At 39.1% G+C, this 1,153,433-nt stretch overlaps 7 protein-coding genes, 7 long non-coding RNA genes, 2 other non-coding genes and 8 pseudogenes across 96 annotated transcripts in view; 8 read left to right on the forward strand and 16 right to left on the reverse strand.

The window, feature by feature from the left end:
• Positions 1 to 11,747, reverse strand: part of LOC144297444 (uncharacterized) — a 34,218-nt gene extending 22,471 nt beyond the window's left edge. The window contains exon 1 of the long non-coding RNA XR_013364486.1: positions 11,177 to 11,747. This is a non-coding gene — a long non-coding RNA (uncharacterized LOC144297444). The remainder of the gene's footprint in view (positions 1 to 11,176) is intronic.
• NINJ2 (ninjurin 2) overlaps positions 1 to 42,095 on the reverse strand; it is an 85,016-nt gene extending 42,921 nt beyond the window's left edge. The window contains exons 1-4 of one of the 4 annotated variants that reach the window (XM_077871561.1): positions 14,181 to 14,362; positions 13,220 to 13,363; positions 9,570 to 9,806; positions 5,013 to 5,143 (exon numbers count right to left, since the gene is read on the reverse strand). Coding sequence is in view for 1 of the 4 variants with exons in the window: in XM_077871557.1 (XP_077727683.1) it covers positions 41,948 to 41,980 (33 nt within the window). In the remaining 3 variants the exon portion in view is untranslated. Of the gene's footprint in view, positions 1 to 5,012; positions 5,144 to 9,569; positions 9,807 to 10,682; positions 10,963 to 13,219; positions 13,364 to 14,180; positions 14,363 to 41,947 lie in introns of those variants that run through there. The other 3 variants (XM_077871562.1, XM_077871563.1, XM_077871557.1) reach the window with 3 other exon arrangements.
• A 38,220-nt stretch (positions 42,096 to 80,315) lies between these two features.
• LOC144297755 (U2 spliceosomal RNA) lies at positions 80,316 to 80,501 on the reverse strand. The gene has a single exon (XR_013364631.1). It is a non-coding gene; the product is annotated as a U2 spliceosomal RNA (small nuclear RNA).
• A 38,546-nt stretch (positions 80,502 to 119,047) lies between these two features.
• WNK1 (WNK lysine deficient protein kinase 1) lies at positions 119,048 to 269,144 on the forward strand. 24 transcript variants are annotated; one of them, XM_077871565.1, is made up of 32 exons: positions 119,048 to 120,804; positions 181,449 to 181,621; positions 196,519 to 196,739; positions 198,954 to 199,111; positions 218,567 to 218,655; positions 220,655 to 220,874; positions 222,720 to 223,053; positions 223,940 to 224,127; positions 232,192 to 232,269; positions 238,829 to 238,978; positions 240,254 to 240,712; positions 241,456 to 241,737; positions 241,876 to 241,929; positions 242,426 to 242,514; positions 242,611 to 242,773; positions 243,253 to 243,369; positions 243,682 to 243,855; positions 244,062 to 244,119; positions 244,255 to 244,377; positions 245,172 to 246,616; positions 247,727 to 247,810; positions 249,870 to 249,953; positions 250,623 to 250,683; positions 253,655 to 253,728; positions 255,654 to 256,315; positions 257,018 to 257,220; positions 258,973 to 259,167; positions 260,298 to 260,390; positions 262,647 to 262,688; positions 264,631 to 264,657; positions 265,599 to 265,786; positions 266,169 to 269,144. In XM_077871565.1, exons 1-32 carry the CDS (start codon positions 120,037 to 120,039, stop codon positions 266,484 to 266,486), a joined length of 7,374 nt encoding a protein of 2,457 aa, XP_077727691.1. In that variant the 5' UTR covers positions 119,048 to 120,036; the 3' UTR covers positions 266,487 to 269,144. The 24 variants fall into 24 exon arrangements, with proteins under 24 accessions (XP_077727691.1, XP_077727693.1, XP_077727692.1 ...); XM_077871567.1 differs by having other exon boundaries at positions 260,298 to 260,369; XM_077871566.1 differs by having other exon boundaries at positions 238,832 to 238,978.
• LOC144297449 (uncharacterized) lies at positions 120,959 to 124,814 on the forward strand. The gene is made up of 2 exons (XR_013364502.1): positions 120,959 to 123,874; positions 124,651 to 124,814. It is a non-coding gene; the product is annotated as an uncharacterized LOC144297449 (long non-coding RNA).
• RAD52 (RAD52 DNA repair protein) lies at positions 266,628 to 386,784 on the reverse strand. 14 transcript variants are annotated; one of them, XM_077871612.1, is made up of 14 exons: positions 386,583 to 386,784; positions 298,938 to 299,100; positions 291,414 to 291,515; positions 290,215 to 290,316; positions 289,491 to 289,584; positions 289,244 to 289,311; positions 286,765 to 286,883; positions 276,287 to 276,420; positions 275,606 to 275,646; positions 273,524 to 273,720; positions 273,200 to 273,342; positions 272,077 to 272,160; positions 271,502 to 271,690; positions 266,628 to 270,606 (listed from the first exon to the last, which is right to left on the reverse strand). In XM_077871612.1, the coding sequence occupies exons 3-14, from the start codon at positions 291,495 to 291,497 to the stop codon at positions 270,545 to 270,547; spliced, it is 1,317 nt and encodes a 438-aa protein (XP_077727738.1). In that variant the 5' UTR covers positions 291,498 to 291,515; positions 298,938 to 299,100; positions 386,583 to 386,784; the 3' UTR covers positions 266,628 to 270,544. The 14 variants fall into 14 exon arrangements, 13 of the variants coding, with proteins under 13 accessions (XP_077727738.1, XP_077727743.1, XP_077727736.1 ...); XM_077871617.1 differs by lacking the exon at positions 298,938 to 299,100 and adding an exon at positions 386,334 to 386,417; XM_077871610.1 differs by lacking the exon at positions 386,583 to 386,784 and adding an exon at positions 306,119 to 306,271.
• LOC144297687 (WD repeat-containing protein 31 pseudogene) lies at positions 342,029 to 344,197 on the reverse strand (annotated as a pseudogene).
• LOC144297782 (U6 spliceosomal RNA) lies at positions 356,507 to 356,602 on the reverse strand (annotated as a pseudogene).
• On the forward strand, positions 358,841 to 893,688 carry ERC1 (ELKS/RAB6-interacting/CAST family member 1). Of its 24 annotated transcripts, XR_013364494.1 has the most exons (21): positions 358,879 to 359,117; positions 393,013 to 393,826; positions 450,585 to 451,001; positions 470,474 to 470,548; positions 476,930 to 477,085; positions 478,335 to 478,427; positions 481,967 to 482,134; positions 506,031 to 506,198; positions 530,081 to 530,218; positions 531,737 to 531,877; positions 533,261 to 533,401; positions 544,215 to 544,408; positions 558,211 to 558,222; positions 585,103 to 585,238; positions 600,378 to 600,509; positions 634,102 to 634,262; positions 745,280 to 745,424; positions 807,695 to 807,793; positions 847,917 to 848,105; positions 851,073 to 851,178; positions 888,217 to 888,355. XR_013364494.1 is itself a non-coding variant. In XM_077871590.1 (20 exons), exons 2-20 carry the CDS (start codon positions 393,158 to 393,160, stop codon positions 888,352 to 888,354), a joined length of 3,372 nt encoding a protein of 1,123 aa, XP_077727716.1. In that variant the 5' UTR covers positions 358,841 to 358,956; positions 393,013 to 393,157; the 3' UTR covers positions 888,355 to 893,688. The 24 variants fall into 24 exon arrangements, 21 of the variants coding, with proteins under 21 accessions (XP_077727716.1, XP_077727730.1, XP_077727733.1 ...); XM_077871590.1 differs by lacking the exon at positions 851,073 to 851,178 and having other exon boundaries at positions 358,841 to 358,956; positions 888,217 to 893,688; XR_013364495.1 differs by lacking the exons at positions 851,073 to 851,178; positions 888,217 to 888,355 and adding an exon at positions 824,086 to 824,231 and having other exon boundaries at positions 847,917 to 848,047.
• On the forward strand, positions 575,286 to 575,390 carry LOC144297772 (U6 spliceosomal RNA). The gene has a single exon (XR_013364639.1). It is a non-coding gene; the product is annotated as a U6 spliceosomal RNA (small nuclear RNA).
• LOC144297450 (uncharacterized) lies at positions 593,771 to 609,551 on the reverse strand. Its single transcript, XR_013364503.1, has 3 exons — positions 609,399 to 609,551; positions 595,397 to 595,485; positions 593,771 to 594,157 (listed from the first exon to the last, which is right to left on the reverse strand). It is a non-coding gene; the product is annotated as an uncharacterized LOC144297450 (long non-coding RNA).
• On the reverse strand, positions 825,521 to 825,923 carry LOC144297706 (small ribosomal subunit protein eS26 pseudogene; annotated as a pseudogene).
• Positions 886,880 to 887,417, reverse strand: LOC144297688 (small ribosomal subunit protein eS19 pseudogene; annotated as a pseudogene).
• Positions 893,689 to 915,191: 21,503 nt separating the features above from the next.
• Positions 915,192 to 916,240, reverse strand: LOC144297689 (small ribosomal subunit protein uS5 pseudogene; annotated as a pseudogene).
• Positions 916,241 to 919,600: 3,360 nt separating this feature from the next.
• Positions 919,601 to 1,027,614, forward strand: WNT5B (Wnt family member 5B). The gene is made up of 5 exons (XM_077871630.1): positions 919,601 to 919,715; positions 1,010,897 to 1,011,048; positions 1,012,236 to 1,012,483; positions 1,018,168 to 1,018,460; positions 1,023,918 to 1,027,614. Exons 1-5 carry the CDS (start codon positions 919,710 to 919,712, stop codon positions 1,024,374 to 1,024,376), a joined length of 1,158 nt encoding a protein of 385 aa, XP_077727756.1. The 5' UTR covers positions 919,601 to 919,709; the 3' UTR covers positions 1,024,377 to 1,027,614.
• LOC144297690 (uncharacterized) lies at positions 923,851 to 928,939 on the forward strand. Its single transcript, XR_013364621.1, has 3 exons — positions 923,851 to 924,199; positions 928,622 to 928,703; positions 928,856 to 928,939. It is a non-coding gene; the product is annotated as an uncharacterized LOC144297690 (long non-coding RNA).
• On the forward strand, positions 940,963 to 943,786 carry LOC144297691 (uncharacterized). Its single transcript, XR_013364622.1, has 3 exons — positions 940,963 to 941,513; positions 942,186 to 942,372; positions 943,518 to 943,786. It is a non-coding gene; the product is annotated as an uncharacterized LOC144297691 (long non-coding RNA).
• Positions 967,521 to 974,702, reverse strand: FBXL14 (F-box and leucine rich repeat protein 14). Of its 7 annotated transcripts, XM_077871629.1 has the most exons (3): positions 974,253 to 974,410; positions 973,144 to 974,151; positions 969,886 to 971,758 (listed from the first exon to the last, which is right to left on the reverse strand). In XM_077871629.1, the coding sequence occupies exons 2-3, from the start codon at positions 974,076 to 974,078 to the stop codon at positions 971,671 to 971,673; spliced, it is 1,023 nt and encodes a 340-aa protein (XP_077727755.1). In that variant the 5' UTR covers positions 974,079 to 974,151; positions 974,253 to 974,410; the 3' UTR covers positions 969,886 to 971,670. The 7 variants fall into 7 exon arrangements, with proteins under 7 accessions (XP_077727754.1, XP_077727752.1, XP_077727750.1 ...); XM_077871628.1 differs by lacking the exon at positions 969,886 to 971,758 and adding an exon at positions 967,521 to 967,686 and having other exon boundaries at positions 973,191 to 974,702; XM_077871626.1 differs by lacking the exon at positions 969,886 to 971,758 and adding an exon at positions 967,521 to 967,686 and having other exon boundaries at positions 973,149 to 974,701.
• On the reverse strand, positions 974,645 to 979,247 carry LOC144297707 (RNA transcription, translation and transport factor protein pseudogene; annotated as a pseudogene).
• On the reverse strand, positions 1,017,216 to 1,018,826 carry LOC144297453 (uncharacterized). Its single transcript, XR_013364506.1, has 2 exons — positions 1,018,563 to 1,018,826; positions 1,017,216 to 1,018,433 (listed from the first exon to the last, which is right to left on the reverse strand). It is a non-coding gene; the product is annotated as an uncharacterized LOC144297453 (long non-coding RNA).
• A 15,404-nt stretch (positions 1,027,615 to 1,043,018) lies between the features above and the next one.
• ADIPOR2 (adiponectin receptor 2) overlaps positions 1,043,019 to 1,153,433 on the forward strand; it is a 146,160-nt gene continuing 35,745 nt past the window's right edge. The window contains exons 1-3 of one of the 10 annotated variants that reach the window (XM_077871638.1): positions 1,043,029 to 1,043,139; positions 1,058,864 to 1,058,935; positions 1,143,870 to 1,144,126. In XM_077871638.1, the coding sequence (XP_077727764.1) occupies positions 1,143,956 to 1,144,126 (171 nt within the window). In that variant the 5' untranslated portion in view covers positions 1,043,029 to 1,043,139; positions 1,058,864 to 1,058,935; positions 1,143,870 to 1,143,955. Of the gene's footprint in view, positions 1,043,140 to 1,058,863; positions 1,058,936 to 1,087,458; positions 1,087,702 to 1,090,061; positions 1,090,317 to 1,098,900; positions 1,099,038 to 1,134,636; positions 1,134,709 to 1,143,869; positions 1,144,127 to 1,147,838; positions 1,147,973 to 1,153,433 lie in introns of those variants that run through there. The other 9 variants (XM_077871633.1, XM_077871635.1, XM_077871639.1 and 6 more) reach the window with 9 other exon arrangements.
• Positions 1,082,322 to 1,090,070, reverse strand: LOC144297457 (uncharacterized). Of its 4 annotated transcripts, XR_013364512.1 has the most exons (6): positions 1,089,090 to 1,090,070; positions 1,088,919 to 1,088,984; positions 1,087,330 to 1,087,494; positions 1,083,455 to 1,083,563; positions 1,082,665 to 1,082,801; positions 1,082,322 to 1,082,478 (listed from the first exon to the last, which is right to left on the reverse strand). It is a non-coding gene; the product is annotated as an uncharacterized LOC144297457 (long non-coding RNA). The 4 variants fall into 4 exon arrangements; XR_013364513.1 differs by lacking the exon at positions 1,088,919 to 1,088,984 and having other exon boundaries at positions 1,089,090 to 1,090,069; XR_013364511.1 differs by lacking the exon at positions 1,089,090 to 1,090,070 and having other exon boundaries at positions 1,088,919 to 1,089,083.
• On the reverse strand, positions 1,084,291 to 1,084,363 carry LOC144297767 (U4 spliceosomal RNA; annotated as a pseudogene).
• On the reverse strand, positions 1,095,387 to 1,096,537 carry LOC144297522 (protein SDA1 homolog pseudogene; annotated as a pseudogene).

Here is a 1,153,433-nt window from a genome sequence, read left to right on the forward strand (position 1 = left end):
TTCTTTGAAACAGAGCGAGCATGGGTAGGGGAAGCGGCAGGCAGAGACAGAGGGAGAAGCAGATGCTCCACTGGGCAGAGAGCCCAAGGCAGGGCTCGATCCAAAGACCTGATCATGACCTGAACCGAAGGCAGACACTAAACCACTGGGCCACCCAGGTGCCCCTGGACATTTCTGAGGGTGGAAAACCAGGACCACACTGCTAGTCTGATTGGTTGCCTGGCCTAGACTGAAGACAAAGGTGTACAGACAGAGGCCTATAAGAGCAGACGTGGACCTCACCAGGAATGGAAGCTAGAGGAGGAAAGGGTAATAACCATGGTAATAACCTGGTCATTGGGATTAATTGTCAACATGCACAGAGTAACCAGACTGCGTACCCATACATTACTCATCTCTCTATGGTTTATCCTTCAAGATTTTTTTTTGCATTGTGCTGATTAATTGTAGATGGCACTAAGGAGAAAATGAAGGCATGTAAGCTCTGGGGCTTGAATTAGGAGGGCAAATGACCAGATCCTTGGGTGATAATAGCACAAGGTTTTCAAGAGATGGAATGCCAGGAAAATCATCTGTGTGGTGCTCTCGTCCTTACAGCAAAAAAATGATTGCTCCAGTTGCAGGGACAAGGACAAGGATGGTGTTATGGGTTTCATCAGGAAATGCACTCCCCACCCCATCTCCAAATAGGAAGGAGGCCAAGCTGCCAAGAAAGGGATGTCTTGACTGTGAAATGGGGCTGTCAACCAACTCATAAATTCGAAGCCAGACTTCTGTGTGATATAAGGAAACTGCATAGTGATTTCCTTTCTCATCCCTTTAAGCTTTGTCCAAAATGGAACACTTTCTATACAGCAGCCCTTATGTGACCTGATTCTGGAGACAGGGGTCCCTAGTTGTGCCAGTGAAGGATTACAAATCCTTCTTTACCTTCCAGAATAATTGCTGCAGGTGTCTGGCACATGTGATGTTAAAATTGCCTGTACTTCATTAAGAATGTAATCACCCACTGCTGTTGAGCTGGGTCCCCTATCCTAATACCAGCGAGGTTGTCGTAGTGGAAACGGGTGCCTACTAAGAGGACACAGCAGAGAGACACTGGGGAAGAGCATGCAGCAGAAACACACAGCATCTCTGGCAGAAGCTTTGCAGGCTTCTTCCCTCACCATTAAAGCCCTGACCCTGGGTTGAGCAGCACTCTTGCTAATGCTTGCCTCTCTGTATCCATTTCCCAACGATTCCTCCTGCCTCCCAGCCCTGTATGCACAATAGCTGATGAAGCAAGTGTCTCAGGCCAAAGCACAGTTTACCTCCCTTACTTCCAGGGCTTGTAATTAAGGAGTGTCTGTGAAGCTCTCCAGATCCTTGGGATAAAAGGATCCGTCTGGCCCCTCTGCTTTTTCTCACGGTTCCCTGAGCTCTCCGAGGTGGTTATTGCCAGTGGAGGCTCACACAGCGGAGTGAGGCAGCTCCCACCAGGGCCCTCAGCCAGGCTCGCAGGGTGCCCTGACCCCTGGGTGCACCCCCTGCACCTCCCCGCTCAGCTCCATGGCGTCAGTGTGTTTTCTGTTCTCTGCTCGTTCCCCAGGATGTTCTGATTTCCTCACCTCAGCTGGCTTTGTTTAGCCACAGAGGTTAGGCAATGACTGTGGGGCAGTTAGGCCAGGGCCCAGCTTCCTAGGAAAGGGCTGCTCCTTCACAGGTTGATCTGAAGTCACTTGTTCTGCAGAGGCCTTGGTCACTCCAAAGCCCATGCCCTCATGTCCCTGGCTGGCACCCTGGTTGCTCTTTCTCGGGACACTGCTATTCAGAGATCTCATGCACCCCCATCCACACCCGGGTCCCCTGTAGGGATAGTGTTGTGCTTGGTCCAGAGCACAGACTCTGGGGTCACCCTCCCTGTGCATGAATCCTGGTCTGCCACCGGCTAGCTGTGTGACCTTGACCTTCATCCCCTAGAAAATAAGGTCCAGAATAGTTCTTCTTTATGTGATCTGTGTGAGGATCAAATGAGATAATTTGTTTTAACTGCCTTGGCTTCGATAAGTGCAAACAAAGTGGTTTCCTTTTCTGACACTGTCGACTACGGCCCTGGATTCTGATCTATAAGTCTTCCTTGGGTGGCCACAGGAATGGCTTTTCCTGCCTGACCTGGTGCCTTTCCTGCTTCAGAGTAGCTTCACCTTCTGACTGAGCCTGGGGGACAGGATATAAAGTCCGAGGAGAGGTGCCCAAGGCACAGCTGATTGACCTCTCCACGCAGGATCACGGGGCGGCGGTACCAGGCTCTTACTTCACCTTCTTAAGTACTGTCTCGTTTCCCTTGGCCCAATTGAAGGGTGATTGTCTATAGAACTTGGGTACCACTCTCAAAGCCTCTCCTTTCTAGAGAGAATTATATTCTGCCACTTTCTACCAGGAGCCTCAGACCGAGGCAGGGCAGGACCTACATGAATCAGAGCCGTGGGACCTGTGGGAGAGATTACAGTCTGCGTCTCCCTCCCACTGCGAGCTTTCATCACTGCCCTTCCCAAGGGGGAGGCCCTGGGGTTTCAGACGGGGAGCTTAGATCTCAAGCTCATCCTCAGAGCAAGGGCTGTGGCCTGAAAAGAGAATGGGCCCAGACACCGGGAGCTCTTTTCTCCCTTCTGTACCTCCTTTCCCACCCCCTACACAAAAATTATCAGAAGAAAGAACAAAGCAGGCTGGAAATCACCAAAGGTCCTCTGTCCTCACAATCTCCTCTGCTTTCTCTGGCTTTTGCTTGTGAGAAGGAATCAAATGAGTGCCCTTGTATTCCTTTGCAAAGCACCAAGCAAGCTCTTGGTTCAAAATTCTCCAGAGGCAGATTTACATATTATTTGCATATATTTTCTATATTACAGGGATTGTTTCTTCAAATGTTCACACTCAGTCCTATCATGGTAAGGTAGGACCTTTTTTTTTTTTTTTTAAGATTTTGTTTATTTATTCATGAGAGAGAAAGGCAGAGACATAGGCAGAGGGAGAAGCATGCTCCATGCAGGGAGCCTGATGTGGGATTTGATCCCAGGACCTCGGGATCACGCCCTGGAGCCAAAGGCAGATGCTCAACCACTGAGCCACCCAGGTACCCTGGTTAACGTCCTTAAATAGGTCTGCTTTTGCTCCTGGCTTCTAGGTCCCTACAGTTTCCATGCAGGACGCAGTACACTCATTCTCAGCTTTATCATTCTGGTTGGATAATTTAGATAATTGTTCCATTTACCTGGTCTGCAAAATGGGAATAATAATCCCTGTCTTTTACATGGGGTTGTTATGAGAATCAAAAAAGAATTGTAGGTGGGTGCCTGGCTGGCTCAGTGGAATATGCAACCCTTGATCTTGGGGTTGTGAGCTTGAGCCCCATGTTGGGTGTATAGATTATTTAAAAATGAAATCTTAAAAAGAAAAAGAGAGAGATCATTGGGACACCTGGGTGGCTCAGTTGGTTAAGCATCTGACTCTTGATTTTAGCTTAGGTCATGACCTTAGTGTCCTGGCATCGAGCCCTGAATCATGCTCACACTCAGCATGGTATCTGCTTCTCCTCTCCCTCTGCTCCTCTCTCTGTCTTTCAAATAAAATAAATAAATAAACTCTTAAAAAAAAAAAGAGAGAGATCATAGATGTAAAACCATTTCATAGAACAGGTAAAATTTTCAGATATTATTATTGTTAGTAAAGTTATTTGGTGACAAAGACTACCCTGGTAATCTAAAAGGGATAAAGCATTTCCAAAGGTAAGTAAAGAGGGATATAATTTCTTGATTTAATGTCAAACTGCATAAAAGACCCCTCTGTCTCCTTCTGCAGTTTGCTAGGGTGCTGGATGGCAGCAACCGTCTTCTGTGAATCGGACTATCCCAACCTATAGGAACTCCTAGCTGAACAAGGCCAAAGCTCAGCCCTGACCACAGTATGGTTCAAAAGCCTATGGGAAGTCAGTGGCAGGGTGGGGGTAGAGATGGGCAAAGCACTGAGAAGGCCGTGCTGTTTTAGTGTGAGAACATCAGTGCAGGAAGGAATTCAGTGATCAATGCCCAGCCCCTGCATTTTACAGATAAAGAAACTGAGGTTCAGAGGGATGTATAGCTGGCTCAAGACTCCCAGCAGGCTTCAGTGGTTGATCCAGTTAAGGTCAATCAGGACAGCACCACATCACCACATCAGAGCATTGGGCTCCAGGGAGATGGTGGTGTTGGGTCAAGAGTTCAATTGCCTCTTGCTCCAGACATTCTGTCTCAGTCTGCAGAGAAAAAGAGGCCCTTGGCCTCCCAGAATGGCAAAAGGGCAAACACACTTGGTCAAGAAGAGCCCTTGAGAAAGAGACACGAGTGGAGACGAAAATTCGCAAATTTTCTAAAATCACAAAAAGAAAAAATTCGCTTTTTTCTGAATTTTGCTTTTAACCCACTGTCGGGACTCAGGTGGCTTAAAAAATCTGAGCTGCTAAAGCCTTGAGTGGCCTCTTAGAGCTTGAGGAGAGCCCTGCTCAGGTGCAGAAAAACTGGTCTCACCCCTTTCAGGCGCAGCCACTTGTGCCCCACAGACAAAAGATTCTCAGAAAGGTCAGGCTTCTTTCTGACAAGGAGCAAAAACAAATCCCAGCACTTTCAAAGGTCGTGAGCCTCAGGCAAATTAGGTAGGGGGTTGGGGGCCAGGCATTTCTTTGGAGCAGAGCGGTAGCCAGAATGAATGGTCCAGGAAGGAGGAAGCTTGTTCTCAGGACCATGGCATTCAATTAGGTAAGTACTTACTAGCTGTCTACTGTGTGCTGGGTGCACAGGGCAGGGGACATAGAATACATTTGCCTTTGGCTTTCAAGGAGCTTGCCAGGAGGACAAAGCTCTCACAAGAGTCTACAGACAAGAGGCAGAAGTTGTATTTAGGCCAAAGAAAAAATGCTCCAGAAGGAATGAGAAAAATCAACATCGATTCATACAGTTCTGAAGAACTTCAAGGAGTAATAAAGTCTCTGCGTAAGCACTTACTCTTTAGTTGATGAGTGGATGAGGGAGGGAGCATTTCAGGGTGGAGCACAGCCTGGGCAGAGATCGGAAGGCGCTAAGGAGCAGGGTAGGAACTCGTCCCTTTCTGACCTCCTCTATACACGAGCTGTGATCTAGAATCAGAATTTTATTTTTATTTTTTTAAGGATTTTATTTATTGAATTGAGATAGAGATAGAGATAGAGATAGAGATAGCATGAGCAAGGAAGGGGGTGAGAAGCAGGCTCCCCACTGAGCAGGGAGCCCAATGTGGGGCTTGATCCCAGGGTCCTGGGATCATGACCTGAGCCGAAGGCAGGCACTTAACTGACTGAGCAACTGAGGTGCCCCTAAAATCAGAATTTTAGAGATTAAGTGCCTCTGCCCTCATGGATAAACATGGTTTGTGGAGTCCCACCTGGGTCTCTGGAAGATGTGACAAAGAGGCTTCCAGTCTTTTGGGTGAGAAGGGCTTCCACATTACTGGTTAAAGATGGCTGGCTTTAGAATGATTCTTGAGTAAAGGGTAGCAAAATCATTTAGTCCCAAAGAGAATCCAAGAATCCTGGGCCCAGTCAGCCAGAGTCCTTTCTTCCCCCAGGAGAGGTGGCTCTCTCAGTGAAGGCCCTGGAACTCTCCCTTCCCAAACCCACACACCTCCAGGGCCAGTGGGAGATTGGATGCTCTCAGAGCATTCTGCGGCCACAGTGGCATCCTGTAAAGAGCTCAGGAGACAGTAAGGAGGACCGCTGGGTTCTGGAATGGGCTTCACCCCATCTCGCTAGGACCACAGTTTACTCATCCATAAAGTGAAGACCTTAAATTAGACCAGTGACTCCCACTTTGTGCAAAGATGAGAAGGTCCTCAGTTATAGTACGGGGTTCTTAAAACCAGAGTCTCATCAATCGCTGTCATAATTCATCTCACATGTACACGCTGAGCTAGTTTTCAAACACATAGAGCTGCTGCTGTAATTTTTAAAAATACGCGTTTAAGGGGATCCCTGGGTGGCTCAGCGGTTTAGTGCCTGCCTTCGGCCCAGGACATGATCCTGGAGTCCCGGGATTGAGTCCCACATCAGGCTACCTGCATGGAGCCTGCTTCTCCATCTGCCTGTGTCTCTGACTCTCTCTCTCTCTGTCTCTGTGTCTCTCATGAATAAATAAATAAATAAAATCTTTAAAAAAAAAATACACGTTTAAAGGAACATCATATAACTGTTGCTCTTTATCAGCATGAAGTTTTTTTCATTTATGGATACTAAAAGTACAGTTATAGTTATTTGGAGGGATCCAAAAGTATTTTAGAAATTTTAAAGATGTACAAGCTTGACAAGTTTGGCTCCTACTGGATCAGGTGAAGGACACACTCAGCCTTCCCCACACTGTGGCTCTTCATTCCAGCCTGACAAACGAGGCCTCCCCTTCTAGCCTCCAACTCCTTGAACAAATAGCAGCTTCTAGAACAGGTGCTCCCATAGCAGCAAAGAAAAAGTAGAAGAAAGAGGGACAGGTAAGCAAGTCGTGCCATTTAAGAAGAGAAAGACAACCTTTATACGAAAATCCGGGAAATCCTCAAAATTCTATCCTTTTGAAGGGCTTTTTTGAAAAGTGACCTGTCATTTCCCTGTATTTGTCACTGTTTCCCACTCCACACATATTTGCAGCACATGGGAAGTGGGAGGAGTTGGAATGTCCTCCAAATTCCCCTGACACCCAGTTCCCACCTTTATCCTCTGGAAAAATGCGTTGTTTTGTTTTAACTTCAGGAGGTCACAGACCCTTTAAGAATGTGATAAAGGTTACAGACCTTCATTCCAGAAAAAAAATGTAGCCACAGCTATGCATGCATATATAATTTTTACACACAACATCAGCAGGTTTCCCACCCTCTGAATTCACCATGGACCTCCTTGGGCATTTATAGACTTCATGTCAGGAAATCCTGCTCTTGTGTGGGTTGCTTTCAATAAATTCAACTTTACCTTCTCTTAGTTTTCTATAGATCCAAGCTCTAAAAGTTTCACAGGACCTTCAATGGGACCTCTAAGTATCCCATTTCCCAGCTGCTATTATAGGTTCCTTAGTTTGGGGAAGACTGGTTCAGAAAAAGGCTGCAGGCCCTAAGGCAGGAGGATAAGCCCTCAGACAAGACATCTGCACCCAGGATCTGAAGGTGGAAGGAGAGTTGTACCATGGATAGGGGGCAGGAGGAGTGAAAGCTGGGAGAGCCTTCCCAGAGATGAGAGCAGCTTTCCATTTCAAGGACTACAAGTCTGCAGGACCAGAGTTCCTAGATAGACACTTGTAAAAGTGGCACTGTCAGGAGAGATTCCGGACTCTTTTTTTTTAAGATTTTATTTATTTATTTATGAGAGACACAGAGAGAGAGAGGCAGAGACACAGGCAGAGGGAGAAGCAGGCACCATGCATGGAGCCCGACGTGGGACTCGATCCCGGGTCCCCAGGATCAGACCCTGGGCTGAAGGTGGCGCTAAACCACTGAGCCCCCAGGGCTGCCCATAGGATTCCTGACTCTTAGGTGGTCTCTGTTCCTAAGCCTCTTTTGTGGTTCCATTCACCGGGGAAGCTATGGTGGTGAGGTCTATATGCCTTAGGGCCTGCAGCCTAAGGCTGCAATAAATGTTACTTCCTATGTGACAGTTACTAAGCTTAGGGCTTAGTATATGGAAATACATATATGTATATATGGACATAGGTTTGGAGTCCTAGAAAGTCGAGATAGAATTGAATCCAACAGGGTAAGATTAAAGCAAACAATGGGTCATTTGCATAGTACATTGTAGAGGAAAAGCACAGGACATAGAGTTCAGGGTGGCAGGTAGAGGAAGGGCTGTAATAGCAATGAATTTCATTCTTTGAAATATTGCCCAACATCCTGGTATTTGGGGAATTTGCCTCCCTTGCCTGGTGCAAATTGTGGTATCTTAGCCAAGCCTGGCAGCCTGGACTCTCACTGGTGGACCTGTTGCTTTTCCCACCACCCCTCTTTTGCCTCCTCAGTCACCCCAGAACACATGTTAATGCAAACTAAGGTTAAGGATGGATGCTCTTGGGTCAAGTGAGCTTGGGCTCACATTGGCTAAAAACCACTGGAACTTTCAGAATCAGAATGGCATTTATGCGGATGGAAAAATCTTCCTTGATTTTGGCTTGTTCATTTAGGGACTCACAGGACTGAGTAGGCTAGACGAGCTGCCTCAGGAGGAGGAGTCCTTTCTAGGACTCCAAACCTATAACTGCCTAAATATCTTCATGGCTTATGTAAGAGTATGAGCACTTCAAAGGAAGATTGGCAGAGGAAGGTGCTACACATCCAAATCCCTCCACTTAATTATTTTATCCTTTGATTTAAGAAATTAATTTATCCAATAAATATTTATGGACCTCTATGTAGGTTAGGATATGGGGGAACATATCTAATAAGGATATGGAGGGAACATAAAGATGTTCTAGGTACATAAAGCAGTACTAGGATACTAGGATATGGGAAAACGTAAGAGTGAATGGGATTTGGATTCTGCTTTCAAAAAACTTGCCGTCTAGTAGAGGAAATAAGACTCATAAATAAACCATAATACATAGATACATATACATATATGTATTTCCATATACTAAGTCCTAAGCTTAGTAACTGTCACATAGGAAGTAACATTTAGGCTGGACATTGAGGAATGGGTAAGAGTTAGAGAGACAAAATGAGGAAAAGACATTCTAGATGGAAGGCTTGAAAAGAAACTTGGAAGCAGTAGTGGTTGACCTACACACAGAATAGCAAATAGTTTTATTTGGCAAGAATATAGGGAAGGGAAGTAGAAAGAGTGAAGGTTGGAAAACCAGTGGAAAATCTTGAGTGTCAGGCTTAAAAATTGGGATTGTAGAGGCACCACTGAAGGTTTCTAAGTGGAGAGTTCATGATGATCATTGCTGTACTCCAGAAAAATTAATCTGAGGGGTGTCAGGGTGGTTCAATTGGTTAAGATTCTGACTCTTGATTTTGGGTTGGGTCATGATCTTAAGGTGGTGGGATCAAGCCCCATGTCGAGCCCCCGTGTTGGGCTCCGTGCAGAGAGTGGAGTCTCCTTAAAAAATATATATATATATTCTCTCTCTTCCTCTGCTCCCCTCCCCCTCTCTAAAAGAAGAAAGAAAGAAAGACAGAAAGAAAGAAAGAGAAAGAAAGGAGAGAAAGAAGAAAAAAGGGAAGAAAATGATTAATTCGGTAGTTTTGTGAAAGCTAGATAAGGGGAAAAGTGAAGAAGAAAAAAGAGGAACTGGGCAGTGGCAGGGGGCAGTATCATTTAGAGGAGGACATTTCTGGTTAACCGAGCCAACAGTGACCTTGATCTGTTTTCACTGGCTCTCACCACTGGGAGCTTTCAAGGGGAGCAGTTCAGTGCAGTTGTTAGGAGCCATTTTTGGGATCCAACTATCCTAGGTCTGAATTACAGCTCTGTTACAAATTAACTCCTCAGAGCTTTATCCATCGTACATAAAATGGGAATAATTACATCTAGATGTGTTATAAAGGTTACTTACATGTGATAACACCTGCTAAAACATTATTAGCATAGAAGCAAAGGGTAAGGCAATGAATAAATGGTTGATATGATAATCATTATCACATGACTCCTGTTGTAGATACGTGTGTATGGAGCTCGAATTATCCCCTTCATTGGATTATTAACCGCTGGAGGGCAGGAAATCAGGTCTGTCGTGTGCGCCCTCAGAACTTATATAGCTTCTTACACTTACTAGGCAATCAGTGACTCTACTCTGAAAGAGATAGATAACATGATAGATGAGTAACTAGAATAGGAGTAAGATTTTCATTAAACTCCAGAGAGTTTGTCCCCTTGAATGAGGATGGATATTTTCTTGATCCAAGTGCCCCTGCTCTCAGACATATACAATCACTCTAACTCAGTAGATACAGTAAGAAATTCTGAGGTATGCCAGAGGCCTGTAGATTTGAAGATGAAATGAGTCTGTCCTAAAGACAGGGCATTCTTAGTTCTAGGTAACGTTTGGGACTTTCTGGTCATGGTAAACATGAACCTTCTGATGGACCTACATGCACACTCTAAAAGGTCTTCATACGAAGCTCACCTAGTACCTAGCTATGTGGCTCAGTGGAAACATTGATCACGGAGGCAGAGTGAGCTGAGAGTTAGTACACAGCGGTATGTGGACCTTGGACTCCTCATCTCTTTTTCTGGCTCTGTTGCTCAGAACTAAGAAATCCAGGGCAATCTCCTCTCTCTGCTGTAGGGCCTGCTCACCACAAGGCATCCTTGAATCCTGATTGAGGACTCACCACCTGTGTGTGCAGCCTAGCTACAAAGGCAGTAATGCGCTAAGTGTTCAGGGGCTGAGAAAGAATGAGATAGGGCGCCTGGCTTCAAAGTGTTTCACGCTGGTTGAACAGAAAAGGTTGGGTAGCCCTGGGTGGCTCACTGGTTTGGCGCCCGCCTTTGCCCCAGGGTGTGATCCTGGAGTCCTGGGATCTAGTCCCACATCGGGCCCCCTGCATGGAGCCAGCTTCTCCCTCTGCCTGTGTCTCTGCCTCTATCTCCGTCTCTCATGAATAAATAAATAAATAAATAAATAAATAAATAAATAAATAAATAAAGTTAAGTAATAATATCAGACCTGAAAAGCAACATGGCAATAGGGGATTTTCCAGGCCATTCTCTTAGAGTTCAATCTTCTTCATAAAGGAAGACCTGTCCTCTACTTTTATAGATTTCCCCAACATCCACTCCCAGTGCCTTGCCATCAAACAGGTGCTCAAGGGGATCCCTGGGTGGCTCAGCGGTTTAGCGCCTGCGTTTGGCTCAGGGCGCGATCCTGGAGTCCCGGGATCAAGTCCCACGACGGGCTCCCAGCATGGAGCCTGCTTCTTCCTCCTCCTGTGTCTCTGCCTGTCTCTCTCTCTATGTCTATCATAAATAAATAAATCTTAAAAAAAAAAAAACAGGTGCTCAAATATATATATATATATATATATATATATATATATATATATATACACACTTTTTTTTTTTTTTTTTGGTGCTCAAATATTTTGGGGAGAATATAATTAACCAACCACATTGCTACTTTCCACTACAGAGAAACTTAAGACATGAGACTGGTGGTGTGACCTGGGCCAGACGATGTCCACAGAGACAGGCCAGTCCGTGAGACAGGGAGCTGCAGTCCAAGGATGGAGGTTGAGCTCGTAGAGGCTGCAGGATCCCTCCCCAGCTTTCTTCCATCCCCAGGCTTGGAGAAGTGACCCCAGTCCCTGGGCCTCTGACAGTCCTCAGTGTCATGACATTTTCCACAAGGGAAAGCAGGGTGCAGATTTTTTTCCCGGTCCATATTCTCAGAGAAACCCTCTGAGGAGTCTCTTCCCCTCCCAGAGGGTAGGAGCCAGGTCTTTCCTTTCCTCTGCCTGTCCTCAGAAAGGCACTTACAGTGAGTGTTCGCACACAATGGACATTCTTCCTGTCCCAGTGCAGAATGACCAACATAACAGTTATGAGCATTTCCTCATTTTACAGCCAAGGAGAGGAAAAAGCCCATCATCCCAGTAATACTTCTATGATATATGCCAGTCCCTAGTCTGCCACACTTTGCATTTAGTTGTCATAATAATAGTACTATGAGGCAGATGCTGTTGTTAAGGAACTTGCCCAAGTTCACACAGCTAGTAGACAGGTCATATACAACCAGTAATGTGGGTTTCGAGCCTGGGCAGTCTGGCTCTCTTGGGTCTGTTAAAGGGGAAAGTGGGAACACAACCCAGGAATCCTGTCTTCTAATCAGCCCACCAATGCGTAGGTGATGAAAACAAGAACTAGAGTCCCTGCTGTCCCAAAAGCTTCACTTCAGTTCCTATCCTCTGGTAACTCCAAGATTGAGTGAAATTTTACCAACCTGCTTCCCATTCCTTCCTTAGGAGACTGAGAATGCGCTGGGGGCCACCTGCCTGTAAGGCAACTTTTTTTTCCATTTTACAGAAAATGATGAGCACCTGAAAAGCAAGTTTCTGAAAGAAAATGACTCTTCAGTCATAATGATAGCTGGAGTGGGCTGCTGCTTCCTACAAGCAGGAAAGCTACTTCTAAGTATAGCCTGCAATGCGACTCTTGATCTTAGGATCATGAGTTCGAGCCTCATGTTGAAGGTAGAGTTTACTTTTAAAAAATTAAATAAATAAATAAACAAACAAATACATACATACAGCCTGCCAAATGCAGGCTTTTCCCACGGGAAAAGCCGATGGGGTGGAAGGGCTGTCCCCCTTGGGGATTTGCATTTCAGAAACTTGCTTTTCAGGTGCTCATCATTTTCTGTAAAATGGAAAAAAAAGTTGCCTTACAGGCAGGTGGCCCCCAGCGCATTCTCAGTCTCCTAAGGAAGGAATGGGAAGCAGGTTGGTAAAATTTCACTCAATCTTGGAGTTACCAGAGGATAGGAACTGAAGTGAAGCTTTTGGGACAGCAGGGACTCTAGTTCTGTGTGTGCACCAGCCAGAAGCTCCTTTCTGAGCCCCCCGCCCCGGGAGAAGGAAGGGGGTCAGCTTTCTGCCTAATGTTCTGGAGGGGGAAGAGCTGCTTCTTAGATAAGTGCAGGGATTAAGGGTGCATTCGAAAATATTGTAAAATGTCTTCAACTGTTGAGTGAGGAAGGGGTTGAGCCTTTGGGCTCTGGAGGGGAAGAAGGAGAAGCCAAGTGCAGAGGGCTTGTCAGGGAGGACTCAGAACAGCCTGTCACAGGCTTGGGACCAGGGTCTTCCCAGCTTATTTTCTTTCTTTCTTTCTTTCTTTCTTTCTTTCTTTCTTTCTTTCTTTCTTTCTTTCTTTCTTTCTTTCTTTCTCTCTTTTTTTCTTTCTTCTTTCTTTCTTTCTTTTCTTTCTTTCTTTCTCTTTTTTCTTTTCTTTTTTTCTTTTTCTTTCTTCTTTTCTTTTTTTCTCCCAGCTCATTTTCTATTCCTAACCCAATGCCAGGCCAGGTACTTGAGTCTTGTACTCCACCTAGCAATTCAGGGATAGCAGTGGATATGTATATAACAGAACAGGATGCTCTCTGGACAAAAGAAAACCAAAACGGAAGACTAGCCTTCACACCCCCGCTGGGCAGTCTCTAATGACCCTTGGGGAATGTTCCAGACATGCATGGGCATCTGCAAATTTACTCACCTGAGAGTTGCTTCTACCTCCTGCTCCCTGGGATTAGAAACGGAAAGTGCCAAGACTCTCCTTGGGTTGTCCGTGTGTTTTGTTTTTTAATCACAGTGATCCACAATCCCTTCTCCTGCTCCTCACCCCATGTTCAGTTAGGGGCTAGGGGGAAAAGAAGGTGAAAAACGAAACACCAAAGCAGAAAGGTTTTGAGAAATCCTAAATCCTATACCAAAACTCCTGGAAGGCTGGAATTAGTTATAAATAGGGCAGAACTCCAGATTTCTGCAACAGCCCTTAGGGGGCCGAGCTTACTATATGTCCCTTAAAATGAGGGGAGATTTTTTTCACCACCTCAAAATTATACCAGAAAGGCCTGCAGATGAGAAAGTAACTAGATTGTGAGAAAGCCCAAAATATTTCGTAAGGGTGCTCAAGTTTGGTCAAGTTCAGCTGAAATAGCAATTTGTGGGTGGAATCTTAGCTGGGAATTGGCTGCAGAATTCCCTGTAGATGGAAGGGACGCTGGGGGTGAGGAGAAGGATGAAGGATGTACTCAGGCTCAGGGTATGGAAGAGAAGTTAGTAAAGCTAGGAGTTCTGTGTGCTCAGAGTTTACAGTCCTAATCAGCCCCAGGGGGTCCAAGGCAGGACCAGTAAGTAGAATCAGAGATTCCATTCAGCAAAAACAGACAGGAAAACAAATCTCTCTCTCTCTCTCCCTCTCTCTCTCTCTCCCCCCTCCCCCCCCTTTTTCTGTTTGTCCTGGTTGAAAACCACACACAGTAGCCATCTGAAGAAATTCCAGTGTCGGGAGTGTTCAGGCAGGAGGGAGGATAAAAATGCAGCCAACCTCTGACCACAGGGGAAATCAGCCTAATGGTTCTTCATATGCCATTTTCTAGCACTGAGCTCTGGAATGTTCACAGGGTGTCCTTGCATATCCCATGATTTTAGCCCATGAAACACTTCCTGCCTACCTTCTCTTTTCCTGTGACCCCCAAAATATCAACTGGCACAGCTCCACATTCCTGTCTGGGACTGAGTGGCTTGGACCACTTGTATGCATCACAATCTTCAGCTGTTGTAGGAGAGCAGCGGGGTGCTGCTGAGCACCTAGGGCAATGGAGGTGGGGAGAAAGCTCTCATGGTCCCCAGTTTTTGTGCCTTTTCAACACAAATTCTAGTTGATCTACTAAGCTTTAGAAAACTTGACCTTTTGTGAATATGAGGAAACTGAAATTACAGCCCTGCCCATAGCTTGGTAGCTTTGGAAACATGGCACCACAGTGAGGCAATCTGGGGAGAGTGCCAAACCAAACCATTTCCAAGAGTGGAAATTTTATGCCATTAACAGGAAGATTAGTGAGTCTACTTGAACTTGGGCAAGATCTTATAGGATTTTTAGATCCAGTGCATTTTCTAACAGTGGATTTCAATTAACAAGGGTTCTGAAACACACTTCGATCTGACATTGAACTTGGGGCAAAGATCTACAACATTTCTTTCCAGGATGTCCTACGATAAGTGAATCAATTCTCAATTCCTCTTCTCTAAAAACCCACCCCACATCCCCCACTGGACAAATCTACCTAAAACAGTACCACGACCATCCTTTATTTAAAAAAATTAATCATGTCATTTAAGAACTTTAAAGGGTATCCTACTGTCTTACTAAATCAGGTGCACACTCCTCTGCCTGGTTATTTAAAAATCTTGCGTAATTTAGCCCCACCCCACCTATCCACTCTGCCACACACACACACCCTCTGATCTAGTTGGGCTGGCCTTCTCACTGTCCCCAGATAGCTTATTCATTCCTGCCTTCGTTTTAATACCCAGTATTCTCCTTCAACCCTGAATATGAATTTACTCTTCCTCTTTAAATATCCCTGAAAGACCCCATGTTTGGAGAATTTGCCAACTATTTCCTTTCTCATCTTTCCCATCTCTAGGTAATTATCCATATATATATGGATATAGTGATGGTTATACAATATTATGAATATATATATATTTGCCTCCCTGATTACACTGGAAGCTACATGGATATAAATTTTGTTGCAGTGTTCCCCATAAATTGTGCTCAATGAATAACCATTGATTAATAGCAATTTTTCTTCCATGAGTTAAAGGCTGAATGCACACACAGAATCAGTCTCATTCCCATCACGTGGGATTTCAAGACAGCATAACTTGCAAGCATATTTGGGTCCTCTAAGTTTGGTAACACAAAGAAAAAAATGTAAAGAATGATTGTGCCTAAGATAGTAAGGGATAGGCTCAAAATAGAATAAAATGCTTGCTCAAAACTGACAGTTTGAATGCTAGTCTGAAAATTGGGCACCTCCAGAATGTTGTGGTCTTCCTAGCATTCAAATCCAAGGCACCATAGCATTAATTAATTCTTTTGCATTTAAGATTTTTCCTCCTTATACCCTCCTTGGTGGAGTGGGTACAAGGATAAGAAAGAGTTTGGGGATCCCTGGGTGGCGCAGCGGTTTGGCGCCTGCCTTTGGCCCAGGGCGCGATCCTGGAGACCCGGGATCTAATCCCACGTCGGGCTCCCGGTGCATGGAGCCTGCTTCTCCCTCTGCCTATGTCTCTGCCTCTCTCTCTCTCTCTCTGTGTGACTATCATAAATAAATAAAAAAAAAAAAAAAAAAAGAGTTTGGAACAAACTATATGCCTCTTAAAATGGAATAAGGAAGACATATAGACCAATGGAATCGAGAGTCAGAAACAATAAGCCAGAGAGGGATGTCTGGGTGGCTCAGTGGTTGAGCGTCTGCCTTTGGCTCAGGGCGTGATCCTGGAGTTCTGGAATCAAGTCCCACATCAGGCTCCCTGCATGGAGTCTGCTTCTCCTTCTGCCTGTGTCTCTGCTTCTCTCTCTGTCTCTTATGAATAAATAAATAAAATATTTTAAAAAAATAAATAATAAGCCAGAAATAATTGATTTTTGACAAGGGTATGAAAACTATTCAATGAGGAAAGGGCAGTCTTTTCAACAAATGCTAAGAAAACAGGATATTCCCACATGTAAAAGAATGAAATTGGATGCTTATCTACATCATATACAAAATGTAATCCAGAATTGATCAAAGACCTAAACTTAAGAGCTAAAACTATCTCTAACTCTTAGAAGAAAACATAAGGGAAAACCTTCATGACATTGAATTTAGCAATGATTTCTAGGATATGACACCTAAAGCACAGACAATAAAAGAAAAAAATGCAATTTGGAGGTCATCAAAATTAAAACTTCTGTACAGGGGCACCTGGGTGGCTCAGTGGTTGAGCATCTGCTTTTGGTTCAGGTCTGTGATCCCGGGGTCCTGGGATCGAGTCTCACATCAGGATCCCCTCAGGGATCCTGCTTCTCCCTCTGCCTATGTCTCTGCCTCTCTCTCTGTGTTTCTCATGAATAAATAAATAAAATCTTTAAAAAAATAAAACTTCTGTACAAAGGATATTATCAAGAGAGTGAAAACAACTCACAGAATGAGAGAAAATATTTGCAAATCATGTATCTAATAAGGAATTAATATCCAAAATATGAAAAGAACTAGAACTTAAAGAAGAGCAACAGCAAAAACCAACTCAAATGCAAACAACCTGAATAGACATTTATCCAAGGAAGACAAGAAGTACATAAAAGGAGACTCAACATTATCAATCATTAGAGAAATGCAAGTCAAAATCATATTGATGGGCACCTGAGTGGTTCAGTAGGCTAAGCATCTGCCTTCAGCTCGGATCATAAACCTGGGGGGGATTGAGCCCTGTGTCAGACTCCCTGCTCAATGGGGAGCCTGCTTCTCCCTCTCCCTCTCCCCCCTCCTTGTGCTCACTCTTTCTTTCTTTCCCTCTCAAATAAATGAATAAATCTTTAAAAACAAAGAAAGGTTAGAGACAACCTATTTGTCTGTCAGCAGATGAGTGGATAAATAAAATGGGGTATATACATACAAAGAAATATTATTCAGCCTTAAAAAGGAAGGAAATTTGGACACGGGCTATGACATGGATGAACCATGAAGACATTATACTGAGTGAAATAAGCCAGTCACAAAAGGACAAATATTGTAAGATGCTACTTAAATGAGATACCTAGAATAGGAAAATTCATAGAGATAGAAAGTAGAATGATGGTTTCCAGGAGCTGGGGGTAGGGGATTTGGGGAGTTATTGTTTAATGGGTATCTAATTTCTGTTTGGGATGGTGAAAACATTCTGGAAATAGACAGTAGTGATGGTTATACAATATTATGAATGTATTCAATGCCACTGAATTATACACTTATATGTGGTCAAAATGCTAACTTTCATGGTACAGATATTTTACCACAATAATTTGTTAAAAGAAAGAAATAGTACCTGAATTCAATCATGAGAAAATAATCAGGCAAACCCAAATTATGAGTCATTCAAGGGCATCTGACTGGCTCAGTCGGTAGAGCACGTGAATCCTGATCTTGGAATTATGTTTGAGTTCCAAGTTGGGTGTAGAGATTACTTAAAAATAATTTTTAAAAATCTTTACACGTGAAAAGATACTCAACATTGTTCATTGTCAGGAAAATACAAATCAAAACCGTGATGAGATACCACCTCACACCTGTCAGAATGGCTAAAAATGACAACAGAAGAAACAATAGGCATTGGTGAGAATGTGGAGAAAGGGGAACCCTCTTGTACTGTTGGTGGGAATGCAAACTGGAGCAGCCACTCTGGAGAACAGTATGGGAGTTCCTCAAAAAGTTAAAAATAGAACTCCCCTATGACCCAGCAATTGCACTACTAGGTATTTATCCAAAGGATCCAAAAATACAGATTCAAAAGTGTACATGCACGCCAATATTTATAGCATCATTATCAACAATTGTCAAACGCAGAAAGAACTCAAATGTCCATTGACTGACAAATGGATAAAGAAGATGTGGTATATATATACAACGGAATATTACTCAGCCATCAAGAAGAATGATATCTTGCCATTCACAACACCATGATGGAGCTAGAGTGTATTATGCTAAGTGAAACAGATCAGTCAGAGAAAGATAAACACCATATGATTTTACTCATATGTGGAATTTAAGAAACAAAACAGATGAACATATGGTAGGATGGGAAGAGAGAAGGAATTAAACCACAAAGAGACTTTTTTTTTTAAATCATAAGAGACTCTTAACAGAGAACACACAGAGGGTTGATGGGCAGAGGTGGGTGGGGGATGGGCTAAATGAGTGATGGGTACTAAAGAGGGCATTTACTATGAGGAGCACCGGATGTTGTATGTAAGTGATGTATATGATTTGTGTGTTATATGTGATGTATATGATGCATGCAAGTGAGTATGTGATGTACATAAGTGATGTAAGTGTTGGATGTAAGTGTATAAATCACTGAGTTCTACTCCTGAAAGCATAACTGCACAATTATGTTAACTAACTAGAATTTAAATAGAAAATTTGAAAAGAAAAAAACAAATTGTGGGCCATTCTACAGAATGACTCAGCTGCATTCTTCAAAAATGTCTAGATGATGAGAGAACAAAAAATAGAGTAGAGTGCTGTTGCAGGTTAAAGACACCCAATGCAATGACTAATCCTTGATTGTATAAGAGCTCTAGAGGGCATTGTTGTGTGGCAATTGGGAAAAGTGAATATAAACTGTATATGAATGTGAAATTTCTTCAGAGTGATAATGATATTGGGGCTAGGCAGGAGAATGCCCTTCTTAGAAGATATATGCTGAAGTATTTAGGGAGGATATTTGCAACTTTCTTTCTAAAAGGTAAGAGGATGCATTTATAGTAAGAGGTAAAGTAAATGTAGCAAAATTGATGAATGTAGGGGAAGAGTTTACAAATATTCATTGTCTTGGTTTGGAAAATAAAATATTACAGGAAAAATATAGTCTAGTAATGTTGGTTCCCAAATGATCAGGGAAACACTGACTTTCTGTGAATCCACGAGTAAAATGTTAGTGTTTGCCACATTGGATCATCCTGTTTTCCTGAACTCACTCCCTAGGGTTGCCAGAAGAAACTGGCATGGAGTATTTGGGAGGTGAGAAGAGATGCTCCTGACAATAGCAACTCTTTACTGAGCCCTCCATTTTCTTCCAACGTTGCTTCTCTGCTCTCTCAAAGCACATAGGGTCTGTGCTGTCTACCTTGACTGTTTCAGGATCTACTCTATTGTGTTCTTGTGTGTATCAGTGATTTTAGTCCCCAAAAGCTGGACCATGTCTCACTTTTCTTTTTTCTAGTAGTCTCCACACCTGGTGTTAGAGCCCAATGTGGGGCTTGAACTCATGACCCTGAGATCGAGACCTGAGCTGAGATCAAGAGTCAGATGCTTAAATCGACTGAGCCACCCAGATGACCCAAATCACTTTTCTTAGAACTCTCCCTCCACCAGCATCCCCAACCCTATGCTTTGTACAGAGTTAAATACATAGCAGGTGCCTAATAAATATTTTTCTGTTAGTTGATTATTGACAATCTCATCAATAAAGACAGAAAGGCAAGCATGGAAGTACAAGTGGTCAAGGATAAAAACAAAAAACCAAAAAAACAAGTGGTCGAGGATAGTCAAAAGGTTTATTCCCAACCAAGGTATTAAAATGATGCCAGGTAGGGACTTGCAAAAGGAAGATAAATCAAGTATGGACTTTGACACAATCTAATTCTCTGTGGCAACCAGGTAGGTGTTACTGGTTTAGGAGGAAATTAGTGCTTAGGGGTGGGGTAAAAGAAGTACAGCTTTGGCTAAAGCTTATGAATACCTAACCACAGAATGTCTACCTCAGCCTCATAGGGCAACTGTTCTCACAACCCTGTGAATCCTTCCCAAGGAAGCAGAGTCAAACAAAGGACTGAGGATCTCAAGAAAGGAAGTTCTCTGGGCACCTGTGTGGCTCAGTTGGTTAAGCATCTGACTCGTAATCTCAGCTCAGGTCTTGATCTTGGGGGTTATGAGTCCAAGTCCCGTGCTGGGCTCCACACTGGATGTGGAACGTACTTAGAAAAAAAAAAAAGAGTTCTTATTTGGGTTCCTTGAGTCAAGTCACTGTGCCTTAAAGAATTTATCTGCACCACTTGGGATTCAAGAAGAACAATATGAGACTCTACCAGAGACTGGAGGTGAGAACAAATGTCTGCACTGCTCTAGGGAGGTGCTGTCCACATGCCTGACAAGTGGCAAGAGAATATGTAGCCCTGCTGCATTCCACATCTAGCTGAGACACTAGTGTGCTGCTGTGTTGCAGCTTGTTAAGGGAACGTAGACTTGTCTTTCTTGTCCTGAGTCATTTTTCAATGAGGCTGGAAGAACTAAGGACTTATGGGTGAATTTCCTCTCTCCATCCCAGCCAAAGCTGCCAGGAGGGGCAGGCTCTAGGCTCCATTGTTCTATACAATGTATTGCTATTTCCTATTCAATGACAAGCATTGACCCTTAGTTTTGAATTCCATTTAATATTTTATTATATACCTTCTTTTATTAGTCTGTGATTATTTCATCTAAGTCCCAAATTTCCCCACCAGCTTCTTGGAGAACTACACTCTCTGCTACTTTACCACCTATGCTTCCTCCCACATCTTGTACTGTACACAGTAAACATGAGGTACACAAGAAATATAGGGGAATGTGTAAATAATCTATCCTATGTTCATATTATGTAATATCACACAGCAGTTAAAAAGAATGAAGTGGATCTACATACTCTGACATGGAGAGATTTCCAATTCATATTAAGGTGTCAAAAAAAGAAAAAGCTCTCAGGTACGGGATGAAACCCTCTATGCGGAAGGGCCTAGTAGAAGAAACAAGGGTTTGGTCCATATATCTGTTTATATCCTTCCTCACATATACCCCTGGTCACAGACATTGTTATAACTAGTGGAGTAGAACTCAGTAACTTCCTTTTCAAAAAGAAGTGTAAGGCAGTTAACATGGGACTTGCTGCAATAATGTCACATTTAGGGAGCACTAACGTGGAGCAATGTTCTTAGTGCTCTATATGATTGATAGTTCTATAAGGACCTGAGGCACAGAGATGTTAAGTAACTTGCTTTAAGTTAGCACACCAAGGAAGTGGAAGATGCAGGATTTGAACCCAAACAGTCTAGCTCCAGACCTTATATTCTTTACCACTATGCAAAAGCTGTTCAATCAAGGTACCCCTTTCCCCAGCCCTTTCCTACCTTCTCTGTGTTTCTACATCTGAACGATGGCACTCAGAACACTGTGTGAGAATTAACCTGCAAAGAAAAAAAAAGAAGCCCATTCCCTACCTTAACCTATGGGCCTCATCTATGGATTTGATGTTTTGAGGTACCTATAAGGAGCTACTGATGCCTTCTGGAAACTATGTGTGGGATGTTACTGAGAGATCATGACTATTTGCCATGTCTGTATTTAGTCATGCAATATACATAGATTTCCACAGTGCCTCCTGAGGACCGTGGTAGAGCCAACTGTGGATCAGACCAGGTGGAACCTCAGCTTCGTAGGCAAGCCTGATGGTTGTCCAGGTGTAATGAATCTTACCTGACGCAAGGTGGGTTGTGGACTGGATAACTGACGATGGGAGGTTATATTTTACCTTCTCAAAGCCCTGAGCCATTATGATGGATGCCACCTGAAAGCAAATTAGGAAGCTTTGCCCCAGGCCCAGGTCCTCAATAGTGTGTTGGAGCATTGTGCTATTTCAGATTAAATCAGCATGCTTCAAATTTGCCAGACCTATTATCACAGCAATATGTATCCCCAGTTCACACATGGAATGTTTGCTCTCTGGCAGCCAAATGCACTTGGAACTGGCAGTGATGATCTCATAAAGCAGGAAAGCTGAGCAGTTAGTCAGATGATTAACATGTTATTGAGATGGAGGAGTTGAACATCACTTAATGAAAATATCAGGGTATTGCAGAATTAGGAGTTTCCAAACTTGGGGGCAGCTTAGGAACCCTCACACCCAAAGTCCTTATTTTCCGAACCGGGAAACTGAAGCTTTAGAAAACAGTAGGTAGCAGGGCTTCTGGCCTGAGAAAAGTTAAAATGTATTTCTTTCAAATACAATACACCCTAGAGGAACAGCACTGCTCAGAGCTCCCTTTTAACAGCTCCAGGATCTCCTGTGCTCAACTAGTTAGTAACTTATCCTCCCTTTTTAAGGGTATTCCTTGTGTTTTTTTAAAAAAAGATTTAAAAAATTTATTTGAGAGAGAGTGTGTGTGTGAGCACTAGAAGGAGCAGGGGGAGAGGGAGAAGCAGACTCCCCACTGAGCAAGGAGACCAGAGAATGTGGGGCTCCATCTGGGTCTCTGGAATCATGACCAGAGCCACCCAGGCACCCCCGGTATTCCTTATTTTTAAAGGACCTGTTTGTATTGTGTTTACTCATATGTTAAAAAAGGATCATCCCCACCGCCCTCCCTCTCTGTCCTGCAACCTTGTTCCAATTTCAGTCCAGAGGAGTGGAGGGCTGTAGGTTGGAAATGGGGGTGAGAAGTGTTCTTCATAAATTGTTTGCATGCTCTGTGTCTACGGATCTTCAAGTATAGGTCCTCCAGGTGGGTTTCAGGCTTTTCTCTTCCGTAATTATCTTTACAAGGTGGAATTATTCGACGCTTTGCTTTTACTCGTTTAAAATAATAAACAGCCATTGCCTTACTGATGTCTCATCAAAACAAAAATCTTGTCTTCCACGTATAATGTTCTCTGGCTTTCAAAGCTACCGCGTCCACCTTCTTGAACAGTCCTACCCTCTGAGAAGGAGGACATGAGGTGTGTCTACTATGGGGTGATGAGGATAGGACCAGGAGCACTGTTGTCGTTCTCAAGCACTCTGAGCACCAGAAAGTGATTGTATTGAGTTGCTAAGAGTGCCTCACTTTCCCCTTCTCAAGATTGGTTTTATTTATGCTCGATTTACAGGTGAGCTCCAATTGGAGAGGTTTGGACAAATTCAAAGGCTTGTTCTTTCTCTTTCTCGGCAGGATGAAGGGGAGAGGAAGGGGTATGTGCAAGGGGGGAGGAATGCGCCCCAAGCCAGGATCCCTCTCATGGAAGTCAGGAAAGAATTCCGCATCACTAGGTTTGATTATATCTCTGTGCTAAAGAGACAGGTTCTAGAGGCATCTTTTCTATATTGCCCCAGAGTTAGGTTGTTTCCTAGTCCGGCCCAAAAAATGTCTTTGAAGACAATGTGGCTTTAGGGCAGACTTTAGCTGCCCATCATCAGACTTCAGCACGCTCCTGGCAAAGGCCTGAGCCGGGGAGCACGACAGGGGGACGTGCCCAGCGACGGCTCCGACGCCTATAGGATGTGAATCCCCGTGGAACGACCTGCGGGCTGTGACATTCGGCAAGTTAACTTCTGCGAACTTCTGAAATTGGGGTGAATGATAGCTACAAAGTCGCCTTGAACTATAAAAATAAATATGCAAAGTGTCTGCTAGATACAAAGTAAGTGCTCAGAGAACGTAGCTATTATTAACCTAAGGGAAGCCTAGGGGAAAGTCGGCAGGAAGCCATGGACTCCAGGCCAAGAAGGAACCGAAATGGCCCCGACCGCGCTCCACCCACCGCGAGCAGCAAGTGCGCCCGGGACCCGGCGCAGGAAGAGGCCCCTCGGCCCCCCGGACCCGAGCCGACCGGCCGTCGCGAGCGGAGCCGAGGCCAGGCCGGGCCGAGCGGGGCGGGGCGGGGCGGGGCGGGGTTGTTTTGCTTCAGCAGCCGGCGAGGACGGCCCTCGGCCTTCCGCTGGAGAAGGAAGACGGACAGCCACGTAGCAAGAGCTCAAGACCAACCGCCAGCGGGCTCCGCGGCCGGACAGCGAAGCGAGCCCTCCGGCCGGCTGGGCGGGAGTCAGCTGACCTGCGACCGGCCCCGCCCCCGGCCCCGCCCTCGGCCCCGCCCCCGGCCCCGCCCCCGGCCCTACGCGCGGCGCGAGCCTCCCTCAGCCAATCGGAGGCCCCCTGGCCGCGCGGCCTCTTCCGCCGACCCCTCCCGCCAGGTCGGGCTGCGGGACTCCCGGCCGCCCCCGGGCCGCCCTCGCGGCCGCGGTGTCTTCCTTCTGAAGGCAGTATCCACCGTCTCGGGGCGGCCTGCGCCCGCGAGCGCACCTCTTAAGGGCAGGCCGGCTGCCCGAGGCTCCCCGTGGCCACACTGCCCGCTCTGTTCTGGGGCTTTCAGGCATCCGTCGAGGGCTGACCCCTCCCAGGGCGCCTTCTCTTCCCTCCGGACCTGGCGCACCTGTGGCCCGAACGGACCCGTCCCCTCCAGCTGCGGCGGCTTCTGCTGCGGGGAGACCGTGCAAGCCCGCGCCCGCAGCCTACCTCAGCCTGCAGCCGGGGGTGGGGAGGAGGGAAGGGAGGAGGGTATTTGAAGGACTCGGGTGTTGACGGGTCCTGAAGATCTGGCCCGGCCCTCGGGCCTGAGCCCACCGCGCTGCCGCCGGCCGCACGGATCACGGAGGAGGAACACTTGATCCCGCCCCTACAGTGTGCCTGGAGCCTGACTTTTGTCCCTTGGAGCAATCCTCACAATCCACCCCCGCCCCCCCGGGCTGTAGAGGGGGTATCGCTATTCTAGTTCTGGAAATGGGGAGACCGAGCTTCCGAGAGAATTGCACCACTACTGAAGGTCCGGTTTGCAACGAAACCATTGGTCTTTTCTAAGTGACTGGGGGGTCATACCAGGACGCCAAGTAGTGTCTACACTCAAACTCCTATGGGTTCCCTTGTTTGCTTGGGGCAGCAAACATCAAGGGCCTAGGTTTTCCCAGAATTTCCAGGCCCCTTTCTACTAGCAAGTCAGTCCACTGCAGAGAGCACCTGCCTGAGAAAAGTTAAAGTGTATTTTTCTTCTAACACAATACACCCTAGAGGAATAGCACTGAAGGCAGCCTCGGGTCTTAGATTGGAGAGCACTTTCCTTGCCCCCACAATATAGGCCAGCTGCCCCTTATGGCACCCCTATATCCCTTTTTTTGGTAATTCTTATGACACTGTCTGTTGTGATTTCCTTAGCTATTTCCCTCTGTAGATGGAGGGAGGCTACCTGAGAGTAGGAAAGAGGTCTTGACTAACCTCAGCATTTGGCTGAAATGCCAGGCATCATCCAGCTCCCAGAATGCAAGTGTGCTGCAGAGGCTCCACTTGAAAAGCACTGAACTAGAGTTTGGAAGTTAAAAGTAGGGTCAGAGGGGAAGCTGGAGACAACTATAAAAAATTGACCTTTGGGGGCACCTGGGTGGCTCAGTGGTTGAGCATCTGCCTTTGGCTCAGGTCCCCAGATGATCCTGGGGTCCTGGGATCCAGTTCTGAATCAGGATACCTGCAAGGAGCCTGCTTCTCCCTCTGCCTATGTCTCTGCCTCTCTCTCTGTGTCTCTCATGAATAAATAAAAATCTTTTAAAAAATTGACCTTTAATAAACACAACAATACTAATAACATGGCTAGCATGTATTGATTATGGAGCAGGCATTGTTTGGAGTGCTGTAATCCAGTGCTCCCCAAACTTAAATGAACATTCCAGTCACTTGGGGATCTTGTTAACCGGTGGATTCTGATCAGTACATCTCGGGTAGGTCCTGAGATTCTACATTTCTAACCACCTCCCCTGTGATGGTGCATGAATCATACTCTGTATAGCAAGGTTTTGGTGTGTTAACTGATTTTATCCTCTTAAAAGCATTAAGAAGTAAGTATCATTATTCCTATCTTATATACAAGGAAGCTGAGAGGTTAAGCACCTAGGAACTAAGGTCAAATAAATAAACTGCAGAGCACTGAGGGAGAGGGGGAATGGTATAAGCAGGTACAGTTCTGGAAAAAGAAACACAATTCTAACCCAAGGAAACAGTATTTACAGAAGCCTGACATGCATGGCAGGTGGCCAGGGGCTGCAGCAAGTGCTGTTTCACCCATACATACCATGTGTATCTTACTCATGAGCTTTCCAAAGGCCCCAAAGATTTGAGACCTGAAGAAAATGTATTGGCATCTACATATAAAAACAGAATGTTTTGTTGGCAAATCGAACTTCAATAAAAAATTAAAAAAAAGAAAACTGAACATTTAAATGAGTCATTTCAACCTTCAAGTCTTTAAAAATCCTTTCAGAATTTTTTACATTAAAAAATTGATATATAGTGAACGATACGGGTATATTTTAATACATTTGATACAAATGGAGTAGGGCCTCCCAGGCCTCAGATCCACTAAGGACAAGATAGGCTGTGGCCACATTGGGTCTGGATGGAATCCTGAGGGCAGCTGGGAACCAAGGATAGAAGCAGGAAAATGTTCTCTGTGGCTACAGTGAGGAGAATGGATTGGAGGGAGGCCAGACTGGAGGCCCAGTGGCTAGAGACCAGATAGGCGTTTATAGACTTCCAGACTGCAAGACAATCTCTCGTCGGTGCCAAGATTAGCATAAAATGATATCATTATACAGCTCAATTATTGTTTGAGTCCTCCAGCCCCTATCTGACTCAGCACTCCAGATTTACTGAGATTTGGGGACAAGGGTTTTGCCAGATCCTTTCTCATTAAGGCTGGTGACGTTACTGTCCAGGGGAGGTGTGTTTAAGCACACGCCCTTGAATCAGACAGTCATGAGTGTGAACCTCCACTCTGTTGCTTGCTAGCTGTGCAACTTTGCATAAGTGATTTAACTTCTCTGAGCCTCAGATGCCTTATTGGGCATAATGCACTCCTTATGGAATTTAAACTATATCTACAGTGCCTCCCACAGAACAGGTACGTATAAACAAGTGGCAGCCGTTGTCACCTCTGTGCCAATATTCTGAGACCTGGTTGGGTTTTCTTTAGGAAGGAACAGGGCTGGGGTAAAGAATTTAATCTTTTCATCTATTTCCTGTGGTCAAAATTATTATCCTCATTTCACAGGTAAGGGAACTAGTGCTGGGAGATTAGATAGCTCAGTGAACTCAGGGCAGAAACCTTCAAGAGCTGGAATTTTGTTTTTATTTCTTTTTTTTACACTCTCTCCAGCAGTCAATATCTGTTGCTTCCACCACCCTTTGCTCGGTCCAGAACCTATTTCCCTTAGTCATGGCACGGATCCATCATGATGGCCAAAGCCATGCCGCCGTTGAGCGCGCTCCTTGCTCCTCAGGCTCCCTAACCTTATCTGACCTACTCACTACCTCACCACCCTGGCCCCTACCCCCGATTTTACAGCTTCTGGAGTTCCCTTATTAAAGAGACAACTTGTCTCTTTGAGAATCAGACAGAACCACCCTGGACTGGGATGTCTTCCAGAGTACCTCCCTTTAAAGGGAGTAGATAAGTAGGTCACATCAGGATGGTAGGGAGGAGGCGGACTTCTAATGGGAAGGAGGAAAAGTACTGCAGATCACGTGGAGAATGGAAAACAAAACAACAGGGCTGCTCTCTGGCTCTCTGCTTCTATCTCTCCATCTCACAGTCTCAGGGGAAGCCCCCTGCTGGCCGCTAAGTACTGGGAAAAGCGCGTGGAGACCCCACAGGGCATACTGAACTCTTGGGGTTTGGGATGCCACTGGAAACTAAAGTGAGCAGAAAGCTGTCTACTCTTTGTTCCTCTCCATCCCTTCTCTTCAAGTCCCCCACAATCACCAGGAGATGTTTTCCTTCTTTCTGGAGAGGAGTGATCTCAGCTGGGACAGAGGCTGTGGAACTCCTGTCCAATTCCTGCTCCTTGAGGGCCTGAGAGCACCGAGCTCGGCAGCTTGGAGGTTCCATGGGGCTGGGAAGGCACCGGGGGATCTGGTTCACCAAGATTCTGCTGTGGTGGCCAGGACAAGCCGTGGGCCTTTGCAGGACTTCTGCTCCCCATTCCCAACCCAACCCTGTTGAAGGCAGTTCACAACACGGTGTATGGCTGAGCACTAAAAGACATAGATCGCTGTGAAAACCTGGGAGACGAGAGACAGGGCGCGGCATTAAAGTGCCAATGCTGCCAGACCCGCCCTGCCCTGCTATCCCTTGGGATTGAGCCTGTTTGAATCCTGACCCTGGGGCAGTCATATTTCTAGGAAACTGCAGCTGAAGGGGGTGGTGGTAGGGGAGGTCCCAGCCACATGAATGTTACCAGCCCAGCTGTGTATAGATGAGAACTTGCAAATGGGTATCCAGGTAGAAAATGGGTCCCCGGACTCCATGCCTGGGAGACAAGGTAAGCTCACAAACACAAAGACCAAGACCGGATTCTTGCATGTGGAGGTGAACAGTCCCAGTTCCCTGAATGGGGCTTTGGAAAGGGAGCTCACCTCTGGAGAGGCCCAGGGTTTTCCATTCTCTTGGCGTGAAGCCTGGTGGACTTCCAGCTCTGAGGCTCACCACTTTAGGATACCGGTTAGCCTTTGTGTAGAGATGTTCCAGATTGCAGGATGCAACTCTCTCCCACCTGGCAGGTGCCCCCTGCCCTCCTTCCTCCCATCCCCAAAGTCCTGTATTCCTGGGCTCTTTTTGCTCCACCCCTACAGAAAGGGAATACCTCCCTACCTCCACCCCAAGTGTCCATGGCCTGTGGGAAAGTCCACCCTTGCCTACAGTTGTCCTTCTCTCTTTGTGTAAGGCTGGGCTGGGTGACAGGACAGAGACATCCGTCTTCACCTGTGCCCTTCCTAATGCTTCATTTCCCGAGGCTTGTCTAATACACTCTTTCCTGGAGTCATCCCAAACCATCTTTCATCAGAGTGGGTATAAATCCCCGTAAGTATGTGGCAGGCAAGTAGTAGCAATGACAGTGTGGTGGTGCTCCACGTTGAAACAAGAAGTTTGGGCTTGTGAGACTTAGATCCTTTGTGCTCTCAAAAAGTGACTGGTAGGGCAGCCTGGGTGGCTCAGCAGTTTAGCACCACCTTCGGCCCAGGGCGGGATCCTGGAGACCCAGGATCAACTCCCATGTTGGGCTCCCTGCATGGAGCCTGCTTCTCCCTCTGCCTGTGTCTCTGCCTCTCTCTCTCTCTCTCTCTGTTTCTCATGAATAAATAAATAAAATCTTAAAAAAAAAAAAAAGTGACTGGTAGTTCCCAGGCCCTAGCATCTGATCCAGCATGAGCCTCTTGCTTTGCCAGCATCTCTGCCTGATTCTGATCCCTGCCTTACTCCTGGTCCAGCACAAGTGCTATTCCTTGGCTTATCTAGGATTATCTGGGAGAAAGGAGGCCAGGTGGGAGCGCGAATCCAACAGCGCAGGCCCCGGAGCACAGGGCGCCAGGACACAGCCCAGGATCCTGCCTCCCCCCGGGACAGGCAGAGGCCGGGAGGGCCCAGGACTGCAAGGACGCTCCTGCCCCGAGCTGAGCAGATCAGCGGCCCCGCCCTGGAGCCTCCAGGCCCTGAGGAAGGAGAGCTCTGTAGTTACTGTGGGAGCTGAATACAGGCTCCAAAGCTGGCCGCTGCCACTGCGGTTGTTCCTCCTGCGGCCTCACGGGGTAAACAACCCCCACCGAGCCCTGCACCAGGCAGGGGGCAGAGCAGCTCCCCCAAGTGCTCACACCTGAAAATCAGCACAGCAGGCCCCTCCCCCAGAAGACCAGCTGGACGGACAAGTTTCAGGGGGAAGTCAAGGGACTTAAAGTATACAGAATCAGAAGATACTCCCCCGTGGTTTGTTTTGTATTTTTTTCTTTTTTGCTTTTTGATTTGTTTGCTTCCCCCACCCCTTTTTTCCCCTTTCTTTCTTTTTCTTTCTCTTTTTCTTCTCTTTTTTTTTCTTTTTTTCTTCCTTTTTTCTTTTTTCTTTTTCTCTTTTCTTTTCTTCTTTCTCTCCTCTCTTTTTCTCCTTTTCCCAATACAACTTGTTTTTGGCCACTCTGCACTGAGCAAAATGACTAGAAGGAAAACCTCACCTCAAAAGAAAGAATCAGAAACAGTCCTCTCTCCCACAGAGTTACAAAAATCTGGATTACAATTCAATGTCAGAAAGCCAATTCAGAAGCACTATTATACAGCTACTGGTGGCTCTAGAAAAAAGCATAAAGGACTCAAGAGACTTCATGACTGCAGAATTTAGATCCAATCAGGCAGAAATTAAAAATCAATTGAATGAGATGCAATCCAAACTAGAAGTCCTAACGACAAGGGTTAACGAGGTGGAAGAAGGAGTGAGTGACATAGAAGACAAGTTGATGGCAAAGAGGGAAACTGAGGAAAAAAGAGACAAACAATTAAAAGGCTATGAAGATAGATTAAGGGAAATAAACGACAGCCTGAGGAAGAAAAACCTATGTTTAATTGGGGTTCCCGAGAGCGCCGAAAGGGCCAGAGGGCCAGAATATGTATTTGAACAAATCCTAGCTGAAAACTTTCCTAATCTGGGAGGGAAACAGGCATTCAGATCCAGGAAATAGAGAGATCCCCCTCTAAAATCAATAAAAACCGTTCAACACCTCGACATTTAATAGTTAAGCTTGCAAATTCCAAAGATAAAGAGAAGATCCTTAAAGCAGCAAGAGACAAGAAGTCCCTGACTTTTATGGGGAGGAGTATTAGGGTAACAGCAGACCTCTCCACAGAGACCTGGCAGGCCAGAAAGGGCTGGCAGGATATATCCAGGGTCCTAAATGAGAGGAACATGCAACCAAGAATACTTTATCCAGCAAGGCTCTCATTCAAAATGGAAGGAGAGATAAAGAGCTTCCAAGACAGGCAGGAACTGAAAGAATATGTGACCTCCAAACCAGCTCTGCAAGAAATTTTAAGGGGGACTCTTAAAATTCCCCCTTTTTTTTTTTTTAATTTTTATTTATTTATGATAGTCACAGACAGAGAGAGAGAGAGAGAGAGGCAGACACATAGGCAGAGGGAGAAGCAGGCTCCATGCACCGGGAGCCCGACGTGGGATTCGATCCCGGGTCTCCAGGATCGCGCCCTGGTCCAAAGGCAGGCGCTAAACCGCTACGCCACCCAGGGATCCCAAAATTCCCCTTTAAGAAGAAGTTCAGTGGAATAATCCACAAAAACAAGGACTCAATAGATACCATGATGACACTAAACTCATATCTGTCGAAAGTAACTCTGAACGTGAACGGACTTAATGACCCCATCAAAAGGCGCAGGGTGTCAGACTGGATAAAAAAGCAGGACCCATCTATTTGCTGTCTGCAAGAGACTCATTTTAGACAGAAGGACACCTACAACCTGAAAATAAAAGGTGGGAGAACCATTTACCATTCAAATGGTCCTCAAAAGAAAGCAGGGGTAGCCATCCTTATATCAGATAAACTAAAATTTACCCCGAAGACTGTAGTGAGAGATGAAGAGGGACACTATATCATACTTAAAGGATCTATCCAACAAGAGGACTTAACAATCCTCAATATATATGCCCCGAATGTGGAAGCTGCCAAATATATAAATCAATTAATAACCAAAGTGAAGAAATACTTAGATAATAATACACTTATACTTGGTGACTTCAATCTAGCTCTTTCTATACTCGATAGGTCTTCTAAGCACAACATCTCCAAAGAAATGAGAGCTTTATTTATTTATTTATTTTTTATTTATTTATGATAGTCACAGAGAGAGAGAGAGAGGCAGAGACACAGGCAGAGGGAGAAGCAGGCTCCATGCACCGGGAGCCCGATGTGGGATTCGATCCCGGGTCTCCAGGATCGCGCCCTGGGCCAAAGGCAGGCGCTAAACCGCTGCGCCACCCAGGGATCCCGAAATGAGAGCTTTAAATGATACACTGGACCAGATGGATTTCACAGATATCTACGGAACTTTACATCCAAGCTCAACTGAATACACATTCTTCTCAAGTGCACATGGAACTTTCTCCAGAATAGACCACATACTGGGTCACAAATCGGGTCTGAACCGATACCAAAAGATTGGGATCGTCCCCTGCATATTCTCAGACCATAATTCCTTGAAATTAGAACTAAATCACAAGAAGTTTGGAAGGACCTCAAACACGTGGAGGTTAAGGACCATCCTGCTAAAAGATGAAAGGGTCAACCAGGAAATTAAGGAAGAATTAAAAAGATTCATGGAAACTAATGAGAATGAAGATACAACCGTTCAAAATCTTTGGGATGCAGCAAAAGCAGTCCTGAGGGGGAAATACATCGCAATACAAGCATCATTCAAAAACTGGAAAGAACTCAAATACAAAAGCTAACCTTACACATAAAGAAGCTAGAGAAAAAACAGCAAATAGATCCTACACCCAGCAGAAGAAGAGAGTTAATAAAGATTCAAGCAGAACTCAACGAAATCGAGACCAGCAGAACTGTGGAACAGATCAACAGAACCAGGAGTTGGTTCTTTGAAAGAATTAATAAGATAGATAAACCATTAGCCAGCCTTATTAAAAAGTAGAGAGAGAAGACTCAGATTAATAAAATCATGAATGAGAAAGGAGAGATCACTACCAACACCAAGGAAATACAAACGATTTTAAAAACATATGATGAACAGCTATACACCAATAAATTAGGCCATCTAGAAGAAATGGACGCATTCCTGGAAAGCCACAAACTACCAAAACTGGAACAGGAAGAAATAGAAAACCTGAACAGGCCAATAACCAGGGAGGAAATTGAAGTAGTCATCAAAATCCTCACAAGACACAAAAGTCCAGGGCCAGATGGCTTCCCAGGGGAATTCTATCAAATGTTTAAAGAAGAAACCATACCTATCCTACTAAAGCTGTTTGGAAAGATAGAAAGAGATGGAGTACTTCCAAATTCGTTCTATGAGGCCAGCATCACCTTAATTCTAAAACCAGGCAAAGACCCCACCAAAAAGGAGAATTACAGACCAATAGCCCTGATGAACATGGATGCAAAAATTCTCAACAAGATACTAGCCAGTAGGATCCAATAGTACATTAAGAAAATTATTCACCATGACCAAGTAGGATTTATCCCCGGGACACAAGGCTGGTTCAACACTCGTAAAACAATCAATGTGATTCATCATATCAGCAAGAGAAAAACCAAGAGCCATATGATCCTCTCATTGGATGCAGAGAAAGCATTTGACAAAATACAGCATCCATTCCTGATCAAAACTCTTCAGAGTGTAGGGATAGAGGGAACATTCCTCAACATCTTAAAAGCCATCTACGAAAAGCCCACAGCAAATATCATTCTCAATGGGGAAGCACTGGGAGCCTTTCCCCTAAGATCAGGAACAAGACAGGGATGTCCACTCTCACCACTGCTATTCAACATAGTACTGGAAGTCCTAGCCTCAGCAATCAGACAACAAAAAGACATTAAAGGCATTCAAATTGGCAAAGAAGAAGTCAAACTCTCCCTCTTTGCCGATGACATGATACTCTACCTAGAAAACCCAAAAGCCTCCACCTCAAGATTGCTAGAACTCATACAGCAATTCAGTAGTGTGGCAGGATACAAAATCAATGCCCAGAAGTCAGTGGCATTTCTATACCCTAACAATGAGACTGAAGAAAGAGAAATTAAGGAGTCAATCCCATTTACAATTGCACCCAAAAGCATAAGATACCTAGGAATAAACCTAACCAAAGAGGTAGAGGATCTATACCCTAAAAACTATAGAACACTTCTGAAAAAATTGAGGAAGACACAAAGAGATGGAAAAATATTCCATGCTCATGGATTGGCAGAATTAATATTGTGAAAATGTCAATGTTACCCAGGGCAATGTACACGTTTAATGCAATCCCTATCAAAATACCATGGACTTTCTTCAGAGAGTTAGAACAAATTATTTCAAGATTTGTGTGGAATCAGAAAAGACCCCGAATAGCCAGGGGAATATTAAAAAAGAAAACCATAGCGGGGGCCTCACAATGCCAGATTTCAGGTTGTACTACAAAGCTGTGGTCATCAAGACAGTGTGGTACTGGCACAAAAACAGACACATAGATCAATGGAACAGAATAGAGATCCCAGAGGTGGACCCTCAACTTTATGGTCAACTAATATTCGATAAAGGAGGAAAGACTATCCATTGGAAGAAAGACAGTCTCTTCAATAAATGATGCTGGGAAAATTGGACATCCACATGCAGAAGAATGAAACTAGACCACTCTCTTTCACCAGACACAAAGATAAACTCAAAATGGATGAAAGATCTAAATGTGAGACAAGATTCCATCAAAATCCTAGAGGAGAACACAGGCAACACCCTTTTTGAACTCGGCCACAGTAACTTCTTGCAAGATACATCCACGAAGGCAAAAGAAACAAAAGCAAAAATGAACCATTGGGACTTCATCAAGATAAGAAGATTTTGCACAGCAAAGGATACAGTCAACAAAACTAAAAGACAACCTACAGAATGGGAGAAGATATTCGCAAATGACGTATCAGATAAAGGGCTAGTTTCCAAGATCTATAAAGAACTTCTTAAACTCAACACCAAAGAAACAAACAATCCAATCATGAAATGGGCAAAAGACTTGAAGAGAAATCTCACAGAGGAAGACATAGACATGGCCAACATGCACATGAGAAAATGCTCTGCATCACTTGCCATCAGGGAAATACAAATCAAAACCACAATGAGATCCCACCTCACACCAGTGAGAATGGGGAAAATTAACAAGGCAGGAAACCACAAATGTTGGAGAGGATGCGGAGAAAAGGGAACCCTCTTACACTGTTGGTGGGAATGTGAACTGGTGCAGCCACTCTGGAAAACTGTGTGGAGGTTCCTCAAAGAGTTAAAAATAGACCTGCCCTACGACCCAGCAATTGCACTGTTGGGGATTTACCCCAAAGATACAGATGCAATGAAACGCCGGGACACCTGCACCCCGATGTTTCTAGCAGCAATGTCCACAACAGCCAAAATGTGGAAGGAGCCTCGGTGTGCATCGAAAGATGAATGGATAAAGAAGATGTGGTTTATGTATACAATGGAATATTCCTCAGCCATTAGAAACGACAAATACCCACCATTTGCTTCAAAGTGGATGGAACTGGAGGGTATTATGCTGAGTGAAGTAAGTCAATTGGAGAAGGACAAACATTGTATGTTCTCATTCATTTGGGGAATATAAATAATAGTGAAAGGGAATATAACGGAATGGAGAAGGATTGTGTGGGAAATATCAGAAATGGAGACAGAACATAAAGACTGCTAACTCTGGGAAACGAACTAGGGGTGGTGGAAGGGGAGGAGGGTGAGGGGTGGGGGTGAATGGGTGATGGGCACTGAGGAGGGTACTTGATGGGATGAGCACTGGGTGTTATTCTGTTGTTGGTAAATTGAACACCAATAAAAGATAAATTTATTTTTAAAAAAATTAAAAAAAAAAAAAAAAGGAGGCCAGGCTTGCAGCCTCCATACCAACCCCCTCATCAATCAGCAATGTATCTGGGCAGTGGTTCTGAAACTTTAGAGAGCATCAAAATTACTGAAGGACTGGTTAAAATACAGATTGCTGGGCCCAGTCACCAGAGTTTCTGATTTAGTAGGTCTGGAGAGGGAGCTGAGAATTTGCATTTCTAACACATTCCCAAGTGATGGGATACTGCTGCTCCAGTGATCGCATTTGAAAACCACTGAACTAGAGTATATAGCAAATAGAAGACCTAGGTCTGAGTCCTCACCCTGCCATTTTCTCACTCTGCTGTCTTGTACTTGACCTTTCTGAGCTTCATTTCCTCTTCCATTAAAGATGGAAGAATGACAGCCAGGATGGTTGGGAGGATTAGATTTCATCATGTATTTAGAAGAGGCTTTCATTGTGCATGGCAAATTGAATTATGAATTAGTCAACAATTATAGTATATATTGAGTATTTTAGTGGCCCATTGGATATGCTGCCGTGGCTGACTTTGGGCAGATCGTATGTGAGGATTCTAAGACCTAGTTAAACATCACATAGCTCCAGACTCAGTTTTCTCTTCTATAAACAAGGCCTTTGGTCTAGTAGACTAACAGCCCCTCCCAGTCCCATTTAGAAAGAAGCTCAACTCTGGGAGGGGCCTTAGGTCTTGGAAGACCTAGCTACATTCCTTTTCCTTGCCCACCCCTTTTTAAGACTCCACCTGTGAGCTCAGGTGCTTCTGCAGAGCAAAAAACATCAGTCACCAGAGTGACTGGTCAACACATCCTCAAGGAGATGGCCTTCACTGTCCATCACAATCGGTTCCAACCTACCTTTATAACTATATTTCCCTCTGTTTTTCCTCCATTCACCTTAGAGCATAGACAAATCAGACTACTTGTCCTTCCCAAAATATACCCTGTGATGCCCTGCCTGCTTCCAACCTTTGTTCTTACCACTGGAATATCTTCTGCTGGTCAAAGTCCTATTCATTCTCCAAAGTTTAAGCAATGACTATCTCTTCCAAGAAATCGTCCCAAATCCTTCTGCCATCTGTCTGTTTGTCTACCTAGCTAGCTATCATCTATGTTATCTGTCTTTCTACTTAATATATAGGATTTTATATTTGCCTTTAGGTGATAGAAGCTCAAGTTACTGAAGTTGTCAGGTATAAGATCTAATTAAATCAGGATGTAACTACCTCACCCCTCCCTACTCGTGTCTGATGTCCCTCTGAAGGAGCTGAATAGAAACTCAGTAGTCTGCAGGTCTGTCCCTGGATTTCACATTCCTAAAATCTGTTCTTGAAGAATACTGACACATTAAAAAACAAGAGTGGAGACACCACGTAAAACTTTTAAAAAGAGCGATGATGGCCACTTACAAGGAGATGACTACTTACACAAAAGATTAGTCAGCTGTTTATTTTCTATGGTAGTCAGAGTCGAGAATAAATATATATGTGTGTGTAGATCTGCTCAAATTCACAGATTTGCATATAGGCACATCTGCTTCTCTAATTTTCTTTTTTAAACTAAAGGGTTTTTTTTTTATTCTAAATATATGCATTGGTAAAAATGTGTAAAGGAAATAAAAAGTAAGAATAAAAGTAAAGTAAAAGAAGAAAGTAAGTCATTCATAACCCCAAAATAACCAGTATTAACATTTTGGTGTATTGCTTGTGAGTAGTTTTCCTGCACGTATTTCTTCTGTATGATTTTTTAAGAAAATTGGGGTAAAATGTTTATACACTTCTGTATCCTACTTTTTTGATTTACATAGGATTAGCATTTTGCTATTTCTTTAAATATTATCCCCAAACACTGGAAAAAAATTATTTCATGATGTCCACTTACAGATGCACCAAAATTTATTTAATCATCCCCTCATTTTTGGATACTCCTTTTTTTTTTGCTCTGCACAATACTTCAGTGACCCCATCTTACATATCTGAACACATGTCTGATTATTTTCTTAAGCTGATTCTAGAAGTGGGGTTACTGAGTCATTTTTCTTTTTTAAAGTTTGTGTCTTTTTAAGTAATCTCTCACCCAAAGTGGGGCTTGAACTCACAACCCGGAGATCAAGAGTCACATTTTATATCTACTGAGCCAGCCAGCAGGCTCCCCGCTGAGCAGGGAGCCAGGTGGATGTGGGGCTCAATCCCGGGGCGCCAGGATCTGAGCCCAAGGCAGACGCTTAACCAACTGAGCCACCCAGGAGCCACCTGGGTCATTTTTAAGTCTCTTGATACATACTACCAAACTCTTTTCTGGAATTTCCATTTGGAAATACTTCCAGAGTACTTAATCTATAGCCCTCCTACTCATAAGTAATTTTTACCTCCCCTCCATTCTGTCTCTTGCTGTACTTAACCCTTTCTGCCTTGAATTTGCATTCACTGTGTATAAATCTTCTTTCTCTTACTAAGAGTCTGTCTTTGACCATCTTCATGTGTCTCTCAACACCTAGCATAGGTAGAAGAAAGGGGCCAGTGGACTGAGTCTACATAGGTAATCTGTAAGCAGAAGAGGAGCTCCATTTGGGGAAGAAGCAAGGAGAGTGGCTTGAACTCGATACTTTGCAACATCAATTGAAGGGGAAGAAAGTGATTGTCCTCCACCTTTTATACATCCAGGCTCTGGGAGTGGAGGAGAGATGGAAAACTAGTCAAGGGTAGAGTCTTGGAAAAGGAGTCACTTTAGTTCCCTGGCAGGGCTGCCACTAAGGGCGGGGAGAGGGCAGATGCTTGGGTGTAGAAAGAGAGAGACCCCTACTAGCCATCTCGGTCTCACAGGTTTTGACCTTGGGAAATACCTGCAGCACTGATTAGAGAGGCTTCAATAAGGTTTTTTAAATTAAAGTTTTCCAAATTTCAGTTGCACCTTGTTTGCAATTTTCTAATGAGAAGAAAGAACACACACACACACATACCCCCCTGTGATTTATATCATCCAGACCAGCCACATTTCTGAACAGTTAAGACAGATACAATTATTCAAATGTTCAGGGTGTGCCCATGACATTCATAAGGTCTGAATAAAGTCTTAAAACATATCACACCACTTACTTTAGCCTCATTCTGAGCAATAAAAATTTTGAAATCACAGGTTTGATGGATTAGTTACCTTTTTTTTTTTTGTAATACATACTAAAACTATAAAGCTTGTCATTACAATAAAAAATTCTCAGCCATTGGTTGTCCCTTTACTACCCATTAGTGGTATTGTACCACATTTTTGGGAAATACAGTTTTAATTGAACAGCTTCTTTGTAATTGTAGTTGTGTAGATTTCTTCCACATCATAAGCTTTCTAAGGTCAGGTATCATAGTATAGACAAGTTAGAACAGAGAAAGCATTTGTACTGTGCTTAGTACAGTTTTGACGCTCACTTAATATTTGTTCTCCCTTTGGTTTGGCTTGTTTTGGTAATGGGGTAGTGATGAATAGGAATTCATTTACATACTTAACAAAAATGAAGTCTTCAAGATCAGGATTATAAGGGGGAGACCGACATTTATATGGTAAAGAGAGTTGCCTCTGTTTAAATACTGTGCCATCATTATTTGGACGTGGGCTTTGAGGTGTTCAGGCTGGAAAACAGTAAATTATTCACATACTTTCTAGCTGTCTTTCCTGGGGTAAATAATACTTTTGCAAGTTTAAAAATGAGTCTTGGGGCTATAAAATAGAGTAACACTATATGGTTCACACAGAAATTCAACCCACTATAATGACCTCATAAAATAAAGAACACTTTTCCATACCTAACAAGTACAGAGGGAAATATAGAGTTATTGATTAATAAGTATTTGTTAATAGATGAAATGGCTTAGCTACAGTCAATATCACTTTACCGTTCCTGGAAAACCATTATCAGAAACAGAGGAACTAATATTTATTCAGTACATAATATTCTAGGGTCTTTATATATATATCTTGCCTCTGGATTTCCTGTGGTTAGCAGCCACATGAGGAGAGGGTAAAATCATACTACAAGGGGACAGGTATTTCTGTCTGTCCTTAATCCAAACTTGCCTTCTTCTCAGAAGACCCCAGTGATTGTTTCCAGAAAGGTTCCGAAACCTTATTGGATCCAGAGAGCTGGATCCACAGGAAGATGTGGAAACTCATGGATGACCTTCTGGCTGACCAAAAAATAAATGGCCAAAGGAATATGTGAATAAGATACCAGAATAAAAGAGTACAATAGGAGAAGAGAGAATGACTCTAGTAAAGGAAAGAAAGCCACCCTAACACTTTAGTTATCTGCTAGAAATAGTGACACTTATCAAGGCCTGGCCAATAATTTTCTCCTCCTTAGTTCTACCTACCTCTTTCCTTCTGAACCATCTTTCAAATGTAGAATTCTTTTTTTTTTTTTTAAAGATTTGATTTATTTATTCATGATAGTCACACAGAGAGAGAGAGAGGCAGAGACATAGGCAGAGGGAGAAGCAGGCTCCACGCAGGGAGCCCGATGTGGGATTTGATCCTGGGTCTCCAGGATCACGCCCTGGGCCAAAGGCAGGCACCAAACCGCTGCGCCACCCAGGGATCCCCAAATGTAGAATTCTTAAGCCCATAACTCAGGATAGTTTAACTCACCAGCACATAAGAAACTTGTTCTTCAGAGACTAAAAATGAGCAATACCGTTCCCTTAGCTACTAAGGATCCAGTGGAGGCAAGAACTAGAAGAAGTAATAAGAAAATACACCCCAGGGAGGCATCTGGGTGGTTCAGTCAGTTAAGCATCTGATTTTGGCTCAGGTCATGATCTCGGGGTGGGATCATGGGGTGATCCCTGCATTTGTCTCTCCACTCAGTGGGGAGTCTGCTTCTTCCTCTCCCTTGGTCCTTCTCCTTGCTTGTGCTTTTGCTCTCTTTCTCTCAAATAAATAAATAAATAAATAAATAAATAAATAAATAAATAAAATCTTAAAAAAAAATACACCCCAGGGTCAGAAGACTTGTGTTGAGATCCTGACTCTGTCAGGGTTGGGTTAACTGACCTTATATGTATTATTGATACCCTCTACTTCATTATTTCTTTAAGTCATTCCCTTACACATATTTTCTGAGCAACTACTGTGTACAAAGCAGTGCCTTGGGCACTAGGGCTACAGTAATGGAAGCAACAGGGGAGGTCCTGCTTTAATGGCATTTATGTTTTCATGAGGTTGATTCAGTTGGATAAGTAATCAAACAATGTGGCTTCATAGTGAGCAGTGCTATGGAAGAAATAAAACAAGTAATAAAGACAAATTGGAAGGAGGGTTCCCCTATAGAGGGTGAAGGGAAGGTCTCCCTGAGGCAGTAACATTTGAGCTGAGATCTGAGCATACTAGAAAGGAGCCAGCCAAGGGAAAGAATAGTCCAGCAGAAGGACCAGCAAACCCTGGATTGGGAACATGTTTGGGGCTGTATGACAACTCTATTTGGCTGTTGTACTAGATCGACGGCCTTGACACAGTAGTCCAGGTGACCCTAGAATGTCTCAGGGGTGGTGGGGCTGAGGGTGGAGGCTCTGCAGGCCTGCATCACCATGCCCAACACACACAGCAGCTCCTTGTTTATCAGAAGCATATACCAGGACGCTGTTGAAGCTTTTATCTGAAGAACAGATGTCATGATAAAAAATCTTGGTCTCAGAGTTCTTCTCCCTCTGTAATTGTCCAATTCTATGAAACTTTATCATACAACCCGTATGATTCCTACAGAAGGATTGACTTTATTCACTAGACAGAGTCAGAGTGTCAGTTCCAGGGACCTGGCTGTCTTCTCACCAGATCATCCCATCCCCTTCCCGTACATTGGTGGATTGGAACCTCTGATGCCCTCTCAGCCTGTCCCAGGTAGGGAGAGACGCATGTCTCTGCCTCCTCCTAGCAGATTATACTGGCTTCCTTTTTACCCCTGTCCAAATAAGACACTCTGTCCTACACAGGAGAGCTTTGTGGAGACAGCTGAGGAGTGGCTCCAGTTTTTTCCAACCTGTAAAATGCAAAGTTGGCCAGCTGTCTCTCTTCTTAACTCTAAAACTCATATCTTTCCTTGTCTCCAGAGAACTGCCCGGCAGCTCCCAAATAAGTCTCTCTGTCCTGGGGTTTGGAGGAAAGAGCTGTGCCGAATGTGAAATCATCTTCTGGTAATACGAATCTAATTAGCTCTTTGACTGACAAGAGGAAGCAGAGGCCAAGAGGGATTTAAACAACCCCATTCTCACATATTTCAAAACAAGAAAAGAACCAGACAAGGAAATGGAAAGATAATAAAGAGACAAAACCTAGGGAACATTTGGAGAAGGGGGTGAGTAAGAAGGAAAGGGAGAGGAGGGGGGGAATATCAAGTGACCGAAATATTAATCCTTCCTTCCCTCAACTTTACCTCTTCTCTCCCTCTCCACCCTCCTTCCCCTGTCCCAGAGAGAACTTACTTGGAGGTTGATGATTTCTCTTTCTGATTCCATCTTGCTGCCCCCAAGTGCCTCACACACACTGGTTCTGGTAACAGACTGTGTGGGCTACTCCAGGCTCAGCTGTCTGAGTCTCTACTGCTTTCTTTGGGTGGGAGAGAGCACACAGCTGGCAGGACAGACCTGCTATTTATCCATCTGATGTGGGATGCCTGTCCTAGCCTCAGCCCCTGGGGGAAGTGTACACATGCATACGCTTGTGTGCGTCTGCGTGTGTGTGAACACATATGCACTCCAGAGGATGATGTGTGGCACATTGCTAGGTGGCTTTTTGAGTTGGTAGTGACAGCATCGTTTTCTTTACTGGCGCCAGTGCCCCTCTAGTCCCAGAGGGGCCAGCCAAGGTCACTCAGCCTGCTTTGAGTTAGCTTTACCACTGGCATAGAAACCCTGTGGATTTATCAAGGAAATTGAAAAACAGCCTGAGGATGGTGTCTGACTTCACATTAGTGGAGCCGAATAAGGTCCCCAGTCATCAAGGGTGGGTGGACTCCAGCATATTTCCAAGATGCAGGCTGACAGACTTCGGTCTCTTGTTCCCTCTATCCCTAAAAGTTTAAAAAAAAAAAAAAAAGCAGCTTACCTAATAGGTCCTGAAACATAAGCCTTATTCTACAAAGTGAGTAAGCAATAAACTTTTATTGACAGATTATTTGATGTCCTCATTTTCTCCCTTGATTGGACAGGAAGAGAGCAGGAAAAAGTTATACCTTCACATTCTGTTTATGCAAGTAGTTGCATTTTCCCTACTTTCAAATTAAAGCTACCAGGAGTGAGTCTTTTTTTGGAAAGGTTTTCTTTTCTCTTGTTTACCTTAGAGCCTAAAACTCTTCTGGCTTCTTCCTGAAGCTAGTTTTAGACACCAGCTTGTGTGGGCATGGGTATGCATGATGCGTGCATAATGGGGGCAGCAGGAAATGGGAGTAATCCAATTCAGAGCTTAAAAGGAGTGAAGAGAGTAGCAGTGTCACAAATTTACTCTCACCACACTTAAATGTACCGCCCGAGATGGGTGTGTGTGTGTGTGTGTGTGTGTGTGTGTTTGGGGGGCAATTCTTCATTTCTATTAAATGATGTAACGTCCCCACCCTGCTAGACATGTGGTGAGTGGGAGGGTTGGTCAATGGGATGAGGATCACATTTCAGTGTAGTCTAATAAACACAGTTGGATTTAATTTAAATGGTAAACAGTCCAGTTTAGATAGAATGCTTAGGCTTTCCAATTTCCACTTCTCTCCCCCCAAAGATGGCATCAATGTGCATGGGAGAGGGGATTGGTTTATAAATGCTTGGAGGTGGAGGGGTAGCTCTTGGAGGTGGATGGCTCTTCGATGTACCCTGGAGCCTCTGCTAATTTCTGCTATGGAGTTGCTGGGTGGGGCTGAGACGGTGACTGCTGGGGAGAGACTGGCTGTGTTCCAGGGCCTCCTACTACTATTGGTGGCTGATGGCTGTGGCCAGGATAACTCATGGTCCATTGTTGCTTTGCTCTTCAAGGACCCCATGGGCTCCCTCACTGACTTTGCCCATCTTAGCTTTTGTGATGATGTGAACCATCCTGAGACCCCATGAGTCTATGAGTCATATGTGTTCCCATCCCTAAGGTACCAGCTCAATGGCCCACCCTTCTAAGGTGGCCCCCTCTAAACTGTCCTACCAGACACTTGGCTACAGCTCTTCTTCTCCCTTAGATACACGGGAACTAAGAGCGACTGTGAAGTCACGGACTAGAGGCAAGCTCAGGCCAATTTCTGGGAAAGAATTGCTTTCATGTGGCTGCTCTAGCTAGTGTGAGGGTAGCCTTTCAGGTGATCTCTTTCTAGACTCCAAAATAGGAGTGACAGATGGAGTCAACTCTCTTCTTGGCATTCCTTCAAAGATCTACTGGTGATATCCATCACTCCCAACTGCCAAAACTACACCGGGGGTCAAGAGCTGTTCTAAGCACTTTAACACACACTCACTTAGTTCCCATAGCATTTCTGCAAGACAGGTAATATTATTACTCCTGTTTTACAGATGAGGAACAGAAGCATAAAGGGGTTAAGTTGCCCAAAGTTGAACGGAGATTCAAACCTAGACAATTAGAAAGCAGAGTCCATGCTCTTATCCACGACATTGGCTCAGAGAAGAGAGGTTGAGACCTGTGTCTGAATACCTGCTTTCTCTTTCTCTACTTGAGTATTTCCCATAATTCCCATAATCCAGAATCAGAAAAGGCGGGCTTTGTCTTCTTTCTCTTCCTGGCACGTGCCTTACATGGAATTTTATAATAATTCTAAGAGGAAACAAATTTAGAACATCCCCATTCTCAGCAAAACCTGGCAAATTTCTCATTCTCGACAAGACACAACAAAAATACCATCTTGCTGGAAAACCTCATTTTGGATGTTAGAAGCAAAATACCAACTATTTCTCTTTGCATTCCCGTTGTGACAATCCCAACCATCCTTTAGATAATATGGATGCATCTGGCTAAATAGAGAGGAAGTCAGAGCCAGAAAAACACCTGAATGTATTCCCATCCTACCCCCACCTCCCCTAAATATCCTATTGATTTTGAAAGGAAACATCTATCTCTAGTTAGCTATAATAATGGTTTTGGTTTGGTAAGACCTTTCCAGATTTGGATCTTTCCCTACCTCTTGAGCATCATTTGGAAGTAAATTTGGATTTGGAAAGTGGTTTGTCTACTGTGACTCTGGAAAAGGGGTCAGCAAACTTTTTCTGTAAAGGTCCAGAGAACAAATACCTTTTAGTCTTGGAGGTCAAATGGTTTCTGTTGCAATTACTCAACTCTGCTATTGTACCATGAAAGCAGCCATAGACAGTATATAAACAAAGGAGTATGGCTATGTTCCAACAAAACTTTATTTACAAAAACAGGTACTGGACCAGATTAGACCCCACAGGTCATAGTCTGCTGACTTCTAGAATTTACACAGAAAGAGAATCTGGAGTTCTAATTAGCATAATCATGTCCAATTTTCCAGTCCACATCTTTTGAACCTAATTCCCACTTGAGAGGGCACAGCTGAGCCCCTACTATAAGGATAATATGTTAAACACCAATTATGGGGACATAAAATCACAAACTACATGCCCTTGTGAGACACAGGCATGGAAAGTTAACCTTTGTGAAGTGTGTGTGCTCTGACAGGCTGTGATACTGAAACTATCCCTACCTGGAGGTTATCCAATCTAGAGGGGAAAGGTTTCTGTTTCTCCTTACTGCTAGGGTGACTTTTGCAGTGTGAAGCCCAAGGGGCATTTTTAGGGAAACTGCCTCTTGGCAGTATATTTCTAAGGATATGCTTGAAGTTATAGATGCATAAACACTCAGAGCGACTCAGAAAGTGGTCATGGAATGTGCAGCCTGCAATGAGACACTAGGGGTATCTTGCTAGGTAGGAGGAGCAGATTTGCAGTGTACTGAAGATGCCAGCAATAAGAAGATCCATTAATGGTGGGTGGTGAGGAAAACCCCAGGGTGAAAACCAGGTGACCTAGGTTCCTCTGTGTCTGCTGAGGTACTGCATGTTCTTAGGCAAGTCGCTCAACTTCTCTGGGTCTTATATTTGTCCTTTGTGAAAAGTGAAGCTGTCAAAAAAAGATGATTCCTAAGATGCCTTCAGCTCTTAAAGTCTGTTTCTAGTGTGTGTTTCTATTAAGTACTTCCTGCATGACAGTATAACATCTCAGATTCAGGTCTAAATTTCAATATGTACAAGGATCCCTAATAGAATATTTATGTAATAAGAAAGTTTTTAGGAAAAATGATCCCTGTTACCCCTGCTAGTGAGACCAGGCAGGGCAGGCACAGAACTAAGATACAGAAGTGAGAAGAAAGGCATACTTCAGAATATGCTTACAAACTCCTTTATGCTCATTTACCCATTAATTCACCCACTTCCAGACTCACTGCTCCAGGAATCCCAGGGCCTGGATAGATGGAAAGGGAAACTTCTGGGGTGCTTAGAGAGGGAGTTACCAGTTCAAGGATTGATAAAAGGCCTAGATTGGCCACATGGTAATTCAGAATTAGATTAGATTACATGTAGCCCTGTCTCCTAGAACTTTCTGCAATGACCAAAGTGTTAAAGAACATTTCTGTCCTCACTATTCAGCCCAGCAGCTATTAACCATATGTAGGTATGGAGCCCATGAAATGTGGTAGTGTGGCTGAAGATCTAAATTTTAACTTTCATTTAATTTTAATAGATTTACATTTAAATAGCCAGCAGCTACCATATTGGACAATGGATATCTAGACCAAAATTCAGTATATTTAAAATATTATTTAGCACTGGCCACTACATAATTAATGCTCCCATTCTGGCCCCTCATCTCTTGATAGATGTTCATTGAGCAAAAGCCTGATTTGACATAAATAGGAACTCAGGTCACACAGCTCTCATGGGAATGCCCCCTTGAACCCCAGGGATGCTCTTGGTTGTGGTGAGTAAAATTCCCCTCTGTTCTTTTGCATTCAGGGTAGGGGGATTTTAACTGTGACTCACTGTTCGATGAATGATTAATAACAGAGTCTCTTCATGTTGATATGGAACACTTGCCACCTCTCACCTCTGTGATGAAATTAAAAAGTGCCTGGCACTCTCTCTTGGTGGCATAAGGGAGGGTACTAGTTGATCTCTTCTTTGTAACAAGAGAGAGACATTCGTGTTTCTTTTTTTTAAAGATTTTATTTATTTATTCATGAGCGAGAGAGAGAGAGAGAGAGAGAGAGAGGGGCAGAGACACAGGCAGAGGAAGAAGCAGGCTCCATGCAGGGAGCCTGACGTGGGACTCCCTCCCGGGTCTCCAGGATCAAGTCCTGGGCTGAAGGCGGCGCTAAGCCGCTGAGCCACTTGGGCGGCCCCATTCATGGTTTTAAACTTTTCAAAGCAAGGCAATCTTTTGCATTTTTTAAGAGTGAAATCTTTTTTTTTTTTTTTTTTTAGGATTTTATTTATTTATTCATGATAGTCACAGAGAGAGAGAGAGAGAGAGAGAGAGAGAGAGGCAGAGACACAGGCAGAGGGAGAAGCAGGCTCCATGCACCGGGAGCCTGACGTGGGATTCGATCCTGTGTCTCCAGGATCGCGCCCTGGGCCAAAGGCAGGCGCTAAACCGCTGCCACCCAGGGATCCCTAAGAGTGAAATCTTATGCAGAAGTTAATATAAAGCAGGTTAGGGGCACCTGGGTGGCTCAGTCAGTTAAGCATTCAACTCTAGATTTTGGCTCAGGTCCTGATCTCAGGATTATGTGATCAAGCATGGAGTCTGCTTAAGATTCTCTCTCTTCTTTTGTCTCTGCAACTCCCCGCCCCTAAAAAAAAAAAAGAAAGAAAAAAAAAGAAAGAAGAAAAGAAAGAAAGACAAGTTAAAATGAAGCTGCTTGGATCGTGGAGTCATGTTCACTTCTATCCCACCCACTATTTCTCAAGTTATCCCTTAAGGGACCTCTTGGGCACCACTGGTATTCTTGGGCAGGTAGCATAGCTTATAAACCTCTAAAGGCCTTTGGGTGTGTTAGGGCTAAGCAATCATAAGTCTCATGAAATGACATATTAAAGAAAAACAAAAGAAGAAGATTTAAAAAGCACAGTCAAAATTATGGACAGAATGTTCTTTTTTAAGATTTATTTATTTATTCATGATAGACATAGAGAGGGAGAGGCAGAGACATAGGCAGAGGGAGAAGCAGGCTCCATGCTGGGGCCGGATGTGGGATTTGATCCGGGACTCCAGGATCACACCCTGGGCCAAAGGCAGGCACCAAACCACTAAGCCACCCAGGGATCCCCTGGACAGAATGTTCTGCGGTGAAGTCTAAAAGTCACTGTTGCACCATTTCCCAAAGGGCACAAAGGACTTCAGCTTCAAGGAGGATGAAGGCTGGAAGATGCCATGGGGAAGGGGCATAAGAACAGCACACACAGCTCTTAAGACTGAGGGAAGGAGCAAGGGCAGGCGGCCCAGTAGTGGGGTTCTGAGTAGTATGAAAATCAGAGCTCAGAGACAGAACAAACCCTCTGAGATGGAGGTCTCAGTCCTCCACTTCATCTTACAGATGACAGAGGCAGCTTAGTGGTGAAGGTGAAATTAGAGAAATAGAAACTAAATTTCCTGGTTACCCCTTTAATCACAAGGGTGCGTACCTGTGAGTATGTATATATATGTGTGTGTGTGTGACAACTGACATGGAAATAGTTGCTTATAATTTCAAGGTGCTCTGTGCATATTTGATTTCATTTAACCCTCACAATGACCCAGCTGCAATTTACAGTTGAGGAAACTGAAACCAAATTGACCTGCCCAAGATCACTCAGCTACCACGTGATGCGTGATGGAGCAAAGACTCAAGATTTCTTCTTTTTCCTCCACATGGTACTACTTAACACCAGGCCTCCCAACTCCTGCCACACACAGAGACACAGAGACACGCCAGCATGATAAACAATGGATGTCACACACACACACACACACACACACACACACACACACACACACACATACCCTATTGCTTTTGGTGCCAGTGCCATGGGGCTAAGTAGGTTGTTGATGACAGAAACTCATCATCAACCCAGGGAGACAGACCTGGTTTTTGCTCCCAGCCTTGTTACCTACCAGTTGTATGTGTGTTTTAAAATATAGGCTTTATTTTATAGAGGAGTTTTAGGTTCACAGCAAAATTGAGCAGACAATACAGAGAGTTCCCAAATACCCCATGCCCCTACACATGCACAGCTTCCCCCACTATCAACAGGGGGCCCAGAATGGTACATTTGTTATAATTCAGGAATCTACACTGATACATTGGTATCACCCAAAGTCCAGAGTGTACATTAGGATTTGCTTTTGGTGTTGTGCATTCTGTGGCTTTTGAGGAGCTGTGTTTTTGAACAAGTCACTTGGCCTCCTTTCCCCTGTAAAAATGGGGACCTTGGTATCTAATTTATGAGGATCATTGTGAGGATTAAAATAGATCAGATCATGGGTGTAAAGCAAATTGCCTGTCTGGCCCAGAGTAAGGAAGACTCATTAAATGGAGCTAATATTGGGGCACCAGGCTGGCTTAGTAGATATGGCATGTGACTCTTGATATTGGAGTTGTGAGTTTGAGTCCCACGTTGGGTGTAGAGATTACTTAAATGTAAAAATATTTTTGAAAAATGGAGCTAATAATAAATTTCATATGAATATCAATATGATAAGCCTGGCAATATAACTCTTCTGAGTTTTTCGTCTTGAGCTCCTTTAACTCAGCCCAGAACCTCTAGTCTGGCCTACATAATTCTGTTGCAGATGAGTTCTAGAGGTTGGTAGAAGATATTCACCTAGGAATATTCCCTCTGCTGCTGAGAGGAACTTAAGTGATAAGTTTGGTTCTTGGAGGAGGCAGGGTTAAGCAAAGTGGAGATAGAATGCTTGGAATGCTTAGGTTCACAGAACCCTAAGGAAGGCCGCAGAAGGGACTCCTGGGTGGCCCAGCGGTTGAGCACCTGCCTATGGCCCAGGGTATGATCCTGGAGTCCCCGGGATTGAGCCCCACAAAGAGCCCCACATTGGGCTCCCCAAGGGGAGCCTGCTTCTCCCTCTGCCTAGGTCTCTGCCTCGCTCTGTGTGTGTCTCTCATGAGTAAATAAATAAAGTCTTAAAAAAAAAAAAAAGGCCACAGAACAAACAGGTTCCGATAGGGAGAAGCAGAAGGGGAAGAGAAAGTGCAGAGGGGAAAAGTCGAAATGCAGGGTAAGCTGTTGCTTGAGCTACTGTGAATATGACATGAAGACACCTTTTCAGTGGGCATTTGTCAAAGAGACCTTTAATACTGTGAACTATGAAACAAGTGAACTGAATTATTCTGTGCATTTAGATCCTCTTCTTCATACTGTTTACCTTTGGAAACTCCTACAGAGGGTAGCTGGGGGGGGGGGGGTCAAAAGGAGCAAAACTCCAGCATGTCTCATTTTTGCTTTCTGATAAGAATTTGTGCTAAGCTTCTCCTCTGACAACCAGTTCCTGCCCCTCCCCTTCCCCTTGTGTCTTAACATTTAGAGTCTGCACAACAGTATTGATACTACTATTTCCGATACAACTAGTCTGTAAGCCTTTTGAGAATGGGGATGGTGGCTTCTACTTCTGAACCTCCCAGAGCAGTCAGCCCATGCAGATGAGAGTGGAGTGGGTGACCCTGGGCTTCCAAGGGGGCCCTTTCTGCAGAAGGTGGTGCTGGTTCCCCAAGCCAAGGTGATGCCCAAAGAGATTCTTGTTAGAAAAACACTGGATAACTAAGACTCTAGTCAGTGGGGCGCAGACCTGGAAGTGCAGTTTCCTGAGCACTTGTCATAATGTAACATTGATATCTTTGTGATCTTTGGTGACTCATTTCCTATCTGTTACCTTGGTTTCACTCATCTGAGAAATGGGGAGAACAATTTTTTAAAGGAACATGTATTTACTTTTTTCTGATTGAAGAAGTAATATATGCTCATTATGAAAAATGTAGGATACACAGAAAAATAAAGGATGAAATATAAAGAACCTGTAAAACCACCCAATGATCAACACTGTTAACATTTTGCTTTATTGTTTTTCAATCTCTTCTCTGTGTGTGTGTGTGTGTGTGTGTGTGTGTGTGTATGTTTTCCCCGAACAAGCTACATAATTTACAGGGCCCATTGCAAAATGAAAATGTAGATCCCCTTGTTCAAAAGTTATTATGAATTTTAAGGTGGCAACAGCAGGGCATTCAACCAAAGTACAGAGCCCTTCCAAGGACCAGGCAGGCAATTTGCTTTACATCTTGTGTGACTACGCAATCATACAACCATGAAGCTAGCTTGTTATACTCCCTCCTCAAAATAGAAATCAAATCATTGGGATGCCTGGGTGGCTCAGGGGTTGAGCATCTGCCTTCGGCTCAGGGTATGATCCCCGAATCCATGATCAAGTCCTGCATTGGGCTCCTCGCAAGAGGCCTGCTTCTCCCTCTGCCTGTGTCTCTGCCTCTCTCTCCCTCTCTCTCTCTCTCTCTGTCTCCTGAATAAATAAATAAAAAAAAAATAAATCTTTAAAAAAAAGAATAATTTGTATATTTAAATAAAAAACATCAAATCATTTGAGTCTTTCTATGTGCCAGGTATTTTACTTGAATTAGTTTTAATTTAATTCAGCTTCCCTAAAATAAATGTAAATTCTTGCCCCACACCCTCTATTTCGCAGATAAGACTTGCTGAATTTATATTGCTTAGTAACTAGCAGAGATCACACTCATGCCTTAGTCTTTCTGACTGCAAGCCCATGCTTTCTTCAAGTACAGCTTCTGGGACTAACATAAATTAGTAAAAAAAAAAAAAAAAATCCTAACAAAATTGGGATTATAACATAAATAAACTCTTATATTGCATTATTTTCCATTTTATACCATGAGTGCTTTTTTTTGCCTTATGCCTCTCTGTCTTCTTGGGCTGCTCTAAGGAAACACCACAGACTAGGCAGCTTACAAACAAGAGAAATTTATTGCTCACTGTTATGGAGGCAGGAAGTCTGAGATCAGGGTGCCAGTGGGGTTGGGTAGGGGCCTTTCTTCTGGGTCACAGAGTTCTTTTTGTAGCTTCATGTGGCAGAAGGGGCTAGGGAGCTTTGTGCTTTTAGAAGAGCACCAATCCCATGCATAAGGGCTTCATCCTCATGAACTGATCACCTCCCAAAGGCCCCATCTACTAATACCATCAACTTTGAGGGGTTAGGATTTCAACGTATGAATTTGGTGAGGGACACCAACATTCAGATCACAGACTATGACATTAAATACAAAAGAAAAATAGTGGCTACTTGTGAGAAATAGTGAAGTTCCAGATGACAAAGTGCTGACAATAATTCCACTTCAAGATTATATATTAAATATAAAGCACCAATGGCCCAAGGAGGAACATGCGGCCATAGAGGCTTAACCTACATCCTCCATCTGATAAATGGAATATACACACCTCATTCCCCTTGCTCTGAATGTCCTCCTCCTTAAAGAAGATTTCTTTGCATATTTCAACCTCCTTCTTAGACACACACCCACATTCACTCAAATATCCTTATAGGGAGTGTGCATTCACCCTCTCCCCTTCAACAATCACTGAGCTACATGTAAAAAGAGCCAGTTCTGAACTTAATATTAACAACCTTATTATATACTGCTCCATATTCTTGGAAATTTACTTACTCTTACTAGGCCTCAGAAGCCACATCTGCAACATGGAGCTCAAGAGCTAGCTACTTCAACATTGTAAGAAAGGGCCTAGTAGGTAGGTCTTTCTCAGAATCTCAGGGATTTCTAAGCCGAGAGCCAATTAGAATTTCTTTGGATGCCTTAATTCCTCAAAGAAAACTTCAATCATGTGTGTGGTCCCTGAGATCAGGAACTGGGAAAGGAGTAAGGCCTATTACACTTCCTCCCACATGTGAACCACATGATTAAAAGGAAGACCATGTGCAGAAGGGTGAGCTCCCTACCCCGAACTTGGCTGAGCCACCATTTTCCTTCCTTGCTTCAATCTGTACCCCACTCCATCACCAGTACTTTTTTCTCTACATTCCTCAGTCAAAGCATTGGGCCACTTCCTCCCCTGATCCTAGATAAGCCTGTGGTTTTCTAGTACTTTCAAATTTACTCTGAAAAGCTTGCAAATAGGAAAGACCCTTAAACTTTTCAGACTTCGATGTTTCCCCCCACTTGAGGTGAACACCTACTTAAGAAAATGAGAATCCTTGTAATCACAGGAGGTTACATTTTGATTTTGGTTCTCATGATTTTTGAATTATTAATATGCTATAATTCTATTATAGAATATTGAGACACTAGAGGCAAGGCGGGGGGAATAACCATAAATAACTTCACGATCTTAAGACACTCCTGCATGTAGGTTATTTTAATAATGATAATGTTTTAGGAAAAATTTGACTCTCCATTTACTCCTATAATTACTACATTTTTTTTTTTTTTTTGCACTTAGAATGTCTTTTAAGCTGATGTTCCCTTTTCAATACACTACTGCCGATTCACGGGCACAGGGCACTGTTGACTGCTCTGACTTGGTCTGTCAGAGAGTAACCACAAATCCAGTTTCATTTAAAACACTGGTCAGCTTTTTTTTTTTTTTTTTTTTTTTGTCAGCTTATTTTAAACAGTTCCATTGCCCACTAGGTCAAAGAAGGCCTCTCTGAGGAGACCGTTTGGACTGGCTGAACTTTGGGTAACAATAACTATGTTTACCCAAACATAGCCTTGTCCAGACTTCACCATTCAAAGGTTCTTTACAATTTAAGTAAATTCAGAATATGTCTTTTGTTCATGGAAGGGGTTACTTAGGGATAGAGGTCTATTTAGAATGCATGTATAGATTTAGTAGAACTCTTCCTAGCTTGGCTTGAAATTTCCTAGGTTTGGGTGTATATTTATATTTGTGTTAAGTCATGACATGGATACGTAAAATGTTAGAGATAGAAATGACATTAGTGGCGGTGGTGGCAGGGGGATATGTAAGTGGAAGATATACTAGGATTATCCAGATGACATATGGCTGTGAATGTAATAGATCATTAGATTAAAAATGTATAAAGAACTACCATAAATGAACAGGAAAAATACAAACAACCCAGAAAGTAAATGGGCACAGAATTTCAATAGATGTGCACAGAAAAAGAAAGTTAGGTGCTACCTATGAAAAAAACCAGTCCATTTCACTGATAATCAGGGACATGCAACTTAAAACAAAAACAAGATATTCTTTCACACCCATGGGATTGGCCAAAAGTAAAATGTTTGACAATAGCAAGTGCTGATAAAGATGTAGGGAGAGAGGAGCTCTCATTCACATCTGATGGAAATTTCAAGGTATGTTTTGGAGAATAATTTGGCAATATCTAGGAAAGTTGAAAATGTCCATATTTTATTTTATTTTTAAAGATTTTGTTTATTTATTTATTTATGAGAGACACACACAGAGAGAGAGGCAGAGACACAGGCAGAGGGAGAAGCAGGCTCCATGTGGGGAGCCCGATGTGGGACTCAATTCCCAGCCTCCAGGATCACGCCCTGGGCTGAAGGCAGCGGCTAAGCCACTGAGCCACCTGGGCTGCCCAAAATGCCCACATTTTAAAACTTTGCGATCTACTTCTAGGTTATACTCCAAGCATCCTTTCTTAAATGAGAGCCTTCATATGAACTACAGAACCTAGGTAGTTATTTGAGTAACAATTTTACCAACTCTCCCAAGGACAGGACATAACTAGTATCATTCTAAATGCATGGGAGAGAAGTAAATTCATTATATATTATGTTTGTATTATGATATTAGAATTAGTCTTGTTAAATCCAATTGAGAAAGATTGAAAGAATCTCTCAAACATATTTACAGTACCACACTACCAGTAATAATAAAAAATTGGAAATGGTTTGTTCATGTGTAAATGAATAGATACATAAATCAGCATATTTACAGTATAGAGTTCTATGCAGCAGTTTGAATAAATGAACCCAGGTATATCATTCAGCATAGGTAAATCTTGGAAACAAAAACTTGATTTAAAAAAATTATAGGACTGGGATGCTGGGTGGCTCAGTGGTTTGGCGCCTGCCTTTGGCGCCTGGAGTCCCAAGATCAAGTCCCACTTCGGGCTCCCTGCAGGGAGCCTGCTTCTCTCTCTGCTTGTGTCTGCCTCTCTATCTCTGGGTCTCTCATAAATAAATAAAATATTTTTTAAAAATTATAGGACTTTATAAAAGTATAATTTCATTAACAAATATTTTATAAAATGCACAAACTAATACTATATATTATTTATAAGTGCTTATTTCATAGTAAAAATACAAAATAAGGTCTAGATATGCACCAAATTTATGATGGTGGCCACCTCTGAGTGGAGAGGGAAGTCAGTCTGGGGAGAGAAGCACAGGGGAACTACTACAGTCATTGGGTCTGTTCCTGAATGTTCTGGCTTTGCTACTATGCACACCACAGGATGTACTTCCTCATAGTCTTTGGAGTTGGGCATGACCAATAAAATGTGAGTAGAGTGTTACTTGCAGGTGGAAGATTTAAGAACCACATATAGAATTTGCTTTGTTCTTTTTCCCTTTTGCTGAGATAACCAGTGATATTTCAGATTTCATTGTTTCAGGCTACTTCATCAGCCTGGGTCCTGGAGTGAGAACAATGCATAGCAGGGTTCCCACATGATCCACAGTGAACATGAAGCACAATTGAGAAATAAAGCTTCATTGTTTTCAGGCACTAACAGTGTAAGATTGTATGTTACTGCAGTATGGCTTAGGCCATCCTAATGGGTACAGGTACTTCATCTTTATCTATAATGTTTTATTCCTCTTCTTACTTTTAAGGTCTAAAGAACATGTAACTAAATGTTAACAGTTACTTATTTTGAGTGGAGAGTATGAGTGTTACTGTTACCCTCATTATTTTTTGGTATTAAAAAAAGTCATCTGGAATAATTTTTCAGAAGACATTTGATACACATGGGGTAGGGAAGATGTAGAAGGCATCACTTTTTTTGAAAAAACTCCCCAGATAATTTGATAATGCTTCCCTACCTCTCCTCTGATCTATAAGGCAGTTCCTTCTTTTTATAGGAGGGGAAACTCAGGCCAAGTATCTTGCTCTTCGCAGCATTATCAACAATAGCCAACTTATGGGAAGAACCCAAATGTCCACTGACTGATGAATGGATAAAGATCTAATATATAGGGACACCTGAGTGGCTCAGTGGCTCAGTGGTTGGGCATCTGCCTTCCGCTCAGGGCGTGATCCTGGCTCTGGGGATCAAGTCCCACATTGGGTTTCTTGGAGGAACCTGCTTCTCCCTCTGTCTATGTCTATCTCACATTCTCTCTGTACCTCTCATGAATGAATAAATAAAATCTTATTAAAAAATCTGATATATATGTGTATATATATTTATACACACACAATATGTACTCAGTCATATTGAGTCAGTCATCAAAAATAGCAAAATCTTGCCATTTGCAACCATGTGGATGAAACTAGAGGGTATTATACTAAGCAAAATAAGTCAGTCAGAGAAGGACAAATACTATATGATTTTACTCATGTGTGGAATTTAAGTAACAAAACAAATGAACGGGGCGTGGGGAGCAAAGAGGGCAAACCAGAAAACAGACTCTTAACTATAGAGAAGAGAACACACTGATGGTTACCAGAAGAGAGGTGGGCAGGAGGATGGTTTAAATGGATGATGGGGATTAAGGAGTGCCCTTGCTGTGATGAGCACTGGGTGTTGTATATTAGTGTTGAATCAATGAATCCTACACTTGAAACAAATATTACACTGTATGTCAACTGGAATTTAAATAAAAACTTTAACTTAAAAAAAAGATCAATCTAATGCCATAGCCATTATGTCTTGCTATAATAATCTTGATTCCAATCCAAGCTTATTACAGGAAATAGTCCTCCTGTGAAGATTTTCTGCGTTTGTTATAAAGCTACTATCTAGGACATCACCCATTAGATTGCCCCTAAAATAAGGTTCAAATGAGAAAAAAATTTTTTTAAAATTTGGTTCCAGGAAAATCTTTTTCTATTATGGATAATTGGCAGGCATCCACCTTTCTTTTTAATCTTTTCCCTTTTCATTGGGGCTGCCAGGAGACTCAGAGACAAATGTGTCCTCCATATGCATGGTAGCCTTCCTGGGTTTTTTTTTTGTTTGTTTGTTTTTTATTTTGTTTTGTTTTAAAGATTTTATTTATTTATTTGAAAGGGAGAAAGCAGGAATGGAGGGGAGGAGCAGAGGGAGAGGGAGTAGCAGACTCCCCAGTGCAGGGCTCGATCCCAGGACCCTGGGACCATGACCTGAGCTGAAGGCAGACGCTTAACCAACTGAGCCACCCAAGCATGAGGCTGCCTGGTTTTTTAAAGTAAGCGTTTCTCTTACTTTAAACAATTCTGATAATAACTTTATTGCATATCCTTTGCTTAAGCTATCTCAAACCTCATCAGAAAAAAATGAATAAAGCACAAATCTTCTCTTTGTCAGATTGCCTCCTTTTTGGGCTCTTTCTGTTGACTGTGTTTTATCTCTCCTACAGCAAGGGAACCCCAATTGCAGGAGAAATCTGCTCATCAATCCTCGCACAACTACTATGCTAAGTAAAAGCCCAATATAACCATGGTGAACCTGTCACCTGGGATTCGTTCTGGTCTCCCACTTTGATATAATAAGTGGGTTCTCTCTGTGGATAGATATTTTGGGGTCTATTTCATATTTCTAAAGCAGATGTTTCTATTAGTAATAGATATCCCTTCCTTTCCTTTCCACAGAGTATTAGCAAGCATGTGATCGGAGAGCCTGTAGAATCAGTTCCTCGGGCATGTAATGACTTGTTTTTTGTTTTTGTTTTTGTTTTTTTTTATGACTTGTGATAAAGGAATGAAATCTTAGTCTCCAGGGTGGGACAAGGGTGATGTGGGGACATAATAATTTCAGACAAGGTTATTTTTCAGCATTCCAAGAGCAGCCTGATTTTATAATGGAAAGGAATTAGTGGAGTAGAATTCAAGCCAATAGGATCAACGAAGGCAGTTTCCAAACTAGTACTCTGAAGAAAACTGCCTTAAGAATTGCTAAGTAAGGGGCACCTGGGTGGCTCAGTCAGTTGGTTAAGCATCTGCCTTTGGCTCAGGTCATGAGCCCAGGGTGGTGGGTATGAGCCCAGCATTGCGCTTCCTGCTCACAGGGGAATCTGCTTCTCCCTCTGCCTGCTGCTCCTTCTGCTTGTGTTTTTTCTCTCTCTCTCTTTGTCAAATAAATAAATAAAATCTTGGGGAAAAAATGAATTGCTAAGTAGGTATGCCTAGTGGTTGATCCTGAAAAGTAAGTATTCTCTGCATCTGTGCTGGAGAATCATAACGCATATTAGAGCATTAAATGTTGACAAGTCCTGCAGAAAAGAAGGTGCAGAAAGTGCACCGGCGTCTCACACTGGTTCAGAGAGCTGCAGACCCAGGGCTGAAAGCAGACAAACCACACCAGAACCATCCTTTGTCATTAATTTGTCTCAAAGTGGTAAGGTTTGGGGGCCGGGGCGGTGGGGAGGGTGATGTGGGGATGGTCCGTGTTTTCAAGAGTGGGGGAATGATGTTTAAACACACAAAAAAAATTTTTTTCATTTCCAGAAACACTATTTATTTATTATTTTTAAAATTTTTATCTTTTTGGGGGGTGAAATTGGCAGATGTCCCAAGGTCACAGCTATGCCCTGGATCACTGTGGCCGGTGAGAACCTGAGCGCCCCACTAAGCACGCGGCAGGCGGGGTCGGGGGTGGCCCACGTCCTGCGCGCTCCTGGCCACCGAGCCCTGCCGCCGGACAGAAGGCCAGGACAGGAAGTCTAAGCTGTAGGAATCGACACCGGGGAGGGACTGTGCCGAGCGTGGCCAGTGTGGGTTACGCTGACCAGGAATACCCAGTTAACCCTTTTTTTTGCTTTCGTTTTTATAAAGGAAAGGGGGCCTGTCAGGTGAGCAGCCCCACGCTACATGATTCTTTATGTTGTATTGTTTTGTTTTGTTTTGTAAATTGTATAATTTTTAAATATCTGAGTTTTAAAAAAAGAAGAAAAAAGTACAAAAAAAATTCTTGTTAAGGCCTTAAGAAGGGGTTAGTGCATCTTTCAGGGGTCACTCTGCCATGGGGATAAAATAGCTGTTTCACAAACAGTTTTATTTAAAAAACAAACAAACAAGCAAACAAACAAACAAATAAATAATAAACTTCATTTTAACCTTGAAAAAAAAAAAAGAAAGAAAGTGTTCTGTGCTCTTTTAACATCTTCCATGTCAACATGGGGAATGCCGCCTTAAGGCAATATCTGGGCCTTTGAACTAGGAGTCCTGGACTCTGTTGTGTGGTCTGTCAAAGTATTGCTGAGTAACTGGGCCAGGCCTGTTGGGGGTCTATATTCTTCCACCTGAAAATTGAGGAAGATAACACTTGGGAAAAGTTAGATAATGTCCATGAGAGCTTTGAACACCCTGGAAACTAAGTTCTATAGAAACAATGCCATTATCTCAGCCATCCTGGCAAGATAGGATAATAAGTCAGATCATTAGACACAGCAAATCTGGACCTAGCAGATGCTCCACACTTAACTTTCCATCCTGGTCTCTGAAGGGATTTATGTAAATTCCACACACTTCAGTAAGCAAACCCATCTCATGCTGGTGCCTGTTTCAAACATATATTGAGAAGAGAAGAAATGGGAAATTAAGAGGGGGAGACAAAGTCAAGAAGTAAGTACAGGGTACAGCAACAGCCAGAAGATGAACATCTGCTGAGTACTTACCATGTGCTAGGTATTGTGCTATGCAGTTGAAACCAACTATATTTAAACTTTTAAATATAGTTTCTCATTTAATCCATACCAAAATCCTTATGACAAAATTGAAGTTTAAGAAGATTAAGTGACTTGTCCAAAGTCATACAGGTATTAAGTGGCAGAGCTAAAACCTAAAGTAGGCCTGTTTGACTCCAGAGCCCACGCTTCACTAATGTCTCCTAAAGTGGTACACATGGGATGATCTTATGCACTAAAAAATATTTTTTATTGTAATGGTTTTGCATTTTAATGTGCATTAAAAAAATATAATATGCATAGCAAATCCATGATATCTTTAATGAGAATTATAGGCAAGGATAAGCAAAAAATTCAAAAAGTATATATTAAAAAAAACAAAAAGTATATATTTTAAAATATTAAGAAAATTATAGATGGTATGTGGAAATGTCAGAAATCATAAAGATAGTGTTCTACTGACTGGAAGTTAGAGAATCTCTGCAATATCCCCTTCTACCTCCCAACAGAGACATTAGAGGCAAAAAGCCAAAGACCAGTTGGATTCACTGTAAAAAGGCTTTGAGCCTGTTTCTGTCTCCACACAAACAAAGTGGTCCTGTAGGTTCTACAGACAGAAGTGCATGGGAGGAAATGAAGTTCTGTGAATGCTGAAGGATGGCAATGGTTGCTGTGTTTACCTGGATGTGGGTGGGGGTGGGTCAAGGCACTGACAAGTACTGCCTCCTACAGAGAAGGAAACAGTGCTTTCGAATCCTTGGCAACCCTCACCCTGACCTCCCAACTATGTGCAGGTGCCTGGCAGACCTCCCAACTATGAGCAGTTGTGTCTAAGAACCCTTAGTTAAGACTTCTTGGTTGCAAAAGAAACCCACTCAACTGGTTCAAGCCAAGGGGGAAAAGAGGAAGAAGTGTAAGCAGATAGGACATGGTAGATTTACTGGGTTTCTTAGAGACCACAAAGAAGTGGAACCAGGAGTGTGGACCAAGAGTGCGGATCAGGACTCAAGATTGCTATCTGTTTCTTTGAGCATCTCATCTCTGTTTCTCTGAGGGTCTGCTTCATCCTCTGTCTTTTTCAGAGCATCATCAGACATGACCATCTGGGCTCTAGCCTTACATCACTTCATAGTTCTTTCTCTTAAAGGATAAGTATCAGTGATTCTAGGTCTTACTTAATTCTAAATTGCCATAAGAGAATGGGATCAGCTCTGCCTGAGTCAGGAATCCATTGCTTCCCAGTATGACCAGTGTATTCATTGCTGCCAAGGTATAACGGGTTCTTCTGAAACCCAGCATCTCCTCACTAGTTGATATTGGACCTGTGAATTCTAATAGATGAGACTTGGGTGCATTTCCATGAAATTATGTAGTCCCCATCTTTGCTGCTTTTAGTTCAGCTAGTTCTATTTCGATACTTGGTATTTCCAATAAGTAACTGGATTTCCTGCATCAGTAGTAATGTTTCTTTCATTGTACTAACTCCGGTTTCCTTGAGGCATGAAGGTGATGGACACTCACAGGGTGATAAAGCTATAAGCATCTGGGATACAAGGAAAAAGAGTTAAGGGGTTGGAATATCAGTAATGGGTATAGAGCACCCACTGGCACTTTGCAAGGAGTTCTGGGGAACTGCTGAGCCATGATGATTATAATGATGATGATAGTAATGGTGACAAAAGAAATTAGAAGCATGAACCTTATGAAAAGACATAAGATTATGGATAGAGAAGCATAAGTAGATATTATCATGTAGTAAAGAAGACTTTTAAACTAAAGCCTCAAAGACTTGGCTTTGTTCTGTAACTAGCTTAGTAATCTCAGACTAATGACTTAGCTAGTTTGGGTCCTTATCTGTAAAAATTGGGATGGCCCTCTAAGTCAGAAATTCCTATGGCCCTACAGTCTATGATTCTGTACCCGCAGGAGAAAAAAAATCTTGGAGTAAATGGGGTGATTAGAGCCAGATGAAGATCAGAATGGTCTAGTTTAGGGACACCTGGGTGGCTCAGTGGTTTGGTGTCTGTCTTCAGCCTGGGGTGTGATCCTGGAGTCCTGGGATCAAGTCCCACGTTAGGCTCACTGCATGGAGCCTGCTTCTTCCTCTGCCTGTGTCTCTGCCTCTCTCTCTCTGGGTCTCTTATGACTAAATAAATAAAATCTTTTTTTTTTTTTTTAAAAGAAAGGTCTAGTTCCCTTTTTTTAAGATTTAAAAGATTTATTTATGAATGAGAGACACACAGAGAGAGGCAGAGACATAGGCAGAGGGAGAAGCAGGCTCCCTGTGAGGAATCTGATGCAGGACTTAATTCCGGGACCCCAGGATCAGGCTCTGAGCCAAAGGCAGATGCTCAACTACTCAGGTGTCCCTAGAAAAGTCTAGTTTTTTAGAGAAGATTAATTTTCAGAGAGATTTGAAAGGTTTGAACACAGGCTTTGGTAGAAAGGAAAAAGCAAGGTTTAGGGTAATAAGGAAGGCCTAAATAATGGCTTAGGAGTAGGAATATGAAGTATAATGCTGAAAAAAGACTCCTGGACCAAAATATGATCTGGATAAATCATTTCTCTTTTCTGGGTCTCATCTTCTTCCAGCTCTATTTTTCAAAGAAGAAAGTTGCACAGGGAAGGAAATGGCAATCAGGTTTGTCTAGCTGAAACAGTCTGAATTGATTATTTTAAAAAATTAAGGTGGGTTGGAGTGAGATATCTTGAAACCCATATTAAGGAATTTCCCTGACGTGGAACAGAGCAATGCGTTGTTACCATTAAATTTTCCTTGGTTTTTCCCATTAAAATTCCTATATGGGTGCCCTCTCTTTCTCATTGTGAATGTTGATCAAGCCATTGAACATTACCGATTGCTCAGGGGAAAGGAATCAAGATGAGGACGAACTCTTATGCATTGGCAACAACAGCAGGTCTACCAAATGACTCCCATAGACCTTAACTACAGAAAGATAATGTCACTGCCAGCAGCCAAAGAAGATGAACTACAATTCTAGAGAGGAAATGAAACAAGCAATTACCAAGAAAAAATTCTTCCAATATGCAGAATTATAATCTCCAAACACAACAATTTGCTAGGCTCTGTTTGGATTTTAATGACTGGATGACTCAAGATGAGGGGCTGGCAGGTGGAGCCACAAGTAGTCCCTCAGCTATATCCAGCGGGAGTTGGAGAGGTGGTTGGCAATGGCCCATACTCACCCGTTTTCCAAAGGAAGTCTTTAGGGGCTCCTACCAGACCAACTGGAAGGAAACCTTAGTGTCTTAGGCTAAAAGAAAGCAGAATGAAAAGTCAGCAGGGGAAGGAAGAAGACAGAAGGGGAATAGAAGGATGTAATGGGTCTGAAGGACTTAATTTTTAACTGTACAGGAATTCAGTTAAATTCTTCTGGGTTCTCTTTGAAGGACTTTAGTGTGTTTCCCCCCTGTAGCTACACTGAGACCAGGGTACCAGCTCTCCTTCTTCCAGTGTGTTTCCCCCCTGTAGCTACACTGAGACCAGGGTACCAGCTCTCCTTCTGGAAGAAGGAGAGAGAAGAGAGGGAGGAGGCAGGGCAGAGAGATGGAGGATAGAGAATGGTGAAAATGATCATTGAAAAGCTAAAACCCCAAGCTCTATTCTATTCTAAAGAAAGAAAGTTGTCTCTCTGGGATTTTTTTTTTTCTTTCTTCACCCTTCATGTCTTGTTTAGGAATGAACAATAAAGGGAGCGAAATAGAAGAAGGCTAACATTTACTGAGGGCCTTTTGTGTGCTAGGCACTTTCTCATATACTACTGTTTCTTTTAATCTCCACATTTTTACAGATGAGGAGACTGGAGGGGCAGAGTATTTAAGTGACTTCAGGTTTTCTGGCAATGAAAGGCAGAAGTGGTATTTGACCCCGGTTTTTCTATGAAGCCCTGGCTCTTTCTACGCCAAAGGACAACGATGGTGCCTATACTGTAGGCCATAGCCACTAGGGGGACCAGATAAATTGCATGACATAGAGCAGCATTCTCAAACTCGAGGGTGCAGCTGAGTTTCCTGGAGGGCCTGTTAAAACCCTGCTTGCTAAACCTTTCCCCCAAAGATTCTGATTCTGCAGATCTGGGTGGGGCCCAAGAATTTTCATTTCTAACCAATTCTCAGGAACTGCTGCTGCCTCTAGGTCATCCAGGGCAATACTTGAGAATCACTGGTTTAGGGCTAAGACATGTCCAATAGTGGAAAAGCATCTCCCAGTATGTGTTCTAATGACAGAGGACTTAGGGAATGTGCCAGTGTCATTCTTATAGAAGAAGGCTGATGTAGCCCCTGAGTGTCTTAGTCGGTTAAGCATCTGCCTTTGGCTCAGGTCATGATCTCAGGGTCCTGGGATTGAACCCCACATCAGGCTCTCTGCTCACTGGAGAGTCTGCTTCCCCTCTCCTCTGCCTTGCTTCCCTTGCTTGTATTCTCTCTCTCTCTCTCAAAGAAATAAATAAAATCTTTAAAAAAAAAAAAAAGGAAGGCTGACACATCTCTAAGTGGACTTAAAATAGAGTTCTTCACATTCTGAAAGCTTATAGAACCATGTTTTCTTGATTTCTGATTCCATGACAAGATTTCACCAACAAAACATTCTCATTCATAATGTGTACAGTTACAGGATTGTGTCCTTGTGAATTTGTCTATCTGCTAAAATTTATTTGTAACCCCTAGATCAATTCTGGTGGTTCTTTCTTTCTTTCTTTCTTTCTTTCTTTCTTTCTTTCTTTCTTTCTTTCTTTCTTTCTTTCTTTCTTTCTTTGTTTTTTTTGAGTAGGCTCCACACCCAACATGGGACTTGAATTCATGACCTTGAAATCAAGAGTTACATGCTCTACTGACTGAGTCAGCCCCACACCCCTCTAGTGATGTTTGTTTGTTTGTTTTTAAGATTTTATTTTGGAGGTACCTGAGTGGTACAGTCAGTTAAGTGTTTGACTCTTGGTTTCGGCTCAGGTCTGATTTTAAGGTTTTGAGATGGAGTGTGGGGTTCCATGATTGGTGAAGAGTCAACTTGAGTTTCTTTTTCCCTCTCCCTTTGCCCCTCCCCCTTGCTCTCTCTCTCTCTCTTATAAATAAATGAATCTTAAAAGAAAAAAAAAAAGAAAGATTTTATTTTTGAACAATCCCCACACCCAGTGTGGGGCTCAAACCCACAACCTTGAACTCAAGAGTCACACGCTTTACTGACAGAGCTAGCCAGGCAGCTCTCCAGCAATGATTTGGAGTTCATATGTACACATTTGTAGAGCTGTGGAAATTGTGAGTTGCCCAAAGCACATGCATGTTTGCAGCTGAGGTCAAATGATGTGATGCTCTGCCTTCTTGTGTCAGCTCTTATTCTGTAAACAAATGTCCTACTCAAGGTTCATTTAGTGCCATGTTTTTCACAGTTCTTTACTTTTTCTTGATGACTTTGCTGTTTTAAAAGGCCTCCATGTATAGTGCTAAAGTGCTGCTAGTGTTCTTACGTGCAAGAAGAATATGACTTGCCTTACAGAGAAAATGTGTTAGATAAACTTTATTCAGGCATGAATTATAGTGGGCTGTTGGCAGTAAGTTCAATGTTAATGAATCAACAATATGTATTAGATGTCTTTAAACAGAAACACCTATGACTGATCAGTTAGTGCAAATGTTGAAACTAGAGTCTTGTAGGAACTGAACTCTCTATGTCCCCTAGGAGTGATATTTCAGTATTCATTAATTCAGTGTTCACAGCGACTTTATAGAATACAACTACCATGAGAAATGAGAATTGAGTGTATATTATAAGGAATCTGAGGCAGTAAAGTGCAGGAAGTAACCATAAAAATCAAGACAAGAAAAAAAAAGGAAAAAAACTTGAAAATTGGCTCAAAGACTATGTAAAGGCTTGGCAAATGCAAATAGGTGTATATAAATTATAGGCAAAATTGTGTTGTTTCTCCAGTTATTTCATATGTGGAATATAGGAAAATATTAGTGATGATAGTTATTGCAACTTCTCAGCCTTCTCCTTCTGTTTCTTTGCAAATAATATATGATGTTTAAAGAGTGAATCTTATGCCCACATCTTCATCAACTCTGCTTTCGAGAACTATCAGAACCCTTATATTCATGCCAGGCTTCTCACATTCAGTACCCAGGCCTGGAGGAGGAAGGGCAGGGGCCTCCCAGCTGCTATTTATCTCACTCTTGTAACCAGAGAACAATGGATCCTGCTGATGGAGGGGTGAGAATAACACTTCCATTGTTGCCAGAGTAGCAAAAGACAGAGCCTTGAACTTGGGCATGATGAGTTCCTGCTCCTGTCCTTTGGTTCTGGGTTTTCTCAGGTGTTTAGCCACTTTTCAAAGATGTTCTGTTATGCTAGGAAGCCAGGAGAGAAATCTACGGTCCAATACAACACAGAATCATTCATACACATATGAAAGATGCAAATAATTGGCCTAAAATTCAGACCATACTTAACCAAGAGAACTCACTTCTCAGACGTTTGGGTGGGATTAACTCTATGTTATCCCATGGTCCTCTGCATATGTATGGCAGACCTGAAATATTCAGGGAGGAGAGAGAGGTCCAAACACATGGATGAGACAGTGACAGGACTGTCACTGAGTCAGAACAATTAAAGATCACTGTCAGTTAAGGATACAAAGTATTCTTTTTTAATGTTTTAGCTTGAAAAATGTGTGATCTTTATATACATCATCAATCTTCAGTCTGTCACAGAATTAAGACATATTCCGTGTGCTAGTGTGCTATTGGTAGTTCTATTACACTCCTACTAGGTACAATTTTTGCTCTGGGATATTTGATGGCACAGTGTGAAAGGGACCGGAGTGCCTATTTCCTCAATATTATGCTCTTGGGTTTATTTTTATTTGATTTTTTTAAGACTTTAAGTAATCTCTACACCCAACATGGGGCTCAAACCCACAACCCCGAGATCAAGAACTGCACACTCCACCAAACTGAGCCAGCCAGGCATCCCTGTGCTCATGGGTTTAAACTCCGTTTTCTCTTAGTGTACATGTGCTTTGCCTTTAGCCACCCCTTGATAGAATGATATGCTTACACTCATCTTTTGTGTGTTGGTCTTGTCTCTTTTGCTTGACCTGCTTAGGGGCAACATTCACATTCTATTAATAGAGTGTACTGTGTTTGAATTTGAAATAGTCCTACGATAACTGTTCCTAGTAATTGGTCAGGAGGGGGTTAGGGCTCGAAAAGTGGAGGAAGGTAAAACACTGTGGGATGTTTGGAAAGAGGGAGTGGGAATCAGAAGCAATTTTGCTGAAAGTAGGATCCTTTAAATATTCAGTCTTCAGAGAACCAACTCTTTAATCATGTTCTCATATTGTTTACTTTTTGCCCTTTGATTTTAATATTCAATCGGACAATTTTTTCCCCATTTTTATTATTTTCTCTGCGTATCTCATTTCTCATCCTCTGGTTCTTCCTTGCTCATTCTTTAAATTCTTTTGACCAGTTCTCTGAATCCCTCAACTTTCCCATTATCCTTGCTGGTTCTAAAACTCCTGCCTTCACTTTCATAAAACTTTGTATATCTATAATAATAGTTACACAGAGAGTGCTTGTTCTGGGCATGACATTATCCTCAGCACTTTATACACATTAACTCATTTAATTCTTATAATCCCTGTATGAGATAGATTCTAGTAGGAACCTTAGTCCCAAAAACAAACAAACAAACAAACAAACAAACAAACAAAAAACCTTAGTCCCAGGAGAAAACTGAAGCACAGGGAGGTCAAGTAACCTGACCAAGTTCACCCAGCTGGGAAGTATTGGACCAAGGATTCAAACCAGGTATTCTGGCTCTAGAGTCCATGCTCTTCACCAGAACACATAGGGCCTCTTACAGTGAATAATATTACCTTCTACTAGCACTACCACATTCTCACTGATGCTTGGGGCACATGATTTTTATGCTTCTGAAGCTTCCTTCACAGGTTTCCACAAAAACCACTGGGATGAATATGGTGGTATGCTACCCAGACCTGTCTTTAGGGATGGCCCCAGCTATTGGGAATGCAGCTGACAGCTATAGGTTTCAAAGCTTAATCTCAACTGAGAGAGCTTAGCTCAAGGTCATGTTCTTCCCAAGATAGCCCATATCCAATGACCAAGGTGGGTATAAAGATTGCTCTTTTGACCAATCATGGAATTATTTGATGAGCCATCTTAGTTCTTCACTTCCCCATGGGTTGGGATGAGGCTGTGATCAGGCCTACATGGCAGCTCAGCTTCTCCTTCTACTTTATTTTACTTCCTTCTCCTAAGAAAGGGGGAACTGAAGAAGAACTTCAGTTCTGGATCCCAAAGACGCTCTAATAAACTGAGACTTACTGCAAGCCTCAGGCACACAAAAAAGAATATTAATCTTCACTCTGTAGACTAAGATGAAAGGAAAGAGACAGATATATGGAAAATTTAAAAACAAAGAAAATATTGGTGTTAAATTTTAAAGATTCCAGATTTATCATCTTGCATCACTTCTTTTGGGGAGGGGGGAGAGGGCACACATGCACATGAACAGTGGGAGGGTGGGGAGGGGCAGAGGGGGAGAGAGAGTCCCAAGTAGGCTCCATGCCCAGCTTGGAGCCCAACATGGAGCTTGATCCCATGACCCTGAGATAATGACCTGAGCTGAAATCAAGAGTCGGTTGCTCAACCTACTGAGCTACCCAGACAGTATTCATCTTGCATCACTTTAGTCCAGTTTCTTCCATTTATCATTTCTGGGTGATTTTGTTATACTCTTAAAACTTTTATGTAACAAGATCGCAATTCCTCAAAAAATTAAAAACGGAATTACCATATGATCCAGCAGTCCTGCTTCTGGGTATTTATCTAAAAGAAGTAAAAACAGAAAAAAAAAAAAATAAAAGAAGTAAAAACAGGATCTCAGGGAGGTGTCTATACACCCATGTTCATAGCAGTATTATTCACAATACCCAAAATTGATGGATGAATAAACAAAATGGAGTATATGCATACAATGGAATATTATTCAGCCTTAGAAAGGAAAGAAATTCTGACTTATGCTACCAAAAAGAATGAACCTTGAAAACATTATGCTAAGCAAAGTAAGCCAATGACAAAAGACAAATATTGTGTGATTCCGCTTGTATGAGGTACCTAGAGGGATACCTGGGTGGTTCAGTGGGTTAAGCTTCTGCCTCTGGCTCAGGTGATAATCCTGGGGTCCTGAGATGGAGCCCCATGTGAGTCTCCTTGCTCAGCACGGAGTCTGCTTCTCCTCCCTCTAATCTCCCCCTGTCCCCATTCATGCTCTCTCTCAAAGAAACAAATAAAATCTTAAAAAAAATACAAAGTACCTTGAGTAGTCAAATTCATAAAGACTGAAAGTAGAATGGTGGCTGCAAGGGGTTGAGGGTGGGGAGGACAAAAGGGGAGTCACTGTCTAATGGGTAGAGTCTCAGTTTTACCAAATGAAATGAGTTCTAGAGATTGTACAGCAATGTAAACATACTCAACACTACTGAATTATACCCTGAAAAAATGACTAAGATGGTAATTTTTTTTTTGTTTTTTTTGTTTTTTTTTTTAAGATGGTAATTTTTTTAAAAGACTGATTTACTTATTTTGGAGAGAGGAGAGGGGGAAGGGCAGAGGGAGAGAGAAAGAAAGAATCTTAAGCAGACTCTGCACTGAGCCCGGAGCGGACATGGGGTTCCATCTCACAACCTTCAGGTCATGACCTGAGCCAAAACCAAGAGTCAGATGTGTAACAGACTGCGCCACCCAGGCACCCTGAAAATGGTAACTTTTATGGTAAATTTTATGTCAGTTAAAGAAAACGTTTATGTGATATGATGTAAAAATTAAATTTCGGTGAGGGAGCATTTAAGAGAACATTGCTCAAACTTTTCCCAGGTACACAATTCTCTGAACATGGTCATAGATCTGAAATCCTGCCCAGTGTCTTTGAAGGAGAGAGGTAAATCTTATCCTACAGGATACAAGCAGAGAAAGACAAAGGCTTGAAGAACGAGCAGGAAGTTCTTAGAGGAAATAGTGCCAAATCCAGGAGCAACCACCACAAGCCTTGACACACAGTGGCTGCGGGGACAGGCACTTCTTGGGTTCCACAAAGGAGATCTGAAGCCAGAATAAGGAAGAGAGTGGAGAGAGTGCATGGGTTCATGGCTCCTAACCACCTGGGGCTGGTTGTATACCACAGCTAAAGGAAACTGCTAGGAAAAACCTTTTGTTGTGAATCTCAGGACAATCACAATAGCAGGTGCTAAACAGGAAGAACCAGAAAAACAGTTCTTGAGTCCCATTCAGCAACTCTGGAGAAAAATGCCTGGAAGGATTCAGCACTGACATTTTAAAAGCCAAGATGGCAGCGCAGGACAGATAGGGTATCAGATGGAGGATTCTGGCAGCCTGTGGCAGAAGCTGAAGCGACAGGGTGATTCTGCATCAGTCTTCATGGAATCCTTGGGTGCCAGGTGGCTTTTGGGCCATGGCCTTGGCCTCAGCTCATGACAAGGAAAGAGGAGCCAAACAAATAGGGGAAAGGAAAGTTAAACCTTGTAGGGGTTCTATTTCAGAGTAACTCTAGCCAACTGCCCAGGCTGAAGCTACTTTTCTCAAAGGATTGTCACTACAGGCACTGCCCTTATAGATGCCCTACTTGACACACAGGTGGGAATTACCTGTCCTGCTAAAAATTCACCTTATTGTCTTTCCCAGAGACCCCTGCAAAATTGTTTTATTAATTTAAGATGGTATAGATTTGCTCTGGATGTTGCTGAAGGGGTTCCTTTGAAGAATTTTTATTTAAAAAATTTTTTTAAAGATTTTATTTATTAATGAGACACACACAGAGAGAGAGAGAGAGGCAGAGACACAGGCAGAGGGAGAAGCAGGCTCCATGCAGGGAGCCCAACATGGGACTCGATCCCAGGTCTACAGGATCAGGCCCTGGGCTGAAGGCAGCACTAAACCGCTGAGCCACCCGGGCTGCCCCTTTGAAGAATTTTTAAGCATTATTTTCTCCCTCCCTCCCCTGTCCTTTCTCTCCTTCCCTCCTTCCTCCTTTCTCCTTCTCTCCCTTCCTTCCTTCTTTTCTGCTTTCCAGGACTTTTTTTTATTATGGCAAAGGACATGTAATATAAAATTCACCATATTAAGCATCTTAAAGTGGACAATTCAGTGACATTAATTACATTCACAATGTTGTATAACTATTACCAGTATCTATTTCCAAAATGTTTTTGTGACCCCACGAAGAATCTCTATACCCGTTAAACAACAACTCCACATGTCTCCCTCCTCAGACCTTGGTAACCTCTAATCTATTTTCTGTCTCCATGAATTTGCCTACTGTAGGCACCTCATGTAAGTGGATTTATACAATATCTATCCCTTTGGGTCTGGGTTAGCTCACATAGTATGTCCTTAAGATTCATTCTTTTTGTACCAACTTCCTTTTTTTTATAAGACTGAATAAATACTATTTCATCAAAAGTATATCATATTTTTTTCTTCCATTCATCTTTTAAACACATGGTTCTTTCTATCTTTTGGCTATTGTGAATAATCCTGCTATAACATGGATGTAAAATATCTATTTGAGTTGCTGCTTTCAATTCTTTGAATGTATTCGCAGAAGTGGAATTGCTGGATCATATGGTAATTCTATATTTAGCTTTTGAGGAACCGCCAAACTGTTTTGTTTTGTTTCAAAACGTTTTTTCATAATGGTTGCACTATTATACATCACAATCAGCAAAGTATAATGTTTTCAATTTCTCTACATTCTTACTAACTTTTGTTATTTTCAGCTGTTTGGGTTTTATTTAATAGTAGCTTTCCTAATGGGTATGAAGTGGTATCTTAATATGGTTTGTATTTTTCTAATGACTGGTGATATTGATAATTTTTTAATGTGGTTATTGGCTATCTGTTTATCTGTCTTAGAGTAATATCTATTCAAGTCTTTTGCCCACTTTTGTATTTGGTAGTGTCTTATTGTTGTTGGAAAGTAGGAGTTCTTTGTATATTCTGGATACTAATCCCTTTTAGATAAATGATTTGCAAATATTTTCTTCCATTCTGTAGGTTGTCTCTTGACTCTCTTGATATTGTTCTTTGAGGCATAGATGTTTTAATTTTGATGCAGTCCAATTTATTTGCTTTTTCTTTTGCTGCCTGTACTTTCAGTTTCAAATGCAAGAAACCATTGCTAAATCCAATGTCATGAAAATTTCTCTTAAGTTTTTTTCTAAGCACTTTATACTTTTACCATTTATATGTAGGTCTTTGATCCTTTTTTTTTTTTTTTTTTTTTTTAGTTCTTATATATGGTGTAAGGTAAAGGTCCAACTTCATTCTTTTGCTTGTGTATATGTAATTTTCCCAGTACCATTTGTTGAAAAGATTGTCCTTCCCCAGTCTTATTTTATGTTTACACATTTTAGGCATGGTAAGAAAAGTGAGAACTACTTAAATTGCAAGCAATATATAAGTAAAATATATTATATTTAAGTAAATATGGTAACACAATCAGATAACTATGACAGAATTATGTTAATGTTACAAATCCAAGTTTCACCTCTGTTATAATCCCTACATCTGCAGGCTGGAATAATTCTTCCCCTTATTGATCTTTTAGCCTTCATTTTCTACAATATTTTTTTTGCATGAATTTTTTTTTTTTTTTTTACTGAAATCTATTTGATGTTAACATTGTGTAAATTTGGGGCACCTGGGTGGCTCAGTTGGTTAAGCATCTGTCTTTGGCTCAGATCATGATCCCAGAGTTCTGAGATTGAGCCCTGCATTGAGCTCTCTGCTGGGGGAGGGGGAGGCCTGCTTCTCATGATCTACTGTCTACAGGATGGGGTCCAGGAAAGTTAATATTATAGTTCAAGTCCAGATCTAAAGGCCTGAAAACCAGGGAAACTAATGATGTAAGTCCCATGCAGAAGCAACCAATTTCTCTCTGGCATAATTCTTCTGTTCTAACCCAGAACTCAGAGACCAAGGTGAGGGAATTTCTGCAAAATCCACCCAGTACTCATGCATGCACAACCTAGAAATGCAGGCGAGCCCATGCCTCACAAAGCAAATCTTGACAAATGTGATCAAGAATCAATCCTTCCTGATCTAAGGTGGATAATTCTGAGGCCATTCCACGTAGCTCCTCAAAAAGCCCTAAGAAGATAGAGATGCAATTTCCTATAATGACTATTTTGAGATTACACTTTTGTATTGGTTTTCTCTTCTTTCCTGTGTTACTCTCCCTACCTCTATGGGATTACTGTCCCCCACCTCCAAATACTTTTACTCAAGGCTTGGTCTTCCTTGCTTTCCAGGAAGAACACAGGCTAATACAACAACCTCAGTCTTTTGATACATATTGTAATTATTTTTAGCTGAAAATAACAAATGATTTCTTATAACCAGTTTAAAAAGAGTAAGAGGAAAGTAGATGTTGGGAGTCAGCAAAGATTTGGCTATGTGATTAAGATAGAAACATTTGGTTTCTGTATTAGGCTAAGGCAATAGCCTGAAAATAGCCATTATGGAATCAGCTATTTTGAAGTCACTGTCAGTTGACTGGAAGCTATAATTTGTCCTGTGTGTCATTATAGTGTCTTCTTCACAATGCATTGCTCTATGCAAGGAGAGCTGGTTTGATGATTTCTCCCATATAACTGTGTCACACTCCTTCCTTTTGCTTTTTTAAACAAAAAGTTTGTTTATTTTTAAAGTGTACAATTCAGTCGTTTTCAGCATACCCACCAAGTTATGCAATCATTACCACTGTCTAACTCCCAAACATTTTTATCCCTCCAAATAGAAGCCCATTAACAGCCATTCCCAGTTCTCCCTCTCCTCCAAGTCCTTGCCAGCCGGGAATCTACTCTCTGGTAGAAAGTAACTGGTCTACTCTAGTCATTTAATATTAATATTAATGGAATCATATAATACGTGACCTTCTCTGTCTGGATTCTTTTACCTACCATAATGTTTTCAAGGTTCATCCATGTTGTACCATGTGTCAATGTTCTTTCTTCTTGACATGGACCAATTCCTTGCTACCAGCTGGGCTGTCCTACAGTTCAATTCCACCACTAGTTCCTGGAGTTAGCATCAGATCCCACAAGGTTAAGGGATCAGTCCCACAAGACTGAACCCACTTCAGACCCCAGCTGCTGATGGGGTGCCTAGCTTACCCACATTTCTGCCCAGCCAACTACATATTTAGGGGTTTCCATGAACCCACATCTTAGGTTTGATGATTCACTGGAATAACTTCAACTCACAGAACTCAGGAAAGCACTTTACTTATTGTTATCAGTTTATTATAAAGATATAACTCAGGAAGAGCCAAATCAAAGAGATGCATGGGGAAAGTCTGGAGAGGAGGCACAGGACTACCATGCCCTCTCAACGCATGCCACCCTCCCAGCACTTTGATGTGTTCACTAACCTGGAAGCCCTCTGAGCCCTGCTGTTTAGGGGATTTTTATGGAGGTTTCATTCATAATTGATTAGATCATTAGCTATTGGTGATTGAACTCAATCTTCTGTCTCTCTTTCTTCCTTGGATTTTGGGAGTAGGACCAAAACTTCCTGGCTGATCTTGCTTGCAACCAACTCCCATTGTGAAGCTTTTGGGCCCACCAAGAGTCACTCCACTAGTGTGAACTCAGGTATGAATAACAAAAGACCTTCTTATCACCCCATCACATAGGAGATTCAAATGGCATTATGGAGCTCTGTGCCAGGAAACAGGAACAAAGACCAAATATATATTTCTTTTTGTGCCATAATACTTTATTTCCTTTTATGGCTGAATAATAGCCCAGTTTATGGATACACCACATTTGTTTATCTAGTCCTCTGTGGGTGGACATTTGGGTTGTTTCCACCTCTGGCTATTATGAATAGTACCACGGTGAACATTCACATACAATCTTTGTGTGGACATATGTTTTCTTTCCTCTTGGGTAAATACCTAGAAATTGAGTTGCTGAATCAAATGGTAACTCCATATTTAACTTTTAGAGGAACTGTCAAACTCCAGTACTCTTTTCCAAACACTCATATTTTTTTAAACTTTCTTTTCTTGTCTTCTTAAAGATTTACTTATTTATTTGAGAGAGAAAGAGAGAGGGGGAGCACACACAGAGGGAGAGGGAGAAGTAGACTCCTTGCAGAGCAGGCAGCCTGATGCAGGGCTCTATTTTTTTTTTTTTTAATTTTTGATGTACACTATTTAGGTTTTATCTCTCCATTAACTTTAGAAACTCCTAGAAAGGACTAATGTTTTCTACCTCCCTGCATCTGCCACAATATTGATCCTAATGCTCTGCACTTAGTAGGAACTCAGTAAGTATTTGTGTATGATCACTTAATTAAGACAATATGGCCTTTATCATGGGAGTCGGTAGCTGACTGTATCTTATTGTATCTGGTTATACTATATAGTTATACAATATGTATGGTTATATGATATAGTATCTTATTGTCAGCTGGTTGTTGGAGATAGATATAGATAGATCTATATAAATGTAGATGGCTTTCTTTGCTTTCTTTACCTTCTACTCTGGAGAAATTCAGGCAACTGTTGTTGTGTGTAAGGAGTGGGGTTAGAAAGAATGGCTTACCCAAAACTTCTGGTCAAGTGCTTATACAGATTCCCAGAGAATGTTTATCAGTTCTGATTCAAAGTAATGTATCCAATTGAAGCCATACTTATGGACTGGAAGTAATCTGGAAATATTTTCCTTACGCTAATCAACTCATCTCAACTCTCTCTTCATGACTATAAGGCCTTACTCCAGAGGTTAGTCAGGACTCTTTCAGTTGTGAATGATAGGAAATCAACTTAAAGCAACTCATGCAAAAAAAGAAAGAAAGAAAAGAAGAAAGGGAAGGAAATGAAAGGAAAAAGGAGGAAAAATTTATTGGCTGTGAGTTTAGTTCCTAAGCTTTGGGTAAGGATGGGTCCATGGTCATAACATTGTTTGCTAATGCTCACTGTCTTCCTGAGTCTGTTGGCTCTGTTTTATCTGTTTATTTATTTATTTATTTTTAGAAAGACTCTTTCTATCTGGCATGTCCCTTAGCAGCTTCCCTTGCTTCTCACTATTTCTTTGACATAAATACAAGAAAGCAAGGCAAGAGCTTGGACAAATTCAATTCACCATCCTACTAGTGACAAAGGAACATAACATCAGGCTGAATTATTTTCTTATTTGGATAGAAACTCTGGAGATACTCTCAGAGTCTAGATATCCACCTATCATAATAGTGTCCACTACTTCTCCCCACCACCACCTCCTCCAGAAATGTTTGGTGTACCAACTTGTACCTCATGTTCAGAGAGCAAGTACTGAATCCTGTGCTTGTAAAAAAAACAGATGCTGATACCAGCTATAGGATGATTGGAAAATAAAGTGTCTCAGCCCCCATTCTTTAAAACTTCTTGCCATGCCTTTCCATTTCTGCTTGCACCTTTGATTTGGTCTTGTCAACCCCAATGGAAAGGGGCCTGGTACCACTGAACAGCTATTCGTGGGAGAGGACCTCAAGTGACAGGTGAGGTTAAACCCAATGGTGCTCAGGGCATTGGTTAGGACACACAACCTGAGCTCTTCCCTCAGTTGACCCTAACATTCCTACATCTTTTCCAATTCTGAGAAATGAATCTCTATAATGATAATAAAAACTAGGATGTCCTCACATGCCCAGCTCACCTCAAGGGTGAGATTTCAAAGTTCTCTGTGCCCTCAGCCTTTAGTCCCTCTGTAGTTACTGCTCCATCAGTCCCTAAAACTTTCTGAGCCAGAAATAGGAAGAAAACATGGGGAGGACTGGAGGCTGACTCACCTCACACTGTTGTGCTCCAGCAAGAAGTCCAAGGAGTCCAAATTTTCTATTTAAACCAAGCCAACATTACAAAAATATATTTGTCAAGGTAGAAGGAGATATGAGTTTTGTTACCGTAAATTATAAAATTTATTTATTTATTTATTAAAGATTTTGTTTATTCATGAGAGACATACAGTGAGAGAGGCAGAGACATAGGCAGAGGGAGAAGCAGGCTCCCACGGGGAGCCTGATGTGGGACTTGACCCCAGGACCCTGGGATCACGACCTGCGCCAAAGGTAGTTGCTCAACCACTGAGCCATCCAAGTGCCCCATAAATTATAAATTTTAAATATTAAGTCTATAGTTTGTTTCCTTGCCTGTATTTGTGCCTTGGGCCCAGCAAATGTCAGAGACAGACCAACCTCTCTTTTTCTGTTTTCTCACTAACTTAGCTGCTCACTAACTGCTATCGTGAGCACCTTCATAAGACAGAAATTAAAGCCCTGATTTTGCTCAGCGAAGTCTTATATTTGTATCTACTTGTGCCTTCAGAGGACAATCATTGATAGATCTAAACCCCACCAAGTAGAGAGAGTTTCAGAAAGAGGATGCTGTGATCAATATGTTTAAATCTTATTTGGAAAATGTTGTTGGTGTGAAATGGAAGAAAAGAATTCTATCAGTATTGGTTAAGGATAGGAAGCCTCAGCTGCAGCTGCAAGAAACCAAGGAACAATAAGTAGTGGAATACAAAACAAGTATGACAGCTCACCTAACAGAAAAAGTCACTTTATTGGAGGAACTTACAGAACTTTGCATTCAGTTTCATACCACCTACCTAAGAGGTAAGATTTATTTTGGTTATTTGAAGATGAGGAAATCAAGGCACAAGTAAGTCAAGTACTTATGGTATGTGAATTGTTATTATTTTTAAAGATTTTATTTATTTATTCATGAGACACTCAGAGAGAAAGAGAGGCAGAGACACAGGCAGAGGGAGAAACCAGCTCTACGCAGGGAGCCCGACGTGGGACTTGATCCCAGGTCTCCAGGATCAAGCCCTCGGCTGAAGGCAGCGCTAAACCACTGAGCCACCCAGGCTGCCCTGGTATGTGAATTACATCTCAATTTTTTTTAAAAAAAGTCATATATCACCATTTGACCAGAAGCAGTTACATAATTTTTAGGGCCCAGTACAAAAGAAAAATGTGGGACTCTTTGTTCAAATATTATGAGGAATTTCAAGATGGTGACAGTAGAGCACCAGCGCAAGCACAAGGTCCTTTTAAGCATGTGGCTCAACGTGATACCATGAAGCCAGCCACACACATGGTATAGGTGAAGCCAGACACAGATCTCAGATTCATGTTTCCAAATCAGGTATGTGATCAGTGATTCTCAAACTGGGAAACAAGTTCCTGGGGTTCCTCTGATAAGCCCTGTCTCCTCTTTGATTCCTTATCTCTCTCCGGGTGATTTCCTTCTCTCTGATCTCTTCAGAGTCACACTCCTTTAAAGAGAATGTCTTCACACACTGCTGCTTTACCTTCCATTTACTACCTTGCTTCCTTTCCCACCTGCTATGGACAACCGGATTTGGTCGGGCTTTTTCATAGTATATGGCTTCCTTGTTGCTTGAATCCATGAGTATTGCTCAGTACTTATCTCTCTGACCTCTCTGCAGCATTTGTCATAGCTGGGAACTCTTCTTTCTCCAAGCTCATATCTTAGTTTAATGACACCATCACTTCCTTGTATTGCTCTCAGGTCTCTGTTCTTGCTCTCCTTTGCAGACCCCTAGTCTGCTAGTCACACCCCAACAGTTACTATGGCATATAAGCTAACTAACATACACAGGACTCAATCTTTGGGCCCTCTTATCTTCTCTGTCTACACTATCTTCCTAACCCTACATACCATGTAGGTGCTGAGCACTCAGAATTTTCTCTTTAGTCTAGGCCAAACCTCTCCCTTGAGCTCCAGTCCCAAATCACTCTCTGTCAGTGTGGCTTATCCATTGGAATGACTCAGGCCGCTCAAACTTAATATGTCCAAAACTGGGCTTGACATTCCTTCACCACCCCAAAGCCAGTCCTTCCCTAGCTTTACTCATCTCAGTATCTAGAACTGTCATGTAAGCTCTTGCTCAATTCAGAAATGTGGAAACCATCCTCAATTTATCAGTAAATTTTATAGAAACTCTCACCAAAAATCCTATCTCAGATGTATTTGCTACTAACTATTTCTCACGATAACACATTAACTCAACTAGTCCATCAGTTCTAAATTCATTCCAATAGTCTCAGCCCTGGGTCTTCTCACTTCTTCTGTTGCTCTCCCTCCGATCCATTTTTCATATATAGCCAGAGCAACACTGTCCCATAGAAATATAACATGACCACATATGTAATTTAAAATTTTCTAGTAGCCACATTAAACTAAAGAGAAACAGGTGAAAATAATTTTGATAATATGCTTTATTAACCAAACGTATTCAAATATGTCAACATGTAAAAAAAAATATGTCAACATGTAATCGATATAAAGATTAGTGAGATATTTTACATTTTAATATAATTTTATTTTTTAATGTTTTATTTTTTTTTTTAAAGATTTTATTCATTTATTCATGAGCAACACAGAGAGAGAGAGACAGAGAGAGAGAGGCAGAGACACAGGCAGAGGGAGAAGGAGGCTCCATGCAGGGAGCCCGACGTGGGACTCCATCTCGGGTCTCCAGGATCAGGCCCCGGGCTGCAGGCGGCGCCAAACCGCTGCGCCACCGGGGCTGCCCTACATTTTAATATAATTTTAAATGAAACATTTTTTTTTAAAATTTTTATTTATTTATGATAGGCACACAGTGAGAGAGAGAGAGAGGCAGAGACACAGGCAGAGGGAAAAGCAGGCTCCATGCACCGGGAGCCCGACGTGGGATTCGATCCCGGGTCTCCAGGACCGCGCCCTGGGCCAAAGGCAGGCGCCAAACCGCTGCGCCACCCAGGGATCCCGAAACATTTTAAATACACAAAATAATGTATATTCTACACTTATAGTGCATCTCAATTCTGACTTGCCATAATTCAAGCACTTAACAGCCACATGTGGCTAGTGACTATCACACTTCAAAGAGGCAGAGTGATCTTTTTAAAAGTAAGTTGGGTTAAATATTTTATTTATTTATTTGATACACAGAGAGAGAGCACAGGCAGGCAGAGCAGCAGGCAGAGGAAAGGGAAAAGCAGACTCCCCGCTGAGCAGGGAGCCCAATGTGGAGCTCGATCCCAGGACCCAGGACCTGCGCTGAAGGGAGATGCTTAACCGACTGGGCCGTGCCCCAAAAGTAAGTTGGGTTAAGTAATCACCTGCTCAGTAACTCCTCAATGGTTTCATAGCACACTTGGAATAAAACCTAAGCTCCTCACCATGATCTCTCCACATCTTTTCAATATCTGCAACATCCTTGGGCTCTGTTTCTGTTCATTTTGCTTCAGCCACCTTGGTCTCCTTTCAGTTTTGAGAATGCACCAACTCTCCATCTCCATATATGTCTTGGCTGGCTCCTCCTTATCCTTAAATGACAGCTAAAATAGTATTTCCTCAGAGAAGCCTGCCCTACCTGTCTCTAAAAAGGTCCATCTAGTTACCATTTATCTACAGTACTCTGCTTATTACCCTCAGTGTGCTTTCTTCAGCTTGTGATTATATATTTACTAATCAGTTTATTGTCTATCTTCTGTTAGACTGTAAATTTTATGAAGGACAGAATTATCTCCAGTACTATATACCAATTCTGGCTCTAGCTGGCAATCAATAAATATTTGTTGAATAAATGAAGGTCTGCACCCTCCCCTGCACCCTCATTAAGGGAACTAAGAAACAAATTGATTTCAGTAGTGCTGTGTATCAAATGACAATAAATGCATGATAAATAAATACATTATGGTTAGAAGAGATTCTTTCCCATTAACCAAAGAAAGTTTCAAATGTAGGCAAAATTAGATTCAGTTTGTTATTTTACTTTTTTAAAAATGTTAAGCAACCTTTATTTCCCTTGAGGGGGGTGCACCGTTCCTAGAAGTACTGCGATACCAGGTCGATGCATGGAGGGAGCAAGCTTCTACTCCATCTCCTAATTCCAAAAATCCATTTAATATATTGTCCTCAGATAGAGAATGTATCAGATATTAAACTGATAAGAACAGATTCTACACTTAATCTTAGCCAAAAGGCCAAAAAGTGATATATCTTTCTTAAGAGATCTTGATTATTTATTCTGCCAATAAAGCAATTAACCTGAGGAAAAAAGTTCTAAGGATTGTGGTGCATCTGGGAAATCCTACATCTTAATATAATAACTCTGTGAAAGTTAAAACTCTTGCTCTAGGAGAGAGAACCAGACACCCCAAAACCTCTGGCTTTGAGGAAAGGTAGCTAGAAGATGGATGAATGCCCTGATCCCAACCTAGAGTGATGATCCACTTGTTCATTCATTTGGCAAATGTTTATGAATAGCAGGCATTATTCTAGGCTCTGGAGATAAAATAAAACAAACAGGCAAAAATTCCTGTCCTCATAGAGCTTATATTCTAGTAAGGGAAGATAGATGGTAAGAAACTAATTTTGTAATATGTTAATAGTGATAAGCTCTAGGAAGAAAAATTAAGCCAGGATGAGGGGTAGAGAGTACAGGCTTACAATTTTAGCTAGGGTGACCAGACAAGGCCTCACTGATATGGTGACATTTGCATAAAGCACTGAGGGAGGTGAGGGAGTAACCCAGGTAGCTGGCTGAGGTAAGAAAGTTCCAGCATTAAAGGGATGGCAAGGAGGCCAGTAGGGCTGGAGTAGAGTGAATGGTAGAAAAGTTGGAGATGAAATCACAGATGTTGGGAATCAGTGGATAGATCAGGGAAAGCCCGAAGTAGGCCATTATAAAGACTTGGTATTTACTCTGGGTGAAGTGCAAAGTCAGTGGAGGCTGAGAGCAGAAGAATGATGTGAGGGGTGCCTGGATGGCACAGGGGTTAAGTGTCTGCCTTCAGGTCATGATCCTGGGGAACCAACCGGGATTGTTCCCTGCAGCTGGCTCCCTGCTCAGCAGGGAGTCTGCTTCTCTCTCTCTCTCTCTCCCTCTCCCTCTGTCCCTCTTTCCCCCACCCCATGTTCTTGCTCTCAAATAAGTAAAATCTTTAAAAAAAAAGACTGACACGATTCTTACACTTTAGAATGGCTTCTCTCACATGTGTGCTGAAATGAGTGAATGCATGAATGAAAGAAAATGGAGCAAGAAAGAAAATAGAACTAGTAGGCCTTCACTTAACCTGAAATCCAAGAAACAATGCTAGAAACAATCTCTTAAAAAGAAGTGTAACAACACCTGATCACTTTTTCACCACATTAAAGGCATAACGACCCACTTGAGGTGCTTGATCCCTAGCTACAGGTCTCTCCTTGGGCTTGCCTATCTTCTGGAGGGGTGAGGAAGACACTTGAGCTCGGGAGAGAAAAGCAGCTGGTTGCTGGTGAGGCTGGAGCAGGACCTGAAGCAGCCCCCTTTGTCACTGGAAACCTGACCCCTTTCAGTTTGGTCAGACAATGAGGGCCTTGGCTGGGGAATGTTAGGGAAGCCTGCCAAGTTTACAGGCTGCCTCTCTCAGTCTACACAACCTTTGAGAGAGTAGCATATCTTTTGAATTTGAAAAAATGAGATGAAGCAGAAGGGAGAACCAACATTTCTCATTAGTATAACAAGCAGATAATGTCAAAATATGTCGCTGAATCTATTCTGTTCCCACTGTGAGAAAGTAAAACATCCACAAACAGAAAAGAAGATATAATTGTGGGGTTTAGAATTTAAGGAACTCCAAAATGGCTTATCTAGATAAATTTATCTCTACTAATCATTGTTTACCCTTTTTTGCACTCTTTTATTTTTAATTTATTTTAGAATGGAAATGAATTTTTTCTGGTTATAAAAAGTAATACATGTATGGGGTCAAAAATTTAAGCAGTACAAAAAAGTATACAATGCTAAGAAATAAGAAATAATATAGACATGTAAAGTCTCAATAATATGAACATGTAAGGTCTTTCCTAAATTCATCTACCTATTTGACCCTATCACAATAAAAATGCTGTCAGATTTTATTTTATTTTTTACAAGGTAAAGCAATGCTAAAGTAAATGCTGAAAGCAAATATGCAAAAATAGTGGTGAAAATTCTGAAAGAGAAAAATTACAGGGTAAAATTAGCCCTAGAAAATTAAAATATATTATAAAATCACTCATTAGAAGTTTGGTAGTGGCACAGGAATAGAAAGATTGGTGGTATAAAATAGTATCCAGGGGTACCTAGGGGGCTCAGTCAGTTAAGCGTCTGCCTTTGGCTCAGATCGTGATCTTGGGGGTCCTGGGATTGAGCCCCACGTCAGGCTCCCTGCTCAGTAGGGCCTGTCTCTCTGCCTCTCCTCCAGCTTGTGCTGTCTCTGGCTCACGCTGGCTTGCTCTCTCTCAAATCTTTAAAAAAAAAAAATAGTATCCAGAAATAGACCCAAGTATACACGGAAATTGACTGTAAGATAAAGGAAGAATTTCAAAATTTGCATGGAAAAGATGACTAATAAATAAAGTTGGAACACTTAGCTTACTATCTAGAAAATAAAATCGGATCCTATTTTTGGAGGTAGGGTTTTTAAAGAGGTAATTAAGTTAAAATAAGTTCATTGCGGTGGGCCCTAATGCAATCTGACTGGTGTCCATAGAAGAAAAGGAGGTTAGGACACAGAGACAAGAAAGGTCATGTGAAGACACAGGGAGGTGGCGACCAAGGTGGTGACAAGCCAAGGAGAGAGGCCTCAGAAGAAACCAGCCCTGCCGACACCTTGATCTTAGATTTCTGGGCTCCAGACCTGGGAGGAAAGAAATTTTTGTTGTTTAAGCCACACAGTCTGGTATTTTGTTATGATAGCCCTAGTCAATTAATACAGGTACTAAAATTTTTCTCATCAAGATATGAAATTCAGAAGCCATAAAAGAAATGATTAGTAAGTTGGACTACATCACTATTTAAAATTTCTGTACAGAAATAAAAACAACAACAATTGGGACGCCTGGTTGGCTCAATGGTTGAATGTCTGCCTTCAGCTCAGGTGTGATCCTGGGGTTCCAGGATCGAGTTCCCCATCAGGCTCCTTGTGAAGAGTCTGCTTCTCCCTCTACCTGTCTCTGCCTTTTCTGTGTCTCTCATGAATAAGCAAATAAAATCTTAAAAAAAAACATTAAAAAGCCCCCCCCCCCACAAATTAAAAACACAACAAGCTGGGGAAAAAAATATAATACCCAGAACAGCTAATCTCCTTGATTAAAAAAAAGAAGAAGAAAGAAAAGAGCCCAGGATTGCTATATCTATTTTTATTTACTTACTTCTCTTTCTTTCAACAAAAGCCAGAAATCCTAAGTCACGTGATATCTCCTGGTGGTTTCACACTGAATACTAATTTAAAAAAATTTTTTAAAGATTTTATTTATATATTCACGAGAGACACACACACACACAGGGGCAGAGACACAGGCAGAGAGAGAGAAGCAGGCTCCATGCAGGGAACCTGATGTGGGACTCGATCCCGGGACTCCAGGATCATGCTCTGGGCCAAAGGCAGGTGCCAAACCACTGAGCCACCCAGGGATCCCCAGAATACTAATTTAAATTTTAAACACTGTGTGGGGCTGCTAGTTTAGGACCTCTAGCCTAGATTGCCACCACAGGGGACCTTCCCTTTAGCAGATGAGTCCAATGTGGGCTGTCAGACTATTTTAAGATCTTGCTGCCATTGAGAAGTGCCATTTCTGAGAAGAAATCCTCCCAGAATCTCTCTCTCTCACAGACATGCATGCATGCACAACCAACTATTAACTCTCAAATATAGTTTGTAGCTACATTATGGAAGAAAACCATTTTCCCATATGTGATATAGTATTTATTGGCCCTTCTCTGCCCAAAGGGGAATAGTTTTACATTCTTTACATTGTTGGTACAGAGCTAGGACAATCACTTCCTTTCCCCCCTCACCTCAAACGGTAATATAAGCCTAAGAGGCCTACCTGCACAAGAAACAGGAAACTTTACAGAGCTATCAGTTGATTGATGGATACACTGAGAACTTAAAGTAGCTTAAAAAAAAAAAAAAAAAAAACCAACTCTTTCTGTACCATAAGCCAAGTCATATTCCTAGGCAGACATCCCTAGGAGGGAAAGAGGAGATGGAAAATTTGTGTTCCATTTGCACAAGAACCTCCTTGTATGATGGTGTGAGGTTAGAGTACAAGTAGTATGCCCATTTGTGGAGGGCTGGTGAGGGAGGTGTGTGTGTAAAGAGTTATAATTTGGGATTTTGACTCTGGTTAATTTGGGTAGTGAGATTTGGGATGGTTTTTATTTTCTTCTATTTGATTTTTTATATTTTATATAGTGAATGTATATTGCTTTTGTAAATAGGAGAAAGAACATTAAATGTCATAAAAAGTGTATGTTAATCTAATCTTCCTAACTAGACTATATAAATTCTCTGAGAGAGGGACACATTTTTTTTTTATCCTTCCCCATACCTATATTTTAGGACTCATGATAGGCATGTAAACTGTGATTGATTGTCATTAATTTGGAGTCTTTTCCAGAACTAGTCTGATTCAAGTCACCTAGGCACAGTTAGTCTTGTCTGGGTCAGAATGATTCTTGAGGAACTGTCTGAGAGCAGAATCTGTGAGTTAGATGTGTATTATTCTATACTGATCTCCAAGTCACGTTATCATGCCCAATGGGCACCCAGCCTCACAATGCTATATTCCAGGACTTTGCACCAGTCTGTCATACGGTATTATTTTAAACTTCAGATAGCACTTACTGGTTTATAAGATCTGTCTATCTCTCTCTCTCTCTCTCTCTCTCTATCTATCTATCTATCTATCTATCTACCTACCTACCTACCTACCTATCACTGTGTCACTGTGAGGTTTGATGAGATCATGTGAAGTGTCCAATACAATGCTTAGTACATAGTAAGAACTCCAGGCATATAAGCACTACCTTCTGCTCTATTCTCATTTCCTACTTTGTAGCTAAGCTGAAAGAAGGCACAAAACCAAAGGAAAGATGAATGGATGACAGCTGGCAATAAGAGAGATGTTAGTCAAATTCCACAGGATTAAATGGTTGTGAATCAGAGGTGTCAGGTCCACTCCCAAGATTCCAAAGAGCAACTTTTAGTCTTGAAAGAAAAGTTGGTGAAGAGAGGGATAAGTGAGAGGCCTGCTGGAAGAAAGAGGAAGTAATTATTCATAGCAGAGGGTGAAATTGGTCCTTGGGATTCCTTCACTATAAGTAGTGGCTATTTTGTTGGCCAGGATTGGATTAGCCTGAGGGTATTTAGAGATCTATGTATCTCATTGGGTCATCTGCATTTTACTGAAGAATAGAAAGATTAATTGCAGGCACCTGCTAGTCTGGTCATCCCACTTAATGCAACCAAGCCCTGGAAAGTCCTCTCACATTCCAGAAACTGCTCAGTCTCTTGCTTCAATGAAGTTTGCTCATCTGTCTCAAAAAAGGCAGTTCATACCACATTTTTCCCAAGCAATAGAAAAAGCCTTTCTCAACAAAGCTAGAACTTTGTCTTCAAAATCGAGAAGATTACTTATGAGATATTTCAGCAACCTATGTTTTTGGAAAGGTTCCCTAGAAACAGATTGAAAGGGGAAATTACAACTGAGACCAAAGAAATACAAGGGATCACAAGAAACTATAAACTATAAACAATTGTATGACAATAAACTGGACAACCTAGAAGCGGATAAATTCCTAAAAATGTGCAATCTTCCAAGACTGAATCATAACGATGTAAAAAATCTGAATAGATCAATTACCAGTGAGGAGATTGAATCAGTAATCAAGAACCTTCAACAAACAAAAGTCCAGGGCCAGAAGGCTTCCCTGGTGAATTCTACAAAACATTTAAAGAAAATGTAATACCTAGCCTTTTTTCAAACTCTTCCAAAAACCTGAAGAGAAGGAATGCTTCCAAACTCATCTTATGAGGAAAATAGTACCCTGATACCAAAACCAGCCAAGGACACCACAGGGAAGGAAGGAAGAAAGGAAAGAAGGAAGGAAGAAAAAGAAAAAAGAGAATTACAGGCCAATATCCCTAATCAACATAAATGAAAAAGCCCTCAACAAAATATTAGTAAACTGAATTCAACAATAAATTCAGAGGTTCAAACATTATGATCAAATGAGACTTATTCCAGGGATTCAAAGATGATTGAACATCCACAAATCAATCCATATGATATATCAAATTAACTAAACAAAGGATAAAAGTCATATGATCGTTTCAATTAATGCATAAAAAGCATGTGACAATATTCAACATAAATTTATGATAGCCCTTTTTTATGATAAAAACTCTTAACAAAGTGGATATAGATGGAATGTATTTCAACATAATAAAGACCACACATGACAAGCCCACTGCTAATGTCACACTCAACAGCAAAAAGCTGAAAGCTTTTCCCTTAAGATTAGGAACAAGGCAAGGATACCCAATCTTTCCACTTTCATTCAGCATAATATCAGAAGTCTTAGCCAGAGCAATTAAGCAGGAAAAATAAATAAAAGCCATCCAAATTGGAAAGGAAGAAATAAAACGATCACTATTTGCAGGTGACCTGATTTTATATGTAGAAAACCTTAAAGACTCTACCAAAAAATTGTTAAAGGTAATAAATTCAGTAAAACTGCAGGGTACAGGGGCACCTGGGTGGTTCAGTTGGTTGAATGTCTACCTTCAGCTCAGGTGATGATCTTGGGGCCTGGCATCAAGCCCCTTGTTGGGCTCCCTACTCAGCAGAGTGTCTGCTTCTCCCTCTCCCTCTCCACCTTCCCTTGCCCCCCACTTATGCTCTCTCTCTGAAATAAGATCTTTTTTTAAAAAAAAAAAAGCTGCAGGGTACAAAATCAATATGCAAAAATCAGTTGCATTTTTAAAAAGATTTTATTTTTTTATTTGAGACAGAGCATGAGCTGGGGGAATGGCAGGCAGAGGGAGAGGGAGAAGCAGGCTTCCTGTAGAGCAGGGAATCTGGTGCAGCACTTGATGCCAGGACCCTGGGATCATGACCTGAGCTGAAGGCAGATGCTTAACTAACTGAGCCACCCAGGCACCCCCAGTTGCATTTTTACACACTAACAATAAGCTAGCAGAAAGAGAAAATAAGAAAACAATCCCATTTACAATTACATTAAAAAGAATAAAATAACAGGAATAAATTTAACCAAGGAGGCAAAAGGTATACATTGCTAATAAGACATTGATGAAAGAAATTTAAAAAGTCACAAATAAATGGAAAGGTATCTTATGCTCATGGATTAGAAGAACTAATTTTGGGGATCCCTGGGTGGCGCAGCGGTTTAGTGCCTGCCTTTGGCCCAGGGCGCAATCCTGGAGACCCGGAATCGAATCCCACGTCGGGCTCCCGGTGCATGGAGCCTGCCTGCTTCTGCCTCTCTCTCTCTCTGATGTGACTATCATAAATAAATTAAAAAAAAGAAGAACTAATTTTGTAAAAATGACGTATTACCCAAAGTAGCCTACAATTCAATTCAATGCTATCCCTATCAAAAGTCCAATAGCATTTTTCACAGAAATAAAACAATTCTAAAATGTATATGGAACCACAAAAAAATTTCAAATAGCCAATGTAATCTTTTTAAAAATGTTTTATTTAAATTCAATTTGCCAACATGTTATAACACCCAGTGCTCATCCCATCAAGTGCCCTCCTTAGGGCCCGTCACCTAAGTTGCCCCATACCCCCACCCATCTCCCCTTCCACAACGTTTTGTTTGTTTCCCAGAGTAGGAGTCTCTCATGGTTTGTAGCCAAAGTAATCTTTGAGGAAGAACAACAAAGGCATCATCTTCCCTGATTTACTGTATTATAAAGTTATAGTAATCAGGGCAGCCCGGGTGGCCCAGGGTGTGATCCTGGAGACCTGGGATCTAGTCCCATGTAGGGCTCCCTGCATGGAGCCTGCTTCTCCCTCTGCCTGTGTCTCTGCCTCTCTCTATCTCTCTGTGTCTCTCATGAATAAATAAATAAAATCTTAAAATAAATAAAGTTACAATAATCAAAACAGTGCAGTATTGACATAAAAACAGACACATAGATCAATGGAACAGAAGAGAGTGCCCAGAAGAAACCCAACCATATATGGTCAATTAATTTATGACACAAGAGGCAAGAATATACAATGGAGAAAGGACAGCCTCTTCAATAAATGGTATTTGGAAAACTGGAAACCACATGCAAAAGAAGAAAATTGGACCAACATCTTACACCAAACACAAAAGTTAATTCAAAATAAATTTTATTTATTTATTTTTAAAGATTTTATTTACTTACTCATGAGAGACACAGAGAAGGAGAGGCAGAGACATAGGCAGAGGGAGAAGCAGGCTCCATGCAGGAAGCCCGACGTGAGACTCGATCCCGGCACTCCAGGATCACTCCCTGAGCTGAATGCAGGCGTTTAACTCCTGAGCCACCCAAGTGTCCCTCAAAATAGATTTAAAAAATTTGGGGTAGCCAGGTGGCTCAGTGGTTTAGCGCCTGCCTTCAGCCCAGGGCGTGATCCTGGAGACCTGGAATCGAGTCCCACATTGGGCTCCCTGCATGGAGCCTGCTTCTCCCTCTGCCTGTGTCTCTGCCTCTCTTTCTCTCTGTGTCTCTTATGAATAAATAAATGAAAATATTTATTAAAAATTTTTAAAAATAAAAATAGGGATCCCTGGGTGGCGCAGCGGTTTAGCGCCTGCCTTTGGCCCAGGGCGCGGTCCTGGAGACCCAGGATCGAATCCCACATCGGGCTCCCGGTGCATGGAGCCTGCTTCTCCCTCTGCCTGTGTCTCTGCCTCTCTCTCTCTCTCTCTCTCTGTGACTATCATAAAAAAATTAAAAAAAAAATTGGAATGTAAGATCATAAACCATAAAACTCCTAGAAGAAAACAGACAGCAAGTTCCTTGACATCGCTCTGGATGATAGATATTTTTGGATCTGACTCCAAAGGCAGTGGCGACAAAAGCAAAAATAAACAACTGGGACTGCATCAAACTAAAAAGATTCTACATAGTAAAGGAAACCATCAATGAATTGAAAAGGCAACCTACTGAATGGGAGTACATACTTGCAAATCATATATCCATCAAGAAATTAATATCCAAAATGTATAAAGAACTCATACACCCAATAACAAAGGAACAAAAAAATTGATTAAAATATGGGCAGAGTATCTGAATAAACATTTTTCCAAAGAAGATATACAGATGGCCAACAGGCACATGAAAAGATGATCAACATTACTAATCATCAGAGAAACGTAAATCAAAACCAGTGAGATATCACCTAACATCTATCAGAATGGCTGTTATCGAAAAGACAAGAAATAACAAGTGTTGATGAGGATGTGGTGAAAAGGGAACCCCTGTGCACTGTTGGTGGGAATGTAAATTGGCACAGCCACTATCTAATATAGTATGGAGATTCCTCAAAAAATTAAAAACAGAACTACCATTTGATTCAGCAATTCCATTTCTGGATATTCAAAAAAAATGAAAACATTAATTTGAAAAGATATATGAACCCCCATGGTCATTATAGCATTACTTATCAAGGCCAAGATATGGAAACAACCTACATGTTCACTGATAAATAGACAAAGAAAAGGTGATTAGGGACACCTAGGTGACTCAGTAGCTGAGCATCTGCCTTTGGCTCAGGTTGTGATCCCAGGTCCCTGGGGGGAGCCAGCTTCTCCTTCTGCCTATGTCTCCGCTTCTCTCTCTGCATCTCTCATGAATAGATAAGTGAAATCTTTAAAAAAAAAAAAAAAAGGAAAGGTGATTAATATACACATGTGTGTGAGATATATCACATTTTTTAGATATACCACATTATATTATATATATCACATTATATATATATGGATAGATTAGATAGATAGATATAAATAATGATGAAGCAGATGGAGATGGGGAATAAATATATATAATGAAATAGTACTCAGCCATAAAAGAGAATGACATCTTGCCATTTGCAACAACATATGGAACTTGAGGGCATTATGCTAAGGGATATAAGTCAGAGAAAGGCAAAAACCATATGATTTCACTTATATATGGAATCTGAAAACAAAATTTAAAAACTCACAGAATCAGAGTACAGATTGGTTGCCAGAGGGGAGGGGATGAGGGAATAGGCAAAATGGATGAAGGGGATCAAAGACACAAACTTGCAGTTATAAAATAAATAAGTCAGAGGATGTAATGTATACCATGGGGATTATAGTAAATAATATTGTATTGCAAATTTGAAGGTTGCTAAGAAAGGGGGCCTGGGTGCCTCAGTTGGTTAAGTGTCTGCCTTCAGCTCAGGTCATGATTCTGTGGTTCTGGGATTGAGTCCTCCATCAGGCTCTGTGCTCAGCAGGGAGTCTGCTTCCCCATCTCCCTCTGCTCCTCCCCCTGCTTATGTGTGTGCTCACTCTCTCTGTCTCCCTCACTCTCTCTCAAATAAATAAATACAGTCTTTAAAAAAGAGTTGCTAAGAAAGTAAATCTTAAAAGTTCTCATTACATGAAAAAAATTTTTTGGAACTTTGTATGGTAACTACATTTATTGTGGTGATCATTTCACAATGTATATAAATGTCAAATTATTATGTTGTACACATGAAACTGATATAATGCTGTATGTCAATTGCACTTCAATTAACAAAAAAATGTTTGGCTATCTTTTCTTGTGAAAACACAGCCATAACCATTTTTCCTCCTTGATTTAATCCTATAGGAGTCTTTGAGTAATATTGAAGAACTTACCTGCATTGTCTAATATGGTAGCCACTAATCATGTATAAAGTTGATAAATAAAATATAGGACACCTATTTAAATTTGAATTTCAGAAAAATAGAGAATCATTTTGTAATGTGTGTCCCATGCATTATTTGGGATAAAAACTATAAAATTATCTGTTGCTAATCTGAAATTAATAATTAACTGGATATCCTGGGGTGCCCAGGTGGCTCAGATGGTGGGCATCTGACTCAATTTTGGCTCCGGATAGTGATCTCAAGGTCATGGGGCCAGGCCCAGTGTTCGGCTCCACACTCAGTGGGGAGTCTGTTTCTCTCCTTCTCCCTGTGTCTCTCCCTCTGCCTCTCCTCTTACTTGTGCTGGCTCTCTCTCCTTAGAATAAATGAATAAATAAGTCTTAAAAAAATAATTAGCTGGACATCCTATACATTTGTTTTCTAAATCTATAACCCTGAACATTTGACTATCTAAATTTAAACTTCAATAAAAATTTTAAACTTTAGTTTCTCAGTCTTACTAGGCACATTTCAAGAGCTCAATAGCCACACATGTGGTTAATGGTTACCATTTTGAGCATTATAGATACAGAGCTTTCATTATTGCAGAAAGTTTCAATCACACTCCACTTTTGCCAAACAAAGGATAGAAGGAAAGTTTTATGTTTTTATAGGTTATAAAAAATTATATTTGGGGCTGGAAAACTGCCAGCACACTCCAACTAGCCCCTTCTAACACAGCCAAGAAGCCATAGTCTTCATGTTCCAGCTATTATTATTACTGAATATGCAGGTTAATTTATTAAAAGGTAAAAAGATCTTTGTTTGAGCTAAATGAGTCTACATAAGAGAAGCAGCTCTTGCAGTTTATTTATGGTTGCAGTTGTTCTTGCTTTTCTCCTGGGACTCCTATGAAATAAGTTAGCTATCAGATCAGAGCAAACCAAAATTTAAAAAGTTCTAGATGGAAAATGAATGTGTTGCCACCTGACTTATTAATATAAATATTTATAGATTTTCTAAATTAATAATCAGAGAATATCCTCAGCCAGAACATCAGTTTATAACCCAAGTCTGTGATGAATTTGGTGAACACAACAGAGGTACTCTCTCTCTTAATTAGCCTTTTGGGAGAAACCATGTTTTGAATTGTTGCCAGCAGCCCTGGGAGTCTTATACAAAGCAAGCTAAGATTAATCTCTAGAAGAGATCCATACCAAAGGCTGATTTTTACATATGATTTAGTGAATCTTTAGCAGAAACTGGCTAACAAGCAAGATGTAACCAGCTAAAAAGTGAGGAGACTGTGCCATCATCAAAGGGAGAAACCATAAAGAATCTGACACAAACATATTAAAAGCTGTACATCAAAAAATTGTCAAAAACAAAATTAAAGACAGATGACTTACATTTCAAAATATTGTTACCTATGTGACAGACTCAATATCATTAGTAGGTATGAAGTTCTTACAAATCAGGGCACCTGGGTAGCTTGGTTGGTTACCTTGGCTCACATCATGATCCCAGGGCCCTGGGATGGAGAGTCCTTCTGCTTGTGTGCTCGCTCTCTTTCTCTCTCTCTGTCAAATGAATAAATAAAATCTTAAAAAAAGAATTCTTACAGATCAGTAAGGAAAAAACAAATGCCTCAGTAGAAAAATGACTAAAGGATAAGCAAGTCACAACACAAAAATACAAAAGGCTAATAAACATTTAGTGTCTAGAATAGTACCTGTCACATAGTTGGCACTCAGTAAATAACCAACATGAATGAATACCTATTAAAAAGTATTTGACTTCAGCAAAGAACTGCAAATTTAAAGAATATTAAGATACCATTTTCACCTGTTAGCTTTGCAACAATGAAAACTAATGGCATCCAGTGTTGATGGAAGGGTAGTGATAAAAACTTTTTGCTGGGAAAGTTCACAATATGAAAAAAGCTTTGTCTGAAACTTTGACACAGCAATTTCTTTTTTAAAAAAGATTTTATTTATTTATTTATTTATTTATTTATTTATTTGAGAGAGAGAATAGGAGGTGGAGGGAGAGGGAATCTGAAGCAAACTCTCCACAGAGTGCAGAGCTCAACAGGGAGCTAGATCCCACCACCACAAGATCATGACCTGAGCTGAAATCAAGAGTCAGAGGCTTAAATAACTGAGCCACCCAGGTGCCCCCTACTTTTTAAAAATAATTTATTTATTTATTTATTTATTTATTTATTTTAAACAGCAATTTCTAACAAGTTGTTCCAAGGAATTCTTTGAAATGCCCAAATATGTATATACAACGGTAAGATAGATGGTATGTATTTCTTCTTGCTTTTGGGGTTATTCTTTATAATTTACCCTCCAGAGCTTAGTAGTTGGTACATAGACACAGGATGCAACCAAGTCAGGCCACTCCTTCCGCAGAATTATCCAAGTTGGAGATGGAAAAGGAGTTTTCTCTTGGTCCTTGGCTTGCTGGCTGTCAGGGTCAGCTCTAGAGCTGACAGTGACCATATCTTCCACTAGAATGTGGTCAACATATGGAAGTAGAACTGAGATTGAAAGATGGAGGGAGGGAGGGATGCCTGGGTGGCTCAGTAGTTGAGCGTCTGCCTTCGGCTTGGGACATGATCCCAAAGTCCCAGGATCAAGTGCTACATCAGGCTCCTGCATGGAGCCTGCTTCTCCTCCCTCTGCCTGTGTCTCTGCCTCTCTATGTGTTTCTTATGAATAAATAAATAAAATTAAAAAAAAAGAAAGATGGAGGGAGGGAAGGAGAAAGAGAAAGTATTCTGGTATAATATGAGCCAATAGATCCAGTCAACGCTAAGGCTAATATAGATTCTTCATTTCTGTAGTTACATTATGTGAGCCAATTAATTCTATGTTTTTGCTAAATTAGCATGAGCATGGACTTCCATTTTCTATGAAGGTGGAATAATAGGGGCCAAATTTATCCTTTCACCCCAAACAACTAAAAACCTAGACAGAATGTTTTTTTAAATGACTATTTTCAGGACATTGAACATTGGACCATGAAGAATAATGATCCCTGAGAGATGGGAAACAAATGAAGTAAGACCTATGATTGTCCAGCTTATTGCCTTGAGAGAATTTCCAGATGATGGGACAGAAAAGTAGAATGTAGGTGGAGCCTGGCAGATTCCCTGGGTGAGGAGATGGAGCAGAGAGCCTAGGAAGATCATGACAGCTAGAGTTTGTCACGTAGAATACCGATAGGAGACATCTATATACAGAGAGAAAAATGACTAACAGCAACAAAAATCTAGAGATCTCCAGAGGGTTCAGAATACTCACTAACACATGATTTTTGTGAGGAAATTGTTTAAGGCCAGGTAAAGAATCACCTGAAAGTAGTGTGGGAACAGTAACTAGAACTTCTCAGCGACAGAATAGTGCCTGTTTCCACCAGCCAGATTGGAAATTTCGTAATTCACAGGGCATTAAGTAATGTACCCAGAAGGATCTTATCTAAGTTGTAGATCAAAATTGGCCCTAGAGTAAATGCTGCTCTGGTCCTCCCTAAAAATTTTAAAAGCAAGACTTGAAAGGATCAAACTTTCTAAGTAACTGTGCTCCAGAACAAACTTAAGAATATTTATGGAACTACAAAAATATCTAGCACTCAACAAGGTAAATTCACAAAGAATGGCGTTAATAAAAAATTACTGGACACACACAGAAGCAGGAAAATATGAACCATAATGAGGAAAGTAATTAGTCAAACTGACCCAGAAGTGATGCAGATGTTAGGATTAGCAGGCAATGGGGTGCCTGGCCAGCTCAGTCAGTTGAGCGTCCAACTCAGTTTCAGTTCAGGTCATGATCACAGGGTCATGGGATTGGGCCCCACAACAATCTCTGTGCTCAGTACTGAGTCTGCTAGAGATAGATTCTCTTCCTTTCCCTCTCTCCCGACCCACACTCACACTCTCTCCTTCTCTCTCTAAAATAAAAAAAATACATAAAATCTTAAAAAAAAAAAAAGAAATTAGCAGGCAAGAACATTACAGTAGTTAGTATAACTCTATCCATAGGTTCAAAAGGCTAGAGGAAAACTCAGGTATATCAAGTAGAGATTTGAAAGATATTTTTAAAGACCCAAATTGAACTTTTAGAAATGAAAACTATAATGTATGAGATGATTATTACACTGGATGGAATTAATGGTATATTATCCATAATGTTCATCCATATTGTATATGTATTAGTACTTTATCCTTTTTTTTTATGCCTGAATAAGATTTCAGTGTATGGATAGGCCACATTTCATTTATCCATTCATAGTTGATGGACATTTGGATTATTTCTACTTGTTGGCTGTTATGAATAATGCTGCTATGGACATTCATGTACAAGTTTTTGTGTGCACATAAGTTTTATTTCTCTTGGCTATGTACTTTGAAGTGGAATTTTTATAAACTTCTTTATCCTTCTGATTTCCATTTATCAAATATATAAATAGCCTAGTTGCACCTGAAATTGCAGGAATTGCGTCATAACTCTGTGTGTAACTTTTTAAGGAAATGACAGTTTTCGAAAGCAGGTACACTACTTTACATTCCTATCAACAGTGAGGTCCAATATACCTAATTTTGTTGTTATTGCTTATGCTTTTGGTGTCCTATGTAAGAAATCTTTGCCTAACTAGAGGTCACAAAGATTCACTCCTATGTTTTCTTTTAATAAGTGTTTTATAGATTTAGCTCTTCCATTAGGGTCTATGGTCCATTTTGATTTAATTTGTGTGTGTGGTATGAAGTAGATATTCAATTTCATCCTTTTGCCTGTGGCTATCCAATTGTTTCAGGACATTCATTGAAAAGACCATTCTTTCCCATTGAGTGGTTTTAGCATTCTTTTTTCTTTTTCTTTTTTTTTTTTTTGAGAAAGAGAGTGTGTATGTGGGGTTGGGGGGGAAGAGGTAGAGGGAGACTCTTAAGCAGCCTCCACACCCAGCATGGAGCCTGATGTGGGGTTCCATCTCAGGACCCTGAGATCATGACTGGAGCCAAACTGAAGACTGAGCTACCCAGGCACTCTGGTCTTGGCATTTTTAAATATTTTTTTTCATTTGAGAAAGAGAGAAAGAGAACAAGCATGAAAGAGAAATAGAGCACAAGCAGGGGGGAGGAGTAGAGGGAGAAGTAGACTCCCCGCTGAGCAGGGAGCCTGATGGGAGACTCGATCCCAGGACCTGAGCCAAAGGCAGACACTTAACTGACTGAGTCACCCAAGCACCCTGGTCTTGGTATTCTTGTTGAAAATCAACTAATCATAAATGTGAGAGATTATTTTTTGGACTCTCAATTCAATTCCATTGATCTATATGTTTATCTGCATGCCAGCTCCACCCTATGTTGATTACTGTACCTGTGTAGTATGTTTTGGGAATCAGCAAGTGCTTTAGCTTTGCTATTCAAGATCATTTGCTATTCTCTTGAGATTGCATACAAATTTTAAGATCAGCTTGTCAATTTTTGCAAAGAAGCCAGCTGAGATTTTGATAAGGATGATGGCAAAACTGTAGTTTAATTGGAGAGTATTGCATCTTAACAATATTAAATCTTCCAATCAATGAACATGGGATGCTTTTCTGTTTAAGTCTCCCTGGTTTCTTTTCACAGTGTTTTGTAATTTTTAGTGTATAAGTTTTGCACTTCTTTGCTAAATTTATTCCTAATTATTTTATTCTTTTAGATGCTGCTGAAAATGAAATTGTTTCCTAAGTTTGTTCACTGTTATTGTACAGAAATGCAATTGATTTTTCTATATTGATCTTTTTTAAAAGTCATTTTAAAAAGAGGAAGGCAGGGGTGCTGGGGTAGCTGCCACTCAGTTAAGTGTCCAATTCTTGGTTTTGGCTCAGGTCATGATCTCATAGGTTGTGAGATCAAACCCTGTGTTGGGCTCTATGCTCAGCAGGGAATCTGCTTGAAGATTCTGCCCCTTCCCACCCCTACCCCCCACCCCTGGCTCACACACTTGCACGGTCTCTCTCTCTAAAAATAAATAAATAAATATTTTAAAAGAGAGAGGCAAACCATAAGACAGACTCTTAACTATAGAGAACAAACTAAAGGTTGCTGGAGGGGAGGTGGGCAGGAGAATGGGTTAAATGAGTGATGAGTATTAAGGAGGGCACCTGTGATGAGCACTGGGTATTGTATGTAAGTGATGAATCACTAAATTCTACTCCTGAAACTAATATTACAGTATATGTTAACTAATTAGAATTTAAATAAAAACCTGAAATAAAAAATAAAATCATTAAAAGATTTTAATGAGTCCTGTTTACCAATGGGGAAATGCAATTTATTTACACCAGCAGCCATAGGAGCAAGGGGAATATACAGTTAGCTAGCAATCTGTATAGGATGAACTACTTTTGCAAAAATAATAACCTCTAAAACAAAGGACAGTGATGAGCTTCACTACACTTTCCGAATGATCCCAGCACGTGATAATGCCAGGCAATGGCTGCTGGACAGGAGTGGTGGGAACTAATATATGGGAGGAAAATTCACAAATCACAAAAATTTGTAAAGAACCCCTTCCCCCCCCCCACACACACACACACTGATACAGAATAGAATTACAGGGTGATCAATATACTTAATTGAGGAAGGGAGAATAGGAATTCTGCTGTTAGAAGGAAGATAGGTAGGGAAAGAGAGAATTCCTAACCACTGTCAACGATATGGTAGGGAGCAGTCACATTTCAGAAAAGAAAGGAGTTAGTCTATCCCTTCACAGTACCTGTTGGACCTAGCCCACCTCATACCCAAGGGCTACTGCCCTAATAATGGGAGGGCAAAAAACAAAAACAATAACCAAGAAGGAGGTAATATGAACCAATATTCAAAATTACTTTCCACTTCTTCCTCCTCTAACCAAGAGAAAGACCAAAAAAGGAAACAAATGTCACAATCAGAACTCTCTCTGAAGGAAGAGTGGATCATGATTTTACCTTCAGCCTGTTCCCCAGACATTATTTGGAAGCAAGCCAGAGTTTCCTTAGACCCTTCTTTCCCTCTGCATATTCTCAGAAGGAAATGTCTATAAAGTTAAAGTCAGATAACTCAAAGTTATTTTAGCTCTTGCCAAGGCTCAGCTTTCTGAAAAATTATCACAATTCTTGGATTGAACCTTGACTAGTTCTAGAGGGAGAATGCAATAATAGCCTTTAAACATTTTTTTTCTATATGGATTTTATATCCTGTAAATTTGCTAAACTTGATATTTGTTCTCATAGTTTTTTCGTAGATTCCTTAGAATTTTTTTATATATACCATCATGTCATCTACAAACAGACATAGTTTTCCTTTCCAATCCATTCTCGTTTAATTGCCCTGGCTTGAACCTCCAGTACAATGTTGAACAGAACTGACAAGAGCAGACATTTTTAGATCTTAGACATTGTTTCAGATCTTAAAGCAAAGCACTTAGCCTCTCACCATGCTGCATTATGATGTTAGCTATGGGTCTGCATTATGTTTATTTTTTCTAATTAAGCATCTTGCTAAATTCATCCTGGTCTTCCACCAATATTTTACACATAGCTGTGAAATGTACTAATTTCTCAATCACCTGTTGAATATTTAGAATGAACAGAGTTAATTCTATTCTCAGTATGTGTTGTTACAAACACTTGAATCCAGGTACCAGTTTACTTCCATTTCGTGCTGGCAGTCACAACAACAGCAACAGATATTTTGACCATAACATTAACTTTCTTTAAGACTCTATTAAGCTTAATGCAAATATGGTGGAGGCATAGCACAGTTTTAATAATCCCTTTAATAGCTATTTGGATGATCACAATGTCTTGCCCATAGTAGGTTCTCAATAAATAAATAAATGATGTGTTGTTGCAGGTTAACTGATAATGGGAAAAGGAATAACATAGAAAAATAAAATCCAAAGATAATCCAAAATTCTAGTTTTAGACAGTATTTTTTATCCCAGCATCCCTCCCCACAATTTTTTCCCTAAGTTTCTTTATTCTTTTGTCTCCTTTATCATCTATAAATAGCCTAAAAAATAGGCAGGCCAAGAGAGGAGAAAGGCTGAATAATTCACAAACATTCTCATTTGAACCTGAATTATGAAAAGGAGTTGGTAATACAATACTCTGGTTTACAATGAATTCTTATCATCAGGAAAATTAATTCCCTGTTGGGACTGGGGAACCTTCTGTATTGAACAAGCATCTGTCAGTTTAAAAAGAATATTATAGTGACACCTGGGGTGGCTCAGTGGTTGAGCATCTGCCTTGGGCTCAGGTTGTGATCCCGGGGTCCTGGGATCGAGTCCCATATCAGGCTCTCTTCAAGGAGCCTGCTTCTCCCTCTCCCTTGTCTCTGTCCCTCTCTGTGTGTCTCTCATGAATAAATAAATTAAAATCTTAAAAATAAATAAATAAATAAAAATAATATTATAGATTTAACATGCCTGGCTAGAAAGACTGTCAGAATCTTGGGACAAATAATTTAGTTTCCTTAGGTCATAGTTTATCTGTTTTATGATTCTATTTAAGTCAATTTTTTTCCTCTAGGAAGGTAATATTTTATATGCCCCATTAAATATAACCAAAAAACCCACAGTGTAGATAAAAACAATTTTCCTTTTTATTTGGGAATAGTAAAGAGAGGTGTTACGGAATTTGTCTAACATTGACAATGATCAGTGAATCAAAGAATCTTAGAGTTGAGAGTCCTTAGTGGTCATCTAGACCAACCAATGTGGAAATTCCCTCCCGTATCACAGACTAAAGATCAGTCATCCAGCTTCTGCTTGAACATTTCCTGTAACAAGGAGTTCACTGGCTCACAGGACAGTTGATTCTAATTTAGGGCAGCTTTAATCATTACCAAATTCTTGCTTATGTTAAGCTGAAATCTGTCTCCTAGTAACTTCTACCCTTTTGCCCTTTGGAGCCACACAGAATAAATCTAATCTATTTTACACACACAAGTCCTTTCAGACATTTGAAGAATGTTATCATGTCCCCCCGCCGCAATTCTCTTACCCATGCTGTTTCCTAGGTTTCCACTGTTTTTGCAGAACATGATTTCCAAGACTTTTGCTATCCTGGGATCTATTAACTGGGACTTATTTTATCAATTTCTTTAAAAATAGTGCTCAGAACTGAACACCATATTATAGATTAGTGATTCTTCAGCTCTTTTTCTTTGATGGGGAGAAGTCAAAGGCATACCTGTGGGAATCCATTGAAAACTATGCATACTCTCCTTTAAAAAAATGTAGACAAAAAACTCATTATTTACATAGGCTGTATAGAGAGTTTAAGGATTGTCTAAAGCCTATATTCATAGGCCACAGGTTTTAAATGGTATCTATGGAGTATAATAGATCTATTACTTTCCTGAACTGAGTAATCGATAAATTCTAAGGTTTCTTTTATTTCATGTTTGTTCATTTGAATATTTAGTTTGTCACTTTTGGCAAATAGTAGACTTCCTTTCTTCCTTCCTTTTCTTTTTTGTTGTTGTTAATGAAATATCTCCAAAACTTACTTGTACAGATGATTATTTAAGTGTAAGTTTAGATCTTTTGTGTTTATCACCATAACATTTTATTTTGACCATTTTGACTCATTGTCCAAGCCCACTGAGATCTTTTAAAATATTGGTTTGATACTCACAATATTAATCAGCAATATCTCCAAACATCAGGTCATCTGAACATTTAGTTCACATTTCTTTTAGTGTTTATAGAAGACATTGATTTTTTAAAAAATATTTTATTAAAATTTTTTAATTTTAATTTTTTAAAAAGATTTTATTCACCTATTCATGAGATACAAAAGGAGAGGCAGAGACACAAGCAGAGGGAGAAGCAGACTCCCTGAAGGAAGCCTAATGAGGGACTCGATCCCAGCACCCCGGGATCATGACCTGAGCTAAAGGCAGACACACAGCCACTGAGCCACCCAGATGCCCCTAAAGATTTTATTTATTTATTAAAGAGAGAGAAAGAGCACACAAGTGGGGGGGAGGAGCAGAGGGAGAGGGAGAAGCAGACTCCCCACTGGGCAGGGAGCCTGAAGCAGGGGCTCCGTCCCAGGACCCCAAGGATCATAACCTGAGCCAAAGGCAGATGCCAAACTGACTGAGCCACTCAGGCGCCCATCCCCTTAGAAGATTTATGCAAATAATATATTAATGACAACTAAAAGCCTGTGACTGTTTTAAATTTGTTTGTATCTACTTACCTGCTTGACCAAACAACTTCTGAGGTGGGTACTGTTGTCATCCCCATCTCATAGATGAGAAAGAAGGCTGAGGGAAGCTCAGGAACTTGTACAAGTTAACTTGCTATTAAGGCAGCCCGGGTGGCTCAGCAGTTTAGCGCCGCCTTTGGCCCAGGGCATGATCCTGGAGTCCCGGGATAGAGTACCCCATCGGGCTCCCCGCATGGAGCCTGCTTCTCCCTCTGTCTGTGTCTCTGCCTCTCTCTCTCTCTCTCTCTCTCTCTCCCTGTCTCTCATGAAAAAATAAATAAAATCTTTAAAAATAAATAAATTGCTATTAAGTGACAGAGTTTGAACTGAGGGTTTTTTGAGAATTCACATGAAAATTTTAGCTTCTTCTCTCCTGATTTCTGCCCTGCTTCCTTAGCACATATGAGTCAAAGAGAATGAATAGAGCACCCTTACTTAGCACTTGCTATTTGCCCAGAGAAGTAGGCTTTAAGATAGGCAAGTTTCTTTCTAACCAGTAAATATGAAGAGGAAACGTGTGAAGATTCAGTAAGATCCAGTGGCTGGGGCTACATGGAAGCTCTAATGTGGACACCAGACAATATACTAGGCCAGTTTAACCACTGGCTGGGTGGTTAGGGTCAAACTTTTCCTATTCTGTGTTGCAGTATTCTCGTCTGCTTTATCCCATTCTTTTCTCTTCCTCAAAGGGACTTTGGGAAAATGGAAATAAGAGTATGACTATGTGAAGAGCTTTGAGTTTGAAAGATATCAGGAAAATACAAGATGTTGTTAAAATTGATCTGTCCTGAACAACAACCACTTAAAGACCAATTATCACGGGATGCCTGGGTGGCTCAGTGGTTGGACATCTGCCTTTGGCTCAGGGTGTGATCCCAGATACTGGGATCGAGTCCCTATCCGGCTCTCTGCAGAGAGCCTGCTTCTCCCACTGCCTATGTCTCTGACTCTCTCTCTGTGTGTCTGTCATGAATAAATAAATAAATCTTTTTTTTAAAAAAGACCAATTATCACGCTCTAAGAATTAGAACTATAGTAACTATATATAGTTTATATATATAACTATATATAGTTTGAGTATCCCGTTACATCATCACCTTTTAAAAACTCAGTCCGGGGGATCCCTGGATGGCTCAGCGGTTTAGTGCCTGCCTTCGGCCCAGGGCGTGGTCCTGGAGTCCCAGGATCGAGTGCCACATCAGGCTCCCTATGTGGAGCCTGCTTCTCTCTCTGCCTTCTCTCTCTGCCTATGTGTCTCTGCCTCTCTCTGTGTGTCTCTCATGAATAAATAAATAAAATCCTTAAAAAAACAAAAAAAACCCCTCAGGTACCTCCACTTAGAAAACTATTTAATCCTAAACTAAAAGTGAGGATTAGGACTGCTGTCTTCATTTAAATTAATTACATAAATTAATAAAATATTTAGTTACATAATTTGTCAGCTGCTTGTTTAGGGATTATTGTTGATGAGGGATTTTAACTGTGGAATGGACTGTTGTCAGGATTAGACAGATCAAATTTTATTTGACGCAACATTGACGGTCTCTCATGGCTTTATTTTTTACATGAAAAAAGTTTATATAAAAACTGAGTGGGAAGGTCTTTTAAAAATCCCAGTTAATATTAAATAAATACCGAAAGCTTGTAATGTGTTAGAAACTGACAAGGTATCGTAATATCTAAATGGACTTGTTGACCTTTAAATTGGAGCTTGGCTCTCATGTCTATTTGTCACAATTTCCTACTTATTTCCTTCCCCACCTTTTCCCCATTGTCAACTCTTGTTATTCTCAATGGTCATGGAAAAATATATTAGTTTGAGAGTCTTAGTGCGACCAGAACAACACAGACTGGCAGGTCATCTCTCCTCCTTATTAAAATATTTCTTTTTTTTTTAAGGTATAATTGACATACAACATTATATTAGTTTCAGATGTATAACACAATGATTCTATATTTGTATATATTACAGAATGATCACCATAAGTTTAGTTAATATACGTTTACTGATGTATTTCATTTGGGCTCGTTACAGAGCTTCTAATAGTAAGAATAAGAGCCTTTAACACAAAGCTTGTACCAACAAACAGAATCTCATCAAGATGTTCATTTTGGTCTTCCCCCTCAAGAGAATGTTTTAGTGATACTATCTAGGCCAAATGTATATTTTCTACATGTGAGTAAAATGCAACAGCATTATCAGATTGCATAGACTTTGAAGGGGTCTTCTTATGAAGTTAACTGTCATTGTATTAGTGTGAAGAGAGAAATCAAATTTTGGGAAGGAGAAATGAGTATAACGATGAATTAGGGTAAATCAGATGACTGGGTGAGTCCAACTGGCACGGAGAGGGAAAACAAATTAAGCTCTAGGTCATCTTATATTTGGTATTTAAATATTAATTAAAAAATATTTCTTAAAGAAGTTCTGTTGATGGGTCAGGCCTGAGTGAAAAGAAGGCCTCTGGGGAAGTGAAGTTGGTTCACATTATACTCGATTTCTATTTCCTACTGTTCACAGCTTCCATTTTAGAGACAAATCGTCCAAAAGCATATTATATATAATAGTGAAATATTAGTAACAAGTTAAAAGTCCTGTAATGAAGTAGAGTTTAAATAAGTCTTGATTTAGACTATGCTGTCATTTAAAATAATATTGTAAGTAAAAATTAGTGATAATTTTTATTGAAATATACAAATATTATTATATTGTTAGGTAAAAATAAAGTAATATGTAAAAAGTATAAAAATAAAAGAATAGAAAAATACTGGGAAATATTTTTGGAAAATGTCAGATAATGTGGTTATTTCTCTGTGGTAGAATTATGAGTTTTACTTTTTTTTGCTTATTTTTAATTTCTAAATTTATTTAAGATTTTATTTATTCATTCATGAGATACAGAAAGAGAGAGAGAGGCAGAGACACAGGCAGAGGGAGAAGCAGGCTCCATGCAGGGAGCCTGACGTAGGACTCGATTCCGGGACTCCAGAAGCACACCCTGCTAAACCACTGAGCCACCCAGGGATCCCCTTATTTTCTAAATTTTTAAAAAAGATTTTATTTATTTATTCATGAGAGAGAGAGAGAGGCAGAGGGAGAAGCAGGCTCCCTGCAGGGAGCCTGATGTGGGACTCAATTCCGGGACCCTGGGATCACGACCTGAGCCAAAGACAACGCTGAGCCACCCAGGCATCCCTATTTTCTAAATTTTTGAAAAACATATATACTGTTGGACTAATAAAACAACAACATTTTTTAAAAACTGCAACAAATAAAGAGGTTTCTTGCCTTTAAAGAGATAAAATAATGTAATTTATAAAGTATGGCTTTTGCTGTTATAATAAACAGAATATTTATTAAAAACCTAGTTTGTTGTATGAATGTATGTATAGGAGTGGTGTTGGATAAACAAAGTTAAATTTAATATTTTGAAATAATCAATAGTTCACACCTGCTAGGAACAGGGTGCCTTCACAGATATTGTAGAGGACAGAATTCTTATGAGGCATAGACCTTGTTTATAGAAGGCTTACATCTGGCTGTTGAAACAAGGCTTAAGGCAGCAGAAATATCAATAATAATCCCCATGACTAGCTGATGTGTTTTTCCATGAGTCATTACATGATGTTTCATGCATGTAACTCGATGACTGGAAGATGCCTCTTGAAAACATCTTAGTCTATCTTTTTTGGGAATATTATCTATCTTTAGGTAATAATCATGTATCATAGGAATCTGAAGAGGAAGGACATTTTTTTCTATTAAAAAATTGAATCAAGGGGTACCTGGGTGGCTCAGTTGGTTAAATGTCTGCCTTTGGCTCAGGTCATGATCCCAGGGTCCTGGAATCAAGCCTCACATTAGGCTTCCTGCTCAGTGGAGAGTTTGCTTCTCCCTCTCCCTCTCCCTCTGCCTCTCCCCCTGCTCAAGCTCTCTTTTTTTTCTCAAGTAAATAAAATCTTTAAGAATTTTTTGAATTGAGATTGATTCAGCATAAGATAGGGGCCAAGCCTTTACAGGACTCTAAGTTTCTTTTTAGGTCAGGGTTCAGCCTTTTGGGTCTCCTAATTAGCACGTGTGACTTTATTTTTTCTAATCAAGACCTAGAACTTGGGTAGCTAATCCAACAGTTCAATGTATTCTGGTTTGTTATAGGCAGAGACAAGTGATAAGATTCTCCAAACCTGTTCTGTCATAGCTTAATACCTCTGTCAAAGCTCAGTGATAAGGGCTGTAAAGATGCACAGATAGCTAAAATCAGTCCGACAGTTGCAAATATCTACTTTGAGAAGCTACTCACAACACGTACTAAGCTGTACGGCAACATTATCTTGTCTTTCTCTAGGAAACCCCTACATTCCAAATTTAGATTCCACATGCTTATCTAACCTGGCCCCTATTATCATCATGACTGTTATTATTACTTAGCACCCTTATCAAAGAATTAAAATTGCACTACATACAAAATGTGAAGTTCAATATGCTTCCTCTCCCAAGAGAACCTAATCTAGATACACACACAAAAGAAATTTAGAACTATCTTAGGAGAGAGGGAAGAGGGAAGGCAAAGTAATAATCGTTTTAGGATTTTCCTAGAGAAAGTATAAAGGAACTTTACAGGAAGTCCCAAAGGGAGGAGACTGAGGTCACCTGCCACTCTGACAATGGAATACCAGCTTATTATTAATTCAGTTTAATGAAAGGTCCAGCTCTGCTAATGTCTCATCCATTACTAACCTGAATGGCCCAGGTTCCTTTTTTTTTTTCTTCATCTTCTTCCTCTATTGTTTCCTTGTATCGTGTATAATTTTATGAGCTTTGTGATTAAGTAGAAGAAAAATGAGACTACTATTTCAAAGACTATTATTACTGTTTTAGAATGTATACTTCTGTCTACTATAGAGTGTTACCCAATGTAGAAGTTGGAGCTCTTTTCCTAATTCTCAGCTATTCTAAGAAAGCACATTTACAATGATATCTTCAATTGGCCTCAACACATACAGACATTGGGAAGATGAAAATATTATTGCTGTTGTTTATTAAATTTACCAAATATTGGGCAGCCTGGGTGGCTCAGCGGTTTGAGCCTTAGGCCCAGGGCGTGATCCTGGAGTCTCGGAATCGAGTCCCATATCAGGCTCCCTGCATGGAGCCTGCTTCTCCCTCTGCCTGTGTCTCTGCCTCTCTCTCTCTCTCTCTCTCTCTCTTTCTCTCTCTGTGTCTTTCATGAATAGATGAATAAAATCTTTTAAAAAATTACCAAATACTCACTTTTTATTTTTTTAAAGATTTTATGTATTTATTCATGAGAGACACACACACACACACACACACAGAGAGAGAGAGAGAGAGAGGCAGAGATATAGGCAGAAGGAGAAGCAGGCTCCCTGTGGGGAACCCTATGTGGGGCTTGATCCCAGGACCTGAGCCACCCAGTACCCGCCCCCCCCTCCGCCCACCAAATACTTTTTATAGTCACAGAGTGAACCAGACTGTGAGGGTTATTAAGCAAAATACATTCAGCAAAATCATCATCTTTAGATGCAGAAAATTATTGCTGAATGTTAATTTATTGATACTGAAGTAGTACATAGGATTTCCCTTGGTCATAGATGACTAAATAATGCAAGCAGGAGAGACCATATGGAGCTGGAAAGCTTATCTTACAATTTATTGGTAAGAAGGTACTCAGAAGATGAGCAGTGATTATGTTCATCATTCTCTTCAGTATTTTTCTTCACAGGTATTCCTGTCCTTCCAACCAATGGAGATGGATGAACATGACCACTGCTCAGGGGTTTATCTAACTGAACCAGTAATTTCATTTTTATTCAGAAAGTTCATGTAGACTTTGAGTATTTTGTTTAATTATAAACACAATAGAATGCTCTGTAGAGTATTTATGTTTCAATGATCTTGGCAGAATTATCTACCACTTTACAAATCTACTTTATTGGGGTAAACTTATGTAAGATAAAAATTGCCCATTTAAAGGGTACTGTTTGGTGAATTTTGAATGAACACAGTCATGGGACCACTACCAAAATCAAGATAAAAAACATTTCCATCACTCAGAAAGTTCCCTTATGCTCCTTTGCAGTCAGCCTCCTCATCCTCTGACCCTGGAACTGATCTTTCTATTAGTATAGTTTTGCCTTTTCTAGATTGACATTTAAATGAAATCGGTAGTCTTTGTGTCTGGCTTCTTTCACTTACATTAAGCTTTTGAGATTTATCCATAGTATTGGACATATCAGTAGTTTATTTCTTTTTATTGCTGAGTAGCATTGCATTATATGGGAACACCACAATTTACTTACCCCCTTACCTGTTGATAGGTATTTGGTTTGCTTCTGGTTTTGAGCTATTATGAAAAAACACTATGAAATCTTTCATGTAAGTCTTTGTGTGGACAAATGTTTCCATTTCCTTTGGGTAAATGCCTAGCAGTGGATTTGCTGGATCATATCTTAAGTGTACATTCGACTTTGTTAGAAAGTCTATTTTCCAAATTGGATCTACCATTGTATTCCCCTTAGCAACATATTAGAGAACCAGATGTTCTACATCCTTTTCAACACTTGGTGATCTCTTTTTCATTTTAGCCATTCTAGTGAGTATGTGGTAATATTTCATAGTGGTTTTAATTTTCACTTCCTTAATGGCTAATGATGTTGTGCATCTTTTCATATGTTTGTTTGTCTTTCATTTATCTTCTTTGGTAAAGTACCTGTTCAAATCTTTTGCATACTTTTTGGGGGTACTATTTATTCTACTGTTGAATTGTAAGAGTCTTACATGTATTCTGTTTACAAATGTTTTTCCAGGTATTTGTTTATAATATTTACTCTCAGTCTCTGGCCTTTTCATTTTTTAAATATTCTTTTTAAAGAACAAATTATTTTTTATTTTGATGAAGCCCACTTTAACAATTTTTTCTTTTATAAAGTTTGTGCTTCCTGTGCCCTAGAAACTCTTTACTTAACCCAAACTCACAAGGATTTTCTGCTGTGTTTTTTTCTGGAAGTTTCATAGACTTAATTCATATTTAAGCATATAATTCATTTTGAGTTAATTTTTTGTGGCTATTGTGAGGAAAGGATCAAGGTTATTTTTTTTTCTATATGACCATCCAATTGTTCCAGCATTATTTGTTGTAAAGTTATTTCCTTTCCCTGTTGAATTACCTTAGCACATTTGCCTTGTGTCTTGGCACCCTATTTTGGTCCAATGATCATTTGTTAATCTTTATGTCCCTACCCCACTGTCTTGATGATCACAGTTTTATAGTTAAGTCTTGAAATCAGGTAATATAAGTCTTTCAACTATGTTCTTTTTGCAAACTATTTTGGCTATACTAAGTTCTTCGATTTTCTATGTACATTTAGAGCCAGTTTGTCAATTTCTGTTTTTATTTATTTATTTATTTATTTATTTTATTTTTATTTTTTTTTTCAATTTCTGTTTTTAAACAGATTTCTGGGATTTTAACTGAGATTGTGTTGCATCTATATATTAGTTTGGGGAGAGCTGACCTTAATGATATTGAGTGTTCTGATCCATAACAGGGCATATCTCTGAATTTATTTGGGTTTTTAATTTCTCTCAGTTATATTTTGTGGCTTTTGACATATAAATCTTGTACATAGTTTGTTAAATTTTTCCTCAAGCATGTTTTTTGACACTATCTTAAATGATATTTAAGATTATTTACATTAAAAAAGAAAAGTTACATACATCTAAGTTTTTTGAGTACAACATGACGATTTGATATACATATCCATAATGAAATGATGATATAGTCAGGCTAATGGACATATAGCATCTCTTCACATAATTACCAATTTTTGTGTGTGGTGAGTGCACCTGAAATCTACTCTCTTAGCACATTTCAAGTATTCAATACAGTATAATTAAGTATAGTCATCATGCCTATACATTAGCTCTCTAGACCAACTCATCCTACATAACTATGATTTGGTACCCTTTAGCCAACATCTCCTCATTTCTCTATTGCTACTGCCTCTGGTAACCACAACTACTCTCTGATTCTATGAGTTTGACTTTTCTTCTTCTTCTTTCTTCTTCTTCTTCTTTCTTCTTCTTCTTCTTCTTCTTCTTCTTCTTCTTCTTCTTCTTCTTCTTCTTCTTCTTCTTCTTCTTTTAGATCCACATATGACTTAGATCATACGATATTTGTCTCTCTCTATCTGGCTTGTTTCACTTAGCATACTGTTTTCAAGTTTCATCCATGTTGTCACAAATGGCAGGATTTCCTTCTATCTCATGGCTGAATAATATTTCACTGTATATACTACATCTTCTTTATCCACTCGTTTTGTCAATGGTCACTTAGATCGTTTCTATATCTTGGCTGTTGTGAATAATACTGCAATAAACATGGGAGTGCAAATGTCTCTTCCAGATCTTATTTTTTATTTCCTTTGGATATCATTTCCTTTCCTGAATTGCAATTGCTAGATCATATGGTTCTATTTTTAATTTTTTGAGAAATTTCCATACTGTTTTCATAATGGCTGCACCGATTTACATTCCCACCAAGAGTGTACAAGGATTCTCTTTTCTCCACAACTCCTCAACATGTTATCTTTTTGTCTTTTTTGATAATAGCCATTCTTAAATGGGTGAGGTGTTACCTCATTGAGGTATTGACTTGCATTTCCCTGATAATTAATGACGTTGGGCACCTTTTGGATGTGTGCCATTTGGATGTCTGTCTTTATTTATTTATTTATTTATTTATTTATTTATTTATTTATGATAGTCACACACACAGAGAGAGAGAGAGAGAGGCAGAGGCATAGGCAGAGGGAGAAGCAGGCTCCATGCACCGGGAACCCGACGTGGGATTCGATCCCGAGTCTCTAGGATCGCGCCCTGGGCCAAAGGCAGGCGCTAAACTGCTGCGCCACCCAGGGATCCCTTGGATGTCTTCTTTTGAAATATATCTATTCAGATCCTTTGCCCATTTCTTAATTTTAATTTTTTTCTTTGCTACTGAATTGTAGGAGTTCCTTATTTCATATTTAAGCATATAATTATGTAGCATAGTAACTCCTTATCAGCTATATGGTTTCCAAGTATTTTCTCCATTTTGTAGATTGCCTTTTCATTTTACTAATTGTTTCTTTGCTTTGCAGAAGCTTTTTAGTTTGTTGTTAAGTCTCATTCATTTTTGCTTTTGGTGCTTGTGCTTTTGGTTTATATCCAGGAAATCACTAATTTTGTTGTCTATCTGTGGTTTTTTTTTTTTTAAGTTTTATTTATTTATTTGAGAGAGAATGTGGGGAGGGGTAGAGGGAGAGAATCTTCAAGCGGACTCCATGCTGAGTGGGAAGCCCGATGAAGGGCTTGATCTCACAACCCATGAGATCATGACCCGAGTCAAAACCAAGAGATGGATGCTTAACCAGCTAAGCTACCCAGATGCCCCTCTTTGTGTTTTCTTGTAGTTCACTGAATTTCTTTTAGAGGATTATTCTCAATTCTTTGTCAGATAGTTCATACATCTCCATTTCTTTAGGGTCAAGACTACTTGGTGTTGAGGAAGGAATGACAGGAGTCATGTGAAACTGTATTTTCTACCCTCTCAATGCATCCTTTCTTATTCTTTGCTCCAGCCAGGTGCCATAATTTCCACCTGGAATCCTGAGTTCTTGTGATGGTATTTTCATGTATAGATATTTGTTCAAACTGTTATTTCTGTGAGGTGTCAACTTGCTCATGTCTGAGAGTCAAATGATAGATTTTTAAATTTTAAATTGTCCATTGCTTATATATGCAAATGCAATAGATTTTTTGTATATTAACTTTGTATCTAGTGTCATTGTTAAATCACTTATTAGTTTTAGTAGGGTTTATTTTTGAGCTTCCTTAGGGTATCCTATATATATAATCATCATGAGGTCTATGAATTAAAGGTAGTTTTACTTCCTTCTTTGTAGTCTGCATGTCACTCATCTTCTTCCTTCTCTTATTGTGTCAAGTAGGACAGCCAGTACCATGTTATGAGAAATGGCAAGAGTGAATACTCTTTTTTTAATTTACTTATTTCAATAAGAGAGAGAGCACGCATGAGGGTGCAGAGGAAGAGGGAGAGAGAAACTCAGGGAGACACCCCACTAAGCACAGAACCTGATGGGGGGGTTTGATCTCATGACCCTGAAATCAGACCTGAGCTGAAACTGGCAGTCGGACACTTAACCAACTGCACCACCCAGGCACCCCAAGAGTGAATGAATATTCTTACCTTGTCTTCCATTTTATTTTTATTTTTAAGATTTTATTTATTTATTCATGAGAGACACAGAGATGCAAAGACATATGCAGAGGGAGAAGCAGGCTCCCTGCGGGAGATCTGATACGGGACTCGATCCCAGGATCCTGTGATCACGACCTGAACCGAAAGCAGACACTCAACCACTGAGCCCTCAGTTCCCCCCTTGTCTGCCATTTTAGAAAGCATTTGTTCTTTTACCTTTAAGTATAATGTTACTCTAGGTGGGTTTTTTTTGTTTTTTGTTTTTTTCTAATAGATATACTTAATTATGTTGAGAAAGTTCCCTTTTACCTATGGTCAGTTGAAATTTTTGTGTTTTTTTTTTTTAATGAATATTTGTTGAGTCTTGTTGCATGCTTTTTCTGCATCTATTAAGATATAACTAAAAAAGGGGATCCCTGGGTGGCGCAGCGGTTTGGCGCCTGCGTTTGGCCCAGGGCGCGATCCTGGAGACCCGGGATCGAATCCTACGTCGGGCTCCCGGTGCATGGAACCTGCTTCTCCCTCTGCCTATGTCTCTGCCTCTCTCTCTCTCTGTGTGACTATCATAAATAAATAAATAAATAAATAAATAAATAAATAAAATAAATGATATAACTAAAAAATGTCTTTTCTATTTCACAACATATTTATTTTTCCTAAATTTAAGAAAATCCTAATTTACTAATTCTACTAATATTTTCTTTTTCCGAAGACTTAAAAAAATAACACTTCTTATAGTGCAGGTCTACTTGCAATGGATTCTCTCATCAAATATACACCTGAGTTGGGTGGAGTAGTGTTGATAAAACACTCCAATAGGTATATTTTGTAATGGCTTCCTAGGTGATTCTGATAAGTCTCTTCCTATGAGGCCTAAACATGATAGGGATTCCTATTTTTATAAATATTTTTCCCTATGTTCTTTCTAAATGATATAATAAACTTATATTTGATAATGCCATATGATGGAATCCTATGCAGCCATTAAAAATGATGTTTCTAGGGGATCCCAGGGTGGCTCAGTGGTTTGGCACCTGCCTTCGGCCTGGGGCATGATCCTGGAGTCCCGGGATTGAATCCTGCATCAGGCTCCCTGTGTGGAGCCTGCTTCTTCCTCTGCCTGTGTCTCTGCCTCCCTCTCTCTGTCTCTCATGAATAGATAACAAAAAAAAAATTTTTAAATGATGTTTCTAAAAAATGTTTAATAACCTTGTAAATGCTTATAATTATCAATCTTTTTATCATTCTGGAAAGAATGATACCTAAATATCAAAGGCTGATATCTCTCTTTTTCAAAATATTACTGCCATTCATTAAATTATGAACATTTTCCAATATACTTAAATGTTTCAAAAGCTGCATGATATCTCATTTCATAATGATGCCATCATTTTATTAGAAATTTTTGAAAATTTTAAAAATGGAATGATGTAGTATATATTCTTTTAGTCCTTCTTTCTTATATTCAGTTTTTTTGTTTCAAGTTTTTATTTAAATTCTGGTTAACATATTAGTGTAATATTGGTTTTAGGAATAGAATTTAGTGATTCATCACTTCCATATAACACCCAGTGCTCATCACAAGTGCCCTCCTTAATGTCCGTCACCCATTTAGCCCATCCCCCACCCACCGCCCCTCCAGCAACCCTGTTGATTTTCTATAGTTAAGAATCTCTATGGTTTGCCTTCTTCCCTCATTTCTCCCACTTCCTCTATGTTCATCTATTTTGTTTCTTAAATTCTACAAATGAATGACATCGTGTGGTATTTGTTTTCCTCTGACTGACTTATCACTTAGTATGATACCCTCTAGTTCCATCCATGTCATTGCAAATGGCAAAATGTCATTCTTTTTGATGGCTGAATAATATTCGTGTGTGTGTATGTGTATCATGTCTTTTTCGTTTTAATTTTTATTTATTTATGATAGTCACAGAGAGAGAGAGAGAGGCAGAGACACAGGCGGAGGGAGAAGCAGGCTCCATGCACCGGGAGCCCGACTTGGGATTCGATCCCTGGTCTCCAGGATCGCCCCTGGGCCAAAGGCAGGCGCTAAACCGCTGCGCCACCCAGGGATCCCTCATGTCTTTATTCATTCGTCAGTTGATGGACATTTGGGCTCTCTCTCTCTCCACAGTTTGGCTACAGTTGATAATGCTTATAAATATCAGAGTGAATGTGCCCCTTCAAATCTACATTTTTGTATCTTTTGGGTAATACCTAGTAGTGCAATTGCTGAATCATAGGGTATTCTATTTTTAACTTTTTGAAGAACATCCATATTGTTTCCCAGAGTGGCTGCACCAGTTTGCATTCCCACCAACAGTGTAAGAGGGTTCCCTTTCTCTGCATCCTTGCCAACATCTGTTGTTTCCTATGTTGTTAATTTTAGCTATTCTGACAGATGTGAAGTGGTATCTCATTGTGGTTTTAGTTTGTATTTCCCTGATAATAAGTGATGTTGAGCATCTTTTCATGTGCCTATTAGTCATCTGGATGTCTTCTTTGGACAGCTATCTATTCATGTTTTCTTCCTATCAACTGGATTATTTGTTTTTTGGGTGTTGAATTTGATAAGTTCTTTATAGATTTTGGATATTAACCCTTTATCAGATATGACATTTGCAAATATCTTCCCCCATTCTGTAGGCTGCCTTTTAGTTTTCTTGTTTCCTTCTCTGTATAGAAGCTTTTTACTTTGATTAAGTCCCAATAGTTAATTTTTGCTTTTGTTTCCCTTACCTCCGAAGACATGTCTAGTAAGAAGTTGCTACAGTCAATGTCAAAGAGGTTGCTGCCTATGTTCTCCTCTAGGATTTTGATGGATTCCCATCTCACATTTAGGTCTTTCATCCATTTTGAGTTTGTTTTTGTGTATGGTGTAAGAAAGAGGCCCAGTTTCATTCTTTTGCATGTTGTTGTCCAGTTTTCCCAATATCATTTGTTGAAGAGTCTGGCTTTTTTCCCCCATTGCATAGTTTCCTCCTTTGTTGAAGATTAGTTGACCATAGGGTTATGGATCCATTTCTGGGTTTTCTATTCTGTTCCATTGGTATATGCATCCGTTTCTGTGCTAGTAGTATACTGTCTTGGTGATTACAGCTTTGTAATATAGCTTGAAGTACAGAATTTTGAAGCCTCCAGCTTTGTTTTCCTTTTTCAAATTGCTTTGGCTATTTGGGGGTCTTTGTGGTTTAGGATTGTTTGTTATAGTTCTGTGAAAAATGCTGATGGTATTTTGATAGGGATATATTAAATGTGTAGATTATTTTGGGTAGAATAGACATTTTAATAGTATCTGTTCTTCCAAATCATGAGCCTGGAATGTTTTTCCATTTCTTTGTGTCAATTTCTTTTATAAGTTTCCTATAGTTTTCAGAGTACAGATCACTTACCTCTTTGATTAGGTTTCTTCCTAGGTATCTTATGGTTTTTGGTGCAATTGTAAATGGGATTGATTCCTTAATTTCTCTTTCTGCTGCTTAATTATTGGTGTAGGGAAACAGCACAGATTCCTATACATTGATTTTATGTCCTGTGATGTTCCTGAATTCATGTATCAGTTCTTAGAATTTTTTTGCTGGAGTTTTTCAGGTTTTCTACATAGAGTATCATGTGTCTGCAAATAGTGAACGTCTGATTTCTTTCTTGCTGGCATGGATGCCTTTTATTTCTGTTGTCTGATTGCTGAGGCCATGACTTCCAGTACTATGTTAAATTAACAATGTTCAGGGTAGCATCCCTGTTTCAATTCCTGCTCTCATCCCCATTAAGGATATTAGCTGTGGCTCTTTCATACATGGCCTTTATGATGTTGAGGTATGTTCCCTCTATCCCTACTCTGTTGAGAGTTTTTATCAATAACAGATTTTGTCCAATGTAATGCTGTATTATATCCAATATAATGCTGTCCAATGTAATGTCCAATGCTGTATTTTGTCAAATGCAAAAGCTGATATCTCAAAGGCTAGTAGAGTTGCTGAGGATTTGTACTTTCATATTCTATTGTATTTTTCAAATTGTCTGCAATAAGTGAGAATATATTAAGAAATTCATACAATATAGATCAGAGTACTCCCTAGAAGTAACCTCGCACTTCTCATTTTGGCATGTACTGACCATACTTTTACTCTGTGCATTGAGATACATATAGAAACACAATTTTAAAAATACAACATATGATCAAGTACATACTACTCAACAACTATTTTTTATGCCACCACATATATATCTACCTCCTTCTCTTCTCCTGTTGCATGATGTTCCCAAAATTAAATATATTATAGTTTAACTATTATAGGGTACATGCAGATTGTTTCAAATTCTTGTTACAGGCAAAGCTGCAGTGGATCTTCTTATAGATGTTTATTGGTGCATATATGCCAAGTATTTGTAGAAAGCAGCTACCAAGAAGGGAAACTGCTAGCTCCAAGGCTTTGCAAGTTGTACATTTCATTAAGTACTAACAAATTACACGCAAAAAAAGGTTTTTCTAATTTATGTTATCACTAATAGCACATGTTTCTCCACATTCTTGTTTACGCTTGATATTATAAATGCTTACAAATTTTGCCAATTTTGTAAGGGAAAAGCATATATCTTGTTTTAATTTGCACTTCCTTTGTTACTGAATTTCACCATTTTTTAAAGCTTATTTTTGTCATTTGGATTTCCTCCTGTTTCAATGGTCTCCTTTTTCTATAGGATTGTATTATCCTTTTGTTTTGTTTTGTTTTTTTAAATATTTTATTTATTTATTCATGAGAGACACACAGAGAAGCAGAGACATAGGCAGAGAGAGAAGCAGGCTCCCCACAGGGAGCTGGATGAGGAGGGACTCAATCCCAGGACTCCGGGATCATGATCAGGTGTCCTTGTATTACCCTTTGTGATTTAAGGTGTTATTTACATATTTTGAATATTAGTCTTTTGTTATACAGGTTTCAAAATTTTTCTGTCAGCTCATCATTTGTGTTCTATTGAACAGAATTGTTAATTTTGAAATAGCCAAGTATTTTTCTTTATGGCTCATGGGTTGTTCTTTGATGTCCCTTCCTCTCCCATGTTTTCTGAGATTCTAAAAATTCTTAGAGCTTATTTTGAAATTTTTCTTTAAATTATATGGACGTTAGTTTTGTGAAGGGTGGGAGGTAGACATCAAACTTAAATTGAACCATTGTACACAATATGGTTATATTCAATATAAAATTGTGCCCAGGGGCACCTGGATGGCTCTGTGGTTGAGCGTCTACCTTTGGCTCAGGTCGTGATTCCGGGATCCTGGGATCGAGTCCTGCATTGGGCTCCCTGTGGGGAGTCTGCTTCTCCTCTGCCTATGTCTCTCTCTCTCTGTGTCTCTCATGGATAAATAAATAAAATCTTTTAAAAAAGTAAAGTTGTACTTGTTTTTATAACAAAGTTAATGTTAGACAAGTAGGAAAAGCTGTCAGGTGGGCAAGGGGGGGGGGGCTTTACCTTGACAGTTAATTAAATTATTTACAACAAATTTAGTAGTTTGTTGTTGAAAAAATCATGTTGATAAGGCATGATTATCAAGGGCCTTGACTGTGTGTATTCCAGTTGCCCCCACTGAATTTATATATTTTTATTTAACTTAAATTCAATTAGCCAACATATAGTACATCATTAGTTTCAGATGTAGTTTTCAATAATTCATCAGCTGTGTATAACACTCAGTGCTTATCACATCATATGCCCTCCTTAATTCCCATTACCCAGGTACCCCATCCCCACCCACCTCTTCTTCACTGAATTTATATTTTAAAGTGTTCATAATCTATTAGCTTCATGAAACCTAACAACCTTTGTTTTTAAACCCAGCTTTTTTGTAAACCTGAAAGTGTAGAGAAAATTTTTTTTGAGAAAAAATTGAAAAAGTGTATTTTACACATTAGATGAATTAATATGAATTATATAGCAAATGTTCTCTATGTGGAGTTCATCCTGATAAATTGTGGGTATTTTCTAGGAAACTGGTGGTTAACAACTCTGGTCAAGTTCCTTCCAAACGACTCATCCTCTTATTGTGGCGCTGGGCTAGGAAGTGTGCTTCTGAGTTTGTTCTATAGCGGGCGCTGATCAGAGGCAGGAGCCTGAGGACGCTCTGATGAACTAGCAGCGTACCTTTAAGATCTTCCCGCTCTTAAGACTCTAACTGCCTTCTAACTGGCCTGGCTTCCCACTCTGATGCCCCCTGGTGCTCACCACCTGTACAATCTTGAGTCCTGCGAGGAGCGAAGGGGTCCAGAGAGTGTAAGGATGCTTTCAAGGAAAGCCTTCCATCACTGTGAACTGCATGGATCTAGATTTCCTCTATGTCCAAAGCCACGGTAAAAACTACGTGCGCGCATTCATGCACCTCTGGAGAAAGGGGATGGCCTCTCTCTAAGCCCTCGGGCAAATGAACGATGGAAATTAAACTTAACCAACTATATAGCAAAATTCAACTCCACTCTCACAAGTTTGTGGTAAAAGATGCACAGATACGTGGACCTTCTCTTTTCTCGAATCCTCGCTCACCGCGCCGTTAATTTTTTCTGGCAAAACAAAAGATTCGCTATGATCCTGATTTCAGGAGGGCAAACCATCTTCGAGAGCCAGAATATCTATCTTGAGGCTGGAGCTGAGAGTGTGGCCTTAATTGTTATGGAAGGGAAGAGGAGAAGAGGTAATAAATAGTCCGTGTCTCCTTCCCATTGGCCAATCTTCACAAAATTTCCTTAACCCTATGGAAGGAGTCCTTCAGTCCCTCTGGCTCTCTGAGCCCAGGTTCTGGTTCTTTCTGCTCTCCTTTTCTCCACCCCCATCACGCTAAAATCACTCAACACTACTGCGGCTCTCTCCATTAAAGATGAACAACGGATCATCTTTCATCGCATGGCAACCTCTTAGCTCTATCTCCCCTCAGCAAAGCATGACGGGAGTCTCTCCTCTGGTCCTGCCTCCGTCTTCTTTTTTTTTTTCTCTCGTCCCCTTTTCCACAATTAAACCCTAAATGAAGATCTTCCTAGCTAGGGTTGACTTAAGGATGGGGTTTAGCGACCCACGGCGACGCTCCCATCAGCCTCCCAGAAGGGGCGGTTTCCAAAGAAAACTACAGCTCCCATGAGGCATCAGGCTAAAGCAACCACAGAGCATCACGGAAGTCGTAGGCTCCCTTCTCCACAATCCCTTTCATTCTTCAAAGGCGAAGACTACAAATCCCAGGGAGCCCCAATACGAGCACGCCTGCGCAAGAGCCCCGAGAGCGGGGTGGGGGTGGGGCGCCCCGGCGGCGGGGGGCGGGGTCGGAGAGGGCTGTGTGGAGGCTTCGGAGTCCCGGCGCCATTTAGCGCGGAGAGTTTCCCCGGCGGACGCGGCTCTTCACCCTCGGCCACTCTGCACCCCCCATCTTCGGTGACAGAAGGCGCCTGGTGGGGGTGACTACTCTTTCCACTCCCTGACTCCCTTCACCCAGTCCTCTCGGTCTCCCCGACTCTCGGCCCAGAGAAGCAGCGGAGCTCGGGCCCCGCGGTGAGCGGCCCTCCCCTCCCCACCGTTCCCTCCCTCAGTCAGCCCCCGGCACCGGCCCGGGAGGAGACGGGGGTTTGCCAGGCCCGGGGCGGGCGGGGAGGCCTCGGGGAAGGGGGGGCCCGCTCCTCAGGCACCGAGGCTTCGTCGCTTCGGCTCTTTCCGTCCGGGCGATGGGCGCCCTGTGAGACTGTCCCCCGAGCTGGGGGCGCGTGTGGGAGGAAGCGACCGACCGACCGACTGACCGACCGGATCCCCGGCCGGCCCTCCTCGCCTCTCTCGGCCCCTCCCACTCTGCTCGGCTCCCGGGCCGCCGCCGCCCGGCAGTCGGTGCTCGTCCGTTCTAGGCGTCGCCGCCGCCCCGGGGCCTAACCCGCCCGGCTTGGGCAGCGGCGGCGGCGGGGACCTGGAGCCGCCGCCGCATCCGCCTCGTCCCAGTGCCGGCTGCCCGCCCTGCCCCTCATGACTGCGGCGCCCCTGCCGCTCCCGCCTTCCGGGCCGCCGCTCGCCGCAGGATGGATGCGGACCGTGAGGCGCTAACCCCCGCCCGCCCGCCGACGAGCCCGCCTCGTGAGCCGCAGCAGCCGCCGCAACTGGGTCCCGGGGCCCGCGTCGCCGTCGGGTCGGCTTGTCAGTGCTGAGTGAGGAGCCGTCCGGGTGCACCGGAGCCCGCCGGGAGCCCCGCAGCGGGACCCGCACGCCTCGCCGTCCGCCGGGCGCGGCCCCTCGCCCTCCCTTCGTTCACAAGTTCGAGCCCGCTCGCCTCGCTCCTGCGGACCGACCATGTCTGGTGGCGCCGCAGAGAAGCAGAGCAGCACTCCGAGCTCCCTGTTCCTCTCGCCACCGGCGCCCTCCCCCAAGAATGGCTCCAGCTCCGACTCCTCGGTGGGGGAGAAACTGGGCGGCGCGGCGCCCGACGCTGGGGCCGGCCGCACGGAGGAGTACCGGCGTCGCCGCCACACCATGGACAAGGACAGCCGTGGCGCGGCGGCGACCACCACCACCACCGAGCACCGCTTCTTCCGCCGCAGCGTCATCTGCGACTCCAACGCCACGGCGCTGGAGCTGCCCGGCCTCCCTCTGCCTCTGCCCCAGCCCGCGGTGGGGGTGTCGGTGGCTGCGCCGCAGAGCGCCCCGCCGGAGCCGCCGCGTGAGGAGACCTTGACGGCCGCCGCCGCCGTGCAGGTAGCCCAGCCGCCCCCCGCCGCTGCCGGCCCCGGGGAGCCAGTCGGCTCAGGCCCTGCCGCTGCCGCCGCCGCCCCCAGCAGTGCCGGCAGAGATCGGCAGGCGTCCCAGCCCAACCATGTGGGGAGCAAAGAGGAGCCTTCGGCGGCCAGGAGCGGCAGCGGCGGCGGCAGCGCCAAGGAACCACAGGAGGAACGCAGCCAGCAGCAGGATGATATCGAAGAGCTGGAGACCAAGGCCGTGGGAATGTCCAACGACGGCCGCTTTCTCAAGTTCGACATCGAAATTGGCAGAGGCTCCTTTAAGACCGTCTACAAAGGTCTGGACACTGAAACCACGGTGGAGGTCGCCTGGTGTGAACTGCAGGTATGGATGGCCCCATCGCTTACGGTGGTTTGGAGCTACGTTTGGCTCGACTAAGCCAGTTACTCCAATTCCTCCTTTAAAGTCGTTCTTTTAACCATTCGCTCCCGCGGCGGGCAGGGGTGGAGGGGAGTGAGGGGTGGAGGGGGGGGTGGAGGCCAACTTTGAAAAGAGATTGAAACTAGAATTTGGGGCATGTACCTACGTAGGATAAGAGTTACTGGTAACCAAAGAGGCTTGCCACTTAGGGAAGGAGTGGTGAAAATCATCTTAGTACAAACGCGTTACCTACTTGTTATTGTTTTAGAGTCTGTCAGGAAACCCGGAATTAGTGGGAAAGTTTCTGAGTTAGGAAAGTACAGTCTTCTTGCCCCGTGCGTTTCAGTCTTAGCAGAGGCTCTGCACTTTTGAGCTGCTGGTGTGTTACATGCGAGTTTCCATCCCCGAGATCAGGCTGTACTTTTCAAATAGGAACGACTTCGTTCCTCAGTGACCTTACTTGGGATATATCTTAGTTGGTGATTGCACAGGCATTTAACATAAACCATAGAAAAGACTTTCTTCTCTCGATAAATGCTTTGGGACTAGAAAGGTACAATAAGTGTTTGATATTGTTCTACCTAATGATGCTTAATTAAGCCTGTTGGTAGCTGGTAGTTTTCTGACAGCGTTAATTAAAACTAGTATGTCTTGGGGATCCCTGGGTGGCTCAGCGGTTTAGAGCCTGCCTTCGGCCCAGGGCCTGATCCTGGAGACCCGGGATCGAGTCCCACCCACATCGGGCTCCCTGCATGGGGCCTGCTTCTCCCTCTGCCTGTGTCTCTGCCTCTCTCTCTTTCTCTCTCTGTGTCTCTTGTGACTAAATAAATAAAATCTTAAAAAAACAAAATAAAACAAAACAAAAAAACTAGTATGTCTTCAGCCCATTCACTATCCCCTGAATAGTACACGAGCCCATGTAAACTTCTGTAAGTGGTTTGAGAGTTGTAACATCACTACAGTTATTGTTATGAAAGGTTTTTAAGCCAGACTTTTTCCAGGAGTCCAAAGGACTCAAATGCTTTGCTTTTTTAACGTCTCGGGGAGGTTTTCATGGTGTAAATAATGGTGTGTCATTCTGGTTGACAAGTATATTCTACGTTTAAATAGCTAGGTTTGGGTAACTTGTTGCTTGACCTATAGCAGCTTGATTGAATGTTGTCCTCATCCAGAAGTGAACGGAGATTATTGGAAGAAGCAGAGTTCCACTGAAAAAGTCAGTTACATTATAGACGAAAAATGCTGATATTCTTGTCAAGAAAATGGACCTGAATGGACTAAAATAGGATATGAACGTTACTGAATATTCTAGTTTATTTTATCCATAAACTAATATGTCAGTACTTTGAATGTCACCCTACAAATGACCAGGGCCATATCAAATGTGAAGGGAAGTTAGCATGTGGAAGGAAGTGAACTTAAAGACTGACAAGTTCTTTAGGAACATAATAATTTCTTAAGTTTTACAGCAAATGATGTAGAACTACTAAGGCATTGTGAAATAAAAACTATTTTATGGCAGTTTATATTGGGTGCAGACGTTTTTTAAAAAGTCTCGTCAAGCCATAGCCTTATTCTTATTGGACAGTCCTCAAAAACTGATTCCTTTTGGTTTACAGGCACAAATTCCATTTATACACTTTTTTCTTTTTTCTTGGTACAGGGGTGCCTATTGCTGCTGATCTTGGATTTTATTCTTCTGTTAAGGTTTTATTTGAATAGGTGCTTTTTAGATAAATTTTATTTGGTTACCTTACTTTCTTAAGACTGGACCCAAGTAAATGTTGAGCACTTTATGGATTGTGTTAGTTTCAATTATTTAACTTTGAAGACTTACAGAATATAATGTGTGTTTTCCTTAATCACCTGGATTTTTTTTTTTTTTTATGATTTTATTGATTTATTTGAGAGAGAGTGTGCCAGGACACAAGGTGTGGGGGAGGGGCAGAGAGAGGAAGACAAGCAGACTACCCTGCTCCCCCAGCAGGGAACTTAGTCTTGGGGCTCCATCCCAGGATCCTGAGATCAAGACTTGAGCCAAAGGCAGGCACTTAACCAACTGAGCCACCCAGGCACCCCTCACCTGGAATTTTTTGATAGTTTATTTATCTTGAAATTAATGATACAGTGGAAGAAATCAGTTTGTCTGATGTCATAATAATTTTGTCTAAGCTTCTCAGTTTTTCTTTGAACTCATGGCTTTTCTCTGTCTAGGCATGGCATGGTCAAATTAAAGAGTATCTGATACCTTATCATATCACCATATTATTTTTAAAGCAGTTCAGGATTTGACAGCAGAACCAAATACATCCTAGCTCATTGAATGGTACCCTAGTTTAGGAACTTCCATATGTCATTTGACCCTGTTTGTACAATTTTTCATTTTGTTTTTTGAAATATGATTTTCCTAGCCTTTATAGCAGTATGTCGGGTAGTATTTTTGGTTTCTTGACCAGGATATTTGCCTAATAACCTATTCATTAGGTGACTGAGTTTTTGGATACAAATTAAAGGACTAGTCAACGGATTACTGAAACATTGAAAAGAAAGGAAAGCTTTTTCACTAAAAGTATATATCTAATATACATATTTTTCTATAGGAAGAAAGAAATATTCAGTTATTGAGTTAAAAACCTTAGTGTATTAAAATTGGAAGAAATTATTCTGCCTGACTACTTGATAAAGAACTTGAAATTACAGAGCAGGTAAATGACTTGCTTAGAATCGTAAAGAACAAATTTTAAACTGGTTAGGATCTGATGATTTGGGAAATGTTAAAGCATTTGTTAGTCTCGTACATGGCTAATTAGTGCTTCTCAAATGAGGCTATTGTATTTTGGTGTGAAAGTCACTGTCAGATTTCTTTAGAATTCTGTAACCATAGCAAATTCTATTCTTTGGTTTGGATGTTGATTTTATCAATTCAAGTATATAAATAGACTTTTTGGGACGGAGAATGAGTGAATGTGGTATACAAATCAAACTTGTTTCCATCAAGCTAATTTTTAGAGTCACAATATGCATAACTATTAAAGTAAGTATTAATTCCTAATAAATAATATTAAGTAATACTTAATACCTAAGATACCAAGGATCTTAAGTACTAACTTTAATCCTTTAAGATACAGATTTCTTTGCTTGATTTTGTTAGGCAAATGACATGCCTTAATTTTAATACTCAGTTTCTTTGTTCAGAAAATGTTAGTGCTGGATTTTGCAGAGTTTATATTGCTGTTCTGTGGAAGGAGATTTAAGAAATGTAGCATAATTTTCTTAAGAAAATGTATTTATACTGAGATTTGTAAATGATTTTACTTTCTTTAGTACTTTTCTCCCAAATTGCTTCTAAATAAAGTTCACATGGTAACTTGATATATTCGCTTTGTACATTGATAAGATTGTTTCCAGTTTGGAAGGGAAAGTCAAATTTTGTTTAACCTGCAATATTCCTAGTGCTTGGCTCTGGCTTTCTCCCCCACCCCCTAAGTAAATTAAGGGTCATATCTCATCAAGAGCATAGGATATATTTTTGGGACTTAATTTCCTTTTTTTTTTTTTTTTATTTTTAAGTTGAAGTATAGTTGACGCACAATGTTACATTAGTTTCAGGTGCACAGGTTTAAATTAATGTTTTCATAAAAAGTTTAGCAGTGCTGCAGAAATGTGATGTGGTTCTGTGATTAAGAAACCGTAACTTCTTTCTTTGCTTTAGTTCTTAAAATAACTCCTTGAACTGAATCTTCCATTTGAATATTGATAGCTTTTTTTGCCTTTATTTTTTACAATTGTGCCAAATTCCTTGTTTTTCAGGATGAGAATCTTCAGTAATTTTCAGTCCCAGGAACAAGATTTCCCGGAATAGTCTGCAGGTTTTTTTTTTTGTTTTAAAGTCTCAGAGTTAATGATGAGTATGGGCAACATTGAGATAACACAAGTGTAACTGCTATGCAAATTAAAGAATGATTGGTAACTTGCTTGAAGTAATCCTTTTTTCCTACTAACAAGACAGTGTAAAGACAGGATAATTTTGGTTAGGTAATATAATGATTTAAAATATACATAAATTTATTGCTGTAGGAAGTAACCTTTGGGGCAGAGATAATGAGAATTATATCAAAGTTGATTTTTCAATGATTTTTTCTTACTTGGTGTCAAAGGTTTAAATGTTTTCTATTTATTTTTTTCTCTCATGATAAGTATCACAGCTGTTCCTAGTGAAGGGTGTTTTTTGTGTAAAACAAATGGGGAATCTGTTGTATGGTGATTGAGTTCATTTCTTGATTATCTAGGTTTTAGTGCAAGATCCTGGTCATTTGAAAGTCATTCTACTTAATCTCTATGGAAACATTCAACTAATACTGGGCTCTCATTTTTAGCAATTATTCTAAACCTGTTGTTTGGGTTTTCTAATAGCTTTTCAGTGTTTTAGATAAAGCTGTAAAAGTAGCAAGAGTGGTTATGTTCAAATTATACTTCCTGAAAATGTTAGTATAACATGAAAAAATTCATAATAGCTATTAGGTTTTGTGGTAACAGCTCTTTATATTTACTTATGTAGCATCTTGCATTTTATTTTTCTTTCTTTCTTTTTTTTTTTTTTAAACAGGACCACTGTAATGTGCAGGAATAGGTGAGACTTACCATGCGTGACCTGAATTTAGATTTGAAGAGGGCTTTATTTTTCTGCAGTGTAACAGTCATTAAGAACTTAACTGCCTGAATTCAAATGCTGACTCAGCTAATGATTCTGTCACTTTGGGAAACATCTGTGCTAGTTTCCTATCGATAAAATGGAATGTAATAAGAGTACCTACTTGATAGAGTTGTGACTATTAAATGAATTACATAAATATAAAACATTTAGGACAGGGCCTGGCACATAAGTGTTAACTATGATGATACATCAGGTTTTTAGACTGTTTTTTTTTTTTTTTTTTGAGGCTGTGAACATTTTGTTTGATTTGTCTATATTCTTGAAAATTCATGTAGCAAAACTCTTATTGTTGCTTATCATTTTTAGGGGGAACTTTGGAGTTGGAACATATTATCATCAGTGCTTTGAAATTCTTTAGCTTTGCCTGTATTCTGGCCTAACTTTGTAATTTCATGACCTGTCACTATCTCAGATGCCAGACTTTTTGAATTTGCTAAGATGTTTTTCCTTTTGGGATCATTCTTATAATATTCTTCAAAATAATTGGAAACTGTTTATATTCTTTGGCTACTTTAACTAGTCCTTGAGCACTTTGAAGATATAAGTAGATTCTCAGTGTACTTTAATAAATACTACGTTCTTTTCTAAGTTAGAAGTAGTTGTAGATCTTAGAGTTGTTTTATCCATACTCTTTTCCTCTCTTTGGTCCACAGCAGATTTTCTAATCTTGTATTTGGAGAGTTCACTGTAGTATAACACAATACTATGTAATGGAAAAGACCTCTAAGGCAGAACATTTGAGTTCTCTGGTACTCCGTTTTCTGACCCTGAGTAAGGAATTTAATTTGTAATGCTGATTTATTAGTAATATGACCTAACTGGATTTTTTTTTTTTTTAAGATTTTATTTATGTGAGAAAGAATGAGAGCTAGAGTGAGAGAGAGTACAAGCACATACAGAGGGAGAGAGAGCAGCAGATTCCCCACTGAGCAGGGAGCTTGATGTGGGGCTCGATCCCAGGATCCTGGGATCATGACCTGGGGTAAGGGTAGTCACTTAGAAGACAGACACCCAGGCACCCCGACTTAACTAGATTGTTGAAGATAACTGAAAAACTGTGTGAGGGTACTTTGTGAAGTGTTACAGATAATGAAAGGATAATGGTGCTTTAAAAAAAAATCCATTTTGAAAAGGTTTATGTTGTCACTTGTTACAAATTGGGTTGTCTATTTTGAACTTCTTAAAGTTGGGTTTTAGGACATGCAAGAGAAAATTAGGGAAAAGGCACTGGAATTATAATGTTTGAGTTAATAAGCTACATTAGAAAGATAAATTGCTTTGCTCACAACTTTCTTTAGCTCTGGGAAAGTTAAAAAGCAAAATTTTAAAAATCTGGAAGAGAATAGCACTCATTAATATTCTAGTATTGACATAGATTCTTTCTATCCCCACCTTTTCCTAATTGATCTCAACTGGATTAATCCAAATAAAAATCAGTAAAGAAATAAAGTTCCTAGTTAGAAAAAAAAATTGGTTTTTAGGAACTTTTTGGTTTTTCAGTTTTAGGAATTTTATCAAATCTTAAGAAAAAGGGGAGCAGATTGAAGAGAAGTTGCCAGAAGCTCTTCTTAAGAGTTTTATTATTTGGGAGAGGGTGGTGTCTTTATCAGGTGGCTTACTTAATATTGTGTGTACTTATTAAAAGATTGGTTATTTGATATTCTACATGAGAGGAATGATGTCATTAATTTGCTTTGTTCTGTAATTGACTTACTCGATCATATCTCCACCTTAATTTATATTAATTTAGATTTTTCAGATAGTCTTTTTTTTTTCTTTTTTTTTTTTTCAAAGAGGTGGGGACAGAGGGAAAGAATCTTAAGCAGAGTCCATGCCCAGTACACAACTGACCTCACAATCCTGAGATCATGACCTGAGCTGAAATCACCAGTTGGACGCTTAACCAACTGAGCCATCCAGGCACATTTCAGATGAGGTTTCATAAAGATTTTATTTTTTGACATTGTGACATGAATCTTGGTATTGTAAGATTGACATATTAGGTGTGCTATACTAAATGTGCTTAATAATTTTTAGGAAAGAATCCTCAGTTAAACTGTCATCACAAGCAGATACAGTTTTTCGAGGAATTCAAGAATTCTTAAGAAATTTAAGAATTTAGGATTAATTTAAGAAAGAGTGTTTAGAAATCTACTTGGTACAATCATCAGATTAGTGAAGAAAAACCACACTAATTATTTCTGTAGAAATAATTGCTTTTATGCAGCCAAGGTTCAGCTTCTCAGAGACAAGTGATTTCTTTTTTGTCAGTATGTGCATGGTGGATGGTCTTGTGTTACTTAAACACAAACTAATATATAAACTAAGCAGTGAGAGGTGAAACTAATTAGTAGATCAAATCGTTATTGATATGCTTGGGATAATAAGATCACTTTAATGGCTAATAGTTTTGTGTTAAATAACCTGATATATCCATCTCTGTGTGGATACTCTCCTTATTTGGACTGGTAAGTCATTGTGGATGAAAGTAAATTTGGGAAATTCACAGGTCATCTCTTTGACATGCTGAAGATATCCTAGACATCATTATCATATTTATATTTACATGCTCTTTGAATGCTTCACACACCTCTCCCACACAAATACTCAACTATAGGAAACGGAGAGTAAACAAAAGGATTTTAGGTAGATTTGCATAGTAATAATAGTGGAGAATGGATTTAAAGTGTACAAGGGATATGTAGAGTTTAGTTAGGGGTATGAATATGAGACCTCTGCAGCCTGAATGAGGGCAGTAGTGGTTAAAAGAATCTTTAAGTATTTTGGAGATAAAATATGCAGAGTTTAGTGATGAATTGGCATTTGGAGGAAAAATAAAGCACAGATAAAAGGGTAGAGATAGATGATTGTGCTGTTAACTGAGAGAATAAGAATTAGGGGTTTTGTTTTGGGGGAGGGGAAAGGCTATGGAGATCTATTCAGTTGACATGTTAAGTCTGAGGTACTTGGGATACCTCCAGAAAGAAGTTCAATAGGCAATTGTCTTTATCAGGTGGCTTACTTAATATTGTGTGTACTTTCTAAAAGATTGATTATTTGATATTCTTCATGAGAGGAACATTACTGAAGCTCATTACATTACTGAACCTCAAAGAATAGGTTCAAGGTAAAGCTATAGATTCCCAAATGTCTGTTAGTCATAGCTGAAATAATGCAAGTACATGAAATCATCCAGGGAGAGGATATATCTAAATACATAGAGATGGAGGAAGAGAGAGAGGATGATAATTTTCCCAGGGCAAAATAGGAATAATTAACAAGTGGACAGAGGATAAAAAGAGACCAGGGGTTGGGCTAACTAGAACACTGGAGGAATGGCAATATCAAGGGAATAAAATTTTAAGAAAGGATTATAGTAGAGAAATCCAATTTGCATAGTAGTAATTTTGGAGAATAGATTTTAGAAGGACTAGAAAAGAATTATAGAGATTAGTTAGGCTTTGGAAATTGTTTATTGCATTTGGGTATTAAGTCATTAACAGCGAAATTCAGGATTATCTAAGAGGAGATATGAGCAAGGGTAGATGTAAGTCACCGATAACATCCTAGATATATGTACTGTTTGCTAGCCTCCTGTGGCTATTTAACTTAATTAAAATAAAATTTTAAAACTCAATTCTTTGCACTAGCCACATTTCAGGTACTCAAAAGCCATGTGAGTGTACCATATTGGATGGTACAGATATAGAGCATTTCCATCATTGTGGGGAGTTCTATTGGAACATGCTGTATCTAGATCTTGGGTAGAGTTGTGTTTTTTTTCAATAGCTTGATTGAGATATAATTTGCACATCATAAAGAATATAACAGTGTGGGGCACCTGGGTGGCTCAGTTAAGCATCTGACTCGATTTTGGCTCAGGTCATCATGATCTCAGGGTTGTGAGATACTCTCTCTTCCTTTGCCCCTCTGCTGCGCCCCCTCCCTCCTGAAATACACACACAGCATAGTGCTTTTATAGCTTAAGTTACATATTTTAAAAATGTATGTATTCTGTATTAATAAAAATTTTTTTGGGGGGGAAAAGATATGCAAAGGATGTTATCACAAACTCAAATATATGTGCAGAATTAACAGATTTACATATATCACGTTATGCTCCAGATATTTGGTGATCTTACAATTTCAGAATAGAGGAAAATTTGTGGTGGATTTAAGGGAGTGGCTGAGGAAGGTTAAGAACTAGAGATAATAAGAGTAGGCTATTTCTTTAGACAAGTTTGAATGAGTATGGGTCAAGAAAGATTGGCTAAGTAGAAGGTATGATCAAGGATGAGATGGATAGATAAGGAAAAGGTCTTTAAAACTTGAAACACTGAAATATAGTATTTGCTTACTCCACTTCATATCTGTGTTAAGGTTCTGTTCTAAGCTAATTGTTTTATTTTTGGTTATTCTTTATGAATAGTTAGGTTTAGTCCAAATAAGTTTTCATACTTCATGCTATTTATTAACTAGTGTCCAGATGAATACTTACCAGAATACTCTTTGAAAGTAATGTTTTGATTAAAGTGTTTCCCTTCTATAATCTCTGGCTTTCTTGTTACATTTATGTAATAGTGTGGTGATATATACTTTACTTTATAAGTGAGCATCTCTGAAATAACCATCTTTGTCACTTGAGGAAACAGCCAGATTTAAAATAAAATTTTATCATAGGAAAGATTCTGAGTTACTATACTGTTTCTAGGATGTGGTAAAAATGCGCTTTTCTATAACAAAAGCCCTAAATACTGCGTACCTTTCTTCAGCCCCCCCCCCCCTTTTTTTTTTTGCAAAATGTTCCTTGCTAATTAATCTGGAAAAGTGTTAATAATCACTAATACCGGAACGCCTTGGTGGCTCAGTGTGAGTGTCTGCCTTTGGCTCAGGGCATGATCTTGGAATCCTGGGATTGAGTTTCATTTTGGTATCCCTGCAAGGAGCCTGCTTCCCCCTCTGCCTGTGTCTCTGCCTCTCTCTCTGTCTCTCATGAATAAATAAATGAAATCTTAAAAAAAAAATCACTAATACCTAGCTAATAAGAGCCTTTTTTTTTTTTTTTGCAACAGGCACAGTGCTGTTTTACTTATTAATAATTTAATTATTAAAGAATTATTTGTAATTCTCATAATAGTATAAGGCATATGTTTTCTTAATTTTATATCTGAAGAAACTAACTCAGTTTTAATAACTTATTTAATTAAGATCATGGCATATTTTATTTTTTCCACTGCAGAATGCTTCAGTTAAACCAGGAAGAAGAATTTGAATTATTGTGGAATTCTAAGTCCTTTTGCTCTATTTAGCAATTATAACTAATTCTTGAGCATCTTATACCTTTACTTTGACTTCATGAAATAAATCTTTATTTAAATGTTCTTTTAGCCAGTATTTATATGTAGATACTATAAGGAGGGGGAGATGGCAGGGCTTTTTAAATTAACTTTTATTGTGTGTTCAGAGTTTTTTAGATGCTATTTTCATCCATTGGCTATCACAGGATGTTCTGTTTACATTTAAGTATTTAAGGTGAAGCAATATTTCTGTGGTCTATGTGTATCAGATTTCCTAATAGAGACAAATTGAGTGGCTGTAGTGTTAGGACGATTTTTGTCAGTGCTCTTTAACAACTTCTATGTATAAATATTGTTCATTTTCAAGTATTACATTGTATGTAAAAATTAAATTTCTAAATTCCTAAAGTTGTTAGGTACCGATGCTATTTTTTACTTAACCAGGAAAGCAGAATTAAAGGATATTGGAGTACTTAATGAATAGATCAACATGTTGTTACTGTATAATTAACAGAGGACTTAGTTTTATTTGTGGAGATTGAAGTTTTAACTAGTTTAGTTCTTGATACTGATGATATGAATTGACCTTTTTCCTTGATTTAAAAAAGAATCTTGTTACTTTTTTTTCTTCACTGTGTAGTTTGACATATTACATATGCTCTTGAGAAGGATTTGGCTCTCATGTATGAGCTACAGATAGAAAGCTCATTTAAATTACATAATTATGTTTTGAAATCTTCTGGAATGTTTAATCAGCATTGTTATGGGAATAAGATGTTAGCTTACCTCCAGTAAGATTTCCAGATAAATGAGATTTTCTTCCTGAAGTATCAAGACTTTGTATTAATTTAGTAAAACACTTGAAGTGTATCACTTGATATTATTTGCCTGTGTAATACACCAGCACAGACTAATAAGCATATCATGCCATCAGCCTGGATCCCTGTATGTTCTTTAGACTAAAATGGTTCTTTGAAGTCAGTCAGTTCCGCAGCCTGTTATACCAGGAGTAATCCATGCTTAGGCACATAAGATCTTGCCTCAAAGTATGGCAGATTGTTCAAAATATTCTTGTTTTGTTTAGAGTAACTGGGTCTGTAGGGGTTTTCAGCTTCAGCTATATAGAGTACAAATCACCCATCCGTCTTTCATCCCAAGCATAGATTTAGGCTTTCATTCTCTTTTCCTTTAAGGTAAGTTGCATTATTTTGGTTGTTCAGGATGGGGGAGACTTTCCAGCCAGTGGCCCTCATTCAGGGCCATTTATTTTAAGTCTGTCAGAATTTCGAATAACAGTAAACTTAAAAGGGAAGGTCTTGGAATCTCCACACTTACCAAAAGCCTTTTTTTTGCATACTTCTACACACTTTCTCTTAGGTCAATCCCACTTAATATCATTGGTAGGGATACTTTTACCAAGTCAAAAACAGAGTCTGCTCTGTACCTTCTCTGTTCGTTTCAATTACATTACTGAGAAGCATCACTCAAGTGATTCTTCCCAGAACAAAGTAGGTGATGCCTAGGTGCATTGCTCTTTTCTGCCTAGACAAAAAAAAAAGCCACCAGCAATTTTTTAATGGTAGACTCTCAACTTAAATATTTGTTCTGCCTGACCAAGCATCCTATTACATAGAGGTGCTAGTTTAGATATTACTTTTGGTAACATAAGTGGAGGGGGCAGGGCATAATGATACTCTGCTGGGGAGAATCTTGACCATTTTCTATCCCTTTTATAAGGACAGAAGTCAAGCGTCCATATTTCCCAAAAATGCCACTATTACATAATGGCTTTCACAGATCTTACTGAATAATACTCTACTTGAGTATTTTATTTTAATGTTTTAAACATCTATCATCCTTAACCCTCTTCAATATGTAAAAATGACTTAACAACCAGTACTTAACTATTACACAATAGGAACTTTTTTCCTCTTTATGTGATAGATATACTAAAACCTCAAAAAAACCTTTTTACTATGAAATACTTAACAGTTGTTCCAGATTGGGCCAGAAGCTGCCTTTTGTGTCCTTTTTATTAACATGTCCCTGTCGTTTTGGATGATGTCCTTATTTTCTGCACAAGATGTTCTTTCCCCACCCTGGCCCTGGACCAGCCGTTTCTCCAAGGAGGCAGGTCCCTTATAGTATAGAATGGAATTCAGAAAGCAATGTCTGAGTTTGGATGTACTCATGGATACTGGGGCATCACAGTTTCCAGATTTTTAAGTGAAGAGTTAGGAAGTATTTATATGTATACATGAGTGCGTGTGCCTCTGTGTATATGTATGCATATGTATATATTTTAAATATTTTATTTGAGAGAGAGAGCAGTGCAAGAGAAAGAGCACAGGAGCCGGGGGGGAGAGGCAAAGGGAGAGGGAGAAGCATGCTCCCCATTTTAGCAGGGATCCCAGAATCCTGGGATCATGACCTAAGCCAAAGGCAGACGCTTAACCAACTGAGCCACGCAGGTGCCCCTGATTAATTGATTTTCAATAAAGGTACCAAGGTAATTAGTGAAGGAAAAAAAATTTAGCATCCAGACTGAGATGTGCAGGTGTAAGTTACACACTGGATTTTGAAGACTTAGTAAAAAACAAAGTTAAAATATTCCAATTAAAAAAATGATTACATGTTGAAACAATCATATTTGGATATATTGGGTAAATATATTTCATCTGATTCTTTTTACTTTTTTAAATGTGGCTACTTGACAATTTAACATTGCATGTATAGTTCACATTGTTTCTCTTGGCCACCTCTGACCTAGACTATGTGTTAAAATAAAATGCTGTAAAAGAGCTCATGCTATAGTAAATTAAGTATATTACTTCCTTTAAAAAAATGTTAGCACCTTCCTTTTTGTGGTTTCTTTTATTAGTACCCTTTACAAACCATAATTCTTTTGCTGTTGCTGAACAGAGAAATTTGGGTTTTTAAAGTCTTTTCTGTGGTGCTTTTAATATCTGATTATTTTATGAAATTGGCATTTTAGTCCTTTAAAATTTTATCTTGTATTTTGTTATTTACTAAATGTCTGTATCAGAAATACTTCTTGTGGTCTTGTTCTTTGAGTATTTTAGTTGTTGCTAAGAATGTTAGAAGTCAGTTTTTATTGCAAATATCTTGAAATATTTGGTAAATACTTTTGTCTATTTTGCATAAACTGCTAGTACATGTTTAGATGTATACTGAATGTGTAAACTTGCTGCTTTATTTATATTTTTAAATTATTTCTGGCCATTGTGTCTCCTTAAACTTGTTAACCAACTTAGTGCCCATATTCATATTTTAATGAAAGTGAGAAAAAGGTTAAGTTGATTTTTGATATCTTTTGCTTATGAAAGAGATAGTATTTGTAGTTCAACTATTTGTGTTAACTTTTTCCCTAAAGAGTTGATTCATGGCCACGGTGAATAAGGGTGAAAAGATTAGTGAAAAGGGTACAGTAAATAGGGGTGTACAATAAAGGTGAAAAGATCAATGAAAACATCTCTAATTGCTTAATTTTCATAAAGCTGTAAAATACCTTTTTTTTTTTTTTAAGATTTTATTTATTTATTCATGAGAGACACAGAGAGAGGCAGAGACATAGGCAGAGGGAGAAGCAGGCACCATGCAGGAAGCCTAATGAGAGACTCAATCCCAGGACTCCAGGGCGTGATCCTGAACCGCTGAGCCATCCAGGCGTCCCAAGTTGTAAAATAGCGGAGATGCCAAAGCTGTGCTTTTCTTCTCTCCTCTCTCCTCTCTTCTCTCTCCTCTCTTCTCTCTTCTCTCTTCTCTCTTCTCTCCTCTCTCCTCTCTCCTCTCTCTTCTTTTTCTTTTTCTTTTTCTTTTTTAGCAGTGCTTTTCAAAATCTAAATAGTAATAATCACAGAAGCTTCCTTCCCTTTTTGTATAAGGTTTGTTTGATAGTCATTGTTTAGAAAATGCTAATTTGATTTTGACTCTGTTACTGGAGTCGTAACTTATTTCTACCTTAGGTTTTGTAACTATCCTTAAATCACACAAAATAATTTTGAAGAAAGAACTTTATAGAAGTAATATATTCTCATTGTAAAATAATTCTTTTCCTCTAATTAGGAAATTAGAGGAAAAGAAATCTAAATAAATGACCTGCATTGAATCCCTATATCTGGAGATAAGTCTTGTTACCATTTCTAACAGTCTAATTTCTCTTCGTGATTTTTGTTTTTATAGTGTGATCATATTGTATGGTGATAGTTTGCCTGTTTTACTGCATAGCAAAAGCATTTTCCTATTTAAAAATTTGACCTATTTAGATCAAAACAACAAATACTGTTTGTATTCTTTAATCCTAATTGGGGTATGTGTTCCCCTAGTTTTGATTGTTCTGTATAGTGGCATAATTTGCCTGATTTACCTCACAGAAAAACACATTTCTTATGTTAAAAATAAGAAATTTTAGATAAAAATATGTATTATTTTTTGTAATTGTTTTTGAGACTTTGTACTACTACTACACATGCAGTTGTGACATCAGTTTCAGGTAACTGAAAATGAACTAACATTTGATCTTAGAGTGTGTAACACTTGAATTCCTACTTGACTATGTATTTTTAATTCTCAAGAGAAAAATCAGTTAGAATGTTTGGCCCACAAATTGCTAACAATTAGTTACAACTGTCTAGTAAATTGGTCATTGATGCATTTGGTGATTATCAACAGAAGTTTAAAAGTCATGGTTGATATATTGCAAAACTGATTTTTTTCACTCTCACCCTTTGTTCAGAAATTTGCAGAAAGTTCATTCACTACCTCTCATGATTTTGGGATGGTCAGAATATTTTATTTTATCATTTTTAAAAGATTTTATTTATTCATGAGAGAGGCAGAGAGACAGAAAGGCAGAGACATAAGTAGAGGGAGAAGTAGGCTCCCTGCAGGGAGCCTGATGTAGGACTTGATCCCAGGACCCTGGGACCACACCCTGGGCCCAATGCAGACACTCAACCGCTGAGCCACCCAGCCTCCCGGTCAGAATATTTTTATTTTATTTTATTTTATTTTATTTTATTATTTTATTTTATTATTTTATTTTATTATTTTTTATATTTTATTTTATGTATATTTTAAAGATTTTATTTATTTATTCATGAGAGAGAGAGAGAGAGAGAGAGAGAGAGAGAGGCAGAGACACAGGCAGAGGGAGAACCAGGCTCCATGCAGGGAGCCTGACGTGAGACTCGATCCCAGGACCTCAGAAGACGGTGCTAAACTGCTGAGCCACCGGGGCTGGCCCCGGTCAGAATATTTTAAATCAGTAGTTTGCTTTTAGAACAGTGTTACTGTACTGGTACAGTTTTAAAGAGCCAAGTATTAGTACATCGAAAATTCTTTGAGGAAGGTTGATTTTGTATATTGACTAAACTACAAGAGAAAATGCCTTAGTGTGCTTTTTCTACTTCCTACCCCTAGGAAGTCCCCCCTCCCCCCCCAGTAGAAACCATTGAAGTCTGTTGGCAGTCACAATACTTATACTGTATGCAGTAAACACCCTTGCAAGACTATCCGCAACCTGATCACACAAGAAATGATTCACCACACAGTTGCCAGAGGAGAAGGAAAAAAAAATTAACAGGCTTGTTTTTGGAGATAAAGGAGAGAAATAAAGATTATACCTAATTGATGAGTGTCCCATGGGCAAGAGCTGAACTAGAGATGTGTTCAACTAGCAGCAGCAGTTGTGGAAAAAGTACAAGGCAAATAGCTCTCTCCATTAATTTACTTCTGTAGGTTAATTTTTTTAATATTCAAAATATTTATTATGGTTTTCATTTATAAAAATGTATATTTTTAAAGGGGTGGGAGATTGTTAAATACTTCATACTAGGCAGACCTTGTTATTAAGAACCCCTCCACTGTAGTAACTTCCTCCAGTTCCTACATTCACAAGTGCAGGGTACGTATATAAATATCCACGCACACACATCCACATACTGCCTCAAGAGCTGGGAAGACTCAGAGTTACTGGCCACACTACTGAGCCTCTGGTGGATTCATCCAAATGGCTCACCAGGAGAGCAACTGGCTCAGTTCCTTTTCTCCAGTCTCTCCCTTTACAGAGACTGAGAACCCAAAGTCATAGAGTTACATCCGACTTGTAAAAGCAAGAGGCTTCTGTCTGAGGATGAGGATAAGCAAAGTGGGAAAAAGGATGAAGCTAAGAACACCAAACACTTTTAGCTGGAGTTGTCTGTCACTGCAAGAGGTCAAGGGACTAGGGCAAGATAACTTAAATCTTCTTCCTTTATTTAAATTGTGTTAAGTCTATTCTAGAGCATGCCAAAGATGTTTTTAAAATATAGGAAATTCTTAATGCATTTAAAGGGAGTTACTTCCTAGTTGTTTTTTACCCCGTTCCAGAAGCAATATATACTTAGGGACATCTTAAAAGACAGAAGAATGCTTAAAAAAAAAAAAAAAAAAAAAAAAAAGACAGAAGAATAGAAACCAAAATAAGCCCACTAAAGTTCTGTCACTAAAAGACAATGCTAGTGTATCAGTTGGGAATATTTTCCTTTTCTCTCTCCCCTAAAATGGGTTTTATATTTATTCAACCAATATTTATTAAAGTCTATGTGCATGGTACTGTCTTAGTTGGCAAGTAGAGGAAAAAACCCTGCCCTCAGAGAACTTATGTTTCTGCTGGGATCATGGGCGTGTGTGTATGTATAATTTTATTAATGATAATTTTATAATTCATTGGAATGTAGGAATTAGTATAAACATTTTAGCAGCTGCGTGATAGTTCCTTATGCAGAAACACCATAATTTACCAATTGTTATTAAGTTATATTTTCTCTTATAAATACAGTAGGCATGAGTCTTATCTGTAAGATTGTAACTGTGAAATATATTCTCATTTTACTAAAATTTAATCTATTGTGACCTTACCTAATTGTGTTCATCATTATTCCCCTGTACAATTACTCCTCCCCCCAGTCTTTGGATAGCTTCATATATTCTAGAACATTTATCAGGAAAGGGCTTTCCAGTCTGCTACCTACACTGCTTGTCAATGACATGCTATTTATAGCATGCCTGAAAAGTTCTTTCCAAGGCCAACTTATGGAGAACTGTGAGTAACCTATGCAGAATTTTCTAAAACAAAGTTCTTGCTGTCTTTGTCTCTCTCTTAACCCCACCACACCCCCATCCTCTTCTTCCACATGCCACTTCCAGTGGGATTAGGGGCAGGGGTATTCATCTTGATCTGGATGAATCCTCTGAGTCCAGTCCCTTCTTTTCCCCCAGTTTCTACCTCTTCATTCTTTCCATCCCCTCCCTCTCTAGTATAGTCTAGTCTAGTATAACTTCTAGTATAACTAGCTGAACTTCTCTTTTTGGGCCTGGAGTTTTTCAAACAAGCCAGATGAGGAGATTGTCTTCTAATTGCTGGTTCTGAAATAACACAAAAGATTTTGGAGTGGGGGAAAGGAATTTACCTATGGCCTTGTGAAAAAAACACAAATTAATACTTGAGATTTCACTATTTAGACCTGTTTTTTTTTTTAGGATTAAATTTCAGAATGTAATTATTGGTTTCTAAGGTTATGAACATTTAAATATTTTCTACAATCAGATTGTTTCCATAAGGTATAAACTCGTGTATATTTTCAGTGCCCCAAGTGAGAGCTCTTTTATTTATCAATACTATAATCTTAAAACTTTCTCATTGTTTTATATTTTATTTCTTAAGAACTTTCCCCGTATACTTGATAACAAATTGTATATTATCTTTTGTGTTTTGATATTTTGCCTACTTTCAGGTGCTTTACTCCCCTAATCAGTTTTCAAAGCAAAATTAATAATCCTTTGTTATATTTTTGGAAAATGTTTTTCAATGCTGGGAATCGAGTGTCAATATGATACTCTCTTTTTTCCTTCATTAGAGTTAATTGTTTTTTAGAGCAGTTTTAGATTTAGAACAAAATTGAGAGAGAGGTATAGAGATTTTCCATATACCTCCCTGCCCCCACACATTCATTGCCTCCCTCTATCAGTCAACATTACTGACCAGAGTGGTACCTTTTTCTTTTCTTTTTTTTTTTTTTAACTAAGGATGAACCAAAACTGACACATCATTAACCACCCAATGTCCATGGTTTTCCTTAGGGCTTTTTTTCTTAGAATGTTGTACATTCTGTTGGTTTCGACAAATGTGTAATAACATTTACCCATTATTATTATATCATTCAGAGTATCTTCACTGCTCAAGAAATCCTTGGGGTTGTCCTTAATCATCTTTGTGTCACCCTCACTCCTAGCAACTGCAGATCATTTCACTGTCTCCAGTTTTTTTTTCCCCGAATGTCGCATACTTGGAATGATAGAGTACACATCTTTTCACATTGGCTTCTTACACTTAATAATATGCGCTTATGGTTATTCCGTGGGCCCTTTAGCTCATGTCTTTTTAGGGCTGGATCATATTTCATTGTGTGAGTATACCAGTTTATCCTTTTATTTACTAAAGGACATCTTGGTTGCTTCCTGGTTTTGACAATTACGGTTTATCTGTAATTGCTTTATACTGCTATAAAAACCTGTTGTAGGTTTTTGTGTTTTCAACTCCTTTGGGTAAATGCCAAGGAGCACAGTTGCTGAATTGGATGGTGGGACTATGTTTAGTTTTTGGAAGAAACTGCCAGACTTTTCCAAAGTGGCTGTATCATTTTGTATTCCCACTAGCAATGAATGAGAGTTCCTGTTGCTCCACATGCTGGCAGTCATTTGGTATTATAGGTGATCCAGATTTTGGTCATTCTAGTGGATGTGTAGTGGTATCTCATTGTTGTTTTAATTTGCATTTTCCTGATGACAGTAGAGTATCATTTCATATGCTTATTTCCCCTTTGTATCTCTTCTTCGGTGAGGTGTTAAGTCTTTGGCCCATTTTAAAATCAGGTTATTTGTTTTCTTCTTGTTGAGGGTTTTAAATTTTTTATTTATTTATGATAGTCACACAGAGAGAGAGAGAGAGAGAGAGAGAGAGGCAAAGACGTAGGCAGAGGGAGAAGCAGGCTCCATGCACCAGGAGCTTGACGTGGGATTCGATCCCGGGTCTCCAGGACTGCACCCTGGGCCAAAGGCAGGCGCCAAACCGCTGCGCCACCCAGGGATCCCTTGTTGAGGGTTTTTTAAATATTTTATTTAGTAATTTGATAGAGAGTACACAAATTGAGGCGCAGAGAGAGGGAGAAGCTGACTCCCTATGAGCAGGGAACCGGAGAAGGGGTGGTGGGCTCAATCCCAGGACCCCAGGATCACGACCTGAGCTGAAGGCAGATGCTTAACCGACTGAACCACCCAGACGTCCCTCTTATTGTTGAGTTTTCAGAGTTCTTGGTATATTTTGGATAATAGTCCTTTATTTAGATGTACCTTTTACAAATAACTTATCTGTGGCATGTCTTCCAGTTCTTTTGTATTCATTGATTCTGTTTTCATTACTTTTGATTATAGTGAGTCTTCACTCTAAAGGTAATAAGTGAATTTCTAATTTCTCATCTTCCCGATCTTGGTATTAAAAAAGTGGCTTTTCAGGGCACCTGGGTGGCTCAGTGAATAAATAAATAAAATCTTTAAAGAAAAAAAGGTGGCTTGTCTTTTTGAGCATATTTATGCTAGAGTATTATCCAAATTTTAATTTAACACAAATAGATTTTTTAATGTTTATTTTTAGTTTTATTTTTCTAGCTCCTCATCAGTGTTTTAAAAATTAGTGGTATTCTCTCATTTTTATGTTTTTTTTTTTTATTATTTAGAGAGTAAATTAAGAGATTACTTACTGTGATGAGGTAAATGGCTTATTGAGTAAGATGGTTTCTTATGACACAACAGTTTTTAATTTAGTTGTCTTTAAATTTCTGTCTTATGACAAATAAATAAATTATTATGACAAATAATAAATCTTTTCTTTAAAGATTTGATTTATTTATTAATGAGAGACACAGAGAGAGAGAGATAGAGAGGCAGAGACACAGGCAGAGGGAGAAGCAGGCTTTTTGCAGGAAGCCCAATTTGGAACTCCCAGGATCCCGGGATCACACCCAGTGCTGAAGGCATAGATGCTCAACCAGTGAGCCACCCAGGTGTTCCTGTGGCCTTTTTTTTTTTTTTAAATGGTGGTTGGAATTTTTTTTAAGTTTATTTAAGTAATCTCTACACCAGAGAGAGGTTCAAACTCACAACTCTGAGATTAAGAGTCTCGTACTTTTCTGACTAAACCACCCAGGTGTCCCAGTGACAAACTGTATTTTTATTATAAACTTCTGAGATCTAATGACGTTTGATCAGAAACTTGAAGTGTATGCGCGTCTGTGTTTAAAGGACTTGGGAAGGGGGAAGGTCCTGTGTTTTACATTTAATTCTTGTAACAGGTAAAACTCAATCACCATTTTATAGGCGAAGAGGCTGTAAAAGTTAAATATTTTGCGAAGATCACTGAAACTAGCAAATGGTAGAAGTGGAATTGAGAATGGATCTTTCTCGTCTCTTTCCTTTGTTTCCTTTTCATTTGTGTTTTCAAAGCTAGGGTGCTTCTCTTCAGACTTTGTAACTATCTTATACTGCACACTAAAAAGGAATAGTTCAGGTTGTTTGTGATTTAAAGACCAAATTGATAATTTTTCAGTTTTTAATCTGGCGTTTGAAGTTATATGAAGTTAAAATTGGGTCTCATTATGTTCATCCTGTGTATGGCATTTGTAACTGATCTGGTGCTCTGAGAAAGAAGTTGTATGGTTTTCCAACAACTTCCAAGAGGCAGTAAAATAAAATAGGGATCTAGGTAAGAATATGAACTGAAGGAAATTAACCAATAAACTCTGGAGTCATAATTGTTGACTAGAATGTTTACAAATGCCTCACAGAAGTGGGTGCGTATACAGAAGTTTTGAGACAAAGACTGGACAGATGACCTTGGTCCCTCTTATTACTACTATTCTGTGATTTATTGAGAATTATGTGCATATGTTAAACTCATTCCATGATGTGCAGTGTGACTTTTAATTATTCTCAATGGATAAAATCAGTTAGCGTCTGTGCTTTTCATTTGCATTTTAATTTTTTTATTTTTAATTATTTAAAAAAATATTTTACTTACTTGAGAGAGCATGAGAGAGGGAGCACAGGAGCCGGGGGGGGGGGGGGGGGTGAGGGGGAGGGGCAAAAGGAGAAACAGATGACACCTCCATCGAGGAACAAGAGCCTCATATGGGGCTCTATCCCAGGACCCTGAGATCTTGACCCCAGCTGAAAGCAGATGCTTAACCAGCTGAGCCACCCAGGCACGCCTCTTCTGCAGTTTTTAAATAGCTAAAGAGTTAGATTGGTTTCTTTGTGAAAGACAAGATTTTGTCATAGAGGTAGATGCTTCTGTTACTTTGAGCTAAGCATAGTCTGCTAGAATTTTGAGATATAGCTAGATATGGTCTACCATGGAACTGTTCTTGCCAGCTGTATAATTTCTCATTATTATTCTGATCTAGGAAGCATTTGAAGAGCCAACAGTGAAAGCAAAGCTTGCTTATAAGTATGGTATTTCTTTTGAAATGATAAATGGTAAATATTTAGTATCAAAGTGCTTTGTAGCTACTCAAGGAAACAAATGTTAATGTTATATGTAGCTCTTTTAAAAACAATTTACTACACACTCAGGAAACTAGATGTTTGGCTCCTAAAAATTTACAGTATTTTTCATCTTTGTGTTTTGTTGAGATATGGCAGGATTTTACTATTAAACTTAAACTTTTAGTAGTATTTAATTTTGAGTTGTAGTGACAGGTAAATAGGACTCAAACATATTTCAGAAGTTTTGGTGATAGTTGATTTAGGAGGACGTTAAGCTTCACTTAGTGCCATATCTAGAAATCTGTAAGTAGTAGGTGGCTCCTGGTTTCCTAATGATTTAAATTATATTTTCATCTAAGAGTAATTACCTTCCAAGCCCAAGTGATTTCATGCCATTGCTTATAAATTAGGGTTAAATTTTGTTTAAACTGTTTAGTTGAGCTATGGAAAACCAGAACAGGACTATTGTCTAATCGTATTTCATATTTAGATTTTTCATACCTGTGATTATGACTTTTAAAAATTTATTTTACTCTACTCCTCTCCCGCCAACAAATCTCCCTGAGCTCTGCCATCTACATCATTGTCTCTCAACCCTATACCCTGGGCTGGGCGCTGTTGGCTCCAGCGCCCCGCCAGCATATCACTGCTCCATTTTATTTTAGAAAAATGAGTAAATGAACTTTGGCAGCTCCTATATTTGGCTTGTGAGTGGTACTCACTTTTAGAAGTCCCTGTTGGGAAAATAATCTCGGTTATGTTGCTGGGGGTATAATTTATGCATACACACACGCATATTTATAAATTTCCATTTCTTTAATCTTCTAAGAGAAAATTTCACATTTAATCTTGCAAATTAGCTGGGACCATGGGTTAAAAATGTTGAATTTTTTAATGTTTCTACCACTACAGTACAGGTTTAAAAAATAAAGAAGAGGGGGATCCCTGGGTGGCTCAGTGGTTTAGCACCTGCCTTCGGCCCAAGGTGAGATCCTGGAGACCCGGGATCAAGTCCTACGTCAGGCTCCCTGCATGGAGCCTGCTTCTCCCTCTGCCTGTATCTCTGCCTCTCTCTCTCTGTGTCTCTCATGAATAAATAAAATCTTAAAAAAAAAAAAAATCAAAGAAAGGACATTTCTTATTGTTTGGGTGTGAAGGACCGACATTGTGCCTCAGTCAGTTCCCCCTTTCCTGTATTTGTTTGAAATTTCTATGTAGTTCTATAAGGCTCAGAAGTCAGAAGAAATAAACTTTATATCTCTGCTATAGAGTTAGCAGTTTTTAAAATCTTCATTTTGTTGGTAATCATCAACAATTGTTTAAGTGTAAACAATGAATGTTCTTTAGAGAAGTAATTTGAGGAATTGGTGCGGTGTTCTTTGCAAGAGTTATGGGTATTGGGAGAGGATGTAGAAATAGGTCTTTGCTTGTAGGATGAAGTGGTGATGATCTGCCTCCTGTTTTCAGGGTTTAAACTTTTTAGCTCTTTGTAGAGATATCCCTTATGTTTAGACTTCAGTCCTTACTTGTTTTCTTCTCTTACTGACTTTGTTGTTGAAGATTTGTCAGGAGATGGAAATGAAGTATTTTGCATATGTTACTCACTCTAAAGGAGACCTCTTAAGATATTTATAGCGTTTGAATATAGTGAGGTATACAGATCACAAAAAATATGGTCTGATTTAATTAAAGTTGTAGTACTTTGCTTCAAAAATTTGGACAGAATGTAGAAATTGAGGAAAATTTCAGTTATGTTATGGCCCTGGTCATGCATTTTTCAAAAGCAGTGTGTTGCATTCTTAACCACTGTATTTGCATGCACTGCTGAGCATAATGGGAAAAGAAAAGTGCCATAAAAAGCTAAGTACCAAGTAACTAGCTGGAAAAAACTTTTAATGGGAGAGCTGGTGAGGTCATTAATCTGTTAGAATAGTATTTGAGGAAACAGTTGCATGTGTTAAGCTGCAATTTCTTTTGGTTATTAGAAACCAAAATAGGAAATTCAGAATTGTAGGCACAATACTACTAGCATTGGCAAAATCAGTGGCAATAAAAATCTTTAGCACCTTTTGGGATTTGAGTTTTTGGAAGGTATTTTGTGGCAAACGCACTAATCTTTAGGCATACTTGTGCTGTTATTTTAAGTGAGTTTTTTGCTTTTGTGTTTTAACCATAAAGATACATTGTCTGTTTGTTTGTTTTAAACATTTTATTTATTTATTCATGAGAAAGAGAGAGAGAGAGAGAGAGAGGCAGAGACACAGGCAGAGGGAGAAGCAGGCTCCATGCAGGGAGCCCAATGTGGGACTTGATCCTGGGAACTCCCAGGATCACACCCTGAGAGGAAGGCAGGTGCTAAACTGCTGAGCCACCAAAGAGTCCCTAAAGATACATTGTTTTTAAACCTTGAACTTGCCAATGTTGTAGTTCTGTCAAATTATTTTATCTCTTTTCCCTATCGCCTTACAGGATTTGTAGCTTACTTGTTCTAAGGATTAAAATAAAGTTTTCTAGAGTATTAATATTTGTATGATCCTGGACATTCCACTCCCTTAAGATCCTTTTCCTTATTTGAAAGTGATAATTTTGTGTACTTGACTGGATTATTTTAAATAACAAATAATGAAAAAATATAGTACATTCACAGTAAAGGTGAAAGTTTATACAAATTGTAAGTCACTATGGTAGACTTGACTTTGGGAATTAACTTCTGAGTTTTTTGTTCTAAAGCGATCCTGAAAGTTCGTGACCTAATTATCATTTTATTGAAATTTGAATTCGAATCCTGAATTCTGAGAGAAAATAGTACAGAAGTAGCTAAGTAGCTGACTATTTAATCTAGGAAGTCTAGAACAATGCCAGTTAGTTCTTCTGTAGTACTTCATCTCATTTAATTCTTTCAGTAACCCATACATAGTATGTTGTCATCCTTCTTTCATAGATGAGAAAATCAAGGGAACTTTTTGGTGGAATATGTTTGTAAAATCAGGAATCCTCCCATGAGACTTAGTAGTGTATAATTGAATATATCACTTTGGAGTTCCTAAGTCTTTGACGTTAATTAGAATTTAGAAATCTAAATCCAAGGAAAAACATGATGGGAAGAAAATACTAGTGAGAGATTTTATCTACCTATATTTATCAGTGACAAGTTAAATAGCTTAGAAAATAAATGTCTTAAATCAGCATTGTCCTAAATAGAAATATATAGTGTGTACAGATGTAGTTTAAATTTTCTTTACATTTTCACACAAAAAACCCCCAAACAGGTGGAATTAAACATTATATAGCCCACTATACTAAGTGTCATTTCAACATGTGATTAGTATAAATATTAAAATGATGTTTTGTATTCCTTTTTTCTATTAAATCTTCAAAATCCATATTTTACACTTAACTAAGTTCACACCAGCAACATTTCAATGAAGTACTCAATTGTTGTATCTGGCTAGTAAGTACCATAACTGATATAACTCAGTTCTGTGGTGTCTTTTTTTTTTTTTTTTTTTTTTTTTAATTTCTGAATGCTAAGAACCTCATTAAACTATTCTTTTTTTTTTACACAAAATATTGTGTAAATATTTTATTTGTTTTGAGAGGCAGAGAGAGAGAGTAAATGAGAAAGAGAACACAAATGATGAGGGGCAGAAGGAGAAATGGAACCCCCGCTGAGCAGGAAGTGTGTGTGGGGGCTCCATCCCAGGACTTGGGGATCGGGACCTGAGCTGAAGGCAGACACTTAACCAACTGAGCCACCCATGTGCCCTTCATTAGACTTTCTTAAGTAACCTTTTCCTACCATCTCAAGAAGTTAGTGATAGTTTTAAATTATGCCGTATCAGTAGTGAGGCTGTGGTTGCAGGCATAGATGAAATAAGAGTGTCTGAGTTCTCCCCCGTTTCAAGTTTAAGAAAATAAATTAATTTTTAAAGGTTTTCATTATTAGATTTTTTTTTTTAATTTATTTATTTTAGAGTGTGAGCCTGGGGCGGGGAGCAAAACAGAGAGAGAGAGAGAGAATCTTATGCAGGCTCCCCCGCTGAGTGTGGAGCCCAACTCAGAGCTCAATTCCAGGACCCCTAGATGATGATCTGTGCTGAAATCAAGAGTTGGGTGCTCAACGGACTGAGCCACCCAGGCACCCCTTCATCATGATTAGAGTATTAATCCTGGCTCATTATGCGTATTTTGGAAGATCTACAGATGGAAAAGAAAAACTACCTGTTTTTCTTATATATTAACAGTGGAATATTATCCAGCCATTCAAAAAAGAAGGAAATCTTGCCACTTATAATAACAACATGGATAGACCTTGAGAGTGTTATCTTAAGTGAAATAAGACTGATAGATAATTACCTTATGATCTCACTTGTATGTGGAATCTGAAACAGAACATCAACAGAGCTCTTAGAGAACAGATTGGTTGTTGCCAGAGGGGAAGGAGAAGGGATGGTAAAAATGGGTGAAAGAGGTCAAAAGGTAAAAAACTCCCAAAATAAATAAGTCCTGGGGATGTAATATATAGCATGGTGACTCTAGTTAATAACATTATGTTACATATTTGAAACTTGTAAAAAGAATAGATCTTAAAAGTTCTCATCAGAAGAAAAATATAATTATGTATGGTGAAGGATGTTAACTAGACATTAGCTAGCTAGACTGATCATTTCACAGTTTATACACATACAGAATCGTGACACTATATACACCTAAAATTTGGAGGATGTTATGTGTCAATTATACTTCAGTAAAATAAAACCCCAAAAAAACAACAACAAAAAAACAAACCTAAAACTGTTCCCACCATCCAGAAATATTACTGCCAGTATTTTAGTGAATTTTCATCCAATGGTTTGGTTTATTTTTGCTTTTCATGTGATTATTAGTGTCTTGCTTTGTAATACATAGTTTAGCATGTAACTTGAATATTTTTATGACATTTTTATTTTTAAGTTTAAAGTACATTTGATACAAAAAAGCTGCATGTGTTTAAAGTGTACAATTTCATAAGTTTTGATATATGTACAAGTCTGTGAAACCATCACCACAGTCAAGATAACATATTTATCACCTCCAAAAACTTCCCTTGTGCCCCTTTTGTTTGGCTTTTTTCACTCAGTTTTAGAGTATCATCCATGTTTTAGTGTCTTTTTTATGACTGAGGAGTATTCCACTGAATGGATGTATTAAATCTGTTTATTGATTTTTACTTGCCCATGAACATTTGAGTTTTTATAATTTCTGCTATTTCAGATAGAGGTGTGATACATATATTTGTGTGCAAGTCTTTGTATGAATATGTGCTTTCATTTCTCTTGGGTAAATACCATGAATGGAAAAGGCAGGGTCAAATGTTTAGTTTTTTGGAATACTGTCAAACAGTTTTCTAAAGTATTATAATACCATTTTACATTTCTGCATGCAGTGTATGAGAGTCTAGTTGATACACATGTTCACTAATACATGGTATGTTCAGTCTTTTTAATTTTAGACGTGGTTTTAATTTGCATTTCCCTAATGAATAATGTATTTTGGCATCTTTTCATGTGCTTATTTACCATCTCTATATCTATATGTATGTCTGTTCAAATATTTTTCCCACTTTTTTATTGGTTTGTTTCATTACTGGGTTTTGCAAATCCTTTATATATTCTGGATAGAAGTCCTTTGACAGCCGTATGAATCTTTAAATTTTCTTAACATCCATAGAGTGTCTTTGCATTTTCTTCACATGCCTTTCAAAGAGCAGTAGTTTTTAATTTCGATGAAGTCTTAATTTATCAATTTGTTTTTTTATAGATTATCCTTTGGGTGACATATCTAAAAAAGCTTTCTTTGCATAACCCAACATCACAGAGATTTTCTAAAAGTTTTATATAGTTTTGGGTTTGCATTTAGGTCTAGGAGTTAATATTTGCATATGGTATGAGGTATAGATTGAAGTTCATTATTTTTGCATATGAATATCTAATTGTTACAGCACTGTTTATTGAAACTTCACTGAGTTTTTATACTTCCTTTGAAAATCAGTTGTCCCTCATTCATTTTTCCCCCTTTCTTTAAAAAATTATTTATTTATTTGAGAGAGTGAGTGCAGGAAAGGGGGGAAGGACAAAGGGAGAGGGAGAAGGAGAAGCACGCTCCTAGCTGAGCAGGGAGCCCCATGTGGGGCTTGATCCCAGGACCTGAGCTGAGATCAAGAGTCAGATGCTTAATTGACTAAACCACCCAGGTCCCTAGTTTCTCATTTATTTTTTGGTCAGCTTTTTTGAGATATTCATGAGATATAAAATTCGCCTATTAAATGTATAATTATTTGGCTTTTAGCGTCTTCACTGAGTTGTGCAACCATTACCACAATCAGTTTTTATCACCCCCAAAAGATACTGTTGTATGTGTTAGTACTCACTAATGAACTTTTGCATAAATTAGTAACTTTTTGCAAAAGTCAAAATGTTATTGCCCCTGCCCCTAGCTGCCCAAATTTTAAACTTTGATAATATTTTATATCACACTGATAGTAGTCTCTGACAGTTTTGTATCTTTTAATAGTGTGGCTATGTCATAAAGTACTATGTCATATTTTGAGGGGACATTTAGGCTATATATTCAGATTTATACCTTCCTAGCAATATAAAAAATTAAATATCCTTGCTTAGTGTAAACATGCTTGTGTAGGATGGATCCCCATTTGAATTGCTAAGGAGCTAGATAATGCACATTTATTACTTATGTTATTGATTTTATAATAGGTTGTATGCTTACATAATTTGAAGAGGTAAGTAGTTCTTTGAAGCTAACTACAGAAAATAGCAATGCCTCTGTTCTCTTTCCACCTTCTTCCTACTTCCTAGTCCCTGGAAGTACCTACTTGCAATTTTTTTTAGTTATTTCTTTTGGTATTTACTTCCATTTATTTATGTAACAAACTACAGTTCTTAGTTTTTCAGTTCTCAACATTGTTTTAAATTCTCCCTATTGATTAATTACCATGTCTTTCATGCATACTTTCCTCTGTCATTTCCCCAATGAAGTTGAAATATTTAGTGTTTATATCATTATGATTCTATAAGTGCTGTACAAAACTGAGCCTAGTAATAAATATGTTTACTTTATCATACAAACTTTTGCTTTCTCTGGAGTTTATGTTGAGTTTTTGCTTAGTTTCCTGTGTATTTATTAAGTATTTTTGCTGAATTCTTCCCTAGTTGTTTAAATCTTTTGTCAATACTTTGAAACTTCTGTATCTTCTTCCATTTTGAAGATGCCTCTTTTAAGGACTTAGTTGTAACTTTCACCAGTCTATACTGATTGCTTTCATTGATGCCCAGGTTAGGGGTCTTGTATCACTCATTTCAGGAAGTCCTTTTATCTCTAGCTGATGTTGGGTCTTGTTTCTAGAATTCCATTTCTTTCTTGATCTCTTCCCTCATTTTTGAAGGTATACCCTAGTAGCTGTTTGAGAAAAGGCATTTGGGAGAGAGTTTTTTTTAAGGTCTTGGATTTATGAAAATATCTTCCTTCACCATTCTTTTATTCCCCTCCTTATTTGGGAGTTTGGATACGGAATTCTAGATAAGAATCAATTTTCCTTCAGAATTTTAAAGACCTTGCTCTATTTTCTTCTAACTTGTAGGGTTACTGTTAAAGTCTGATGCTAATAGGAATCTCTGTTCCCTATAACCTTTTTTTTTTTTTTTCCCCCTTTGGAAGTTTTTAGACTCTCTACATGACCTGTGTTTTGAAACTTAAGTGATATGCCTTGCTGTCTTTCTTTATTATTTTTCCCATTGTGGCTCTTTGTATCTGGAAATTCATTGGTCATTAACTCAGATAATTAATTTTCCTTCTGTTGCTTTATTTCTTACTCTCTGTTTTCTCTGTTGCTTCATCTGGTGCTCCTGTTATATGTATGTTGTTTCTCTTAAACCAGTGGTCTAATTTCCTTTTCTTTTCTTTTCTTTTCTTTCTTTCTTTTTTTTAAGATTTTATATATTTATTCAGGAGACAGGAAGACACATAAGCAAAGGGAGAAGCAGGCTCCCTGAGGTAATCCTGATGTGAAACTCGATCCCAGGACTCTGAGATCACAACCTGAGCCAAAGGCAGATGCTCAACCACTGGGCCACCCAAGGCATTCCTTCTCTTATTTTTCATATCTTTATTTTTTAATTCTGTTCTCTAGGTTTCTTCTTGGATGATCTTGACTTGACCATGCTATTGTGTGTGTGTGTGTGTGTGTTTTCTATCATATTTTTTAACTTCCAAGAAATCTTAAGGAAAAAAAAAGCATCTTATTTTATGTATATAAGATTTTCTCATTTTAGAATCTTTTTTTTTCTGACATTTTCAGATCTTTTTATAGCTTCTGCTTTTTCCATTCCTTTACTGATTTTAGTTGCTTTTTTTTTTTTTTTAAGATTTATTTATCCATTTGAGAGAGAATGTACACATGAGTGGGGGGAGAGGCAAAGGGAGAGAATCTTAAAGCGACTCCTCTGCTGAGCCCCACCCGGGATTAGATCCCAGGACCCATGAGATCATGACCATAGCTAAATCCAAGAATCCCACACTCAACTGGCTGAGCCACCTTTAATTATACATTCTGTATATTTGTGTGTGTATGTGTAATTTGGGTGTGAGAGATAGTTTGTCAGTCAGGGTTCTCCAGAGAAAACAGAACTGCTAGGAGATATTTATTGTATGTGTGTTTTTTCCATACCACCAAACAATTTTTGACACTAGCTGAGTGTTGGGTATCCTACAGCTCAACTCAATTTAGACACTTTCTACCTGGAGATAGTATCCTACAAAACTGCTGCTGGTCCCACTTTGGACACTAATCACAAGTCCGGATTGTTCTCTGTGCTTCTGACTGGCTATAGATCAGACAACAACTCCCTTCTCTGGTTCAGTTAATTTGCCAGGGCAACTTATTGAACTCCAGAAACATCTTAGTTATTATGTTACTGGTTTATTTATAAAATGGTAGGACTCAGGAACAGCCAAATGGAAGAGATACACAGGACAAGATATGTGGGAGGCGGCATGTAGCTTTCATGTCTTCTCCAGGTACTACACTCACCCTGAATCTCCACGTGTTCACCAAACCTAAAGCTCTCCAAACCCCATCCTTTTGGAGTTTTATGGTAGCTTTATGGTAGCTTATGTATAAGCTTAAGAGAACAGAGGGGCAGAGGGAGAGGGGAGAGAGAATCTTAAGCAGGCTTCACCCCCCAGTGCAGAGCCAAAATGGAGCTCAATCACAACCTGAGCTAAAATCAAGTCGTCAACCGCTTAATTGACTGAGCCACCCAGGCACCTCACAGGGCTGCTAATTTATGAGAAGAGTCATAATTAGAGAAAAGCTGTAGCACAAAACCTCAATGGTTTTCCATTCTAGTTATTGAGAAGCATGACAGTATACTATGTATAGATAACATTAAAGAATAACATAAGGCCACAGAATATTTTGCTTTTAAAATTAAAATATAACTGTTAAAGTATAGTATGTTGTGGTAAAGGATGTATAATACCAGTTGTACATTTACATTCTCTTCCCAGTTATATCCTATATTAGTCCTTGTTTCTCTATTCAATGCTCATGTTAATTGTATCACTTTCACCTACATTTCTCTGAGGTAGAAACTGTGTGATTACATCTCAATTCTTCATTAAACCTTACCTAAAGGCATTCTATCTGAGAAATGCCTTTTTTCTGTTCTCTCCTTCTGTCCCCATTGCTTTAATTTAGACCATCATGTCATCTTGATGTTTTGGTAAACTGTCAGCATCCAGCTGCATCATCCCTGTGCAGGTACCCACACTACCCCTCCCACTCATACATACAGATCTTTAATTTCCTATTACTGCTATCAGACTCAAGACTTCATGTTTTGCCTAAAATTTGCCTAAAATTTAATTTTCCTGACTGAAATTTGGAAATTGAGAATTTATATTGTAAGTTCATAAGTCCTGCATTGAAGAAACCAGTTTAACTTAGCTTTGCCAACATTTTCCCCATGCATACTCTTGTGGGCATGTCTTTTATCATTTCAGAACAGTGTTCTGTGACACCATTTTCGGGAAGTCCTGGCCTATTACAAGATAAAGCCTAAATTCCTTGGCTTGGTGAGGTTTTTAGTCTTGCTCCAACCAATATTTTTAGCTTTATATCTTTTCTATCTTATACACACATTCAAGGAATGCATACTGAGGAGATACTCTCAAGACATTGTAGGGATTAAGAAGCCATTTTTTTTTGTTCTCAAGTTGCAAATATTCTTTGTAAAAAGTCCTGTAGTAGCATTTTCTGTGATACTTCTGCTTGATAGTGTCTTCTGAAAGGACTAGGAACTTTTAGGATGTTTTTGGCTATAGTAGCAGAATATCCAACTTTCATCAGTAAAGATTTATAATTTTTCATAAGAGGTAGGGCATTTCCAGATAGTTTGACTCAGTTGTGTCATTAATGATCTCTTTGCCATTCTCAGCATGTATCTCAGACCAGTGTTCCTATGGTCCCATTCCCAAGTGTCTCAGCATCATGAAATCATGAACAGCATTCAACACCAGAAGTAACAGTTACTTTGGATTATCTCATACTTCACTGGCCAGAGTTGTGGTCACATGCCGACATTCCCTTGCACTGGAGATTGGGCCTACCCTTCTTTTAGCACAGGGTAGGTACTTGAACCAGATAAATGATGATGGCTAGCAAAGAGAAGGGGGCTTGGGAATGGCTGGCAGACAATTGACAATGCCTGCTACTTAATTCAGTCTTAAGGAGTGAGGAGGAAATAGAAGAAGGAAACAACCTTTTCTTTTTTTCTTTTGGAAACAACCTTTTCGATAAAGTGATTTCTAAGCTGAGTTTTGTGAACAAGGGAAGATCAATAGAGAGACCTTTCCTTATTCTTCTAAGCCAGTTGTACTTGTGTTTTCTTTTTAAGAATAGCAAACCTGTTTAACATATTTCTCTAGGAATGTATCATGACCTTCTGTGTATATATGTATGAGTTATATTGTGGATTTATTTAAAAGGAATATGTAGCAGCTGGTTCAGTTGAATAAAATACATTCTGTAGGATAAAGGCTTTGTAGGAAAAGTGCTAATCATTGTTTTAAAATGACAAAAAAAATATTGATTCTCAAACCTTAAAGTTAACTTTTTTTTTTTTTTTTTAAGCTTTGGAAGATATTAAGAGTTTACAGCCTAAGTGTTATTTTGTTTTAGTGTTTATTCTGTCTCCCTTTCTTCCTTGCCTCCCTCTTTTTCCCTTCCAAGATTCTTTTTGGAATGGGCCTTGAGTACTATCTTTTGGCTCTCTCTGCTTGATCTTGTCCTTTTGATTTTAGAGATGAAAATGTAGAAATCCAAAAAGATTAAATGATTTGTATGAGATCATTTGGCTAGTAGAGCTAGGCTTAGAAGTCAGGTTGTTTAGGGAAATGAAATGCAGCTGTAATGGAAAACTAGGGGAAATATGCCCTGTAAAGATTCTAGAGACAATTGTCTTATCTTTATAATCTATATAGACAGTTGTCTATATAATCAAGAGAGCCTGATATTTTAAAAAGGGGTATAAAACTGTTAGGATTGGTGAGTTATTATAATTTTGTGGATGTCATAGTACCACAGGATATAGTAATTAAGTAGCACCCTTAGAAATGTCAGGAGCAGAATTTTACCATTTTAAAATTATGAAATCTGAAAAAGGTCTTTCTTGTAACTGTGAGAAAAATAGATAATTACGTGAATAATGAGGCTCTTCTGGGAATTTTCTGTGCATACACAAAATTTTAGGGATACTAGAATGCTGTTATAAATATTGGTTCTTATCACCTGATAAGAACTTTTTCTACAACATGGTCCTTAACTTACCTAAAACCTAGATCTCTGCTTTTCTATATTCTTGGTTTAAGTTTATACTTGACCAAAAAAAAAAAAAAAAAAAATTTGACCTGAGAAGAGGTACTTTGCTTGGAGAGCTTCTTTTTAAAACAACAACAACAAATATTACATTTCATAGGTAACCTGCCACCCTAACATGGTAAGCCATTTTATTTTAGTTCATCAGGTATTTATTAATGATTTACTTGGTGAAAGATCCTATTATATTAATTAATAGGATATAAATTAATATTATATAAATTAATCCTATTAATTTATCATATTAATAAACTTGAAGTTTATTAATATGATTGATACATTTTTTTCTGATAATTTTCTTTCTTTTTTTTTTAAGATTTTATTTATTTGAGAGAGAGTGTACACATAAGCAGGGTGGGAGGGGCAGAAGCAGACTCCCTGCTGAGCAGGGAGCCCACCATCTGGCTCCATCCCCAGGACCCTGATACCTGGATTAGGGAGACCCTTAACTGACTGAGCTACCCAGATGCCCTTTCTGTCCATTTCTAATCTTAAATTGGGGGAGGGATGATGTTTGCTTTTTTAAACTTAAAATACATAGAGTGATAAAAGAAACATTTATTAGTCCAGGTTTAAAGCACTTCATAAAGGCACCTGGGTGGCTCAGTGGTTGAGCATCTGCCTTTGGCTCAGGTTGTGATCCCAGGTCCCAGGATCAAGTCCCACATCGGGCTCCCTGCAGGGAGCCTGCTTCTCCCTCTACCTATGTCTCTGCCTCTCTCTCTCTGTGTCTCTCATGAATGAATAAATGAAATCTTAAAAAAATAAAAACACTTCATATTACTCATGTTCTCACCTCCAGAAGTTTTATTTTACTCAAGACCTATAGTTAGAGTGCCCACAATGGGGGAGGGAAGTTAGAGGATTCCTCATTACATCAAACTGCTTTTTTTCCCCACCTAGACCTAAACACTGGTACTCCTGTATCCTCAGGCTCCTCAGAGTGAGAGATGAGAGAGTTCATTAAAGTTTTCTGGAGGGAGAAATTAGCTACATAGATTTGGGGAAGGGAAATAATGTATGTTGATAATGTATATTGTAGACTAGGAAGAACGGAAGTCTAAAAATGAGAGAACTTGCCACAGAACTACAGTATTATGTGTATTAGTTCTGATTAATAAAACTATTTTTTCATTTTTTAATATTCTTAGAAGAAACATGCAAATAGGAAAGAATTTACATTGTTTAATATTAAAGCCATATGTAAATGTTTACAGCAGAACCTGAGAGTTTCTACTTGATCCTGCCTTACTGCTTTCACTTTGCCCAGAGGTACCCATATATTTGTGGGTGCTTCCAGTTCTCCATATATTTACACCAGTATATGTTCCCATTAAAAAAAACAAAACTGGGGTGCCTGGTGGCTCAGTCAATTAAGCGTCTGCCTTCACTTAGATCTTGATCCCAGGGTCTTGGGGTCCAGCCCCGCATCAGACTCCTTGCTCAGCTGGGAGCCTGCTTCTCCTGCACCCTCTGCATCTGCCTGCTGCTCCCCCTGCTTGTGCTGTCTCTCTTTCTCTCTCTCTCTCTATCAAGTAAATAAAATCTTAAAGAAAACAAACAAAAAAACCCCATAAATATGTTTTTTTTACATGCTTTTTCTTTTCATTAGCTCTAACCCCTTGAGCTCTTATCAGGTCCTGTAGAACTCTGAGGAAGAGAGACATGATTTGGATTCAAATACCACTAACCATTAAGCCTCTGTTTTCTTCATTTGTGAAATGAGAGTAATGATAGCATCTACCTTTTAGGATTATTACAAAGACTAAATGAAACTCTCTATGGGCTCTTTAGCATGGTAGTTCTTGGTAAACTAACCTGTGGTAGCTACTATTACTAATACACAAGACCAGTACATTTCTGTATTATCCTCCTATACTTAAATGAACTTGTAGCAGTAAAGCTCCATCAGTCTACCTCTAAATCTAGAGAATAAAGTCTTTATGGGGCCTACCAATGTGGCAGTGATGACTTTACCAGGTAAGATTAAAGGATTGTTTCATGAAGAAAAACCAGGCCTTTCTCTGTAGTTTTTAGAACCGTTCAGATATGAAATTGTTAGCTGTTTATGGAAGAACTTTATAAAGCCAAGGTTACCAAAGTTTGATGATCTGAAAAGTCTATAAAATGATAGAAGAGTAAACATATTGGTTTTCCTAATTATCATATGTTAAAATAAGGGGCACCCACAAAAGAGCTAAATAGTAAATTTAGGACAAAAATAAGGATTATAGTTGCCTATTTGATGGATAGTAAACATTGGAACTAATTATTATTAAGATTTTATTTATTTATTCATGAGAGACAAAGAGAGGCAGAGACCTAGGCAGAGGGAGAAGCAGGCTCCCTTAGGGGACTTGATCTCAGGATCTGGGATCACGACCTGAGCTACCCACATGCCCCTGGAACTAATTATTTTAAGTAAAAAGAGAAGATGATAAGGATTTAGATAATAGAGATTCATATTGAGTGACGGTATTGTTTTAGGAATCTCTCTACAATGCTTTCAGAAGGAAACAAGCCATTTCTTCTCACTGTACAGTATTTATATTATTATCTAAGAACACTGGATTAGAGAGACCATGAATTTGACTAAATATGGCAATTCTAAAATCTGATGGTTTGTATTATTTTATTAGCTTGACATTTGCATTTTTAAAAACAACTTTCTTGAGATCATAAACATATATTATGTTTTACCTGTTAAAGTATACAATTTTAGTGATTTTTTTAAGTAATACAGTCAGAGTTGGTGTAGCCATTGTAACAGTTTTAGAACTTCTCATCACCTGCCAAAGAAACCCATTTCCCCCATTTCTCTGTAACCCTTCCGGCTTTAAGAAACCACTGACTTATTTTCTGTTCTCCATAGATTTGCCTATTCTGGACATTTTATACAAACGACATAATACAGTATATGGGCTTTTCTGGCTTCTTTGCCTTAGCATGTTTTCAAGATTTATTTATGTTGTAGCATGTATCAGTACTTCATTTTTTTTTTTTTTATGGTTGAGTAATGTTTCTTTTTTTCTTTTTTTTTGAGTAATGTTTCATTGTATGGATTATACTACATTTTGTTTATTCATCAGTTGATTGGCATTTATGTTTCCCATTTTTTTAAGTTCTTGTGAATAATGTTGCTGTGAACATTAATGCACTGGCTTTCATATGGACATATACTTTCATTTCTCTTGGGCAGATACTGAAGATAAGAACTGCTAGGTAATATGGTAGCTTAACATTGACTCTTTTGAGGATCTGCCAGCCTGTTTTCCAAATTGGCTGCACCATTTTACATTCTGACTGCAATGAATGAGAGTTCTTTCTCTGCATCCTTAGCAACACTTTTTTTTTTTTTTTAACCTTTTTTATTTTAAAAGTGGGTATGGTGTCTTATTGTGATTTTGATTGTATTTTTCCAGTGATTTGTGATGTTGGGCATCTTTGTATCCATTTGCAGATCTGTTCAGATCCTTTGTACATTTTTATATTGGGTTCTTTTACTGTCAAGTTCTAAGAGTTCTATATATAGACTGGATACAAGTCCTTTCTCAGAGATTGGATTTGCAAAGGTTTTCTCCCATTTTGTTGATTGTCTTTTCACTTTCTTGGTAGTGTTCTCTAAGCAAGAAAAGTTTGCATTTCAGTGGAGTCTAGTTGATTTTTATTTTGTCACTTGTTCTTGTGGTTGTATATCTAATAAGCCATGCCCAACCGAAGGTCACAAAGATTGACTCCTATGTTTTCTTCTGACTGTTTGGTAGTTTTAATTCTTACATTTAGGTCCTAATCCATTTGAGTTGGTTTTTCTATATGGTGTGAGTTGAGGGCTCCAATTTCATTCTTTTGCAAAAAAATAGTATCCAGTTGTCCCAGCAACTTTTTTTTTTTTTTTTCAAAGACATTTTTTTCCCCTGTTGAATTGTCTTGGTACCCTTGTTGAAAATCAGTTGACCATAGATACTAGGGCTTATTTCTGGACTCTAATCCATTCTGTTTATCTATGTATGTCTTGCCTTAATGCCAGTCCCACACTGTTTTGATTACTGCAGTAATTCTTTGTAGTAAATTCTAAAATCAGAAAGTAGGAGTTCTCAAATCTTGTTCTTTTTTTTTTTTTTTTTTTTTAAGATTGTTTGACTTGAGTGCCTTACATTTACAGATGATCAGTTTGTCCATTTATGCCAAAAATGACAGACTTCAGGGGGAGTTTTGGTAAGGACTTCATTGAATCTGTAGATCAATTTGATGAGTATCATCATCTTAACAATATTAAGTTTTCTGAACTATGAGCATGAATATCTTTTCATCTATTTGGGTCATCTTTGATTTCTTCAACAATGTTTTTTGCTTTCCAGCATGTAAGTCTTAATGCTTCTTTGGTTAAATTTATCGTGAAATATTATTCTTTTTGATGCTATTATAAATGAAATTTTGTTTAATTTTGAATTGTTAGTGTATAGAAACACTGCAAGTCTATAGAAATATAATAGATTTTGTATATTGATCTTGTATCTTGCAACCTTACTGAACTCATTTATTAGCTCTAAGTGTTTTTGTAGATGCCTTAGGATTTTTTACATACAAGATCATGTCATCTGCAAATAAAGATAGTTTTCTAGATGTCTTAAAATTTTTTTTTTACCCTTTAATGGCCCTACTTAGAATTTTCAGAACAATGTTAAATAGAAGTAGTGAGACCAGGCATCCTTTCTTGGAGATTGTTCCTAATCTTGGAGAAAAGCATTTAGTCTTTCACCATTAAGGTTAAATATGGTTAGGTGTGGGGTTTTCTGTAGATGCCCTTTGTTAGATTTAATTTGTTCACTTGTACTCTAGGTTGTTGAATTTTTTTTTATGGAAGTGTATTTAATTTTGTTCAGTGCTTCTTTTGTATCTACTGAGATGAACTTGTGGGCTTTTTGCACTCTGTTAATGTGGTATATATTGCATTGACTGATTTTCAGATGTTAAATCACCTTGCATTCTTGGGATAAATCTCACTTGATCATGGGATAGAGTTCTTTTTATTTGTTGCTGGATTTAGTTTGCTTGTATTTTGGTGAGGATTTTTGTATCTATATTCATAAAATATATTGTTCTGTAGTTTTCCTGTTATGTCTTTATCTAGTTTTGGTATTAGGTTAATACTGGCATCCTAGAATTTCTCTTCTATTTTTTGGAAGAGTTTGTGAAGGATTGGTATTACTTCTTTAAACTTTTGATAGTGTTTACTAGTGAAGCCATCTATGTCTGGGTTTTTCATTGAGAGAAGTTTTTAAAAATTACCAATTCAGTCTCCTTACTTGTTATACATCTAGTCAGATTATTTCTTCTTGTGTCCATTTCTACAATTTGTGTCCTTCTAGGAACTTTTTCTGTTTCATCTAGATTATCTAATTTGTTGCTATATAGTTTTCCATAGAATTCCCTCATAACAGGTCATTTAAACTTCATAAGATTACTAATAATGTTGCTAGTTGTTTTCTCTTTGTTCCAGTTATTATTATTTTTTAAAATCTTTCTGCATTTGGGTTGATCATGTCTATTTTATCTCCATCATTGGCTTAATAAGTGTTTTGGTTTTGATATTTTTTAAATGGTTGCAAAAAATCCTGAGAATCATCTTAGATTTCTTTTTCCTTTATATCTTCTTCCATATCTACTTCCCATTTATAATCAACCACTTTGTCACCTTGATTCTGTCGTTTCTGTATCAATGCAGTTGTCACCAAAAATGATTTCCCTAAGAAGCCTAGATACGTTTCTCTAATATGTGATTCACATCAATGCCAGTGTGATCTTTTGAAGATGCAAATTTGATCACATATTTAAAAATTTTCATTGGTGTTCTATTCTCTATAATGTGAATTTATAATATAAATATATTACAAAATATAAATCTCCTTATTGGAGTATAAAGTTCTCCTAAGGTTTTACTAACATTTAACTCCTTACCATTTCCATTCTAAAATTATATGTTTAAACAGTGCCTGAACTTTTTATTTTGATGTTATCTATATAGGTATTTTTTTTTCATTTCCCTGCTTATATTGTCATTACTTTATCTAAATTGATCTTTTTTTCTGTCTCTTTGCTATACTTGGGTATTCTAGTATTGGTTGTATCCTTATAGAGATTATTTCCTACCCTCAGTACATAGTAGATTCTTTGAGACTTTTGATTCTCATCTTTAGAGCACATGTACTGAATATAGATTGAACAGTTTAGCTAAAATTTGGTAATATTTTCCCAATTTTATAATTACCTTTTATATAAGGCAAATAATATAATTGGTTTTCAGTCAGCAATAATGTAAAATTTCCTTTTATCCATAAATTTAAGTTTTATAAAAAGATAGATTTTTGAAAGTTAAAGTCATAATACAGTTGCAGTTCTAATGGTGATATTGAAATGATTGGAGTTTAACTCATTTGCAACTTTACATAATCTACCCATGCCAAACCTTTATTTATTCCATCAATATTCCATCAATTGGAATATTGGAATATTGGAATTCCATCAATTCCAAGCAGTTTCTATTTTCTGCTTTGTAAGATGAAGATAATATCATTCTTATTCTATTCTTCAATTCTGTTAAACCTCCATTATATGTAATTTTATTTTATTTTATTTTATTTTTTTAAATTTTTATTTATTTATGATAGTCACACAGAGAGAGAGAGAGAGGCAGAGACATAGGCAGAGGGAGAAGCAGGCTCCATGCACCGGGAGCCTTACGTGGGATTCGATCCCGGGTCTCCAGGATCGCGCCCTGGGCCAAAGGCAGGCGCCAAACCGCTGTGCCACCCAGGGATCCCCCATTATATGTATTTTAAACTAGCAACATGATTAATATTAACATTCTGTTTTCTATCCTTTAACAGTATCTAAAAGTGAAAATCAAGTGTTAATGATTGCCAGTATTTATCTTTGAGCCAAACAGTATGGGCACAGTTCCTTTGCCTTGTACTGCTGTTTTTCTTACAGTTTTCAGTTACCTTTATGTTTTTCTTACCATATTTTCAGGTCTTTTTTTTTTTTTTTTTTTTTTTAATCCCATCAAATATATTGAGTTGTCTCACTCCCAGAGAAAACTTTCAGAATTCTCTATGCCCCTGTTCTGGACTTGATCTTTCTATATTCTCTTTAAGTATACTGCACAACTGTCTTGTTTGTTTGCTTGTTTTCTTTCATGGATTGAATCTACTATCTCCTGTTTCCTGAATCCCTTGTGTCCCCTCCCCACCACTTTTTGAAAATTTAATTTGTGAAAACGTCATAAGCCTATTGCTAATAAGAAAGTATGCATGTATGGTAAACTTTGAGTGCTTCCATATATGAAATACTTCTCCTTTTTTTTTTTTAATTCTGGATTTATTTAGGATTCTGTTTATATTATTTTCTTTCCACAGTTCTGCTGTTAATCCCTTCCTATCCCCTAAATACTTTTTTTTTTTAAAGATTTTATTTATTTATTCATGAGAGACACAGAGAGAGAGAGAGAGAGAGAGAGGCAGAGACACAGGCAGAGGGAGAAGCAGGCTCCATGCAGGGAGCTCGACGTGGGACTTGATCCCGGGACTCTAGGATCATACCCTGGGCCAAAGGCAGACGCTAAACCCCTGAGCCACCCAGGTGTCCCTCCCCTAAATTCTTTTGGTTTTGGAAAGTTGTCTTACAGAAATGGGTCTCTCTTTTTTTTTTTTTTTTTCATTTTCACTACCATCCATTGTGTTTGGTTGTTAACAGCCCTTGTATGTTTTTTTTTTTTTTCCTTGTATGTTTTTATGCTTTGGGAAATGTTTTCATTCTTGGATAATTTCCACTCTTCTATTTTTCCTGTTTTCTGTTTGTTTGTTTGTTTGTTTGTTTGTTTTTCTGGGGCATATTTATTTATATGTTGAAACTCTTGCAGACTGTACTCTCCCCTACTTGCACCTCCCCAGCTTCGCCCCCAACCTTTTTGTCTGCCTTTTTTTTTTTTCTTTTTTTTTTTGGTTTGGCATTATTCTTGCATGCTTTTATCGAATTTTTCTTTTGGTGAGCATATCTTTAATTTCTGTGAGTTCCTTCTGGTCCCTCCCTCCCCCCCCCCCCCATCATTTTCTGTGATTGTTTTATAGTCCTAATATTTTTAAGGTACTCTATAAATTTTTTAAAGAAATTATGAAAATGAATATTTATGTGTAATGAGAAATCACAACAAATTACAAACTTAAAAAAGCTAATACCAAAAATATCACAAAATACAGAAAAAAATTTATTAACTTCCATACTTAGCTCTAAATCCTTTTCTCCCCCTGCATTTTTGGGCTTCATTCTCTTTGATCACATTTTTATTTGGCAAAGAATTTGTGATACAATACCACAAGATCATTCAGCTTTTCTCTAGCATTCAAGTTTCTTGCTACATTGTTTCCGTTTTTCCATTTCACTCGTAGTAATATTTTTTGTGATTAAAAATATAACATAAAGCTTACCATTTCAATATTTTTATATGTACAATTCAGTGGTTTTAAATACATTCACAATATTTGAAACCCTTACCATTACCAATTTCCAGAACTTTTCATTATCCCAAACAGAAACTCTGTATTCATTAAACAAAAGATTTGTTTATTTGTTTTGGTTTACTCTAGTTCCTGAATTTGTTTTGTTTTTTTGTTAATCCTGCTTTTTCTCTTCCTTTTTGGCTGGCAGGGTGTGGAATTTTTCCTTTACAGATTCTCTCAAGTGTGGTGATTGTCTGTTGATATTTAAGAATAAGGCTTACTGTGAGCTCTGAAAATGGGTGGACTTTTTAACTGTCACTCTCCCAGAACAGTCAGGGAGCTCCTAAAATGGTAGAACTACCGGTAATGGGTTTTGTTTAGGGGTACCAACTTCTACTTTAATTGCTCCACTAGTTGCTTTAATTTCTTTAGAATAAACCTTAATTTTTTTCCTACCACCCAAAGGTAAGCTCTTGACTGAGCATTTTGCTGAGTACAGGAAGGGAAGGGGCATTGATTAGTCTGCCTTACAATTTTTTTTTTTTTTTAAATTCAATATTTCATTTCTGCTTTACTGAGCCTCATCATTTTTCAGGAAAAGATTGCCTCCCTTTTTAGGTGCCTTCTATATTCTAGAATAATGTTACTTCTTGGTTCAGAATGTCAGTGTTTGGGATCCCTGGGTGGCTCAGCAGTTTAGCGCCTGCCTTCAGCGCAGGGCGTGATCCTGGAGACCCGGGATCGAGTCCCACATTGGGCTCCCTGTATGGAGCCTTCTTCTCCCTCTGCCTGTGTCTCTGCCTCTCTCTTTGTCTCTTATGAATAAATAAATAAATAAAATCTTTAAAAAAATGTCAGTGTTTGCCAGACATCTTCTGCTGAAACTCCCCTCCATCTTTTATCGTTTTGCATTTAGTATTTATTTCTTGAGCTTCCTTGGGTTACTATGTTAATGGGGTCTGGAGGGAAAGTAAGATAAGATGTTTATTCTACCATTTCAGTTGGAAACTCCTGCCAACTTCTAAAATGATGTTAATCACCTTTTTATATGGAGTGACAAGCTTGTTCCTTGGTGTTAGTTGGGTTATTTGGTTAGCAGAACTTAAAAACTGGTGTATAGGGGTGGGGAAGTTTTAAAATGATGGCTAACAATTGCAAAGACAGGCTTTCTTATTTTTCTCATGAAAATAATCATGAAATCAAGAATGAATGAAAACTCCTAATATTAATAGAAATGAAAATTGATAAACATAAAGACAGAAGTGGGAATAAGTATTAATAATAAGGCAGATTCAGCCAGATAGAGGAATACTATGTAGATTTCAGCACATGGAATTTATATTGACTGTTTTTTGAAATGAAGATCACCACAGGCAGAGAAAAAAAAAAATCCTTATCTATCCCTATTATTTGTTAAAAAGTCTGACCTGGGGCCTGAGCTAACCACAAAGTTAATCCACCATCAACTTCACCCACTGTTCCATGAGATGAACTGACTGTCTTTTTGTGTCTTTTTCAGTGTCGTTAGTGTGTGCCCCTCACAAATTTTCTGTATGAAAGCATATCAGTAAATGAGGTGGTAGGGAGAGAGGAATACTTGGTGGTAATTCTGTTGTACATGTAGTGTATTGGGGATTGTTATCCAAAGTATGGTGTATATACTTCTAGACATAAGAGATATTTTCAGGTGATATATGAAAGAAAAACATTTTAATTCTTAAAATTTTTTAAGGGGGAAGTGGGGCAGAAAGAGAGAGAAAATCTTAAGCAGGCTCCCTGCTCAGTGCAGTCTGATTCTGGTGCTTTTGTTGCAGCTCAGTTGCACAATCTTGAGATCATGACCTAAGCCAAAAGCAAGAGTATGACACTTAATCAACTGAGCCACCTAGGCACCCCACTTATAAATTTGTTTTAATCACCAGCAATGCAATACTAATTGATTAAGAGGATGCCAAATTAGGTATTAAATAAAGTGATACATTGTAAATAAAAATATCAAGTAAATATTATAGCTAGTATTGGTTTTGGAAAAATACCGTGAAAATGATAGGCAAATGACAGAAGTTTGAGAAACATCTCCACTAGTTAAAAGCTTACTAGGAACTGGTAATGGTATTGCTATTTATGTATATCACAATATGAATATGAGAAGGGAATTTGACTACTTCTTCTGTTACATGTGTAACAGACCATAAACTCTGGAACATCTGTGCTGTCCCTTTTATTCCCATGACTTACCCATTCCTAAAGGACCAATAATTGATAGACTAGAATAAAACTTTCCTGAGTTTTGAAAAAGAAGTTCTTTGTACACAGGAAGAACTCCCTTCTTTAAAACAAAACAAAACAAAACAAGAAAAGAGACCTACATCTTAGGCACATTCTAGTAAAATAATTGAACTATAAAGTATGGGGAAAGGGCAACTTCTAAATATCCATGTAGAGCAGTGCTATTATTTATTAAAGATCTAAAATCAGATTCTTCACTCCAATATTAGGTGCTAGAAGACCATGGCATCAACTTTGTTAAAGGGACTAGAGTATTAAAGCAAGAATTAGGGTATCAAAGATTGAATTCATTTTATAATGACTGACAATATATATGAAATGGCTAAAATTGTAAACATGACTATACAGGAAATATAAATGCCATGTGACCAGCATAATTTTATTTTTAAATAAAATTAACCTGGCATCAAAAAGGAAGCCATAATCAATCAATCTTTAGATTACTTTAACAACTAAGAAGTAGGTAAGGAAGGTGGTAAACATGTTTTGAATTCAAATGTAAGATACTCCAAAGATCCTGATCCTAGATATAAGTTAAAGAATGTTGTTGGACAACTTAAAAAGTAAGCACTAGTAGAATTAAATAAGGTATCTTCTAAACCACTGGGAGAAAAATGAAAATAATTCCATCCTGTGTTAGGTTGAATTATATGATATAGCCTGTACTCAACCATGAGTACAGGTACAGGTTGTACTGTACAGTACAACCATGAATTATATGATATAGCCTGTACATCACCCATGATGACTGACAAAAGACAATTTTATTTGGTTCAATTTTATAATATGGTTAATTATATTTCAATATATATTATATACTTGAAGGATGGCCTTCTCTGTTGGGATAGGAAATTAGTTCATTAAAAAGATCACAAGCAGGGGCAGCCCCGGTGGCGCAGCAGTTTAGCGCCGCCTGCAGCCCAGGGCGTGATCCTGGAGACCCTGGATCGAGTCCCACGTCAGGCTCTCTGCATGGAGCTTGCTTCTCTCTCTGTGTCTCTGCCTCTCTCTCTCTCTCTGCATCTCTATGAATAAATAAATAAAATCATAAAAAAAAAAAATCACAAGCAAAAAAGCCAGGAAGAAGTTCAGAAATAGCATTTATATAAAAGTCAAAACATATAAAGCAGTATCATTCATGAATGTGTACATATGTTGTAAAATTGTTAAAATATACAGTAGAGTGACAAATTTCAGACAGTGGTATAGGTATGGGGAGGAAGAGAAGGAAATGACATTTTTATTTCATATAAAATAATCTAAAACAAATATGGCAAAATATGAAGATGTGACAAAAACAGGGCATATATATATACACACACACATATACTACATTTCTCTATGCCGAAAAAGTTCATCTAAGGTTTCAAAATATTTAAATTCCCCACATACCCACTGATCATACTGTAACTGATTTTTTAAAAAGGTATGTTAAAACCAATTCATTGGGTGAAATGACACTTGGTTTAGGTTTTAATAATAATGAAAACTAGTCTAGTTCCTAGTTAAACTTATCAAGAGGTCAGTATTGAGGTAGAATTAATTCCTTGCCTTGAAAATAAGAAAATGTGAGATTTGTAACTTATCTTTTTTCTTATTTAGAGAGTTGATAAGATAACTAGTAGGCATTTTTCTCTTAAGTGTAAAAGGATCATATACAGTATCTCATATTTATTTCAAGATATTCATCTAGTATATATCCTAATGTAGGAAGTAGAACATTATCTATAACTTTGAAGCTTTCCGTGTGATTCTCCCCAGTGGCATCCCCTGGCCTCCCCTGTCCTGAATTTTGCATTTCATTTTCTTAAGCATTAAGAGCAGAGTTCCTCAAAATCTAGAAATCTTAATAGACTTTTTTGTTTAGGTGGTAAAATATACATAACATTGATTTACAAAAATGTAACACTTTGTAAGTGTATATGAGTTCAGTGATATTAATTATACTCTTAGCGACGTACATTCATCACCACCATCCATATCTAGAACTTTTCTTCATCCCAAACTGAAAATCTAAATTCATTAAACATTTACTTACCATTCTACCCTTCCCCCAACCTCTTGTAACCTCTTTTCTACTCTTTGTCTCTGAATTTGTCTATTCTACGTACCTCATAGAAATGGAATCATACAATATTTGTCCTTTTACATCTTGGATTATTTTACTTAGTATAATGTCCTTATGGTTCATCCATGTCATAACATGTGTCAGAATTTCCTTTTAAAGGCTGAATAGTATTCTGCTGTACATATTTGCCATGTTTTGTTTTCCATTCATCTGTTGATAGGCACTTGCGTTGTTTTTACCCATGGCTGTTGCGAATAAAGTCCCTGCTCTTAATGCTTTTGGATATATGGGAGGAGTGGACCTACTGGGTCGTACGTAATTCTGTGTTTAGTTTTTTGGAGAAGTGCCATACTGTTTTTCCATAGTGGTTATATCATTTTACATTCCTACCAGTATTGCACAAGGGTGCCAATTACTCTGTATCCTTGGTAACATTGTTTTGTTTTGTTAAAGATTTTATTTACTTATTTGAAAGCAAGAGAAAGTGAGAGAGCAAGCCCAGAGGGAAAGGGAGAAGCAGACTCCCTATTGAGCAGGGAACCTGATTCTGGTTCAGGACCCTGGGATTAGGACTTGAGCCAAAGGCAGAGGCTTAACTGACAGCCACCCAGGTGCCTCTGTTTGTTTGTTTGTTTGTTTGTTTGTTTTTTTAATAGTCAACCTAATGCATTTAAAGTGGTATCTCATTGTCAGATGTGTTTTAAAGGAAAAAGCAATATTACCCTTAATATTACTTAATTATTGAAATGTTACATATGTGAATAGACAACAAAATACACAATTCTTGTGCTTTTAGGTTATACCCAACTATAAAATAAAACACACTTTGGATTTAAATGCAAATTAACTAAAACCAAATTAGTGTTTACTTCGTAGTCTGAATCAAATTGTTGCAGTTAGTCTTCTTTTATAAGTAAGTTAGTCTTAAAAGAATGTCTTTTTCAGTTACAAATTATAACTGCAGCAATTTTATCTTTAAATAGTAAAGGAATTTAGAGTAAATAGTTGACAGGAAATTAGCTGACATTATGACATGCCAATCTATCTGCAGCCAAAATCTTTTAGCAAAATTAGCAATACATGGGATTTATAAATTGCCACTTAGCTTATCATTTGATTGCTAATGTAATTAAAAAAAAATAAACTTCCTCGTGAAATCTTTTGGTCAACTAGTTGAGTCAGAATATACATATATAAATTTGTATTTAATTGTCTAAGAGCATAGAATTCTTTTACCAATTCCTGATATGTCTGTAGTCCCAAATTAAGGAAATGGGAGATGACTTCTGATGACTTTCTCATCAGTCTCTTACGCTGCAGTGTAAAATGGCCAAATGTGAATTATATTCAGGAATTCGTATGTGATAATAAATCCCTGTGAATGGAGTAGCTGCCATAAAAATAATGTTCTTAGGGTGCCTGGGTGGCTCAGTCAGTTAAGCATCTGACTCCTGGTTTCGAGTAGTGATCTCATGGGTGGCAAGATTGAGCTATGTGCTCAGCAGGAGTTTGCTTGAAAGATTCTTTCCCTCTGTTCCTCCACACCAGGTGTTCACATTTTCTTTCTCTATCTCTCTCTCTCTCCTTCCAATAAATAAATCTTTTAAAAATGTTCTTTGTGTAATTATTGTCATAGTTTTGAAAACTTGCATGCAGTATGTTAAATTCTCAAAATAATTCTTAGTCAAGAAAGATGATGTTTCCATTTTACAGGCAAGGAAAATAAGACTCATGTCAATTACTTTAGTTATAGGAGTACAAAAGAAGAGATGAACATGGCGTGTGAGAATGTAGGAATCCTTCCTATATGTGGTTGGGTTATTTTGGAAAGTGTTGGGGAAAAAAGGATGAATCTGAATGGCTTTTGAATTTGGATTTTAATGTAATAGAGTACTTTTCAAACATACTGAGCGTAAGAGGTCCTTTCCCTGGTGATTGGTTTTACGGTAATGCCCCTAGAACACTTAGTTGACAGATGCCCCAGAAAATTCTTAGCGTTGGGCAAAGTTGGCTAATTTTACACTCACTATTTTTGAGCAAGGGAGTTGGCATGATAAAATTAGTGTTTTGGTGAACATCTGCCATTAAAAGGATAGATTGATGTAGGAAAAGTTTAATAGTTGTTTTGATATGAATTAGTTGTATGTTTTACTAGTGTGCAGCAGTGGAAATGAGATATGAAGAATGATGGAATTATGGAATTATAAGGATCAAAAAAGTTTCAGCCTATTGCCTGGGAAGACAAAGAGAAATTGGGAAATTGAAATTGATAATGAGCTAATTTATGGAAGAAACTTTGTAGGGTTGGAGATATATTGAGTCTTGGGTCATAAACTGTGCACTAGACCTTTGTAAATAGTAATTTGAATTCCAGAATTAGTAAAGCATTACATTAAAATACACCCTACTGAACATGAACATAAAACTTCATTAAGGCAGGTGCACTTGTGCAAATTGGGCTTTTAGTTTTTTGTTTTTTTTTTTCTTTACTCTTCACATCTTACTGTTTTCTGTATTTCTGGGACTCCTTGTAAAGTGGAAATATTTATTCCCTGTCCCCCAAGTGGATATGAGAAGGGAGGGGTTAAGATTGAGCTGATAAGGAGGGGATCCCAGAAGAAGTGATACACAAGTATTTAATATGAATGAGTATATACTCAGAATCCTCGTGTGTGTGTGTGTGTGTGTGTGTGTGTTGTCTTCCCTCTTTTAGGAGGTTTTTAAAAGTTTTACTTCGGTCTTATTTCCTTAGATTATGCCTATTGAAAAGCTAATGCATTGTGTTCTTATGTACTGGACTTAATTTTATTGATTTTCCTCCTGGACTAAATGAGACCAGTTTTGGGAATAAAGCTCAGGGAATTCTTTGATGAGATTCTTGCTTTGCAATGTGCAGCTATGGCATGTAGCTTTCCTGTGGTGGCGGATTCTTAACAGGATGATCTACTGAGTTTCAGTGCTAATAACTCCGTGGGGAGTTTTCAGTTATATGTTGTTGTTGTTGTTGTTGTTTAAGATTTTTATTTATTCATTAGAGACACACACAGAGAGAGAGGCACAGACAGAGACAGAGGGAGAAGCAGGCTCCATGCAGGAAGCCTGACCTGGGACTCTATCCCAGGTCTCCAGGATCACGCCCTGGGCCGAAGATGGCGCTAAACCACTGATGCCCCAGTTATATATTGTTGATCTCACCTTTGGCAACCCTTCATTCCCCATTCAAAAAACTTTGGAAACTTTTTCATAGCCACTGCAGGGTATTATTTGTCTCTGAAGTATAAAATTTCCTTATAATGAACGAGAATTTTTTTTTATCTTTCTGTCCACATTCAGCGTCCCTTCTTTGTCCCCTTCTCAACTCTTTTTGCTTTCTTTAGAAAGTTTTTGTATAAGGCTCTACCTGTAACAGTTGGGGTTTAGCTCTCTCAGTTCATTGCCTTCACATTCAAATGAATCGAATCTATTTCAGTAAAAACTTTTGAATTTATGTGGATGGCTAAGTAGTGTTCTGAGTTTTGCTATTATAGTGGATATTGCAAGTCATTTAGTGAAAATTGCTATTTTTTAATAGGATTGAATGTGTTTACTTTCATTTTGTGGTTTAGCTATTTATAAGTATCTGCTATATTTGTAGCATTAACATAAAGCTTTCTATTTGTGCCAGGTTCTAGATATGTTTGAATTATTTGGCTTTTGTGCCTGCCCCCCTCCCCCTACAAGGAGATGGGTGGAGAGAATCTCTTAGACTCCAGATTTACATATTTGTGGCCCAGACTGGGGATGAATTGGAGGATGCTTAAGGATAGAACTATATAAATTAGTCTGGTTTGAGAAAGCACTCTTGATTTTTGTTTAAGTAGATCATTTTTTTCTTGCTGCTTTGAAACAGAGAACCTTTTTGTAAATAAATGAAATGCAAATAAAAATGAGCCACAATGGGAAGAAGGGTCTGATTGGGAGTTAGAAAAACCAGGGCTTTTTTGGTTTTGTTTTTTACTATTCTTTTCATGACCGTTTTTTTCTTCTTTGGTCCCCAAAACTGGTACTCAACTCTTTCAAAATAGTTCTTAAAAGACTGTGGAGGGGGGTGGCTGGGTGGCTCAGTGGGTTAAGCATCTGCCTTTGGCTCAGGTCTTGATCCTGGAGCCCCACAGCACCCCCTCTCCCCCACCTCTGCTCCACAGGGAGTCTGCTTCTCCCTCTGCGCACCCCCCCAACTTCCTGCTTGTGTTTTCTGCTCTCTCTCAAATAAATAAATAAAATCTTTGAAAACAAAACAGACTCAATGGAGAAGCAGGTGACACAGTTCATTTTAAAAATAATCCTTCTACCCTCCCTCGCCCCAGTAATTATCACATATATTGACCTACTGAGTAAAATTAAACTCTTCTCTATGGGACAGACCCAATTCCATTCTAAGGGTACCTGATAGAAGGCCATAAAGAAATTTGTAGTAGAAATTTACTCTGTAGATTTGGCCACTTAAAATCCAGGTTTAATTTTCATATTGTAAAAAAAAAAAAAAAAAAAAAAAAATTCATATTGTATTTCAAAACACCTTAACGGCCCTATTAGTCATTTTTGTTGTTATAACATTTAAGAGTTTTTGCATGAGAACTATTTTCCTTCTAGTTATTTTCCCACCTTTCCCCAGGCCTTCAATCTCCATTCTGAAATTTTCAAGAAAAGAATACAAGTTACCTATACAGCTTAAAAAGCAAAATATTTTAGTGTAGAAGTATATTTAGAAGTACAAAATACTTTTATCATCTTGGAATTATTATTAGACTATGTAGACCTATAAGTGATATGTCAAACTTAATTACTTATATGATTCCTTTCTTTCAAAATACAGAATAGTTGGTTTTTTGTTTGTTTGTTTGAATTACTTCTTTACTCAATGGTAACTGAAACCCATGCTGCACTGGAAAGTTTCAAACTGCTTTCTACCTAAAGACAAGTTTTTATTTCTTTATCCCAAAACCCACAATTAAGTGTCACTTTAAAAGATGTAGTAGATGCCCAGGTCTTTGCTAAGTCAGTGTGGTGCAAAAAAATGATAAGGAGGGAGGACTCCAATATTGACCTAAAATATTTTAATCACAGAATTCCAGGCACTTCTCTCCACCCATATTTTGATATGTCTGTGGTCTTAATTTAGCAGTAAAACTTTGAATATTGCTAAAAATAAAATGCTGTAGAAGCTTGAATGCTAATAAGACTTGAGAACCAGATATTTTGGGGGTACAGATGTTAGCCAATAAAATTAATTAATGAGGGGATCCTTGGGTGGCTCAGCAATCTAGCACCTGCCTTTGGCCCAGAGGGTGATCCTGGAGTCCCGGGATTGAGTCCTGCATCAGGCTCCCTGCGTGGAGCCTGCTTCTTCCTCTGCCTGTGTCTCTGCCACTCTCTGTGTGTGTCTCTCATGAATAAATAAATAAAATCTTTAAAAATAATAATAAAATAGCTTCTTAAAAGAAGCAAACGAAGGGATTCCTGGGTGGCTCAGCGGTTTGGCGGCTACCTTTGGCCCAGGGTGCAATCCTGGAGTCCTGGGATCGAGTCCTACGTCGGGCTCTGGCATGGAGCCTGCTTCTCTCTCCTCCTGTGTCTCTGCCTCTCTCTCTCTCTTTGTCTATCATAAATAAAGAAAGAAATCTTAACAACAACAACAAAAAAACAGCAAACGATGATGTACAAATTGCTGTAAGGCCATTGTACCAAATATTAACATTATGTTTTTTACCCAAGAAGAAATTGCATCAGCAAATAATCTACTGAGTACTGTTATTTGAATGGTACTGAGATGGACGATTGTTTTAGTTGTTGACCAGCTCCCCACCTCCACCCCTCAGCAGCCTGGAACTATGCATATTATGGGAGGTCATGTGACAGTGATCCTTGATTTTGTTCATTTAGCCTGTCCAAACAATTTTATGTAGGTGGAAAGAAATGAATGAAATGAATAGAGTGGGTTAGCTGCATCAGCTCTAGTTTACACTGAAGGTAATGAATGGTAGTGTATGTACCAAGCCCCCAGGAATATCCAGCTTGGTAATGGTGGTGAGAAGTTACTAAAAAGCAGTAGAGTAGCTCATCTGTTCTAAATCTCATTTGATTATTTAAAAATTTTATCATTGTCATCCTGAATATTTGATTGACGGTAATATTTAAATAATATATATTCCTCTTACTTGGCCTTCAATTATAATTTAGTAAAAGTGACTAGTTCTTTTCAGTGATCCCTAGTTAATAGAAATAACATGGTTGATGTTGAACATGAGAACATTGTTTTAGAAGCTTCACAAAAAATCTAAGATACTTGTTCTAGTATAATAAGTGAAACATGAGCTTTGAATCAAATCTTCATTGAATTCTTGGTTCTGCTTTTCCTGTGAACTTAAGGGATATGTTAAATTTTTTTCTCAATCTGCTTATCTGTTAAAGTCATATTACCTAATAAGTCACAAGGTTTTTCTGAGAATTAATGAGAACAGAATAATCAACCAGCTATAAAGTAGCAAACAATTGGCAAGTATTTTTAAAACCCTGTTACTGGTCTGTGTGCTTGTTGGTTTTGATATATTTTACTATTGTCTTTAAAAAATTTAGGGGTGCTAAAATAATATCGTTCTGAGATATTTTATGAATTGCTCCTAGATTAAAAAATAGAAGACTTAGTTATAGGTAGACCAAGTTGACAAATTATTGAAAGAAGCACCAGATTACTTATTTGGGTTTTTTCCCCCACTAGTTGATAATCTATATTCATGTAATTTTATATTTCCAATTTTAAAGATTTTCTCAGACCTCTTTAAATAAATCACCAGTAATTTTCAGGGAGGAAAAAAATTTACAGATATCTAAAATACCCTCTATTACAATATAGATGACTTGTAGGCAAAATTAGATAAAAGTATTTTGATAGAATTTTAAGATTTGGCAGATTTATTGTGTTCACAAGGAAAATTGGTTCTAGTTTTTTTTGGTGAGGAAGAAATCCCTGTTTGAGGTCCCCCCCTCCTTTTTTTGTACTTTGCTATAAATAAGTAGTTGGCACCTTTTACAATGAGCTTTTACAAATTATTTTAAAAAATGAAAATGGCAGCGGCAGTCATTATATTAGACTTACTGAGAATCAGAGGCCCAATTTCAATTCTTACCTTTCTTTTAAGTCATTGAAATTTATTTTATTCCTGGGGAAATGCTAACTGCTTGTTAAGGATATATGTGTACTTTTTTTTTTCTTGGCAAGCACTTCCATGGATTCATTCAATACATGGCTATTGAGTAAGTCATTATGCGAGATTGTCAAATGCTAAAGATAGAACACTGAAAAAAGCAGTTTGTCACTGCTTTTAGAATAAGTCTCAATGTAAAATGACTACTGATTAAGTACTATACAAGAGGCATATACATAGTTTGTAAAAGGTGTGTGTGTAGGGGGTATGATGACCTAGAGTAAGGGACAGTCAGGGGAGGTGTCCCTGAGGAAATGACTTAAATTGATCTTTGAAAGATGGTCGGGCATTAACTAGGCAAAAAAGATTGATCGAAGGCTGTCTTAGATATAGAGGAAACAATGTATGAAAGACCTGTATGGGAAGAAGCATAATATGCTTGAGAATGGGAAAGTTTAGAGTGATAAGAAATTAGGCTTGAAGAGTAGGCAAGGACCATAAATTTTGGGACCTCATAGGTCACAGTGATTTTCTCCATTGTCCTAAAAGCTGTAGAAAGTTATTTAGCAGTTTAATCAGGATTATGATGTAAAATATTTCATTGGATCTAAAACTCCAATAGCATGACACATTCTAATTTCAGGTATATTAAAAATGTGAAAAAGGATATTTCTCAAAATTATGTAGACATACTTCAGAATTGATTAAATTGGCACTAAAAACATTCTGGCTGTATATGGACAAAATGGAAAAGAGATTATATAAGGTTAAGATTAGATTTGGGAAACAACTTCATAGGTTATTATAGGATTCAGAGGAGATCATGATGGCTTGAAATAAGAGTGGTAGTAGAGAAAGACATAAGTGAATTACTTTGAGTGAATTTCAACAGAAAATTTACCAAGCTTTGTGTGCTTTAAAACATTATTGAAAACTCTGAATTATAGATAGAAGAGTCTTTAGATTTTTTTTTTTTTAAGATTTTATTTATTTATTCATGACAGAGAGAGAGACAGGCAGAGGGAGAAGCAGGTTCCATGCAGGGAGCCTGACATGGGACTTGATCCCAGGTCTCCAGGATCATACCCCAGGCTGAAGACGGCGCTAAACTGCTGGGGCACCGGGGCTGCCCGAGTCTTTAGATTTTAAATACAATTTAAGTAACAAAGTAGAATGATTTTTGTTAATGTCCTATTTTACATCTAGTAACAATTTTGATCTAAAATTACATATCAGTTGAGAGAAAACACTGCCCAATTGAAGGTTCAGTGTGTATTTTAAACTAAAGATTTTGTGAAAACCCTTTACAGAGGATTATTCAGACTTAAAATTAACTTTCTATTTGTACAACAGTGATCATATTTATGTAATTTATATTTAAACTATTACTCTTAAGCATTATTCTCCCTTATCCTGTATAGTGTATATTCATTCTAAGTTTCTGCTTCAGTGGTCTACTGTAAGTGATAGATTTTCCAGCAGTTTTAAACTGTTGGTGAATAAAATTTAAATAAAACGTTTTAGTTTCAGAGTTCACTGTTATTAGAGTTTTGAGTCTCCTTGCCCCTAATCTATTTCTTCTATTCAAGTATTACATGACCGGAACTATGGGTACTTTCATGCCCATGATATCACTTAATCCTTAGAGTATCCTGCTGATAGAGGTTCTTCTCTTCTTACATGGTTAACTCTAGCTTGTGCACACTCAAATACACAGAATTGGGTCTTTTGTGATATGTTCTCAGAGTACCCAGTTTTTTCCTCTTTATCATAATAAAATTAATGCCTTTGCCTCTTAATCCTTGAAAGTCTATGGTAGCAGAACTTTTTCTCTGATATTCATCATATCCTGTTGTCTGATAGAGGGTACCCAAATATCTGTTAAAATTAAGCAAACATTCAGTGCAGTCAGTTAAGTGTTGGACTCTTGGTTTTGGCTCAGATTGTGATCTTAGGGTCCTGGGATTGAGCCCTGCATTGGGCTCTGTACTCAGCATGGAGTATGCTTAAACCTCTCTCCTCTTCTCTCCATAAATAAATCTTTAAAAAGATAAAAAAGTGGGATCCCTGGGTGGCTCAGTGGTTTAGCGCCTTTGGCCCAGGGTGTGATCTTGGGGTCCCGGGATCGAGTCCCACATTGGGCTCCCTGCATAGAGCCTGCTTCTCCCTCTGCCTGTGTCTCTGCCTCTCTCTCTCTCTCTCTCTCTCTCTCTCTCTGTGACTATCATAAATAAATAAAAATTAAAAAAAAAAGAAAAATAAAAACCTTTCTTTTTAAGCATGATTAACCTTGTAAGAATGTAAGAATAATCCTTCTAAGGTCTAAAAACTAAGAAGAAACAAAAAAACCAGAGTGGGAGAAGTGTGAACTGACGCAAGGACTTTTCTGGGACAGTTACCAATCTTGTTAATAACTAAGAGGCATGGTTTTATCATCTAATGATAGATGAAGTCTTAAACCCAAGCAGGTAAGTGGAATCGAGATGCAATAAAGTTGTTCCTTAAAGAGACCTATACCTTTTTTTTTTCCTCAAAGATTTTGTTTATTTATTCATGAGAGAGACAGAGAGAGACAGAGAGAGAGAGAGAGAGGCAGAGACACAGGCAGAGGGAGAAGAGAGAGAGAGAGAGAGAGAGGCAGAGACACAGGCAGAGGGAGAAGCAGGCTCCATACAGGGAACCCGGAGACCTATACCTTTAATGAAAATACAGGCTAAAGAGAAATTCTGTTTCTAAGACAAGAAAAGACAAGCTTCTTCAGGTCAGGTGAAAGAAAAGTTGACCCTGGAAGTTTATAAACAAGGACCTGTATTCACACAGATGATTATGGTTTTGAACTGATCGCATAGAGTTTGATTTTAAACTGATTGCATGGAATTGGAACTGATTGCATGGAGTTAATGACCAAGGCTAGTAACATTCCTAGGGCACTAGGCCTAAACAAACTCCAGGCCATCTACAGGAATATACCTGTAACTGAAGATATTCCAACAGACAAATCAAAGTTTAAGATAACCATTTTATTCAGTATTGTAAATCACATGAAGAAACAAACCACCACAGGTAAAACAAAGCAATAGGTACAATTAGAGCCCCAGTAACTCAGAGAAGAGTGGTATTGAATTGAGCCTTTAAAGTAAGTTATTTAAAAATATAAAATAGTTAAATATAAAAGAGTTAAAGGGCTAATAATGTCAAGTTAGTGTTGGAGAAGGGATAGTGTATGACTGATTTAATATAGATTCAAAAAGAGATTCAAGAAATGAAAGTGCATTGTAATTAAAAACTAAATAACAAGTGCTTCTTTCCTCAGTCACCCGGTTTTAGATATTTTGACTTCGTCCTTTCACGGTCTGTTCTCTCCAGAGCAGGAACATTTTTGGAGAATAACCCAGGATACAATAGCTCTGCTGCTATGGATCTGAGTCTCGGTTGACAGGGTATATGACTTATGGTTGATTGCAGCCTCTAGTTGAGATTGGGAGTAGAAGTGACTATGGGCTATGAAAGGGGGCTTTTATGGAACTTTGAGAAGAGTCAAGCTTGTGATAATTTGGAGATGGAACAGGATTCTGGGAGAGAGGAGATTCCAAGTAAGGTACTGGGAAATCTTAAATGTTCATGAAACAGGGAATTGGAGGGAGGCTGGAAAGGGGTTCTTTGCAAATTGAGCTGCCAGTTTTCATGTCTCATTCAAAACCTATGTGTTGGAGTCCCACGTCAGGCTTGCGTGGAGCCTGCTTCTCCCTCTGCTTATGTCTCTGTCTCTGTGTCTCTCTCTCACTGTCTCTCAAGAATAAATCAATAAAAAAAAAATCTCAAAAAAAAATCCTAAAAGAAAAATAAGCTGGCCTAGAATTCTGCATCCATCTAAAAACTATCATTCAAGACTGATTAGAAGTAAACATTTCAAACAACCTAGGATTATACCACTAATGGAACATTTACTGAAAGAATTTAGAAAAATATATTTTACAAAAGAAGAAAAATTAGCCCAGATAAGAGAATAAGGAGCAAAATGGAAAGGTGAATAAAAAGATACATGGGTATATTTAAGTAAGCATAAACTGTTAAATAACAATTATAATATTATCTTAAGAAGTGATAGGATGAGAGAGAATTAAAGTAATAGAGAAAATAATGTATAAGATGGGGAGTGGTGATGAGAATAGTGTTTTTTTTTTTTTAATGGGTGTAAATTTACAATAAAAATTTAAAATATATACTGCTTGGGGAAAAAGTTGTTGAACAGATTATCTATACAGTCTCTATACCATTACAAATTATATGCATTTAATTAAAATTCTTGATAATATTCTGATAGTTTTAGTTGGTCTATGCTATAATTCCTATATTACAAAAATAATAATGTCTACATTATAAATATATATAAAATTATACATTAAAAATAAAAATCTTAAAAAAAAAAATAAAAATCTTATTGGAAAAAATAACCAAGATAATTTGGAGAATAAAGTTGAAGAAGGTGTTACAGGAAGTGGTTCTACCAAGAATGAGTTATTTTAAAACTATAATGATTAAGAAAATGTGGTATTAGTGCAGAATAGACAGACCATTGGAAGACAATATAGAATCCAGAAATAAAATCACACTTTCATGGAAAGGATGGATTTGTTCATCAGATGGTATTGGGTTATTGGTTGATATAGAATTGATATAGAATTGATATAGAATTCAATCCTTCTTGAATGCAACTAAATAAATTCCTCAGTGAATAAATTCCCAAGTGTGGCAAACAAAACAGATTTATATCTTAAAAAGGAAAAGAAAAGGTAGGGTCTCGGTGTCTGGAAAAATTACTAAAGAGATAAAGCCCACCCTACCACAGAGTAAAAGATGAAGTACAGTGAAATAAAAACATCAAAATCAAAAGACATCATAAGTAAGGTGGAGATGCAAACCACAAGTTGAGAAAACATGTTTCTAACATAAAACTAATAAAAGATTTGTATCCAGAATATACTGAGAACTTCTACAAAGGAGAAAAGTAACAAATGATATGGTTGGGCATCTCACAGAAGAAGAATCTCAAGTCTGCAAAGAAAACAAAAGTTTTTTCTTACTATTGCCTCTAAAAATATAAATTAAACAACAGGATAGGAGTTTATACCCATCAAATGGATAAAAATTAATATCTGATTATACCAATTGCTGGTGACCCTGTACAGCAATGGCAACCTTCATACAATGCTATTAAGAGAGTGTACATTGGTACAGTCCCCTTGAAAAGCAGTTTGTTGATACCTGTGAAAATTGAAGGTGCCTGTTATTTTTTATGATTCAGTTATTCTAGACATGTATCCTAAATAGATGTTAGTATTTTTTGTGCCTGTTTTGAAGGCTAGAACTAGTGTTTTTAAGTCTATATAAAATACATAGGATTATAATGAAAACTAATTAAAATAGTTCTAAAAATTTTCAGATTTGTGATATAGTATGCATTGTTAGTACATACTAATCAGATCAATTGAAAGATGTAATAACTCTGAATTTCAAAGTAATGATTAATGTAAACGATACTTTGAGATAATCTATAACCACTTCTATGTAGTGTCAAAATATCTAGGGTTGTTGGTGACAAAAATCACAAGGATTACTGAATGCTCTCAGGTATATATATTCATAAGTGATGTATGGGCTCATTTCTAGACTTCTAATGCTATTCCTTGGTATATATATCTATTCTTATGCCAATACCACACTGTTTTGATTATGATAGCTTTGTAATAATTTAAGAACCCGTGTACTAGAGATACATTTAAATGTATATCCAAAGAGATTAAATATTGTAACACCACTGCAATATTGTAGTAGCAAAAAATGGGGATCAGCCTAAAGATTAGTTAATAGATGATTTAAATGTGATATATTTAGGTATCAGCTAATAACTAACAGTGATAATGAACAAAGCCAAATTACAGTAATATGGTAGATATCTTGTAGTGTCTCCTTGTATATCATCACAGGTGACTTCAAACAATATTGAGTGAAAAAAGCAAGTTTTCAAAGAAAACATACTCTAACATTTTATGAAATTTTAACATTTTAACACAAAGTGTAAAAATCTATATGGGAGTGATGTCCAAATTTAGTCTAGTAGTTATTCAAGGATAAGTAGTGATAGAAAGGATAATCTAGCTACATAGGGGGCTTTTAATTATATCTGTGTTTTCTTTAACAGTATAATGGGCACATTATTGTATGCCTGGAATATGTTGTTAAAAATACGTATTGCATGATTTGACAGAATATTAATATGACAGAGATAGTTTCAATTTTAATATATAGAATAGTTTGTGTATATTGGATCTTGTCAAGGAAAGATCAGCAAATTAAGTGCTTTTCCCTAGTTCATCTCAGAAGTGAATTAACCTATGAAGTGTCAGGTGCTTTAAACATGTGAAAGCATATCTAGTAGATTATTTAATATAGTAAGAAAGAAAATTCTAATCAAAGATGGAACTAGAACTTATATTTAGATCCTTTTGCCTCCAAAATCATATGCCTGTTCCATGTTGTTAAATTGCATATCTAGAAATAAATGACATATTTTAGAAGTGGTAAGTTAACTGTACCCACAAAATGAGACTGTATCTGAGGCACATATTAACAGTAAAGACACTGAAATAATCTCAAGCATGACATTATAATCCAGTTTTCTTAAATATGCTTTAGCCTGTCCCACACTCATGAATGAAAGGCTGAAGAAATTATTAGTAACATTAATGTTACAGTGTTCCTGTTTCCCTTTAAACATGTACAGTTTAGTACACGTTTAGCATTTGAATTTATTTTTGTGGGTTTTTTTTCTATTTGAACTATTTTATTTTTATTTAAGTATAATTAGCATACAGTGCTATATTAGTTTCAGGTTTGCGTTATGATTCAGCAGTTCTATACATTTCTCCAGGCTCATCAAGATAAGTTACTCTTAACATTTAAATTTGACTGTGTAACTTGGTGTTCTGTTCTTTTAAACCACCTTCTGTTTGGGTTCTTGATTTTAGGATCGCAAATTAACAAAGTCTGAGAGGCAGAGATTTAAAGAAGAGGCTGAAATGTTAAAGGGCCTTCAGCATCCCAATATTGTTCGATTCTATGATTCCTGGGAGTCCACAGTAAAAGGAAAGAAGTGCATTGTTTTGGTGACGGAACTTATGACATCTGGAACACTTAAAACGTAAGTCTATCTATATTATAAAAGTTGACCAAGAAGTATGGAAGAACTTGAGTCGTCTTACATCATTTTTTATCAGTTTTGGTTTTGTTACCCAGTATACCAAGGAGGGAACAGCCCCTTCAATTCTTGATAGCACATTTTCCTGCCCACAAAGTCCTCTGGTGTATAAAGTGATTTGATAATTATTTAGTGGTAATATTAAAATAAAAAGTTATTACAGAGTAAACCTGGTTATTTTAAATCCTGTTGATTCGCAGTTCTGAAATTCAATGGCTAAAGGATCACGAAATCATGACAAGGTAGCCCTCTAGTGGTTAAAACGCGGTTGAAGCTTAGTGAGAAGGTTTCCCCATTTATTTTATCACCTTGTATTGGACAGTATTTGCTGCAACTATTATATCAAATTCAAATTGTACTGTGACAATTTTTACTAGATAAATCCATTTGCCATAGTATCAGAAATTAAAGCCGAAATAGTTAGACTTATCATTTCTTTCAGGAAAACAGGTCAAATGTAGAAATTTCTTGTTCCTATTAAAACAATTCCTGACAAGGTATTTCCTCTTCCCCTAAAAAGAGATTAGATAGGTAGATAGAGATTGATTTATAAAAGATTTTATTTATATATTCATGAGAGAGGCAGAGACATAGGCAGAGAGAGAGGCAGGCTCCCTGCAGGGAGCCAGTGGTGGGACTCAGATCCCAGGACTTCAGGACCACATCCTGAGCAGAAGGTAGACTCTTAATCACTGAACCACCCAGGCGCCCCCTAGAAGAGCTTTAAAGAGTGGGAGTTTGCCTTTGGAATCCCAGGTCTCTCAGGTATCTGTTTGTATTCAAAGAGGAAACTGGGGGAATCAGTTTCCCTCAAGTAACATGGGGGTTAGGGGAATTGACCCTCCATGTAGTTGAAAATCCGATTATAACTTTTGAATCCTGCAAACTGAATTATTGAGTAGTCTACTGTTGACTGGAAACCTTACTGATAACATACATACTCTATTAACACATATTTATATATTGTATGTATTATATACTGTATTCTTATAATGAAGTAAGCTAGAAAAAATAAAATGATGAGAAAATACATTTATAATATACTTTTAAAAATCTGCATATAAGTAGACCCACACAGTTCAAACCTGTGTTGTTCAAGGGTCAAATGAAGTATGAATTACATGTTTTTTTTTTTTTTTATTGTGGAGGAATTTGATTTTTAAAAATTGTCTCTTTAGTATGTATTCATTCCTTACTACTTTCTTTAGTGAATACTACAGAGCTGATTCATCCCAGATCTTTGAAACATAGTTTTATATCTCCTGGATATAATCACTCGCATGTGCTCTTGGATGCTCAAGATTAACACATTGAAAAACCAACATATTATTTCCCTCCTGCAAATTCTAGTTTCCCCACCCAGCTTCTCTATATTTATGGCAACACCTTTATCCTAGTCATGCAAGCTGCTTGTTATTCATATGTCTGTTTCTTCTACTAGATTGTGCTCCCTAGCACTATGCTTGAAACTTAAGAAGTATTTAAATGAATTAAGGAAAATTGTGTGGTAGTAGTTATGTGAATATCTGTATGCCAGTTTGGATACGTTAGTGGACTGTCAGTAATCTGTCAGGCATGCCCTACAAGTTCCCTACAACAGTTTGTTTTAAAAAGTTTATTGAGAGACTTTGGGTAGTATAGTAGATATTGGTTAGAAAATTTGGTTCAGGAAATGGAAATAAAGCTAGATTTTTTTTTTTAAATTGAGATGAAATTCACAGAACACAAAATTAACTTTTTTTTTTTTTTAAGATTTATTTATGTATCCATGAGAGACCCAGAAGACAGAGAGAGACAGAGACATAGGCAGAGGGACAAACAGGCTCCTCACAGGGAGCCCGATGCAGGACTCGATTCCGGATCCCAGAATCGTGACCTGAGCCAAAGGCAGGCACCCAACCGCTGAGCCACCCAGGCATCCCAAAATTAACATTTTTAAAGTGTATAATTCAGTGGCATTTTTGTACCTACACAGTGTTGTATAACCACTACATCTATCAAGTTCCTAAACATTTTCATCACCTCAAAGGAACACTGTACTCATTATTTATTACCCATTTTTCTTCCCACGTAAAATGTATTTACTCTTTAATTGCATGCCATCTAAGTTCTTGGCTTTTTACTAAGCTTAAAGTTCTCTTTCTCCATCTTTGTTTCTGTTTCTGAGCCTCAGAGCTAGAGGAGCTAGACGATATAGTAGAAAGAGCACTTAGAACAGAGTAAGAGTAGTAAGTTCTACTCCCAGCTCTGCTTCTGCCCAGCTCTGATTTGGGGCAAGTAGCTCCCCATGTCTAGGCCTCAGTTCTTCATGTGCAAAAATAAAGGATTGTACTGACTTTTAGGATTTATGGAGAGGAATTTTTTTACTGTGATAAAAAAAAACATACACTGGGGCACCTGGGTGGTTTAGTCAGTTAAGCATCTGCCTTTGGCTCAGGTCATGATCTCAGGGTCCTGGGATCGAGCCCCACGTCGGTCTCCCTCCTCAGCAGGGAGTCTGCTTCTGCCTCTCCCTCTGCCCCCTCCCCACCCTTGCTCGTGTTCTCTCTCATTATCGCTCTTGCAAATAAATAAAATCTTAAAAAATATATATAGCATAAAATTTACCATCTTAATCATTTTTAAATGTGCAGTTCAGTAATGTTAAGTACATTCACATTTCTGTGCAACCATTCTCCAGCACTCTTCAGTTCTACAAAACTGAAACCTATTACACAACTCCCCATTTTCCCCTTATCCCAGGCTTTGGCAAATACTAACTGCTTTTTCTCTCTAGTTTTATCTGATCAAGGTATTTCATGTAAATGGAATCCTAAAATAATGAGGCCTTTTGTATTTGGCTTTCACTTAGCATAATTTTTCAAGGTTCATGATGTTGCACATACCAGTACTTTATTCCTTTTTGTGACTACATAATATTTTGTTTGTAGATATATCACAATTTGTTTATCCATTTATTTCTTGATAGACATTCGATCTGTTTCCACCTTTTAGCTATCGTATAGTCCTGCTTTATAACTTGTGTATATAACTTGTGTATAAGTTTTGAGTATATATTTTCATTTCTTTTGGACGTATGCCTACAAGTAGAATAGCTAAGTCATGGTAATTCTGTTTAACTTTTTGAGGAACCACCAAGCATTTTCCACAGTGGCTGAACCATTTTACATTCCCACCAACAGTGTGTAAGAGTTTCCGTTTCTCCAAATTCTTGCCAACACTTGTTTTTATTTTTATTTCATTTTATTTTTATTTGCATTTTCCTAGTGACTAATGATGTTGAGCATCTTGTCATGTGCATGTTGACCATTTATCTATCTTTGAAGAAATGTCTGTTCCATCATGTTTTTGTACAAATGTCTGTTCAGGTCTTTTGCACATTTTAAATTTTTTAAATTCATTTTTGAGTTATAAGAAAGAGTTCTTTATATATTCTGTAAGCCTTTCTCAGATACATGATTTGCAAATACTGTCTCACATTCTATAGGTTGTCTTTTAACTTCCTTGATAATGTCCTGTGATGTGTAAAATTTTTAATGTTGATGAAGTTCAGTTTACTTGTTTTTTCTTGTTGCTTGTACTTTTTTTGGTATTATATCTAAGAATTTTTTTTGCCAAAACCCAAGGTCATGCAGATTTGTCCCCAAATTTTCTTCTAAAACTTCTACAGGTTTGTCTCTTATATTTAGGTTGTTGTTTCATTTTGAGTTAACTTTTGTATAGCTGTGAGCTGTGGGTCCCAACTTCATTCAGTTGTATGGGGATAGCCAGTTACTCAGCACCATTTGTTGAAGAGACTGTTCTTTCTGTATTGAATGGTCTTAGTATTCCTGTCAAAAATCATTTAAGCATAGATGTATGGGTTTATTTCTGGACTCTTGGTACTATGCTTTTGGTCTGCATATCTGTCCCTAGCAGATATGTACCACACTGTTTTGATTTTGTAGCTTTTTGTAATATGTTTTCAAATTGGATGTGAGTTCTCCAATATTGTCCTTCTTTTTCAATATTGTTTTGGTTATTTGAGACCCTTGTAATTCCATAAGAATTTGAGAATCAGTTTTCCATTTCTACAGAAGGCTGATTGAATTTTGATTATATCTGTAGATAGAATAAAATATATTTATACATTGAATCTGTAAGTCACTTTAGGTAGTATTGCCATCTAACTAACTATATTAAGTTTTCTGATCCATGAACACAAGATGTTTTTATATTTTATTAAATTTTCAACAGTGTTTTCTAGTTTCCAGCATATAAGTCTTTCACTTCCTTGGCTAAATTTATTACAGTGTATTTTATTCTTTTTGATGCTTTCACAAAGTGGGATTGTTTTCTTAATTTCCTTTTCAGTTTGTTAATTGTTGGGGTATAGAATACAACTGATTTGTGTTTGTTGATCTTGCGCTCTTGAAACTGATGAATTCTTTTATTAACTCTAATTGCGAGAGTGTGTGTGTGTTCTTTGGTATTTTCTATATATATGATCTTGACATCTACAAATAAAGTCTTACTTGCTTTCCAATTTGGATACTTTTATTTCTTTTTCTTAATTGTTCTGGCTAGAATTTCTAGTACAATGTTGAATAACAGTGGTTATTGTTGTCTTATTCCTAATACTAGTGAGAAAGCTTTTAGTGTTTCATTATTGAGTATGATGTAAGGTTTGGGTTTTTCATAATTGTTCTTTATCATATATTCTCTGTTATTTCTAGTTTGAGTATTTTTATCATGGAAAGGTATTGGAATTTGTCTAATGCTTTTTTCTACATCAATTGAGATGATTGTGGGTTTTTTTTAAACTTTGTTCTATTAATATGTATTATGTTGACTGATTTTCTAATGTTGAGGGATACTTCCATTTCCTAGATAAATTGCACTTGGTGTATAATCTTTTTACTGTGCTGTTGGATTCAGTTAGCTAATGTTTTCTTGATGACTTTTTTTTTTTTTTTGACAAATTTGACACATTCAGCGTCATGATCAGACTATTACATTTAGCAATCAACAGCATGGGTGCAAAAAAAAAAATCTACATTAAAACCCTTTGTTGTAATGCTTTACACTTTCCACAGAACAGAAACTAAAATAACCTGTTATACAATTAGTCACAAATACAGTCCTCAAGTTTTTTGCTCATACACATGAGTATTATCTAAAACATGTCTTCTTTGTAGCAGCTAGGCCCTGCCACCACTGTGCTTGGCTGAGTTCACAAATTTGTTGTAACCTGTAGCTTCCCTGTCACTTCTCTGGCTTTCCTCTCCTGCTAAGCTTTGTTTCCTGGCAGTAATTAAAACGTTCTGTCACTGCCATAGCTGCTGCTGCTTCTGGAACCGCCATAGCCACCTTGATTTCGTGGTTTGGCAAAGTATTGGCCTCCACCACCATAGGGGCCAGAGCTTCTGCCTCCAAAATTTCCTCCTTTCATGGGTCCAAAATTGAGGATTGGTTGTTGTAATTGCCAAAATCATTATAGCTTCCACCACCTCCAAAGTTGCTTCCATCATTACCAAATCCGTTATAGCCATCCCCACTTCCACCATATCCCACCACCACCTCGACTGCCACCAAAGCTACCTCAACCACTGAAGTTCCCTCCACGACCAAAGTTGTCATTCCTACCAAAACCACCTCCACGACCACCACCAAAGTTTCCAGAACCACTTCGACCTCTTTGGCTGGATGAAGCACTAGCCATCTCTTGCTTCTATAGGACTTTCCTTACTTCACAGTTGTGGCCATTCACAGTATGTTTTTTTTTTTTTTTTAAGATTTTATTTTATTCATGAGAGGCACGGGGGGAGGGGGGGGAGCAGAGACACAGGCAAAGGAAGAAGCAGGCTCCATGCAGGGAGCCCAACGTGGGACTGATCCCGGGTCTCCAGGATCATACCCAGGCCTGAAGGTGGCACTAAACCACAGAGCCACTGGGGCTGCCCACCACAGTATGGTATTTTTGAATAACAATCTTGTCTACAGAGTCATGGTCATCAAACATCACAAAAGCAAAACCTCTCTTTGCCAGTGCCTCAGTCAGTTATGATCTCAATCACTTCAATTTTCCCATACTGTTCAAAATAACCTCTTAGATGATGTTCTTCAGTGTCTTCTTTAGTGCCACCAACAAAAATCTTTTTCACAGTTCAGTGGGCACCAGGTCTTTGAGAGTCTTCTCTTGAGATAGCCCTCTTCGGTTCCATAACTCTTCCATCCACCGTGTGTGGCCTTGCATTCATGGCTGCATCCACCTCCTCCATGGTGGCATACGTGACAAACCCAAAGCCTCTGGAGCGCTTGGTGATTGGATCTCTCATTACCACACAGTTCGTAAGTGTTCCCCATTGCTCAGAATGGCTCTTCAGACTCTCATCAGTTGTTTCAAAGCTCAAACCTCTGATGAAGAGCTTCCGCAGCTGCTCAGGCTCTTTGGGAGACTCTGACTTAGACCTGACGATGGTGGGAGGGGAGACTAATGATGCTTACTCAGCGGCGTCCAGGGGCAGAAAGTCTTCTTGATGACTTTTACATCTATATTCATAAAAAATATTGTATGGAATTTTCTTGTGGTGTCTTTGCTGTAAGGGCAAATGAATGACTTGTGAAGTGTTTCCTCCTTTTCTACTTTTTGGAAGAGTGTTTTTCCTGTAAATGTTTGGTAGAACTCATCAGTGAAACCATGTCGTCCTGGATTTTTCTTTATTGGGAAGTTTCTTAAGGGGATATTTCCATGTATTCTTAAGAATATGTATTCATCTGTTGTTGGGTGTCATGTTCCATATATTTCTCTTATGTTTAGGTGATTTATAGTGTTCAAATCCTCTCCTGCCTTAATGGTCTTCTGTCTAGATGGTCTATCCATTTTTGAAAGTGGGCTATTAAATCTCCAACTATTACTATGGAACTGTGTACTCCATTCTGTCAATATTTGCTTCATGTATTTAGGATCTCTGTTTGATGTGTATTATGTTTATAATTGTTATGATCTTAATAAATTGACCCCTTTATCAATATATAATATTCTTTATCTCTTTTATCAGTTTTTGATATAGTCTGTTTTGTCTGATGTTAATATAGCCACCTCGTTCTTTCTCTTTTGGTTACTATTTGCATGGAGTATCTTTTTCTGTCCTTTGATTTTCAACCTGTGTGGATCTTTGAATCTGAAGTAAGCATTTAGTTGGATCACATATATCTCCATTCTGCCATCTCTCCTGTCTTTTGATTAGAAAATTTAATTCATTTATAGTTGAAGTAATTGGTGATAAGGAATCTTTTGGGTGTGTGTGTGTGTGTGTGTGTGTGTGTATTTTAACACCTTTTTTTGTTCCTGTCTTCATTACTGCTTTTTTTTTTAATTGTGTGGGTTTTTTTTTTTTTGAGTGTACCATTTTAATGCCCTTCTCATTTCTCGTGTGTGTGTGTGTGTGTGTGTGTGTGTATTTAAGATTTTATTTATTTATTCATGAAAGACAGAGAGGCAGAGACATAGGCAGAGGGGGAAGCAGGCTCCTGGAGGGGAGCCTGATTTAGGACTTGATCCTGGGACTCTGGGACCATTCCCTGAACTGAAGACAGATGCCCAACCGCTGAGCCACCCAGACATTCAACTCCCTTGTATATATTTTTAAAATATTTTCTTAGTGGTTACCTTAAGAATTACAATTAAAACCATACATTTTTAACAGTCTGGTTTGAAATGTTTACCAACTTAGCTTCAGTAGCTTCAAAATCCTTGCTCCTATACAGCTTTGTACCTCTTTTGTTTTTGCAGATTTTGCAAATATGCAATTTGCATCTTTATACATTGTGTTCCCATTAATACAGATTTATAATTATCGATTATGTGTTTGCCTTTTAAATCATGTAGGAAATGATCAGAGAAGTTATAAGCCAAAAAAAAACATTAATACCGATTTTTATATTTAGCTATGTAGTTACCTTTACCAGAGATTTTATTTCTTCCTGTGGCTTTCAAGTTACTGTCTGGTATCATTTCATTTCAGCCTCAAGGACTTACTAACAGCAAACTCCCTCAGCTTTTGTTCATCTGGGTATGTCTTCATTTTGCCTTCATTTTTGAAGGATATGTTTGCTAGATACAAAATTCTTGGTTCACAGGTTCCCCTGCCTCCCCACCCCCCCCCCCCCGCCCCAGCACTTTAAATATGTCATGCGTCTGTGGTTTCTGCTGAGAAGTTGGCTGATAATCTTACTGAGGATCTCTTGATCATGATAAGTTGCTTCTCTCGTTTTCAAGATCTTCTCTTGTTGGGATGCTGGGTGGCTCTCAGTTGGTTAAGTGTCTGCCTTTCAGCTCAGGTCATGATTTCCATATCCTGTAATTGAGCCCCATATCGGGCTTCCTGCTCAGCAGGGAGTCGGCTTCTCTTTCCCTCTCTCTCTGCCCCTGCCCTGCACTGCCCATTCTCTGTCTCAAATAAAATGAAATCTTAAAGATTCTCTCAGCTTTGGTTTTCAACAGTTTGAATGTAATATATCAGTATGAATCTCATACTTATATCCTTCTTGGAGTTAGTTGACTTTCTCAGATACATAGATTCATGTCTTTCATCAGATTTAGAAAGTTTGTCACCATTATTTTATCAAATACTCTTTCTGCTCATTTCTTCTTATTTGAGGCTCCCATTATGCATATATTGATCAATTTGATGGTATCCCACAGGACTGTTAGGCTCTATTGAGTTTTCTTTATTTCTGTTTTACTTTCTGCTCTTCAGACTACTTAATTTCAGTTGTGTTTTCAGGTTTGCAGCTTTTTTCTGCTTGCATCATTTGATGTTAAAATCTCTTAGTGAATTTTTCATTCCAGTTATTTTTTCAGTGACAGAACTTCTGTTTTGGTCTTTATAATAATTTCTTTATTGATAATTCTCTGTTGAGCTAAAACTTCCTGCACTCTAGTTTTTGGCAGCCATTGTTCTTAGCTTTTAGTCTTCCAGTTTTGTGGGATGAGTACGTAATTAACCCTATTTAACCATGAATTGGTTGTCAGTTTATATTAAATAATTCAGCATTTAAGAGCTGATTAGGAGCTATAGTTTTGAGGGTAGGACTTCTCAGCTACTAGACTTTTCTTCAAAGTGATTGGACATGAGTCAGCCATAATGAAGGACTAAAAGATGCTGTATCACAGAGACCCTTTATTTAGTCAGTCATCTGTACTGATGGTACTTGGTTGTCACTTTTCTTGTTTGGTTATGGTGATTATTGACTAATATCCCTATCTTTAGCACCACTTCTCATTCTCACCATATTTAGGTTTTCAGGTTTGTAAATGTCCCATTTGTGTTTGTATGGACAAGTCAGATCTCTTCTTGTCCACATTCTCCTCTTTTAGACAATGCTACAGTAATCATGTATATACCTATGTCCTTATTTATATCAATAGAAATAGGTTTCCAAAAATGTAACTCAAAGTATATGTGAAATTTTAAATATTTTATTTTATTTATTTTATTTTTTTAAAAGATTTTATTTATTCATTAGAGACACGGAGAGAGGGAGAAGCAGGCCCCCTCTGGGGAGCCCAGTGCCAGACTCTGGGTCCTGGGATCATGACCTGAGCCAAAGGCAGACACTCAACCACTGAGCCACCTAGGTGCCACATATATTTTGCTTTTTAATTAAATGCATATATTAATTTAATTTAATGAATACATAACAGATTAGCAACTGTGTAGCCAGTCAGGCGGTAGCAGTAGTTCAAGCCTAAGAATTCCTTTGCCATCTCTGTCTTGTCATAGTTGCATAACTTTGGGCTCACTGTCTTCATCAATAAAAAGAAAACTGAGTACTCAGTATCAGAAAGTAGAAGTGACTTTTTTTTAATATTTTATTTATTTATTTATTCATGAGAGACACACAGAGTGAGAGAGGCAGAGACAGGCAGAGGGAGAAGCAGGCTCCTTGCAGGGAGCCTGACGGTGGGACTCAATCCCGGGTCTCAGGATCAATCAGGCCCTGGGCCAAAGGCGGCACTAAACTGCTGAGCCACCTGAGCCACCCGGGCTGCCCTAGAAGTGACTTTGTTATTAGCATCGCCTGAAATGTATGCTATATATCAAAAGTTTTTAAAATCTAATGTCTTTAAAATTGGACTTTTGAAAATTAAAACCTTATGTACAATGAAAGATATATTAATAGAGTAAAAAGGCAATTCACAGAAAGGGAGAAAATATTTGCAGGTCATATAACTCAAACGGGATTAACATTTGGAACAGATAGAGAACTCCCCAAATTCAACAACATTAAAAACAAACAATCCCATTCGAAAATGTGCAAAAGACCTGGATAGACATTTCTCCAAAAAAGATATACAAATGGCCAACAAATACATGAAAAAGATTATCATCATCATTAGTCGTTAGGGAAACACAAAATCATACTGAGATACCTCATACCTTTCAGAAAGGCTATTAGCAAAAAGACGAGGAAAGCAAATGTTTGCAAGCATGTGGAAAAAAAGGAACTCTTGTGTACTGTTAGTGGACATGTAAATTGGTGCAGCCATTGCAGAAAAACTATATGGGGGTTCCTCAAAACATTAAAAATAGAACTACCATATGATCCAACAATTTGACTTCTGGATGTTTACTTGAAGAAAATAAAAACACTAATTGAAAAGATATATGTACCCCCTGTTCATTACAGCTTTATTTACAGCCAAACCATAGAAGTACCCTAAGTGACCATCAGTGGATGAATGGATAAAGAACATGTGGTGTATATATACAATGTATTATTAATATTGTTCTTCCATAAAAAGAAGGAAAATTTGCCATTTGTAACAATGTGGATGGATTTTGAAGACATTGTGCTAAGTTAAATAAGTCAGAGCAAGACAAATACTTTATGATCTCATTTATATGTGACCTCTAAAAAAAACTAAAAATACCCAACTAAAACAAAACACAGAACTCATAAACACAGAGAACAGATTGGTGATTGACCAACATGGAGGGGACAGCGGTTGAGTGTGTGTAATGGATGACAGTGGTCAAAAGGTACAAACTTTTATTTATAAAATAATAAATCCTGGGATGTAATGTACAGCATAGTGACTATAGTTAACAAAACTATATTATGTATTTTAAAGTTGCTAAGAATAGATCTTAAAAATTCTCATCACAAGAGAAAAACCTGTAACTGTATGGTGATAGATGTTAACTAGACTTACTGTGATGATCATTTTGCAATGTATACAGATCATTTTGAATCATTGTACATCTGAGACAAATATGTTACATGTCAGTTATATCTCAATTACCACATGATCCAAGACTTCCACTTGTGGGTTCATACCCAAAGAATTGAAAGCTCGGTCTTGAAGAGATATTTGCATACTCCTATTTATAGCAGCATTATTTACAATAGCTAAAAGGTGGAAGCAGCCCAAATGTCCATCAAGGAAAGAATGAATAAGCAAAATATGGGGGGGTATTATGAATATACACGCACAGTAGAATATTTTTCAGCCTTAAATGGTAAGGAAATTCTAACACATGCTGTAATGTGAGTGAACCTTGAGGACATTATGCAAAGAGAAATAAGCCAGTAACAATAAGTCACATACAGATACTGTTTGATTTCACTTTCTTTGAGATACCAAGAGTAGTCAGTTCATAGAAACAGAAAGTAGAGGGATCCCTGGGTGGCGCAGCGGTTTGGCGCCTGCCTTTGGCCCAGGGCGCGATCCTAGAGACCCGGGATCGAATCCCACATCGGGCTCCCGGTGCATGGAGCCTGCTTCTCCCTCTGCCTGTGTCTCTGCCTCTCTCTCTCTCTCTGTGACTATCATAAATAAAAAAAAAAAATAAAAAAAAAAACAGAAAGTAGAATGCTGGTTGCCAGAACCCAAGGAGGGAGGGGGCCTTGGGAGTTACTGTGTAATGGGTATGTCATTTCAGTTTTTCAAGATGAAAAGAGTTCTGGAGATAGTTGGTGGCAATGATTTCATAATTGTGTGAACTTTAAAATGGTAAATTTTATGTATATCTTATCTTAATACAAAATGGGAAAATCCACTGTGTTGAGTTTTCTCAAAAATAAAGGTAGAATAGTGTGTCCCTTTTTATGAAGCCAGCATAACACTAATACCAAAACCTAAAATATTATAAAAAAATAATTTTTTTAAAGATTTATTTATTTGACCGAGAGAGAGAGGGAGACTACAAGCAGGGGGAGTGGCAGGCAGAGGAAGAGGGAGAAGCAAGCTCCCCACTGAGCAGTCCAGTGTGGGGCTTGATCCCAGGACCCTGGGATGAGGACCTGAGCCAAAGGCAGATGCTTAACTGCCTAACCAACTGAGCCCCCCAGACACCCTAAAAAAGAAATTGTTAAAGAACAGTGTCCTTCGTGAATATTGATGCAGAAATCATTTACAGAATAATAATAGCAGATTGGATCCAGCAATCACAATACATCAGTACCAGAGAGGGTTTATCCCAGGATTACAAAGTTGGTTTAAAATTGAATGAATCAGTGTTATTCATCACATTAACAATAAAGGAGAAAAGCCATATGATTATTTCAAAATATGTTGAAAAGTATTTGACAATTCAGTATCTGTTCATGGCTAAAAACTCTTAGCCAAACGAGGAATAGTAGGGAACTCCTTCCAACTGATAAACAACATCCACCAACCTATAGCTAATGTCAAACTTAACCACTGCTCCCTGAGATTAGGAACAAAGCAAAAATGCTTGTTTTAACCACTTACATTCATTATTGTTTCAGAGGGCCACTCGTTGCAATAAGGCATAAACGCAGGGAAAACTAGTAAAAGGCATAAAGATTGGAAAGGAAGAAATACCATTGTCCTTGTTTGCAGATTATGTAATTGTTCACATAGAAAAATTTCAATGATTCTAAACAAATTTAATGAAGTTATACAAGGTTAATATATAGTTATCTATCATATTTTATATACTTGATCATTTTATAAATGTGAAAGAGATACAAGCCAGACTCAACTTTTCCCCAAATTTTTATTATAGAATTTTTCAATTATACAGAGAAGTTATAAGAACCACACAATGAACATACACATAATCACTGCCTAGGTTCTGTAATTTATTAACTTTCGCTGCATTTACTTTACCAAATAGTCCATCTAATCATTCACCTATCTATCTTAATTTTATTCATTCCAAAATAAGTTGTAGACCTCAGTAATGCTTCATGTGTAATGCTGGTTTCATTAAAATTCTCATATTTATATGCTTTGTTTTTCCTTACAATAAAATTTAAATACAATGAAAAGTGTAATCATAGTGGTATCATTCTATGAGTTTTGACAAAGGCATTCACTCATGTAATCAAAATTCTGTTAAAGTATAGAACATTTTTATCTTAGTAAAAATACCCTTATGGCTCTTCCTAGGCAGCCCTTCCCTCACCCTCCAGAGGTAGTTCATTTTAATTCCTGTTTTAGCTTTTCAGTTAAAGCTTCCTTGTGTTGTTTTTTTGTTTGTTTGTTTTTTGTTTTTTAAGCAATTGCTTTGGAGCAATTGTTAAAATCTTTAACTTTTCATAATAAACTTTAGGTTGATCCTGTATAATTTCATGTAAAGGAACCTTGCACAGATAAAATTTCAGGTGTCCCTAATACTTGCTCTTTGTGCTATAATTTTTATGTATGTTATATTTGTGTATTCTGTAGGTCCTAATACAGTGTTCTATGTTGTTCTTTAATTAGGCTTGCATATTTTAAAGATACTAAGAGGCTAATATAATTTTTTATATCTTCATATTGCTGAATATTTTCAGATAAAATACTCACCTGAAGCCAATCCACAAACTTTATCTTTCCTGCAGTGGGTAGCATCAGAAATCTCTGTTCTGTTTTTTTAGCATTAGCTGGGCAACTTGGATTCTGTTCCACATATACATATTTCAAAGGTCAACCAGAGATTTGGGCAGAATGAATATGCAGGATTTGAGGGTCCCCTTCTTTACCCCTTCTGGAATTTCCTTTTGTTTCTAGATCTCTGCTTGTTCACTGGAACTCTCTGGTGATGGAAATATTTTATAATCTGTACTATCCAAAATGGTAGCTACTTAATACATGTGGCTTTTGAACACTTGAAATGTGGCTAGTGCAGCTAAAAAATGGAATTTTAAATTTTAATTTATATTTAAATATATTCATATTTGTCTAGTGAATACTATATTGAATAGACTATCATTAAAGAAAGTTCTTTTGGACAGCACTGTCGTAGCTTCTGTGGTCATCTTGACCTCTGTCTTCCTATTTCTCAGCTAATAATAAGGCTAGAGGCTTTTATTTAGAATTAAGCTGATTGGTGCAGTCAAGCTGGAGCCTTCCCTCAACTGTGTAATGATTTAGAAACTGGGAACCTCAAGCAGTACTCTTTTTTTTTCCCTCCCTTCCAATTTATGCATAATTTTGGTTGCTCTCCAGAGACCTGAAGTAGTTGTTCTTATATTTTTTTACTATAGTTTATAATTATATTTGTGTCCAGTAAGAATTACTCCACTTAATCAGAAGTCAAACTCCACACTTTATTTTTTATTTTTGTTTATTTTTCTACCTCTTAACTTCTAAATTATTTTAGCACTGACCCAATTTTAAGGAATTCATTTTTTTGTGCTTTGTTATTAAAATTCATTTGCCAACCACTTATTATCCTTTCCCCTTTAACCTTGCTAAAAGTATCACTAACCTTTAAGGTTACTGAATCTTAATACTGTGAATTTGATATTCCCATCTCAGATATGCTAGAATTTAATGGAATTCTTCAAAGCAGTAAACACATATCATTGATAACCTGTTTGGTGTACTTTGCCTTTTCTAGGTACCTGAAAAGGTTTAAGGTGATGAAGATCAAAGTTCTAAGAAGCTGGTGCCGTCAGATCCTTAAAGGACTTCAGTTTCTTCATACTCGAACTCCACCTATTATTCACCGAGATCTTAAGTGTGACAATATCTTTATCACTGGCCCTACAGGCTCAGTCAAGATTGGAGACCTAGGTCTGGCAACCCTGAAGCGGGCTTCTTTTGCCAAGAGTGTGATAGGTATGTTTCAGGTGTACCTTGCATCCTAACTGGTTTTCTGATACTCTTTACTTAGAAACCTGACCCTGTCAGAGCCTTTATTATGTGAAATAAGCCTTCAGAAATTCGTAGCTTGAACTCAGGAAGTGATCAGTTTTACTTATGAGATGTGGAGTTCTCTATATGCTTTTAGAATCATATGAAGAGAAGTAAGGTGAACTTTGTTGACAAAACCTTATGTAACTATCAATCTTATTGGATCATCCTGTTGATATTTAGTATTATATACTTATTTGTATAATAGATATACAGTTACTTTCTTATAAAAGAAATTGAATTTATATGTAGTTTAGTTTATAAAAACGTGTTAAATATGTATTCAAAAAGTATTCAAAAGTAATTACCTGTTAAGACTTTATTTTAAAAAGTGAAAATATGAGTTTATTATGAAAGCTTGGTTTTAACTTTTCTTACTCCTACCCTTCAGAAGATATATCTCAAACAGGGCTTTTCAACCCTAGTATTATTTGGCATTTGGAGTTGAATAGTTCTTTGTTGTAAGGGCTTTCTTGTGCATTGTAAGATTATTTAGATGCCAAGAGCACATCCCCTTTCTAGTTCTCCCCCAGTTGTTAAAACCAAAAAGATCTCTGAACATTGCTAGATGTTCCCGGATAACAAAATCAACCCCTTATTGAGAATTGCTGATCTAAAAAACAAGGCTAGCCTTTCAGACTTTCAGCTATGTGTTAGAAAGTTGCAGCTGGAAAAATAATTTAATGCTTATTATTTTGATAAACTTTCACTCTCTGAAGAGGCTATGACAATTTTAAAACGTGAAATCTTCACAAATACTCTGATCTCCCCACAAAGGTGGTTACGACAAGGAAACCATTAGTTTTTAAGTGCACTAGAATTTTAAATATCTTTTTTTTTTTTAATTTTTATTTATTTATGATAGTCACAGAGAGAGAGAGAGAGGCAGAGACATAGGCAGAGGGAGAAGCAGGCTCCATGCACCGGGAGCCCGATGTGGGATTCGATCCCGGGTCTCCAGGATCGCACCCTGGGCCAAAGGCAGACGCCAAACCGCTGCGCCACCCAGGGATCCCTAGAATTTTATGTATTAATAGAAAACCATAGAACACCAGTAATTTGTACATTCTTATAGTGTCCTCCTTAGAATATTATGTAACTTGGATTCAGAATGCTAGTTTTCAATTTTCTTACAATAGATTAACAAGAAAAATTGGAGAAGAATTATTTAAAGTTCAGTTTCCTTTTTGCCTTCCTTACAGGAAAAGGAAACATTTCTTTGATCTCCTTTGGCTCCTTAAAAATCTCTAACCTAAGAAAGGTGGCTCTCCCCCCGCCCCCACTTTTTTGTTTAGATCATATTACATACTAGGATCTATTTATTTTTCCATTCTTGGAAATGTCCCACAATATGAGGTATCCAAACTTAATTTCTTTGGAAACATTGGAAAACCTGGTCTATAGGATCACACACTCATAATTCAGTCTGTATTTGAGTTCTCTGTGTGCATTTTTTGTCTGCAAGATCTGTAAAATGTCCTTCACTATATTTCTTGTATCTGCAGTAGGCTTATTTGTGTACTGCAGGTAGTATGGTAAGTATGTGAAGAAAGGGGCTCTGGGGAGTGGCCTTTATAGACAATTACACTTTATTACTATTTTAAAAACATATTGAATGTTGGATTTTCCACTGCAAGGCTTTCCTAAAAGTAAAACTGATCAGGTTAATGGCCAAAGACTAGCTATAAATATTAATCTTACAGCTACCATACAGTAGGGGGCAGACAAGTATTTTGATCTTTTTTAACCCATCCTGTCTTATTGGTAGATGCCTTTATATTTCTGGCTAATCCCTTACTTTTTCTTCCATTTGTTTTCATTATGAGTTATATCAGTTTCTCTCCTAACCAAGTCTCTATTTTGACATTGTATAACAGTAATCCATTTGAAATAGCAAATAAATAGACACTAGACCCTGTTCAGTTTCTTTCATGAAGGCCATGCAGCAGAAGATCTATAAGATATTTGGTGGAAGAGACTAAGATTTTTTTTCTCTTCCCTGCCACTCTTCTCTTCTCTCTTCTTTTCCCCCACTTTCACTTTCTTCTATTTTACTAGTCATCCCCTTGGCTTCTCCCCAAAGTGAGTAATATTTGTTACTCTGTTCACGTTGAGTCTGAATTGTTCTTTTAATTTAAGGTACCCCAGAGTTCATGGCCCCTGAGATGTATGAGGAAAAATATGATGAATCTGTTGACGTTTACGCTTTTGGAATGTGCATGCTTGAGATGGCCACATCTGAATACCCTTACTCAGAGTGCCAAAATGCTGCGCAGATCTACCGTCGAGTGACCAGTGTAAGTCTTCCCTTAACTGTGAGCTTAAGTCACACCAAAGAAGGAATGCCAAGCTGGATATCATCAAACCATGCAAAAGGAAACAATAGTAGAAAGCATACTCAGGTGTTGGGGGAAGAGGGAGTTGAAAGATTTTATTGCTCCTGATTTAGTGAGCACAAAAATAAAGATCAAAGAAATACCAGTATGTTCTGGGTCCTCCTTGCATTCATTTAAATCTTTGAGATATATTATGTTTAAAAATGCTCTCATTACTACCTTTCAAACCTCTATTTATTCATCGAAGTTCTCATTCCCTCCAACCATAAAACATATTATCTGAGTTAAAAATAATGCTCTTAACTCAAGTTGCTTTGTTCACAGACCTTTCCCTAAGTGGTTTAAAATTGATTTATGAATTTATTAAATCATTTATAAGTACCACAGGGTTTAAGGCATAACAATAATTTCTGGATCATCTATATACCCTAACCTATTAAGATATTTGCCCTGTTGTTTCAGAGATGTCTGTTTATAGTCAGTGTTCAAAATAGGATGCATCAGAGTCCACAGAAGATACTTTATTTTTATGTCTCTTAATCTACAACTGTTGCCCCCTACTTTCTTTTTCTCAGGCTAGGTGAGGGCAGGAGAAGTGTCATAAATGTAGTTTGTTTAGCCTTCGGGTAATTCTGACAAGTATTCAGTACTCTCCATTCTTCCCCCAATGCCTAATAATTTACATTATCATTTTTTTCTTTGGGGTAGGATGGAGTAGATGGATTATTCACTGGATAATTCCTCCTTGTATTTTATTTAGAATTCCTGAAACCTCAAGAAGTATGTTTGATTCCTTGTTTTTTATTCACATTTTCTGTTTATCAGATTCTTGGTTCAGAATAATTCTTAGAAATAGACTTCATTCCCATTGTCAGAACTCTGATTTCACGTCTTCCTGGCTTCATTCCTTACACTATCATCCTGAAGTAGTTAACATTATGAATTTGTTTCTCTGCTTCACTTGAACTAGTTGAAATTTCTTGCTATTTCTTTTTGTTATAGGGAACTTATATAAAATCAGTTTGCTTATGAAAGCATGTACAGGTTCTTATTATAATGTTTGCTGTTCCTCATTTTATCTACACACCTTTTTTTAGTCAAGCTCGTCCTCTTTATCATCTTGCACACATGCCACATCCTTTCCTTTTTTCCCTCTCCATTTGTACACACTATTTACCTTTTGTGCATGCGCTTCTACTATCCAGTCAGTTTTTATACTGGATTTAACAGACTTCCCCACAAAATTTTATTTCATGGGCTTCACTACATAATGATTTTTGCCTTCTCTGAGCTGAGCTTCCTAACTGGTCTGAATCATAGCTTTTTTTTTTTTTTTTTTTAAGATTTATTTATTTATTTATTCATGATAGACTAAGAGAGAGAGAGAGGCAGAGACACAGGCAGAGGGAGAAGCAGGCTCCATGCAGGGAGCCTGACGCGGGACTCGATCCAGGACTCCAGGATTGCACCCTGGGCCAAAGGCAGGCGCCAAACTGCTGAGCCACCCAGGGATCCCCTGAATCATAGCATTTTATTTGTAATTGATTTTTACTTAAGAGTTCAAAAATTGAATTAATCCTAAAGAATTTTAAAATAAGTCTCAAGTGCAAATACATGCAACATTTTCTTAATCCCTGCTACATGCCAAGTCCAGAGCCTGACATTAGGTAAATTAAAGATGGGTAACATGCATATTCCCTGTCTTCAGAAAACTAACTCTAACATAGAAAATAAATGTGTAAGCAAACAGTTGTAATTACAGTATGATGGCTTATTGGCAGGGTTTTTTTTTTTTCCTTTGGAAAAATGCCTATTCATATCCTTTGCTTGTTTTTTAATTGGGTTTTCTTTTTATTATTGGGTTGAGCAAGTTCTTTGTATATTCTAGATAGAAATCCTTTATGAGATAGATGGTTCTGAATTATTTTCTCCCATTCTGTCAGTTGTCCTTTTTTTTTTTTTTTTAAAGATTTATTTATTTGAGAGAGAGGAAGAGAGAATCAGAGAATCTCAAGTAGACTCCACACACTAAGTGCGGAGCCCAACACAGGGCTTAATCTCTCAACCCCAAGATCATGACCTGAGCCAAAATCAAGAGTTGGATGCTTAATTGACTCAGATACCCCAAACACCCGAGTTGTCTTTTCTTAAGAGTGTCGATATATTATTATTGCCCTTTAACACAAAAGTTTTTCATTTTGATGAGTCCAAGTTTACATAGTTTATCTTGTTTTTCTCATGCTTTTGGTAATATCAATAAATCTATTTCCAAACCTCAGATCAGGTGTGTTTTCTTTCAGGAGTTTTGTTTTAGTTCTTGTAATTAGATCTTTGATTTATTTTGAGATAATTTTTATATGTGGTGTGAGGTAAGGGTTTTAACTTGATTCTTTTGCTTGTGACAACTATCCAGCTGTCCCAGCACCATTTATTGAAAAGACCATTACTTCTCGATTGAAAGATTTCCCCCTTGCTGATCATCAGTTGAGCATAGGCACATGAGTTTATTCCTGGACTCTCAGTTCTGTTCCGTGGATCTATATGTCTTGATTACCATTGTTTTGTAGTAAGTTTTGAATTGGGAAGTGTGAGTCCTTCTAATTATTCTTCAAGTTTTGACTCTTCTTGGTCCTTCGCAACTCTATATAAATTTTAGATTCCGCTTGTCAATTTTTACAGTTCAGCTGGAATCTTGATACATATGGCATTGAATCCATAGATCAGTTTGGAGACTTGCCATCTTAACCATACTGAATCTTCTAGTTCATGAACATGGAATGTTTTTCCATTTATTTAGATCTGTAATTTACTTCAGTCGTGTTTTATAGTTTTCAGAGTATAAGTCTTGTACTTCTTTAATTAAGTTTATTCTAAGTAATATATTTTTGGGAGAGATTCTATTATACATGGAATTGAGTTTATTTCAATTTTTGATTGTTGATTACAAATACCACTGGTTTTTACATATTGATTTTGACTCACAAACTTACTGAATTTATTAGTTTTAATAGTTCTTTAGTAGATTCCTTAGGATTTTCTATATACAAGCTAATTTATTTTTTTTAATTTTTTTTATTTATTTATCTATGATAGTCACACAGAGAGAGAGGCAGAGACATAGGCAGAGGGAGAAGCAGGCTCCATGCACCGGGAGCCCTACGTGGGATTCGATCCCCGGTCTCCAGGATCGCGCCCTGGGCCAAAGGCAGGCGTCAAACCGCTGCACCACCCAGGGATCCCTATATACAAGCTAATTTAATCTGCAAACATAGTTATTAAAAGAACTTAAGACTTGGGACACCTAGGTGCCTCAGTGGTTGGGTGTCTGCTTTGGGCTCAGGGCGTGGTCCAGCGATGAATCCCACGTCGGGCTCTCAGAGAGGAGCCTGCTTCTCCCTCCATCTGTGTCTTTGCCTTTCTCTCCGTGTCTTTCATGAATAAATAAAATCTTTTAAAACAATCAAGCAAACATAAGACTTGGCAGTGTGGGTGTATGCTTGTAAGAAAGAATTCTTGTAAAGAAAGAATTGAAAAACAAAATGACTTTTGGTTTAATGAATAGAATTTAGGGATAAAGTTGAAAAAAAAAAACAAAAGACTCTGTGTGGTTGGCTTCTGGGAATTTTCTGGTGAGAAAAAAGAGACCTATCTCCTGATATGTCAGGTCCACTCCCATTGTAATTTATACAGTTTGTGTATGTGAGAAGATTAACATGTAATTCTCAACATTTTCAGGAAAATAACCAGTAAGAGTTTATTTTTAAAAGTTAACTACAGGAATAAGTAAAACTTTATTTACTTTTAATTTTGAATTACTTTTATTTTTTTTACTTAAGGGTAATTTGCCATTTTTTAAAAAGTTGTCTTGGATTTTGTTTCATTAACTCTCCTGATTTTGCTAGAAATGATAGAATGGTTGACAAATTAAAATATTGAATTAAAACAAATCTGAACTACCCAGTTGTTTTGATAGGTTCAGATCCTTGTTTGAATCCAAATATGTGAATTTAATCATTTATTCTATCATATCCTATTACAGTAAAGTTAACTCACCATGTGCACTCATATTGATTACATTTTTTTAACCTAACTTTCAAGGAAAAGTTAAGATTTGGTGTATAGAGAGACACAGGAAACCATCATTGGTCCAAGTATTTGAGCGTAGTTTTCAGGGGCTGTTGTAACAAAGAACCACAAACTGGGTGATTTAAACCAGCAGAAATTTATTGTCTCACAATTCTGAGGCCAGAAGTCCCAAATAAAGATTTTAGCAAGGTCATGTTCTCTCTAACACATGGAGGGGAGAACTTTCCATTGCCTCTTACCTTCTGATGGTTTGCTAGCAATCCTTAGCATTCCATAGCTTGCACCTGCAGCACTTCATTCTCTGTCTCACATGATGGTCTTCTCTCATCTGTGTCTTCTCTTATAAAGACACCAGTCAGATTGTGGTAAAGGACTAAGAACAGTTATTACATTTTAAGTGATTGGGGAAAAAGAAGAAAAATATGTCATGTCATGTGAACCTTTCAGTGTCCATAAATAAAGTAATAAATCACAGCCACGCTGATTTGTTTCTGTATTATCTTTGTATTCACGTATTACAGTGGCAGAGTGAGTAACTGGAAGACTATGTTGTCCCAAAAGCTTAAAATATGTACTATTTGGGCTTTTAACAGAAATAGCTTTAGACTGCTATTCTAAACACAGGTCACCAGAACTTCTTTAAAAAAAATTCTCCACTGAAGAGTTCTGTGTAAGTAATTACTCATCTGTAAAAGTAGTGATAAAATGTTCCTCTGTTGGAATTCTGTTTGCCTCTGCACTTACAGTAGACCTGAGAATCTCAGTGCATGCAAGTTAAATTTTTAGCTCTGAAAATTTGTGGGCACTTTTCTGTCAAAAGTAGAACTATTACTTTAATTCTATGATGAAAACATAAGAGGTTTTAATATATAACAGTTTTTTTCAGTGGCCATACTTAATACTGGTACTGGCCTAAGAAATTACATCTGAAACCCAGTATTACTGCTTGAGGTGATCATTCTGGATTTTAAAGGGTTTATGAACCAGTATCCTTTATTTACTTGAAAGCAGTGCTGAATGTTTTTTTAATATCAAACAGACTAGATAGATGCAATATACACATCAAATAGCTATAGCCATATATTTGAGCATTCTCTGCTCTCTCTCAGTCATACCAGTTTCCTTTGTTAGTATTATTAGTTAATATTTCTATTTTGAGATGGGGAAATTTTGTTACGTACCAGCAGACAATGGCGCTGCTGTTGGAGACACTCAACTGTGTTGTCTCTATTAGTCTGATTAATCTTGCTAATTCACATTCTTATTTCTCTAAATCCAAGTTGGTGTTTAAATGTCTCAAGGGATCATGAAATTTTAGGTTTCTTTCCTTTTTTTTTTTTTTTTTTTAATTTTTTTATTTATTTATGATAGTTACAGAGAGAGAGAGAGGCAGAGACACAGGCAGAGGGAGAAGCAGGCTCCATGCACCGGGAGCCCGATGTGGGATTCGATCCCAGGTCTCCAGGATCGCGCCCTGGGCCAAAGGCAGGCGCCAAACCGCTGCGCCACCCAGGGATCCCTCTTTCCTTTTTTTAAAGATTTTTTTATTTATTCATGAGAGACCCACAAAGAGAGAGAGAGAGAGAGAGAGGCAGAGACACAGGCAGAGGGAGAAGCAGGCTCTATGCAGGGAGCCCAATGTGGGACTCAATCCAGGGTCTCCAGGATCACACCCTGAGCCAAAGGCGGCACTAAACCGTCAAGCCAGTCGGGCTGCCCGGAATTTTAGGTTTCTATATATAAAATGAAGTATAAAAATAACTGCTACTTAGAGAACTCAAGTTATAAATTATATGGTAGTACCAGTTTTTGTTTTTTTTTTTTAAGATTTTAGTTATTTATTCATGAAAGATATAGAGGCAGAGACACACACAGGCAGAGGGAGAGGCAGGCTCTCCGTGGGGAGCCCAATTTGGGACTCGATCCCAGGATACTAGGACCACGACTTGAGCCCAAAGGCAGATAGATGCTCAACCACTGAACCACCCAGGTGCCCTAGTACTAGTTTTCTTAAATGCAAATTATATAGGTGACCAATACTAAATTTTATCCTTGTTCTTTATTTAACCCAGCAAATATGATTAAATGATGAAAAATATTGACTCGTAGGCTGAGTAGGGGAAAAACATAGCTAAACACTGTTGATTCAAAAGTTGCTCAAACACTGTTAATTCAGAAGTTCACTAGAAGCTTAGAGCTAAAACCAGTGTTTCAGAGTTCTTTGGCTTCAGACTATTAAGAACCACCATAAGATCAGATAAAAATTTATATAAGCAATTATTTTATAAAAATAAAAAAACAAATTACTTCAATATTTAATAAAAGACAATTTGAGACACTACACTAATAGATATATCTTTATTTGCAAATGCAGATTCAAGCTCAAAATCCTCTTAAATGAGAGAAGTTTTTCATGTTAATTTAATAGAACCAAGAAAGGCCAGTCACTTTTCCATATTCTTAGTATAGTATCTACCTGTTTTCACTTTTTCACTGTTTTTTGTTCCTTTTTTTAAAACGTGTTGTTGTTGTTGTTGTTGTTGTTGTTGTTGTTAGAGCACACAAGCAGGGGGAGTAGCAGGCAGAGGGAGAGGGAGAAGCAGGCTCCCCACTGAGCAGGGAACCCAATGTGGGCTCAACCCAGGACCTTGGGATCATGATGTGAGATGAAGGCAGACATTTAATTGGCCACCAGGGTGCCCCAGTTTTTCACCAGTCTTTAAGGTAAAATTCACATACCATAAAATTCATCATTTAAATAATTTAAGGTATACAATTCAGTTTTTTAAAAATATATTCATACTGAACCTTTCCATCACCCCCAAAAAGAAATCCCATACCTATTGGCATTCACTCTCCATTTCCCTTTCCACAGAGCCCCTGGCAACTACTAATCTACTTTATGTGTCTGGATTTGATTTGCCTGTTGTGGTGGACATTTCATACAAATGGAATCATGTGATATATGACCTTTTGCATTATACTTTGTTTTCCATTATACCTTTTGTGTTATGCTTTGACTTAGCATAATGTTCTTAGGGTTTATCCATGTTGTAGCATGTATAAGCATTTCATTCTTTTTTATAACTGAATAATATTCCGTTGTGTTGATATACCACATTTATTATGTTCAACAAATTGTATTTCTTCCTCCTCTTGTTAAACTGTTTGAACCTATAGCCAGCTTCCCTTGTGGAGAGGGACTGAGAACACAAAGAATGAAATACATAGTGTCTTAAAAGATATTGTCCTGTAGCCTGATTTATCAAGTCTTTGTTTATACATATTGTGTTGATAGCATAGCACATTCTAGGCACTTAGTAATATTTTGAAGAATAAATGACTTTTAATTAAAGGAATCCCAAATATAGTCAGTTAGACATTATGTAAATTTGGGAGGTTGAATTTACCTTGCAAAAGAGGAATGAAACTTAAGGCAACCTCTGAAATATTAACAAAATTATCCTAAAATGAAAATGAATTGTAGTAAGTAGGAACTGATACCCATATAAAAGCAATACATTTTATAGGGGGAGTAAAACCACTTGGTACAAATAGAGCTGGAAACAATGACTTTACCAGTTAGAAAGAGTCAAAACTCCAGGATAAGAAGTGCATTCAAGAAAGTCATCTATATACATTTCCATTGTTCCTAAAAATTTCGTATTTGTGATTTTTTTTTTAAGATTTAATTATTTATTTGAGAGAAAGAGCACAAGCAGGAGGGGCAGAAGAAAGAGAGAGAGAATTTCAAATAGACTCTGCACTGAGTGTGGAGCCCGATGCAGGGCTCATCCCAGGGCTATGAGATCACAACCTGAGCCCAAACCAAGAGTTGGATGCCTAACTGACTGTGCCAACTAGGTGCCCCTCATAGCTGTAATGTCTAAACAACTATTTTATAAGTAACTCTTTCTATTGTGAGGCTAGGTCTATATTGAAGCATTTCACCATAATTTTTACCCTCTGATGACTCTGACATTATTCTCTGAGATTTCATAGGGAAAACCAAATCATGATTTCACTTGTTAATACCTCAGATGTTTTAGGACAATTCCTTTAAAATTTTTTTTAATTTATTTTATTATAGGAGAGAGAGAGAACAAGAGAGCATGAGCAGGGAGGAGAGGGAGAAGCAGACTCCCCACTGAGTAGGAATCCTGATGTGGCTTGGTCCCCGGGACCTGGGATCGTGACCTGAGCCAAAGGCAGACACTTAACCACCTGAGCCACTCAGGTGCCCTTTCAGGACAATTCCTAATTCATGAGTCCTTTCTCATTGAGAACCCACCGTTTTCAAGCAGAACAGTCCTGTGAAATCTTTTGTAACCTGAAAAGGAATAAAGTGAAAGAATAATTAGTATTAGCTTACATTTATATTAAAAAATTTTAAGTACTCTCAAACCCCCAAAATAACTACTTTCAGGCTTTTCTAATACCTTAGGACATATCCTGCTAACAGACTCCTAAAATAAGTCAATATAAAGCACAGGTGTTCATAAGCACAATTCAGAGCTATGGTATCTGGATGCTAAATGTAACTTCCAGGGGATGGAGTTTGACATTGCCCAGCCAGTGTCCTTACCACTCCCGTATTTCTGGTTTCCATCCCAGATCTACTATGTATATCATTCTGTCAGTAATCAATAAACATTGAAGTAGTAATTGCACTGAAGCAGATGGATTTTATAGACCTAAAGAAGTGGGGGATTTTGATCTCCTGCAGAGGGTCAAAGACCGTATTCATGAAAAAGTGTGTTTAAGTTGAGAACTTTATTGACCTCCTGTCACAGAAGGGGTGAGGCAAATTTTATATGAAGTAATCATTAGTAGCTTCAGCCTCTTGGTACTCTCTACCAGAAATATTTTAGGATTCTTGGAAGAAAGCCATGCCAGTATCATTCCCTCTTCTATGTTCTCATCATACTCTACCTCTGTTTTATTAATATAATAATTATTATATTCATATTAACTATTGTCCCCCCCATTAGAACTGAGCCCCTCAAGGAACGGTTTCTTTTTTCCTCTGTAGATTAATTCACTACTACATGTCTGACCCTGCAGTGGTGCACTGTCATACAAATAGTGAGTGATAGCAATGTAAATATTAATATACAATCTTTTGTGCCAGACATTGCATTAAACACTTTGCATATGTTACATAATTTAATTTTTCCAACAACTTGGGGTGGGAAGTGGGTAAATGCTGCTCTTAATCAACATTTTGTAAATAAAGGTCTGAAGCCCAGGAAAGCAGGCCAAAATTACATATCTAGAAGGTAACAGTGCATTCTGTTATTTCTGTTATTATCTGATCCCAGATCCCATGCTTATATCAAAATACAATACTGTATTTATAACTGTCAATTACAGTGTCAATCTGTAGCCTAAGGGTATTTAAACATATCTGTGAATGTGTTAATGTGGAGGAAGTAAATGTAAACTGGTTTAACAATTACATTCTACACTGCACTGAGAATAAATTGCTATATGTCATTGTTCCATAATGCAGTTTATTCAGGTCTGTACTTGAAATGTTACTTGCTCAGAGGGTCTTTCCATGCTTACCCTCTAAAATATTTTTTAGTGTGCACACACTTCTATTCCTTTATGGTTTTATTTTTCTTCATGGCTTTTATCGCAGCTTTCCAGTATTCATCTGAAGCCCCAATTAGAATGCAAATTCTGTGGGCTGGGGGTTTTATTTGACTTACTCTTTGCTGTATTCCTGGAGTTTAGAGACTGACAAGTCATAGGCACTCAGTTTTTGTGAAATGAATACAGAACTTAGGGAGTGAAACTCAATTTTATGTTGCCTCTGGAGGAACTCTGGAGTTGGGTTGGGTCTGCTTAGTCATTTCCTAGCCAGGATACCTTGGGCAAGTTATTTAACTTATCTGAACCTAACTGGTTTATGAAGAATAAAGGAGAAATGCATGTAGAACACAGCCAAGTGTCTGACATGCAGTTATCATTCACTACTTAGTAGGTATTGCTGTTGTTACTGTTAACATCATTATGACATGCTTAATAGTGAAATACGTTGTCTCTTGTTCCATTCTTTATCCAGTGGTGTCTGGTAATTTGCAGTTATTAAAAGTCAAGTTTTAGAGTAAAGGAGCTAACATTTATATAATGTAATCCTTCTTGCCAATAACCTTTGAAAGTGCTTTACATATACTCTCTTATTTTTGTCCTGGTAAGTAGATAATATCTTCATTTCACAGATAAATGAAATGAAAATGGAATCAAAGGTTAAGCATTTTGTCCTAAGGACATGCAGGAGAAATAATATTGATAATAATAATAGTGGTGGTGGGGATCCCTGGGTGGCGCAGCGGTTTGGCGCCTGCCTTTGGCCCAGGGCGCGATCCTGGAGACCCAGGATCGAATCCCACATCAGGCTCCCAGTGCATGGAGCCTGCTTCTCCCTCTGCCTATGTTTCTGCCCCTCTCTCTCTCTCTCTCTCTCTCTCTGTGACTATCATTAAATAAATAAATAAATAAATAAATAAGTAAGTAAATAAATAAATAATAGTGGTGGTGATGGTGGTGTCAGAAATCAAGCATCTCTAACATGATATTAATACAAACCTTAAAATTTTTTCTTTGCCTTTTTTGGTTTTTTAACTTTTTTTTAAGACCTCAAGAGAAAAAAAGTCCGAATTTAAAATAAAATTATGGTACAAGGATAGTGTAAGACTGGTATTACAGGTTTGAGCCCAGTGTAGAGGGTTCATGATTGCTGTTTAAAGGAGAAAAAACTTCAGTTATCTTGAAAATCTGCCATTGGTAATGAGAGAATCCAAATAACAGTAGTAATGTCCTTAGCACAATTTTTTGTCTGGTCTTAAAAGGATAGAAACTATAGGAAGCAATGGCATCAATTTTTTATTTGAAGGATAGTATGCTTGAGGTTGGAGCCACACACAAGCTTTCGTGTATCCAGAGAGTAATGAGCCTTGGAGAATCATGAGGTAAACTAATTTCTTTTGATAGAGCTACTGGATTTGGTAGGGAGTTTGAAGAGGTTTGTTTTCCAGTGGGATCATAAGGTATGTTCAAATTCCTGTAAACTAATGGTTCATACCAATAAGAATCTGGCTGAATCCAGCCTCATAACAACCAAGTTAGAAATAATGGGGATTTTTAATTACTTTGTTTGTGTAATTTGACTTTGTCACTGATTCCATTAGCTATTGGATTGCAAGGTTTGAACATTCTGTCTGGGAAAAACAGAATTAAAGCAGTTAGGGTGAAATTCCTTTTAGTTTTTTTATATAACAGATTACAGTTCACTTTTTTTTTTTTTTTACAGAAATAAGGCTAATTCCTGATTAGTGTTTGAAAAATTGAGGAAAACTTTGTATTTTTTTCTTTAGCAGCTAGGATTTTTTGTACTATCCCAGAGACCTAAACACACTGGAATTAGCTGAAAATTATTGCTTTATAAGTTTTGTTCCTGTTCTCATCCAATAAATTTGGATTCTACCTGGAAAAGAAAACTTTGTGTATCATGGGCTATATCTTGGTAACATTTTGCATGATTTTCAGAGGCATTCCATTATTCTGTGATTTGGTTAATATTAAAGGTTCTTAATCAGACTGTTAATCTTAAACCAGACAGTTCTGGGTATCATTCTTAATGTTTTAGGTACTAAAGAACAATTGTGAAATCCTTTTTTCAGAATTTCTCAAGACTGAGTTTTGTTTTTTTATACTCACTGAATGTTGATCTATAATTCATAAAGCATTAGACTATAGAATAAAAACTTGTGGTATATAAATAATGGTTTCTATATTTAAGTATATTATAGCAATAATGAGTTTCCTGGTATCTTACAAATAACTTCTGTGCCAAAAGATTGATATATAGATGCTTTGTAGTTGCTGCCTTCTCATTATAGATGTATGATTCATGGTATATCTTGAAAAAAGTGTGAAACTCAGTGGCTAAAAAGGAGAGTAGAAATTATTCTTGTCAGTGAAAATGTGCACTAAGTATTTGGTCAACAAATAACCAATTTCATTGGACTTATTGGGGAGATAAGAGTAGAGAAAACGGTGGAAATTAGATTTTGAGGATTTTTCAAAAACATCAGATTAAGGAAATTAAAAGGACTATAACACACAGACTAGAAGTAACATTGAACTAGACATTGTGGAATCTCGTTTCTATATTTTGCTTTATGTTGATGAGGCCCTTACCAACAGGCCCTTACCCACAAAAACAGGCTGTTTTATTCTAGGTGCTGAAGATAGTACAGTGTATTTGGCAGTTATCTAATAATGATAATGACTAGATCCCGGGTTTGTGGGATCAAGTCCTGCATCAGGCTCCCTTTGGAGAGAGCAGGCTCTCCAGGCCCAAAGGGAGCGTGTTTCTCCCTCTACATATGTGTCTGCTTCTCTCTCTCTCTGTCTCTCATGAATAAATAAAAATCTTCCCCCCCAAAATTTTTTTAAATGGAGATGAGGTGTTGATAATTTGGACTTTGATGGTTACAGTTATACAAAAGAAGCAATGATTTTGAGAGGGAACAAAAAAATTAGTAAAAATCTCGTTTTGCCTGTCCAGAGATCTTTGTTGCAGGAACAGTCGGAATACTAGTAGCAGAAGTGTTTACCGTTGCTTTAAACATTTATCTTTGTTTAAAGAGCTCATAGAGAATAATAGTACTTAACTATTTTGGGAGAAGTATCATATAAGAGTGACTAGTTTTCTACTCTGAATCATGGAAATAGAGATGATAGCATTGAAAGAAATGAGGAAATGTAGAGAAAAGCACTGACTCTAAGAGGAATTAGAGCTTAGGTATGTAAACTTTTGTCCATATGTGAATGGTATTTTTATTGTATATGTTGAAAATTCTTATCTTGATATATAGAAAAGACTGGTCTTTATAGATTTAGATATTAGTGCCTACATTATACCTTTATCCAAAAAAAAAAAGTGATCTCACTGTAGTTTTGTGTGTTGCCTAGCAGAATTTTAAAAGCCAGGCAACAAATCACCTGTTTTCTAACTCTTATTTTCATTTGGTTAAGCATAGTCCTAAGCAGGCTTACTCAGACATTTAAGTTTAAGGTAATGCTGCACACATTACTGTATTTCTGACCAATACCTGACATTCTAGACTACTTACTTAGTAGTGATGAATTGTGTTGAGTCCAAGATCAACGGCAGTTACTTTGAGATAGGTTGTTAGAATTAATAGTCATTTTTAGCCTTTAGAGAAGTATTCCTACCATTCCCTAGCTTCTAAGCTCTTATCGTATGTTACTGTTAATTGAGTAAAGACTAAATACCTGCTTCCTTGATGGGGATTCCAGCTTACCAAATTAAAAGGGATAGACTTGGGTTACCTATTACGACAGTGCATTGAACAGTGCTTTTTCTGCCATCTTTGTTAATGCCATGAAGAAAAACCTTTCCTTAATCACTAAAGTCAAAGTAGTATTTATTTGGGTTCATGAGATGATCTTGTCAAATGCAAATATCTTTAGTTATAAATGCATATTGAGGCTTTTAATAGAAGGGAAGGGAGAAGAGTAAATTCTTAACGATTCTGTGTACTAAGTCACAGCTGTTTGTTTATTTTTAATGTCATGAGAGAGTAGTAAGGCTTTAATATCACCTCTTTTTAAGTTAGGTAAATATTTCAATCACATAATTTAGATAAACTATTATCTATAGTTTTCAAGTGAGTTTAAGGGATATGGCTCAGGTGACACGTAGACTTGGTATATGAGAAGTCAACTGGAGAACCCAACTCTGGTATTGTGATTTCCCTGAACAGTGTTTCTTTTGGCTTCATATTCAGAGTTTACATTTTGGTTGTTGAGCTTAATCCCCTTTTCTTTTAAAAGCATAGTTCCAACATGATTAGGGGTGAGGGAGTGTGTTTAGATAAATAGATTTCTAGTGTGGGTTTTGATGTCAAGGAGGCAGATCCTGTGGATATAATGGGTGGAGCTTTGAGCAAGTAAAAATCTCCTTTTGCTTGCCTTGGGCTCTGTTGCTTTTAGAGGAAAAGCAGGAGGAGCAGTAGCAGAACAGTGTCCCTGCTTTTCAGCATGTAGAATTGTTTAAAGGGCTGATCGAGAATAAGTAGATAATTGGCTGAGCAGAGCACTCATGTCTGAAAGTTGGAGAAGCATGGCTAGTGTTAAACAAGAAACTATGCTTCAGTCTGACTTTGATGTCTGCCTTGCTTATGCTGTAGGCTAATTTACTGTTAATTTCCATTTTTATCAATTTCCTCCCTTTTCCTCTAACTGTAACAAGTTTGTTTTGTCTTTTGTGATGGATTTTACAAAGAAAGACTTCTGCTCAGTGTTTGTCATCATAAATTCTCATTGCTGCTGCTGCCCTCAAAAGGATTGTGTAAATGAGGTGGGTAAGAATTTCTGATATATACAAAAGGTGTATTGTAGCCATTTGGTAATATATGTAGCAATGTGAAATTATTTATTTTAGAATGGCTTTTAAAACACTTGAAGTTTTGTGGTTTAGTTAACTTCCACTACATTTTGTAGAGGGGGAAGGAGGCTTTTCTCAATTCTAAATTGTTAGGAAGAAAAAATAGATAGATGATAGATAGATAGATAGATAGGAAGAGTTTTACTTTTATGAAAGTATAGATAAATGTTACCCTAACACATTTGAAACCTGAGCTTTTAATAAGCAAGAAGCAAGTACTGACAGTTTTAAGAGCTAGAATATTGAACCAGAAAATACTATATTATGAATCATTTTTCAAGCAGGCTAGTTGGCAAGCTATAAGTAAATAGAATTCAAAGGAAAACTGAGTCTATAAAATGCATGTATGTGTTTTTCATTTTTCTTGGTTCAAATCAACATTTTATAAGCATATCAACTCTTAATGTAACTTTGGGGGAGTCACAATTGTTGGTTTTTTTTGTTTGTCTTTGGGTTTTTTTGTTTTGTTTTTTGTACTCTAAAATTGCACAAAAGTAGTCTTTGTTTTTGTTTTAAGAGAACATATAGGGACGCCTAGGTGGCTCAGTGGTTGAGCATCTGCCTTCAGCTCAGGGCATGATCCCGGGATCCGGGATCTAGTCCCACATCTGGCTCCTTACAGGGAGCCTGCTTCTCCCTCTGCCTGTGTCTCTGCCTTTCTCTCTGTGTGTGTCTCTCATGAATAAATAAATGAAATCTTAGAAAAAAAATAAGAGAACATATAATTTTGTATAAACCCAGAAGTAAATGGATAGATACATTAAATATTCAAGAAGTACTTTTGTTTAATGGAGGGAAACATGCTACTCTCCCATGTCAAAAAAACATAACATAGCACTATTTGCCTAAAGAGGGATCCTGTGAATTACAAAAGTAAGCAAGAATATTTCTAGAGCCAGTGGGTTGCTGGCTGTAGAAAAATGGAATAAGAGGGAGTGTCTCTAACCAGATTTTTCTTATGTGTAATGTATTAGCCCAATTTGTCTACCTTAGTACTCTTCTGTTTTGGGTTTTTAACCCTCATTCAGAAGAAGTGAGCAGAACTTTGCCTTTACTGGTTGAAACTGGACTAGAGTAGTACTTAGTGAAGTTAAATCAGGAAGTAAGGGGTTACATTAAGAGGATTTTAAAGTTGATTATCTTTGTTGAAGTATATGAAAGGGAAAAAGATGAAAATGAAATCTTGTCAAATATTTTCTCATCAGTACTTTGTTCTGTCTGGTGCTTAAAACCATGTTTTAGAATAATCTGGATCTTTTTTTTTTTTTTAATTTAAAAAGTCAACAGTTACCAAAAATATTTTAAAATATATTGAGTTCTTTCATTTCTTAAACCTGTAAGTATGATGAAAGTATCAAAACCTGTACTTGTTTATTTTAAGCAGCTTTCTATGATATGTCTGTCCCAGATGACTTTTTTGTAAGGTCACTTTCAGGGGTGAAGTTTCATGCTCATTTTTACATTTTGGGGATCATTTTCAGTATACAACCCCATATATTCTTCTCAAAATGATTCAGAATACTTCTGCTAGGTGTTTTGATAATCCTGGCTGGCTTGATAGTAGCTGACTGGTAGCTGAAATTTCTTCTACCTTTTTCATTATCTAAGTGGGTAGCCATAAACTGCATTAATCTTTTAATATCAGCTACTGGACTAGTAAGGTATATCTCAGTTTTATTGGCTCCCTTGGTACCTGCAATACATTTTTTTAAGTTGGTAGTGGTGTCAGAATGTTAGATAGCGTTGGTATGGAGTCTTCTCTATTTGAATCTTGAATAGGTTGAGAAAGCAGCTTAACCTAGTAGATTCTAGGCGTTTATGACTCACAGTTGCTGGTTTTGCTGTTATAACCTTACATAGCTCATTTGTTCAACTAGTATTTCTATTTGTAAATAGGAATTCCTATTTGTAAAGTAGTGTGTGTGTGTGTGTGTGTGTGTGTGTGTGTGTGTATGTTTTCATGGGTAGTATTAACAAGAGTATTATTTAAAGACAACCAAGAGGGATCCCTGGGTGGCGCAGCAGTTTAGCGCCTCCCTTTGGCCGAGGACGCAATCCTGGGGACCCGGGATCGAATCCCACATCAGGCTCCCGGTGCATGGAGCCTGCTTCTCCCTCTGCCTGTGTCTCTGCCTCTCTCTCTCTCTCTCTCTCTCTCTCTGTGTGACTATCATAAATAAATAAAAATTAAAAAAAAAAAAAAAGACAACCAAGAATGAAAGTAGGTTCACTATAGATTGTGGTGATTATTTTTCAAGAGAATTCTTTGCTTCCTTTTAGACCTAAGCTTTATTATCTTCAGTGATTGCCTCTGAATTCAAAAGCAAACTTAGTAATTCAAAGAGCTTTCAGTCTGGATAATACATCTGATTCTAGCTGCCGTGAAGTTGGACAGATACTATCCCTACTTGATAGACAAGGAATCTGAAATCATCTTTCCAAGATGTCTGTGCTAAATTGGAATAGAAGAGTCTTTTAATATAATCAGTGTATGTGTGTCTTATTAATATGTAGTTTTACTGACAGCAGGTGAAACTACATTTCCCTAAAATACATGTTTATAGATGAAGAAGCATTTCTCCTAATCATATTCTATATTCTCTTTATCCAGTTTCCTGTAATATTTGGATTGTCTTTACATGCAAAGGCCAAATATGTATTTAGTGTCCAGTTTTACCAAAGAACATTCTTTTAGATAATTTTCTGCTAATAGTGAATGTTCTACAAACTTAATATATTTTAGATTGTTCTCTACATTGTTTATAAATAGCATCTTTAAAATTTGCTTTTATACAGTTATACATGTTTGTTACACAACATTAAAAACAAACATAAAACAAAATCTCCGTGTTTCCACTATCAGAGAACTTTTAGGGTATGTCATCATTTTTTTTTTTTTCTTAAAACAGTTCCTATTTTCTTAAGCCTTAGTCTGAAATACCCAACCAGCTTGCTGAAGTAAAGCAGCTTTTTGCTTCAGCAACATTATTTTCTTGTTCTCATTAGAATTATTATATGAAGACAAAGACCAGTTGGGAAAGCTAAGCTGTTTTTGAAAAATAAGAAAATTGAGGAAAATACAAACTTTTAGTCAGTACTTAGAAACTAACCTTTTAAATGCATGGATTGATTGATTTAATTTTCTTCATTTATTTAATGGAAACTTGCCTATTTTCACGTCCTATTTTATATTTTTAAAAGAAGACAGTATTCACCTATATTTTGTATAGGATTCTATCAATTGTAGGGGCTTTATGTCATGTTATTAAAATCAGTTAAGCAACCTTTTATGTTTTCTATATTATCATTTAGAATATGTGTTGCAGTTTTTATTTATAAGAAAATCTAATGGTTGGGTCATGTTGTTTATATACATCTCTTCCAGTTGCTGTTTGAGGTGGTGAAAGCACTACAGAAAGATCCCATCATCCATCTGCCCACTTTACTCATTCTACCGTCAAAATTTTGTCAAATGCTAAAAGAGAAAGTTATATATTTCATTTAAATATACATAATACATGTTATATTTGGACATAAATATTTCACAAGTCTCTTATATATGTATCAGTGTCCTAGATCGTGGTAAAAGACCCAGGTAGTGCTGAGATATGTTGGGGCATAAATGCATGGATTTAACTTTAGGGTCAGCCCTACTTACAGTTCCTTGGTGTGGAAGGTTATCCCTAGAGGGAGAGGTAGAATCCTCCAAATCAGGAGTTTTGAATAACACAGTTGAGTAATTGATGAGACTTACCCAATCACAACTCCAGTATTTAAAGACAAAGTGCTAACCATTGGATGCATTTCATTTCAATCTGTGAGAGGTTACATGCATTTCTGTGATTTATCAAATGATCACTAATTCTCTTTTAATCTGTCTTGTCACTGAGACAATAGGTGATTAAAATTTATATGCTATATTCTGACTTTTCTAGTCCCTTTCCCTTATTTCCCGTTCTCTGCGTTTTATGTGTTTATAGACTTAACACTGCCACTTGGACAGTGTATCAGTGCAGATGCATCAATCCATGTGGTTACTTAGACACGATGGGAAGAGAAAATGAAATGGTTTTCTCCACCTTTCAGCAGGGGTATTTTGTTACATCTTACGTATATTTTCCACACATGGCTGAAATTTTTGTTTGCAAAAAATTTACATGTTACGAAGGTTCTAAAATGCTACTAGGATACTGTATAGTATTACCTAAAATAGTGGTATTGAATTTTCTTCTGAAATTAATTAGAAACCTTGTCTTTTATATGGGCCTGGTTTATCACTTTTCATTTTATGTTTCATATGTACAAGACAATTTGTTCTTCTGTTATCATGCCAAACCAACCCAAATCCTTACCTCCTCTGTTGAGTTTGTTAAAGAGTACTATGGTAATAGAATACCTGCCAAATTAAGCATGTGAATTCATGCCCATTCATGGATTCACTGTTTAAAATGGTTAAATACTGTGTTGATTAATGTGTTAGGGAACAAGGCTGCACAAAAGATCTTCTAACCAGTTAGAACATTTGGCCCTTCTCTTGAGCCAGTAATTTCCTTCACCTGAAACAGCAGAAGATATTGACAACAGCTTAAATTTTTCCTTAGCTACATATAGAGGCCATGGAAGTAAGCGATCCCACTGTCTGACTGTTCCTTGTTGTTTTCTTGTGGGAGCTAAATTGCCACTACCCAATTCTGACCCTGCAATGGACCAGCTCCTTCAGGCAAATCAGAAAAAAGCCAGGATGGTGAGAAGGCAATCTAATAGAACCTTAAGAGGCAATTCAAAATCAAAGTTCAAAGAACCTGCCTTTATTAATGTGTTTCCTTTGCTATTTTTATGTTTCTCAGGGAGTAAAGCCAGCCAGTTTTGACAAAGTAGCAATTCCTGAAGTGAAGGAAATTATTGAAGGATGCATAAGGCAAAACAAAGATGAAAGGTAAGTTTCCACTTTTGATTTAGGTGTTGCTTAAAAACCTAAAATATGATGTGCTCTGAATACAGTACTCAATCCAAACTACTTAATACTTGTGATTAATTTCTCTACTTACATAATATCTTTAAAAGTAGAGTTCTAGGGAAGCCTGGATGGCTAGTTGTTGAGCATCTGCCTTTGACTCAGGGCATGATCCCGAGGTTCCGGGATCAAGTCCCACATTGGGCTCCCTGTGTGGAACCTGCTTCTTCCTCTGCCTGTGTCTCGGCCTGCCTCTCCCTCTTTCTCTCTCTCTGTCTCATGAATAAATAAATAAAATCTTCAAAAAAAAAAAAAAAAAAGTTCTGGGGCTGCCTGGTTGGCTCGGTCAGTAGAGCATGCTACTCTTGATCTCGGGATGGTGAATTTAAGCCCCATGTTGGATGTAGAGATTACTTAAAAAATAATATAAAAATTTTTTTAAATCTTTTTTTTTAAAAAAAAGTAGAGTTCTGTCCATTTAAGGCAGTGTTGAGATTTGATACACTGAATGTTATTAAAATGTGGTATGGTAGAGTTTACATAAACCAGAACCACCTTAAACATAGCTGCTACATTCAGTAAGAATTAATTACTTGTAGCGTCCACATGACTTATGAAACCAGTAGGGTTCAGTTTCTCTCTAACCAGCAGATTTGTTCCTTACTTTTTTACCAATTGAATTCTAAAAGGTGAAATAAAATCTTGGCTCTTTAAAATCAGCTCAACTCTACACATCTTAATTTGCTTTCATTATGCCAGAATTGAAGAACAAACATCAAAATGCCTTTCAGTAAAAAGAGACAACTTTGCCCAAAGCTTAGGAGGAGATTTGGCTTAGTCATTTGTACTAACAGGACTCTTCTCAGAGGAGTGGCAAGTATCTGATCTGTCATAGCTGATTCATCACCCGTTAGGCATGGCAAAGATCCAGTTCTGCTTTTTAAAAATAATCTACCCTCACCCTCCAAGAAAGAAAAAGTAGACCAGCCAGTATAAATATAAATTGTAAGTTGAGTGTAATCCAGTTCCTAAAAAATGTGAGTGATCAAGTATATCAGCCAAATTAAAGAATTCAGGATCTTCACTTTGCCAGTCTCATATTCTTTTCATAACATTGTTATTTGGAAGAGCTTAACATCATGATCTGTAAGGCTGTTTAGTAGAACTTTAGTTTGGGTTTCTAATTTTATATACATTTGGAAAGGAGAGTCCTTAATTTAAGAATTTTTTGTTTATTTGTTTCTTTGTTTTTACTATAAACAAAGGAATATTTGTTTCCAGTTTTAGAACATATTACTCTGTTTCTTTTCTGGATGGTGCAGTTTACTAGATTACTGGTTCTTTGAAACCATTTATCTAAAGAAGATTATTCCATAATCAGACTTCTTACCTAGTACACAAATTGTTGACCAAGGAATTGAGAGAATTTATATCAGTAAACAAAGTTGTAGTAGAAGGTAAAGAACTAGAAATCACAAAACCTAGTTTCAAATTTTGATTCAACCAGTTGAGGTTTATAACTGTGAGCAAGATTTTCACTTTCTCTAAGCCTCTATTTCCTAGTAATCAGAAAATACCTCATTGGATGTTGGTCAAAGATCAGAGGGGATCATAAATAAGAGGAATATTTGCTAACTATAAATTCTGCATAAGTTATGTATGTATTTTGAAGCTATGATATTTTGTGTATTACTTGCTATTTGTTAACCAATAAGAGATTAGATCACTTAGATTAAAAAGTATTAGCTTTCAGCTCTTATTTATAAATGAAATTGTTCTGATGTTGTATAATTTCAGAGTAAAACTATAATGACTATTCACATGGAACTCATGTAGTAATGAGTTATAAAGTTTCCTTTTTTTCAATATAGTCTGCCTATATTATTCCAAGCATAACAATAATCAGCCGCACATGAAAATTATATTTTCAATCTAATGACATTTTGCTTGGTTTTTTGTTTCATTTCTCTCTCTTTGGAAGGTATTCTATCAAAGACCTTTTGAACCATGCCTTCTTCCAGGAGGAAACAGGGGTACGGGTAGAATTAGCAGAAGAAGATGATGGAGAAAAGATAGCCATTAAGTTATGGCTACGTATTGAAGATATTAAGAAATTAAAGGGAAAATACAAAGACAATGAAGCTATTGAGTTTTCCTTTGACTTGGAAAGAGATGTGCCGGAAGATGTTGCTCAAGAAATGGTAAATGTGGATGGAACTAGAGGGTATTATGCTAAGCTAAATAAGTCAGTCAGGAAAGACAAATATCATATGATTTCATTCATATGTGAAATTTAAGAAACAAAACTGTTGTACACAGGGGAAGGGAAGGAAAAATAAGATGGAAACAGAGGGAGATAAACCATAAGAGACTCTTAACTGTAGGAAACAAAATCTCTAAAACAATAAGAGACTCTTAACTGTTAGGGAGAACACTTGATGGAACGAGCAGTAGGTGTTATATGTGATTGATGAATCTCTAAATTCTTCCTCTGAAACTAATAATGTTAATTATTAACTAATATGTTAATTAAATTGAATTTAAATTAAAAAAATTTTTTAAAGAAATAGTAAATTAGTGTTGATCCACTATTTAAAAATTGATGTAGATTTATAAACATTAATGTTGGGATGCCTGGGTGGCTCAGCAGCTTAGTGCACACCCAGGGCGTGATCCTGGAGACCTGGCAGCAAGTCCCACATCAGGCTCCCTGCATGGAGCTTGCTTCTCCCTCTGCCTATGTCTCTGCCTCACTCTCTGTCTCTCACGAATAGATAAATAAATAAATAAATATTTTTTAAAAATAAAATAAGTAAACAGTAATGTTGAGCAAAAAAGTTTCTGAAGCATTGTGGGTGGAAGATCTCATAGATATAAAATTGTGTTGATTGGTGGCCCCCAAAGTTCTTTTTATTTGAGGAAAAGATACATAGAAGATATATTAGGATGGATAGATGGATGGATGAGTAGATCTAGAATGCATTCTGAAGTAATGCGAACATCTGTGAGGTTGAATGACTCCTAATTTATATAAACCTACTGAGTTAGAATGACAAGTTATATTTTCTAAATACTGATAACATCTGATCAGTCATCTGGATAAACCCTATAAATATATCATGAATTGTTTTTACTTTGAGGGAATTTTTAAGATCAATTATTAGTAGGCAGCCTTTGGTGAATCATCTTTTGAAGTATGTCTAAAAGGTCATTTTTCAGAAAGGAAGCACTACCAATTTTAGGCTCGCCATAGTGTCTAAACTGTTAATATGCAGAGATACTCATAGACTCTCTACCAGAATTTATCAGAACCATTTGATAGAAGTTGCTTCTGAGAAGGGGTCAGGTATGAAAGAGATACTTATTTTAATTGTTAGTTTTTTATACCTTTAGAGATTTGTGTCTGTGTGTGTGTGTATTTTTAACTTTAATGTATTTATCAAAATTGTTTTATCTGGTTAAGTTATTGCCTAGGGAAAAGAAGTAAAAACAACACAAGTTAACATTAATAGTTACATGTAAGGGGAAAATAGATTGACTAGAGTAGAAGAGCCTTACTTGGTTTAAAAACTTTGGGGGGCAGCCCAGGTGGCTCAGCAGTGTAGCGCCACCTTCAGTCCAGGGCATGATCCTGGAGACCCGGGATCGAGTCCCACGTTGGGCTCCCTGCATGGAGCCTGCTTCTCCCTCTGCCTGTGTCCCTGCCCCTCACCCCCTTTCTCTCTATGTCTCATGAATAAATAAAATCTGTAAGAAAAAAAAAAAAAAAAACTTTGGTTTTAGGTTCCCCATTGTTTTGTTGTTGTAAGAAGTGAAGGTACACCTACCCTAAGAGTTTCTACAGAGATGATGGCACCCACCCCATGAGTATCTACAAAAAAAATGGAGAAATGCATGATGCAGACAAGTAATTTCACAGTTTGGTTAAGGCCAGTCCTTGGAGAGGTCTTTCTCTTTCCCCTTTCTTATTTTTTTTCCCCTAAAGGTGCCTTTTTTGTTTTCTGTTTGTTTTCTTCTGCTTCCTAATGCACTCTTGTATCTTGTAGGTAGAGTCTGGGTACGTCTGTGAAGGTGATCACAAGACCATGGCAAAAGCCATCAAAGATAGAGTATCATTAATTAAGAGAAAACGAGAACAGCGGCAGTTGGTTCGAGAGGAGCAAGAAAAAAGAAAGCAGGAAGAGGGCAGTCTCAAACAGCAGGTAGAACAACAATCAAGTACTTCCCAGGCAGGAGTCAAGCAGATCCCTTCTGTCAGCACTGGCGTGCCTACTGCTTCTACCACTTCAGCTTCAGTTTCTACGCAAGTAGAACCTGAAGAACCTGAGGCAGATCAACATCAACAGCTACAGTACCAACAAACTAGTATATCTGTATTATGTAAGTATTTTGTGATGTGCACAGGTATGCTAAGGATACCCCTAATTGACTTTTCAACTTCTTGTTCATCATTTTGCACTGGCCTCTTGGTTTGAATCATAAATCAATCATATAAGAAATTTGAAATGATTACCACCCTACCTTTTCCCATGTGTCAAATGATTATCACCTCCATCTATCACTAATAGACTAAAAAGATAAGAAAATGTGATTAGAGTGTAAAATAATTTTACAGGTTCCAACATCTTGAAAATTCCAATTTGTAGATTTCTACTTTCACAATTCTTTAAAATAAAATATAATTATGAAACTAATACTACACTGTATGTTAACTGGAATTTAAATTAAAACTTTTTTAAAACTTACATCTACAAAAAATAAATAAAATGAAATGTAACTAATAATGAAAAATGAACAAGTTTATCTTAGCTATTTGTAACTGAACCCATTAGCCAGGTTCAGCTTTTTTAGCAAAGCTCAATAACATATAAAGTAGAAACTAATGAGGTTACTAGTTTTTGATTAAACTACCTGCTTAACACAAAAAATGCACTGGTCCCCAAAGTTAAGACTTTGAAAGGTGTGTCAAACTTACAGCTAACAGCATTCCATTTTATTTTCCTTATTCTTCAGATAATAAGATTCTATGATAGCTATGAAGTTGTTTTTTTTTAAGACATCAAAACTTTTTTCCCATATGGATCCTTCATGTTTTTAAGCATAGACACCTACTTATTAAAAACTAGTATTTATTTTTTATTTAGGTCAGATCTTTGCAAAGAAGATCTAACCCCAAAGAAAAAGAAAGTCTGGGTTTGTGATGGGAAAATATAAACCTCCTTTTTGTGATTTTTCTCTGTTTTTTCACAATTTATTTCTTCTTCAGCTGACGGGACTGTTGACAGTGGTCAAGGATCTTCTGTCTTCACAGAATCTCGAGTGAGCAGCCAACAGACAGTTTCATATGGGTCCCAGCATGAACAGGCACATTCTACTGGCACACTCCCAGGGCATACAGCTTCTGTTGTCCAGGCACAATCTCAGCCCCATGGGGTCTATCCACCCTCAAGTGTGGTAAGTAACTGCATAAGAGAGTGTAAGCCTATAATAAAAGCCGATAGATACATGTTAAATTCACATTCTTTCTACTATCCAAACAATAGCATGAATCTGAAGTAGAAAACGTAAATGGTATATTTCTGAAGGGAGTAGGTTTCTTACAGAGTACAATGAGAGTAGTTCAGGCAGGTTAGGACATAACATTAACATGTGAGAATTAGCTGAACTTTGTATGTGAAGAAACTATGTACAAGACTTAGACTAATCTGCATTTATTAAAGATAATGCTCTCTTTAGCATTTTAGAGTTGAAACTGTTCAAAGCAGCATAAGTTGGACATAGGAATGATTTGGGGATGGGCACAAGGAGAGTTTTCAAAAGCTTTCTTACTAAAAGTATTACTGAGCATTTCTTGTAAGATTTCTTACTGTATAAAACACAGGTAAGATGTTCAAACAATTATAGAATGCTGCATGTTAATACTTCAGAGTGAAGGAATCCTTTATTTGTATGACCATTTAATTTAGCGCTTGTGTTTAGTTAACCATCAGTTGCTATGCGTGTTCCTGCCTTAAAGTCTGTGTTGGACACAAATTCCTTCCCCAGTATATGTTCATTGCTTTTTCTCTTTATTTGGTATTGTTTAATTACAGATTTATTTTCAGAATCAATTTATGGAGATTATTTCCTGAAATATTTTATGCATTTATATAGACATACAGACACAGCCCCTGTTTTACATTAGCCACTCTTCTCATAGATAAAATGTTTAAATAGATCATCAGGTAATACCTCATTTCTTTTTTTGGCCCTGCGTGAAGTCTTCAGAGGTAAATAAAGGACATCATCTGCCTCAGGGAAGAATTGGAGAACAACTGGACACTGTATAGCACTTGTTTAGTGAGATCTTTAGACATATTTTCTCTTTCGCAGAAAGCTTTTAAATCTGAATTTTATGGAACTTCTGCTCTGCATTAAATGAAAATCTTTCTCTCTTTAAGAAAATACTTCTGCTTGCTCTGTTCTTTTATCCTACAACTTGGAATAAAAGATGTTTGTATTGTTTCAGAGTCCATTCATCAGTCCTGCAGTGGCTAGGTCTCAAGATGAATGGCCACAGTAACATAAACTACTAATACACTGTTTTAACAGTCTACTTTTCTGACCTTTAAAATCATTAAGTAAGGTAGAAGAATTTATAAAGACTATGTAGATGTTTCTTTGTTCTGATATATATTTTTTGTCAGCATTTATGTTCATTTCTATTGTTTACATTGATTTTTTTGTGGATCATAATAACTAGATTTTTTAAAACTATTTTTAATATCTTGGCTTCCTGCATCACAGGGTAATGAACATTAGGTGTCTCTACTGAGAGAAGGAAACAGAATGATCATTTATGAAGATTTTAAATATTTGAGCCGCAAACATAGCTGTATTGGTTGATGCTCTAAAAGTAGACTGTTACTGACGGTCTTGCCTTTTAATGACAGTATTCTGTAGAGGTAGCATGAAGGGTTACTAAATATTGAGGATTTTTTTAAATTTTATGATTCTGTTTCTTTCTTACCACAGAAAGAATTTATTATGGCTTACAACAATGTATCAATATGGAATAAAAAAATTAGGGTAAAAAAGAAACAAGGGTGGAGAAAAATAGAACTAGGAATGAACTAAGTATGATGATCTTGTACTTGCTACTGGTAGGCCACAAATTTGGCTCAGTGCATTCTCTGCAGCCAATTTTGGAAAAGAAAATATAATTAGCAACACAGTTCACAATACCTAAAAGTAAGTAACGAACTTGCTCAAGACAACCTTACTACAGTATTAGGTGTACTGCTTTCTAGCTATATTAAAATTTTCATGTTAAGACACCTCAAACTTTATAAACTTAGGTTGAATCTCTGATATGTTGGAAAATTGTTAGTTACTCTTTAGAGATTCACATTTAAGATGTTTTTCCATTGACTACTTTAGTAAAACTGCAGAATGTGTCTATATCATGAATTAACTCTACAAATCTAATGCTTTTCCTACTAGAAAATGACTTTCTACCCTTTATAAAGATAGGAAGTGTAATAAATAAAATACTCTGAGCCAACAAACTTTTTTTAGTCTGATGCCTTCTAAAATAGAATTGAGAAACCTTTTTTGAGGTTTCCAGAATTCCTGCAAACTAATCGAGTCTTAAAATCTACACCTTATAATGTACATTAAACTAATAGAATTCATTCTTGTTTAATCTTAATAAGTTTGCAGAAAACTGCAAGCCAGTGTTCATTGTTTTCCCTATTATACTACCTCAGTCGGCCATTCTTATTCATACATTAATAACAATTAATGTTATTTTAGGATATTTAGGAAGAGAATTGATCATTTTCATAGTTTATAAAAAACCTGTACTTGACCAATGGTATAGAGAGAATAGTTATGATCTACCAGATTTGTTTTGTGGAATTATACCTATCCTCAAAAAAATTGAATTTGTGGGATTGGGGGAGGATGGAATACTTTATGTCAGCTATGCCCTGTTTTCATTGTACATTTGGTTATTTTGTGTTCACAGTACTGTGTTTTCATGTGTGTGTTTGTTTTCTGTTTAGCCTCGTCGTGGCCGTAGCATGTCAGTTTGCGTTCCCCATCTTTCTGCTGTTCCCTCTCTGTCCCGCATCTCTCCCAGTGCTCCTTCCACCCCACCACCAGTGCTGTCTGCACCTCTTTCTCCTTCCCTCCTTCGGATTGCCCCTGAGGAAACTTTTGCCGAAAAGCTTTCTAAAGCATTGGAGAGTGTCCTGCCTATGCACTCTGCCTGTCAGCGCAAGCACCGACGCTCCAGCCTGCCTTCCCTCTTTGTCAGTACTGTATGTAACCATAAACTTCCTGACAAATGAAAATTTATTGCCAGTGAATACATCCAGGCATCAAGAATTTTCATAAAAATTAAATAAAAGGATTACATAATATATTACGTAATATATTATGTATATATTACGTAATATATTATGCTTTTAGGGTACCAGTTCTTCCTATAGGAAACTTTTTGTTATAAAACTTTAAGGGGAGAAAATTAAAAAAGCAAGGAGGTAGAGAGAGAATGCTCATAACGCTCTGGGCACAATATGTACACAATAAAATTTAGCTTCTATTATATTCTTCTATCCCAATGACCTATACAGATCCTTGTATTTTCATACATTAATAATGAGTATGTATTACTTCATTTTTAAATTCATTGGCTTAATCAAAAGCAAATTTTCTCTTTATCAAAAATTAACCCAAGTATATTTTCTCTTCACTTTATTCTAAAGAGACATTCATGAAGCTGGATTAGTCCCATTTTTCCCCATAGTGAAGAGTAATTGAAGAGAGAAAGTTGGTTTTAGTTTATTAGCTGTTTAAAAAAGTGTATTGATGACTAAAAGGCCTCATGTTCCCTTGTGAAAATTTTTCTCTGAGATTGAATAAGGTTGAATCTTGACCCTAATGAATACATTAGATACACATATAGTGCATAAGATTTCCTTTGGCCCCACTTATATCTATAAAAAATCTGTCTTTTAAAGTTATGTTAAACACTGTGGGACCTTGCTGCTGCTTTTCCAGAGAGAGAATATAGTTAACATTCCAGTTTAGCGATACCAAAATCTTCAAATTTTTACTTAGGATAATTATTAACCATATAGTATATAATGGCTTTGGGATACTCCTTGAATAAACAGTAAAATGGAGCATTCTGCTTTGAAATAGAGGTGCTCTTTTAGCTGTTATGAAGAAGTAACAGTTGAGCCATTTTATTAACTTGATGGGGACCATCCCTACTGAAAGAATGAGACCAATCTATTATTTTTAAAAAGAGTCCATGAAAGTGCATTATTACGGTGTACACTGATTGCATTTGGCAAGGTAGGTTCTAAATTTAGAGTCTTATGCCTAGAACTGCCTCTGCCACAACAAAAAGTGCTGTTAAGTCAGTGTTATTATTTTATCCTTTTCACTTGATTTGAACACCAAATTATTCAACTCTTAATTAGGATCAGAAAAGTGGACTTTCAGTGATGTGGCATCTGTAACATGTCTCATGTAGTAAAATTAACTGCATCATCAGTTTGGGATTGATGGATGAAGGACATTACTGTCAGCAGTCAGTAGTGTTTTTTTCTGTCCACAAAAAATAGCTCTTTTGATTTCTAGTTAGAAGGCATATATTAGTTGATAAGAAAAATAATACGGAGCTCTGATACAGCACAGGATAAGACAGTATAGGAAAACTTTGTATTGCAGCTTTAATTGAAGCATCTTACGTTTTTAAAATGCTGGGCTTATATTGATTGTCATGTTGTCTTCCCTTATTATTTTAACTCTTTTTCCACTGATGTAATTTATATTAAATCTTAAGAGTGAGCATATTTATTGGAGGTAAAAACAGAACAGACACTTAAAAAATTCTTCCATCTCCTTTGAGAAAGATTGTTGTGGAAAAGTAGCTCTTATCTAATGCAAAAAGTCCCACAGAATAACTTATTGACCCTGGATGTATTTAATGGATTTTTACTATGCACATAATTTCATGATAACAAAAGCATTGTTATTTCTTAATTATAAATTTGGTGTAACCATTTCATAGTGTTACACAAAGCTACCCAGTTTTGCATGTCTAATGTAATTTCACATATGAATGTATGAATTACTTGTCTTATTCATGTTGATACAGCCTCAGTCCATGGCGCATCCGTGTGGGGGGACCCCAACATACCCAGAATCACAGATATTTTTCCCAACTATTCATGAACGTCCAGTTTCTTTTTCACCACCTCCCATCTGTCCACCGAAGGTGGCCATTTCCCAGCGACGTAAGAGCACCTCCTTCTTGGAAGCCCAAACTCGCCACTTCCAACCCCTGCTGAGGACTGTTGGCCAAAATCTTCTTCCACCTGGTGGCAGCCCAACTAACTGGACACCAGAGGCTGTAGTTATGTTGGGCACTACAGCCAGTAGAATAACTGGAGAGCCATGTGAGATACAGGTCCATCCTATGTTTGAACCAACTCAAGTTCACAGTGACTATAGACCTGGACTGGTACTTCCAGAAGAAGCTCACTATTTTATTCCTCAGGAAGCAATGTATGTAGCTTACCAGGCCCAGGTGACAGAACAGTATGAGGGTATTCCATACAACTCACCAGTACCGTCAAGTCCTATGAAACAGATACCTGAACAGAAGCCAGTACAAGGGGGCCCTACTTCAAGTTCTGTCTTTGAATTTCCATCTGGACAGGCTTTCCTGGTAGGACACCTTCAAAATCTAAGGTTAGGTTCTGGATTGAGTCCAGGATCTCCCCTCTCTAGTATTTCTGCACCTATCAGTACAGATGCTACATGTTTGAAATTTCACCCCGTCTTTGTTCCTCATTCTGCGCCTGCTGTGTTAACTCATAACAATGAGAGCAGAAGCAATTGTGTATTTGAGTTTCATGTTCATACTCCAAGCTCCTCTTCAGGAGAAGGAGGAGGAATTTTACCTCAGCGTGTTTACCGAAATCGGCAGGTTGCAGTGGACTTGAATCAGGAAGAACCACCTCCTCAATCAGTTGGATTACACGGCCGCCTACAGCCTGTGACTGAAGAACAGCGTAATTACCATGCCCCAGATTTGACCATTTCTGTGGTAGAGCCTATCGGACAGACCTGGCCAATAGGAAGCCCAGAATACTCCAGTGATTCCTCACAAATTACTTCTTCAGACCCCAGTGATTTTCAATCACCTCCCCCTACAGGGGGAGCAGCTGCACCATTTGGCTCTGACGTCTCATTACCCTTTATCCATCTGCCTCAGACAGTGTTACAAGAATCCCCACTTTTCTTCTGTTTCCCCCAAGGAACCACATCTCAGCAGGTTTTATCTGCCTCATTTTCTTCAGGAGGATCTGCACTCCATCCACAGGTTATAGGAAAACTTCCACAATTCTTTTAAACTACCCTACTATGCATCATTACATTTAAGTTTTCTATCACTTCTTTACATTTATAAGGATTATTTTTACTTTTATTAGTAGAGTTTCTCCTTTGGGGGGATTACAAACTACTTGTATATAAGAACAAAATACGAGAGAAGCTGCCTCATTTACCTATGATATGTGCAAATCCTTGAAAAAGAGAACACAAAAACTAGAATTTTAGTCCCTCATCAAAATCAGTTACTTCTATCTGTATGTAGAATAATTTCAACTTGTAGTGAAAATGTAAATGTCTGTAATGTAAAGTTGACTCAGCATTGACTATTTATAAATGCTAATGTGAAGTATTTCTCCCTAGAAACAAACAGGACTAGTTTTTTAAAAAACAGGATAATATTTTTTCTGTAAAATGAAAAGAATGGAAAATAGGAAAAAATTTTAAAAGAGTATTAAGAATACCCAAAATTTTCATTAACGTGGAAGAATCTTAAAAGAGAAAGGAAACATCTTAAGAATTTAGGAAAAAATGAAAATGCATTTTAAAATGGCATCATTTGAACAAGTCACTTTGTATTATATGTCCAAATGTTAACCATAAAATTGATTCTAATTTTTAGCAACAATGTTATAATCTAGTGTGGGTGGTGGATTTTTTGCTTTGTTGTTTTTTTTTAAGAATTTGTGATATATGTTGCAAACTAAAAAACAGGTATCTCAGGCCTTGGTTCTTTCCTCAACAAATTAAATTTTATTTATACATATGGGCATATGTACTCCCTTGTGAGTAAAAACAAAGTAATGGACATAATAGAATTCAACAAGTGGAGTCAGTATTAACTATTTGATATATTCTGTATATTTTATCATATTTATCCATGTATAAGTCTTACATAAAATCTGTATAGGAGACTTTCCAATTATATTTTCAGGGCATCATTTGGATCTTCTTAATATTCCATTCTTATAAAGTATCACATGTTCTTAATACTTGTTTCCTATGTTTTTCCCTCAGGGGCGTAAACAACTCCAAAAGTATACATAAAGTATCAGTTATTTAGAATAGTTCTAAGAAGCAAAAAGATCCAGAAACTTGAAAATTATGCTTCATGGGCATGCAGTGTACTCACATTAATGTACTAGTTGTTAGCCTATACTATAAATCTTACTGCACTGCCAGCCATTCTTTAAGCTTTTCAAAGTAAAATATCAGGTGGTTAATTTATAGACATACTGCCCGAAGAATGCATACTATGTAAATTTTTATTCTTTAAACAAGGTTAAGATGGAGCAGAATGTGGTATCAAATCCAAGTAAGCTTCAAAGAAACTGAAATGGAACACCAAAAGTGGGCATTTTCATTTCCTTAACTTACTGTATAAAATCTTGTATTCATTTTTCACCTTCTCATTTATCTTAACTTAGGTGACTTCTAGGTCAAGGTTTCTCAAATTCATCACTATTGATGTTTTAGGTTGGACATATTCTTTGTTGTGGGTCATGGTTCTTTGCATTGTAGGATGTTTAGCAGCATCCTTGGCTTCTAATCACTAGATGCCTGTAGCAGCCGCTTCCCCCAGTTGTGACAACTAAATGATCCCTGGGAGGGCAAATTCACTTCTAGTTTTGACAACTGTTGCTCTAGGTCAGTGATGATAACAGACTTTTTTACATTTTTGGTAAAAGTCACCATGGCACTAGAAGTAGCAACAAAAGGAACCAAATTAGCACTATCAAATACCCTTTTGTCTTTAATTGTTCAGATATAGGAGTTTTTCACATCAGTAATTGTACTACTATTTTCCTGATTATTATATTTTCAGTAAGAATTTTATTATGAATCTTAGTATTTTGAATAGCTAAAATTATAGCCAGAGCATAGCAGTAGTAGTTTTAACCATGAGTGGTTTTTGCATGGAATCAGGATATGTTCTGTGATATAATCCTCCAACCTTTTCTTACAAAAGATACCTCAGTGATCTCTCCCATACAATCAAACTAATGTTTTATTTTGCTTAGGCAAACTTGCAGGAGTTTAAATATTTATTACAAAAGCCTGACCTTTCTATATACTTATCTGGGGCTTTGCTAATTTGTTGTATTCACTTCTTTCCATCACGCACAGGGGCAAAGCCAGGGTCAGCCATCCTCAAGTAGCTTAACAGGGATTCCATCTTCCCTCCCCATACAACATTCTCAGCAGGTGAGAACAACTCATTGCTACATTTTATGGATTAACAGTAGCCAAACACCATTTAACATCTTTTCATGAATTAGATTCCTGATATAAATAGGCTTGCTATGTTTTTGAAAGAAAAATCAAGAGGCATAACATTTCTTGTGTTTAGTAACATTCTAGAAAGTCTTTTAATGTATTTTTAAACTATTAAAGTTAAACATAATGTTGAAATTCAAAAGAATCATTGTTAACTTATAACATTATTCATCTGCCTTCTAAAATAGATGATTCTACACATAATTTAACAATACAAAGAATGTCAGTTTCGTTTTTATATTTGTGACTTATTTTATGAGCATTTTGCCATTGCCTTCATTGTATTTAACTCTAATAATGCTAAACAACTTAATTATTTCTAATTTGTGGAGTGGGATATCAGATTTTATGCTAAAAGAAACTGAACAGCTATTTTAGGAACTTCTTAAACTTTTTTTTTGTTGTTTGTTTAAGATTTTATTTATTCATGAGAAACACAGAGAAAGAGAGAGAGAGAGGCAGAGAGACACAGGCAGAGGGAGAAGCAGGCTCCATGCAGGGAGCCTGACGTGGGACTCGATCCTGGGTCTCCAGGATCAGGCCTTGGGCTGAAGGCAGCGCTAAACCACTGAGCCACCCAGGCTGCCCCTTAAACGTTTTTTTAAACTTTTTTTTTTTTTTTAAACTTTTGATTTGAGGAGTTTAAGCCCCCAATGTTCAAGGAGCTAAAAAGATTATTAGTACAGTGTTGATTATTAGTACAGTAGTTTAGCAAAACTACTAATTCTAAAATTAAATATCTGTAGTTCATTTACTGATATTAGTTAATAGCAATTATTTGCATAGGAATAAGTGGGTTTTTTGGCACTATCAAATATTTATTAACTGTTTCAATAAAATTTATATGTGACACTACATATGTCCTAAAAACTTTCTGATGAACTATTTCATTGATAGTTCCCTATGACATGTGTTTTCCAACCACCAAATCATAAATTGGTTTCTGTTTCTATTAATTTTTTAAACAAAACTTTTAGTTCTTATTACAAATGTTCTTCTTCTAGTCCAGCATGTTCATACAATCATTTGATACTAGTTTAAGATTAGATGTTCCTTGTTCAAAATTAGTTTGTTCATATGTACATTTATTTGGTGACCAACAGCCCTGTCACAGAATTTGCTTTGTCTTGCTTCTGTCCTTTCTTTCAGAAAAGCAGCAGAATCTGTATATAATTATAAATTTGAGTAGTCATATTTTTGCCAAAAAGTACAAATTAAAAAGTACATAAAGATATTTGAGGACAGAAGGACTATAATGGATACCACTCTCCTGTGTCTTTGGACAGAGGCCAACACCAATAAACTGAGCAAATTTAAGTGTGTGCACTGTTTTTCCTTTTCCAAAGGAATTTTTCATATATCTTATATGTGGGCATTTATGAGCAAATGAAGATAGTGAAACCATTCAGGTCATCGATAAGAAAAATATGTGGGGGTAAAGGAGGGCAATTCGATAAATGTCAGGTTAAAAGAATCAGGTAGTTGACTCTCCTGGGGAAAAAAATGTAGCTAAAATATGGCTATTGTCATACTAAAAAATTTATGTGTCAGTGATGCTTTTTTTAAGATAGTTTTATTTTGTGAATTGCTTTAAATATAGAGTGGTATTTAAGTTACGTAGAATCATAAAACGGAGCCCTCAGTTTATGTAAGTGTATATAGTCTAGAATACTTAACCGTTTCAGGGTTACATAGCCAGTAAATGAAGAGAACTAAAAATTACAAGTCAGAATTCAACATTTCTAGAATATTGAGGGTTTTTTTTTCCCTATATTAAGGTTCTATATCAGGGACTTCTGATTCTGCAGATGTGCTTAAGAAGCTGCATTTATTGGCTTCAGCTACTGGGGTTTCATGTATTTTTTTTTTTAAGATTTTATTTATTTTTTCATGAGAGACGTGGGGGAGGGGGGGAAGGCAGAGACACAGAGGGAGAAGCAGGCTCCATGCAGGGAGCCTGATGTGGGACTCAATCCCGGGACTTTGGGATCATGCCCTGGTCTGAAGGCAGGCACTAAACCACTGAGTCACCCAGGGATCTGCGGTTTCATGTATTTTTTTTTTTAAAGGTTTTGAGCCCTCTTTACTATATGGGTGAAGTTTTTTAGATGTGAGTTTCACTTTACATACTATCAGTTTCCAACCCCATCTTAGGAAACCGTATCTCTGGTTTTACTAGAATGAGGAAAGAAATGTACTTTAGCTAAAATTTACTTTATTTCATGGGTTTCTGGAATGTAACCAATAAGGGATTGCTTTTTTCATGTTTTTATCAAGAGTCCCTTCTAGTGGTATGCTGTATCTTAATGTACCAAAAATACCTTCCTTCTACTAGAAAACTTAGTAGTTCTTTGCCATACGCCATATAGGCCATAACCCAGCTTACTTAATTTCTTCGTAGGACCATGTAGAATCTTCAGGTATTTCACTTTCTGTTCAACTGAGGCTCATGAACATTTTTTTTCATCAAGCACCATTCCTTGTCCAACAGATAGTACATAGTCCATATAGGCTATTTGAACTGGTTTCATGAGGCAAGTTAATAAAAAAACATGATTTCAAGTTGCTACACACAATACTTGTTTGGCTGAAGCACTGAGTGTTAGCCAGTAGGATTGTGCACAAAAAGATCACCATATTCTCCTGGCCTACCCAGAGGTGCCACTTTTCCCTAAATACTCTTAAGGTATAATTGGTATATGTGCTTCTCATTCATATGTTAAGCACAAAGTGCTGGTATATGTCTAAAAACTTGTTTCTTGACAGCTCGCTCTCTCTTTCTCTCTCTCTCTCTCTCTCACACACACACACCAATTAAACAGATTTTTTTCATAATTGAGTTCATGTTCCCAAGGACTATGTGCTAGGTAGGCACTGAGGGTCTATCAAGGTGGACCAGATAGGACTACTTTCAAAGGATCCTAAATAATCTAAACATATCTGTCAACTCCTACAAAACAAATAAGCATAATAAATTAAGATTTCATACAATGTGCAAAGCACTTTACCTGTATTTTTATTTAATTCTTATATGAACCCTGTATGTATACTGTCATTTTCATTGTACAGGTGGGAAGGCTGAGATGAGATCTGGAAAACCTAAGTAACTTATCCAAGCTTACACAACTTAGAAGAGGTAGAAACAAAATTTAAATCCAGTTGTCTTACTCCACAACTCACCAGTTAACTACATGCCAATTATGCCATGAAAGGAGAGAAATTAACATCACCTTCAAGTGGGGGGGCGGGGGCAGGGAATATCAGGAAGGCTTTATGAAAGAGCATTTGGACTGGAATCTGAGTTAGACTCAGATGTAAGAATAAAGAATATTCTAGGCCAAAAGGAAAGTGGAGGGCAGTGTAAGCAAAAGTAAAAGCACAAAGGTAGGAAAACGTGAGACAGAAACACCTGTAGTTCAGTTTAGCTAGAATACAAATAAATGAATGTATAGGTTCATAGAAGAGCTGGTTGAGGGCAAATCTAGATGTAAGCATAGTTCTGCATTACTAAGGGTGAGTGAGAGGTAATCATATGCCCATATATAAGGTAGGGATTTTTTCCTCAAATTTTCCTCTTTCCCTCAGTAAAGAAGGAAATCAACATAAACTTAAACCTTTATAATATTTCCATATTACAGACTTTCACTTCCTTTATTTTGAAATAACCAAAAAGATGTTAATGGAATAAAACAGAACTGGTGAAAACACATGTGCCTATAAGGATCTTAAAGTAGTATATGTAGTTGGAAATGTTTATAGAGCATATCTGACCGAGTTGCTTTTAAAATAAAAGATTGGAAGTTAAACATAGATTTGGTCCTTATTCTTAGGAAAACGACTTAACTATCCAGGTTCTGTATGTCATTGTAAACAATTTGTTTGAAGATCACTGTAAGGAGTTAATACAAAGATCACACAAATATAAACCTGTTAAGACAAAACCACAAAAACCCCAGCTGTCCTAATTTTTTTTAAGATTTATTTGAGAAAGAGAGAATCTCAAGGAGACTCCCTGCTGAGTGCAGATCCCACTGTGGGGCTTGATCCCATGACCCTGAGATCATGACTTGAGCTGAAATTAAGTGTTGGACACTTAACCAACTGAACCATTCAGGCTCCCCAACAACTGTCCTAATATTACTCATGATGCTTGTTACTGCAGATTCTACCTCAAGACACAACTTACAGAGAAAGTATTTGCTATGTTCCAGAAAACTAGAGCCTTCATAGTATAGCTCCAGTAAAGGAGACTGGTTTATTATGTGGGAAGAGTTTGAAGGAGAGGCAGAACAATATTTCTAAATTAATATATTTATGTAATGTGCCATCTTATTTAGGTGTGTAAATTCCTTAAAGTCAAAATATATTCAAGTTGACCAAAAAGATTTTCTGGATTTTTTATGGTTCTTTCTCAGTGGAAATATGGAAAATTATTTTATATTCAGAGTTGCCTTAAATTTGGATATATATGATATGTCTTAGTTGCTGAAAAGACATATTACATAATTCAGTAGCCATCTGCTCCTGATTTAAGTTAAAAAAAGAATACATTATCAGAAAGAAGAATAAAACAAACATGACTACCATTGTGTTTCAGCATTTTGGAGGAGGTAATTTTAATTGATACAATAAGAACAAAGTAAGAAATAACAGGAGAGAGGCACCTGGTTGGCTCAGTGGTTGAGCATATGCTTTGGTTCAGGTTGTGAACCTAGGGTCCTGGGATCAAGTCCCACTTCAGGCTCCCTGCAGGGAGTCTGCTTCTCCTTCTGCCTATGTCTCTGCCTCTCTCTCTCTCTGTATCTCTCATGAATAAACAAATATTTAAAAAAATAAAAATATCAGGAGAGCAAAACTATTATTTGCAGATTGTCATCTAACAAAATCTAGGATGTTCATGAAGGTGGCCAGGTTCAATATATATATAAAACAAAAATAAATAAGTCCTAGGGATGCAGTATATAGCATAGTGACTACAGTTGCTATAGTATTGTGTATTTGAAAGTTACTAAGAGAGTAGATCTTAAATGTTATTGCAAGAAAAAAATTTTAACTGTGTCATAATGGATGTTAACTAGATTTACTGTGGTGATCATTTCACAATATGTGCATATATTGAATCATTATATGTCAATTAAATCTGTTTTAATATATACCCACACATATAAACAAATAGCTTATCTTTTTTACCAGCAGTAACTAATTAGTTGTATAGACCGGGATATATGTAAAAAGCTACTGGTTGTAGCATTAAGTAGCAAAAAAACAATCAGCTTAAATGTTCATCATTAGGATATTGATGCCCTTGATAAATTATATGAAAATAGCATGTTAGAGAACAGTATTTACAGAATGGGCATGCTTTTGTTTCAGAAAACAAATATGTCATTTTTTGTAAATGACCACTTAAATATAGGGGAAAAAATCGCAAAAATGATAACCAAACCACTAATAGTAGTTGCCTCTGGAGAATTGGTGTGAGGTAGGCTATTTCATTCAACTTGATATTCCAATAGGTTGGTTAAATTTTTTATTATAAACAGCTGTTTTATATTAATAAGAATTTTAAATTATAGGTATTAGAGAATTTTGAAAATCTGGTATGAAGTTCAGATTTTTGTTAGGCTAGAGAGAACCATTTATTTATTATAAAATTTAGTATTGAGAGTACATTTATGCTCCATGCTTTAAGTTTAGGTGTATTATACCACAGTGCCTAGACATTGGTCACTAAGACTTTGTATTTAGCTTAGCTTAACGTAGATTTGAAATTAGCTTTTTTCATTAAATAAAAGCCAACGCAGAATTTAAAAAAAAAATGCCTAGCACATGGTTGATTACTAAATGTCACTTATTCCCTTTGCCCTACTTTGAATTGAGTGATAGTGTCCTTTTCAAAGAAGGAAATACCTTTTTGGCAGTAAAATGAGCAGTCTCTAAGGTATTACAACTAGCAAATGATAGAGCTAAAATTCCACATTCAATGCTTTTCTCACTATTTTGTGGCTATAATCAGAGCTATTCTTCAAGGAAATTAATTATACAGTTGATAAAATACAATAAGAGAAAGAGATTAAAGGAGGAGATTAGATTTGTTTAATATAGGACCAAAACGAGAGGTGATACCAAGAAATAGGGTGGAAAAATGGGGAGGGCAGTTTTGGAGGAGGGAGTATTTATTTGGGTATGTGATCTAAAGGTGTTTGTGAATGACCTCCTGTTGGGGTCAGAGGGATAATAGGTGAAGAACCAGTGGTGACTCAAATTTTGAAACATTGGCTAATTGCTCTTGGTTGTACCATCATGAAGAACACCAGAGGAAAAAGAGAAGTAAATGTAAAAGGGAATTGATTAATCTGGGTTTATGCATGTCTTAATTCCTAATACTGTCATTTACAGATACAGAAGGCCTTAGGCAAATATACTTCCTTAGAACCATGTGATTAATGATTTGAAATAAAACTGAATTATTCTATTTTATTTTCAGCAGCAGGGAGTACAGCAGACAGCCCCTCCACAACAGACAGCGCAGTATTCGCTTCCACAGACATCAGCCTCCAGTGAGGCCACTATTGCACAACCAGTCAGTCAGTCTCAGGCTCCACAGGTCTTGCCTCAAATATCAGCTGGAAAACAGGTACGTTCTTAATTTCTAAATAGATGATAAAGAAGAATCTCCATATAACTTTCTCATGGAAGGTTTTTATCTTCTGTAATAGTGAAACACTGAAGTTGGTTATTTTCACCACAGAAATTCATTCACAGAAATGAATTGACAATTGTTCCTTTTGTGCACACGCATTGGTTAATGTAAATAGGTACATATTAACAGCATCCATAATCCAAACTGACTTTTAGGTTTATCAGTCTAAAGTCCATTTAACAGGCATTTGAACTGGTAGATTAAATAACAGTACTTTGGTACTTGAACCTGGACATTTTCTAGAATTGCGTCAGCTCTATCCAACATTCTAGTTTTACAGCTCTGCTGTATTTTTTTTTAATTGCTTTAATTCCCTTTAATGCAGATGTTTATTTCTGCTGTATTTTTCATGTAGATTATGCATTGCTTCCTCCTTCATTGCCTCCTGACAGTAGGTCATAAAACCTCCTTATATGGAGTGGTGTTTGTTCTAAGTCATCCTTCTAATCACTTGAAAAGTGCCCTTTGGAAGGTATATTTTACTGAATGACTTTTTTTTAACTTTAACATTGGGACTTGTTGTCCTTGTATTTTGGCATAGTGTATTGTTTCTCTCGTATTTCATTGCATCTGAGATACTGTAATTATCAGATGCACCGTTATTTTATCTAACCAGGTACTGGCACACCATTAATTGTAAGATACATCTCCGTTTCACAAAGGTTACAAAGAGCAGATTGTAGAGAGGGATGATTGTATCCTGGAATCAGTGAAAATACGGTACTTATACCTACTTTCATAGGCCAGTGTGAGACTTCAGAATTGTAGAAGCAATATGAACTGAAATCTAACTCCAGTGAGAAGGAATTCACTTGAATTCCAGTAACTACTATAATAGCAGTCATAGATGTAGTGACAACACATATGCCAAAGGATTAGGATATGTGAAATCTATCTAAATAAAACTGTAAGAAACAGACTTTGCCTATGAAAGTGTCCTCTTTCTGTTGTTAAATGATGAAGCATGAGCAGAATTTTTTACAGCAAAAGATTTGAAACAGCCAGTCTGTCAGCCTCTTTGTCTCCTATTATACTTTCCTGTTCTCTTGTGGCACACTAACCCACACTAATGTGTGCGGAGGTTTGGGGAGGATTTTCCTTCTTTTTGGCTAATACATAACTCTTGCTTTTGGCAGCCTTGCTCTTTTTTTTTTTTCCTTTTTTTTTTTTTTTAAAGTCTGTCTGTTTTGTTTTTCTTTACCTTCCCAGCTTCCAGTTTCCCAGCCAGTACCAACTATCCAAGGCGAACCTCAGATCCCAGTTGCGGCACAACCCTCAGTTGTTCCAGTCCACTCTGGTGCTCATTTCCTCCCTGTGGGACAGCCACTCTCTACTTCCTTACTCCCTCAGTACCCGGTCTCTCAAATTCCCATATCAACTCCTCATGCGTCTGCGCCCCAGACAGGTTTTTCATCCCTTCCCATTACAATGGCAGCTGGCATTAATCAGCCTCTGCTCACCTTGGCTTCATCTGCTACAGCAGCTGCGATCCCAGGGGGACCAACTGTGGTTCCTAGTCAGCTTCCAACCCTTCTGCAGCCTGTGACTCAGCTGCCAAGTCAGGTTCACCCACAACTCCTGCAACCAGCAGTTCAGTCCATGGGAATACCAGCTAACCTTGGACAAGCTGCTGAGGTTCCACTTCCCTCTGGAGATGTTCTGTACCAGGTATTGTGTTGGCTAGCAAAAAGGAAGACACTAGACAGAGGGCTTGGTTCTAATAGTAGACCATCAAAGGACTTGAAAACTAATAGTTGAATATCAGAATATTTAGCAATAATAAAGGTGTAGCTGGTCTCAACTAGGGAAGCTAATATAGTAAAATTCAGAGAAAAGATAGAAATTTCCATTTTTCTCAAGATACTTCTTAGGAGAAAGATGCTTCTCTCTATTTGATGTAAGCTGACTAAATGCTAGATATAGCTAATGATAGAGTATATCAGGGTACTTTTTTTTTATAGGTGGGATAAATAGAGTAGCCAACATGGTATCAATAAAAAGCCTTAGAGTATCCTGTCATCATATGACTAGAATGACTGATACCTTGAAGAATTTTTGCATTCTTCCACTTAAGATTGGCTAGAAAGTTGATATTTTTCTAAAAGGAATTATGTTTATTCCTCCTCTTTACTCTCCAAGAGGAGAAAACTCAGCAATTTATAGTTGTAGAGTCCTGTCCCCTAAATTTGAAACCAGTCTACCATTTCAAGAATCATTTTTAAATTATTAGGAAGACATTGGGCTACTATTCTTTGCTGTGTACTTTCTTTTTTTGTTGGGGTTTGGGGTTTTTTTGGTGTTTTTGTCTCGTTGTTTTTTTCATTTGTTTTTTTTGTGTGTGCATGTCTTACTGTTTTTGCTAATTTGATGACCCAAGCTGCACTAACTCACCTCCCTCATTTCTGTCACAGGGCTTTCCATCTCGACTGCCACCACAGTACCCAGGAGATTCAAATATTGCTCCTTCTTCCAGCGTGGCTTCTATTTGCATCCCTTCTACAGTCCTATCCCCTCCCATGCCCACAGAAGCACTGGCTACACCGGGTTACTTTCCTACAGTGGTGCAGCCTTTTGTGGAATCTAACCTTTTGGTTCCTGTGGGCAGTATAGGAGGACAGGTTCAAGTGTCCCAGCCAGCAGTGAGTTTAGCACAACAAGCCCCCACTACATCCTCCCAGCAAGCAGCTCTGGAGGTAAATGGAATTACTGCATGTTTATATATAAAACGTCTACACAGTGGGATAAAAATGACAAGAAACAAAGGTTCCCCTGTTTTAGAACTCATTTGGAGACTATTTTCAAACTAACTTCTAAATCACTTTTTCTTCCAGCAGAATGAAATGCCAATGTGGGGGCCTTGTTGCCACTGGCTGTTCTGTTGGGAAGTGAGTGTGCCTTGGAGAAGATTAACCCTATTAGCACTTCACTTCTCTAGCTAGTACTTTAGCCATTATTCTTATCCTTTCACAAATTCTTGCCATTGGCAGTCATGAAAGTATCTTGTCCTGCTGTGCTCCCAATAATCATTTTTGCCCTACTAGGAGAAAGATCTGAATCATCTTTGCACTCTGCTCTGCCTGCCCTGTTGCACACTTCTAGGAAGATGCTGGCTGCATGCAAGTTGTACTTTCTCACTACGTAGCAGTTATGTCGGCTGACGTCACACCATGCAGTCTATATGAGATTTAGCTTTAGAGACTTCCTTTGGAATTTTAAGACCACTGTCTCTAGATGCTGAATACTGGGAATTACTAGTACATTTAGTGCTTCTAGGACTTGGGGGTGGAGGGGTAAAGGAAAAAAAAAGTAGCTTTTTGGAGATGCTGAATAATAGATAAAATATATTACTGCCAAGATCTGCATCATCCTTTCTATTTACAGAGCACTCAGGGAGTCTCTCAAGTTGCTCCTCCAGAGCCAGTTCCAGTGGCACAGGCACAGCCTACCACTTTGGTCTCCTCTATAGACAGGTATGTAAAAGTAAAGTTCTACCTTGACTGATAGGGAAGGATGATAGAAAACTTCAAAATATCAAATTTTTAAACACTGAACTATTTTTTTTTAAGTGCACATTCAGATGTTGCTTCAGGAATGAGTGATGGCAATGAGAATGTCCCATCCTCCAGTGGAAGGCATGAAGGGAGAGCTACAAAACGACATTACCGAAAATCTGTAAGAAGTCGCTCTCGTCATGAAAAGACTTCGCGTCCAAAATTAAGAATTTTGAATGTAAGTGTTGCTAACTTATGGGTTTCATATAATTACTTAATGTCATTTAATTATTTCTAAGGCGGGTGCCTGGGTGGCTCAGCTGGTTGAGCATCTGCCTTCAGCTCAGGTCATGATCCCAGAGTCCTGGGATTGAGTCCTGAATCCAGCTCCCTGCTCATTAAGGAGTCTGCTTTTCCCCTCTTCTCTGCTCATGCGCACATGTGTGCACTCTTTCTCTCTCTGTCAAATAAATAAATAATCTTTAAATATTTCTAAGGCTCAGGTGTATTGATGATTTGGAATTTTCTAATCCCCCAATAATATTATTAAATTCCATATTTTTATAGTAAGGCATAATTTGCCTTCTAGAAAAAGAGTTTTAATTTGTAGAATGGATACTTTATTACATTCCTTCCAGACTCTTCAGTGGAAGGTGAGGAAGTAGCACAAAGGCCGATATTCTTAACGTTTTAAGTTCCTTTTCTTTTTCTTTTTAGGTTTCAAATAAAGGAGACCGAGTAGTAGAATGTCAACTAGAGACTCATAATCGGAAAATGGTTACATTCAAATTTGATTTAGATGGTGACAATCCTGAGGAGATAGCAACAATTATGGTATGTCTGCATTTGGAGTTCCAGATTTTGCTTTAGTACTTTTTCAGTATCCACTGCCCTATGAAAATGTGCAGCATTTTGTAATCTATTTTGATAGTTATGTGTTTATTTCAATATGAATTACCTGTGACTTATTTGGTCTAGGACATGTCCAATTCTGGGTATTGAAGAACTAATTTACATATCAAATAAATAATGATACAGGTGATATGCAGATTTGTCAGACAAAAGTCATGAACAAGTGGTAATTGGAATAACTTAAAACATGAGTAACACTCTACTAATCAGACTGACATCACATTTCTTTTACAGGTGAACAATGACTTTATTCTAGCAATGGAGAGAGAGTCCTTTGTGGATCAAGTACGAGAAATTATTGAAAAGGCTGATGAAATGCTCAGTGAGGATGTCAGTGTGGAACCAGAGGGTGACCAGGGATTGGAGAGTCTGCAGGGAAAGGATGACTATGGCTTTACAGGTTCTCAAGTAAGATCATCATCCCCATAGAGAAGTTTGTTTACTTGAAATATTGCTGTGGTGTTAAATCTGCCATGCAAAATGTTCAGTGATACCACATTACATCTGTGATTAAGATTATCAAACATTTAAGTTCTCTTTGCACGTGACCTTTGCTGTGCTCAATGATAAAGATTGTGTTTGAGAATGAATTTGATCACTTTTGTTTGTTGTAGAAATTGGAAGGAGAATTCAAACAACCAGTTCCTGCGTCTTCCATGCCACAGCAAATAGGTGAATTTCTTTTCTTTCCATGTTTCCTTTTACCTTTGACCTAAGAAGTTGAATACTAATAATGAAATCTTGAAGCTTCATATTGGTGACAGTATATAAGTAACACAATTAAGTGGTTTGTTTCTTTTTTACCAGGCATTCCTACCAGTTCTTTAACTCAAGTTGTTCATTCTGCTGGAAGACGGTTTATAGTGAGTCCTGTGCCAGAAAGTCGATTACGAGAATCAAAAGTTTTCACTAGTGAAATACCAGATACAGGTAAGAAATTGCTTCTACCACAAACTTCTATTAATCTTACAGCATCTCTGCTATATTGGAAGGCTGGTTATCAAACAGTAGTTCAAATGATGATATAGACAGTAAAGAAGAGTAGAAAGTTGAGATTATAATCAATGGATAAATATTGGGGAAGGGAAATAGATGATGAATAGGAGACTAAAAGATAAGAGGCAGAAAAGACAACTGCACTAGATGCAGCCTGTGTAATAGATACTGTATACCTACAATAGTATGTGTTCGTTTCTCTATTTAGGACTATTGTAGGTGTTTTGTTTTGTTTTGTTTTTATTGTAGGTGTTTTGTGGTGACTTTTTTTTCCCTTTTTTCCTTTCTATTAATTTTTTTTTGCCCCTAGAAATAGATACTCATAGAAGCTAACTTATTTTGATCAAACAGCTCTTTTACTTTGCTGCTTTAGATCCTGTCATTTCCTTAGGAGAAGTTTTAAACCTTGTTAGTACGTGGCAATATTGGTAATCCAAAAATAGATTGTTAGGACTGTTTTGAATCGACCCTTTTAAAATGGACTGATTCTTGAGATTCCTGGGTGGCTCAGTGGTTGAGCATTTGCCTTTGGCTGAGAGCATGATCCCAGAGTCCTGGGATCGAGCCCCACATTGGGCTTCCTGCATGGAGCCTGCTTCTCCCTCTGCCTATGTCTCTGCCTCTCTCTTTCTCTTTCTGTGTGTCTCATGAATAAATAAATAAAATCTTTTACAATAAAATAAAATAATAAAATGGACTGATTCTGAATTTTGTATTTTCCTTTACAGTTGCTGCCTCTACTCACAGCGCTGGAATGAACTTGTCTCACTCTGCTTCATCCCTTAGCCTACAGCAAGCCTTTTCTGAACTTAGACATGCGCAGATGACAGAAGGGCCCAGCACAGCACCTCCCAACTTCAGTCATACAGGACCAACATTTCCAGTTGTTCCTCCTTCCATGAGTAGCATTGCTGGAGTCCCAACCACAGCAGTAGCCACACCTTCAGTATCAGTCCCTGCAACTAGCAGCCCTCTAAATGACAGTTCCACATCAGTAATTCAATCTGAGATTCCAGTGCCCACTGAAACAGGGGTTGGTGGAGTTCCCACCTGCACAAGTGTAATGCCTTCAAGTGGTCTCCCTGTACCACCCATATCTGAATCGCCAATATTTTCCACTATGGTTTCAAGCATCACAGTACCTACAGTTGTCTCAATATCAGCAACATCCCAGCCAGTTCAAGCTCCCACATCTGGGAGCACTGTTTCTAGCATAGGAACTTTGCCTTCTATACCAGTTTCAACAGCTTTAGCCTCTGCAGTGGGCAGTGTTGCTGTCCCAGGTGCTAAGCCTCCACCTGTACTATCACAGCAGACAGCAGGCAGTACTACTGGGGCAGCCACATTAACATCCGTTCCTGCCATCACTCCGTTCCCAAGCATAGCTTCACAGCCATCTCTTCAGCTTAGCAGCAGCACCTCTGCTCCAACTCTAGCTGAAACAGTGGTGGTTAGTGCACACTCACTAGATAAAACATCTCATAGCAGTACAACTGGATTGGCTTTGTCCCTGTCTGCATCATCTTCCTCCCCTGGAGCAGGATTATCTAGTTCTATTTCTCAGCCTGGTGGGGTGCATCCTTTGGTTACCCCATCAGCTATGGCTTCTATTCCTGCCCTTCCTCAAACAGCAGGACCTACTTCTACACCTTTATTGCCCCAAGTACTTAGTATCCCACCCTTGGTACAACCTGTTGCCAGTGTGCCTGCTGTGCAGCAGACACTAATTCATAGTCAGCCTCAACCAGCTTTACTTCCCAACCAGCCCCACACTCACTGTCCTGAAATAGATGCTGACTTACAGCCCAAAGCTCCTGGAATTGATGACATAAAGACTCTAGAGGAAAAGCTGCGGTCTCTCTTTAGTGAACCGAGCTCATCTGGAGCCCAACATACATCGGTCTCACTAGAGACTTCACTGGTAGTAGAGACCACTGTCACGCCAGGTATCCCAACCACTGCTGTTGCACCAAGCAAGCTCATGACATCTACTACAAGTACATGCTTACCACCAACCAGTTTGCAATTAGGAACATCTGGTTTGTCAGTTATACCAGTGGTCACGCCTGGGCAGGTTTCTACCCCAGTCAGCTATGTGTCAGCCCCAGGCAGCACTACATCAGGAGTGAAAGCTGGAACTGCTCCATCAAAGCCACCTTTGACTAAAGCTCCAGTAAGATTCTTGTTTTAAAATAATTTGATAAATATGATCATTCTCCCCCCCCCACTCCCATAAGAGCATTTTTTTCAGCTCAGCTTTGCAAATTAGAAATGCAGTTATAAAGATACCCTGGCATATAGTAGCATTCTGTATTTATTAAATAAATTGAAAATGACTTTAGGATATATGTATATGGAACACAAGATACTTTTTTCTTTTGAAATATAGCAGGATTATACTACATGATTTTCTAAGGTTGTATGATAGGTAAAATAGACATTTCTTAATAATTGGTACCAGCTAAAGAAATCTTTATCCTAAAAGGAAGCTAAATGCCTCTGCTAGCAATTATACATAGTAATATAGCAGTTAACAGCCTTTGTTTCAGTGAGGATGAAGCAAATTTTCTGCTTTGCTTAGATTCCAAGATGTAAAATTTGAGGCTTATAAAACTGAAAGTTGGTGATGAATTTTGTAAAGAGGAAGAAAGAATCTAATCCTAGGAATAAAATAACTAAAATGTGTTTTCTGATTCTGCAATGGTGGATTTCCTCTCATTCTGCCATCTTTAGTCTCTGAAATCTTTTCCAAATAACAAGGCTGTGTTTTTCCTACTATATTCTGTGCTTCACTCATCTTTTCTGCTTTGCCATTGATCGCAAATTTTTTTTTATAGTAGGGTAACAGTAGAGGCTTTGTACAAATTGCTTAATAGTACTAGATTTCTGGTGACTTTTGTTCTCAGACCGACCCTTGGTTATTTCTGAACTATACTGTTTTCTCAGAAAAGCCTAATGATACTGTACTAAAACAGTGGCTCAAGAATATCTGGACTTGGCCTCTCCTGTCCAGACAGACTTTGATTCTGTTTTCCCTAGGGAAAAACCTTTTACTAAATTTTACTATTTATTTTATTGCCATGTAGTAGTAACCCCTATAATAGTATCATGGTTATAATGTCCTTTATTTAAGATAGATACCAGAATATAAGCCAGGTGACAGCATGTCTTACTTATATATTTTACTCTTATATTTCTACATTGGAATTAGTTGATTTGCTCTCCAGTACGCATTCTGTACTCTCAGTGTCTCATGGACTTGAATTTCCCTTCATTGTCTCAGGTGCTGCCAGTGGGTACTGAACTTCCAGCTGGTACTCCACCCAGCGAGCAGCTGCCACCTTTTCCAGGACCTTCACTAACTCAGGTGCCCTAAGACTTGGCAGATGTCTTTTTGTACCCTTACTTTTCTTTCACAAAGCTTACTTTTTTAAATTCTCCATTGCATGATCTTGGCTTCTGGCTCCTCTTTGGTTTTGACTTAGTAACAACTTTCTATTAAAACAGTGTAGCTAATTATCCAGGCCCTACTTAAAGTAAGAAGCTTCATAGTTCTTTTGTTTTTATTATTACTTCAAGTCATCTAGAAAACATTTAATATTAATACTTTTTCATATTTTATGAAGGAAGAAAATAGCAAAGTTTACCTATTACCGGACAAATACAACTCCTATCATTCAGAGTTTTGTAGAGTAAAATTACATCTAAGGAATGAGAACTAGGTTCTAAACTATTGTGGAAGTAAAAATAAGTAATCAAAATTAACTTTGAAAGTTCCTTAGGAAAAGATACCACACTGATAACTGATAATGCCCCTTTTCTGTGAGTTCAGTCAACCAGTGTTTTCTTGAATATTTAACATTTCTTTCACTGATCACCTAATAAAAGTAATTGGTTTATGTATGGATGGTCATGCTTCATGAACAAATATGTATTATATCCTTCAATAGAAAACCTACACAGCTCAGACCAGTGACATGAATGTTAATTTCCTATGTCACGATCAGTTCTGACCAGAGGGTAAAACTGCCTGCAATATTTAAATTATCATTTCCCTTTCCCACCATACCCCACCACTCCACACATTTAATTGAATTCCCATAAGGAAAGTACTTATTATGAATTCATTATAACTGTAAAAAAGCTTCTGCCCTGAGACAAAGCAGTAAACAATGAAACTAAATCATGATTAGATTTGACTTTACAGTTGTGTGCTTTATTTTAAAATTGTGTCTAAGGAAAATATAAATTTCTAACTTGAGAAGTCTAAACTTGTCCCTACTTAATCTCAGGTGTACAGTAGAACATAACTTTAAGAACTTGCTAGAGTAAAGTAATAATTCCAAAAAGAGGGATCCCTGGGTGGCGCAGCGGTTTGGGGCCTGCCTTTGGCCCAGGGCGCGATCCTGGAGACCTGGGATCGAATCCCGTGTTGGGCTCCCGGGGCATGGAGCCTGCTTCTCCCCCTGCCTATGTCTCTGCCTCTCTCTCTCTCTCTCTCTCTCTGTCTCTGTGACTATCATAAATAAATAAATAATTTTAAAAAATAATAATTCCAAAAAGAACTCCATCAGCCACTAAATTTTGGAAAAAAATTCATTGTGAAACTCTGTAAATAAGGGGTTTTACCCCTATTTTCTGATTAAAAAGAATCCATTCAGACTTTTGAGAGGGTGCAAATGAGATGAGAAACAGCAAATAAGATAGGGGTGGTTGATGTGAGGGTAAGTGGATAATGCCTACATATAGAAGGAGAAGTATAAATGAAGGCTGCAGAAGAACAGGTTGACAGAAGCTAAGATAGATATGGAATTATGGTCTGTTTCAAAGGTAAAAAGTTATGGCCTTGGGGTGGATGATAGTTAAGACCTGGTTAACAGGATGGAATGTCCAAACCTCCAGTTCCTTCTTGCTGTCATCTGTAGGGTATAAGAAGTATAGATTATTAAGACCTAAAGAAAAGAGTAATATCCCTTGATAGTGACAGGATGTATTAATGCAATTCATAAGGTCAAATTGTCAGACGGACCTAAACTAAAAAGGAAAAGAGGGAACATGTGATACAATAATCTACTGGTAGATCTTGATACAGTTATCAGAATGTTTTAAAGAGAGAACAGAGGACAGAATTTTTTAAAGAGAGGACAAATAGAAACTTTTCTATCACTTCAAGTGACATCAAACATAGAAGGTAAGAAGACTTCAAAACTATAAAAACATTAATGTAACTAAATTTCTCCAAGGTTTGGGAAATTGACAGAAATCATTCAGGCAATGTAAATTTAGTGTATTGAGTTTTATACTCAGTGAATAGATGTTATGTTGTGTTAACCTAAAGCACCAAACAGTATTCTGTATAGATTAGCTATATATAGTGGCTCTGACTATGCCAAAGACCTCTCCTTATTGTACTTATTTTCGTTCAGTCCCAGCAACCTCTGGAAGATCTTGATGCTCAGTTGAGAAGAACACTTAGTCCAGAGACTATTGCGGTGACATCTACAATTGGTGTAAGTTTTGAAAATCTTGATGATGTCTTTCCATAATTCTAATCTATATTCTCAGAGCATACTGTATTATGTTTAAGAAGCCTATTAATATGTTTAACACCTATTAATATGTTTAACACCTACAGAGTTAAAAGTATTAATTCAATCTTTGCTTGTCCCAGCAAGCAGAAATAAGGCACATGAATAATGTAAGATTAACAACTGACCCCGTGGTGTAATTGTGGAAAAGATTATTTTTATTTTTTTGAAAGATACTTTTCTTGTTTTACCATAGAATTATACCATAGATTAATCCTATGGATTTTGCATTTATGCTTTGGAGGAAGCTATACTTTAAAAGTTTTAACTTCTTCCTTTTAAGTTTGTCACACAATAGTGTTCTGATTAAAACTCTATTTCTATGAATATCCAAGTATCCCATGAGGAAAGTAAAGAAAGCAATATAGAAACAGCTCAGAATTTCTTCCTTTTAAAAATCTTTTTTACATCAGACTTATTTTTATGCTGAAAAAAATAGAAAACTCTTATGGACATAAGTGTTTCTTCACATATGTATATACTGCATTTATTTGGCCATTATAAGGGCAAAAGAGAGAAGGCAGCATGGCAAAACTTTAAAAGTAACTGAAGCTAAAGATTTTGTGGTATCTTTGCGTATGTGTTTTGCAGCCTGTGTCCGTGGTGGCTCCAACAGCAGTCACAGAAGCAGGAGCACAGCCTCAGAAGGATGGTGAGAAGCATCCTTCTTTTATGTTATCATTTCAAGTCCTCTCCATAATTGATATAGAGGTTACTATTTGAAAGACTTTCTTAAGAATGTAGGTGTATTTGAGACCGTTCTAAGGAACATTTTTATGTATTTCATGATTGAGGAGCATCAATACTAGTATCTAGAACATGTCATATTAGCAAATTAATAAATCTTTTATGTTTTGTTTGTTGTTTTGGGTTTTTTGTTTTGTTTTTTTGCAAGAGGGGCATGCAAAGGGTCGATTCTCAGAATAAGACCCTTTGTTATTAGCTGGGTCAGATACTTGACTAAAAGAGATAAGGAAATTCAGGCATACTTACAAAAAATTTTACCTTAACTTCTTGGATTTTGTGACACTAGATAATCTTGAATAGCATGAATGGTAGAAATACAAATATAAGATTTTAATCAGTTTAAAAACACTTTTATCTATTTCTAGAGTCTTTAGAATTGTGTTAAAAAAGAATTGGCATGATCATACATATAGTCTCCTGAGAAAGGTATATTTCCAACTTAATTTTGTAAAAATAATCCATACCAACAATGAGAACTTTTATGAGCATGCATGTGGTCATAAGTTCACATTAAGTACTTCTTTTCTAAAGTTTTGTTGTGAATCTCTTTTCACCACATCACTGGTCCCCCAAAAGCTAGGAAATTTAAAGCGTTTATTTTCTGTTAGCTTTTCCCTTAGAACCATTTATGTTCAAAGGTGGATATAATTCAATGTGAGCTGTACTTACTCAACGTGATTTTGTTAGAGCACTTGCTTAATACTTTTCCTCTTTATAGTTTATCCATTCTCCTCACTACCACCTACATAGATATAGTTTCCCCTGTGTAACTATTAATAAGATTACCTGGAATGCTCAGCTTTCTCTCTCCATTAAATTCTAAATTTTACTTCAAAGCTCTCTCTTAAAGGAGTGACTTGAAAATTAGTGGACCAGGAAAGTCTAGAAATGGACAAACTATAAGAGAATGTAGAATATGAAAAAGATGGGCTTGCAAATCAGTGAGAAAATGCTGGGATATTTCAGTAAATGCTTTGTGACAACTAGACAGCCATCTGGAAAAAAGCAAAGATAGATCACCAACCTCAACCAAAATAAATTCCAAATGGCCCAAAGATAGAAAATGATACTAAAGATAGTACTGTAACAAAACATAAAAGGAATCCTTTTCTTCTTCTTTTTCTGTAGAAAGCAGGGTCAACAAACTTTCTGTAAAAGGCCAGAAAGTATACATTACAGGCTTTGCGGGCCATATAGTCTGTCACCATTACTCAAATCTCCTACTGTAGCCCCAAAGCAACATAGACATTAATGAGTTTTCTGCATGGAAAAAAAAAATGCCAAAGATAATTAAAAAACTGGGTTAGAGGGGTGTATTCATATCACAAAAAAGACTACTAAGTGATAACATTTCTTACCTCTTACTGGTAAATTAAGAAGTTTAATAGCCACTGGTGACTTGATACAACCTCCTTGGAGATCGATTTAGTAATATCTATCAGAATTTTAAATGGGTATGGTTTACCATGTCCACTCTTAGGTATTTATTACACAGATCTGTAAGAAAATATTTAGAGCACTTTTATAATAGCCAGTTCTAAAAAACTTGAATGTCCATCAGCAGAAGTCTGCTTAAATTACATTACCTTTGCATACATATAATATACAGACAAACATAAAATACTGTGCAGCCATTAAAAAGAATGAGACATCGATATGGAATGTTCTCTAAGATATATGGTTAAAATATCAAAATCAGGGACACCTGGGTGGCTCAGTTAGGCACCTGCCTTCAGCTCAGAGCATGATCCTGGGGTCCTGGGATCAAGCCCCACATCGGGCTCCCTGCTCTGTGGAGAGCCTGCTTCTCCCTCTCCCTCTGGCCCTCCCCCTTGCTTGTGCTCTCGCTCACTCGCTCACACTCTATCTCAAATAAATAAAATCTTTAAAAAAATCAAAACCAGTGTTTTATATATATACATATATATATTATATATGTATTTATATAAAACACAACTTATTAGTTTTGCAAAATAAAGAAAATGCTGGTATAGGTCTACATTATCTCCAGAAAAAAAAACTTCAAACAAATGATTGTCCCTAGAGAGGGGGACCTAGGTGGCTTTAAAGTTGCTCAAAACTACTTAACAGTGATTCTGATACCTGTACTTGCTGTTTTAGGATTTTGCCTAAGTATTGCCTAAACCAATTTATCATAGTTGATTTTCATTTTAAAATGGGTCGTTAGGGCCCCTGGGTGACTCAGTCAGTTGAAGGTCTACCTTTGGCTCAGGTCATGATCCTGGGATCAAAGCTCTGCATCAGGCTCCCTGCTCCTCATGGAGCCTGCTTCTCCCTCTGCCTTCAGCTCCCTCTGCACATGTAGGGGTGCATTCTCTCTCTCTCTCTCTCTCTCTCTCTCTCTGTCAAATGAATAGAATCTTTAAAAAACAAAAAAATGGGTCTTTAATGTCCTTGGTAAAATCTCATCCTTTCTCTTCATTTATTTATAGCTATCTTTGAGTTAAAGAATGAGTAATTGAATTCTTACTGCCTGTTAACCATAGTTTTTGTAGTATCTCTTTTAGGTTGTAGTTAAGCTGTGAAGCTGTTTTATTCCTCCAAATAATACCATATCAGCTGTACATGTGTATAAGGAAAAGTAAAGGGTTAATTTTCAGATTTTGACAGTGTTTCACAAACAATATAATTTTTCAGACTAGAGATATCTAGTAGGAAAGTAAATAATAATAACTTTTCCATTGTTGGACAAAACTTAAGGGGAAGAGGAGGTAAGGAAATTTTCCCTGCCTTGAACAGTTTTCCTCACCTGACACATAGTTTTATTTTGCTGTATTTCTGGCCAAAGGGAAAAGAAGCTAGCTAAACAGAAATGCTAATTTAAGTTCTTTTTCTCCTCCATGTACTTACTTCAGTTTCTCAGATCACAGAAGGTCCTGTCCTAGCGACTAGTTCGGGAACTGGTGTTTTTAAGATGGGAAGATTTCAGGTAAGACAACCACTTTTCCTTGCCGTGAATTCCTCTTTGGGGTGAATAGGTATATAATAAAATTATTACTTACCTTTGGGACGTAATTGCCAATTTAATGATATATTTCTTTTTTATAGCTCTTTGTCATTTTCCCCTCTTAAAAATAATACATGCAAAAAAAAAAAAAAAAAAAAAACATGCTGCGGTGCCTGGCTGGCTCAGTCAGAAGAGCATGTGCCTTAGTCTTGGGGTCATGAGTTCGAGCCCCACTTTGGACAAAGAAATTACTAAAAATAAGTAGATAAGTAAACTTTAAAAAATAATAATAACACATCTCAAAGAAAATATAGAATACTTAGTAGAGAAACAATGAACTATCTGCCCATCCCCACCACCTCCCTTCCCCATCCAGGATTACTTTATAGGGTTGTGTTCCCTTCCATTGATTTTTCTATGCCATGGGTGTATCTACAGTTGACCCTGCTGCTTCTTTGAATGATATTTTGTGGCTCCCCCGCCCCGTCTTTTTTATTTACCTAACTCATTCTCCTATTGTTAGTCATTACATTGTTTCTAATTTTTCCAACATAGTAAAGTAACAGGAAACATTTTTGTATGTACAAATACTTTGCGTGTTTAGGATAATTTTTTAGGATTAATTTCTGAAGTGAAACTACTTACTGAGCATCAAGTGTGATACCATATCATTATATTTTCCCAGCTGATCCAACCAGTGAATTTTTCTTTCTTTCTTTCTTTCTTTCTTTCTTTCTTTCTTTCTTTCTTTCTTTCTTTCTTTCTTTCTTTCTTTCTCTTTCTTTCTTTCTTCTTTCTTTCCCTTTCTTTCTCTTTCTTTCTTTCTTTTCTTTCTTTCTTTCTTTCTTTCTTTCTTTCTTTCTTTCTTTCTTTCTTTCTTTCTTTCTCTTTCTCTCTCCTCCCTTCCTTCCTTCCTTCCTTCCTTCCTTCCTTCCTTTCTTTCTTTCTTTCTTTCTTTCTTTCTTTCTTTCTTTCTTTCTTTCTTTCTTTCTTCTTTCTTTTGTTTTTGTTTTTTTTTTACTGCTTTTTAGAATTGCTTTCCAGTTATTCTCAGGATACCATTGGGAGTTGGGGTTGGTAGGTGATGTTTGTAAACTGAGGTTCTGAGAGTTTGTAGCTGAGCTGAGTTTATAACACATGGGCAAATTAGAATAAGGATGTGGATCCTCATAGTCCCATTTAGTTGTGTTGATTCTTGAAGCTTAGCTGGCATTTAACATTTACTGGATTTAATCTTTGTAGTTTTTATATTCACAAGCAACCTTCAAGATTCCATTCCTTAGGGCAGCCCGGGTGGCTCAGCAGTTTAGCACTGCCTTCAGCCCAGTGCATGATCCTAGAGACCTGGGATCGAGTCCCATGTCGGGCTCCCTGCATGGAGCCTGCTTCTCCCTCTGCCTGTGTCTCTGCCTCTCTCTGTGTGTGTCTCTCATGAATAAATAAATAAAATCTTTAAAAAAAAAAAAGATTCCATTCCTTGTTAATTATATTTCCACAAAGACATAAATCTAAGTCCTGTGTATAACATGAGATATGAAAGCAATTATTTACTTAGTAAGCTTTGCCAGCCACTGAGAATCTATGTATCTAATGTGTACATCTCAGTACAGATATATTGTTCTCTATAATGGTATTCCATTTATTTTCACAGTGAAAATAGAGGGACTTAAGTAAAGACATACTCAGCCTATTCACTGGGAAACAAAGTAATGCACTTTTTAAAAAGATTTTGTTAATAATCTCTACATCCAGTGCGGAGCTCAAACTCACAATCCTGAGATCAACAGTCACACACTCTACTGACTGAGCCAGCCAGGCCCCCCCTCAATTTTTTGAGAGGGGTCCATTTTAAAAATTGATTATTAGGGACTTTGTTTTTTAATCTCACTTTGGTTTCTTTCTGTCAGGTTTCAGTTGCAATGGATGATGTTCAAAAGGAGGGTAAAAATAAGTTAGAAGATGGAAAGTCTGTTCATTTTGAATCCAGCACTTCAGAGTCCTCAGTGCTATCAAGTAGTAGTCCAGAAAGTACCCTGGTGAAGACAGAGCCTAATGGGATAACCATCCCTGGCATCTCATCAGATATGCCAGATAGTGCCCACAAAACTCCTGCCTCAGAAGCAAAGTCAGAAACTGGGCAGCCTACCAAGGTTGGACGTTTTCAGGTGACAACTACAGCAAACAAAGTAGGTCGTTTCTCTGTGTCAAGAACTGAAGACAAGCTCATTGAGGCAAAGAAAGAGGGACCAATAGCGTCTCCTCCTTTTATGGATTTGGAACAAGGTGTTCTTCCAGCTGTGATACCAAAGAAAGAAAAGCCTGAACTGTCAGAGCCTTCACATCTGAACGGACCATCTTCTGACCTGGAGGCTGCCTTCCTGAGCAGGGATGTGGATGATGGTTCAGGTAGTCCACACTCCCCCCATCAGCTGAGCTCAAAGAGCCTGCCTATCCAGAATCTAAGTCAAAGCCTTAGTAATTCATTCAACTCCTCTTACATGAGTAGTGACAATGAGTCAGATATTGAAGATGAAGATTTAAAATTAGAGCTGCGAAGACTACGAGAAAAGTAAGTATATTTTCTTCTATGAAAGAATAATGGCAGAACTGTATTAAGATCTAGCTACTGGTGCCTAGATAGTGTTTTTTCAATGCAAAATGCTTATACCTCATTTCTTTTCAAGAGAGAGTGGTAGGCAAAAGCTAGTTATCTGAATGTTCTCATTAGGTCTCTTATAAGGACCCATAGCATTTCTACTTCTTTACCTTTTGTTATTATATGGTTGTTTTTGTTAATAGTACTCTTTATCATTATTAATCTACTTACTAGTCTACCAAATGAATCCAGTAATGGCACTGGGATGTAGATTATGTGGGCAGGTTTTATAGATCATAGTTAATAAACTGGATCAGAGTAGCAAATTCAGTATTCCTGTGTGTAGTCTCAAAAGTCAGGAAACCTTTTCTCCTCACACATCATCAACTATCTGTTGTTGGTTAGGAGCTGATTGGAATTTGGCTTGGGTAATGGAGGCCAACATTATGAGATGACAAACTAGAATTTCAAGATAGTAGAAATTGGGTTAAGTATATTGGGGGAAAAATAAATAAGTAAATACTTGAATAGAGGTTAAAGAATATGTTATTAAATCTCATTTGAACAAAAATGTTGTTGAACAAATTGAACAATTGAACAAATTGAACAAACGTTGTTGAACAATGTTGAACAAAAACATAATGTTTTTGAATTATGTTTGGTTATCTTTCATAGACATCTTAAAGAGATTCAAGACCTGCAGAGTCGCCAGAAGCATGAAATTGAATCTTTGTATACCAAACTGGGAAAGGTTCCCCCTGCTGTCATTATCCCCCCAGCTGCCCCCCTTTCAGGGAGAAGAAGGCGACCCACTAAAAGCAAAGGCAGCAAGTCTAGTCGCAGCAGTTCCTTGGGGAATAAAAGTCCCCAGCTTTCAGGTAAAAAGCCATGGTCCAGGTCAGCTTTGGCTGTCCCATCTTTTTCTGTCTCCAACTCTATATGTAACATATGAACATTTGTTGGTTTTGTTAAATTTAAAGGAGTTTGACTTTCCTAATATTCTTGCTTCCTTGACTTTTCTACTCCCTATGTTTATAGTATCTCTTTTGTTGAGTCTATGAAAGTAGACTGGGTGAGTACAATGCCTTATTCCATTGTGATCCATATGACTCTCTACTGGTAGCCACTTACAGTTGTTCTAAAGGATAAACAATGTAGCAATGCCTGGTTACTCATATAATTCACATTTCACCAAACTCATAAGCAACTGTACTCTATTTTAGTAAAGTTCAGGTAGATTTTTCTTTTCAATGCATGAATTATTCATAATTGCAGCTAGGAGGAATGTAAATTTCATATATGTCACAGGGAGTAATTTTCTTGATTCAAGTTTTTATTTCTGTATTGAAATAAAAAAACGGGGAGCCCCAGTGGCGCAGCAGTTTAGTGCCGCCTGCAGCCCGGGATTTGATCCTGGGGACCCTGGATCGAGTCCCACATCGGGCTCCCTGCATGGAGCCTGCTTCTCCCTCTGCCTGTGCCTCTGCCCCTCTCCCCCCCACCTCGCCCCCCGTCTCTATGAATAAATAAATAAATTCTTTAAAAAAAAAAAAAAGAAAGAAAGAAAAAACTTGTTTGTGGTGTAATAAAAAAAATAGTTAAATCACAATATCTTATAATGAACTATAGTTTGTCTGTTTTAATTGTGATAGAATTTTTACCCTTTGGTGAAATTGCGATGTTAACAGATAATTAGTTGAAAAGTAGGGACACCTGGGTAGCTCAGGGGTTGAGCATCTGCCTTTGGCTCAGGGCATGATCCTGGGGTCCTGGGATCGAGTCCTACATTGGGCTCCCTGCATGGAGTCTGCTTCTCCCTCTGCCTCTCTCTCTCTCTTCTGTATCTCTCATGAATAAATAAAATCTTTTTTAAAAAAAAGTTGAAAAGTAAAAAAAAAAAAAACTGAAATAAGCTTGTTACCCATATTTGCTCTCCAGATCTAATATAAATATGTTGGAAAACAGTTCAAATTTCATAGCAGCTTTCCATTCTCTGGAAGCTTTCAGAAACCCAGACTTTTTCTCTAGCACATTAGAACCAATTCAGTAGTGGAAATGTGATTATAAGGGATATCAGCTAATTTAGATCCTGACCCCAATTTTGACTTTTTGAGTGGCCTTCTATTCCACCAGTTAGTAGGAAACAGACACGTTTGTCAATTTAAAGACAATTGATTAGAAAATAAAAGCCACCTGCCACAAATTTTAAATTTGCATTACTCTGTAGTCACTTGTGTCTGTTTTGACACCACTTTTTACTTGATCTGACACATGCTAAGAATAAAGACTAAGCAGAGACTGCCCATCAAGCCTATTGATGTTGTGCTCTGACTCAGTGTTTTATAATAGGGTTTAGGAAAGCGATTGTGGAATTCGGTCATACCCTCTTCATGTTCTATCCAGATGACACTTGGGTACCATCTCGGATATCTAAAGCTATCTGTAGCCCTATTGCCTGTTGATTCTCTCACTTCCCCTCCGATGAGGGAGGCTTTTTGTTCTTTCATCATTTATAGCTTCTGACCTGTGATTAGTCACTTAATGGGACACATTATAGGAATAAGAATAGTGCCATTTAGGGTGTTGGGAAAGCTGTACATGTTTCTTCATGCCGCTTTATCTTTTGACAGGTAACCTGTCTGGTCAGAGTGCTGCTTCAGTTTTGCACGCTCAGCAGACCCTCCACCCTCCTGGCAACATCCCTGAGACTGGGCCAAATCAGCTGTTACAGCCCCTTAAGCCATCTCCCTCCAGTGACAACCTCTACTCAGCCTTTACCAGTGATGGTGCCATTTCAGTCCCAAGCCTTTCTGCTCCAGGTCAAGGTAGGCAATCAAAGCAACCATCATCTTCTAAAAACATTAAAACGGAGAAGCTGTCATACCTGCCACAAAAGCCTGAAGAGTAACCTGTTGTTAAGGTCAGTTGGAAAACCAGCTGGCCAGAACACAACCTATCTGTTGTATACCTACAGATTCTGAGCTGGAAGGGGCAGTTGGGCAATGATTAGATTAGGTGAGCTCATTGCTTCTATCAGATGAAATTGCCTTTTTCAAAGGATTACAGCAAAAAGTTGCATTTGTGACTTATGTGAGGACTTTAATCAAATTAATAACTCATTTGGGATTGGAACATATGCTTTAATACTAGACTGAAATTTCCTGAACCAAAATTGAAGGAGTTGTAGCAGTTTCTGAAGAGCTAATACATTTGCTTAGCCAGTGCAGATTTTTTAAACTTTTAAGTATGGGAGTAGCATACTAAGATAAATAGCCGTACAAGTATCTGTAATCTACTTCCTAAATATAGTTTTATTTACTAATGATCATTCAGAACTTTCCTGTCGAGGAAAGAGCTGCTAGCAATAGTAGAACGAGAACTGGAAGGACTTAGGTATCATCTGGGTGGAAAAGAGTAAGAGAAGTTACAGGTAACTCGCATAGGTGCTTTTGCCACAATATCACGGAAATTAAAGAGGAGATCAGGGCAGCATGGGTGGTTCAACGATAATAGCGCCACCTTCAGCCCAGGGTGTGACCCTGGAGCCCCGGGATCGAGTCCCACGTCAGGCTACCTGCATGGAGCCTGCTTCTCTCTCTGCCTCTCTCTCTCTCTTGTGTCCCTCCTGAATAAACAAATAAAATCTTAAAAAAAAATAAAAATAAAAATAATTTTAACAAAGATGAGACTGTCTCTTCATAAGAGGAGTGTACTTATTCACTAGGACCGTAAGCTAGCTGGCATTATTCCCACTGGGAAGAGCTTCAGCATTTGGCAGAGGGTGGGAATTGAGACCTGATATTTCCTGGCCTAAATATCTAACCTTTTCCTGGAAACTTGTTCTTCTGTGTGCCATCTTAGCGCATTTCACCACTCCAGCCTCAAGTTTCTAACATCTTGTAGTTGTGTTCTGTCTCTTCTCTCTCTGTTCTTCCCTGTTTTTCCCCTCTCACAGGCTGTGCGAAGTTTAACTGTGCATCTGAGCAGGTGACATTCAAACCTGGTGGCAGGAGGACCCGATTTCTGAGTACGCCCTGCTTGGCTCTTTGTGTGTAACACCTTTACTCCTTCCTTGTCCTTGTTTTTCTGCTGCTTGGATCTGATGTTTCATGCAGTCCATTTTCATTGTCTCTTTGTATATCATCTACTCAGTGGCTTGGCTGAACTATTAACCTCAGAAGTTTGGGTCTCTTTGTTAATTATGATAAAAAATATAGAGATAATAATTAGGTTTCCATAAACTTCAAAATAATTTTCTGGTAGAAGTGCTTCTTCATAGATCCGTGACAGAGAGTAGAAAAGATGGCTATGCTATAGAGACTGCTGGGCCATTTGGAATAAATGAAGACTGAAGTCCATAGTCACGTACGCCCCCCTTGTCTCTGGCATTAGAAGTGACAGAGAGCGTCTTGACCACTGATGTACTTTGATCCTGGCAGCAGGGGAGAATTACACCCTATTTTTTATTCTTTATCAGAGTAGATTGAAATTATTTTTCTTCTCAGTTAAGCCTATCAGTTGAAATGATGTTAGAGTCTCTTCATTGGATCCTTTCACTTCCCCCCTCACCCTCTAACTCCATAAAATCGGTAGTTCAAAAAGGGTTTCAGTATAGTTACTCTGATTAAGCATTAATTTTTTTAAGGACCAAAGCCCAGCACCTGCCAATGAAAATGGTCTTTTTGAACATAATATCTAGGATTTCTCTGCTCTCTTCTTAAAAGTAAGGTACAATGGCAGATCACCCAACTTCCCCAGCCTGTTTTTCCCATATGTGAAATGAAGATGATGCCTATCTCCTAGGGCTCTTGTACAAATCAAGTAAGATGGTGTGCACAGACACGGGCAGCATTGGGAAGCACACATCATTTCCTTCTAATTAGTCAGTGCCTGCCTGCCACATAGTAGATGGTCCATAAATGTATATTGAAATAAAAAATCAAAAAAACAAAAATAAGGCTCAGGTAGAAAACCTGTTAGAGTTCGGTTAAAGACCTTCTTTGTTGAGGCCTCAAACTTCTGATGTGGTTATTGAAGTGCTTTTTAAATGCATGTGCAAAAGTCATCATTGTTTCTGAGTATGGTCCAGAGGTTCTTGGGCCTCACATATCACCAGCCCTGGACTTTTAAACAAAAGAGGTGGACGGTGTTATCCAGTGTGGCAGTTTTCCAAAGCATGTGTGGTTTTTGGGTACTGAGATTGATAACTTTACAGGTTAGACCAGGCTGGACCAGATATGTTATTAGCACCTTGACACTTAAATAAGCATTTAATTTCTATGTCCAGCTGGCAAAGTGAAAAGACACGTAGGAGACAAGTGTTGTAAAGTGGTATATAACATGTCAGGCCTATATCATATAGCCTGAGATGTCTGAGAGGGAAGAAAAAGAACCAAGGCTTTTTTGTGAAGCGTAATGTGAGAACTACACTTCAGATTAATTAATTAATTAAATTCTCACATACTCTTAAAGGTAGGTGGTGGCACACTTGTAACATCAAATGTTAGAGATCTTAAATCTTACTTCCTTTTGGGTCTAAAAAGAGAAGCCTTAGATCTGTTGAAGGCACTTGATTATACATCTTTTAAGCCTTGGTGAACAAATTGCAAGAGGCAGATTTAAAGCAAATATGGAAGAGAAAACATACGTAACAGGCGTGGGGTCTTTCTAGTTTTGGATGCGTTATTCTGTGCTCTCAAAATAGATTCCGGTTTGGAAGCACGGCTTGGCTTAATGCTTTATTTATGTTTAAAAGTTGCTTATTTTCCACATACTTTTAAGGATTTTTCTGGAGGGGAAGGAATTAGTGTGTATATCTAGGATTTGGAAATATATTAGCCAATTTAAATATACTCAAAACTGTAATAGTGGTCCTGTCAGTCTACTGGAGTAGAATTACTAATGCATTTAATTAAGTGCTTTTTAACAACCCAGCAGGAGAAATAGAAAGTGGGACGGGGTCAGTGGAAAGACTGCTTGAGTACTTGAAATTCAAGCAGTAAGACCTGAGAGACTGTGTTGGAGTTCCTCCCCCATCCCAGAACCTCAGTGCCAAGCACTCTTAGATACGAAGAATTGGATGTGGAAGCTCAGCTGTCAGCCATCAGAAAACCATGTGAAGGCTAACAGCCAGTAAGATCTATGTCCCATAGAACTTTACCTATGGCAGCGGCTCCCGGGTACCACCAGTCTGTCTCTCATTCTGCTTTCTCTTGCTGGGACTTTGTGTGCTGTTTGGAGATTCTAAGTATTTTACACTGATGTTTCTTTATCTTTAACATGTTGCTCTCTCTTTGTGCTTCAGGGAAGATGGTGAAAAAAGTCTGTCCTTGCAACCAGCTCTGTAGTAATTATCTTTTCTTTCTCTTACTTTTGGTCCTTGATTGCAAAGCCTGTTATCCATGAGTTCTTGGAACCCTGAAGCTTCACAACGTCCTCATTCCCAACTTCCATCTGTCTAATTCTGCACCCTTATCTAAGATACTTTTCAACATGCTTAATTGCTGACTACTGGCAGATTAAGAAATCACCTCATAGTCTTCTCTCACAAGATGACCCCCTGTGAGCCTGGCTTTGTGACAATTATGGATTGATAATGCCCATGATATATATAGAGAGATTGGGGATGCCTGGCTCCTTGAGGAGAGTTCTTTAGTCAACAGATACGTGCCGGCCACTGTTCTACCTGCTGGGAGATCAGCACTGATCAAAATGTAGAAAAGTCCATATACGCACATCATAGTGGGAGATGTCTGCTAGGTTGGTGAAGAGAAAAACACTACTTACTAGAGTTTGGGTTCTTAGTCTGGTGGCTTCTTAATGTACAGATAGTTCCAACTGCCCACCAGGCCCCCTACAGGGCCAATCAGAAAACACACGTATTTGCGATACTGGGCAATGAGCTACGTATGACTCAGAGTAAGGTATTGTGGCTAGGATCTGGTGGTGTGGGGTCAGGGAAATGTCTTATGCCAGGAGAAAATTTAAAAATGGATTTGGGGTAGTAAAACACTACCTCTTAGAGCTTTGCAGAACTCAGAAAGGTCTCAAGATTATTCAGTATAACTCTCTGGAAGGCAAGCAGCAGTCTCAGAAATATCTGCATTTACAAGCAATGTTCTTAAACCATTTACTACTAAGGTGGACTAAACGTGCCATCCGTTCTCCCAGCTTTCATAGTCAAGTCACCTTTTTCCAGGCGTTAATTTCCAGTCAGAGAGGAGTGTGTTTGTTTCCTTCTTTAATGGGAAAGTCTGTTTGCAGAAGCCAGAGTAAGAAGGTTAACTATGTGATTGACCCCTGCCGCCTTGGGTGTATAAACCCTACTTGAGAATCCAGTAGTGTGTAAGACAGATTAAAATGAAAAATGAAATGTGGTTGTAAAGGAGCCTCACAGCATCAGAGGCGACTAGCAGGAGACTAGAGAGATGTAACTCCCAGCATGAGCTCTTTGTGAATAAGCAGTGTTTGCCTCTACTGAGCTTCTTGTATTTGGCTTTTGACAGTTCTGCTCACATGTGATTGTTTCCGGTTTTCATTTTGATTGTCTCACTCATCATCAAGCTTACCAAGCAATTATTATTCAAACAGGAAAATAGTCCTCATGCATGTGATATGCTTGCTCTCTGGATTTTATCACTATCATGACTGCCACACTCATTGCTTGCGCTTCCTGCTCTGTACTTCCCCCACCACTGTCTCTCTCGCTTTTCGAGGAAGGCTGTTTCCTGTGCTCTTCTCCTTTTCCACTTTGGTTTCCCATACCTTAGGGGAACTTACTCTTCCTTTATGCTGTATGTGCAGTAGCTACCCCTCGTGGTTCCAGTGGGCATAAAAAGTGAGCTAAATATACACTGTAGTAGATCCATGTCTTGCCTTGAGGGTAAGAAGCATGTGACCTTCCTCACTCTGCAGCTTCACCTCAGAATTAGCTCACTCTACTACAGACATGCTTGTGTGTGCCATTCCCAGGGCGGTGGGGTTTAAACTTGACATGAGACCAGCAATGGATTATAAAGGGCTTTTAAATGGCAGAGTTGCTTTGGGCATGCTGCTATGCTCTGGTGCCGCTTGGACCTGGAAAGCAGGAATATGTATGCATTTATTTAGCCCCCAAGCATTACTTAGATATCTGAAGGCCTAGTGGCTGACAACTTATCTTAGAAGCTTTTATTTATTCTGCAGCAAATGTGAGATCTGGTAAGAAAGTGGGGGGTGAGGGAAGAAAAACAAGATCATGACTTTTCTTTCCCTCTTCCCTAAAACTTGCCTCTTCGAATAATCTTCAGTGTGCCCTCCAGCAGAGCCGAAATCAGGCAGGACACAGACCCCTTCTTCCTTTTTCATCAAACCATAGAAATAGAATTCCTTCATCATAACCTCAAAGCTTCCTCCTTCCTTTTGCTCTCCTACCTCAGCTGAATGTTCCTGTTGCTTCCACATGCAAGTGCTTGCTCTTTGGGGGGTGAGGGATGTGTTAGTGAGAATCCACGAACCAGTCGAAACTGAGGTCATCTTCAGGAAAACCATGTCTTCCTGGAGTTGAGTGATTCAGGCATACGACAGAGAACCTTGCTCAGGAATAATCTTGGTTCTTAACTCATAGGCAATTGGGAGAGGTTGAAGCTTCCATTCCTCCCAAGTTTATGTTTACAAATTTGTGTATATGGGTCCAGGTGAAAAAGGTTTTGAACAGAGCATGCTCTCTCTCCTGTCACCTCTTTCTGTTAAAGAATGGCTAAAGACTGTGGCACAATATCCACATGGTTTCAGAACCCCATCTTTTCTGGGCCAAGCATCTACCTTTGTATCCCTTTAACACTCCTACTTTTAATCCTGCCTCGGGGCTCTAGAAATCCTCTTTTACCCTGCATTCTGCAGCAGTCTAGAGCCTCAATAACCTTAACGCACCTCCTTCATCAACGTGATGCTGGGAATAGGGTACTGAAAGTAAGTTTCAGTACTCTGATACCATGTGAATGGGCTGAAAGAGGTCCCTCCCCTTTGTGCCCTACCATTATCCGGAGTTATTTAGCGTCATCCGTAGCTCCTAAAGAGAATCTGTTTTCATTACCCTGCCCTGCCCAAACATGGCTAAACAAACCTATGGGACCTTCCCTTCTTGCATGCCTTCTCAGCTTATCCTCTCCTCATTCAGTGGCTTGCCATTTGTCATCCTGTGAAGTTTTCCCTCTTCCTGAAGTTCTAACTCAAACTCCTTTTAATGGTTGTATTCTGTTGCTTCCTCTAATTTTAGGGACCAGCAGCACAAACACTGTCGGGGGAACAGTGAACAGCCAAGCTGCCCCAGCTCAGCCTCCTGCCATGACATCCAGCAGGAAGGGCACATTCACAGATGACCTACACAAGTTGGTAGACAATTGGGCCCGAGATGCCATGAATCTCTCAGGCAGAAGAGGAAGCAAAGGACACATGAATTATGAGGCAAGTCTTCCCTTTTTGTCATTTGCTGACCAGCAGAGTATCACTTAGCACACATCTGAATCAGAGGTGATATCAACTGCCTAGCTAGTGCTTAGCATTTCATGCCATAGCCTTCTGTAGCTAATAAATTTAAACACTTTTAGAAAAAACAAAATCATCCAGTTACTCTGTTTTTGAATCCCTAGGTGTCAACTCGTTTTTTTCTCCCCTTTTCTTTCACCACCCTTAATTGCATACACATATTTAAAAAGGTATGGTTCGGGTTTCACTATACTCCATAAGATTTGAACAGCCCTGATTCTAGAATTAGATTTCAGTAGCACCCATTTCACCTTTGAGTTATACCCACACCAAACTTTACATGTAGCTGTTTTCTTTTCAGGGCCCTGGAATGGCAAGAAAGTTCTCCGCACCTGGTCAGCTGTGCATCTCCATGACCTCAAATCTGGGTGGTTCTGCCCCCATCTCTGCAGCATCAGCTACCTCTCTAGGTCACTTCACCAAGTCTATGTGCCCCCCACAGCAGTACGGTTTTCCAGCTCCCCCCTTTGGCACTCAGTGGAGTGGGACGGGTGGCCCGGCACCACAGCCACTTGGCCAGTTCCAGCCTGTGGGAACTGCCTCCTTACAGAATTTCAACATCAGCAATTTGCAGAAATCCATCAGCAACCCCCCAGGTTCCAACCTGCGGACCACTTAGACCTAGAGACTTTAACTGAGTAGATTTGGGGGCAGGAGATGGAATGCTGAGGGGTGGGTGGGAGGGGGGGGGAATGGGAAAGTAGCCTATATACTAACTACTAGTGCTGCATTTAACTGGTTATTTCTTGCCAGAAAGGAATGTTTTTTAATACCGCTTAGAGCCCTCAGAATTGAGACTCTCCCTCCCCTTCACCATTTATTGGAGTGGAACAAGAAGGAAAGAGCAGCTTTCTTGTGATGGGGCAGCTTCAAACCATGCTTTCCTATTTCTCTACACCCAATAGTGAGGGCTAGAAAAGAGAATCATTTATCAGAAAACTATGAGAGAGCTCAGTGTAAAACCAAACCCATCAGTATTTTCAAGTGGGTGGAGCTCTTAATTTTGGTACCTACCCCAAATCCCTTATTTCCTCAAGAATCTAAACCACAAGACAAAAAAACAAAAACTATTGGGGTCTCTCCTACCCTGTTTCCCCTCCCCCCTTTTTTTCTGTTTCTTCTTTGGTTCTTTCTTTTTGCTTTAGAACCAGTGGAAAAACACCAGGGGACTGAGGTTTCAACCCTTTCTTATGATAGGTCATTAGTGCTTTAAGCAAATGATATTAGCAGCTTTGACTGCAGCATTAGCAATTAGGAAAAAAATTAAGTCCCCTGCGGACATGTAACTTTGCCATCAGTTTTGATGTGGAAACACTGTGATATATAAATGTTGTTGGACAACAGTAGTTTTAAGAGTAAGATATGAAAGGTTTAAAAAGTTGCAAAAAAAGCAAGCTCTGTCCTTTACTTATTGAGACACTTTAGCTTTTTCCTTTGTATTTCCATTGTAGTAGATAAATAAATGTGAATGTAAGATTGTATAAATTACTGTACTTGAATACTTCTGTTCTCCCAGTATTGCTGGCTGGATATTTTAGTGCCTTGGACTCTACTGCTTCTGCCATTAGCACCAACTTCTCATCAGACCCCAGATCAGCAGAGGGCGTATGGAAGGATATTAGGTCCATGTGACCCCAGCAGAGGATTATGCCAAAGGGAAACTGAAAGAGTATTTTTTTTTTTTTAAGTCATTCAATTTTGTCTAGAGCAGGTGTAAGATGAGCAGGGTGAGAAGTTAAGTTGACATCAGTGGTTGAAAGCAGAAAGTTCTGTTTCAGGAACAGTAAGGAGGGGTGTGGTAACAAAATTGAGCAATTTAAAAGATTAAGGGTGGTTGTGATAAATGAAAGAAAAAGAAAGACTAAGAACGAGAGAACAAACTTGTCAGGAAAATATGTGCTGCCTGGCCTGCAGGTGCCATGAGCCTTACTTACTCAAGCCAGGTTTGGACAGACAACACCTAGTGGAAATGGCTGAATATAAAGGGAAGGGGGTGGGGGCTAGTTTTTAAGTTGGGAAACGTTGATTGGAAAAGTCACAGATGGAGAAAGTTGCTCTAAGAACTTTGGATTGCTTTCCTCTTGTTGCAAATGTATCCTGCATTTCTCAGCTTGGGGTGCTGTATTTTGTGGAAAGTGGACCCACATCTGAATTGAGCATTTTAAGAAAGAGTGCTTATTCCTACTCATTTCCTCTGTGATGTCCACATGGTTGCAGGATCTTAAATCTGTTGTGCCACCTGTTTCTAGAATTGCAACTGATATTCTCACATTCTGATATAAATACTCCCCTTCAGTAACTGCAACCAACCAGTATTATTTAGTGCTATGCCTAGTCCTAATGGGCAGTTCTGTTATTTTCAGAGCTTTCAGAAAATACTCTAATTGGCTATGTTTGGGATATCTATTATCTCCAAAGATGGAGAAAGAAGCTAGGACCTGATTTTTTGGGTGCTTCTTCTCTTGACTCTTGAGTTGGGAAATTAACACGTTTCCAATCTCTTACCCACCTCAATGGCACATCCCAGGAATCACCAGAAGGGGAGCCTGGTTGGCTGTCCTAAGCTGTTGTTCCTTCGTGGGTCCAGTTTTCTTTAGTAAGTTAACCTAGGTCCAAAGATGCAAACAAAAGCCGAAGGTTTAGCAAAGTAGAAATGAAAAGGACAGGGGTTCCAAGCCCTGCTACAAGGTTGTTTACTTATTTATTCTCTGCTTAAGATCCTTGGGGAGATGGTAAGAGTAAGGATAGAACAAAGAAGGTGCCAAGTAAATGAGAAACAGACCTAAGATGAATGAAACCATACTTTCTACCAGAGGAACGAGGGAACCAAATGCAGCACATGATTTTTTGTTATTTTGGTTTAATTTTGAGATCTCTTCACTTACACACAAAAAATAAGAACTGGTTTTATTTACTGTTGATTTTTTTTTCCCCTCCTGTGGATGAAGTAACTGAAGCCTAGAGGAATGAACTAGTGCTACTGAACTGTTTAAATTATTTTTGTGTTAATAGTACACTTTGAGTATCTTTTTCCACATTACAAAAATCTTTTCTGGATTATAAATGTTTTCCTTACATTATTTAACAATGTACACTGTTTAAAAAACAAATAAACTGAATTCAAACCGTGGGGGTTTCTCAGCAGCCGTTAATTGTACATTTTGCACTAACTCTGGGTGTTGCGCTTCTTGTAAGATTGCGCTCTGTGCTTCAGTTTGTTACCTTTGTAGACTTATTTAATGAAACCATTCAAATAAACCAAACTTGCTTTTGTTGAGCTGTGGGGTTTCATTTCCAGAAAATTTCCTTTTTCATGATCTCATTAGAATTTCCTTTTTCATGATCTCATTAGCTCATGTTTTGAGTTGTGTACAATTTATAACTGGATTCCTCACTCTGGGGACTTTAAAGCAAAAGATCTGAACTAAACTAAGATTATGCTTGAGACAAGGGAGAGATTTTTTTCTGAAAAAAATGGTCAGAACCAAAAGATGAACATATGACCAAATCCATTAATGAAGTTGGTAAGATAAAGGAGAAATCAGGGTAAGCTATGGCCTCTTCATCTTCCATAGGAATAGAAATGGCCGGCTGCCGCCTTGTACTTCAAGAGTTCCTTGCCTTGGGGGGCACCTGGGTGGCTTAGCGGTTGAGCATCTGCCTTCAGCTCAGGTCATGATCCTGCGGTCCTGGGACAGAGCCCCACATCAGGCTCCCAGCACAGAGCCTGCTTCTCCCTCTGCCTGTGTCTCTGCTGTGTCTCATGAAAAAATAAAATCTTTAAAAAGTACCTTGCCTCGGGTCCATAGCTTCCCACAAATGGATCTGTGATCCAAAAATTAATAAAAGCCACAGCTTGAAGATTAGGTAAAAGGCACAGCTGCCCAAGACGCATCTTAAAAAGTAAACTTGTAAACTCATTATTGGCTGGGGGTAGAATTATGAACGTCTGAAACTGGGAAAAATCCATTTACGTTGAGTTCTATCTCCCACCTAAAAAGGAGAAATACAAACACCTATTCACATTTTTTGTTACAAAGTAATTTATTTTGCTTTCTTAAAATGACTTTTCTTTGGTCTTCTTAGGTTATTTCCTCCATTAGGAAAAAACTGCAGGATAGTGACACCGTGAACCTATAAATCAGAGATGTGTATCACAGATGAAAAACGTAACCTGGATTGCTGCAAAGTAGTAAAACACTGTAGCTTTTGTTCTCAGAAGGATACGCAGTATGGTGTGGACATCGCTAAACACTGAGCCCCACCCAAAGTGAAAGGAGGCAGACATTACAATAATTTCGTGGAGGCAGTTGCAGGTACTTAGTAGTATAGCTTATATTGATTGAATGCAGGAAGCCACTGAGGATCCCTAAAATTTCTATCCATATTAACACAGTAGCTTAGGAATAAATAGTGAAGAACATCAAGAGCCAAAGAAAAGGATTTTAATCTCCACGCCTCCCCCTGCGGTGTGTGACGAGCTTTCTTAAAGCACTTGTCTTCTCACTGCTCAGCTTTATCTGCAGAAGGCTCCAATAGATCTGGGTTAAGTTCAGAATGAAGCAAGGTAAATCCTTGGAAATAAGCTCAGTCCCTAGGAATGATGAACAATATTATGACCAAAAAGTAGCTTTAGAAAGTCCCTTTGTGACAAAGTCCAAGGATGTGACCTGAGCCTCAGGATGGATCCAATTTCCTTTTCTTCAAGTCCTGGTTCTTCCTATAGATATCACAGTTTCCTGTGGAAGAAAAAATCATTTAAATATGGCTGCTGTGGGGATCCCTGGGTGGCGCAGCGGTTTGGCGCCTGCCTTTGGCCCAGGGCGCGATCCGGGAGACCCGGGATCGAATCCCACGTCGGGCTCCCGGTGCATGGAGCCTGCTTCTCTCTCTGCCTGTGTCTCTGCCTCTCTCTCTCTGTGTGTGTGACTATCATAAATAAAAAAATTAAAAAAATTAAAAATAAAAAAAATAAAAAATAAATTTAAATATGGCTGCTGTGGGGATCCCTGGGTGGCTCAGTGGTTGAGCATCTCCCTTTGGCTCAGGGCATGATCCCAGAGTCCCGGGATCGAGTCCCGCGTCAGGCTCCCTGCATGGAGCCTGTTTCCCCCTCTGTGTGCTGTGTGTGTCTCTGCCTCTCTCTGTATCTCTCATGAATAAATAAATAAAATTAAATATATATAATTTAATATATATATATGTATATATATATATACACATATATATATATATGGCTGCTGTGATTTTCAAATGAGGAACAAACTGACCATGAATAATTTCTGATGTTAGTTAAAAACCCTAACATAAACAAAAAGGCTAAGAGTGAAAACTATTAGGGCAGATCACTCTATTAACACTAAACCAAGTTACAATAACCAAACGCAATGGAAACGCTCTCCATTCTGTCATGTAAGCTCCCTACTGCAAGCAAGGGTTACAAGGGCTACAGCTCTGGTCAGGACTGCAAAAGAAGGGTTCTGGCTCATAAGCCAGTTCTCTTTCATTTTCTCAGACTGCTGTTCCTCCAGCATACTATCACCCAACTTCTTAAAATGAAATGGCATTCTTCCTCTAAAATGCATAGAATTAAACCCAAGTTCTTTCAATTTTTGTCCCTAAACACATTACTACCTGTGATATCTTGGTTGATGCCGTGCAAGGGTCCAGACTTTGCTTGTGGATTCTGCTGGCAGAGGTTCCAGGTCACCACCTGGTTCTTCAGGACTGCGGTGTCAGGGATCTGGAGCGGCTCTGGTTTATACAAGGCCTTGGTATCACTCTCGCCTGCTTCTGGATCCACATCCCACATTCCAAGGCTGTCTGTGAGGACCAGGATCATGGGAAATGCAGAATCAAACAAGCATTCTCACACAAAGCACTGGTCATAGGAAATTCCACGTCACGAGTGGACTATGACAGATTCTGGGACTGCTCTGTCCCCCACCCAAAAGTACAGCAGAGCTTCTCTTAGGACAACAGAGGAGCTGAGTGTGTGCTAGCAGAACTGCCATCAGCCAGTTATGGGTCTTCTTTTGTCCCAAAACCTTCGGGGCCATAAAACAGATAAAAATGAGGATTTTTATGCCTCTTTTAAAATGTGTTAGTGACAAAAATAAATGAATAAATAAAAATTAAAAAACAAAATGTGTTAGTGACAACCAAAGGTGCATTTCGTAGGTACTCACTGTCATTCACGTGGCTCTTACCTGTAAGGAAGTCATTGTCCGTGGCTGGCTCCGAAACAGCAATCACAGGAGTGCTCTGCCTCTGAGGAGGTGCTGGCGGCGCTGCTACAGTTCCCACGCAAGCAGCGAGCGAGGAGCAAGACGAGGCAGCGAGGAGGAGCAAGGAGTGAGACAAATGCACACAATCACTGAACTGCAGGAGAGCCTCAGAAGTGCAAAGCCGCCTAGAGTTACACCGGCTCCTGGCACAGCCAGCAGCCAAGTCAAGCTTCCTGACTGCCCGTCCCTACCTGCAGATCTACAAGAGATCAGAAAGACTGTATTCTTTTTTTCTTCTCACCAAATTGGGGTTCATTTCTCCTTAACCAGCATATAAAATAGAGGGGTTGTGAGAAGCTCTCTGGTCCATTTTTTTACTTTTTAAAGCTATAACCCTTGTTCCAAAAAAATCTTAAGCAGAAATTCAGTATGTAAAACCAATAGAAACAGTGGCTCTGGTTGTGTGGTCAGGGTGGGGACACTCCGCACACCCTTCCCCACCAGGAGTTTCTGCAGTGGTCGGAAGCTCCAGGTCCAGAATAGATTAAGAACATGCCCAGCACAGTAAGATGTGTTTTCCCCCTACATTAATTTAAGCCTGTCGGTGCTGAGGGGAATACTAATGAGTTAACCCAAAGAAGGTCCTCTAAATCTTTATAATTCTTCGGGAGAAGCTAGACAAAGATCCCATTGGTCTGAGATAAGCCCTTTGTTTCTATTATCCGAGCAAGACTCCCCAGGAATCTGTCCCAGTACCACAGAGTCTAGACTCGAGTAAACCAAAGCTTAGGATGAAGCGTTATCTTCCAGGAAGTCTGCCTGATATTTGCAGACCACTTAGGCCTCCTAGCAGAGGTGGCCACGGTACCTGGAAGGGAGAAAAGTTCTATCCGCTGCAGTATCTAGTTCTAGATGATGTCAAGGCCTGTTGCCTTCCCTTAAAACAGAGCAGTGTCTTTTAAAATAGGATTTCGTTCTCTCAATCACCTAGACTCCTCTCCTGCGTGGAACCTGGGGCAAGTGCCATGGGGTTCCCGCTGGCCGGGGGTCGGGCAGGCCCCTTGGGACAGCTCCCCACCGCCTCCACTCCGTCCTTCTCACACACCCAGATTCTTCTTTTCAACTGACAAGGCAAGTAGTTGGGCTTGCTGCTGTTTCTCCATCTCCTCCCGGAACTTCTGCTGCAGCTGTTTCTGCCGGAGCTTCCGCTGGTATGTGGCATCGCTCTCCATGACAGAAGTCAGGCTCCTGCAGCACAAGAGCCACAAGGCAGGCATGAGGTCCTGAGCTAAGGGAGTAGTAACCCATGTGTGATTCCTGGGGTTGTGCACAGACCAACTGGCTGGCTCAGTGGGTAAAGAATGAAGGTCCCTTGGACCACCTGAGGAGGAAGAGTGGAAAGGGAGGAAACTGGGAACCGTGGCCTCACCGGGAGCTGCCAGCCTTCTCTTCCTGCACCACACAGGGGGGATCCTCTGAGAGGCTCAGTCTGGAAGGGGAGGTCACCTTCTGTGTTTTGGGGGGTCCCAGGACCACATTCTGCCGGCAGCTGCTATATCTTGCTTGTTCCACAGATGGTTCAAAATCTTGTCTCTTGGCTTTGGTTAAATCCACTTCAATAGGCAACTAAGAAGGGAAGAGAGGGGGTAAATAACCCTCCAGCTGCACTTCCCTCCCTTGTCCCAGCCTGACGACCTGGGTTCCTGGAGAGCATTATCTGACAGTCCTCATCCGTCACCCCTCTTGGTCCTCAGAAGCTGAGACAAAGGGGACACCTGGGTGGCTCAGCGTTTGAATGCCTGCATTTGGGTCAGGGCATGATCCCAGATTCCCGGGTTCGAGTCCCACATCAGGCTCCTTGCATGCAGCCTGCTTCTCCCTCTGCCTGTGTCTCTGTCTCTATGTCTCTCATGAATAAATAAATTAAATTTAAAAAAGCTGAGACAAAGGATCCACACTTCAACTAATATTTTTAATTACAAGAGAAGAAGTAAAACTATTTTTTACTTTACATCGTTCTGTATTAATAAGTTTTGATAAAAAGGGATCTTACTTTATGATTCAAGGCAAATGGTCTGTAAGCTCTAATTTGAATCCTTCATTGGCAGCTGGATCTGTCTGATGCTGTGGACTTTTTCTTTTTCATGGAAATGATCACACATAGTCTTTTTGGAGGCCTGCCCTTTCCCAGCCCTTTCTTCCAGGACCTCCCCCTAAAATACCCCATACCACTGAAGAAGCCTCAGGCTGCTATGGCACAGCTCAGTGTCCTTCAAAACACAGGAAGAGGAAAACCGGCAAAGCACGGATGTAAGCTGCTAGCCAAGGCCACAGGCAATCTCCCAACCTGGGGCCGTTCCTGCATCTCACCATCTGTGAGAACTAACACCAAATGAAAGCCAAACACAAAACAGTCCATACTGTTTGGTTCCCAGAAGTACAAAGAGTCTACACTAATCTATGTTGCTAAAAGTGGTTTCTTAGTTGCTTAGTAGTAAAGAGAAGGGGAGGACGACTTGGCAGTGACTGCAAGGGACACTACTGCGACTTCTAGGACACTGGTAAAGTTTTTTCTTGATTTAGATGCTAGTTAAGTGGATGTCTTCATCAAGCTGAACGTTTATGATGCATATACTTTTCTACATGTTTATAGGTACATTTTCATACTTCAATCAATTTTTATAGTACATGTGCTGCCGAAGCAAGCACAATTTTTATAAAGTACAATTTCATTTACATAAAGTTCTAAAACAAGAAAAAAAATCTACAAGGCTGGTGCACCTGGCTGGCTCAGTCGGTATAGCATCCAACTCTTTATCTCAGGGTTGTGAGTTTGAGCCCCACACTGAGTGTAGAGATTATTTTTTTAAAAAAGAAAGAAAGAAAGAAAGAAAAAAATCTATGAGGCTAAATAAAAGTCAGAATAAGGATGTCAGGACAATAGTTACTTTTCAAAGAAGTCAAGTAGTGAATGAGATGGTGCTGAGGGGTGCTGGTAATGGTAATTTTCTTATCTGGGAGATAAATAGCTCTGTTCACTTCTAAAAATTCATCAGGCTGTGACATTATGAATTACACAGTTTTCTGTGTATATGTTGCACTTCATTTTTTAAAATCTTGAAAAAAATAAAAGTGAAAAAGAAAAGGAGAAGGATGTTATCAGAATGGTAGACTCTGAAGCTCCAAGGTCCCCACCCCTTCTCCTATAGACACTGAGTTAACAACATACAGACTAGAGTACCTTTGTGAGCGCTCCAGTGACCAGCTGAGAAGCTATAGGACTCAGGCCAGCATAAAACCAAGACAAGATTCCAACAGAAGAGGTAGGAAAATTCATGGCATTTTGCATGCCCACTCATGCCTCTGCCCCTGCCCTCACCCAGCATAGAGCAATACAACCAGCAATACTTCCAATCCTGGGCTCTTCCACTGGGATGGAAACAAGAGTAAACTGTGCATCCAGTGTTGTAGTTTGTCTGGGGGCTGCCCAAGGCATTGGTTTTTGTCTCACCTGACTCAGCATGCTGATGGGGTCAGCAGAGTTTGAAAGCCCTAAAAACAGAGATGAGCACCAGAACACATTAGAGCTACAGTTACAAAGTGAGATGCCAGGAAGAGGGGAATCACAAAAGGTTTGAGCAGTACTAGAACCTCTAGCTGGGCTGACTGGTGAAGGTCTTCCCCTGCACCAAACCAATACATAAAGACTGGGACAGATGGCTGTTTTCTCAAAAAAACAAAACAAAACAAAACAAAACAAAAAAAAAAAAAAAAAGAAAAACAGGGAAATGTGGCCCAAAGGAACAAAATGAAACTCCAAAAAATGACCTTAAAAAAACCACAATCTATGAGCTAACAACAAATTTAAAATAACTGTCATAGGGGTACCTAGGTGGCTCAGTTGGTAGGGTGTCTGCCTTTGGCTCAGGTCATGATCCCAGAGTCCTGAGATCGAGCCCCATGTTGGGCTCCCTGCTCAGCCGGGAGTCTGCTTCTCCCTCTCCCTCCAGCTCCTACTGCTTGTGCTCTCTCTGTCAAATAAATAAAATCTTTAAAATACATAAATAAAATAAAATAACTGTCATAAAGACGCTCAATCAGTAAGAGAGAACACAGATAGCTAAATGAAACCAGGACAGTGATGCATGAATACCATGGAAGAATATTAACAAAATAACTGTCATAGGGGTACCTGGGTGGCTCAGTGGTTTGGCACCTGCCTTTGGCCCAGGGCACGATCCTGAAGTCCCGGGATCGAGTACCGCATTGGGCTCCTGGCATGGAGCCTGCTTCTCCCTCCTCCTGTGTCTCTGCCTCTCTCTGTGTCTATCATAAATAATAAATAAATAAATAAATAAATAAATAAATAAATAAATAAATAAATAAATAAATAAATATTTTTTAAAAGCTATAAAAAAGCAGCTAACAATATAAAAAAATTTTAAATATAATAACAGCTGAAAAATTCACTAGAGGGGTTTTACAGCAGACTTGATCTCACAGAAGAAAGAATCAGCAACATGGAAACAGGTTATTTGAAATCATCTCATCAGAGAAACAAAAAAAGAATGAAGAAACATGACAGAGCCTACAGGGCCTATAGGACACCTGTCACACTGTATACTAAAAGAGTCTCAGAAGAAGAAAAAGAGAAAGGGGCAGAAAGATTATCTAAAGAAATAATGGCCAATATCTGAGCAAAAGGAAGGATAAATTCAAGAAGCTCATAAAACTACTTCTAGAATAAACCCAAAGAGGCACACACCAAGGCACATTATAATCAAACTGCCAGGGATCCCTGGGTGGCGCAGCGGTTTGGCGCCTGCCTTTGGCCCAGGGTGCGATCCTGGAGACCCAGGATCGAATCCCACGTCGGGCTCCCGGTGCATGGAGCCTGCTTCTCCCTCTGCCTGTGTCTCTGCCTCTCTCTCTCTCTCTCTCTCTCTCTGTGTGACTATCATAAATTAAAAAAAAAAAAAAAAAAAATCAAACTGCCAGAAGTCAGAGACAGTACATTAATAACAGAATACCAGAAAGAGAAATTAACAAATCCATTTATAATTTCAACAAAAAGAATAAAACACTTTTAGCAACAAATGAACCAAGGAGGTAAAATACCTGTATAGTGAAAACTGTAAGACACTGATGAAAGAAACTGAAGAATAAATAGAAACATATTCCATGCTGTGGACTGGAAGAATTAATATAGAATGTCCAAACAAACCAAAACAATCTATAGATTCAGGACAATTCCTATCAAAATTCCAATGGCATTTTCTACAGAAATAGAACAAACAATATTAAATTTGTCATGAATCACAAAAGACCCCAAATAGTCGAAGCCAACTTGAGAACAAAGCTGAAGGCATCCTGCTACCTGATTTCAAACTGTATTAAAAAGCTATTGTAATCAAAACAGTGTGGTACTGACATAAATACAGACACCTAGAATAATGGAACAGAATAGAGAGCTCAGAAATAACCCATGTTTATACAATCAGCAAATTTATGACAAAGAAGCCAAGAAAGTACAATGTAGAAAGGACAATCTCTTCAATAAATAAATGTTGGGAAAACTGGACAGTATATGCTAATGAATGAAACTAGACCACTATCTGACACAATGCAGAAATATACTCAAAATGAAGAACAGACTTGAGTGTAAGACTTGAAACCATAAAACTCCTAGAAGAAAACACAGGAGATAAGCCCTTAATATTGGTTTTGGTGATGACTTTTTGGATCTGACACCAAAGCAAAGCCAACAAAAGCAAAAATAAACAAGCGTGACTACATCAAACTAAAATGCTTCTGCAGAGCAACAGAAACTATAAACATGAGAAAGTAACCTAGTGAATGGGATGAAATATTTGTAAATGATAGGGAGTTAATCCCAAAATATGTAAAGAACTCACAACTCAATAGCGCAAAAAAAAAAAAAAAAAAAAAAAAAAAACCTAAATAATTTCTTTCTTAAAAATGGGCATTTTTCCAAAGATACACAAATGGTCAACAGATGTTTGAAAGGATGTTCAACATCACCAATCATCAGGGAAAGACAAATCAAAACCAAAATGAGATACCACTTCACACCTGTCAAAATGGCAATTATCAAAAAAAAAAAAAAAAAAAAAAAAAGCGTTGGCAAGGATGTAGAGAAAGATGAACCCTTATGCACTGCTGGTGGGAATACAAACTGGTATAGCCACTGTGGAAAACAGTATGGAGGGTCCTCAAATAATTAAAAATAGAACTACCATGTGATCCATCAATTCCACGTCTGGGTATTTATCCAAAGAAAACAAAACTACTAACTCAGAAAGATAACTGCACCCCATGTCCACTGCAGCATTATTGCATTATTTACAATAGCCAAAGTATGGAAATAACCTAAGTGTCCAACCATGGATGAATGGATAAAGAAAATGTAATAAATATGCATTGGAATATTATTCAGCCATAAAGAAGAAGGAATTCTTGCTATTTTCCACAATGTGGATGCACCTTGAGGGCATTATGCTACTGAAGTGAGACAGAGAAAGACAAACACTGTATCATCTCACTTACATGTGGAATCTCATGGGGGAGAGGGAGCTCATAGGTACAGAGAACAGATCAGTAGTTGCCAGGAACAGGCAGGTGGCAGGCAAAATAGGAGGTGGGAGGGTGTATGAAAAAGCACAAACTTCCAGTTATAAAATAAGTCATGGGAATATAATGCACAGCATAGTGACTAAAGTTAATAATACTGTATATTTGAAAATTGCTAAAAGAGTAAATCTTAAAAGTTATCATTTAAAAAAGAACTGTAGGTATGGTGACAGATGTTATCTAGACTTATTATGTTGGTAATTTAATAATCTATCAAATATCAAATTATGCTGTATCCTAAAACTAAAATAATGTTATATTCAATTATATCTCAATTTTTAAAAAGTCAAAGACAAAAAGAAATCTTGAAAGCAGCAAGAGAAAAACAAATTATCACATAAAAGAGAGCCTCCATAAGATTATTAGGTTTCTCCTTATTGGCCAGAACAGAGTGGGATGAAATATTCAAAGTGCTGAAAGAAAAAGACTCAGTCAAGAATACTGTATCCAGCAAAACTATCTTTCAAAAATAGAGAAATTAAGACTATTATAAAAACAAAACCAGAGGGAGTACCATTTCTTGCAGAGAAAGAAATGGTAAAAGGAGTTCTTCAAACTGAAACAAAAGGATGCTAGACACCAACACAAAGCTATATGAAAAATAATAAATTCTCCAGTAAATATAGTAGCCTATATTATTGTACTTTTGATGCACAGAATTTTTTTTTTATTCATTCATGAGAGACACACAGAGAGAGGCAGAGACACAGGCAGAGGGAGAAGCAGGCTCCCCATAGGGAGCCTGATGCAGAACTCGATCCCAAGACCCCAGGATCATGACCTGAGCCAAAGGCAGACACTCAACCACTGAGCCACCCAGGTGCTCCATGAATATAGAATTTTTAAAAACAATTACAATTTAAAAAAAATCACAGTTTTTATAACAGCAAATCTCGGATACGGGGTATATAATATATAAAGATGTAACATCAATGAGATAAAGTGGAACAGGGGTGGAGTTGTAAAGGAATAGAGTTGTTGTATGCAACTGAACTTATCAAGTTAGAATGCTACAACTTTAAGATGTTTTAAAATTGCAATGATAACCACAAGGGAAATAGCTATAGAATATACACAAAAGGAAATAAGAAGGGAATCAAATCATGTCACTACCCAAAAGTCAATAGAACACAAATGAAGGCAGTAAGAGGGAAAGGAGGAACAAAAAAGCTACAAAATACAGAAAACAATAAAATGGCAATAGTAAGTCCTTCCCTATCAATACTTCAAATGTAAATGGATTAAACACCCCAATCAAGTGACAGATTGGCTAGTCAGATTTAAAAAAACAAGATACAACTATATACTTCTTATGAGAGACTCACTTTATATCTAAGGACACATGGTAAAGGTGAAAGGATGAAAAAAGATATTCCATATAACTGATACAAAAAACGAGCAAGGCAGGTTATACTAATACCAGACAAAACAGACTTTAAGTCAAAAACTGTTACAAGAGACAAAGGTGGACATTATATAACGATTAAAGGGTCAATTCACTGAATAGGTATAACAATTATAAATCTTTGTGTGCCAAACACCAGAGCTCCTAAATACATAAAGGAAACTGACAGAACTGGAAGGAGAAATAAATAGCAACACAATACAATAATAGTAGGAGTTGTCAAATTGTACTTCCAATAGTGGGTAGAATAACCAAATAGGAGATCAATAAGGAAATAGAGGATTTGAACATTATAAAGCCAGCTGGACCTAACAGACATATACCCAATACTACCCAAAAACAGAATATAAGTTCTTCTCAATATACATGAAATATTCTCTAGGAGAGACCACATGTTAGGCAACAAAACAAGTCTTAACCAGTTGAAGAATACAGAAATCATACAAAAGTATGCTTACTGATCACAGTGGAATGAAACCAGAAATCAATAGCAGAAGAAAAAAGTGGAAAATCCACAAACATGTGTAAATTAAACAGTACACTCTTAACCAGTGGGTCAAAGAACAAGTCACAGGGGAAATTAGAAAATATCTTGAGACAATGAAAATGAAACACAACATATCAAAACTTATGGTTTGCAGCAAAAGCAGTGCTAACAGAAAAGTTTATAGCTGACATAAGCTAGTGATAAAATGAAATAAAGCTTGAGCAGAGATACATGACATACAGAATAGAAAAGCAATAGACAAAAAACTGACAAAACTAAGAATTAGGGGATCCCTGGGTGGCTCAGCGGTTTGGCGCCTGCCTTTGGCCTGGGGCGCGATCCTGGAGTCCCGGGATCGAGTCCCACGTCGGGCTCCTAGCATGGAACCTGCTTCTCCCTTCTCCTGGGTCTCTGCCTGTCTCTCTCTCTCTCTATCATAAATAAATAAATAAATAAATAAATAAATAAATAAATAAATAAATAAATCTTAAAGAAAAGAAATGAAACAAAACTAAGAATTAGGTTTTTTTTAACTTTTTTAAAAAGATCAACAAAATTGATAAACCCTTAGCTAGATTAACTAAGGAAAAAAGGGAGAAGACTCAAATAACTAAAATCAGAAAGTAGGGACATTATAACAAATGCCACAGAAATAAGATTATTTCTTATAATTTCTTATACAACAAATCAGACAACCTAGAAGAAATGGACAAATTCCTAGAAACATACAACCTTCCCAGACTTAAACATGAAGAAGCAAATACCTGAAGAGATCAGTAACTAGTTAAGAGATTAAATCACTAGTCCAAAACCTACCAACAATAAAGCCCAGAACTAGATGGCTTCGTGGGACAATTCTACCAAACATTTAAAGAATTAACACCAGTACTCAAACTCTTCCAAAAGCTAAAGCAGAGGAACATTTCCAATTCATTTTGTAAGACCAAAGTCAAACAATGACACTACATACATTGATCATGATGAGCACTGAGTAATATATAGAATTGTTGAATCGACTATATCATACCCCTGAAACTAATATAACACTGCATATTAACTAGACTGGAACTAAAATAAGAAACTTAATAAAACCAAAACAAAACAAAACCAATGACACTACAAGAAGGGAAAAAAAAAAAAAAAACTGTGAGAAAACTATAGAACAATATAACTATAGAACAATATCCTTGATGAATATTGATACAAAGATCTGGGGGCACCTGGGTGGCCCAGTTGGATAAGCGGCTGACTCTTGATTTCAGCTCAGGTCATGATCTCAGGGTCATGGGACTGAGCTCCAGGTCATCGGACACCATGCTTAGCAAGGAGTCTGCTTCTTTCCCTCTGCCCCTCTCCTGGCTCATGCATATGCACTCTTTCTCTCTCTCAAATAAATAAATAAATCTTAAAAAAAAAAAAAAAAAAGACCCTCCAAATACTAGCATACTGAATTCAATAGCACCTTAAAAGAATTATATACCACAACCAAGGGGGATTTATTCATAGGAGGCAAAGATGGTTCAACTCCACAAATCAATCAATGTGATATACCAGAGTAACACGAAGAAGGAACAAAAGCACATGGTAATCTCTATTAATGCAGAAAAAGCATTCAATTAAGACTCAATACCTTTTCATGATAAAAATATTCAACAAACTAGAAATAGAAGGAATATACCTCAACATAATAAAGGCCATATATGAAAAGCCCACAGCTAACATCATACTCAATGGTGAAAGACTGAAAGCTTTTCTATAATATAAGGAATGAGGCAAGGATGCCCACTCTCACAACTTATACTCAGCATACTGGAAGTCCTAGCCAGAGCAATTCAGCAAGAAAAAGAAATAAAAGGAATCCAAAGTGGAAAAGAAAAGTATCTCTAGATGTAGATTACATGATCTCATATGCAGAAAAACCTAAAGACTACAAAAAAATTGTTAGAATAAACAAATTCAGCAAAATTGAAGGATACAAAAATCAATACACAAAAATTAGTTCTGTCTATATACTAGTAATGAACAACCCAAAAAGAAAATGAAGAAAACAATCCATTTATAATAGCATCAAAAAGAATAAAATACTCAGGAATAAACCTAACCAAGAATGGGAAAGACCTGTACACAGAAAACTACAAAACACTGCTGAAAGTAATTAAAGAAGCCACAAATAAATGGAAAGACATCCCATGTTCATAAATTGGAAGACTTGACATGGTTAAGAGGCCTACTGATTCAACACAAACCCTATCAAATTCTCATAGCATCATTTGCATAAACAAAAAAATTCACCCTAAAATTTCATATAGAACCTCAAAAGACTTCAAATAATGAAAACAGTATTGAAAAAGAACAAAATTAAAGGACTCATACCTTCTGATTTCAAAACATACTGCAAAGATACAGTGATCAAAATGGTATGATACTGCCATAAATAAAGACACAGTCCATTGGAATAGAGAATCCAGACATAAAACTTTGCATATATGATCAAGTGAGTATCAGCAAGTGTGCCAAGACCACTCAATGAGGTAAAGGAAAGTCTTTTCAACAAATGATGCTGGAAAAAAAAAAAAAAAAAAACAAATGATGCTGGGAAAACTGGATATCCACATGCAAAAGAATGAAGTTAGACAACATAAACAAAAATAAATTCAAGCCAGATTAAAGACCTCAAACCATAAAACTCATAGAAGAAAAGTTAGGGGAAAAGCTTCAGGACATTGGATTTGACAATGATTTCTTACATATGACACCAAAACCACAGGCAACCAAAGCAAAAAATATACAAATGGGACAATGTCAAACTTAAACACTTTAAATGCAACCTATGAAATAGAAAAATTTGCAATCCTGTCTCTGAAAAGGGGTTAATATTCAGAATATATACAGAATTCCTATAACCCAATAACAATAAACTAGATAGCCCATTTAAAAAAAAAATGGGCAAGGGCAGCCCTGGTGGCTCAGCGGTTTAGCGCCGCCTGCAGCCCAGGGTGTGATCCTGGAGACCCTGGATAGAGTCCCACGTCAGGCTCCCCGCATGGAGCCTGCTTCTCCTTCTGCCTGTGTCTCTGCCTCTCTCTCTCCTCTCTGTGCATTCTCATGAATAAATAATTAAAAACTTTTAAAAAAAAAATAAATAAATAAAAATAAATTTTAAAAAATGGGCAAGAAACTTGAATAGTCATTTTTCCAAAGATGATGTACAAATGGCCAAAAAGCATACGAAAAGATGTTCAATATTGAAACTCATCATCAGAGAAATGTAAATCAAACCCACAAGAAGATATAGTACTTCATACCCACTAGAATGGCTGCTATCAAAAAACACAGAAAATAGTAAGTGTTGAAGATACAAAGAAATTGGAACACTTGTGCACTGTTGGTTGAACTATAAAATGATGTGGCCGTTATAGAAAACAGTGCCGAAGTTCCTCAAAAAACTACCATATGAAGGTGTCTGGGTGGCTCATTTGGTTAAGTGCCTGACTCTTTTTTTGTTGTTTTTTTAAGATTTTATTTATTTATTCATGAGAGACAGAGAGAGAGAGAGAGAGAGAGAGGCAGAGACACAGGCAGAGGGAGAAACAGGCTCCATGCAGGGAGCCCGATGTGGGACTAAATTCCAGATTCTGGGATCAAGCCCTGAGCCAAAGGCTCAACGGCTTAGCCACCCAGGTGTCCCATGTGCATGACTCTTGATCTCAGCTCAGGTTTTGAGCTTAGATGAGCTCAAGCTCTGTGTAAAAATAAATAAATAAATAAATAAATAAATAAATAAATAAATAAATAAATAAATAAATAAAATAAACCCTACCATATGATCCAGCAATCCCACCTAGATATTTATCCAAAATAACTGAAAGCAGGATCTTGAAGAGGTATTTGCAAACCCATGTTCCTAACAGCACTATTCCCAAATCAAGAGATGAAAGCCACCCAAATGTCCATTGATGGAAAAAAGGAAAAAAGAAAATGCAGTGTATACATTCAGTGGAATATTGTTCAGCCTTAAAAAAGACGGTAATTCTTTTTTTTTTAAAGGATTTTATGCGTAAGTAATCTCTACACCCAACACAGGGCTCAAACTTACAAGAGCCGCGTGCTCAACTGACTAAGCCAGTCAAGTGCACCAAAATAAGGGAAGATAATTCTGCCATAGGCTCAACATAGATGAAACTTGAGGACTTTATGCTAAGTGAAATAAGTCACCAAAAAAGTAAAAACCCAGGATGATTTCACTTACACGAGGCATCTAAAGTAGTCAAATTCAGAGTAACAGTACGTAGAATGGTGATAAACAGGTGCTGTTAGAAGGGGGGAAGGGGAGTTGTCCTATGGGTAGAGTTGCAGGATCCCAAGACTAAAAAGTTCTGGAAATCTGTTTCATCAGTGAACTGTACACTTAAAAATGGCTAAAATGTTAAATTTTATGTTATGTGTTTTTTACCATAAGAAAAAAAAACATGACTAATATACCTCATAAACACAGATGCAAAAAGCCTTACCAAGATAAAGCAAATGGAGTCCAGTAACATATGAAAAGGATTTTAACAAGGGAAAGTGTGGCATTTTGACAGATGCCAAGTGCCCCCTGCTCTGGAGGGGGTCTCCACAAGAAGAACCCCTCCAGGACAAGTAAGGGACTGCCGCCCTGGGCGGCAGCACTGCAGGGGGCCTCGAGACCACCCTGGAGACAGCAGCCACTCCACCCAGACAACAGGAAGGCTCCTCTGCCTGACTCAGTCCTGGCCAAGAGTGACTCCAGGGATGCATGATTCTAGACCCCTAAACAGCAGGAGCAGCAAGATTGAAGAGCTGAGGTTCTTTGAGTGTTTTTAAAGAATGACAGGGGTACTGCAGGGGGCTCTGTGCTCCTTTTGAGGTTTCACAGACCATTCCTGAACTTAGTTCTCCATGGAGAAGAAAACAAGTGGCACAGATTCTCTAGGCTTCAATCCCTTCAGCTGGAAAATAAGGTGATTGGTTCCTGTTGCCTCTGGTCGTCCAGCAAGTCTGAAATACACATTCCAGACCTTGAAAGGGTTGGGTCTCCCCTTCTTCTCTCTCCTTCCAGGAATACTCAACCCATGCCACCAGGGAACTGGCTCTAGCTTTCCTATGATGGCAGTCCATTCATCCACTTCTAACATACCTGGCGTGGAAGCTTATTTAGTGACCTCAGATAGTCTTTGTCCAGAATACAATTTCCAAGTGCATTCCCGAAACTTCTAAGGATAAGGAAAAAAAGAGTGCAACAGGTTGAGAATGATTACATGTAAATATCAGAGAACAGAGTTACGACCTTTGTGCACAGTGCTTCCCAACTGCGGCAAAGGAGATGGACCCTAATATACATCCAGAAATGTTTCTTGAGTACCTGCCATGTTCATACACTGTATCAGGCTCTCAGAATACAGCACTGGGCACAGCCGTTGCCAGTCTCTGCCCTCAACAAGAGGCAGGGAGTACAAAAAGACTAAGAAAACACCATTAGCTACCTCCTGCCATGAAGCACTAATTCCAGAGCAGAGATTTTTTTTTTCTAAGGACTGTTCTAATTCCCCCAATAACAGTGGGTGACACATGCTTAGAGCACAATCTGTCTCTATGACTGAAGCACTTTGCTTGAGACATCTGGCCTCATGCACAGGTTACAGTACTATAAGTTTTTCATGTATGTTCAAACACGTTTTTCTGGGGATTCAATTCACTTTGATTCTCGAAGGCCATGTATGACCCCCAGAAAAGTAAAACTGAACAAAACCTGTTCTACGTAACTAAGTTGTACATACACAATGAGAACTGTTCAGGTGTTTTGACAGAATAGGAAAGCTATCTCTGTACTCGTGTGGAAAGGTCTCAGGATTCAAGACGGGGATGGGGGTGTGCAAAATCAAGGACAGAATAGAGAACATGGTATTCTACACCTGTTCCCAAAGAAGGGAGACGTAGGCATAACAAAGCATGAGAGAAATACGAGAAGGAGGAGGCAGGGCTGATGGGAGCAGGGGGACACGTGAGACTTGGGGTATTTTAACTTTTAAACAAATGAACAGAAATCACAACTGCTCTGAAAGCAGAGCCAAACGGAAGCAGGTTAGACTCCAGCTCTTGCGCTTACCTCAGTGCCCGCTTCAGCCCATCAGTCACGGCCTCCTTCCGGGCCTTCTCCAAAGACAAGGCTTTGGACTTGAGGCCCTCACTGACACCGTAGCCCACGTCTTCATGATACGAGCCATCCTACAGGTAGAAAAAGAGCTCAGAGTCCAACGTGAAAAGCTGCAGGCCTCTCCCTGGTTCCACAGCTCTTCTCACCCTCAAGGGCGTTCGCACTGGGCGAAGAGGACCCAGGCACCTTGCTTCAGGACACATGGGCACCGAGAACTGTAACAGAACTCATTTCCAGTACTGCATCCTAGACCTCATCTGCCTGGGAATGTGTGAGACAATTTTCCCTTCCCTCTTCCTCTTTCACATAAAAAAGGCACACAACTAACCTACCGTAAATCTTCCTAAGGTGCATTACTCCAAGGTCTAAAAACCTCTGGGACAGTGAACAAAAGGAAAAGATGAAATATTATATTTAACAGATTCTAATGATTGAATAGCAAATCTCACAGGTCAGGTGGTATCCATTTCTTGGCTTTCGCCAAAAATGAAGGTTCACCTGATCAAGTTAGTACCTGGTAAAGAACCAAATGTAATTTTGGATGATAGCACTCTGATTTTTGAGATATAACTCAGAAAGCTTATTCAAAGAAATGAGTGACACTGTAACAAAACTCTATTCCCAGTTTATATGAACAAGGTTTTTCAGTACTATTTATAAAAATAAGAAGTTCGAATAGAATTAATGCTGAACGTCTAAGAAAAAGTAATATGAAACTATGAACATATAAACTACCCAAAAAGAAAAAAGAGCTATGGGACGCCTGAGTGGCTCAGTCAGCTAAGCGTCTGCCTTCAGCTCAGGTCATGATCCCGGGGCCCTGGGATGGAGTCCCACATCGGGCTCCCTGCTCAGCTGCCAGTCTGCTTCTCCCTCTCCTTCTGCCCCTCCCCCCTGCTCTTGTGTGCACCCTCGCTCTGTCTCAAATAAATAAAAAATCTTTAAAACAACAAGAAAAGCTTCATCCATCTCATTAAGAAATGCATTTTCCACAAAAATTTATTTTTATTAAGTATATAAATTTTGATGTAGTTATTTTGTCCTCCTCACAGACACAACTGACTGATCAATTGTGTGTTAATAATATCTGTAATGGTAACTCAATCCAGAAAAACTTTTTTATAATTTAGAGCCTTAAGATCACTGAATATTTACCCCCCAAAATTATTACTTTTATATACACATATATACACACACAGAGGAATATGTTAAGGTTTCATTAAAATGTTCTGAATATATATAACATATATAGTACATACTCCAAACATATATATATATTCTAAACATATTTATTTATAAATAATACATTTTATTTATATATACATATACACACACATATTTATACATGCACACTTATATATGGACAAAAGCCAATGGAGAAATATAAGGGAAATAGGGGTTTGAGAAGAAACAATGTAAAATTTCTCATGATTAGAGAATAGTTTGCTCATGTATTGTTTTAAGTGGATGACGGTATTTAATCATTTATATTTAAAATCCATTGCTTCATTTAAAAATGATGTAACAAAAAAAGATGCATGGACTAAAAGGGATGAAGAACACACTTATCCTGAGGAGCTATGAGAGATGTACAGAAGTGTTGAATCACTACATTGTACACCTGACACTAATATAGCACTGTATGTTCATTATACTAGAATAAAAAAAGAAAGAGAAAGATGTAACATTTATTTTAGAGTGTCAAATTCTACAATATGCTAAAAACATATCGTTGCAAGTACAGGCTTACCCCACTATCTGAAAGTAGAACATTCTTATGAAAACTTTCTTAAGCCAAAATGGTGTAAAGCAAAGAAGCAATTACCATTAATTTATATGGAAAAATTTTTGAGCATTCCCAGATCTGGAAAATAACTTGTTATGCTTTTCTGACACCTTAGGACACATCTTGCTAAAGATGCAAACAATAAATCCAGATAAAGCAAATTGTTCACAAATACAGTTCAAAGCTCTGGCAGCTTGATGCCGAGATGCTGAGGGGAGTTCCCAGGGATGGACTGGCAGGGCCACTCTTGCTGCCAGCGTATGCCGTTTATCGTAAAAGTGAAAATCCTCTCCGGATTTCTTTCATTTAAGCGAAAACAGGTACCAGTATAGGTCTTTCATAAAAGCAAAGCAGTGTAACGCAAACTTTTTGAAACACAGAGGATCTCATTTATACTTATGGTGAAAACTTTCAGGTGTCAACTTAAAATGGGAAAGAAAATGTGAGTTTTTCAGAATTCATTTAGAGGCCACATGAGTAAGAATCTTTGGATACCACCATCCTAAGGAACACTGGCTGAGTCCCAGCTCTGAGCCTAGATCTCTAGCATGGCTGTGCTACAGTCCAGAGAATTCTCTACCTGCTCATTCTCTCTTACCACCCACCCAATCCTTGGAGGTAGCAGGTCTATTCCATCACCCTCACCTTCAACTGGACTCTCACAAATGCACAGACTCCCACGTAGAACTTGCCATTGTTAAGGTCAACAAAATCTAGGAGTGGGAAAGAGAACCAGTTGAAGAGGATACTGATCCCTGTGCCTCACCCATATTCTTCCTATTGCCAACCAAACATACCTACCCTACATCCTCACCCACAAAATACTCTCATCAGAAATTAGTATAAAAGTAAGGGAAATGAAGAAGTCACCATTGCCAGGAAATATACTTACCCACATTCTGCTGTGTGATAGAGTGTGCCCAGCCATTATAACCAAACATTTCATTGGCCAAATTAATTACCCTGTGACCCTCGATGTAACATACCTGGAACAAGAAAGTTAAGGGGAAGAAAAAAAAAAAGCTTGTTAAAATTCCTTGCCATATTTAAATAAGAATCAAAATTCACTTAATTTATTCCTTACCAGTTTTTTGTTTTTGTTTTGTTTTTTGGGTTTTTTTGTTTTGTTTTGTTTTTTTTGGCAAAACTGCCCTTTAACATTCCAGGGAAATTCTCAGTGAACTTATTTCAAAGATCTTCCAGAAGGAACCAGTTAGAACTAATGTTTGTCTCAGGGGAGGGACTAGACTCAGAGGGGAAAGATATCCACTCACTTAGCAGTTTCCAAAAAAGTACAAGTCTCAGGTTGACATATATTACAGAAGACCAAAAATATACACAGAAGTTAAATTTAGAAGCAAAAGGCAAAAGAAACATTTTTAAAAGATGGTATAAAAATCCCAAGAAGGCAGGCATGGAAGTCTCAAGACAAGACTTGGGTCACTTCAAATGACAATGCTGGCTGGAACCCATCCTCTCCCAAAGACACGAGGGAACATCTAGCAACAGTGAGCAAGAGACCTGAATCCATGAGGACCCAGAGAGGGAGCTGTTGAGATCATCTGAGTAGCCAGCTATTAGGAGCACCCACTTTTCAAGCATATCAATTCTCCTACCCTCTGGCCTCCTCCAGACATGCGGCTACTGATGTATTCTGGGCCCAGCCTCTGCCTCAGAGCATTCTGGATGGCCTGGTACTCTTCTGCTGTGTACTGATACTGCAATTCAGAAAGGAAAAATTAAATTGACATTTCTCCCATTCCTACATCAGCAAATCTCCAATTTTTTGGTCTCCAGACCCTTTTACACTCTCAAAAAGTATTGAGGACCCTAAGAGCTTTTGTTTATGTGGGTTATAACTACCAATGTTAGGAATTGAAACTGAGAAACCTTTAAGGCACACCTTCTTCCATCAGCCATCCTAGCAGTATCACAACAGGCTGCGCATGGCCTGGCAAGTCCCATTCTTCACTCGTGTGAAAAGGAAAAGGAAAAGGCAAGAAGTACTTTAGTATTATTATGGAACTCTTCTTGACCTCATGGACTCAGAAAAGGTCTTGGGGACTCCCAGGGGTCACAGGGCCACATGTAGACAGGCATCGCCTTAAGTGTCACTACCATCCTTACAAAACTTCCTCAAGCCACAACTGGTAAACTGAAACTTCCTGCTTCAGAGTCTGTGTGTGACATTTATGCCTGCGAGGGAGTAGGGGAGACCCACCGTCCTCTCCAAAGTTGTATACCTCTTCTCTGCTTCAACAATTTCCCACCCTGTATATGTAGCTAAATATACTGCTACTAGTTTTGATTTTTGTCCCCTTAGTAATTTTTTCCTTCCCTATTTAAATGAAATAAATCTACATCAACAGATCTCTGGTAAAGACAGAATTTGAGTGGACAAAGCAAGAATCTCTTTGATAAGCACAGACTATCTCCACAAAGAATATGACATGGGAATCTTTGGATGCCTCCAATAAAACGAACTGGGTGAAATGTGAACAGGAGTGATGGGGAAATAAATGAGATTTTTCATTCACAGTCTACGTTTCATTTTGAGTGTTATACCATATGAATATGTAATCTAGCCAAAAAAATAAACAAAATATAAATCTAAATGTAATCTCCAGTACTATTTGTCTTTTGATGTCAAAGTTCCAAAATGGCCTGAGAGTTCATCAGACTCACAAAATAATGCACCTAACAGGAAAACCACTGACAATAAATAGCTTCTACATCTATGACAATGCTCTACAAATTACATTCTCCTACCTTTTCACTTAACCTCATTCTTTCCAGGTATGATAAACACAGTTACCTGTCCAAAGCATAATACAGAGTTGCCACCAGCAGAAGGATGGCTGCCACGGCCTCCAAGAACTGCTTCCTCAGCCCCAAACATGTTGATTTTGAGTAACCTCTAATAAAAACAGAAGATTAAAAAAGATCTCAAAGAATGGTAAAGGTAAAAAACAAGAACCTCCACTTAAAATCAGATTAAAGCATCCATATGCAGTATTCTACAAGTTTTTTATTTACTTAACGCTTTATTTATAAGCACTGCCCCAATCAGACTAAGTTCCTCAGTGCTTAGCTATCACTGAAGATCCTTTAGAATCCACTTCCATCTTTGTTAAAATTTTTCTAGAGTTGGGGCACCTGGCTGGCTGAGTCAGTAGAGCATGGGAAGCCTGATCTCAGGGTCATGAGTTCAAGCCTCATGCTGGGTATATAGCCTTCTTAAATACACAATAAAAATTTTGCTAGGGCAATTGTATTGTAAGGGCAATTGTAAAGGTGATTTTCATAATCAGAATGTATAACTGTAATGTTTATAATTGGAAAAGTCAAAATTACAAAACACACCAAGGGAGAGTAACCAACCAACTGATTACTCCCTATCATATGAGCAACATGACCTTGGCCTCAGTGAGGTCATAAAAGAAGTATAAGCCAGGGGCACCTGGGTGGCTCAGTCAGTGAAGTGTCTGTCTTTAGCTCAGGTCATGATCTCAGGATGCTAGAATAGAGTCCCCTGGCTGGCTCCCTGCTCAATACAGAGTCTGCTTCTCCCTCTCCTTCTACCCCTCCCCCCAATTCATGCTCACTCATGCTCTCTCTCTCAAATAAATAAAATATACATAAACAACAAAAAAACTAAACGCCACAATAACTGATCTGCTTTCCAGGACCTAACAAGCTAGCTGGTAGAAGACTCATAGACAGGAAAATTAAAGAGCAAGAGAAGGGGCACCTGGGTGGCTTAGTTGGTTTAGCATCTGCCTTCAGGTCATGATCCTAAGGTCCTGGGATCAAGTCCCACATCAGCCCCTGGAGAGGCTCCCCTTTAGCAAGGAGTCTGCTTCTCCCTCTCCCTCTGCTTCTCCCTTTCCCCCTTATGCTGTCTCTCTCTCAAATAAATAAATAAAATCTTTAAAAAAAATAAAAAGCAAGAGAAGGCAATACGGTGACCCTAACATTCAGGAATAAAGCATTAGACCAGTGAGGTCTCTTGCAGCATCAGCATCACCTGGGAGCTTATTAGAAATGCAAATCCTCAGGACCCCTGGGTGGCTCAGTGGTTGAGTGTCTGCCTTTGCCTCAGGGTGTGATCCCAGAGTCCCAGGATCAAGTCCCACATTAGGCTCCTTGCATGACGATTGCTCCTCTCTCTGCCTGTCTCTTATGAATAAATAAATAAAATCTTAAAAAAAAAAAAACAGAAATGCAAATCCTCAAGTCCTACCCTAGACCTTGTGGACCTCAGAAACTAGAGGTGAGCTCCAGAAGTCAATGGTTGCCCAAGCCTACCAGGTGATTCTAACACAAACTCAAGTTTGGGAGCCAATGTATTAAACTGAGACTATGTAAATATATAGTCCATGAGAAAACAGAATTACCCTCAGAAGAAGCACCTGCAACTGGCTGACCCACTACCTGACTACCCCTACACCTGTCTCAGATCAGATGGATTCAGTATTGTGCCCAGCCTTTCTGTCCCTTTCCAACACTCAAGATCCAGAAACAAGGACATGGTAGGTCCTCCAGTGTAAAATTCTAGGACTTCCTGGGTCTTCCAATAGGAGCCGTGATCAATTGTGCTCAGCACAGGAGCCAAAAATCTGTAGATCATCTCCTCAAAGAAAGAGGATCAGGGACTGAACAGACTTCCTGCTGCTGGTGGGGGTGATATGGTGATGGCCACAGTGAAGATGACAAACCAGAGCTCAGAAAGAAGGTACAGGGGCACCATGTATGGCTCAGCAGTTTGGTGCTGCCTTCAGCCCAGGGCGTGATCCTGGAGACCCGGGATCGAGTCCCCCTTCAGGCTCCCTGCATGGAGTCTGCTTCTCCCTCTGCCTGTGTCTCTGTCTCTCTCTCTGTGTGTGAAAGAAAGAGAAAAGAAAGAAAAGAAAAAAAAGAAAAGGAAAGGAAAGGTACATCCAGCAGTGATAACTGGACAACAAAAGTCCTACAGGAGAAAAGCTGGTGTGTTTCTCTGTTTTGAAGATAACGCAGGGGTCATGGTAAACAGAAAAGGTGAAATGAAAGGTGCTGCTTTCACAGGACCGGTTGCAAACAAATGTGCATACCTGCGTCCACTATTGGCAACACTGCATGATTCTTTGCTGTGTTTTAAAAAAATTAAAAATTATTTGCTTCCCACGTTTGCCTTCCTGTTCTTTTCTACATGTCACTCTTCTTTTTTTTATAAATTTTTTTATTTATTTATGATAGTCACAGAGAGAGAGAGAGAGAGGCAGAGACATAGGCAGAGGGAGAAGCAGTCTCCATGCACCAGGAGCCCGACGTGGGATTCGATCCCGGGTCTCCAGGATCACGCCCTGGGCCAAAGGCAGGCGCTAAACCACTGCGCCACCCAGGGATCCCATGTCACTCTTCTTGATATCACCCAACTTCTGCCCCTTTTGTAAAATGAAATTACTCAGTGGGTGTGTGCAAACTAACTGGCTGTGGGTGTGTGCAAAATAAAGATAAAACAGTTCTGGGGGAAAAAGAAAGCTGTGCCTCAGCAAACTTCCAAGCTGTAGTCTTCAGGTTATTTGCAGACAGTAAAACTACAGACCTGGGAATGTCAAGTGGCAGGACGCTCCATGTGTCATTACAATACAGCATTTAGGGGCTCAAGTTCTAAATGTCAGTTTCTGGCTCTATCATTCACTAGGTGCTTGACCACGGGAAAAATCACATAACCTCTACCAAATGATGTTCTCTCATCTAGAAAATGGACATAATACCTACATTTCCTAGGGGTTCTATCAAGATTAACATGATATTGCATGAAACTGCATTAGAATTGTGCAACATGGGGATGCCTAGATGGCTCGGCAGATAAGCTCTGCTTTTGCTCAGGGCGTGATCCTGGAGTTCAGGGATCAAGTCCCACATTGGGATCCCTGAGGGGAGGCTGCTTCTCCCTCTGCCTATGTCTCTGCCTTTCTCTCTCTCTCTCTGTCTCTCATGAATGAACAAAATCTTAAAAAAAAAAAAAGAATGCGCACATGAAGTACTAAAAGGTTAGCTATTGCTAAGGGTGTCTCAATTTTCTAAAATATGATGAAAATGCAAAAAACTATTTAAATGATCATAAAACAAAAAAAATGATCATAAAACATTGTATTTCAGCTAAGAATGATAAATTATTCTAATCTGGCACCAAATAAGTAGAAGAGTGGCCTAAACTAGGATAGTCAATAATTAGTGTCTAAAATTGTTATAATGGGGATGCCTGGATGGCTCAGTCTGAAGAGCATGTGACTCTTGATCTTGAGGTCATGAGTTCAAGCCCCATGCTAGGGGTAGAGATTATTTAAATAAATAAATAAACTTTAAAAAAATAAAATAAAAAATTAAATTGTTAAAACAGAATCACTATATTACACACTTGAAACTAATATTACACTGTATGGGGCAGCCCCGGTGGCGCAGCGGTTTAGTGCCGCCTGCAGCCCAGGGCGTGATCCTGGAGACCCTGGATCGAGTCCCACATCAGGCTCTCTGCATGGTGCCTGCTTCTCCCTCTGCCTGTGTCTCTGCCTCTCTCTCTCTGTGTTTCTATGAATAAATAAATAATCTTAAAAAATATATATTACACTGTATGTTAACTGGAATTTAAATAAAAACTTTTAAAAAGTACAAAACACTTCACACACACAGGGATGGCTACAATAAAAGACAGTGGATAACCAACATTAGTGAGGATGTGGAAAAACTGGAACACACACACACACACACACACACAAAATCTGTTAAAACAGGTTGTGTGCCTGCCTGACTCAGCTGATAGAGCACTCAACTCTTGATCTAGGGTTGTGAGATCAAGCCCTACATTAAGCACAGAGATTACCTAAAAAACAAAACAAAACAAACTTAAAATTGTTACAAAAAGATATAGTGGAATAAGGATGGTATTTAGAATGCAACTATAGGGCACCTGGGTGGCTCAGTGGTTAAGCATCTGCCTTTGGTTCAGGTTGTGATCCTGAGGTCCCGGAATCTAGTCCCACATCAGGCTCCCTGTGGGGAGCCTGCCTGTCTCTGCCTCTGCCTCTGTGTGTCTCTCATGAATAAATAAAAATCTTAAAAAAAAAAAAAAAATGCAACTATAAATGCCAAAAAAAAAACACTTAAAAGAATGAAGCAGGGGTGCCTGGTTGGCTCAGTCGGTTAGGTGTCCAACTCTTGATCTCAACTCAGGTCTTGATCTCAGGGTCCTGAGTTTGAGCCCCAAAATGAGATCCACACTGGGTGTGAAGCCTACTTAAAAAAAAAAAGAATACAGCAGATCTGTCTCCAAGGGGTGGGACTGGGCTGGAGAACAATGTAGCAGGCATCTACTTTTTCCAAATAAAACTTTTAGCACTATTTCATTCTCCAAATATGTGCATGTATTATTTTAATAAAAATTAAAATAAAAAATTTAAAGAAAGACCTACTACATAAAGCAGAGGTCAGCAACTTTTTCTGTCAAGTGCCAGATGGTAAATATTTTAGGTTTTGCAGGCTACATGGTCTCTGTCACAACTATACAACCCTGGCATTTTAATGTGAAAGCAACCATAGATAATACATAAACAAATGGACATGGTTGTATCCCAATAAAATTTTATTACAAAAAGAGGTGGCAGATTCGGTCCACAAGCCATAGTGTGCCAATCACTGCTATAAAGCATGCTTTGAATATTACAGTCAAAATGCTGATCAATATCCAGCTCCACCCAACCAGGTATTTAAATTGGGCAATTGGGATCACTGGGTGGCGCAGCTGTTTGGCTCCTGCCTTTGGCCCAGGGCGCGATCCTGGAGACCGGGGATCGAATCCCACGTCGGGCTCCCGGTGCACGGAGCCTGCTTCTCCCTCTGCCTGTGTCTCTGCCTCTCCCTCTCTCTCTCTCTCTCTGTGACTATCATAAATAAATAAAATTAAATTAAAAAAAAATAATAAAATAAAATAAATTGGGCAATTACTTAAACTTTCTGCACTCCAATTTCCTCATCTCTAAAGGGGAATATTAGTAAAATCAACCTCATAAATTTATCATATTAAAATGTTGGGATGCCTGGGTGGCTCAGCGGTTGGGCGGCTGCCTTCGGTTCAGGTCGTGATCCCAGGATCTGGGATCGGGTCCCACCTTGGGCTCCCTGGGAGGAACCTGTTTCTCCCTCTGCCTGTGTCTCTGCCTCTCTCTCAGTCTGTGTCTCTCATGAATAAATAAATAAATCTTTAAAAAAAAATTTTTAAATAAATAAATAAACAGACAAACAAACAAATAAATAAATAATGATGTGAGGGACACCTGGGTGGTTCAATGGCTGAGCAGCTGCCTTTGGCTCAGGTCATGATCCTGGGGTCCTGGGATGGATTCTCCCATCAGGCTCCCTGCGGAGAGCCTGCTTCTCCCTCTGCCTATGTCTCTGCCTCTCTCTGTGTCTCTCATGAATAAATAAATAAAATCTTAAAAAAAAAAAAAAATGATGTGGGACACTTGGATGGCTCAGGAGGCCTGCTTCTCCCTCTGCCTATGTCTCTGCCTCTCTCTCATCTCTCACGAATAAATAAATTAAAAGAAAATGATGTGATAACAGTATCCAGTAAAAATCACCAATGGATACTAGAAAGTTGTGGAGGATATTTACAAAGTCTCAAATGAGCACTTGTCCACTTATTTGTTAAAATAAAGGGGTATACATTGGGAATATACCTAATACTACTGAGTTGTACACTTAAAAATGGTTGAAGTTGGGGCACCTGGGTGGCTGAATCAGTAAAGCATTGTCTGCCTTCAGGTCAGATCATGATCCCAGGTCCTGGGATGGAGCCCCACGTCAGGCTTCCTGCTTGGTGGGGATCCTGCTTCTCCTTCTCCTGTTACTTACCCTGATTGTGTTCTCTCTCTCTCTCTCTCTGTCAAATAAATAAAATCTTAAAAAAAAATAGTTGAAGTGGTTGAAATTTAAGTATGTATATTTTGCAACAATAAAAAAAAGAGGAAAAATAATACAATAAAGGTTTACATCTTTCATGCAAGATCTAATGCAGTCTGGTGGCTCTGCCCATCCTGTGGCTGTACATCTAAGATATGTGACCTCCAAGGTCACCACTACAGTGGGGAGAAAGTTGGAAAAGTCACACCAGTTCATAGCTGCCTTAGGCCAGAAGTGATATGCATCACTTCTGGTCACAGTTCACGGGACAGAACTTGTCACAAGGCCCCAGCTTAATTGCAATGGAGGTTAGAAAATGTAAGAAAGCATTTGGTGAGTGCTGTCTCTTTTATATCCATGTTCCCCACTCCAATGTAACCCCCTAGAAGACAGGAGATTCTTGATTCTTCTTGGCACCCAGTGAGTAGCATGGTACCTGGCTCATAGTAATGGGTCAGGGAGGAAAGTGGTGAGTGATTAAATGAATGAATGGATGGATGGATGAATGAAATACATAGCGTAGGATACTAAGTTTATTTTTTAATTATTTAAAAACTCATTTTATAAGGCAAGAGTTATATTTCTCACACTTAAAAAGCAACTTTCTACTTTTCTAAACAATATCTTAGAAGAGTCAACCTTTCATCACAGAAAAGGATAACTTCATCTCTGCCCTATAAAAAGTAAAATATGGAATCTTTTTTTTTTTTTTGCCAGTTACTACTTTGAAAAACAGCTATCTTCCTTTTAAAACTGTCCACGACCATTTTCCCATTATGAAATTAAAATATATTTACTGTAGAAAGCTTTAAACATTTATCAAAAAATATGGAAGTAAAATTTGGCTAGATCACCAACCGCAACAGGTACTCTTTTTTATTTTTATTTTTTTTTTAAGATTTTATTTATTTATTCATGAGAGACACAGAGAGAGGCAGAGACACAGGCAGAGGGAGAAGCAGGCTCCATGCAGGGAGCCCAATGTGGGACTCGATCCTGAGACTCCAGGATCACACCCTGGGCCGAAGGCAGGGGCTAAAGCGCTGAGCCACCCAGGGATCCCCAGATAACTCTTTTTTAAAAAAAGATTGAGTTTATGTATGTATGTTTTATGTGTATATATGTATGAGCATATTTGCTAAACAAGAGTAGAATCCTAATTTAGCACGCATATCTTATGCAGCACCTCAAATCTTCTTGGCCTCGTCAGTCTCTGAGGCCCTTGACCACTTTTCTACCCCAGCTGCCATTATTAGGTCAACTAAATATGCACGAGTTGAGTGAATGCACAGAGGCACCACCACCGGTCCCTTACTTCCTAGTCATGCTAGATGCCTCTTGCTCCCACCCCTGGGTTCCCTCTTGCCTTGGAAGTATAAGAACCTGTAGGACCCACCTGAAGCCCATGCACAACCGGGAAGTCTGAGGGAGTTAATACACCATGAGGCAAACTTTTTACCAATGAGATACAGTAGCTTTAAAGGGTAAATTCTTCTCCTTTCTTCCTTTGGGTGGGTTGTCCTGGGATATAGTACTTCATACATGCTCCTGAGAAACAGCTTAAGGAGATCAAGCAGTTAGTTGTACTTGTCACCAAGGGGTGGCCAGATTTCTTACCCACTTTGTGAAATAACACTGAGCTGTGAGTCCCACATTGGCTTGAGTTCTCCAGTGAAATTAGGTTTGGTTGCCCACTAGTGTTAACTGGCTTGGCTATGCACCCTCTGTTGACTGCCTTTTCTTCCCCATCTCACTTCCCTCACCTCTACCAAGACATCCTGGGCTCTTCTCTCAGATAAGCTACTTAATGCTTGGAGAAAAATGTAGGGAGAGCAAAAAATACCCTAGCAATGGAGAAATCTAGCAGATGCTACCTTAATCAGGTAATTAAACATAATGTCATCAATAATATTCTCATCATAAGCTTCCTGATGGATATACTGAAAAGGTCACAACATCACTTAGGGAGTATTTCTACGAATTTAATTATGACTCTGATCAAGAGGAAATAGACAAGTTGAAACCTATAAGGGTTAGACTCAAATCGTATCAATGTCTCAAAAAATAAAGCAAAACAAAAAGGCTCGTGAACTCTTCTAGATCAAGAGACTAAAGATACACAACACACAACTACAACTACAGTGTGGTCCTTGAGAGGGTTTTAGATCAGGAAAAAAAAAGCTGTAAAGGCTAGTATGGGAACAAGGGGGGATTTTAATGATGGACTGAATATTATTCGATGGTATTGCATTGTTGTTAAGGTCCTATCACAGTTATATAAGAGAACAATCTTGTCACTAGGAGATACATGATGGAGTGAAGTGAACGGTCATGTTTTCTGCAACTTACTCTCAGATCATTCAACTAACAAAATATGTGTGTGGGTAAATGCAAAGAGGAGGAGAGGAAGATAAAGCAAAGTAATAAATTTATGAATCTTGGTGAAGGATATGCAGACATCCCTTGTGTAACTTTTCTGAAGGCTTCAAGTGTTTCAAAATAAAGTGTTAGGAAAGACTTCCTCCACAGCCACTTATGGCAGCTACATAAATCTAAATATCCCAATTCATCCAACGTAGATCAAAAAGAGGAACAAATATAATCACAAATACCCCATAACTACTAATATAACTAGAAAACTGAAAATACTACAGGCTTCAAATCGCCTGGAATTAGAAAAAACAAACATCAACTTCTGGTGGAGATAGCTCTCAAATGTTCATCCTAACTCTTCAAGGAGAATAAGGTGGGACATAGAAGGGAAGAGAAATAGGTAAAAGAGAGCAGAGGAGGATAGAGAGCCTAAAATGGAACTAAAATTGCTCCCAGGAAAAGCATACTCACACTAAGTATGAAGATACTGACAAAGAGTTCTGGCAGGTCAGAGCCATCCAGGAAAAAAGTATATATACAACTCAAGGAGGCAGTCTTGAAAAGTCAGTATTTCTGGGGAAAAGAGGGCAAAAGGAATAAGAGGTGCCTTCGAAACTGTGCTGTAAAGGACAAAAAAGGCAGTATAGATCCTATAAGACAAGAGAAAATTTAAAAGTCAAAGGATATAGAACCATTTCCCCTTTTTTGGCTTTTTGCGTCTAATAAAGAAACCATACTCACTATACTTACAGAAGAGAAACTATTCTCAACCTAGGAAACTCATAAATTATCTATCAATCCTGTTCACAAAATGCAAAATTGAAGATAAAAAGTCAGTGAACTTGAAGATAGTTCAATAGAAATTATATAACTCGAAGAGGAAAAGACAGACTGAAAATAAGCAAAAGCCTCAGAATCCTGTAGAATAATATAAAAACAGCTAACACAAATACAACTGAAGGCACAAAAGAAGTTAAAGAAAATAGAAAAAAAAATTAATGACTTGAAATCTCCTAAATTGGGTGATAGGCATAAATTTACAGATTAAAGGTCAACAAACCTCAAGCAAGATAAATATAAAGAAAACCAATCACACCCAGACACACACTATAGGCAAACTGCTGAAAACAAAAATAAAGAGAAAATCTGGGAAGCTGTCAAAGAAAAATGGCCCATTATATATAAAATAACGATAAAAATGATGACTCCACCTTACAATAGAGTTAAAAAAGGCATACTTAGAAACAAATTTAACAAAAGATAGTATAAGACGTCCCCACTGAAAACCACAAACAGCACTAAAAGAAATTAGACCTAGTAAAAAAGATGTACCATGTTCATAAATTTCAAGAGTCAATACTATTAAGATGTTAATTTTTCCCAAATTAAAGATTAAATGTCATCTCAGTCATAATCTTAACAGACTTTTTATAGAAATTGATAAAATAAAAAAAAGAAATTGACAAAATGATTCTAATATTTATATGGAAAATGCAAAGAAACTAGACTGTCCAGATCAATCACGAAAAACAAGTTGAAGGACCTACACTATGTGACTTCCCGACTTACTCTACAGCTATCATAATTAAAACAGAAGTAACTAAAACTGACATAAGAATTTATTATTGGTGGGGTGCCTGGGTGGCTGAATCAGTTAGGTGACCGACTCTCAGTTTCAGCTCAGGTCGTGGTCTCTGGGTCATGGTCTTGGGGATGAGGTATCAACATCGGGCTCTGTGCTCACCAAAGGAGTCTGCTGGAGATCCTCTCTATCTCCTTCTGCCCCTCCCTCTACTCTTGCTCTCTCTCTGTCTCTCTCAAATAAATAAATAAATCTTTAATTAAAAAGAATTGATCAGTGGAACAGGAAAGAAAGCCTAGAAACCAACCACCATTTATACAGTCGTCTGAATGGCAATGTGAATTGCAAAGGTACAAATATAATGCAATGGCATTCTCAACAGATGATTCTGGATAACAGAATATCTATATGGAGAAAAAATTTTTAAATTTTCCACAAAATATTTTTTACACAATTCACAAAAACTAGAGATGGATCATAGGCCTAAAATAAAAGCTACAATTACAAATTTTCTAGAAGAAAATATAGAATTATATCTTCACATCCTAGAGGTGGTCAAGATTTCTTAGGACTCAGAAAGCAGTAATAAAAGAAAAAAATGATAAATATGACTACATCAATATGTAATACTTTGCTTATTAAAGAGCACTCTATGAAAATGAATATGCAACACCAAAGGTGATACCCAGGATATAAAAAAGATTTAACTCCTACAACTCAATAAAGACAATCTAATTTTAAGTAGTCAAACATCTGAAGAGGCACTTAAAGGAAGATACACAAATGTCAAAAAGCACAGGAAAGTTCAACTTCATTAGTAATCAAGAACTTAAATTAAAACCGTAATGACATACCCTTCTAAACCCTCCAGAATGGCTAAAAATAAAGACTACAGCACCAAAATTTGGCAAGGACGTGAAGCAACTAGAATTCTCATACACCATTGGCTGGAAACAAACTGATAAAACTATTCAGTTGTAAGCACATGCTATCCTCCATGAAAAAATAATAATGACTAGAAGATAGCACAGCATAGAACCATAGCATAAGTTCAGAGGATAGAACAGCAGGCCACAGAGGATTATCCCCAGGCCTTGAACCCTAATGGCACTTTTTACACCCTGGAGATCAGTCCTTTGTGAGGTAGGTGTTGGTGCTTGCTTGCCTATTTGTTTTCTTAGAGAGCTGTCTTTGATGAGTTTTAAATTTGATGTAATCTCATTTTAAGTGGGTATTGCTTTCTAAATCTTGTCTAAGAAATCTCTGCACAAAAAAAAAAAAGAAAGAAAGAAATCTCTGCACACCCCCAGGTCATGAACATATTTTTATATTTTCTTCTAGAAGCCTTATGTTTTTTAATTTGTAAATAAAACTGATAATTTCTTTAGAAATTAAACATGCAACTGCCATATGACCCAAGAATTCTTCTAAGTATTTTCTCAGAGAAAAAAAAACATATGACCAAGAAAAGATTTGTAGAACAGGTGGCACCAACCTGGTTCAGTTGGTTAAGCTTCGACTCTTGATTTTGGCTCAGGCCATGATCTCAGGATTGTGATCAAGCCCCCCATTGGACTCTGCGCTGGGCATGGAGCCTGTTTAAGATTCTCTCTCTCCCTCTCCCTTTCTACCACCACCCTCTCTTACCAAAAAAAAAAAAAAAAAAAAAAAATGTGGGATAGAAAGGGAAAGAGCCTGAACCAGAGCAGGGCTGTGAGCAAATGGATGAATTTGAGAGACATTAAGATAAACAAGATTGACAAAATTGTTTTTATTTTTATCCACTTCCTTTTCACATAAAGCATTTCTAATTATATGTGGAAGAAGGGAGGAGGAAGAAGAGGGAATGAGGCATGTTGCATATGGCAATTTTCCTCTTTCATCTGACCTTTCTTTTATCTTTGTTAAAGACAGCACAGGAGGGGATCCCTGGGTGGCTCAGCGGTTTGGCGCCTGCCTTTGGCCCAGGGCACGATCCTGGAGTCCCGGGATCTGAGTCCCACATCGGGCTCCCGGCATGGAGCCTGCTTCTCCCTCCTCCTGTGTCTCTGCCTCTCTCTCTCAATCTCTGTGTCTATCATGAATAAATAAATAAATAAATCTTTTTTTTTTTTAAATTGAAAGAAAAAACAAAGCACAGGCATGGCATGATTATGAAGAATAATATTGTCCACCTTAAAAAATATGAAACTTTAGTATGAGTCCAATGGAAATTTTAAGCTGAGAATGATGAGATTATACTGTCTCAAAAGGCTCTTTGTCAACAGAGAATAATTGATGGAGGGATCAGTTAGAAGTCTGTTACAACAGTCCAGAGAGAAAATGATAAAGAAATACCAAGGCCACGTGGAGGAAGAATGGACTCTGGATATATTACAGGGCAGAACTGAGAGACGTCAGTGCGGGCATGGATCTGATTGCAAGGATCAAAAACAGCAGGACAGCAAACTGAGTTCCTTTCTTTTCAAGTACATGCTGCTGTAACATTTGTGAAACTTCAGATGTCATGTCCTCTTTGAAGTGCTATGGAGCTTACACTCTAAATAGAATTAATCCTATGTTTCCCTAGCATTTTAGACACACATCAAAGCACATATTACACACCATAATCCACACCCAGCCATTCAAGAAGAGAAAGGCTGTTCCAAACTGCAAGATCACTAACAAAAAGTACAAAAATGAGAAAAATGTGACACTAAATATACCTAAAAGCACCATGAGTGTTGATTTAGGGGTTACAAAGAAATCTGTGAATAGGTACATTCTCAAAGCAGATTCCATGAATAATGACAATACACTACAGGTTTTTGTTTTGTTTTGTTTTCAATAAAACCTCTCCCACAGCTCTCTCAGCCACGTTTTCATACACTTATCTCCAGCTACACCCAGTTCATATCACAAGAGAAACAGGTCATGGCACACATAACGCAGCAGTACAACTATTTCTCTGCCGGTTATCACTACAATTAATGATCCAGGAGAGGACTTGAAAAAGACAAACTTCCCCAAAAGATACCAGACCTGAGGACACTAAAATATCTAAGCCAGTCTCAGAGTTAAATGCTGGCTTATAAGAAATTTCCCTTAAAAATGAGCCTGGGGGTGGGGGGGGGCATCTGCCAGGGCTCAGGTCATGATCCGAGCAGGAGTCAGGCTGCCTGCTCCACCTGGGGAAGTCTGCTGCTGCTTCTCCCTCTCCCTCTGCCCTCCTCCTGCTCATTTTGTCTCTCAAATAAATAATTAAAATCTCTTTTTAAAATAAATGTGGGATCCCTGGGTGGCGCAGCGGTTTAGCGCCTGCCTGTGGCCCCGGGCGCGATCCCGGAGACCCGGGATCGAGTCCCACGTCGGGCTCCCTGCATGGAGCCTGCTTCTCCCTCTGCCTGTGTCTCTGCCTCTCTCTCTCTCTCTCTGTGACTATCATAAATAAATAAACAATTAAAATTAAAAAAATGTGTCTCAGACTGTGAGTTCTGTGAACAGATCTTAAAAGCTCTTCGAAGCCACAAGTAGAAACCACCCAAATGCCCCTACCATGGCTTGTTATTCTGCCATTAAAAGGAGTGAAGGGATCCCTGGGTGGCGCAGCGGTTTGGCGCCTGCCTTTGGCCCAGGGCGTGATCCCGGAGACCCGGGATCGAATCCCACGTCGGGCTCCTGGTGCATGGAGCCTGCTTCTCCCTCTGCCTGTGTCTCTGCCTCTCTCTCTCTCTCTCTCTCTGTGTGACTATCATAAATAAATAAATAAATAAATAAATAAATAAATAAATAAATAAATAAATAAATAAATTTAAAAAAAAATAAATAAAATAAAAGGAGTGAAGTACTGACAATGCTACAGCATGCATGAGCCTTGAAAACGTTATGCTCGGTGAAATAAGCCCAACACATAGAAACAAACACTGTAGGATTCCCCGTATGTGAAATATCTAGAATTAGTGAATTCAGAAACAAAAAGTAAATTAGTGGGGTGGGGACAGGGGCAAACGAGAAGTGCCTGCTAACCAGCTGTGGGTGATACAAACCTATGGGACTCGATAACGACGATGGCTACACAACCCTGTGAATATACGAAAACCACCCAACTCTTCAATGGACGAATGTAATCGTACATGAATTGTATCTCAATTGAAAACAAACACCCCTATGAAGGCTAAATACGCGGCTACACGTGAATGTCTACTTCCTTTGAAACGGGTAACTGCTCCCCAACCACGGCCTTTCCGCCTGACCCCGCCTGGCTGCAGACACACACCCGAGCCCCCTCGGCCCCGCGCAGACGGCGCCCTGGAGGCCTGACGCCGGAGCGGCCGGAGCGGCCGGAGCGCCAGGAGCGGCCGGAGCGCCAGGAGCGCCAGGAGCGCCAGGACCGCCGCTCGAGCACCGCGCACCTGCGCACCGACCCGGGGCTCCGCGTGGGGTCCAGGTCTCCTGCACCCGTCCCCCCTACCAAATCCTCCGGAGGCCCTGATCCCGAACCGCTACGCCCCGGACTCAGGGTCACTGTGCGGGGGCCCACACGACGAGCCCAACTCCCGCCGCCAGCGAGCCACTCGGAAGGCGCGGCCCGCGCCCCGCAGCCCCGCCTGGAACCACCCCCCTGGGCCTCCCTCCCCACTTACGCGCCTCGGGCAGCGCGCGGTGCACGCAGGGAGCTCGGTCTACACTAAGCACTTGGGGAAGGGAGTTTAGATAGAGCCGCGCAGGGGAGCCTGGGAAGGAAGGGGACGAGAACCCTGGGAAGAAGGTCATAACCCAGAGCGGGCCAGGGACCGGCGGGAAGTACAGGAGGAGGAGCCGAAAATCAAGTCGGAAAGGGAGAAGGGCCGCCGCAAAGCAAATCGCCGAAAGCCGTAAAGCAAGCTGGCAGTGCGGCGGGGCCTTGGATCCGCCAAGGCCAGTCTTGCCGCGTCACTCCCTGGCTCCGTCTTCCCCGGCGCTCCTTCTGGCTCTGCGGCCGCTCAGGTCTCTGCTGCCCCCCGGCGGGCTGGGCGAGCTCAGGCGGGGCATTCTGGCGCATTCCTGAAAGGCCTAGTAAGCCCAATCCCCAGATGGAATGCGGCGTTGGGGCCGGGTAGGAACTTCCCAGAAACCATCCATGTAAGTCTTGAGAACAGTCATCCGAGTCCTTCCTAGATCCCACCCCAGACAGGCACTGCGAACCGAGGCAGAGGGACGTTCTTCCCCTCCGGCCCCGCCGTGGCCGCACGCACCCGCCCGTCAGCTGATGGCCTCTTGGATCAGCTGGACCCCAGGGAAGTGAGTGTGGCGACCTGGAGGAAGGGCGTTCCTTAGAATGGCCCTTGGAGACCCGGGATCCAATCCCACGTCGGGCTCCCTGCATGGAGCCTGCTTCTCCCTCTGCCTGTGTCTCTGCCCCTCTCTCTCTCTCTCTCTCTCTGTGACTATCATAAATAAAAATTAAAAAAAAAAAAAAAAGAATGGCCCTTGGAACGGTGACTTGCAACTGGGAGATGACTGCACATCCTATTAGCAGTATTAGCGTCCTATTAGTGATCAAAAAGAAGATTAAAATGTGTAGTCGTTCACAACCCTGTCTTAAGTGCTTTAAGAACTTCAACAAAATCATTCTCTTTCTCAAATTCATTGTTCCAAGACATCCTTTTAACCAGACAGCTTACTATCTGAGCAGTAATGCTCCAGAGCAAGTCATTTCCTGGAAGACTACTCACTCTTCCCGGGAACCCCGTGGGAAGCTGAGAATCAGACCCTATGCATGAACAATTTATTTGGTAAAGGCTCCTTTTCAAATCAAACAATAAAGGAATGGTTTACTTTTTAAATGATGCTGGGACCATTAGTTAACCATTCGAGTTAGATTCCTATCAAAATACATACTAAAATTACAATGGACTTCAAGAGTGAAATGTAAAACACAGGGATACACATAAAACAAAGCAAAAAATACACAGATGAGTACCCAACCTCAGAATGGAGAAGGACTTTCTCAGTATAAAAATGGGACATAAATTGTAAAAGAGGGACAAATGTAGCAAGGTACATAAAACTTTTTAAACTTCTGGAAGTTGAAAATAAAATAAACTTTTTTATTTTATTTTTTTAAAATTTTTATTTATTTATGATAGTCACAGAGAGAGAGAGAGAGAGAGGCAGAGACACAGGCAGAGGGAGAAGCAGGCTCCATGCACTGGGAGCCCGACGTGGGATTCGATCCCGGGTCTCCAGGATCGTGCCCTGGGCCAAAGGCAGGCACCAAACCGCTGCGCCACCCAGGGATCCCTAAAATAAACTTTTTTAAAAGATTTTATTCATTTATTCATGAGAGACCTAGAGGCAGAGACACAGGCAGAGGGAGAAGTGGGCTCCGCGCTGCTAACCAGCTGCAAGACTCATCCAGAATCTCCGAATCACACCCTGAGCCTCACACCCTGAGCGAAAGGCTCAACCACTGAGCACTCAAGCCTCCTGAAAATAAAATAAACTTTAGAAGTAAACAAGAAAAAAGGGGAATATCATGAATGGTAAAAAACATTATATAGGGGTGGCTCGGTTGGTTAAGTGTCTGCCTTCTGGTCAGATCATGATCCCAGGGTCCTGATATCAAACCCTGCTTTTGGCTCCCTCCTGGGGTGGGGTACTGTTTCTCCCTCTCCCTCTGCTGCTCCCCCTCCTGTGTTCACACTTTTTTTCTCTCTCTCTCTCTCAAATAAATAAATAAAATATTTTTTAAAAGAACTCACATATATAAAGTTCTAACATCTCAAGAATAACAGGCAAATGAAATGAGTAGATATTTCACAAAAGGGTGAATACAATAAATATGAGAAAAAGTTTAACTTTAGTAAAAATTTAGAAATCATGAATATTAAAGTAAGTATATAGGGATCCCTGGGTGGGTCAGTGGTTTAGCACCTGCCTTCTGCCCAAGGCGTGATCCTGGAGTCATAGAATCCAGTCCCACATCTGGCTGCCTGCATGGAGCCTGCTTCTCCCTCTGCCTGTGTCTCTGCCTCTCTCTCTCTCTCTCTCTCTCATGAATAAATAAATAAAATCTTTTAAAAATAATAAAAATAAGTATATAATTTCACTCATTTCCATTTTAAATTAGGAAATTAAAGTATTTCATAAACTATCACATGATTTACATTTTTTAAAGATTTTATTTATTTATTCATGAGAGACCCAGAGAGAGAGACAGAGACACAGACACAGAGGGAGAAGCAGGCTCCACTGCCTGCAGCCTGGGGTGTGATCCTGGAAACCGGGGATCGAGTCCCACGTTGGGCTCCCTGAGTGGAGCCTGCTTCTCCCTCTGCCTGTGTCTCTGCCTCTCTCTCTCCCTCTCTCTCTGTGTATCTCATGAATAAATAAAATAAAAATCTTAAAAAAACAAATATATATATATATATATATATATATATATATACATACTCTGACCCAGAAATTCAACCTCCAGGACCTTGTCAACTAAAGAAAATATCAGGGATGTATACAAAGATACATCCCTGTATACAAAGATGTATACAAAGATACCCTAAAAATTACTGGAAACAAAATAAAATACCACATTATGGGATCTGTTCAATAATACCGCCATTAAAAAATCATGTTTAGAGAAATGTCCACTGACATGCAAAAATGTTCAAGATCATTTTCTGTGGAAGAAGCAGAGTCCAAAACTATCTAAATAAAACAGCTTGCCTACATCTATTAGGATGGCTAATAGTGGAGAGGCCTAGGTGGCTCAGTGGTTGAGCATCTGCCTTTGGCTTAGGGCATGATCCCAGGGTCCTGAGGGAGTTCCTCATCAGGCTTCCCACAAGGAGCCTGCTTCTCCCTCTCCCTATATCTCTACCTCTCGCTCTGAGTCTTTCATAAATAATTAAATAAAATCTTTCAAAAAAAAAAAAGGGGGGGAAGAAGGAAGTAAATTCTGACACCTGGTACAATGTGGATAAAATTTAAGAACATTAGGCCAAGTGAAGTAAGGCCATCACAGAAAGACAAATACTGTACAATTCTGCTTATAGGAGATACTTAAAGTAGTCAAATTCATAAAGACCAAGAGTAGAAGAGTGTTACCAGGGCCTAAAGGAAGGGGAAATAGAGAGTTGTTATTTGCTGCACCTCGAGTTTCAGTTGTGCAAGAGGAAAAGAGTTCTGGAGATTGGCTGCACAACAGCCAATGTCAATGTACTTAATACTGAGCTGTACACTTAAAAATGGTTAAGCTGGCAAATTTTATATTATATGTATTTTAACACAAACATTTTTAAATTAGAGTACGTTTTTTGGGGTTTTTTTGTTTGTTTGTTTGTTTATTTTTTAGAGTAAGTTTTAAAAGCTTGCCTAGAATGAAGTAAATCAAGAGCTTCCATACCCTCATAAGTCTCCAATGAGGGGCACGTGGGTGACTGAGTCAGTTAAGTATCTGCCCTTGGCTCAGATTATGATCTCAGGGTCCTGGGATACAGCCCTGTGTTGGACTCCCTGCTCAGCCAGGAGTCTGTCTCTCCCTCTCCCTCTACTCCTCCCCCCTGCTCATGCCCATACACTCTCTCAAATAAATAAATAAAATCTTTTTTTAAGTCTCCAATAACTAATTAATAGTTCAATTTTTTTTAAGGATTTTATTCATTCATTCATTCAGAGAGAGCGAAGAGAGAGGCAGAGACACAGGCAGAAGGAGAAGCAGGCTCCATGCAGGAAGCCCGACGTGGGACTCCATCCCGGGTCCCCAGGATCACACTCCAGGCCGCAGGCAGCGCTAAACCGCTGCACCACCGGGGCTGCCCTTAATAATTCATTCTTAAAGGGCAGTAAAGGATCCAAGGCATATCTTTGACATCAAAGCTATGAAAACAAATAAAAAAGTAACCCAGGAGACAAGGCAGACAGGAAAACATTTTTTCAAAGAAAACATAAATAATGTTCTCAGGCAACAAGATATCGTATTCTATTCATGAATAATATGTTCTAATAAAAAGAAAAATACATTTTTAAAAAGCTCTTAGAAATTAAAAATATGATATCTAACATATCTAACAAACATCTCAGTAATAGGTTTGGAAGATAAAGCCAAGAAACTCTCCCAGAGAGTTGATCAAAATGGTGGATAACAAAAGAGAAATAATAAGAAAATTAATATATCAGTCAAGGAAGTCCAATATCTGACAAATAACTATTCTGGAAAAAGAGAATAGCAAAACACTAGGAAGAAATTAACAAAGAAAAAACACACAAATAACTTTTAAGAACTGAAAGATAAAAATCTTCATATTGAAGGGACCCATACTACAGCTTGGTATGATTAATTTAAAAGAAGCTATGCTGAGAAATTTTAGATCATAAGAGGTGGTGGAAATATCTTAAATGAAAACATCCGAAATGAATACCTAAAAAGTATCATTACATACAGAGTATCCAGTTACATCAAAGGTATCAGGAATCAGGATGGCCTTGGGCTTCCCCAGCACAGCAATAGAAGCTAAAAGACACGAAAGCAATGCCTTCAAAACTCTGAGGGAAAACAATTTCCAACCTAGAATTCAATACCTAAACTATCAATAAAGTGAGAGTGAAAGTGGGTGGACAAATATGTCCTCAGAAAAAAAAAATTATATCGCCCACATTTTCTCAGAAGGTGAGAGAAATGTATCAAAATGTGAAACAAAACTAAGGAAGAAGGGGGTGCCTGGGTGGCTCAGGCAGTTGAGGTTCCAACTCTTGGTCTCAGGTCAGGTCTTGATCTCTGGGACATGAGTTCAAGCCCTGCATTGGTCTCCATGCTGGGTGTGGAACCTACTAAAATCAAAAACAAAACAAAACCTAAGAAAAAGGAAGTCACAGGATTTAGGAACCAGGGAAACAGGATCCAACACAGAAGAAAGGCTGTGAAATTTCTGAGATGGTAAGAAGTAAAAATCTCAGGAAGGCTAGCTGTACAGCAGATTAGAGGCCCATCAATGCAGATGGAATGTCTACAGGATGGGGTGGGGGGATAGTGACAATAGACAACCTGACTTTTTTGACATGTGGAAAAAGTGAGAATAATTAATGAGTCCTTCCCAGTTAAAACACAATAATAAAAGAGGGGTCTCTTGTTATAGCAGAAAGACAAAGGCTAACTGGCAAAAGTCAAATGCCAGAGTTGGAAAATTGTCATTTGGCATTCATCAGTAAAGATGGAAGCAGGCAAGCATCATCAATGGATGCTAAATCTAAGGGGAAATTTTGATGAGGAGTGGAATATTTGCATGACCCTAAATGATCTCCCCATAAACTTATAAGTTGCAAAGGAGGGGAAAAACAGTAAGGGTATAGTGGAGCAACTGGGCAAAATTTGACCAGGTGATCAAATTAACATTACCAATGAAGAGTAGCAGGACATTGTCTCCAGATGTGATATCCTGAGAAAGACACACCATCACTTGTGCAAGTGTTCTGTAAAGAATGCATAACCTCGATCTAATTGCAAAGCAACATCAGACAAAATGAGCATTCAATTACAAGGAAAGGGGTATGTGTTAGGGGCAGGGGCATGAGGCACCACATTCTTCAAAACGTCAATGTCAGAAAAGATAAAGGCTATGAAAAGGTGCCAGAATAAAGGAGGCTAAAGAGATTTGACAACGAAGTGTAATACCTGACCCTATACTGGATCCTGTGCTGGACAGGGGAAATGCTATAAAGGACATTTTTGGCTCATTTGATAACATCGGAATATGGATGGTAGATAAAAATAAAATTCCTTTTTTAAAAGATTTTATTTATCAAAGAAAGAGAGAGAGCAAGCACAAGCGGGGAAGTGGGAGAGGGAGAAGCCAGGCTCGCCACCAAGCAGGGAGCCCAATGTGGGGCTAGATCCCAGGATCCTGGGATCATGACCAGAGCTGAAGGCAAATGCTTAACCAACTGAGCTATGCAGGCATCCCGATAGGATAAAATTCTTAAACTAATGTAAATTTATAAGTTTATATTGCTGACAATTGTGGTTATGTAGGAGAAAAATCCTTAGACTTGGGGAATACACACTGAAGCATTCAGGGGTAAGAGAGCCACGATGTATGTAACTCATCCTTACATTCTACATATATAGATACGGACAGATGACAAAGAAATGACAAAGCAGATGGAGTAAAATGTTAACTAGAAACTGTATCTGAGTGAAGGGTAGACAGGTATTTTTGTATGCTATTTTTATTTTTGTAACTTTTTTGAGTTTGCAACTATTTCTGAATAAATAAAATATTGTAAATGCAATATGATACTAATTTTGGATCATATATGTTGTATATGTATTCATTTTTTAATTTTTATTTTTAAAAATTTATTCATGAGAGACACAGAGACATAGACAGAGAGAGAAGCCAGCTCCCTGGGGGAGCCCGATGTGGAACTCGACCCCAGGACCCTTGGTCCCAGGACCCTGGGATCATGCCCTGAGCCAAAGGCAGATGCTCAATCACTGAGGCACCCAGGGGCCCTGTATTTGTTTTTAAAAAAAGACTAAAAGGAAACAACAGATTTTTCTGGTCAATAGGACAAGAGGTGATTTTATCTTTTTTTTATATATATATAAACTTACACATTTCTGTTTCCCCTATCCCCAACAAAGAGAAAAAATATATTGCTTAAATGGCCGCTGAATTCTCTTTGTTTTTCTTGGTATATGCCTTCACCCCCATCTGCACCACTGCAGAGCAGATTGACATTCTGATACTTCCTCAAGTTGCCTCACAACAATCAAATTATTCATATTAATACGTCTGATGTGGGCAGCCCTGGTGGCTCAGTGGTTTAATGCTGCCTTCAGCCCAGGGTGGGATCCTGGAGGCCTGGGATGGAGTCCCTGCATGGAGCCTGCTTCTCCCTCTGCCTGTGTCTCTGCCTCTCTCTCTCTCTTTCTCTGTGTGTGTGTGTGTGTCTCTCATGAATAAATAAATAAAATCTTAAAAAAAAAAAAGACTGTTGATCTCAGAGTCATAAGTTTAACCCCCACATTGGACACAGAACCTACTTTAAATTAATTAATTAAAATACCTGGAGTTCCTCAAACACGCTCCTTCTAACATGTTCCATGATTTTAAAATTCTGCTTTATCCTGAGCATAATTCTTTTTTTATTTTTATCCTCTCCCCCGAGCATAATTCTTTGGGGTAGAGACGGGTTGAGTCATACCTCATAACAAGGACATTACTCCACAACCTTAGAGACTCTCCTGTGAGTTGTGCATTCTACTCTCTTTCACTACTGCTGATGGATTCTGTAACTGCCTCCAAGCAACACTTAAACCAGACATATGAAAAATAATCTTTCCTTCCTGAGTTGTCACCCCATCGTAAGGAAAACTGAATCTTTATGTTTCTAGGGCCAGAAAGAGGGGATGTGGAGAAGACAGAACAGCAATCTAGCATATTTTCCCGAGCTTACGGATCCTCCTAGCCCCTCAGTTCCTTCCCCCATTGCTTGACCCTACTAAGGTGATGGCAGAAGTAAACCTGATCCCTGGAATAACACCAGTGAAACTTTAGTAGATGAGTGGCTAACTATTGTGTGTTGAGAAGCAGCAGCCGGGCAGCCCAGGTGGCTCAGCGGTTTAGTGCTGCCTTTGGCTCAGCGCCTGATCCTGGAGACCCAGGATCGAGTCCTGTGTTGGGCTCCCTGCATGGGGCCTGCTTCCCCCTCTGCCTGTGTCTCTGCCTCTCTCTCCGTGTGTCTCTCATGAATAAATAAAATCTTTTAAGAAAGAAAAGCAGCAGCTGACAATCCTGGGAGAGACTTAATACATGGGTGTGGGGCTCAGCTGTAGAGTATACCCACTTAGTTCTTCATTTCCCATACATTCTACTACCTGTTTCTTAACAAGGAAATAAGAAGCTTTAGAACTCAAACTATCAGATATTATATGGAAATCTCCATCCTGCATTCTTTCAATGTTTTTCATTCCACAAAGTCCACCTTGGGCTGAATATCCAAACAAATGGTTCTGAGGTAGCACCAGTTAGGATCAGAACTACCCTGCCTCAGTGCAAAACATCTTTTCCCTGTTAATCTACTCCCTGGAAGAAGCTATTTTAGCTGGACTTGAGGCAGTGGCAGGCAAGGAAGTTTGGAGATGTACTGCTCTCTTCCTATCACTGAAGTATCAGTAAGTGTTTAAAATGAAGCAAGTCTAGGGGTGCCTTGGTGGCTCAGTCAGTTGGGCCTATGGCTCTTGGTTTCAGCCCTGGTGGAGATCTCAGGGTCATGGGATCAAGCCCCAGGTTGGGCTCTCTGCTTAGCGGGGAGTCTGCTTGAGATTCTCTCCGTTTCCCTCTGTCCCTGCTCTGGCTCATGATCTCTCTCTCTAAAATAAATAAATAAATCTTTTTTAAAAAATGAAGTGAGGGGCATCTGGGTGGCTCAGTGGCTGAGCATCTGCCTTCAGTTCAGGGCATGACTCTAGGGTCCTGGGATCAAGTCTCTCATTGAGCTCCCTGCAGGGAGCCTTCTTCTCCCTCTGCCTATGTCTCTGCCTCTCTCTGTGTCTCTCATGAATAAATAAATAAAATCTTAAAAAAGAAAATGCATCAGTATCAAACTTCTGCCCTTCTTGATTCACCCTTTGAGACCACAAAGAACAAGTTGAATGCCTCTATCATATGACAATATTTTCATTTTATTTTCCCAAATAATGAGGGGACTGGTTGTATTGCATTCATGCAACACGTATTTATTGAGCATTTATTATGTGCAAAATATCATGCAAGGAACTACAAAAAATACAAAGAGAATGAAAGACAGTACCTACTCTTAAGAACTTAACAATATAGTAGAGAAATAAGACATATACAGAAATAACTACAACATAGTTTTTTTTTTTTTTTTTTACAACACAGTTTTAAAATGTTATATGATAAGAAGTTCAGATAATGGAATTTGAAGTGAATGAAGATGCTACTTCTAAAGAGTCAGCAGGAAGACTTCATAGAGGGAGCAGCGTGTGAACTGAGATTTAGTATCTGCCCGAACAAATATCAGAACTTAGGCTATAGAAAGATAGACATTATATCTAATGATATCTTAGGGATATTATTTGAAAGTTTGTTGAATTTTTAGAAATTGCTTTTTCTAAAGTAATTTCAGTAATTTGGGTTTTGTTTTTCTTTTTCTTCCTCTTGCCTGTATAGGTCTCTACCTCTACTCTTACCTATTCTTCCATTCTTTTTTTTTTTTTTTTTTTTCTTCCATTCTTCTATTCAGCACTACTTGAAATCAGCTTAAGGATCAGCCCACTTAATATTTTTCAAAATCTTCGAGAAAGTATGCTTTTTAAAAAGAATGAAATTGTAGATACAACCAACAGAGAAAATGTAGTGGTTCTGTCCTGATGAAATTGGTACAGGAACATGAAGCCCTGCGCTCTTAACCTTAAAGCGCCTCTGCAGAACAATCACTACCAACTCCCCATTCAAAGGTTGAATTTAAATGGCAAATAGTCAAGCAGCTGGCATTTGAACATCTGTCTTGACAGATTATTATAATATTTGCAAAAGTAAGTTATACATATAAGTGAATTAAGTTGTTATTTTGGAGGCATGGGACAATTATATTGTAGTCAAAAGACTGAAATTTGAGTCTTCTCCATTTATTATCCATCTTTCAAACTTCGGTTCTTATTTTCCTCACCTAAAAAATGGAAATGAAACAGAAAAACTCAGACTGAGAGACATTGTACAAAATAACTAGCCTGTACTCATAAAAATGCTAGGGTCATGAAAGATAAGAAAAACTGAGGACTTGAAGACTTGAGATAGGAAAACTGAATGAAATCTATGATTTCAAATGTTTTTTTTCTATGAATGGCAGTATGAAACAATTGTCAATATTTGAGTAATGTCTGTAAACTGGCTAAACGAATCATATTAATGTTAATTTCCTGATTTTGAAAATTATGTTGTGGTCATGTAAAAAATACTCTTGTTTCTAGAATATTCACATTGAAATATTTAGAGAGAAAGGGCTATAATTTTCAAACAATTCAGAAAAAAACGAACAGCTATAAAGCAAATGTGGTTAAATGTCAACAGTTGGAAAATCTGAAAGTGGAGTATATGCAAAATTTTTGTGCTATTGAAACTTTTCTTTAAGACTGTAATTATGTCAAAAAGAAATGCTTTTTACAATGAAAATAATACCTGCTTATGCACTTCATATAATTTTGAGAAAGATCAAATAAAATCTTTGATTTTTGATCTTTACAAAAGAGCTTTTTAAACTATAAGTCTCCCTACAAATGTAGAACATAATTATTGCTACTGAAAAGAGCTTTATAAGCTATAGGGCTCTCTACAAATGTAAAACAATTATTTTTATTGCATTTTTATAGCTTCTACAGAGAATAAGTCTAGTTCTGTATCCATTAACTCAATTATTGTTCCTCTGAGAGAAGATTTTTTAAAGTCAAAAGCATTGCCCTTTGGTTTCATTATTTTAGAGGATCAGTGATCAACAGTAATTTTATTACCTCGTTTATTGCAAAAAAAATCTATATCCTGAGAAATTGTCTCTTCTGTATTTACTGCCTGAAACTAAATGTCCTCCAACGTCCCTTTCCAACACTGGAATTTCATGATTTAACAGAAGCAATTCAGAAAAGCTATCCATGGGAGGACTGGTGCTTGTATCATTCCATGGCTGGGCCACAATGCTATCTTTTTTTGACTCTATGTACTAATTGACTGAACTGTGGCAGGCTGGCACATAGTAGGTGCTCAGTGCATATATATATATATAAATGAACACTAAAAGGCAGAGGAAAGAGCTTCTGTAAATTTGATCTAGCCCATTTTTGTTCCCTATTTCTGACATATTTTTTCTTTTGCTTGACATATTAGTTAGAACCATAAGAAGTAGCCATTTTTATATGTCCAAAATGGTTGAATATCAGCAATTTCTTATCTTTTAAACCTATGGTTGGGCAGCCCAGGTGTCTCAGCGGTTTAGCACCACCTGCAGCCAGGGTGTGATCCTGGAGACCTGGGATTGAGTCACACATGGGGCTCCTTGCATGGAGCCTGCTTCTCCCTCTGCCTGTGTGTCTGCCTCTCTCTCTGTGTGTCTCTAATGAATAAATAAATAAAATCTTTAAAAAAAAAAAAAACCTATGGTTGAGCTAACCTATTACATATATATTAAGAGGTGTTCCTTATTTATTTATTCTGACACTAATAGATATGTAGTGTTGGATTATTCAGACTGCTTGCTTCCCTTCCCTTCCCTTCTGAATGACTACAGTCTGGTCTTTTCACAACTTATTAACAACTACAACCTATTTTGCTATAGCAGTTCTGGTAAAATACTAGGCAAATTAGGTTGAGATTATTGCCTTCAATGTAACCTGAGAATTCTTGTAGATTCTAGTTGTTCATGAAATAATCAGTTTCTGGGATCCCTGGGTGGCGAAGCGATTTGGCGCCTGCCTTTGGCCCAGGGCGCGATCCTGGAGACCCGGAATGGAATCCCACGTCGGGCTCCTGGTGCATGGAGCCTGCTTCTCCCTCTGCCTGTGTCTCTGCCTCTCTCTCTCTCTCTGTGACTATCATAAATAATAAATAAAAATTTTAAAAAAGGAAAAGAAAATTACTTAAAAAAAAAAGAAATATCAGTTTCCTCTGTTGTCAAGTAAAATCAGAAGTTGGTTTATATGCAATTGTTCCTAAGCTAATGAAAGTCTGGGAGGAAATTATTTGCATATCAATGGCAGAAATAAAAACAGGCACCATTGTTTAAATTGTGAAAGAAATCTTCTGCAAGAATCTGGGCTCTCTGCCTGGTATCATTTCAGTCTTCCTTATTGACAAATTTTTTTATCTATATAAGGCTTTCACTGTGTTGTTACTGTAATTTATCTGTTTAGTTGTATGTATCCTCCTTAAGACTGTGAATTCCTGATAGAAATCTTGTATGGTGCTAGGCACAGAGCAGGTGACCCATAAACGGTTGTAGGGAGAAGGGGGGGTTTGGGGAGATTGATGAATTAATGTGACTATTTTTATCTCTCAATCTAGAATCTTAAGGAGCCCCCATCAATTATCGCTTTAATGCCTTAGTTGTTATGTTTCATTTAAAGAATCAACTTCCAAAAACAAAAGCAATAAAAGCAAAAATAGACCAATGGGACTACATCAAACTTAAAAAGCTTCTAAGCAGCAAAAGAAACAAAGTTAAAAGGCAACCTATAGAATGGAAGAAATTATTTGCCCATCATATGTCTGATAGGGAATTAATATCCAAAATTATAAATAATTTATACAATTCACTAGAAAAAATCAGTTAGAAAATGAGTAGAGGACCTTTTTCCAAAAGAAGACATACATATAGCCAACAGATACATGAAAAGATGATGGACACCACTAATTATCAAGAAATGCAAATCAAAACCACAATGAGATATCACCTCATACCTGTTAGAATGGCCAGTATCAAGACGATAAGGAATCACAAGTTTTGGAAAGGATATGGAAAAAAGGGAATCCTTGTGCCCTGTTGATGGGATTGAAAACTGACACAGCCACTATAAAAACAGTATGGAAATTCCTCAAAAAAATAAAAATAGTATTAACATATAATCCAGTATTGCCAGTTCTGGGTATCTATCCAAAAGAAATGAAAATAGAATATTGAAAAGATATCTAAACTTCCATATTTATTGCAGCATTATTCATAATAGCCAAGATATGGAAATAACCTAAGTGTCCCTTGAGGGATGAATGGATAAAGAACATGTGATGGACAGATAATTAGATAGATAGGTGATAGATAGATAGATAGATAGATAAAAAGAAAAATGAACAATCAAATGGACTTTGAGGACATTATACTGAGTGAGATAAGTCAGACAGAGAAAAACAAATACTGTATGATATCACTTATATTTGGATTTGAAAAAAACTTGAATCTGTAGAAATAGAGAGTAGAATGGTGATTACCAGGCACTGAGGATGGGGGTAGAATTAGGGAGATGTTCCTCAAAGGGTACAGATTTGTAGTTAGAAGATGAATAAGTTTTGGGGATCTAATGCACAGCGTTATAGTTATAATATACATTAAAGTTGCTATGAGATTCCATCATAAATGTTCTCATCAGAAAAAAGAAATGATAATAATGTGATGTGATAGAGGTGTTAGCTAATGCTACAATGATAATCATATCTCAATATATGTGTATCAAATCAACATATTGTATACCTTAAACTTACATAATATTATATTTCATTCTATCTTGTTTAAGTAGGCTCCATGCTCAACGTGGGGCTTGAACTCACAACCCTGAGATGAAGAGTCACATGCTCTACTGAGTAGAGGGTGCCAGCCAGGCACCTTCATAATGTTATATTTCAAGTATATCTCAATAAGAAAATGAAAAGAATCAATTTGATTTATTTCATTGGAATGATACAACCATTATAACTTTACAACTTTATAAGAAACTGCCAAACTATTTCCCAGAATAGTTGTACTAGTAGCATGGAAGTTAGTTTGGTTTCCTAGTAGCGATATATAGAAGTTAAGCTTGTTCTTGTTTCACATTCTCATAAACACTAGGTACTACCAATCTTCTTAAGTTCAGCCATTCTAGAGGTGCTTGGGTGGCTCAGTCAGTTAAATGTCCAACTCCTGATTTAGGAACAGATCATGACCTCAGGGTCATGGGATCAAGCCCCACATAGAGCCCAGAGTAGGGCTCTCTGCTCCGTGTAGAGCCTGCTTAAGATTCTTTCTCTTCCTCTCCCTCTGTCCCACCCTGCCACTCTTTTTCTCTCTCTCTAAAAAATAAAAAATTCAAAATTTAGCCATTCTAGTAGGGGATTTTCTTTTTTAAGATTTTATTTATTTATTTGAGAGAGAGCGACAGGAATAGTGACCAAGATAGCACAAGTGGAGGAGAGAGAGAAGCATGCTCCCTGCTGAGAAAGGAGCCTGAAGCCAGGCTTGATCTCAGGACTCCAGGATCATGACATCAGCCAAAGGCAGACACTCAATCAACTGAGCCACCTAGGTGCCCCTCTAACTGTAATTTTAACTTCTTTTCCCCTAATGATTAATAATGGTGATCATCTTCTCATGTGTTTATTTCCCACTTTTATATATTCTGTGGTGAGGTGTCCCTAAAATTACTTGTCCATTTTTAAAAAATCAGATGGTCTTATTATTATTGAAGTGCAAGAGTTCTTTATATATTTTCTATATAACTTCTTGGTCAGACATATGTTTTGTAAGCATTTTCTCCTAGACTGTGGTTTGCCTTTTATTCATTAACAGTGTCTTTTGAGAGCAATAGATTTTCATTTTAAGAGAGAAAGAGAGTGGGCACATGGGGGTAGGGGGAGAGGCAGAGGGAAAGAGAGAGAGAGAGAGAATCATGATCCTGAAATCATGACCTGAGCTGAAATCAAGAGTTAGGCACTTAACTGACTGAGCTACCCAGACACCCCAAGAAAAATAGTTTTTAATTTTGATTAAGTGTTATCAATTTTTAATAGTTTGTGCTTTTATATCTATTTTAAAAATCTTTGGTCAATTCAATGTCAGAAAGATTTCTTCCTATGTTTTCTTCAAGAACCCTGTAGTGTTGGTTCTTGTATTAGGTCTATGTTCCTTTTCAAGTTAGTTTTTGTACACGGTGTGGGTAAACATCAAGATTCTTGGGATCCCTGGGTGGCGCAGCGGTTTGGCGCCTGCCTTTGGCCCAGGGCGCGATCCTGGAGACCCGGGATCGAATCCCACGTCGGGCTCCCGGTGCATGGAGCCTGCTTCTCCCTCTGCCTGTGTCTCTGCCTCTCTCTCTCTCTCTCTCTCTGTGACTATCATAAATAAATAAATAAAAAATTAAAAAAAAAAAAGATTCTTTTTGGGGGGCATACATATATTCAATTGTTCTAGCACCATTTATTAAATAGATTATTCTTTCCTCATTGAATTGTCTTGAAATCTTTGTCAAACACAAAACAAAATAATTGACAAAGTATATGAGAGTGTATTTCTGGACTTTATATTCTGTTCTAGGGTCTATATGCTTATTTTTACACTAATATTCCACTGTATTACTGTATTGATTATTGTAGCCTTGTAGTAAGTTCCGAAATAAGCAGCTTAAATTCTTCAATTTTTTTCAAAAATTTTACCTCCTCTAGGTTGTTTGCATTTCATAAATTTTAAGATAAGCTTGTCAATTTCTACCAAAAAATAAAAAATAAAAAAATCCTGCCAGAAATTCACTTTGGATTATATTGAATCTATAGATCAATTTGAGGGAGACTATCCTAATAATACTTCTGGTCCATGAATATGGTACAGCTCTCCATTTATTCAGGTATTCTTTAATTTCTCTCAATAATATTTGCATTTGTTAAATTTATTCCTGAATAGCTTTTTATTTTTTTGATGCTTTCAATGGTATTTATCTGGTTTCAGATTGTTACTAGCCTACATAATATGTAATCAAAAATTTAAAAAATTTTGTTTTAATCCTTTGTCCTGTTAAACTCACTTATTAATAGTTTTTTGTAGTTCTCTCAAAATTTTGACATAGATTATTATGTCACACTTCTGAATAAAAACTACTTTATGTTTACTTTTCAACCTCTATGTTTGTTTGTATCTGACCTCTTGTACTAAGATTCCTATTAGATTGTTGAATAGACATGATAAAAGCAAACATCCTTAAAATTTTCACAATCTTAGAGTAAAAGCATTCAGTCTTTCATCATTAAACATAAAATTAGCTGTAGGTTGGTTGTTCTTTTCTATTTACTTATTTTTTTTAAAGATTGTATTTATTTATTCATGAGAGACACAGAGAGAGAGAGGCAGAGACACAGATAGAGGGAGAAGCAGGCTCCATGCAAGGAGCCCGACATCGGACTCAATTCTGAGGCTCCAGGATCACACCCTGGGCTGAAGGTAACGCCAAACTGCTGAACCACTGGGATTGCCCGGTTGTTCTTTTTTAATAGATGTACTTTATCAGATCCAGAAAGTTCCTTTCTATTACTACTTTGCTGAGAGTTTTAATTATGTTGAATGTTGCCAAATGCTTTTATTGCAGCTATTAAGATAATCATATGACTTTTCTTTTTTAGTCTGTTAGTATGAATTACATTGATTTATGTTCCTATGTTAAATCAATATTTCATTTCTGGGAAAAACCTCACTGAGTCATGATGGTTTTTGTATTGCCAGATTTGGCTTGCTAAAACTTATTAGAGATTTTTGCATTTATATTCATGAGATATTGGTCTGTAGTTTCTTTTCTTTTCTTTTCTTTTCTTTCTTTTCTTTTCTTTTCTTTTTAAGGCTTTATTTATTTATTTGACAGAGAGAGAGAATACACGCAGGGGGAACAGTAGGCAGAGGAATAGGGAGAAGCAGACTTTCCACCGAGCAGGAAGCTCGATGCAGGGCTCCATCCTAGGATCCCTGAGCTAAAGGCAGAGGCTTAACCAAGTGAGCAACCCAGGCACTCTTGTAATTTTACTCATACATTTGTCTGGTTTTGGCATCAGGTTAAAGCTTCTTGGGGTTTTTTTTTTTTTTTTTTTTTTTAAGATTTTATTTATTTATTCAGGAGAGACACACAGAGAGAGTGAGAGAGAGAGAGAGAGAGAGAGAGGCAGAGACACAGGCAGAGGAAGAAGCAGGCTCCATGCAAGGAGCCCCATGTGGGACTGGATCCCCGGTCTCTAGGATCAGGCCCTGGGCCGAAGGCGGCACTAAACCGCTGAGCCACCCGGGGCTGCCCTAGGTTAAAGCTTCTTACACAAAATTATCTAGAAAGTATTCCTTCCTTGATTTTCTGAAATGTTTTACATAGAATAGACATTATTTTATCACTAAATGTTTGAGTCATAGACATATGTTTTATTTGCCTGAGCAATGACAGATTATACTCCACAATAGCTGCAATGCATGAGAAGTTTCCTATATTTTTCTATCCCTTGGTGTTTATATACTTCATATTATCTAGCTTTCCAACCTTTGGTAGTCTAATAGGTGTAAAAAGATACTTTATTGTTTAAAATTATATTTCTAATTACTAGTGATTTTAAGCATTTTTTCCTATGCATGTATGCATGCCCTGCATAAGTTTTTTGGTTTTTTATTCTTTAAATTGGCTGTTCATATCATGTTTCTTTTTCTACATGGCAATGACTTTTTCTTGTTGATTTGAGGGTATTATTGAAATGCTGGATGTTAATCTCTTGGTAGATTTTGATTGTGTAAATATCTGCTTTTATTCTGTTAGCTGCCTCTTTGTACATGGTGCCTTTTCTTCACCACAAACCCTTAAATTTTATGTAATAACATTCACAGATATTTTTCTTTTTTGGCTTGTATTTTTAAAATATCTAAAAATCCCTTCAGGGCTATTATTATCTTACGTATCCATTAAAATTATAAATTAAATATAGATAGTGTAATCTTTTGTTTTTAGGCTATTAATCTAGAATTTTCCTTTAAATGTGGTATTGGTTAGGGATCCATGAGGGATATTACTGAAGCATTCCAGATTTGCAGCTTAATTCTGTCACAATAGGGCAAGGGATTCTTTTCTCTAGATTCAATTTGAAAAATTATACAGAAGGATTGACTAGCTTGAGTCACATACCCATTACTATGGCCTGATTACCAAGATACCTTACCAAGTGCTAGGCAAACAAAACAATAGTCACTATAGGAGTGATAACAGGGGTGCCTGGGTGGCTTAGTTGGTTAAGCGGCCAACTCTTGATTTTGGCTCAGGTCGTGATCTCAGGGTTCTGGCATCCAGGGCCTTAATGGGCCCTGGGCTCCACATTCCATGCTCCGTGGGGAGTCTGCTTAAGGATTCTCTGTCTCTCTGCCCCTCCCCCTGCTCATGTTCTCTCTCTCTAAAATAAATTAATAAATCTTAAAAAAAGAAGTGATAAGATAAATATACCTATTAATTAGAATTTAAAGTTAAAAGTTCTTAAGACTTCAGATATAGGAACAATCACACCCTAGTGGGGAAACCAGAAAATTTTTCATGACAGAAATGACCCTTTCTTTTTCTCTTTAAGATTTTATTTATTTATTAGAGGGAGAGAGAGGAAGCACAAGCTGGGGAGGGGGCACAGGGAGAGGGAGAAGCAGACTTCCTACTGAGGAGAGAGCCCAACACAGGGCTTGATCCCAGGCAGGACCCTGGAATCACAACCTGAGCCGAAGGCAGATACTCAACTGATTGAGACCCCAGAAATGACATTTTCAATGGACTAAGTGTGTGGGTAAGATTAAGACCCATAAGAAACTACATGTGTAGTGACTTTTAATTAGAGGAAAAAGCATAACAAAAATGCAAGGGCAAGAAATTAGGATTGTATCGAAATTGGACAAACATGCCAAATTTGTCTGGATCATAGAATACAAAAAAGTTTAGCATGTTCTGACACTCTGAAAAGGTCTTCGTAGAGGACAAATTGCCCAATGGCAACTACCTCAACCCTTCATCTTTGCTCACAGAACCCTGATTTCGGATGGCAATGGATCTTGATTTATCTAAGTCTGTGGTGGCAATTCAGTTCCCCTTTGCCTGATACTCACTTTCCTAGACTCCCTTCAACAAGAGGTAGCCATATAACTCAGTTCTGGCCAACAAAATGCAAGTGAATATCTCCCAGATCTTTCCCTGTCCATTCACTTCTATTTGGCATCTTGTGTCCAAATGGGAAAGGACAAGAAAATTGCAGATGGAAACCCAGAGTCCTGACATCATCAGAACCAGATTCAGCTTCATGGGAGCAGTTGCACAGGCCTCAGCACCTAGAACAACCTTACACTTGGTTTAGCACTCTGTTGTCACTGTCCTAAAATTAGGAATAATTTTTAAGAAGGGATCTTGCATCACCATTTTGCACTGGGCCTCATAAATTATGCAGCAAATCCTTATTAGGGTAACAATATAAATTCTGGAATCTCCTATTTCCAAACTTCCTGTTAACAGTAAGTATCCTTCTGGATGAGCATACCGTTTTGGGGTTTTCTGTTACTTGTAGCCAATCACATTCTGACACAATACATAAAACTGAGGCAAGATTCACCTATAACAACGTTCCCTATAAAATCTCTGGATTCCCTGGGGTACCTGGCTGGCTTAGTGGGTGGAGCCAGCTACTGTTGATTTTGGTGTTGTGAGTTTAAGTGCCATGCTGGGGGTAGAGTTTACTTAAAAACTTTTTTTGTTGGGGCACCTGGGTGGCTCAGCGGCTGAGCACGTGCCTTAGGGTCAGGTCATGATCCCAGGATCCGGAAATAGAGTCCCACATCAGGTTACCTGCAAGAAGCCTGCTTCTGTCTCTGTCTTTCTCTCTCTGTGTCTCTCATGAATAAATAAATAAAATCTTAAAAAAAAAAAAAGAGCATGAATTTTGGATTCAGGCAGCACTACAACTTGAACATTTTGCTCTATGCTCCTGAACATCAGCTTCCTTTCTCTTAAAATGGAAATCATCAACTCTAATCAGATTGCAGAATTAAATAAGTTGATGTATAAAGCACACAGGTTAGTATCTGATATTTAAAAGATGTTCCAGAAATGTTTGTTGCATTCATTCTCAATTCTACATCTTATAATAAGCCCACTGAATAAAAGGAGAGAAGCATAAGTATTCCATGGACGAAAGTCCTTGCTTGGGAAATTACCTTCAGGTCTCAGTAAATAATAATAATAATAATAATAATGATAATAATAATAATAATAATAATAAAACATTTCAGAGATTAACAAGTAGATAACATTGTTTAAATTGAAGAATTAAAAGAATCTGAAGAATGAAATGCAATTTTTAATTATTAAGAATTATCATTTTGGGGATCCCTGGGTGGCGCAGCGGTTTGGCGCCTGCCTTTGGCCCAGGGCGCGATCCTGGAGACCCGGGATCGAATCCCACGTCGGGCTCCCGGTGCATGGAGCCTGCTTCTCCCTCTGCCTCTGTCTCTGCCTCTCTCTCTCTCTCTGTATGACTATCATAAAAAAAAAAATAAAAATAAGAATTATCATTTTGGGGACTCCCAGATGGCTCAGCTGTTTAGTGCCTGCCTTTGGCCCAGGTAATGATCCTGGAGTCCTAGATCAAGCCCACATCAGGCTCCCTGCATGGAGCCTGCTTCTCCTTCTGCCTGGGTCTCTGCCCCAATCTCTCTCTCTCTCTCTCTCTCTGTGTCTCTCATGAATAAATAAATAAAATCTCTAAAAAAAAAGAATTATCATTTTGGGGACACCTGGGTGGCTCAGGGGTTGAGTGTCTGCCTTTGGCTCAGGTAGTGATCCCGGGGTCCTGGGATCAGATAGAATTTGAGGCTGTTTCTCTCTCTGCCTGTGTCTCTGCCTCTGTCTGAGTCTCTCATGAATAAATAAATAAAATAAAATAAAATAAAATAAAATAAAATAAAATAAAATAAAATAAAAAAGGAGAGATGCCTGGGTGGCTCAGCGGTTTAGCATCTGCCTTCAGCCCAGGGCATGATCCTGGGGTCTCAGGATCAAGTCCCACATTGGGCTCCCTGCATGAAGCCTGCTTCTCCCTCTGCCTGTGTCTCTGTGTCTCTCTCTGTGTGTCTCTCTCATGAATAAATAAATAAAAATCTTTAAAAAGAAAGAAAAAAAAGAATTACCATTTTGGTGTAGACATTGGCAAAAATGGGCTTTATCCATACTCATTTTCTCCTGTTATAAATATTTGCTTGGAGAGGGATCCATCACTCGTTTTGCTCACAACTCTCCTTTTGGGCAGTGAGTGGCAAGGCAGCTTCATTTCTCCTCTTTGTGCATCAGCTGGGGTCTTGACTGGGGGCTGTAGGACCTGCTTTTCAAGCCATCTTGCTTTTTAAGCCATCACATGGCTGGCAGGTAAGTGCTAAGTCTTAGCTTAGATTTCTGTTGTAGATAGGGGTCTACATAGGGTCTTTCCACAGACTGCTTGGGATTTCTCATAGCCTATGACTGGACTGTAAGAGCAAGCATTCCAGAACAGCATAAGGTGTTTTGCTTTTTATGACATAGCTTTAGAAGTCACTTAACACCCACCTGAAAACCATAAGCACACCCAGATTAAAGGGGAGAAAATACAGCCTTACTTCTTAACGAGAGAGTGGCAAAGTCACAGTGTAAGAAGAATATGCAAAATGGAACATATTCCATTTTTGGCAAATACTATCTGCCACAGGATACTAGCAGTTTGGGCCAGGACATGAAGTGGTTGGTAAGCCCATCATGTACTTTCCATTTAATGCAGGCTGAAATTGGAAGGACCTGGGTGGTATAGAATTGATGTAGGGATTCAGACCTCCTTTTATTTTATATAAAATGGAGGTAGGTGGGGTGATAGGATAGAGTCTGGCTTCAGGAGATTGGGTGGCATTTTCCTCAAACATCACTATGTAGGTATTAGTAACTTGGCTAGGTTCCAAATCTAGTAATAACATTCTTCCTTCCTTCCTTCCTTCCTTCCTTCCTTCCTTCCTTCCTTCCTTCTTTTTCTTTCTTTCTTTCTTTCTTTCTTTCTTTCTTTCTTTCTTTCTTTCTTTCTTTCTTTTTTTCTTTTAAAAGATTGTATTTATTTTACTAATCACACACACACACACACACACACACGCAGAGGCAGAGACACAGGCAGAGGGAGAAGCAGGCTCCATGCAGGGAGCCTGACGTGGGACTCAATCCCGGGTCTCCAGTATCAGGCCCTAGGCTGAAGGCGGTGCCAAACCACTAAGCCAACCAGGCTGTCCCCCATTCAGTTTCTTTCAATTTGCCATTATCCCCAGGGAATAGAGTATTCTTTTTATTTCCTGTCCTTGTCTATTGTATGATGGAAGATGTACTGCTTATCAAGTCACTGCCACTCTATTTACCAGAAAAAGATGTATTTAGGCCTATGGTTTAATATGTTTTCAGAGAAATTCTGAAAGAAATAAAAAGGTTAACATTAATTATTTACTCAACAGTATGCTAAGTGTTCAACACTCATTAGCTCATTTAATTTTCAATATTTCTCTAAGAACTGGGTACTGTTATCATTGCTATTTCATAGTTATGGAAAGTGCATTTTAGAGAGGTGAGGTAATTGGCAAGGTTAAGGAGTATCAAAATAGGAACTCTAAACTCTACTATACTATTATATTTAAATATATACTTTGGGGGCACCTGGGGTGGCTCAGTCGGTTAAGTGTCTGCCTTCAGCTTAGGTCATGATCCTGGGGTCTTGGGATCAAGTCCCACATCAGGCTCCCTGCTCTGCAGGGACTCCGCTTCTCCTTCCCCTTTTCCCCCCCCCCCTTGTTCCTTCTCTCTCTTTCTCTCTCTCTCTCTCAAATAAATAAATAAAATCATTAAATATATGCATACACAGACACATAAGCATTTAACACATTTGTTAGGCCCTATGGTGACTTAGCATTGTCCTAGGCACAAGAATTCATCTGCCAATGAAGCAGATAAAGTCTATTTTGTCATGGAACTTCCTTCTAGTGGACAGAGAATGATCACATATCGAGGGAAGTGTTAAGATAATATTAAATGAGGGCAATGTCTGGTAACAACTTGATGTCTATCTGAGTAACAGGAAGAACGCAGGCATGGCTAAATTTGGGGAATGAGCAATTCTGGCTGGGAAGAGCAAATACAAAGGTCCAGAGGTGGGAAGGAGTTTGGGGAATCCAAAGGGAAATTAGCACAAGATATAGAGAATGAAGGCACAGAGGTCAGATCACCTCAGCTTTAAAAGCAGGATAAAGATTTTGCACTCTATCTTAAGTGTTATGGGAAGTCCTTCAGAAATTTTAAGAAATATGATCTGGGTGAAAACATCATTCTGCTTGTTGTGTGGAGAACAGATTGTAGCAGAATAACTGAGGATGGAGGGGGTGCTGATTTGGAACTGATAGATGGTGGCTTAGTGACGCTGTAGAAAAGAGAACAGAGTTGGGAAATGTGTTTATTGAGAATCTATAGACAATCCAAATTTCCAGGTGATAGCAGTTGACATCAGTTTGGATGATGGAGATAGGGTAAAGAAAGAAGTTTTAAGAATAATAATACTTGGTTCTTGGCTTGAGTAACTGAGTAGGTGGTAGGGCAATTTACTGAAATGGGAAGACAGAGGGTGGAGCAGGTTTGGAGGAAAGCAAGAGGTATCATTGGTATACACATATAATATTTAAAGCTGTGGGAGTGGATGAGATAATATAAGAATAAAGTTTATTTAAGGAAGAGAAGGAACCCCAAGACTGAATCCTGAGTACTCTGACATGGAGAGACAAGACAGAAAATGAATAAACCAAGGAAAAAAAAAAAAAAAAGAATGACCAGTGAGGAAAGGAAAAAAGCCAGGAAGTTATTTCTTTTAAGCTGATTTGTGTTCCAAAATGTGTAGGTTGAAGCCTGAAACACCAGTGTCTCAGAATGTGAGATAAGCCTTCAAAGAGGCAATTAAGTTAAAAGGAAACTCTTAGTGTGGGCACTCATTCAGTTTGCTTGGTGTCCTTATAAGAAGAAGAAATTGAGATGCACAGAGGGATACCAGGGATGCACCAGCATAGAGGAAAGAGCAGATGAGGGCACGGCAGGAGGGAGGCCATCTTGTGAACCGAGGAGAGAGGCTCCAGGAGAGACCAAACCTGCTCACACCTTGATCTTATACTTCTAGCCTCCACAACTGTGAGAAAATTCAATTCTGTCAATTAAGTCACCCAGTCTATGGTTTTTTTTTGTTATGGCAGCCAGCTCCAGCAAAGCAACATGGCATTTTATTCCAGAAATAAAGAGAGGAAAATGTTTCAGAAGGAGGGAATGTTCAGCTGTGTAGGTTGCTGACAAGAGATGGAATGAAATAAGGATGAAGAAATGGTCAGGCAGATACCTTGATGACTCTGAAAGGAGCAGTTCTGTGGAAGCCTAAGTAGAATTGAGAGAATGGGAAATGAGGAAGTAGAAATGGTTCCTAGAGGCCACACTCTCAAGAAGGGTCAGAAAAGTGATCAGAGAAATGGGTGTCAATGGAAGGAAATGTAGAATCAAGGAAGACATTATTTAAGGCAGTTACTTGAGCATGTTTGTCTGGACTTATTCTTACTAGATTTAAGGAACATTAATGAGACTGGAACAAAAATAGAGAAGCAAATTTTTTTAAAGAAAAAAATTTATTTAGTTGGTTTAAATCGTCTTATGCTTCCATGTGAAATGTGTGGGTTCTTTCTGTTTTGCAGACAATGCTGTATAAAATGTCAGTTCTGAATATTTTACCAGCTAAGGGCTCCTATAGTATTTAGTAATAGCTAATATGTATCATTAATTCTTTTATTCATGTTTCATCAAATAAATACATATTAAGATACTCCTTTGTGAAAGGCCCTAATCTAGGCACTGAGGACAGAGCAAAGAACAAAGTCCAGGCTTTCATGGAGCTTGTATTTTAGAAGGCAGAAACATAATAAACAAGTAAACAAATAAATATGTAGTATGGCTGGTAGAAGTAAGTGCTATTAAAAAAATAAGGCTGAAGCTAGAAAGTGATGACAAAAATGGTAACATTTTATTTATTTATTTTTTAAAGTTTTTAAAAAAGTAATCTCTATACCTGATGTGGGGCCCAAACCATGACCTTGAGATGGAGAGTCACATGCTCCACCACCTGAGCCAGTCAGGCGCCCTAAAATGGTGCTTTTTTAGATGGAGTGATTTCTTGGGAAAGGCATCTGATAAGGTGACATTTGCAAAGAACTAAATAAAATGAGTATTAGTATAGGGAAAACTGCACTCTTCCTCCTGTTGCATATCTCCTTTACTCCCATAAAGCTGTCATACTTGCTTCTGATAACAGATGTGCGGGTTTTCCACACATCAAGCAATTCTCTGCAACACCAGCTGGGTGTTCTACAACTCAAGTCATTTCTGACACTAAACTGAGTTAGGCAGACTCCACAGTTAAGGGCTCAGTCCTGTGAGATTGCTCATCACTTCAAACTCCTATTGCAAGTAGAAGGTCCCCAGGTTACTCACCATCTTTCCCAAGTTGGCTGCAAAACCAGGGGTTCCCATGATCCCCTCTTTGGATTAAATCATTTTCTAGAACAGCTCAACAGAAATCAGGGAAACACTTATGTTTACTACTTTATTAAATAATAAAGGCTATGATAAAGGATACTGATGAACAGCTAGTTGAAGAATTACATACAAAGAGGTTTGGAAGAGTCCCAAGCACAGGAGCTTAGGTCCTCATGAACTTGGGATGTGCCACCACCCCGACACATGGATGTGTGCACCAACCCAGAAGCTCTCCAAACACCACTTTTGAGCTTTATATGAAGACTTCCTCATGTAGGTATATACAATGATCATTAAGTCAATCTCCAGTCCCTCTCCCCTTCCCAGAGGATGAGGGGTGGAATGACAGATCTTTCTGGTGATGAGCCTCCATCCTGAAACTATTCAGAAGCCCACCAAGAGTTACCCAGTTAAAACAAAAGACGTTCCTGGGGTGCCTGGCTGGCTCAGTCAGTAGAGCATGCGACCCTTGACCTCAGGGTTCTAAGTTTGAGCAGCACATTTGGTATAGAGATTACTTAAAAATAAAGCCCTAAAAAAAAAAAAAGATACTCCTATTACCCAGGAAATATCATGTTTTCTAAATCTCTGTGTCAGGAACCCAGAGTCAAAGATGAAGTATTTTTTTTTTAAAGACTTTATTTATTTGTTCATAGAGATGCAGGGAGAGAAAGAGAGGCAGAGACACAAGCAGGCTCCATGCAGAGAGCCTGATGTGAGACTCGATCCAGGGTCTCCAGATCACGCCCTGGTCTGCAGGCAGCGCTAAACCGCTGCACCACCAGGGCCACTCAAGCATCAAGTATTAGAACGAAGGATACTGCTGGTGGTCTTGTCACTTAGGAAAATACAGTGGTTTTAGGATTTCTGTCCTGGGAACCGAGAACAAAAACCAATATATATTTATGTTTTTTTCTTTCTTTTTTTCCCCTATCTTTATCCCATTGTACACATTTAACACGTATAATGTGATAATTTGATATGCTGTGAAATGATTACCACCGAAAGGCTGGTTAACACATTCATCATCTCACATAGTTATCTTTTGTGTGTGTGTGATGAGAACTTTTAAGATGTACTCTCTTAGCAATTTTCAAGTATACAGTGTAGTATTAACTAGAATCACCATGCTATATATTATGCCTCTAGAACTTATTTATCTTATAACTGGAAGACTGTACCCTTTGACCACCCTCAGCCATCCTTCCCCTTCTCCCCTTTGCCACCAATCTACATTGTTTCCATGAATTTAGTTTTTTGGGTTTTTTGTTTTTGTTTTTGGTTTTACATTCCACACCTAAATCAGATGATATAGTATTTGTCTTTTTCTGTCTGACTTATTTTACTAGCATAATGACCTCAAGATCTATCTGTGTTGTCACAGATTGCAGGATTTCCTTATTTGTAGCTGAATAATATTCTATTTTATTTATACAGCTGACCTTGAACAACATGGGTTTGAGCTGCATGGTTTCATTTATTTTCACCCGGATTTTTTTTTAAAGACTTGAGAGCAAAAGGCATGAGACATTTATTTACAATTGTCTCCAAAGGATCAAATTGTAGGTGACTGGCACAGAGGTCAGGCCTGCTGCCCTCTGGGTACATGGGGAAGCCTCCGAGGCTATCAGCAGCCCTGAGTCGATTCCATGTCTTGGCAGCTGAAAATAATGCTGCAATGAGCACAGCGGTGCACGGTATCTTTTCACGTTAGTGTCGTCTCTTCATTTGGATAAATACCCAGAAATAGAATTGCTGGATCATATGGTAGTTTTATTTATTCCACATAAGAAGGAAAGCCATGGAAGGATTTTAATCAGAAGAGTGATATTACTTACAAAATTTTTAAATTATAAATTTTAAAAGATCTTACTTGCTGCTATGTTCAAACTAAAGGGGGGCAATGATGTTATACCGGAGACTAGTTAGAAGCTTATTTCAAGAATCTGGATGACAGATGATAGTGACCTGAGCTGGAAATGGAAGAGTTGGACAGAACTATTTCTTCTGAAGGTATAACTCAAAGATTTACTGACGCATTGGATACAGGCTGGGAGCAAAAGAAGTCGAGAATTTTTCTTTAACTTTATAAAATTTTCAGAGTGACTTTTGTTTTAATCATAAATATTACTCTTAATTGTTGAGTGGGTTATTCAGTGACTAGAATTAAAGCAATGTAGTCAAACTTATTACATATGTATTAGCACTTGTTTCTACTTTTGAGCCTCTGAAATAATGTTTGCATTTACTATTTACAAAGACAAAGGGTTGGGGCACCTAGATGGCTTAGTCAGTTGAGCGTCTGACTCTTGGTTTTGGCTCAGGTCATGATTTCACAGGTCCTGAGATGGAGCCCTGCGTTGGGCTCCGTGCTCAGCAGGAAGTCTGTTTGAAGATTCTTTCCTTCTGCCCCTCCCCAACTTGTGTGTGCACACACACCTGCATATGCTGTCTCTCTCTCAAATTAATAAATCTTAAAAAAAGAAGCCAAAGGTTTTTTTTTTTTTTCATTAATAAACACAAGGATTCACTGAGGGATATGCTATCTGTTCTACAAAATGTACTGATTATTGGCCTTTGAGAGAAATGTCCAAATCAGTCTAAACAAAGTTGTTAAACTAAATTTATTTTTTTATTAAATTAATTTTCATATTGCCACTATGTTAAGTTGACCTCTTTTTGGGCAAAAACAGGTTTTCCCATCTTTTCCATTGTCTCCTACAAATGATTCCTGAAAGGATTAAATATAGTTGCTTTGAAAAGTAGGATTGAGCAAATTCTGAGTAAAAGTTTCTCATCAATCTCTTTTTTGAAGATATTAGCACATTAGGGGTACCTGGCTGGCTCAGTTGGTAGAGCATTCAGCTTTTGATCTTGGGGTCATGAGTTCAAACCCCAGGTTGGGAGTAGAGGCTACTTAAAAAATAAAAGGAAAAGAAAAAATATTAGTGCATTTTAGCACAATGTGAACTACATAGATTACTAGTTTTTACCTACATGCCCCAATTTTTAAATATTTGATATTTTGGATAGACATCTACAGAAAATGTATCATATACACCTTTTTTTTTTTTATAATTTTTATTTATTTATGATAGTCACACAGAGAGAGAGAGAGAGAGAGGCAGAGACACAGGCAGAGGGAGAAGCAGGCTCCATGCACCGGGAGCCCGACGTGGGATTCGATCCCGGGTCTCCAGGATCGCGCCCTGGGCCAAAGGCAGGCGCCAAACCGCTGCGCCACCCAGGGATCCCTATATACACCTTTGCTTTCTTTACAGAAGATTGGTACACCTAATTTAACATTTTCTTGATGTCTCAGGGTCTGTATTATTAACAACTATTATTAGTATGTATTGTTATATATATATTTTAAAGATTTTATTTATTTATTCATGAGAAACACAGAGAGAGAAAGAGGCAGAGACATAGGCAGAGGGAGGAGAAGCAGGCTCCATGTAGGGAGCCCAATGTGGGACTCGATCGCGGGACTCCAGGATCACACCCTGAGCCGAAGGCAGACACTCTAAACCACTGAGCCACCCAGGCATACCTTAACCAAAATTTTTCCTGAAATTCTTATAGTTTGGCCTATTAGGAATGGTGGTTGACAAAGATAATTAGCTGTTGGATTAAAATAACAACTGGAGGGGTGATGTTGATCTTGGGGTTGTAAATTTGAGTTCCATGTTGTATGTAGGGATTACTTAAAAAATAAAATATTTTTAAAAAATGACAAAGAATAGCAACAATGTAGGAACTATGAAACGTTGATTTAGAGAGGCAGTTGGGAGCGGGCATTAGGAGGAAGTGGTTGCAAATGGTAATTTAAAGTAACATTTAGGAGTAGGTGACTCATGAGATAAGGTGGTATCTGAAGAAAGTGAACTAGTAACTGAGTTTGGATAGGGTATCATAGCAATTTTAATGTTATATTAACTACTTTTCTCATTGATAATCAAAGCCAGGCATATTCCTTGCTGAGACTTTGGGTTATTCATATATATATATATATATATATATATATGTATATATATATACATATATATGGCTGTATCGAACTACTCTCATCCTATGAAAATATAATTATATGAAGTTACTCAAGCAGAGACATATAATCCATATGTATACATTCATAAATTACAGGATACAAAAGACATTGTGAGGAGAGGCATGATATTTTTTTAATAAGGCATAGTTATGAAGGCAGAAAAATGGCCTCTCCCTCTAGTGTGAGACTCTTTAACTAAGATAAAAACTAATAAGTAGGACTTAGAATCCTACACTTGTGGGGGCCAGTACGACACTTAATAGAGGAAAGTAGAAAGCAGTGTTTAGAATAGGTTATTAAGTTCACTTTTAATTATAGTTAGCCAAGATTAGGTCAGAGCCACAAAGGTGAATAAACCTGAGAAAGCCTGTGGATGAGATTTTAATTTTTTTTAAAGTACTATTTTTATTATATTATATTAGTTTATTTAAACATACTATTGATGGTTATAAATAAATATGGAGGTCACCTGGCTGGCTCAGTCAGTAGAGCATGTGACTTGTTTTTGTTTTTTTTAAGATTTTATTTATTTACTCATGAGAGACAGAGAGACAGAGACAGAGACAGAGACAGAGACACAGGTAGAGGGAGAAGCAGGCTCCATGCAGGGACCCAACGCGGGACTCAATCCCGGGTCTCCAGGATCAGGCCCTAGGCCGAAGGCTGCACTAAACTGCTGAGCCACCCAGGCTGCCCATATGAGACTCTTGATCTCGGGTCATGGATTCGAGCCTCACATTGGGTGTAGGGATTACTAAAAAAAAATAAACTTTAAAAATTTATGGAAAAATAATCACATCTGCTAGTCTTTTCTGTGAAATTTGTGGGAAAGTTTCAAAGTATAATGCCTAGCAGGAGCATCTTATAACTAGTACCCTCTATCTAATTGTATTAATTATTTTGGGAAGCAATTTGATAACATATTAAAAAGCCAAAAAATGCTTTTTTTTCAATACTCTCATTTTGGAAATAAATACAAAGGAATTAATCATAAAATATGGAAGTAATATACATAAAACTTGGTACATGGGATCCCTGGGTGGCGCAGCGGTTTGGCGCCTGCCTTTGGCCCAGGGTGCGTTCCTGGAGACCCGGGATCGAATCCCACGTCGGGCTCCCGGTGCATGGAGCCTGCTTCCCCTTCTACCTATATCTCTGCCTCTCTCTCTCTCTCTGCGTGACTATCACAAATAAATATAAATAAATAAACAAACAAATAAATAAATAAATAAAACTTGGTACACATAAAGCTTGAAGCAACCCAAATGTCCAAATCTTATTTGCTCATTCATTTATTCTTTAAGCAATTTTTTTCTAAGTACCAACTATGTTCCAAGCACTAGGGGTAAAACAGGGACTAAAAAGAAAGTTCCTCTCCTCACAGAAATTACATTTCAGAGGAGATAGAAAATAAACAAAGAAGGGACACCTGGGTGGCTCTGTCAGTTAAGCATCCACCTTTGGCTCAGGTCATGATCTCAGGGTCCTGGAATGGAGCTAGTATTGGGCTCCCTGCCCAGAGAGGAGTCTGCTTCTCCTCTCTTTCTGCCGCTCATGCTGTGTACTCTGTCTCAAAGAAATAAAATAAAATAAAATAAAATAAAATAAAATAAAATAAAATAAAATAAATCATAAAAAAAGAAAATAAACAAGGATGACTGGGTGGCTCAACGGTTAAGCGTCTGCCTTTGGCTCAGGGCGTGATCCTGGGGTCTGGGATCGAGTCCCATGTCAGGCTCCCTGCATGGAGCCTGCTTCTCTCTATGCCTGTGTCTCTGCCTCTCTCTCTCTGTGTCTCTCATGAATAAATAAATAAAATCTTAAAAGAAAGGAAAATAAACAAACATTTTATATATATATATATATATATACTATTTAAGTATATCGGATGGAGAAAAATGAAACAATAAGGGGGACACAGAATAGATGAAAAGATGGCTGTTCACTTGTTTGCTTGTTTGTGTTTTTTTTTTTTTGTTTGTTTGTTTTTTTATTGTCCCTGCATGTAGAGAGCTGGCTGTTCTGTATAGGGAATCAGGGAGGCTTCAGGGATGGTGACATCTGAGATCTGAAGGAAGTGAGGAAACAAGCCTTGAAGGTATCTGGCAGAAGATGTGCCCATCAGAAGGAGCAAGTCTTGAAGCAAAAGCATGCTTGGCATTATTGAGAAATAGCAAAGAACTCAGTGCAACTGGAGCAGAATGAACTAGAAGGAGAGTAGTGGATTAAGGTCAAAGAGAGAGGACCAAATTGAATAGGAATGATAGGCCTTATAAGAATTTGGATTTTACTATCAATAAGGCTGGAAGCCATTGGAGTATTTTGAGTACAAAGGTGATATAATATGATCTAAGTTTTAAAAGGATGGTGAAGAGGGGGAAAGAAAGTACAGAGAGCAGTCAGGGAACTATTTAAATAATCCTAACAAGAAACCACAGTGGGTTGGGTCACGGTGGTGATAATAGGGTGATGAATGAGGTTGGATTCTGAAAGTAGATTAAATGTGACGGACAAGAGAAAGGAATTTAGGAGGATGCCAGCCTTTGGTCTAAGTAGCTGGAAGGATGGAGTTGCCTCTACTGAGATGGGGAAGAGGTGGGGAGAATGGATTTGGGGGTAGAAAGCAGAAGTTTGTTTTTGATCATGTAAGATTTCAGACGCCATGTAGATAGCTGTAACAGCAGGTTGATGCCTCACTCCTACCCCCCTTTGGCTATACCACCATTGTGCACTTAGGACAGCCTGACCCACTGCCTGCACCTCCATTTCTTGGCCAGGGGGCTTTCTCAGACTAAGACATTCTTGAAAAACACAACACAGCACAACTCAATACAGAACAATACAATACACAGACTTCCTCTTTAATAAGAGAAAGGCACACGTGGAGAAATCTCTTTGCCCTTCCTTGCTCCCTGCTTTCTGCTTTAGAATATATTTGTTTGGAAATATGATGATTGGTGGTATTGCAATCATCAGAGAAATTCCAAGGGAATGGAAGAGAAGCCAAGCTCTGGCATTGTAGAAATAAACCAATTTTAGCAACCACTTATCTCCAGGGTGCCTGCAATGTGAGAGAAACAAACTCTTTGTATTTAAGCCACTGTAAATCAGGTATTTTCTTACTTAACAGTTGAAAGCATTCCTAACTGATGCATAATGATCGTAAATATAATCTAGCTAACGTGATCAAGTACTAGTCTAAGCACTTTACATGTATTGTCTCATTTAATCCTTATAATAACTTTGTGAGATAGTTACTATGATTTCTTTAAAAGATGTATTCATTTATTTTAGGGAGAAAGAGAGAGAGAATGAGTGCACATGCATACAGGAATGGGAAGGGCAGAGGGAGAAGGAGAGAGAAAGAATCTCAAGCAGACTCCCCGCTGAATATGAAGCCTCATGGGGTGCTCCATCTCACCACCCCGAGATCATGACCTGAGCTGAAATCAAGAGTCAGAGGCTTAGCTGATTGTGCCACTCAGGCGGTGAAGTAGTTACTATTATTATCTCCACTTCAGATAAGGATATTGAAGCATGGAGAATTAAGGCATAATGTGAACCCAGGCAGTCTGATTCCAGAGCCCTTGCCCAAAACTACTCTGCTATACTACCTTCTAGTACTTGTGGTTCTATAATCTGACATAAAACTATAACCATAAACGTTACTGTGGCAAGCTTTTTTTTATACTTACAATATGGACATTTATCAAGTATAAAAAGCTTCAAATATAGAGGGTAAAGTTAGATCTGCAGCCAAATAGTGACTCAAAATTCTCATACTCTTCTCTGCAATTTTGGATTTAAAATGTTCAGTCAGGAAGCATCTGCCTTTGGCTCAGGTCATGATCTTGGGGTCCTGGGACTGAGCCCTACATCCCTGTTCAGCAGGGAGTCTGCTTCTCCCTCTGCCCCTCCCCCTGCTCATGCCGTCTCTCTTTCTCTCTCTCAAATAAATTTTTTTAAAAATCTTTAAATCCCTGGGTGGCGCAGCGGTTTGGCGCCTGCCTTTGGCCCAGGGCGCGATCCTGGAGACCCGGGATCGAATCCCACGTCGGGCTCCTGGTGCATGGAGCCTGCTTCTCCCTCTGCCTGTTTCTCTGGGCCTCTCTCTCTCTCTGTGACTATCATAAATAAATAAAAATTAAAAAAAAATCTTTAAAAAATTTAAATGCTTTAGGATATACTTAAAGCAAGTTTATCTTATCATTATGCACATGAAATAGGTAATAAAGGAGGATTTCAAGCTATTCAACCAGCCAGTATGCATCCTTTACCTACAAGTCCCAAACCAGAAGTCACCAGAAGTGAATGATGTCAAATGGAATTTGGGGATAGGAGAAAGATACATAGGAACCTAAGGTTGACCTCACTTTTCCCACTGGCCTCTGATGCATTTCCTCACTCCTGTTTATAGCAGAAATTCTCTAACGAATTGCTAGTTCTCAGGATTCCTGGGTAGCTCTGGTTGAGCATCTGCCTCCTCCTGGAGTCCTGGGATTGAGTCCCACATCAGGCTCCCTGCTTGGAGCCTGCTTTTCCCTCTGCTTGTGTCTCTGCCTCTCTCTCTCTCTCTCTTTCTCTCTCTCTCATGAATAAATAAACAAGATCTTTTAAAAAATTTTTAAAAAGAATTGCTAGTTCTCACAACTTACATTGCTACTCCATTTCCATTCTCTCTTGAGCCGATCAAACTTTCAACTTAACCACCTGAATAAACTGTTCTTGTCATCTTGATGTTTACATCACTAATCCAATGTCTATTTTATATATATATATATATATATATATATATATATTTTTTTTTTTTTTTTTTTTTAAAGTAAGCTCTAAGCCCAACATGAGGCCTTAACCACATGACCACTGAGCCAGCCAGGTGCCTCCCCCAACATCTATTGTTAATCCTCATCTTATTAATTTATCAGCAGCATATGGCATAGTCCTCAGCCTCTGTGGCTGGTTCTTCAGTTCACTGGTCTCCACGTTGGAAGTTTCAGTGTTTGGACTTCATTTCCACTCATGCCTTTGGTGTTCTCATCTTGGCTCAGTTTCATGCGCTGTGGTGGATTAAAACTCATCTGGCAGTTGAATATCATGCAGTGAGTAACCTCAGGTGATGCCATGTGAAAGAGAATAATTGCCCATTTGAGACAGGCTTAAATTTCCGATTCTCAAAATTGTGAGCTAAAAAAAAAAGTTATTTCAGAGACTAAATTTTAGGTTAACCTCTCTCTTTCTCTCTTTTTTTTAAAGATTTTATTTATTCATTCATGAGAGACAGAGACAGAGAGAGAGACAGAGAGGCAGAGACACAGGCAGAGGGAGAAGTAGGCTTCCTGTGGGGAGCCCAATGTGGGACTCAGTCCCAGGACTCTGGGATCCCGACCTGAGCCAAAGGCAGGTGCTCAACCACTAAGCCACCCAGGCCTCCCAGGTTGGCCTTTCTTGTTGCGATAGATAATCAGAAGAGAGAATCATCTTTTTTGCTGATGACCCACAATTGCCTGAATGCCTCACCTGAATTCCATATTTAATTGCATATCTGACATTTCCACTTGGATATGTCTTATTTGGGATTCTACCAGAAGCAGACTCCAAGATGAGGATTCAGATGCAAGTAGCTTCACCCGGAGGTGATCTCAAGAAACACCAGCAGAGGAGAGGGGAAGTGAGATGAGAGAGAAGGCTGAGAATAATGGGTGTGTTATTAAGCCAATTATCACCGAAGAAAACTGCTTCATGCTATTGGGAAACTCGGAGAATTAATGTAAAACATGTCTCTCATAGTTTTCACACTCAGAGGGCAAGGGAACTGGAACATGCTAACTTGTGTGAGTCACTGGTTGAGGGCTGCTCCTGGGGAAGTGAATTCCCTGAAATCAGCTGTAGGCAGAGGTTTAAGAAAAAAGCCCTCAGGCAAAGAAATGATAACCCTGGGAGTGGGGTGCACACTGAAGTGGGTAAATTGAGGAAATATGAGCAGGACTCTAACAGCATTTGCTAGGACATTAATATTTTAATGATTCCAGGACAATTGTTTATTGTATTGTTCTTGTTGTTACTGTTTAAAGATTTTAAGTAATCTCTATGCCCAATGTGGGTCCCAAATTTACAACCCTGAAATCAAGAGTTGCACATTTCACTGGCTAAGCCTGCCAGGCGCCTCTCCAGAACAATTATTTTGTAGAATGTTCTATATACTGGCTGCTGTGAGATAGTGTTCCATGGTCTCACACTTCTTTGTGACTTGTGAGAAGAAGCACTAACTGTCCTTCTGCTCTGGATTACCTAATCCAAAGATACTTGGATAGTGAACAGCCTTGGAAGCTAATGTCTCCCATCAAGACAGGCTTGTTTACTTTTACCATAGTTTAATAAAGTAAATATCTCTCTAAGGCAAAAGTTAGGCATGTTTGCTTGCAGCCCATTATAAAAAATTTGGGCTCCTTGAGTTTAGGATTCCTCTCCCGTAACAACATATATTACGTGCAGGTATTACCTAGCTCTTGTATCATCCTGGAGGAACTGGGGCTTGGGAAACTGGCACAAGAGAATGACTCTGTGATTACTATTATTGCTGTCCAATAGTATAAAGCACCATTCCTCATAATAATATATTTATTTGTTTTCTCTATCCTACAACAAAGACAAAATAATTTCAGAATTACTATTCCATTGATGCCATCAACAAAAAATCTAAGTAATTTTCAAAATATCTTTTCTTTTCTTTTCTTTTCTTTTCTTTTCTTTTTTTTTTTTTTTCAAAATTTCTTTGCTGAGCCTGGGTGGCTCAGCAGTTAAGCACCTCCCTTCAGCCCAGGACATGATCCTGGAGTCCTGGGATCAAGTCCCACATCAGGCTCTGTGCATGGAGCCTGCTTCTCCCTCTACCTGTGTCTCTGCCTCTCTTTCTCTCTGTCTCATGAATAAATAAATAAAAATTTTAAAAATTTCTTTGTAGTTATTAGAATATATATATTTAAACTTTATTTCTGTTCATACGTTAGTATGCTATTTAGAACAATGATATAATGTTAAGTGGAAGAGACAATAGTGGCTTTGTCTTGTTCCTGATTTTAAAGAGAATGATTTTAATGTTTTCCCACTAAACGTAATGTTTGCTATGAGCATTTTTATTTGTTTTTAAATTATTATTTTTTACTTTAAGCATTTTAAAAAATAATTGGTCTTTTTCCTAAGTAGGCTCCACACTGAGCGTGGAGCCCAACATGGGGCTTGGACTCAAAACCCTGAGACCAAGACCTGAGCTGATACCAAGAATTGAATGCTTAACCGACTAAGCCACCCAGGTACCCCCAAAATAGCTTTGTATTAGATTAAATTTCTCCTCTGTAATTGTTTTGCTAAGAGGTTTCTTTGCCTTTGTTTTTGTTTTTGACTTGCCATGGTTGATATTGTTCAGTGAAACATCTTTTGGCCTCACAAGGCTGCCACTTCCCACAGTTCCAGCCCTCAGCTGTGGTCCCCTCTGAGTAGATGAATTCCCCTGCTGAAACTTGCATATCATAAGGAGACAGTGCCACCAACAACCAGGGAAGTCAAAGGTCCTAATCTATCCAGAGACAAGGTGAACAGGCAGGCTCCAGTATACTGGTTCCCAATTGTCACTTTGCAGTCATATGATGAAGTAGCAATGATAGGCATGAAGGCCAACAGGCTTGGTAGAAAGACACAGGATGCAACAATCTGAAAATGCCTCTTATATTCTCATATTCTGTTCCACGTCTGCCTTAGGTTCCACAATGTGGCTTCACAGCCTTCCCTCCAAAGCCATTGCTGCAGGAGATACACTTGTGTTTGTCCTCACTGACCTCAAAGTAAGTCTGAATATGCTGCTTTGCAGGAAATGTATGAGGTATCTGCAGCCCCAACTGTCCCATAATCTGATGGTTTTATCCTTAGAAGTCTGTGGTTCTTAGGGGACCCAGCACAGGTAAGTGAGCAGGTTCCTGGAAATGGAGGCTCTCTCTGTGCACCGTCCCGTCCCAACATCCCACAGAAGCAGGGTGTTGTCCCAAAAGCCAGGGCCCAGGTGTGACACGCCTGGACTCACAGCCAATCCAGTGACCACCGTGGCATTACGGAAAACTGTTGCCTTGGTTGTGAAAGACCACACAAGTTCCACATCATGACCATCCTGTCACAACAGATGCTGAAGAACTGGCTTGATTTGTGAATACAGGCTACCTTAGTGATTTCTTTCATTAATGTCCTCTGAGCCTTTGATCACATTTCCGATTTTCCAGTTTTGGCCACAACTGTCTTATCTTTTCCTCTGGAGACACACAGGTCTGAGTTCAGAGCAGCAACAACAGAGACAGTGTCCACGTGGGCTGGGCTATACTCCCGACAAGCTTTAGTTAGAATTCCCTCTTGTATATTTCCATTGGGCTGTATTCAGAAGTGCTGTGTTTGAGTTTACTTTGCAGTTTACTGCAGAGAAAAGACACAAAACCTTCTGAGAAAGAATTGATTTCAGATGGCACCTGAACAGCAGCATCCCTAGTGGCTGCTGAAAGTTGTGCTCCCCACAGACCAATAGGATTTTCTTGGGGCACCTGGATGACTCAGTTGGTAGAGCATGAGACTCTTGAACTCAGAATTGTGAGTCTGGGTGTAGAGATTGTGAGCCTGGGTGTAGAGATTACTTAAAAATATATATATTTTTTTAAATAGGATTTTCTTGATGAGCTGCCATACTCAATCTCAACACCTTGTAATGTTTATCCTTTGGAAAATATTTCAGGCAGCTGCTTTCTAATCTCTGTGATTATGGAGGGCTGGCCAGGCAGGGAGCTGAGGCCAGTAGGACACAGAGTGGAGGGCATCCACAGCTACCATACTCCACAGCCTCTCGTGCTTCTTAGGCCCCAGCAGGGAGGTATATTGCTAGGACAGGAGATGTTTTGCTAGAATTTTTTTTATCAGAAATGTGTATTGGATTTTACCAAATATTATTTTGTGTACCTATTGATAGATTTTTTTTCTTTAATATCTTAATGTGGTAAATTACATTAATTTTCAAATATTAAAATATATTTGTACACTTGGGTAAACTCAACCTAGGTATAATACATTATCTTTTAAATATATTGTCATATCTGGTTTGCTACTAACTTATTTTTTTGTACCCTTCTTCATGAGTATTGCTCTATAATTTAATGTTCTTATACTGCCCTTGTAGGGCTTTGGTATTAATATTTTATTAACTTCAGTAAATGAGTGGGACTGGGCATTTTCTAATTCTGTTTTTTATAAATTCTCTGGAAGAGTTGAAAATAAGTTTAAAATGCTTTGTTCCTTAAATATTTTGTAGAACTGATTTGTAAAAACTTGTGGACTTTTTTCTCTTAAATGAAAGAGTTTTTACTACCAATCAAATTTCGTTTTTTTTTTTTTTAAGATTTATTTTATTTATTTATTTGAGAGAGGGAGAGAAAGAGAGAGAGCACAAGCAGAGGTGGAGAGAGAAGCAGGCTCTCTGCTGAACAGGGAGCCCGTTGCCGGGGCAGACACTCAACCGACCGAGCCACCCAGGTACCCCTCAAATTTCTTTGTTATAGAAACAGTCAAGCTTACTATTTCTTCTTCTATCAGCTTTGGAAAGTTACAAACTATGTGTATTTAGATATCTCCACGTGTTCACTAATTTCTTTGATCACCATATTCCTGTCTTTCAGAACTTTTTCTAGGATTATTTTTTTCTGAAGTATCATTTATCCTTCCCTTCAGTGAAGATCAACTAGTAATAAACCCTGTGCTCTTGTTTATTTGAAATGTCTTTATTTTGTCCTTAGTCTTATAAAATAAAATAGTGTTACTTAAGGAGGGCATGTGATGTGATGAACACTGGGTGTTATGCACAACTCATGAATTACTGAGCTCTACCTCTGAAACTAATGATGTACTATATGTTGGCTAATTGAATTTAACTTTAAAAAAATTAAAAAGTAGTGTTACTAGATGACAGTTATTTTATCTCAGCACTTGAAGATATTATCCTGGCTTCTGGCTTCCCTTTTGTGTTAACAAGTCTGCTGTTATTCTAATTACTATGACTTTGTAAATAAGCTGATTTTTTTTTTTTTTTGGTCTGATGTTATGGGTTGAATTGTATCACTCAAAAAGGTATATTAAAGCCTTAAGCCCTAGTACCTAAGAATGTGACCTTACTTTGAGATAGACAATTGAAGATATAATTAGTTAAGATAAGGTCATATTGGATGAGTAGTCCATTAATCCAATATGACTGGTGTCCTTTTAGGAGAGGAAAAGAGATGCAGAGACACAGATGTATGAAGAGATAACACATGTTGATGGAGGCAGAGATTGAGGTTTTGCAGCTGTGATCCAAAGATTGCTAGCAAATCATCAGAAACAAGGAAGGATTTTCTCCTATCAGTTCAGAGGAAGCATGACCTTGTGACACCTTGTTTTTGGACTTCTAGACTTCAAAACTGTGAAACAATAAGTTTCTGTTATATTAAGCCACCTGGTTTGTGGCACTGTGTTACAGCAGCCCTTAGGAAAAGAAATGAAATTAATTTTAAAATATTTTGTCAGGGGACAGGAGAGAAAATGAGTGGAAAATGTCAGAAAGGGTGACAGAACATGAGAGACTCCTAACTCTGGGAAACAAACAAGGGGTAGTGGAAAAGGAGGTGGGTGGGGAGATGGGGTGACTGGGTGACGGGCACTGAGTGGGCCACTGGACAGGCTGAGCACTGGGTGTTATATGTTGGTTTATATGTTATAAATTGAACTCCAATAAAAAAATATGCAAAAAAATATGTTGTCAAAAAAAAAAAAAGGAAGAAAGAAAGAAAAAGTATTGTCTTTTATGTTGTCAGTTTCGCTGGAATTTTCTGGGTTAGATTTTCTTTTTACTTCATATTCTTAGTGACTTCTGATGTGTGGATTTATGTTTTTTATCAATATGGAAAATCCTCATTCATTATATGGATATAAGCTCACCTCCATTCTCTCTCTCTCTCTCTTTTTTTTTTCTCCTCCATTCTCTTGATTCTCTTTCTGGGACTTTAAGTATATATTTTTTTTTTAAGATTTTATTTATTTATTCATGAGAGACACAGAGAGAGGCAGAGACACAGGCAGAGTGAGAAGCAGGCTCCCTGCAGGGGAGCCCAATATGAGACTTGATCCTGGGACTCCAGGATCACACTCTGAGCCAAAGGCAGAAGATCAACTGCTGAGCCACACAGGCATCCCCTCTAAGTAGATTTAAATTAGGGAACTGCCTCATGTCCTTGGCCTGTCATATTTTCATCTCTTTGTGTCTCTGTGCTGCTTTCTAGGTAGAGGTTTGTGGCATAGATGGATAATTGTCATTCCTTAGTCACTTTCTCCATATTCAATTATAAAACTTCTTAATTTTGATGGATCCATGATCATTCACAATAAAAGCTGTATTTCCAGTATTTCCAGTTTGCTTGAGCAAACACTGATTGTGGTATACAAGCAGAAATGGTGTGCACAGTTAAAAATAGGAAAAAAAAAAGAAAAGAAATGGTGTGCATAATTTTCACAAAGTCTCCTTTTTGCCTGTTTGTATATCTTATTTGGAGAAATATCTATTCACATTTTGTACCCATTTTTTAAAATGGGGTTGTCTTTTTATCATTGAATTTTAAGAGTTACTTATATATTCTAGATATTATATCAGATATACGGTTTGTAAAATTTTTTCCCATTCTGTGTGCTGTCATTTCACTTTCCTGGTAGTGTCTGAGTTAGTCTACTAGGGCTGCCATAACAAAATACTACAGACTGGATATGACCTAATTTAACCTTTATCACCTTTTATTTTTTTTTTAAAGATTTTATTCATTTATTCATAGAGACAGAGAGAGAGAGGCAGAGACACAGGCAGAGGGAGAAGCAGGCATCATACAGAGAGCCTGACGTGGGTATCGATCCAGGGTCTCCAGGATCACGCCCTGGGCTGCAGGTGGCGCTAAACTGCTGCGCCACCGAGGCTGCCCCCTTTATCACCTTTTATTTATTAATTATTAATTATTAATTAATTATTTATTTATTTAAATTTTTATTTATTCAGAGAGAGAGAGAGAGACTGAGAGGCAGAGACACAGGCAGAGGGAGAAGCAGGCTCCATGCAGGGAGCCCGACGCGCGACTCCATCCTGGGTCTCCAGGATCAGACCCCGGGCTGCAGGCGACGCTAAACCGCTGCACCACCGGGGGTGCCCCTTTATCACCTTTTAAAAGGCCCTGTCTCCAAATACAGCCACATTGTGGGTTAAAGCTTCCACATATAAATATTAGGAGAACACAGTTCTGTCCTAAACAACTCTACCTTCTGGGTACCCAAAATTTATATCTTTTTAAAATGCGAAATACATTCACCCCAATACCAAATTCTTAACCCAGAAGCAGCTCTATGTCAAAAGCCTCATCTAAATATTATCTCAACCAGGTATGGATGAGACTTGAAATATGATTGATATTGAGGCAAAATTCTTCTTTCAGCTTTGAGCCTGTGAAACAGAAATTCTGTGCTTCCAAGATAGAATGGCGAGATAGGCATGCATAGACATTTCCATTTTATTTTTTTCAAGATTTATTTATTTATTTTTATTAGAAAGAGAGAGAGCGAGTGCACACAGGCAGGAAGGTTGGGAGAGGGAGGAGTAGACTCTCTACTGAGCCGGGAGCCCAAATGGGGATTTGGACTCAATCCCAGGGCCCTGGGATCATGACCTTAACCCAAGGCAGATGCTTAACTGACTGAGCCACTCAGGCACCTGCATTTTATTTAAAAAATTTTTTGTGTGTTTATTGTTTTTGTTTTAGAACAATTACTTATTTTTACTTAGGTTGTATGAAATGCAATTGGGAGAAAATACTTTGGAACACAAACCTACAGATTAAATTAGGGACATAGATAAATGCTGCAGACATCAGTAGTTTATTGTTTGTTTAGTCCAAACACATTCAAAATGGAAATTCAAATACTTTTCCATCTGAAACAATTAAACTAGATTCCACTAGCATATAATGCTTAAGACAGATAGTAATAAAGATGATAATCCATTGTCTTCGATAACTGCTAAAGCGAAGATGGTAAAGCCAGTTTGGTTGCCATAGTGTCATAAGGATAGATTACCATCAAAAAAAAAAAATCAGCAAATAACCATAATGGTCAATGAATATTTTTATTCTGGTTCACTGAAAAGGATACAAAATGTTAAATGTCTGCAGTACTGCAGGTGAACAATCACCATGTAAACTTCTCCATGTGATGTTTTAATGTTTTATTCATGGTATGTAAAAACTGAAGCTGAGTGGCTCTTTACTCTAATTTTCTAATACACTGAACATTTCTCATTACTTTTGGTGCCAGAACAGTTTTCATGGGTGGCAAGGCAATATCCTGGATTGGAAATTATATATATGTTTAAAATGGGAAGGAAATAAATAAAAGGGTAGAGGAAAAATATTCTATAAAACAAAATGAAACACAGCACTGACAATAAACCACTTATTTAAAAGTAGTTTGAATAAAGCCTTCAAAACTCAAAAGCAATTTTCTGGCAAGAACTTCAAGTACTATACATCAGAAAGTGTAAAAGTGTTCCAATAGGAAAAAATCTTTAAGTGCCCCTAAGTGGAAATTATGAGAAGTCTATGTCCCCAGAACATATGCAACAGTGCAAGTCTTTTTTCCAAATGGAAACCTCATTCGAGAGGGGAAAAAGGACAGATTTAATTTCACTTATATTGCCCAGTACATGAAAAACAAAATATGTGCATCATTTGCTAGCTTGCTAAATAGCAAATGTTTCATAATTCAGAACTAATTTGCTACTACAACATTCATATTTTAAAAGAGAAATCAGGATGCCTGCGTGGCTCAGTCAGTTAAGCATCAGCCTTCGGCTCAGGTCATGATCCCAGGCTCTTGAGATTGAGTCCAGAGTCCAGCATCCAGCTTCTTGCTCATCAGGGAGCCTGCTTCTCCCTCTGCGTGCTCTTCTGCCTGCTTACACTCTTTCTCTCTGACAGATAAACAAAATCTTAAAAAGTAATAATAATAAAAGAGAGAAATCAGAAAGAAGAAAGGGGGAGGTGTGGATCCAAAGGAAGTCCAAAATTTAGCAAGATAATTCCATTAGATTTTAAGGCTCAAGAGTAATCTCGTTTGGCTCAATGCTTTGCCTCTGGAGCTCCAGGGGTGGCAGCATCATCTTCTTGTTTCTGGGCAATAACTTTGTTCCTGAGGGACTGGTTGGTAGCAGCCTGACCCACTAAAACTGAAGATACAGCCTTGACCCCCTAGGCCTGTATCCTCCAGACTCATGGTAGGAGTGACAGTTATGCTTATTTCTGAACAGCTTTTGGTGCTATTCTTCCCTTTTCTTTAAGGATAATGGGGACTGGCAGCCACATAGTTCAATTTTTTTATTCTGTGGAATCCCAGAAGTCCAACAGGATTCCTTTATTTTGTTGACTCTGTCCCCTTTATTCCAAGCTGGCAGTGCTTCTGCTGTTATAGTTCCATCGCTATTCCTAGATACTTCTGAGATGGCTGATTAAATCTATGAATCACACTATCAGGAGGAAGAATTTTCTCTACCTTTAATGTCCTTTTGGCTGGGCTAAGAATCAAATTGATAGGAGACAGATTAACAAAGGAAAATCAAATTTAATAGCATACATACAGGGAATCCACATAGACATGGATTTTCCAAAGACAGTGAAGCAATATGATGCTTGTATGAACAAAGGGAAGGTATCTGAGGATCCAAAGTGGGGAAAGACCATTAGCAGGAAGTTGAAAGATGCTTGAAAAACCAAGGTTACCTTATTATGTAGGTAAGTTTCTTAGGTAAAGAGAAGTCTCTATTAATAGCTCTTTTCCTGGTTCAAAGAGTCAGTTGAGGGGGAGGTGAAAAGCTTTTTATGAATCTACTGGGTTTCCATTGTGTTTAATTCAAAACAGTGTTCATGCCAAAGTGGCCTGTCTTCAGGCAGCCTGCCCTCAGGCAGCCTGCCCTTGGACCCTACAGCACCTATGAACTCTTTATCATACGATTTTCCAGCCACCCCTTTGGTGTGCTTTCTAGAATATACCTTTTCTTTTTGTAATATGGATAGTAATTAGGTACCGTGCCCAATTGCAACATGTGTGTGTGTGGGGGGGGTTCCCACATCACCAAGGAGCAATTTTCCAGAAACCTGTTGGATATCTTACAATTCAATTCAATTCTGACAGTGTCTACCCAGAGATAATATCAGATTCCACAGATTAAGGGCTCAGTCCCACAAGAGTGCTGTCCTACTACTCTTTTCCCTGCTCCTTCATATGCCAGATGCAAGCCTATGTTATTACCTGTGTCTCTGGCCAACTGGCTACAAATTGGAGGTTCCAGTGATCCCCTCCAACTCAGGATGCCATCTGCAAGTTCAGATTGTTATCTGTACTTCTGAGCAGTTGGCTGTAAATCAGAGGTTCTCTCTCTCTCTCTGTGTGACTATCATAAATAAATAGAAATTAAAAAAAAAATAAAAAAAAAACTATATATATTTGTGAGAGACACAAAGAGACAGGCAGCAGAGACATAGGCAGAGGGAGAAGCAGACTCCATGCAGGGAGCCCAACGTGGGATTCGATCCCTGATCTCCAGGATCATGCCCTGGGCTGAAGGTGGTGCTAAACCGCTGAGCCACCCGGGCTGCCCTAAATATCCATTTTTGAAACAACAGTCTCTCTTCAAAGGCAATCTGGGCCTTTTCTAACATGAACCCCAAAAATCTTCCAGCCTCTATTCACAAACCAATTCCAAAGCTACTTCTACATTAAAAAAAAAAAAAAAAAAAAAAAAAAAAGATTTTATTTACTTATTCATGAGAGACAGAGAGAGAGAGAGAGGTTGAGGCAGAGGGAGAAGCAGGCTCCATGCAGGGAGCCGGACATGGGGACATGGGACTCGATCCCAGGACCCCAGGATCACGTCCTCGACTGAAGGCAGCGCTAACCGCTGAGCCACTGGGGCTGCCCTACTTCCACATTTTTAAACTATTGGAGCAACACCTCACTTCTCAGTATATAAATCTGCATTAGTCTGGTAGGGATATCATAACAAAATCTCATTCAACAGCAAAAATTTATTTCTCAGTTCTGGAGGCTGGGTATCCAAGATCAAGGTGCTAGTAGGTTTGGCCAGCTTGTAGATGGCCATCTTCTGGTTGTGTCCTCATGAAGCCTTTGCTTTATGCTTATCCCCCAGGTGTCTCTTCCTCTTCCTACAAGGACACTAGTCCTATTGGATTAAGGTTTCACTCTTACAAGTTCATTTAAATTTAATTACCTTTGGAAGGCCTTTCTTCAAATATGTTGAGGGTTTGGGAAAGAGTGAGGAACTTTGAAGGAACACAATTCAGTCCAAACCAGTGTACTTGAAGTACAAGAGATAAATTTTTTTATTGTGGTAAAATATATACAACATAAAATTTACCATTTTAACCATTTTTAAGTGTACAATTGTATGGCATTAAGTGCATTTGTATTGAGATGCAATCATCACCACCATCATATCCAGAACTTCATCTTTCCAAACTGAAGTATGCAAAGTACTCTAATTCCTAAACACTAACTCCATATTCTTCCTCCCCCAAGTCCCTGGCAATCACCTTTTTACTTTCTGACTCTATGAATTTGAGTACTCTAGGTATCTTATATAGATGGAACTGTACAATATACAGGCCTTCTGTGGGTGGGTGATTTCACTTGGCATAAGGTCTCCAAGATTCATTCATATTGTAACATGTATATATGCTGTCAAATGAGCACTACATTGTAATATGCTAAGATTTCCTTCCTTTTTAAGGCTGAATAATACAAAAGTTTTCCATTTTGGTGAAGTCTAATTTTCCTATTTTTTTTTGTCACTTGTATGTTTGGTTTTATAGCTAAAAAAACTATTGCTTAATCCAAGGTCACACAGAAATATACCTATATTTTCTCTGAAAGTACTATAGTTTTATTTTTATTTTTTAAAAATATTTTATTTATTTATTCATGGGAGACAGAGGGAGAGAGAGAGGCAGAGACACAGGGAGAGGGAGAAGCAGGCTTCATGCAGGGAGCCTGACGTGGGACTCGATCCTGGGTCTCCAGGATCCCGCCCTGGGCTGAAGGTGGCGCTAAACCGCTGAGCCACCAGGGCTGCCCAGCACTATAGTTTTAACATTTATATTTAGATCTATGGTCCATTTTTTTAAAAAGATTTTACTTATTTTTTATTTTAAAAATTTTTTAAATGATTTATTTTTTATTTTTTAAATTTTACTTATTTATTCATGAGAGACATGGAGAGCGAGAGGCAGAGACACAGGCAGAGGGAGAAGCAGGCTCTATGCAGGGAGCCTGATGTGGGACTTGATCCCAGGACTCCAGGATCATACCCTGAGCTGAAGGTGGACGCTTAACTGCTGAGCCAACGAGGCATCCCCTATGGTCCATTTTGAATTAAATTTTGTATGGGTGAGGCAGGGTCCAGTTTCATTCTTTTGCACTTAGATATACAACTGTTACAACACTCTTTGTTGAAAAGACTATTCTTTTCTCATTGACCTGTCGATGTTTTTATTAAAAATTGTTCGTAAATGCGTTATTTCTTAATACTAAATTCTATTTCACTGGTATATATGTCCACCACTTTTCCAGTATTACATTATCTAGATCACTGTGGTATTTATTTATTTATTTATTTATTTATTTATTTATTTATTTATTTATTTATTCATGAGAGACACAGGCAGAGAAGCAGGCTACATGCAGGGACCCTGATGTGGGACTTGATCCCAGAAGTCCAGGATCACGCACTGAGCCGAAGGCAGATGCCCAACCGCTGAGCCACCCAGACATCCCTAGATCACTGTGGTTTTGTAGTCAGTTTTGAAATCAGGAAGAATAAGTGTTTTCTTTTAAGGATTATTTTGCCTATCTTGCATCCCTTATATTTCCATGTGAGGGACTCAGCTTGCCAATTTTTGGAAAAAAAAAAAAAGGCAGCTGAGATTTTAATAGTATTGCATAGAATCTGCAGAAGAATAGGGGAGTATTGCCATTATAATACTTTAAGTCTTCTGCTACCATATCTTGATGAACTACCTAGATTAATGATGATTTAGCTTACTTATAAATCCTGTTCCTTGTGTCTTCCTACCCTCTCAAAATAGACTAACAATTCCTTGTTCCTCCATTGGTTACTTTTTCTACTTCTAACATGCATTTTAAAACCAGAAAAGTTCTGCCAATAATAATCTCTTGAATACTTTTATCTTTACTTGTATCTCTTTCTCCCTAAGTTCCACATCTTTAACTGTCCACTCTATTTTTACCTTTATATCAATAATGGTATAATGTTTGAACTTCAACATTTTTCAAGGTTGTTTTTTCTTTGTTATTGCTCTGCACTAGTAGACACTTTAAGCTCTGGGAAGTTTTCTTCCACTATTTTTTTTAGTAATTTTCCATCTTTTATTTACTTTGCTTTCTCTTTCTCCTGTAATATTAGTCCTCTTGGATTGATTTTCTTATACTTTCTTTTGCAATTTCCATCTCTTTGTGTATTTCTTCTTTTATTATTTTTTTATTTTAAAAAATATTTTATTTACTTATTCGTGAGAGACACAGAGAGAAGCAGAGACATAGGCAGAAGGAGAAGCAGGCTTCTTACATAGAGCCCGATGCGGGACTTTTTTATTTAAATGCATATTTTCCAATTTTATTCCATATCTAATGAATCAAAATTGGTGGTGAGGTGAGTGGGGATGGGGGTAGGACATTTTTAGTTTCAACAAGCACTCCAAGTAGGTCTGATCTACAGATCTCTTTTTCCTTTTTTTTTTTTGTATATATATATATATTTTTTTTTTTAAAGGAAGATTTAATCACAGACGTAGAATTACTTTTTTTTTTTATGATTTTATTTATTCATGAGAGACACAGAGAGAGGCAGAGACACAGGCAGAGGGAGAAGCTGGCTCCATGCAGGGAGCCTGACGTGGGACTGGATCTCGGGTCTCCAGGATCAGGGCCTGGGCTGCAGGCGGCGCTAAACTGCTGAGCCACCCAGGCTGCCCCTGTATATAATTTTTTTATTGGAGTTTGATTTGCCAACGGATAGCATAACACCCAGTGCTCATCCCGTCAAGTGTCCCCCTCAGTGCCCATCACCCAGTCACCCCAACCCCCCGCCCACCTCCCCTTCCACCCCCCCTTGTTCGTTTCCCAGAGTTAGGAGTCTCTCATGTTGTCACCCTCACTGATATTTCCCATTTTCTCTTCTTTCCCCTTTATTTCCTTTCACTATTTTTTATATTCCCCAAATGAATGAGACCATACACTGTTTATCCTTCTCCGATTGACTTACTTCCTCAGCATAATACCCTCCAGTTCCATCCACGTTGAAGCAAATGGTGGGTATTTGTAGTTTCTAATGGCTGAGTAATATTCCATTGTATATGTATAGGTTCGGTGTCCACTGATGCGGGACTTAATTCCCAGGCCCAGGATCACACCCTAAGCCAAAGGCAGATGCTCAACTGCTGAGCCACCCAGGTGTCCCTTCTTCTTCTTTTAAAGTCTATTTATTTATTTATGTAATCTCTACATCCAACATGGGGCTCAAACTCATGATTGGGAGATCAAGAATCGTGTGCTTTTTTGACTGAGCTTTCTAGGTACCCCTGTATTTCTCCTATTTTAAAAAATTTCATTCACTTACTCTTTTAACAGTTCAAGTGAATTTATAATTTTGGCGATTTCTTATTTATGATTTCAAGACCTACCTTTTATTCATGGATAAATAAATAAATAAAATACTTCATCTAAGTATACTGAATATGATATTCTTGTTCACAGGTGTAATGAAAGTCCATGAGTATCCTAATTATTTTTCAAGTTCTGTGAAGTTTCTCTATTTCCTCTATGGCCACTTTTTCTGTTTATCTTTCTTCCCTCCCCCTAAATTGAAACTGCTTTTAAATATCAAATAATCTAATCCTTGGTTGTCTGTTTATGTTTAAGATGAAGTAATTGGAATGCTGATTAGAAACCTTGTGAACTTGGGAGGGTCCTGCCAACTTGTACAACTTCACTCAGGGGTGAGTGGGTAGAGAAATAGCTATTGTGCCAGAATGAAGACGGCTTTACTCTTAGACATTAAATGCTCAAATAGCCACCTAGCTCCTCCCCAGAGATTATGAGAACTCTTGATTTTTAGCCTGGAATAAATGCCTAGGGTACTGTATCCAAGATAAGGAAGGGTTCTTCTGTTCTATATAGAAATGTTTATTTCACTTCCCTATTGGCTGTAGCACCTCCTGCACCTATTACACATTACAGTTTCTTTCATTTTGTTTAGTCAGACTGTACTCACTTGGTGTGTAAATTAAGAAAAAATTATGTCTTGGTGGTCTCTTCCCACTTTCTATTATGTATGAGTTTCGTATCATTTTAACGGGTCTCAGGAAGAAGAGGTAATGAATGCATGTGCTTAGTTAGCTAGCTTTTAAAAAAATTATTATTTTTAAATTTTAAAAGATTTTATTTGAGAGGGAGAGAGACGGAGAATGCGAGCAAGGGGGCAAGAGCAGGGGAGGGAGAAGCAGAACCCTCCCCCACCCCAACAAGGAACCTGACAGGGGCCTGGATCCCAGGACCTGGCATCATGACTTGCGCTGGGATCATGACCTGAGCCAAAGGCAGACACTTAACCAACTGAGCCACCTAGGCTCTCCCAGCTTATTTAAGTATATAAAAAAGTATATACTGAAGTATAGTTGACAACCAATGTTACATTAGTTGCAAATTATGGAATGCTTCATTAATTTGAGTGTCATCCTTGCACAGGAGCTATACTAATCTTCTAACATTTCAATTTTAGTTTTTTTTTTTTTAAGATTTTTAGTTACTTATTCATGAGAGACACACACAGAGGCAGAGACACAGGCAGAAGGAGAAGCAGGCTCCATGCAGGGAGCACGATGCGGGACTGGATGCCGGGTCTCCAGGATCACACCCTGGGCTGAAGGCAGACGCTTAACCGCTGAGCCACCCAGGCGTCCTACATTTCAATTTTAGTATATGTGCTGCCGAAGGGAGCACTCAGCTGGCTTTAATTAAAAAAATACTAAACGTAAGTTTTTTTTTTTTTTTTTTTTTTTTATGATAGTCACACACACAGAGAGAGAGGCAGAGACATAGGCAGAGGGAGAAGCAGGCTCCATGCACCGGGAGCCCGACGTGGGATTCGATCCCTGGTCTCCAGGATCGCGCCCTGGGCCAAAGGCAGGCGCCAAACCGCTGCGCCACCCAGGGATCCCTAAACGTAAGTTTAAAAAAAAAAAAATCTGGGGCAGAGTCGGGAATAAGAAAAAACAACCAATGGGAGGGAAAAAAAGAACCCCACAAAAAACAAACCCCCTCCCAAAACATAAGAAAACAAGCTGCCAAAATTCTGAGTCTGTGATATTGCTAGCACCCTGTTGTATGTATAACTTAGTGCTTAGCATACTAACCCACACATTTTAGTGATATGTTGGATCTCAGACGTCTAGTTCACATCCCATTTTACAGTTAAGAAAAGTAGAACCCAGAAATAAAGTGATTTTCCCTGGATCATACAAGTAGAAAGTGGCATAATGGAAACTAGGATGGGCCTCCCACTTTTCTTTTACCTCACCACCCTGCCGGGGAGTAACAGGATGAGTAAATCAGCAGTTAGATGAGAAAGATCTTGAAAAATAGTGGAAGAAGGATGGCTTTATTCTGGGGGGGGGGGGGGGGGGGAGGGGAAGGCCAGATGTCTAAAAAACTGAAGTATTTTAGGATGCTTATTTGGCAGCTATACAACCTTCTCTGGCAGCAAGCACAGTCTTAACAAATGGTAGGCATATGTTGAATGTACTGAAGGGGGCGACTATACAGCGGGACGGGGAACTGCAATAATCCAAGTGCGTGGTGATCTGGGAGGGAAGAGAGTCTGGGCGGGATGAAACAGTAGAATTTGGTGAATGAATGTTAACATTGAAGAGGGACGGGAAAATGTTAGTGGAATTATGGAGTGCAAATTGGTTAACTGTGGTGGAGAATAAGTAGGGGTAAAATGACGAGTCTACTCCTTGTAAGGCCATTTTAAATTATTCGACGCAACGGAAAACGCTGGGGCCAATGTAATTCACAGCACTCCTACCTTCTTGGTTAAGGGATAGTTTACCTACATTCTTAAATAATAGGTGCAGTTGCCCTCTTTGCGTGACTCCGATGGAAGAAAATCGACTGCAATTCAGGACAAGAAAATTGGGTTTCCTGGAATGAAGTACCATTTGCCCAGCGGACTCGCCTAGATGCTCCGAGGGCCGACGAAGGCAACGTAGCACCGCAAGGGGCACAGGGCACAGCTGAACGTGCACCTTAAATCCCGCCGGCGCTCTTCCGCCCCGCGGAGCTCCCACAGAAAAACCAAGCACCCCGTTGTAGGTCTTCTGCGACGCCTGTTTTTCCCTGAGGTCTCGTGGGCAGCCCCGCGGCCACATTCGCAGAAGCAAAGGGTGGAGGAAAATACAATTTCCCCGGACAAAGGGCTGCCACTGCAGCCGTGGGAGCGCAGCCCGGAACGCACGACGACCTCAGACCCACTCCGCGGCGGCGGCGGTCCCGGGGCTGGCGGACGGCCCCCCGGAGCAGGGGGTGGGGCGACCCTGGGGTTCGGGAAAGCTACGACTCCGCTCCTCGGGCCCTGCCAGCCCGCTTCCTACGGCAAGCCCAAGGAGACAAACGCCGCCTGGCCGCGTTCCCACCTACCGCCGCTTCCCGGAGCCGAGTCCGGCTCTCCCTTCCCGTGGCCGCAGGGGCCGCGCGTGGGGGTGTGGACGCCCCGCGCCCGTTGCTGTGCTCGAGCGCGCGATCGCCGCCGGAATCTTGAGTCACCCCACTCGTCACCCTGACCCACCTCCGTCTGGAAGGCACCGGAGGCGGGCGGGCTGCCACGCGCACTCCCAGGAGGGTGCGGGCAGCCTAGGTGGCTGGGACAGGAGGGGGCGGAGCTCGCGAGGTCTCGCGGCCGGGCCGGGCCGGGGCGGGGCTAGGTGTCTCGCGCAGGGGGCGGGGCGCGGTGACGTCGGCGGGCGCTGGGGCCGTGCTGTGGCTGTGGCGGCGGCGACGGCGGCGGCGGTAGTGGCGGCGGCGGCGGAGGCGGCGGCGGCGCCCGGGCGGCAGCAGCGGCAACAGCAGCAGCAGCAGCCCCCCTGAGGAGGGTGAGACGGCCGCCGTGTAGGCAGCTCGGAAGTCGGGCGGGACTGAGAGCTTCCCGCCTGGCGCTGGCGCTGAGGCTTTTTTGCCTTTTCTTAGCCTGCTGCTTCCTCACGGCCCTGGCGAGGGCTGGGCAGCGCGCCCCCGGGGAGGGGCGGAGCCGTAGGTGAGGCTTCAGGACCCCCTCCCCCCTCTCCCCGCCGGGGGGATGGGACCGTCCGGGGAGGGGCGGACCCCACCCCAGCCCACCCCAGCCCCCCGCGGGCTCCTCCCCGCCAGCTCCGGGGCTGGGCGGGAGCTGAGGCGGCGGACGCGGGGAGCCCGAGGTGGGAGACGCGAGGAGGGGTTCCCGGTGCTTGGAGAGCGAGGCTTTCTGAGGCGTGGTGGTGCGGGCGAGGTGGTGGCGAGGTGGAGAACGGGGAGCCCTGAGGAGGTTGGGGTGCGGTCGGGGTGGATCTGTGTGTTCAGGCGACTGTTGTCAAATGTTGAAAGAGAGGAGGATTTTTTTTCTGTGAAATGGTAAGATAGGAGATGAAGGACTATTTCAAAAGGGAGAGGAGCTGTGGATGCTGCCTTTGAGGCAGTTGGAGAAGCTATTGCACTGGGTCTCACATTTCTGCTTTGGTGTTTGATGAGTATTATTTCCCTCCTGGCGGGATGGGTCGAGAGGGAAGAGAAGCCCTCTGCTTTTGGCGCAGGTGGGTAAATTGTGAGGGTGGCTGGGTTTAAAGTTTTACTCCCTTCAGGAAGAGCGAGATCTTGGGCTAAGACAACTTCATTCTGGCAACAACATAAGGGTGTAGGTCCCATTACACCTAGTTCCTTAAAGGTGTTATCTTCCAGTCTTTTTTCTGTGCCTGAAAGATCTCTCTGTACCATCTCACTTACAAGCTTTATCCTGTCCCCTTAAGGGAAGGCCTGAAAATCAGGTGGTTGCTTTGGAAGACACATTTCTGACTAATAGTTGCAGGTGGCTGTGGTTCACTGCTTTGGATGGATAATTTGAACAGTTCTGTTGGAGCTAATTATATGAAAAATGTTTTAAAGCACAGTTGTCTTTTACAGCTCGTTTTTCAACAGACCTTAACATTTAGACTCTTTGTGTTCAACACACTTATTGGAGATTATTTTTATTTCTCAATTGCTAATGTTATTAGACCCTTTAAAAATGAAGTGGAATTAATTTTTTTCGGTAGGTCCTTCGATTTCTGAGATACGTTCCTGGAGTCAAGTGCTTTTAAAATGCTCTTTAATAACATTTTGGGGGCATGTAACTCACTTCATAGGGGCGGCAGAGTAAACGGTGTTCAGTGTTCAAAACATCAGCGTTTCACAACTTTGCACATTAAATCAGAATCTTTTCTTGATTCCTGCTCCCTATTAGATCACAGTATTCACTGACCTTACCTATCAGTTAGTGTCATTTAAGCTGTTTCTTGCTCAGAAGACAGGTCCTGTGATGGACATGTATTATGTAATGGATGGAAGTAGGCATGACTCTCAATAATTCATTTGTGGAGGAAGAGAAACCGTCATGAAATGGAATTTAAGCAGTGACTTTCCCAAGGCTTACTCATTTTTTTTGGGAACGTAGCCAGAGAAATGCTTTCCTGTAACCCAAGAGAGAAATACACAGATATGAGTGTCAGTAGTTGCAGATCATTGCCTTTTTTAACATGCCTAATTAATGAGCAGACTGTTATCTTTTAAAAGATACTTCTGTTTGGAGAGACTTTTAGGCAACAGATGATACAATAGTTACTAAGTGAGAAAGGGTGTGTCCACAATTTGTAATTCTAAAAGATTAAATGTATTCAGATCAAATTAGAAGTTTTGATTTTGGATTACTTAGAAGGAAAAATTAAAATTCACATATCTAGTTTTGGTTTTTAAATTATACTTTGATTTAATTGGGTACTCATGAAGACAAATGTGAACTAAAATATCAAGTGAAACTTTGTATATTGCTAAAATTACATTTGAATGGCTGACAGTGGGATGTGATTTTGTGGGAATGAAATCATGGGATTTGGGAGAAAGGTTAAGGTAGGAGTGGTCTGTTTCTCTTTAGAATTTCTTATGCCTGAAAAAATTACTACATTTTATTTTTCAAGAATGTTGCTTGCTAGTCATTACTGTGATGTTCTTGTGGAATTTACTGAGACCCCCCCCCCCCGCCCTCATTTCTAGTTAGATAAGTATGTCTGTTAATTCAACTATAGTCCTCGAAGCAAGATAAAAGTGATAGTTCTTATAGTTCTATAGCTCTTTTTCTGCTCTAAGTTTATGCTTTTAGGAGTAGTAGAAGAAAAAAAAAAGAGCTGTTAAATGTGTATTTTACACATAACCATACCAAAACATCAATGGAGGAAGACCAGGGAATGAAGTATTTTGGTTAACCAAATAATCAGTACATACATTCATTATCAAGTTTGACAAAATGGAATGAAGTAAACAGCATTCAGGTTATATAGAATATAGTTTATTTCTGTAGCTCTTCAACATCTGAGCCTTGGGGCACTGATTCAATCAATGGTTATTTATTGAGTATGGTTCTGGGTGCTTTTTTAGCTTATTGGGGTAGTGAACAAAACTGACAAAGATCCCTGCCTTCATGGAACTTACTTTCTGGATACCTTTTGGGGAGATGAAGAGAAACCTGGCAAAGGAGATTGATAAAAGGTTATTGGGTTAGGAAAACCAGGAGAGTGTGATGTACTAGAAGTGAAGAAAAGGAAGTTTTCAGGGAGGAGGGAATGATTAAGCGTGTGTCATTGTTTAAAGAGGTGTCAGAGTGTTGGGTAAGGGAGAATTTATATGATTATAATGTCTAATACCAGAAAATGAGTAAATGCTTCTTAGTGTGAGATGAAATAGATGTAAGAATATGTCAGTTTTTTACTTCCCTAGATTGATTTATTTTATTTTTTTAAAAGATTTTATTTATTTATTTATTTATTCATGACACACACACACACACACACACACACACACACACAGAGGCAGGCAGAGACACAGGCAGAGGGAGAAACAGGCTCCATGTAGGGAGCCCAACGTGGGACTTGATCCCGGGTCTGCAGGATCACACCCTGGGCTGAAGGTGGCGCTAAACTGCTGAGCCACCCAGGCTGCCCTCCCTGGACTGATTTTTTAGAAACATATAGTTCAGTTTTTATTCTTCTCAGAACAAAATAGACAGTCAATGAAAGTATACTTAGACTAAGGACAGATACGACATTTTTGTTATTTAAAAATATATTAATAACCGTTATACTCATTTAAGAAATAGGTAAGACATTGGGGGATCCCTGGGTGGCTCAGTGGTTTGGCGCCTGCCTTTGGCCCTGGGGCGCGATCCTGAGGTCCCGGGATTGGGTCCCACATCGGGCTCCCGGCATGGGGCCTGCTTCTCCCTCTGCCAGTGTCTCAGCGTCTCTCTTTCTTTCTATGTCTATCATGAATAAATAAATAAATAAATAAATCTTTACAAAAAAAAAAAAAAATAGGTAAGACATGTACCAAGTCAGAAGGTATGCAAGAGTACATGTGGAAAAGTAAGTCTCCTGTTCCATCATGTTATTCCTGAAGGCAGTCACTGTTTCCAAGTTGTTGTTTTTCCTAACCAGTGAAATTTTGTGCAATAATATGGTTTAGCTATTTTAAAATTGCATAAATATAACATTTTCTTTTCTAGGTCTTTTTTTTTTTTCAGGTTTAGTATTTTCATAATTTAAGCCTAGCTACCTGTAGTCCTTTTTAAAAAAATTTATAAGAGCTTTATTGAGAAATAATTCATACACCACACAGTTCACTCATGTAAAGTGTATAATTCAATTTTTTTTGGTGTGTATAACTATCACCACAATCAATTTTGCAATGTTTTCTGAATTCACCCTCAAGAGAAACCCTAAACCCATTAGCAGTTACTTTCTTGACCTTTAGTTTTTCAGTTTTTAAAAAAAAAATTTATTTATTTATGATAGCCACAGAGAGAGAGAGAGAGAGGCAGAGACATAGGCAGAGGGAGAAGCAGGCTCCATGCACCAGGCTCCACCAGGAGCCTGACGTGGGATTCGATCCCTGGTCTCCAGGATCATGCCCTGGGCCCAAAGGCAGGCGCTAAACCACTGCGCCACCCAGGGATCCCAGTTTTTCAGTTTTCTTTTGTATTTCTGTGGGAGATAATGTTTGTAAAATACTTGTTTACCAACTAAAATGGCAAGTAAGCCATTTAGTGTGTATTTTTAATATTCTTTGATTGAATAGAAACATAGGTTTGTGTAAGTCAACTTAGCATTTTTTTTGGTTGAGTACATGCTTGTGAAATGATTTGACTACTTAAGTGTCTTTTCATTATTCCTTCATTTATCACATATTTGTTGAGTACTTTTAATGTCCTAAATCCTAGGGTAGCCCAGATGGAATCCATGATGAATAGTGGACAGGGTCCCTTATTCTTAAGGAGTTTTATTCTAGTGAGAGAAGAGGAAACATTAATAGGAGTTTGCGGGCTGCTGTGCTTCAATAGGTAACTTTAGGGTTCTACATCAGCACACATATTGGATTTCTAAACTGAATTGTTGGAAGATCTGCAATGGGATCTTAAGGATACGTAGGATTTGGCTGAATGAAAAGGATGCAAGTAGAAGGAACAGAGTTTGCAGAGCCCAAATACCAGAAAGCTGTAGGGCAAATTGAACCATCTGAAAATGGTTTGGTCTGCTGGAATGTTGAGTGCTAGTGTGAGGTTTGTGTCAGTCCTCCTTTATATTAAATAGCGTGTTGTCTTGAAAAGGCAAAATTATTAATTTTTAATTTGCTTAAACTCTATGGATTGCTGTCATTTTGTAGTTGTATAGCTTTGAATGAGTTACTTTACTGTCTAAAACTCAGTTAATTTTCTCACCTGTAAAATGGGAAAAATAGTCCTATCTCATGTGATTGTTATGAAGAACAAATGAAATATATTAATAAAGCTTTTAATAAAGTGCTTGGAATAGAGTAGGTACTCAATAAAAATCAACATTCTCATGGTGATGATAGAGTGTGGTGATGTTGATAATGATACCTGATTTGTGGAATTCCATAGGATGTTGTGGAACCCCAGGGAGTTCTCAGGAGACTGGAAAATGATACCTGTCCTTTAAATTTTTTTTCAGGGAGGGATGAAGTGAATACTAAAAACTTTAGGCCAGCACTGTTCAATAGAACTGTGATGATAGAAATGTTCTATATACCATTTGATAAGTAGCCACTTCAGCCCAGGTAGCTCACAGGTTTAGCACCACCTTCAGCTCAGGGCGTGATCCTGGAGACCCGGAATCGAGTCCCATGTTGGGCTCCCTGCATAGAGCCTGCTTCTTCCTCTGCCTGTGTCTCTGCCTCTCTCTCTCTCTCTCTCTCTCTCTCTCTCTCTCTGTGTCTCATGAATAAATAAGTAAAATCTTAAAAAAAATGTGGCTAGTATAATTGTTGAGAAATAATTAAAATTATTAGTTTTTTAAAAATTAAATAGGCACTGTAACTGGTGATTTAGTGTATTGGGCAGCACGGCAATATGGTCATAGACTGATGAATCTGATACTGAACTCTGGCAGTATTTTAGCATACATTATTTAAAAGGTAGTTTTAGGGATTCTAGGGGGGCTCAGTTGGTTAAGCATCCGATTTACTATTTTAGCTGAGGTCATGGTCTCGGGTCATGGGATTAAGCCCTGCTTTGAGCTCTGAGTTCAGCTCAAAGTTGGCCTGAGATTCCCTCTGCCTTTCACCCTGCACTCGTGTGTGTGTGTGTGTGTGTGTGTGTGTGCGCGCGCGCTCAGTCTCTCTCTAAAATAAGTAAATAAATCTATCTTTAAAAAAAAAGTAGCTTTAGAAGCCTTGTCAAGTGATACATTGATCACTGGGATATAGTATGGATTCATGAGGTCATTTCAGGTAATAATTTCAGTTTTCTAGAGTTGACATGGTTCCTAAACTGTAAAGGAAATGTAGTAGTTGTATTTAGACTTCAGCTAGATCTTTTCATGCTGTCTTTGCAGAAAATATGAGATCTTTTATGAGGGCAGGGACTGTCATGTGTTCTCTACTGAGCAAATAGTAGGTACTTGTTAAATATTTGATGAATGAATGTTTGATAAGACAATTAAGTGAATTCCCAACTGGCTGTGAATGGATATACCCAGAGAATAGAGTTGCTTACTGAGGATAATGGATTTGAGGAACTGGTATTAGATGACTCATCCATGGGTGTATTGAAATAGCCCAGGACAGGATCCCTGGGTGGCTCAGCGGTTTGGTGCCTGCCTTCGGCCCAGGGCGTGGTCCTGGGGTCGAGTCCCACATCGGGCTCCCTGCATGGAGCCTGCTTCTCCCTCTGCCTGTGTCTCTGCCTCTCTTTCTCTGTGTGTCTCTCACGAATAAATAAATAAAATATATATATATATATATATATATATATACATATACATATATATATATATATATATAAAAGAAATAACCCAGGAATGGAATGGTGGTATAAAAGACAATGGCAGTGTGAATTGGTTGCCAGTATCTCCTCACTGCTTGTGGAGGATGTCCAGGTGGTCATTAGCTGATAGTGAAAAGGGAGAAAATAGAAGACTGTGTTGCTGAAAAACATGAGTATCATAATAACAAAGATTTTACATGGGGGTTCAGGATTTTACATGGTCTAGAGGTGGCATTGGAAGAAAGAAGGGTACCAGTCTCATTTCCCAACATTGGGTGTAGAGTGTGAGAGACCTGAGAGCCTCCTTGAAAGGGCTGCTTTGGAAGAAGTGTCCTAGGAAAATCAGTTTTTAGTTAAGGCAGAGAGGCAGTGAGAACTTTCAGAAGAATTTCTTCATAATGGAATAAAATTCCTTGAGAGTATTTTTCTACCTTACTGGCTTCTTATCATCACTTAAACTTTATTATTTTTTTTAAAGTAGGCTCTGCTGGGGGATCCCTGGGTGGCGCAGCGGTTTGGCGCCTGCCTTCGGCCCAGGGCGTGATCCTGGAGACCCGGGATCGAGTCCCACATCGGGCTCCCGGTGCATGGAGCCTGCTTCTCCCTCTGCCTGTGTCTCTGTCTCTTTCTCTCTCTCTCTGTGACTATCATAAATAAATAAAAATTAAAAAAAAAAATAAAGTAGGCTCTGCTACTGACTGAACCAGCCAGGCACTCCTCATCACTTAAACTATTTTTAAAACGTATATATGTATGTATGTAATCTTTACACCCAGTATGGGGCTTGAACTCATGACTCGGAGATCAAGTCACGTATTCTTCAGACTGAGCCAGGTAGGTGCCCCATGACTTAAACTTTAAAACGTCTCTCTTGTCTTAACAAAAAACTCTTCTCCCAACTTCATACTTTAAGTTACTGTCTGCTAGGTGTCTTTTTAAAGATTTTATTTATTCATTCATGAGAGTCTCAGAGAGAGAGAGAGAGAGAGAGAGAGAGAGGCAGAGACACAGGCAGAGGGAGAAGCAGGCTCCATGCAGGGAGCCCGACGCGGGATTCCAGCCTGGGTCTCCAGGACCGCGCCCTGGGCCAAAGGCAGGCACCAAACCACTGAGCCACCCAGGGATCCCCTAAAATATATATTTTTAAAATTTATTCATGAGCGACAGAGAGAAAGAGGCAGAGACATAAAGGGAGAAGTAGGCTCCATGCAGGGAGCCCAGTGTGGGACTCGAACCCAGGACTCCAGGATCAAACCCCAAGCCAAAGGCAGATGTTTAACCGCTGAGCCACCCAGGTGTCCCTGTTTTAATTAATTTATAGGATTACATACTTTGGGTATGAGCCCTTTGTTATTTGTGTTGCAAATATTCCACTCTAATCTGTTGGTTGATATTTTGCTTTCTTAATGGTGTCTTTTGAAGAAAGGAGATTCCCTTTTTCTTTAAAAATGATTTTATTTATTTGAGAGAGAGCACAAGCAGGGGGGAGGGACAGAGAAAGAGGAAGAAGCTGACTTCCCGCTGAGCAGGGTGCCAGACAATACAGGGCTCAATCCCAGGACCCTGGGATCTTGACCTGAGCCGAAGGCAGATTCCTTTTTTTTTTTTTAATATTTAAAAAATATATTTTTATTTGTTTATTCATGAGAGACAGAGAAAGGCAGAGACACAGGCAGAGGGTGAAGCAAGCTCTATGCAGGGAGCCCGGTGTGGGACCCCATCCTGAGTCTCCGGGATCAGATCTGAGCCAAAGGCAGGGGCCCAACCACTGAGCCACCCAGGCATCCCTCTGTAGGCCGATTCTTAACTGACTGAACCACTCACGGGTCACTTGAAGAACAAGATTCTTAATTTTAGTGTAGTCCAATTAATGTTTTCCTTTATGGTTAGTGTTTTTTATGTCGACATTGGGATTATTCCCTACCCTAAGGTTATGAAGTTATTTTCTTTTACTGTATTCTGAAAGTGTCACTGTTACACCTTTCTATATAGCACCATGGTCTGTCTATAATTGATTTTTTTGTGTATGCTGTGAGGTAGGAGTTATGGTTTATATTTTTCCTGTATGGTTAGCTGATGTTTTCTGTACAGTGTTTGTATATATCTTTTGTAGATTAATCTTAGGTTTCTGATGGTATTTTAAGTGGGGTTTTAAAATAAATTTTATTTTCTATTGTTGGTATAAGGAATAAAATTGAATTTAAGTATTGGCTCTATTTTGCCAGATTTTGACCAAGTCTGATAAATTCTAATAATTTTATCAGTAGATTCTCTTGGATTTTCCACCTGTATAATCATGTCATTTGTGGATAATTACTGTTTTGTGTTTTTCCTTGCAATTCTTATACCTTTTTCTTGTCTTTTGGCTAGGATCTGTGGTGTGTTGTTGAATGGACTGGTGATAGAGATCCATGTTATTTTCCCATCTCAAAGGGAAATTTTTTAACTTTTCACTATAAAGTATGATATTGTGAAGTATACACACGTAAGGCAAGACAAGGCCTGACTGATTTGACTGGTATGGATACAATGAACCCTTTAGGTTTAAGCAGTTTATCACTTACATGGGCAGTGGAAAGGTGAATAAGCCAAAGGTGCCAGCTCCATGTGACCCTTGTCCCACACATCAAAAAAGTCAACATCAGAACAAAAGCCTTGCTAATGACTACAGTCTTAAGTTGTGGGACACTCTCTATTGATGAAGGAGCCCATTCTAATTTGCCCCAAACCAGTTTTGTGGTCTATAGCTCTGTTCTGAAATGGGCAGCCTGAAAGTCACATGCCTCATCAGTATCCAGTGATGAGAAGCTGTCTTATGTTATCCTCCAAGGGAGATAGAAAAGCAGTGGAAAATGGCCTGGGAGCAGCTCCTTATGGGCCGCCCATCCTTTCCTGTTCTGGGGGGGATCACAAGGCATTCTGCCCAGACTCAGATAAGCTACAAGTTGCCAAATATGGTACAGCAGAGCAGTTCCTCTACAGAACTTACTTGCTTTTGCATATATCCTTTATTAGATTAACAAAGTTTCTTTCTGTTCCTAATGTAAATTTTTTATTTTTATTTTATTTTTAAAAGATTGTATTTATTCATGAGAGACACACAGAGAGAGGTGGAGACATAGGTAGAGGGAGAAGCAGGTTCTCTGCAGGGAGCCTGAAGTGGGACTCAATCCCAGTACCCTGGGATCATGCCCTAAGCCGAAGGCAGACTCAACTGCTGAGCCACCCAGGTGTCCCTAATGTAAGGTTTTTGATCATTAACAAATGCTAAAAATCTACCTGATGCATTTTCATATCTATTGAGAGAATCAGAATTTTTTAACCTGTTAATATGGCTTATCACATGGATTTTTGAAGCAGAATTTCTACTGGATAGAGTTTTTTTATTTTTTATTTTTAAATGATTTTATTTATTCATGAGAGACACAGACAGAGAGGCAGAGAGAGACACAGGCAGAGGGAGAAGCAGACTCCTTGCAGGGAGCCCAGTGTGGGACTCAGTCCCGGATCCCGGGATCATGCTCTGAGCCAAAGGCAGACGCTCAACCATTGAGCCACCCAGGTGCCCCAGGATAGAGTTTCTTAACATTTGTTTTCCTTTCTAAGCTTTCACTTATTTGGAAAAAAACTATTGATAGAGACTTTATTTTCTCTGACTGCCTGCCTTTTTTTCTCCCCTTGAGTATACATAGAACTTTGTCCTTGTACATTTATTGTACATATAGAATTTACTGTTGCTGACCTTTTCAAGGAAAAAAGATTGATTTGAACTTAAAATTGGTCAGTAAGTTATTAGTGATCTAAGAGATTCTTAGAATTCTTCTGATACAAGAAGTAGCTATGTTTGACATCTTTTTGAGTATATCCCTTCAGATCTTTTAGTATACATCCTTATGTATACCACACAGGTGACTTTTCTACCTTCCTGGCAATATTGACTTCACTTTCATTAGTGGCAGATAATTTTGAATATTTCAAATAGTTTTCCATTCCTTTTCTAAACTATTCTATTAAATTTAGATCAAACCTTTGCTTGATGTTTTTTTTCCTGAATAAGTAGAAAGTTTATTAAGTAGAAAGAATGATTGAAAATAGAGTTGTTGAACATTTCACTCAGTTTGTTCTGGTGGCTTTTCTAATGGTCTGATGGTAGTTAATTTTATAGTATTGCCTTTCTTTTTTTTTTTTTTTGCCACATTTCTGAATCCATTTTGAAATTGTTTGGTTATGCTTATGGGTTGGTATTTTTAAATGTTAATAGAGCAGCAGTTTTTATCTGTTTACCTGCTTGTTATTAACAATAAGTTAACTGAAAACAGACTCTTAAATGGGGAGAACAAACTGCTGATTGCCAGAGGAGAGGTGGGTGGAGGGATGGGGGAAATAGATAGTGGGGATTAAGAGGGAAAAACTTCCAGTTATAAAATAAGTAACTCATGGAGATGAAAAGTACAGGGTAGGGAATATAAGCAATAATGTTGTAATAACATTTGGTGAGAGATGGTGACTATGTTTATCATGATGAGCACTGAGTAGTGTATAGAATTGTTGAATCAATATGTTGTACACTTGAAACTAATATAACACTGTATGTTAATTATACTTCAGTTAAAAATAGTGGAAAATGGATATAAATTCTTTAGATTTATACTCACAAATATAGGTAAATAGGTTTTCATTTTTACATAGCAGGTATATATATATATTTTAAAGTATCAAGATTTCCTTGGAAAAATCAAAATAGGTTGATTCTTAACAAATTCACATTAAAATTCTTTCAAATAGTGTAACAAAAATATCTACTTTGCCAAACTTTTATTTTCATAGTTGTTCAAGAATAGTATATATCTATTTCCTTTTTTTTTTTTTTCCTTTTCTTCCCTCATTCAAAAAAGATTTATGGAAAATCTAGTATACCTTGTTCCTGTACTGTGACTGTATATTGTGTTCTGTCTTAACTATGATGTTTGAAACATTGTCTCTGCCCTCAGGATGGTAGTGCCTGCTAAGGAGGACAAGTAAATAGGCAATGTTAGTAGAGCCTGATACGTGTTAATGATATGGGTTAAGAGCTGGAGTGGAAGGGAGTGGTGAAAGATGAGGCTGGAGATTGGGTTTGAATCATGAAAGGTTTTGTAAATCACGTAGAGTCTGGAATTTTACCTTGGGGCAATGGCAAGACTTTGGAGACTTTTGAATAAAGGAAATAAGTTTATATTTACATTTTATGAAGAGTAGATAGGAGGAAGCTAAGTGAGGAGGCTAACTAGGAGGTTGTGGCCTTAATCCATCAAAGCTTGAACACCAAAGTAGTAGAAGTGGAAATAGGGATGCAGACAGAATTGAAAGCTTTAAAGAATACAGGACTAGGTAATTCAGAATCTGTGTGTGTGTGTGTGTGTGTTTACGTTTTTAGATGTAGGGGAAAGGACAGTTGATGGGGAAGGAGGAGACTAAGATGACTTCCAGACTTTCAGATGCAGCAAGTACAATAGTGCTGTCTAATTAGTAGCTACTATCTGTACATGGCTATTTAAAGTGATTTAAATGAAGTAAAATGTAAAAGTTCTTCAGTTGTAGTAGCCATATTTCATGTGCTTAATAGCCAAATGGGACTAGTGACCTCTGTATTGGAAAGTGCAGATACAGAACATCTTTATTGTGACAGAAAGTTCTGTTGCACAACACTGGTCTGCAGTTTTTGTACCTAGTACCTTTTCCCCAGAGGAAAGTCAGAATAATAGATGGTGTTTGCCTAAGTCTCCTAGGAATTCTGGCTTCACGATATTTAAGGGATTCTCTGAGTCTCACACCGTCATCACCATCACCACCAGCACCAATCATCATCAGGTTTAGAACACTTCTGTAATAGAGAAGGTTGTGTTGGAGCACTGAGCTAGAGGGACAGTGATGCCATTCATTGAACTATTGATTACTACAGTGAGGGCAATAGGAACCTCTGGGCGGTACTGTCCAATAGAAATATAATGTAAGCCACATATTAATTAAAATTGTAATTCACATTATAAAGAGAAAATATTAGATCTTATAATTTTTATAATACCTTATTTAAATCAATACATCCAAAATAACCATTTTCAACGTGTTAAAACATACATTAAAAAAACTTTAAATGGGCAATTCTACATTATTTTTTCATACTAAGTTTTCGAAATCATCTGTATACTTTTTTTGGTAGCATGTCTGTTTTTGTTTTTAAAATTAATTAACTTTTTGAGTAATCTCTGCACCCAATGTGGGGCCTGAATTTACAACCCCAATCAAGAGCCTCAGTGCTCTTCCAGCTGAGCCACCCAGGTGCCCCTAAATTTAACTTTTAACTACAGTGACATAAAATTAAAAATTCAATTCCTTGGTTTCACTAGTCATATAATAAGCGCTTAGCAACTACATATGGTTAGTGACTACCATCTTGGGCAGTGCAGCTCTGGAATAACCAAGTGCATTCACTTGATATTTGGAAATTTCCGGTCTGGATCTCAGGAAAGAGGTATAGAAATAGACCAGCTAGATGGCAGAGACTGAGGAATGGGGAGATAAATAGTTTGTGTTTTAGGACAAACTAATATTAACTTTTTAATGTTTCATTAAAAAAACCCATAAATGTATCTGATATGAGTTAAAATAGTAGATGAGTATGCAGTGTATGGTAGTGGTTAAGAGTGTGACTTTAGAGTCAGATGTGTGATCATGGGCACTTACTGAGTTTTTTTAAAAAAAGATTTTATTTATTCATAAGAGACACAGAGAGGCAGAGACACAGGCAGAGGGAGAAGCAGGCTCCCTGTGGGGAGCCAGATATGGGAATCGATCCCGGGATGCTGGGACCATGACCTGAGCCAAAGGCAGATGCTCAACTCTGAGCCACCCAGGTGCCCTTTACTGAGCTTTTCTAAGCCTAAATTTCCTCATCTAGAAATGGGATAATAAAATCTTTTTCCCTGAAAGCTTTGCTGGGAGGGTTATAGGAAAAATTTGTGAGTATTTATCACATATAATACATGTCTCATTTCTAAGTTACCATTTAATTCTTTTGGACTGTACCATCAATTTAATAATTTCTTTATTTTTTAAAGATTTATCCATTTGAGAGAGAGTGTGAGAGTGCAAGTGGGGGCAAAGGGAAATGGAGAGAGAAACTCAAGCAGACACTGCATTGAGTGCAGAGCCTGATGCGGGGAGGCCGATCCCACAACCCTAAGATTACCATCTGAGCAGAAACCAAGAGTTGGATGCCCAACTGATTATACCACCCAGGCACTCCTTAATAATTTGTTTTAAAAGGGCAGCCCCGGTGGCGCAGCAGTTTAGCTCCGCCTGCAGCCCAGGGCGTGATCCTGGAGACCCTGGATCGAGTCCCGCGTCGGGCTCTCTGCATGGAGCCTGCTTCTCCCTCTGCCTGTGTCTCTGCCTCTGTCTCTGCATCTCTATGAATAAATAAATAAATAAATCTTAAAAAAAAATAATTTGTTTTAAAAAATTATACATCTTGATATAAGCTGAATTCCAACTTTAGAAACTTCATATTATGAAAGCATGTTTATCTTAAAATAGAAGAAATATACTTATTGCTTGTACTGATGAGTGTTCATTATGATCCACATATTATGTTAAATGCTTTACATGATAGAAAGGTTTTTTTTTTTTAAAGGTGTGGTGTAGCCCGTTTCTATTGTAAAGTTTCACATAAGCAGATTTTTGTAATAGAAAGTCTATTTTAATTTTGAAACTTTGAGATGTATGATGGTCTAAGTCTTTTTTAAGTTAGTCCAGGAACCATTGAATTCTGCTTGAATCTCTTTGGCTGTCTTAAATTTATGATTTTGTAGCACTCTAGGCTCAATCTATAGAACTTAAAGAGTCTGTAATTCTACATTTGTGTATATACATGTAAAGAATTATGATTAAAAGAAATACCCTTGATAGAGTTTATTTAGAGAACCATGGTAACAGGAGAAAAATGGTCTCTCAAAGAGAAAGGAATTATAATTTTTACTGGCTCCACAAATGATTTTTTTCAAGTCTTTTTCTTAAGACCCATCTTAACCTTTTATCTGGCAGTGTGCCATTTTTTAAGTGTACTGGAGAAGACAAACATTTTTATAATGCTTATCCCATGTGTTGAATACCTCATATGTGTTAAGAAATCTTGATGTCTTCTTCTTAGTAGTTCTGTATACTCACTCAGGTCTGAAATAATATTAGATGTCTTACATCTGTATTATTGCAAATCATGAAAAAAAGGTATGATGCCTTTAGGGCCAGCAGATAGGTTTGGTATTACATTCCTGTGTTGGGAAGGATTTTGAGACCAGGTTCAAAAGGAGGAATTGCTCATCTTAATGTAATTTAAGGTGGCTTTTCCCTTTTGTTTCTGTTTAAAACTTGTAAACATTTGTTCTTTTTTAACAAGTGTTATATACCCATTTGGAAAATTTTGGCAACTACTAAGAACAAAGTAAACGCATTTCCTCCCATTCTTTTTGTTTTGCTTATATGGAAATTTGCAAAATCTAGAATATACTGTTAAATGTATATCCATTTTTGTTCACTGTGTTGTAAATATTTTTTATATCAGGCATTAGTTATAAATGTATTTTTTTGTAGATGGTATATTAAATCATAAAGATTTTACTTAAATATTTCTCGAATGATTACTAATAAGGCTGGCATATCATAATTCGTAATGTAATGGATCTTTGTACATTTTAGGTCATTTAAGTAGATAGGATTCTTGTGTATGGAATTATTGTATTAAAAAATACGAATGTTTTTAAGACCCTAAGCATAACCATTGTCAGATTTGCTGCTTCCCAAATGCTTTTACATTTTAAAGAAGGAAACAAATGCTTTGAATACAAATGCTTTTATTATTTTAGGGAAAAAATTAAACATTGAGTACCTACAATTTTTCACTTTTTTCACTTAAACTTTTAAAGTTTATGAAATGTTTCAGACATGCAAAGGGATAGAATTATATAATTAATACTTGTATACCCACCACCTAGCTTAAGAAATAAAATATTGTAGGGCTAAAATCTCCTTGTGTAACTTTCCTTGATTATAAATGTCTTGATAAACAATGATGTGGATATTTAGAATTTAGAATAATTGAAGAATTATACAAGTCTAAGTCCCAGATTTTTTGGGTCAGAATTCAGAAATTCTCAGATTTTAGAAAGATGGTATGATGCATATACCATATGAATCTAACTTTCCAAGCAGGATTGAAGGGCATCTTCCAATTCCTTCATCAAACACGGAGGTATTTCTGAATCAATTTAGGTGTGGTTTTGCCACCAAATTGGTTATAAAAGGTTTTGGTTTTCAGAGATTTTTAGAATTCAGATTTGAGGATAATGGCTTGTGAACATGTGCATCTATTCACTGGATTTGTTCAGTTTAATCTGGTAGGATATGTTCATCTTTCTGTTGAACTGATAATAGTTTAGTATGAGATGTGTAAAGTGAAAGGTTATATATCTACAATTCAAACAATTTCATATTTTAGGATTTTAAGATATCAGGGTATCAGCGAGGACTGGAGTGGTTGGGAAGGTCTGTACAGCTTCCAGCTGGACTCCATTACACTAAGTGGCACAGATTGTGATATAATTAGGAACAACTATGATTAATAATCTTGTATTTGCTTCTAAGTATCTGCTTGACAAGATGTTTGTCATAGTGAGAACTTTGATAGACCTTACAATTAACTTGATTAACTGATTGATAAGAATTACTAAAAACCATGATTACCTTGACTATAGAGTTAACCTTCCATAAAGAAGAATGTAATGGCACTGATGACAAATGTTAAGTATTATTGCTGGTCCTAGCAGAGGGGCTTTTTCTGGTAAGAATGTCACCAAAACACTGCTACTGTTGCCATATAATTCTGTAATTTTTGGTTTCTGCGAGAATCAGATTAAGGTCATGCAACGTGATGCACAGTGTTAGCAAACCTGATAAGCTGTGTACTGAGTGTGGAAGCAGACACATCTGTGTTTTAACTGGTAGGGGTGTGTGTGTGTGTGTGTGTGTGTGTGTGTGTGTGTTTAACCTACTACTCAGAGACTTTATCAGCTAGGAGCCTAGCCTGTTAATTACCATATAGTAGTGCTGTGAATGGTTGAGGCCTTTTTTAAGCCATTAGTTTATAGTGAGAAGTGTGTGTGTGTGTGTGTGTGCGTGCGTGCTTGTGTGTGTATAAAAGTAATATGTACTGTTAAAGGATTAAAAAGAAAAGTATCTGTGCAAGGGAAAAAGTGATTCCATCTGAGTTTTCAGAAATAGTTGCTTACTCTCCAGATAATTCCTGTGTGTATACATACATACATACATATGTGTAACCTTTTGTATACTGATGGGATTGTATTATACATATTATACAATTCTTCTATAACTTGCTTTCTTTCATCTTTCAAAAGATATCATTGATGTCTTTATAGAGGTCAGATACAGATTTAAGAAAAATTTTTAATAGAATTTTATTTTATAGTTTGGAGATACCATTATTTAATCTGTTGATGAAAATTCAAGTTCTCTCCCTTTTTGCTGGTACAAATCATAAAATAATTGAACATCCTTGCACATATATCCTTAAATCTGTGAAATTTTAAAAGTGAGACTTCTAAGGTCAGAGGGCATGCACACTTGAAATGGATGTGATAGATTCTGCCAAATTGTACTTGAATGGAATTTTAAAATTTGGTCTGTTAATCTTTGCATGGAGTGCTTAAGAAAGCAGCATGTTTCTTGCCCCTCGTAACATTTATAACCCTTTAACAAAATGAACAGCATCTTAAAAATGTTGAAATAGTGTTTAAAATATTCAGTTCATTTTCTGATAATAAATGCTAATACCGATAAATATAACTCATCACAGCAGGTTGGACTAGTAATTTTGAGATTTAGTCACAATTTCACATACCATGTTTTATTTTTTTTAATTTTTAAAAAATTTTATTTATTTATTCATGAGAGACACACACGGGGAGGGGGAGAGAGAGAGAGAGAGAGATTGAGAGACAGAGACACAGGCAGAGGGAGAAGCAGGCTCCATGCAGGGAGCCCAACGTGGGACTCGATCCCTGGACTCCAGGATCACGCTCTGGGCCAAAAGGAGGCGCTAAACCGCCGAGCCACCCAGGGATCCCCACATACTGTGTTTTAAATAGCTAATAGGTGATATATTTTCTAGTTCACCTTGCACATATCTCAGAGCACATCTATGGCAGCCTGTCCAGTTGCAATTAATTTGAAGTAGATTGCTATTGAAAGATTTTCTGCTTTCCCTAGATTTATGAATTTTTGGTGTTCTTTGGAGATTTAGGTTGTAGAGAGCTATTATTATTCTTCTAATCTGTGAAGAAAGAGTTGAGACTCCTGTTTGCATTTTCATGTTATGCTTGTAGCTATTTGTGGGAAGAGTGAGAATTATTATTATTTTTTTAAATGTTTATTTATTTATGATAGTCACAGAGAGAGAAAGAGAGAGAGGCAGAGACACAGGCAGAGGGAGAAGCAGGCCCCATGCACCGGAAGCCCGATGTGGGATTCGATCCCGGGTCTCCAGGATCGCGCCCTGGGCCAAAGGCAGGCGCCAAACCGCTGCGCCACCCAGGGATCCCAAGAGTGAGAATTAAAGGCTGACATACAATCATTGTGTGTTGAAGCCTTTTTATTTTTAGGCCTCTGGGTGTATTTCAGGATTCTGAGAAGCTGTATATGGGTGTGTGCGGAGTGGGGCCCGCGAGGGTATGTTTTTCGCAGTATGCATATAGGTGTTGGTACAAATGCTCTTCTTGCAGGGAATTAGGATTCTGGAATTTTCTGGTATTCTCTTAATGGTTTTCCTAACCTAGTTGACAAACTTTGTGTGGTGAATATATAGTAGTGGCCAGGTCTGAACTGAATTTTGTTGTTTTACTTGAAGACCTCAAGGAGATTTGGTAATGAATATGGGAAGTAGGATTTAGGATGTTAAGAAAAACATTAGATCATAAAGAATTGACCTCCACAGCTATGCCTCTCTCACCTTCCGTTTTGTTTCAGCAGCATTTTGGTTCCTTTTAGAAGCTTTGAAGTAGATTTTTCTCATAATTACTACTTCTTGTATGGCCATCTGTATATTCTGGTTAAGGGATACAAAAAACACTTTTCCTGTAGGAGCTTAAATTGGAGTTTTCCAGAAGGAACTTTACTAAAGAACTAAGGGAGTAAAACCCCAAATCTCACCTGCTCCCCACTTTTTTTTTTTTAAGATTTTATTTATTTATTCATGAGACACAGAGAGAGAGAGAGAGGCAGAGACACAGGCAGAAGGAGAAGCAGGCTCCATGCAGGGAGCCTGACATGGGACTTGATCCTGGGTTTCCAGGATCACGCCCTGGGCTGAAGGCAGCACTAAACCGCTAAGCCACCTGGGCTACCCTTGTCCCCCCCACTTTTATAGAGCGTTTTAAAAATAAGAGAAATGGGTTATTTAAAGTAGTATGTGTTTATTGTAAAAATTATAAAATTTACAGCAGGATACTACTTTTTTTTTGGCCTTTTTTAAAAAAAGATTTTATTTGAGAGAGTGAGGGAGAGCCAGCATGAATGTGGTGAGGGGCTGAGAGAGAAGCAGACTCCCCACTGAGCAGGGAGCCAGATGCAGGACTCAGCCCCAAGACTCTGGGATCCACCTGAATCAAAGGCAGTCACTTAACTGACTGAGCCACCCAGGCACCCAGGATACTACTTTCTTATTCTCACTTAACCTTTAGTTGACATTTCCTAGGCTGGTAGAGCTTATAGGATATATACATTAATTTCCTTTCACCTTAATTGTCTCACATTGATGCTAGGGATGTATATCATATAAAGACACATAATGTCTGAAGTAGATTGGCTTTCACATTCTTGATGGCCTTGATGCCTTCCCACTTCTTTTCTCCCCTTCCCTTCTTTCCACCACTCTGTCCATATGCTTATAAACATGTAGTGACTGAACACATGCTATGATATACTAACGAGTAACGTGTGTGTGTATTAAGATCCTATTTTCATAGAGTGTATAGTGTAGTAAGAAATAAAGACAACACATAAAGTATTCCTAAATTCTAATGCATCTTAAGAAGGGAGCAAGCAGCATCACATTTTCTCTGTAGTTCCTACTACTACTTGGTTCTGCAGTGAGTAATGTTTACATATCATCATATTTTAAACTTTTTTGGCTTTCTGTTTTTAGAATTGATTTGTAGACAAAAGACAGTTATAGATCGGAAAATAAATATTATGGACCTATACAGTGTAAAAATAACAGTAAAGGTGATTCATGTGAGGGGCACCTGGATGGCTCAGTTGGTGAAGCATCCAGCTCTTGGTTTTAGCTCACATCTTGATTGTAAGTTCAGGCCCTGGGTTGGGATCCACACTGGGTGTGGAGCTTACTTTAAAAGAAAAGAAAAGAGAAGAAAAGATTCATGGGAGGTAGTTGGATGTACAGGAAACCTGGATTTCTCATCTTATGCTGAAATAGGTAGTAGGAGGCTAAGAGTTTAAATTTGATGGAGGAAAAAAAACAAAGCATATTAGTTAAAATGATAAAGATAACCATTAAAGATACTGAAACTAAACTGTAGCCCAACAAAAATTGGGGAAAAAATGATTATGAACAAATTTCCTCACCTTTTATGAGGAGAGACTCAAGAAAATATATTTGAAGTTTAGATAAATCAAGAAAGAAATGTTCATTTTTTTAAAAAACATTTTATTTATTTCTTCATGAGAGACACACAGTGGGAGTCAGAGACATAGGCAGAGGGAGAGGCAGGCTCCATACAGGGAGCCCGACGTGGGACTTGATCCCAGGACTCCAGGATCACACCCTGGGCCAAAGGCAGATAGATGCTCAACCACTGAGCCACCCAGGCATCCCCATTTAATGTATTTATCATCTACCTTTTATGTGCTAGGCCCCATTCTAAATGGTGAGTTACAGCAGTGAACAAAAAAGGGAACATTTACTATCCTCTTAGAGCTTTAATTCCAGTGAAGGAGGCTGGCAATATCAAAATGAAGAAATGAAACAAATTGCATATTATATATATGGTAATAAAAGCTATGAAGAAAAAGTTGAATAATTTAGAGTTATGGAGGTAACTAGACTAGACTTAAAAGCAGAATGGTCAGAAGTGGTTATTTGTAATGACTGAAGGGAAGAGAGTTTAATTTTTATTATTTGAATTTTTATTTCTACGTGTATATATTACTTGTTTAATAGTAATAGTTAATGTCATAGGTATAAATATATTAAAAACATATATTACCAAAATGGACACTAAATATATTTGACTCCAAACATGCTTATAATTTTTTGAAGATTATTATTTAAATAAAAAGTCATAACATCAAGTTCACAGTAAGTTAACACTTCACATCAGGTAGGATGGCTAGATGGACAGTAACAAGTGTCCATGAAGGTGTGGACAGATTAGAACTCTCATACATTGCTACTGAGAATGTAAACTGTTGCAGATACTTTGGAAGACAGTTTGACATTTTCTTCAAATGTTACGTAGAGTTTTCATATTGCTCAAATAATTTTACTCTGAGGTATATACCTAAGAGAATTACAAATACATGTCTATACCAAAAATTTGTACATGAATGTTCATAGTAGGATTATTAATAAGGGAAGGAACCCAAATGTCCACCAACTAATGAATGGATGAGCAAAATGTGGAATTTCCATACAACAAAATATTATTTAGCCATTATATGGAATGAAATAATGATACATACTGCGCCATGAATGAACCTTGAAAACGTTATGCTGAATTGAAGAGACACAAAAGGCCTCATATTATATGATTCCATTTATATGAAATATTCACAGTAGACAAATATATGGAGACAGTGGTTATCAGGGCCTGGGAAATGGGGAATGAATCTTATGGGTTTGTGGGATTTCTTTTCGCAATGATGAAAATATTCTGCAATTGGTGGTATAATTGTACAACCTGGTGAATATACTAAAAATGACTGAATTGTACACTTTAAATGGTGAATTTTTTGATATGTGAATTATAGCTCAGTTAAATATTGAAGCAAAAATGAAAAGGCATACAAAGAAAAGTATATTGATTCTCGGTGGGGCATGGAGGGGAAAAAAAGAGTATTAGTATTAGAATATGGGGCTTTTATTAAATGAAGAATGACCATTTGGCATTTTTAATATGTCTCCCACCCTTAATTTGATAATGTCTATCAAAATGAACTATTATTAATGGTAGCATGTCCTATCCCTTAAGTATGTTGGGCTAGGAAGATAAAATTAAGCAGGAGACACCAACATGTTTGGGGATAGAGGTATAAGGTACGTGTACCAGTGTTTTAAGGATAGGCAGAGGAAGAAGAGCCAATAAAATGTATGAAAGAGGGATTGTCTTAGATAGTAGAAGCAGAAGAGTAGTATTAGAGACACTCAAGTAAGGGTTTCAAGATAAAAGTGGTCAGTAGTGTCAAATGCAGTAAAAGTAAAGAGAATCTGTTGATTTTGGCTTATAAGGAAACCATTCTGGCTTTACTCTAGAAGTGTTAGTGGGAGTTTTAGTGCCTAGACCTTTATTTTATGCCAATATACCATTTCTGTTGGATATCTTTATACCAACCATTCCTGAAAAAGTTTTTTTTTGTCCTGATTGTAAAAAATAGTACGTGCTTGAAAAAAATCTGTGGTTTGACAAGAAAGTGCGATAACCACCAGAAATCTTACTACCTAGAATTGTACATCCTGCTGAAACTTCAAAAAAGAAAAAAAAAAAAAAACAACCCCAAAACAGTAACAACAAAAACAACAACAATCTCAGGTAGAGTCTGTGTTTATAACTTTTTCTTTTTTCTCTTTCGTTTGACAATAGATCACAAACATCTTTCTCTGTCATTGAGTATAGAGCTACATCATCATTTATTATGAGATGGTATATTAGTTTTCTAGGTTTGCTGTAACATAATTGCCACAGACTTGGTGAAGTAAAAAACCAGAAATTTATTCTGTTTCAGTCTTGGAGGCTAGAAATCCAAAGTCAGTATGGGCAGACCTTGCTCCCTATGAAGGCACAAGAGAGAATTCCTGGTTTCCTCTTCCTGGCTTCTGGTGGCTCTTGGCAGTCCTTGGTGTGCTGTGTGGCTCATAGCTGTACTATTCTAGTCTCTGCCTCCATCTTCTACATGTGTGTCTACAACTGAATCTCTTTTCTCATAGGACACCAGTCATTGGATTTAGAACCTACCATAATCCAGTGTGAACTCATCATCACTTGGTTACATCTGCAGACTCTTTTTCCAAATGAGATCACATCCAGAGGTTCCTAATTGACGTGAACTTAGGGGTGACACTATTCAACCTATTGCAGATAGTAATTCATTTTATAGTTTTGCCTTAACTTACATAGTCAATGCCCCATTGTTGGACATTTAGATTGTAATTTTTCCCTCTTAACATAATGGAGATGGAATAATATATGTAGTCGGTGATCTAGCTGGCCACTCCCTTGCCCCATCTTAACTGGATGGACATATGCAGCAATCTTGGCCTAAGATGAATATGATCATCAAGAGCTTAGGCTCCTTGGGAATGATAGTTTGGGTTGCCATCAGATAAGCCACTGAGACCTGTAAACAGGATGAAATTAGTGGAGGAGGGAAAAGATGAGTACCATTTATGTTCTTGAGAGACTACAATCTGTAGTTTGTTTCCAGTAACCTTCCTCGTCTGTGAACCCCTCAAGAATAGAGGGCTACGAGAATCATGGAGAAGCTGCTTCCTGTTCCTGGGTGGGGAAGTGATCCTGCAGTGCAAGGGGTGGACTGTGCAGCCACACAAATGTACTGTTCAGATCTCCTGTTGTGGGGAGCAGAATTGCCTCACTTTTTTTTTTTTTTTTAAATATTTTATTTATTGATTGATGAGAGACAGAGAGAGAAAGAGGCAGAGACACAGGCAGAGGGAGAAGCAGGCTCCATGCAGGGAGCCTGATGTGGGACTCGATCCTGGGTCTCCAGGATCACGCCCCTGGCTGAAGGTGGTGCTAAACCTCTGAGCCACCGGGGCTGCCCAGAATTGCCTCACTTTTCCTACTTTTATTGCCTTTGTACTTTTGTCAAAAATAAGTCGTCCATATATGTGTGGGTGTATTTTACTTTTTAAATTAGGAAAGTAATTCATATTTATGTTAAAACCTGAATCAGTGTAGAAATGAAAAAATGTAAAAACCCACCTCTCCTCATGATTTCTTGTATTTTTCTTATAAATTGAAAAAAATGTATCTTGTGTCTCTTATTACTCACAGACTTACATTCTTTTTCTTTTCTTTCTTTCTTTCTTTTTTTTTTTTTTGAGAGCGGTTGGGAGGGAGCAAAAGGAGAGGGAGGATCCTAAGCCGGCTCCAAAGCCCAGTGTGGAGCCCGATGTGGGGTTTGATCTCACAACCCTGAGATCATGACCAGAGCCAAAATCAAGAGTCAGATGCTTAACTGACTGATCACTGCAGGCATCCCAGACTTATTCTTTTTAATAGTATTACCATAATTTTAGACTATTACCAGAGTCTTTTTTTTTTTTTTTTTAAGATTTTATTTATTTGAGAGAGAGAGCAAGAGAGCACAGCAGGGAGGGAGACAGAGAGAAGGAGAAGTAGACTCCCCTCTGAGCAGGGAGCCCAATACAGGGCTCAGTCCCAGGACCCCAGGATCATGACCTGAGCTGGAGGACTCTTAACTGACTGAGCCACCTAGGTGCTCCTGAGTCTTGTTATTTCAAAGAATTTAGTTTATTCTTACTCAGTTTTCCCACTTGTGTGAAAGTATGTGTAAGATGAATTCCTAGAAATGTAATGACTAACATTTATTGAAAACTTAGAACTAGATAGATTTTTTTTTTAAAGATTTTTTTTATTCATGTGAGACACAGAGAGAGAGGCAGAGGCACAGGCAGAGGGAGAAGCAGGTTCCCTGCAGGGAGCCTGATGCTGGACTTGATCCCAGGACCACAACCTGAGCCAAAGGCAGATGCTCAATGGCTGAGCCACCAGGTGTCCCTAGATAGATATTTTATACTTATTCACTGATTTGATTCTTTTAGCTGTCTTTTGAGGAATATACTCTGTCCATTTTTATAGATGAAAATACTGAGGCTCTGACAGATTCATTTGTTTAATGTTACACGTTTAAATCATGGAGCTGAACCAACCAGTGCAAGCGCAAGCCTTTCCTACTACATGACTAAGCCTCAGGAGTCCGGTAAGAATTAATTCACAGGGAGCTTGTTGGGATGAAATGTATGTAAGGTCTAGAATTACATTTTTGTTACTGCACATTTTTATACTTGCTCCCCAGAAAAGATTTTAGGTCATGCTTTTGGTTTCATACTTGAGCACAGTGTTATTAATATGCTTTAGTACAAAGAGCAACAGTGTTAAGGAGGATACTATAAAAATTACATCTCTGTATTCTGAGCACTGTGGCTTCATGATTTGGAATTGTATTTTTAATTTTTGCCATTCCATTTCATTTAGGGAACTTTAAAAAAATGACTTAAAAATTTAAAAAATGACTATTTAAAAAATAAACCTAATCATTATGAATGTTGATAGTCTTTTATACCTTTAAAAAAATTCTTTGCTAAGTGTGTACCACTAAAACTATTAATTTCCTTGCTTATAAGTGTATACCACCAAAACTGGATTAATTTTAGGTATTTTCTTTAAAGATATTATTTATTTGAGAGAGAAAATGTAAGCAGGGGGAGGGGCAGAGAGCGAGGGACAAGCAGACTCCCCACCGAGGTTGGGGCCTGATGTGGGGCTCAATCCCAGGACCCTGAGATCATGACCTGAGCCAAAGGCAGATGCTTAACTGATGAGCCACCCAGGCACCCCAATTTTAGGTTGCTTGACTTTATTTTCTGAGAACACATTGAAATTTATCCTGATAGGGAAACCCACTGTTTTGAGCCTTTTAGGCTATTTTTGAGTTAAGAATGCTTTGGTGAAAAATAGAAATGCTGTAAAAATTATAATTTTTTTTGTGGGAACATGGAAATATGATTTGATGGTGAAACTATGTCATTAATAAACACCAAATCTAAGATAAACCAGATTTTTAGTAATGTTCTTATCAGAAGGAGATTTTAGGAAGTTTTTCTAAACATAACTCTGGATAAACTTGCAGAGTTTTAAATGCTGTGCTGATATTTTTTAGTATTTTTAAAAACTCAAAATATAGGGTAAGAATACTCATTTGAAGTACTTGATAGGTCTTAGGCTATAATATTAACTTGCCAGATAATTTAATAGACTGTTCAGTATTAAAAGCAGTGTTGTATCCATAGGCATATTTTTTACACGTGGTTGCTGTGTGTGTGTGTGTGTGTGTGTGTGTGTGTGTGAGAGAGAGAGAGAGAGAGAGAGGACAGAATTTAAAATTTTTTTCTTATAAAACGAGAGGAATTAGTCTGTTCTTATTGAGCTTAATGATGTCTTTTTGGAATTAAAATGTAGCTAGCGAATTTCCTATTTTTATTTATCTAAGAAAAGCAGTTTGTTTTTAAAAAATTTAAGTCTTGACTGTTTAGAACATTTCTGTGATTTTCAGGGCATAATATTAGAGGACAGAAATACATAGCAATACATATAGAGAAGGAGGTTGTCAAATTTATGGAATTTGGTTACAATTTAAAAATAAAGTTTATTAACTTGAAAGAAGTGAAAAAAGGGCTTTTATTATATTTGTCTTACATTGCATTTTTTTAGTTTAATTTTTTAAAAGATTTTATTTATTTATTCATGACAGACACACACACACACACACACACACACAGAGGCACAGACACAGGCGCAGAGGGAGAAGCAGGCTCTATGTAGGGAGCCCGAACATGAGAGTCGACCCCTGGTCTCCAGGATCACACCTCAGGTCGAAGGCAGCACTAAACTGCTGGGCCACTGGGGCTGCCCCTTACGTTGCATTTAGTTGCAGTTTCCTTAAACTAATTTCAAGCTTGCTACAACCTTCTCAATATAGGAACTATTTTAATGAATTGTATTCAGATCAGCTTGTAGATTCAGCAAACATTGCATATTTGATTTGTAATAGGTATTATGCTAGGTTTTGGAAATAAGACATTCCTTTAAGGATGCAATTAATTAACTAAAACAGAGTAAGTACATTATTTTGAAAGCCCTTGGTTCCATGAGGGGGTACCTAAATTATGATTGAAGGGTTTAAGGGTCTATGTAGAACTGTGACTATTCTTCCAACAGTTTGGAAGAATGAGCAGTAGGTAGTTAGCCAGTTGATGGGGGAAGAGGAGGGTCATAGAAACAAGAAGAGGGCATGATATTTTAGGAAATTGTAGGTACTTGTTAATGGTTGTCACATGGAAAAGGAGAGTGGTTAAGTAAACTGCTGTAGGGAGGAAGGCAAGACTGAAGCCATGAAAATCTTACATGCACTGCCAAGGAATTTAGATTTTTATTTTGGGAAGCCATCAAAGGAAGTATGTATGTGTGCTCATGTTATATTTAAATATATTTTAGAGCAGTGGTTCTTAAACTTTTTTGTTCCACCATCCCTATACGCTTTTGAATATCAGTGAGGACTATAAATAGCTTTTGTTTATGTAGGTTATATCTATTACTGTTTACTATTTTGGAAAGTAAAACTGAAAAAAGTAAAACTGAAAAATTTAAAGCCTAAGAGTACCTGAGCATAATTCCATTAGTTGTCAGTGGGATATACTACATATTATGTGGCCTCTGGAAGACACTACTATACATTTGTAAGGGTGTACAGTGGAAAAGGCAAATGATATCATTGTACTATGAAAATAGTTTTGCTCTCACAGACCTCCTGAAAGGATCTTAGAGTCTTGGGGGTTCCTGACTCTGTATTAGAAGATCATTTTGGCAATGGTGTTGAATTTTTTAGAACCTGCAAAAAGAAACACGTTTTTAAATGTGATACATTATGTACATGTGTGGGTATATGCCCCCTCTGAAGCAAAGATTTCAGGAACAACTCTGTATTAGTTTCTTGTGGTATTAAAAGTAAAAAAAAAAAAAAAAAAAAACTAAATTAAAAAAACAAACATCTTACTGTTATGCAGAGCACAGCTGACTCAGGTTTCTGGCTCAAGGTATTTCATGAGGTTGCAGTCATCTGAAGGCTTGATTGGGGTTGGAAGATCTTTTTTGAAGCTATCTCACATGACTGTTGGCAGGAGGCTTCAAATTCTCACTGTATGGCTCTCTTGTAGGTTAGCTGAATATGCTTACAGATGGTAACTAGCTCATCACAAAATGAGAGATCCAAGAGAGTGACCAAGACAGAAGGCCCATTGTCCTTTATGAGTTGTCTTGGAAGTGATGCATCATCAGAAGCAAATCACTAAGTCCAGTTCACATTCAGAGAAAGAGGAATTTTGCTTTCCCTCTTGAAGGGAGCAGTATCAAAGAATTTATGGAGATACCTTAAAAACTACCACAAATACTTGTCAGGAGGGTGAGTCATCCATGGGTCTTTTCTTTCCTGCAAGGCTTGCTGGGTATGCTAAGAATTCAAGGCCCTGAGTACTCTTAACCTGGGCCATTTCTCAGGATTGTGTTTGCAGCAAGCCACCTTGAGGTAATGTTTCCCATTGGGACAGAGCAGGCTTACTGCTTGTTATAAAAGTGGTGGATTCCCTAAACTCACTATCCTCAGCTACGATGCAGACCCGCTGCATGTGTAGTATCTATCTGGACCTCTCTTGTTACCTGTGGGACTTGAGGGTAACAAGGACCCAATGCAGACATGATGCTCATACTCTCTGCTGTCCTGTGAGTAATAAAGTTTTTTGTCTCTGACCCAGGAGACTCATGTATTCTGTCTGATAGGCAGAGGGGGAAGATTTGAAGTAACCACAACAGATTAAGTAGATAGGGAGCTACAAAATTTGAATAGGAAGCTAACTGAAGGACCCTGGGAGTAACATTATGGGCTCAAACTGTATAGCTGTATGATTTTTTTCACGGGCAATTAGTATTCCAGTTGTATAATCAGTGAAGGTGTTTTTTTTGGATTAATCAAGGACAAGGCAGTTTGGAGTGTGAAATTTTTTCCCCAAACTTTTGTAGTATAATTAATGTAACAATAAACTGAATGTATTTAAAGTATATAGTTTGATGAGGGGAGCCTGGCTCACTCAGTAAGTAAAGCATGTGGTTCTTGATATCGTAGTTGTAAGTTCGAGCCCCATGTTAGGTGTAGAGATTTCTTTAAAAAAAAAAAAAGAAACTTTAAAAAATATATAATTTGATGAATTTTGACATGTATACACCCATGAAACCATTACCCCAGTCAAGATAATGAACATTTGCATCACCCCGAGAAAGTTTCCTCTTCCTTTTTGATCATGCCTTTCCCAACCACATCCCCAGGCACACTGATTCCTGTCATAATAAGTTCTAGAATTTTACATACATGGAATCATACTGCATGTTCTTTTTTGTCAGTTGTTTAAAGTGCAAGAATTAATATTTTGTGGTTGTATATCTGGAATATTTATTTTTAAAGGTTTTATTTATTTATTCATTCATTCATTCATTCATGAGAGAGAGAGAGAGAGGCAGAGACACAGGCGGAGGGAGAAGCGGGGAGCCCAATGTGAGACTCGATCCGGGGTCTCCAGGATTTGGCCCTGAGCTGAAGGTGGGGCCAAATGGCTGAGCCACTCAGGCTGCCCTGGAATATTTTTAAAAGATTTTTTTTTTGGAACACTATCTTCCCTGAAGCTCCTGAGATTAAAAAGCTAGTGTGAAGAATTCAGAGCTAGTAAATTTTTTTCTTTTGTTGTGTAAATGAATATAGTTCTGATAATAATAAAGACTCCACATGCCAGTGCCATTTTGGATATGAAAGTGACTTGAACATTAGAGTGCACCTGCTAATGTTGAAAACTTGATTGGAATTTTTGTTATTGGATCTTAGCCTATTCAGTGTGATTTAGTTACTTGACTACATGAAAATAGAATTCTGCACAAAAGCACAGTTGAGAATTGTTTTCTTGAATGTGGCAGGGTATTGTTCTCATGGCATGATTCTTGAGACTCTTGACTTATTACTCCTTATTTTGTTAGTCTGACTTACTTTGTTCTTTTGCCCATCATCTTTTAAAAAAGACTTTCTCCTTAATAGAAAGGTAAATGTGATTATTTAAGCTTTATATCTGGAAGGCCTAAGTACTAGATTAGCAGCACACACTGCCTTAAAACTGTGGAAGCCTTTAATACCCTATGGTGAGTTGAGACGTTCTCAGCAGATGACTGTGGCTAAAGCACAGTAGTTAAGAGCCTCCAGAGCTGTGGAATTAGGTGCCCTAATTCAAATCTTGACCCTACCACTTAATGGGTATGTGACTTCAGATGTCACTTAACACCTATAAGCCTACTTTCATCATCTCTAAAATGGAGACAATAACAGTACCTATGTTATGGGAGGCTTTTAAATATTACATTAGAGGGGCACTTGGGTGGCTTGTGGTTGAGTGTCTGCCTTTGGCTCAGGTGTTGATTTTGGGGTCCTGGGATTGAGTCTCGCATGGGGTTCCCTGTGGGGAGCCTGCTTTTCCTTATGGCTATGTCTTTGCCCCTCTTTCTGTGTCTCTTATGAATGAATAAATAAAATCTTAAAAAAATATATTAGATATTATAAAATTTTTAGCACAATGCCTGACATATGGTAAATACTAAATGTTAGCTTTTGTTATCGTTCAAGGGATTCTGGATAATGAATGGCTCTTATTTTAAGCAATTCATCTTACTTAAAAAGAGAAAAACTTTGCATTCCTCTTTGATCTTGAAATAGAATTCATTCAAACAGCAATATGTAGGTTATTGTCACCTACCTCACAGTCCAGATTAATCATGAAAAGGAAGGGTGCTGGCTGGCTCACTTGGTAGAGCATGTGAATTTTGATCTTGGGTTCTGAGTTCAAGCCACGTTAGGCATAGAGTTTACCTAAAAAACAAAACAAAACAAAACATGGAATTTTTACCTTTTTTTTTTTTTCTTTTTTTAATTTTAATCATGAGAAACACACAGAGAGAAGCAGAGACACAGGCAGAGGGAGAAGCAGGCTCCCTGTGGGGAACCTGATGCAGGACCTTGGGACCATGCCCTGAGCTGAAGGCAGATAGATGCTCTACCACTGAGCCACCCAGGCATCCCAAGAAATTTTTACTTCTTAATCTAGGTTATTCCCAGAGAGGAATTTCCAAACATTACTAGTAGAGTATTGTAATTTCTGAACTTGATGTACTATTGCTATTTCTTTTTTAAAGGATTTCTTTATTTATTTATTCATGAGAGACACAGAGAAAGAGGCAGAGACATAGGCAGAGGGAGAAGCAGGCTCCCTGTAGGGAGGATCATGACCTAAGCTGAAGGCACATCCTCAACCCCTGAGCCACCCAGGCATCCAACTATTGCTATTTCTGAGATGGAACCTTAAAGATTCAGGCTCTATGTACTTTCTGTTCTGCTTGCTATTACCCTAGGGCTTTACTAATGTTAAGGTGAGACTGCCAGTGAATTTATATTTCTGAAAAATAACCTCTTTGAGTTTGAGTGAAGTATATGGATTCTTTAAATTCCTAATTTTGACTATGTGAGTTACTTGGGTAGTGTTTTTTTTAAATTTTTAAATTTTTTAAAAAATTTATTTATGATAGTCACAGAGAGAGAGAGAGAGGCAGAGACATAGGCAGAGGGAGAAGCAGGCTCCATGCACCGGGAGCCCGACGTGGGATTCGATCCCGGGTCTCCAGGATTGCGCCCTGGGCCAAAGGCAGGCGCTAAACCGCTGCGCCACCCAGGGTTCCCTTGGGTAGTGTTTTCAGGAAGAAACATTTAAAAAAATTTAGAGACAAAGTGTGCATGTGAATTGGGGGGGGGGGCAAGAAGGGGAGGGAGAGGGACAAGCAGACTCTTGGAGGGGCAAGAAGGGGAGGGAGAGGGAGAAGCAGACTCTTGGGGGGGGGCAAGAAGGGGAGGGAAGAAGGACAAGCAGACTCTCCACTGAGGGAGGAGCAGATAACGATGATGATCTTATGACCCTGAGATCATGACCCAAGGAGAAATCAAGGGCCGAAATCAAGAGTCGGATGCTTAACCAGCTGAGCCACCTAGGTGCCCTGGTGAAGAAACACTTAAGACTTCTACATAACAGTGGATTTTTGGAAAATATTATTTAATGTGCTGATCCCTGTTACTTGACCTGAGCCAGTTCTTTTGGTACTGTATTGGAGTACCATGGAGATCTAGTTGATTTATTTTTTGAGAGAATTGAAAGTAGATAGTTGTGATAAATGTTTTTAAAATTGGTTTTTATTATGCTTGTGGAATATGAACATACTTTGCTTTTAAAAAATTCAAGCTTGGGCAGCCTGGGTGGCTCAGCGGTTTAGCGTCGCCTTCAGTCCAGGGCCTGATCCTGGAGACCCGGGATTGAGTCCCACGTCAGGCTTCCTACGTGGAGCTTGCTTCTCCCTCTGCCTGTGTCTCTGCCTCTCTCTCTTTCTCTGTGTTTCTCATGAATAAATAAGTAAAATCTTTAAAAAAATAAATAAAAAGAATTCAAGCTTTATGAATGTAAAGTGAACCTAAAGTTCACTTTAGATTTTTTGCCCCCAACTTCCTCTTACAATACAAGCTCCCTTCCCCCTATACCATTGCTCTTTGAAATTTGGCATTTCCGTGTAGGAATTCTTTATACAGGTTGTATATATCTATATACCTATGTTAGATATATATCACCTAGTTTTTGGTTTCTCTTTTAATTTTACTTATAGTATTTTTTGATGTAATACTTAATATGCCATTTTAGCATATTTAAATACATTGTGTTTCTTTATAGTTTTGCTTTTTGTTTCTTACTGTAAGAGATCCTACCTTAACTCAAGTTCACAAGGGTACAAGGGTATTCTCCTAAGTTTTCTTCTAGTACTTTTGATAGTTTTAAAATTTGTATCTTTGGGGCACCTACCTAGATGGCTCAGTGAGTCAAGCATCCAACTCTTGATTTCATCTCATGTCAAAGTTGGGCTCCATGCTGGAACAGAGGCTGCTTGGTCTTCTCTTTCTCTTTCCCCTACCCACACCCCCTGCTCACATAAGCATATGCATACACACATTCTCAAAGAAAAAAACAACTAAATTTGTATCTTTAATGTACATGGAATTTATTTTTGTGTACTGTGTGAAGTAGGGATGTAATTTATTTTTCCAAGAGCACCAGTTGTTCAAACCTCATTTATTGAAATGATTTGTCTTTTCCTCATTCTTTTGAAATGTTACTTTTAGCATATACTAACTTACATATACACTTTAGACTATGTTCCTGTGCCAGTACTATACAATTTTAAATACTGTGGTTTTAAAAGGCTCTGAGTTCTTTTTTTTTTTTTTTTTTTTTTTTTTAAAGATTTTATTTATTCATGAGAAACACAGAGAGAAAGAGAGGCAGAGACACAGGCAGAGGGAGAAGCAGGCTCCATGCAGTGAGCCCAACTTGGGACTCCATCCCAGGTCTCCAGGATCACACCCTGGGCTGAAGGCGGTGCTAAACCGCTGAGCCACCCGGGCTCCCCAAAGCTCTGAGTTCTTACGAGAAATTCTGGGGGGTCTTATTTGGCTTGAAGTCCAGATTTTTTCCCCCATGATACCCAGTGGACATTATGCAGTATCCTGTAATCATATACATTGTTTTCTCAGTAAGTGTGTGAATAATACCTATAAATAATAAATGACCTCATACCAGATCAGGTCAGGTTTTGCTGTTAAATGAGTTAAGAAGAAACAAAACGTATAGCTCTTTTGATTTTGGCATTGAAAGTGAGGAGGAATCATGGACCTGTAACTTATCTTGGTATTTAGGGAACAGCTTCCTTCTTTGTTCTTGTGTTACAAATTGTTTACGTTATTCTATTCTTATACCTTAACTCTTCTATTTGAATTTTAGGGTCAGCTTGTTGGATTATTTGGAGAATCCTGTAGGGATTTTCTTTAGGATATGAAGTATTTCATGCTTGCACCTTTTTGTTAGATTTGTACTTAAAGTGTTTTTATGATTTTGTTGCTATATGTGAGTAAAAAATTGTGTCTTCTAATTGTGTTACTAATGTATAGGAAGATACTGGTATTTATATATTTATTTTATATCTAACCGATTTGTAGAATCCTGTTATTTTTAATAACTGTGAGTGATCCTGGGTTTTCCAGTTAGAAAATCTTAGGTTCAAACATAGAGTTTTATCCTTTTATTGTTAGTCTTTATACCTCTTATTTCTTTTTTTCCATTTGTGTGGCATGGTTTCAGTATTTAGTTTTGAGACATGCAAAATACTGTTAAAATGATGTTTAAAGTGAAATGTGCTGTAGACAGATTTTGAATGCATGAATAAATAGATGACAGGGAGATCTTTCTTATGTGGGGGTAATGAAAAATTTTCTGAGAGGGAGGATTTAATGTGTGATCTTTTCATTACAGATATGGTGTTAGGCATTTCTTCAAGACTGAACAGCTGGAGACCTGTTATTTCTGAGTAGCCTTAAGCAGACTTACAGCCATTGAGAAACCTCACGGAATTTCGTACTTTGCTTTACAACTTGGCACCGAAGTTCATCTTGCAACCATGTATGGAAGTGCTCGCTCAGTTGGGAAGGTGGAACCAAGCAACCAGAGCCCTGGGCGTTCACCTAGGCTTCCTCGTTCCCCTCGCTTGGGTCATCGTCGAACCAATAGTACAGGAGGGAGTTCTGGAAGCAGTGTTGGTGGTGGCGGTGGAAAAACCCTTTCAATGGAGAATATCCAATCCTTAAATGCTGCTTATGCTACATCTGGACCTATGTATCTAAGTGACCATGAAAATGTGGGTTCAGAAACCCCTAAAAGCACCATGACGCTTGGGCGTTCGGGGGGACGTCTGCCGTATGGTGTCAGGATGACTGCTATGGGCAGTAGCCCCAATATAGCTAGCAGTGGGGTAGCTAGTGACACCATAGCATTTGGAGAGCATCACCTCCCTCCTGTGAGTATGGCATCCACTGTTCCTCACTCTCTTCGTCAGGCAAGAGATAATACAATCATGGATCTGCAGACACAGCTGAAAGAAGTGTTAAGAGAAAATGATCTCTTGCGGAAGGATGTGGAAGTAAAGGAGAGCAAATTAAGTTCTTCAATGAATAGCATCAAGACTTTCTGGAGCCCAGAGCTGAAGAAAGAACGAGCCCTGAGAAAAGATGAAGCTTCCAAAATCACTATTTGGAAGGAACAGTATAGAGTGGTGCAGGAGGAAAACCAGGTTAGTGTTATATGTATGCTTACCTTTTTTGACTGAAATCGTGTGTATGAATGAAATGAGCTATTCTCTTTCTTTTCTTCCTTAGGTTTTCTTCTTCTTGGTTCATTTATCTTTTTCCTATTTATCTGACTATTTTCTGTCCTTTTCTTAACCTTTTTTGCCCGATGCTGTAGTTTTTTTCTGGTTGCCATGTCTCTTTGCTCGCTGTTCTTGCTTGCTTTCCTGCTTGCATTTCCCTGCTTCTCTTTCTCTTCCTGTCTTTTCTTTAACCCTGTATTACCTTTCTCCAGTTCTCGAGAGAGTATAATTTTGCCATGTGCTCTAAGATGCGTTAACAGAATTACTCAGGCTACATATCTTAAGTGTGAGGGATAGGAATAAGATTTACCATGGTGCTTACTTTGGTACCACATACTAACTTACAGTGGAAGAAAGGCAATTTGGTAGATTGATTGCTTCTAGAAAATAAATGAGGTAACTAGGCATTATACTTAGGGCTTTGCAGTTTGAGAGCTAACTGCTATTTTATTAGATATATGAGACATTTTTTTTTTTCCTCTCCCAAGTTATAGTTGATGTTTTGGCCACTGTCATGTCACATTGAGTAACATGACTCCAGAGATGTGAACAAATCTTATTCATGCTTCCAGCAATTAAAAAATACATTTTTAAAGATTTTATTTATTTATTTGAGAGAGATAGCAAGCATGAACACAGGGGAGGGGCAGAGGGAGAGGGAGAAACAGACTCCCCACTGAGCAGGGAGCCGAATGCTGCTAGATCCCAGGACCCTGGGATCATGACCTGAGCTGAAGGCAGATGCTAAACCAACTGAGAACCCAGGCACCCCAGCAACTAAAATCTTAATCATACTTTTTATTTGAGACTTTTACAAATTTTCTTAAACTTACGAGTTTGAATTATTTGCCTCCTTAAAAAATTCTACTCTTAAAGAAAAATTTTAAAGTAGCTACCTTATTAATATTATACTTTGTTTTGGAGTTTGGTTAATAAAAATTATGAAGAAAGTAATAAACTTACTTGGATTTCTTTAGCATTCTTGAATAATGCTAAGAAAGAAGGAGTTAGAAGTGATGTCTTTGGTGAAGTAAATCTAAGATTTGTTGATTGTTTTACCATTCTATTAACTAACACTTAATTCAGGCATTCATGTCTACTGTTTTGGTTACTTGAAGAAGATTGCTAGTTATATTGTTTTGTATGTTAAAGCCCCAGACTTAATTTTCTAGTAGTAAAAATAGCTTCTTTTCTCTGATCATAAAAATAATACTGAAAAACATAGATATGAAATCAAAATTTGCTCTAGATCCTCCCATATATGGTAACTTTGCTATTCCATGGTTAACATTTTGTTGTTTCTCCCTAATGAACATCTCTGTGCATACACACAGATATAATTTATACAAAGGAATATTATAGGTATTATATTGTGATCTTTTTAATTTTTATTTATTTATTTTTATTATCTTTTGTAGCCAACACATCTGCTGTATATTAAAGCCCTATGTCTGAATCATTATTTTAATGCCTATTTACTATTCTCTGAACTACTTAATTTAACATCACAGAGTTAAAAATCTTCAAATTTACTTGATAGTACAATATGAATTAAAAACTAAATATTGGAGCACCTGGGTGGGTCAGTTGGTTAAGAATCCAACTCTTGGTTTCAGCTCAGGCTATGATCTAAGGGTTGTGGGATCAGGTCTAGCATGGGGCTCCACACTCAGTGCAGAGTCTGCTTAAGATTGTCTCTCCCTCTCCCTCTGCACCTCCTCTCTCTCAAATAAATAAATCTTTAAAAAAATGCCTAAATGTTTAATTCTTTTGAATCAGAGATTTCAAAATAATTAGAAATTATGATAATTTTCTCTTCTCAGATATATTATAGCCTCATACTACTTTGCATTTACTTTTTAACCAGCAATTAAATATAATCTGTTATTACACAGACTTGGAATGTCTTATTAGTATAGTTAAATCTCTAAGTCTCTTAGAGATTAAAAAAGAAGAAATGTCCTTTAAAAGGTATTCCTTAGGAAGTTTTTGGGATTTAATCTTTAAGACTTTAAAAACAAAAATGTGAAAAGAAAGAGAAAAACTAAAATAGACCCCAGTGTTAGATCTTAAAAGTAAGGACGAGGCTCCTAAATGTTGGTTCTGATACATTTATTTAAAATATAGATTTTCAGGTCTCACTTTATAAATGTTTGGAGATGGAGTCCAGCTTCCCTGGTGGTTCTGAGATAAGCCAATTTTGGGATCTTTAGAATGTGGTACATCTAATTCTTAAACCAGTGTATTGCTCATCTGCCATAGGGAATTCATGATTCTTTGAGCTCAGTTGTGACAGAAGGGAAAACAAAGCACGGTTGGCTCAGCGCTTCTCAACCTTTTTTCTGCCTACTGCACTTCAGGATAGTGACAGACTCCTGTACATAATAATTGTTAACTGTGACAGTGACCCTTGGTAGAAGGAATGTATGTTTAGGAAAAAGTGTTTAAAATCTTAGATATGTTTAAACAAAAAAGCCCATCCTGGTGATTTTGGTATCTCCTCACCTTGAGAATCATGGATGTATAGATAAAATATTCAGATGACATATGACATGGGGTGGGGGAGGGAATGTGTTTTCCTCAGTTCACAGTTTTGTTCTCAGAAGGTGAAGTACAACACCAAAAGTTTATCATTCCTGGATACATTCTGAAAGTTTTTACAATTGGTGTTGAATTGTAAATTTCAAGACAGAAAAAAAGAATTTGCTTTATTTAGTCTTGTGGTAAGGTATCAATGTAGCATAATGTCTTTTTTTTTTTTTTTTTTTTAGCATAATGTCTTAAAGATTGTATCTGGGGGCACCTGGGTGGCTCAGTGGTTGAGCATCTGCCGTTGGTTCAGGTCATGATCCTGGGGTCCTGGGATCGAGGTTCGCATCAGGCTCCCCACAGTGAGTCTGCTTCTCCTTCTGCCTATGTCTCTGCCCTCTCTCTCTTTCTGTTTCTCATAAATTAAGTAAGTAAGTAAGTAAGTAAATAAATAAATAAATAAATAAAATCTTTAAAAAAATCATTATGTATCTGTATGTCAAGAATATTAGGTTATTTATTTATTTATTTAAAGATTTTATTTATTTATTCATGAGAGACACAGAGAGAGGCAGAGACACAGGCAGAGGGAGAAGCAGGTTACATGCAGGGAGCCTGATGTGGGACTCGATCCCAAGACCCCAGGATCACTGGGCCAAAGGCCGCGCTAAACTGCTGAGCCACCCAGGCTGCCCAATATTAGGTTTTTTAATTTGTAAAAATCAGATTGATAAATTGGAGTACATACTGATGGTGTTTCAGTGCTCAAATATGAGGTACTTTGTATATGTATTTAGACAGGCATTAACATAGTACGTCGTACTTAAATATTATTCAGTCTCAAATTATTGTTAATAAAAATCAATGGCTGAGCTATAACTTCTTGTGATAAATATTGTGTAAAGATTACACATGAGTAAACAATTCCCTTTAAAGTTTCTACCTTTCAAGAGTATATTGACACTACATTTGTGTGTGTATAAATGTAATATGTATAAATATAAGCTTATATATAATTTAAAGTGGATTTTGGTAGAAGTTGAATTAAGACTACTAGATTTACATTGAATTAGCTGGCCTCTAGTATACCTTTCTTTTTTTTTTTTTTTTTTTTGTATACCTTTCTGATGATACTGAAAATATGCCTTTCACAAAGATGATTTTTATTATCAAGCAACTTGGAAATGTCCATTTTAACAAGGAAAAAATTACTGATATATGTCTTTATTTTCAAATAATTGAGGCAGCTAATTGTGCCTATATTGCGAAAGCTATATGGATAAAAAGCAATGACAATATCCTTTGTAATTATCAAACTACATTTAAAGGCAAAGTATTTGAATCTTCTGTAAAGAGTGAGGTGAGGAGTCAGCACTGATGTCCAATGGAAGTGAAATAGTCCACAGGCGTGTGATGCCAAAAAAACCCACATGCACTGAAGGAGGGTGAACACAGCCTTATCTAGATTCCGCCCCTTGCCCTAATTAAGCACCAGTGCTGGCAGGAATATATTCTTCCTGCACCCACTATAATTACCACACAATCCTAAAATTGTGTAACTTTGGTCCAAAAAGCATAGGGTGCAATTTTAAAGTAAAGTGAGACACTGCAATGAGATACTGAGAGGACTGAGAATGCTAATTAATAGATTATAGTGAGCCAACAGTGGGCCCTAATTAAACTCTGCATTCATTATACCCTCCAGAGCCCTCAGAGGTCAGACATTTTCCACTTTACAAAGAAGATTGGTTTAATAGGATTTACAGTAATTAAATAGATTTCCCCATTCCAGTTTGAGACTGGGGATTTAGATGCATTCTAAATGTTTGATCTGATTGGGCCACAGAGGTCTGTTCTAGAATCATATCAAACGTAAAAACACATTTGCTTAGAATTGCCAATGTGTATGGTTCATTATTATAGAGTCCTTTTAAAAAAATTGTTTCTAAAATAAATACCCAGCTGTTTTTATGTCTCAATACTCCTTTTTGTTATTGAACTTTCAAATACTAATGGTTGGAGATATGGAACGATACATGTTTTACCAGGAAAGACCTTTTCTTTTTCTCTTCTTAAATTGAAAATGAGGAAGGTTTTTAGTGTACGGTTTGGTAAGAATAAAAGTCCAGCTGTGAGCTTTTTTTTTTTTTTTTTTTTTTTTTTTTTTCCAGCTGTGAGCTTGTTTGAATTGCAAAGCTATGGCTTTGGATGATTTCTGTTTTATTTTATTCTAACCAACACTTAACAAGATACTGTCATACTTTTTTTTTTTTTTTTTTTTTGATATATGCTTTGTTATATTTTTATATGTTGAGTTTAGTTGGAAGCTTAATTTAAACAATAACAGTTCTAAAGCACTTTCATTGGGATTTTGTGTGGTCAAAATCCAGTATTGTAGTGTGGCAAGTGAGTTTAATGTTTTGTGTATTTTTTTGTTTTTAGAGTCTGATTTTATTCAGGATTTTGGAGCATTTTTTTTTTTTAAAGATTTTATTTATTTATTCATGAAAGACACACACACACACAGAGGCAGAGACACAGTCAGAGGGAGAAGCAGGCTTCATGCAGAGAGCCCGATGTGGGACTCCATCCCAGGACTCCAGGACCACACCCTGAGCTGAAGGCAGGCGCTAAACCGCTGAGCCATCTAGGGATCCCCTTATTCAGGATTTTGATTTTTGAATTTTGATTTTGTTTAGGGATCAAGAGAATTTCCAAGTTCAGAAATAAAAAAAGATAAATTTATAAAAATCTTTGTCATTTGTTCTGTTAGGACACTGGTGGCTATTAACATTTTTACAGTTTTAGGTTGTATCTTCATTTGTCATATGGTGAAAGCTATCATTCTTTGAATTTGAGTAAGCTTTATCATGAGGTTGCTAATTGTTTTACTGTTATTTAAGTCTGATATTAAAATCTGGAATCTATGTCTTGGACTGTTTTAACTTTTCTTTTTGATAATTCTGTTTTAACATAGAAATAATAGATTATGAATAATAAAGCAGAGTATGGTAGATAAATCAATATCCTAATTTATTTTACAGATAGATGTGATCTTTTTAGGTGTTTCAGAAATGGGATGTGTTAAAGGAACTATCAGAATGTCCTGAGAAATATAAAGTCAGATCTAAAATAGATATGTTCCTTTTGGTGAGTTAACAATCATTTTGAGAAGGAAATTTGTTCATGTTTGTCTTCTACAAATTTAAGCTACCTATCCATTGGACTTTGTCACATACAGAGGTAATGTAGGTGGGTATGAGAAATTGGCTGCTTGTAGAGTTGGTAAATTTGCTTCAGTTGGAATGTAGTGGAATGCTATGAAAAATTATTCATTGAATCTAATAAAAAATGTGCAAATATCTGACAGGGCTTATTTGTGAGGAAATAAGGATTTGCCAGAGGATTGCAGCTTCTTCCCTCCACTCTCCCTTCTTGCATTTCACACTGTAGTCTAGTGTGTGATTTCATCTCAGTGACAGAATAGTTTTTAGAGATTTGCTAATTTACAGCAGCTTTGCAGATAGTAGCTTAAATATGAGTTGGGAAACCCAGTTTTTATTTTATTGTGCAAGGAAACCAGAAAATGAACTTAGTTTTTGGTTCTATTAAGGGAGGACAGAGTTGCATTTCACTTTTTAAAATCGTATGCTCCTAGAACTTGACATCATGTTATGGGTGCCCAGGGAGGGAGGGGGTGGCTAGAAACCATGCTTCATAAGGAGTGGTTGAGGGAACTAAAGAAGAGGAGACTTGTGACATTTTAGTTATACTCTGTATTTGATGGGCAGCCATATAGAAGGAAGTTTTTTTTTCTTTTTCATTATTTTTTTGGGGGAAAGGCCAATGCTAGAAAAATGAGTGCAGAAAATAGGGTTACAGATTTTGGCTCCATGGAGGAAATATACTGTATTTTCTAACAAAGCTATATCCATTTGATGAAAGAGTCAGTTCCAGAAAGTAATGCTTGATCATCACTAGAATTGGTTACGGGGAGGCCAGAATGCCTCTGGTATGGGTGTTCTAAATCTTTTAGCTTTTCAGAATGTTGGAAATGGTGTGGAGTAAAGTGGAACTTTTGTAGAGAACCATTTGGGGAGTTGTCCCCCCCTTCCACTCCCTTTTTCCCTGCCCTCCCTTGCTTCCTCTCTCTCTTCTTGACAGCTTTATCTAGATATAATTCAGTTCATCCTTTAAGAGTAATTTTTTATTTCTTAGTCTGGAATTTATTTGAAGAAGAATTTGAATAGTAGGAAGTTGCCCTAGGGATTTCTTGAACAAGGAAATGAATGACATAATAAAAAATACTATTTAGGAACAGCTTTTATTGCTCTCAGCAGAATGGGTCGAGCAAGGAAGGGGGGAAAGCAATTGACTTTGTGTCAATTGGAAGAAGAAGGCTTGGGTTAATGTGGGTAATAGGAATGAAGAGGATGGTGCACAATCATGAGATATTTTCAAAGAAATATTTGAATATAGACTATGATATCAAGAGAGAATACTGTGATGAACCATGGTAATGAGATAGGGGAAATGTTTTGGTCATTGATGGAGAGTGGAAGTGGAACTAGAATGCATAAGTATTGGAAATAAGAGACTAATGATTGTGACCTTAGGTAACATGCACATAGATGTATGCTTGTTAACGTTGGTAAATTCACAGGTCTAGTTAGTTCAGTATCCCACCTACATGTCTCTGCTTATGGGAGTAAGGACTGGAGAAGGAGAGAGAAGCCATTAAATGGTACATGTTTTGTGTGTATTTTCTCACCTGTTTTTGTGTTTTAGCCATCTTTGTTGTGGTATATATCTTTTTTTTTTTTAATTAATTAATTTATTTATGATAGTCACACACACAGAGAGAGAGAGAGGCAGAGACACAGGCAGAGGGAGAAGCGGGCTCCATGCACCGGGATCCCGACGTAGGATTCGATCCTGGTCTCCAGGATCACGCCCTGGGCCAAAGGCAGGCGCCAAACCGCTGCGCCACCCAGGGATCCCTCTTTTTTTTTTTTTTTTTTTTAAGATCTTATTTATTTATTCATGAGAGACAGAGAGAGAGAGAGAGAGAGAGGCAGAGACATAGGCAGAGGGAGAAGCAGGCTCCATGCAGGAAGCCCAATGTGGGACTCGATCCCAGGACTCCAGGATCACGCTCTGAGCAAAAGGCAGGTGCTAAACCACTGAGCTGCTGTTGTGGTATACATCTTTGAAGTCAGACAGCTTGAGTCTCTCAATTCCTGAAAGTCACTATTCATTAAAAAAGGGTAATAATGGTTTATATTTTTGTGATAAATGAACTTTGATAATAGATGTCTTTTGTTTTATTTTAGTTAACAAGTTCATTGAAGATCATCATGTACCTTTGCATGATGAATTTGGAGTGAATTTGTCAAAAACACATTGCAGAAAATGTGCTTTCAGAAAGGAAATGATTAGCTTTGTATTAAAAATGTTCTGTTCTTCCTTATGGACAAGATTAGAAGTACTTTTTTGAGCTGTATTTTTCTTTTTCTCTGTTGCCATATGTATCTCTCAAAATACTAGTTTTTCTTCCTGGAGTTTGGAAGTTTTTAACACAGATCTGTTCCTTTATTTTTTTTCATATTATTGTCAATAATGCTTATTGGAACTACATCCCTTTCTCTTTGTTCTGGCAGTCTTTCCTATCTGATAAGCTCATGGTAAATTCTGTTACATTTTGACAATTGATGGAGAATAGTGGGGGCATCCCTGGGTGGCTCAGCGGTTTGGCGCCTGCCTTTGGTCCAGGGTGTGATCCTGGAGTCCCGGGATCACGTTCCCACATCAGGCTCCATGCATGGAGCCTGCTTCTCCCTCTGCCTGTGTCTCTGCCTCTCTCTCTCTCTCAGTCTGTGTCTCTCATGAATAAATAAATAAAATATTAAAAAAAAAAGAGAATAATGGGTTGAAGTGATACCTGTGTAGCTTCATTTTATCTGTGGAGACCTTGTGGGCTGAGAAGGTGAGAAATAGTTCAACTTCGATGGCATACTGTACCATCCTTTAACAGTGTGGTGGCTTATATACTTCCAGAGATTGTGATACTCAGAGACCTATTTTACTTTGAAATCACCCTGGGATAACTCTTCTAGTCTTTGGTGAGCCCTCAGGCACTTGTGTGATTCCCTTTAGCAGCAATTCTCAGTTTTTTTTGCCTTAGGATGTTGTACACTTGTAAAAATTGTTGATCCCAAAGCAGCTTTTGTTTATGTGGGCTTCAATATTTGTTATATTAGAGGCTAAAATAAAAATTTAAAACAATTTATTAATATATTTAATAATAAACCCATTAAATATTAACAAAAATAACATTTTAAATGGAAAATAGTTTTAAGTCTCATGTCTGGCTTAATAGAAGACAGCTGATTATCATAATTGCTGCTTTCAATGATCTGTTGCAGTTTTTTGTTTTGGATGAAATATTTGAAGAAAATCAGGCCTCAAGTAAATATGTAGTTGCAAAAAGCAGGAGTGTTTTTTTTTAAGCTTTTTTTTTTTTTTTTAAGATTTTATTTATTTATTCATGAGAGACAGAGAGAGAGAGAGAGGCAGAGACATAGGCAAAGGGAGAAGCAAGCTCCATGAAGGGAGCCCGATGTGGGACTTGATCCCGGGACTCCAGCATCATGCCCTGGGCCCAAGGCAGGTGCTAAACCACTGAGCCACCCAGGTATCCCCAAAGCAGGAGTGTTTTAAAAGCCTCTTTAGATAATCAATCATGGATATATTTTGAAACCATACCCAGATTTTTTTTTGACATTTCATTGAGGTATGTTTTATATGCTATAAGACTCATTGATGAACTGTACATACAGTTCAATGATTTGTTTTTTTTAGTAAATTTACTGAGGTGTGCAATCATAACCATAATATTTTTAGAACATTTTAATTAGCAAATGGTAGATTCAATGTGGAATCTGAAATATTACCAATGAGTTTTCCATAATTTTTTACATTAAAATGAATTGGTCTGTCTTGTACTTTGAGCAGATCTTTTACATGTAGAGGATGTACATGAATACATATGCTTTCTCCAACGTTTGTAACATTGTGTATTGGTCTTTTGGAAAGTATTTTGGTTGGTTGAAGTATGCATATCTTCCAAATGTTGCCGTATTTCATTAGACAAATTTTTAAAATTTGCATTCATTAATATTAATTCATAGCTCATCAGAAAAGTCTTTTAAGTTTTGGTAGTCTATCAAGCTCACCAGATAGGAGATACAGATTTTCCAAAATTCTGATTTTTTTTTTTCCTTGAAAATACAAGTTTTATCATTGGCAGGAAGTATTGTCTGTTATGGTTTTTGAAGTAACATGTTTTGTTAATTTTTGAGAAAAATGTAGTTATACATGAATTTGAGTAATCATAGGTTATCAGTTCAATCTTTTAAATTAAAATGAGATAATCATTGAGATAATCATTGAATTTCAATATGCAGCAAAAGTGTTTTATGCCTCTTTGAAAATGTTGCTTGAGCAGAGACCTGAGTGATGTGACTAGGGTAATATATTCCAGGCAGAAGGGACTAACAGTCCAAAATCCTTAGGATCTTTTGACTCTGATAAGACGTTGTCACTAAGGGTCTTAACTAGATTATTCTTTAGCTAATAATGTTCCTCTTCTCCTGTCTATTTGGTATTATAATAAGATGTTATAGTCTTTGACATCAACAAGGCTTTTGCTTCTTTACCGTGATTTAGGAGGGTATACTATTTCTTCAGTAATGGGAAAACACTGGCTTAAACCTAATAGGCCAAAATTTAGCCCAATGTTAAATAAAAGGAGAAAGCTTCACTGTTGTAGAAAGCCAAAACAGTACTTTTATTTTCTAAGATCTTATTTATTTATTTATAGGCAGCACTAGTGGAGGGAGGGGCAGTTATAGAGAGGGAGAATCTCAAGCAAACTCCATGGTGAGTGTGGAGTCCAAGGCGGAACTTGATCTCATGATCTTGAGGTCACAACCTGAGCTGAAATCCAGAGTCAGACACTCAACCGACTGAGCCACCCAGATGCCCCAAAAGTATTTTTTTAAAGTTTTGGAGTGAAATTATCTATGCACATTGAATAAAAAATCCTGCTTTGAGGTCTATTGATAATGTTTTTTTTTCTTTTTTGATAATGTTTTTTGATTGTGTATCAGATATCAGATATTAACTGATTAGAGAGGCCACCCTTTTCCTGGCAAGCTATGAAAGGGTTCATCTATTATTAATTACTAGCTTTAATGTTTATTATTTATTATTTATTATTTATTTTTGATAACAAATATTGAGTACCTTCTTTTAATCATTATTTTTTTCTGGTGAACTGCCCTAAGTAGAAATAAAGCTGAAAACAATGTGAAAACGTTACAAGGTAGTAACTTGTATCCTTGAGTTTTTGGACTTCTGAATTAACATTAAAATTAAAGTAATTTTAGTGATTTAGAGAATATGTGCAAAGAATACATACATTTTCTCTTGGATTTTTTGAACAGTCTTATTTTGTAGGGCAAAATGGATATGGAGATACTAGACTCCTATAAATATATAATAACCCTTAGAAAAGGCATCAGTGAAAGCAAGAGCAACAATGTGAAAAGACCAAAAGAACCAGTACTTTTTTTTCTTGTTTGTTGATAGCATGTATTTCTGTCCTAGAGTTTCCTTGGGAGGCTTTTAAATAGCCAGTAGTTACAGTTGTCTAACTAGTATTCTTATTGAGTGTTTTGTAGTAAGAATTCCACTTTGTCTCGTCAATTACTCAGTTTTTACTGTGAAGAAATTAAAAAAAAGAAAGGATATATTGATCTATTTTGATTGCTTTTGTGTTCTCACTAATACTTAATTTTGTTCTCCCACTCTCTGGGAGCTGTTTAAAATAACCATATCCATAGCCCTAAAAGAAGGAGGACTTAAATTTTTCAAGAATCATATGCTCTAAAAATATCTTTTTTTTTTTTTTTTTAAACCAGCAAAAGAAGGGTTTATTTGGGAATAGCAGAGAATTGCAATCTGGGACTGGCAGGGTATGGCAAAAACCATAGACAAGTCCCCCAAATTATCTCATTAGCAGTGCTTGAGCACTATAATTCATTGCCTTGAAAAAGAAGAGAGCAAATCATCTAGAATATCTTGACATTAGGAATCTATATTATCATTGCTTAACTATTAGAAAGCATGGTAAAATTCTGAAAGAGAGAGCTCAGTTTTAAAGACTAAGAATAGGGATCCCTGGGTGGCGCAGCGGTTTGGCGCCTGCCTTTGGCCCAGGGCGCGATCCTGGAGACCCGGGATCGAGTCCCACATCGGGCTCCCGGTGCATGGAGCCTGCTTCTCCCTCTGCCTTTGTTTCTGGCTCTCTCTATCTCTCAGTCTTTCATGAATAAATAAATAAATAAATAAAATCTTTAAAAAAAAAAAAAATAAAGACTAAGAATATTGGCAGGGAATGCATATTAATCAGTCTCATGGAAAATTTTATGTAACTTTTATGCAGTTAAATATATTTTTAAAACATTTTAATTCTGATGTATTTAACATACAATGTTATATTAGTTTCAGGTGTGCAATATAGTGAACCAACAGTTCCACATATTACTCAGTGCTTGTCAAGATAAATGTACTCTATCCTCTCCACCTAGTTCACCCGTCCCCCCACCCATCTTCCCTCTGGTAAACCATCAGTTCTCTGTAAAGAGTCTGTTTCTTGGCTCCTCTCTCTTTCCTCCTCTCTCTCCTTACTCTCTCTTTCTTTTTAAAAGAGAAAGAGGGGATCCCTGGGTGGCTCAGTGATTTAGCGCCTGCCTTTGGCCCAGGGCATGATCCTGGAGTCCCGGGATCGAGTCCCACATCAGGCTTTCTGCGTGGAGCCTGCTTCTCCCTCTGCCTGTGTCTCTGCCTCTCTCTCTCTCCGTGTCTCTCATGAATGAATAAATAAAATCTTTAATAAAAAATAAAAGAAAAAAAGTGTGTGTGTGTGTCATTGCTGTTGTTGGTCTGAGATAATCGTATTAAAATGAAAGCAAAACTGCTTTGATTATCTGTTCACAGATAAATATTTGTTTAAGTATGGTATTTAAAAAATGTTCTTACATTGTTGCATCATGTGTGTTTACATTATAAACTTATTGGGAGCAAAGTGAAGGGACAGTTGTATAGGACTGAAAATCTGAGATATTGGAAGAATATATTCAGAAAAATTCTTAATTTTGATTATCTTTCATAGATTTGATAACCTGAATAATTAGTAAATTATTCTTGCCACGTAGCTCTTCTTAATGGACACAGGAATGTAATAATAGGTGCAAGATTCTTAGGAGAGAAGCGTGCCTTAATGAGTACTTCTAGTCTTTTCCTGTAATTTCCTGGGGTACATTTCTTTTTTTTTTTTTTTTTTTTGTATTTTTTTATTGGAGTTTGATTTGCCAACATATAACACCCAGCGCTCATCCTGTCAAGTGCCCCCCATCACCCAGTCACCCCATTCCCCCCGCCCACCTCCCCTTCCACTATTCCTTGTTCATTTCCCAGAGTTAGGAGTCTCTCATGTTCTGTCACCCTCTCTGATATTTCCATCATTTTCTCTCCTTTCCTGGAGTACATTTCTTGGTTCTCTATGAAAGCATGTTATCCATGCTGCAGAGCACTTTCAACAGATGAAACAAATAAAAGAAAATCTATGTATATGATGGCAGATAAATTCCAGATTTTCTCGGTATATCTGATGACAGGTACTAATTTTCAAGGTGAAGTGCATTGTTTCTCATTTATTGGGAAGTTGTGCTAACAATATTGGTTGCTAGAAGAGCTTAGAGGCAGAAGGTATTTTTTGGATTTCGGGTAGAGAGTGCTTAGGGTTGCTAGTTAACTTGCAATGTTTAGGATGGCCCTGAGTATTTAAAAGTTCTCCCATGTTCCATGATTTTCACATGTCTTGCTGGAAATTTGTGTAGGTAAGATATCTGTGTATAAGATCCTAACTACGTAAATATGCATAAGTACAATAGCATTTTTTGAATGGCTTCAATATATGCTGAGTTTTGTAGCAGTGGGAATGCTGTGTAAATTGATGGAAGATTGTATTTTGTTTAGAGCCTTACCAAGTCACTTTAATAGCAGCATTGCTTATTGGATGCAACCCATTTATTCAGCCCCTATCTGGGAGTGCATGTGTCTTTGGGTGTAGCTGTGCCATAGCATTTACATATGCACACACACATATATTTAGCGTATTCACACACATTTTATTATGTAATCTTCTTTTTAAAAAAATAGACCATTACAGTAGGTTTTTGATTACATCTGAGGGTAGGCTTATTATCTGTGAACTTCATTTCAGAATAGTAAAGGGCACATTACAAAATATTTGTTATAAAAAGGGGAGGGGTGGTTTTGAGTCTGATGAGTTTGAAATCACTGACGTAGTGGATACTGAATTTTTTTTTAAAAGGGAGACTTGGGTTCTCGTTTTGGTCCTGGCCTTGCTGATCAGTAACAGGTGTGTGATCATGAGCACATTGTTCAATCTTTGAACCCAGGCTTTTCATCTATAAAACCCAGAATGTTGGACAAGGTGGTCTTTGGAGATTCCTTCTAAAATGATCTGATTTGGAACACTTGGGTGGCTCAGCAGTTACCTGGGTGGCTCAGCGGTTGAGTGTCTGCCTTTGGCTAAGGGCGTGATACTGGAGTCCCAGGATTGAGTCCCATATCAGGCTCCTTGTGTGGAGCCTGTTTCTCCCTCTACCTGTGTCTCTGCCCCTCCCCTGCCATGAATAAATAAATAAAATCTTAAAAAAAATGATCTGATTTTAGTTTTGTCAGTTATTCTAATGGAGTTCTCTAGTAGTCTCTTCACCTTGATTATAATGCCCTAATTACTGATTCATATAATCAAGTTAGCACTTCTAGGAATGAGAAATTCTTGACTGTTGTTCTTTCTAAGGTAGATAGCACAAAATCTTTAGTGTATGTGCTGCCGAAGTGAGCACAGACAGCACAAAATCGATGTTTGTATATAAAGAGCAGAGAGCTTTCATGTGAGTTTTGTCACTTGTCAATTTGGGAAGATGCTGTTATTTATGGTTGTTGTGATAGTAAATGAAATTAAAGGAGATCATAGGCATAAAATTATGGACAAGGCTACTTGACATAATAGGTATGCACTACAAGATGTTAATTGAGTCAAATATTTCGTAAATGCAGATAATATTGTATAACATTTTTTGAAGTATGCAATGTACCTTGTAATCTGCTCTGAGAAGGAAAACAGGAGCATGGGATCTATATAGTTTTTCTGGAAAGTGGGTCACAATGGATAATAAGTTTCATTTGGATAACTAATCACTACCAGTGTAGCCTTAATATTCCTGAAGGAGTTACCAGGAACTTTGAGTAGTGTAATTAGCTCTCAGAATTTTCAGTTACAGTCATATCCATTATTTAACATTTATATTTCCACAATGACTCATCCATGAATTATAGAGTGCTTTCCCAAAAGGAATGTAATATTGCTGGAAATAATTTTTTCACTGCTCTATTTTCTTTCTGTGGCAAGGAGTTCCTGGCTGGTTAGTTGGACCTAAAACTCTCCGCAAATAATTTAAACTATGTACCTTTGTATGAAGAAGCCTTAACCTTCACAAGGCAGTGGAGATTTCTTAAAAACAGGCAACACAGAATGCTTATACTTCTTCATTATGTTTATTTTAAACTATTAATTTCTGTGCTTTATGTGTTTTTTTAAGCTGAAATATTACATAAGTAAATGTCACTAAAAAGGATGCTTTGCTCACATTATTTACTCCACTGAGCTTCAAAATGTAGCATTAAATTGTTTTGCAGGGGCTGGGAATGATTAGGGTGGTTGGAGGAGTGTTAGTGAAGGGTAGGGCCATAGTAAAGGTTGATTTTTGACTTGTGGTTCACTTTACCTTCATATTTGGGAAGTTGCTTTCTGTGTTTTTTTTTTTTTTTTAATTTTAGGTAAATGCATAGGCAGGAAATGTAATGCAGATAAAACAGCCAGTGCTTTCTGTAGAGGCAATTGAATTTGTCCGGGTGTTTACTTGTGAATTTTTCCATGTGTGGTTTTTGCCTGCTCTGTAGTTGCTGTTCGTAGTAGGGAGATAAGAGTCAGTGTTGGAAGAATTACAGTTTTGGTGGTTTTTCTTCCTCTTACCCATTCCATTCATAATTTGACGCTAATAAGTTTGAATAAATGTTTATTATAAGAGTTATCTGGAATTTAAACCTAAGTCTTAACTGCCCGGGTTAAGGGGCACGTCACAGTCCTTGACAGCTACTGCCACCTCTTTTTCTTGTGACAGATGGCTACCCCTCCTGGTTGTAATCAACTGATTTTTTTCAAAGAATGAATACCATGTGTTCTCCATTTTGGCTGTGATTGTCTTCTGCCCACTCATTGGCTTCAGAGGAATTTGAAATTGGATGTACTTGCTGCTGGTATTTATGGCAGGAAGTTAATACAACCGCGACTCTCTTTGCCAGGTGTTCATTTATTAGAAGAATTGTAGCTTCCTAAAATTAAACATTATTTCTTTGTCATACCAAGAGTAAAGTCGGAAAAAACAGTAAAGTGAATTTGATTACTTTTTTTTCGAATATGCTTTTTACTTGATGATACATAGTAAATATTTTTTGGTGGCATATTTATTACAAAAATAGGTTTTTAAACCTGAATTTCACATACTCAAAGATTTATGGTGTATGAGATTGCTGTCTGTACAAGATACTGAATAGATTTAATTTACGGAGTATAGTAAATATAATCTTGAAAGGGATTTATATCATAGAGACTCCAAAAACAATTGAAATTGTTTGTGGTGTATGGTATTGAAATATGAAAGCATATTCAAATATAGGTGAATATGCTTTGTGGTACATGTGGGCACTAGTATCTGTTCATTTTAACTTTCTTGCTCAGTATCTTCTTTATTGGTGGATATAAATGATATCATTGTAGGCACTGAAGAAAGTTGTAAGTCTAAATCTGAACTAGTTTAGTTCTGTAAAAATTCTATTCATATTTGGATGTATGGTGTTTGCCTTTAAAACTAGATTAAACAAATAGATTAAACAAATAGAAGGTATTTCTTGACAAAAAAGAACTACAAACAAATACTTGCATATTACTCTTATTAGTGTTGGAATATGGGATTTCTCTCCTCTGAAGTCACTATTCTCTCAAGAGTCTCCTGTATTTGGCTAAGTGCATCTAGCGTAGTAATGGTAAAAGTATTGCCCACCCATGGCCGACAGCATCTAAATCTATCTTGTTAATCTTTTCTAGCTCAGTGGTTTTCAATCTTGGTTGTGTGTTAGTATTACCTGAGCTTATAAAAAAAGAAAAAGATGCCTACTCTTCCTCATCCAATTTAATTTCTGATTTAATTGGGGCTGGAGTGTGGCCGCCATATGGAGATTTTTAAAAGTTCCCTGGATAATTCCAGTGTTTGGTTAAGATTGAGGAACTCTTGGGATGCCTAGGTGGCTCAGCGGTTGAGTGTCTGCCTTTGGCTCAGGGCGTGATCCTGGAGTCCCAGGATCGAGTCCCACATCGGGCTTCCAGAAAGGAGCCTGCCTCTCCTTCTGTGTCTCTGCCTCTCTTTCTCTGTGTCTCTCATGAATAAATAAATAAAATCTTTTTTTTTTTTTTTTAAAGCTTGAGAAACTGGTTACTATTAATGGGTAAGAGTCAGTACTTGAACTGAAATCTATTTTTCAATCCTCTGTCTAGTGAGGTGGTTTATAAACATGGCATAATCTATGAACGTTTAAAAACAATTTTCAATTTGAAGGGGTACAGAGAATGTTTGTTGTTGGAAATTGAGAGTACAAATATAACCTGAGGATGATTAACTGGTGCCAATATTTTGTGATATTTTAAAAGAATTAGCTTCACAGGATAGTTGGAAAGGTGAATGAGCGTGGAACAAAAGGTGGTCATATAGGAGTGGGAATACTCAGAGCAAGTATGGGGCTCTTGTAAGGAAGATGAGAAGGGTGAAAAGGAGTAAAGTAAGAATGAGCTCTGGCTTCTGGAGACTTGTAATTAGGGAGGATGGACTGAGAAGACAGGATGGAATCTAAGTCTTGAAGTAGGAAGTAGAAACTGTACTTCTTTCTCACTAGGCAGGTGTAGCTGGGGCTCACCCTTCTAAGAAACCAGGAAGTGATGCTAGTGAAATAAATGGAATGAAAGGGCTCTTTTTTTACATCCAGACTTGTTCTCTGCCCTGTGGCAAAAGGCCGAACAACCTATTATTGGAGCATTTCTCAAGCTTTCGTGAATAAGAATCACCTTAACATTTATAGGTGCTGCTTCCAGCCTTCATGGTTTAGGACTGCTGGGGTAGGGCTCAAAATCTGTATTTTTATTAAGCACCTTGGTCAGAGTTACCAGATGTTTTTGTTTGTTTACTGTTGTCTTCACAATGTTTGCCTTATTTCTTGTACTGTTCGTAATTATTTAAAAAAAAATTTAAAAATTGACATTAAAAAATGGAATCTTACTAGAAGTCCTTACTGACACCCATGGAAAACATATCTCTTGCAATTAACAAAAAACTGTATAAGAGAATACATAGCTATTTAAAAAGGTTTCATATATGTATATTATCACTGAAGATTATCTTGAATATAATTTTGATTATCTCTCTAGTGATTCTGATACAGTAGTTTTCTCATTATACTCGGAAATATAGCAAATAGAGACAAGAACTTTCATTTAGACTGAGTGGTTTTCAGCTCTGATTGCACACTAAAGTTGCCCAGGGTGCTTTTAAGATACTTTTGGCCGGTCCCCGTCCCCCCAAAATCTGATTTAATTGGTATGGGATAGGAACTGGTCATCAGTTTTTAAAAACATTCCCTTAGGTAATTGTAATATATATTTTGGGCTGAGAATTTAGAGATTAAAAAAATACAATGTAAATAGACTAAGAAGTAAATTCATGAATGCTAAATATATCTGGGTAGAATTAGAAAAATAAGGAAGACAGTGGCCACGTAGGGGTCTGTCAGGAAGGAGGTCAAAGAAGGTAAAGCACCAACACTCTTTATCCTTATTATCTCCTCTGCCTCAACCTGCTTCTCCTGTTTTCTGTTCTTGAAGAATGATTAAGATTTTTTAATCTAGTCAGGTAGTCAAACTTGAGTATGCATCAGAATACATGGGGAGGGTTTGTTAAAGCACAAATTGTTGGGACTTACCCTCATAATTTCTAATTGAGTAGGCTGGGTTGAGGACCAAGATTTTTGTACCAACAGTTTCCCAGGTGATACTTATATTGCTGATCCATCTGGTCTAGAAACCTAGAACATTAAACTTAGATTTATTTTTTTCTCTAAATATCCAGAAAACTTAAAAAATGATAAACATAAACCCTTGTTTCCATTACCTAGAATTACCAATGTTAATGTGTGGAGAAATATTCATTATGAATTCATATTCACGTTTTGGTCGTTTTAGGAAATAGGTATCCTATTTCACACTTTTGAGTACAAGGAATAAAACATGTTAACTTTTCTGGGTTTAAGATCAGTGATCTTTAGGTTAAACTATATTTTTCCATTTAAATAATTTCTTATTCAAATAGTTCACAGAATTAATAAGCTGTATTTATTTACACGCTAGAAACTTGGGAGGAGAAAGAGTAAGCTGTTATGTGTGGTGGTATAAACAGTTTGACAGTGTGGTGAAAACATAGGAACTTAGAACCTGAAGGAATAACTACATCATTTGTTCGGTTTTAAAACAGCATGTTCTCCCTGTGGATAACTGACATTCTGTACAAACATATGGGTTGAGGGGGTAAGAGTACTGACGGATATAATTTATTTAATTAACACTGAATTCATAATCAGTGCCATCAACTTGATTCTGCAACAGTTGAGGTAGTTTTGATTGCCTAGCTTTTTGTCATGCTTTAAATAGTTGCTTCATTTTAGTACAGATCCCTCCAGCCAATTTAGTTTTGGAGATAGGCATGATGCTATTTTTATATTCTTCTGAAGGACATTATTAATCACTTCTATGTATTTTTAAAAAAATCTTGGAGCTGATGTCAGGATTCCCTGAACTCGCTAGACTCTGAATTTTCCTCACCATTTAAAAAATTTAAATTTAAAATTAAACTTTTTTAGGGGGGTTGGTAGGGGCAGAGGGAGAGAGAGTGCCAAAACCAAGAGTCAGACGCTTAAACCAACTGACCCACCCAGGTGCCTCTCACCACTTTTTGAAGTGAAGATTTTATGATGCATGGCTTTATAAAGTATGGACTTACTGTCTGATGAAAATCCTTGTATTGCTTCAGTTTGTCTTCCTCTTTCCATCCTTTTCTTCTTCCTTTCCTCTCATCCATGCATCTGTCTCTCCATTCATTCTTCATATCATAGTATTTCCTGTAATTATTGTCTTGGTACACTTGTTTCTTTCTTTTTAGACTCTTCTGTTTGCTTTCCTTCTGGGAGTATTTGTTCCCTCTTGCTAGAATTTTTTTTTTTTTAAGATTTTATTTATTCATGACAGACACACAGAGAGGCAGAGACATAGGTAGAGGGAGAAATAGGCTCCCTGTGGGGAGCCTGATGTGGGACTTGATCCCAGGACCCGGGGATCATGACCTGAGCTGAAGGCAGACACTCAACTACTGAGCCATGCAGGCATCCCTCCCGTGTATCATCAGTCACAAGTAGACCTTAGGAAGATAACCCTTTCCATTTTTTCTTTTAACAAGGAAGCCAGCTTATATTTGCAGTTCACATAGTAAGGATGTACAAGCAGTGGAAGATGGATAAATGCAGAGACCATACAAATTATTGAGATGTTTTCTCCAGTTTTCATTCAGTCTGGGGATTTTCTTTCTCCTCTTTGGAAACTGTCCTTCCTTCCTTCCTTCCTTCCTTCCTTCCTTCCTTCCTTCCTTCCTCCCTCCCTCCCTCTATTTTCCTTTCCTTTCGTTTTCTTCCTTCCTTCCTTTCTACTCCCTCCCTCTCTTTCCTTCCTTTGCAAATGGGAGCATGGTCTTTAAGGCAGCCTTGACTTTTTTTTTTTTTTTTAAGATTCTATTTATTTATTCATGAGAGACACACAGATTGAGAGAGAGAGAGAGGGGGAGAGAGAGAGAGGGAGAGAGGGAGAGACACAGGCAGAGGAAGAAGCAGGCTCCATGCAGGAAGCCCGACATGTGACTTGATTCTGGGTCTCCAGTATCAGGCCCTGGGCTGAAGGCGACATGTGACTTGATTCTGGGTCTCCAGTATCAGGCCCTGCCTGGGCTGAAGGCGGCGCAAAACTGCTAAGCCACCCAGACAGCCCCCAGCCTTGACTTTCTAGTTAGTATTTGATTGTCTTTCAAATGTTTGCAGTAATTAGAACCAACATGTCAAAGCACACTACCTATGTTATTTCTGATGTTTGGGTCTTCTAGATTCAGAGAAAAATAGGTTATTGTTTTTTTCTTAACTGAATTTCTCATATTTAGGTTAGGTATGGGTAAGGATCTGAAAATTCACAAAATACATTATTTTGCATATTATATGCTATAAAGAATCAAGTATTCAAAGTTTGAACTATCACAACTTTAGGATCACGAGAATTAGCCAAACTTTGAAATCTAAGGCCAATCATTAGCTGACTGCCCTCCTTGTAGGGGGCTTCTCTAAACCAGATGATTTTTCAGGACCTGGGCATACTATGTGGTATGATGAACATCACAAAACAATTGCAGTTGGTTAGGAATAGCATGTTCTAAACCCTTTAGGATTTTCGTTTTTGCCTGTCATTCATGTGTCACTGGGATTCTTGCCCCCTTTTAAAAATAATTCACTTAGTTTGTACTTTGCCTGTTTGTATATTTACCTGACCTTAGATGATACAGTCAAAGTTCAGCATTTAGGCAAGTGGGTGGCAAAGTTAACTGTTTCTCTGGTATGTCACTATGCATTGTCTGGGATGGAATGTTTTGTGGGTCTCCTGTGGTTTCCTAATGAGAGAAAGCTGGTCCAGTTGCATTCACTGTCACAAGACGACCTTTGTTTCTGCATATTCTCTATTTCAACATAGCATTGTCTAACTAGTCTGTCAATAAATATTTATTGAGTGCCTACTGTAAATGCCCAGTAATATGCTGGGTGCTTTGAGTGATTAAGAAAAGGGGCGGGGGGAGAAAGAGGAACAGACGTGCTTGTGAGGAGTTTAAAACCATGTTGTCATGATGTATATATGCTCTGTGGCTTCATAAAGATGAATTTCAGAAATGGTAGAATTCTAGAGTGTTTTGGCTTAGACTAGCTTCAAGATTTGAATTATTCATAAGAGTAAACTGTTTCCTCACTAAGGTGCATACAACTTGTTCATGTAAGTGGAATATTATTTAATGTTAAGAATTTCTTTAAATTTGGTGTTTATAGATTTTTAAAAAATCATTATTTCTTAAAATATATAGTGTACTTACCACAATTTCAAGCTTTAAAAAAGTTATTGAAGTAGAAAGATATTCATATGGTATATATACTATGGTCAAGTTTTTGGAGGAAGTATAGAGTTCTAATATAGTGTTAAAAGCACACAAACTATATGGAGTCAGGATGCTGGGTGGTTCTTATGAAGATGACTTAGGGCTGGTTACTTTTCTTCTTTGTGTCTTGGTTTCCTCATTTGTAAAATGAAAATAATAATTGTGCATCATGGGGAATTACGTGAGATTTATATAAATTAAAAATATATAGGGCATTTAAAATATGAAGTGGCGCTAATTAAATTAAATGTTAGCTGTTTTATTTTTTAAGATTTTATTTATTTATTTATGAGAGACACACACAGAGAGACCGAGACAAAGGCAGAAAGAGAAGTAGATTCCCTGCAGGGGAGCCTGATGTGGGACTCATCCCAGGACCCCAGGATCACTACCTGAGCCAAAGGCAGCCACTCAACCACTGAGCCACCCAGGTGCCCCTATTTTTATTATAATCACTTTGAAGGGTGAAATTCAACATAGGAAAAAATGTTTTGAAGGGTACTCAGCAGGGCATTTTCAGCAATTTTCTCAGATGAGTAGGATTATGGATTTTTTTCTTTTTGTTTGTAATTCCTTTTGTTCTCTTATGGGCATGCTTTTCTTATATAATGAAGTAAAAGATAATAAGATTTAGTCAGAATGTTTATATGAGTTGTTATATGACAGAAGCTAGAATTAATTGCTAGGAATTAGTAAATGAGTGGTGATGAATGGGCAATCATTTGCTAGTAAATTAGTAAGTATTTGAGTATTTGGTATTGAATGGGCTACGAAGGTATGATATTATCTTTAAATTCACAATGTAGTATAAGAAACATGGTAGGAATACAGAGGGGAAGAAGTTCTAAAGGTAGTCTTGTTCAACTCTCTATCCACCTCTTTCAGTGTCCCTGACATGCATTATCAACATTAAATTTGCAGTGACTCATTGTTTACTCTATTTTGAGGTAATTTATTCAACTTAAAAAAAGTTTTTTGATAAGACATATAAATGTCAGGAAATTTTCTTAGATTGAAGTAGACCTGCCTCTGTGTAATGCTTCTTCCAGGTTAATGATATAATAGAAAAGGAGTTTACCAAATGGATATTGAGTAGCTTACAGAATTGCTGTTAGGCTGGTGAGGTTTAGCTTCCACAATGTTCTTTACTGTGGCGATGAAGAAACCTTATTGCTTCGTTGGATCCTGGGTGTCATTCTATAGTTGACGCTTCGATATCACTAATAGTCAAAAATTGACCTCGTAATCTCTGGGAAACTGCTGGTATTCCCATCTCCCAGAGCAAGATTCATCTGTCACAATCTGCACCAGTAAAAATGGAAATAAAGCCTCTTTCTGTACTCAATTCCAAGGTAGTCTTCTATGCATATATCTGATTGGCTGAGTCTGGGTCACATGCCTGGGTCTGGCTACAGGTGAATATGGGAATTTTGAGTTTTTATTTCTACCCTAGGGAAGCAGGATTCATAACAAAGGGATTTCTTCACATGTAGAAAGACTACTTAAAAGATTATGAGCACAAGCACAGGAAAAGATGTTCTACAGTGTTAGTCATTAGGGAAATGTAAATCAAAACCATCCACTAGGATGGGTATAATACGAGTAATAGAAAAAAGAGGAAATAACAAGTGTTGAGGATGTAGAGAAATTGGAACGCTTTTACATTGCTGGTGGGAAGGTACATGGTTCATCTGCTGTGGAAATCCATTTGGCAGGTCCTGAAAAAGTTAAATATAGAATTACCATATGACCATGCAGTTTCACTCCTAGGTATATACCCCAAAGAAATAAGAACTGACACTCCACCAAGTACAAGTATATATATGTTTATAGTAGCATAATTCACGATAAGCAAAGTTTGGAAACATTCCACATATTCATCAGTGGATAGTGGATAAACAAACTGTGATATATACATACAACAATATTATTCAGGCATAAGAAGGAATGAGGTTCTGATACATATTATGTGGGAGTACCTCCAAAACGTTATATTAAGTGAAAGAAGGCAGATAAAAAAGATCATATATTGTTTCATTCTATTTTTATGAAATATCTAGAATAGATTTATGGAGCTAGAACAGTAGTTGGTAGTTGGTCTGTGGGGAAGGAGGAGTGGATGGAAACTGATTAGGAGTAAGGAGGTTTACTTGAGAGGGATGAAAGTATTTTGTAACTAGAATAAAGGTGGTGGTTGCACAACATTGTGCATATACTAAATGCCACTGAGTTGTGCACTTTGAAGTGGTTGATTTTATGTTATGCGAATTTCACCTCTAAATTATTTTTCAAAAAGTTTACAAGTAGCCATTAATAAAACATGTTCACTATGAAGATGATAATTTATTTACTGTAGTCTATAAGGCTTCACACTGATTCTGATGCTTATGGCAACATTGCAAGATAAGTATTAGGGACAAGAAAACAAAGAACTATGTATTAGTGAGTTAAAAAAATCTTTACAGTTTAAAATACTGACTTTGAATCACTTTAAAACTGTTTTATCAAATTAAGTGAGCTTTTGAGATCTAATCAAACACTGATCTGTAGGGAGCACTCTTGTTACTTAACCTTGCTCTGATTATGTTTAGAGCACCTTATATCATAAATTTAGGTTTGTTGTATGAAGTTGATAGTTTGGAAATTGCCAGCTGGAAGCATTGAACTTGTAGTTCTTTGAGTTGTGTTTTATCTTCCAGTTTTCAGTATTGTTAAAAAGCTGCTTTTCTTTCTTTCTTCCTTTCTTTCTTTCTTTCTTTCTTTCTTTCTTTCTTTCTTTCTTTCTTTCTCTCTCTCTCTCTCTCTCTCTCTCTCTTTCTCTTTCTCTCTTTCTCTCTTTCTTTCTCTCTTTCTTTTTTTCATAGAAGAGGTATATTTGCAACTTCAGGATTTAAAGCATGATATTCTTTCTTTATTTTTTAAAGATTTATTTATTTATTCGGGAGAGACACAGACTGAGAGAGAGGCAGAGATAATAGGCAAGGGAGAAGCAGGCTCCTTGCAGGGAGCCCTATGTGGGACTCAATCCCGGATCCTGAGATCATGACTGCGCCGAAGGCAGGTGCCCAACCGCTGAGCCACCCAGGATACTCTTTATTTAAAAGAAACTACGAAAATCATAGTTAAAAACTTGGTAAAAATATATGTGTTGTGTAATTTGTTTAAAAGAAAGAGTAAATTATTATTTTTTAAACTAAGAAAGGAATTTCCTTTTTGATAGTCCATTTTGTTTGTTTGTACCTAGTTCTAAATCCTGGTTAAATATACTTTTTTGTGTTTGCCAGATACTGATGTTTTAGGCACGACTGGTCGGTCCATTGAGAACACTATATGAATGAAGGTTTGCCTCCTTCAGTAGCACTTGGAACTTAAAAACTGCTAGTCATTTTTACATTTTTTTTTTTTTAATTTTAAAGTAAGCTCTGGGTGCAAGGTGCGCTTGAACTCACGACTGAGATCTCTTTAAATGCTCTACGGACTGAATCAGCCTGGCGCCCCCTGGTGGTCATTTATTACAAAATTTTTGTAACATTTAGTAGTTAACACTAATATTTCCTTTTAAGCCATTTACTGACATCTAAAAGTTTGAATTATGGGGATCCTTGGGTGGCTCAGCGGTTTAGTGCCTGCCTTCGGCCCAGGATGTGATCTTGGGGTCCCACTTCAGGCTCCCTGCATGGAGCCTGCTTCTCCCTCTGCCTATGTCTGCCTTTCTCTCTGTCTCTCATGAATAAATAAATAAAATCTTTAAAAAAATAAAATTTGAAATTATTTTAGCAATATATATTTTAATTTGGCATAACCTAAATGCTTTTTGATCATAACTTGTAGAAATATGTCACGTAATATGTATATGCCTAAATAATCAACATACGCGTTTCATGATAAAACACTTGCCATCTATGGGAGTTGTACTTAGATATTTTAAATTTTATTTTTTCTGAGAAAATTTTGGTTGTCAACCTCTAAATTTATTTTACAACTCATAACAAGTCAGCTTGAAAATTGTTAGTGTCATATTTCTTGTGTCATGTAGACACCACCAGGTTCTGAAAAATTTCACTATAGGAAGGTTACGGTTTGGGGGAGACTACTAAAATATATGCAACTTTATAACCATGACAGTTAATGAAATAATAAATGGTACCTCAGGAGATAACTTGGATAGCTCCAGGGTGGCGGGTCATTTCGGCTTGAGGCTGCTCCAGCAGATACTAAAAATTCATAAAAATAATAGAGTAGAAATGCTTGCTTGCAGTGCTGAGACAGTGCAGATGGAAGTGGATTTCTAAGCCCAGGAGGAAGTGCAGCCTGCCTTGAACAGAGAGCCATGCATGCTTAGGGGTGTGCTCCTGTGGGAAGGGAGTGCCCTGGCTGTAGGTGCTCATTTTTAATTTTCCTAAAATAGAGCTGAAAGAATTCCTGTTTATGCAACAGCCAAGCTAAGGGCATTTTCCTTTCTGCTGAAGGCTGTAATTGTTTTTCTGGCCTTTGTTGTTTCTTTGCCTAGGAGAAATTACTTATGAATCAGCACAGCTTTGATGTGATGATAGTTCTCTATTTATTGTGATTATGTATGAGCTAATACATAATAAAAAAACACACTTTATAGCAAAACAGACTGTATATATGTCCCTTTGGAGTTTGCCACTTCGACTGTATTCCGTTTTAGCCACTGCTTTTTAGAGAGATTGCCGTAGCTGGTTGTGTTAGCATGACATTTTGATTTCAAAGATCTTACATAGTCTTGTTCAGAATGCCATAGGCACAGACTCTTACTAATGCTTTGTTAGAGCATTAGATGATTTTACAGTTTCTTTGTTTCTGTATCTGTAAATTCTATGTGTATTGCTTAAACGAGAGTCACTTGAGTCTAGAGATTACATTTATATTGCCTAGTGAAATTTTTATATTTTGACTTTAGGTTATTTGCTAAGTTTTACACTTCTGTGAGTTTTGAACTTGGTTAGAAAACTTGATGACACTAGGTGGGGAATAGATTTTCATAGCAAGCAGATTTTACATATAGGCCAAATCTCAAGGAAAAGTATTGCTTAATGTAGCTTTTAAATTTTTTTTGAAAAGGTGTATGTATATAAGTAAACTCTACACCCACCAGGGGGCTTGAACTCACAATCTGGACATCAAGAGGCACATGCTTTTCCAACTGAGCCAGCCAGGCAGCTAGTTAATGTAGATTTTATTTTATTTTATTTTATTTTATTTTATTTTATTTTATGTTATGTTATGTTATGTTATGTTATTTTATTTTATTTTATTTTATTTTATTTTATTTTATTTTATTTATTTTATTTTATTTTATTTTATTTTATTTTATTTTATTATTTTTTATTTTTTTATTATTTTATTTTATTTTATTTTATTTTATTATTATTTAAGATTTTATTTATCTATTCATGAGACACACACACACACAGAGTTAGAGATAGAGATAGAGAGAGAGAGAGAGAGAGGCAAAGAGACAGGCAGAGGGAGAAGCAGGCCCCATGCAGGGAACCCGACCTGGGACTCGATCCCAGAACTCCAGGATTGCGCCCTGGGCCAAAGGCAGGCGCTAAACCGCTGAGCCACCCAGGGATCCCCACGTATTACTTTGTAATGAGAAATTGTTACAAAAATGACTCTACAAATTACCATATTGTCTATCTTATATTTGGAGAGAAATGCAACATTTCTAAAACAGCCTCTGCATCCTAAGGATGACACCCTAGTGCTTATAAAATAAAAGAGATGAATATGCCTTCTTGACACTTGTTGTCCAGAAATACTGGACCACTTTAGGTGATCACCAGCAGCGTATAAGAATGCTTGTCTCTCTTATTTATATAATTTTATGTTTATAAAAATCTCTTCCCTGAAAAAAAAAGTCTTTTGCCTGTCTTATAAGTTAAAAAGTATTATCCTATTTTGTTTTATTTTATTTTTTTAATTTTTATTTATTTATGATAGTCACACACAGAGAGAGAGAGAGAGAGGCAGAGACATAGGCAGAGGGAGAAACAGGCTCCATGCACCGGGAGCCCGACGTGGGATTCGATCCCGGGTCTCCAGGATCGCGCCCTGGGCCAAAGGCAGGCGCTAAACCGCTGTACCACCCAGGGATCCCCCTATTTTGTTTTAATTTGTATTTGTTTACATTTCCTATATTTATTGGCCATTTGCATATTACCTGAATTGTGTGTTCCAATTTTTAAATTTTTCTTAGGTAGAGGAAGGTTCATTGAATTGTATGGGCACTTTATATAGTGAAAATATAGTTCTTTTATTTGTTGTAAATAATTTTTAGTCTTTGTTATTTGCTCCTTAGTTTTTGTTTTTTTGAGAGCTTGTTTGAAGGTTCTAGCAGGGGAGCGCAGCTACTCTTATACCCTTGACCAAGGAACGGTCCTCCTCAATTGGGGATGGTTGTCCTCTTTGACCAAGAGCACAGCTTCAGGAGGGATGCACATGGAGTGGTGAGGGAGGAAGGGGACACTCACCTAGCTGGTTGGATCAGCCGAATGAAACCTGGCCATCAGAGGGGTCACATGTTGCAGCCAGATCGCCCTCACATCCAGTTACTGTTTTTTGAAATACAGATTTCTCAATTTCCAAGCAATAAAATGTTCCACACTTTTCTTTGTAATTTCTTACAATTCTTTTTTTATTTAGAAAGTCCTCCTTTGTCTGAATATCATTATATATGTCTTTATCTTATCATTTTCTAAAATAAACTTTTTTTAATCTTCCTGAAGTTTAGCTTATAATTTTGTGTGAGGACAGCATACTTATTTTGATGTTTTCCTAATAATTGAAAAGTATTCTGAACACTATGTGGAATGATTAGTCCCTTTCCTTTTGATTGTGGCATTTCCTTTTTATTAAGTGCTTAATTATTGTAAGAGCTATTCCATTAATCTGTTGGTATTATTTTTCTAGAACATTGTACTAATAACCTATTGGGCATTGAAAAAATTTCCTTTATATAATTATTTGCTGTTCTCAACTCTTTATTCTTGTGTGGTACCAGATATTCTTACCCCACTCTTTTTATATGCTAGCTGCCTCAGGTCTCAGCTTAAATGTTTTCCAAAGGGACCTTTCCTATCCATTCTATCTAGAATAGGACCACCTGCTCCTGATCTGCCACGTCCTCCCTCCCTCCCTCCCCCCTTCTCTCTCTCTCCATGTCCAACATGGGGCTTGAATTCACGACCCTGAAATTGAGAGTTGCACACTCCATTGACTGAGCCAGCCAAGTGCCCCTATCCTGTTTCTTCAGTAGTGTTAATCACAATTGGTAAATAACATGCTTACCTCTTCATTTACTCTCTCTTTCACTGGAGTATCAGTTCTGTGAGGGTATCTTAATTAAGGTGCTTATTGCTGTATCTTTAGCACCTGACATGTAGTAAGCACTTGATAAATATTTTTTGACTTACTGAATAAATTCCAAATGTACTTTAGAAACATTTTTTCTATTTCAACCACTATCAGTGTTGTGTCAAACCTACAAATTATTTTGGAAATAATTTGATGTATGGCTTATTTCTCTATTGACTAAAACTTACTACATTTTTCAGCAAAATTTTATTGTTCATTTAAGTCATGTACATTTCTTGTCAAGGTTATTGCTGTGTAATTTGTAAATTTTTTTTTCTACTTTGGAATTTTTTCCCCATCATATTTTTTAAGTAATTAAAAAAACATAACCTCAAACTTGGAGAAAAGGTTCACAAACAAGGATCTCCTTCTACATAACCACTGTTTAGCCATCAAATTCACAAAATTAGTGTTAATACACTGCTCCCATCTCTTCCTTAGACCCCACTCAGATTTCATTAGTAGTCCTAATGATCTTTACAGGAGAAGATGCAGTTTAGAATCACAGGTTGCATGTCTCTTTCAGTTTAGGGCTGTCCCTTTGTCTTTTATGACCTTGCCATGACCTTGACACTTAAAGATTACAGACCCATAATTTTATAGACTACAGTTTGGATTTGTTTCGTGGTTTCCTCATTATATATTCAGGTTGTATTATTGGAAAGAATAGCACAGAAGTTATGCTTTGTTCCTGTCATTACATCCTTTCAGGTGGCACCTGATTTTGATTTGTCCCATTACTGATGGATGATAATCTCTTTGGTTACCACCCATGTAAGGTCATGTCTGTCAGGCTTCTCCACTCTGCAGTTATTCTTTCCCTTTGTAATAAATATTTTGTAAGGACATACTTTGAGACTTATGTAAATAGCCCATTCTCCATCATGTAGGTTGTATACAGCCTTCATTATTTATTTTGATGCTCATTTTGTCCCAGAGTCCACTCAAGCTAGTTCCTGTTTATTTGACATGTTTCCATTATTCTGTGAGTACTATTTTTCTGGCATAACTGGAGATGCCAGACTCACCTTGTACTTTCCATGCTTCACCTAGAATCAACCATTTCTTTAAGGAGCCTTGGTTCCTTTTAGTGGAAAATATTTAGAAGCCAACATCTGAACTTTAGGTGTGCCCATTGCTGTTGAGACTTTACTGCTCCCAGTCCATCTCAGTGGACAGAGCTAAGGCATATATTTGTGTGCGTGCACATGAATATATTTAGCTCTGTATATTGAAAAGCATGAGTACTTCATGCTTTAAATTCCAGTCCAATACCATAGGATTCATTCTAGTTACTTTTTTTTTTTTTTTAATTTCTGTATTTGTAAATCCCTTACTTACAGTGAGGAACTTGGCTGCTATTCTCCTTAATGTATTTGTGTATTTTATCAGTCTGTATGTGACAGTGTCCCATCTCTGCTGAGCCCCTCACCCCAGTATGTCTGCATGTTATACCACAAACTATAAAATTTGTTTTATCAACAAAAACAAAATTCTAAGCTTAAAATTGCTGACACAGTGAGTTTTAAATATGATGAAGCTGAAATATAATTTCCTAGTACACAGCGTCCCCTTACTAATACACACGTATGTCTATATGCTTTTTCTTTTTTTGTAGTGTGGGAATAATGAAAGAATCTAAGGATTTAAAATTACTTGAGTAAGGAAATACTGTTCTATATCTTATTAACTCAGTTCTTTAGCATATCATTGGCTTTTCTTCTTTCCAGACTTCTCACCCTCCTAAATGTTTTGTTGTAATTGCTGATTTTGGCCTAACCCTAATAAGTTTCTTAACTCAAAAGCTTAGAGATAACTGAGTTTCTATTACTCCTGCAGTTTGTTGCTTATTGATATTTCTATTATCTTTGCATTTGAGAATAAAATGTTAATTGCACTAGAGTCAGTGCCATTACTACCATTGAAGCATCATAGCTTATAATCAGCATTTTTTTTTTTGTTCATTTGCTTAAGATTGCAAATGCCTGAACACTGAAGAGTTAAATTTAATTAAAATGACATAGGGCTTTCTTTTTCATGAAAAATAAAGTTGGTTAAAATGTTCAGATTACTTGTAGTTTTCTTTTTGATATGCCTATGTGAAGGAAAACACCTGGGTAGAGCATCAAAGAAGTGTTGCAGCTTTTTATTACTGAAATTATTACATTTTTATTTTCTAGGGCCCTAAGCAAGCTCCATGCCCAGCACGGAGTCCGACTCAGTGCTTGATCTTGCGACCCTGAGATCATGACCTGACCTGAAATCAAAAGTCAGATGCTTAACCAACTGAGCTACCCATGTGCCCCTGAAATTATTATCTTTTAAAACCTTCTCTTAGGGATGCTTGTGTGGCTCAGTGGTTGAGCCTCTGCCTTCGGCTCAAAGTGTGATTCTAGTCCCACATTGGGATCCTTGCATGGAGCCTGCTTTTCCCTCTTGACTCTGTCTCTGCCTCTCTCATGAATAAATAAATAACATCTTTAAAAAAACCCTCTTCTTTTAGTATCTTTTTCTTATGCTGTTGATTACTTATAATTAATTACTTTTCAGGTAATCATCATGTCTGGTCCTCTTTGAGTAATTATCCCACATACTCTTCAGTTTACTCTGTAGAACAGTTGCTTCTCAGGTGCAGTGAAAAATTCTCAGGGACACTTAGTTTGAAACTATGGCACAAACATCCTTGCACTTTGTTGTAAAATGGGACAAAGGTTTAACAGAGCCTTGGAGATTTTGTGTCCCAGACGCTGGCTTTGTCCCAGACACTGGCTGTCCTTTTCATTTAGGACATGATCAAATATGTAGTTTGTTGTATTTTTTTTTTTTAAGGCTTTAATCATGTCTTTGTTTTTGTGTGTTTCAAAATTGTATGCTTTTGAATTGCTGTTGGAATTCTTATAACCTAGCTTGTGAAGGACATTTTGAGCAATCAAGTAGGAGCTCATAGTGGATCAGTAGTTGTCTTCATTTTAACAATTCACCTAATAATGGGGAACACGTGGTTGTCCATACCTCCCAGTATTGCCCTGCCAGGCATTTCCTGAAGATGATCTCCAGAAGCCCAGGACTTCACAGAGTCTGGTTTGATAACCCAACTAACAACTTTTTGATTTTACGAACAAATACAAATAGTAATTACCATTTATTATATATTAATTGCTAATTATAATAATCCTGCAGGTTAAATTTCATAATGTTCTTAGTATAGATTAATAAATTAAGGTTCAGAATGATTAAGTAAATTTGCTAATGTCATCCTAATAAAACCAGGAATTAAACACAGAGCCAAATCTTTCTTGGTCTGTGTTTTCCCCTTAACCTAGAGAAAGGGTCTTTTAAATAGCAAAATTCAACCAAATTAATTTTAAAGATCTAAATTGGTTTTATTAATTAATTCATAAATCAGACAGCATCCCATCTAATAAGTAGAGGCAAACTCTGGGAACTGTATAAAGTAAAAGCATCTTAAGTTAGAAATGGGTGGCTCAGTTAGCAAAAGGAAAAAAAGGACTGTTTTCATAAGGTCACTTTTCTTAGGGACAGGCAGGGGGTCTTATTAGATGCATTTCCTCATCTTCCTTTGGGGGTTAAAGATCACCCATGCGACAGACTACCTCCTTGGTGCTGACCAGAAGATTGATGGGTTAATAAGACTTTCTGGAGGAGGTTGAAACTGCAGTTAAGGTAGGTGTTAAGTCCTGTTTTGGTGACTTGATCTTGCCCTAAGTGATTCCATTTTGGGCCTGTGGTTTTCTTTTTAGGAGATCCTATCACTACTACTACTACTACTACAACTACTACCCCTTCTTCCTTCTTCCTTCTCCTCCCTCCTTCTTCCTTCTCCTCCTTCATTTTTTTTTTTTTTTTTTTTTTAAGATTTTACTTATTTAATTAATGAGAAACAGAGAGACAGGCAGACACAGGCAGAGGGAGAAGTAGGCTCCATGCAGGGAGCCCAACGGGGGACTCCATTCTGGGTCTCCAGGATCATGCCCTGGGCCGAAGGCGGCGGCTCTAAACCACGAAGCCACCCAGGCTGCCCTTCTCCTTCATTTTATTTATTTATTAGAGAGAGAAAGAGAGAGAGAGAGAGCTAGCACATATGCAGAGGAGAGAGGCAGAGGGAGAGGAATGAGGATCACGATGGAGGGCTCCATCTCAGAATCCCAGATCATGACCTGAGCAGAAGGCAGACACGTAACCGACTGAGCCACCCAGGTGCCCCTATCACTTCTTTTAGTTTCTGTGACAGTGTGTTTTCTTGACTTCCCCCCCATTTTTTGGCTGCTTCTCTTGTCTCCTTTGTCTATCTCTCATATTGTACCTGCCATTTAGTGTAGGCTGCTTAGTGGTATGAGTATCCTGTTTTACTCTTTTTTTCTTAGCTATGCTTATTCACTACTGTGGCTTCAGTTAACATCTGTGTATCAAAGCCTCCACAGTTGTTATCTTTGGCTCATGTCATTCTTCCAAGCTCTAGACCCACATATTCAGTTTACTGTCTTGAAACCTTTTATCAATATCTCAAAGACCCCTTAAATTCAGTTCCTGATTTTTCCCCCATTTTTATTTATGGTACCACCACTCATCCAGGGTGTTTAAGTCAGAAACTTTAGAATCTTCCTTGATTCCCTCACTCCCTCATTTCTTACCTGGTCAATCAAATCCTGATATATTTTCTTTTCCGTCTTAAGTATTTCCCTAAGCCCTCTATTTTTTCTACCCCCGCTGCTACAACCGTCATAGTTTGGTCATCTTCATTGTTAGCTTAGATTTTTGCAATAGTCTCCCAGTTTTCTTGTCTTTCTCCTTCTTCCCCTTAATGTGCAGCCACACTGGAGCAAGTTTTAGCTTTTAGTGCTGTTTATGTCCTGTTTATGCTGTTTATGTATTAGTGGTTTCACTCACTAATTATGTGACTTTGGTCAAGTTGCTTGATTTCTTCAAATCTTAGTTTCCTCACCTATAAAATGGTTCTAATAATTCTTATCTCATGTGGTTGTTGTAATTTAATATGTATTTGATAAGCAATTGATACATTAGTGATGATGATGATGGTAATGATAATACTCTGCTCAGAACTTTTCAGTGACTTCCTTAAAGTCTGCCCTTAAAGTCTATTAAAACTTGACATGCTTCCTTTAAGTTCTTGGTGCTTCAGTCTCCTTAATTCCTCAAATGTGTCATGCCTCCTACTCTTTTAGTATCTTCATATAAATTGTCCTCTCTTCAGAGAATAAGTGTCATTTCTTTAATTAGCTAATAGAAGTTAACTTTTCAAATCTCATTTAGTCCCCAGATCACCTTTTTTGGGTGAACTTGTTGAGACTCTCCCAAGGTAGGTCAGGTCTTTTTGTTCTTTATTCTCTTACTTTCTTAGATTTGTAGCTTTTATCCCTTTTTGCAGTTAAAATTGTGTATGTGCATGCATGCATGTATTTTGATTAATACCTATCTTACCTATCTTTATGTGGACACAGACCATGTTTATTATGCCTGCCTACCGTTGTGTTCTTTCACAAGGAACAGATACATAGTAGCTACTAAAAATATTTTTTCCGTCAGTGAGGGATTAACTTTAGTATTTTTTCTTTTATTCTTCAATATTTGGTTAAGTTTTTTTTTTTTTCAACTCCACTGATTCCTTATCTTTAAAGCTGACTGAAGTAGATCCATTCATGTTAATTCTTAGCTTTTGTTATTAATGGGGAGATCTACCAGGGTGGCCAGAGTTATTCATCTCATCTTTGTTATTCTTTTGGTATTGAAATAGGGCAGGAGTTAGTTTTTTTCTCCTAGGATAAAGTGCTGGTCTTGAGTTGTTGGGGCTTTCCTGTTTTTGTGGGGCTGGTCAGTAGGTTGGAATTCAAATTTTCTTTTGCTTAAGTCTATATTAGAAACGAATGTGAAGGAATCCCTGGGTGGCACAGTGGTTTGGCGCCTGCCTTTCGCCCAGGGCGCGATCCTGGAGACCCGGGATCGAATCCCATGTCGGGCTCCCGGTGCCTGGAGCTTGCTTCTCCCTCTGCGTATGTCTCTGCCTTTCTCTCTCTCTGTGTGACTATCATAAATAAATAAAAATTAAAAAAAAAAAAAGAAACGAATGTGAAATATTTTAGGTTTAATTGAAGTCATTAAATATTCCTTATATTTGAACACATCTCATTTTAAATGTTTTTGTTTTTGACTTTTGGGGAAGATAGCGGAGTATGAGGACCCTAAACTTACCTCGTCCCATGCATACAACTAGGTAGTACTCTCCATCAGTACAAATAATCTAGAAAACAACCTGAAGACTGGTCAAGGAAATTCCACAACTAAATATAGAGGAGAGGCCACATTGAAAAGGGTAGAAAGGTTGAGGGCTCAGTGGAAACCTAATGGGACTAATCTCCGGAGATGGGGAGCCGTGGATGCAGAGAGGGGCAAGAAACAGACTAGCACACTGACGAGCCTGCATGGGGAAGGCGAATCTCCAAAGCATTTGGTTTTGACAGTCAGAGGGGGATATTTCATGAGTTAAAACCAGAGGACTTGAGCAGCTCGGGTGGCTCAGTGGTTTAGCGCCACCTTCAGCCCAGGGCGTGATCCTGGAGACTCAGGATCGAGTCCCACGTCAGACTCCCTGCATGGAGCCTGCTTCTTCCTCTGCCGGTGTCTCTGCGCCTCTCTCTCTCTCTCTCTCTCTCCTCTCTGTGTATTCTAATGAATAAAATAAATAAAATCTTTAAAAAAAAAAAACAAAAACCAGAGGACTTTAAGCTTGGAACTTTAAAAAAATCAGCAGGCTTGCCTCCAGGAGAAACCTGGAGGGTGATAGGAAGCTGAATCCTCCCTCCCTCCCTTTTGTTTTGTTTTGTTTTTTTTTTGAGAAAGAGAGGGAGGGGGTGTGTGTGAGCAGGGTGGGAGGGAGGGACAGAGGGAGAGGGAGAATTTTAAGCACGCTGAATGTGGAGCCTGATGAGAGGCTCGAACTCCTAAACCTGAGATCATGACTTAGCCAAAATCAAGAGTCTGACACTTAATTGATTGAGCCACTCAGGTTCCTGAGTCTTCACTCTTAAAGAGACAGCATGACGAATAGCCCTTGGAGAGATTGCTTAGAAACAGCAGTTTGAAAAAATGCTCGGGGCATATAGGAGGGAGGGAGAGTTAGTTACTTTATAAATTCTTTTTGCTGAGACACTTCTCTAGGAAGAAGGGAACTGACTTGTAGTTTCCTTCCTCTGCCCCTAGCATAATCACACAGCTGCCTGCTAAAACTCGTACAGTACTGGCATTCATTACCTAACTTGCTTACACTACACCCTGCCCCCTACACCCGGCCTGTGGGTCCACTCCCAGAGAAGACCAACACAAACCTTGCCAACACTTCTTCTCTTGACCTGCAGAGGATGCTCATGCTTTGTTGAAGTTGCACCCAGCCTGTGTACATCCTTTGGGGGGCAGATCCCTGTGGCCTGGTCTCAATAGCAGCTACATATCCCCTGTGGAAGAGGACCAGCACCACCTTGTTAAAAATGTGTGCCTGCCCACTCCTTTCAAGAGCAAGAGATGTAGTTGACTTCCTAACACACAGAAACAGAGTTAGGCAAAATGAGGAGACAGAGTAATATGTCCCAAATGAAAGAACAGGACAAAATCACACCAAGAGACCTGAGTGAGACAGTAAGTAATATAGCTGATGGAGAATTTCAAGTAATATATTGACTGGACTTGAGAAGAGAGTAGAGGACATCAGTGAGACCCTTAACACAGAGATAAAAAAGAACCAATCAGAGATGAACACAACAATTGAAATTAAGAATGCACTTGATGGAATTAATAGCAGGATAAAGGAAGCAGAGGAACAGATTAATGACCTGGAAGACAGAGTAATGGAAAGTAATCAAGCTGAGGAAATAAGAGAAGAAAAACTATTCAAAATGAGAATAGACTTAGAGATTCAATGATTTCATCAAGCATAATAATATTTGCAAATATCTCTGTGTCCTCCTTAAACTAAAGTTGTAAGAAGAGACTAAGAAGGATACTACATAATAATAAAGGGGACAAGAAGCTATAACAATTGTAAATATTTATGCACTCACCATGGGAGCTCTCATAAAACAGTTAATAACAAGTATAAAAGAACTAGTCAATTGTAATACAATAATAGTAGGGGACTTCTACTACCCCACTTAACATCAGTGGACAGATCATCCAAACAGAAAATCAGCAAAGTAGGGGTGGCTGGCTGGCACAGTAGGGGGAGCATGTGACTCTTAATCTCAGGGTTGTGGCTTTAAGCCCTATGTTGGGTGTAGAAATTACTGAAAAATAAATTTAAAAAATCAACAAGGAAATGGTGGCTTTGAATGACACACTGAATCAGATATATCTAACATATATTCAGAACAGTTCATCCTAAAGCAGTAGAATACACATTCTTTTCAAGTGCACATGCCACATTCTTGAGAATAGATCATATATTAGGCCACAGAACAAGTTTAAACAAATTTTAAAAGATTGAAGTCATACCATGCATGTTTTCTGACCCAATGCTATGAAACCAGAAATCAACCGGAAGAAAAAATCTGGAAAGACCACAAATACATGAAGACTAAATAACATGCTACTAAATAATGAATGGGTCAACCAAGAAATCAAAGAAATTAAAAATTACCTGGGAACAAATTAAAATGAAACACAGTGGCCCAAAACCTTGGGATGCAGCAAAAACAGTTCTAAGAGGGAAGTTTATAGCGATATAGGCCTATCTCAAGATCAAACAATTTAACTTTACACCTAAAGGAGCTAGAAAAAACAATAATCAAAACCCCAAACCAACAGAGGTAGGAAATAATAAAGATTAGAGCAGAAATAAATGATTCAGAAACTAAAACACCCAATAGAACAGACCAATGAAACCAGGAGCTGGTTCTTTGAAAAGATTGGCTAAACTAATAAACCTCTAGCCAGATTCATAAAAAATCCAAGAGGACTCAAGTAAACAAAATCAGAATGAAAGAGGAAAAATAACAATGGATACTACAGAAGCACAAACAATTATGAGAATATTTTGAAAAATGTTATGCCAACAAATTGGGCAACCTAGAAGAAATGGATACATTCCTAGAAACATAAAATATTCCAAAACTGAATTGGGAAGAAAGAGAAAGTTTGAATAGATCGATTACCAAAAGTGAAATTGAATCAGTAATCAAAAGGCTCCCAACAAACTAAAGTCTAGGACTAGACATCCTCACAGGTGAGATCTACCAAACATTTAAAGAAGAGTCAGTACCTATTCTCAGACTATTCCAAAAAATAGAACAGGAGGGAAAACTTCCAAATTCATTCAGTGAGGCCAGTATCAGCCCAACACCAAAACCAGATGAAGACACCAGTATAAAAGAAAGGACTACATATCTCTGATGACTATAGATGCAAGAATTCTCAACAAGATACTAGCAAACCGATTCACCACTACGTTAAAGAAACCATCTCCATGATCAAGTGGGATTTATTCCAGGGGTGCAGAGGTGGTTCAATATTTAGAAGTCAATCAACATGTATCACATCAATAAGAGAAAGGATAAAAACCATATGATCATTTCAATAGATGCAGAAAAAGCATTTCACAAAGTGCCACATCCATTTGGATAAAAACCCTCAACAAAGTAGATTTAGAAGGGCCATACCTCAACATAATAAAGACATAGGAAAAACCTACAGTGAACATCATGCTCAATTATGAAAAACAGAGTTTTTCCCTTAGATCAGGAAGATTTTTTTTTGTTGTTGTTAAGACTTTTTTTATTTGACAAAGCAAGAGAGCACAAGCTGGGGGGGGGGGGCGGGGGTGTGTGGAGAGGAGAGGAAGAAACAGGCTCCCTGCCGAGTAAGGAGCCTGATGTGTGGGTCTTGATCCCAGGTCCCTGGGATCGTGACCTGAGCTGAAGGCAGACACTTTACTGACTGAGCCATCCAGGCATCCCCGCACTCCACCACTTTTATTAAGTAGTGCTGGAAGTCTTAGCCACAGCAATCAGAATACAAAAAGTAATAGCCCCCAAATTGACAAGGAAAAAATAAAACTTTATTTGCAGATGACATGATACTATATAGAAAACTGAAAAGACTCCCCTCAAAGAACTGCTAGAACTGATGAATCAGTTCAGTAAAGTCACAGGATACAAAGACGCACTTCTATATAATAAAGCAGCAGAAAGAGAAATTAAGAAAACAATTCGATTTATAGTTTTACCAAAAATGATAAACTACTTACAAATAAACTTAGAAAGGAGTGAAAGACTTGTGCTCTGAAAAATATAAAACATTTATGAAAGGAATTGAAGAAGACAATAAGAAATGGAAAGACATTTCATGCTTATGGATTAGAAGAACAAATATTGTGGAAATGCCTATACTGCTTAAAGCAATCTACAGATTTAATGCAATCCCTATCAAAATACCAATGGCATTTTTTACAGAATTAGAAGAAACAGTCCTAAAATTTGCAAGGAACTAAAATATCCCCAAATAGCTAAAGCAATCCTGGAAAAGAAAAAAACTGGAGGTATCACATTCTAGACTTCAAGTTATTACAAAGCTGTTGTAATCAAGACAGTATGTGTATGAAAATAGACACATAGATTAACAGAACAGAATTAAAAACCCAGAAATAACCTACATTTATGTGGTCAATTAATTTTTGACAAAGGAAACAAGGATATGCAGTGGGATAAAGGTAGTCCCTTCAACAAATGGTTTTGGGAAATCTGGAGAGCTATGTGCAAAATGAAACCAGACCACTTTCTTATACCATATAAAAGTACATTCAAGGGATCCCTGGGTGGCGCAGTGGTTTGGCGCCTGCCTTTGGCCCAGGGCGCGATCCTGGAGACCCGGGATCGAATCCCACATCAGGCTCCCGGTGCATGGAGCCTGCTTCTCCCTCTGCCTGTGTGTCTCTGCCTCTCTCTCTCTCTCTCTCTCTGTGACTATCATAAATAAATAAATAAATTAAAAAAAAAAATAAAAGTACATTCAAAATGGATTAAAGACATTGCAAGACCTGAAACTGTAAAAATCCCAGAAGAGAACACAGTAATTTCTCTGACATTGGCTATAGCAACATTTTTATAGGTATTTTCTTGAGACAAGGGAAATAAAGGCAAACATAAACTATTTGGACTGCATTAAAATAAAAAGCTTCTGCACTTGAAGGAAACAATCAACAAAGCTAAAAGGAACCTGTGGAATGGGAGAAGGTATCTGCAAATGACATATCTGATAAAGGATTAGTATCCAAAATATATAAAACTTCTATAACTCAATAGCTCAAAAACCAAATAATCCAATTAAAGAATAGGCAGAAGACACGAACAGACATTTCTCTAGAGAAGATATACAGCTGACCAACAAACACATGAAAAGATGCTCAACATCACTTATCATCAGGGAAATGCAAATCAAACCTCACACCTGTTAGAAAGGCTAAAATCAAAGATAAGAAATAAAGTGTTGACGAGGATGTGGAGAAAAAGGAGCCTTCATGCACTGTTGGTGGGAATGCAAACTGATGCAGCCACTGTGCAAAACAGTTTGGAGGTTACTCAGAAAATTAAAAATAGAGGTATGCTATGATCCACCAATCACACTCCTATGTATTTTCTCCCAAAATATGAAAACACTAATTCTAAAGGTTATATGCACTCCTATGTTAATTGCAGCATTATTTATTATAGCCAAAGTATGGAAGCAGCCAGAGTGTCTATCAATAGGTGAATGGATAAAGAAGATGTGTATATTATACACATACATATGTACACATACATACATATGATACAATACAATTCAGCCATAAAGAACAAATCATTGCCATTTGCAATGACATGGATGGAACTAGGGACTATAATGCTAAGTGAAATAAGTCAAAGAAAGATAAATACCAAAATTTTTCACTCATGTGGAGTTTAAGAAATAAAACAAATGAGCAAGGAGAAAAAGAAAGGCAAACCAGGAAACAGATTCTTAACTATAGAGAGAACAAGTGATGGTTTCAAGAGGGAATGTGGGTGGTGAGATGGGTGAAATAGGTGATGGGGATTAAAGAATACACTTACCATGTTGAGCACTGAGTGATGTATATAATTGTTGAATCACTGCATTGTACATCTGAAACGTATAATGCTGTATGTTAATTATACTGAAATTAAATATAAAAAATATTTTAACAATTTTCCTTGTTACTGTTTTTTTTTTCTTGTTTAGATATTTTAGGTTAAACAAGTAGCTTTACTCAGCATGCCAATTTTCCCTTTAATAGGAGGATCAAAGAATTTGTTATTAAAATCTGTCAGAATAAAAGAATTATAGGTAACCTAGTTCATATTTTTAGTTTAAAAATATTTTTGATATTAATAATAGGTATCTCCGTATGACTTTTTTTTTTCAAATACATGATACAAAAAGGAAACCTGTATGTTTATTTTTTCAATCAATATGAATGGGACAGAAGGGAAATTGTTGATTATTTTTGCTTTCAAATTTCCAGGGTCCTCATGTTGAAGATAATTTTATAGGCATCTTTGAGATAAAAGTTTTGATGTGAGGATTAACTTAGTTTCATGGCATGGGGATTCTCAAAGAAAGATGTCATTTGCAGAAGTAGTGTGAGAGGAGGAGAGAAATTAGAATTCTTCCCAATCTCTTCTATTTTCTCATTTTTTCTTCCAGAGACAGAGGATTCTATGGGTAGAACTTTTTTTTTATAAGAATTCTCATGCCTCAGAATGAAGCTAGGGTTCTTCTAAAGCAGCTTCATAATTAAAAACTTTCTTTGAAAATACTCTGCGGGATCCCTGGGTGGTGCAGTGGTTTGGCGCCTGCCTTTGCCCAGGGCGCGATCCTGGAGACCTGGGATCGAGTCCCACGTCGGGCTCCCGGTGCATGGGGCCTGCTTCTCCCTCTGCCTGTGTCTCTGCCTCTCTCTCTCTGTGTGTGACTATCATAAATAAATAGAAATTAAAAAAAAAAAAGAAAAAATACTCTGCATTTTTTTTCATATGGATGGAATTGAATACATAATCATCTGGCTTTTTGTTTTGTGTTTTGTGTTTTTTCCAAATAGCAAATCAGTCCATTTCTATCAAAAGTTTCCTCTTAGGAAAATGTTTATATGATTAATGGAAGGTGTTATATGGTTAATGGCTCTATAGATAAGAACATTCTAAGCTTGGTAATCTGTCCCCTTTCATCATCTGTATTATGTACCTTATTGTATACTAAGTTGAAAAAGTTAAGTTTAAATGAGTCGTAAGAACATACTCTACTATCTAGCAGTTCCACCTTAGTATGTCTGCTTAAGAAACTTTTACACATGTGTATGAGGAGATAGAGGTACATGTGTTTATTATAATAGAAGGTGGATACCTAACTGCTTTTTAGTAGGTGAGTAGATAAATTGGTATTTACTCATAAATGGGATATAGATACAAAATCCCTTCTGCTGAAATACTTATGGCAGATGTATTTTGGAATTTAGATTGTTTCAGATTTTGAAAGATAATCCAGTGTGTGTGTGTGTGTGTGTGTGTGTGTGTGCATGTGTGTATAAATATATATATAAATACAATTTTGTATTTGGCAGCACTGAGCAATCAAGCATACTACTGTATCTGTAGTGTAGCTTGGGTGTATTCACATTAAATTGGATAAAGAGATGGCAAAGAGCCTAAACAGTTGAGGACTTGTATCATATGGCAGTTCTATTTTTATTTTTATTTTTAATTTAATTTTATTTTTTAAAATTTTATTTTAGAAAGAGTAAATGGTGGGAGGGGAAGTCAGAAGGAGAGGGAGAGAGTGAATCCCAACTAGGCTCCATGCTCAGTGTGGAGCCCAATTCAGGGCTTGATCCCACCACCCTGAGATCATGACCAGAGCTGAAATCAAGAGCCAGATGCTTACCTGACTGAGCTACCTAGGCATCTCCATAGTTCTATTTTTATATTTTTGAGGAGCTCCCTACTCTTTCCCAATAGTGACTACCCCATTTTCATTCTCAGACACATTAGGTTGAGTAACAGCCTTGCAATCTCATGACTCCAAGATGTTGACCTGAGCCAAAACCAGGAGTTGGATGCTCAACTTGACTGAGCCACCCCAGAACCCCTGCATGAGTCTTTATAACCCTAAGCTTCTGCCTTTCTCTCTTTTATCTTTTTAAGAATATAATGTTACCATTGAATTAGGTGATAGAACATCTTGCAGAGCATGTTAGAACTGGAAGAGTTATTAAATTTACTAAATTATTGTCCTTTTTTTCAAGCGAAGTCATTACCAGTTTTTAAATATTTAGTTTTTCATTCTCAAATTTATAACTGTAACTTTCTCTTTTGATTTTTTTTTGTTGAAATGTAGTTTACACAGTGAAATACATAGATCTTAAGCATCATAGAATTTTGACAAATGCCAATACCAATATAATCTGCAGTCTTATCAAGATACATTTTCATCATCCCATAAGGTTCCCTGTACCCGTTCTCACTTACTATCTTATCTTCCCTGCCCTCCAACAAATAATGTTCTAATTTCCTCCACCTTAGATTAATTTTGCCTGTTCTGGAACTTCATGTAAATGGAATTATCTACTCTGTTTTCTGTTGTGTTTGGCTTCTTTTGCTCAACATACTGTGTTTTACATTTATTCGACTTGTTGCATGTATCTGTAGTTATCCTTCTTAATATCGAGTAGTCTTATTTATATGGATATTGCGTAATCAGCTTATCCATTTTCAAGTTGTTGGAGTGTTTCCAGTTTTTGACTGTTATGAATGAACCTGTTATAACATTTTTTAAAGAGATTTATTTATTTGAGAGAGAGAGCGAGCGAGCACATGTGCATTAGGAAGGGATAGGGGCAGAGGAAGTGGGAAAGAGAAACTCAAGCAGATTCTGCTCTGTGAGCAGGGAGTCTGATGCAAGGCTCTACCCTACCACCCTGAAATCAGACCTGAGCGAAAACCACGAGTCAGTCACTTAACTAACAACATCACCACCCAGGTGCCCCTGTTATAAACTATTTACTTAAGATTTATTTATTTTATTTTAGAGAGAGTATGAAGGCAAGCAGGGAGGAGGGAGAGAGACACTTTAGCAGACTCCTTGCTGAACTCAGAACTTGTTGTGATGCTGCATCTCAGGACCCTAAGATCATGACCTGAGCTTAACAGACTCTGTCACCTGGGGTCCCCGTATACATTTTTATACACGTGTGCTTGTAGACATGTTTTCACTTCTCTTAGGGAGATATCTAGGACGGTAACTGTTGGGTCACAGGATAGATACATGTTTAATTTTTTTTTTTTAAGTTTTTTTTTTTACCCCCCCAAGAGATACACAGAGAGAGAGAGACAGAGGCAGAGGGATAAGTAGGCTCCCTGCGAGAAGCCCAATGCAGACTCAATCCTGGACTGTGGGATCACACCTCGAGCCAAAGGCAGATGCTCAACCACTGAGCCACCCAGGCATCCTGATACATGTTTAACTTTATGAGAAACTGGCTGGGGCACCTGGGTGACTCTGTCAGTTAAGCATCTGCCTTCAGTTCAGGTCCTTCAGGTCTCAAGGTCGTGGGACTGAGCCCCACATTGGGCACCCTGCTCAATGGGGAGTCTGCTTTTCCTTCTCCCTCTGCCCCTCCCCCTGGCTCATGCTCTGTCTCTCAAATAAATACATTAAAAAAAAAAAAAGAAAAAAACTTCATGAGAAACTGGCATACTGATTTCCAGAGTATTGGTATAATTTCACATTCTGGTCACTTTACATCTTGCTAACATTGGTGGTATTTACATTTGAGCTATTCTAGTGGGTGTGTGATGGTATCTCATTCTGATTTTTTCATTTTTGTAATTACTAATGATATTGGTCACTTTTTCATTTGTATGTTGGCTAGTTACATATCTTCCTTTTTTAAAGTGTATCTTTCACTCTTTTTTTTTTTTTTTTTTAAGATTTTATTTATTCATTCATGAGAGGCACAGAAAGAGAAGCAGGAGACATAGGTAGAGGGAGAAGTGGGCTTCTCGCAGGGAGCCGGATGTGGGACTCCATCCCCAGACCTGGGATCATGCCCTGAGCTGAAGGCAGACTCTCAATCACCGAGCCACCCAGGCATCCCACGTTCACTCATTATTTTTAAGGCATTAGCCTGTGTGTTTTTATTTGTGTTATAGGAGTTGTTTATATATTCAGGGTATGAGTCCTTTGACAGTTGGTATTTCTCCCAGTATGTGGCTTGCCAGTTTATTTTTATAATGGTCACTTTGATAAAAATTTTGATAAAATTGTAATTTTGATTAAGTCCAATGTGTCAGGTTTTAATTTTATCAAGTGTGCTTTCTAACATAGTGTCTAAATATCTTTTAGCTAAATGTATGCAGTCGATGAAGTGATGATGAAAGATTTTGTAAATATAGGCCTAAGTATTTGAATTGAAAATATGTCGTAAGTAAACTTTCTGCAAATATGGATACAGGAGTTAAATACTTGTTTGAAAATAATGGTAACAAATGTATGTTTTGGGGTTTATATGATAGAATTGATGGGAGTCAGGAAAACAAATTTATTTCCCTTTAAATACCCCATGAAGATCTATCTGGTGTTCTTATTTGTACGTCACAGTGCTGCTAAATCATGAAGCAATTTTTATGCTGTTTACTACCCAATTCATTTCTTTTGTCATTTTTCAAAAAGTTTTCATTAATTTTTAAAGATTTTTTTATCCTGTTTTATTCTATTTTTACAGAAGCACGTGTAAGAATCTTAGTCATACCTTATTTGATGATTGCCATGGAGAATATTAAAAGATTGTGAGCAGTAAATATATCTCAGTTACTTTTCAGTAAAGATTTATGATTTTATCTATAAAAGCTTTGTATTTTTATACAGTTGTTATTGTTCGTATTTTTATTCCCAGATGCCTTTTGTTCTTATCAAGTTTCTCTTTCTCTTTTTAATTACACTTTTGAAAGATTTGTTCTTGTGTAGAGAAATGCAGTTAAATTTTACATGTTAATCTTACATTTACCAGATTGCTGAACTCTTAATGATACTGGTATCTTGTATTTTTTTTTCTGTTTTCATCGTATAGTTTTGTATAATGACTGTTCATTTTTTCTAATTCTGATACCTTTCATCTTCTCATCTGATTACACTTGTTTTTAGTATTTCTGTAGTAGAGTGCTGCCTAGTGTAGTCAGTTTCATTCTGATTTGCTTAATAGTTTGATTTTTGTAGGGAAGCACGTTTAGTAAAAATCTAAGTATTGAAATAAGATGTGAATGATTTTGGTTGGTTTATTCTGGTTTACTGATGTTCTTTGTATATGTTTTATGTTGTTTTCTCCAGAGAGAATTAATTATTAATTATGTAAATAATTTTTGAGCTTCCTCTCAATTTAAAATTTTTTGGTGATGGTGTATGTGATAGCATCTTAAGCAATAGCAATGTACATGAATGTTTTTCTGTAAGACTGTAAAGTCGTGGTCTCCGTACTCAGTATCAGTCTTCCTTGCTGCTTTTCTTTCTCTAGAAAAGAAGGTGGGGGGGGGGGGAGAGAAATTCTATAGTTTCTGATCAGCTGTGGGTACATAGTGACTTCAGTGTTGACATAGCTCTGTGGGACACAGACATCAGCCCTGTCAGCTTTATGTTGTGTGCTGCAGCTGAATGTCAGCAGGGACTCCCTTCAGATAACCAAGCTGGTCGCCTCATTCATTCAGCAAAATCTACTCCCCAAAGCAGCATTGCCAGGATTAGCTGTTATCACTTTCATAGCTGATAGATATCACCTAACTCTTTGTTCTTTTTTTCTTTCTTTTTGATTCACATACCAGTATTTCAGTGACTAAATTTGAGGAGTTTGTTAACCTCATTTACCTTTTTTGCAGGTGTTTGCAACTTTTGGGTTGTGTTGTAGAGAATGAATAAAGAAGTGAATTTGATACTTGAAATGCTGCTGGAATGAACAGTATCTTTTTGGTCTCTTGTAGTTCTGTCATTGGATTAACTGCTGCGTGTTCTCAAGTTAAACATTTATGGAAGTGTTTGTTATAGGATCCCTTTGTTGGTCAATTTTACTTTTGAGATTTAAAAAAAAAAATTATTTGGATGTTATTTATAATGAAATGAATCTCTCCAGTCCCGATATTGCTTAGCATGACATTTTTACTATTATAATTTCTGGTTTGGGGTACTACCCTTTCTGTACTTCCTTTACCAATTCCTTCTTACCCTTTTCTGTCGTTCAGTTTGGCAAGTCAGAACAGGATTTCTAGAGGATAGAATAATGCCTGAGCTAAGAATGAAAGGACAGGTAGGATTTAACTGGGAGTGAAAGAGGGAAACGGCAGAAGAGACTACACGTAAATAGAGATGAAGGGCTAGATAATAAATAGTATGGCAATTTACGTAACTTAAGGTTATTTGGAATTTCTAGGACTTGTACTAAAAACGATTTATTGTTACTTGAATTATTGGGGCCATAAGATATAAAATGTACAGTTGACCCTTGAGGAATGTGGGGGTTAGGAGCACAGTTCCCTGTATAGTTGAAAATCTGCATATAACTTTGGACTCCCACCAGAATTAACTATTAATAGCCTTCTGTTGACTAGAAGCTGTACTGATAAATAAAAAGTCAATTACATATTTTTTGTATGTTGTATGTTTTATACACCGTGTTCTTAAAGCAAGGAAGAGAAGAGAAAATATTATTAAGGAAATCATGAAGAAGAGAAAATGTGTTTATATTTATAGTACTGTTCTGTTCATTGAAAATAATCCATGTATAAGTGGACCCAGGCTGTTCAAACCCATGTTGTTCATTCAAGGGTCAACTATATTTTGACCTTAGGATTTCTCTGTTTTGATAGCATTTTCACTTATTCTTTAACTTCCAGTCTAGGTTGTACTTGGGTAAAGATAGATGTTCTAATATTTCCTGGATTCAGTAGCAAAGAGTAGCTGCTAGACTTTTAGTATAATTGCCCGTTCATTTTCTTGACTGTCTTTTTTTTTAGAGGAGAATCAGCTCAAAGTAAGTGGGTAAGAAGGTTAAACAATTTTAATATATCCATTTGAATTCTATGTGGTTGTTTCTTGCATTGTAGTGTATCTTTTGCTGGTGTTAGCCTGAGAACTTGGTTTTGGTTTAATATTTGCTACACAGAAAATAAATCCTTATCATCAACTGAAAGAATAGTAAGTTGATGATTAGAAAAAATGAATTACCTTAGAGACTCTCCCACTGTCTCAGTGTCTGAGATTCAGACTGATTAAATTACTCACCAACTTCCTTCTAAAATGATAGAAATTAGAATACTATCTTTTCATATTAAAGATTCATGAATCTATTCATAGTCCTCTCTAATAGGTTCCAAATTTCATTTGAATATATTGTATGTAGAATGAGTGCTTTACATGTATGTGTTCCACTTCTCTCCTGAATATTGTTTTTTTTTTTTAAATCAGTAGTCCTGTTCAGAAAAACTGTCCATTTATTTTTCTACCCAATTTAGTGTCTGTCATATACAAAAGGATATAAACAGATTACCATATTTATGGGAAGATACACAAAACAATTACCAAGGAACAAATCCACAGTAATAAATTGTTGTTTATCCACATCCACTCATGTGTACATGGTTTATTGTAGGCCAACTTGCCAGGAAAGAAGCTATGTGAATTCATACCTCTCATAATAAGGTCAAGCAAACATTACAGAGCTGACAGAACCATGTTGCATATTGTTCTTAATTTTTTTTTAAGATTTTATTTATTTATTCATAAGAGACACACAGAGAGAGGCAGAGACACAGGCAGAGGGAGAAGCAGGTTCCCTGTGGGGGAGCCGGATATGAGACTCCATCCCAGGATCCCGGAAGCATGCCCTGAGCTGATGGAAGACGTTCAACCACTGAACCACTCAAGCATCCTGCATATTGTTCTTAATTTAAAATTTGTAACAGGGTAGTGCCAGTGAGTGAGTGTGTCTGTGTAACTATTGTGTTTTATCAATTTCTAAGCTTTATTTTTGGACAAGAACTCTATGTGCTTTGTATAGAACTAAAAGTATGAAAGATTCTTGTTGACTCTTGATTATCTGAATATGCTTTGCTTTGGATCAAACATGAATAAATCTAGGGGTGCTTGCCTGGCTTAGTCAGTGGAGCATGTGACTCTTGATCTCAGGATTGTGTGTTCAAATGCCACATTGGGTGTAGAGATTACTTAAAAAAAAATAACAGACACAACACGAATAAATCTAGGGTATATAGTTAACATTTTTTGTTAGGATTGTGTTATGTATTTTGGATAGTAATGTGATGGTACAGAGTAGAACTTCATATAGCCTGAGGAAGCTGTAAGCTTTACTCAGATGACTTCAGTAAGAGTAATCATAAGCTGTTTTGCATCTTACATGGGTAAAGTTACTTAATGTATACATTTACATGATTCAGAAAAAAATGTTCTTAATTTAACATAATATGGTGCAATACTGGCACTTTTTCTAACTGGTCATCTTGACAAATAGTGCATAGAGTTCTCCATGATGTATTGTTTGTAATGATGACCATGTTCTTGTACCCATAATACAGTGGTACCCCCTTTATATGGTTTTGCTTTCTGTGGTTTCAGTTACTGGTGCTCACTGGCAGTCCAGAAGCAGACCTCTTTTTCCTTCTAACTTACTGTTGGAAGGTCACTTAATAGCCTAACACTACCTCACAGTGCCTGAGTCATTTACCTTACTTTAGGTTGTCACATTTTATCATCTCACATCATCACCAAAAGGTTGAATACAGTACAATGAAGTGTTTTGAGAGAGAGAGAGATCACAGTCACATAACTTTTATTACAGCATATTTTATTGTAGTTTTTTTTGTTAATCTCTTACTATGCCTAATTTGTAAATTAAATTTTAACATGGGTATGTATTATTGGAAAAAAACATAGGGTATATAGGATTTGGTACTATCCATAGTTTTAGGCATCCACTGAGGGTCTTGGAACATATTCCTTGTGGAAAAGTGGGGGGACTACTGTATTTTTTTTCTAAGTAAAAATAGCTCTAGACTACAAAGTTCTGTCATTTTAGAAATCAGGATAAACTGTACTAAAGTGTTCTGTTGTTCCAAGAAACTGAAGATTATATTTGGGAAGTTCTGCCTCATGGGAGTTTTTGATATTTATCTAAAATATATTGTATGAAGGGTTGTGATCTCTTTGTAGTTTTTGCATATAGATGTATTTTTTCTAATAAAAGTCATAGTCCCTGTCAGAGATTTAAGAATTTTCATTACTAGGGGCATCTGAGTGGCTCAGTGGTTGAGTGTCTGCCTTTGGCTGAGGTCGTGATCCTGGGATCGAGTTTTGCATCAGGCTCCCTGCGGGGAACCTTCTCCCTCTGCCTGTGTCTCTGCCTCTCTCATGAATAAATAAAATCTTTTTAAAAAAAGAATTTTCATTACTGTTGTTCACAGTATCCTCTCATTTCATTGAGATATAGCGTGGCATAATTATAGCACAATCCTTGAAGTAAATTTTAAGCAGTTACTTTACCAGTCTTTCCAGATCAACTGAATGTCAGAGTGAAAATGGTAAGTGTTGGTCTAGCATTTGGAATGTGAGAAGTGTGAGATTGTTTTGGAGAGTGTCATTAGCAGAATTCTCAAATAGAAATTCTGCTAATGTCTTACAACCAAGATCTTTCCACTAAATTCAATATATCTGTTTTTGGTTAATCATTATAAATGTCTGAGATGTGCAGGTTTACTCATTTTATCATCTGTATGATTATGCTGGAGAAGGAGTAGCCTGGCTTCTAGCCTGCTGCTTCTTTCTTCTCCCAAGGGAGTTGGCAAGAATTTTTTATAAAGTAAAGCTAGTTTGAATGTAGTCTAAAGTAGGGATGTTGATTCCTATTTCAGTGGAGAAAATTGCTGTGTAGCTTTGTAGGCTACCAGTTAGACCATCGTTTTGTTTGTTTCATAGTACAATGGGTGCAAGCAGAGGTGAAGAAGTAGTAGCTGTATTTATTCTCCAAAATGATAATTGCCACAGTAAATTTAACCATAAGTGCTGAAGTATATGTGAGGCTGTTATCTGTAGTCAGCATCTGTTTCTCCTGACTTGAAAGGAGGAAGGAGGAAGGAAAGGAAGGAAAGGAAGAACAGTTGTACCTAGAAATCAGGTTCATTGTTGACTTTGACTTCTGATAATTTCCATTGGGATAAATTTACTCAGACTTTATCTGGGTTTTTTGACTTCCAGAAGTAAAGAAGGAAACTAGGATTGATCATAGTCCTCAGATAATTATTAACACTTTGCATATCTTTTTATTAAGGATTTTGAGCTCTTTTTTTTTCGCCTAAAGATTTATTTATTTATTTATGATAGACAGAGAGAGAGAGAGAGAGAGAGACACAGGCAGAGGGAGAAGCAGGCTTCATGCTGGGAGCCTGACGCGGGACTCGATCCCGGGACTCCAGGATCACGCCCTGGGCCAAAGGCAGGCGCTAAACCGCTGAGCCACCCAGGGATCCCTGGATTTTGAGCTCTTAACAACTGTTAAGAATCTTTACAGATTTTGACAGTTAAATGCATTTAAAAAATCTAGTTCCTGAATGAAAGTATCTGACAATTTTATTTTGTTTTCTTAAAGATTTTATTTATTTATTCATGAGAGACAGAGAGAGAGGAGGTAGAGACACAGGCAGAGGGAGAAGCAGGCTCCATGCAGGGAGCCCAATGTGGGACTCGATCTTGGTGCCCCAGGATTATGCCCTGGGCTGAAGGCAGGCGCCAAACCGCTGAGCCACCCAGGCATCCAATGATAATTTTATTATAAGTTTATTCTTGGTAAGAAAGAAAGCTTTTCAAAAGTTTGAAGATTACCAGAGTTGAAAATTCACTATTTCCTAAACATAATAGAAAAACCAGGAATGATAAAAGAAACAGCTGATATATTTGCACTTAAAAAAAAATCTGTAATAGTCAGCATAAACTTTGTTAAAAGAAAAATGACAGACTTGGCAATATATTTGTAACATACACAGCAGGCAACAGTTATTTAATCCACTTAGAAAAATAACAAAATGGGCAAAGAACAAGAACAGATGAGTCACAAGGGAAGGAATATAAGGTGCTGGTAAATATGTGGATAGTCAACCATGCTTATAATTCAAGAAATACCAGTAAAAGAAGTACCCAGAATTTTCAAATGTGTGGGAAATGGGCATTCCCAGGTGTCATTTGGTGTAAGTTTAAGTGTATACAGACACTTTTAGAGATAATTTGTAATATATATCAAAATTATAATTGCATATCCTCCAATTTAGCAGTTCTGCCTTTGAGAATTTATCCCCAGGAAAAATTGGGATACATGTACAAAGATACACATGAAGGTACCTGTTCTAATAGTGAAAACCGACCTAAATATTTATCAGTAGTCATAAATAAATTATTCAATATCTATACATTGGAATTTTATGGCAGGCCTAATTTTTTCCTCATTTTTTAATTGTTGTAAAATACATCTTACATTTACCATCTTAACTATTTTTCAGATGTATAGTCACTGGCATAAAGTACATATGTTGTTGTGCAAACATTACCACCATCCATCTCTAGAACTCATTTCATCCTGTAGAACATGAATCTTCATATCTGTTAAACAGTGACTACCCATCCCCAACCCCCACTTTTTCCAGGTCCTGGCAGCCTCTCTTCTACTTTCTGCATCTATAAATTTGACTACTCTAGATACCTCATGTAAGTGGAATCATATAATATTTGTCTTTTGTGGCTGATTTATTTAGCACGATCAAGTTTCCTCCGTGTTGTAGCATATTAGAATTTCACTCTTTTTTAAGTTTGAAATATATTATAGACATTTTTTAAATTTAATTTTTGAGTGGGTAGTACTTCTGTTTAGTTCAAATTCAAGAGGAAGGTTGGGAGGAGAGAAGATGGGAAGCGATTGCTAATTGCATGGGATTTCTCTAAGGGGTGATGGAAGTGTTCTAGAATCAGTAGTGTTTGATGTAGAACTTTCACTATGTTGAAAACCACTGAATTGTACACTTAAAACAGGTGAACTCTATGGTATGTGAATTGTATTTCAGTAAAGCTGTTACTAAAAAAATTTTAATGTCAATTATATTACAGTTAAAAAAAATTAACTGAATTTACAAAGGAATAGAATAAATTTCTAGTAAAGTGTTTTTACAAGTTGTCTCTCAACTACTCTAGTTTTACTTTTTTTTTTTTTAAAAAATTGTTTTTTTATTAGAGAGTTAGATAGGGAAGGGCAGAGGGAGAGGAAGAGAGAGAATCCCAGGCAGGCTCCACACCCAACATAGAGCTAATTGCAGGGCTCGATCTCATTATCCTGAGATCATGACCCAAACTGAAAGTAAGAGTTAGATGCCCCCCCCCCCCCAAAAAAAAAGAGTTAGATGCCCAACCGAGTCACCCACCGGCCCTCTAGTTTTGCTTTTTTTGTTGTTTTTTAAAGATTTTATTGGCAACCCGGGTGGCTCAGTGGTTGAGTGCTGCCTTCAGCCCAGGGCCTGATCCTGGAGACCTGGGATCAGGATCGAGTCCCACATCAGGCTCCCCACATGGAGCCTGTTCCTCCCTCTACCTTGTGTCTCTGCCCCCGCCCCCCGTGTCTGTCAGGAATAAATAAATAAAATCTTTTAAAAAAAGAAAGATTTTATTTACTCCTGAGAGACAGAGAGAGAGAGAGAGAGACCAGAATACAGGCAGAGGGAGAAGCAGTCTCCCTGTGGGGAGCCTGATTCGGGACTCGGTCCCAGATCCCAGGATCATGACTTGAGCCAAAGGCGGACGCTCAACCACTGAGCCACCCAGGCGTCCCCAGTTTTACATTTTTAAAAAAATTATTTCTTGTGTATCTTTTCAGAAATATTTTTATTTCTTATAAGTCATTTTTTATTTATAGTAAATAGTAAATATTCCTCCCTTTTAATGTAAGTGATAGTAAATTGAACATGGTGTTCTGCACCAAAGCAGACATCTCTGAGGTCTGTTTCTTTTATTTTTTGGTAAAAAGGTTTTTTTCTTTAAATTATAAAAGGTTTACATGGTTAGTTAGTATAGAAAAGTATGAAGAGAAATGTAAGAGCTATCCATACCCAGAGATAGTTATTGCTAATTGTTTATATTCTTTTACACTTTTCTCTGCATGTATATATACTCTTTTAAAAATTAGAATTGAGATCATCCTAAACTTGATATTGTGAAGTCTGCTTTTTTACACTTAATATATTATGACCATAGTTTTCAAGCAGTAAATATAAATCTGCATTGTTATTTTATTTTATTTTTTTTTACGGTTGCATAGTATTAAACTATGTGGGCATTTCTCATTTACTCATCATCTATTAATATCTGTTTAGGTTTTATCTAATTTTGTCACTATGATAAACAAGAATGAGTATCTTTGTATGTACACCTTTGTACCCTTGCCAGATAATTTGAGATGTTTACTACCCTGCTATTTTGCAGTCTGCCAAATTTTTTCAATATGTGTTTTAAAATATAAACTACAAAGATTTCCACAATATTATTAACTCTGAAAAGATGGTGCAGGTGTTTAAATCCTTATTTACTTTTAAATATGGGGAAATCTGAAATGCAGAAAGTGGCATTGCGTCTAACATTGCATAGCAGTTAGTGTGAGAGCTGGCACTAAAACTCATGTCTTCTGATTGTAGGTTAGTGTTTTTTCCATTGTGGCACACTGCCAGTCCTTAAATACCTTCAATACAAGGAGTGATTTTGTTGTTGCTTCTTCATTTTTAAAAATATGATTCTTGTGATACACTTTTAGAATCCTTGTATAATGTGCTGCAGTTTTCCATTCAGATTAAAGGTTCATATACCTTCATTGGGGAGTACAGGCTAAAGATATGCCCTCCCAGACATTTTGTAGTTTATCTGCATTAACATCTTCATGTAATTGTTCATCTATATCATTATCTTTGTATGAAAAGCTCAGAAAAAAAAAATTCTGTAGTCTGTCCTCTTCCCCTCCCCGCACCTTTTGAAAGCTTGAAGTTATTTTCTCTGGGTAGTACTAGTTTCAGTTGGGCTGGGAGAATAGCTTTGGTTTCAGTGACAGCTCCATCATTTACTGTGTGATCTTGGGCAAGTTACTTAAATCTCTGTAAGACTAGTGTCATCATCCATAAAATCAAAATAATAGTACATGTGTCATGAAGATTAAATGAATTAACACACAAAAAGTGCTTGGCACAATTTGGCATGTAGATACTACTCATTAAACATTAGAATTATTTAATGTGTGAATTTAAGTCCTTAAAAGTCATTTTGTGTTTTGATATCCTTTGTATTTTTTGATGAAACTTTTTTTAAACTTTTAATTTTTTTATTATTTGTTCATTTATTTTTAAGATTTTATTTATTTATTCATGAGAGACAGAGAGAGAGAGAGGCAGAGACACAGGCAGAGGGAGAAGCAGGCTCCATGCAGGGAGCCCAATGTGGGACTTGAACCTGGGTCTCCAGGATCACACCCTGGGTCAAAGGCAGGCGCCAAACCGTTGAGCCACCCAGGGATCCCTGATGAAACGTTTTAAAAAAATTTGAGACAAAGCATACACAAACATGAGACAGAGGGAGAGGGAGAGAGAGAGAGAATTTCAAGCAGACTCCTTGCTGAGTGGGTTATCTTAAGTGGATCTCACAACCCTGAGTTCCATGACCTGAGTTGGATGGTCAGTTGAGCCATCCAGACACCCATTTCGATTAAACTTTTATATGATGTATTTGTATTCCTGTAGATTTCCTCTTCTTCTTTCCTCCCCTCCCCTTTAATTCTATGTAATACATTCTATTGATTTGGAATAATATATTTTGTCATGGCTTATGCAAAAGGAGGAGCTGCCATACTTATCTTATTTCCTGTTGGGAGTAAACACATGTTAAGTAACTGAGATTTTATAGATTATCTCAATCATTTTTTAAGACAATGTAAAACAGAATAATGTGAATCCTAATTTATTCAGGTTTCTGAGAGCTGTGGTAGCTACTTTGTGGCTTTCCCAATCTGCTTCTTTTTTTTCTACTTGAGATGGAAAGCTGATTTGGGTTTTTCTCTTTTGTCTTGGTTCTAGCACATGCAAATGACAATCCAGGCTCTCCAGGATGAATTGCGGATCCAGAGGGACTTGAACCAGCTCTTTCAGCAAGATAGTAGCAGTAGGACTGGTGAACCTTGTGTGACAGAACTGACTGAGGAGAACTTTCAGAGGCTACATGCTGAGCACGAGCGGCAGGCCAAAGAGCTGTTCCTCCTTCGAAAGACTTTGGAGGAAATGGAGCTGCGTATTGAGACTCAGAAGCAAACCCTAAATGCTCGGGATGAATCCATCAAGAAACTTCTGGAGATGTTGCAGAGCAAAGGGCTTTCTGCTAAGGCTACCGAAGAAGACCACGAGAGAACAAGACGACTGGCAGAGGCAGAGATGCACGTGCACCACCTAGAGAGCCTTTTAGAGCAGAAGGAAAAAGAGAACAGTATGTTGAGAGAGGTGAGTGACTGAGTTTTTGGTGTTAAGACTTACTGATTGTCTTTTTTTCCCACTGATTAGTCAGCATCTTGGCTTAGATAAATTTATATGTTCTACTGAGTTAGTGGAGAGAATTTCTTCTTTGGTATTTAAGTGCTTCACTGATTTCTATTCTGATTTGCTCTCTTGCACGAAATGGCATTGACTGGTATATATACTGGCTTACTAACTTTCTGGGTCTCCACCAGCCCCCATTTGGTTTCTGTATACTCACTTTGTTGCGAGAGGGGCACAGAATATTCGTTGTTACTTCTTGATGTGTTCATAAAACCAGAATTTTATGAACAAAACCAGAATCAGAGTATCTATTATTTAATTTTAGAATATTTCTTTTTTTTTTTTTAAGATTTTATTTATTTATTTATAGAGACACAGAGAGAGTATGAGAGGCAGAGACACAGGCAGAGGGAGAAGCAGGCTCCATGCAGAGAGCCCGACATGGGACTTGATCCAGGGTATCCAGGATCACGCCCCGGGCTGCAGGCGGCGCCAAACCGCTGCACCACCGGGGCTGCCTAATTTTAGAATATTTCTACGAGAAAGTAAGTGGTTACCTCAGTTTAGGTGTGCTTGTATAGTCCTTGACAGTAGTAATGGATGTTTGCCCTGTGGTTTCCATGGGGACTTGTTTTGCTATTAAAGATATATAGTAAAAATCATTTGCTGCCACGGAGGCACAGTGAGAAAGAATGATATAGAGACACACTGCATTTGCTTTTTGTAGAGGAAACTCAGACTTTAGCTGACCACTGTGACTGTTGATAATTTTTCACTTTTTTAGATAATGATTGATTTTAAGAAATTAAAAATGAAAAATTCATCTTGCATTAAAAAGTTGACAGCTATAATTCTCTATGTGTGATCAGAGACTTCAACCATTTGGGTAAGGAAAAAAAATCTCAGAACGTGTTAGTACCAGACTAAATGAAATATGAGGAAAGAGTTAAAAAAATGGAATATTCCCAGAATAGCAAAATAGCAACTTTAAGAGGATATTTCTAATTTTGAAGTTCTATAACTTTTCCTTTTGTAAAAAGTCTGGAATGTTTCGGGGATCCCTAGGTGGCTCAGCTGTTTAGTGCCTGCCTTGGGTCCAGGGTGTGATCCTGGAGTCCCGGGATCAGGTCCCACATCGGGCTCCCTGCATGGAGCCTGCTTCTCCCTCTGCCTGTGTCTCTGCCTCTCTCTCAGTCTGTGTCTCTCATGAATAAATAAATAAAATATTTTTTAAAAAATCTGAAATATTTATTAACAGTGAGGACATTTTAGTTTTGATAAAGGGGAAATTCTGAATTTTTTAAAAACATGATTTTGTTACACAGTAAATTCACTGTAGGTTATTGTAGTAAAATTAGAAAATAGATTAGCGAAAAATAAAAACCCCAGGTATCATTACCTAGTGATAACTATTGTGTGTGTATATATACATATACACACATGCATATATATACATATATATACAATGTATATAATTGTATGTTGTATGTATATGTTCATGCTTATAATGCATAATATACATATGCGCAATATATATACTATATATGTATAAGTGATCATTTTTATTATGTATACATTCTATCTTTCTTTTCTTTAGAAAGATAGAATACTAGGGGCGCCTGGGTGGCTCAGAAGGTTGACTGTCTTTTTTTTTTTTTTTTAACATTTTATTTATTTATTCATGAGAGATACACAGAAAGAGGCAGAGACACAGGCAGAGGGAGAAGCAGGCTCCCTGCATGCAGCCTGATGCAGGATTCGATCCAAGAGCCTCGGGATCACTCGCTGAGCCAAAGGCAGATGCTCAACCACTGAGCCACCCAGGTGCCCCAAGCATCTGACTCTTGTTTTTGGCTCGGGTCATGATCTCAGGATTGTGCGCTTGGTGGGGAGTCTGCTTGGGATTCTCTCTTTCTACCCCATCCCACCTTGCATGTGCTTGCTTGTGCTCTCTCTCTCTCTCAAATGAATAAGTAAATCTTAAAAAGATAGAATGCTATCCATTAGTATTATCTGATATTACTTTCTGTGATGATGAAAATGTTTTGTATCTGTTTGTTCATTATGGTAGCCACTAGTCACATGTGCCTATTGAGCCCTTGAAATGTGGCTATGACTGAGGAACTGAATTTTAAATTCTATTTAAATATAATTAATCAATTTTAAATTATCTACATGCAGCTAGTGGCTACTATATTAGTGCATGTATGCATAATGCAATGTCACCCACTTTTCTTAATAATTTGTTTTGACCACCTTTCTTTTGTCAGGTACATGTGGAATTTTATAATTTCAGATGAATTTATAAAGTTCCATTATATTTATTTGAATACCTTTTAATGTTGAAAATTTAGACCATATTATATTTTTAGTATTATAAAACTGTATGTCACTGAATGTCATTCATCTCTGTACATTAAATTTTGTGTTTAGGATAAATTCCTAGAAATGAATTTGCTTAAAGTGTGTGTACATTTTGAAACGGAATAATCTTAACTTCCAGAGTGATTGGATCAGTTTATCTTCCCAGCAGCATAGAATGTGTTTACTTTACTTTATGGCCTGGCCATAGAACACTGTTAGAGAAGTTGTAATAATCTTAGCATGCAATATGAAATCTATGTCAGTATTGTGAATTTTGAATATTATGTTTATAGTGCTTCTGTTCTGAATATCTTGAGATATGCCCATTTATTTATTTAAAATTTTATTATATTATTTATTTTATTTAAATTTTTATTTTATTTCTTTTCTTTTCTTTAAAGATTTATTTATTTAGGGACATCTGGGTAGGTCAGTGTTGAGCATCTGCTTTTGGCTCAGGGCGTGATCCCAGGATACCAGGATTGAGTCCTGTATCAGGCTCCCCACAGGGAGCCTGCCTCTCTCTCTGCCTATGTCTCTGCTCTTTCTCTATGTCTCTCATGAGTAAATAAATAAAATCTTAAAAAAAAGATTATTTATTTGAGAGAGCACATGAGCAGGATGGGCAGAGGGAGAGGGAGTGAGAATCTGAAGCAGGCTCTGCACGGAGTACAAGCTTCATGTGGGGCCCGATCTTATGACCCTGAGATCATAATGTAAGCTGAAACCAAGAGTTGGAGGCTTCACTGACTGAGCCATCAGGCACCGTTATTTATTTAAAATTTTAAACTGAAGTAGAGTTGACATACAATGTCATGCTATTTTCAAGCGTACAATATTGATGATTTGATAGTTCTATATATAATGAGCTATGCTCACCAACGAGTGTAGCTACCATTTGTCAATGTACAATGCTATTACAATACTATTGACTATACTTCCTATGCTGTATCTTTTATCCTTGTGATTTATTCATTTCATAACTGGAAGCCTGTATCTTCCACTCCCTTTTACCCATTTTGCCTATCCCCCTGACCCATCTCCCCTCTTGCAACCATCAATTTGTTGTCTATATTTACAGGACTGTTTCTGCTTTTTGCTTTTTCATTTATTTTGTTTTTTAGATTCCACAGATAAGTAAGATCATATGGCATTTGTCTCACTTTATCTCACTTAGCATAATACCCTCAAGGTCTAACCATGTTGTCATAAGTGGCGAGATCACATTCTTTTTTATTGTATTTAATTTTGAGTTTTGGAGTTAATAGGTGGTGAATAGTTAAGGATTGTAAAAAGCTACATTAGTATTCTGGCAGAGAACAATCAGATATGATGAATTTGAAAAACTAGTGGGAAGGAAAAATGAATTTAAGACCAATTTTCAAATAACAAGCTCTACAAATATTAAGTCCCGCTTATGTATGTAATGTAGAAAGAAATATAGGCCTTGTCAGTCATACCAACACACAATTCCAGTTGCCATTAGTAACAGCATCATTTTATAGGAGAAACAGTCATGTGAATTAAAATTATTTAAGAGCAAGTGGAAATGACTGCTTCAGAAACAAATGTTATTCTTTTTCTTAAAGATTTATTTACTTATTTTAGAGAAAGAGAGCATGAGTGGGGGAGGCAGAATGAGAAGTAGAGAGAGGGAAAGAAGCAGACTCCCTATTGAGCACGAGGCCCTAAGCAGGGCTTGATCTCACAACCCTGAGTTTATGACCTGAGCAAAATCAAGAATCAGATACTTAACTGGCTGAGCCTCCCAGGTACCCCTGGAACCAAATGTAAAAAAAAAAAGAAAAAAAAAAATGTTTAGCATTCTTGTTTTCTTTTCTGTTTCTATTTACCTTCAAGACTTAGATCAAATTTCAGTTCTTCTGTAAAGTTTTCCTTGTGCAGCTCTATACATATATGTAGATGAACCAAACATATTATAATGTATTTATATTTACATGTATGCTTCTACCTCATTCACTTAATCTTTTACATCAAAGATAAATTTTTAAAAAGATTTTATTTATTTTTATTTTTTGGGAGGAGAGTGTGTGAGTTTGGGGGGTTGAGGATAGGTGAAGTGGCAGAGAGAACCTTAAGCATGGAGCCTGATGTGGGGCTTAATCTCGGGGCCTTGAGATCATGACCTGAGCCAAAATCCAGTCAGACACTTAACTGACTGAACCATTCAGGCATCCCACCAAAGATAAATGTTTTATAAAAACCTTTATTTTGCTTGTGTCTAACAAATACATAGTGGGTACTCAAGAAATGTTAGTTGTATAAGTTGAAATGTAGGTAAAAAAGTTAAACCTGAAACTTATAGGAAGTATAGTGTTTTGAGGTTTTTCCCCCGTGGTGTGACCACTAGGTACTAAAAACTGATGAAGGTTTCAAAACAAATTAAATCCCAAAGCTAGTTTTGCTTATGAATTCAGTTATATGTATTATAAATAAAATATTAGCAGATAGAGTGAGCATTATGATAAAATGATAAGACTCCAATCAAAAGGAGTTTATTCCTGGAATACCAGAATGCCTCAATATATCATACACAGTTATAATTTGTATTAGGTAAAAGGAATAGTGAACCTTGTGGTATTTGATGACTGTTTCAAGGGTATTAGATAAAATGTTGCAGACAAAAAAAAAAAACGTTGCTGACATTTTCATTTTCTTTGAAAATAAAATGAACTAAAAATAATTGAATGTTACTTTTATGATAAGATTTAAATAAATAATAACATAATACAGATATCTTATAAACATATTTCAAACTAACAGCATCAAGCTTACTGTGACATACTGGACATACTTCATGCCCATTGAAGTTAGAGATCAAAGATGACTGTTCATTAGTGTTTAACATTATTTTGGAAGTATTAGGTCATGAAATTAGATAAGGAAATGGAATACATAATATCAGTAATGGTAATGGAGAGGCTGGGCTAAGTTTTCATTATAGTATAGATAGAAATATTAATATAAAGATGTCACTTTACCCTAAATCTGTAAATTTAACATAATCACAGTTGGGAATGATTTTGAAACATGTCCTAATGATACTGTTGTTTATTTGCAAGAAGAACAGTGTAGGAACACTTGCTTAAACAGATCATGATGCACATATTTTAAACCCGATGTTATTAAAATGTGTGGCACTGGCAAAGCAATAGATACCTAGATCAATGAAATAGAATGGAATCCAGAAGTAATGCAGTTTTCAGTATATGATGGATGTTTTGAAATAGCGGCCATCCATTTGGAAAATAGTTATTGCGTCATAATTTTTTTTACTTCGTCTAAAATTTAATTTGAAAGTTTTTTTAAATAAAAATAAAAAAAGAAAAAGAAAATATAGGTCAAAAGCTTTTTCTTTTTTAAAGATTTTATTATTTACTCATGAGAGATGCAGAGGGAGAGGCTGAGATATAGGCAGAGAGAGAGAGAAGTGGGCTCCATGCAGGGAGCCCGATGTGGGACTTGATCCACGGACTCTGGGATCACACCCTGGGCTGAAGGTAGGTGCTCAACCACTGAGCCACCCAGGCATCCCTAAGTCAAAAGCTTTTAATATAATCTTGAGATAGGAAAGAATCTTTCATTGCCATAGTAAGAAACCTTAAAGAATTAAATTTGTGTATGTTAGAAAATACAGTTAACAAAAGTTAAAGTGATAATTTGGAGTAAAGCTTGGCTAAACTAATACATAAAGATTGTTTCTAAAGATTGTTTCTAAAACAATAAGAGGCCCTTGGTACCGTGTTTCCTTTCTCATTATTCAACAAATATCTGTTGAGCTTCTGATAGGTGTTTGATCTAGGGATAAGCATGGGGTATACATTTTTCATGTCAGCACACATGGACTCTGCCTTCTTAGAATTTAAAAATCTGGTGGGAGACAGTTAACTGATAATTATGAGATGAACTACATGATTGGGTGGAGTCTAATTATGTTTGGGGGAGGGCATTTCTGTAAATAGAATAAGCATTTTTGAGGTGGTGCTCCATAAGGGAGACCTGAAGAAAGACAATGAGAAACTCTTGCTGAGCATTTGGATAAAATAATTTCATGAAGAAAGGTTAACAGTTTCAGAAGGTCTGATAGGAAGGAATTTTGAGGGCTCAACAAGATGGCTGGAGGGCAAAAGCAAATTGTATAAGGTGAAGGCTGGCATCAGATGACAGGTTGAAGAGGTAGCCAGGGCCAAGTACATTCCTTTCATTCATCAATGTTTACTGGGCACTAACCAGGTGCAGAGCAGTCGGGAAATAGTGAAGGAAACCTGCCCTCTAGGAGGCAAGCACTTGCCTTCATGATCCTTGCAGGTAAATGCATCTGTTATACTCAAAGTGCAAGAAGAATCCATTCCGGTGTTTAATCAGGGGAATGTTAGGGTCTAGTTTGCCTTTTATAGTTTACTCTGGTTGTGTTGAGAATGAGTGGGGGAGGGAGAGTCAAATGTGAATAGGATAGTCTAATACAAACTTAACAGCTCTCATCTAGGTTAGGTGAGTGGCGACTTGAAATGACCATTGCATGGGCAGCCCCTGTGGCGCAGCGGTTTAGCGCCGCCTGCAGCTCAGGGCGTGATCCTGGAGACCCTGGATCGAGTCCCACGTAGGGCTCCCTGCATGGAGCCTGCTCCTCCCTCTGCCTGTGTCTCTGCCTCTCTCTAGCTGTGTCTCTATGAATAAATAAATAAAATCTTTAAAAAAAAAAAAAAAGAAATGACCATTGCACATTATATCAAGAAAGTCAAAAAGAATTGTGAGCTGGCAACACCAGGATGTCCATAGGTTTTGTTATTTATTGGACTTATTGTCCATCTTTTAAAAAAAAATCAGTATTTCTTCAATTCTAAGACTCACTGTTTTTCTTATTTAAATAATATGGAATTGAGGGATCCCTGGGTGGCGCAGCGGTTTGGCGCCTGCCTTTGGCCCAGGGCGCGATCCTGGAGACCCGGGATCGAATCCCACATCAGGCTCCCGGAATTGAGTTAAATCTTACCCTTGATGGCATCTCACAGTCTGTCAGCGAGGCAGTAGTTGTGCTGGATTTGTTTGTACTTTCACAGACAGTACCTGTTCCTTTTGTTACCACTTTAGTTGAGGGTGTGAACATTGTTGGTATTTCTCATGTTAACTTTAATTGTTGGTCAACATGTCATCAGTAATATGCGGTGAATTGGCATTGAAACCAAGGTTACTGGCATGGAGAAAGTTATAAAAACAGTTCAAAATGATATATAATTAAACTGTAGTTAAATAAGTAGAAGAGAATTCACAGTCAGTATAAAATAAAAATTTTGAATGATAAAGCTTTGTGTCATGATTTATTTGGAAGTATTTTTTTCCCTTTCTTTCCATTACATAAAACAGTGGTATCTACTACAATCAATGGCATCTTAGATTTGATGAAATACAGTAACATTATAATGGCATTTATATCTGATAGTTTTTGTGATTAGATTTCCATTTTATGAAAATGGTTCTGTAGATAACAGATAATAATTCCCCCAAATAAAAGCCAAAGAAGAAAAAAATAAGTTTAAGCATCGTATTTTGTTTGTACTGAAATTACATTTTTATGGGACTGCTGATTGTTAAATTTTATATTGTTTACTGTAATACTTTTCCTTTGGTTGATAGAAGAGTGAAGACATTTATTGGACAAGTATTGAACCATAGTCAGGACTTGTCTTGGCCAGTTCTTGGGGCTTTAGCATACAGAGTTTTAACAAGCTTTATAGGTAATTCTGTTATACACCAAAATTTGAGACCCGAGTTTGGGTTCTCAGTCTATTGGCAGAACATACCAAGTTGGCAATGGAATTTTTTGCATCTGCATTCCATGTACATACCCAACAGGCCAAATAAATAATATATTTGATGCCTGTATATGCTCTGAATTTTAAAAATGTAGATGTGGTAAATAAAGTATAAATTTGTTTTAAAACATTATATTCATGCTAGTTTTTGTCTCTAATATTTCAATCAACAAACCTTGTTAAGCATAACTGCTATGATGTTGGAGTTTACAGGAATCTTTGAAGTTGAAAGCACTAATATTTGACAAGGTTCTATGCTAGGAATTCTGAATCTAACTAATATATCTGAGGAATACCTATTGTTATCATTGGCAGTTGTGTAAAGTGTAAGAGAAGATAGAAAAAAGAGAGAAGAGAAAAAATAGAAACAGTAGACAAAGCATAGGAAGAATTAAAAAAAAAGAGGGGATCCGAAGTTTGTTGCTCTGAAAGTGATTTTGGGAAATATAGATAGTTCCATACCTTTTTTAGGTTATTCTTCCCTCTTTTCTTGTGTCATTTGTGCCCATTTCCATTTTGACAAGAAAATCACGTTTTCTAGAGTAATGCCATTAGAGATGGTAAAGGGTTAAAGTATAATGGTGTCTGACAGACACAACAGCGAGGATTCTTTCTGCTTATTCTCCTCCTCATTTTTATTTCTGTCTCCTCTGTGTTTTGAGTACAGTAAACCCAGAACTTGTGGGGAGGATTGAATCTGTGAAGGAGTGTCACAATCTGGAGCTTCTACCCTTGAGCCAAGAGTGCTGGAGGCTAAAACCTAAAACTTGAAAAACAATTTTTTTCAGACATAAATACTACTATTCAGTCACAAATTCCCCTTTCTCTCTGTTGTGTAAGTAAAAGTTGACTGACTTTTTAAAAGAAATTACTAAAGAGGGATCCCTGGGTGGCGCAGCGGTTTGGCGCCTGCCTTTGGCCCAGGGCCTGATCCTGAGGACCCGGGATCGAATCCCACGTCGGGCTCCCGGTGCATGGAGCCTGCTTCTCCCTCTGCCTGTGTCTCTGCCTCTCTCCCTCTCTCTGTGTGACTATCATAAATAAATAAAAAATTATAAAAAAAAAATAAAATAAAACTTTTATAAAAAAAAAAAAAGAAATTACTAAAGAGAGAAAAATATGAAAATTCCTAACTTGTCTTCTAACTCTAGATTAGTCATTACTCTTTGGTAAAATAATGAGAGAAAGTGAGCGTATTTTCTGTTGTCTACCACAGTGGACAGTTTAACAAGATCCAGATAATTCTACCTGTACTCTCATTGTTTCTGAAAGAAAAATTTCAGGCCAAAGGAGTGAAGTAGAACAAACAAATAGAATATTCTAGTTGTTATTTTTATGTGAATAGTACATTCATTTCTATTTCCAGTCTCCTCTCTTTATTAATAGTGCAAGAATCAGAGGCTTGATATACTCAGTGAGAAAGGGAGCTTGTCATCTCACCAACTGCCAGGTGTGTTCATAATGAGTTTTAAGGTGCAGGCCTCTGAATGGAAATTTGTTACAAGTGATATGCTTTACAGATGTCTTACCAGGAAAACTTTATGCCTGTGAATGGTTTAAAATGCATCCTAGTTCCTGCTTAGCAAAGGAGGATTTTTTTTGTTCAAATGGATTTGTTTTCTTTATGTTTTACTTACATGCTTGCTAGGATTCAAAATGAAATTTATTGTTTAACCATAACACATTTGCAAATCTATCTTATTTGGAGTTAGGTAATGGGAAAGAAGTCAGATAAAATTACCTCACTACCTGAATTGTGAGGTATTTCAAAGAAATGCAGTTTTAATATTTTCAAGTTGATACAGAAATACCAAATGAGGGACACCTGGGTGGCTGGCTCAGTTGAGCATCTGCCTTTGGCTCAGGTCATGATCCTGAGGTCCTGGGATTGAGTCCCACATCGGGCTCCCCGCAGGGAGCTGCTTCTCTCTCTGCCTGTGTCTCTGCCTCTCTGTCTCTGTCTCTCTCTCTCTCTCTCTCTCTCTCTCTCTCTGTCTCTCATGAATAAATAAAATCTTTAAAAAAATTTAAAAGAAATAGCAAATGAAAAATGTATAGGTTATAGAATTTTATTAATAGATGAAGATTATTTGCAATTAGAGGGATTCATTTTATTTTTGCTTATACTTTTTAAAGTTTTACACTCATTTTACTGAATAAATTTTATTAAATATCTGCTGTGTGCCCAATTGATCTCTTGCTTACAATATGGAGAATAGATTAAATGTGGACAAACTAGAGGCTCAGAGGAAACTGATGAGTTTGTTGTTTTAATGTAAGTGAGAGATTATTATGGCTTGAACTAATGTGTTGAGATTTTCTTCTGGATTAGTGTGTTCTGGATTTTACTCTCTTAATGAAGGTTTTGCCTTGTGAAATTGTGGATTAACTTGATCTTTAGAAGACCGGCTTGTAAATGCGATTAGGGTTGATGTAGATAGCCTTTCCTCTTTCAGGAATAAATTAGTTAACTTTTAAGACTTGGCCTGTCTGGTTCCTATGATGTTCTCCTTATTTTAGCTATTTGGAACTAGAATTTTTCCCAGGCCCATGTGAATTCAGGTAGTTGCTCAACTCATAGCTCTCTGGTAGTTCTGTTGCTAGCAATTGTTCTTTGTCTGACATTGTGGAATCTTGCCCTGTGCGCACACACTTAGTGTTTGGCCAGAGACTCAAAGGGGACCCCTGTCAGATTAGACACTGTTGCTTTTATGGCTGGCTTCCTTCTCTGTGATAGTCTGCTTTGTACGTTTCCACTGTCTCAGGAGTCTTATCCATTGATCTGTCTTCTGAGATTTGTATGACTGCTCTTTTCTGTTTGGGCTTCCTCTCCTTGCATCATAGATGGGATAGTAAGTCTGAACCATCAGTGTTTGTTTCCCTTCTTTCAAGTACCATAGACCTATGTGCTTGTTTTCCAGCGTCTGAAGAGTTATTTCATGCATTTTACCTAATTTTAAAATAGTTTACAACAGGAGGGCCAGTTTTCTATCCATTATGGTCAGAACATGTTGCTTTGGTAGAGAGTGAGAAGTGAATGGGAAATTCTGTGAAGGATTCAAAGCAGACTAAACTGTTATATGATTTGTTGATGCTTTATGAAGATTACCCTGGTGCTCTCTTGAGAATGGACAGAGGAAGTGGAAGGAAACTAGGGGCAGTTGTAGTAATCCAGGGTTAAACTGAACTGGAAATGGAATGAAGTGGAATAATTCAAGACATATTTTGAAGCTAGAACAATCACTGCACGCAGTTTGAATTGTTGTGGGAAATAAAGATCTGGGAAAAATGAGACATTGGTGTTTGGCTTGAGCCACTGGGAAGGTAGTGCCATTTAATGAGATGGAGAAGACTCCTTTCTCATCACACTCATCAGATCAGGGGCTCTATTAAGGAAAATAAAAATTAAGAGATTTGTTATGGACAGTGTATAGGTTAAATTACCTATTAGACATCTAAACAGAGATGTCAAATGGGCAGTTGGATAAATGAGTGAAATCAGAGCAGAGGGCCTAGGAATTCACTAGTGTTTCAGTTGAATTTTAAGCAATGTTATGGAATAGAGAGTTTAGCAAGAAAAGAGAAGAGGGTTTAGGACTTGTCACCTGGTCATTATAGTATTTAGGGGTCTAATTTAGAAGGAAGAAACTGCAAAAGAAACAGAAGGAGCACTTGGAGAGAAAGAAGAAGAGAGTGTAGTCTCATAATAACAGTCAAGAGAAAATACGTGTATAGGAGGGAGTGACCCACTGCTTTGAAGGCCTCTGAGAGTTTTAGGAAGATGAGGACAGAAAGGTGTCCACTAGATTTGGCACCCTGGAATTCACTGGTAATGTGGCTGAATTGCTTGAATGGAGAAGTAGAGAAAGAATTAAAATAAATTAAAGCAATAGTCTTACAGTGTGTTACTAGGGAGATTGATTTTGGGAGCCTATTGCTATAATCCAGACAGATGATGGTTCCAGAACTTCTTCTTTTTTTCTTTTTTTTTAAAGATTATTTCTTTATGATGAAATATGAATGACAGAGGGAGTGGGACAGAGATATAGGCAGAAGGAGAAGCAGGCTCCCAGCTCCCTGCAGGGACTCGATCCCAGGACCCCATGCGTGATCATTACCTGAGCTGAGGACAGACACTCAACTACTGAGCTATCCAGCTGTCCCAGTCCCAGAATTTCTAGGAGGGTTAGAAATGCTGGGTACAGAAGTTATATAGCCAAAAACAGTTTCAAATCCATCATGCTCCTTTATTGGTTTAGTCGTAGACAGTGCTTTTCTTGGTACAGGGTACAAACACAGCACCAAGACATCACTGTTTGGCTGACATCACTGACACTGCTCACTACCCTTGGAACCTCTGCCATTCCTGAGACTGGGAGCTTGAGGTAACTGCTGCCTCTGCCACTCATTGTCAGACTTGTCTCTATTCAGGTCCCTGATTCTTCTGTTAAAAGGTTCTGAATCAAAGTGATACATGTGTCTGACTGGGGAGATTAGGTCTTGTGTTTGGATTTTAACTGCCAGAAAGGCTGAGGAAAAAGTATGTGGCATCCTTAGCTTCTGTTGTGGAAGGAAGACTGTCTTAAAATGTGGAATCCGGGGATCCCTGGGTGGCGCAGCAGTTTAGCGCCTTCCTTTGGCCCAGGACACGATCCTGGAGACCCGGGTTCGAATCCCATGTCGGGCTCCTGGTGCATGGAGCCTGCTTCTCCCTCTGCCTATGTCTCTGCCTCTCTCTCTCTCTATGTGACTATCAAAAATAAATAAAAATTAAAAAAAAATGTGGAATCCCCAAACATAGAAGGGAGATTAGATACCATGGCAAGAAAGAGTAATAGATGTCCACTACAAGGCTAGAGAAATAGATTTTGCAGGTTATTGATGGAAATGTAATATAGTTGACTTTTGGATAATGACGGGGTTGGAAGCTGACCCCTGTTTAGTTGAAAATCTGTATAGAGTGTCTGACTCTCCCAGAACTTAACTACTGATAACCTACTGTTGACTGCAAGCCTTACTGATAACATAAATGGTTGATTTACATGTAGTTTGTATGTCATATGTATTATTTACCATATTCTTTAAGTGAGCTAGAGAAAAGCAAATGTTATTTAAAAATTATAAGAGAAAACACATTTATAGTACTGTACTATATTTATTGAAAAAATAACACATGTAGGGGTGCCTGGATGGCTCAGTCGGTTAAGTGTCTGCCTTCCAGCTTAGGTCATGGTCCTGAGGTCCTGGGATGGACCCCCAGGTGGGCTCCCCACTCAGCCAGGAATCTGCTTCTCCCTCTCCCTCTGCCCCTCCCCCTGCTCATGTTCTCTCTCTCTCTCTCTCTAATAAATAAAAATTATAAAATCTTAAAAAAAAAAAAAGAATAATACTTGTTTAAGTGGACCAGCACAGTTCAAACCCATGTTGTTCAAGGGTCAACTGTAGTTGAATTTGTGGGATTTGGGAGAAGGGCTACCCTGTATTGTTGGTGTGCCTGTTGTTCAGCCAAACAAGAGCTTCCTGCTGATGGAGCAAGTGGGGCCTAAAACTCAACCAGTGTTTCATGCTGAGGTTGCTTCTACTCTACAGGGGTTGTTTTTTTCCTAATTCCTAGTAAGTTTCTAGGTGGGCTAGTGGAGTCCCTGGATTGGGGATATAGAACTGAGAAGAGTTCTGAGGATTGAATTTAGAAAATGTCTCTCTGTCGTTATGATAGGGGAAAGGACAGAGAACAAGTCTTTAGAGCTAGGATAATTCTTTAATGGAAGGCAGTTGAAAATTTTAAAGATGTTCCTCCCTTAACTGTCTCTCTCATTAAAAAACAAACAAACAAAAGAAAACTATTAAATGAGTTCAGAAAGGATGTGGACTGACAACAGCTATAAGATTTAGAAACAAGAAGACCTTTCTTTATTTGATATAGTAGAGAGAGTGGTCCAATAGAGAGGTGAAGATTAACACTAGCTGACGATTTATTCATTTTTTCAGTCTTTCCTTCATCCAACAAAAGAGGAATGGATATGGAGGAGAAATAATTTTTAATGATTACTTACATGTCTCACAGTGTTTAAGGAATACAAAGGACAGTTTTTCCCTGAAGGAGTTTACAGTCTGGTATATTAGAGAAGATTATTCCAAATATAATGTAGTAAGTGTTGAGGAAGATTATCTGGAAGTAAGAGGAGGTGTATGTAACTCAGCACAGGGATAGAAAGGGGTTCATAGGTTCCCTTAAGTCTTGAAAGTTTGGTAGCCATTTGTTTTCATTCACTCATCATTCATGTATAGGTTAGAAGGTACATGCTATGAGTAGGAAAAGCAGAGTAAGGTAAAGGGGAAGGGACATGTGGATTTTTTTTTGTCAGTTTTAAGTTTTAAAATAAGATATGCTGTGCTACATTAAACATTAATTTTTTAATGAAAAATTTCAAACCTATACTTATTTATCACTCAGATACACCAATTACCAAAATTTTGCCATACTTTGTTTCAGTGTCCTATTTTTTCCCTTTCCTTCTTTTTTCACCACCAAAGATTTTATTTATTTTTATTTTTATTTTTATTTTTTAAAATATTTTAATTTCCAGAATGGCTGCACCAGCTGCCTTCCCACCAACAGAAGGTCCCATTTCTCTGCATCTTCACCAGCATCTGTTGTTTCCTGAGGTGTTGATCTTAGCTATTCTGACTAGTGTGAGTTGGTAACTCCTCATGGGTTTGAATTGTATTTCCCTGATCCCAAATGATGTTGATCATCTTTTCATGTATTGCTGGGCATTTGTCTTCTTTGGAGAAATGTCTTTTCTTTTTTTTCTTTTTTTTAAGTTATTATTTTTTTAAATAATAAATTTATTTTTTATTGGTGTTCAATTTGCCAACATACAGAATAACACCCAGTGCTCATCCTGTCAAGTGCCCCCCTCAGTGCCCATCACCCATTCACCCCGACCCCCGGCCCTCCTCCCCTTCCATCACCCTCACCAAAGATTTTAAAACAAATTCCTGACATGATGTAACTTACCTCTATAGACTTTGGTATGCACCGCCAAAACATTTGGACTTTTTTTTTTTTTGTATAACCACAATGTGATTATCACAACTCATAAACCTAATAATCTAGAAGAGACATTTGAGTCAAGATTTGAAGGAGAGAAAATCCTCTCCGTGAGCTGATTGATGAAAAAGAGTTTAGGTAATGGAAACATCTGGTGTAAAGTCCTAAGGAATGGGAGAATGCCTAGCATATTTGAGGAACAGCAGGGAGTCCAGTGTAGTTAAAGCATGGTGACTGAGGGAAGAGTGATAAAACATGAGGTCTTGTAGACTACTGAGGGGACTTTGGCTTGCTTTGAGTCACATAGGGAACCATGATAAGAGTTTCAAGCAGAAGAGTGACAAGATTAAATTCATACTCTAAAAGGTCACTCTGAGTGCTCTGTTGAGAATAGACTGTAGGGGAGCAACATAAAAAGTGAGGAGCCTAGTTAGGAGCTTGTTGTTAGATTTAAAAAAGATATATATCTATATCTATATAGATATAGAGATATATGTGTATATATATCTACATATATAGGCACACACACGTATATATTAAGATTGATTTATTTGGGAGAGAGGGAGGGGGAGAGATAGAAAATATGGGGGGATGGGCAGAGAGAGAGGGAGAGAGAGTCCCAAGTAGACCTGGTGCAGGGCTGGATCTCAGGACCTTGAGATCACACTCTGAGCAGAAAACCAAGAGTCGAATGCTTAACCAACTGCGTCACCCAGCCACCCCTAAAAGATACATTTTTGTTAGTGGCTCACTCCAAAGGTAAGAGTGTTTGCGTTTTGGATATATTTTGAACGTTGAGTTAACTGGATTTCCTGATTGACTGTGGCTTGAAAGAGAAAGGAAGGCATTAAGAATTAGGTTTTTCACCTGAGTAACTGGAAGGATGGAGCAGGTTTTAGAGTACCACCAAGAATTTAATTTACTCTTGGGCATGAAGAGTTTGAGATATTTGTTAAACATACAGATGGGATACCTTGTTTGAATATTTAAGGCTAGAGTCAGGGAGAAAAGTAGCAGAAAGGGTGGTATGTATTAATAGTGGTTTGCACTGTAGTTTCAGCAACCAGCTGGTAAATGTGGATGTTCAGAAGTTACTGGTTTTTAAACTGTTGACTGTTTATAATTTAGAACTTTTGTCAGTTCAGGACAGTTCTTCCAGGAAGAGGTAATTTGGTGAATTGCGCAGTTGTATTTTCTGTTTCTTTTAAACCATTCTTCCTGGTCAGACAGGAATGAATAAATTAGGTGAAAGGTATAATTAAAGTATTATACATTCCTTTTCTTTCTTTTTTTTTTTTTCTCATTAAACTTTTGTTTTAATGGGTCTCAAAATTCTGTGACAGATTTTTGGTCAAGTTGTTTCCATTAAAAAGTACTGATTTTAAAAACTAATAACTTAAAACTGCCACACACGCACAAAAAAAAAAAAAAAAAAAACCAAATGGTCCACAAAACATTCTCCTTTCCTTCTGAAGGTTTTACGATGCATTATTATCATTAACCAGTCTTTTACTATTAAACTTAAATGGCCAATTGACACAAACAGTTCTGAGACCGTTCTTCCACCACTGATTGAGACTGGGGTGGCAGGTATTGGGGATAATATTCATTTAGCCTTCTGAGCTTTCTGGGCAGACTTGGTGACTTTGCCAGCTCCAGCTGCCTTGTCCACTGCTTTGATGACACCCACAGCAACTGTCTGTCTCATGTCACGAACAGCAAAATGGCCCAGAGGAGGATAGTCAGAGAAGCTCTCAACACACATAGGTTTGCCAGGAACCATATCAATAATGGCAGCATCCCCAGATTTCAAGAACTTGGGACCATCTTCCAGCTTCTTTCCAGAACGACGATCTATCTTTTCCTTCAGCTCAGCAAACTTGCAAGCAATGTGAGCTGTGTGACAATCCAGCACAGGTGCATATCCAGCACTGATTTGGCCTGGATGGTTCAGGATAATCACCTGAGCTGTGAAGCCAGCTGTTTCCATTGGTGGGTCATTTTTTTTTTAATTTTTTTTATTTTTTTTAATTTTTTTTTATTTTTTTATTTTTTTTTTTTTATGATAGGCACACAGTGAGAGAGAAAGAGAGGCAGAGACACAGGCAGAGGGAGAAGCAGGCTCCATGCACCGGGAGCCTGACGTGGGATTCGATCCTGGGTCTCCAGGATCGCGCCCTGGGCCAAAGGCAGGCGCCAAACCGCTGCGCCACCCAGGGATCCCTGGTGGGTCATTTTTGCTGTCACCAGCCACGTTGCCACGACGAACATCTTTGACAGATACGTTCTTGACATTGAACCCCACATTGTCCCCAGGAAGAGCCTCACTCAAAGCTTCATGGTGCATTTCAACAGACTTTACTTCAGTTGTAACATTGACTGGAGCAAAGGTGACCACCATACTAGGCTTAAGAACACCAGTCTCCACTCGACCCACTGGGACAGTACCAATACCACCAATTTTGTAGACGTCTTGGAGAGGCAGACGCAAGGGCTTATCAGTTGGACGAGTTGGTGGCAGAATGCAATCCAGGGCTTCAAGCAGTGTGGTTCCGCTGGCATTCCCATCTTTACGGGTGACTTTCCATCCCTTGAACCAAGGCATGTTAGCACTTGGCTCCAGCATGTTGTCACCATTCCAACCAGAAATTGGCACAAATGCTACTGTGTCGGGGTTGTAGCCAATTTTCTTAATGTAGGTGCTGACTTCCTTAACGATTTCCTCGTATCTCTTCTGGCTGTAGGGTGGTTCAGTGGAATCCATTTTGTTAACACCAACAATTAGTTGTTTTACACCCAGTGTGTAAGCCAGAAGGGCATGCTCACGGGTCTGCCCATTCTTGGAGATATACCGGCTTCAAATTCACCAACACCAGCAGCAACAATCAGGACAGCACAGTCAGCCTGAGATGTGCCTGTAATCATGTTTTTGATAAAGTCTCTGTGTCCTGGGGCATCAATGATGGTCACGTAATACTTGCTGGTCTCGAATTTCCACAGGGAGATATCAATGGTGATACCACGTTCACGTTCAGCTTTCAGTTTATCCAAGACCCAGGCATACTTGAAGGAGCCTTTTCCCATCTCAGCAGCCTCCTTCTCAAATTTTTCGATAGTTCTTTTGTCGATCCCACCACATTTGTAGATCAGGTGGCCAGTAGTGGTAGACTTGCCCGAATCTACGTGTCCAATGACGACGATGTTGATGTGAGTCTTCTCCTTTCCCATTTTGGTTTAGGTTTAGCGGTGGTTTTCACGACACCTGTGTTCTGGCGGCAAACCCGTTGCGAAAAAGTATACATTCCTTTTCTTATGGTTAAGTATGGTTCAGATGGAAAGTATTCAACTGCATATTCTCTGGGATCACTAGAAAGCTATGCCAGGGTACTTTGGAAATATTGACTGATTAAGTCAGAGACATTCACAAAATCTGACAGGAAATATCCTGAGGTGGACTGATAACCTTACTGTGACCCTCGAAGACCCTAATTGTGATATTACTACCATTGCTTCCTTTCTTCATGATTCTGAACTCACTAAAATTGAGATTAAAAAGAATAGCTGTGCTTTTCTGACATTTTATAAAAATGAACTATGAGGAAACTTGCCCAACAACCTTATTTTCTTTTGTCTTTCTACTTGTCACCCCACTGGAGAGAGATTTTCATTATAGGTAGCCAGGTTGTTACTCCAGGGTAGATGTTAGAGAAAGGATGTGGTTAACACAAATGCTTTTAGTAGCTTTGTGCAGTGCGGGCTGATTGTGACTGCTTTTATTTCTCTTTTAAAAAGGGAATATTTCTAGTCTACCTTTTGGATCTTGGAGTTCTGATTTATATGTCTTAGAATCATGTGGAAAATCGACAGACCAATCTGGGTTTGTGCTGTAGTTTCCATCTGTCATACTGATTTTATCTGTTTGACTAATTTTAAATAACTAGGTGTTCATAGACAGGGACTCTATCCCTGTGTGCTTGACCCTTAGAGTTCCTTAGCCTGGATGCAGTCTGTGGTTTCTCTGATCCACTAGGAAGGTCTGGTACACAGGGATCAGTCTTACAAGGATGGTATAATATCTTTTTTACACAATTACTCTCTCTCCCCGTCTTTCTCTAACCTCTATTTAAGACAAAAGAAGAGCGAAAAGGAAGACACTTACTCTCTCTTTTGCTTCTCTTGTATAGGAGATGCACCGGAGATTTGAGAATGCTCCTGATTCTGCCAAAACAAAAGCTCTGCAAACTGTTATTGAAATGAAGGTAAGTAAGAATCTATGAAAAAATCTTCTGAGTCAGTTTTAAGTGATTTTTAAACTTCTAAATGATTACACACTTCCATGTGTGTTTTAGAAAGTGGTATGTGATAATATTTCACTTACTTTGTAGATTGAGAAGAAATAGTAAGACAATGAAAATGACACTGTAAAAGAACTTCAGTTTTATTCCCTTTTAGTTATAGATCATAACTCAAATGGGACCAAAAAGACTTGTCCAGAATTTCTTTAAATCAGCTCTGCTTAAACCTTTTGATCTCAGGACTCTTCTATTCTCTTTTTTTCTTTTTAAAATATTTTATTTATTTACTCATGAGAGACACACAGAGAGAGAGAGAGAGAGAGGCAGAGACACAGGCAGAGGGAGAAGCAGGGTCCATGCAGGGAGCCCGATGTGGGACTCGATCCTGGGTCTCCAGGATCACACCCTGGGGCCCAAGGCAGGCACCAAACCGCTGAGCCACCCAGGGACCCTCTTCTATTCTGTTAAGACAAGCTCATTCATTCGTTTTTAGAAAATGTCCGCCTAATAGCCTAGAAACTATAATTTGTCAATTGTTCTTTCAGGTAAAAATGATGTTCTATAAAAATAGTATCTAATGTGGCTTGCAACTCAAAGAGGCACATAAGTGCTATTTCTAAGGAACAACTGTCTGTCATACTTCAATGGGCAGAGATGCCTAGCTCCTTCCCATTTCATCACAAAGAATAGTAAAAAGATGCATTCCTAAGGGTTGCGATTAATTAAAAGTAATAATTTTTACTGCTTCATTAGGGACATTTTCAAGGGAAGCAGTCTTCCAAAAATTTTATTTCTAGGGGCGCCTTGCTAGCTCAATTGGCAGAGCATGTGACTCTTACCTCGGGGTCATGATTGTAAACCCCACATTGGGCCTAGAGCTTACTTAATTCTTTTTTTTTTCCCCTTAATATATTTTTCTTTTTTTTCTGTGAGTGCCTGACCTGTAAAGTACAATGACTGCTGGTGTGGTTTGGTGCTACTTCCTGTTGTCCTGATACACTAGCAGTTTTTCCACCATTATATACCTTTAGTACAAATGTTAACATAGTGGAGAAGGCAAATAAAGTCATAATATTATTATGAAAATAGTTTTGACTATGTAGATGTCTTGAAAAAGTCTGGGGGATCCAGAACATAGAACATGGACCATACTTTGAAAAACTATGCCTTAAGTTAATGAATAGTTAGAAATCTTTAGGCTCTGTGTTACGTTGATCAAGAGCTTGTCTTCTAAATTCCTTGGATTCAAAATTTGGCTTTACTTGAATCAGTTGTATGACACAGAGCAAGTTACCTAACCTCTCCCTATGCCTCAATTTCTTTATTGATAGAAGGCAATGATAAACCACCATCCTATAGGTGGTTTTGAGTTTTAAATTAGTTATAGCAAGTAAAATATTTTGAATAATACCTGGTATATTGTAAACTGTTAGCTGCTACTGCTGTTATTTTTATGAACATCATATTCTTTCTTACAAAAGTGGAAAGACTCTTATAGATAAGAACCTCTCTCTTTCTCATTTTTTAGCCTCTTCATATTCCCTTGAAAGTTTGACACTGTTTTTACTTTGTGGGCCTTTATTTATTAATATTTGGTGATATGACAAGAATATTTAGTTTATTGGTATATGGTTTTATGCAAATAGATGCTTCTTAAGTATAGTTATAAGAACTTTTCTCTGAATTTAAATGATTTCTTCTTAAGATGGATAATGTTTCTTGGGGCCTTGTGGGGACTTTGTAGGCTATGTGATGAACAGAACTTGAGTTCATAGCTGGAGGTGATTTGTCTTGTGTGGAGCACCAGTCCCTCTTTCATTGGCCCCTTTTCATCCCCCCAAGACCCCCAACTAATGTCAGAAGTAAGCCACATTTCATTTATTGGATAGTCACATGCAAATGCCTAGTATCTTAGTTATTCTTAAGGGACTACATCCTGATATTTCCAGTAAGATGTATAGTAATCTTAAAAGTGAATTTTCAGATAGTACAATGAAAATAGTTTAGAGGCATAACCTTGTTTTACTCTGCTTCACTTTACTGTGTTTTGCAGATACCGTATTTTAAAAATTGAAGGTTTGTGGCAACCTTGCATCAGGCATATCTTTTGATGCTATTTTTTCAACAGCATTTGCCCACTTCATGTCTATGTGTCACATTTTAGTAATTCTTGCAATATTTCACACTTTTTCATTATTATTCTATTTGTTATGGTGATCTGTGATCTTTGATGTTACTGTTGTAGTTGTTTTGGGTGCCACTGATAAATGGCACCACTTGATAAATCTCTGTGTTCTGCCTGCCTCACTGACCTGCCATTCCCCTAGAACTAACTCCCCCTCTCCTCAGGCCTCCCTGTTCCCTGAGACACAATAATGTTAAAGTTAGGCCAACTAATAACCCTACAGTGGTCTCTACATGTTCAAGTGAAAAGAGTCACATGTCTCTCGTTTTAAATGAAAAACTAGGAATGATTAAGCTTAGTGAGGAAGGCATGTCCAAAGCTAAGATAGGCTTGAAAGCCAGGCCTCTTGCACCAAACAGCCAAATTATGAATGCAAAGGGAAAACTCTTGAAGGAAATTAAAAGCGGCTACTCTAGTAAACATATGAATGATAAAAAGTGAAACAGCCTTATTGCTCACATGGAGAAAGTTTTAGTGGTCTGGATAGAAGATTAAACCAGCCACAATATTCTCTTGAGCCAAAGCCTAATCTAGGGCAAGGCTCTAAGTCTCTCAATTCTGTGAAGGCTGAAAGAGGTGAGGAAGCAGCAGAAGAAGTGCTTGAAGCTAGCAGAGGTTGGTTCATGAGATTTAAGGAAAGAAACCATCTCCATGACATAAAAGTGTAGGGTAAAATAGCAGGTACTGATGGAGACAGTGCAGCAAGTTACCCAGAAGATCTAGAAGGATCATTATGAGAGTGGCTCCACTAAACAACAGATTTTCAGTGTAGATGAAACAACTTTCTATTGGAAGGAGATGCCATCTAGGACCTTTTTTTTTTTTTTTTTTTTTTATGATAGTCAACCAGAGAGAGAGAGAGAGAGGGGCAGAGACACAGGCAGAGGGAGAAGCAGGCTCCATGCTCTGGGAGCCCGACGTGGGATTCGATCCCTGGTCTCCAGGATTGCGCCCTGGGCCAAAGGCAGGCGCCAAACCGCTGCGCCACCCAGGGATCCCCATCTAGGACTTTAATACCTAAAGAAGTCAGTGCCTGGCTTCAAAGCTTGAAAAGATAGGCTGAATCTCTTGTTAGGAGCTAATGCGCTGATGACTTTAAGTTGAAGCCAGTACTCATTTACCATTCCAGAAATCCTAGGGCCTTAAGTTGAAGCCAGTACTCATTTACCATTCCAGAAATCCTAGGGCCTTAAGAATTATGCTTAGTCTCTGCTGCCTGTACTCTATAAACAAAGCCTAGATGGCAGTGCATCTGTTTGTAGCATGGTTTACTAAATATTTTAAGGCCACTGATGGGACCCACTACAGAGAAAAAGAGATTCCTTTCAAAATATGGCTGTTCATTGACAATGCACCTGTTCACTGAAGAGCTCTGATAGAGGTATACAAAGAGATTATTGTTGTTTTTGTGCCTAATAACAAAACATTCATTCTGCAGCCCATGGATCAGGGAGTCATTTTGACTTCTCGGCCTTTTTTTTTTTTTTTTTTTAAGATTTTATTTATTTGTTTGACAGAGAAAGAGAGTGAGCACAAGCAGGGGAAGTGGGAGAGAGAGAGAAGCAGACTCTGTGCTGAGCAGGGAGCCCGACGTGGGGCTCGATCCCAGGATCCTGGGGTCATGACCTGAGCTGAAGGCAGATGCTTAACTGACTGAGCCACCTAAGTGCCCCTTGACTTTCAGGTCTTATTATTTAAGAAATATATTTATAAGGCTATAGCTGCCATAGAGAGCAGCTGTAAAATTTGTTAAATTCCAAATAAAACTATACTTAATTTATGCTTCTGAAGGATCTCTTGGCCAAGTAAATCAAAAACCTTTTGGAAAGAATTCACCACTCTAGATGCCAATAAGAACATTTGTGATTCATGGGAAGAGGTAAAAATATCAACCTGAATAGGAGTTTGAAAGAAGTTGATTCCAACCTCCTGGATGACTTTGAGGGGTTTAGGACTTTAGTGGAGGAAGAGCTGCAGATATGGTGGAAAGAGCAAGAGAACTAGAATTAGGAGTAGAACTTGAGGTGTGGCTGAATTTCTTGAATCTTATGCTAAAACTTGAATAGGCGAGGAGTTGCTTTTTATGGATGAGCAAAAAAAAGTGGTTTCTTAAGATGGGATCTACTCCTGGTGAAGATGCTGTGAAGATTGTTGAAATGACAACCAAGGCTTTAGAATATTATATAATCTTAGTTGGTAAAGTAGCAGCAGCAGCAGCAGGGTTTGAGAGGATTGACTCCAGTTCTGAAATAATTTCTCCTGTGGGTAAAATACTGTTAGTATCACATGCTATAGAGAAATTGTTCGTGAAAGGAAAAGTTTTAATTAATGCAGCAAGCTTCTTTGTTGCCTTATTTAAGAAATTGTCACAGTCACCCCAAATTTAGCAACCACCACCCTGACCAGTCAGCAGCACCTATCAACATGTAGGCAAGACCCTCTAACAGCAAAAAAGGTTATGACTTGCTGAAAGCTCAAATGATAGTATTTTTTAGCAATAAGTTATTTTTAGATTAAGTTATATACTTTTTTCATTAAAAATTATGTTCGTGGAAACATAATTTTTTTATATGCAGTGGGAAACCAAAACATTTATTTGATTTGCTTTATTGTGATATTTACTTTACTGCAGTGATCTGGAGCCAGCCCACAGTATCTTCAAGTTATGCCTGTATTTATTCTTTATAGGCCAGGAGATTAATTGTGGCCCACTAAATTTTATTTTTGGGGGGCTGTGATAGAAATGGGATGCACCCACTAATTTTAAACAAGTAATTGAGAATTTAGGGTTAGAGTATTAATTCAGTGCATTTAATTTTGAACCAAATGGGAATGCCTGGGTTGCTCAGTGGTTGAGCATCTGCCTTTGGCTCAGGGTGTGATCTTGGAGTTCCGGGATTGAGTCCCACATTGGGCTCCCTGCATGAAGCCCTGTCTATGTCTCTGCCCCTCTCTCTGTGTCTCTCATGAATAAATAAATAAAATATTAAAAACAATTTTTGAACCAAATGTAAGTTTAATTTGAATAGATTGATAAAGGAAAATTTTTGTTATATTTTTAAAGGTAATACAATTCAAAACAGGGAATACATCCCATCTCCTTTCTCTCTCTTGAACCTAAAAATTGCTAGTTGTAGTTGTCTCATGATAAATGCTTTAACTTTCATCTGCATGCTCTAAGAATTCTGGTAGGCAAGAATGTCAATCAAGAAATCTTTGAAGTAAAGTACAAAAGGAAGTAATTTTAAAATTGCTTTCTTTCTAAAGGATTGATTTCTCTAAAATTCCAAATAAAACAAAACTGTACTTAATTTATGCTTCTTCTACTTTATTTCTTAGGTGAATAAACATATACAACTCTAGATATAAAAGTGTTCATTCTATGTAGGAATTTTTCTGTAATTGACATCTAAAATGATCTTCCTGTAATTGATAACATCTAAAGTAATCTGTGGATAAACTAGATACTGTGACAAACCAAACCAAGAAATTGAACATAGAAGAATGTTCTACTGAGAGGTGATATTTGTGGAGATGATGGTTTATAAGGATAGTGATTTGAAAAAAGTTATGCAAAATACTTCAAATATGTAGAGAACTATTCAAATGTGTAGAGAACTATAGAGAATAAATAATATGATAAACTGTAATTGTTAGCATAATTATTCATCCCTTTGTTATTCTTACAGTAGGATGCTTATAGAATATTATTGAGAGTATTATTACATAAATCTTTGAGACATTTTTACTCTTCTTCTTCTTCCTTTGGGAACAGAAATAAACCTTTTAGGGGTCACAGAGTAGAATGATAGAGTAGCTAGGAATGGTTTTGCTGTTAATATTATAAAATTTTTTCCTAGAAGTTTATTGACCATGAAGTACAAAGAAACTTTAACTTTCCTTTGCTTCTACTTCTTTAATGAAAGGGCACAGACTAGAGGAAGAGACAGAAGAAAAATCATATTCTAGATATGAACTCTCCTCCTTTCACTCAAGTGGCCATAAAGATATAATTTAGAAGCAAGGCACCAATTGCTAGACAGCAGTTTTCCTGGATAGTTGTTTATCTTTATTAAATTCACTATCTGTAAAGACTGAGTTTTTCAGCTTCTCTGATTCTTTGTGAATACTTTAATGTCTAAATCTTCCATTGTCTTCAGGATTCAAAAATTTCCTCTATGGAGCGTGGGCTCCGAGACTTGGAAGAGGAAATTCAGATGCTGAAATCAAATGGGGCCTTGAGTACTGAAGAACGGGAGGAAGAAATGAAACAAATGGAGGTCTATCGGAGCCATTCTAAATTTATGAAAAATAAGGTAATGGTGTGTGATACTGTAATTTTTAAAAGAGGTTTAAGAAACCTGATGCATATCTCTATTTCCTTAGTGATAATGAAGAACTTCACATTGTTTTGTCAGACTTCAGGGAAAGATAGAATTCTTAGAATTCTTTCAAATGGAACTTTCCTAAAACTGAAGTCAGAATTACTGATGTATAGTTACTTCAAGTTTTCACTTAAAAGAAAATTATTCCTGTGAGGCTGATATGTATTGTCACAGTTTAATATTTATATCTATCAGTACTTCTGAGGTGATTTAGTAGAATTATATCCAAATTGAGTTTTTCTCACTACATGAGATACCAACCAAGTTCTGCAACTCTTGTGTAGTATTTTAAAAGTCAAAACCCTAAGAGGCTGAACCCAGTCCCTCCACCTTTTTTTTTCCCTGAAATGACTTAGATCATATATTATTTTCCCTTCATAAAGGGAAAGGGAAAGTTCCATAAAGGGAAGCCCTATGCTCTGTCCCTTGGAGAAGATCCATTTGTATCAGGTTTCCCATGTGCATTCAGATATATCTACAGTGGAATACATATCAGCAAGACGTGTCAGTCCATATTTAGAAACTCAGTCACAGTAGTTTTTCCTTAGATCCAAAGCCATTTAGTTTGAGTCTATGAACTATGTAGGCAACTTGAAGGGTCTAGTTTATCATAGTTATAAATTAGCTAGCTTTGTTTTGATTTAATTAAAAATCATAATTGTGATTATGAAATATTAGCTAGAAAATAACTCTTGCGTCTCACTTGTGTTAGTTTTCCAGTTTCTCAGAGCAGAAAACTGTAAAGGAATGATAACACGATTATTCTAATTTCCTTTCCAGTTTCTGGCTTCTTGCTTTGGTGCCCATACCTGGCATAAAAGTCAGTAGAATATTCCTTTATTATTTTAAGAATCTGTTATCAGTGACTACTGACAATTTATGTTAATTTTAGAACCTAAAAATTCACATATCCAATGTTCTATTAGTTTGTATTTTTCACCCCAATTTGATAATAAAATATGCTTACAGTATAATCTGTGCTTTCCACTTGCTGATTGGCACATTTAAATCCATTTAAAAAAACCCTTGAAAATAGAGAAACTATCTAGGGTGCTTTCAAGAGGGAACTAGGGAAACAAGTTTGATTGTGTTATATAGGTTATTGTTATATCTGGCTGAAAAGCAGATAATAAGACCAAAGTTGACACATAAGTGAAAAAGAATAACAATGTCGTGACAGGTAGAGCAACTGAAGGAGGAACTAAGTTCGAAAGAGGCTCAAGGGGAGGAGCTGAAAAAGAGAGCGGCTGGTCTTCAGGCTGAGGTCTTTGCCGTAAGATTTACTCTGTGTGTGCAGCGATCCCACAGTGGGACCCTGCTAGCTCTGGCTTCTGGGTGGCTTATACTTTCATTCTCTTTGGTTGGCAACTTTGCCCAATACTAGCACTAACCAGCCTGCTCTGCTCTTTAACCGACTCCTGTTCACCAGTTTGACCCATATGTCACTTTGTGTGCAGTGAGCCCTCACTTGTTCTGGTTCTTTATTGTTGCTTTTTTCACTCTATGGATGGTACTTCAAAGTGTGTTTTTTTCTCTTTTCTTTTTGTAGATACTTGTTATTTACGTGAATGGTGATTTATTTCTGCAGATGTTCTAGGTTCTGAGATTATCTGAATTTGAAATTCTTTTTTTTTAATGAAGTAAGGTATAATTGATGTATCTTTATATTAGTTTCAGATTTGTAACAAGATATTTATATATAGTGAAATCTCCACAATAAGTCTAGTTAACATCCATCACCATACATAGTCCGAATTTTTTTTCTTTTCTTTTCTTTTTTTTTTTTTTTAAAGATTTTATTTATTTATTCATGAGAGACACAGAGAGAGAGAGAGAAAGGCAGAGACACAGGCAGAGGGAGAAGCAGGCTCCATGCAGGGTGCCCGACATGGGACTCAATCCCGGGTCTCCAGGATCAGGCCCTGGGCTGAAGGTGGCACTAAACCGCTGTGCCACCAGGGCTTCCTCGAAATTTTTTTCTTCTTGTGCTGAGAACTTTTAAGATCAGCTTTCCTAGAATTTGATATTCATGAGTAAAGTGCTTTAGCTTCATATGTATTAACTCTCCATTAGGTGATTTTCCAACAAATGTTACTTATTTTAGAACAGAAAGTGATTTGATTAGAGTTATCTAGTAGATTAGAATTAGCATGAAACATAAAGTCTCTCAATTTAGTTTAATCTTCTGTCTAAAGAACTTAAAATTCCATTTCAAAATATAAAAAGATAATAAAATAGCTAACACTCAAGCACTTACAACCTGCTAAGGTTGGTATATCATTTAAGCCCAATTTATAGATGTGGAAACCAAGATAGCAGAATGATGCTCAGGTAATAGCTGGTAAGAGGCAGAGCTTGATTTTTTTTTTTTAAAGTCAAGCAATCTGGTTCCAGAACCTGTGCTGGTGAGCTCTTCAGTATTCTAGCCTGTCCTAGGCCATGTGCACATATGTTGCACAAAGTCATGAAAAAACTGCTACTGAAAATAATTGTGGGATAAGACAGGAATGCAGCATTAAAAAATAAAAACTTGTGGTAATTTGATGTTTTTATTGTTTATGGACCCCTTTATAGTACAGCTAGTAAAGTGAAATATTTTATCTAGAAGGAACTCATTTGGTTTATGGTAACTATTGTCTAGAGGACTAGCTGATGTGTAAGTTTACTATTTTCCCCTTAGCTATTATAAATATTTCTTTGTTGTGTCAGACAACAGGCTAAGCGCAGTCCAGACATTATTTTATTTAATCTCCAAACAGTACAGTAGTATTGGTTTCCTGTTCCCATTTTATTGATTGGGAAAGCAAAGCTTAGAGAAGTAAATACTAAAAGACACACTTATCCTCAGGTGTGAGTGATTGCAAAGCCTCATGCTCCAAGCTTTTCTGGAAAATGTGTACTTCTAATTCTAAACTCTGCTTTCCATTAGAATATTTTCTTTCCCTTCTCAGTCTTTATGGCCAATATAGCATTATTTGAGGATGAGAAAACAGGGATTTTATAATTATTTAATAATTATAGATAAAAATAGATGAAATAGATAAATAAAGTAGATGATGAGAAAACAGGGATTTTATAATTATTTTTAACCATGTGATTGGAGGTAATTGGAAATATGAATAATCTTTAAATTGTAGCAGTTCTTTAGTTGAGGGAGTGATACCATTTTAAACATTTCTCCCGTATGTTCATTCATACAGCAAGTGTGTTTTTAGTGCAACCTGTATGTTAAGGATGGAATGCTATAAATAGGTGTTTTTTTGTTGGAGAGGGGATGTCATGAAAGATGCCCTAGCATTCAGTTCGTGGTAGTTCGAGGGCACATATTCATATTACAGGGTGAAGATGCCCCAGCACTATAGTACATGGTAGCTCCAGGGTATGTATTCATATTACAGGGTGGAGATACCCTGCATTATAGTATGTGGTAGTTCCAGGGTACATACTCATATTACAGGGTGAAGATAGCTGCCATGTATAGTCTTCTTCCACTGATGTTCTTAGTATCCTCAGTAGTTTGCATACAGTAAGCAAATAGAAATATTTGTGGGGTTAATGAATAACTAAATCTACAAATAGAATTTTCATGCATATGAAAAAATGCTTGTCTTCTTGCTAAACAAGAAGAGTAAATCAGAAGTATATTTTTAGGGCTTCTTAAAAGCCTAATTTTATTTAAAATAATATTTATTTCATATTTCCTCATGAGAAATTGTTCTCAAAATTGTCCTTTATACCAAAGATTATTATAGTGAAAATACTGTAGATATGTTCAATGAAAAAAATAACAAAGGACTTTCCATTTCATCAGTAATATTGAAATTAGTGACTTACCAGATTTATACTTCCAATAATTAATCTGTTAGTGCACAGCTACTTTACTAGGCAGGAGACAGAAGGTAAAAGCAAGTCTGATTTTTGTTTATTTGGTGTACATTTAGAATGAGAGACTATTTAGAAAATTCTTAGAAACAGAAATGTAAATGAGGTATTACATAAAAACTTTTTTTAAGAGGGGAAAAATTTATGGGAGAGTGAATGGCACCTCTTGACTTACGGATTACTCTGTCAGTAATTCAGATTCAAATTACACATGTAGATTCTTAAAGAATGAGCCTTTATGCATTTAAGTCATATACTTTTATCAATTTAGTTGATATGACATGTTGTAGCTGATGGGACTTTGTAGGTGGAATCTTTTCTTAGGTCAATATCTCTAACTCATCAAAATTAAATGATTTCTAAAAGGCATGGGTTGATAATGCCACATAACACGAAAGTGGGCTTTTTAAGATGATTTTATGTGAACTTTTGTTTGCAAATGAAAAAATAAAAAGTATATCAGCAGCACCTTTCGAATTTAACTTTAAATAGCAATGCTAGGAGGTTTTCTTTTTCCCTTCTGTTTTACCTCTACACTAATCCTGCTTTATGTTTTAAGAGGTCTGACTTAATAAAATGAAAACTGATTAGCACAGTGATATTCAGATGCTTCTTGCTATTTCATAGTAATCTAATTGAATTTGGAATTTTTCTCCTTCTGTTCTTTATCTAAGGGATTTTGAAGAGTATTTAGGAGATATAATAAATGAAAACTGGAATTTCCCTATTTGTTGACAAACTTTTTTTTTTTGTGATGGGTTGTTATCCAAGATTAGATGATGCAAAAAGGTTGAATTAATTATGTTTTGTCATAAAACTAATAGTACTATATTTAGTTTCATATTTTGTGACTAAGATCTGTCAAAGATCTAGATCAAACGTGGTTGTTTCATTTCTTTGTTCCTTACAGTGTTTTATTTTCTTCTCTAGATTGGTCAGGTGAAGCAGGAGCTGTCCAGAAAGGACACAGAACTACTAGCCCTACAGACAAAGCTAGAAACACTCACAAACCAGTTCTCAGACAGTAAGCAACACATTGAAGTGCTGAAGGAGTCCTTGACTGCTAAAGAACAACGGGCTGCCATCCTACAGACTGAGGTAAAAAGAATTCTGGCATTTGCAGGGAATCAGTTCCTTGACACCTTTTCATGTATATCACCTGTGCTGTTTTTGTTATACTTAGATTTGGGAGATAGGAATAATAAAATGATTCTTTAGCAATGTGATCACTTCCTATACTAAAATATAACTGTCTTGTTTCAATTGTTCTTAGATCTAACTAATTAAATTTGGTGTAGTTTATGTGTGTTTTTTAATTCTTTGAACATTCCCCAAGTTTGTACTTCCAAGTATACTTTAACATTTTGAAATGAAAAGATAGTTGTAAAAAAGAAATCCAAAGGAATCTTTTGCTTTCACCCATGGTGAATCTTCTAGTCATGAAAGGCAGTGAGGGTGGTTACTCTCTGTTGAGATTATTGTGTTCTTAATTTCTGATATTATGAATAGCTTTATGTAGGCAAACTGCAGAATCTAGAAATGTTCTAGGTAGATCTTGTTTTGAACTACAGATCATGAGACAATGTGCCCTCATATCTTGTTTGAAAGTGAAGTTAGGGGATGCCTGGGTGGTTCAGTGGTTGAGCATCTGCCTATGGCTTAGGGGCATTCTCCTGAAGTCCCGGGATCGAGTTCTGCATCAGACTCCCTGCATGGAGCTTGCTTCTCCCTCTTCGTATGTCTCTGCCTTTCTCTCTCTCTCTCTCTCTCTCTCTCTGTCTCTCATGAATAAATAAAATCTTTGGAAAAAAATGAAGTTAATATTTTTAGAAACCTTAGGAGATTAGTCTGTCAGCCCTATTTATAGGTAGGAGTACCTTAAATAATTCTATACAGATGAGAATCTATCATATCTGTAATGATCCAAGAGAAGGAATTGATGATGCTATATGAATTTATTGTCTTAAGTATTTTTTAAAAGGCCTAGTGAAATAGGGAATTTAGGTAGAATTAGATAAGTAGTTCTGCTGTATAGAAGAAAAATAAAGCATACGATGTGGATTAGTTTTTTTTTCCTTTTTCTTTTAAAGAATCAGATAGGTAAATAAGGGCATACTTAGATGGAAAAGAGGAATGAGGATTAAAAAGAACGCATAAAAACAATATAGATGACAGAAGATGAGAATCATCAAGTGTGGAGGAATGGGGAAATCACCAAAACTCTTTCATGTAATATTTGATTTTTGTACAGTTTGGGACTTTGCTGAAAATGAGAGATTTGGATGATGAATTTGTAATTTTCCTTACAACTTGAACTTTTTTTTTTTTTTTTTTTATCAATCACGTTTCATATTAGCAGGATATCAACCTCATTCTTCCTCACAGGGATATTTTAGATAAAAATTAGTTTTGGCTCTGGGGTCATAGTTACTGAGTTTGAAATTCAGCTTTACTAGTTACCTACCAAGAATGTGATCCTGGACATGTTATTTAACTTCACTGTGCCTCACTTTTCCTACATCTGTAAGATGTGTCTGCTTCATCAGGTTGTTAGGATTAAACTAGTTTATTGCATACAGTATAAAGCCTTACTGTCATCATTATAGCTATTATATTAAAATCAGCTTATATATATAAACTGAAAATATTAAAAGAATACGGTTTTCTTTTCATTGGCATACATTTTATTTAGAAGATTTGTTTTATAGTTTTATTAAGCTGATTTTATGTTCAACCAGGAAATTGCAAATATAAAATTATCTGGAAAATGTTACCTGCAAAGTTACTAACTTACGGCTTATTAAGAGTTTTCACCCCCCCCCCCCAAAAAAAGTTTTCACCCCAGTAACTGGTGTGCATGCAGTACTACAAAAGGGTCAGAAGAGGGTGCCAGTGTTTTAGAGGTGAGCCGATTTCCAAGTTTACTACTATGATAGCATTGGCTAGAGGTGACAGGTGTATAAATTAAGAGAACCAGGCAGTTGGTTAATGATAATACAAACATTGAAAAGCTTGTCACAGTCTAATAAATGACTTTTTTCCTCTTGGCAATCCATCCTTTTCTTCGTACCCCTCTCATATAGTGTTCTTATTCGCTAGGTCTCACACAGATGGGCTTGTGATTGATTTCTTGTACCATAGAGAGTAAAGACTGTATTTGTGTCATTCTTGAATAGTTTTTATATTTGTTTTTAGCCATTGTGGGAGTAACTGAGTTTCAGTGATTACCCTTATAAGTTACTAGGACAGCCGCCTGAAACATGACCATCTCATCCTAAAAGATAACAGTGTAAAAGCTAACAATCTTTTGAGTCTAAGATAATTACATGAAAATTATATGCCGATTTATTAGCATGTGTTTTTTTTTCTCAAATTACTCTGGTGACATTTGACCAGGGTCACTTTTTCTAAGGTATCCTCTTATGTTAGAGCCCAATAAGAGGCACTTTGAGCCAGCTCTGTGAAAATTGTCACATATTTTTTATAATTTGCTCTTAACTGATATTGTCCTCATCTCTGCAGCTGTCCTAGACTTTGATCTAACTGTCACATCACTAAATTCAAGTATGTCTGAGAAAGAACATGCATCAGGGAGTTTTAAAAAATCCTTTAAAGAAAAATAGGATATGGGAAAAGAACTGATTTTCTTTCTATTCATGGTCTAGGGAATGAGGCCCTTTTGTGTTGGGCGGTGTACAATATATAGTATCTCTGGAATGGTTCCTATTTTATGAACATTTCTTTTAATCTGTTGATCTTTACAGAGGTGGTCTGGATTTAGTAACATAGCGGTTAAAAGCATGAGCTTTGGAGTCAGATCTAAATTTGAATGCAACTATCTATGTTTATCAGTTATATGACCTTGGATGATTTACCTTTATCTCTATAATCCTTCATTTCCTCATTTGTAAGTGGGAATAATTAATAGTACCAACTTCCTAAGGTTGTTGTGGCTAGAATAGATGTTTAATTATATAGCTCTTATCTGAATTTAGAGGGAAATATTAAATATCAATGGGTTTCAAATTTTTTTACCTACCTTAAAGTTTATAAGCATTGTTTATTTGATCTCTGTTGTTTCATGTGATCCTCAGATTAATTTTATGGATTAAGCAAGATAAATATTGTTTTTTTTTGCTTTCATTGTGGGGAATTATATGAAGTTTTTAATTACCATATGACTTTTGGTTGGTCCTTGGTCTAATCTCACTGGTACCCTGGGACTTTCAATACTGGTTATAAGATTTTCAGAAAATTTTCTATTTTATGGTCACTTTCTTGTTTCTAATTCTTGATACATACTGTGGACGTTCTAGTGAATTTATTTTCTGTTTGAGTTCTTCATGTGTAGAACCGATTTTATCAATAAATTAAAATAATGGAGACCTTACTGCTTCAAATTAGTATAATTTTTTCTTCTCCCAGATATTGAATTTTAGAATTCTATTTATTATAGGTGAATATTATCATCTGTATCTTACTGACAGTTTATAGGGAGTAGTTCTTTCATAGCTGAATCAGGGAATCAGCATTTAGCACAAAATAAAGAGCTGCCATGGCTGTAGGATGTTTAGGCAGTGGAACCTGAATGTTGTTTGACGTGCACCTTCTGCTTGCTTTCCTAACCCAGTGCCCCAGTATGCTGTGCTTTTCAAGTTAGAGTTTTGACTTCCTCAGGATACTTAGAGTTAGTAGTATATCCTTAGGACTGAGTGCATTTTAGAGATCATCTAATTTTTCCATAATTTATAGAACATATTTGATAAAGTCTAACATTGAATGCTTTCTGTGTCATGCAGGGGCATATACTTTCTTTCATTTTCTCAGTTAATCCTTGCAGTAATCTTCTAAGAAATAAGAATTGTCATAACATTTTAAAGATGGCATACTGAAGCTTGGAGAGATTGAGGTTATGTGAGTTATTGCATGATTACCTGGGATTCAGAATTTGATCAGTTGAAACTCCAGAGTTTATGTTCTTGACATAATGCTATAATGCTTCCCTGTGTGGAATCTGAATATATGTGTGTATATATGGAACAGTTTTTCAGAATAAAAGAGGACTTGGCATGAAGAGGTGTTTTGGGATATTTTTCAGTAACTGTTTCTTTCTCATTGCTCTAGGTGGATCATTGCTCCATTACTACTCTGAGCAGTGCTTAGCCTGGTATGAACCACGGGGTAGTAGGGGGGGCAGTTCTTGTAGTATAACATTGATGTAGTATTCAAGCTGGCTTGTGAAGATGGCCTGATTAGCTTCTGAGCACCCCCTTTTCCCTCCACATTACCTATACCTGAGTAGAAGATCACTTCAGAAAGAGTGTTGGTAGAGTAGAAGTTCATATTATTACATCAGAGTTTCTCAGATTTTGGGGCTTCCTGCCCACCACCACCAGTCCTCCAACTCCAAAGGGTAAGTTGGCACCATTCACAGTAGTGATGGGGCAGTGTCTTATTTGAGGAGATGCAGATAATGATAAACTTGAGAAAATGACAGGAAAATAGAAGTGTAAGTATGGCTGTTAATACACTAGGATCAATACAATGTTTTAAGTTTCAGATCTTAAGTATAACACTCAATTTATCTAGTGGAGAACAGAAAGAATTGGGGAGGAGGGGGTGGGGAAAAACAAGAGGTATGTGGATGCTATGAAAAATGTTGGCCAAAATGGTATGTATGAATAATGGTAAAGGCAGTATGTGCAAATAAGTTAAATTTAGATTAAAATACAAATCTCAGTTGCATTAGAAAATAAGATACAGAATATATTGTCAATAAGAGTTAAGCATAGAACAAAAAAATAACAGAATTAAAAATAAAAGAATAGAAAGATTTAAAAAAATAAAAGGATCAAGAAAATGTCTTCCCAATCTGATTTATTTTAACATTAGTTAAATTATTTATATATATATATTTTAAGTAGGCTCCACGCTGAGTGTGGGCACAATGAGGGGCTTGAACTCATGACCCTGAGATCAAGACCTGAGCTGAGAACAAGAGTCAGACACTGAGCTGACTGAGCCACCCAGGTGCCACTAATTATCTTTTTTTTTTTTTTTTTTTTTTTTAAGAGCACACTGGTGGGGAGTGTGTGGGGAGCAGAGGAAGAGGGAAAAGCAGACTGTGCTGAGCATGGAGCCTGACATGGGAGCCTGACATGCAGCTCAATTGTGAGGTCTTGAGATTGTGACTTGAGCCGAAATCAAGTTAACAGACTGAGCAAAGCAGTTATAAAGCATACAGAGCAATATTATATATTAATAAAAAGAACAGTAGATCAAGAAATACAATGATTGTGGACATTTATGCATCTAACAACATTGCATTTGCCTTCAAGTGTATAAAACAGTAATGGAGAGAAATAGGTATATCAACAATTAGCTGGTCATTAGTACATGTTCCTTTCAGAACTTGATCAAAGAAACAAAAATAAGGGGATCCTTGGGTGGCTCAGCGGTTTACCGCCTGCCTTTGGCTCAGGGCGCAATCCTGGAGTTCCGGGATCGAGTCCTGCGTCGGGCTCCTGTCATGGAGCCTGCTTCTCCCTCTGCCTGTGTCTCTGCCTCTCTCTCTCTCTCTATCATGAACAAATAAATCTGTAAAAAAAAAACAAAAAACAAAAATAATTTAGAAAATTTCCAGAACATCAATAAGCATAAACAGGTATTCTGTAGAATATTGCACTAACAAATGGAGAATGTTCAGTGTTCTTGAGAACTTACTGAATAGTCATAAAAATCAAATGTCCTAGGCCACAGAGTAAATGTCAGAATTCCCAAGAATTCAAGTTACATGGACTATGTTCTTTGACTCCCTAATGTGGCAAAATTAGAAATCGGTAATGAAGAATTGCAACATAAAACTAAAGTCTGGAATCTGAAAATTTAGGTGGTGGTGGTGGTGGTGGTGGTGGTGGTGGGTGGTTTTTTTGTTTTTTTGTTTGTTTGTTTTTAGTTTAGTTGACACAGTGTTACATTTAGTTTTGGGTATATAGCTTAGTGACTTACCAAGTTTATACATTATGTTGTGTTCACCACAGGAAAAGCCCGCATGTGTCCCGTAATATTGCCATTACAATATCATTGTATTCTTAATGCTATGCATTTATTCCCGTGACTTACTTATTCCATAACTGAAAACCTGTACTTCTCACTCCCCTTCCCCAATTTGCCTAACCCTCCACTCCCCTGCTCTCGGTACCCATCAGTTTGTTCTCTGAATTTATAGGTCTAATTCTCCTTTTTGTTTGTTTATTTGTTGTTTTGATTGCCACTTATGAATGGAATGATATGGTACTTGTCTTTCTCTGACTTACTTCACTAAGCATAGTGCTCTCTAGGTCCATCCATGTTATTTCAAAGGCATGACCTCATCCCTTTTATAGCTGTGTAATATTTCAGTGTGTGTGTGTGTGTATACACATATACCATGTTTTCTTTGTCTATTAATGGGCACTTATATTACTTCCATATCTTGGCTGTCGGAAATAATGCTGCAATAAACATAGGGATACACATACTTTTGGATTTGTTTTGAAAATACACTACTTAATGGCCTTCGGGTTAAAGGAGACTAGAATAGCGGTGCCTGGGTGGCACAATCAGTTAAGCATCCAACTCTTGATCTCAGCCCAGATCTTGATCTCAGGATTGTGAATTCAAGCCCCATGTTGGGCACAGCACTGGGTTTGTAGCCTACTTAAAAAAAAAAAAAAAAAAAAAGACTAGAAAGCAAAAGAAAATCTGTGGGATATAATTAATCCTCAAGCATTTAGAGGGAAATGTCTTATTCTTATATTTATCAGAAAACAATAAATGAAAGCAAATAAGCTGAGTATACAAATCAGGAAACTAGGAAGAAAAAAACTAGAATCAAAACCAAAGGAATAGTAAGATGGAGGGTAATAGATACTAACTAAATCAGCAATCAATATACAGGAAACAGTAAGGTGAGTTAGTTGTTTTAAAAACATTAATCAGACAGGATCGTCTCTTACAAAATGGTAAAGAAGTGACTACCAGTACCATACAATTTAAAAATAATAAAAGATTTTCTTCAGTTGGTGAATGGATAAACTGTGGTACATCTAGACAATGGAGTATTATTCAGTGCTAAAAACAGCCATCAAGCTGTGAAAGACATGGAGAAATCTTAAATCGATATTCCTTTATGAAAGAAGCCAATCTGGAAAGATTGAAAAGACTGAACACTGGTGTTTAGTATATTCACATTGTTGTATATCCAATCTCCAGAACTCCCTTCATTTTGCAAAACAAACACTCCGTACCATTAAAACAACAACAACAACAACAAAAAACCTCGTCATTCCTCCTAGGTCATAGCAACCACCATTCTACTTCTATCTTTATGAATTTAACTTAAGTACTTACTAAAAGTGAAATGATATGTCTTTTTGTGACTTGCCCACAAAAACTTAAAGTAAAATGAATTTCATCTTGATAAAAGAAAGTACCACTCTGATAAATGATGTCAATAATGGGGGGAGGCTGTTCGTCTGTAGGGGCAAGAGGTATATGGGAAACCTCTATACCGTCTTCTCTTAAGAGCTAAAACTACTCTTAAAAAATAATAAAGGACAATTATAAACAGTTATATTCTAATAAGCTTGAAAAGATAGAACAAATAAATAGATTTCTGGAAAATATGACAAAGAAGGTTGAAGAGATAATAGAAAACATGAACAACAATCATTATGAAAATTAAATTGCTAATCAGCCTCTTCTTAAATTCCATGGTTCAGATGGCTCTTTATCAAAAGTTCAAAAATAATTATTTTTATGTTGAGGTTTTTCCAAAAAACAGAGAAAGTAAGAAAGCCCAAGACAATAGGAGGATATGAGGAAAAAGAAATTCAGAGATATCTGTTGATATCAGTAGATGGTATAATTTAATACCATAAGGATATCAGTTCTCCCTAAGTTAGTATATACATCAATTCCAATGAAAATTCCTAGCAGTAATTTTTTAGAAATTCACTGAACTGTACACTTAAAAATGGTTAAGATGGGATCCCTGGGTGGCGCAGCGGTTTGGCGCCTGCCTTTGGCCCAGGGCACGATCCTGGAGACCCGGGATCGAGTCCCATGTCGGGCTCCCGGTGCATGGAGCCTGCTTCTCCCTCTGCCTGTGTCTCTGCCTCTCTCTCTCTCTCTGTGTGACTATCATAAATAAATAAAAATTAAAAAAAAATGGTTAAGATGGCTAATTTTATGTTTTGTGTATTTTACCACAATTGAAAAATTTTAAATATATAGATAAGTAAAGCTTTTCTAACATTAAAGTGAAGAAAAAGAAAATAAGTGGGAGATCTGCCTTAAAACATCTGAAAATATACTACAGACCCATAAACTTAACCAAACCAAACAGTATATCCCAGATTGGTATAGTACTGGTACTGGAATTGGGCAGATAGAGCACTAAAAGTAAATAAATAAATATAGAGAGTTAGCTATGTATGTAGTTGGGATCATCATAAACTAGTGCTAATTAACTGTTAGGAAACTGATATACTATAGGAAGAATAAAATTGGCTACCTACCTGGTGCCAGATATAACAGTGAACTCCATATCAATTAAAGATCTCAATGTGAAAGAGAAAACTATAAAACTAATCAATAAAAATGTATCTTAGGTAGAATATTTTAAGTGACACCATCAAATTTAAGGATTTCTGTTCAAGAAAGAACACTATTGACAGAGTTAACAAATGTGTAACTGGGAGAAGATATTTTCACCACCTCCCAAAATAACAAAGATTGAGATACAGAATAAAAAAGAGATGCTTGCAAAACTGTAAGAAAGTTTATACATTATGCTGTGTTCACCACAGGAAAAGCTAGCATGTATACTGTAATATTGCCATGTACAATATCATTGTATTCTTAATGCTGTGCATTTGTTCCCATGACTTACTTATTCCATAACTGGAAACCCATATCTCTCACTCCCCTTCCCCAATTTACCTAACCCTCCACTTCCCTGTGGGAGGGAAGGAGAGAAGGGTTTAAATAGGCAATTAACTGATAAGGAAACCTAAGTGGTTAGCAAATAAATATAGCATAGGATCCTCAACCTCATTAGTAAATAAAGAAATGCAAATTTCAGAGATGATGAAATGCTATACTCCATTGATCAAATTGGTAAAAATGAGCAAATAAGTTAATATTCAGTGCTTGTAAGGATTTGGCCTAAAGGAACATAGACGGCATAGTTGGCTCCAGTAATGCCATTCCTGGGTATGTTCCCTAGAGAAAATTTACCATTGGTCCACAGGAGGACATGCATAAGGATGTTCACTATAGAATAAGGAATTGAAGGCAGCCCAAATGTTTTTTACTAGAGGAGTTAGATGAGTAAACTACAGTGGGTAATATATCATGTAATACTACAGAAAAGTCAAAAGCAATGATCTAGAAGTATTCGTAGGGCCATGGGTATATATTTTTTAAAAAGTAAGAGAACAAAATGATGTATATAACATTCATATAAATTAAAAATATATGCATATAAAAATAAGCCTCTTTCTAAGTTACATGCATATTCAATAACATCACACATTAGAATGGCTACATACTGAATGAGGAATGGATATTGAATGTCGATGGAAAAATAATAAAATAACAATAAAACTGTGCTTGGATAGTTTTAAATGAATTGAGGATTAAGAGCAATTTAGTTCCTTCTTCAACTTGATAGAAGTTTGAAAGCAGTAATTCTGACTGTGTAACTACTGTAAGGTATGTTGAATATAGTGTATTTACCATATTGATTCTCAAGAGTTGTTTTGGCAGACCTCTATGGCAGGGCAGATGTACCTGTTTCTTATCGTCCCTTCCAACACAGTCATCTGTCAGCAAGGATTCTAACTAAGGTTTAGAAGGGTTATTCTTTTTGGTAACTAAGGGGCTTGGATTTTATTTTATTTTATTGTATTTTATTTTATTGTATTTTATATTTTATTGTATTGTATATTTTATTTTATTTATTATTTTTTAAAAGATTTTATTTATTTATTCATTCATGATAGACAGAGAGAGGCAGAGACACAGGCAGAGGGAGAAGCAGGCTCCATGCCTGCAGCCCGACTCGGAACTCAATCCCGGGCCTCCGGGATCGTGCCCTGGGCCAAAGGCAGGCGCTAAACCCTGAGCCATCCAGGAATCCCAGGGGTTTGGATTTTAATGGTGATGTGTGGATAGCAGACACTAAATGGTGTAGAGATTTGAAACCGAGACTCCTTCATAAACCCTGGGAAAAAGTGGACTAGAAAAAATTCCTCTTTCCGGTATCAGTTGACAACATGAGAAACTGACTTACCTGGTCTTAGAGTTAGAAGAAAGTATCTTCTGATGAGCTTTGAGTTGAGTAAGTACAGTGCTGTCAACACTGATTTTAGCCTGGTCTCTACAGATACCCACAGATGAGAGCTCTGCTTAGAATGAATTTGCAATCCCAAATTACTAAATCACCTGTGGAATTTAACCTACTCCAAACCAATATCAGAAGTAAGAACTCTAATCAAATAGAGTGATTAGACCCTTAGGAACATTGGGTAGTAGAATGAGACCATAAATGAAATGATTAGAAATAAAGAATGGAGTAGTAAGCATAGGAGCACTCTTTAGGATAGAGGAGAAGATAAAACTTATTGGGCTGTTATTTCAGTATGGTTAAGAGTAAAAGCTGAAGCTTTTAAGTGTAATAAAGGGTAGCACTGGGATCCCTGGGTGGCGCAGCGGTTTAGCGCCTGCCTTTGGCCCAGGGCGCGATCCTGGAGACCCGGGATCGAATCCCACGTCGGGCTCCCGGTGCATGGAGCCTGCTTCTCCCTCTGCCTGTGTCTCTGCCTCTCTCTCTCTCTCTCTGTGTGACTATCATAAATAAATTAAAAAAAAAAAAAAAAAAAAAGGGTAGCACTAGCTATAATTGTTTAATGTCTTTTTTTTGTTGTTGTTTAATGTCTTTTAATCTTGGCTTTGCCACTTGTTTGTAAGTTTATACGTTTTGTGCTTCAATTTCCTTATTTATGAGAAGAGTAATAGCAGTACCATGAGAAGAATAAATAGCATTTTTGAGAATAATAATAGCATTACAATAGAGTATTGTGAGAGTTAAATGAGTTAATGCATGTACATACAACACTCAGTAAATAGTACCATTATGAAACACATGAAGGATTTAAAACAGGAAAGGGCAAAACACTATAAATAATACCAGGCAGGTTGTTAAAGAACAAAGCAGGGTTTTAGATATGAAATACATAATAACTAAAGTGAAGGAAAAATATAGTGGTTAAACTGCAGACTAGAGAATGCTGCAGGTACAGTTAGTGAATTGGAAGATACATGTGAGGAGTCTGAGGGAGAAGTCTCTTATGAAGAGAGCAGTAAGAAACAAGAAAAGATAGGGATTAAAGCGAAGTCCGTTGAAATAGAAATCTAACATCTATGGGAGTTTCAAAAGGGTAGGATAGAGGAAATAGGCAATTTTAGAAGAGGTAATTGCTGAGAATATTTCATTTTTTTTCTTTTTAAGATTTTTATTTATTCATGAGAGACACACACAGAGAGAGGCAGAGACATAGGCAGAGGGAGAAGCGGGCTCCTCTCAGGGAGCCTGATAATGGGACTTGATCCCAGGACCCCGGGATCATGCCTTGAGCCAAAGGTAGATGCTCAACCTCTGAGCCACCCAGGCATCCCACTGAGATTATTTCTGACTAGATAATAGGAATAGATCTTCATTTTAGGAGCAAATAATTCTTGAATAGGAGGATATCCACACTTACCATAAATCACAATGAAACCATAGATAAACTGATTTTAAAAGCTACCAGAGAGGAAATAATAGTTTACCTAAAAAGGATTAACAGGCCAGCAGCAGGCTTTTCAACAACATCAACGGAACAAGAGAGAATAAGAGTAAAAATCTTCAAATTTAGTGAAAAACTTAAGAAGTTCATAATTCTGAACCCAGTGAAACCATCATTCATCAGTGGAGGTAGAATAAAGACTTTTTTTTCCCTAGACTAATGCAAACTGAGAGTTTACCACCTATGGATCACATAGAACTGCTAAAAAGAACAAAATTGTCTCTACAAGGAAGGAGTGAGATGCAAAAAATAGTAGTAGAAAAGGGATATTAATGTGACAGGAATAAAAAGTCAAATATCAATGTAAGAATTTGGCACAGACCCATGTAAGAACAGTGGCATTAATACCAAAACTCCAAAATAATTGAGGTTATCCGATAAAAGTAAAGACTTTTGGAGTAAGATCATAAAAAGTAGAGCTTCTCCAGTTTGTATATACTCATTGGTACAATTTTTTTTTTAAGATTTTATTTAGTCAGAGAGACACAGAGAGAGAGGTGGAGACAAACAGAGGGAGAAGCAGGCTCTTTACGGGGAGCCCGACGTGGGACTTGATCCTAGGAGTCTGGGATCATGACCCAAGCCAAAGGTAGAGGCCTGCTCAACCACAGAACCACCCAGGTGCCCATCATTGGTATCATGTTACATGATAGAGCAAGTGAAATTCTGCGTATAGTTGTTGTCTTCTCCATCATAGGACTGAAAAGAGTACCTTGCATAATTTAATCATGAAAAATGAAAATGAAAGCCTAAGATGTGTAAAAACAAATTATGCTAAAGCATCCAAGAGATCTATTCAAAATGTGCTTCAAAGACCAGCAGCATCCACTCACTTAAGAACTTACTGGAAACACAAAATCATCTTATTTTTTAAAAGATTTTATTTATTTGAGAGAGAGAGAGAATGCATGCACGAATGGGAGCAGAGTTAGAGGGAGAGAGGCCAAGCAGGGAGCCCAATGTGGGGCTCAATCTCAGAACCCTGACGTCGTGACCTGAGCTGAAGACAGATGCTTAACTGACAGAGCCCCCCAGGTGCCCTGTTTAAAAATTTTTTTATTTAAATTCTAGTTAACATACAATGCATTATTGGTTTTGGAGTAGCATTCAGTGATTCATCACAACAAGTGCATTCCTTAATACCCATCACCCATGTAGCCTATTCCTTATCCACATCCTTCCATCAACCCTCTGTTTCCTGTCATTAAGAGTCTTTTATGGTTTGTCTCTCTCTTTTGTTTTCCTCTTTTTCTCTTTTCCCCCTCCCCATATGTTCATCTGTTTTGTTTCTTAAATTCCACATATGAGTGAAATCATGGTATTTGTCTTTCTCTGACTGACTTATTTCACTTCGCATAATACACTCTAGCTCTATCCACATCATTGCAAATGGCAAGATTTCATTCTTTTTTATGGCTGAATAATATTTTTTTTGTGTGTGTGTGTGTGTGTATACACACCACATCTTCTTTATCCATTCATCAGTTGGTGGACATATGGGCTCTCTCCATAGTTTGGCTATTATTGATAATGCTACTGTAAACATTGGGGTGACTGTACCCTTTCGAATCTGTATCTTTGTATTCTTTGAGTAAAGACCTGGTAGTGCAATTGCTGGATTGTAGGCTAGTTCTATTTTTAACTTTTTGAGGAACCTCCATACTGTTCTCCAGAGAGGCTGCACCAGTTGGCATCCCCACCAGTAATGTAAGAGAGTTCCCCTTTCTCTGCATCCTTACCAACATCCATGGTTTCTTGTGTTGTTAATGTTAGCCATTCTGACAGGTGTGAGATGATACTTCATTGTAGTTTTGATTTGTGTGTCCCTGATGATGAATTATGTTGAGCATAGCTTCATGTGTCTGTTAGCTATCTGGATGTCTTCTTTGAAACAATGGCTATTCATATCTTATGCCCATTTCTTAACTGGATTTTTTTATTTTTGAGTGTTGAGCTTGATAAGTTTCTTTTAGATTTTGAATATTAACCCTTTATCAGATATATTATTTGCAAATATCTTCTGCCATTCTGTAGGCTGCCTTTTAGTTTTGTTGATTGTTTCCTTTGCTATGTAGAAGCTTTTTATCTTGATGGTCCCAGTAGTTTATTTTTGCTTTTGTTTCCCTTGCCTCTGGTGATGCGCCTGTCTAGTAAGAAGTTGCAATGTCTGAGGTCAGAGAGGTTCTGCCTATGTTTTCCTCTAGGATTTTGATGGTTTCCTGCCTCATGTTTAGGTCTTTCATCCATTTTGAATTTGTTTTCATGTATGATATAAGAAAGTGGTCCAATTTCGTTCTTCTGCATGTTGCTGCCCAGTTTTTCCAACACCATTTGTTAAAGAGACTTTTTTCCATTGAATATTCTTTACTGCTTTGTTGATTAATTGACCATATGGTTGTGGGCCCATTTCTGAGTTTTCTGTTCTGCTCCATTGATTTAATATGTCTGTTTTTGTGCCAGTCTTGATGATTATAACTTTCTAATATAGTTTAAAATCTGGAATTATGATGCCTTTAATTTTTTTCTTTTTCAAGATTGCTTTGGCTAGTGGGGGTCTATTGTGGTTTCATAAAAATTTTAGGATTGTTTATTCTAGCTCTGTGAAAAGTGCTGTGGTATTTTGATAGGCATTGCATTAAATGTGGAAACAAAATCTTGAGTTATGTTTTAGACCTGTTGAATCAGAGTCTACATTTTAAGTTTCCTTAGTCTGGGAAGTGCTTTGAAATGTTTTGTTTTTTGGCTAGGGCCACATGCAAATAAAATTACTAATCTGTTATTGATCATCATTTAGGATCATGAAGATGAGAGGGGTTTTTGAGATTGGCTTTGAGTAAATGTCACTTTGATTTTCAAGTGAGTACAAAGAGGATTGCCGCATTTGTGCACCTAATCTTTTTCATTGGAAATGGTGATCACCAAAAGTCACCATTGGACTTTTTCATTGGAAATGGTGGTCACTAAAAGTCAGCATTAAAACTAGGCCATCTAAGGTGAATTTTACATTATTTTTTGGTAGGATTTCCAGTGTGGAAGAGGGTTTTTTGTTTTTGTTTTTTTTTTGAAACTGACATTCGGTTTTATTGTGCCAAGGACATTACAGATGGTGTATCTTGTCAACACCTGCAGGGCACAGGTGTCCCATCTGCTGAGGCTACGCCCACTCCCCACGCTCAAATCCTGGGCGGTAGTAGCCATGATCCTCAAAGGTGCCCCCCACCCCAAGATTCCGAAGAGACCCAGTGGTAGTGGTGAAAGTGGTGGTGGTGGTGGCAGTGGTAGTGGTGGTAGCAGTGGTAGTGGTGGTGGCAGTGGTAGTGGTGTGGAAGTAGTAGGAATGCAGCAAGGTCAGAGTCTCATTGTCCAAAGCCCACAAGACACTTGCCCCCTGCCCCCACCCCGGCTTGCACTGTAGACCCTACCCACCTCCACAGAGCTGGAGGCAAGAGACAGTAACCACATCTTTGTGCCCCCTCTGTCCCCATGGCCTGTCTACTCCCAAACCAGAGATGCCGCCTTCACAGAGCCACTGCTATCGTCTACATCATTTTGGATTGGTTGATTTTATAAGATAAAAGTACATTTTAATAAAGAAAAAAATTCAACATTGAAGGCTCAGACATTCTTGGGGTACTGGGAAGGGGAATTCCCACTTCTTCCTCCCACCTCCCCAGCATCATTGTGGAGGCGGGGTGACAAGTTTTTCTGATCTTGGAAGGAATGGGGGGCAGGGAGACTTTGTCTGAATGTCTCTCCTCAGGGGCTGCCTGGCTGCCAGTTGGTTTGTTTCTGTGTGCCTCTCGCCTACCTTCGGCACCCTTGCCCAAGTCCCCTGTGGAATGCAGGGATGGTGCTGTGCAGGGGGCAAGAGGGCACGTCAGCTGGCGAAGAGACAGGTGATGGTGGTGGTGGCAGCGATGAGAAGGGGTGCAGGGGTGGGCCAGCCAGAGGGAAGTGGGGAGTAGACCTATACCTCTTCAAGGCACTGGCAAGGAAGGGAGCGTAAATAAGAGGAAGAAATGTAAGATAAGATGATAATTAGGTTACTTCATAACTATAAAATGACTTTTCCCAAAGGTGGTGTTTAATGGTTTATGTTAACCTACATAAAAGTTTGTGGTGGGATTATGTATCTCTCTAACCTTGACTCTTCTTGTGTTAAATATTTTTATTAATGAATTGGATGGAACAAAATATGGAGGAGGGATGGCTAATGTGCATGTTAGATAAGAAATTCAGCATTCCAGGGACCCCTGTGTGACTCAGTGATTGAGAATCTGCCTTTGGCTTAAGTTGTGAGCCCGGGGTCCTGGGATCGAGTCCCACATCAGGCTCACCGTAGGCAGCCTGCTTCTCCCTCTACCTATGTCTCTGTCTTCCTGTCTCTGCGTCTCTCATGAATAAATAAATAAAATCTTTAAAAAAATTTCAGCATTCCAAAAGATCTTTAGAGCAGAGTAATGGGCTAAACCAAGTAGGATAAAAATTTAATAGAATGCCTATAAAAATCTTTAGTTTTCTATCCCTCCCTTTCTCCAAAAAAAGTCAGTAGGGGCCAGTAGGGGTGCCTAGGTGGCTCAGTCTGGTTGAGTACCTGTCTCTTGATTTTGGCTTAAGACATGATCTGGTCCTGGGATCAAGCTGTGGTTTGGGCTCCCCACTCAGCAGGGAGTTTGCTTCTCTCTCTGCCCTTCCCCCAACTCATGCATGTTCTCTCTTTCAATAAATAAATCTTTTTTATCACTTTTTTTAAAAATTTTTTATTTATTTATGATAGTCACACAGAGAGAGAGAGAGAGAGAGGCAGAGACATAGGCAGAGGGAGAAGCAGGCTCCATGCACCGGGAGCCCAACGTGGGATTCGATCCGGGGTCTCCAGGATCACGCCCTGGGCCAAAGGCAGGCGCCAAACCGCTGCGCCACCCAGGGATCCCAATAAATCTTTTTTAAAAAGCTAGCAAATAAAATAAAAATATGGGCAGCCTGGGTGGCTCGGTGGTTTAGCGCCACCTTCAGCCCAGGGCCTGATCCTGGAGACCCAGGATCCCTGCATGGAACCTGCTTCTCCCTCTGCCTGTGTCTCTGCCTCTCTCTCTCTCTCTCTCTCTGTGTCTCTCATGACTAAATAAATAATTCTTAAAAAAAAAAAAAATAATAACCAAACTCATAAACACTGACAAAAGCAAAAACAATCTACTTTAGTAATCCTTCAATATCTGTGTAGTGACTGCCAGAAAACCCCCTCAAAACCAAAAAATCATATGCAATCTTCAGTTGTTTTCAAAGTGTCCAGAAGTAAGGGTGAGAGAATCAGCCGTGATGTATTGAGTTCTGGGTATAATGATTTAAAGGTTGTTGGCACTTTTAAGTGTGTTTAGATGGAAAGAGTCTGAAACCATGGCATATTAAGGAATAGTTGAAGGGTAGCTTGGAAAAGAAATGCTTTGGGAGTCCATGGTATTCTGCATGTGTCTGAATGGATGTTACATGGAAGAACATCTAGCCTAAGGGATTGAACTGGGGCAGTGGATAAAATTACAGAAAGAAAAATATTTTTAAACTTCTAGATCAGAAATTGCTTTTATGCCTGGTAAAAGCAGAGCATGGGCAGCCTCTAGAGGGGAACTATGTACCTGGATTTTACTGGAGGTGTTCAAATACTAGAGAAGACTGTTTATTGGAGATATAGAGACCCAGAATTTAGATTAGAGATGGAATCAGGTGACTGTTAAGGTCCTTCCAATGGGGAAATTGTCTCTTTCTGTGATTTTGAGTTCCATGCAGAGAGGGCTAGGGCTCTAAGGTTTACTTAAATGTTAGTCTGATACCAGAATAAGGAAGCATTAACAGATGTGTTAGCTTAGAGGGGTCGGGGTAGAAGAACTAGGTTGGCTGACTGCTTTGCTTTATCATATTTGCCGAGACCAACATTAACATTTCTACTGTAGTTACGTAGCTGAATACGGCTTTGTATTTTATTCTTTGTATAGTTTGTATAGTTGTTACCATATTGACTTTAAAACAACATCATTGTCTATGAATCACCATGATTGTTATGAAGATTATGAGTTTTCAGGGTAAAGTGCATGGAAACAATATTGACATTGGTTTTTTCAGACTAAATTTGCAGCCTTTTGTGTGTGTTTGTGAGCAAAGTACTGTGTACTGGGTACTATGTACTGTGTACCATGGAATGGCACATCTATACCCTTGGTCTTTTTGATGTTTCTCTGAGCTCTTCAGCCTTTTTGTCATGTATAAGGCTTTAAGCAGAGCTCAATGCAGTTTGTCAAAATAGCCTTTTAAAATGCTTCCTGGGGCAGCCCCGGTGGCTCAGCGGTTTAGCGCCACCTTCGGCCCAGGGCGTGATCCTGGAGACCTGGGATCCAGTCCCACGTCAGGCTCCCTGCATGGAGCCTGCTTCTCCCTGTTCCTGTGTCTCTGCCTCTCTCTCTCTGTGTCTCTCATTAACAAATAAATAAAATCTTAAAAAAGAAATACATAAAATGCTTTCTTGTGGATGTTGTCAATCCCATGGCCCAGTGCTCTTCATTCAGCCTCTTTGTTAGATGAGAACAATGGGAAATGTAATGATAGGAAATTATACTTAGTGATCTTGGGCAAATCACTTCGTTTGGGCTTTGAGTTCATTGGTTTTAAAATTAGGAGTTTAGATTATTAATTTCTAAAACATTTGTGAAATACTGCCAAATACCGGAAAAAATGCAGAAAGTAATAATAAACACCATAAGATTTAACTTATGTTAAGGTTTGACCATAGTAGGTGATCTTTAAAATAAAAGGTTCTTTAGAAACTCTCATTCTAAACTAAATATTCAGTGAGAGTTCTGGGTTAAAAAGAATATTTTGTTAGAATCTCAGGATTTTAGAACTGGTTGGGGTTAGGAATAAAGATTTGGAAGCTGTTATGGAGATAGTGGTTAGCTTTGTACAGTGGCAGTATCTATCATACGTAGCCAGTGAGGTTTATCTGAGGCATGGTTATTGCTAATTGGAGATGGTGGTTAAAGCCTAAGATTGAATTGATTTCTACAGAGGAAGTTTTATAAAGTAGAGATGTAAGAAGGGGAAAATGACAGAGGATTCAGTGGAAAAAAATGGAAGAGATGGGGTCAGAGAGTTAGAAAGATGTAAATCATTGGCAAAGCCAAGATAGGAGTTTTAGGAAACAAGTCATTGTATCCGTGCAATTCTTACTGCTCATGTATATTTAAATAGATGTATTTATTGATGTAAAATGAAAGAAGGTTAAGATAGCTTAAGATAATTAATAGTTTTGTGATCATTGGTGAGAGACCAAAAGAGCAAGGTAGCTATTTTTCTGTTCATGTCCATTGGTAGAGAAAATCTTGTAGAGAAAAACCTGTTTTTGTTGAAGTTGGCATAACCTGTTTGCCACAGACCTTGACTCTTGGCAAGCTAGATGGATGCTGTTCCTCCAGTGCATTTGGTAGAATAAACAGTGTCTTATCCCTCCTACCAGCCATAGTATTAGTGTGATGACGTGTGTCCCGCTAGTCTCTGAGGGGCTTTCCTGAATATGTTTTTTTGTGGTTTGCAAAATATGGACCTCACGCAAAATTGTACTATGTACTCACTACTAACCAAAAAGATCAGTGTAAAATTCAGAGCAATCAATCTAGTAGTAGCAGAGTGGTTTTTGTGGTTATTTTTATCTTAGATATCCAGACCAGCACATTTAAATTCTGCATTGCATGAGAAAAGCAGACCAAGAGAAAGTGTATTTGGTAATTTGAACTGAATACTTAGTAAAGAAAAGATCACTTAGTGATTAGAGAATGGACTTGAGTACATAATATTTGTGATTGAGATACTTTTTATATGAAAGCCTGTATTTCCAGCTACTCTTACACCAAAGATTTGTATGTTTATTACGAGAGTTTTCATTTTTTACCTTTTCAGTCATCAATTCCTGTGGGTCTCATACCTGACATTCTCCCAAAATGGCATGCAGGTATTTATGACTTGGTAGCACTGGCACGTTGACGAGTCAGTTAAGTGAGTGAGGGATAATGTAAAAATGCAGCGACGACATCTAGGGACTCTTGGTAAAGAATAGCAATATGAGGTCTTACAGTTATTGTTCTGTGGGACTTTGTTACTATCAGGATGAGAAACATTTAGAAATGCTAAGAGATGTATTCGTGTTGTATTCTGATTCCTTACCCATAGGTGGAAAACATTTCATTTTTCTGAAATTAATGTAGAGAAGAATTGAGAGACAAGGAAATTCGGCAGTTAAGACTTATCTATAAGTTTAAATGTCTGGGCTTTTGCCCTTATAAAAAGAATTTAATGTATTTTGGGAATATTGTGTGAAACGTCTTTAGGTGATTTACTTTGTTTTTTGCTTGTGGTTATTGGGATATGTGGTATATGGTTAGAAGTAGAATATAGAGTATACAGAATACAAATTAGAACGTAGAAATTAGGTGCAAATGATTTAGCATATAATTTATGTATTTAAAAAATTTCTGACATGTATACTTTTCTAAGACTTTGACCTCTTTAACTGTGCAGAAGAGTCCGTGGGTTCAATAAGTACCCTCTTGAATTAACCGTGACTGATGCTCTGTAATGGATTCAGCTAATTGGAACCAAATCTGATACTGTCAAATAGGATTAGTAGCCACACAGGCCAGCTTGAGCTGTGCCTGAATGCCAAGTGGATAAGGGTCAATGGGCTCTTTTGGCATCTTAAGCAGGCTGGTTGTTGAATTTCATATTCCACAAAGGTCTTTGCTCTGTGGTGGCAATCCTTTTCTCCAAATTGAATCAGTATTCAATTCTGACATTTGTCTTGTAGATCTTTTTGTTTCTTTGCATGGTAGAGTGTTTGTGATTTGAATAGGTTGGTGACGGAAAACCAAGGAAGTGTAAAGACTTTTGTCATCTTGCACTTTAGAAAGGACTGTTGGGGAACTCTGGAAATCACCTAATTCATCATTGTTTTGTATTGGATTTTAATTCTTGCTCTGAGATCTTTAGTACTCTATGCAGGCAGCAAAACTTGCACATTTTTGTTGGTGATCTCTCTTGGATTCATTGGCCTTGATTTATTGTAGTTCTACTGTTTGTTAGCAAAACATTTTTTTTTTTTTTTTTTTAGCAAAACATTTTTAAAAATTACTTTAATCTTTTCTTTTTCCAGGTCTCTGAGGAAAATTTTAAGTAGGCTGGCTATCTTGACACATGACATTTTATAAGATAGTCAAGGGAAGAACATGTTTAGATCTTCTTTGATTTCTTTTATTAGTTGTAATTTTCAGTATATAGATCCTTTACATGTTTGTTAGATTTATACCTAGATATTTAAATTTTTTCAGAGTGATTATAAATGGTCATAAATTTAAAAAATTGAAATTCAATATTGGATCACATTTAATTTTATTCATTTATAAAATATTGACATTTTTAAAGCAAGTATAAACATTCACCAATGTTCTTTAATATTACTGTTATTAAGAACTATTTCAGGCACATAAAGTATAGATAAAAGGAAAACAACACTGTAAGATGGTATCATGATGTGAAAGTTTAAATTTTAGCACAGTTAGATTTAACAGTATGTTTTCTTTATGGTGTATACTTTCTGTGTCTTTAAAAATGAAGCCTTCCATGCCTCAATGTCTTAAAAGTATTTTCCTATATTTCCTTCCAGTACCTCAGTGAAGATAATGAACATGCTCCCCATATTTCTCATACCTCTTTGTAATCCCTTTCTTTTGCTTTTGCCTGATATTCTTCACTGCTCCCCCTTTCATCCTCTTTCCAGGGAATTCTTTATCTATTACTATTCTTTTCTATTACTGTAATTAGTGTACATTTTCTAGAATTTTACTTAAATGAAATATATATATATATATATTTGTCTAGCTCTTAGAGGGGTAGCGTATTATATAATTGGTTAAGATTATAGGATCTGGAGATAGACCAGTTAATCTTAAATTCTTCCTCTATTGCTTATTTATAACTACCTTTTCTAAGTCCTGGTTTCCCAGATTGCCATGGGAAAGTGAAATTTTACACAGGGAGAATACAAGTGAAGATATGCTTGAGGATAGAATTGGGAGAATTTTTAATATACTGTATATATGGTTGGCGAGCATATACATGACCATATGCAGAAAGGTTCAGAAATCTTGAGGGTAGAATGAAGAAAACCATTTGAAATGATAAGAGGCTGTTTGAAAGGATTGCTTAGGCTGGGAGAAAAACAAGATAAACCAGAATAGGGATGAATGATGAAAAAAGAGATGATATATCAAAGGTTATGCTATGCATAAAGAATAGATTTAGTAGGTGTAGAAGAAAGAAAACAGATTTCAGAAATAAGAGTTTAAGAGTTTGAAAGTTCTTAGGTGGACCTTTCCAGAATATAATAAGGTTACAATATATCATTTATTAAAATAGAATAGAAGGAAATCAGAAGTGAAAAGTGTTTATTGAGGGGGCATGGTAGAACTTTGAAGAATTACAAATGGACACTAAAAAGACTACTCCCCAATTACTGGCTTGGTGGAATTAGTGGCATTGACATGGTTGGTAGAAATTCAGTTTAGCAGAGTGAAATCTAGTTTATTTACATATTTTTCCTTTCCAACATAGTCTAAGATAATTTATAAGTGCATAATGACTTAACTATAGAGTCTCAAGTGAGATTAGTCTTGTAGGAAATTTTCCATAGTACTTACTAAGCAGTAAGTACTACCATACACACAGTACTGGTTCTCAGATACCTTATAGTTTAGATATAATATTAGATTTTTCCTGATAATTTTGGTATACTCTAAATGTGAGTCATTACCTATGTTAACTAATTTTTCTTTGTGGATTGGTTAATCCACAGACAGCCAGGAAAAATAATACACGATAGGTTCAAGGTAAGGAAGTTTTATAGAAACATACTTGATATCTTAGATTTGTATTTTCACTGTGGTAGCCACCAGCCATGTATGGCTATTGAGCACTTGAAATATGGTATATAAAATATGCATTGGACTTTTAAGATGTAGTATGAAATAAAGAATGTAAAATAAAAGAGCTCATTAATAGTTTTTATTAAGGATTACATGTTTGGAATGATAATATCATAGATTAAACAGGATATATTATTAAAATTAATTTTATCTATTTTTTATTTTTTAATGTAGCTGCTAGAAAGTTTAAAATTTCATATGTGGCTTCCATATGACTCACATTATATTTCACATTATATTTCTTTCTTAAGATGAAAGAAATCCACCTCCCTGTTCTGCTATAATAAGTAGGTAACTGTTTGCTGAATTATAAATCCTTAGTGGAAAAGCAAAAAAAAAAAAAAAAAAAAAAAACCAAAATAATTTTGGTGTATGAGTTTGCTTAGTGAAATTTGGTTTGAATGGATTTAAAAATAAGTACTGTCATTAGATTTCTAGTTATTTGAAAGTTATATTTAGAGAAAACTGTTAAACTTGGGGGATAAAGGTAATTGGATGCTAGACTTTAGCAGACTAGTCTTTGGGCCTGAAAGTAGACCTTGCTTTCCTTTGCACAGATGTTTCAGTGCATTATGGGATTGTTAGTCTAAAAAGCATCATATTCTACCTCTAGTTCCTATTTTGTGATACAGCAAGAGTCATGCTTTGGGATGTTTATGGTTTTCTTTCTAATTTTAGATTTTCTAAAGCAGTGTAGCATCACTTGGGAACTTGTTAGAAAAACTTAATTCTTGAGCCCCAAACCCATTGAATCAGAAACTCTTGTGACTGGGCCCAGGAATCTGCTGAAACTCTTCAATAGAATTGCCAAAACTCGATCTCTTTATAATAGTTCTTCATATTGTCTTTGATTCAGATCTATTTATCCTGATATCATTGTTTACTTAACTGATGTAAATTTTATTTTTATTACAAAAGCGCTCATAAAGTTTTAGGGTTTAATTTCTAAATAGCAATAATTATATTTACCAATAATAGAATACCACTCTATTTAATTTCATTTGGGCAACTATACACATGTATTTGGAAGGGATTACATTCCTTTCTTTCAATTAATCATTTGTAAAAAAAAATTCTTAGGTGGATGCTCTCCGATTGCGTTTGGAAGAAAAGGAAACCATGCTGAATAAGAAGACAAAACAAATTCAGGATATGGCGGAGGAGAAGGGGACACAAGCTGGAGAGATACATGACCTCAAGGACATGCTGGATGTGAAGGAGAGGAAGGTTAATGTTCTTCAGAAGAAGGTGAGGTGCAGGTGTTTGGAATTTAGTTTCCTACATCTGGCTATATCTCATTCTTACTGTGTGTGTGTGTGTGTGTGTGTGTGTGTGTGTGTGTGTGTATGCCTATGTGTATATATATCTCCTCCTCACCCTTTCTCCTAAAATGCTCTCTTAAAAAATTTTGTTGTTGTTGTTGTTTTTTTAAATTTTAATTCTAGTATAGTTAACATACAGTGTTCTATTAGTTTTAGATGTACAGTATAGTGATTCAGGAATTCTATACATTACTCAATGCTCATTATTAAGTATGCTGTACTCATCAGGGACGTTGGCCTCTAGTTCTCTCTGTCTCTCTTTTCTAATGTAGGCTCTATACCCAGAATGGAGCCCAACATGGGGCTTGAACTCATGATTCTGAGATCAAGAATCAGATGCTTAACCTACTGAGCCATGTAGGTGCCCTTGTAATTCTCTTCTATTGTGATTTCTTTATCTGATTTTGGTATCAGGGTAATGCTGGCCTTATAGAATGAATTTGAAGGTTTTCCTTCCTTTTTTTGTTTATTTGGGATAGTTTGAGAAGAATACATAATAACTCATTTAAATATTTGTTAGAGGGATCCCTCGGTGGCGCAGCGGTTTAGCACTGGATCGCACCGGATCCTGGAGACCCGGGATCGAATCCCACGTCAGGCTCCTGGTGCATGGAGCCTGCTTCTCCCTCTGCCTATGTCTCTGCCTCTCTCTCTCTCTCTCGATCTCTCTCTCTCTCTCTGTGACTATCATAAATTTAAAAAAAAATTAAAAAAAAAAGTAGTAATTAAATATTTGTTAGAAATCACCCTCGTGAAGCTGTCTGGTCCTGGACTTTTTTGTTGGCAGATTTTTGATTACTGATTCAGTTGCTTTGCTGGTAATTGGTCTATTCAATTCCTATTTCTTCTTGTTTCAGTTTTGATAGTTTATATGTCCTGGAATTTATTCATTTCTTTTGGTTGTCCAATTTGTTGGCATATAGTTTTTTATAATATTCTTGTACAGTTGTTTGTATTTTTGTGATGTTGGTTATTTCTCTTCTCTCATTTGTGATTTTATTTATTTGGGTCCTTTCTTCTTTTTGGTAAGTCTGGGTAGGGGTTTATCAATTTTATTAATTTTTTCAAAGAATCAGCTCCTCCTGGTTTCACCGATCTGTTTTTTTTTTAAATATCATTTTATTTCTGCTCTAATCTTTATTTCCTTTCTTCTGCTGGCTATAGGCTTTGTTGGTCTTTTTCTAGCTCTTTTAGGTATAAGTTTAGATTCTTTGAGGTTTCTGTTGCTTCTTGGGATAGCCCTGAATTGCTATTAACTTCCCTCTTAGAACAGCTTTTGCTGCATCCCAGAGGTTTTGGACCATTGTATTTTCGTTTTCATTTGTTTCCATGTACTTTTAAAATTTCTTCTTTGATTTCTTACTTGACATGGTGTTTAACTTCCATGTATTTGTGGTCTTTCTAGACTTTTCCTTGTGGTTGACTTCTAGTTTCATAGCACTGTGGTTAGAAAAGGTGTGTAGTATGACTTCAGTCATTTTGTATTTATTGAGTCCTGTATTATGATCTAATACGTGTTCTAGGAGAATGTTCCATATGCACTTGAAAAGAATGTGTATTCTGCTATTTTAGAATGGAAAGTTCTGAATATATCTGTTAAGTCCATCTGGTCCAGTGTGTCATTCAAAGCCATTGTCTTCTTACTGATTTCTGCTTAGATGATCTGTCCATTGATGTAAGTAGGGTGTTAAAATTCCTTACTATTATTTTATTATCAATTAGTTCCTTTATGTTTGTTATTAATTGTTTTATATATTTGGGTGCTTCTATGTTGGGTACATAAATATTTACAATTGTTGTATCTTCTTGTTGAATTTTTCCCTTTGTTATTTTATAATGCCTTTCTTTGTCTCTTGTTACCGTCTTTGAAGTTTAGTTTGTCTGATAAAGTACTGGTATTCAGCTTTCTTTTGACATCCATTTGTGTGGTGATTGTTTTTCCATCTCTTCCCTTTCAATCTCTAGGTGTCTTAGATCTAAAATGAGTCTCTTGTAGGCTGCATATAGATGGTGTTGGTTTTTTCATCTACTCTGTCTTTTGATTGGAGCATATAATTTATTTACATTTGGAGTAATTATTGATATGTATTTATTGCCATTTTATTACTTGTTTTGTGGTAGTTTCTGGAGATTTTCTCATCCTTTTTCATGTTTTTGCTGATTTTCTATAGTGATATATTTGGATTTCTTTCTTTATTCTTTGCAGGTTTATTAGTGCTTTTGTTACATGGTTACCATTAGGTTTGCATATAATCTCTTCTGCAATATCAGGCTATACACACACACACACACATTTTAAAGATTTATTTTTTTTATTTTTAGAGCACGTAAAGGGGGATGAGCAGGGGGAGAGGGAGAGAGAGACTTTTAGCAGACTTCTTGCTAGCGTGGAGCTTGACAGAGGGCTCCATTTCATGACCTTGAGATCATGACCTGAGCCCAAATGAAGTCAGGACGCTTAACTGACTGAGCCACTCAGGTGCCCCCAAATATCAGTCTATATTAAGTTGATGGTTGTTCAAGTTTGTATCCATTCTTTCTTCCTCTCCTCTCCCATTTTAGGTAGATGTTATTTTACTTATATCCTTTTGGTGTGTGAGTTCCTATATTGGTTTTTAGTGAAATATTTAATTACACTGTTTTTGTTTTTCCTACCTTTATACTGTCACTTTTGATATCTCTTTTCCACTCAAAGAGTCCCCTTTAATATTTCTTGCAGGGCGGGTTTAGTGGTCACTTTTGATCTCTCCTTTCCACTCAAAGAGTCCCCTTTAATATTTCTTGCAGGGCGGGTTTAGTGGTCCTTTAGTTCTTCTTTGCCTGGAAAACCCTCTCTCCTATTCTGAATGACAGCCTTGCCTTATAGAGTATTCTTGGTTGCAGATTTTTCTTGTTCAGTACTTTGAATATATCGTGCCATTTCCTTCTGGCTTGCCAAGTTTGTTGAGAAATCTCCAGCTAGCCTTATGGGTTTTCCTTTGTAAGTTAATGACTTCTTTTGTGTAGCTGCTTTTAAGACTTTATCACTCTATTTTGCAAATGTGATTACAATATGTTTTCGTGTTGGCCTGCTGTTACTGATCTTGAGCAGAGTGCCCTGTGCTTTCTGGAGGTGTATGTCTGTTTACTTCCCCCGTGAGGTAAGTTTTCAGCTATTATTTCTTGAAATAAATTTTCTGCCCCCCTTTCTCTTTTTATTCTGGGACTCCTATAACACGAATGTTAAACTATGTTTGATGGAGTCACTGAATTCCCTAAGTCTATTCTCCTGTGGCATAATTCTTCTTTCTCTCTTTTGTTCAGCCTCATTGCTTATCATTATTTTGTCTCCTAGGTCATTAATTTGTTCCTCTGCTTCTTCTTGCCTGCTGTTCATTGCATCAAGTGTGGTTCTGATCTCATTTATTGCACTCTTCATCACTGATTCGGTTTTAACTCTTTTATCTCTGTGGTAAGGGTCTCACCAATGGCTTCTTTTCTCAAGGCCAGTGAGTATCCTTATCATCATTGCTTTAAATTCTTCATCAGGTATGTTCCTTATATCTGTTTCAAAGATCTCTGGCCTTATCTTGATCTTTCATTTGAGATAAATTTCTCTGTCTTTACATTTTATCTAAGTGTCTGCCTTCTTCTAGGTGTTAGAAAAGTCAGGCCTTATGAGGAAAGAGAGGTCATGTATTGTCCAAGCAGGGGAGTGTTAGTGTCTCCTGTGTATGCTGCATGTGCTCTGCTTTTGTGTTCTGGCTGCTCTGCCCTTCATCCAGTCATTGATAGAGGCCCTCCTTGCCTGCTGTCAGCAGTGTTTGCTTCCTGGCTTGAATGTGGCAAGTTTTAGCTTGGTATACTCTGCTCTGCTTGTGAAATGAGACCTGCCACCATCTCCACTGTAATTGAGGCCCTTCAAAAAACTCTGGTCTGAAGACGTGGTATGGAGGGATATGTACTGATCTTCTGGGACAGGGTCCCACTGCCCTGAGACTGAGGCAGGTGTGACTGAGAAGGGCAGTTCCACTGGAGCCCAGGGGGGTGGGGCTTAGTGTAAGCAAGTTAAGCAGCCCATTGTGGGTGCTGTGCTGCTTCCCACTGGTGGCCTTGTATTTATGCTGAGGGGCAGGGAAAGAAATGGTGCTGGCAAGCTCCATTGTTTCCAGAGAGGTGTCTTTGTGAATGCTATCTCTGAAGGGAGTGCTCTGAGAAGAGTGTGTAATTTCCCCACTGTGTGCCCCAGGTGTTTCTGCATTGTCTGCCCCCAGGTTGTTTGCCTGCTGTCTCTCCAGGACTCTATCCCAGCCAAGCCCGCTGACCTTTAAACTCTAGGCTTTAGTCTCCATTGCTTGCAAGAACTGATGAAATTCGGCTCCTCTCATTTTCCAAGTCAGTGGCTTTGGGGAAATGTTTTCCTTGTGCTTTCCCCTGTGTGCTCCCCTCTCTCTTTCTTGCCCTTCTCTCTGACCCTTCCCCCACAGTACCTGAGATCTTTGTCTCCCTGAAACCATGTCTCCATACTTCCTACCTTCTTCCATGTGGTTTCTTCTCTCCCTTTAGTTGTAGAGTTTGTTCTGTCCATCATGAGGCTGATTTCAGAGGTATTTAGGAAAATTTTATAGTTACCGAGTTGTGTTAGTAGGACAAGGTGAGCCTTGGGTCCTCCTACTCTGCCACCATCTTCCTGCTTCATACTGCAAGCTTTATAGTTTTCTTTTTTAAGGATTTTTTATTTATTCATAAGAGACACACAGAGAGAAAGAGAGAGAGAGAGAGAGAGAGAGGCAGAGACATAGGCAGAGGGAGAAGCAGACTCCCCACAGGGAGCCTGATGTGGGACTCGATCCCAGGATCAGGGATCACGCCCTGAGCCAAAGGTAGATGCTTAACCACTGAGCCACCCAGGCGTCCCAATTTAAATTTTTATTTAATTCTTGGTTGTTCTAGAATTCCTTTGAAATTTTTTCCAGAAAAGTCATAGGTGCTATGTTTCCTAAGTTCTTGCTTATTGATTATATGTTTATATTGTCTTTCAAATTTTATAACTAATTGTTTCAAAGATACAAAGAATATAGGGAATAGTATAAGTAATGGTAATTATTCAGCTTAGTAAGAAGTAAAATTTCAAATACAGTTGACATTCCTTGGCATAGATTTACTTGATAGTATTGTCCTCCATTCTATTCCAGAGTTGAACACTTAATTTTGATGTTTATGCATACCACATATATTAGAGTAGGATACATGTTTTTATACTTTTATAACTATGTACCTATTAATGAAATATATATATATGTAAAATATGGGGAAATACATCTTACAAATAGATACGAGCAATTTACCCTGACTGTAATCAGGGGACTGTAAAATAAAACCAGATTTAGAAGCAATTTTATACCTATCCTTTTATGTTCTGTTGGCAAACATTATGAAGTCTGTGGCAGTATCAAGTGTTGATAAATATGGCAACTGGATTTCTTGAACAGTGCTGTTGGATTTTTAAATTGGTACAACTACTTTGGAAAGTAGTTATAAAATTAAACAGAAACATAACCTTCCGGATACAGATACTATAGATGAACTCTAAGACATGTATAGGAATGTTCATAGTAGTCTTATTTGGAATAAAAACATAACAAAACTGAGGAAATATTATATAAATGTTCTTTTTTTTTAATAAATTTTTATTTATTTATGATAGTCACACAGAGAGAGAGAGAGAGGCAGAGACACAGGCAGAGGGAGAAGCAGGCTCCATGCCGGGAGCCCGACGCGGAACTCGATCCCGGGTCTCCAGGATCACGCCCTGGGCCAAAGGCAGGCGCCAAACCGCTGCGCCACCCAGGGATCCCTATATAAATGTTCTTAAGAGAAGAATGAGTAGGTAACTTTGGTATAGTCACACAATGGAACCTATTATTTTAAGGGAAAGAAATGTTTAGGATAAAAATTCAACACAGTCATTTCTTTTATTTTTTTATTTTTTATTTTTATTTTTTTGTCATTTCTTTTAGAAATAGGGAAGGCAGAGAGATGCATAAGGAGGGATATGTAAGTATCTTAAGATGGGTAATGAGTTTGTGTGTATTTATTATCCTTCATAATATGTATGTATTAAATATTATTTAACATAACTTAAAATAATGAGGCAGGTTAAGTTTTGTTAAATTTGCATGGTACATTTTTATAATTCTAAAATCAGAATTACTTTTCCCTAGAAGTTCATTTGTACATTTTGAAACAATGTCTGATACAGATGTACAGTCTTACTTGATAAAATTTTACTGTCTGATAAAAAATTTCGTGTAAATTCTCTGGCAAAGGGTTTATTCAGCTTATGATCAAATATGTCCACTTACGATGAATTAATGACTTGGACAGTTTGACCTTCTTTCCTTGAATCAGAATTCAGCTACTTAATAGTATTTGCTGATTGAGATTGACTTGGGGTCATATTGAACAAGTATAATCCTCTTCCTGTAGAATGACTTTTTAGGTATTGGGAACTTGCCATTTGACAACCCTCAAATCATATTTTCCTACATGAAATATTTCTCTTCCTCCCAGTGTTCTCATTTGCCCTGGTTAATTTTTCTAATGGCAGTTATTTGTCTTAACTCATTTTTCTTCCATACTTTACTTTTTCAATTGGAACTTTGGACCTAATTGCAAGAGAGATGATTAGAACAATATTAATATTCTTGGCCCTAGATGAAATGTGATATTGGGAAACTCAGTAAAACTGATTAGTCTTCAGTTTTTTCATCTATAGACAGGGCATAATAGTTATCTCGGGAGGTTTTTGTTAAATGATGTAATGTGTATTAAAGTGTCTTGGAACCTGTAAGGTGTTGCACACTGTGGCTATAAGGTGTTAATATTGTTTATTCTTTTTAAAAAGATTTTTATTTATTTACTTCAGAGAGAGCACACACAAGTGGGAGGGGGTGCAGAGGGAGAGCGGCAAGGCAACTCTATACTAAGCCTGATGTGAACGATCCCAGGACTGTGAGATTATGACCTGAACGGAAGGCAGATGCTTAACCGACTGAGCCACCTAGGCACACCTTAATATTGTTCATTCTTAACTAAATTTAAATTTTACTTTGCTGAATCCAGCCAGTTAATCTTTGAGGATCTTCAGCTTTATGCCTTCTACCTATTTATGAGCGTATTCTTTATACTTTCATATAAGTGATAAAATATTTAGTAGACCCAGAAAAGACTTTTGTGATATATTCTACCTCTTTCAAATTGATTATTTATTAAAGCAATTCTTAAAGCTCTTTTTGTTGTCTGTAGAATTTTTTTTTGTAACAGTTTGTTTTCAGGTCTAGTCTTTTTAAAAAATTTTATTTCTCTATGTTCTTCATTCAGATCCTTATAAACCTGTCTTAAAAATCTGAGTCAGTTGGAGAGATCACTCTGTATAATTCTTTTACAGTGATGCCTTGGTCATGAGCCAGTGATATACTCAGCTGTTTTGGGCTTTTTCAGGACCACTACCCCCACATTTTCCTAGCTTTCTAAGCAATGTGTATATTTATATACACTAGAGTATTGTTTGCTGTTTCTTCTTTTTCTCTCTCACTGAGTACATTTGTAGCTGCATGGTCAAATTGTGTTTTGTGGCTCCCCCATCCCTCTAAACTGCCTTCATTCATCCATTTGGTATAGAGCCTTCTCCTATATAGTAGGCATTGTGCTAAGTACAAAGATAATTAAATAAGATGTGGCTTCTTCTCTCATAGTTATGAATTTCTGGGAGTTAAAGAAGTGGGGATACACCTGGTGTATAGTGAGGTACAAAGCGAGGAGGTTTTTTTTTTTTTTTTTATTTGAACTTGTGTAAAAGGAGCTCTTGAAACTTTGCTGAGCAGATGGGGAAGGAGTGAGACATCCCAAGCCAAGAGAGCAGTGTGAATGAAAATATGGGAATAGTGTTCCTTTACACAGTGTTATGCTTTAGAATTCTGCCTTTGCTTTTTAAACATTTTGTAACAGGAATTCTTAAAAATTTCTGGCAGACCCCTGTCCAAAACTGTCTTTTCTTTCTTATTGTGAACTCTCTTATTACCGGGTCTCTGGGAAAATTATTTCCAGTTCTTACATACTGAGAAAGTTTTCAGTGAATACTCTCATCTTTATTTTCTGTTTAGTTTATTTAGGAAATTAATAAGAGAATTCAGCTTTTCTTTTCTCTGGCCCTAAGGATTTTCTGTCAGAAACTAGAAATTTACCTACCGTGGGGTATTAAGATAACGCTGTGCTCAGAAAACAGAATGGGACAATAGCAGATGGCCAAGCATGCTGTACAATGGGATTAGCATTGGTCTTCTCCTTCCGAGGGTTCTCCCCTATGGTTTTAAGTAGTTTTGTGTTACAGTAAATTTCTTATCTTTATAATAAATCACTGACCTGGAAAATGTAATTGAGCATTTGAATCTGAGCTGCATCAAAAATCTGTGTTAAAATTGTACAGCTTCTTGCTTGATTGATTATAAATGATAATGTCGCTTGGAGTTTAATTTGGTGACACAGATGTTACCATCATTCCCTTCTATGCTTCTGTAACTTCTGTTGGTTTCCCCTTGCTTACTTCTCCAGTTTCCTAGGCTTGGGTATTTAGAGTTTAGATTTAACAGTAGCAGAAAGTTGATTGATATATAGAATTAGAAGGTTGCAGTTGGTTTGTTTGTTTGATCCTAGATTGGCTCTTTAAGTCACCTCTGTTATTTTGTTTTGGGTAGGAAGTCAAAGAATAGGTTTTTTAATATGTTCTATTTGTTTTCTCTGGAGTCTAGGCTAAGGTAGTGCTACTTTCTTCACTTTTCCAATATCATAAAATAGAAGAATATTATCTTTTATCGCTAAAAAACAGTATTTAGTATTTTACTCAGAAAATTAGTATTTTAAAAAATTGTCATATTTTACTTTTAATAAGGATTCATTGCAATGTTTTCTAAATGTTACTATTTTAAAGTCACAGCCCAGCTATTAATGAAGCTAGAGATGACCAAGTCAGTCTAATTGGACATTAAGTTGAAAACTTAATATACTTAGACATTAGAATTTTCTTTTTTCATTTTTTTTTACTTCTTTTTCTAATAGAACACAGTTTAATTAAAATTTTTTGTTTAAAAAAATTTTTTTTTGTTTAAACTGGAGGGTATTATGCTGAGTGAAATAAGTCAATCAGAGAAGGACAAACATTATATGTTCTCATTCATTTGGGGAATATAAATAATAGTGAAAGGAAATAGAAGGGAAGGGAGAAGAAATGGGTAGGAAATATCAGAAAGGGAGACAGAACATAAAGACTCCTAACTCTGGGAAACGAACTAGGGGTGGTGGAAGGGTAGGAGGGCGGGAGGTGGGGGTGAATGGGTGACGGGCACTGAGGGGGGCACTTGACGGGATAAGCACTGGGTGTTATTCTGTATGTTGGCAAATTGAACACCAATAAAAAATAAATTTATTATTAAAAAAATTTTTTTTGTTTATGGAGAACATGTACAGCTAAATTCTTGAAATATTTTATCAAAAGGCAGAATGGATAGTAGATGAAATCTGATGATGGTATTTTTGTTGGGGAATATACTCCGTATGAATTTACTTGGCTTCATATAACTTTCCTCTGTCTCATTTCCCCCACCCTCGCTTTTTCAAGTAAACCTTAAGGAGGTTGATATCTGAACTTGGAAAGTCTGATTTAACTTCTAGTTTGTTAATAATGTTGGTCTTATACAAGTGACATTTTGTAATGAGTGTAATAACTCATCAGTTATTCCCTAGGAAAAGTTTACCTCATTATAAATTGTTTTAATTATGATGTATTCCTGTTCACCATCCCTTCTACTTCCAAAACAGTTCTCTCCAAAAAAATAAAAACTATAAAACCCCTCATCCCTACATTCTGATCATCTAAAAACAATAAACTTCAGATATAAGTGATTAAAGCAACAATAGCACTGCTTAATAGTAGTTGGAGAAAATCCTATTGCTGCATAATGAAGTATTTCTAAAGCTTAGAAGCTTAAAAAACCATTTTTGAATGCTCATTTATTTGTGAGTCATGAATTCAGGGAGGGCTCTCCTGGGTAGTTTGTCCTTGCTTTGTTTGGTGACAGCTGGGGGTGTCAGCAGTTGGATGATCCACTGCCAAGCTGGCCTTTTCATTTGCCTACATTCTGTCTAGGTACTCGTTGGCCTCTGGCTAAATGGCTACATGGTGTTTTTTGCCTCAGGGCTTCTGCATATGTCCTGGGTATCCCATAGCATGATGAGAGTTGTCACACTTCTTATGTGGCACCTGACTCCACAGTCATAGATGTTAGAAGCAGAAGCTGTCTGACTGTTTATGGGTTATGCTATGAGTGGGTTTGGAAGTGGCAGAAGGTTCCTTTGTATTCCTTTGTACTCTGTCATAGTCATAGGACTTACCTTGATTCGGGGGGGGGGTCAAGAAATAGACTTCACTTCTTAATGGAGGCATGGCAAAGTCACATTGCACAAGAATCTGTACGTGGGAGGTATTATTGTGGCCATCTTTGGAAAATATCTGCTCCAGTTCAATAAAAATGTTGAATAAGGGGTTGAGAATATGAAGTCCTTTTTTTGTGTGTGTGTGTGATAGGTGATATAGCTTTAGGTCCCTTTTTTGTTTTCTTATGATGTTGCAACCTTATTAATCAGAATGGAAGAGGGATTTTTCTATTTCTCTGTTACTCAGTGTTTTAATCTGTTATTATTCATAGAGCTTCTGCTGTCATCCACTGTTCCCAACAGAAGTCACCTCAAATCAGAAGGAATTCCAAACAGTCTAAAATTGTTTTACCCACTTCAGGAATTATCACAGGGTATAAAAATATTTTTTAAAAAAGTGCAAGGGATTAAGGTGTAAAGAAGGGATACAAAGGATGGCCTAACAACAGAAGGTGAGTTAGCGTAGCTACGTATTTACTTGAGAGAGATTCACCTTAGGTGAGAAGCACACTTGTCTAGATGAAAACTTTGCATATTGGTGCTCTAAGTGGAAGAGATTGCCATCTGGAAGATAATTGGACTGAGTATTGCATAGATTCAAAAGAATTTTTTTAATCAAAATTTTAAAGTCTAAAGAACAGAGAAATACGGCTAAATTGTTTTGTGTTAATTTGGGGAATAAAATAGGATAAATCTTAGGCTTAGAGTACTTTCACACTTCATTGATGGATATTGTGGAACTTTGACATTTAAGCTAGCGCTAGGGGTTAATTAGATTTTTTTTCCTAATTGAGCTATAATCCACATATCATAGAATTTACCATTTTAAGCTGTAGAATTCATTGTTTTGTGTATACGTACACATTTGTGCAACCATCACCACTATTCAATTACAGAGCATTTTTAAGAACCTGTCAACAGTCTTAACTCCTTATCCTCTGGCAACTTCTAATCTATTTTTTATCTCTATGGATTTGCCTATTCTGGACAATCATATCACATGCAGCTTTTTGTGTCTGGTTTTTTGAAGTGTTTTCAAGGTTCATCATGTTGTAATACTTCACTCAAGTGTCAGTACTTCATTCCTTTTTATGTCCGAATAATATTTCATTAGGATGAATATAGCATATTTTGTGTATCCTTTCATCAGTTTATGGACATTTGGGTTGTTTACAGTTTTTGCCTACTATGAATAATGATGTACAGGTTTTTGTATGAACTTGTATGTTTTCATCCTCTTGTGTATATATCTTAAGAATGGAATTGATGTTAACTTCATGTTTAACTTTTTGAGAAACTGCCAAACTATTTCTAAAGCAGCTCTATGATTTTGGATTCCTATCAACATGTGGTATTTTTCTTTTTAAAATAGTCATTCTAATGGGTATGCAGTAGTATCTTTTCGTTGTTTTCATTTGAATTTCCATGACTAATGATGTTGAACATCTTTTCATATACTTGGCCATTTGTATATCTTCTTTAGAGAAATGCCTATTCATGTTTTTTTTGTTTACTTTTCAATTATTTGTTTTCTTATGATTGAGTTCTGGAAAGTCTTTATATATTGGAGACTCCACTCATAAAGATTTGCAGATATTTCTCCTAGTCTCTGGTTATCTTTTCACTTTCTTGATAGCATCCTTTGGTACACACGCAAGAGATTTAAATTTTGATGAAGGCCACTTTATCTTTTTTTTTCTTGGTTTCTTCTGCTTTTGGTGTTGTAGCAAATAAACCATTGCTTAATTGAAGATCACAAAGATTTCCTCCTACATTTTCTCCTATGAGTTTTGTAGCTTTAGATTTTACGTTTAGATCTTTACTCAATTCCAAGTTAATTTTTGATGTGAGGTAGGAGTCCAACTTTGATATTTTGTATGTGGGTATCCAGTTGTCCTTGCACCATTTGTTGAAAGACAAATCTTTTCTCATTGAATGGTCTTGGGACCCTTGCTAAAACTCCATTGGTTATAGACACCTGTGTTCATTCTGAACTCCTAATTCTGTTCCATCAATGTATATGCCTCTCTATGTGTCATCCCACCCTGTCTTGATTACTGTAGATTTTTGTAGGTTTGTGTATTGGGAATTGTGAATCCTCTGTGTTCCTTTTTAAGATTGTTTTAGCTTTTGGGGGTCTCTTGTAATTCTATATGAATTTTGAGATCAGTGTATCCATTTCTGTTGTTAATTTCCTTTTTCAGTGTTTTGTAGTTTTCAATTTGTAAGTCATGAACTTCTTTACATTTATTCCTGAATATTTTATTCTTTTTAATGCTATTATAAATGAAATTGTTTTCTTCATTATCAGATTAATTTTAGTATACAGATATACAACTGATTTTTGTATATTGGTTTTGTGTTTTGCAACTTTGCTAATAAACTTATTAGCTCTAATAGTGTTTGAGTGGATTTTTAAATAATTTCTGTATATAAGATTATGCCATCTGCAAAGAGATATTTATACTTCTTTTTCAATGTGGCTGTCTTTTATTATTTTTTCTTCCTCAATTGCTATTCCCAAATGTCTAGTACAATGGTGAATAGAGCTAGGGAAAGCCTGTATCCTTATTTTTTATTTTTATTTGTTTTTTATTTATTTATTATTTTTGTGAGAGATCTCTGTACCCAACATGGGGCTTGAACTCACAACTTTGAGATTAAGAGTTACATACTCTGTTGGCTGAGCCAGCCAGGTGCCCCCTTGTCTTGTTCTTTATCTTAGGAAAAAGGCTTTCACCATTAAGTAGGATGTTCAGTGTAGATTTTTCATAGAAGTCCTTTATTAGGTTGAGGAAGTTCCCTTTTATTCCTAGTTTATCGAGTGTTTTTTTTTTTAAATCAAGTGTTTTTATCATGAAAAAGTGTTGTACTTTGTCAGATGGTTTTTCTAGATTTATTGAGATGGTTGTGTGGTTTTGTTCTTTATTAATATGGTACATTATATTGATTCATTTTTGTATGTTGAACCAACCTTGCATTCCTGGGATAGGGATCAAGCCTTGCAGTTTTCATCTGGAGAAATGTGGAAACTTGTTCTGTCAACATTATCATGTTGGCAATAGGAATGGACCTGAGAGAACATAGCCTTTGGATAAATGCCTTATTTTTAAGTGCTAAGGTATAATATAAATAAGAACCATTCAGAGGCTTATATTGTAATGCTATGTACAACATAGAAATAATTTTGACCCTTATTAAAACATCATTTCCTTGGATTTTTAACTCTGTTTGAGTAATTAGTGAATAACTTGAGAGTTTATGTTTATCAGGGTCCATTTTCTATTGATAGAGTGCCATATAATGCCATATAGTTTTGCAAGCTCTAGTTCATAGTGCCCTGATTTCTATTTTGACCAAGCACACATTTTAAACTTGAAAATGGTACTTAGCAAGCAAATAGGAAGGGTCAGATCCCTATTGTGATAAAGGTTGTTCTTAGAGGTTTCTTGTAGCAGGAACTTGTCAGAGTAATAAATATATAGGTAAGTATCTAGAAAGGGACAAAGGATTTAAAAAAATACTGGATCAAAGTTTTGAAGCATAGTCAGTATTTTCTTTTGCTTAGAAACTGCTTTTAATTTGACATGAATTAACTTGCATTGCATTCTCACCTGTGGGAATAGCCATTTGGATATATGCCCAGTTACCTGTCAACTCTGATTAAGAAGTTGAAATAATTAACTACCTGAAGAAGCTATTAAATCAGACTTCGATGGAATAACTTTTCATGCTGTTTTTTCTTTCTGCACCAGTATGTGCACCCTAACCAGAAAATAGCTTCAAGTATCATACATGTATTTTGTTCTTTATCTACTTTATCTTCCTGTAATTGTCAGACTTGCTTGCTTTTTTCTCCTACCCCTGTTTTTCCTAAAGGAATTTTTTTGGATTAGAAAATTTATCCAAATCTACCAAGGAAAATTTACTAAATTTGATAAGATCCTTAGATTTCCATTGTATATAGACAAAGAACTGTTGTTTGGATCCATTCTCCCTACATCTCTCTCAGGCCAGACTCTTATTTTAGACTCAGCAAATTTGGTAACACAGTATTTTTATAAAGTAACTAAGTGAACAATTTTAAGTGAGATGGCTGTTCATTTTAAACAGTATTCTGGATATTTGAAAAGAATGCCACTGATGAATGATTTTTAACTCCCCCTACCTTTTTGACAATCTGATGAAAGCTGTGGGCTCTTTCCATATAAAAATGTATATAGCTCATTTATGTGGACTGGGATATCATACATCCCTGCCAACCATGGACTCCTGATTAAAAATGTCCACCATTTGTGAAACAAACAAGCTTGGAAAAAAGGCTTCTGTGTTTTGTAACATAAAATTATGTGTGTGGTTCAAATACAAGATCAATTGTTCAAATACAAACAATTTCATGTTAACTGTAATTTAACTAGAAAGAGGATAGCTGCTGGGTATGATGGATACTGTGATGAGTATCCTCAGGCCCCCTGAGGGTTGAGGATGTAATTGCCCCGGTGCTGGAAGTGCTGTTGACACAGTCCTTAGTTGTTAGCCCCTGTGGAGGTTGCCTTAGCTAGAGACTTCCCTTGCATAAGGGCATAGAAGTCCCAGTGGTTGATCTCTGTAGGCTACAAGGAATTGAATCTATTGTCCTGACTTGAGACAACTCTGAAAGATCATCCCAGATTCAGAGCTCCTCAAGGGTTGTCTGAATTCTTTGGAACTTTGTGGCAGTTGAATTTCTCCCCCTGCACAATCCTGTTGTCCCCCAACCCCCTTCCTTTCCACTTTTAGTGATCCAAAGTGCACCCTTTAATAAACTTCTTGCATAGTGAAATCTGTCTCAAGGTCTGCTTCTTGGAAAACCCATCCTTCTCACACTAGGGTTGATTATTAGTACAAGTTAGCTTACTTCAGGCCATAAAAATTGGCTTAGCTAACATAAAAGTTCAATGAGATGAACTTGAATTTAAACTGAAAATATGTGAAGCATCTCATTAGTATTCCCTTCAGACCTGATATTTCCAGTGGTTTTTGGAAATCTGAATTTCTTTGAACTTTTTAGTGGTCTCCCAGTCTTGTTTTAGCTTTGCAGAAACCACCCAAAGCTTGATTTGTTTGGTCACACAGTATGAACCTAGGAAGGTGTAGGTTAAATGAAGAGTTGCTTACACGTCCTGCAGAAATCCCTAGAGATTGCACATGCTGATAAGTACATATGATAAGAAAACTCCTCTTGTCATAATCCTAATTGAATTACTTATCACAAATCCTAAGATGTCTTTTTTGGATAGCATTTAGAAAATTATTGCTTTTGTTATTATTATCAAAGTGATGTATGTCTATTCTAAATATTTGAAAAAGATGAGAACCCTATGACAAGGAAAACTATGTAAAAATAAACTTTTCCTTCCTTCAAATTGGGATAATATTGTACATACTTTTTGGTAACTTTTCTTTTTCGTGTTATAGTATACCATAAATAGGTTTCCATATCCCCAATTAATCCTTAAGTATATGGGTTGTAATGGTTGCATAATATTCCCATTCAGTGGGTAGAACAGGTGTAACTTAGCTAGCCACCTGATGTTTTGTCTTTGATTTTTTTCGGCTTTGTTATTGTTAATAACAAAAATCATGATTGCTTTTTTCTTCAAAACTAAGCCTAGTATGTCTGCTTTAATTTGTTATTTAAAAATACTAGGTTCTTTCATCACTAAGATGTACTGAACCATTAGATGTAAGACTGTTCTATCTAGATAGCCATTTTTATTGTGCAACGTAAAGGGATATCGTTTATACAGATGACGTGAGTTGAGTTCCTAAGTGCAATGTCACCAGTGTCACTGCCTCAGAATGATTGCCTGTCATCGTGCATTTATAGATCTTCTTTGGTTTTTAGCACCAGAAGCTCAGGCATAGTAAAATAGTATTTGAGACATTTATAGAATTGTTTACCAAGCAGAGCTTCACTAGCAGTGACCTTTGGTCTCCTCAGATTTTGCTTCACATTATCCAGTTATTTTAACTCAAGAGGTCCCTAGTTCCATTATCTGTTCCATAAGCAAATGTATCAGGAAGCTTAACTTTCCCTCTCAGCAATTAATAAAATGTCAGGAGCAGTAGACTCTTAGTGTCTTTTCCTAAAGGTCATACCTACACTTTTTGTATAGTTCAAACTGAACAGTGTTTTTTCTTTTCAAAGATTTTCTTATTCATGAGAGAGAGAGAGAGAGAGAGAGAGGAGTGAGAGAGAGAGAGAGAGACAGCCAGAGGGAGAAGCAGAAGCAGGCTCCATGCAGGGAGTCCCACGTGGGACTTGATCCCGAGTCTCTAGAATCAGTCCCTGGGCTGAAGGCGGCACTAAACCGCTGAGCCATCTGGGCTGTCCCAAACTGAACAGTTTTTAAGATAAAATATAGTGGTACTCTATGAAATTTATTACTTTTTTAATGTTTTCAGCTCCCCCCCCAAGAATACAGTTGTATTTTAGAATTAAAAGCAATGTTAGTGTTGTTTTATAGTAATTAGATCAAGTAACTTGCCCAAGGTGACATAGCCAGCTATTTTTTCATTACAGTAATCTGTTCCATAACTTACATGATGAGAGAGTAGCACAGTTGAGCAGGAAACTCAACCAAAGAAATAATTGGTTATCCACCAGAATCTTTGCTGGGCTTATTAAAGACCATAAATAGTAATTGCCAGTATAGATATGGAAGCCTTTCACAACTTAAACATTTTAAACAGTTTAAAACATTGCTTAGGGTTTCTTATGATTTTGTTCTTGTCTTCTAATCCCTGGAACCACATGATTGGACAAGTAACATCTAAAAGCCAATATAAATGGAAAAACTCATTTTGGTAAATTATAGTTGTGCCCACTTGATACTTTTTGCCAGAGCATAGGGTAGTAGATAAACATTTGCCTAGAAATTAGGGTACTTGGTGAATTTTTTCTTTTTATATTTTATTAATTATTGTAGATTCCTTTTTTCTCTTGATATTATGATAGTTCATGCATACATAATTGATATTGGAAGGTACCATTAACAAAGTAGGCAATGGTCAGAGCCAGAGTAACTTGCTTCACACAGTAAGTTGATGCTGATGACTTAGAACAACTGTGGAGACAGCATTAAACATTTTCTTGAAATGATGTTTAAAGTAGCTAGGTGATTGCAAGAAGTGTTTTAGGATTCCTTGTCCTTAGAACTGTATCCTAGAGGAAGTCTCTTTTACCTTTACTCAGTGATTAGAACCTCAAAAACGGAGTAATCAGTTCCACTTGACTAAGAATAAATCACCCACGTTGAAACATGATAGTTCTGACAACTGGCAAGCCTGATAAAACCAAAACAAAAGATGTCAAGAAATCTGTGCCATTGTGGAATTGGTATGCAGCTTTGATAAATTCACAAGTAGCATGCATTTGGCCTTAGTCTTCCTCTTGTTTTATACATTTTCTCTCTCTTTGTAAAATAAAAATTGAGAAAAAGGCTTTATATAATAATTATGTTATTTCTGCTTTCTTTTTTTTTTATAACCCAGTTAACTAAACTATACTATGATTAGAGAAGGAAATGTCATCTTTCTGTAAGTAGTCCTTTTAAAAAATTGTGAATTCTTAATTAGTTCTCTCTGATAATAAACTATATGTGTAAACCTGATTGATTCCCCTCCTATTTATCATCACGGATATAGACATAGAGAATGAACACCAATTCCTTTGATCTCTATAAAATTATATTCATGCAAATATTGAATATATGCTAGTAGTTACGTCATGATCTCTTTCTGTATCAGGGTTTCTGGAAAGTAGGAAAAAAGCCCATAAGAATATAAAATATGTCATTTTCTGCAGCAGTCACTAATTTTCAATATGATTAAAAACAGTAAGAGAAAATCTTTTTAACAGTTTCATTGTCAAGTGTGTTCTAGTCCATGCTAGCTGCTTTTTAGGCCTTGGAAGTCAGGCTACACAGACTGTTTTAATTAGGTTCATGATACTGAAATCCTGAACATCAAGTGTGTTTGGCTTTGCCCACTAGCTTGAGTGTATTGAGTTTGGACATATGTTCGTGGCAGATGTACTTTTGCATTTGCAGTGGTTTGCTACCTCCTCTACCCTTCATTCCTTCAGTAGAGGATAACATATAAGTGACCATAGTAATAATGTACTATGTTTATTAGTAAACACTATTTAAAAATAAGGGATGGTTAATGTAAAGATGCTTGAGTCATTTATATGACTCTTTTTCCTGTTTGTTTGTTTTTCATCACAGAACTTATTTATAGCATAGTGATTAAGAGTAGGATTCTAGGGCAGCCTGGGTGGCTCAGCGGTTTAGTGCTGCCTTCAGCCCAGAGCCTGATCCTGGAGACCTGGGATCAAGTCCTACATCGGGCTCCCTGTGTGGAGCCTGCTTCTCCCTCTGCCTGTATCTCTGCCTTTCTCTCTCTCTCTCTCTCTCTCTCTCTCTCTCTCTCTCTGTGTCTCTCATGAATGAATGAATGAATGAATAAATAAATAAATAAATAAATAAATAAATAAATAAATAAAATGAAATCCTAAAAAAAAGAAAAGAGTAGGATTCTAGAGGTAGATTGCCTAGTAATTATCTCATAGTCTTCTGGTGATACTTAAATAGTTGTTATGTATAAAGTTTTTACAACAATGCCTGACTTAAAAAGAAAACTGTTCTTTTTAAGTGTTAGTTATTACCTGTTATTACCATCACCACCATTATTATTATTTTTTGTTATTGTTACATTGTTATTTTAGGGATTCTGTGGTTTCTATTCCTACAAAATGGAGAGGTGGTTTTGTTTTTGTGTTTGTTTTTGTTTCTGTTTTTGCAGGTAGTCTGAGTATATTTAACGGAGTATTTTTCTTTTCTTTTCTTTTCTTTTTTTTTGAAAGATTTTATTTATTCATGAGAGACACACAAAGGGGGAGAGAAAGAGAGAGGGGGAGCAGGGCAGAAACACAGGCAGAGGGAGAAGCAGACTCTTTGCAGGTAGCCTGATGCAGGACTTGATCCCAGGACCCTGGGATCACGCCCTGAGCCAAAGGCAGATGCTTAACCACTGAACCACCCAGGTGTCCCAGTAAAATCTTAAAAAAAAAAAAAAAAAGAAAGAAAGAAAGAAAGAAATTGCATAATTAATACTGAAATGCCATGATATGACACCACCTGGGTGATCAGCTTTTACATCTTCAACATCAGGTGAGAACATGATTTTGAATCTCAACCAAAGTGAGGATGTATAACAGCAGCTTTCAAAAAAAAAAAAAAAGAAAAAAAAACCCAGCAGCTTTCAGTAGGGTTCATGTTATCCATCATGTTGCTAGGTAAACAAACGAGAAGTAGTTTTGTATATACACCTTCTCCCACGTACCCCCCCCACAGCATCTTTGGGTTTATTCTGCTTACCCAGCTAGTTTGTACATAACTGTGTCTATTTCAGGTCTTCCTTGCTGATGGAAACTTGCCCAAAGGAGACAGTTTTACTGTCCACTGTCTTTCATTTCGTCAGTTCTTTTCTTTATGGAATGTTTATTCCTCCTCTTTAGAAGTGAATAGGCATCCTTTTCCTCCCCTCCAACTCAACACTCTGTTTAGACATCTGGGTAATTGAAACAGAACATAGCTTAGGGAAAAGTAGTTAATGAGGATTTTACCAAGTTTAGTAGCTTTTGCACCTGAGTATATTGTAAAAAGTTTTGACCAGCAAAGAATAGTGGATTCCTATAATAGTGTGACTACATTTAAATTATATGACTGGTATTGTTAGCAGTTTAACTTAATTTCTTTCTTAAATTCTCATGATGGGGGAGAAAGAAGGGTGGTTATGTCTATGATGCATGTAAGCGCTATTTGTATTTTAGGTGGGTTGTTTTCTTATATGTAAAACTTGGTTGATTCTGTGAAATTTCATTTTAAATAATGGCTCTTGTACTGTCCTTTCTTGACAAGAAAGTCTCATTGGCAGTGTAATTATACCAAAGAAAAGATTAAAGTTTATATGTTAGCAACTGGAATGACATGCATAGCTGGTTAAACTTGTCAGGGCATTGCATTCTCTTTGTATATGGAGTATTAGATTTTTAAGTGGGAAAATTCTTTTTATTGATTGTGAATTTAACCTAAGTATTGATCCATATGAGATTTTAATAGTAGTGTCTGATTAAAGGAAGACAAGTGATTTTTACCTGAGATGGTCTTTTCTCTGACAGTAGCTTTTGTACTTTTAATGGCACGGAAAAGACTGGAGCCCATTTCAGACATTTTAGTGGTTTTACCTGTATGATTATTTCTTTGTTAAAAAATAAAAATCTAAGCCTTACACAGTATTTACAGTACTTTATTCTGAATTTACCAGATCTTTTTGCATAGCTTGTTTGTTCTGCTTGTGGAATTCTCATTGACTCTAGAGAAGATGTTTCTTTCCCTATAGAATCAGACAGTTCCTTAACGAGTTTATACTAAATTGATAAAAGCAGAAAGTTATCTGAACATTGTATCTAGGCTTCTTTTGTTTTGATGTTTGTTTTGTTTCAAATTTTTATTTAAATTCTGGTTAGTTAACATATAGTGTAATATTATTTTCAGGTGTAGAATTTAGTAATTCATCACTTATAGCACACTGCCCTCCTTAATATCCATTTCCCATTTAGCTCATCCCCCCACCTGCCTCCTCCCTGGTAACCATCAATTTGTTCTCTATAGTTAAGAGTCTCTTTTATGGTTTGTCTCTTTTTTTCCTTTCCCTTATAGCCATCTGTTTTGTTTCCTAAATTTCACATATGAGTGAAATCATATGGTACTTGTCTTTCTCTGACTTATTTCTCTTAGCTTAGTACCCTCTCATTCCATCCAAGTTGTTGTAAATGGCAAGATTTCATTCTTTTTGATGGCTGAATAATATTCCTCTCGTGTTTGTGTGTGTGTGTGTGTGTGTGTATACACACACACCACATCTTTTTTTTTTTTAAGATTATTTATTTATTTATTAGACAGAGAGGTATAGAAAGAGAGAGAGAAACAGGCAGAGGGAGAAGCAGTCTCCATGCAGGGAGCCTGACATAGGACTTGATCCTGGATCTCCAGGATCATGCCCTGGGTGGAAGGCGGCGCTAAACCACTAAGCCACCGGGGCTGCCCTCCACATCTTCTTTATCCATTCATCGGTTGATGGACATTTGGGCTTCTTCCATAATTTGGCTACTTATAATGCTTATAAACTTATAATACTTATAAACATTGGGGTGCAGGTGCCCCTTTGAATCAGTATTTTTGTATCCTTTGGGTAAATACCTAGTAGTGCAGTTGTTGGGTTGTAGGGTAGTTCTATTTTTAACTTTTTCAGGAACTTCCATACTCTTCTCCAAAGTGTCTGCATCAGTTTGCATTCCCACCAATAATGTAAGAGAGTTTCCCTTTCTCTGCATCCTTGCCAACATCTGTTGTTCTTGTGTTAATTTTAGCCATTCTGACCAGTGTGAGGTGGTATCTTATTGTAGTTTTGATTTGTATTTCTCTGATGATGAATGATATTGAGCATCTTTTCATGTGTCTGTTAGCCAATATCTAGGCTTCTTTTGTAGTTCAATTCGTTTCAGGAGTTTATGTGTATGCCTAAATACAGTTTTTAAAAGTGCAAGCGTCTATATTATTCATTTACTGATTAGTGAAGCAATATTTATTATATACCTACTGTGTGCCAGATATGAAGATAGAAAACAGGGAGGGGCAGGATCCAGTCCCCTTGTGGAGATATGAATCAAACAAAGAATTACAATATGATCAGGGATTAGTGTTATAATATGTATATAGATTGGATAAATAGTAATAAAGGTGATAAACATATAGATAGATGAAGGAATGGAGAGTGTGTATGTATATATAACGTGTATTGTGATAGAGTACAAAGAGCATTTTGTTCTCATGGAGCAAGAAAATCTTTTCAAAGGAGATGACATTTATGTTGCTTTTTGAAAGCCATGTAAAATGTACTAGTTAGCTTTAGTATTAGCTCAAGAGGAGACTATTCTGTTTGAGTTTTCTCTATAGAACTTATTACCATCCTACATACTGTTTATTTCATTCATTTGTTGTCTTCTGTATTAGGATGTAATCTCTTTGAGGATAGGGATTTTTATCTGTTTTGATTACTTCTATATTCTCAACACCTAGAAAAGTTTCTGACATATAGCAAGAGCTCAAGTATGTGTTGAGTGAGTGAATGAAGTTTGTGAGTTCTACAGTAATTGCCTTACTTTCTTTTCATTTATTGACTATCTTTCTCTAGTTCCTTCATATTTTTTGCTCAATATTTTTCATTATGTGTACTTTGAATCTCCCAGATAACATGCTATCTTTATAATGTTTCTCAAACCCATCCCCTCTTTTCCATCTCTCTTAGCTCATTTAATCTTCAGTATCACTTACCTGAATTGATAAGCTCTAATTATTTTCCATGTCTCTATGCAAGTCCCCTTAAATTTTTTCTCCACAGCCATCAGAATTACCCATCTAAAATACTGACCAGACCATTTCTTAGCTTAAATACCTAATGGTTCCCATCTGTCTAGAATAAAATCTGTGCTCTTTAGATCATACATGGGGCCATCCATAGCTTGAATTCAGCTACATAATGGTAAGTTCTCTTATCTTATAACATAATAAAAATCGGTGTATTCATTTTTCTTTGTACCACTAGTGCCTGGTAATATAATAAAGAATTGAGTAAATACTTCTTTGAGTAAATGAATGCATACAAATGTGTATGAAGAAATGAATGACTGCAATAAGGAATTTCATTGATTTTGTTTTGTTTTGTTTTTTGTTTTGTTTGGGAATTTCATTGAAAAATGCTTTCTGCTTAGATAAAAGGTGATATAAAATATATTTTTTTAAACAAGCATTTAAGAATAATTTTTCTTTATACAGCTGATTTGTCTTTCTTACTGTCTTGTTATTCTAATCCTCAATTCACTGTGAAATGATTTACAGTGTCATTATTGAGGTAATCCCATTTCTCATGTCTTTCCTCTGTCAATCTCATCTCTATATGTTGAGTCTTTTCTCTCTAGCTGTTTTCCTTATTTTTTTTTTTTTTAGAGATTTATTTATGCACACATGTCCATAGCTATATGTGTGTCCTTTCTCTGTTCTGGCTATAAATTCTGGCTTTAAAATTTTGCAATGAAGTTATGAAGCCTTTAGCACTGAATTTCTATGAAACACACACTCAGAGACAACCCTAATCTACTTGTTTCCAACTAAAAATGATTTTTATTGTGATTATATGTATTTCTGTTAATTTCCTTTTTTCCTCCATACTCAGATTGAAAATCTTCAAGAGCAACTTAGAGATAAGGAAAAGCAAATGAGCAGCTTGAAAGAACGAGTCAAATCCTTGCAGGCTGACACTACCAACACTGACACTGCCTTGACGACTTTGGAGGAGGCCCTTGCAGAGAAAGTGAGTGATTTGGCTTCTTTCTAGGCACATTTCCTCTGCTTTCTCATTAATCTAAAATTTTCTCTGGCAATGAGACTTGGATATAAAAGGCAAAAGGAATATCTTAGGGCAAAAGAGAAAAGAGCTTTCTGTACTATTTCTGACATAGTATAAGGGGATAGAAAATTCATTTTGTTTTTATTTTGTTTTTGTCATTGTAAGCATCTGTTGTTAGGCAAGATGGATTCCACACTAGAGGGTAGTGGCTGAAAGTTTTCCTTTTCTCCTTTCCTTTCCTTTTTCCTTTCTTTTTTAAAGATTTATTTTAGAGAGAGGGTAGGGACGGCAGAGGGAAAGGGGGAGAGAAACTCAAGCGGACTCGACACTGAGCTAGGAGCCCAACCTAGGGCTCGATCTCACCACCCTGAGATTGTGACTGAGCCAAAACCAAGAGTCAGTCAGTCACTTAACTAACTACCACCCAAGCACCTCCAGTGGCTAAAATTTTTAAAGATTAAGCCATATATTCTCATTTACTATCTTCTGAAGAAAAAGAAAAGTTCTTTTTATTTATCTCATCGACTAGAATTTGAGGATATGAGAATATCAGACATTGACCACCAGGAAGCAATATATAATTAGTTCTTCTTTACTGTACCATATTGGTACCTAGTATAGTCCTGGGGTTTAGTTATTAACATAATATACTTGTTATTTTTCTACTCTTGGCCTTGCTACTTCATTTTATGTTTATGAGCAAACCCGATTTTTAGGAGTGGTTAACTAAATAAGTGGCCCAGTTGGATAGGTGTTAATGTCTTGAAAGGAAGTTTAAGGAATTTTGGTAGGGCATTTTAATTGGATTTTTTAAAGGAACAGGATCACTGTTCCTTAAGCCTCTTGGACTCACAATACTATCGGCTATGTGCCAGGGATAAAGGCTTGGTCCCTGAATATAGTCAGAAATAATACCCAGAAATATACCTGAATTGGTTAAACTTTTAGACTGCCTGAGTATCTGTTGACAGAAATTTTAATGGGTTCTCTCCCCCTCTCCTTTTTATGCTTTAAACTCAGCATATCATAATCTCTCAAATCTCCTCCATTTTTGGTGTGTGAATTGTTTTCCATTGCCTTGTGGACAACATGTGAATTACGTATAAAAAAGAAATATCTGTTACCGCCCTTAGAGCTGTGTGTGTGTGTGTGCGTGTGTGTGTGTGTGTGTGTTTGTGTGTGTAAAGTTTCTGGATACTTGGAATAAATGTAATTTTTCCAATAGAATACTATAAGGACTTTCAGTTCTATCTGAGATTATAGGAAAAGAAAACTAGAGGAATCAGAAGAACAAAGCCACATCTTTGTTATTGCAAGAGTGGTAGGAAGGATGAATTCCATGAAAAGTAGATTATTAACAACCTACCACTGTCTTTTGAATGGAGCATGAAAGTGTGAAATTTTATCAGTTAAAAGCTGAATTAGTCATATGAGATAAGTATGGAAGGAATTTTCTTACATATTGATGTGCTCTCTCATCAGGAGCGGACAATTGAACGCTTAAAGGAGCAGCGAGACAGAGATGAGAGAGAGAAGCAAGAGGAAATTGATAACTACAAAAAAGATCTTAAAGACTTGAAAGAAAAAGTCAGCTTATTGCAAGGCGACCTCTCAGAAAAAGAGGTTAAGATTACCAAAATAGAATGATTTGGTTTGCTTAGTGCATTGTATGTATATGTTGTTGTTGGTGTTTACATAATGCTTATAAAAATGTATTTGACCGAGATTTTCTTAATAGCAGGCTTTTTTAGAAGACCTTAAGGGGTATTTTGGGAAGCTTTGCAGAAATGTAATAGATCATTCATTTCGTAAGTCTTTAGCTCTTTCAATATGTTATGAGTTGATTTATTACTTGTTAATGACATTCTCATAGATCCTAAAATAAATGAAGCAGTTTTAAATGGAAAAATACAGTGCTAATGGTAAGAAAGGTGATAGATGAAAAGAATATGCAAATGGAGGCTAGCTTATTTACACTAGCTCTTTTTTTTTTTTAAGATTTTATTTATTTATTCATGAGAGACAGAGAGAGGCAGAGACAGACAGAGGGAGAAGCAGGCTCCTCACAGAGCCCGATGTGGGACTTGATCCTCAGATCCAGGATTATACCCTGAGACCAAGGCAGATGCTCAACCGCTGAGCCACCCCAGTATCCCTACACTAGCTCTTAAAATGCATTTCAATATTGGCAGAGAAATCTTAAAGTAATTGCTGACCAATTAGATGACTTAGTATACTTTGGTCTTGCTTTTGGAATATCCTGTTAATGTGACCTAAACAGTAAAAATACCTAATGCCTTGTGATCATGTAATAATACCTGAGCTTTAGGGACACTCTCAGATTTTCTTTTTAATATCTTTAAGACAATATGTGGAAATTTAAGTTTCTAGTCAACTTTCCATTTATTTATTTATTTATTTATTTATTTATTTATTTATTTATTATTATTATTATTTTTTTATGATAGTCACACAGAGAGAGAGAGAGAGAGGCAGAGACACAGGCAGAGGAAGAAGCAGGCTCCATGCACCGGGAGCCTGATGTGGGATTCGATCCCGGGTCTCCAGGATCGCGCCCTGGGCCAAAGGCAGGCGCCAAACTGCTGCGCCACCCAGGGATCCCATCAACTTTCCTTTTAAAAGGGAAAAGTATTTTGTATTTAAGTCAGTGTAGCTACTACGGTAATAAGTAGTGACTACTACTGCTAGTGACTACTTATATTCACAAAGCTTGATCTACTTCCATTTATTTTATGGAAATGGATATGTATTGATAGAACTCCTTAAATTATAATTCAATTGATATTCCTTGGGAATTCAACTTTAGTAGGACCTTGAAAGCTAAAGCTGGCATTGTTTTGTATTTCATGAATGTTCTTGAGATGGAAATGTTAGCTAATAGTAATAAACAGAAACTACAAGCCACCAAGATAATAAATTTTAACATTTACATTTCCACTTTGTTTGTAGTTAGTATTTATTCTACATGTGTGTGACTTTTTTCAGGCTTCACTCTTGGATCTGAAAGAGCATGCCTCTTCCCTGGCTTCCTCAGGACTCAAAAAGGACTCACGGCTTAAGACACTGGAAATTGCTTTGGAACAGAAGAAGGAGGAGTGTCTGAAAATGGAATCACATTTGAAAAAGGTTAAAGAAAAATTTTCCACTTTTCTTACTTTGCTTTAGATAAGAATATAGTAGAGCTCTATAGTGCTCATTGTGTAATAAATTACCAATGATGTAATAATCCCTGAAGTTCAAAATATCATTTATACCTTCATCAGTTCTCTTAATGTTCTTGTCCTATTTTATCTTGCTACTGAGAATTCTTAAGCTCTTAGAAAATTGACAGATCAGAGGAAGATGAAAAAATGCAGCTCCTTTATGGACAAACTGTATAAGAATACAGTGTAGAAATCTTAATTATGTGATATTTTCCTTCCATTAATATTGAGCTTCCTTAAGATAACAGTGATAGTCACCCATACTGGTGAATATTAGGATATGGTATGGATATTTATTTTCCATTTCTTTTATTTCCCTCTAAGATTTATATGGCAATTTGTAGTTTTCAAAAACACTATCATATTTATAATCTCTGAGCTATCAACTCGGTGAGAATTGGAGCTATGACTTTTGAGCAGTTACATTAACTGAGTTCATTTCATATTGATGACTAATGAGAAAGCGTATGGCCTCGTCTTGACACTTTAAATCTCATTCTCTTTCCATATATTGTTTTTTTTTTTTTTTTTTTTAAAGATTTTATTTACTTATTCAACCAGGAAGGTTGGGGGGGAGAGAGAGAGCACATGAACATATACGCGTGAACATGTGCACAGGCAGGGGGAGCAGTGGAGGGAGAGGGAGAAGCAGCAGGGTCTCTGCTGAGCAGGAATCCCAATGCAGGGCTCAATCCCAGTACCCCAAGATCATGACCTTAGCTGAAGACAGACACTTAACTGACTGAGCCACCCAGGCACCCCTTATTTTTTATCTCTTTGTTACATACTCTCTTATATCTTGGGCTTTATATTTAGGTTTATGAGAAAAAATAAAGTTATCTTTGGGTAGAGGAGGTTGAGGGCTTTCCTCTACTATTTCAATTACCTGTTTTACTAATGGACATTTTTCTCTTCATATTTTCCCTTGTTTCATTCTGGATTATTGTTTCTTTCATTTTAATTCATTACTGATGTTTTCCTATATATTGCCTTCAACACCTAAATCCAAAAAGGAGGTTGTTACTGTAGTTTTCCATATGTTTCATCTGTGTTTTGCTTTTTATCCCCTCTTTTAATTGAGCATTTTATGTAATTCCATTTTCTTGTTCCTTTTAGCATATCAGTTATATTTGTTATAGTTTTCAAGTAATTGCCTTAGAGTTTGCTGTATACATTTTTTACTTGTCTCCCCAACTTTATTGAGATATAATTAACAAGTAATAATTGTATATATTTAAGGGGTACAAGATGATGATTTGTGTATACATTGTGGAATGATTACCACAGTCAAGCTAGTTAGCACATTCATTACCTCTCATAATTACCATTTTATTTTTTTGTGGTGAGAGCACTTTTTAAAATATACTCTTTCAGCAAATTTCAAGTATACAGGATAGTATTATTAAGTGTGGTCACTATCCTTTATGTTAGATCCCCAGAGCTTATTCATCTTATATAACTGAAAGTTTATACCCTTCCTTTGAGTAGCATCTCTTCATTTCTCCACCCTCCAGCCCTTGACACCCACCATTCTAAGTTCAGCTGTTTTAGATTCTGCATATAAGTGAGATCTTACAGTATTTATCTTTCTGTTTCTAGCTTGTTTCACTTAGCATAATGTACTCCATGTTGTCACAAATGGCAAGATTTCCTTTCTTTTTGTGATTAATATTTCAGTATACACAGACACACATACACATCATATTTCCTTTATCCATTCATCTGTTGTTGGACAGTTTGATTCTTTCCATATATTGGGTCTTGTGAATAATGCTGCAATGAACATGAGAGTGTAGACATCTCTTTAAAATACTGATTTCATTTCTTTTGGATGTATATCCAGGAATGAGATTGCTGGATCATATAGTAGCTCCATGTAAGAATTTCTGAGGAAGCTTCTTACTGTTTACCATAATGGCTGTTTGAATTTGCATTCCCACCAGCAGGATAAAAAGGCTCCCTCATCTCTATACTACTGCCAACTCTTATTTCTAGTCTTTTTGATGATTGCTGTTCTAACAGGGGTTAGTTGTTATCTCATGTTGGTTTTGATTTGCATTTTCTTGGTGGTTAGTGATGTTGAGCTTCTTTTTGTGTAGCTGTTGGGAAAAACACTTCAATGTGTGTGTCTTCTTTGGAAGAGTATCTATTCAGGTCCTTTCCCTGTTTTAATAGGATTATTTGTGTTTGTGCTATCAAGTTGTGTGATTCCTTACATATTTTGAATATTAATCTGTTGTTAGCTATAAGGTTTACAAATACTGTCATCTATTCTGTAGGTTGCCTTTTCATTTTGTTGATAATTTTCTTTGTTGTATAGAAGCTTTTTAGTTTGATGTAGTCTTCCTGTTTTTGCTTTTGTTGCCTGTGCTTTTGGTGTCATATCAAAAAATCATGTAGTAAGTATTTTTAAACTAAATTCACTTTCAAAAAATGTTATCCCACTTTATGTATCATGCAGGTACCATACAACAGAATCCTCCCAATTCCTTCCTCTCTTCCCTGATGACATTGTTATCATTCATTTCACTTATCCATATCTGATAATCACCCAGTACATTACTGTTATTACTTTAAAGTATTATCTTTTAAGTGAAGAATAATAATAAAAGATGTAATTTTAGCTTCATTCCTTCTCTAGTTCTCTTTATGTAAATGTGAATTTTTGACCTATATAATTTGCTTCTGCCTGAAGAACTTTTTTTTTTGTTTGTTTGTTTTTGAGAGAGAGCATGAGCAGGGGCAGGTGGGAGGGGCAGATGAGAGACAGAATCTGAAGCAGGCTCCACTCCCAGCACGTGGTTCGGTCTCACATCCCTGAGATCATGACCTGAGCTGAAATCAAGAGTTATATGCTTAATTGACTGAGCTGCTCAGGTGCCCACTGAAGAACTTCGTTTAATATATTTTTGCAGAGTAGGTCTCCTGGCTATGAATTTCTTGGTTTTTGTTTAAGATTAAAGTCTTTATTTCTTGTTCACTTTTGAAAGATAATAACACTGGGTATGGATTTCTAGATTGATGAGATTATTTTCTCTGTAACACTTTAAATGTTTTACTCAGCTGTCTTCTTATGTGACTTCTGATGAGAAGTTACTGTAGTTCTTAACATTATTCTATAGGTAAGGTGTTTTTTCCCCTCTGGCTTCCCTTAAACTTTTTTCTTTGTCTTTCATTTTCTATAGTTTTGATATGATGTGCCTATGTATGGGTGTTTAAAATTTGTATTTCCTGGTGTTCTGAGCTCCTTGATTTGGTGTGTATCATTATCATTGGAAAATTTTCAGCCATTATTACGTATAATATTTCTTCTCCTTTCCTTTCCTGTTGGTATTCCAATTATATGTATGTTGCACCTTTTGAAATTTCTCCATGTCCTGTAGTGTTCTTTTTATTATTTTTTTTCTCTTTTCATTTTGGGAAGTTTTTTTTTTTTTTTAAAGATTTTATTTATTTATTTTGGTGTGGGAGAGAGAGAGCACAAGTAGAGAGGGAAGGGGCAGAGGGAGAGGGAGAAGCAGACTCCTTGCTGAGCAGGGAGCCTGATGCAGGGCTTGATCTCAGAACCCTGAAATCATGACCTGAGCCAAAGGCAAATGCTCACCCAGGTGCCCCCATTTTGTTAAGTTTCTATTGACCTGTCTTTAAGCTTACTGATTATTTCTTCAGCCACATCTGGTCTATTAATAAGTCTATCAAAAGCATTAATTATTTTTTAAGCATTAATTATTCTTACATGTTTTTTACACCTAGAATTTCCTTTTGATTCTCTCTTAGAATGTCCACCTCTCTGACTATATCACCCATCTGTTCTTGGATATCGGCTACTTTTCCCATTAGGGACCTTAAATATTAATCAGTTATTTTAAATTCCCTGACTGATTAATTCCAACATCAATGTCAGATATCTGAGTCTAATTTTGATGCTTGCTATGTTTCTTCTTCTCTTCAGACTGTGTCTTTTCTTGCTTTTTAGCATACTTTGTAATTTTTTGTTGAAAGCCAGATATGTTGTATCAGATAGCAGGTAAATAAGTGTATATGTGAGGTTTTAATCTGGCTAGAAGTTGAGCTGTATTTAATGTTTGCTGTAGCTGTAGGTGCCAGAGGCTTCAAATTCCTCTAGTGTTCTATGTTGACTTTGGGTTTTTCTCTTCAGAGAGAGTCTGCATCCTATAGCTTTTTCAGCTGTTATCCTTTGTTATTTTACTGGAGTGGTGTGGTAGTAAGGTGTGAGCGAAGATAAACTTTCTATAGTCTAGTGATTAAGTCTTGGCCTTTTATGAGCCTGTGTCCTTGGCTGTGATCTTCACAAAGGCTTTCCACCTTAGCTAGCGGGGGCTTGAATGGGAGAAATCCCTATCTGTCAGGTGGGATAAAATTCTGTTAAAATATTTATTCCTGGAGAATCTGCCTTTGGGGAGAGTATACTTTGGGCATATTTCACAATTACTACCCTCGCCTCCCACCCTTGCAAGAACCACAAGGGGGTTTTTGTCAGTTCTTCACTGTCAGAATCTGGTGGGGTTCCTCAGGGGAAAGCCTGTGAAAGTAAGGTGGGTCTGCCCAAAACTGCAGCTTCTAAGACTTTTTCACTTTCATGTTTGTCCACATTCAGCCTCTAGTAACTCCTCAAAGTCACCATTGAAGTGTTTTTCCCAACAGCTTTGCTCCAGGTGGGTAGATCTCAACTATGACTCTCTGGATTTGTCTGTGTCTCTTCATTTTGGAGTTGTAGTTTGCCTTTTGACCTCAGTTCTCCGATAGGTCCAAGAAAAGTAGTTGATTTTCAGTTTTTTAACTTGTTCTTGTTTTAAGAATGGGTCATGATTTCCAAACTTTTTACATGTTGGAGCTGAAGTTATAGCAGTTTTCCATTTGGAACAGACCTATGCATTTTTGTTTTGTGAAGATACATATGTGAATTTTGCTGTTTAGAATAACATCTAAAACCTAAAATAAAAAAAAACAGTTTTTGCCTATATTTGGGAATCAGCTTTAGTTTTATTAACACATAAATATTTATGGAATCAATAGGTTGTCTATCCCAAGGAATTTGAGAGTATATCACAGAGGTCTGAATTAACAATATACATGGCTATTTATTTCAGAGAGAAAGAGAGAGAGAGAGAGAGAGAGAGAGAAAATGAGAGAACATGAACGTGCATGTGTGTGAATGGGGGGGAGGGACAGAGGGAGATAAACAGACTCACAGCTGATGTGGGGCTCTTTCTCAGGACCCTGAAATCAGGACTTGAGTTGAAATGAAGAGTTGGAGGCTTATGTGACTGAGCCACCCAGGCGCCCCAATGTACATGTCTTATATAGCTTTTTTAGTTCTAGATGTCAAGTGAATTTGAGTATTTTATATTATTGAATGTTTTAAACTCATTAATTTATATTGGAAATTACTTCTCAAGAAAGAAGAAAAAAACCTTTGACTTTAAAATATATCCTAGAATAAATGAAAATGTATTTCCTAATGTAAGATTGAAATAAGAGTTAAGCAATAAGATGTAATAAGATTCATAACAATTGTTAAATATTATACTTCAGATTTTATCTCATTCTAGTAAATGACATAAAATACTTCCCTAGCATTATTACATTTTAAAAACAGGGCAGTGAAATAGAGAAAGACAAATACCATATGATCTCACTTATATGTGGATTATAAAAACAAATATAAAAACCTGAACCCATAGATACAGTGAACAGATTGGTGGTTGCCAGAGAGGGTGGGGAGTGTGGTGGTTAACAGGTGAAATGAGCAAAGGGAGTCAAAAGGTAAAAATTTCCAGTTATAAAATAAGTCCTGGGATATAATGTACAGCATGGTGACTATAGTTAATATTACTTTATCATACATTTGAAATTGCTAAGAGAGTAGATCTTAAAAGTTCTTATCACAAGAAGAAAATTATTTGTAATTTTGTAGTAATAGATGTTAATTAGATATATTATGATCATTTTACAGTAACTATACATATGTCAAATCATTATGGTGTACACCTGGAACTAATATAATGTTATATGTCAGTTGTATCTAAAGTAAATAAATAAATAGAACCAAATACTGTCAGATGGTATTTCGGTTTGTTATTTGTTACAATTTTAATTCTTAGTAGTTTATTAGGTCTAGGATTTTGTTGTCTTTGTTTCCTATATTAGCATTTTTTTTGCTTTGTTTTATAGTGTATTTGTAAGTTTATTTTTGTTTACTTTTTTATGTGGATACAATTTTTTTATTTGTGGGAATTTTTTTTTTTTAAGATTTTATTTATTTATTCATAGACACACACACAGAGAGAGGCAGAGACACAGGGAGAGGGAGAAGCAGGCTCCATGCAGGGAGCCCGAAGTGGGACTTGATCCCGGGTCTCCAGGATCACACCCCAGGCTGCAGGCGGCACCAAACCGCTGCGCCACCAGGGCTGCCCTATTTGTGGGAACTTGTAAAACCTACTTCTCAACAGTTTTCAAACATACAAAACGATACTTAATCCTAGTCACCATACTATGTAGTATATTCTGAGAACTTACTCATCTTATAATTGGAAGTTTGTACTCTTCGACCACTTTTGTCCATTTCACACACACTTCTCTCTGCTCCTGGCAACCAGCCATTTGTTTTGTGTTGGTCTGAGTTCAGTTTTTTATATTTCACATATAGGTGAGATCATACAGTATTTCTCGTTCTCTGACATATTTAATTTTGCATAATGCCCTCAAGCTTCGTCCATATTGTTACAAATGGAAGGAATTTCTTCTTTTTTTTTTTAAATGGGTAAATAGTATTCTATTCTGTATGACTTTTTTATGCATTCATACATCAGTGGACACTTAGGTTGATTCCTGTCTTGGCTACTATAATACTACAGCGAGTATGGGGGTACAGGTAGTCTTTTCGAAATAGTGATTGTGTTTCCTTTGGATATATACCCTGAAGCAGAGTTCCTGAATTGTATGGTACTTCTATTTTTAAATTTTTGAGGAAACTTCGTACTGTTTTCTGTAGTGTCTGTATCAAATTCATTCCCACTAACAGTGTATAATTGTTCTCTTTTCTGTACATCCCCACCATACTTGTTATTTCTTTTTTTTCTTCTCAAACTATTCTAAAAAATAGAAAAGGGAGGAAAACTTCCAAATTCATTTATGAGGCCAGCATTACCCTGATACCAAAACTAGATAAAGACTCCATTAAAAAAGGGAACTGCAAGCCAAGATCCCTGATGAATATGGGTGCAGAAATTCTTAATAAAATAATAGCAAACTGAACACAACAATATATTTTAAAAAAATCATTTATCACAGTCAAGTAGAATTTATTCCTGGGTTGCAGCAGTGGTTCAGTATTCACAGATCAATCAATGTGATACACCACATTAATGAAAGAAAAGAACCATATGATCATATCAGTAGATGGAGAGAAAGCATTTGATAAAGTATAACATCCATTCATGATAAAAACCCTCAACAAAGTAGGTCTAGAGGGCATATACCTCAACATAATAAAGGCCATATACAAAAAACTCAAAACTAATGTCATCTTCATTGGAGAAAAACTGAGAGCTTTTCCTCTATGGTCAGGAACATTACAGGGATGTCTCCTCTCACCACAGTTATTTAACACTTTAACAATTGTCAGCAATCAGACAACAAAAAGAAATAGAAGGCATCCAGATTGGCAAGGAAAAAGACAAACTCTCAATATTTGCAGATGTGATACTTTGTATAGAAAACCCCAAAGACTCCATGAAAAAACTGCTAGAACTGATCAACGAATTCAGTAAAGTCACAAGGATACAATATAAATGTTGAGAAATTCATTGCATTTTTATATACTAATAGTGAAGCAGCACAGTTGTACCAAAAGCAATAAGCCTAGGAATTAACCTAACCAACGAGGTAAAAGACTCATACTCCAAGAACTGTAAAATAACACTGATGAAAGAAAATGAAGGAGACACAAAGAAATGAAAAGACACCCCATGCTTATGGATTGGAAGAACAAACACTATTAAAATGTCTATACTACCCAAAGTAATCAATACATTTAATGCAGTATCTGTCACAATACCACCAGCATGGGTGACTCAGTCGGTTAAGCATCGGCCTTCAGCTCAGGTCATGATTTCAGGGTCCTGGGATAGAGCCCGGTGTCAGACTCTGCTCAGCAAGAGCCTGCTTCTGCCTCTGCTTCTGCTCTTTCCCCATGCACCGCCCCTCCCCCACCCCCACCCAGACTCTCTCTTAAATAAAGAAGTGTAAAATATTAAAAAAAAAAAAAAAAAAATACCACCAGCATTTTTCATAGAGCTAGAACAAGCAATCCTAAAATTTGTATGGAACCACAGAATACCCTGAATAGCCAAAGTAATCTTGAAAAAGAAAAGCAAAGCTGGAGGCATCACAATTCTGGACTTAAAGTTGTATTACAAAGCTGTATCATCAAAAAACAGTTATGGTGCCAGCAAAAAAATACAACAGAATAGAAATGGAACAGAAATACTTCTAGCTTATGAATTTACACCCTGTACATGATTTTCCATATTTTGTGTTTTAAGCATGAGATTATAATCTCAGAATTCTTAAGGAAAACATTCAAATTCAACTTCTGAATTATTGAAATTGTAGGAAGTGCTAAATTCTTTTTTTCTTTTTTTTTTTTTTTTTGGTCTTCCTCCTGGAGAAATTTTTTTTTATTGCGAGTTTTAAAAAATTACATTTTTTGTTCTTTTACTTTTCTTTTTCTTTCTTGTTCTCTTCTTATACCATTTCCTTCTACCTTTTTTCCTTCTTCCTGTCTCTTCTCTCTTCAGGATCCTGAAATAGTGTTAACTCACCCATTCAAACCAGTAAATGATGTGACAGAGTAGTGCCATAAAGCCCTGGTTGGTGTTTTTTCTTTATTTTGTATGAGTGTTTTTTTACTACTCTGTAGAAAGTGAATGCACTTGACCTTATCTCTCCCTTCCTCAAGTAGGAACTCTCTATACTTTGAAAAGAATTTTACTTCTTTCTAAAGTATATTGGGGTTCATCCAATGTGGAAAAGGTTTTGTGAGATCAAAATCCCCCCCCTCCCAAGCATTGGAAAGTGTCTGCATTTCCACTGCTTTTCCCTTGTTTTTTATTCTTAATGAGTTAATGCATTCCAGGTTGCTCTCTTTCCTCTTGATTTTACTTTGTTATGGCTGTTAACCATACCAGTTTAGGTTAGAATTTTGCTAATACATTAAAATACAGATCTGCCAGTGGAATCTTTTTTAAAGGCCACTATTATTAACTGGATTTTCATAATTGATTAAACCTGAAACAAAAGATGTTTGTAAAGGTCTTGATCTTAGAAGTTCAGCTTTAATTTTTTAGCTCAGTTTATGGAAACATTTCTCTTATACTCTAGGCATTTTGCATCAGAGCTTTCTGAAATATTTCCTAATAATATATTTTTACTCCTTTAATGTTTTTCAAACCATTTTAAAGAACTAAGTAGTATTATTGCCTGTTAAATAAAGGAAAATAAAACATCTTCACCTCTGCCTTCTCTTTAAATACATTATACATGCATGGTTTTAGAGATTCAGGAGGAAAATTGAAGACTTGATAGTTTTTAATTATTGAAATTGCTTTGCATTCCAGAATACATTGAAGGTATTAGTTACATTTGCAACAGGATTCTTTTTTTTAAAGGTTTATTTGTTTGTTTGTTTATTTGTTTGCTTATTTATGAGAGAGGCAGAGACACAGGCAGAGGGAGAAGCAGGCTCCCTGCAGGGAGTCCGATGTGGGACTTGATCCGGGACCCCGGGATCACAACCTGAGCCAAAGGTAGACGCTCAACCACTGAGCCACCTTGCAACAGGAATCTGAATAAAAATTTTTTCCTGGTTCTAAATGGGATTGTTGATTTCTGACTTTGTATCTTGTAAAATACTGAATCCTTATCTTAGTAAGGTACCTATGTGCGGATAGCCATTTTCTTAGCCCAAATTCTTTTTTTTTTTTTTTTTTTTTTTAAGATTTAGTTAGTCATTAGAAAGATTGAGAGAGAGTGGAGGAGTGGCAGAGGGAGAGAATCTTAAGCTGATTCCATGCTGAGTGTGGACCTGGATGTGGGTCTTAATCTCATGACCCTGAGATCACGATCTGAGCTGAAGCCAAGAGGTGCTTAACTGACGGAGCCACCCAGGTGTCCCATAACGTACCTTCTTTTTTATGGCGTCACATTTGTCATATCTATATGATTGTCTGCTCCAGGCCATGTGATTCATACATGCTTGGTAAAGCAGTATATAAGAAAAGGGAAGGGAAGGATCAAGTGGGAATTGATTTCAGCATTGGCATGGGTTATAGTAACAGGAGCAGGGAATTTCTGGTGATGCCTTTTTTAGAAAGATTGAAGAGATCAATAGTAGATCAATAATAGTCTCATGGCTTGTTTGTATGTCTCAGACTCAGAAAAACATGTCTTGTTATATGATTTTTGGCCTGATATTCAGAGTTATACATCTAAACACAAATCCATTTGAAATCCATGATAACTTTTCTCATTTTATTACTAATGTTTTGTCTATGTAATATTTAAGTAGAGAAAAACTTCATAAATTAAAGACTAGCTAGTACATATTTGATAATGATCTATTTAATTTGAAATACAGATAGTCCTTTGGGACATGATTTGCCCACTGCCAGTATATGTATCTGATAGAATTTGATCACTTTTCTTTGTAGGCACATGAGGCAACATTGGAAGCCAGAGCCAGTCCAGAGATGAGTGACCGAATACAGCAATTGGAGAGAGAGATTTCCAGGTACAAAGATGAATCTAGCAAGGCCCAGGCAGAAGTTGACCGTCTCTTGGAAATCTTGAAGGAGGTGGAAAATGAGAAGAATGACAAAGATAAGAAGATTGCAGAGTTGGAAAGGTAAGGATAGGATAGCTGAATGGTGGACTTACTATGTTAGAAAGGTTAAAGTATGGTTTTAAAACTGTATACTTTTGGGGGCATACTTGTTTAGTGTATCTGCTTCTTGGGATTTAGATTCTAGAATGCTTATGTTATTTTTTTAATAGACTTTTTATTCTAAGTCATTGTAAATGCATTGCTGTAATATTTGAAAGGCAGCATAGAATGGGGATGTATTAGGAAGCTGTGGACATCAACATCATTGATTGGAAAGTGAGAAAGTATTCATCAGTGGAGAAATTAAAGCTTTCTACTAGCTAATCAGGAGGGTACAAATAGCTACTTGCTCTCTAATTACTTATTATCTACAGAGCAAATGAACCTCAACTTCAAGGAGGTAATGTTTTTTCATTGGCTTAGACCTTTTTCATTGAGCCCGATGCTCCTTTTGGCTATGAATTTTTAGACTTCACACAGTTTGTATTGTGGAGAAGCAGGCTGTTACATCAGTGCACAGGTCAAATTTAGAAGAAGGGACATTGTGGGGATAATTTAAGAGACTTGGTTATATATTATGGGTCTCTGACTTTGAATTCTATAAAATGAGCTGTGTTTACAGATGTAGCCAGACGACTCTTTGAATTTTCTGTTTTTGTTTTTTTTTTTTTTAATTAGAATGTTTTATACTAAATATTATGTGTCTTTTGACCTCTTCTTTTAGAGCATGTATTTAACATAAATTTACAAGTACATTGAAGTAGTTCTAGTAGAACTTCATCAATCACCTATATTCTTCTAAATAATCAGAGACAACAGTGACAGAATGAAATCATTAGCCTATGTGGTTCCTTGGAGCTGATTCCTAGGAATATTTTATTTTTATGTTCTTGAGGATTAGGAGATATGAGATGACTTTCATAAGTTTATTAAGTTTAAAATTTTGGGGTGACAAGTAGACTTGATACTCCCCTCTGGAATTGATTTTTCTCCTTTTCTGTACCCATAGAATTTTGATTGCAAGAAACTAAAACAAGGAAGTCTAACCCTCACAGGTTTTCTTCACTATAGTGAAAGTGTGAATAATGTAGACTGACCACATACTAGATTGCTCTTACTTTGATATGAACTCGAACAGAGTTCATATGAACAATATTTTCTGGTTCTGGATAAGATGAATGGATAGACTTCTTTAGGTTAGACTTAAGAAACTACCAATCTCAAGATTAGATTATTATATTTTTGTATGCCTTTTCTCATGTTTGTGCTTCAGTTTTCCCTCTAGCACGCACATGCGTGCACGCATGCACACAAACACACTTGCATATTCACATGAACAGATGCATTTCTGCATTTGTGTTGGCCTGAAATCAGCGGCAGTGCTGTAGTAGTTTTAAAATGTAATATTTTTGATGAATTAGTGACTTCCTGCCAAATATTTTAATATTTTAGAAGAGAAATTCCTTTTTTTTAAATTTTTTATTTATTTATGATAGTCACAGAGAGAGAGAGAGAGGCAGAGACATAGGCAGAGGGAGAAGCAGGCTCCATGCACCGGGAGCCCGATGTGGGATTCGATCCCGGGTCTCCAGGATCACGCCCTGGGCCAAAGGCAGGCGCCAAACCGCTGCGCCACCCAGGAATCCTGAAGAGAAATTCCTTGATCAAGTTTCATTTTTTAGTTTGTTTTCTTATATTAGAAGTCTTCATTGAAATTATTGCTTGTCATTCCAGGCAGCTTGTTTGAAAAACTTTTCGATTCATTTTTGGACCTACTACTGATTTTTTGAGTTGGTTGTGACTTAAAAGAGACTAAGAAATGGGATTAAATCTATATATGATACCCAAAGCACAACCAAGTGCTTTTATTAACCACTGTATTTCTCACATTTTTGAAAAAGTTGTAAGGGATCTATTCTTTCCATGGAATGTTAACTGAGAAGGTTGAAAAGCGCTCTACAGTTTTAGCCTCTGGCCAGTAGCATTGTAATTTTGTTTTAGGATTTGGCACAAAGTTTCTTGGCTACCAAAAAGGAGAAAGTTTAAAACTCCATTTTGCTATCTGCTTTGTAATTTGTTGACCAGCTATACTATTTAAGATATGAATAATAGTTAATGACAGTTAAGATTATATTGTGCCTTTTGTTCCCATATGTACTACTGAGGTGCATGTGTGTGGCTGCTGTGTTTTTTACTAACCATTTGCTTCTTGTGTTGCCATTCCACTATTTCCTGTGTGTGGGTGTCTGTCTCCCCATAATTTATCATTTGAATTTTGTCACCTTTCTTTTGATTTGTCTTACCATGGTCCTAATCCATTGGGGTTTTGGTCTCTGTGTGTTTCTGTGTGTGTCCCCTCTTGGCCATGCTGTTTCTCAGAAAGCCAGTATCCCGCAGTCTGTACCTTCCACGCCAGGTTTCTGTCCCTGCACCGTCAGGGGGGTTTGTTTGGGACTTCCTGGGAAAGTGAGTGTTATGTAAGGCTACAGTTCTGTACTAGACTGAATTGCTACTGCTGCTCTTGCTACTGCTGAGGCTTGCGGGAATTTTGCTTGATCAGAATTAAAGAACAGCCAGTATGTGTCAAGTTGAAATGCACCTCTTGGGTACCTTATTGTGTGGAAAAAGTGTGTGTTCTCTCTGGTAAGATTCTGATATTGTTGATTATGATTGTCTTCATCTTTGTTTCTAGACTATCTTGTATGTGGCTCTAATGCTGAAATGCCCTTTAGGTAGTAGCCCCTTAACTAGTATGATGGTAGTGCCACCCCATTACTCAGGATACAGAATTCATTTTTAAAGGGTGTTCAGCAACCTTCCAAATGAAAAAAAAAAAGAGAAAAAAGTGGACTGTTATGATCATTGTACTGGAGAAAATTCATAGTAGTCTTTGTGTGTGTCCTAGTGCTTCTTATATAAGGATCGCCAACGTTAAAAGGTTTAAAGAATTCATAAAGAATTTCCAGACCTATTCTTTGTGATCTAGATACAAATGATTAGTCCTTTGCATTGCTCTTGTAGAACAATAGTAGCTCCTGTTAGATGATTTAGTGTTGTACCATTGTTTATCAGTGACTTATTGCAGATTTTAAAAGGATTATGTAAGCCCATCCATATGTCTGCACATTTAAATTTTTTCCCAATTGAATGTAAGAAATACTACTTCTGAATTCATATTTTATACTGAAGTGTATGTAATTTGGGAGTGCAACCAAAGAGGCAGAGGGAGTAGGAGATATATATGTATGTATATATATCTGTATCTCTTCAGAAATTTATTACAAGGAGTTGTTTTGCATGATTGTGGGGGACTGACAAAAGAAGTCTGAAATCAGGATGTCTAGCTGACAGGAAGAGAAGATCACCAGGGTAGAAATTTCATGGGTACAGGCAAAAATTCTGCCAAGTCCACAGGCAGAGTTTTTTTTCCCTCCTGGGGAAACCTCAGCCTGCTTTTAGAGGCGTTCCAGAGGATTCAGTTATGCCCACTCTGATTATCTGGGATAATCTCCTTTACTTAAATGGATTAGAGGATTTAATTATATCTACAAAATACCTTCATAGCAACATCTAAATTAGAGTTTGGTTATGTAACTGAGCACTTTAGCCTAGCCAAGCTGACATTTTAAAAAGTTATTACGTGGTGATTTTTGGAGTCTTCATAGATCAATTTAAGGAAGAACAAAAACAAAAATAAAAAAACCCTAGAGCTTTACCTATCCTATAAGTAGATCAATTTAGATTAGCTCAGAAACATTGTAGTTAAGAGTTTCTCTTCTAAAATGATCATAGTAGAGTTTCTAAGAGGCTTATCTTTGGCATAATGTTTAAAATATTGAGAGAAGAGTAATGTAAGCTGAAAGAATTCTGATTTAATATCTTTTCAGACTTCAACAGTTATGTAAAAATATTTTTTAATTAAAGAAATTGGGTTTTTTTTGAGATATAATTGGCATATGACATTATATTAATTTCTGTATGCAGCATAATGATTCAGTATTTGTGTAGGTTGCAAAATGATCAACACCATACTGTAGTTAATATCTGTTACCATACGCAGTTACAGAAATATTTTTTCACGTGATAAGAACTTTAAAGATCTATTCTCTTAGTAACTTTCAGATATATCTTACAGTATTGTTAATTATAATCACTATGCTCAGCATTACATCCCAGGAAATGTATACCTTTTGACAGCTTTCACCCATTCCACACCCCCTCAACCCATGCTTCTGGCAACCGCTTGTCTGTTTTCTGTGTCTATGAATTCATTTTGGGTTATTTTGTATATATATTTTAATTGAAGTAGAGTTGGCATACAATATTATATTAGTTTCAGGTAGACAACATAATGATTTGACATTTATATACATTATGAAATGCTCACCACAATAAGTGTGGTGACCATCTGTCGTACAAAGTTATTATAACATTGCTGACTGTATTCTCTATACTGTACGTTTCATCCCCATGACCTAATTCATTTATGCTGGACGTTTGTACCTTTTTCTACCCTTTCACCTATTTCACCTATTCCTCCTTTCCCCTCCTTTCTGACAACCACCAGTTTGTTCTCTGTATTTATGAGTCTATTTCTGTTTTTGTTTGTTTTGTTTTTGGTATTTGTTATGGTTTTTATTCTGGCATTTGTCTTTTTTTGTTTGTTTGACTTAACTCATTTAGCATCTAGGTCCATCCAGTTGTCCCAAATGGCAACAATTTCATTCTTTTTTTTTTTTTAAATTTTTTATGAATGAGTGATATTCCATTATAAATGTATATACCACATCTTCTTTATCCATCAGTGGGCACTTAGCTAGCTTCCATATCTTGGCTATTATATATAATGCTGCAGTAAACATGGGATGCATATATCTTTCTGAATTTGTGTCTTTGCTTTCTTTGGGTGAACCTTGATTACTGGGTCTTACAGAATTTCTATTTTTAATTTTTTGAGGAACCTCCATACTGTTTTCCTTAGTGGCTGCACCAGTTTACATTCCCACCAGCAGTGCCCCCAGGGTTCTCTTTTCTCCACATCTTTACCAATACTTGTTATTTCTTGCCTTTTTTGATATTGGACATTCTGACTGATGTGAGGTAATATCTCAACTGTGGTTTTGATTTGCTTTTCCTTGATAATTCATTGTTTTGAGCATCTTTTGTCAATTGGCCATCTTTATGTCTTCTTTGGAAATCTGTTCTATCCTCTGCCCATTTTTTAGTTGTTTGTTGTTCAGTTGTATGAATTCTTTATATGTTTTGGATATTAACCCTTATCAGATATATCTTTTGCATATGTCTTCTATTCAGTAAGTTGCCTTTTCATTTTGTTGATGGTTTTCTTTGCTATGTAAAAGCTCTTTGATTTGGTGTAGTCTCAATAGTTTTTTTTCACTTTTGTTAACTTTGAGGAGTCTGAGCCAGAAAATATTGCTAAAACTGATGTCTAAGTATTTATTGCTTATGGTTTCTTCTAGGAGTTTTGTGAGTTTTTAAAAACATACAATGATAGAAAGTAGTCTGGTTTTATTCTTCTGTATGTAGCTGTTTAGTGTTCCAACACCACTTCCTGAAGAGACTGTCTTTTCCTCATTGTATATTCTTGCGTCCTTTGTTGTAGACTGACTGGGTAAGTGTGCATTTATTTCATGGCTCTTTGTCCTGTTTCATTGATCTCTGTGTCTGTTTTGTTCCAGTTCTGTACTGTTTTCATTACTTTGTAGTATAGTTTAAAATCTGAAATTGTGATACTTCCAGCTTTCTTCTTCTTTCTTGATTACTTTTGCTGTTGAGGGTCTTTTGTGTTTTTTTTTTTTTTTTTAAAGATTTTATTTATTTATTCATGATAGACACAGAGAGAGAGAGGCAGAGACACAGGCAGAGGGAGAAGCAGGCTCCATGCACCGGGAGCCCGACGTGGGACTCGATCCTGGGTCTCCAGGATCGTGCCCTGGGCCAAAGGCAGGCGCCAAACCGCTGCGCCACCCAGGGATCCCTCTTTTGTGTTTTAATACAAATTTTAAGATTGTTCTAGTACTGTGCAAAACATACTGGTATTTTGATAAAAATTGCGTTGAATGTAGATTGCTTTGGATAGCATGGACATTTTAACAATATTCTTCCAGCCCATGAGCATAATACGTGCTTTCATTTGTTTGTGTCATCTTCAATTTGGTAGTATTCTTTTCTTTTTTTTTTAAAAGATTTTATTTATTTATTCATGAAAGACACAGAGAGACAGAGGCAGAGACACAGGCAGGGGGAGAAGCAGGCTCCATGCAGGAAGCCTGACATGGGACTCGATCCTGGGTCTTTGGGATCCTGCCCTGGGCTGAAGGCAGCGCTAAACTGCTGAGCCACCGGGGCTGCCCAATTTGGGAGTATTCTTGAACTCATTTTGGAAGTATTCCTGAAACTAGACTTCCTGTTACGTTATATAGTACATTTTCTTACAGTTTAAGCTATTTTGAAACAAGATTTTTTATAATTTGCCACCCAAAGCATTCAAACCATTATAGTAATTACAAACTTATTTCTCTCTTTTTTGTTTTCTTTTATAAGTGTTTCTATAGTAGAAGCAACCATTTTGAAAAGATTTAAAGTTTTGGGAAGTTAAACAAGGTTTGAAGGTGCTAGAACAGAAGTAGCTTAGAGGCCTTGACCAAGGTTGGGCTATCTTTGTCTACCTAATACTTTATGAATAAAACAGTTAACTTCCTTTTAATTATTGCCTGAAATCATGAGTGATTCCCTTGTTATGCCAATTTTGATTCTTTTAAATAAGTCAGTGATTTGAGGATACTCGTCAAAGCGGTTGCAAATGATTCTACTATGCTGATGTTCAGACATCCACACAGAGGCCAGTGCTCCTTTACCTTTGTTTTAGTCCTCTCTCTGTCTCTTCTCACTTTATCTCCACCCAAATGCCTGGAACAGATCTCATCTCTTTTCTTTTCTTTTCTTTTCTTTTCTTTTCTTTTCTTTTCTTTTCTTTCTTTTCTTTTCTTTTCTTTTTTTCTTTTTTCTTTCTTCTTTTCTTTCTTTTTTTTCTTTTCTTTTTTCTTTTTTCTTTTCTCTTTTCTTTTCTTTTCTTTTCTTTTCTTTTCTTTTCTTTTCTTTTCTTTTCTTTTCTTCTTTCCTCCTTCTCTTCTCCTCCCCTCCCCTCCCCTCCCCTCCCCTCCCCTCCCCTCCCCTCCCCTCCCCTTCCCCCCCCTTCCCCTCTTTATTCATGAGAGACAGAGAGAGAAAGGCAGCAACATAGGCAGAGGGAGAAGTAGGCTCTATACAGGAAGCCTGATGCAGGACTGGATCCTGGGACTCCGGGATTATGCTCTGAGCCAAAGGCGGAAGCTCAACCACTGAGCCACTGAGGTGTCCCATCCCTTCACTTTTTGAAAGTGTATTTATTCCTTATACAGGAGATTTTTGCTCTCAGGCAACTATTTTAAAGAAGCATATATTTTGACATTTTAAAAACAAAGTTTCAGTGTGACAGATGTGGGCATTACTCTTACCTCATTTGTATTTTTTTTTTAAGATTTTAGGGGGATCCCTGGGTGGCGCAGCGGTTTAGCGCCTGCCTTTGGCCCAGGGCGCAATCCTGGAGACCCGGGATCGAATCCCACATCGGGCTCCCGGTGCATGGAGCCTGCTTCTCCCTCTGCCTGTGTCTCTGCCTCTCTCTCTCTCTCTGTGGCTATCATAAATAAATAAAAATTAAAAAAAAAAAAAAAAAAAGATTTTATTTATGTATTTGAGAGAGAAAGTGCAGAGAGAGAGCATGGGGGGGGGGAGTGGAGGGTTAGGAAGTTGGTGGGAGGGGCAGAGAAAGAGGGTGAAGCAGGCTCCCTGTTGAGCAGGAAGCCTAATCCCAGGGCATGGCTGGATCGCAGGACCTGGGATCTTAACCTGAGCTGAAGGCAGACTCTTAACTGCTTAACTGACTGAGCCACGCAGGCACCCCCCTCATTTATATTCGACTATCAATTCTTTTTCTGTCCTTTAGTGGAAACATTAAAAAGCAAAATGGCACATATTTTGGGTGAAGATTTCCTGTAGGAACTCTGCAAACCTTACATGTCTTCCTTTTGATATTTATCAGGTACATCTTATTTTTCTAAGAAAGATGCCCCAGATTTTTAATATAATTTGTTTAGTAGTTGTATTTGTTGATTTTAGTTGCCCCTTCTTGCATCATGACCTTTTTGTTTGTTTTTGAAAAGGGTTCTTATATAGATTTTTAAAATACAGATAAGGAGGCTGAGGCACAGAGATTAGATGGCTGGTCCTGTATCACATAAGTAGGTGGGTGGTAATAAAGTTATGCCTAAGAATTCTAAAATTCCAGAGTCTTTCCCTTCCTCCCCCCTCCAATCCTATGTTCTAGATTTTATTAATGAGCTTATCTTCTAGAAGAGGAAGATGAAGACAATTGGATGATTCAGAGGCTGTTCACTTGAAGATCTTGCTGAGGCCAAAGGTTTTTCCCACATTCTAGAATGCTATCTTAGAGGACAGGTACTTTGGAATTGAAATGTGGGTCGCTTTGTTGCCTGGTGCCAGTTTCTCCATGTCTGACTCAGCCTTCCTGTCAGTCTAGACTCAATAAAGAGATATTTCTGGCCCCAGAAGACTAAGACTTCAACAGAAAGCAGCTGTTGTCTTTTCCTTTGTGATGGTGCTAGCAGAGCATCTTTCCATGGCTTGTGTAATGGATGGAAATTTCAGTGATAAGGTTTCAATTAAGGTTTGGTTGAGCTCTCCTGAGAAGTACTACTCAAGGTATCCAGTTAATATGTGCCCCTGAATATGAGACTTTTTGAACTTTGTACTCTTCAGTATGGTCTTTTAATTTCTAAGACCAATATTTAGTCATGATGTCTTGCGAGGTTGTTAGTTGGAGCGTTAGTAGGTAGTTCTGGACTGTAGACTTTTAATTTCAGGTCTGTGAACTCAGATGTACATAGAGACAAGGGGAAGCCAGGATGCTGCTGCTACTATGGTAAGGAAGCAAGAGAAGCCAAGACAAGCTTTATTTATTCATTCACACTCACGTATATTACTAGGCCAGTCCTGTAAGTACTTCTAATAGAGGACACTTAGTTTTTCCACTTTTTGATGGTTAATTTTATTTTCCCTGCTAACCATCTTTTTTAGACTTCATCTTGAGCTGTGAGTTCTAGGCATTTGCATCATGCCTAAACTTAAATTTTGTGGGCCAGCAAAAATACCTAAACTGCATCTATAATATTATTTCCAAGGGAATTACATTCCTTTTTTTTTTTTTTTTAAGATTTTATTTATTTATTCATGATAGACACAGAGAGACAGAGACTCAGGCAGAGGGAGAAGCAGGCTCCATGCAGGGAGCCCGATGTGGGACTTGATCCCGGGTCTCCAGGATCACGCGCTGGGCGGAAGACAGGCGCTTAAACCCCTGAGCCACCCAGGCTGCCCAGGAATTACATTCTGATTTATAAACAACTGGCTTTATTTAAAGTGGACTGTATCTAGTAAGATTTGGAGCTACTTTCGTTGATTTTGCCACCTCCCCCCACCCTGATTTTTTTTTTTTTTTTTTTTAAAGCAGGAGTGTTCTCACTTTGCTCAGAATTTAGGCTCAAGGTAATTAACCCCTGAAATAGCTGTCTGAGCCGCTAAAGTAGTAACTTAATCTCATTTGGTAAGTGAGATAAGTCTGTACTTCTATAGATCAAAATCAATGTACTGAACTGAGCTTGAACACAAAGATTGGGGTCATTTTCCTATCCTGCCAGGAGTGAGATATAATCTAGGTGTTATTTGCATGTGTGTCTGTATAAGAGAAAGCACTTTTCTGGTGGTACTTGGAGAAATTAGGGAAGATAGTTGGTAGGCTTAAATCCCATGGCTCAAGGATTTGGCCTTTTGAATTTTTGATTTGCTTTTAAAGATTACTAGTGTCTGAAATTTTATGTAATGAAAATAGAGTTGTCTTTATTTTTCATAAATCCTCTAAAATGTGTTGGGAAATGTGAACTAGTTTACAGGATGATATTTTCAGTTTTTGGTTTGGTAGTCTTTGTAGAATTACATCTTTTTGTAAAAAAAAAAAATGGACCTCAAAATTAGAAGATGAGTCCTTTTTTATCTGCTTTTTCTTATTTTTTTTCTCTTTTATTAAAATTTTGTTTTTCTACTTTCATTTGTGGGAATTTGACTCTGTTTAACTGTTATCTTTTTGGAAAAGAAAGCCAGCTTTCCTGACCTCCCTGAAGTAGTAATTTCTGTTTCCTTTATATGTGCTATTTTTTTATGGTGTTTACCATGTTCTGTCCTATGACTCTACATTATTGAGGGCCTAATAACTACATAATATATTAATACAAGGAGAATGCCTTTCTTGTTTCACTATCTAATCATCCCATATTTCTTCCTTTTTATCTTTCCATCACCTATGAATTCAGACCTTTCATCAATCAAACATATGGAGATTTTAGTTCCTTATACACTTGTTATATATATTTTTTAGATATTATTATTTTTTAGATATTTTTATATTCATTTCTTCTATATGTTTGTAATGTGTTTATACATGCACCTATCCTTTTCCCTCTGTAACAAAGTGTAAGTAAATTCATATCTATAAAATATTTTTATATAATTTAATATGATCCTGTGGGATTATTTTTGATCTGTAGATTAGATAGAAATATAGATAACCTCCTCCCTCTTTTATCACAATGAAATACCAATTATAACTTTTATTTTTACGTTTTAACATCTCTAAATCTGGGATACATGTATAAATAATGGCATAACATAATTTAATTAGTATATATACTTTTTTCTTTCTTAGTGATACATAAAGTAATGGTAATATTCTGTCCTTGGAGAATTGATATTGAAGATGCACGTAAAGAGAGTAGATAAAACTGTTTCAGAGAATGTGGGAGGAGAAGAAATATTTCCAAATTAACTTTATTTTCTAATGTATCCTATTTTAAGTGTGTGTATAACCAAATGAATAAATATACTATTATAATAAGATATTTGACTGTTTTACCTACCTCCTTGTTTATTTATGTAAGTTGACCTAAAAATTATTTTTGAACCTTTTCATTGTGAACATGGGCTTTATGTTTGTGATTGCTTCATATTGGTATCACTGTATATTTAGACATCTATACAGTATAACCTAAAAATGCAAACCTACATAGTCTTCATATTTATAATTTTTTTTGTAAAGAAATGCCAAAATGATACTCAGTTTAAGATCTGCAGAGATCTTCTGTCTAAAAATTAATGTTAAGCTGTATATAGCTGTGGTATAAACTAGTAAACAATTCATAAGGAAAATGGTTCCTTAGAGAAGAATTTCCTTACTTTTAGATTCATGGTTATGTATTTTTGACTCATGAAGTTCAGTGTCAGAGATTGTGGTCTTCCTATAGTTTGAGGAGAAGAGAAGTGACCACTGCTGTGGAAGCTGTGTGTTCTTGATTGAGGGAGAATGATAGTGTTTAAAAAAAAAAAAAAAAGAGAAAAGATACTAAGACTATGAATAACTGAAGATGACTGGTTCTTTATCTGATCCTGCTTGCTTCAGCTTGCTTTCTCAGGAAGCTGCTTGTTTCTTTCTTTTCCTCCTTGATGAATTTCACTGATTTCATGTAAAAGAAGAATAAATTACACAGCTTTGCATAGTCAATTATATTAGGTCATCTTGCCAAAATTTCTTGTGGCACAGCACCTTGTAATTTGTTAGTACAGTCTTTATAGGAATTTTTGTTTAGTGGTCACCTTAAATTTTTACTTGAAAGTGCAAACATTAGAATTTTATAGGATTATTCTATATGTAGATTTTTTCTTCCACATTAATTTCCCAAGAGCTATAGTTTGATGCCAAAGTGAAATATGACCCAGAACAATAAAATAGATAAAAAGTTGCTCACTATTGATAGCAGTAAGCTTAATTTTTTTCCCTACAGATTTACCCAAGTCTTAATTATTTTATTTTAAAAATATTTTATTTATTCATTCATGAGAGACACAGAGAGATAGCGGCAGAGACACAGGCAGAGGGAAAAGCAGGCTCCCTGTGGGGAGCCTGATGTGGGACTTGATCTCAGAATCTCAGAATCATGACCTGAGCCAAAGGCAGATGCTCAACCCTTGAGCCACCCAGGTGCCCCATCCAAGTCTTATTTAAAGCCTTGCAACTATCGGAAATTTCAGTTAGTGTCATTGTTGATCTAAAATTATTCTAATTTATTGTGTCATAACTAACAAAGATAGAAAAGATAATTGGGAACAGTCATTTAGAGATTGGCCTGTGTTTGCCTTTGAATGTTATCTGCATTCTCTACTGTTTTATATATGCCAAAGATGCATGGATTTATTTTATACATTCCCCCTTAAGAATCTGTAAGCATGGGATCCCTGGGTGGCTCAGTGGTTTAGTGCCTGCCTTTGACCCAGGGTGTGATCCTGGAGTCCTGGGATCGAGTCCCACATCAGGCTCCCTGTATGGAGCCTGCTTCTCCTCTGCCTGTGTCTCTGCCTCTCTCTCTCTCTCTGTCATGAATGAATAAATACAATATTAAAAAAAAAAAAGAACTATTTAAAAAAAAGAATTTGTAAGCATCATAGAACATGTAAAATATGCCCAGGGAGATGTCAAAGACCCCCATTTTTATCCTGGATCTGCCACTTACTCAGTGTGTGATTGAGGGGAGTCATTTTTAATCTGTTTTTCATTTCTCTTTATCTTATATAATGGAAGTAATAAATCTTGTCATCCTTATCTTTTGTTATTTTCACAATGACTTAAAAATCCTGGTTTTAAATACTGAAACATAAGAAAATATTAAAGTACAAATTGAAATGGTGCTTGCATTCAAGAAATAAACCGTTTGTTTTAGATTCTTAAAGTAAAATTTAGATCCTGAACACAATCTGGATGGCACTGGCCATAAGAAGTCTTAAGTATTTGGAGGATAATACTAACTTCAGTGAAATTGATTAATGTTTTAAAAGGGAAAACTGCTTGTTACTATAAAAAGCAATAATGAACCACTGGGGCTTCATGCAATGTAGGAATATTGAGCATGGCAACTTTGCATCTCTAACTGCTGAGCAGTATTGGAAATGGAGTGATATTTATAGAGCTATATGTTCTTGTTCATTATTGCTTTTAGATTGCACCATTTGAGAGAGTTTGGTAGATTTGGAGTGAGAAAAAAATTAGGTCTAATTAGGAAAAAATTATTATTGTTTTCACATTTGGGACCATTATTTCAAGTTCTTCCTCATCAATTAGAATTCTGTCTGTATTCTACAGAATGATTAAAGCTCTAAATGTTTTTCTGCTTTTGTTATGGATAACTTGGATTCAAGAAATGGAGTGGGGTGGGTTAAAGGAATAGTTATAAGGTGGATATGTATAAAATTAAGATGATTTAAATTGTGAAATCACAGTTAGCTACTTAAATGAAAAAGGGGAAGTGCTGACCTTCTCTTCTTTTCCTTTGTGTTTAATAAATTGTCTTTTTTCCCCTCCTTTAAGAAATGGTGAATTCTAGACAAAAAATTTTCTTTCAAACTTACGTTAAGGTATGATGGTGTAATCTAATGTGAAAATACACTTTTTGAGAGTTGAAAATCTGAAATTACTAATTTTTAGTGCCTGTGCAGAATCTGTTACACCTTTCCCTTCTCTAATCCTGTGCTTTTATGTTTTGTTTGTGTCTATAAATAACATTATTTCCTGAATATTGTCCTTATTAATTCTTTCTAACTTTCTCTTTCACATTTTCTCCCTGGATTTGCTGTTTCTTCAGTCTCACCTCAAGGTCAGTATGCTTGTACTTTAACAAAGATAAGAGCATGGTATACTAACATTATCTTGAACTCTAATGAGGAACTGAAATGATAGCACTTACTCCAGGAAAGATATGTCTAGAAATCTAGTTATGACTGCATAAAATGTCAGAAGTTTTAGGTTTACCGAAGAGTGGATTCAAAGTTCTGTGCTTCAAAAGATAAAGTAGTCAGAAAGCAAGAATCAGACTGAGCAGGTTTTGACTCAGAGCGAAACGAAGATGAAAGGAGGAGTCACCAGGGGAATGAGAAGAAAAATTGCTTTAATTTAATTAAAATTTCATCAGAGACAGAAAATGCAGAGTGAATGTTGGAGGGAAAGTTGCCATAGTCTGTGGATTTTTAGAAGAATCTTGAAATTATTTTACTATACATAAACCAATGCACCCTTGAAATTTTGGTTTGGTTTTGTGATTCTGCTGAATGGTAGAACAAATGATAATGAAGCAGCCAGCGCTACTTTGATTTATAAGTGCCAGAGGCACTATAATAGATCCTTTACATATTTTATTTCAAATGATCTTCCCAGCAAATATGTAGAGATTTATTATTTCCACTCTTGAGGTCAATACCACAGTTTCCAAGCCCATTAAGTTATTTGTCCATCTTTATTAGGAAGAAAAGCTAACAGCACAATTGAAAACATGAATTTTTTTTTGAGGTGGGTGCAGAGGGAGAGAGTGAGAATCCCAGGCAGGTTCCATGCCCAGTGTGGAGCCCGATGTGGTCCTTGATCTCATAACTGTGAGATCATGACAAGCTGAAAAAATAAGAGACACTTAACTGAGCTACCCAAGCACCCCTGAAACATGAATTTTAGAAGTTATTTCTTTTGCATGTGAGCATGGAAATGTAAATGAAGGCATGAGAATTTCTGATATGGTTCCAAAAATGATATGACTGTATGTGCTTAACCTAGCAGCTGTTTTCTAATAGTAATGGTATCATATATATTACTGTTTATAAAAGCCTCCTTCCTATCTTGGAGTCTCACAGATAGCATATGGGTTACACAGGACAGATTATCATTCTGATGAGGAACTAAGAGTAGGGAACATGATTTCCCTAGGGTCAACCGACTAGTAAGTGGTGGAACTTAGATCTGAAGCCAGATCTTCTCATTTCAACCTCAGGACTTTATGTATTTTATGTACTCTACTGTCAGAATTAGAGTATGAGCCATAGAGCTCCAGATGGCTTAAATTTTCTTAGGTAGATTTTTCATCTGTAGAATTGGGATAATTACCTAATCTAAAGGGTTGATGTAAACATTGAATGAGTTCATATAAATAGCACTTAGAACAGTATCTGATACAGGGTAAACAGTCGATATATAGAGCTCCTCTGCATTTTTCATCAAGTCCTATTTGATCCGGCATATGATAGCATAAGGTGATATATTTCAGATTCTTTAAAACACTATACTGTTCTTATTGGTTCTTACCACTATTAATAGAAAATGCAAAGTAGAATCCTAGTGCAAAGTACAATCCCAGTGCAAAGTTGTGTATGTGTAGAAAATGAGAAAAGGAAACATATTTCTTCTGTAATGGTATTTTAAGACTTGACTTACCTTTTCAGTTGCTATATTTCTATATAGGTAGAAAGATAAGATGTTGAAGCATTTTAGGAAAAAAGATTCCCTTTCCCATTTCTACTCCCTGGTATTTCTTCTCAGTGTTTAAATTGATAACCTAAATGATATTTTTGAAAAAGTCCCCTTACTTTTGATTCATTTAAGAGAAAATCAATTTGTGTGAGTTGTAAATACAGTAAGAAACACAGTAAGCTCTTCTTTCATATTACTTATACTAATCTAGTTTATAAAGAGGCTTCTCCAGTCAGATTTACACTGTCCTCCTCCTCCTCTCTTAGCAGATGACCTCCCCCATCTTCCCTTCCTTTACCTGGTAAATAGAGTTTTAGGGTATCCACAGTCCTGGGTTTTGATTTCACTCATGTTAATCTTCCTTTTATTTCAGTGGATCTCATGCCCCAGCTCTTTTCCAAGGCTAAATTTTCCTATTCTTTTTTATTCTTACCCTATTCTCAGTTTTTAGACCCTTGCTCTATAAATGAACTTCTCCTTACTTATATTCTCTTCCTTTCCACAGATTCTTCCAAATATAAAACATATACTAGTTTCCCCATCCTTAAAAAGAAATGGAAATAATCTAAGTATCTTTTCCTTGGCCTCAATTCAGTACAGTACCTTACTTTTATCTTTCTTTTTCTGCAGGCTTGCACAGTTTTTGAAATAATCATTTATGCTCCCTGCCACCACTTCCACATTTATCTTTGTTTTCCTTTTTTTATTTTATTTTTTAAGATTTTATTTATTTACTTGAGAGAGAGAGAGAGAGAGGCAGAGACACAGGCAGTGGGAGAAGCAGGCTCCATGCAGGGAGCCCGATGTGGGACTCGATTCCGGATCTCCAGGATCACGCCCTGGGCTGAAGGCAGGCGTAAACCGCTGAGCCACCCAGGCTGCCCTATCTTTGTTTTCCAAATGTAATCTGGATTCTTCTCTCACTGCTGTGCTAAAATGGCTTCAGTGATATACTGGTTGCCAAACTGAGTGACTTTGTCTTGGGCCTACTGACCTTTTTGGGGTTTTAAATATTATAATCTCTTTTCCTTTAGAAACTCTTCTTTGTAGTTTATGTGACATTGTTTTCTGCTAGCTCTCTTAACACCTCATTGACATTTTCCAGTCTGTTTTGCTTTTCTTCTTCTTTTTTTAAAGATTTTACCTATTCATTAGAGAGAGTGTGTGTGTGCATAAGCAGAGGGGGAGGGGTAGAGGGAGAAAGACAAGTAGATGCCCCATTGAGCACAGAGCCTGATGCAGGGCTCAATCTCAGGACCCCAAGATCATGACCAAACTGAAGTCAGACATTTAAACAACTGAGCCACCCAGGCACTGCTCCTTTTCTTCTTTATACATGTTCCTTAACTTTTGGGCTTTCTCATGTTCTTGTAAGAAATTTCATTTTCACTTACATTATTGGTTAACCTGCCTTACTACTCCCAGTTTTATTTATTTTGTTTAAGTTTTTATGGAACTTCTATTTCAAACCATATTTATTACAGAACAAATCTTACATTGTTTGCAATAAAAATAGCAAGCCCAAATACTGTATTTAAAAAGTGATTTTTCCCATTTTCTACTGTAAATGTTTTTCTCCTTATGTAATTCCAAGTATGGCATAGTCTGAACACAGTTCAGCTTTAGTAACAAAATACCATTGAAGCCTTGTCTTTGGAGAACTTTCATCTCTGACTTAAGCATCAAGTGGACATATTTTTACAGGGAGGTCTTATCACTGTGTCTTTTGTATGACAGGTTTTGATCTAAATATCTCTAAACAAAACTCTGCCCTGGAATAATTTGTCTGTGGAAGCCATTACTGTATACATAATTCTCTGAGTTATAAGTTATGTTAATTATAATATTGTTAGCTGGTTCATTTTAGTAGTTTTTACTCTAGCAATAAATGCCATTGAAGTATACTTATTTCTAAATAAGTTTATTTTCCAAGGAATACAAAATAAAACAGTGGCAATGATTTTTTTTAAGATGTTATTTATTTACTTGAGAGAGAAAAAAGGCATAAGCAGGGGGAGGGGCAGAAGCAGGCTCCCCACTGACCAGGGAGCCCCATGAGGGACTCGATCCCAGGACTCAGGGATCAGTCACAACCTGAACCAAAGGCAGAGGCTTAACCCACCGAGCCACCCAGGTGCCCCAGGGGCAATGATCTTTATTTATTTTTCCAGTAGCAAAGATAATTTTGGTTGTAGTGTGTAATAAAGCCTTTTTTGTTCCAGTTTGAAATTATTTTTTGCAGTATTTTTTCTATACAGAAGCATTTCACCATTTTAGTTATTGTTTTGTCAAGTCCAATTGAGCAGATCATCAAGAGAGTATTGATAGTTTAAGATTAGATTAGATATTTGGATAACTTCATTATGGGACCTTGGGCAAGATACTTAACTCTTAAATGTATGTTTTAACCACCTGTTTTGAGTTAGTAATGACACTTAACCTTAACCGTAGTATTTGTTTTTTAGTGTCCTCCACTAAGCATTTCTGATTTGAATAGATTTATTTGCTTTCTCTCTTCCTCTCTTGTTCTCTCCTGTTTTCCTCTGTCCCTGTTTCCATTTAATACAGAGCAGAGAGATTTTTAGAGTGATGACTGAAGATTCACGATCTCTATCCTTAAACATATATACATGTCTTTCGTTACTATTCAATGACATTATCTCCAGAGAAGGAATGCAAAGAAATGATTCCATGAATAGATGAAAATATATGATTTGATTCAGAATCATTGTTACTTTTTATTTAGCAGCAACTTTGGCTAAAGGCAAGACATTCAATAAGTTAAGCCTATAAATATCTTTTTACACACTTTCAGATATACACAAATTGGGCTCAATATTATTATTACCCCATTTTATTTAGCAGTGCCTATTGCAGGCTGGTCTTCAAATGTTTGAAGTCTGTGGGATACTTTCTATCAACTGCATTTAGACCAGAGTGCCTATATTATTACATAATAAAAGCTAAATACTTGATGTGTTGCTCAGATGTATTCCTGTTGTTATAGTTACTTGTTACTTTCATCTAATTTGATAAAAGAGTTCTACATTAATTTCTAAAATCTGACTTTGTCAACCTGCCATTTCTCTGATTGCACATCTTAGAGGTTTTTTCCATTATTGTCTGACTAGGCACTAAAATCTCATAAGGTATCATTTACAAAGAAGAGGTATGTCTGTATTTTGAAGGCTTCATTCTTTTCCTTTTTGTTTTCTAGCTGTAGTGTTCAGGATTTAATAGGCCCAAGAGTATTTCTGACTTTGTTCTGTTTCAGAGAGTTTGATTTGTAGACAAGAGTTTATAATCTAGGAGAATGATCTGTTGTTAATTGCATTTTTTGCACCTATTTGCCATTCTTTTGACTTTTTAAAACATCCTTATTGTTCAAGAGAGTTTTCCTCATTTTCTTTCCTTTCAAGCAAGAATATTGCCTAGTGTTTTTGGATTGGGTCACACAAGGGTGGTGGGTTGCCACACCCTCCCATTAACTACTCCTGAAATATAGTGTTACTATATATATATGTGAGCACATACTTGTACTGATCTACCTAACTGTTCTATTGAGAAGTATTGAGTTTTGTGCTATCATGCATCGAGAAGTGGCAAAGGTATTTTTTCTTGGTAGCAGCTGTAGACAGTTACCTGGCATTCTGTACATGAGCTAAAGATGGTAAATTCAATAGAGAAGGGAGGAAGGCTAAATTTACAGTTAGTTAAAATTTGAATTTTATGTGGTTGCCAGATTTAGCAAATTCACATTTGCGATATCAGTTAAATTTGTATTTCACATAAACAATGACTATTTTTTTTTTAGTATTTGATGTCTTGTAAGTACCAGGACATACTTAACTAAAACATTGTCACATATCTGAAATATAAATTTGAGTGGAGTTTAGTATTTTATCTGAAAAACCTTGTACCTCCCAATCTCATTCTTTATCTCACTTCAGATCATAACAACTGTAAGAAATGGATGATATTTTCCTGTTTTACAAATGAGAAAATTGAGGTTCAGCATTAGTGGACTTACTCATCAGGGTCATTGCCACTTTATGGCACAGTCTTCAGTACAAATTCAGTTTCTCAGATTTCATGTTTACCACATACCTTAACTCTCCTCTATTTCTTGTTTTGTATGTCCTTGTGAGGTCTAGATGCAATATGTAGATTGATAGATTTTTTAGTTTATGTTTTTTAGCTCCTCTGAGTGTGAAGGTCAGAAGTTGGATTGAAAGTGTTATACTTTGGTGAGAATTGCCACTCTTTTGCCAGTTGTAGCCTGCTTGTATCCACCCTAGTAGTGACAAGATTATTTCTGGGTGTTGCCCTGATGATTCACACAATACTTTAAGCCTTGCTGCGGGGGTGGGGTGGGGTGGGGGGGTGGGGGTTGGGGGTGGGGGGCCACAACAGCTTAACGTTTTAGATAATATGATTTATTTGGTAAGGTAATTTAGAACCGTGCTTCTCAAATTTTAATGTACAAATTGTATTGGAGTTTGTTAAAATGTAGTTCTGATGTGGGTTTGGATAAGGCCTGGGCTTTTTACATTTCTAACAGTCAAAGCAGCTACGGAGAATGCTTTGACTGGCAAGGCTTTAGAACAGTGGTTATCTATGAAAGAATATTTTTGGAATTGATCTTTATCCTTTTTAAAACATTTTCACCAACGTTTAACATTATCCCTGTTGATTTCTCTATATCAGCTCATATTTTGAACTTATAAAAAATCCATTTTCCATTGATTTCAGGATGGCAGTACCACCCATTGCCTCTGTTAAAGACCATCTGAAGCGTCATATTGGCATGGGTACAGAGGCAAGTTAAACTTTTTAGGATACTAAAAAGCATTGTTTTCATTGGCCCCTGTTACCTTGTCATTTTATGTACAAAAACATGTTGAGCAGTATAACAGAGTAACAGGGAATTGAGAGTGTAGCAAGGGGAAGGGAGTGAATCACAAAACTTCAGGACAGTTAGCTGCTTGGGTACAGATTACACTTTTGCAGAAACTTTCTTTCCAACCTCCAGTTTCTATAACCTATATGACTTCGAGATCTCAGAATTTGAGATTGTAGACTGGGAGATGAAGATGAGGAAATTAGTAATCTTAATGGTCAGTTTTAAGGTGATTTGGTTTATTTGCATACACATTGATACTACGCTCTCTTTAAAAAAAAATTAAGCTGCAGTGTTTATCCATTGTTGATGTTTGGTGATTTGTGTTGGTCTTTGTCAGTGAAGACAATACAAGTCTAGTGGAATGGAAGAACTTGACCTTTGTCATAGGCAGGAAGAAATGTATCTGCTTTAATTTTCTTTACTTTGTTTTTCTTAAGGTGCGATTATTTTGTTTCTGTTGTGTTTGGGATGCCCCCACTGGCCACAAAAGACATTAAGATGCTGTAGCTAGCTATTTGGTCTCTGTATTAAGCATTTCAATGTTAGTTATGAGTTTCTAAATTCAAAAATCACTTAAGCTTGTAAAACTTAACTATTTTCAAAGTGGTAGCAAAAATTGATTCCCTTCATATCTTATTATTTTATTTTTAAAGATTTTATTTCTTTATTTGACAGAGAGAGAGAGCAGGTGAGCACAGACAGAGAGGGAGTGGCTGAGGCAGAGGGAGAAGGAGAAGCAGACTCCCCACTGAGTGAGGAGCCCTACGTGGGGCTAGATCCCAGGTCCCTGGGATCATGACCTGAGCTGAAGGCAGACATTTAACCAGCTGAGCCACCCAGGTGCCCCTCATATGTGATCTTTGAATTGAGATGTAAAAAGGAGAGTTCTTTGCAGATAATTTTCTAAGAGAACTAGAAGCAAGGAATAATGGGTTTGGAGAAGTGATCATGATAATTTAGTTTGGAAATAATCAGAAAACTTTTATAGAATGTATTGTAAGAGGAAAAGTCTATCAGCTCAGTCTATCATTACCTGATTTAAAAGAGGTTAGTAAAAAATAAATAAATAAATAAATAAATAAATAAATAAATAAATAAATAAATAAAAGAGGTTAGTATAAAGCATAGTAGCTTATCTGTTATCATTACTAGTTCAGTTTATCAATGTAACTTCAGGGCAAAGTCAAATTGATTTTTTTTTTTTTTTGCATTGCTATAAAAGCTATTTAATTGTCCCTTTGTCCCCCAAATTATGATTCCCCTTCAGTGTGTTTTCTAAATTTTGGAAATCTGATTATATCATTTCTCTACATAAAGTCTTACGCATTTGGGATAAATACCAGTTCCTTGCTTAGCATAAAATAGTTATTTGTTTTTTGTTAAGTTTAGCTTCCTTTTTCTCTACTCTCCTCCAATTTTAAGCTGTAGTAAAAAAAAAAAAATAAGCTGTAGTCATACTGAGTATGGTTTTCCCCCAACATAACTCATTTCCCTTTTCATCAGGGCTCTATTGGTACAGTTCTCTTTACCTATTACTATATCCTCTGCTTAGTAACCTGGAGTGATCCCTTAAGGAAGTTCTTGTATGACTTTTCAGAAAGTGTTTCCTGATTATCACTATCATGCCTACTTCCAGATAAGGTTAGGTCCCTTTCCTCTGTATACTCTTGTAGTACTCAGTATATATACTGTATTTGCCTGGATGCCTGGGAGGTTTTTGAGAACAGGGATTATTTTTATTCATGGATTTATATCCCTAGTTTTTGACAGCTGATGGTGTTGTTTAACCAAATACTTGTTGATTTGATGAGTAATGAAATGTAAAGAACTTTGCAGGCTATTAAAGCTTAGAGAAACATAGACAATCTTACATTCCACAGCCCATTTCCTCCCAAGCAATGCCTTAGACATATTTTTTTTTAATTAATTGGTAATGTGGGTTCTACCCTTTGGTGAGATTGACCTTTACCTGTGACCTGGTATTTGGTTTAGTTTTTTGGCAACCATATGACCTTGAGGTAAAATTTTTAAAAATATTGTTTATGGGCAGCCCGGTGGCTCAGTGGTTTAGCGCCGCCTTCAGCCCAGGGCCTGATCCTGGAGACCCCAGATCAAGTCCCACATCGGGCTCCCTGCATGGAGCCTGCTTCTCCCTCTGCCTGTTTCTCTGCCTCTCTCTCTCTGTGTGTCTCTCATGAATAAATAAAATCTTTTAAAAAATATTGTTTATTTATTTAAGAGAGAGAGAGCTCGCACGTACACATAGAGCCAGTGAGCAGATGAGTTGGGGGCGGGGAGAGGGAGAAGCAGGCTTCCCACTGAGCAGGGAGCCCGATGCAGGGCTCCATCCCAGGACCCTAAGATCATGACCTGAGCTAAAGGCACACGCTTAACAGACTGAGCCACCCAGGTGCCCTGAAGTAATTTCTTATAGATGTAGAATTATTCCCTGACTCTTTCTGCCTGAAGCCTTTGGCTCCTTTTTGGGCTGTCTACATAAAGTTAAAAAGTTAAAATGTTTTACATATATTTAGTTTCTAAGTTTACAGTACACTTTCACATCTACCATCTAATATAAATGAAGAGACAAATCTATGGTAGAATAAAGTATTATTTTTTACACTCATCATTTCAAACGGAGGGAACATATAGTTTTTAAAAGGCAGAACTGCATAGCAATGCTCCCAACCTTAGGGCTGAAGAGTTCAATTAAAAAGATGAAATGAGTCAATATGTGCTCTTTTGGAAAGAGGATAAAAAGAATGAAGGATGAATTTCTTCAGAACAAAGGAAGCCATGGAAGATAACAGCTCTATAAAGCAATGACTTTCCACCTTCTCATTGATTTTTGTATGTATCATGTAAGACATATTCAATCAATATTTGGTTTCAGAAACATTATGAAATAAGCAATTTTCACTTATAATTACTATAGCAGAGAGAGTGAGTATAAGGTAGTTGCGGTCAGACAGACTGGAGTTGAGTACCATTTCCATAATGTGTAAAATTGTGATTTGGGGCTAATTACTAAACTTTATTGAAGGTCTGGGCTTTTTGTCTATGAAGTTGAATTAATAAAACCTCATGAAAGTGTTTTGAATAGGTCACAAAAGAAAAGATTGATGATAAACATTTAGGTACTTGATATATGATGAGAAACTTATAAAGATTTTTTTTTTTAAAGATTTTCTTCATTTATTCATGAGAGACAAGAGACAGAGAGAGAGAGAGTAAGAGACAGGGACACAGGGAGAGGGAGAAGCGCAAGGAGCCCGACGTGGGACTGGATCGCAGGGCTCCAGGATCAGGCCCTGGGCTGAAGGCAGGCGCCAAACCACTGAGCCACTCAGGGATCCTCATAAAGATGTTTTTTATAGAATTTTATCTGACATAATGCTAGACTAACGTTCAAACACAGAACATTCAGTCATATACACACCCTTCCTACCACCTGCAAAATAGGAAAAGCATATTCTGTGATTCTCTGCAGGTTAATGTATGGGGAATTTAGGTATTTAAATTTATGTATTAAAATATAATAAGTTAGATATCCATATTTGTGGGCATGTGTGACAGTGAATGTCACTAGCTTCTTGCTCTTTGCCAAATCCTTTGCTGTGCATTTTTCATACATTATTTTCCCACATAACCACTCTGTATCATATATTAAAAGCTAAACAAACAAACAAAATCAACCCTGAAGCTTAGAAAGCCTAATGATCACATAAGTAATGAATTGTAAACCAATATTTAATCCATAGTTCTCTCTCATCATTATATTCCCATCAGGGGCTCTCACATCCCTGGGGACCTTGAACATTTTTTGAGATTGATGAGTTTACCATGCTGATGTTTTGATTTTGTATTTTCTTTTCATTGACAGTCTAAAACACAATTATGTACGTATTTTGGGTCATCTGGGTGAAATCCTGTAATTAGCATATTTATCCGTATTCATTTTGTGGTTATGATCTAATTGTTACCAAATATTACTGATATAATTGCAATGGACCAATAAGAAAAGAAAGTGGCTTTTATTTCAGGCAAAGTTTAAATGATGTTATAATGCACTGTAGGAAGAAAACTTGTCTTTAACCACTTTGACAAACAAAAGTTTGGGGACAATTTAATCTTCTTATTACTCAGAAGCACTTGGACCATAGTAGTAAGTTCCATACATATACTGTGAGCAGTGATTTGCCTGCATATTAAATCAATATTGGCAATTTGAATTTCACTGTATATTTTAGCTTTTCTTATATTTAATCTGTAACTCTAGAGTTAATATTTTTGTATTTTAAGTATTATAATTTATGAACAGAGAATCTAGAAAATATTTCCCTTTACGTATGCTATAATATACCTGTAGTCCAGGTGCAGACGTGGGGATGAAGCAGTTCGGTTCAGGGGAGTGTTAGAAAGCTTTGCCAAATGCTGCCATTTGAACTTCTCTTTGAAGGATGACTACTTATATGCTAGGCAGAGAGAGACATGTGAAGAAGCACAAACAAAAACACCCCAAAACAAAAATCTTAGTGCAAAAGGGAGTAGAGGGCAGCCCGGGTGGTTCAGCGGTTTAGCGCCGCCTTCAGTCCAGGGCATGATCCCGGAGACCCAGGATCGAGTCCCGCGTTGGGCTCCCTGCGTGTAGCCTGCTTCTCCCTCTGCCTGTGTCTCTGCCTCTCTCTCTGCCTCTCTCTATGTCTCTCATGAATAAATAAATAAAATCTTTAAAAAAAAAAGGAGTAGAAATATAGACTAGAAATATAGATGATTGTTAAGGACCTTTGGTGCTAATTAAAGGGGTTTGAATTTTAGTATGAGGTCAGTATATTTCTAACAAAAGTAAAAAGCAAGAGAGGAGTGTACATTAAACTTCTATAATTCAATTGTGGAATACTGAGTTTTTATAAATTAAATCATATTTTGTTTGCAGTCAGAACTCTATTGGCCAAAGACCCCTTGGAGGTTGAATTTAAATGTCTTTGTGATGAAAATATAGTGAAAATCTTTAGATTCATAAGTTACAAATTTTTTTTTTTGCCTCCTTTTCTTCCTCTAGGCCCATCCTGTATTAATGAAATCAGAAACTTTACATTTTATTCTTTCCTTCCATTTCAGTGGAATGCTATGGTGGTTAATATTGACTTGATCATTTTCATTGTGTTTTACCCAAAAGTTATGAAGAAAACCACTTCTGGGATTTGCTCATCCCTAGCTTTTGTTTTCACCAGAGGAAAAAAATGTTACCATTACCTACTTAATATATCTACTTTTTATTAATGCTATATTAAAATGCCTTGATTCTCACAGTAGCTTCCAGCTCTCCCTGTGCGTATTAGAGAAAAATGTTCAAGATTTTAAGTTGAGCCGTATGAGTGGTGTGTTCTTTCTGCACACCCAACTTAATACACTATTGTGTGGTATGATTAAACTGTGGCATTGACAGAGCCTTGGGGCAATGAAAGTAAATGCCTTAATATCCACAAAGCACTTTTCAGATTGGAAAGTGGGGAAACAAGGTAACAAACTAAAAAAGCTATATGTGTTTCATTGTCCTGTTCATGCTAGAATGTTACTTTTCCTAGGTCATGGGGCCAGCCATCTCCTAGGTCTGACTTCTACCAAGAAGGCTTGGATCTCTGGTTTATTCTGTGAGGCCTGAAGCGTAGAAACAGAAAAATAGGAAAGGGAGAAGAAAATTAAATGAAGTAGGAGTGTTGGAGAAGAAGAATAAAATTGAAAAGGGAGGAAAAATAGAGGTGAGGCCTGAGTACCAAAATTTTGCTCAAAAGTCTAAGGTTATATGTCTTGTTTTAGACAATGATAGAAATTATGATGATGCATAAAATAAATGGGGATATTCCCCATACAGTGCTTGTGCTTTCCTGATATCTTTATCGGTAAATCAAGGAGAAATCCAGAGTGAACAACACAGACCAGCTTTCTTTAAAGAATGAAAACAAATGATGGTGTATTTATTCTGCCACAGATCCAAAAAGTCAAGTCATTATTTTAAGACAGGAATTTTCTTTGGTTCTTTCTCTGGCACATATTCAGATTTCTTGGCACAGTACAACTGTAGCATTGTGTCATACCCTTCGTGTGTTTTTTTTCTCAGACTTTTTAATTGATCTTGAATATACCAACAGTGCTGGATTCTTTATATAGTTTGGGTAACAAGCACCATCCATTGTAGTAAAACAGCTCTACAAGTTATACTAAGAAATGTGAGAATGGGTTCTCTGCTTTTCTTTTTCTCTGTTCTGGTGCTATTCCTAAGCAGTGTCTTTCTTGGATTTGGGAGATTGTGTGCCTCTTCTGGCCAGCCTAAAACTTCCCTCTTTCCTTTCCTGTGTATTTAAATATGTGGAGTTGATGATTATCTGTTGGAATTCTACACCTTGGCTAAGTGCTGCAGCAAAATAATAGTGCAGTTCTGACCACTACTTCCTGTCCTTTACTGCCTTTGCACAGAGATGCTGCATGGTAGTTGGAAAAAAAAGTCACACTACAGTCATGACAGGTTTCATTTCAGATTTATGGCCACATATTTCAAATGTGCTCCCAATTATATAGGCAGTTCTAATGCAGATATCTATTAAATTTGATTTTACAGGGGATCCCTGGGTGGCTCAGCAATTTCGCGTCTGCCTTTGGCCCAGGACGCGATCCTGGAGTCCCGGGATCGAGTCCCGCGTCGGGTTCCCGGCATGGAGCCTGCTTCTCCCTCTGCCTGTGTCTCTGCCTCTCTCTCTCTCTCTCTCTATGTCTATCATAAATAAAAACGAATCTTTTAAATAAATAAATAAATAATAAATAAATAAATAAATAAATAAATAAATAAATAAATAAATTTGATTTTACATTTTTCAGAGATGATTATATCCTACTTTGTCTTCCCTTGTCCCAATCCTCAAAATCCCTATCCCGTACCTCAGAGCTGCTGACTTCATTTCATATTACATTGAGAAAATGAGAATCAGATGCTACCTAATGCATCTTCCCAGCATTAGATCCCCCAGCTTCCATGCATCTGTACTGGTGTGTTTTGCGTGTTCTTTTACAGTAGTGTCACTGTTCTGAGTTTGGCTCTACTACTTTTCCTCTTAATCCCATTGTAGTTCCCCAGTTTAAGGATGATTCTTTCCTTTATTTTAAAAATTTGCTCTTTCCTAGCTTATCATAAACCTGCTTTAATATTTCCACCCTCCATCTTTGAAAGTACTTCCCTTAACATGATAGTCTTTTCTAGCTGACACATGCTTTTTCTCTTTTCCTGCTCAGTAAATATTGTTTAAAAAAAATTGTGTATAATTGCTATCTATATTTTCTTACCTTTCTTCAAATTCATCAAGTCAGGCTTCTCTTTTATCTATTTTTTAAATCTATTTTTATCACTTCCTTAAAACTGCTTTTGCCAGGGTTTTTCATGGTATATTTCCAGTGCCAGGTCTGAAAGTCACTTTCTGTCACCTTACTTTTCCTTTCAGCATCATTTTGTACTCTCCCTTCCTTGAAACACTGTTTTCTTTTGGCTTTTCTATTTATTTTCTCTGTCCTTCACTTGTCATTTCTTCTCTGTTGTCATTTTGACTCTCCCATATTCCCCTAGAACTCAAAGGGCTCCATTCTCAGCCCTGTTGTCCTTTTTACATATACATTTCTCAGAAAATGTCTTCAAGTCTCATGACTTTCAATATTAATCATATATTTATGGCTCTCATCTCTTGTGTATATGGGACATATGTGTCATGTATATAGATATGTGTACACATGCACACACACACACGTCCAGAATAATATATTGTGGAGATAATTTCTCTATGATGTCTTTAATTAGATATCAAACTTTGCCCAGAACAGATCTCTTCATTTTGCCCATCCTTTTCAAAACTTCATCCCCAGTGTTCTCCAGTTCAATAAATAATATTGTCATTCACCCATTGCTTAGGTGATAAATCACCAACTAAGTCCTAATTCTTCTCTCTTTCCACTCCCCATTAAATCTGTCAGTAAGTCCTATCACACATCACAAATATATCGGAAATTCAACCATTTCTCTTCATGCCCTCCTATGAAGCATTATCTCTTGCTCAAACTACCCAGATTAGCTTTCTGACTGGTACCTTTACTTCTACATTTTGGTTCTCTACTAGTCTCTTCCCTATAGCAGCTAGACTGACTCTTAAAACTTAGAGTAAATGCTGTCACTCCTTGCTTAAGACTTTTTAGTGTGCTCTCTCCGTATGCTCTGAATAAAACTCAGTCTCCTTACCATGGCTTATAAGGCTCTTGGTCATCTGACTTCTCGCCACCTCTATTTTCCCTTTGTTATATACCACCATATCAACTTTTAAAAAAATGAGCCAAGCTTTTACTATTCTCAAAGCAATTGTACTTATGTTGTCTCTACCTCTTTCCCCGGTTCTTTTATATGGCTCTCTCTTCACATCTCTGTGACTGCTCCTCAATGATGTCTACCCTGTCCATTGTAGCTAAATAAACTGTGCTATCACATTCAGTATTTCTATTACATTGCTCAGCTTTATTTTCCCCATAGTACATGCCACTGTGCTATGAGATGCTTCTTTATTAGTTTATGTTGTTTTGCCTCTTTCAAAAATAAGTTCTATTAGGGCAATGAGGTTATATTCTATTTTCTTCCTTAAAACTGTGCAGTGCTTGGTTGGCATTCAATAAATATTTGCTAAGTAAGTAAGTGAAGGATAACTCTTCTGAAAAATTTGACAGGTTTAGAATGCATGTTTTTTTGTTTGTTTGTTTTAAGATTTATTTATTTGAGAGAGAGAGAAAGAAAACACGAGTGAAGGGAGGGGCATTGGGAAAGGGGCAGAGAAAATCTCAGGCAGACTCCCTGCTGAGCACAGAGCCCAATTTGCGGCTCCATCTCACTACCCATGAGATCATGACGTGAGCTGAAATCACCATTCAGATGCTCCACCAACTGAGCCACCTGCATGTCCCAGAATGCATGCTGGTTTTAAATTATAGACAAATGTGTAGCTTTACCTTAGTTGATAGAAACTTGAATTTTTATCAGGTTATTTTTATTAGTTTTTATGAGATACTCTTTTGTACTTTATGATACCAGGGAATTATTTCCTAAAGCAAAAGGTGGAGTGCCTGGGTGGTTCAGTTGATTAAGTGTCCAACTCTTGATTTTGGCTCAAGTCATGATTTTACAGTCATGGAATCAAGCCCTGTATCAGGCTCACCACTCAGCTGGGAGGCTTGAGATTCTACTCCCTCTCCCTCTTCCCAGCCCCCCAAATAAATAAATAAATCTTTTAAAAAGATGCAAAAGACTTTTCAGTGACCTACAAAACTCTACAACAAGGATTAGCAAACTATAGTTTCCTATACCCTTTATATAGCCTGCAAGCTAAGACTGGCTTTCACATATTTAAAACGGTTAAAGACAACAAAAGAATAGGTGACCTGGATTATAAATGGTTTACAAAGTGTAAAACATTTACTATCTGGCCTTTTACAAAAAAAAAAAATTTTTTTTTGTTCACCCTTGTTGGAGGGTCTGGCCCTTCATTTCCTGTATGTCCTCATCTACCAGTTATGATGTGTCTCCATCTACTTTGATCATGTCTGCCAGGCACACTCTTAAATTGGGATCTTTGCATCCACCGTTTGCCCTGTGTGGAACACTTTCTCCTTAATACATGCATAGTGTGGCTTATTTCCTCTTTTTCCTTTACACCTTTACTTAAATGTTACATTCACAGTATGGCTTTTCCTGAGCACTTCATTTAAAACCGCAATTTCAGGGGAACCTGTGTGGCTCAGTCAGTTGAGCATCTGCCTTCAGCCCAGGTCATGTTCCCAGGGTTTTGGGATCAAGTCCCACACTGGGCTCTCTGCTCAGTGGCAAGTCTGCTTCTCCTGCTCCCTCTCCCTCTGAGATCTCCCTTGCTCTTGGTCTCTCTCAAATAAATAAAATCTTCAAAAAAAAAAAAAAGTTGCAATTTCACACCCATTCGCAAACCCCTTTTCCTCTTTTATTATTTTTCCATTGGATTTACAACATTGACATATAGTGTGTTTTACTTATATTCTCTCTCTTTTCATAGACTATAAACTAAATGAATGCTGAGGTTTTTGTCTTTTTCTTCACTGCCATATTCCCAAGATAATACCTAGTACATAGAAGCTTCATGAAATATTCATGAATTAATGGTAATGGATTAGAGTTATTCTGAGAACCAAAATTATAAAAAGAGCTTTCGGTCAAAACACTTCAATTCAGTTAACTTTGAGTAACTTGCTATGAGAGGCCTTGCCCCTCCGATCTGTGGAGAATATAATATAATATAATATAATATAATATAATATAATATAATATAATATAATATAATATAATATAATATAACATGGAGACCAGTGTGATAGTGAGAACAAACATGGAAATGAGTGAAATTAAATGTAAGGTGAGACTAATTATCCCACCCTATGCTCTTCCCTTACTGATTAAAAACCCTTGAATTGATGCTCACTTCGGCAATGCCTATACTAAACTTGGAACAATACGGAGAAGATTAGCATAGCCCCTGCAAAAGGATGACAGGTGAATTTATGAAGTGTTCCACATTAAAAAAACAAACAAACAAAAACCGTTGATCATTTAAAGCATGTTTATGTAAAGCTCCACTTTGTTAATGATTTTATATTCTCTGTTGAAATCTTTTTCATTATGGCTTGTTATCTTAAGATTGTTATAGATACAGTGCCGTAAAAATAGAAATCCCTCCTTAAAGCAGCTCTTAAATAATCCAAAAACATTGTAATTAGATGTATAACATGTAAAACTATTAATTTAGTTTCTTGTGTACTTTTGGGGATGATATCATATGAAATTTGTAGATCTATTTATTTATTTATTCATTCATTCATTCATGAGAGACATACAGAGAGAGAGAGACAGAGACACAGGCAGAAAGAGAAGCAGGTTCCATGCAGAGAGCCCGACGTGGGACTCAACTTGATCCTGGGTCTCCAGGATCATGCTCTGGACCAAAGGCGGTGCTAAACTGCTGAGCCACCCAGGCTGCCCTAGTTAGTTATTTTAGAGAGAGAACACATGTACATGTTGTGAGCAGAGGAAGGGCCAAGGGAGAGGGAGAGAAAATCTCAAGCTGACTCTGTGTAGAGCTCAGAGCCTGATGGGGTTTGGATCTTATGACCCTGAGATCATGACCTGAGCTGAAATCGAGTCCACTGCTTAACCAACTGAGCCACCCAAGTGCCCCATGTCTCATTTTTTAAAAACATAACTTTAAAATGTTTTTAAAAAATATTTTGTCTTGGGCAGCCCCAGTGGCGCAGCAGTTTGGTGCCGCCTACAGCCCAGGGTATGATCTGGAGACCTGGGATTGAATCCCACGTCAGGCTCTCTGCATGGAACCTGCTTCTCCCTCTGCCTGTGTCTCTGCCTCTGTCTCTCTCTCTCTCTCTCTCTCTGTGTCTCTATGAATAAATAAATAAAATCTTTAAAAAATATATTTTGTCTGTTGGGGCACCTGAGTACCTCATTTCATGGTCTTGCGGTTGTGAGATTGAGCTCCAAGTAAGGCTTTACGCTCAGCTTGGAGTCTGCTTGGGCTTCTTTCTCCCACCTCTTCCCTCCCTCTCTGCTCCCCGCACCCCCCCCACTCTCTCTCTCTGTGTAAAATAAATAAAATCCGTAAAAAATATTTTATTTTAGAAATTTAGGAACTACAGAAAACCATTAGGGAAAAAAAAGTATAACATCCTGTTTATTCCTTTTTATTATTTTAATTTTTGGTTATGCATGTGTACACACATGTTTAGAATAATGCTTTGAATTCAGCTTGGTATTCTGTATTTGTACTTAGCATTTTATCATGTCTCTTTGGAGTTAATGTAGATAATCATTAAAATGGTATGACTAATATTTTGAAAATCAAAATAAACATTTTTGGTTTTTAAACAGACTAAAAGTTAGAATGGAATGGTGGTTGGAATAGGATAGGGACAATAGGATTTGTTTTATTCTTTTTTCTGAACTACAATTAAAAACACCCTGACCTACTATGACTTGAAGGTAAAGTCAGGAGTAATAAAAAATCACTCACTCTCAGATAATTATGATAAAAAGTGCTGAAGAATGAAATGGATTTTGATTGGATCAAAAGTTAAACCTGTAAAGTTGGCCCTCAAACCCAAAAACACATAGGCGATTTTAATTAGGTTTCCTACTCTATTTGTCATTATGTTCCAAGTTAACCAGGTTACTGCTACAGGCATTAGTGGTTGCTAGCACTGTCCAGAATTCAACAGATACAGAGTGAAAATAATTATACATCATCTGAAATTATTTTCTCTCTAAAATAGCAGAATATTTGTACCTAGTAAACCACTATTATTAGGAATTTAATTTTGAGAAAGAGCAATTTGATCATGAAAAAATCTTGCTCCATTTTTTGGTCTTTTCTAATGCAAAGAGCCCAATCTGTTTTTTCCATTAGTTGATATGAATGGTATCAGATTAATAAAAATAGAAATATTAGCACAGAAAATTATGTAGTGAGGAGAATCAAATATAAACATGCCTTACATTTTTATTTCTTCTGCTGGTAACTATTTTTATTATAACCTCTGTCATTGAATCTTTCTGTGAATATTCAAGATGGCAGAAAGTACAGATCTGAAATGCCTTGGCATAGCTTATTACTGTGCACTTACATTAGAATGACTTTTTGTCTTACCATCTATGTCATTAATTTACTATTGGATTTTGAATTATTTTTTATAATTAAAATTCTATGTTGAGGAAGCATTTAGAAATTATTTTTTATTTTATTTTATTTTAAGATTTTATTTATTTATTCATAGAGAGAGAGGCAGAGACACAGGGAGAGGGAGAAGCAGGCTCCATGCAGGGAGCCCGATGTGGGACTTGATCCCAGGTCTCCAGGATCACACCCCAGGCTGCAGGCGGCGCCAAACCGCTGCACTACCAGGGATGCCCTAGAAATTATTTTTTAAAAATTCTGTTGCCTGTAAGTGGAATCATATTCAACTCAATCTAAAAGAGAATTTGTGTTTTCAAAATCTTATAAAGAGGATTCCAGTTTTGTTTTTGATGGTATCATTAACTGTATTCTCTGAAAAACCTTCATTACAGAAAACATTAAAAATGCCAGAATTTTTTCATTAATTTTTTAAATGTATAGTTGAGCTAGAGGAAAGTAAAGAAATTTATAGAGGTAAATGTACAAAATCTCAAAGATAGGGTTTGTTCTTTGACAAAATTGGTTTAACATTGGAAAATCTCATTGACATGTTCAGTAAAATAAGCATTCACTCATTCACAACTAAAATGACAACTTTTGGCAGACAAAGAAAGATAAAAACTTTCCACAGAAAAAATTAAGAAATATTCTAGTCAATTATGAATTGTAAAAAAGCATTTCCTTGAATCAGGAGAAGGACAGAGATGGTTTTCATGGTTCTGGAAATTCTAGGAAGTTCAATAGAAAAGATAAAAAGAATGTAAAGATTGAAAAATGATTATAATATGAATATTGTGTGTGTGTGTGTATATACACACACACACACACACACACACACATAAAATATATCCCTGAAATACCCAAAAGAATCTGCAGAAAAATTATTAGCAGAAGTATTTACCAAGTTGGTTTACATATAAGCCTACATATAGAAATCAACTGCATGTCTACATGCTAGCAAGAAAACATTAGAATAAAGTTAATGTAATAAAATACATCACTGGAATAATTTATTCGGAAAAGTTCATAAATGTTTAGGGCCATTAGGTGAAAAGTTGATGAAAGATGAGTTTTACACACAGAAGAGAAGGCTGTCATTACCTTAATCCACTGATGAATCCTAGCTTCATTGAGGTGGGAAAACCAGACATTATATGCTTTCCAATGTGAGGCAATGTGAAGTATACAACACGATTGTTTAATATGACTTAGAAAGTTGAAACTGATTCTGGTCAAATCTTTAAAGCTAACTCTTAATGTCTAAGAGTGAAAAAAGAAAAAGCAGGAAATGAGTTAAATGAGTCCATGAAGAAACAGACAACCCAAAATGTAAGTCATTTTACAGAACAACCGAATCAGTTTAAGAAGTTAGCATTAAACAAAAGGAGGTGGAGGAAAAAGTAAGGGACTTTTCTTTAGATTAATAAAGGCTTCAAGGATTTAACAAAGAATGCTGTAGACCTTTTATGGATTTTGATTCAAACAAACCAACTGTGAAAAGATTTCTTTTGAGATAACTAGGGAACATTGAATATGTACTGGATACTAGATAACAATGAATTGTTAATTTTGTCAATACCTACATTGTTGAAAACTACTTTTGAGAGATTATTTTGTATAAGGAACTGTGTGTAATGACATGGTGTCTGGAATTTAAAATGACTACAAAACATTTAAGGTGCCTAGGAATAAAATAAATGGAAGTCTTCTATTTGAAGAAATTATAACATTTTTTGAAAACCTTTTAAGGATAACTAACTAGAGAGACATACTTTGTCAATGAATAGAAAGATTCAAGAGCAGGAAGGTGTCTGTTCTTCCTAAATAGATTCAGTGAAGTTTCAATAAAAATCCCAAAAGGCTGCTGCTGAGTTTAGATTGCTGTTGTTGATTGGTTGGTTGATTGGTTGATTGGCTGGTTTTGTGGAACTTGACAGTCTGGTTCTGAAATTTATATGAGAAGTTGAAAAGGTCAGGAAGCACCAACATAGTCCTGATAAGAACAAGGTAAGCAGGCTTGCCGGAAATAACTATTGAGATGTCTTATAAAGGTATACTAATTAAGGAGGTATAGATTTGACACAGAAATACACAAAGATACCAGAGAGCCACAAGATAGGCACACATGTTTCAGAAACTTTATATATGACAGTTGTGACAATGCATGTTAGTATTGCTGGGACAATGAATTATCTATATATATGTAAAAAGTGAAATTTTATTCTTACCTTATATCATACCCCAAAAATGAAATTATATCTTTAGCTTATACCATATATACTATCAGTGTCAGATGGATTAATGACTTCAGTATGAAAGACAAAGTTACAAAATTTTAAAGAGAATATCTTTATGAGCTTGGAATAGGGAAGATATTGTGAAAAAGTCATAGAATTGCAAACCACAATGAAGATTGGTACATTTGATACCATTAAAATTTTTATTTTTTTGATTTATTTTTAATTAATTTTTATAAGATTTCATTTATTTATTCATGAGAGACAGAGAGAGAGAGAGGCAGAGGGAGAAGCAGGCTCCATGCAGGGAGCCCTATGTGGGACTCAATCCTGGGACTCTGGGATCACGCCCTGAGCTGAAGGCAGATGCACCTAACCACTGAGCCACCCAGGCGTCCCCCATTAAAAACTTAAAATTTTATATTTGAAAACATACCATGCAGCTATAAAATAAATAATTTGTAGATTGGAAGAAAATATTTGTATAACATATAATAGATAAGAGATTATTATACAGAATATATAAAGAATACTTGTAAGTCATTAAGAAAAAGATACCTAATTTTAAAATTAGCAAAATACATAAATAGCTGCTTTGCAAGTGTGGAAACAAGAATGGCCAAATACCATATAAAAAATGTTCAGAACTACTGGGGGAGATGACAGAATAGGAGTAACCTAAGTGTACCTCATCCCGTGGATACAACTAGATAACAGCCACATAACTCAAAACAACCCAGAAAAGGACCCAAAGACTCGCAGAACAGACTCTCCTTAGCTAAATGTAGAGAAGAGGCAACATTGAAGAGAGTAGGAGGGGTGGAAAAGTAGTAAGGAGCTCAGTGGACCCAGAATTTTCTGTGGAGGGGAGAGATGCCTTGGACATGCAGAGGTTAAAGAAATAGACACTCACACTATGGAGCCTGGGTGGGGAAGAGGAATTCCGGTGACATTTGTCTTTGAAAAACCAGAGGTGCTGAATTTCTTGAATTCTTAATATATCAATGGGGCCTAAAACCTGGAAATTTGAAAATCAGGCTCACGGGAGAGCCAGGAGAGTAAAAGGAAACTCAGCTCCCACTTTTAAAGAGAAAGCACAACAAATAGCTCCCTAGAGATTCAGGGTAGAAGGAGCAGTTTGAAAAACACCTGGGGTGTATTGGAGAGAGGTTTGTTTACTAGTCTCAGAGTGTGTGCTGGAAGGGGAGTGAGCCATCCTGGTGAGATTTCTCCAGGAATAAAGAAGCTCTTGGGCACCATTTCCCTTCTGGGCCCACAAGTGTAAACACATGACTTCCTGTGGGAACAAGCACTGTACCCATACTTGCTACCTAACTTACTGACAGTGGACATGCCCCCTCCAGCCAGGCCTGGACACCAGCTACTCTCCCTCAGCAGATCCATGCAAACCTTGCTGACACTGTGCATCTCATCCCTGCAGCATTTCTGTGGATCTATTCCTTCTAATCTAGCTTAGTCCCAGTCTGCTACAGGTCCCCTCCCACCAGCATGGATGTTGCTGGCACCTCATGCCCTGCCCCAATATCTCTGGCAAATGCCTGGTCTGACTCCGTTAAAGCCCAAGCGATCCCTGGACTAGTGCACTAACAACAGAGGGACAAAATCCTACCCATAAAAGACAAAGATAGCCATTGCAGATGACTGAACTGAAGGCAAAAGTGGCTTAACCACAGTAGCAGGGCACAAGAAGCATGCAAGGATACATTCCTGAAGCACCTGGTTCTGGTGAACAGGGGACATTGTGTCCAGGACACCATAGGACCTCTTCATAAGGCCATTATTTCAATAACAGGAGATGTAGCTGACTTCCTAACATATAGAAACAATCACAGAGAGTTAGACAAAATGAGGACACTAAAGAATATATCCCAAATGATAGAACAGGACCAAATCACAGTAAGAGACCTAAACAAAATGGAGATAAGTAATATGACTGATAGAGATTTAAATAGTGGTTAAAAAGATACTCACTGGACTTGAGAAAAGAGTGGGACCCTTAACAGATAGAAAACATTAGAAAAAATCAGAGATAAACTCAATGACAGAAATTAAAATACACTATATGGGGCGCCTGGGTGGCTCAGTTGGTTGAGCATCCAACTGAAGATTTTGGCTCGGGTCATTATTCATGGGTTGTGGGATCGAGCCCTGTGTTGGGCTCAGTACTCACTGAGGAGTCTGCTTGGGTTTCTCTCCCTCTGCCCTTTCTGCCCTGTCTCTCTATGGAATAAACAAATAAATCTATTTTTAAAAAATATAGTATGGAACAAATAGACTAGAGGACATGGAAGAATGGATCAGCAACCTGCAGGACAGAGTAATGGAAAGCAATCAAGCTGAACAGGAGAGAGAAAAAAAATATAATACATGAAAATAGACTTAGGGAACTCATTAACACCATCAAGTGTAAAACATTTATATTATAGGGATCCTAGAAAAAGGAGAGAGAAAATGAGGTAGAAAATTTATTTGAAGAAGTAATAGCTGATGAAAACTTCCCGGGCAGCCCTGGTCTGGTGGCTCAGCAGTTTAGCGCCATCTTCGGCCCAGGGCCTGATCCTGGAGACCTGGGATCGAGTCCCATGTCGGGCTTCCTGCGTGGAGCGTACTTCTCCCTCTGCCTGTGTCTCTGCCTCTCTCTCTCTCTCATGAATAAATAAATAAAATCTTAAAAAAAAAAAAGATAACTTCCCAAATATCAGGAAAGAAACAAAAATCCAGATCCAGCAAGCACAGAGAGCCCATAACAAAATCAACCCAAGGAGGGGCACAGAAAGACACATAGTAATTAAAATGGCAGAAAGTAGTGATAGAGAATTTTAAAAGCAGCAAGAGAAAGGAGAACAGTTAAATAAAAGGGAAACCCCATAAGACTATCAGCTAACTTTTAGTAGAAACTTTGTGGACCAGAAGGGTGTGGCATGATATATTCAAAGTGCTGAAGGAAAAAATCCTGTGAATAAGCATACTCTGTCCAGCAGGGCTATCATTCAAAATAGGAGAGAGAAAGAGTTTTTCCCAAACAAAAGTTAGGGAATTCATGACCACTAACCCAGTTCTACAAGAAATGTTAAAGGAGGTTCTCTGGAATGGAAAAGAAAGACCATAAGCAGGAGTAAGGAAAGTATGAAGCACAGAAGCAATGAAATTAAGTAAATCTGTAAAAATCATCCACAGGATTCAATGAGATGTAAGGTATGACACCATATACCTAAAATGTGGTGGGCGTCGGGGGAGGAGTAAAGAATGAGCTCAAACTTAAGCTATCATCAACTTACTATAGACTGCTACATGCATAAGATGTTCTATATAAACCTAATGGTAATCACAAATCAAAAACTGGTAATATGCTAAATATAAAGAGAAAGAAATCCAAGTAAATCACTAAAGAAAGTCAACAAACTGAGACAGTGGAGAAGAAAAGAGAAGAACTACAAAAACAGCCATAAAAGAGGCAACAAAATAGCAATAAATACATACCTATCAAAAATAACTTTCAATATAAATGGGCTAAATGCTTCAATCAAAAGACGTATATGGTGACCGATAAAAAAGACCCATCTCTCTGCTACCTACAAGAGACTCATTTCAGACCTAAAGATTGAGAGTGATGGGTTGTAAAATCATCTATTATGCAAATTAAAGTGAAAAGAAACCTGGAGTAGAAATACTTATATTGAACAAAATAGACTTTAGAACTAAGGCTGTAACGAGACAAGGACACTATATCAAGGGAACAATTCAACAAGAAAGTATAGCAATTATAGATACGTATGTACCAAACAGGGCAGCACCCAGATACATAAAACAGCTAATAACGAACATAAAGGAAGTAATTGGTTGTAATATAATAATAGTAGGGACTTTAATACCTCACATCAATGGACAGATCATCTAAACAGAAGAAAACAAGGAAACAGTGCCTGTGAAAGACACATTGGACCAGGTGGATCTGACAGATACATTCAGAACATTCCATTTTAAAATAGTAGAATACACCTTTTTTTCTACGTGCATATTGGTACATTCTCCAGAATAGATCACATATTAGGCTACAAGGCAAGTCTCAACAAATTCAAAAAGGTCAAAGTCCTGCAATGTCATTTCCAACCACAACACTATGAAACTAGAAATCAGCCATAAGAAAAAATCTAGAAAGACCACAAATAAGCGGGGACTAAATAACATGCTACTAAACAATGAAACCAAAGAGGAAATAAAAAAATATATGGAGACAAATGAAAATGAAAAGACAGTGGTCCAAAACCTTTAGGCTGTAGCAAAAGCAATTCTAGAAGGAAGATTCCAGCAATACATGCCAACCTCAAGAAGCAAGGGAAACCTCAAATAAACCTCCTAAAGGAGCTAGGGAGAGAAGAACAAACGAAAGCCATAGAAGGAAGGAAATAATAAAGAGTAGAGCAGAAATAAATAGAAACTAAAAGAAAAGAAAAGAAAAGAGAAAAGGAACCAATAGAAGAAGTCAATGAAACCAGGAGCTGTTTTTTTTTTTAAAGATCAACAATATTAATAAACCTATAGCCAAACTCCCCAGTAAAAAAGAGAGGACTCAGATAAACAAAACAAGAAGTTTAGGAAAATGAATTCTACCAAATTTTTAAAGAAGAGACCGGGACGCCTAGGTGGCTCAGTGGTTGAGCACCTGCCTTCAGAATCCCAGGATCCAGTCCCATATCAGGCTCCCTGCAAAGCGCCTGCTTCTCCCTTTGTCTATGTCTCTGCCTCTCTCTCTGTGTCTCTCATGAGCCACCCATGTGGCACCCCCTCTTAAAAAAAAAAAAAAGATTTATTTGTTTATTTATGAGCATGCGAGTACACAGAAAAATAGAAGCAGACTATATCATTATTTTCATATTCATATATATTATTTATAGTCTTTTGAAAGTTTGAAATATTTAATAATAGTAAAATTAGAGTTAGGTTTCCAAACTTTTCTTAATCAGCTGATCTACTGTTTCATAGCCTTGATGCCAGTACTAGACTTTTCCTATTTCCAACATAAATCTCTGAACTGATTTCTCCTGTCATTTCAGACTATCCCATGCCTTTCTTTTGTTTTATGGTTTTGTGCTTCGTAAAGTACATGCTTAAATACCAATTTGCTACCCTTAGTAGGAAAGAATTTTGAATTGTTAGAAAAATCTTGCAGCAAGACTTCTTTGTTGGTTTTCAGCTGTTCCTTGGTGTCAGCGGTATAAATTTGTAAATGAAAATATTCTTCTCTGTGCATATATATATGTGAAAAGCTTTGCTTTTCTCACTTTTATCAATAGGCAAGTGAAGGACCAGAATAAGAAGGTAGCAAATCTGAAGCACAAGGAACAGGTGGAAAAGAAGAAGAGTGCACAGATGCTTGAGGAGGCTCGACGAAGGGAGGACAATCTCAATGACAGCTCCCAACAACTACAGGTTAGAACTCGAGGACAGTCTGAAAAGATTGGGTGAAGAGATTTGATCCGTAATTGCATGTTGTTTTCCTCTTCATCTTTATCCTCCTCTTTTTTCTCTTTCTAACCCTGCTTGCTGCCTTCCTCTGAGACCAACTGGTTAGCAATAAAGGAATGGCTTTAAATAGAAAAGGCAAGTTTTATTCCACAGCTTTGTGAGGACACCTCAGCATAGGAGAAAGTTCATCTTGCTTCAAGTTGATCACATTTCATTGGTAAGTTTAATGTCAGTTTAATGAGTGGGTTCTTTTAAGTTCCAGGGTGTCGGTGTTACTGTTTGCCATTTTCCTTCATCAAACTGCATTGCTAAACTTGGTTCGTATCTGTTTAACTTCATTCTGTGTGTTTCATTCTTCTTTTGCCCTTTCCCCTGCCTTTTCCTTTTTGCCCTCCTTCTTTCTTTCCCTTCTTTTTAAATATTCAATTCAGAGAGCATATTTCTTGGTCTTATATGATGTATAAACTCTCTTTCACTTCAGTGGTGTGATAATTGATGTGTAACCCTAACTATTCACAAATTAGGTGAAACTAGACTCCATAACAATAGGAATAGTGACGGTATGATAAGTGACCATATGTGCCCAATACTTTTGGCCGTAGGCCCTGGTAATTCATTGTTTCTAACCTTTACATTGCTCTTGTGGAGCAGATGGTTTTGTGCGCATTTTATAGATAAGGAAATAGACCCAGAGAAATTGAATTATTTACCTAAATGCACACAGTTTTCTTTCTTTTTTTTTTGTTCCACACAGTTTTCTAAGTGGCTCAGCCATGGTTTTAACTGAGACTTTCTGACTGTCAGAATGAAGGTTTAAATTTTAAAGAAGAATATCATAAGAAATATTAGAAATAATATTGATATGTATATAAGAAATATATATATATATATATATATATATATATGGGGTTATTATACATGCTTGTATTTCCTAAATGTCCATTAAGAAGGCTTAGAAGCAGTAAGCATAACTAACACCCAGATTTTGGTTTCTATGCACCTGTCTCCAGTGAAATGGACCAAGGCATCTTGGAGAAATGGTTGATTCCAGGGCTGGGGCTTGGAAAATACAGTGATAACCTTGTGTTTCCAGAAAATGGGAAAGTGCTCAACAAAAGAATGGGGGCTTGTGGAAAGCACAGAGGAGCCAACCTAAAGGAGCACCTGATGTCTCATGCTAAAACAATTGGAGTAAAAAAATAAATAATAGTATTTTAATTTAATCCATAGAATGAAATAAATATTCATGAGTCCATACTGATATAAATAATCAAATATATTGGTAAGGACAGCTTTTTCCTGAAGAAGATTTCAAATTAATAAGTATAGAAGGAAGTAGATATTATTTTATTTTTATTTTTATTTTTATTTTTATTTTTTTAAGATTTATTTATTCACAATAGACATAGAGAGAGAGGCAGAGATACAGGCAGAGGGAGAAGCAGGCTCCATGCCAGGAGCCTGATGTGGGACTCGAACCCGGGACTCCAGGATCATGCCCTGGACCAAAGGCAGGCGCCAAACCGCTGAGCCACCCAGAGATCCCCAGGAAGTAGATTTTAAATAATCACCATGAAACAAACAACTCAGTAATAATTGTTATAGAGCAGATAGTTGTGAAAGTTAGTGAACTTTTGAGAAATAATTAGACAGACATAGTCTCAGAATATATACCTTGGGATGTTTACTAATTATAAAGGGAAGAATGTTACTGTTCAATGAATAGACCTAGCAGACACCACCTTAATAAAATGAAGGTTGTAACATTACCAGTAGTATGAGATACTGAGGATACAATATCATTTTTGTGTTGCTTTTTTTCTTCAAAATGTATAATCTTATTCCAGTCATCAGAAAATATCAGACAAATCCAAATTCTGACATTTTATAAAATAACTGCACAGTATACTTTAAAAGTATCAAGATAGTGAAAGACAAAGACTGAACACTGTTATAGGTGGATTGGCAAGAACTTAGAAGAAATGTTAACTAAATGAAATGTGAGATCCTGCATTGAATCCTGGAACAGATATAAGACATTAGGGAAAAGCTGTTGAAATTAGAATAAGTAATTTTGGGGACTTGAGTTTAAAAATCATACGGAAGTCCATAAGAATCAGTGATAACATCTGGAAGTAAAATACTGACAGAAGAACATTAGAGTTAGAGTTGAGCCTGTAGAAATGGGGTTGGGTAGAATGTGGTGTTTGAAAAGAAACTAAAATGGAAAGATCAATTGAGGGGTGGGAGAGAAAAAGGAGAGTGTGGCATTATAGAAGGCAAGAGAGAAGATTGTCTTCAGAGAAGGGGAGGAAGTACGTCATATTAGTGGTGCTGAGAGGCTAAGAGGACAGCATAGAGATGAGTGATGTGATCCATTGTATTTAGAATGGTCAAGAAAGAGCAGTGATCTCCCTGGGTTAAGGTGGATAGATGTCTTCTATTATACCTTACTGACTTTGGAGATGGAAAATTCTGTATTGATGCAGACCCTTGCCTTGGCCAATTTTTCTGTCACACACTTATCAAAATTCACTGCCTTTATAACAAAGTCTTTGTAATGCTTTTCTTAGGCATATATTTGACTAGTATTAAGACTTGATTATACAGTGGTTATTTAAAGTGTTTCAAGCATGATCCATACATCTAAACTATTTTACAATTCTGCTTGATATTCATGAATTTGGACATGAATGACAAAAACAATGAGGCACATTGGTGATGAGCCTTTCCTATTATCTTTTTCTTTAATTATAGTGCCTCTTCTCTTGATATTCAGCATTTAATTTTGCCGAACTTTGTTTTCCTTACTCAAGAACTTAACTCTGTATTAAATTTAGTTCTGAGTTGTTTCATTAATATTTTTTGTAAGCCATATTTTTTTTAATTGGCTAATAATATTTCAGGATAATCTGTAGCTGTCTTCAGTAAACATGTATTGAGTGCCTATTATGGACTAGTCACTAGGCTGAGTACTGGGATATGCTGGATATGTCCAAAAGGGTGTTATTGTGCAATTCATAAGTAATTGCTGTATAAAAAACTGAAATTAGGCAAATCCCAGCAATAAGGACCTCCTAAATAAATGGTATATGAAAGCATAATCTTAGCTGATTTGACTGATGGTGATGTTGCAATTAGAAAAGCTCTCTGTTGAAAGCCTGCCCATCTTCCAAAATTCAGATCAAATGTTCCCTTCCCTCCCTTGTGCAGCATGCCTGAATCCTCACAGTTGGAATTAATCAGCCCGTTTTAATTCCATTAGACTTTGTTTCTGCTTTAAAAATTTCAAAGCTGGGCAGCCCTGGTGGCTGTCAGCAGTTTAGCACTGCCTTCGGCCCAGGGCATGGTCCTGGAGCCCCGGGATCCAGTCCCACTTCAGGCTCCCTGCATGGAGCCTGCTTCTCCCTCTGCCTGTGTCTCTGCCTCTCTCTCTGTGTGTGTGCCTCTCATGAATAAATAAATAAAATCTTTTAAAAAAATTTTTCAGAGCTTATTTTCTCTTGCTTTGTATTATATACTCATAATTTGTATGTTGTTTCCCCCGCATATTTGAATTTGTGAACCAGGTCTTGGTATATGGTACATAGTTGGTTTTTTCTAAAAGTGTTTATTTATTTCAGTGGCATTTCAGTAGATGTCCAGAACTCTCATTCACAAGCATTTTAGCATGGCCTTTGGAGTCTTTCATCAGCCAAACCTTTAAGTATTTCTAACCTCATCTTTAGGTGAGATACTTACTTAGCATAGCTACTATATTCTAGAGAAGTTGATAGTGTTGGTGTTTCGTAAATATAGTAAATTGATTTTCTGATCTATGATCTTTTTCTTACACAGGATCTTTTTTCTTTGGATTTCTATTATTACCACCTAAAGATTCTGGCTTAAAATTAGCCTTTGCTGTTGATCTCTACACCCTGTTTTGTTATTGTCTTATCCCTGTTCCTGGGCCTGTATGTTTAATTATACTTTATCGTTTTCTGCTTTTTAATATATTATTTTATAATTGAGCCTGTGTGATTTAATCACTTTCCCTTCTCAACCAGTTTATATCTGCCTTAGATTAAGGGCTGTTTTAAACATTTCAGATATATTGAAATATTGTTTTACATAGGTAGCCGTTCATTAAGTGTAGCTAAAAATCATTGTTATAAGTAATAAAATAAAATTTAAAGGTTTAGTTACAAATTTAAAAAAATCTTTGCCTGATGCTACATTTAGCATTCTAATATTCTCTAAAATTTTATAGGTTACCCTTTAAGGAGTTTGCATATTTTAACAAAGAAAATGTCAGGTCTTCAGTTAGCTGAGAATATTTACCTTACATATTTTTATTCTTTAAGCAGTAACACTCACTTTGTCTTTGGATGAAACTATAAGTTTTAGTCATATTCTAATAAGACAAAGTAGACTGAAGGTTGGTGGGGAAAGAACCTCATATCAACAGTGGTTTGGTGCTTTGTTTTTATTTATAACAAAGATAAGTATTTGAATTTAACCTTGAGAAAGGGTACTGTCAAAGAGATTAATGGGATTGCTGGAAGAACACTGTGGTTCTTGTGAGTCAGCTCTTCTGAGACCAATGAATATTAAGAATAAAGTTCAAAGAGAATGAAAACAATAGAAATAGAGATAGGGAAACTTTACATATATTTAGGCATATTCTCTTTTTAGATGACTTATCAGTGAAATGTTTGTGTTTATCTTTAAAATTTGCTTGGATTTACTCTATCAAAAATGAAAATTCTTCCATTTTGGTAAGAAATTTTGTTTTCCTTTCTGAAATGAGAATTACTTATCTTTGGTTTTCACATTGGCCATGAGGATAATTATTTAAGAAAACTTTAAAAAAAAATTAAGATTATCTGATGTCTTTTCTAGAAATAGTATGTGATGTGTCACCTGATTAGATACCTCTGATATATTAATGATTTTCTTGTAAAAATCAATTATGGTTTCTTAACAGATATTTTCCTTGACCTGTTGAAAGATTTAATCCTATGTCATCTTTTCTTCTTTAATTAATTTTTTTTTTCTTGGCAAGACAGGTCTTTTTTCTGTCTAGACTATGGACATAGGTAGATTTTTAGGATGTTACGGACAAATACTAAATGGAGCTAGGGATTATACTGGAAAAATATACATACAAATTAGCATCCATTTTAACAACCTTGTGCAAATATGCTGAAATTAACTTCAAAAATTTGATTTTCCTGCAGATGAAGCACCTACTCAAATTATTGGCCTGTGTGCGATTTTCTAAAGCTTTTAGCCTAAACTGTGCTGCTTTTTACCATTTAGAAAAAAGCAAAACAAGTCATAATCATTTTAAGGCTCAGCAGTGGTTGAAATGGACTCTTTAGATACTTTTCTCTCTGGCCAAAATTCAGTTCTTTTTGACAGCCAGTGAAATGTACTGAAAGAATGTTTACTGATAATATTAATGTGTAGGTAGCCTAACAAAGCTACTTCCTACTGTTAGGTTAGCCCTATTCTATGGGAACTGTTAAGCCAAATCCTTTTAGCTTAATACAAGAATACTCCCCATGAAATAATAAGTGGGGACAACCCAGGTGGCTCAGCGATTTAGCGCTGCCTTCAGCCCTCGGTGTGATCCTTGAGACCCAGGATCGAGTCCCACGTCAGGCACCGGCATGGAGCCTGCTTCTCCCTCTGCCTGTGTCTCTGCCTCTGTGTGTGTGTGTGTCTCATGAATAAAAAAATAAAATCCTTAAAAAAAAATAATAAGTGGTTAAAGTTACATTTGGCACCAAAATTTTTAGTACTATGTCCTCACCTCAATGAAATGAATGGTTTAATCCTTTATGTTGTTGTGGAAACTTCCCCTTTATATTTGGAAAGTGAAGTCTCTGAGAAGATTCTTTTTGTTTTTAAGAGAGAGCATTAGAAGGCGTTATTATTCCCTTTACCAAGACCTCAAGGGAAAAGTCATCCTCTTATAGACCACATCAGTTGTTTATTATTTTAAGTAAAAGGTTATCTTTGGAATTTTTGGTAAAGACTTGGAAAAGTTTTGCTTGTTCTTTTTATAAGCATTATCGATCAGAGGAGACATGCAGTAAGATTAGGAAAAAACCCTATGTCCTTGCTCAAGTTTCTGATACCCAGCTCCCAGAATTTTTAAGATAAGAACCTGGCTCACTGCAAGGGTTATTGGTACTATATGCTCTGTAAAAGTTATTTATGTAGAGCACCATTTTATATGTATATATGTCCATTTCTTTCATAAAATCCATCTACTCTTGTTTGATTTTTAAGTTAAGGTTTGTAACAGAGTTCTCTAAATAGCGGAGATATTTGAGGGACTTTGGACAGAAGGAGGAAGAAAATATATTTAAACTTTAACCCAAAACATCTCTTTAAAATAAAAAGTAGTTGTGCATATAACCAAATTCTGTCTCTGTGTTAGGCTAGCTTTCTTTTCTTAAAATTGACTTCATCAGTGCATCTGGCTTCAGTTTTTCCCCCCAGTAAACATATGAGTAGTTGGAAATTGAATTCTGCCATGTTGAATGATTTTCATAAAATCTGCATGTGTGTGTATGCTTGGGGGACGGGGAAAAAGGAGGAAGAATAAGCAGTAGGGTGGAGGGTAATAAAGAATTACTGTCTCTTTATATTAAGGAAAATATCAGTATCTTTCAGAACATGTTAAAGCCTCTTTGGTAAGTACGGGTTACTCCAAAGGAAGCAGCTCTTAATATTAACCCAAAGAAATGACCTCCATAACCAAGGCAGAGTCAAGTTGAAAAGGGACAGGTGAACAGGAGAGGCTGGGTTACTTTGGATAATCTATGTGAGATCTGCAGTGACTTTCCTTCTGCTGCTGACAAATAAAAAAGCTTATGAAGATCTGTCATTGTCAAGTGATTTCTTTTTCTGTTATTGTAGTATTGAACCTTTTTTCCTTTTACTTTTGTGAGTGATATTTGAAGAGAACAAAAAATTACTTTTAAATTTCTAGGTTTTTTGTTTGTTTTGCCTTTGCTGTTCCTATTGAATGTTTGATTTGAAGGAAAAGCTGTGGAGACTTAGAGTTTTACAGCTGCAGTGCTGTGTAGTTGATGTTGACAGAGCTGATGTCAAGAAGCAAAGTTCAGATGAGTGTATTAAAAGAGTTAGTAGTAGTATAGGATTTGCTATAATCCAGTCAAACTCTTAATTTTCCTGATGTTACAGCTGTCACAGCTTTTGCCCTAATCTCATTCGACTCTAGGAATCTTCTTATTCAAGGATATGAAGAATTCTTTGATAGCTTCCCGCATTCCCCCAAAACTAGTCACGCAAACCCCCTGCTTTGAACCCTATACTCTGCAAATGAAGTGGTCTAATGCGACCTCATTTGATAAGTGTAGTTGGCATAGTACGTAGGTTTCAGCACCTGATCTAGTGGTAGGAAAACTGGTCTTTGTTAGTTGAGATGAGTGCAAACAGTTTATAGCAGTTGAAGTAAAATTCTAAAGATACTGCTTTCATTTTAAGTGATATGAACTATTTAAAATTATAAAGCAGGCTCTTTTCCTGTCACACCAGAGGCTTTTGAGTGAGTTGTCAATGGCACACAGTATGTCTGGTTTATTGCTGGGCAGCTGATGTACTATTTCTTCTTTGTAGGATGCTAATGCTTCCTCATAAAGAACTTGAAAAATTTCACACTGAATATTGTCTTTTAGTTTCTTTTCATTATAACCCCTTGTTTAAAGTCTTTTGTACAGTACATTGTTATCTGCTTGCAGCACAAAAACTATATGGAACCAGCGTTCAGGGAAGAAATCACAACCATGGTAATCAACAATAACTCCACCTTCACTCATTTGGTTTTCTAATTCATCAACTACTCTGTCTTCATCTAAAATGGGGCAATCATACTCTTCATCGTAACCTTTATATAATTGCCCTTCTTGAGCTAAATCACCCACATTAATGTATTTCAGTCCTCATCTTGATGCAAGTTCTTTGCCTAGTGTGATTTTTCCAACCCCTGGTGTACCAGTGAGCAGGTGTTCAGAAGCAACATGGTTCTTGCTGTGCTGGCTCCGGCCGCCGGCCCCCTCTTTGTAATTTTAAATTAGGCTGTTATTTTTCACTAAATTTTGTGATTTTTCCCCCTTAAGAGTAAAATCAATTATAATGAAAATGCATAAGGGAACAGAATTTAAGGAGGAGAGTCTTTAGTCCATGGGGGCCAATAGGACCAGGAATACTTTATTCTCATATTTCCTAAAAACTGTGTTTATTCCCAAAAGAAAGGAACTTCACTAAAATGTGAGGACTAAACTTATTAATAACATCTATTATGTATAGCTCTTTAAACATCCACCCAGTGATTTTTTTCAGTTCACCTTTGATTGATTGGCATATTGTTGAGTATTCTTTAGTACTGAACTACTAACAAATTAAGTTGGATTACTCTTCATTTCTACCAGAATCAATCATAAAATATTTCATTAGACCTCAATCCAATTGCAGGTTTTATTCTAAATAATTTTTGAAAAAATGTATATTTTGCTGATCTCATATCCATTGGATATCCTAATTTTGTGAAGTATCTTTAATGTCTGCCTTTTACATTTATTTCAGGAAATCTAGGGTTATTCAGTTCCACCTTAATATAATCTCATTAAAAAAGCTGTGTCTTTCTGGTAAAGACCCTGTTATCCTAACAGGTATTTTTCTCTCAGTAGCAGTTTTGATAATCACTGTTTTCATGCCTCATTGCTTCATTGATAGTTCAGTTTTCTTAGGCTGGAAGTATACTCTAGGGTGCTATGATAATCATCTTCCAAGATGGCCCCAGATCATCCTTACCTCCTGGTGTTTGAGCCCTTGTGTAGTCTGCTCCCACATTGTATCAGGATTAGTCTGTATGAACAATAGAAAATGTCAGAAGTGGTAGTATGTGACTTCTGAAGATAGATCATAAAAGATGTTGATGTGTCTGCCTCGTTCTCTTGGATCACTTGCTTTGAGGAAAGCCAGGTGCCATATCATAATGACACTCAAGTAGCCCTGTGGAGAGGAACAGAGGCCCCTAGCCAGTAGCTATCACTAACTTGCCAACCGTGTAAGTGGAAGCAGAGGACTGAATCCTGACTAGCATCTTGACTGTAACACCATGAGATCCCCTGTAACAAGAACTGTTTGGCTAAGCTGTTTTTTAGTTCCGGACCCACAGAAACTGTATGAGATAAAAAATGTTCACTATTGTTTTAGGCTGCTGTGTTTTGAGGCAACTTGTTATATAACAGTGAACAACGAATACAGGCACTTTATATCTTAGGTATTAAAGCGATATGTCATCTGTTGATTTTTTTTTTTTTTCCAAAATCCAGTTTGGTTTTCTCTGTTGGCAGAAGAGTTAATGCTATTTGAATTTGTTTTATTAATATTATCACTGCAGTAATTGTCAGTGCTTTGGATTGTTAGAACTTGAGGCAGTTTACCATAAGAATTCTCACCCATGTAACTCATACCTGTATGCTAATAGGCTGTAAGCTAAGAAAAGAGATGATTTATTTATTTTTAATATTTTATTTATTTATTTAACAGAGAGCGAGTGAGTTGAGCACTAGCAGGGAACTAGATGTGGAGCTTGATCCCAGCACCCTGGGATTATGACCTGAGCCAAAGGCAGACGCTGAGTCTGACTGAGCCACCCAGGTGCCCCAAGGGATAAATTTATACCATGTTCTAGTTATTGCTGTGTTATCCAGAATAAATAATTATATAATTTTGAATTTTCTAATAGCTTCACTTAAAAAACCAAAAGGGAACATAATTTTAGTAACATGCTCTATGTAATCCAGTATGTCTAAAATATTATCATTTCAACATATAATCAATGTGAAGATTATTGATTAAATGTTTCACTTTTTTTGTACTTTCTTCAAAATTTAGTGTGTATTTATAGCTCATTTCAATATAGCCTAGCCACAATTTAAGTGCTCAGTAGCCACATGTACTAGTGGCTACTGTATTGGGAAGTACAAATAGTATATTTAGTTGGAGAAGTTAGGATTTTTTTCCAAGCTAAAGCAAGAAGTCATTAATACATATAAGCAACAGGAATGATTTTCACAAACTAAAGTGTGCCAGTCATACCTTAACTTTAATCTCTGTCTATAGTTAGTTTCCAGTAAGTCACCCTCTATTTTCTGAATACTTCAGATCCTTCGAAGCTGTGGAATATCCTAAGAATAGAAGGATTTAGGGATATTAGAGGTTCTGTGTACTTTTCTCTGGGATTACAGACTTAGAATGGCAGGACTACCTCATGATTTATCTTGAAGACTGGTGAATGTGGACTTTTTAAAAGAGAGCGTATAATTAAATGTGTGCAGCATATATCTGGAGCCTTAGGACATAGCTGGTGTAACCACTGTCACTACTGGAGCCACTGAAACACTTCCCGGGCATTTCAGCACATCCCCTTACTTTCTCTAGCCTCTATTTACCAAGAGTAGAAGTATACCGACTCTTTTGTGTTTTGCAGTTTCTGAAGTCCTATACTTCTTTACTAACTGATATTTTTTTGGCTCACATACATTCAGAGAATTTGGGTAGTAACCATGTATTGGCATCGAATTGATTACGAGATTTTTCTCTTCCTTCAAACCCAAATACACCAGTAAGTTCAATGTAAATGAGCTATGTTGTCTGTAGAATTTTGTCAAACTATCACTGAAATCTACTCAGTACTATATTCATAGGTATTAAAAAAAAAAAAAACTATTTGCAAAGGAGGGGAGATAGGGGACAGTTTTCAAAGCTCTTGGCTTGGTACTTCGTCTTACACATATGCTATTGGCATATTTAAGCTTTAGGTATTTTCAGAGTAATAGCAGAACTTATTGCAATATTTTATCTCTTTAAAAAATGTTATTTAGAATATTACCTGGTTTCCTAAAGACTGAAAAGAATTTCTCATAATTTTGACCTGCTATGCAAATTATTGGCATAAAGAACTTCAACTTTTGAATAAAAAACTGAGGAAAAGTGACTTAAAATTCATGTATTTTTTTCGCCATTTGCCCTGTCTTGAGATGTATTTGCCCAGTCTATTCTCTTTCCAGTAAATAGTTAACCCATGTGTTTATAGAGTATCCATACCTGAAATAGTCACTGCATTTATAATTATTTCCAGAAATTCATGTATTATTTTTTAAAACTTTATTTATTTATTTATTTATTTGAGAAGTGGGGAGAGCAAGATAGAGTGAGCACAAGAGCAGGGGGGAAGGAGAAGCAGACCCCCTCCCCCCGCCCCCGAGCAGGGAGCCCGATCTGGGGCTCGATCCCAGGATGCTGGGATCATGACATGAGCTGAAGGCAGACATTTAGCCCACTGAGCCACCCAGGGGCCCTCCAGAAATTCATGTATTCTTATTAATTATTTTGCAGTATGTGCTTTTTCCTTTAACATTTTAAAATTTGATTTTGAATTTTTTTCTGAACAATAATTATTATCATTTATGAAGTGATGTGATACTATAGGGCTTATAATAAATAGTGCTAGTCCTCTATCTCATTGTCTTACCTGGATTCCTGCTCCCCTAAGATAAGATGCTTTCACCTTTTTTGGTTGTTTCTTCTGCAGTTTACTTCCACCTCTCCAAATGACATTTTTATACTGCTGTTTTCTTATTTTTTTATTTAGATAGTTATCTAATGATTTCTTACTTTGAATGATGAGGAATTAGCCTTTCAATGCAAGTTACCACACACACTTTCCTCTTTCTTCCATCTTTCTAATACAAGTTTTACATTATTATGTCTCAGGCATATAGTATATTATGCTTACATTTCCTTTCCCGTACTTATAGTTTTTCCTGGTGCAATAATAGCTTTGGATTTTTTATGTGTATACATATCACCAGTTTATTCCCAAGTTCCTTTCTCCTACTATAACATTTCTCTCGATGTTGTACTGTTAGAGAATACATCATCCCTTATTTTATTAACCTTATAATCTATTCATCCACTTTTTTTTTTCTTGGAAACATCTTACCTTGAGCTTCTGCCCTTTCCTCTGAATTGTACTTACTCTCTAGGCTTACCATTAACCTCAAGGTTCCCTTTCCCGTTTGTTTGTGGTAGATCCCTTTTTTTCTGGGTCCCATGTCTTCCTCTTTCTAGGTTGACTTCTTAAAGTGATGGAGCACATCCCTAGTAGCTTTCTGAGAGAATCTGTGATGTGAGGTAAATTTTTTAGGACTTTGCATTCTTCCCTTACATTTGATTGATAGTTTGGATATAGAGTTCTAGATCAGAAAGCATCTTGCCTTCGGAATTTTGAAGGCATTACTTCAGTTGACTTCTAATTCCTTGTGTTCCATAAAAAATTCCAGTGCCTTCCTATACTTTATTCTTTGTGGGTGATCATTTTTGGCCTTTCTAAAACTTCAAATCTTTTCTCTAGTATTCTAAACTGAAAAACATAGAATACCCATGTTATAGTCTAAGTATAGAAAAATGTACTTAGTCTTCATTGAAAGTATAAAAACAAGAAAGGATAATTATAAATAATGATCTAGTAGTGTGCTTAGAACCCCAGTATTTGTAAAACTAAAAGATTCTATTCATTTCTGGCATTGGCTCAGGATTTTATTAAATGAAACAGATTCAAGGTGTGGAATTCAATATAAAGGAAACTTCCTTGGTTTACCTTAGCAGATATCTGAGATATTAAGATTCTGAAAATAAAACTGGAGCCAAATTTTCTCACTAGATGGATTAAGTAGTTACGAACTTTGTTGGTGTTGAAGGTGATAAGAGTATTCACTGTCTTCATTTCTCTTGTTACCACCCTGGTTTGATACAGCTTTCTTAGAGCATATGGCTCCACACTTAGTTTTACATTGATTTTCGACTGTATTATAATTATGTAATTTATAGTATTTAATAAATATCATTTAACAGTTTTCTGCTTTTTATTTTTGGTATTTGTTGGCTTTTGTTCTTTGTCCTTATTATACACACTGATTTTGAGCCAGGCTTTACCATTAAGTCCAGAAAACTTTTCTTAAATAGTAAAAAATAAACTTTTCTTAAATAGTAAAAAAAAAAAAACAAAAAAAACCACCTCTGATTTTACTACTGGTTTTGATAAAACTTTCAGTATGAAAACCTGTAGTGATTATCTGCATTATGACAAATTACCAAGTATCCTCTCTCTAAAGAAGTTTTACTGATAAAGCCACAGAGCTGGTTTTCAGCCATGCAGAAATGCAGATAAACCTGTTTGTTTGAAATAGGTTTTGGGAAGTTATTTGGGATATGTTTTTTGGCCTCAATTTCGGTTAGAATAACAAAAACCTCTTGCGAGATCTCCCAAAGACAGTTTAAGAGTAAAGAATACAGCAGACTGGACAAAAACATCATACTGAGTTATTCACAACCAGTTGGTAATGGGAAACATTCATGTTTCTTTTCGCTTATAGTAGTCTGTAATTCAGAATCCCACGGTACTACAAATAGTTATTCATCAGAGATTTTGAGAGGACTGAACTCACTGATGATTGCATCTGTCCACGGGATCCTTCTGTTACCTTTCATTTTCTTTGAATCAAAAGAAATCTTTGTTTTTATAAGAATCATTTCATGTCCCTTTCTGCTTGACATTGTTTTAGAAACCCTGAGCAGTGACTTCCATTTTGGAAGCTGCACTCATGCTCATGGCAAGCCACCTGGAAGCATTAAGATTTCAAGAAAGAGTATTTTTTTTTTATATAGATAAACTGCCCTGTAGAAGATAGAACCTTACTTATAGGGTTAAATCACAGTATTTTATAACATTTTCTCCTAGAAGAGTGAACACTTAAAAAAAAATGAACATGACATATATTACTGAAATGTGAATATTCTTTTTTTTAAACCTCATTTTTTTTTAGTTGAGAAAACAGAGAGAAAAAAAGTTGTGTCAACTTTTTATTATGAAAGATATTAAATAGCAAGATGTCATTCTTTCAGTGCTCAAAGGAAAAACTGACTTAACTTTGACAGATTTCCAGTCTGGATTTCTGAAGACAGAGTTAGAAAGGACTTTCTGTGCCTTGCACTTATAAAAGTGAACTGCAGTCTAATTAAATGAGAGTTGCATAGATGAAAGACAAAATCCTTTGATAAATCTTTTACTGATACAAGTATTCTGAAAGTTGGAGAATGCTTTATCAACTCTTGTTCTGTTGTTTTTAATTTAATTATATTAATAAAAGGCAGCATTTTATTTTTAATCTTTGCATTCTAGAAGAATTTCAAGAGGAAATGCTTATAGTAACCTGATGAATCTATTTTTAATACTGTTTGAATTCTGCTTCATGTATCCTTTCTATTCTAAGATCTTTCCTTTCTTACATGTTCTTAAAGTTCTGTAGGATTGTCTTTCTGCTAGAAATCCATATTTACATTCCCAGGAGTTAATTTTTAAGCTTATTTAAAATATCAAGGATAGTGGGAATTGGTTGGCTGACTATAAATTATTCATGCTTAGCCCAACCAGTTATATCCATTTTTAGTTTCCTCATATGAGATTAAGAGAAAACTCTGCTATCTTGAAATCATTTAGAAAATCACTTTCTTTTTCATTTCTAAATTAGTTTGCTAACAATTGTCTGTATGAAGAATATAACCTAAAAAATCATGCTATTTATTTAACTTTTTCATCGAGGCTGAACTTTGGAGAGAGAGAGAATGTTTTGGTATTGAGTCTTATTACTTAGGCTTCATCAAAGCTGGCTTAAAGCCCAGTTTAGAAAGTAGTTCAAAACAGCTTTGTGTTTTTAAGTAATCGTGCTCTTGCTGCCTATGCTGCTTAACACAGTTTTATTCTCTCTGTTACAGAGAACAAATCCATCACAAACTTGTCTTGCTTAACTAACTCGACCTTTTGCTCTTAGTAATATTCTTTTTCAACCTCTTATTATACTTCTTTTCTTCCCTTGTTCTTTCCTCTGTGAAGATATTTTTCTGGCCTGGATTTTTCTGAAGGAAGAATATTTAATAAGCAAATAATCCTTTCTTGATAAATAGGCTCTCCTGGGCTAACAAATTAGTCTACTTCACTTAGTCTTCCATCGTTTTCTAGGACAGTCTCCGTAAGAAGGATGACAGGATTGAAGAGCTGGAAGAAGCACTAAGAGAGAGTGTACAGATAACTGCAGAGCGAGAAATGGTGCTAGCACAAGAGGAGTCAGCCAGGACCAGTGCTGAAAAACAGGTCTGCAATTTTATACAGTTACTGGCAATGCTGCTGGTTAAACCAAAGGTAAAAACCCAACCAGTATAGTTTAGGTGAACTGTACATGTGTTTATAGGGTTTCAGAAGCACTTCATCAGGTGTAAGTATCAAGACTTAAATAAGAATTGAAATGTGATTGCATAAGAATGACTCATGTTGAAAGTCTCTGCGTTAGTAAAATGTATATGCTATATGCTCATGTATCTGGTGAGATGAAATGGAACTTGTCTGTTTATTGCAAAACTGGTCACAATCCTGCTTTTAATTTGAATGGGAAAGCCAAACATTTCTGAGTTAAAATGTTAATTTTAAATATCAGATAGTTTATTTTATACCCTGCCTTATTGGAAAGAGCAGTTAAAATTATAACAAGGTATTAACAAGGTTAATAATAAGTATGACAGACATAGTTATCATGGCACTTGAGAGCACCAGAGTGGCATGCCTCATCCCCAAAGTGACTTGTTGAAGAGTTCTACTGCTGCTGTGTGTGGTGTTTGTTTTACATATTTTTCTGTGTCTTTTAGATTCCTCTACTCTTGCTTTTAACATTTTGTTAGAAAGGATAACTAAAGATAGGAAATGTTAATGGAAAAAATGGTTTCAACAAGTGAAGGCTCTAATCTCAATTCATATGAGTATGATTTGAGGTTTTGCTTTTTTTTTTTAAAGATTTTACTTATTTATTCATGACAGACAGAGAGAGAGAGAGGCAGAGACATAGGCAGAGGGAGAAGCAGACTCCATGGAGGGAGCCTGACGTGGGACTCGATCCCAGGTCTCCAAGATCATACCCTGGGCTGAAGGCGGCACCAAACCGCTGGACCATCAGGGTTGCCCTGATTTGAGGTTTTGAATCTCCCTTACAGAGATTCATGACATTTAATTTTTTCAGGTATTGTTTCCTTTACATTTCTTTGTTGGAGAAATATACATGCCAGAAGGGTGAAAAATTCAATGAGAGGGCAACCTGAATCTTTTGGGAAACCCCCAAGATGAGACCCTGTGGTCTTATGTGTTAAGGTAGTTGCATTGCAAGAAAGGGTGCATTTTATTTTTTTATTTTTATTTTATTTATTTATTTTTTTTATTTTTATTTATTTATTCATGAGAGACACACACACAGAGAGAGGCAGAGACACAGAGGAGAAGCAGGCTCCATGCAGGGAGCCTGATGTGGGACTCGATCCCAGGACTCCAGGATCATGCCCTGGGCTGAAGGCAGGTGCCAAACTTCTGAGCCACCCGGAGGTCCCCGAAGGGTACATTTTAAAGCAGACATGTTGTAATATGTGCCGTAAGGGAGTCCCTCCATAACTGTGTTAGTATGAGGATATGATTTCTTTAGTGCTTAGTATAGAAAGACAAACTGACATTTACTAGTGAAACTGAAGAAAAATGGAACTTTTCACAGTCTGTAGTGTCTTTTAGTGCCCTGTTCCTATATAAATGCCTTGTCCACTTCTTACTTGAATACTTCCTGAGACACAGTTAAATAGAGATTGGGTAGTAGTAGAGAGCTTCAGAAAAGGGATAGTTACAGTCATTGTTCCAAGGTGAAGAGGTATTTTTTTATCTTGATTTTACCTTTTTTGTATTCTTACCTTCATTTTCAAAATGTCCCTATTTTTTCTTTCTGTACAGAGTTCTTTCTGCTTGACATATTGGGGATCATATAGAAATGTTGGCAATAATACATCTTGTAACTATGACATATAAATTGATAGTACACATTAAAAAATGTATTATTGTGTGAAGTAGTTATCATTTGCTTTCTTGGTGGTAGATTTTAATATATTTATGTGTTATTTATTTATAATAGACTTACTTTAGATCAGTTTTGTTTTTTAGTTTACAGAAAAGTTGAGCAGAAACTACATGGAATTCCCATATATTCCTTCCTTCACCTAAGTTTTCCATATTGTCAACATATTGGATTGCTGTGCTAGATTTATTAGAATTGATGAGCCAATATTGATACATTATTAACTGGTCCATAGCTTACATTTTGGTTCACTTTCATCTCATACAGTTCTGTGGGTTTTGCCAAATGTATTGTATTCAAATGTATTGTGTTATGTATTCACCATTGCAGTATTATTTAGAATAGTTTGCCCCAAAGTTCCCCTGTACTCCAGCTATTCATCCTTCCTTCATCTCCCCAATCCTTGATCTTTTTGCTGTCTCCATAGTTTCTCTTTTTCTCCAATGTCCTGTAGGTGGAATCACACAGTGGGTAGCCTTTTTTGACTGGCTTCTTTCATTTAGCATATGCATTTTTAGGTTCTTCCATGGTTTTTTGTGGCCTGATAACTCATTTTGTTTTACTTCTGAATAATATTTCATTGTATAGACATGCCACAATTTGTTTATTCCTTCACCTATTGAAGAACATCTTGATTACTTCCAATGTTTGGCAATAAAGGATAAAGCCTTTCTATAAACATTTATGTGTAGGTTTTTGTATGAACATAAATTATCAACTCATTTAGGTAAATACCTGAGAATTGCTGGATTGTATGGTAAGACTATATTTAGCTTTGTAAGAAACTGTGAAACTGTCTTCCAAAGTAGCTATATATAATTTGCTTTTATTTGCATGCTTTTTTCTTTCTCTCTTCCTGTTTATCTTTCTACCATTCTGCTACTCACTGCCTATCTGAAGCTGTTGAGTGAAATATTGCATGAGACCAGTCATTTGGGTCCTAATTGGTTTAAGCTATGAAAAAGCTGCTTTTATGTTTGTATTTCTGAGGCCATGTGACCTTCATCACTGTCCCCTCTTTCTGTCATCTTCTGTTCTCTTTTCTTATTTTTATGTTTTTCTGTCTTCTAACTCCACTGTTAATTTTACTTATATGTATTAATTGTATATTGTAATACCAAGGTAATCTACACATATTCATTTGAAGTATCTTAAATGGGTAAAGTTTTTTTTGGCTAGGGACATTATTCTTACTATCTTACTCAGGTCCAGAAATTATCTGTCTTCTTACCTAAATTTAGCCTCTGAGAAGAAATAACTCCCTCTGTTAGAAGGGAAGGATATCTGTATCTCTTGATTTCTTAAAGAGCAAAGTAAAATTGTTTGGGAATAATCTCTCTTACTAAAATAAAAAACATCGCCTTTTAAAGTTTGAGAGGAAAAACTCACAAAAGAAAACATTTCTTCTTATAGGATCCCCTTATAGTTTCTTTATTTCCAATATATGCTGCTCCATATTGAGCTCATGCCCAAAATATAAAGAAATTGTATAATGATCTCATGAGGGAAGATGTTCGGGGATCCCTGGGTGGCTCAGCGGTTTAGCGCCTGCCTTTGGCCCAGGGCGCAATCCTGGAGTCCTGGGATCAAGTCCTGCATCGGGCTCCTGGCATGGAGCCTGCTTCTCCCTCTGTCTATACCACTGCCTCTCTCTCTATTATGAATAAATAAATAAATCTTTAAAAAAAAAGGAGGGAAGATGTTCTATAACCTGTGTGGGCAAATAGATGAAAGTGGATAATCCCTTCAGGGGAAGCCCAAGGGCTCCTTTTACTTTGCTTTTCTTTTTTTTTTTTTTTTTAAAGATTTTATTTATTTAGTCATAGACACAGAGAGAGAGAGGCAGAGACACAGGCAGAGGGAGAAGCAGGCTCCACACAGGGAGCCTGATGTGGGACTTGATCCCGGGTCTCCAGGATCACACCCCAGGCTGCAGGCGGCGCCAAACCGCTGCGCCACCGGGGCTGCCCGCTTTCTACTTTTCTATGTGGACTTTCTTCTTCTGAAACTTGTCTCTGCTCAAGTTTTAGCAGGTTTTGTGTTTTGTTGAATGTGAGTCCCATTTTCTTAAAATGAGACTAGAGTAAAATTCATTCTTTTATGTCTCAGAATTGTGAGGAGGTAGGAAGCAGTATCATTAGTTCAGCAGTGCTGCTATAAACTTAAATTTTTGAAATGCTTTTTTCTTTTTACTAGAAAAGAATGTTTTAAATATCTTCACTAAGAGTAAACTTATTCTTTGAAGTCTTTTGCAACTACATTGCTAACTAAAAGTTTAAAAAATGCCTCTAAAGTAATAAGACATTTTCTTATGGCTCAATAAGCTGGATTTGTATCTGTTCCTAAAGAGTATTTCTTAGTGTTTTGAGCAGTGATAAAGATATATCCTTTCAATATAACTAAAATTTGCTCATGAATTCTTTTATTTTTCAACATTCATTTTTCATAGTGGTACTCATTTTTTAAATTACTATTTTGTTGTTATTTGGCTTGTATGTTACTTATAAATTTTGACCCAGAAGATCATAAGGTTTTACCTATGATTTACAGGTAGTTTTAGATCACTGAGCATTTTTTAGGATTATATCCTAAAGATTTTTCCCCAGATACTTGCATATTAAATATTGTGCATTTAATAATTAAAATCACTTGAGCAACAACAAAAAATGGCACTCTAATTAAATGGCATTTTACAGCCTAACAGGACACGTTGGACTCACTTGGTTTTTACTCTGGATCTCACAGAGTACCCAACTTCTTTCTTCAGCATTCAAGTTCTTTTCCTTCCCTGCCAGCCAGATGGGCAGGTGGGAGAGCCAGACTTGGCCTTTACTTTCTGTAGTTCTTGATTCTTTATTGTGAAAATGGGTAGTATAGTCATTTAAACTTGATCCAGCCTCTTTGCATCTTACAAAGTTAAATAGCTAAAAAAAAGTAAAATAAGAAGGCAGTGCTAATGGAATGCATATTGGTGGCACATGCTTCATCATGATTCACTTCCTGCTTCTCCTATTCCATTGTTCGTTTTGAAGACAGTGGATTATTTTCTTGTGTTTCTGTCTTCTTCATTTCAGCTTAGTCAAATTTCTTATCCTCAGCCACATCTGGTTTGTCAGACACACTTGTGGAGGAAGTGGAGCAAAGTACATGAGTGAGTGGGGTGCAGACTACAATTGGCAATCACCAAGTGTCCCATCTTTTTACTCTTTAAAGATTTATTAAATTCTCTATTGGCTGTGAATCTACCCAGTTGGTTACATGTCATTTATCACCAGGATGCCCAAATACTTTCTCAAACAAAACAAGTCGCCACTAGTGAAGCATCACTAGTAACTGAGTAGCCTATAGACGGTAATGTGTGTTAATAAAGTTATAATTGTACCCTCCAATCCTTTCTGTTGCCCTCTTACTTTTGTGTGTGTGTGTGTGTGTGTGTGTGTGTGTGTGTGTGCTTGCCTTCTTTTAATTGTTCCCAGAGTTGATAGCTTATTATCTGGCCATATAACATAGTCCTGTACTGATCTGAATACTTATAGTAAGTTATATTTCTCATTTTTAGATTAAATGGTAGTGATGCTCAGAAAATAAATAATGACCCTTTTAGTAATCCTACTCTTTTGACAAACATTTATTGAATATCTTGTAGTTTCCCAGATATTACACTAGGCACTGGAAATAGGTAATAAAGACAACCTCTGTCTCAAGAAGTTCATAGTTTATATGGAAACACTGAAAAATGAACCTAAAATATGGTTCAGTTTGATAAGTGTCATGGTTGTGATCTGAATAGAGAGCTTTAAGAGTAGAAGAGGAAGGGGCAGCCCGGGTGGCTCAGTGGTTTAGCACCACCTTCAGCCCAGAGCCTGATCCTGGAGACCCGGGATCAGGATCGAGTCCCACGTCGGGCTCCCTGCATGGAGCCTGCTTCTCCCTCTGCTTGTGTCTCTGCCTCTCTCTCTCTCTCATGAGTAAATAAATAAAATCTTAAAAAAAGAAAAAAAAGAGTAGAAGAGGAAGGACAGGCATGTAATCCAGATCGGAGAGGTGCATCGAAGACCTCTTGGAAGAGATGGATAATGCATGAGGTGAGTCTTAAAAGGAAATAAGCAAAAAGAAGGTGGAAGGATATTCACCATATTCCATATAGAGGGGCCAGCATATGTGAATGCTGGAAATATCCAGGAAACTTTAAGTAGTGGTTAATAGCTATAGTTCAGGATAAATATGTTTGGCACGAGCTAGGAATGGGAGGGTGGAGGGAAGGGAGTGGGAATTGCACACAGTCTGATCATTTAGTCTCATGTTGTACTCCAGCATTTAATTTTATGTTCAAGGCAGTGGAGAACTATTGAAGCATTTTAAGCAAATAACTAAATTTTTTCATGAGTTTGCTTGCACAGTCATTCATCAGATCTTTATCGAGTATCCAGTGGTGCTGTGGTAGTCTGGAGTAATATATTGTGATGAGTAAAGCAGCTGTGGTTTCTCCCCTAAGAGAGCTTCCAGTCTGCAGAGGATCACAGACACTAATCCAACAAAAAAAAAAAATCATCTAATTACATGTTACCAAAAGTGCTATAAAGAATAGGAACAGGTTTTCTGCAAAAGACAATATATTATTTGGTGGAATTTGGGGGAGGTTAGAACCTATTTTTGATTGCTCAGAGAGGGTCCTCTGAGAAAGTAACATTTACCTGGGTCTTGAAGGCTAAGAAGCATGCCATGTGAGGAGTAGGGAGGAATCAGTGTTTTTGACGATAGTAAGGTGGGAAGAACTGGGCATGTGTGAGGACAACTGGTATGAGGGGGCAGGAGGGGGGGGATTGGAGCAGTGAAAGGCATGCAGGGCTTTAGTAAGGGGTGGCCAGGAGTTTATGTTTAAGAATGGTGGAAGCCATTAAAGAGGTTTAATCAGTGCATAACATCTGCTGATTTGTGTTTTTAAAAGACCATCTGGCCACTAGTTGGAAAATGGATTCCACGAGGCTTATAGTGGAAGCAAGATCAGATGAGTTATTAGAGTAGCCTAGGCCAGAGGTATTTAAATTGAGATACACATATACCCGGAGATGCACAAACATTTTCCAAAAGAGTGCACTGCCACAGGTCCTCAGCTTCTAAAATTGATCTGCCTCAGAAGGCACCTAAGATGAGCAGATTCTTTTTTTACTTCCCTTTTCACAGTGTGCACCCCTCACTTTACAATAGGCATGCCTCTCCTGAATCTTAGTATTTTATTCTTGTAGGGAAGGAAAAAAAACCTCTGTGGAGCAATTACAAACAGATAGATCCAAATATTGGTATTAAGAAGATGGATCGGAAAGTTAGATTGTTTATAATTCTTTCTTTTCAATAGAATTGAAGGATAGCTTGATTAAGTTACCAGCTGATGATTTTAAGTAATTTTTAACGATAAGCTACTGTGTGACTTGGGGCATATAATTCTGAAGGAGTGCAAAAAATTGAGATATATTGCTATAACAAAGCTCCTTCCGTTCTTTTTTTTTTTTTTTTAAGATTTTATTTATTTATTCATAGAGACAGAGAGAGAGGTAGAGACACAGGCAGAGGGAGAAGCAGGCATCATACAGAGAGCCTGACGTGGGACTCGATCCAGGGTCTCCAGGATCATGCCCTGGGCTGCAGGTGGCGCTAAACTGCTGCACCACCGGGGCTGCCCTCTTATCTATGTATTTTTATAAAGGTTACTTAGTGCTTACACCTGTAAAAATGAAGCATATGATAGAATGGATACTGAACCCTGAATAAGTAATATTCATCAAGGAATATATAAACTAATAAAATAAAAATACCATAAATTTCATTAAGGTAAATATGTTTAATGTTAAGACACAGTTTAATAAAATTTTACTTTTCATATTTAATAGTATTCCTTCAAAATATAAAATGTTTTGATTGTTATTAATTGTCATGATCACTCAATTTGAATTTCTTTTTTTTTTTTAATTTATTCATAGAGACACAGAGAGAGAGGCAGAGACACAGGCAGAGGGAGAAGCAGGCTCCATGCAGGGAGCCTGACATGGGATGTGGGACTGGATCCCAGGTCTCCAGGATCACACCCCGGGCCGCAGGCGGCGCTAAACCTCTGCACCACTGGGCCTGCCCTCAATTTGAATTTCTTAATAGATTATGACCACAGGAAATTTTGTAAATATGAAATTAAACTTTCTTTGATTCGTAAAATTACAGTAGAGGATTTATATAAACAGTCTAGCATAAAATAAATTACATCAGTATAAAATTTTAGGAAGAAATGTAACATAAATACCAAGTCAAAGTGAAAAAGGAACACATAAAATTCTTAATTACTTAAGAATAGTTTGTCTTGGGATCCCTGGGTGGCCCAGCAGTACAGCATCTGCCTTTAGCCCAGGGCATGATCCTGGAGACCCGGGATCGAGTCCCACATCGGGCTCCCTGCATACAGCCTGCTTCTCCCTCTGCCTGTGTCTCTGCCTCTCTCTCTCTCTCTCTCTCTCTCTCTCTCTGTCTGTCTATTATGAATAAATAAATAAATAAATAAATAAATAAATAAATAAATAAATAAAATCTTGGAAAAAAAGAATAGTTTGTCTTTACAGTTTTTAAATAGATAAAAGTGAATATTGTCATCCTAGTATTTTATATTTAATTGGATACTTTTTTAAAAAAGAGCGATGCTTTATTTTTTAAAAACAATTTTTTAGATACCTAAGAAATATTCTTTGCAACTCTTTAAACTTATAATGTTAAAAAAATAAATATCAAGTTAGAATTATATAAAGTCTTTGAGGAAGCATGCAAGCAAAATTATGTGGATTCCTGGTCCAGGCAAGAATCTGTAAATTAAGAAATAGGTAAATTACATAGCAGCAGTGGGGATAGAGACAAGTAGATGGATTTAGAATGTCATTTGCAAATAAAACTAAAAGACTTGGTGAATTGCATGTATGGGTAAAGATGAAGGAGAAGAACAAAGATGATTCTCCAATTTCGTTAGGCAACTGAGCAGACAGTGGTTTCATTTTCTAAGATGAGAAATCCTAAGGGAAAAACTTATTTGAGGATAAGAATCAAGAAATTGTGCTAAAAAATGATACCTGGGGACGCCTGGGTGGCTCTGCAGTTGAGCGCCTGCCTTTGGCCCAGAGTCCCGGGATCAAGTCCCGCATCAGGCTTCTTCCTGCTTCTTCCTCTGCATATGTCTCTGCCTCTGTCTCTCTGTGTCTTTCATGAATAAATAAATAAAATCTTAAAAAAAAAAAAAAAGATACCTGCATTAGTAGTAGTAGTAGAGTTTTACCGCATCAAATGTGTATGTCAACCCAATATTCTCTTTTGAGGTCCAAACCAGTGAAGTAGATGGTAATCTGTTTCATGTCTCCTTCATACCTTTTTTCAGATATTTCATTGACATCTCAACCTGAAACCATCCATATCCAGAACTCTATATTCCTTGCCTCAAATCAATTTTCTTCCCCCAGGCTTTTTCATCTTAAGTGAGAAAACGCTTACCCTAATCATGGTGAGTGTTAGGAGAAGCAAGTCCAAGGAAGGCAGAAGTGATAGATTAGGTACAAAATTGTAAGCTGGGGAGCCCTGGTGGCTCAGCGGTTTAGCGCAGCCTTTAGCCCAGGACCTGATCCTGGAGACTTGGGATCGAGTCCCACATTGGGCTCCCTGCATGGAGCCTGCCTCTGTCTCTGTCTCTCATGAATAAATAAATAAAATCTTAGAAAACAACAACAACAACAAAGATTGTAAACTATGGTTCTCTAGTTGAGAAAGCTATTCCAGAATTTTAGGAGAGCTATATTACATCATGGCTTAGAAAGTGGGTTCTGGGTTAGAATCCTTGATTGGAATATGGTTCCATCCCTTCAAAATTATAATTGCAGGCAGGTTACTTCTGTGTCAGTTCCCAGAGCTGTTGATGATACTTAACCGTAACTGCCACACTAAAGAGAGGTCATATGTACAAAGCACTTATAACAGAGTTGGCATATAGTAAGCACCCAGTAAACATTAGCTACTCCTGAGCTTTTGTTACTATGGCTCTTGATAGCTGGAGGGGAAAGGGGTTGTACTGATTAGCAAAATGCCCGAGAGAAACTTAGTATCTACAGACACCACCTGGTCAATTCAGCACAAGTGATAATCTGCTTTTTGTTCAAAGTTCCCATTTTCATATATGAAGTTTTAATTCTTTTGACTTGAGAAAATCTTGTTCCCTGCCATTTCCCAGCCTAGAATGTAGAGTATGTGTATCAGCTGAGAATACCACAACCAACTAATAGGTCAGTCAGATGAGTATCGTTCTTATTGTTGAGTTATTCATTCTCTGAGAGTCTATCTTAGGTTAACACAGGATCTTAGTCTATCCATTATTTTCCAATTTTATTTAAGATCTCTCTCATAAAAATAGTTTTAGTAAATGGCTACAAATGTATGCTGTAAAATCCAATTCTGATGCTATCCTTCAGTTACAAAGTCATGTGTTATTCTGTGATTTCCTTTAGGAAGGAAAGCAGAGAAGGAAAGAAAAATAATACTTTCTTTAACACAATTTAAAACAAAATAAGGATTTGAGAACATTATGCTTAGACCTTATTTGTAGAAGTAGGAAGATACAGAAAATTTAAGATTAAAAAAAATTTGTGTTTGATCAGCATAATCTTAAATTGGAAATACCTGTTTGGATAGTCATGGTTTTTTTCTCTTAAACACTCAGATGTGCAGGCATGCGCGGGCTCACAGACACACACACAAACACACATTTCCTGTGTCCCAAAAATACCTTAAAAAATTAATTCCAGTTGTAGTGTACCCTCCTAGTGCCCAGGTATGGTATCCAAATACCATTCTGTATTAAAAGGATTTGAGTTCCAAACAGAAGTTACTTTTTTCTTTTGACATAAAGTGAATTCTAGTATACATTTTTTCTTTACAAGTGCTTATTGTGACCAAAGCCTCTGTAGTCTTTATAGCAGCACTACTCAATATAACTTTTACACAGTGGAAATGTTTTATACCTCTTCTGTTCAGTATGGCAGCTCCTAGCCACACATTGCTGTTGAATACTTAAAATGTGTCTAAAACCTCTAAAAACTGAATTTTTACATTTTTTAATGTTAATTAAATTTAAATGACCATCTCTGACTAGTGGCTTCTGTAATGAATACTGTGTTGGATGGATACTTACACATACACATAGAGCAACTACCATTTAGTTTTTCCTCCTGAGCCTGACAGAGTTGTTGTACTGATAAATATAAGGACAAGCACTTTCCTGATGTTGTTGATCCTTTTTTTTTCTTTTTGGAAAAACATCTGCGGTCTAAAAACCTATTTGTCAAAAATAATTATTCCTTTAAGAAATAATGTTGAAAAGACTAGGTTAGTAAAGGACTAGGTCACTTTCAAGAGATATCATAATTGTGTGTGTGTGTGGATTACCCAATGTTCATACAATATCAGATACTTCAGTTAATAGCATGCATGATGGAATTCAAGTAGGAAAAGCAGAAAAATTATAGAAGTGAGAAAGAGGTGTCTGTCCATAGAATATGCCGCCCTAGTGTTGTTAAGAATTTAATGGCTTCGGAGTTACCATTTCTTCCATTACTCTGTTATTCATTCCAAGTAATGCTTATTGAGAGTCTACTATGTGCTAGAAACTGAGAATATATTAGTGAACAAACCAAATATGGTCCCTTTCCTCTTGGTGCTTCTATGCTAGGGAGATTAATCACATGATCACAGACATAAACATATTCTTTAGGATTGTGATACAGGCAAATAAATGGAAGTATAGAATTATAAAAAAAGTATAACAAAGGGAACTTATTTAGAATAAATGGCCAGAGAAGGCATCTCTAAGACATTGATACTTAAATTGACACATGAAAAGTTAATAGGAATGGGTGAGATTTAGAATGCTGAGGAATTTACTTCAGTGGAGAGAGACCACATGTGTGAACACCCTAATAATGGGAAGAGCATGGCACAGTTATGCTATAGAACTAAAAGAAAACTACCAGTTAGTGGAGAATGCTGAGTAGAAGTGAGTTGGTGGCTGAGTGGGTAGGTAGGTGAGTGAGTGAGTGAATAAAGGAATAAAAGAACAGATGGTATGACATGAAACTGGAGAGGTAGGCAGGAACCTGATTATGTAGAATGGTCATATCAGTGATTTTAGATTTTATCTTAATTGTAATGGTTAGCCTTTAAATCATTTTAAGCAGAAGAATGATAAAAATCCATTTTATGTTATAAATTATTCCTGGCAATTATATGAAAAATAAATAGAGGATAAGTAGGGAAAAAATAAATAAACAAGGGCACAATGGGGAGTACCTGTTAGGAAGATCTTGCATAATCCAGGAACATGGTAGAGTGTTGGCAGTTGAGATGGAGAGATTTCTTTGGAGATTTCTTTAGGATTTGCTGATTTTTCCATGTGAAGATCAGGGAGAGGGAGGGGGCAAGGGTGATGGCCATATTTTCTGCCATGAAAGCTAAGTTGTTGTTGGTGGTGTTTATTGAACTATGGGGAAAACTGGAGGAAGAAGAGTTTAGGGTAGGGATTCAGTTATGTGTATATCAATTTTTGGTTACCTTGCCTTCTTTCTCCTGAAGGAGTTGTTACCTAGGGATTTCGATATATGGCTTTAGCTCAGAAATGTGCTGTAAGCTAAAAATATAGACTTCAGTTACTCTCTAATGCACATAAATTGAGAAAGTACCTCTTTACTCTCTATTATTGCTAGAAAATGTGACATACTGAGAGTATATAGCATCTTACTCTTTAATACAATGAAAGGGCTTGAGATATTGACATTTATTGATTACCTATTAACTGCTGGTAATCATGAGAAATACTTAATAGTATTTAATCACTTAAATTATTAGATATAGAAATGTTTCCTAGAGAGAAAAAGAACATCAGGGCTTATTGGGTCCTTTTGCAGAAGAATGAAGAATGGTTTGCATTTATTGAACTTTATGTTCCCTCCCTTTATTCCATTCTCTTGTCTGGATAAATCTTAATTCTCTTTCCATAAAACCTTCTCTTACTTCCTAAGACTGAGTTATATGTCTCTCCCATGTTTCTCAGCAGCATTCTGTACTATTTGTTGGACAACATTGTGTTATTATTACTTATTTACTGTCTGTTACTTTAAGAGAGTATCTCCATCTTCTCTATTAGAATGAAAGCTCCTTGAGGGCAGAGGCTGTATTGTTTACTGTCGTATCCTTAGGACCTACCATCATGTCTGGTACATAGTGGCATTCAGTGAATATTTGTTGAGTGTATGAATTAATAGGGAGTGAATGAATGAAATTTTATTCTGACCTCCTGAATCTTTGCACTCCTGGTAACAGAAGCCTCACTTTATATACTAAACGATGTAAAAGTTCAATGGCAATTTTATGAGATTTATATTAGTTACCAAAAAATATTTTGAGTTATTACAAAAATACTTTGAGTTCTTTTTATTCTTTCTTGCAATTCTTCTTCTTTTTTTAAACATTTTATTTATTTATTTATTCATAGAGACAGAGAGAGAGAGGCAGAAACACAAGCAGAGGGAAAAGCAGGCTCCATGCAGGGAGCCCAATGTGGAACTCGATCCTGGGTCTCTGGGATCACACCCTGGACTGAAGGCGGTGCTAAACTGCTGAGCCATCCAGGCTGCCCCCCTTTTTTTGTTTTTTTTAAGATTTTATTTATTTATTCATGAGAGACTCAGAGAAAGAGCCAGAGACATAGGCAGAGGGAGAAGCAGGCTCCCTGCAGGGACTCAATCTCAGGACCCCAGGATCACTACCTGAGCCAAAGGCAGACACTCAACCCCTGAGCCACGTAGGTGCCCCTGCAGTTCCTCTTCATGAGATTTGATGAAGTACTTTGTCATCTGCCAGAGAAACAAGAAAGATTTCATAATTGTAGATTTAACGAATTAGATATTATTATTTGAAGGCTTATTTTTTTTGTGGTGTAGAGTGTTTGATTTTAGAGCATGGTTAGCTATAATGGAAAAATAAAATTTAGAAATCCTCATTATCCTTGACTAACCCTTATGGTGGGAAGTAAGAAGACTTATGTCTCATGCAGTGAATGCATAGCACTCTATCCCACCTAGCAGATAGTGGGTGCTAGCAAAGAGTGGTGTTATGTATCACCTAGTCTTCAACTCTGAAATAGCAGTAAGCCATGTTATACAAACATGTAAAAATTCAGAACATTCTACAGAACAGATGTGATCAAATTAGGATGAAAATGTTTTTGATCCTACTTTATTTCCTTCCAGTAGGACTGATACTTCTGATCATCATTGGTAAATTTGACTTTAGGTTTTTCAGGATTTGTGTCCCATCTCCTACCTTAAAGCTAGCTAGATTTGTACTATTAAGATTGTTTCCTTGTATACAGTACTCTAATGGGCTATCTATATAGTTTGTAGAAGTTTATCGTTTTTTTCACTATCCTTTTATATCTTAAACCTATTTTTATGTTGGTAGTGATAGGGATTTTTGAGGTGAGCAGTCTAAAAGTAGTAGAAAGACAAGCATGTTTCTCAGAACTATGTGGAATCATTCAGTCTTGGAAGAAAATCCAGTTGTAAATTAGCAGTATAAGCTGTCCTTTTAAAACAGATTACTGATGTCTGCAGAAGTCCATTGTTTTTGGTCAGTGCGAAGATTGAAGGTATTTTGTTCAGAGATACTTCATTTAAAAAAAATAAGTTATTATGAAACATTTTATTGGTAAACACATAGTACATTTTTAATATTCCAAGAGTCTGAAATGGTGACAGTTAAATTCACAATCATTTTCTCTTTGCCATTGTGTAATCATTTCAATATTTAAATCAAGCTCTGTCAAGAGGAACTTAGTTTCATTGTAGACTCTTGTTCTAATGTCAATGAGTTTGAATCTCCTTTGTTATGGTGACTGGTTATGAAATCAGTCACTTGACAGACCCTGAAGTGAGACTGCTGGAAATACGTCATGTCTGTCTTCATGGTGACAGCTGGCTACAAAACAAACCCCACCAGAGCCATTCTGCAATTGACAAGGGACTTCAAAGGCCAACAGGGCTGCCACTTCAAAGAGAATTCTGCCATCTATGGCTTGTTGAAAGAAGAAGTAAATGGCTGTACCCTGCCATAGCAGAAATCTTCATGTTGAGACTTCTTCTTCTTTTGATCTTAGAAAGATGTATGAAATGGGCTTTAAGTTAAAGGAATGATAGATTCTGTAGCAATGGCAACCCGATATTATTCTGCATTTCAATTCACTTATTAATGGAAATTACCCAGATATCTTCAAATAACTGTAGGGCTAAATAAAAACTCAAATGACCCAGAGGATGAATTTTCAAAAGAAGAATTGAAATTTCATGTTAATATTGTAGCCACTTTCACAAATGTGCAGTAAGTCAGATGGTGAATAAAATGGAGTTTTCAGTGTGTTCTTAAAACTCTCCTTTAATTTTTCCTCATAATTTTTATCCCCTTTAGTAGATAGTAGGAATGGCAGACAACTAAAGCCTGTAGGTTCAAGTCCAATTTGCATGGTTTAAACAGACATTTCTCTTTCTCCCCTTTTAGTAACTCTGTACTTGAAATTTAAGCTACCTTACACTGTTTAAAATGTTATTCACCCAGGTATGCTGGATACAATTTTGAAATAATTTCCTCATCATTGTGTTAAACAAAGAAAGGAGCTTAGGGTTTTAATAAAACTCTTCCAATAAAAGATCAAAATACTAACAAGCATCTTGAAGAGTAACAAGTAAAAGGCAGGAACATGAATTCTTTGATTTAGAATACTGACAGCCCTAAAAGATAATCATTTGATGGAGTCATGTGTAGTATACTTGAAAAAGAAGACAGGAAACTTTATAAATAACAGGGCAGTAAAAATACAGAGATTTTATATATGGCATGCAGTGAGAGTAGGGCTCAGCCTGGAATTTAAAATTATTACAAGTCAGTGGCATGACCTTTTTAAAATTACAGTGTTTTCCTTCTCATCATCTATTATAGAAGGATAAAGCTAAGAATCCTTATATTATTTTGTCCCCTGATCTTGGGGGTTTTTTTCCCCCTTAAAATTTCTATGTGTATATATATATCTCTCTTTCTCAAAAGGGCTGACTTTGGCAGAAGCTTTAGGGACTATGACTTCCTCTATAATTTTGCCAGATGGGGTCAGTAGACAACAAGTAAAGAAATTCTGAAGGGGAAACTGGAGCTCCCAAGAAATAACCACATGCGATGGTATGACCAAAAAAACATTTTTTTTTTTAAATCTTTTTACACAAGTGGTTTGTAACAGTAATTCTTAAAGTAAATGCATTTGAGTTTGCCTTAAAAAAAAAAAAGATTTTATTTATTCATGAGAGACACAGAGACAGACAGAGACATAGAGGGAGAAGCAGGCTCCTCACAGGGAGCCCAGTATGGGACTTGATCCCTGCACTGGAGATCACGCACTGAGCCGAGGGCGCTGAGCCACCCAGGCATCCCTGGTTTGCCTTTTTTATTATAGTTTTTTGCTCTTGAAAATTTTTTGATAAAATAGTATATGATTATATTATTATGGAAGTTCAGGAAATATCTATGTTTCTAAATTTTGGCTTGATTTTTCCTTTTCATTCAATAAAAGGACCACATCTGTGTTTTCAAAAGTTATAATCAAATGAAAAATTAACTGCAGTGGAAAAGAAATAAAGCCTTGGCATACCCCAAAACTGAACTACAGAGATGAGTGGCAAAATCTGTAGATACTGGTTTTCTTTCATTCTTTTTTTTTCTTAAGGATTTTATTTATGTATTCATTCATTCATTCATTCATTCATTCATTCATTCGAGAGAGACAGAGACAGAGAGAGGCAGAGACACAGGCAGAGGGAGAAGCAGGCTCCATGCAGGGAGCCCGATGTGAGACTCGATCCTGGGTCTTCAGGATCACGCCCCGGGCTGAAGACGGCGCTTAACAGCTGAGCCACCCGGGCTGCCCAATATTGGTTTTCAAAGTAGACATGTTTTTATACTTCTGACTAAACTGTATAACCACTACTGCACTGGGAAGCACTTTTGGAATCTATGTGGCAGATCTGTAACAGATGATATTTAGTTTGCTTGTAATGAGTTCTCAGGGTGTTTGGCCCTTATTCTATTATCTCCTACTGAGAAGTTTGATAAACCAAGTTACTCACGGTAGAGGCAGTCATCCAAGGTATCGCTGAAGGTGAAGTCATGAGAGTCAGATGGCTTCCCACTGATTTTTATATGCAGTTTATGTTCTCCTTGGCTGCACCTTCCTGGATATTTTCAATAAAACATATTTTCCTAGAGAAATATGCACAGCAGGATTTATCCTACATAACAGATAGTATCTATGTGTGGCATGGCCCATGCTCTATTTTGGCACTCATTTGTCCCTACCTCTTATCTCCACTCTCTTTAATGAATGAATAAAGGGGTAATAAGGGCTAGTGCAGTGAACCAGAAGTTAATGATGTGGCTTCTAGCTCTTCTGTTTACTAGCTATGATTTAGGGTACGGTTCATAATCTTTCTAAGCCTCTGTAGTGGAGTGAACTAAATTATTAGCCCCACAAGTGTTTTAGTGGCCTATTAAGACAAATGTTGAGCTTTGTTATTACTGTGGCCAGAATGATTGTGTATGTACATGTGTGTATGTGTGTGTGTGTACATACACACTTACGGGATGCTTATGAGTTCTCTCTGGTATTCTTGGGTTGCAGATCTTAAATCCTACCCTTTTATTTTTCTTCTTTGACTAATAAATTTTTGATAAGGTCATATAACTGTCATTTCATTTGTTAGTATTTTTTTGGTAACCATTTTCCAGAGGTTATATTGAAATCATGTTTTCTCCACAAAAATGTATCTGCAATAGATGAAATATCACTCTTTTTACTTTTAGGTAACTGACTTTTTTCCAGCAATGCAAATATGAGGGATTAAAAATTTCCATTAAAGTGCCTGTAAACTTACATTGTTGAAAACCTAAGGGAAGAGTATGAAGCTGTTTTATTCAAATTGTTCATTTGATCTTAGAAAAGCAGCTCAAATTCTAATGCTTTGTTCTCTGTAACTTTATGCTAGTCAGGGGATTGCTGTTCTCTGTGATGAAAAGAAATTAATGTTTTTTCCATATGAAATGGCCAAATGATTACAATTACAAAGGAAATTTCTTCTCAAAAGCTGGACAGCTTGTACAACTCTCCTAGCATGTACTTTAGCCTGATGTCTTGACTTCCTAGAGATTCCCACCCTCAAAATTTTTTTTTAGAAGAGAATTTGCTAGAGCTCAAAGTTCAAGGGAAGTCTTGTCTTTCCACCTCTGTTTATATTTCCCTGAATTACTTGTTTGTCACAAACTCTAATGAGATATAAAGAGCTTTCAAACCCAGATGCAGAAGAGTGTAAAATTATGGTTACCACATCTTTGTTACTGATGCTAGAGAAAGAAAATGTGATGTTACTTAGATTATTTCTATCCTTTTCTAGAGAAGAGCCATGGAGTGTATGTGAACCCAGGCAATTACTAAATTTTTGTTTTACTTGATTCTGGTATGAACTGCTTGGTGGCTGAAGTAAGCAAATTATAGGAGATCTTAATCAAGTAACACTCTTCTGAAAAAAGAAACGAACGGGGATCCCTGGGTGGCGCAGTGGTTTAGCGCCTGCCTTTGGCCCAGGGCGCGATCCTGCAGACCCGGGATCGAATCCCACGTCGGGCTCCCGGTGCATGGAGCCTGCTTCTCCCTCTGCCTGTGTCTCTGCCTCTCTCTCTCTGTGTGTGTGACTATCATAAAAAAAAGAAAGAAAGAGAGAGAGAGAGGAAGGAAGGAAGGAAGGAAGGAAGGAAGGAAGGAAGGAAGGAAGGAAGGAAGGAAGGAAGGAAGGAGAAACAAAAAAAACTGGTTTTGAGTGCTTTAATTCAGATTTTTAGTTTTTAGTTTTGATGCTTTGTTACCAAAAAATCACCTAAGTGGAATGGGCAGTGAGAAAAACATTAGCCCTTCCTAAAGATGCTTTCCAGCCTCAGTGACTCAAATGATGAGATTCATAGTAGCAGGAAAACATTTGCTTTGCTTTGAAAATGTGCACCCACATTTTATTGTTGTCTGATTTTTAAAGCCCCGCTTAGGAATGATGAGGCTTTTTTATAGGATTTATCTACCCAAGCCCTCTAGGTTGATAAAGAAAAAAGAAAAATTGAGATGGCTTGATCTTTCCATTGTTTTGTTTCCACTCTTTAAACTTTTGAAAACAATGAAATCTTGCCATTTGCAACAACATGGATGGACCTAGAAGGTATTATGCTGTGTGAAATAAGAGAAAGACAAATACTATATGATTTTACTTATATGTGGAATATAAAAAAAGAACATGATCAAAGAAAACAGGAAGAGACTTATAGAGAACAGACTATTGGTTATTAGAGTAGAGAAGATTTGGGGGATGGGTGAAATAGATGAAGGGGATTAAGAGGTACAAACATCCAGTTATAAAATAAATTAGTCAAAAAAATAAATAAAATAAATTAGTCATGGGGATGTAATATACAGCATATGGAATATGACAGATGGTAACTAGACATATTGTGGGGATCATTTCATAATGTATAAAGATATTAAATCACCATGATGTACACCTCAAACTAAAAGGGTATTGTATATCAATTATAATTCAATTAAAAAAATTTATCTTCAGCTAAAGATTTGTTACCACAGCATAATATTACTAGAAACTTAAAGGCAGTTGCTGATGAAAAAACACAGCCAATCAATGTGCATTTACATTGTAAGACATCTTCTACAAGTCAGTCTTAACTGTAGATTCTTATAAACCATATGCTTTTATAGCAATACCCAACATCATTAAGTGCCCAGTGGGAATGTGAGCTATGAGGGATGGTAAAAACATTTTGTAAATTGCTTACCAGTAGAGCACTTTAATTATTTAAAGTCTCGTTGCTAATTTTATTTACATTCACAAACCTTTGACAATGTTTACTTATTAGGTAAATGGGACACTACTTAAAAGGTCAAGAAATCAGGGCACCTGGGTGGCCCAATCAGTAGAGCATCTGTCTTCAGCTCAGGTTATGATTCCCAGGTCCTGGGATTGAGCCCCATGTCAGGTGCCCTGCTCAGTAGAGCCTGCTTCTCCCTTTTCTCTGTGCTTATGTTCTCTCTTGCTATCTGTGTCTCTCTCAAATAAATAAATTAAAAAGTCAGGAAATCTAATGTGTCTCAAAGTTGAATTGGAGAAATGTGTTTTCTTTGGTTTCTTTGGTTTCTTTCTCAGTGCTATATATATGTGACTCCGACTCATATTTGGGTTCTTCATTAAATCAGGAGGAAAAGAAAGCAGTAGTATCTTACAATTCCTAAGTTGAATATACTGCCGAGTTCCGTGGTATCTGTTAACATTAAGTTACTTCAGGACTGACTTATAATATCTTATTTTCAATAAACAAAACAGTAAATTAAATCAATCCTATCATATAAGTCATATGCATTAAGAAAATAATTATTCTTACTTTGGTAACATCTTTGTTTCGAAGTCATGGTACAATGGGACCAGTGCCCACCCTTTTCAAAGAATCTAGTAGAGTTAATTTTACTGCACTTTTCATTCTAAATTTCATTAGACTTCATCCAGAAAATAAGCCCCCAATCATCTGTACCACATCATTATCCCTATCTGTTCAGTACTTTCTTGGCTCAGAATATTCTCCTTATTCCTTCTACATCTTCCTACTTTGTGATCACAGATTCATTTGTCTTAATCCCCTTTATTTCACCCATATGCCCACCCACCTCTCCTCTGGTAACCATCAGTTGGTTCTCTGTATTGAAGAGTTTGTTTCTTTGTCTCTTTTGTGTTTGTTCATTTTTGTTTGTTTGTTTGTTTCTTGAATTTCACATATTAGTGAAATCATGCCATATTTGAACTTCTCTTTTTCTTCTTGAACAACCTTTCACCTTCTTTGCCTGAAGTATAATTTGGCCTTTCCTTTATGACTTCCAGCAACTCTTTCTGGTGACAAATACAACTTTCTTCTGAACCACAGGGTTAGAGGTGGGACTTTCAGCCTTCTTGTTTTCTTTTATACCTTCAGACTATTAATATATGACATTCTTATGAGAACCCCTACTTCTTCAAGTCTCATGCCATTCAGATAGAGCAATGAAGGTCTTCATTAAAGATTGTTATCCCATTGACTTTAGAATCTGCATGGATTAATTCATTTGTTACCTTGTTCTTTCGGTTTCTTGACCTTTGTCTCCATTGACTTTCTTCATCCCATATTTGGCATTCTAAATTTTGTTGTAATCTAGCCTACCTCCACATTCACTCATTATATTATCTTCCTCTTTAAACACAACTGCAGGGATCCCTGGGTGGCTCAGCGGTTTAGCTCCTGCCTTTGGCCCAGGGCGTGATCCTGGAGTTCCAGGATCAAGTCCCACATCAGGATCCCTGCATGGAGCCTGCTTCTCCCTCTGCCTGTTTCTTTGTCTCTCTTTCTGTGTCTCTGATGAATAAATAAATAAAATCTTAAAAAACACACACACACAACTGCATATTATTTTAGCATTCTTGTTCATTTGAACTATCTTTCCATGTCATTTGAACCTCTTTTTCTCCTTTTGCTTCATCCTAATCCATTAGCCCTGTCTTTCCTTCCCTCTGTAGTCCCTATCTTTGTTTCTCTCTTTGTTCAGCTTAGAATCCTTGTTCCATTATTTTAGTAATTCTAATTTTCACATTCTGAATCCTCTTGCTCCTTTATTTAGTCAGATCCCTTTGGTATCTTCCTATTGTATTTGCAATAAAAGCCCAAATCTCTCATACGGCCTATAAAGATCCTTCTACATCTAGCCCCTTTCTCCCTTTCCTACCACATTTGCATCCTTCTCCTTGTTCTCAGGGCTTGTATCTTTTATCTTCTCACTTTATTTTCCCTCTTTAGGGCTATTATACAAGTCAGAATGCCCCTTTCCTCCCCATCTGCTTCTTACTTTCTTGGGGAAACTCTCCAGGCCCCCAAAACAGATCAAAGCCTCATGTTACTCTCATGGCATTATGTACATTCTACATAGCACTATACACAGTTTATAATTAAATATTTATGAATTTTATTAATGACTATTTTTATATGGACTGAAAGCTCAAGAGCTATAGAGAACTATTTCTGTTTTGTTTCTGTTATATCTTCAGTGCTTACACATAATACCTAGCACAGGGTAGGAATTAATATTTAGGGAGTAGGAGAAAAGGGAGAGAAAGGAAAGATGGAAAGATGCAAAATTGGGATGGGAACACTCCACAGGGTGACTTATTAGATATAATTGTGGAAAGCTGTTGTGGAATACTGACATACTCTAGCAAAGCCACATTAACTCTGAATACAGTGGCGTCTCACTGCCTAGGTTGCAATCCTGATTCTATCCTCTCTAGATATTATGACCTTGAATAAGGCACTTCAACCCTCCAAACCTGTATTGTCTTCTGTAAAAGTGAAATAATAATAATACCTAATATCCAGCCTCATAGGATCGTTTTGAGCATTTAACAAATGATACCTGTAAAGTGCTTTGAACAAAGTATTCAAACAAGGTAAGTTGCTATTGTGTTGTTACTATTGTTATAATAGCTATAGCTATTTTCTATTCATAAAATGCTGTATGATTGGCGTATATCTTGTCAAAGAATTACCATGTGTTGACAAAAATAGCATAATGGGAAAAGAGAATATTTCTAGTATAAATACTAGGATACATGTTTTAGAAATTCCATAAATTTAAATTCTCAGTAGTGTTGTGTGATACCTAAAGGAGTTTGTTGGGAGAGGACAGTAGAAGGTATGTATGTGTGTAAGTACTCACTAATACTTCAAAAATGCTCAACTCAGGAACATGGCAATTTTTTTTAAATTTTGGTAATTATATAACAGAGTGGTTCCTAATCTAGAATTTCTTTGAAATCAAAAGAACTAGTGGACTTCTCAAATGAAAATCTGACTTCTATGATGAATGCTTTACCTCCAGGTAATCTTACCTTTGTACACTTCTTTTTTTTTCTAATCATTTTATTCCTTTGGAGGCTTATGCTTCTTACCCCCCTAAGAAACTGTAACAAGATTTTCCATAAGCATCTTGGCAACTACAAAAAAGTATTTTGTTCTCGATTGGGGAACAGAAGAAGGTGGGAAACTTGAAAACACATTCTTGCCAGCACCTGAAGCACCTAATTGCTTTGCTTTCTTAAGGAAAATGGGTCTGTGGTAAAGTCATAATTTGTTCCTCCTTATTCTGAGTAAAAGTTTATTAGCTTGTGATTTAAGCAAACCATCTGGTCCTGCTGGCAATGCACACTATCAAGCCCTGTGCTTTCTCTTAATATGTTACTGGAGGTAGTTAAGTTGCATACTTGAATCCAGCTCTGGCCTGGGCTTTTTTTGTCTTGAAACATATGTTTCTGAAGATCATACTGTGACCTGGAGCACATTTTTAAATGGTGGAGAATTTCTTCATTGTTTAATGTGTAATATATCTCTTCATTTCTTCTCCTCAACTTTCATTACCTCCATCTCTCAGTGACTATACCTAAAATTGTAATAACTGCTGTGTGGTAGGCATGTGATGGAATAGATTATCCAAATGGAGATAGTTGGATGTGTTTGCTGGGGTTGTAGAAAAGTAACAGAGTATTTCAGTTTGACCTTGAAACTGTTTCCCTGGCTAGAGCCCAAGCACAAATGAGATCGTTATTTGGAAATCCTGGCCTGTGGTACCATTCTAGCCTTAAATACAAAAAGGCTTTAAAACTTACTTGGGGGATCCCTGGGTGGCGCAGCGCTTTGGCGCCTGCCTTTGGCCCAGGGCGCGATCCTGGAGACCCGGGATCGAATCCCACGTCAGGCTCCCGGTGCATGGAGCCTGCTTCTCACTCTGCCTATATCTCTGCCTCTCTCTCTCTCTCTCTCTCTCTCTCTCTCTCTCTCTGTGACTATCATAAATAAATAAAAATTTAAAAAAAATTAAAATTAAAAAAATAAAACTTATTTGGTTGTATGTATAATCTGAGGTAGGAATACCTTGAGTATCTGGCACTAAAATGGATGGAAAAATAAAGCAATTGTGAAGAAAATTAAATTTTACTAACAGCAAAATCCTGTAAGTAGAAGTATAGAATGAAAGTTAAAACATGTCTGTCAACACAGAAGACTAGATGTTAGGAAAATAATTTCCACAGAAACAATTGAAGAGTGTTAATGAAATATGTATCATAAGTTGGAAAGAAAATAAATTATCAGGAGATGAATAGACAGGGAATTCAAATATAGGTACTTAATGAGCTGTTAAACTTGAACAGTAGCTGTTAAACTTGAACATCTTAGAAGAAAAAAGGTCCATGGCAGCCCAAGATGGAGAATCTAATGGACAACCAACTTCCCCAACCTTTTTATTTTATTTATTTATTATTATTATTTTTAATGGAGCTCAACACAAGGCCTGGACTCATGATCAAGCCCCTGAGCTGAGATCAAGAGTCTGATGCTTAATGAACAGAACCACCCAGGCACCCCTTCTCACCCTATTTAAAAGAGACTCACAATGCCCAAAATTGGTCCTTTGAAAAATTAAGAAAATTGACTGGCCTTTGGTCATACTAAAAAAAAAAAAGTCGTCACAGTGAACAATGTTTGAAGCGATACAGGACTTATAACTACAAGTCCTATAAGTATTAAAAAGATACAAGAATGGGATCCCTGGGTGGCGCAGCGGTTTGGCGCCTGCCTTTGGCCCAGGGCGCGATCCTGGAGACCCGGGATCGAATCCCACATCGGGCTCCCGGTGCATGGAGCCTGCTTCTCCCTCTGCCTGTGTCTCTGCCTCTCTCTCTCTCTCTGTAACTATCATAAATAAATAAAAAAAAAATTAAAAAAAAAAAAAAAGATACAAGAATATTTTGCCAGTACATATCAAATATAGACTAAATGAGCAAATGCAAAAAAAAAAAATTTAACAGTACTAGCTAAATCTGAAAAAGAAAACTTGAAAAAAATTTTGTCAGTAATAATTTTTTTCCTACAGATTTCAAGCCTAGAGAGTTACAATGGTGATTTTGTAATAAATGTAAAAGGAACAAATAATCTTAGTCTTACAGAAACAATTCCAGAAAGTAAAAAAGAGGAAATAATCACCAACATATTTTATAAGATAAGCATAACTTCATATCAAAACTTGAAAAGTTGTGGTACCTGGGTGGCTTAGCAGTTGAGCGTCTACCTTTGGCTCAGATCGTGATCCTGGGGTCTTGGGATCAGGTCCCATATCAGGCTCCCTACAGGGAGCCTGCTTCTCCCTCCATCTATGTCTCTGTGTCTTTGATGAATAAACAAATAAAATCTTTAAAAAAAAACAAAACTTGACAAAGTTAATACAGGAAAGGTAAAATTTAGGTCTATCTCAACCATGAACATAAATGCAAAAATTCCTAAATAAAATATTGCCAATTTAAAGTTAGTGTGTATGCGGGATCCCTAGATGGCTTAGCAGCCTTCACTGCCTTCAGCCCAGGGCGTGATCCTGGAGTCCGGAGATCGAATCCCATGTCAGGCTCCCTGCATGGAGCCTGCTTCTCCCTCTGCCTATGTCTCTGCCCCCCCCCCCCCGCCCCCCAATGAATAAATGACTAAAAAATAAATAAATAAATAAATAAAGTTAGCGTATATGAAAGAGAAAAATAAGCATGAAGACATTTGTTTTTGGCCTATTCCAGGAGTCAAGATTGATGTCTTTAAGAAATTCATTACTATAGTCTGCAACATTAAAAGGTAGTAGGGAAAAATTCTTTTTAAATGATAGGGAAAAAGTCATATCATCTCAATAAATGTAGAAACTTTAATTTTTTTAATTGGCAAGAAGGAATTTTTTTTGAAGTTTTTATTTAAATTACGGTTAATTAACTACAGTGTAATATTAGTTTCAGGTGTATAATATAATGATTCAACACCGATACATCACCTACTGAGCCCCATCTCCCCCCAACCCCTACCCTATTCGGTAACCCATCAGTTTGTTCTCTGTAGTTAAGAGGCTCTTTCCTGGTTTTCCTCTCTCTCTCTTTTTTTTTCCCCCTTTGCTTGCTTGTTTTTTTTTTCCTTAAATTCTGCATATGAGTGAAACCACATGTCTTTCTCTATTTTACTCAGCATAATACTCTCTAGCTCTATCCATTTAGCTGCAAATGGCAAGATTTCATTCTTTTTTATGATTGAATAATCTGTTGTGTGCACATGTGTCTGTGTATGTTTATACACATGTATACACACACCACATCTTCTTAATCCGTTCATCAGTTGGTGGACACTTGGGCTCTTTCTATAATTTAATTTGGCTATTGTAGATAATGCTGCTATAAACATTGGGGTTCATGTGTCCCTTTGAATTAGTATTTTTGTATTATTTGGGTAAATATCTAGTAGTGCAGTTGCTGGATCATCTATTTTTAACTTTTTTAAGAAACTCCATACTGTTTTCCAGAATGGCTGCACCAGTTTGCATTCCCACCAGTAGTACAAGAGGTTTCCCCTTTGTCCACATCCTTGCCAACACCAGTTTCTTGTATACTGATTTTTACCATTCTAAGAGATGTAAGGTGATATGTCATTGTAATTTTGAATTGCCTTTCCTTTATGATAAGTGATGAATAGAATCTTTTCATGTGTCTGTTGGCCATCTATATGTCTTTTTAAAAAAATTTTTTAAAGATTTTTTATTTATTCATGAGAGACACAGAGAGAAAGGCAGAGGCATAGGCAGAGGGAGAAGCAGGCTCCCTGTGGGGAGCCCAATGCGGGACTCAATCCCATGACCCTGAGATCCTGACCTGAGCCAAAGGCAGCTGCTCAACCGCTGAGCCACCCAGGCATCCCCATCTATATGTCTTCTTTGGGACAATATCTAAGAAGGAAATTTCCTTATCCTGATAAAGAATATCTATTAAAAATTATACTACTTGTGCACCTAGGTGGTGAAGTCATTTGAGCATCTGATTCTTGGCTTTCACTCAGGTCGTGATCTCAGGGTCAGGAGATTGAGACTCACATCAGTCTCCATGTTTAGCATGGAATCTGTTTGAGATTCTCTCTTCCTCGCCCCTCCCAGTCAGGCTTGCTCTCTCTCAAATAAACACATAAATCTTTTTTTAAAAAGTTATACTACTTACAGATAAAACTGTTAAAGCAATTCTTTTAGGATGAAAAATAAAATAGAATACATGCTGTCATTATTTCTGTTCAACATTGTGGTAGACTGAAGCAGTGCAGACTATGGTAGACTTAGTAAATATTTTTTGCAAAAATTCAAAAATAGCAAAGATGCTTTTGAAAAGAGAAGATTTGTTCTACTAGATATAAAGCTATAACAATTAAGACAGTGTAGTTTTTTAAGAATAGGCAAACTAGTGGATTATAATAGAAAGCACAGACACTTACCCATGCTTATGAAGATACTTGATGAATGTCAAAGGTTAGGATAGAATGGATTTTTAATAAATTATACTGAGATATTGGATGTTCTTCTGGGGAAAAATGAAATTGGCTCCCTACCTCACACGATACACAAAAAAGCAATTCCAGGTAGTTAAAGATCAGATGTCAAACACAATACTTAACAAACTCTTAGATAGCTTTTCAGTCAGGTATTATAACAACTACAAAATATCAGTAAACTGTGATGGTTAATTTTATGTGTCAACTTCCCTGGCCACAGGGTGCCCAGATACTTGGTCAGACTTTATTTTAGGTGTTTTTGTGAGGGTGTTTTGGATGAGATTAACATTTAAATCAATGAGATTAACATTTGAATCAATCACATTGCTTTCTGTAAGGTGAGTGGCCCTCATCCTGTTCATTTCAGGCTTTCCAGTCAGTTGATTCCTCTTCCCTGACTATAAGAGTAAATCCTGACTGTGTTTGAAGTGGGATGTTGGCTTTTGCCTGCTTTTGGATTCTAACTGGAATACTGGCTCTTCCTGAGTCTTGAGTCGGCCAATCTTTGGACCAGAACTTCACTATTGCCTCTCTTGGGTCTTGAACATGCCCATTCAGTTTACAGGCCTTGGCACCTGTCAGATTCCATAATCACATGAGCCAGCTACTTATATAAAACACACACACACCAAAAAAAAAAAAAAACACACACACACACATATATGAAACATATATGTATTTTATAATCTATATTGTGCATTATATATTATATATAGTTTCTTATAAAATGTACATTTAACATATGTAATATGTTTTATATGTTAATATAATTGCTATATGAGGTTATATTAATATAATTAGTTGTATTAATTTAACAGTATTATATATTTGTTATTTATTGGTTAGGTTTCCCGAGAGAAACAAAACCAATTGGGTATATATTGAATACAGTGTGTATGTGTGTGCTATGTGTTTGCATATACATGCGTATACAGGTATACCTTGGAGACCTTGCCAGTTTGGTTCCAGACCACTACAATAAATCGAATATGGCGATAAAGTGAGTCAAATGAATTTTTTGGTTTCCGTGTGTGTGTGTGTTATGTTTACACTATATTGTAGTTTATTAGGTGTGCAATAGCATTATGTCTAAAAAAAACAGTGTACATGCCTTAATTAAAAAATATTTTATTGCTAAAAAATGCTGACTAGCATCTGAGCTTTCAGCAAGTTGTAATATTTTTGCTGGTGGAGATTCTTCCATGTTGATGGCTGTGACTGGTCTGGGTTGTGGTTGCTGAAAGTGGGGGTGGCTGTGACAATTTCTTCTGTGTGTGTGTTTTCTAACAAGTATTTAAGACCTCTATTAATAGGTGCTTGCCGTTTGTTGACTTTTTAAAAAAAAAATCAAGTTGTAAACTTTTATTCCAAATAAAAATGAGGCTTTTAAAAATCTCAACTTGACGAGATATGAAAAAATTTAAAGACCTTTCAAGGTGTATTAAGAAAAAGGAGGCTTCTTTTAAAACATATTTATTGTTACTAAAAAGATATGTCTTTAAAAAAAAAAAGATATGTCTTTAGCCAAAAGTAATAAAAACCCCATGTTCCATAAATAGTGAGTCTTTATAGGGATTACATTAAACCTGTAGATCACTTTGGACTTTCAATCTGTGAAGATGATGTTTTGCCATTTATTTAAATCTTTGTTAATTTCTTTCAGTAATCTTACAATTTTTTAGTATACATGTTATGTATTTTTTAAATTAAATTTATACCTAGCTATTTCTTTATTTTTGATGCTATTTTAAATGGAATTATTTTCTTAGTTTCATTTTTGGAATGTGCTTTGCTTGTGTATTGACAGTTGATTTTGTATATTGACCTTATATCATGCAACCTTTGTATACTTGTTGATTATAATTTTTTTAGTAGATTTCTTAGCGTTTTTCACTATATAAAATCATGTCATTTTCAATTAGATAAAGTTTTGTCTTCCTTTCCAGTGTGGATACCTTTTAACTTTTTGTATATTCTAATTTTCCTGGCTATTGCTTCTGGTACAATATTAAGTAAACATGGTGAGAAGGGACATTCTAATCTTGTTCTTGGTGCTGGTCTTAGAAGGAAAGTATTCCATCTTTCATCATTAAAGATTATATTAGCTGTGGGTTTTTCATAAATGCCCTTTATAACGTTGAGAACATTTTTCTTTTTCTCTACTTTCTTGACTGTTTCTATCATGAAAGGTTGTTGGAAATATATTTTTATGTATTAAACAAACCTTGCAGTCTTAGGATAAATCTCAATTTTTTAATCTCCCTCTGTTTGATTTTCTAGTATTTATTTGTTCCTATAATCAGAAGGAATATTCCTGTATAATTTCCTTTTTTTCTTTCTCGTGATATATTTTTTCTGGTTTTGTTATCAGGCTTTCTGCATTGTGATCCTTGTTTGCCACGATTCCCATTTCTCTTGCTTTCTGGCATAAATTGTTCAAAGTTCATCTTTTGTACATTTCTTCCCCTACATCTGGAATCAGCTCTGTTTTTAAGAAGCCCATTCACTTTAGTAGGAAACTATAATCTGGGTGCTGAGGTGCTCAAAGTTGTTGTCTCTCATTGCTTTTAACTCCTATGTAGTGAGTATGTAGGTGATGTTTTCCTTTTGGTTCTTGAATATATACATAGGGTAGGCCCTTTTTTTACATGCACGAAAAATCATAATGTTGGATGAAATAAGGTCAGAAGATTCCATTTATACAATGTTCATAAACTGATAGAATGAAAGTTATTTATTTTGGAATATATGTATCAAAGGCAAAAACAAAGAAGTGGAAGGAAGGGTTTAAGTAACAAATTTAGAATGGTGATGACCTATCAAGGTGTACTGAGGGCATACAATTGGATAATTGCACTCAAAAAGCTTATGGTTAGTGAGTATATAGATGTGTGGATTGTTCTTGGTTCTGGAATATATACATATTCCTTTTATATATATGTACTATTTCACAGTGCTTATTTATGAAATTTAAAAGTATGTATAATAGGAAGCATTGTGAAATTATCTTTCCTACAATTTGTAAGTAGACTTTAATTTCTGGTCTTGGGCTTCTGGATGCAGTTGAGCATCTGACTTTTGGTTTTGGCTCAGGTCATGATCTCAGGGTTATGAGATCAAGCCCTGTGTTGGGCTCAGTGCTCAGCAGGGAGTCTACTAGAGATTCTCTCTCTCTCCCTCTGCTCCTCCTTTTCTTTTGCATGCTGTCTCTTCCCCTCCCTCTAAAAATAAATAATCCTTAAAAAATAGATTATTTCTGATCGTTTGCTGAGTAGACCAAAAGTGCCTTCCTACCATGCCTATTAAAGTCCTTCTGCAATTTATAGTGCTTAGTTGAATATCCATTTTGATAAAAATGAATTTTGACCATTATACTATATTTATTCAGTTGTATTTATATTGTAGATCTAAATGTGAAATGAGTTATTAAATAAAAGATTTAGAAGAATAGGATATTTCCATGACTTTGTGGTAGACAAAAAAATTTTCTTATCTAGTATACAAGAAGCTCTAATCATAAAAGAAATAGAAATGAAAAAACTAGTTAGCCCACTAAAATTAATAAAAGCTTCCCTAGTTTTTAACTTAAAAAATTAAAATGTGGATGGATCTTGAAGGTATCATGCTAAGTGAAAGAAGTTAAGAGAAAGACGAATAATGTATGATGTTACTTATATATGGAATCTAAGACAAAACAAAACAAATAAAAACTCATAGAAAAAGAGATCAATCTTATTACCAGACGTAAGGGGTGGGTCATGTGGGATTTGGAGGAAGGTGGTCAAAAAGTACAAACTTCCAGTTACAAGATAAGTAGTAGGCAACTGTAGTAGTAGGCAACCGTAACAATAGTGCTCTGTGGTATAGGAATGTTGTTAAGAGAGCATATCCTAAGATTTGCCATCAAAAGAAGGAAATCGGGTTTTTCTCTTCATTCTTTTTATTGTGTTTGTGGGAGAAGATGCATGTTAGCTGACCCTATGGTAGTAATCATTTCACAATATGTGTAACTCTAACTATTGTACTGTACACCTTAAAATTACACAGTAATGTATGTCAGTTATTTCTTGGTAAAACTAGAAAAAAAAATTTTTCATTCCTATTGTCGAAAGTGCCTTCAGTAAATTTTGTTATTTTCACACAGTCTATACAGTTAAGAGAATTGTAGAACTATAATTATACCCAACAAGGCTCTCACGGATATAACACTGAGTGAAGAAAAGCTGTACTTCAAATTATATACTATGTAATTCCATTTGTACGAAGTTAAATAGGAGAAACTAATGTAGAATGCTAGAGTAATGTGTAACTCTTCATCTGGGAAGGGGATTTGAGATGCGTTTCTTGGGGACTTTAATGTTTCATTTATTGGTCTGTGTTCTCATTACATTGGTGTGTTCAACTTAGGGAAAATTATTTAAGTGGCACATTTATCATTTGTGTATTTTTCTGTGTTTATGTTGTATTTCAATAAAACATTCACCAAAAATTTTAGATGTATACATGTATATATAAAGTGGGCTTCCTTTTGTTGTAGAAAAAGGAGGAATAAGTTATTTATACATGCTTGCTTAAGTATGTATAGAATATGAAATAATAAATAAATAAATAAATAAATAAATAAATATCTATGTTATGTAAGAAACTGATACCATAACTTGCTTGAGGTAGTGAAAAAAAAGTTGGGAGGGAGATTTTTTTTTGAGATTTAAGATGAGTTCATAAAAGATGGGCATAATCCCATATTCTATTAGAGCTTTTATAAATGATGCTGTCCATTACTGATTTCGTGTTATAACAGCATACCTTGGTATATCATTTCAACTTAGTTTTAAATAAGATTTTACATGAATTAAACTGATTAAAATGGAATCATACTTATTTGCAGTTTTCGAAGGGGTGGGTAGTGATACATGTTTAATAAGTAAAGCTTGTAAATATGTGAATACATATCCAAGGAGAGCTGTATAATAATATATACTCTCATAGCAGTGTTCTCACAGCTATTAACGGAGAACATTAACTGGATCACTTCTGAAAAGATACACAAAGTAAAGTGATTTAGGTGCCAAAACACTAAATGTATCTGTTTATTATCAGTGTTTAACAGCTGTTCCCAATCAACATGGAAGCTTTGGTTAGGTCTAAGGTGCTAACATTCTGGGATCTATTAACAACTCTGATTTTTGTTCTATTGCATTTTTGTTTCTAAATTGTTCTCAGTTTTAGTATCATACAGATTGGTTTTATTTATGTAGAAGTCATTGAATGGCAAATCCCTCGTCTCTTCCTCTGAAAAAGCTTGTTGTCACCAAAATTACCTTTTGGCAAGCAGCAACCTGATGTAAGCTCTTGTGAAAGGTTCAGTTGGCTGGTTGATTACCTGGTTCAGATTGGTTTTGGTATTAACACATTTTTGCCAACATATATTTTGCTTCAGAATTAAAATGAATATGTTTATTTAAGTAATTCTAGTTTGAACACCACCTAGAATAAGTGGAAGTGACTGATGAAGTACATACTGTGTTCTCTTCGTTCCTTGTGTTTTTGAGTTCTGTTTCCTTTCCCTCAGAATTTTTTTCAAGTCTTTTCTCTCTCCTCTCTATGAGGTCATGTTAACTCTACCTACCTGGCTTTAGAACAAGAAACTATCTGATTGAATTTTAGCTGTTTTCTCCAAAAAAAATTCTTTTTAATGGTGTAAACAGAAAAATCTTTGGATGAATGAAAATTACTTCTTTGTGTTTATGTTGAATGTTATTAGTCAAGTTTATGTTTTTTATTTCCTAAAATCCTTATAGAGATATTTACTATGATTTTGTTCCTTATGTTTTTATGTGTGTTATGTTGTTATTTCCATGGAAATTTGTCAACCATTTCCAAATAAATTCTCTAAAAGGGGCAGACTATAGCAAAGTGTGACTTCTTGAACTGATGCCCTTCATGCACTTGTGTTTATCAACAAGGAAATGAAGTTCTTTTTGGCATAACCTGAGAAGAATTATAGTGGTGGGAAGGCCATTTTATTTCTTTATCTGGTGTATTGTCTTGATATATATGTTTGATCCAGCAAGAGTACAGGATTTTTGATGTGTGTATGCGCTTTTAATCTTTGCCCATTACCTAGCTCCTCTGTCTTTAATTGATCAAAATGCTCAGTTTTTCTCTTTTCTATACTTATCATAGGTGGAGGAATTACTGATGGCCATGGAGAAAGTAAAGCAAGAACTGGAGTCCATGAAAGCAAAGCTGTCCTCCACTCAACAGTCTCTAGCAGAAAAGGAAACTCATTTGACCAATCTTCGGGCAGAGAGAAGGAAACACTTAGAGGAAGTTCTGGAGATGAAGTAAGTGTTTATAATCTTATTTTTTAAGCATGTGCTTAGTAGTAAATCTTTTTCTCATTGTTTTTATCATCTGACCCAGTTTATTATCACCAAAACATTTAGCTTAATTTTAATGCAGATTTGTATTTCTCACTCCTTAGAACAAATTCTGGTCAAATAGAATTATTTTTGCCTCTTTATTGAATTTTGAAATCCAAGTGAGGGAGAGTTTGTGTGAGTCTGTGTGTGTGTGTGTGTGTGTGTATAACTATATCCAATTGCATCTCTGAAATTTTTAAAATCTTATGGAAAGTTCAGCCATATTGTTGAGCTTAGTGAGGGACATGACTGTTGGTCCTGAGACCGTGTGATAGCGAGGCACTTTTTTTAAAGCATTTTTTCTTATAAACACTTCAAAGGTATGCAAAAGTAGAGAGAGTAGTATAATGAGACCCTATGTACATATTCCCCATATGTAACAATTAATGTTTTGCTACACTCTCTAGTCAGTTTTTACAAATTGTCAATATTAGTAGAAGCTTGCTGTACATCATTTTCCCACTAGTCCCACATCTTGTAGCTCCCTGAGATAATCTGTTGTGAGCATATGCAGGTCAGCTAGTCCATAATAGATGCTGCTTTTTCTTTATTGTGGTACCATGCCCAGCTCTCACCCCTACATAATTATCCTGCCTCAGGTTTTATGAAGACAGATTTATCCTGGGATAGCTCAGTGACCCTTTAGCAGTTATCTATATTTTTGTTGTCTTTTCTTCAGTTTCAGAAGAAATATTCTCTCTCCATCATAAGGCTAGCTTCTGATCTCTACCACATATTTGAAGCACAGGTCCTCTTCTCTGCAATCTTCATCTGTTAGTTTTCTCTCATATAATCTCTGCTCACTTTCTATTAGTTTCTTCTCTGCATAAATACTGAGTCTCTCTGACTTAGAATAACCAGACTTCTCAGCTCAGGTAGTGCTTCAGGCTAACATCACCTTTTCTTTTCTACTGCTTTGAACTATCAATAAATGTTGAGTTCCCAGATTACAGACTAGAAGAGGATCTTGCCATGATACCTTAGTGTGAGTTGTTTTCATGGCACATGTGATATCCTGACAGCTACCTAAGAACAGAGGAAGGAAGCAGTTGTTGAGTTGTCACCTGCATGTATAGATTATTAGGCCACAGTGCAAGGTTAAGAGATTCTAACCTTTTGGAAAAGCATTACAGATGATCTACTCTTGGAAGTGATGAGTATGTGAAGCCAGAAATAAATTTATATGCTGGAAAAATAGGGAGAAATTAGTGTTCTGAGTATCATCAGGATAAAATTTGTTAATATGTGCAGTTAGTGAAAGAGGTGTAAGACAAGTTTTTTGTCACTGGTAGGTGAAATTAAAAGCTTGATATTTTGGAAATGGAGTAGTAGAGTTAACTTTTGAGTGATAAAGCAAAATTATTTGAATGGGAGAGGTCTGGGAACCATTCCTAAAACACGGTAGGGGACAGAGCTGAGAAGCAAATTAAATCAGAGCCCAGAGGATTTAAGAAAATGGAAGAAGGATGGATATCATGTTGTGGAAAATAAAGTATCCCCATGTGATGTTCTGAAGCAGAAACAGGCCTCCCTCACTAAAGTCACAGTATTGATAAGTTTTGTTTTGTTTTCTCCATGCACCAATATTTTGATTTTTACCTGTCACATCTTTCCTGCTAAGTACAAGTATCTGTGTATAACAGAATAGTGCTGTATTTGTGTGGGAATTTTCCTTTATCATTAGAACTTTGGGAAGATATGGAAGAAGTTTTAAACGAATGCTTGACTTCAAGCCATGGAAAGGGAGTTGTGTGTAATTGTTTTTCCTTTTTGGTATCACAGTGCGACACTCTATTGGGACTTCCCTTTCCAACCAGGTCAGAGATTACATTTCTGAAGACTACTACAATTAGCAAAACTATTTTTGGTGACATCAAGCACTCACACAAGGCATGGGATAAATTATTCAAGTATGTAAGAGAAATTTGTAAGTAGTGTAGAAATTTAGTAAATAAACATTAAACGAAAGTTTTAGAAATAAAGTGCTAAAATCTGGCTCTGATAGATGACCTTGTCTCTCAAATCACTTTCTTCAGTTGCTCAAAATATATTCTGTGGCACCATGATGTTCTTAGTTCTATTTTTCACAAGTTTTATGTCATACAGATTTAGCAACATAAAGTTTTAAAAGTAGTCCTTGCTTTAATTTCCTTTTAAATTTCCCCTTGTTCCTGTCTTTCAGTTTCGTATCTTAGTAAAGTGGTCATTTAATACCTTTCTTTTAATAAGTTATCTCAGCACTTTAGAAATAATCCTCTACCTAGATAATCTGTTGAGAGAGTGGTCGTTCTTTAACTGGCCCTCTCTGTTTGCACTGCCCTGTAGGCCAACCCACATGGCACTACCAAGTCAAGGAAGGAACAGTTTTTACCTTATTTTTACCTCTGGAACAGTGAATTAAATTCCCTGTTTTTTAAAAAATGTAGATTTCCAAAGTATGCCATACAAATAAAAAAGTAATGATTCATAAAACCTCCATTGAAAACCGTAACCTAAACTTAATTATACACAAAATACTATGAATGATATATTGTGGGTTCTAATACAATCCCTTTCGATTCCTTTTCACTATGAAACTGAACAAGAGAATAGTCTTTCTTCTGCTATATTCTGTACCTATTTTCCATAGGTTGAGCAAGTTCTATGAAAATCATAGTTTCATAAAAATTTTTATTAAGCATGAAAAATGAGTCTTTTTATTCATAGTGCCAACATAGGGTGAGCTGGCATTGGAGTGTGAATGCAAGACAGTGGAGAATGAACCAGCTATTCTAGAAATTGTACTACTCAAACTCATGACCTGAATTGATACTTAAAATTTACTATGGTTATTATAACTGTCCTCAGTTGGGGGTTCTCAATTTCTACAGTTTGCTCAGAATTCACTTCATTCTTTTGTTAATTTGTAAGGGTTTATTCCTTCCAACTAGTTGTATGTGATACCTGCCTCTAGTTACTTATGACAATTAGTAGGAACATACTTCCTGGAATAAAAGAGCCTGAATCTGAATTTATTAGCTCTGTGACTTCAGCAAGTTCTTTAACCACTCTCTGCCTCAGTCTGCTCATTTTTAAAATAGTAATAATTATTTCTGCTTCATAGAATTTTCATGACAATAAAATAAATTACAATGGAAAAAGATATTATCTTTCTTTTGGATATTGACTGTGACGACCAGATTCTTCACTCTAATCATGGCAGAACCTGCCATATTTTAAATGTTTACATTGTTTAATTATGGATAATTGAATAAGTAAAAGGAATTTTTCATTTTAACCAGATAATTTGAAATGTTGAAGAAATATGGGAGGAATGCACTCTGCAAGAGAAATGAAACATGCATATTTAAAGAATCTAGAATAAGAAAAGTCTCCCCGAGGAAAAGGCAGAACTGACCTATATATCTAAAAAATACAGACTTTGTTTTAGCAAAGCACTGGAATAGTCTAGTTTTCTGCAATAATCCTGACCAAGTCAGACCAAAAGGAATGACCTAATCATTTTTCTCTAACCCTACCATTTATAATTGTAATTTTTGAGCATCTGCAACAAACAAATGGTGATCCTGCGTTTGAAGACCTGTGAAACTGTTCACTTGGTAGCACGTTAGTCAGTAGAAATGCTTGAGTTGATTAGCCATTCTCAAAGGAACATTTTTATTGGCAGATCCCATGTTGGTTCTTCCTTTCCTTATGCTGTGGTTTTGTTAGCCATTATTTTCTTATTCCACTTTTATATTACTCTCCTTCCCTAAGAAAGAAAGGGTGTATTGGAGAAGGGGACAAAATAATAAAATAACAGTTATAATAACCATAGTAAATTTTAAGTATCAATTCAGGTCATGAGTTTGAGTAGTACAATTTCTAGAATAGCTGGTTCATTCTCCACTGCCTTGCATTCACACTCCTACTGCCATCCCACCCTATGTTGGCACTATGAATAAAAAGACTCATTTTTCATGCTTAATAAAAATTTTCATGAAGCTATGAATTTCACTATCCTGAAAACAAGTATGTTTGAGAAAGTGATGGAAGAGCTCTTTTGTTTCTTTGAGATTCCAGAACTTTTTGTTAAGTAGCATTCCACTAGTAAAGTTGGCAAAGATTTCAAATCCTCTGTGGGCTAAATTATATACTCTTGAGATGCCTTTTGGCTAAAGAAAGTTCTAACTTCACGAAACAGTAAATTTTCACGTGTACCTAGGAGAGTCCAGGAATATAATCTAAATTCTGAAATTTAAAGAATCTTCTAAGAAAAATAGAATATGTTTAGAATTAAGAAAGCAGTTGAAAATGATTACTTGAAAAAGTTCAGGCTATTTGGGGATAGTATAGGTTAGATGTCAGTCTGTTACACCTTGAATAGTTAAAATGAGTCTGTATTTTTTTTTTTTTTTTTCAGATTTATTTGAGAGAGTGCAAGAAAGAGCAAGAGAGCAAACACTAATGGGAGGAGGGGCAAAAGGAGAGGGAGAAGCAGGAACAGGGAGCCCAATGCTGAGCTCCAACCTAGGACCCTGGGATCATGACCCAAGCTGAAGGCAGACATTTAACCAACTGAGCCACCCAGGTGCCCAAAGAGTCTGTATTTTAAATTATTTTATCTTCTGATATCCTGTAGTATTTCATTTTGAAATTTATTTTAAAGTTACTGATATTAAAAAAAAAAAAAGAAAGAAAGAAAGAAAGAAATCCTGAGCAGCTGGGTGGCTCAGCGGTTTAGCACCACCTTCAGCCCAGGATGTGATCCTGGAGACCCAGCGTCGAGTCCCATGTCCGGCCGGATCCTGGTATGGAGCCTGCTTCTTCCTCTGTGTCTCTGCCTCTCTCTCTCTCTCTCTCTCTCTCTGTCTCTCATGAATAAATAAATAATTATTTTATTTTATTTTATTTTATCTTATTATTTTATTTATTTTATTTTATTTTATTTTATTTTATTTTATTTTATTTTATTTTATTTTATTTTATTTTATTTTATTTATGATAAACACAGAGAGAGACAGAGACACAGGCAGAGGGAGAAGCAGGCTCCACGCTGGGAGCCCAACACAGGACTCGATCCCAGGACTCCAGGATCATGCCCTGGGCCAAAGGCAGGCACTGAACCGCTGAGCCACCCAGGGATCCCTTAAAAATCTTTAAAAAAACAAAAAAAGAAAAGAAATCCCAACTAAGGATTTATGACAACCTTCCAAATTAACCAGAAAATTAAAAAGTTATACAAATATATCCTAGGAACAGTTATTCTCTAGTAACAAATTGAGGTGTTTTCTAAGTTACATAAGAACTTATATACTTTTTGCAAAGCCACATTTATTTATACCTCCATCAAATGCCCTTATTAGAGGCAGTAGACATATAATAAAGGTCTTATAGTGAACTTGGAAGCCTAAAATATTGAATTTTAAATATTCTGTAGGAAATCATATAAATTAATTTTTAAAATTCCTATACTTGAAAAAGAAAACAAAGTATGCTATATAGCATAACTATAAACAAGTAACACTGGTGGAACTGGTCCTTTGTATAGACACAGAGCAGAGTTTGTGTCTATATCAACTATCCCTTGGGACTTAGGGTCTTCCTTTCTAGTCTTGCTTAACTCCTTGATTCTGCCCCCTTTTTTCTACCATTATCTCCAGCTCGCTTATGTATCCACCTTATAGAATGTGTGATCTTAACTGTTACTAGCATCTTCCCTTATTAGACTAGTAGTTTACTTGGGGCTCTGAGTTGTTATAGAACAATGGAAGAAATGAATTAAATATAGTAATTGTTAGAATTTTTTACCCCTTTCTGCTCCTAAACTTTGACCATGATCTCTGCTTTTCACAAGAGATACGGCATGTGTATTATGTTTTTCTCAAACCTTTTTATTTTCTTGAAACCTGAATTGGAATCAATTGCAAATAATCCCATGCCTTTCTCCTCCCTTAAAACTTTAATCTACCTTTTAGCCATTTAGAGCCACATATACTTTCCAAATAGAAGAAACCGTATTCTTCAAAAAATCATTCTTTTTAATCATCTTTTCATGTAAAGACCCTCAAATGGCTGGAATAATCTCTACGTAGCAAATAAAACATTTCAGATGAAGGGCCCCAAAGTACCTTTCTTTTTCAGGTTTTATTTTGCTTTCTCTGCCCCATCAATATATGTGGTTTGTGTGTAAGAATGTCCGTACTGTGCAAGGATGAAATCAAGAATATAGGTTATCTTCTTTCTCCCAAAGAGGAAAGGAATAGGATTATTGTCCTACTTCTTTTCATTTTCTTCTCTACTGGAGGTGTGGGAATGTATCAGCTAAAGAGCTAACTGATGCAGCTAGGTAAGCCTTAACCTAATTGCAATATCATTTTGAGAAAATCTGTTATATAATATACCAGGATGAGAACTTTTTTGGTTTGGGAGTTAAAACAAAGCGAACTTTTCCTTTCAAGACCTTCCTTTACAATGCCCTCAGAAAGTACCGTAGAGGTAATTACTCATTCTGTGAATGGATAAAATTTCTGTTGAGCTTTGGATGTAGATGGTAGTAATCCATCCATTTAACCATAAGATTTTCCTTAGAAGATCCAAGTAGGAGTATCAAAGATGCTCCCTGCAGCAAAGAATGTATTTACATTTGAACCAGTTTGCTTACATTATATAAAACCGGTATAGTAATACTTAGACCCGCCTCATGATATTGTTGTGAGGATCAAATGAGGTAAAGTAATGGAAACCCTCTGAAATTAGTGAAGCTGAATATTTGCAAAGCAAGATATTCAGAATGGAAGATCCACTCTGTACTTAACTTCTTAGGTCTGCAGTTCTTTTATTCAGAAATGAAAGGGTTTCTTAAATCTCTAATATCTCTATCATTTAAAAATTGTATAGTTCTTTGAGTGACCTTCTGAGATGTCTTGATTCTGTAGTTGTAAATGCTCTGAGTAAATCTTGGAAATAACTTATGAATAAACAGTATACTGAAAAGAAGTTGGGAGTCAGATGTCCATGATTTCTTGGCTGAGGACTAGGCTGCACATTGACAGGAGACTACCCAGGGTTTACCAGAGACTAACCACTATGGGAATGAAAGTGGAATTGTGATACTAAAGGTAGAGTAGTGCTAGGGAATTTGAAGTTCCAGTCCATTCAGAGTGGCAAAATGCTTGTTAAAACTTCTGGCATCTTGCTGAAGTAACAGAAAGCTAGGTTTTAAGAATAGGGATCATGACCTACGATAAAGCCTGCTGTAGAGCCAGACCAACAAAACTTAAAGTTCCAAGAAAGTCAGGGAAGATTGAATTTGGAGGATAAGTCTTACCAAGAGAGGTTTGGGAAATACCCTGAGCTTTCAGCAGATCAGACTAACAAAGGATAAATGTAAGACTACAAAAGTACAAGGAGGTCAGCTATTAACTAAATTACCTACTAGAATAGGGACACCTGGTTGACCCAGTGGTTGAGTATCCACCTTCGGCCCGGGTCATGATCCCAGGATCCTGGGATCAAGTTTGACACCAGGCTCACCACAGGGAGCCTGTTTCTCCCTCTGCCTATGTCTTTGTGCCTCTCTGTGTCTCTCATGAATAAACAAAATCTTAAAAAAAAAAAAAATTACCTACTGGAATAAAAATTAGTGCTCTTCAGAATAACATAACAGAATCCAGAGCCTTTACAGTGTATCAACTACAACATACTGTATTGGGTTTCAAAATTTGTCAGACATGGAAAGAAACAGTAACATATAACTCCTAATGAAGAAAAGCATGCAGTAGACATCAACTCCAAGAAGTCCTAAGAATCATATTTAACAGATAAAGACTTTAAAGTCACTATTATAAATATGTGTCAAGAACTTAAAAGAAAATGCCTTATCGATGATACAGGAAATCTTAGCCAACTAAGGAAAACTACTGAGAAGTAGAAATTTGGAAACTGAAATTTAATGAAAAGTTCATTGAATGGTCCTAGTAACAGACTAGAGCTGAAAACCGTCCATAAATTTTAAAAGAGATCAATAGATAGTCAATTTGAAGAATGGGGAGAATGAGGAGTGTTACACAATGAATGGAGCCGTAGAGATATACTAACATACAGATAACTACACACAAAAAAGATAAAAGAGTAAGAAAGAGGCAGAAAAAAATTTTGAAAAAATAATGGCTGAAGTATTTCTCTAATTTGATTCCAAATACATAAATATAAGGAAGTCTATAGGAAATCTGTGTATCTCCTTATCAATTTTTTTATAAACCTTATAACTGCTCTAAAAATCTTTTAGAGGGGATCCCTGGGTGGCTCAGCGGTTTAGCGCCTGCCTTCGGCCCGGGGCATGATCCTGGAGACCCGGGATCGAGTCCCACATCAGGCTCCCTGCATGGAGCCTGCTTCTCCCTCTGCCTGTGTCTCTGCCTCTCTATCTCTCTCTCTCTTTCTGTGTCTCTCATGAATAAATAAAATCTTAAAAAATAATAAAATAAAATAAAAATCTTTTAGAAATAACACACATGTATTTACAGATCCCAGAAACTTAGTGAAACCTAGCAGGATAAATAGAAAGAAAACCACATCTGTTGACCTTGTAATTCAATTGTGGAAACAAAACATAAGGAGAAAAACAAAAGCAGCAAGGAGAAAACGACATACTACATAGAGAGAAAACATGATAGCTGAGTTCTTATCAAAAACATTGGAGATCAGGAAAAAAAAAAAAAAAAAAAAACATTGGAGATCAGAAGAAAATGGAACATCTTTTAAAATACTGGGGAGAGGGCAGCCCAGGTGGCTCAGTGGTTTAGCTCTGCCTTCAGCCCAGGGCATGATCCTGGAGACCCGGGATCGAGTCCCACGTCAGGCTTCCTGCATGGAGCCTGCTTCTCCCTCTGCCTGTGTCTCTGCCTCTCTCTCTCTCTCTCTCTCTCTCTCTCTCTCTCATTAATAAATGCATTTAAAAAAATAGTTGTCTTTTAAGTAGAGTATGAGAAGAAAAAAATTTTTCTATATATGCCAACTAATTTGCCAGGTCTTAACCTGGCAAACCTGGCAAATTGGGAACTTTGGAGTAGACAAAGATTTCTTGGTATATAAAATATGTTAACCACAAAAGAAAATATTGATGAACTGGATTTGACCAAAATTAAAAGCAACTGTTCTTCAAAAGACACCACTAAGAAAATGAAAATAATTGTCAAAGATAAAAGATGTTTATGTGAAAAATATTTTGTATAGAACTTTCAAATGATAAATATCTATTACATATATGTTTCTATAGGATTTACCCCATTGTGTTACAGTCATTTATTTGCAAGCTTTATTTCCTTCCTCCGGACACCTGACATTTAGAAGTGTTGCTCATCTTGAATCTGTGCCTAGTACCCAACATATAACTGGCACTCAGTAAATATTTTTTGAATTGTACTGAATTATTTTTATCTTCAAAGTGAAAGTAAGTATTTTAAGAGAATATAAAGCCAAATAACTTTTTTTAAAAAGCCTTTGTGTTTGTCTTTTTTTACATGTTTGGTCTTTACAACACATTGAATATTGTTTAGGCCCGGAGTTCACCTTTTCTCTCTGGTTTAATAATTTAGGAAATTAAATATAAGATGCTAATTTGGCTAGGAACTGTTGCTATGGAAAATATGTGTGATATACACATCAATTTTACACATAAGTCCTTCTCAGAGGGAAAAAAGATGAACCTCTCATTTTAACAGAATATCTTGCTGTGTGTGTGAAAGTAATTGTGGCTGGACTCACTCTTTTTCTTCTTTGTCTTTTCTTCCACATAGTGATATTCTTATAATACCCCATCAACACTGGTATAATTTTCCGCCTAGAATGAAGTTATTCTTTCTGTTTATTTGTGGTCATGCAGTTTCTTATTAGAGATACTGTTGCTTTTTAGAGCAAAGTGGCTGGTTATTAGCTACTAGAGATAGCAAATACTTCTGGTCTTGAAATTAAGCTTTAGTTTCACAGGTGGTAGTGTACACATCTGGAGTGGACTTACCAGAATATATCTCCCAATTCAGGACTCTGGCATCATGTTTGGTGTTACCTTTCAAGTTCAGCGTACCCACAAATATATAGCAGTCTTTTTTGATATTCCTTTGTCTTTGGGTACATCTACCTCATATAACTTACCTTTTCTTTGATTATTTCTTGGTTTTTTGTTTGTTTGTTTTTTGCGTTTTTGGGGATTTTGGAGTTTTGTTTTGCTCTCTTTTTTTTTTAAGATTTTTTTATTCATGAGAGACACAGAGAGGAGAGAGAGAGAAAAAAAGAAAGAGAGATGGAGAGACAGGCAGAGGGAGAAGCAGGCTCCATGCAGGGAGCCTGACATGGTACTCGATCCCTGGTCTCCAGGATCAGGCCCTGGGCTGAAGGCGGCACTAAACCGCAGAGCCACCCCGGCTGCCCATCTCGTTTCTTTTTCTTTGTGTTTGCTTTTTCTTAGCTCAAGTATAAAACATTTGCAGCACTCAGAATTATGAAATGGTTAAATCTGGAGCTGGGGTTTAAGATTGTAAAAAGAGCAAGGTGGTGAAAATAAGATGATTCTCTTCTGTCATAAAAATGTATTTGATTCAGATATGTTTATGGATATTATTTATATGTTAAAAATAATCAAGATTTCTATTCACTATTCTTTTTTTGTTGTTGAAAGGCAGACATTAGAATTATTAATTTCATATCATGGTTCCATTTCCCATAACATGAAATATAATAAAGTCTCATGTTACTTTGATCTTTTTTTATCTTTGGGAGTGAGCAGTGTAATCCTGATATATCACTAAATTAAATATGAAACAGATTAAATACTATCATGACCTTTCTAATATCCAGGCTTCTATTTGAAACATTTATTTATAACCAGTTCCTACTTTCAATGATAACATTAATCTGATTATGTTGTACTTCCATTTACAAACCTTTAGAAGGCCCATATTTCAATCAAACCTTTGTAATTTTGTCCCTAGATAAATTTCTGGCTATGTATCCTTTTATACTTTTTATATTCATTCTTCAGAAACATCTAACTATTCACAGTTATTTTATATTCTCCTTCCCAGTGCTTTTGCTAAAAGCATTCTTCTGTCTTAAATGCTTTCTTCATAATTCTTCCTTTTGTGGTTACACTTTATTCTCACAGTTCACACCAAATCATATCGGCTATAGAGAAACCTGCCTAAATCTTGCCAATTCCTTACCTTCACAGAGCTCATAGACCTAAACACAGTTTTTTTGTAAAATGAAGCATAGGGTTCCATGGGTGAGTATAAAAATGGAGGTGCCTGGGTGGCTCAGTAACCTTGGTAGATTATGCCCTTAGCTCAGGTCATGATCCCAGGGTCCTAGGATTGAGCCACACATCAGGATCCCTGCTGCTCAGCAGGGATCCAGCTTCTCCCTCTCCCTTAGCCCCTCCCCCTGCTCGTGCTCTGTCTTGTTCACTCTCAAATAAATAAATAAAATCTTTAAAAATAAATGGCCAGTATGAGTAGGGTACATCCTTGTGTATTATAAAAGTCTTTTGGTTTCCTGAGCTTTTCTCCTTAATCTCCTTAATCTATCCAAGGTGTGGTGGTTTCTTTTCATGAAATTGGGAGAGTACTCAGTGTTGATTTCACAGTATTACACTGTAGTAAGAAAACATAGTCTATAAAAAGTAAGCCAAAGAGGTGCAAAAATAGCTAAGTTTAATATAGAAATGTTTAAAATTATCCATTGACTGAATATACTGGCCTTAGACTGTATGTTGATTATATCTTCAGGCTATTATCAAGATGATGCCACCATTTCTAGGTGCTCTTGAGACTCCTCCTTAGATATAAGAACAGCTTTCTCAGAAGTCTTCTCCTCTCTCCTCCCATAATAGGCTTCCCTTCAAATTCATGTGGCCAGCCTGAATTACATGCCTAATGATTGGGAAGAGAAAAGGGGCTTACCATTTTTGCATTGTTTTAATTGGTATCTATCTACCCCTGAGGTCTGGAGAAAGGGTCTTTATCTTTGAGTCACACTGTGGAAGGATTGAATACATGAAAACTTTTGGAAGGAAGAAGACAGGAGGGTAGGAGTATGGATGTTGGTTTGACAGCCCAGTATAGTCTTCTACAGTTGCCTCCTAGTTGCCATATTTCAGTATGCCTTGAGCATCACTAAAGTTACTGGAAGGGAGAAAAAGGATGTCGATTCATCTGGAGAATTTGATACATGCCCTTATATTAAGAGAACTTCTGTTATTTCTGTGTAAATGTCCTTTAATACAGTTCAGTTATTTCCAGTTTTTACAATATTAGTTCTCCAGATTTTTGTTAACTTTTAGCTTTTTCTCTTAAGGATTTTTCTTACATGATTTGTAATTTTTAATAATGAGCTCATCTTCTGTGGGACTGCTTTTCTTGGAAGTCTTATTCAGATCAGCTTTGAGTTTGTGCAGGGACCAAATACATTTGTTGTTTCTGGATCAATATTTATATGAATCTCTGTGCTTAGAATTCTGTGTATCTCATGAACCTAATGATTTCCATAGATGATTATTTTCCTACCGGTAACTGTATACTCTTTGCTGTTCCACTGACCTGGTAGGCAAAGTTTTTCTTCTGGTCCCCACTTTACAGAAGGAGCCAACCTTTGTGACTTTTTTCTAGCTTCATATATGTAGATCATTTCCATCTCTTCTTAAGCCTGAATCCTGGAATCTCCTCCCTTGTCTTTCCTTAGCTTTTCAGGTCTGTAACCCAGTTTTGTACCTCTCACACTATTTTCACTTAAGCTCTCATCAGTGCTCTGACTTTGCGTTCTATGTTCATTCTTGACACTTCTGGTCTAGCTCATGCTTGATACCTCATTGTTACTTTCTGTTTTATACAGTATTTTCATGAGTCTCAAGCAGGAGGGGAGTGTCTTTTTATGTTGGCTTAGTTCATAAATATTTATCAGAATTATAAGTTCCATTTAAACCAAATTTATTTTCAGTATGTTAGCTTTTTCTCCTTCTCTCCTAATTTTTGGTGGCCTTTAGTTTTGTATACATATTTTTCTTTCCTGAATGCTTCAAAATCCATAACAAGGGTTTTGATTGCTACTTTTTTTAAATTGATTGCTACTTATAAGTCAGAGTATGTGTTTCAAAAAGTTTGCTGTTTCTTAAGGTATGGGGTAAATCACAACTCTTAAACCAAATTTTATGTGGGAAGGTAGAAGAAACAGTGATGAAATACGTGCTTGCCCCTCTTCATCTGTATTTCTGAATTGTTATTTTGTTTAAGTTTTTGTAAAGTAGAGATTTACTTCTGCTTAAAAATGTTCATCTTTACCCACACTTTGTGTGTCTTATGGAATAGTTTATTTTTCCAATATACTATAGAGGGAGAAAAAAAAACCTTTCTGTTCTCAGCCTACTCATGATATCCAGCTCCTGTTGCTTTGGCTCACAGTTCATTCTACCTCATGATAAACACCTTCGTATCTCATTATAACTTAAACTCTGTAAGCTCTCCAAGCAGACTTTTAGAGGAAACTTACTGTATTATCTAAATGAGCCATGACAAGCCTGGGAGTGGAATTTACTGCTGGGAATAGACCAGGTGGTATTAAAGGGGCTTGTTCCATGTGGTAATATTGAAGTAGAAACTGAAGGAATGAACCTTTTTTTGCTACCAGTTTCCTGAAGAGATAAGACAGTCACACTGTGCTTGTGTATTTCCAGCTCTTCATGTAAAATTGTATTTAAGGATTCTTGTTATTTCTAGGTCTGATATTTTAATTCATTTTATTTTTATTTTATTGGCAGGCTTAATGTAATTAAAACCTTCAGTACTAAAATTCTAAGACACCAGGAGGTAGATTAAATTGTTGTTATATTATGAAATAGACTCTATAACTCTTCTTACTAGACATAAAGCCCTATTATGATGAAGTAATATTGTTTAAAGATGTCGATAATTTCCAGATGTGAAAGAGAGTGTAAGCAGTGTTTCTTCATCAAAACAAATACACATATTCCAGTTGAGGCTGTGCTAATTAAAAGAGTGTTTTCCCCTCATTTTGTCGTTATTCCATTTGTTAGAAAATATCCAAATAATTGCACTAAACACAAACTTTTATGCATTTGTCACACGCAAACAATAGAAATATATTGACGGTTGTTTTGGGGAGGTTTCATCTGGGAATAGTGTGGGTAAATACCCCCTTCTTCCCAGTCATCACCATCCTGGTAAGTACTGATGGACTCCAGAGCAAGAATGGCCCTAGAGACCATTTATAACCCATCTCTTTTTTTTTTTTTTTTTTTTTTTAACCCATCTCTTTTATCACTGATTTGAGAGCTATTTTAGCAAATGGCAGCTGTTGTCAGTTTCTTCAGACTGAAAATAAATTAATTCTGTTTTTGTCATGCAGATAGTTAATCACATCAGTTAATTTTGAGCCAGTAAATACAGAAGGAATAGTAAAGTTTCGTAAGTGTTGCATAAAATAAGTTCTTTGTGATTTGACTCCTGAGTTAAGGTATTTTCTTCCCTTTTGTCAACCCCCAAAATCCTTCCATCTCCCACCCCTTACTTTGAGGTTTTCAACAGAATGCTTTAGTGAGCCACAGGCCCAGGAATCATGTTTGTCACGTTTTAGTACTTGGGATTGAATAGAATTTACTCCCTTTGAAGTTAGCTCTGGGTGTCAGCAATTTGAAGGAGTTTCTTCTCATCCTACCACTTTTTAGCTTTGGTGCTTACCTCTTGTATCTTTCTAATAATTACATCTTTGTTTTCATTTGTAAAGACTAAGATTGTTTTAGAGCTGTGTTTTGTCTTTATTTTAAACTAATACTGGAGTACCTCTGTGGTCACCAATCACTGTTTTGCTAAGTTAGTGATGCCTTTATGCTACCTAAGATTTTTTATTTAAAATTTGGGGATCCCTGGGTGGCTCAGTGGTTTAGCACCTGCCTTTGGCCCAGGGCATGATACTGGAGTCCTGGGATCCAGTCCCACATCAGGCTCCCTGCATGGAGCCTGCTTTTCCCTCTGCCTCTTTCTCTCTCTCTGTCTGTCTGTCTCTCTCTCTCTGTCTCTCATGAATAAATAAATTAAAAAAAAAAAAAAAACACAGACCACAAAATTTTTTTAAAAAATAAAATAAAATTTGCTCAAGCATTTTTTGCTTGGTTTTTAGGTCAGAGGACTCATGTCCTCTGTGGTATTCCTTTTTCATCTCAGCTTCTTAAAGAAGTGCTATAAATAGAGGCTTTCAACTTCGAAAGCACTGTGTATTTTCATTGACTAGAACTAAACTGAACTATAAGCTAATAAAAAGTACCAAATGAAAATATTATGGTATCTTATTGCATTCTATTGTAGGTGTAATGTAGTGTGAACAGACTAGCTTTGATTCATTGTAAATCCCATCTGAATACTGACAACATGGTTAAAAATATCAGGAGATAAATCCCAGAGGTCACATTTGTGGGAATGCTTATTGACATATGTAAGACCTTATTTCATTATTTAAAGAACAGCAGTATTGCTCCTACAGTATAGGGCAGTATTGTAGGCTGCGGCAGGGATAGAGGTAACATGAAAGGTGAGTGGCTGCTGAATTACAATGCTCAGTGCATTTGAGATTCTTTTTGTGTTTTAGCTATAAGCATATATATATATATATATATATTTTTTTTTTTTTTTTTTTTTTTTTTAAATTCATGAGAGACACAGAGAGAGAGAGGCAGAGACAGGCAGAGGGAGAAGCAGGCTCCATGCAGGGAGCCTAACGCAGGACTCGATCCCGATCCCGGGTCTCCAGAACCATGCCCCGGGCCGAAGGCAGCACTAGACTGCTGAGCCACCCAGGCTGCCCAGCTATAAGCTTTTTTGCATGAAGAGTAGTGATCACTTCATAGGCAGTTTTCCCTTGGGCCCTAGAGTATTATAGCAGATTTGAAGCAGATAAAGACCTTGAGATTTTAAAAGCCTCACTTGCAATTATATTAAAGTGAGGAATTGGTAATGAAAAATAAGAACCGGGCAGCCCCGGTGGCTCAGGGGGTTAGCATCAGCTAGTAATTTTCACATCTGACAGATATCGCTAAGTTTCCCCCACAAATTTAAAATATTCTTGGGATCCCTGGGTGGCGCAGCGGTTTAGCGCCTGCCTTTGGCCCAGAGCGCGATCCTGGAGACCCGGGATCGAATCCCACGTCGGGCTCCCGGTGCATGGAGCCTGCTTCTCCCTCTGCCTATGTCTCTGCCTCTCTCTCTCTCTCTCTGTGTGACTATCATAAATAAATAAAAATTAAAAAAAAATTTAAAATATTCTGTAGTGCCCCTGTGAGTTCTCTGGGCCATTCAGGAACTGTGGTAGTATCATAGAGTTAATAAGATTAGCTAATAATAAGTATCGGTGGCATCTTAGTTCAACATTAATTATTGCTCTATCAAACTATAAAGGAAGTGAGTAAATTGTATATGAGGCAATTAATAGACTCTTCATCTACCTGTAGGGAGACAGCTCAACATATTAAGAACAGTGTCTTTCAAACTCCCTTTGACTTTGACTCCAGTAAGAAAAACATTTTACATCTTCTCCCTTTCCCGTTCTCTCTCTCTTCTTTCCCTCTTCTCTGCTCCTCTCTCTTCTTTCACTCTCATGCACACATGTACACATAAGTGAAACATGATTTAACAGTGAATTTTCTCATTTACAAAATGGGAATTAATAAAATACAGTGTTGGGATGCCTGGGTAGCTCAGTGGCATCTGCCTTCGGCTCAGGGCGTGATCCCGCGGTCCCAGGGTTCGAGTCCCACATACGGCCTCCCTTGCATTGAGCCGGCTTCTCCCTCTGCTTCTGTCTCTGCCTCTCTCTGTGTATTTTATGAATAAATAAAATCTTTAAAAAAAAATTACAGTGTTGAGGGAATTAAATAAACAAATACATATGAAACACTTAAAACAGACTTTGGCTATTAACTTCCACTGTATTATTTATTATTAGAATCTTAATTGAATAATCTCAACAAATAATCCCCAATATCCTAATGAGGTTAGGACTTTTGGGAATTGGGGAAAAAACAATAATTTCAACCTCTAAAAGTGGTACTGTATATGTAGTTAAAGGGCCACATTTTTTTCTGGATTTTTACTCCCAGGCAGATAAATTTGGTATCCCTTGACAAAGATTTTCTGGATTTTTAAAATTGATTAATTAATTTATTTATTTTAGATTTTCTGGATTTATACTTCTGAATTTGGATCCAGTTAAGAGATAGAGAAGTCAGATCAAGGGAGATGGAAATGTTATTTTTATACTGTTAAAGCTGATGAGCATAAATGACTTTATATTTGCAACCAAGTGGCCTTTCTAATATTTTACTCCTGAATTAGACAGATCTACACACTAGCACAGCCAGTTAACTGTAGATGTTTTACTACATGGCAGAGAGCAGAACAGGATGTACTTTCTACATAGACAAATCAGAGGAAAGGAGAGCATTAGAGGCTGAAACAAGCATGTGTATCTCTTTGTTTAAGACTTGCCAGTCAGCTCTCAAGGGAGTGAGATTGGGAACAGAGACATAGAAATATGAAGAGTGAGTAATATTACCCTAACAATGGGAATATCTTGCAGGGATATAGGAAGCCCATGATCAAGTTTGTATTTCATAACTTTTAGCAATTAGGTATCTTTGCTAGTATGAACTTTAAGGATAGACACATCAAGATTTGAATCTTGCCAGTCTCATTTAATTGTACTGGCTTGGGCAACCTAGAATTTCGAGGAGCCTTAAAAGAGATCCAGCTGCTTTGTCAGAAAAATTGACCACTCACTTCTCTTCCCTGTTCCATTCATACACTTTTAAATTTACTAATGTTTGCTTGTTATTGACCTACAATAAAAATCTGCAATCACAAACCTCTCAGTGAAGCAAAGCTGAGGACCAGATCATTTCACCGATGTGAATTCTACCAAACATTTAAAGAAGTAACACGTCTTTCTGAAACACTTCAAAAAAAGTGAAGAGGAAGAACACTCACAAACTCATTTTACAAAGCCAATATTTCCTGGTACCAAAGTCAGATAAGGACACCACAGGAAAAGAAAATTACAGTCCAATATCCCTGATAAACATAGACATAAAAATCCTCAAACAAACTGAATATAACAACATAGGCAAATCAGCCAATGTCATTCACCACATTTATAATAAAAATCATATTATCATCTCAGTAGATGCAGAAAAAGGATTTGATAAACTTAAGCATCCTTTCATGATAAGATTTCTCAACATACTGGGTATAGAAAGAATCTACCACAACATAATAAAGTCCATATATGCCAAACCCACAGTCAATATCATGCTGAATGGTGAAAGGTTGAAAGATTTCTCAATGGAATCAGGAAAAAGACAAGTGTGCCCACTTGCACCACTCATAGTCAACATAGTCCTGAAAGTCCTAGCTAGAATAGTTAGGTGAGAATAAAAAATAAAAAGTATCTGAATTAGAAAGGGATAAGTTAGTTACCTTGTCTCTGTTTGCAGAGAGGACGTGATCATTTATTTAGAAAATCCTAAAGACTATACCAAAAATCAGAACTATGAAACAAATTCTGTAAAATTTCAGGATAAAAAAATCAATGTACAAGTCAGTTGTGTTTCCATATACTAACAGTGTACTCTGAAAAAGAAATAAAACGACCCCATTAATAATAGCGTTAGAAATAATGAAATACCTGGAAAAAATTTAACCAAGGAGGTAAAAGCTCTCTACACTACAAATGATGACATTGAGGAAAGAATTTGAAGAAAAATAAGTGGAAGGATATCCCATGTTTATGGATTATAAGAATTAATATTGTTCAAATGTCCATATTACTCAAAACCATCTATAGAATCGGTACAATCCCTGTTAAGATTAGAGCAGCATTTTTCTCAGAGAAAACAATCCTGAAATACTTCTGAAACTGCAAAGGCTCCCAAATAGCCAAAGTAATCCCAAGAAAGAAAAACAAGGCTGTATGCATCACAATCCCTGGCATCAAACCTCATTGTAAAGCTATAGTAATCACAGCACTATGAAACTTGCATAAAAGCAGACACACAGAACAGTAGAACAGAATTGAGAGCCCAAAAATAAACCCCTGTACATACAGTCGAGAATATTTGACAAGGGAGCTACAGATAATCAATAGAGGTTTGTCTCTTCAGTAAATGTGGTTGAGAAAACTGGATATTCTCATGCAAAAGAATGAAATTGGACATCTGCCGTATAGAACACAAAAATAATTCAAAATGAATTAAAGACTTAAATATAAGGCTATAAAGTGTAAAACTACTAGTAGAAAACAGGGTTGGGAAATAGGGAGGGAATCGTCTTGGCAGTGATTTTTTTTTTTTAATGTGACAGCAAAAACTCAGCAAAAGCAAAAATAAACAGTTGGGACTACATCAACCTAAAAAGTTTCTTCGTGGCTAAAGAGACAATCAGCAAAATGAAAAGGCAACCTACAAAATGGAAGAAAATATTGCAAACCATCTATCTAATAAGGTCTTAATATCCAAAATACATAGGAATTTATATAACTCAACAGTAAAACAGCAGCAACAAAACAACCTGATTTTTTAAGTGGCAAAGGAGTTGAAGTAAATGTGTTCAAGGAAGACATACAGATGGCCAACAGGTACATGAAAAGACACTCAGCTTTACTAATCATCAGGAAAATGCAAATAAAAGCCACTATGAGATATCCCCTCACATTTTCTAAAGTGGCTACTAACAAAAAGACAAGAAAAGACATTAGCAAGTGTTCACCAGTCTGTGGAGAAAAGTGAACCCTTTTATACTCTGAATAGGAATGTAAATTGGTACAGCCACCAGAGAGCAATATGGAGTTTCCCCCAAATATTAAATACAAAACTGCCATATCAGCCATCAGTCTGACTTCTTTGCATATATCTGAAGGAAATGACACTATTTCAAAGAGATATCTGTACCCTTATATTCATTGCAGCGCTATTTACAGTAATCAACATGTGGAAGACCAGGTTAATGTCTAGAGTGGATGAATAGATACAGGAAATGTGGTATAGTATATACAGTAGAATATTATTCAGCCAGAAAAAGGGGTTCTCTCCTTTATGACTCTTACGTATGGACTTTGGGGAAATAAGTCAGAGAAAGACAAATACTGTATATTCTCATTTTTTTGTGGACTCTTAAAAGAGCTGAGCTCATAGAAATGAGAGTAGAATCGTGTTTGCCAGGGGCTTTGGGTTTGTGAAATGAAGAGGTAGATATTGGTACAGGGGTATAAACTTTGAGCTATAAATTAAGTTTTGAGAATCTAAGATATGGTATGGTGAGTGTAATTTATAGTGCTCTGTTATATGCTTGAAAGTTATTAAAGAGAATATGTCTTAAATGTTATCACCAAGAATAAAAATCATAATTATGTAATGGAATGGAGGTGTTAGCTAACTGTATTGTGGTAATCATTTTACAGTACATACATTGTAGTATACCTTAAACTTACATTAGTTGTTTACCAGTATCTCAGTAAGCTGAAGAAAATATTTATATTTCTAAAGATTTAGATTAAAAAGACTTGAAGAATGAATAGGAGTGCCATCTGACTAAGGATGCCAGTTAGGGGTCAGGAGAGGAGAAGAATATTCCAAGCAGAGGAACCAACATAACAGAGGTCCAGTGGTGGCAAAGAGCTTAGTTTATTCAAATATCTGAAAGAAAGTGAGGGTGGTTAAGTATATAGAAAATGGGGTAAAAGTATTCAAGATATGTGAGGATGGCAGGACTTACATCATAAAGGATCTTTTAGCATAGATCAAGAATTTTACACATAAATCCTAAGATGATTTGCTTAATTTTAAATTTCTATCCCATCTTTAATGTTGAATTTTATAATTCTGATTTAATATAATGTGTTGACTTACATGGATGAACTATTTTGAATGGTTTTTTATTTCCTTTCCCATTCTCCCATTGAGACTTTGTTCTTTAAGAAACACAATTAGAGGTCTTTGGTTTTATTTGGAAAGAATTAGATTCTTAAAGTTTATTGATTTGCAGATGATCTTATTTTAGACTAGAAATTCCTAGAAATGATTGCTATCCATGGCAGAAAATTTACAAGCACTGCTGTGTCTTTTTTTTTTTTTTTCTTCTTCTTCTTAAAAAAGAGCAGTTGCTTTCTTGTATAGAGTTATCAATTATCCTTCTGGCTATTTCACTTAAGCTCGCCATGCTTTCCTTTTTCCTGTGGAGATATATAGTCAAAAATAAGTGTTTTCACTTATGGCTAAATAAGCGAAATGGAATGGTATTCCATTAGATCTGAGTAATTTGAATACTTTTTCATTTGTAAGATTGTAAGATTGAATTTGTACTCTGGAAAATTAAGCCAGGTATTATGTATGCTTCCCAAAATATATAATTATATTTTTCGAAAACTGTATACCCTTTTTTCCCCCAAGAACATAATTTGGGGGTATTTTTTTGCATCTCAATTCAGGGGTTGGATAGCATATTTTCTTTTCTTAGCAGTGCATTTTCTCCTGTCTGTGGCTACTGTTTGTATTATTTCAACAGGTATAAGTGGGGCTCTTTATTTGTAATCAGGTATGACTGCACACTCCATATATAATTTCTGTTAAAGATGCAGTATACTGCTGGGCACCTGGGTGGCTCAGTTGGTTAAATGTCTGCCTTCAGCTCTGGTCATGATCCCAGGTTCCTGGGATTGAGCCCCGTATCCCACATCCAGCTGTCTGCTCAGTGGGAAGCCTGCTTCTCCCTCTCCCTCTGCCTGCCACTCTGCCTAGTTGTGCATACTCCCTCTCTCTGTCGAATAAATAAACACAATCTTTTAAAAAATTAGTATACAGCTGAATATACTTTCAGTACCTTGAGCTTGACCCCTGTCCTTAAGCATGAAAGGTGATAGAAAAAAAAAAAAAAAACAGTTGGGGGTGGGGGGAGTGTATGTTTGATTGTAATCCACAAACATTTATATATTGCCTTTAAACAAAGGCAGTTCTTTGCTCACTCCTAAAATAATTCCCTCTCTCTTTTAAATTACGTTTATTTTTAGGCTTGAATTATCTACCAAATTTATGAATTGGTCCATTCTTTCACATGAATTGAATTTGTTTTCAGATATTTTACTTGCAAAATCTTTTACATTTCATATCTTTTCTGTTTCTGCTACAGCCACTTATATGTTAGCATTTAGTGAGTTATCCCTGAGTAACTGCAGTCCATCTTCCTCTTTTCTCAGCTCTAAACTGACCTGTAAATGCTAGAACGATTTTTCTCAGTAATTACTTTTGACAGGTTATGTTAATATAATTTAGCATTGTTTTCATTTTTAATGAAAATCCAAATCATGCCCCTATTCCAATAAAAGTATAAGAAAATATTAGTAGGACAGGGTTTTATTTTTCTCACCTAACAAGAAGTGTGGAGGAAGGCAATCTAGAACAACTTTTGTGGTTCCGTGATACAAAAAGGGTCTGGGTTCATTTTTTCCCCCGCTGTTTCTTTAGTACATGGCTTTTCTCAAAATGTCTGGGTATTGCAGCTTTGCAGGCATATTACAAAGACACATACAAGGGGCAAAAGGTATTTGCCAAATGAGTCTAACTCTTTTATTAAAGACCCACCCACTAGATTGCCTTTTATTTCTTACTGACAAAAGAGCTTAGAAAATCCTGCTTTAGTTGGGCGGGGATTCCCTGATTCAAAATATAGATTCCATTAGAAAACAAGGAAAATGGAAGGGCACCTGGGTGGTTCAGTCGGTTAAGTGTCTGACTCTTGGTTTCAGCTCAGGTCATGATCTTGTGGTTATAGGATCCAGCCCACACCAGGCTCCCCGCTCAGTGTGGAGTTGGCTTCAGATTCTTTCTTCCTCCATCTGCCCCTCCCCACTGGAAGTGTGCTTTCTCTCTCTCTCTGAAATACATAAAATCTTTAAAAAAGAAAGAAACAGAGAGCGAAGGAGGAAGGATGGAATAGATATTGAATAATAGCTAACAGTGTCTACCAAGGTCTCCTGTTTAGAAAAAGAATTCCATTTTGCCTAGAGTATGAGACTCTTCAGCTGAGCTAGAATGATAAAACCAGAATCAGGTATTTAGAGACCCTAAACCACTCTGCAAAAAGAGGTTAGTTGCCTCCTATGTGTAATTCAAACTTTATCACCAACTGAACAAAATACATGTAAAGAAGATCAAAAACATTCTGATGTTTTCCATTACTGTTTCAGTATTTTTTCAAAAATAACAAATGTTATTTTTAAAACATTTTTGTTTTCTTGTTTTTGGTGGTCGTGGGCTAGAGGTGTCCCGACCCTATATGCCAAGCTTACTGCCATTCAGTATTTCCTCAGTATTTCCTGTATACCAATTGTGTTAGAAAGATACCCAAATGTTAACTCCAGGGATATGATTAATTCACTTTAGAGCCTTAAGGAAGTTAATCTGTCAGGACCTCTGTTTCATCATCTATGAAATGAGAACATTGGTCCCAATAGAAAAGTAGGCAAAAAATATAAATAAGCTGCATAAAAAAGTAGGAATGCATTTGGCCAGTAGAATTATTTTAAAAAATATGAAGCCTCGGGCAGCCCAGGTGGCTCAGCGGTTTAGCGCTGCCTTCAGCCCAGGGTGTGATCCTGAAGACCCCGGATCAAGTCCCACATCGGGCTCCCTGCATGGAGCCTGCTTCTCCCTCTGCCTGTGTCTTTGCCTTTCTCTCTCTCTGTGTGTGTCTCTCATGAATAAAAAAATAAAATCTTAAAAAAATATATTAAAAAAATATGAAGCCTCAGTTTTTATGACAAAAGAACATTTAATTTAAAAGATGCCTTTCTTAAACATATAGCAGAGATAATACACCATTCATTACAGTAAGAATATATATGTCATATATAATAAGATAGGGTTTTTCCTTTCCTAGTACTATTCTACCTACACAGTATTCTGTTCATTTACCTTCTAGACTCAGTACTTTGAGAGACAGAAAAATAAGAGACAAATGGTATAATGGGATTTACAGAATTTCTCTTTAACCCCTAAGATACTTGTTAGATTAATTGAGGCTTTATTTTCACTCTGTTAAAGATCCTAGTAGAATGCTAGAACAGCTAGTAGACTACTCTCAAATATACCCTGCCCATCTCAGTTAACTTTTTGAGTTTTATGATTAGCTGTTTGTTATGTTTGTTTTCATATATATCAAGAATATAATTATGTTGTTAATTACAATACTAAGAATAAGTGGCATAAGTATTTTTATGATTATATGAAACCAGTGACATTTGAAAGACCAAATATTTTGATGAAGCTGAATGTTGTTGAAAAGGATACAAGGAAGTCATTTAAAAATCATTGTTGAATGAAGAGTAAGATAATTATTAAATATTGGGGGAATTTTTTAAATCTAAAGGTGTTTTAGACTCATCGTTTTCAGAAATCTTTTAATTCTATTCTAATCCTACTTTAACAAAAACTGGACAAGATACAAAAAAAATGTACAATTTAAGTCAATGGATCATATGGTGAGCTTTGGACCTCACCTGCAACAAGAATTGGAGAAACAATGTACAGTTTTATATGTAATTTTCCCATTCTTTAGTCACCTTTTTTTAAAGTTAATCAACTAGCAGAATTGAGTGTCATAAAAAGAGCATCTTCTGTAATTTCTTATACATAATTTGTTGAAGTTCTGGGAACCTCAAAAGAGAAAATTTTTATAGAGAGTATTGTGTAGTATAAATTATTTATAAAAATGTTATAAATACCTGATTCTCAAATGATACATAACTAAAACCTACAGCACCTTTTCTATGATGTAATATCTTTAAGATATAATACAAACTGGGTTAAATCTTTTCATATGGATTTGGTTTGAATTCCAAAGACAACTTTATCAACAAATATTTTAATTTTTACATTCTAAAATGTAATTTTCTTTTCAGCCTTCACAAAAACTAATTCTAATCCTTAGGAAGTCAAGACAGCTGCTTCATGATATGACTTGCCTTTGTTTGATATTTTACTGAGATAACTGCCAATTGGAATTAAGACCCTATGGGTATAATCAGGATAGACTTAATTATTGGCTTGCTATATTCAAATCAGAATGAAAAGCTTACAGAATTTTGTACCCATACCCTGAAAAAATGTGAAGCTGTTTTGGACTAAAATTTCATAGCTTTTGTGGCTAATGAGGCATGAAATAAATTGGCACGCTTAGACTACTCAGAGTACAGTGGTACAGTGTGCATTTTCTAATTCTCAGCCCTTGGGATTCCAGCAAAGGTCACAAATTAAAGTCAGGATTAATCAAAACTACAATCAAATAAAACCCAATCATTAATCCTCTCCCAAGTTACAATGGAGTGATTGTGTAATTGTGTGAGAAGCACTGGAGAGGGCTCTTTTGTATTATATAGGAAAATCAACGTTAAGGTGTCAAACAGAAAAATGAAACCCTGCAGGTGAAGCTGTCTCTGGAGCCAAGAGAAACTGGCAATTTCTACAGAGTTGCAAGTGACCCTTTGGAGGATTGAAAGGGGGTGTTAGCACTAGCTGTAGAACATGTGGGTATTCTCAGTGGGGCCCTCCACAGAGATTAGTTTATGGGCCACAGCAGGCCCTGTTTGCTGAGAAGCTTAGTGTTTGGGTATAGCTGCTTCAAGCAACAGTCTCTCCAAGGTTAACTGCCAAACATTTACTGTGTAATTCTCATCTCTTTATAATTTTGAGAAAGACTTTATAGAAAAGCATTTCCTCTGTGGGAATAATTGTCAGAATATGTCCTTCCCAACAAAAAGGAGGAGAATTCCCAAAGAAAAGAATTTTAAGCCCATGTTTCTTCCGTGTTCCTGACTTTTGAACTTACTAATGCTGGCTTTATGATTGCTGTCTTATTATTTCTGCTATTTTCTATTCCATCATGATGATTTTCTTCATTTTTCATCCCTTAATGTCAGGTTAGTATCTGTTTGCCTATTTCTAAAAGTCAACAGTGATATTATCCAGTTATGCTAAGATTATAATTTAAGAAACAATTTTGATGTTTAATTTATCCCATATTGTTTATGTTATATATGGGTGTAGTTTTGCATGTGTGCTTTAAGGATAGCATTGCGTCTTTATTTGTTAGCTTTCTGCTTTGCTTTACCCAGAAAAGAAAAAATTTAAATCATTTACCCCATCTCTGATCTGGTTACTGGTTCAAAACCCCCCAAACAAACAAACAAAAAAAAACCCCAAACAGATGATTGCTTCTTATTACATGACTCAGATTGAGTTTCTGTATTACAGAATTTCTGTTTCTTAACATTGTTTTTTTGCCATTTATGTTCTAAGTCCTTTAGGTATGCAGAACAGTCTCTGGTGCTTTATGGGATACCTGTTCTTTTCTCAAGGAATTTACCAATTAGTGTCCATGCATACATATAGCTAGTTAGTCCTATATATTTATGTTACTAAAAGTATCACTTGGATTTTATCACAAGCATTTATTGTAATGAGGTATTATTTCAGGTTTCATCTTCCATTTAGGTTCCTACATATGACATTTTCATATCACCACTGAAACATCACAAATTGAGTTTTAATGTTAGAAAATAAAGGACTTGGAATTTTATTAATGTGATTATTGTGTTTAAACTTGTGGCCACCACAGAGATATTCTTGGTGTGTTTAAATCTGCATGTTTTTACTTAACTATAACAAATTTTCATTTTCAAAGTAGCAGGTCTTCTTTATTCAGTAGAAATGGGAAAGCATATAGAATACTTGTGTGTCTGTTCGTATGTTTGTAGTGGGGGTAGGGTTCTTATTTCATTTTACATGTGTTTTTCTGATTTTATGTATGTAAATGAAATATTAGATTGTTCTGCAATTTGTATTTTAACTGAAGAATATATCATGGTTATTTTTTAATGTCAACATAAAGATCTGTTATATTCTGTTTAGCAACTGGTTAGTGTTCCATTATATAGATGTTATACTATTTTAAAAATTATTTCTCTGTTGAAGGCCATTTAGATCATTTCCAGTTTTGCAGTATTGCAGCCAAACTTCAGAGAACATTATTTTATGTGCATCTTTTCACATGTAAGCATATTTCTCTAGGCTAGATTCTTTAATGGAATTTGACTCAAAACATAATGTGTATTTTATTTTAGTACCTTGTTGTTAAATTGTTCTCAACAAAGGTTTTACCACATATGCTTTCACCAGCTGTATATGAGAGAGTATACTTCCTCACACTATCAGGCATACTGTACATTACCCATCTTCTAAACTTTTGCTGACCTAGTTTTATATTTGAGATATCTTTCCATATCATTACTCTTTCTACTCCAGCAGAAGAGTATTCCATGGTACTATATTCAATGAGTTCTCCATTATTGGGCATTTAAGTCACTTCTAATACTTAGCTATTTTAAATACAGTGCTACAAAACAGTAATAAATTTGTAATAATATAAAATTTGTATAAAGATACAAATACCCCTATACAAAAGTATTTTGCATGTATGCAAGTGTATCTGTAGAATAAAGGCCCAGAAGTAGAATTGTAGGGTTAGATAGCATATGCATCTGAAATGCTAGCTGATATTATTAAATGAAAAAAGCAAAATGGAAAACAATGTGTATAGTATGCTGCCATTTGTTGAAAAGAGGGAAGCATGGGAATGTACATATGCAGACACACACACACTTGCTGTTTTCTGGATCAGTGAAGGTACAAAATGATGGACAAGGGTTAGAGGGATATTTTTCACTCTACATACATAAAAATAATTTTTAAAAAATTTAACCATGAGAATGTATTACTTCTATATAATATTTTAAGTATTTCCTTAATGTTGTGATAAAACTAAATTTAATGTGCCCTGTGTGACCTTCAGTATTTAGTTTACTCTGGATCTCAATTTCCTCATGTATGTATATGAAACTGGTAAATGCTGTTTTGTAGATTTAGGAAACTGAAATAAGAAATTGTATGGAAAAGCATATACACAGTGGCCAGCATTTGACACATTTTTGTAAATAATAAGTTCTTTTAGATTTCTTTCATTCTTTCTGCCAGAGTTACTTCTGTACTATGAAATCCTGAGAGGTAATGTTAGAGGGATAAAACTTAGTTACAAAATGTCTGTTATCTATTCCACTCTATGTAAATGTGAATATAGAGGCAGAGGTGAACCATTTAGTTTACCAGGAAGGAGGCCTTTATCCTGGCCTGATTTTTGTGACAGTGACTTCTCTTATGTTACCAGACAGTGAAAAAATGAACATGAGTTGGAAACTAATATGTATCTGTATATACACACACACAGGAGCTGTTATAGTGCTTCTTTGAACAAAACACTTATTCAGAAGCTATGGCTGATTCAAGCAGTCCTTTGGCCAGGTTCATATGTTGTCAGGCATGTCTTTTGCAGTCTTGCATTGGGGTGTGTGTATGTTTGTGTGTCAGTCAATGGGATGTCCTTAAAAGCCACTAAAATTTAGCCAGTGATAGCTTCTGGGAAATTCTGTAAAGATATTTTGAATTGTTATATATATTTATATATATATTTATTTATTTATTTATACAAAGGAATATTAGCTTTTTAAAATAACAAATACAAGAGTACCTGGCTGGCCCAGTTAGTAGAGCATGCAAGTCTTGACCTCAGAGTTATGAGTTCGAGTCCAACATTGGGTATAGAGATTACTTAAAAAACTAAAATATGAGAAAATAAATAAAATAACGAGTACATCACTACAATATATTTAAATGTTTCATGTTTCTTACAAATTCACTTCACTAGGTTTTACTTCTAAATCATTTGTACCTCAAAGATTTCATGAAACTTTTTTTGTCAAAGATGCCAAATTAGAAAAGACTGCTTTGGCAAGTTTGTCCTTAGAGTTTTCTGTGCCTTGGGCATAGGGCTCCAAGTCCAAAGAATTGAAGAGATCCGAACGAAATGCAATTCTTTTTTTTGCCTTCTAAAATTTTATATCCTGGGACGCCTGGGTGGCTCAGCTGTTAAGTGTCTGCCTTCAGCTCAGGGCGTGATCCTGGGGTCCTGGGATCAAGTCCCACATTGGGCTCCCTGCATGGAGCCTGCTTTTCCCTCTGTCTGTGTCTCTGCCTCTCTCTCTCTCTCTCATGAATAAATAAACAAAATCTTTTTAAAAATTAATAAAATAAAATTTTATATCCTCTATACTAATTTTCATCTTTTTTCTATCAGTTTCCTTGGGAGTACTTCAGATTACCCAATCTACTCTCTGCCACTTTGGATGGCCAGCAATTATAAAAGAGAAATTACTTACTAACACAACCAAAGGTGTAGCTATGAAAGTCCCTCTTTTTATATCTAAGAGAATTGAACATCATTTTAGGCAATTTAAATTAACTTGGTAAGATATTGATCTAATTATTCTCTAGACTTTTCTTGAAATGTCGTAAGAATTCATATTCAGAAGCATACTCAAGCAGTGTAAGTTATTCTAGAGCTAACTTGCTACCTATTTCTCCCATGAGTTTTTGGATGACCTTTGCTCAATTTATTTATTTATTTTAAAGATTTTATTTATTTATTCATAGAGACAGAGAGAGGCAGAGACACAGGCAGAGGGAGAAGCAGGCATCATACAGAGAGCCCGACGTGGGACTCGATCCAGGGCCTCCAGGATCACGCCCTGGGCTGCAGGCGGTGCTAAACCGCTGCGCCACCGGGGCTGCCCCCTTTGCTCAATTTAGCAAAATATCTAAACATGTAATATACACATACACACATTGCATTCTGTCTTACTGAAAAGAGTTTCATTTAATAATACTTCTTCAAATGTAGAACATTCTTTTATATTATTTCACTTGTTTACTATAGTTAGAGCAGCACTAAATTAATGGATATATTACTATGTTCTTTAGGTTGTTTATCATGAGTTCTGGTGACCAGCATTTCTAACCCTTTGAAGATATTATAACACCTGGGTGGTTTTCAAGTATTTTCCTTATAAGGTCAGCCTGCCCATAATACTGCCTTATCTATAAACATAGTTTCTACATGTAGATTGCAACATACACAATTATGCAGCAGGTCTGCAGTGTTCTATTTGTATCCCATTCTACCTATGTGATATGGAAGAACTAGCCAATTTATAGAATATTCAAAAATATTTTTGGCAACTCTTATAATTTCTAGTTCAGAATTTTTTTATGTGGCTGCAAGGCTTGGCTAACACTAAAGAGTAAGTTTATTTTGTTTTCTGTCCTTACAGAAAGGACACACATACTGTGTAATGTGACACAGATACTACAAAGAAAAAAATGCTTTCTGCTCCTTCTGGAATGATTCTAGGGCTCATCTTTGACTCCTCCGTTGCTCACAACCATTTTAGCACCCAGTCCTTTTCACTCTAAAATACTTGATTTCCCGTGTCCTTTTCTTTTTAGCGCAACTGTCACTACTATAATTTGTACCTTCATGATTATTTTTGCTTGAATTTCCTTAATTGCCTCCTAAGTGGCCTTGCCTCATTATAATACATGCTTCATAATGCCCACCATAATGCTTGGCATATAGTTTGGATATGGTGAATCTTCGACGCAAAATCCTTCAGTGTCTGTATTTCCTTTCTTCATATCACTCCTACACAAAAATATTTTTCTTAGTACAGTATGTTTAGATCTTCACAATCTCTTTCTTGCTTACTGTTACATCTACATACAGCTCGAGTTCATTTATTCTCACTGCTATGTAGTATTCCAGTCCATGACTATACCACAATTTATCCATTCAACCATAGAAATTTGGGTTGTTTCCAGTTTAGAGATATTACAGATGGAACACATTGTATTTTATTTGCTTCTTTACCTATAGTCTCTTCCATATAGATCCTGAATTTATTAATGCTGCATATCGTTTTATTCTCTAATTTCCAGTACATTGCTAAGATATTGCATGGCATATAAGTGTTTTTGAAAGAATGGAGAGAAGGAGCGGAAATGTTACTCTACTGTTTTTTTACCACTACTGATAATACCCATTGCCCTTCTTAGAATGGTAATTAAAAAAAAAAAAAATCTGCCCTATATTTCTCAGACTCCTTACTATAGCTGTGTTCACTCATAGGACTTTGTAATAGAAAAGCAAACTCTCAGTATCTCTTTTCAAAACTTTAGAAATTTGGGATCCCTGGGTGGCGCAGCGGTTTGGCGCCTGCCTTTGGCCCAGGGCGCGATCCTGGAGACCCCGGATCAAATCCCACATCGGGCTCCCGGTGCATGGAGCCTGCTTCTCCCTCTGCCTGTGTCTCTGCCTCTCTCTCTCTCTCTCTCTCTCTGACTATCATAAATAAATAAAAATTAAAAAAAAAAGAAACAAAACTTTAGGAATTTATTAAGATGCCACTTCTCCATATCTCTACTTTGTAAATTCTTCTCCTTCTCTGACTACTGAGCACATTTTTAGTTCTCTTAGAGACGATGTTGTCTACATGAAATCAGTGGTAGAGTATTCATATATATAGTCAAACTGTTATAGTTGCTGGAAGAATATGGATGACAAGGAATCAAACCAATACCTTTCTGAGCCTTTCCATCTTAAGAATCCTCTAAGAATGATTCCACCTTGCAATTGGCAAAAGGGGGGCATCCCCAATGGCCCAGTGGTTTAGTGCCACCTTCAGCCCGGGGTGTGATCCTGGAGACCTGGGATCGATTCCCACATTAGGCTCCTTGCATGGAGCCTGCTTCTCCCTCTGCCTGTGTCTCTGCCTCTCTCTCGCTCTGTGTGTCTGTCATGAATAAATAAATAAAATCTTAAAAAAAAAGAAAACAATTGGCAAAAGGGAATCCTTATCATAGATTATAATTCAAGGAGGTAAAAATCACAAATTCCAATTTCTTCTTCTGATCTGTTCTTAAACTCAGTATTTACTGATTTTATCTACAGTTTTATTTACATGTTCTGATTCAGGAAGTTATAGTGACGTGATTGAAGCATAGTGAATAGGTATTTTGTTATCCATTTAGTTTCTTGATGTGCAGTTACATAACCTGCTTATTTTCTAAACTAAAAGTGGAAACTTCACTGAAAGTGAAAAAGTGACCCCTTTCAGATCATAGTCACTCTAAGAGGAATCAGGATTGACTAACTGGGTAGGAAATTAAGGTTTGTTTTCATTTAATAAATTTGAGAAACCAGTATAATCAACCTTCTTTATTCATGATTCTGCAAATTCACCTACCTGCTAAAATTTACTTATAACTCTGATATCAGTTTTCATGACACTTTTACAGTCATTTTTGGACATTGGCAGAGTGGCAAAACTTTTGACTCACCCTACATGCCCATCACCAGCTGAGGTTGAACAAGGTGATGTTTTGCCTTCTTGTTTTAGCTCCCAAACTGTAAACTGGTATCCTTTGCACACTCTATTTTAGCCACATGTTTCCCATTTTTGCACAAAGTGTCATTCAGTGTTCCTAAGACACAAGGCTGTGATGGACCTTATGGAGAAACTACGTGTGTTAGTGAACCTCCGTTCAGGCATGAGATACAGTGTTGTTGGTGATGAGTTTGATGTTAACAGATTAATAATATATATTTAATAAGATATCTTTTTTTAAAAAGATTTTACTTATTTATTCATGAGAGACAGAGAGAAAAAGGGGCAGAGCCATAGGGAGAGGGAGTAGCCAGCTCCATATAGGGAGCCCAATGTGGGACTTGATCCCAGGACCCTGGGATCACTCCCTAAGCCAAAGGCAGATGCTCAACCGCTGAGCCACCCAGGCATCTCTAATAAGATACCTTTTAACAAGAACACACATAAAATATAGTTATGTATTGATTGGTTGATGAAAATCTTGTAACTGGATACTTACCCAAACTTAACACGGTACTTCCCTTAGAAGCAGAAGTTCAGTATTTGCTAATTCAGTATTTGCAACTACTTTATATAATCTAACTACCACAAATAAGAAGTACTAACTCTACTTGATTGCCTTTTATACCTACTGTTATCAAGCTAAATTTATTGCTATTTTCTCAGTCCTTTTTCCTCTAACACTTAATACAAAACAGTTGACCTTCACTTGGCTGTAAACATATGTAACTTTATCTCAAGCTTAAATTTCTTTTGCTACATATTCTTATATGAGACAGGTATCCCTTGTGAAAGTAGCAGTTGCCTACTACACATATACCCAGTGGAACTTGATTGTCAGTGATGGTTTTTATTTCATCAGTTATACATCAAATTGTCGGTGTAGTAAATGCCGCTTCTGCTTTGAATTATCTGGTTCACTTTAGAGTATAATTTAAAGGTAAAGCACCGGGCAGCCCCGGTGGTGCAGCGGTTTAGTGCCACCTGTGCAGCCCGGGCGTGATCCTGGGGACCCAGGATCGAGTTCCGCGTCAGGCTCCCTGCATGGAGCCTGCTTCTCTCTCTGCCTCTCTCTCTCTCTCTATGTCTCAATAAATAAATAAAATCTTTAAAAAAATAAATAAAGGTAAAGCACCTTTATTCCTAGAAACTTAAGACCTCTAAAGCATGTTGTAAAGCATGAATATTCTCTATGGGCACTTTAAATAGAATATCTTTTGCCCGTGGCTTTAGGTGTGATACACTGGGAAAGTATGTAGTTGCTTTAGAAGATTTTATAAATAACACTTGTGTATTTACATAATAAATATTTATCTTCCTTTAACAGTTCCTACTTCTCTTCCATAAGTTTATTGAATTCACTGCCCCAACGAGATGGTACTAAGCACTTCTCTCATTTTTTGCTAATAAAATTAAAGACTAAGAATCATTACTACATTAATAGTATATTCCTACAAATAAGGGGTTCTTTCCATATCATGTTCAGCAATGCTAATCTTTTTAGAACCAATGATTAGAGAAGTTTCTGTGTTTTAATGCTTTGAGAAGAAGCCAGTCCTCTTCTTCCAAGTTTGTTATTGGGAGAGTAAATAAATGTCCCTGTCTACCTGTTTGATGTAGTGAGGGGCTTAGGTCTCAACTGTTAAAGTTTTTGATACTTGAATTTGTCATATACAGTGTTTGGAATTATAGGAATTTCTAATCTACATTTGGGGGAAAATACCTAACTGGAAATACACCCTTTTCAGTATGAAATTGCAGAATTGGGATCCCTGGGTGGCGCAGCGGTTTGGTGCCTGCCTTTGGCCCAGGGCGCGATCCTGGAGACCCGGGATCGAATCCCACGTCGGGCTCCTGGTGCATGGAGCCTGCTTCTCCCTCTCCCTCTGCCTGTGTCTCTGCCTCTCTCTCTCTCTCTCTCTGTATGACTATCATAAATAAATAAAAATAAAATAAAAAAATATTTAAAAAAAATGAAATTGCAGAATTTGTTTACTTAACAGAAGTTAAGGAGCAAACTGTCCTCATTCTATATAGATGCTCTGTAGTATTTGCTACCCTACTAATTCCCACCATCCTTTTTTCCCTTAAAGCTATCTCCTCCCTTTGGCTGTGTGATACCTCACTCTTGTACTTATTTGTCTTCTACTAGTCCTTTTAATCTTTTGATAATGGGCAATAGTGAGTAGCTTGTTATGACTGGAATAATGAGGTTAGGAGCGGAAGTTGGAAGCAACACGGAAAACATTCCGAAGTTTTTGGCCCTATATTTTGAGCCTTTATGCAAGAATATAAAAGCAAGTTTGTATCTCTTTGGCAGATCACTCTGGTCACAAAATGGGAAGTAGATGAGGGAGAAGAGAAATTGGGGCAGGAAGAACCTGTCAGGGAGCTAGGTCAGTATGTCAGAAGAAAGGTCTTCAGTAAGAAAAAGGCAAAAGGGATGGCTTGTTTCTAATTAGAAACCCATGGAGAATTAAGGTTACTGACACCTTTTGAAGCTGTTAATGCATTCTTTTTTTTTTTTTTTTTTTTAATCGTGGACTTCAGAGGCACATAGAGCTGAGCACATATTCTCTCTTGCCTATTCTATAGGTGTGACTTTGGGCAGATTAGTCTCCTTCAATCGACTTTCATCACTTATGAAAATAGAATACTAACTAATTCACAAAGATACTGTAAACATAACGTTGAGGATCATCAACATGTGAAAATAAGAATGTGTAGTGTACATAGTGGACTCTTCAGCACATGTTGGCTTCCTCTCTTCCTTTCCATTCTTTTAATTTACATTTAAGGAAAGAGGCATTCAGAATGGCTAAGTAATTTGTGCATAGTCAAAAGGCCAATTTAGTGACAGAACTGGAACTAGATCTGTAACTAGAATTGCCCATGGATTCTTTCCAACATGTCAAGCAACATCCATATTCATTTATCCTCATGTGTACAGTTTTCAGTGAGAAAAAAACAAAACTACTGGTTTATCTTTTTTCCCCTCTTTATAAGATCTAGTACTTGTAGAAATTGCTAAGAATTAAGCACTCATTATACTAACCCCCTTCCAGAAAGATGGGTGTTGAGTTCCAGTATAATCATCTTTACTAATGTTAATTCCACAATTCTCAGCAGTTACTTTTAGGTTCGCCTCTTCTCAACTGATAAAGTTTTCCATATCTGAATTTTTTTCATTAAGAAAGCTGCTACATCTTGCCTCAACACATTTTTCCATTTTGAGTATATTTATGTTTTCTAAATTTTTATTTCTAACTTTGTTTTCCAGTTTCCAGTTTGCCAAACTCAGTTTACCCATTTTATTTTTCAAGATTTTTAAGATTTATTTATTTATTTTAGAGGCAAAGGGAGGGGGGAGAAAGAATCCTCAAGCAGACTCCCTGCTGAGCATGGAGCCCAATGTGGGTCTTGATTCTATGACTCTGAGATCAGCTAAAACCTAAGAGTCAGACACTTAACCAACTGAGCCACCCAGGCACCCAGTTTGCCCATTTTAGAACAGCCATACTATCTATGATTTTGCTAGATTAATTCAGTAATCTCTGACTTCATTTTTCACATCTAATTTTCCTTAGTCTTGCTGATTAAATATTAAGTTTGTATGCCTTAGTAGTAGATTGATGAAAACTCTAGGAATTGAGAAACCTACTAGCTCTTGCATCTTTCTTCTTATTGCTTCTTCAGCATCACAATAGGAAAATTACATTTGTAACATAATTTTGTATCTTAAAAACAAGAGCCCAAGTTGATATATATATATAATGAAGAATATGAATATTTAACTTTGAAAATTTTGGACATAAGTATGGAGTGTAGAAGATTTCTAATTTGAATGTCAGCACACTTGATGGCTTGAATTATGAGGCTGGTAATAGGAGAAACAAAAACTTACAACCAGCGGTACCACAGTTACAGTTCCTTACAATGTATTCTGCCTTCACTTTGAGTATCAGCTTTCCCTCCTGCCATGGTAAGCTATTAATTTTGAAGATAAAATCTACTTACATTTACATATTGTAACTTTTCAAAGCACATTTGTATACTAATGATGTATATGTAAATGAATAAAACTATATTTCAATGTAAAGAAATGGTCAATGTTTATGATTCTTTTACTGTCACACCATTTGAAGAAGACTTCAAAGCTTGTTGTTCTATGCATACTATAAACTGTATGTAGGGAATCAAATGCAGTAGGGAAAACACAGCCCTGTCTAGAATATATTCTCTTATGTTTATGTCTAAAATCTGTTTTCTCAGTATTCTTCAAGTAAATTTTCTTTCTGAGTATGGACAGAAAATGTAACAAATTAGTTAGTGATTAGATTTGTTAGAGATTTAACTGTGGCCACATTTTACCCAGAGAAAAATTGAAGACCTGAACCCACATTCCAAAATAAAAAAGGCATTGGGAAAATATTTTGCTTAGAAGGAATGATTGCTGTTGTTGTCCTCTCTGAAAACAAACCAAAAAACCACACATATCCCTCATTTACAGTTGCAACATGTAACTACTTAATATCTTGAAGCCTATATTGTTAGCTTTTCTGTTTCCTAGGACACTTCACTGCCTTTACCAGGATTTCACTTCTGCTGTTTTACCTTCTGAATTTCTTCTCTCAGTCTCTGCCAGACTTAAACCCAAGTATTAGCATTATATCAAAGGTAGGTTTAGTGCTTTTAACTCTGCCAGCTTACATCATAACTTTCTTGCTCTTAGTGACAATAGAGTATTTGAATGGTGCCCATTTAATCACATATCTAGTGTTAGTTGTTGCCTATTCAGAATTGAGTTAATTGATCCAATAAATTAAAATGAATAAATGGGTATGGTAGGCCTAAAAAGTATCCATCTGTCATGGGTTTACTTTTGCTTTAGAAAAGTCAGAAAGTTCTGTTAGTAAGTGGCTTAGTCTTCTCTCACCATTAGCAGCTGACAAACATACTGATGAGGTGATAATAAACTCAAAAGTCTCACCAGTGACTGAGTGGGAAAGGAACCTAGACATGCCTCACTGGAGCCTGCCAAGATTTTTTACTTTTTAATAGAATACATTTCAAGGTTATGTATTCTTGGATACTTGTCAGAAGTGTAACATGTCATTAATGGGTACCAAAGAGGAATGTATGTTATCTTACTCTGAACGTAGCAAGTCAGAAATCTTAGTCACAGAGAAAGCATTGGAAGTAGGATTTGAATACAGAGTCTCTGCGTGTGTACACACATGTGCAGGCATGAGTGTGTGTGTGAGAGAGAGAGAATTATTTGCAGAGAATTAACAATGGCCACATTTTACAGGGTGTTTGGGATAAATATATATATATATCATCTCCTTGGTGATCTCCCCCTCTTCAGATTCCCAGTGAGCTGACTGTTCCTTTGAGCTTCCATACAGTATCTCATACATTCCTTTAAAAGATATTATATGTATAAATCTCTAAATATCTTTTCCTTCCATTAAAAAATTATCTGGTACATATTGTGTGCTACATCAGAATTATGAGCTACTTGTATTTGATGTCCTTTTTTTTTTTTTAAGATTATTTGAAAGAGAGAACTGGTGCATGGAGGGGAGGGGCAGAGAGAGTTTTGTTTTTTTTTTAAGATTTTCATTTATTTATTCATGCAAGACACACAGAGAGAGGCAGAGACATAGGCAGAGGGAGAAGCAGGCTCCATGCAGGGAGCCCAATGTGGGACTCAATCCCGGGACTCCGGGATCACACCTTGAGCTGAAGACAGATGCCCAACCATTGAGCCACCCAGGCGTCCCAGGGAAGAGAGAGTCTTTTTTTTTTTTTTTTTTTTAAGATTTTATTTATTTATTCATAAGAGACAAAGAGAGGCAGAGACACAGGCAGAGGGAGAAGCAGGCTCCATGCAGGGAGCCCGACATGGGACTCGATCCTGGGAATCTGGGATCAGGCCCTGAGCCAAAGGCAGACACCCAACCACCAAGCCACCCAGGCATCCCAGGAAGAGAGAGTCTTAAGCAGACTCTGTACTGAGTGCAGAACCCAACATGGGGTTTGATCCGTGATCCTGAAATCATGACTTGAGCGGAAACCAAGGGTCAGACGCTTAACTGGCTGTACCACCCCGGTGCCTTAGCTACCTCTATTTGATTTCTGAAAATGTTTTCTAATAATCTCAAAATCAGTTGAAAACAATGTCAATATTTAAAGTTTAAGACTTCCAGTTTTGGGATCCCTGGGTGGCGCAGCGGTTTGGCGCCTGCCTTTGGCCCAGGGCGCGATCCTGGAGACCCGAGATCGAATCCCACATCGGGCTCTCAGTGCATGGAGCCTGCTTCTCCCTCTGCCTATGTCCCTGCCTCTCTCTCTCTCTCTCTGTGACTATCATAAATAAATAAAAATGTTTAAAAAAAAAAAAAAAAGACTTCCAGTTTTGTTTTCATTATGAAACATTATGCTGATGAATCTCTTGTAATCCCAAATTCAGTTTATACTTCCATTGATACCTTTTTCTTTTTCAGGTTTCAAAACAATGGAGTATTTAATACCTTATGCATCTCTTCCCCTCTTTACATACTGTGCCTCTGCTGGTAAACACCCCCTTGTACACATACGCTTTTTAGCACAGTACTCAACTTGATGTAAATGTACAAAAATTTTTTAAGTTGATTGCTGGTTGTGTACTGAACATGGAATATTGGTGGTCTTTGAAAGTCTCTGAAATTTAAAAATAATTGTATGTAGTAAAAATTTAAATATTTTTAAAGGTGGTTCAGCGGTTAAGCATCTGCCTTTGGCTCAGGGCGTGATCCTGGAGTCCCAGGATCGAGTCCCACATTGGGCTCCTTCCATGGAGCCTGCTTCTCCCTCCACCTATGCCTCTACCTCTCTCTGTGTCTCTCATGAATAAGTAAATCTTTTTAAAAAAATAAAGACATAGGTCAAAACTAGAGATAAAATCTCTGCCACTGTTTTGTAAATTTGAACAAGTTAATTAACTTCTCTGTATCTTAACTATCTCTAAAATGAAGATACATTTACCTTTTGGGGTTGTGAAAATTAAATTATTATCATTATTGGTTGTGGTTGTGGCATTCATGATCATAGTAATCAAAGATTAATCAATGGCTTGAAAGTAGTCCACTGATTTCAAGAAATATTTGATAGAACAATGTCCTACTATGTAATGAAAAGCTTGTTGTTTTGGTATTCATAAGTTCTTTGGCTTCCCCTTTTCAGTTTTAGGTAGAACGTGAAATTTGGAAAATTTCTAAAAATTATCTCATTAATACCCATCTAGGTGTCCCTTTATCCTTTAATCTGCAGTAGTAGTCTAGCAGTTTAAGAGATTGATAAGGAGGAAAGAGAAAATCACATTTTTAAAAAGGAAAGATTATAAATAAAAGCAGTTTGCTTCAGTGTTAGAGGAGTCTGATGCATGTTTCCAAAATGTCAAGTCTTTCTTGTTTAACTTCCATTGATTAATTTCAAGGAACTTACAATGTACTGTTTTAAGCTAGATTAGAGGTTGAAAAAAATGCCAACTGATTATGTCTGGAGGTTTGGTCAAAATTGCTGATCTTGTCCAATAACCCCTCAGTTTGGCTTTGTTTCTTATTCTTTTTAACTAGCATTTTCTGCCATAGGAAAACAACCCTCAGAAGCCAAGACAACTGATTTTATTGTAAGCATATGGATGAAGGCACGTTTCACAGAATTCTATAAATTTAACATTAGAAGGACCTAAGTTGAGGAAGTTAATTCAGTAAAAAGAATATTATAATTTTAACTTTCTTCATTCCATTTACTTTTCAGATTTGATTTTTAAAGATTGCTATTCTGATACTTGACCTTACCAATCACTTATCCCTTTTTCTTGAGAAAAAAAAGAATAAACAAAAATATGTAGACATTAAAGAATAATCTAAGGATAACAATTTTGACTCAGCATTTCTTCTTTCATCAGTATATCTTATCTCTTAACCTTTTTCATAACAAAAGATATGGAATAATTTGTCTACTGATTGCTCTTCACTTCCCCATGCCTGCTTGCTTCTTTGTGTCTTATTTCTTTTTTTGGTTATTAATTGTTACCACAGGACACAGTTACTTCAATTTGATATTTTTTTTAATTTTGTAATATACATACTGAAGTCAAATAAACCTTATCATTTTCAGGGACCTGCTTGCAATACAAAACCATCACTCTTCTATTTTGATATTTATGATGGAAAACTTTTTTTTTTTTTTTTTTTTTTGAGAAAATGAGCCAAAGTTAGTATGGTGTTAGTAGTCCTGAAAATGCATTCTGATTTCTTAAAGAATTTCAGACTATTTTATATATGTGCTATGAATCCTTATTTTATGAAAGTAAGGTAGAAAGAGCCTCACTATACTGATCTGTAACCTATGGCAAAGTGAAACAAGGTTAGAAGCAAGACATTTTACTCAAAGCCTATTAGTTAAGGGGTAAGTCAGAGTCTGCCCTAACAGTCCTTGGCCTGACAAATTAGATTGAAGAACTAACTGCGTTAAATCCATTATTCCACCTAAATTACCTAATCATCAGCTGAAAACTTCTAGACAGCCTTAGGATAATCCTGAATCTATAAAACTGAAAGTACTCCTAACAAAAGGAGTAATATATTTTTTAATATATTGCCTTTGAAGCAGAAGAGCAATTAATCTATGACCAAAAAGGATGCAAACTAAGTTTTGATCCTGCATGATAATACTGTTTCCACGTTGAACTTTGTTAAAACTTTTTTTTATCAAAACCAGAAAGATTATATGCAAAAAGAACTTAGGCCTGACTAGGTGCCATAATTCTTTGTGTTTGAAATGTGAAAAATTTCAAATGTGAAATCTTTGTAAATGAAATTTAGATATAGAGCAAAAACTCTCCCGTGAGTTTTAATAGAAACTGCATATAAGGAAATGTTTTAGGTTAAGAATCCAAGTGTGACTTGATATCAGGGTTCTGAGTTTGAGCCATGTTGGGTGTAGAGATTACTTCGGAATCAAAAACAAAACCCTTTTTATACCACTATATCTAAGTAATAGATGTGATCCATTTACTCAGTTGGTCAAGGCAGAAACCAGTAAATAATTACTAATGGCTTACTTTCTCTTGTCCCCCCCCCCCACCACCACCACAGCATTTTCAATCACATCTTACTCATCTTTAGAATTATATCTCTGCAACATATTTTCTCCTTGTAGCATTTTTTCTTTTTGCAACACTATCTTAAATAATTGACCCTCTGGCTAGTTTTGTCCTTTGCTAGTCTTTTTATTCTATTTCTTCCTGATTAATACTTTTTAAAACACATATATGACCATGTCATTTCCCCTTCAAATTTTCCAAAGGTTATTCATTGTTTTCATGATAAAATTCAGGCTCCTTAGCATATTATTCAAGATTCTTTATCTGGCCCTTTCCTTCTGTTCACTGTTCCCTGGCCCTTGTACCTCACTTTCATCTCATTTCTTCCCTTCCTAACTTCTCTCCTTCTGTTTTTCTTTTTTTTTTTTTTTTTTTATCTCTTCCCCCGTCTTTCTCTGTCAGTTTGTTATCACAGCAGGGAATAGTCACCACTTTCTCTGAGTTTAATCTGAACTTCTCTTAACTGCTTGTCATTTTCTACCACCAGTCGAAATGATCTGTGTGCATGTTTTCTTTTCTATTAAATTATAAGCATCCTGAAGCTATGTTAGGAGCTGTTTTACATCCTGGCAGTATAACTGTAAGACACAGTCTCTGTTCTCAAGGAAGAAAGGAGGGCTCTCATCTTTTTCATTCTTGGAGTCCTAAAGAGTTCATTTGACAAATGAATAGATGTCTCTTTAAAAGGTAGCTTTTATTAAATCTTAGAAAAAGTTGTATTTTTCAATTTCTCTATATACATCTAATATCTCAAAAGTAATTTTATAACAGCCTAAACCAAACCAACTGCACGTCACACAAATATTTAATGATCGCCTTCTGTGAATGCAATCCTATTTGATATACAGAAAGTTACAATAAATACACCACCACCAATAATAAAATTATTATTAGATTGTTTCACGTATTCTGAATACATACTGGGTTAATTTATGAAAGCCTCTCAGCTGCCTGTGAGAAAGTTGTCTTCAATGTACTCATATAATTGAGGAGACTGAGGCTCTAATAAAGTGAGTAATTTTGCCAGTTATACTAATATACTAATGGGAAGGAACAGATCTGAAACTTTGGTTTCCTTTTGTCACCTAATGCTACTCTTATAAATCTTACCTGATTTAGGAATGGGAAAATGTGAATAATTAAGGTACTAAAAAGAGACATTAAAGTAATCCAGGGAAGAAATAATGAATTAGGGTTAGACAATGAAGAAAATTTGAGGAGGTAGAATGAACAGAAGATTTAATGACAAAGGGATATGTGGACTCTGAAGGAAAGGGAATAGTCAACAGTGATTTAAGCTAAAAGCTCCCAAGACTTTTGACCTCAATTTTCTGGTATGCTTGGTTTCTCCTTTAAAGAGACTGGAGAATAGTTTAACAATTCCCACTGGAAACAAATTATAAAAGCTGAGATGGAGCTACTTATTTATTTTTGTTTTTTCTGTCTCAGTGAATGTTTAATTCATTCAGTTTTTCAAGCCAGAAATCTGTACTCTTCTCAAAATGATGAAGCTATGTCTCTATTTAATCATTATTTATATTTAATTGTATTATATCACTCAAAACCATCCCATACTTCTTAGGTCAACTTCTGCATAAACTTATCTTCTTGTTCTTTCTCCACTGTTTCTGCAGGTTTTCTACCCATGTGTCTTTATTCTTTCCTTATTTGTTCTGTATGCCACTTGCAGCTTCAGTGCTCTTTTTTCAGTATAAAGCTAATCCTGTCTCTTGACTACTTAGAGGCCTCACATGTTTCATTCTGACTTTCAAGATAAAAATTAACAGGGATGCCTGTGTGGCTTAGCGGTTGAGTGTCTGCTTTTGGCTCAGGGCATGATCCCGGAGTGCCGGGATCCAGTCCCACATCAGGCTCCCTGCAGGGAGCCTGCTTGTCCCTCTACCTGTGCCTCTGCCTCTCTGTCTCTCATGAATAAATAAATAAAATCTTTAAAAAATAAATAAATAAAAATTAACAATGTGGCAACACATGCTGGGCCCTTCATTATCTGCCTTGTGCTCATATCTCAGCCTTTCACATTGTCCTTTCTTCATATCATGTTCCTTATTTTTGCCATTCTTTTTCAATTTCTAGACATGGTTATTTATTTATTTTTAAGATTTTATTTAATTTTTTTAAGATTTTATTTATTGATTCATGAGAGACACAGAGAGAGAGGCACAGACACAGGCAGAGGGAGAAGCAGGCTCTATGCAGGGAGCCTGATGTGGGACTCGATCCCAGGTCTCCAGGATCACACCCTGGGTGAAGGTGGCGCTAAACCTCTGAGCCACCCAGGCTGCCCAGATTTTATTTATTTATTCATGAGAGACATATAGAGAAAACCTGATACAGGACTCAATCCTAGGACCCTGGGATCACAACCTGAGCCAAAGGCAGACACTCAACTACTGAGCTGTCCAGGTACCCCATATTTATTTTTAAATATCCTCACATTTCATTTATTTACCTTTTTTTTTTTTTAAGATTTTATTTATTTATTCATGAGAGACATGGAGAGAGAGAGAGGCAGGCTCCATGGAGGGAGCTTGATGTGAAACTCGATCCTGGGACTCCAGGATCACACCCTGAACCAAAGGCAGACGCTCAACTGCTGATCCACCCAGGTGTCCCTTATCTTACTTTTTTATTTAGTTACTTATTTCTAAGTAAGCTCTACGCCCAACATGGGGCTTGAATTCACAACCAAGAGTTGCCCACTCTACCAACTGAGCCAGTCAGGTGCCTCTAGACTTGGCTGTTTAAATTAATTAAAACTGGGGGTACCTGGGGGCTCAGTCAGTTAAGTGTCTGACTCTTGATTTCTACTCAGATGATGGTCTCAGGGTCATGGGATCAAACCCTATGTTGGGCTCCTCACTGGGCATGGAGCCTGCTTGAGATTTTCTCTCACCCTCTCTTGTTGTTCTCCCCCACCCCCAAAACTGAATTAATTAGACTAAATAAAAATTTAAAATCTATTCCTCAACTCCTATATTGGACAGCACAGATAAAGAACGTTTCTAACATGATGTAAAAGTTCTAGTGGATATTGCTGTTCTTTAGTATATTAAGCTCCCTTTTCCCTGTCTTTCCATATGCTTCTGTCCTTTTCTAAATGTTAATGTACCCTTGTTTGGCCTACTTAACACTCTTTTTCCATTAAGACTCAGTTTGGATGTCAGCCATTTCTGGAAAACCTAGTTTGATACCTTTTTCTGCTTCCTCCAACCCCAAGGTCCTAATTCTTGTCTTTTGCCTTAATATCTATTACATTTAATCCAGCAGTCACTGTTTAGTAGCAAGATTACAACAGATACCAAGTATTGAAATTTTATGTAAACTGTGTTTTACTCTGTCTCTTTGTATATGTAAATTTTTTAAAGATTCTATTTACTTATTATTCACAAGAGACAGAGAGAGAGAGAGAGAGAGAGAGAGAGAGACATAGGCAGAAGGAGAAGCAGGCTCCATGCAGGGAGCCCGATGCAGGACTCGATCCCAGGACTCCAGGATCACACCCTGAGCCGAAGGCAGACGTTCAGCTGCTGAGCCACCGAGACATCCCTATATGTAATTTTTTTTTAAGTTTTTATTTTAATCACCTGGTGCTCATCATGACAATCACACTCCTTAAACCCCATCATCCATTTCACTCATCTCCCCACCCCCACCCCCCTCACCCCCGCCTCCTGCCGCTGACCTCCCCTCTGGTAACATCAGTTTGTTCTCTATAGTTAAGAGTCAGTCTCTTGGTTTGTCTTTCCCTTTTTCCCTTTGCTCACTTGTTTTGTTTCTTAAATTCCATATGTGAGTGAAATTACATGGTATTTGTTTTTCTCTGACTTGTTTCACTTAGCATTGTACACTCTAGCTCCATCCACATTCTTGCAAATGCCAAGACTTCATTCTTTTCTATGGCTGAATAATAAGAGTATGTGTGTGTATCACATCTTCTTTATCCATTCATCTATCGATAGACACTTAGGCTGCTTTCATAATTTGGCTACTGTAAATAATGCTGCTCTAAACATAGGGGTGCATGTTTCTGAGATGGGGATATTTAAATCCTAGAGCCAGCAGCAGGGGACTTAATGCTAAAATTTTAAGTAATATCTTTTGTTTAATGACTGAGAATCAGCATCCTCTATTATGTAGCTAGGAACAGCAACTTCACTTTTTATAGGCCCAACATTTTCTGTTATCCTATTTTGTGAGATATATAATTAACATACTACATGACCATGGTGCGAAATCAAATAGTACAAAAGGACTTAAAAAGAAAGGCAACATTACTATCTTTCCTGCTTTCGGTTCCACCTCCTATAGTACATTATTTTTTCTTTTTGAAGTTTCTTCATTACTCTAGCCTCAATACTGGTTTTTTTTTTTTTTTTTTTTTTAATTGACTCTTTGCTACACAGGTTAAGATTTAGCTCACTTAAACTGCTCCTTGCCTTCCCTCACTCTCCCAGAACTCCTGTTTGTTACTTGTGACTTTGAATCATACATTTAAAACTGTAATTGCTGTTCTGTCAATGTCTCATAGGCTCTCTGATGAGCTACTATGCAAAATGAGTTTGTCAGTACCTCTATTCTTCTCCCTGTTTTTTTCCCCTTTAGCTTGAGCTCCTAAATGTTTACAGTAGAACTTTTATTTTTATTCATTTTATACAAGATATGCAGCAGTGCTTTAAAGTTGAAAACTCATTTTTCCCCCTATTTTAGAGAAATTAGCAACAATTACCTCTTCAAGTATCCTATCCCCAGTCTCTCTAGAGTTGTTTTCTTTTGCAACTCCTGGTAGACCTATACTAAAGTCTCTCAAATCTTTCTTCCATATCTCTTAATTTCTCTGTCTTTATCTCCTTATCTGTCTTTTCTGTGTTCTGAGTTCCTGATACTATCTTCCAATTTATTTACTGTCTTCAACTATGTTCAGTGGTAAGTCTCACACTTGTTTAGTTTTTCTTTTTAATTTCAGTAACTTATTTGTTAAGTTCTTTACTCAAGTACACCACACTTACAGGAGAATGTATTTTGTTCAGTTCACTACATTTTCAGAAACTGAAAAATGTATTGTAAGTTGATCCTAGTTTAAGAAATACAGTAATAACTATCTTCAGAAGCCATCTTTGAGTTCCCCTCCTTTCAGTAACCAGAATTCTGACTTCTAAAAGCATATATTGATTTTACCTGTTTTTTAATTACATTAAATGGAGTTATAAAGTAAATACTGTGTCTGGGTTCTTGCACTTTGTTTTTGTTCCACTTAATACATTTTCTTTCAGTCTTGTGCTATTTGTATTACATGTGACTACATCACTTATTTATTTAGCATTTATCTATCTAATAATTTCTGTATTGTTGATGGAGACACAGATTTTTTTAGTTAAGAGCACTTAAAAATAGTGGTACCATGAATATTTTCAGTTTAATGGTAGTTTCTGACCCACCATGATACTGAAGCTTTTACAAAGATCAACCCGTAGAGCCAGTAAATGCCTTGTTTCTGTTTCTGTTCTTGAGGCTATCTTCCTGATTCTCTGTGCCCTAATCCTAGAGAGCAATTAATTATTGGGAAGGATAAAGGTAGGGAAATTTGGCTTCTAGTTTTAAGTAATGAGCTTATATATCTTATAAACTGCTTTTAGTCTCATCATTCTTTGAAAGTCAAATTCTAACCACCCCAGTTTACTTGCTGATCCAAATTACAGGCAGGCTCTGTATCCAGCCCTGCATCTGACTTTATACTTGTGTTCCATTCTGATCCACAAATATGTTTAGATTGTATTTAATCCCAGCTGTAGCTTTTTAGAGTGCTCTGTCACTGCTGTACATTATATGCCTCAAAACATGAATTTACTAAAACATCTTGACCAGAGTCTTTTTATGAAGACTCCTGGGTTTAGGAATATATTGTCTCTCTTTCCCCCTTTGTTTAAGCTCAGAAAAATTCTAGAATTAGTTCTTTGATCATTTTCTTTTCTCCATTTCATTGGTCTTACCTTCTAAAATCTCTAATAGTTGGATTTACGATCTCACTAGATTAATCTTCAGTTTCTTTTACATTTTTAACTTCTTTCTTTCCTCCAGCTCTGGGGTTATTTTCTTGACTTTATCTTCAGTCCTTCTGAATTTTTTTATTTTGGTAATGAGATTCTAACTTTCTCATATTCTGAATGTTCTTTTTCATGACCTCTTAAATCTTGTTTTGTAGCTTTTATATCTTCTTGAATTTCTCTGAGAAAATTAGATCTTTTTAAAAACATTTTTTTTTGTTTTCTGAATTGTTTTTCCTTCTACCTCAATTATTAAGATTTAAAAATTTCTCATCTTATTTTTTTAAGATTTATGTATTATTTGAGAGAATACATGCACATGCCAGCGGCAGGGTTGGGGAGGGGTAGAGCGGAGGGAGAAAATCTCAAGCAGACTCCCTGCTAAGTGTGGAGCCCCACACAGGGCTCAATCGCCTAATCTGTGAGATCGTGACTTGAGCCAAAAGTGAGAATTGGATGCTTAACAACTAAGCCACCCAATTGGCCCTCTCTCATTTTAGAGGTTTATCACATGTATCTGATGATCCTTAATTGTGTGTGTGTGTGGTTGTGTGTATACATCATGTATTCTTTATCCATTCATCAGTCAGTGGACACTTGGGCTGTTTTTATAATTTTGCTATTGACACTGCTGCTGTTAACATCAGGGCTCACGTATCCCTTTGAATTAATATTTTTGTGTACTTTGTCTAAATACCTAGTAGTGCAATTGCTGGATCATAGTAGTGTTCTGTATTTTTAACTTTTTGAGGGCCTCCATACTTTTTTCCAGAATGACTGCACCAATTTGCATTCCCATTAACAGTACAAGAGGGTTCCCCTTTCTCTATGTCCTCTCCAAAGCCTATTTTTCTTATACTGTTGATTTTAGCTATTCTGAGAAATGTGAGGTGATATCTCATTATAGTTTTGATTTCCATTTCCTTTATGATAAGTGGTGTTGAGCATCTTTTCATGTATCTGTTGGCCATCTCTATGTCTTCTTTGGAAAAGTTTCTATCCAGGTCTGCCCATTTTTAGATTATTCTGTTTTGTGTGTGTTGAGTTTTTAAAGTTATATATATATTTTGGATACTAACCCTTTAACAGATATGTCATTTGCAGATACCTTTTCCCATTCCATAAGTTGCCTTTTAGTTTTTTTTTTCCTTCACTGTGTAGAAACTTTTTTTTTTTAATGTAGTCCCAGTAGTTTATTTTATTTCCCTTCCCTCGGGAGATGTATCTAGAAAAGAGTTGCTGCTTGTGCGCTTTTCAAGGATTTCTGTAGTTTCAGGTCTCACATTGAGGTTTTTAATCCATTTTGAATTCGTTTTTGTGTATACCATAAGAAAGTGATTCAGTTTCATTCTTTTGCATGTTGCTGTCCAGTTTTCCCAACACCATTTATTGAAGAGATAGTCTTTTTCCCATTGCATATTCTTTCCTGCCTTGTTGAAGATTAATTGACCATATACTTATGGGTTAATGTCTAGGTTTTCTATTCTGTTCCGTTGATCTGTGTGTCTGTTTTTGTGCCAGTACCATACTGTTTTGATATTACAACTTTGTAATATAACTTGAAATCCAGAATTGTGATGCCTCCAGCTTTACTTTATTTTGATTTTCTTTTTCTTTGATTTGCTTTGGCTATTGAGGGTCTTTTTTGGTCCTGTACAAATTTTAGGATTGCTTCTTCTTGGTCTATGGAAACTGCTCTTTGTATTTTGATAGGGATTGCTTTGGGTAGTATAGACATTTTAACAATATTTGTTCCTCTAATCCATGAGCATGGAATGTCTTTGCATTTCTTTGCGTCACCTATAATTTCTTTCACCAGTGTTTTGCAGTTTTTCAGAGTACAGGTATTCCATCCCTTTAATTAGGTTTATCCCTAGGTATTTTACTGATTTTGGTGCAATTGTAAATGGAATTGATTGCCTAATTTCTCTTTCTCCTGCTTCACTATTGGTATATAGAAATGCAACAGATTTCTGTACATTGATTTTATATCCTGCAACTTTCCTGAATTTGTTGATTAGTTCTAGCAATTTTTGGGTGGTGTCTTCCAGATTTTCTATATACAGTATCATGTCATTTGCAAATAGTCAGTGTTTCACTTCCTTGCCAATTTGAATGCCTTTTATTTCTTTTTTAATCTGATTGCTATGGCTAGGACTTCGAGTACCATGTGGAATAGAAGTAGTGAGAGTGGACATCCCTATTATTTCCTGACCATAGAGGAAACGCTCTCAGTTTTTCCCCATTGAGGATATTAGCTGTGGATTTTTCCTATATGTCCTTTATTACATTGAGGTGTGTTTCCTCTAAAGCTACTTTGTTGAGGGTTTTTTGGGTTTTTTTTAGATTTTATTTATTTATGAGAGACACACAGAGAGAGAGGCAGAGACACAGGCAGAGGGAGAAGCAGGCTCCATGCAGGGAGCCCGATGCGGGACTCGATCCCAGGTCTCCAGGATCACGCCTTGGGCTGAAGGCAGGCGCTAAACCGCTGAGCTACCCAGGGATCCCCTGTTGAGGGTTTTTATCATGAATGGATATTGTACTTTGTTAAATGCTTTTTCTGCCTCTATTGAAATGATTATATGGTTCTTATCTTTCCTTTTATAATGTGATGTATTGCATCGATTGATTTGCAGATATTGAACCATCTTTTAGGTCTTTCTTGAATTTATCTCCTTAATATTGAAAATTAACCATGTGAATATCTAGGATAAGAGCATTCCTGGCAGAAGAGAGTGCGAATACAGAGTCTCTGAGGCAGAATTGAGCTTGGAAAATAGAAAAAAAAAATAGGAAAATAGAAAAAAAGACACCTTTGAGTATAATAAAAGAAGAGATTCATAGGAAATGTGCCCAAAGAGGTTGAAAAGACCCAGGTCATTTAAGACTTTAAAGGAGTTTGAGTTTTATTCTAAATGAAGTATGAAGCCTTTGAAGTACTTAAAGAGGTATTGCCCTGGTCCAATTAATGGTTTTAAAGCTTACACATCTAGAATATACTTTGTAGGTTGAGCTTTTGGCATTCTCATGGATTAAATATTGAGGTTAAGGAAACAGAGATCAAGAATGACTCATTTGTTTTTGGCTTGAATAGTTGATCCTGCTTAGTTCTAGGGATACTCCTGTTTTGATATGGTGCTGTGCCTTGGGTGGCTCACATTTCTGCAGTGGCCACAGTGGTGACCCCTACTTAGGTTCTAAGGTTTCTAATTTACACTCAAATGCTCAGACATTTATTTGGCATATCTAAGGTGGGTAAAATCAGAAAGACTTATGAGCTTAGCAAAATGCTGTACTGGAACTAGTCCTCTCCCACCAAGGTGTCATGTTTTTGAATTTATGAGACAACTCTAAATTTTAAAGAAACTACATGAATGTGAGGAGTGTGCTGTTAAGTCGACTTAAGTAGGAGGATTCCACCTTAGCTGTTTGCTCTGGTTTTTCAATCTTGTACACCTATAGAAGCAAATTCCGATGTAGTCAGAGACCAAATAGGTAATATAAATTATTGAAATGAGATGTAATATAATGATTGAAGTAGGACAGCCTAAGGCACTCAACTTCACTGAAAAGCAAAACAAATGGCATGGAGATAAATAAAAATATAGTAAACCATATTTATACTGAGGGAAGCAATTTCTTACATCTCTCTATAATTTTTTTCAGTTCTTAAAGTGGGAGAGGGGTGGAGTGGAAAGACAGGGAAGTGATGTCAGCTTTGTGGCTATATAAGATGTTTCTCATTTTAGTCCTTCCCACATACTCCTAACAATAAATACTTGGCATCCATATGCAAACAGAAGTGCCTTTGTGGGAACTGTGGGATTTCCCACTATACACCACGGGAAGAATGGCAAGAATTGTGCCCACCCGTGCAACATATAGTAGGGAGACAGACCTTGTTCCTGTCTGTGGACACTGAAGTGATCCATAAATCAGCTCTTGACTGAGGTCTGTGAACCTCTGGGGAACACTTACTTAGACAGTCACCAACAAAGAAGAAAGCCTTTGTGAAACTCTAGGTGCACAGAGGATGCAGCACTCTATTGGAGCAAACAGAATATGAATTTGGACATCCTGGAGTGGGTTGTGGCTCCTACTTCAAATGTGAAGACAACACAAAATTCAAAGGAACACCAGAAATCAAAGAAACATGACACCACCACAGGATCATAATCTTCCAATTATCAAACCCCCAAAACATGGGAATCTACAATTTATACTTTAATGAGTTCCAAATAACTATTTTAAGGAAATTCAATGAACAAGAAAAATGCAAGAAAACACAGAAAGACAATTCAACAAAACCCTGAAAACACTGTGTGACTAAAACAAAAAGTTTCATGATGAGATAGACATTGTGAAGTGGAACGAAACAGAAACTCTGGTGCTGAAGAATTCAGTGAAGTAAATTAAAAATGCCTCAGTAGCCGACTTGATCAAGCTGAAGAAGGAATCAGTGAGAATGAAGACAGGAACTTTGAAATTATCCAGTCAGAGGAGAACACAGGAAAAAGAAAGTCTAAGTGATGATAAGTGATACTAACAAAAGGACCAATTTATGAATTGTTGGAGTTCCAGAAGGAGAAGAGAATGAGAAGGGGACAGAAAGTCTATGAAATGAAATTAAAAAAGGACTTCCCAAATCTGTTGAGAGATTTGGATATCCAAGTTCATGAAGCTTTTAAGTCACCCAACAAAATCAACTTTAAGAAGTCCTCTCCTTTCTATTCAACATAGTACTGAAAATCCTAGCCCAAACAATTAGACAAGAAATAGAAATTAAAGACATCAGAAAGGATGAAGTAAAAGAGTCTTTATTAGTAGAAATATAGTTTTATATATAGAAAATCCTAAAAATACCACCAGAAGCCTGTTAGATCTAATCAGTGAATTCAGTAAAGTTGCAAGATGGAAAATCAACATATAAAATTAGTTGCATTTCTGTCACTAACAGTGAGTTTTCTGAAAAAGAAATAATCACATTTGCAATAGCATCTAGACAATAAAATAGTTAAGAATAAATTTAACCAAGGAGGTGAAAAATCTCTACAGTGTAAACTACCAGACATTTATGAATGAAATTGAAGAAAACATAAATACATTAAAAGATATCCTTTGTTCATAGATTGGAAGAATTAATGTTGTTAAATGTCCATACTATCCAAAGCAATCTATACATCAGTGTAATCCCTACCAATATTCTGATGACATTTTATACAGAAGCAGAAAAAAATCCTAAAATTTGTATGGAATCCCAAAAGACCCTGAATAGCCAAAGCAATCCTGAGAAAGAAGAACAGAGCTGGAAGTATCACATTCCTTGATTTCAGATGATATTACAAAGCTGTGGTAAAACAGTATGGTATAGGCATACAAAAAGACATATGTATTAGTGGAACAGAACTGAGAGCCCATATATAAACCTACACATATACAGTCAATTAATTTATGACAAAAGAGTCAAAAATATTCAGTGGGAAAGTATAATTAACAAATGGTTTTGAGAACACTGGACCACTATCATTTACCATACACAAAACTCAGATCAAAATAGATTAAAGACTTAAACATAAAACCTGAAACCATGAAAACTCCTGGGTAGATAACAGGTGTAAGCTCTTTAATGTCAGTCTTCAAGATGTTTTTTTGAATTTGATAATAAAAGCAAAGGAAACAAAAGCAGAAATCAATAAATAGGACTATATCAAACTGAAAAGCTTTTGTACGGCAGAGGAAAGTCTAAGTAAAATGAAAAACAACCCATGGAATGAGAGAAAATATTTGCAAATCATATATCTGATAGTATGTTAATTTCTAAAATATATAAAGAACTCCTACAATTTAATTGCAAAAGAACTCCCCGGATAATCCAATTAAAAATGGGCACCTGGGGGTGCCTGGGTGGCTCAGTCCATTAAGCATTTACCTTTGGCTCAGGTCATGATCCTAGGGTCCTGAGATCAAGCCCCATATCCAGCTCCGTGCTCAACAGGAAGTCTGCTTCTCCCTCTCCCTCTGCCCCTACCCACTGCTTGTGTGCACACACCCACTCTCAAAAATAAACAGAATCTTAAAAAAAAACAAAAAAAAAAATGGGGCAGCCCGGGTGGCTCAGTGGTTTAGCGCCGCCTTCAGCCCAGGGCCTGATCCTGGGGACCTGGGATCGAGTCCCATGTCAGGCTCCCTGCATGGAGCCTGCTTCTCCCTCTGCCTGTGTCTCTGCCTCTCTCTCTCTCTCTCTCTCTCTCTCTCTCTCTCCCCGTCTCTCATGAATAGATAAAATCTTAAAAAAAAAAAAAATGGGCACAGGATCTGAATAGGCATTGTTCCAAAAAAGATATCCAAACAGCCAACACTTATATGAAAAGGTGCTTAGCATCACTAATCATCAGAAAAATGCACATCAAGACCACAAATAAGATAGCAGTCACCTCCTGCCTATGAGAATGGCTTTCATCAAAAGGACAAGAAATAGCAAGTGGTGGGGAGGATGTGGAGAAAAGGAAAGTCTTGTGCACTGTTATTAGGAATGCAAAGTGATATAGGCACTATCGAAAACAGTATGGAGTTCCTCAAAAAATTAAAAATAGAACCTACTATATCATCTAGCAATTTAATGTCTGGGTATATATCTGAAAAAAAAAAAACCAAAGTCACTATCTCAAAAATATCTGCACCTCCATGTTCATTGTGATATTATTTTCTGTAGCCAAGACATAGAAACAACCTAAGTGTCCATCGACAGAATAGATGAATAGATGAAGAAAACATATTAGATATACACAATGGAATGTTATTCAGCCATAAAAAATATGGAAATTCTGTCATTTGTAACAACATAAATGGAGCCTGAGAGCATTATACTAAGTCAGAGCTAGACATAAACTCTATGATTTCACTTACATGTTAAATCTAAAAAGACCAAACTCATGGAAAAGAAATAAAATATGTGGTTTCCAAAGATGGGGAATGGGAAATTGGGTTGGGTTAAGATAATTCAGAAGGTACAAACTTCCAGTTATAAAATTGGTAAGTATTGGGGATGTAATGTACAACATGATAACTATAATGCTATTAATTTTTCTCCTTATAAAAGAGTGCTGATATATTTAAATTCAGTGATAAATATTTTTAAAGGAAATGAAAATCACTTGCAATCCTCATTAGAGCTAACTAGTCATTATATAACTGGTCAGACTTCATTCTCTGTATCTTCAAGAAAAAGAATTTTCCAGTTTAGCAATAAGTATGAAAATATTTTGGGATGCCTGAGTGGCTCAGCAGTTGAGTGTCTGCCTTCGCCTCAGGGCGTGATCCTGGGATCCGGGATCAAGTCCCACATTGGGCTCCTTGTAGGGCACCTGCTTTTCCCTTTGCCTATGTCTCTCTCTGTGTCTCTCTCTCTTTCTGTCTCTTGTGGATAAATAAATAAAATCTTTACCAAAAAAAAAAAAAAAAGTATGCAAATCTTTTAAAATCAACCAATACTGATCTTTATCATTATTTTCAATGGTAACATAATATTCCTGTAAATGATATTGCATAAATTATTTTTCTGGCCCCCTTTTGTTAAGAATATGGTGTTTTTCATTTCCTAATATTTTAACTGTAAGTAGTATGTTGTCACTTTACTGCATCTCCGTGTTTACTGTTCTTCCAGAGGAACAAATACATAATGGTTTAAAGCATTAGATAATAACATTCCTATTTTCCCTTGAAATTCTGTTCATTCTGTACTATACAAAATACCAGACACAATTTGGAGGTTGAATGAAGATTCGCAGAGACATAAACTATATCCCAGAAATACACATTACCTGCTAGAGAAATTAGTTATTTAACATATCCAATGATTAAAACTATTTGAATGTCTACTATATATCAAGCACTGCTAAAGCAGACTTAATCATAGTCATTATGTTTTAACTTGCAGTTTTCTTATTAACTCAAGGATTTTTTTTTTAGAGATAAAACCACAGACATTAAATTTACCATTTCAACAAGTTTTTAAATGTATAGTTCCCTAGTGTTATGTATTTTACACTGCTGTAAAACTGATCTCCAGATCTTTATCTTGCATTAAACATTTATTCTTTACCCTTTCCCCTCTGCCCCTGGTAACTACCATTCTACTTTCTGTTTCTATGAATTTGACTACTTTAGGTAAATGTAAGTGGAATCTTACAGTATTTGGGTTTTTGTGATTGGCGTATGTCACTTAGCATAGTATCCTCAAGATTCATCCATGTTGTAGCATATGTATGACAGGACTTATTTCTTTTATAGGCCAGGAATTTGAGACTTTGAGATTAGTTTGGCATACTTTAGGTAATTCTGTTGACAAGTTTATTTCTGAATCACAGAATGGATATTCAAAATTTGGAACTTTGGAAAAATATTTATAAGAACTTTTTATATTTCACTAAATGTTAAGCAGTTTGTGCCCGTTACTGGTCTTTTGGGAAAATTCATAGATGAAAGCCATGGAAAACAAGAAATCATAATGTATTGTAATGGTAGATATAATGGAGATATGAACAGGATTCAATGGGAGCTTAAGAGTGGGAGGCACCCAAGTCTACCTGGAATTAAGGTAGGCGTCATAGACCCTTTCGCTATTTCTTACAAAGAACTAAGAAGAAGAAGAAAAGAACTAAGACAAGAAAGCATTGGAAGTATTCTTAGTAGAGAAAATGAAATATGAAAAGTCATAATGGTGTGAAATATTAAGGTATATTTGAGAAACTACCTGAAATTTAGTATTGTTGGAACTAATAATATTCTAGGTGAATTCTGAAGGATAAAGCTAGAAGGATCTCTGATGCTATGCTGCTAATTAAAATTTTTATTCTGTAGGTATAGGGAACAGGAAAGTGACATGATCCGATCCATATTCAGGAAGATAATGCTGGCTCTGTTAACAATTGAGAGACTAGATCACAAGACCAGTAAAGAATCCATTAGATGTATCCAGAAGGGAATTTAGAGTAAATTTAAGAATTAAGCATACTCTTAGAACTTGAATGAAATAAATATCAATATATATGTAATCTGTCTTTTTTGCCTGTCACTCATGCTGTCTACACCTCCTTCCAGCCCCTAAACTAGTCAATCCTGATGGTAGGGAGCTTTGAAATGTTTATTAAGAAAATGTCCCTGTTTTGACAGACAAGAGTAGTAGCACCAGGATTTACAACAGACTTTATAGCTCCCCTGGGGATTTCCCAAGTAGGCAACATGGGATCAACAGAGCTCTGTGCAAGTAAGCTTTATAAGCAAATGACCATTTTTTTCTGTTACAGATTCCATCACTCCAAAAGAAAGCACCATTTGTTAAACTAGTTTTTCCCCTTTTACCTGGATCACTGATTTTAAAATATTTCATGGGACATTTAAATTATAGCAGCTTTGATATCAGTCTTTGTATTTTACAGTTTCAGAATTCTGCTTCTCATCATTTTGGCATGAAAGTATCCCGTGCAGTCATCATGGTGCTTTTAATTTAAAAGGTTGTTCTTAACTACATCAGAAATACTGAAAAGAAAAAGAGAAAAAAAAAAAAAGAAAAGAAAAGAAAAGAAAAGAAATACTGTACCTAGGGTAAAAACTACACGTCTCTTCCTCGAAGCAGATTGTAACTTTGGAGTTTAGTTCTGTTGGTATTGATATTGGGTCATTTTTAGGAAGTTATGTGGTTACTGTCAACTCATCACTTTAACAACCAGTGACTTACCCTTCCTATGCTCTCAGAACATCTGTGTTATGCATCTTCTTCACTCTTTCCCTTCTTAACTCAGTTCTCAGATGCTTTTACTTCATTCTCTGCAGTCCTGTAAAGATCAGCACCTATATAATTGGTAGTGCTGGGCTTCCCTTATTAAATAAGGCTTCCCTACATGCTAATTTAAATAAACTGTATCCTGAGGCTTATCTTTTAAATTACGGATTTCATTGTAAAAACATTTTCCTTATAAACAAAGCATGTAACTGTAGTTTTATAGAACTGAAGGCAGGGTAGTGTCCACTTTGTGGAGAGTTATTTTACTTCTTTCTATTTTTTTTTTAAGATCACTGATCATTCCCATGTTGTTTTTCTTTGCTAATCATGACCTTACTTTCAGTTGGCAATAGATCCTGTCAGCATCTCAATGGGGAAAAGAGATGTTTAATATGCTTTAAATATAATATTTTTGCATTGAGTCAAGAAGATACTGATTTCTCAGCAGGAAGAGATTCTAGAACTACACAATAGTTTATATTGTGAAACCCCTTTACACTGCATTTTAGTCATGTTGTTAACAAAGCAAACAGAACTTAGTTAGCCACACGAATCTAGGGAGGTAAGACTCATGACTAAAGGACTCTTGACTAGAGGTTTAATATATAATTGGAGAGGAAATATAAAACCCAGGGTATAATTGAATTTCTTCTTTCTATTTCTGTTCTCAAAACCTGAGCTCCCTAAGGAAAATTAGTATTTGTTAAGTACTTTCCATGTGCCAGATTCACAGCTGTAATGAGGTATATTATTTATGTCTCAATCTTGGGAAGTTTAAGACTTTGCACTACCACTATATATATAAGAAAAATGAAATTCAAGAAATCACCTGTTCTCAGGTCACACAGGTAGTAAGTATATGGCAACTTTGAAGTCCAAAGCACATGCTCTTATGTCTGATAATACAGCTCAAGTCAGAAGTCTTTATCTATTTGTTATACTTTTCTTTTTAAAACTTTAAAAAAATAGGGGGACCTGGTAGCTCAGTCATCAGTTAAGCATCTAACTCTTGGATTTGGCCCAGGTCATGATCTCAGAATCCTGGGATCAAGCCCCACATTGGGCTCTCAGTGGAGAGTCTACTTGAGATTCTGTCTCTGTTCCTGTCTCCCCTGCCCCCCCCACACACACACGGTCTCTTTCTCTCTAAAATAAATAAATAAATCTTTAAAAATTTAAGCAATAAAAGCAGAATAAAAAAAAAAAAGCTCAAAAGTTAAGTGCTTAGGAAATAATCATTTGGAGTCAGTATTGATTCCTGTCATTTTTCTGTGCACATATACAAAAGGGAAAATAGGGGGTAGATAATTCACTCATAACAGCATGCCATTTTGAGTAAAAATTTAATTTAATTTTACTTGATTTTAACAGAATGAACAAATGGAATTTTTAAAGTCTTTTTATTTAAATTCACTTTGCCAACATACAGTATAATATCTACTGCTCATCCCCTCATGTGCCTTCCTTAATGCCCATCACCCAGTTACCCTATTCCCCCACCCCCCCTCTACAACCCTTTGTTTCCCAGAGTCAGGAGTCTCTTATGGTTTGTCTTCCTCTTATTTTTCCTCACTCATTTTCCCCTCCTCCCTTACGGTCCCTTTCACTATTTCTTATATTCCACATATGACTGAAACCATATAATAATTGTCTTTCTCCGATTGACTTATTTCACTCAGCATCATACCCTCTAGTTCCATCCATGTCGATGTAAAGATAGGTATTCATCCTTTCTGAAGGTTGAGTAATATTCCACTTTTTTTTTGTTTGTTTGTTTATGATAGTCACAGAGAGAGAGGCAGAGACACAGGCAGAGGGAGAAGCAGGCTCCATGCACCGGGAGCCCGATGTGGGATTCGATCCCGGGTCTCCAGGATCGCGCCCTGGGCCAAAGGCAGGCGCCAAACCGCTGCGCCACCCAGGGATCCCAATATTCCACTTTATATGTATACCACATCTTCTTTATCCATTCATCTGTTGAAGGACATTTTGGTCCTTCTGCAGTTGAGCTATTGTGGACAGGGCTACTATGAACATTGGGGTGCAGGTATACCGTCGTTTCACTACATCTGTATCCTGGGGGTAAATACCCAGTTGTGCAATTGCTGGGTCATAGGGTGCCTCTATTTTTAGCTTCTTGAGAAACCCCCACACTATTTTCCAGAGTGACTGTACCAGCTTGCATTCCCACCAACAGTACAAGAGGGTTCCCCTTTCTTCACATCATTGCCATCATTTGTTGTTTCCTCTCTTTTTAATTTTAGCCATGAACAAATCAAATGGAATTTAAACTGAATATTTCTTTACTGTACAGGAGAAGAAATTCCAAGACTTCCTCTCAAGGATAAGAAAAAAGATTAATGAGATTAGGGTCATGTTTTTCAACAATATTCTATCAGTGTTAATTCACCCTTTGCTCTAAAAAATTAGAAATTAACACTTTTTACCAATATTTAAAGACATTTTTGTCATCACAGCTTTGCTGAGGTTTGTATCATTTACATTTTATTTTTTAACTATAATTCTCAAATTTACTTAGTCTAGGTTCTACATTTAAATTCAGTGCTTATCATTGTCCTTTATTACATTTTCTCTTTACTTTCCTGAATTCTTTGCTTTGTTTCTTTTTTGTTTATTGAATGTTACCTTTTTTTAATTTTTAATTTTTTTAAAGATTTTATTCATTTGTAAGAGAGAACATGCACACACGAGGATGAGCGGTGGGGAGGGGTAGAGGGAGAGGGAGAAGCAGACTCCCTAATGAGATCATGACCTGATCTAAAGGCAACAGCTTGAAGGACTGAGCTACCCAAGCACTTCTTAAAATTTATCTTTAATTGGCTTTTTCAGGAAAGATTAATGGGTATTGAATTCTTTTCATTTTTTTACTTTTGCATGTCTGATGTTCATTTTGCCATTATACTTGAAGAACTACTTAGCTGATTATAAAATTCTCAGATGTGTTTCTTCTAATGTAGAATGAATGAATATTCTCTGATATCTTTCCTACTCCCACCTTAACTGAAACCTGGTTTCTTCCTCCTTTTAGACAGTAGTGTAGGGCTGAAATGATTTTGGTCTGTTTTTCTATAGTCTGAGGGAGGTAAGGAGAAGGGACAGTACTCAAGTAGAGCCATGCAGTCTTTGTTGTAGAACCTGGGCTCATTATTTTTGTGTTCTGAAATTTGATAAAATGTTCATCCTGGTAGGAATGAGTAGGGTTCAGATCATTTGTGAAATTCTTTAATGACCCTCAGATAATAACTCTTATCCCCCTCATTTCTTTTTGCCCTGAGGCTTCTGTACATAAATATTTCTCCTCACTTTCATTTTGTGAGCTGTCAATTCACACTTCAATCTTATTTTCTCCAAATTTGGGGTTATTACTCAGAATCCTCACCATTTTGTAACCTCACTTCCAACTTTGGTATTGTTTCTGGCCATAGTTAAGAATTCCTCCATTCCACACCAGCATTTTTGTTTTCATTTCCTTATCTGCACCTCAAATTAAGGTTTTGTCCTTTGTCTTATTTGGTTCCTGCAAGTGAATATTTTGCAGGCTTTTACAGTGTTTTATGTATTTCTTCTAAGTATTGGAGAAGACATTCTGAGATCTGTCACCTTTAGGCAAAATTGCCTAAAATTTAACTTTAATTTAAAATTTAATTTAAAGGCAATCTATATGATCTCATTTAATGTGGAATCTAAAGAAAAAAATGAATAAACGAATAGAAACAGATTCATAAATACAGAGAACAAACTGATGGTTGCCAGAGGGATGGGTGGTAGGGAGAAGGGCAAAATAGGTGAAAGAGAATAAGAAGTACAGACTTCTTGTTATAAAATAAATCATGGAGATGAAAAGTCCAGCATAGGGAATATCACCAGTAATAGTGCAATAACATTGTATGATGACTACACTTATCTTGGTGAGCATTGAGTGATGTATAGAATTGTCAAAATCAATATGTTGTATACCTGAAACATAATATATCAACTGTACTTCAATTAAAGTGTTTTTAAAAAGAATACAATTTAAGCAGGGTGCTACAACAGACTGCTGTGTCAGGTGTGGGCCAAGAGCAGCCTCATTTTATTATCTCAGTTTTCTGAACAAATATCACTTCCTTGGGATGCCTGGATGGCTCAGCAGTTGAGCTCTGCTTTTGGCTCAGGGCGTGGCATGATCCTGGAGTTCAGGGATCAAGTCCCACAGTGGGCTCCCCAAGGGGAGCCTGCTTCTCCCTCTGCCTGTGTCTCTGCCTCTCTCTCTGCCTCTCATGAATAAATAAATACAATCTTTAAAAAAATGAAAACAAATATCACTTCCTTGTGTTCATTCCATGATCTGAAAAAGATTAGGAAACACTGATCTAAACTCAGGACCTGGGGATCCCTGGGTGGCTCAGTGGTTTGGCGCCTGCCTTTGGCCCGGGGCGTGATCCTGGAGTCCTGGGATCAAGTCCCGTGTCGGGCTCCCTGCATGGAGCCTGATTCTCCCTCTGCCTGTGTCTCTGCCTCTCTGTGTGTGTGTCTCTAATGCATAAATAAATAAAATCTTTTAAAAAATAAAAAAATAAAAAAAAAATAAACTAAGGACCTGAAATCTACATGTTTAGTTCTTTTAACAACAACAAAATTTTTGTTTTGTTTTGGATATGGATTACCTAAGATACATTCTCCATATCTCTGTAGGCTATTTCTTTTCTAGGATAAAAAGTTTTGGTCTGTAGTTAGAATAATTAAAAATAGATGAGAATTCTAATTATTGGTTCTGCACAATTCTTGTTTTTTAAAGTTGTATATTTTTTATCAGAATAATTGATATACAATATTGGTTTCAGATGTACAACATAGTGAATCAGTATTTGTATACATTATGAAATGGTCACCACAGGAAGTCTGGTTACCTTATATTACCACAGGTAGTTGTTACAATATTGTTGACTGTATGCTGTACATTATATCTCTGTGTGTTACTTACTTTAAAACTGGAATGCTGTACCTTTTAATTCCCTCTTTCTATTTCATCCGCCACCCACCTGTGTTGACAACCATCAGTTCTGTATATTTATGAGTCTGCTTCTGTTTGTTCATTTGTTTTGTTTTTCAGATTTCACATGTAAGTGAAGTCATAAGGTATTTGTTCATCTCTGTCTGATTTATTTCACTTAACATAGTACCCTGTTGTCCATCTTGTCCATCCATGTTGCAAATGACAAGATTCCTCTTCTTTTTTGTTTAATGGCTGGGTAATAATATCACATTGTATACATTTCCCATTGTGTATATTTTCTTTAGCCATTCATCTATTCATGGATACTTAGGTTGCTTCTGTATCATGACTGTTGTAAATAATACTGTGAGAAACATAGGAGTGCATGTGTCTTTTGGAATTAATGTTTTCATTTTCTATGGATAAATGCCTAAAAGTGGAATTGCTGGGTCATATGGTAGTTCTGTTTTTAATTTAGGGGAAGGGATCCCTGGGTGGCGCAGCGGTTTAGCGCCTGCCTTTGGCCCAGGGCGTGATCCTGGAGACCCAGGATCAAGTCCCACGTCGGGCTCCCAGTGCATGGAGCCTGCTTCTCCCTCTGCCTGTGTCTCTGCCTCTCTCTCTCTCTCTCTCTCTGTGTGTGTGTGTCTCATGAATAAATAAAATCTTTAAAAAAAAAAAAAAAAAAGATTTTCTTTATTTTTAGAGAGAGAGAGAAAGCATGAGCAGAGGGAGGGGCCAAGAGAGGATAAAGGGAATCTCAAGAAGACTCTGCACTGAGCATGGAGCCCAGTGTGGGTGGGCCTGATCCGATGACCCTGTGATCATGACCTGAGCTGAAACCATGAGTCAGAAACTTAACCGACTGAGCAACCCAGGCGCCCCTCCATTACTATTTTCCATAATGGCTGCACCAAATTTCCATTCCCACTAACAATCCATGGGGGTTCCCTTTTGTCCACATCCTCACCAAGACTTGTTATTTCTAGTCTTTTGATAGTAGCCATTCTGACAGGTGTGAGGTTTTGATTTGCATTTTCCTGATGGTTAGTGATGTTAAGCATCTTTTCTTCTACCCCCCCTCTTTTTTTTGCTCTTGTGCCCATTTTTAAATATTTTTTAAAATTTAGTTTAATGAGTTCTTTATATATTTTGGATGTTAATCCTTTATCAGTAAAATTACATATTTTAAATGTTCATATAATCTGGTTATATTGAAAATTTAACACAAGTCTGTTAATTCAATACGAGCTTATTGAATACCTATTTCAAATGCTAGGAGGGATGTATAAACAAATATATTAAAGCATGATCAAAATAAAAAATGGGAGTGTATACATAAAACCATGTGTGTGTGGTCACACTCTATCATTCACATATTAACTACAACTCAGCTTGTGCTATGCAATTGGCCATGTATAAAAGTGGCACACAATTCTGGCACTGGTCATCAAATTATATGAGTCATTAAGGAATTGATGAACAGGGACAGCTTCTAGGAGGTTGTGATATCAGAAAAGCTGGATAGCAAGTGCCTAGGTGGCTCAGTGGTTAAGCATCTGCCTTCAGCCCAGGCCATGATCCCAGGGTCCTGGGATCAAGTCCCACATTAGGCTTCCCATGAGGAGCCTGCTTCTCCTTCTTCCTATGTCTCTGCCTTTCTGTGCCTCTCATTAATAAATGAAATCTTAAAAAAAGAGAGGAAGAAAAGCTGGATAGCAATTGATAAGGCATGGAAAATTGTGAGTAATTGAGTAATATTGAAGCATAAATTAAAATGGATAATGGAAGAGAGAAAACCATAATCCTAGCTCATGTGCCATGGTAAGGAATTTAGCCTTTATCTTTTATTACTTATATATATCTACATAACAAGTTTTATCCCATATTTAGTCACCTAAAACAAAAATTAGTATCTCAGCTTCTGATGGTCAGGAATTTGGGAACCCCTTATCTGTGTGCTTCTGACCCCAGACCTCTCATGAGACTGTAGTTAAGATGTCAGTTCAGGTTGCAGTCATCTGAAGGTTGATTGTGGGTTCAAGAGCTATGGCCAGGATGGCTAACTCACCTAGCTATTGAGAAGAGTCCTCATTTTTTCACTGGCTATTTGCAGGAGATTTTACTTCCTCACAGAATGGGCCTCTCTATAGGGCTGTTCGCAGCATGGCAGCTAGCTTCCCATAGAGTGAGTGATCCCAGGGTGAGAGGATGCTGAAGACAAAACCTACAGTATTTTTTATAATACAATATGTAAATCACTTCAACCATCTTGTCTTATATTGACCACACAGATCACCACTGGTATAATATATTTTTTTTTAATTTTTATTTATTTATGATAGTCACAGAGAGAGAGAGAGAGAGAGAGAGGCAGAGACACAGGCAGAGGGAGAAGCAGGCTCCATGCACCGGGAGCCCGACGTGGGATTCGATCCCAGGTCTCCAGGATCGCGCCCTGGGCCAAAGGCAGGCGCCAAACCGCTGCGCCACCCAGGGATCCCACCACTGGTATAATATAGAAAGAGAGTCTATAAATGGTATGAATACCAGATTGTGGGAGGTCAGTGGAGACCATGCTGGAGGCTGACTATCCTATCCTGGAAGCAATAAAGAGCTATTAAATGTTTTGAGTATAGAGGTGACATTTATATTTGCATTTCATATATATGATTCTGCTGTGGAAAATGAAGTGTAGGGGACAAAATTAATCATGAAAACACTAGTAGTCTAGAGTTCTTGAGATGCTGAAATAAAGTAGCATTTATGAAAAAAAAAGCACTTCTGAGCTTTAAGAGATTTTTGAGAAATATTTAAAAGATAGAAAAGGCATAATTTATTGGTTGCTGAATTTATATGGTGAGTTAGGAAGTAGAGTAGGAGGAGTTAAGGATGACTATCGGGTGTCTGGGTTGAGAAACTAAGTGGTTGTTCGTGTGACCCACTGAGATGCAGGATGATAAAATAGATCTATCCAATATACATTTGAATATCTTTAGGTCTGAAACTCAAACAGAAGGGAGTGAATAGTCAGATAAAATGAGAAGAGGGCCTGCATAGATAACTAGGGAATTCAACACATGGATGAGGGGGAAATCATCCTGCAAAGGAGATAAAGAAGAGATGTTAGGAGCTAGGTAGTAAACCAGCAAAGCATGATTTTATGGAAGCCAAGGGAGAATACAGTGTTGAGAAAATAAGGAAGTATAGCTAACCTATAATCATTAAAATGTAAAGCTCAGTGAAGCTCTGAAGTATAGTTTGAAAAGCCTAAATTAAAATTAGTTGGTATGTGACCCTAACCTCGGTGTGAAAACAAAATATAAATAATTTTTTCAAGGTTGTAGTGTTAGGATCTAATGATCCCCTTTCCATTACCCCCTCCAAAATACACATACTCACACGTACACACACATAACATGCTTGCACATTTGCACCCACCCTCCCACACACATAGAGCCCACATAACTTTATAAGACAAAATTAGCTTCTTCTACACCCCTTCCATATCTTACTGTAACGGACAATAAAAGGAGACAGCAAACTTTTTTCCATAAAGAGCCAGATAGAAAAGATGTTATAGTCTCTTTTACAACTACTCAAATGTGTCACTACAGTATAAGAGCAATCATAGACAATACATAAATAAATACATGTGGCTGAGTAACAGTACAGCTTTATTTACAAAACCAAGTGGCACAGCAGTTTTACTCCTACGTATGTACCCAAAAGAATTGAAAGCAGGAACTCAGATATTTGGACACCATTGTTTTTAGTAGCATTATTTACAATAGCCAAAAGGTGGAAGCACCTAAGTATTCATCAGCAAATAAGCAGATGAACAAAATGTGGTATGTATATGTATATACACAATATATTTCAGCCTTGAAAAGAAATGAAATTCTGGCATATGCTACCATATGGATGAACCTCGCAATCATATGATAAGTGAAAGAAGCTGGACACAGAAGAACAAATATTATATAGTTCTACTTACTGAGGTACATAGAATAGGCAAATTCATGTAGAGAGAAAGTAGACTAGACGTTAACCAGGGACTGGGCAAGTGGGAAATGGTGAGTTAGGGGATCCCTGGGTGGCTCAGCGGTTTAGCGCCTGCCTTTGGTCCAGGGCGTGATCCTGGAGTCTCGGAATCGAGTCCCACATCAGGCTTCCTACATGGATCCTGGTTCTCCCTCTGCCTGTGACTCTGCCTCTCTCTCTCTCTCTCTCTCTCTCTCTCTCATCATAAATAAATAAATCTTAAAAAAAAATAGTGAGTTATTGTTTCACTGGTACAGAATTTCTGTTTAAAATTATGAACAAGTTCCAGAAATGAATAGTGGTGATAGTTATATAACACTGTGATGTACTTAATGCCACCTACTTGTGCACTTAATGGTTAAACTGGTAAATTTTCTGTATATTTTACTACAATTAACAATACCAACAATAATCATAAAATAGGCAGTAGGATAAATTTGGCTCCTGGGTTATAGTTTACCAGTCTCTGAACTATAAACTCTTGAGTACAGAGATTGTGTTTCTTTCAACTTAGCTTCTAACTGACACAGCTGTTTAACTGAAGATGTACAGAAGCTCAACATAGCCAAATGAAATTAAGAATTTGGATCTTAAAAAAAAAAAAGAATTTGGATCTTTATTTTTTACTTGATTATTTATTTTCATAATCTGTTTAATGTTTAGTACTTAATTTTTTATTGTACATTGAACACATTTACTCTATGATGTCTTAAGATCACAGGAGAAAAAAAGAAAATATATTTTTATCATTAAACATTAAATGACTTGGGGTGCCTGGGTGGCTCAGTCAGTTAAGCATCTACCTTCAGCTTGGGTCATTATCTCAGGGTCCTGGGATTGAGCCCCGCATTTGGCTCTCTGCTCAGTGGAGAGTCTACTCCTTCTCCCTCTGACTCTCCTCCCAACTTGTGCGTGCTCTCACTCTCATTGCTCTCTGTCTCAAATAAATAAAATCCTAAAAAAAAAAAAAAAAAAAAAAAAAAAAACATTAAATGACTATAATCTTCTCCATACAATTTTGAAAAATATCAGTTCTTCAGGCACCTAGGTGGCTCAGTTGGTTAAGCATCTGCCTTTGGCTCAGGTCATGATCTCGGGGTCCTGGAATCAAGCTCTGAATCAGGCTCTCTTCTCTGCTGGGAGTCTGCTTCCTCTTCTCCCCCTCAGTGCTCTCTCTCCTGCTTGCTCTCTCTCTCAAGTAAATAAATAGAATCTTTTAAAATATATATATCAATTCTAATAAACTTATATGATACTCAAATGTTTACATTTTCTCTTTGCACATGTAAATAACAGCCTTAGATTTTGCACAGTAACTAGCTTATCTTTATGGTAGAATCTGTGATAATAAATTTGGGTGAGAAGTAGACCTGAGTGACAAGAGTAGCTTTTGTCTTTCTGTGTAGCTGCATATCAAGCTACAGAAACCACTTACTGGAGAAAATATCTAACCAGTTTCTCTTTTTCTTTTTCTTATCTTTTAAAGATTTATGTATTTGAGAGAGAGAGAGCATTAGCAGTGGGGAGGAGTAGAGGGAAAAGGAGAAGCAGATTCTCTGCTGAGCAGGGAATCTGATGGAGGGCTAGACCCCAGGACCCTGAGATCATGACCTGAACCCAAGGCAGACATTAACTGACTGAGCCACCCAAGTGCCCTATACTTTTTTCACATTACATTATATCATTTACCTTTCTTCAGAGCTATTTACAAATATTTATTAATGTTCATATTTTTTAATATAGGTTCCTCGTTACAAAGGAGGAAACAGAATAAAGCTTCATAAACTGTAAAGAGGATCATAGCCCTTACTGACAGGAAGAATCTTTATGTTTCAATTAAGAACCTTTAAAAAAAAGGGGGTGGGGTGGCGCAGTCCGGGTGGCTCAGCGGTTTGGTGCTGCCTTCAGCCCAGGGCCTGATCCTGGAGACCCGGGATCGAGTCCCATGTCGGGCTCCCTGCATGGAGCCTGCTTCTCCCTCTGCCTGTGTTTCTGCCTCTCCCTCTCTCTCTCTGTGTCTTTCGTGGATAAATAAATTAAAAAAAACCTTGAAAAAAGAAAAAGAAAAAAAAAAAAAAAAAAGAACCTTAGCTATGGTCCAACTGAAGAAATTGACAACCTTCCTTTCGTTTCTAGGAAAATCACTTGATTGACCCTAACAGAGTAAGTAGATATTATCAATCAGCTATTGTACTGTGTAGGAAACAGAGTATGTTGTGACATTTGTTTATTTAGTAGATAGATGGTTTTGAAGTGTTTGCTTTCTGGTTTCTTGTTGTGTGGGGTTTTTGTTTTTTTTTAAATGGAAGCCTTTTTTTGTTTTTTTGTTTTTAAGATTTTATTTATTCATGAGAGAAAGAGACAGAGAGAGAGAGAGAAGCAGAGACACAGGCAGAGGGAGAAGCAGGCTCCATGCAGGGAGCCTAATGTGGGACTGGATCCTGGGTCTCCAGGATCACGCCTGAGGCTGAAGGCAGCGCTAAACCGCTGAGCCACCGGGGCTGCCCTCTTTTTGATTTTTTGTTTTCTTTTTAGACTTGGGAGTCAGAGAATCAATAGAAGATGGTATTTTCTAGTTCATTGTTTAAGTAGAATTGAGTTGGGGCAGCCCGGCTGCCTCAGCGGTTTAGTGCCGCCTTCAGTCCAGGGTGTGATCCTAGAGACCCAGGATAGAGTCCCACGTCGGGCTCCCTGCATGGAGGCTGCTTCTCCTTCTGCCTGTATCTCTGCCTCTCTCTGTGTGTCTCTCATGAATAAATAAATAAAATCTTTAAAAAAAAAAAGAAAAGTAGAATTGAGTTAAGATTCTTGGAAATTTTCTTATGTATCTTCTTGAAATGTGTCACTGAAATACTAGGATATATTTTAGTGCCAGTACTAGTGCCACAGTTTACTTTTTGAAACTGCTTAGTAAATGTAAAATGCATTCAAATCAAAAGTAATTACCTAGAATGGAAAAACTGAAATAATATAGTGATTTCTATGTAGAGGAATTCTGTAAAACTCAAACATGTCTATTTTGATGGTCCTTAGCTATATTTCCTGCAGAATACTAAATAAATTTTGTGATTGGTATCAGTTTTCACATGAGCCCAAAAAAGTATTCTTTTGTTGTCAGGTTAAGAATTGAAGGCTTCTCTAGAAAAGAGCATTTTTTTCATGCTAGTTTTCCATATATCTCTCCAATGTGTTGATTCTTTAGAATGTCATCCATTTTAAAGCTTTTCTGCAGTGTTTATTTACACTCTCTGGCAGGCTGTGCCTTAAGGCTTATGGCATTTCCTAGAGAAAAACAACTCCATGACCAATGTAAATGATTTGCCAACTGCCTCTTCCTGATTTGGGTATCTTTTCTAGCAAGACACAAATGCAGGAAGTGAGCCAAAGCTCATTAAGAAGAACTATATCTGCCCCTCTTGTTTACAGAAGCTTTAATAGAAGTTTTAGTATTTATTAATTAAAAACTGTTGTTACTGAATTCTTTTTTTAGGAAACTTGTTGGACCGTATGGTCAATGGTAAAGAATCCACTTTTAAGAGAAAAAAAATGTAAAATGTCTTTTTTTTTTTTAAGATTTTATTTATTTATTCATGAAAGAGAGAGGGGCAGAGTATTAGACAGAGGGAGAAGCAGTTTCCTCGGAGAAAGCCTGATGTGGGATTCGATCCTCAGACCAGGATCATGTCCTTTCCCAAAGGCAGACACACTCAACAACTGCACCACCCAGGGGTCCCTAAAATGCCCTAAAACATAGTATGACAAGATTTACAAAAATCTGTGTCCCTTGAGATTTATGTGATCAATCCCATTGTCATCAACACGTAGTTTGTTTGTAGTTGCTGAGAATTCCTATAGTCATTTCTTTTCTCTTTTGACTCACTGGAAAGCATTTGTCTTTATAGGCCTATGATTCAGTTATTATAGTTTGCCTTCATCCTCAGTTGCCATGCTCAAATTTTTTGAACACCTCATGCATGTGTAAGTCCAGTGACTTTAATGACTTGAGTGTGAAGAGTCTAAGGAGCTAATGTCCATCTTTTCTCTTGGCCAGTTTCTTACTGCAAAGGAATGTAGTAAAGTACTGCAGCTTTGTGTTTCTTTTTTTCTTTTCTTTTCCTTTTTTTTTTAAGACTAGAACAGTCTTTTTTTTTTTTTTTTAAGATTTTATTTATTTATTCATGGGAGACACAGAGAGAGAGATGCAGAGACATAGGCACAGAGAGAAGCAGGCTCCATGCAGGGAGCCCAATGTGGAACTCGATCCCGGGACTCTAGGATCACACCCTGGGCCAAAGGCAGGTCTCAACCACTGAGCCACCCAGGCATCCTCCTAGCTCTGTGTATCTTTGGCTGCATGTGAGCCAAAACCTATTCAATCAAGTGAGTCTTTATTGAATAAAAGTAAATTTGTATCAGTTGTTTCCCAAAAGATCAGGTATTGGGGTTAGTTCTATGGTCATAATGGAGAATCCCAACACTTTTTCTCCAGGGTTTCTTCAAGAAGTATAAAATAATATTAGTATGTGATGGGCCTTTGGCTTGGAGGCTTCAGTAAATTCATAAAGCGATATTAATTATCTAGCTAAAAACTCACATTTTGGCTTAAAAGCAGTTCTTTTTGATAACTAGGAATGTGATTTTGTTTTAGTGGCTTTAAGCGTTTTATTAAAAAAATTTGAGTACATAAAAAGATAACTTCATTAGATCCTAATGTAATGTAGGAGTTCAACAAACAACTTTTACAACTGGGTAGATTTCCAGTTTTCCTGAACAAGAGTATGGAACTATTGCAAGTCTTGGCTTAAAGTATGTATGATACCTACATAAATCACAATGATTGCAGTAATAGGTCTCTAAGCCCAAAGAATGCCCAGATGACTTTGTCTCCAAGATTGCTCTAACATGGTGCTCCTTAATGAGTTAACTAGAGGGAAACCAGGTTCAAAATAATTTGCTTTTTATTTTAGGCACCAAAAGATGCTCTTCTTGATTTATGAGTTTTAAAGACTGGGAAATTTGACATGAGGAATATTATTTTTTTGAGTGGCTAAATAAAGTTAGGAAAAACAGGGAACAAAGAACATAAAAGGATGGGATGTATTTAAATTTATTCTCTAGTTCTGTTACCATAATTCACTCAAAAGGAATTCATTTTGAATTTAATATTTAATGTTAAAAGGAACAGAGCTGGGGCAAGTGCAGGCCAGCACTAAGTAACAATGCTGGATTGAGACCTATTGTATTTTTTTTAAGTGATTCCAGGGCTGTCCAGGTGTCCTGATTTAAAGGCTGCTTCTTGAGTCAGGAAATTGTATCTTGTTCTGAGGTTTACTGTAATAAAGTACACAGTCCTAGGGGATGATACTGCTGGCCTCATGAATCACTTTACAGACTGGCTGTACTGACCCAAGCCCCATGATTTATTTATGTCATACCATAGTAGGAATGGCAAATATGTAAGGCACACATGGTTTCTGGGATGGTTCCTTAACAGGAAAACTGCCATAAATCCATAAAGTGAGACAGGGTAGAGCCAGCCACAGCTCATATCCAAGAGATCTCTTCCTATTTTATATATATATAAAACTGGTTGACTTTAATATTTATTTATTTATATATAAAACTGGTTGACTTTAATATTCTTCTTGTAATGTGTCCATGGGCTTTTTGTATACTATGTTTTAGGCTGCCCACTCTTGGATTCATTACTTTAATCATCTCTTGTATCTAATCTTGTGATTGCCAGTATTACAGTAAGATTAGAATTTTACCTTGTGTTTGAACTTCATTTGATTCCCAGCACTAATAGATTCTCTTAGAATTGCACTTAGAGGGCAGCCCGGGTGGCTCAGTGGTTTAGCGCCGCCTCCAGCCAGGGCATGATCCTGGAGACCTGGGATCGAGTCCCACATTAGGCTCCCTGTATGGAGCCTGCCTCTCCCTCTGCTTGTGTCTCTGCCTGTGTGTGTGTGTGTGTGTGTGTGTGTGTCTCATGAATAAATAAAATCTTTAAAAAAAAAAAAGAATTGCACTTAGGATTTAGGCTAGTCTTAGGCTATTCAAATATTGAGCCAAAATGGACAAGATAATAATTTTTCATTTTAATCTGAACGAAATCTCTATTTTAATAAACTTTTTCTTTTGAGATAATTATAGATTTTGTAGATTCACATGTAGTTGTGAGAACTAATACAAAGAGATCCCATTGTACTCTACAGGCATTTTCCCCAGTGGCAACATCTTGCAATAACAAGATACTGTATACAGTAGCACATCCAGGATATGGACGTTGATATGGTCAAAATACAGAGGGATCCCTGGGTGGCTCAGCAGTTTGGCGCCTGCCTTTGGCCCAGGGCACGATCCTGGAGTCCTGGGATCGAGTCCCACGTCAGGCTCCTGGCATGGAGCCTGCTTCTCCCTCTGCCTGTGTCTCTGCCTCTCTCTATGTCTATCATGAATAAATAAATAAAATCTATTTTAAAAAAATACAGAACATTTCTGTCACTACAGAGATCCCCTTTTATGTCACATGCACTCCTCTCATCCTACCTTCCTTATATCTTGGCAGCCACTAATCTATTCTCCATTTTTATCATTTTAAGAACATTATATAAATGGAATCATGCAGTATATAATCTTTTCAGATGATTTTTTCACTCTGACAATTATCTGGAGATTTATCCAGATTGTCCCATCTATATTTCATTCCTTTTTATTACTGAGTGATATTCCGTACTATGATAACCAGTCACCTGTAGGAGGACACCAGAATTGTTTCGTTTATGTCTGTTACAAAAAAGCCCAGTTGCAAACATTTGTGTACATGTTTTTTTGTAACTTAAATTTCCACTTTTCTGGAATTAATGCCCAGTTGTACAGTTGCTGGACCGTAGAGTAGTTGCATGTTTAATATTTTAGGAAACTGTCCAACCGGGGGCACCTGGGTGGCTCAGTCAGTTAAGTGTCTGACTCTTGGATTTGGCTCAGGTCATGACCTCAGGGATCATGAGATAGAGCCTGTCACTGGAGAATCTGCTAGAAGATTCTCTCCCTCTCTTTCTCCCCACACTCACACTGTCTCACACACACATGCTCCTTCTCTCTCTCTTTCTCAAGTAAATAAAGAAATCTTAAAAAAGGAAAAAAGAAACTGCCAAACTGTTTTCCAAACTGGTAGCACCATATTACATTCTTACAGTGTGTAAGGGGTCCTATCTTTCCACATCCTTGCTAGCATTTGATTTTGTCTCTATTTTTATTTCAGCAGTTCTGATAATTGTATAATCATATCTCATTGTAGTTTTTACTTTGTGTTTCTCTGAAGGAGAATGACGTTGACTGTCTTTTCATGTGCTTATTTGTTACATATATATTCTTTTTACTGAAATATCTCTTCATGTTTTCTTTCCACTTTCTAATTAGAGTGTTTGTTTATTGTTGAATTTTAATAATTCTTTACTCTGAATATTAGTCTTTTGTCAAATATGTAGTTTGTAAATATTTTCCCCCAGTCTGTATCTTATCTTTTCATCCTCTAGACAGACAGACTTAAGTGTCCTCTAAACAGACTCTTTTTTTTAAATTTTTATTTATTTATGATAGTCATACAGAGAGAGAGAGAGAGAGAGGCAAAGACATAGGCAGAGGGAGAAGCAGGCTCCATGCACCGGGAGCCCGACATGGGATTCGATCCCAGGTCTCCAGGATCGCGCCCTGGGCCAAAGGCAGGCGCCAAACCACTGCGCCACCCAGGGATCCCTCTAAACAGACTCTTAACTATGTCTTTAGTAATTCAGTATATCTTTTAAATTAATTTTATTTTTTAGGGCAGTTTTATTTATTTATTTTTATTGAAGTTCGATTTGCCAACATATAGTATAACACCCGGTGCTCATCCCATCAAGTGGCCTCCTCATTGCCCATCACCCAGTTACCCCAACCTCCCGCCCACTTCCCCTTCCACAACCCTTTGTTCATTTCCCAGAGTTAGGAATCTCTGGTGGTTTGTGTCCCTCTCTAACTTTTCCCACTCAGTTCCCCTCCTTTCCCTTATAATCACTTTTACTATTTCTTATATTCCCTGTATGAGTGAAACAATGTGATTGTCCTTCTCCGATTGACTTATTTCACTAAGCATGTCAAAGCAAATGGTGGGTAATCATCCTTTCTGATGGCTGAGTAATATTCCATTGTATATATAGACCACATCTTCTTTTTTTTTTTAATTTTAATTTTTTATTTTTTTATGATAGTCACACAGAGAGAGAGAGAGGCAGAGACACAGGCAAAGGGAGAAGCAGGCTCCATGCACCGGGAGCCCAAAGTGGGATTTGATCCCGGGTCTCCAGGATCGCGCCCTGGGCCAAAGGCAGGCGCTAAACTGCTGTGCCACCTAGGGATCCCAAACCACATCTTCTTTATCCATTCATGTTTTGATGGACACCAAGGCTCCTTCCACAGTTTGGCTATTAGGGACATTGCTGCTATGAACATTGGGATAAGGTTTCCCAGCGTTTCACTACATCTGTATCTTTGGGGTAAATCCCCAGTAGTGCAATTGCTACTAGGGTAGCCCTATTTTGAACTTTTTGAGGATGCTCCACACAGTTTTCCAGAGTGGCTGCACCAGTTTGCATTCCCATTAACAATGCAAGAGGGTTCCCCCTTCTCCACATCCTTTCCAACATTGGTTGTTTCCTATCTTGTTAATTTTCACCATTCTCACTGGTGTGAGGTGGTATGTCATTGTGGTTTTGATTTGTATTTCCCTGATGGCAAGTGATGTGGAGCATTTTCTCATGTGCTTGTTGGCCATGTGTATTTGTTTGGTGAAATTCCTGTTCATGTCTTCTGCCCATTTCACGATTGGATTTTTGGTTTCTTGGGTGTTGAGTTTGATAAGTTCTTTATAGATTTTTGGATACTAGCCCTTTATCTGATATGTCATTTGCAAATATCTTCTCCCATTCTAGAGGCTGTCTTTTAGTTTTGTTGACTGTTTATTTTGCTGTGCAGAAGCTTTTTACTTGATTAAGTACCAATAGTTCATTTTTGGTTTTGTTTTCCTTGCCTTCATAGATGTATCTTGAAAGAAGTTACTGTGGCCAAGTTCAGAAATGTTGTTGCCTGTGTTCATCTCTAGGATTTTGATGGATTCTTGTCTCACATTTAGATCTTTCAACCATTTTGAGTTTATCTTTTTGTCTGGTGCAAGACAATGGTCTAGTTTCTTCATTCTTCTGCATGTGGCTGTCCAATTTTCCCAACACCATTTATTGAAGAGATTGTCCTTTTTCCAGTGGATATTCTTTCCTGCTTTGTGAATATTAGTTGACCATAGAATTGAGTGCCGATTTCTGGGTTCTCTATTCTGTTCCATTGATCCATGTGTCTGTTTTTGTTCCAGTACCATACAGTCTTGATGATCACAGCTTTGTAATACAGCTTGAAATCCAGCATTGTAATGCCCCAGCATTGATTTTCTTTTTCATTATCCCCCTGGCTATTCGGAGTCTTTTCTGATTCCACAGAAATCTTAAGATTATTTGTTCCAACTCTGTGGAGAAAGTCCATGGTATTTTGGTAGGGATTGCATTGAATGTGTACATTGCCCTGGGTAGCATAGACATTTTGACAATGTTTATTCTTCCAATCCATGAGATGGAATGGTTTTCCGTCTCTTTGTGTCTTCGTCAATTTCTTTCGTAAGTGTTATGTAGTTTTTAGAATACAGATCTTTTATCTCTTTGGTTATGTTTATTCCTAGGTATCTCATAGTTTTGGTGCAATTATAAATAGGATCAATTCCTTAATTTTGCTTTCTTCAGACTCATTGTTAGTGTATAGAGATGCCACTGATTTCTTGGTATTGATTTTGTATCCTGCCACATTGCTGAATTGCTTTATGAATTGTAGCAACCTTAAGGTGGAGTCTTTTGGGTTTTCTTTTTTATTATTATTTTTTTAAGATTTTTATTTATTTATTTATTCATGAGAGACACAGAGAGAGAGAGAGAGAGAGAGAGAGGCAGAGACACAGAGTGAGAAGTAGGCTCCATGCAGGGAGCCCAATGTGGGACTCGATCCCAGGTCTCCAGGATCATGCCCCGGGCCAAAGGCAGGTGCTCAACCACTGAGCTACCCAGGGATCCCCTTGGGTTTTCTATATATAGTATCATGTCATCTCCAAAGAGGGAGATTTTTACTTTTTCTTTGCCAATTTGAATGGCTTTTATTTCTTTTTGCTGTCTGATTGCTAAGGCTAGGACTTCTAGTACTATGTTGAATAACAGTGATGAGAGTGGACATCCCTATCATGTTCCTGATCTTAGGGGAAAGGCTGTCAGTTTTTCCCCATTGAGAATGATACTTGCTATGGGCTTTTCATAAATGGCTTTTAAGATGCTGAAGAATGTTCCCTGTTTCCCTATACTTTGCAGAATTTTAATCAGGAATGGATGCTGTATTTTGTCAAATGATTTCTCTGCATCTATTGAGAGGATCATATGGTTCTTGTTTTTCTCTTGTTGATATGATCTATCACGTTGATTGTTTTATAAGTGTTGAACCACCGTTGCATCCCAGGGATACATCCCACTTGGTCATGGTGAATAATCTTAATGTACTGTTGGATCCTATTGGCTAGTATCTTTTAGAGAATTTTTGCATCTGTGTTCATCAGGGATATTAGTCTGTAGTTCTCCTTTTTGATGGGGTCTTAGTCTGGTTTTGGAATCAAGATAATACTGGCCTCATAAAATGCATTTAGAAGTATTCCGTCCCTTTCCACCCTTCAAAACAGCTTCAATAGAATAGGTATTTTTTATTCTTTAAACGTTTGATAGAATTCCCCTGGGAAGCCATCTGGCCCTGGACTTTTGTGTCTTGGGAGGTTTTTGATGACTGCTTCAATTTCCTTGCTGGCTATTGCCCTGTTCAGGTTTTTCTGTTCCTTCCTATTCCAGTTTTGGTAATTTGTGGTTTTCCAGAAATGCATCCATTTCTAGATTGCCTAATTTGTTGGCATATACTTGCTCATATTACGTTTTTAAAATCATTTGTATTTCCTTGGTATTGGTGGTGATCTCTCTTTCGTCATGATTTATTAATTTGAGTCTCTTTTCTTTTTAATAAGGCTGGCTAGGGGTTTATCTATCTTATTAATTCTTTCAAAGAACCAACTCCTAGTTTTGTTGATCTCTTCTACAATTCTTCTAGTCTCTATTTCACTGAGTTCTGCTCAAATTTTCATTATCTCTCTTCTTCTGCTTGGTAGAAGCAAGAAGAAGACTTGCAAGACTTTATTTGTTGTTCTTTCACCAGTTCCTTTAGGTGCGAGATTAGCTTGTGTATTTGAGTTTTTTCCGATTTTTTGAGGGAGGCTTGTATTGTGATGTATTTCCCTCTTAGGACTGCTTTTGCTGTATCCCAAAGATTTTGAATGGTTGTATCTTCATTTTCATTAGTTTCCATTAATCTTTTTAACTCTTCTCTAATTTCCTAGTTGACCCATTCATCTTTTAGTAGGATGCTCTTTAAACTCCTGTTTGAGTTTCTTCCAAATTTCTTCTTGTGATTGAGTTCTAGTTTCAAAGCACTGTGGTCTGAAATATGCAGGGACAATCCCAATGTTTTGGTGTCAGTTGAGACCTGATTTGTGACCCAGTATGTGATCTATTCTGGAGAAAGTTCCATATGCACCTAAGAAGAATGTGTATTCAGTCATGTTCAGATGGAAAGTTCTTTATATATCTGTGAAATCTATTTGGTCCGGTGTATCATTTAAGGCCCTTGTTTCTTTGGCAATGTTCTGCTTAGAAGATGTGTCATTTGCTGAAAGTGCCACGTTGACGTCTCCTATTATTAGTGTACTATTATCTAAGTATCTTTACTTTGGTTATTAATTGATTGATATACTTGGCAGCTCCCACATTGGGGGCATAAATAATGATTTTTAGGTCTTCTTGTTGGATAGATCCTTTACGTATGATATAGTGTCCCTCTTCATCTCTTACTACGGCCTTTGGTATAAACTTTAATTTATCTGATATGAGGATTGCTACCCCAGCTCTTTTGAAGACCATTTGAGTGGTAAATGGTTCTCTATCCCCTTCAATTTCAGGCTGGGAGGTGTCCTTAAGTCTAAAATGAGTCTCTTGTAGACAGTATATAGATGGGTCTTGCTGTTTTATCCAGTCCAGTACTCTGCGTCTTTTGATGTGATCATTTAGCCCATTCATGTCCAAAGTAACTATTGAAAGATATAAATATAGTGTCATCGTATTACCTATTCAGTCCCTGTTTTTGTGGATTGTTTGTTTGGACTCCTTTCTTTTACAGGGTCCCCCTTAATATTTATTGCAGACCCAGTTTGGTAGTCACATATTCTTTCAGTTTCTCCCTATCCTGGAAGCTCTTTATCTCTCCTCCTATTCTGAATGACAGCTTTGCTGGATAAAGTATTCTTGGTTGCATGTTGTTCTCATTTAGTACCCTGTATATATCATGCCAGCCCTTTCTGGCCTGCCAGGTCTCTGTAGAGAGGTCGCTGTTAATCTGACATCTCTCCCCATATAGGTTAAGATCCCCTTGTTTCTTGTCGCTTTAAGAACTTTCTCTTGGAAAAAAAAAAAAAAAAAAGAACTTTCTCTTGGGGATCCCTGGGTGGCTCAGCGGTTTGGCGCCTGCCTTCGGTCCAGGCATGATCCTGGAGTCCCGGGATCGAGTCCCACATCGGGCTCCCTGCATGGAGCCTGCTTCTCCCTCTGCCTCTCTCTGTGTGTCTATCATGAATAAATAAATAAAATCTTTAAAAAAAAAAAAAGAACTTTCTCTTTATCTCTGAAATTTGCAGGTTTCACTATTAAATGTCGAAGTGTTGAACAGTTTTTATTGATTTTTTTTTGGGGGGGAGGGTCTCTCTATCTCTTGGATCTGAATGCCTGTTTCCTTCCCCAGATTTGGGGAAGTTCTCAACTATGATTTGTTCAAATATACTTTGTAGTTCTTTCTATCAGCCTTTTCTGGGATCCCAGGTAGATGTATATTCTTCCTTCTCAAGCTACCATTTATTTTCCTAAGCCTTTCCTCATGGGCTCTTAATCGTTTTTCTCTTTTTTCCTCAGCTTCCTCCCTTACCATCAACTTGTCTTCTATGTCACTCACTCTCTCTTCCACCTCATTAACCCTAGCAGTTAGAACATCCAGTTTGGATTACATCTCATTTAATCTGTTTTTAATTTCGGCCTGATTACATCTCAATTCTGCAGGAACAAAGTCTTAGACTTTATTCCTGGGCTTTTCCCCAGAGTCACCAGTAGCTTTATAATTGTACTTCGGAAATGAATTTCTGACATTGTATTGAAATCCAAATTCTGTAACTCTGTGGCAGAGAGTTCTGATTCTGGTTCTTTCTTTGTCGTGAATTCTTCCTTCTAGTCATTTTGTCCAGTGCAGAGTGGCTCTGTGAGCAAGCTGAGTCAAAAATATCAACCACAACCTAAGTAAAATATACCCTAGATGATTCCGAAGAGGTCAGAGACCAGAAAATAAAAGAAGAGAACAAAATAAAAGGACCACTAAAGTGAAAAACAAATTTTAAAACAAAGTAGTAAAAATAAAAAGCCAAAAACAAAGAAGAAAAAAAGAATAAAAAAGTAAAGAGGAAAAAAAGGAGGGGGGGTGATGGTGAAGAAGAAATGGTAGTGGAGAGAGAATGTCGTCTACCTGAGGGGTCCTAGAGGGTGATCCTCTTGGTTCTGAGTGTATTTTGTTCTGTATGTTAGAGATGCTCAATCCCAAATTTATATAAACCGGCAATACTTATATAAAGCCCCAATATTGACCACCAAAACATAAACAAGATAAAAGAAGGGGCATAATGGGAAGAAAGAGAGAATATAGTCTCACAGAATGAACCAACATGGTGTTCCACTTGGTTCTGGGTATATGTTCGTTGTGTTTTAGAAGGTACTGACTTCCACTGTTGTAAACCAAACAAGTCACAAAAAACAAAAACCTGTATCCCGTATATCTATGGGATTAATTAAATTAAATTGAATGTGTTGAAGGGAATCCAGAAGTGGAAAACATATCTAAGACCTGTAATTTAGAAATATGAATGTCAAAAAGGAAAAAGCTTAAAAATGAAGAGCTGGTAAAATATTGTAATTAAGGTGGGAAAAGAGAAAAAGTATTGGAAGATAATTAGTCTGATATAAAAACAAGTCATAATGGAAAAAGAACAAAAAGAAAAGAAAAGGACCCTCTAGTCTATATACTATTTTCCCTCCGTCCTGGAGCTTTCCGTGCTGCTTGGTCAGTAAACTTGCTCTTCCCTTGTTCTTCCAGCTGGTCTTCTGGGGGCGGGGTCTGCTGTACTGACTCTCAGGTGTCTATTCCTGGGCAGAGATGTCCCACCCTTTCCCAGGTCCGGGGTTCAGTGTGAGCTGTTTATCCTGCAAGGCCTTTGTTCCCTAGAGGCCCTGCCTCTCCCAGGTACAGGGTGAAACAAAGAGGAAAAACAACAATGGCAGCGGCCAGATTTCCAACTCTGGAGTCAGCTCTCCACTAGCAACTAACCACAGGCTCCCAGTCCACACTGGCCTCTAGATGCTCCTGGGGGCAGGCACGGGTGCACTGGTCTGCACAGCTTGCAAGGTGCCCAGCAGCAGGGGAGTTCTCAATGTTCTGTGCTCTCCCTGCTTCCACCTGTCCCAGGGGGAACACAGGATTGCCAGCTTTGTCCACTTGGTGTCCTGGAATCCAGGACCCTGTGCCAGTGAACCCATGCTCCCAGGGACCGCCTCTTCTGAAGGGAACGAGGTAATAGCCACCTCCAGTGCTTCTCCCAAATGCCCTGAGGGCTGCAGCACTCCAGCCATTTACCAGATCAGACAGCAGTTTGTGGTGAGCTTTCCCCTAGGTGCTCCTCCTCTTATAGTGACTCCAGGAATCTTGAGGCTTCACTGCCCCTCCAGCGATTCTGCCCAATGTCTCTGCTAAGCAGTTTTCCATCAGGGAAAACTCTGGCATGGATTTTTAAAGTTTCCACTTCTCCAGGGCTGGCTTTCCTGCCCCAAGCTTTCAGTTATCTCAGTAAGTTTGTGGGACCAGGTAAGTTGAGGACCCCTACTTTTCTGACATCTTGCCCCTCCCAATAGGGCAGTTTTAGGTTAATAAGAAAATCAAATAGAAATTACAAAGAGCCCTCATACACTGCCATCCCCCTTATATACACAATCTTCCCCCATATAATCACAATATCCCCCACTATCAACTGTAGGTACCAGGATAGTATATTTATTACAATCAGTGAATCTATATTACATCAGTGTTAGCCAAAGCCTGTAGTTTATATTAGAGTTCACTAACAGTTTTTTACATTCTTTTGATTTTGAAAAATGTATAATATCATGTATCAACCGTTGTAGTATCATATAGAAGTTTTGTGCCCTAAAAATACTCTGTGCTCTCACTTATCTCTCCCACTCCCTAACCCCTGGAAGCCATCTATCTTTTTACTGTCTCCACAGTTTTGCCTTTTCCAAAATGTTGTATAGCTGGAATTTTATACTATGTATCTTTTTCAAAATGGCTCTTTCACTTAGTAATTCATACTTGAGTTTCTTTCAAATCTTTTTTTATGGCTTTTATAGCTCATTTCTTTTTAGCACCAAAAAATATTCCATTGTCTTGATGTACCATAGCTTATCCATTCGCCTACTGAAGGATATCTTGCTTGTTTCCAATTTTTGGCAATTATGAATAAGGCTGCTATAAACTTCACTGTCCAGATTTTTGGACATAAGGTTTCCATGAACAGAAGTTTTTAGTTCATTTGGGTAAATACCAAAGAGTGTGATTGTTAGATTGTATGGGAAGAGTAAGAGTTAGTTTTTTGAGCAGAAACCACCAAACTGTCTTATAAAGTGCCTGTACTGTTTTGCATTGCCAGCAATGATGAGAGTCATTTATTCTCACCAGCATTTGACGTCTGTGTTTTGGATTTTGGCCATTCTAATTCGTGTATAGTGATATCTCGTTGTTTTAATTTGCAGTTCCTAGCGATATATGATGTTGAACTTTTTTTCATTTATGTGTCTTTTTGGAGAGATGTCAAGGTTTTTTGCCCATCTTTAAATCAGGTTATTCATTTTATTATTATTGAGTTTTGAGAGGTTTTTGTATATTCTGGGTAACAGTCCTTTATCAGTTGTACCTTTTGTATATATTTTCTCCCAGTCTAAGGCTTGTCTTCTCAGTCTCTTGATACCTGAAATTTTTAAACACGTATGTTTAATGGAATAATGGTATATGTTTGTTTTACAACAGAAGTCCCAGATTAAAAGACTTCTATGCTTACATTAACAACTTAAGATTCTTTTCTTTTAATGGGAAGACATTATTAATGTAGGGGAAATAATTTTTTGATATACATGTTAACCAACCAAATAGTAGAGGGATTATTTTCCAGGTTTACAAGTGTCATTTACAAATAACTTTTTAGATGGAAATAACCAATTCCTTTTTAAAACAAAATTAAACAGTTGAAAAATAAATTAACTATTTAGTATATACTGCCTCAGAAGGCCCCAGAATCCATTAGGCCACCAGTTTCCACCCAGAATAACATACTATTCTCCTCAGAGGTTCAAAAGGCCAAAGGTTTCACCTACCTTATTGCCTCAGAGGGTTTGTAGGGCACTCCAGGCTCAGTCTACACCAAACTTCATAATGCACCCATGTTCTAGTCACCTAGATTTCTCAGGATAACATTTTAAGATTGAGGCCTTATCTTGGCTTAATCCTCATTGTGACCTTTGTCACTTTTACAAGACATTTAATGAATGTGTACTGAACTGAGCTGAACCAGCAGGAGCAAAATGGATTAGAAGACTGAATTTTAAGTGAAAAAGATTTAAATAAAAGGTACTAATAAAAGAAAGTATATATTTGGGAAACATGAAAATTTTCAAATAACTAAAGCATCAGGCTGGAAAATTTGGGTTGAAGCCAAACTGTGAATGGTTTGACTGTTCTGTACTTTGTAAATTGATATACTTATCTTTTACATAGAATGGTGACTTTTTATAGATAAAAAGTACTTCGATTTTATGTTCTTAATCCAAAAAACATCAAATTGCAATCTTTCAATAGATTCTCAAATAATTTCTCATTCTCCTATACCTCAGTCTTAAAGCAGGTATCCTCAAGTATACTGGCACAAGCAACTAGAATTCAGAAAAATTTGCAAAAACTAACACACATAATCAGAGATGATCTGGGGTGTTTTTTGAAACTTGCTTTTATTCTTTCTGTTGCTTTCTTTTTGTTTCTTTCAAAGTACATCCAAATACAACTTCTTATATTCATAATCTTCTATGTAAGACATATGTATGTTTACTCTACAATAGGACTATTTTAAGTTTGATATTCCTTTCTTCTTTTACAAATATAACATTAAATGCCAGTCAGGATGTGTACTCAATCCAGTCTCTTAGTTTTCATTGTGATAAAATTCTCGGGTATAATAAGAAATCAAGTCCTCTTACCCAAACGTGTGTTTGGACAAATCAAATAATCAGCTTTATAAATTAGTATAAAATGTTGTGTTGTTTTTACCTTCATAAAAAGCTTTTAATTTTCTTAGCTTGCTAGAATAGTAGCAGAGCTAAGGTGTATTAAGAATTACTGCTTCAGGGCAGCCCTGGTGACCTAGCAGTTTAGTGCTGCCTTCAGCCCAGGGTGTGATCCTGGAGTCCCAGGATCGAGTCCGATGTTGGGCTCCCTGCATGGAGCCTGCTTCTCCCTCTGTCTGTGTCTCTGCCTCTCTCTCTCTCTCTCTCTCTGTTTCTCATGAATAAATAAATAAAATCTTAAAAAAAAAAAAAAAAAAAAGAATTACTGCTCCAGGGGCAGCCTGGGTGGCTCAGTGGTTTAAGCGCCTGCCTTCACCCCAGGGCATGATCCTGGAGTCCCGAGATCAAGTCCCATGTCCGGCTCCCTGTATGGAGCCTGCTTCTTCCTCTGCCTGTGTCTCTGCCTCTCTCTCTCTCTCTTTCTCTCTCTCTCTCTGTACATCAGAATAAATAAATAAAGTTAAAAAAAAAAAAGAATTACTGCTCTGCAGAGAGTGTCATAAAACCTACCATAGGGAAGATAACAGAACTCCCAGCCAATCAATAGATAATAATAATAAGCCCCTTTGTCAGCTGTGATATAATTCCCAGGAAGTTATTTCATTTGGCCTCATCTGACTCAAAAAAGAACATTCTATGATAATGTTACATTCTAATCCCTATAAAATTTAATAGTATCACTCTAATCATGAAAAAGCCATGGAAGATGTACATGTGTTGTTTGTACTCTTTATAGTAGTTTCTTAAGGTTTATTTTGTTCTCCAAAATAATCAAAGCAGGAGTTCCAATGTCAACTAACTCTTCGTTTAACTGAGATTGTAAGAATATACTTTACTCATGTGTACCAGCTTACAGACTGCTTTAAATAAAATATTAGGGTTTAGGTTCAAGATGGCAGCTTATGAAGTTCAGAAACTCACTCCCTCCCATGGATCCAAGGAGAATGCAACTATATATGGAATAATTTCCTCTGAAAAAGACCAGAAAACTGGATGAGCAGAGATGCTACAAAAAAGAGAGAGCATTGAGATGAGTAGGCAAAGGGAGAGACACTGTCTTGCCAAAAAAGACCCATCCCATTTGCAGCAGTTAACCATCATCAAAGATCTCAAAAATACTGAACTATTCCCTGGTGAATGAGCAGTTTCTGCTCCACATCAGGCATGCCAACCCTTGAATCCTACACTAGAGATAAGACCCCTAAATGCCAGGTTTTGCAAAAACAGTAAGGAGTATGCCCAGAAAAACTATAGATCTGTAGGGAACAGAGAACCCTACTCCCCCCTCCATTAGAGAGCTCACTCACAGACTCATTCTCCCTGTGACCTAATGCAAAAACACCAATTTGTAAAGCACATAGACCACATGTGGAGAAGTCCCACTTACTTATCTTAAAGCGCCTACTGGAGAGGAAGGAAACCGTTGGGACTTTCTCCATGGATGGGGACATTGGCATATGCCATGTTTGAGATTTCATCCTACCTTTCCATTGTCAGTGCTCTACTTCCTTGGTGCAAGTATGTGTCACAGCCAGGTTGAGTGACAGCCCTGCCAACCCGCACACAACAGATATGCCCCGTCATAACAGATGGGATTACACAGCCCACACAGGAGACACTCCTTGAGTACCTAGCTCTGGTGGTCAGAGGGGGTTGCACTTCTGGGATCCATGTACCATTTCCTTAAAAAGGTGGCTGACTCCTTTTAGAGTGGGAGAGGTAGTTCTTTTGCCTAACACATAAAAACAAACAGAGGCAGGCAAAATGAGGAGACAGAAAATAATGTCCCAAATGAAAGAACATGACAAAACATCAGAGAAAGACATTAATGAAATGGAGATAAGCAATTCACCTTGTAAAGTGTTCAAAGCAATCCTCATAAACTCACCAAACTCAGTAGAAGAATGAATGAACACAGTGAGATCCTTAACATAAGAGATAGAAAACTTAAGAAAGTTTCAGACAGAGTTTATAGAGCTGAAGAATATAACTGAACTCAAAAATACATTAGAAGAGATCACTAGCAGACTGGATGAACCTGAAGATTAGATTAACAAACTGGAAGACAAAGCAATAGAATTTACCTAAATAAAACAGCAAAATAAGAAAATAAAGAAAAAAGGAATTTTTAAAAATGAAGATAAATTCATTTTGGGGACGATGTGAAGTGGAATAACATTTACATTATAGGACTTCCAGAAGAAAAAAGAAAGAATAAGGGCCAGAAAACTTATTTGAAGAAATAACGCCTAAAAACTTACCTAATCTCGGAAAGGAAGCAGACATACAGGTCCAGAAAACCCAGAGAGCTCCAGAAAAGATTAACACAAAGAAATCCACACCAGATATATTATAATTAAAATGGTAACAAGCTAAAGAGTAAATCTTAAAAGCAACAAGATAAAAACAAGTTAATACGTACAAGGGAAACTCCTTAAGACTATCAGCAAATTTTTCAGCAGAGACTTTGCAAACCAGGAGAGAGTGGTACATCATACTCAAAGGGCTGAAAGTGGAAGGGAAAAAAAAAATAATTCTCAACCTAGCAAGATTATCATTCAGACTTGGAGAAATTAAGAGTTTTCCCGACAGATCTAAAGATGACAGCTTTCGCAGCTTGGGACTCTCTGGTGCTATACATGAGTACAAACCAACCTGTGGCTTTTGTCAGAAAAATTCCCTGGACTGCAGTCTCAAGCTGAGCAAACACCTTGCACAGTTTGGCCATGTACAAAAGTACAATGTACCTTCTGACACAGAGACTGGATTTCATAGAAGTATGGATTGAATTCAGTTTTCTTCAGAAGAACTTCAGCATGCACAAGAATATCGTATTGTTGGAGTAAAGCTTCACTTTCAAGTTCAAAACCAAAGCTTTGCAAGGAGATATCAAATATCTGATGAAGAAGAAGATTTCTGGGATCCCTGGGTGACACAGCGGTTTGGCGCCTGCCTTTGGCCCAGGGCGCGATCCTGGAGACCCGGGATCGAATCCCACATCGGGCTCCCGGTGCATGGAGCCTGCTTCTCCCTCTGCCTGTGTCTGTGCCTCTCCCCCCCCCCCCCCGACCTAAATAAATAAATAAATAAATAAATAAATAAATAAATAAATAAATAAATGATTTCTGAGACTAATTACTGCCTATTAAATAAACAAAATTGAAAAAAAAAGTTTTCCAAACAAAAGTTAAAGGAGTTCTTCACTACTTAACCAACCTTAGCAAAAAATGATAAAGGAACCTCTCTAAACTGGAGGGGAAAGCACTAATTAGTTACAAGAAAACATATGGAAATAAAAATCTCACTGGAAAAGGTAAATATATAGTAAAGGTAGTAGACCAATCACTTATAAATCAAACAGGAAGGTTAAAAGACAAAAGAAAAATTAACTAAAACTACAATAAGTAGTTAAGTTTAGACACTAAGAGATGCCTAAAATGAAAAGATATAAAACGAAACATAAATAATAGATTACTTGGGCAGGAAGGCAGGAATGTAAAATTTTGAAGTGTATTCAAATTAAGTTGCTATCGGGCAGCCCGAGTGGCTCAGTGGTTTGGCACTGCCTTCATTCCAGGGCCTGATCCTGGGGACCCAGGATCAAGTCCCGTGTTAGGCTCCCTGCCTGGAGCCTGCTTCTCCCTCTGCCTGTGTCTCTGCCTCTCTCTCTCTCTCTGTCTCTCATGAATAAATAAATAAAATCTTTTAAAAAAGAATTAAGTTGCTATCAACTCAAAATAGCTCATTCTATACATAAGAAGCTGTATGTGAACCTCTTGGTAACCACAAAACAAAAACATAAATAAATACTGGAAAGTACATGAAAAAGGACAGACAGAAAGCAATTAACAAAATGGTAATAAGTACATACCTATCAATAATTACTTTAAATGTAAAGAGACTAAACTCCAATCAAGAAATTGAGTGCTGAATGGATAAATTAAAACAAGACCCATCTATATACTGCCTACAAGAGTCTCACTTCAGAAGTAAGGACACAGAGACGGAAAGTGAAAGGATATAGAAACCATGCAAATGGAAATGAAATCTGGTGTATCTATACTTATAGCATACTAAGTTTTTAAAATAAGACTGTCATAATAGACAAAAAAAGTCATTACATAATGATAAAGGGATCAATCCAACAAGAAGACGTAACATTTATAAATATATATGCATCCAACATAGCACCGAGATATATAAAGCAAATATTAAGGGACCAAAGGGTAGAAACTGACAGCAATAGAACAGTAGAGGACTTTAACACTCCCTTAGATCAATGGGTAGATCATTCAAACAAATTTGATTAAAGAGAATCATTGGCCGTAAATGACACATTAGACCAAATGGACTAATAGATACATACAGAACATTCTATCCCAAAACAACAGAAGGCATATTTTTCTCAGGTACATGTGGAACATTCTCCAAGATAGATCGCATGTTAGGCCACAGAACAAGTCTCAATAAATCCCAAAAGATTAAAATTAGAATCTTCTCTGAACAAAATGGTGTGAATCTAAAAACCAATTACAAGAAGAAATGTAGAAAAAAACACAGAAATGTGGAGATTAAACAACATTCTACTGAACTACTGATGGGTCACTAAAGAAATCAAAGAGATAAAAAATAGCTAGAGACAAATGAAAATATAAAAACATATAAAAATCTTTGAAATGCAGCAGAAGTGGTTCTTATAAAGAAGATCATAGCAAGAAACAGGATAAATATCAAACAATCTAACTCTACACCTAGGAAGAAAAAGAACAAATTAAGTCTGGGGGATCCCTGGGTGGCTCAGCGGTTTAGCGCCTGCCTTTGGCCCAGGGTGTGATCCTGGAGTCCCGGGATCGAGTCCCACATCAGGCTCCCAGCATGGAGCCTGCTTCTCCCTCCTCCTGTGTCTCTGCCTCTCTCTCTCTCTCTCTCTCTCTCTCTCTCTGTCTGTCATAAATCAATCAATCAATCTTTAAAAAAAAAAAAGAACAAATGAAGTCTAAAGTCAGTGAAAGGAAGGAAATAATAAAGATCAGACAGAAATGCATGAAATAGAGACCAAAATGAATGAAAAGATCAGTGAAATTATGAGGTGGTTCTTTGAAAGATAAACAAAATTGACACACCTTTGGCTACACTAATCAAGAAGAAAAGACAAGCTTTAATAAAATCAGAAATGATAGAGGAAAAGTTAAACTGACACCACAGAAATGCAAAGAATTTTAAAAGACTATTATGAACAATTATATGCCAAAACAATTAGACAACCTTAAAGAAATTGGTAAATTCCTACAAACATACAATTTTCCAAGCCTAAATCATGAAGAAATAGAAACCTGAATACCAGTAAGGAGATTGAATCAGTAATCAAAAAACCCAACAAACAAGAATCTAGGACCACACAGCTTTAATGTTGAACTCTACTGAACATTCAAAGATTTAATACTTATTCTTCTCAAACTGTTCCAAAAAATAGAAGAGGAGAGAACACTTCCCAACTCATTTTATGAGGCCAGCATTATGTGATATCAAAACCTGGTAAGGATACACACACACAATTACAGGTAAATATCACTGATGAACATTGATGGAAAAATTCTCAACAGAATATTAGAAAACCAAACTTAGTAATAATAAGTTAAGAGGACTAAATACCATAATCAAGTGGGATTTATTCCAGGGATGTAAGGATGGTTCGGTAGCCACAAGTCAATCAACTTGATACACCACAGTAACAAAATGAAGAGAAAATATCATGTGATCATCTCAATAGATACAGAAAAAACATTTGACAAAATTTCAACATCCATTTATGGTAAAAATTCAACAAACTGTATCAAGTGAACATATATCAACATAATAAAGGCCACATGTGACCAACAGCTAACATCAAACTCTGGTAAATAACTGAACACTTTTCTTCTCCGATCTGGAACAAGACAAGGATGTCCACTCTTACCACTTTTATTCAGCATAGTATTGGAAATCGTAGCTGTTACCAATTAGGCTAAAAAAGAAATAAAATGGATCCAAATCTGAGAGGAAAAAGTAAAAGTGTGACTATTTGCAGATGACATAATACTATATATTAAAAACCCAAAGACTTCACCAAACAACTGTTAAAACCAATAAATTAATTCAGCAAGGTAGCAGTATACAAAATCAATATACCGAAATCAGTGGCATTTCTATACACGAATAGTGAATTAACAGGAAATTAGGAAAGCAATCCTATTTACAGTTACATCAAAAAGAATAAAATACCCAAGGAAAATTTAACCAAGGAGGTGAAAGATCTGTACAGTGAAACTATAAGACACTGATGAAAGAGATTGAAGAAGACACGAATAATAGATATTCTATGTTTATAGATTACAGGAATATTGTTAAAATGTCCATACTACCCAAAGGAATCTATAGATTCCGTGTAATCCCTATGTAAATTCCAAGGGCATTTTCCACAGAACTATAATAAGTAATCCTTGAGCGGCCCGGGTGACTTAGGGGTTTAGCGCCGCCTTCAGCCCAGGGCCTGGTCCTGGAGACCGGGGATCGAGTCCCATGTCAGGCTCCTTGCATGGAGCTTGCTTCTCCCTCTGCCTGTGTCTGTGCCTCTCTCTCTGTGTCTCTCATGAATAAATAAATAAAATCTTTTTAAAAAAATAAAATAAGTAATCCTAAAATTTGGAAACACAAAAGATCCTAAATCATCAAAGCAAGCTTGAGAAAGAATAGTAAAGCTGAAGAAATCGTGCTCTCTCTGGTTTTAAACTATACTACAAAGCTATAGTAATCAAAATAGTGTGATATTGGGGATAAAAACAAGTACACAAATCAATAGAACAGAATTGAGATCCCAGGGACGCCTGGGTGGCTCAGCGGTTGAGTGCCTGCCTTTGGCTCAATGTGTGATCCTGGATTCCCAGGTTCAAGTCCCACATCAGGCTCCTTGCATGCAGCCTGTTTCTCTGTCTACCTGTGTCTCTGCCTCTCTCTCTCTCATGAATAAATAAATAAAATCTTTAAAAAAAAAAAAAAGAATTGAGATCCCAGAACTAAATTCAAATACATACAGACAACTAATTTACAAGAAAGGAGCCAAGAACACATAGTGGAGAAAGGACAGTCTTTTCAATAAATGACATTGGGAAAACTGGACAGCCATATGCAAAAGAGTGAAACTAGACCACTATTTTACACCATATACAAAAATTAACTCAAAATGGATTAAAGTCTTGAAAGTTAGGCCTCAAAACATAAAATAGCTGGAATAAAATATAGGTGATAACTGTTGATATTGGTCTTAGTGCTTTTTTGTAGATCTGACTCCAGAGGCAAGGGAAACAAAAAAAATAAATGGATTATATCAAAACTACAAAGCTACACAGTGAAAGAAATCATCATCAAAACAGGAAACCTACTGAATGGGAAAAGAATTTTGCAAATCATATATCCAACCAGGGATTAATATCTAAAATATATAAAGAACTTGTACAACACATCACAACACCAACAAAAACCAACCCAATTAAAAATGGACAGAGTTTCTAAAAAGGCATTTTTCCAAAGAAGACACAGGTGGCCAACAGGGACGTGAAAAGTTGTTCAGCATCACTAATAATTAGGGAATTGCAAATTAAAGCTGTAATGCAGTATTGCCTCATACCAGTTAGAATGGCTATTATCACTGATATCAAAAAGACTAGAAATAACAAGCATTGAAGAGGATGTGGAGAAAAAGGATCTCTCATGTACTCTTGGGGGGAATGTAGAATGGGTACAGCCACTAGAGAAAGCAGTATAGAGATTAATGAAAAAATTAAGAATAGAACTACCATATGAACCAGCCCTTCCTCCTGTGGGTATTTATTCAAAGAATTAAAAAAAAAATGCTGATTTGAAAAGATATATTAAAAAGAGATATGTTTGGGATCCCTGGGTGGCGCAGCGGTTTGGCGCCTGCCTTTGGCCCAGGGCATGATCCTGGAGACCCGGGATCGAATCCCACGTCGGGCTCCCGGTGCATGGAGCCTGCTTCTCCCTCTGCCTGTGTCTCTGCCTCTCTCTCTCACTGTGTGCCTATCATAAATAAATAAAAGTTTAAAAAAAAAAAAATTAAAAAAAAAATTTAAAAAAAATAAAAAGAGATATGTTTATTGTAGCATTATTTACAATAACCAAGGAATAGTAACAACCTAAATGTTCCTTAATGGGTTAATGGATAAAGAAAATATTGTGTATGTGTGTATCTATATAAACACACACAGAGAGACATACAAACACACAAATAATCCCTTCACTCATTTGCCCACCTTTCACCCCCCGCCCCCTTCCTCTCTGGTTACTACCAATCTGTTATCTCTATATATTTTGTTTTGTTTGTTCATTTGTTTTGATATTTTAGATTATACATACAGGTGAAAATCATACAATATCTGTCTTTCTCTGACTTATTTCACTTAGCATAGTATCTTCAAAGTACATTCATATTGTTGCAAATGGCAAGATTTCATTCCTTTTTCAGGCTGAACAGTATATCACTGTGTGTGTTTCCTCAACCTTTTCCAATATGGCTTATGCTACCAGCCCTGAAACTGCTTTCCATGATAACTGGAAACCTTCTAAAAGCTAAACCAAACGAAAATTTTGCATTCTTTGTTTTGACTTTGTCTATAAGCCCTTCAAAGTATTTGATCACTTTTTTCTTGAAATTCACTTTCTTTAGCTTTCAAGATACATTGTCTCCTTGTTTTCTTCTACTCCTAAGACTATTCTCTCCTCAGTTCTTTACAGACTTTTATTCCAACAGTGCTATGTGCCTCTCTTCTAATCGTGGTGGTTTCATGCACTCCTGTTGTTTCACCTACCTTCTATGCTCATCATTTCCACATCTATTTATAATTCAGGGCCTGGCTCCATGCCCATCAATACAACTGCCTATTAGATACCTCCTTTCACAAATTCATAGGGTTTTTATAATAAAGATTAAATTACTTAATCCATGTAAAATGTTTAGCAGAGTAGCCGGCTCTGTAGTAGTCATGTTGGCACTATTGATTACAGTCAATTTTTTCCCAGATGTTCATGCTCTTTTATTCATTCTTTTGAGATCCACTGACTTATTGTTAAGTCATCACTTTCCAAACTGTTTTCTTAGAATATTAGTATGTTTCCAGGTGTTAATTGGTGTTCCCCAGAAAACTGAGGAAGGTAGGGTTCCATGGTCATTAAGTTTGGAAAATAGTTTACAGGGGCAGCCCCGGTGGCGCAGCGGTTTGGCGCCGCCTGCAGCCCAGGGTGTGATCCTGGAGACCGGGGATCAAGTCCCACATTGGGCTCCCTGCATGGAGCCTGCTTCTCTCTCTGCCTGTGTTTCTGCCTCTCTTTCGCTCTCTCTGAATAAATAAATAAATCTTTAGAAAAAAAAAAAGGAAAATAGTTTACAAAAGGGTTGGCAAACTTTTTCTGTGAAGAGCCAAATAGTAAGTATGTTGAGCTTTGGGGACAATTTGATGTCTGCCACAACCACCCAGATTTTCTTTTTCTTCTTTTTTTTTTTTTTTAAAGATTTTATTTATTCATGAGAGACACAGAGAGAGGCAGAGACACAGGCAGAGGGAGAAGCAGGCTCCATGCAGGGAGCCCGACATGGGACTCGATCCCGGGTCTCCAGGATAACACCCTGGGCTGCAGGCGGCGCTAAACCGCTGCGCCACCGGGGCTGCCCCCACCCAGATTTTCTGTTGCCATAGAAAATACATAAACAATTAAAAAAAAAAGAAGAGAAAAGAAAATACATAAACAAATGTGTATGTTTTGCCCCATTCATATTTTGTTTATAGACATTGAAATTTTGCATTTCAAATCTTTATAAAATGCTGTATTTTATATATTCTCATATATTATAAGTCATATATTTCATACATAATATGTCACAAAAATATTTTTCTTTTTCATTTTTCCACTGCTTAAAAATGTAAAAGCCATTTTTTGCACACAGGCTCTACATCAACAGGTGGTTTGTCAGGGTTGGCCTGTGGGCAGTAGTTTGGCTACCCCTGCTTTAAAATATAGCATCTTTTTAAAGATATGTAATCTATACCATATATTTGACCATGGAAATCTTTTTTTCATGGGACATTTGTTGATATCTCTTTCCATACTTCTGTGGAATATACTTTTGAGAAATGCCGACCTAGAGAATAACTGTGTGTGCTAGCAGTGAAATTTTGGGCTGTGGAACAGACTAGAAGTAACAGAAAACTATCTTGTCTTTATTACTCCTCTGACCAGGTGAGGTAACTAGACATAGAGAGAATATACTTTGGAAAATGGAATTTACCCCTGCAAGGAAGGCACCAGTTAGACACTACAGCTGAGCAGATTGGCTGAGTCAAAAGTAGACTTGATAACATTCCTGCCGTCAATCAGCTTTCAGAAATAGGGAAAATGCGTACATTGCTATGGTGTATGACAAAATAGAGGTACTCTAAGATAAAATAGTTGAGGACGAAGATAACCAGAGGCCCCAAACAAAATGTAATCAATAATAATTATCATTTTCTCTAGCTTTAAAAACTTTACTATTCTTTTTAGAGTAATAAAGTTTAAAAGTTTATTGTATTTTTAAGTAATCTCTTTACCAATATGGGGCACAAACTTAGAACCCCGAGATCAAAAGTTGCACATTCCACTGACTGAGTAGCCCGACACCTCTAAAAGATTTTAAAAAACTTTTAGTTTACAGCAGCCCTTGGGTAGCTCAGTCAGTTAAGTGTCTGCCTTCAGCTCAGGTCATAATCTCAAGGTCCTGGGATCCAGCTGCCCACCCCACCCCCAGTTGGGCTCCCTGCTCAGCAGGGGGCCTGCTTCTCCCTCTCCCTTTGCCACTCCTGCTTGTGCTCTCTCTATATATAGCAAATAAATAAATAAATAAAGTATTTTTTAAAAATTATACATACAGTAAAATTCTAAAACTTGTTCTGAAATATATTTTTTAAAGATTTTATTTATTCATTCATGAGAGAGAGAGAGGCAGAGCCACAGGCAGAGGAAGAAGCAGGCTCTATGCAGGGAGCCCAACATGGGACTCGATCCCAGGTTTCCAGGATTAGGCCATGGACTGAAGGCAGCGCTAAACATCTGAGCCACCCAAGCTGCCCCTGAAATATTATTTTACCTGTCATTTTCCTGTGTCTTCAAGAAGTAAATGTGTGACGTAGAAGGGAGTGATGGTTATTGCTTTACTACTTTTGAGCATATTTTCTCTAATAAAAATAATACCATTGCTATACAGGGAAACTTAAATTTTTTTTTAAAAACCACACACTTACCAGAAGGTTTTGCATTTCTTGTTGTTTTATGCCTGCTGTAACCATGTGCTCCTTATATACATGCAAAGGAAGAATAGGTGTGATAACCATGCTTTCCAAATTGTGTTTGGCATTTTACAAGTAGCTAGAACCTAAGAAAAATGCAGAGAAGGTAGGATCATCCAAGCTGACAACAATAATAATTCATCTGCCAAATGCAAGCACAGCCCCTTGCCCATTCCTATAGAATTTCCCCACCAGATGTTTCATTCCAAAGCTGTGTAGGAGAGGAGTTGTTATCATTTTTGCCAACAAATTGATAGCAGATGGATAGAATTGTTGAATCATTAGTAGAGGAAGGTAATAAACTACTGAATTTGTTTTCATCTATTTTGGCCACCAAGTGCTTTTGGTGACCTTTAAGATCTCAGGAACCCTAGTATCTCTAGTCCCCTCTCAGACCATCCACAGTTACATATATCCCTATAGATTTTTTTATGTTTCATATATAGCCTGAAGAATATTATGGATATTTAGTTATTGGAACATTACCCACTTTTTTTCAGGCAGTATACCAACCAATTCAAACATTACATGTTCTGTGTAATGTTGGATAATTTTTTAAATCAAGGCACACTTAGTTCTTGATTATACTGCAGGATGGAGAAATGAGTACCATGATACCACTGGCATTCTTCTAACAAATGTCATAGCAAACAGGCTTGGAATGCAATAGGAGCTTTAAAAACAGGCAAGCAAACCTCTATGGTAGCACAGTGTGGACAGCTGGTATGGACATGTTATCCATCTATGACTGGGAAAGGTTAACTAAACAGTGGGACAGTGACAAAGTGCAGGGATTAATTGCTTAAAGCGTTCAATAATTCTTAAAACAGACAACTAAATAAATGGAGGTTTCTGGAGTTTGAATTCTGAGAAACAGTGTAAGACTTTATTTTCCTTTGGAAACAGAGACTTCCTTAAAAGACATAACAAGTGGTATAGCCCGAAAGTGTGAGTAAAACAATAACAGGTGTGCCTTATTTTGAAGGGACTATATCTTTATAAGGGAGGTTTATATTCTGATATTTTCTGTTCATATTATACCATTAAACTTGAGGCAGAACAGACATACTATTATGAAATAGTAAAGAAAAAATGAAAGAAAGACCAGTATAAATCTTTTTGTATACATCATCCCCAGATGTTACTGTGAACCCACCACTTAGCTTCATCTCTTGAGGCTCATGCTAAGCTATCCCTCTACCCACCCCCCACCATCTCCAACAGAAATCAGTGGGTTTAAGAACATAATTCACTAGGGATTTTGATAGGATTTGAATAATCCCCAACAAAAACTCCTGTGGCTGCCAGCTCTTGTTAAAGGCAGAGATTTAGAAAACAGAAGATCCTAAATTCACCTGTCTTGTGATGGCCCTCGCCAAAAAGAAAGGAGGAAATTTACGTATGAATGTATTAGGAGATGTTCCGTAAACTTTTTTTCAAACAATCTGCTGGTAGAGTTACACTACAGAAGTCCTCTCTGCATGATATTTCTAAATCCAGTAATGATCAATATTATTAAGTGTCTGCAGTATCATCAGAATTTAAGAGTTAAAAAACAGGTCATTTTCACTATAGAATTGGAAGATTTTCTATGTATTTATTGAATTTGGAACAGTAAATGCAAATCCCAAATAAAAACTCAGTCTTGGCGGGATGCCTGGGTGGCTCAGCAGTTGAGCTTCCTGATCCCGGGTCCGAGCTCCCTGCGGGGGAGGGACGAGACGGGGGAGCCTGCTTCTCTTGGTCCATTGTCTATGTCTCTGCCTCTTTCTCTGTGTCTCTCATGAATGAATAAATAAAATCTTTAGAAAAAGAAAACAACAGCAAACTCAGTCTTGACAAGGATGTGGGGAATCAGGGATACCTATAATATCTTACTGTTGGTCTTTTTAAATCAGTTCATCTTTCTGTAAAGTAGTGAATCTCAAGTTACCTGGACTGCTTCTTAAAAAGTTAGAGATGCTCATCCTCTGAAATTCAGATATAGTAAGTCAACAGTAGAGCACAGACTTCCATTTTTAATAATTTGTTTTTTATGTTTGAGTTTTTCATGTTGCACACCCATTTTTACATCTGACTAAAATGTCTATGTTTAGGGACAGCTGGCTGGCTCACTCCGAAGGACATTGCTACTCTTGATCTTGGGGTCGTGAGTTTGAGTCCCATGTCATGTGTGGAGATTATTTTTTAGTTGTTTATTTATTATTTATGATAGTCACACAGAGAGAGAGAGAGAGGCAGAGACACAGGCAGAGGGAGAAGCAGGCTCCATGCACCGGGAGCCCGATGTGGGATTCGATCCCGGGTCTCCAGGATCACGCCCTGGGCCAAAGGCAGGCGCCAAACCACTGCGCCACCCAGGGATCCCTTTTTTAGTTGTTTAAATAAAATATCTGTAATTAGTCTGTAGTAACTAAAACATTTTCTCCCTTAATCTTTTCATTTTGCTGTATGCATTTTCTTAAAGATGTCTTTCCTGTTTGTTCAACCAATAACAATTGGAATAATAATTCTTATTCAATAGAATAAGAATGGTATAAATTTCTTATGTGTTTTTTGACAAACTGGAATTACATTTTTTCCTCTGAAGAACCCTTGAAGTCATTCAATTTTGCGGAGTAGCTTGAGTCAAAAGCCTCACATTCAAAAATCTTAAAGGATCTGGCATAATGCCAAAGTGTCTCTTCCTTAAAAACCATACCATGCTTTCCCTCTACAATCCTATTCAGTTTTTATGGTAGATGTTTCTTAACTAGAGTCAGAAAGGGATGCTGTTTTCTGTAGGGCTCTACCCACATTTAATGTACTGGGGCTTCTTCAAGAAAGTTTTACTTTGGGATCCCTGGGTGGCGCAGGGATCTTAAAAGAAAGCCTTTCTATTTTTTTTTTAAGATTTTATTTATTTATTCATAGACACAGAGAGAGAGGCAGAGACAGAGGCAGAGGGAGAGGGAGGAGGAGAAGCAGGCTCCATGCAGGAAGCCTGATGTGGGACTCGATCCCAGGTCTCCAGGATCACACCCCAGGCTGCAGGCGGCGCCAAACCGCTGCGCCACCGGGGCTGCCCAAGCCTTTCTATTTTTGCATGAAGTTCTTTATTTTAGACCTTTTATCTCCAGATTGCTTTATTCTGTTGCTAGTACTTTTTATACTCTATATAGCTCTAGAGAAGATTGGACAAGCTTTTGTATAATCAAATATTTATTTCAAGTTTAACCAAATATTAGGACTATAATAAAAATCACCTTCAGTTTTAACCAGGTACTCAGTGTGACTATAAATGATATTTAATGCTGACAGAAAACAAATTGTTTGCAGAAATTCTAAATTATGTACAGTCTAGCAACACTGAAACCATGCTTCTGTATTATACCTTTGAAGTAGATTTAATTAGGGAAAGCATCCGGACCCCAAGGAGGCCAGTGTCATCACTAAGTTCTGTCAGTGCTTCTGCCTCAGACCTTTCCTCTTCTGCTCAGCTCATCTGATCATGGCTCTTCCCACCACCACCACCTAGTCCAACTATAACTGAATAAAAGGCATAGATTTTTAAAGATCTAATTTTCTTTTTTCTTTAGATAAAAAGTGTGAAAGGCTTAGGAAAAATACTTACAGGGTATATTTTAAAGGGCATTTAAATTTGGAAGAATAAAAATACATTATAATTTTAGACATTATGCTAAATGAAATAAGCCAGATACAAAAGGACAAATACTATATAGTTTTACGTATCTGGTAACTAGGGTAGTTAAATTCAAGAAGAGGGAAATTAGGGCAGCCCAGGTGGTGCAGCGGTTTAGCACCGCCTCCAGCCCAGGGCGTGATCTGGAGACCCTGGATCGAGTCCCATGTCAGGCTCTCTGCATGGAGCCTGCTTCTCCCTCTGCCTGTGTCTCTGCCTCTCTCTCTCTCTCTCTCTCTCTCTCTCTCTCTGTGTCTCTCATTAATAAATAAATAAATTAAAAAAAAAAAAAAAAAGAAGAGGGAAATTAGAATGGTGGTTGCCCTGGGTTGGGGGAGGAGAGAATGAGGAGTTAGTATTTTATGGGTATAGAGTTTTAGTTGGAGAAAACAAGTTCTGGAGAAAGATCGTGATTTTGATGGTTGCACGACATTGTCAATATATGGTGCCACAGAACCATATACTAAAAAATGATTAAAATAATAAATTTAGTGTTATGTATATTTTACCATAATTTAAAAATGCATTTTCCTTATTGTTGTCATGTTTGCTATGTAACATTCCTCATTCAGAAAATTCTTATGATTTTAAAATTTATTGACTTTTATCAATACAATAAAATGTATACATGTTAAGGGTACAGTATTGTGAGTTTTGACAAACATATACACTGTGTTACAGCCACCATAGTCAAGCTGTAGTACATTTCCAGAAAGCTCTGTTGCTTCCCTGTCCTGTCTTTCTTCAACCCCAGGTCTAATTTGCTGGCAACCGCTGATTTGCTTTATGTCTCTTTGTGGATTAGATTTCAATTAATTTTTATTTTTTAAAACAAATGGAAAAGATACAAACTTTTGTTTTTTCTTACAAATTTAGATACAAACATCAAGTTTTTGCCAGTCTGAGAAGCAGGCAGAAGCTTCATAACAGAAGTGTCAATATCACAGTAGAACTGTTTTCCAAATGTGTCATAACCTCTACTGTTTGGGAATACCAAAATGCTCATATTTCATAAAAAGTGAAGAGAAGAATGAATACAGGTTTTCCATGCTAAATTTTGTTTAATCAACCTCACTTACTGAGCTGTAACTACCAGCAGTTTCTGTTTTTATTGTGTTAACTTTGATTCTTTTCAAGGACTTCTGAAAAATAAACCAGTCCAAGTTGGGATAAACTTCTCTACCCATACTTATGTCAGTGTAAATCTTAATATAAATCAATTTTCTTCCCTTATTTCAGGAGACAGACATAAAGCAAGAGAAGGTCGAGAAGATTCCAGATTATTCTGGGCAAAGTTTGCCTTGCTACTGTGCTGCAAGAAGGTTCTATGAGGCAGGGCCCCAGCATGCATTTATTATTGGATCAAAGGCCTTACGATAATCTGTATTTGATGACATTTGGAAGTTACTTTACATGGGCTCCTGGGTGGCTCAGTGGATTAAGTGTCCGACTCTTGGTTTCTGCTCAGGTCATGACCTTAGGGTCCTAAGATTGGCCACCATGTCAGGCCTCTGCTCCTCCCCCCCCCCCCCCGCCCCCCGCACACACATGTGCTTTCTCTGTCATAAATAAATAAAAAAATTTTTAAAACTGAAGTTACTTTCCAGCATCAAAACAGAAATGTGATATATTTTATAATTTAATATTCATTGAATTATATAGCAGTTTATTATACTCCACCTGTGACTCTTTTTTTTTTTTTTTTTAATATTTTATTTGTTTATTCATGAGAGATACAGAGAAAGAGGCAGGGACATAGGCAGAGGGAGAAGGAGGCTCCTCACAGGCAGCCTGATATGGGACTCAATCCTGGGCTTCAGGATCATGACCCAAGCCAAAGGCAGATGCTCAACTACTGAGCCACCCAGGTGCCCCCACCTGTGACTCTTAAATCCAAAATTCAGACAGCATCATTTTATCCTTCATTCCTTAAAAATAATTTTTATAATATGATAATTCTATTCATAATACATTTCCAGAGGTAGCATCCTGACCTTCCTGTTTTAAGAATCATCCAATCTCCCCTCTTTGCCTTTAAATCAATCTTTCTAAACCCTTGCTTTACTTTTCTGGAACTTCTAATGCTACTGTATTATCAAAATCAAATCATTCTGTATTTTGAGTAACCTCTGTTTGTCAAGTTTGGGTCAGAACCCTCAAGGATTTCCTAATCTCTGTATTCCTTACTGATATTCCAGACCATCTCTACTCTGATTCAAAGCCATCTTTTCAGTTTCTTATTCCTTATTGTCTCATCTCATTAGTTTTTATTGAAATATTACAGTTAAAGAAGATAGACATAATACTCAAAAACAAAACAATTTATATAGTATCTTTAATAATCTCTTTAAATACCCACTCATGGAAAGCTCTACCAGTTTTTGGACTTCCCAATTCTACTTGTTTTTTTTGTTGTTGTTCTTTTGTTTTGTTTTGTTTTTTTATTTATTCATAGAGACACACAGAGAGACAGAGAGAGACAGAGACACAGGCAGAGGGAGAAGCAGGCTCCATGCACGGAGCCTGACGTGGGACTCGATCCCGGGTCTCCAGGATCACGCCCCGGGCTGCAGGCGGCGCTAAACCACTGCGCCACTGGGGCTGCCCTCAATTTTACTTGTTAACAAGAGTTAATACATTAGATGTTCATCATGTAAACTGAAATATTTGTGACTTTATTCCTTTTAATGCCATTTGTGCCCTCTAGAGGAACATAGATTAAATGTCTTATTTATTTCTGCTCTTCCTGTTCCTGCTATTCTGAGAGCAATTACCATGTTATATGGATAAATCTTTTTGGATTAACATGCCCTTTTATAACCCCATCATGTCACCTTCCCTTGTATACCCTTTACTTTGTCTCTTAAATTATGACATCTAGAATTGAACCTATGATTCCAGTTGTCATCTCTCTACTTAGAGAAAATCAGAACTCTTTAAATGAATTATAAATTAGCCAAAGTTAGTGGTCTCTTTTGCAGTCTTGATTTTCTTCATGTTTTCAAATTTTTTCCATTCCCTCTATACACTTGCCTTCCAGCATGCTACTGGGCGGGGGGTGGGAGGGACCTTTAAAAATAAAGTGAGGGCAGCCTGGGTGGCTCAGCGGTTTAGCACCGCCTTCAGCCCAGGGTGTGATCCTGGAGACCCAGGATCAAGTCCCGCATCAGGTTCCCTGCATGGAGCCTGCTTCTCCCTCTGCCTGTGTCTCTGCCTCTCTCTATCTCTCTCTGTGTGTATCTCATGAATAAATAAATAAAATATTTTTTTAAAAAATAATAAAGTGAAGTAAGGGAGAAGCTTCAATAAGGGAATATGTTGGAATAGTTGGGAAACCAAACTACCACCACATTGGATAGAAATGGAGTCATAATTGGAGGAGTTATTAGTTGAAGATACATTTGTGAAGTGCCTACTCCATGCCAGGAACTATTCTTGGAATTTGGAATACCTTAGTGAACAGAACAGATGAAGATCCTTCTTTTGTGGAGCTTATATTCCAGCTATTTTTCAAGCAAAGGCTTTAGACAGAAAAGGAAGACTGGCAAATAATACCAGAATATATAGAGTACTGAGAGTAATTCATAACAAATAAAAGAAAATAGTTTAGGCATATGCAATGCATAGAATTAATAATATTTATAAGCTTCTGGTGTGGAAAGCCATGAATAAGACTCTAGAAAGAAAACAATATATTTTAAATTTAAAAATGGGATATTATTTACAATAGGCAGAGGCAGAAGCAACTCAAATTGATGAATGGATAAACAGTGTGGTGTATATATACAGTGGAATGTTATTCAGCCTTGAAAAAGAAGGAAATTCTGACACACATGCTACCACACAGATGAACCTTGAAGACATTATGTTAAGTGAATAAACCAGACACAATAAGACAAATAACTGTGCGATTCCCTTTATGTGAGATTCCTAGAGTAATCAAAATCATAGAGACAGAAAGTAAATGATGGTTGCCAAAGGTTGGAGGCAGAAAGGAAGAATAGCGAGTTATTAATAGTTACAGTTTGAGTTTTGCAAGATAAAGAGTTCTAGAGATTGGTTGCACAGCAGTATGAATGAACTTAACACTACTGAATGTACAGTTAAAAATGGTTAAAATGGTAAACGTTGTTATATGTATTTTACCACAATTAAGAATAAAAAGTTCAAAAAAAAAAAAAAGAATAAAAAGTTCAAAAATATTTTTAAATTAGTGAGCTAATAAATTGGAAGACCGACCAATAAATACATAGAAACATTAAAAGAAAAACTTAAAGACATAAGCCATAAACATAACACAGTTGAGGAAGCAGACCCTGAATGTGTAGAACAATTGAAGGACATTTACAGGGCACATGCTTATTAATATCACTTAAACTGTGAACATACTGAACAGAAATGCTGAACAGAGAAAAATTAGCAGCCAAGTTTATTTTATTTTATAATGATAGTCACAGAGAGAGAGAGAGAGGCAGAGACACAGGCAGAGGGAGAAGCAGGCTCCATGCACCGAGAGCCCGATGTGGGATTCGATCCCGGGTCTCCAGGATCGCCCCTGGGCCAAAGGCAGGCACCAAACCGCTGCACCACCCAGGGATCCCAGCAGCCAAGTTTAAAGAGAAAGCTACAGGCATTTCAGGTAGAGTGGTAAGAAACCAGATGAAAGTGAATTAGGAGAGGACATTGTAGAAGGATGGGGAAATCAGAATGTGTTTAAGAATAATATAGACCCATGATCAAAGGATGGTAGTGACTATTATAGTGAACATGCAGATACAAAGCCACAGGTTCATTAAAAACCATTAGAAAGGAAAAACCGACAAAATGTGAATATTGGTTATGGGGTGCAAAGAAGTCAAATTATTTAGATGTTGTCAGCCTGTGGATCTAGGAATGTGGTGGTTTAATTGATATTGAAAAAGAAATTTATTATGATAGGTGAAAAGTTTTATTAAGTGTTGACATTCTACATCGAAGAAGATATTTTGGAGTACCTAAAACAGAGATAATAAGACAATAGGTGACGGAAACTTGCAAGGTCAGACATGCCCAAGTAGGCTCGCCCACAGACTGGTTTTCACTGAGCTTAATTAAGGTAGTAAGTCTAACATACTCTGAGACCTCTGTAAATGAAGTTAGAGAAAATAATAATCAGAAGGATTTCTTCAGGAAATGAGATAAAAGAGTGGAAGAGATATCCTAGTAATTTACTGCTCACTGTGGATAGTCAAATGGTTAAATAAGAAGTAAAGGAGGCATCAGAATCAAGGAAGCATCAATAAGAGAATCTAGATTCCAAATTTATCTTAAAATTAAACTGTGCTTGCATGTCCATGACAATAATACATCTAAAGCAACTGACCTTATTCTCACTTTCATCTGATCTGTCTCCTGTTGTTTTCAGTATTACGATATTTATGAAACATGATTGCGTATATGTGCTGCCGAAGTGAGCACTACATGATTGTATAATCATTGAATTTGAAATACCCAGTTGGAGGAGGAGGGGGAAAAGTAAACCTTGGTGGCATCCCTTCATGCATACCCCCTTTTCTGTGTGAAATTTCTATTAAAAACACTCACATATTTAGGGCTCACTCTTAAATTGTTAACCACCATCACTCCAACAATGATTGTATTTCTTATTTACTAGCGATTGCAGGCTAATGTGGTAGTGTTCTCAAAAATTCAGGCATTATCAGAAAGATTTTGAGCTCCATTTGCCTTGGATATTTGCCTCCTGTTTCCAAATGTTCTCAGAAGGGAGAGGTGGTCTTACTATTTCTTTTTTTTTTTTTAATTTTTTTTTTAATTTTTATTTATTTATGATAGTCACAGAGAGAGAGAGAGAGGCAGAGACACAGGCAGAGGGAGAAGCAGGCTCCATGCACCGGGAGCCTGACGTGGGATTCGATCCCGGGTCTCCAGGATCGCGCCCTGGGCCAAAGGCAGGCGCTAAACCACTGCGCCACCCAGGGATCCCCGGTCTTACTATTTCTTAAAGCTCAAATGACACAGTAGAGTACTTTTAGTGACATCTTGATGCTATTAAAATTTTCAGGTCAAAGGGCAGGTTCAACTGTATGTAGTTTAAAGCACCAGGGATGGAGTGAAAAGACCTCTTTAATGACTTAAAAGTTGGATTTCTGCTACTACCTACTCATTATGCAGTAATTTGGCATCTTAGTCAAGCGGTAGGGGGTCACCAATCACTTTGAAATGTCTGTGTATACATTTTCTTTCTCTTTCTCTTCTTTTTTTTTTTAACTGAGGAAAGACATTAACAGAACTAGGAGAGTAATTTAGCAGGAAGAGCATTGCAGTTCTTATTTTGCTCTGTGCTTGTGGCATACATACATTACCTTTCATATTATACGTGCTTGTATTGCTCCCTTGGGGCTCATGGGAAATGAAATCAGAATGTGCCTCACTAGAAGTCTTCCTCTTCTGCAAATAGACTTTAGTTAGTAAAGCTCATAAAGTCCATTACTAATCCCCATCAAGGTTCACTTTCTTTAAAATAGCCATATTAGACTTAGAATAGGTAACTTCCACATCTCAAGACTCATTGAAAAGGAACCATTTTTGATACCTCTGTTTTCTTCTGTTTACTTTTCTGGATCTCCAGTTTTTCTTCCATAAATGGATATTACTTTTATCAGAAAACACCTTTCTTTTTTCAAAGAACCAATTTTATTAAGTGTTAAATGGCTACTAAAATAAGATTCTTTTTTTTTTTTTTTTTTTTTAATTTATTTATGATAGTCACAGAGAGAGAGAGAGAGGCAGAGACACAGGCAGAGGGAGAAGCAGGCTCCATGCAGGGAGCCCGATGTGGGATTCGATCCCGGGTCTCCAGGATCGCGCCCTGGGCCAAAGGCAGGCGCCAAACCGCTGCGCCACCCAGGGATCCCTAAAATAAGATTCTTTTTGTAATTTGCTTTTTTAAAATTTCACCCTGAATTCCATTACCCTCTGAAAAGCAGAGTGCTCTTTAAAATTTTTTAGTTTTGACGCTTTTGAGTGCTCTCTATAAAACTTAACTGCCCAAGCTCAACTATACCATACAGTCTTTTCTTTTCTTTTTTCTTTTTTTTTAAGATTTTATTTATTTATTCATGAGAGAGAGACAGAGACAAAGGCAGAGGAAGAAGCAGGCTCCATGCAGGAAGCCTGATGTAGGACTCATCCCAGAACTCCTGGACTATGCCCTGAGCCGAAGATAGCCGCCAACTGCTGAGCCACTCAAGCATCCTCCATAGTCTTTTATATCAGATGAATTGAGGGAACAACAGTTTTTCTTATTCTCAAAAGTTAGATGACTGTGACTGTTTATTAGCTTTATTATTTTTTTTTAATTTTAATGCTTTGGTAGAGGGCTAAACAACCTTAGCTTTTTTTTTTTTTTTTTTTTTTTTTTTAAATTTATGAGAGACACAGAGAGGCAGAGATACAGGCAGAGGGAGAAGCAGGCCCCATGCAAGGAGCCGGACGTGGGACTCAATCCCGGGTCTTCAGGATCACACCCTGGGACCGCTGACCCACCCAGGCTGCCCTGTTTATTAGCTTTAATCTTCTTGCCTATCTTCCAAATTTTTTAAGAGGTTGCTCTCTCCTATGGTTGTCCATTTCAGATTTAACAAAATTGCAGATAAGAGAACAATACTATCTCTCTTTCTTTCAAAACAAAAGGAAAACATAACTGCTAATATACCCAATAAAAGATACTGACATTGCCCAAAGTTTATATGTTTATATGTGCAGTGTTGTGCCCAAGATTGCGAATCCGAGAAACCACCAAGGAGCCGACACCGATGCAAACACACGAGGGTTTATTTACAAGCTCGAGCTTGGGTCCAAGTATACCCGACATAGCAGAGCAGGGACTTGGACCCCGAAGTGGGTTACAGCTGGTTTTTTTATAGGCTGGTCTAGGGGATTTTCAGAAGGGATGGAGGAATTTCTCAAGTTCTGTTTACATTTTGATGTGGGGCTTTCAAGGGCATTGAGCTCTGTTCTCATTCTAATATGGGACTTTCTACCGTGGGTGTGGGCTCTGTTGTGTTTCTGATATGGGATTCTCTGCCAAGGGCAATTCTGAGCTCTGTTGTCTTTCTGATATGGGATTACCTGCCGAGGACATTGAGGACATTCTGCAGTTTTTCCCATAAGTTCAGCTCTTATTCACAGGGGCCTAAGATGGCTGTACTTGTGCTAATGCTAAACTTTAGGTGGGATGGCCTTGATTTTTCTCAGCCTCCACACAATATGTGATCATAACATTTTATTCTCTTGACTATCAATTGCCCTTTTTAGCCACATACACCTGTAGAAATCAGTATCAAGAGTATGCTTTTAAAATGGAAAAGACAGTGGTATGTTAAGTTAGGAATTTTTAGAAGTTGGGAACGATGGGTATGGGAGAAAAAGTTTGATTCTGTGCAGTTTGTAGTATATTATCAATGCTCAATAAAAAATAACATAACCAACATAATAAAATATTTGAATTTTATATAAAAAGAACAAAAGACTTAAAATGATACATTTTGGTAAAAAGGCATCATTATTCCAGTGGCTCAGAGTCTAATACTACATCCTTTATTTTAAAATTTAGAATCTGAATTGTCACCTGTTATATTGCAGTTTAGGAATGTGACATTTTACCCCAGAGATTAACTATACCACACTAGCTGGCCAAGCATATCATTTATAAAAGAATTTGGAATTCAGTCAAGATGCTTCACCAACATAGAATCCTTTTACTTTTTCACATTATGATGATTTCCTTAAGCACACAATGGAGCTCCGATCCCATCACCTTTGTATCTTGCATTTTGCAAAGGTGTTCATTTATTTGATCTAATTAGATAGAGTGATTTATATTTTATTCATATTCTGTTATTTGCCTGCTGCTAAACACGTAATTCTGACTATTGGTGCACAGAAATGCTTCAGCACCCTTATTAAGAAAACACATTTCTCATTCCAGCGTTGTCAGTCTTTGAGCTTCCCCAAAGGGAACAGATGACAGCAATCAGCAGGAAATTGTGCATAGTGAGACCAACTTGAACTCCTTCACCTTTAAGCTCATTTCACCACTTAACATATTTCTTTCAAGTGATCAGTGGATATATTTAGACTATTGTTATCCCTTTGCTGTTGACTAAAGCATCATGGGATAAGCCATCTGCCATTTTTTAGAATTATATTGAGTGTGGGGACAGTGGAAAATTACACTGGGGTCAATGAGAATCTTCTTCCTTTCCAGCAGCAAAGACTGGTTAAACAAATCTTTATTTCCATGATGTAAGCTGATCTATCTCCTCCATTTGTTAGTACTGCTTGGTCAGAGTTCTCCAGACCTGCCCATCCAGAAAACAAAATCCTTGTCAGGATATGCAAAAGATAGTCTTCCAGTTTGTGGCTAAACTAAAACTCTTCCAGATGACTGCTATTGAAGCATAATTATCTTAACAAAAGACAGAAGCAAGGTTAAACTTGGGCAGTTCATTCTCAGATTCAGCATTTCCTCAGGTCAAAAGCTCAGGCCACCACTAATAGTTAGTTCCTATAAATCAAACCTGCATTCTTACAGATGTCTTAAATAATAGATGAGCTATTGAGGAATGCATTTTTGCCGAGGAGACTAATTGTTCACCAACTTCCTTCAGATTATTTTGTAAATTTCTTGTGTTCACCTCTTTCCTAATCCCACCTTCTTTTCCTTCTGGATGTGAACCAAAAAGTAGTTAGCTAAACTACAAGGAATCTGTAAGATTTAAGTTATTGTTTCTAAGTGCACAGATCATTGCCAAATAAAGCCACAACTGGAAACTTACTTGCATCGATGAGAGAAAGAGAACTGTAGATGTTTAGAATGCCCCAAGAACAGATGGATGATTTTCTAAATCCTATTTCCTAATGTTTACAGTTTGTTGTACACTCTGTTCATAAGAATGTTTTCAGTTTCAGTAATGCTTCAATTTGCCTGGATGGTACAGAATGCTTATCAAAAGAATGAATTAAATGGGTAGAATGTATAAGTGTAAGTGATGAAGTTTTGGGATCATAGGTGAGATCTGGAGCCGACGACCAAGAAAGAATTCTTGAGACATCTTTGGTGCAAAATGGTTTTGTTAAAGCAGAGGGACAGGACCTGTGGGCAGGAAGACCAGCTGCCCCCCACCCCCACACCCCCACCCTTAGGCCTGTGAGGGGTGGCTGATATACCTGGGAGTTGAGAGGGGTTTAAGGATAGCGTACTCTCGGGATCCCTGGGTGGCGCAGTGGTTTGGCGCCTGCCTTTGGCCCAGGGCGCGATCCTGGAGACCCGGGATCAAATCCCATATCAGGCTCCCAGTGCATGGAGCCTGCTTTTCCCTCTGCCTGTGTCTCTGCCCCTCTCTCTCTCTCTCTCTCTGTGACTATCATAAATAAATAAAAAATAAATTTAAAAAAAAAAAAAAAAGGATAGCGTACTCTCTAAGGAATTTTGGAAGCAAGGTTTCCAGGACCTTGAGGGGGCTGGCTATCTTTGGGAAAAGGTCACTTATTACTGTCTAATAAAACCTGAGTCATAAGACCCTTCAGATGTATGTTGGTGGGCCATGTGCTTGGGGAATGACTGCCAACACATATCTTGGGGGTTTAGAGATAAAGAAAATTTTTTAAGGAATTTTTATATTTTATTTTTTTTTAAAGATTTTATTTATTTATTCATAGAGACACAGCTAAAGAGAGAGGCAGAGACACAGGCAGAGGGAGAGCAGGCTCCATGCAGGGAGCCCAATGTGGGACTCGATCCCGGGTCTCCAGGATCATGCCCCTGGCTGCAGGCGGCGCTAAACCGCTGCGCCACCGAGGCTGCCCAACTATATACTTTCTTTTTTTTTTTTTTTTTTAATTTATTTATTTATGATAGTCACAGAGAGAGAGAGAGAGAGAGAGAGGCAGAGACACAGGCAGAGGGAGAAGCAGGCTCCATGCACCGGGAGCCCGACATGGGATTCGATCCCGGGTCTCCAGGACCACGCCCTGGGCCAAAGGCAGGCGCCAAACTGCTGCGCCACCCAGGGATCCCAGGAATTTTTATATTTTAAAGTAAACTTAAAGGCTCCTGAGGTTCTGGCTAAGATTGTCTTTTGCCCTTAGCAAAGTATTAACATTGAGGCAGTTGAGTCCGTAGAGGAATGTCCCTCTGCCTGTTTCAAGGACTTGTCAGTGTGTTGCCCCAAGCTCGTGCCTTGTCCTCAGCTAGCCCTGTGTTCCCCCATCATTAGTATTATTCTTGGTTTTTAAAAAGCCTTAAGGGCAGCCCCGGTGGCGCAGCGGTTTAGCGCCGCCTGCAGCCTGGGGTGTGATCCTGGAGACCCAGGATGGAGTCCCGCATCAGGCTCCCTGCATGGAGCCTGCTTCTCCCTCTGCCTGCGTCTCTGCCTCTCTCTCTCTCTCTCTCTCTCTGTCTCTCATGAATAAATAAATTTTTAAAAATCTTAAAAAAATAAAAAAAAACAAATAAAAAGCCTTAATTTTGTTTGCTTTTTCATTTAACTATAGGAACTCTTTATTAACATGTCCATATAACATTGATAAAAGCATTTAGAGTCAGAGAAAACTGTGTGGGATTCCTAGCTGCACTATTTACTTCAAGTGTGAATTTGAGCAAGGTATATAAACTCTCTCAGCCTCGGTTTCATCACCCATAAAATGGGGGTGATAATAATAACTTCAAAGGATTGTTTTGAGGATAAATGAAAGTCCTGGAATTTTCTTTATTTTGTAGGCAAGAAGCTCTTCTGGCTGCCATTAGTGAAAAAGATGCCAACATAGCTCTTCTGGAGCTTTCATCCTCTAAGAAAAAGACCCAAGAGGAAGTGGCTGCCCTGAAGCGGGAGAAGGATCGTCTGGTGCAGCAACTCAAGCAGCAGGTATACTAAAATGCTAGGGAGGGCCCATGGTGGAGGGGCAACGGGACTAGCTTTCACACCAGTCCCTACTTTTGTCTTTGCCAGTTTGTACTTTAAGGTCTTGCGTCTCATGTTAGACATCTGATCTTTGTATCTATTAGATTGTTGTTTTCTTTTCTCCAGAGGGAGAGGGAGGAGGGGGAAAAAAACAGAGGAAGAGGGAGAGGGAGAGAGAGAATCCTAGGCAAGCTCCACACCCAGCAGAAGCCGCTGCATGGCTCCATCTCACAGCCCCCAGATCATGATCTGAGCCCAAATCTAGAATTGGTCGCTTAACCAGCTGAGCCACCCAAGAGTCCCTCTAGTTAGTTTTCATAAGCGGAGACTTTAATCTTCTTCACAAGTTTCTGACTATATCTAGGAATTGGAGTGTTCTTGGTAAGAGCACTGGTTTAGAAGATGTTATTTATAAGTCTTCTATGAAAAGGTTTTTTTTTTTTTCTTTTTAAGTTAGCTGGATGAAATTAGTAAAATTCTGCACACTTAAAATGAAAAAGGCTGACTTTTTACATCTAACCAAAGCCCTACTATGGAAAGCACTCAGTATATCTTTACTTAATTTCTAGCTACTCAGAGATGAGTAGGCTCTGAAGATAAGAGCAAAGTTTTGCCCTTTGCTTTTCCAACCTACTCCCCCCAAATTTAATGTTTTATATTTATATAAGACCTGTGAAAATAAAAGCTAATCATTTTCCCTTTGTTAATGGTTGGACAACAATGTAAATGTGCTTAATGGAAAGAATATACACTTAAAAATAGTTAAAATGATAAATTTTATGTTATATATATCTTAAAATTTTAAAACTTGAGGGAAGAAATCTTTTAAAATAAAGAGAAGGGGCAGCCCGAATGGCTCAGCGGTTTAGCGCCGCCTTCAGCCCAGAGCCTGATCCTGGAAGCCTGGGATCGAGTCCCACATCGGGCTCCCTGTAAGGAGCCTGCTTCTCCCTCTCTGCCTGTGTCTCTGCCTCTCTCCCTCTGTCTCTCAAGAATAAATAAATAAAATCTTTAAAAATTAAAAATAAAAAAATTTAAATAAAATAAAGAGAAACCTGAATCTTTAAGTCTGCTTCTTTATCTTCAGTGCTCTTCACTGGCCATTCCTGTACTATTTGCAGTGTCCTTAAATCTTCTTTTCTAATATCATCTCTTGCATTCTTAGTCACATTTTCTGTGCGTCATGTCTGCCAAGGTTTGCTCTTCTGCCTGAAGTAATAAGATTGGGAGTTTTTCAAGTGAAGAAACTTCTTTTCTATTCTGGCAGATCAGTCATCAATTGATGGCCTTTTTTAAAAAAAGATTTTATTTATTCATGAGAAACACAGAGAGAGAGAGAGGGAGGCAGAGACACAGGCAGAGAAAGAAACAGGCTCCATGCAGGGAGCCCCATGTGGGACTCAATCCCAAGTCTCCAGGATCACACTCTGATCAAAGTCAGATGCTCAACTGCTGAGCCACCCAGGCATCCCAATTGATGGCATTTTTGGTATAATATTTAATGTTCAAATTAACAAGAATCAGTATTGACACAATAAATATATTTGTTTGTAGACCAGCATTAAAACTGCTTAGAGGGACTCCTGGGTGGCTCAGTGGTTGAGCATCTGCCTTCAGCCCAGGGCGTGATCCTGGAGTGCCAGGATCAAGTCCCATATCGGGCTCCCAGCATGGAGCCTGCTTCTCCCTCTTCCTCTGCCTGTATCTCTGCCTCTCTCTGTGTGTCTCATGAATAAATAAATAAAATCTTTTTTAAAAACTGCTTAGAAATAGATTTTTATTCTATTTATGTGGCCCACTTTGCTGAGAAAGTACCAAAAGGGGCAGCCTGGGTGGCTCAGCGGTTTAGCGCCACCTTCAGTCCAGAGTGTGATCCTGGAGACCCGGGATTGAGTCCCACGTTGGGCTCCCTGCATGGAGCCTGCTTCTCCCTCTGCCTGTGTCTCTGTCTCTCTCTGTGTGTCTCTGAGGAATAAATAAATAAAATCTTTTTTTTTATGTTGAAAAAATTTATATTTAGATTTATAGCCAGCTGGACTCAGTTTAGATGATCCCAATTTTGTTGGCAACATCCAAAGCATCATAGTCAGGAGCCAGTCGAACATATGCTTTCTTCTCTCCATCAGGCCTGATCAAGGTGTTGACCTTGGCCACATCAATGTCATAGAGCTTCTTCACAGCCTGTTTGATCTAGTGCTTATTGGCCTTGACATCCACAATGAACACAAGTGTGTTGTTGTCTTCTATTTTCTTCATGGCTGACTCAGTAGTTAAGGGGAACTTGATGATGGCATAGTGATCTTGTTTCTCCTGGGGGCGCTCTTTCGAGGATATTTGGGCTGCCTTCGGAGACGCAGGGTCTTGGGTCGTCGGAATGTAGGTGACGTGCGGATCTTCTTTTTTTTGTGACTGTGCACGCCTTTCAGCACCACTTTCTTAGCTTTCAAAGCCTTTGCTTTGGCTTCAGCTTTGGGAGGGGCAGGGGCTTCCTTCTTCACCTTCAGCGCCATCTTCGTGAAAGGGGAAATAAATAAAATCTTAAAGAATAAACAACCTATAAAAAAGGGAAAATACCAAAAGATGTCCCTTTTCTACAGGATAGAGGGATGACCAGCAAAAATCAACCCCATTACTCATTTATAAGCAAAAGAATCTTTTCCAGTGTCCTAAAAGATTTTGTCATAAGAAGAGATCATCCAGTATTTGGATACCTGTTAGGTAAAACAAGAAGAATGTGCTTAATATTAAAGACATCTGTCCAGTAGTTCAAAACTGAAATTTGGCTTATCAAAGCTGATAATATGAGTTGAATAGTGGTTGCCATGGCCGAGGAGGGTGGGGAGAAATGGGAAGGTGTTGGTCCAGAGTACAGAGTTTCAGTTATGCACGATGATAAGTTCTGGGGATCTAATATACATCATGGTAACTATAGTTAATATCATATTGTATATTTGGAATATGCTAAGAGTAAATTTAAAGTGTTCTTTATAAAGGTAACTGTGAAGTGACAGAAGTGTTAATTAGCTTTATTGTGATAATGATTTCATGATATAAACATATTAAAACATTATGTTGTATACCTTAAATGTATAGCTTATATCCGTCAGTTAATACTTCATTGGGAGTGGTGCTGATATATAAAAAAGAAGGGTATTATTGAGAAAAGGCATTCACTGTTTTGTGAGTCTGTATATTTAGCAATATAGGTTCTCCTAAGTAGACAAGCCTGAATGTACAGGCATAAGATTTAAGTAGCTCATGATTCCTCTACTTTCAGACACCAAAGAGAATAAAATATCTAGCAGACTAGAGTACTGCATCTCATTCACAGTGGCTTTTGATTACTTGGTTCTCAAGACTTACATGTTTTCAATAGGTGAAAGTTAAGGATATTAATTAATCTATAAATTTATAAGCTTAAAAAAGACCAGCTTAATGTCCTTCCATCTAACTATATGCCCTGAATATTCTGTAGTGATGTGATCTATGTAAAGAGAAAAATAAATGTAGTTCTTGGGAGTCCTTCCTAACAGTATTTTCCTGTTTCCTTTCCATGTAGAGTTTCACATTCCTGCCCTCTAAAAGAGTATCTAAGATGCTGTGAGCAAGAAGGAACTAGTCTTTTTTTTTTTTTTAAGATTTTATTTATTTATTTATTCATGAGAGACACAGAGAGAGAGGCAGAGACACAGGCAGAGGGAGATGCAGGCTCCATGCAGGGAGCCCGATGTGGGACTGGATCCCAGGACCCAGGATCATGTCCTGAGCCAAAAGCAGACGCTCAACCGCTGAGCCACCCAGGCGTCCCAAGAAGGAACTAGTCTTGCCAAAGATATTTGATTCTTTAATTTTTCTAAGTGTGTGTACTAACTTTTAGACAAGGGAGAGGCCTTTGGAAAGAGGATATGGCATCAATATTGTTTTAATTTAAAGCTTCTAGTCCTTGGATTGCTGGAATGTACCTCAATCTAAAGGCCATTTCCTAACAAGGAAAGCAGTTATCGTTGACCAGGCTTTCCAGTAAGTGGAACTGCCACTGCCTGATGAGCTTTGGCATGCATGTGGAGTTCCTATTGTCAGAAAGAGGTGAAGCGACAAGGGATTTACAGATTTGGGGATCACCCTCTAAGATGGTCCCAATTTACATACCCACCCCTGGGTAACTTGTCTCCTTGACTCATTCGTGGCAAAGCAGCACTTGGAGAGCCTTCATTGGAGGAAGGGGCCAGAGCCAATAAAAAATAAAGGTTGTCTAACAAACTCCAGATGTGCTGTGGTGGGTGCCAACCAGTGTGTTCAGATTATAAGTCATGAAGAAGCCCCTGCTGTGATTGTCAAGCCCCCACGCTGGATTTAATGTAAACTCTCACATGGAACCCTGGAAAGCATTAACACAATCTATTTAGCCACAGCAGCTGTCACAAAATGGCCTTTCTCTCAGCATTATTTTCTTCTTTTCACCTCAAGAATTTTACAACCTCCATATTGTATTTGCTGTTAGTGTGAAGTCTGGCTCTGCCCCTGTGTGCTCTCTACAGATGTGTAATGGGCCGATTGGGATTTCAAACCTATGTGATTTGGTTTTAGTTTTTTTTTTTTTTTTCTGGTTTTTAAAGGTCCTCTATAACATTGTAAGAGGAAAGACTATGAACTTAAACTGATTTGGTTCGATTCTAGACAACTACAAGTACAATTTTAGAATCTTCTGCATTAGGATGAAAAGTCAGACTATATATTCCTTTATTCCAGCATTGTCTAGGCATGAGAGACATAAAGAGAGAGTTCTTGCCTTAAAAAAGAAGCTCACACTGTAGTGCTTAAAATCCTAGTTTTTCTAAACATGTGACAAAACCATTCTATAGAAGGTAGCTTTACCATCTTTTCCTGCTGACAGCCTCAGCAAATCATCCCTGCATTACTCAGCATTACATCCCTGCATTGATTTATTTGCCCATTCATTTCAGGTTTTTTGAGTATCTACTGTGTGTCAGATATTGTATTATTGGAAAATGAATGTCTTTCTTCCTAGTTAACAGCCTGGCAGCTAATCAAACCTAGGTTATACCTCTAGCTGTCTCTTCTACCAGTTAGACAAATTACTTCTCTGAGATTCATATTCCTCCTCTATAGCATTTGGATAATGTTACTTACCTACCTCACAGGATTAGTGTGAAATTAAGTAATACAGCAAATCCAAAGCACTTAGACTCCCACTTCTATTCCCTTTCAAAGATTTCTGTTTCACAATGATAACAGTGCTATGGGTGATACATGCTACATTAAGAGAAGGGGGGACTTCAGTAACTATGGCTCTCATTCTCAGTCATCTATAATAACTATTTACTTTTCAATATGACTATAGTATTTTTTTTAAGATTTTGTGTTTAAGTACTCTCTGTACCCAATGTGGGACTTGAATTCACAACCAAGATCAAGAGTCACATGCTCTACTGACTGAGCCAGCCAGGTGCCCCTCAGTATGACTGTAGTATTTAGAATTATACAATCAGCACATTGTGTTCTACTCCTGTGAGGAAGAACGTATTTCTCAGAGCAGTGAGGATAGTAAGTGGTGTGCATTTTATCCTTCCTTTCTTTTACCTGTTTTATAATGATACAACTGTAATACAGCATTTTTCAAAATTAATTTAAGACTTTATTTTTAAGATTTTATTTATTTATTCATGAGACACACACACACACACAGAGAGAGAGAGATGCAGAGACACAGGCAGAGGTAGAAGCAGGCTCCACACAGGGAGCCTGTGGGACTCGATCCCAGGTCTCCAGGATCACACCCTGGGCTGAAGGTGGCGCTAAGCCACTGAGCCACCCAGGCTGCCCAAGACTTTATTTATTTGAGAGGGCCCACCCATGCCATGAGCAAGGGGAAGGGACAGAGGGAGAAGCACACTCCCTGCTATACAAGGAGCCCGATTCAGGGCTCCATCCCAGAACCCTGGGATCGTGACCTGAGCCAACAACGGCAGACACCTTACTGGCTAAACAACCCAGGTGCCCTCAAAAATAATTAATATGTCTTTCTTAAGTCTTAAACATTTTCATCATCAAAGAGCATTGTTGAAATGCCAGCGTGCCTTTAATTATCAGCATTAGGAATATTAGAACTTATATTTTGCTTCACTCACGTTCTAGTTTTGTGACTTTTTGCTTGCATACATCCCTCTTCTATGACTTTTCAGAAATATGTGAAAATAGGAAAACTGCAAAAATGACTACCACTTAACAGTTGACTATAATATGCTGGGCACAGTTTTGTATACATCATATTTAATCCTTACCACAATTATTATCTCTATTAGGTAGATGAAGTACCTGAGACTCCAAAAGATTAAATTTCTTGGGTAAATTTCCATAAGGACTAAGTGGTAGAAAAGAGCTGATTTTGTTCTTATTTCTACCATCTTTATATGGAAATTTCAGACAATTGGTAATTCGAAAAGTTATATTGGAATTAGAATAATACAAACAATGCTATTTCAAGTCTTTCTGACAATCATTTGTTCCCCTGAGAGATAAGAAAGGGTATTTATTTATATTCCAGTCCCTCCCTTCTCTGCCTCCGAAGGACCGGAAACAAAAAAGAAATGATGAATTTGTCCCTCTTCTCCAAATTACTGAGAAGTGATAGAAACTCAAAGCTATAAAATTACAGTGAAGTATAATTTAGCTTCTTTTATGTCTTTGGAGATGGCAGTACTATATCAGAACTACACATGCTGCTGCTCTAACAGTGCGCCTTCACAGTCTGCCTTCTTTGAACTATCTGCAAACAACTCCTAAAAGCACCAGCTGGGAGCCAGCCTGCCAGAGACTTTGACCATCTTGAGTAAATGGAGACCTGAAAACTTCAGAGTGATTATAGAGGAGTATTTGGTTCCCTGGATCCCCAACCTATATATGGTGGTGAAGAGATACTCTAACCCTGTAGGTACTCAGCAGGTAGCCTGTAAGGCCAGTTTGTGTGGCCTTTACATGGGGTCAAGAAAATTGCCCACCTAAACTTTGGTACCTGAACCTTGATCACCTGTGAGCATGATGTGCATGAATTAAATAAAGAGTAGTTATAGTCTCCTTCTGAGAGCAGGCAATCAGAGTAGTCGTTCCAGGGTCCTACAGGTTTAAGACTATTGTTCTTAAAGAATATTTAGCTGACCACTCACTTGAGATTTAGACTGAATTAATTTAGTTGTTTTTTTAGGATGAGTTGTTTTTTTTTTTAAGAGAACAAAAATTAGAAAATCATTATGCTTTTAAAAAATAATCTCAAGTAACTACCTCTAAAATACTAATTTTTCATAATCACATTACCCTGGAAACTTAATTCTTGATGATGTTATTCACTGTGAACTTTTCAACTCTTGAGTTCTGTAGGCAAATGCTTCTACTTTCTATAATAGAATAATGCTAAATTAGGTCTAAGTAAGATAAGTAGAAAAGTCAATTCACTTATGAGAAGCCCAAAATTTTGATTGGTTACTCTTTTTTTGTTTTTAAATCAATCACTTTTTGAATTATATCACATAAAATGTTTTAGGCTTTAACCTTTTCTTCTCAATATTAATTTATTTATAATTTATTATGAAAATTATTGTCAGCATTAAACCTGTGATTCTTCATACCTTCTATATTCCCATTCTCCTCCTCTTCCAATGAACTATTCTCAAAGAACCATTAAGACGACTATCAGGAACTCTCTTCTGTGATGATACTGACCTCAAAAATCAGTTGAGTTTCAAAAATATCTTTATAAAGTCAGGATGGCCTCATATCTTTCATTACATACACATACTTGGCTATCTGTAATGTTGAGCATTTGTCTTGCTTCCCTTTGGTGTGTTTGCAAAATTTTGTCATCATCTTCTAACAACATCTCCTTTGAGGAAAACAGGTTATTAATAATGTAGTTCCATTTCACAGAAGGTAAAATCAAGGCCACTGATCAAGGCCACTGACAGCACAAATCAGCTATAAATATCAAAGAAGGTCATATTTAAGCACAGATGGCATTCACTATCCCATCACTGTTCCTAATTGTAATTCTGCGGCTATAATTCAAGACAGCCTTCACATTTCCCCTGCTGTACAGGAATCCCTTCTTCCTTGATCCACATCTTTACTGTTAACAGACTCTTCCAGACCCCCATCTAAATTGATAATAATTCACCAATTATTATTTAATGCTTACTATATACCAAGCCCTCTCCTAGGTGAAGGTTAAGCAGGGCTCTGGGAAACTTCTTTTTTTTTTTTAAGATTTTATTTATTCATGAGAGAGAGAGAGAGAGAGGCAGAGACACAGGCAGAGGGAGAAGCAGGCTCCATGCAAGGAACCCAACGTGGGACTCAATCCCGGGTCCCCAGGATCACACCCTGGGCTGTGAAGGCAGCACTAAACCGCTGAGCCACCCCGGCTGCCCTGGGAAACTTCTCTCTATTGCACATTCAACTACTTTATCTAGCATTTCTAGGTAATTTGTTACATAAGAATTTTCAGGTTACCTAGTTTGGCATAGAAGTTATACTTCTTTCATACTACATAAGAAAATTGAGCAAAAATATTTATTAGTGATTTGTCACACAATTTCAGATTGCTCAGTCTGTCTCATTGTAAGAATTCTAAACTAATTTTAATTTGCCCATATTTATATATTCTGAACAAATTGTCAGTTTCCAAAATGCTCAAATAGAAGAACTATAAATAGATTCAGGGTAGCTAAATTTACTAGCTGAGTGAGCCTGAAGAATGATAAATAGTACATATATGTAGTTTGGTGAATACAGAAAAACCTTGGTAAGTTGCTATGTATCTGTGCTTCATTTCCCCCCAACAAAGTCAGTATTACCCCTCTCCTGTTTCTGTTCAGGAAGTTTGAAGATCAGTTAGAACCAAGATCTTCTTGAGGCATCTGGGTGGCTCAGTTGGTTGAGCATCCAACTCTTGATTTCGGCTGGGGTAATGATCTTGGGGTTGTGAGATCGAGCCCCATGTGAGGCTCCACACTCAGCGGGGGAGTCTGCTTGAGATTTTCTCTCTCCCTCTGTCCTGCCCCCCGCTTGCTCAAGCTCTCTTTCTAAATAAATAAAATCTTGAAAACAAAACAAGAACCAAGCTCTCCTAGAGAAGAAAATCTGTATGTAGTATATAAGTACAGAGCTGTGTGATGTATCAGGATCTCCTGGTGTATATTCTGCAGAAAGGTTGTCACGTGGGGAAGCTGGTCAACTGTCAGATACTAATGCCAAACTTCATCTGCACAGTGCTCAGCTACCCAGAGCCTGCCCCCCATGTCTTTGTCCTGTTCAGTCTGAACAACACCTTTCTGTTCACATGGTCTTTCCCAGTTGTCCCAGTTCTGCTTTCTTACACTCAGGTGATTCTGATTGGTACTAGGGATAACCTCTACTCTTCAGTCAAGTGTTACTGTATGCTTTCTTAGTTTTCTTTTGTGTTGCGTGTATTTTAATTTTTTAACCCTCATAAGACCACTTTATTTCCCTAATCTCTAAATTCTTGATGGAAGTGGGTTGCTTCAGTGTTGCTCCAAGTATTTTCAATAAGTACAATATGAAAAATACCTGAAGTATACTTTAATTGTCTTTTATTAGGTTCTGCCCACTCTCTAGTTTTTTAGTCTCTTGCAAGGAACTACATATGACATATATGATACTTTCATTAATGCTTTATCAGGTAGAGCTGAGGACTTTGACAGCTTCTGATTAGGCCCAGGAACCTGGCCTCTGCTTTCTGTTGGCACTTAACTGTAGTCCAGCTTAGCATACCTTCACTCATCCATAAACCCGCTTCTGTATATTCTTTCAGACTTCCTCATCCCTAGGATCATGCTGGTTACTGAGAATGACAGTATTCAGTGTGCAGTATCCCCATATCTCAGAAATAACCTAGTCTATAATATGAACTTGTTCTCTTTTGCTTCCTTTATTTTGGATTACGTTATACCCTTGTTAATAGTGAGCAGAATGTGTAAATAAGTTAATGCCCTTCTTATTTTTTCTTTTTTTTTTTATAATTTATTTTTAATGCCCTTCTTATTTTGACTTAGACCCCTTTTCTCACATGTCCTAAGGCTGACCATTTAAAGAGAAATCCGTCATCTCTCTTTTCCTCCTCATAGCAGTGAAGGCTAATATTATGTAGCATGATATGCTAACTGTGAAGTTATAGTTGAAAAGGCACTTACCATAATCACTCCAAGCACTTGGAACTTTGCAAATAAATTATCCTTTGGACTAAAATTTCTCATGCTTATTCATGGTCCAAAGGAGAATAAATTTCTGAAAGTTCAGTAAATTCCTTTTGTTTGGTACTGAGGGTTAGGGTGCAACAAAATATCATTTATTCCAAATCCCAACTTTGGTGCACATGTTTTTTTATCACAGTTTTGATGAAAGAAAATGCTGTTTCTTTTTTTTATTTCATTTTTTTTAAGATTTTGTTTATTTATTCATGAGAGACACAGAGAGGGAGAGGCAGAGACACAGGCAGAGGGAGAAGCAGGCTCCATGCAGGGAGCCTGATGTGGGACTTGGTTCTGGGACTCCAGGATCATGCCCAAAGCTGAAGGCAGACGTTTAACTGCTGAGCCACCCAGGCATCCCAAAAATACTGTTTCAATATTGATTCTAAGTAGGCCAAACTCAAATCATTTTATTTTGTTTCAAGTGTCTTCTTCTACCTGTCTCATAGTTTTGAGTAGAGAATGTAAAGAGCTATTGTTTTGTATGTAAAAATGTGATTGGTTCTTATTTGCTAAGTTTTGGGAAGAACTGGTGCAACTTTGTTCTGAAAAATGAAACTGTAGGTCAGATACATTAAACACAACTCACATTTGTTATTCATATTCTTGGCCCCAGGCCCTGACCCACTTATTATTTTTTTTAATTTTTATTTATTTATGATAGTCTCACACAGAGAGAGAGAGAGAGAGAGAGAGGCAGAGACATAGGCAGAGGGAGAAGCAGGCTCCATGCACCGGGAGCCCGATGTGGGATTCGATCCCGGGTCTCCAGGATCGCGCCCTGGGCCAAAGGCAGGCGCTAAACCACTGTGCCACCCAGGGATCCCCCCGACCCACTTATTAAAGTAACATTTAAAACTACCAAGTTGGAGCATGATAAATAATTGAATTCTTACTTGCTAAACTTATTGTTGATTCTCTGTAGTATGCATAGATTTTTCTTCTGAGCAGAGCTAAAATAGTGTGAGGACATACTAATAATACACCAGTATGAACCCAGTATACTGAAAGTCATGACTTTGGATTTAACTTTTCTTCTTTTTCCTAAGCAGAAAAAAATTTACAAAAACTCTTTTAACTACTCAAGAAAATAGATATTTCAAAGGCTGAGTTACTCATTTAAAGCCTTTTCCTTTTGAATGAAATTCTTCATGGGAAGTGTGTTGCCAGTAAGTTTATTATTTGTTAAGTTCCCATAAACACATAAAAGGACCAGGCTAAGCTGTCCTTGAGGTGGACACATTAGTGCTTTTTTTTCCCTCTCGTATAAGAAGCAAGAAGGAACCAGGACACACACCTTCTGGCCTCTAGCCAGAGGTCTCCTAACTAAATCATTCAGTTCATCAAGTGCAATTTTTTTTTACCTTCCATATTACAGCTGGTAATGTTGTTGAACTTTCTGTTACTACTTAAGAAGGATGCCCTGTTTTACATGCTGCTCACTTCTCTTGAGGGCCCCATTGGTAGCCTCCTCGAAGCCTGTCTGTACTAACAGCCTATTCAGGGCATGTTTCAATTTCACTAACACTTGTCTTCAAAATCTTTCAGCTCTTGCAGCTTCCACCCCACTGCCCAATGCCAAAGCCACTCCCACATTTTTTGTCATGGCAGTTACCAAAATTTATTATCTATCACTGCATAAAAATTACCTTAAATTTAGTATCTTAAAATAAACATTTATTTAGGGCTGACTGGCTCAGTCAGTGGAGCATGTGACTCTTGATCTCTGGGTTGTAGGTTCAAGCCCCACAGTGGGTATAGAGATTACTTAAAAAGAAAATCTTTAAAAAAACATACACATAGGGATGCCTGGGTAGCTCAGTGGTTAAGTGTCTGCCTTTGGCTCAGGACAATGTCCTGGAGTCCTGGGATTGAGCCCCTTATCGGGGTTTGCATGGAGCCTGCTTCTCCCTCTGCCTATGTCTCTGTCTCTCTCTGTGTGTCTCTCATGAATAAATAAATAAAATCTTAGAAAAAAAAACATACACATAAACATTTATTATCTCACATAGTTTCTGAGTGTCAGGAATCGAGACCAGCTTAGCTCATTGTTCTGATTCAGGGTCCCTGGTGAGTGTGCAGTCAGGCTATTGGCTAGGTCTACAGTTATCTGAATGCTTGACTGGAGCTACAAGATTCATTTCCAGATTCACTCATATGATTCTTGGCTCTACACCATGTAGTCTCCTCTGTAATGTTACTTAGTACATGACAGCTGGCTTCCCCTGAGTGTGTGATCCAAGAGAGAGGAAGAGAGCAATGAAGATGGAAGCTACAATGTCTTTCATAATCTAATCTCAGAAGTGACATACCATTGCCTGAACCTTATTCTATTGATCACGTAAACCAGCCCTCTATAACGCTTAACCGACTGAGCCACGCAGGCACCCCATCAGTCGTCCTTTTTCCTTCTCAGCTAAGCACAGGGCACATCAATAAGTCTGATGCCCAAGTAAGTACCAACACAGGAATGAGATGCCAGTTTCCTTTCCTTTTACTCTCACCCAGTGTTTAGGATTGAATACACTAGGACTTAGGCTTGACTTGTGTTTGAGCTCTCCCACTCAGCTCAGACAGAGGGACCCTCATGTGCATGAATTCCTGTGCCATCAAGATTCCTCTCCCAGTCCTAGCATCACCCCCATAGCAGTCTCAAGCTAAAAAGGCATGTGCTGATGTGTTGGACTAGTGGGCAGTAGTGCCTTTCCTGCCACCTCTCAGTAAGCTCTCTTTATAAAATGGCTTGTTTAGAAACAGCTCAGGAACACATATAAAACTCTATTCATCATAGTGTTAGAACTAGTTTAAAAGTGACCTTCAAAATTGGAGAGAGAAAAAAAAAAAAACAAAATTGGAGAGAGAACAGTAAAACTATGTTACATCCTTTAGACAGAGAACATTAATCAGGGAAAGCTACAAAGAGCTCCTGAGTTGTTAATGAACAAAGGGGAAAATAAATAGCAAGTGTTGAAGTACCTTGAGTAGTACAGAAGCTGTTGATAGAAAGTAAAATTTGGTAGTCCTCTGTTCTCACTAAACAATTTAAACAATTAAACAATTAAACAATCCTGATAACGAAACCATCCCTGGAGAGCATTCATATATCCATTTGTCCACCACACATATATAGTGCCAGGTATCTTTTACTTGATGGGGCAGACGTTCTTCGAGAAGACATACATGCAGGCACTGCTAGACAACCCCCTGTTGTTGCACTTGACTATGCCCACTTTCTCCTTTATTTGCAATATGCACATGTCCACCTCTGGGCAGTCCTGACATTGTCTCCTGAGAGTGATCACAGAACATGTGAAAACCTTTTGTCTATAGACGCTAAAATACACAATATTCAGAAGTTGCCAGACTAGAAGATTGCAATTCAATCAGTATTTAATGATTTAACAGCTCTTATTGACTGGGTGAGATGAAAATGTTAATCTATTTTTAATTATCCTATCTCCCTTCAATTTAGATTTTTATGTGTTAACTATTCAGTATACATACTTCCTTCTCGAAACCACTACAAACGTTAGGATCAGCTAGATTTTTTCTGCTGATGGTATCCAGATTTATTGGAAAGGAACTGGATGCAAAGCATTTCCCATTCACTGTCCTCACCTCTGGAATTGCCTCCTACTTCCTCATCTTAATCTCTACTTTAATCTTCACTTCAAGACTCATCTTTGTAGTTTGGAATTTCCTAGCCATGAAATCTGGTTTGTTTGGGTGGGGGTTTTTTTTCTTTTTCTTTCTTTCTTTTTTTTTTTTTTTAAGCATTAGCAAAGTCATTCTGTGCCCTTTTCCATTCACACATTTATCCTCTTTTGGGGATAAATTGAAACATGAGAAGAGAGGAAGAAAGAAAAAGAGAAATTATTCACTGATTGTACTACAGTTGTTAATTCTATTTATTGTAGGCCAAATTATTCTCATCAGCATGGCTGTTTTTTCAGATGTAGAAATTCCCATTCTGTAACTATTGCTGTCTGGTTTTATTGTATGTGTGAAGCCATGTGGTATAGTAGAAATAGCATAAAACTGAGTGTCAAGAGACCTGAGTCTAGTTCCAACTCTGTTGATAACTAAGTGTGTAATCTTAAGCAGTAATAACACAGTCAGCTAACACATACAGTTCAGAATTTACAAAGTTCTATTCAGATACTTTATAGCATCTAACCCTGTGGCTGAATGAGCCAGGCAGATATCATAAGTTAAAGAACTGAGTGAAATGTGTAAGACAGAGAGAGAAACTGTGATTACTGGGGGCCACATGCTTTTCTTATGAAAGCAGCCAATTTTAATTCCAACTCGTGACCATACATGATGTGAGCTTCATGTTACACAGACATCATTTCTTTTTTTTTTCTTTTCAGAAAATCCACAATTTTAAATAAATTTCTTCTCTTAATTGAGATATAATCAACATACAACACTGTATTAGTTTTAAGTGTGCAGCATAATTTGATATATGTATGTACTATGAAATGATTGCTATGATAAGTGTCATTAACATCATCACACACACACATTTTTTCTTGTGATGAGAACTCTAAGATCTGCTATTCTCAACTTACAAATATCCAGAACAGTATTGTTAACAATGGCCACTTTGCTATCCATGACATTCTTGGGATTTATTTATCCTGTAACTGGAAGTTTGTATTTTTTGACCCTCTTCCCCTTTAAATCTCTTGATACCTAAATATTGGCATCTAATTTATTTTTTGTTTTTTATATAAAGCCAGACCACAAGCTACCTAACTAACTTACCTCTCTGAGTTTTATCTTCTTCATCTGTAATATTGAATGGATAGAGAAAAGGAATTTTGAAGTCTAAAGTTCTTTATTTTCCATGTTTTGACAAATATTTACTTATAGCTATTTACCTGCTAATTTTTGACATTCGGGATTGTTTAAAAAAAGCAATTCTAAAGCATAAGAAAACATGTATGTAAGGATTGTTTAAGTCCATCTATAGGAATTTGCTTATTTTATGCATGTAGTAAGTATTGCATTTTGAAGTTAAAAAAATAAATCCCGGTTACTTAGTATCCCTTTCAAAACCTTTTTTGTATTATACAAAGAAATAGATCATCTTTTGATGAGTTTGCTTGTTTGGAGTTAAGTGAAGTCCAGAGGTTGGGAGATATGGGGGAAATCTGGATTCCTCCCAGTCTCCTTTCATCCATCTGTTCCATTGTTTCTGTCATCAATTCCAGATGTAGGAAAATTCTTCCCAAAAATTGATAAGACTCTTTTCTTCCCTTCTTTTCTAGCATCAAATCTAACTTGCCCTTGCTGTTATCAGGATGCTGCCTTTTACGATGCAACAGGGAATTTTTTTTTTTTTTTTTTTTTTTAAGATTTATTTACTTCTTCATGAGAGACACAGAGAGAGGCAGGCTTGCCACAGGGAGCCCGATGGACGACTAGATCCTGGATCCCGGGATCATGCCCTGAGCCAAAGGCAGATGCTCAGCCGCTGAGCCACCCAGGCATCCCAACAACAGGGAATTTCTAAATCTGAGTTTCCTGATCCCTCTTGAATTGTCTCAATGCAAATAAGTCATCCTAGATTTCCTGCCCCCATGCTTGTACCCCTCCCATTCCTGCTTACTTTTGTGTCTGTTAGGTGGCATGATCTATCATTGTGTCTCTTAGACTCATTGAGAGGTCTGAGGAACTCATTAAGCATAAGTAAAACTAGAAAGATTGGTTTGAGGGTTATTTCCCCTTTCCCCCACTAAACTTCTCTTGGTAGGAATCAGTCAGACTAGTATATTCCACAGAGTTTATTCCTACTGCCTCTTTTGGTCTCTTTAGAACTAATGTGGATACTTATTAAAAGTGAATATAGAATTAAATGATATTTACATTTAAGAACAAAAAGAGTGGGGAATCCCTGGGTGGCGCAGCGGTTTGGCGCCTGCCTTTGGCCCAGGGCGCGATCCCGGAGACCCGGGATCAAATCCCACATTGGGCTCCCAGTGCATGGAGCCTGCTTCTCCCTCTGCCTGTGTCTCTGCCTCTCTCTCTCTGTGTGTGACTATCATAAATAAATAAAAATTAAAAAAAAAAAAAAAAAAGAACAAAAAGAGTGGGCAGCCCTGGTGGCTCAGCGGTTTTGCGCCTGCCTTCGGCCCAGGGCCTGATCCTAGAGTCCCGGGATTGAGTCCCACGTCGGGCTCCTACTTCTCCCTCTGCCTGTGTCTCTGACTCTCTCTCTCTCTCTGTGTCTCTCATGAAAAATAAATAAATAAATAAATCTTTAACAAAAAAAAGAACAAAAAGAGTGATATTAGGTAAACTATAGCATTTGGTATCACAGAGTGCCCTTTACATGGGCAGTTTACATAACCAGATTAAATTATCTATACTGTTACACGGCTCTCTAGAAAACAGTACTCATGCCATTAGTCATCTCACAGTAATAATATCTAACATTTTTTTTATCTAACATTTTTTTACCTATAAGCCTTATTTCAAGTGCTTCACATGAATTAATTAATCCTTACAACAGCCCTGTGAAGTAGAAATTCTTCATTTTACTAAGGAGATGCTCAGAGAGAGACATTAAGTAATTTGCCCCGGGTCACATGGCTAGTCAGTGACTGGGCTAGAAATCATAACAACCTATCATTCCAGTGCTGACACTGCTAATCACTATACCAAAATATGTTGCCATCACTCTGTGCTTTTGGTTAGAGACTTCAGTAGCCTTCAGCCATTTTGAATGATCCTGTATTCATCCTGTAATTCTGTCTTGTGATAAATAGTACTTTAATAATCTCTTATGTACTTGTTTGTTTATATTCCAGTGTAATTAATATACAGTGTTATATTAGTTTCACATGTACAGTATGGTGATTCAATAATTCTATATATGTCTCAGTGTTCATCATAATAAGTGTATTCTTAATCCATTTCGCTTATTTCACCCTTGCCCCCCCACTTTCTGGCAACCACCAGTTTGTTTTCTATATTGAAGAGTCTGTTTTCTTTTTTCATTTGTTTCTTAAATTTCACATATGAGTGAAATCATATGATGTTTGTCTTTCTCTGATCGATTTATTTCCCTTAGTATTTTGCCCTCTAGATCTATCCATGTTCCAAATGGTAAGATTTCATTCTTTTTTATGACTGAGTTGTATTCCATTGTGTATATATACCATACTTTCTTCATCCATTCATCAGTAAATGGGCATTTGGGCTGTTTTCTTAATTTGTCTATTGTAAATAATGCTGCAGTAAACCTGGGAGTGCATATATGCCTTCAAATTAGTGTTTTTGTATTCTTTGGGTAAATACCCCATAGTGTGATTACTGGATGATATGGTAGTTTTATTTTTACTTTTTGAGAAATCTCCATATTATTTTCTACCGTGGCATTCCTACCAACAGTGCACCCTTTTTCTCCACATTCTTGCCAATACCTATTGTTTCTTGTGTTGCTGATTTTAGCCATTCTGACAGGTATGAGGTAGTATCTCATTGTGGTTTTGATATGTATTTCCCTGATCCTTTTCATGAATCTGTTGATCATCTGGATGTATTCTTTGAGGAAATGTCTGTTCATGTCTTCTGCTCATTTTTTAATAGGATTATTTGGTTTTTTTTGGTGTTGGATTGTGTAAGTTCTTTATATAATTTGGATACTAACCCTTTATTGAGTATGCCATTTACAAATATCTTCTCCAATTCCATAAATTGTCTTTTGGTTTTATTTCCGTGGCTGTACAGAAGCTTTTAATTTTGATGTAGTCCCAAATAGTTAATTTTTGCCTTTGTTTCTCTTGTCTTAGGAAACATCTAGAAAAATGTTGCTGACACTGATGTCAGAAAAATTACTGACTGTGCACTCTTCTAGGATTTTTATGGTTTCAAGTGTCACATTTAGCTCTTTAATCCATTTTGAATTTATTTTGTGAATGGTGTAAGAAAGTGGTCCAGTTTCATTCTTTTGCATGTAACTCCAGTTTTCCCATCACCATTTGTTGAAGAAACTTTTTCCTATTGCATATTCTTTCCTCTTTTGTCAAAGATTAATTCGCCATATGGTTTATATCTGGGGTCTCTCTTCTCTTCCACTGATCTTGGGTCTCTTGTAGTGCCAATACCATACTGTTTTATTTACTATGGGTTTGTAGTATATTTTGATATCCAGGATTGTGATACCTTGTTTTGTTCTTTTTCAAGATAGCTTTGGCTATTCAGAGTCTTGTGTGATTCCATACAAATTTTAGGATTGTTTGTTCTAGTTATGTGAAAAATGCTGTTGGTATTTTGATAGGGATTGCATTGAATCTATAGATTGCTATGGATAATACAGACATTTTAACAATATTTTTTCTTCCAATCCATGATCATAGAATATATTTCCATTTATTTGTGTGTCTTCAATTTCTTTCATCAGCATTTTATACTTTTCAGAGTACATGTCTTTCACCCTTTAAGTTTATTTGTAGGTATTTTATTATTTTAGTGTAATTGAAATAGGATTGTTTTATTAATTTCTCTTTCTATGCAACTTCATTATTAGTGTATGGAAATACAACAGATGGAATAGGTCTCTATATGTTCATTTTGTATCTTGTGACTTTACTGAATTTGTTTACAGGTTCTAGTAGTTTTGTGGTGGAATCTTTAGGGTTTTCTTTTTTTTTTTAAATAAATTTATTTTGTATTGGTGTTCAATTTACCAACATACAGAATAACACCCAGTGCTTATCCCGTCAGGTGCCCCCCTCAGCGCCCGTCACCCATTCACCCCCACCCCCCACCTCCTGCCCTTCCACCACCCCTAGTTCGTTTCCCAGAGTTAGGAGTCTTTACGTTCTGTCTCCCTTTCTGATATTTCCCACACATTTCTTCTCCCTTCCCTTATATTCCCTTTCACTATTATTTATATTCCCCAAATGAGAACATATAATGTTTGTCCTTCTGCGATTGACTTATTCACTCAGCATAATACCCTCCAGTTCCATCCACGTTGAAGCAAGTGGTGGGTATTTGTCATTCTAACGGCTGAGTAATATTCTATTGTATACATAAACCACATCTTCTTTATCCATTCACCTTTCGATGCACACCGAGGCTCCTTCCACAGTTTGGCTATTGTGGACATTGCTTCTAGAAACATCGGGGTGCAGGTGTCCCGGCGTTTCATTGCATCTGTATCTTTGGGGTAAATCCCCAACAGTGCAATTGCTGGGTCGTAGGGCAGGTCTATTTTTAACTCTTTGAGGAACCGCCACACAGTTTTCCAGAGTGGCTGCACCAGTTCACATTCCCACCAACAGTGTAAGAGAGTTCCCTTTTCTCCACATCCTCTCCAACATTTGTGGTTTCCTGCCTTGTTAATTTTCCCCATTCTCACTGGTGTGAGGTGGTATCCCATTGTGGTTTTGATTTGTATTTCCCTGATGGCAAGTGATGCAGAGCATTTTCTCATGTGCATGTTGGCCATGTCTATGTCTTCCTCTGTGAGATTTCTGTTCATGTCTTTTGCCCATTTCATGACTGGATTGTTTGTTTCTTTGGTGTTGAGTTTAAGAAGTTCTTTATAGATCTTGGAAACTAGCCCTTTATCTGATGCGTCATTTGCAAATATCTTCTCCCATTCTGTAGGTTGTCTTTTAGTTTTGTTGACTGTATCCTTTGCTGTGCAAAAGCTTCTTATCTTGATGAAGTCCCAATAGTTCATTTTTGCTTTTGTTTCTTTTGCCTTCATGGGTGTATCTTGCAAGAAGTTACTGTGGCTGAGTTCAAAAAGGGTGTTGCCTGTGTTCTCCTCTAGGATTTTGATGGAATCTTGTCTCACATTTAGATCTTTCATCCATTTTGAGTTTATCTTTGTGTATGGTGCAAGGGAGTGGTCTAGTTTCATTCTTCTGCATGTGGATGTCCAATTTTCCCAGCACCATCTATTGAAGAGACTGTCTTTCTCCCAGTGGATAATCTTTCCTCCTTTATCGAATATTAGTTGACCATAAAGTTCAGGGTCCACTTCTGGGTTCTCTATTCTGTTCCATTGATCTATGTGTCTGTTTTTGTGCCAGTACCACACTGTCTTGATGACCACAGCTTTGTAGTACAACCTGAAATCTGGCATTGTGATGCCCGCAGCTATGGTTTTCTTTTTTAAAATTCCTCTGGCTATTCGGGGTCTTTTCTGATTCCACACAAATCTTAAAATAATTTGTTCTAACTCTCTGAAGAAAGTCCATGGTATTTTGATAGGGATTGCATTAAACGTGTAAATTGCCCTGGGTAACATTGACATTTTCACAATATTAATTCTGCCAATCCATGAGCATGGAATATTTTTCCATCTCTTTGTGTCTTCCTCAATTTCCTTCAGAAGTGTTCTATAGTTTTTAGGGTATAGATCCTTTACCTCTTTGGTTAGGTTTATTCCTAGATATCTTAGGCTTTTGGGTGCAATTGTAAATGGGATTGATTCCTTAATTTCTCTTTCTTCAGTCTCATTGTTAGTGTATAGAAATGCCACTGATTTCTGGGCATTGATTTTGTATCCTGCCACACTACCAAATTGCTATATGAGTTCTAGCAATCTTGGGGTGGAGGCTTTTTGGGTTTTCTAAATAGAGTATCATGTCATCGGTGAAGAGGGAGAGTTTGACTTCTTCTTTGCCAATTCGAATGCCTTTAATGTCTTTTTGTTGTCTGATTGCTGAGGCTAGGACTTCCAGTACTATGATGAATAGCAGTGGTGAGAGTGGACATCCCTGTCTTGTTCCCGATCTTAGGGGAAAGGCTCCCAGTGCTTCCCCATTGAAAATGATATTTGCTGTGGGCTTTTTGTAGATGGCTTTTAAGATGTTGAGGGATGTTCCCTCTATCCCTACACTCTGAAGAGTTTTGATCAGGAATGGATGCTGTATTTTGTCAAATGCTTTCTCTGCATCTAATGAGAGGATCATATGGCTCTTGGTTTTTCTCTTGCTGATATGATGAATCACATTGATTGTTTTACGAGTGTTGAACCAGCCTTGTGTCCCGGGGATAAATCCTACTTGGTCATGGTGAATAATTTTCTTAATGTATTGTTGGATCCTATTGGCTAGTATCTTGTTGAGAATTTTTGCATCCATGTTCATCAGGGATATTGGTCTGTAATTCTCCTTTTTGGTGGGGTCTTTGTCTGGTTTGGAATTAAGGTGATGCTGGCCTCATAGAACGAATTTGGAAGTACTCCATCTCTTTCTATCTTTCCAAACAGCTTTAGTAGAATATGTATGGTTTCTTCTTTAAACGTTTGATAGAATTCCCCTGGGAAGCCATCTGGCCCTGGACTCTTGTGTCTTGGGAGGTTTTTGATGACTGCTTCAATTTCCTCCCTGGTTATTGGCCTGTTCAGGTTTTCTATTTCTTCCTGTTCCAGTTTTGGTAGTTTGTGGCTTTCCAGAAATGCGTCCATTTCTTCTAGATTGCCTAATTTATTGGCGTATAGCTGTTCATAATATGTTTTTAAAATCGTTTGTATTTCTTTGGTGTTGGTAGTGATCGCTCCTTTCTCATTCATGATTTTATTAATTTGAGTCTTCTCTCTCTTCTTTTTAATAAGACTGGCTAATGGTTTATCTATCTTATTAATTCTTTCAAAGAACCAACTCCTGGTTCTGTTGATCTGTTCCACAGTTCTTCTGGTCTCGATTTCGTTGAGTTCTGCTCGAATCCATATTAACTCTCTTCTTCTGCTGGGTGTAGGATCTATTTGCTGTTTTTTCTCTAGCTCCTTTATGTGTAAGGTTAGCTTCTGTATTTTAGTTCTTTCCAGTTTTTGAATGGATGCTTGTATTGAGATGTATTTCCCCCTTAGGACTGCTTTTGCTGCATCCCAAAGATTGTGAACGGTTGTATCTTCATTCTCATTAGTTTCCATGAATCTTTTTAATTCTTCCTTAATTTCCTGGTTGACCCTTTCATCTTTTAGCAGGATGGTCCTTAACCTCCACGTGTTTGAGGTCCTTCCAAACTTCTTCTTGTGATTTAGTTCTAATTTCAAGGCATTATGGTCTGAGAATATGTAGGGGACGATCCCAATCTTTTGGTATCGGTTCAGACCCGATTTGTGACCCAGTATGTGGTCTATTCTGGAGAAAGTTCCATGTGCACTTGAGAAGAATGTGTATTCAGTTGAGTTTGGATGTAAAGTTCTGTAGATATCTGTGAAATCCATCTGGTCCAGTGTATCATTTAAAGCTCTCGTTTCTTTGGAGATGTTTTGCTTAGAAGACCTATCGAGTATAGAAAGAGCTAGATTGAAGTCACCAAGTATAAGTGTATTATTATCTAAGTATTTCTTCACTTTGGTTAATAATTGATTTATATATTTGGCAGCTCCCACATTCGGGGCATATATATTGAGGATTGTTAAGTCCTCTTGTTGAATAGATCCTTTAAGTATGATATAGTGTCCCTCTTCATCTCTCACTACAGTCTTTGGGGTAAATTTTAGTTTATCTGATATAAGGATGGCTACCCCTGCTTTCTTTTGAGGACCATTCGAATGGTAAATGGTTCTCCAACCTTTTATTTTCAGGCTGTAGGTGTCCTTCTGTCTAAAATGAGTCTCTTGTAGACAGCAAATAGATGGGTCCTGCTTTTTTATCCAGTCTGAAACCCTGCGCCTTTTGATGGGGTCATTAAGCCCGTTCACATTCAGAGTTACTATTGAGAGATATGAGTTTAGTGTCATCATGATATCTATTCAGTCTTTGTTTTTGTGGACTGTTCCACTGAACTTCTTCTTAAAGGGGAATTTTAAGAGGCCCCCTTAAAATTTCCTGCAGAGCTGGTTTGGAGGTCACATATTCTTTCAGTTGCTGCCTGTCTTGGAAGCTCTTTATCTCTCCTTCCATTTTGAATGAGAGCCTTGCTGGATAAAGTATTCTTGGTTGCATGTTCTTCTCATTTAGGACCCTGAATATATCCTGCCAGCCCTTTCTGGCCTGCCAGGTCTCTGTGGAGAGGTCTGCTGTTACCCTAATACTCCTCCCCATAAAAGTCAGGGATTTCTTGTCTCTTGCTGCTTTAAGGATCTTCTATCTTTGGAATTTGCAAGCTTCACTATTAAATGTCGAGGTGTTGAACGGTTTTTATTGATTTTAGAGGGGGATCTCTCTATTTCCTGGATCTGAATGCCTGTTTCCCTTCCCAGATTAGGAAAGTTTTCAGCTAGGATTTGTTCAAATACATATTCTGGCCCTCTGGCCCTTTCGGCGCTCTCGGGAGCCCCAATTAAACGTAGGTTTTTCTTCCTCAGGCTGTCGTTTATTTCCCTTAATCTATCTTCATGGCCTTTTAATTGTTTGTCTCTTTTTTCCTCAGTTTCCCTCTTTGCCATCAACTTGTCTTCTATGTCACTCACTCGTTCTTCCACCTCGTTAACCCTCGTCGTTAGGACTTCTAGTTTGGATTGCATCTCATTCAATTGATTTTTAATTTCTGCCTGATTGGATCTAAATTCCGCAGTCATGAAGTCTCTTGAGTCGTTTATGCTTTTTTCTAGAGCCACCAGTAGCTGTATAATAGTGCTTCTGAATTGGCTTTCTGACATTGAATTGTAATCCAGATTTTGTAACTCTGTGGGAGAGAGGATTGTTTCTGATTCTTTCTTTTGAGGTGAGGTTTTCCTTCTAGTCATTTTGCTCAGTGCAGAGTGGCCAAAAACAAGTTGTATTGGGAAAAGGAGAAAAAGAGAGGAGAGAAAGAAGAAAAGAAAAGAGAAAAAGAAAAAAGAAAAAAGGAAGAAAAAGAGAAAGAAAAAGAAAGAAAGGGGGAAAAAGGGGTGGGGGAAGCAAACAAATCAAAAAGAAAAAAAGAAAAAAATACAAAACAAACCACGGGGGAGTATCTTTTTTTTGGGGGGGGGGAGTATCTTCTGATTCTGTATACTTTAAGTCCCTTGACTTCCCCTGGAACTTGTCCGTCCAGCTGATCTTCTGGGGGAGGGGCCTGTTGTGCTGATTTTCAGGTGTTAGCACTTGGGGGAGCTGCTCTGCCCCCTGCCTGGTGCAGGGCTCAGTGGGGGTTGTTTACCCCGTGAGGCCCCAGGAGGAACAACCGCAGTGGAGGCGGCCAGCTCTGGAGTCCTGTATTCAGCTCCCGCAGTAGCTCCAGAGCTCTCTGCCTGCAGGGCCTGGAGGCTCCAGGGCAGGGCCGCTGATCTGCTCAGCTCGGGGCAGGAGCATCCTTGCGGTCCTGGGCCCTCCTGGCCTCTGCCTGTCCCCGGGGGAGGCCGGATCCTGGGCTGTGTCCCGGCTCCCAGTGCTCCGGGGCCTGCGCTGTTGGATTGTGCTCCCCACCCCCTCCGCGGAGCCGCCGCCAGAGCCCCTCTGAGCTGCTCCCGGGCCTCGCAGCCCCCTCCGCAGGAAGGTCTTCCTCTGCCCGAGCCCCTCCGAGCTGCTCCCGGAGCCGCAAAGCCCTCTCCACGGAGCCGCCGCCCGAGCCCTTCCGAGCTGCTCCCGGGCCCCTCGTGGACCCCGCCGTGCACGCTGCAGCCCTTCAGGGAGCTTGGCGCACTCTCCTCCCGGGGCGCAGGTGTCTCTTACTGCCCCAGGGAGCCTGAGGGCATCCCCGCCCTCCTGGGGTCCTGCTCCAACTCCCTGCGAGGCCTTTCCGCCCGGGAAGGTTGGTGCAGCTCCTGCTTCTCTGGGACGGAGCTCTCCTGTCCTGGGGACACTCGCCCCAGCCTCAGCCCGGCTCCTCGCGGGACCCCTCCCCCTTGGAGGCCTTTTGTTTCTTTATTTCTTTCTCTCCCCCCCCCCCCCCCCCCCCCCCCCCCGTCTTCCTACCTTGATAGAAGCGCGAACTCTTCTCACTGTAGCGTTCCAGCTGTTCTCTCTTTAAACCTCAGGCCGAATTTGTAGATTTTCAGGATAATTTGAAGGTTATCTAGGTAATGTGGTGGGGACAGGTGATTTGGGGACCCTACTCTTCCTCCATGCCCCTCCCTCCTAGGGTTTTCTAATGTATAGTATACTGTCATCTGCAAATAAAGTTTTACTTCTTCCTTACCAATTTGGATGCCTTTTATTTCCAGATCATATTGGTTTTCCCACAACTGTGTATTTGCTTTATTATTTAGAAAAAATAGCCAACTGGAATTATATGGCACAGGAAACCAGTTTTCAATGCTGGGTCTACTTCAGCTGATTGCCATTATTGACTATATTTGTATTTAGACATCAAAACAAATAGTAGCAATATTTCCTAATCCAAATTATTGTCTTGAATGATATTACCAGTTCTGCCACCTTGCAGCTATTCTTATGGTGTGCACTGAAATAAATGTTTATCTTATATGTAATAGAAAAGATAGCTAAATTATATCATTTAATCTGAGACTGAGTTTCCCACTTTTATGTCATCTGGTGAGAGCACTCATAACTTAATATCTTTTCATTGCCATAATATTATAATTATAGAAAAACAAAATATGGGCTATAATTGAAGGAAATGAGTTTCCATCAGAGATCATTACCTGTGTTGCTTGAAGTTTTTTGTGATTTAACCTTTTGAAAACATCTTTTTTATTAAATTATAACTTACACATAGAAAATTCATATCATAAGTATACATATCAGTGAATGTTCACAAAGGGAACATATTCATGTAGCCAACATGCACATCTAAAAAGCAGATCATTAATTACCAACACCTCCAAAAACTAGCCCTCATGCTGCCTTTCAGGCACTATACCCAGTCTTGAAAGAGTAACTGGTCTCTTGACTTCCAACAGTATTGATTAGTTTTACCTTAAAATCAAGACTTTAAAATTTAAGATATTATGTTAATGGAGCTGCTGCGGGTAAGGAGGCCCAGAGGCAGAGGCCAGTGGAGCCAGCACATGGCCAGAGGGTAGAGCCACACAGGCTTAGTCAAAAGTCTTGAAACTTAATGGAATTTGTTCTGCTGGTTTGCAAACTTGCTTGGGACTGATGACCTCTTTGTTATTTCCAGTTTTTTCTCTTTTGGAATGGAAATGTCTATCCTGTCTATACCTGTCCCAGCATTGTAGTTTAGATCATTTGTTTTCTAGTTCCACATGTCAACAAACAGAGAGGAATCTTCCCCAGAATGGATCATACCCAGAGTGTTCTTAACCCGATTTTGATGATGAGATTTGAAACTTTTGAGCTGCTAGTATTTAGATGAGATTTTAAATTAAGAGTTGATGCTGTATAGGCTAAGACTTTGGGGAATGTTGGGTTAGAGTGAATTAATTTTGCATATGAGGATATGAATTTGGGGGGATAGAGAACATGCTATAGTGGGCTGAATGGTGGGCTCTGAAAGTCTATGTCCATGTCCAAATCCCTAGAATCTGTAAATGACCATGAGGTCCAAATAATTTTCAAATAATTGGAAAAGCAATCTTTGCAGAAGGAATTAAGTTAAAGATCTCAAGATGGGATCATTCTGGATTATCTGGATTGGTCCCAAATCCAGTAAGACTCAGAAGAGAAGACAGACACAGAGGAGAAGGCAGAGTGAAGGCAGAGGCAGAGCTTGGAGTGATGTGGCCATTAGCCAAGGAATACCAATAGCCACCAGAAGCTGAAAGAGGTGAGGAAGAATTCTCCCCCTAGAGTCTTCTGAGGGAGTAAGCCCTGCCAACTTTTGGACTTCTTGCCTCTAGAACTGTGAGAAAATATATGTATGTTGTTTTAAGCCACTAAGTTTGTGGTAATTTGTTATGACAGATTTAGGAAACTACTATGTGGGTGAAGATGATATAACTTCTTGATTCCTTCATCCTAACAGTTTCATTCTCCTATATCTTCAGGATTCCATAATATATAAATAGAACTTATAAAAATACATAACTTTTTACACCAATATTCTGAATATTGTTTTGTCTCAAGTTTACTAGGGATGTGGGGTAGGAATTCAGTTTAACCTTTTATTTTGTGCCAAGTATTTTTCTAGGTATTGGAATAAGAGGACGAATGGGACAAATTTGTTGCCTTTGAATGTGTCAGGCTTGCTCTTTATTTGAAAGAGAAATATAAATCATTTCTATGTAATGATTAGCATTCATTAATATAGATGAATGCATTCTATCAACAGGCATTGTTGAGACAGCCAGGAAGCAACTGAGGTGAAATAATATTTTCTGAGAAAGGAGAATCCTAAAAAGACTAATACGAGGTTGCCTCATGAAAAAAACTGGTAAAGAATTCTTCTTAGGCAGAGCCGTCAACATCAATAGGGAGTGCTAAAAGCATGAAGCATCATAAGATCAGAGGACTACAAGAGGTTATTACCAAATATATACTGCTTATGTGGGAGTGACATAAGATGAGATCCTAGAGCTGGAAAAGAATATCATAGAAAGCCTTGTATTCACAATGCTGAGGTCAGTTTGGAATTGATCGTGTAGGTAATGCCAAGCTCTGGAGAGGTTTTTAGTCTCACTGATGTTTTCAGAGTGTTCTTTTAGGTAAATAACTCTGGCAGTTAATAGAAGTTTGAGGGGGCCTGGAGTGATAAGAGGATGGTAAGGTTAAAGACAGGATGATTTAGAGTCTGTTCCAATTATCTAGGTAGGAAATGATGAAGCTGAGAATACAGGGCAGAATCAAGAAGATCTTGATTCTGGTAAAGTGGCATAGTAGGAGGCACCAGGAATCCCCATCAAAACAGTTGCTCTGGCAGAATCTGTCTGATGTAAATTTTTTGGAACTCTGGAGTCTGTTGAAGGCTTGCAGTTTCCAGGGGGAGGACTTGGTTGGTAAATTATGGTTAATTATAGTCAATTTCAGCTCTTAGCAAAGTAACAGCTACCCATCCTCCACCAGGAGCCATGTGGCAGGCAGCTGTGCATGTGTTCCTACAGCAGCTTGCACACAGCTTGCAGGAGGCAGAATTGGCAAAAAGAGCCCTGTCCTCCAAATTCTGGGAATCTGTGCTCTCTAATCACTGATTGCTACTTCTGATCATGGAGGTGCAAAGAAGCAGGTAGCCATTGTTGTTGTCCCTCCCTTCCCCCAATTGTTGTAAGGCAGTTCCTCCTCTAGCTGGAAAGACTTCCAAGGGACTTATAGGGCTAGCCCCATTTTCTCCCCCTTCATTCTTTGCATTTTCCCCTATTGAGAGCCAAGCTTTAAAGACCAGGACATTCAAAAACAGTTGAATATACAAGGAAAATTAGAAAATGACCATGTATGCTCAGGGAAAGGCTCAGAAAAGACCTGAAAAGACTAAGTTTATACCTCAGGCTGATCCTCAGCAGAGAACCTACAACATTCAATCAATCAATTAAATTAAATTAAATCAATTTAAAAAAATTTTTTTAATTTTTAAATAAAAAGAAACCTGAGTGCCTGGGTAGCTCAGTGGTTAAGCATCTGCCTTTGGCTCAGGTCATGATCCCAGGGTCCTGGGATTGAGTCCTGCATTGGGCTCCCCACAGGGAGCCTGCTTCTCCCTCTTCCTGTGTCTCTGTCTCTCACTCTCTCTCTCTCTGTCTCTCATGAATAAATAAAATCTTAAAAAAAAAAAAAAGCAAACCCTAGGGAAGACGGAGAATTTGATTTCCAAAATTACCATATTAGCAAATTCAGATGTCCAGTATTCAACAAAAAAATCCCAAGGCATTTTAAGAAATAGGTAAAAGTTTGTGCTGTTTAAAGGGGAAAAAAAATCAAGAGAAACTGTCTCTAAAAAAGATTTAATGGCAGAGTTATTAGACACAGACATTAAAACAACAGTCTTCAAGATGGTCAAAGAACTAACAAGATGTGGGAAAAGTTAAGAAAAAAATGTGGGAATAAAGTGGAAATATCAATCAATAAATAGAAAATGTAATAAACCAAAGAAATTTCGAAGTTGAAAAGTACAATAGCTTTTCTAGTATAAAAAGTACAGTAAGGCAGAAGAATCAGTGTGCTTGAGGTAGGATAATGGAAATTGTCAAGGAGAAAGAAAAAAGATTAAAAAAAAGTGAGCATAGCCTAAGAGATATCAACAAGTGGATAAACATATATGTATTAAAGGAATTTCCAAAGAAGAGGAGAAAGGATTAGAGAGAATAATTGAAGAAATAAAGGCTTAAGACTTCCCAAGTTTGATGAAAGACATCAACATAAACATTCAAGAATCTCAACAAACTCCAAGTAGAATGAATTTAAAGAGATCCACACCTAAACATAATTTCAAAAGATAAAGAGTGAACTTGAAAAGCAAAAAGAGAAGTGAAGTGAATCATCACATACAAGTTTTCAAATGATTTTCAGCAGATTTATCATCAGAAACTTTGAAGCCAGAAGATAGTGGGCCAATATATTCAGAGCCCTAAAAGAAAAAGAAAACACAAACAAAAGGAATCCTCTATCTGATAAAACTGGCCTTCAAAAATGAGGAAAAAAATAAGACATTCCCAATTAAAGGGAGTCCTGCCATAAAATGAGAGATAAGTTACTGGTCTCAAGTTACTAGTATAGTAACTTGACAGTAACTTGAAACCCTATGGAGAAATAAAGATTTCAATATAGGTAAACAAATGGCACTTTTGTTACTTATTGTTCGAATGGTTTGTGACTTTATTTTTTGTTTTCTGTGTGATTTAAGAGGCTAATATACTTTCAAAAACAATTATTAACATAAAAGCTCATATTAGTCTAACTTTGGTTTATAAGTCCACATCTCATTTTCTATTTAGGAGATGAGTAATTTAAAAGGATTACTAGTTTATGGTTTCAGGTACACAGTGTATAAAGACATAATTTTGTACATTAAAAACTAAAAACATAAAGGACATAGCTGAAAAGGAGCAGAGTTTTAATGTTATTGCAGTTAAGCTGATATAAATTCAAATTAGCATGTTACAACCTTAGGTTGTTAAATGTAATTCTTATGGTAACATCAACAAAATAGCTATAGAATATACAGAAAAAGAATGAGGAAAGAATTTAAACATTCCACTACAAAACAAAATAAATGAAACACAAAATAAGACAGTAATGTAAGAAATCAGGGATAAAAAAACTATAAAGCATATAAAGAAACCAATAGCACAATAACAAGAGTAAGTCCCTCCTTATCAGTAATTTTTTTTTTTTAAGATTTTATTCATCCATTCATGAAAGACACAGAACAAGAGAGGCAGAGGGAGAAGCAGGCTCCATGCAGGGAGCCTGACATGGGACTCGATCCCAGGTCTCCAGGATCATGCCCCGGGCTGAAGGCAAGCACTAAACCACTGAGCCACCTGGGCTGCCCCAGTAAGTACTTTAAATGTAATGGATTAAACTCTCCAAAAGGCATATTGGCAGAATGGTGCAAAACACAGGATCCAACTAGATGCTGTCTGCAAGAGACTCTCTTGAGATCAAAAGACAAAAACAGTTAAAAATGAAAGGATGGGGAAAAGGTTACATACAAACAATAATCAAAAAGAGCAGGAGTGGCTCTACTAATAACGGACAGAGACTTTAAAATCAAAAACTTACAAAAGACAATGAAGGATATTATATATTAATAAACGGTTCAACACAGCAAGAAAATATATAAGAACTATAAACATTTACATGCCTGTTGACTTTAAAATATATGAAGCAAAACCTGACAAGTGATAGGAGAAATAGTTCTACAGTAATAGTTGGAGACTTCAGTATCCCACTCACAATTATGGATATAACAATCAGACAGATTATAAACAAAGGATTTAAACAACACAGTGAACCAACTAGACCACAGATACATAAAGTGCATTCTACCCAACAACAGCGGCATATACATTCTTCTCTTGTGAACAGGACACATTTTCCACCACAGAATGTATGTTAGATCACAAATTCAGTCTCTGTAGATTTAAAAAGATATCATACAAAATATCTTACCTGACCACAAGATGAAGATAGAAATCAATAACAAAAGTAAAACTGAAAAAATTACAAACCGTGAAAATTAATATACATTTAAACAATAGATCAAAAAATCACAGGTGAAATTAGAAAACAGAGATGAATGAAAATGTAGATACAACATGCTAAAACTTATGGGATAAAGTGAAAACAATGCTAAAAGGGAAATTCACAGCTGTAAATGCTTACTTTAAAAAGCAAAGATCTCACGTCCACAGCCTGCCCTCTCACAACTTACAGAAGTAGAACAAACTAATCCAAAGTGAGCAGAAGTGAATAAAGACTTTATGTGAATAGATAAATGAAGTAGAGAATAGAAAGAAAAAAATCAATGAAACCAAAAGTTGATTCTTTGAAAAAGTCCACTAAATTGGTAAACCTTTAGCTAGAGGGAATAAGAATACTCCTAAAATCAGAAATGTAAGTGCAGACATTACTAGTGATTCTATAGAAATAAAAGTAATTATAAGAGAGTACTGTGAAAATTGTATGCCAGCATGCATGAAATGGACAAATTCCTAAAAATACAAAACCTACCAAGACTAAATCACAAAGAAATAGTTATAGGTCTACTCAGAATTTTTTTTTTTTTTTTTTAGCTTTTCTAACTAGTAAGAAGATTGAACCAATAATCAAAAATATCTCAATAAAGAAAGCCCTGGTCCTGATGGCTTTTCTTATGAAAATTTTTTTTAATTTTTTTTTTTTTTTTTTTTTATGATAGTCACATAGAGGAGAGAGAGGCAGAGACATAGGCAGAGGGAGAAGCAGGCTCCATGCACCGGGAGCCTGACGTGGGATTCGATCCCGGGTCTCCAGGATCACTCCCTGGGCCAAAGGCAGGCACCAAACCGCTGCGCCACCCAGGGATCCCTTCTTATGAAATTTACCAGACATTTACGAATGCCTATCTTTCTCAAACTTTTCCAAAAATATGAAGTCCAGGAAATATTCCCTAACTCATTCTGTAAGGCCAGCATTACCTGATACCAAAGCCAGAGACTACAAGAAAACCACAGACCACTATCCCTTTTGAACATTCCTGCAGAAATCCTCAGCAAAATACTAACATACAAAATTCCTCAGTATATTAAAAAGATTATACACCATGTCAGGATTTATTCCTGGAACGCAAGAATGATTCCATATGCAAAAATTTAACAATGTAATACACCACATCAACAGAAAGAAGTGAGGGAGAAACTACATGATCATCTCAATTGATGAATAACAAGTATTTGTCAAAATGTAACACATTTTCATTATAAAAACACTCAACAAAGTAGGAATAAAAGGAAGCTACCTTCACGTAATAAAAGCCATATATGAAAAACCTGCAGCAAGCATCATCCTCAGTGTGAAAGACTGAAATGAAAGCTTTCTTTTCAGATGAAGAACAAGGAAAGAATGCCCACTTTCACCATTTCTATTCAATATAGTACTGGGAGTCCTAGCTAAGACTATATAGGCAAAAAAATGAAATATCCAAATTGGAAAGGAAGATTATGTCTTTGTGTAGATGATATGATCTTTTATGCAGAAAACCCTAAAGATTCCACACAAAAGAAACCTGTTAAAAATGAATTCAGCAAAGTAGCAAGATGCTACTTTTTTAAAAAGTCAACATAGAAAAATCAGTTATATTTCTATACACCAACAATGAATAGTCTGAAAAGGAAATTACAAAACAATTCCATTTACAATAGCATCAAAAAAATTTACCTAAAGAAAACAAAAACACTAATTAGAAAAAATATGCAACCCTTTGATTATCGAAGCATTATTTACAATAGCCAGATTATGGAAGCAACCCAAGTGTCTATCAGTAGACAAATCAATACGGAAAAGGTGGTATATAAAAACAATGAAATATTACTCAGCTATAAAGAATGAGATTTGTCATTTGTGGCAACATGGATGGGAAAGGGTATTAGACTAAATGAAATAAGAGAGAAAGAGAAATACCATATGATTTCATGTATGTGGAATTTAAAACAAATAAGTATACTCCTAAATTTATAGAACAAACTGATGGTTGCCAGAAGGTAGGTAAATGGGGGTATTGGTAAAATAAATAAATAATGGGGATTAAGAAGTAAAAACTTCCAATTATAAAATAAATAACTCATAAAGATGAAAAGTGCAATGTAGAGAATATAGTCAGTAATATTGTAATAATGATGTTTAGTGACAGATAGTGACTATACTTACTATGAACACTGAGTAATGTATAGAATTGTTGAATGAATATATTGTATATGTTGAATGAATATATTGAAAATAATATAACATTGTACATTAAGTATACTTCAATTTTAAACAAGAAAAAAAAGGAATATAATTTTTAAGAAGAATAAAATATTAGGAATTAACCAGGGAAACTTAAAAACTGAAAACTACAAACAATACTGCTAAAAGAAATTGAAGAAGACATAAATAAATGGAAACATGTCCCATGTTCATGAATTTGAAGACTTACTGTTTGGGGTGCCTGGGTGGCTAAGTCGGTTGAGCGTCCAACCCTTGATTTCAACTCAGGCTATGATTCTCAGAGGCCTGAGATCAAGCCCCACATGGGGCTCCCCACTCAGGGAGTCTATGTGTCTCCTTCTCCCTCTGCTCATCCCCCTTCTTGCACACATGCTCTCTCTCTGAATAAATAAATCTTAAAAAAAAAAAGACAATATTGTTAAAATGTCAGTAGTATCCAAAGCAACCTAAAGAGTCCATTCAATGTTTTATAAATTCCAGTGATGCCTTTGTGGAAATAGAGAAATCTATTCAAAAATTCATCTGGAATCTCAAGGGGCCTCAAATAACCAAAACAATTTTTAAAAAGAACAAAACTAGAAGACCCACACTTTCTGATTTCAAAACTTATTACAATGCAATAGTCATCAAAACAGTATGCTAATTGGCATACAGATAGACATACAGACCAGTGGGATATGGAGCCCAGAAATAAACCTTCACATATATGATCAAATGATTTTTAACAAAGGTGCCAGGATCATTCAATGAGGAAAGAACTATCTTTTCAACAAATGATACTGGGAAGACCAGATAGCCACATGCAAAAGAATGAAGTTGGACCCTTACTTAAAGCAATATATACAAAAAATGTAATTTAAAATAGATCAAGGACTGGGATGCCTGGGTGGCTAAGCAGTTGAGCATCTGCCTTCAGCTCAGGGCATGATCCCAGAATCCCAGGATCAAGTCCCACATCGGGCTCCCTGCGTGGAGTCTGTTTCTCCCTCTGCCTATGTCTCTACCTCTCTCTCTCTCAGTCTGTCTCTCATGAATAAGTAAATAAAATCTTTTTAAAAAATAAAATAGGTCAAGGACCTAAATGTAAGACCTAAAACAATAGAATTCTTGTAAAAGCTTTATGAAATTGGATTTGGTGATAATTTCTTGGATATGACTCCAAAAACACAGATAACAAAAGGAAAAAAGTAGACAAATTAGACTTAATGAAAATTTTAAAATTTGTATACCAAAAGACACTATCCAAAGAGTAAAATGGCAACTAACAGAATGGGAAAAATTTGCGGATCATATGTTTGGTAAGGAATTAGTATCCAGAATATATAGAGAACTCCTAAAACTCAACAACAGTAAACAGCCCAATTAAAAAATGTGCAAACGACTTGAGTAGAAATTTCTCTGAAGATAGACAAATGGCCAATAAAAACATGAAAAGATGTCAACATTACTAATCATTAGGGAAATGCAAATTTAAAGTACAATGAAATATCATAGCACAGCAATTAGGATGATTACTATCAAAAAAATAGAAAACAGGTGTTCCCAAGGATGTGGATAAATTAGAACCTTTGTGCCATATTGGTGGGAATGTGAAATGATATAGCTGCTGTGAGAAACAATATGGCAGTCCCTCACAAAGTTAAAAATAGAGTTATCATATCCAGAATTTCCACCTTGGGGTATATACCCAAAAGAATTGAAAACAGAGTCTCAAAGAGACATTTGTATGCCCATGTTTATAGCAGCATTATTCGTAATAGCTAAAATGTAGAAGCAACCTTAATGTCTTACCCAATCAAAGAATGAATGGCTAAGTAAAATGTGAATGGATAAGTATACTGATGACTCTTCAACAACATAGGTTTGAACTGCATGGGTCCACTTATACATGGATTTTTTTTTTTTATTTTCAAAAAATAGGGTACTATGAATGTATTCCCCTTAATATTTTTTCTAGTTTCCTTTACTGTAAGACTGAGGTATATGATACATATAAGATATGGGTTAATCAACTGTTTATGTTACCAGTATGGCTTTAAAACAACAGTAGGTTACTAGTAGTTAATTTTTTTTATATAATTTTTTTTAATATTTTATTTATTTATTCATGAGAGACACACAGAGAGAGAGAGAGAGAGAGAGAGGCAAAGATACAGGCAGAGGGAAAAGCAGACTCCATGCAGGGAGCCAGATGTGGGACTTGATCCCGGGTCTCCAGGATCACACCCTGGGCTGAAGGCAGTGCTAAACCGCTGAGCCACCCGGGCTGCCCTAGTAGTTAATTTTTGAGGGAGCCAAAAGTAATATGCAGATTTTCAGCTGCATGGTAGGTTAGTGCCTATAACTTCCATGTTGTTCAAGGGGCAACTGCACATACAATGAAATATTCTTTGGCCTTAAAATGGAAGGAAATTTTGCAGTATGCTGCAACATGAATGAAACTTGAGTCATTACGCAAAATAAAAATAACCAGTCACAAAAAATCAAATACTGTATGAATGCACTTATATGGGGTGTTCAGAGGAATCAAAATAATAAAGACAGAAAATATAATGGTGGTTGCTAGGCACTAGGGAGAGGAGAGATTGGAGACTTACTGTCTAAAAGGTATAGAATTTCAGAGTCACAGGATACAAGGAGCCATAAAATTAGATGGTAGTGATGGTTGCACAACAGTGAATGTATTTGATACCACTAAACTGTACATGTAAAAATCATCAAAATGGCAAATTTTATGTATGTTTTACCACAATTTAGAAAAAAAAGAAAAAGGTTTTAAGTTAAATTTTTTAAAAAATAAAGGGCTGTTGAGACCAAGAGATAGTATGTATCGTAGGCTCTAATGTGATAGCAAACACCCCATAATCTCAGTGGTGTAACACTGTAAAAGTTAATTTCTCAATTATGCAGAATCTGCTACATGTCTTGGTGACTCTGAGGAATTGTTCTCTGTGCCATAGTGCAATGATCTCGATCTATTTACATTTTTATAGCTTAACTCTGTCACTATGAAGTCTCCTTAGTCATTGCAGAAGGAAGGGACAGCTAGAGGGTTCTGTGCAGTTTCTTCTATGCTGGGGCCCAAGGTCACTTCTACCCACAGACCGTTGGCCAGATTATCCATTTTGGGTGAGTGAGTGGAGGTAGTTACACTAGTTGAGACAATGATTCCAGAAGAAATACCATATTTGGAGAAGGTAGAACATTCCTCTTTCCTAAAGTTGATTGAAGGTATTTGTGGCATATCCTTAGGTAGAGATGTCAAGAAGGCCATTAAGTCTAATATGTATGATGTTTCAGATAAAAGTGAGAGCTAGAAATACTGATTTTGGAGTCATCAAAACAGAAGTGCCTATAATTGAAATCACAAAAATAGATTACCTTAAGAGAAAATATAGGTAAGTTTTGTTTACTGTTTCTGAGACATATTAAAATATTAATACATGCCATTCTTTTCATCGTTACATAATGAATATATGCTCTCAATACAACTTACTGTTAACTAATTTCAGAATTTGCCTTATTGGATATGAGCTGCTACAAGTTTTTTAATGAAGTTTCAGGGTTTTTAAGATCTTTTTTCCATGTTGTAGGTCTTAAAAATCCTTTAAGCATTTATGGCACAGTATATCACAGGCAGTTGTGATATCATGTACCCCACAGCCATTTTACTGTTTTAACATTGCAAATTTAAATATATTCCTGGAAACAAGGAGGATGGGGGTTATAAATGCTACACTAATATTTTGAAGAGGTAAAATAAATGCAGTCCAAAAAAAATTCCTTAAAGAAAATAATTCAGTCTGAATCCTATCAATTGCAGGTGGTTTTCTCTATTTCCCTTAAAGCATCTGAGGTTTTCAATCTTTAATGCTTTCAATTCCTTAGCAAAACTGTGTAGTGACCTTTTGTTTGTTTATACTCTTGGATAGGTTAACCTATTCATTTTAATTGCCATTTAGTTCTTTCATATATTTGACTAGTCAGTTGAGCTTCAAAATACCAGTAGAAGTATGATTTTTTTTTTAATTTTGGGAAATTATTTCCTTCCAATCATAGTAACAAAAATTCTATATTATAAATAGTAATTACCTTATAAAAAACATTTTAATGGAAACAAATCAGCCTGTTTGGTGATAAATCTATCTCTTGATATCATTGAACTGATCCTTAGCCAGTATATTTCTGTGTATTTATAGAACAGTATAATCCCCTGTAACATAAATTTAGAGTTTTTAAAAATCAATTATACAATGAATACCAAATGTCCATGAATACTGGTAAATCAGCAACTTTAAAAATTAATTTTTCAAGTTGATAAAAGTAAATATTAATTTATTGACAAATTGCTGAGCTAATAAAATTAGTACTTATTGTCATTAATCTAAATGGGAAGGAGCTACATGTGTGACAAAGAAGGAACTTTTTTTTTTTTTTTACCTAAAACAGAAAGGAAAATTGGAAGTTCCTATCTGAACATGCTTAGGAAATCCAGAGATATTATCAGTTCTTCTGGAAGCATATGGAGAGTATTTAATTACTTCTGAAATGAATCAGATGTCAAACATGAATTATGGGTGATTAGATGAACCCAGTTGCATCACTAGACCACAGGGGTTTTTTTTGTGGCATTTGGAGTCCAGTGATTGTCTAGTTTCTGTCTTGCTATGCTGACGCTTCCCTTTCTAGACTTCTGTGGCTGGAGAACAGAGGTGTTTGTAGTTTGTCACTATAGGCATTTCCAGGCTGCTGGGTTATTCAGCTCAAGTCTGGACATACGAAGCAAAAAGGAAATCTAGGGAATTTACCATTTGTATCATGCTTTCGGCCCCAGTTTCTCTAATCAGTCTCCTGTCTTTTCACCATCCTTTTTATGTTTGTATGGATGTGAGTTTATGTGTGGATATAGTTTTGGCGGGGAGGGGATAAAGATTTATTTATTTCAGTAAGAGAGAGACCAAATTGGGGAGGAGGCAGAGGAAGAAAAAGAGAGAAACTCAGGCAGAATCCCCACTGTTTGTGGAGCCAGACCTGGGACTTGATCTTGCAACCCTGAGATCAGACCTGAGCTGAAACCAAGAGTCAGATGCTTAACCAGCTGTTCCACACAGGCGCCCCTGAATGTAGTTTTATATAGATATATACATAGCTTATATACAGTATTTAGTTTTACTTTTTTTTTTTTTAGCGGTATTTTTGTATTTTTTGGAAGGATTAGGGAAAAGTATATCTGCTCCATCTTCTGGAAGTAGAAATTAAAGCTAACATTTATTCTTAAAGCAAGACAGGCAAAACTGCCTTTTCTATTTAGGAAAACAAAAAGCGTATCTTGAGTTTAGATATCTAAGCAATCAATAGGCTAAATTTTACTGCTTATATTTTAGATAACCCAATTTTTTTTTTTAAGATTTTATTTACTTATTCATGAGAAACAGAGAGGAGAGAGAGAGGCAGAGACACAGGCAGAGGGAGAAGCAAACTGCATGCAGGGAGCCTGACGTAGGACTTGATCCCGGGACTCCAGGATCACACCCCAGGCCAAAGGCAGTGCTAAACCACTGAGCCACCCGGGCTGCCCAATAACCCAATTTTTTATTTTTATTTATTTATTTTTTTAAAGATTTTATTTATTCATGAGAGACACAGAGAGAGAGACAGAGACAGAGACACAGGCGGAGGGAGTAGCAGGCTCCATGCAGGGAGCCCGATGTGGGACTCGATCCCAGGTCTCCAGGATCACACCCTGGGCCGAAAGCAGGTGCTAAACCGCTGAGCCACCCAGGCATCCCAATAACCCAATTTTTTAAATCATAATTTTCAGTCATTACCATTCCCCCAACCCCAGTCACATATAAATGTGTTTTAGAAAATGTTGCCTCCAGTAGCAGACAAATTTTACTGTCTAGTATCATTAATATATTCAGTCTCTAATTTTGTTTATTTTATATTTATTTATTTATTTTTCTTTTTTTTTTTAGAGAGAGAGCATACATGAGCAAGGAGTGGGGGGAGGGAGAGAGAATCTTAAGCAGGTTCCATGCCAAATGTAGAGTCCAATCCCACGACCCTGAGATCATGACCTGACTCGGAATCAAGAAGCAGATGCTTAACCAATTGAGCCACCCAGGCACCTCTCTAATTTCTTTTAAATGGCCCTTAATGGGTATGTATTCCTTATTAGAATCTGTCTATACTTACTGCTTCTTGTTGATTTCTAAAACTCAAAGTGTCTTTTTTAAAGATTTTAAGTAATCTCTACACCCAACGTGAGGCTCAGGCTTACAAGTGTCTCATGCTTTACTGACTGAGCCATCCCTAGAAATCAAAGTTTTTAAGATACTTGAGTTTATCAAATGGTAAGTGAATTATTTCAACAACCATAAATATATAAGATCATTTAAAGTACTTTTCTATAATTTAAGAGGTAACTGGGGAATGGAGAAAACACCAAGAATGCACTGGTCATGGTATGCCAGTTCTAATGATTTACCCACATATAAAAGTTTGTACAGTCACGTAAGAACAGAGAAGTCCTTTTATATTGAATTCTCATAGAACAGGAAGAAAAGGTGGGATTGCAGAGTTTGTATGTCAGTTGCTTTCAGTGTGAATGGTTTTCAATAAAAATCTGAATGCTTTCCTATCCCCTGGATTTATTTAAAGATACTTCAGTGTACATGCACTTGGTTGTACAATTTGTAGCTAACTTATGTTTTGTGCCAGTTTCATTCTTTCTTTTCCCACACATGCACCGTGATTTTGTGAAAAGATAAAATTTCCTCAAAACTTCTTACTTTAAGGATTTTTTGATTCATGTCATCTAAAGTGTTTTTTTTTTTCTTTGTGTATACATGTATTTAAAATGCTCAGAATTCTTGAAGGTCACTCCTCTGCCTGCTTAGTTATTCTCAAACAACATAAGTATTTTTTTTTTTTAATCAAAAGCATTACATAGGGACGCCTGGGTGGCTCAGTGGTTGAGCGTCTGCCTTTGGCTCAGGTTGTGATCCCTGGGCCTAGGGATCGAGTCCTGCATCTGGCTCCCTTCAGGGAGCCTGGTTCTCCCTCTGCCTCTTTCTCTATGTCTCTCATGAATGAATGAATGAATGAATAAATGAATGAATGAATGAATAAAATCTTTTTAAAAATAAAAGTCATTAAGTTGATTTCTATGTATTTACTAAGGAAAAGGCTTTATTTGAAGGGATAATACTAAATTTTTCTGCTTTCCAACACTAAATTGTTTGGTGGGGGGTGTGTTGTAACCAATACCTATGGTTTGTACTACTGTCCTTGAGAAAAAAGTTGTTTTTTTTTTTAGATTTTTTTAATTTATTCATTCATGAGAAAGAGAGGCAGAGACACAGGCAGAGGGAGAAGCAGACTCCATGCAGGGAGCCAGATGTGGGACTCGATCCTAGGTCTTCAGGATTACACCCTGGGCCGAAGGCAGGCGCCAAACCACAGAGCCACTGGGGTTGCCCCAGAAAATGATTTTTTTAACTTGTATTTAATACCATTCAAGATTTTTTTCTTAAGGTATCTTACATGTAAAGAAGTTTAGTGTCACTTTTTCCTGGCCGCCTTCTGTATTGGTAAAACTTTAATTGTATACTCAACTATCCAGATAGCCTTAGCCATAGACAAAAACTCTGTGGTAAATGTTCTCAGATCCTGGCCTTTGTTTGATTTCTAGAATAACAGAAAACACCTGCCTGCATTTTCTTCTTTCCTTAGGTATGATAGTGATTCTCACAGGATTCCTCTTAAATGTTCTGGTTGCTTTCCAGAATGTAGGGTGTCCATTTCTTTGAAAAGAGATAAAGCTGGCAGAAATTATCCTGATGATAATAATACTGGAATAGGTTTATGCTAGGCTTCTTGCAAGGATGAGGAAATATATGCTAGAAAGTAAGGTGGTGATCAGGAATAAAATTTCAGTTGTACTTTGTTTTTGAACAGTATCATTTTAGTTATTAGGTTGGGTCAGTGTAGGCAAGTTGGCATGCAATATATTTTATTTCTTGGAACTTAAGTTTGTGACTTAGTTTTAGGAATGATTTTATGGATCTGACTCTGACTTTATCACTCTAGTGTATAGCAGTTACACACTAGGCCTTGCCAGAAAACATGACAGCTTTCAAAATTAAGAGTAGAATAGAGGAACACCGGGGTGGCTCAGTGATTGAGATCTGCCTTTGTCTCAGGGTGTGATCCCAGGGTCCTGGAATCGAGTCCTGCATTGGGCTCCCCTCAGGGAGCCTGCTTCTCCCTCTGCCTATATCTCCGCCTCTCTCTGTGTTTCTCTCATGAATAAATAAAATCTTTTTTTTATGTAGAATAAAAATTTTTATTAAAATTTCTTTAATTTAAAAATGCTGTTATGTCTTTATCATCATGTTAATATTTGTTTTTTTGGACAAAGGGAAGTATAGGCTTCTGTCATTGAAAGCTAATATCTGCATGGCATATAGGAAACTGTTAGATATACATGATAATCAGGATGGACCATTAATATATTCTTTCTGGCAGCTAAGATGGATTATCTTCAGTTTAGTGAAATCTATTAACTATATTTAAAAATTCTCCTAGCTGTATTATGTGTCTCTGTTATAGAAGCAAAGACTCACATGCAAGCCTCTCTAAGAGGAATGATTGTAAGGTATTGTAAGGAATGATTGTAATGAGATGGAAGAGGTTAGCCTCCTGCAAACAAGCAGATAGACAGTTTTGTGTGTATTTGTTGTTGTTTTGGGGTTTTTTGTGTTTTATATATTTACTTGTTTTGCTTTCTACCACGAGAAAAAAGAAAGGGTTTTGGTAGGAAATAGAGAATATTAAAAGAACAGATATCCTGTGAGCTTAATGCCATAAATGGCGATGTACCCAAGAGTACTTTTTTTCCCTAAGAGTACTCTTGAGATTAAGAGAGGAAAATTACATGAGAACTTTTTTAAAAAGTCCACTGAGCACTAAAATAAATACACGAATATCTGTAGTCAAAAGTTTTCCTTTTCTTAAATGAATCTGTATGTGTATGAGAAAATCAAAGAAAAAAACTTCATAAATACTTATAAACCAGAGTCCCTGGATTCTGGAGGTTTTTTTGAAACTAGTACAAGTAATAGCAACTATAGGTTTTGGGGGGATAAAATGCTAGTTAGTAAAAATGTCCATTTTCTCTCCTTTTTGCTTAGATAACTCATTGTGGTAATGCTAGATTTTTCATAGTCATGAGAAATTCTGTTTGGTGTATCTATTTTTAATTAATGTAAGTGGAAAAGTACATTACTTAATAAAAATAATTCAGTAGAAAAGCTTTCAAAATATGAATCTCATTGCTGGAAAAATAATAAAATATAGTCCTAAAGGATGAGAAAAGTGGGAACTACTAACTTATTTTCATTTTGTATCAACCATGAAAAATAGACTCTTGAATTGGCAAACATATCAAAGATCTTATAAATGCTGACAATTTTGCTAGGAACTGGGTTGATACAAAGGTGAGTGAGTCTTTGTCCCAGCCCTCATAAACTCATGATCTATTGGAAGAAAATATATTTAAATAGATTATTGCAGTCTGACAGAGGTTCCAGATAACACTGAAATGCTTTTGTTCCAAACCTAAAGATGCTAGCAAGCCTTAACCGCCTCTCAAAATGTGTGATGCATGATTGAGCTCATTGAGAAAAAGGAAAGTCTCAGGTGTCAGAAGCAAAGAGGGGATTGAAATGCAGAGGTGGAGGTGAACAGATGAAGCAGCAGCCCTGGAAGTTACAATTGGTTATAACCCAGGTATAACTAGGAGCTTGGATTTCCATGCCTATATAGAGAAAGGAGGAGAGACACATTAGGATTACATGAGGTGAGGAGTTGGAGTTGAACCTTTGCTACAGGACAGAACAGTCAGAGAAATATAAGGGAAAGAAAGACTAATTCAGTCAAACTTTTACAACTGGTAGGTAACAAAGAAGCTTTTTCTCTGTCATGCCTCTGGAAAGGAACCCAAAATCTCCTATAAGATGTCAAAAATTTGAAGCCTGTACCTCCTGCAGATTCAGAGTGCAAATTTACTCTTATGTGTGGGAAGTTTCTACCTGAAATATTAGTATAAAAATTTATCCCAGACGTATATGCCTCTTTAAAGCAATCACAGGGGGTGCCTGGGTGGCTCAGCAGTTGAGCATCTGCCTTCGGTCCAGGGCGTGATCCTGGAGTCCCGGGATTGAGTCCCATGTCGGACTCCCTGCATGGAGCCAGCTTCTCCCTCTGCCTATGTCCCTGCCTCTTTCTCTGTGTCTCATGAATAAATAAATAAAATCTTTAAAAAATAAAGTAACCCCAGTATCACTGTAAGATCCCAAATTTCACAGTATTCCCATAGAGGAAAAAAAAAAAATAGGTGCCCCTTAAGATGAGTTCACAATCAGTCCACCATGAGAAAGATGTAACAGAAAGACCCCATCTTTTAAAGACTTGAGATTATAGAAGAGCAGTATTTTTATTTTTGTTTTTTTAAATTGATTGATTTGAGAGAGAACACACACTCATGCAGAGGGAGGAGAGAAAGTCTTAAGCAGACTCCGTGCTGAGCTCAAAGCCCAACTTGGGGCTTAATCCCAGAACTCATGAGATCACAACCTGAGGTGAAACCAAGAGTCGGACACTTAACTGACTATACCACCCAGGCACCTCAGGAGCAATATTTTTAAATAATTTTAAAATAACCTAAGAGATAACAGTGTAAGGAAAGAACAAGGGATGCAGTGTAGTGTGGTAGTTAAGAGTATGGGCTCTTAAAATTAAAACAAATGTGAGACTACAAAAAGGAAATTATGTCACAAACACCTAATGTCCCTAATAAAAAGCATTCCTAAAAATTGAGGAAATAATTTAATAGAGGAAAAATATTTAAAGGATAGGAATGAAAGGTCATAGGGAAGAAATGTAGATGAATTTGCCTATTCTAGGCATTTCATATAAATGGAATCATCTACATGTGCCTTTTTGTGTGGCTTATTTTACTTAGCAAAGTATTTTCAAGTTTCATCCACGTTTATTGTATCAGTACTTGATACCTTTTGTGACTGACTAATATTTCATTATGGATAAACCTCATTTTATTTACCCATTCATAAGTTGCTAAATAATTATTATTTCTTTTTTACTATAATCTACTGTGAACATTTGTATACAGTTTTTTGTGTCAAATGTATTTTCACTTATCCTGAGTATACATATATGACTGGAGTTGCTAGGTCATATGGTAACTTTATGTTTAACCTCTTGAAGAACTGAAAGTGTTTTCCAAGGAGTAATACCATTTTACAATCCCACTATCATTATATTAGCATTCCTCCACATTCTCACCAGCACTTGTTATTGTTTATTATAGCTATCCTGATTATTGTGTTATCTCATCATGGTTTTCATATACATTTCCCTAATGACTAATGATGCTGAACATCATTAGTGTGCGTTTTGCTTATTTGTATGTTTTCTTTGGAGAAACATTGGTTCATATCCTTTACCTTTTTTTTTTTTTTTTTTTTAAGACTTTATTGGGGAACGTCTGGGTGGCTCAGCAGTTGAGCGTCTGCCTTTGGCTCAGGTCGTGATCCTGAAGTCCCAGTATCAAGTCCCATGTCAGGCTCCCTGCATGGAGCCTGCTTCTCCCTCTGCATATGTCTCTGCCTTTCTCAGTGTGTCTCTCATGAATAAGGTTTTATTTACTCATTTGTGAGAGACAGAGAGAGAGAGGCAGAGACATAGGTGCAATTATCCCAATTTTATATATGAAGAAACTGGAGTACAGAGAGCCTAAGTGATATAATAGAGTTCATAGGATGAATACACAGAGCTAGAATCAAATACAAACAGTCTAGCTTCATATTGTTGCTATGAGGATTAAATTAGTTAAGTTACCTAAAGCTCTTACAGTAGTGCTTGACACATAGTAAGCATTGGGCTGGCCAGGGGGGTCTGGGAGGACTATTAAAAAAGTACATATATATTTGCCAAATAATATGAAATGAAACAAAAAATCTAGCCATTTAATTAAAACTTTAGTGAGCCAATTAACACATCTAAAAAGAAAATTAATGATTTGAAGGATAACATTGTAAAAATTACCCAAAATACAGAAGAGAGAGATAAACTGGGATAGAAAATAAGATACATGGGAAATAGACTAAAAAGGTACAGCATCCATCCAATAGGAGTTTTAAGAAAAATGATAGAAAAAAAATCAGGAAAAAAAAAAGAAAAATTCAGGAGAGACAATATTAATATGGATAAAACATTTTTATTATTGATGTAAGATCAAACTGAAGAAGCACTTGAAGTCTTGAGAAAGACATAATTATACAAATCTTTCAGTGAAACTGCAGAACATCAAAGAGACCAATTACAAGCCACCAAAAAGGACAGATCATGTACAAGGATACAAGAATTTGTCAGTAGATTCAATAGAATCAATAAAAAAGCATGAGAACGTGAGGTGATAAGTATCTTCAAAGTGTTAACGAAAATAACTGCAAATCTAAAATTCTGCATCCACAAGTATGGGTGAAATAATATTTTCAAACAAACACTGAGTGAGTTTATCACTCATGCTCTCTCTCTCATTTAAAAATGAACTGCTTCAGTAAGGAAGAAATTAGGTGATATGCCAAAAGCAGTGCTGGGGGGTGGGAAGAATGAATGTTGCAAATCTAAATAAGCATTGAGCATAAAACGTTAATTTAATAACAATGACAGATTGCCCCAAGTCTTCATATTATTAAGAAAGAAGAATAAAGATGTGATAACTTTGTGATACTTGTCAAGTATACGCTGATATTATAGGTAAGCAGTAAAGTAAAAGAAATAGAATGTGAAACTTCAAAATAATGAGGAAAAACATTGAATAAAAATTTTCTTCATCCATTCACCTAAAGTTATGAAAAAGGTAGTAGGAAAAATACCATATATTATCCAAAATAATATTAAGAATAAATCTAAATATATCAGTAATATATTAATTTATTTACAGTTAATGAATTAAATTTTATTGAAGACAGATGGAAAAATACAAAATCTACCTCTAGGCTGTTTTTAACTTTAGCTAATATTCTTTAAAATGTAAGCTCCATGAGGGAAGAAGCTTTGTTCATTTATCACAGCACCTGGTATTTGTTGAATAAATGAATATGATATTTTTGAGAAACATACCTAAAACAAAATGATACAGAATGAAAGAGAGTTAAATGATTTTTTAAAAATATGCCAGGCAGATACTGACCAAAAGAAAGCCATTAGAGCTCTGATTATTGGACAAAACAGGCTTTAAAGCCGAAAAGCAAATTAGGCATAAAAATATTCATTATAATTACAAATGGAGTAATTCACCTGAATGATATAACAGACATGAAGCTCTATGGATCTAAGAACGACATTGCCTAAAAAGAGAAATTCACAAGTTTATACCCATGTTGAGAAATTTAACAGATCAAACATGAAAAAACTAAGAAGGACATAAAAGACATTATTGACAGTCTTTATCTGTGTATACATATAGAGCCCTGGACCCAACAATTAGACAATATGCATTCTTTAGAAGCACACACGAAACATTTATTAAAAGTGATCTCATACTAAATCTTAGAACAAGACCATCATATGCCTGTGAGTTTAAACTATTCTGACCAAGTTCTCTGAATATAATGCAATAATGTTAAAAATCAATGATAACGGGATCCCTGGGTGGCGCAGCGGTTTGGCGCCTGCCTTTGGCCCGGGGCGTGATCCTGGAGACCCGGGATCGAGTCCCACATCGGGCTCCCAGTGCATGGAGCCTGCTTCTCCCTCTGCCTATGTCTCTGCCTCTCTCTCTCTCTCTCTCTCTGTGTGACTATCATAAATAAATAAAAATTTTAAAAAAACAATGATAACAATAAATATATGCATTTGGAAATTTTAAAGCTCATTTTAATCATGAGTCAAAGTATAAATCTTAAGGGAAATGCAGAATAGTTAGAGCAACAGTGAAAATACTACTAAAAAATTTAAAATAAAAAATAAAAAGACATCAGAGCAAATTCCCCATTTTCACACACAAGGAGTAGGAGGAGGAGAAAGGGAAGGGGGAGGAGAGGCAAGAAATAAAAGCAGAAATTAATGAAACAGAAAACAAACCATAGAGAAAGTTAATGAAAATAAGAGCTCATTCTTGGAGAAGACTTACAAAATAGAATTTAATGACTTAATTAGAAATGAAAGATAGGGGGACAGATTGTTTATGAAAAAGACCAGATATAGATAAACAATATTTGAGAAAGGCAAAGGAGACACCTCTACATCTAGAAAAGAGACTTAAAATAATAGGAAAATAAGATAAACTTCATGACAATCTGTAACTCACCAAATCTGAGCAGTTTTGGGTTTTTTGAAGTTTTTTATTTTCTAATATAGTTGTTAGTACAGTGTTATATCAGTTTCAGGTGTACAATATAGTGACCCAGTACTTCCATACCATACCTGGTGCCCATCATGATAAGTGTCCTCTTTAATCTTCATCACCTGTTTCAGACATCTCACGGCCCATCCCCCCTCTGGTAACCAGCAGTTTGTTCTCTTACAGTAAGAGTCTATTTCTTAGTGTCTCTCTCTCTCTCTCACTCTCTCTCTTTCTCTTTCTCCGTCTTCCTCTGAGCAGTTCTTGAAGCCAACAAATTTAGATTCAGCTTAAAATCTTCCTAGTAGTAGATACAAAGCCTAGTTGTTTTTTGTTTTTTTTTTTAAGATTTTATTTATTTATTTATTCATGATAGTCACACAGAGAGAGAGAGACAGAGACACAGGCAGAGGGAGAAGCAGGCTCCATGCAGGGAGCCCAACATGGGATTCGATCCTGGGTCTCCAGGATCGCGCCCTGGGCCAAAGGCAGGCGCCAAACCGCTGCGCCACCCAGGGATCCCAGCCTAGTTGTTTTTAGAGGTAAGTTCCAGCAGACAGCAAACAGCAAATAATTTCTACCTTAAAACAACTATTCCAGAGATGTCTGGGTGGCTCAGGTCATGATCCCAGGATCCTGGGACTGAGTCCCACATTGGGCTCCTTGCTCAGCAGGGAGCCTGCTTCTCCCTCTAACGGCTGCTCTACCTGCTCTACCTCTTGTGCTCTCTTGTAAATAAAAATATATATATATTTTTTTAATCTTAAAAAACACAACTATTCCAAAGAATACAAAAAAGGGAAAGCTCCTTGATACATTTCATGAGTTTAGCATAACTTGGATGCTGAAACTACAGACAAATACAAAAAACAAATCATAGACCAGTATTACCTATGGATATTGAATCAAAAATTCTAAATAAAATATGAGCAAATTCAACAATGTGTAAAAATATTACACAGTTAACAAAATTTATCTTAGGAATTTGGGGATGGTTTAATATTTAGATTCAGAGAAAAGGAGAAAAAAGGATAATCTCAACATATTATGAAAATGAAGCTAGAGTTGTATGATGTGGTCTGATAGTGAAGGCCTTTAGTGTGTTCACTGAGAAGGTTGGACTCTGGTGGTTGCCTGCTGTCAGTGGATAGGTTTTTTTTTTTTTTTTTTTTTTTAAGCAGGATAGTATCAGAATCAAATAGTCTATAAAACTGCGACAGCAATTTAGAAGAAGCAATAAAATAGTACATCAAAGGTAATGTAGATGAAACTGTACAGTCAATTACAGGGGAAATATTTATAGGAGAAATATTTGGAAACAGGATCACCAGGGCTTTGTGGCTTAATCAGATATAGACATTAGTGGAAAAGGAGGAGTCTAGAGTGATTCTGAAATTTTTAGATTGAGCAACTCAGTGAATAATGACTACATTCATGGAGATGAGAAACACCAAGTAGAGAGTTACACGTGGAATGGTGAGAAGCCTGGGGAAGGAGCGGGAAGCTCATAGTGCTTCTACATGGTGATATGTTTGACATACACTATCCTTTATGTGTCTTCATCATGAAATTGCCACACTGATATGAGGAAACAAGGTGTAAAGGAAATAACATAGCAGTATGGAAGAATAATTTCTGATTCGTAAGGAGCTCTATCATACTCCTATTTGTCACAAGTATACTTTTAACAGTGATTTCATCTGATGCCCTTTACAACTCTGCGGAAGGATTAAGAAATTTTTTTAGGCTGGTAAACAGAGCCTGCAACTATAAATCTTAGATGCTTTATCAGTAATGAAAACATAATATACACTTATGTCATTATTTCCATAAACCTCAGAAATAATAAAATGAGGGCAAATATGCTACTTGAATATATTGACCCTTCCATACTAAATAGGAATACATTTTTCTAACAGGTGGTATACATTTTTTGATGCCATCATTATTCATTGGTCTTTATATAAATTAAGTAAAAGCCCACCAAATATATGGGTGTGTTTATCTATTCTTACCTCTCCTTACCTTTGTGTAAAACCAGGTATGTATCTTAGGAACCTGGACTATCTAACATTCCAGCCATATGACCAAACAAATTTAGGCTTTTTACCTTAAGAGGAAAGCTGTTATTTGGAGGAAGATGATGTAAAACCTAATGATAGATAGTTTAAACAATTTAAATTTGTCAGTTGTCATAAGATTATTCTTTACAACATTATTTGTAACAGCAAAATATTAGAAATAATCTAAATCTACATCAACAAGTCAGCAAAGAGAACGAGGCAGCTCTTTACGGATACAGAAGGCTGTTCAAGATAATTAGGAAAAAATAGCTAAGAACAGTGAATCAAATATGCTACCATTTGTTGGAGGGAAATGTGTGTGTGTGTGCATGTGGCTACACAGTTACATAGCTATGGAATGTCGGGAAATCTTTGGCATTACACACAAGAAACTGGTAACTGTGGTAGCCCCCCCGCCCTTTTTTTTTAAGATTTTATTTATTTACTCATGAGAGACACATAGAGAGAGAGGCAGAGACACAGGCAAAGGGAGAAGCAGGCTCCATGTAGGAAGCCTGATGTGGGACTTGATCCTGGGTCTCCAGATCATGACCTGGGCGGAAGGCAGACACTCAACCGCTGACCCACCGAGGTATCCCTGTGGTAGCTCCTTGAAAAGGAACCGTCACGAGCAGAAGATAGACTTACTTTTACTGTCACAAATTCTTGTGCCACATATATGTATAAGAATATTCAAAAGATAATAATTACATTTTTAAAAATAACATAGTAATGGGAAGAATTAGTTTGGGTTGCTGCAGCTAAGATTCTTTATGGCTTCACTTTTCTTGGTGTGTAATAGAAAGTGTTTGCAGGATAATAAGCTTCAGGATTCCATCTAAAAACCAAAAGTACTAATCAGGACCAAAATTAAACTACGAAATTGATTTATTTAAGAATCAAAACAAAATCAGTGGAAGATATACTTTTCTGTTATAGAACTTAAGCACCAGTTGAGAAAATAAAATAGAATGTAAAGGTAATATTACCATGACAGCTGTTAGGCTAAATTCAGCACAGATATTCCTTCTAATCTTGCTACCACCCTCATCATACTTTACTGCCTCACATTGTTTTTCTGAAAGCTGTTCAACCAGTGGAAAACAAATTTTCCTGACTACAGTAATAATGTTCAATCATTTGTGTATAAAAAAGACAAATACAGGCAGATCCCTGGGTGGCTCAGCAGTTTGTGCCTGCCTTTGACCCAGGGTGCGATCCTGGAGTCCCGGGATTGAGTCCCACATCAGGCTCCCTGCCTGGAGCCTGCTTCTCCCTCTGCCTGTGTCTCTGCCTCTCTCTCTCTCTCTCTGTCCAACATAAATCAATCAATCAATCTTTAAAAAAAAAAAAAAGACAAATACATAGCACAACTCATGAATAAGTAATGACTGGGGCACCTGACTGGCTCCATCAGTAGAGCATGCAACCCTTGATCTCGGGGTTGTAAGTTTAATCCCCATGTTGGATATAAAGATTACTAAAAAAAAATAATAAAATCTTAAAAAAAAGAATTAATGACTAATTTATAGTTTTTCATGATATGAAGTTTTAAAAAAAGCTCAGAAATAATTTGTTGATATTTTGTTAAATGTATAACAAGCACAGAATCTAATACATCTCACTGAAATTGATGGGGATTATGTTTTTTTCATTTTGCATACCAAATACCAGTATAACTAATTAAAGTTTAATTATAAAATTACCGGGATTGTGTCCCATGTCAGGTTCCTTGCATGGAGCCTGCTTCTCCCTCTGCCTGTGTCTGTGCCTCTCTCTCTGTGTGTGTATGTCTCTCATGAATAAATAAATAAAATCTTTAAAAAAAATAGAATGTAATTATAAAATTAATTATGATAAAATTATTTCCAAGATTTAGCAAATATAGGCAGAAGTAATTTTAATATCTTCCTGAAGATAATTGTAAATAACCCAAGTTTACTAATAAGGGTAAAATTTATTTAGAATATGTTTTCTAAAATATCTCAGAAGATTTCCAAGTATTATTATTTCTAAAACTTATTTAGGTTAGTAAGATAATCACAGACTGAAAAGCAAAGATTAGTGAACTAGAGAACTCTGGAATTCAAACCTTTTCTTTTCATTTTTTTTTAAATTTAAATTAAATTTGCCAGTGTATTATAAAACACTCAGCGCACATCACATCACGTGCCCTCTTTAATGTCCATCACCCAGTTACTCCATCCTCCCACCCACCTCCCCGTCAGCAACCTTCAGTTTGTTTCCCAGATTTGAGAGTTTCTCATGGTTTGTCTTCCTCTCTTATTTTGCCCCATTCAGTTTCTCCTCCTTCCCTTGTGGTTCCCTTGCACTATTCTTTTAATACCTAGGTTTGGATAACTAACATACACCATTTCTTACCTTAAGTATTTTTCTGTCCAATACAGTTTCTCTAATACCTTGTTTGAGCACTGACATCTCAGTCTTAAAAGATTACAGAATAAACAATGAACTCCTTTTCCTCTGAAAGGGTATGTATACCTTTATGCATAGATATACGCTTACAACTAAAGAAGTTTATTTTAGTAAATTTCTTCCTTTTTCTTTCCCTCTCTTTCTTTCCCCAATGACCAGCAGAATTCAGTTACCTGCACATGCACATGGCATGGTTTAAGAAGGAAAATATCTGGATATAAAGTACCTTTCATGTCAGTAAAACTTGAGGATTTACTCCTTTTGTTTGTTGGTCTTATCTTAAGAAGAGCATAGTATGGAGCTCCTTAAGACACCAGAGTCATGGGCAGCCCAGGTGGCTCAGCGGTTTAGTGCCGCCTTCAGCCCAGGGCTTGATCCTCGAGACCTGGTATTGAGTCCCACATCTGGCTCCCTGCATGGAGCCTGCTTCTCCCTCTGCCTGTGTTTCTGCCTCTGTGTGTGTGTATCTCTCTCTCATGAATAAATAAATACAATCTTTAAAAAAAAAAAGTCTGTTTCTTGGGGTGGCTCAGTCAGTTAACCATCTGCCTTCAGCTCAGGTCATGATCTCTAGGTCCTGGGATCAATCCCTGCATAGTGCTCCCTGCTCAGCAGGGAGTCTGCTTCTCTCTTTCTCTCTCTCTCTCCCTATCACTCATCTCTCTCTCTCTCTCTCTCTCTCTCTCTCTCAAATAGTCTTTTTTTTTAAATAGTCTGTTCTTATTTGTCTCTTTCACTCTCTTCTTTCCCCCCCTTAATTGCAAGAATAAGTTTAATATATACAGCATGTCAGCCTGTTGACTTTTAAAATTTTTATAACTAACATTTTTGCTTGTAATTTTAAAGCCTGTAGAAGGAACATATGGTTCCCATGATTATTTTTGAATTATAAAATAATGAAATAATAATAGTAGCTTGGAGAACATAAGATTCATAAAAGGAAATAGGACTCATAGTATTTAATGAGAATGGTAATATCTATCCATATACTCACCAAACAGATTAAGAAACAAATACAAAATTGCTAGAGATAACTGTGTCACCCATTCCAAATCACATACATCAATCCTTTCCCCTTTCCCACCTTCCATACCACTAACTTCTACTTTTATGGACACTTGTACTGTGTATGTATATATTCCAAAGCAACCACTACCATTGCTTCCTATGCTTTTAAGACTTATGTGAATGGCATCATGGATTCTAAGACCATGTTCTATCTCTCCCATTTTGAAGTTATTCTTTAGTGCTCTTAAGTAATAGTTTGTGATTTCATGCACAGAAAATTTACATATAGAAAAATATGTACTTTTTTAAGTTCTTCACATCCTACCAGCTATTGCTGTGTTTTATTTTCTCATGTTACATTTTTAATTGGTTAATACTTAGATTTAACAGTCATTTGTCTCATAGCATATAGATGTCATGGATACTTTAGACAGTGAACAAATGCAAATATTGAAAGTTTTGTTTTATCTTTTCCTTTACTATTTCTATACCTTTGATTTTATTTGATATCGTTATTTCCCAGGCTGGAACTTTCATTATAATGTTGAATAAGAGCAGTGGTAAAGATAACCCTCTCTTGTCCCTCAATTTAATGTTTTCATTTCAGACTTTCACCATTACACAGAATGATTACTCTCTAGTGAAATGAAGAGCAAGTTCTTCATTAACTGTTGATTTATTTGATACTTCTTTTGGCATCATTTTTGTTAAGTTGTTTTTTAAGAAAAGTATCCCCTTTACCTAAGTATTCAAATGTATTGGCATACATATAGTATTTGATGATTTTTTAAATAGCTGTCTATAGTTACGCTCTCCTATTTTGATTCCTTTTACTATGTGTTTATGTCTTATTTATTTTGCTGGACATTTATTTTTAATTTCAAAGAACCTGATTTTTATGTTGTTATCTCTTTTTTTTATCTCTGTCTTTTAAAGTTCACTAATATTTGCCTTTATCTTTTTTCTTCAGTTTACTTTAGGCTTAACTTATTTTGTCTTGACTTTATTTATTTATTTATTTTAATTTATTTATGATAGTCACAGAGAGAGAGAGAGAGAGAGAGAGGCAGAGACACAGGCAGAGGGAGAAGCAGGCCCCATGCACCGGGAGCCCGACGTGGGATTCGATCCCGGGTCTCCAGGATCGCGCCCTGAGCCAAAGGCAGGCGCCAAACCGCTGCGCCACCCAGGGATCCCTTGACTTTATTTTTTAAAGATTTATTTATTTATTTTAGAGTGAGTGTGAGCATGTGGGGGAGGGGCCGAAGGAGATGGAGAGAGAAACTCAAGTAGACTCCACACTGAGTGCAGAGCCCTACCATGGGACTCCCATCTCACAACCCTGAGATCACAATCTGAGCCAAAACCAAGAGTCTGACGCTTAACCAACTGTGCCATTCAGGCACTCCTTCACTGTTTTTTAAAATAAGCATATTCAAAGTTTGTTTGAGGTTATAAATGTTCATCTGAGACTACTTTAAGTTAGATTCTCAAGTTTTGGTATGTTGTATTTTACATTTTTGTTGTTGATTATAAATAGCTTACAGTTTCCATTATGATTTCCTCTACTTTATTTTTTTAAAAGATATTATTTATTTATTTGACAGAGAACACAAGTAGGCAGAGTGGCAGGAAGAGGGAGAAGCAGACTCCCTGCTGAGCAGAGAGCCAGGTGTGGAGCTCAATCCCAGGACCCTGGGATCATGACCTGGGCCGAAGGCAGGTGCTTAACTAATTAAGCCATCCAGACACTTCAGTTTTCTCTCCTTTAATTCATAAGTTACTTTTAAAATATATTCTTTAATTTTTTTAAATGTTCAGTTTTCCTTTTCTATTATTTATTTTATTAAATTTTAATAAACATACAGTGTTACATTAGTTTCAGATGCAATATTATGATTTAATAGTTCTATACAGGGGCACCTGGGTGGCTCAGTTGGTTAAGCATCTGACTTGTGATTTCAGTTCAGGTCATGATCTCAGGATCATGAGATGGAACCCCACATCTGTGCTTCATGCTTAGCAGAGAATCTGCTTTTCTCCTTCTCCCTCTCCTTTTGCCCCTACTCCCCCTGACTCCCCTTTTGCCCCACCCTCTTTCTTTAAAATAAATCTTTTAAAAAGTGGTGATAATTCTGTACATCAGTCAATGCTCATCGCAATAATGTACTCCTTTAGGGGAGATGAAGCAAAAGCAGTGAAAGTTATGCTACAAATGCTTATATTAAGAAAAAAAGTTCAAATAAACAACATACATTACACCACAAGGAACTAGAAAAAGAAGAAACTTGACTGAAATTTAGTATAGGAATGAAATAACAAAGAAAATCAGGATAAATAAAATAGAGACCAGAATAAACAATAATATAACATTGAAAATAATGGCGAGTTTAAAAAATATATATAACTGATAATGCTTTAACGACATTCACTAAAACAAAGAGAGAAGACTCAAATGCCAAAATCTGAGAAAGAGAAAATAATATAAGAGATAACCACAGAAATACATGGTCTGATAACTGATTACAGTAAGCAATTATACACTAACAAATCAAATAGCTTAGAAAAAAACAGGTAATTCCTAAAAACACACAAGTTACCAAGATTGAATCATGAATTTTTAATCTAAGAATTTAGAAATCTTCTCAGACCAATAACATGAAAGAAATGGAAGAATGAAAATTGAATTAAAAATAAAAAATCTCAGGGATCCCTGGGTGGCTCAGCAGTTTAGCACCTGCCTTCAGCCGAGGGCATGATCCTGGAGTTCCAGGATCGAGTCCCACATCAGGCTCCCTGCATGGAGCCTGCTTCTCCCTCTGCCTGTGTCTCTGCCTCTCTCTCTCTCTGTGTCTCTCATGAATGAATGAATGAATGAATGAATAAATAAAACCTTTTTAAAAATAAATAAATAAATCTCCCAGCACACAAAAGCCCAAGACTATATGGCATCATTGGTGAATTCTAGCAAACATTTTAAAAAATAGTGACAATCTTTATCAAAACCTTACAAATAACAGAATAGAGAAAATACACTCAAAATCTGTGAGGGCTCCTGGGTGGCTCAGTTGGTTAAGCGTCTGCTTTAGCTCAGGTTATGATTCCAGGGTCCTAGGATCAAGCCCTGCATCAAGCTTGCTGCTCAGTGGGACCCTGCTTCTCCTTCTCCTCTGCTACTCCCTACTTGTGCTCTCTCGCTCACATACACTTGCTTACTCTCACTCAGATCTTAAAAAAAAAAAAAAATTCTATGAGGCCTGCATCACTCATATCAAGGCAGGACAAAAATAATACAAGAACAAAGTAATCTAGTTTGTCTGATACAAGTATTGCTACTCAAGTTTTCTTTTGACATCCGTTTGCATGATAAATGTTTCTCCACCCCTTCATTCTCAATCTGCAGGTGTCTGTAAGTCTAAAATGAGTCTCTTGGGGATCTTGGGGATCCCTGGGTGGCTCAGCGGTTTAGTGCCTGCCTTTGGCCCAGGGTGTGATCCTGGAGTCCCAGGATCGAGTCCCGCATCGGGCTCCCAGCATGGAGCCTGCTTCTCTCTCTGCCTGTGTCTCTGCCCCCCTCCCCCTCTCTCTCTCTATCATGATTAAGTAAATAAAATCTTTAAAAAATATATAAAAATACAAATAAAATGAGTCTCTTGTAGGCAGCATATAGGTAGGTCTTATTTTTTTTTATCCATTCTGACACCCTATGCCTTTTGATTGGAGTGTGTAGTCTGTTTACATTCAGTTATTGACAAATATGTATTTATTGCCATTATATTGCTTGTTTTATTGTTTCTGGAGATTTTCTCTGTCTTTTCCTGTCTTTGTCATATTTGGTCTTTCCTTTGCACTCAGTCTCCTTTAATATTTCTTGCAGGGCTGGTTTAGTTGTTACTAACTCCTTTAGTTTTTATTTCTCTGGGAAGCTATCTGTCCTTCTATTCTGAATGACAGCCTTGGAGAGAGAGTATTCTTGGCTACAGATTTTTCCTATTCAGTACTTTGTTGTTGTTGTTGTTTTAAAGATTTTATTTATTTACTTTTGAATGAGAAAGAGAGAGAGAATGAGCATGAGCCATGGGGAGTGGCAGAGGAAGAAACAGACTCCATACCAGGCAGGGAGCCCAGTGCAGGACTCGATCCCAGGAACCCTGGAATCATGACTTGAGCCGAAGGCAGATGCTTAACTGACTGAGCCACCCACGTATCCGCCTTTCAGCATTTTGAATATATGATGCCAATCCCTCTGACTTGGTATGTTCTGTTAAGAAATCTCCAGCTAGCTTTATGAGTTTTCCCTTGTAAGTTAAGGGCATCTTTTGTCTTGCTGCTTTTAAAATTTTTCTTTACCACCATATTTTGCAATTTAATTATATGTTGGTGTTGGCCTGCTTTTGTTGATTTTGATAGAAGATCACTGAACCTCCTGGATCTGGATGTCTGTTTCCTTCCCCAGATTAAGGGAGATTCCTACTATTCTTTGTTTTTTTCCTATTATTTCTTGAAATAAATTTTCTGCCCTTTTTCTCACTCTTTTTCTTGTATTTATTCTATAATATGAATGTTACTACATTTGATAGGATAACTGAGTTCCCTAAGTCTGTTCTCATGTGGCATAATTTTTCTTTCTCTCTTTTGTTCCACTTCATTATTTTCCGCTGCTTTGTCTTCTAGGTCACTAGTTCGTTACTTTGATTCTTTCAGCCTGTTAGTCATTGCATTAGCCTGTTTCCAATTTTGTTTGTTGCATTCTTCATCTCTGACTGATTTTTTTTTAACTCTTTTATCTCTGTGATAAGGGTTTCACTGATGTCCTCTATTCTTTTCTCGAACCTAGTGAGTATCCTATGTCCTTATGACTATTGCTTTAAGTTCTCCATTAGACCAGTTACTTATATCTGTTTCACCTAGATTTCTGGCCATGGCCTTATCTTGTTCTTTCATTTGGGATAAATTTCTCTGTCTTGACATTTTTGTCTAAGTCTCTGCTTTCTTCTCTGTGTTAGAAAAGCTAGTTATATCTCTTGCTCCTGAGAGTAATGGCCTTATGAAAAAGAGGCCGTATAGTGCCCCAGGCCTGGAACTTCAGGGACTGTCTCTGGTACCTGCTGCATGTACTCTGCTCTTGTGTTTTGGCTCCTCTATCCTTCAGGCCCATGGTCTGCAGAGGCTCTCCTTGCTTGCTGTGAGCAATGTTTGGTTCCTGGCCTGAATATGGCAAGTTTTAACCAGCTCTATGGTAGTCTGCTTGTGAAATGAGATCCGACACCAACTCCACCAGAACTGAGGCCCTACAAAATTCTCTAGTTATGAGATGTGATGTGGGCATGGATTTTTGGGAGAGGAACCCACTGCACTAGGACTGGGGCAAGCATGACTGAGAAGGGCAGTCCTGCCACAGAGCACAGGTTGGTGGGGCTTACACTAGTAAGCAAGTTAGGCAACCAGTATAGGCCCTGTGCTGCTTCTCACAGGTGGTTCTGTTTTATGTGGAGGGGCCAGGAAGGAAAATGGCACCAGCCAGCTTCTTTGTTCCCAGAGGGGCTTCCTCTGAATGCTGCTCCCAGGGATGCACTCTATAATCGGGCCCCTGTGCACCCCAGGTGTTTTTCAGATTGTGGTTTCTAGGCTGTCTGCCCCCAGGTTGTTTGCTTCTCTCCAGGAGCAGTGAAATGCCCTTGGGGCTCTATCCTGAGCAAGCCTGCTGACATTTAAAACTCCAGGCTGTAAGCCCTGCTGGTTGTAAGAACTCAAAAATTCAGTCCCTCATTTTCCAAGCCAATGGCTTTGGGAAACATTCTCTTTGTTTATTTTTCCCTCTCTCTCTCTCTCTCTCTCTCTCCCTTTCTCCCTCTCCCTTCACTCTGCAGCACCTGCAATCCCTTTCTCCCCTAAACCACATCTCTGTACCTCCTACATTCTTTAGGATGGCCTCTTTTCTCCTTTTATTTGTGAAGTTTGTTCTCTTAGTCTTCAGGTTGATTTTTAGGGTATTTAGGAGGATTTGATAGTTATCTATTTGTGTTCCTGGGACAAGGTGAGCTTCAGGTCCTCCTATTCTGCCATTTTCAACAGACTCTAGAATAATAATGACATGATAAAGAATGTTCATAGTAATGATGATGCTAAATTAGTGTGTATTTTATGCTAGGCACCTTTCTAAGTGTTTGCATTAACTCAGTTGATCCTCATAACTGTCTTATAAAGTATTGTTATCCTCATTTTAAAAGTAAATAAACTAAAGCTCAGAGCACTTAAGTAGCTTCCCCAAACTTAGATATCTGGTAAGAGCAGAACTAAAATTCAGACCCAGGCCGTTTGCCTCTTAAACCCTTACTCATGCATTATTACATGAAAAAATACCAAAGAAAAATTTCTATAAACTTTCTCATGGAACTAAGCAAAGTGCTTTTAATCTAGGGAAGAAAATGTGTTAAAAATACCCAATCAAATTTTGACAAAGCAGAATTGGTAGAGGAGAAGGACAACTTGTTGTACCAGCTATCAAAATACACTATAAAATATAGTAATTTTTAAAATACCGTATTGGGGCACATAGGTGGCATAGTCAGTTAAGCATCCAACTCTTGGTTTCGGCTCAGGTTGTGATCTCTGGGTCAAGAGATCAAGTCCCACATTGGGCTGCATGCTCAGCATAGATTCTGCTTAAGACTCTCTCCCTCTCCCTCTGTGTCTCTTTCCTGCTTGCTTGCTCTCTTTCTCTAAAATAAATAAATCTTTTTTAAAAAATATCATATTGTAGTAGAAATAGGGAATAAATAGAGGAAAAAAATCAGAAGAATATGCAACCTTTTATGTTCATAAGGAAGAGGCTGAATGGATACACCTAAATAGTAAGAGTGATTATTTTCAGAGAGGGATTTACAGGTGATTTTTTTCTAATTTTTCAATTATCTACAGTGAGCATTTTTTTTAATATTTTACTTATTTATTCATTAGAGACACAGAGAGAGGGAGGCAGAGACACAGGCAGAGGGAGAAGCAGGCTCCATGCAGGGAACCCGATGCGGGACTCGATCCCGGGTCCCCAGGATCACGCCCTAGGCTGAAGGCAGATGCTCAACTGCTGAGCCACCCAGGCGTCCCTACAGTGAGCATTTGTAAATCACCTAATATTAGCAAGTTTATTTTCAGTGCTTTTTAAAACTTTCAGTTTTGGCAATATTTTGTTAGTGCAATATATATGTTGCTATTTGGTTTATGCATATATGAATTGTAGGGCATCCCAATCAGATGAAGGGCCAGTGGCATAGGCAGTAAAAGAATTCACCCGAAGCAGTACAAAGAAAGAAATTTATTGAATATACTGCAGCAGAACAGCAAAGGAGAGACTGTAACAAGGCAGTGATGAGGGATAAGTTATAGGGCAGAGTGAGGAGGTATGGAAATGTATTGGATTTTCTCCTTTTTGATAACTGTGCCTGGTTATAAGTAGCCCATGGTTAGTTATGGCCTGTGGCTATTTCAAGGTGGGTTGCTTAATGAGCCAGTTTGCATCAACCCAGTGATGGGTGGTCGCTATGGGCCCTTGCTGTGTGCCATTCGTCTCACTCAAGTTCCATTACCCAAGCCTGTTGCCTAAAAGCAGCCTCTACATTTATTTTTATATTTATATAATACATTTATGTATGTATATACATTGTGTGTGTGTGTGTGTGTGTATATATATATATATATATATATATATATATATATTTCATTCATTTATTCAGGCCTTGTATTAACAGATCATACAAAATCACCAATCCAGTTCTCCTTTTGGTAAGCGTGGAGAAAAGACAATGGGATAATAATCTTCTAGCCTAGGGTTGAAGAGAATTTCAGAACCTCTGACTTATTTTGGAAACCTGAATGTTTATAGATGATGTACAGAAAAATTATTGAATTTTATCGTTGTAGCATCTCACCATTTTACTCAACTTTATTATAAGTTGTAATAGTTTTTCAGTTAATTCTCTTAGATTTTCTAGGTGTATAATCATTTCATTTACAGGTAATAACTTTTTCCTCCAATATTTATGGTCTGTATGTTATATAACATCTCCCAAAATGGAATAGTTGTTTAAAAAATGAGTAGTTCCCGTAGTAATGTGGAAATACGAGTCCTGCATATCATGAAGTGAAAAAATAGAGTTACAGAGTCCTATCCTATGTATGCAATAATTTTGTCTTTATTTTAAAAAATAATTCTCTCTCTATTTTTAAAAATAAAGCAAACACTGCATAGAGGGCTTGATTGGGGGAGATTACTCTTTCCCTCAAAAATTCTGTACTAATTTAAGTGCCTGTCTTAGTTTGCTTGGGCTGCCATAACAAAATAACATAGACTGGATGGCTTAAACAACAGGAATTTCTGGAGGCTGAGAAGTCCAAGATCAAGGTGCCAGGTGATTCAGTTCCTGATGTGAGCTCTCTTCCGAGCTTGCAGAAGCCAACTTCTTATTGTCTCCTCCCATATCAAAGAGAGAAAAAAAGAGAGAGAGCTTAAATGAATGAGAATGAGAGAGAATGAGAATGATCTCTCTTCCTCTTCTTAAAAGGCCACAGTCCTATCAGATTAGAGCCCCATCCTATGGCCTCATTTAACCTTAATTGCCTCCTAAAGTCTCTAGCCCCATATATTTACACTGAGGATTAGGGCTTGAACATGAAGGGGCGGGGGGTAGTACACAATTCTGTTCAAAGCAGTGCCTACATTTTTTCCCCTGATTCTTCAGAAATCCTGTTTAATTTTGTTTCAGACAGAATTAGTTTAAGGCACTTGTTACTTTACAGTGTATCACAGAAATTTTATCGCAGTTTAATTTCATAAATCTTTTCCTCTTAGACACAAAATCGCATGAAGCTAATGGCTGACAATTATGAGGATGACCACTTCAAATCCTCCCATTCCAATCAAACCAATCATAAACCCTCCCCAGACCAGGTAAGACTGCTCTTGAATGTTTTATAAAAATAAATGTGCTTTTATTTTCATGTATTTTATGCTAGCATGTTACAGATTCCAGACTATAAGTTTAGAAAAATAAAAATAATCCGTTTCTGAAGTCTCCTTACTCGTGTTTTTAAACACAGATTTAATTTCTGTACAGGAAGGTGGTGCTAGACGATTCTGATTATTTTAAGAGGAGATACTCAAAAGATTTGAGGACTATAAGGAATCCTTGAATTGGGTTGAGAAAAAACAATTAACCTCAGAAATACATACTAATTTGTAAGTGTCCTACTTTTCCTGTTAAAACAATGCCTTATTAAAAAAAAAAAAAAAGACTCTTTCATTGTGAGCTCAATAAGACACAGCTCTGTTTAGAGATAACTGTTGTTTGGTTGCAGAATTTTAAATCTCTGATCATCACCTGTTATGAAGAGTGAAAATTTCTTCTTTCCCATTTCCTTGATTGATCCCTGCAGTGTTTATTATTCTCAAGGAAAATTGTAGCCTTCAACTTTTCGTCAATGCAAAAAAGGCATTGATGAGTCTGAAGGGAACCATATTCAACTCCAATCTTTTGGAAGAAGGGAACTCTCCCAAGATCTTGAAAATGATGGATGGGGAGAGTGGTGAACAGATTACCTCATATCCCATTGCCAAAAATCAAATTTCAACATCTCCATCACACTCAATCTTAAAATATATAGCTGAAGGGGAAAAAATAATAGTTAAGTAATTACATCCATATGACTAAAGAGTCAAGGGCAACTCCCCCACTAAATATCTCCACTGAATGATAGCCATGGCATTGTCTTAGAAGAAGAAATATTGCAGATGAGAGCAGCAACAATATCCAAATTGCAATTTTTTCCAAGATTCAGAAGGTATAGTCACAGTATTATGACATTTACTACGCCAGTTGAGGCAAGCCTTACATTTTAAAAAGGGAAAAACAATACCAGTCTTAATGTAGGCAGAATGCAGAACTGTCTACCTGATGTCAGGAGTCTTTCTTTGCCAAGAAATCATTTTGCTGTCTGTGCCTGTTCCTGATACTCAGAAGTAAATTTATGCCAGTGTACATAAGATGAGTATTAGATCCTAACCTTGAAACAGGTTTTGATAATGAATAAATATAAGGAATCAGATGCCTGGGAGTAGTGGGAAGAAAAAAAAAAGAAAAAAAAAAAAAAAACAAGGAAAGTTTGAAGAAAAGGCAAAATAAAGAAAAGCCTCCAACCTTGTAATTTTGCCCAGATCCAGCCCTGGATTAGAGATAGTGTCTTGGAAAGGTAGGAAGAGTAGAAGTGTAATGGCAAACTAATTACTAATTTGGGTAGGTTAGTGAATTTAGGGAATTCGAATCTAATATAAAAGAGTCAAGAAGTTAGAGACCATTTTCTTCTACTACATTATGCTTATGTCTTTGTTTTAAATACTAACCAACTCTTTTTCATTCCCATGCTGCTCTGGGGCATTGTTCCCTTTGTCATCTCTCTTCCCTAGGATGAGGAGGAGGGTATATGGGCATAGCCAATCTGATGCTCTTAGTTCAGCCATTTTGTTCAGAACGGTGAGAAACACCTTTCCTTAACTCTAGAAATGTTTATTGTTTGCTTTCAATTTTTTTTTTTTTTTTTTTTTACACAATCATTCTCACATCCTGTTTCTCTGTAATTCATGAAATTGTTTGGTGTGCTTTCTGTTTTCTGATTTTCACCTGATTCCTGTGTGTATTGCTATGCTTCTGACATAGTGGGGTTGGGTTTTATGGCCTTTTTTTTTTTTTTCTTTTTGTGTGTTAATAGTCACTTTTATAATTTCTTTTTTTACATTTTTGGGAGAACTTCCAGGGCATATATTTAAATTTGTCCTGTTTTGATCTTATTTATAAACTACCTTATCTAGTGTTATATTACAGTGTCCTGGTAAGGTTTATAGTGACTTGCATCAAACTGGAACTAGAAAATTGTTCAAATATTCTGCCAGTAGGCTTGAGGTCTACTTTTCATGATAATTAATTATAAATATATGTCTTTAAAAAAATTGTACTGTGAACTGAAACCTTTGGATTCTATCTATAAAAGGATTCTCTGAATTCTCAAGGTCAGTGGTTCTTATAGAGTGCCTACTAAGGACATCCCCTAGGGCTTTGGCATTACTCTCAAACTATCCTTAAAAATAAAAAGTAAAGAAGTAAAGGAAGACCTTTTAAAAAGTCAGTCTAAAGAATTCTTTATCCTCTCTTTTATGGATTGCTGCTGTGTTAAACAGTTGCCAGGACACTGTCTAGATTCTCCTTTCCAGGCCAATTGGCTAGAAAATATAGTCCAGCTGTGGCAGTATCTCCCTTTGATCTGATGCCCTGGAGGTTTGACTAAGGAAATCCTTTTCTTAGAAAAAATAATAATTACAATTAATAAGTTCACACATATTGGTGGCCTTGCACTCCCTGGATTCACTGCCCTTGCTTATTGGTGATCTCACTCTTTTGGAGTCAGTTCTCCCTGAAAAGTCTGTATCTTGGTGTTATACTTCTTAAAATGATGAGGACATGTGTAGATCTCTCACTAGCAAACACAGCCAAGAAGGATGATGAGGTAAGTTGTACAAAGGGGCATATACTGTGAAGATGGGATTCTTTCCAAATGACTTTATCCTGAGGGTGTACAAGGCAAAATGTATACCAGCCAAAAAGCTATTTGGGTTAAAGCATTGCATGCCAAAGCTAAAGCTGAGCAAGTTCATGTGTTAATTCTCTTTATTTACACTCCCCTCTGCAAGGGTAGTTATTTATCATCATGAAGGATGTGCAGGCTATACAGTAGTTGTATAGAGAATACCAGTCCCTTCCTGCTAAAAGAACCTGCCTTGTCTATTTTGGCAGAACATAGGAGCTTCTTGGCATGCCTTAGTTGGAAGTAATTATATTGGTTGTATACCGTTTCTAGCCAATCAGAAGAAACAGGTTAATGTTACAGGAAAGAAGGCCCATAGATAACTTCACCAGGAGACTGAAAAATGAACAAACCTACACATAGACTTGTTCCTAAAGTCTCCATTTTATTTTCTCTTCTTCCCTAATAGAGTGACTCCTATCAAGAGTTCAAATGCTATTGATTTGGGTGGGTTTTTTTCAATTATTGCACTATTGAGCTTATTGCACGAAAATATTAACTGCCATGGATTTAACACAGTGCAGTTGTAATTAGCTGGCCTTAACTGGAGTTCCTATGATATGATCTTTCACGTTTTTAAAATGTGCTATAAATGTCATAATATCATAAGGGTTTTACCTTAAATGCATGAGTGACTCCTAAAACATTGCAGAATTCTAAGAAATTTTCAAATTTTTGAAATTGATGATTTACCTTATCAAACTTAAGAATATAAATAATGTTTTACATCTAAAACATTTTGTAACACAGTATATATATATATGTCAGCAAAGCAGTCTTACTGGATATAATCAATACTGAGACAGGAATTGAATCCTAGAAGTATAGAGCTAAAAGGGTCTAGGCAATTTCACAAGAAGTGGGAGAACATAATGGTTAGGAGTCTAGGCTTTGGAGCAGAATGCCTCTGGTGGGATCATACCACCCTGGTGTATTAGCTTGTGACTTTGAACAAAGTATTTAGCCTCCTCATACTTCAATTTCTTCATCTTTCAAATGGAGGTTGTTGTGAGAAGTAGATGAATTGTTTGTTAGAGGCATAAACTCTGGAGCCAGACCACATATAACTTTGCATCTCGACTCCTCCACATTCTTTGTGGCCTAGGGAAATTAACTCAATCTTTGAACCCCAGTTTTTTGTAAAAATGGGTTTATTTTATTTTATTTTATTTTATTTTATTTTATTTTATTTTATTTTATTTTGAGAGAGAGTGTGAGAAGGAGGAAGGACAGAGAGGGAGAAGGACTATTAATATCTAGTCCAGTGCCCCCATTCTGTAGGTAAGGGTGAAATAAATAAATAAATAAATAAATAAATAAATAAATAAATAAATGGATTTAGATGTGATGTTAAGGCCCCCAGGCATTTCTGTGGTCTGAAAAGAGGAACTAGTAGCTGATCTAAGACATATTGATGATTTTATCTCCTTTTTAATCACCAAAATTTTAATCTCTTATATGCTGAGGAATTTTTTTCCTTAAGAAACACCTTGAATTTTTCTATAAAAGAAATGTATTCATTGAAACTTTCTTTGAAAGAATTTGCTGTCAGGTAACCCTCCTGAGACACACAGAATAAAGCGAGTGTTACCTCCAGTTAGAAAGCATGAGAGTCCCTTCTCTCTCCCCTCAACCTATAGAAAATCCATGTGAAATGTGTCCCTGCTACTGTCTATCCTTTTAATCTGTTTTCTTTTTTTTTTTTAATTGTATGTATTTATTTATTTGTGAGAGAGAGAGAGAGAGACAGAGCAAGGACATGAGCAGGGGGAGGAGCAGAGGGAGAAGGAGAAACAGACTCCCCATCAAGCAGGGAGCCCGAAGCCAGAAGCTCAATCCCAGGATCCTGAGATCATGACCTGAGCTGAAGGCAGATGCTTGACTGACTGAGCCACACATGCGTCCCTGTTTTTTGTTGTTTTTTTTTTCTTTCTGTGTTCCTTTAATAGTAGAATGTAGGCCCATTGGGAACAGGGACTTTAATATGTTTGCTTTTATATTTCTGTCATCTAGAACAATGCCTGGTATCCAGTAGGCCCTCCTAAGTATATATTGAATTAATTAACTTCTAAATTCATGAGATCCAGAGAAGAAACAGTAATGTTTATATTGAAACTAGGAGCATTGAATTAGCTGTTAGCTTTAATATAAATATTACTAGTACAAGAAAGGGAAGTTTTGAAAGGGAAGATAGGAAGTGTCTAGAAACAAAATACTTGTAGAGAGAAATGTTAAAAATTCAAAGGAAAGTCATAAGTAAGTCAGAGAATCTAGCTTCTGTAATTTCATGCTAAATAAAAAAAGAGTATAATTCAGAAATTTTTTCTACTTGAAAACTGAACATCTTTCAGGTGGAAACTTTTCTGCTAGTAGTGTGTGGTACATAGCCATCAAGAAGAGGTACCATGGCCATGTGTTCTTTGTGGACCTCATTCTGTGGAAGCACTTTGTAGACTAGCACCAGACCCCTCCAATAAAGGATGTACTTGTCACGAGGTTTAACAGTTGGTCTTGGTATCACACCATCCCACTGACTAAAATCTGGAAATGAGTTGCAGGACTATTAGATCAGCACTAAAGCTCTCAAAACATGATTTGAACCAGTGTGTTATGAACCTTTTCTTTTTTAATTAGAGATGATATCAGTGTTAAGCTTTTACAACAAGTGTTTTAAAAACAAGTCTCTTTTTCTTTTGGCATTTCCTTTTCCTTATGGTGTGTCCTAGTTGGGTTGTCCACATAATCTTATCAGCTTGAAACTTCCTGAAAGTATTCTCTTGATTAGTACTACAGTGGAAATCTCTTAAATCTCCAGAGAATATGTCTCTAGAAGGGAAGTATTAGATTAAGATGTTACAAAATTGATTGGTGTAGTGAATTAGAATGTTTTGTCAGTGTGGTCCAAATTGTTTATTGGACCAGCTGTTTAAACAGTTTGGACCAATACCAGGATCAGTTTTTGACTTAACAGGCAAGAAAGAATTTGACCTTGTATTTTCAGAAGTGGATCAGAGATTTTAGCAAAATGCTTCTTTCTTTAAAACCCTGGAAAAGCCATTAGAATTTAGCAAGCGGGAGGATCCTAATTGCAGAGGAAAGTAACATCTGTTAAACACTATGGGCCACTTTCATATCTCTTACCCCATATTTAGTTTTCACAACCACTCTAAGATGTTTATAAATGAGGAAACAGAGTTCATGGAAGTTAAGTAATTTTCCAAGATTCACAGGTAACAGGTGGAAAACATTTAAACCCAGGACTGACATCAGATCCCGTGCCCTTTACATTATACCATAATTAAAAAAGAAGGAATATTCTACTTTAAAGTTCTTTGGACATAATAGACACTTGGTAGAAGTGTGTTGAATTGAATTGTATTCCTGTGTAGGAAAATAACAAAACAGTAAGGGATTTCCTTTATAAAAGGAACTTAAGTGGATTTCTGACCTCACTTTACTGATATTTTTTTTTTATAAATATAACTACCCAGAAATCTGGTGACAAATTTGGAACTGTAGAGATTAGGAACAAGAAGTGGATCTTGAAGGTTGGATAAAGTTGAGGTGGATGGAAGGCTTCTGAAAAAAGAATTTTAGATGGGAACCAATTTGAAGGAAGACCCTAAAAAGAAGAAGCGGTCAGTGTAGAAACCCAGCCTTTGGGCAGCCGGGGTGGCTCCCCAGTTTAGCGCCGCCTTCAGCCAGGGCATGATCCTGGAGACCTGGGATCAAGTCCCGCGTCGGGCTTCCTGCATGGAGCCTGTTTCTCCCTCTGCCTGTGTCTCTGCCTCTCTCTCTCTCTCTCTCTCTCTCTCTCTGTGTGTGTGACTATCATAAATAAATAAAGAAAAAAATATATATATATATAAAAAGAGAGAGAGAGAGACACACACACAGAGAGAGAGAGAGAGAGAGAGAGGCAGAGACACAGGCAGAGGGAGAAGCAGGCTCCATGCACCGGGAGCCCGACATGGGATTCGATCCCAGATCTCCAGGATCGCGCCCTGGGCCAAAGGCAGGCGCCAAACCGCTGCGCCACCCAGGGATCCCCTTTGTGTGTGTCTCTCATGAATAAATAAATAAAATCTTTAAAAAAGAAAAATGAAGTATCTCTGATCCTCAATTAAAAAAAAAAAAAGAAAGAAAAGAAAAGAAACCCAGACTTGCTAGAATAGAGGGTGTCATTGTCCCTTTATTTTTTCATGGTTATGTCCCACCCGCATTTCTGTTTTAATATAGAGTAGCCATAATTCAAATTTTAAAAACCTGCAAATATGAGTATCTCACAAGAACAATTCATATTGAATTTTACAAAAGAATAAAATAGCAGTCAGCTTCCTCTGGACATTGTCTGAATCCCTGTGTTCTGAGTTGATTGCCTCTTCATCTAGTTCTGATGTTGTAGGGTCCTAGTCAGAATGTAGGCTTTTGGACCAGATTGCCTGGTTCCAAACCTCTGTGTATCTACTTTATTCATTTGTAAAATGGGAACAATATACCTACCTCGTTGGGTTATTGGGTAATTACATGATATAATATAAATAAAATGATTAATTGGGTGATTAAATGATATAATAAAAAGCCTTTAAAACTGTCTCCGTATGTCATGGTTGCTTGATTAATGTTAATCATTAATGTCTGCAACCTGTTGAAGTTGCGTTGAAGTTTACATGAAGGCATGTAAGTTACATAAACTTTACATGAAGTTTACATAATGAAGACACATGTTGACAGTTTACAGCATAATACCCATCTCCCTTTCTGCCTCCCTTCCTCTCTTACTGCATTCTCTTTTTTTCCTCTTAGTTCTCTTGTTCCTTTAAATAGGGAATTGGAAAAAATAAATAAATAAATAAATAGGGAATTGGGTGAGAAGGATTCAAACTATACTTACACCAGGTAAACTCCAGTTTAATAGATAGCATTTCGTGTATACTCTCCTCAGAAATGTCTTAGCTAGTTCCTTCTTTGTCCTAGGTATACTGCCTACTTTCTGTGTTGCAGGTTTTTGTGTGGATGTAAATTTTCACCTCCTTTAGATAAATACCAAGGATCACAGATTACAGGATTATATAGTAAGAGTAGGTTTCATTTTATAAACAAGAAACTGCCATAGTCTTCTAAAGTGTGACTATTAGGATTTGCATACCCACCAACAGTGAATGAGTCTGTGTTATTCTTGGCAGCATTTGGTGTTATCTGGATTTTGGTCATTTTAATAGATGTGTAGTGGCATCTCACTAGTTTTGTATTTCTCTGAAGACGTATTATGTGAAGCATCTTTTCACGTGCTTATTTTCCATCTGTATATCTTCTTTGGTGAGGTACCTGTTAAGGTTTTGTCTTTGACCCAATTTTTTTTTAAAGTGTTGTTTTCTTATTGTTGGGTTTCAAGAATTATTTGTATATTTTGGACAATAGTTCCTTATCAAATATGTCTTTTGCAGGTATCTTCTCCCAAAGTGTAGCTTGTCTTAAATCTTGAGATTGTCTTTCACATAGAAGTTTTATTTTAATGAAGCTGACCTTATCTGCCTTGAGCCCAGGGCCTGGGCCCACATCAGGCTCCCTGCATGGAGCCTGCTTCTCTTGCTGCCTTTCTCTTTGCCTCTCTTTCTGTGTCTCTCATGAATAAATAAATAAATAATCTTTAAAAAAAAAAAAAAAAACTAGTCTCTAAGATTTTGTTGTATGTATCATATATCTTTCCATCTTACACGTCAGTTGATATCATTTTTTCATTACTTCAAAGTAAGTTAAGAAACACTTATATACATCACCCCCTGAGTATTAATTAAAGTCCAAAATAGGGCAGCTCGGGTGGCTTAGCGGTTTAGCGCTGCCTTCAGCCCAGGGCCTAATCCTGGAGACCCGGGATCGAGTCCCATGTTGGGCTCCCTGTATGGAGCCTGCTTCTCCCTCTGCCTGTGTCTCTGCCTCTCTCTGTCTCCTCTCTGTGTATTCTCATGAATAAATAAATAAAATCTTAAGAAATAAATAAATAAATAATAAAGTCCAAAATAAGTTTACGGATTTTTTTTAATTGAAATGCTCAAGTCTTAAGTTATACTATTCTATGATTTTTTACAAATATATATGCATTCTTATGTAACCTAAACCCCTATTGAATAAAGAAGGAGTAGGCAAACTTTTTTTTTAAGAATCACATAGGATGGGTACCTGGGTGGCTCAGTTGTTGAGTATCTGACTCCTGATCTTGGTTCAGGTCTTGATCTCATAGTTGTAAGTTTGAGCCCTGCATTGGACTCCACACTGGTAATGGAGCCTACTTAAAAAAAAAAGTCACATAGTAAATATTAAGGTCTCTGTAGCAACTACATCTAGTTCTGATGTTGTAGGGTCCTAGTCTGTCACTGGAGTGAGAAAGCATCAGTGGACAATAAGTGATTATTAAGAATGGCTCTGTTCCAGTAAAGCTTTATTTATAGCTACTGAGATTTATTTCATAGAATTTCATATATCGGGCAGCCCCGGTGGCACAGCGGTTTAGTGCCGCCTGCAGCCCGGGGTGTGATCCTGGACACCCGGGATTGAGTCCCATATCGGGCTCCCTGCATGGGGCCTGCTTCTCCCTCTGCCTGTGTCTCTGCCTCTCTCTCTCGTTCTGTGTCTCTCATGAATAAATAAAAAATAAAATCTTTAAAAAAAAAGAAGAATTTTCATATATCATAAAATAGTTTTTTCCAACCATTAGAAAATGCAAAAACTATTCTTCGCCGGTAGGCATACAAAAAACGATGGCAGCTTTTGCCCATTGAAGTTTGCCCACTCCTGATACAGAACATTAACATCTCCCAAGAAAATTTTCTCTTGCCTTTTCCCAGTCTGTACCTACTCTTACACCTACAGACACAGTTAATGTTTTTGTTTGTTTGACATAAATTAGTTTTCTGTTCTAGAACCCCATATAAATGGAATCGTATAGTCTGTACTCTTGTGTAAAACTACTTTTACATTTAAAATTCATTCTTTTTTTTTTTTTTTTTTTGATTAAAGACCTAAATGTGAGACCCAAAACCATAAAAATCCACTAAGAGAGCACAGGCAGTAATTTCTCTGACATCAGCTGTACCAACATCTTTCTAGATATGTCTCCTGAAGCAAAGGAAACAAAAGCAAAAATAACTATTGGGACTACATCAAAATTAAAAGTTTCTGCACAGGGATCCCTGGGTGGCGCAGTGGTGGGATCCCTGGGTGGCGCAGTGGTGGGATCCCTGGGTGGCGCAGTGGTTTAGCGCCTGCCTTTGTCCCAGGGCACGATCCTAGAGACCCGGGATCAAATCCCACGTCGGGCTCCCGGTGCATGGAGCCTACTTCTCCCTCTGCCTGTGTCTCTGCCTCTCTCTCTGTGACTATCATAAATAAATAAAAAAAAAAAAAAAAAAAAAAAAAGTTTCTGCACAGCAAAGGAAACAGCCAACAAAACTAAGATACAACCTACTGAATAGAAGAAGAAGATATTTGCAAATGACATATCTGATAAAGTGTTACATATCCAAAATATGTAAAGAACTTAGACCTAACTCAACACCAAAAAAACAAATAATCCAATTAAAAGATGGCAGAAGACATGAATAGATATTTCTCCAAAGAAGACATCCAGATAGCCCACAGACACATGAAAAGATATTCAACATCTCTCATTATGAGGAAAATGCAAATCAAAACCACAGTGAGATATCACCTCACACCTGCCAGGATGACTAAAATCAAAAGGTCAGAAAATAACAAGTGTTGATGAGAATATGGGGAAAAAAGGAAACCTGATGCTCTCTTGGTGGGAATGCAAACTTGTGCAGCCAATGTGGAAGACAGTATTGGAGATTTCTCAAAAACTAAAAACAGAACCACCAGGGGCTCCTGAGTGGCTCAGTCAGTTGAGCATCTGATTCTTGATCTCAGCTAGGTCTTAATATCAGGGTCATGAGTTCAAGCCCCACCTTACGCTCAATGCTGGGCATGGAAAAAATATATATAACTGCCCTATGATCCAGTAATCATACTACTAGGTATTTAGCCAAAGAATACAGAAACACTAATTTGAAGGGATATATGTGTCCTTCTGTTTATTGCAGCATTATTTACCATGGCTAAATTATGGAAGCAACCCAAGTGTCCATCAAAAGATGAATGGATACAGAAGATATGTGTGTGTGACAGAATATTATTCAGCCATAAAAAAGAATGAAATCTTGTCATTTGCAGCAACATGGATGAAACTAGAGAGTATAAGGCTAAGCTTAAAAAGCCAGTCAGAGAAAGACAGATACCATATAATTTCACTAATATGTATAAATTTAAGAAACAAAAAATGAATAAAGAAAAAGAGAGAAACCAAAAAACAGACTCTGAACTACAGAAAACACTCTGATGATTATGAGAGGAGATGGGTAGGGGATGGGTGAAATAAAAGGAGATTAAGAGTACACACTTATGATGAGCAGTGAGTAATGCATAGAATTGTTGAATCACTATATTGTACACCTAAAACTATTATAACACTGTATGTTAACTATACTGGAATTAAACTCATTCATTTTTATTGCTGAGTAGTATCCCATTGTGTGATGACTGATCACAGTTTATTTGGATCTCTTGAATAATCTGGCCTGTTTTCAGTTTGGGACAATTATGGATAAAGCTACTATGAACATTCTTACACATGTCTTTTGGCGGACATATGCTTTTATTTTTTGGGGTAACTACCTACAAATAGACTTGCCTTAGTTACATCATAGTTATGTATTGAGTTTTATAAGAAACTGCTACTTTTTCAAAGTGGTTATATCATTTAATGCTCCCATCAGCAACAAATAGGAGTTCTGGTTGCTTCATATCTTTCTAACATTTGATACTTTCCATATTTTTAATTTTGACCATTTTTATGGCTGTGTAGAGGTATTTCATTGTGGTTTTCATTTTAATTCTGCTACTGATTAGTGATGAACACTTTGTCATCACTGTGTGTTGAGTGGCTGTATGTAGTCCTTTCTGAAGCATCTGCTCCGATGTGTATTTTTAATTGGATTTTATCTTAATATTAAGTTATAGGCATTCTTTATATGGCTTAGATACCAGTCCTTTTTGAGAAAAATATTTTGCAAATATTTTCTCCTAGTCTGTGGCTTGTGTATTCAGTTTTTCAGTGGTGCCTTTTCATTATCAGAAGTCTTTAATCTGTTGAAGTTTTTAATGGTTATTGCTTTCTGGGTTTTAAGAAACTTTTGCATAACATGTAAGAGCTAAAATATTTCCCCCTGTTTTTTTCCTTTTTCCAGACACTATTGTTTTGTTTCCATGTTTATTTCTATAACCCATCTCAAATTAATTTTGGTGTATATTAAGGTAGGAGTCAAGGTTCTTTTTTTCCCGAATGTATATCCAGTTGTTCTTAAATACCGTCCTGTCTCCATGGATTTCTGTGCACCTTTGTAAAAAAAAAAAAAAAAAAAAAAAAAAGATATAAATATGTATCTATGTTTGTGCCTTCTATTTTCTTTCATCATTTAATTTGATCTATATTACCACACTGTCTTAACCATTATAGTTTTATAACGTGTTAAAGTCAGATAGTCTCTTTCCAATTGTTAATTTTTTTTTAATTTTTTTTATTTATTTATGATAGTCACACAGAGAGAGAGAGGCAGAGACACAGGCAGAGAGAGAAGCAGGCTCCATGCACCGGGAGCCTGACGTGGGATTTGATCCCGGGTCTCCAGGATCGCGCCCTGGGCCAAAGGCAGGCGCTAAACCGCTGCACCACCCAGGGATCCCCCAATTGTTAATCTTTTTAAAGGTGTTTTAGTTATTTCAGGTTGTTTGTATTTTCATATAAATTTCAATTTGTCAGTTTCTATGACAAATCCTGCAGGAGGGGTATTGAGGTTGTATTGATTCTGTAAATCAATTTGGGAACAGTTGACATCTTAACTTTAAGTCTTTCAAATCATGAACACGGTATATTTCTCCATTTAATTAGATCGGTAACTTTTTATCTATGATGTTTAATTTCAATTGTTTGCTAATATATAAAATACAGGTGACTTTTTTTATTGAAATATCTTACAACTTTGCTAACATCACTTATCCTAGTAGTTTTAAAAAAAAAGATTTTATTTATTTATTTGACAGAGAGAAAGCACAAGCTGGGGAGCAGCAGAGGGAAAGGGAGAAGCAGGCTCTCTACTGAGCAAGGAATCCGACATGGGGCTTGATATCCCAGAACTCTGGGATCATGATACAAGCTAAAGGCACTCTTAAGCGACTGAGCCACCCAGCCGCCCCTATCCTAATTATTATTATTTTAAAATATCTTCTTTTTTTCCTGTAGATTTGCAAAAGTATCTAGTTTTAAATTTGGGAGGGTTTTTTTTGTTGTTGTATTGTTATTGATTTCTATGTTAATCCCATTGTGATCAGAGAGTATACTTTGTATTATTTTAATATTTTACATTTTCTGAGACTTCTGTTTTATGGTCCAGAATATGGCCCACTTTGGTGAACCCAAAAGTGGTGAGTCCACTATGTACTCTTGAAAGGAATGGTATTCTTTAGTTATTACATACAGTGTTCTATAAATATCAGTTAGGTATAGGTACTTGTTCAGATATTCCATGACTTTACTAAAAAACTTACAGGGTGGGGAAGCCCAGTCTATTAGTTGCTGAGAAAGAATTATTAAAATCTTTGAGTATGATTGGAATTTTTTTAAATTTTTATTTATTTATGATAGTCACACAGAGAGAGAGAGAGAGAGAGAGAGAGGCAGAGACATAGGCAGAGGGAGAAGCAGGCTCCATGCACCGGGAGCCCGACGTGGGATTCGATCCTGGGTCTCCAGGATCGCGCCCTGGGCCAAAGGCAGGCGCTAAACCACTGTGCCACCCAGGGATCCCTTGGAATTTTTTAATTCATTCTTTGAATTCTTCAATTGTTGCTTCATGCATTTGGAAGCTGTTATTATTTGTATACCCATTTATGATTGTTTTGTACTCTTATTAACCTGTTCTTCTTGTCTTTATGAAATATCTTTATTTCTAAGAATGCCTTTTGTCTTGAAAATATTTTATTAGTCTTAAATCAACAAGGAGCAATATAGAGTGACAGTAGAGGACACTTAAATGTTGTCTGGCAAATAATAGGCCTTCAGTAAATACTTCTTGAATATTGACTTTCTCCAGCTTTAGTTTATCTCAGGATTATTTTTTTGACTATTCATGGTTCCATTATATATTTTATGATTATTTCTTTTTGTGAAAAATGTCATTGGAAATTTGATAAGGATTATACTGAATCCTAGATTGGATTGCTTTGTGTAGTATGGACATTTTAACAATGTCATTTCTTCCAATCCATGAGCTTGGAATATCTTTCCATTTATTTGTGTCTTCTTTGGTTAATGTTTTACTATAAATTCAATATACAGGTCTTTTACCTCCTTGGTTAAATTTATTCCTAGGTATGTTACTCTTTTTGATGTTATTGTTAACAGAATTGTTTCCTTAATTTCTCTTTCTGATATTTTATTATTGTGTGTGTAGAAACACAAAGTTTTCGTGTATTGACTTTGTATCCTACAACTTTATAGAATTCATTTATTAGTTGTTAACAGTTTTTATTATAGTGTTTAAGGTTCTCTCTATATAATATTATGTCATCTGCAAACAGTGTCAGTTTTATATCTTCCTTTCTGATGTGGATGGCTTTTAAGCCTTTTTTTTTTTTTTTTTTGGTCTTTTTCTTGCTTAATTGCTCTGGCTAGGACTTCCAATACTATGCTGGAAAAATGTAAAAATAGACATTCTTGTTTTGTCCTAATCTGAGAGGAAGCACTCCCAGTTTTTTGTTATTGAAATATGTTAACTGTAGCCTTTATTATGTTGAGGTATGGTCCCTCTCTGCCTCCTTGGTTGAGAGTTTATATCATACATGGGGATGTTTAGTTTTGTCAAATGCTTTTTATGCCTCTATTGAGATGATCATATGATTTTTATCCTTCATTTTGTTAGTGTGATGTATTGTGTTGACTAATTTTGCAAATGTTGAATCATCCTTCCATCATTGGAATGAATCCCAATCAGAGGTATGATCCTTTTATGTATTGTTGAATTCAGTTTGCTCGTATATTCTTGAGTATTTTTGTGTCTGTATTCATCAGGGATATTGGCCTGTAATTATTCTTTTCCTTTGGCTTTTTTTTTTTTTTTTTCTGATTTTGGTATCATAAAATGAGCTTGGAAGAGTTCTCCCTCTTCTATTTGTTTTTAAAAAGTGGGAGAAGAATTGCTGTTAATTCTTTATTTATTTTTAAAGACCCTATCCATTTATTCATGAGAAACAGAGAGAGAGAGAGAGAGAGGCAGAGACACAGGCAGAGAGAGAAGCACGCTCCATGCAGGGAGCCCAAAGTGGGACTTCATCCCAGGTCTTCAGGACCAGGCCCTGGGCTGAAGGCAGCGCTAAACCCCTGAGCCACCCAGGCTGCCCAGCTGTTAATTCTTTAAATGTTTGATAGAATTCACCAGTGAAACCATCTGGTTCTGGGCTTTTCTGTTTGGGGAGGGTTTTGATTACTGATTCAATCTCCTTACTCAGAATTAGTCCATTTAGATTTTCTATTTCTTCATGATTCAAACTTGGTAGGTTGTATGTTTATAGGAATTCATACTTTTCTTCTGGGTTGTCCAATTTTTTGGCATATAATTATGCCCAGTAATCTCATGATCTTGGTATTTCTCTGGTATCAGTTGTAACATCTCTTTTATTTCTGATTTTATTTATTTGAATCCTCTCTCCTTTCTTTCTTGGGGAGTCTAGCTATTGTTTGTCAATTTTGTTTATCTTTTCAAAAAACCAGCTTAGTTTCACTGATTTTTTTTTTCTATTGTCTTTTTTCTGTTTCATTTATTTCTGCTCTAATCTTTGGTGTTTCCTCGTACTACTTCCTTTGGACTTCATTTTTCCTTTTTCTAGTTCCTTGAGGTGTAAAGTTACATTGTTTATTTGAGACTTTTCTTGTTTTTTGAGGTAGGCATTTATTGCTATGAACTTCCCTCTTAGATTGGTCTTGACATTTTAAAGAGAAATAAAGTAAACAGTGAAGTAGTCCCTTCTGGTTTTCTTTACCGGCTCTCTGCTGAAATACTATGTCTTGAGAAGAGATGATGATATATATACTTCACTAACTCATAACCAGGGAAAATATCAGAATGGCTTGGGACCTCAAGAAGCTTTTATCTGAATCTTTAAAACCTAAGAAACTTTTTTTTCTCTTTTCTTTCTGTTCAATTGGTTGTTAATCTTTTTAACTTTGGAATAGCACTTTGCTGCTTAGACTAGAAGAAAGTTAGGATTCTTTTCTACCAGGAATTATTTCTTTCAAATTTGTATTTCTGTTATATAAAGGGTACATGTGTAATGTTGTTAAGACACTTGTGCTGGATTGTGTTTAATAGTTGGAAGTGAGAGTACTTTTTGGTATGTGAGTTTGCTACATCTCCTGGGGGGACAGTAATATTTTCCTGCAACAGTGGATGATATCCTTTTCTACTTTCTGTTTTCCTCTTTCCCCCAAACTGCTAACAGTCCTTGATAAACAGAGCACAGAAACAAGCATTGTTCATCAGCATTCTCACCAGCTTCACCAGATCCTGAATCTCATTCAACTAAGAAAGGTGCCAGTTATCTGTATCTATTCAGCCTTATCTCACAGCAAGGAAGAGACAGAAAAGGTATTGGTTACAAAAATAATTATTCCTCTATGAACAAAGCTCTCATGCACATCATTCCTTCTTGATGTCTTTTGGGCTTTCCAGAATAACTGCAGGACAATGTTGATCTGTTTACATGACTCGAACAGAACTTTTAGCTTTTAGCACAACCTTTCAACTGCCAAAGTTGTTTTTCTCTGACAGACTCAGAATTAGAATCAACTATCATTTTTCTGGCCCTAATGCACTAAGATATTAAATTCCTCAAAGTTCAAATATGTCTGTTTTTCTGTTTCATATGAACTATCCAAGAAAAATGGAGACAGCTGTTTGATGTAATTTAAAAAGTATTGAATGAAGGTCAAAGACTTTAAGTAATTCATAAACCTCTTAGAACCTCAGTTTATTCATCTCTAAAATGAGTGTGATGATAACTATTGTATTTCTCTTAAGGCAGTATGACTGTGAAAGTTGTTTGTAAATTCATAATTTGCTATACAAACAATAGGTATTTGGTGACCTGCACACAACTAGCACACCCTCCTCTACAGCTTTTGCGTGGCACTTGAAGTATACACAAGTAGTCCTTGTTTTTAGTTTTTAGAACATGTTCAATGTTCCTTTTAATACATCAAGGGAATCCTGATGGGAGCGGGATATAGTTGTTTGACACCAAATCTCTGTTTAACACCATCTTTCAATATTTCTGGATTAGTCACTCTTCCAAAAAATCAACATTTTCTGAAGCCCACATGCTTTGTGATAATTTGCAGATATTCTCAGAATTCTAGAACCTTTGCTCTAGGCTGCAGTTTTTTGCCAAATTCAAACTACAACTATATGTTTTGTGGACTATAATAGTTGATAGAGTAAGATAAAGTAGTACATGCTGGTGAGATTTGAATGCTCTATAAACATGATCACAGAAATAGAATACTGCTTCTATTTCCTAATGATAATCATGCCTCGATTTTTTTCACCATGTTTTGTCTACCTTTGTACTTCTTCTTTTTTTTTTTTTTAAGATTTTATTTATTTATTCATGAGAGACACAGAGAAAGAGGCAGAGGGAGAAGCAGACTCCATACAGGGAGCCTGATGTGGGACTCGATCCCGGAACTCCAGGATCATGCCCTGGGCCAAAGGCAGATGCTCAACCACTGAGCCACCCAGGCGTCCCTACCTTTATACTTCCAAATTCAACTTACCTTTCTTTATCCTTTCATAATTTAGAACGTCTGTGATTGAACCAGATTTTATCTCCAACTTTTTTCTTTTTCTTTCCTTTTCTTTTAAAGTATAATTTCCATTTATCCCCCCAGAGGATAGCTTTTCATCAGACTTAAAAATTTAGCTCCATACATTGGCTTTGGCAAAGGTGATAGGGCAGCACCTGCAAGTCTAAATCAGGATAAGGGTGTTTGGTCCTTCTGGGCTTCACGAATACCATTCCTGACTGCCTTGCTGTGAATAGCATAATTCCTGCAATAACAGCTTGAGAAGTTTCGTTTACAGCTTGAGAAGCATAAAGGTGTCAAAGACCCCTGCTTCAGAAATGTCCTGATGGCTGCATCCTCTACTGTGTTTCAAACAATGAACGTCTTAATGGCCTACTGCTAGAGCTCACATCAGGCACAGTTGGTGCAATGAATAAGCTGCACATGGTTGGCAGCCCTTTTCTTCATGGTAATTATTCCTTCTTTTCTTGGTCATATTGGAAGCAAGCACCCAAGGGTTCCACTTTTTTTTAGAAAAACATTTTTTGCGCTGTAGAGGTGTTGTAAGTGTTGGGATTCCTTCAAGATGACTGCCTCTGCCCTTCTTCTAATAGCCCACTAGAACATTTAGGCCACCAGGAGCCACAACTCCAGGTGAATTTACTTATCTTATTCCCAACTAGGATTTCTCTGGTAACGGGTCACTAGCCTAGAAATATCTCAAACCCCTTTTCACTACTTTTTTTCTTAAAACCTGGACAGAGTCCTCTAGAACTGGATTACCATGAAGATAAAGCCATACCCAGTTCCATTTTCCATTCCAGAAGCAGGAAAGGAGTAGGCCTCACTGTATCTCCCAGGTGTGTGTGTGTGTGTGTGTGTGTACACTCTCTCCTCTCTACCTGTCAGAATGCACACACAGTGCATAAGTAACTATGCAAGGACTTCCTTTATGTGAAACCTTGGTGTCTTGATGCATATCTGAGCTTTTATATAAGACCTGCCCAAGGTGGTGGCCAGCCTCAGCTACACCTTCATCATGCTAGTCTTTGTTACTGTTTTCCTGGTCCTGCAGCTGTAGTCAGGCTTCAGCTTCCGGGGGGTGAAGGTGTACACCATGGACCACCCTACCTTCTCGGATCCCCTCCCCTCCTGCCATCTCCTGTAAGTGGCTGCCCCCCAAAGCCTGACAAGAAGAGTGCCCATCTGACTCAGAAAAGGATGAGGGCCAGGGCCAAATGGCTGCCTTTATCAAAGACCAGAGCACCCTTTGACATCACCTGCTGCCTGCTCCTTTGAGCCCATTCCCTCCTTGGGCACTTTTTAATTCATCAAAATATTTTTCTGTCTTGGGACTGGGTTTGGACCCCAGCTGGGAGGCAAGAGGGTCAGAGACTGCCTTCCCACCCTACCTTCAGGCCACTTGGCTGAGGAAGATTGGGCCCCAGGACCAACTTAGGGGGCAGGGGAGGGCCTCACCCTACCTCCAGGACCTCTGTTGTCTGGAGAAAGGAACAGAACCTGGAGAAAGGAACAGAAACCTCGGCAGCTTTCCGAGGTCCAGGCCCCAGCTGGTGTTCCCAGCAGAGTGAAGAGGGTCAGCCCTTATCCTTCAGGATCCTAACCTGGGCTGAAGCTCTTGTCCCTTCCCTATTCCTTTAAAGCAATAATGGTCCCCATCCAGGGAGGCTGGCCTTGAAGGAGGAAGCCACTCTCCAAAGGCTTTTGTATCCCTGCCCTGTCCCACGTCTGGTGAGCCTCCTGAGGAAGTGGTGATCAAAGGAAGGGACCGAGGCAAGGCAGATGCTTCCAGGGTGTGTGCATTCGCATGCACATGTCATCATGTGTCCCTTTGCCAAGCATGGCTGGCCAGACCAAGCCCTATACTGGTGTCCTGACCACCCTACCTTCTCGGATCCCCTCCCCTCCTGCCAGGGCCCAAGTCACTGTTTTCTGAGCCAGGGGCTGCCTGGGCTGTTGGCACTCACAGTCCTGGAGCCCCTGGGTTGGGTGGTAGGGAGGGGCGGTGGCCCAGCCAGCCTCACCTGCCTCCCACCTGATGCTGCTTACCCCTGTGGGGATCTTGGGGGCTGTTTGAGCATATATTTTCACTTTATGATTATTTCACTTTAGATGCTGATTTTTTTTTTTTTTTTTGTATTTTAATGGGGGGTAGCAGCTGGACCACCAACTTTCCCACACCTACTGTCCACTCTGCTGCTCCCCCAGCTACCCTGGCCCTGAGGTGTGGGGGCTGCAGCGTGTTGCAGAGGAGTGAAGAGTAGAGCCCCAAGTCCTGAAGAGGCCAGTGGACAAGCCAGGTGGGCTATAGGAAAGGGGATTGAGAAAAGGAGAATTTGTAGTCAACACTAACCACTTAACTTGGAAAATAGAAAAGGAAAAAGAAAAAAGGAAAAGAATTAGCCATAATCCCACCACCCTGATACAACCTCAGTTAATATTCGTTGTCTCACAGTCCACTGTTACTGTCTTTCTGATGTGTGTTCTTGTCATAATTGTGATACATGCACAGTTGTGCACTTACAGGTTTCTACTTTCTTAAAAATGTAGTAACCTCCCATCTATGAAACTGCCAAAATATTTTTTCTTTTGTGTCCTTTATGAGGCAGTTATATTATTTTTACAGCCTTTTAGCTTGATGGTAAATAGCATGATTTGTCTTTAGACCCAATTTGAATGTTGCTTAGTAGCTATATACTCTCCCACAAATCACTTAACCTCTTTTCTCAGCATCAGGTTCCTCATTTGTTAAACGGCAATAATAAAACCTGCAACAAAGGCTATTGTGCAGATTAAATATGTAAGATATTTAGTGCACTTAGCCCTTTGCCTGGCACACAGGAAGTGCTCAATAAATGATAGTGGCAATGACAGTTTTAGTGGTTGTGATACAACCCCAGAATATTTATGAGATCATTGATGCTATGGTTTATTTTACAGATTTCTCCTCTCTCCTAACATTAATTGCACAAGGAACCCACAATCCTAGTAATTAATTTTTCCCGCAGCAATAGAAATTAATCTTCTTTCCTGAATCTCTAATTGAATTGTTCAAGTTTACCAGTATTCCTGAGCAACTATATCGGTACCTCTCCAAGGCCTCAAGTCATGGGAAATTAGCCACACACATTAAATCAGACCTAATTACCTTTCAGAAGCACCCCATGATGGCAGGTGATTTCTTCTTCTGGAATTTTCTGACCTGAGAATGATTTTCAGGCAATAGTAAGAAGTAGAAGCTACCACCTTGCACTGTGCTTCTAAAGTAATTCTGGACAGGCATAATGATTACATGGGCTTATTAACAGACATAGAGACCTCTTAGACTACATGAGAAAGTTGTAAGTATTTTGCGAGAGAGACTTTTCTCTTATGTTTTCTGAATACATGGTTATAGTGTTCCACAGGTATACATCCTACATTTTTGTAGTTTTTGCTAAATAATTTAAGGTGACATTATCTTGTGACTCATATGATTTATTTCTCTGATTCAAAATTACAGTGTTTTAAATGTCTGTGGAATATATGCTCTCAGATCCATTGGTTCTTAATGATTATGACCATTTGACTAATGAGGAAAAGCTATCTTTTTCCTCTTTGGGATATAATTTGTGATTGAGACATTCATTTATCCTGGGCAATAAAAATATCCTTGCAGTTTAGGCTCAGTTAAGCATCCAGCTCTTGATTTCTGCTCAAGTTATGATCCTCAGGGTCCTGGGTTCAAGCCTCATGTAGGGCACTCCATTCAGCAGGAAGTCTGCTCCAGGGTCCTCCCTCTTCCTCTGCCCCACCCCCTGCTAGTGCACACACACTGTCTCTCTCAAATAAATAAATCTTTAAAATATCCTTGCACTTTGTGTAAAATAAAATTCTTCACATCTTACATAATTTTCACGTCATCTGAAAACATGAGGACCCTGCAGTGTTCAATATATATTTATTGAATGAAAAAGCTGGTGAGTTTTTACCCTAAAGGAAAGTTACATGGTTTTTTTTTTTTTTTTTCTTTTTTAAGGTAGGGTATACACCTTGCACAGTGGTACGCGTCAGGCTTGAACTCACAACCCCAAAATCAAGAGTTGCATGCTCTACTGACTGAGCCAGCCAGGCATCCCAGAAAGTTGCTTATATTTTATTTAAGGTTTTATGTATTTTAAATAGATATTTTTAATGTTTTAATTTCATCTTAATAAGTTATTTATCCTATAATCTGACACCATTCATGTGTATCAGTTTCTCAGCTTGATTTTAGCTCCAGTCAATATCTAGGTACCTTCTAGAATAACATCATTAAGTTCACCACCCACACCTACCAGCGAACATATGATAGGACCCCTTTTTAATCATTTTGGAAGACCGGCCTAGCAGTTGCCTATTATATCACGTTTTTATTTTATAGAGTTATGTTTTGGAAAATATGATTTGTTGTTGTTTTTTTAAGATTTTATTTATTTATTCATGAGAGACACAGAGAGAGGCAGAGACACAGGCAGAGAGGGAGGAGAAGCAGGCTTCAGGCAGGAGCCCGATGTGTGACTCGATCCTGCAACTCCAGGATCAGCTCAACCTGCTGAGCCACCCAGGCATCCCTGGAGGATATGATTTGAATCACATTTTATCTGAACTATTAGACAACCTTGTTACAATAGGGTTCTAAAGTATTCCTTTCATTAACTTGTCCTCAGCTTCTCACTAATTTGTTATTTTCTATACATTCTCCCTGTCTTTAATATTACTATCTGTTTTGGGTTAAAGGAATATTTTCTTGGATACAAAAATGCATCATCAACCAAAACAAAAGAGTTATTCTCCATTGATGTGTCTTCTTCTTCCTGATGTGAGGATGATGAGGCTAAAGTTCCAGCCGGATCTGGCAGTCAGCATTTCTGGGATAAATTAAATGAGCACACTTGATTGAGGTGTAGCTGGACTGTATCACTGTCTTCCTATTATCCTGGGAGATCAAAGCAGAGCACAAAATGGGGGTTAGTCTTTAAAATATTCAAAACAGATGACTGGTTCTTTTTGGTGAAAATTCAGATTTTAAGGCAAACCACTTGTTAGCAAGACTTCATTTCTTTTCATTGAAAGAATAGTCAACATTGAACATATACTACTCTTTCTTCCTCAGTTTTAAGAGTAGAATCACAGACTTTTTGCATGAGAAGGGATTTGGCAAAACTAGAAAGCACTTGGACTGTCTGGGTCCCTTTTCATGTCAATATAAAATAATTCAAATTTTGCTTTTGGCATTTTGGGTATTAAATGAAAATACCTTAAATGTTTAGATTTTCATAGTCATTTTGTTGGTGGGTCACTCTTTAAAATCTAGCATTCATATTGTTTTATCTTCCAGAAATTGAACCAGGATGTTGATTTCCTCACTTTGTGTTTTAACAAACTGAAAGCCCCATTCTCCACAATCCTTTATCATTGACATCTGAGTCCTAACTTCACATAGAATAATTCTGTAAGTGTAGTTTGAGATTTTTATCATTTTATTTAAAACTGACTGAAATGAGAAAACTAGCTCTAAAATATTTATTGGGAGTCTACTCCCAATCCATATACTGCTTTAGGTATATGGATTAAAATATATGTTTCAAGACTAGACAACCAAATACTAAACTACATTTTCTCAGAAAAGAATTATACAAGGTACAATAGGAAAGCCCGCCCAGGCCTCCACAAGAGACTCAAATTTTCACAGAGAAGGTGACACTTGAGCTGCCTCTTAAAGGAGCAGTTGGCATTTCCCCAGCAGATATGATTTTAGACAATGTCATAGAAGCATAAACAGCATAACAAATTCAGTATGCTCTTAGTTTACGATGGATAGTGCTCAAGGTGTATATTATTTCTACATAACATATTAACCCGAACTTGGCAGCATAAAGAAAACAGTAAGCCTTTATTGTCTCAGTGGTTTCTGTGGGTCAGGAATTCCAGAACCTCTGAACAGCATAGTCCTTACTTAGAATGTCTCGTGGGGTTACAGTCAAGATGTCAGTTGGGACTGCAGTTATCCAAAAACTTGACTGGGATAGGAATGGAGCATCCAGTTTTAAAGATTTTTTTTTAAGATTTACTTATTTATGATAGACATAGAGAGAGAGGCAGAGACACAGGAGAAGGGAGAAGCAGGCTCCATGCAGGAGCCTGACTTGGGACTTGATCCCAGGTTTCCAGGATCACACCCTGGGCTGCAGGCGGCGCTAAACCGCTGCACCACCGGGGCTGCCCTGGAGCATCCAGTTTTAAGATGGCTCATCCACAGTTCATGCTGGTTCTTGGCAAGAACCTTCGGTTCCTCGCCAAATGGATTTCTCCCCCACAAGGTGGCTAACTTCACCCCAAATAAATGATTCAGGAGAAGAGAATAAGGATGAAGCCACAAATGGTTTCTGTGACCTAGAATCAAAAGTTACATACCATCACTCTTACCATATTCTGTTCCTTAGAAGCAGGTCACTAAGACCATCCCACATTTAATGGAGCAGAGTATTTTAGGCTCTCCTTTTTGAAAAGAGGTGTGTCCTAGAATTCATGGGCTTATATTAAAATACCCCACGTGTCAGGATAGGGGGATGACAAGCCATGAGGCTGATGCAGTCAGCAGGTAGATCATGAAGACCTTAGTGTGCCTTTGCAGTCTGTACAGGATGGACATAAAAGGAATACTGGAAACAAGAAGGCCAATTAAGATTCATTTCTTATTTTGTCCTAGAGAGTAATGCTGAAAGCCAGAATGGATGCAGTGGTGGAAGAGTTAGTGAAGCAGAAATATATTCAGTATCAAGAAACATTAATTCTTCTAAGAAATGTCCCAGATTGTTTCTAATCTTCTTTGGTTCAGAAAATAGAGAACGGGGGATCCCTAGGTGGCTCAGCAGTTTGGCGTCTGCCTTTGGCCCAGGGCATGATCCTGGAGTCCCAGGATCGAGTCCCACACTGGGCTCCCTACATGGAGCCTGCTTCTCTCTCTGCCTGTGTCTCTGCCTCTCTCTTTCTGTGTCTCTCATGAATAAATAAAATCTTTAAAAAAAAAAAAAAAGAAAAGAAAATAGAGAACACAGTCTGAAAGCCCAGTTACCATTCAGAAAGTTACCTTGTCCACAGGGACTATTCAGATAAAAAGCAGTTAATAAAGCCTGCATGTTCTATAATTGTTCAAGGTGAGAAGCATCAAGCTGTGATGTATGGCCACTAACTGAGCAACATAGCTCCTACCCATATTTACAGGTCATGTTACCTCTTCAGGTCTTGAAATTTTCATTTAGAAAGTAGAGTGAGGAGAAGGGGAGTAGATGACCTACATGATCTCTAAAATCCCTCCCATCTTTTATGTTCTGTCCTGAAAATGAGTACAGGATGCTGTTTTGATCCCATTAATGTTTAATTTTTGTTTAACCTTGAGAATGTTTGACTCGAAAGAAATATTTGATGTATTCACAAACATTTAAATCAAGATAGACCCACTGTCAGGGAATTTTCACTGAATATTTGCTGGAGCTTAAACCAAGTTAATTCCATTTAATTTTATGAATTTTCCATATGTGTAATTGAAAACATCCAATTTTTTCAATATTCTTATTCTACTGAACCATTTTAGTATCGGTTCTTTTCCATATATAATGTATAATGATTTTATTTATCATTCAGAGTTTTGCCCATATCAGATTTTACTAATTATAACTTTCTGCAACTGAATTTTCTTTCTATGCTTATTGCCAAATTCATTTTTCTATTTCACCATTGTTTTGTTTTGTTTCGATATTACTCCTTTTTTTTTTTTTTTTTAATTTATGATAGTCACACAGAGAGAGAGAGAGGCAGAGAGACACAGGCAGAGGAAGAAGCAGGCTCCATGCGCCGGGAGCCCGACGTGGAATTCGATCCCGGGTCTCCAGGATCGCGCCCCAGGCCAAAGGCAGGCGCCAAACCGCTGCGCCACCCAGGGATCCCTCGATATTACTCTTGATGCAAATAATATTCATTGTGAATTGATTTTTCTTTCATTTCATTTTTTTTTAATCATGAAAAATGTATTCTCTTTAATCTTCATCCTCTATTTTCTCCATCCTACTACCTACCTCCCCTCTGGTAACCATCAGCATGTTCTTTATAGTTAATAGTGTGGTTTTTGGTTTACCTTTCCTTTATTTTACTCATTTGTTTTCTTTCTTAAATTCCATATATGAGTGAAATCATATGATGTTTGCCTTTCTCTGACTTATTTCACTTAGCATAATACTCTGGCTCCATCCATGTCATTGCAAATGGCAAGATTTCACTCTTTTTTATGGATGAATAATATTCCATTGTATATGTAGACTGCATCTTCTTTATCCATTCATCTATCAATGGACACTTGAGCTGCCTCCATAGTTTGGCTATTATAGATCATGCTGCAATAAACATAGGGGTGCCTGTATCACTTTGAATTAGTGTTTTTGTATTCTTAATAAGTAGCCAGTAATGCAATTACTAGATCATAGGGTAGTTCTATTTTTAATTTTTTTGAGGAACCGCCATCTGTTTTCACAGTGACTGTACCAGTTTGCATTCCCACCAACAGTGCATAAGGTTCCTTTTTCTCCACATCCTCGCCAAAATTTTTGTGTCTGTTTTTTATTTTAGCCATTCTGACAGGAGTAAGGTAATAATCTCATTGTAGTTATGAATTGAACTTTTTAATGGTAATTATTACTTATTTCTTAACTAGTCTTTGAGAAAATTATAAGAATTTCTTAATATTACACTTAACCCTATCATCTGCAATTGATCCATTGTGGGGATTGGCAGATTTTTTTATAAAGATTCATACAGTCAATAGTTTATATTTTATGAACTCTGCACTCTGTTATCACTATTCAGCTCTGCTGCTGCAGTGTGAAAGCAATGTGTAAATAAATGAGCATGACTCTGATCTAATACAACTTTATTTATGAGTGCTGAAATTTGATTTTTATATAATTTCTACATGTTATCAAATATTCTTTTCTCTCTTTTCAACCCTTTGAAAACATAAAAACCATTCTTAGATGATGGATTATAGAAAACAGGCAGTGCTGTTAAATTTGGTTCATGGACTGTAATTTACCAACCTCTGGCCTATTGCTCAACATTTCCCATGTTGTTATCTCACTGTCCACAGTAGTTGGCGGAGCTAAATACAGATGATAGGGTTAAAATGTCCTCAGGGTCAGAATGTCAGCTAAAGGAGCACTCAGGTGGTTCAGTCAGTTGGGTACCTTCCTTCGGCTCAGGTCATGGTCCCAGAACCCCAAGATGGAGCCCCATGTCAGGCTCCTTGCGCAGCAGGAGGTCTGCTGCTCCTTCTCCCTCTGCCCCTTCCCCTTCATCTTCTCTCACTCACTTGCTCTCTCAAATAAATAAATAAAATCTTTTTTTTTTTTTTTTTTAAAGAATGTCAGGGACGTCTGGGTGGCTCAGTGGTGGGCGTCTGCCTTCAGCTCGGGGCGTGATCCTGGGATGCCTGGATCGAGTCCCACATCAGGCTCCCTGCATAGAGCCTGCTTCTCCCTCTGCCTTTGTCTCTGCCACTCTCTCTCTGTCTCTCATGAATAAATAAATAAAATCTTTTTAAAAAATTGTCAGCTAAAGCTATGAAGAATTACTTATATTTTACATGGACTTGAATGCATTTTATAGATGATGAAATAGATTCTTGAAAATAATAGTTAATAATTTTTGAAGGAGTTTTCTATATAGTAAACACAGGACTATTACAACCCCGTAAAATACACTGTCCCCAAAGTAACTGTCCTAGGTCTCATAGTGAGAATGTTGCAGAGCCTGGAATTAAACCAATTTCCAGAGCCAATGTTCTTAACTACTCCACAGTATTGCTGTAGAGTTTTTCACTTCCTCACAGAGCTACCAATACAGTGCAAATGTTCTATAGCAGATAACATCAGTGATATAAATCGGACTCTGGTAAGGGCAGCCTCTGGGTGAAAAAGCCTTTCTTCACCGGTCTTTGAAACTAGATGCCCAGTAATTAACATGATTACCAGCCAAGGCCCTGCCTGCTTATGGCTACCATGTTTGAATGAGTTATGTTTATGGCCACAGCTAGCCACATTGCCTTCCTTGGCACTAAAGAATGGAGGCTACTGTGACTGCTTGGAGTGTGGTGCTGTAAGGTGTGAGATGCCACAGCAGCTTTTGCCAAATATTCAAGTCAGTAAGATTCTAAGTAAGATCATAAGATACAGAGGACCATCTACATTACTTTAATTCCATAGTTAACTAGCAAAAAATTTCATGAGTGAAGTAACTAACAGGAAAGCAGATAAGGCAAGCAGCCAGGCAAACAAATGTGGTTTCCTGGAAGGTACAAGTTGTAATTGCTCCAAGAGACACTGGGATGCAGGATTTCCAGCTCAGAGGAGCCTGATGCCTTCCAATGAAACCATACAGTATGGGGGCAGGGAGGGGGTTGTTAAGTAATACATGAACCTGATGTTTTATTCTTCTGCACAGAAAAATATGATCGTTTAGATGGACATGTTAATGAAACCAGGGAAATCTGAAAACCGTCGGGTACATAAAACATACACCACTGAACTCACAAGATAGTCTGAGACACAAATGTCAGGCTTAGAATGGCTTTGCAGTATTCTTTGAAATGATACATCTGGGAATAATGTGAATATTGTTATAAGATAGACAAATACAGAAGTACACCAAACCAAATGAGACCTTACTGCTTAGATGAAGATGGCAAAGACTTTGCTTCCTGTGGATGATCTAAGGCTTTCTATTTCTTATCAGCATTAACAGCTCAATATATAAGGTTTCAGCTGCTGAAGCCTACAAAGCAACAGAGTATGAAGAAACCCCTCAAATTGTATTTGAGCAGATTGCTTAAAGCATGGAGAGAGCTATTCTTTCTGTTAGTTGCTGTGAGTGACACTGAAAGTATACTCTCTGGAAGGAGACCAAGAAGAGCACTAATGACATCAGCAGGTTAACATGGTGAAGCGAAGATGTATTCTCTTGTTGCTTTTCCACTTTGCTTCATCTTTAGAGTTGGAATTTCTACTTCACTTTTTCATTCTGTTTCCTATTTTCTAAACACCCATAATGTGTTAGGTATTCTGATTATATCGGAAACATGGTTTATGTCTTTTGTATTTCCTCACTAAAACTGTTAAAAATTTGAATGTGGGTCCATAGGTTTGGTAACTTTTTCATGATGACTAAAAGCTGGGGCTAGAGCCTGGTAGATAAAAGAAATGTGAAGATTCTGTACAAACATAACCTTTTCCCCCCACTATCAAGTGACTTTACAGCTATACTAGGAACCTCCCTACTCTGTTGAATATCATAACTTCACCTGCTTCAGCCTAGATGGACTCCCATTTCTGGATCCTTGGAGCTTTCTCCTTTGGTCTGCTGGCATTTTTTTACTTGCCAGGAACTCTGCCATTTTTCCCTCAGCATCTGTCAGCTCTGTCAGAGCACTTGTGTTGTTCTTTCTGACCACTCTGTTCCTTGCATTCTTTTGGGACTGCTGTACTCTGCCATAGACTTCAGAGTTGATCATTAATCAATACTTAATAAGCCCTGTCTTAGATCAGAGGGAATCAGGGCACATGGATCCTTCTTCCAAAAATTGAGTCATACATACACAAAAAGGCTTGGCCTGCCCCAGGTTCCTTAATCCTGAATTCCCCCTAGCTGTTAACTTATGTAAGTAACATCAGTCACAATTTGTAGGATTTCTGGTATTTTTATGATGAGCCTATTTTGTCATAGTAATATTTTTATCCTCAAATAATAAAGCTTTGCTTAGCATCAGCCTACTAGTAATACTGAAATGGTGATATCCATCAGAGTTTGTGTTTTGCTAAGCAATTTTAACTTTTAGAGGGAGGAGATTAATTCAGTGACTATATGGGAGGTTTTATTCTCAAAGAAAATGAGTAGAGAAAACCATCTTCCTAATTTTTGTTTTCCCCAAATTTTTTTTTTCTTCCACCCAAAGCCTGGATGACTCCAAAGGTGAAAGAGGTAATGTTTAGAAATCGTTAATCCGTGGGATTTGTTGTTCATGGTGTATAAAATTTTCAGAAAGAATTTGCTTTTTAAATATGATTTCCTACGGCAGCCCGGGTGGCTCAGCGGTTTAGCGCGGCCTTCAACCCAGGACCTGATCCTGGAGACCTGGGATCGAGTCCCATGTCAGGCTCCGTGCATGGAGCCTGCTTCTCCCTCTGCCTGTGTCTCTGCCACTCTGTGTGTGTGTGTGTGTGTGTGTGTGTGTGTGTGTGTGTGTGTGTCTTTCATGAATAAATAAATAAAATCTTTTAAAAAATAAATAAATGGGGATCCCTGGGTGGCGCAGCGGTTTGGCGCCTGCCTTTGGCCCAGGGCGCGATCCTGGAGACCCGGGATCGAATCCCACATCGGGCTCCCGGTGCATGGAGCCTGCTTCTCTCTCTGCCTGTGTCTCTGCGCCTCTCTCTCTCTCTCTGTGACTATCATAAATAAATAAAAATTAAAAAAATAAATAAATAAAAAATAAATAAATGAATATGATTTCCTGATTGACTATGGCAGACATAAATCCAAGGATACCTCTGTCAGAGCAGCCAAGATCCCTTCCTATATTCTCAGATATATGATATTTTTTGATATGTATGTTTTGAATGGAAATAAAGATTCTTCATGCTGGTAGGTCAGGAGGAGAGAGGTAGAGAGGAAAGGAAGAGCAGCATAGTGATGCTGCTTGGGTGAAAGTAGGGGATGCATACCCTAACCTCTCCTGGAATTCACTGTGACCTCAGTAGGATCCTAGCTTTATTTCAATCTATAGTAATGAGAAAAAGAAGTTAAGGAGTCACCCTTTGTGCCTCTTGTCATGGTACTGGTTTCAGTTCTTGAAGTGCTCTTTTATAATATCCAGAAACACACCTATCCTTTCAGTTGGCAGAGTTGTGCTCAAGCTGAAAATAAATGAAATAAAATGGCTAAGGGCCATTTTGCTCAGATCTTTCCTTTGATCTTTTCCTTGTCACCCTCCTGCCACTGCAAGCACATAATTGTGCCTTCTCATACACACCAAATCATGTGTCTCTAACCTGTCAGTTTGTTTCCTGGTTATTTCTGATTTTAACTTTAAGAGATCAAATTCTTATATGTAAATAATCTTTCTCTAAATAGCACAGACACCCATTTCTGATATCTGTACATAGCTCCAGATACATTTATGTTATCCCATGCATTCCAAGTGATAGACACTCCTTCTCTCCCACTTACACCTGCCTTGGCCATGTTCTTGTTAAGCACCATTTAATGAGGAGCCATATTGACAGAGAAAATATTAAATGATCTCTTGCTATGCTAGAATGAGCCCCTCAGTGGCCACAGCCTCTCTGTGAGCATTCCACAGTGGACTTCTAAATATCTACATAGTCCTATTGCATTTGATTTGACACTAGAGTTGAAATAATAATGACTAATGGCAAACTATCTTTGTCTACCCCTTCAACTCTTTAAGATGTACGCATACACACCTTTAAACTGACCTTGAAATAAGCTAATCACAAAACAGTCCCCTCTAGACACTAGCCTCTGTTTGGGAGTGCTTATACAGATAAACTATCCAATCTCATAGTTACTAGATAATCACACTTGACTCTTTTCTGTGTTCCTATAAACTGAGAAGGAGCCAATGGATGTGCTCCCTATAATGTATTTTCACATCCTTTCTTATGTCATTCCTTGTTTGTTGACGTACTGGCAAGGTTAGAAGGTTCCACTTGGTCTTCTCTTCCACTTCCAGTGCAGTTGGTACATTTCATTAGAAAGAGAAGAAAATGAGATGTTGTGATAGGTTGTTATTGTGGTTTGCCCAGCAGGCAACAAGTATGTTACTGTTTTTCAAATCCATCTGTCTAGCAGTCATGTAATCATGCCAGGAAGTGTTGTTGTACTTGACTGTAGCAAACAGTTATAGCAGGGGTACTTTAGGCACCAGATCTCAAAGGATCAAATAAAGCATGAGTTCCAATTTCAGTACTCAGGTATGTGCACAGGCATGCAAGGAGTTGAAGCTGCCATTTTTGCCTGTGGCCAACTGCCTAGCTAGTTTTTTCCTTTTAAACATAGCATCAGCTTTCATTTGGCTCCCCTACTCAAAGAGTAGGAGCCTCTCTTCTGCCTCATTTTTCTCCCCCATTCCTAGAATTTTTTTCTCATAATTTCTCATTCCTAAGTAAATAGCCGTGGAACTTGACTATAGAATGGGGAAGTCATTTGTTTTGTTTTTTTTTTTAAGATTTTATTGATTTATTCATGAGAGACACAGAGAGAGAGAGAGAGGCAGAGAGGCAGAGATACAGGCAGAGGGAGAAGCAGGCTCCATGCAGGGAGCCTGATGCGGGACTCAATTCCGGGACTCCAGAATCACGCCCTGGGCCAAAGGCAGGCGCTAAACCACTGAGCCACCCAGGGATCCCCTGTGGTAAGATTTCTGATTAACATTTATTCATCTCAGTGACCCCAGTGGTCCTTGGATCTGAACTCCTAGTGATAGCTGAGTATTTACTATTCCTCTCCTTTACCCAGTGTTAAAGAAAAAAAAAATATCCGTTCTCATTTAAAAACAGTAAGACAGACTTTATTCAGGACCATTGTGATAGGTATAGGGACCACTGCAATGGAGTTTTTCAGTGGAGAGAAAGATTGTGCTTAATAATCTTTGAAGTGAATACAACAAAAATAATGGAAATGGTTAGGTAGGGAGCAGGGTGGGGATCAGTGGATGGTCGCTTACTGAGAGGACACATCAGGGCGAAGTGCATTCTGGCTAAACTGACCCTATAGGATCCATGCTAAAGGCAGGCCGGATATCAACCTGGGGAATGGTGCAGGATGAGGAACCTGATCTGACATTTATGGCGATCAAATAGCAAGAATGGGAGATTCTTAATAAACCAATTTAGCAGAATTCTTGCTAGGGCTGGGCAATGTAGAGATGAACACAGAAGCCACAAATTTAAGGTGCAGTTGAGAAGAGAGTTCAGGGAAGCATAACTAAAGTTAGGTTAAAGAGAGAATTTTTGTCACCAGTATATAGATATAGTCCTGAGAATGTTAATTGAGCTGGTCTAAATTTTTCATTAACTGTCGTAATAATAGCAGGTCTTCTGTAAGGGAGGCTGAAGAAAGGATTCTGCTTTGCTACAGAATTCATATTTGAGTTACTTAATAAATATTTCTAACACAAGGAATATTCTATATTGTTTTCCTTTTGTCATGATCTTTATTTTTGGCTTGGAAGATAAATGTAAGATGGTCACATTCTATAAAATAGTAGATAAATGTGAAAAATAGTTATGAAGTGAGGGTCAGGATTTGGAGCCTTTAAGTTACTTGCCTTTAATTTTGGGTTATGTGTAAATTTTTCCTGAAATTTTGGAGGTTTATTGACTATAAGAAAAGCAGCTGTGCTACTATAGAATTGATTTTCAATGACTAGTCCTCTAAAACTAAGTCAAAAGCTATTAAAATTCCTCAAATTCTCAATTTTAACAATAAGGTTTGGTTTTTGGTGGGGGCCATATAGGTCTATCTCATAAAGTGATATGAAGTTTTGACTTTTTATGGGTTATTTTGAGAGTGCAGACCTGGTAGGCATATCTTTGTTCAGTGTACCTCTTGCAGGAGAAGTATCAAATGAGGCCATTCTCAAATGTATGTATTTTTTTTCTATTTGGTAGGATTAAAAATGGGTAAGGACTGTAACACCAAAAATATTTAGAGAATCCATTAATGTCCTTCTGTTTGGACTTCAAATAGGAAAGTTAATTAAGAAGTTGGAACTCAGGGGTGCCTGTGTGGTTCAGTCAATTAAGCATCCAACTCTTGATTTTGGCTGAGGTCATGATATCAGGGTCATGAGATCAAGCCCCATGGTGGACTCCATGCTGGGTGTGGGGCCTGCTTAAGATTCTTATTCTGCCTCCCAAAAGAAAAAAAAAAAAAAGAGGTTAGATCTCAGGGACTATTAAAATTTTTTAAAAACTTGAATTTTATAACTTTTTACATGAAGACTAAGTTAAGCTAAGCTTTAAATCAAGGCAAATAGAGGGTGTCTGCGTGGCTCAGTGAGGTAAACATCTACCTTCAGCTCAAGTCATGATCCCAGGGGTCGTGGGATTGAGCCTGCATCGGGCTCCCTGCTCAGGGAGGAGTCTGCTTCTCCCTCTCCCTCTGCTGCTCACCACCTGCTCATTCTCTCCCCCCGCCCCTTTCTTTCCCTCTCTCTGTCTCAAATAAATAAAATCTCAGGGCACTTGGGTTGCTCAATGGTTGAACGTCAGCCTTTGGCTCAAGTCGTGATCCTGAGTTCCTAGGACTGAGTTCGGCATCAGGCTCCCCATAGGGAGCCTGCTTCTCCCTCTGCCTATGTCTCTGCCTCTCTCACTGCGTCTCTCATGAATAAATAAAATCTTGATGCAGGGATCCCTGGGTGACGCAGCGGTTTGGCGCCTGCCTTTGGCCCAGGGCGCGATCCTGGAGACCCCAGATCGAATCCCACATCGGGCTCCCGGTGCATGGAGCCTGCTTCTCCCGCTGCCTGTGTCTCTGCCTCTCTCTCTCTCTCTCTCTCTCTCTCTCTGTCTCTGTGACTATCATAAATAAATAAAAATTTAAAAAAAATTAAAAAAAAAAAAATCTTGATGCAATAAATAAAATCTTTAAGAAATCAATCGAGGCCAAGTTTATTTAGCAATTTAAGTGTTTTCCTGAAGTAAACTTCAAAAGTAAACTTAAAAATAAATCATGAATTTAATGCATTTCAATTTTTATATACAATCAACCATTTGTTCCATTATTTCATGATTTTTTTTAATGTATACTAGAACCACACCTATTTTAAATTCGCTAAAACCAAATATGAAATGCACGGCACAAAGGCATTTACTAAAAGTTAAGTGAATTATATAACTTTAGGTTCACTATATGTCATTTGATATGCAGCATATCTAATCAATGTAGCAAAAATATTTATGAGGATTACTATATTTTTTTAAGAACTCTATCCTTTCACCGAATAGCTGCACTTAAGTGAAAACGTAATACAAAGCTCCAAACCTTTGTGAAGAGACTTACACTATCCTTCATCTTTCTGAAGCTGAAGTCCTTTTTTGACCAAGAAGATAAGCTTAGTTATTGAGGGGAAAAAGGCTTTGAGACTAGATTGATGAATTTTATTTTCTTGTTTCATTTTTTTACTTTTCAGAATTAGCTCTCTGCTGGGCCTCTGGACAAGAATTCAATTAAGAGAGTAATGTCTCTGGGAAGTTAATATGTTACTGTTCTGGGACTTCTTGATGTACCTACTTTGGGGGACAGAAGTATAATGGTAACCCAGTGAGAAATCAAAACTACCACTAGCATTTATGCTGTTAACATGTGGACGTTTGAACCTGCCTCTGAAAGCTTCAGCAGCAGAGAGAAAGAGGAACAAAAAAATTTTGTAGCCAATTAAGGGCAGTGAGTTAACTACAGAAGAATCATAGTAAATTTAAAAATAAGTTACCAGGAACACAGTAAATGATCAATAAATATTAGTTTTTTAAAAAAATGGTATCTTCCAAATTTTTTTTAAATGGTATCTTCCAAACAACAAAATATGAGTTACCCAAGAGCAAATGCCTAAGTCCCAAATAATATTCAGTACCTATTCATTCAGTCTTTATCGTGAAAATACCCCATTCCTTTCAAAATGAATTCCTAGAATGTGTTACAACAGATTAACCTATACTTAGAGTACATGTCTGACACAGAAAACAGAGTGGGAAGAGAAAAGCAGGCTATATACTGGACTAATTAGGAGTCTCACTCCGCACATTCCCTCTTGGTATGAAGAGCCAAATGGTCTAAGAAAGTATGTTTAGATATCAGAGGTAAATGGGTTGCAGAAATGGAGTACTCTGGAATTTTCAGTTACAATCTACATCGAACAATACAGGAGCAACTCATCTGTCTTCTCAGAAACCTTTACCCATCTAATCTCACTTAAGTGGAAAGGAGGTTAAAAAAAACACTGCAGAAGATCACTGTCCTCTGTCAGCATATGTCATCAAATGCTGGCCTGTGAAGTCAGTTTGAGAATCTAGTACGTAAGCAAATAAATCCTTGCAAGAAGAAACAAAGCAAAGCTATCTGTATGTCAACCAAAAAGTCTCTCATTCCTTTTTACAATTTAAATTCTTTTCCTTAACAATTTGGTAAATATAGGATTGGGGGAATATTGCCATTTGGCATTATATTTTATATAAGCAGAAGTCTCGACAAGTTCACTTTTTAATTTCTTTTTTCCAAAAAAGGTGTATAACTATTGTTCTGCATAACTATAGAATTAATGTGGCCTGACCACATTTCTGATAGTTTTTGGTAAGACTTCTTGGCAGTATATTGAGGTTACATGTGGACAGAAGACATAATTAATGGATGCTATAAGGCACCCTCATTCTACTTGGCAAGTGTCCCTCTTCCCTCTTGAGATTAGACAGTGGCAGTTCCACCTTGTGGGAAATGTGATTTCTTTTCTAAGTGGCCTGCCCAAGTCAGATAGAAGGGAAAAGGAAGAGATAAGGGCATTTCCTACATGATTGACATGGTTAAAATGTGTCCCAGAGAGGTCAAAGTGATTTTTTCTTTTTTCCTTTTATTTTTTTTTTTTTTTATTTTTTTTTTTTCTAGTGGTAGATTTGGGAATATGCTATTTGGGCTGTTTCCTATGCTTTCACATAGTAAACTCTATGGAGTTTTTTTCTTTTTTTTTTTTTTTTTTTTTAAGTGATTTCCTTTAACATAGAAAGAAAGGACAGACATCTGGGCTATTACAACGGAATGAATTTTTATCAATGGAAAATATGTCAAATTCCATCATTTTTTGACTTTTTAATTTTGACTTTGAAAAATTCTAGAGTGCAAAAGACTCTCATGGTTTTGTTTTTGTTTTTGTTTTGACTCTCATGTTTTTTAATCAGTTAGCACTTCAGCATGAAATGCATTTAAATCAACTTGAAATTTATCTTTAAGAGCAAGGACCTAAAATGAAAAAAAAATTTTTTTTAAGATTTTATTTATTCATGATAGACATAGAGGGAGAGAGAGAGAGAGGCAGAGACACAGGCAGAGGGAGAAGCAGACTCCATGCCCGGAGCCCGATGCGGGACTTGATCTCGGAACTCCAGGATCACGCCCTGGGCCAAAGGCAGGCACTAAACCTCTGAGCCACCCAGGAATCCCTAAAACGAAAAATTTTTTCATCTCAAGTCATATAGTGGTGAGGTAGTGTCTTTCTAAATTCCATTTACCTATAAGAAATTTGACTTCTCCAATACTACCATTTATCACATTGTCCCCTTTCTCTGTGGTCATTTCTATGCCAGTTTTCGCATTCAAACATTAATTATCTGAGATACCAGCTTATTCAGCCTTGTAGCCCAGATGTGATAACAACTATAGACACACACACAGAATAGGAATAAGTGGAAATCCCAAAAGAGAACTCCCACCCCCAAATTTGTTATCAGTGTGTCTATGAAAGAAAAGGCCAAGTTTAAAAAAAAAAAAAGTAAAATGAAATAGGGATGCATTGTGTGGAGGCCTTAAGGATTGGGTGTGTGGTAATAGAACCATGACTAGGCAGTTTAGTTACTGAAGTGCAAAGTGTGCATGCATTTAAAGAAATACTGCTTTTAGGGCAGCCCGGGTGGCTCAGCAGTTTGGCGCTGTCTTCAGCCCAGGGCGTGATCCTGAAGACCCGGGATCAGTTCCCGAGTCGGGCTCCCTGCATGGAGCCTGCTTCTCCCTCTGCCTGTGTCTCTGCCTCTCTCTCTCTGTGCCTCTCATGAATAAATAAAATTGTTTAAAAAAAAAAAAAAGAAATACTGCTTTTAAACTGCTTTTAAAGATTATGCTTTGGAATTCCTTATAAAACTTTCTGCAGTGAGTATGCATTTGTGGTCAGAAATAAAATTCAGGGATCCCTGGGTGGCGCAGCTGTTTGGCGCCTGCCTGTGGCCCAGGGTGCGATCCTGGAGACCTGGGATCGAATCCCACATCGGGCTCCCGGTGCATGGAGCCTGCTTCTCCCTCTGCCTGTGTCTCTGCCTCTCTCTCTCTCTCTATGACTATCATAAATAAATAAAAATTAAAAAAAAAAAAGGAATAAAACGCAACTCTTTTCAAGAGATTGGTGATGTTTGTGAAAACTCATCCAACTTTCCAAATCCTCTGCTTTAATTGAAACAATCCCTTCTGTGATTGACAGTGTTAATATGTCTATCATTGGTAGGAAATGTCAGATAAAACTGGTGCCATGAGCCTGCTGACTAGGGTTCTCTTATAAAACCCAAGAGCCTTCCACACCAGCACCCAAGTGTTTAACCTTTATCTTAAAGAATTGTGTATGTGAGTTTAAAAAGTAAAATAATGCTAAGTTGATTTACTTTCTCTGGTTTGTATATCCAGGCTTCGATTTCTATCATATGTAATATTAAATAGGCCTAAACTCTGAACTCTGATCTCTTTAGTAAGCTAAAGATTATTTTAGCCATTAAGCCCTGGCTGTTCCCTCTCTTAATTATTTCATGGAAATAATATCAGAAAGAGGAAATGTGGTATATTTATAAAGCAACCATTAAAAACCATGTTTTCCAGGAATACATGATGTTGGAATAGTATTTATAATACAGCACTGAACAGATAAACAGTGTATCAAGCAAATTGTTAAAAGCTAATGTATAAAAGTTTATAAAAAGACATACAAGAAAATCACCAATGTTGCAAATGGTAGTCTTGTTGGAGCACTGATAGCCTATTTTATTACTTTATTACTATTTTACTACTTTTATACTTTTTCACCATATTTTTCAGAATAAAACATGTATTGATTTCATAATGAAAAATATAAAACTTTGTTCATTTCAAGAATTCTGAAAGACACAAAGAATCAAGAGCAGGCCTCTGAGGAGGCCAGGGAGAGATCAGTGTCACTTTTGAAAGTAATGCCAGTCCTTGTTTCTGTAAATGAAGATTATTGAGCTCCTTATTCATGAGGTGGGCCAGAGGTGTCCTGTGCATCGAAAATGCCAGCCTAGTGACATGCAGTAGGTGTAGACCTCTGCCTTGTATGCCCTGGGAACATTGTGAGAATTGCCAGCATTTTGATGGGGCTTCACAGCTCTCACAGCTGCTATATATCAAGCAGATGCTGCTCTAACATTTCAGCATTCTGAGATGTGAGATTGGGACGGATTCTTCCTAAGTACACCAGGCTTTGACCAACTACCAAGTACCTGACCAGGGTGTTGTCATGAGGGCTGTCAGATGAAATTCTGGAGCAGAAGCCATCTGTCATTTAATGTGCTTCCAAAGGGAGTCAAGGGATAGTTATTCATCCAGAGTAAAGGAAATACAAAAAATTTTTTAATTCAGGACTGTTTTTTCAAGAAAAACATCAAACCATTGTTACAACTGAGAGAATTTCAGAGTCCTTGGCTGTGAGTCAGGTGTTTGGTGTTATATAAGAATTTATTAATCACTGTTTAAAAAGAATATCGGATAGCTCTGTGAAATGAATGAGGGGAGCTTAAGCCAGGATGAGGCAGATTTAGTAATGAGTTCACTCATCACATCTCATGGCCAAGAAAAACATGCCCCTTTCTCCAGAGACAGAATTTTTCTTCCATTCCAGGAGGTGAAGGAACACATGAAATATATGTTGTCCAGATTTCGGTGAGCAGATTTCACTAGCAGTTTTTTGTAACCACTCATAAATAAATGGGAAGACAAACTGTGAGGTAACTGGAGTCTTCCTATATCAGGAATGTCATCTCTTTAAAAACAAGTTAGTCCTGTGTTTAATCCCCTGCCTAAATACGGAACTCTCAGTTTCGCATTGATAGACTAAGCCAGCACTCTCTACCTGTCTCACAGAAGTGGTTGGGTGGGACAGTGCAAATGTTCGAGTGTGTGGAACTGTATCTCTTTATTTTATTTTTTTTAATTTATTTTTTATTGGTGTTCAATTTACTAACATACAGAATAACCCCCAGTGCCCATCACCCATTCCCCCACCCCCCGCCCTCCTCCCCTTCTACCACCTCTAGTTCGTTTCCCAGAGTTAGCAGTCTACGTTCTGTCTCCCTTTCTGATATTTCCCACACATTTCTTCTCCCTTCCCTTATATTCCCTTTCACTATTATTTATATTCCCCAAATGAATGAGAACATATAATGTTTGTCCTTCTCCGACTGACTTACTTCACTCAGCACTGTATCTCTTTATAATCCTGAAGATGTCAATGGTGATTAGAGGAGCTTTAGTTGTCTTTGACTTGGGAGGCATAAAGATATTTGAACTTCTTGTTTCAGAATGACCTTGACTTTCCTCAATTTTTTCACTTCAGATCATCCAGCCCCTCTTAGAACTTGACCAAAATAGAAGCAAATTAAAGTTGTATATTGGACACCTGACAGCCCTCTGCCATGACCGAGACCCCCTGATCCTCCGTGGACTTACTCCACCAGCTTCCTATAACTTGGACGATGACCAGGCAGCTTGGGAGAATGAGCTGCAGAAGATGACCCAGGAACAGGTCTGTCTCTCACTTGAACTTTTGACAAGACACTGGTAAAATTCAGCTGCTACTTAGATTGGTATAAGAGGAGCTCTCTTGGGAAGTTCAGTGTTCAGATTGAAGATTCTTAGCAATGAGCAGTTCTTCAACAGATAATAGGAATTACCTTTTGCAAGAAGTACCACTTTATTCTTCCCTCACTGTGACTTGCTCCGTTATTAGAAAGGGCTGCTTAGAAAGGAGAGAGTTGGGGCACTTGAGTGGCTCAGTCAGTTAAGCATTTGCCTTCACCTCAGGTCATGACCTCAGGATCCTGGAATCAAGCCCCACATTGGGCTTTCTGCTCAGTGGAGAGTCTCCTTCTCTCTCTCCTGCTGCCTCCACCTACCTCTGGCCCCTGCCACTGATGCTTACACTTGTGCATGTGCGCACATGCTTTCTTTCAAATAAATCTTTATGGAAAAAAAGGAAAGATAAAAATGGAAATGAGGATAGCTATAGAGAACAGACATGGAAAGTGAACAAAAGAAAAATTGAATGAACACAGAAAAAGAGAAATAGAACCGTTTTTAAAATATAAACTCTTAGCTCCTTTTGTTCTTAGTTTACAGAGGGGTTGATGATATCCCTACCTAGGCTATGGTCATACCAACTGAGAGACTTAATTGCATTCATGTTGTAAATTTAGAAAATTCTCCAGAATTTTGAAGTTATGTGCTATTTTCCAGTTAAATCCTTGCTGTTTGTTAAACACTGTTTGTTTCCTCATAATGTGTGATGGAAAATTTTGTTACATACAGACATTTCCATGGTATAATGTTAAAGACAGCAATGTCAACCCATAGATCAAGAAATGCACACTGGAGTCTTAGAGCTGTATTTACTTCTCCATGATATGGATATTGCCTCATAGTAGACATTGTAGCTGATTTAGTTATCTACTTATTTGATGAGTAAAGATAAGGCCTACCGTTCAAATTTAGCATATTGCCATAGAAAATTTAACTTCTCTCTTTTTGAAGGAGGGAAGAATCTAAAGAAGAGAATGAAATTGGATTCCTAGTAGCTCCTTTGGATATTAATAGCCATATAGTGAAAATGCAACTAAAAGCCCACTGGAAGCAGAATGCATGCCTAGTTAATTTTAAAAACTTTCACTTCAAAATTTTACAGAAGAACAGTGCTTCTTAAAGCACTGACATACTGCTATATCAAAACTGAACTGACATTAAACTATTTCTTTGTATAACAGCTTGTCTTTGAAATGAAAAAGTATTTTTGCTTAGTTCTCTTTTTCAAATATGCTGAAATGGACTTAACTCAGTTTTTCTTTCTTTTTTTTTTTTTTTTTTTTTTAACTCAGTTTTTCTAAGGGAAAAAAAATATCTCCAGGCTGAGACCAAAACAGGAAATTTCAAACTAGGAATTTTTCTGAAAGTTTTAAGTGAATGAAACCAAGAATTCATTAATAGGCTTGTCATGATACATTATGTTACAATCAGGCTATTGTAATCATCAAAAGAGTTTTGTTCACATTTATGAACTGTGTTATAAGTTTCTTCTTCTTCTTTTTTTTTTTTTTTTTTTAAGATTTTATTCATTTACTTATGTGAGACACAGAGAGAGAGAGGCAGAGACACAGGCAGAGGGAGAAGCAGGCTCCTCGCAGGGAGCCTGATGTGGGACTCGATCCCAGGACTCCAGGATCACACCCTGGGCCAAAGGCAGGTGCTAAACCACTGAGCCACCCAGGGATCTCCCCTATAAGTTTTTTCTTGATTGAGAATATGCTCAGTCACTGAAGTTACTGCCTGAGGTGTGTGAAGTTGTGTCTTTAGCAGGCTTCCCTAAGAATCCTGAGAAACAGGAGATTTAGGTCATCCATAAAGGAATACAGCAACTAACACTACCTTCTATAAGCTTCTCCTTGGCTGCTAAAGATTGGCAGAGAAACCAAACAATTTTCTGCTACCTCACTGCAAGTAAGAATTTAAGGGAACAGTGCAGGTTTTTGAGAAAGATGACCCCTAATACTCAAAATGATTGGTCTGTGAAAGTATTACGATCAAGGTTTACCTTAGTTTTTTTGAAGCCCAAGAAATGTAAGACCCAAATCATTGCCAAATATGCACATCGATTTTGTGTGTGTGTGTGTATGTGTGTGTGTGTGTGTGTGTGTGTGTAGTGTGTTTACATATTTGTTTTGGGGGATGAAGAGCCCTCTGCAGCTAACATTTGTGTTAGCCAACTGTGTATGTCCAGTGCCATTCACCGCTACCATCCCCACCGCCCAGTAACACCCTCATGGGACAGGACAGGAGCCTTGTCCCAAGAATAATGCCTAGCATATAGTATCTGCTCAATAAATATTTGTTGAATGAGGAGATCCCTGGGTGGCTCAGTTGTTTGGCGCCTGCCTTCAGCCCAGGGCATGATCCTGGAGTCCCGGGATTGAGTCCCACGTTGGGCTCCCTGCAGGGAGTCTGCTTCTCCCTCTGCCTGTGTCTCTGCCTCTCTCTGTGTGTGTCTATCATGAATAAATAAATAAAATCTTTTTTTAAAAAAATTAAATAAATAAATAAATAAATAAATGTTTGTTGAATGAATAAGAGAAGAAGCGAGATTGGATAAATCCCATACTCCTTATCATATGCTACAAGGCTTTCCTTCATTTGGCCTATTTATTAAATACACATCTCTTCTCATCTAAGCCTTGAAGCATACTCAAGCACTTAGTTTTATACCTACAGTTTTTATACTTCTGCCCTTTTGCTCATGTTGTTCCTTCTGCCTAATATGCCCTTCCCTACCTTGTCTCCCTGGGCAATACCTAAATAGGAATCTGAGTTTTTAAGCTCAGCTCAGACATCATTTCTTCTATGTATCCATTCCTGAAACCCTAGGCAGAATGTGCCACTCCCTCTTTAGGGTTTCTGTAGTACTACAACACTTATATTTGTTTTCATATCCATCTTCCTATTCTAGCCTTCCTGTCTGTTAAAGACCTGAACTACAAAATTTTCATCTTAAAATTAGCACCACATCAACAAGTACCACTTTCTCAATAACTTAAATGAGCAAGTGAATTCTGGTGAGTTCTGCATAGTTTATTAGTTTGTATTTCATATTTGAGATTCTTTTTTTTTTTTTTTAATTTTTATTTATTTATGATAGTCACAGAGAGAGAGAGAGAGAGAGAGAGGCAGAGACACAGGCAGAGGGAGAAGCAGGCTCCATGCACCGGGAGCCTGATGTGGGATTCGATCCCGGGTCTCCAGGATCGCGCCCTGGGCCAAAGGCAGGCGCTAGACCGCTGCGCCACCCAGGGATCCCCATATTTGAGATTCTTATTTCTCCAATTAGGGAAGCCTCTTCACTGCCAGAACCATCTTGTATTTTTTAAGTGCCTAGCACAGTATTATATGTGTAGAGAATGTTTAGTATATACTTAGCTGATTATTTATCCATTGGGCAACCCAAGACAGTTTCCTCAGTGCCATTCAGTAGCTTTGGATAAGCTTACTATTGATGTTAGTAACCATTCAGACTCATCCTGAGTCATAACCCTATAATCTGCAACTGCTCAGCCTATAGAAACAGAAACTTATATCAGAAGATTTCACAGAATTGTTTTATTTCCTTTGCCTTTTTAGAGGCTGGCTATCACACCAACTAAACTTACGGATTTGCTTTTTTTTATTATTTATTGTTTTTTTGCTTTATGTATCCTAAAGCTCTGTTATTGAGTACATACACATTAACAATTGGTATGTGTTCTTGATGAATTGATTTATTATTATGTAATGTCTCCCTTGAAAACTAGTGGTATTCCATGCTCTGAAATGTGTTTTGCCTGACATTCACATAACCATTCTAGTTTTCTTTAGGTTAATGTGTGTGTGGTATATCTTTTTCCATATATTTGCTTTTAAGCTATCTGGGTCTTTATATGTAAAAAAAAGTTTCTTGAAGACAGCATATATTCCACCAGCACCAGGCACAGGTCTAGCAGGCAAGGCTATTTCTTCCTCCTTGGTTCCACAGGGCAGGGCTACCTCCTAGGTTTCAGTAGGCCAGGTTATCACCTAGGGCTAGAGGGGTGGAGTTGCCACCCCAGAGGACCTAGAGGACAGAGCATCCTGCCAAAGAGGATTATTCTTAAGCCTTAAAATCTAATAGAATTTACCTTGCAAGGTTTTGAACTTGCTTGAGACCCATGACCCCTCCTGGAATAGGAATGTCTAACTGTCCTACTACTACTGTATTTTAGAAGTAGATAAGTTGTCTGGTTTCAACAGGTTCATATCTAGAGAGGAATTTTTGCCTTAGGATGAATCATACCTTGAGTCTCATCCACATTTGATTTAGATGAGATTTGGAATTTAGAATTGAGGCTGAAATGAGTTAAGACTTTTGGGGTGTTGGGATGAGAATAAATGTGTTTTGCATGTGAGAAGCACAGGAATCTTGGGGGAGTGGAGGTGGGGTATTACAAGCTGAATTATGTCCCACCAAATTTGTATATTGAATCCCTAACTCCCAAAATGTGACTGTATTTGCAGATAGAGCCTTCAATGAGGTAATTAAGTTAAAATGAGGCTGATAGGGTGGGCCCTAATCCAATATAACTGGTGTCCATAAAAGAAGAGATTAGAACCTACAGAGAGATGCTAGGAGTACGTAATCACAGAAGGAAAAAAAACATGTGAGGAAGGCAGTCATCTGAAAGCCAAGGAGAGACCTCAGTAGAAATCAACCCTGCCAACACCTTGATCTTGAACTTCTAAGTTCCAGAACTGTGAGAAAATACATTTCTGTTGTCAAAATACACCCAGTCTGTTGTACTTTATATAGCAGCCTTGCAAGCTAATATGCCTTCTTTTTGAAAGATACTCTTCTCTGGATATAGAATCCTAGGTTGACTGTTTCATTTTTTAATATTTTAGAGATGCTGTTATATTTTTACCTGGCTTCCATAGTTTCAGATAAAAAGTCTTTTATATTCATGTACATATTTTTTCCTTGATCATGTTTCTTTTTTCTCTGACTACTTTCAAGATTCTCTTTTTATCTTTTGTTTTCAGCCATTTGAAAATAATCTGCCTACTTGTGTTTTTCTTTATATTTCCTGTTTGGACTAAAATCCTGGTTTGGATCTCTGAATCTCTTGGATCTGTGTTTTGTTGTCTTTCATTAATTTTAGAAAATTCTTGGCTATTATCTCTTCAAATATTTTTTGCCCCTTTCTCTCTTCTTCTATGACTACACCTACATATTTATTCAATTATTTGATCTTGTCCCATATCTTTTGGATGTCTGTTTTGTTTTATCTTTCATGTTATATTTCATGATTCCTACTATCAATCTGGATAATTTCCATTGATCTTCAAGCGTCTTCAAGTTCGCTTGTGTTTTTTTGTGTGCCTCATAATTTTCCATTGATTGTGTTTTTTTGTGTGCCTCAAGTTTTTGTGTGCCTCATAATTTTCCATTGATTGTGTTTTTTTGTGTGCCTCAAGTTTTCCATTGATCCTCAAGCGTCTTCAAGTTCGCTTGTGTTTTTTTGTGTGCCTCATAATTTTTTTATTAAATGGTAAATATTATATGTAAAAGAACAATTGGAAAAAAAACAAAAAAACAAAAAAAAAAGAACAATTGGAACTGAGGTCAGTAATATTTATGTCTGGAAATAGGCATTCCTCTTTCATAAGTCAGTAATTGAGCTGGATTTGAGTCTTGTTTTTGCTATAGTTACCTTTAGTGCACCACAGGCTTCAAATTTTCCAGTGAGCTACCACTATCATGTTTTTTTTTTTTTTTTTTAAGATTTTATTTATTTTACTCATGAAAGACCCAGAGAGAGGTAGAGACATGAGGGAAAAGCAGGCTCTATGCAGGGAGCCCAATGCAGAACTCAGTCCTGAAATCCTGGGATCGTGCTCACTTCGGCAGCACAGTGCTCGCTTCGGCAGCACATATACTGAAATCCTGGGATCACGCCCTAAACCAAAGACAGACACCCAACTGCTGAGCCACCCAGGCGTCCCACCACTATCATGTCTTTAATATAAATTCTAGAGTATTGATTTTTTTTTTTTTTAATTTATGATAGTCACACACAGAGAGAGAACGAGAGGCAGAGACATAGGCAGAGGGAGAAGCAGGCTCCATGCACCGGGAGCCCGATGTGGGATTCGATCCCGGGTCTCCAGGATTGTGCCCTGGGCCAAAGGCAGGCGCCAAACTGCTGCGCCACCCAGGGATCCCTGATTTTTTTGTTTTTCCACTGTGTTCTCAGCTTTCAGTAGGTTCCCCATGCCTTTGTCATGGAAGGCTCTTTCTGTATGCTCTTTCCCTTCAAGTAGCAGACTGCTTTTGTTTCTCAGTCCAGTACTCATAGTCCGGTCAGGGGAGGTTTTTTCATTTTTCTGCTCCAGGCTCAGTCTTAGGCAGCCCTGGTTTCAGTGTTTCTGCCCCATCCCCAGTGACAGACAATTCTCCCTCTTCTTTAGTGCAAGGTCTAGACTACAGAAAGACTTCCTGCTCTTCCCTAGTACCAGAAGACTTCTGCTTTAAGATAGTTCAGAATATAGTGGATTTACTGTCTCTTCTCTGGTGATGGATTTCTTTGTCTAGTGTCAATGCAGAAGGTAGGATAGATTTTATTTACTGTTTTAGTAGCCAATCTTTGCCTAGGAACAGGGGTCATGAGAGTTTCTTGCCCTGGCCCCAGCAGCACATAGCTTTTCTTGTCAAAGCAAGGTCAGGCTGTAGGCACTGAAGGGTTTCTTGCCTTCTCCAGCACATGATTTTTGCTTTGTATCAAAGAAGAATCCCGAGTGCAAGTGAATCTTGTATGCCTGTCTTATTGTGGCTGCCATCACCACTTGTGCTCAAACAGGGCCTAGAGTATTGATAGATTTCTCTACCTTCAAACCTTGCCAGACCCCAAATACCTGAACCACAGAGGGAGAACTCTCAGGATTCCTGTTCTGCCCCTAATCTTTCTAACAAACATACTATGACATCTAATAGAATTGGGAAATAAAGTCTTATCATTGTGTAGAATTCTGTAAGAATCCACTTAGGAAACAAGAACTGATACTGTTTTTATTCCTGGTGCTGTATAAAATTGACAAAACTGGCATTCACTTACTCTAATAAAAACATCCCTTTTTTGAAAGATAGAAGATTATGTAGACGCATAGAACTATTAAGATTTTTTTTCAACCTATCAAACTTAATAGGTTGATTCCTTAATGGTAATTATAGGATAGCTAGATGGCAGAATGTGGTGAATTCTTTCTAGGCTCTGCCTTGAAACTATTCATAGCAGTGACTCTTAATTTCTAAGTTCTGTGAGTCTGCCCCCAAATTTTTTACTCTCTGGAGCTGTTTTGGGGGACGATATATTAGTTTTGATTGGATTGGACTTGTTAGGTGGGTACATAGATAATAGGCAAGCATATACATTAGTGTCATGTGCTGCTGGTGTCACCCTCATGAGAGATGATAAATAGTAGATGATAGTCCTCATTATTTTCAGTGAATATTTTACTAAGACTGTAGCTGATGAGCCCCCATCAGCCTTGGCATTAGGCTTATTCTAAAATCTTGAGCATGACAAATTCTGACCCTATATCTCTAGTTCTATCTGGGCTTTCTTAATCTCAGGCTTCCTATCATTCTATATCCATGTTGTTATCTAAGAGAGCAGCCTTAAGTATATATATGTCTCAGGAATCACAAAAGGTTTTTGCAAAAGATTGAGAAAACCTATACTTGCCTTTTTTTTTATATTATATATATTTAGTTGCAGTATGGGTCCATATGTTCTTCTTTGTGTGTGGTTGTACCAACTTATTTTTAATGAAATACTTTAAGCATTCAGAAAAAGTATAGAGATTAATGTAACATCAGATTTATACTCAGAATTAAAAAATATTACTATGTTATAACTGCTTCAAGGTTTGAGGTTTTTTTAATGCTAAATATAAAGTCCTCGTACTCCTTCTCAACCTTCTCAATTGCATTTTTCCTTTATCATCTGTAGTGGCAATCGCTATCCAGAACTGGTGTGCATTTTGCAGTCTACATTTGTACCTTTTTAATAAAAAGCACATATTTGTTTCCATAAACAATATGCAATACTGTTGAGTGTGATATAAATTTGAAATAAATGGTATCAAACTACTTAGGCTATCTTTCTGTTCTTTATATATACTGAACCCAGGCCCTCTAGTCACTTAGTATTGGAAAAAGAGACATTGTTGAAATTTTTTCCAAATATGTATAAATCTTATACCATTTTACATGTATTTCTGGACCTCTAAAGAAGCTTCTTTGAAAAAACAGATCAAGGTAGTGTCAGAGTAGAATGCTATTATCGTACAAAGTGGCTAGCATTAAGAAAAAGTCTTATTAAGTTCAGTTTTAGATTTGAACATCTTCTACATGTATTTTAGTCCCATATTTGACCACTGTCTGTTATTTTCCAGAATCACAGCTTATAGCAGAAATTCCAGGTCTATATTTCCCACACTACACTTATACATGCTTCTCCTACATGAGATGCCTTCGTTTCTTTGCCAAACCCTCTTGCCAGCTCTCGGGTGGGAAATCTTGTTAGTGTCTCCATGAATCCAGCATTGACACTAGATAACATACAACTAACATCTCTTCAAGGAGTTGAGTCATTGGTTCTTGGGGCAAGTATTAATAGAACTATGTGAAAATTGTGGGAAATTTTCAAATAAAACTTGTCAGTATATGCAGGCAATTAGAGGCTTTAAATTTTCAGACTTATTTTCATTGAGCTCATGAATTTGGGTCTTGGTGTATTTGGGAGGGATAAAAATGAGTTTAACCTAAGTGTTAGGTATGTCTTTAAAAGGTTATGTCAAACATATGCTACATATTATCTCCTTGATTTCAGGAAGATACAATAAGGTGGGTTACTCTAGATATTTGCAGATGCAGATACTAGAAATACCACACCCCTATGTGTAACCTTTCTCATAGCTGCAAGTGATTGTATTCAATTTTACAATGAGGTGAGGAAACATTTATAAGTCTATGGCTCTCCTATTTATACACTTTTGTGTTGTATAACATGATTTCCCTACAACAATGAACAACTTTTCAACTTGTCACCAGCACAATGGTTCATAGAAAGTGAATGTAGAAACAAGGTTGGAGCATAATATCGTTCATGGGTCAAAGTACCCTGATTTGAAGAAATTGTATGTATTGTGATTTACACACACTGGCCAGAGTCAATATAGTCACCAAACACTAAACAGATTCATTTGGGAATACCTATAGTTAGTTGATTACACTTTAAGCATTTTGGTATGCAGGTAAATGGATACATGCAGATTATATTTTAAAGACTTGGTATTTGGGTCCTATTCCTTTGGTTTTCTTTTTTTTTTTTTTTTAAGATTTTATTTATTTATTCATGAGAATACACAGAGAGGAGAGAGAGGCAGAGACACAGGCAGAGGGAGAAGCAGGCTTCATGCAGGGAGCCTGACGTGGGACTCGATCCAGGGTCTCCAGGATCACACCCTGGGCTGCAGGCGGCTCTAAACCGCTGAGCCACCGGGGCTGCCCTCCTTTAGTTTTCTATCTCTACACTTCACCAGGGATACATTGTTCAAATAGTGAATTTAAGGCTACTTCATCCTAGCTGCAATCTTGTTAAGGTCCGACAACCAATTAAATTTTGAATAGGTCATATTTCAGATAGCTTATGGCCAAAGAAAGCTTGTTTTTAAACATCTTTATATACAAAAGAACCATTATTTTATCTTTGAGATAATTTTTTCAAGCTCACATTACATTATTTTTACTTATCATAAAATTAAGAAGTTATATTCATAGAATTGTATTCAGTTAGCTTTGAGGTTAAAGGGAAGCATGTTCCAAAAGGATGAAATGAATAATCAGCAACTCAGTTCTAAATCTTACAATATCTGAATTGAGTGAGTAGTTCTGGAACCAGTGCCTCCCTAGAGGGATAGAGAGTTTCAGAATCTCTTAAAGAAATGTCCTCTATTCTTTGTTCCAATTTTCATGATTCTAATAATCAAGGGGAAATGAAGTTAGAGAAAAATAAGGTGAATCCAGAAGTGAGCTCTCAGGCAGTGTCAAGAGAGAAATTTGATTAGTTATGGAGTTTGTGTAACAGATAAAACCCAATGAGGAGTCCCCATGGGTCCTCATCTAGAATCAAATTATAAGTCACGTCTTCAATATCCTTCCAGTATATACAGTGAGTTTCCATAGGCTTTTTCTTTTTTTAACATCTCAACAGTATAACAACACCAGAGTTCATTTAAATAGACATGATTTTAAGGAGACCCTAAATATTACTGCCCAAGTATTCAGATATTCAGGACTCCTTAGAGTCATATCTGAGTCTAAGGCTGTGTATGGCATAGTACAACATAAATCCAGAACATCTTATTATATCAGAAAGTAAGGAAGTGTTCAAGAGTGGTAGGTATGTCAAAAGGACATGGAACTCTCAATGAAAAATTTTGAAGAATTTGAGCAGCAAAATCAATATTGATAATAGATAGTAGCCCATTGAATAAAATGGAAATCTATGTATCTATACTGGTATAAAGAAATGAATGAATAAGCGAATAGGAGAGAAAGGAAATCTGTATCCTATAGAAGAGTGTGGGCTAATAAAAGTGGAAGGAATGATGGAATAAGAGAATCACTATTTGGCAACCATCATAGTAATAACTGCTTTGGGCAAGAATCATCAATAAATGTGGAAACCAGTAGGTAAAAGTTTGTATTTGCATAGTGAAAGTATCTCTTCATAAATAAGGTATTCCACTCAATAACACAAAACTCTTTTAGTTAATTTATATTGGAAAAACCTAAAAGATACCATTTAAACCAAGTGACTGAAGTAAATTAACATCACCATTAGTAGGACAAATCAGCATTATATATTTTCTGATAATATGCACAAGAAGAACAAAGATATACTTCTACCAAATAATATGTAATCTAAATTTAACAATTAGGAAGTATTTATGAATTTATATGTAGATACAACAAATGAATGATAAAGCAAAGATAGTAAAATGTTATCAAGTATTCTGGATGAAGAGTTGGACAGGTCTTTATATTCTTGCAACTTTTCTGTAAGTTTGAAATTATTTCAAAATTTAAAAAAATTTTAAACTTAGGTCAGTAAATATGAGGTTCAGATTTTCATCATCTTGTGAAAATGGAGATGCCTAAGAGTATTAAAAATATGAAGAAGTGTACTAGTATAGACAACTCCAAAATATTACTTATAGGCAGCAACAAGATGATACAATCAGTTACAGAATGAACTGTAACTGTATATTGTATATTTGTATATTGACTAATGCAGTGTTACCCCATGACCTGTGGGTAGACATTTTAAGAAGGTAGTTTTTAGTTCAACAGAAAGAAAAGCTTACTAGATCTGTAAGCAAGCAAATGGATAGCCATATATGAAATCTGTTTTTCATTGGATGAGATGCTGTTCACTTGGGGTTGTAGAAAGGATTCAGCATTGGGAGATGATTTGAATCAGATTATTTTTAAGGTTGTTTTTTTCACCCCAACCCTGATTGTCTATTGTTCTAGTGTAAAGGGAATGTAAATATTGCCTCTCAAAATTTTAGGACTGTATTTGAATATGACATTGTAGCTCAAACAAAAAATAAAATAAGTAGAAGACTTAAGAGGAAGACAGAAATATTGTTAAAATAATTTATTCAAAAGGGCAGCTTATATAGAACAATTAAAGGCACAGAGCTCAGTTATAGGGTGAAGGGTTTTTTCTAAATGGTAAGAAGGCCCATGTTTCTCCTTTTTTTTCTGTTTCTTCTGAGGACAAAATGAGAGAGTATATTAAATTACAAAAAGAAACATTCCGGTTAAACAGGGAAGAATCTGTGAACATGGAATAAATTTCAAAGGGATATGATAGAATTTGCTTTCAGAGATTTAAAAACTAACATTGAGTCCCAGACCTTTAGTGCCCCCACCCTAACCCCATCATAGTTGTCAATATTTTGCCCATTTGATACAAATCATCTCATGCTATCCATAAATATATTTAGCCTATATGTTGAATGATTGAATATTTTTGAAAATGCAGCTTTCATTTCTGCAACTTTAATAGCCCTGGAATTTTAGGTAAAGCCAGTGTTTTTGGTTCTAAAATTGTGCCGTCGTAAACAAGGGTTAGCAATGGGTAGTTGGTTTTAGGCCTTAATAAAGAAATGTGTTTTAATTTCAGATATTAGGTAAATGGCAGGTATATAGCTAAAAATGCCCCAAATTTAGCAGGCATAGAAACATAAAACACTAAACATAAGAGAAAAAATGAAAAAAAATTGGACTTTATCAAAACTTTAAGCTTGTGTTCATCAAAATGCTGGGAGAAAATATTTTTTGTGTGTGTGTATGTGTGTGTGTGTGTTTGTGTGTGTGTTGAACAAAGGACTTCCATTGAGAAGATAAGTTTTAAAAGTCAACCTGGGTGGCTCAGTGGTTGAGCATCTGCCTTTGGCTCAGGTCGTGACCCTGGGGTCCCAGGATCGAGTCCCACATCGGGCTCCTTGCATGGAGCCTGCTTCTCCCTCTGCCTGTGTCTCTGCCTCTCTCTCTGTGTGTGTCTCTCATGAATAAATAAATAAAATGTTTTTTAAAATTTTAAAAATAAATAAAAGTCAATAACAAAAAGACAAAACAACGTAATTTTTAAGCAGACAGAAGACTTGAATAGACATTTCACAAGATGAAAATACACAAATTAAACATATGAAAAAATGCACAAATGAAAGCCACAATAAGATTGTACTACAATCTCACAAAAAAATGGTTGAAATTAACAAAACTGGTAATACAGTTGTTAGTAAGGATATGCAGCCCCTAGAACTCAGCTACATTGCTGGTAAGAATTTAATGTGGTACAAGACTTTGGGGAACCGTTAGGCAGTTTCTTACTAAATTAGATATACTCCTATTATATAATCCAGCAGTTCCCTTCTTACTAAAGAGAAGTGTGCACAAAAAGATGTGTACTAGAGTGTTCATAATAACTTTATTTTTAAAAGCCCCAAACTGGAAACAGTCCACATGTCATTAACAAAATAGATATTTTTAACTATTATGTATCATGTAATGGAATACTACTAAGCAGTAAGCAACAATGAACTAGTAATACAAGTAACTTTACAAATGAACCTCAAAAACACTATATCAAAAAAGCCAGATACAAAATAAAATGTAATTAATGTATGATTTCATTTGTATGACATTTATGAACAGGGTAAACTAATCCGTGGTGGTAAAAATTAGTACACTGGTTACCAAAGGAATTGACTGAGAAAAAGAATACAAGAGACTTTCTGGAATGTTGGAAATGTTCTATAATTTGGCTAGGGAGACAGTTATGTGGGTAAATGGATTTACCAAAATTCATCAAATTGTACACTTAAAGATCTATGCATTTCACAATATGTCGATGATAGTTAAAATGAAAACAGAGTGGTGTTTGGCTGGCTCAATCGGAAGAGCATGTGACTCTTGATCTCGGGGTCATGAGTTTGAGCCCCAAATTGGGCATGGAGCCTACTTTTAAAAAATAAGTAAACTTTTAAAAAAAAAAACTTTAGTAAAATATGAAAACAGAGAAATCATATCCCACAACTAGTCTCTTTTTAACTTTTTGAAGCAGTTAGACTGATAAGCAACAGTTGCTAAAAAGCTAAAAATGGAATTTCTCCTTAGAAAACAAATTCTTTTTTTCCACCATGAATGCCAGCCTCCAATCAGAGGCCCAAACACACTGGAATGAACTTGTATCAGCCAGCCTGCTCTGTGGGTCATGGAGCTTTGAATTCCAGCTCCCTTTCCCAGCACTCCGTCCCATTTTTTAATTTCCAGGGAAGTATTGTTCCAAAACTTGGCTCAGACCTTGTCATCTCCTTGGATTCCTTCTTCATTTGTTTTCTTGATTTTGATCAATCACTCTTTGGCTTGTATCCCTCTCTTTTCAAGATGGTGAATCAGGGGTGTGTAATGCTGGGGCAGTATTGGGCACAGAACCTAAAAGTCCTCTACCCTCACTCAGGGAATGCATCAATTATCAGTCACAACATAACGTTTCATTCTTCTCTCTTGAATGCATTTGCACAGATTGTTGTCCCACACGAGTGAGCCAAATGGACTTATGAGCTGTTGGGGGGCAAGGGATAGGGGACAGCAGGAAGAGAACATAAGAAAAGAAAAAGAATAGTTCTTTGTGGGGCAACAAACTTTGTTCTGGTTCCCAGCCTGACTGTTTCTGATCTGGCTTTCTCCTTTTTGTGATGTTTGAACTCCTTATCCAAAAAACTAAGAGCAGCAGAGTTTGAGAGGCTGAGAGAGAGGCAAGACCAGCAATCCAGCAAAAATAACTGCAGAGCTGTGAAGATAAATGTGTGTCTGTATCAGAACTGGGCTTGAGTAGTGTGTGTGTGTGTGTGTGTGTGTGTGTGTGTGTGTGAACAAATTTATGAGAAAAACCCTGTGGAGTAGCCTCACTGCTTCTCTCCCTCTGCTGCTCTCATACAGTCTGGCACTTTCTCCTCCCTCTGACAGCTGCCATTAACCTTTTTGTGCAAAGAGCAGAGTATCTTGCCAGTTGGATGTTGAAAATCTGTCAGAGAAAAGCTTGTTCAAAAAAAAGGGGGAGGAAGATAGGGATGAGCTGGGCAGACACCACAAGAGAGGATGGGGGCTGACAGGGTGCTAAGCTGGGCCATAGAACACCCTGCTGTTGTCTTCTGATAAAACCTCCAAAAGCTGAGTTGGGGAAAGGATGAGGAAATGAGGATTTGAATATAAAGACAATAAGGACCTCTTACATAGCTGAAATTACACAGATATTAAGCTTTATTTGCACTCACTCCCAGTGTGAGAGTAGCCTTATGGTGCACCCATGAAAGGATGCACTTAAATGGGGACAGAGCTACAGGCTTGGTGCAGAATGGAGTATAATCTTGCTTGTGGAGAGAGAATATTAAAAGGCTTAGCTAGACCAGAACTTTTTTTGATAGAAAAGATCAAGATCCCTCCAACCATTTCCTTTCTTACTTCTCTCAGAGAAGGGGAATTCTCCTTTTTCTGTTTTGTCTGCAGGTCTTTCCCTCCACTTCTTGACTAGGATAGCTCTTGGTCCTCGTTACTGGTGCCTACCTCCAACTAGCCTGTACCAAATAAAAGTGAACATAAAACACCTATTCTGAATTCAGGTCTCATGTCCTTAACTTTGCAACAAAAAATGCAAGAACCTTTTTTTAGTCTAGTTTTTATTAGCTTGGTCTTGCACTGGACTCTTTAGAGTTCTAAAGTATGAATATGGAATGTTTTGTTAATTACAAAGCTCTGTGTTTATAGAGATCTTAATGTTTTCTAGCTTCCCTAACTGCATTTTTCCTTTTGTGTTTAAAGTATTCCCGTGGGAGAAGAGGTTAACACTCGTGATTCCCTAGAGCTCCTGCAGGAGCAATTATTTACCATCTTGGTATTTTAATGAGTCTTGACAATTGCTACAGTCCAGTACATTAAACACGGCTCTGTCATCTCCAATGTCATCTTACACAGATAGTGCTCCCACAATGAAGCAAAGAAGAAAATTAATCCTGTGGATACAAAAAAAAAAAAAAGTCATGACCAGCATAAGCACTGCAAACTTAAAGCCAGTAGAACTTAGAAACTTTGGAAATGACAGGTTTTTGGTCTAGTCAGAACATTTGAAATAAATGGCCCTAAGCTTTCTTCCAAACTATTTCTTTACCAAATGTTTGGTGGGACAGTCTAGAAATAGATTTTCTATAGGCATTATCTCCTATGGTGTATGCCAGGGGCTCCACCGTATTTCTACCCCAGCACACCAGAAGGATACAAAGCTCCTGTGGTAACAGTGGCTAGGTGCAACAGTCATTCTCTAAGGGAAACTTATATAAACTTAAGAAAAGACAAAAGTGGGGGAGTACACCTCTCTTCCAATGGGACAGAACCTTTTAGGTGTAAAATCAAAAGGATACCTTGAAATAAAAGCAATCTTCAGGGATCCCTGGGTGGCGCAGCGGTTTAGCACCTGCCTTTGGCCCAGGGCGCGATCCTGGAGACCGGGATCGAATCCCACGTCGGACTCCCGGTGCATAGAGCCTGCTTCTCCCTCTGCTTCTCCCTCTGCCTATGTCTCTGCCTCTCTCTCTCTGTGTGACTATCATAAATAAATAAAAATTTAAAAAAAAATAAAAGCAATCTTCAGTCTACATACAGGCTGTACTACCATTCCTGACTTGGCTCTCCTGTGCCCCACAACCTAAAGCCCTGCTTCCAGACAGTATGGGGAAATACTGCCACAGACCTCCCTTCCTGCAGTCTGAAGAGTCCCTGCTACTTGAATGACCTAGCCCTTCACAGCAGCCACTAGTTACTGTTCTAGCTGTTGTAGCTTTTACTCCCTGAGTCTCTAAGAGAACCTCCTGTACCCCTTTTAAGAACATCCTGCTGCTGGAGCTACTCCATAGAAGTGAGGTTTTCTGCTAAGTAGGAGAGATGGGACTGGACCACACTCACCCGCCACTGAGGCAAGCGAAAATGTTTTTCTAAAGTCCGGAGTTAGAGCCCAGAAGGCATCTTCCAATATGTAAAATGTTACGAATGGCGGTTAAGTTCTATGACATCATATACCAACAATATTGTATTAGTTTGCAAGGCTGCCATAACAAAATACCACAGACTGGGTGGCTTGAACAACAGTAATTTATTTCTTACAGTTCTGGAAGCTAGCAGTTCAAGACTGAGACATTGGCACAGTTGGTTCCTCCTGAGGCCTCGTCCTTGGCTTGCAGATGGCCGCCTCCTCACTGTATCCTCACATGGCCTTTCCTTCATATACATGCATCCCTGGTGTCCCTGTGTCCAGATTGCCTCCCCTTCTTCACAAGGACACCAGTCATTGCAATAGGACGCCCCCTAACAGCCTCATCTTAACTCAGTTAGTTACTCTTTAGATCTTTAAAGTAGATATTGCTCCTTTAATTATCTGCATTCTGAGGATATGGGATTAGAGCTTCAATATGTGAGTTGGGGGAGGGAGCATGATTCAGCCCAGAGCAAGCATTATGGGTCAGTATCTCATGGGGACTGCTTGGGAACCTAACTACCACTTAGGTAATTGTTTCTGGGTTTCAAACAACTGACTTTCAAACAAACTCTGGAAACAGCATTCCAAATAAATCATGGGGCCCTGCTTATTAAAAGGTGGAGGGGGGGTACTGCACTACTGCACAATCTGTTACTCACATCCACTAATTACAGAATACTCCCCCCAGGGGAGTTGCAGGGTGTGCTGGTGACTTCAGTCCAAAATGCTATGTGAAAAGAAGTTAGTCATTGGACCTTCCTCAAAAAAGCTGTGTAATCGACATAAAGGCACATAAAACTTGAAGCTGATACTTGTTTAGTGAATGAATGAAATCAGGAATTTTCTAGAGGTATTCTTCTATACTGTATGAATGCCCCTTTATTGCTCTGCCTACTAATTTTTATATAAAAGACCACTTAGGCACAAAAGAAAATCTCCCTACCTGGCCTATGTTCTCCTAGTGAAAGGGAGCCTTTAATTTTAACACTTAACAGATCTTGTTTTAAATTGCAGTGATACTTAGTAGTACTATAAATTAGGTTTTGGTTGATGAATTAGGTTTTAATATTATCAGACTTTAAAAATCTTACCTTTTTTTTTTTTAAAGATTTTATTCTTAGGTAATCTCTGTACCCAATGTGGGGCTCAAACTCACAACCCCAAGATCAAGAGTCACATGTTCCACTGATTGAGCCAGCAAGACCCCTTAATGTTACCCTTTTATTTTTTTAAGAGTTTATTTATTTATTAGGGTGAGCGAGAGAGAGAGAGAGAGAGAGAGGGAGAGAGCATGAACCAGGGGTGCGTGAGTAGGAGCAGAGGGAGAGGGAAAAGCAGACTCCCCACTGAGCAGGGAGCTTGATGCAGGGCTCAATCCCTGGACTCCAGGATTATGACCAGAGCTGAAGGCAGACACTTACCCGACTGAGCCACCCAGGCACCCCCTAATCATACCGTTTTCTAGTGTAAACCTAAGCCAAAAGGCCAGACACTAACATCCTTTTGCCAGCCTAACAGAAAAGCATGATAGTAGTGGCTTAAAAGTAGTAGGATGTGGGACACCTGGGTGGCTCAGCGATTGTCTGCCTTCGGCTCAGGGTGTGATCCCAGGATCCTGGATCGAGTCCCGGGCTTTCTGCGGGGAGCCTGCTTCTCCCTCTGCCTGTGTCTCCACCTCTCTCTCTCTGTGTGTCTTTCACAAATAAAATAAATCTTTTAGAAGAAAAAGTAGTAGGATGGGATGTTTGATAAAGCTCCTTCCTATATGCCTGAAATTGCACTGTTCAGTTTATTCCTTTGAATCAGTTATCCCTCCAAGACACTGCCTTTTTAAATGCAGATATTTAGGAAGGATAGCACATTGGCATCATCACCTTTGCATGCCTGGGGTACCTGAACACCAGAATGTTAAGAACAGTGAGTAACTGGGAAAGTACAAAAAAGAGCCACATAAGGGATCCCTGGGTGGCTCAGCGGTTTAGTGCCTGCCTTTGGTCCAGGGTGTGATCCCGGAGTCCCAGGATCAAGTCCTACATCGAGCTCCCTGCATGGAGCCTGTTTCTCCCTCTGCCTGTGTGTCTACCTCTTTCTCTCTCTGTGTCTCTCATGAATAAATAAATAAAATCTTAAAAAAAAAAAAAAAAGGCCACATTGCCAGATTAAAAACCAGATTAATCTTCTCAGTGTAAACCAGGCCTGGTGATAAAACATCATTATACTTCAGATTCTCTGGTTTTAGGCTATTTGATGCATCAAGAGTATATGGGAAATCATACCAACATTTTGCAAGTCTTTAGCCTAAATTTGAATCAGTAGATACTACTCCTAAAAGTATGTTTAACACAGAGGCATGTTAGGATGCACCTAGCAGGAAGGTAGGGAATCATTGAAAAGTTACCTAACTAGATTTTCTCTAGCATCCTATGATGAGACACAGGGAAGGCACAATGAGAAGTCTTCATGAGATCTAAAGAACTCCTCTAACTAGAAATAGGCTGCAGGCTCTCATTTGGGGATCACTGTTCTAATGGTATTTTATCAGGAATGAGCTATGTTTATTCGTACATTGATAATTAAAGCTGGAGAGAATTTAGAGATCTTTGAATCTCCACTTCCCTTTTTTTTTCTTTTGCACTTTTGCATACAAGGAGGCTGAGGCCACAGAGGTAAAGCGACCTGCCCAAGATGATGAAGCTAAGTGGCACAGTTGGGACAGGACATTTCCTTCTATTTCAGACCTCTCCCCACTACTGCACATCGAAAACCCCTCTGGAAGAAAATCCTCTTGGCTGGTCAGAGGAGGCTCTAGTAATAACAGTATTCTCTTTTGGTTAATGTTATAATCCACATGATGCTGCAAGGCCACTTGCCTTCTAACCCAAGCAGAGTGTGTGTCAGTAATGGATCACACCAGAGAGGTGCTGTGCACCTGCATTGTGCACAGACCAAGTACTGTGACTTTCTTCAGGGGAGAAAAGTTCATGGTAGATCATTTAAAGTATCTATGAAGAAGTTTCTGGAACCTCAGGGCTGCAGCTTTGCCAGCACCTCTCTTGCTCCGTACACACTCAGTTGAACCCTCAGTGTTAGGCCCTTATGTACCAGCTAGTGTATTGCAGCCCACAGGCAACCATCCTATAGGTGCCAGGCATAACTGGAAAGAGCCACATGCAGGAGTTGCTGGGGTGTTTATTTGGCCTCCTTGGGTTGTGTGCAGTGGGATGATCCCATGACTTCTTCTTCTGGAAGAGCACATTCTCACTTGGCAACTTCTTAAGGTTCAGTTCACCTCCAGCTCCAGCTGCTTCCTCAGAGAGAAAAGATCTGGTGATCCTTCCCTCCATAAGCTACATGAAACTTCACAGAAGTACTTGCTTTGCTGTGGACTTGCCTTCTCAAGCTTTGGTCACTCTTTCCATGTGGAAATAAAGCTGGGTGAGGCCATTTGAGCTCTGGACTGCCATGGCTTTGCCCATACTTTCTGGGGGAACTATGCTATGAGTGTGGTAAGCCTTAACATTCATTGAGTCAGGCTGGACTAGAAATGTCCCTGGAGCCTCTCATTCTCAACACCGACTGCAAAATTCTGAGCATTAGGGACTATGAGAATATCCTTTGAACCTCAACCATCCCCAAGAACTTTCAAATCACATCACATATTTTCTTCCCTTTAGCAATCTGAATTAGTTACACAGAACTCCAGACACCTACCTCATCCCCAGCCTTGTCCATGTCACATATAGAAAGGTAATACTACATCATTGTATTATGCTTGCCCCTCACAGCCCCTCACAGCTGCTCATGGTCCTCTGTAAGATGGCCACGCATACCCAGGGGAATCACTCAGAACAGCCCACGTGATTCCAGAGCACCCCTCCCAAGGCCCTTCTGAATTATTGAGCCAGGAACTTGTACCACATTGAGGGGTCTTCTGTCATCCACCAAGGAGTCAGGAGACACCACTCCAGGAATATGTCAGGTTGGCAGTGAAAACAGAAAACCTCAAGCAGGATCCATAGTTCCCTATGGGAGGTTTTCCAGTCTCTCCCTGCCACACTCACCCCAGAATCAGACCCAGGTGCTAGAAATAGCAGGCACCAGTCCTGGGCATAGGGTGTGTTTTGAGCACATGCCACTGTGATGGAGGAAATTACCTTCTCTCCTCCTGCTTGGTCAGAGAAATGAGGTGGGACTGGATCAGGCTTTGTACTGGTTTAGCACTAAAATCTCAGCTGCAGCAAGCCTTGTTCTCACTGCCCTGACAGTTTCAGCATTAGATTTCTTATTAGTTGTTTGGGTTTGGGGTTTTTTTGTTGTTGTTTCATCCTCTCCCTTTTGACACTTTTCTTTTATGAGAGCCAAACCAAATACACTGGGCTGGCGAGCTAGCTTGTCTGTGTCTGCGATTCCCAGAACTCTGCTGCTGTCCTGATGGATCTCTTTGGCAAGGAAGGAAATTTTTCTCCATTTTGATAATGACAGGCCCTTAATTTTAATGTCTCTATTTATGTCAGTTAACAGATTTGTAAGAGATAATGTGAGATACTACCAGACCAACTTAGGCAACCATATGAAATTCTGCCTAGCTAGAAATATGGTTCTAACTCTCTCAAGCCTCATGTACTAACTCAGCAAGTCATGTACTAACTCAGCAAGTCTTTGGACTGGCAAAGCCATTGGAGACAATGCCATCCATTTCTCTGCCTCAAGTGCATGCTTCATGTGAGCACCCCACCCAAATGGGTAACTGGCTGGTTCTTTTCAGCTTTACTGAGGTATAATCGACAAATAAAATTGTAAGATTTTTAAAGTGTACAGTGTGATGACTTGATCTACATTGTGGAAGGATCCCCCCAACGCCATTGAGTTAACACACCCATCACCTCACATAGTTCCCTTTTTTTTAACTTCTACTCTCTTAGCAAATTTCAGTTATAGTTCAATTATACAGTACAGTGTCACCAACTGTAGTCTTGTTCTTTGAGTAGGATGATGTATCACAGTTCCCTCAATGTTCCAGGGACATTTTTACACTAAAGATGATTCCCTGTTCTCTTGTAGCGGGGACCAGACAGACCAATGTAAATCTCTTACTGGGTGTTATGAGGGTTTTCTATTCCCACTTTATCTTTTGCAGTCATGCCTTCTGCTTTCTTGCTATACTCCTCTGTTCACTCCTTCACTTGCTCAGAGAAGGTATAACACCTATATCAAGATACAGTCTTTTAGAAAGACAGTACCTGAGAGGTTCTCCTAGGCACAGAATGCTACACAGAAAACATTCACATTATCTCAGTGAAGGAAGAATGATATAGGCAGAAAGCAGCAGCCAGTGTTTTTGAGGTGTCTAGACAGAAGTAGCTTAGAAATTAAACTGTTAGTGACATCAGCAAATACAAAATAGAGTTATCAGAAAGCAAAAGTTTGTGCTGGTTTATGTACAGATAACAGTCTAAATCTGGATTGTTACATCCATTTTACTTGCCTGGTTCCAGCCCCTGCTGTATGTAAGGAGGTTAATTTAGAGTGGCAGGATGTGTTTTGGTGCCACTAACCCTGACTCATTTTACCATTTTGACTTGGGTTACTTGACCTCTCAGTTGTTGCCTTTCTCAAATTCATGACTGACTGACTTTGAAAAGAAAAGCAATAGTGAGCAATATGACAACTTTTTTTTTAAGATGTATTTATTTACCTTAGAGGGAAAAACAGAGCACAAGCAAGAGGAGCAGAGAGAGAGGGAGAGAGAATCTAAAGCAGAGTCTGTGTCAAGCATGGAGCCCAGTGCGGAGCTCAGTCCCACAACCCTGAGACCAGATGACCTGAGCTGAAACCAAGAGTCAGATACCTAACCAACTGCACCAGCCAGGTGCCCCAATATGACAAGTCTTAAGAGATCTAGAAGTTAACTAGCGAGACCAGATTTCTTGTAGAACTTTCCTCTGAAGCAGGGGGGGACTTCCTTTCTTCTCTGGAGATCTTGTGCTTCTGGAGAGAGTAGTTTGATCCCCTAGCTACTGGTAGTTGGGCTTGAAGGATAATACACAGGTGTTCCTAAGGCAGGCACTTCTGTCAGTCTGAACTCTACTGGCCACTGCACCTCCTTAGGCCTTGGTTGTCTTACTTGAAGGACTATGAGAGTTGAACTGATAGTTCTCAGCTCTCTTGTGGTTAATGATTCTCAATTTCAGAATCAGTAGTTCTACTATTTGATATTTTGTTGGGGAGGAGATTAGTGTAGAAAACTTTATGAAAAAAAAAAAAAAGAAAACTTTATGGGGCACCTGGTGGGCTCAGTCAGTTAAGCATCTGCCTTTGGCCCAGGTGGTGATCTCAGGGCCCTGGGATAGATCCCCAGGTCAGGCTCCCTGCTCAGCGGGGAGTCTGCTGTTCCCTCCCTCTGCTCTACCCCTGCTCATGCTCTCTCACTCGCTCTCTCTCAAGTAAATAAAATCTTCAAAAAAAAAACACAAAAAACTAAGTTATATGCTTTGTGTTGATACAGGTTGACTAAAAATCTTAACTACTTATTTCTTTCAGAGCTAGGGAGCTGCCAGTGTGGCACTGTGAATTTTCAGAGCTGTAGTAAAGAAAGAGAGCAGCTCCTGAGTTGCTTTTGTTTTTGTTTTCTTTTTAACCTTTGAAAACTAAAGGTAAAAATACATAGAGAAATCTAGCTACACCAAGGCATATGGCATCCATTCATTCAATTACTATTTGGGGAGCACCTACTCTATACCAGGCATAACATGTTCTTGAAAGTACTAGAAAATACTAGAAAGTAATTTATGATTTTCTTGCTTTGAGAGGCTCAAGTACCTGGGGTTCCTTCCTACCTTGATGCTTTTGTCCTGAGGGAATGAAAGGAGGAAGTCCCTTTAGTGATATAAAACCTAATGAACCTTGAGGAGATCACTGGACTATCAAACTGTTCAGCAGTGGAATTTTGAGTGTGGATCATGTATCTACAGGCCCCCTTGGTGGAATGGTGCTAAACTCTTGTTTTTATTATGCCGTTTCGTTGAAGATTAGTCATGGAATAGCAACATCGTATTTACTTTTGGTCTAAGACAATAAATAGCCTTTCCTTCTCTTTCTTTTCTTTTCTTTATTATTTATTTGAGAGAGAACACAACAGAGGGACAAGCAGACTTCGTGATGAGTCCAGTGCAGGGTTCAATCCCATGACCCCAGCTAAAATCGAGTCAGCCACCATCTGTCTGAGCCACCCTGGCACTCCTACCCTTGCCTTCTTATGAGAACAAAATCAGACATTGCCTGACAAAGGAGTTCATTACAAGTTAGAGAGGAGGAGCAGAACCAGTAGCAACCTCAAGATCATGACCACTTCCACTCAGCATGGCACAGAACCTCAGGCCATGGTGACAGTTGCTTCAGGCTCTACTTGACAAGCTACTGGGGCAGATGGAGACTTCAGAAAGAAAACTAGGAGATTCAAGCTGCAAGCTCAGACTTGAAATACCAAGGAAGAAAGGATTTGGGAGTTAGTCTTAATCTGTGGGACATAATCATAGAACATACTTCAAGAGGAACTTTAGCTTTTTCTGGTATTAAATGCTAAAGGGATTCTACAGAGTGAAAAAGTGGCCGAATACCTGTTGAAAAGTGAATGACTAGGCAAGAAATAGCCACCATGTACTCAGATCCCTCTGACCACATGCATTTTGTGTTTTATCAACAGATATTATGGCAAAAGGCATTTCATTTTATTCTAGTTTTTTGAAAATCCAAACTCAAAAGTCTTCATATCTCCTCAGCAGATGTGGTTGAATGGCCTGCTGATTTGGACTGGAAGGCTCCAGCCCAGATCTGGCCAGGGTAGTCAGCCATTTCAGCTTGATCCATTACCTTCGAGAGGCTCCAATTATCATGCCAGTTGCCAGTTCAGATTCTTGTCTGCTTCAACCAAACTAGGCATCTCTGTATAATTTCCTGCCTACCACAAAACCATCCACAGAAAAGAATTAGTCTGAGTCACTGCCAAACACAACTGAATTCATTCAGTTACATCTCTTATAACCATCCCTTCTTCATATCCATCCATACATCCTCTTCTTTCACTTCATCTCCAGTGACTATGAATAGAACTCTTTATATTGAAATAAAGCTATTTTCGCTCCCTTAAGACTAATTTTGTGAACCTCTGTTAGCCCTCTCTATGTCTTTACTTGGCTATGGAGATATATAGTAGCTATTCTGAAATCATGACCTGTCCTGAGCAGTAAATGTTCTGGGGAAATTTCCCTGAACCAATTGGCCCATCCTTACCCCCACTGTACTTCTGTTCCTCCATCCAGCCCAGCTATGCTCCTTATTATTCTTCACACCATGATAACATGCATCAGCTCTGTGCTCTGAAAGAGAACCATCCTAACACTGAAAGCAGGAAGGGAACTTGGGTGCCTTCCCTTACTGCTAGCCTTTTATAACAATATTTTGGATGGGTATGAAGTTGTAAAACATCATCTCTGAAATACCTCAGTTTCTTTTTTTTTTTTTTTTTTTTTTTTTTTTAATACCTCAGTTTCTTTTTGAGTTCCTCTGTCTACTTGTCCCCTGAGCAGTGGTGGAGGCTGAAGCATTCTCTCCTTCCCTTGGGTTCACACACTTCTAGTATGTGTTGCTTCAAGCATTCAGATGGAGTTGCTTTTGCATTTGTGATTCTTGGCTTGAGTCCCTCTAGAAATCATATTACTACTCTGAGTTCAGGGAGGGCTGGAATAGCTACTAAGAACAGAATACATTATAATAACATTCAGCAGACAAAGCCAGAAAATTCCTGCCAGAGACCACCTTAGTATCCTTTACTTGTCCCATTTCCATTTTTTGAGAACCTTAAAACAAGTGAGATGCCACAGTATACAGTTTATGTGCTCTGCTATAACATCTGCATCGTCATACCACCTTGATTCTGAGATGCTTCACATTTTATCTTAAAGGCTCTTTGGAAAGTTATCAGTGTTTTTCCTCCAGGATTAGCATATGTTCCTTCAGTTTATGCACCACTTCTCGATCACCAGTTTTGTGCAGGGTATTTTGCAAAGCAGCATTGGTATTCCTGCTTCGTAAGGAATTTGAAGAAGAGTTGGGGAATTAAACAAATAGCCAACTCTCGAAACACCAAACCAAATTAATTTTCCAGCAAGGTATGAACAGAGAAGGCTCAGAGAGAAGAGCCAATTGTGCTGAGTCATGATGGATGAGTAAGACAGGGAAGAGAGATTTGTAGGAGGGAAGACTGTCCGCATTGTAGATGAAGGAAACACATCAAAATAAAAGCAAAGATGAGGGCAAATACCAGGAGGCTCTATGCACATGACAAGGCTATATACAGGACCTGAAATTGGGAAAGTAGGATGGAGTCAGATTGTGGCTGCCATGCCAAAGAGATTAGACTCTGTTTTATAGGTAGGAGATCATTTAAAATATTGTAAGAGGAGGAGGGAACCTAATCCAACCTGTTTTTAGAAAGAGTGCTTTTACAAACCAAGGTTGATGTGCTTGTGAAGCTATTTCAATAAGCAAAAATACTAGAATAAGAGAGCTGTGACCAGGAGATCAGCAAGGAAGAAACTAAACAAAAACAAACAAACAAACAAACAAAAAACCAGCCTGAAAAGGGCATTAACAGGAATTTCCCAGAAGAAGAAATGGCCAATAAATATATTTATAAATGTTTTGCCTTGATTTTGGCTTCGCTACAAATGAAAAGAATTACAAATGAAAATAGCCCCGTCATAGCAGCAGGGTTGGTGTGTGTGTGTGTGTGTGTGTGTGTGTGTGTGTTTGTGTTGCCCAGTGTATTGAGTGGTGGGGAAATGAGCTCCCTTATTTGTTGCCAGTGGGCTGACAATTAGTACAACTCTTCTGGAACAGTTTGGTAACATGTCAAAAGCTTAAAGAGGTATATGCCCTTTGACCCAGAAATTTTAGGAAAATTATGAATATGCAAAGATTTATGTATTAGAAAACTCAACATACTACTATTGGTAGTAATGAGAAATTGAAAACAAACTAAATTTCTCCTAATGGAATTACTTGAATTATAATACATCCATAAAATGGATCATGTATAACCCATTTTAAAATTGTGTTTTATGGGGATCCCTGGGTGGCTCAGCAGTTTAGCACTTGCCTTTGGCCCAGGGTGTGATCCTGGAGTCCCAGGATCAAGTCCCACATCAGGCTCCCTGCAGGGAGCCTGCTTCTCCCTCTGCCTGTGTCCCTGCTTCTCCCTCTGCCTATGTCTCTGCCTCTCTCTCTCTCTCTCTCTCTCTCTGTGTGTCTCTCATGAATAAATAAATAAAATATTTTTAAAAATAAAAATTGTGTTTTAGAAGAGTATTTAATTACGTGAAAAACTGTCATAATCACTAAGTGAAAACAATAGTTCATTAAACAATATGAACCTGTGAGTTGATGTGTTTTCTTTGTGAACATTCACAAAGAAGTGTTTATTAAGCATTTGAAAAATGTGAGTCAAACTCCGAGAAGGGAGTCAGAGTTATAATTACATTGACATACCTTGGTACTCCTTAAGTTTAGGTCATGTACAGGTTAGTTTACTACTTTCACTTGTATACGTGTGAAGCTTTCTATGCTAATAGTTATTCAAACTCCACAAAACACACAAAAACCCACCTCAAAAGAAATAATTAAGTTGGCAAAGAAAATTGATTGATTGAATGTGTTAGCACACTAAAGTACTTAGAATAATACCTGGCCCATAATAAATGTCCACTAAGTTACTTCCTGGTTTTATTACCACTTTATAAAGCTAAAGATAGATGGTATGACCCAAGCAGAGGACAAAAGAGGAAGAACAGAGGAATGTCTACCTTGAGCCCAGGAAACCCCTGCATGTGTGGGAAGAAGCAGAAGGAAAGAGAAACAGCAACAGGACAGAGTAGAAATACAGGGACAGGCAGAGGAGAGCCAGAGAGCCAAGAGGGAGAGAGATTTTCAAAGATGTTACCAGAACAGATATCACAGAGGAGCTCAAGTAGGTTGAAGGCAGTTACAGCCATTGGATTGTGCTGTTAGAGTTTTGGTCTTTGTGTTTCTTTTATAACATGCATCCAAAAAAATACAGATGGGGGGTGCCTGGGTGGCTTAGTGTGGAGTATCAGTGAATTTTTACACACTCATGTAATATCTGGAACAAGAAGCAGAAAGTGACCAGCACCTCAGTAACCTCTTGTCATGCCACTGCTCTACCCTCTGTGGGTAACTGACTTCTAACACTGGAGATTAGCCTTGCCTGTTTTTTGACTTTATATACCTGGAATCCTACAGTGTGAACCCTTTTACGTCTTGCTTCTTTCATTCAACATCATGTTTATGAAATGTGTCCATTATGATATGCATAGGTATAGTTCATTCTCATTGCTGTGTGATAATTCATTGTGTGAATGAATATACCATTATTTGTCACCTAGTTGTTGAAGGACATTGGGGTTATTCCCAGGCTGGGGCTGTTTTTCTGGAGTCCCTTCTCCAACAGTCCCTGTTCCATTGGTCTTTATGCTTGTTCTTGTGCCTGTAGCAAGCTCTGTTAATAACTGTAGCTTTAATGGTAATACCTTTCTTCATGATTGTTCTTCATGTTCTTATAACTTTGTTCCTTGATATTGCTTTGGCTATTCTTGGCTCTTTACATTTCCACTTACACCTTAAATTAGTTTGTCAGTTTACACTCATGTGTACATCCACCTGCCAAGGTTTTTATTTGGACTGCATTGAATCTGTAAATCAGTTTGGGCAGAATCAACACTTTATACTTCTGATTCTTCCGAGGCATGGTCATGTTGTATTCCTGCCGTTAAGATATCTTTATTTCTTTAAATAATGTTTTATAGTTTTCAATGTAGAAGTCTTGGTTTAGTAACCTTTTGAGAGAGCAGTTTCAGTGAATAGCAGAAAGTAAATTCTTAGATGCTAAGGAGGGAAATGGGAAACAGAGGTAGCAAATATAGACTATTCCATTGAGATGTTTGATGGTGAAAGGAGAGAAAAATGGGTGCTAGCTTATGAGAGAAGCAGATTTAAAAAGTTTCAGAAAAAAAAATAAAAAAATAAAAAAGTTTCAGGATGAGAGTGCCCTCTGAAGCCACAGTAAAGACCGGGAGAGGAGAGACTAGAAGTACAGAGTTCATTCAAGAGACGGGGCATGCAAGGGTTGCTCAAGTTAGCCTGGAGAAGAAATTAGGAACAAGGAGTGTTGTGAGGTTATTTTGAGGTAGTGTATTTAATGTCTGCAATTACCTTAGTAGCAATTTCCACAGATTCACTGGTTGCTTACACAATGAACAGTACTGAGCCATCCTGAGTGCTGTGCCCTTTGTCACTAATGGCACCAGATCCCACATGCAGGATGTTTGGCTCAGCAGGACTTGCTACCCTCACAGTCATCCCTAATCCACACTTTCAAATTTCTGTTTCTTTGTGCAAAGCACATCATACTGTGCATACCTATTCATCTGTTGTTCCATTAATCCCTTCTTCCAGAGTATCTTAGTTAAATTAACGTTTAGTATGTATGGGCTTTTCCACTAAATCTTTTTAAAAAATATTTATTTAGGGATCCCTGGGTGGCGCAGCGGTTTAGCGCCTGCCTTTGGCCCAGGGCGCGATCCTGGAGACCCCGGATCGAATCCCACGTCGGGCTCCCGGTGCATGGAGCCTGCTTCTCCCTCTGCCTGTGTCTCTGCCTCTCTCTCTCTCTGTGTGACTATCATAAATAAATAAAAATTAAAAAAAAATATTTATTTATTCATGAGAGACACAGAGAGAGAGAGAGAGAAGCAGAGACATCGGCAGAAGGAGAAGCAGGCTCCATGCAGGGATCTCGACGTGGGACTCAATCCCAGGACTCCAGGATCATGCCCTGAGCCGAAGGCAGACGCTCAACTGCTGAGCCACCCAGGGGTCCCTTTCCACTAAATCTTGAGGTGCCCAAGAGACTTGAGGAAGATTTTGTAGTAGAGACTTTAAATATGGGGAAAACGAGGGTGCTGAGATAAGGGATTTAATGTTTAAGTTCTAGAAGGAGCTTGCAGGATTCATGGGAACAAATCTGTTTTGCAGTTTCATGGAAATTATTTTACTTTGGAAGTGTTTTTAAGTTTGTTGTTCGCTTTAGATGCAAAGCTTTCAATACATGCACAGAAAATTGCATCTTTCTATCTATAGAGGGCATCGTGTGAATTTACGTGCTACATTATAATTATGCTATTTTTAAGAAAGTAAACCAAGAAGGCAGTATTTTTCACTGCAATTCTTGCAGCGGCAGAATTAGCCCACCAATATTATAGAGAATAGGAAGTGGAAGATCTTTTTGGATTACTCAGTCTTAAATCCACTAAGTTTGGATATGTAGCTTTAACAAGGGAGGGAAAGAAGGAGAGAAACGGATTTAATTCATTGCAGCTAGGATATAATAAGCATTTTCATTAAATCCCAAATATTACATGTTTGTACTTTTTTGGGAAATTCTTTTCTGATGTGAAGTCTAAAGGGGTCTTTCTTTGAGGAGGAGGTAAGTGTTGAATAGGCAAGCGTGGGGGGCAGGGTATGGGCAGTGGGCAGAGGGTAGAGGGAGCCAGAATATCTTGAGTGAGATCTGGTAAATTACACTTCAGAAGCTAGAACACCCTTTTCCCAATTTAACCATAGGACCTGCTGCATACTGATACTGTACAAAAACTTCCTTTTTTAACATGTGATACACATGCTAAAGAAGTATTTTAAAATAACGAGGTACTAACACATTTTAAGGTTTGTTTCCACACCTGTGCTGTATAACACATCTGTCTACATTTTTAGTTTGATTTACTTCACGTTGCCTTTCTTTCCTAAGTGGTCTTTTTTTTTTTCTTTCATACATTCCTGTACTCCTTTGAATTCAGAATGACTAAAGCTTTGCGTTTCAAAGTCAATATAAAAATCCTCATTTTAAATGTAATTCCAGTTTCACAAGAAAAGTTGATCTTTGAGATTTTTTTTTCAAGACGGGAAATGTTAGCATATAATGGATTGAGTGCCAGTGAACTCTCCCCCTGCTCAGCCATGTCCACATCTAATACTGCTTGCAGATAAAACTCAAACCATGCACGATCCCTGGAGAACAGAGAAAGCCCCACCAGAGGGAAAGCAACTCCAGCTAATAAAGGAACACTTCCTTCTCTAAACTTTTTTTTTTTTTTATTCATGACATACAGAGAGAGAGAGACAGAGGCAGAGACACAGGCAGAGGGAAAAGCAGGCCCTGTACAGGGAGCCTGATGTGGGACTCCAGGATCATGCCCTGGGCTGAAGGCGACTAAACCGCTGAGCCACGCCCCCACCCCCACCCACCTCCACCACCCCACCACCCTCCCACCCCCCGGGTGGTCCCTTCTCTAAACTTTTTGATTCTTCTGATCCCCTCCCTTTTTAAACACCTTTTTCCAGGGCCAACCATTCATTTAGCCCTTGGAAAAAGCCTAGTCTTACAGTCCACCTCTGGTTTTTTCCCCTTAATCTTTTTCTGTTACTTGTAGTTATACTTCCTCCTGTTAGCAGTCAGTCCTCTGCTTCTCGTGTACATCCTCCTGACATTTACAGGTCAGAATCGCATCCCCTTCCCTTAGTTTTCACTTAGTTCAGGCCTCCTGCTTAGTTCTTCTAATCCTGCCTCATAAAGTGATCATTTCAGCTTCTTAGTCATACCTGCCATTTTCCTTTGAACTTATTCCAGTTTGTCTCCATTTTTCGGGTAATGAGGTGCCTGAAATGGAATGCAGTGCCCTAGGTGTGGCCTCACTGAAACCACCTAACAGAATGAGGGTCCTCAGGGATTGTGCCCAAGCCTCGCCAGCCTTTTATCATCCTCAGGAACTGGTATTGCTTCTGTCAAGACCCAGTGATTCCTGTATTCCTGAACTTCAGCAAGCAGCCAAGTGCACATCCTCCTCCTCTGTGCCTTGTGAGCTCATACTGTTCCTCCATTTAGAGCAACCCTCTCGTCTATCCTCTCATATCTAACAGCCATATTCCTCAGGAAACTTCCCCTCCCTTCTCTCCTTTTTTCTGTCCAAACTGAAGACAGTAGCACTTTATACCTGTCTGTGGGCATTTACTACATTGTGCACTGATTACTCAGTATTTTTTTACAGTTTTATTGAGCCATAATCCATACACCATACACTTAACCTGTTTAAAGTGCACAATTCAGTAGGTTTAGTACATTCTCAGAATTGTACAACCATCAGCACATCAATTTTCAAATATTTCCATCATTCTAAAAAGAAACCTATACTTATTTGCAATCACTCCCAATTACCCTATCCTGCTTCAGTTCTAGGCAGCTTCTAATCTACTTTCTGACTTTTGATTTGCCTATTCTGGACATAAAATAAAAATAGAATCCTATAATATGTGGTCTTTTGTGACTAGCTTCTTTCATTTAGCATAGGTATTCATGGTTCATCTCATACCATGTATCAGAACTAAATTCCTTTTCACTGGCAAACAGTCAGTACTTTTTGAATGAATATTTTATACATTTTTATTTGTCCCTTTTCGGTGTCAATATCAGAATTACAGGATTACATGTTAAAAATCCATGCAGCTTTGAATATTTATATTATATATTTTTATCCATATTTCTTATTACATTGATGCTGCTTGTGACATGAAATCAAACAGTACAGAAGTATATAAACAAAATGGATTAAAGATCTAAAATGAGACCTGAAACCATAAAAATCCTAGGAGAAAACATGGTAATTTCTTTTGCCATTTGCCTTGGCCACATTTTTCCAGATTTGTCTCCTTGGGTGAGGGGAAAAAAAATAAAAAAATTAAAAAAAAAATAATAATAATGAACTATTGGAATTATACCAAAATAAAAAGCTTTTGCACAGTAAAGGAAACCATCAACAAAACAAAAAGGTAACCTACTGAATGGGGGAAAATATCTGCAACTGATACATCCAGTAAGAGGTTAATATCAAAAATATATTTAAAAAACTTATACCACTCATCACCAAAAAAAAGAAGAAAAAAAAAAAACTAATCCAGTTAAAAATGGACAGAGGACTTGAATAGACATTTTTCCAAAGAAGACATACCGATGGCCAAAAGACATGAAAAGATGCTTAACATCACTGATCATTAAGGAAATGCAAATTAAACCGTGATGAGATGTCACTTCACACCTGTCAGAATGGCTAGACTAAGAAAAGAAGTAATAAGTGTTGGTGAGGATGTGGGGAAAGGGAAACCCTTGTGCACTCTTGGCAAGAATGTAAATCAGTGCAGCTACTGTGGAAAACAGTATTGGAAATTCCTCAAAAAATTAAAACTTGAAGTAACATATGATCCAGTAATTCCTCTACGGCCAATTACCTAAAGCAAATGAAAGCACTGATTAGATTAGAAAAGATATATGTACCCCTATGTTTATTGCAGCATTATTTACAACAGCCAAATTATGGAAGCAACTCAGGTGATGACTGTCAATAGAGGAATGATGAAGATGATGTGATATGTGAGAGACAGATAGATCTATACACATACAAATATACAATAGAATATTACTTAGCTATAAAAAAAGTAACGAGGGACGCCTGGGTGGCTCAGCGGTTGAGCGTCTGCTTCAGCTCAGGGCGTGATCTCAGGATCTGGTATCGAGTCCCACATCAGGCTCCTTTTTTTTTTTAGTATATGTGCTGCCGAAGCGAGCACCCACATCAGGCTCCTTACAGGGAGTCTGCTTCTCCCTCTGCCTATGTCTCCGTGTCTCTCATAAGTAAATAAAATCTTTAAAAATAAATAAATAAAAATAAGTAAAAATAAAAAAGGAATGAGGTCTTGCCACTTGTAATAATATGGATGGACCTATAGGGTATTATGCAAAGTGAAATTAGAGAAAGACAAACACCATATGATCTCACTTATATGTGGAATTAAAAAAAATGAATAAACATAAAGCAGAAAGAGATCCATAAATACAATAAACTGGCTGGTACCAAAGGAAGCAGGGTAGGTGGCTGGGCAAAATGGATAGGGAAATGAGGAATACAGGCTTCCAGTTATAAAATGAATAAGTCATGAGAATAAAAGGTCCAGCATAGGGAATATAGTCAATGGTATTGTAATAGTGTCATATGGTGACAGATGGTAACTACACATATGGTGAACATAGCATAACATGCAGATTTGTTAAGTCACTGTATTGTACACCTGAAACTAAGGTGATATTGTGTGTCAACTATACTTCAGTGTTTTTAAAAAGAATTTAAAAAAAAAAACAGATCGGGTAAAGTTGAAAAGTCCCTTCCATCCACTCAATCTAGCCATTCTTAATAGTTTTGGATTTCACTTTTATTACGTGTATATATCTCTCCAAACATATCAATCTCTCTCATCTCTTGTTTGACACTGAGGTTGTTAGTAAATTTTTGTTCTTACAAATTGTCTTGGCAAACAAACTTGTATATCTGTTCTTGAATTTCTTACTGATATTTCTATAGAGTAGACTTTTAAGAGTGGAATTATTTGGTCAAAGGATATTTGTGTTTAAATTTGGTTAATGAGTCCAAATTGCTCACCGTATTCCCGTAGTAGTATAAAAGTACCCACTTCCCCAACACTGATTGTTAACAATATTTTTTTAATATTTTATTTATTTATTCATGAGAGAGAGAGAGAGAGGCAGAGACACAGGCAGAGGGAGAAGCAGGCTCCATGTAGGGAGCCCGATGTGGTACTTGATCCCAGGATCCCAGGATCACGCCCTGGGCCGAAGGCAGACGCTCAACCACTGAGCCACCCAGGTGCCCTGATTGTTAACAGTCTTTAAAAGACTTGTGCCAGTGTGATAGAGAGAACAAAACCCTATCTTGTTTAATTTGTATTTCTTTAATTACTAATCGAAGTTGAGTATTTTTTATGTGCTTACTAGCCATTTGCATTTCTTCAGTGAGTTTTTTTTCATATCCTCTGACTATTTTTCTATTAAGTTATTAAGCTTGTAGTACCGCTTCCATAATCAGTGATACCAATCCTTGTCCTTTTGTCTTTTTTTTTCCTTTATTTTATGTTGAGGTATATTCTCTCTGTACCCTCTTTGTTGAGTTATCATACATGGATGTTGAATTTTGTCAAATGCTTTTTCTGCATCTGTTGAAAAGGTCATCAAATAGAATGATTTCTATTCTTCATTTTGTTAATGTGGTGTATCATATTTACTCTCTTATAGATATTTTTTTCTTGAGATACAAAGTTATTTTTTTGAAGATTTATTTATTTATGATAGACAAAGAGAGAGAGGGGCAGAGACATAGGAGGAGGGAGAAGCAGGCTCCATGCCGGGAACCCGACGTGGGACTCGATCCCGGGACTCCAGGATCATGCCCTGGGCCAAAGGCAGGCGCCAAACCACTGAGCCACCCAGGGATCCTCGAGAAACAAAGTTAGATGGAGCTCTGTCTTGCTTCTTACTGTAGGCATTTATTACTAAGAGCTTCCCTCTTCTGCCTTTTTTTTGTTTTTATAAGATTCCATTTATTTATTCCTGAGAGACAGAGAGAGAGAGAGAGAGAGAGAGGCAGAGACACAAGCAGAGGGCAAAGCAAGCTCCAGGCAGGGAGCACGATGCAGGACTCAATCCTGGGTCTCCATGATGACACCCTGGGCCGGAGCAGCGCTAAACCGCTAAGCCACCCAGGCTATCCGCCCCCCCTTCTGCTTCTCCCTCTGCCTGTGTCTCATAAATAAATAAAACCTTTAAAAATAATAATAATAAGAGCATCCCTCTTAAGAACTGCTTTTAGGGGCACCTGGGTGGCTCAGTCGAGCAAACCTCCAACTCTCAGTTTTAGCTCAGGTCATGATCTCAGGTTCGTGGGATCAAGCCCTGCCCTGTGTTGGGCTCCACACTCAGTGGGGAGTCTGCTTGAGATTCCCTCTCTCCCTCTCCCTCCACCCCTCTACTCCCCTCTCTCAAATAAATAAATAAATCTTTTTTTAAAAACTGCTTTTCCTGTATCCCATAGATTTGGTATATTGTATTTCCATTTTCATTTATTCATGAGAGACAGAGAGAGAGGCAGAGACATAAGGCAGAGGGAGAAACAGGCTCCTTGCAGGGAGCCCAGTGCGAGACTCCATCCCAGGACCCCCGGGGTCACACTCTAAGCTGAAGCCAGATGCTCAACCACTGAACCACCCAGGTGTCCCTCTTGATGTGATTTCAATCTTAAATTTATTAAGATTTGTTTTATGGCTTTACATATGATATCCTAGAGAATGCTTTGTGTGGGCATGAGAAGAATATATACTCGTGGCATAATTTTTAAATTTAGATCTTTAGATAATTTTAAATTTATGCTTACATATGGTATGAGCAGGAATCCAACCATGAGGCCTAGTTGACCTAATATAATTCATCGATTTCAAATGCCTCCTGATCATATTCTAAATCCCTGTGATCTAATTTTATCAGTATTATACTCTGCTAATTAGTGTCTTTTTACAGTATGTTTTTTTTTTTTTTTTTTTTTTAAAGATTTTATTTATTTATTCATGAGAGACAGAGAGAGAGACAGACAAACAGACAGAGACACAGGCAGAGGGAGAAGCAGGCTCCATGCAGAGAGCCTGACATGGGACTCGATCCTGGGTCCCCAGGATCAGGCCCTGGGATGAAGGTGGCACTAAACCACTGAGCCACCCGGGCTGCCCTACAGTATGTTTTATAATCTGGTAACCCTCCTCCGTTACTTTGCATGGTTGACTTCAGTTCCGTTCGAGACATTTGAGATTAGTAGCCTCTTCACCTGGCAGTCTTTCTGGGTTATAGTCTGTGCAGCTGTATTTAAAAAGACACCTGGCTTCTTTGGCTTCTTTCACATGACAGCCAGACCTTGAGAATGCGTTAAGACTTAGTGTAGGGATCCCTGGGTGGCGCAGCGGTTTGGCGCCTGCCTTTGGCCCAGGGCGCGATCCTGGAGACCCGGGATCAAATCCCACATCAGGCTCCCGGTGCATGGAGCCTGCTTCTCCCTCTGCCTGTGTCTCTGCCTCTCTCTCTCTCTGTGACTATCATAAATAAATAAAAATTAAAATAAAATTCATTAGTTTAAAAAAAAAAAGACTTAGTGTAGTCTAGGAGTGCCTGGGTGGCTCAGTTGTTTAAGTGTCTGCCTTCAGTTCAGGTAATGATCCCAGGGTGTTGGGATTGAGCCCTGAGTCAGGCTCCCTACTTAGCGGGGAGTCTACTTCTCCCTCTCTGCCTTTCCCCTGCTCATGCCTTTCCCCCTGCATTCTCTCTCTCTCTCTCTCTCTCACTCTCGCTCTCGTTCTCAAATAAGTAAAATATTAAAAAAAGAGAGAGAGGGAGACTTAGTGTAGTCTAAATCTGGTCCTTGCATGTCCTCATTTAACAGAAAGAAGATTGCAAAATCTATTCCCAACTCTTTGATATATTTGAAGAAGCAGCATGCTAATTCTTGGCTCATAGCATGTAGCTTCTGTCAGCAGTGTAATTAAAATTGGGTTCTGTTTGCTCTTTAATCTACATGCTCTGTCAAGGTAATCTTACCAATTTAACAATAATTATAACAACATCTAACATTCTATGTCGGGCATTGTACTACACTTTATATGAATATCTCATTAAATCCTTAAAGCAACCCTATAAATGTATTTGCCCCATTTTATAAATGAGAAGACTGAGGCTCAGAAAGGTCCAGGTCCTACAAACTAGTAAGTGCCAGCTGACACTGAGATCGAGGTAGCCTAACTCCAAAGCCCACATCCTTAATACACTTGAAATTCAGCGTTTATCTCTCTCCTTTCCTAAAACTTGCTCTGCCTTCTGTATTTTCAGTCTTATTTGCCTCATGTCCCCAGCCAGAACTGTCAAAATGATCCTCCATCCCCTCTCACTGAACTTCAACTCCTATCACCCTACCTTTGGGAAGCCCACCCATCTGTTGCCCTCCATGTCCCCTGGCCCTGCTCCATATCCCCTGCCACAGGAACCTCCCTCAGCTTATTCTTCCTTCCATTTAGTCTAATGTGCATGTATCTTCACAGTTCCCTTCTCAGAACATGAAGCTGATCACGTCCCCGCGCTATTTAAAAACTCTTAGTAGACTTCCTTGTTTGTTCGTTTGTTTGTTTGTTTGTTTGCCAGATTAACTCTGAACTGCTTAGCTATAAAGCTGCAGTCTGGCCCCACTCTGCCTCTTCAGCTTCATTTCCTGCCATCCCCTCCCCAGTCCCCTTACCTTACGCTCCAGCCACATGGAAGGGTTCCATCTTCCCTAGCTCTATGCCAAGCCGTTCCCTAGCTCTGCACATCTGCATTTCTTTCATCTACTTGAGACCCTCTTCTTTGATCTCCCCTACAGACTCCTACCCCGCTCTTGAGAGCTACATCAGATATTGCCCGCAGTAACATCTTCCCAGACCCCTCCAGGATGCACAGCGATTCCTGTTCTTCCCCTGGAGCACATGTGTAGGCCTTGGTTGTGGCGCTCACCAAACTGTGTGCCAATTAATTATCCATTTCTGTGTTTGTCTCTTCCATTAACCTAAATGGTTATCTCCAGGGCAAGGACCAAATCCATTCACCTTTCAGCACCTAGCACACAGTAGGCCCTTACCAAATGCTGGTTTAATGCTTGAAGGAATGTCCAGGATGGTGTTTGAAACAATAAGAAGTTAGAATTATACTTACTCCTAAACAGAGGACTGTCTTCTGTGTTTCTCAGCATAATCTTTAGCTAAATTAGCAGATAGTCCAACATACTGAATACAAGTGGTACATAGCAAACAGGATAGGTCTTTTAAATATAAGTTTGCCTAGGACAAGGACCATTATGCAAGACTAAGATCCTGAGATCATGCCTGTACCCCTCTCCTCATGCTGGGCATGGTTGTGATACTGTGACACAGTGGGGAGAATATTCCATCTGGCGTGAGAGCTCTGGGGCTGGTTTACCATCTTTGGGACTCAGACTAGTCACACCTTCATGAACAAACATTTGATGTTAACATGTACACTTCCTGGTTGTTTTGTTTTGTTTTGTTTTGTTTTTTTACGAATGAGGCAATTTATTAACCCAGCATTTGTTCTAATGCTTCTTGTTGGCAGCTGCCACCTGTCCGGCGATTCTGTTCAGATCCCGCTGTCCCTGAGGTGTCAGTTTGTGGCCCCCATCTTGGTCCTTTTCCACCATTTTCAGCCCCTCTAGGTCTTGGAAGACCCTGCAGGCCACGCTTTTGGAGCCTCTGCTGAAGGGGCTGGGCTTGACCCCGTTTCTCTGACGTCCCCCGTAGATCTTAGTCATGGAGCCGACCCCAACGCGACCCCGGAGGTACAGGTGCCGTGCTGTGGAAGCAGCTTGTGTGTAGAACCAGCTCTCATCGTAGGGAGCAAGCTCTTTATGCTTGGCCAGCTTGACAGTGTCCACTCATTCAGGGACTTTCAGCTTCCCAGACTTTTTGATGAAGGCTGCCAGAGCTCTGACGAACTCCTGCTGCTTCACGTCTTTTACAGTAACTCCAGGCATCGTGCGGCCTCCGCGCTGCCAGCCAGGGGAAAGGGCCACTTCCTGGTTGTTGACTTTGTTGCAGGAAGACTTCCCATAGAAGCCTCTACTTTTTTGGTCATTTCTTTTTTCATTTTCAGCTTATTAAGGTTTAATTGACAAAACTGTGATATAAGTGTACGACATGATGATTTGATTCACATTATGAAGATTCCCACAGTCGAGAGAACACATATATCATCTCAAATATTTCCTTCTTTTTTTCCTTATGAGAACACTTTTTTACTCTCTTAGGATTTTTTTTTTTTTTTTTTTTAACGTGGAGGAAGAAGGAAAGGGAGAGAGAGAATCCCAAGCGGGGTCTATGCTTGGTGCAGAGCCCGACATGGGGCTCATTCCAACAACCCTGAGATCATGACCTGAGCTGAAACCAAGAGTCTGGACACTTGACCAACTGAGCCACCCAGGCGCCCCTCTTTTAGCATATGTAATAATGCAGTACAATGTTATCAACTGTAGTCATATTATACAGTAGATCCTCAGACCTTGTTCATGTTATAACTGAAAGTTTGTACCCTTTTACCAACATGTCTCCATTTCCCCCAACTCCCCAGCCCTTGGTAGCTACTGTTCTACTTTGTGTTTCTGTGAATGCGACTCCTTCCCGCCCCGGATTCCACTTACAAGCAATACCATGCAGTATTTGTCTTTCTGGTTTGTTTCACTTAGCATAATGCCCTCCATTCCCTCTTGTTGTTAGAAATGCCATTTCTTTGTTCATGAACAATAATTCTTAACCCAGTGCAAACAGGATCATTTAATTTTATCTGAAGCCCATCTTTCCTTTCCCTTTCAGCTTCAGAATGAGTTAGAAAAAGGTGAACGGGACAATGCAGAACTACAGGAGTTTGCCAATGCCATTCTCCAGCAGATAGCAGATCATTGCCCCGATATCCTGGAGCAAGTGGTCAACGCATTAGAAGAGTCTTCCTGACCCTGCTTCATGGGGAGTGGCCAGCCCAGCAGCCTGCTATAGTAAATCCGGGAGCCAAGAAAGAAGAGCTATAAGGAACGGGCACCCAGAAACTTCTTGGCACCCAACAAACACTACAAACTGTATCCTATCTTGGTTGGTCCTTCAAGTGTGATTCCAGCACCCTTTCTACAGTTGACCGCTTAACTCTGCCTTTCTACTTTGGATATTGTCTCTACACTAATTTTCTTGATGTCCAGGTTGGTAAGTGGCCAGATTTCCGTGAAGAACTGCCATCCAGTCATCAGCAGTGGACTACTGTGGAAGCTGGTGGTTCTGCCCTTAACAGAGGGACATGGAGCAGAGAGCCCTTTTTCCTTCTGTCCTTGACATGAAAAGTAAATCTGGAATCTCCTTGGAGTTCAGCATATTGAAAGAAACTTCCCAATGGACTAAGAGAGCTGAGTGTTCTAATATTACAATAGGTGCTTTCTCCTAAAAGGGTTAAAAATTTTAAAAAAAAATCTTTAAAAAAGAGAGGGGAAAAGAGAACAGAGACAAAGAGAAACTGACTCTTCTTTTTACTGTCTCTTTTGCTTGCTTTCACATGTAATGTTTCATGCAGGGGAGCTGCAAGGCTTCATGATGGCTTAGTGAACACTAATACCCCAAGTTTGGAGTCTTTATCCAGCCCTGTTTATCTCACTTATCCTTGCCCTCCTCAGCCAGTTAACAAGAGGATGGTGTGGACAGTTCTCCCCGTGGTCCCTCTTGCTTAAGACCTTTGACCCTATTCTATTTAGTCTGTCAGATCATATATCTCGATCTGAAAGAGAAGAAGGGTTTGACCTGAGGTCCTGCCGTCACCACCCGCAGCTCTGCTTCTTTAGAAGATGACCGTTCTGTGGGGCCAGGCTGGTTTCTTCTAAAGCTCCTCTTCATTGGCATGCTAGATAGACCCTTGATGCTACCCACCACCCACGTTCCCTATTCTTGCAGCCCAGTGTTTGCTGATGTTCATGACTGGCCTTCCTCCCTTCCCGCAGAACCATGGCTTGTGCATTGTCTAGAACCTCCTCTGGCACAAGTGAATATTTCTCATCCCACACACATTCCTTTCTCCATTCTTTCATGCAAAGAATATTTATGAAATGCCTACTGTGTGTAAGTCACTGTTAGGTACCCATCCTTGAAAAAAGTCTCTCTCCAGGGATGGAGAAGTATAAAGGATTCCATGAGACATACCTGATTGAATCAAAGCAGCAGAAGGCCTGCCCCTCCCCTCCCCACTCCTTTTATCTTAGTAGAAGTCCTCTTTTCCAGAAGAATCTTTCACAAATGAGCCTTTCTCATTGCTCACTGTAATGGAATTGATGAGTCTGGGGAGCACGAAGCTGAGTTGCTTACTTGCCTGCAGGATCTTAGTTGAGGGTTCAGGATTTTTGTTGTTGTTGCTGTTACTCTACAAGAGTGTAGCGTTTGGTGGGGGGTGGCTACAGCAGTGGATAGTGTTTTCTTAACACGTCTGCGCACACTGCATGGAACCTGGCCAGCTCCGTGTCACAGATCAGAAAATTGACCCTAACATTGCAAATCCCATTGAAGGTATTGACATCTTGAAGGGCATTCTTCCCAAGCTTAGACAGTGGCAGTCATAAATAATCAGGCACCAAGAAAGAGACTACTTAACCCAAATCTAGCCCTTTGACCACCTCTCTGGCCAGATGCCCACCAGACACTCACATCTTCTGATAAGAGTTGCTGGGCTAGATGTGCTTCCCTTGCACTCTCCCCCTTCCCCCTCCCCAGTTATTCCTCCAGAGAATCCGGTGCTGCCTGTAAAGTGACCACGGCCATCAGCCCAGTATCTTCCCACCAGCAGCCCTCGACTGTCCCATTAACTTATATGGTCATATCTCCAGCTGCCCTAATTCCCTGGTGTAAAACAGTCTGTCCTGTGAGAAGCTGTAGACTGTTTCTTATCGAAGGTTAAGTGGGCTCTGCTCATAAACTTCTTACTGAGATGCTTCCTGATAGCCAGGCTGCCCAGAAGTGGGGGAGGTGGGAGATGTAGGGATTAGATAGTAAGTAGTGGTCGTTTGTGCTCAGTCACCTCAATTCTGTTTATTTATTGCGCTGCCCGTAAATCATATAGAAAGTCCCCAGTACTTAGGCCTGAAGTATTGGAATGTCACTTTATCTACCATAATGCAGAGAACTGAGGTATGATGATACCCTTCACAGGACTACAGCAGGCCAGAGCAGGCAGGCAGGAGGCCATGCCCGGAGAAGTGATGTGGCCCTGGCTGCCATTCTCCAGCAGGTTTGGCAGGGGAGGGCATCAGTCAGGTCTCACTAGATCCTGCGCATTCTGTCTCTACTCTCAAATACAGTATCTGCCACACTCACCCACCTGCTGTGTGACTCTCACTGCACTTCCTTTCGTCCCCTTTTCATTCCAATCCTTCCTATTGCTTCCCCTCCAAAACCTTATGGAAGACCTCTGGCAGTGTTTCTAAGAAGAACAACTCCTGGGACAAACATCATATGTCTGGTATCTGTGAACCGTACCAGGGAAGCACCTTGATTCCTCTTGGGTGGTCATCCTAGCATCTCAAATGGTTCTGGGGACTGTTTGGTTCTTGATGAAAGTAGGCTCTGGCCAAACTTTAATAACAAACATGACCTGACTTTATATTATAGGGGCAAAATTAATACAGTGTCTAGTACATAGAGCATCTTACCAAGTTGAGCTCATTCATCAAGCCAACTTTTACTAAATGTGCAGTTTCCATCACACAAAGACTTATCATTGCATGACACTCCTCTGATTTTCATGGTTTCACAAAGTCACTCAACTGCTGGCGAAGGTCTGTAGCCTTGAAAACTCACTGCACGTTGCCTATTCCTTTCACCAAACTCATCTATTCCGTTGGCAAGTCTAGTTGCCCCTTAGCACCTAGAGATCTGTGCCCCAAATCAAGGTCATCATAAAAGGGGACAGGAAGAAGAGTGGGTGGGATCCAATGCAGGGCTCATGACTAAAAAAAATACAATGTGATTTTTTTTCATCTTTTCATATACCTCTATCCCAGGTACTCATTGAGTCCTTGATGAAGTATCTCAATTGAGATTTACAAGGACTTGGGTACCATTTGAAATGGAAAAGATTGTAAATGGGCTTTAATATATTAAGAAATATGAATGAGAATCCCCAAATCCATCTCAGCTCTAACCTTTAACCTGGTATCTTCTAGTCTAATGAAAAGCTAAATGCTTCTCTCCCTTACAGTTGATCTTTAGAAATACTAGTAAAGCAGATGGGACCCAAGACTGCCTTCAGTGTTGACAGTGTCAGTGTGACCTGGCACCTTTTTCACCTTTTGTCACTGAAAATCTGTTTGGTTTTCCACAAGGAGCTTGTTGGCTCACCCACTCCTCAGAAGAGGAAGAGGAAATCATCACAAAGTTTTAGTCAACTGCTGAGCTGATCCCTCCCCTATGACGTTCAGGATTGGCATTTGGATTTGCTGCTAGAAAGTCCTGCTGATCCCAGAACCATCCTGTCCTCCCCTTTGACCCCAGTAGTGAAGCACAAGCCCACCAGCTACCCTCAGGGGTTTTGAGGAAAGAGCAAATCAAGGAATACGTTGCTACTTGGAATGTGACCTTCACATGGCGCTTCCTGAGTCATGGTGGGCCCTGTGTCCATCATATCAGTAACTTCCATGTCTGCCTCTCCAGCCTTACCTCCCACCCACAAGAGTTCAGAGCTGTGGAAAAGCAGGTGAGGACAGAGAGTAGATGCAGTAGGGCATCCCACCCTTTGCCAAGCCTGCAAGGCCAACCCTCCATCACTGCCAGTGCTTCTCAGGACAACGACTTGAACTGGTCAAAGAATTGTTTTTAAAAGAATCTGGAGTTTTCCCCACGTGGACTAAGGGAATGTCTGGGCAAGAAAAAACACACACACATTACAGGGAAATCCTTCTGAACAAAATGGCTGTCTTCACTTACTCTTTTTAATCAAAAACTGTTTCCAGACTTTTTAGTGTCAAAACTGTAACCAAGTGTCTCCTGATTTTTTCCCCAATGTGTTTAGTGAGTGCTGTGACCCTCTTGTAGGTATTTCTTCTCCTGACTCTTTTGGGGGAAAGGTGGTTTTAGGATTGATTTGGGGGGACCGGATCTTTGACCCATCCCACCTCTTTTGTTTCTCTGCTTGTCAATATTGTCTGTGTGGTTCAGAGCATTGGGGCAGTTACATTGTGTCCATTGTTGAGATGATTAAGATATTAAAAAGTAGTTTGTAGAACTGAACAGTTAAAGAGCTGTGTTTTTAAAAAATGCAAAGCGATATCATGTTAATAAAGGAATTCAAGCTACGGGGCAGTCGAACTCCTACCCCTTCTCCCAAGCTGGGCTGAGGTGACAGCCGGGCTCCCCACTTGGAAACACTCTCCAGGTAGGTAGGACTGCCTGGGAGACAGAGACAACTGCTGAGTCAAAGGAATTGGAATCTGGGGCTCTGAGGGTCCCATTTGTGCCAGAGATCTCCTGTACATCCTCGGGACCTCGGGGTAGAGGTTTCGGAGGGTGTGAGCCTGTAACCACCCTCAGACCTGCCTGGGTCCCATGTCAGTGTGCCTGATCCTGTGTGGGAGCCCCCCCACCACGCTCCCCCAGCCTCTTTCCTGCCAGTAGGTGCTATAGCAGCCAGCGACACCCCACCCCTGGCACGCAGGCCGAAGGGCCGCACTCACGGCTCACTTCCTTCTGCCTTCGGTCCCCGGATGCTTTCCCTTAAAGCTTTTCAGGCCGCCCGCCACCCTGGCCAGGGCCGCCCCTCTGGACCCCGGTGGGGCAAGGACAGGAACGCGGCCAAGCCAGAGAATTCGGCCTCCGGCTGTGAGCCCAGCTCTCCTTCCCGCGCCCGCCAGTAACTGCGATCCGCCGTGGTGTGGCGGGCACCCCCGGCTCGCCTGCCCGGGACCCCACTGAGCGCTCAGGGCGGCCGGGGTGCAGGCCTGATGTCCCCAGGACCTGCTCCCCTCTCTCAACGCACGGCACGACTCCTTCTAGCTTGAGTTCCTTGTGGTGACAGTAGCAGCTGCAATGATCATGTCTGTGATGCAAATGCACCCGCTGCCTTCAAGTGTGTGTGTGTGTGTGTGTGTGTGTGTGTGTGTGTGTGTGTGACGGCCGGAGTCGTGTTACTGACAGGATAATGACATTACAAACAAATTGTGTTATGGTCAACTTTGCCTTGATAATTATTGTAAACACTTTGTCCATTTTTTCTTTTTTATTCACAAACTAAATCCATCAGGAAATTATAAAGTTATTTAAAAGTTGTGTGCCTTGTCTTTCTTTGAGCCTCATCCAGTCTGCTGATGCAAGCGAGAGGAGTCCTCAGATGCCAGCACGGCGTTGCCCCGGTGAAGGCGGGGGCGGAGGAGCCAAGGCTGGCTCGGGCCTGGCGGGCGTGTGCTCAGGAGTGGGCCTCCTGCAGGTCCCGCGCAAGCCCTGCACTGGCAGCCCCCTTACAGCTCTCTAGAGTCGCTTCCCACCTGCCTCCTCCCTCCTGCCCTGTTAGGCCCTGAGCCAGGTCCCCATTACATCTAGCTGCGTTTCTGGAGCTTGAGCTCAGGTGGGGGAGCAGCCAGGGTGTGGCCGAGGGGCCTCCACTCGGGACTCCTTGGGCTTCATTGGGGTGTACCCGATGTATTAGCTCAGGGATGTGGGAGCTGTAGCAGCCGACAGGAAGTGCAAATACCAAAAATAAAGGAACCAGAGAACCTGTGCTTGAAAATTCCCAGTTTGGAAAAAAAAAAAAAAAAGAAAAGAAAATTCCCAGTTTGGGTGTCTCTCTTGGGCCTTATGCTCAATAAGAAATTATTCTGGGTGGACGTGTATGAGAATGCGTTTTCTGCCTCTCTCCATTTCTGCATCCACCCCGGGTGGGATCAACCTGCTGGCTCCCCTGCCCCCCTCCTGTGGAGATTCCTGTCCACTGTGTGTTGGCACTCGGAGGCAGGCGAGTCCGATGTGGCCCCTGCTGACAGGTTCCCCCACACCTGGGCTCTAGCCCTGCCTGCCTCAGCCCGAGCAGCTGCTGCGAAGTCGTGCCAGGTGGAGGAACACCTGGGAGACGGTGCTGTTTACAGGCCTGGGAACCCAATGTTGCTCGTTTTGTCACCATGAAGCAGGAACAATTTCACTTGCAGAACATGTATCATACTGCAAAATATAAAATCACAAGCAGATGTGTCCACAGAAAACTGTCAGATTACACTGGTCAGCTGTTTCCAGGGTTTCCATTAATCTCATTTCACTATTTGTTTATTCACTCTATGGTCTACCAGCACTCAATTGCAGACAAATGGACACAGAGACCACAAGGTTTAAGGAAAAATATTTGAGAGGAGAATTTGCAATTGAGAATTTCATCCATTAACTTGTTTTTTCCTCTGAATTAGGAAAAGACTGCTATTATTTAATTTTTTGAGGTGGAATATCTCAGGCTGGCTAAAAGATGTTTAAGAACTCATTAGCCTCGGGGTGCCTGGGTGCCTAGCCCATTAAGCACTCAACTGGATTTTAGCTCAGGTCACCATCTCGGGGTTGTAAGATCGAGCCCCACACCAGGTCCATGCTGAGTGTGGAGTCTGCTCAAGATTCTGTCTCTCCCCTCCCTCCCCCACCCCCTACCCCTCTTTCTCTCTCTCAAAAACAAAACTAGTTAGAGTCTGGGGTGAGAGAGTGTTCTGGGATCCACAAGCTTTCCTAGATGTCCTGGAAAGAGCCCTGGACTCCCAGCGGGAGCCTTCGGCTACCCCTTGACCTCTCAGCCTCTCCTCAACTTTCCCTTGAAAATAAGGCCACCTTCTACTAGTCACAAGCCGTAACCCATGAGGAATAATATATGATTATGTGTTTCCTTTTTGAAAACTCCTTTAAAAGTGTAAAACAAAATTGCTTTTTTCACATCTGCCATTTGCTTTAGGATAATCCAGTATGTGTGCTGGGGAGGTGGCGAGGGGCCAGTCATACATATGGAAAGATGGGCCGTGAATTGGTACCTGTTGAAACGGGTTCAGATGCACGGGGTTCGTTATACTGTTCCATTATCGTGAATGTTTGAAATTTCTCTGAGTTAAATATTCACATCCTTCAATTTGCTGGCCCAGTCATCACGCATGGACCTTCTTCTCCAGGATCCAAGTAATCTGCCCACTCAAACTGCCACCAGAGCCCTCAGTTCAGTATTCAGACTCTTCTGTGTTCGGGGCTCCAGAGATGCAAACAGCAGTTTGGGCATGCCTTCCAGGTGTCAGGCTCAGGTGTCAGCACTTCCCATGTTTATCTCATTTCATTGTCATAGCAATCCTATGAAGCAGGTGCTATTGTCCCCATTTTACAGATGAAGCACGGGGCAATGAAACACCTTTCTCCTGGTCCTGTAGCTCATAAGTGGTAGGGCCAGAGGTTAAACCCAGCTCCGTCTCCAGGGCTCGGGCTCTTCAAGCCACGACTGTGGCCACTTCTGTTAGAGACCTCAGTCCAGTGGAAGAAAGGTATCCCAATAAAATCTGGGAGCACAGAAGAGCAGGCAATGCTCTTCATAGACCTACAAGTTTGACCTTGAATGGCAAACTGAATTTTGCCAGCAAAGGAGTTCAAGGATGGGGAAGGCAGAAAAGGCCTGAGCAAAAACAGGGAGGGGGCAAAGGTCGTAGGGTATTTGGGGATTGCAAGCAGTCTAATGTCAAGATCTTGGCTTAAGACCCTCGAGGAGAGTGGGGCACCTGGGTGGCTCGGTGGTTGATCATCTGCCTTCGGCTCAGGTCATGATCCTGGGGTCCTGGGATCAAGCCCCACTGCAGGCTCCCTGCTCAGCAGGGAGTCTGTTTCTCCCTCTGCCCCACCCCACTCCCACTGTGCTCTCTCCCTTCCAAATAAATGAATAAATAAAATCTTTAAAAAGAAAAAAGACCATGGAGGAGAAGACATGGTGGCCGCAAACATAGCTTAAAAGGAGGTTGGATGAGTCCACACTGTGAAAGATCTCTAATGCACCGGAGAAGAAGGCCAACTTGGGGGAGCCTAAGCCACACCACCAGTGACCTAACCACAGCCGCCATGAGAGGCTGATCACCACCCCCCCCAAAAAAAAAAAGAAAAAGAAAAGCACCTGTGTGTGTCAACTCTGGAAAGTGTCCAGGCCCAGGGACCAGGGGGCTGCTGGAGGTAGTAAAGAGCAGGCCATGGCTGGAGCCATGGAAGAGTCGCTCCACATTACAAGGCCAGGAAGCGATTGGGCCCGGGGTCAAAGCTGGGGCCATCTGTTTGCTGGTGTTTCTCGGCGGTTCCTTTCACTAACCCCGGGCACCATCAGAGCTTGAAGCCAGATGGGAGGCTCCCTGTGAGCTGGGACTCTGAGGAGACTTGCTGCCGGCCTGCAGGGCATGAGGCATCCAGGCCAGCCTAGGGACAGCAGGGACACGCCCCCTTGTCCGCTGCAGGCTGTCACGCCAGGCGCGTGTGCGCCGGCCCTGGGGGCCATCTGTTCCCCAAGGATGAGGGATGGCGCACTGTGCAGGCTCTCTCCAGCCCCTGGTGAGCAAGTCGTGAGGTGTAAAGCGGCAGTGATGCCGCCTCGGGCCTCCCGGACGTTTCCTCGTCACACGGTGTGAGGAAGCAGCGATGCTCCTGCTCACAGGGGATCTGAGGGATCCGCAGGCAGGTCAGCTGTTCCCACACTGAGCCCACCTTCCCCTCTTCCTCCCTGAGCGGCTGCTCCTCCCTGTATGTGTCTGTCTGTCTGTCTGTCCGGCCCAGTGCCTCCCCAGCGGCCCCCGCGCTTCAGGCTTGCTTGTGAGGGTGAATAACTGACCCACGTTCAATAAGAGGGAGCGCGGGCTGCGTGGGGAGAAAGTCCTCCGTCGACCCCGACCTCCGAAGCCTGGGCCCTGCTGGAATTCACACTCCGAGCCAGAGCTCCCGCCTCCTCTGGCCTGGGCTTGAGTTTTCTTGTTGTGATGATTTTGTTCCTCCGGATTGTGGCAAGTGAGGCTTTGTGGGGAGTCTGTGTGCAGGCCCCGCGCCCCACCAGGGCGGCCCTGCAGGGACACGTGTGGGTCGGGCCATCCTGGGGCCTCGGTGTGACCCTCCTGCCATGCGCGCCTCCCAGGGCACGGGGGGCCTCAAGCACGGGGGGCCCCAGGACGACCGAGTGACTGGAGGGCTCTGCCTCCCTTGGCCATTATCACAAGTGCTGACGTCAGGAAGGCCCCACAGCTTTTAGGAGTCACCCGCCTCCGGGGAAAACTCAAGAAGCCGGCCGGGGACACCGGTCGGAGGGGCTGTACCCTCTCAGGCCGGCTGTCTGCAGGCCGCCCGGCTCCCGGGGGCAGGGGACAGGGTGCCGCCCGCTGAACGGCCAGAGCTGGGCGTGGGAGCCCGGGCCCTGAAGAGCGAGGGGGCCTACGTTCTCGTCTCGTCTTCACTGCTTATGCATGAGCTGTGCGGCCTCGGAGAATTCACTGGACGTCTTTGACCTTCAGTTTTCTCATTTTAAAAATAGAAATAATAGTGCCCAGGGGCGCCTGGGTGGCTCAGTCAGTTGAGCGTCTGCCTTCAGCTCAGGTCACGACCCCGGGGTCCCGGGATGGAGCCCCACCTCTCCCTCTGCCCCTGCCCCTGCTTGTGTACTCACACTCCCTCTCACTCTCTCTTTCTCAAATAAATAAGTAAAACAAAATAAAAATAGAAATAATAGTGCCCAGGGGTACCTGGGAGGCTCAGTCAGTTAAGTGTCGGAACCTTGGTTTTGGCTAGGCCATGATCTCAGGGTTGTGCGATGGAGCCCCATGTCAGGCGCTGCGTTTATCTGGGAGTCTGCTTGTGATTCTCTCTCTCTCTCTTTCTCTCTCTCTCTCCCTCTGCCCCTCTCCTCAAACTCTCTCTCTCTCTCAAATAAATAAATCTTTAAAAAATGAAAATAAAAATAAGGAAATAACAGTGCCTACTTCACAGGTGGGTGAGCTAATGTGTGGGAAAGCACACGGGCCCCAGCGGCCGTCCATTGTGTGCCTCAGCTCGGGAGAGCCATCCTTTGCCAGGGAACCCCTGCTGGGCTGCAGCCACCGTCTGGGGATAGAATTATCCCCGTGGCCTATAAGTAAATCCACATATTGTTTTGCCTAAAGACTTGACAACGGGACCATCATTTGTCTGAAAGTTCATCCCACTTTGATGAGAGCCCCCAAGTGCTGTTTCCCCCTACCTGAAATCCTACAGATGGGGAAACTGAGGCCCAGAACCGGGAGTGTCACGCAGGGGAATCACCACCCACCTCCTCACACTCCCCCTCCCAGGCTCCGTCCTGGCCCTGTGTGAACTCAGGAAGGCACATCAGACACCTCTGGGCCTGCCCGCTGGGAGCCCAGGCTGGGGCCGAGGCCGCGGTGCCCTCCCCCAGGGGAGTCGAATGCCAACAATCATATTGCTTTTGCTTCAGGAAGAAAAAACCCCAGATGCCAATGTGCCTGCCTCATCGGCTGGGCCATGTTATCCTCCTGCAGGGATGGGCTCTTGAATGTGAGCTTTGTCTGCCTAGCCTGTTAGTCACTGTGACAAAAGAGACCCAGGGAGACTGGGGCCCAACGTTGGATTCCTTGGCCGGGACGTCACGTCATGGAGTCCAGGCCACGGAGTACAAGCCCAGGCCAGCCAGTACCTCGAGCTCCCACGTGGGCTGAGACTCACAGAAGGCACCTGCCTTGTCCCCACTCCCCCCACAAGTGAGAGGCCCCTCTGCCCGAACCCCAGGCTGCTCTGCTCTGGTCCCCTCTCCCCCCACCCCCCACGGAAGGTCCCCGACAGCAAGGAACACATGGCCTCCCTTCTGAGTCCCTGCAGTGGTTCAGATGGTTTAGCTCACTTGTCTGTGCCCTGGGATCCTCGTCACCACAGCTGTGTCACTGGAAATATCTCAGCCCCTGAAACGTTTGTGCCGACACATGTCACGACCCCAGGGCCCCCGAGGGCAGGGCGGGCAGAGCAAGCCCTTGCAGCAGCTGCTTGGTTGGGGTCACGGGGACTCCCGCCTGCTGCCTGGTCCAGCGAATCCTCTGTTTCCAGGCCAGGCCCTGGAGCAGCAGGGACCCCTAACCCCAGCCCCCGTGATTGCATTTCGGGTACAAACAGCTGGGAGGGACGCACCTAGGGTTTGACCCTAGAGCCTTGGGATCCTGCGCAAGGGTCTCCCCGCAGCCTCTCCAGGTCCCCCAGGGCCAGACTCTTCGCCGGTTTCCCTGTGAGGGATCTGATGCAGCTCGTTGCTCTTCACGAGGAAACCTTCATGCTGAAGGGCTCAGTCGATGTCTTGGGGGCCTGCCAGGGTCTGAAAGGCAGCCAGTGTTTCTGAAGCTTTCTCTTGTCCCCCTGAGTACACGCATGCATACAGCCTACACCCGAACTCCGCGTTAGTACGCACACACTCACACACACGTACACGCAGGCTTTGGCCGGGTGTGAGGATCTCCGTGTCAGGAAGGGAATAAGTAAACAAGCTCAACATTTCTGTTTCCCTCTGAGGCTTGCAAAGAAGGTGTTAAGAGCACAAGATTTAAATCATAAACTTTATTAAAAGCCAAGCAGCCCAGTGTGTGACTCTTGCCAACTCGGACAGAGTCTTTGGGGTAAAACTACACTGAGCTAATCCAGAAGGAATCAAGCGGAGGAATACAGTGGGTGGGAGTGAGCCAAGGCATCCAACCTCTGGAAGGTGGAGTGGGGGCCGCCCAGAAGGGCTGAGCAAGGAGGATGGGGCAGGAGCCCAGGTAAGGCCTTCAACGTATTGAAACTTCCTTTCTACCTTTCCTCATACTGTTCACTCACTTATACCTCACAGACTCCTGGCAAGGCAGGGGAGCACGCACTCCAGCCAGTCTCAGAACTGGCCAAAATTGCCCAGTGAGTAACCTTTGAGAGACAAGCAGGACAGGAACACCCCAGCTGCTCCCCCACCAGGCTGGTCTCCACCCAACCCGAGGCAGCCTCCCTCCTCCAAAGATCAACTGCCTCTTCACCGGGGGCAGGGTCTATGCCCACAAGGCACAGAAATATGAATAAGATCACTGCTTGCGAGGAGTGTTTTGTTTTTTAAGATTTTATTTATTTATTCATGAGAGACAGAGAGAGGGGCAGAGAGACAGGCAGAGGGAGAAGCAGGCTCCATGCAGGGAGCCCGACGTGGGACTCGATCCCGGGTCTCCAGGACCACGCTCTGGGCCAAAGGCAGCCGCTCAACCACTGAGCCAGCCCAGGTTCCCAGGATTGGTTTTATTATAAGGTGTTAAATAATGAAAGGGACCATAAGGGAAGGGGAAAAACAGTGGGAGAAGGCTTCTCTCCTTCCATAGGTGGCAGCCGGCTCGAGAACCACCTCGAGAACCCCCTGGGCGGGCTTGCGGGCTGGCCTGCGGCCGGAAGTCACCAAGCGGTGTGGACCAGGCCCCATTTATGTCCCATGTCTCTCACCAGCTTTCCCTGGGATGCTGTTGGGGTTTGCCGATCTGTGTTTGTCCCTGGGTTTGCATCAGTCACTGTTCACCGTGGGAAGCTTCAGCTGCCAGGGTGAACCCGGCCCAGCGGGCTCCCCACCACGCCTCCCCGGGCCCCCACCCTGGAGGCGGCCAGCCCACCCAAACCGGCTCCCGCCCAGGCCCCCCTTGCACTTGCTGCCTTGCCCTCACCCACAGCACCCTTGGGTTTGCTGTTATTTTCACTGTGGACTTCCGGGCATTTTAGAAATGAGAATTAGAAGAGAGAGAGAGAGAAAAGAGACAGAATTAGAAGAGAGTTATTTGTAGGAGCACCTCCACAGGAGGTTATTTATACGAGAACATACAGTGTCCTTGATCATCCAGCTGCCGAGTTAGAGGGAAGGAAAGGACCCTTTATTAAGTGCTTCTGATGACTCAGACCCCGCGTCAGCCCTTTCATATGTGACGGGGCTCACTGTCCACATTTCAGACAGATGTTGAACGAGAACATGGCCCACATCTGTTTTGTCATTAGCACAGCTTTGTGCTTAGAAGAGTGGCTGGAGCATTCTAGATGTTCAATGAAAATGCGTTCCATAAACAAATGGAAGGGAAACAGAGGTTCAGCAAGGGATGGCGCTGACGTGGAGTCACACAATCTGGCCGTGACCAGATGGACGAATGCCCAGGCTGGCCTGGCCCTCAGCCCTGGCCCCTTCCCTTCCACCTTCCATGGGCCTTCATCATCTTCTCTCCGTGAAGCTCCTGGGGCTCTTTCAAAGGCTGGTGTTTGACCCAAACAGTACAGTGTCTCCTCAAACAATTAAACATGGAACTAAAAAAAAAAAAAAAAAATGGGACTACCGGATGATTCAGCAACCCCACTTCTAGGTATATCCCCAGAGAACTGAAGGCAGGGACTCAAAGAGATATTTGTACAGTTGTTCACGGCAGCCTTATTCACCACAGCCAAAAAGTGGAAGCGACCCAAGTGGCCATCAGTGGATGTGTGCATAAAACAAAATATCCTTAGATGAAATATTATTCTGCCTTACAAAGGAGGGAGTGCTGGGATGTCTGGGTGGCTCAGAGGTTGAGCGTCTGTCTTTAGCTTGTGGGGTGATCCCAGGGTCACAGGATCGAGTCCCACATCAGGCTCCCTGCATGGAAACTGCTTCTCCCTCTGCCTGTGTCTCTGCCTCTCTCTCTGTGTGTCTCTCATGAATAAATAAATAAAATCCTTAAAAATAATAAGAATAAAAATACAAACAGAAAGTAGAATAGAGTTTTTCTTGGAAATGATGGAAAAGTTTTGGGTATAGACTGTGGTGATGAGTGACTAACATCATGATACTTCATGCCTCTGCCCTGTGTACCTACGGATGGTTGAAATGATAAAGTCTCCATTCTGTATTTTTTTTTACCATGGTAAGAATTTTTGTTTATTTCCCAAGCTACCCCCCACACCAAATCCTTACAGTCCTGGACACTGCTTTCGTCACCACTGCTCCCTGGTTGAGAATCTTTCAAAGCCTCCTTCTAGCCAAGCACGAAGCCTGAACGTGTCCTCCTTGTACCAAGGCCTCTGCACTCACCTGGACACTGTTCTCTGAGCCTCCTTCCAGCAGCTCCTACCGTCCCACCTCCTTTGCTCAGTGTTGGCCTGTTTAAAGCTAGTGTTCCTGTGGCAGCTGAAGCCTCGGGAAGCACCTTGCTGGGCCCTGGCCGGTTCAACAAACAGCCCAGAGGCTTCCATCCTGATGACCCAGGCTGTCTGGCTGTTCTTGCCCCTTCTTGTCTCTTCTCAAAGCACACCTGAGGGCTCCTTCCATTTTCTAGTGGGGAATAGGGCACAAGGAGGTTGAGTAAACTACCTTTTATTAGATTTGTTCAGTTTAGAGGAGAATGCTCCTGAGGAATTCACTTTATATTAAAGAAAGGCTGCTTTCGATTAAGGTCATTGGAAGTAGAGCAGTGGGGGTCGCCCTAACTTCCCTCTTGCTACAGGACCCCCTTTTACTCTGTAAAACAGTTGGTTTCATTTTTGAACAGATTTTTATGTTAGAAAACTCTTCCTTATAAGTTCATAGATAATGAGAGCTGGAAAGGATTTTAGAAATAATCCTGTCCACTCTCTTCATTTGAAACAGAAGACAGCCTAGAAATATGAAGCAACGCGGTCAAGATGCCCCTTCTGGCAGCACCCAGAGCCCTGCTCTATAGCCACAGGCTCCCCAGCATGCCACCCATGACCTCTGAGCTGGGATGACCCAGCCCCAGCTGAATCGGATGCCGGCTAGAATCTCTGTCCCCCTTCCTCCCGTTGTAGCCAGGACAACGTGCTCCCCTGCTCAGGGGACTCCCCCCCACCCCCACCCCCAGCCGTCTGGCAACGGAGAGAGCACGGCTTCCCCAGGGTTAACCCAAGAGCAAGAGGCCAGGCACAGGCTCAGCCCGGACACCCATCCCCCAGTCCTTCCTACATCAACATGGTAAGAATAAATCTGTCTGGCCAGAAATGGCAAAGATCAATATTATTTGCTGCAACAAGAAATGGGAACCCCCCCGGGACCTCCCGTGAAAGCTGCATCTCTCATTTATTTAACAAGCCAGTGTTATGAGGCGGAAATAAAACACCACGTGCAGCTTGCAAACTACAATGTTCACTTATATTCCAAAATTGCCAGTGACTACAAAGTGTAGATGTGACCCTTTGGGGATGAGAGGGGGATTCACCCGTTCCTCACTTCGGAGTCATGAACCATGTATCTGCTGTCGAGGTCTGCACCAAATTCAGTCACTGCATCTGACAAAAATACTAATAGATTCAGCTTCATAACAGAGCCTCTGGAATGGCTTGAGGAAATGAAGCCCAAATAACTTTGAAATCACTTTCAAAAATAACTTTTTAGCCTTATAGAGCTATATGGAGTAGACTTTCAAATGAGTTATTGAAACCATTTCAAACCATTCAAACCAGTTATTATGGCATCTGAGGAACAAGAAGACTCAAAACAATTTGCACTTTTAAACTTGAACTTCATGCATAAAGAGAACATCACATCTTTTCCCCAGTACTTTGGCGTCCGTGTGAGGACATACCTACAACACTGACCTACACTGCCTTGTGCTCCCTCCTGTCCCAATAGGCAATCTTAGCAAAAAGAAAAGGAGTCTAATTTGGAATGATTTTTAGTGACACCAAATGGAATCCTAGATGTAATCATTTCTTTTCAAAGTATCCAGAAACAATTTAATAATTTTCTCTAAATTTTTGCTGGAGACTAACATTAATCATAAGTCTGTGGGGGGGCGCAGGCGTGTGCAGACAGTAGAAAACTTTTTTTTAGATTTATTTATTTATTTTCTCTATATTCAACATAGGGCTTAAAGCCACGACCCCGAGATCAAGAGTCGTGTGCTCCACTGACTGAGCCAGCCAGGTGCTCCAGCAAACTTTTCTGTAAGGAGCCAGAGTCCGTGCTGGCTTCATCAGCAGTCAGAGGACCCTGGCTTTAGAGAGGCACCAAACTTGGCCTAATGCTCCATAGTTGCCATCACGGAATAAAAATTCTCTTTCATCAAGAGGCCCCACATTTTCATTTGTACTGCAGATTTTGTAGCCCGTCTTGTTCTCCAGGCCCATACAATGTCTGATATAATTGCTTAGCCACGCTGTGGCAGCGCTACAGCCGCCACGGGCAATATGTACGCAAATGCATGTGTTCTAATTAAGCTTTATTTGTAGACGCTGAAATTAGAATTTCATACAATTTTCACATGTCATGAAATACCAGCCTTCAAAAACATTTTTTTCCAACCATCAAAAAATGTAAAAGCCATTCTTAGCTTGCAGGCCAGGCAAAAATAGGTTGTAGTCTGGATTCGGGCCCTCAGGTATAGTTGGCTGAGCCCTAGCCTAGAGAAAAATCTGGGAAGACCGTAATTTTCCACTTGTTGAAATCCTGGATGTTGGTTCGGATTCCTGGGAACGTCCGGCTTCCTCTGTTCCCCAGGGTGCGGGGTGCGGGGTCGGCTGCACCGGTGGAGGGCAGGTGCCAGGGCAGCGGCCTTCCAGGGAATTCGCCGGCTCCACCTGGCACCCTGGGTCTGGACCCACCAATGAAAGCAGACGTGGAGATTCACCCCCGCTCCCTTCCCCTTCCCCTTCCCTCCCTCCCTCGTCCTACAAAGCCATTAGGTTGTGATGTCAGGACACCTTCCTCTGCCTGACCAGGGCGCAGGAGGGACACTGGAGACCTCGGTGTGGACACATGTGCTGAATCCTTCTAGAAGCCTCTTACACGTGTTCCTCTGGAGAAGTGCTGGCAGATGGCAGAGCCCCAGCTCGACCCCAGAGCCTCAAGGCTGGGGAACCCCCAGAGCCTCCCTCTCAGAGGCACCCCGAGCAGCTGTCCAGAACCGCCACTGGCTCAACAGCCCTCGGAGAAGCACGGGGACAGGAGAGGCGGCCTCGCCACCCACCGCCTCGGGCCCACCGAGCCCCTCGAGCCCCTGGAGCCCCTCGAGCCTCAGCCCCCTGCGCTCGGGCCCGCGCAGCAGCGGCCCAGCCCTTTCCCGCCTCCAGTTCTCCTTCAGTTACACTTGCCGTAGCTCCCTCCCAGCGGCTCATGGCTCATCCGAGTGGATGCCCGCGGCTAAGTCCTGGGGTCGAGCTGATTCCCGACTCACGTCTTGAAACTGGAGGAGCCAAGTCAGCCCCCCAGGGAAGGTTACAGTTGCTGAAGGAGATAATCATGGGAAGAGGAGTGGGGGATGGTTATGGTAAAGACACCGCACATCTGAGCCCTTTGCAACTTGGATTCCTCCACCAAGGAAGAGAAGAAGCAAGAATTAGAACGTAATGGATGGCTGGACCTCAGGCCACCAGCACCCACTCACCAGCAGTGAGTGTGCCTGACACAGAATCATGCAAACAGAGGACCAGAGGTGGAGGGGACATCCAGCCATGGGCATGAGAATAGCTCTCATTATTAGCGACTATTATAAAATGGAACAAATTGGGCAAAGGGCTGGTGAAAATACAAAGCATGCTAAGCTAAGGAACGGACCATCTTGTTCGAAAGGTAAAACGAACATATAAATGTTATTTATATAAATAAATAGTATATATTTATATAAATAAATATTTATTATATATTTATCTATAATATATTAATATTAATAATTAATAATAGTATATAATATAATATATTTTAATATATTATATAAACGTTATTTATATAAATAAACACTTAATGTCATTACAGGGCCATACGTGATAAGTCCATAATTCACTTACTCGTCAAGCCTGTGCTGAGTGCCTACTGTGAGTGAGGTAGAGACCTAGGTTCTTGAGTGTTGGGGTAGACAGAGTGGGCTACATGGATAGAATCTAGATGGGCTAAGAATGATGAAAGGGTCTCTGAGAGTAATGATGTGTAAGTCAGTCTGGGACCATAAACTGTTTCAGCTAGAGGAGACAGTTCATGTGGACGACAGTGGAATGGAGCACTGGATTTTTTTTTTTTTTTAAGTAGGCTTCATGCCCGGCATGGAGCCCAGTGTGGGGCTCGAACTCACAACCCTGAGATCAAGACCTGAGCTGGGATCAGGAGTTGGACACTTAATCGACTGAGCCCTCTGCCCAGACACCCCATTCCTGTACATTTCTGAAGGTGACAGTTGGTCAGGGGCCTCAAGTGCCCAAGTACCAAGCCAAGGATTTGGCCCTAGACTTATGCATAGGAAAATAACATGCAAAAGTAGTGTTTAAGAAAAGACATAAGCTTTCAGAAGGCAAGGATTTGTTCTGATTAGCTTAGATGGATGCCATCAAAACAGGATAACCTGAGGAATGAGCTCTTCAGTTAACAATGACTGAAATGAGTGCACAGGGCTCATTTCTGAGTGGTGCTAATTTTGGCAAGCAGAGCCAAAGCTCCACCACATATTCCTCCTCACACACTCAACCTCAAGAGCTCATATCACTTCAGTTCCCTAAGAGAGGACAAGCTTTCAGGTCAGGCAGACTTGGTTTGAAACACAATTCCGCCACTTTGGGCCTTAGTCTCCTTGTCTATAAAATGGGATAATAATACACACTTCACACGGCCATGAGGAGGTCAAATGAGGATCCTAGGACTATGCCTGGCTCAGGTCTGGGCAGAGGGTAAATGTTCCATAACACTCACTTCCCTTCTCTTCCTTGTTTCTTGAAGAGCTGAGTGCATTTTACCTGTCTTTTTTTTTAATGAGTCTAGATTCTCAAGATGTTACAAAAATAGTACAGAGAGGTCCCCTGTACCCTTCACCTGGTTTCTGCTAATGGCCACATCTTACATAACTGTAGGACAGTATCAAAACCAGGAAACTGACATGGTATAAACCTTACTTATTTGCATGTGTGTGTTTCCTTTTTTTTTTATATAAGATTTTATTTATTTATTCGTGACAGGTACAGAGAGAGGCAGAGACACAGGCAGAGGGAGAAGCAGGCTCCCTGCAGGGAACCCAATGCAGGACTCAATCCCGAGACCCCAGGATCACAACCTGAGCTGAAGGCAGACATTCAACCACTGATCCACCCAGGCGCCCTGCATGTGTGTGTTTCTACGCAATATTGTCACATGTGGATTCTTATCAGTCAAGATACAGAATCGATCCATTGCCATTCACTTATGCTATTCTAAATACTCCATCCTCCTCCTGCCCACCTCATTCTTCATCCCTGATACCATGGATATATTCCCATTTTTATAATTTTGTCAGTTTGAGATTTTTATATTAATGGAGTCGTGCAATTGATAACCTTTTGAGTTTGGCTTTTTTCAGTATAATGCCTCTGACAGCCATCCGAATTGTTGCATGTGTCAGTAGTTGGTTCTTTTTTGTTGCTGAGTAGTATTCTATGGCGTGGATATACCACAGTTTGTGCAAACAGTCATCTATTGAAGGATATCGGGACTGTTTCCAAATTGGGGTTATTACCAATAGAGCTGCTACGGACTTTCACGGTTTCTGCGTGAGCATCAGTTTTCATTTCTCCAGGAGAAACACCCAGGTATGCAATCACTGTGTCGTCTGGTCAGTGTCAGCTTAGGTTTTTTGTTTTTGGTTTTGTTTTGTTTTTAGGAAACTGCCAACCCATTTTCCAGAGGGGCTGTACTATTCTATATATTCACTGGCAATGCATGAGAAATCCAGTTTTTCCATAAAGTTATCTGTTGTCACATATTTGTGTTTTAGTTGTTCATTAATATATGTGTAGTGATACCTCATGGTAGCTTTCGTTTGCATTTCTCTAGTAGTTAATGACAAGCATGGTAATTTTGTATAAAGTGTGAGATTTAGGTCGAGGTTCATACTTTTAATCTACAATAGCTCCAGCACTGACTGTTTGCTAAAAGGCTAGTCTTCCTCCATTGGGTTGCTGTTGTATCTTTACCAAAAGTCAGTTGAGCACATTTGTTTTGGTCTCTGGGTTTCTGAGTTCTTTTTTTTTTTTTTTTTTTTTTTTGGTTTCTGAGTTCTTTACTCTGTTCCATTGATCTGTCTTTCGTTCCACTAAGACCATATTGCCTCGATTACTCTAACTATATGATAAATTTTCACAAAAAGCAGAGTAATTCCTCCCATTTTATTCTTCCAAACAGTGGATTTTAAGACATTATTCACCGTAGATTTCAAAACGGGCAGGAAATTTCAACATAATTTGGGTGATTTGAAAAAAAAAATGTTTTAGGAACCTGTAAAAGATGTGTTTTTTCCACATAAATGAGTGAATCTATTCTGTCTCTTTTTTTGTTTGTTTTTCTTATCATGGTAAAATACACAAAACATAAACTTTACCATCTTAATCATTTCTAAGTACACAATTCAGTGCCATCAAGTATACTCACATTGTTATGCAAGGTGAATGCATATGTAATCCACCTCCAGAACTTTTTCATTATCCCCAACTGAATTTCTGTGCCTATCAAATAATTAAAAACCCACCCTCTCTTCTCCCACGCCTCTGGCAACCACAAGTCTACTTTCTGTTTTATGAGTTTAATTAGGTACTTCCTATAAGTGCAATTATACAATATTTGTCCTTTTGTGTCTGGCTTATTTCACTTAGCATCACGTCCTCAAGTGTCATTCATAATGTAGCACGTGTCAGAATGTCCTTCCTTCTTAAGACTGAATAGTGTTCTGGGGCACCTGGGGATTCCGTTGGTTAAGCATCCAACTCTTGGTTTTGACTCAGGTCAAAGGTTGTGAGATTGAGCCCTGTGTGGGTCTCTGCGCAGGGCATGGAGCCTGATCAAGATTCTCTCTCCCCCCTCTCCCTCTGCCCTCTCTCTCTCTCTCTCTCTCTCTCTCTAAGATAAATAAATAAATCTTAAAAAAAAAAATAGACTGAATAATGTTCCATTATTCTCTCAATGGATATTTAAGTCATTTCCACCTTTTGGATATTGTGAATAAGACTGCCATAAACATCAGTGTACAAATATGCCTTGGAGTCCCTGCTTTCAGTTTTTTCGGGCACAATCGTACTAGTGGGCCATTCTCATTCCAGACTCAGGATTTGTTCAAACCACCTGCTTCCTCCTCTTTTGTCAAGACCTCAGGGGCCATCAGCAAGTGGGTCCATGGGGCCACTAGGGGGAGCTCCCCACCCTGGGATTTGGTGGGGTCTTTGCTTTTTTTGCAGCTTGCTGGAGGTGATAAAGGACACAGTGAGACTACAATGAGGGAAAGAGCAGCCCTCTGCGCTATCAGAGGCCATTCCTCCTGGGTTTGACCCAGTCACAGCCTGAGGAGACTTCAGGGGTTTTGTGCTGTGGAGTCTATTAAAAGAACCACATCTGTGCCCCTGGGCATGAGAGATTAAGGAATCAAAGAACTGGCCTTTCCTCAATTCTTAGTTTGGGGAAAATTGGTTTCCTGCTTTATTGTGAACTTGGACAGATTACATACAAAAAGCACTTTATCTTCCACATTTTCCTTAAGTTCTACAGCCCCACTCTTCCTCTCCCACTATTGATAGAATTAGGGCCAGAGTAGCTCTCTTGTCTTTGAGTGACTGTAGGCGGTGGGAATGGAGGATTCCTTGCCAGTCTGTGGTGCTCTGGGCCAGGGACTTTGACCTAAACAGCAGCAAGGGTCCTCCCCATTCTCTCTCCTACAGGCTCTCTCACAACTGGTGTGGAGCTGGCCCAGATGCCAGCAAGCTGTGGAGGTGTGGGTAGGTAACTGACCTCTCAGTTTTTTCATCTGTAAAATGGGATGATAATAGTGCCAATCTTGTAGTGTTGTAAGGATTAAATCCCTTCCGCAAGCCCTTAATTAGGACTGGTTATTATTATTGTTGTCCTGATGTTATAATTCTCCTGCAGAAGTTAGTCCTGGACTAAAGCAGACGTCCCTCCCATTGCATACTTTCTCACACCGCAGCCCAATAAATGTCTATAAAAACTAACACCTATACATACGGTACAGCATGATGACTCCCTCATTAGTAGCCATGGAAGCTATTCTAGTCCAAAAGCGTTTCCTGAGGACTGAACTCCAGCATCTATGCTACTGAGACTGTGCTTCTAAGGCTGGGTTCTACTGGAGAAAACGTTCTCTCCCAACCGCCAGGAAACCATCAACACCACCCTAACCATGCCTGGGCCCTTGGAGTGAAAGCAGAGAGGAAGTCGCTGCTGGGCCTGGTGCAGGAGCTGGTGCAGGAGAAAATAGGCATCCCCTTCAGTTAGAAACAAGGGCCAAAGAGTTACTTCCACCTCCTTCCTCCATCTCTCTCGGCTGCCCTCTGGAGCAGAGCAGTGGTCAAGTGGAAAGTCCCAGAAACAGCCCCAGGTGAAGTGGTTCCCCTTGGTGCAGCCTGAGTGATGAGGAGTCAGCTGACAGAAAAGATGGCACCCTGGGGCTGCCCCGATCTCATCCTAGGGCTCCAAGAGCCAAGATTATGCCCATGGAGTCAGCTGCTCAAAATATCCTTAATTGCTACCAGTCTGCCAGCCCCTCGCTGACCCGCCCCCACTGAGATTGGAAATCAAGTTGCAGTGGGGTTCTGTGGGTCTTGGCCCCAGGGACTGGGATGTGAGTAGGGTGTTGTGCTCCTTGTGTAGGAGACGACACATGGTCTCTGGTATAACCTATGTTGGGACCACCTTCTGGGCACTATAGATTCCGGAATCCAGTCTGTCCTTCTGGGCCAGGGCACTGAGCAAGGGCCTGTGGTCACCTCCCTCCATCACTAGTATTACCCCATCTCCTCCTCCTGTCTGTGGTCATCACACTCTGTCTCAAACGGTGGTGAGAACCCCTCTAACCCTGGCATTTGCTGGTGAGGGTGACCCAAGGCCCCCTCAGGTGGGGCTCAGTCCTCATGGTACACCCACTCTGGACGTGCCCTCTCAGGACACCCCATGCCCAAGTACTGCCAGTTCCAAGCCTCCCTCTCCTACTTCTGGCAGCTTTTACACAGCCGCTCCCCAGAAAAGAAACTCCCTTTTCTCTCCCCGCCTTGGCCCAACTGCCAACCTGCCTGGTCCATCCTCTTCCCACCACATAAAAGGCACATGAGACCTGGCCTGGACTGAAGTAAATATTTATGTACTTGGTTCTTGGGCGCAAATGAGTGTCCTTTGTCTGGGTCACTGTCATCAGCCATCATGGCAAGCAGGGCCAGGCTGAGGATTCTCTAAGTGCAAAGGGAGAAGGTTTTAAAATGCTGATGGTGACCAGATTTGTTCTGATCCTTTCCCTGGTAGAATGAAGGCATCTTTGAAACACACATTGAAAACCCCTCCCAGGGAGGGAAAGTCCTGAGGCCCATGGACTCCCTGGCACAGGTTTCAATGACCTGGGCCTCCACCAGCAGTGTCCGGAGACCCCGTCCCTGAGACTTACTGCAAAGCCAGTCGGGCATTTAAATTAAGGCAGCCAGGCTGGCAGCTCCTGGCTGGCTGGCTGCCACCCGCTGGGGCGGTGGGGAACCCTGAGCAGAGCACCTTAGGGAGACGATGGAGGCAGGCAGCCGCTTGGGTGGTAGGACCCAAAGACACCAGGGAAGCTCCCCGGGGGCTCCCCCTACCTGCTCTGGGGCCCTGAAACACCTCCTGCACACAGAGGCCTCTGTGCCTGAAATTCCACCCCTGGAGCATCGTCTGCTGTGTAGCTCTTGTTTCCAGAATGTCCTGCTTACGGCACACCACAGATGGCAGCCCAAGAACGAGATAGGCGGGTGGGGATACAGGGGGCTTACCAGGCACCAGCAAGGCAAAGAGGAAATGAAAAGGGGAGGTAGGAGGCTGGGCACGAAAGAAGACTGAGGACCAGAGCGCTCCTTGCGAGGGTGAGGTCACGGCCGGCTCTGCCCTCCCCGGACTCGTCGCCTCTTGCCCTGCTCTCTCCTTTTCTGCTTCCCTCCTACCTGCTCAGCTCAGGGAAAAAGCAAGTCAGCCCCTCCAACACGTTGCTAAGCCTCTAAAAACCAATGGTATTTATCTGCGCCTTCTCCTCTCAGAGCCAAAGGTGTTCAAGGCCCATTGCTGAGACCTGGCAGCAAAGGAAGTCCCGACGGCCACTGCCAGCTCTGCTGGTCATCTTTCTCCATCTCGGTGCCTTGATGGCCGCGACACACCTGTGTCTGGAGAAGGACTTCTAGGACAGGAGAAATGTTCAAGTCTAATTCCCAGTGGAGCAGATGGCTGTTTTTTCCGAGTCATTCTTTTTTCTGATCTATTTAAGAACCTCAAGGATTAATGCAGGACCCTCAAGTTAGTCTGTGGTGGGACCCAGATGCCTGCATAACCACATGGCAAGAGTCACAAAACTAGGGAGGGTGTTGAGCCAAATGCTTTAAAGTTAACCTTCTGGGGACGCCTGGGTGGCTCAGCTGTTGAGCGCCTGCTTCGGCTCAGGTTGTGATCCCAGGGTCCCAGGATCGAGTCCCACATTGGGCTCCCCACAGGGAGCCTGCTTCTCCCTCTGCCTAAGTCTCTGCCTCTCTCTCGTGTCTCTCATGGATAAATAAATAAAATGTAAAATAGAGTTAACCTCCTGAAGGGTTAACAATTGTCCATTACAGCTATACATTTTCACATGTCACTGTTTGCCTCTTGTGGTACCAGCACTCTCCCTCAAGCCAAACACACACTTCACATAGGAAACTGCCTGGCCAAGCATGCCAGCCGGTAGAGTGGAATTCAGGAGTTTATAAATACTTTTGATGATAATTATGGGTCAGGAGACAAACTGTTACTTACCTCGAGATGTTTGGATTACCTATGGATTTCCTTTATCATCCTTATTAGTACCTAGTTAGCAAAAGTTAACTCAAACATGGTTGTGCTGGTGGCATCTGGAATCCAGTCTCACTCAGGCTGGGGGCACCCCACCGAGATCTTGCCAAGGCGGTCGGTCGCAGGAAGGAACCAGGCTGATGGAAACCCGGGTAGATTGGAGCTCTACCCTGGCCCCTTCCCCTCTACCTCCACTGCAGTGTAGTGTTCGAGAATTTAACTGGTAATATCCTGGAGCTCAGGGGTGGCCGTAGCCAGGTTTATGCTGGCACATGTCAGCAAGAGCCTCTCCACCCCTGGGAGTGCCTGGTCAGGTGCGGGACCTCTGGGACCCAGTGACAGCGTCTCACACCGGGCCAAAGGTCAAAATCATCTGTGGGGCCTTAGACATTACAGACCGCGACCACACACGCTTAGACAGCCTGGGAATCTGCTTTCAGCATTCATTCTTTGCTGGGAAATTCTGATAAATGAGCAGTTCAACCCATCAGGGCCCTAGGAGTCCTCCCAGGGAGCTATTTCAGATCCAATGACCTTGAGACAGCCCCTGGTCATAGGCCTAGGTGTCTCTCCTCCTTGGGGCCACTTCAGTGCTTTTCACTGCAAACGCAGCCTTTCTTCCTCCCCTGTTCTCTGGCATCTTAACAGCCTCTGGAGAGGAAGGAAGAAGGGGCCCCTCATGCTCTGGAATGCTCCCCACCCCCCTAGGCTGAGCTCCTGGCCTCCCTGCTCACAAGGAGTGAGATCTTGCTGGAGAGCTGTCCCATTCCTTCTTCACAGGGGGGATGTCCTCCCCACTTTTCTCCTCTCTGCTTTCAAGCACGGCCAGGGCTCTCTTATCTAGAAAACCACATCACTTGACCCCAGGGCCCCTTGCTGTGCCGATGTCAAGTCCTTCTTTGGCCCTCCTTAGTTGAGGGTTTTTCTGCACTTCTGTGCAAGGTCTCTGCCATCTCCTGAGCCTTGACCCTCACAGCAGCTCCCTCCATGGGGACCACACTCCAGCCACCCTGACCTTTAACCTTCCACCCCTGTTCTCCAGTCTGGCTGTCAACACCTGATGCCCCTGCTGGCACCTTAAATGAAATGGTGCAGTCAGAATCATTGTCTTCCACACACACTTCCATCTTTCTCAATTTCCCCTTTGACTCAACCATAGATTCATTTAGTCCTGGAAGAAATCTTAGGGATTATTTAGGGAGACTCATGCGCTTTACAGGTGATGACACTGAGGTCCGGAGAGAGGAGGCCAGGTGTCCAGGGTAAAGGAGCCCCTCCAGGAAGGAGCAGGGAATAGCCCAGGCCTCTACCCTTGGTCCTGATGGACGGCCATAGCTGCCAGGGCTTCAGCTCCTGGGGGTATACACTATGGGCATCCCTCCTTCCTTTTGTTTCCCTTTGCCTGTACCCTGGCCCCACCTCTAGAGCAAAGCTCCTTGCAGGCAGCTGCCTTGTCCCCCTTCCCTAAGTACATGTCTCAGCATGGAATACAAGAAAGGATCTCAGTCAAAGCTGAGAAAGGGGGGACACAGGAGGGACGAGACGGTGTCTAAAGGGAAAATTGAAATTCATATTGATGACAATTCCGAGTAGTGCCTCATATTTTGATCAAGTATTGGAGCCTCCTATTAACAGAACTGCATTCATTAGCACTTCTGATTTTACTTTTTAATTACTTATTTTTTTTAAGATTTTATTTATTTATTCATGAGAGACACACAGAGAGAAAGAGAAGCAGAGACACAGGCAGAGGGAGAAGCAGGCTCCATGCAGGGAGCCCGATGTGGGACTTGATCCCCGGTCTCCAGGATCACGCCCTGGGCCAAAGGCAGGTGCTAAACCACTGAGCCACCTAGGGATCCCCTTTAATTACTTATTTTTTTAAGATTTTTTAAAGTAATCTCTATACCCAATGCAGGGCTTGAACTCACAACCCCGAGATCAAGAGTCACGCACTCTCCCTACTGCACCCCCCCGCCCCAATTTTCTCATTATGGGACTGTGGCAGGCGGCATGCACTTGGAACTCTTGCCTCCCCAGTTAGCTGGGGGCTCCAGGTTTCGCCAATTCTTAGTGACACCTTTGCCTGCCTCGTTCTAGATATTTGTGTGTGTGTGTGTTTTCTTAACAAGCTCTAATTAACTTTTATTTTTCTTGTAGAAAACTATGTGGTAGCCACAGATGGAGCCTGGGTCCTCTGCATGGAGACTCTGGTGTGGGTCTTTACAAGATGGTCAGTGAATTCCTGTTAGGGAGACTTGGTGAACACAGTCTCTTTCCAGAGATCAGGGGTGAGATAGCTGTAGGTCTTGGAGATCGCATCAAAAGTAGCCTTGGCAAAGTTCCCCAGGGCGGCAGTGCAGCCCCTGGCCGAAGTGTAGCAGTCATCAATACCAGCCATCAGCAGCAGCTTCTTGGGCACAGGGGCTGAGGCAATGCCAGTGCCTCTGGGGGCAGGGATGAGGAGCACCAGCACAGAGCCACAGCGGCCAGTCACCCTGCATGGGACGGTGTGGGGCTTGACGATCTTGTTCCCCCCAGTAGCCTCGCCGCACGGGGACCACGGAAAGCTTGGCCAGGATGATGGCTCCACGGATGGCAGTGGCTACCTCCTTAGAGCACTTGACGCCCAGACCGACGTGTCGTTGTAATCTCCGATGGCAACAAATGCCTTGAACCTGGTCCGCGGGCCAGCACGGGTCTGCTTTTTCAGGGGCAGGATTTTCAAAACTTCATCCTTGAGGGATGCCCCCTAAAAGAAAGTCAATGAGCTCAGATTCCTTGATGGGCAGAGAAAAGCGATCCTCCAGGGACTTGATCTTCATGTCCTTGACTAGGCGGTCCAGCTTGGTGATGGGGATCCACTCCTGGTCCTCCGCCTTGCTCCCCACCCCACCCCCACCCCCGCGAGCTCCGCGGCCCCGGCCCGACCACCGCCACTGCACTGCCACCGCCCCAGATGCTGCTGGCGAAGCCTCCGCGGAAGCCGCCAGGGCCCCCGGCCCCGGTTCCACCCCCCCCCCCACCCCCCGCACCAGCGTCATCTGCCATTTGGTGTTCTCTCGCAGAAGTCATTCTAGATATTTGTAAAGCAAGAATTCATTCAAGGGACAATTTAGGACTCTGTCTTCTCTTGGGAGAAAAAAAAAGTAGGGATTAAAACCCAGGAGTTCGAGAATTAAGAGCAACATTCAACTTTCAAATAGAAAATCAGTCATGTCTATTTTTTTAAATTTTATTCATGAGAGACACAGAAAGAGGAGAGGGAGAGGCAGACTCCTGCGCGGAGCCCGATGTGGGACTCGATCCCAGGATCCCAGGATCCCAACCTGAGCTGAAGGCAGACGCTCAACCACTGAGCCACCCAAGTGCCCCAGGTCATGTTTATTTAGTAGTAATAATACTATTATTAATATTTGTTGAGTATATACCATATAAGACATGGTTCTTGTTTTTTCTTTTTTAATCTGTTTTATTCAGGGGCATAAAGACTGCCCAAGAAGGCGCAGTCCAAGGGCCAGAGGTCAGTCCTAGATATAGGAAAGCCACAGGGGGCTAAGGAAATAGAGGAGGCTGGCTCCTCTCTGACTTTTTCTGACAAGGTTTTGTTAGCCCATCTGGCTCAGAAGAGACCTCTGGGGGTGGTTGGTGGCCTGTGGGGGCATGGCAGGAAGGGAGGAACAGTGTCTCCAACAAACGGAGCGAAATCAGTACGCGTTTTCATAGCCCAAATATTTGGTTTTTCTTTCTTTGTTGAAACCACAAATGCCAAGTCAGGATATGTTTTATTTGGGGGAGAAGGCGAGAGACCCCACCCAGCAATCACAGACAAAACATGGGTGAGATGTGTCCGCATTCCCATCAGGGCTTGCCTCCAGGGCTGGCTCTGGACTCCTCAGCAGCCCAGTGACTCAAGCAATGGGGCGCTCACCACTTCCCCTGGGAATCTGGCCCAGGACTCGGCCCGCTCCTCATTCGAATGTTTTCCCAGTTACTGGGCCACAAGCTCCTTTCCTGGGGGCACTGCAGCTTTCCTCCGTGGGCCCAAGTTTTGACTCATCCTGGACAGAGACTGTGGCAGGAGGGAAAGGACTCTGTGCTGACATTCAGCTGGGGGTGCCGTCGTCTACCACCTGCCCTTCTCCTGAGTCACCAGCTAGATACCAGGCAAAGGTGCCCCTTCTCATGCTCATTTGAGGCCCCAAATGAGCAGTTTGTCCCCTAACTCCACCCTTCAGACCTGAAACTTCCTGAGCTGGGAACCCAGCTCACTCATCTCTGTGTGTGTAGGGCTCGATAAAGGGGTATATGAAGTGGACCCCCAAAAAACCCTAGGCTGCATTCCAAAATGATAGGCCCTTCTAGACAAGACTTCCCCTTGACCTCCTACAAAGACCCTCACCCCAAGACTGATGCTTTTTTCTGAGAAGGAGAGGAACTGAGCCTATTTGTGATTTGACAAAGTGGATTGAAAGCTTTTATGACTGCTTTAGACCAGCTCTGCCCCCAATCCCATCTGTCTCCAAAGACAAAGCCTTGAACTAGCTCTCCTCGGTGAAGGCAGCTCCCCTGCCCCCCCATGCCAATTATAGGCCATTCATTTAAGGTTGCTGGACCTGGTCTCATAAACCCCATTCACTGCGAGGTGAGAAAAGTCGTAGAGAACCTCCGGCCCAAGGCAGCACAATTCCAAGGAAGCCTTTCCCTCTAATTAGTCAGGTATTTGCTAAAACAGCTCTTACTTTCCTTATTGTAAAAGCCAGAGGACAATAGCTCCTTATTGCCCAGCCGATTGTGGTGGGCTCCTGGTCCCTCATTCCCTCAGGCTCCCTGTGGCCCCTTCCCCCACCCAAAGGGGGAGGCTGTCACCTTGTTTGGTTACTAATTAAGAAAAGGCAAAGCCTTAGATTATTACTATTGTTTTGTTTTGTTTCCTCACTGTACTGCACTCAAAGGCAATTTCTTTAGCCAGAGTGACCTCTGACTCAGGGAAGAGAGGGGGGTTTCAGAGTGTAAAAAAAAAAAAAAAAAAAGGCATTTGTAGTGCGCACCTCAAACCTTGCTGGCTGCTGTGCCTTGGTACCCTGTTACTAGGTCTGGAACAGGGTCAGCGGCTGGAGCTGGAGCTTGGAACTCCCCGGACAGATCAGCCAGGGGTGCTGTGAGCTAACTTATCAACAGGACTTGGGCACCTCAATAAAAGTATTTAAACATTGATCTGCGCTGAGGCTAAAAACTGGGCCCCTAGGGACTTTTCAGACTACTAGCTCCCTTTAGCGTGCCAATGTTCTGTGCCTCAGTTTCTCCATAAAAAGGAAGGCCAGTATTTCAGCCCACAAGCCATCAGAGAATGCATTTTCCGTGTGGACACAGTTTACTTGGTGTGCCCCGGTCCGCTAGGTTTCCTATCCCGGGGATCTCTGCTGGGCGCTGTAGGAGAGGGTGGGGGTCCAGGGCCAGGGTCCCAGGGGGTGCCTTGGGTTTGTAGAGCGGAAATCACAGAGCGCTCTGCTCTGCTTCTCTGCGGGCACTGAGAGGCGAGCGGACGCGTGCGAGCGGCTGATGCCGACGGAACGGCTGTGGCCGAAACCCTCCCGGCTCCCGGCACCTCCCGCTCCGCAGCGCCGAGGTCGGGGCTCCCGGCCGGGGCGCGGGCGGTCCCGAGGGGCTGCTGGACCCGGGGAGTCCCGCAGGTCCTCTGGGGCGACCAGGTCGGTTCCGGGAGGAGCAGGCGGCGGGAGGGCGGCGCGGGAGGACGGGGCGGGGGGCCTCCGGGCGGGGGGGCCGGGGGAGGCCGGGGGGGCCGGGGCGGGGCGGGGCGGGGCGGGCGGCAGGAGGCAGGTGCGGAGGTCACGGTCCCGGGGCCGGGGAGGGGCCCTGCGGAGGGGTGTCGCGCGCTCGGCCGGTGGGAAGGAGCGAGCCGGGGCCGGCGCGGCCGCGGGGGCGGGGGCGGGGGCGGGGGCGGGGGAGGCGCGGGGGGCGGGGCGGAGGCGGCGGAGCCCCCGGGATCCACTCGCCCGGCGCCGGCCCCCGCACTCGGAGCCGCGGCCGCCGCCCGCCCCGCCGCCAGCTCGGGGCGGAAACTTCCTCGGGTCCCGCGCTCCGAGGAGAGCGCGCCCCGGGCCCGGCCTCCCTCCCTCCCCGCCCGCCCGCCCGCCGAGCTCGGGGGTCCCGGCGCCGAGCAGGGCACGCGCTGCCGAGGCCGGCGCCGCCGGGGCAGGGGGCGCTCCCGGGCCCCGCGGAGGCTGCCCGCGCGAGTGGGGACGAGCCGGCGCCCGGCGGGACCCCCGGAGCGCAGCGCAGCGGAGCGAGGGGGGAGGGGGGAGGGGGAGGGGGTCCGCGCCTGCAGCCCCGCGCCCGGCGGCGGCCAGAGACTGGGGCGCTCGCTGAGAGGAGCAGGCGGGGTCCCCCGGGCGCCCCCGGAGGCCGGGCCCCCGACCGCGCGCAGCCGGGCCGAGCCGAGCCGAGCCGAGCCGAGCCGAGCGGCCACCGGAGCCGCGGGCCCGCGGGGCGGCGGGACATGCAGGTAAGCGCCGGCCGCCCGCTGCCGAGGCGCCCCCCGTCCGGGCCCGACCTTCCCGCAGCGGCAGCGGCAGCGGCGCGGGGGCGGGGGCGGGGGCGGCCGCGAACAAAGCGGGGGCGGGGGGCTGTGGCGAGCGTGCGGGGCTGGGCGCCCAGGGCGGGCGAGGGCGGGCGAGGGCGGGCGGGGGGCGGGCAGGTAGCCCGGCCCGGCGCGCGCACCCCCGCAGCCCCGCAGCCCCGCAGCCCCGCACCCCTGCACCCCCGCAGCCCCGCACCCCCGCACCCCCGCAGCCCCGCACCCCCGCAGCCCCGGGACGGGCCCCGCGCGAGCCCCTCGCAGCTCCGTTCACTTTCGCGGGCTTGGCGGGCCCCGCTGGACTCCCGGGCGGGAGGTCTGCGCCCCGCATCGGCGGACTGCAGCGAGGACGCCGTCCAGTTGGGTGCCCGAATCCCTCTGCCTCTGCCTCAGAGCAGGTCCTTTCATTGCTCTTCCGCTCCTCTGCCTCATCCGCCTCTGCCCTGGGAGAAGTGAGAAGTGACCTCTTTCCCCATCTTCTCGTGGAGCCTCCCTCAGTGGCTATTTGGTCATGCACTGTAGTCGGAGCCAAATTTCCTAGAAATTTCCATCCTGCAAATCACTGTGAGAGATGATTCGATGTGCGTGGAGCCGGATTGCTTCTGTTTTGCAAGAGAGAAACTGAAGTGGCTCGGGCGGGGGGGGGGGGGGTCACCCAGCTGTGAATGGAGGCATCTGCTCTCCACTCTGCCCACCGCCCCCGCCTCGCGGCTTTTGCCACCTGACGGCACTGGCGGCGGCTTTCAGCTACTACCACCCTGGGCAGAGTTTCAGCCTGGTACCTGGAGGAGGAAGGCTCGGGATCATGTTACCAATCCTCTGAACTGCTACAGTCACCCAGGAATGTGCCCACTTGACAGAGAGAGCTGTGATGGGACACCTGAGCCATGCCCTCCATGTGGGTGCAGAAAACTCTGTGCCAGTTGGGCAGGGCCCAATACCAGCGCTTATGCACACACATGGGTGGAACTGTAGGGTGGCTCCTTCTGTGGCTGGGCCCTAAGGCAACGTAGGGTGCTGGGAGCAGCGGGCACACCCTCAGGAAGCCTGGGGACCCTTTCCCAGGACCCAGCCGCTCCTCCTGCTGTCTGATTCAGATGTGGGCTTATCAAAGGCAGGACTCCGAATCTCAGGCATGGCTGAGTGGGTGCCAGGCCCCAAGCTTGTGCCCACACGCCTGTCCAGGCTCAAACACACAAGTCCTGGCAGACATACCAACCTATGAAAGGCTGAGTGGTGGTTTCCCTCCATTTGAAAATAATGTCTGTTCTCTCTTTGACACAGAAGATTTGTGGTTATAAATAGCAAGAAGGAGGTGTGTCTCCTGGGAAGGAAAGGCAATGCTGAGAGACCTCTTTTGCACAATTGCAAGGAGCCATGTAGCTGGGCTCTCCATGGTGATGCCAAGTCCTTGAGTCCAAGGGAAGAGGCAGACTTAACACTAGGTCTCAGCACTAAACTGTGTGGGTGGTGCTGACACCAGGGTAGGAGCTGAATGGAATCAAAGGACCTAAAGAGACAATTTGTGGATGAATACCTAAGGGCAGCCACAGCTCCCTTTCATTTCCTAAAGAAAATCACACAGAGGGCATGTGGCACACTGGGGGCAGGTTGGATGGAGGCCTGGGGTTCTGACTGCCAGTAGAGCAGGAGCCAGCCTTGCAGGAGCTTGCTGGCCTTCTTCCATCCATGGACTTCCTACTTTCCCAGGCTCTATTTCTTATATATTTGAGCATGAATATATGAGTGAGGGTGTGTGTGCATTAGGTGTTTGCTCAGGGTGTCTGAAACCAGTCTCCTCTTTAGTCCATTTGGAGGTTGTAATATCTCGAAGGGTGTCTTATTGACTTGAAAAAACTGTTTCCTAAAATTTTTTCTATCCCAAAAGTATAAGTGAAAGGGCTATTGCCAAATTGCTGGGCGCCATATGCTGTGAAAAGCAGAGTTCTGGGATGGTTATTCACCTGAATATTTCATGCCCCTCCTCCTTACTGCAGTGGCAGTCGGAAGATTTTGTTTGTTTGCTCTTCTTCAAGAAGGGCAGAGGACTAGTTCTAAGTTTTACTTCTAGGATGGTTCTTCTGGTTTCTGGATTGCCACACCTGGCATCTCCAGCAGGGGAGGAAATTTTCATATGAGGTGATAGTTCCAGCCTCCTCTGAAATAGAAACCAACACGTCCACAAAAGCTTGCCTGTTCGCTCTTCTGATTCTGTTCTCCCCAGCTCCTTTTCAAACTACCCGTCCTTTATCTCAGTCTTCTAAATAAGTCTTCCCTCAAACCTCACCTTTGTTCCAGCTCCACCCCTGAATACAATCCTGAGTTTTGGTGGCGGAGGTAGCAGCAGTGGTGGTGGCAGTGGTAGCAGTATATCTCCCTCAGGTCTCCCTCAAGACACACAATGGCACTAATAGAAAGGTCCCCTAGCAGGGAGCAAATATGGGGTCCCCAGCCTTACCTGGGCATCCTTGGCTGGTTTCTACTGAGCATCTCCAAACTGTATGCAGGAGTCCAGAAAAATCCAGCAAGGGGGTTGGGAATAGATACTGTGATGGAGATAAGAAGCTCTGATCGTTTCCAATCTGAGCCACCTTTTAGAGCAAAAATAACCTACGCAACTCTGAGCAGCAGCGTGACCACCGTGCTGGCAGGGCCCTGGGAGCGGGCGTGCTGTTGGGGGCGGGGGGGAGGGGCAGTTCCTGTCGTACCCTCCCTTCAGCAAGAGGTGCCCCAACCCCAACAGAGTAGATGACTCCCCCAGTGGAGGCCCTGTTTACGTGGCTAAATTTAAACCTCCACCCCCTCCACCCCAATTGGACCCACTGGCTGGCCGTCTGGCCACTTGGGCTGGCTGCTCCAGCAGCATTTCCTGGCTTTGCCCTTGCGGGTGCAGTTGAGTCTTTCTGTGCTGCAGGACTCCTCTTCTAGACTTTCTAAAGTTGGTCTCTCCTCCCTGCTGCACCTGTATGGCTTTCTTCCCAACTCTTGTCCTCCTGGGTGACTTGGAACCTGGCTTGGTACTTGGGGGGGCCCTCAAAGTGCCATGCGCGAAGGGTTCAGGACTCCTAGACTCAGGCTGCCATCAAAGGTCCCCAGGGCCCCTGCTGAGTGGTCATTACCCAGCCCTGCCCGCCAGGCTCTGGGAGCCCCTAAGAGCAAGTGTAGTGCTGGCAGCAGCGCAGTCCTTAAAGGCACAGGGGTGTTTTCTCAGACTTCCTTTTTGCGCCCCCAAACCTCCCAGCCTCCTAAATCCCCACCTAAGTCTCTTCTCCTGAGGTGTTACCTTGAAGTTATATTGCGAGGGTGGTGGGCGTCGGGGGTCTGGATGCATTGTAGCTTCTGCTTTCGGGGTGTCAGTTGTCTCTCGTAAAGTGAGGGTGTTGGAGGCCCCTTCCAGTGCTAACTTGCTGTCTTTTTCAATAGCTTTAGCTGGTTCCGTTTGGAAACCCCTCTGCTCTGGCCCCAGCCTGGGGAGGGGAAGCAGTCAATCAAAGAGGTGCGTTCCCACCGGAGGGGCGGGCTGGGCCGGCGGCTGCTTTCACAGTCACTGTTTCACAGATCGTGGTCTTGCAGGCAGGGTTTGTGGTTGAGGCTGCAGGCTCTGGTTGTGCTTCTGGCTTTGGGCTCTGGCCTGGCAGGAGCCTCTGTGGTTGTCCACCTCCCTCCTGAGGAGGATTACCTCGAGGCTCTGTCTCCAGCTTCGGGTGACTTGGGGCTGGTGCCTAAGTTCCTGCTGGGAGGCCCTGGGAGTCCATTCTTAAAAGGGATTCCAGTCCTTTTCTCCTATGCAACTCCCTTGTGCCCCCAGAAATGCTACCTCCTCAAAGGTTGCTCTTGTCTGCCTAATTGATAAAGGGTCAGGAGTAGATATCCTCAGGCCTGGGAAGCATAGCTGGGCTTAGTGAGAAAAGGCAGTGGATTAGAAGTTTTGAGTTTACAAACTTTAGCCCCGAAAGGTCACTTTAGAGTTATCTAGAAAGTTCAGTCGGTAGATCTGCTCTGATTCCTGCTGGGGGAGCGAAAAGTATGGTAACAAAGCTTTTCTGACACTGGCTGGGGATTATCCTGTGTACTGCCGCCCTCCTTCCCCAGAGGAGGAGCCAGGACTTAAGGGGAGAAGCCACAAGCAGCCTGAGCTCCTGTTCCTGCTCTTGTGGCATCTCCTGGGTCTGAACCAGGACTTCTGCGCCCTCCTGCATTTCTCCTCCCATCAAATACCTCCCATCGAGTACCCTGGCACTGGTAGGAGGCTTCTATTGCTGCAGGAGGCTGCCGCTCAGATGAGGCCCTTCATAGATCGTCTTTACAGTTTCAGACTTTGCTGTTGAGAAGTTTCTCTCAGGACAATTTCAGTGATGAATTACTAAAAACTTTGCACAAATCTTGTTTGAGGTGCAAGAGCTGCAATCAAGGTAATTAAGACTTTAAAGGGATTTTGCACATTAGAACTAGAACACTCCAGGTCACATGCAGGAGCGGGAGCTGTGAATGGGGCGTGGGCAGGGGGAGGGGAGAAGAGGCTGGGGAGGAGTTCTAGATTGTATTATCAAGAGATGCCGTGATGTAAGAGGCTATAGAGGGACGCCTGGGTGACTCTGGTTGAACGTCTGCCTTTGGCTCAGGGTGTGATCCCGGGGTCCCAGGATCTAGTGCTGAGTTGGGCTCCCGATAGAGAGCCTGCTTCTCCCTCTGCCTGTGTCTCTGCTTCTCTCTGTGTGTCTCTCATGAATAAATAAACAAAATCTTAAAAACAAAACAAAACAGAGACTATAGAAAGCAAAGATAAGAGAGACCAGGGCTTTGGAGTCAGACTGCCTTGCCTGGGTGCGAATCCCAGCGCTTAGTGGCTAGCTATGTAACCTTAGGCGAGGCAGGTTCCCTGACTTCTCTGTGCCTCAGTCCCCTCTCTTGTAGAGTAGAAACAGGAACTTTATACTTATCTTCTGTGATTGTTATGAGGTAGGCCGTAGTATGCTTAGTGTATGTAAAGCACTACAGTTGTGCCCAGGACTTCACAGGGCTATGGAAGCGTGAGCTGTTACAGGGTCACTGATGAAGGCCCGTTAGCAGTGCAGTTAGAACTCCCTAGCCCTCCCCCTGCCCCTACTTGCTCTGCATTTAAAGATGGGGGCTGTTTTGTGTGGGATGCTACAAGCATACCCGCTGCTTAAGTCAGCATGTACTTGCCAGTTCTCGAAGGACTCTCATCAACATTGACGGTGCCCAATCAAGATAGATGTTTTGCCTTGTTTTGTTTTTTAAGATTTTATTTATTTATTTGAGAGAGAGAGACAGCATGAGAGAGAGAGAGAGAGAGAGAGAGAGAGCATGAGCAGGGGGGAAGGGCAGAGGGAGAGGGAGAAGCAGGCTTCCCGCTGTGCAGGGGCCCCATGTGGGGCTCGATCCCAGGACCCTGAGATCATGACCAGAGCCAAAGGCAGACACTTCACTGACAGAAACCCCCCAGGTGCCCCAAGCTTAGATATTTTGATCATACATTAAGAAGAATTGAGGGGCCCAGTGTGAGGAATGACCCGAGACAGGAGAGCACAAATGTTCAGGGCTGGCTAAGAGTGCGAGGGGAGTGGATTCGGATGTGGGCCTGTCGAGTTGAGAGAGGAGGGAGTCCCTGGCTGAGAGGGAAAGGGTCCTTCTGACTCACCATCTCAAGCAAGTCCTGGTGTTTAAACTAAGCAGATCCTGATATATTCCTTGTGTTTGGAAACCACTCAAATTCTTGACATGTCATATTTTCTTACTCTTAAAAGGATAACCTCTGTGGTAGCAAATCTAAAATAAGTTTTATTTATTTATTTTTAAATATTTTATTCATTTATTCATGAGACACACACACACACACACACACACAGAGACAGAGACACAGGCAGAGGGAAAAGCAGGTTCCACGCAGGGAGCTGGACATGGGACTCCTTCCCTGGTCTCCAGGACCACGCCCTGGGCTGAAGGCAGCGCTAAACCACTGAGCCACCTGGGCTGCCCCTAAAATGAGTTTTAAATATAAAGGGGCAGCTGAGATTTGAGAGTTTCCCTTTCTCCCCTGGGCCAGGTCTGGCTGCTGCTGTGAGACAGAGCAGTACAGTAGACCTGTGAAAGGAAACACGTGGGAGTCTCCCCTGACACTTCCCCAAAGGCCAAGCTGGTAGCCTGAGGGAGGGAGGAGGAGAGGGTCTGTGACACAGGAATGTGTGAGGAAGAGTTCCCTGTGGCAAACTGGAGAGGACCTTGCTACTTCGAGGCATTCTAATCCTGACATTTATTTTTTTTAAGATCTTATTTATTTATTCATGAGACACACACACACACAGAGAGAGAGAGAGAGAGAGAGAGAGGAACAGAGACACAGGCAGAGGGAGAAGCAGGCTCCACGCGAGTCCCACGTCTCCAGGATCACGCCCTGGGCTGAAGTCGGCACTAAACCGCTGAGCCAACTGGGCTGTTGTAATCCTGACATTTAAAACTGCTGTCAGCCCTCCCGACTCCTCTGCCCTTGCAGACACCCACTTGCTTCCCCAGCTAAAAACCCTTCTCCAGACTGGAGGTGAGACTGTCCCTAGCGGCTCCGCTTGGGTCTGTTAGTTTGTCGAACCTCAGAGATTACCCATCCCCAGGCCTGACATAGTCGCTCCTAACCTAATCTTCCAGTTTCTCTAAGAGAATGGCACCTCTCTCAGAGGCATCAGAAACAGAGCCATCACCAACGGGGTTTCCTACAGGTTCTATGTATCATTCCTGAAATTCACTGGGAACGTTCACACTTCCCAGAGAATAAGCCTCCCTATGTCCACTGCAACTTAAACTCCACCCAGCCCTGGGGCACCTGGGGGGCTCAGTCGGTTAAGCGTCCAACTCCTGATTTCAGCTCAGGTAATGATCTGAGTCTCTGACTCAAGTCTTGAGATCGAGCCTCACATTGGGCTGGGTGCTAAGCCTGGAGCCTGCTTGAGATTCTGTCTCCCCCTCCCCAGCTCCTGCACATACTCTCGCTCTGAATGAATGAATGAGTGAAATGAATGAATACAACCCAGCCCGTCACAATGGTCTACCAAGCCCTTCACGGCCTGGCTCCTGCCTCTCCAGCCTCATCTTGCACTTCTCTCTGTCACACCCAGCTCCTGCCCCACATGGGTGTGCCTGATACTGCTCAAACACCCCAAGCTCATTCAGGGCGTCTGCACCTGCTGCTCCCTCTGCCTAGACCCTCCTACCCTCTCTCTGTGCCCGATGGCTCCTCCCCACTCATCTAGGCCTCAGCTCCTCAGAGAGGTCGCACCGAGCAGAATTGCCGCCTGTCCCCTGGCCCTCTCTGTTTCCTCTGTAGCCCTTCCTGCCATCTGTAAGTCTCCTGTTCATCTCCTAGTTATTGTTAAAAAGTCTCTGCATCCTCAGAGCTAAAACAGCATCTGAACAATGTCTGGGCTCAAAAGCTTTCCAGTGTATATTTGTTATTGTTGATCTAAGGCAATGAACTTTGGAATTGTATAGTATGTTCATTGCTAGAAATTGGTCCATTTTGCCTAATATGAGTGCCGTCCCTTACTGATTTTCTGATGATGATTGAATTATTCATATTAGAAATATGACCCAGACATGCCCCAGGTGCTGGAGGTGCAAGATACAGTTTTTGAACTTCAGTAGCTTTCCTTCTGGTAACTTCTACTACATGCAAGTAGCAAATGTGCAGTATTCCAAAGCCTCTCAACTGTTTTATCCTCCCATATCCTGTGCTTCAGACCCATCCTGTGACCGTGCATGGCACAGGCAGTTTGGGCATGCAGTGTAGGGCAGAAATGCAGAAAGAACAGGAAGCCAGAGGAAGCCGTCCAGGCCCAGTGGTAGGTCCAAGATATGAAGCACTGACCTGACCTGTTGCCCAGGCTGGATCCTTAGCTGCTCTTGAGGAAAGCTACAACATCCCTGCACGCTGCCACTGCTGCCACTGCTGGCAGGATAGTTTTCACCCATGCCTATGACCAGATTGAGACATGGTGAAGGAACTGGTTTAGGAGTTCCCCGGGAGCCTTACATCCCAGGCACTCAGTCATGTCCCTTGCTAGGCTGTCATTCCAGACGACTGGCACCATCTCAAAGTTATTAGATCTCATCTCTTTCATCCCAGATTGCCTAGCACAGGCATCCAAGAAAGCCACCTTGAGTATAATTTGAAAAGAACTGATAGGAAAAGATCTCCTCCAGGTCGCTATGGGCAGTTGCACCATCGTCTCCTCTCTGATGAGTGATCTCTGAGTTCCCCTTCTCTCTCACTGGTAGCAGCTTTCCTGGTTTCCTTTATTCCCTCAGACCTTCTCTTTCCATCTACTCTGGTGGCTGGAAATGCCATCTGCGCTCCTACCTGTCCCACATTCTCGTCTCCTGCCTGCTTGTCTCCCTTGAGCTTCAACTGGCGTGTCCGATTGCTTAAGAAGCATCTCCTTTAGGAGATTGAGGAGGCATCTCTGCCTCCCTTCTGGCCTCTTCCCTTAAACCTGCCATTCCCACAGCCTTCTCAGCCTCATCCTTTTTGTGCCACAAACCTCGGAGTCATTCTTTTTTTGTTTCAAGGCTTTATTTATTTGAGGGAGGGAGGGAGGGACAGAGAGAGAGAGAGAGAGAATGAGCAGGGAGGAGAGAGAGAAGCAAGGAGCCTGCTGCAGGGCTCCATCCTAGGACTCCGGGATCATGACCTGAGCCGAAGGCAGACACTTAACCAACTGAGCCACCCAGGAGCCCCTAGATTGGTGTGTTTCCTACATACTTTCTCCCTTCCCGGTGGCGATGCCTTGAGAATGAGGACTGTGCCTGTTCTCACCTTCGAGGTGTCTTGGGGCCTGGCCGGTAGCAGGTGCGCAAGATCATAGATGAGAGGAATGATGAAAAGGCGTGTGGTCTATTGCCTTGGTGAGCAGTTGTAGTCTGTGTGGGGCCAGCCCCTGGGTTTCTTTACCCTTTTGTCTTTTGAGCTGCAGGGCCAGTGTCACATCTTTACCACTCTTGTTTCCTTATGGTCCTAAAATGGTGTTTCTGGACCTGATAACTCTTGGTTGAGGAAGGCTGTCCTGTGCATCGTGGACTGTTTAGCAGCATCTGACCTCTACCCCCCAGATGCCAGAGGCACCCCCCCCACCTAGGAGTGGTAAGTAAAAGTGTCGCTAGACATTGCCAGGTGTTGGGTGGGGGCAATGTCTTCCCTGACTAAGCACCACTGTTCTAAAGCATTTCTATTATTTCCCTTGTTTTTGTCTCCCCTAAATCCTTTAGAATTGTTATCTGTCTTGCTTCCTAGTTCTGTACCACTGCCTGAGTGCGAGTTATGATCAGATGTGAATTATGGCCTCAGTTTCCCCCCTAGCTGTGTGTCCCTGGACCACACCCCACAAGGACACTCTTACCCTGTTCCCACATGAATTCTACTATTGCTCTAGGCCCCTGTCCTGCTCAAAATTCATGGGTGACTCCTTACTTCCCTATCAAACACATATCTTTACTCTGCTATTCAGTGCCCTCCAAAATCTTACCCTGATCCAACTTTCCAGATTTCTCTCCTGCTATTTCCCTATATTGCAGCCAAACCAGAAGTCCTGTTTCTTAGAGTTTGCTCATGCCACTTGTTCCTCTCAGACCCCTTCCTTCCCCTTCCTTCTCTTCCTATCCATACCTACCTATTCTTACGGTATAGCTCAGATGCCATCTCCCTGGTCATCTCTGTCAGAAATAATCTCTCTGTGGCTTGAAGTTGGCCCCCCAAAGAGCTGTTACCGTTCAGGAGACATTCGTTATGATGGCCCTTTCCACACTTTGCCCTATGTTGCAGTTACTTGTGTTCACGTCTTTTTTCACTGCCAGTTATGTGGCTGGCTAAGTTGTCTTCCCACATGCAGCTAGGACTGTACTCAGATCACCTCCAAAAGGTGGACGGCCATCCTACAGATCAAACGGGTCCCCAGCTTGAGTGAGGTGTCCTGTGGCCAAAGGGTTTTGTTATTTACTGTGTCATTGTTTAGATAGAATATCAGCCTTTTAGATTTCAAGTTAGTTTAGCAATGATTTTCAAAATTTCAAAAGCTTTCATCCTCCCTGCTTTCTGTCCCCTGTCCAGTAGAAAGCACATGGCCTTTGGGAAGCAAAATGGACTCAGGTTTGAATCCTGATCAACCACACTCTGGCTTTTCTGAGCCATTAGTTCTTCATCCTTTAAACATTATTAATGGGTTAATAAGGCCCAGCTCATAAGGTTATTTTGGGAATTCAATGTGATAATGGATGTGAATCAGGACAATTTCTGGCGCTTAGTATGTACTCGGTATTAGCTCCTGTCTTTGTCACTGAGGGGGAAAAAAAAAGAAGTGTCAAGAAATTGTCACTGAGTTGCTCCAGGTACCTGCTCAGAGTTTGGCCCAGAAGAACTGAGTGTCTCATAATTTGACTCATCTTGACTTTGAGGAGACAAAGAAGACCTGAAAAACACTGTTCAAAGCTCTGCAGCTCCTGGTTCTTGGAATTCTCCTTAAGAACCTGATCTGAGAGGTGGGTTCTGAATGCTGGAGATGATGCCTTTACTCATCTTTGCTCCTGTCTTCGCACTGACAGGCCCAGCACTCAGCATTGTTACTGCTTAACAATACTGATAAATTAATGAGCTGGTGGCTTCTGAAGAGATTATAATCCCCAGTTTGAGAAAACTGGTCTTGAATTGTCATCTTTTATCAGTACTAAGATAAATTTTCATAGATCTGAGATTAGGACACATCTTAAAATCAGTACGTGTCATAGTTTAATTCAAGAACCTTTCTTTCTTAGTCATATGAAATAATGGTACATTTTAGAATCTGTAGCATCTAATAAATAAGGTTATATTATGGATTACTATTTACCAAGATGACCTGCGTCATTTCTTGGTGCCTGCCTTAGCGATCCTTCTGTTATTTTGCCAAATAGGATAGTTAGGATGTCATCTTCATGTTGAATATCTACTCACTGAGAGTTGAAATTGAGATCGGAAATATTAGGCAAAGAGCAGATGTCCCATGGGCCCTGGCCCCTGGTGCTCCTTGATGCTCAGCCTCCCAGCGGTCACTTGAGAATCAGAAGTCTGTGGTTTCTGCCCCTGTGTTACCAGGGAGCTTGGGCAAGTCTCCCTGTCCTCATTCGTAAATGGGTTCACAACTCAGCCCCGCCTTGCCTGACTCACAGAGTAGTTAGTTAGTAGTATTGAGACAGTGTGTATGAAAGTGGTTTATAACCACTCCTATCTGCAGAAGTGGAAAGCTGCAGAGTGGAAATGTGGCCCAGACAGAGACTTCTTAAATCCACTGATAAAATGCAGCCCCAGGTGTCGTCTCAGCAGTGATTCATATCTGGCACTTGTCTTCTTATTTCTTTATTTCTAGGAAAGAATCTTTGAAACTTTGTAGAAGCTTGTCTGGTGAGGTGAAATAGTATCCCAAAGGATCAAAGACAAGTTATATCCTATAATGAGTGCACGCTTTTTTCCTTTTTATTCCCAAACCCGCTTGACTTCAGTTTCCTCAGTTTTCTGGTCTGTTAAAGCCCTTAAGAGGCCATGGTGAGGATTACACAGAATGTGTGGAAAGCACTTCACAGGGTGCTTGCACAGAAATCACTCAGTAGCCATTTGCTCTAATTATGCTCCTAAACAACCACGAAAAATGCTGTTGTGCAATCGCCAGTCTACTTATTCTGCTGACATCACCAAAAGCTTGGTTATGTCTGGAAAGAAGGGATGGAGTTGGTATTATTTTCATAGTTAAGCACGGCTTTAATAAAGCTTCACAAGCCTGTCAATTCAGCAGTCATTGGACCTCAATAACATGGCATTATTGGATACATACAGTTTATTATACTGTAACCAAATCAAAGAGAATCCTAGTCAGAAGCTTACCAGACAGCTTTTCTTTTGAGTGAGATTCTCGAAGCGTACTGTTCGCCATCCATGTGCTGAGGACTATTCTTAAGTGGCATCCTCCTTTCATCCTTAAAAACCTGCGATGGCCACCCTCAGAGTGAGCTGGGAGATGGTGTGCTCTTGGTAGCTCTGGTTCAGGTGGGAGTGCACGCTTCTGAGAAAATATCGTGATCTTACTTCCACAGTCTGTTTCTGGGGGTTCGGTAAACTGTCAGTGCCCAGACTCCTACACTTCATATATCATGTCTTCTGTTTCTTCACATGCTGCCCTACATTGCCACAGCTGAGCGGTGGGGGTGCTCACCACTTTTCCTTTTTAATCAACTTTATTGAGTATAATTTGTATACAGTAAAATTCACAGGTTGTAAGTGCACACTTTAGAAAATCTGGACACCCATGCAGCCACCACCTCAATCCTATCTCTGCTTCCTGAGAAAGTCCCCCCTTATAATCTCCACAGGCTACTCTCCACTTCAAGCAAACACTGATCTGATTTATGACATTTTAGATTACTTTGACCTGTTCTAGAATTTCACATAAATAGAACTGTACCAGAATTCTGTTTTTTCTTTTAGCTTTTTGGTTGCTTTTACCTCCTTTTTATTGCTGAGTAGTATTCCATTGAAAGAATGTAAGACAATTTGTTTATTCCCTTTTGATGGATATTTGTATTATTCTAGATATTTGGTTAATATAATAATCTGTCATTTATCTATTTTTATTAGAAGAGATTTCTAGTTTATTAATAGGAGTTTTCTTTTTTGTGGTTTCTTTCAGTATTTTTTTAAATTTAAATTCAATTAGTTAACATACATTATTAGTTTCAGAAGTAGAAATCAGTAATTCATCAGTCTTAAATTATTTATTTTTTAAAAGATGTAGTTATTTATTTATTTTAGAGAGAGAGAAAGAGAGAGAGAGCGACAGCATGAGCAGGAGGGGCAGAGAGAGAGAGAATCGCAAGCAGACTCTACTGACTGTGGAGCCTGATATGGGGCTTGATCCCAGGACCCTGAGATCATAACCTGGGCCGAAGGCAGGTGCTGTAACTGACTGAGCCACCGAGGCACATACCCCCCTGTAGTTTTTTATGAGAAATTGGCTATCTTTTTAAAAACTTTTTGTTCCTGTGCATAATGTGTCTCCTCCATCCCCATCCTCCACTACTTTCAAGATTTTATCCTTATCTTTCAGAATTTTGACTATGATGGGTCTAGGCATGGTTCTTTTAATGTTTATCTTTCTCGCCGTCTGGTAAACTTCTTATAGCTATCAGTGAGTGGTTTTCATCACATTTGGGAAATTTTTGGTTATTCTTCTGGTGGTTTTTTATTATCCTCTTGTGATATTTTAATTATATTTGTATTAGACTGATGGATACTAGGACTCAGGTTCTGAAATATAGTTCATTTCTCTTTAATCCTCTTTTCTCTGTGTGCTTCAGATTAGGTAGCTTCTATTGATGTGTCTTAGTGCTCGCTGACTCTTTCTCCTACCATCTCCAATTTGATGTTAAGATAATCCAGTGAATTTTTCATTTAGTTACTGCTCTTTTTAGTCCTTAAATTTTCATTTGGTTCTTTTTATAGTTTCCGTTTTTCTGCTGAGATTTCCTTATTTCTATATGAAGATCCTATTTTTATTAATTTCTTTGAACATATTTTTCTTTAATTATCTAAATGTTGTAATAGCTACCTCAGAGTCTTTGTCAGGTAAGTTCAATATTTAGGCATGTCAAATTTGATTTTTTTTTAAGATTTTATTTATTTGAGAGAGAGAGAGAGAGCAGGAACAGGAGGGAGGGGCAGAGGGAGAGGGAGAAACAGACTTGCCACTGAGCAGGTAGCCTAATGCAGGGCTTGATCCCAGGACCCTGAGACCACGACCTGAGCCGAAGGCAGGATGCTTAACCAACTGAGCCACCCAAGCGCCCCTCACATTTGATTTGTTTTGACTATTTTGTCTCAACTTTCCCCTGTTTATTTTTGTCTATTGATTTTTTATTGAATATTGGGTGATAGTGTATTTTAAAGACTCCAGATATTGTTAACATTCTCAAGTGTGTTGATTCTTGTTTTGGCAGACAGTTTAATTGCTGGGTGATCACTTTGTGCCAGTGGTTTGGTTTGGTTTAACACTTTATTACTGTGGATCACTAGAAAGCACAAACTTTAACTTGGCAGGACTCAAACCCTAACTTCATCTTTTTTGGTAGATCTTGTTAGAGCTTGGTTTATTATTTTGCGTTTAGAGGAGGCCTTACTGTAGGGCATGGCACTTACTCCTAGGGCATGTGTCAGCTGGATTCCAGGGATGTTAACTACCACTTAGTTTACATATATATATATATATATATATATATATATATATATATATATATATATAAAGTTTTATTGGGAGTCTTATTCACATACCATACAATTCAGTGATTTAAGGTCTACAACTCAGTGGTTTTTATTATATTCACTGAGTTGTACAACCATCTCACAATCAGTTTTAGAACATTTCCATACCCCTAAAAGAATCCCCATACCCATTATCAGTCACTCTGTTTTTCCCATGTCCCCCTACCAGTCCCAGGCTACCACCAGTCTGCTTTCTGCCTCTATAGATTTGTCTACTCTGGACATTTCATAGAAATGGAATCATGTGGTAAGTGGTGTTTTGTACTGGATTCTGTTGTTTAGCATGATGATTTCAAGGTTAATCAGTTTTATAGCATGGGTCAGTACTTCATTTCTCCTTGTGGCTGAATACTATTCCACTGTACACATATATCACCTTTTCTTCTTTCATCAGTTGATGGACATTAGGGTTGTTTTTACATTTTAGCTATTATGGATAGTGTTGTTACCAACACTTGTGTTCCAGTATTCGAGTCTCCTGAGCAGAGAGCTAGCAGTGAGTCACTGGGTCATTTGGTCACTCCATGTTAGCCTTTTGAGGAACTAGCAGACTACTTTTTGAAGCAGCTCTACCACTCTATAGTGCCACCAGCAGGGTGTAAGTGTTCCAGTTTCTCCACATTCTTGTTAGCACCTGTTATTGTCTGACTTTTTTTATTATAGCCATCCCAGTAGGTATTGGTATAGACTGATTTATGTTCCCCTCAGATTCACATGTTGAAGCCATAACTCCCAATGTGATGGGTATGGGGCCTTTGGGAAGTAATTAGGGCTAGCTGAGGATGTAACGGGGAGCACTCATGGTGGCATTAGTATCCTTATAAGAAGAGACATCAGAGTACACACACTGTCTCTTTGCCTTGTTGAGGACACAGTGAGAAGTGGCTGTCTGCGAAATAGAAAGGGAGCCTTCACCAGAACTCAACCTTTCTTACCCCTTAATTTTGGACTGCCAGGCTCCATAACTGTGAGAAAATAAATTTGTTGTTTAAGCAACCCAGGCTATGTAAGGCTGAGACACATATGAAGTGACATTTCATTGTGGTTTTAATTTGTGTTATTGGCCATCTGTCCATCTTCTGTGGAGAAATGTCTATTTATCCTTTGCCCATTTAAAAAATTGGATTATTTGTCTTTTATTGAGTGTGAGCACTCTTAATATGTCATAGGTTACCAGATATTATATTTGCAATTACTTTCTCTTGTTTTGTGGGTTATGTACTCTTGGATACATTGTTTGCATCACTAAAGAAGAAACTTTGAAACATATTGAGTAGCTAATACAGGACTCTGAGGCATCCTGCATTAGGAATCAATAGAGGAAGTGACCTGAACATCCTTAGAGAAGCCAGTCAAGCTGTGAAAAATTGCCTAAATATAAATTTCTTATATAGAGAGAGTGTTGAATGTTGTATTCTTGTATAAATAAGTAGAAAATCCTGCAGTTGTCACTAGTCAATATTGTTAGGGTTCCAGGAGCTCAGAGGCCTAGGGACTTCCTTTGGAACAGATGACTTGTGCATGAAAGCCCCATCTGACAGCTGGCTTGTTGAAGGGGGAGTGTTGGCTGAGTGAGGCACCTAGTGGTTAGAGCTCAGGGATCTTAGGGATGTTCAAATTCCACAGTAACTTGAGCTTTCTATATCTGTACTGTCTTTTCATAATTTTAGAAGCTTATAGGCAAGTGAAAGTCCTCTGAAAATAAAAGCAAACTTTTTGGAACGGAAACATGTGTCATTATATGTGTCTCACATGTTGTGAGAACTCTTCTCTCTCTTTTCCCAAAATACAACATGCTGTGTGTCTTTGAAGTGTGAATTTTAGTGTTGTATTTCATGACACCTCTTAAGATAATTGGAGCGAATTTGAGATAACACAAAATTCTAATTGAGTATCAACCATCTTATTAAATATTCTGAAAAGCATTTCTAGGAGTCATATTTCAATGGCATGTCCGTCATCAGGGATGAGTCAAGTCTCCCACAACAGCCTGTTCTTTCCATCAGCTAGCAAGCTTGTAGTTCATGGGAATCATTTTCCCAGAGCAGGTGATAATATGATAATGCTTTGCATGTGTATGTGACCTCAGGCAAATCATTTCACTCTGCCATTTGCCAATTTGTGTGGTAGTAAGAATACTTTGAGGTGTTTGGATTAATGATGAGGTAGACAAGTCCTGACTTGGAGAGGTCTGAGTGTGAGAACTCACCATCTGACCTCAGGCCTTGCCTTTCCTGAGTAACAGTTTCTTGAGGAGCTCTTGCGAGCCCCCACAACTTCCCTGAGGTGTGGTGAGGATCCATGAAGGGATATGTTTTGGGGGACCTTGAAAGTGGCACTCGTGTCCTCAGATGTGGAAGATCATAGGAGGTACCATTAGGATTTGTTTTGGGATGAGGGTTGGGGGATGGCCACCCTGTTGGGCAGTTTGCCTACTCAGGAATGGACGGTTTGAGAACTGGGAGGTCCAGGAGGAGGAATGTGGGAACTTCCCGCTTCAGGGCTTTGGTGAGATCTCCACACTGATTGACTCCGGTCCCAGATTGTTTCTGTATGGCCCTGTTTACTAAGCTCTGTCTCACGTGTAACTTCCACCAGATGACTTCCGTGGTCTCGGGAGGTCTATGAATCCTGCCTTCTTCACTTGCTGTCATGTCAGCTGCACGGGCTTGTCAGCGTTTCGTCATGGCAGATCCACTTAATCCTCATGGACTTGCTCCTTGGCTTTTTCCCTGGGGACACATTTTCTGTCAGCCACCCCGTATTAAACATCCACACATACCTCAGCCTCAGGATTTAGGAGGGTATGTGAGGTGAAGTGAATTAAACGAATTCCTGCGGACAGCTGTTCTCGCTCCAGCATACTCTGCACTCTCCTCAGAGGGGATCTTTCTCCAGAGGGGAAATATAAACCCTTTCTCGGGACAGATAACTGGGAAATGTGGCTCACGGCCCTGCGTCCGGCTAAGTGTGTGCGGCTGGGATTTCACCGTGCTCGGTCACTACGACAGAAGTCACGTGGGGTCTCCTGACAGACAGCTGGAGCCACTTAGTACCCTGCCGGCCAGAGCGCCTGCTGGGAAGGTGCGGAGGGGCCGAGAGCTGTGACAGGAGCTTTTCAGTGTGGGCCTGGCAGTGGATTCACCAGGCATCAGGCCCGGACTGCAACACGGTGACACAGCCACTGCCTTCCAGGCCCCTCAGATCCAAGTCTGAGAAGGCCAAGCAGCCCACCCGGAGGCTTCTGAGTTGTTCCCTGGCTTCCTTGCTGCCGGCAGGAGGGTCACCACCCGGGCAACTCTTGGCCGCCTCCGTGCAGGCCCTACAATCAACTCTTCTCTCTTCCTTCTGTTTCCTTTGGTATCTTTTCCTCACCATCCTCTTCAACGTGGCAAGCTCAGTTGACTCCTAAAAATGCCAGAGGTACTGTAAGAAGAGGGGTTCTTTGGATGGAGATGATTTAATCCAAGAACTGTTTATTCACCGTCTATTTGTGGCATGATGTTCTGCTGAGTTCCGCCAACTACAGACATGACTGAGGCTCCTTGTCTCTGAGGAGCTTATGCTCTAAAGGAGGACTATTTTTTTTTTTAAGGCACAAATTACTATATTATAAGGCTGAACCATCTATTAGCCCTGGAACCTGGGGAAAGTCACCCAACTCCGAGCTTCAGCTTCCCAGTCTCTAAAGGGGGTTATGAGTTTTCACCTACAAGAGTTATTGTGAAGTAATTTAAGATGAAAGAATATGTTTTTTTCTTTCAATTTATGTGTATCGTCTTTTCAAATGGCTACTAAGTTGTTGGAACATAAAGGCTTATTAACTTCATTGGACTTAACTACTTAAGAAATGGAACTATTAGATTTTATTTATTTGAGAAAGAAAGAATGAGTGGGGGGTGGGGCAGAAGGAGAGGGAGAAGCAGACTCCCTGCTGAGCAGGGAGCCCTCCTGGGGCCTGATCCCAGGACATGCTTAACAGACTGAGCCACTCAGGCTCCCCTACTATTGGGCATTTCCTTTGGCCCAGGCACTGCACGAAAAAGTATTGAGATGCTAAGCCTGACAAGAACCAAGAGCTTATCAACTCTAAGATGCCTTTGGTTTTACACTCTACTTTTATTTCTGTGTGGCAAAGAAAGACCAACCCTGTCAATAAGCTACAATACAGTGCCTCTGAGATAATCCTGTGGAACACAGGAACTGATGCCAGCCACTCTTGCTTTGCAGTTTCTTTCATATGTTCCGAAGGATTCATCCATTTCTCTTACCTCCACGTGCATTGTTTGGCCTGTAATCAGCATATTTTTGTAGGAAGTAGCTTAACTTTTTCTACTTGTGGGTATCTTTCTTAGGTCCCATGAAGCTTTAGATTATTGTTTTGCAATAAAATTTAGAATTTTGGTCATTCCTCCAGTGGCAAATATTTAATGTAAAATATATATTCTGTTGTTCTGTTTCCATGCCTGTGTACCAATAACTTTGGGTTTCAGTGCTGAATCACGGTGTCATCTTTTTGAAGACATTTAAAATGGCAGTTAAACTCAGCACAGGTAGTACCAACCATGCACACTACTCAGACGAGGTGACAATGATATGAAATATTGTGACCGAGTTCTGCCACTCAGAGGCAGTGACAGTTATGTCACGACTGCGTGGAAATGTGTTTGACATTGGCATTTGCATTCAGATTTCAGAGTTGTTCAACTGTGATAAAATGTATGCTTGAGTGTCATCTTGAGTGTCAACTTTTATTGGCGGCTGCTGGCTTCTTTGGATCGTACACTTTGTTAAGGAGGATCGTGAGGCCAAGTGCAGGCTCTGCAGGAACAAGAGCTGTGATCCATTACTGATGTCTTCTGATTGGCGTCTGGGGAAGCTCAGAGGGAGAGCGGCGGCCTGTGTGTGATGCTTTGCTCTCACAGGGTTTGAGTATGGAGAACATTTATATGGCCACTATAATAGGGGTCAGGTGGCACAGTGAGACTCCACAGAGCGGCAGGGAGGCAGATTTGATGAAACTTGCCACCTGCGTGTAGTCATGGGCAGTGACTTGCTGGGCTTGAGGTCTGGCTGACTGGAACATGGCTGTGGCCTTCATGGGAATGACTGCCTTTGGGGCTGGATTGATGGGAAGGGGGCAGATTCATTTTGGCTTTTGGGTTTTGTGGGTTTTTTTTTTTAATATTTTATTTATTTGTTTGAGAGAGAGAGAGTGAGCACAGCAGAGGGGGAGGGGGGCAGAGGGAGAGGGAGGAGCAGAAATCCTACTGAGCGGGAAGCCTGCTGCTAGACTCAATCCCAGGACCCTGGGATCACTACCTGAGCTGAAGACAGATGCTTAACCCGCTGAGCCACCCAGGCACCTGCAGATTCACCTTTGCACAGGTTGAATTGGAGGTGGCTAGTCTATCCAGGAGGTTGTAAGTATAGCCCTGGAGCTCCTTTCAAAGAAGCTGGGCAGGGATCTCTGGGTAGCTCAGTGGTTTAGCCCCTGCCTTCAGCCCAGGATGTGATCCTGGAGTCCTGGGTTCAAGTCCCATATCAGGCTCCCTGTATGGAGCCTGCTTCTCCCTCTGCCTGTGTCTCTGCCTCTCTCTGTCTCTGTCTCTCATGAATAAATAAATAAAATCTTAAAAACAACAACAACAACAAAGAAACTGGGCAGCAAAGTCGGGAACAGGGTAGTGGCTGCAGGGGGACCAGAGGTAAGGAGAACTTGGCAATGGGTCGGGAAGGGGGCATAAGATGCACGAGAGACAGTGTGGGTAGCAGAGCAAGGTGCCAGAGGCCCCAGGAGGGAAAGGGTGAACCTGTGACTGTTCGCACCAGGAGAGCATGGGTTCCAGGTAAGGGTGGCTTGCTGTTCCAGCGTCCCAGGTACTCATTAGCCCTTCTCATCCCAAGGTTATCTGATTCTTCTCCTCCTCCTTGTGGTCACGCTGTGCTTTCTCCCTGGACTCTCCCTTCTCTTCCTCGGGCTGCCTGGCATCCCTCTCACAGGCCTGTGGTCCCCGAGAACTCGACTTCTCTTACTCTGAGGCAGAGTGTTCTCCTGAAGGCCCCCCGCCCCAAGCCCTATCTCAGCCTTACCAGAAGAATCTCCACAGGACCCTCTTACTTTCCCAAATTTTCCTGACTGATTGGGTCCTTTATCCCTTCTGATCAAAGTTTTCCTGCCTTTAGCTTTCCACCAGTTTGGTTTCCCCTTAGAACATTTTCAGGCTTTCTGCATCATTTCTGTCCTCACACTGGGCTTTCCAGGTGACCATTCACCATTAGCATCACACCCATTCGCAGAGTCATGCCCACCCGCAGTCCCTTTATCTTCTTAGAATGAATGTTAGTGTCTATGCTTCAGTTATATTTCAGTTGCTCCAGTTCCAGCCCAGTGACTTATCCTCAGTCCATACAGCCATGGGTTTTAATGGCTGGAAGGCAGGCTGCTAACCATTTCATCCAGCATTTTCCCACATGTGTTTCCTCCCTAGAGATTAAGAGATATTTGGTGGGAGAGGGGGGAGGGGGAAGAATTGTGTGATTAAATAAGTTTGAGAAATGCTGGTTTTGACCAAATTAAACACTTTGGTTTCCCCCCACCACAAACTTTAACATGTTCATAGGCAAATGTGAATCCCTGAGGAGGGGGAGTGTTTCCCATATTTGATGGTGAAACCCTCTTTTGTTCAGCATGTCACTGGTCTCATCCATTGCCATATTTAGCAGATGAGCAAACTCACATGGACTGAGCATCTGACATCACTGAGGTTATTCGTCTTTAGTAGACTCCAGTGACTGCATTGTGGCCACTCTGTGTGATGTTTATGAACCTTTAACAACGCATTCAGCAAGGGTTTGAACTCTGCTATGATGCCTGCGCAAAACTGTTCTTAACTTTCCCAACTGATAATGAGAATTAGCTACAGAATCTGGTGAGCTCATAGCCAGTGTCAGCCTTTTCACTAGGGACCCAGGAGCAGCTGGAGCCTCACCGCCAAATGTGGAGTTCCAAGCCCTTCCTGCCTGAGTTATTCTGCCCTGGACCTTTGCACGTTCCCTCCTCCCCTATTGACAGTGCCCTTTTGCACTTTGCAAGCCCATCAGATGACCACATTTACCACTAGATTCATTCAGAGGAGCCCTCTTCTCATGCCTCCTGGCCTCCTTGGGCAAAATTACTTTCTCCTTGAAGCTCCCAAAATTCTAACAAAATTGTCCGCCCAAATTCTAACACACAACCTAGCACATTCCTTTAACTATTTACTTTTTGTTTGTTTCTTCACCAGACTTGGGCCCTTGAGGGAAAACACCCCTTCTCATTCACTTCTGTGCCCACTGCAGCACACTGTGCCCGTAGCATCACACCAGCGTAGATTTTGGTGAGTTTGGTTTAAATGAATGATCCTTCTCGGGTGAGGCTACCCAGTCAAGGGAAGTGGCAGGGAAGCCACCAGTGTGGGAAATCCATGGAAGCCTTTCAGAGATAAATGGTTTTTGAGGAAGCACTTGGAGGAAGCCATCAGGCTGGCAAGCAAGAGAGGGAAAAACTCTTCCAGATGCAGGGTAGAGTGGAAGGGAAAGACCATGGAGGTGTGGCAGGGAAGCAGGAACAGAGAAGGCAGGAGAAATTATCCTCTGGGACAGAGTAGGGAAGTGAGGTAGGGCAGAGAAGCAAAGAGCTGTGATCTGGCAAAAGAGAGGGGGGAGGGCTTTGAAGGCCCAACGGGCAGCATGAGGAGGTGGAGGGAGGTGGAGGGAGGTGAGGGTGGCCTCACCAGCTGCATAGGCTCCATGCCCATATGGCTTCCAGCTGCCCGGTGGTTCTGTGGTCAGTGCCTCACCCAGATGTTCGCTTAGTGCCCAGGCCAGGCTCTGGCTGGCTCTCAAACATCTAAATGACGGAAACCATCTCAGAGGAGGGTGTATTTTTAGCCAGGGGCTCTGGCTGTGGTAGGTGATGACTCTAATCATCCAGATAGTCGTGGCAGTGGCAGAGAGGCTCGGATGGCTGAGTTAGAATTGAATTGCAATTCTGACCTCCCTCCTGACAGACTATGAGGTGCTGAGAAAGTCGCCTGACCCTTTCCTGCTAGATCACAGTTTGCCATTTGTACTGAGGGAGAATTGATTGAATTTAAAGGATTGAATTTAAAGGATTGAACTTTAAAAAAAAATGAAGAGAGGATATTTTCCAGCTAAAAGGTGCTATGCCGGAGCGTTAATGGTAGTTCTCTCTGGGTAAGAGAATTTTCAGTCTTATTTATTCCCACTTCTTGTTTTCTAACATTTCTAAAAGGAAACAGGTGATAAAGTAAAACCCAAAAGTTACTTTTAAATAGGCAAATGCTAATTAGTTGTAATAAAAAAGATGTAGGATGTACTGGAATAGCAGCTAAAACCTGCTCTTTACTTAACCCTGACACTGACTTCGTATTCAGCACTTAACTTCTCCATACCTATTCTGTGTATTAGAAAGAAATTTAGGATGCCATCTCTTGCCTGTCAGTTGAGCATCTGACTCTTGGTTTCGGCTTGGGTCATGATCTCAGGGTTGTGATCTCGGGATCGTGGGATTGAGTCCTGTGTCAGGCTCTGCACTGGGCGGGGAGCCTGCTCCTCTCCCTCCCTCTGCCTCTCCCCACTGCTCATGCTCACTCCCTCTCTCTCTCAAGTAAATAAATAAAAATCTTAAAAAAAAAAAAAAAAACACATGATAACAAAATTGTTAATGTATATGATGTAAAATTTACCATTAAGTGTATAGTTCTGTGGTTTTAGTATATTCATGCTGTTGTGCAAAACCATCACCACCATCCACCCCCAGAACTTTTGTCATCCCCAGCTGAAACTCTACCCAATCCTGTCTCCTCCCTCCAGCCCCTGGCAACCACCATTTTGCCTTCTGCCTCTGTGAACGTGATGCCACTGGGTACTTCATATAAGTGGAATTATACAATAATTGTCTTTTTGTGTCTGCCTTATTTTCACTTAGCATGATGTCTTCAGAGGTCATCTGCGTGTCATGTATGCATGAACCACATTTTGCTTATCCAGTCAGTCATCATTGAACACTATTGTTTTTTAAAGTTTCTTTAGTGAAGGCTTTTTTTTTTTTTTTTTAAGATTTTATCTATTTGTTCATGAGAGACACAGAAAGAGAGGCAGAGACACAGGCAGAGGAAGAAGCAGGCTCCATGCAGCGAACCTGATGCGGGACTCAATCTTGGAACTCCAGGATCACGCCCTGGGCTGAAGGCAGGCACCAAACTGCTGCGCCTCCCAGAGATTCCCTAGTGAAGGCTTTTAACACCTGGTAGTGTTTCTCTTCCCCATTGGACTGTGAGCTCCTTGGTGACTTCATTTATCCTTGTTCTCTGCTGCAGTGCGGTGGTCAGCAGTGTACTCAATGAATGAATCAACAGGTGAGCCAGCTGGTGCTTGGATCAGAATATTTGCCCAAGAATCAGAATCAGCTCTTCACTGGAACCTGATGTTCTGGGTCAATGGAGCCACAAACCTTTACTTCTCTGAGCCTTCATATCTATGACATTGGGATGTTATCCTCACTACTAGATCATTTGTCTGACCCAACACTCTTTGAGCTTTTCAGGTTAAAGTTGCTATTAAAACACTCAGGAAATTAACACTAACACTTTTTCGTCCCAGAACTCTTCTTGAATTTAAGAAATTCAAAAGCTTCTCCATTTAAAACCATTCAAGACTTGTGTGGATTTATGTTAAAAGAAAAAAACCCCAAACAACAAAACTACTGTTATATGAAAAGAGAATAGCTTGAAATATGCCCAAACCCATGTCTTTCTTTCTGTTTCTGTCATAGCTAGGGCCTATCCCTCCACATCTCTCCTGGCTTCTGTGCCACCAGACTCGCCTATGTCCTCTCCTCTTTCTTCATCCTCTTCTGACCCTGACTTACAGTAAGTCTGCCTTCAGCTCTTTCCTTTTCCTAGAAGATTTTTTCTTATGGCATCTAACCTATTGTTGCTATAAGAGTGATTCCCAAAACTTAATCTCTGCCCAGACTTCTCTCCTGAGCTTCACTTCTGTGCTTTGGCTGCCTCCAGAAGGAGGAGTTCACTTGTCTGACACAAAGCCTCCATTTCTTCCCACATGCCACCATCCTCCCCAAGAACCCATCTTTCCTCCTCCTTGACCCCCAACATCTCATTAATTACTCAGCCAATATCTGTTGCTACTGAATGATTCTAAATGACAGGTGTCCGGCACCATTCTTGGCACATAATTAGTGGGTTCGTCTAATTTTCTGAATTCAGAAAATGAGTTGTCCAGCCTCTAATCCACAGTCTCTCATAGTTCTTTGGCCTCTATTTCCTTTCCCTTCCATCGTGTGTTAACTTCCTAGGGCTGCAGGAACAAAGTGCCACAGACGAGGGGACTTAAAACTGCGGACATTTCTTGGCTCACACTTCTTGAGTCTGAAATCAAGGCATCCGCAGCCATGGTCCTGCTGCAGCCTGGGAGGCAGAATCTGTTCTGTGACTCCGTCCCAGCTGCTGGTGGTTTAGCAGCAGTCTCTGGCGTCCTGGGTCTGGGGATGCATTCCACTCCTCCACCCTCACACAGCAGCCTCCCTGTGTCTCTGCACATAGCCTTCTCTCCGTGCGTGTCTTTCGGTCTGAATTCCCCCGCCCCCTTTAAGAGACTTTATTTATGAGAGCACGTGAGCAGGAGCAGCAGCAGGGGCAGAGGGAGAAGCAGGCTCCTCACGGAGCAGGGAGCCCGATGTGCGCCTGGGCCCCAGGACCGTGAGCTGAAGGCGGACACTTACCTGGCTGAGCCCCACCCCGCCCCGGTGTCCCTGAATTTCCCCTTGTTATAAGCACACTGGTCATATTGGATTAGGGCCCAACCTAATGACCTTACTTTAACTTCCTATTTCCAAATAAGGTCACATTATGGATGGATGGATAAATGGATGGATGAAATAATTAGTCAAGTTGGTCTCAGTCTGCCTTCCCAACCTCTGAGCCATTTATTCCCATCCAAGCATCTGTCCTCTGGCCCAATGTTTGGCTTCCCTTCTCTACACTCTTTCCTTTCCCAGCCTCTGCAAGTTCAGTTTCTCGCCCTCGGCTATGGCCTCTCTCAAGTTCACATCCACACTGCCACCACCCCACTGATGTCTGCCTTCTCCTAACCCTGGTTCTGCACTCGGTGCCTCCTCCATGGCACTGTTCGCTTCCGCTTCCCGTGACAGTGATGTATCACAGAACTGTACTCCTGTTAGAAGGCATCTTACAGATGGGCCAAGACCAAGAGGTCTGCATTTGACCACATGGGGGCATTTTAAAAACTGTGATAGATCCCTGAGCCCCACACTTCAAGATTCTGACCAGCGGGTGTGGGTGGGGGCCTGGAGTCTGTACTTCCAAAAGGTCCTCCAGAGATTCTGATGGCCAGTCAAGTTTGAGAACCAATCATCCAGTCCAACCTCCTTATTTTACTTACAAGGAAGCTGAGCTCCAAAATTGTTGTATGAATTGCCCAAGTCACATAATTAGTAGCAGAGCCATCCAGTGATATGGTTCTCTTACCTTCTCAGTCAGATTGAAGCTGAGGAGCAGAGTCTGTATCTCTCTTATCTTTGTAACTATGTGCTACCATCAGTCTTCATCAGTCTAGACAAGAAATTCAGAGTAGGTGCTACTGTTGAGTCAATAGGCTAAGTGGCCATATGGAAAGCTCCAAGAGGGCAGTTACTACATCTGTCTTTGCTTACCTGGCATAAGGCCTGGCAAATAGTAAGGTGTCAGTTAATATTGGTTGAATGCACGAAGCATCTGCCATGTACCAGGCACTGTAGTAGATGGTTTGCATACGTCATCTCATTTCACTGATCTCAACTATAACCCTATGAAGCAGGTTTTAATACTCCCATTTTACAGATGAGGAAACTGAGGGCCAGAGGTTAGATAATTTGTTCAGGGCTGTGCAGCCAGTAATTGACATAACTGAGGTGGTTTTTTTTTAAGATTTTATTTATTTATTCATGATAGACACACAGAGAGAGAGAGAGCCAGAGACACAGGCAGAGGGAGAAGCAGGCCCCATGCAGGGAGCCCGACACGGGACCAATCCCGGGTCTCCGGGACCACGCCCTGAGCCGAAGGCAGGCACCAAACTGCTGAGCCACCCAGGGATCCCTGACATAACTGAGCTTTAAACCCCAGCTCTGTCTTCAGTGCTTGGTTCTCTTCAGAAGCTGTAAATCACCCCAAAACAATATTGAGTGCAAAGGGATTTAAAAGTTCCAGAAACCTCAGCTTAGATGGTAGCTGTAAGTCAGCCTTGCTGCCCCACGAGGTAATAGGGAAGTTGACCCACTGAGAGTGTTATTGTGTGTGTTTCAGAACATACAGTACCCTGACTACTTGTATGCTTCTCTGAGCATGACTCAGTGCTATCAAAAGCTTTTACAAGTGTTTCATCTTCTTTCCCGTGCCTTTTTAAAAATGCTTTTAGAAAAAAAAGTGCTTTTAGAATGCCCTCCCTTTGTAGGGCAGAATGCTAGCACCAGGGCAAGCAGAGTTCAGAGAGTGTCCTAGCATGAACTGTTCTACTACTAAGTTTCAAATACGAGCCAATGGCTGGGAAACCCGAGTAGAGGGTGTGAGTTGGCCCCACACACCTAGTCCCCAGCCCAGATCACTTGCACAGTGAGCGGGTTTCATCTGTACCAGAGGCATTACGTGTCAGAGACTCCGTGTCTAGAAATGGCAGGGGTCTGATCCTAGCTGTCAGGCATGAGAGAGAAACCCAAGTAGCCACATCCCAGAGACAGAGTTTCAGCTTTGTCATCTCAAATGTTTTTGTTATTTTTTTCTTTCCAGTTTGATGTTTTACTTGGATCTTGGCCTTGAATGTATTCTCCATGTCGACAATTTCCTCATTCCTTATGGCCTCCTTTTCATTGCTTCGGAGATCAATCCTTTCTGAATTTTAAGGTCACCCCTCCCCCATCCAGCCTCAGGGGCAGAGGAGTGAGTAAGCGGGGCCTGTACTCACAGGTTCTTTTGCAGAGAGGCCAGCCTTCCATTCTCATACCCTGCCTCCTCCTACTTCCAAGCACACTTCCATCCTGTCCCTGAATTTTTCAAATATGTACATACATTGGTTTTGAATTCTTACTTATCCTCCTTTCTTTTACTTAAAAAAATTTTTTTAAAGATTTTATTTATTTTTTTCATGAGAGACAGAAAGAGGCAGAGACATAGGCAGAGGGAGAAGCAGGCTCCCGGTGGGGCGCCCGATGTAGGACTCGATCCCAGGACCCCAGGATCACAATCTGAGCCGAAGGCAGATACTCAACCACTGAGCCACCCAGAAGCCCCTATCCTCCCTTCTTTTAAAGGGTCTTGAACAGAATTACTTTAAGGATTCTGTTTTTTTGTGGTTTGTTTGTTTGTTTGTTTGTTTTGTTTTGTTTTTAGGACTCTGGTTTTGTAAATAACTAAGACTCCTTCCCAATGAAGCTGGGCTGGAGACTCCACTCCCAAAGGGGTCCCATTGAGGCCATGGGTGGGCCTTGGGAGTGCCGACAGTTTTTTTTCTTCTTATGCCAGGGTAGCAAATTGCCTGACTACCTAGGAAAACTGAATGAAGTGAGGGGGTCTCGGGGAGGGGTGTTTCAGTGTTGAGTTGTGTAATATGCAGCCACTTTTATGGTGAGGTACTTGGAAGCCATCTGTTGTCTGAATTATTGGATCTATCACCACGAGGTCAATACACACACACACACACACACACACACACACACTATAGACAAAAATCCTTTTTTTTTTTTTAAGATTTTATTTATTTCGAGAAAGAGCTCGTGCAAGCAAGCAGGAAGAGGCGCAGAGGGAGAGAAAATCCCAAGCAGGCGCCATGCTCAGCACAGAGCCTGATGTGGAGCTCAGTGTCATGACCCTGACATCATGACCTGAGCAGAAATCAAGAGTCAGATGCTTCACTGACTGAGCCACCCAGGTGCCTCCATAGGCAGTCTTTTTACAGTAACATCAAAAACACTATCCAAATTCCTTGGTGATACAGCACTAAACTTTTGCTGATTAAATCTTCCTGAAGTTTGTAGACTATGAGCTGGATTCTAATTTTTTTTATTGTAGTGATATGTGTTTAATAGAATCTGACCTGTATTACTTCTGCCAGCAGGGAATTCAGAGTTACCAATCAGAGTTAATGTGGCACAAAGAACTCCAAACTTCTTATTCAGAGGATGTGAACAGGAGTGATTCTTGAATGAAAGCATTGAGTCAGTAATTTTTGTAGCTTAATAGTGCCACGTGCAGTTTTGTAGGCTCAGAAAATTCTCCAAGACAGAATACTGTATAGAAAGAGCAAGAGATTAAGCATCTAGAAAGTTGATTGGTCCCTAATTCTGCAACCCTGGGCCATTTGCCTGACTTCTCTGTGCACCCATTCTGTTGCCTATAAGATGGATGGGCCAGGCTGGACAGGTGGTTCTTGAGATAGTTCTTACTAAGGGGCTAGTGTGGAGATCCTTTCCCTTTCCCAAGTTTCACCTGCATAAATGTTTTTATTTCATGTGTTTCAGCATACAATTTTAGTAAAAAAAAAAAAGTTGTAGTTCTTAAAAAAAAAAGTTTAAAACCACTGGACTAGATCATCACCATCTCTAGATCTTTCTATTTTTATTTTATTTTTTTGCTCTAGATCTTTCTGATGCACTATCAGGTCTGCCCATCAAACTGTCTACATCACTGAATGATACTCTCGTGTTTTAAGGAAGGGTCTCTACACCAAAAGGCCAAGTAAGCCAGGTTCAGCATATAGGCAAGCTCACGCCTTGGGACCCTTCTACTAGAGTCCAAGCCAGAAGGTCCTTTGGGTTACAGAGAGAGGGTTCTTGGGCACTGGCAGCAGTTTTTAGAACAATCAAAAGAGGTAAAGTTCTCTAACACCTCAACCATCCTGGCTGGACTAAGGGAGACCTAGTAGAGAGTTGTGGAAGAGAGAATGAGGTTCCACCTCTCCTGACTTCTTAAGCTGTGTAGTGCAGAAACCAGTATCTGCAGCTCTGAAATGGGGACCAGGAGAGTTGGGTCCCCTCAAGCTGACAAGGTAATTTGAGAAAAGGCAATGTAAGGTGTGATGATGAGACAGTCGTTTCTTGTTATCAGTTTGGCCTCTTTGATGTATGCTCTTTCTGCACCAGTGATTCTTCCTTGACCCCTGCCTATGATGGCCTGCCACCAGGAAGCTTCCTCCGTGCTGAGGAGGGGCAGCCATCACTGCTAGCCGGTTCCCTTCACCTCTGCTCTGCTTCCTTACACCCCTTATCCCCCGTCCTCTTGTATGTTCACAAAAGGTTCCCTGACTCGTGGAAGTGAAATGATCCAGCTTAGATTGTGGGTTTTTTAAGATTTTATTTATTTATTCATGAGAGACACAGAGAGAGGCAGAGATGTAGGGAGATGGAGAAGCAGGCTCCCTGTGAAGAGCCTGATGTGGGACTCGATCTCAGGGTCCTGGGATCATGACCTGAGCCAAAGGTAGATGCTCACCCGCTGAGCCACCCAGGTCCCCGATCCAGCTTAGATTGTAAACCAGGAAATCATTCCTCTGGACCAGAGAGAGAGAAGAGAGAAAGACAGGAAACAACAACAAACCCAAACAGAATATGTGAGAGGAAGACATACATATTCTATAGTTTCCATTAAAACAAAAGCTCTGTGGGGAAGGGAATTGTAACTGTGAAGTGTGCAGTGGATTTCTTTCACATATGGGCACTCAGGAAACATTATTAATGAATGATAATGATTTGTCAAGTGACTGCAAGTGTTTCAGGGAAGGAACAGGGGAGGAAACATAGGGACAGTCTTATATCTCAGTGGGGAATTGCTAGGCAAGCCATCCAGACATCTTTTCTTTGAGGGGTTGTGAATTTCTTGTGTGTCCGGCTATCACTGTGTAATCTTAGTTTGCTCTCTCAGAAAGATGTATAATCATTATATATATATGTCATCATTTTATGTGTATATATATCCATACACATATACATGTATGTACATATGCATGTATATATAAACATACATATATTTCTATAATTAAAATGTGCTTCCCTGAGTTGACTTTGGGCTGGGCAGTACAAAGTATAGCCCTGAGACATTAAGAATAACCTAGAATAATTACCTTTAATACCATAATCATAATAATCTTAAAAAACATCTTCATAAGGGTGAGGGATAAAGAACACAGTAAAATTCCTACAGAACTGTGGAACAGAAGAAGAAAAAAAAGGTGCATCTTTATGTGTGCTAACAGAATCGATGTTGTCTTTATGTGCATATGTGTATGTATTTATGGAGACCGTGTCTGTAAGTCAAAGTAATGAGATAGCCTGACTCATCCTGTCTCTGTCTTGCCTTCTCATTTTTCTCCTTTTCATTTTTCTTTTCTTTCTAAGTTGAGGAAAGGTAGTGATGGTTTGTGTAGATTGTTCGCGTGGTGAGAGAACCAGTGGTCAGGCAGTGGGAGAGTGAGGCGGCGAAGGGAAGGTGGCCAGTAACAGGTGGGCCACTGAGCTGGTTACCATTGGGCCCTTTGAGGTTGAGCCCTCTCTGTCATTGGCTGAGGGTGTCCCAGGGAGCTTTGCTTCCCAGTGCTTAAGTCCTACTAGGAAGAGCAAAGAGGGCTTTGCTAAGCAATGTCCAGTTGAAAGGTGGGCTCCTATGCCCTGAAGTGGGGGGCCTGGGGGCGGGGGCACCAGCTGCATGCCCTACACCTGCATGCTCTACACCTGCAATGCATCCTTGTTGAATTGCACTGTATTTTCACTCTTATAGTCTTTCCTGGATTTCCTAATGGCAAGGGTTATGTATAATATTTTTCAGGTTTTTCAAGTGAAAAAAAAAAAAAAGAAACAAGGGAAGGTCAATCAAGCTAGGCCAGGGACTGAATGAGCAAAGCAGAATAGAACCCAAGGTTCTTGACTATTTTGCCTATTTTAGTTGGAGCATACACTAAACATTCGATAAATTTTTGATGATATGGTCATGGAGACCAAATGGTATTAATTCTCCTCTGTCTCTTGATGTTTACTCCTCCGGTGGTCTCCAGAGTGGTTGTGGTGATGCCCGGGGCCGGGGGTATGGGGGAGTGGTGGCGCCAGGGGCAAGTACAGATGCCAGCATTGTCACAGCGGCTCCTCTTCCCCTGTCTGCTGAATCTCGAGTGAGAGATCCCTTTGAGACAGTGGCAAACTAGATATGCCATTGTTGTCATCCTTGTCATCCTTCATGGTGAGGTCTCTGAAATCTCGTGTGACAGTCCTTCATTACTAATAATTGGTCATTGCTATGACTGAACAGTTCTTCATTAACTGTTTTTGAATCTTGTAAATATCTTAGATTTTTATATATACTTGTGTATATCTCCAAAAGCATGTTTTTTATGGCAGTAGTTGTGAGACGCTTACTTTTTGATCAGCAAAGCTTAATAACATACCTCATCAATTGCATAAACTTTTAAAAAGATACTTGAAATATTCTAATTAAACTTTGAAATGGTTACCATGGGGCAGAGATATTGCAGTTATCAAAGAGTGACTTATTAATAAATCTGGGCTCTGAATAGATTTCTCACTAGTAAGGTTCATGCGAGATCATCCCTATTCCATTTATGGTCATAACTAAGAGCTTCATCTACCTCCTTCAAGTCAGACTCACTTGAGCCTTGTGTACAAGTATGTACCTTCTCCTTCACGTGTTCCTCAGATACTTACTGAACACCTGCGACACACCAGGCGCTTCCCTGAATGTAGGGGTCACCAAAATGAAGACAGTTCTGTAATGTGGTTACTTGAGACCTCACCACTCTGAGCCTGGCATTTCTATAAATTCCATAACTGGAAATTCTTCTACCAAGGGGATTTCAGAGGCCTCACCATCAAAGATGGGGAGGGATGACCAAAACTGAAGGCGACAGAAGAAATAACACCTAAGTTTGCCTGGGGGAGTCAGGAAAGGCTTCATGAAGTAGTGAAGATGAAAGAAGATTTACAGGCAGGTAGGCAGGATAGAGCATTTTATTTTATTTTCCTTTTAATTCAATGAGGACTTAATTTTTTTTTCAAGACCTCATTCATTTATTTGAGAGAGAGAGCATGAGCATGGGGAGGGGCAGAGGAGTAGAGACAATCCAAGCAGACTCTGCACTGAGTGTGGAGCCAGACACCTAACCAACTGAGCCACCCAGGTGTCCTGGGATAGAGCATTTCAAGGTAACAGTATGATCATTCATGAAACAGTTAGTTTTGATGGAGGGAACAAATTTTATAACAACTGTACTGAGATACAATTCGTGTAGAACAAATTTCACTCATTTAAAATATACAATATAGGGGCACCTGGGTGGCTCATTCAGTTGAGCATCTGCCTTCAGCTCAGGTCATGGTCCCGGGGCCCTGGGATTGAGCCCTGTGTCAGGTTCTCTGCTCTGTGAGGAGTCTGCTTCTCCTTCTCCCTGACTCTCTCGCCCTGCTCGTGCTCTCTTTCTGTCAAATAAATAAATAAAATCTTTTAAAAAATAATAAGGTATACAATATGGTGAGTTTTGACAGATATAAATCCCATGAAATCACGACCACAGTCAAGATACAGAACCTTTCATCATCCCAAAAAGTTTCCTCCTGCGCCTTTTACAACCTGACACAGGAAACATTTTAATGCAAACAATGTGCCTTTTGAAAGTCAGGAACATTTTCATCTGAGCAAAACAGTATTCATTATACTTTTGGCATTTTTGACACCAGGCACCGTGAACTGTCCTTAAGTCGCAGGCCATCAGGTACTTCCAAGAATCCTTTGCACTGGACCCCTAAATCCAGGGGTCCTTCCCCATTTCTGGAGGAGGGCAGGAGAGGTTGGAAGGAAGCTTCAGGGGTGCAGGGCTGCTGGCATATGCAGGTTAAGGGGAGGCGGCAGTAGAGAGGAAAGGCAGGGCTGATTGCCAAGGGTTCTGGCTGATGTGTGACAGACTTTAGATTTTAACCTATAGGCAAGAGTCATTGGAGAATTGTGACTGAGAAAGTGATAAAATCAGATTTCCACATTTGAAAAATCACCGACTTGATTGAAATTGAGTCAAAGTTACAAATGATAAGGATTGATTTAAGGCAGAGCTAGTAGTAGGAATGGAGGGGGGCAAAAAACATGTGAAATCTAGAAAGTAGTATTGATGGGCTGAGATGCTCTGGTTGGGCATAGGGTTTAATAAGAGAGCAAGAGAAATCATACATAACTCCAAGGCTTATTGTTTGGCCAACCAGGGGGAGCTTTTTATGGAAGCTGTAGATTATTTGGGCAGGTAGAGTAGGTTTGAAAAGGAAGATGTTTAGTTTTAGATGTGCTGGGTTGAGATGTCTGCTGATGAGAGATAGTTGGGCCTGTGGGTCTGGATCAACTATTTCAGGATCATCCTCATTCAAATCACACATAAGAAAATGTGTTTGGGACCTCCCAGTGTGCAACCAACAGCTAGAAAAGCAAAGTCCTGGCTGTCTGGGAAGCAGTCTCTGACTCCAAGGGCAGGTTAGATCCTTTTGATTTGGATCCTTCACCGCTCAACCTGTTTTAGGTACTTTTCCTATCAAAACATTCATCCCCCATTATGGTAATTACTTCCTAATTGTTTCTTTTCCCCACGAGGCTGTGAGCTTGTGAGTGGCACCAAACTTGGTTCGTTGCCATATCCTCAGCCCCTCTCACAAAGCTGGGCACCTAGTAGAAACTCAACACATACTTTCATGCCGGTCAGTTCAATGCCACCCCAACCACCCACAACTAGGAGATCCTTCTAAGGAGAGGGGGGAGGCAGGGAAGATATTATAAGACAGTATTATAAGACAGTGCCAGAAGCCCTAAAACCAGAGCCTCCTACAACATGTTGTGGGGACACATAGGAGAAAATAATGGAAAGTTCTACAAAGTTCGATTGAGCCAGGCCTTGAGGGGTGAGAAAGAGTTCTCCAATCAAGCTGGGAGGGAAGCACATTATAGGCCTGGGGATATAGTACGGGCACAAAAGAGTGAAAATTGCATATGACCAGCATAGGAGGCTGGGATTGGAAGGATGAGAAGTGGCAGGAGATGGATCTTGAGGAGTCACTGGAGACCCTGCAGGCTTATGGTTCTAGAGCAAGAATTTGGGACTGGACTCTTGATGCAACAGATAGCAAGCAATATGATCAAATTACAGGAAGAAACCTCTGGGATAGAATAGGGAGATTTCACATCCTTCCCCCTGGAAAATGCATTTTTGCCAAGCACCCAGGTGATTCTTCCACAGGTCATCCCGAGACCACACCTGAAGAAACAGAGGTATGTGGGAGAAGCTGGAGCAAGTTAAGGCTGGTGACAGAAGAGGTGCCCTGGGAGGCAGGTACAGTGAGTCCACTGGGAGCTGATGAGGGCCATCCCGACTAGTCAGCCAAAGGAGTCTTCAGAACCTTCTTCTGGGGGGCTGGCTGGCTCAGGGGGTTAGGCATCTACCTTCGGCTCAGGTCATGATCCAAAGTCCTGGGATGGAGTTCCGTGTCCAGCTCTCTGCTCAGCAGCAGCAGGGAGTCTGCTTCTCCCTCTCCCTTTGCCCCTGCCCTGACTCGTGCACTCACATGCTCTCTCTCCCTCTCTCCCTCTCTCTCTCTCTCTCTCAAATAAGATCTTTAAAACAAAACAAAACAAAAAAACTTTCTTCTGAGGCATCTAAAACTTGAGACCTTGGAGGTCCCACAGCATTGGTGATAATAAGGCCACATGAAGGCAATCCTCCCACATGCATGCTTTCATGGTTGGATGTGGGCAGAAAACTTTGGAGACACAGCCAGTAGGGTCCTACCTTACTTCAGATGTAATCTGGCCACAGCTCCTGGTGTCCTGATGACCATTTTAGTCCTAATGTGAGCATTATTATGCTTGTCGGTAAGATTTTGGTAGGAATTTACTGGAAAAGCCAGGGGTCTTCTTTACAAGTCATCTTTGATGAACTTAATAGCATATTTCAAAAGTACTTTTGGCCGTAACGACAAACAAATTGCTTCTGAACTAGATGAGAAAGATCTAAACACAACTTCTAAGCACAGCAGTATCAATAATATCTCTGATTATCTGTATTTGCCCTTAAAAATCTGTTCAAACAAACATAAGCAGGGCAGCCCTGGTGGCACAGCAGTTTAGTGCCGCCTTCAGTCCAGGGCGGGATCCTGGAGACCCAGGATCAAGTCCCAAGTCGGGCTCCCTGCATGGAGCCTGCTTCTCCCCCCTCTGCCTGTGTCTCTGCCTCTCTCTCTCTCTCTCTCTCATGAATAAATAAATAAAAATCTTAAAAAAAAGATTTAAAATAAAACAAAAATAAAGATCCCCCACAGCTTTATCCTTTGCTCTCTGGGGTTACTTTATTCCACTTTGAGATAGAAGTACTTCAGTTTCTCAGGAGATGCTGATTAAGAGTTGAACAAAAAGAAAGTATTTTTATCTATCATCCATCCATCCATCCATCCATCTACCTTCCTATCCACTTATCTCTGGCCCTGAACATTCCAGCCATTAGCAGAGACCTTTCTTTCTTTCTTTTTTTTTTTTTTTTTTTAAGATTTTATTTATTGGGCCGCCTGGGTGGCTCAGTAGTTGAGCATCTTTTTTTTTTTTTAATTTTTATTTATTTATGATAGTCACACACAGAGAGAGAGAGGCAGAGACACAGGCAGAGGGAGAAGCAGGCTCCATGCACCGGGAGCCCGACGTGGGATTCGATCCCAGGTCTCCAGGATCGCGCCCTGGGCCAAAGGCAGGCGCTAAACCGCTGCGCCACCCAGGGATCCCAGTAGTTGAGCATTTATCTGCCTTTGGCTCAGGGCGTGATCCCAGAGTCCTGGGATTGAGTCCCATATTGGGATCCCTGCACGGGGCCTGCTTCTCCCTCTGCCTGTGTCTCTGCCTCTCTGTGTGTCTAATGAATAAATAATTTTTAAAAAAATATTTATTTATTTATTCATGAGAGACAGAAACAGAGAGGCAGAGACACAGGCAGAGGGAGAAGCAGGCTCCATGCAAGGGCTCTCTGGGACCTGAATTTCACACACACACACACACACACACACACTCCTTCCCACCACCCCCACCACCTGGCACACTGTGGTCCTTGCTGCTGGAGTTGAATTTGGCTGCCATCCATACTATGTGTCAGCATCTGGAGCTGACAGTCGTGGGAGCTTGCGGAGGTACCTGGTGGTTAGCGGGAAGGAAAATAGTGAGTGGGGAGTATGAGGTCAGTTTCCAGTTGCCCATTGGTGGAAGAGCACAGACAGGGTTACCATCTCCGTGGGAGTATCTTGGGGAACTGTCTGTGCTTCCACCCTGGGGAATTATTACAAAGTGGTGTGCATTTGAGGGTGGCACCTGGCTGGCTCAGTCAGTAGAGCATGCAACTCTTGATCTCCGGGTCATGAGTTTGAGCCTCATGTTGGGCATGAGATTACTTAAAAAAAAAAAAAAAAAAAAAAAAAAAACTTTAAAATGAAAAATATTAAGAAGGGTGCCTGGGTGGTTGAGCATCCAACTCTTGATTTCAGCTCAGGTCATGATCTCAGGGTTGTGAGATTGAGCCTCAGGAGGGGCTCTGCCCTCTGCTTGGAATTCTCTCTCCCTCCTCCTCTTCTCCTGCTCACACTCAAATAAATAAATCCATCTTAAAATAATAAATAAATAACATAATAAATAAAGTGGTATGCAGGTTGGGCACAAACTCTGGACTTCCTCCCTCCACAGGGTCTTCAGTAGAGAAAGTCTTATCCTAAGAAAGCAGCTCAGGAAAAAAAAAAAAAAAGAAAGCAGCTCAGGGGAACGTCCCCTTGCTTGTGGAGGCTTTGGGCATGTGTGTTTGCGTCCGCTCCCAGACGCACATGACAAATTGTGCACAATGCCTCCTCACAGCCCAACAGGTTTTTTTCTGTTTACATTTAACTAGCTTTGAACAGCAGGAGGAAACCTTAAATATTTCCTCTCTTCTCACAAACCCTTTCTGTAATAAAACAAAATTACCGGAGATGAAGCAGAGAATAATTCAAATAGTCATTTAAATCAAGGACCTGGCTTGGCTTGGCCTCCCTTGGAGACTTTTTTCAGCTTGTGCTCCGCCAGTAAAGGCCAGGCGGGCTAAGATGACCTGAGCCAGAGGCCGGTGGCGGTTCCAGAGCCCAGGGGCAGGGGGCAGTGTAGGCCCTGGCGGCTTCTGCGGCCTCTCACTCTGTACTTGGGTCCCTGGAAAATCAAGGTGAAACTGACACAGAGGGCAGTGCCAGGAGGGGAGAGACCCAAGGGGAGTGGGTCTGGTGCGAGTGGGACCCGGAGGTCACTCCTTGGGGAAAGTTGGAAGGAATTTAGTGTCGTCTGTACACACATCTCAGTCCCTGTCCTTATCATCCACTGGCTGGTTCCTCCTGCACTGGGAACTCTGTAAAGCAGCAACTCCAACTTTCTGCTTTTTTTTCTCTAAAACACACATGAGGCACACTCCCATGGGCATATCCAGATTATAGGCTGCGGCACAGATAAATCAGGCTGTGGGTTAGGAGCAGTTTCCAGTGAAACTCCACTTCTTTCTCTCCCACTCAAGAAAGCAGACCTCCATACCAGGGAGCGTAAGGCATTACTCTGTATCTTGAGCCCTGGGTGCAGGATCTTGGCCAGTAGTAGCTCCCAAATAAATATTTCCTGAGTGAAAGATAGCTTTGAATCCACACTGATTTGGATTTCTGAAAAGTCATTCATAAATTCTAGCATTTTAACTATTAGTGAGCAATTAATCCCAATAAACCAGCAGGATCTTGTGATTGTGAATGACTGTTCTGTGGGTTGGTCAGATGGAATATTTGTTAGCATTTTTATAGGGTCTTAAAGTAGTTTTAGCTCTATAACTGATAAAGCCAAGCACAAGCTTTATCAGTCCTGCCACTTGCCTGTCAGCACTATGTAGATAAACTCATAATAGTTCCCAGGGAGGAACTTTTTAAGAGATTCTTAAGCTGGAGACCAGGGGAGAGATATTTTTTATGTTGCCTGATTACCATAGACCCTTTGGGGGCTTCGCATAGGCTGGCAAGAGGTTAATTTCAAGATGTTACACAAGGATATGATTCTCTATCAGATCCAAATTTGGGGCATTTGTCACCTCGCTGCTGTTGGCAACTTTGAACTCTGAAGGCTGGAATTGGGTCCAGAAGGATACAGCCCTCTCTGTCACCTGGGACCTCCCAGGGGAGGAAAGTGGCATTCGATGAGGGACTGAAGGGTGGCTTTGCTTTGTCATCTAAATGTTTCTCTTTCTGGATGGTATTTTTTTTTATATAAGGATTTATGTATCCCTTTGAAGAATAGCCTTAAATAGGCAGGCATGCTTTAGTAAAAATAATATTTAAAACTGTGGTGTAGGGAATGCCACCACCACTCTGGATGATTCTGGAAAGTTCCATAGCTGTTGGGAGGTTCTGGGGCAGAGCAGGGCAAGTAGAGGAAGCCAGAGTCAAGTGCACCACGATTCCCAGGCAGGGTCTTCAGTGGCTGAGTCGAGATTGTAGGCGTAGAAGTGGTGGTTTTGAGAGTTGGGGGAGCCAGATGATGAGTGTGCCCATAATGATGGAAATGAGTGAACAGGGAGAATTTTGGAAATATGAAGCAGTACAACACAGGTGATCTGAGCAGAAGTTAGGTGTAGACCTCAGTTATTAAGAGCATGAGAGGAGCTAGAGAAGACACTGTAGAGAAGAAAGGCTCCTTTTCTCTCTGTAGGTTACCCTGCCTGGTACAATCTGAAGAATATTTTCTCTCTTCTCCATGGATTCAAGGGTAGTTCCCAACTATTTTATTTATTTATTTTTAAAGATTTTATTTATTTGTTCATGAGAGACACAGAGAGAGAGAGAGGCAAAGACACAGGCAGAGGGAGAAGCAGGCTCCATGCAGGGAACCCGACGTGGGACTCAATCCCGGGACTCCAGGATCATGCCCTGGGCCAAAGGCAGGCGCTAAACCACTGAGCCACCCAGGCACCCCATTTCCGAACTATTTTAGATATGCCCGCTAGACACAATGAACTTTGGACCGATAACATTTCAACCTCAAGATATAATTTTCTTCTCTCTTAAGTCATTAAAGAAAATTTTTCTTTTAATCTGAAAGCCCATACTTTGTACTTCTTAATTCTAATTATGGTAATCTTGATTTTTGAGTGGAAAATTAAGAAAGTTGGTCTTAGGTTGGTTTTTACATACCTTTGTGATCTAATGAGAGCCTGAAAGATGTTTACCTCCCAATGTACTAAAATAGTCAACTGCCCTGAAGAATCTGAAGTGCATCATCATCACTGTTTTATCAAATTATTGTTTTTTCAAATTGCTAATTTACTCTTCCCTAAACTGGTTTTGGTAGGAAGAATGACTTCTAAAATAATTGATACTCTGCTAGATACAGTATGTTAAAAGACGGGAGAAGTATAAGAATAATTATGAGTATTAAGATGATGCTGGGACACCTGGGTGACTCAGTCACTTAAGCGTCCGACTCTTGATTTCAGTTCAGGTCATGATATTGGGGTCATCAGATCGAGCTCTGTGCTGGGCATCGAGCCTGCTTAAGATTCTCTCTCTGCCGCCCCTCCCCCTCCCTCTCTCAAAAAAATAGAACAAATAAGTAAGACAAAATAAAATAATGCTGATAAGCCAAGCAAAGAAGCAAATGGACATCCTGGGTAATGATTCAGGAAGTGTATCTGGGAGAGGAAGGTTTGGAACAAACTTTTCCTGCAGGGCAGACTTATCTCATGATTTGCTCCTTATTTAAGGAATCAGGCCCCCTTAGACTCTTTAGATCTAGTCCACTGTCCCCTCTGATGCCCTTGAGTGTATCACTTCATCTTGCTAATAAACAAGTTCATCTGCTTCAAAAGTAGGGTGAAAATTATTCACTCCTGGAGAAGACTGTCACAACACCTTGATAACCAGCAGAAGTGATTCAACAAGGCTGGCTATCATTATCTGGGGAGAGGACTCCAGAGGGGCCACCCTTACTTGCTTTCTTTAGGAAAATTGTATGGCCCCCTTTTCCTGCAACACCCACCCCAATGAAGCATGAAGGCCAATATAAAGTATGAATGTGGTGTTAGTATGCAGTAGTAAATGTAAGATATTAAATGTAATAATTGTGCTCTTATCCATCTGGTTCTCACCTGTTTTGGGCTTTTCTGAGGGAGAACTGAAAAATCAGTAAGGTAAACTAGATCAGGAAGGCATTTCTACTGACAAAACCAGACAGGGTTGGTTTTTGGTTTTCGTTTTTTGACCAAAGACATTTTAGGGACTTTGAAGAAAGGACCTGAGAATTATTACTCAGCCTGGCATTTATTTTGCAATATGTGCTGACTTCTAACTTTCAGCACTGGACAGCCTAATCCTTGATCATCCCAGAATGAGTTTAGGAGTTTGTAATAATTTCCTTTTTACTGGGTATTTGCATACATCACTAACCAGCTCGGTTTAGAAGGATGAGCAGTCTCTCTGTGCTGAAACAGAATGAGGAGAATGGAGGGCCAACCTGAAACGTTCATTTATTGATTAGTCCTTAACGAGCATTTATGTATCAACGACAATATACAGAGGAGACAACTCCCTTCCATAGTGTACATTTTTGAATAGGCTACTAAGACTGGTTAGGGTTTTATATTTTTATCCATGGTTCACATCAGGGCTTCATGTTAAGGGGAAGGGTCAATGTATATAAATAAGAAGAAGGATATCTGGCAAGATTGGGAACATGACCTCTTGCCCTCCAAAGCCTGGGAAGCCCTCGTGAATGCTCCCAATCTTAATAGTGTATGGACATGGTGTGAACTCTCCCCTCTGCAGACAGAGTAGGGGTTAGAGGTTAATGAATGAGTGCTCTCCTCACACACGAGATCCTGTTCGATGGTGGTTTTATAAATGAGGGCTTAAATGGGGTCAGACTAGGACCTGCATATTGCTTCCAAACTCCCTAAATCTTTCTGAAGTGATGGTGTCCAGAGATGACACCCTTCCACCAGGGAAGGGAGACATGGGGCTCTCGTGCTTGGGGAACTGGACGCTGCCACTGGTTCAGTATGTCTAAAAGCAGGACCAAATGGAAAACAAAGGGGGGGGTCTTTGCTGTTCCCTATTCTTCTCTAGTAATCCCTTAAAAAATAATTGCAGACCCAAACCTCTGGCCTCCAGCACATTTTCCACTTGATTAGAGGCCTTTGTGAGGTAGGGAAAGGGACCTGCAGCCTTGTACATTGTGCTGAGGCCTGAAATGTCCAGCTGGGATTTTTTTCCATCAAAAGGGGATTTTAGTAAAACCATTATCAGGGGCTTAAGAAGAAAAGCTGTTGAGCTGCAAGTGAGGGGGTAGATTAGCATTAGCAGGCTTGTTTTGGGCAACCGGTGGAAGGGTGGGAACGTGTCTGCAGCCCTGCACACAAGCGCTGCCGTTTCCCTGCAAGCTCTGGGCAGGTGCAGAGACAGGAATGAGTATAGGGGTGGGAGCTGATGGGCTTGGGAATGGTACATGGGGGGCTTCCCCCGGGGGCATCAAGTGCGAGGCACCGCAAATCCAGGAGGGTTGCGAGGGAATGCGGGAGACCTGCTAGATGGGGTATCAGAGGCCTGAGTGGTGCCTCGGAATAGGCCATCTACGTCTGTGTCATCTGTCACTGTCCCCCCTTCTCTCTGTGCCCCTCTTCACTCTCTCCATAGACAGGACAGACGAAACTTGGGAAACCCGGGCACTGGCTGTGCTGGCTTAACTTCAATGTCTGTGTGGACGCCTTGCGGATGGAAGGGACGTTAGGACGGCAGCGGCAGTGGCTGCCCAGGCCACAGACAAGCAGTCAGGCTGCCTGGACCGGCGAGCCCTGCTCTGGGAGCCCTCTCGCTCAGGATTTAGGGAGGTATCCAGGTGTCTTTGGGGGATCGCTAGTGCTAGCACGGTCGGCTCTACCTTCTCTGCCCATCAGAGCCGAGAAGCTGCAGCCCAGGGCAGCCTGAGGAAAGCCCCAGGGCAGTGTTGGGGCCCTGGGGCCGGCTGTCGCCTGCAGGGCCTGCGCGAGGGCTGTGGCTGCACTGTGGCCCTGGAAACACCTCTTTTCTGTGTCTCCCTAGCCACACTGTCAATCCTGGCTTGTTTTCCCTGCAAAACCAGGATGGTGGCTAGAAGGAAATGCGAGTCCTGCCTGCCGCAGGGGCTAGAGACCTACAGACAGGATGGCTGCAGAGGGGGGCAGCCCAGCAGCTATGTGTCTGGGCAGGACAGTCACCTTCCATTCACGTCCTCAGACATGATTCACCTCAAGGCCAGCCTGGTGGCCCGCGACTGGGTAGTTCTGCCTCAAGTCACATCAGACAACCAAAGAAAGAGGAGGGCCCGTCTTCTTGCGGAAGTGTGCCAGCTCAGGAGAATTGTTCCTGGGGGCTGCCAATCAAGGGGCAGCCCTCCTGGTTCCTTCTAATGAGGCACCCCCACCATCTGGAGGAGCTGCTGGTGGTTGAATAGTTCATGCCCTCCCTCACTTGGTGCCCTGTCATCTGTCTCCTCCAGCCTGGCCTGCCCTGTGTTTTCTCCTCCTCAGCTGCGCATGGAGTGATACATGCTTCCTCTTCCTGCCACTGCACCCTCCTTTCCCTGCTTGGGCTGCTGTCCTTGAATCTTTATTTGGTACCATCACCAACAGGGGCATATTTGAGCTACGATGTCCATAGAGCCACCTGGGAAGGTTCTCTGCTTTTCTAAGACTTTTATGAATGGTGCTGGGAATGGTCATTTGCTTTCTGGCTGAGCCCTGAATTCCAGAAGGTTTTCCTTTCTTTTCTCTCATTCTCTAACCAGTGATGACCTCTGTATTACTGAGCTAATAAAGCTATGCCTCATCCAGTGACTACAGCCAGGTGGAAGGAGCCATAGGGGCTGTTCACCTTCCACCTTCCAGATTTTCATTTCGTGGCTGTGCCAACGGCTCTTCAGACCCACACAGTGATCCCGGGAAGCCTGACTATTGAGCTCAGAGAGGGCAAGAGCCCCGAGGCCTTGCCTGCCCTCAGCCTGTCCCCTATTGTGGCATTTTCTGGAATTGGGCCAAGTTGGCGTAGAAGTTCTCTTTGTTTTAATTTCTCCTACCTTTCTCTAGTGTCTATTTTCCACAGGAGGAATTTAGATACATGAGCAACCTTACTTGTCTGTCAAGCTCTTAAACGTTTTCAATTTCATAGACCTCTTTAGATTTTATGAAGATGTCTTCATCTGGGCAATAAAGATGCCCATTTTATAATAAAATAATAAAAAATAGGTACTCCTAATTATAATTTTTAAAATATTTTTATTTTTCCTCAAAGGCTTTCCAGAATTTTTCATTACAGATAATGTGCTCTCTTTTTTTTTTTGACAATAAAAAAGCCAGCACTTTGACTCTTGCTATTAAAACCATCTCCACGTGTGATTGTAAAATTTCACCCCATTTCTTCTCCCAAACTTCCCAAATATGGCACTATAACAGGATTTGTACAAGATGGTCTTTAAGAGGGGCGTCTGGGTGGCTCAGTCCGTGACACATCTGACTTCTGCTCAGGTCATGATCTTGGGGTCCCGGGATCGAGCCCCACGTCAGGCTCCCTGCTTGGCGGGGAGACTGCTTGTCCCTCTCCCTCTGCTCCTCCCCCTTCACTGGTGCTCAAGCATGCTCTCTCTCAAATCAGTAAATTAAAAAAAAAAAAAAAAAGTCTTTAAGAAAAATTAGAAACTGATGTTTGATTCCCACAGCCTCCAGAAGCAAATCACTCACTGCGAGCTACATTAGAGAAGCTTTGTGAAGTCACATCTGTTACCTTGCTTGGAAAACAAAGTGCTGCACACCTGGGCACCTTCAAATAGTTTTATCTGATGTCGTAAAATTAGATTTCATCTTTTGGCAACACGCGATTCCTTGTTTGTCAACTCTCAGACCCTGGGGAAATTCTTTGGGTTGGGGGAAGGTGGTGTGTGAGGTGACGGGAGGGCATTTGTCAGAGGGGAGGAGGTCTGGGCGCCCCACTGTAAATCGTCTCCCAATTCGCAGGCAATGCTGCCGTCTGCTGACAAAACAGAGGGCTTGCAGACTCTGTGGATAAAGCAGTTTCATCTTTCCAGTTTCCACCTTTCACATTAGAAAACAAACTTCCATTGTTTACATTAACCATACTTTCTTTTTCTGCCTTATGGTGGATCGTAAGGTCATCTTCGCCAACTTAAGGGAAAGAAAAACACAAGGCCGGGCTCCTAGCTAGACCTGACTCATAGCTACATCACAATGGGGAGGGAGGGCCAATCTTGTGTCAGTGGGAAAGGTGTGCTGGTTTTGGTTTCTGTGGGGATGGGAAGGAGAACAATCTAGGAGTCAAAATTGGTTTTTCACCCCTGCTTGACTTCTGTCTCCTAACTTGCATATATACATTTTTCCTAAGTTTTTTTTTTCCTAAATTTTTGTTGTTGTTGTTAAGGTTTTATTTATTCATGAGAGACACAGAGAGAGAGGCAGAGACACAGGCAGAGGGAGAAGGAGGCTCCATACAGGGAGCCTGATGTGGGACTTGATCCCAGGACTCCAGGATCACACCTTGGGCCAAAGGCAGACACTAAACCGCTGAGCTACCCAGGGATCCCCTCTAAGTTTTTTATTTAAGTAATCTCTACACCCAACATGGAGCTTGCATTCACGACCCCGAGTCGCATGCTCTTCAGACTGAGCCAGCCCGGCGCCCCTACGCATTCTTACTTCTAAAGTAAGCAGCAATGAGGCAGGCTGCTTGCTGCTAAATCCTGTGTCGTATTTACTCAAGTGAATTTCTGCAGTTCCTCTTGTGATTCCACCAAAATTTAGACCCTTATGTGTGAAAAAACGATAGGGCAGCTGTCTTCCTTTGGACCACACTGTTCTGATTGTCGCCAGTTGACAGCACAATAGCGGGGCATCTGGCTCAAGTGCAGAGATGTCAGCTAGGACTGGAAGAGCCAGTTGGGCTATTCCAGACTCAGAGAATGTGGAGACCTTCTCTGCAAGCTGTGAGCCTGATAAAGCTTTGGAGATAGAGAACCTGACCATACCCTTTTTACAGATTCCTGAAACTCTCTAAATTGTGTGCATTTGAAATGAACTAGAAGAGCTAGAAATTGTCACTTTAATTTTGTCATTTCCATATTGTTTGCTTAGGGACACATCTACTGCCTACTGGTCTTTTTTTTTTTTTTTTTTTTTTTTTTTTTTTTTTTTTTTTTGGTTCTGGGCAGTGAGCTTTTGAGCTATGAAGCTAAGGTTTAAAACACTAAAGTAAAAATGGAAGGTACAAATTAGTTGTCTTCCATGTAAGGACATTAAGAATTTGAAGGGGTTAACTGCTGCAATTCCTCCCTTATTTTATCCATCTATCCAATTTTAGCCTCAGTGATTTTACTAAAGATTCTAGGAGTACTGTGACAATTTTTTCGGTTCCTCCCATGAAAGTCTTGACCGTGCCTCAAAAAGCAAAATGGGGGATCCCTGGGTGGCGCAGCGGTTTGGCGCCTGCCTTTGGTCCAGGGCGCGATCCTGGAGACCCGGGATCGAATCCCACATCAGGCTCCCGGTGCATGGAGCCTGCTTCTCCCTCTGCCTGTGTCTCTGCCTCTCTCTCTCTCACTGTGTGCCTATCATAAATAAAAAAAAAAATTAAAAAAATAAAAATAAAAAGCAAAATGGTAGCAGGTAAGCTGTTCTACAGAAATGTGTACATAAAAATTGCCAGGTTAGGGTAAGGCTTTCCTAAAGAGAAATATCATGGATGTTTGTAAGTGTTTTCATATTAATTTCAGATGAGGAAAACAGTACTTTCCAAGCCATGTTGAGTTATCTTGTGCTATTTATTAAAAGTTAATCTGGTCTCAAAGAACAATTTTCCCACAGTCGGATTCCAGTGACTCCAATCCATGATAGCAGGAGTAATTATTGAACAGAGAGCTGTATGCTGAGCCCCATGCTTCTGGATTGTTGATTACTTAAATTGAGGAGTAATCAACATGAACAGCATGCCTGATATTAACAAATTAGACCTGTGTAGTCTTTCTGGACAAAATGGATTTGTAACTAAGGCATCTGTTAAGTCAAGCCTTTTTACTTTTGAATGAAGAAGAATAGCTGGTGATGGGGCAACCCGATTCTACTTTACAAGGATTGTGCAGCAGACATTTGTGGTGCGCTGAACACGCAAAAGTCCTTAGGTTTGAGACTACTGCAAGCACAGACTTACAACACTCGTACTTTGCATCACTATTTGTGACAAAGCAGTGCTTTAGAAACTGGCTCAAGTCCCCGGAGGACAACAGGTGACAGGTTTGACACTGCTAGCTACTTCAGTACCCTGTAGCCCATTCACCAAATTGCACTAGTTTTTTGGCTTCTTGGATAAGCCTATACAGAATGTTTGCAAAACGTATCTAAAGTTTGCATAATGTAATGCATATTAAATAGTAACTTTCAGCTCTTGGGGTGTTTTTCCTATTCCCAGTGAAGATAGGCTCTGGTTTATTAGCATCTTTCTGAAGCCAAGGGATCAGGGTGGTATTTTGCAGTGTCTCAGGGAAAGATCAAAGAACTACCTGCATGTTTATCACCTTCTGATGTGGTCATTAAACTCTGAAGCAGTCATTGTTCTTTTTTTTTTTTTTTTTTAATTTTTATTTATTTATGATAGTCACAGAGAGAGAGAGAGGCAGAGACACAGGCAGAGGGAGAAGCAGGCTCCATGCACCGGGAGCCCGACGTGGGATTCGATCCCGGGTCTCCAGGATCGCGCCCTGGGCCAAAGGCAGGCGCCAAACCGCTGCGCCACCCAGGGATCCTGCAGTCATTGTTCTGATATGCGCTCCTCACATCACCCAGGCAAAACCTTTCCAGCTTGTCAAGCCTCTTTCCCCATTTATAAAATTAAATGTATGGTATCAATGAGATTTGTGAAAACAGGCATCTTGAGACAGAAACTGAACACTAAGTCATGCCTAAATTCTTCCAGCAGATTGTGTTCATGTCCCTAACACTGTCTCACAGGCTTCTTTGCTGCTGCAGAAGGACCTCATTCTTCTTTCTTTGTAACTGACACTATTTCCACCATCACAAATAAAAGCAAACTTACAAGCATATATGGCATTTGTCTTTTAAACAAGTAAAAGTTGAAGAGGAATGAGAGAATAAAAACCTGTCTTCCTTTTTTAAGAAAATAATATGAGCTTTTCTGGGTTAACAAACAGCAAGAATAGGAATTCCCACTTCTATTTGTTTTATTTGCAGGGATGTTTAGCAGAGCCCACGCTAGGGCTGCACAGTTAAGATCTCAAGCTTACTTGCACCTGGAAGACTCGACTTTACATAGTACCAAGTGTGCTGGGTTGGCACAGGCAACTCCACCAGGCAAAATCAGAGCAATCCCTGGAAAAGAGGAAAAGACTGAAACTGATCATTTGTGGACATTTAAATTTACTCACCATCTAGAAATAATTCATTTTCTATCCAAGACCTAAGAGTACACGTTCTTATTCTAGCTGTGCACTTACCTTTGCTAAGTTCTCAATGATTAATGGTTGGCAATGGTCTTATCTGTTTGATACCATTCACTTTGCAAAATATTTTAACTTGCTATGTTTGAACAAAAATGAGAGACGTAGACTAAGCAAAGAACTGCGTTTGAACATAGCTTTCCAGTGTAGAATCCTGTACTCTGAATTAGTTCATCATAAAGTTTCACCCTTGGGGATCCCCAGGTGGCTCAGTGGTTTGGCGCCTGCCTTCGGCCCCAGGCATGATCCTGGAGTCCCGGGATCCAGTCCGGCATTGGGCTCCCTGCATGGAACCTGCTTCTCCTTCTGCCTGTGTCTCTCATGAATAAATAAACAGAATCTTTAAAAAAATAAAATAGGGACGCCTGGGTGGCTCAGCGGTGTAGTGCCTGCCTTCGGCCCAGGGCGTGATCCCGGAGTTCCGGGATCGAGTCCCACATCGGGCTCCCTTCATGGAACCTGCTTCTCCCTCTGCCTGTGTCTCTGCCTCTCTCTCTCTCTCTCTCTTTCTCATGAATAAATACGTAAAATCTTTAAAAAATAAAAAATAAATAGTTTCACCATTCCATCCACAGGGGCTCGGAGGGGCACAAAATTTAGGTCTTGCCCTCTACTAAAGGGATAGAATGACCTGAAAAGGGAATGAGGTGAGCTGCAGAGAAGGGCAACAGGGAGAGGACCACTGGGTGACTTCCCATATATCCTCCCCCTCGGCAGCAGGGCAGCCACCAGCAGAGGCCAGGGGCCCTCCCTTTCAGGGGACTGGCAAGAGACGTTTGTCAGAAGCTGCATGAAGTCCTGGTTTTGTTTTACAAATCTGATCTTTTAATCAAGAGGTTCTTGTGCTTTGGAAATACAGTGGTCCCTGGGGGCCACTACCTTTTCCCCTTTGAACATGTGAGTTCACATTTTCTAAGTCAAAAGTGAAAACGGTTCTGCTTATTCCAAGACCAGCGTCTATGTAGTAAGCACTGCAGGCAACCAGCAGGATTTAGGGGAGAGGCCATGCTTCAATTTACATGTCAAGTGTCATTTTTTAGAAGAAAGTTCTTACCTAAAAGGAGACTCCAATAAAAAAAAAAAAGAAACATTTGCTTTTTCAGGTCTTTGTCATTGAATCATGAAAGAATTTGAATTCTCTTAACTATTGAAAGACATGCTGTAAGTCAGGCAAGCATCCTTATCCCCGTTGCCAAATGTGAGGTGAATCGGGTGCTCCTCCCCTCTTTAGGACTGAGAAGTCCCGCAGGAGGGGGACCACAGCAGGGAGAATCATGCAACACTGCCCAGCATTTGTAGCCAGAGGCCTGTCAGGGCCGTTAGGGGACCGCAGAAACCAACTGAACCCCACCATTGCATTTATAATCTTTTCCAGACAGACTTTAAGGGCTACTTACTGCCCAATGAAACTCAGAAAGGAAAGATGTGTGGAGCCCTTTCCCCACACACCCCCCCACAGTTCCTATGAGGTTTATTACCTCTAGGTGAGAAAGTTTACACCAAGTTCCCATTTTGAAATGGTTTTTCACTTCTGAAGTGTCAGCAAATACCTGCACCAGTTTTTTTTCTGCCACTCTAAAAACTGCCCTGAAGTGCCTTTTAACTTTTGTAGCACTCACAAAAATATCAAGTCATTTTCTTTGGTGCTTTTAGTCTTTAAAAGCATTTCTTTCCATTCCAATAGGTATGTGGAGATCGGATCCACCCATATTCCCTTTAAGAGTAAGTGCCCTGTGGCCTGAGCTTGTCTGCACTGTGATCAAACAGATACCACTCATTTCTGTGAAGTCACCTTACTGGGACTCAAGGTATGATCAGTAACTGAACTTTCTCGGAGAACAGAAGGGAGCAGGACTTTGGAACTGGTCCTGCTTTGCGTCCTGGTTTCCCTCAGTTAGTGGCTGGGTGATTTAAGGCAAGCAGTATGCCTTATCTGGAAATCAGGATACCTGTTTCAACAGGCTGTTTTGAGAACTAAAAGAAATTTACAGATACCATGCAAAGCATACCATGGGTTCTCAACACATTCATTTCTTTCCATCCACAAAGGTTGAGAGATAAACAGTTAACCTTGGCTGATGAAAATAAATGGTTTATTCATGGTTTCCAGAGACACTCCAGATATATTAAGTATACCCAATTCAAGGTTGAGAACAGTAGGCCCGTGACCTTAACTTTCAAACATTAATTTACTGACCTTTAGTCAAGCTTATATTTAGCCTTTCAAGTAAAAAAAAAAAAAAAAAAAAAAGGGTGGAAAACCCTTATTTTTTTGTATGAAAGTGAGGAATGTGAGCAGAGTCTGAGACTTAGGAGGTGCTCAAATTTTTATTGACTGAATCTGTACAGTCATGCAGTCTTTTGGAGGAAGAAAAAGTCTAAGAACTTACAGCTTGTGGAGCCTTCATGCGTTATAGTGTCAAATGCTAAATTAGAAAGCTGACCCTAATTCCAAGTCCCGACTTACTAGGGTTCACACATTTTCTTTTCTTTTCTTTTTTTTTTTTCCAGGCAATAAGCACTGTAACCTAAGAGGGAATAAAGAGATCCACACCTTCCCCCAAGAAAAGGAAGATGGATCTAGTGTCAGGCTCAATTAGACCCAATTGTGATGGCTCTCCAAAAAGGAACAATGTAGCTTTTGTGATATGCTCAAGCAGAAAGCTTGGAAATTTTACAAAACAATCCTACCCCAAGAGAAACTTGGGTTCTAGCTCTCTTCCTGGAAAGAGGTGTCTTTGCAGGAAAGTTTTATACCCCTTACTAGCTCTTGCTGGGATCTGTATTTGTTGTTGTTGTTGTTTTTGGTAAAAAAAAAAAAAATCTCAGAAACTAAGACCTATGTGAAACCAGGAATGTGAATGTGAATTACTCTACTGTTGGAGCATTTATACCCTCTGCCACTTCCGCAGCCCAACCACAGGGCGTTGATCATTTAGTTATTGTCTATCAAAGGGAACTCTTTGCTAGAATTGTTGGTATTCATTTATGTGCCCCGAATTCAGTCTAAGAACCCTCACACCACAGTAGACCCGAGTGGCAAGCTTCAGTGCTGGAAGTGCTTAAAATGCAAATGTGCAAGAACTTCTGGCCAACCTCCCCATCCCCCAGGAAAGTGCTTAAATACAGCGGGGCCTGGAGGAGAATGTTAAAAAGAGGGGCTGAACTGCCTTCCTCCTTTCTACCAGGACCCTCACTCACACTGTGAGATTCAGCATGCATGACTGAGCAAAGTAAGCGAGCAGGCAAGGACAGCGTACAGCGTTCTTTTAACTTTTCTGAACAATGGCTTCAGTTCCCTCCACTCTTCACCATTTCACATCCTCCCCACACCCACTCAAAGTGGAAAGCAACCCATCTTTTCTTCCCCACTTCCACATCTCATGACCCCATTATTCAACAGGACCCCTAGATCTCATTTCCACCCTGGGGGAAATTGTGACTCTTACAGATCTAGTTTTTTAAAAGTTCCATTTCTTTAAATTCCCATGTTGTTGACAGTTCAAAACCAAAAATTATATAAGTCTCCAGTCCAGTCACATTTCTAGAAACACAACATTTAGATGTCAGTAGTAAATCTCTTACAGAATAAATTTTTAACTGTGAGCTTACTTACACCACCTAGGATGCACTGAACTCTATACCTTATTTCCTCTTAGAGTACACAAACAGCACCTCCGACTTTGGCATGTACCCAAACACACACTGCCTTCAAAATAATTCACAGATACAAGGTTTTTTGTTTGTTTTTTTTTTTTTCAAAAACATACTTCATATTTCCTCTTTTATTATATAAATATCAGTTTAACCTTTTACTGTAAGAATATAAACGTTTTAAGAGGATCTTTGTTATTATTTATACAAATTCACAAACAGTACAATTAATTGATAAAGGTCTCTGGGTTTCTTTAACTCCATGGTCTCTCTTGTTGCAGTGGAGGATTCTAAAAAAATAAACAAACAAAAACTCCAACAAAAATATACATCCTACTCAAAAGCGATTTTTTTTTAAAGCCACAAGTCCCAACCCCCACCAAAATAAAGAAAGCCATCTATTCCTCCATTTAGAAACTGATTTTTGTAAAACCCACAAACACCCATTTTATTAACAGAGATAAGACAGGAGTTTCAGTCTCCTCCCCTTCACGTTACAGCCCCTGGGGCTCCGTAGGCCAACTCTGCTCCTCTGCTTCCAACAGGAAGCCTCACCATGTGACCTTTTTGTGGGGAAAATTGGAAGAGGGTGAGGGTAGGGCAGGATTTGCATATATAATAATCATTTTCAAGACACAATCTGCATCTCAAACAAACAAAAGTTCAATTCTCATTTCTTCCACACATTTGTGCTATAAATTAAGTCAAAATTTACGAACACCGTTGGGCCCTCAAATCCCAATGGGCAAGGAGAAAAAAAAATTATAGCCAGAATGTGGAAGTGGGATATACTGGATGGATGGGGTTTGGGAAGAAGCCAAAACAAAAAAGACGTACAAACCCAATGGGCATCTTTCCAGTCTAGGCACAAAAATGTTTCAGTCTCAAAATATCTCTCTTGTAGAATTCCAGGGCTTCAGAGAAAAAAGTAAACTAAAACGAGGTAGCCAGACATATATATATATGTATATATATATATAATTTATATATATATAATATATAGACTATATTCAGCAGAAAAAAAAGGAACGTGATTTCAAATTTCTTCAAAAAAATAAAAACTTGAAAAAGAAAGACAATTAAAAGGAAATGCACGTGAGTAGCAGAGTACTGTAGGAGAAGTGATGAGAAGAGCCTGGGATTAGTTACAAAGTGGAAGGAAGAAGGGTGAAAAGGCCGTGGTAGTTGGGTTTGCTCTTTATACATTTCAAAATAAAAACCAGATCACAGTATTCAAATGAAAGCTTAAGTGAAGGCAGACATTTTCCTCAACTCCCCAGGGTTTTAAGGACTAGTCACTCCCCGCCCCCTCCCCCCATTTCCAAATGCAAAGCAGTGAGGATACAGTAGCTCAAACAGTCCTCCATCCCCCTGCAGAGAGGAGTTGGGTGGGTAAGTAGCTGAATCCATCTCCGCCCTCAGGAAGAGAGGGAGGGGAGTAAGGTCGGGGTAGCAGAGGAACCCCAGATGCCAGGGGAATGGGCGTGTAGTGGGGCCCGAGGTGCCAGAAGAGGGAGAAAAGAGAGCCCGAGGCTTCGTGTCACTGCCCCCATCTCATCCACTACAATGATCTGTGTTGTGTGTAAGTGTGCATGTCGAGCGAGGGGGATGGGGCGTGGTGGTGACCGGAGGATGAACGGGGCGGGACAAGGGGAGCAGGTGCTGCTGCCCTCACCTGACCTTCTCACTGTCCGTCATCTGCCAGAGTCCCAGGTTGAGTACCTTCAGGCAGGGCAGCTGCGTGATGCGCTCCAGACCGCGCTTGGTGATGCGGGTGCAGCCATACAGGTCTATGCCGGTGAGTTGGCTCAGGTGCTCAGCGATCAGCTCCAGGCCCTTGTCTGTGATACGCACGCACTGTCCGATGTTGAGCGTGCGCAGCCCATGCATCTGCCGCACCATGCGGTTGATGCCATCGTCGCTGATGTGGCAGGAGCAGAGGGACAGGGACTTGAGGCCGTCCAGGCCCTGGGCGATGTAAGCCAGGCTCTGGTCCCCCACTTTGTCACAGAAGGACACATCCAGCCCGGAGAGGCGCAGGCTGCCCATGGCCAGATGCATGATGCCCGTGTCACTGATGTTATCGCAGGAGCGCAGGTTGAGGCTGCGCAGGCTGCCCATGTGCGACAGGTGCAGGAGACCCGCGTCTGAGATGCCCCCGCAGAAGCTGAGGTTTAGGAGCCTCAGGCCCGTCAGCCCCCGCGAGATGTGCTTTAGGGAAAGGTCCGTGAGCTTCTGGCAGTCCTGCAGCGTGAGCTGCTCCAGGCCCAGGCAGCCCTCGGCCGCGCTGCGCGTCATGCCGGCCAGGTGCCCGATGCCCACGTCCGACAGGTGGCGGCAGCTGCGGAGGTTGAGGCTCTTGAGGCGCTGCAGGCCCCAGGCGATGAGCAGGAGGCCGGTGTTGGTGATGTTGCTGCAGCCCCCCAGCTCCAGCACCTCCAGGCCCTTGAGATACTGGGCGATGCGGCCCAGGCTGCTGTCGGTGATCTGCTTGCAGAGGCTCAGGTTGAGGGCGCGCAAGGAGCCGATCTCCTGCACAAACGCGTGGCCCAGCCCGTTGTCGGTGAGGTTGTAGCAGCCGCTGAGGTTGAGGCTCTCGATGTTGGCCATGCCCTGGATCACGTAGCTGAGGCTGCGGCGGAGGCTCAGGATCTGCACGCGGCGGATGCCCCGGGCCTGCAGGCTGGGGAACAGCGACGGGTTGGCCCGGCGCAGGTGCAGCTTGGCCTCCACCCCCCGCCACACCGACTTGTGGTAGGCGGCGTCCCGCCAGGCCGTGCACACCTGCGCCGCGCGCCCCTTATCCCGGACGTCCAGGTAGCCGAAGATCATGGCCAGCAGCTCGGGGAACAAGCACGAGATGTGGGTCTCCATCTTCCTCCTCCCCCCTCCGCGGCGCCGGGGGGAGGAGGCGCGGGCCCCGCCGCTCCTGCCCGAGAGGCGACCAGAGCGGTCCGCCCGGCCGCCGCCGCTGCCGCCGCCGCCGCCGCCTCGGGCCCAACGGCCGGCCCCTCCCCGCCTTCCGGCTCCGGCCGCCGCCGCCGCCGCCGCCGCTCCTCCTCCGGGTCCGTCCGCGCTTCCTTCCTTCCTGCCGGCGTCGCCTCCCTTCCCTTCCCTCCCCCCGCCCCGGGCTCCGCTCGGTCCTCACATCCCGGGCGGGGAAGGCGCCCTCTCACTCACTCCCGAGCCCGGCCGGGCCGCCGCCGCCGCCGCCGCCAACACCGCCGCCTGGGGTCTAAGCGCGCCGCGCTCGGGCCGCGCCGCTCCGCCCGCTCCGCCCGCTCCGCCCGCTCCGTCCGCTCCGCCCGCCGCGCTCCCGCCGCCGCTCCCACGCCCCCTGCCGCATCCTCTGCCTCCCTCCGCTGCCGCCGCGGCTCCGGGGGGCTCCGGGGGGCTCCGGGGGGCCCCGGGGGCTGCGGGCTCGGGCTCCGGGCGCCGAGCAGGCTTCCTGCTGCCTTTGTCTCTCGCCCGCTTTTCAAACCTCCCAGCCCGGGCCGCCCGCACTCCGCCGCCCAGGCGGGGGGACCCGGAGGCCAATCCGGGCCACCGGGCGCACGCTCCCCGCACCCCCCCGCCGTCCGCGGACGGGTGGGGGCCGCCGGCCCGGGCCCGGGGCTCCAGGGGCTCGCGGGGCACGCGGCGGCGGGAGCGCGGCTCGGCGCCGGGCCGGGCGGGCGGGCGGGCGCACGTGCGGGCGGGTCGGGCCGGACCCCGCGCCCCGGGCCCTCCGCGCCGCCCCTCCCGCCGCGCTCCCCCGCGCGCGCCCGCGCAATGGTACGAGCCTGCGCTGCCGGAACTGGCGGAGCCGTTGCCCTGGAAACCGAGCTCCTCCCGGTCGGAGCGCCCGGGCGGTTAACCCTGTGGGCGCCGCGGGGCAGCGGCTGTCAGCGGGCTTCCGCGCCCTCCGCCGCCGCCCCCAGCCCGCGGGGAGCCGGGCCCTCTCCGGGCCGCGCCCCGGCCCAGCCCTCTCGTCTTCGCCGCTGACGGCCGCGCAGCCCTCCCGGAGCCTTCCCCCACCCTCCTCCTCTATCAGCCCTGCCAGACCCTGCTCCCGGCCCGAGGCTCCCAAGCGTCCCTCGCGCTCGCCCCTTAGCACGTCTCCGCACACCCGCGGTGCTCCCCAGCGGGGCTGCCTCCTTCCTCACCGGTCTTGTGCCTCCAATCACGGAGAAACTCGGCCTTATTCATCACGACCTACTTTAACACTGACCCTCCCTAGCCCGCATTCTAGCATGACCCATCACTGCTGCCTTCCAGCATCTTCTGCTTGTTTCCAGGCTCCGCGGGGGTACTTTGTGCATCGAAACTTCACTGCACTTCCGCACTTTGTTGGGAACTGTCGGGAGCGCCACGGCTGCCCCCGCGGCCCTCAGCCTGCTCTGCACTGAGAAGAGAGCAGCCCTCCCTCAGCCTGGCGTGAGGAGTTTTTTTCCTCACCAGCCTCTTGGACTAAATATAAATCGTATGCACAGTTCTACTGATCAACTGTATAGATACTCAAACTTTTTTTGATTTATTCATGAGAGACATAGGCAGATGGAGAAACAGGCTTTCCCGGGGAGCCCAGTGGGGTACTCCATCCCAGGACCCTGGGATCACGACCTGAGCCCAAGGCAGGGGCTCAACTACTGAGCCACCCAGGTGCCCCAAAGATACTTTTTAAATAAAATACCATGACTGCTGGACTTGGTTTAAGGCGCTGCAAGCAAACATCTGTTGGTTTATTAACCGTGTTTTATGGAACCAGGGCACTGCTCTCTTTTAGAATGTGGTTCTTCAGTGCCTGCACAGATAGGAGTTAAGCATTTCCCTTTAACTATCCCCAAACCAAGAATCTTTGGGTCAGAGAAAATGACCCTCTGTATTTTTTTTTTTTAAGATTTTATTTATTCATGAGAGGCAGAGAGAGGAGCAGGCTCCACGCAGGGAGCCTGACGTGGGACTTGATCCCAGGACTCCGGGATCAGGCCTTGAGCCAAAGGCAGACATGCTCAACCACTGAGCCACCCAGGTGGCCTAACCTTCTGTGTTTTTAATGAACTCATGGGTTCATATAACTTGATATAGGACAACCTGATGCATTTATCAGAAAAGGAAAATGGTCTCATTGACTCGTTGAGGACCTAAGCAAGATTTTGAATGGGTTCCATATTCAGTATGTGAGATGAACTTTTGGCCACTTCTCTTTGCCCAAGAGACCAATACTAGACTAATACTACAGATTCACTAACAGGCCTAATGTATTTCAGACCCCATCCACCTACCTCTCCTGTTCCTAAATCAGGAAATACAGAAGCAAAAATTTTTACAGGTTTGCTACCCCACCATATTACACATGATATGAGGCCCATAGATTTTTATAACCTTTCTGAAATAATAGACTGTACTGTTAGTCACCTAGATGATCCAGATGTGCTGTGGCAATAAGATGTCCCAATTCCTGGCCATACCTGAGCTAATACTCTTCTCCTAACGTGTATCTGGCCTTATATTTATCTCAGTCGCTTCTGCCTAAACTTTTACCTTAAACTCTACATGAAAGTCACTTTTTTTGGTTGTTGATTTGTGGATGTGGATGTGTTTGTATTGATGTCAAAGTATGAATCCCAAACACCTTAATCCTGCTGAACACAAAACAAAGTGCTAGACCACACATGGGGCAGAGGGGAGTGTATTTGTAGACTTGGGAGCATGACCTCAAGAAAAAACTTAATGGTTTTCTTCCACTAGACAGGCCGTTGTTCTCAGCTCAAGTCTGAAGAGACATTCAGAGATGCCCAGAAACACCTTCTCTAGAAGTTGACCACTTGATCCTAGTTTTATCAAAACTTTTTCTTGGGTTGAACTCTAGAATTTTATTAATACAGAGCCTTTTGTTTAAGACATTCAAACATGGGCAGCCCGGGTGGCTCAGCGGTTTAGCGCCTTCCGCCCAGGGTGTGATCCTGGAGGCCCGGGATCGAGTCCCATGTCGGGCTCCCTGCATGGAGCCTGCTTCTCCCTCTGCCTGTGTCTCAGCCTCTCTCTCTCTCTCTCATGAATAAATAAATAAAATCTTAAAAAAAAAAAAAGACATTCAAACATATTTCAAGGATTTCCACGTTTCCACGTTCAATATAAATAGGAAAATAAACATCAAGAGGCATCTCATAAAATGAACATTAGTGAGAAAAAGAAGTGTGGCATCAAAGGAGCCCTGTGCTGTCTGGAGACATGGTGACTTTGTATGGCCTTGAGAAAATGTGTCCCCTTGCTGGCTCTCAGTTTCCTCATGTGACACTAGGGCGATTTGACTGGATAATTTTCAGGGGTCTTTATATGATTAGTAACACTCTAGAAGACCATGAGCTTAGATGGGTCCTGCTGTCTTCTCAACCTTGGAATTTATGGATTTTTCCTAAGGCCGGCCAGAGATTAAGAGTATTTTCACATGCAGTGGCTTCTTAGGGGTTTTCGTTTAGGTTCAGATCTGGGACACAAAGATAGATGGAGGGTATTACGGAGCAGAGACATTAATTATCTGAAAAAAAATGTGTACCAATGTAGAAAATCCTGAGGATAGCTGTTCATTTCCCACCCTATCCCACCCCACCACTTCCCTGGACTTTATTAAAGAAAAACAATTATGGTAAATCCCTAGAATGTAGTTGATTTTCTGGGATTCTTCCCTCAAAAATGTGACATTTGATTTCTGAACACATGCCAGATCATGCTTGGTTCCCAATTGTACTAAATAGGTACGAAGCTGAAATCCTAAAATATTCCCCAGTCTGTGATCTGTCTTTGGGTCTGCAGTTATTGCCTGAACAGCTACTACGGCTTCGTGAATTTTTGTCTGTAGTTCTCTGAGCTCTTCTATGTGCAGGAATCACAGAATATGTGCAGCTTCATTAAGAACTGCATCTGCTGTGTCAAAACCAAGAATATGTTTGTCTAAAGCCACAGGCAAGCCCTCTTGTTTGATTTGCTTTGGTAACTGCATCCTGGACCAAAATACAATTTGCCTTAAACATTACTAGGTAATCATCCTGACACTAACCTGAAGAAGCTTAGCCAAAGCCATTAGACCCGCCTTAAAATCAGGATTATTGGGGCACCAGCATGGCTCAGTGGTTGAACATATGCCTTTGGCTCAGGATGTGATTCCGGGATCCTGGGATTGAGTCCTGCATCGGGCTCCCCAGGGAAGTCTGCTTCTCCCTCTGCCTGTGTTTCTGTGTCTCTCTCTGAGTCTCTTATGAGTAAATACATAAAATCTTTAAAACAGGATTATTTACATCCAAATTGATGAATGCCTCTACATTGCCATTTTGATTATTATCACGTACCAAGTCCTTTTATTTCTCAGCATCATATCCAGACTGAAGTCTAACAGCTAAACCAAGAAGCCAATTAATTGTTTCTTGTCGACCTTGAATCTTGAAAGGACAGTTAGCATCTCTAAGGTACTTTTCAAAGAACTTGGGCCAGTCACTACTGTGGATGTTTCTTAAAATCCCTCTGCCTTAAATCTTGTAGTGTCTGATTTTTCTGGTCTTCAAGCCAAACAATAAAGTTTCTAAATTCTGGTTCATCTTTACAGTTGAAGCCAGCAGGGCTGTGGTAGTCGAGAGCCATCATCAGCTTGCCTTGGAACATGGTCCTGGCTTCTCACTCTAGTTCCTGGGGCTTCAACTGTGAGACAAGAGGCGAGGAGTTGCAGGCAGGCAACCCCGCTACTGGTGACACTGAGTGATTGTTCATATTTTAAGGACTTGTTGAGACTTTTGAATATGATTCAACAAGTTGCAACCAGAAAGAAGTTTTTTTTTTCAGAGTGAGCCTCTGTAGAGAAGCAGAAATGATAGCCTTATATAGGGAATCTCTCCAAAGCCTTACCAAGAATTTTAAGGGAACTAGATTTTCAGATAGGGTGTGTTTTTCACCTGGGTGAGGCCTGGGAAAATTGAGAGGCCCAACCCAAATATCAAGCTTACTTAAGGGTGTGTATACTTCCTCATTCAGAGAGGAAAGATCTGGCAGGAAAGATCAGACTCTTCTGTAGCTTTTTAAACTCATTCAAAAAAATATATAGATCTGGAGCCCCTGGGTGGCTCAGTCAATTAAGCGTCTGCCTTCAGCTCAGGTCATGATCCCGGGGTCCTGGGATGGAGTCCTGCAGAGGGCTCTCTGCTTTGCAGGGAGTCTGCTTCTCCCTCCCCCTCTCCCTCTGCCTTCTACTCCCCCTGCTTATGTTTTCTCTCTCCCTCTCTCTCTCTCTGTCAAATAAATAAATAAAATCTTAAAATTAAAAAAATCCAAAATTAGTGACCTAGAGTCTAGCTGGTAGGTATTATTATTATCAAAGGAGTTAAAATGTTTTTCGTGGTTTTTTTTCTATTAACTCTAAAGTATCCATGACACAATGTCTACTATGTAGTAGGCACTCTGTAAATATTTTTGTACTGAAATGAATGAGAACAGTAATAACATAATAGCTTTATGAAAGATTTCATGCATATCAAAACTTCTCCAAGAGTCTGGACAACCAAAACAATGGATCTCTGATGTTTATAAAATAGTACCTTTCCAACTTCAAGATTTCTTGGCAGCAACATTCTCTCTATTCCTAGTATTACTAAACTAGAGAATATCATGAGGCACCTCTCTGTTAGAGAATGTTAAAGATAAGAAAGGTGAGGACATAATTCACGGATTGCAAATAAAAGATTTAAGCAGGGGACACCTGGGTGGCTCAGTGATTGAGTGTCTACCTTCAGCTTGAGGCGTGATCCTGGAGTCCCAGGATCGAGTTTCCACACCGGGCTCCCTGCATGGAGCCTGCTTCTCCCTCTGCCTGTGTCTCTGCCTCTCTCTGCGTGTCTCTCATGAATAAATAAATAAAATACTTAAAAAAAAAAAAAAAAAAGATTCAAGCAGTAGCAAAGGAACAAACACCCTGATTTTACAATGGGCAAAGGACTTGAATAGATATTTCTCCAAAGAAAATCTACAAATGGACAACGAGCATATGAGCAGATGCTAAACACCAGAAATTGTTAGGGAAATGCAAATTAAAAGCACAATAAGAGAGCATCTCACATCTCTTAGGATAGCTGCTATTCATAAAACAGGAAATAGCAAGTGTTGTGAAAATATAGGGAGATTCTAACACTGACATACTGTTGGTGGGAATGTACAATGGTTCAGCCCCTGTGAGAAAGTATGATGGGTACTCAAAAACTTAAAAATAGGGGCGCCAGGTGGCTCAGTTGGTTAAGCGTCCACTTTTGGCTGAGGTCATGGTCCCAGTCCAGAGTCCTGGGATGGAGTCCTGCATCAGGCTCCCTGCTCTGCGGGGAGGCTGCTTCTCTGTCTCCCTCTGCTGCTTCCCCTGCCTGTGCTCTCTCTCTCTCAAATAAATAAAATCTTTTTTTAAAAAAAGATTAAAAGTAGAACTACCACATGTATGATCCAGAAATTCTACTTCTGGGTTTATATCCCCCCAAATTAAAGTAGGGTCTCAAAGATATATTTGTATACCCATCTTCATAGCATTATTTACAATAGCTGAAATGTGGAAGCAACCCAAGTGTCCTTCGATGATGACTGGGTAAGCAAAATGGGGTATACACATGCAATGGAATATTACTGAGCTTTAAAAAAGAAGGAAATTCTGGTCACAGGTTACCACATGGAGGAATCTTCAGGACGTAATGCTAAGTGAAACAAGCCAGTCACAAAAAGACAAATACTGTATGATTTCACTCATATGAAATATGTAGAATAATCAAAGTCAAAGAAACAGAAAGTAGAATGGTTGTTTCCCAAAGGCCTGAGGGAAGAAGAAATGGGAGTTGTTTATTTGGATATAGTTTCATTTTTGCAAGATGGAAAGTTCTGGAGATTTGTTGTACAATGTGAATATACTTAACACTACTGAATTATATGCTCAAAAATAGTTAAGATGGTGAATTTTACATTATATGTATCTCACCATAATTAAAAATGAGAATATTTAACTAGAACAAACATTTTGAAATAAAAGATGTAAATAAAAGGAAAAATATAGGTGAAAATTGTTCTCCTATCAACAAATTGTCAAGAATACCCTGAAATATTTGTTTACTCTTCCCAAATCATTAGTCTGCTAAATCCTATAAACATGGGCTTTAACCACCACAATAAAAATAAGGGCCTGGGGTCTGGGTAGCTAGAGCCCTCTCATTAGGCTGACTGTGCACTTTATTTTTTTATTTTTATTATTATTGGGGGAGGAGGAGAGGGTGTTTCCCCAGGACTTTATTTAGGTGGACCTGGGGACAGAGAAACTCTGCATCTAAAAGGTGTTGGGGGACACCTGAGTGGCTCAGTGTTGACTGTCTGCCTTCGGCTTAAGTTATGATCCCCGGGTCCTGGGATCGAGTCCCACATCAGGCTCACAGCGGGGAGCCTGCTTCTCCCTCTGCCTATGTCTCTGCCTCTCTCTATGTCTCTTATGAATAAATAAATAAAATATTTAAAATAAATAAAAATAAAAAGAAAGTGTTGGGCCTCTTGGTGGTAAAGCGTGGCTTGTGTGGTGCCCCAGGATGTGGGGAGCTGAGGGACTTGATCTGGAAGTGGTGGAACCACCTTAGTGGTGGTTGGTGGCACTTGCTGGCTGCAGTCTCCTCCACCTTCATGATCTGGATGGAGTGGGCACTGGGGCAGCGCCCACATCTGGGTAACACTGGGTGACAGCATTCAGGCACCAATACTCCCAGTACATGTTGTGTATGGGTGGTGCTTCAGAGTCCTAATGTTGCCACCCCAAAGTTCCAAACCTGCCAGGGGGGATTCCTCCAACACCTGTCCACACTTGGACAATTTCCCCTGACGACTTCTTCATCATCTTCGGCAAAGACACAAAGCACCAGAAGGAGGACTTGGCGACCACTGGACTAGGTGGAAAGATTCGCAGGCAGTGGAGGTGCTGAGTGCGGCATCTGGTGTGGGCAGGTGGCGGGGCACCACCTTGTTCTCTGCAGTGTGCCCAGGCCTTCAGGACACCCTCCACGCTCTGGCAGCCACCCACGGAGAGCAACTGTGCACTTTTCTTTCTTTTTAAGATTTATGTATTTATTCATGAGAGACACACAGAGAGAGGCAGGCAGTGAACACCTAACAAGGTAGATTTTTTTAATCAGGAGTTCAGGAAGCATTAAAACAACTTTTGTGCACTACTTGGTGCTTTGTAGTAGACAAAGATGTTGAAGTGGTGTTTTGCATTTAAGGATTTAGGACCAGGGCACCTGGGTGGCTCAGTGATTGAGCGTGTACCTTTGGCTCAGGTCCTAATCTCAGGGTCTTGGGATCGAGTCCCACATCGGGCTCCCTGCTCAGGAAGGAGCCTGTTTCTCCCTCTGCCTGTGTCTCTGCCTCTCTCTCTGTGTCTCTCATGAATGAATAAATAAAATCTTTTTTAAAAAATGAAAATGAAAAAAGAAAAAGCAAAGAAAAATATTTAGGACCAAGCAATGAGCTGTGGTGTGTTTGCTGATGTTCCAAGGGCCACCAGAGTGACAAAAAGAAAATGTTTCAGTTTAGAGGGTCACCATAGGGAAGCCTAGAATTTATAAGTAGGTGTTGATGGAGAAAGGTCATTACATAGGGTGGAAACTTATTTAGAGAACAGGCTGAAGTGTTTCCTTACTTGTTTAGAGAAAAGTAATAAGAACTCTGTAATAGCAGCCCTACATTGTCATACTTTGTTATGGTTCTTCCATCTTGAGGCGTCGGTTAGGTTAACTTAAATCACCTTTTCAAAGAAGTTTTGGCTTTTTTTTTTCCTTCAAGAACAAGGAAACTTTAACTCTTATGTATCTGGAATTGGAATTCAGTATCTGAAGTCAGAAAATTTGAGTTCATGGCTTGGACTTTGCTACTGTTTTTACAAACCAGACTGCCTTGGAAAAAAATGTTCTTAATTGGCTATCTTTCTCCTCATTTGCCCAATTCACTGCTGACAGGTAGAGCCTGAAGGTGCACATTCAGGCAGGGAAGGAGGAGAGCAGCCATTCAGAGTTCTGGCTTCCATGTGTGTCTTCCTTGAGTGCTTGTGACATGGGGGCTCCTTAGATCGCCTCTGTTCCCAAGGCAGCATCGTGAGCTCAATCTCCACCAGGCTCCGAGTCTGAAGTCCTGAACTGCAATCCTGGCTCTCCCATTATAGACACATGGCCTCCAGCAAAGTGACTGAAATTCTTTGAGCTTCAATTTCCTCATCTATAAAATGAAAGTAATTCCTGTTCACAAACTATTGTGCAAATTCCCTGGGGGAGGGAAATCCACGGGAAAGGAAGGGCCTAGTGTAGAACCTGGCACATCGGAGACATCTAATAAATGCTAATTTTTTCTTTGATAAATGCACTGGCGGGGGGGGAGCCCCACACAGGTGTGCGCCTCCAAGTTGTATAGATATACATTTGCTGACAGTTCAACATTTTTTTTATGTTATTTCCTGTTTTCAAGAAATGTGCAGGTTAAAGGAGCAGAAACATAGCAAGAGTATAATAAACTGATTTTTCAGTTAGGGCAAGCCATCTATCTCTCTGCACCTCGTTTTCTCTTCCCAAAGTCAGGAAGAGCAGCATGTTCCATTCAGCCACCAAGAGTCCCAGACTCCTCTTCCGCCAGAGGAACATCCAACTTGTTTCCTTAAAGTATGTTTTCATGACCAATTCTCACACTTTTGCTCAGAGGAATTGTTCTCAAACTTGCGTGCATTGGAATGCCTGTGAAGGCTTCTGAGTCAGAAGGTCTGGGGTGGGGCCGAGGATTGGCATTTCTAGCAAGTTCCCAGGTGATGTTGATGCTGCTGACCTGGGATCACAGGTGATCCCAATGACCACTGGTCACAGGCATCAATGACCACTGGTGAGCAACTGCCAACTACCCAGTTTTCTTTCTCCTGCTTTAAAACTTCTATTAAATTAAAGGCTCTCCCTTTTTAGTAAGAAAAAAATAATATAGAAAAAACTACGTTCCCCCATTCATCTTTTTTTATTATTATTAATTTAAATATTTGAGAGAGAGAAGATAGTGAGAGAGAGCATGAGCAGGGGGCAGGGAGAGGGAGAAGCAGGTCCATCCCAGGACCTCAAGATCACGCTCCCAGGACCCTAGGATCATGACCTGATCATGAAGGCAGATGCTTTGCCCCTTAACTGACTGAGCCACCCAGCCACCCCACCCCCATTCATCTTTTATCTTTTAGATCATAAGCTCATGAGGACTGCATTTTTCCCCCAGTGATAGAGTGAAAAGAATATAAGTTTTGTAATCAGATTCTGGTTTAAAATCTTGACTCTAACTTACTAGCTCTGTGACTTTGGACAAGTTATTTAACCAGCTGGGGCCTCAGTTTTCTTGTCTGTGAAACAAGACTAGTGATTTTTGATCTTGGGAGTTTGGGAGAGTTGGATGGGGTAACGTGTGTAACCTCCTAGTACAGTTCCTGACCATCGTAAAAATAGTTACTATTTACAAAGCATTTATTATATATTAGCCTTTCCTTTAAGGTCTTTACATTATAAGGACTTACCTGTTCTTTGCAACAACTTGTTGCAAAGTTGCAACCTGTACCACCTCGCAACCTGTACCACCTATGGAGAAAGTTCCCATTTTACAGGCGAAGAAGCTATGACACAGAGAAGTGACTTGCTCAAGACCAAACAGCTAGCAGAACTAGAATTTGAACTTAGTCTAGATCTGGAGACCACATTCAAAGTCACTATGCTTGCTGCCTTCAGTATAGGTTTATTGTTCTTTCTTGCTAGGATGCAGTTTCTTTCTTTCTTTTTTTTTTTTTTAAAGATTTTATTTATTCATTCATGAGACACACAGAGAGGCAGAGACACAGGCAGAGGGAGAACCAGGCTCCCTGTGGGGAGCCCGATGCCGGACTTAATCCCAGGACTCTGGGATCACGCCGTGAGCCAAAGGCAGATGCTCAACCACTGAGCCACCCAGGTTCTCCTAGGATGCAGTTTCTATATGACATCAAAGACGGAGGGGTCCATGAAAACAATGGTTAGCAATGACTGAAATAGTGACCGTACCATGAGCAGCATTGGGCCAGGGGTCAGGTGTGGCTTCCATGCAAAACACTTGAAGACCCTGGTTGATTTGCTAGCCAAGGTAGGTCAGTATTTGTGTGTGTGTGTGTGTGTGTGTGTGTGTGTGTGTGGTGAGAGAGAGAGAGAGTGCATGTGCAAGCCCCTGTGTGCGTGCATGCTGTGGGTAGATACACTGATCATCCATCTTGTACCTCCAGACCCACTGTGGATGCCTGGCTGGCTCTGACCTTTTATTGTCCCCAAGGAGTGCACTTGTGTGTAATTATGTCACCCTCTAGTGGTTACTTCCCCAGTAGCCCTTTCTCCACTGAACAGCCCACTCAATGTCAATGTTGTGCTTCTTCCAAATGAGACTCCATGAGCAGGACTTGGAGGAGATGTGGGCACAGAAGGCCTGGGCTGAGAGAAAAGGAGCGAGGCCTGGGGCAAGAAGAGAGCAGCAGGCTGTGAAGAAAGGAAGACGCACTGCACTATGGGAAATAACTAAAGACCAGCGGCCCTGGGCTGGGCCAGGAGGAAGGGGAGGCAGGAAAGACAGGCATTCCGGACGGAGGAGAGGCCTGGGAAGGAAGCTGCTCTCAAGTGCAGCTCCCACATCATCAGCCTTCATCAAGTAGCATTTTGTATTTGTGGGATGGCAGAGTGACCCCACCCAGAGCTCTCTCCAGAGCTTCAGGGGTGAAGGCTGAAGTGGGAGTGGAGAAGGAATATTCTTGGCCAGTTTTAATTCCCTTTTCCAAGGGTGGTGAGCCCAGACGGGGGCCAACAGGCTGGCTGTGTTGCAGGCTCTCAGTGCCCTGGGGTGGAAGCCTCACTTTCCTGCTTCTCCATAGCCTAAGGCTGTGCTTCTTTCTGCCCATTAAGGTCATTCTCATAGGTTTGTCATATCTTGATATATATTTCAAAAGGAAAGGAGGGGGCAGCCCCTGTGGCTCAGCGGTTTAGTGCTGCCTTCAGCCCACGGTGTGATCCTGGAGACCGGGATCAAGTCCCACATCGGGCTCCCTGCACGGAGCCTGTTTCTCCTTCTGCCTGTGTCTCTGCCTCTCTCTCTCTCTCTCTCTGTGTGTGTGTCTCTCATGAATAAGTAAATAAATAATCTTTAAAAAAAAAAAAAAAAAAGGCAAGGAGGGATCAAGATCAATCTTATTCAGAACTAGTTTGTGACTCCACATCGGACCTGGGACTCTACTGTCTAAAGCCTTATTGAGCTGGAGTTTGAAGGTTGTTCCTATTTTGAAAGGGTGCTGGGGCTGAGCCAGGCTTTTCTGGAAAGTTCTATGTGGAGGAACCAGAGCATTTACATTTCTTACATAATGCCAGACCCAAAGGAATCTGAGGGACTGGCCCTGGCCCTGTAGCAGAGCTCACAGCCAGCTTCCCTTTTTTGCCAAGAGGTTAGGGTGAAAGGTTTAGAAAACAGCCAGAATTAACTCTTCACAACCCAGAAAAAAGATGGTTAGGAGATAAAAGTCAGATTTTTCCATCATGTGATACTGACTGCTGTTTTCCTGAATACCAGTCATTCCTAAAGATGTCAATCACACCAAGCATTGGCTTTTCCCTCTCCTGGGAGGGACATGAAAACAGTACAAAAACCCTGTCCAAATGTTTTCTAAATTTGGAACACCTCTCAGTTTGGAGACCTAGAATTCAGTGAGATTTTTAATTTACGTTTTATTTTTATTATATTAAAATATTATAAATAAATAAATAAATAAAATATTTTATTTCTTTATTCATGAGAGACACAGAGAGAGGCAGAGACACAGGCAGAGGGAGAAGCAGGCTCCATGAAGGGAGCCCGAAGCAGGACTCGATCCCAGGACCCCGGGATCATGACTTGAGCCAAAGGCAGATAGATGCTCAACCACTGAGCCACCCAGGTGTTCCCTACTTTTTATTTTTATTTATTTTTTTTTTTTAAGATTTTATTTATTTATTCATAGATACACAGAGAGAGGGGGAGAGACAAAGACACAGGCAGAGGGAGAAGCAGGCTCCATGCAGGGAGCCCGACGTGGGACCTGATCCCGGGTCTCCAGGATCATGCTCTGGGCTGAAGACAGCTCTAACCCACTGAACCACCCAGGCTGCCCCCTACTTTTTATTTTTAAATTTCACTTACCATTTAAGGCCAGAGCGTTCAAATAACTTACTCAAAAAATCAGTGGCTATATGGAGAATTCCTTGATTTAGCTGGGTAAGGGCACAAACTGAAATTGGACTTGTCAACATTTTGGCACAATGACAAAACTTATTAAATGACACCTTCCCTTTAAACCTCTGAGAACACCGCGTAGACATTTAATGGCAACACTTGTTTGTTTTGCAAATGGAGAAAATAAAGCACAGAAGAAAGAAGTGATTTTCTCAGGGTCCTGGGAACAATTGAGATTGAGTGCATCTTTCCTAGATCTACAGAGTATCTTTGAATTCTTCACTCAGGTGCACACTCAAGATTACATTTGTACTCGCCATTTGCAGTGGGAAGGATCAAACATTTGCAGAAGTACATGAAATGCTAACTAAAGTTTTTCTGTGTTCTATAGTGTAAGATAGTAAGTGCTTAAAATTCAAGCACTTCTTAATCCTTGAACAACGTAAAGAATCATATGGTTAACATTAGATTGTCTTAAATTATCCGCGGCTCTGGGAGAAAGCTGGTTTTCAGTTCTGATGTTCCAAACTGAGCATTTTGTTTGTTTGTTTTTTACTTGTCTTCCTGCCCCTAGTCACAGATCTGACCCTGTTACTTCCTCTAAAACCCTCCACTGCAGGCAGCCCGGGTGGCTCAGGGGTTTAGCACCGGCTTCGGCCCAGGATGTAATCCTGGAGTCCCAGGATCGAGTCCCATGTCGGGCTCCCTGCATGGAGCCTGCTTGTGTCTCTGCCTCTCTCCCTCTCTCCCTCTGTCTGTCTCTCATGAATAAATAAATAAAATCTTGAAAGAAAGAGAAAGAAAGAAAGAAAGAAAGAAAGAAAGAAAGAAAGAAAGAAAGAAAGAAAGAAAGAAAGAAAGAAAAAGAAAGAAAGAAAGAAAGCTCTATTCTGAATGAGTGTCTGTGTGTCTGGCTCCTGCTTGAGGGACTTCTTTTTGCTCCCTTCCTGCTCACAAAGAATAAGCTATCTGTAAACATCGAAATAAAATCAACAACAATAACACAGCTTTTAAAAGGCGCATTAGAGATCCAACTGGTTTCTATTCCTGCATTTTTCTGTAGCATATCAATTTGATTTGCTTCATGGTTAAATGGTTCTTGATCTGGGTGATGGTTTCTTGGGTGTATACAAATGTAAAAATTCATCAGGCTTATATTTAAGATGTGTGCATTTCTCTCCATGTTTTGTTTCAATAAAAAAACTGTTTGTTTAAGTCAGAGGGGGTGTAATGGGTCAAGGAAAGTTTACTTCTATGCATACAAATTATCACAAGTTCTGTTTGTTCAACAGGCTAACCAAACAGGTAGAGATTTCTGCAGCAGCTCCTGCCTAGAATTTAACAGGGACGGGAACTCGGCCCTACTCTTCAACCCCACAGCCCTGTCTTGTGATTGTCACTCCCTCCCTGGACCTTCCTGGCTTGGCTGCTCTCGCTGCAGAGAGGGCAAGGGTTGTGTCTGTTTTGTTACTCTTCACCTGCCTGCCTCCGCTCCTCCCCGTCCTTCAGCTCCTGGTACACGTATGCAATCAGCACTCAACAAATACTGCCTCTAATTCTGATCGCATTTCTTGGATTAATACGTGTTGGGGGTTCGCAGTAGAGTGGTGAGAGAGGGGAAGAGGAAGCTGTTTCTTTAAAGAATTGGATCAGTGAATGAATCGGGTTGTGGGAAACAGCCTGGGATGGAGGCAGGAGCTGGAATAGAAAACACACAGACATTTCTGGTTTTGCCTGAGTCTTTGAGGATTGTTTTCTTAATGTTGGAAAAGTGCAAGAGTTTTATCATTTGCTGTACACCATTCCATTCTGTTCCCTACTGAACCAAATCAGGTCACATTATACTTGCTATGTTATGCTGTGCTGTTTTCCATTGACTTTTTAAAATTTTTTTATTTATTTATTCATGAGAGACAGACAGAGAGAGGCGGAGACATAGGCAGAGGGAGAAGCAGGCTCCCCACAGGGACGGGATCCCTCACTCCAGGATGCAGACCCAAAGGCAGACCCCCGACCGCTGGGCCACCCAGGTGTCCCTACATCGACTTTCTGGTTGGTGATATTGGCCTTTAGGGTTGGGTGTGTGATTTCTCTGGCCCAAGTAAAAGGCAAAATGCATGTTCCTTATTGGCAGACAGTTCTCCAGGTGGTCATTTGGGGCCCTGGGCTGCTGCTGTCTTAATGACTCTTAATGAGCACATTTACCACTGAAATGTCCCTAGGGGTCTGGTCATCTTAAACTGGAAATTGTCCTTGGGATGTATTTTTACATCCCTGTTCTTGCTGTCATCTGTGGATACCACCCGTGGCAGAGGCTTTCCGGGGTATAGTGGATGTACTGCATAGGAGTAGAAAAATGCAGCTTCTCTGATACAGCCAGGAAGTCAAGCCAACCATGGTAATGCTGTGTGCCATTAATGCACATTTGTCTGTAGTCTATCAGAGCTTCGGATCCAGCTATCTTTGCCTGTTACTTCCATCCCAGACGGTGACATCCACTAGGACCGGGCCCTTGCTGCAGAAGATCAAGGGCCACTCCTCCCTTATTCGTACTCCAGTGGCTGTGATCCTACAGCACTCCAGCTAATGTTTTCTTGATTTCAGCTCTGGGACACTGGCTACTGGACAGTTTTTACAAAGAATCCTCATTAGAATTTCCCTCTCTGTCAGTTTTTTAAAACGATTTTTTTAGATGGAATTTCTCAGTGCTCTTGAAATCAACAGTTTTATTTTATTTTGCTGATAGAACCCAGATGGCAGGAGAGAGTTGTTCGTTTCTGTCATTTATTTGAATCACTGCACACACACATACACACTGCATCACCTAGATGCAGAATGGTGATGTCAGGACAGTGCTGTGGCCACAGAGCATGGTGAGGTTTGGAAAAGCAGCAGAGCCAACACATGCCTTCTGATTCAACACTTCCGTTCTCTGTGTGACTTCAGCACATATCTAGTTACAGGGTTTCTTTTGGCAAAAACAAATTTGTGTGCGAGAGTTAGCCAGGCAAAGCCAGTGTCTCCTTGGCCAGTTGAGTAAGAGGACCCATCTGCCTCGTACGTCATGAGCAGCATTATTGGCTCAAGGCCTCTTGAATCTTTATTCATGGAGAAGCAGAAAGAAGCTCAAACAGCCCAGCTGGATTTCCAGGTCCTGAGTGGAATTTGTAACCTTTTTGACTTCTCAACTGAGAAAATTGGATGCGGCTGTCACAGAAAGAGAATAAATATGGAACCCCGCAATGCTATGCTTGCAGCCACTTTTATTCCATTGAATTGAATACATAATGAAAGGCAGGCATACTCTGGGAGGCACAGAGCTGAACCAGGGCTGAGAGTCCTATAATTCTGTCAGTTGAGCTGGTGGTGGGTGTGGGCAAGATGCTGTAGGACCCTTTGGTTGGCCACCGGCAGAACGATGCAGGCAGTGATGTACCCTTCTGTGATCCTACTGCCAGTGTTCTAATCTTAAACCTAAATGACCTGTGAAAGGGGAAATAACAAAATGACTAATAAACATGTAGAGGTAAAAAATAATAATAATAATAAAATAAACATGGAGAGGTGTATATCCTCACTAACGATCAAGGAAATGCAGCTTAAAATCAGAGAGTCATTTTTACGTATTACGAGAAAAGATTTGTTTTTAAAGATTTTATTTATTTATTTATTCATGAGAGACACAGAGAGAGAGGCACAGACACAGGCTGAAGGAGAAGCAGGCTCCATGCAGGGAGCCCGATGTGGGAGTCAATCCCGGGACTCCAGGATCACACCCTCAGCTGAAAGCAGATGCTTAACTGCTGAGCCACCCAGGCATCCCTTTTTAAAACTTTTTATTAAAGATTTTTATTTATTTATTCATGAGAGACCCAAAGAGAGAGGTAGAGACATACACAGAGGGAGAAGCAGGCTCCCCACAGAGAGCCTGATATGAGACTTGATCCCAGGATCCAGGGATCACGACCTGAGCCAAAGGCAGACCCTCAGCCACTGAGCCACCTTGGCATGCCAATAAAAGATTTTTTTTTAAGTGACACTATCCAAATATCTTAATTAGCTTCTGTCATTTAAAACTAAAATTTAGTGTCGTGTTTTATTAGGCTTTACTTTCATTAAAGGTTGGAATTCTTAAAAATAATTTATTTCAAAAGAGCAATAAATTGCCCAATGTACTTAATGAGGCAAATTCACTGGATTGGTTGACTGGTCAGTAGATGCCAGAAATGTTAGGCTTGCACAAAATGTTAGGGATTATACAGTTCACTTTTTCATTATGTAATTGAGAAACCAAGGGCTCAGACTTGTCTAGGGTCACACAGTTATGAAGAGCTGAGACTGCATAGGTGAAATATGATGGGCTGTTACTTAGCTCTTGCTGTAGGTAAAATAGTTTAATATAGGATTAAACTTTTTTTCTCTTTTAATTCCTCAAAGATGTTGTGCTTTACTGTCTTTCTAGGTCTTAGACCTCAAAGAACAGAAATTCAAGCATAGTTACCCTCATTTAGTCTGTCCTCATAGAACCGAGTGGTTGGATACCTCTATATATTTTTACTTTTTTATGATTTTATTTTTAGGTAAGACCTATATATTTTTAATGAGGAGAGCAATCTACAATTGAGGTCCCTTTGGTAGTCTTAGAAACCATTTGAGCAACTATAAATAGAAATGGGGTTTTTACATTCTATAAAGGGGATTTTCTTTCCACTGAGCACGGAGCCCGATGTGGGGCTCAATCTCACAACTCATGAGATCACGACCTAAGCTGAAACCAAGAGTCGGGTGCTTAACTGACTGAGCCACCCAGGTGTCCCCAAAAGGGGAATTTTTCTAAAAGTACAGAGATGAGTCTAATACAAGGTAAAATGAAGGTTGTAAGAGTATGTGTTAAGCTAATGTTAGCTTCTTTGATGAACAAACACCCAAATGTAGCTTGGCTCTAAAACCATCAAAGTTTGTTTCTAGCCCAGGTAAAAGACAAAATGCGTGTTCCTTATTGGCAGGCAGTTCTCCAGGTGGTCATTTGGGGACCTGGGCTGCTTCTGTCTTAATGACTCCGTCCTCAGCCCTCACTTTGAAAGCCACCATGCTTATCTGCAGCAAGGTGAGAGAAGGAAAGTGAGCCAGGAAGACTGCCTGTTAGTGGATTTTATGGGCCCGGAGTGGAAGTAGTAGACCTCATTTCTTCTAACATTCCTTTAGAAAGAACCCAGTCACATAACAACATCTTAGTGCAATGGAGGCTGGAGGATGTAGTCAAGCTGTGTGTGGTTTCAGTGACTGTCAAGTGGCCTCTGCCACGAATAGCTTTGAAGATCCAAAGTGGGAAGACAGCACATGGGGGTGAAGTAACTTTCTGGGCAAACATATGTATGTGTGTGTATATCCAGACATACAAACCCAGGAATGCAGAAGTTATTGGTAATTATTTCTACTATTTTTTTAAAAAGATTTTCTTTTGGGGACGCCTGGGTGGCTCAGTGGTTGAGCGTCTGCCCTCGGCTCAGGGTGTGATCCCGGGGTCCTGGGATCAAGTCCTGCATCGGGCTCCCCTCAGGGGGCCTGCTTCTCCCTCTGCCTATGTCTCTCCCTTTCTCTGTGTCTCTCATGAATAAATAAATAAAATCTTTTAAAATAGACAAATATTTCCTTTTTAAGTAATCTCTATACCCAGTGTGGGGCTTGAACTTCCAAACCCGAGATCAAGAGTTGCATGCTCCCCTGACTAAGCCAGCTGGGTGCCCCTATTTCTACTATTAACTATATATATTTTTGATTAATTTTTTTAAATTTTTGGTTAATTTTAATACACATGTTTCTGCTGACTCATTCGAAGTGGTAAATGTACTTTGAGCTCTTTGTTTCTTCAAGAATGGTGCCTCTTTTTGATCGATGACATGTATTTGCCAGATGGCAAGATTCCATGGATATCAGACCTGTGCCAAGCACCTACTGTAGCCTTGGAGATGAGGATAAAAATAGTAGGCTCTCTCCACAGCCACATGCAGATATACTACCCTCAGTATTCTTTATTTCAGCTCAACAGGGACCAAAATCAAGTGGTCTGAGGGCCTGTACTGGTGGTTGATTCCCACCACTAACGTAATGCACAGACCACACCTCTTCCCTTTCTTTCCACTTGGGTTGACAGTGTTCTTTTTCTGCCCCTTATCCTGTTTCTCCTGGACTAGCCCTCCCAGCTGGGCTCCCAGCCCCTATACTCTCACTCTCTATGCCTCATCAATCATTATTGCTGGCAGACCATCAGCAGTTTTGCTAAAGACAGATCCTATGATGCCTCTCCTGTTAAGATGCCTTGGATGGCTCCTGCAGATGACAGAATGAAGCCCAAACTCCCAGTGGAGCCTCAGGTCTTCCATGAGCAAGTCCCAGTATGAAGGTCCTGCTTCACTCACAGTTAGTGACTTGTTTTTCTTTGAATTTTGGCTTTGGTTCTCTCTCTCTGTTTTTATTTATTTATTTACTTATTTATTTTTAAATAGGCTCCACTTCTAGGGCAGAGCCCAATTCAGGCCCAAACCTATGACCCTGAGCTTAAGACCTGAGCTGAGAACATTCGGATGCTCAATGGACTGAGTCACCCAGACAACTGTCTCTTTGGTTTTTATCATTGAATTTTGGACATGAAATTGTTGTGTGATGTTCTTATCATTCTGCAAATGTGTCCTATGTTTTCAGGCCTCTGCACTTTGCCCAATGGGAGGGTCTCCCTGTCCTGTCTCCATTTGTGGGAATTCCATCTGTCTCCTTGGGACAAGCTCAGCTCTATCATGAAACATGTCCTCCTTGGGAATTAATTAGTCTACTTCAGGACTAGTACTTGGATACCAAGGATAACATTTGGAAAGTAGTTGTCACCTTCATTATAACATGTCACTCTGATAAATATTGTCATTTTTTTAAAAGATTTTTTTTATTCATTCATGAGAGACATACTATAGAGAGAGAGGCAGAGACACAGGCAGAGGGAGAAGCAGGCTCCATGCAGGGAGCCCGACATGGGACTCGATCCCGGATCTTCAGGATCAGGCCCTGGGCAGAAGGCAGCACTAAACCGCTGAGCCACCCAGGCTGCCCTAAATATTGTCATCTTGTGTGTGTTTGCCCACCGCTACAAGATTAGAAGAATTTCTCTCTTTGAGTAGGACCTAGTAGATGCTCAATACTGTTTATTGATTTGAATTGGAGTCACAGAAAGAATTCCATTTACATTATTTTCTGGTGTTTTCACTGGGTCTGAACTTGTTCCTTTTCTCTTGAGTAGGAAATGCAAAATAGCTACCCATTTAGCTCTGATGGTGAAAAATTGCTCCCAACTTTGTTACATTGTCTCTTTTTCCTAATGGTAATTCTGAAGACAGTGAGTGGAGGTTATCATTGGAATAAAAAAAATTTATCTCGCTGGCCCATAGGTGGGGTGTTGGTCCCCGGCCATGGATTACACAGTTAGTTGCCCTTACTCAAGTGTCTGCAGTACCTTATGTATTCCCTCTATTATGGCGGGCGCCCTTATTGCACCAAATTTAAATAATGGTTTTCAAATGGAGCTTTTGATTTTGTATCAGTGATGATTTGATTTCTAGCTCCCACTGTATTTTTAAAAAGACTTTATTTATCTATTTATCTATTTGAGAGAGAGAGAATGAGCAGGGGGAGGGCAGAGAGAGAAAGGAAAGAAAGGCAGGCTAAGCAGGGAGCCTGACATGGGACTTGATCCCAGGCCCTTGGGGTCATGACCTGAGCTGAAGGCAGACACTCAACCAGTTGAGCCACCCAAGTGCCCCTTCTAGCTTCCATAAACTGTCTGTGATCTTGGAAATGTTCTGTTGAAAAGCCACATGTGGCCAGTGGCTACCATACGGGACAGGGTAGTGATACCGAGTTCCCAGGAGAGTAACATCTTATTACTTTATTATAACCTCCTGTATAGTGTTGGATGCTCAGTAGGCCCACAATAAATATTGGTTCAACGATGAACGTTTAACATTCATCAAACAGCTGCCTAATGCTAGGTGTTTGCCAGGGGCTGTTGGCGTGGTTCATTCTCCACAGAGCCCCTGTGCTGAGGTGGCACAGACCGTGAGGCACGGCCTCTAGCACCCCGGCCTTCACCGGGGAAGCCAGCAGGCAGCCACAGGAGCGATTTAGCAGGAGGGCTGGAGCTTGGTCAAAGAGGCCTGGCAGAGCCATAAAAGAAACCCAAAGAATCTCAGCGGTGAACCAAAAGCCTCTTGAACGTGCCCAGGCCTGCCTGAATTTGGTGACCATGCTTTTTCCTGAAGCAGCCACAGAGTTACATGTTATTGAATTCCCCAAATCAGAACCTGTGAGGCTCACAGACCTGGTCTAAAGACTGCTGGCCATGACACCAGCCGTGGTGCAGGAGATGGGAATGTTTAAGCCCTGGGGGAGGTGAGAAAGGTGACCTGCTTGGCTTCTCACTCGGTGACAAGGAAGTGAGGCTGTGTCTGAGGGACTGAATGCTTTCTCTCTGTCTGTGTTTTTCATTAGAAAGCTGCTTGACACTTCTTCCCTTTGAGGGTTCAGGAGCTCTTCCATAGCAGCATCTCAGGGTCCATTTGAAACATAGGAGCAATAGCTCGGGGGAGTTGATAGGCAGACCCATATAACTTAGAGTTACTGTTTTCCCCCCAAATAAAAAAAACAAGTGTCATTTCCTTTTTTAAATTTTTTTTAGATTTTATGTATTTATTCATGGGAGACACACAGAGAGAGGCAGAGACACAGGTAGAGGGAGAAGCAGGCTCCCTGCAGGGACCCCTATGTGGGACTCGATCCCAGGATCCTGGGATCATGATCTGAGCCGAAGGCAGACGCTCAACCACTGAGCCACCTGGGTGCCCCCCAAGTGTCATTTCTGCATGAGTAGTCGGCCGCAGGGGGAGGTTGCTGGCTGGCTGTCCTTGCCACCACTGCCACTGGAGCGCAGCCAGCCAGGCGTTCTTCTGCGTACCTGGCCCAGGGCAGCCAGAGGACAGTCCCTGGCACTCACCACTCCAGGCCCCTGAATCCAGGGCAGCAGCTTCCGATACTCTTAACACAGCAGTATTCACATACACACCCCCCATTAATAAAAACAAAACCATTATCCTGTTTTTCCAAGTGGAAATTGCCAATTCTTGGAGCCTAAGTTTGGCAGCTTCAGTGAGATTCCAAGAGAGTGAAAACACTCGAGTAAGGGGAAGCAGAAATTCTCATCCAAACTTAGTTCCTGGGATGGAATGACAGAATTGTTCAGAAAAAAGAAGAGTTAGCATAACTGTGTTCAGAAAACTCGGTATGTGCGAATCCAGATTTATAAATAGTTCAGATAATAGTTCATATAGTAAAATGACTATTGTGTATGTAATATATAATATATAATACACATATTACAATTCCTTTCAATAACAGTGGCATAGTAATTTTTTAAAGATTTTATTTATTTATTTGAGAGAGAGCACAAGCAGGGGGAGGGGCAGAGGGAGAGAGTAAGCAGACTTCTCGCTAGCAGGAAACCCGTATGTGGGACTTGATCCCAGGACCTCAGGATCATGACCTGGGCCCAAGACAGATGCCTAACTGACTGAGCCACCCAGGTGCTGTAACAGTGTGTACTTAATAGCCTTTGGGCACCTGACAAGCAAAATGTGATGTGTGAAGCAGCCAGGAGAAATGCGATGGAGAAAAGTGGGGATTTGGGGAAATTCGGGAGCCTGTACACCACCCCCCACTCACCAAGGCATTCATATTCCAAAAATTTTAAATCATTGTGTTAGCCAAAGAGATTTTGTTGTCTGCCAGTTGGTGATCCTGCTTTTTTAAATAGTAAGATTTCTCCATGTCTTAAAATATGCTTCAGTTTGCAAAAATAGGAACACATTTACCTGACAGCACAAGATATATTTTTATTCTAACCAGCCCAAAGGCATAGGGAGGTCATCCTTCTGCCCAGGATGGGGATCCAGAGTTGCATTTCTCTGCTTCATTCATTCTGTCTAAGCCAGGGAATTGGCAGAAGCGGGTGGCCATGTCCCAGAAGAATACAAAAGTACCCATAGAACCAGACTCAGAGGAAATAAGGTTACTTGGAGAAAGATCAGTACCTCTAGACCACTTTCCCATCAGCTCTCCAACTCTCTTAAAACAAAGTCCACAACCATGGCTGTCATGCTTCTAGAACAATTTCCTATACTACACTGACCGGTGGCCATACCTTTCTGCCTTCTTTGCTAGAACATCTTTAGAAATTAATTTATCAGAATTTAGGAAAAAAAAAAAAAAGAATTTAGGAACACTTGGGTGGCTCACTGGTTGAGTGTCTGCCTTTGGCTCAGGGCGTGGTCTCAGAGCCTCAGGTTCGGGTCCCACATTGGGCTCCCTGCATGGAGCCTGCTTCTCACTTTGCCTGTGTCTCTGCCTCTGTGTGTGTGTGTGTGTGTCTCATGAATAAATAAATAAAATCTTTTTAAAAAATAATAATTTATCAGGATTTAGGAGGGGGAAAATTATTTTCTTATTTTCTGCACAGAATAAGATTTCTGAGGCACCTACATGGCTCATTCGGTTGAGCACCTGCCATTGGCTCAGGTAGTGATCTCAGGGTCCTGGGATTCTGGGGCGGGGGAAGACACTGCTCTTTTATTCCCCCTCCAAGTGTAACAGCCAAGAAGGAGTCAGCTGGGATGGACCACCTTTGGGACCTGTATGGGCCCTGGGGTCTTGGGGATTTGCTCTGCCCGGTGTGTAGGATGATTCTTGCTGGGTGTGAGTGGCCACTTTCACACTTCTCCAGGCACTAGGAGCTGGAGACGGATCTGGGGAATCGCTTTTCTCTGAAACATCAAGAACTAGATATTAGCATGGAGGCCTCAGGTTGTATTTCTGTGCCCCTGTCACCCTGTACGATGATTAGGTCTATTCTTCCCAGATTGTGAGAAATTTCTCATTGTAAATGGCAAGCGCAGTTTCCGGGAAGGGCACTTTTGCATTTTTCTTGAGGGCCAGATGAAAATCACATCACTCTTACCCCCTCTAATCCCTTCATCCCCCCATCGCCAGGGCATTATTTCTCCTGCAAATGAGAGAAACAAAGAGAAAAGACACTATGGGAGATGAGCTGTATGCTGGAAGCTGAGAATACCTGCTCCAAAAAAAAAAAAACCCTTTAATTTTCATCTTCAACCGTTGGGAAAGTAGATCACACAAAAGAATGATCTGCCTTAGGGCTGAGAGGATTCATTGGGAAAAGCTTGGAAGGAAGAACTAGAGACCTAGAGACAGAGAGAGACTCTTGGGAGAAATAATTAAGGCTGGCAGGGAAAGGCTATGTTAATTGAGCTGAGAAGAAAGATGAGCATCTGGGGATTCTTTCTAGAGGTTATGGGATTTTCTGATCAAGTCTTGGCTACATAAACATAATTGCATTCATCTTCGGTCACTACTTTAAAAATATTTTTAAGGGAAAAATTATCTGTGAAGAGATCTATATAAAAGAAACAAAAAAAAAAAAAAAAAGAAAAGAAACAACTAGCTACAGGACTAACTGGTAAGAATTGATGAGGGAGAAGGGGTGGAGGGTCGGCAAAGGTGGTTGTACCAGAAGGTAGTTTCGTCAGACCCTCATTTCTTGGAGTGGGAAGAGAAGAAACAAAATACTGTGCTGGCCCCTGGCATGGTCATGGCAGCTGCTCTTATGTGTATAGTCAATCCAGGCCTAGCATTCAGTGGCCGGTAGGTGTGGTTTGCACAGAACCCCCTCCCTTTCCAGCACCCCTACCTGCCCTCAAGTAGTTATCCCAAGTGGTTGTCTCTGTGCCTCCATTTTTCAACATGCATTTAAGGCAGAGGTTTCTTTTTGAGGATGACGACCCTTTTGTAAGCTTCACCCCCTACAAAAGGTCACATGCCCCATGAGGCTATAGTCGTACTTTCCACTGAAGAGATATATAAAGATCCCCTTGGAGTGCCTGAGTGGCTCAGTTGGTAGAGCTTCTGCCTTTGGCTCAGGTCACAATCTCAGGGTCCCAGGATCGAGTCCTGCATCAGGCTCCCTACTCAGTGGGGAGCCTGCTTGTCCCTCTCCCTCTGCATGCTTTCTCTGTCTCTCTGTCTCTCTGTCTCTCTCTCTCTCGCGCGCGCGCACTCAAATAAAATCTTTTTTAAAAGATCCCCCTAAACTGTTAGGTATTAATGAGACCTTTTCCTTATTTTATTTATTTATTTATTTATATTATTTTTTAAATCCCTATGACTTTTAAATTTTAAATTTTTAATTTTTAATCCCTATGATTTTTATTTTTTTTTATTTTTAAAGATTTTATTTATTTGTTTGACAGAGAGCGAGAGACAGAAAGAGAGAGAGTGTGGGAGCACAGGAGCAGGGGAGAACTCACAACCCTAAAATCAAGAGTCCTGTGCTCTACTGACTGAACCAGCCAGGCACCTCAACTTGTTCTGTCCTTTTTTTTTTTTTTTTTAATTTTATTTATTTATTCATGAGAGACACAGAGAGAGAGGCAGAGACACAGGCAAAGGGAGAAGCAGGCTCCATTCAGGGAGCCCGATGTGGGAATCAATTTCGGGTCTCCAGGATCACGCCCTGGGCTGAAGGTGGTGCTAAACTGCTGAGCCACTCAGGCTGTTCTCCTTTTTTTTTTTTTTTTTTTTTAAGATTTTATTTATTTATTCAGGACAGACACACACAGAGAGAGAGAGAGGCAGAGACACAGGCAGAGGGAGAAGCAGGCTCCATGCAGGGAGCCAGACTTGGGACTCCCTGGTCTCCAGGATCGCACTCCCAGGCAGAAGGTGGCGCTAAACCACTGGGCCACTGGGGCTGCCCTGGAATCATAATTTATATATTCTTTTGTGATTTGCTTTTTCTCAACATTACGTTTGTAAGATGCATGCATGTTGTTGCATGGAACAGTGCTTCATTCATTCACTTTCATCCTGATATTTCTTTGCATTACTATATCACAATTAATTGATCCATTCATTGATCATGTTTTTTTTTTTGTTTTTTTTTTTAATTTATGATAGAGAGAGAGAGAGAGAGGCAGAGACACAGGCCGAGGGAGAAGCAGGCCCCATGCACCGGGAGCCCAACGTGGGATTCGATCCCGGGTCTCCAGGATCGCGCCCTGGGCCAAAGGCAGGCGCCAAACCGCTGCGCCACCCAGGGATCCCCATTCATTGATCATGTTGATGGATATTTGTGTTGTTTCTAGTTTGAGGCTCTTTTTTTTTTTTTTTTTTGGAGAGAGAGTGGGATTGTTCAAGTCGGAGTAAGGGAGAAGAGCAGAGGGAGGGAGAGAGAGAATCTTTTAAAATTTTATTTATTCATGAGAGAGAAAGAGAGCAGAGAGAGGAGCAGATGGAGAGCAACAAGCAGACTCCATTCTGAGTCCCACATGGGGTTTAATCCCATGACCCTGAGATTGGGACTGTAGCCTAAACCAGTAGTCAGAGGCCTTAGCCAACTGAGCCACCCAGGCACCCCTCCAGTGTGAGACTCTTAATAGCACTGCTATTCTTGACATGCATTCTGGTGTACACGTGGGCAGACGTCTCCACGAAAACAGAACTGCTGCACCATCAGGACACTGAAAAAAAAAAAAAGTAACAGCATTGTTGAGATATAACTTCTGTACCATACAATTCACCTTTTTAAGTGTATAATTCAGTGGTTTTTAATATATTCCTGGAGTTGTGCAACCACCACCACAATCATCAGTAATGCTTTCAAATGAGTTAGTATTGCATTAACTATAAGGGGCTACATACATGTAGACCATCACAGTAGAAGTAGGTGGACACATGTATTCCTTCTAGAGATAAAGCTTGGTTTGCATGCTTTGTGGTTCTGTGGCCCCAGCTAAGGAACCACTCACTAGTTTAAGGCACTAAAAGGTAGACATTTGCTGTTAACAGAGACACATGTTCCTTGAAAGGTTTAGCGCATTAATTCCTTACATTGTCCCCCAAACTGCTTTATGGCAGAGGTTCTCAAATTTTGGTGTGCCTCAGAAGCGCCTGGAAGGCTTGTGTCAACAGATTGCTAGGCACTGGCCACAGAGTTGCAGATTGAGCAGGTCTAGGTGGGGCTTGAGAATTTGTATATCTAATCAGTTTCCACGTGATACTGATATTGGCAGTCTGGGGACCACACTTTGAGCAACGTGGGAGCCAGCTATTACCTTGGCAATTAGAGAACTGAGTGGAAGGAATTCATTCAATCGTTCCATAGATAAGAATTAGGCAAAAGACACTTGCAAATTGTTGGAAGCAAAGGAGACCACTTGCAGGCTCTTGTAGTAGCTCGGAGTGGGCAGCAGGAGCTGAGAGCAGGGAATGGGCTTCCTAAATACCATGGAGGCCCAGTCAAGAGGAGCTGACTGTTGGTTGGGCATGGAGGGTAAAGGAGAGGGAGGAGGCAGGATGAGCAGTGAGATTTTAGGCCTGGACCCAGGAAGAGAATTGGGGAACAAAGAACAAGCAAGATTGTGAGGGAGGAGTGTGATCAACCAGTATCTCAACTTCTGTACTTGGCTCTCTGGGAAGATTTACCCAGCCATCACTTCATGGTCAAAAGGTGACTGATCCCCTTCAGGTCCCATTCTTGCAGATCCCAGGAGTTTCTCCGGGGTGATGGATACTGAATGCTTGGTGAGAAATCAGTATCGGGGTTCAGAGGGACACTCCATAAATTTAATGAATAAGAATGATTCTAAGAACATTGGAGATTATGGAAGTCCTTCTTTTTGCAAAATCTCTCCTACCCTTCTCCAAAGCACCTTGAAATTTTCTGGTTTGACCAAACCCCATCTTAATGGGAAATCCTCCTTCCCCTTTGCTCCTTTTTAAAGCCTACACATTCTTCAAGGCCCTACTTCAATCCCATGTCCTGACTGTGGAGGCTCCCTTGGACTCCTTGGGCATTTGGGATGTCTTGCCTTTCAGAGTAGATTTTTCATGTTTCCTGCTGCTAGACTAAAGCATCTCAAGGAGCGATGTCTTAGACGTTTTCACATTATCTTTTAATGCACAGCTTTAGAGGTTGCCTGCCACTCATGCCTTTGAGGAAAAGGTAGAAACAAAGCTGAGACCTGGAATCTCCAGAATCTCATACATCGGTAGAGGCAGTTTTTTGTGGGCTGGACCATGTGGACGCCAAAAGGACTACTTTGTCTCCATGAGAGGCTGGCCTCCACAGCCTGCCTTCTATTTTCTTGAGAGCCAAAGAAGCCTTTTCTTTTCCTTCAGTCAACAAATATTTATTGAGCACCTACCAGGTACCCTTGGGCACTCTCCCAACCAGTGGGGAGAAAATGGTGAACAAGACCATTTGCAGGGTGTATGAGGCAAGAAACAAAACACAGATCAGCAGTCAGCCTGGTATAATTATACCAAACTATATTAAATCCTGGGACAAGGGGCACCTGGGTGGCTCAGTGGTTGAGTGTCTGCCTTTGGCTCAGGACATGATCCGTGGGATCAAGTCCTGCATCAGGCTCTCTGCAGGGAGTGTGTCTCTCATGAATAAATAATTAAATATTTTTAAAAATAAAATAAAAATAAATCCTGGGGGATCCCTGGGTGGCGCAGCGGTTTGGCGCCTGCCTTTGGCCCAGGGCGCAATCCTGGAGACCCAGGATCGAATCCCACATCGGGCTCCCGGTGCATGGAGCCTGCTTCTCCCTCTGCCTGTGTCTCTGCCTCTCTCTCTCTCTGTATCTGTCATAAATAAATAAAATATTAAAAAATAAATAAATAAATAAATAAAAAATAAATCCTGGGACAAAAATACAAAGCCAGCTAGCGAGAGGTTGATGGAAGTGGAGGCCTTCTCTGGATGGGATGAGCAGGGAAGGTTTCTTTGAATATGTGACCTCAGGACAAAGGAGCCTGACCCGCACAGAGAGAGGAGAAACATTCCCAGAAGTCCGCACCGCACAAAGGGAGAAACAGTGTGAGGGGTGGATAAGGAAATATATACAGCAGTTTGCGGTTTCTGGAGCACAGAGCAAAAACCCAAATAGGATGGAAACACTGGCGAGGGTCGAATTTTTGAAAAGACTTATATAATGTGATGAGTATATAAAAGACTTATATAATGTGATAAGGACTTCACCCTTTAAGAAATGGAGAACCTGGGATCCCTGGTGGCTCAGCGGATCTGCCTGCCTTTGGCCCAGGGCGCGATCCTGGAGTCCCGGGATCGAGTCCCATGTCGGGCTCCTGGCATGGAGCCTGCTTCTCCCTCCTCCTGTGTCTCTGCCTCTTTCTCTCTGTCTATAACAAATAAAAATAAATAAATAAATCTTTAAAAAAAAAAGAAAAGAAATGGAGAACCTTTGAAGCGTTTTAAGCAGGGAAGTCACATGGTCATATATGAGTTTTGAAAGGAGCTCCTTGGTAGCTATATTCTCTGAAAGGTAGTGCAATGTTATGCTATCAAATAGAATCTTCTCTTGCTAAGGATATAGTCTCTTGGTCAGCTTCTCTGTTATGAGGGTTCTAAGATTTCTTTCCACTCTCTCTCCAAACCTTACATTTTTTTAGGTAACCATTCTGCTCCTTGCCTCTGCTGGTGTCTCCCATAAGCATCTGAAACCATGCCAGGGTCCATCTTCCCTCACGTTTACCTCTTGGCCTGACTTGTCTTTTCCATCCCAACATAAACACTAGCTCTCTAAAAACTACTGTTCTATTTTAATTTCTCCAGCATTAAGCAGCCAGACTTATTCTCAATCCAGATATCATTTTTGTTGGGGAAAGCATGTCTCCCCCACACACACAAGGCTCTGTGTGTGTGTGTGTGTGTGTGTGTGTGTGTGTGTGTGTATGTTTATACTAGTAACTTTGGGATAAGCCTTTTTTCTTAAAGATTTTATTTATTTATTTGAGAGAGAGAGACAGAGCATGAGCATGAGCAGGGGAGAGGAGACAGAGGGAGAGGGAGAAACAGACTCCCAACTGAGCAGGACCCCAACATTATAACCTGAGCTGAAGGCAGATGCTCAACTGACCAAGCTACCCAGCTGCCATCTTACTCTTTTTTTTTTTTTTTTTTTCATCTTACTCTTTTTATACTTACTTTCCTTATATTCAAAGTGAACCTAATGATGCCATAGACCACATAGAATTTTAGTGAAAATTAAGTGAGAAAATTGGATATAAAATATTCGACTCAATGGATGTAGAAGGTACTCAATAAATGTTCACTAATATCAAGTATTGTCACTGGTTAGCAGTCATTTATTATTGTCTAGTAATACTGTACTAGGCACGAGGAGGCATACAGAGAAAGTAGGGGAGGTAAGTTTATGCATTTGGGAAACTTTGGATCTACTGGAAAAAAAAAGCACAGTTATGAGGCAGCCAGTGTGGGATGGGGTCCTCCCAAGTGCCAAGGAAATATCAAGTAGATGGAAAGATTTTCATGGCATGGGATTAATCAAAGACAGTTTTATGGAGGAGATGAATCTTGAGTAGACTTGGAAGTACTGTTGGAGACCAGAAGGCATCCCTGGGAAGAGGATCAGATGGGGGCTTGGGGGGAAAGCAGTTCTTGTTCCTAGAACAAGAACAGGAGGAGATTGGATAAGAAACCCCACAATGGGAATTTCAGAAGAATGAGACATAAATTATTTTTTTAAGATTTTATTTATTCATAAGAGACACAGAGAGAAAGGTAGACACACAGGCAGAGGGAGAAGCAGGCTCCCTGTGGAGAACCCAGTGCAGGCCTTGATCTTAGGACCCTAGGATCATGACCTGCACCAAAGGTAGATGCTCAACCCCTGAGCCACCTAGGTGTCCCGAATGAGACATAAATTAAAGGAGGCCAGGCCAGGAAGTTTAGAATGGTTGAAGAGCTAGGAACCACAGTAGGTCTTCAAATGGAAATGATTAGTGTTTCAGGAAGACTGGTGTGGGAACCATTGGGTTAGACCACAGAGCACTGATCTGGTGTTCAGGTTTAAGAATGATGAGTACTTACATGAAAATAGAGGAGGAAATTAGGGAACCAGAGTGTATTTTAGGAGGTGTTTGTCAAGTGTTTTGAGATCCATAAAGAATCTTTCTCGGGGTAACTGGGTGGTTCAGTTGGTTAAGTGTGTGACTCTTGATCTTAGGGTCATGAGTTCAAGCCCTGACTTGGGCTCCATGCTGGGTGTGGAACCTACCTTAAAAAAAAAAGTCTTTCTCTACAGTGGTGGAAATTAAGTGGCCAAGGGGAGAGAAGGCTCTCCATCTGTCCTGCTCCTCCCCCACCTGTACCACCCCATGGAAATCATCGCATCACTGGCAGACATTGGGACACCAGTTTAGTCATAAGTTCTCAAAGGGAGACACTCTCTTCCCAAGGACTCCTAAGAGCCTCTACCTTGTTATGTCAGGAATGCTAACAAAGTTGCAAGTGTAGGTTCCACACCCCAGCTCGAACTTACAACCTGGAGATCAAGAGTCACATGCTCTACGGACTGAGCCAGCCAGGCCCCCTGCAAATGTAATTTTTTTAAAAAGATTTTAATTTATTTATTCATGAGAGACACAGAGAGAGAGGCAGACACAAGCAGAGAGAGAAGCAGGCTCCATGCAGGGAGCCCGATGTGGGACTCCATCCTGGGACCCTGGGATCACGCCCTGAGCCGAAGGCAGCCGCTCAACCACTGAGCCACCCAAGTGTCTCACAAATGTATTTTTTAATCACACATTACATAGCTCCTCCTTGGGTCACACAGAAAGAATTAGCCAATGACAGGAAGAGGCTCCCATGGAAGCTGTTGGTTCTTTCTGGGTAGGTTTCTAGGTGTGAGGGTGCCTGTCTGGAGCAACGGGGCAGGTGCGGGACGTGACACCATTTCATGCAGGACTTGCTTGAGTTCTCAGGCGCTGAAGGAGGTCAGTCCTGAACACCTGATGGTGGCTTTTGTGAACAGCTATGACCTTGTCAAAGCTCTTGCCGTGTGTGGAGGGGCTTCTGGGGTACACTGCTCTGAAGTGTGTGTGGAAGCACAGAGGTGCCCCTTTAGGACAGACTGGCTGGGGTAAGCCCCACTTGCCCAAGTCTCTCTCCTCGGTCTCCTACCTCTGGGCTAACTGCATGGAGCTACTTAAGAGAATGAAAGTTGGTGACTGAGTCCAAAAAAGGAAGGAAAGGAAGAGGAACCTGGAACCTTGTTTTCAAATATGCACCCCTTTAATTGCGATGGCAAAGACAGGCATTGCAGTCTCAGTAAGGGACCTGGGACGTGGCACAGTGGAGTCTGGGTTGTGTAGCAGGGTTACAGCCCTGCCACCATTTCCCTGTCTCCATAGCTGGAGATGTGAGCTGGGCAGATATTTCAGAATTTGGCTTTCCCTAAAGGGCCCCAAAGAATGTAAGCTATCACCCTTTACCATTCTTTTTATTTTTTAATTTTTAAAAGATTTTATTTATTTTTATTTTTTAAAGATTTTATTTATTTTTTTTTTAATTTTTTTTAAATTTTTATTTATTTATGATAGTCACACACACACAGAGAGAGAGAGAGAGAGAGGCAGAGACACAGGCAGAGGGAGAAGCAGGCTCCATGCACTGGGAGCCCGACGTGGGATTCGATCCCAGGTCTCCAGGATCTCCCAGTGCTAAACCGCTGCACCACCCAGGGATCACTTTATTTATTTAATTAATTAATTTATTTATTTGACAGGGAAAGAGAGAGCACAAGCTGGGGGAGTGGCAGGCAGAGGGATAGGGAGAAGCAAGCTCCCTGAGGAGCAGAAGCCTGATGCAGGGCTCGATCTCAGAGCCCTAGGATCATGACCTGAGCTGAAGGTAGATGCTTAACTGACTGAGCCACCAAGACACCCCCCTTTTTTTGTTTTTAGTATTTTATTTATTTATTTATTCATGAGAGATACAGAGAGGCAGAGACACAGGCAGAGGGAGAAGCAGGCTCCCCATAAGGACCCTGGTGTGGGACTCAATCCCAGGACCCCAGGATCATGACCTGAGCCAAAGGCAGATGCTCATTCACTGAGCTGCCCAGGCGCCTCACCCTCTACCATTCTTGATTCTTGTCCTCGCTTTACTTTTCCTTACAGTGTTCACTGGACCATGTGTTTCCTTGTTCACGGCCCTATCTCCAGCCCTTAGAGTAGTAACTGGCACATACGAGGCCCCCAGTACACATTTGATTAATGACTTTAATGAATAAATACATAAGTGACTGAAGAAGTAGGGCAGAGCAGATGTCTGACCAGCTCCTCTGGCCCTCTGGAGGCGTCTTCCCCTCCCTGACCCTCTACCACAAAAGGATACAGACCCTGGATTCCCTCATGCTCAGCTGTGTTTGCTGTGTTTGACATGATGTCCCCCCTCCTAGGAAGGGGAGATGCTTTCATTATCTGAGATAATCTGTAGTTATGACAAAAGGCAGCATGAGGGGTTCCCTCTCCAGTCTTTTCTATATTTACTAGATATTTCTTCCTACACAAAGGAGAGCCTTCCCTGGGTGAGCCCCACTGTAAAACTCACCTGTAACCCACAAACAGGGCTTTCAATGTGTCCCAGTCATTAAAGCCAAAGCCTCAGTGCCCACCCTCCAGCCCAGCTGGGCTGAGGCCAGAAGTTTCCATGCTGCCCATGCTGAAGAAACCAGTTGTCCATCTTCACTTTTCTCCTCCCAGCTCCTCACAAGGAAAGAAAAGAATGTCAGCCAGGGCAGAGAGCTGGCCCTTGGGTTCTGTGACCACACATAGGGTGGTTCCCATGTGTCTGTCCCCGCCAGGGGTCATCCTGGGGGAGGGGGTGGCGTTCAATTCCAGGGACTTGAGAATTGAGAAGGCAGAAAAAGAAGTCACCACATGCGCTTTGGCCTTTTTTGTTTGTTTGTTTTTACATATATATATTTTTTTTAATGAGCTGAAAGTTTGGTGGAAATCGGGGCTTGGTGGGAAAGCTGGGCAGTGAGTCTGTTGGTCTGTTGGTGTTCGGGAGGCACTGAGGGGCGGGATTAGCAGCTCCTGGCCTTAGCCGGCCTGTCACTGGGGGGTCAAAGCCACAGTGACTGTGAGTGGGCAGCGACTCCCATCCTTGGCTCAGAAACGGTGCCCCCCGTGCCGTGGCCTCGGTGGAACCTAGGAGTTGCAGAAGCAGAGATTTCACAGGAGCTTGATGAAAAGGTGTGACAGATGTGAGAGACACTGGCATAAGGGGAACATCTCTGGGGATCAGAGGTGGCACCCGTCGAGCCTGGCAGTGGGAACGTGTGAGGACGTAGGTGGGGCGGGCAGGAGTAGGGGGTCTGCCGGAGGCCCGGCCGCGGGAGGGAGGAGGCCCGCGGGGCTCGGGCTCGGGGACGGCCTGCTCCGACTCCTCGGCCCCTAGAAGGACTGGGAGGTGGAGTTGAGGATGTTTGCATAAGGAAACCCTTTGAAGCTCTTCTCTTGGCCTCCCTACTCTGGACCTGGTTACCTCCCCTCATAAAGCCATTAGCTTCTGGTGCCAGCCCTATCTCTGCTCCATCTCTCTTGGTTCCAGTCGGTGCATTCACAGACCTCCTGCCCCGAGGGACAGGGAGGATTTATGGGGGGGGGGGGAGGGCAAAGGGGGAGGGGGCGTCCTTTAGAGGAGGAGAGGTCTGTTGGGAAAGTAGGGTGTGGGGAACTGTTAGTCGGGCCGGGCCAGAGGCCGGATCATTTCCGAGCTGGCTCTGCATGACAAAGGGGAAGGAGCAAGTTTCCTCTTTGATCTGCCCCCTGCCGGCCCCACACACCTGCCTGTTGGTACTCCTGTCCCAGCTGAAACCTCAAGAAGAAAAACCTAAGGGGGGTGGAGACCGGGCTGTGGCCCAGCTTCCCCGGGTCCTGTTCAGGCCACCTTCCTCGCTTGGTGGCCCCAGGACAAAAGTATCTCTTAGGCTGATGACCCACAGCACCTGCCGCCCCCTCCCGGAGAGCCTGGAGACCCAGGGCTGCGGGAGCCGCGTGGTGAGATGGGGGGGGGGGCCCGCTGGGTGCGCGTGCGCCAGTGTGTGTGTGTGTGTGTGTGTGTGTGTGTGTGTGTACAGAGTTAAGGGGTCCCGGGGAGAAGACTCACTGGAAATGTGGGGTCACGCCCTGGATGGAAGCTGAGGGGGAGACGAGGTGGGGGTGAGTGGGAGGGGGCGTGTTTTAATAGACTTGCTCTAAGATCCAGAAGCAAGGATTTTACATTTGTTTCCAAGGGCTGGAGGAAGGGTGCTCTTTCCTGGGATACAGGCACAGGCACGAGTTATAAAAAAGGCAGAGGCAAAGATGCGGGAAGCTCCTGAGCCAGGAGGGAAGGGTCCTTGCTTTTAGAAGATGCGTCCTCGGCCCAGACTTCTGAGATCAGGGCCGCAAAACCCAGAGCTGGTGGTGCCCTACTGTCGCCAGCGGTGCTCTTGGCTGCCCCTCGAGGGCCACAGTGTAGAGGAGGGGAGGAAGGCCACCTAGGAAGATGCCATGTCCCCCCCCCCTCCCAGGCAGCTTTAGGGACACATGGTATTGCTCAGAGGAGTTGCCTTGAGAAAGTGCAGTCCTCGCCCTTCTGTCTGCTATATTCCTGGGAAACAAGGGCTGGAACACGGAAACTTTCTTGGAGTGAGAAGGGTACGGATAGGAGGGGAGACTCCTACTTGGCTGCAGGTAAATCTCACTCACCAGCTGTTCGTAGCCCATGAAGGAGAGCCTCTGGCTGGAGGGAGATGAACAGGAAGGAGTGGATGGTGCCCTGGTTTCTTCGGATGCTCTGGAGGAAGGGCAGGTGGACGCTGCAGCAACCAAAGCATCTTCCTTCATGCTATATGGAACAGGCTCTGGGCTTGAAAGGACTCGTTTTCATTCCTCTTTTCTTTTCCCAGCTTATTGTTTCCTTTGGAATGATCCTGAGTAGGGTTCCCACTCGTCGGGGTAGGAGACGCAAAGGCTCCCCTGGTGAGAAGAGCAGCACTAGGAGATGGAGGATGGAAAGAGGCTGGATCTCTTTGCCGGCCGAGCAGAACTTGACTAGACCCCCCATCCCCGCCCCCGCCCCCCACCCTGGAGCTCATCCTTGGTGCTCCCACCCCGCCCTCTCCTCTGGTCCTGCCTCATCAGCTTCATCTCCATGTTGATTCTCTTTTCTCCAGGGAGCCCCGCTTCAGAAGCCGTCCGCCCCTGGGGTCTTCCCAGGGCACTGGGGAGGGCCGAGGCTGAGGCCCACCATGCCCAGCCGGCTGCTGCTCGCCGCTGCACTGCTGTCCAGCTGGGCTCAGCTTCCGGCCGAAGCCAGCTCCTGGTGGTGAGTGAGGGGGGCTGAGGCCCTTCTCTACAACCTACGCCTCCTTTGGTAATTGAATGCAGAGAAAGGTCACCGTGTGTTGTGATCATCCCTTTATTCGTAGGAATCCTAAGAATCGCTTTTATCCCAGGAAAACTAGGACAGCCTTGTCTCTCACAAGCCCCCAGAGGTAGAGGTTCACTGAGGATAAAGGAGGAGGAGTTCGTTTGGTATTTTCCTCTGATCCTGTCTGCTTTCCCCTTTTCCTGGACCTTCCTCCATCCCCATGTGTTGTTAGAAATAGCTCTTGCGTTGCTATTGGATCAATAAGAATATTGATTTTTTCCCCCAATGTGGGCAAGGAGAGTAGAATTCCTGTTTTATAAGTCTGATGACCAGAAGAAGTTGAGAGATCCACAGGACTGTGTGGGGCCTTCTGTTGTGTTCTTAAGACTATTGTCATTGCCAAGTCAACGTGCAAACGGCAGGCACTCCTCATCTATTTTGCAAGATCTGTGCCCAGCTCACGTTTGCACTCAGATGACATATCTATACAGTCTTCTCATCTAACTGCACACTTTACTATATCTGGTTGAAGCTGAGCCAAGGGAAAGCCGCTGAACAGAGAAGGGGTGGGTCAGGGGATTTAGACAGTGTTGTGATGTATGTAAATTGGCTTCTGTTTGCCAGGCATAGGGGCAGGTCTAGTTAAAGGAATTTATTGCTTTCCATCATACATCCTGCACTGGGGCTCAAGTGAATGAATCACGCCTACTCCTTGAATAAGTCATGTGCTGTCCTCTTTCCTGTTGAGATTTGGCTGTTTCCGTCCCCTGCCTGGAATGAATGTCCTATGCCCTCCCTATCGCCCTTCCCTGCCTGCCTCCCCACCCCCACCCCCGGCCTTTGGGACCCAGTTCGCACTCTGGCCATTGCCTTATAAAATCTTCTCTCCAGCTGCAAGAGCTCTTTCTCTGTCTGATCATTTGACATCTTTCATGTCATCTGCATTTGTGCCTCAGTTTCCCACACAACGCCCTTTGAAGGCAACGCCTCTGTTTTACTAAGTTTCCTTTTCATGCCCTTAGTACAGGGCCTTGCGCACAGAAAGAAAGCACTGGGTAAATGTGTTGAATGAATGACTGAGTGCTGACACAGCCTGTGCTCACTCCTTGGTCTTTTGTCCCCTTTCTGGATCTCCGCTGTAGGTCATTAGCTATGAGCCCTGTACAGAGACCCGAGATGTTTATCATCGGTGCCCAGCCCGTGTGCAGCCAGCTTCCTGGGCTCTCCCCTGGCCAGAGGAAGCTGTGCCAGTTGTACCAGGAGCACATGGCCTACATCGGGGAGGGAGCCAAGACGGGCATCAAGGAGTGCCAGTACCAGTTCCGTCAGAGGCGGTGGAACTGCAGCACCGTGGACAACACATCTGTCTTTGGGAGAGTCATGCAGATAGGTAAGAGGCCACCAACACATGGCTTGGCTAGAGGACCCAGGTTCACCTGCCTGGGTACAAGAACGCTCTCCTGAGCCTGGCACAGAGGGCCCTCGCGAGTGCTTAGGGGAGTTCTCCAAGGCTTGGAAGCGGTGTGCAAGGAGACAGGAAGACGAGTCTTAGATCATGTGTTGACCACCCAGCTCACGCTCCACCAGCTCTCTGCTCCCAGCTTCACCCTGTTGGGGGCAATCCGCGTGTGGCTCACTCTGGGAAAGAGGCAGAACAGTGGAGCTGAGTTAAAGTGGATTAGCAAACATGCTCGCTGCCACTGCCCCTTATCTCAGCCCAGGGGCCCCTTTGACGGTGCTGTGTGGAGAACCAAAAGTTGCAGCCCTGAATGTCTGTATGACGTTTGCCTCTTCCACTTGGACTCTGAGAGAGATAGAAACTTTGGACCAAATTGGTGATAGCTGTCATAACCTGGCCCTAGGTCCAGTCCTGGCTCTTTCATTCCAAAGGGATGTGTGTGAAAGTGGGGGAAGGGGACAGACCCAGAAGAAAGATGAGAGGCCAGCTCTTCCAGGATTCCTGTCCCTTCCCCTCACCCCACTCCCTTGGGACTCTCTGGCTGCCCTATTGCTTAAATGGAGGTGTGATCTGGGGTCTAATTGTTTTAGGTCCTTTTGAAATGCAATCCTCCCCTCCCTGGCAAGAAATTGAGAAATCCGGCCCTATTCTACGGGGGTCTGATCCCCAGGGCCATAGAAGGAAGGTGTTAGAGCCCTGTATTCTCCTGTGGCCCATTCTCCAAGAGTTTGCCTGCCAAGGATGGCGTTGGGGAGTTCACTGAGGCTGAAGAATGTCTTTAGCAGGAAGCAGGGTATGTGGAAGGTCCCTCCCTCCTGAGCTCTTTCCCCTGCCCATATTGATAAATGAGGACCAGAGGAAAGCACACTTTGAACCGCTGCTCTCTTTCTTCCTTCACTATTAACTCAAGGTCCAGACAAGGAGTGTTCGCATGTTCCTGCAACAGTCTTCCGGGGCAGCTTTCCTAAGAGATTGGGCTGGGTGAAGTGGGAATTGCTCATAGTTTATTGATTCTTCTCAAGTCCACTTAGCATCTGGTAAAGTCTCAGCAGCACTGCCTGTGCTGGGTTCCGGGTGTGGGGAGGAGGATGACCCCCGGTGGAGAGAGAGGCATCCACTGATCACTTTTGGGGAACTTATGTTTCTCTGGGACCTAATGTGTGCCTGATATTGGCTAGATCCTTTTCGTGTGTAATTTTGTTTGAGTGAGGGCCAAAAAGTGAGCTTTACTTTAGGAAAGGAAGGAGTTACCAGAAATGGCAACTCCACTGGGTGCTGACTTGCTTGGGGGAATGAAACAGACCCTCCTGTTCTCTCGGTACCCTATTCTGTTACAGTTGGAACCCTCTGCTTGCCTTCTTTTCAGTTTCCTTTTGTAGCTCTCCTGCAGGCTTATGCTACCTGGGAAGGTACCCTCCACTCAAGCCCTTTGGGCGGGGAGTGGCTCCCCTGAGGCCTCTCCCTCTCCCGCAGCTGTTGTGTGTACCTAGGACTTCCAAGAAAGTCCTGCCCTCCCTGAAGCACTGCAAGAGTCTACCACCAGAGGGCAGCAGAGCAGCTTGGCGGGAGCCGCTGGCACTTCGCCCAGCCTTGGGCCGGGGAGCGTAGGGGCGCCTTCCTGGGAGCTGGCTGGATCTACTGTGGAACAGAGAGAGAGGGTGTGGTACGATCCTACTGCCTCCTTGTAGGAGGACGATGCCAGGTATCTCTAGGAGTCCCGTGGCTGCTGGTTTATTAGCCTTTATCCTTGAAATGGTTTGAGTTGCCTCTGAGTTGTTTCACGTATAGAGAAGCCCCCACCTTGCCTGTCCATTCTGAAGCCCTGCATTATGTCTTGCTGGCTGAGAGTAGCCCTAGTAGTATGTACCTCCCAGGCTCACAGGAGGACCCAGTTGCTTCTCATGAATGAGGAACTACCCACCCTCGGTGCCTAATGATGCCCCAATCAAAAGAGGCAGAGCAGGGACGCCTCGGTGGCTCATTGAGTGCCTGTCTTTGGCCCAGGCATGATCCCAGGGGGTCCTGGGATGGAGTCCCACGTTGGGATCCCTGCAGGGAGCCTGCTTCTCCCCCTGCCTGTGTCTCTGCCTCTCTCTTGTCTCTCATGAATAAATAAATAAAATCCTTAGGAGAAAAAAAAAAAAAAGAAGCAGAGCAGTTGCAAGGATAGCTAATGCACTCGAGGACAGACTGGGATCTGAACCCTTCGTGACAGACCAGGACCGTCAGAGCACATAGTATCTGCAGTATTATGCTCAGATACAGGCACATTATTTTTAAAGGCAATTCTGAGAGGAGTGATTCAGTTCAGAAAAGCATGTTTGCTAAGGAACTGAGGAAGAAATCAGACATGTAGCCTGGAAAAGACAAAACATAAAAGGCATATCAGTTGTTTTCAAATGTGGAAGGGCTGTCAAATGGGAAGGGATCAGATAGTGTAGCTCCAGCAGACGGAAGTTACAGGGAGATATTTTTCAACTTACTATAAGGAAGAACGTTCTGGTGATTAAAGTCATTAAAAGACGATGGGCTGGCTTGCCTTGAAAACCCAGCCTGCTTCTCTGAGGAATGCTGTGAAAAGGAAGAGTCACAGTGGGTGGGATGTAGATGGGGCTGCTGATCAGGGCTCCTTCCTCTCAGGGATACCAGGGCAGGGGCTTGAGACTCCATTTCAGGAAGACTTCTCAGGCATGGCTCCCTCAAGGAGAGAGTTAGGCCCTCCTGCCTAAGAACCTGTTGGTCACCCTAGCATCCCAGTGGCTCATTCTCATAGTCTGACCACCCTCAACTAGATAGATCCCTGGTCTCTGGCAGCGATTCAGCACTGACTCAAATGTCCATCCTGATGGCAGAAGCTGACCATCAGGTTACCTCTTGAGAAAGACAGGACTTGCCCAGTCTTGTCTGGTTGCAAGCTTGACTGTGTCCTGCCTAGATAATCAAGAAGTAGGGCAAAGTGGGAGGTCATTCTAGACGTATTGAGGGTTGCAGACTCCTTCCGTCTCCACCTGCCAAGGCAGGATTATGGGATGTCTACTTCTGACCATAAGACTCAGGAGAGGACGAAGTAGAGAACAGAAGATTCTGCCTAATGTAATCACTGAGATCAAGATAGAATCTCAGCTTCCTGCTAAGAACCTCTCCCTGCTCCTCTACACCTGAGTTTTTTTGAATATTATGTATTATTTCTTATAACAGCTGTAGTGAAATAGAATTCGCGTGCCATACAATTCACCATTTTCAAGTGAATAGTTCCGTATATGAATTCACAGGATTGTGCAACCAGCACCACGGTCTAATTGCAGAACATTTTTGTGACCCTATGAAAAAAACCCCGCAGACCCATTGGTAATCATCCTCCATTCCCTCCCGCTTCTGAAACCCTAGGCAACCAATACTCTTTGTGTCTCTATGAATCTTCTTATTATGGACATTTCATATTAATGAGATCACACAACATGTGGCCTTTTGTATCTAGTTCAGTACAGATACAAAATGGTAGGGACATCTGCCTGGCTCAACTGGGTAGAGCGTGTGCTCTTGATCTCGGGGCTATGGGTTCCCGCCCCACATTGGGTACAGAGACTACTTAAAAATAAAACCTTAAAAAAAAGGCTACATGATTCACTTAGTATAATAATTCAAGTTTCATCCACATTGCAGCATATACCAGTACTTTATTACTTTGTATGGCTGAATAATATTCCACTGCGAGGATAATGCCACCTTTTGTTTACCCATTCATCCGCTGATGGACAATATGAGCTGTTGCCACTTCCTGCTATTATGAATAATGCTTCAGTCAACATTCATGTATAAGTTTTTGTGTGAGCATGTTTTTATTTATCTTGGATATATCTTAAGAATGGAATCACTACGTCATATGTTAATTACATGTGTAACCTTTTGAGGAGTTGCCAGAATTTTTCAAAGCTTAAGATTCCCACGAACGGTACATGAGGGTTCCAGTCTTTTCATATCTTCGCCAACTTACTAGTTGCCTTCTATTTTAAGATTTTATTTATTTTAAAGATTTTATTTATTTGAGAGAGAGAATGAGAGGGGGTGTGGGCACAGGCAGGGGGTAGGGGCAGAGAGAGAGGGAGAAGCAGTCTCCCCACCAAGCAGGGAGCCCAACATGGGGCTCATCCCAGGACCCTGAGATTATGACCTGAGCCAAAGGCAGAAGCTTAACTGACCGAACCACCCAGATGCCCCTATTTTGTTTTATTTTTAAGATTTTTTCTTTTTTTTTTTTAATTTTTATTTATTTATGATAGGCACACAGTGAGAGAGAGAGAGGCAGAGACACAGGCAGAGGGAGAAGCAGGCTCCATGCACCGGGAGCCGGACGTGGGATTTGATCCTGGGTCTCCAGGATCGCGCCCTGGGCCAAAGGCAGGCGCCAAACCGCTGCGCCACCCAGGGATCCCAAGATTTTTTTTTTAAAGCAGTCGCTATACCCATCATGGAGCTTGAATTTACAACCCTGAGATCAGAGGAGTTGCATCCTCTGCCAACTGATCCAGCCAGGTGCCTTATTCATTGCCTTTTTGATTCTAGCTGTCCTCCTGAGTGTACAGTGGTATCTTATGGTGATTTTGATTTGCATTTCCCTGGTGACTGTGTATTATTTTTTAGGAACATTTTTATTTTTTAAAAATTTTAAAAGTATTTTATTTATTTACTCATGGGAGAGAGAGAGAGGCAGAGACACAGGCAGAGGGAGAAGCAGGCTCCATGCAGGGAGCCCGATGTGGGACTCAATCCTGGGTCTCCAGGATCACGCCCTGAGCCAAAGGCAGGCACCAAACCGCTGCGCCACTCAGGGATCCCAGAAACATTTTTATTGAAGTGGAACATGGATCATATGAGTTTTTAAGTGGTTCACTACAGAAATAGAGAGGAACACGTTTCACATTTTCTCCTGGAAATGATCTGGACATTTGGAGAGACTATGCTGAGTGTCCTGCAGACCTGGTTCACTTGAGCTCTAAGTTGGGAGGCAGTGTGGACCCCATGGAAGATAGGGAAACAGTGTGGATTGCTCTGGACTTTGTAATTCTGCCTCACTTTCCTCCTGGTCTTTTCCACTCTCTAGCTAGATAATGGCAACAATGAAAAAGACAGACGTGTGGCCCATGGAGTGGTCAGAAATTGGCATCTGCGGGAGGGAGGTTTTTGCAAGGCTACAGAGCCCTACTGTTGGTCCTGCGATTTCTACTCTAGCTCATTCTGTTGGTCCCACAGGTCCCATAAACTCCTTAATGCCCAGTCTCCCCTCTGTTTAGGTCTGCGTCCTAAGAATCTACCCACCACATAGGCTTCCCTGGATACTAGCGTGGGCCGAGGCTGGAGGGATTCGTTCTACTCTGTGTTCAAGGGGTGGAGGAGGCACATTTCTGCTCAGTATCAAGAGAGGCTCCAAGCGTTAGGGCCATGGGAAGTGCCGGATGCTTCTCCTGATGATGCTTCCCTCCCGGGAATGGTGCTGGGAATGGTGCTGGCCCGGGAGGGCAGGAGGGAGCGGGGGCGTCCCCGGGGAGCGGGCCTCCCTCAGGGCCCCGCCCCGCCCCGCCCCGCCTCGCCTCGCCTCGCCTCGCCTTGCCTTGCAGGGAGCCGGGAGGCCGCCTTCACCTACGCGGTGAGCGCCGCGGGCGTGGTGCACGCCGTCAGCCGGGCCTGCCGCGAGGGTGAGCTGTCCACCTGCGGCTGCAGCCGAGCCGCGCGGCCGCGGGACCTTCCCCGGGACTGGCTGTGGGGCGGCTGCGGGGACAACGTGGAGTACGGCTACCGCTTTGCTAAGGAGTTCGTGGACGCCCGGGAGCGGGAGAAGAACTTCGCCAAGGGGTCGGAGGAGCAGGGCCGAGTGCTCATGAACCTGCAGAACAACGAGGCGGGGCGGAGGGTAAGTGGGGCCCCCCCCTCGGTGCGGGGGACGGGGCGCCCGGCCGCGCTGGCTCTTACCTCCCTGCAGGGCTGACCCGGATGCCCGCATCGCCCACCTGACCTGTTTCTCGAGGCTCCGTTCCCCGACAGGTACGCGCGAGGGCCGGTTGGCAGACCTTGCTTGTTTCCCCGCGGGACAGCTGTCTCTAGAAGACATCAGGTTCCGTGGCATCAGGAGTCCAGGCGCTCCACGTAGAGGTCTTGTCCCGACCTTCGTAACGAGAGCAGACAAGGTGGCTGGAAGTTAAGGCCATTGGACCTAGCCTAGGGTTTATGATTTGCAGAAGCAGAGCTGACTCTCAAGAGCGGCTCTCATGCTCATCCAAAAGCCCAATCCAAAAGCACGTGTAGATGCTAGGCAAACACACTTTTTTTTTAATTTTTAAGATTTTATTTACTCATGAGAGACACACAGAGAGAAGGCAGAGACACAGGCAGAGGGAGGAGCAGGCCCCCTGTGGGGAGCCTGATGTGGGACTCCATCCCAGGACCCCGGGATCACGCCCTGAGCCAAAGGCAGACGCGCAGCCGCTAGGCCACCCAGGTGCCCCACGGCAAACAAACTTCTAAACGCAGAGTGCCATGCAGGAGCGGAGTGGAAAAGATAACCATCTTCTGAAGGTTGTCTGTATGACCAGTCTCAAGTGAGACGTGACTGTTTTTCAGCCTCAATTTCAGTAGAAACTAAAGTGTGGGTTTTGAGGTGAACATGGTTTACTGCCTGTGCAGAGCATACCTGGGCCACACTCTAGGTTTCCTTGATGGTATGCCGGAGAGCGTGTGCCTTCTCTGCCTGCACCCGGCTCGTGAAGACCTCCCCTGAGTGCACACTCTGTCTCCATTTCCCTTTGATGCACCTGAGGTGGTCTGCCTCTGCTGCAGGATACCAGGGGGCTTGCTCAGTCAGACACTCTGCCTTCTGCTGGCTCAGTGTTTTCCCATGTGGAGGGGAGTGTGAATGTGCATCAAGATGTCTCTCTCTCTCTCTCTCTCTCTTTTTTTAAAGATTTTATTTATTTATTCATGAGAGACACAGAGAAAGGCAGAGACATAGGCAGAGGGAGAAGCAGACTCCATGCAGGGAGCCCAACGTGGGACTCGATCCCAGGTCTCCAGGATCACACCCTGGGCTGAAGGCAGTGCTAAACCACTGAGCCACCCGGGCTGCCCTCTCTCTCTCTTTTTTTTTTAAAGATTTTATTAATTTATTTGAGAGTGCGAGCAAGCAAGAGAGCACAAGCAGGGGGAGGGGCAGAGGGAAAGGGAGAAGCAGACTCCCCGCTGAGCAGGGAGCCCAGTGTAGGACTCCATCCCACGACCCTGAGATCATGACCTAAGCCATAGGCAGACACTTTACCAACTGAGCCACCCAGGCGCCCCTCCAGGTCTCCCTTATAGAGAGATGTTAGGTCTGAGTGCTGGGTGGTAGGGGGTTGCTCCTGGCACAGGGCTAGGGGACCACAGACCTCTCAGGAAACTACTCAGACTTCTTTCTAGGAGTGTTGTCCACATTCAAGTCTGTGTCAAGCCAGCTGGCTCAGGGGCCCAGGCAAGATACTATAATGAGACCAAAGATGAAATAATTAAACAGTGAGACTAGCAGTTTCTTGACAAGAAATCAATCCAGAAATTTAATGTAGGTTCATTGGTGATTCAGTAACAAGATATGGATATAATTCTAGAAAAGTGCTTACTAATTTAAAAAATCGACTCATGTTTCACAGGCACACATATCAAATAAATGTAATTGAAATGTCTTATACAAATTGGGATCTGTGATGTTGGCTTGGTGGATGCTTGTGTAAACTTAGTGTCCTCAATAGCGTGATGTCAAGTCGAAATTAGAATTGGTCATTTGCCCAGTGTCTTCCTTTCAGAGCCCATGTCCAGAGGCTTGATCTGGGTGTGAGCAGTGGTGTTAATCTGTGGCAGGGTTAGGAGTTGAGGTTGTTGCTCTGGTACAGACCAGGGCACGGAGAGCAGCCGTGGCTTAGATGACCTTCCACTCTAAGGGCATCTGTGAGGCCACCTCTGTACCCCAGGACTTCTCTGTGTGTGGCAGTCTGCTTGCCAGTCTTTGGGTATCTAACCCAGGAGAGACTGATAAAAAAAAAAAAAAAAAAGTTTAAGATATTCACTTTATGTCCCAAAAGTCCAAATTCTATTCATTTTTTAAGATTCCAGTTCAGATACCACCTACTTCTTACAACCTTTCCCATGCCCTATAACTAGTAGTCTCTCTGCGTCTGAACTACAATAGGGCCTTGGCTACCTTTTGGGCTCTGGCTTTTGGGCCCTCCTCCCCCTGGCCCGCATTCTGGGATCTACCCACAGCTCTTGTAACAACTCTCTGTGTTTTGCTTGGGGAGGCCGGTGCGAGTGGAACATGCAGAGCAAAGTTCCCGCTCTGCCACCAAGAAGAGGTCAAATTCATGGAAGGTCGTTTCCTGTGTCCGCTCTGTGCTGTCCTGGGGGCGTTGGTGGCAGATGCCGAGGTGACTAGGCTTTCATCCTGATCTGGGCTCCGTCTCAGTCACAGTCTTGACCTCACTTCTCCTGGCTCCTCGTTTTATTGCCCTTAATTGTTTGTTTGTTTGTCCTGACCCTTATCTGGCCCACCTTCCTTCCATCTGCCTTGTTTCTCACTCACACACCTTCCCTGCCTTCCTCAGTCCCTCGCCTCTCCCCCCAGCCTCCGCACCTCTTCCACAGCCTTTATCTGTCTGCTCCAAGTGGGGGATTCCTGTCCCTCTCTAATGTTTATCCCCTCTCCAAGGAACAGGCCTCCACCATCAATCACCATCTGAGGCCAAAGGTATGCACCTCCCACCGCCTCACACCTACACAAAAAATTCCTTAGGGAAGACTAAAACAGTGGCAGGGATTGCAGATTCCCTGGGTTGGTATTTTACAGCCAGTTAGAGATTTGATTTTCAAGTTATCTCTACACCCAACATGAGGCTCAAACTCACAACCCTGAGACCAGGAGTCACACACTCCAATGACTGAGCCAGCAGGGCGCCCCAACTAATTTTTTTTTTTTTTAATAGGATACCTAGGATCTGACATCTTGGCCACAGAGTAAATCTGAAGCATACTTTGCAGGAAACTTCTCTTGGCCTTTGAGAGTCTCTAGTAACCCCATTTTAGACACTGATGGCCAGAGCAGTGGGTGGATATTGCCTTGTCTGTCACTCAAGGGCTCAAGCATTTTCCAGATAAAAGCTGTCTAATCCTTGTGACATTCCTATCAGTTACTGAGCTCAGTCACACTTAGGGCTTTGTCAGGAGGCAGGATCCAGAACTAAGAAAATGTTTTAAAAATTAGCTTTTAGAGGCGCCTCAGTGGCTCAGCTGGTTGGGCATCTGCCTTTGGCTCGGGTCATGATCTTGGGGTCCTGGGATCAAGTCTTGCGTTGGGCTCTCCACTCAGCCAGGAGTTGGCTTCTCCCTGTCACTCTCCTTCTTTTGTTCTCTCTCCCTCAAATAAATAAATAAAATCTTTAAAAAGATTTTTTTAATCAGCTTTTATTGCTTTTTCAATTAGCAGGAAAGGCTAAAGATTTGGATTTCTTTTCTGCCTTCTCCTGTAAGAGGAGCTTATATATATTATCAATAATAAAATATTTAAAAATACAAGTATTACAGTGTCTTTCTTCACAAAGGAGGACCGGAATGAATGTCTACAGAGTGAAGATCAGTGACACTCTTCCTCTTGGATTTGTTTTACTAATGCTTCTGTTCTTACTCTGTGGAGTCTTCTTCATCTGTCTTTCCTCTAATCTCCCTAAGTGTTGGCTCCCAGGAGAGATGCTTATCCTGTCCCATTGGTCACTTAGTGGCAGGAGGTTTAGGCCCTAAATGTTTCCTTCTTCCAGTGGTACCGGATGCCTGACCTCCCTGGCTACACCAAGTACCTTTTCCAGAGGAATGTGAGACCCCAGCTCAGACTGGTGGGGGGCGGGGGGGGGGGTTGTGCCAGAAGAGGGTAATTGCAGACTCCGTCTTTGAAGTGCCTGTTGGGATGGGGTGTTGGTTCCTTTATGCCCTGGGCCTGGAGCTGGTACCTTTAGCCATGGGGAGGAGCCTCCTTCCTTCTCAACAGTAAGCCGTTTTTAAGCCCCCAGATTGGAGTGCAAAAGCGCTCGTCATTCTTGACTCCCTTCTGGGTGGCCCCAAACAAATCATTGGGCCTCTCCAGAACTTCAGTTTCTCCACCACAAAATAATAGGAATAATTCCACACCAGAAAAAAAATCAGGAAGAGTTTTGACAATTGTAATATGAGCTGATGATGATGAAGCTATTTCTTGCACCTGCAGTGGTCTCAGTGCAGTGCTGAATAAAGACACAATCTGGGAACTCTTGAAAAGAAATCTGTGAGAAACCTTGAAAAATGAGTCCCGACCCAGTTAGTGACAATGGCTGTGGCATAAGAAAGTGTTCTGCAGCAGGCTTGCATTTTTATCCTGCCATCTGTATGCCTGGGCCCGCTGCCAAGGCCATTTGACACAATGCATCAGGATGCTTTCATCGAAAAGCGTTTTGGAAAGCAGCATTCTGATCTCCTTTTGCTTTTAAAATTTTGATTTGGGATAGCCCAAGTTCAAATCCACTCCACATTGTCGTGGTTCAGTGGCTTCAGGTGGATTTGTTTTTGGAAAAATCACCCCTGTTGGTGCCCTCCCCCCACACCTGCTCTTGCTTGACACAGGGCTCCACCCTCTTCCTCTGTACTCAGCCTCTGGGTGTCTGGGAGGGTGTCTGCGGGTTCTGGGGTGGAAGATAATGGTCTTGCTCTTGAAAGTGGTGTGGTTTGTGGCAAGGCCCCTGTGACTCCGTGGAGTTAATCACCAAATATTAACACAGAAAAAGGGACTGTTTAGTTCTTAGGCAATTTGGCAGAGTCAGGGAGAGCTTTTGGCAAACTGAGGGCCATGCCAGCAGGCTCTGTTGCAGGCTGGTAATATGACTGGATTTTTTTCGCCCGACTGTCCTCCATATCATGCAAAAACTGCACACGGTTTGTTGGTTGGTATTTGTTTGAGACTTTGGTCAAGGTAGAAATATCTTTTTCTTTTTTCCTGGTGGTAATGATGATACATTTATCATAACAACTTTCAAATAATAAGAAATGAACACAGTAGACAAAGCAAGTGCACAAAATGCCACCATCCTTGTAGCTGACCAGACATGGACTTTGCCTCCTCTGTGTTTTTCTAGGTGGTTCTCCTTTTATCTGCTTCCAATCAGGATAGCTGAGCTTCCTGGAAAGATCTTTGAAAAACTACTCCTCCCCCGCCCCCCACCCCAGCGTCAGTCCCCTTCCGTGTTTGGCCTCAGGTGCCCCTCACCACCCTCTTGACATCCTCCACCAGGGATGCTCCTTCTTATTGCCTTCTTTCTGCTCCCCTCAGGCTGTGTATAAGATGGCAGACGTAGCCTGCAAGTGCCACGGCGTCTCAGGGTCCTGCAGCCTCAAGACCTGCTGGCTCCAGCTGGCCGAGTTCCGCAAAGTAGGGGACCAGCTGAAGGAGAAGTATGACAGCGCAGCCGCCATGCGCATCACCCGCAAGGGCAAACTGGAGCTGGTCAACAGCCGCTTCAACCAGCCCACCCCTGAGGACCTGGTCTACGTGGACTCCAGCCCAGACTACTGTCTGCGCAATGAGACCACGGGCTCCCTGGGCACCCAGGGCCGCCTCTGCAACAAGACCTCGGAGGGCATGGATGGCTGCGAGCTCATGTGCTGTGGCCGTGGCTATGACCAGTTCAAGAGTGTCCAGGTGGAGCGCTGCCACTGCAAGTTCCACTGGTGCTGCTATGTCAAGTGCAAGAAGTGCACCGAGATCGTTGACCAGTATGTCTGTAAATAGCCTGCAAAGGCCCCCTCTTCTGGCCTCTTCTCCACTCTGCCTCACAAAGTTTATATTATATAAATCTATATAAATCTATTATATATTTGTATAAAGAAATGGATGGATGATAAATAATTAAAAGAAGAAAATGGAAAGGAAAAGCTTATTTAAGAGATGCTGGAGATCTTTGAGGATTGAACTTTGCTGGTTCTCTACTCCCGGCAGATGGGGCAAGGGGCTTCTCCCCCTCCCTCTGCCGAGGACTCTCAGGATGTAGGGACTTGGGGATATTCACTGCCTACCCACTATGGCCTTAAGAAGACGAGTGGCGATTAGATGGAGAAGATGGTTTTGTCTGGATGTCTGGAGTCTTTGTTGGCTGGATGGCTGCCCTGTGACCCCCATCATGAGGCCAGGAGGCCCTGTGCAAGGTGGCAGGAAGTCGGCTTACACCATCATGTCTTCGGGGTCTTGTCCAAAATACTGCTTGGTTCCGTAAAAGGGTCCAGTGCTTTCTTACCCTTTCACTCGGGTGCATCCCGGCAGAACCCAGAGTTACAGGAATGAGAAGAGGCCCGATGTCATCTCTGACAGGTGACCACAAAGGGACCCTCACCTCCCCAGACCCCCAGGCCTGTCTGTCCAGCGAGAATTATTTTCCCTCCACAGCTCACTGGCTCCTGCCACCAGCTTCCTGCGCTGAAGAGCACAGGGGTCAATTAGCCTGACATGTTAGGAGAGAACACGAACTGAATATTTGTGCCCGAGCTGCAGAGAGCCAGGAGCGTAACTGGTCCGAGTGCTGCACTGTGCTCCCACAAGGAGAGGAAACGGGATGCTGCTGTTCTCACTTCCTTCACCGTGGAGACCCCCCGAATGACAGGATGCGTGGCCTGGTCAGGCTTGGCTGGCCTGGCTCGCTCTTGTCATCTCTGCCCCAGATGTACAGTTTCTCTCTCTGACATTAAACCCCCTTCACTGGACTTCTCTCCCCTTCCTCTTTGGACACACGAGTATCTTTCATGAGTCTCCTTTTATTTTTGATCTGATCCTCAGAACCCTGCTACCCAGTGTGCGTGTGGAAGAGGGTAAGGAAATGGAAACTTTTTAGAGCTCTAGTCTGGTGGTTGGAGACAGAGACAGAGGACTATGAGGATAAGGTAATGCACTGAAGCACTCGCCCCCAGGGCCAACGCCAAGTTGAATACTCATAAATGCTAGCTATTAGTATTATGAACAAAAGAATTCAGAGATTAAGGTTTAAACCTCATGTTTCCCTTCCCTTCTTCCATCTTACAACTCACCCGGTCACCCCCTGGTCTGTTCACTGGGTCCTTGGGAAGGCACAGGTGATGGGGACACTCTGCTGGCTTCTCTATGTTGCCATCTCCAGTCTCGGACTCCAGGATCTGGAGCCAGGAGAGACGGGAGGGCAGAGCTCAGGGATGACCCAAAAGGGAGATGTTATATCCTAGAAAGGGAGGAAGTAGTTCCTGGGACACCTTGATCCAGGTGCATTAGAGTGGCCAGCCTGCAGGGGACCCAGTAAGTCACCCCACAGAGAGACACCAGTTTTATTCTAGAAAAGTCTACTTCTGGGGAAATGGTAGAATTAAGGAGTCAGCTTGGGTTATAATGAGCAAATTATATTTCAAAACAGTCTAAAAGGGATTCTGTCTGGATTGGAATCATGCCATGTATACCACTTGTCTCTTTAGGGCCTAAAGAAGAGCCTTCTGATTTGTCATCAAAGGACATCAGACCTAGGGTTATTTCACCCTATTCCTCACGCTATTACTCAGATTCCTTTGGTTGGCATTTTCAAGATGAATAGTCCACAAGAGAAAGTGATTGAAGCCTACTGGCCTACAAAAGATGCAAACCATGTCCTTGGTTTCATTAGTTGGCATTTAGCCAAACTAACTTGGTCACACAGATCGACGATAATAAGGGTTTTGAACACTGGCTGGCACTATTGCTCTTCCCTACATCACCCTTGTAACTCCTGGAGGATTACCTTATGTCAGGTGCTCAAAGTTCATCTTGAGCTTTTCGGCCTGAAAAGCCAAAATCCAGTTCATCTTTAGCAACTTCAGGAAATTAGCTGTGAGGGACTGGTCCATAGAAAGCAACTTTCATGTTCATGAAAGGAGGTGCATCATCCCCATTATGTTGAGGTCTTCCTGCAGAGTCATGGCAAGGGGACTGAGGAAACCTTAAATGTTTTCTTTCTGACCTAAGGAGGAAGTCACATGTTTGAATACCAGTGTAATTGTTGCAGCCACTGACAACCAAGGTTAGGAAAGATTTAATCTTCAAAATAGATTGGGGTGTAGTTATAGTTACAGACATGTTAAGTCCTGGTGGACTGGCTGTTGTCTACGATGTAACCAGGAATGCTGTAGGAATGAGGCTGGAAAATATGAAGACCAACCTAAGAAAATGAACCTCTGCTTGGAAACCACATGTTAGAGCAGGGACAGAATGTGCAGTCAGATCTCTTGCTCCTGGGTTTCCAGAGAAGGGCCTCCAAATCTTGAGCAAGTCCCAAATGTCAGTGTGCTGTAAAAAATGCACAGTCCTAGGCCCCCTGCATCAGAGATTTTTATTCAGTTGGTCTGGAGGGAGCGGGACAACTGTCTGAATCTTTAACAAGGCCTCCAGGGGACCCTGTGCTGGTGGTCGTCCCGAGACTGCACTGGACCTAGCGTCAGGATGAGCTAGCCCATGATCCACAGGGCGACCCTGTGCAGGATTTTCCAGTACCTGAAATTTATTATGATTAACACATGGTCAAACTGAAGGATCATTGCACTGGATGTAATGCCTGGACCAAGAAATCCTAGCCATCCAGGGGATCCTTTCTATCGAGAGGGAAGAGAACATTCTGGCACAGAGCAGAACGTGTTTGCCCTGGGTGTTCTACCTCCCTCCTCTACCTGGGACAGATCTATTACAAATGTGGTAACGTAATACTCGCTTGGCTCTTTGTTTGCATATATTCATCTTGCCTTCAAGACAAAATCAGGAGAAAGGTATGTCTGACTGCCTCCATTTAAAAGTAGACAGGAGGGTAGGAAGGCAGTCACAGCTAGGATTTAGGTGAGACCAGGCTCCTGTTCATAAAGGCATCCTGATGAGTCTTTCAAGAACTTGGGTTCAAAACCCTAATTTGGAGAACTTCCTTACTGGTCGTCTGCTCTCTGTCCTTTGAGGTGGGAAACAAAACTTATTAAACTGTGTTTATTCCGCCCGGCTTGCTGCCTCACTCTGGCTTTGTCATCCACGGGAGTTCTAGGGGCTAGCAAGACATCTATGGTTGAGATGGCTCTGTGACATACAGCTCTCCCAGCTGCAGTAGTTTATCAGAGAAGACACCTACGTCTTGGGCAGAGAGCCACACGGTCCCAAGAAGGTGGAGGAAAGTAGTCATTTCCATCTTAAAACAGGCTCTGACGCATGGCCAGATCCCACTGGCACTGGTCACTTGTGTCTCAGGAGAACTTCAGGGTGTGCCTGCGTGTCTGTGGGTGGGTGTGGGGGGTGTGCACACATGCCAGGCACACCCATGCACGTAAGAATGGGTGTTTTTCATTAAGTTTGGAGGGGCGATGGGGAGGCACTTAAGGTAAGGAAGCTATAAAAAAAAAAAAAAAAGGTAAAAATCACTGTCACCACTCTGGTTGAGCTGCTGCAGAATGCGGATTGTTCTGTCTTTACTGGAAGTCCTTGCTGATGATTGACTAGTGATGACAAGCTTCCTATCTCTGGAAGGAATGTTGAGAAGGGCTCACTGCTCTTGCTTGCTAAATATTCCTGTTAGTCCTTTATTATTCAAGAATCCCTGCCCTGTATTTATACCAAAACAATAAGTAAAGGAAGCTTTAATCCCTGGTTTTATGTAAGATCTGTGGGTAGTTTGCCCCTAAGTAGGAAGCTTCCCCATAGATTTGAGTGTCAGACATTAGGCAACCCAAAGACTGAGCTCTCACACAGCTAATTTTCTAGATTGTTTGAGAGTTTGGGCATTCGTCCTGTAGATTATCTACATTCTTTGCTTTTCCCTCCTGCTGTCTGCCTTTTGGTCTTCAATCTGTTCATTTGCAGCTCTACCAGAGGCTGCACGAAATCTGTTCACTCGGGCCTCCTAAGTAGTTTTTGATAAATAACTGAGTGGGAAAAGGAGTGGCTAAAATTAGATTTTAAAACTATCTGTGAATTTAACGTGTCACTTGTGTGGATTACCTACCGCTCCCCCTGATAACTGAGAATAGACAGAAGCTGTCCGCAGCCACAGCAGGTAGGAAACCACAGTATCTGTCAGGACAGAGTTTTGCCTAGGTGTGGGGCCTGTCAGTAACGCATCCCCTGTCAGGGACCCAAGATGCAGAAGAAAAGACACTATAGGAAGGGTGAACTTTTTTTCTTAAAGATTTATTTATTTATCTTCTACCTTAGAGAGAGAGAGCGAGTGTGCACAAGTGGGAGGAAGGGCAGAGAGAGAGAGAGCACACGCACGCGAGGAAGCAGACTCCCCACTGAGCAGGGAGCCCCAAGACCCTGAGATCACAACCCAGAGCAGAAACCCAGCCAACTGACCCACCCAGAGGCCCCAGGGTAAACCTTTTTAACCCAGTTTTATCATAAAGCCCAAAGGAATGGGTATTGTTTTAAGTGGCCCTGGCCCTCCAGGACATGTTCTCAGACCTGGGGCTTGTGCTCTATGTGTTGGGTCAACCAGCCCTTCTGCTGGCATTCGATTTGAAGTTTATGTCCTCCTCTCACATACTTACATCATTTCCAGAGATTGTTTTAGTAGAAAATAAGTTTCCTAAAGGATTTTTTTAAAATCTCTTTTGTGGGGATCAGTCGGTGAAGCATCTGCCTTTGTCTCAGGTCATGATCCCAGGGTCCTGAGATGAGCCCCTCATCAGGCTCTCTGCTCAGTGGGAAGTCTGCTTCTCCCTCTCCCTCTGCTGCTCCCCCTGCTTGTGCTTTCTCTTTAATAAGTAAATAAAAAAATTTTTTAAAAGAAAATCTCCTTTGTTTCCAGCTGTGTCTCCTAGAACTTTAAAAAGTACCTAGCACAGAGAAAGTGTTTAACAAATACTTGCTGCATAGATCAGTGAAAGATGATTTTTACTGAACAGATGAGGAAACTGAGGAGGAGATTAATTGCCTGGGCCACTGTGTAGTTTCTTCTCTCAAAGTTGGAAGCCACAGAAATCAGCTTGAATCCACTTAAAGGGAAGGACCTTGTAGAAGGGTTCAAGAGAGATTCCAGTGTCTCTGGGAGCTGAAAGCAGACACCTCTGGCTTGCTCTCCCTCCTCCTCCCTCTTCTTGGTGGGTCCTCTTCCCTTGTGCCTCAGCAGATCAACTTCCTCTGCTCCTCATGGTGGGAAACGTGGCAGCCAAAAGCATCTGAGTTAACAGGCTCCAGCTGCAGCCATGGTTAATGACTCCCGAATCTCATTTGGCATAGGCTCCTGGGCCGGGGCCCTCTCAACCATCCTGTGACCTCACAGTGGTTCAAGTCAGTGAAGTGGAAGGATTTAAGCATTCATTGAAGCAAGAGAAGTTACTCTGTCCTCATTGATTTCTCTGTTGATGGTTAAATCAGACAATATGTAATCGAGCTTGTTGCTGTGCATGGAAATACCCAAGTGTTTACCCTGGAAATGTTCATGAAGAGTCTTTTATCTGTAGAAATGCAGAATTATTGGGCAAGTCCTAAAACTCTTCTCAAAGAGGTAAACACATGAGCCCAGCGGTGTGAAGACTTCTGGGAGGAGCTGGATAGCTCCTTGATGTGTCTGATGGAGTTGAGGGAGTGAAGTTGTTTTTTTTTTTGTTGTTGTTGTTTTTTAAAGATTTTACTTATTTATTCATAGAGATGCAGAGAGAGAGAGAGAGGCAGAGACACAGGCAGAGGGAGAAGCAGGCTCCTTGCAGACAGCCTGACGTGGGACTCGATCCAGGGTCTCCAGGATCACGCCCTGGGCTGCAGGCGGTGCTAAACCGCTGTGCCACCGGGGCTGCCCGAGGGAGTGAAGTTGTGAAGAAGTGGCTGACTAGGCCAAGTGACAAGTCCTGGCTGACATTTCATCCCACGGATGGAGCAATATTTATACTGTTCTCTTATACTGTCATTCCGGTAATGATTTAGAGATATCTTCCCCCCCCCCTTTTTTTTTTTAAAAGGATTTTATTTATTTATTCATGAGAGACACAGGGAGAGAGGCAGAGACACAGGCAGAGGGAGAAGCAGGCTCCATGCAGGGAGCCCGATGTGGGACTCGATCCCAGAACCCTGGGATCATGCTCCTGAGCTGAAGGCAGACGCTCAACCGCTGAGCCACCCAGGTGTCCGCATACCTTCCTTTTGACGGTGCCTGTCTACAGCGTCAGTGGCTTCCTTCATACTTTCCCAGGTCTCTGAGGTCCGGAGGACACACCAAAAAGAAATACCCAAGGATTTACAATCCTTTTTTTTTTTTTTTTAAGGATTTTATTTATTTATTCATGAGAGACACAGACAGAGAGGCAGAGGGAGAAGCAGGCTCCATGCAGGGAGCCCGACCTGGGACTCGATCCCAGGACTCCAGGATCACGCCCCAGGCTGAAGGCAGCGCTAAACCGCTGAGCCACCCGGGCTGCCCGGATTTACAGGATTTCTCAGTAAACCTTCCACAGCTCTGGAGCGACACAGCAAACACTTGAAACTTCACACATGCCCTAGGGCTAGCCTACGTGGGTCCTTCTTGCGCTGAGAGCACGAGCCACCCAGCCTTCAGATCTTAAGCTGTGACAGGGAGGACACATTTGTCAGGTAGGAACCAATTCCTCGCACCCTTGCAAGGTGCCGTGTTCCCTCTTCACCTTGTGTTCTCACCGACAGCTCCAAGGGCTGGTCCGCCTGCACCTGCAGCCCGTGGTCAGGCTGCTGCGGCACAGGGCTGGGCTGCACATCGGGCTGGCCACACGGTGTCGCCGTTCCATCAGTCCTCGGCCAGACATCTCGGTAGCTCCCACCTTGGTTTCACGCTTGGGCAGTGGCATCCTCGGGCAGATGGCAGAAACAATCTGAACAGCAGCAAAGCTGAATTTCAGATTTTTCATTTGGACCGATTTGGGAAGAGTTGGGTGTTAATTTACTTATTTTTTTTTAAAGATTGAGTGTGGAAGGTAGTGCAGTCAAGGAAACCAATGAGACTAAAAAAACCAAGCTACCATGATGGGGTGGAGGGGTGGTGGAGACCAAAGGAAACCACAAGCACAGTGCCTACCTAGTCCAGCCGGGTGGGCCCCGGAACACAAGCGATGACAGTGGAGTGAGGGCTGGGGAAGTGGCTGCAGCCCTGGCATGCATTTAGCTGGGGCTTATCCCCTGCTCCTGGCTGGTTTCTCTGCAGCCAAATGCTTTGCATGTTTGAAGGTTATCATTATAGAGGTGGGGAATAATTATAGCTGCCAATTATCGGGTGCTTATTGTGTACCAGCTGCTTTAACATACATTGTACATCATTGTCTCCAGAGCTCAGTAAGCTAGGCATTATTACCCACACATGACAGATGGGAAAACAAAGACTCAGAGAGGTTAAGTAACATCATTTGACTCACACAGCTAATAATTGATGCTGACACCAGAGCTCTTTCTGGTTCCTCAGTGGAATTCTAGGTAATTACAGTATCTAGTCACCTGAAATAAGAGGTGCCCATTTCCTTCTAAGTCTCAAGGCATGTACAGTAATCTTCCCCATCTGGCCACCATGAATTCTGAATGAGAAGAGTAAGGAAATTTCTTTTGATGGGGCACATGGCAGAGGGAACGTAGTGATCTCGAATCTAAAGTAAAAGGACAGGGGTGCCTGGCTGGCTTAGCTGGTGGGGCACACAACTCCCCATCTAGGGGTTGTGAGTTAGCCCCACATTGGGTGTAGAGATTAGTTAAACAACAACAACAACAACAACAACAACACAACAAAAACAAAAACAGGGACACCTGGGTTGCTCAGTGGTTGAGCACCTGCCTTCAGGTCAGGGCATGATCCTAGAGTCCTGGGATCGAGTCCCACATTGGGCTCCCTGAATGGAGCCTGCCTGTCTCTCTGCCTGTGTCTCTGCCTCTCTCTGTCTCTCTGTCTCTCATGAATAAATAAATAAAATCTTAAAAAAAAAAAAAGCAAAAGGACAAGGCATACAGGGCTAATGACAGAACACCAGGCACAAAATGACCAGTGTATATTGACATACATGTTGAAGCAAAGAGAGAACTGTCTATTTTTTCTTTGAAGATTTTATTTATTTGAGAGAGAGAGAGAGAGCATGAGCAGGAGGGAGAAAGAGAAGCAGACACTCCACTCCCTCCATGAGCAGGGAGCCGAAGGTAGATGCTTACCCAACTGAGCCACCCAGGCGCCTGAGAGAAGGTGTATAGCTGGCCTTGGGGAGTTACATGCCCAGGACAATGCAACCAGCTAGGCAGTTCACAGTTAGTATGAATTATAGTGCTCCCTCCTGGTGCATCATTATACATAAGAGTTGGCTTTTTTTTTTTAAGATTTTATTTATTTATTCATGAGAGACAGAGAAAGAAAGAGAGAGAGAGAAAGAGACACAGGCAGAGGGAGAAGCAGGCTCCCTGCAGGGAGCCTGATGCAGGAATCAAACCCGGGACTCCAGAAATATGCCCTGGGCTAAAGGCAGGCGCTAAATGGCTGAGCCACCCAGGCATCCTTTCTTTTTTTTTTTTTTAAGATTTTTAAAGATTTGGCTTTTTTTTTTTTTTTTTTTTTTTTTTTTTTTTAAGTAAGCTCCACACCTAACATGAGGCTTGAACTCACAACTCAGATCAAAAGTGGCATGCTCTACCAACTGAGCCAGCCAGGCACCCTGGCTTTTTTTTTTTTTCTCTCTCTCTGAAAATCTTAATTTGTTCTGGCAATGTGACTAATACAGCATTAAGACTTAAGCCCTCAGGGTGACCTGGGCGACTCAGTGGTTGAGCGTCTGCGTTGGGCTCAGGGCGTGATCCCAGGGTGCTGGAGTAGAGACTGCATCGGACTTCTCCCTCTGCCTGTGACTCTGCCTCTCCCTCTCTGTGTCTCTCTTGAATAAATCAATAAAATCTTAAAAAAGGGACTTAAGACCTCAGGCTAGGCAAGACGTCCTGGCCCTTGGAAAAAGCACCAGGCTGGCAGATGCAGTAAGATGGACTCCACATGGGAAAGGAATGAGCTGCACAGAGGAACGACAGGGAGGTTTCAGGTGTCGGGACCCAAGCATTAAGAGGGCGAGAATGAACTGTCCCAGCCTTACTGTGGCATTTAAAAAGAATTATTAGGAGGAGGAGTGAGGGGAAGGACTCAAGTTGCTCATGGCCTGCCCCTGCCCGGACCTACAGGACAGGATAGGATGTACGGAGCAGAGGAAACAACAGGATTGGGCTAGTGCGAGAGCAAGAGTAAGAAGGGGAGTCACACAGGTCCCTGGGTTGATGAGTCAAACCCTGGGCTTGGCCATCATCCTCTGGGGCCAGAGCAGCATGTCTTCCTTCTGAGAAGATGGCCTGAGCTCGTGGGACTGGGAGCATCAGCTTTCCAGCCTTCCCCATCATCCTTCATTACTGGGATTCCCTTGTGTCTCAAAAATCTTGGAGCAGTGAGGTCTCGCTCCAGGAATTTCCTTTCCAGTCAGTAAGCAGCCAAGTCTCCTGGCAGAAATGTCCTTCCCATACGAGGAGGGTAGAAATCTGGCCAGGCCTCAGGAAGGGGCCCCGGAGCCTTGCGGCAGAGAATTGTCACTCTCTACTGTGCTGCTTCCCCCACTTCACATAAAGAGAAATGCTCTTCCAGTTGCCTCTCTCAGGTATTAGGAGTCTGATCTTTGGGTAATAGCGCTCTTCCTAATTCACAAGTGCTCTGAAAATGTCTGCTAGCAAACAGACAAAACCGTGAACTGAGCTTCTGAACTTCTTTCCCAAGGTGCTCTTCCAGCTGTGCAGTCTCTGTGCCAGGACTTACCTCCTCATCCAAAGAAGTAATTTTTATGGCAAGAAAAGGAGGCAACCAGAAATGCTTTTGAATTTCATGACATATTCAGCCACTGAAAGGCCCCTTCCCCAAACTCAGGCCCCTTCCCCAAACTCAGTAGAGCCTTGGCACTTGGCTGTGCTGCTGGTACAGCCAGACTGGTCAAGGCGAGGAGGCTGAATGGGGTCAGAGGTACTTTGGAGACAGAGGGCAGGTATTTTGATGCCAAGTGCGAACATGGAGCTCTTCTCACTCACACTTTCTGGGTGTGCGCAGGGGAGCAGCTTACACGGGGCTTCTGGGCTCAGAGCAAAGGAGCAAGGGAGTGCTGTGGAGCAAGCAGCTCTTGGGGCTCCCCATCCTCCAGCTACTCAGAGAAAGGAGCCCAGGTCAGAGCAAGACAGGACAGGAAGTTTGAAATGGACACTCAGCAGAGCTTAGAATATAGCTGGTTACTTTGAGTCCAGTCTGAAGCAACACTTGCTCTATCTGGGGTATGGAAATGGTGAGATAAGTGGTTTTGTTCCCCTTTTGGTGGTGGTGGTAAGGAGGGAGACCGTTGTGTGCTGGGCACTAGTTCCTCATTGCTTGCCCTCAATCTGGGCTCCCAGAACCCAGCCAGGACCCAGACCTAGAGATACTGCTGAGTGAATCTGGGAGTGGGGCCTAGGAACCTGTGTTTTTCTTTTTTCTTTTTAAGATTTTATGTATTTATTTGAAAGAGAAAGAGAATGAGTACAAGCAGGCAGAAGCGCAGAGGAAGAGGAGAGGGAGAAACAGACTCCCCGCTGAGCAGGGTATCGGATGCAGGGCTCCATCCCGGGACCCTGGAATCAAGACCTGAACCAAAGGCCGACGCTTAACCAACTGAGCCACCCAGGTGCCCCAAGGGAACCTGTGTTTTAAAAAAACACCTTGGGGGTGATTTTGTTCTGTAGCAAGCTTTTGAGAATTGCTGATAGGTTGCTAGTATCACTACCCAAAGTGTTCCAGGCATTGAAATGGCTGTTTGCAGGAACAGGTGGGCTTAAAAGAAGTGTGACCAAGGCCTCAGGGTGTTAGAGGTCTGAGGATGGAAACCTGGAGTAAATCGTCCATGTCTACACACTCAGGAGTGAACTGGGAGAGGGACTGGCAAACCGTCCTGGATTAGAATCTCCCAAAAGACTAAGAATGATACAGTCTGTCCCCAGATCCTTCTACATACTAAGCTGTGTGAATATAACCTCCTGAACCCATTTCTAATCTCTACTGTGGTCAGCTGACTCCTCTAGCTTTGGAGAGATGCACAAAGCACAGGGTGCATCAAGCAGCACTGCACTCCGACTGTACGAGACCGTGCGGCTCCTGCGCAGGTCTGGGCAGGTCTGGGCAGGCCTGGGCAGGCCTGATAGGTAACGGCTCGGGAGAAGCCTCTGACCGTTGTGGTTCCCACGCAGCCTGTGCAGGGCACAGCCAGCAACTGCTCAGTGCACACACCCGCTGGCTGTGGCCCAGGAGCTGGCAGAAGCCAACTGGGGCTTCATGTTCTCTAAGGAAAGTCCCCAGGGAGCATCTCCATTTCTGCCCTCAGCCGTCCTGAACTGGGGCTTGTCACTAAATTAAGAACTCACCCCAATAAAAACCTAGGTAACCTATGAAGTCAACATGACTTTTTGATGGGCGTGGAGACATGGTGCTTTAGTCCCAGAGCCAGAGAGCCAAATTCTAGTCATCTCTGTCTTGAATCTGTGTAAGACCTCGAACAATACATCAGGCTTCCAGCCTGCTCAGCCCACCCATGTGGGCTTTGTACTTCCGCCACCGAGGAGGAAGTAATATTGAAAATGTATACAGTCCCTTCTCTTGCTAGTCATTATTTCAGTTGTGCTGTTGACTGCTGTGAAAGGACCCAATCATTACAGGCTAGTACCTGTTTTCTGAGCTCCCTATTGTGTTTTCCTAAAGTAGTAAAAAACACTTCCTCTGCCAAACAATTTTTTTTTTTTTCCTTTTGGTAACAAAAAGAATCAAGGTGGATATAAAGGATGTCTTTCTAACCGGACAGAGGCTCTTTGTCACCAGGACAGGTAACTGAGAATTATAGATTTCATTCCCTAGAGAAATTTAAGAAAACAAGAGGCATTTAGATGTTCTGGGAGAATTAAGTAGAGTCTGGGGATGGGGAGAAAAGCAGACGTACTCCAGAGACTTGCTTCAGCTACAGGATCCTGTGAGTCCTGCTTCCCTTAGGGAATTAACCAAGCTCGAAAAAAACATTAACAAGGCCGCAGATTTGGTGCAGAAGACCCGGCTTCCCCAACAACGAGCTAAATGATCTCTAGCAATAAAACAGGAAGAATAATATCTTTAACCTCAAGTAAGATAATAGATGTGAAAACCTTTTGTAAAATATAATCCTTTGAAAGAGTGAGATACTGGCATAGATGTGTTGAGTCTATCGAGGCAAGAGCAAAGAAAACAAGATTTTTTTTAAAAATTATTTATTTATTTATTCATGATAGTCACACAGAGAGAGAGAGAGGCAGAGACACAGGCAGAGGGAGAAGCAGGCTCCATGCAGGGAGCCCGACGTGGGATTCGATCCCGGGTCTCCAGGATCGTGCCCTGGGCCAAAGGCAGGCGCCAAACCGCTGCGCCACCCAGGGATCCCCAAAAACAAGATTTTTGAAACATGATTTTGACATGTGACATCTTGGGGATTATCTCTTAGTTGAAGCCAACTACAAACGCAAGGAATCTAATCTGGATTTAGTTTACTCTTTGGTATACCTGGAAAGCCACTATTCTTTCCTATGTCAACTGTGGTCTTTTCCTGAAAGGGTCATTAACTGAAAAATAAGTGAAAATGTGTAAAATGTATAAAATTTCAAAAAAGTGACAGTGAAAAATTCAGTTAAAAAGTCCCCGACTCTTCAAGAGGGAGACATTTTTTAGAGCTGCAGTCTGTTTACCTTTGTTTCTGGGGTACAAAGATCTTAGGAAACTTCAAAAAGCTCAAGGAACCTGGACTAGAAGCAAAACAGAAGTAGGCTTCTCCTTGGGGCCTTCAGAAAATGTGGATGGGGAGCCAGACGCTCAAAGGAGTTCTGGAATTTTCTCTGCCTTCCTCCTTGTCTGGCCATCCTGCTCATAGCTCTCTTTCCTCTCTGGCTTCAACCCCACGCCATAGTAATCACACGGCGGCTGAGAATTGGGGAAGTCCTGCTGCCCCCAAAGACAGTCTGTGATGAGGGAAGAAGATTCCCAGGACCTCGGGTTAGAAATTGGAAGGTGGGCGGGCAGCCCCGGTGGCTCGGCGGTTTAGCGCCGCCTTCAGTCCAGGGCCTGATCCTGGGGTGCCAGGATCAGACCCACATCAGGCTCCCTGCATGGAGCCTGCTTCTCCCTCTGCCTGTGTCTCTGCCTCTCTCTCTCTCTCTCTCCCTCTCTCCCTCTTTCTCTCGTGAATAAATAAAGTCTTAAAAAAAAAAAGAAACTGGAAGGTATTTTCTGAAGACATGTTTACACAAGGTGGGGTTTCTGACCTTTGCACAGGCCATGATTGCAGGCACACATCACTGAGTTCTTTGGGGCTGTCCTGAATAATAAAGATTACACACAGCCTTCTTTATCTAGCGGAAATGCCTTCCAATTCTAAACAATTGACTTACAAATTCCCTTTCTGAGAACAATGCCCATTCATGAGTTGGGGACATTCTGTGCAAACAATTGCTGGTCTCAGTCAGAGTTCTCCAGAGAGGGAGGTGGGCAGGGTGTCACCCCTACAGAGTAGGGTGTGCTTAGAAACTTCCAGTGTTTGTTAGGGACACAGAAGCACACAGAGGTGACTGGTCCAGACCTGCCCAGACGAACACACCCTGTACATGTGATAGTCACAGGCCCTAACATCGTGTCACCTAACCTTTACTCGGAGTTGAAGAATATTGGATAATTGTGACCTTTGCTGAGGACACAGTAACACAGCTTCAGGTATTAACCAGGGCAACAATGCTAAAGAAAAATTACCTGCCAGGTAGCACACTTCTTATTTTTTCCTGCTAAGTTTTTTTTTTTTTAAGATTTTATTTTTTATTTTATTTTATTTTAAAGATTTTATTTATTTATTCATGAGAAAGGCAGAGACACAGGCAGAGGGAGAAGCAGGCTCCCTGTGGGGAGCCCGGTATGGGACTTGATCCCAGGATCCTGGGATCAGGTCTTGAGCCAAAGGCCACCCAGGTGCCCCCTAAGATTTTATTTTTAAGTCATTTCTATGCCCAGCACGGGCTTGGAACTCACATTCCCAAGATCAGCCTCACTCACCCACTGAGACCACCAGGTGCCCCTTTCTTGCCCATCTTTTCACAATAGAGAAGTCAAGAAATTATTTGGAAATCAGAACTCTGAGGTGGTTTTTGTTTTTTTGGTTGTTGTTTTTGTTGTTTTGCATTGCATACAGAGAGTTTTATTTATTTCTATTTCGGTTTATATATATATCATTGACATAAGTACCTCTACAAGCTTAAGCTGTACAGCATGGTGACCTGGCTTCCATATATTGCAGAAAAACTGCCACAGTAAGTTTAGTTAGCACCCATCATCTCAGGTAAATACTAAAACAAAACAAAACAAACAAACAAATAAATAAACAAAACAAAGAGATAGAAATACTTTTTTTCCTTATGATGAGAACTTTTAGGATCTACCCTCTTAGCAACTTCCAAATGTACCATAGAGCCCTGTTAACAGTCATCAGGCTGTACATTACATTCCCAGTACTTATTTATAGAAACCGGGCTTCCTCCAAACCCATAATTTGCAGAGTTCTAGGCAGAAGTAGATTAAGCTTTTGTGGAGCTTAAAGGCTATGCAAGGGGATCCCTGGGTGGCTCAGCGGTTTAACGCCTGCCTTTGGCCCAGGGCGTGATCCTGGAGACCCCAGATGAGTCCCAGATTGGGCACCCTGCATGGAGCCTGCTTCTCCCTCTGCCTGTGTCTCTGCCTCTGTGTGTGTGTGTCTCTCATGAATAAATAAATAAAATCTTAAACAAACAAAAGGCTATGCAATGGGGGTCGGGGGGAGGGGGCAATGAAAAAATCCTGAATACAAAATTATGACTAGAGCCTTACAAAGCAAGAGAGAGGCCCTGGGGTTTAATCCTCATCCACCTCTTGTAAGTCAACTCTGGTTCTAGGGGAAGTATACAGAAGAGTCAATGAAAATCTTACAGAGCCTTGAATTACTCATCGTAAAACATTCTCACTCCTTCTTGCCCTAAATGGATTCTGGATTTTCCCTGACAGCGTCTTCTAGTTGCAAAACCGAAAAACTCTCTGAGGGTAAAGGCTCTTCCTTCTCCAGTGCCCCCACGCTGTGGTCTGGGGGTGCAGGTGGGGGGGTGGGGGTAGGTAGGGGGGTGGTTCCTGCCTGCAGCTCTTCCATCTCAGAGCTTGCCCTGCAAGCCCTGCAGCAGTCCTTCCCCCTGCCCACCGCGGGGGCCCGGGCCGCCTCCTCCTCCTCGCCTTCCCGTCGGGGACAGCAGGTGGCAGCCGCTGTGGACTCGTCCCGCGCAGCCCCACAGCCCGGCTCCCGCGCCCCGGCCTCCCCCAGCCTCGCCCCTGCGCGGTGCTTCCCTGACCTCCCTCCCGCACCCCCTCCTCCGCACCCGGCCTCCCCCGCCAGGCCGGGCCCCCTCGGACCCCAGCGCCCGCGCGCTGCCGGGCGCAGAGCGGGGCTCGCAGCCTGACCTCCGAGGAAACCCCTTACTGCCTCTCCCACCGGCTCAGGGCCTCCTCAGAGCCCGCAGGCGATCTCGTCCCTGCCCCGCAGGGTAACCAGGGCCTCTTGCTGGGCGCCTGGGAGGCTCGGTGGTTGAGCGCCTGCCTTGGGCTCAGGGCGTGATCCCGGGGTCCGAGGATCGAGTCCCGCATCGGGCTCCCTGCGTGGGGCCTGCCTCTCCCTCTGCCTGTGTCTGCCTCCCTCTCTGTGTCTCTCATGAATAAATTAATAAAGTCTTTAGAAACATAAGGGTCTCTTGCATCTATATACATAAAGCTTTCGAACATTCAAAGCGCCTCCCCCCGTGTGACCGTGGACGGTTCCCTCCCCACCTTGACCTAGCGCTGTCTCGTTTCTCTGTTCCTTCCTCCTCCCGCGGAGTTTGCTGAAGAAAAGCGCAAACCCGGCCCCTGGGCCCCTAGATAGGCCCCAGCGGCTCCAGCTCCCGGCTCCTCAGCGGCGTCCCCTCCCCTGGGGTCTCCCCGGCCCCTCCGGGTCCTCTCCCTCCGCGGACTCTGCTCCGCCCTAGGTTAGAGACTAGGAGTGTCAGGGGTTTCCGCTACTTCTCTTCCCCTCTCCCTCCAAACGTGTCCCTAACTTCACTCTTCTTCCTTGACAACCTTCACTATGGAGAGGAGAGGAGAGGGTTCGGGGAAGTTCCCCAGGGTGGTTTTGCTCATACCTCCGGAGCTGCCCCCCTCACCACCAACGCAGGGGTCTGCATTTCTGTTTCCCTTCTTCTTCTTCTGGTTTTTCTTTTAAATGTTTATTTATTTATTTGAGACAGAGAAAGCACTAGAGAGAGAGCAAGTATGAGTAGAGGGAGAGGGAGAAGCAGACTCCCCGCTGGGCAGGGATTTCCCCAGGTGGGACTCAATCCCAGGACCCCGATCATGACCTGAGCTGAAGGCAGACACTTAACTGACTCAGCTAACCAGGCACCCCACTGTTTTGCCTCTTGAAACACTAGCTCTTTAAGGGTAGGGACTGTCCCTCATATACCTGGTCCACGATGGGTTGCCCCATGGGTCTGTGTGCCTATGAGCCTGTGCCTATGAATATAAAGAACTAGAAGGACCATCTGAAGTTAAGAGCAAAACACAGAACAGGACTGCAGTGCTAAAGGAATGAATAGGATACAGTATCAGAAAAAAAAAAAGGATACAGTATCAGTCAGATCCTTTTTGGAAGCAGGGCCACCATCAGTCTGCTGTCTTGTCTAGAGCACAACAGGAGTCTGGATTCCGGGGGAAGGAGGTGAGACCAGAACGGATGGGCTGGCCTGCCCTCATAGTCTCTTCTCCCACAGCAGCACCGCCTGCTCTGGGCTCTTAGGCCAGCCCCCAATTCTAATCTGGATCAGGTCTTCTCTTTCACCCTGTGAAGATCCAGGGAGCCAAGGGGATCAGAGTACTTCAAAGCTCTCTCTTCCAGCAGGAGAGAGAAAAGCACTTTTTCTTGAGGCTACAGTAGGTATCTGCGAATAGCCCCCGTTTCTGGTGAGGGTTGGCTTCTGGAAGGAAGGGCACTGCTTTATTTAGTGATTCACTACGTTCTGTCCATTAGGTTGTACATCTGTGTCCAAAGGCTACAGCACCAGGGCACTGCTGGTTGCCTGTACCCAGCACATGTGACTGACAGGTGTTAAAAGTTCAGTAAGCATCTGTGGGAGGGAAGAAAGAGCTCAGGGGTAGATGTTTCTAGGGAGGATGCAGTCATGTAAGGGCCTGTAGAAGGTGCAGAAGGTCAGCCCCCTGAGAAGTCCCATGGAAGGCAAAAAGCCTCTCAGGAATGCGCCACTCAGGCCAGAACAACTCATGAGTTATTTATTTATTTATTTATTTATTTATTTATTTATTTATTTATCTTAATTTATTATAGTCTCACACACACAGAGAGAGAGAGAGAGAGAGAGAGAGGCAGAGACACAGGCAGAGGGAGAAGCAGGCTCCATGCACCGGGAGCCCGACGTGGGATTCGATCCTGGGACTCCAGGATCACGCCCTGGGCCAAAGGCAGGCGCCAAACCGCTGCACCACCCAGGGATCCCCTCATGAGCTTTTTAGAATTTTTTTTTTTACTTTTATTTATTTATTTACTTTTAAGTTAAAATTAAATTAATTCAATTAATTTTTAAAATATTTTATTTAAATTCAATTTTCCAACACATAGCATAACACCCAGTGCTCATCTCATCACATGCCCTCCTTTTAATGCCCGTCACCCAGTTACCCCATTCCCCCCACTCTGTTTTGGTTTTTCTCTTCAGTCTTATTTTTTAAACCCCTCCTCCCCCCACCGCAGTGCTTAACTAATGATATTTTGTGCAGCTCTTTGTATTCATGATAGAAGAGATGTGAAGAGGGCAAAGGAAATAGCCGGCCACGCTGGCTTTGTGTTCACAGGGAGGGAAGAAAACTTCAGTGAATATGAAAAGCGTGTATGTGTGTGTGTGTGTGTGTGTGTGTGTGTGTAACCTTTGAAGAATACACAAAAGCAAACTCACAATTGTGCACACAGCTATACATCTGTATTCTAGGGATTGGAAATCATGAGTTCACACATAACCATCTTCTGATTCCAGTGGACATCAGAAAGTTCATTCTTGTTTTCTCTGACAGTGAGAAACCTGGCTCCAAGGGGGAATATTCGAAGGAATTGAAAAGAATAAAAAAAAAAGCAAAGGTCACTGTGATTTTGGCCTCCCATGTGCCAGCCTCCCTGCAATGCCTCCAAGGGTGGAGGTCAGACTAGGGCAGAAGCAGTGTAAGCAGACCAGCTTGGTTGTAGGGCACCCCTAGATTGTAAGAAGTCCCAGAAATGTCAGTGCTTGAGATTGATTTAGGACACCCTATAAATATACACCAGGGCAGAGTTGAGGCAAAGCCAGCTGGAGCCTCTGTGCTTATGTCAAACCCCCAGGGTTCACTTGGGTGATCTCTGGGTAACTTCTGCTGCTGATCTTTCCTGAGATCCAGGAATCCGAGGTACGATTTTGGTTAGAATGGTATCAGATTAATTTTGGTATTTGGAGAAAACAGGAAGGGAAGAGTGAAAGAGGAGGAAGAGAAAGCTATAGATGTACCATCACTTTAAAATATTCGTAAAGACAGATAAAGTTGACGGCATACAAAATAAAATTTCCATGTGACAAAAATAATAAGGCAAATCAGAACATTAGCAGTAAACTGGGAAAATCTCTGTTGTGTACATCATGAGAAAGAGCTAATTTTCATTTGAAAATGAACATGAGAAAGAGCTAATTTTCATTAGCTGTTGTGTACATCATGAGAAAGAGCTAATTTTCATTTGTACATGCAAAGTAAAGTTGGAAGTCAATAAGACCATTTAACTCAAAAGAAAAGTGGGCAAAGGAGCTTCAAAAAATCATAAAAGAAGAAATATGCATGGCTTTCAAACTATAAAAAAGTGATCAATCTCATTTTCAGCAAAACAAAAAATGTAAATTCAAATTATAAGAGTATGTAAATTCAATTTTTTTTTGCCTAATAGATGAGTAAAAATGAACAATTTTTGGATAAATTACTGTGTGAGAGAGGGTATGGAGAAACAGGTACTAGTTAGTGGGAGTAAAAAGTGGTACCACTTCTTTGGAACAATCTATCAGAATTAAAAATGCACATATCCTTTGCTCCAGGGAACCCACCTCTGCAGAATTATCCTAAACATACCTTCACATGTGTGTACAAAAACATATGCAGAAAACACTTCCTGCATCATTATTTGGGGAGGAAAAGTCTAAAAAAATCTAAATGTCTGTCAATTGAGGGAATGAATATTAAACATGGCTATTATGTAAATTGAAAAATTACACAAAATTGTTCACTAACATATATATGCACACATGTGAAAATATAGAAGTTTACTGAAAGGATATAATAAATTCATGATACTGCTCAACCCTGGGGATGGGGAGGAGAGGGAAACAGGATTGGCTGTGAAGGTCATAGAATTTTCTGCTTTTTTCTGGTTGTAGAATATTTCAGTTTTGTCTATAACATTTCATTTCATTTATCTAAGGAAAAAAAGAAACAGTTATGACTAAACATTCTCATCAATTCATAACACAATGAAACTGTGTTTTTTCCTCTTACTTTTCTGTGTTTTTCCAGAAGGCATGATACAGATTAGTGGGTATAAGGTGGTATCTTTTGCGTGAAAAAGGTACCTGTGTGCTTGTTTACATGGAATTGTCTCTGGAGGGGTAGACAAGGTGACAGTGTTGACCGCTGGCAAGGGGAACAAGGGCGCCTGTTAGGGGTGGGAGGGAGATTTTTTTCACTGCACATTCCAACTGTGTATATATTTAACCATGTGAATGTACTACTTAATAATTATAAAGAGCAAACAAACAAAAAGCACGTGTTAAGAGCCTGCTGTACTTAGAGAGGAAGATAGGCATGGCCTGCCCTCTAGGCATGGAGTCGCGTCCAATTACCCTTGGAAGGAAAGGCTTCTTTGGTGCTCCGAAGTCTTTGCTGGAGGAGAGAGGAGAGGCCGGGGTGCACACCCTCCAATCCCCCCTGCGGGAGCCATGCTAAAAGCTAGAAGCAGCCACTAACACAGAGATTATGTAATGAACAAGGCAGGAAAAAAAACACCGAAAAATGTTGTGTGGCAAAGATAAGTATGTTTTAGGGTGGGGGGAAGGAAACTCCATGGCCAGGCAAACTTTCAGATGGTTATCCTGTTTTCAAGTCTGAGTCCTCAGCAAGAAAACAAAACAAACAATTCAACCAATGGAAAACAAGCCATACAGATCTCAGGACAAACGTGGATGAACCTTGAAGACATCATGCTGAGTGGAATAGACCAGTCACGAAAGGACGGACCCTGTATGGTTCCATTTCTACGAGGGAAAAAAAGTTGCCTACCCAGGTGGCTGACAATCCTGACAAGCCTAAAATCTTTCACTAGTCGTTTGAAGGTGCAATGCTTAACCAGTCGTATTATTGCCTCATGATCCTTAACCAAACCCTCCTTTACTTTTTTCCCTATAAATTTTCATTCTTTCTCTTTCTTTCTTTCTTTCTTTCTTTCTTTCTTTCTTTCTTTCTTTCTTTCTTTCTTTCTTTCTTTCTTTCTTTCTTTCTTTCCTCTTTCTTCCTTTCGAGATTTTATTTGTTTGAGAAAGAGAGCATGAGCGAAGAGGACAGGGAGAAGGCTCCCCGTGAGCAAAGAGCCCAATATGGGGCTCTATCCCAGGACCCTGGGATCCTGAGCTGAGCTGAAGGCAGATGCTCAACCAACTGAGCCACCCGGGTGCCTCTCCCTGTAAGTGTTCTGAGGAGAGTGTGAGTGAGATTCGACTTTGACATTCATAGGTAAACGTGGTGTGCATGCACTGCTAACATAACAATGCATATGTAACCAACAACAACAAGGAAACCAAACTAAACAGACAGCTCTTAAGTGATAAAGGCAGTGAGTCTTAGATTTCCTTCGCAATAGATGGAAACATCCAAAAAATCCATTTCTGTTTTCTGTGATGGCCAACAGAGGAGAAAATTTGCAGCTGCGAGAGCACTCTCTGCCCCACTCCTTTCACACAAAGCCACCGCTTGCTAACAATGTTCAAGTGGATGAGATTTCACTGCTTTTTGACCTTTTCACCAGTGTCCTAACTGAATTTCTTTCCAAAGACAGTGTCATAATATATGTGAGCCAGCATATCTCAAGCTCTGCACTTTAGGGAGAGTTCTGGTCTCTGAACTTTGACTAGAACTAGGGCAGAGGGAACCTGGTATCTGGGAGAGATATTGCTGTCTACTTATGCCAGCCAAAGACTGGTTTTGTAACTTTGTGTAGCCATGACCCAATCCCCGCTTGCCCCAACACCCACTTTATTCTGCTTTTGAAACAACAGTCTGAGTGAAAAACAAGGTGTCCTGTGGCATGTCACCCTATAGTGCCTCTACCAATGAGAGGACCCAGCTGGTGTGCCAGCCCAGACTCGTGCTCTGGACCCCAAACCTCCCACTTGGCACCATGTGATCAGTACATGGCCTAATGGTGGGAAAACATCACTTCCATCAGACTCAGACCAGGGAGAAATTGAAACACCCATTACTGATTGGGAAATCTAGCTAAAATATTCCCATTCAACCTTCACCCTTGTCTAAAAAGAACTTTTATTTCAGTTGGAGTTTATTTGTCCAGCAAATAGGAGTTCTGGCTCAGGGAGCAGGATTGGGGAGAAAGACAAATTGGATGCAGTTTGAATCCTTGACACAGTAGTTTTTGTTTGTACCACCCTCAAACAATCTCTAATTAATTGTCAGAAATATTACAAGCTTTTGCTCTCTGAGACCAAAGAACCCCTCAATACATCTTATTTTTTCTGGTGTTAGAAAAAACAGGGCTCATTCCACACTCTTCCATAACTCCAAACAATCGGGCCACAGGTGATTCTTGGCTTCTTCCACACTCTAACCTGACTCCCTTTCTGGAAAAACATGGAGAGGCAAGTGCTAATGTCACATCCCTTTCTGAGGGCTGAGAATTTGAGGATGGAGGTAATCCATCCCAAAGGAGGGAGAATAAATCAAACCAGGAAGGGCATGCATGGGACTGCTTGGGCCCTTTAAAGCTTTCTTTGAAGAACTTCCTTGGAGGCAACAGCTTCATCTTGGAGCAACCGTGCTGTCACCTCTTCACTTCCTTCCAACTTTAACCTGCCTGCCTTAGCGTTTCCATGGCATGCAATTCTCTACACTGCCCCTCAGGTTGGCACTCTCTCTTTCTTATTCTTTCCTGTTTTTATCCCCATATTTTTCACATTGGTGGCGCAGGTCCTCCACAAAACTGGTTCACGGCAGGAATCCTGATGATTTGTTCATTCATTCACCTTGCTTTTACTGAGCACATAATTTACACTAAAGACTTAGACTTCATTCTGTTAATTTAAGAAGTGATATAATTTACAACTCTGTGAAAAGACTTTACTTGTAAATTTCTCACTTCAACTAAGCTATAATTTCATTTTTCAATATGAAGGTATCAGACAATGTCCAATAGAGTGTTGTGAATCACGAGTCTACACCTGGTATCTGGTAAAAGGTCTGCCACGTTGCCCCCGTGTATTAATACCTGTGAGTGCAGTGCTCATTTTACCCTGTGGTTCTCACTAGCACCAATGTTTTCATCTTGAAGCTGTATAGCTGTTCCCTGAGATTCAGAGGTACTTAGCTTTTCACCTTTGAAAAAACAGCATTTTTTAAATTTTTATTTATTTATGATAGTCACAGAGAGAGAAAGTGACACAGGCAGAGGGAGAAGCAGTCTCCATGCACCAGGAGCCCAATGTGGGACTCAATCCCAGGTCTCCAGGATCATGCCCTAGGCCAAAGGCAGGCGCTAAACCACTGCACCACCCAGGGATCCCTGAAAAAACAGCATTTTAACTTCACCAATACCGCTAAATACATACTGTTTTCTCTCCCACTAGCTCTTTTTTTTTTTTTAATTTTTATTTATTTATGATAGTCACAGAGAGAGAAAGAGGCAGAGACACAGGCAGAGGGAGAAGCAGGCTCCATGCACCGGGAGCCTGACGTGGGATTCGATCCCGGGTCTCCGGGATCACGCCCTGGGCCAAAGGCAGGCGCCAAACCGCTGCGCCACCCAGGGATCCCCCCACTAGCTCTTAAAGCTGGATGTTCCCAGAGCTTCACATCCCTACCAGGCCCATCCCCAGTGCACAATAGTAATGAGAAGTACACAGAAGCTTCAGCCTAAGTCCCATTGCTTTAATTCTGGTGCCCAGAGGTCTGCTGTTTCCTTCCTAGTTTCTCACATTGATCCCATAGGTAGGTCTGGATTTTTTCTTGGTTTCCTTGTCTAGGCTTCTAGATTCCTTTTTTTTTTTTTTTTTTTTAAGATTTTATTTATTTATTCATGAGAGACACACACAAAGAGAGAGAGGCAGAGACACAGGCAGAGAGAGAAGCAGGATCCGTGCAGGGAGATCGATGCAGGACTTGATCGCAGGACTCTGGGGTCACACCCTGAGCCGAAGGCAGACGCTCAACCACTAAGCCACCCAGGCATCCCAAGGCTTCTGGTTTCCTATTGAGATTAAAGACTGCGGTGTCCATGTCTTCCCAGTATTGGTTCCTTTAGGCACCCTCTAAAGTTTTATGTGATCCTGGTGAAGCTGTGAAGGTTGGCTTCATCTCCCTCCTAATCCCCAGATAATAAAGTATGGGCCTGTGGACTAGGTTGGCCAGTCAGAGGACTCTATCTTCCTTGACTGTGGTGGTTGGTTCAGGAGTAAGTAGAACCCACGCCAGCCCAAACAGAGCCCTTCTTAGACCTTTTTTTTAAACTTAAGATACCTGGAGAGGATCCCTGGGTGGTTAACGGTTTAGCACCTGCCTTTGGCCCAGGGCATGATCCTGGGGTCCCGGGATTGAGTCCCGCATCGGGCTCCCTGCATAGAGTCTCTTCTCCCTTTGCCTGTGTCTCTGCCTCTCTCTCTCTCTGTGTCTCTCATGAATAAATAAATAATACCTTAAAAAAATAACTTAAGATACCTGGAAAGATGTTCTCTATCTATTAGGACTGTCACACTTGGAGAAAGTGAGACAGGAGTAGCTAACAGCCATCTTGCCTTTGACAACAGAGCCTACATTAAGGGGAAGACAAGCAGGGGCAAGGATTATTGCTTCCAACCTTCATGCTTAATTTGAAATTACATAAATAGATAGATTTACCTATTTATCAATCTATTATCTATCTCTCCCTCTCTCTCCTCTATCCATCTCTATCTATCTATCATCTATCTATCATTTATCTAATCTTTTGCCATTTGACTTTGCAGCACCTCCCACTATAGTAAATGTAATTTACATCCATGCCCATTGACTTTGGTCTTGGCCATATGACTTGCTTTGACCAGTAGACTATGGATGGAAATGACTAGTGTGCCCATTCTAAGTTGAGGCCTTATGACTTTCCACCAACAATTTTGGATCTCCTGTTCTCGCTCAGGAAGAGAACAGATAGCTGTTCATCCTTCTGGTGTTGTCCCAGGATGAAGACATGGAGTAGATCTGTAGCCAACCCAAGAGTCCACCTGAGCCCAGCCACACCCAGCCAATACTAGTCTAAACATAGTCAATCTGCAGACCTGTGAGCATGAAATAAATAAATGTTTGTTGTCATAGGCCATTGACATTTTGACATTACTTGTTACATTAGCATTTGAGATTTGAGTGCTACTTGCTATAGAGCATGAGTATAGCAAACCTGACTACATAGATGACCCGTGAAAAAGAGTTCTGAGTGTATCATTTAAACCTTGATCACATTGCATCTGAGGTCAATGCCACTCGATTATGTGAGTTGAGTTTCTATTAATAGGAACTAAACAAGTCTTGACCAATACAAAAACCCTACCCTTCTTAAGATTTTGACTAGTCATTACCAAATCCCTTTACCAGAATATTGATTCTGTATATCTGCTGGAATACTGACATAAGTAGTAGATAACCACAGCAATTGCACTGTTGCCACAGCGTGACCTTTAATCTCACCCAACACCCAACACTTTTAATGGAGCTACTATATCCCAAATGTCAAATAATCATCTGTCCCTTATCCTCGGAGCTGATATCTACCCTAACTATGGCAGAACTTGCCCTGGGATACTTCCCTTTTTAGATCCAGCCTCTGCCACTGGGTCTGTTTCTTCAGTTCCTTTGGTCTACTTAACATTTGCCTGTACCCTTGTCCACAAACCTACATATCTGAAATAGAATCTATTTTACTATGATTTACTGAGATCATGACCTGAGCAGAAATCAAGAGTCAGACGCTTAACTCCTATCCAACTGAGCCACCCTGGCGCCCCACTACTAATCTACTTTCTGTCTCTATGGATTTACCTGTTTTGGACATTTCATATAAATGGAATTAGATCATTCTCTCACTTATCTTGCATTTTACTATGACAGTGTAAATATGGTAAGTATAAAAAACAGGGCAGCCTGGGTGGCTCAGCGGTTTAGCTCTGCTTTCAGCCTGGGGTGTGATCCTGGAGACCCAGGATTGAGTCCCACATCGGGCATGGAGCCTGCTTCTCCCTCTGCCTGTGTCTCTGCCTCTCTCTCTCTCTCTGTGTCTCATGAATAAATAAAATCTAAAAAAAAAAGTATAAAAAACAAATGCAAGATAAACATTTTTTCTTTAATTCGTGAGTTATCTTTGACTTTACTTCAAATAGAATGTTGTTTTCTAACTTACCCTGAATTCTATTCTGGAGTTAATTTGTGAGGAGAGGAAATCTGAAAATGTAGATCAACTTTGTCAGAATCTAGAAATGGGACTATGGAGAGCAAAAGTGGTGGATATCTTTCCATGGAGCAGGTGCATAGCTCCAAGAAAATTAGAGGGGATTATTTATACAGCATATATTTATATAGTATAGATGACATTAGGCCAAAATTTTAGAGTGCTCTTTGGACTCTGTAATTCTTCTTTTTAAAGGACATTTATAAGATATTTTAAAAATTTTAAGCACAGATAGTATAGAAAACACAAATAACAAACACTTCTATTCTCACAAAGTTTTTTTTTTTTAAGATTTTATTTATTCATTTATTTATTCATGAGAGACATGGAGAGAAGGCAGGGACACAGGCAGAGGGAGAAGCAGGCTCCCTGCAGGGAGCCCAACGTGGGACTTGATCCCAGAACTCCCGGATCACGCCCTGGGACAAAGGCAGACGCTTAACTGCTGAGTCACCCAGGTGTCCCACAATCTAAGATTTATAACTGTATACTTTTGTCCTATGAGCTTTATCTTTATTTCTCTGAAGAAATAAAATATTATGAGTGTAGCTAAAAGTCCTTTTAACCACCATTCTTAGTTCTTCCCTCTCCCTCTCCATCCCATGAGCAGATAAGTTCTTCTTTTTGATTCAAATCAAAGTCATTTACTATTCAAGTTGTTTTAAAACTTGTTTTTAATCCATGTGTTTTTGAGATCTGTGCACACAAAACTGCATGGACCTAGTTTATTCCTTTTAATGACATCACAGTATTACACTACCCATATACCATATTTTATATCCATTCCTGTACTGATGTATATTTAGGTTGTTTCCAGTTCTCTTGCTATTCTGGAGAATGTTCTAAGACCATTCTTGTATGTGTTCTCTAGTGCACTGCACAGGAGCTGACTCAGGATCTCTCACCTCCTTTTGAAAAATACAAGAAACTTTAATTTCATACAGCACCACCTTATCTTACATGCTATTTTATGAGGTGCTTTAGTTCCACTTTCTTTATGTATTCATCAACAATATAATATACACTTAGACAGTGAATGCATATTTAGATTTATTTAAAGCTTTATCAGTTTCTTTGCTCACCATTTTTTTCAGGGATCATTTATTTTTTCTTTTGTATGCGTATGTATGTGTGTGAGAAATAGAACATGCAAATAAAACTATATGAAAATGTGCAAGTACTACAGCCTTTATGTATGAGTAATGTGAGATCTGAGATACACTTTGAAATAACCTGGGAGGGGAGAAAGTTGGTGATGGCATAGATGAAGTAATATTGGTTGTGTTCTGAAGATTATTGAAGTTGGGTTATGGATACAAGGAGCTTATGCTATTTGCTCTATTTTTGTGTATAACTGAAAATTGTCATACATGTTAAAGAATTTAGAAAAAAGAAAAAGCACTGTACTGGCAGCAAAGGTCCTGGGCTCCCACACTTATTCATCAGCTGACTAGCTGTGTCACTTTTTACAAGCCACTTCCTTCCTCTAGGTCTCAAGTTTCTTCTCTTTATTTATTTATTTTTTTTTTAAAAATTTTTTTTTTAAATTTTTATTTATTTATGATAGTCACACAGAGAGAGAGAGAGAGGCAGAGACACAGGCAGAGGGAGAAGCAGGCTCCATGCACCGGGAGCCCGATGTGGGATTTGATCCCGGGTCTCCAGGATCGCGCCCTGGGCCAAAGGCAGGCGCCAAACCGCTGCGCCACCCAGGGATCCCAAGTTTCTTCTCTTTAAAATGAGAGTTGAACCAGATGATATTTAAAATCCCTTCCTGCTTAGTTATGGCAGGAAACATCATAAATCCTTTTCATTTTGCTATTGTTTTTTATTTTTATTGAGATATAATTCCCATAAATCCTTTTCATTTTGCTATTGTTTTTTATTTTTATTGAGATATAATTCCCATACCATAGAATTCACCATTTTAAGGTGTACAATTCAGTGGTCCTAGAACATGTTCATCACTCCAAAATTGAATCCCATACTCATTAGCAGTCACTCAAAATTCTTCTCTTACCCTAGTCCCTAGCAACCACTAATCTACTTTTATTTATTTATTTTTTTGTAGGAATGAGGGAAGGCAAGAGGGAAGGGCATAAAGAATCCTAAGCAGATTCCATGCCCAGCATGGAGCCCAATCTCACAACCCTGAGATCATGCCTGAGCAGAAATCAAGAGTCAGACGCTTAACTCTTATCTAACTGAGCCACCCTGGCGCCCCACTACTAATCTACTTTCTGTCTCTATGGATTTACCTGTTTTGGACATTTCATATAAATGGAATTAGATCATTCTCTCACTTAGCAAAATGTTTTCAAGGATCATCCAATTGTAATGTGTACTAGTACTTCGTTCCTTTTTATGGCCAAAGAATATTCCATTGTATGGATAATACATTTTGTTTACTCACTTATCGATTGATGGATGTTTGGGTTATTTACTGTTTTTGGCTCTCAGGAATAATGCTGCAAGAAACATTCATATCTATGTGTTTGTATGTATGTATGTTTGTATGTGTAAACATATCTTATCAATTCTCTTTAGCATGAACCTAGAGATGATGCTGAATCATCTATATTTAATTTTTTGAGAAACTACCAGACTGTTTTCCACAGTGACTGCATCATTTTACATTACCACCAGCAATGCTTAAGGGTCCCACTTTTTTTCACATCTGCACGAACACTTGTTATTGTCTGTGGTTTCTTTCTTCTTTTTATTTGTAGCTATCCTAGTCATTATGGTTTTTTATTTTTATGCAAAATGATTTGTATTTCCCTAGTGACTAATGATGTTGAGCATCTTTTCAAGTGCTTTTTGGCCATCTATAGATGTTCTGTGGGGAAATGTTTCTTCAAATCTTTTGTCTTTTTCTTTTTTAAGTAGGCTCCCTGCCCAAAGTGGAGCTGAGATTAAGAGCCTCACGTTCTACCAAATGGGGAAACAGGCACCCCTGTCCATTTTTAAATTGAGCTGTTTTCTTTTTTATTGAGTTATAAGTGTTCTTGATATGTTCTAGATCTAGACTCCTATCAAAATATGTTTTAAATACTTCTCCCATGTTGTGACTTGTCTTTTTTCTTTTTTGTTACATAAAAGACTTTCCTTTTTTAAAAGATTTAATTAATTTATTTATTTGAGAGAGAGAAAGAGAGAGCATGATCAGGGGGAGGGGCAGAGGGAAAAGGAGAGAATCTTTTTTTTAAAGATTTTATTTATTTATTCGTGAGAGACACAGAGAGAAGGCAGAGACATAGGCAGGGAGAAGCAGGCTCCATGCAGATAGCTCAATGTGGGACTTGATCCCAGGACTCCAGGATCACGCCCTGAGCTGAAGGCAGACACTCAACCGCTGAGCCACCCAGGCATCCCAAAAGGAGAGAATCTTAAGCAGACAGCCTGCTGAGCATGGAGCTGGATGCATGGCTAAACCCCACAATCCTGAGATCATGACCTGAGCCAATATCAAGAGTCAGATGCTTAATGGACTGAGCCATCCAGGCACTCCCAAAGTCATTTTATAAAATCTAATTTATCTATCTTTCTTTGGTTGGCTATGTTTTAGTTATCATATCTAAGACATTGTTGCTAATCTGAGATCATGAAGATTAATACCCATGTTTTCTTCTAAGAACTTCATCCTTTTAGTTCTGACATTCAATCTTTGATCCATTTTGAGTTAATTTTTGTATATGGTGTGAGGTAGAGGCCTAAATTTATGATTTTGAATATGGATATCTTTTGCCCCAGCACCATTTATTGAAAAGACTATCCTTTCTCCAAATGAGCGATCTTGACACCCTTGTTGGAAATCAACTGACCATAGATATATGGGCTTATTTCTAGACTATTCATTCTATTCCATTGATATGTTTATTCTTATGCCAATATCATATTATTTGATTACTGTAATTAATCAAACTTTGAAGTAAATTTTGAAGCTGAGAAGTTGAAGTTGAAGCTGAGAAGTGTAAGCCCTTTGACTATTCTTTTCAAGATTGTTTTGGCAATTCCATGTTCCTTGCTTTTTCCTGTTAGTTTTAGAATCAGTTTTCTACTTCTGCAAAAAAGGTTATTGGTATTCATAAATCTAATTCCTATCAAACTACTCAATGAGGACTTGTCTAACTTGTTTATTGTTGTATCTCGAACACCCAGCACAGGGATGGACTGAGAGTAGGTTCTCAATATTTTATAAATGAATGGGGAAAAAAGTAGTTTATTTGTTTTTAAATATTTTATTTACTTATTCATGAAAGACACACAGAGAGAGGCAGAGACAGGGAGAGGGAGGAGCAGGCTCCATACAGGAAGCCGGATGCAGACCAATCCCCTAACCCCAGGATCATGCCCTGAGCCAACAGCAGCTGCTCAACCACTGAGCCACCCAGGCATCCCTTTTTTAATTTAATTTAATTTAATTTAATTTAATTTAATTTAATTTTTTAATTTTTTAAAGATTTTATTTATTCATTCATGAGAGACACACACAGAGAGAGAAGCAGGCTCCATACAGGGAGCCTGATGCAGAACTTGATCCAGGCATTCTGAGATCACGCTCTGAGCTGGAGGCAGATGCCCAACTGCTGAGCCACCCAGGCATCCTGGAATAAAAAGTAGTTAAAAAAAATAGCAATAAAATGTACCCAAGCCATGATATGGAACATTATTATACCTCAAAAGCCACTTGTGGGAAACCTGGATGGCTCAGCAGTTGAGCGTCTGCCCCTGGCTCAGGGCGTGATCCTGGAATCCAGGGATCAAGTCCTGCATCGGGCTTCTTGCATAGAGCCTGCTTCTCTCTGCCTGTGTCTCTGCCTCTCTCTCTATGTGCCTCATGAATAAATAAATAAAATCTTTAAAAAAGGGGGGGGGCACTTGTATGTCACTCTTTGATCAAACTTCCTCATTTCTGTGCTTTTTCTTTTCTTTTTAATTTTTTTTTAAAGATTTTATTTATTCCTAAAACACAGAAAGAGGAGAGAGGGAGAGAGAGAGAGAGAGGCAGAGACACAGGCAGAGGGTGAAGCAGGCTCCATGCGGGGAGCCCGACGTGGGACTCCATCCTGGGTCCTGGGCTGAAGGCGGCGCTAAACCTCTGAGCCACCCGGGCTGCCCCACTTTTTTCTTTTAAAGCTGACTGCATCAAGACAGTGTGGTACTGGCACAAAAACAGATACATAGATCATTGGAACAGAATAGAGAACCCAGAAGTGGACCCTGAACTTTATGGTCAACTAATATTCGATAAAGGAGGAAAGACTATCCACTGGAAGAAAGACAGTCTCTTCAATAAATGGTGCTGGGAAAACTGGACATCCACATGCAGAAGAATGAAACTAGACCACTCTCTTGCACCAGACACAAAGATAAACTCAAAATGGATGAAAGATCTAAATGTGAGACAAGATTCCATCAAAATCCTAGAGGAGAACACAGGCAACACCCTTTTTGAACTCGGCCGCAGTAACTTCTTGCAAGATACATCCACGAAGGCAAAAGAAACAAAAGCAAGAATGAACCATTGGGACTTCATCAAGATAAGAAGGTTTTGCACAGCAAAGGATACAGTCAACAAAACTAAAAGACAACCTACAGAATGGGAGAAGATATTTGCAAATGGCGTATCAGATAAAGGGCTAGTTTCCAAGATCTATAAAGAGCTTATTGGGCAGCCCCGGTGGCGCAGCAGTTTGATGCCGCCTGCAGCCTGGGGTGTGATCCTGGGGACTTGGAATCGAGTCCCACGTCGGGCTCCCTGCATGGAGCCTGCTTCTCCCTCTGCCTCTCTCTCTGTCTCAATACATAAATAAAATCTTAAAAAAGAAAAAAGAAAAGAAAAAAGAACTTATTAAACTCAACACCAAAGAAACAAACAATCCAATCATGAAATGGGCAAAAGACATGAACAGAAATCTCACAGAGGAAGACATAGACATGGCCAACATGCACATGAGAAAATGCTCTGCATCACTTGCCATCAGGGAAATACAAATCAAAACCACAATGAGATACCACCTCACACCAGTGAGAATGGGGAAAATTAACAAGGCAGGAAACCACAAATGTTGGAGAGGATGCGGAGAAAAGGGAACCCTCTTACACTGTTGGTGGGAATGTGAACTGGTGCAGCCACTCTGGAAAACTGTGTGGAGGTTCCTCAAAGAGTTAAAAATAGACCTGCCCTACGACCCAGCAATTGCACTGTTGGGGATTTACCCCAAAGATACAGATGCAATGAAACGCCAGGACACCTGCACCCCGATGTTTCTAGCAGCAATGTCCACAACAGCCAAACTGTGGAAGGAGCCTCGGTGTCCATCGAAAGATGAATGGATAAAGAGGATGTGGTTTATGTATACAAGGGAATATTCCTCAGCCATTAGAAATGACCAATACCCACCATTTGCTTCGACGTGGATGGAACTGGAGGGTATTATGCTGAGTGAAGTAAGTCAGTGGGAGAAAGACAAACATTATATGGTCTCATTCATCGGGGAATATAAATAATAGTGAAAGGGAATATAAGGGAAGGGAGAAGAAATGTGTGGGAAATATCAGAAAGGGAGACAGAACATAAAGACTCCTAACTCTGGGAAACGACCTAGGGGTGGTGGAAGGGGAGGGGGGTGGGGGGTGGGGGTGAATGGGTGACGTGCACTGAGGGGGGCACTTGATGGGATGAGCACTGGGTGTTATTTTGTATGTTGGTAAATTGAACACCAATAAAAATAAATTTATTTTAAAAAAATAAAGCTGACTGCGTATCTAACCGAAAACAATAAATTAGTTTTGCCTATATTTTTAAATTTTTGTATAAGTAAAATCATATTGTATGTATTCTACTGTGACTTGTTTATTTCAAAACACGTTATGTTTTGCAATTCATTTATGCTACTGTAGCTTTTTAAAATTGAAGTATAGTTGACATACAACATCATATTAGTTTTCAGGTGTACAACATGATTTGACATTTCATTGCAAAATGATCACTACAATGTCTAGTTTTCATCTGCAAAAAATCCTTTGCAGTAATTGGCTTATTCCAATTTTCTATTTTTTCATGAATCAGTTTTGGAAGACTATGTTTCTATTAATTTATCTATTTTTTTCTAGTTCATTAAATTTGTGGTTATATAATTGTTCATAGTAATTTCTTATGATCCCTTGTATTTCTCTGATATTAGATGCAAAATGTGACATCAAAAACAGAAAGTTACGGGGAGGTGTAAAAATATAAAGTGTTAGAATGTATTCAAACTTGTTATCAGCTTAAAATAGACTGCATTTTGTCGCAATTCACATCTTTTTATTTTGTATATCCCTTATTTTTTTTTTTAAAGATTTTATTTATTTACTCATGAAAAACAGAGAGAGAGAGGCAGGGACGTAGGCAGAGGGAGAAGCAGACTCCTGGCAGGGAGCCCAATGTGGGACTCCATCCCAGGACCCCAGGATCATGCCCTGAGCAGAAGGCAGACACGTAATTGCTGAGCCACCCAGGCATCCCTATTTTGTATATCCCGTAACTAATTATTGTGGTTACAGTTATTTTTGCTACTTTTGCCTTTTAAACTTCATAATAGTTTTATAAGTGATTAACCCACTACCTTTACTATATATTTACCATTGGGATTTTTACTCTTATATGTTTTCTTCTTACTAATTTGTGCCCGCCCCCCCTTCCCTCTGCACCCCCTAACCCTGCTTAAAGAAATTCCTTTAGCATTTCTTGTAGGGCCAATTTAGTGGTAATGAACTAATCCTTTAGCTTTTGTTTGTCTGGAAAGCTCTTTATCTCTCCTTTAATTCTGAATGATAACCTTGCCAAATACAGTGCTCCAGATTGGATGTTTTTCCCTTTCAGCACTTGAATACATCATAACACTCCTTCTGGCCTGAAACCTTTCTCCTTTACATAATGATTTATTTTTCTCTTGCTGCTTTAAAGATTTTTCTCCTCTTCTTTAACTCTTGACATTTTAATTATGATGTGTCCTGGTGTGGGTTTCCCTGGGTTTATCTTTTTTGAAATTCTTTGGATTTTCTGAATCTCGATGTCTTTTTCCTTCCCCAGGTTAGGGTAGTTTTCAGCCATTATTTTTTCAAATAAATTTTCTGCTCCTTTCTCCTTTCTCTTCTCCTTTTGGGACGCCTCTAATGCAGATGTTATTCTGTGTGGTGTTGTCTCACTTTTTAAAATTCTTTTTTCTTTTTGCTGCTCTGATTGGGTGAGTTCCACTTCCCTCTTTTCTAGCTCACTGATTCTTTCTTCTGCTTCATCAGGTCTGCTGCTGAACCCCTCTAGTGTAGTTTCTCAGTTCAGTTATTGTATTTTTTAGTTCTTTAACTTCTGTTTGGTACTTTCTTATATTTTCTCTCTCTTTGTTAAAGTTCTCACTGTGTTCCTCCATTCTCCAAGTTCAGTGAACATCTTTATGACCATTACCCTGAACTTTTTATCAGGTAAGTTACTTAACTTTATTTCTTTTTTTTTTTTTTTTACTTAACTTTATTTCATTAAAGATTTTCCCCCCTGGGGTTTTATCTTGTTCTTTTGTTTGGAACATACCCCTATCTTCTTATTTTGCTTGACTCTCTGTTTGTTTCTATGCATTAGGTGAGAAACAGCTATATCCTTCAGTCTTGAAGGAATGGCCTTTTGTAGGAAAGAAAGCTTATCATTTGACTTTGTTTAGCTCTTGGTTGTTTCCCCAAACTTTAGGGATTGTCTAAGCAACCTGATTTATTCTTGATATGTCCCAGTTATTGAGAGACTTCTGATTCTAGAGGGAAGGGTATCAGCTTCTAGTTTCAAGCTGATTGGAAAGTAGAATCTTTGGGAGCAGCTTTTAAGGTGTATATATAGTCCTATGGTACTATGCATTTTTTTTTTAAAGATTTTATTTGTTCATTCATTTGTTCATTCATCCCTCCATTCCCTGGAGGGAGCCTGATGCAGGACTTGATCCCACGATGCTGGGATCATGCCCTGAGCTAAAAGGCAGATGCTCAACCACTGAACCACCCAGACATCCCAGTCCTGTGGTACTATAATTATTAACCCTGCTGGCCTCCAGACCAGGCAATCTGGAAGTGTCTCTTTGGAGACAGTTGCAAAAACTAGGACTACAGATGAATCCTTTCTGAGAGGTACCAGAAATCTTAACAAGGCCAAAGCAGAATGCAAAGACGGCATCCCTTAGGCTATGTTCATTCCCTGAGAGCATCTCTGTAGTCTCTGGATGTATGGCAAATCTGAAATATGTTCCTCAGATTGAACCTCCATACAAATAAATAGGCCTTTTTCACAGAAAGACTGGAGATGTGTTTTGGTCTGATGTCTGTGCAGTGCCCTTGGGATGGTAGCCTCTAAGAATTCTGTCTTCAATTATTTCAAACCTGTGAGGCCCAGAAAAACAATCCTCCCTGGCCACCAGAGCCAGGCAAGCAAGGGGCTTCTCTTATGTGGGTTACACATACTTGCTCGTTCTGGCAGAGCCAGTGGGCAGTATGTGGATAGGGCACTCAGCAACCCTGCTCCAGCAGGGTGGCACAGGTGGTGCGGGGGTGGGGTGTACCCACCAGTACTAGCAGGTTTGAGGGACAGTGCAAAAATGATGCCTACCAGTGCTTCCATCCCTGGAGAGAGAGTCCTAATAGGCTCCTGCCCTTCAGACGTATGATGATGATCAGATGATTAGCAAATGAATCGACTATACAAAACGGTCATAGAACTTTTCAAATTGGTACTTTTGTGCTGGGATCCAAGGTAAGTGAGGTTACATACAAGCCTCTTAAGAGTAAGAGTAGAAGCTTTGTTCTCTACAGCCCTATGCTTCTCTTGGATATAAGCACCATTGGTTTTCAAAGCCAGATATTTTGGGAGCTCATCACTCTAGTGCAGATCCCAAGGCTTGAGGTTCCTGATGTAGGGCACAAACCCCTTGCTCCTCAGGGAGAAACTGTATTTGTGAGATTCCTCCTGAGTATGGGTCACTGCAGAGACCATATCTCTGCCTCTCCTACCTGTCTCCATGTGACCTTTTTCCCTATTGTGGAGGAGGTGCTCCGCTTGCTTTCAGGCCTTTGTCAGAGGGAGTTATTTCTTATGTAGCAGATTTATTGTGTCCATGGGAAGAAATGATTTCAGTATCTTCCTACTCCACCATCATGAACTGCTTTTCCCTGTAGCTCTTGTTTATTCATTAATTTTCGCTGTTTATTATTATTATTTTAAAAATATTTTATTTATTTATTTGACACAGACAAAGTGTGAGAGAGCACAAGCAAGGGGAGGGGCAGAGGGAGAGGGAGAAGTAGACACCCTGCTGAGCAGGGAGCCTGCTGACACAGGGTTCAATCCCAAAACCCTGGGATCAGGACCTAAGCCGAAGGCAGACGCTTAACCAGACACTTAACCCACTATTTATTCTATTATGGAAATATACAGCACCTTATTTATCCATTTGGATTGTTCCCTGGTTTTTCTATAATGACACATGATAATAGATATTCCTATATGTCTTCTAGTACACACATATAAGAGTTACTATACCTAACAATGGAATTTCTGGGTCATAGGATATATATATATATTTTAACGATTTTATTTATTCATGAGAGACAGAGAGAGAGAGACAGAGACACAGGCAGAGGGAGAAACAGGCTCCATGCAGGGAGCCCGACATGGGACTTGATCCCGGGTCTCCAGGATCACACCCCAGGCTGAAGGCGGCACTAAACTGCTGAGCCAACTGGGCGGCCCTTATTTAGGCAGATTTGCCTAATCTGCTAAAAAATCTGGCTGCCCAGATTTTTAAAAATCTTTAAAAAAAAAAAGAAAGCCTGTTTTTTGGTTTGTCTCTCTTTTTTCTCTCTATGATCATTTGTTTTGGTTCTTTTTTTTTTTTTTTTAAGATTTTATTTATTTATTTATTTGAGAGAGAGCACAAGCTGGGAGAGAGGCAGAGGGAGAGGGAGAAGCTGACTCCCCACTGAAGAGGGAGCTGATGCAGGACTTGATCCCAGGACCTTGAGATCATAATCTGAACCAAAGTCAGATGCTTAATGGACTGAGCTACCCAGGCATTCTGTTTTGTTTCTTAAATTCCACATATGAGTGAAATCATATGGTATTTGTCCTTCTCTGACTGACTTATTTCACTTAGCATTATACTCTCTAACTTTATCTTTGTCATTGCAAATGGCAATATTTTATTCTTTTTATGGCTGAATAATATTCCATTGTATAAATATGTAATGTATATATTTATCCATTCATCTATCCATAGATACCTGGGCTGCTTCCATAGTTTGACTATTGTAAATAACACTGCAATAAACATAAGGGTGCATATATCCCTTTGAGTCAGTGTTTTTGTATTTTTTTTTTAAAGATTTTTTATTTATTCATTCATGAGAGACACAGAGAGAGAGAGGCAGAGACATAGGCAGAGGGAGAAGCAGGCTCCATGCAGGGAGCCCGACGTGGGACTCAATCCTGGGTCTCCAGAATCATGCCCTGGGCTGAAGGCGGCGCTAAACCGCTGAGCCACCCGGGCTGCCCTATTTTTTTTTTTTTTTTTTTGTAAATTCAGTAGTATGATAGCTGGATCATAAGATTGTTTTATTCTTAGCTTTTTGAGGAAGCTCCCTACTGTTTTCCACAGTGGTTGTACCAGTTTGCATTCTCACCAACAGTGCAAGAGGGATCCCTTTTCTCTATATGCTTGTCAACATTAGCTGTTTCTTATATTGTTGATATTAGCCATTCTGACGGGTGTGAGATGATATCTCATTGTAGTTTTTCTTTAAGATTTTATTTTTAAGTAGTCTCCATACCCAAAGTGGGGCTTAAACTCACCACCCCAATACCAAGAGTCACACACTCCCCTGACTGAGCCAGCCAGGTGCCCTTAATTATAGTTTTGATTTGTATTTCCCTGATGATAAGTGATGATGAGTATCTTTTCATGTATCTGTTGGCCATCTGTACGTATTCTTGGAGAAATATCTATTCATGTCTTCTAACCATTTTTAAATTTGGATTATTTGTTTTTCAAGCATTGAGTTTGACAAATTCTTTATACTTTGGATACTAACCTTTTATTGAATATGTCATTTGCAAGTGTCTTCTCCTATTCCAAAGGTTGCCTTTTTGTTTTGTTGATTGTTTCCTTCCCTGTGCAGAAGTTCTTTATTATGCTACAAGTCCCAATAATTTATTATTGCTTTTGTTTCCCTTGCCTCAGGGGACCTATTTAGAAAAAATTTGCTAAGGCTAGTGTCAGAGAAATTACAATGTGCTCTCTTTGAGGATTTTTATGGTTTTAGGTCTCACATTGAGGTCCTTAATCCATTTTTAATTCATTTTTGTGTAAGGTATAAGAAAATGGCTCAATTTCATCAATTTTGCATCTTACTGTCCAGTTTTCCCAATGCCATTTGTAGAAAGACATTCTTTTTCCCATTGGATATTCTTTCCTGCTTTGTGAAAGATTAATTGACTAGATTATGGTGGGTTCATTGCTGGGTTTTCTTTTTCTTTTTTTAAAGATTTTACTTATTTATTTGAGAGAGAGAGAATATGCGCACAAGTAGGTGGAGTGGCAGGCAGAGGGAGAGGGAGAAGCAGGCTCCCCACTGAGCAGGGAGCCTGATGTGGAGCTCAATCTCAGGACCCTGGGATCATGACCTAAGCTAAAGGCAGAAACTTAACCAACTGAGCCACCCTGGCACCCTTGGGCTTTCTATTCGGTTCCATTGATCTTTGTGTCTATTTGTGCCAGCACCATTTTATGATTAATTCAGCTTCATGATAAAACTTGAAGTCCAGAATTGTGATGCCTTCAGCTTTGTTTTTCTTTTTCAAGATTCTATTCACTGCTTTTTGTGGTTCCACGCAAAGTTTAGGATTGTTTTAGTTCTGTGAAAAATGCTGTTGATATTTTGATAGGCATTGCATTAAGTGTGTAGGTTGCTTTGGGTAGTATAGACATTTTAACAATATTTGTTCTTCCAATTCATGAATTTAGAACATCTTTCCATTTCTTTGGGCTATCTTCAATTTCTTTCATCAGTGCTTTATTGTTTTCAGAGGATGGGTCTTTTACATCTGTGGTTAGGTTTATTTCTAGGTATCTTATCATTTTTGGTGCAATTGTAAATGGGACTTTTTTATATAAAAACATTTTTTAAAAAGATGCTTATTTATTTTTAAAGATTTTATTTATTTATTTGAGAGTGTGAAAGAGAGAGTGAGAGAGAGCATGAGCAGTGGGGAGGGGCAGAGGCAGAAGCAGACCCCCACTGAGCAGGGAGCTGGATGGGAGGCTTGATCTAGGATCCCAGGATCATGACTGAGCCGAAGGCGGATGCTTAACTGACTGAGCCACCCAGGTGCCCCAGATATTAATTAATTAGCTAATTAATTAAGAAAGCATGAGCAGGGTGAAGGGCACAGGAAGAGGGAGAAAATATCAAGGATATCAATATCCTTGTTAAGCACATGAAGCCTGACAAGGGGCTTGATCTTATGACCTGAGCCAAAATCGGATATCAACATTTAACTAACTGAGTTACCCAGCTGCCCTTTGGGATTGTTTTCTTAATTTCTCTTTCTACTACTTCATTACTGGTATATAGAAATGCAACAGATTTCTGTAGATTGATTTTGTACCTTGTGACTTTACTGAATTTATCAGTTGTAGCAGGTTTTGGGTGTAGTCTTTGGAGTTTTTCTATATACAGTATCATGTCATCTGCAAATAGTGAAACTTTTACTTCTTCCTTACCAATTTGGATACCATTTACTTCTTTTTGTTGTCTGATTACTGTGGCTAGGACTTCTAGTACTATGTTGAGTAACTGTGGTGAGAGTGGACATCTTTGTCTTGTTCCTGACTTTAGGGGAAAGGCTCTCAGTTTTTCTCCACTGAGCATGTTAGCTGCAGTTTTTCCCTATATGGTCTTTATTATGTTGAGGTGTGTTATGTCTAAACCTACTTTTTTGAGCGTTTTTACCATGATGAATTTTGTACTTTGTCAAATGCTTTTTCCTGCATCTATGGAAACAATATAGCATTCTTATCCTTTCTCTTATTGATGTGATGTATCTTATTGATTGGTTTGCAAATATTGAACCACTCTTGCAACCCAGGGATAAATGCCGCTTGATCGGAGTGAATGATTTTTTAAATGTATTGTTGGATTTGGTTTGCTAGCATTTTGTTAAGGAATTTTGTTGAACAATTTGCATTTGTTCATCAGAGATATTGGCATATATATATAATTAATTAATTAATTAATTAATTAATTAATTAATTTTTAATGCTGTCTTTCTCTGGCTTTGGTATCAGGGTAATGCTGGCCTCCTAAGATGAATTTGGAAGTTTTCCTATATTTCTGGAATAGTTTGAGAAGGATTAACTCTTCTTTACATGTTTGGTAGAATTCACCTGTGAAGCCATCTGGTGCTGGACTTTTGTTTGTTGGGAATTTTTTGATTACTCATTTTGTTGGGAATTTTTTGATTACTCATTTTTTAGTTTCTTTGCTGGAAATTGGTCTGTTCTAACTTTCTATTTCTTCCTGTTTCAGTTTGGTATCTTACATATTTCTAGGAATTTATCCATTATCTTACAGATGGTCCAACTTGTCAACATAGGTTTTCATAATATTCTCTTATCTCTGTGGTGTTGGTTGTTCTTTTTTCTCTCTCATTTGTGATTTTATTTACTTGGGTATTTTCAGTTGTTTTTTTTTTAAGAGTTATTTATTTATTTATGATAGACATACCGAGAGAGAGGCAGAGACACAGGAGGAGGGAGAAGCAGGCTCCATGCAGGGAGCCTGAGGCAGGACTGGCTCCTGGAACTCCAGGACAATACTCTGAGCCAAAGGCACACGCCCAACTGCTGAGCCACCCAGGCGTCCCATGTTTTTAGTTTCTATATCATTCTTTTTTTTTTTTTTTTTAGATTTTATTTATTTATTCATGAGAGACACAGAGGGGGGCGGGGGGCAGAGACACAGGCAGAGGGAGAGCAGGCTCCATGCAGGGAGCTTGATTTGGGACTCCATCCCGGGTTTCCAGGATTACGCCCTGGGCCGAAGGCAGGCACTAAACCGCTGAGCCATCCAGGGATCCCTATATCATTCATTTCTGCTCTAATTTTTATTATTTCCTTCCTTCTGCTGGTTTTGGGTTTTCTTTTTGTTCTAGCTCCTGTAAGTTTAGGTTATTTGAAATTTTTCATGCTTTTTTTTTTTTCCATGCTTCTTGAGGTAGACTTATATTGCTATAAACTTCACTCTTAGAACCGCTTTTGTTGTGTCCCAAAGGTTTTGAACTGTTGTGTTTTCATTTTCATTTTTTCCGTGTATTTTTATTTTATTTTATTTTTAAGATTTATTTATTTACTTATTTATGATAGACATAGAGAAAGAGAGAGAGAGGCAGAGACACAGGAGGAAGGAGAAGCAGGCTCCACGCAGGGAGCCCGACGTGGGACTCGATCCCGGGACTCCAGGATCATGTCCTGGGCCAAAGGCAGGCGCTAAACCGCTGAGCTACACAGGGATTCCCCACCCCCACCCCTTTTTTTTCCATGTATTTTTAAATTTCTTCTTTTATTCCCTGGTTGACTCATTCATTGTTTAGTAGCATGTTATTTAACCTTCATGTGTTTGTAGTCTTTCTGGATATTTTCTTACGGTTGATTTCTAATTTTGTATACGAAGCATCATGGTCTGAAAAGATGCATGGTATGACTTTCATCTTTTTAAAATTTGTTGAGGCTTATTTTGTGACCTAACTGTGATCTATTCTGGAGAATATTCCATGTACACTTGAAAAGAATGTGTATTCTGCTGTTTTAGGATGGAATGTTCTGAATGTATCTGTTAGATATATCTGGGCTACTGTGTCATTGGAAGCCATTGTTTCCTTGTTGATTTTCTGTTTGGGTGATCTTTAAGTGTGGTGTTAATGACCTCTACTACCACTGTACTGTATCAATTGTCCTTTATGTTTGTTATTAGCTGTTTTGTGTAGTTGGGTGCTCCCATGTTGGGTGCATAAATATTTACAATTGTTATATCTTCTTGTTGGATTGTCCCCCTTATTATTATGTAATGTCCTTCTTTGTCTCTTGTTATAGTTTTTGTTTTAAAGTATACCTTGTCTGATATAAGTATTGCTATTCTGGCTTTCTTATCCATTTGCATGATAAATTTGCTCTATTTTCTCACTTTCAACCTGCAGATGTCTTTAAGAGGCAGCATATAGAAGGGTCTTGTTTTTTATGCAGTCTGTCATCCTAGGTCTTTTGATTGGAGCATCTAGTCCATTTACATTCAAAGTAATTATTAATAGATACATATTTATTGCCATTTTATTCCTTGTTTTGTGGTTGTTTCTGAAGATTTTCCCTGATCCTTTCTTGTCTTTTTCTCTTTTGAGGTTTGCTGATTTTCTTTAGCAACATATTTGGAATTTTTTCTCTTTATTTTTTGCATATTTATTAGTTGTTTTTGGTTTGTGGTTACAATTTGGTTTTCATACAGCATCTTCTGGATATAGCAGTCTATATTAAGTTAATGGTCATTTAAGTTTGAATCCATTCTTTCGTCCTCTCTTCCTCATATTTTATATGTGTCATAGTGTACATTTTAAAAATTTTGTGACTTCCATGATTGATTTTTCACAGAAATATTAATTTTTGCTGTTTTTGTGTTTCCTACCTTCACACTGTCATTTTTTCTTTCCTTTCCACTCAATGAATCCCTTTAGTATTTCTTGCAGGGCTAGTTTAGTGTTCATAAACTCCTTTAGTTTTTTGTTTTTGTTTTTTTTTTCTGGGAAATTCTTTATCTCTCCTTCTATTCTGAATAGAGTAGAAGCCTTAGAATAGAATAACCTTACTGGATAGAGTATTCTTGGCTTCAGGTTTTCCCTTTCAGCACTTTGAATATATCATGCCAGTCCTTTCTGGCTGGGAAAATTTCTGCTGAAAAATCTGCTGATAGCCTTATGAGGTTTTGTTTGTATGTAACTGTCTTGTCTTGTAGCTTTTAATATATATTTTTTATTTTATTTATTTATTTATTTATTTATTTATTTATTTATTTATTTTTTTAAAATTTTTATTTATTTATGATAGTCACAGAGAGAGAAAGAGAGAGAGGCAGAGACACAGGCAGAGGGAGAAGCAGGCTCCATGCACTGGGAGTCCGATGTGGGATTCGATCCCGGGTCTTCAGGATCGCGCCCTGGGCCAAAGGCAGGCGCCAAACCGCTGCGCCACCCAGGGATCCCTATTTTATTTATTTTTTAATGTTTTAAAGATTTTATTTATTTATTCATGGGAGACACAGAGAGAGAGAGAGAGGCAGAGACACAGGCAGAGGGAGAAGCAGGCTCTATGAAGGAGCCTGACGTGGGACTCGATCCAGGGTTTCCAGGAACACACCCTGGGCTGAAGGCGGCGCTAAACCGCTGAGCCACCCGGGCAGCCCTAATATATATATTTTTTTAATCACTCTATTTTGCCATTTTAATTACAACATGTGTTGGTGTGGATCTGATTTGGTTGATTTTGTTGGGGGTTCTCTGTGACTGTCCGTTGGGTCTGGATATCTGTTTCTTTCCCCAGATTAGGAAAGTTTATAGCTATTTTTCTTCAAATAAATTCTCTGCCTGCTTTTCTCTCTCTTCTTCTGGGACTCCTATAATACAAATGTTATTATGTAAGTAAAATCTCATTTTGCGTAATTCCTTTTTTTCTCTTTTGTCCACTTGATTACTTTATGTTACTATGTCTCCTATGTTATTCATTTGTTCCTCTGTTTCTTCCCACCTGATGTTCTTTCTGTCAAGCATGTTTCCCTTCATTTGAGTCCTTTATCTCTAGTGTATTAGTCCTTATTTCTGTGTTAAACATCTCACACATGTCCTCCATCTTTTCTCAAGTTCAGTGAGTATCTTTATGATCATTGCTTTAAATTATCCATCAGACAGGGATGCCCGGATGGCTCAGTGGTTGAGCATCTGCCTTCAGCTCAGGTCGTGATCCTGGGTCTGGGGATTGAGTCCTGCATCAGGTTCCCCACAAGGAGCCTGCTTTTCCATCTGTCTATGGTTCTCCCTCTGCCTCTCTCTCTGTGTGTCCCTCATGAATAAATAAATAAAATCTTAAAAAATAATTCTCCATCAGGCATGTTACTTATGTGTGTTTTGCTTAGATTTCTGGCCATGGCCTTGTCCTGTTCTTTCATTTGGAACAAACTCCTCTGTCTTCTCATTTTATCTAAGTCTTTGAGCCTGTCTCTTGTGTTAGGAAAGTCAGCTATGTCTCTGGTTCTTGAGGGTAATGGCTTTATGAAGAAGAGGTCCTGTTGTGCCCTACAGTATAGTGTCCTCTGTTCCCCAGGGCCTGGAGCTTCTAGGAGTGTCTCCAATGTGTGCTGCATGTGCTCTGTTATTTTGTCCTAGCTACTTCAATTTTCAGGCCAATTGTCTGCAGAGGTTCTCTTTGCCTGTTGTGGGCAGTGTTTGGTCCCTGGCCTGAATATTGTGAGTTTTAACTATGTGTGCTCTGGTCTGCTTTAAAAATGAGACTCATCACCACCACCACCAGATCCAAGGCCTTGTAAAGCTCTTGGGTCAGGAGACATGGTGTTGGGATGAGTTTGGGCTGGGTTGGGGGAGGGGCCCACTGTGTTGGGACTGTAAGTGTGACTGAGAAGGGTGGTTATTCTGAAGTGTGTGGGGGTGGGGTTTGATGTGAGTAAGTTAGGTAGTGAGTGTGGGTGCTATGCTGGTTCCACAGGTGGCTCTGTGCTTATGCTGAGTGGTGAGGGAGGGAAATGGTGCCAGCTAACTCCTTTGTTTCCAAAGGGGTCTCTCCATCTATGCTGCCTCTCTGGGACATGCTCCAAGATGAGCAACTAACGCAACTAACCTCACTACTGTGTGCCCCAGGCATTCTTCAGATCACAGTTTCCATGCCATATGTCCATGGATTGTTTGCTTGCCTTCTCTTCAAGAGCAGTCCCAGTGGCCTCTGAGCTCTCCTAAAGCCAAGCATAATGACCTTTAAAACTCCAGGCTTTAAGCCCCACTGGTTTAAGAACTCACAAAATATGGACCTTCTCACTTTACAAGCCAATTGCTATGGGGATTCGTTTTCCCATGTGCTCCCCTGTGTGCTGGTTTGTTTCTCATCCTTTTCTGAGACCTAACCCTCCCCACTGCAGCGACCACAATCTGTTTCTCTCCCAAACCATGCTTCTGCACTTCCTACCTTTTTCAATGTGGCTTCTTTACTTTTATTTTTTATTTTTAAAAATTCTTTATTTAATTTCAATTTATTTAACATATACTGTATTATTAGTTACCAGGGTAGAATTCAGTGATTCATCAATTGCATAGAACACCCAGTGCTCAGTATACTAAGTGCCGCCTTTAATGCTCATCACCCAGTTACCCTATCTCCTCACCTACTTCCCCTCCAGCAACTCTCAGTTTGTTTCTTAGAGTTCAGCATCTCTTATGGTTGCTTCCTGCTCTATTTTCATCTTATTTTAGTTTTCCTTCCCTTCTCTTATGTTCATCTGTTTTTGTTCTTAAATTCCCCATACGAGTGAAATCATATGGTATTTGTCTTTCTTTACTGACTTATTTCACTTAGCATAGTGCCCTCTAATTCTATCCACATTGTTGCAAATGGCAAGATTTCATTCTTTTTGATGAGTAATATTCCATCTATTCACTACCTTTAGTTGTGGAGTTTGTTCTGCCTGTCTTCAGATCAATTTCTAGAGTACTTAGGATGATTTGGTAATTATATGTTGTTCAAAAAAAAAAATTATATGGTGTTCATGGGACGAGGTGAGCCTAGGGTTCTTCTACACTATCACCATCTTCCCCTTTCCGTTTTCTCTATTATTAGAGTTATAGTGGACATATTACCCTCTTTTCTCTAAATCTCTATTTTTTCTCTCTCATTCTGTGAGGTTTTCCAGGTAAATACAATCCATCTCTTGATTTTCTCTTTAGTGATAGCTAATCTACTGTTCAATTTATTCACTAAATTTTTATTTTTATTTTTTAGAAATTTGTTTTGCATTTCTACTTGCTCTTGTTTCTTTTTTTTAAAAAAAATATTTATTTATTCATGAGAGACACACAGAGACACAGAGAGAGGCAGAGACACAGGCAGAGGGAGAAGCAGGCTCTGTGCAGGGGACGTGGGACTTGATCCTGGGTCTCCAGGATCACACCCTGGGCTGAAGGTGGTGCTAAACCACTGAGTCACCCAGACTGCCCTACTTGTTCTTGTTTCATTTGTTCTTGCTCTTTCTTACATTTTTTCCTTTTAGATAGCTTATAATTTTAAGATACTTATTTTTTAGCTTCAATAATATTGTTCTGCATTTAAATCCTAGGCTACGGGATCCCAGGTGGCGCAGCGGTTTGGCGCCTGCCTTTGGCCCAGGGCGCGCGATCCTGGAGACCCGGGATCGAATCCCACGTCGGGCTCCCGGTGCATGGAGCCTGCTTCTCCCTCTGCCAATGTCTCTGCCTCTCTCTCTCTCTCTGTGACTATCATAAATAAATAAAAAATAAAAAAAAAATATTTAAAAAAGAATCCTAGGCTACATGGTTATTGCAAGGTTATTAATTCCTCAGGGAAGGCTTTTTTTCTTTCTCCTCCCTATCTTCAGGGGCAAATGAAGTTTTAATTTACATTCCCTACAGTGGTTTTCATTCCCTTCGTGTTTCTGAAACCTGAGAAGTTAACTTTCTTTCCTGAGTATTCAGCTTGGCATTTAAAAGAAAGCTTTTGAATTTATTAATCAGTTCTAGGTGTTTATCACAGGAGAATTTTCAGGTTATCTGGTCTGCCAAGTTGCCAAACTTGATCATTAAATTGTGTGTGGTTTTAATTTAAACAATTTTTAAATTATGGTAAAGCACATACCATAAAATATATTAATTAGCTTTTAATATGCAGGGTAAAGCTTCACAAAGAATGCCCATTTTTAGTTGCAAAATTAAAAGTACTTATTAATAGGTTAGTAAGAAGTGAAGGTTTTCCAGGGGAATGAGAGACAGAGAGGCAGAGATTGGACGACATATTCTGGGAAAGGAAAATAGTTGGTTTGGCTGTATTGCAATACATGGTACATGGGATGATGTGAGCAAATTTCTGGAATAGTAAATTAATGGACTGTAGAGGGCCTTGGCTTTCCACCTGAGGGAATTTGGACTTTGAAAGTCTGCGAAGGTTTCAAAATTAATTCTTTGTATTTTTAAGGATTTTATTATTTATTTATTTATTTGTTTGTTTTTTTTACTTTTTTTTAATTTTTATTTATTTATGATAGTCACAGAGAGAGAGAGAGAGGCAGAGACATAGGCAGAGGGAGAAGCAGGCTCCATGCACCAGGAGCCTGACGTGGGATTCAATCCCGGGTCTCCAGGATCACGCCCTGGGCCAAAGGCAGGCGCCAAACCGCTGCGCCACCCAGGGATCCCTATTTATTTATTTATTTGATAGAGAGCTGGGGGTGGGGGAGCAGAGGGAGAGGGAAAAGCAGACTCTGTGCTAAGCACAAAGCTCAACATACGGCTCAATCCCACAACCCTGAGATCATAACCTGAGCTGAAATCAAAAGTTGGATGCTTGGGGATCCCTGGGTGGCTCAGTGGTTTAGCGCCTGCCTTGGGCCCAGGGTGTGATCCTGGAGTCCTGGGATCGAGTCCCACATCGGGTTCCCTGTGTGGAGCCTGCTTCTCTCTCTCTCTCTCTGTCTTTCATAAATGAATAAAATGTTAAAAAAAAAAAAAAAAAAGTTGGATGCTTAACCAGCTAAGCCACCTAGGCACTCCTTGAACTTCATTCAATTTGAAGATTGGTGTTTGCAGCAGTATATAGAATTATTTAGAGGGTGGTGAGATTGATGGCAGTGAGACTAATTAGGAACTTATTGTAGTAGCCTAAGAAGAAGGTATGAAAACACATAATAGGAGTAAGGTTTGACAAAGGCTCAGAGCTGTTGAAATAACCAATCCATAATTGTAGTTATTAACCAAATTGGGGCTGAGGAAAGATGCTGATATAGACATATGACATCATTCTATAGAGCTAAGTTGCTTCCCAATGGAAGAACTCTTAGACATGCTATTTATAAAATGTCTGCTCATTAGCCTGTGGCACTAGTTAGAACTTTCCTGTGATTGAACCCAGGCTTGAAAAGCATGCATCAGTATAGTTTGAAAAGTGGTTTTAAAACAGAGAAATTAGAGTAAAACAATGATCCATAGCTCTACAGAGTATGAACAACTTTTTTTTTTTTTTTAAAGATTTTATTTATTCATGAAAGAGGCAGAGACATAGGCAGAGGGAGAAGCAGGATCCCAGTGGGGACCTCAAATGCAGGACTCAATCCCAGGACCCCGGGATCATGACCTGAGCCAAAGGCAGATGCTCAACCGCTGAGCCAGCCAGGTGCCCCTGAACAACTGTTCTTAGCATCAGCAGTAAGAGTTTTAAGTGGTCTCCCATTGTTTGCTTCTAGTGTTAACAAGATTTTCTGAAATCATTGATCTGGACTTTGTACCAAATTTCATAACAAGCCAATTTGATCACTTGTTTTTACTAGGTCATATGTCCAGTTGGCATGATGGAAACCCAAACTATCTTGGTTTGTGCTTGTTCTCTTATTTCTCTGGTATGTTCTGAGGTTATTTTCTTCCATGTCTTGAGTGGGAGTCTCCCTTTCCCAGATTGTTGTGTGTTGTTTTCTAACTTGTTTCTTAGTTGGCTAAATTTAAATGAATACTAGCTATTGAGAAATGCCACATTTAGTAGCTAATGAATGAGTGAACTGACGAAAGCAATAGAACTATGAAGCTAAGAAATTTATTGGAAAAGAACTCAAATAACTTAATTTTGAGAATGAGTTGTCAAGGTGTGGGTATGGACAGAGGAAAGAAAGAACCTGGAAAGTAAAGGCAGATATTGATGCTCCCTCACCAAATTTGCAACATCTATCTATCTGGAATTTGCTTTAAACCTTTATATGTTCCTTTGTGTGTTTTTCTAATTGCTAGTTTTGTTCATGGTGTGACAACTTATCTCAATTTTTGGTGTGTCTGTTCCATAGTGTTTTTTTTTAAATTCATACTTTTGATGGCCTCACTTGGTTTTTATTACCAATAAATATTCAATGAATCTTGTTAAATAAATGATTGAATGGGTGGATGCTATTAAAAAGAAATTGAGGGGCACCTGGCTGGCTCACTTGGTTCAGCATGTGACTCTTGATGTCTGGGTTGTGAGTTTCAGCCCCATACTGGATGTAGAGATTACTTAAAAGGTAAAAAATTAAAAAAAAAATCGTAAAAAACAGAAGTTGCATGATATTTTGGAAACACATTTACTATACTACCAAAGAATATTAAGATACCTTTATATTCCTTTTCTCCCTTTCCTTCTATTAACATTTATTGAGCACTCAGTATAGGTAAGCATAACATAAAATGCTGGAAATTACAGTGATTTGTTTTTTCATCTTGAAATAATTTGGCAGTTGATGAAAAGCTTTAAAGTTTGTTATTTAAAAATAGCCAGTTCTTCAATCTGATGACATGGCACAAGCATGAGGCTTACAGTTTTATTATTGCTCTGAGTCTATACTTCACAGCCATTAGATTTTAACAATATTTTTGTCTTTGCTAGTGACAGCTATTTTATAATTTTAAGTAATGAGTGTCTAGAGTAGGCATTTTTAGCCTGAGATTGAGTCATAGAGGTAAATGTGTGGTCTTGGAGGAACATAGGCAGTCCTCTAGTGGTTTGTAAATGTGTGGAGTATAAATTTATTTTTCTGAAGGATATAACTTCTCAAAAGAGTTCATAACCCCAAAAAATGTTAAAAGCAATTCTGCCTTGCTTCATTAAGCTCTCTTTGCTACATTCTCTAGTGGTTAAGTGCTTGGGTAATGTAGTCACAGTCCTTGTGTTTGAATCTTAGCTCTGCTATGTAGCTGTGTGACCATAAGTAAGTCACTTAACCTCTCTGTGCATCAGTTTCCTCATCTGTAAAATGGAGATAATGATAGTACTATGCCATGAGTTAACAACCATGTATAAATAACTCAGAAAATGCTTAGCACATAGTATATATTCTATATATTAGCTATTGTTATTATAATTATTACATAGATATGGCATTGGTAATAATGATGGTGAAATCATGATGACTTATACCTTCCTGAAGCCACTTAAGAGTGAATGAAAATGAGTAACCATAAGAAATGTTGTATAACCTGCTGACCATCCTCGGTAAAGCTAATACAGCTTTTCTCTTCTTGTTCTACTTTAAGGATAGCCAGACTCTTAAGCCAGGGTAATCTGATTCGACCGCTGAGATGAGTATATTCAAGTTACGTTACAGCAGCAAAAGCAGTTTGCCTTTTAAATTTAACTAACATATACACTGATTTTCTTTTTCAGCCTGGGTTGGAACTGACTCACTGCTGTGGTTCTGTTTTTCTACTCCATTGAATATGCATTTTTGATGCTTTACCAATAATAATGCATGGAGAAATGGGAAATATTTTTTTTTAATGGGATCTTTTGATTAGCTGTCCTAAAGCTTTTCGGTTACAGCTCTCCCACAAAATACTGGGACAATCTGACAAACATTTTGGAGGTCTCTCTCTCTTTTTTTTTTCCTCCCTTTCTTGTACAAAAAAATTTCCAATTCCTGTGACAACTGCCCCAGAAATTTGCTTCCGGGCTACTTGTCTCTGTGGGCTCTCCCTCTGAAAACAAATCCACTTGGGAACCCTGGATCCAGGAATGCCACGTAGAAATTGTGTAAAGTGATTTTATTCAGATGCTGGTTACCTGTCAGACTTAAAATCCAACAGACTGGGGTCCCTGGGTGGTGCAGCGGCTTAGTGCCTGCCTTTGGTCCAGGGTGTGATCCTGGAGACCCGGGATCGAATCCCACGTGGAGCCTGCTGCTCCATCTGCCTATTTCTCTGCCTCTCTCTCTCTCTGTGGCTATCATAAATAAACTTAAAAAATTTTTTAAAAATCCAATAGACCTAGAGATAATTGCCTGAGTATTTTTGGTAGTGAAAGTTTGACATCTAAGATCTAACCCCTGTTGCTTGCTTGCTTTCTTTCTTTCTTTTATTTATTTAATTTATTTTTTTTTAATTATTTATTTATTTATGATAGTCACACACACAGAGAGAGAGAGGCAGAGACACAGGCAGAGGGAGAAGCAGGCTCCATGCACCGGGAGCCCGACGTGGGATTCGATCCCGGGTCTCCAGGATCGCGCCCTGGGCCAAAGGCAGGCGCCAAACCGCTGAGCCCCCCAGGGATCCCCTGCATTGTCTTTCAAAGTGTGGTCCGTGGGGACAAGACCTGCTATGTCTCCAAGACTCAGGGTATAATGAACATGGTGGGGCTTGTGGTATCTCTTGTTCAAAGGTAAGAATTTCAAGAGCTGCAGGAGCGGTAACCGTAAGTGAAGGGACGCCCAGGTGGCTCAGCGGTTGAGCGTCTGCCTTTGGCTCAGGGCGTGGTCCCGGGGTCCGGAATCGAGTCCCGCGTCGGGCTCTCTGCATGGGGCCTGCCTCTCCCTCTGCCTGTGTCTCTGCCTGTCTCTCTCTCTCTCTCTCTCTGTCTCGTGAATGAATAAATAAAATAAAACACACAAAAACGTAAGTGAAGAGTCCTTTAGAGCACAGAGCCCTGTGCCTTGGCACTGGCGTACACCCATGAGCCCAACCAAGCCTTTGTGGAGCCGATGGTATCAGAAGCTCTGGAATCTTCCCGGTAAATCCGATATCTGGGGCTTACCGGCGAGTTAGTGAAGTCGAATCTCTGGAGATAGCGTTTGTGAATCCTCATTCTCAACAAGCTCTCTGATGTTAATTTTGTACACATAAAAAGTCGATAACCTTTCACTTTCATTGGCTTGGGAAGAAAAAGCAATTCTATCTTTTAAAAGTGCATGGCTTGCTTGCCTTGATAGCTACCTGAGGCAGCTGCCTTGCGCCACCTTCAGCTTTTCTTTCCACTTTCTTTCTCTCTTTGCTCTCCTTCTTCCCTTTCCTCTTCTACATTTGTTTGCAGCCTGTCACTAGTATGCGAGGCATGGCTAAACTTTGCTGATGACACCCAAGGCATATGAAACCATTAAACAAAGAAAATTTGAGAGGAGAGGGGAGACTTTCAGTGAGCTAGGCAGTTTTTCTGTAGGGATTATGTTGTTTGCCAGAGCCAAGTTTATTTTTACTTCTAAAAAAAACAGAAAAGGAAAAACATCAGAGAAACAATGCTATGAGAATAATCCCGATCCTACAGCCCCACCCTCAGTGACTCTTTGGTCGAATACAATGGAATTTGATCCCAGATCAGTCCATTTCCTCCCCAGTGAATGTCTGTCAGTTCTTGGAACTTATTTCTGCCAATTGTCTCTTCACAAAATTGTAACCCCAAGGACTCAGGGATTCATCCTGGGTAACTTCATGAAAGAATTCTTTCTTTCTTTCTTTCCTTTTTTTTTTTTTAATATTTTATTTATTTATTCATGAGAGACACAGACTGAGAGAGAGAGAGAGGCAGAGACACAGGCAGAGGGAGAAGCAGGCTCCATGCAGGGAGCCCGACGTGGGACTTGATCCCGGGACTCTAGGATCACGCCCTGAGTCAAAGGCAGATGCTCAACTGCTGAGCCACCCAGGTGTCCCCATGAAAGAATTCTTATCAAATTACCCTAAACACTTGGTTTTAAGTTCTGAGTCTAGAGACACTGGGGTGGTTCAGCAGTTGAGCACCTGCTTTCGGCTCAGGGCGTGATCCTGGAGTCCCGGGATCAATTTCCACATCCAGGCTCCCTGCATGGAGCAAGCCTGCTTCTCTCTCTCTGCCTGTGTCTCTGCCTCTCTTTCTGTGTCTCTCACGAATAATAAAATAAAACCTTTAAAGAAAATAAAATTTCTAAAAAAAAGTTCTGAGTCTAACTAAACATCATCAAGATATTTCAGGGTTAATAAACTTTTTTATGTTATGGATATCAAAGTTTAGCACAACAAATGCTCTTTTTAATTTTTTTTTCTTTTTGGCTCACAGTTTTCTCTGTGTGGGTGATTGCTTAAGTAGTCACTAAGCAGAGCAGATACTGTCTTGAATTTTTGCTTACTTCAAAGTCGACAAATTTTTACTAACAGGTGCTTCCAAATTCCTTATGAAACTATTTTTCTCTTTATTGATTTTCATCTCTGTTCTCTGTTTTTTCCTCTAGTATTTCTGGAGTTTTATTACTCTTTTTTCTTTAAAGATTTTATTTATTTATTCATGAAAGACACAGAGAGAGAGAGACAGAGACACGTGCAGAGGGAGAAGCAGGCTTCCTCAGGAAGCCCAATTTACTTATTTGTTTTAGAGAGAGAGTGTGCAAGTGCATATGAGTAGGAGGGGCAAAGGGTGAGAATCTCAAGCAGACTCCTCACAGAGTGTGGAGCCTGACTTGGGGCTAAATCTCATGACCCATGAGATCATGACCTGTGCTAAAATCAAGTGTCAGACACTTAACCAATTGAGCCACCCAGGCACCCCTGTAACCCTGAAGTTCTTAAAAAATATTTTCTGTTTGCTTTTTATTTTGGCAAAGGACTTCCATACAAGAATATATAAAGAACTCTTACAACTCAATAAAAAGAAGGGAAACAACTCAAGTTTTAAAAAGGCAAAAAATTGGAATAGACTTATTACAGAAGAAAATATAAGAATGGCCAATAAGCACATGAAAAAATTACAACATCATTTGTCATCAGAAAAAGACAAGTTACTATAAGATAATGCTAACATAGTCTCTAGAACAGCTAAAATAAAAGTATCTGACCAAACCAAGTGTTGGGAAGGATGTGGAGCAATTGGGAATCTCATACATTGCTGGTAAGAGTGTAAAATAATAAAATTACATTGAGAAAGTATTTGGCAATACTTACTACTTTTACTCATAAACATAAGTTTAAACATAAACTTATCATATAATCCAACTATTTCACTCTTAGGTATTTACCTAAAAGAAATGAAAATGTATGTCTTCTCAAAGATTTATTCATGAATGTTCATGGCAGCTTTATTCATAGCAGTCAAGAACTGGAGATTATACATAAATTCATCAATGGGTGAATAGATGAAACTGTGGTATATGCATACTACTTAGCAATAGAAAGGAATGAATTACTGATATGTGTAAATAACATGAATGAATCTCAAAAACATTATGCTGAAAGAGAGAAGCCAGATACAAAGGAGTACATATTGCACAATTCCATTGATTTGGATTCTAGAAGAGGCAAACTAATGTGCCGTGACAGAAAGAAGATCAATGCTTGGCTGCAGCCAGGTTTGGAAGGGGGCTATTGAACTCCAAAGGGGCAAGAGGGAATTGGGGCAGATGCTGGGGACATTCTATACTTTTTAAAATTAAAAAAGATTTAAATATCTTATTTGTTTATTTGAAAGAGAGTGAGAGAGAAAGTGTGAACAGAAGGAAGAGGGAGAAGCAGGCTCCCCGCTGAGCAGGGAGCCCAATGTGGGGCTCAATCCCAGGACCTTGGGGTCATGACCTGAGCTGAAGGCAGATAAAAGCAAGATCCAGTTATATGCTGCCTACAAGAGACTCATTTCAACTAAAAAAAAAAAAAATTTTTTTTTTTTAATTTATTTGTGAGAGAAAGAGAGTGCAAGCATGAGCAGGAGGAAGGGCAGAGGGAGAGGAAGAGAGAGAATCTCAAGCAGATGCCCTGTTGAGCATGGAGCCCAACTTGGAACTCAATTTCAGGACCTTGAGATCATGACCTGAGCAGAAATCAAAAAGTTGGATGCCCAACCAACTGAGCTACTCTGGTGCCCCTCACTTCAGCTTTAAAGACACACATAGCCTGAAAGTGAAGAGATGGAAAAGGTAGTCCATGCAAATGAAAACCAAAAGAAAACAGAGTTAACTATACTTATAACAGAAAACAGACTTTAAGCCAAAGATAGTAACAAGAGACAAAAGCCATTGTATGAAGGGGTCAATTCACCAAGATGATAGAACACTGGTAAATATTTATGTTCCCAACATAGGAGAACTTAAATATATAAAGCAAATGTTAACAGATTGCTAGGGAAAAATAGACAGCAACACAATAATAGTAGGTAGGAGACTTCAATACCACATTTTCAACAATGGATAGAACTTCCAGACAGAAAATCAATATGGAAACGTTGGACTTAAACTACATATTTGATCAGATGGATTTAACAGGCATATTACATAACATTCCATTGAACAGCAGCAGAATACACAGTTTTCTCCAGCACACATGGAACATTCTCCAAGATAGATTTTATTTTAGACCACAAAACAAGTCTTAATAACTTCAAGAAGATTTAAGTCATGTCAACTGTCTTTTCTGACCATTATGGTATAAAACTAGAGAAGAAAACTGAATAATTAACCCAATATGTGGAGATTAAACAATATGCTACTGAACAATCCATGGGTCAAATACATCAAAAGAGAAATAAAAAAAATATCTTGAGACAAATTAAAATGGAAATAAACATACTAAAACTTATGGGAGGCAGCAAAAGCAATTCTAAGAAAGAAGTTCATGGTGATAAATGCCTACATTAAGAAAAAAGAAATATTTTAATTAAACAATCTAACTTTACACTTTAGGGCACTAGAAAAGAAGCACAAATGAAGTTCAAAGCTAGTGGAAGGAAGAAAGCAATAAAGATCATAGTAAAAATAGAGACTAAAAGGACAATAGAAAAGATCAATGAAACCGAGACCTGTTTTTTTCTTGAAAAGATAAACAAAATCATAAACTTTTAGCTAGATTTACCAAAAAGCGATAGAGAATGCAAACAAATAAAATTATAAATAAAAGTAGAGAAGTTACAACTGATACCAAACAAATAAGGATCGTAAGAGACTACTATGAACAATTATATGCCCATAGATTAGATAACCTAGAGGAAACGGATAAATTCCTAGAAATATACAACTTAGTAAGTCTAAATCATAAAGAAATAGAAAATCTGAAGAGATCAGTTACTAGTAAGGAGACTGAATCAGTAATCAAATACCTCCCAATAAACAAAAGTCCAGGGTGAGATGTCTTTACTAGTGAATTCTTCCAAACACTTAAAGAAGAATTAATACTAATCCTTCTCAAAGTCTTCCAAAAAATAAAGGAGGAAACACTTCCCTCATTTTATGTAGTCAGAATTACTTTGATACCAAAGCCAGGTAAGGGCACTGCATGAAAAGAAAATTAGAGGCCAATATCACTAAAGGACATAGATGCAAAAATCCTGAAAAAATACTAGCAAACCAAAATTTGACAGTAAATTAAAAGGATGAAATTCCATGATCAAGTGGGATTTATCTGAGATACAAGAATGGTTCAACATCCATAAGTCAATGTGATACACTACATCAACAAAGTGAAGGATAAAAGTCATGATCATCTCAATAGATGCAGAAAAAACATTTAACAAAACTCTCAACAAACTTGATATAGAAGGTATGTAGTTAATCATAATAAAGGCCATTGTATCAAACCCACAGCTGACATTACACTCAATGGTAAAAGGTAAAAAGTGTTCCCTCTAAGCTAAGGAACAAGATGAGTATGATCACTCTTACTACTTTTATTCAACACTGAATTTGAAGTCTTAGAGCAATTAGGTGAGAAAAAGAAATAAAAGGCATCCAGAGGAAATAAAATTGTCTCTATGTGCAGATGACCCGACCTTAAAAGTAGAAAACCCAAAAGACTGTATCCAAAATCTGCTATAACTGGGGATCCCTGGGTGGCGCAGTGGTTTAGCGCCTGCCTTTGGCCCAGGGCGCGATCCTGAAGACCCTGGATCTAGTCCCACGTCAGGCTCCCCGCGCATGGAGCCTGCTTCTCCCTCTGCCTGTGTCTCTGCCTCTCTCTCTATCTATCTCTCTCTGTCTATCATGAATTAATAAAAAAATTAACAAAATCTGCTATAACTAATCAATGAACTCAGCAAATTTACAGGATAAAAAATCACTATACAAAAATCAATTATGTTTTTATACATTAATGATAAACTACCTGAGAGAGAAATCAAGAAAACAATCTCATTTACTGTAGCATCAGAAAGAATAGAACACTTAGGAATAAATTTAACCAAGGTGGTAAAAGTTCTATATGCTGAAAACTATACGGTATTGTTGAAAAAAAATTGAAGAAGACACAAATAAATAGAAAGCTATTTCATGTTTATGGATTGGAAGGATTAATAGTTAAAATGTGCATACTATCCAAAGTGATCTGTAGATTAAATGCAATCTCTATCAAAGTTTCTTTTTTTTTTCTAAAGATTTTATTTTATTTATTCATGAGAGACACAGAGAGAGAGAGGCAGAGACACAGGCAGAGAGAGAAGCAGGCTCCATGCAGGGAGCCCGATGTGGGACTCAATCGATCGTGGGACCAAACCGCTGAGCCTCCCAGGGATCCCTTCTATCAAAGTTTCAATGGTATTTTTCACAGAAATAGAAAAACAATCCTAAAGTTTGCATGGAATCACAAAAGACACTGAATAGCCAAACAATCTTGAAGAACAAAGCTACTTGATTTCAAATTACATTACAAAGCTATATAGTATTGTATAGTGTTGGCATAAAAATAGACACAATAACCAACAGAACAGAATAGAGAGCACAGAAAAAACCTCAGGCATATATGGTAAATTAATTTTTGACAAAGCCAAGAATATACAATAAGAAAATGATAGTCTCTTTAATAAATAGGGTTGGAAAAAACTGGATATCCATATGCAAAAGAGTGATATTGGACCATCATGTCACAGGATATACAAAAATCAACTCCAAATGCATTAGACTTGACCGTATGACTTGAAATCATAGAACTCCTAGGAGAAAACATAGAGGATAATTTCCTTGAAATTGATCTTGGTAATGATTTTTGATTTGACGCTAAAAGCAAAGGCAACAAAAGCAAAAATAAGCAAGTGGGACAACATTAAATTAAAAAGCTTTTGCAATAAAAAAAAAAAAAATAAATAAATAAATAAATAAAAAGCTTTTGCTCAGGGCACCTGGGTGGCACAGTTGGTTAAACGTCTGTCTTCGGCTTAGATCATGATTCCGGGGTCCTGGTGAGCCTTGAGTCCAGCTCAGCGGGGAGTTTGCTTCTCCCTCTGCCCCTCCTCTTGCTCATGCTTTCTCTCTCTGTCTGAAATAAAGAAATCAAATTAAAAAAAAAAAAAAAGCTTCTGCTTAGCAAGTGAAACCATCAACAACAAAATGAAAAGGCAACCTATAAAATGGCATAACATTTTGGAAACCACATATCTGATAAGTGGTCAATATCCAAAATATAGAAGGAACTCCTACAACCCAACAGCAGAAACAAAAAGAGAAAAAACAAAAAACAACCAACCCAATTTCAAAACGGCCAAAGGACCTGAATATACATTTTTCCAAAGAAAACATCCAAAGGCCAACAAATTCATGAAAAGATCAACATCACTAATCTTCAGGGAAATTAAATAAAAATGATAAGATATAACCTCACACCTGTTAGAATGGTTATTATCAAAAATACAAAAAAAAAAAAAAAATACAAGAGCTGGGCAGCCCCAGTGGCACAGCGATTTAGCGCCGCCTGCAGCCCGGGGCATGATCCTGGAGACCCGGGATCAAGTCCCACGTTGGGCTCCTTGCATGGAGCCTGCTTCTCCCTCTACCTGTGTCTCTGCCTCTCTCTCTCTCTCTCTCTCTCTCTCTCTCTCTGTGTGTGTGCCTCTATGAATAAATAAATAAAATCTTTAAAAAAAATACAAGAGCTAACAAATCCTGTCAAGAATGTGTAGAAAAGGTGGGCACCTGGTGGCTCAGTTGGTTAAACGTCTGGCTCATCCCAGTTTGGGTCTTGATCTCAGGGTTGTGAATATAAGCCCTGTGTTGGGCTCCACACTGGGCATTGGGCTCCATGCTGGAAAAAAAAATGTGGAGAAAAGGGAACCATTGTATGCTACTGGCTGTATGCTGCTGGTAGCAATATAAATCAGTATATAGGTTCCTCAAAAATGAAAAGTAGTACTACTGGGCCATGTGATTGGCCTACTTGTTAGAGCATGCAACTCTTGATCTTAGGTTCATGAGTTTGAGCCCCACATGGGAATTAGAGTTTACTTTAGAACTACCAGATGATTCAGCTATCCCGCCTCTGGATATATATCCAAAGGAAACAAATCCATTGCCTTGAAGAGATATTTACAGTCCTGTGTTTATTGCAGAATTATTCACAATAGCCAAGGTGTGGAAACAACTCAGGTGTCTATCAACACATGAATGGATCGATATATATATATATATATATATATATATATATACACACATATATATACATATACACAGTGGAATATAATTAGCCATAAAAAGAAGAAAATCTTGTCACTTGCTACAACATGGGTGAAGCTGGAGTTCATTATGCTAAATGAAATAAGCTAGATAGAGAAATACAAATACTACTGCATGATATCACATGTGGAATCTAAAACAAAAAGTTGAACTTGTAGAATCATAGAGTAGAAAAGAGGTTGCCAGGGGCTGCAGGGTAGGGGAAATAGGTTGGTAAAAGGGTACAGACTTTCAGTTATAAGGTAAGGAAGGTCTTAGGGGGATCTAAGTTATAATAGGATGACCATGGTTGATAACACTCTATTTTATCATTAACAATAATTGTGCCTCGGATAAACCTCATTGGCTACGATACTGCCACTGTGCAAAGCCTGTATTTTATCATTGAAACTTACTAAGAGAGTAGAACCTCAGTGTTTTCACCAATACACACAATAGTAAATATATGAGGTGATGTATGTGTTGATTAACTCGCTGCTGGGGTGGTGGTGGGATCCTTTTACAATGTACATGTATATCAAATCATGTTGTAAACTTTAAATGTCTTACAATTTTGTTAGTTCATTGTGCTGCAATAAAACTGAGGAAAGCCCATTATTTGAACTGTGCACAAAAAATTGGTACATTTTGGGATCCCTGGGTGGTGCAGCGGTTTGGTGCCTGCCTTTGGCCCAGGGCGCGATCCTGGAGACCCGGGATCGAATCCCACGTCGGGCTCTCGGTGCATGGAGCCTGCTTCTCCCTCTGCCTGTGTCTCTGCGCCTCTCTCTCTCTCTCTCTCTGTGACTATCATAAATAAATAAAAAAATTAAAAAAAAATTGGTACATTTTATTGTATGTAAAGTATACTTTGATAAAGTTGATTTTTACAAACTACAAAAGCGTGTTTAGAGAAGGGGTGCCCAGGTGGCTCAGTTGGTTAAACGTTAGTCTCTTGATTTTGGCTCAGGTCATGATCTCAGGGTTGTGAGATCAAGTCTGCGTCAGGCTCTGGGCTGGGCTTAGAGCCTGCTTAAGATTCTCTCTTTCCTCTGCCCCTTCCCACCCCCACCCCCAATAAAATAATAAAATAAAATAAAATAAAATAAAAATATCTTACTCAAAAGTTCGTTAAAAAAATGTTTAGAGAAGACTCTAAAGACTCTAAGACACATCACCCAGCATTAATAAATGATGTTGAACATCTGTCATTTGCTTTATCTGTTTTCTTATATTAGACATGAACTATTACTAATGAAGGTGAAGTATTTAATTCCCATACTTATTGTTCACCCCTTACCACCAGCAAGCACATTTCATAAAGTTGTGTGTTTCTTTTCTCTGTCCATTTAAAAAAATGTATTAATAGACATCTTCATTTCATTGATGAAAATATCAAAACTTAACAGGAACTGCACGTAGGTCAGAGTTAAACAGTGAGTCAGTTAGCAGCACAGTCACTAGTAATGTTCTCAGTCTCCTGCTCTTTCCTCAGAGCTATGTTACTTAACTGGTGTTTGTGGAGCTGCTGTTATAATTTGTGTAATTATGAGAATGTTTACACTGCTCTTTATCCTCAGTTTTAAACAATACTAAAATGTGACCTAAATGGAAATTTAGTGTTATGATGTTTCTCTAAGTGTTGGAAACGGACTCCTCGAAAAACTTCAAAGACTGTGATAATTATCAATATATATTTGATATCACTGTAACTGCAATTAAGCCAGAATACAGATACTTATGCTTTTCACTCTAATTTTGCCATGTAGATTACTAGATTATTATTATTTTTAAAGATTTTATTTATTTATTCATGAGAGAGAGAGAGAGAGAGAGAGAGGCAGAGACATAGGCAGAGGGAGAAGCAGGCTCCATGCAGGGAGCCCGACGCAGGACTCGATCCCGGGACTCAAGGATCATGCCCTGGGCCAAAGGCAGGCACTAAACTGCTGAGCCACCCAGGGATCCCCCTAAATTACTCTATTATTTTTAAAGCAACTAATACCATTGAATCCCAATGCTTCAAAGTCCAATTTGACTGTTTTACATTTGAAGGGGCTCAGAATGTGCCACCTAAAATATGACACTTTGGGGAGTTGGTTATTTTGAGCTGAGAGCAGTTGAGAAACAACAGATGCACAAAGGGTTCTCTACCCTTACCCTTTCTATCTAAAAACAGGTCATAAAATTTCCCACGAGAAAGGTACCCTTTCTGTATCAGGAAGAGAACATTCTTCTTTTGCTCCCAGTTTTATTGCGATATAATTGACATTTAACATTGTCTGAATTTAAGGTGTACAACATGATGGGATATATGTATATACTTATCACCATAATAAGTTTAATTGACATCCATCCCATGAGAAGAACATTCGTATCATCAGATACTGAGATTCAATGCTAAAATGGACATGTACAAATAAACCTAGAACAGTAACTCTTAGTTTGCCCAGTATAGTTCCTAGTCATTGTCCCACAATTTACTGTTTTTAGAGGAAGTGCCTTTGTCTTGTCACATCCCTACAGTTTTTCAATTTTTGTGTAAAAAGCTTTTACGTCTAAAGTTTTCTGCAGGTCTTCATTTTCCTTCTGGAGATTCCCATGTACCCGTAAAGATATATAATACATTGGCGTGCTTTTCTCCTCTTCATCTGTTTTACGTCAGTTTAATTCATAGGCCAGCCGTGGAACATAAGAGGATAGAAGAAAGTCTTTCCTCTCTTACGGCATATATATGAGATAGTTACAGGGACTGCTTTGACATTCCTTGCTCTTTCTTTTTTGGTTTATGTTTTTTATGGTCCAAGTTCTATATTGTCCAGATTTTTCCTTCAGTTCTAATGTTTATATTTCAAAAGCTTATAGATATTGGCAGAGAAAAGCAGAGTTTAGAGGGCTTTAACTATTTTGTAATAATGAAGCTGATTTCTCTTTGTGATCTTTTAGGGGAAAGTCATAAAACAGTTCTCTCAAAGAAGACTGATAATTTTGGTTTTACCTAGCAGATAATTTGACTTTTTCCCTTCTTTTTGAAAATAGCAATTGCTCTGATTAGAAAAATAATGAATGAAATAATTCCTCTTCTATTTATAAAAGTAACAGAAACCAGTTCTGAACCCAAGTTTAAGTTCAATGGAGTTCAGAGTGCCTCTTTTTTTTTACCCTTTAGAATTTGAAAGCTGCACCTTCATTTGCTTGTTGTTTTAGACACATCTTCAACTTGTCTATTGACTTGCATATCACAATGCACTTTAAGTCTGTTCCTAGAGCAAGTCCAATATCACCATTTCAGCAACATACTATAATGTCACTGAAGCCTCCTTCTGGGATGGCCACAATAGATTATGAATGTTACTCACCCAGTGATGCGTTCTCCTTGTCAACAACATCTGATAATTGTGGAGATGACTACATCAGACTAGCTGTGCCACAGGGCACTGTTGTGTCACTGGTGACTAGTATAGGGAGTAGGGGTGGACAGGAATCTTTTCTTAGTGCTGCCAAAGATGAAGAACTCCACTCTCCTATGGGGAAGTGTGACACGATAAGAATGGAGAGAGCAGAGATTCTAAAGATCCACAGCTGACACTGGAGGATACAGAATTTTACTGATTCCTCCTTGGTTTTTGAACATCTAGTCATAAGATAATAAATAGGGATTACTAACTGAAGTACAGCCTGGGAGACAGGCCTGAGAAATCTGCTTTGGAACACTGAATGGTGACATTTAGGTAAGGGACATGGGTGAAGCCAGCATGGACATGGGACATGTATGGGATGTATGGTGGCACCATCCTCACTAGCTGAGAAGGTGTGAGCATTCTGAGGAAATGATGTGGTTTATTTTATCATTGAAAGCATCAGGGAGGGCAGCCCCGGTGGCCCAGTGGTTTAGGGCCTTCAGCCCAGGGCGTGATCCTGGAGACCCGGGATCGAGTCCCACATCCGGCTCCCTGCACGGAGCCTGCTTCTCCCTCTGCCTGTGTCTCTGCCTCTCTCTCTCTGTGTCTGCCATGAATAAATAAATAAAATATTTTTAAAAATGTATAAAAAAAAGAAAGCATCAGGGAATGGCAATAGTGATCTGGGAATGAGATCAAGGTGACAGAGAATGAGAGGTAAAATGTTGGTGGGAAAATGAGAACACTTTCACGTTTTACCACACATCGGACCGTTCCAGAGGAAGTTTCATAGAGTAAAGCACTTTGTCAAAGCAAGTCATTAAGAGAGAGGATGATTTAAGAAAAGATTTGAGATCCTGGAACAATCTCTTTTTTAAATTGTCTTTTTTATACAGATCTGTCACCTTCAGCAGATCTTTTATTGAGGCTCTTGTTCTTAACTTTTCGCTATGTGAGGTAATATACTGGGTTAAATTTGCTATTCAAAGCTGCCTGTATTTTGTTTCTGATGTGCTGTGGAAGTGTATGAATGAATGTCTTCCTGGATTTCAATTTCTTTTTTTTTAAAATATATTTTTAAAATTTTTTATTTATGATAGTCACACAGAGAGAGAGAGAGAGAGAGAGAGAGAGGGGCAGAGACATAGGCAGAGGGAGAAGCAGGCTCCATGCACCGGGAGCCCGACGTGGGATTCGATCCCAGATCTCCAGGATCGCGCCCTGGGCCAAAGGCAGGCGCTAAACCGCTGCGCGACCCAGGGATCCCTGGATTTCAATTTCTAAAGCTTTATGTATCTATATCTGGAAAAATAGAAGTCATTATTGAAGGGAATTTGGTCCTTCAAATTTAATTTCTGTTATTTAATTTGTATTAATTTTATCTCTTGCATGCTTAACTGGGTGGCCTAAAATACCAGTATTAAGACCATCTTATTCATGCTTTTTGTGATTTTAGTAACTTTACTCATTTCTAGAATTTACACTTCCAGGCTTGAAGAGTTCTTTATCTTTTTTTGGGGGGGGGGTGAGTGGGGAGTCCCTCATACATTAGACTCTAGGCCTTCTAGTATGAGATCTGTGCAGCTTTTTCCAGAATTCTTTGTTTCCTGTTGCTGTGGATCACGGGTAGGACAAGCAAGGCATGGGCATAACCGCTCTTGAAAGCTTTCGGATTTTCTCTAATCGTTAACAAGGGGTTTTACAGTTAAAGCAATTACCTCTTCAGAGTGTGATACGTTCATCTTAGAACTGAACGTGAGGAAAACATTTTTATAAAGCCAACCACTTTCTATCCAGGTTTCTCCGCCTATCCAAAAATGCAAAAATGCAAATTGTTGTTCTTAGGAAGCCTTTCCGAAGCCCAGGCGAAGGCACAGAAACAATTACCAGTTTGGAAAAGTGAAAACCCTTTTTTGTAATTCTGTTGGTTAATGAAAAACCGAGCTTTCGGCTGAGAGAGTAGGGAGCTTGTACTTCCTTTTCTTTTAGAATAAGTAGGTAACCAAACCATTTATTTGATTTCTAAGAAGTTAGAGCTCCGTTGAAAGCTCATATGTAGAAAATCACTCACTTTGGGAAAGGGACACAGTATTGAATGCCGAATTAGTTTCTGATCTGCCATTACATTAAACACATTTTACAAATCATCCTGAATTACATGTATTCTAAGAGTGAGTGAGTTTACATGTTTTTGAGGAGCCTTGTACTAAGGTAATAAAAGGCAAACGCTATTGCTTTGTACAAGACTTGGCTAATGCCCAAGGTTTATTTCGGAAGCTTTCACAGACAACGCCCAGCAGAATATTGGCTATTGGCAGAAACATGATCCAGTCTAAATCCCTCAATTTTGGCTTCCGCCCAAGGTGTGTAGCCCGTATCCATAGAGACCGGAAAAAGCGTCCCCGAGCTGGCCCCTGCCTCTTCTGATCTAAACTGCTTCCGCTTTCGGTGGGAGGGAAAAAACGAAGGGGATTTGTGTGCCCGCCCGAGTAGCACTCTTCCTCTCTGTGTCTCCATGCTCAGTCCTGCTTTCGCTGAATTTCTGGCCGAACCACAACTCCCAGGATGCATCCACACTCTTGAGCGGTCAGAAGAGCAGTTTCCGGTCTGGGCTAGTGCGCCTGCGTACGACCTGCGGCCCTATTGGTTCGAACTGCCTCGTGCGATGCGCGTCACGGCGACGCGCAGTCGTGGGGGCGGGAAGACGCGGCGGCGGCTGTCGCGGCGGCGCGAGCAGGATCTCAGACGCGGTATCGCGGCGGCGGCAGCGGCGCGGCTCCACCGGGTCCCCTCCCTCCTCCGCTTCCCCTTCCTCCCCCTCCCCTCGGCCGTGGTCCCCGAGGAGTCCGAGACACGCGGCGAGGCGGCGACAAGCTCCGGGTGAGGGTCTCTGGAGTGTGAGCGCCGTTTCCCGGGCGGAGGGAGCCCGGGTCGAGGAGGAGGAGGTGAGGGCTGTGAGGGGGGAGTGTTCCCGGCGCGGGCCGGGCAGCGCGCGCGGGTCCCAGCCTTCAACTCGGCCTCCTTCCCTGCGTCGCCGCGGGGCGCGGCGTGCGGCGCTGTGGCCCCGGGGCCGTCCGGCGGGGCCTGGATCCGCCCTCCGTCCTGCCGCGGTGTGTGCCTGGCGTCCCCCGCCCGCTCGCCCCTCCCGGCGCGGGTCTGGAGCCCCCTCCGCTCCTCTCCCCTCCTCTCCCCTCCTCTCCCGGTGCGTGCGGTTGCCCTTCCTACTGCCCCCGTCCCCCCGTCCCCCCGTCCCCGTCCCCATCTCGGTCTCTGACTAGTTCTAGGAATTTCTTTGGTTGCAGGCTTCGAACGGGTTCTGCCCAGTGCTACTTTTATAGTCCTCGGGGTGGAAGATTTTTCTACCTTTCCTTCGGTGGCGCCCCAGGCCGCCGACTGGGGATACTGCCTTGGGCCCTGGTTTGCCAAGCCCCTCTTGGCTTTTCCTCTGTCCCTGTGTGCTGCGCTTAGAACGAGTGAAAACAGGGTTTAAATCAGTTCCAGGGGTCTGAGAGAGAGTTCGGAGTGGGAACTGATAGCAACCTTCTCCCTCTCGCATCTGACATTAGATATAAATACGTTTGTCTCTGGAATTTGGCAACTAGAGGAGACGGCCCAACTGGGACTTTTGGTAGATCCAGATGTCCGGCCGGAATTGTACTGGATATGGTAACTTGAGTGCAGGTTGTTGGCATTCTTTTTAGTAGGATGGCCTTTTGATACTTTATTTTTAGATTCTGGATTCCCATTAGATCTCTTCCAGAGACAGTCCCCCAACTCCCAAGAAACCGTTTAAAACTCGAAAAAATCTTTTGTAGCATTTAAAATCATTTGATCACAGAGCTACTCAATGAAATGTTAAAAATAATGTCTTCAACCCAAAGCTTTAATTTTGGAGGGAAGATCTTAGACTGTCATTTCTGAAGTTTGAAGTGTTTTCTTATTAAAGGCCACCCGTTGGTCTCCTTTTATCACCCTCTCACTCTCATTCTGTTAGAATTTGATTAAAAAAAAAAACAGAATTTGATAATTTGAAAAACTAGGTTTTCATTTTATAGAATGAAGATTTTCATTTGTGATTTTTTATTTCATAGAAATATGAAATTTCCTTTCTTTCTTTCTTTTCTTTCTTTCTTTCTTTCTTTCTTTTTCTTTCTTTCTTTCTTTTTCTTTCTTTCTTTCTTTTTCTTTCTTTCTTTCTTTTTCTTTCTTTTTCTTTCTTTCTTTCTTTCTTTTTCTTTCTTTCTCTTTCTTTCTCTTTCTTTCTTTCTTTCTCTTTCTTTCTTTCTTTCTTTCTTTCTTTCTTTCTTTCCTTTTCTTTTCTTTTCTTTGATTTTATTTATTTATTTATGAGAGAGAGAGAGAGGCAGAGGCAGAGTGAGAAGCAGGCTCCATGTGAGGAGCCCGACTTGGGACTCGATCCTGGGTCTCTGGGATCAGCCCTGGGCTGAAGGCGGCGGTGCCAAACCGCTGAGCCACCTGGGCTGCCCAGAAATTTCTTTTCTTATGTTGTTCATAGATGTTTTCATGCATTCTCACAAATTTGTTGGAGTGCTGACTGATGACAATGTGTAACAATTTCATTAGTAGTTGGGACTTGCATGCTTGTGGTGGCAGCTACTTGGTGCTGAATTAATATGAACTTTGAAAAAAATTCAGATTGATTAAAATATGAAAGATATTTCTTTTAGCTTTTATTTGTAACTGCATACCCACCAGTATACGTTCATACCTGAACTTTATAGGCTACCTAATAGCAAATTTTCTCTTATCTGAACACTAGCTATGAGAAAAGGATTTCCAGAGCCTAAAAGAGAGTTTTTCTATTCCTAGACTAGTACGAATAAATAAATGGATGGATTTTTTTCCACCAGTAGTGTCATTTTAGCTGCTGCAGTTTCTTGTGTTCCAAATGAAATTAATTTTATTTATATATAATATAATATATTATTTATAATTTATTTCAGGGGCCAACAAACTTGTGGGGCAAGTTTTGTTGTCTTTGTAAATTAAGTTTTTATTGAGATACAGCCATCTTTATTCATTTTGATGTTGTTTGTGGTTGCTTTTGCAGTGCAAGGGTAGAATTAAGTAGTGGGACAGAGACTCATGGCCTGCAAAGCCTAAAATATATACTATCTGGCCGCTAATAGGAAAAGCTTGCTGACTCCTACTTTATTTTGTTAAAAATCATGCATATGTAACGTAGAAAATTAAAATGAAAAGTATAAAGAAGAAAGTAAAAATTGTCCAGAATCACACCAGTCAGAGGGGTTTGTTTTTGTGATTATTCTTACAGAATATGTTAGCGATTGTTTTTGTATAAATGGACTCATATTGTTAAGTGGTGGTTTGTAGTCTTTTTTTTTTAAGATTTTATTTTTTTATTAATTTATTATTTTTTAAGGATTTTATTTATTTATTCATGAGAGACAGAGGAGAGAGAGACAACACAGGCAGAGGGAGAAGCAGGCTCCATGCAGGGAGCCCGACGCGGGACTTGATCCTGGAACTCCAGGATCACTCCCTGGGCCTAAGGCAGGTGCTAAACCGCTAAGACACCCAGGGATCCCCAAGATTTTATTTTTTTAAGTTCATCTCTGCACCCAAGATGGGTCTTTTTTTTTTTTTTTTTAAGATTTTATTTATTTATTCATGATAGTCACACAGAGAGAGACAGAGAGGCAGAGACACAGGCAGAGGGAGAAGCAGGCTCCATGTAGGGAGCCCGACGTGGTATTCGATCCCGGGTCTCCAGGATCGCGCCCCGGGCCAAAGGCAGGCGCCAAACCGCTACGCCACCCAGGGATCCCCCAAGATGGGTCTTGAATTCATGACCCTGAGATCACAAATTGCAAGGACTGAGCCAGCTGGACACACCTGTGTGTAATCTACCTTAAAAAAAAAAAATATATATATATATATATATATATATATATATATAGGCAAATTGAACACCGATAAAAAACAAATTTATTAAAAAAAACACCTCAGATTGTTGTTATTTGGCTATTGAATACATTTATCTTTTCTGCTTTGAAGAGCTTACTAGAAAGGGGTTTGATGAACCAACGTTTTCCTGATTTGTCTTACTAGTTAAGATTAAAAAAAAAATCAGGGATAATAGATGCTCGATGGTGGTGGTGGTGGGGGTGAAACCATTTATTGAGCACTTATTGTGTACTAGGTAGTTTTTCAATACTTTACATGTATTATTTAATACCTGAAGCAGCTCTGTGGATACAGGTACTAGTATCCATAGTTAAAGATGAAGAAACTGAGGCACAGAGAAATTAACTGGTCAAGTTTATCAGCCAATTAATAATGCAGTTGGGATTTGAATCCATGCACTCTGGTGTCTGTACCCAGGCTCCCAATATGCTAGAGTGTCTCATTAGAGCACTGCTCAGGATAAGAAAGTTGAGACAACATAGAGATATATGATATATATACCTCTGGTATAATCAGTATAAAAATTTGTCCTTGTGGGATCCCTGGGTGGCTCAGCGGTTTGGTGCCTGCCTTTGGCCCGGGGCATGATCCTGGAGTCCCGGGATCGAGTCCCACATCGGGCTCCCTGTATGGAGCCTGCTTCTCTCTTTGCCATTGTCTCTGCCTCTCTCTGTGTCTCTCATGAATAAATAAATAAAATCTTAAAAAAAAAAAATGTCCTTGTGCCCTTCTTTCCAGTTTCAGTCTCTGTAGAAATCCACTGCGGTCTGATATAGAGATTTCCGGCTCTTTGTCTGCTTATACAAATGTTTATTCACAAATCTGTCTGCATTAATAGACTTCATTTTTTAGAGCAGTTTTAGTTTACAGAAATTTTTGCAGATAGTATAGAAACTTCCTATATCACCTTTTTTTTTGTTATTAATAACATGCATTAATGTGGGATATTTGTTACAGTTGATGTTTTTTTTTTTTATTTTTTATTTTTTTATTTTTTTATTTATGATAGTCACAGAGAGAGAGAGAGAGAGAGAGGCAGAGACACAGGCAGAGGGAGAAGCAGGCTCCATGCACCGGGAGCCCGATGTGGGATTCGATCCCGGGTCTCCAGGATCGCGCCCTGGGCCAAAGGCAGGCGCCAAACCGCTGCGCCACCCAGGGATCCCCTTGTTACAGTTGATGAACCAATATTGTTACATAGTCATTAATTAAAATCTGTCTTTTATAAAAGGGCTCCTTTTTATGTTGCAAAGTTGTTTTTTTAAAAAAAGATCCAGCCAGTCATTGTTCTGCAGTGTGGTTTTTTGGGTGCCTTTTAAAGTATCATGCTTCTGGACTTTTCAATGCAAAAAACCCATTAATTCACTAATTTTCAGATTAACAACACAATTTTAATGGTCTTTTTGAATGGAACAGTTGCTTGGAAGCTATAGGATTCTTTTTTTCTTAAAAAGTTTGTTGTGATGCCAGTTGCTTTTCTTGGGAAGAATGCATTCTGGACATTCTGACTCCTTGAAGCTGCTCAGCTTCTTCTTTTTTTTTTTTTTTTTAAGATTTTATTTATTCATTCATGAGAGAGAGAGAGGCAGAGACACAGGGAGAAGTAGGCTCCCTGCAGGGAGCCTGACGTGGGACTCGATCCCAGGTCTCCAGGATCAGGCCCCAGGCCGAAGGCAGGCGCTAAAGCTAAACCGCTGCCAGCTGTTCAGCTTCTTGGAGATTTTCATGCTCCTCTTCATTGGAAGAGTGATGCATATCAACCTAGTTACCATTAACATCTTCCTTACTGAGAGATATTTCCTCATCCGTCTTTTTTGTTCTTAGCATTGTTTTCCTCTTTAGTTTCCAACACTTCTGTTCCTAGAATGTAAACTTCACCTAATTCTCCATATTCTTGTACTCTGGATTTTATCTGGTCTTAACCTTGCAATTTCTTCTGCATCTAGGAGATTCAGTGTTTGGAAGAACTGAGTCAGAATTGAGAGACATTTATCACTTCCTTAACTTTGCGTGTTTTATTGTGGACCAGGCCTTAAGGAAGTTAAGTCATTGAGCTGTTATGTCTTTCATAGAATCTCTTTCATTGATTCCTCTGTCATGGTTCCCCCAGAATTTTTGTCCATAACAAAATAGGTGGCCACAATCATGAGTGACTGCATGATCTTTGGGACTACCAGGTAATGAGATGTTTGTGTGTTTGTGCACCAAACAGAAGGATCTTACTACTTTGGTGCTCCTGTAGAAACCTTTGCACAAAGGGATATAAGTTAGAAAAAGCTCATGAATTCCCACCAATCTGGACAAAAGTTTCTAGAGCATCATAATTCAAACTTCTCTTTAGAGCTCTAGCTCAGCTGCAGTAGTAGTTTTTTTGCAGAATTTGGAGAATCATGAATCAAATGGATACTTGAGAAGTTAAACACCTCTGTGTGTGTGTGTGTGTGTGGTTTTTTTTCTCTCCATCTTTTGTTTCTAAGTACTTTCATTACCTTTTCAACCTTTACTCTTGTTTGGAGCCTGTTTTCCCTGTGGCATACTGCACTAACATTCTTGGTTGCTGTCCTTTTTCTCTTGTCCATCTTTTCCTAAAAAGGTCAGGGCAGCAACTAATACTTTGGTGACCTCAGAGGAGCATGAATTGCGATAATATTGACAGTCTTGGCATCATTTCAGATGCTTTTTCTGAAGAGTTCACTTACACTTTCATAGATATCTTGGCTGCAATTGCATTTCTATTTCCTAACCTGTACATGAAATTCTGCAATAGTATATTCATTTCATTCTTGTATTTTGGACTTTGATTCATTTTGTTAGTCACAAAATGAGTGTATTAAGTCATAAAAGCTTGTATAGTATATAGAAGTTTAGAGAAGAGCAGTAGCAAACTTGATGGATTGATGAGATTCTTCTCTCAGAAGCTTTGCAAAATGTTATCGGAAGATCTACATTCAAGACGGTGTAATTTTAGGAGAATAGAACTTTCAGCTCTTGAGGAAAGTCATCTAGATGTTCTGGGAAGCAGTGACCAATCAGTGCCATAAACATCACCAGCTTTGCCAGTTCTTTACTGGGTTTATTTGGTTGCAATTTGAAAATCTCCACTTGGATTTGTAGTGAATATTGTAGAAACTCCTCAGCATAGGACAGAGCATCCACTTTACTAATTCTGTAACTGCTGCAGGGTGCGGGGCAGCTAGTGTTCGTTTCCACTGGACATGATGAGTTCAGATTGGCTGGCGATAAGCAGCTCTCAGAAAACCCACACCTGATACCAGCCAACCCTTCTCAGCTGGCTTGGAATCCTGCTTCTGGATGTGAATAGAAATAGCCTTGGAGCCTGGCAGGTGGCGCCATATTGGCTCATAGTAGTGAGCTTTAAAAATTAATATTCACAATAGCTTCTCAATCAGTCCATCTGTAGTAGTTCTTTAGTAGTTCTTTTTAGTATTTTATTGAATGGGTGAGTCATAATTTAATAGCGTTCCTATTATTGGATATTTAGATTGTTTAAATTTGTTGTATTATGTACATACCCATTATAGTACAATTGTTGATGCTAATGACTCTAGGATAACTTTCTAAGAATCTGGTTACTGAGTTGAAGGAAATACATGGTTTCCTTTTTTTTTTGCATTTTTAATTTAATTTTAGTTAACATACAGAGCAACATGGTTTTCATGTTATCAGAGTACCATCCAGAAAGGTCACAGCAATATAAATGCTCACCACAAATGTGGGTGAGGTCTAGCTTCTCCATGTCATTGCCAACTTTTTTTTAATCTTTGTTTATCTGATTGTCAGTTAAACATTTCTTGCAGTGTATTGTGGTTCTCTCTCACTAGGAGGTGTGTTTCGTTGTGATGGCATTCTTTTGAAGTTGATTTAGAATTATTTTAGGTGGAGTTTATATTCTGTAGTTCTTCCTAGTACTTTTTTTTTTTTTTAGATCTGCTCACCTATTTAGATCCCTCCCTAGCTCTTGAAAGCAGTATGATTTTGCCACTCCTGTTAAGAGTCTGAGGGATGGCCAGTAGACTATGTATTTCTTAAGGATAAGGAGAGTGTAGCTTTCTTTATATCGAACAGTAATCCTAGCATATAGCAAGTGGGAAGTAAATGGTGTTTTTAAAACTTAAATTAGGTTGTGTTCTTATGCTGAGTGAAGTGCTTTAATTTTGTTAAAAATAACCTTTTCAAAGTCTTTGAAATATGAACTTAAAAAAACTGCAGCATAAAATTGTCATCTTGATATATGTTCTCTGTCTCATTCTTTAATTCTGAAATGAGATAAAAAAGGCAGATGGATATCCAAGGACCTGTTAGGAGTAATTAGCCTAACCTATTCAATTTGTAGCATTTTGTATTCAGTTTTGGAAGTTAAGGAATGGATTAAATGGATTTGTTTCATGTAACCCATGGTTTTGATTTTTCTGTATTGGAGTAAACTATGTGTTAGAGGGGGTGTATGCTGGCTAAATGATTTTGTAGCCTGGCTTAATTAGACATTATAAGTGTCCAGAGAGAAGGAAAAGCAAAGCTGAATTCTGGAAACTGCCAGAGTATCTTCAGACATGGGGAAAATACCTGTGGGAAAGGACACTTGAATTTTTTAAATGTAAGAGTACAGAAAAATAGAATTTTTTTGATAGCTGATTTATAGTATTACATATTCTTGTTAGACTTTTGTATTTTCCACAGTATCCATGTGTGAAAACAAAGCGTTGTAAAGCATATGATCTTGAAGAGATAAACTTACCTTGTTAAATTTTTGCCATCTAGGCCTTTTGTATGCTGTTTTGTTTTGTTTTGTTTTGTTTGTGTATTAGCTAATTATTTTTCACTGGCAGTATATTCACTTTAATCCTGTATGCCCTGAAATCTTAGTTTAGTGAGCATATATGCATGATTGTATCTATACATCCGTTCCATTGGTCGTGGAAGAAAGTGGTGTGGTGAAAACTCTTTAGCATGGTGGAACAGACAGGTTACTTTTTATTTTCGTGGAATATATTTATATCCTATTTCATCCAGAAGTGTAATAAAGTATAAGGAGGAAAGGAGGAAAAGAAAGAAGCATAATTCCATGACTAAGAATAAAATTTGGATTTGAGTGTTCTTGGCAGCAAAGGTAAAGATGGAAATATGATAAAATACATAGCACTACACAGGGAGGAGGAACAAGACCCAGTTTTCCAGGGGTAAATCTTTTCTTGACAGATTTTAAAGAACTATTTAAGTTGGAAGTACATAAAAACTGTTGAGTTTGTTTTGTTGTCTTGTTTTTTTTTTCTTGCTTGTTTTTGCTGGAGGCCTAGTTAAAGGGGTTACAGGGTGAGGACTAAGAGTTAACATTTCAAGGCAATTAAAGTAATTTTGCATGGGTTTTGGTTTGAATTTAGGCTGCAGGTGTGTTTTTTTTTTTGGCTAATGGATTTTTTTCCTTAAAGTATTTCAGACATTCAGGAGAATAGAGACAAATATAATTAACATTCATATATCCACCATGCAGCTGTATCAAATGTTGACATTTTTCTCCTACTTTTTTTTTTTTTAAAGATTTTATTTATTTATTCATGACAGAGATTGAGAGAGAGGCAGAGAAACAGGCAGAGGGAGAAGCAGGCTCTCTGTGGGGAGCCGGATGTGGGACTCGATTCCAGGACCCCCGGGGTCACGCCCTGAGCCAAAGGCAGACATCCAACCACTGAGCCAACCAGGTGCCCTCCTACTTTCCATTTTTAAGGTTGCACGTACCCTTGAAGCATATTCTTGGATTGCATTGCACTTTGTTCCCAGAAGTAATGATTATCATGAATTTGGTGTTGGTCATTTCTTTTTATTTATTTTTTAAAGATTTTATTTATTTATGAGAGATACACGGGGTGTGGGGGGCAGAGACACAGGCAAAGGGAGAAGCAGGCTCCATGCAGGGAGCCTCACGTGGAACTCGATCCCGAGTCTCCAGGATCATGCCCTGGGCCGAAGTCAGCACTAAACCCCTGGGCCACCAGGGCTGCCCATCGTGTTGGTCATTTCTAATGCCTGTTACTAGGTAATTACTACATAGAGATACACTCATAAATCAGAATATTGTTTTGCATGTTTTTAAATTTGATGTAAACAATATTCTACCTATTCTGTAACTTGTTTTTCATGAAACATGTATTTTTGATTCATAAGAAATTGGTGATACATTACCATTTTTGACCTAACATAAATGACAGTTTCATGTTGTTCAACCTAATTTTAGTCATAACTTTTATCTGGGATACAGTTACATTATTTTATGAATACAGCCGTTTTTATCATGTTGATAGGTATTTAGACTGTTTGCAATTTTTTCTCTTTTAAAAACAATGCTACATTGAACATTCCTGATTAGGAATATCGTGCACATATTGAAGGTCTTTGTCAAGTTTTTCAGCTTGCATGTTGTGTTATAATAGGGGTTTGTGAAATCAGTTTAGGAATTAAAATAGGATAGAAAGTATCAGTTTGTATTGCAGGCAGTATAGATAAAATGTGTGAATTTTTTTTTTTTTTTTTGGTGTATGTGTATGTATGTGGTTACTAAGTTTTTTGCTTTTTGTTTTTTTTAAAGATTTTATTTATTTATTCATGAGAGACACAGAGGAAGAGACACAGGCAGAGGGAGAAGCAGGCTCCATGCAGGGAGCCCGAACTGGGACTTGAGCCCGGGACTTCAGGATCACACCCTGGGCTGAAGGTGGCGCTAAACTGCTGAGCCACCTGGGCTGCCCACTAAGTTTTTTTTTTTTTTTTTAAGATTTATTTGTTTATTCATGAAAGGGAGAGAGAGGCAGAGACTCAGGCAGAGGGAGAAGCAGGCTCCATGCAGGGAGTCAGGTGGGGGACTTGGTCCCAGGACCTCAGGATCACGACCTGAACCAAAGGCAGATGCTCAACCACTGAGCCACCCAGATGCCCCTAAGTTTGTTTTTTTAAAAGTTTATCTATTTTTAAATAATCTCTGCACCCAACGTGGGGCTTGAACTCACAACCCCAAGATCCAGAGTCACATGCTGTTCTGACTGAGACAGCCAGGCCCCCGTGTGATTATTAAGTTTGAATGAAGTTTTGTAGTGAATATTACCCAGAAGGGAAGTTATTGGGATATCTCCTTTCCTTTCCTTTCCTTCCCCTTCCCCTTTCCCTTTCCTTTTTCCTTTCCTTTCCTTTCCTTTTTCCTTTCCTTTCCCTTTTCCTTTCCTTTCCCTTTTCCCTTTTCCCTACCCTTCCCTTCCCTTTTCCCTACCCTTCCCTTCCCTTCTTCCTTCCCTTCTCCCTTCCCTTCCCTTCCCTTCCCTTCCCTTCCCTTCCCTTCCCTTCCTTCCCTTCCCTTCCCTTCCCTTCCCTTCCCTTCCCTTCTCCCTTCTCCCTTCTCCCTTCTCCCTTCTCCCTTCTCCCTTCTCCCTTCTCCCTTCTCCCTTCTCCCTTCTCCCTTCCCTTCCCTTCCCCTCCCCTCCCCTCCCCTCCCCTCCCCTTCCCCTCCCCTTCCCTTCCCCTTCCCTTCCCCTTTTCTTTCCTTTTTAAAGATTTTTATTCATTTAATCATGAGAGACAGAGAGAGACAGGCAGAGGGAGAAGCAGGCTCCATGCAGGGAACCCGACGTGGGACTTGACCAGGTCTCCAGGATCACTCCCTGGGCTGAAGGCCGTGCTAAACCGCTGAGCCCCCCAGGCTGCCCTTATGTGAACTTTGAACTGTATCAGATATTGCCAAATTACTCTCCAAAATTGTCCCACTTTGTTTTAGCATGAGAATATGAGAATTTGCTGTTTCCAAATTCTGTGATCCATGGCATTGTCAGATTTTTTACATGTTTACGAATCAGATGTGATTTTTACAGATAAGATGATATCACATCATTTTAATTTTTTAATTAAGATTTTTCTTGGTTAATTATGAAATTGAGCATTTTTTCAAATGTTGAGTGACTGTTTAAGTTTCTGCTTTTTAAATTGACTCTCTGCCTCTTCCCTTCCACACCCCCATGCTCATTGCTTTGCCTTTTTTTTTTTTTTTTTTTTTTTTTAAAGCGAGTGCACATGTATGTTGCCAGCAGAGCAGGGGTGAGGGTGTCGGAGTCTGTGGAGTGGGGCGGACAAAAGGGGGAGAGGGAGAGAGAGAATCCCAAGTAAATTCCACATCCAGCACAGAGCCGCAGATGAGGCCAATCTTAAAATCCTGAGATCATGATCTGAGCCAAAAACAAAAGTCAGATGCCTGCCTAACTGAGCCACCCAGTCACCCTTGCTTTGTGGGTTTTTTTTTTAGCAGCTTTGTTTTTTTTTTTAAATTGAGGAGTTTATGACATATTCTGTTTATGTCTATTAAGTGAATTGCAAATATTTTCTTTTAGTACATCTGTTAACTTTTTATATGGTTTTGTTGAATAGAAGTGATTATTAAATCTATCACTATTTTTCTTATTCATTTATATCTTAAGAAATCTGTTCCATACCCCAGAGTCATTAAGAGTTTTGCATATTTTTTCTAAAAGTTTTCAGTTGCCTTGGCTTAGTTAAGCACCCAACTCTTGGTTTCTCTTGGTTTTGGCTCAGGTCATCATTTTGAAGTGGGATTGAGCCCCATATTTGGCTCTGTGCTCAGTGTGGGATCTGCTTTGGATTCTCTCTTTCTCTCATAAATACAATCTATTAAAAAATTAATTAATTAATTAATTAATTTGACATTTAAGTCTTGATTCTGCCTGGAAGAAAAGTTTTTGTGTGTGTATGTATGACGTGAGGCAAGGATCTAATTCAATTTTTTATATGCATAGCTGGTTACTACAACACCACTTAACAATGTGTTTTATTTTTTTATTTTATTTATTTATTTATTTATTTAATTTTTATTTATTTATGATAGTCACACAGAGAGAGAGAGAGGCAGAGACATAGGCAGAGGGAGAAACAGGCTCCATGCACCGGGAGCCCGATGTGGGATTCGATCCTGAGTCTCCAGGATCGCGCCCTGGGCCAAAGGCAGGCGCTAAACCGCTACGCCACCCAGGGATCCCAACAATGTGTTTTAAAATTTGAATTCTTTCAAGCAGTTTTTGGTTCAGCATAGTAACGGCCTTTTTGTCTTTCATTAGGCTGCTTCAGATGTTCAAGTTTGTGACTTCTGAGGAAGCGTAATGTGATTGGGTGATTACTTGATTCAGAAATATAACCTAGAGGAGAGATAGATACAAAGCATATTTAGTAGATCTCACCCAAATGTCATTTCTTTAACCATTTTTGTAATAAAAACTAGGTTGCCGACAGTTTGAGGCTACACTGGTGAGGACACAGGTTGCTAGCTTTTTACATTGGTGATTCATATTCACGGACTTTGGAAACTAGATAAGCAGGTGTTCGATTGACCTCTTGATACTTGAAACTTCAGAATACAGTTGACCCTTGAACAACTTGGGTTTGAACTGCTCAGGTCTACTTAAACATGTTTTTTTTTTTTTTTTTTTTACAGTACAGTACTTCAAGTGTATTTTCTATTATGATTTTTTTCGGAAGCTTTTCTCTACCGTAACTTTATTATGATAATATAGTATATAACACATGATGTAAGTCCAGTGTCTTACCTCCAACCCTGTTTTTTAAAGCCTTAGAACTTGACATTTATTTTGGGATCTGACAAAATCAGATGATTTTTACTGAGGAGTAAAAACATTTTTTTTTTGTCATGTTTATGGTATTTGTCAGCTATTTTTTAAAATTGATTTTTTATTTTTTGTTAGCTTTTGAAAGTCAAATTTATTAGTAATAGTTTATACTTAGTAAAATTCACTCTTTTTTTAGATGTCCAGTTCTGTGAATTTTTACAAACATTGCTGAAGGATTTTTAAATGGCCGAAATGGACTTGATAACTAGTGGGAAGGCCTAACAGCAGCTCAGCACATAACATTGGCATCTTTTTATCACTTTGGAAATCTTTGCATTAGGCCTAACAAGAGACCAGTTGTGTCGTCAGCTCTACTGGGTTCCCCCCCCCCCATCTCTGCTTCACGTGATGATACTTGTCTGTTCCTCAGAAAAGTTAGTCAGTAGGATGTGGCAGTTAGAACATGTGATTTCACTTAAAATTTGGCCTACATGCCAGGGGGAAAAAGTAGTGTAAATGATAGAAAATGTTGCCTTTCGTTATATGCCCAAAATAATTTCTTAAAAACAAACTGATTTGACATGTTTTTTTTGTGTGTGTGTTTATAGCAGTTGCGACTTTATGAACATGAAGGCTTGAGAGTGCTTGTCTTAAAAATTAAGATGTGGGGATCCCTGGGTGGCTCAGCGGTTTGGCGCCTGCCTTTGGTCCAGGGCGCGATCCTGGAGTTCTGGGATCAAGTCCCGCATCGGGCTCCTGGCATGGAGCCTGCTTCTCTCTCCTCCTGTGTCTCTGCCTCTCTCTCTCTCTCTCTGTGTCTATCATAAAATAAATAAATAAATCTTAAAAAAAAATTAAGATGTTACCTCTTCTCAGTTATCAACTATCATTTTCTTTTTTTTTTAACATTCTTTTTTTTTAAGATTTTATTTATTTATTCATGATAGTCACACAGAGAGAGAGAGAGAGAGAGAGAGAGAGAGAGAGAGAGGTAGAGACACAGGCAGAGGGAGAAGCAGGCTCCATGCAGGGAGCCTGACATGGGACTCGATCCCAGGTCTCCAGGATCGCACCCCGGGCCAAAGGCAGGCGCCAAACCGCTGCGCCACCCAGGGATCCCTCAACTATCATTTTCTTAAGGACTGCATCTGTAACATGTTGGGAACTGTACCCATTTTACCACTTTTTTTTTTCAGTTACCAGTTTTGTTTTATTGACATTTTTCTACTCAAAAATGTTCCGAGTGTTTGGGAAAGAATTCCAATTTTAATCAGTTGCTTTCAACATGTAGCAAGGCTCTATATTCTCCCCCATTTTTGACTGTTTCATAATATTTTCAGCATTGTTGTCCAGTATGATATATTATCAGTGTCGAAACTCCTGCTTTTGGCATTTAAGTAGTATACTTTTATTGAGTACAGCTTATGGTTTTTGGAAACAGTTGTGGATAAGAGCATTGATTTGGATGTTAGGCAGAGTAGGTTGATTAGGTAGATTAGTTTGCCACTTATATAATTAACTCAGGCAAGTTATTTATAACTTTCATGGGTATTTTGTCATTTCCAAAATGTAGAAAATAGTTGTACCTGTCTCCCAGGATTATTGTAAAGATTAAAGAGATAATTCTCGGGAAATGTTCTTTGTGTAATATTCAGTGCATGTTAGTTGGTCTCATCCTCTACATCCAGCAAAGGTTTTTTGACCTGCTGCTTTGCGTCCAAACTGTGCTTGGTGTTGTGATACAAAAATGGATTTTAGAGGCTTCTTGACCCTAAGAAGTTTCACTCTTCAGGAGGGGAAGACAGGTATGTAAACAGATAAATGAAATAAATTGTGACAGGTACTGTAATAAAAACAGTAAGTGAGAAGAATAAAGGACATAGTATCAGGAGCCTGGGGAGATCAGGGAAATTAATTTCTGCCTCTGAACTTCTTAAGAAGTGTGAGTAGAAATTCCCCATTAATTTCTTGGGCACATACTTTATTGAATACAGCTACTGTTTGCCAGTTGCTATTTTAGGTGCTGGGAATATAGGAGTAAAGCAGGCAAGGTCCCTTCTCAGAAACTTTCATTCTAATAGGAAAATACCAGTAGTAAAAAAATCACAGACCGGTACTGTAAAAGAGATTAAAATTAAAAGGTCATGTGACAAAGAGTAAGTGGAGTTAGAGGAGGTGATTTAGATTGTGGACAGGGAAGGATCTTTGAGTAGGTGACCTTGAAGTTGAGATTAGCCTGTGGAGAGGGAGTCTGTAATGGGTAATTATGAGAGGATGAGCATTCCAGGCTTTGGGAAACCAGGTAACAAAGCCGATTGAACTTTTGGAGTGTTAGAGGAACATATAGGTCAGTGTGGCTGGAGTGTAGTGTGCAAGGGGCAGAGGAGTACAATATGAGGCCAGAGGTAGGGGCTAAGTCATTTAAGGTTTTGTAAACCATAGTAAAGATTTCTTAGTTATAAAAGAAAGTTATTGAAGAGCTCAAAGCAAGGGAGTGCCTCTTGATGAAGATCACTGTGACTGCTGTGTTTGGGGAGTAGATTCTGGATTCTGAGGATAAGGAGTGAGGATAGTTAGGTAACAAAGATGGAACCAAGGAGATCTTTATAGGCTATTGTATTTAGGATGGGTGAGAGAGATTTTAATTTCTGGCTTGAACCAGAACACAGTAGAGGAGAGAAATGGGTAGATTTGGGCTGTGTCGAAGACTGAATTAATTAGTAGGACCTGCTGACTGAATTATGACCAGTGAGAAAAATCCTGGGACTTAATGCAATTAGAAGATTGGTAGTGTATTTTAACTGGATATAGGTAATTCTGGAGGGGAGAAGGTAATTCTCCCTAGAAGGTAACTGGAATAGGTAATTCTGGAGGGGAGAAGAGGTTTTGTGGAAAATCATGAGTTCTGTTAAGTTTGAGGTGCCAATTAGACATCCGTGTAGAGTTTTTATACTTGGTGGTAAGTAATAGTTCTAGGTTATGGGGTTCAGTGAGAGATAAATATTTGGCATTGACTCGTATCTGCTAGATTTGGTGAGGATTTCAACTTTGTTAAGTGTAGGCTCAGTGGAAATAGAAGATAGGTTGTAGAAAGGTTTGAGGATGGAGTGCAAGAGTGAGGTTGGGGAATGGAGACAGCAACCATAGACTCCTCTTTGAGACATTTTCCTGTTTAAGGGAAGCAGAAGAATAGTTGTGTCTATATGTAAGGCCTAGCTTGGATGCAGTTATTATTTGATTGTGTTCTAAAGATTATTTTATGTACCTTACCCAGTTATCTGTATAGTTTGAGATAAATGATACTTTTCCTTTTGTGACATGAGAGATTTTAGTCTAAGAAAGTTAAGTGACAATTCAAGAATTTACAAGGCGATGGAACCTGTAATTGTACTCACTTTGATATCCCATATAGGGTACTTTTTGATATACCAAAATGCCCTTTAAATTTTTATGAATTTGTTCAAGCCCCATCTACGAGTTTTTTAAAAGATTACAAGATGAAAGATGTGAAAATTCTTTATAAGCTGTAAATTGTCACAGATTCTTTGGGAGAATCTTTTCTTGATATCCTTTTTTGTAAAACAAGAAACTTTGATAGGTAACAGTACGAATCATGTAGCTAATTGTTAGGTTATTTAATATAAAAAGCTGACTATAGTTCTTTTTAAAAACATTTTATTTATTCATGAGAGACATAGAGGCAGAGACATAGGCAGAAGGAGAAACAGGCTTTGCAGGGAGCCTGATGTGGGACTTGATCCTGGGACCCCAGGATCACGCCCTGGGCCGAAGGCGGACACTCAACCGCTGAGCCACCCAGGCATCCCCTAATTATAGTTCTTAATAAAATTATACAACTCTGGGACACCTGGGTGGCTCAGCGGTTGAGTGTCTGCCTTTGGCCCAGGGCGTGATCCCAGGATGCTGGATCGAGTCCCGTATTGGGCTCCTTGTGGGGAGCCTGCTTCTCCATCTGCCTGTCTCTCTGCCTGTCTCTCTGCATCTCTCTCATCTCTCTCTCATGAATAAATAAATAAAATCTTTTAAAAAAATAAAATTATACAGCTCAGAAATTTAGCAGAAACTTTATTACAGGATAATAATGCTCTTTGACGCTTAAATAATGTTTTACAGGTATATGTTGTATCACCACATGGTAATTCCTGTAATTTATGTAAGCATTTTATTAATATTGTAACTAATTTTCAGTTTCTTTTTTTTTTTAATTTTCAGTTTCTTATGCTAGGTATGATATGAAAAAACTGTGGACTAGTATAGTCCACAGAAAAAACTGTGGACTAGTTCTAGCATAGTCTCCAGGAAATGATGAGAAATCAGAAGATGGATTCTTTATGGAAAGTTTAACGAATAAGAAATAATTTCTTTTTTCTTTTTTTCTTCTTTTCTTCCTCCCTCCCTCCCTCCCTCTCCCCCTTCTTTCTTTCTTTCTTTCTTTCTTTCTTTCTTTCTTTCTTTCTTTCTTTCTTTCTTTCTTTCTTTCTTTCTTTCTTTCGACAGAAAGAGAGTGGTGCATAAAAGCAGGGGGAATGGCAGAGAGAGAGGCTGAGCAGGGAGCTTGATGCAGGGCTCCATTCCAGGGCCCTGAGATCATGATCTGGACTGAAGGCAGATACTTAACCGACTGAGCTACCCAGGAGCCCCAATAATTATTATTGGGTTTTTAAAGATTTTATTTTTAAGCAATCTCTACACCCAACGTGGGGCTCAAATTTAACAATCCTGAGATTAACCGACTGAGCCAGGCAGGTGACCCTGAATAAGAATTATTTAACCTGGATTAGTCAAATATTGAATGAATAAATATTTGTAGTAAAGTAGTGGATGTTATTGTGGAGAACTAAAATAGATGATGTCTTTTGACATTCACTCTAAATAGAATTAATTTCTATTAGATCTTACGGACTACTGAACATTTAAAGAAACCCTTGTAGATCACCATCCTTAGAGACCTTTAAGAACATATTGAATGTTTTTCACTTGGTAACATAAAGCATTGAATCTGGCACATATTTTAAAATCTTGTATTTGGCTTTATTCTTTATATTGCTTAATGAAAGAAGATTAGGTATTATTGGTTATTTATTGTATTTCCATAATTTTCCAGTTCATCATATGAATGTGAGCTAGGGCTTCAGCCATATATTTTAAAAGTTAAATTTATACTTAGTTAATCCTTTTTTATACTGTGGGTATGTCATCTTCCAAATAAAAAATAGCAAAGAGAATGTAGAAATTGAGGATGAAATGACATTAAGGTGGTTTTTAAATTGCTTGTTATTAGTGTTTGTTGTGATCAGAAGCTTTTGAATCTTCAAGTATGACTACCACTAGCATGTGGTTTTTGTTTTTGTTTTTGTTTTTTTTTTTGGCATGTGGTATTTTGGCTAGGCTTTCTCACCAAAGATCCCAGTCTATCACCAACCTCACAGGGCATGATTTAAATTAATTCTTGGGGCTTTGCCTCTGTTAGCTTATTCAGTTCTCACAACGACATATGAAGTAGAGATTGTTCGTTTTTTTACAGATTAACTTCTTATCTGCCATGGACCTTTGTTGTTAAAAATTAGGATGTTAAGTTTTCACATTCTGAGAGCCAATAGTGTGATGTCTCTTTGTGTTGGGACACAGTGCATAGAATGTAATAGTTGAAATCTAGTGGCATCACTTTCTAGTTCTATAATTAGATTATTCAGTAGTAGAGGATGGGCTGCAAAATATGTTCTAGGGTTTTGTTGACCTCCTCTAAGGTAAAGTAGCTAATTTCAGAGTGACTTAAAGTTGTATATGGAAACTATTCTAGTGTGGTCTGTCATTGCACACTGAAGTATGCCTATGACGTTGGTGCATGGTTAACAAGATTTCTGTTATCCTGAGATTTGTTATCAAGTTCATGCTTTTCCTTCATTGGAAACCTGAGTGGTACCAAATGTTCTACATGAAGCATTGTTTTTTTCTTTTTTTTTTAAAGATTTTATTTATTTATTCATGAGAATGCACAGAGAGGAGAGAGAGGCAGAGACACAGGCGGAGAGAGAAGCAGGCTCCATGCAGGGAGCCTGACGTGGGACTTGATCCTGGGACTCCAGGATCATGCCCTGGGCTGAAGGCGGTGCTAAACCACTGAGCCACCCAGGCTGCCCAAGTATTGCTATGTTGTATCCCTTATTACTACTTCTTTCAGACTTCAATGTGAAGTAAAATATAGTGGATAAAAATCAACTACTAGTGGAATGGGATTATTATTATTATTATTATTATTATTATTATTATTATTAAAGATTATAGAGAGGCAGAGACACAGGCAGAGGGAGAAGCAGGCTTCATGCAGGAAGCCCGATGTGGGAGGATCAAGCCCTGGGCTGAAGGCAGATTCCCAAATGCTGAGCCACCCAGGCACCCCCATACTTCATAGTTCTTAAACCTTTAATTTGGTACCTTTTATTGTATAAGCTGTGAACTTTATGGGCTCTAAGCTGAACATGTTTTTTTGAAATATATTTTTATTTTCTTTATTCATCTAATTATTAATAGTAATTTTACTTTATTTTATTTTTATTTTTTTATTTTTTATTTTTTAAAAAGATTTTATTTATTTATTCATGAGAGACACAGAGAAAGAGGCAGAGACACAGGCAGAGGGAGAAGCAGGCTCCATGCCGGGAGCTCAATGTGGGACTTGATCCCAGGTCTCCAGGATTACGCCCTGGGCTGAAGGCGGTGCCAAACTGCTGAGCCACATGGGCTGCCCGTAATTTTACTTTTAAAAAATTTTACCTTTTGGGCAGCCCCAGTGGCTGTGTATCTCTGTGAATAAATAAATAACATCTTAAAAAAATTTTACCTTTTTTTCATTTATTCCTCAAATAATGATCAGCAAATTTAGCTTTTCTTTGCTGTTATTAATCATTCATTAATAAAATTATAGAAGTAGCATAAGTTAAGAGCACCAGGAGTGAGACTGACTGGATTCAAATTCTAACTCACCAGTTACTAGTTGTATGTTAGTTATACAGATTGTCTTGCTTTATTTCCTCATCTATAAAGTGGGGATTGATAATACCCATATAATAGGGTTTTTACGGAGTTAATTCTTATATATTCTTTAAAAGACACAGTGCCTGGCATATGGTAAAACACAAAATAAGTCATAGCTGCTATTACCATATTTCTTTTGGTGATAAAATATACATATGTAGCTTACCATTTTGACCATTTTTAAGTTTACACTTCAGGAGTATTAAATATTAAATACATTCACAATGTTATGTAGCCAACACCAGTATCCCAAAACTTCTCTATCACCTAAAACAAAAATTAAACATTAGCAATAACTTCCCTTTACTCTCTGTGACTAGCCCTGATAATGTTCTACCTGTGATCATTCTGTAGCATGAATCTGAACTTCATTCTCTTTTGTTATCATTAAAAAAATTTTTTTGGGGGGGCTTTTTTGTTATCATTGGTAGCTTAATCGGTCTTTGTATGTTTATAGTACATTTTGTTTATCTGTTCATCTGTCCATGGATACTAGTAGAGTTACTATGTTTTGGCTTTTGGGAGTGTTGGTATACAAATATCTGAATCCCTGCTTTCAATTATTTTGGCTGTATATCTCGGAGTAGTATTGCCGAATCACAGTAATTCTGTGTTTAACTTTTTTTTTTTTTTTAAAGATTTATTTATTTATTCATGATAGACATAGAGAGAGAGAAAGAGGCAGAGACACAGGAGGAGGGAGAAGCAGGCTCCATGCACCGGGAGCCTGACGTGGGATTCGATCCCGGGTCTCCAGGATCGCGCCCTGGGCCAAAGGCAGGCGCCAAACCGCTGCGCCACCCAGGGATCCCTGTGTTTAACTTTTTGAGGAACTTGTCACTGTCGTTTTTATTACCATTATCATCATTTGGTAAAATGTATGGATGAGCTTTTATTTTTTAGAAATTATTTTTATTACCCAGGTGCTATTAACATTGTGGTATACATGTTTATTGGAAGCTGTGTGCATAATTTTCCACTCCTTGAATTGAAATTTTTGTTGTGGAGTATTATGTTTAAAGCTGTGGAGCTGGGCTTGCCTTGCTTGCTCTCTCTTTTCTTTTTCTTTTCTTTTCTTTTCTTTTCTTTTCTTTTCTTTTCTTTTTTCTTTCTTTTCTTTCTTTCTTCTTTTTTTTTTTTTTAATTTTTATTTATTTATGATAGTCACAGAGAGAGAGAGAGAGAGAGAGGCAGAGACATAGGCAGAGGGAGGAACCCGACGTGGGATTCGATCCTGGGTCTCCAGGATCACGCCCTGGGCCAAAGGCAGGCGCCAAACCGCTGTGCCACCCAGGGATCCCATGTACATCACTTTATATACTGGTAATACCCAGTTCTTTTTTTCAAGCTTATTTTCATTAAGGAAACACAAATGAATTGTGTTTCCTAATGTCAACAGAATATTTGTCACCTCAAACTTCCTTTCCAAAAACAAGTTCATTCTTGTTCCATATTATTGTCCCCTTTATCATCCTTTTATCTCAGTGAATGCCATACTCTAAATACACTCCACTTAAGCAGAAAACCTGAGTCATCTGATTTTTTTATATTCTTCATTGACCCTTATTTAATCAATCATTCAGATGTTGATTTTTCTTTACTAGTATATCTTTAATCTGCCCCTTGTTCTTTAATTTCTGAACACACCTTGCAGTCCTTGTTTGCATATGCTATTTTCTTTGTACCTTTACGAATACTTTTCATCTGTTGTGATTGGCAAACCCCTTTTATAAACCTTCGACCTCTCTTTTGGACAGAATTAGTGACTCCTTGAGTCTCTGCTCCTAGAGCATGTAAGGCCAAGTCTCTATTGTAAGTCTGTAGTTTTATGTTTCATATTTGATCATCTATAGAACATCTATTATTGTCTTCTGGGAACATAGCCTTAGCAAACTTAAAAGTAAGTCTGCCTACAGATAAATTATTTTGTGAGAATGTATTTTCTAAAAAGAAAAGTAGTAGAACTTATGCTTAAATGATCTTATAGAAAATGAGTCTCTTTTACAACGAACATTGTAGGCATAATAATTCACTCAATGAGAGGATATTTATTTATTTATTTGATAGCACAAGCAGGGGGAGCAGCAGGCAGAGGAGAGGGAGAAGCTGGCTTCCTGCTGAGCAGAGCCTGATGTGAGGCTTGATTCCAGGACCCTGGGATTATGACCTGAATCGAAGGGAGACGCTTAACTGAGCCACCCAGGCGCCCGAGTAAGAGGATATTTAATGTAGACATTGGGAAGGAGGAGCCTTGTAATAGGAGGAGGTATAAGATTTGAAAAATTCAGGACTCCTGGGTGGTTCAGCAGTTGAGCCCAGGATGTGATCCCAGAGTTTCAGGATCGAGTCCCGCATTGGGCTCCTGCATGGAGCCTGTTTCTCCTCCCTCTGCCTCTGTCTCTGCCTCTCTCTGTGTCTCTCATGAATAAATAAATAAAATCTTAAAAAAAAATTTCATTTAGTTAGAGCAAGAGAGTGAGAGTGAGAGAGAAGAGAGTGGGGTGAGGGGCAGAGGGAGAAGCAGACTCCCTGCTGAGCGGGGAGCCTGATGTGGGGCTTAGTCCCTCCCCATATGGAGCTCAATCCTGGGACTCCGGGATAATGACCGAGGCCAGAGGCAGATACTTAACCACCTGAGCTATCCAGGTGCTCCCATAGCATCTTGATCAATGAAAATTTTCTGTGTAAGTAGAATAAAGATTAACTCTTCTGACTGACAGATAATGATACTCAAAAGTCTTACTTTCCATCTCCTACATTACTCCCTTTTACTGTTAAGAATCTTAGAGCAAATTAAAACTTAGTTCCAAGTACTTTTCCTATTTTTACTCTTCCTCACTAGACAATCATTTGTTTAAGCACAGTGGGGCAGTTCATAGTTTTAATACTTTTGTTCTAAATTTTTTTTTCTCCTCCACTCATAATTTCTTTTTGGAACTTGCAGTAGATCATCATGATATAGATAAAAATATTGCACCTCAGGACTATGTCTTCTCTGTTATCCCAAGAATGTGCTGGAGGTTATTAGCCTGAGGTTGGTTTTTTGATTCCTGGTAGTATACTATAATAAATATTTGAATATTGGCTTTCATGTATTGTTTGTGTATTAGTTTCTGGAGAAAGTTTAAGTTCCTAGATTTTTTGACTTGGAATGTTTTTCCTTTATTAGTAGTTTAGAAATCATAGTTAGACAATCTTTTTTATAGTTTTTTTCTTTAGAATGATAAGCATAGAAAGTGATATATATATTACCATATGCTTTTTTGTTTTTTGAGTAATGTTTGCTTTTAATAGCTTCTAGTTATTTTCTTATCCTATCCTGAATAGTTGACTTCCAGATTTAGTTTCCATTCTCCCCCAAAATGCTGTATTTTGTTTTTTTGCTGTATATTGAATTGCTTCTACTTACTTCTTAGGAGAAAGAAATATCATCTATATAACTATTTCTTGCCTTGTAGTAAGACTGTAGTGAGAAGGCAGGGAAAAGCACAAAATTTGGCATATAGTAAATTTTATTTAAAGAAATGAGTGGGCAGCCCCGGTGGCGCAGTGGTTTAGCGCAGCCTGCAGCCCAGGGCGTGATCCTGGAGACCCTGGATCGAGTCCCACGTCAGGTTCTCTGTATGATGCCTGCTTCTCCCTCTGCCTGTGTCTCTGCCTCTCTCTCTCTCTGTCTCTATGAATAAATAAATAAAATCTTAAAAAAAAAAAAAATGAGTGAGTGAATGGATGAATAGGAAACAAAGCTGAATTCACACGATAGGAATACCACCTTGTTTAGTGGTACTATTCATCCTAGGATCCTTAGCTAAGAACTGAGGCACATTGGAAAAGAACAAATAAAAAAATGTGGAGGAAAGAGTATTATATATCATTTAAGCACCTGCTGTGTACCTGTATATAGTATGTCCCCATTTCTGAAAGTGCATTGTGATTCTTGTTTACATTTTAAGCTAATTTAAGCTAAACTAAGTTGTTTGGGAAAATTCCAAGGCATCTCTAGAGATAATTGGATATACCTCTAGGACCTCACATAATCATAGTCACTATAGTTATGGGTATTAAAGTTTTCTTACAGAGCTTAGGCAGGAAAAGTTATAATTAGTAGGTCTTTACCTTGAGTAGTGAATTTTACTCAAAATCCTAAGAGACAGATTTTTTGAAAGGACTATTTAATCAGTACTGTTACAGCAGAGACACTTGACGAGCCCTCTATATTGTTTATAGCTAACATTTGATGACCTGGGTTTCAGAGTACTTAAATTCTTAGCTTTTTATTTCTTTAACTACAAAATTTTTTGGTTAATTTGCTGATCATTAGCACCTCTTTAAGGAGACAAAGCACAGAATGGAAGAGTGTAAATCATAACTCTAAAGGATAATTTTTTTTACCTTAATTAATGGTTTGGGGTAGAAGCAAATTAAAACTGTGTATTTACAAATTTCAATGATCTTCAATTAATTACAAATTTCAATAACTTTTTTTGGCTACTGTGACAGGTAAATTATGCTTTACCTAATTAAAAATTAGTTTATATCACATTTTTTAAAGATTTTTTTTTATTCATTTATGAGAGACATAGAGAAAGAGAGAGAGAGAGAGGCAGAGACACAGGCAGAGGGAGAAGCAGGCTCCTTGCAGGGAGCTTGATGTGGGACTTGATCCTGGGACTTCAGGACCACACCCTGGGCTGAAGGCAGCACTAAACCACTGAGCCACCCGGCTGCCCTAGAATTTCATTTCTTTTTATGGCTGAAGAATATTCTATATTACGATTATACCACATTTTGTTTATCCATTCATCTGTTGTTTAAACTTTTTGGCCATTGTGAATAGTACTGCTATATAGATTCCTTCCCTGATCTTTCTAGCTTTACTGAGGCTTTTTTTTTTTTAAGGTTTATTTATTTATTTATTCATGAGAATACACGGAGAGGAGAGAGAGAGGCAGAGACACAGGCAGAGGGAGAAGCAGGCTCCATGCAGAGAGCCGGAGAGCCGGACGTGGGACTTCATCCCTGGTGTCCGGGATCACGCCCTGGGCTGAAGGTGGCGCTAAACCACTGAGCCTCCTGGGCTGCCCTTTACTGAGGCTTAAAGTGACAAATAAAACATTATATATAATTCAGGAGAATAGGATGATTTGATTGATATACATATGTATATATACACATACATATGTATATGCACATATATATATATTTGTGAAGTGGTTACTGCAAACAAATAATTAACATATCCGTCACCTTACAGTTCTCTCCTCCTCCCTTTTTATTTGGCCCTGAAAGCACTTCAGATTTACCCTCTTAGTAGATAGATAGCAAGTACACAGTAGAGCATTATTAACTGTAGTCACCATGCTGTATATTAGATCTCCAGAACTTACTCATCCCGCGTTACTAAAACTTTGTACTCTTCAGTTTTTCCATGTCCCAACTACCTAGCCCCTGGCAACTGCCAATTTACTTCCTGTTTTTTGAGTTTGACTTTTTTAGATTCCACATATAAGTGAGTTCATGCAGTATTTGTCAATTTCTGTCTGGCTCATTTTACTTAGCATATAGTATCCTTCAGTTTATCTATGTTGATGCAAGTGGCAGGATTTCCATCTTTTAGTGCTATGTGTGTGTGTAATGGGATACTATGTATCCTAATTTCTTTATTCATCTGTCAGTGGACACTGGTTTTTTCCATGCATATATTGTGAATAATGCTTCCAATGAACATGGAAGTGCAGACATCTTTTTGAGATCCTGATATCCTTTCATTTTTGGCTGTATATCCAGAAGTGGGATTGCTGGATCATCCTCATCAGTTCATGTTACTTTTTATCTTTTTGGTAATAGCTGTTCTAACAGGTGTGAGGTGATATCTCCTGGGTTTGATTTGCTTTCCCTGATAACTAGTGATATTGAGCATCTTTTCATATACCTGTTGCCATTTATGCGTTTTCTTTGAAGATGTGTCTTCTCAGATCCTTTGCTTATTTTTTAGTTTGAATTATTTGTTTCTTTGCTGTTGAGTTGAGTTACTTGTGTATTTCAGATATTACCCCTAATTAGATGTATGGTTTGCAAATATTTTCTCTCTTTCTGTGGGTTGTCTCTTCACTCTGCTGATTGTTTTCTTTGCTGTGCAGAAGCTTTTTAGTTTAATGTAATCCCACCATCTTTTTGCTTTGATTACTTTTGCTTTTGGGGGCCTATGCAAAAAATCATTCCTGGGCTAATGTCAAGAAACTTTTCCCCGTTTTTTCTTTAGGTTTCTTTAGGTTTTACAACATCAAGTCTTACATTTAAGTCTAATTTATTTTGAGTTGATTTTTGTGTGAGATAATGGTCCAGTTCTGTACTTTTGCATGTGAATAGCCAGTTTTCCAACACCATTTATTAAAGAGACTATTGTTTCCTCATTATGTGTTTCTGCCACCATTGTTGAAGATCAGTTGACTGTAGATGTATGGGTTTATTTCTGGGCTCTCTGTTTTGTTCCATTAGTCTATGACTCTTTATGCCAATACCATAGCTTTGTAATAGATTTTTTTTTTTTTTTTTTGTAATAGATTTTGAAATCAAGACGTGTAATGCCTTCAGCTTTGTTCTTTTAGCCCAAGGTTACTTTGACTACTTGGAATTCATTTTGGTATCATGGATTTTAGGACCTTTCCCTCCTCTATTTCTTGAAAAATGTCACTGGAATTTTGGTAGGGATTGCCTTGAATTTGTAGATTGCTTTGAGTAGTATGCACATTTAACATTGTTAATTTTTCCAATTCATGAGCCTGGAGTAACTTGCCATTTATTTGTGTTGTCTTCAGTTTCTTTCATCAGTATCATAGACTTTTTAGTGTATAGATCTTTCAGTTCCTTGGTTAAATTTATTTCTAAGTATTTCATTCTTTTATTTTTAAAATTTTATTATTTTTAAAAATTTTTATTAGTTTTAAATTTCATTCCTTTTAAAGCTATTGTAAGTGAGATTGTTTTCTTAATTTTTTTTGGATGGTTCAGTGCAATTTTTGTATATTGGTTTTGTGTCTGCATATTTATTGAATTTGTTTATTCTAAAATTTTTTGGTGAAGTCTTTGGTTTCTTTGTCTTGGTTTTGTCTTGTCTTTGTCTTTGGTTTTTTTGGTCTTTTTCTCTTTTAAAAAAATATTTTATTTATCTGAGCTAGAGAGCACAGGGTGAAGGGTGGGAGGTGCAGAGAGAGAGGGAGAAGCATACTGCCAGCTGAGCGGGGAGCCCAACACGGGGCTCAATCCCAGGACCCTGGGATCGGGACCTGAGCCCAAGGCTTAACTGACTGAACCACCCATGTGTCCCTTTGGGTTCTTTTCTATATAAGATCATGTCATCTGCAAATAGAGATTTTACTTCTTTTCCAATTTGGATGCCTTTTCTTTTTCTTGCCCAAATCCTCTAGTTAGGACTTCCAATGCTATATTGAATAGAAAGGGTGAGAATTGGTATCTTTGTCTTGTTCCTGATCTTAGATGTTTAGCTTTTAGCATTTTATCATTGAATATGGTGTAAGCTTGTCATTAGCTATTGAGATGTTAGCTATTGAGATGGTCATATGAACTGTGATCATATTGATCTTGTTAACTGGAATATAATACATTTGTTGATTTGCATATGTTGAACCGTTCCTTGCATCCCAGGTATAAATTTGACTTTATCATGTTATGTGATTGTTTAAATGTGCTGTTGAATTAGGTTTCCTAGTATTTTGTTGAGGATTTTTGCATCTATGTTCTTTAAATTATTGATAGAATTCACCAGTCAAGTCATCTGGTCATAGGCTTTTCTTTGTTCAAGATGTTTGATTACTGTTTCAATCTTCTTTTGTTATGGTTTGTTCAGATTTTTTTTCTTCTTTTTTCTTTTAAAGATTTTATTTATTTATTCATGAGACAGAGAGAGAGAGAGAGAGAGAGAGAGAGAGGCAGAGATACACAGGCAGAGGGAGAAGCAGGCCCCATGCAGGGAGCCCGACATGGGACTTGATCCCGGGTCTCCAGGATCACGCCCTGGGCTGAAGGCGCCACCAAACTGCTGAACCACCCGGGCTGCCCAGATTTTTTTTTTTCTTCATGATTATGTCTTGGTAGGTTGTATGATTGTCGTTTATCCATTTCTTCCAGATTATCCAATTTGTTGGAGTGTAATTGTTTATAGTAGTATTTTATGATTTTTCATTTCTTCAGTATCATTTATAATATGATTTATTTGAATCTTTTTGCATGATTAGCCAATCCAAAGGTTTGTCAGTTTTATCTTAAAAACAAAACAGGGATTCTTGGGTGTCTCACTTGGTTAAACATTTGCCTTTGGCTCACGTCCTGATCCCAGGGTCCTGGGATTGAGCCTCACATTGGGCTCCTTGCTCACGGGGAGTTTACTTCTCTTGTTCCCTCTGCCTCCCCAGCTCTTGCTTGCTCTCTCTCTCTAAAATGAAAAAATAAAATCTATTTAAAACAAAACAAAACAAAACCCCAGGCACCTGGGTGGCTCAGTTGGTTAAACACCTTCCTTGCTCAGGTCATAATCCAGGAGTCCTGTGATTGAGTCCGATGCCTGGCTCCCTGCTTGGCAGAGAGTCTGCTTCTCCTTGCCCCTCTGCCCCATATGTGTGTACAAATAAAGTTTTTTGAAAAAGATAAAAATAATCTTATTATTTACTTCTTTCTGCTAACTTTGGTTAGCAGTTCTTTTTCTAGCTCCTTGAAGTGTAAAGTTAGATTGTTTATTTGGGAGTTTTCTTTTTTCTCAAGGTAGATATTTATTGGTTTAAACTTCCTTCTTAGAACCCTTTTTACTACAAGTTTTGATTTTTTTTTTTCCATCTTTATCTTAGCATATTTTTTTATTTCTCTTTTGATTTTTGTTTTGACCTATTGGTTGTTCAGGGGCCTGGCATATAATTTCTGCATTTTTTTGAATGTTCTCATTTTCCTCCTGCTGTTGATTTCTAGTTTCATACCATTATGGTTGGAAAAGATACGAGGTATACTTTTAGTCCTTTACATTAGTTACGGTTTATTTTGAGGCCTAACATGTGATCCATCCTAGAGAATGTTTTCTATGTGCCTAAGAAGAATGTGTATTTTGCTGCTATTGGATGGAATGTTCTATACATAACTATTAGGTCTACTTGGTCTAAAGTGTTTTCCAAGCCCAGTATTTGCTTACTGTGTTGGGATGATCTATCTATTTTTGAAAGTGGGTATTGCTATTTATGTGTCCTTTTAGCTTGGTTAATATTTACTTTATATATTTAAGTTCTCTGATATTGGTTGCATGTGTATTTACAATTTTTATATCCTTTTGATGAGTTGACCCCTTTATTATTACATAATGACTGTCTTTTTTTAGTAGTTTTGTTTTTAACTTTTATAATAGAGTTGCAAGTGATGTGCACATCATCAGTACAGTATTAGTCTGTATTTGAATATATACTTTGTCAGTGAGTGTTAGAATTTCATATGTTTTCATGTTATTAATTAGTATCCTTTGATTTCAGTTTGAAGAATTCTAGCATTTCTTATAAGGAAGGTGTGTTGAGGAACTCCCTCAGCTTTTGTTTTTTTTTTTAAATTTATTTTTATTTTTATTTATTTATGATAGTCACAGAGAGAGAGAGGGAGAGGGGCAGAGACATAGGCAGAGGGAGAAGCAGGCTTCATGCACCGGGAGCCTGATGTGGGATTCGATCCCGGGTCTCCAGGATCGCGCCCTGGGCCAAAGGCAGGAGCCAAACCGCTGCGCCACCCAGGGATCCCTCCCTCAGCTTTTGTTTGAGAAAGTCTTTATCTCTAGTTTTTGAAGGACTGTTTTGCTTGGCATTCTTGGTGTAGGTAGTTTTTGTTGTTGTTGTTACTATTACTGTTTTTTCCCCCCAAAGATTTTATTTATTTATTCAAGAGACACGGAGAAAGGCAGAGACATAGGCAGAGGGAGAAGCAGGCTCCCTGTAGGGAGCCTGATGCAGGACTCCATTCCAGGACCCCAGGATCACAAACTGAGCCAAAGGCAGATAGATGCTCAACCACTGAGACACCCAGACGCCCTTGTAGTTTTTTGTTTTTGTCTGCATTTTCTTTTAGCGCTTTTTTTTTTTTTTTTACCTTTTTTTTTCTTTTAGCGCTTTTAATGTAATCTCGTTTTCTTCTGGCCTGCAAAGTTTCTGCTGATAAATCTTACTGCCTTAAAGGAGATTTCCTTGTAGCCATGAGTTACGTTTCTCTTTCTGATTTCACACTTTTCACTTTGTCTTTAACTTTTGAACTTTGGTTATAATGTGTTGTTTTGTAATCAGTTGAGGACTTACCCTGTTTTGGGACCTCCAAGCCTTAAGGATCTGGATGTCTATATCCATCCATAATTTAGGAAGTTTCATTGTTTCTTTAAATAAACTTTCTGCCTTTTCTCTCCCTTTTCTCTTTTTGGGACTCCCACAATGGGTATATTGCTTCATTTGATCATAGCCCATAAATTATTCTTATAGGTGTTTTCACTTTTTAAAGTCATTTTTCTTTTTTCTTCTCATATGATAATTTGAAATATGTGTTTGAGCTCAGAGATTCTTTGCTGTGCTTGATCAAATATGCTGTTAAAGCCTTCTTTTTTTTTTTTTTTTAAGATTCTATTTATTCATTCATGAGAGACACACAGAGAGAGAGAGAGAGAGAGAGAGAGAGAAGCAGAGACACAGGCAGAGGGAGAAGCAGGTCCCATGCAGAGAGCCGGACTTGGGACTCAATGCCAGGTCTCCAGGATCACACCCTGGGCTGAAGGTGGCGCTAAACTGCTGAGCCACCCGGGCTGCCCGTGTTAAAGCTTTCTATTGCATTTTTTGTTTCATTAATTGTATTCTTCTGCTCCAGAATTAATGTTTGATTATTTCTTGTGATTTCTTTTTGTTGAACTTCTTGTTTTGTGTATCTTCCTGATTTTGTTGAGTTGTTTATCTGTGCTCTCGTGTAGCTCACTGAGCTTCCTTAAAAACAGTTAGTTTGTTTATGCTGAAAGGTGCCCATTTATTTTTTCCCAGGGCAGTGACCTGATGTTTTCAAGATTATATGTACCTTCTTTCAATCCAGGAGTGTTGAGCCAGCCGCCATCTGTGATTGCTTGTCTATGTTTTGCAGTGCCTTGTGTGAGCTGGTTTCATTGAGAAGGAGCATAGTGGAGTGCTAGGGACACTAGTTGGGGTTGTCATCAGGCCCCACTAGATGGGGCCTAGTTGGGGTTGTCATCAGGTAATGTGTCTTCTGAGGATTGTGGGTAGGACTCTTGCTGGAACCTGGGAGTAGTCAGTAAAATCATCCGCCCTTTGTTGAATTCTGTGCCCTGATTGTTGTGCGTCCTTTTCTTTTTCCCTGCTTTCCTGATGCTCTCAATGTTCTGAGTGGAGTGAGAATGAAGGGACCCCTGAGCAGTATCTCATAGAGCTGGGGAGGTGGGTGCACATTCTATTCTCAGTTTCCCCTGTGGGAGAAATCACAGGCGGTTCTTTCTTGGCACTGATGTGTGCTGCTGTAGGGAAAGTGTGAGATGAGTGAACTTGTAACTGTTCTTTATTTAGTGCACCTATTCAGAGTTTTTGCTCCAAAGAGCTGATAGTACTTCTCTGCTGACTCCAGGGTTTTCACAAAGGTACTCTAGTCCATGAGCAGTTGTCAAAATTGTTGTTTGTATGAGAAATGAGTGCTGAAAACTCCCTATTCCTTCATGTTGGTGTCACTCTTTGTAGATTTCTTTTAATGCAACATTTATATTTACGAGATTTTTCATGATGTGTGCATGACTTTAGCTGGTTATGTTAACTCAGATAACAAACAATAATATTGGAAATATTTAGAATGATTATTTATTTATTTATTTATAAAAAAAGATTTTATTTATTTATTCATGAGAATACACAGGAGAGAGAGGAGGCAAAGACACAGGCAGAGGGAGAAGCAGGCTCCATGCAGAGAGCCGGATGTGGGACCTGATCCTGGGTCTCCAGGATCACGCCCTGGGCTGAAGGCGGCGCTAAACTGCTAAGCCACCTGGGCTGCCCTAGAATGATTTTAGATTGGACTTTATATTGAATTTTCAAGAAATTGATGTATGAATTCCTAGCTATAAAAAAGCAGCTTTAAAGTGGGGTTGAGACAAATGTCTAGCTTTTGAAAAATGTGATGGATTCAGTCAGACATTTATTTTCAGTGTTGGTTTTCATCATAACTATTTAGTACCTTGTTATCAGTAAAGTTGTTGTGGTCTGATGGATGGTTTTGTGGTAATTATAAGAGATGAGTAAAAAATGTAGAACTCATTTCTTCTAAGGTCTTAAAAATCTGAGGCATATGTCCCCGTTGTTCACAATGGCCTTTAGTTCTTCACTTTCCATTGAAATCATTAGTGATTCCCTAAGTAAGCAGACTGAACTTAGCTGACAATTGTATGAATTCCTCACATCATTCTTCTGCCCCTCAATATGTGGTATAATAATTGAAAGCTGCCACTCAACTGTTTTTTTTTTATTATAAAATTAAGGACAATTAAAAACATCCCAGATGGGCAATTTATGCCTGGTTTTATGTAGGTAAAACTGGGAATTAATGGATTCTTTTTTTCTTGGGGACTGGGCAGCTATTACAGACATTGCTAGAATCGTATTTCATGGTGATTTATCCCTAGAAAGAACACATGAAAATAACTAATTTTAAAGGGAAAAATCACTGATAATTCACTATTCAGATGGTTTTAGCTTTTTGTATTTTTTTCAATTTGTGTAAGTTTATTCTAAAAAAATTCATACTTTTTTTTCTAAGCAATTTTAAGGTTTTAGAAAAATCAAGCAGAAAGTACAGAGTTCCCATATACCTTCTCATTCCCTCCAGTTTCTTCTAGTACTAATATCTTTCATTAGTATAGTATATTATGGTTGATATGCCAATATTGATGTTATTACTAACTAAATTTCATAGTGTACAATAGGGTTTATTCTTTGTGTGGGTTGTGACAAACATATGATTATATGTATTCACCATTACAGTATCAGACAGAATAGTTTCACTGCCCTAAAAATATTCTGTGCTTCACCTATTCATTTCTCTCATATAAGTTTGGTCTATGTAAGTTTCTTTGCATGGTTTGATAGCTTGTTTCTTTTTATTAATTCTTTGTTATGTCCATATATCACAGTTTATTCACCTATCAGTATCTTAACTTGCTTTCAACTTTTGACAGTTGTGAATAAAGCTACTATAAACATTTACGCAACTTTTTTGTGGACCTAAGTTTTCACCTCATTTAGGCACATTGCCTTTTAACTTTTATATTTAGGCACACACTTTTTTATATAGCTGTAAAACTTATTTCATCTAATTGCAATGAGCATTTTGTCTTGCTCTTTACTTTTAAGATACCATAAACAAATCATTTGTACATTTTCTAAATGTACTTAATATTCTAAAGAAAAAAATGAACATACTTTATCATTCTTATTGCTTCTTTTCTTCCCCCTAAAATAAAATGCTTTTGTACATATAGATTTCCCTCTTTTATATTGCTTTAATATAAATTTCAAGGGAAATTCCAAAGAGTAGGAGTAGGTCAAGGAGTCAAGGCCATTTTTTTTTTTTAATTTTTATTTATTTATGATAGTCACAGAGAGAGAGAGGCGCAGAGACACAGGCAGAGGGAGAAGCAGGCTCCATGCACTGGGAGCCCGACGTGGGATTCGATCCCGGGTCTCCAGGATCGCGCCCTGGGCCAAAGGCAGGCGCTAAACCGCTGCGCCACCCAGGGATCCCAAGGCCATTTTTTTAGATAATTCTTTACTAAGGATTTCGGGTCCTGTTCTGTGTACATTGGAGATTTACTACAGTTTATGTTGCTATCCAGACAAGAGTAATAACAGTTATATGTGTGATTCTAAAGTCCAACTTTTTTGTTTTTAAGGTTTTCAGTGTTTTCCTTTAACAAAATGGTGGTATTGTGTTTCTTTGTTGTTCAGAAATTAATGTTTGTCATCTGGATCTTCTGTTCTTGATTACTTGAGAACTTTATGTAGTAGTTTATTGAAAGTTTTAGATATATAGTTTTACTACATGCCTAACTTTCTCTTATTATAGTATAGTTTAAATGTGCATTTAGTATAGTTAAATAAGATTCTCAAATACTTCTTTTTATAGGTGGGGAAACAGGCTTTCCTTGACACAGCATACTCTTGGATTTAGCTTTGAGTAATATTTGAACACTTGAGACTTGCATTAACTTCTTTTTTTGCAAGTTAAATATCAATAGAATTACTAGATCAATTTTTTTCCTCTTTTTATAAGTTATTAAATTGGACTTTTTAAAGGTACATTTCAAATATAGGAATTTGAAGTTGGGAAAATATATTTCCAGTTAAGCCATGTGCCTTATTTTTGGTACAAAAATTTGATCAGAGCTTCTGTGCATATTTTTGGCCTATTTTCACTTCTACTTAGGGCATCATGGCTGAGTGGAGAAAGTCTGAAGGATGTGAGTTTGAATTCTTTTCTTCCACTTGCCATATGTGAGACTTGGGAGTTACCTGCTCAACCTGTTTGAGCCTCAGGTTCCTTAGCTGTAGAAGGGAAGCATTATCCCCACCCATTCCATATTCTTACTTAGAATTTAAGATATGGTCAGTGTCTTTTTTTTTTTTTTTTATGGTCAGTGTCTTTAATTAGATTTGTCAAATGTCAGATTCACTTTTTTTGATAATTTTGTTTTCTATTCAGAAGTGGAAATAAATGTTGGAATATTATCAATACTTGATTATTTATTTATTTGACAGAGAGTGTGAGCCAGCACAAGCAGGTGGAGCTGCAGAAGAAGAGGGAGAAGCAGACTCCTTACTGAGCAGGGAGCCTGACTTTGCCTTGATCCCAGCACCGTGGGATTATGACCTGACTGGAAGGCAGCTGCTTAATTGAGCCACTCTGGTCCCCCTCAATACTTGATTTCAATACTTGATTCCCTTATGGTCACACTTTAATAAGTTTTATTATTTTGTTTTATTTATAAATTGGATTTAATTTTTCATGTTGAACCAGAAAAAGCTCTAATTCTGTCATTTCTTGTTTTAGAGAAAACCAAAACAACTTTTTTTCCCCTCCTCCCCAAGGAGTTTGTATTTTTATTCCCTTAATTTTTCCCTTAAAGAGTGTTTGGTGAAATTCTAGGGCCTAAAAGAATAAAATACTGAATAAGTAATTAAGTGAGTTCTGCAGCCTGCAATAATTATCTTATCTCAAATTGGTAGTTAGGCTGGTCTCTCCTGTCTTCCCAGGTGATGACCTTTTGTGGGTGGATGAACTCTGTCCCTCAAAACTATCTGGTAGCTTCATAAGCATTTTTATTAACAGAGTGGTTACAGTTACGAGACAGATTTTCTTCTCTGTTGAATGGTGAAGCCATTTTCATGGATGATTTTCTCTGTTTTGATCTGAGACTAAATTTTTATATTCATATTCCTTTGAAGAACATAGGAATGTTCCTAAAAATGCAAATTAGGGATCCCTGGGTGGCGCAGCAGCTTAGAGCCTGCCTTTGGCCTAGGGCGCGATCCTGGAGACCCGGGATCGAATCCCATGTCGGGCTCCCGGTGCATGGAGCCTGTTTCTCCCTCTGCCTATGTCTCTGCCTCTCTCTCTCTCTCACTGTGTGCCTATCATAAATAAATAAAATAAAAATTAAAAAAATGCAAATTAATAGTTGTATTAATTAAAACAAAAAGTCCATTTCTGTTAAGTATATTTGGGAGCAGAGCACTTTTTTTTTTTTTTTTAAGATTTTATTTATTCATGAGAGAGAGAGAGAGAGAGAGAGAGGAGCAGAGACACAGGCAGAGGTAGAAGCAGGCTCCATGCAGGGAGCCCGATGCGAGACTTGATCCTGGGTCTCCAGGATCAGGCCCTGGGCTGAAGGCGGCGCTAAACCGCTGAGCCACCCGGGCTGCCCAGATCACTTGTTTTTAAAGAATAAGTTTTTGAGTGACGTACTCTTTAGTGCAAGATTTCTTTTTATTTTTATTTTTTTTATTTTTTTAATTTTTTAAAAATTATTTTATTTATTTATTCATGAGAGACACAGGGAGAGGCAGAGACACAGGCAGAGGGAGAAGCAGGCTCCTTGCAGGGAGCCTGACGTGGGACCTGATCCCAGACCCTGGGACCACGACCCAAGCCGAAGGCAGATGCTCAACCACTGAGCCACCCAGGTGTCCCAAGATTTCTTTTTAAATTTTCTACTGCAGGGCAGCCTGGGTGCTTAGCGGTTGAGCGCCACCTTCAGGCCAGGGCCTGATCCTGGAGACTCGGGATTGAGTCCCACGTCGGGCTCCCTGCATGGAGCCTGCTTCTCCCTCTGCCTGTGTCTCTGCCTCTCTCTCTGTGTCTCTCATGAATTAATAAATAAAATCTTAAATGAAAAAAAACTATTCTTAAAAAAATATAAATTTTCTACTGCAATAAAAATTTTTTTTTCTTGAGAACTTAGCAGAGAGGCTTTTTTTTGGAGGGAGCAGTAATAGAACTGAAAGGAAAATCTTATGTTAGAGAATAATAAAACGTGAATTCCTTTAGAAGGAATTTGAAAATTTACTGTGTGCCAGGAAGTGTACTTAGCTGTGGATTTAAAAGATGATTAAAGTACTACTCTCTGGTCTACTTTTGCTTGTATTCTAGTGGGAACAATAGGTAAGTAAGGAAACAGTGAGTTGGACCATTTACAATTATAAAACACAGAGGTAATCACCCTATTTTGAGATGCTTCCTGGAGGAGATGGAAATACCTAACTGGAGTTCTGAAAAAGGAGAGACTTAAAAATGAGAGTAGAGGTGGTTGTATATCCAGTGCAACATGGAGGACACCTAGAGAGAAGAGGAAGCTGAGTGCATTGGGTACTCTAGAATTTAGTATGCCTGAAGTGGCTTTCTGGTAAGAAGATTGGATGTCTTTTGTGCTGCACTGAAGCGTTTTTATTTATTCTACAAGCTGTGAGCAGTCGTTTAAAGATTTTAAGTGGGGGTGACACATTACCTTATTTTAATTTGAATAAATTAAATGGCTTAAAAATTACAAATATAAAAATGTAGATTTGTCTCGACGTGGTGAAAGATGAAAATTTGAAGAGCCCAAATCACACTCCACTATCTAATTTCATTTTTTATTGGCCATTGGGCTTTTAGCTCAGGGTTTAACAATTTTTTTTGGTCTCAGGGCTCCTTTATACTCTTCAAAAAGAAAGGAATTTTTAGGCATGTTTCAGGTCTGACTCAGTTGGCAAACTTAATTCTTACCTCCAGGTTGAAATTTTTCTTTTGAAGAAATAACTTTATGTTTAACTTTTGAAAAAGACGGTAATTTAAGCCATTCTTTTCTGATATCCCAACAGCCATTTTCTCAGTGGTGAGGATTTTTCTAAATGCATTTTCTGTTTTCCATTTACCTAAGCTTGAAAAGGGGCAAAAATTATTTTTTCTTTAAAGATTTATTTATTTATTCATGAGACAGAGAGAAAGAGAGACGCAGAGACAGAGACATAGGCAGAGGGAGAAGCAGGCACAGGGAGCCTGATGCGGGACTCGATCCTGGATTTCAGGATCGTTCCCTGAGCCGAAGTCAGATGTTCAACTTCTGAGCCACCCAGGCATCCCCCGAAAAAAAAATTTTTTTTAAGAGTTAAAAAATAAAAGTTGTTGTTGTTGAATGCAAAGAAAGAAGGCACCTGGAAACAGAATTGTGACCTCGAGTGGTTTTATAAATTTTGTTATGTGTCACTTGTTCCATTTTTTTTTTTTAAGATTTTATTTATTCATTCTTTAGAGAGACACGGGGGGGTGGGGTGGGGGCAGAGACACAGGCAGAGGGAGAAGCAGGCTCCATGCAGGGAGCCTGATGTGGGACTCGATCCCAGGTCTCCAGGATCAGACCCTGGGCCAAAGGCGGCACTAAACCGCTGAGCCACCCAGGCTGCCCTCACTTGTTCCATTTTAAAAATCTTTATTAAACCAGAATCTAATGGTCTTGTATTTTTCTGTATCTTATTTCTGGTGCTTACTAATTGCTGTCAAATAGTGGGACATGTCATTTGATCTGTCAATTTATATAATTTTAAAAAATTTCTTCATGGTATGAGAAGAAATATAATTTATGGAAGAATGATATTTTAGGTTTAGTAAAGACAGCTTTTCAGGATAGAATAAACCCAATTTGTGATGCCTTTTTGTTCTGCTATTTGCATAGTTTTGTAGACTTTAGAGATAGATGAATATACTTGCAGTCTAGGTATTGGGTTGCTATGTTAATCATTGTTCTGGAGATTTTCTAATCTGCAAAATGGGAGTGATAAAGTAAATTTACTGTTTTAGGGTGGAGTTGGTGAAATGTAGCCCTCAGGCTTTCGCCTGTTTTTTTTTTTTTTTTTAATGGCTCATGAGCTAAGAGTGGTTTTTACATTTTAAATAGTTTTAAAAAGTTGTTTTACGACATATGAATGTAAATTATATGACCCGTAAATTTCAGTGTCCATAAATAAAACTTCATCGGTATATAGCCACACCCATTCGCTTATGTACTAAGGCCAGTTTTTCACTACAGTAACAGAATTAAGTAGCTGTGGTAGATGCCTTTTATGGTCTACAAAGTCTAAAATGTTTACTGTCTGGACTTTTACAGAAAAAGTTTGTTGATCTTGCCTGAGTGTCTTGAATGCTGACTAGTTATTAGCTAAGTCATATATGCTCTTTAAACGGTTTCCCCAAATTACTTATTAAATGGTTAAAAATTAAATGGTAAAGGAGTATATAAAAGGCCATGATGATGTCTGCGACTAGAGATAAACATTTAGATGTAATTAATTTTCATTTATTTCTGAAGAAAAGTGATATTTTTGAAAGGCAAATGTATTTGTTTTCTAGGACTTCCATAGAGTATCACAGACTGGGTGGTTTAAACAATAGACCTTTTTCCCCCATAATTGTGGAGGCTAGAGGCCTAACATCAAGGTGCTGGCAGTTTTGGTTTCTCCTGAGGTCTCTTCTTGGCTTGCGGGCAGTTGCCTTCTTGCTGTGTCCTCAAATGGCCTTTTTTCTATGCATGTACATCTCTGGTGTCCTCTTTTTTTTTTTTTAATTTTTATTTATTTATGATAGTCACGGGGGGGGGGGGGGGCAGAGACACAGGCAGAGGGAGAAGCAGGCTCCATGCACCGGGAGCCCGACGTGGGATTCGATCCCGGGTCTCCAGGATCGCGCCCTGGGCCAAAGGCAGGCGCTAAACCGCTGCGCCACCCAGGGATCCCTCTGGTGTCCTCTTTTTATAAGAATACCAGTTCTAGTGCATAAGAGCCCACTGTTAAAAATTTAATAGCCCTATCATCATATATAATCACATTCTAAAGTACTTGGGGCTAGGGTTATATGATGAATTTGGGAGGACAGAATTCAGTCCATAACATCAAAGGAGTTCTTTTTTTTTTTTAAAGATTTTATTTATTTATTTGAGAGAGCATACAGCATGATGGGGCAAGGGCAGATGGAGAGAGAGGGAAGCATACTTCTGCTTTAAAGATTCATCATGCAGGGAGCCTGATGTGCGGCTCAATCCCAGGTCCCTGAGATCATGGCCTGAACTGAAGACAGACAGTTAACCAACTGAGCCACTCGGCCACCCCAATACCAAGGAATTTCTAATTGAAAGCTTCATTTAATCATTAGGTAAATTTTGAGGCTGTACTATGTGACAGCCTATGTACTGTGGTAAACAGGACAGACAAAATTTGACACCTTAGGAACTGATGGTTTAGTGAGGGAAGATAGATAATAGAAACAAGTAATATGATTTCACAGAGTGGGAAGTGCTATGAAGGAAATTAAACAGCTATCAGTAACTGGTATGGAAGTTGGGGTAATGCTTTGTTAGGTAAGGATAGTCTTGTGAATGTATTTGGAAAAGGTGACGTTAGGGCCCAGATCTTTTTCCAGGTCTTCAAGATGATCAGGATTTGTATAGACAAGGATCAGAAGAATAACTGAACAGGTTAGGGAACTTTATGAGTTAAGTTGGAAAGATTGTTGGCCCAATCATGAAAGGCCTGTGGAGATTATGGAAAAGATGTTGGTTTTCTTTTGCATGAGGAATAAAATGTACTACTGGAGGAATTTTAGTGGAGTAATTGGTATGATTTTTCTGTTTGAAAGAACACTTTGGCCACTGTACAGACTGCAGGTTTGAGAATAGAGACAGGGAGACCCATTATTAGGGGATTATCAAAAGTATTCTTGGTCAGAGATATTTATAACCTGGCCTAAGAAGTGATAGAGAAAAGGGAAAGAAATGGAAAGAATTTGAGAGGTATATCTCTAATATCTAATAGCATTTGCTAATGGATTGGATATAGGGATTTGGGAGGGGATCCCTGGGTGGTGCAGTGGTTTAGTGCCTGCCTTTGGCCCAGGGTGTGATCCTGGAGTCCTGGGATCGAGTCTCACATCAGGCTCCCTGCATGGAACCTGCTTCTCTCTCTGCCTGTGTCTCTGCCTCTCTCTGTGTGTGTCTCTCATGAATAAATAAATAAAATCTTTGAAAAAAAAAAGGGATATAGGGATTTGGGATAAGGGAGGAATATCTTTAGCAATAATGTTGTATAATACTGTCCACTAAGGCAAATAACTGTATTAGTAGCAAATTGATTGCTATGTCAGCAAGTTGGAGAATATAACTTGGAAAGATAAAGCTTTAAATTGTTAAGTAGCAGAACTTAAGGCAAATAAACAGTGGTTTGGTTTAATTCAGTGTCCAACTGACAGGCTTATAACTATTAGAAAACAAGTAGGGAATTCACAGGTTGCTGGAAAGTGTGCCTTTGGGACAAATAACCTGCCTGGAACTAAAAAGCCTTAAAGACTCTTATGATAAATGTCGAGTTTGATGGGATGACTATGAATGCTGTGTCTTCTATGCTATAGTGATTTTCTTTAGAGCTAGAGCTCTTTATTCTAAGGTAAATGTTTTTAAAGTGTAGCAGCCCTTAGGTGAAAGGTATGATATATAACATAATGATAGGTAAAGATGACTTTATTTTTGGGAATTTAAACATTCTCTGCCAAGAATTTGAACTCAGTGGGGGGGTCAGAGTTGTGAGATCTGGATCTGGTTTTTGCTACATATTTCTATGGCTAGCTCTCCACCTCTGAGGCTCAGGTCCTACATTTAAGACAGACATCTAATAGAAGAAAGTGTTCAGAGACACAGTAGTTCAGGGTTGAATGGAATGTACAAAAACTAAGGTTAATATAATAGCAACCTTCTCTATTTCAAGATCACTAAGTTTTGTTTTCCTTTTGAGGAGTTGGGAATTAAAGAGTTTAATAGTGTTATTACTTTCTTATTTTGGGAGGCTATAGCAATTCTAAAGACATTTGTCAAGTACAGCTCTTTGAGAATTATTTTTTTAAAAATTGCTTGTGGAAAGACGGTCCACAATTTGTCAAGTGGTATTGGCAAGCAGTAGCTCATATTCTATGAGGCATGTAACTCAGATATCTATATACTGTTACTGATATGAGTTATGTTGAATTGTTAAAATTAAAGATCATTTTTGGTGATTTCTATCTGTGTAAAGGTCTGGCTTGAGAGATAAATAGGCTATACTATCTACAATAATTATGTATATATAATAATTTAACTCCTTTACTACGTTAAAAAATGTGACTTTTTGAAGTTGTCATTTAATGATCAGTCTTTTATTTTTTTTCAGATTGTCATTGGGTATGTATGAGAAATGAGACCACTAGTCATGTTTTTAAAATTAATTTTAGGAGGTTATAGGACACTATATTAAAATGCAGAGGCCCTGGGTGGCGCAGAGGTTTAGCGCCTGCCTTTGGCCCAGGGCGCGATCCTGGAGACCCGGGATCGAATCCCACGTCGGGCTCCCGGTGCATGGAGCCTGCTTCTCCCTCTGCCTATGTTTCTGCCTCTCTCTCTCTCTCTCTCTCTGTGTGACTATCATAAATAAATGAAAAAATAAAATAAAATGCAGAAAGGAGGACAGCCTGGGTAGCTCAGCGGTTTAGTGCCACCTTCAGCCTGGGGTGTGATCCTGGAGACCTGGGATCGAGTCCCACGTCAGGGTCCCTGCATGGAGCCCACTTCTCCCTCTGCCTGTGTCTCTGCCTCTCTGTGTCTCTCATGAATAAATAAAATCTTTAAAAAAAAATAAAATGCAGAAAGGAATGCCTAATTTCCCGTTATGTTCCAGATTCTTAGAAATTTTTAAAAAGTGCTTATACCTCATGATTTTGGTAATAAAAACACGACATTCACTGTTTGGGATTTTCATTACTTGTTATTCTTCAGAACTATTAAATTTATCTTGGAATAGATACATAAAGTACAAAGTACTGATCTTAGAAGAAAAGTTTTCAGTCTTTCACTATTGAGTATGATGTTTGTGTTTTTTTCATGTATGACTTCCAAGATGATTTCCTTCTTTTTCTATTTACTGTTTTTTTTTTATCATGAGAGGATGTTGAATTTCTGACACTAGTTATGATGCACATGCTTTTTTTCCCCTTAATTTTGTTGATGTAGTATATTACATTGATCAGTTTTCTGTGTTGAACTATTCTTGCATTCCAGGAATAAATTAAATTGTCATGTGTATAATCTTAATATACTGCTGAATTTTTGGTAGTATTTTGTTGTGGATTTTTGTGTCAGTGTTCACAAGGAAGATTGGTCTGTAGTATTTTTGTAATATTTTTCTCTGGCTTTTAGTTCCATCAGTTTTGCTTCATATATTTTGATGGTTTGTTATTAGGCGCCTAAATGTTTACTTGTATCTTCTTTTCTGAAACTTTCATTAGTATATAATGTCCTTTTTTTTTTCTCTTAAAATCTTTTTTTGATGTAAAGTCTGTTCTAATATCAGTACAGCTATTCTGTGCTCTTTGGGTTACTATTTACATGGAATATCTTTTTCCATCCTTTCACTTTCAGCCTGTTTTATTTTCTATATGCCCTATAGCTTTTTTGTCCCTTCCTGCATTCCTGCTTGTATTTCTTTTTTTTTTAATTTTTTTTTTAAATTTTTTATTTATTTATGATAGGCACACAGTGAGAGAGAGAGAGAGGCAGAGACACAGGCAGATGGAGAAGCAGGCTCCATGCACCGGGAGCCCGACGTGGGACTCGATCCCGGGTCTCCAGGATCGCGCCCTGGGCCAAAGGCAGGCGCTAAACCGCTGCGCCACCCAGGGATCCCCCTGCTTGTATTTCTTGATTAAAAAAACATGCAGTGTTTTGCAGTGCATTAAGTTTCTTAATGTTCTTTTTCGTATATTTTATAGCGTGTATGTGTGTGTGTGTGTGTGTGTGTGGTTTTCATGCTGTTGCCTTTAACATTCTAAAGTTATAGTACTGTAATTTGAATTTGTAGCAGGTTAACTTCAAGAATGTGTAAAATCTCTTACAGCTGTTTCCATTTATTTTTATTGTTGTCACAAAATTACATCTTTATGTGTTGTTTGCCCCCAAACATAAAGCAAATAATTCTTTTAAATGCATCAGTCTCCTAAATTAAGTAGAAAATAAGATTGGTGTTACAAAGTTAGAGTAGTACTAGCTGTTATACTAATAGTTGTTTTTTCCTTTAAATGTATTTAAGGAATACTAATTTCCTTTCAATGTATTAGTCTCTTGGGGCACCTGGGCAGCTTAGTCTGTTGCATGTCTGGCTCCTGATTTTGGCCAGGTTGTTGATCCTAGAGGTCCTGGGATCGAGCCCTGCATTGGGCTCTGTGCTTAATGGGGAGTCTGGGGAATCCCTCCCTCACCTCTGTCCCTCCACATGTGTGTGTGTGTGTGTGTGTGTTTTCTCTCTCAAATCAATCTTAAAAAAATAAATGTGTTAGTCTTTTAAATCACATAGAAAATGAGAGTTATGAAACACTTGTTATAGCAATAATAGCTTTTCAAATTATTTATTTATAATTTATAATTGTTTATTTCTCTGTATGGTTTCAGGGTATTGTCTAGTTCCTTTTTATTTCACCTTGTAGACATCCCTTGAGTATTTTTTGCAGGGCAGGTCTAGTCACAAACTACTTCAGCTTTTGTCTGTCTGTGAATGTTGATATCTCCCTTGCTTTTGAAGTATAGTTTCACTGGACGTAGGGTTCTTGGTTGACAATTTTTGGGAGGAGGTAATTAAGAGGACATAACCAGTGGTTGACCTGTAAACTGAACCCTGGGCATTTGGAAGTTTCTCATGCTCTCTCCTGTCTTTACATTCTTTGTGGTTTCTGAAATATCTTTTTTGTTTGTTTGTTTCTGAAATATCTTTGAGGGTCTCTTCATTTTACTACTTTTTTTTTTCTTCTGGTGTTTTGGTTTGCATAAGATCTTCTCTATACCCAAGTTTGCTAATTTTTTCTTCTTCAGAGCTGTTGAGTCCACATAATGACTGTTAAATTTGTTGTACTTTTTAATGCCAAAATTTCTGTTGAATTTTTTTCTACTTTATCTCTCTTTATTGATATTTTCTATATGATTTTGTTAAGTTTTTTTTACTTAAGTAATTTCTACACCCAGTGTCAGGCTCAAACTCATGACCCTGAGATCAAGAGTCACATGCTCTTCCAGCTGAGCCAGACAGCCACGCAGGTAGGTGCCCCTAATGTGACATTGTTATTGTGCTTTCCTTCACTTCTTTAACCTTAGTTTCCTTTAGTTGTGTGAACATGTTTATATGGTTACATTATAAAGTCTTAATTTGATAAGTCTCTCTCACAGGAGACGTTTTCCCCCATAGTGCAAGTTTTTTTTTTTTTCCTTGTGATGAGAACTTTGAAGATTTATTCTTTTAGCAACCTTTGAATATACAATACACTTTTATTAACTATAGTCATCATCTACATTACATCCCCGGGACTTATTTTATGAGTGGAAGTCTGTACCTTTTGATCACCTTTATTACCCATTTTTCCCCCCTTTCTTCCTAGTGTATGGATATACTTTCCTGTTTCTTTGCATGCCCCCTAACTTTTTATTAGATACTGGACCTCTTAGATAATGTGGCAAATCTAGGTACTGGCCTCCCTCTTCCAATGTTTGTTATTTGGTTGTTACCTGGAATAGTGACTGATTGTTTTAATTGAGTCTTTTTCCCCATTAGTGTTCAGTTTTTTTTTTTTTTTAAGATTTTATTCATTTATTTAACAGAGAGAGAGAGCTCTGCCAGAGAGCACAAGCAGGGGGAACAGCAGAAGGAAAGGGAGAAGCAGGCACCCTGCTGAGCATGGAGCCCAGATGGGAATGTGGATGTGGTGCTCCATCCTGGGACCCTGGGCATCCTGATGTGAGCTGAAGGCTGCTGCTTAACTGACTGAGCTACCCAGGTGCCCCTAGTGTTTAGCTTCTGTTACTGTTTCTCAGGGAGGTGTCATTTTGATATGTCCACAGTTACCCAGGGATGATACTAGTTTGGGTTGGGCTCTCTTTTCTGTTTCCCTGACCACACTTGGCTGTTAAACTTCATTAATTGCCAGATGATTGCTCTGGCCACTCCTTATTGCCTGTCACCCAGTTACCCTGATGATTTTATTTATTTTTTTTTTATTTTTTTTTAATTTTTATTTATTTATGATAGTCACACACAGAGAGAGAGAGAGAGAGAGAGGCAGAGGCATAGGCAGAGGGAGAAGCAGGCTCCATGCACCGGGAGCCCGACGTGGGATTCGATCCCGGGTCTCCAGGATCGCGCCCTGGGCCAAAGGCAGGCGCTAAACCGCTGCGCCATCCAGGGATCCCCTACCCTGATGATTTTAAGAATGCCTTGGACTCTTAATTTTTCTGCGGACTAATCCCATCAAATTCTAGCTCCTCTGAAGGAACGGTTTGGTTTCTGAGTTTAGTGTTTAATTTTTGTTACATACTAGACTCCTCCCAGTTATCTTATTTTCTGGTATTCTTCTGCAAACTAACCTGCCTAGAGTTTAGCCTGTATCTTTTTTATTTTACTTTTTATTTTTGGAAATGGGGAGGGGTAGAGGGGGAGGAGAGAGAGAATCTTAGGCAGGCTCCATGCCCAGTGTGGACCCTGCCAGGGCTCAATCTTCCCATGCTGAGATCATGACCTGAGCAGAAATAAGTAGTCTAATACTTAACCAGTGGAGCCACCTAGATGTCCCTAGTTTAGTCTATATTTTGATTCTGCTCCCAATACTTCCACTGTTCTTCAGAATGCCTTTAGACTTCTTCACCCAGTGTTGCAAATAAAGTTAAGCCTTTTGGGAAGAGATAGGCCTTCCTGCCCACTCCCTTCCAGCTTCTCACCCCCAGGCAAAATATCTGAACCAGGGCTCTAGAGATATGGGGACAATGAAAAGTTCCTAAGTGATAGCCCCACACTCTTAAGGGATGAGTGCTTGGTGGGCCACTGGGCTTTGGTCTTGGGTCCTCTCAGCTTGTTTCTCCTGGTGTAGAACCTCCACCTCCTGAGCTGTGTCAAGAATGACCAGTGCCCTGCTGTTCTCACCATTCAGTGGTCAATGGCAATTGCCTCAATTCCACAAGTAGGGCTTGTAGGAGGAAGAGAGCCCCTACTTGTAAACTGTGTTTATCTGGGATTAGCCTTGGCAGTAGGTACCCCCAGACAGAATAAGAAATACTGATGTCCTCCTGTTCCTCCATGGAGGAAACTTCTCCGTCTGGGTGCTGGAGGCCAAAGGGCCCTGTGTTTTTGGCTGCAAGAGCCTGGAGTAGTTTCTCTGCCCCTCTGAGTTGGGAGGGGGAAGAAGAGAGACATCTTGGTTCAGATACCAAAGATTTTTTACTTTTCTTACTGAATTTTTGTCGGTAATCTTGTTTCTTTCTATATGCTGTTTACCTTTGGGACTGTTTCCAGAGGTTTTTAATTTTTTGTTTTAGCTTGTTTTTATCATTTTCATTGGGGAGCAGGTCAGCAGAGCTCCTCATGCAGTCATGCCAGAAGTTGTTCTGTTCTTTTTTTTTTTTTTTTAATTTTTTATTTATTTATGATAGTCACAGAGAGAGAGAGAGAGAGAGGCAGAGACACAGGCAGAGGGAGAAGCAGGCTGCATGCACTGGGAGCCCGATGTGGGATTCGATCCTGGGTCTCCAGGATCGCGCCCTGGGCCAAAGGCAGGCGCCAAACCGCTGCGCCACCCAGGGATTCCCCCCCCCCCTTTTTTTTTTAACCATTCTGATTAGGTTTGTAATGATAGTTCATTTAGGTTTTAATTTGCATTTCCCTGATGGTTAATGACGTCGAACACATGATTATTTTGATTACTTGCCATTTGTATATCCTCTTTGGTGAAACGGATGCTCTTGTCATTTGTCCATTTTCTGGTTGGAGTGTTTTTAAATTTTTTTTACATTTTTAAATTTAAATTCAGTTTGCCAACATAAAATATAACACCCAATGCTCTTCCCATTAAATGCCCTCCTTATTGCCTGTCACCCAGTTACCCGAAGCCCCCACCCTCCTCCCTTTCCACAACCCTTTGTTTGTTTCCCAATGTTAGGAGTCTCTCATAGTTTGTCTGCCTCTCTAATTTTTCCCACTCAGTTCCCCTCCTATCCCTTACAGTCCCTTTCACTATTTCTTATATTCCATGTATGAGCAAAGCCATATGATGATTGTCCTTCTCCAATTTGATTTATTTCACTCAGCATAATACTCTCCAGTTCCATCCATGTCGAAGCAAATGATGAGTATTCATCTCTTCTGATGGCTAATATTCCATTGTATTTATATACCACATCTTCTTTATCCATTAATCTGTTGAAGGACATCGAGGCTCTTTCTACAGTTTGGCTTTTGTGGACGTTGCTGCTATAAACATTGGGGTGCAGGTGTTCTGGCTTTTCACTACATCTGTGTCTTTGGGGTAAATACCCAGTAGTGCAATTGCTGGGTTGTAGGGTAGCTCTATTTTTAACTTCTTGAGGAACCTCCACACAGTTTTCCAGAGTGGCTGCACCAGTTTCCCATCAACAGTGCAAGAGGGATCCCTTTTCTCCACATCCTCTCCAACATTTGTTGTTTCCTGTATTGTTAATTTTCGCCCTACTCACTGGTGTGAGGTGGTATGTCATCGTGGTTTTGATTTGTAGTTCCTTGATGGCAGTGATGAGCATTTTCTCATGTGCTTGTTGGCCATGTGTATGTCGTCTTTGGTGAAATTTCTGTTTATGTCTTCTGCCCATTTCATGATTGGATTTTTTCTTTCTTGGGTGTTGAGTTTGATAAGTTCTGTATAGATCTTGGATACTTGCCCTTTATTTTATATGTCATTTGCAAATATCTTCTCCCATTCTGTAGGGTGGTCTTTTAGTTTTGTTGACTGTTTCTTTTGCTGTGCAGAAACTTTTTATCTTTTTTTTTTTTTTTTTTAAGATTTTATTTATTTATTCAGGAGAGACACAGACAGGGAGAGGCAGAGACATAGGCAGAAGGAGAAGCAGGCTCCATGCAGAGAGCCCGATGTGGGACTCGATCCCGGGACTCCAGTATCACACCCTGAGCCGAAGGCAGACTCCCAACTGCTGAGCCACCCAGGCATCCCAGATCTTCCAACCATTTTGAATTTATCTTTGTGTATGGTGTAAGAGAATGGTTCATTTCATTTTCTGCATGTGGCTGTCCAGTTTTCCCAACATCATTTATTGAAGAGACTGTCCTTCTTCCAGTGGATAGTTTTTCCTGCTTTGTGGAATATTAGTTGACCATAGAGTTGAGGGCCCATATCTGGGTTCTCTATTCTGTTTCATTGATCATGTGTCTGTTTTAATGCCAGTACCATACTGTCTTGATTACAGCTTTGTAATACAGTTTTAAATCCAGCAATGTGATGCCTCCGGCATTGGTTTTCTTTTCCAATGCTCCTCTGGCTATTCAGGGTCTTCTCTGATTCCTTACAAATCTTAAGATGATTTGTTCCAACTCTGTGAAGAAAGCCCATGGTATTTTGATAGGGATTGCATTGAATGTGTAAATTGCCCTGGGAAGCATAGACATTTTCACAATGTTTATTCTTCCAATACATGAGCACGGAGTGTTTTTCCATCCATTACGACTTCCTCAATTTCTTTCAGAAGTGTTGTGTAGTTTTTAGGGTATAGATTCTTTGCCTCTTTGGTTAGGTTTATTCCTAGGTATTTTATGGTTTTGGGTGCAATTGTAAATGGGTTGAATTCCTTAATTTCTCTTTCTTTAGTCTCATTGTTAATGTATAGAAATGCCACTGATTTCTGTGCATTGATTTTGTATCCTGCCACATTGCTGAATTGCTGTATGAGTTCTGGCAATCTAGGGGTGGAGTCTTTTGGGTTTTCTATATACAGTATCACGTCATCTGCAAAGAGGGAGAGTTTGACTTTTTCTTTGCCAATTTGAATGCTTTTTATTTCTTTTTGTCATCTGATTGCTGAGGCCAGGACTTCTAGTACTATGTTGAATAACAATAGTGAGAGTGGACATCCCTGTTGAGTTCCTGATCTTAGAGGAAAGGCCCTCAGGTGTTTCCCCCTTGAGAGTGATATTTGCTGCGGGCTTTTCATAAATGGCTTTTAATATATTGCGGAATGTTCCCTCTATCCCTACACTTTGCAGAGTTTTAATCAGGAATGGATGCTGTATTTTTTCAAATGCTTTCTCAGCACCTATTGAGAGGATCATATATATGGTTCTTATATTTCTCCTGTTGATGTGATCTATCAGGTTGATTGTTTTATGAGTGTTGAACCACCCTTGCAATCCTGGGGATGCATCCCACTTGGTCATGTACTGTTGGATCTTCTTAATGTACTGTTGGATCCTGTTGGCTAGTATCTTGTTGAGAATTTTTGCATCCATGTTCATCAGTGATATTGGTCTACTGTTCTCCTTTTTGGTGGGGTCTTTGTGTGGTTTTGGGATCAAGGTAATGCTGGCCTCATAAAATGAGTTTGGAAGTATTTCCTCCCTTTCTGTCCTTCAAAACAGCTTTAGTAGAATAGGTATTATTTCTTCTTTAAACGTTTGTAGAATTCCCCTGGGAAGCCATCTGGCCCTGGTCTTAAAGTGTATCTGGGTATCTTGATGCTTCACTGCCCCTCCTGCAATTCTGCCCGATTTCCCTGCTAAGCACTTTTCTGTCAGTGAAAACTCAGGCTTGGATTTTTAAAGTTCCTACTTGTCCAGTGCTGGGCTTTCGTGTGCCCTGAAGCTTTTGCCCAGGTAGTTGTGGTTCCCCTCCCCCACTTTATTTCTTTTTTCTTTTTATTTATTTTATTTTTATTTTTTTCACCTTCCTACCTTGTTAGAAGGGAAAATTTTTCTCTCCTTAGCATTCCAGCTGTTCTCTACCTCTCAGGTTGAATTTTTAGGTGTTCAGGATGCTTTGAAAGATATTTAGGTAAGTTTGTGGGACTGGATCAGTTGAGGACCCCTACTCCTCTGCCATCTTGCCCGTTTCTAGTTGCAGTATTTTTAAGTACTGTTGCATTGTGAGTTCTTTATATAGTTTAGATAATAGCTTATTGTTGGATATGTGATTTACAAATATTTTCTGTCAGTCAACAACTTGTCTTTTCAACTTCTTAGAGTGCTTCAGAGAGGAGTTAATTTTGATGAAGTCCAATTTATCACTTTTTTCCTTTTATGGATCTTACTTTTGGTGTCAGGTCTCAATACTCTGCATAGCTGTAGAATATGAAGATTTTATCCTGAGTTTTTTAGAAAAGTTTTACACTTTTGCATTTTACATTTAAGTCCATGATCCATTTTAAGTTAACTTTTGTATAACCTGTGAGGCTAAAATTGAAGTTCTTCTTTCTTTGGCTGTCACCATTTGTTAAAAAGGCTACTTTACACTAAATGGCTTTAAAAATAAGAGTTGGGTATACATTTTAGATCTCTGTTTTGTTTCATCAATCTGTGTGTCTTTTCTTCTGCCATTACCACACTGTCTTTACTGCTGTAGCTATATAATAGGTCTTCATATTAGTTAGAGGGATTTTCCCCACTTTATTATTTTTCAAGATTGTTCTTAGTAGGATCTGTGCCTTCCATATAGATTTTAGAGTAAGCTTGCCATTATCTTGTTTTCATGCTAAGACTTATCTTAGATTCTTAGTATCAATGCTTTTGGTATCAAAGCATTGCATCCAGTAGCAATATTTTTTGTCATTAGATAGAATGCAAATAAACTAAAATGTATAGCACATTACAATTCTTGAGTGTTTTAGAACTGGAGTGTTTTGTTGAATCTTTAGGAACCTCAGAACTGACATAAATCCTTTTTCCTTCAATAATTTTATTGTTCAAAACATTTTGTTAGGCCTTCTTGCATTGCTTATAAAGTAGTGAACAGAATTAAGTTCTTTTAATTGAAGATTTTATTTATTGCCTTATTTTGTTCATTCTTTTATTTTACTTACAAATTTGGTAAACATTATTTGGAATGTATGTTAATCTCAGGCCTTTCCTGGAAATTTATTTTTTATTTTTTTATTTTAAGATGAATCCTTTACAAATTCTTTGGGAAAACTTACTTCATGTTACTTTCTTTTTTTCTGAGTTGTGGATTACAAAAATAATTCTAATAGAACGTCCCATTAACATTCTCACAAATGAGCAACACTCCACATATAGCTCCGGGTTATGAGAAGTTTGATGTGGTCATATTTCAAGGCTGCTTTGCAGAAAGCTTTATTTTACTTGCAACAATTTGAGAAAAAAGATTCTGATTCTGTAGTTTACTTATGATGTAAGCCAAATGACTTTAGGGTTCAAATTTTTATCCTTTTTTCCCCTAGTCTTAATCTTTTGGGTAGTAGAAAGAACATGAACATCATGAGGGCCAGAAAGACCTGGGTGTAAATCTCAACTGTTCCTCTTTATTTTTATTAAAATAAATTAATAAATTAAGTTCAGAAGCCACAGTTTTCCACATCTGTAAAATGGATGATAAAATACCATTTTATAACAACACCTCAGGGGCTGGCTATATATTAGGATTATGAGAGATACCATGTGATATGTAAATTCTCTGGTACAGAATTTAACTTTGTTGAATCATTGATCCACAGTAAATACTAGCTTCCTTTCCCTGAGATAAAATGAAATGGTTGTTGTCAGTTTTGTGAGCTGTACATAAATAAAGATGTTATTAGCATTGCTTTTTCTTTTAGATTTGGGCATTAATAGCATAGTTTATAATCTCATTATTAATATGCTTGCTCAGGCCCTTATGTGATAGGCACATGCTAAGGTTTGGTGATCCTTAAAGGTTTGTGCCTGTTCTTGCTCCAGAAACTTTGAAAGCCATTAGAGAAATCCTGCAGTAAACTCACTTGATTATATGAAAGAGTTGGCTATTTTTTAGTCTAATTCAAATTTTAGGGCTAATTCTTAATCTTAGTGCCTATGTATATGAAAACCAAATACATATTTTCACCTTCTTTTGATGCTATGCAGGCCCTCCCACTTTGCCCTACTCTCCTTTCCCCCAGTAAGAACTCTGAATCTCATGGGATTTTATGAGCATAACGCATACCCTGGCTTCTTCCTGTTTTAGTGTTTCTAATTGGATTGACTGTTATAATAACCTTATTAGTATATGTAACTACATGTCTAAATTAAGCTTTTGTACTGCGAGTTTAGAGGACCAAGGACATGAAATAATTGAACTCCCAAGAAACTTATGTCAGTCTAATTTAGAAAGATAGTGATGGTCTCTGAAAGTGTTTTTACCACTCAAGAATATTTAAATGTCATCTATCAAATTTTCATTAAACGTTTCTGTGCATAGCACTTTCTGGGAACTGAAGGGATATAAAGGAGTATGCTCTGGTCCTGAGTTTCTTGCCCTGCAAGTTAGTTAGGTTTCAAAACATCTCAGATGTTGAAATGTTAGACGTTTGAGGAACTTAAATGCAAAACATTACTAATAATATGTGCTATGAAAGAGACTTTGTCCTATTTATTTCATATAAAGTATGGTGAATTTCGGTTTCTTAGCCTGAAATGTAGATATACAAATATACCTGGTGAGGTCATTGTGATGTTTAAGAGATTGGATATGTAAGACCCAGCTTTAGTGCATAAAATCCACGTATTCTTTCTGCAGTTTGGTCTGTTTTTAATTGAAACAGTGATTGTAAAATGGTCTGTTTGAAAATAGTCCTGGCATATTGTAAAATGACATATTGTAAAAAAAAAAAAAAAATGCGGGCAGAAAAAAATGAAAAGTTTCCCCAGTTGAGACCTTTGATTCTTCCCTGTGTACTTCTGTACCACGAGCACAGTTTTGAATACTTTCCAGTAATTATTCTGTGTACATATACAATCATACTTTTATAAATTCTGGGGATGTTGTACATGTTATATCTTGCTTTTTTCATTTAAAAATTTATTTTGAAAAAAATTTATTTTGACAGCCCTTTTTTTTTTTTTGACAGCCTTTTTAAAGATTTTATTTATTTATTCACGAGAGACACACAGAGAGGCAGAGACATAGGCAGAGGGAGAAGAAGACTTCCCACGGGGAGCCCGAAGTGAGACTCAATCCCAGGACCCCGAGATCATGTCCTGAGCTAAAGGCAGATGCTCAACTACTGGGCTACCCAGGAGTCCCAGATTTTGACAGTCTTTACTATTAGTACATGTGGATATTTTATACATTGTTTTATTGTTCTTAATGATTGTTGGGTATTCTATTGTTTGAGTGTATAATAACATAACCTTTGTCTTCCCCCAGCACTCATTTAATGTGTTTATTTAAAATATGTTAATTCACAGCTTTCCTCTCCCTTAGGGTCAACTCACCCTCCAGAAAGTCCATCCTCCCAAGAAGAAGGGACAGAAAGAAAGACCTCTTTGTAAGAAAGTCTTGGGTATCCCATGAACCAGACAGCAGAAAACCGATTGGGGTGCAGCAGGACTCCAGAGCCAGATATAAGGCTCAGAAAAGGGCACCAACTGGATGGTACAAGGAGAAGTGATAATGACAGCCATCAAAGAAATTTGGAGCCTGTTTTAGAGGCATCTGTTCTTTCTTCCCATCATAAAAAAGTAAGTTAAAGGGGAAGTATGGTAAATAAAAAAAATATTTATGGGAATGTGATTAGAGGAGGATATTTAGGAATGCTGGAGAGAGGATGGGGTTTTGAAAAGGAATCTTGAGCACATTTGTAAGTTTTTGTTCAGGATAATTTGAAGTCTCTTAAAAATTTAAGTTAGCTAGGTATTATTTGATTTTATAGTTAATCCTTTTCTGCAGATAGTCAAATCATACTTAATCTGCTTTATCTTATTTGAGAAGAGAAATGGGTTTTTGTAGTTCAACCATGTTTTAGTTATGACATTATCTTGTATATTTTTGGAGAAATTCTAACTCTGTGCTGGAACTACTTTTCCAAATATGGTTTATCTCCAGTGCATACCTTGAAAGTCATTAGAATTCTTGGAACAGAAGGCAGATACTAATCTTTCCTTTTACTCCCCAGAGAAAAGAGCAGCTTTTAAATTATTTAAGCAACTATACCTAGAGAGCAAAGGTATAAGTATCTGTGAACAGCATCAGAAAGTCATTGTTTTATGTATTTTGTTATGTGCTTTGTATCCTTGGAATTATGTAGCATGTGTCCACTGTTGTGGCTCTAGTACAGTGTTTCTCAAACTGTAGGTTGTGTCCATTAGTGGTTTGTGAAATTGATTTTGGTACAAGTAGTTTTTAAAAAATTAAACAGCAAGAGAACAAAGAGGGACATGTATGTAGTAATATACAATTAAACCATATTATTTGATGAAATTATTTAGTTTTATATAGGTAATATATAGATATGAATAATGTATGCATTTCTTAATGTGGGTTGTAGTTTAAAACATTTTGAAAGCCTCTACTCCAAACTGCATCTTTACCATCTTAAGAGATAATGTTTATCATGTGGGTAATAGTGGTGTTGGTTTGAACTACAGAGGATTGTCTTGTCCTTTCAGGTCTCTTACAAGAATTTCATCAAAGCATTGTAGCAATATAGGTACAATATAGGAAATTTAAGATATTTTTTCTATTCTTAATGATGCTTATAAGCCATCTTTATCTTCTTGGCTAGATGGTGTTATAGTGAATGATTTACATGTATGCACGTGTGTATGCCTACACGTACACAGGACAGATCAGTAAAAGTAAAAGCACTTATTTGCCTACTAAATATAATTTGGTCTTTAAACCAGCATTATTATGGTTTACAAGAAGTTTCACAGATATCTGGGGCAAGAACTTGCTTTCTTGCTGCCATTTTACAGTAATGTGTACTAGCAGCTAACTATGACTTATCTAAGCTGAGCAAGCTGTTTCCCTCATTTGCTACTAAGGCCTAAGTGGTGACTGGGGTGGTGTTTTGTTTTGTTTTTTTCTTCTTAATTACCGTAAGCACAATGTGAATTATTGATAACTATATACTCATTAGATCTCTAGAACTTTTACAGCTTGCATGACTGAAACTCTATAGCCATTGAATAGCACCTCTCATTTTCTCTGCCCCTGCTAGCCCTTGTCAGCCACCATTGTGCTGCTTTTATGAGCCTGATTGCTTTAGATATCTCATATAAGTGGAATTCTGCAGTATCTCGCCTTCTATTACTGGCTTATTTCACTTAGCATAATATCCTCAAGTTTTGTACATGTAGTATATGACAATACTTCTTTCCTAAGGCTAAGTACTATTCCTTTGTGGGTATATACTGCATTATCTTTATCCATTCATCCACTGATGGACATTTCGGTTGTTTGTACTTCTTGGCCGTTGTGAATAATGCCACCAATACTGTTTTCAGTTTTTCTTTTTGTGTGTGTATACCCAGAAGTCGGATTACTGGGTCATTTGGCAGTTGTATTTTTAGTTAGTTTTTTTTTTTTTTTTTGGAACCTCCATACTGTTTTCCATACGAGTTGCATTATTTTATATTCCCGTCAACAGTGCACAAGGGTTCTCATTTCTCCACATCTTTACCAATACTTACTATTTCCTTTTTTGGTAATGGGTGTTCTAACAGATGTGATGTGGTACTGCATTGTAGTTGCTTTGCATTTCTTTGATGATTAATGATATTGAGCATCCTTTCATATATTTGTAGGTCTTTGGAGAACTGTTCACATCTTTTGCCCATTTTAAAATCCATTTATAAACCAATTGAGTTTTTTTCCCTGTTGAGTTTTAGGAGATCCTTTTATATTTTGGATATTAACTCCTTATCAGATATATGGGTTGCAAATAATTTCTCCTATTCCATAGGTTTTTAATTTTGTTGATGGTTTTCTTTGCTGTGCAGGAGCTTTTTAGGTGACGTAGTTCCACTTGTCTAATTGTGCTTTTGGTGTCATATCCAAGAAGTCATTACCAAAACCAATGTTATAAAACTTAACTTTTGGGGCTCCCTGGGTGGCTTAGTGGTTTAGTGCCTATCTTTGGGGCAGGGTGTGATCCTGGAGTCCTGGGATCGAGTCCCACATCGGGCTCCCTGCATGGAGCCTGCTTCTCCCTCTGCCTGTGTCTCTGCCCCTCTCTCTCTCTGTGCCTCTCATGAATAAATAAAAAAAAAATCTTTAAAAAAAAACCAAAAAAACCTTTTTCTCTGTATTTTCTTCTAGGAGATATATAGTTTTAGGTTCTACATTTAGGTTTTTTTTTTGAGTTAAGTCATTATGAATTGATATTTGTGTATTATATAAGATAAGGGTTCAGTTTTACTCTTTTGCATGCAGGTATCTAGTTTTCCAGTACCATTTATTGAAGAGACTGTATAGTCTGTTTCTTATTATATAGTCCTGCTATTCTTGCTGAAGATCATTTGAGTATATATGCATGAGCTTATGTCTGGATTCTTGATTCTGTTCCATTGGTCTATAGGTCTGTCTTTCTGTCAGTACCATACTGTTTTGATTACTGTACTTTTGTAATATGTTTTGAAGGAAGTAGGATATTTCTAGCTTTATTGTTCTTTCTCAAGACTCTTTTGACTAGGAGTGCCTGGATGGCTCAGTCAGTTAGGTGTCTACCTTTGGCTCAGGTCATGATCTCAGGGTCCTAGAGATCAAGCCCCATGTTGGACCTCCTGCTCAGTGGGGAGTCTGCTTCTCCTTCACCCCCATTCTTCCCCGATTTGCTCTTTGTCAAATAAATAAAATCTTAAAAAAATAAAAAGACTATTTCGACTATTAGAGGCCCTTTGTCATTCCATATGAACTTGAGGATTTTTTTTTTTTAAATGATTGGGGTTATCTTAAAATGGTGATGTAATAAACAGAATTGGAAGAGGATTGATTAAGTTATTGAACACAGAGTTAGAAGATCTATCATTTAGCCTTGTAAAATAGACAAGTTACTTACCTCGGATTTATATTTGTCATGTGTAGTGGGACAATAGATGATATTGGCGTTCCTTTCCAGTGATGATAGAGTTCTACATTATTACCAATCAAATTTGTGGTAGTAAGGAATGTTCTTAAGGGCTTACAGAATGTACACATTGAATTATTCTTTTCTTTTTAGGATTTTGTTTTTAAGTAAAAACAAAATATACCCAATATGGGACTTGAATTTACAACCTCCAAATCAAGAGCTGCATGCTCTATTGACTGAGCCAGCCAGGCAACCCACATTGAACTGTTCTGAAACACACTCATATTAAATAGCTGATAGTGATAATTAGTACCTCTAGCAGTTTCTAGAAGTGATTGTGTAACTGAATGCTTAGTAAAGACTGATTGAAAGTGCAGGAAGAGGAAAGGAGGAAGTGTGTACAGGGCATTTCAAGTAATAGGAGTAGTGTGTGCAAGGTCCTAAATCTGAAAAGAACTTGACATATTTAAGAAGTGTGGTCAGTGGATAGGTGGAAGAAATGAGGGGAAAAAAGGTAAGTACCTTTGTAGACCATGATATGGGGAAAGTACAGTGAAAGTTATTGGAAAGTTTTAAGGAAGGGAGTGATAAGATTTTATTTACAGTCTAGAAAGATCACTTTGGGCTCTTAATGTGAAGATAGCAGAGTTTGGGGGCTGTTGGTGGGGAAAGAAACTTGGAGATGAGTCAGAAGGATGCTATAGAAATTCATGAAAGTAGCTTATTCTGGGTTGATGGTGGTAGTTGAGTTGGCAAGAAGCAGATACATTTGAGCTGTGCTTTGGAGGTAGAGTTGACAGAATTTGTTGGTATGCTGGATATGTTGGGTTAAGGGAGAAGGGAAGGAAATGACAAGAATGAGTGAGGTATGACATGAATACTTGGATTGCTGGGGTAGGATTCTGTTTTCTGAGATGGGAAAAACCAGAGGATAAAGTATGGAGGTGAAATAGGTTTAGGTGGGAGGATCAAGAGCTTGCTTTTGGTTGTGTTAAATATGAAATGAACATGAGACATCTTAGTGGATGCATCTAGAAGATAGTTGGGTAGGAGTGTAGCCTTCCTAAGAGTGGCCAGGGCTGGAAGTAATCTTTTAGGAAGTAGTTGCAATGTAGATGATACTTAAAACTTTTGAAATAGTTAAGGTTACTTAAGAGGGAGAGGGAAAAGAGAAGGGCCTAAGGATCCAGCCATTTAGCCTGAAGAACACCAGCATTCATAGGGCATTTCAATAAGAGGGGAAAGTAGAAGAAGCTAGGAAAGAGACTCTTAAGAGGTAGGAGGAAAACTCAGGAATTGTAATATCACAAAAACCAAGAAAGTCAAGGAAGGGAGGAAGCAGTGATTTGATTTGTTTCTATACTGCTGAAGAGATCATGGACAAAAGGGATAGACTAGTGACCACTGGTTCTGACAACGTGGTGTTCATAGGTGAACTTTAACAAGAGCTTTTTTGGTAGAGGACTGGGAACAGAAGCCAGACCTTGGAGTAGATTAAATTGTGAATAGTGGGTGATAAATATTCATGGCGTGTGTAATAAGCAATCCTTTCTTGGTCATGTAAAAAGATGTTTCAAACAAGTAAACTTTTCCCCACATGTTTCCTGTATACTAAAATTATTTTACACTTTCTGGTTTCCCACACAGAATAATAGTAAAATTAGAATTACATAAAGCCTTTAATTTTTTGCTTATTTCTTTTATAAATGAGTATATTCTGCAGTCTGTAGATGGCAGATGTGTAGATATTTTATTTTTTTAGGTGTTTTTGGACTATTAAAGAAAACTTACTAAGACTAAATTGTAGGACTCCAAGGCCTACTATATTCTAACTGTAGATTTGTGGAGAATCTTTCCTGAGTCCTCTGGACCTATACTTGGAATCTGTACTTTGCTTATCTTTGTGGTATTTGAATATCAAATGTGAATTGAGAATTTTGACTCAACTATCTTCAGTGCAGATAGGTATATTCTGGTAATTTTTTAATCTCTAAAAATGTTCATAATGTGCATATTGAATGTTAAAGAAAAACCAAAGATAAGATTGTATATGGAGAGAGAGAGAACAACTTATAAAGTCATGCACACTGAAATTTAGAGTTATGTAAATATTTTAATGTTAGTGCACCAAAAAAGTACATCCCCATGTTAGTCAGATTTTGCTGCAGAAACTAAATATTCCAAAAGCTCAATGACTTAGAATGATAGAAACAAACATAAGGGCTATGGTCAAGTGTGACTGCTCTAGGTTGCTCTATTGCAGGTCAGCTCCATGAGTCTTCTTATTCTGGGACTCAAGCTGAAGGAGGCTGTCTGGGACATGTGCTCGTGGCATACTGCAAAAGTCCCAGAGACCAAATCAAATCACACATTTGCATTCAAAGTTTCTGCTCATATATGATGTATGTTACATTTGCTTATGTTCCATTGGCCAAAGCAGTTATGTGGCCAGGTCCAAAGATAATGGGATGGGGATTCTATTTTTTTGTGGGAAAGGAGTGAGTGAATAATTGAGAACTTTAATATGTAATCTGCCAAAAGTTTCTAAAGGAAAAAGCCATTCCCTATCCTTGTATCTTGTACTTCATGTAATTTTCAGTGCTGGGGGTGTCTGGGTGTCTCAGCCGGTTAAGTGTCCATCTCTTGATTTCAGCTCGTGTCATGGGATCAGTTGGGGCTTGTCTCTCTCCCTTTGCTTCTCTCTCTCTCTCTCTCTCTCTCTCTCTTCCTTTTTCTCTATCCCAAATAAATATGTAATTGAAATCTTAACAAAAAACCAACAAATTTTGAGTGCTGCATCAGACGCTGGAGAGAATTTTCTTATACCACAGAACACTGGAATGACATTTTGAAGATGTAGGTTCTTCTCTTTATCTAACTCCTGATTATGACTCTGCAGAATTTTTCATTGCATCAGTTTCTCTGAAAAATACCACCAACAACATTGTGTGTGTGTGTATCTTCTATATGCATATTATATGAATAATGTGAGAATTTGTGAAAATTCTGTTTTTAGATTTGATGCTTACTTTTCTGTTCCTATTGCCCTGAATTCTAATTTCCTGTTTGTTGTCTTGAATTTTAATAATGAGCAAAAACAAACAAAAAAACAAATTTAGTAGTGTAAATATCCAGAGGTTTCCTAAGATATAAACTGGTGTGTACAGTTGAACTATTTTTATGATATGTTGAACCTATGTTCTAGATGAGAAAACTGAGACAGTGAAAGCTTAAGTGACCATTCCAGTGGTTTCCTGTTTGGGGCAATTTTGACTCCCAGGAAATACTTTGCAGTGTCTGGACACATTTTTGCTTGTCAAAACTAGGGGAATTGCACTACTAGCATCTTGTGGGTAGAGACCAAGGATGCTGCTAAACATCCTATAATACACAGCCCCCACAACAAAGTACCTAGCTGAGTATGTAAGTGCCAGGGTTGAGAAAGCTAATACATGTTCTGATTACCTCATTGGCACATTGTCACAATAGCAGATCTGAAAATATTATGCTTTTGATTAATGGAAGTATTGTAGGAATGTATTTTTTCAGATCCCAGGTCTTTCATTTTGCAGTTCTCCCAAGAGATTTCATCAAATCCTCATCCATCTTAAATTGTGATTTTTAATGTGCACAGCTTACAGGGTAGAACACAGTGACCCTGTTTGGCTACACTGGGCTAGGTGCTAGGAATATGGTGATGGGTAAGAGCCACAATTTGTTGGCTGCATTACAGAAGTGGAGGAGACACAGACAACAAACCCCCGAAACACATAAATAAGATAATTTCAAAGTGATAATTGTTATGAAGAGAAAAGTATGCTAACATAGTGAGTTGAGAGAATTTTGAAAAAAAAATATTTCTTACTAAGATTTTAGTTTTAGAGCAGTTTTTAAATTCACAGAAAAATTGAGAGGAGAAATAGAGACTTCTTGCCCTCACATGCATAGCCTCCTCCACTATCAACATCCCCCACCAGAATGCTATCTTTGTTATATTTGATGAGCCTATAATTGACACCCAAAGTTCATAGTTTATTTATTTATTTTTTTTTTTAATTCATGATAGGCACACAGTGAGAGAGAGAGAGAGAGAGGTAGAGACATAGGCAGAGGGAGAAGCAGGCTCCATGCACCGGGAGCCCGACGTGGGATTCGATCCTGGGTCTCCAGGATCGCGCCCTGGGCCAAAGGCAGGCGCCAAACCGCTGCGCCACCCAGGGATCCCCATAGTTTATATTACAATTTACTCTTGATGTTATGTATACTATGAATTTGGACATATATCCATTATGGTCTTATACAGAGTAGTTTCAGTGCCCAGAAAATCCTCTCTGCTCCGTTTCTTTCCATCCCCATCCCCCCCATCCCCGAGTTCCTTAGCTGTACTTAAGGAAAGTATGTTTGAGTTGAGGCCTGAGTGATAAGGAACACCAGCAAGAAGAGTATTTCCAGGTAGAGGAAACAAGCTACCATAGGGAGCCAGAGGTGGAATAAGCTTTTCCCCCTCTGCTACTGCTGTCTTCTCTTATATTCTGTCCTTCCCTTTTCTTTCCCGTGAGGACTGAAAGAAGGCCAGTGCAATTAGAGCATGAGGAATAAGAAGGAAAAGTGAAATGAGAGGAGGTCAGTAGGCCAGGGAGGGACCTTGATCATATAGGTGTATAGAAGGACTTTAGGTCTTATTTTAATAAAATCTGCTAGAAAGTGTCTTTGGAGTGTCTAAACAGGAGGGAGGGATTGGTGATTTTTTATACCATCACTCTGGATGTGGAGAAGGAACTGTGAGAAGACAGAATGGAAGGACAGGAGCCTGTAGAATATTCTAGGTGAGAGAAATGTTTGCATGAAATAGGGTGGCAGTAGCAGCAAAAGTGGAGGGATTCCCAGTATATTTTGGAGGACAAAAATATATATATATATATATTAGGACCTCCTGATGGATTCAATGTAGAGATTGAGGAAAAGAGGGTAATCAAAGATCATTATTGAATATTTTAACTGTGCAAAAACTGAGATTGGTAAGATGAGGGGGCAGGCTTTAAAAAGGTGGAATCAAGCATTTCATATTTTAGAATATGAGATTTGAGGTTCTCTTTAGTCATCTTAGAAGAGATAATTGAATAGGTAGTAACTGTATCACTTTATGCTTTTTAATGTACCACTTTCCTTAACTATATTCAAAATTGACAAGTGTGCTTATTGAAGCTGAAGACTTCTGTTAAAGCTAGAGAAATTTCAGACTAGCCAATTAGACTGAGATTTAAAATGGCAGCGAAGTTGTGTTTATAATATGAGTTATGAGACTAAAATGTTTTTAGAATTCAGAATTTGTCCATCCTGTCCCTTTTGTGTCAGATACACAGTGGTTATCTGTTTCTTATTCTATGTATTTTTTTTAATGCTATGTATTTTTATTTATAATTTTCACTTGATAGAGTGATATCTTCTAAATATGTTTGTGCTCCTTGTTTCAATAACAAATTATCAAGCGAATGTGATTTTTTTTCATCCTTATGAATGAACTCATTAGATTGCCTTAAAAACTTCTATTTGAATTTCCTTTAATCTTAGAGTTAACCCAGAAGCCAACAACCTGAACAAAAGAACCATTTCTTTGTTCCCATCTGTTTTAACAGGTTTTCTGTGAGGAATCCTGGAATGAGAGCATTAGATTATCAAATGTTAGAGTTGAAAAGACTCTCTGAAGCCATTTTGGTTTTAACTTCCTCAATTTACTAATGAGGAAATTGTGTGTTTCTGTTCCTAATGAAAATTTGTCCTTTCAGTATTGTTTCTCTTTGGAGTGGAAGTTCTTTGCTGCAAATGAGAAGGTGGTTTATGAAGAGACCAGTGCATCCGTATGAGAGGTGGTTTCAACATACTGGGTCATTTAAGCAGTGAAAACTTCTACTGCTCTAGTTTTCCCTTGCCCTTCCTCTTCATTAATTGCAACTTTTGTTCTGTATTTAATCTGT

This window comes from Canis aureus, chromosome 25, assembly GCF_053574225.1.
Source record: "Canis aureus isolate CA01 chromosome 25, VMU_Caureus_v.1.0, whole genome shotgun sequence".
NCBI classification, from domain to species: Eukaryota; Metazoa; Chordata; class Mammalia; order Carnivora; family Canidae; genus Canis; species Canis aureus.

Excerpts from the sequence above, each read along its gene's own strand:
- WNK1 (XM_077871588.1), top strand. The coding sequence starts at position 120,037 with ATGTCTGGTGGCGCCGCAGAGAAGCAGAGCAGCACTCCGAGCTCCCTG. Across the intron at positions 220,875-222,719 it reads AAGATGTTGCTCAAGAAATG|GTAGAGTCTGGGTACGTCTG; the intron begins GTAAATGTGGAT and ends TGTATCTTGTAG. Across the intron at positions 257,221-258,972 it reads TAAAAGTCCCCAGCTTTCAG|GTAACCTGTCTGGTCAGAGT; the intron begins GTAAAAAGCCAT and ends ATCTTTTGACAG.
- RAD52 (XM_077871616.1), bottom strand. The coding sequence starts at position 291,497 with ATGTTTGGGGCTGAGGAAGCAGTTCTTGGAGGCCGTGGCAGCCATCCT. Across the intron at positions 289,312-289,490 it reads TATCACACAGCAGAATGTGG|ATTTTGTTGACCTTAACAAT; the intron begins GTAAGTATATTT and ends TCCCACTCCTAG. Across the intron at positions 276,421-286,764 it reads GGGCTGAAGCGGGCACTGAG|ACACAGAGAGAGGCAGAGAC; the intron begins GTAAGCGCAAGA and ends TATTTATGATAG.
- ERC1 (XM_077871590.1), top strand. The coding sequence starts at position 393,158 with ATGTATGGAAGTGCTCGCTCAGTTGGGAAGGTGGAACCAAGCAACCAG. Across the intron at positions 478,428-481,966 it reads TTCAGGCTGAGGTCTTTGCC|ATTGGTCAGGTGAAGCAGGA; the intron begins GTAAGATTTACT and ends TTTCTTCTCTAG. Across the intron at positions 848,106-888,216 it reads AGAAGATGACCCAGGAACAG|CTTCAGAATGAGTTAGAAAA; the intron begins GTCTGTCTCTCA and ends TTTCCCTTTCAG.
- WNT5B (XM_077871630.1), top strand. Across the intron at positions 1,012,484-1,018,167 it reads TGGGAGAGTCATGCAGATAG|GGAGCCGGGAGGCCGCCTTC; the intron begins GTAAGAGGCCAC and ends CTTGCCTTGCAG. Across the intron at positions 1,018,461-1,023,917 it reads ACAACGAGGCGGGGCGGAGG|GCTGTGTATAAGATGGCAGA; the intron begins GTAAGTGGGGCC and ends TGCTCCCCTCAG.
- FBXL14 (XM_077871623.1), bottom strand. The coding sequence starts at position 974,342 with ATGGAGACCCACATCTCGTGCTTGTTCCCCGAGCTGCTGGCCATGATC. Across the intron at positions 971,759-973,143 it reads ACGGACAGTGAGAAGGTCAG|AATCCTCCACTGCAACAAGA; the intron begins GTGAGGGCAGCA and ends TTATTTTTTTAG.